Source organism: Somniosus microcephalus, chromosome 5 (genome assembly GCF_052327205.1).
Source record: "Somniosus microcephalus isolate GS21.2 chromosome 5, FLI_Smic_1.0, whole genome shotgun sequence".
Taxonomy (NCBI): Eukaryota; Metazoa; Chordata; class Chondrichthyes; order Squaliformes; family Somniosidae; genus Somniosus; species Somniosus microcephalus.
Window position 1 is genome coordinate 117,975,502 of NC_140991.1, and position 1,153,433 is coordinate 119,128,934.

The 1,153,433-nt window shown below is 46.0% G+C and overlaps 3 protein-coding genes and 2 long non-coding RNA genes across 17 annotated transcripts in view; 4 read left to right on the top strand and 1 right to left on the bottom strand.

Moving 5' to 3' along the window:
- Positions 1-38,769: 38,769 nt before the first annotated feature.
- On the top strand, positions 38,770-40,259 carry LOC147117272 (uncharacterized). The gene is made up of 2 exons (XR_015078282.1): positions 38,770-38,883; positions 39,911-40,259. It is a non-coding gene; the product is annotated as an uncharacterized LOC147117272 (long non-coding RNA).
- Positions 40,260-123,828: 83,569 nt separating this feature from the next.
- On the top strand, positions 123,829-691,935 carry cobl (cordon-bleu WH2 repeat protein). Of its 2 annotated transcripts, XM_085988107.1 has the most exons (17): positions 123,829-124,091; positions 124,369-124,500; positions 173,859-173,888; positions 323,622-323,816; positions 398,926-399,136; positions 405,255-405,483; positions 406,969-407,016; positions 418,478-418,572; positions 428,786-428,860; positions 490,366-490,554; positions 526,969-527,080; positions 599,191-599,554; positions 603,685-603,791; positions 630,355-632,414; positions 632,526-632,645; positions 676,819-677,070; positions 690,873-691,935. In XM_085988107.1, exons 2-17 carry the CDS (start codon positions 124,457-124,459, stop codon positions 690,960-690,962), a joined length of 4,221 nt encoding a protein of 1,406 aa, XP_085844233.1. In that variant the 5' UTR covers positions 123,829-124,091; positions 124,369-124,456; the 3' UTR covers positions 690,963-691,935. The 2 variants fall into 2 exon arrangements, with proteins under 2 accessions (XP_085844233.1, XP_085844234.1); XM_085988108.1 differs by lacking the exon at positions 428,786-428,860 and having other exon boundaries at positions 123,830-124,091.
- Positions 691,936-715,911: 23,976 nt separating this feature from the next.
- grb10b (growth factor receptor-bound protein 10b) lies at positions 715,912-983,229 on the top strand. Of its 7 annotated transcripts, XM_085988111.1 has the most exons (18): positions 715,914-716,050; positions 752,263-752,371; positions 790,940-791,063; positions 814,224-814,314; positions 854,033-854,249; positions 872,815-872,953; positions 897,193-897,349; positions 899,860-899,981; positions 936,694-936,768; positions 949,880-950,017; positions 952,075-952,185; positions 962,134-962,232; positions 962,578-962,652; positions 962,852-962,968; positions 972,776-972,842; positions 972,952-973,039; positions 978,232-978,325; positions 980,340-983,229. In XM_085988111.1, exons 3-18 carry the CDS (start codon positions 791,013-791,015, stop codon positions 980,484-980,486), a joined length of 1,788 nt encoding a protein of 595 aa, XP_085844237.1. In that variant the 5' UTR covers positions 715,914-716,050; positions 752,263-752,371; positions 790,940-791,012; the 3' UTR covers positions 980,487-983,229. The 7 variants fall into 7 exon arrangements, with proteins under 7 accessions (XP_085844239.1, XP_085844237.1, XP_085844240.1 ...); XM_085988113.1 differs by lacking the exon at positions 752,263-752,371 and having other exon boundaries at positions 715,912-716,050; positions 854,036-854,249; XM_085988114.1 differs by lacking the exon at positions 814,224-814,314.
- The window catches only part of ddc (dopa decarboxylase), a 237,719-nt gene continuing 62,364 nt past the window's right edge, over positions 978,079-1,153,433 (bottom strand). For 4 of the 6 annotated variants that reach the window (XM_085988119.1, XM_085988122.1, XM_085988117.1 and 1 more), the window contains 9 exons: positions 1,138,748-1,138,891; positions 1,127,185-1,127,251; positions 1,066,516-1,066,610; positions 1,029,663-1,029,730; positions 1,026,922-1,026,998; positions 1,023,960-1,023,979; positions 1,018,863-1,018,961; positions 1,000,963-1,001,064; positions 991,592-992,398 (listed from right to left, as the gene is read on the bottom strand). In XM_085988119.1, coding sequence (XP_085844245.1) covers positions 992,201-992,398; positions 1,000,963-1,001,064; positions 1,018,863-1,018,961; positions 1,023,960-1,023,979; positions 1,026,922-1,026,998; positions 1,029,663-1,029,730; positions 1,066,516-1,066,610; positions 1,127,185-1,127,251; positions 1,138,748-1,138,891 — 870 coding nt within the window. In that variant the 3' untranslated portion in view covers positions 991,592-992,200. Of the gene's footprint in view, positions 978,187-991,591; positions 992,399-1,000,962; positions 1,001,065-1,018,862; positions 1,018,962-1,023,959; positions 1,023,980-1,026,921; positions 1,026,999-1,029,662; positions 1,029,731-1,066,515; positions 1,066,611-1,127,184; positions 1,127,252-1,138,747; positions 1,138,892-1,153,433 lie in introns of those variants that run through there. The other 2 variants (XM_085988121.1, XM_085988120.1) reach the window with 2 other exon arrangements.
- On the top strand, positions 1,078,080-1,079,994 carry LOC147117276 (uncharacterized). Its single transcript, XR_015078407.1, has 2 exons — positions 1,078,080-1,079,842; positions 1,079,961-1,079,994. It is a non-coding gene; the product is annotated as an uncharacterized LOC147117276 (long non-coding RNA).

Genomic DNA, 1,153,433 nt, shown 5'->3' on the forward strand with positions numbered 1-1,153,433 from the left:
CTTTGGAAAATTTCACCATAGCAACCGCGGCTCCAAGGTTAGACTGAAACTTAATATTTTGTTAAACAAACTTTTTGTTGTTCTCAGTTTTTACACACCAGCTTAACTTAAATTGTAGTTCAAAGCTTTTTTTTCAATTCTGTGTGCACAATCTTATTTGCACATTCTTAAAACTTCCAAAATCCAAGATAAGACAAAAGTTTTAAACGCTTTTAACACAGAGAAGTGGGTGGAGCTAAAACAAACATAACAGAATCTTTCATTTAAAGACAGACTTTTCAGACAAAAGGAATACTGTAACTTCTTAAACATTTATAGTCAGAAAAACTTCCATACTTTAAGACACACTTTCACACAAACTGAAATTCCAGCTTTCCTTAATGTTCCTTTCACTCAGCAATTCTTGCGTTTTATTTGTCCCGGCACAGACATTAATAACTTCCATGCCAGTAAAACTTTAAATTTCTCTTTTTTTTCCTCTTTGTAAATCGCCATCTCAGCAGCTTTTCATGGCTTTCCAAATGATTGCTTTTTCCCTTTCTTTGCTGAGTTTTCAGATTGGTTAGCCTGCAATTTAGATTCTTTTCCTCTCTATCTTCCCCTCTCTCTCCTGCACTTTATGCTCACCTCCTTCAGGCTATCTATCAACTGTTCCCGGTGATATGACAATGCCATTGTATTTTTGGTTTTACCTTTCAACACGCTCTTTCCCGCTCCCTTCTTTCAGAGAGAAAAAAAACTATACTCAGTCTAAGCAACGATCACGTGCATGTGACCGAGTCCCTCTGGTCCCCCCGACCAGAACCTTACAACTCCCAACTCTGTGATCCCACTTCTGACACCACTGTAAGATTAGGATCACAGGTCACACACAGATTACCCAAAGGGTCTTAGGAGTTGCAAGGCTTATCATTAAAGAGCTACAGTTTTAAAGCATAATCAGATATTACATATAGTTTAAGCTAATAATAGACATACAATCCGTGACAGTAGAGAGCAATCTACGACTCCTGAATCAAAATGCCATGACCGGACGGACGGTTGGTTAGATGTCTGATGAGACAGCATGGAGGTCTCGGGTCAGCGGGTCTCTGAAGCTAGTAACAGCAGTCACTTCTGTTGATTCGTCCCCCAAGCTGTTGGAGGTGTTAGGCATAAGCCAGTATTGATCCACCTCAGAGGCTAAATTTAGTCAAGGTGTTAGGCCTGAGCCAGCATTGATTTCCACCTCAAAGAAGCCTTCATCCCTCGCTGTCTGATTCCCTCTCTCAGCCTTCTATACTTATAGTTATTTTTTTGGGCTGTAATCTATCTAATGTCAATCATCTATAATCCAAGTGTGGTGAGGGAAGACATTTCTCACTGCCCCTTTCTGCATGGCTAACGAGGCCTTTCTCTTATCTTTCTGAGGAATGTTTTGTTATGTTTCTTTAAGGACATTTTATGGCTTCGTGGCTCCTTATTGTCTAACTACGATATTATCATCCTGTGTTTTCTTGCATTTTACGATCCTCTTATCATTTCCATTTGTCTTTTGGTGTTTGTTATTTGACCTTGCTGACACTTCAACCATTTGTTCCTGACTGTATTTTAATTTCTATTCGAAGAGTCAAACTTCATCTATGAATCTAATAGCTACTTACAATTTGCAGCAAATGTGAGCGGTATATTTGAAGTTGAGTGAGTAAATTGCTGTTCCTTGCATTTTTAATGGCTGCAGTCAATTTGGGTGGTAAAGATAAACTTAAGTGAGAGAAAAATGTGGCATCTGGGGATGGTTTGCAAGGCAGATCCAGTGGAATATTAGCTTGCTACAGATGAGCAGAATGGCACAGCGGAAGCATGCTGGACCCATTACCCAGAGGTCAATGGATCAAAACCATTCTTTGCTAGTGTCAAGGTCCACTTTTTCAGAACTCATTCAATTGCTGTCCACAATCAACGCAGCGAGGCTGAGAGACACTGAGCAATGAGTAGTATGGGCAATTCCTGCAGCGCAATTGCAAAGTAAAGACAGTCTTACAGAAAGGCTGGTAAAGGGGGTGTTTTGCAAGCTAGGGAGCAGTGTTGGCACTCTCGTTCAATTGCTCACAAGCTTCTGCATGACCGTGTTTCTAACAGATTTTGCCAGTGTATTTGCAGTCTGCTGACAAAATTGCTCTCAACCACTAAAAGTGGAAGCTGGAAATGGACTTGTAGCACGATAATATGATGAAGCAGAAAATGAGTGCGTATGTTAGATGTCAGGTCGTGAATACATCTGAGAATCAGGCTAAATATAGAAAGTTCAGAGGAGAAGTGAAAAAGACAATAAGACGGACAAAGAGAGGTTATGAGAATAGAATGGCAGCTAACGTAAAGGGTAATCGAAAAGTCTTCTAAAGGCATATAAGTAGTAAACGGAGTAAGAGGAGGGGTGGGGCCTAAAAGGAGACCTACGCATGGAGGCAGAGGATATGGCTGAGGTGCTAAAAGAGTACTTTGCATCTGTCTTCACCAAGGGAGAAGATGCTGCCATAGATATTGTGAAGGAGGAGGTAGAGGAGATACTGGATGGGATAAAAATTGACAGAGGAGATACTAGAAAGGCTAGCTGTACCATAGTAGATTATTCACCAGGACCAGATGGGATGCAGCCTTGGACACTGAGTGAAGTGAAGGAAGAAATCGCAGAGGTACTGGCCATAATCTTCCAATCCTTAGAAACGGAGTTGGTGCCAGAGGACTGGAGAATTGCAAATGTTACACCCTTGTTCAAATAAGGGTGTAAAGATATACCCAGCAACTACAGACCTGTGAGTGGGGAAGCTTTTAGCAACAATAATCAGGGAGAAAATTAACAGTCACTTGGAGAAGTGTGGATTATTTAAGGAAAGCCAGCAATGATGTGTTAAAGGCAAATCGTGTTCAACCAACTTGATCGAGTTTTTTGATGAGGTAACAGAGGGTTGATGAGGGCAATGCGGTTAACATGGTGTACATGGATTTCCAAAAAGTGTTTGACAAAGTGCCACATAATAGGCTTGCCAGCAAAGTTGAAGCCCATGGAATAAAAGGGACAATGCCAGCATGGATCCGAAATTGGCTAGGTGACAGGGAACAGAGAGTAGTGTTGAACGATTGTTTTTCGGACTGGAGGAAGGTGGTGTTCTCCAGGGGCCGGTACTAGGACCATTGCTTTTCTTGATATATATTAATGACTTGGATGTGGGTGTACAGGGCACAATTTCAAAATTTGCGGATGACACAAAACTTGGAAGTATAGTGAACATTGAGGAGGACAGTGATAGACTTCAAACGGACATAGACAGGATGGTGGAATTGGCAGACTCGTGGCAGATGAAATTTAACGCAGAAAAGAGTGAATTGATACATTTTATTACAAACAATGAAGTGCGGAAACATAAACTAAAGGTTACAATCCTAAAGGGCGTGCATGAACAGAGAGATCTGCAGGTATAAGTGCACACATCGTTAAAGGTGGCAGGGCAGTTTGAGAAAGCAGTTAAAAAAGCTTACAGGATCATGGGATTCATGAATAGGGGTACAGAGTACAAAAGCGTGGAAATTATGATGAACCTGTATAAAACACTGGTTCGGCCTCAACTGGAGTATTGTGTCCAACTCTGGGCACCGCACTTTAGGAAGGATGTGAAGGCCTTAGTGAGGGTGCAGAAAAGATTTACAAGAATGATTCTAGGAATGAGGGACTTCAATTACGTGGATAGAATGGAGAAGCTGGGGTTGTTCTCCTTAGAGCCGAGGAGATTGATAGGAGATGTCATAGAGCTGTTGAAAATCATGAGGGGGCTGGACAGAGTAGATAGAGAGAAACTGTTCCCATTGGCAGGAGGGTCAAGAACCAGAGGACACAGATTTAAGGTGATTGGCAGAAGAACCAAAGGTGACATGAGGAGAAACTTTTTTACGCAGCGAGTGGTTAGGATCTGGAATGCACTGCCTGAAAGGGTGGTGGAGGCAGACTCAATCACGGCTTTCAAAAGGGAGTTGGATAAGTACCTGAAGGAAAATAATTTGCAGGGCTACGGGGAAAGAGTTGGGAAGTGGGACTAGCTGAAGTGCTCTTCCAGAGAGCCAGCACGGGCTCGACAGGCCGAATGGCCTTCTTCCGTGCTGTAACCATTCTATGATTCTATTGATTCTATAAACTGATAGTATGTGTAATGGCTGCATCAATTTACAAAGTAAAGATTACTTGATGGGATGGCTTCAAAGAGAAAGGTGGAGGAATGAGCACTGCACACAGCAGGTGTAGGGCTTAAACAAGACAATGCTGGCAAGCAGAGTGGTGCAGAAGTAGTAACCCATCGCACAGCAGTGAACGAACTGAATGGCCCAGAAATTCGGGTCTCCACGGGTGAGTACGCACGGGGTACTCACCCATAAGCCCAATGGAAGTGCCGGTTTCGTGCATGCACTGTGCATGCGTGGGAAACCGGCACTCCCGTTCCCCTGAAAGAAAGGGCTCAGAGTTCGACGCATGCGCAGGAGAGGCTGCGCGTGCGCATCGAACTTACTTTTTTTTCCAGATTTTCCCAGGAGGGTAAGTCTCCAGAAGTTAGACAATTTTAAGGCCCAGAACTTCGGGTCTCCACGGGTGAGTACACATGGGGTACTCACCCGTAGGCCCAATGGAAGTGCCGGTTTCGTGCATGCACTGCGTATGCGCGGGAAACCGACACTTCCGTTCCGCTGAAAGAAGGGGTTCAGAGTTCGAACGCGTGCACGGGAGAGGCTGCGCGTGCGCATCGAACTTACGTTTTTTTAACAGGTTTTCCCGGGAGGGTAAGTCTCCAGAAGTTACACATTTAAAAAGCAGGCGTAAGGCCTGCTTTTTACAAGGTAAGTGGTGAATTAATTAAAATTAAAACATTTTTACCACAGGTTTATTATTTTTAAATACTTTAAAGCAAGGTAAGTTTATTTTTAGCCCCATTAGAAAATAAAATTATTTTTTTCAAAAATTTAAATTATTGTTTAAAATAGTTATTTCATGTAATTTATAGTTTATTTAAAAAATGTGATGTTTTAAAAAAAAATTATTTGAAGATTTAGTGATGTTTTGGGCCCGTAGTTATTTATAAGTTTTGACAGGTCTTATGAATGGGCATTCCCTGCTCCGATTAGCTCCCCATGGCCCACGTGATCCCAGGGGACGCATCGAACTAACTGCGCCCCTGGGATATGCAAGCACTGCACGCCGGCAGTTGGAGAAGGCCCAGGATCGCAATTCCACGGGGCCCACAGCTCAACGGCCGGCGCGCTAGCTAAGTGCAGGTTGGGGGCTTACACCCACGGGAAGCCCCCGACCCGAATTTCTGGGCCAATGTATTCTCTGTCAGTTGTCAGGTGAGCTTTTGCAAAGTATTTGTTTGTGTAATTCTGAAAAGTTGTGTCTAAAGCAAAAGAAATGATCTCCTTGCAAAGAGAAGAAATTTGTGTTATCTTTGCAGGGCATTGTGAGGTTGAGGGTGAAACTGCGTGTCACAAAGGATGATCAGGAGTGCATTTGCAGCAAATGTGAGCAGTATATTTGAAGTTTAGTGAGTAAATTGCTGTTCAGAAGCAATGGAGGAAGGCTGAGAGTGACTTTTGGTAGGATGAAATGATGGTTCCTTGTCATATGTGAATGGCTGCAGTCAATTTGGGTGGTAAAGATGATCTTAAGTGAGAGAAAAATGTGGCATCTGGTGATGGTTTGCAAGGCACATCCAGTGGAATATTAACTTGCTACAGATGAGCAGAATGGCACAGCGGAAGCGTGCTGGGCCCATTACCCAGAGGTCAATGGATCAAAACCATTCTCTGCTAGCGTCAAGGTCCACTTTTTCAGAACTCATTCAATTGCTGTCCACAATCAACGCAGCGAGGCTGAGAGACACTGAGTAAAGAGTGAAGTAATGGCAATGAGTAGTATGGGCAATTCCTGCAGTGCAATTGCAAAGTAAAGTCAGTCTTACAGAAAGGCTGGTAAAGGGGGTGTTTTGCAAGCTAGGGGGCAGTATTGCCACTCTTGTTCAATTGCTCACAAGCTTCTGCATGACTGTGTTTCTAACAGATTTTGCCAGTGTATTTGCAGTCTGCTGACAAAATTGCTCTCAACCACTAAAAGTGGAGGCTGGAAATGGACTTGTAGCACGATAATATGATGAAGCAGAAAATGAGTGCGTATGTTAGATGTCAGGTCGTGAATACATCTGAGAATCAGGCTAAATATAGAAAGTTCAGAGGAGAAGTGAAAAAGACAATAAGACGGACAAAGAGAGGTTATGAGAATAGGATGGCAGCTAACGTAAAGGGTAATCGAAAAGTCTTCTAAAGGCATATAAGTAGTAAATGGAGTAAGAGGAGGGGTGGGGCCTAAAAGGAGACCTACGCATGGAGGCAGAGGATATGGCTGAGGTGCTAAAAGAGTACTTTGCATCTGTCTTCACCAAGGGAGAAGATGCTGCCATAGATATTGTGAAGGAGGAGGTAGAGGAGATACTGGATGGGATAAAAATTGACAGAGGAGATACTAGAAAGGCTGGCTGTACCATAGTAGATTATTCACCAGGACCAGATGGGATGCAGCCTTGGACACTGAGTGAAGTGAAGGAAGAAATCGCAGAGGTACTGGCCATAATCTTCCAATCCTTAGAAACGGAGTTGGTGCCAGAGGACTGGAGAATTGCAAATGTTACACCCTTGTTCAAATAAGGGTGTAAAGATATACCCAGCAACTACAGACCTGTGAGTGGGGAAGCTTTTAGCAACAATAATCAGGGAGAAAATTAACAGTCACTTGGAGAAGTGTGGATTATTTAAGGAAAGCCAGCAATGATGTGTTAAAGGCAAATCGTGTTCAACCAACTTGATCGAGTTTTTTGATGAGGTAACAGAGAGGGTTGATGAGGGCAATGCGGTTAACATGGTGTACATGGATTTCCAAAAAGTGTTTGACAAAGTGCCACATAATAGGCTTGCCAGCAAAGTTGAAGCCCATGGAAAAAAAGGGACAGTGCCAGCGTGGATCCGAAATTGGCTAGGTGACAGGAAACAGAGAGTAGTGTTGAACGATTGTTTTTCGGACTGGAGGAAGGTGGTGTTCTCCAGGGGTCGGTACTAGGACCATTGCTTTTCTTGATATATATTAATGACTTGGATGTGGGTGTACAGGGCACAATTTCAAAATTTGCGGATGACAGAAAACTTGGAAGTATAGTGAACATTGAGGAGGACAGTGATAGACTTCAAACGGACATAGACAAACTGATGGAATAGGCAGACACGTGGCAGATGAAATTAATACAGAAAAGTATGAATTGTTACATTTTGTTCGAAAGAATGAAGAGAGGAAACAAACTAAAGGGTACAATCCTAAAGTGGGTGCATGAACAGAGAGATCTGGGGACGTACGTGCACAAATCGTTGAAGGTGGCAGGGCAGGTTGAGAAAGCAGTTAAAAAAGCTTACAGGATCCTGGGATTCATGAATAGGGGTATAGAGTACAAAAGCGTGGAAATTATGATGAACCTGTATAAAACACAGGTTCGGCCTCAGCTGGAGTATTGTGTCCAACTCTGGGCACCGCACTTTAGGAAGGATGTGAAGGCCTTAGAAAGGGTGCAGAAAAGATTTACGAGAATGATTCCAGGGATGAGGGACTTCAGTTGTGTGGATAGACAGGAGAAGCTGGGGTTGTTCTCCTTAGAGCCGAGAAGATTGAGAGATTTCATAGAGCTATTCAAAATCATGAGGTGTCTGGACAGCGTAGATACAGAGGAACTGTTCCCATTGGCAGGAGGGTCAAGAACCAGGGGACACAGATGTGAGTCAATCAAGTGACCTCTCAGAGTTCTTGGACAAGATACAAATAGGCAGCAGCCAGCATATTTGAGCAATAGATCAGATTTATTAAGCTTACAGTGTAATTAACATTAGGCGATAGTCAAAACGAATAGCTCGCAGCCCTTGGCCTCTGGAACCTTTCGGACACAGGCAATGTCATCGTAAGTCTGTTCCTTTTCTTCGCAGCAAATCTCTGTGTGAAGTTGTTCTTTGAGTATTGAGATTTTAACCATTTCCTTATCAACAGTTCGTTTGGCCAGTGTCCATATATGGTCTTTAACAAAATCACCTTCTTTAATTGGTTGTAATGGTCAAAATACCATTGTCACTCAGGTTAAGGCTAGTAATCTGGCCACTCCTTTACCAGTACATTTCCATTATCTCTGCCCCGCTGTCGTGTTATCTTGTTTATAGCTTTTCACCCCATTGGAATTTACCATATCTCTTTCATTTCATAGCCTCCATGGTACAAGGCCTTTATACCAAGGGCCCATATCAACGTTGTTTCACTAGTCTTGAGGTATCCAGACGATCTCACTTTAATCTACCAGATAAATACCTTAACTTCCATGATCTGGAGTTGTTTTCCTTAGAGCAGAAAAGGCTGAGGGGGGACCTGATTGAGGTGTACAAAATTATGAGGGGCATAGATAGGGTAGATAGAAAGGAACTTTTCCCCTCAGTAGAGGGGTCAATAACCAGGGGGCATAGTTTCAAGGTAAGGGGCAGGAGGTTTAGAGGGGATTTGAGGAAAAACTTTTTCACCCAGAGGGTGGTTGGAATCTGGAAATCACTGCCTGAAAGGGTGGTCGAGGCAGGAACCCTCACAACATTCAAGAAGCATTTAGATGAGCACTTGAAATGCCATAGCATACAAGGCTACGGAATAAGTGCTGGAAAATGGGATTAGAATAGATAGGGCTTGATGGCCGGCGCAGACACGATGGGCCGACCAAGAGAGGGCCCGCCCCCTTCATTGGGCCATTGCCTGGAATCCCTGTGGCTGTCGTCCAGCCGGATCCGAGACAGCCGCTACCGGATTAGCTCTTGCAGCAATGTGGGTGTTCAGCATGGCTGTCATTTTACTCATTTTCCCGGCCAATTGATCTACCTTGGTCTCCAGGGGATCAGCAGATATTATCGCGGGTGGGGGGGGTAGATTTCCTTGAAAGGGAGTGTACCATTGGCCCTGTTTTCGAGGTTTCTTACAAAATTTAGAATAGTACCCAGGTCTCCCACAGTTGTAACAATTTCCTTTGAATCGACGTGTGTAGGGGGGTGCAGTGGGCATAATTGGCCTTTCTACCACACTAACAGGTTTTTTTGGTCTACACGCCTCCCTTGCAAAAGTCCATGCCTGATTGGTGGTCTGGAGTAGCTCAGCCCACCCAGTCTCAGGTGAGATCGTGTGTCCTAAAGCATGCCTCATTGAGCTTTGCAAGCCATTCAAGAATTATTTCTTGAATGGTACCTGGTCCTTCCCTTTATCATCAGAGTCAGGAGCAACCCCTTGGGTTCCACCATAAACCTTGTAGAGCCTATCACTGTATAAAGTGGGTGATTCTACTGGTCCCTGTGTTATTTGATAAAAAATTTTAGCCATAGCCACGCTCTTAATCCCTAACTGTTCCTGAATGGACTCCATGACTACTGCTGAGGTAGTGGCGATATTATAAATCAGGAACGGAAAATTTTGCCGTATCTTGGGGTTGGTGGCAGCGAGGAGGACGCGTTTCAAATCGGTGTCCTCTAATTCACTGTGTCCCCACTTCCAAGGATTCCATCGAACTTTAACATCGATGGGGCACTTGGATAGTGTTATGGGGCCTAACTCATTAACACAAGCTTGTACTTCGGCAGCATTGAGGGGAACGGAGCGCTTCTCGGAGGAGATTTTCTCCCCCTTGTCATTATAGGCCTGGGTTCTAACTATGACACTCACAGGAGCCGACAGCCTATCAGCATGGCTGGAGGACACCCCGGGGTCTCCCCAATCATCATGTCAGCCGTGCTGATATGTCTTGCCTTCTAATGCATCTCAGTCTATCATTTCTCCTCCTCCTGCTGCTCCTACTGCTAAATCATACGATCTGGCAGTAACAGCAGCCACAACAGCCTCCCGTTTTCCCAGCTTTCCCTCCAGTTCCTATATCTTCAACCTACACTGAGTGTGATCCGTCTCTCTGATGTGCCTCAATTATTCCGAGACTCGAAGTTCGCAGAACAAAAGTAAGGCTTTTATTAACTCAGAACATAACACGTAAAATAGAGAGATGTCTACCTTCAGGAGGCTGATGCCCGACTGAAGTTAGATTACAAAGGAGCCAGGTATGGGTGGAGCCCTGCACACAACCAGTTCCAGCACATTCCAATACATAATACATGAGGACTGGGGGAAGGGAAAAGACACAGAAAGCAGGCAGTTACAAGACACAGAAAACAGGCAGTGATGAATGGAATATATTTCATCACATTCACCCCTTCTATAGATTTAGTCTGTTCGGGGGTTTGATAGTCCTCTGCGACCGACGTGGCTGTTGTGGTGCCGCGGGTGTCGGCTGGGTGTCCCCGGTAGCCTCCTGGGTCTCTGCCGGGGGTGCCGCCGGGGTTGTTGAAGGGGTAGTTGGTGGGGGTGCCGTTGGTCGATGTTCTTCCGGGGGTGATGAAAGAATAGTGGGTGGGTAAGGGTTGCTGTGATCGTCGTCGCTGCTATTGCCGTGGTTGTTGTCGATGCCGGCTGGGGCGACGTCTTTTATGGACACGGTGTCCTCCCTTCCGTCGGCGTGCCGGACATATGCGTATTGGGGGTTGGCGTGGAGTAGGTGTACTGGCTCCACGAGAGGGTCCGTCTTGTGGCCCCTCACATGCCTTCGCACGAGTACCGGACCTGGGGTGGAGAGCCATGACGGCATGGATACGCCTGAGGTGGATTTCCGAGGAAAGACAAACATTCGTTCATGAGGCGTGGCATTAGTGGCCGTACACAATAGCGACCGTATCGAATGGAGCACATCCGAGAGGACTTCCTGCCAGCGGGAGATAGGGAGGCCCTTGGTCCTTAGAGCTAGAGTGACTGCTTTCCACACTGTCCCGTTCTCTCGCTCCACCTGGCCGTTACCCCGGGGGTTGTAGCTGGTGGTACGGCTCGTGGCGATCCCCTTGGACAGCATGTACTGGCGTAGCTCTTCACTCATGAAGGACGCCCCCCTATCCGTGTGGATATAGCTCGGCATACCGAACAGGCAGAACAGGCTGTTGAGGCATTTAATGACCGTGGCGCTTGTCATGTCTGGGCAGGGGAAGGCGAATGGGAAACGGGAGTATTCGTCCACAATGTTCAGGAAGTAAACATTGCGGTCGACGGACGGGAGGGGGCCCTTGAAATCTAAGCTGAGCCGCTCGAAGGGCCGTGTAGCTTTGATTAAGTGGGCTCTATCTGGGCGGTAGAACCGAGGCTTGCACTCAGCGCAAGTGCGGCAGTTCCTGGTCAGATACCGAACTTCCTCAATCGAGTAGGGTAAGTTACGGGACTTTATGAAGTGGAACAGCCGCGTGACCCCTGGGTGGCAGAGGTCGTTGTGGAGGGTCTGTAGCCGATCCTCGGTGGCGCTGGCACACATCCCTCGTGAGAGGGCGTCAGGGGATTCGTTAAGGGCCCCTGGCCGGTAAATGATGTCGTACTCGAAAGTGGAGAGCTCGATCCGCCACCTAAGAATCTTATCATTTTTAATCTTCCCCCTCTGTTTACTGTTGAACATAAACGCTACCGATCGCTGGTCGGCAAGTAGGGTGAAGCGTTTGCCGGCTAGGTAGTGGCGCCAGTGGCGCACTGCCTCCACGATGGCTTGGGCCTCCTTTTCCACGGAGGAGTGTCTGATCTCGGGGCCTTGGAGGGTCCTCGAGAAGAAAGCTACGGGCCGCCCCGCCTGGTTGAGGGTGGCCGCCAAGGCGAAGTCGGACGCATCACTTTCCACTTGAAATGGAGTGTTCTCGTCCACTGCCTGTAGCGTGGCCCGCTCAATATCCTGCTTAATGCTTTTGAAGGCGGCGTGGGCCTCAGCAGAGAGCGGAAAAGAGGATGCTTTCAAGAGGGGGCGGGCTTTGTCGGAGTAGTTGGGGACCCATTGGGAATAGTAAGAAAATAACCCCAGGCACCTTTTCAGGGCTTTGGGAGTGTTGGGCAGGGGCAGCTCCCGTAGGGGGCGCAATCGGTCGGGGTCTGGTCCGATTTCCCCATTCTCCACCACGCTGCCCAGTATGCAGAGGCGCGTGGTGTTGAAAACGCACTTGTCCTCGTTATAGGTGAGGTTGAGTTTTTGTGCGGTTTTCAGGAACCTCTCGAGGTTCGAGTCGTGATCCTGCTGGTTGTGACCGCAGATGGTGACATTGTCGAGGTAGGGGAAGGTTGCCTGCAAGTGGTGGTCATCGACCATGCGATCCATCTCCCTCTGAAAGACCGAGACCCCGTTCGTCACCCCAAAGGGGACTCTGAGGAATTGGTAGAGGCGTCCGTTCGCCTCGAAGGCGGTGTACGGGCGGTCCTCTGGTCTGATAGGGAGCTGGTGGTACGCTGACTTGAGGTCGATGGTGGAGAACACCCGGTATTGGGCGATTTGGTTCACCATTTCTGATATGCGGGGTAGCGGGTAGGCGTCTAGTAGGGTGTACCTGTTGATCGTTTGACTATAGTCGATCACCATCCGTTTCTTCTCGCTACCCCTTACCACTACCACTTGGGCGCGCCACGGGCTGTTGCTGTGTTCAATAATGCGCTCTTTCAGGAGCCTGTCTACCTCGGTCGCGATAAACCGCCTGTCCTCCCAGCTGTACCTCCTGCTTTTGGTCGCTATTGGCCGGCAGTTAGGGGTAAGGTTCGCGAATAGCGAAGGCGGCTTTACCTTCAGGGTAGCCAGACCGCACACTGTGAGGGGCGGCTGGGACCCACCGTACTTGAGCGTGATGCTTTGGTGGTTGCACTGGAAATCCAAACCCAAGATCACGCTCGCACATAGATTCTTCATGATTAATACTTTAAAATTATCATACACAGTTCCGTTAACGCACAATTGTACCGTGCAGTAACCCAGAATGGTCGATGTCTGGGTTTTATCGGCCATAGAGATGGTACCCTGAGCAGGGACCACCTTTAGGGAGAGTTGTTGTGCCAGTTCAGGGTGGATAAAACTCTCCGTGCTTCCACTGTCAATTAAGCATTTAACCCAGCACCCATTTACCTCGATGTCCACCATTGATTTGGATAGCGGATGCGGCCTGGTCTGGTCCACTGTGACCGATGCCACTGTAGGGCCCTGATCGAGACAAGATGGCGTCCACGCTGTCTGCTCATAAGATGGCGGACCCCACGAGGTCGGGCAAGATGGCGTCCAAGATGGCCGCTCCCACGGCGCACACGCGGCGGTGGCGGGTTTTCCGCCGGTTGGTTTTCCGGCGGGGTTCCCTCTGCACACCTTCCCGAAGTGCCCCTTCTTACCGCACTTAAAGCAGGTGGTGCCTTTCACCGGGCACAGGTTTCTGGTGTGCTTTGGCTGCCCGCAGAAGTAGCAGTTGGGTCCTTGACGCGTCGCAGCTGTCGTAGGGCTTCTGGGGGGAGAGCTGGGCCCCGCCGGTGTCGGGCTGCCGGGCGGGGAAGATGCCTTCCAAGATGGCGGCGCCCTCGGCGCACACGTGGCGGTGTGGGCGGCGCGGGCTGAAGAGTAGGCGTCCGAGTTTCTCTGGGCCATCTCCAGGGACCGCGCGGTGTCCGCAGCCTGTTTCAGGTCCAACTCCGTTTTTTCCAGCAGTCTTTGCCGGATGTGAGTGGAGCTGAGGCCTGTGATAAAGGCATCGCGAACAAGCTCGTCGGTGTACACTGCGGCTTTTACATCTCGGCACTTACAGTCCTTGCCAAGCTTTTTCAGGATGCTTAGCAACTCCTCCACCGATTCCCCAGGTCGCTGTGCGCGAGTAGCGAGTAGATGCCTTGCATACACCTCATTCGTAGGCTGCTGGTAATGCGCCTTTAAGGTGTTGCAGGCGGCCAGGTACGTATCGGCGTCTTGGATGAGGGGGTAAACCCGGTGGCTTACCCAATTCCGTAGCATTCCGAGTCTCATCTTCGCAGTGTCCGTAGCGTCTTTGACGGCTGCGGAATTGTCCAGGAAGAATTCCATACAGTCAAACCAGTGTCCGAAGCGTGCTGATGCGTCCGGAGCATGTTGATCCAAATCCAAACGTTCGGGTTTCAGGAGTTGATCCATAGTGTTGAAAATTGAGTTAATAAAATTGATGTGCCTCAATTATTCCGAGACTCGAAGTTAGCAGAACAAAAGTAAGGCTTTTATTAACTCAGAACATAACACGTAAAATAGAGAGATGTCTACCTTCAGGAGGCTGATGCCCGACTGAAGTTAGATTACAAAGGAGCCAGGTATGGGCGGAGCCCTGCACACAACCAGTTCCAGCACATTCCAATGCATAATACATGAGGACTGGGGGAAGGGAAAAGACACAGAAAGCAGGCAGTTACAAGACACAGAAAACAGGCAGTGATGAATGGAATATATTTCATCACACTCTCTATAAGGGCGCTGGAGAGCTTCCCTCAAGGCGCCTCTGGCATCTTGTAAATCGCGAGTAAGATTCTCCCTCTCTATCTCACAAGATTGTAACGCCTGTGACGTAAGAAAACTACTAGACACTTGGTCTAAGCGTTAAACAAAGCTTTAATCAACTGTTTTGCAACGTGGAGGTCTAGTTGTGTCCTTCACTAGTTCCTGTTAAGAATGTCCTGTGCAAGCTGGGCCCGTGCCCGAGTATTTATACTCTCCCTGGACAGCGCCACCCGTAGGCCGCTCAGTATTATTTCATAAGTCTTTCTTTCATGAATGGCTGATTCATGTCAGCCTGTTTAGTTTCTTCTAGTTCAAGCATAGCGCTTCCTGCCTGGACTGCACACACGCTCTGTTGTTGCAGAACTACCGAAGCTTGAGAGGTCTGGCTCGCTAAGTCAGTAATTCGCTTTTTCAAATCTCCCACTTCCTAAACCTGCTTTCTTTTTAGGTCTTCCACCTCCAGCCCTTACTGTTTCCTTAAGTCCTCTATCTCCCGGCTATGTTTTTCTTTTGACTCATTGTGTTGTGCTCTTAGCTCTTCTATCTCTTTACTTTGTTTCTTACAGTACGTATCATCTCTTTGAGCACAGTAAAATACTGCATAGGTGAGTAGCCTAGTCGCCTTATCACTTTTAACCTTTTTTAGATCCACACGTTCCTGAATAAAGTTTATCACTTCTTCAAAGGGGACTCGGTTTGTCTGGCGTTGCAAGCAAAAGGTCATCAACATACTGCAGCAGGCAGTCGGGTCTCGAAAAAGGTTTCAGTGCCTGAGCTATCCGTTTGTGGAATATAGTTGGGGCGTGTGAAAGCCTTGAGGTAAACATGTCCATGTATAACTTTGATCTTCAAAAGTGAAGGCAAACTTGTACTGATCCTCTGACTTAACAGGGATACTCCAGAAGCCGTTTGAAATAGCAAAGGTGGAGAAGTAGCAGCTACCTGGTGGAATCTGGGACAGGAGAGTGGGGGTCTCCCGAACAACAGGGGCGCAAGCTGGGGTTACCGAATTAAGCTTGCGATAATCAATTGTTAGATGCCAGCTATCGTCTGGTTTCTTAACTGGCCAGATTGGAGAATTACTGGTAAAAGTGCCAGTGCGGATAACACCCTGCTTTAACAATGAATCAATTGTAGACCGAACATAAGGTTTGCTCTCAGCCGGAATGGAATACTGCTTAACAGGAGGGTGGGAGGGTCCATTAATCTCCTCATCTCCCGACATCCTACCACAATCATGTTTGGACTTAGCAAAAACCTCTGAAAATTTATGAATTAATGTATTGACCATGGGGTCTTCAGTCCCGGGAAGGGTAAAATCCTCTGGTTTTTTAATTGCATATACTGAATGGGCATCTGAAATAGGTGTCGGTGGTCCCTCATTGAAGTGCCACCAAAGACAATCATTAGCATAGTCGAGGACAGCACAGTGTTTATGCAGCATGTCACTTCCGAGGATACCTTTCTGGTCATGGGTGGTCATATATACAGGAGAGGTGACATCGATGGAATTCCCATCAATGGACAAGGCAGTGGAGCTCAATCCCTGATTAGCTAACTGAGTAGAAGCATTAAAGCCAGAGAGGTTTAGGGCAGTGCAAGAATGGGAAAAGGGAGTGGTGTCATGTAAAATAGTCACGGCAGAATCGGAATACACAAGCATAATATGGCGGCGGCCTCCATGATCAGTGGCCCGGACAAAAGGTTGTCCGTCCTCCCCGTACCAGACAGGAGACGATGTGGTCATCGTGGAGGCCTCTGACCGTCACTGGAGCCATGAGTCTGGGAGTGCATCTCCGCTACGAGAAACAGCTGAAACATTTTGCCCCCCCCCGCCTGACTGTGCTTCATGGCCTCAACTACTGCCAAAAGGTGTTCGAGTTGCTGCTGCACAGAGTTCAAATCAGATTCACGGATTGGGGGTTGGTAGCGTGGGCCATTATTTGGACGTCGACTATCGCGGCAGTCACGAGCATAGTGTCCGGGCTTATAACAGTTATAACAGATTACATGGCGCTTGTCTCCTGACTGGGGAGGGGTTTGTGGTTTGTGGTGTCAGAGGACCCTTCACCGCCGACACTTTGGACTCAGTAGGGGTGAGGGATGATTTAACTCAGTCCCAAGCTCGAATACAAGCGTTCTTCAGATCAGCCCACGGGGTTCCCTGATGAACAGTAATACCAAGAGCGTCCCTTACGGGGGGTAAGAGAGCATCAATGAATGTCAGCTTAAATCCCTCTGTATCCCAAAACTCTTGAACATTACGGTTTTTCTGGGACTGGTTGTACAAATCATACAATCGATTTGCAAAGGCTACGGGAATCTCGTTAGCCTCTTGCGGGGCGTCCGCACCCCCGCGCGGGTGAAATTAACTGAGTTCATGCCCAAACGGAAACAAACTGAATCCATAACATCCAACCACCCCTTACTTTTATCATAGATTTCCCGTGAAAGTGATAACTTGAGTTCCCGTGAAATGCATGACAACAGAACTTGTTTTAAGTCTGTCCACTCTAACTCAGGGTGACAGTGACGGAATGTACCCCAATCACTTGTTAGGGTGACTGGGTTCGTCCCCCAGTTTATTGGCCCCAATTCTTCGGCTAGTGCTTTGCACGCCACCAGGGTCAAACTTCTACTGGTAGCAGCAGTTATTTCCACATTTGGGGGCAGGTTGTAGGCTACAGAAGAGGTATCATTATCGAATTCATCATCTGAGGGTGTAGGGTCACCAAATTGGGTGGTAGTAGTGACTATATTAACCTGCTTGGTTTCTACCAGGGCAGTTTGTCCTGGATAGGGAGGCGGAGGCGCAGAGGGTGAGGGACTATTTTGGCAGATGGGGTTATTATTGCACTGGACTTTTCTTGTCTGATCATCCCAGTTAATACCGGGATCCCCTGGTTTAAGGCGACTACCGGCCGTAACAACAGTTGTTTGTCTCCCCAGCTTTCCCTTCAATTCCATAATTTTTAATTTGTAGTGAGTATGGTCAGTGCTCACCAGAGGGGGTTTTTCAATTAATTCTCTCAAGGCTCCCCTGGCGTCCTCAAGTTGTGAGATCAGGGATTCATTTTTTATTTTTAAAGCCTTGTTATCCTCAAACACCTGATGGTGGCATCTTGAGGCAAGTCGTGCTTCATCTGCCAAGGCTTGCTCTTGACGGAGAAGGGCACAGAATGTGGCATGTCGGCCTTGCCAGTCCTGTAAGTCTCTTTCAAGTTGTGCATTTTTCTCTTTCAGGAGTACAACTGCACCTCCCAAGCAAACAGCACACAAGTGGGCCGCATAAGCTAGCCTATTTCTGGCTTCCTTAATTGTACATTTCTTCGCACCCACTTGGGACGCAATCTCGCCCCAAATCTCAGAGTAACTCCTCACTCTTCTCATCATCCTGCACTATTCCAATTACTGCTTGAGCCCCCAGAGCCCCTAACTTATCCGAAAGACTGTTCACAACCTTTTCTCTAAAATACGCATCTGCCATTTCGTTTTTATTTTACAACCCGATAACAATGCCTAGTACCATTATAGACTGAACCCATCCTCAACTCGTTTCGACCACAACAACCCTGTTGCACTCCTGGCTGGCTCACCAATTTGTAGAGATTCACGTATCTCTGGTAAACAGGATCGAGTGCAAACCAATATGGTGGGTATATTGTGTTTCATCGTAGTTTAGGATGGAATATAACACACTAGTAATACAGCAAAAACAGACGACTGTGACAAGCAGCTGGTACCGGACCCAATCGGACAGACAGCTGGCGTGCGTGAACAGTTCTCTGGCTTCCGACCTCTCTCTCTCTCTCTTGGGCCTTCGGTGGTGAGTGTTGGATCACTCTCAAAAGAGCGTTCGACCAGCCCAACTTCTCTTTGCAACTCCTGTTCGGCTTTCCCCTCCACCGTCTGCGTAGGCAAGCCCTTGGGGTGTCACTTTTATTCCCTTTTTAGGGGTGGGCCTGAGGCCAAGTTATTGACAAGCCCATTTAACCTTTAGAGGTTCCTCTAAAACCTCATCAACCAATGGGGCGTCCATTTCTTTATCTCAATTTTTGGATGAAAGCCCTCCCCATAAGGGGGTCTCATTATCTCATCCAATTTATCTTTCTTGTTTTTACATTTTGAAGGTTCCGCCATTGGAATTCATCTTATCTCTCTTGACTCTATCCTCCTTAACCCAGCAAGTATAAGGCCTGACCATGTCCCTTTTAATCATGGCCTCAGCCAGAGCTGTCGCATGTTAGCCAGTCGCGATCTCACCTTCATCTAGCAAATGGCCCATTCTAAGATGGATACATTAACCGCCTCAAATTCCTTTCATTCTATGTCTTTTCCTAATTAACTTTTAATTATCTTCGCAAGCAGTTCTGCTAAACAAACTCCAAATTATATCTGTAGAGATTATAATATGGTTATTAGTAATAATGGAAGAAACATAGGTTGGGCCTTCACTGGCCAAATTAAAGATACATTAACAAAGTCAAAACCCTAACTTCTAAACCACAGATAACTAGCCTGGCAGGGCCATCCTATGGGCCCTCGTGTGGAATGCTTATGTTTCACCTAATCTAACTTATTAAAAAGACGGTCTCAAATTCTAATGCAAGCTTTCCAGGAAAATGAAACTTATCATTTAAACACAGCATTATTCGTGTAGCCATATACATTTTTAGGCACACCTAGTTTCTAACATTACTTCACACTTTACTCAGTGTCTCTCAGCCTCGCTGTGTTAATTGTGGACAGCAATTGAATGAGTTGCCAATGGGAACAGTTTCTCTCTATCTACTCTGTCCAGACCTCTCATGATTTTCAACAGCTCTATGACATCTCCTCTCAATCTTCTCGGCTCTAAGGAGAACAACCCCAGCTTCTCTTGTCTATCAACGTAACCTGACAACTGACAGAGAATACATTCAGTTCGTTCACTGCTGTGCGATGGGTTACTCTGCACCACTCTGCTTGCCGGCATTGTTTTGTTTAAGCCCTACACCTGCTGTGTGCAGTGCTCATTCCTCCACCTTTCTCTTTGAAGCCATCCCATCAAGTAATCTTTACTTTGTAAATTGATGCAGCCATTACACATACTATCAGTTGATGGAATCATAGAATCATAGAATGGTTACAGCATGGAAGATGGCCATTCGGCCCATCGAGCCCGTGCTGGCTTTCTGGAAGAACACTTCAGCTAGTCCCACTCCCCACCCTTTCCCCGTAGCCTTGCAAATTTTTTTCCTTCAGGTACTTATCTAACTCCCTTTTGAAAGCCGTGATTGAGTCTGCCTCCACCATCCTTTCAGGCATTGCATTCCAGACCCTAACCACTCGCTGAGTAAAAAGGTTCTCCTCATGTCGCCTTTGGTTCTTCTGGCAATCACCTTAAATCTGTGTCATAAGAACATAAGAGGTAAGAGCAGGAGTAGGCCATACAGCCCATCGAGCCTGCTCCGCCATTCAATAAGATCATAGCTGATCATCGACCTCAACTCCACTTTCCTACCCGATCTCCATATCTCTTGATTCCCCTACAGTCCAAAAATCTATCTAACTCAGCCTTGAATATACTCAAAGACTCAGCATTCACAGCCCTCTGGGGCAGAGAATTCCAAAGATTCACAACCCGCTGAGTGTCCTCTGGTTCTCGACCCTCCTGCCAATGGGAACAGTTTCTCTCTATCTACTCTGTCCAGACCCCTCATGATTTTCAATAGCTCTATGACATCTTCTCTCAATCTTCTCGGCTCTAAGGAGAACAACCCCAGCTTCTCCTGCCTATCCACGTAACAGAAGTCCCTCATCCCTGGAATCATTCTCGTAAATCTTTTCTGCACCCTCTCTAAGGCCTTCACATCCTTCCTAAAGTGCGCTGCCCAGAGTTGGACACAATACTCCAGTTGAAGCCAAACCAGTGTTTTATAAAGGTTCATCATAATTTCCACGCTTTTGGACTCTGCCCCTATTCATGAAGCCCAGGATCCCGTAAGCTTTTTTAACTGCTTTCTCAAACTGCCCTGCCACCTTCAATGATTTGTGCATGTATACCCCTAGGTCTCTCTGTTCATGCACCCCCTTTTGGATTGTACCCTTTAGTTTATGTTTCCTCTCTTCATTCTTTCTAACAAAAAGTATCAATTCACACTGCCCTGTACACCCACATCCAAGTCATTAATATATATCAAGAAAAGAAGTGGCCCTAGAAGCAATCCCTGTAGATCAACACTGTATACCTTCCTCCAGTCCGAAAAACAACAGTTCAACACTACTCTCTGTTTCCTGTCACTTAGCCAATTTCGTATCCATGCTGCCACTGTCCTTTTTATTCCATTGGCTTCAACTTTGCTGGCAAGCCTATTATGTGGCACTTTATCAAACACCTTTTGGAAATCCATGTACACTACGTCAACTACATTGCCCTCATCAACCCTCTCTGTTACCTCATCAAAAAATTCGATCAAGTTGGTTAAACACAATTTGCCTTTAATAAATCAGTGCTGGCTTTACTCTGCCCAACTCAGTCACTGGACGCTTCTATTAACTCAGAGAGATTTGGAAATAACGCCAAGGCAGAAAGCTCTACTACCTCAGCTCCTATTGTACGAGGGGGGAAGCCATGAGTGCCCCCTTCCACCACTGGAGTTCGACCATCACCCCATCGCTGCTACTTCACTAAGTGACACCCAGAATGTCTACATTGATGGGTCATCCTATCACAGGGATGGAAAGCCCCTTACTGGATTTGCAGTAGTCATGCCTGACCGAGAACTTAAGTATAAATGCATTCCCCACTCTGCCCGATATGCTGAAGTTGCAGCCCTGGTGACAGCAATCCAAATTACTCATGACATACCTGTTAATGTCTGGTCAGATAGTGCCTATGTGATTAACACTTTGTTATCTTTACTGCTGTATACTAGGAATCATTTTTGTACTGTCGATGGTAAGACCCTGCTCCATGCAGACCTCTTTGCTTCCCTTTGGGACTCTTTAAATTCACAATCAGCCCCTGTCTATGTTGGTAAGGTAAAGTCCCATTCACGTTCTTCAGATGTACATACCCTGGGTAACTCACAGGCAGATCGTGCTGCCAAGGACGCCGCTGTTAACGATGACCCCTGGCAAGCCCCTACCCCTCCCTTAAGATCAGTCTTGAGTATCCAAGGTGGGGACATCGACCTCCCGCCCATCCAGTCCCGTTATTTCCCCTATGTGGTTGTTATTGCATGGCAGCAGAATGGATGTCCGTTACCTCAGCCCACTCCATGGGCTGCGGACACACAATTGGCTCCGGATCAGTCTGGGGAAGCTGCTCCCCTGTTAATGTACAACACCCGCTTGCGGTGGCTATCGTCTGATCTCCCGGTTGTCTGCTTTCCCCCATCCATAGCATCTGAATTTTTTGATCTCCTGCACTCTCACCCGGTAGGAGGGCACTATTCAGCTGATGCAACTGTTCAGAAACTACGCAAATTTGCGTGGTTTCCAGATCGCGTCACTGATGTCACTCATAGGGTGAATCGTTGTCTGCCCTGCTTACAGCACAATCCAAGAGCCCACACTAATCGGGCACTGTTGCGCAGTCCCCCTCCTCCTGATGGGCCGTGGACCCACCTTCAAATTGACATCATAGAGCCTCTACCTACAGGACCTTCTGGCTTGTGGTATTATCTGGTTATAGTTGATAAATTTACTAAATGGATGGAGGCTTTTCCATGTAAAACAAACACCGCATTGACAGCAACTCGCCTTTTATTGGGTGAGGTGATCTGCAGGTGGGGAGTGCCAATTCAAGTTGATAGTGATCAGGGATCACACTTTACTGCCCAAATTTTTACTGAACTACAACGGATAATGGGTATCTCGCATAAACTTCACATCTCCCATCACCCACAATCATCTGGAGTGGTGGGAAGAGGAAACCGAACTCTGAAAACTATGTTAAACAAATTTTGTGCAGATCTCCCCACCAAATGGTCCAGTATGTTGCCAATGTGTCTAATGGCTATTAGATCCACCCCGCATAGCACAACAGGTATCTCACCCTACCAGGCTATGACTGGGCGACTAATGCGAATGCCAGCACATCTGTTAACCCCTTCAGCTACACCCTTAGTACAGGGAATTGCCAACCAAAAATGGCTTGAAATGGTGGTAGAGAACATAGAAGAAACTAACATGTTTGTAGCTACACAAACAGGCAAATCAAAAAATCAGGCAAAGAAATACTTCGACAAGAAGTTCCGATCATTTGAGTATCAAGTGGGAGATGTTGTAATGGTACTAAACTATGGGAAGAAGCAACATTGCTTCAAACCAAAATGGAATGGCACCTTCCTGATTATTGACAGGGCCAGTCCTTCAGTTTATCTGGTGCAATTCCCTGGGAAAAAGGGGAGGGCCAAGGTGGCTAAATGGTACCATATCAATCAGTTGAAAACTGTGAAAGAATAAATATTCCTGGTTAGATGTTAAACTGTAGCTTTCTTCACAATTTCTGTATTCTTTGCTTTGTATCATTGTCGCTTGAAATGTATGTACTTAGTCGATGTGCAAATGATTGTAAGACTGAATTATAACTGTGACTGTAATAATTGTGTTTTGTAGGCAACAGAGCATGGGAAAAGCCAATACGATCCAGTATGAGCTGCACAGTTATGTGGCACAATTCGGATACAACATTCCCCTGTTGTCTGAGGGCTTCAGTAAGCTCGTGATGTGACTGAACTCCCCCCAAAGCAATTTTATGTTCTGGAGCAAGACAACTCAACAATAGATATTGACAGCATAGGGGACGATTCACACTGGTGGGATATTGGGGTTTATATCTCAGCACGCCCTTAGGTTCGTATTATTTCACACGCTCTGGTAGTTCTCCAACTTGTAATGACAATGTATTTGATATATGTAATCTGTATAATAAGACATTGATGCATAAGCCAAATGTGTATCTATAATCATGATTAACTGTAATAATGAATTAATGATGGACGAAAATCAGAGGCAATATAGAGGCGATCCGAGGTGGGGAAAGATCAGGAAAGATAGAAGAAACAGAGGATGCCCCAGCCGGGGCAGAATTGGAACACTGGAACAGTGAATTGAACCGTCAAACCAATAATTTAGAGTTGGCATGGTTGTAGAGAGTCGAAAATGAGAGGTCGACATAGAGTTTGTCTCCCTTTCAAGGTAGGGTCTGTTAGAAACTAGGGGTGCCTAAAAATGTATATGGCTACACAAATAATACTGTGTTTAAATGATAAGTTTCATTTTCCTGGAAAGCTCGCATTAGAATTTGAGACTGTCTTTTTAATCAGTTAGATTAGTTGAAACATAAACATTCCACACGGGGGCCCATTGGATGGCCCTGCCAGGCTAGTTATCTGTTGTTTGTAAGTTACGGTTTCGACTTTGTTAATGTATATTTAATTTGGTCAGTGAAGGCCCAACCTATGTTTCTTCCATTATTACTAATAAACATATTAAAATCTCTGTCATGAATCTTATCATGACTCATGAAGTAACATTGGGTGGCCAGCTGGTGGCGCTGTCCAAGGAGTATAAATACTCGGGCATGGGCCCAGCTTGCTCAGGATGTTTCTGTAACCAGGAACTAGTGATGTAACTAGAAATCTTATGGTTTTGAAACAGTTGATTAAAGCCTTGTTTTATACTCAAACCAAGTGCTCAGTAGTCTTTTTACATCAATTTAATCAACTGTGTATCGGCTCCATGCTCTGAGTAATTTCGGGAACAGCCAGCTATGACTTCAACTGTAGAAGGGAACTCCGACGTAGTAATCAATCCATCATGGACAAACTACTCAGACCCGCCCATCTTGACCTGGACCCGAATTCACCTACAACTGCTAAGGTATGGAAACACTGGTATCGTACTGTAAGAATTGCTGAATTCCAAACTAAGAACTGAGGTCGACTCAGGCGATCAAACAAACAGGCTTTTAATGCAAAACTAAACGAGTTTAAACAGTTTGTTAAGATCGATACAGGAGAACCACGAAAACAGGTCTGTACAAGATGGAGCTTCCACGAGGACTGCCTGTGCAGTCACGTGGTTTGCGACATGACGTCATCGCGTTTACCCGTGTTTTCCCGTGCTCTTAAAGGGGCCACGCCCCGTGCATACAAACACTATATACAAAACGAAGTAATGTCTAACACAATGGTACAGACTTAGGCTGGTGTTAGAACATTGTTAAAGGGAATTATGTACAGTTGCCCAGAGTCATTCAGTGGCTCCGCCACAGTACCTTCAGCAACTTCCTCAGGGTGTGTGGTGAGAATGTTCCTGATAAATTAGAGATACTTGCCAATTATGTATCTCCTCATGTGTTTGACTATATCGAAGACTGTGTAGACTATGACTCTGCTATCCTAATATTACAGCGACTATATGTTAAGGCCCCAAACAAAATTTTTGCTCGTCATCTACTGGCCACTACTCGACAACAACCTGGGGAATCACTTGATGAATTCCTTCAAAAGCTTCGCAGGCTCAGCAAGGATTGTAATCTTAACGCTGTCACAGCTGAGCAGTACCAGAAGGAGCTAATTCGTGAATCTTTTAATAACGGAATTACATCTCCCTTCATACGCCAGCGTCTGTTGGAGAATAAAACCCTCGAGTTACAGGCTGCCTATGACCAGGCATGTTCCCTGGACTTAGCAAAGAGGAATGCAGATACCTATCTTTTACCACGTGCACGGGCTGCTGCTATCACTTTTAATGACTCCTTCGATAGGTCTCGGGCGGAAGCCCTCACTGATGATGACTCTAACCTAACGGATGACAACCCTACCCTAGAAGCCTTCACTGCTGATGACCCTGCCCTAGCGGCATCTTGGCAATCTGGAAGGAAGTGTTTCTTCTGTGGAGGTGCATTCCATTATAGGAAATTTTGTCCTGCTCGTAACGCGACCTGCAATCATTGCAGTAAGAAAGGTCACTTTTCTAAGGTATGCCAGTCAAGAGCCTCTGTTAGTAAAAAAGGCCACTTTTCTAAGGTATACCGGTTGAGAGCCCCTGTTAGATTTGCAGCTACTATCTATAACACTGCTCCTCCCCCAAGAACCACTATTAAGGTTACAGCTATCAAGGGTAAAACTGCTCCTCCTCCCATCACAGCTGTTTTTCCCCAAAGTCTGCTCCATGCAGCCACAAAGATTTCGGTAAATGGACACATTTTGAGTGCACTAATCGACTCATGCAGCTCTGGCAGCTTCATTAGTGAGTGGGCTGTCAGTAAGTTAAAACTGCGTATTTACCACTCGGACAGGGAAATTGCAATGGCTCTGATGACACTGACCACCAACTCTTCTGGCCTTTGTCTTGTCGACCTTATTCTCAATGGCCACATTTACTTCTCCACCCGGCTCGGGGTGCTCAAAAACCTATGCAGTGATGTGCTCCTGGGACAGGATTTCCAGAAACAACACAAAAGACTCACTTTCGAGTTTGGAGGGTCAAAGTTGGAGCTTACTATTTCCAAAGTACTGTTTTGTGTGCTTTCGGCGGCTTCGCTCGATGAGCCCTCCTTGTTTGCCAATCTTTCCCCCCGATGTAAGCCCATAGTCACTAAATCATGACGTTTCAGCCAAGATGATCGATCCTTTATCGAGGCAGAAATCTCTCGCCTTCTAGCTGACGGTATCATTGAGCCATGTTCATCTTCCTGGCGGGCTCAAGTCATCGCTGTTAAAAATCCTCTGAAGCAACACAAGAAATGTCTTTGCATCGATTACTCGCAAACTATTAACCAGTATATCGACTTGGATACATACCCACTAACACGCATTGATGACATGGTCAATAACCTTGCCAACTACAAGGTATTTTCAACTTTTGATTTAAAGAGCGCATACCATCAAGTACCATTAAAGGACTCTGACAAAAAGTATACGGCTTTTGAGGCCAATGGTCGGCTTTACCAGTTTTGTCGCCTTCCATTTGGGGTCACCAATGGGGTGGCCGTCTTTCAACAGGCAATGGATAGCCTAGTCAAACAGGAGAACTTACCGGACACTTTTCCATATCTGGATAATATCACCATTGCTGGTCATGACCAGAAGGAGCATGATGCCAATCTCCAGAAATTTTTTGATGTTCTCCGTCGTCACAGCTTAACCTTAAATGAGTCCAAATCTGTGAAATCAGTACCATCAGTCAACATCCTTGGCTACTGGGTGGGCAACGGTGTCATAAAACCGGATCCGGAGCGACTTCGTCTGCTTCAGGAGCTCCCTCCCCCTACGAATCTTGGCTCTCTTCATCAGGCACTCGGCATGTTCGCCTATTATGCGAAGTGGATACCTCACTTCTCCGACAAGATCCAGCCCCTGCTTCATGCAAAGTCATTTCCGTTGGAGGCAACGGCTATTTCAGCTTTCAACCTCCTCATGCGACAACTGGAAAAAGCCACGTTTCGTTCCATTGATGAAAATCTCCCTTTCGTGGTCGAGTGCGATGCATCAGATGTGGCGATCTCGGCTACCTTGAATCAAGGTGGTTGACCAGTTGCATTTCTGTCCAGAACTTTGCAGGGTAGCGAGCTCCATTATCCTCCTGTCGAGAAGGAGGCTACGGCCATCATCGAAGCAGTATGTAAATGGAATCATTTTCTCGCTCGTCACCATTTCACGTTTATAACCGATCAGCGCTCCGTGGCCTTTATGCTGGATAACCGGCAACGCACTAAGATCAAGAATAACAAAATACAACTCTGGAGGATGGAATTGGCCGCCTTTGGCTACACCATACATTATCGACCCGGCAAAGAGAATGTGGCTTCGGATACCCTCACGCGTGCATTCTGCTCTTCTATGTCAACTTCGACTCTTGCGGACCTTCATACTGACTTATGCCATCCTGGTGTTATCCGTATGTTGCACTTTGTGTGATCCAAATATCTCCCAATTTCTATGGAATATGTCAAAAGAACTTGCTCCACCTGTAGAATCTGTGCGGAATTAAAACTGCAATTCTTCCGTCCATCGGATGGCTCGCTCATACATGCTATGCAGCCTATGCAGCGACTCAGCATTGACTTTAAAGGGCCATTGCCTTCCTCAACGCGAAACACCTACTTACTTACTATGGTGGACGAATATTCATGCTTTCCCTTTGCTTTCCCCTGTCCCAATATGCTTACTTCCACAGTGATCAAATGCCTCGATCAGGTCTTTTCCCTTTGCGGTACAGCCAATTTCATCCACTCTGATCGGGGTGCCTCCTTCATGTCAAGCGAACTCAACAGTTATCTTTCCCAACGGGGAATCGCCACAAGCAAAACGACACTGTATCATCCCATCGGTAATGGACAGGTTGAGAGATACAACGCTATCATTTGGACTGAGGTCACGCAACCTACCAGACCAGCAGTGGGAAACTATGCTCCCTGACACATTGCATTCCATCGGGTCTCTTCTTTCTACATCCACCAATGTCACTCCTCATGAGCGATTCTTCAGGTTCCAGCGTCGCTCCACTCATGGGATGTCCCTGCCGTCATGGTTGGCAGCTCCTGGCCCCATGCTGCTCTGAAGATTCATCCGATCTTCCAAAAACGATTCCCACGTCGACGAGGTGGAACTAACGGACGTTAATCCCACTTATGCACATGTGCGGTACCCTGATGGCCGGGAGTCCACCGTTTCACTACGAGATCTGGCTCCCTGTCCAACCAGTCCCACAGACTCAACTGGTAGAGGAACCCATGGTAATGATACCGACGCTCTGCGCTCCTTTGAGGATGACACCCTACCTGGGACATCAAGGGATCTGCCGGCTACTCCACCGGATCAACTCGGGGAGCTGAGCGCTTCCCATGGGATGGCCACCCGAAGCCAGGACGCCGGTCAATCCCCGGCTACCAATCAAGATGACGCCAGCTCTGCGCCTGTGGGGACCTACACCCGGAGTCACGATCTCCCCAGTCTTCCGCAGGTCGATCAAGGCAACACGGGCCCCGTCGATCTACCAATACAGACCAAGCGACCCAGGGACCAAGACACGGTCCGAGGAGACGTGCCTTCCAGCCACAAGTGAAGATTTAAAAGACTGCGCCTATTCGTGGTCTGCCTAATCCACTAGAAGGAAGTCGTCGGACTTCCAAAACTTTCAGGCGGGAAGGATGTCATGAATCTTATCATGACTCATGAAGTAACACTGGGCGCCCAGCTGGTGGCGCCATCTAAGGAGTATAAATACTCGGGCGTAGGCCCAGCTTGCTCAGGATGTTTCTGTAACCAGGAAGCAGTGTTGTAACTAGAAATCTCATGGTTTTGAAACAGTTGCTTAAAGCCTTGTTTTATACTCAAACCAAGTGCTCAGTAGTCTTTTTACATCAATCTCTACAGATAGAATTTGGAGTTTGTTTAGTAGAACTGCTTGTGAAGATAATTAAAAGTTAATTAGGAAAAGAACATAAGAACATAAGAAACAGGAGCAGGAGTAGGCCAATCGGCCCCTCGAGCCTGTTCCGCCATTCAATAAGATCATGGCTGATCCAATCTTGGCCTCAGCACCACTTTCCCGCTCTCTCCCCATACCCCTTGACTCCCTTGTAGTTCAAATGTCTGTCAATCTCCGCCTTGAATATATTCAATGACTCCGCCTCCACAGCTCTCTGGGGTAGAGAATTCCAAAGATTCACGACCCTCTGAGAGAAGAAATTCCTCCTCATCTCCGTCTTAAATGGGCGACCCCTTATTCTGAAACTATGCCCCCTAGTTCCAGATAACCCACTAGGGGCAACATCCTCTCTGCATCTAACCTGTCAATCCCCCTCAGAATCTTATATGTTTCAATAAGGTCACCTCATTCTTCTAAACTCCAATGAGTATAGGCCCAACCTGCTCAATCTTTTGTCATACATCAACCCCTTCATCCCAGGAATTAACCTAGTGAATGTTCTCTGCACTGCCTCCAATGCAGGTATATCCTTCCTTAAATGTGGAGACCAAAACCATACGCAGTACTCCAGGTGCGGTCTCACCAGTGCCCTGTAAAGTTGCATCAAAACTTCCCTACTTTTATACTCCATACCCCTTGCAATAAAGGCCAACATTCCATTAGCCTTCCTAATTACTTGCTGTACCTGCATGCTAACTTTTTGTGTTTCATGTACTAGGACCCCCAGATCCCTTTGTACCGCAGGATTTTGTAGTCTCACTTCATTTAAATAATAATTTGCTTTTTCATTCTTCCTTCCAAAGTGGCTAACCTCGCATTTTCCCACATTATACTCCATCTGCCAAATTTTTGCCCACTCATTTAACCTATCTATATCCCTTTGCAGACACTTTGGGCTGGATTTTGCCAGGCTCGAGGAGGTGGGAATGGAGGCGTGTGGGGTGTTAAAATTGCAAAAAGTAGCGGGCGGGCCCGACTGGGCCTCCATACCGCCTCCAAGCAATTTTCCCAAATACGTGGTTTCTGATCCCGTCTCCATCCCACCTCCAAGAGGCAGGATGGGCCCTTAACAACCATTGAATTGCCTCTATAATCCCATTTTGAGAGACCTTGCTGATTTTAGCACTTTTCCGACATGATGCACGCCTCCTCTGAAACACAACGGTACTTTGCATCTGTCTTCACCAAGGAAGAAGATACTGCCATAGACATAGTGAAGGATGAGGTAGAGGAGATACTGGATGGGATAAAAATTGATAAAAAGGAGGTATTAGAAAGGCTGGCTGTACCTAAAGTAGATTAGTCACCAGGACCAGATGGGATGCATCCTAGGACGCTGAGGGAAGTGAAGGAAGAAATCGCGGAGGTACTGGCCATGATCTTCCAATCCTCCTTAGAAACGGGGGTGGTGCCAGAGGACTGGAGAATTGCAAATGCTACACCCTTGTTCAAAAAAGGGTGTAAAGATAAACCCAGCAACTACAGACCAGTCAGTTTAAACTCGAGGGTGGGGAAGCTTTTAGCAACAATAATCAGGGACAAAATTAACAGTCACTTGGACAAGTGTGGATTAATTAAGGAAAGCCAGCACTGATTTGTTAAAGGCAAATCGTGTTTAACCAACTTGATTGAGTTTTTTGATGAGGTAACAGAGAGGTTTGATGAGGGCAATGCGGTTGACGTGGTGTACACGGATTTCCAAAAGGTGTTTGACAAAGTGCCACATAATAGGCTTGCCAGCAAAGTTGAAGCCCATGGAATAAAAAGGACAGTGGCCACATGAATACAAAATTGGCTAAGTGACAGGAAACAGAGAGTAGTGTTGAATGTTTGTTTATCAGACTGGAGGGAGGTACACAGTGGTGTTCTCCAGGGGTCGGTTCTAGGACCACTGCTTTTCTTGATATATTTTAAGTATAGTGAATAATGAATAGGACAGTCATAGACTTCAAGAGGATATAGATAGGCTGCTGGAATGGGCAGAGACGTGGCAGATGAAATTTAACACAGAAAAGTGTGAAGCGATACATTTTGTTAGTAAGAATGAAGAGAGGAAACATAAACTAAAGGGTACAATCCTAAAGGGGGTGCATGAACAGAGAGACCTAGGGGTATACGTGCACAAATCGTTGAAGGTGGCAGGGCAGGTTGGGAAAGCAGTTAAAAAAAGCTTACAGGATCCTGGGCTTCATGAATAGGGGCAGAGAGTCCAAAAGTGTGGAAATTATGATGAACCTGTATAAAACACTGTTTGGCCTCAACTGGAGTCCAATTGCAAAGTAAAGACAGTCTTACAGAAAGGCTGATAAAGGGGTTGTTTTGCAAGCTAGGGGGCAGTGTTAGCACTCTAATTCAATTGCTCACAAGCTCTGCATCACTGTGTTTCTAACAGATTTTGCCAGTGTATTTGCGGTTGGCTGATTGTCTGCTCAGGACTAGTGTGTCTTCCATTCATGTCAGGAAGTCGATCGTGACCCCCATTGTTTCAGTTGAACTCAGAGCATTTTCCAGATGTAAATTTTTCCCATCGAAACCAATCATGATTCAAGGCCCCACAGTTCAATGTCAAAGTCCTTTTCAGAGTTAAAGCTTTCATTGTCCAGTATCAATGTGTTCTCCAAGAACTGCAGACTTTGATGACTGGCACCTTTTCTGTGCCTCGAAGTTTAACCGTTTCATGCCCCTGTGCTGGGGCCACATTTTCCATGAAACTTACACCCCCCCCTTTAATGTCTGTTTTATACCAGAGACATTACTCCCGGCGAATTCTTCTTTGCCGTTGAGTGCATTTCCGGTCTCAACCAAATCTCACGTTTCTCTTTTATTTTTATATACATTCAGTTCAAACACCCCAAACCTCCTGTTTCAATAATCTTTTAAGTTTTCTCCTTTTAGCCTTCCTTTTTTGTTTACATGATAATATTAAGATACAACATAGTAATCAATTCCACAATCACCAATATATGCAACGCGATTTGAATCCAAGGAGGGATCTCAATATTGAGTCCGACATCCCACCACGGAGGGTTAATCATTTCTTCGATTTCATTCCTCGCTTTCTCTTTCTTTTGCTGTAGTGTGTAATAATGTTTTTGGGACAACTCTATGTCCTTTAATAGTTTAGTTAAGTGTTCGGGTAACAGCGGGATATCATATCCAAAACTGTGATATCGATTGGTTTGTGATCTGAGATAGGGATTATCCTTTCCTGTGCTACCTGGGTCTCTACCTGGGGCTTGAAGCAAAAGATAGAGTCTTGGACCGGGCACCAGGTGTCATTGTATACTCTGTACTGGCTTTCGCTAGTGGTGACACAGTAGGTCCCGTTACCCTTGTACGCAACCTGGGGCGGGACATGGCTGTGAGCCATCACCTCCATGATACAGCTGATAGGCTACCCGCCTCCGTATTTAAACCCACATACTGGCCGATCAAAAGGATTCAGATGGTAAGGACACAACACCACATGTGTACCTCTTCCCTGACATCCCTCCAGATTAGTGCCAGTTATAGAGTTTCCCAACTTAACCACATACAGAGGGGTTTTATGATGCTTCACATGTATCCCATTTTGAATGACACCAATATTTTCCACCCAGTATACCGGTGCGGGTCGTTGCGACTGATCCATCCGCACCTTTAGGACTATCCCCATTACAGTTTGTTTATTATGACCGCAGTTGACCGTGACTGGGTATGCTTCGGAGGCTGACCGTAGCTGACACGGATTCATGAGGTTGTTGCAAGCACTTAAAGCCTTGAGGTGCCTGTTGCTAATCCATGATGGTACGTGACCTTGTTTCAAATCCTCGAGATTACTACGCCCCTCGTTTAACAGCCAGGCACCGTACATGACACACACATCATTTTGAGTTGCCCGGTCCGACACATTTTGGCCCTCCTTTATTAGTACGTTTATGGTCTGGGCGTGAGTCTCCAGCTCAGCTACTATTTCCTTCAGGCAAATTGTCATCACTTGGTCTTCCTGCAATTCTTGTCCCTCAATGTTATTACCCTCCCCCAGTATTTTCTTTAGCTGGTCCCTTAGGGTATTCACTTGTATTTGCAACTGAGCATTGTCCATACTATTGACCAGTGATGTCCCTGTATTAAATACCGTGTCCGCGTCATTGATCAATCCCCCTTTTCGTCTCCCCCAGCCCGTGTGGCTGTTGTTAACCGGTTTATATAATTCTCTCCGACTTTCATCCCTATAGTCTTTCTCATAGAATTGCCGGAACATTTCCTTTAACAGTTTCTCATACAATTTTTCCGTCTCTGGTGGGTATCTCATTTAAATTAAGAATAACAGATGCTACCTCATAATACATGGTATGATACATCATTTTTCCTGTTGGGATCAACACCAGCTCATTTTTAGGCCCGGGTGTCATTATGGGGCATTTAACCTCTGTACCCTGAGTCTCTGGGGTTTTAGGTAGAGGCTTTATCTCGCTCACAATCAGTTCGGTAGCATTGACTGCCTTTAGAGGATCTGGGATCACGCAAGAGTCAAAACTCGGAGTCCAATTCATTCCAGACCCGGAGTCCTGCCACTGCCGTTTGAAAGCAATGGCAACACCCCCCTGCAGTTGTGCCCTGACTCAACCACGCACACATAAACTCCTTGCTCCCTCTTCCACCATTTATCCCAACACAATTTTTACCTTCCTTAGTTCCCATAATCCGCCTGTTTGAGTTATTACCCAACTTTTCCCAATCCGTGGATGCGTTATTTTTACCTTTGTCTGTCTTCCGTAACCACCACCACCGTCCCATGGGGGTACTCCCCTTACATTCCAGACAAACCCGTCTACCCTCTTTCACCCGTACCTTATTGGTCGTGATGTTTACTTTTGGGCAGGACACCGATACTTCCCCCATTTTGTCCCCGGTTTGCCTTGAATACTTGGTGCAATTTGACCCTAGCCAACCCGGCCAATTTCCATCATGGGAGTATTTAACTGTACCATTAGTACCCCGTGTCGCTCCCCCTTGAGTTACGGTGGGGCCGGTTCCTCCCATGTACACGTAAGTAAAGAACATCTCGGTGTCTCCCCAATTTCCCCACCCTGCTCCAATCAGGATCGCCCACACGCCCAGCCGTAGTGTCCACCTCATCTTGCGTCCTTGGTTCAACTCACCTCTATAAAAGAAAATAAGAGTGTGGTGATTATTCTTGTTTTATAAGAAGCATTGTAATTGGTTGCCTGTTTTCCTGCCTTGAGATATATGCTGTAAACTTATTGGTTAGTTGATTCCATGTGACCTGTGGTGGCCATCTTAAATTCAGTTTTCTACAGTTTGGTTGAGACTGGGTGCTCAACATGTACTTGCTGGTTTTTTAAGGTTAATAAAGCCTAGCTTTTGAAAGGCAATCTACTCCTTATTTCAAAGAGATAGCACTGCTCTGTGAGGGCTCTCCCCTTCACAGGTCATACTTAAGTTATACACATATCTACACTGTATGCTTCAATCACTGCTTTTCTTTTCTTTTTCCCCAAGGTTTGGGCTTCTTGAGGCCCGGGGGTGGTGTAGGAGGAGGCGTCCAGGGCATCCTGGATCTCGGCACCCGAGTACTTCTTACCGCTCCATCCCCTGAGTTATCCTCATCATCCCACGGCATGGGAGAAAGGCTTACCCTGATTAAACTCATGACTGTACCTGGGCCTTGGCCCAGTTTGTTCTCCTCTCTTCGGGGTCATAGAGTTTACACTGGTTAATATGAAACCATGTTATTCATCTTGGCAGTTGAATCGCATAGACCATAGGGCTTGCCTTATTCTCTATACTATATGGTCCTTTATATAATGGCTCGAATGCCCCTACTCTTACGTAATTTCTGACCATGACCTGATCCCCAACCTTCCACTCCTGTGTTCTTTTTGTGCTGTCTTCCCATGTTATTAGCTGCCTCCCAATGCAACTTCCTTAGAGTATCATGCGAATCCCTAACAAATCTATCCCGGGTGATCTCCTTAACCTGGGTTTCTGTCAGGATCGGCACCAACACATGAGTCGGGGTCCTCACCGACCTCCCTGTCATTAACTCATGCGGGGAGTATCCCGTATTTTTGGAGAGGCTGGCTCTGATGTTCATTAGGACCAGGGGTAGGAACTCATCCCATCTCTTCGGGACCTCTCCTATCTCTTTCCTAAGCCTCTCTTTTAAGGTGCGGTTCATCCTCTCTACTATACCCGATGATTGGGGATTATGGGCTACATGGCATTTTCCCTGTATCCCTAGGAGCTTCAGGGTGGCCTGCATAACCAGTCCAGTGAAATGACTTCCCTGATCTGATTCTACTATGAGGGGCGGTCCCCATCGGGAGAACATTTCCCTCACCAGGATCCTAGCAGTGTTTCGCGCCGTACCCGCCCTACATGGGAAAGCTTCCACGCATTTTGAGAAGGTATACATCAACACCAGACAATATTTATTGCCCCTTTTTGTAGTCGGCAGCGGCCCAATGAAGCCTATTTGTATAGACTGCCACGGTCCCTCTACCCTCCTAGTGTGTCCCAATGGAACCTTCCTTCGGTGGGGGTCTGGATTATTTGCGGCGCACACTAAACAATACTCCTTTACATCTTCCCTGAGCTGGGGCCACCATCCCACAACCACCACTTTATTCCAAGTCGTTTCTGGCCCTGGATGTCCGGCCCCCAGACCCCCATGAGCTAGTTGCAAGAATTCTTCCCTGTATTGCATGGGCACGGCCCACCTATTTCCCTTGAATAACATCCCCTTTTTAACCACAACGTCTGCTGCTCCAAAAGGTCCCTCCATAGGCTTCCCACCTTCCTTTTCCTTAATTACTGCTTTAAGAGCCGCATCTTGCATTTAGGCCTGTGTCAAATCGGGTGGCAATTATACCTCCTTGGGTCCCTCTTTTCCCTTTACGGCCATAATCCTGGGAAGGCAGGACTATTGTATGAGGAGAGATTGGATCAACTAGGCCTGTATTCACTCGAGTTTAGAAGAATGAGAGGGTCTCATTGAAACGTATAAAATTCTGACAGGGCTAGGCAGACTGGATGCAGGGAGGATGTTTCCCCTGGTTAGGACTGAGATGAGGAGAAATTTCTTCACTCAGAGGGTGGTGAACCTATGGAATTCTCTACCACAGAAGGCTGTGGAGGCCAAGTCACTAAATATATTTAAGAAGAAGCATTCTGCTGAAAAAATTGCTCTCAACCAATAAAACTGGAGGCTGGAAATGGACTTGTCGAACGATAATATGAGAAAGCAGAAAATGAGCGCGTATGTCAGATGTCAGGTCGAGAATACATCTAAGAATCAGGCTAAATATAGAAAGTTCAGAGGAGAAGTGAAAAAGACAATAAGAGGGGCAAAGAGAGGTTATGAGAATACAGGAAACACTTTTTTATCCGGCACAGACGGGACCGGCGTGGTGCCGGTTTATCAAAAAGTCCGGATTACAGAGAGTTATAGTTAAAAGGTACGAGAGCTCATACACAGCAACAAATCCAAGCTTCCCTGTTGCTTAGCAACAACTGCAAGGAGCCCGACCACAGACCATGTGTCCCTGTAGTGCAGGAACCTCCGATTACACAGCCAAGAATCAAGAAACGGCCACTAATATGAAGAAAAACTTAACTGAACCTACTCCTGAATTTTGCCGGTTAACCGAGATTTCCGGTTGTTTGGGTACCGGTAAATCGAGAGTTTCCTGTAGAATGGCAGCTAACATAAAGGGTAATCCAAAAGTCTTCTATAGGCATATAAGTAGTAAATGGGTAGTAAGTGGAGGGGTGGGGCCAAACAGGAGACCTATGCATGGAAGCAGAGGGTATGGCTGAGGTGCTAAATGAGTACTTTGCATCTGTCTTCACCAAGGAAGAAGATACTGCCATAGATATAGTGACGGAGGAGGTAGAGAAGATACTGGATGGGATAAAAATTGATAAAGAGGCGGTACTAGAAAGGCTGGCTGTACCTAAAGTAGATTAGTCACCAGGTCCAGATGGGATGCATTCTAGGACTCGGAGGGAAGTGAAGGAAGAAATCGCGGAGGTACTGGCCATAATATTACAATCCTCCTTAGAAATGGAAGTGGTGCCAGAGGACTGGAGAATTGCAAATGTTACACCCTTGTTCAAAAAAGGGTGCAAAGGTAAACCCAGCAACTACAGGCCAGTCAGTTTAAACTCAGTAGTGGGGAAGCTTTTAGCAACAATAATCAGGGACAAAATTAACAGTCACTTGGACAAGTGTGGATTAATTAAGGAAAGCCAGCACTGATTTGTTAAAGGCAAATCATGTTTAACCAACTTCTTTGAGTTTTTTGATGAGGTAACAGAGAGGGCTGATGAAGGTAATGCAGTTGATGTGGTGTAGATGGATTTCCAAAAGGTGTTTGACAAAGTGCCACATAATAGGCTTGCCAGCAAAGTTGAAGCCCATGGAATAAAAGGGACAGTGGCAGCGTGGATACGAAATTGGCTAAGTGACAGGAAACAGAGAGTAGTGTTGAACGTTTGTTTATCAGACTGGAGGAAGGTGGTGTTCTCCAGGGGTCGGTTCCAGGACCACTGCTTTTCTTGATATATATTAATGACTTGGATGTGGGTGTACCGGGCACAATTCTCAAAATTTGCGGATGACACAAAACTTGGAAGTATAGTGAACAATGAGGAGGACAGTGATAGACTTCAAGAGGACATAGATAGGTTGGTGGAATGGGCAGACACGTGGCAGATGAAATTTATCGCAGAAAAGTGTGAATTGATGCATTTTGGCAGAAAGAATGAAGAGACGAAACATAAACTAAAGGGTACACTCCTAAAGGGGGTGCATGAACAGAGAGACCTAGGGGTATATGTGCACAAATCGTTGAAGGTGGCAGGGCAGGTTGAGAAAGCAGTTAAAAAAGCTTACAGGATCCTGGGCTTCATGAATAGGGGTATAGAGTACAACAGCATGGAAATTATGATGAACCTGTATAAAACACTGGTTCAGCCTCAACTGGAGTATTGTGTCCAGCTCTGGGCATCGCACTTTAGGAAGGATGTGAAGGTCTGAGAGAGGGTGCAGAAAAGATTTATGAGAATGATTCCAGGAATGAGGGACTTCAGTTATGTGGATAGACAGGAGAACCTGGGGTTGTTCTCCTTAGAGCCGAGAAGATTGAGAGGAGGTGTCATAGAGCTGTTTAAAAACATGAGGGGTATGGACAGAGTAGATAGAGAGAAACTGTTCCCATTGGCAGGAGGGTCAAGAACCAGAGGACTCAGATTTAAGGTGATTGGCAGAAGAATCAAAGGTGACATGAGGAGAAACTCTTTTACGCAGCGAGTAATTAGGATCTGGAATGCAATGCCTGAAAGGGTGGTGGAGGCAGACTCAATCACGGCTTTCAAAAGGGAGTTGGATAAGTACTTGAAGGAAAATAAATTGCAGGGCTACAGGGAAAGGGCGGGGGAGTGGGACTAGCTGAAGTGTTCTTCCAGAGAGCCAGCACGGGCTCGATGGTCCAAATGGACTTCTTCCGTGCTGTAACCATTCTATGATTCTATCAACTGATAGTATGTGTAATGGCCACATCAATTTACAAAGTAAAGATTACTTGATGGGATGGCTTGAAAGAGAAAGGTGGAGGAATGAGCACTGCACACAACAGGTGTAGGGCTTAAACAAGACAATGCTGGCAAGCAGAGTGGTGCAGAAGTAGTAACCCATCGTACAGCAGTGAACGAACTGAATGTATTCTTTGTCAGTTGTCAGGTGAGCTTTAGCAAAGTATTTGTTTGTGTAATTCTGAAAAGTTGTGTCTAAAGCAAAAGAATTGATCTGTTTGCAAAGAGAAGAAATTTGTGTTATCTTTGCAGGGCATTGTGAGGTTGAGGGTGAAACTGCGTGTCACAAAGGATGATCAGGAGTGCATTTGAAGCAAATGTGAGCAGTATATTTGAAGTTGAGTGAGTAAATTGCTGTTCAGAAGCAATGGAGGAAGGCTGAGAGTGACTTTTGGTAGGTTGGCTCCTAGTCATATGAGAATGCCTGCAGTCAATTTGGGAAGTAAAGATGACTGAAGGAGAAAGGCAGCAACTGAGGATGGTTTGCAAGGCAGATCCAGTGGAATATTAGTTTGCTACAGATGAGCAGAATGGCGCAGCAGAAACATGCTGGGCCCATTACCCAGAGGTCAATGGATCGAAACCATTCTCTGCTAGTGTCAAGGTCCACTTTTTTAGAACTCATTCAATTGCTGTCCACAATCAACGCAGCGAGGCTGAGAGACACTGAGTAAAGAGTGAAGTAATGGCAATGAGTAGTATGGGCAATTCCTGCAGTCCATTTACAAAGTAAGGACAGTCTTACGTTAAGGCTCAGAAGAGAAAGCTGGCCAAGAGAGTGTTTTGCAAGCTAGGGGGCAGTGTTGGCACACAGGTTCAATTGCTCACAAGCTCTGCATCACTATCTTTCTACCAGATTTTTCCAGTGTAGAACATAAGAACATAAGAAGCAGGAGTTGGCCATATGACCCTTCGAGCCTGCTCTGGCACTCAATTAGATTATGGCTGATCTTCGACCTCAACTTGACTTTCTCGCCTGATCCCCATGTCCCTTGATTCCCCTCGAGTCCAAAAATCTATCCATCCATCTATTTTCAGTCGGATGACCAAATTGCTCTCAACCACTAAAAGTGCAGGGTGGAAATGGACTTATGGCACAATATTATGATGACAACTGGTTGTATGTGTAATGGCTGCATCAATTTACAAAGTAAAGATTACTTGATGGGATGGCTTCAAAGAAAAAGGTGGAGGAATGAGCACTGCACACAGCAGGTGTAGGGCTTAAACATACAATGCTGGCAAGCAGAGTGGTGCAGAAGCAGTAACCCATTGCACAGCAGTGAACGAACTGGATGTATTCTCTGTCAGTTGTCAGGTGAACTTTTTCAAAGTATTTGTTTGTGTAATTTGAAAAGTTGTGTCTAAAGCAAAAGAAATGATCTGCTTGCAAAGAGAATAAATTTGTATTACCTTTGCAGGGCATTGTGAGGTTGAGGGCGAAACTGCGTGTCACAGAGGATGATCAGGAGTGCATTTGAAGCAAATGTGAGCAGTATATTTGAAGTTGAGTGAGTAAATTGCTGTTCAGAAGCAATGGAGGAAGGCTGAGAGTGACTTTTGGTAGGTTGGCTCCTAATGCCTGCAGTCAATTTGGGAAGTAAAGATGACTGAAGGAGAAAGGCAGCAACTGAGGATGGTTTGCAAAGCAGACCCAGTGGAATATTGAATTGAAACATCCATAACATCATCAAGATTGCTAAGCAACCAATCACACTGAAGAATTCTCACAGGCAGCAAACCATGAAATAAAAAGCAGCTTTAGCCTCACTTTGTAAACTGTTACAGAGAGTGAAATAAATACTGGGACTTTCACATGCAGATAAGGTAGAAGCTGAAATCATGAACAAACTTTAATTTTTTTTTTAATTAGTAATTTTTGTCATAATGGAGAAATTTGACATTCCACAAATATAAAAATGAGTTTTTCAGGGCCCGAATGGTTGGTTAGGAGTCAATACGCTGTTAAAACTCCAGTTACACATATTCTAACAAGGCTTAACATTTACTGGGATATTATACAGCGATATTAGTGTGGAAAACTCAAATTTTCATCAGTTCCATGATTTCACTGATTGCCGGCAATGTTTGGCGGGGAGTGGGGGGCACCCACAGCACAGCTTGTGTTGGAGCATTGAATGACTGACTGCAACTTCAGGATTTCCTCGTTTATATGCATGTGCACTAAATCTTACAGTTGCGGTCAGTTTCAGAGGGGTAATGACGGAGAACATTGACAGTCGCCGTCATTACCCACAGCAAAATCTGGGCCAATGTAAAGAATACTTGATAGGAAGCATTCAAATAGAAATATGGAGGAGGGAGCACTGCAGAAGTCACTGTAAGGCTCAAACAAAAATACAATGCATTTCAAGCAAAGTTCACCAGTGCATTTGTAGTCGTCTGCCTTAATTGCTGTCTGCAATCAATGGAGCGAGCCTGAGAGGCACTTAGTAAAGTGTAAAGTGATGGGAGATTGTAGCCTGCTGGAATGTCTACAGTCCATCAGCAAAGTAAAAATCATTTTATGCAAATGCTCAGACAGGAAAGGTGGCAAAAGAGGGCTTTGCATTAGTATGGCAAGACATCAAAACAGAGTGGTGCAGTGGAAATTTCTACTTCCTTCTATCCTAGAGGTCAGTGTGTCAGCCTTGGCTCAGTGTTAGCAGTCTCGCCTCTGAGTTAGAATGTTGTGGGTTTATGTCCTGCTCTAGAGACTTGAGCACAGAATCTAGGCTGACACTCTAGTGCAGTACTGAGGGAATGCGGCACTGTCGGAGGTGTCATCTTTCAAACGAAACTGTAGTGTCCGAGTATCAATAATACACGGACTGCAGGAGAACAATAAAACAGGTATTTACTGAACAGAGGGTAAACTTAAGACTGAAGTACAGAAGCCTGCTATGGCTTTTTATACAGGTGTGGTCACTGCCGGTACTGCAGTATAAAATCAGTTCTTCTCTTAAAGGTACATGCACAACAATTCCTCCCCTTTTAGATAAACAGTACATAACATTCATTTAACAACTAAATAATAACTAATTACAATTACAATTTTCTCTGTACTAAAACATCAACTGAAATAATTATTTATAAGTTCAGTCTTTGAGGAGGCTTCCTGATCCTGACTGGATAGCGCCTTTCTCGAGTATCCTGTTCTTGCGGCGGAGTCGATTCTGGCTCATTGTCATTGGTTGGTTCGTCAGCTTCCAATACCATTGCTTCTGAGGTAGACGCAATCTGTACTTCGGGTTCATTACCAGGTGCACATGCTCATGGTATGGGTTTGGCTTGTTCCTGTGACTCTAGAATCTGGTCAGCATGGCGTCTCACGATACTCTCTCCAACGTCCACTGTGTACATTAGTGGTCCCTGCTGTGTGCATATCGTTCCTGGCTGCCATTTTTCTGTTCGTTGTCGCAGGCCAAGACTGGTTGCCCTATCTTGAAGCTCCTGGTTGGCTTCTCATTGATGTGCTGGAATTGCTTATCCTCAACATCTCGTCTTATGTTTGGGTTTAGCAAATCCAGGTGACATCTTAGCCTTCGGTTGAAGAACATTATGGCTGGAGCTTGGTTGGTGACTGCATGTGTCGCATTCCGGTAAGCAAAGAAGAAATGATCTACCTTGTGTTGTAGTGGTATGTCGTCATTATACATCACCTTTATTGCCTTTTTAAAGGTCTGAACAAACCTCTCAGCCAATCCATTTGTGGCTGGATGATATGGGGCAGATGTGTAATGTTTCACCCCATTATTCCTCAGAAACCTCCGGAAATCCTCGGACACAAACTGTGGCCCATTGCCGAAGCAAATCTGTTCTGGCAAGCCATTCCTGGCGAAGATGGTCCATAGGACTGCAATAGTTTTCTCCGTGGTCGTGGAGGACATTTTGATAACCTCTGGCCATTTCGAATGGGCATCCACGGCGATTAGAAACATTGAGTCCATAAATGGACCAGCAAAATCAATGTGTACCCGTTGCCATGGAGATGAGGGCCACTCCCATGGGTGTAGCGGGGCCTGTGGTGGAGCGTTTTGGACCTTCTGGCATCCTGTGCATCTCTTGGTCATATCCTCGATTTCTTTATCGATTCCCGGCCACCACACAAACACCCTGGCTAGGCTTTTCATTTTTACCTCTCCCAGATGACCCTCATGAAGCTCATTGAGCACTCTATCTCTCAACTTGGGTGGAATTACCACTCGGGATCCACACATCAAGGTCCCCCGGCACACTGACAGCTGTTCTCTCCTTGGCAAGAATGCTGGCAACAGTGAGTCGCCATGTGCTGGCCATCCCTTCACCGTCAAATCATAGACCCGAGAGAATGTCGGGTCATTTCGGGTTTCCTTCTCTATACTTGAGTTTGTAACAGGTAGACATTCGACTATGGTCGCATGGAATATCTCAACAGGGTCCACTGCAGGTGCTTCCTCTACCGTAGGCAACGGTAGGCACGACAGCCCATCAGCATTTCCATGCTGTTTTGTACCCTTGTACTCTATGTCGTACTGATGTGCCCCTAGAAAAAGTGACCATCTTTGCAGCCGTTGCGCCGTCATCACCGGAACGCCCTTCTTTGGGTTAAAAATGGAGACCAGTCAGTAGGGTGAATTTCTGCCCGTGCAGATAGTGATTGAACTTCTTCACCCCCCACACCAGGCTGAGGGCCTCCCTGTCAATCTGGGCGTAGTTACGCTCGGCTGAGGTTAACGAGCGTGACGCAAAGGCTATTGGCCTCTCTGAACCGTCAAGGAATTTGTGTGACAGCACCGCTCCAATGCCGTAGGGAGACGCATCACATGCCCACCGAATCGGTAGTGTTGGGTTGTAGTGGGCCAACACTTCTTTTGAAGTGATTAGGCATTTACATTTCTGAAAGGCACGCTTACACTCATCACTCCATTTCCATGTTACTCCAGTTTGCAGCAGGCGTTCAGTGGGTGCAGAATTGTAGATAAATTCGGCAAGAACTTATGGTAGTAGTTCACCAACCCGAGAAACGACCTCAGTTGCGACACATTTTCCGGTGCTCGAGCCTTGACTACAGCCTCAATCTTGTCTGGCGACTTATGCAACCCTTCCTCATCAACCATGTGGCCACAATACGAGATTTGTCTGCTGAAGAACTCGCATTTGGGGCGGTTGGCTCGTAGCCCATATTCCTGTAATCTAGTGAGCACCTGCTCCAGGTTGGCAAGGTGTTCACTGTCATTTTCGCCCGTAACCAGGATGTCGTCCAAGTAACACTGGGTCCGCGGGATCCCTTGCAGGGCTTGTTCCATCGCCCTCTGCCAAATAGCCGGGGCTGATGCTACCCCGAATACCAGTCGATTGTACTGGTAAAGGCCTTTGTGAGTGTTTATCATGAGGTATTTCCTAGAAGCTTCTTCCACCTCCATTTGTAGATACGCTTGGGCCAGATCAATCTTCGTAAAGCATTTCCCTCCAGATAGTGAGGCGAAAATATCTTCTATCCATGGAAGTGGATATTGTACTGTGTGCAGGACTGGGTTCACAGTTACCTTGAAGTCCCCACAGATGCGAACCTTCTTCGGCTCTCCAGGCGTGCTGCTCAATGATTTCTTCATTGCAGGAACGATGGGTGTGGCCCACTCACTCCAGTCCACCTTGGACAGCACACCCGAACGCTCCAGACTCTCCAGTTCTGCTTCAACGGCTGGGCGGATCGCGTACGGTACCGGTCTGGCCTTAAAAAATTTTGGGTTTGCGTTATCTTCGATTTTTATCGTTGCCTTTACTCCTTTTAGAGTCCCAAGTCCTTGTTGGAACACCTCTTTCGCGTCAGTTAGAATTTTTGACAGTCGTCCAGGTGTGACGTCATCATCCTTTTTGTCAGTCACAGTTAGCGCCTGAATGGAATGCCAATCCAATTGTATTTTTCGGATCCATTCACGTCCCAATAATGGTGGTCCTCCATCTTGCAGTATATATAGATACAGTTTCTGTGTTTCCTTGCCGTTGTATTTAACTGGCACCCTTATTTTTCCTCTGGGGTAGACTTTTTGCCCCGTGTATGTCTTCAATACAATGGACATGTCCTTCAAGGGTATGTGTGAGAATAGCCGCTCATAGTTTCGTCGATTCATGACAGTTAAGGCTGATCCTGTATCCAATTCGATCTTTACTTGGGACCCTGCTACCATGAGGGTGACCCAAATGGTTCGGTGATCCTCCTTTGCGATCACGTTGTGTAACTTTAGACAACTTAGTCTCCTGCTCCCGGAGTCATTATCACTCTCCTGATCTTCCGAACTACTGTCTGTCTTTTTTTTACTTTCTTGTACTTTTCCTTAGTAGTTCTTGTAGTGTTGGTTTTCTTTCCCGACCTGCAGACTCTTGCTATGTGTCCCATTTTCCCACATTGCCTGCATACTTTGTCCTTACACCAGCAGTCCTTCTGATCATGGGTTGTTCTGCCGCAGCGATAGCACTTTTCTGCTCCATACGCCATTTCGTTAGCGCTGTATTCTTGTGGTTTCTGTTGTATTTCCGCAGCTCCCCATGCTGCTGCTTCGTAGGATGCTGCCACGCTGAAAGCCTGTTCTAGCGTCAGGACCTTTTCCGAAAGTAGTCATTTCTGGGTTCCTTCACTCTGGAGCCCGCAGACAAACTTATCCCGTCAGGTGTCTGCCAGTCCTGCTCCGAACTGGCAGTGCTTCGATAACTTGCGTAGTTCCATAAGATAGTCAGCATTGCTCTCATCTTTGTGCTGGTTTCTTTTATGGAACTTGAATCTTTCTGCTATCAGCAGCGGTGTAGGGTTTAGGTGTTCCTGTAAGATATTAACAATCTCTTCAAAACTTTTCTCCATTGGTTTAGCTGGGGTAATTAAATTCCGCAATAGGCCGTACGTTCTCGCGCCCATCAAATTTAATAATACCGACGCCTTCTTTCCACCGGCCACCTCATTTGCCTTGCAGTAAACTTCAATTCTTTCCACATACGTGGTCCAGTCTTCTACCTCGTTGTCAAAAGCAGTGATACTGCCACTCTTCGGCATCTTGAGTGATTTAAAATGGCGCCTCCCGTGCTTTTTCTTCTTCCCCAATGGAATAAAATGGCACCTCCCGCGCTTTTCCTTCTTCCCCAATGGAATAAAATGGCGCCTCCCGTGCTTTTCCTTCTTCCCCTTGCTGCCACGCTGCTCCTAGCGTTCTACAGGGTAATGGCGGCGACCCGCGGCTTCGGCGCGTCTCACTTTTCCTTCCCCTCGTTTTATTTTCTCTACGCTGCCCGGTTCTTGAGCACCGACCGCGCCCTGTGTGCTCCACCCTCTCTCTCTCTCTTTTCCTCCCGACGACGCTGCACGGCCCCTTTGCAGAGCCGCTCGATCGAGCTCGAGCCCGCCGCAGTCCGGAAGGGTCAGCGCACTACCTGCTACCAGCACGATTTGCTGGAACACCTTGACTGGGGAGCCAAGCCCAGCTCTCCACAGCCTCTCCTGCAACTCTCCGAACTCCGAGGGATCCTTGGGCGGTTGCCCGCGGTCGACGCCCGTTGCTCTGACTTCGACCTCCAAGAAGCTTCTTCTCAGGGAAAGATCCCCGTGAGGTGATGCAGTACTGCAGGTGAGTTCGAACCTACTCGTCGCCAGTGTAGTGTCCGAGGATCAATAATACACGGACGGCAGGAGAACAATAAAACAGGTATTTACTGAACAGAGGGTAAACTTAAGACTGAAGTACAGAAATAACAACAGAAAATGCTAGAAAAACTCAGCAGGTCAGGCAACATCCGTGGACAGAAATTTGAGTTGACGTTTCGGGTTGAACAGAAGCCTGCTATGGCTTTTTATACAGGTGTGGTCACTGCCGGTACTGCAGTATAAAATCAGTTCTTCTCTTAAAGGTACATACACAACAGAGACGTTAAACTGAGGCCCCGTCTGCCCTCTCAGTTGGACGTAAATGATCCCATGGCACTATTTCGAAGAGAGCAGGGGAGTTCTGCCTAGTGTCCTGGGCAATATTCATCCCTCAACCAACATCACCAAAAAAAACAGGTTATCTGGTCATTATCACTTTACTGTTTGTGGGACCTTGCTATGCACAAATTGGCTGTCGTGTTTCCTACATTACAACAGTGACTACACTTCAAAAGTATTTCATTGGCTGTAAAACGCTTTATGACATCCTGAGGTCATGAAAGGTGCTTTAGTCTTTTCTTTCTTTCATCCAGGCCATTTGATAATCATTTGTTATCTCCTCTGGATCTGCAAATATGATGCTTTAGACCACATTGTATTTACATTTGCTATCAAATTCATTTGTTCTTGCATCTACTGACTGTTTATATCTGTTCTACTGAAATTTATTGCCCTTTCAAATAATCAGCACCTCTTACAGGGTAGGTGTATTGTGGCTGCGGACACAAGGTTATGAGTGAAGAAAGGCCGAAGCAACTGGTGAATGGACACTACGGTTCTCTGATACTGTCTTGGAGACCCTGGTGCAGGCAGTAAACAGAAGGAGAGTCATTCTCCTGCCCCAGGGAAGCCTATCAAGCATCAATTTATATGACAGTGGGAAGAAATTGCAGGGCATGTAATGCCAGGTGCATTGCACCCAGGACAAGTAAGTCGTAAGGCATGGCTCAGTAATATCACTCTCACCCTCAGAAGGTTTAAGGTTCAAGATCCACTCGAAGACTTGAGAATCTAGCCTGACACTTTGAGTGCAGTACTGAGGGAGTGCTGCACTCTTGGAGGTGCGGCCTTTCGGATAAGACATTAAATTGAGGCTCCGTCTGCCCTCCCAGGTGGATGTAAAAGATCCCATGGCACCATAAGAAGAACGGGGAATTCTCCCTGCTGTCCTGGCCAATATTTATTCTTCAACCAACATCACTAAAAACAGATTATCTGGTCATTATCTCTTTGCTGTTTGTTGGACCTTGCTGTGTGCAAAATTGGCTGCTGTGTTTCCTACATTACAATAATGACTGCACTTCAAAAGTACTTCATTATTTGTAAAGAGCTTCGGAACATCCTGAGGTCATGAAAGGTGCTACATAAATGCAAGTTCTTTCTCTGTTTCTTGCAGGACAAGGAACTGAAAACAGCAGGCTGGCACGGGAGGAGGAAGTGCCCATCGAGCACACCCTCTCCCTCCTCAAAGAAAAGATGCTTGCCATCATGAAAGGGGGTGAGTCAAAGCCATAGCGACTAGCTGGAGAAGACGCAGCACAGGGTTTCTTAAATCCTTTGTCTCTTCTGATTTCTCTCTCGCCTCACACACTTTGCATGACAAGCTGCAGATGCTTTCAGCACCTACTTCTCTCTGCTCTCCATTCACACCACAGGTAACCCTTGTTCTTCTCTTTCATTTCAAATGCTGAGAATGTGGAAGCACCTTTGCCAGTGGAGAAGCCTTCCCGAAGATACACCGTCACTCGATCTGGCTCTCACAAAAATAATTGACATTTGGAAAAGTATGGGCTAATAAGTAAAAGTCAGCACGGATTTGTTGAAGGCAAATTGTGTTTGATTAATTTAATTGAGTTCTTTGATGAGGTAACAGAGAGGGTTGATTCAGGTAGTATGGTTGATGTGTATCAGGACTTTCAAAAGGCATTTGACAAAGTACCACAAAATAAACTAGTTATCAAAATTAAAACCCCTGGGATTAAAGGGACAGTAGCAGCATGGATACAAAATTGGCTAAGGGGTAGAAAGCAGAGAGTAGTGGTGAACAGTTGTTTTTCAGACTGTAGGGAAGTATACAGTGATGTTCTCCAGATGTCAGTGTTAAGACCACTGCCAGGACATAATTTCAAAGTTTGCAAATTATATGAAACTCGGAAATGTAGTAAACGAGTAGGATAGTAATAGACTTCAGGAGGACATAGACAGACTGGTGAAATGGGCAAACACATGGCAGATGAAATTTAATGCAGGGAAGTGTAAAGTGATACATTTTGGTACTAAATAGTACAATTTTAAAGGGGGTGCAGGAACTGAGAGACCTGGGGGTGTATGTACTCAAATCTTTGAAGGTGGCAGGACAAGTTGAGAAGGCTGTTAAAAAAGCATATAGAATCCTTGGTTTTATTAACAGAGAGATAGAGTACAAGTTATACTAAACTTATATAAAACACTGGTTCAGACTCAGCTGGAGTACTGTGTTCAATCCTGGGCACCACACTTTAGGAAGGATGTCAAGGCCTTGGAGGGGGTGCAGAAAAGATTTACTTGAATGGTACCAGGGGTGAGGGACTTCAGTTATGTGGAGCGACTGGAGAAGCTGGAGTTGTTCTCCTTCGAGTAGAGAAGGTTAAGAGGAAATTTGTTAGAGGTGTTCAAAATCATGAATGATTTTGATAGAGTAAATAAGGAGAAACTGTTTCCAGTGGCAGAAAGGTCAGTAACCAGAGGACACAGGTTTAAAATGATTGGCAAAAGAACCAGAAGCAACATGAGAAACATAGAAACATAGAAGATAGGAGCAGGAGTAGGCCATTTGGCCCCTTGAGCCTGCTCCGCCATTCAATGCGATCATGGCTGATCATCCAAATTCAGTACCCGGTCCCTGCGTTCTCCCCATACCCCTTGATCCCTTTAGTCTTAAGAAATATATCCAACTCCTCCTTGAATATATTTAATGTATTGGCCTCTACTGCCTTCTGTGGTAGAGAATTCCACAGGTTCACCACTCTCTGGGTGAAGAAATTCCTCCTCATTTCTGTCCTAAATGGCCTACCCCTTATCCTTAGACTGTGACCCCTGGTTCTGGACTCCCTGACCATCGGGAACATCCTTCCTGCATCTAGTCTGTTCAGTCCTGTCAGAATTTTATAAGTTTCAATGAGATCCCCTCTCATTCTTCTAAACTTCAGCGAGTATAAGCCAAATCGTCCCAATCTCTCCTCATACGTCATTCCTGCCATCCCAGGTATCAGCCTGGTGAATCTTCGCTGAACTCCTTCCATGGCAAGAACATCCTTCCTCAGATAAGGTGACCAAAACTGCACACAATACTCTAGATGTGGTCTCACCAAGGCCCTGTACAACTGCAGCAAGACATCCTTGTTCCTGTACTCAAACCCTCTCGCTACGAAGGCCAACATACCATTTGCCTTCTTAACCGTCTGCTGCACCTGCATGCTTACCTTCAGCGACTGGTGCACAAGGACACCCAGGTCTCGTTGCACTTCCCCTTCTCCCTATCTATTGCCATTCAGATAATAATCTGCTTTCCTGTTTTTGCCACCAATGTGGATAACCTCACATTTATCCACGTTATATTGCATCTGCCATGCTTTTGCCCAATCACCCAACCTGTCCAAATCATCCTGGAGTTTCTCGGCATCCTCCTCACAGCACACACACCCATCCAGCTTTGTGTCATCTGCAAATTTGGAGATATTACATCTAATTCCCTTGTCTAGATCATTAATATATTTTGTGAATAACTGGTGTCCAAGGACCGATCCCTGCGGTACCCCACTAGTCACTGCCTGCCACTCGTTTATTCCAACTCTTTGCTTTCTGTCTGCCAACCAGTTCTCTATCCAAGTTAGTACCTTGCCCCCAATCCCATGTGCCTTAACTTTGCACGCTAATCTCTTATGCGGGACCTTATCGAAAGCCTTCTGAAAGTTCAAATACACCACATCCACTGGTTCTCCCTTATCTATTTTACCAGTTACATCCTCAAAAAATTCCAGTAGATTAGTCAGGCACGATTTATGAGGAAACTATGGGGGAGAAATTCGGCACGTTAAAGCCTCCCATTAGCACCTGGGGGGGTGCGCTAACGGGGTGCTAATGGGTTTGCGGTGGGGCATGGCGAATCCAACACCACACGCGACATTCACCCGGGATTTAGCGCTGCCGATAACATTTAGTGCCTACGCCTTTAGCGGCTGCCAGATCGTGATGTCAACGCGTGTGGAACACCCCGTTAATGGCCCAGATGCAAAATTGACTGCCGCCCCCGACTTGGCGCCTGGCATGAACAATGCCAGGAAGAGGAGGCTTGATGCAGTCGGGTGGCCGCTGTAGGAGCGGTATTTAAAAGGATCAACATCTGGTTTCATTTTAGTCGCCAGTCAATGCTGCCTTCTCGGTTTCACATAGCGTAACAGCCGTTTTCAGTGAGTTAAATGTTGATTACTTTCAGGAGTGTTCTGGCTGCTAAACATTTGTCAGTTCATTTTGCTGAGATTTCGAACTCCTACACTTGGATACGTTACTGGGGGCTGTACTGGCACTCGACCTCGTCCTCCAGCATCAACGTCGGAGGCAGCGGAGGCAGAGACAAAGATTGGAAAATGTGGCCAGAGGGAGGAGGGCCAACAGAGCTGTCAATAGTAAACCTTACCCTCCCAGGGTATTCCAGGAGCACTTCTCCTACATAAATTTAGCTGAGGAGCAGTGTCTTAGAAGGCTCTGTTTCACAAAGGAGGTGGTCACAGAGCTTGGCCACCTCCTACAGCCAGACATCAAGCCTCAGATCAGGACCACCACGGCTCTCTCAGTGGCAGTCAAGGTCACCGCCACCCTCCATTTCTACGCCAGTGGATCCTTCCAGTCTGCAGCAGGAGACATATCTAACATTTCACAGTTCGCCGTCCATTGCTGCATCCGGGAGGTCACAGAGGCTCTCTACAGAAGGAGAAGGGACTATATTTCCTTCCCCATCACCAGAGAGAAGCAGAACGAGCATACGTGTGGCTTTGCCAGGATAGCGGGCTTCCCCATGGTGCAGGGCACCATTGACTGCACCCACGTGGCTTTGCGGGCACCTGGTAACAATCCTGAGGTATCCCGTAACTGCAAAGCATACCACTCACTTAATGTGCAGTTGGTGTGCGACCACAGATGGCGAATCCTCAATGTCAATGCCCGCTATCCTGGTGGCAGCCACGATGCCTTCATCCTGTGCCACTCTTCCAGCTGCCACATCAAGCTCGCGGCTGGCTGGATGGAGACAAGGGCAATCGCTCTCCACCTGGCTCATGACTCCCCTCCGCAACCCCAACACTGCTGCTCAGCACTCATACATTGAGAGCCATGCTGCCACCAGGAACATCATCGAGCAGACCATTGGGGTGCTCAGGCAACGGTTCCACTGCCTTGACCGCTCGGGAGGAGCCCTGCAGTACTCGGCTGAGCGGGTGTCCCGTTTCATCATGGTGTGCTGAATGGTGCACAACTTGGCCATCATGAGGGCCCAGCCATTGCCACCAAGCATAGCAGCGCCACCTCAGGAGGAGGAAGAGGGCGAGGAGGATGAGGAGGAGGAGGAGGAGGAACAGCAGTGAGGGAGGAACAGGAGCGAGGGAGGAACAGCAGCGAGGGAGGAGGCAGCCATTCAATCGGCCTTCTGAAAGGGCGGTCCATGACTGTGGTTCCAATAAATCCTACCCCACATCCCGGTTGCTGACCACATCCCCATTATTCCATCCATTTCGCAGGCTAAATCACAGCACAAAGTTAAAATGAGAGACACCACAAAATCTGCAAAATTCCATTAATAAATTCATCAACATTCAGTAAATGCACTATACAATATTAACTATTCACCCTTGTGCAAACCCTTACTTCCCCTCTTTACAGTGCCTTTTCCTAATCCACTGCTCCTACGTAGTCTGTCCACAGTGGCTGCAGCAGGGCTGGTGGAAGGCTGTTGAGTGTCAGTGCCAGAGACTACAGATAGCCTTGCAGGACGCCCTCGACTAGCTCTGAGCCTGGAGGACCAGCTGTAGACTGTATCACCTCTGGCTGAGCGACGGCAGTCTTGGCTGGTTGGATGACAGGCAGCGACAAGGGCAATGGCAGAGTGGCACTGGTGGGATCAGGAATGCTGTCATCCTGAGAGAGGACAGCAGGTTCCTGCTCCACTGACACACTGCCACTCCCCCGGTGCACCTCAGCATCCCTACCAATCTGTTGGAGCACAGATTGCTGGCCTGCTGCAACACCATGAGATCCCATGTGGACTGTGGTGGACCCAGCGACGATGACAGCAGTCAGAGCTTGCGTGGCATCAAGCTGAGACTGTATGAGAGAGCCTGAGACTCGATGGCATCAACCAGTGACTGCATTACAGCACTAAGACATTGTGTGGCTTTCGCCTGTGCTGCCATGGATGCTGCCACACCGCCCATGACACGCGGCATGAGGTCTGGGTCCCCATGGTCTCTCAGGGAGTCCACCATCCTTTGCAGACAGCCAAGGATGGGCTCCATGTTGTGCGCAGAGTTCTGTGCAATGTTGGAGGTGGACTCCTCCATGCTCCTTACCATTGCCGACAGGCTCTCGGACACCCTTGCCATTGCACCTATCATCTCGGTGTGCATACCCATCACCCTTCTTGTGAACGCCTTCCCATCGAGGTCCTCATCTGAGTCCTGTGCAGCAGAACTTGCACGTGAATTCACCCTCCGGGGTGCTGACTCCCGAGCTACCCTTTCCCCCTGGCCTTACTATAGCCTGCTCGTCCCCAGTGCATCATCCAGTGCAGACCCCTCTCCTAAACTTGCCTCTAAAGATTGCATAGTCCCAATATCTGAGGTGGTGCCTGCAGGTGAGACAGGCAGTGACGCGGTGCTTTCCTCCTCCTCCTCTTCTCCCGCCTCACTCTCACTGGGAGGCTCAGGGACAGGCTGGTCATCTGGTTGCTGATTATCTTAAAGCATAAAGGCACAAGACTTGCGTTAAGGTGAGGGCAGGAGGGCAGGAAGGGAGCAAGGAATGCAGACAGTATAATGAGCTGCAAAGTGGGAAAGGTTTGTGCTGTGAGGGGGAAGTGGGATGAGAGAAGGAGAGGGGAGGAACATACCGTTGTTGCCCCCAAGGGGCTCAATGTTGCCGACGGCCACGGCGCCCACCACCTGGCGCCCAATGACTCTCAACACTCACTCCTCCAAGTCTGTAAGCTGTTGGATGTCCGCTTCAACCCCGCCTGTTCATTGCTGCTCCCTCCTATTGTTGGCCAGCTTGGCCTGCAAGAGAAAGGAAAGTGTGTGAGTGAGTGTGCAACTATGTGTTTGGGAGATGTGCCTGCCATGATTGAATAGCTGCGATTGTAGGCAAGGTGTGAGATGTGGATGTGAGTTTTAGTAGGTGGAGAAGCTTGGTGGGTGAGTTGTGGGGCTGTGGTGGCTTGTGCAGTGTGTACAGACTGAGGTTCAGATGCTGGTATGTGGGACTTGTTGAAGCGTGTACTCACCCTGACCACCCGAGTGAGGTCGTTGAATTTTTTATGGCACTGTGTGAGGGTCCTGAGGACCACACTGCTGGCTAAGACGTCATGCGCCACTTCCCTCCACATTGTCCTGAAGACCTGGGGTAATGGCCTCCTGCCAGTGTCCGGGAACAGCACTGCCCTCTTTCTTTCGACTGCCGTGACCAATGCCTCCAATGCCTGGTCCCTGAAATGGCGAGCTGTCTCTCTGGGACTGGGATCAGCCATGAGGATAAGAGGTGTAACTGTTGAGTTGCTTGGAGGTCGCCTTCAGAGCCAACAATGTTGAGAATGAGGTTGTGCAGAATGATTGAACCTTCCCTTTAAGAACTGGAAGGAAAAAGTGTGAATAATAAATCCCAATTGGACTGCACCTGAAATTGGTTAGTGCTCTGCGGGTAGCGGCCCCGCTTTCTGTGTGTAGCACCCTAAGTTAGGTGATTAGCGCTTGATTTAGCATTCCAGTTCTCTCTTGGAGCGCTAAAAATCAATTTAGCGGGAGGTCAGAAGGATTAGCGCCTGGCGCTATTTCTCCAACTTTTTAAAATTTAGCACCCCAACCAGGGCGATACCGAATTTCGAGATTTTCTTTACACAGCGAGTTGTTGTGATCTGGAATGCACTGCCAGAAAGGGTGGTGAAGCAGATTCAATAGTAACATTCAAAAGAGAAATGGATAAATACTTGAAAGGAAAAATATACAGGGCTATGGGGAAAGAGTAGGGGTGTAGGATTAATTGGATAGCTCTACCAATGAGTTGGCACAGGCACATTGGGGTGAATGGCCTCCTTCTGTGCTGTATCAATCGATGATTTTATGATTCTAAGTACCAGCTCAGATATGGGCACCACATGGACTTTAGAGGCTGGGTTAGAGGAGGTGTCTACACATGGTGACTCACCGGGCACAAGTGCACAGGAGTTCATGCAGGGGGAATGGAATGTCACAGGTGCCAGCTCGCTGGAGGGCAAAGCCACATTTTCATTCTGCTGCAGAGAACTCAGATGCTGACTTTGAGGGTCCAGGCTACCGAAGAAGGCTCATGGGCATCTACCAGGAAATGCTAGTTGCACTGAGCAGCATACAGCAAGATTGCACACAATGTCATGAGCATGGAGGAGTCCAGTTCAAACTTGTCTCAAGGCTTTGCGCAGAGCATGGAGAACATTTTGTCCAACATGGACCAAGCAATCACCTCCATTACACAACACTGTGTCACCCCCATGATGGAACCTCTGCTGACAGCTCTAAAACTCAGACAGCTGCTATGGCAGCTCGTATTGCATCCATGCAATTTCAGATGGCTGCCATCTTGGCTCTGGGGGCCAATGCCGATAGGAACCGCCAAAACGCCACTCCTGCACGCTGTTCCAGCGCAGAACCATAGGTGTGCTGAGACGTTGTCTCAGGAAATTGGCCTTGACTCCATGGGAGAGACACTTGCTGTCCTCTTGCAGGATAATGGCATGCCTGCTCTCCTGCCAACTACTCCGTCAGTGCCACACAGCCAGGTGGGCCAGGCTGCCCCAGCCCACACGAAAGTCTGCAGTCTGCACCCAGGCCTGATTGGCCCAGAGCTGCTCAAGGCCGTCCACATTGGCCATCTGAAGTGTCCTCAAAGGATGCTCAGCAGCCTTCCACCTCCCAAGTGGTAACTCCTTTTGAGTGCCAGGCTGCTGCCACAGCACGCCGCACCCTGGTGGACCGGCAGGGCCCCGGTATGCGCAGCATTAGGCTCCACCCCTTTAATAAGGGGAGGAGGCCTGCAAAGACGTAGTGCCGCGACATTGAGTTGTAGCGCCCCAAGAAGGAGGTGGAGAGCTTCCAGTCGTGCTCCACCTCCTTCTTGGGGCGCTGCAACTGAATTTATGGGGTAGGGGTGCTAACTTTCTTGGGGCACTAAAATTAGTGCCCCGGCGAGGTTATCGCCCCAAAATTGGCCACGCCAAATTATTCCCCCAGTGTCTGTTATGTTTGTTTTAGCTCCACCCACTTTTCTGTGCACAGAACTAAAAGACATTTAACCCTTTGTAGTCTTGTCTTGGATGTTGGAAGTTTTAAGAAAGTGTGAATATGTTGAGTATGTTCATTTCAATTTAAGATTGTGACCCTAGAAGTGGGGAAAACGTGGTGATGTGGCGGAGCCACCAAGAGACACTGGGCAATCAGTAATCATTCCTTTAACTACCATGCAGTGCAGCTGTGGACTGCACCTTTAAACTGTATGTAGTTTCTTGCATTTTTGCGTGATGACGTCATGACGCCGATCACGTGACCCCCAGTTGGCGCGGAGAGCGTGATGACGTCAAGACGTCAGCTTCCAGTATTTAGTAGCAGTCTTAGAGAGGCTGTGAGGCTGGACAAACCTGTTTACATCTGCTCCTGTAGTTTTACCAGTTAAGTTGTTTGTTTATTAAACTTGGTTATTTTGTTTCACTGCGTCGAACTTCACTATTCAGATAGGAACTTCCGTTCCTACAGTGACACGACCTCGCGGGTCGTCAGCCTCCTGGGCAATCCACCGGCAGAGCGCAAGTATGAAGCTCTAAAAACTCGTTTACTACAGGTGTTTGGTTTAAATAAGTCGGAGCGTGCACGCAGGCTTATTGCTATGCCCGGTCTCGGGGACTCAAAACCATCGGAATTGATGAGCCAAATGCTCACGCTTTTGGGTTCGGAGCCCCAATGTTTCGAGAACTCTTCCTCTGCCAGCTACCTGAGCCAGTTCAGGCAGCCTTGGCCAGTTCTACGATTACGGACTGTGCCGAGCTTGCTGCAGAGGCAGACAAGATTTTTACGGTCACACAGCAGAGTTGTGCAGCCACGAGGCGCCTTTCCCCTATGCGAGCAAAGTCCAGCCCTCCTCCAGCAGGCTGGTGTGTGTACAACGCCCGTTTTGGCGCCAAGGCTCGACGCTGCCGTCCTCCCTGCAGTTTCGCTGAAAAAAAATCTCCAGCAGGCTCGCAAACTTCGACGAGGATGACGGGGTCTGACAAACACACCCAGTTCACCATGGCAGTTGGTTCAGCGGGAAAACTCCTCTACATTACTGATTCCAGGACAGGGCGACGATTCTTGTGTGACACTGGTTCTCAGTGCAGTATATTGCCAGTTTCAAAGCTAGATCTACAATCCGGTGGTCATGGCCCTTCCCTCGAGGCAGCCAATGGTGCGGCCATTCGTACGTTCGGTAAACGGACAGTTAATTTAACTCTTGGAGGTCAACGTTTTGTGTGGGAGTTTATAACGGCTAAAGTATCACAGGCCATCCTGGGGGCTGATTTTTTCTGTGCCTATGGTTTTCTGGTCGATGTCCAACATTGTCGACTCATTAATGCGTCCACTTTCCACGTGGTGCCTTGCCACCGCAGCACCGCTGTCTCCTGGTCGGTTTCCTGTGCGGTTCCATCGCAGGAAGGGTTTAGGCGCCTACTCGGCGAGTTCCTGGGGCTCACCAGGCCTACATTCTCGGCAGCAGTCGCGAGGCACGGTGTGGTGCATCACATCACCACAACAGGATCGCCTGTTTACGCTCGGGCATGAAGATTGGAACCCGGAAAGCTTGCAGCCGCAAAGGCAGAGTTTCAGACCATGGAGCGCCTTGGGATTGTCCGACGCTCCGATAGTCCTTGGTCCTCCCCACTACACATTGTACCTAAACCAGGTGGCAGATGGAGGCCTTGCGGGGATTACAGACGCCTTAACGAAGCCACTATGCCGGATAGGTATCCAATACCGCATATACAAGATTTTTCAGCTCATTTGGCTGGCAACTCAATATTTTCCAAAGTAGATCTCGTCTGTGGATATCACCAAGTTACTGTGCACCCTCAAGACGTCCCCAAAACGGCGGTCATCACACCGTTTGGCCTTTTTGAGTTCCTCCGCATGCCGTTTGGATTGAAAAATGCGGCTCAGGCCTTTCAGCGACTCATGGACTCTGTGTTACGGGACCTTCCCTTCATTTTCATTTACTTGGATGACATTCTCATCACTAGTAAGGATAAGGAGGAGCACATGGCTCATTTACGTACACTCTTTGCCCGTCTCAGCCAACATGGCCTCATCATAAACCTAGCCAAATGCCAGTTTGGGTTAACCAGCATTGACTTTCTGGGGCATAGGATCACCTCAGCAGGCGCCGTCCCACTGGCCACCAAGGTAGAGGCAGTTACGGCATTCCCGCGGCCTCATACACTTAAATCTCTTCAGGAGTTCCTGGGGATGGTAAATTTTTATCATCGTTTTGTCCCCAAGGCAGCCCAATTGATGCAGCCGCTGTACGAAGCACTCAAAGGGAAGTCGGGTAAAGATGTTATCATTTGGACACCACAGATGGACCAGGCGTTCCTGGACACCAAGGCGGCATTGGCAGATGCAACTATGCTCGCACACCCACTCCCGGGCGCGACCGTCGCCCTCACTACCGATGCCTCTGATTACGCCATCGGGGCGGTTCAGGAACAATGGGTTGACGGAACTTGGCAGCCATTGGCCTTTTTTAGCCGCCAACTGCGCAAGAATGAGCAAAAATATAGCACTTTTGACAGGGAGTTGCTGGCCCTGTTTTTGGCCATCCGGCATTTTCGTTTTCTCCTAGAAGGGCGCCCGTTCACTGTATTCGTGGACCATAAGCTGCTCACTTTCGCAATGGCCAAAACGGCGGAGCCGTGGTCAGCCCGGCAACAGCGCCACCTTACATTTATACCTGAATTTACGACGGATTTACGACATGTGTCCGGCAAAGATAATCTCGTGGCTGATTGCCTTTCGTGTGCCCCAGTCCAGGCAATTCACCTGGGAATCGATTTCTTCGGGTTGGTGGAAGAACAACTGGCAGATCCCGAAGTTCAGGCGTATCGGACCTTGCCTTCTAGCTTGCAGGTAGCCGATGTTATGTTCCAATCAGCAGGAACCACGCTCTTGTGTGATACATCCATGGGAGTGCCCCGGCCCATTGTGCCAGTCGAATGGCGTAAGAAGATTTTTCAGGTTATACATGGCTTATCACACCCGGGGATGCGAGCTTCACAACGACTTATGTCCCACAAATTTGTTTGGAAGGGAATGCATTCAGACGTTCGGGACTGGACAAACAATTGCGTGGACTGTCAAAAATCAAAGGTTCATCGTCATGTTAAGGCTCCAGTGGCCATCTTCCCGGTGCCTGAACGCCGGTTCGATCACGTACACGTGGACTTAGTGGGTCCCCTCCCCACTTCACGGGGTTTCATGCATCTCCTGACAATAGTGGACCGCACTACCAGGTGGCCAGAGGCGATTCCCTTGGTCGCTACTACTGCAGCGGACGTATCCAGGGCGTTTATTTCGTCGTGGGTGGCCCGGTTTGGGGTGCCATCTGACATCTCCTCTGACCGAGGTCCACAATTCACATCAGAGTTGTGGAACGCAGTTGCACAGGGCTTGGGTACCAAGCTGCACCGTACCACCGCTTACCATCCGCAAGCGAACGGTCTATGTGAGAGGTTTCATCGGTCTCTAAAGGCGTCCCTCCGTGCCAGCTTGCGTGGTCCCAACTGGGTGGACAGACTCCCTTGGGTGATGCTAGGCCTCCGTACAGCCCCCAAGGATGACCTCCAGGCTTCATCGGCTGAGTTAGTCTACGGTCAAGCACTTCGAGTACCAGGGGATTTCCTCCCTCCACATACAGAACCGTGGTCGCCTGCTCAGCAGCTCCTTCAGCATCACGAGGTGGCAAAGAATTTCCTGCCTATTCCAACCTCGCATCACAACCTACAGAGGCCTCATGTTCCGGCAGAACTTATGAGTTCTGATTACGTTTTTATTTGGCAGGATGCTCATAGAGATACATTCAGACCACCTTATGCTGGACCGTTTCGTGCCATCTCAGCGGGAGAGAAATTTTTCACGGTCGAAGTGGGAGGTAAGTCCGATACCATCTCTATCGACCGACTTAAACCAGCCCATCTGGATCGGAGTGAACCAGTTGTTGCTGCCCAGCCACCTCGCCGTGGACGACCACCGTTGGCTGCTAGACCAGTTATGCAACAGCCTACCATTGAACTGCCTGCTTCTGCCTCATCCTTGCCTACACCTTCTGCTACTGTTTCCTCCACCCCAGATGCACCGCTTCAGACACAGCCAAGCACCGGCTCGTCTCCCAACGTTCCACCGTCTGAAGTTCGTAGTCGTTCGGGCAGAATCATTAAACCTCCTGTTCGTTTGACGCTGTCTGTTAAAGAGAATTCTGGGGGGGCGCCTGTGGCAGAGCCACCAAGAGACACTGGGCAATCAGTAATCATTCCTTTAACTACCATGTAGTGCAGCTGTGGACTGCACCTTTAAACTGTATGTAGTTTCTTGCATTTTCGCGTGATGACGTCATGACGTCGATCACGTGACCCCCAGTTGGCGCGGAGAGCGTGATGACGTCATGACGTCAGCTTCCAGTATTTCGTCTTAGAGAGGCTGTGAGGCTGGACAGACCTGTTTACATCTGCTCCTGTAGTTTTACCAGTTAAGTTGTTTGTTTATTAAACTTGGTTATTTTGTTTCACTGCGTCGAACTTCATTATTCGGATAGGAACTTCCGTTCCTACAGTGATTTACATTTTAAGTTAAAAACGCTGGTATGGATTTGTTTTGACTGGGACGGCTTGTGCAGCTGTAAATCAGAGGCAGTTTGTTTTGCAAAAGATAAGCTTCAGCATTGAAGTTACGGTTGCCACGGTGTCATAGAGAAAATAAAACTGCTATTGCCTTTCAATTAAAAATCTGTGCTCTCGTTTTAAATCAATTTGAATGTTTACAAAGCACTGTCTTCTTAATTTGGTTACTGAAAGTCCGAGACCCCACACTTTGTAAATTTTTGACAAGAAGTAATCAGAAATTGTAAATTGCGTTGAAAGAAAAAAAATTAGTCTCTGATGAAATAAAGAAAGGAGAAAGGAAAAGATTCTGTCCCTTTTCTACTTTCAGTGTAGTGTCCCTTAAAAAAAAGCCTGTATGAATGTTTCGAAGCTGCAAGCTGAGGGAAGCTCCGCCCTCTTTTTCCTTTTGTGTAGAATGTTAATGATTTTTGTTTAAATGTGAAAACTAATTTTTCTCCATTAGAGTATTTTTACAGTCATTTCGAAAGGCATCCAAAGAAAGAACAAAGAGAAATACGACGTAATTTACATGTGGAGCATAAACGCCGGCATGGACTGGCCCGTTTCTGTGCTGTATATCCAATGTAATCCAAGTGCTATTTTGTTTTGTTTTATCGTTTCTGTATTGTGTTTAATTAAAAAATATTAGTCCGAATTAAATAGGAATTATTGAACAAAGCTAATCTATTAAATTGTGAAAACCCGACTCTCAGTGTGACCACATTTTTAATGTTATTTTAAATTATGTGAGTGTTTCTAGATCCGGACAAGAGATTCTCACATTTAAAAAAAAGATTGGCAGTTTTGAATTTCTTAAATGTTTCATGATTTGAATTGGAAATTTGGGACATTTAAGGTGATTCTGCTTGTTAAAATGCTTGGGAAAATGTGAGGTTATCCACTTTGGTAGGAAGAATAGAAAAGCAAAACATTATTTGAATGGAGAGAGACTACAGAATGCGGTGGTACAGAGGGATCTGGGGGTCCTTGTACATGAATAAAAAAAAGATAGCATGCAGGTACAGCAAGTAATTAGGAATGCAAATGGAATGTTGGCCTTTATTGCAAGAGGGATGGAGTATAAAAGTAGGGAAGTCTTGCTACAACTGTACACGACGTTGTTGAGATCACACCTAGAGTACTGCGTACAGTTTTGGTCTCCTTATTTAAGGAGGGATATACTTGCATTGGAGGGTGTTCAGCGACAGTTCACTCGGTTGATTCCTGAGATAAAAGGGTTGTCTTATGAGGAAAGGTTGAGCAGGTTGGGCCTATACTCATTGGAGTTTAGAAGAATGAGAGGTGATCTTATTGAAACATATATAAGATTCTGAGGGGGCTTGACAGGGTAGATGCTGAGAGGATGTTTTCCCTCGTGGGGGAATCTAGAACTAGGGGGCATAGTTTCAGGATAAGGGGTCACCCATTTAAGACGGAGATGAGGAGGAATTTCTTCCCTCAGAGGGTCATGAATCTTTGGAATTCTCTACCCTAGAGAGCTGTGGAGGCTGAGTCAGTGAATATATTCAAGGCTGAGATAGACAGATATTTGAGCTACAGGGGAGTCAAGAATTATGGGGAACAGGCAGAAAAGTAGAGTTCAGGCCAAGATCAGATCAGCCATGATCTTATTGAATGGCGGGGCAGGCTCGTGGGGCCAAATGGCCTACTCCTGCTCCTATTTCTTATGTTCTTATGCTCTTATGTTCGGAAACATCTTGGTTATACTGGAAAATCTTGGGGTTGGAAACCTCTTCAAAAAATATGCAAAAAAGTTTAAAAACAATTAAGGGGAGAAATTCATTTTAGCCCAGGAATGGGCGCTAACGTTGGAAAAGTTTGAGATTTAGCACCAGGCGCTAATGAATCTCGCTGCACACAAAATTCAGTGTCATCGCTCAAAGAAAGGATGGGAGCGCGAAATCAAGCACTAACGGCCTAGCTTAGTGGCAATACACACAAAGCGCTAACCAATATCAGGTGCAGTCTAATCGCAAATCATCATTGCCACACGCTCTTTCCAGTTCTCAAAGGGGAGGTTCATTCATGCTGCAGAACCTCATTCTCAGCATTGCTGCCTGTGAACCTGTGTCAGCAAGCAGGAGCCGGGTGACTCAACCAGCTGTACTCATGGCAGTACTCATCCATGCCCCAGGGAGAGAGCCCGCAGATTTTCGGACCAAGCATTGGAGGAGTTGGTGTCCGCTGTGGCGAGACGGAAGGTGGTGCTCTACCCGGCAAGTGGCAGGGGGCCCTCGCCAGAAGTATTCCGTACCATGCGGAGGAAGGTAGCCCATCAGGTCTTGGGCAGCACTGTGGTCCCCAGGACCCACACACAGTGCAGGAAGAAATTTAACGGCCTCACTCAGGTGGTCAGGATGAGTCAATGCTTCAACAAATGCTACATACCACCATCTGAACCACAGTCTGCACAAACTGCCCAATACACCACACCCCCAGCACTCACCCACCAACAATCGCCACCTACCAACACTCACACCCACATCTCACACCTTGCACACAATGACAGCTATTCAACTATGGCAGGTACATCACCCAAACACATTGCTGCACACTCACTCACATACTTTCTCTTGCAGGCCAAGGTGGCTCACAACAGGAGGGTGCAGGAGTGCACAGGCGGGGACAAGCTGACACCCAACCACTGTCAGCGCTGGAGAATAAACTGCTGCAGATTATTGGGAACCAGGTGGTAGGCGCCGTGGCCACCAGCGACGTTGACCCCCTTGGGGACAACAATGGTATGTTCATCCTTACTCCTTCTCACATCCCACTTCCCCCTCAGCCCACAAGCAATTCGCACTTTCCAGCTAATCATGCTGTCTGCATGCCTTTATCCCTTCCTGCCCCCATCCATTCACCTTAACCCAACTCTTGTACCTTAATGCTTTCAGATAATGAGCAAGCACCAAAGTAGGCTGTCCCTGAGGGCACCGTAGAGAGCGAGATGGAAGAAGAGGAGGAGGAAGAACACACCACGTCACTGCATGTCTCACCTGTAGCACCAGCTCAGATACTGGCACTACGCGTTCTTTAGAGGCTCGTATAGTAGCAGGATCTGCACAGGATGATGCACCGGGAATGAGCGGACTGCAGCAAGGCCAGGGGGAAAGGGTAGCTCGGAGGCCAGCTCCCCGGAGGGTGAGTTCACGTGCGAGTTCTGTTGCACAGGACTCAGATGAGGACCTCGATGAGGAGGCCTTGAGAAGAAGGGTGATGGGCATGCAGAGGGAGTTGATAGGTGCAATGACAAGATTGCCCGAGAGCCTGTCGGCAATGGTTAGTGTGGTGTATGTAACCTGTTCCACCTTAAGAGAACTTAAGCCTGTTCCACCTTAAGAGATGTACTACTTTCTCTGGCTGCTGTATACGTAATACCGGTGGTGACCACCGGTATATAAGCACTGTGTAGTAATATTGTATTTAGTATAGTCCTGACCTCCAACCAGTAAAGACCTGTTGAACTTTAATCTTGTAGTCTGTGTTAGTAATTACAACTAGAACACACAGACTTAACAGTGGCGACGAGTCCGATTCTTACCCTGCGGCAGTTTATATCCACGGCGGCTTCGTCCACAGAACGGACGTCGAAGAGAGGCTTCCACCCTCATCACCCTGCTGGAAGACACGTCGCGTGGCAGACATCGAGAAACCAGAGTGCAGAAGACATCCTGAACTCGAAGCCTCCATCAGCGGCTGTCAGCTATCTTCTTTCTACCTCGGTGGTGGGTAAGCCGGGCAGCGACGCGACCAGAAAATCGGCCGCGTTGGCTGTACAGACGGGGAGGGAAGACGGAGGAATAAGGGCGGTGAGATCGATCGCGACCGGAGATAAGGGCCAGGCCGCATTCGGGCCAAAAGGCGCAGCGCGGGGACATCGATCACGGCTGGTGATAAGGGCCGGGCCGCATTCGGGCTAAAAAGGCGCAGCGTCTGGGGCAACTGAAGGCGCGAGAGCCGCGGTGAAGCGGAGACAGCGTCGGGGGAAGGGTGAAGACCGCCAAGCGCGGGAAAACCGCCATTTTGTAGGCAGAGGACGAAGACAAGAGCGGGAAGCCGCCATCTTGGATAAAAATAAAAATAAATTAAATTGCAACGATGCCGAAACATGGGAACATTAATACCTTTGATAGCGACATCGAAGATTGGGCCATGTATGTAGAACGCATACAAAATTATTGTAAAGCAAATAAAATCCCAGATGAAGAGAAAGCACTAACATTATTAAACTTAATGGGTGCGAAGACATACGGGCAATTGAAACACCTTTTATCACCAGATGAACCAGCGGATAAGACGTTCGAGGAGATTGTTACTGTCCTGAAAAATCATCTAAACCCCACGCCGCTGATGCTAGCGGAACAATTTAAATTTTACAGCAGAAGGCAGCTGAAGGATGAAAGCAATGCTGAATATTTAATGGAATTGCGTAAGCTAGCAAAGTACTGTCAGTTTGGAACGAGACTGACAGAGGTGCTACGAGATAAATTTGTGTGTGGTTTATTAAAAGAAGATACACAAAAGCGACTGCTCGAGGAGAATAAGCTGACGCTTGAGAAAGCGGTCACTATGGCAGCAGCACACGAAGCCGCAGCGAGAGGCACGGCAGTAATGCAGCTACAGTCACCGGAACTCAGTACAAATAAATTGGGTTTGAGTACTGTAAAATGTTATCGTTGTGGAAAGACAACGCACGATCAGAACCAGTGTTGGTTTAAAAATCAAGAATGCAGAACGTGTGGCAGGCTTGACCACATAGCTAAAGTATGCCGGTCAGGAAAGAAGACCAGCAACAAAAGGTCACCGCAAGGAAAATACATAAAGGTACACAAGGTGACAAAGAACAGTTCAACCGAACAGAAGTCAGATTCAGACGCTAGCAGTAATGAACTGGGTAGCTTAAGAGTACACAACGTTGGTAAGGATGCAGATCTCCAGACAATTTGGGTCACCCTTCAGATAGCAGGAGTCCAAGTAAAGATGGAATTGGACACTGGATCGGCATTGACGGTCATGAATAAGAAAGATTACAAAAGGTTATTCCAACATATTCCCCTACGGGATACGGAGATTATATTGAAAACATACACGGGGCAAAGAGTGTACCCCATCGGAAAGATAGCGGTAAAAGTGGTCCACAAGGGCGAAGAAAGCCAAGTAATGGACTTATATGTGCTACCTGAAGGAGGTCCACCACTACTGGGACGGGGGTGGATTAGGAAAATGAATATGGACTGGCACTCCTTGAAGGCACTAACGGTAGATTCCGGGGAAACAGATGTCAAGCCTAAACGATTGTCCAAAATATTGGATGATGCTAAAGAGGTGTTCCAGCAGGGACTGGGAACACTGAGAGGAATTACGGCAAACATCAAGATTGATGAACATGCACACCCAAAATTTTTTTAAAGCCAGACCGGTACCCTATGCAATACGACCTACTGTAGATGCGGAACTGGAAGCGCTAGAACGTTTAGGTGTACTGTCTAAGGTAGATTGGAGTGAGTGGGCTACGCCCATTGTTCCCGTTATGAAACGTCCTTCGAGCAACAAGCCAGGAGAACCAGGGAAGGTTCGCATCTGTGGAGATTTCAAAATCACCGTTAATCCGGTGCTTCACACGGTGCAGTATCCGCTTCCGCGGATTGAGGATATTTTTGCTTCGTTGTCTGGCGGGAAACACTTCACCAAGATAGACCTGGCGCAGGCGTACTTGCAGATGGAGGTTGAAGAAGAGTCACGCCAATACCTCACGATCAACACGCAATGAGGTTTGTACCGGTACAATAGGCTGGTTTTTGGAGTGGCATCGGCTCCAGCAATTTGGCAGAGGGCCATGGAGCAGGTATTACAGGGAATTCCAGGCACACAATGTTACCTGGACGATATTCTGATTACAGGTGATGGTGATGAAGAACACCTCGCAAACTTGGAACTGGTGCTCAACAGACTGAAAGAGTATGGACTTAGAGTTAATCGGCAGAAATGTGAGTTCTTCCAGAAGCGGATCTCGTACTGTGGTCATGTCATTGACCGGGAGGGGCTTCATAAGTCTCCTCACAAGATAGAGGCAGTTGTAAAGGCTCCCGCTCCAGATAATGTCTCTCAGTTGAGGTCGTTTCTAGGATTAACTATTACCATAAATTTCTACCAAATCTATCCACGGTACTGCACCCGCTAAACGCTCTTTTACAGAAGGGGGTACCATGGGAATGGAGCGAAAACTGTAAAGGCATTTCGCAAAAGCAAAGAATTGATCACGTCAGAGGAAGTGTTGGCTCACTTCAACCCGACACTGCCTATTCGGTTGGCTTGTGATGCTTCTCCATATGGTATTGGGGCAGTACTCTCACACAAGTTGCCAAATGGCACGGAAAGGCCAGTCGCGTTTGCATCCAGATCATTGACCTCCGCTGAGCGCAACTATGCGCAGATCGATAGGGAGGCTCTCAGCCTTGTATGGGGAGTGAAGAAGTTTAATCATTACCTGCAGGGCCAAAAATTCACACTTCTGACAGACCATCAGCCGTTGGTATCCATTTTTAACCCTAAGAAGGGTGTTTCAGTGATGACAGCACAGCGTCTCCAGAGATGGTCCCTTTTTCTAGGGGCACATCAATATCAAATAGAATTCAAAGGTACGAAGCAGCATGGCAATGCTGATGGGCTGTCGCGCCTGCCGCTACCTGAAGAAGAAGAAACGACGAAAGTTGACCCTGTTGAGTTATTTCATTCGACCATCATCGAGTGTTTACCAGTCACCAATGCAAGTATTGAAAGAGAAACCAGGAACGACCCGACACTGTCCAGAGTCTACGAGGTGACAGTGAAAGGATGGCCAACACGTGGTGATCCTCTGTTACCGGCATTCTCGGCAAGGCGAGACCAGCTGTCCGTCTGCCATGGTACTTTGATGTACGGGACAAGAGTGATTATTCCTCCCAAGTTAAGGGAAAGAGTTCTAAAAGAACTGCATGAAGGTCATCTGGGGGGAGTTAAGATGAAAAGTCTTGCTAGGGCTTATGTATGGTGGCCGGGTATTGACCAACAGATAGAGGAGTTGACGAAAAGCTGCGCTGGGTGCCAAAAAGTGCAAAATGCACCTCCGATCGCACCACTACACCCATGGGAATGGCCTTCAGCCCCATGGCAACGTGTACATATTGACTTTGCTGGTCCATTCATGGACTCCATGTTCCTAATTGCGGTGGACGCACATTCCAAATGGCCAGAAGTGATCAAGATGAATACCACTACTTCAGAAAAGACAATTGCGGTGTTAAGAACAATATTCGCAAGGAACGGATTGCCAGAACAGATCTGTTCGGACAACGGACCACAGTTCGTGTCGGAAGAATTCCAAAAATTCTTAAAGAAGAATGGGGTGAAACATTATACCTCTGCCCCATATCATCCGGCGACAAACGGGTTGGCCGAGAGATTTGTCCAAACATTCAAAAAGGCAATAAAGGCCATGAACGATGATCAGATTCCGCTACAGCACAAGGTGGACAATTTCCTAATGGCATATCGAAACGCCGCTCATGCAGTGACTAACCAAAGTCCTGCCATGATGTTTTATAACAGGAGGTTGCGGTCCAGGTTGGACTTGTTAAAACCAAATGTGCGGGGGGAAGTGGAAAACAAACAGTTCCGGCATATTAATAACAAGACCACTCGAAGTTTTGACGTAGGACAACCAGTGTTGGCAAGGGGCTATGGAAACGAAAAATGGCAGTCCAGAACAATTCGGGCCAGACAAGGACCTCTGATGTACACAGTAGATATTGGTAACAATGTGATAAGGCGTCATGCGGATGAACTGGTAGAATCGAGAGCAAGGGTCGAACCCATGGTTGCGACAGAGACAACTGTGGAAGACGTTAATGAACCTGAAGCATCTACCTCGGCAGGGAATGTACCTGATGATGATAACACCCAATGCATGGGAGACCAACTAGAGGAGTCACCTCAGCAACAGGAATCAGAGACCACTGAAAGGCATTATCCAAACCGAATCAGAAGGCCTCCTGAGAGACTGAACCTTTGAACTGTTTATACCTGAAGTTATATATGTTATTATGTTATGTTAAATGGGGATATGACTGTTAAGCTAAAAAGGGAGGATTGTGGTGTATGTAACCTGTTCCACCTTAAGAGAACTTAAGCCTGTTCCACCTTAAGAGATGTACTACTTTCTCTGGCTGCTGTATACGTAATACCGGTGGTGACCACCGGTATATAAGCACTGTGTAGTAATATTGTATTTAGTATAGTCCTGACCTCCAACCAGTAAAGACCTGTTGAACTTTAATCTTGTAGTCTGTGTTAGTAATTACAACTAGAACACACAGACTTAACAGTTAGGAGCATGAAGGAGTCCACCTCCAACATTGCACAAAGCTCTGCGGACACCATGGGGCCCATCATTTCCAGTATGGAAAAGATGGTAGACTCCCAGAGAGACCGTGGAGACCCAAAACTGATGCCTCATGTGAGGGCTGATCTGGCAGCTTCCATTGCAGCACAGGCAGAAGCGACGCACGTCTTCGTGCTGTCATGCAGTCTATGCTTGGTGCCATTCAATCTCAGACTGCTCTCATGCAGTGTCAGCTTGATGCCACACAAGCTCTGACTGCTGCCATCGTCGCTGGGCAGTGTCGCAGCAGGCCAGCAATCTGTGCTGCAACTGGAGGCACTAAAGTGCCGAATTTCTTCCCTATTGGTGTTTAATTTAAAATGCTGTCTTCCCTGATGGAATGTTTTATTTAAAGCTAATAATGACAGCTTTACTAATGATTTCTGCTGGATTAATGGATTTTTAATTCCGAAGGAAGTTTTGAAGGTACAATGACTTTGAAAAAGAACCAGGTGCCAATTTACTGTCTTTTTCGATTGGGAAAGTTTTTTTTTAATTTACATGAAGTGACACAATTGCGTGCATCTGACAATCTTTGCTCCACCTTATAAACCTGCAAAGGAGTTAACACTTTCCACTGACAACTGTTTTTTTAAGTTCACCAAGCAACAACTTTAATATTGCTGAATGAAATTTAAAGATAATGGCCCAGAACTTTGGGTCTCCACAGGTACACACACAGGGTACTCACCTCGTAGGCCGAATGGAATTGCCGGTTTTCTGCATGCACTGCGTATGCGCGGGAAACCGGCACTTCCGATCCTCTGAACGAAGGGGTTCAGAGGTCGAACGCGCACGCAGGAGAGGCAGCGCGTGCGTTTTGAACTTAGGTTTTCATTACAGGTTTTCCCGGGAGGGTAAGCCTGCAGGACTAACACATTTAAAAAGCAGGCGTAAGGCCTGCTATTTGGAAGGTAAGTGGTCAATTAATTAAAATTAAAACATTTTTTCCACAGGTTTATTATTTTTAAATACTTTAAAGCAAGGTAAGTTTATTTTTAGCCCCGTTAGAATATAAAATTATTTTTTCAAAAATTTAAATTATTGTTTAAAATAGTTATTTAATGTAATTTATAGTTTATTTAAAAAGTGTGATATTTAAAAAATTTATTTGAAGGTTTACTGCTATTTTGGGGCCCGTAGTATTTGTAAGTTTTGACAGGTCTTCCTGTCAATCTTATGAATGGGCTTTTCCCTCCTCCGATTGGCTGCCCATGGCTCACGTGATCCATGGGGACGCATCGCACTAACTACGCCCCTGGGATACGCAAGCACAGCGCGCCGGCAGCTGGGCCAGGCCCCGGAGCGGAATTCCACGGGGCCCTACAGCTCAACTGCCGGCGCGCAAGTTAAGTGCAGGTCGGGGGCTTGCACCCGCAGGAAGCCCCCAACCCGAATTTCTGGGCCATTGGACATTATTAAATTTAAGTTTCTTAATTTTAAGTGAATATTTCCCCATGGTGACAGAAGGAAAATTATGATTTGACAAATTAACCCCTTGGGCTCGTAAGCAGAGCCACAATGGATTCTCAGCTTTCTTTTGTTGTATGGAAGTTACCTTGTAAACTTCTGTCTCTAATGTTAAAACACCATGTAAACCGCCAAGCCTGGGAATCACTTGTTTCTGAAATTGGAATTGATATGATAAATTGATTTTTTTTAAATTGATATGAGTAGCTCTTTCAAGCACTCAAGAAGTGAAAATTTACCTGAAGTTTAAGGGGATAGTCAAATTTGCATTGAAAGAAACTGGTAGAAAGCAGTCTCAGTGGTCCTGCCAATTGTTGTGTATCAAGGAGGAAAGTTTTTGGGGAAATAAAGTTGAACATTGACAAAACCTGTTGTTAGAAATCTCATCATCATGAAGAAATGACTCATGAAATAACACTGGATGGCCAGCTGGTGGCGCCGTCCAAGGAGTATAAATACTCGGGCGTGGGCCCAGCTTGCCCAGGGACATTCTGTAAGACAGGAACTAGCGAAGGACAACTCCATGTTCTGAAACAAGTTGATTAAAGCCTTGCTTTATACTCGAACCAAGTGCGTAGTGAGTTTTATTAAGTCAATTTAATCAACTTGATATCGACTCCACGCTCTGAGTGCTTTCGGAAATAGCTAGATACGACTTCAACTGCAGAAGGGAACTCCAGCGTAGTAATCAATCCATCATGGACAAACTACTCAGACCCACCCATCTTGACCTGGACCCGAATTCATGTACAACTGCTAAGGTATGGAAACACTGGTATCGTACCTTCAGCAACTTCCTCAGGGTGTGTGGTGAGAATGTTACTGATAAATTAGAGATACTTGCCAATTATGTAACTCCTCATGTGTTTCACTATATCGAAGACTGTGTAGACTATGACTCTGCTATCCTAATATTACAGCGACTATATGTTAAGGCCCCAAACAAAAGTTTTGCTCGGCATCTACTGACCACAACTCGACAACAACCCGGGGAATCACTTGACGAATTCCTTCAGGAACTTCGCAGGCTCAGCAAGGATTGTAATCTTAAAGCTGTCACAGCTGAGCAGTACCAGGAGGAGTTAATTCGTGATTCCTTTATTAATGGGATTGCGTCTCCCTTCATACACCAGCGTCTGTTGGAGAATAAAACCCTCGAGTTACAGGCTGCCTATGACCAGGCATGTTCCCTGGACTTAGCAAAAAGGAATGCAGATACCTATCTTTTACCTCGTGCACGGGCTGCTGCTATCACTTTTAATGACTCCTTCAATACGTCTCGGGCGGAAGCCCTCACTGATGATGACTCTAACCTAGTGGATGACAACCCTACCCTAGAAGCCTTCACTGATGACGACCCTACCCTAGCGGCATCTTGGCAATCTGGAAGGAAGTGTTTCTTCTGTGGAGGTGCATTCCATTATAGGAAATTTTGTCCTGCTCGAAACGCTACCTGCAATCATTGCAGCAAGGTCACTTTTCTAAGGTATGCCAGTCAAGAGCCCCTGTTAGTAAGAAAGGCCACTTTTTGAAGGTATACCGGCTGAGAGCTCCTGTTAGTTTTGCAGCTACTATCTATAAAACTGCTCCTCCCCCAAGAGCCACTACTAAGGTTACAGCTGCTATCTATGAAACTGCTCCTCCCCCAAGAACCATTACTAAGGTTACAGCTGTCAAGGGTAAAACTGCTCCTCCTCCTATCACAGCTGTTTTTCCCCAAAGCCTGTCCCATGCAGCCACAAAGCTTTCGGTAAATGGACACATTTTGAGTACACTAATTGACTCATGCAGCTCTGACAGCTTCCTTAGTGAGCGGGCTGTCAGTAAGTTAAAACTGTGTATTTACCCCTCAGACAGGGAAATTGTAATGGCTCTGACGACACTGACCACCAACTCTTCCGGCTTTTGTCTTGTCGACCTTATTCTCAATGGCCGCACTTATTTCTCCACCCGGCTCGGGGTGCTCAAAAACCTATGCAGTGATGTGCTCCTGGGACAGGATTTCCAGAAACAACACAAAAGACTCACTTTCGAGTTTGGAGGGTCAAAGCCGGAGCTTACTATTTCCAAAGTACCATTTTGTGCGCTTTCGGCAGCTTCGCTCGATGAGCCCTCCTTGTTTGCCAATCTTTCCCCCCGATGTAAGCCCATAGTCACTAAATCACGACGTTTCAGCCAAGATGATCGATCCTTTATCGAGGCAGAAATCTCTCGCATTCTAGCTGACGGTATCATTGAGCCATGTTCATCTTCCTGGCGGGCTCAAGTCGTCGTTGTTAAAAATCCACTGAAGCAACACAAGAAATGCCTTTGCATTGATTACTCGCAAACTATTAACCAGTATACCGACCTGGATGCCTCCCCACTCCCATGCATCGATGACATGGTCAATAACCTTGCCAATTACAAGGTATTTTCAACTTTTGATTTAAAGAGCGCATATCATCAAGTTACGTTAAAGGACTCTTGACAAAAAGTATACGGCCTTTGAGGCCAATGGTCGGCTTTATCAGTTTTGTCGCCTTCCATTTGGGGTCACCAATGGGGTGGCCGTCTTTCAACGGGCAATGGATAGCTTAGTCAAACAGGGGAACTTAACGGACACTTTTACATATCTAGATAATATCACCATTGCTGGTCATGACCAGAAGGAGCATGATGCCAATCTCCAGAAATTTTTTGACGTTCTCCGTCGTCGCAATTTAAACTTAAATGAGTCCAAATCTGTGAAATTAGTACCATTAGTCAACATCCTTGGCTACTGGGTGGACAACGGTGTCATCAAACCGGATCTGGAGCGAATTCGTCCACTTCAGGAGCTCCCTCTCCCTACGAATCTCGGCTCTTTTCATCGGGCACTCGGCATGTTCGCCTATTATGCGAAGTGGATACCCCACTTCTCCGACAAGATCCAGCCCCTGCTTCACGCGAAGTCATTTCTACTGGAGGCAACGGCTATTTCAGCTTTCAAGCTCCTCAAGCAACAACTGGAAAAAGCCACGTTTCATTCCATTGATGAAAATCTTCCTTTCATGGTCGAGTGCGATGCATCGGAGGTGGCGATCTCTGCTACCTTGAATCAAGGTGGTCGACCCGTTGCATTTCTGTCCAGAACATTGCAGGGTAGCGAGCTCCATTAACCTCCTGTCGAGAAGGAGGCTACAGCCATCATCGAAGCTGTACGTAAATGGTGTCATTTTGTCGCTCGTCGACATTTCACACTTATAACCGATCAGCGCTCCATGGCCTTTATGCTGGATAACCAGAAACGCACTAAGATCAAGAATAACAAAATACAACTCTGGAGGATGGAATTGGCCACCTTTGGAGACATCATACATTATCAACCCGGCAAAGAAAATGTGGCCCCGGATACCCTCACGCGGGCATTCTGCTCTTCTATGTCAACGTCGACTGTTGCGGATCTTCATACTGACTTATGCCATCCTGGCGTTACCCGTATGTTGCACTTTGTGCGATCTAAAAATCTCCCATTTTCTACGGAAGATGTGAAAAGAACATGCTCCTCCTGTAGAATTTGTGCGGAATTAAAACCACAATTCTTCCGTCCATCGGATGGCTCGCTCATACACGCTATGCAGCCTATGCAATGACTCAGCATTGACTTTAAAGGGCCATTGCCTTCCTCAGCGCTAAACACCTACTTACTCACTATGGTGGACGAATATTCACGCTGTCCCTTTGCTTTCCCCTCTCCCAATATGCTTACTTCCACAGTGATCAAATGCCTTGTGGTATGGCCAATTTCATCCACTCTGATCGGGGTCCCTCCTTCATGTCAAGCGAACTCAAAAGTTATCTTTCCCAACGGGGAATCGCCACAAGTAAAACGACACCGTACCATCCCATCGGTAACAGACAGGTTGAGAGGTACAATGCTATCATTTGGAACGCTGTTCATCTTGCACTGAGGTCATGCAACCTACCAGACCAGCAGTGGGAAACTGTGCTCCCTGACGTGATGCATTCCATCAGGTCTCTTCTTTCTACGTCCACCAATGTCACGCCTCACGAGCGATTCTTCAGGTTCCAGCATCGCTCCACTCATGGGACATCCCTACCGTCATGGTTGGCAGCTCTCGGTCCCGTGCTGCTCCGAAGATTCGTCCAATCTTCCAAAAACGATCCCCTCGTCGACGAGGTGGAACTAACGGACGTTAATCCCATGTATGCGCACATGCAGTACCCTGATGGCCGGGAGTCCACCGTTTCACTCCGAGATCTGGCTCCCTGTCCAACCGGTCCCACGGACCCAACTGATAGAGGGACCCACGGTAATGATGCCGACACTCTGCGCTCCTTTGAAGATGACGCCCTACCTGGGACATCAAGAGATCTGCCGGCTACCCCACTGGATCCACTCAGGAAGCTGAGCGCTCCCCGTGGAATGGCCACCCGAAGCAAGGACGCCGATCAATCTCCGGCTATGAAACAAGATGAAGCCAGCTCTGCACCTGTGGGGACCCGTACCCGGAGTCACAATCTCCCCAGTCTCCCTCAGGCCGATCAAGGCGACACGGATTCAAGGCTGAGATAGATAGATTTTTGGACTCTCGGCGAATCAAGGGATATGGAGATCGGGCGGGAAAGTGGAGTTGAGATCTTATTGAATGGTGGAGCAGGCTCGAGGGGCTGTATGGCCTATTCCTGCTCCTATTTCTTATGTTCTTAATTAGCATGCGGAAATGCATGTTGAATTTGCACTGAAGAACGGGTCTCAGACATGCTCAGTTACTTGGCAACAGCAAGACGTGAAATGGTTAATGTGGCTCAGGAGAGTGAGACAACTTTTTAAATCATCACGGCATTGAAACATAGTGCAAAGAGAAACCGACTTTGAAACAATCAGAATAAAGTTAAACACACTGGTACCTGTCAGAGGAATTAAAATTTAAGTAAAAAGCGATATAGAATTTGGATTGGGACAATTGAAGGCTAGGGAGAAATAAATTTAGCAAGAATTATCTACAAGATAGCTACGAGTAAAGTGAGAGCTGGAGAATCTTTCAAGTCCATGTAATATGATTTTCTTAGTCTGTACCATGATCTGTTGCTTGAAATGTATGTGCTTGGTTGACGCCCTAATAAGTTAGAATTAGTAGACCTCCTGCAGAAGGATAAGAAATAAGATTGAGTGAGGGGTCAGAGAAGGATCTCCTCCCATTCAAGCCGGGGACTGTAAGAATCCTGAGAAATCTCAGACCAAATTGATTAAGGAGTTACAAGCAGCATTAAAAACAACCTTAGACATGGTATCTGATTTTCAAGAGATTTAAGACAAGGTTAATGAGATAATCAAAGAATCTGAAGGAAGTAAGGACCAGTCTTCTAAGGGTATCACTTGTGCTGTGTATGGGAGTTTCCTACTGGATCAGGTACGAAAGGGCTTGACAGACATAGAAAATAATCAGATACTCAACTTTGTGAAAGACAGACATCTAGAGAAATGGTTCAACCAGACTGGACCATGGTGCACTACTAGGAAACATGGGTTACCCTACTACACCAAATTACCATGCCCAAGTGGGGAGATTAATGATTATTTAGACTCCAAGAGCATTCTCATACCAGTAGTCCTACGGCTGCCCCGATTGAATAGGATAAGTAAGTGGGAAGTGTTTGAATCAATGGGATCTATGTAAGGGAAAGTACACAAAAAATATGAAGAATATCCACACTACCTGATTAGGCAGGGTGTGACCTGGAAGGCCCCTAATTTGGAATGTTGTACTAAAAATAAAGGATGATGAATATGTAGATGTGACAGTCTCGAGCCAGAGATACCAGCATGCGGGTCCACTGTAGATAAAGAGTCACCTACTTGTACCATCCACGTACAAAAATAGGGCGATAATCACACTCGGACCAGTTATCTAAGCCAGGGACGTTATTGTGTGACTACCTCTGCTACCTAATATACCCACGGGCTAGACACCTGTCAGGTCAGATGGCCAACCTTCTGCTTAAGACCTATTGAAATGACCAGAGTAGGAAACAGTCATTTGATTCCCGTAAGAACTCACAATTGATGCGCTATCAATTACTGCGAAAGACTGGAAGTTAAGTGAGTAACAAACAGGCTTTTATTAGCTAAAGAACGAAGGCATGCCTCTAGTGGTCGACCGGTCCTGAATGCCTGGGGGACTGCAGAGCAGCCGCCTTTATACCAGGGCATATGGGTGGAGCCTGGGGCGGAGCCAGCTGAGGCATGCACAGACAGGTACAACAATGGGCAAGAGTGAACAACAGTGAAGTGAACAACAGTGAAGTGAACAACAGTGGTTTACCACATTCACCCCTTGCTTAAAATGAGTCCGACGGGGTGGTGTATTAAAAGTTCGTATAATTGAGTCTTTCTGGGGGTCTTGTATGCCGTCGTGATCGTCGTGGTGATGGCAGAGGTGGTGCAGCTTCCGACGCCGAGTCCCGCGTGGGCCGGCGCACTGGCGTGTCGTCCTCCTGGGTGTTGGGTTGGTTGGTGATCAATGGCGGGTCACGGGGCCACGGCGTGCCGTCTGCAGGGGTTAGGTATGGGTCCGTTGCCGCTGGTACATTGTGGGTAGCGGTGATGTTGGTTTCAGGGGCCCCCGAGGGTGCGAGGTCTCGTATGGAGACTGTGTCCTCCCGCCCGTCCGGGTACGCAATGTAAGCGTACTGGGGGTTGGCATGGAGGAGGTCGACCCTCTCGACCAGGGGGTCCGTTTTATGGGTCCTCGCGTGTCTTCTCAGTAGGACCGGCCCTGGGGATGTCAGCCATGGCGGTAGCGATGTCCCCGATGTGGACTTCCTTGAGAAGACAAACATTTTTTCATGAGGGGTGGAGTTAGTGGCAGTGCAGAGCAGTGACCAAATAGAGTGAAGCGCATCGGGGAGCACATCCTGCCAGCGGGAGGTCGGAAGGCCCCTAGACTTTAAGGCTAGCAGGGCGGCCTTCTAAACTGTCGCATTCTCTCTTTCCACCTGTCCGTTCCCCCGGGGGTTGTAACTGGTGGTCCTGCTTGTGGCAATACCCCTAGTGAGCAGGTACTGGCGGAGTTCGTCGCTCATAAACGATGAGCCCCGGTCGCTATGGATATAGCTGGGGAAACCGAACAGGGTGAAGAGGTTGTTCAGACATTTAATGACCGTGGCACTGGTCATGTCCGGGCAGGGGATGGCGAACGGGAAGCGCGAGTACTCGTCAATAATGTTGAGGAAGTACACATTGCGGTCGGAGGAGGGGAGAGGCCCTTTAAAATCAACGCTCAGGCGCTCGAAGGGGCGAGTGGCTTTTATCAGGTGAGCCCTGTCTGGTCTATAAAAGTGCAGTTTGCACTCAGCGCAGACTTGGCAGTTCCTGGTCATGGTCCTGACCTCCTCAATGGAGTAAGGCAGGTTGCGGACCTTGATAAAATGGAAGAACCTGGTGACCCCCGGGTGGCAGAGGTCATTGTGGAGAGCCCGCAGTCTATCAACCTGTGCGTTGGCGCAGGTGCCACGCGATAGAGCATCTGGGGGCTCATTGAGTTTCCCGGGCCAGTACAAGATATCGTAGTTGTAGGTGGAAAGTTCAATTCTCCACCTCAAAATCTTGTCATTTTTGATTTTGCCCCTCTGCTTGTTATTAAACATAAAAGCAACTGAACGCTGGTCAGTGAGTAGGGTGAATCGTTTTCCGGCCAGGTAATGCCTCCAATGTCTCACAGCTTCCACAATGGCCTGGGCCTCCTTTTCGACAGAGGAGTGTCTGATTTCGGAGCCTTGGAGGGTTCGTGAAAAGAAGGCCACGGGCCTTCCCGCCTGGTTAAGGGTAGCGGCCAGGGCAAAGTCGGACGTATCGCTCTCCACCTGGAAGGGGATGGACTCGTCCACCGCGTGCATGGTGGCTTTAGCGATGTCCTCTTTGATACGGTGGAAGGCTAAGCCGGCCTCTGCCGCCAGGGGAAAAGAGGTGGACTTGATAAGTGGACGGGCTTTGTCCGCATAATTAGGGACCCACTGGGCGTAGTAGGAGAAAAACCCCAGGCATCTCTTCAGGGCCTTGAGGCAGTGGGGCAGGAGAAGGTCCATAAGAGGACGCATGCGGTCGGGGTCGGGGCCGATGACTCCGTGTTCCACAACACAGCCAAGGATAGCGAGGCGGTTCGTGCGGAATATGCACTTCTCCTTGTTATACGTAAGGTTTAGGAGTTGGGCAGTGCGGAGGAATTTGTCGAGGTTGGCGTCATGGTCCTGTAGGTCATGGCCGCAGATGGTCACATTGTCCAGGTAGGGAAAAGTGGCCTGCAACGCATTTTGGTCGACCATCCGGTCCATCTCCCTTTGGAAAACAGAGACCCTGTTGGTGACGCCGAAGGGGACCCGAAGGAAGTGGTAGAGGTGACCGTTTGCCTCGAACGCAGTATACTGGTGGTCCTCATAGCGGATAGGGAGTTGGTGATATGCTGACTTAAGGTCAATAGTGGAGAATACGCGGTATTGCGCGATCTGATTGACCATATCAGATATGCGGGGGAGGGGGTATGCGTCCAGTTGGGTATATCGATTTATTGTTTGGCTGTAGTCAATGACCAGGCGCTGCTTCTCGCCGGTCTTGACGACTACAACCTGGGCTCGCCAGGGGCTGGTGCTAGCTTCGACAATCCCCTCCTTCAGGAGCCGCTCCACCTCAGATTTAATAAAAACTCTGTCACCAGCGCTGTATCGCCTGCTTTTGGTGGCGATTGGCTTACAGTCTGGGGCGAGGTTGGCGAACAACGGGGGGGGGGTGACTTTAAGCGTGGAGAGGCTGCAAAAGGTGCGCGGCGGGCAATTTGAAAACTGCTGGTTGCATACTGTGAGTGGGGGAAGGGGTCCACCGTATGCCATCGTGGCACTCTTAAGGTGGCACTGAAAATCCAACCCCAGTAGAACGGCAGCGCAGAGATCGGGTAGGACAAGCAGTTTAAAGTTTCTGTACTCTGTGCCCCTCACCGAAAGGGTCACCATGCAGTAGCCGCTGACGTCCGCTGAATGGGACTTGGAGGCCATAGAGACCCGGTGGCGCGCTGGCAGGACCGGGAGAGAGTAACGCCGCACCGTGTCGGGGTGGATAAAGCTCTCTGTGCTCCCGCAGTCGAAAAGACAGGTCGTGGCGTGGCCGTTTACCTTTATGTCCATCATGGACCTGGCTAGTTGGTGAGGTCTAGACTGGTCCAGTGTAACGGAGGCCAGCGTAGGGTCAGGCGCGTCGCTGTAGCCATCAGGTGGGGCGGTGGGTGAGTCGGGGGCCCGTTGCAAAGATGGCGGCCGGAACGGATCACACATGGTCGAGGGCGTCCAAGATGGCGTCCAAGATGGCGGCGCCCATGATCCACACATGGCTGGAGGCGTCCAAGATGGCGGCATCCAAGATGGCGGCCACCTCGGCCCACACGCGGCACTGCTGGAGTTTGGGGTAGGTTTAGCCTTGCAGACACTGGCGTAGTGCCCTTTCTTCCCACAACCAGAGCAGGTAGCGTTTTTCGCCGGGCAGTGCGCTCTGGAGTGTTTGGCTTGGCCACAGAAGTAACACTTCGGGCCCCGGGACATCGCTGCAGAAGTTGGGCCGTTGGCGGGATGTGGCGGGGGTGGCGCGGTGCCGGGTGGCGGTCCTACCGTGTCCCAGGATGGCGGCGCTCACGCCATCCATGATGCGGCCGTGCGGTCAGGTGAGTAGGCGTCCATATTCCGTTGGGCCACGTCTAGCAAAAGTGCGAGGGCCGTGGCCTTCTTCAGGTCGAGTTCGCCCTGCTCTAACAGTCTCTGCCGGGTGTAGTTGGACCTGAGGCCCGCGACGAAGGCGTCCCGGACAAGTTCCTCCGTGTACACCGCGGTCGACACCTCTTTACATTTGCAGGCCCGGCCGAGCACCTTCAGCGCCCGTAGGTATACCTCCATCGATTCCCCGGGTTGCTGTTTGCGGGACCCCAGGAGGTGTCTGGCGTAAACTTCATTTACCGGGCGTGCGTACTGTTCTTTAAGAAGGTTGAGGGCACCCTCATAGGTAGTCGCATCTTGGATGAGCGAATAAGCTTGGTGGTTCACCTTGGAGGTCAGAATTTTTAGTTTGTCGCCATCGTTTTGAACAGAATCAACGGAGGCTTCTAGGAAAAGTTCAAAGCATCGCAGCCAGTGTGCGAACTTGGTAGATGCATCCGCCTCTTGAGGGTCTAGTTCCAGGCGTGCTGGTTTGAGGATTTGCTCCATCGGAAAAAAATTTAGCTAATAAAATTGATGCGCTATCAATTACTGCGAAAGACTGGAAGTTAAGTGAGTAACAAACAGGCTTTTATTAGCTAAAGAACGAAGGCATGCCTCTAGTGGTCGACCGGTCCTGAATGCCTGGGGGACTGCAGAGCAGCCGCCTTTATACCAGGGCATATGGGTGGAGCCAGCTGAGGCATGCACAGACAGGTACAACAATGGGCAAGAGTGAACAACAGTGAAGTGAACAACAGTGAAGTGAACAACAGTGGGTTACCACAACAATATAACCCAAATACAAGTACATGTAAATATCACCATGCAGCAGGAGGCTTTAGAGGCAGTGGTGAAATTTGGACATCTGATTCCACCACTATGGCCTAGATTTTCAGTGTGCCGCGAGGCAGGCTTTTAGGCGTGCGGGGGGGGCAAAAATCCCGAATTCGTGGGTCCCGACACCATCCTGCCCAAAACCCGCCTCCACGTAAGCTTCAAAGGAGGCGGGTACCCGCCCCACACTGGGACCCGCCGACCCGAGGCGGGAAGGGATTAGTGCCAATTAACAGGTAGTTAACAGGCAGTTTTTAGCCTAATCCCTATTTTGAGGGGTGTCATGTGGGATTCCCGACGGCTCCAAACCACGCCAGGTTACAGTAGGCGGGCCGTCGGGTTGAAGGACTTGAAGGGGTCGAGATGTCGGTGTTCAGGTGAGTGATGGGTGCATGAGTGCAAAGGTAAGTGTGTTTGGTGTGTCTAAAGTGTGTAAAGAAGTTTAAATTACCTGTACTTACCATAACAGCCTTTCTTCCTCTAGGTGTCGGGAGTCCATCACTCAGCCGGCACTGAAAGCAGAATGGCTGCGATCTGTCAAAAGTGACAGCCTGCAGCTTTCAGTGCCGGTGAGAGTTCTAACTGAGTCTGCGTAGAAGGACTCAGGTTAGAAGTCAGACTGTCAGTGTTTGACAGCTTCAAACAGCTGTGAAACACTGATATTTCATCTGCCAACACGTCTTGACAGATGAAATTTCAGTCTGTGACATCACCTGTTGCCGGGTGGCCCTTAATTGGCCTGCAGAGTCCGCTGGGCGGGCTCAACAAGGTCAATCAAGGGAAAATCGCGTGGATTGGCCAGACGTCGATGGAGGCAGGACTAAAACCCGAAAGTTGTAGTCCCACCTCCTTCCCAACTGCTGAATGAAAATCCAGCCTTATGTCTCAGTTTAAAGTCTATCATTGAAAGAAGTAGTACCTTCTAGAAACACTTGGTTAAGATGCAGCAGGACAAAGCCCAAGTTGAGAAAGCAATAAGCAAATTAGGGACCACAAGTGGTGGGAGGTAACTTATAATGCCAGCCAGCATCCCTGGGCATGAGTGGTATCAGCAACCTGTAAGGTTCACAACATTTTGGCAGCCCCCGAAGATTATTTGATTAAAGAAAACCTGGTTGGAATGTACTTTAAAAACCCAGGACATCAAAGATGGCTGTAGCCAGCCCCGTGGCAAAAGAGAAAGACAGCCTGTATGAATATGACAGGAGAATCTCCCAGCACTGGCTGACGAAAGGATTGGGAAAAAACCAGCTCCTGAGTGCTTAAGTACTTGAAGCTGTCAATCAACTGCGGTTAGGAAGTTTCAACACGGAACAAAGGACTCTGTTTACACAAGCCCTCAGCAGTGTTGACTCAAGGGCTTAAGTGGTTGCTGTCAATCAAGTTGCGGTTGGGCTGTAAACCACAGGACAAAGGATTGTTTACACGAGCACTCAAGGATTGTTTACCGAGCACTCAAGAAACCAGCGGGACTTTTCAAACTGGGACAGCTCCATTCACAAACCAGTTAAACGAATGGGAAACGCATTATAGCCGCATTCAAACCCATTACGGTCAATGGGGACAGATTGGTCCCTTTTGTGCGACCCAGATACGTCCAGATTTGGGCGCGAAGATAAGGGCTCCCAATGGGGTATAAAGGTAGCCCCTCAGGAAGCCATTCTCTCTCTCTCTACCGCCTCGCCTCCGGTGCCCTGCCTCCAAGAGGATCGTCACAGCCCGCCCAAAGAAGTGGAATACCCGCAGTTACTTTTGAATTACTGGGGTATCTCTACTTCGGGTGGTGAAAAATCCAAGGCAAACCGCAGGGCAGGGAGCAGGTGTCTCAACATCGTAGACTGGTGAGCATAAACTTTCTGGCCTATTACAAGGCAACCTAGGTATAAGGGGTGGGAACTAAAGGGGAATTTCGTCAAATTGTAATTTTAGTCAATTTTCCCTTGCTGTGTCTGTCTTTTTGTCTTCTCCCCGTTAAGTAAAAGTGTGCTGTATTCATAATTATTTTCACTGTATGGCAATTTATTCTTCATTTCAATAAAACATTGGTTTTTCTTTGCACCAAACCACTGGTCTCATTTTGTCTATATCGCTACTGAAATAAGTCCGGCGGTCAGAACCAAAGGGGAAGCGATTCAAACTGCACGGGGCTGGAACAGCTCAGACACAACCAAAACACCTCCCCTTACAATGACGACCGCGGCAGGACCGTCGGCGACAGTATGCGATGTAGCAGACAGTGGTCTGGGTCTGGAGAGAGCAGCAGTTATTGGTTTTCTTTTTATCACACCACTGATCTGTTTGTGGTTAGGTACCCGCAAGCTTAGGGAAGTTAAAGCAGAGAGTTGGGATAAGGAAATGGAGATTGAAGAATACCAGGCCAAGATAGAGCTCCTGGTGGACCAGTTTAGTGAGGGCAAAAGCCACACGAGGCACGAGTTAGAGTACCTGAAGTGCTTAGTTACAGAGGCCAAGAGTAATGAGATGAGGATGCGGGAGGAGAATGCCCGCCTCATACAAGAAGTAAGAGAGCAGGAGGAAAAGGTTAGGGAGGTAAAGGCAGTGTATAAGCTGGCCTGCGACCAGGGGTTCGAGGAAGCAGATCATGGCCCCTGTAGGGAAGAGATAGAATGCTTGAATATGACTTTAAAGAGGGCAAAGGGGATGATATGTCTTATCAGCCCGAAGATAGGCCAGTCGGACTTTACCGGCAACCCAAATAGAACCGTCCCACAGGCAACACCCAGAACAAAGTTGGTTAGGGAATCAGAGGTCCCACGACTGCCACCCATAGCTCCGAGCTTTCAAGAGCTCTGGCAGCAAGGAGGGGTGGAGGATGAGGTGGTAGAGGAAGCACAGCAGGCCCCGCTAGATAGGCCGGGACCAGGACCAGTGTACCCCCTCCGACAACAGAGGTATGGTCCGCCCGTTGATGACGATGACCCAGGGGCCATCCAGAATCAGTTTGTGGTGCCTTATGGCACCCAACAGCTCAGGGCCATGGTTAGCCACATCCCCAAGCTCACTAAAAAGGGAGACCCCTCTCTGCATTTCAGGGAGATAGAATAAGCAGCTTGTGTTAATGACTGCGATGACGCAGAGCAAGCTAAAATGTTGCTGTTTTCCCTGGGAGGTGATCTCCTCCAGACCCTATCTGGCGAATGCAAAAGGGGGCAGAAAGAATACGAGGATTTGAGGAACGAGATATTGGAGGCCCTGGGACTCAATGATGGTAGTCCGTTCGCCCGGGTAGAAAGAACGGTACAACTCCCAGGGGAGTCCCCGCAGGCGTTCGTAGGCAGGCTGTGGCCAGTCTACCGGAGTGCATGCCCGGGAATGCCAGGGCGGGCAGCACTGAACCCAGCCGAATTGACTCACTGGCTCCGTTGTCTTATGACAAACAGCCTACCCTAGATCCAAGCCCAGGCCGCGGCTTGGTTTGACCCCCGAAACCCCCAGACCACCGAAGAAGCGGTGATCCGCCGGCTCACAGTAGCATTTAGAAACATGAGGGGTACCGAGACGCACCAACCCAAGGGAAAAGTCCATGAAGTTAAACCTGGGGGCCCGAATAAGAAAGAGTGGCACCAGGAGGGCAACCGTCCCTCCCAGACTAAGTTAAACTGTTATGGGTGCGGGAAGGACGGCCACTGGCGCAAGGATTGTAGAAATCCTTGGAAGGACAATAAAGCAAAGAATCCCACAGCCCCAGTCCAAAAGGTAGAGACAGGAATTCCTCCCGCCTCGGTCGAGTCACTATTGGAGGCAATGCGGTCTCTTCTGACTGGCCAGGGGAGAGTAGCAGCCACCACTGGTGCTGTAGTTCCCTCGGCCCCCTCTGCTGCCCCAAAATGACTAGAGCCCGCGCAGCCTGTCTACCTGTGTGACCTCCGGTATGACGGATGGAAGAGACCGCTCGTACAGATGGAGGTAGAGAGGGTTAAAGGGACCTATCTACTGGATACGGGAGCATCATGCACCGTGATCCACGCAGCTAGTCCCACGACCTCACCTCTGTCTAGCGGGGTTCCATATGCCCCATCGGGGTTCACCGGTAAGGAACAGGCGGGAGTATTCTCCAAGCCGCTCTCAATCCGCCTGGGCACGATCTGGACCAAATGGATGTGCATCCTGGCAAGGTGGGAAGTGGAGGGAGTGAAGGGGATCCTAGGGGCCGAATTCCTGGTGGGCCACGGGATCCTCGTGGCTCTCCGCAATCATTGCCTTTGGGGAGCCAACACGGGTGAAGAGGGAAGTGTAGTAGTCATCCCGAGCAACGAAGGGAAGGGGACCCTGTGTACTGTGAAGCCGAAAGAAGGTTACGACCTCGGGCTCATGGTCGATGGTGTCCCGGGGGAATTTCAGGCAGTCGTGCAGGCTAATCTAGCTGCGTTTGCCACGCATAAACACGACTGCGGAAGGGTCACAGGGTTTGAGGTTAGAGTGGACGGGGACCCCATGGCCCGGCCCCAGAAGCAGTATAATTTCCCCAAAGAAGCAGAACCCGACATGGAGGCAGCCATGTCCTCTCTAGTACAACAGGGAGTGTTGAGGCCCATAGCCACCCATGTTAACTCTCCGCTTTGGCCGGTCAGAAAACCGGACAATTCATGGAGAGCCACGGTGGACTATCGGGTGCTTAACAGCAATATCCCCGCGTGCGCCCCCACAGTGGCAGCAGTGGCCGACCTCATCGGGAGTATTCCAGCATCCGCGACTATGTTCACGGTGCTGGATATTTCAAATGGGTTTTGGTCCATCCCCTTAAGGAGGGAGGACCAGTATAAGTTTGCTTTTACTTTTAAAGGGCAGCAGTATACTTGGAACTGCTTGCCACAAGGTTTTCATAACAGCCCCAGCATCTTCCACCAATGTATGGCGGATAGCTTAAAGGAATTTAGTCAGCCCACCCAGTTGCTGCAGTATGTGGATGACCTGCTCTTGTTTACCGACTCAGTCGGGGAGCATGGCCCGCTACTCGCCAAACTGCTGGAGCTGTTACAGAGTAAAGGGTTCAAAGTCAACCCGAAAAAGGCGCAGATCGGTCAGCAGGAAGTTAAATTCCTGGGTCTAACCATCCGCACAGGAGAGAGGGCCACAGACAAGGCGAGGAGGGAAGCGGTCCAAGAATTACCGGTCTCCAACTCAGTGAGAGGGGTGAGGTCATTCCTAGGGTTAACAGGGTACTGCAGGGACTTAATTGAAGACTATGCAGCCACAGCAGCCCCTCTGCTCCGACTCCTACACAAGGGAGTGGAGTGGTCTTAGGATGAGGGTTGCCAGGCAGCATTTGTCCAACTCAAGGGAGACTTGCAGACCGCACCAGCCCTAGGAGCTATAGATGGGGGGAAAGAGTTCTTTCTGGAGGCAGCGGCTAGTGGGGATAGCCTGAGTGCTGTGCTGCTCCAAGAGCGGCACGGTAGGCTAAGGCCCGTGGTTTACTCCTCCAGAGTACTCACTGATGTGGAGAGGAGCTACTCAATATGCGAACGGCACCTTTTGGCCACGTATTGGGCTGTGAAAAGATCCTTGATCTTCACAGGCACCTCTCCCATCACCCTCCTCACGCACCATACACCCACCCAGATGCTTCTGGATGGGAGGATTAAAGATGGGACAGTCAGCAGTGCCCGCATTGCGCGCTGGACCCTCCTCCTCTCGCAGATGGATCTGAGGGTGAGGGGCCTTTGCGAGCCAAAGCTCGCGGCCAATATGGTATATCCTTGAACAGCCCATCGGTGTTCCATAGAAGGGGTATGGGAGGTGAACATAAGTTTACGGGCTAGGATACATCCCTCAGGCCGCGAGATCTACGTAGATGGTTCCAGCATGGTATCTGCTGGCGAACGACTCACGGGTTGTGGAGTCTATGACCCAACGGCAAACATTGCCTTGGCAATCAAGCTCCCCAACACCATGAGCGCCCAACAGGCTGAACTGTCCGCAGTGATGTATGTGGTTACCCACCCTGAAATCTTCCCGACCCCATACACGATTTGCTCTGACAGCATGTTCACTTGCAACTCGTGTACGGAATACCTGGCCATCTGGTCCCGTCGCGGGTATACCTCCGCCGATGGGAGCCCTTAACAGTAAAGCCCCTGCTGGAGAAAATCCTGGCAGCCGTGGGGGAGGAAGGCGAGGTCTTCATCCACAAAGTGAAGGCCCATTCCTCCACAGAACCCCGCAGCCAGGGTAACCAGCAAGCCGACATGCTGGCCAAGAAGGATGCTTACACAGGCACTTTCTGGGACCCATATGAGTCCCGGCCCATGGCGGCAGTTAGAGGAAGGGATGGGACACAAGGGAGCTTAGGATTAGTGTTAGCCCCGAATCTTAAAATGGTTTTCAGGACAGGGTCCTGGGCTTGGACCATCATTAGCGCAGTAGTGGAGGGCAGGAAGGTAGAAGGCCCTTACGGCGCAGCCCCCCTCTCCATAAGGGAAATGTAAGAAATCACACAACACCAGGTTATAGTCCAACAGCTTTATTTGAAATCACAAGCTTTCGGAGCGCTGCTCCTTCTTCAGGTGAAGTGGAGAAATGCATAAAGACACAGCTTATATAGTCAGAGAATCATGTCAGATGTTTACAGGTAACCTTTCCAACTGCCATTTGTCACACCTCGGCAGAGAGATAATCACAGCAGTCAAAGGTGTGAATGGTGTCCAAACAGGTCAGTCAGGGAAACATTACATCAAAGAACAATGAGGTGGGGTCACAAGGGGTCAAATATTGCAGATGCTGGGGTCTGTATGAAAAACAAAAAAGCAGACAAAAAACATTTTTTTTGGCTGGAAATCACAGCAGGTCCGGCCGCATCTGTTGTAGAGAGAACAAGCCAATGTCGACTCGAGTCTGGATGACCCTGCATCAGGTGGGGTTACATGTAGCGTGACATGAACCCAAGATCTCGGTTAAGGCCGTCCTCATGGGTGCGGAACTTGGCTATCAGTTTCTGCTCGACGATTTTGCGTTGTCGTGTGTCTCGAAGGCCACCTTGGAGAATGCTTACCCGAAGATCGGAGGCTGAATGTCCTTGACTGCTGAAGTGTTCCCCGACTGGGAGGGAACACTCCTGCCTGGTGATTGTTGCGCGGTGTCCGTTCATCCGTTGTCGCAGTGTCTGCATGGTCTCGCCGATGTACCATGCTCCGGGGCATCCTTTCCTGCAACGTATGAGGTAGACAACGTTGGCCGAGTCACATGAGTATGTACCATGTACCTGGTGGGTGGTGTCCTCACGTGTGATGATGGTATCTGTGTTGATGATCTGGCATGTCTTGCAGAGGTTGCTGTGGCAGGGTTGTGTGGTGTCGTGGTCGCTGTTCTCCTGGAAGCTGGGTAATTTGCTGCGAACGATGGTCTGTTTGAGGTTAGGCGGCTGTTTGAAAGCGAGTAGTGGGGGCGTGGGGATGGCCTTAGCGAGGTGTTCGTCGTCATCGATGACATGTCATCAACATGTCATCGATGACGACGAACACCTCGCTAAGGCCATCCCCACGCCCCCACTACTCGCTTTCAAACAGCCGCCTAACCTCAAACAGACCATCGTTCGCAGCAAATTACCCAGCTTCCAGGAGAACAGCGACCACGACACCACACAACCCTGCCACAGCAACCTCTGCAAGACATGCCAGATCATCAACACAGATACCATCATCACACGTGAGGACACCACCCACCAGGTACATGGTACATACTCATGTGACTCGGCCAACGTTGTCTACCTCATACGTTGCAGGAAAGGATGCCCCGGAGCATGGTACATCGGCGAGACCATGCAGACACTGCGACAACGGATGAACGGACACCGCGCAACAATCACCAGGCAGGAGTGTTCCCTCCCAGTCGGGGAACACTTCAGCAGTCAAGGACATTCAGCCTCCGATCTTCGGGTAAGCATTCTCCAAGGTGGCCTTCGAGACACACGACAACGCAAAATCGTCGAGCAGAAACTGATAGCCAAGTTCCGCACCCATGAGGACGGCCTTAACCGAGATCTTGGGTTCATGTCACGCTACATGTAACCCCACCTGATGCAGGGTCATCCAGACTCGAGTCGACATTGGCTTGTTCTCTCTACACAGATGCGGCCGGACCTGCTGTGATTTCCAGCCAAAAAAAATGTTTTTTGTCTGCTTTTTTGTTTTTCATACAGACCCCAACATCTGCAATATTTGACCCCTTGTGACCCCACCTCATTGTTCTTTGATGTAATGTTTCCCTGACTGACCTGTTTGGACACCATTCACACCTTTGACTGCTGTGATTATCTCTCTGCCGAGGTGTGACAAATGGCAGTTGGAAAGGTTACCTGTAAACATCTGACATGATTCTCTGACTATATAAGCTGTGTCTTTATGCATTTCTCCACTTCACCTGAAGAAGGAGCAGCGCTCCGAAAGCTTGTGATTTCAAATAAAGCTGTTGGACTATAACCTGGTGTTGTGTGATTTCTTACATTTGTCCACCCCAGTCCAAATCCGGCATCTCCACTCCATAAGGGAAGGCATGCTGTTCAGAGAAGAACAGTGGGTAGTACCCCAGCAACACCGGAGGGAGTTCCTTCAACAGGCCCATGAGGGGCCTGGAGCGGGACACCCCGGGCCTGAGACCACCTGGCAACGGGTGGAACAGGCAGGATGGTGGCCAGGACTCCGGAAGGACATCTGCGAGTTCTGTGCTAGCTGTCTCGTGTGCGCTGCAAATAACCCCGACCCCCACAGAAGGAAGGTACCCATGGGACACGTTAGGAGGGTGGAGGGACCATGGCAGTCGATCCAGATCGACTACATCGGGCCCCTGCCCACCGCCCAGGGAGGCTACAAATACTGCCTTGTCCTGGTCGACGTGTTTTCCAAGTGGGTGGGAGCCTTCCCCTGTAAAACGGCCACAGCATTGGGGACTGCAAGGATCTTGGTACGGGAGGGGTTCTCGTGGTGGGGACTCCCCCAGTTTGTGGAGTCCGACCAGGGAAGCCACTTCATCGGCCAGGTCATGCAGGACACCCTCACGCTGCTCGGTATTAAGGGGAAGTGGCACGTAGCCCACAACCCGCAGTCCTCAGGGATTGTGGAGCGCATGAACCGCACCATTAAGGAAAAGCTGAGAAAGGAGACAGCTAAGTCACCCCAAAAATGGGCAGAGGCCCTGCCTCTAGTCCTCATGGGGATCCGGGCCAGCCAGTCCAAGAGTACAGGGTATTCCCCGAACGAACTCATGACCGGTAGGGTTAGGAGGAACCCCACCCATGTCCTAGCCCCAGTCCTTACTGAAGGGCAGCTTCGAGAAATAAATCGGGATAAATTCGCCCGAGCACTCCCCGAGCACCTAAAACAAACTTATGGGCAGGCAGCAGGTAGCATGGGGAAGCAGCATCGGAATAATCGGTTGCTGCTCAAGCCTAGCAAGAGTCATCAGTGGGAGATAGGGGACCAAGTGATGGTTAGGAACTACGTCCGGGTGGGGAGTTTAGAGCCACTGTACATGGGACCCTATAGTATAGTCGATAGAGCCAGCCCCATGGTTTATGCAGTAAAACTGCCCCGGCGCACAAAATGGTTCCATGTGAATCAATGTAAATTGTTTAAGCTGGAGGCAGGGAAATGGGCAGCTGGGATGGAACCTGAGGTTAGAAATTCTCAGCCTGCAGCAGGTACACTCACACAGGCACAGTCGCGTGCTTCAAGGGAGAAGTTCCCCAGCACTCGGCCCAAGCGATTCCCCCTCTCTTATGGGACTCCGGGGAGAAGCCTGAACCAGGTTTTAAACCTGAAGAGGAAGACTCTCAGCCACCGGCAGCCGGTGGCGAGGGATTGCCCGTCCCCAGCCCAGGTTTGGGAAGGGAGGGACCCGAGGGAGAAGGTCCCCAGCCAGCAAGGACTGTGACCCGAACTAAGGGTCCGCTCGCCAGGGTAGCCCCACCAGCGACACTCCCTAGGAGGTCTCTTCAGGAACCCAGCCCAGGAAAGTATGGTCACCAGCTTTCCAGTTAAAAAGGGCAGTCTCCCGAGTCAGGGAGAAGCCAAAAGACAGAGGTCCCCAACCAGCAGCCATAAGCTGCGAGGGACTAGAAGTTGGGATCAGTCCAGCTTCGCTGCAGGCAGTAGCCTGCAACAGTCGTAACAGAGATTAGGCTAGCCGCCCGGAGATGGGCGGTGCTTGTATATAGCTTTGTTTAAGTTTAATAATGTGTACAAGTTAGAGTGTGTTAATTTTAATTTTATATTGCAATCGGTAGTTTTAAGTATTAAAGTATAAGTTTTAAGTATGGAACCATTCCAGAGTGTTGTCTATGTGAGCCGAGGTTGCGGGACCCGATCACATTCCCCCGAGCCAGGGAACCTGGCTAGATGGTTTTTTTAAGAGTCTTTTTCAGAGTTTCGAAAGGTGCGGAGGACCATCGTGTCTTTGGATGCTCGGGGAAGGGAGCACCCCTAGCCCACGATGGGAGGGGTCTGCGGGAGGCAGATGCCCACGAGGGGAGCTGGCCAGGATGACTGGGATCCAATTCAACCCAGTATTCTAGTGAGACCCTCCAGTGCCCGAGGATACGAATCGTCACCCCAAGGAAAAGATGTTTCGGAAATTCTGTAAATTTGACTTTTCGGAGGTCAATAAGACCGAATTGTAACTAATCATGAGTGATGGCAGATTTTTTTTAAAAAAGGGGAGCTCGTTTTCTTCCGTTTGTATTTTTTAACAAATATGTTTTGGCTTGGTGTTAATTTCATTAAAGATGTTGTATCGTGATAAAGCTCTATGATGTCACAAGTGGTGCAGGGGTATTGGACCCCTCCGTGCTTGAATTATTGTAAATAATCATGTTCTTCTATCGATAGATGCCTACCGTGCACTGCGATTCTCTCTGAGTAAGTCGGGTGGAGGTGTCGAGGGATCAGAGATATAGATACGTATAAGGGAAGGTTGTTTGTGGGGGGTCAGAAATTTTCGCTCACCTTTAATAGGATATACTGCAAGCAAGTTTTAGTATCCAAGGGAGGACTGTAAGGTTCACAAAATTTCAGCAACCCCTGAAGATTATTTGATTAAAGAAAACCTGGTTGGAATGTACTTTAAAAACCCAGGACATCAAAGATGGCTGTAGCCGGCCCCGTGGCAAAAGAGAAAGACAGCCTGTATGAATATGAAAGGAGAATCTCCCAGCACTGGCTGACGAAAGGATTGGGGAAAAAACAGCTCCTGAGTACTTAAGTACTTGAAGCTGTCAATCAACTGCGGTTAGGAAGTTTCAACACGGAACAAAGGACTCTGTTTACACAAGCCCTCAGCAGTGTTGACTCATAAGTGGTTGCTGTCAATCAAGTTGCGGTTGGGCTGTAAACCACAGGACAAAGGATTGTTTACATGAGCACGCAAGGATTGTTTAGCTAGCACTCAAGAAACCAGCCGGACTTTTCAAACTGGGGCAGCTCCATTCACAATCCAGTTAAGCGAAGGGGAAACGCATTATAGCCGCATTCAAACCCATTACGGTCAATAGGGACAGATCGGTCCCTTTTGTGTGACCCAGATACGTCCAGATTTGGGCGCGAAGATAAGGGCTCCCAATGGGGTATAAAGGTAGCCCCTCAGGAAGCCATTCTCTCTCTCTCTACCGCCTTGCCTCCAGTGCCCTGCCTCCAAGAGGATCGTCACAGCCCGCCCAAAGAAGTGGAATACCCGCAGTTACTTTTGAATTACTGGGGTATCTCTACTTCGGGCGGTGAAAAATCCAAGGCAGACTGCAGGGCACGGAGCAGGTGTCTCAACATTGTAGACTGGTGAGCATAAACTTTCTGGCCCATTACAAGGCAACCTAGATAGATATAAGGAGTGGGAACTAAAGGGGAATTTTGTTAAATTGTAATTTTACTCAATTTTCCCTCGATGTGTCCGTCTTTTTTTCTCCTCCCCGTTAAGTAAAAGTCTGCTGTATTCATAATTATTTTCACTGTATGGCAATTTATTCTTCATTTCAATAAAACATTGGTTTTTCTTTGCACCAAACCACTGGTCTTGTTTTGTCTATATCGCTACTGAAATAAGTCCGGCGGTCAGAACCAAAGGGGAAGCGATTCGAACCGCACGGGGATGGAACAGTTCAGACACACGGCTGACTGACCAGGCAAAAACCCCAAACCAAAACACCTCCCCTTACAAACCCTAGTGACTGTTCAGTGCCTGGTCTTAGTAGTTCTAATTATAATGTCATGTTATTTGAGATGCTTGACTCACCAATTGAACCATTGAACCAATAATCTAGAGTTGGCATGGTTGCTCAGGGGTGTACTGTAAAGCTCCTCCGCAATGGTCCAGGCAGTGGAAGTGTTGCTTGAGTACACCGATTGTTTTCTCGACGATGTTTCTCGTGGCAGCATGGCTCTCATTGTAGGCGTGCTCTGCAGCTGTGTGTGGGTTCCTGACAGGAGTCATTAGACATTTCTGGAGGGGATAGCTCTTGTTATCCAATAGCTAGCTTGTAACATGGTGGCCTGATTGGAATAAAGGTGGCCCATCGTACAGGATCAAAGAGTTATGACTGCTGCCAGGATAGCGGGCACAGACCTGCATGATGTGCTACCTGTGATCACATACCAGCTGTACGTTGAGGGAGTGGAATCTCTTTTGATTGATAAAGATGCCAGGCTGGTGATAGGGAGCATGCAAGGCAATGACACCTTAGAATCATAGAATCGTAGAATGATACAGCACAGAAGGAGGCCATTTGGCCCATCGTACTTGTGCCGGCTCTTTGAAAGAGCTATCCAATTAGTCCCACTCCCCTGTCCTTTCCCCGTAGCCCAGTAATATTTTTCCCCTTCAAGCATTTATCCAATTCCCTTTGAAAAGTTGTTATTGAATCTGCTTCCACCACCCTTTCAGGCAGCGCATTCCAAATCATAATAACTGGCTGTGTAAAAAAGTTTCTCCTTATACTCCTCTGGTTCTTTTGCCAATTACTTTAAATCTGTACCCTCTGTTTACTGACCCTTCTGCCATTGGAAACAGTTTCTCCTCATTTACTCCATCCAATGTTCCCCGTAAAAAATTTTTGGGTCGTGTGGCTTAAAGGGAACATTGATCCAAACCCTTTGTGATTTTGAACACCTGTATTAAATCTCCCCTTAACCTTCTCTGTTCTAAGGAGAACAACCCCAGCTTCTCTAGTCTCTCCACATATCTGAAGTCTCACATCCCTGGCAACCTGTGGTAGCCTGCCATACCTGCAAAACCTAATGCTCTCGTTCTGCTTCACTCTGTCAATAGGGAAGGAGATGAAGTAGCTTTGTTACAGAATGTTTTTAGATCACATTAAAAGGGTGACGAGATGTGATAATTATCTATTGTTCAGTAAGCTGAAGGAAAGGGCTATGGTCTAATGTAAGATTATAGATATGTTTTTACATTATTCTAATACAGTACAGAACAAAGGCAGAATAATAATGTAGACAGAATTGGTTTAAACTTTCTCGCAAATCCTGTCTTTTACCCTCAATGACGCTGATAACATTGGAGAAGGATGAATTTCAGGGCCAAAGACATTGCATAGTGAGGATAGGCATATATAGATTATTAAATAAATAAGCTAGTTGGATAATCTTGAACTTTTGATCACAGCAGAGGGTAGTGTAAGAGAGATTGCTGCAATTTAAAAAGACAGTATTGCTATAGAACCTACATCAATGCTGTGACTCAGGAAAAGTAATGATAGGAAGTAATTATAAAGGTATGAAAAGATATGAGGCCCTTTATCCCTATCTGACAATCTGTTCAAACAAATGGGGGTCAGAAAACACCCGATAGTGTTGCATCCAGCAGGAAGTAGCAAATGGTATAAAAAGAGCTTCAACATATGACTCAGTAGGAACTTTGCTTTGCCGACAAGACCAGGTATAAATAGGCTTGGATAAGCCATTCTTACAATTTAGTCCTAGAAGTTCCCTGCAAGGTAGTTTCAGACGTGTTGCCAAATGTGTAGTTATAAATCTCATCATCATAAAGAAACTACTCATGAAATAACACTGGACGGCCAGCTGGTGGCGCCGTCCAAGGAGTATAAGTACTCGGGCGTGGGCCCAGCTTGCCGAGGGACATTTTGCAAGACAGGAACTGGTGAAGCACAACTAGACCTCCATGTTCTGAAACAAGTTGATTAAAGCCTTGCGTTATACTCAAACCAAGTGCGTAGTGAGTTTTATTACATCAGAGGCTACGGCCATCATCGAAGCTGTACGTAAATGGAGTCATTTTGTCGCTCGTCGACATTTCACACTTATAACCGATCAGCGCTCCGTGGCCTTTATGCTGGATAACCGGAAACGCACTAAGATCAAGAATAACAAAATACAACTCTGGAGGATGGAATTGGCTGCCTTTGGATACACCGTACATTATCGACCCGGCAAAGAGAATGTGGCCCCGGATACCCTCACACGGGCATTCTGCTCTTCGATGTCAACTTTGACTCTGGCAGATCTTCATACTGACTTGTGCCATCCTGGCGTTACCCGTATGTTGCACTTTGTGCGATCTAAAAATCTCCCATTTTCTGCGGAAGATGTGAAAAGAACATGTTCCTCCTGTAGAATTTGTGCGGAATTAAAACCGCAATTCTTCCGTCCATTGGATGACTCGCTCATACACGCTATGCAGCGACTCAGCATTGACTTTAAAGGACCATTGCCTTCCTCAACGCAAAACACCTACTTACTTACTATATAACAACAGAAAATGCTGGAAAACCTCAGCAGGTCAGGCAACATCCGTGGAGAGAAATTTGAGTTGACGTTTCGGGTCGAAACCCTTCTTCAAAACTGGAAAGAAAATAAAATAGATCGAAGGCAAGGCTGCGATCGAACAAAAGAGACAATAAAAGGTATTCGAAGCCAGATGAGATGGTAATAGGCCCGTGGAGACAAAAGGCAGCTGAGATTAGGTGTGAAGTGTACTGGCAGGTAAGAGACAGCTGCCAGGTGAGAGAGAGAAACAAAAGGAAAGGAGGGGGGGGGGGGCGGAAAGGAGGACCCAAAACAAAGGGGTGGAAAAAATTATAAGTAATAAAGTAATAGGGGCTGAGGTTATGATCTGAAATTGTTGAACTCGATATTGAGTCCGGAAGGCTGCAAAGTGCCTAGTCGGAAGATGAGTTGCTGTTCCTTGAGTTTACGTTGAGCTTCCGTGGAACAATACAAGAGGCCAATGGTGAGGTCCGAGTGGGAATGGAGCGGTGAATTAAAATGACAGGCGACCGGAAGCTCGGGGTCACCCTTACGGACTGAACGCAGGTGTTCCGCAAAGCGGTCACCCAATCTGCGTTTGGTCATACTTACTATGGTGGACGAATATTCACACTTTCCCTTTGCTTTCTCCTGTCCCAATATGCTTACTTCCACAGTGATCAAATGCCTTGACCAAGTCTTTTCCCTTTGCGGTACGGCCAATTTCATCCACTCTGATTGGGGTCCCTCCTTCATGTCAAGTGAACTCAAAAGTAATCTTTCCCAACAGGGAATCGCCACAAGTAAAATGACACCATACCATCCCATCGGTAATGGACAGGTTGAGAGATACAACACTATCATTTGGAATGCTGTTCATCTTGCACTAAGGTCACGCAACCTACCAGACAGGGAAACTATGCTCCCTGACGTGTTGCATTCTATCAGGTCTCTTCTTTTTACGTCCACCAATGTCATGCCTCACGAGCGATTCTTCAGGTTCCAGCATCGCTCCACCCATGGGACGTCCCTACCGTCATGGTTGGCAGCTCCCAGCCCTGTGCTGCTCCGAAGATTCATCCGATCTTCTAAAAACGATCCCCTCATCGACAAGGTAGAACTCACGAACGTTACTCCCACGTACGCGCACGTGCGGTACCCTGATGGCCGGGAGTCCACCGTTTTGCTCCGGGACCTGGTTCCCTGTCCAGCCGGTCTCATGGACCCAACCGATAGAGGAACCCATGGTAATGATGCCAACAATCTGCGCTCCCTAGAAGATGACGCCCTACCTGGGACATCAAGAGATCTGCCAGCTACCCCACCGGATCCACTCAGGGAGCCGAGCGCTCCCCGTGGGATGGCCAGCTGAAGCCAGGATGCCGGTCAATCCCCAGCTATCAAACAAGATGAAGCCAGCTCTGCGCCTGTGGGGACCCGCACCCGGAGTCACAATCTCCCCAGTCTCCCTCAGGTCGATCAAGGCAACATGGGCCCTGTCGATCTACCGGTACGGATCAAGCGGCCCAGGGACCAAGACACGGTCCGGGGAGACGTGTCTTCCAGCCATAAACAAAGATCTAAAAGACTGCGGCTATTCGTGGTCCGCCTAATCCGTAAGGAGGAAGTCGTTGGACTTCCAAATCTTTTCGGCAGGAAGAAATGTTATAAATCTCATCATCATAAAGAAACTACTCATGAAATAACACTGGACGGCCAGCTGGTGGCGCCGTCCAAGGAGTATAAATACTCGGGCGTAGGCCCAGCTTGCCCAGGGACATTTTGTAAGACAGGAATTAGTGAAGTACAACTAGACCTCCATGTTCTGAAACAAGTTGATTAAAGCCTTGCTTTATACTCGAACCAAGTGCGTAGTGAGTTTTATTATGTCATGTACTATGCTGCATGAAATGTTAAATAATGAATGGCCCTGAAATTGTGGTCAGCGGCATAGCTAAGGAGTACGCCGCTGACCTCTGAAAGAAATCCACACTTACCTGGTGCGAGGCCCCTTTCAAAAACTTGCATTTTTTCGCAGTGGAGTTGAGCGCAGCGTACTGGCCCATGGATCCCAGGCGTGCACTGTGTGCGTAAGCATACCTGGGATCATGTGGGGCTGTGCTTCAATCAGGAAACAGAAATCTCTGATGCCCATTCATGATTTTTTAGTCTCACTCACCCCAGTTATATTAATAAATAAATCAGTCTCTCACTCACCCCAGTTATATTAATAAATAAAGCAGGCTCTCACTCACCCCAGTTATATTAATAAATAAAGCAGGCTCTCACTCACCCCAGTTATATTAATAAATAAAGCAGTCTCTCATTATTGGTAGATTGTTTTCACCCATTGCCTATTTGTCTCTGCGAGTTGTGTTGGGATCAGGAGATAGTTAGATGGATATAGATATTTATTTTGAAGATTTTTTATCATGACGGGTATATATTTCAAGCTGCTGCATATCCCCCCCTCCCCTTACACTGTGTAAACAGGCTCCTGTGCCTGTTTGCAGCAGCTGTTACATTTTCCTGCATGATTTCTGGGCAGTTGGTGGGCAATTAGCCCAACTCTGCACCAGCAATAAGGATTTCACAGTCAGAGCGGATGATCTGTCAAGTTGAAATTTGACAGATCGTAAGTTCGGGATTTAATGCATGCGCTTGGTCAATTTCAAAGGCGGTATGATGGTGTACTCTGAGAGTATATCGTCATACCGACCGTAAATTCTGCCCCAATGTTTTTAAGAAAGATCAAATGAAGTTAATTCTCAGACATATTACTATCTCTAGCTTTATTAATCTATTAAACAGATAAGGAAGGAATATCCCAATAGTCTTAGAGAGCAAGGTACACGAACTTACAAGGGGAGACAAAAGTGAAGATTTTTGAGGGCAAATCGATACTATTACATGTAAGTGAGAAATTGCAGGCCAATAAGATTGCCAGGCAAACATTAGACCTTGAGAGAGAACCTTCTTTCCACTCAGTTACAAATATGGTGATGGGTTTCTGCACGTCAGACAGCCAGCTAACCAAATAAATCAATATTAACAAACAATTGATTATTTGTAAGAGCAATGAATTTCAGAACAGATCTAAATACGCAGTTGTCAAAAGGACAAATGAATTTGCTAGTAAATGTAAATACAATGTGGGGGAAAGCATTGTATTTGTAGATCCCAAGGAGCTAATGATTGATTATCAAATGACCTGGATGAACGAAAGAAACAAATGAAAGACTTGCATTTATATAAAAGAATGATCTCAGGATGTCCCAAAGCACTTTACAGCCAATTAAGTGCTTTTGTAGTGTAGTCACTGTTGTAATGTAGGAAATGCGGCAGCCAAATTGCGCACAGCAAGCTCTCACAAACAGCAATGTGATGATGACCAGATAATCTTTTTATTAGTGATGTTGATTGAGGGATAAATATTGGCCAGGACGCCAGGGAGAGCTCCCCAGCTCTTCTTTGAAATAGTGCCATGGGATCTTTTATGTCCACTTGAGAAGGCAGACAGGGCCTCGGTTTACTGTCTCGTCCAAAAGACTACACCTCCGACAGTCACTTCCTCAGTACTGCACTGGAGTGTCAGCTGATATTTTGTGCTCAAGTCTCTGGAGTGCGACTTGAACCCACAACCTTCGGACTTAGTGGAGAGAATGCTACCACTGAAATGCAACTGGCACGTGAGAAGGTTATTGATAGTTGTAAGAGCCATAAAAGCTTAAGAAAATACTTTAAAATAGTGGCTAAATGGCATAATACAGTTAATTTACCTGAACGACTTATTGTATTAAGAAACCCCCTATTTTCTTGCTCCAGTAGTATAGTCCGACACCCCCTTCATTCTTGCCACAATGGAACAGTCCCTAAGCCACACATGGGTGCAGCCATCTTACAGTTTTAAACTGCACGTGGTGAAAGAGGCAGAAGCTGTGAGGTTTGGAGCAGTACAGTTTTTGACCGTGTTCGTTTATACGTGTTTGCTTTGTAATTCTGTTTGTTAAGTGTTATAGTAAACCATTTAAAAGACAAAGCTACGTTTGGGAACGTTTTATTTCGACACGCGTCCACTCGATGTTAAAAGCCCCACAGCCCAGTGGCCTGCCTGTTTGGAAACTAAGAAGCGCCACTACATTAGTCAAAAACTAGCTCCCTAAGAAGGAAGGGACGGAATCGTCGGCGAACTTATACATGAATGGTCACGGAGCCAGACGACAATTTAAGAAAGCGAAGGTACAGTGACTGTTACTTGCTTTGTTCATTCTGTTGAGAAGCTAAATAAGAGCTGCGGGTAAAATGGCCGAGGCCTTAAGGAGCCAGGAGCTTCCCCCAGCCAGAAGGATTGCTGGCCAAAAGAGGGAAATAAAGCTCACCCCAAAGGCAAGGGAAGAGAAGTTACATAGAAGCATAGGTGCAAGGAAGGCTAAATTAGTTCAGATAACTGGAAAAATGAAGATAATTGATCGTCTCATGGAAGATAATGCTAATATTAAGAAAGCTGAAGACATGATGTATTACGATTTCTCCAAGCTGCATGAAGAATTTAATATACTCAATGAAGATGTATTAGCACTTCTGTCTGAAGAAGAGGGAAACACTGATCAGCACGACTGGTTTGATCTTAAATCAACCAGCATTAAGGACTATATCAAGGCCACGGAGCAGTGGATGTTAAAAATTCGTCAAGATGCTGATACAGCAGAGAAAGATAAGGTTGACGATGAAGTCGGACCAGACGATAGCATTTCAGAGACTTCTGCCAGACCGAGCAAAAATCGAAAAGAAGGTAGCTCTGTTTCTGGACGCAGGTCAGTCGCTTCTACCACAAGCTCGGCGCGACGCATGAGAGCGGAGGCTGAACGGGCGGCGTTGATGGCGCGCGCAGCATCTTTAGATGAGAAGCAAGCTCTTGAACGGGAAGAGGCCCAACTGCAGGTCCAAGAGGCCCAACTGGCCCAACTGCAGGCTCAACTGCAGGCCCAACAGGCCCAACTGCAGGCCCAAGTGCAGGCCCAACAGGCCCAAGTGCAGGCCCAGCGGGCCCAGGTGCAGGCAAAGAAAGAACGGCTGGAGATGAAAACAGCTATCGAGGTCTCAGATGCCAGGTTGAGTGCGTACGAAGATTATGAAGGCTCACGGGACGGCGGGAGCCACTGCCAGTCAACGTTGCCACATAGAGTTGGATCCAGGGCACCTTCAAGAGTTACAACAGAGCCCGAAAGCAATTCCCCGGCATTACAGCGTGGAAGAGTGGCCTCTCCACTAACAGGAGCACGTGATGCTACCCCAGACGTCAGACGGTCTAGACTAGACCCTGCTGATGACCACCAGAGGCCTGAAGACACAGGGAGAAGCCTATACCGAGTGATGCAACGTCAGAACGAAATTACAGAGATGCTTGTAAAACAACAGAATCTGTTTCGACTCCCTCAAAGAGACATACCAGTGTTCCAAGGCGACCCACTCAAGTATAAGCCCTTCATCAGATCCTTTGAACAAGCCATTGACTCCAAAACAGAGAGCAGCAGTGATAAGTTGTACTACCTGGGACAGTACACCAGTGGTAAACCACAAGACCTGGTCAGAAGCTGTGAACACATGAGACCGGACCGGGGATACATAGAAGCCAGGAAGTTGCTGCAGGAGCACTATGGTAACGAGCTGAAGATAGCCACTGCATATATCGAAAAGGCTACCAAGTGGCCACAGATCAGATCGGAAGACGGAGAGGCATTGAACGCATATGTTCTCTTCCTCATAGGATGTCGCAACACCATGGAGGATGTTGAATTCATGGAAGAGATGGACAATCCTACGACTATGAGAATCGTCATCTCTAAGCTTCCTTACAGGATGAGAGAACAATGGAGAAGAACAGCCTTTGAGATAATGGAGAGACGGAAAAGTAGAGCCAGGTTTGCATACTTAGTGAATTTCATAGACAAACAGGCTAAAATTGCTAGGGACCCATTGTTTGGAAACATCCAGGATGTCAGCCCGACCACCGATGGAAGAGTGAAAGCCAAGCCTGCTGAATCAAAGACTCTCAGGAAAGGCGGTTCCAGGGGAAGCAGCTTTGCAACTATCGTCACTCAGGCCGAGGAAGAAAGGCCCCAGAACTCATCTCCCAAAAAGAGCAGCACAGTGACGCCTGCTAATGCCTTTCAGAAGCCATGCTTATTCTGCCAGAAGAATCATACATTGGATTTCTGCAGCGACATCAAAGCACAGCCACATAAGGACAGAATCGAATTCCTGAAGTACAACGGCCTATGTTTTGGATGTCTCTCTCAGGGGCACCCGAGTAGAAACTGTAAGCAAAGAACAACATGCAGAGAGTGCACTCGGAAACATCCCAGTCTGCTGCATATCCATAAAGAAGAATAAGTCTCTAAGAAGAGTGAAGAAAACAATACCGACGAGAAGGTTGTTTCAAGTGCTCTGGTGTCGCTAGAACCAGAGACTTGTGGACTCACTGGGGCCGGTGACAGTGACTGTATTCTTGCCATCGTACCAGTAAGGATCAAGTCTAAGAGGAGTGAGAAGGTTGTGGAGACTTACGCCTTCATGGATCCAGGTAGTTCAGCAACGTTCTGCACAGAATCACTCATGCGACAGCTGAACGTTAGAGGCAGAAGAACAGAAATCCTATTACGCACCATGGGTCATGAGAAGTCAATGCAAAGTTATACCCTGTCAGACCTAGAAGTGTGTGGACTTGAAGAGAAGGACTTCATAGACCTGCCTAATGTTTTCACACAGAGGGAGATTCCTGTTAGAATAGGGAACCTAGCCCTGCAGAAGGATGTGGATAGATGGCCCTACCTAGAAAAGGTGCGTCTCCCATACATTGAAGCAGAAATTGGCCTATTAATTGGAACCAATGCCTACAAAACTATGGAGCCATGGCAGGTGATAAACAGCAAGGATGACGGACCCTACGCCGTCAGGACAGCCCTTGGATGGGTAATCAATGGACCGGTAAGGAGAGATGATGGCCACAAGTCGAACAAGGAGGAACGACAAAACGTCACAGTTAATCGCATCTCTATCGCAAGCATTGAAGAGCTGTTGATACAGCAGTTCAACGCAGACTTCTCAGAACGCAGCTGTGAGGAAAAGACAGAGATGTCACAAGAAGACCATCAGTTCATGGGTTTGATGACAAGGTCTACACAGTTCATTGATGGCCACTATCACATTGGTTTGCCACTGAGAAGACAGACCGCGAAGATGCCGAACAATCGCTGCATAGCAGAGCAACGCGCCATCAGTCTAAAGAGAAAGCTGAACAAGAACCCCGACTTTCACGAAGACTACAAAGACTTCATGAGAAACATCATAGCGAAAGGCTATGCTGTAAAAGTGCCCGAAGAGCAGTTGAACAGAGACGATGGAAGGGTCTGGTACATTCCTCATCACGGGGTGTATCACCCAAAGAAGAAAAAGATCCGTGTAGTGCTTGACTGCGCCGCCTCATTCAGAGGAACTTCATTGAATGACCAGCTGCTTCAAGGTCCTGATCTTACTAATACCCTCATTGGCGTCTTGACTAGGTTTAGACAAGAGCTCGTTGCCATGATGGCAGACATAGAATCAATGTTCTACCAAGTCAGAATCCCTGACGAAGATGCTGATCTTCTGCGTTTCCTTTGGTGGCCAGATGGCGACGTTAGTGAAGCGATGGTGGAATGTAGAATGGCCGTACACCTGTTTGGAGCCACATCATCTCCCAGCTGTGCAAGCTACGCTCTCAGAAAAACTGCAGAAGATGGCAAGGGCAAAGCACCATCCGAGGCTGTGGAGACAATCTTCAGAAACTTTTATGTCGATGACTGTCTGAAGTCCGTGTCAACAGAAGACGATGCCATCGCACTGTCAAGAGACCTTAGAATTCTGTGTTCGAATGGAGGATTCCATCTGACTAAGTGGATAAGCAACAGCAGAGCAGTTCTAGCTTCTATCCCAGAAAAGGAAAGAGCCACTGAAGTCAAAGATCTGGACCTGAGCCACGATGTCCTTCCTATCGAGAGAGCTCTTGGTGTACAATGGTGCATCGAGTCAGACACGTTCAACTTCAGGATAATGGTGAACGAAAGACCATCCACAAGACGAGGGATTCTCTCCATGGTCAGTTCCATCTACGACCCTCTCGGATTCCTGGCACCACTCATTCTGCCGGTGAAGCTGATGCTACGAGAGCTGTGTAGAGACAAGAGAGGATGGGATGAAGATATCCCAGAAGGTCAAGCTCAGAGATGGCACAGATGGCTGACAGATTTGCAACAACTTTCTAGCTTCAACGTCAGTAGATGCATCAAGCCCGCGAGTTTTGGAGTTACAAAGACGGCTCAACTACATCATTTCTCGGACGCCAGTGAGGACGGCTATGGCACGGCTACCTACCTCTTGCTGACAAATCAACAGGGCCAGAAACATTGTGCCTTCCTCATGGGAAAATCCAGGGTGGCTCCGCTGAAGCAGGTCACCATCCCGAGACTGGAATTGACGGCAGCGGTTGTTGCAGTTAAAGTTGACCAGGTGATGCATAAAGAGTTACAGCTCCCATTAGAAGAATCTGTCTTCTGGACGGATAGCACGACGGTGCTGAAGTATATAGAGAATGAGAAGATACGCTTCAAGACCTTCGTAGCAAACAGAATCTCATCCATTAGAGAAGCTACACAACCATCTCAATGGAGGTATGTAAACACCTCATTAAACCCAGCAGATCAAGCCTCACGGGGATTGAAGGCTGAAAACTTCATGAGGAGTGAAACTTGGATACAAGGCCCAAGTTATCTGCTGGAAACAGAGAGATCATGGCCAGAAAGACCAGATATGCCAAGTCAGATTACTGAAGACGACGTCGAAGTCAAGAGATCAGTCACAGTAAATTTCATAACTACGAAAGAGAACTTTGACACAGTGAACAAGCTTGTTAACCATTTCTCAGGATGGCACCAGTTGAGGAAAGCAGTTGCATGGTTTCTAAGGTTGAAAGAGTTGCTGCTACACCTGAGCGGTAAGAGAAAAGAGTACCGAGCCACTATCAGTCAGTCTGAAAGTAACCCTGATAAGCAGAGAATGCTTCTACAGCAGTATATGCATCAGCACAAGACCACATTGAGCAAGAATTCATTGACCGTGGAGGATTTGGCCAAGGCTGAGAAGGAAATAGTTTGCTTCAGTCAAAGACAAAGATACCCAGAAGAAACCGAAGCTCTACAGCAAAATACTCCAATCAAGAAAGGTAGTCATATCTACAAGCTGGACCCTACACTGCAAGATGGAGTACTGAGGGTGGGAGGGAGACTAAACAAATCTGCTATGCCAGAGGAGGCCAAGCATCCTGCTATCCTTTCTAAGGACCTCCGGGTTGCTACTCTCATTCTTCAGCATATACACCAGAGTATTGGACACAGTGGGAGGAATCACGTGCTTGCGAAGCTAAGACAAAGATACTGGATTCCAGGAGCTAATTCCGTAATAAGAAAAATACTCTCTGAATGTATTGTTTGCAGACGGTTACACGCTAGAGCTGGGGAGCAGAAAATGGCAGACCTGCCTGAAGACCGTTTGTTACCAGACAAGCCCCCATTTACAAACGTAGGGGTGGACTATTTCGGGCCTTTCGAGGTAAAGCGAGGACGGAGCCTTGTCAAGAGATATGGTGTGCTTTTCACTTGTTTGACCATCAGAGCAGTTCATATTGAGGTGGCACACACGCTTGACACTGATTCCTGTATTAACGCCTTGCGGCGCTTTGTCTGTAGAAAAAAGTGGACACTTGTATTGTAAATATGTTGAACTCATTAGTTTATGACTCTTAATGTTTGAGTAATTGATATGCTTCATGTGCCTAGTCAATTAGGGGCCGGAATGTAAGAGCCATAAAAGCTTAAGAAAATACTTTAAAATAGTGGCTAAATGGCATAATACAGTTAATTTACCTGAACGACTTATTGTATTAAGAAACCCCCTATTTTCTTGCTCCAGTAGTATAGTCCGACACCCCCTTCATTCTTGCCACAATGGAACAGTCCCTAAGCCACACATGGGTGCAGCCATCTTACAGTTTTAAACTGCACGTGGTGAAAGAGGCAGAAGCTGTGAGGTTTGGAGCAGTACAGTTTTTGACCGTGTTCGTTTATACGTGTTTGCTTTGTAATTCTGTTTGTTAAGTGTTATAGTAAACCATTTAAAAGACAAAGCTACGTTTGGGAACGTTTTATTTCGACACGCGTCCACTCGATGTTAAAAGCCCCACAGCCCAGTGGCCTGCCTGTTTGGAAACTAAGAAGCGCCACTACAATAGTTTATAGCTGAACAATAGAGTAAAAATTATATTTGAAAACTGAATTTATTTGAGAAGAAAGAGTAGTCAGAAGAAACAAGCCAGGTTAACTCAATACATGTAAATGACAACAACAATTTGCATTTATATAGCATCTTTAGCGTAGTAAAATGTCCTAAGGCACTTCACAGGAGCGTTATCAGACACTGAACCACATAAGGAGATATTAGGACAGATAACCAAAAGCTTGGTCAAAGAGGTAGGTTTTAAGGAGTGTCTTAAAGGAGGAGAGAGAGGTATAGAGAGGCGGAGAAGCCTAAGGAGGGAATTCCAGAACTTAGGGCCTAGGCAGCTGAAGGCACTGCCACCAATGGTGGAATGATTCAAATCGGGGCGGCTTGAGAGGCCAGAATTGGAAGAGCTCAGAGATCTCAGAGGGTTGTAGAGCTGGAGGAGGTTGCAGAGATAGGGAGGGGAATTTTTTGAGTACCTTGATGTCTCTTCAAATTGCAGGAATGCAACAGCGTTAAGAAAAAAACAAAAAGCTTTTTGGAGGAGGTATTGTGTCTATCTATTGAGAGCTTCAGTAGATACATTGTAGGATCTATTTAGAATAGCTTTGATTTATTTAGTAACAAATGATCCAAAAGGATTAAATTTGCAAATACTGTAACATTTTGAAGATTTTGCCCCGAATGCACATAATTTCAGAAGGGACAGGATAATTTGATTACTCTGCAGAGGAAATAAGTACAGTGCAATTGGCTTTTCTTTCTATTACAAATAGAATTTTAGACTGCAGTTATACTGCTTTCTTTGCAAACTAAAAGCAGAGTAAGCTATTCTCGGTATGTCTTGGTGGTAACACTCTCTCTCACCTCTGAGTCAGACCTTGTTAGATAATTCCTTCCGTATCCTTTAAATAGGTTCGTACAACTAGAGACAATAATATTTTTGATAATTCACTTCATTTATTACCATCAAAACATTAATCTTAAACACTCTAACCAACCATAGAGAGTAGTGCACACCTCAGCTCTGTGTCCAAAAACTTACTGTGCGTAGACAAAATGAAAAATTGTGCAGATGGTTTCTCCAAGCCTGCTCACACCCCAGGGTCTCGAATTCAGCTTTTTGTCTTTCTTTCTAACTAAGTAAAAACATGGCATCTATTTTATAGCCTTTCAGTTTATGGTTCTTTTCCGGGCGAATGCAACCCTACCTCATGTTTTACAACCACACATTTGTTTCAAATCATTTGCTCAATAGAGATGAGAGGGTTCACACCTTTTCACCCCAGACTATTACTTTTTATTATTGCTCTCCTGGCTCTGTTGTAAAGCATCCTTTGATGCATGCACTCATACTACCTGCTGCTATGACAAAAGCCTGTGTTTCAAAAACTTTTCTTATCAGCAGTATTGAGAAGGGTTTTTGAGAACATGATTTAAACAAATCCTTCTCACTTTTCAGTTCTTGTCTTTATTAAAGACAAAAGCAATGTAAAAATATATCGATATTCTTGCACAGCTTATGGGTTCAAGCTCAGGACTTGAATGCATAGTCTTGACTGGCACTTCAGTGGAGTACTGAGGAGTGCTGTCTTATTGGAGATGCAGTCTTTTGGATAAAATGTTAAAATGCAACCCTGTCTGCTTGTTCTGGTGCACATGAAAGATCCCATAACACTATGGCCTAGAAATTCAGCTCCATTCTGCCTGATTTTTCAGCGCTACAGGTGCCATTTTGTATTGAAAATGACGTCTGCACAGCGCACACACACGTCTGGTGTGGGCTAAGCTGGATGCCAACTTGGTGAGGTCATTTGCGTCGGCGCAGGAAGTATGCAAAGTACGCAGATCGTGACGTCAATCAGCGTGTAACACTGATTTGATGCCAATGCTGCCATTTTTGACCTCAACACTGGAGCTAACGCCTTCTCTTAACCTTCCACAGCTGAACATGTGTTCAGCAGCTGGAAGGACCCCCCACCAGTGCTATTTAAAGGGATCATCACCTGCTTTCAGGTTAGTTACTGATTGATTTCTACTGGCTCTTGGTGAGTTTTTAGAGGTGTTTCTTGGTTTGGTGTCTTAATTGAAGTTGTTGAAGTCTCACGGGAGTGGTGTTGCAGGTTACTTCAAGGCTTCTGCTCAGACCAGTTGCTCCCAGATATAGGTGTTTTAGTTTGTATCCCCCTTGGCCTGCAGCATGACAGGGAGAATAAGCAGAGGCGACACAGAGGAGGACAAGCTGCTCGAAAAGGGAGGAGGGGGGAGAACAGCTCTGAGCAGGAGGCCATATACACCTAGGGTCTTCAGGGAGCAATTCTCCGACCTCAACCTCAGCGAGGAACAGTGCCTGTGATGTCTCCGCTTCACTATGGAGGCGCTCACTGAAATCTGCTACCTGTTGCAGGCAGACCTGCTGCCTCAGAGCAGGGCGAGGACGGCATTGCCAGTGGCTGTCAAGGTGAGCGTGGCCATGAATTTTTAGGCATCGGGCTCCTTCTAGGCTGGAGCAGGCGACATTTGCAACCTCTCACAGTTTGCCGTTCACCATTGCATAAGGCAGTCTCTGTATGCAAAGAGAGGTGAATGCGTTTCATTCTCTCTTGCCAGAGAGAAGCAGGTGGAGTGAGCACACGGTTCCGCCAGGATAGCAGGCTTCCCCATGGTGCAGGATGCCATTGACTGCACACACATTGCTTTGCGGGTGCTGCATGTGATCTGGGAGATGTACCGCAACTGGAAGGGATTCCACTCCCTTAATGTCCATACTCAGCGCATCATGCAAGTCAATGCTCGGTATCCTGGCAGCAGCCATGATGCCTTCATCCTGCGGCAGTCCACTGTACCTTCTGCATTTAATCCACCATGACAAACCAGATGGTGGCTACTTGGTGACAAGGGCTATCCGCTGACCAACTGGCTCATGACACCGTTGCACAACCCAACCACACATGGGCAGCATGTATATAACGAAAGCCATGCTGCCACATTGAATTTGATTGAGCAGAACATTGGGGTCCTTAAACAATGCTTCTGTTGCCTGGACCACTGTGGAGGAGCCCTGCAGTACTCGCCACAGTTCATCTCAAGATTTGTCATGGTCTGCTGCGTGCTGCACAACTTCGCCATTATGAGGGCACAGCCCTTGCCACCAAATATACGGTGAAGAGCTGAGGAGGAGGAGAATGAGAAGGATGAAGAGGAGGAGGAGGCAGAGGAGGAGGAGGAAGAGGAGGAGGAAGAGGAGGAGGAAGGGAGGATGAGAAGGAGGAGGAGGATGGGGAAGGGAGGAGACGACAAAGACTGGGTGGCTGGGTTGCCTGTGATGAACAGTTCCGACTGCGGTACCAATGAACGCCACCCCAATTCCCCATTCACCCACAGTCCCACACCTTACCTTCCCTCTGTTACGGACCATCACAGTGTCCTCTTGTCCACAATGCTACAATAAAAGCCATCACAAAACAAATATTCCAAACCAACTTTATACATCAATCCATCCAATATTACATAACAAAGTCAATTAATCACCCTTGTGCATTATCTTAGTGCCTGTCTTGCGTGTGCCTTTGCCTGTCCTAGTGCTCCTATGCAGTGCTACACCAGTGGCTGCAACATCGCAGGTGGAAGGCTGCTGACTTTCAGTGTGGGGGACTGCAGATGGCCTTGCAGGATGACCTCAAGCAACTCTGGGCCGAGAAGGCCCGGCTTTAGACTGTACCACGTTGGCATGGGCGACAGGAGTCTGGGTTGGCTGGCTGACAGGCTGACAAGCAACAGCAAGGGAACTGATGGAGTGACAGTGGTGGGTGGATGAATGCTGTCCTCCGGAGGGAGGACAGCAGGCCCGTGCTCCATGGCGCAGCACCTCAGCAATCCTAGTAGTCTGTTGGAGGCGCACCTGTCACCCTCCAGTTAGCTGCTGCTGTCTGTGGTTGTGCGCCACCTTCTCCTGCAAGAGAGTGGGAAGTGTGTCAGTAAATGTGGTACAATATGTTCGGTTGATGTGGCTGTCATGGTTGAATAGCTGGCAGTGTGTGCAAGCTGTAAGATGTGGGTGTGAGGCTTGCAGCAGTGATGAATGGTAAGCAACCATCATCAGCCAGAAGTGCCGTGGGGATGATCCATCTCGGCCTACTCCTGAGGTTCCCACCATCACAGAAGCCAGTCTTCAGCCAATTCGATTCACTCCACGTGTGAAGAAACGGCTGAGCGCACTGGATACAATTCACAATATATATCAATGATTTAGATGAGGGAACCAAATGTAATATTTCCAAGTTTGCTGACGACACAAAACTAGGTGGGATTGTGAGTTGTGAGGAAGATGCAAAGAGGCTTCAAGGCGATTTAGACAAGTTGAGTGAGTAGGCAAATACATGGCAGATGCAGTATAATGTGGATAAATGTGAAGTTAGCCACTTCGGTAGGAAAAACAGAAAGGCAGAGTATTATGTAAATGGTGATAGATTGGGAAATGTTGATGTACAGAGGGACCTGGGTGTCCTTGTACACCAGTCACTGAAAGCAAACATGCAGGTGCAGCAAGCAGTTAGGAAAACAAATAGTATGTTGGCCTTCATTGCAAGAAGATTTGAGTACAGGAGCAAGGATGTCTTACTACAGTTGTACAGGGCCTTGGTGAGACCACACCTGGAGTACTGTGTGCAGTTTTGGTCTCCTTACCTAAGGAAGGATATACTTGCATTAGAGGGAGTGCAGCAAAGGTTCACCAGACTGATTCCTGGGAAAGCAGGACTGTCGTATGAGGAGAGATTGGATCGACTAGGCCTGTATTCACTAGAGTTTAGAAGAATGAGAGGGGATCTCATTGAAACGTATAAAATTCTGACAGGGCTAGACAGACTGGATGCAGGGAGGATGTTTCCCCTGGCTAGGGTGTCTAGAATGAGGGGTCACAGTCTCAGGATACGGGGTAGGACATTTAGGACTGAGATGAGGAGAAATTTCTTCACTCAGAGGGTGGTGAACCTGTGGAATTCTCTGCCACAGAAGGCTATGGAGGCCAAGTCACTGAATATATTTAAGAAGGAGATAGATTGCTAGACACAAAAGTCATCAAGGGGTATGGGGAGAGAGCGGGAATATGGTATTGAGATAGAGGATCAGCCATGATCATATTGAATGGCGGAGCAGGCTCGAAGGGCCAAATGGCCTACTCCTGCTCCTATGTTTCTATGATACAGCAAAGGCTGTGGGCCCCGACAACATCCCGGCTGTAGTGCTGAAGACTTGTACTCCAGAACCAGTCGTGCCTCTAGCCAAGCTGTGCCAGTACAACTACAACACTGGCATCTACACGACAATGTGGAAAACTGCCCAGGTATGTCCTGCCCACAAAAAACAGGACAAATCCAATCCAGCAAATTACCACCCCATTAGTCTACTCACAATCATCAGCAAAGTGATGGAAGCGCTATCAAGCGACACTTACTCACTAATAACCTGCTCACCGATGCTCAGTTTATGTTCCGCCAGGACCAGTTGGCTCCACACCTCATTACAGCCATGGTCCAAACATGGACAAAAGATCTGAATTCCAGAGGTGAAGTGAGAGTGACTGCTCTTGACATCAAGGTAGCATTTGACCGAGTGTGGCATCAAGGAGCCCTAGTAAAATTGAAGTCAATGGGAATCAGGGGAAACTCTCCTCTGGCTAAAGTCATACCCAGCACAAAGAAAGATTGTTGTGGTTGTTGGAGGCCAATCATCTCAGCCCCAGGACATTGTTGCAGGAGTTCCTCAGGGCAGTGTCCGAGGCCCAACCATCTTCAGCTGCTTCATCAATGACCTTCCCTCCATCATAAACTCAGAAGTAGAGCTGTTCGCTGATGATTCCACAGTGTTCAGTTCTATTCGCAACTCCTCAATGAAACAGTCCATGCTCACATGCACCAAGACCTGGATGATATTCAGGCTTAGGTTGATAAGTGGCAAGTAACATTCGCACCACACAAGTGCCAGGCAATGACTATCTCCAACAAGCTAGAGTCTAACCACCGCCCCTTGACATTCAATGGCATTACCATCGCCGAATCCCCCACCATCAACATCCTGGGATCACCATTGACCAGAAACTTAACTGGACCAGCCACATAAATACTGTGGCTACAAGAGCAGGTCAGAGGCTGGGTATTCTGCAGCGAGTGTCTCACCTTCTGACTCCACAAAGCCTTTCCACCATCTACAAGGCACAAGTAAGGAGTGTGATGGAATGCTCTGCACATGCCTGGATGAGTGCAGCTCCATATGGGTAGAAATTAAAAACAAAAAGGGGGCAAGCACCTTGCTGGGAGTGTACTATAGGCCCCCAAACAGTCAGGGGGAGATAGAGGAACAGATATGTAGGCAAATCTCAGAGAAGTGCGAAAATAATAGGGTAATAATAGTGGGGGATTTCAACTTCCCCAATATTAATTGGGATAGTCAGAGTGTGAAAGGCTTAGAGGGTGCAGAATTCTTAAAGTGCATCCAGGAGAGCTTTTTGAGACAACATGTAGAAAGTCCTACAAGAGAGGGGGCGGTACTGGACCTAATTCTAGGGAATGTAGCCGGGCAAGTGGTGGAAGTGTCAGTAGGAGAGCATTTTGACCATAATTCGGTGAGATTTAAGGTGGTCATGGAAAAAGACAATGACGGCCCGGAAATAAGGGTTCTAAATTGGGGGATGGCCGATTTTAATATGATAAGGCAGGATCTGGCCCAAGTGGACTGGGAGCAGCTACTTATAGGAAAATCCACATCAAAGCAGTGGGAGGCTTTCAGAAGGGAAATAGAGAGAGTACAACGCCAACATGTTCCTGTAAAGGTCAAGGGTGGGACCAACAAGCAAAGGGAACCTTGGATGACAAGGGATATACAAAAATGCATTAGGAAAAAAAGGGGGGCTTTTGGCAGTTACAAAAGACTAAAGACGGAGGAAGCCCTAGAGGAGTATAAAAAGTGCAGGGGCATACTTAAAAAAGAAATTAGGAGGGCGAGGAGGGGCCATGAAATAACACTGGCGAGCAAAATAAAGGAAAATCCTAAGATGTTTTATAAGTATATTAAGGGCAAGAGGATAACCAGGGAAAGGGTAGGGCCCATTAGGGACCAAAGTGGAAATCTGTGTGTAGAGCCAGATGATGTAGGCGGGGTTTTAAATGAATTTTTTGCATCTGTGTTCACTATGGAGAAAGATGATGTAGACATAGAAATCGGGCAAGGGGACTGTGACATACTTGAACATATTAGCATCGGGAGGGAGGAGGTACTAGCGGTTTTAGCAGGCCAAAAAGTGGATAAATCCCCAGGCCCGGACGAGATGTATCCCAGGCTGTTGTGTGAGGCAAGGGAGGAGATTGCAGGGGCTCTGACACAAATTTTCAGAACCTCTCTGGCCACAGGGGATGTACCAGAGGACTGGAGAACAGCTAACGTAGTACCATTATTCAAGAAGGGTAGCAGGGATAAACCAGGGAATTACAGGCCAGTGAGCCTAACATCTGTGGTAGGGAAATTATTGGAAAAAATTCTGAGGGACAAAATTAGTCTCCACTTGGAGAGGCAAGGATTAATCGGGGATAGTCAGCATGGCTTTGTCAAGGGTAAATCATGTCTGACAAATCTGATTGAATTTTTCGAGGGGGTGTCTAGGTGTGTGGATGAGGGAAATGCTGTGGATGTGGTTTACATGGACTTCAGTAAAGCTTTTGACAAAGTCCCGCATAGGAGACTGGTCAAGAAGGTAAGAGCCCATGGGATCCAGGGTGCCTTGGCGTGTTGGATCCTAAACTGGCTGAGTGGCAGGAGGCAGAGGGTGATGGTCGAAGGTTGCTTTTGTGACTGGAAGCCTGTGTCTAGTGGGGTACCTCAGGGATCGGTGCTGGGTCCCTTGCTGTTTGTGATCTACATAAATGATTTGGATGAGAATGTAAAAGGTATGATCAGTAAGTTCGCAGATGACACGAAAATTGGTGGGGTGGTAAATTGTGAGGAGGAAAGTCTCAGGCTACAGGAAGATATAAACGAGTTGGTCAGATGGACGGAAAAGTAGCAAATGGAATTTAACCCTGAAAAGTGCGAGGTGATGCATTTTGGACGGACAAATAAGGCAAGGGAGTACACAATGAGTGGTAGGACCCTAGGAAGTACAGAGGGTCAGAGGGACCTTGGTGTGCATGTACATAGATCCCTGAAGGCAGCGGAACAGGTAGATAAGGTGGTTAAAAAGGCATATGGGATACTTGCCTTCATTAGCCGAGGCATAGAATATAAGAGCAGGGAGGTTATGATGGAGCTGTACAAAACGCTGGTGAGGCCACAGCTGGAGTACTGTGTGCAGTTCTGGTCGCCTCACTACAGGAAGGATGTGATTGCTTTGGAGAGGGTGCAGAGAAGATTCACCAGGATGTTACCTGGGATGGAGCGCCTCAGCTATGAAGAAAGACTAAACAGGCTGGGGTTGTTTTCATTGGAGCAAAGAAGGCTGAGGGGGGACCTGATTGAGGTGTACAAAATGATGAGGGGCACAGATAGGGTAGATAAAGAGGAACTTTTCCCCTTAGTAGGGGGGTCAATAACAAGGGGGCACAGATTCAAGGTAAGGGGCAGGAGATTTAGAGGGGATTTGAGGAGGATCTTTTTCACCCAGAGGGTGGTTGGAATCTGGAACTCTCTGCCTGAAAGGGTGGTAGAGGCAGGAACCCTCACAACATTCAAAAAGCATTTGGATGAGCACTTGAAATGCCATTGCATACAAGGCTATGGACCAAATGCTGGAAAATGGGATTAGACTGGACAGGGATTGATGGACGGCGCAGACACGATGGGCCGAAGGGCCTCTTTCTGTGCTGTAAAACTCTATAACACTCCAGAAGCTCAACATCATCCAGGACAAAGCAGCCCGCTTGATTGGCACCCCGTCCACCACCTTAAACATTCACTCCCTCCACCACCAGCGTACTGTGGCTGCAGTGTGTACCATCTACAAGATGCACTGCAGCAACTCACCAAGGCTTCTTTGACAGGTGAGGTGGAGCATATGAATGTGAAGTATGAGTCATGATTGATAGAGATTGTTGGCAGGTGAGTGATGGGGGTGTGGTGCATTGAGCAGTTTGTGAGGCTAGTGGTGCAGTTGGTGGGATATGGCATTTTAAGTTGCATTCATTGACCTTGACCACTCATGTGAGGTCACTGAACTTCTTTCGACACTGCATCCAAGTCCTCAGGGCAACAATGCTGGCATTTACCTCCACTGGTATCTGCTCCCACTGTCTCTCTGGAAGGCCTCCTGCAAAAACAGGACCTCTCTCCTCCTGTTCACTTCCTGCACTGAACCTGTGAGGAGGCGGCAGCACCCGAGGCAGATAAATACAGTGGGAGGCGAGGATAGCGTGGACCTGCGAGGAGTTGGCAGCACACGAGGCGGCAGTACATATCCAGCGAATTCAAAAACAACAAACAAAACAAGGAGTGATGCCACAGGACAGCAGATAGGTGATTGGTTGGTGAGTTATTAACAGTTTTTCTGTCTAAGCTAGGCAGTGGTTTAAACTAAGAGCTGGGAAACTATAATGCACTTTATTAAATTAATAACTTAACTAGTTAAACTAATTAGTATAACTATAAATAATCATTGAATAAAGACTTTAACTAATTAAATAAATAAAATAAGTTGAGACTAAGATATGGCAGGGCAGGTTGTGTGTCTGGATTGCTGTGTGTGGGAGACTGTGGACAGCGAGACTGTTCTGAGTGAACACATCTGCAGTAGATATCTCCGTCTCAGAGTCATTGAGCTGGAGTGCGAGTTGGAAAGACTCCAACACATAAGGGAGGGGGTGGCGGGGAGTACCTGGACAGTTTGCTCCAGACTTCGGTCACACATCGTAGAGAGGTGCAGGATCAGAATGGGGTTGGTGTGACCGATGGTGTGCAGGAAAGAAAGGGAATGAGGATCCACAGAAACTGATCCTGTCCAACAGGTACAATGCTCTTGCTACCTGTGAGGGTAAGGATAATGACTGTCGGAAGGACAGCCAGAATGCGGACCATGGCACTTTGGAGCATGAGGAGGAGGAAAGGAAGCATAATGTGATAGTTGTAGGGGATTCTATAATTATGGGAACAGATAACATTCTTTGTAAGCATGATCGAGAGTCCTACATGGTATGTTGCCTACTGGGTGCCAGCTTGAGGGGCCTCTTGAACCGGCTTGAAAAGATTTTGGAGAGGAAGGGGGAGGATCCAGTTGTTGTGGTCAATGTTGGGACCAACAACATAGGGAAGACTAGGCAAGCGGTCCTGTTTGGGGAGTACCAGGAACTAGGAGCTACATTAAAGAACAGGACCTCAAGGGTTAGAATCTCTGGATTATCTGTCAGAAAGGTAGTGAATTTCTTGAGTGCGTCCAGGATAGTTTTCTACAACAATATGTCCTGGAGGCAACAAGGGGGAAAGCCATATTAGATTAGTAATGAGTGATTTAAAAAAAAATCATTTATAGGATGTGGGCATCGCTGGCAAGGCCAGCATTTATTGCCCATCCCTAATTATACTTGAGAAGGTGATGGTGAATCGCCTTCTTGAACCGCTGCAGTCCGTATGGTGAAGGTTCTCCCATAGTGCTGTTAGGTAGAGAGTTCCAGGATTTTGACCCAGCGAAGATGAAGGATTGGCATTATACTTCTAAGTCAGGATGGTATGTGACTTGGAGGGGAACTTGGAGGTGCTGGTGTTCCCATGTCTTGTCCTTCTAGGTGGAAGAGGTCGTGGGTTTGGGAGGTGCTGCTGAAGAAGCCTTGGCGAGTTGCTGCAGTGCATCATGTAGATGGTACACACTGCAGCCACGGTACGCCGGTGATGGAGGGAATGAATGTTTAAGGTGGTGGATGGGGTGCCAATCAAGGGGGCTGCTTTGTCCTGGATGGTGTCGAGCTTCTTGAGTGTTGTTGGAGCTGTACTCATCCAGGCAAGTGGAGAGTATTCCATCACACTCCTTACTTGTGCCTTGTAGATGGTGGAAAGGCTTTGGGGAGTCAGAAGGTGAGATACTCGCCACAGAATACCCAGCCTCTGACCTGCTCTTGTAGCCACAGTATTTATGTGGCTGGTCCAGTTAAATTTCTGGTCAATGGTGACCCCTAGGATGTTGATGGTGGGGGATTTGGTGATGGTAATGCCATTGAATGTCAGGGGGAGGTGGTTAGACTCTCATTTGTTGGAGATAGTCATTGCCTGGCACTTGTGAGGCTCAAATGTTACTGCCACTTCTCAGCCCTAGCCTGAATAAGAACATAAGAACATAAGAAATAGGAGCAGGAGTAGGCCAATCGGCCCCTCGAGCCTGCTCCGCCATTCAATAAGATCATGGCTGATCTGATCCTAACCGCCAATCCACTATCACAGAACCATCTCCTGAATCTAACAGAATTAGACACACGAAATAGGAGCAGGATCAGGCTACACGGCCCCTGGGCCCGCTCCGCTACCCACAGGGCCATGACCGATCCGAACCTAGACTCATGTCCAAATTCCTGCCCGCTCCCCGTAACCCTTAATTCCCTTTACTTCTAGGAAACTGTCTATTTCTGTTTTAAATTTATGTAATGATGTAGCTTCTACAGCTTTTTGGGGCAGCATATTCCATGGACCTACCACCCTCTGAGTGAAGTAGTTCCTCCTCATCTCAGTTTTGAAAGAGCAGCCCCTTATTCTAAGACTATGCCCCCTAGTTCTAGTTTCACCCATCATCGGGAACATCTTCCCCGCATCCACCCGATCCAACCCCTTCACAATCTTATATGTTTCAATAAGATCGCCTCTCATTCTTCTGAACTCCAATGAGTAGAGTCCCAATCTACTCAACCTCTCCTCATATGTCCATCCCCTCATCCCCGGGATTAACCGAGTGAACCTTCTTTGTACTGACTCGAGAGCAAGTATGTCCTTTCTTAAGTATGGACACCAAAACTGTATGCAGTATTCCAGGTGCGGTCTCACCAATACCTTGTACAACTGAAGCAATACCTCCCTATTTTTATATTCTATCCCCCTAGCAATGAAAGCCAACATTCCATTGGCCTTCTTAATCACTTGCTGCACCTGCATACTAACCTTTTGCGTTTCGTGCACCAGGACCCCCAGATCCCTTTGTACTTCAGTACTTTCCAGTTTCTTGCCATTAAGATAATAACTTGCTCTACGATTTTTCCTGCCAAAGTGCATAACCTCACACTTTCCAGTATTGTATTCCATCTGCCAAATCTCTGCCCACCTACTTAGCCTGTCTATGTCCCCTTGCAGGTTTTTTATGTCCTCCTCACTCACTACTTTCCCTCCCATCTTAGTATCATCTGCAAACTTTGATATGTTATACTCGGTCCCCTCCTCCAAATGGTTGATATAGATTGTAAAGAGTTGGGGACCCAGCACTGACCCCTGTGGAACACCACTAGTTACTGATTGCCAGTCTGAGAATGAACCATTTATCCCAACTCTCTGCCTTCTGTTAGATAGCCAATCCTCTATCCATGCCAGAATATTACCCCCAATCCCGTGATTTTTTATCTTAAGCAATAATCTTTTGTGTGGCACCTTGTCAAATGCCTTTTGGAAGTCTAAATACACTACGTCCACTGGTTCCCCTTTATCCACCCTGTATGTTACTTCCTCAAAGAACTCCAGCAAATTTGTCAAACATGACTTCCCTTCATAAAACCATGCTGACTTTGTCCTATTAAATTATGATTATCCAAATGTCCTGTTACTGTCTCCTTAATAATGGACTCCAAAATTTTACCTACCACAGATGTTAGGCTAACCGGTCTATAGTTTCCAGCCTTCTGTCTACTGCCCTTTTTAAATAAGGGTGTTACATTAGCAGTTTTCCAGTCTGCCGGGACCTTTGCCGAGTCCAGGGAGTTTTGGAAAATTATTACCAATGCATCCACAATCCCTACCGCCACTTCCCTCAAGACCCTAGGATGTAAGCCATCAGGTCCAGGTGATTTATCCGCCTTGAGTCCCATTATTTTACCGAGTACCACTTCCTTAGTGATTTTGATCGTGTTTAGCTCCTCCCCCCCTTTAGCCCCCTGTTTGTCCAGTGTTGGGATATTCTTAGTGTCCTCTACTGTAAAGACTGATACAAAATATTCATTCAGTGTTTTTGCCATCTCCATATTTCCCACCATTAATTTCCCGGTCTCATCCTCTAAGGGACCAACATTTACTTTAGCCACCCTTTTTCTTTTTATATAACTATAAAAACTCTTACTATCTGTTTTTATATTTTTTGCTAATTTACTTTCATAATCTATCTTCCCTTTCTTAATCAATCTTTTTGTTATTTTTTGCTGTCTTTTAAAGTTTTCCCAATCCTCTATCCTCCCACTAGATTTGGCTACCTTATATGCCCTTGTTTTTAGTCGAATACTATCCTTAATTTCTTTACTTAGCCACGGATGGCTGTCTTTTCTTTTACACCCTTTTCTTCTCAGTGGAATATATATTTTTTGGAAGTTGTAAAATAACTCCTTAAATGTACACCACTGATCATGTGTCGTCTTACCCTTTAATCTATTTTCCCAATCCACTCTACTCAATTCCGCTCTCATATCTTCATAGTCTCCTTTATTCAAGCTTTATTCTCATCACTCTTTGGGTAAAGAAGTTCCTTCTGAATTCCCTATTTGATTTCTTGGTGACTATCTAATATTGATGGCCTCTAGTTTTGCTCTTCCCCACAAGTGGAAACATTCTCTCTGTATCTACTCTATTAAAACCTTTCATAATTTTAAAGACCGCTATTAGGTCACCCCTCAGCCTTCTCTTTTCAAAAGAAAAGAGATCCAGCTTGTTCATCGTTTCCTGGTATCATCCTTGTAAATCTTCTCTGCACCTTCTCCAGTGCCTCTATATCCTTTTTATAACATGGCAACCAGGCTTGTATGCAGTACTCCAAGTGTGGTCTAACCAAGGTTCAATACAAGTTTAGCATAAATTCTCTTCTTTTCAATCCCTCTAGAAATAAACCCTAGTGCTTTGTTTTTATGGCTTTGTTAATGTGTCACTGCTTCCAGTGATTTGTGTATTTGTACTCCGAGATCCATTTGCTCCTCTACTCCACTAAGATTCGTATTTTCCAAGTAACGTGACCTCCCTATTTTTCTTACCAAAATGTAATACAGGTAGACTATCCTTTATCCGAAAACCTCGGGACCAGCCGAGTTTCGGATAAAGGAGAATTTCGGATTTCGGAAGGTGGGTCGGCAGGGGTCCGCGGGGGGGTCGGCGGGGGGTCGTGCGCACGACTTACGCTGTCAGTCGGGGCCGGCGGGGTCCGCGGGGGGGTCGGCGGTTGTCGGGGCTGGCGGGGTCGGCGGTTGTCGGGGCCGGCGGGGGGGATCGGCGGTTGTCGGGGTCGGCGGGGGGGTCGGCGGTTGTCGGGGCTGGCGGGGTCGGCGGTTGTCGGGGCCGGCGGGGTCCGCGGGAGGTCGTGCGCACAACTTACCCTTTATCCGAACTTCCGAAACCGGAACCCTCTAAAAACCGAAGGTTTTTTCGTTCGTACGCACGACTTACGCTGAACGAAAAAACCTTCGGTTTTTAGAGGGTTTCGGTTTTCGGAAGTCCGGATAAAGGGTAGTCTACCTGTACCTCACACTTATCTGTGTTGAATTTCATTTGCCAATTACATGCCCATTCTTGAAGTTTATTAATGTTGTCTTGTAATTTGTTGCAGGGCTCCTCAGTATTGACTATCCCCTCCAATTTGGTGTCATCTGCAAATTTAGAAATTGTATTTTTAATTCCAAAGTCTAAGTCATTAATATAAATTCATGGTTCCAACACCATCATCAAGTTTGCGGATGATACCATGGTAGTAGGCCAGATCACCAACAACGATGAGTCAGCCTACAGGGAGGAGGTCCAGCATCTCGTGAAGTGGTGCGCCGATAACAACCTGGCCCTTAACATCAAGAAAACCAAATAAATCATTGTGGACTTCAGGAAACCTAAAGGCGGAAGTCACACCCCCATCCACATCAATGGGGCTGTGGTGGAAAGGGTGGACAGCTTTAAGTTCCTCCGAGTCCACATCACGGAAGACCTCTCCTGGTCCTTCAATACCTCCTCTCTGGTGAAGAAGGCCCAGCAGCGCCTATATTTCCTAAGGAGGCTGAAGGGATGTAACCTATCACCCCTGATCCTCTCTAACTTTTACCGCTGCACAATAGAGAGCATCCTGACAAACTGTATCACAGTATGGTATGGCAGCTGTAGCTACTATGACCGGAAAGCCCTGCAGCGGGTAGTCAAAACTGCCCAACGCATTACCGGCACCTGGCTACCGACCATAGAGCACATATACCAGAAAAACTGTTTACGGAGGTCACAGTCCATCATCAAAGACCCTACCCACCTCAGCCACAGTCTGTTCGCCCCCCTGCCATCTGGGAGACGCTACAGATGCATTCGCACCCGTACGACCAGATTTAGGAACAGCTTCTTTCCCAGGGCTGTCATCCTACTGAATTCCACAAATAAACTCTAAAGCCTGCACATCTGCCAATGCACTTTATTATGGTTCTGTTTATATGTTAATGTATTACAAGCCAAATGTATGTTGAATGTTTAAATGTCTTAATCTAAATGTACACTCTCGGGAGCCGCAAGCCTACATTTCGTTGTACTGTACTTGTGCACTAACAATGACAATAAAAGTTGATTTGATTTGATTTGATTTGAAATTGTGAACAACAGTGGTCCCAGCACTGATCCTTGTGGAACACCATTTCCCACCTTCTGCCACTCTGAATAGCTACCCTTTACCCCCTACTCTCTGCTTTGTCTTGAAGCCAGCTAGTTATCTATTCTGCTACTTGTCTCCTGACTACGCATGCTCTGACCTTATTCATTAGTCTATTACGTGGTACCTTATTGAAGGCCTTTTGAAAATCTAGATAAATTACATCTACTACATTACCCTTGTCTACTCTCTCTGTTACCTCTTCAAAAAAATCAATGAGTTTGGTCAAGCAAGACTTTCCCTTTTGAAATCATTATTATATTTTTGGTTTCTAGATGTTCTTCTATTTTCTCCTTTAGTTGGGATTCCATTATTTTTCCTACCACCGATGTTAAGCTGACTGGTCTATAGTTCCCTGGACATGTTCTATCTCCCTTCTTAAATATTGGTATTACGTTAGCTATCGGCCATTCCTCTGGCACTGCACCTTATTCTAACGAATTATTAAATATGTGTAATAATGCCTCTGCTATCGCTTCCCTAGATCATTTTAAAATGCGTGGATGTAATCCGTCCGGACCAGGGGTTTTATCCTCTTTGTGTTTCATTGATTTATTTCATATTTCTCTTTTTATTTTAAATGCAATTATCCCATTTTATGTTCTGAAATTGTTGAACTCAACGTTGAGTCCGGAAGGCTGTAAAGTGCCGAAACGAAAGATGAGGTGCTGTTCCTCGAGCTTACGTTGAGCTTCATTTGAACAGTGTAAGAGGCCAAGGACAGAGTGGGAGTGGAGCGGAGAAGTAAAGTGACAGGCGGCCAGAAGCTCAGGGTCACGCTTGCGGACAGAACGGAGGTGTTCTGCAAAGCAGTCACCCAATCTGCATTTGGTTCCCCAGTGTAGATTTATTTCAAGTTTAAATCATATTTATTTCAGGTTTACCTCATCCTAATGTAAGAGCCCCAATCTTTGTTTTGCTGTCTGTAACATTTGAGCATGTGAGCAGCAAATACAGTACACTAAATTGAAAGGAGTACAAGTAAATCGGTGTTTCACCTCGAAGGAGTGTTTGGGGCCCTGGATGGTGGGAAGGGAGGAGGTAAAAAGGTAGGTGTTGCATCTCCTGCGCTTGCACGGGAAGGTGCCATGGGAAGGGGACAGGGTGTTGGGGGTAATTGAGGAATGGACCAGGGTGTTTGGAGGGAACGGTCCCTTCGGAATGTTGAAAGGGGAGGGGAAGATGTGTTTGGTGGTGGGATCACGCTGGAGATGGTGGAGGATTATCCGTTGAACGTGGAGTCTGGTGGGGTGGGAGGTGAGGACACTTGTACTTCTTTCAATTTAGTTATGGCCTTGAAAAGCTAATTTTAATTTTGTGGAGTGTCAAATTTCTCGATTCTGATAAAAATTACACTTTTTAAGAAACTTTAACAAGTTTTTATATTTCTATAAAGTTTTTTCCTATTTATTTCAGGTTTACCTTATGTGAGAGCCCCAATCTTCCTTTAGCTCTGTGTAACATTTTTAAAATGTGGGGATAAAAGCAGCTTTTCATTTCCTGCTTACCTGTCTGTAAGAATTCTGCATTGTAATTGGCGGCTTAGACAGCTTGTTGATGTCACAGCAGAGCGCGCCAGGGATTCCTCTTTATGGAGCGCTGCAATCTCTTACACATGGAAAAAGGAAAATTCTCGCCACAGATACCGCAAGATCTTTGTGGGCAGCTTTCTTTGGGGCCAGCGGTGAACGGCTTTGGTTCTTCTTCTTTGCAAATTTCGGGCCATTTTCTTTTTCTGTGAGGTGGTACGCTTGTTTGCTATAGCTGCGTGGCGTCTGCATTGCCATCACTGTCTCACACGTGGCTCAATCTCTGGTGTGTTCAGGTTCGGCTGTAGACTCCTTGAGCTCTCAGCTGCGACTCCTATTTTGTGCACCGAGTAATAATAATAAAAAATACTTAACGCATGGCCTCAACTACCTCTCTAAGAGTTACACATATGGTATTGGCAATCCTTAAGTGATTGTAGAAAAAAATGATAATTATGAATTCAGCAGCACCCTTGTGGCGTGAATAAACACGATTACTATGTTTGATTTTGTTAGATTACGGGAGTACTTTGCTCATGAGCGGAGAAAAGTAGTTTTAAAACTTGCTGTTTTTCTGCATTCGATCTTGTGCATTCGGTTTATTCCAATAATAAAATTATTTTAAAAGTAAAGCAATTTGTGTGTGAGCGATAACTGCAATGTATTTTTTGCCGAACACAACTTCACCAACCCCACAGCAGCCGGGGTCGGACCACGCGGTGATTGACAGGCGAGCACTGAAGAAGGCGGTTAATTTCATACAACGGCTGGGAGACTGTGGCGGAGAGAGAAGCGCGCATTCAAAAATAAAAGCACTTGATTTTCATTCATTAGCCAAGAACGTCGCCGAGAAAGCGGGTAAAAGGAGAAAGAAATCAAGACTAGCTGTCTGTGTGCAATTGTTGCCAGTGTAAGTGGCTATATTTGGAGCAGGGTTTGGGTCGTGACTGAGGTGCGGTGAGTGTGCATAGTTCGCTGCTTATTCACTGGGTTAATTTTGCAGACAGTTGTGCGTGTTTGTACGAGAGAGGGAGAGCCTGTCAAATGTCTGACTCTCACTTGTTGGAACTGTTATTTGGGGCGATACGGTAACGTCCATTTTCGTGCAGAAATACTTCGCTAAAGTTCAAAGAAAGTGAATGATTTTTCTTTGTAAAACTCATCGTTTGGCTCTAATTGTATTTTAGTAAAACGCCATTGACTGTGACCTAGATCGATGTTGGATCTGGACAAAATAAAAAAAAGGAAAGAGTACAGTAAGAGGAGTTGGGAACCATGGATACGGCGAGGATCGCGACAGCTGCCAGACCGCCGACAGGGTATGTTGACATTTCTAAAACTTCATTGTGTAACACCTGGGTTGGCTGCAAAATATTTGTGGTCGGCCAAATAAATAACGCAACTGCGCACTAAGAAGAAAATGAAGACGCAGGGGAGGAATAGAATACCAGGAACATGCGAGTTGTGAGAGGTCGGCCGGTTGTCGGTTGGTTGAGGTATGTGGAAGGCGGCGGGCGCGCTCTCGCACCGCGCCCACTTGTGCTGCGCTTTGCCCGTTTCCCTGGAAACGCCGCGCACCTGACGGCGGTGGAACATTCCCGGGAGTCGCGGGTCACGAACCAGCAGCTCCCGTCTGCACACCGTGCAACCCTTCCCTCACAGTGCAATCCTGTCCCCTCACACACAGTGCGACCCTGTCCTCACACACCGCACACATTGTGACCCTGTCTTCACACACAGTGCGATCCCGCCCTCGCACACATAAGAACATAAGAAATAGGAGCAGGAGTAGGCCATACGGCCCCTCGGGCCTGCTCTGCCATTCAATAGGATCATGGCTGATCTGAATCTAGACTCGCGTCCACTTCCCTGCCCTCTCCCCGTAACCCCTAATTCCCTTATCTGCTAGGAAAATGTCTATCTCCATTTTAAATTTATTTAATGTTGCAGCTTCCACAGCTCTCTGGGGTAGCAAATTCCATAGATTTACTACCCTCTGAGTGAAGAAGTTTCTCCTCATCTCAGTTTTGAAAGGGCAGCCCCTTATTCTAAGATTATGCCCCCTAGTTCTAGTCTCACCCATCAGTGGAAACATCCTCACCGCACCCACCCGATCAAGCCCGCTCACAATCTTTTATGTTTCGATAAGATCGCCTCTCATTCTTCTGAACTCCAATGAGTAGAGTCCCATCCTACTCAACCTTTCCTCATACGTCAACCCCCTCATCTCTGGAATCAACCGAGTGAACCGCCTCGAGAGCAAGTATATCTTTTCTTAAATATGGAAACCAAACCTGCACGCAGTATTCCAGGTGTGGCCTCACCAATACCCTGTATAACTGCAGCAAGACTTCCCTGTTTTTATACTCCATCCCCCTTGCAATAAAAGCCAAGATTCCATTGGCCTTCCTGATCACCTGCTGCACCTGCATACTAACTTTTTGTGTTTCATGCACCAGGACCCCCAGATCCCTTTGTACTGTAGCACTTTGCAGTTTCTCTCCATTTAGATAATAACTTGCTCTTTGATTTTTTCTGCCAAAGTGCATAACCTCACACTTTCCAACATTATATTGCATCTGCCAAATCTCTGCCCACTCACTTAGCCTGTCTATGTCCTTTTGCAGGTTTTTTATGTCCTCCTCACTGCTTTCCCTCCCATCTTTGTATCGTCGGCAAACTTGGATATGTTGCACTCGGTCCCTTCCTCCAAATCGTTAATATAGATTGTAAAGAGTTGGGGACCCAGCACTGACCCCTGCGGAACACCACTAGTTACTGATTCAATAGCAAAATTGCCAGCCCGAGAACGAACCATTTATCCCAACTCTTTGTTTTCTGTTAGATAGCCAATCTTCCACCCATGCCAGTATATTACCCCCAATCCTGTGATTTTTTTTAAAATCTGGATCAGTAATCTTTTGTGTGGAACCTTGTCAAATGCCTTTTGGAAGTCCAAATACACTACATCCACTGGTTCCCCTTTATCCACCCTGTATGTTACATCCTCAAAGAATTCGAGCAGATTGGTCAAACATGACTTCCCCTTCGTAAAACCATGCTGACTCTGTCCTATTAATTTATGTTTATCCAAATGCTCTGTTACTGTTTCCTTAATAATGGACTCCAACATTTTGCCAACCACAGATGTTAGGCTAACTGGTCTATAGTTTCCAGCTTTTTGTCTACTTCCCTTCTTAAATAAGGGTGTTACATTAACAGTTTTCCAATCTGCCAGGACCTTTCCTGAGCCCAGGGAGTTCTGGAAAATGATCACCAATGCATCCACAATCCCTACCGCCACTTCTCTCAAGACCCTAGGCTGTCAGCCATCAGGTCCGGGGGATTTATCCGCCTTAAGTCCCATTATTTTACTGAGTACCATCTCCTTAGTGATTTTAATCGTGTTTAGCTCCTTCCCCCCCCCCCCCACCCCCATTGCCCCCTGTTTGTCCAGTGTTGGGATATTTTTAGTGTCCTCTACTGTAAAGACTGATACAAAATATTTGTTCAGCGTCTTTGCCATCTCCATGTTCCCCACCACTAGTTTCCCGCCCCCTCGCACCGCAGGCAGTGCGACCCCGCCCCCTCGCACCGCAGGCAGTGTGACCCCACCCCCTCGCACCGCAGGCAGTGCGACCCCGCCCCCTCGCACCGCAGGCAGCGCGACCCTTCGCACCGCAGGCAGTGCGACCCCGCCCCCTCGCATCGCAGGCCGTGCGACCCCGCCCCCTCGCACCGCAGGCCGTGCGACCCCGCCCCCCTCGCACCGCAGGCAGTGCGACCCCGCCCTCACGCCCCGCACGCAGTGCCACCCTGCCCTTCGCACGGACCCGCCCGTCGCATGACCCCGCCCTTCTCATGCAGTGCGACCTCGCACACCGCACGCAGTGCGACCCCACCAACGCACGACCGCGCCCGCCGTGTGACCCCGTCCTCACACACCGCCCGCCGTGCGACCCCGCCCTCGCCCGCCGCGCGACCCCGCCCTCGCCCGCCGTGCGACCCCGCCCTCGCCCACCGCCCACCGTGCGACCCTGCCTTTGCCCGCCGTGCGACCCCGCCCTCGCACACCACCCACTGCGCCCCTGCCCTCGCACACCGCCCAGAACACCCAGGACAGGATGCAAGTGTGTAGGGAGCGGCGGGATGATTTCTAAACTGTTGCGCATGACCTTCAACTACATTTAAGAAAAGCCTAGTTACTGTAACAAAAAGGTCGCGTTATGTGTTTTACCATCAAAAATGTCTCCTGCAATTTACATAGCACTATCGCATTTCATTGAGGTAGACTTAAAGTATGTTGCATGTCTTTAAAATCTTAAATCGTTTTTGTCTTCACTCACCTGTAACATAATGACATACTTATACTTATTTTCTGGATACTTTTTTTCTGTAGAAGTATACATTTATTACAGTCCTCTTTGTATTTTATTAATCTATTATCGTGCCAATATCACAGTTAATTTCCTCTATGTCCTGTCACGTGATAACGGGAACACCCAGGACGCTGGTGTACAGGGAGAGTCTTATATTTTAATGCTTTGAATATTGATGATATTCATAAGCTGCTAAAGTGGTTTAATTTGTTCTAAACGTTTGGTGTGTTGCTGGATTTCAACATTCCCAGCCGTTCTTGGTGAAATTAGCCTAGTTTGAACATGCCCTTAATACCAAAAGGCACAAACAATTTCCTATTTAGTTTCCTTTTTATTTTGGGAAATGTTTATTTTTGTATGATAGACGGTGTTAGTGTGTTTATATCCAAGGTTTTGCCCAAAAGGAAGCCATTATATCCATTACTTAAACTGTTTATTTTTGAGAGCAAAGGCAAACTTTTTAACAATGAGTCAATTGTATTGTATAATCTGTACACATTCATCTTTAAAGATTTATTTTTTTAGTTGTGCTTTTCTAACAGTGCAGACTTTCATAACGTTTAGCAGAGCTTTTTTAAGCCTTGTATTCAGGTAGTTTCAGGGAAAACCAGGGCAATTGGTTTTGTTTTCAGCTTGTGCTGTGAAACACCAGGATCTGCTTAATTTCTGTAATAACAAATGTCTAAAACAACCTCTGTTCACCTTATTGCCCCTTTTCTATAATTTTCTCTTCCATATAACCAGAGAGTGTCAGAAGCCTGTTGCATTGTAGAAGGCATCACCTGGTAAATTGGCTGCCAACACTCTTGTGTTCACAAACTAAGAAATTATTTGATGGCAATCAAGAGTAATGACCCTGACTGGTTTATTCCCTCCAATAGCCATGTGTAGCTGAAGACACTTAGGGGGAAAAAATGAGTCAAGCCCCCTTTGGGGTGCTAACTTCACTGTAGCGCCCCGAAAAAATTAGCACCCCCACAGCCAAAATTCATCAGTAACGGCCCAAGAGGGAAGCGGGATGCTACTGGAAGCGCCCCGCCTCCCTCTTGGGGCGCTGTGAGTGAATATCACGCGCTACGCGGCACGTTGCGCCGTGGTACTGCAGGCCTTCCTCCCCTTCTTAAAGGGGAGGGGCCTTGAGCAGCGCGACCCGGGGCCCAGCTGGGCCACCAGGGATCGGAGTGCTGGCGAAAGAGCCCGGCACTTCTCGAGTGCCGGGCTCAAGGCGCGCAGCGGGCACTCTGCGGGGGAGCTTCAGAGGAGGCCGGGGACGGCAAAGGGGGAAGGTGCTGGCAGGCGGCAAGCAACAAAAATGGCCGCCCGGCACCTTCCCTTTAATTAGCGCCGCCCCGGCCGCAGGTAGGCCCCCTTGACCCCATCGGACATAGCGTCCGGCGTTAATTCAGGGGGCGTTACCGAGGATCGTGGCCGGGGTGCTGCACATGGCGATGACGTCATCGCCGTGGGGCACTAGTGGTTACCGCCGCCGCTAACATCCCGCTGAATTTCGCGGGAGGCGTTGGCGGCACCGCGCCCGGGCGCTAGTTGCTTTGCGCTCTCTTAGGGCGCTAACGGGAGGCGCAAAGCAACCAAATTTTTAGGCCTTATAGTTTCCAACTGTTGCTCCAGCTGAGATCAGCTCACTTGGCACTGATTAAGTTTAAATCTAACATGAGACCACCTGGGTTGTGTATAGTTTAATGTTACACTTAGCCACTGGGCAATCAGCATTGACTTCGAGTAATGTACAGATTGTCACTATTTTTCAATTTTAAACTTTTTTGATCATAATACTTTTTTTTTTGCAGAAGAGTGGGAGTGTGGCGGGGGGGGGAGGGGTAGTCCTGATACTTTCATGGTAGTACACAATTATCGCAGAACATTAAAATGGTTTTGAAACTCCCATAAAAGTAAGGAATTCAGACACTCTATTAGTTTGATGTCACTGAACCCAAGAAGGTATCTATGGCTGACCTGAATTTGTAACCGATTGTAAGGAAACTATGTCCATTCCCACTTCTGATATCCTGTTCCACAGGTCAGTCATTCTTTACGAAAAGTAAAACTTACAGACATCCAATCTCACCATCTGCTTCCTTGGCTTGTATGGGTAGCCCTGAGTTCTACCTGATCCCACCACCTCAAACATGCTCATCACAATATCTACTTGCATAATGTCCATGCCTTTTAATAATCCTAAATGCTTAGAGTGGATTCTTCCCCCCCGCCACCCGCCCCCCCCCCAACAAATTAAATTCTCCTTCTCATCAGCAAAATACAGACCCAGGGCCTTCAGTCTAACTTGATAACTCAATGATCTTGGGTTATTTTATACGTGCACATTTCTGCAGGCTTTCAGAAGTGGCAATGAAAACCTAGAAGATAGGAGCAGGAGTAGGCCATTTGGCCCCTTGAGCCTGTTCTGCCATTTCATGGCTGATCATCCAAATTCAGCACCCTGTCCCTGCTTTCTCCCTGTATCCCTTGATCCATTTAGCCTTAAGAAATATATCTAACTCCTTCTTGAATACATTTAATGAATTGGCCTCAACTGCCTTCTGTGGTAGAGGATTCCGCAGGTTCACCTCTCTCTGGGTGAAGAAATTCCTCCTCATCTCTGTCCTAAATGGCTTACCCCTTATCCTTAGACTGTGACCCCTGGTTCTGGACTCTCCCGCCATCGGGAACATCCTTCCTGCATCTAGTCTGTCTAGTCATCTTAGAATTTTATAAGTTTCAATGAGATCCCCTCTCATTCTTCTAAACTCTAGCGAATATAAGATAATCGACCCAATCTCTCTTCATACGTCATTCCTGCCATCCCAGGTATCAGTCTGGTGAATCTTCGCTGCACTCCCTCCATGGCAAGAACATCCTTCCTCAGATAAGGTGACCAAAACTGCACACAATACTGGAAATGTATATTGAAAAGAAAGACGCAGAAAGCGGGAAAAAGAATGGAAGCAAGATGGCGGCTACTCACCTCGGTTCAGAACGATAAGGCCCGCCCACACACACACCGATTGGTCGACCGTCAGGTCACCAAAGCGTAGGATTGGTCAATCGTCCCATCACTCGACTGTAGGAGGGCCCGCCTGCACGCGCCAGGAACCCGGCGTACGATTGGTCGACCTCGAGGTCACTCTATCGCTAATGAGCGGATAATGAGATGCTAATGAGCGGAATGTTGAACGTTTTTTGGATACCGCGGGCGCAATTTTTGTCTGGCCGAAACGTAAATACGCTTACGACCGTTTTGGAATGGGAAGCTTTCTTTTGACGTAACGCACGCGTAGGTACGCTCTATAACTTTCGAGTGCATAGCCGGACAGACGCACACCGGAGGACAGACTGACAGACAGACAGATCGATCCGTTTATATATAGATAGATAGATAGATAGACTAGCTGGAGTGCCCGGCGGTGCCGAGGCTTTTTCGAGGGCATGTTATTGTTGGAAGAGAGAGAGAGAGAGAGAGAGAGCGACTGGGGGGAAGAGAGAGAGCGACTGGGGGGAAGAGAGAGAGCGACTGGGGGAAAGAGAGAGAGCGACTGGGGGGAAGGGGAGGGGAGGGGGAAGCGGGGGGAGGGGGGAGGAGGGGAGGGGGAGGAGGAGGGGGGGAGGGGGAGGAGGGGGAGGAGGGGGAGGGGGGGGAAGGGGAGGGGGAGGAGGGAAGGGGAGGGGGGGAAGAGGAGGGGGGAAGAAGGGGAGGGGGAAGAGGAGGAGGGGGGAAGGGGAGGGGGGAAGAGGAGGAGGGGGGAAGAGGAGGGGGGGAAGGGGGGGAGGGGGGAAGAGGAGGAGGGGGGAAGGGGAGGGGCGGAAGGGGAGGGGGGGAAGAGGAGAGGGGGGAAGAGGGGGGGAAGGGGAGGGGAGGGGAAGGAGGGGAGGGGGAGGGGGGGAAGGGGAGGGGGGAAGAGAGGGGGGGAAGAAGAGGTGGGGGGAGGGGGGGAAGGGGAGGGGGGGAAGAGGAGGAGGGGGAAGAGGAGGGGAAGGGGGGAGAGAGAGGGGGGGGAGGGGGGGAGAGGTGGGGGGGAGGGAGGAGAGGAGGGGAGTCCCCGAGCCCCCTGATCTCCGCCCTCCCGATCTCCCGAGCCCCGCCCCGCCCCCCCGATCTCCTGAGCCCCCCCGATCTCCTGAGCACCCCCCCCGATCTCCTGAGCCCCTCCCGATCTCCTGAGCCCCCCCCGAATCTCCTGAGCCCCCCCCCCCGATCTCCCGAGGCTCGCCCCCCCCCACCCCCGATCTCCCGAGGCTCGTCTCCCCACCCCCAACCAAGCACCGAACTCCGGAGGCCCGAGCACCGGCCCCCCACCCTCCCGCTCTCCGGAGCCCCGCCCTCCCAAGCTGGCTTCAAGCCCGCCGATTGCGGCTGTGAGAGACGACCGGCGGGCCCGGTTGCCGGGGTAACCCTTCCCGCTCACCAAGCCCCGCCCGAGATCCGCACTCCCGAGAGCCCCGCCCCCCCCCCGCCCGAGCCGAGCGGGGAACAGAGAGAGACGCCGCGTCTCAGCTGCTCCTGCTGCGCGCGCACCTTCCCGCTTACCAAGCCCCGCCCGAGATCCGCACTCCCGAGAGCCCCGCCCGAGCCGAGCGGGGAACAGAGAGACGCCGCGTCTCAGCTGCTCCTGCTGCGCGCGCACCTTCCCGCTTACCAAGCCCCGCCCGAGATCCGCACTCCCGAGAGCCCCGCCCGAGCCGAGCGGGGAACAGAGAGACGCCGCGTCTCAGCTGCTCCTGCTGCGTGCGCACCCTGACCCTCGTGACCCTCGTGGCTGAAATCCGTTGCCCCGGGTAACGTGACACGGCGGGGGGGGGGGGGCGGCGGCGGTGAGGAGCTTAGCAGAAGCCGTGGGACAATTACCTAGCTCGGGCCTGGCTGGGCAAGAAAGGCCCAGGCTTTGAGGCCTAACAAAAACGGGGAAAGGTAGGAAAAAGAATCTTCAGGTTAGAGAAAATATTTACAAATGAATGAAGTTTTTTTTAAAACAATTTAATAAAAGCAATTTTATTTTGCTGGAAATGTATATTTGAAAAGAAAGACGCAGAAAGCAGGAAAAAGAATGGAAGCAAGATGGCGGCTACTCACCTCGGTTCAGAACGATAAGGCCCGCCCACACACGCACCGATTGGTCGACCGTCAGGTCACTAAAGCGTAGGATTGGTCAATCGTCCCGTCACTCGACCGTAGGAGGGCCCGGCCGCACGCGCCAGCAACCCGGCGTACGATTGGTCGACCTCGAGGTCACTCTGTCGCTAATGAGCGGATAATGAGATGCTAATGAGCGGAATGTTTAAGGTTTTTCGGCTACCGCGGGCGCGATTTTTGTCCGGCCGAAACGTAAATACGCTTACCAGCGTTTCGGAAAGGTGAGCTTTCTTTCGACGTAACGCACGCGTAGGTACGCTCTGTAACTTTCGAGCGCATAGCCGGACAGACGCACACCCGAGGACAGACAGATAGAAGGACAGACAGCTAAACAGACAGACAGAAAGAACGATCCGTTTATATATATATATATATATATATATAGATACTAGCTGGGGGAGCCCGGCTTTGCCAGGGCTGTTTTGGGCCGGGCGGTTTAAATCGAGTGCCAGGCTTTGGGCCCTGTCTCTGTGTCCCTCTCTCAATCTGCTGCCGGGCAACATTTCTACCTTTTAATACCTTGAAAGATGAAAGTGAAAGTGCTTATAAAACGTTTTTGGTAAATCTTTAAAAAATAACAAGAGATACTAACTTTTTTGAAGCCGGATCAGCAGATTTTGAGCTGGAAGTAAATGGGGTTTTTAGCTTGAGGCAATGGCTGCCACATCCCTGAGATGAAAACGATTAGTCCCGCCCACAGACACAACGATTGGCCAACCATCAGGCGACTGAACTGTAGGATTGGTCAATGGTGACGGCACAGGATTGGTCGAACCTTGACGTCAGTCAATCAATGCTAATTAGCAGATAATGAGTTTAATTTTGAAGGTTTTTTGCATAAGGCGCGAACAACTTTCGTCCGACCGAAAAGTAAATACGCTTACGACTGTCCCGGAACCGTAAGCTTTCTTTGGAGGTAACGCACGCGCAGGTACGCTCTATAACTTTCGAGCGCATAGCCGGACAGACGCACACCGGAGGACAGAAGGACAGACAGATAGATAGACAGACAGATCGATCCGTTATATATATACATATACACTAGCTGGGGGGAGCCTGGCTTTGCCAGGGCTGTTTTGGGCCGGGCGGTTTAAATCGAGTGCCAGGCTTTGGGGCCTCTCTGTGTCCCTCTGTGAATCTGGTGCCGGGCAACATTTTAAATCGAGTCCCAGGCTTTTGTGCCCTGTCTGTGTCCCTTTGTGAATCTGCTGCTGGGCAACATTTCTACCTTTTTAATACCTTGAAAGATGAAAGTGAAAGTACTTATAAAACGTTTTTGGTAAATCTTATGTTATTTTTAAAAGAGATACTAACTTTTTCAAAGCTGGATGATCAAAGTAGTTTGAGCTGGAAGCTGAAGTAATGGCAGTGAAACAATGGCTGCCAGATCCCTGAGATGAAAACGATTAGTCCCGCCCACACACACACACACACACCGATTGGCCAACCATCAGGGGACCGTACTGTAGGATTGGTCAATCGTGACGGCACAGGATTGGTCGAACCTTGACGTCAGTCAATCAATGCTAAGTAGCAGATAATGAGTTTAATTTTGAAGGTTTTTTGCATAAGGTGCGAACAATTTTCGTCCGACCGAAAAGTAAATACGCTTACGAGCGTCCTGGAAGCGTAAGCTTTCTTTGGAGGTAACGCGCGCGTAGGTATGCTCTATAACTTTCGAGAGCATAGCCGGACAGACGCACACGTGAGGACAGACAGACAGAAGGACAGACAGATAGACTTGTTTATTTATATATATAGATAGACTAGCTGGAGTGCCTGGCGGTGCCGAGGCTTTTTTGAGGGGATGTTGTTGTTGGAAGAGAGAGAGATTGCGACGGGGGGGAAGAGAGAGAGATTGCGACGGGGGGGAAGAGAGAGAGAGTGACTGGGGGGTAAGAGAGAGAGCGACTGGGGGGTAAGAGAGAGAGCGACTGGGGGTAAGAGAGAGAGCGACTGGGGGGGAAGAGAGAGCGACTGGGGGGGAAGAGAGAGAGCGACTGGGGGGGAAGAGAGAGAGCGACTGGGGGGGAAGAGAGAGAGCGACTGGGGGGGAAGAGAGAGCGACTGGGGGGGAAGAGAGAGAGCGACTGGGGGGGAAGAGAGAGAGCGACTGGGGGGGAAGAGAGAGAGCGACGGGGGAAGAGAGAGAGCGACTGGGGGGAAGAGAGAGAGCGACGGGGGGAAGAGAGAGAGCGACTGGGGGGGAAGAGAGAGCGACTGGGGGGGAAGAGAGAGAGCGACTGGGGGGGAAGAGGGAGAGCGACTGGGGGGAAGAGAGAGCGACTGGGGGGGAAGAGAGCGAGCGACTGGGGGGGAAGAGGGGGGGAAGAAGAGGGAGAGAGGGGGGAAAGAAGAAGGGGAGGGAGGGGAGGGGGGAAGGGGAGGGGGGGAGGGAGCGGGGGGGGGGGAGTCCCTGAGCCCCGCCCCCCCGATCTCCCGAGGCTCCCCCCCCCGATCTCCCGAGGCTCCCCCCCCCCTCTCCCGAGGCTCCCCCCCGATCTCCCGAGGTGCCCCCCCCGATCTCCCGAGGTGCCCCGATCTCCCGAGCCCCGCCTCGCCCAAGCCCCGCCCCCTCCGATCTCCCGAGCCCCGCCCCCCCACCCCCGATCTCCCGAGGCTCGCCCCCCCCCCCCCGATCTCCCGAGGCTCGCCCCCCCCCCCCCGATCTCCCGAGGCTCGCCCCCTCCCCCCCCCCCCCCCAGATCTCCGGAGGCCCGATCTCTGGAGCCCCGCCCCCCGCCCGAGCCGGCTTCAAGAGCAGAGAGACCCCGCCCCCCGCCCGAGCCGGCTTCAAGAGCAGAGAGACCCCGCCCCCCGCCCGAGACGGCTTCAAGAGCAGCGAGAGAGACACCGCCCCCCGCCCGAGCCGGCTTCAATAGCAGAGAGAGAGAGAGACGCCGCCGCGCAACCTACCGCGTGAGGCCGGGCCGGACTCAAGTCGCGCGCGCTGACTCCTGCCCCACCCGCCTTTACTAAGATGGCGGCGGTAGCGGCGCTCGGCTGAGGCCCGCCCCTCCAGCCTTCACAAAGATGGCGGCGATCGGGGGCCGCTTGTTGACTGGGGCCGGGAGGTGCCTAGCTCGGGCGTGGGTGCGGAGGAGAGGCCGAGGCTTCAAGGCCTACCTGGAAAAACAGGGAAAGGTCAGAAAATTAATGAGATTAGATAAAAGATTTAGAAAGTAATTAACTTTTTTAAAAAACAATATGTGTTTTAAAAGCAACGTTTTTTTTAAAGACGCAGAAAGCGGGAAAAAGAAAGGAAAAGTTTGGAATCAAGATGGCGGCGACTCACCTCGGTTCAGAACGATAAGGCCCGCCCACACAGGCACCGATTGGTCGACCGTCAGGTCACCGAAGCGTAGGATTGGTCAATCGTCCCGTCACTCGACTGTAGGAGGGCCTGCCTGCACGCGCCAGGAACCCGGCGTACGATTGGTCGACCTCGACGTCACTCTATCGCTAATGAGCGGATAATGAGATGCTAATGAGCGGAATTTTGAACGTTTTTTGGATACCGCGGGCGCGATTTTTGTCTGGCTGAAGCGTAAATACGCTTACGACCGTTTTGGAAAGGTAAGCTTTCTTTTGACGTAACGCATGCGTAGGTACGCTCTATAACTTTGGAGCGCATAGCCGGACAGACGCACACCGGAGGACAGACAGACAGATCGATCCGTTTATATAGATAGATAGATATAGATATAGATAAGTCATGCCATTAGTTGTACAGTTTAATATTTTATTCGTGTTTTTTCCATCTGTGACCGCTGAACTCATGGTTGGATAGATCATTAAAACCCCCAGATTTTATTTCCTGCTCTGTTTATTCAAGCACATACCAATTAATATGAAATCCATATTCCTGTTTCTTCTTAACAACAAGAACTTATATTAAGATAGCGTCTTTAACGTAGTAAAACGTCCCAAGGCGCTTCACAGGAGTATTATAAAACAAAATTTGACACCGAGCCACAGAAATCAGGGCAGGTGACCAAAAGCTTGGTCAAAGAGGTAGGTTTTTAAGGAGCATCTTAAAGGAGGAAGGAGAGGTAGCGAGGCAGACAGGTTTAGGCAGGGAATTCCAGACCTTAGGGCCTAGGCAACAGAAGGCACGGCCACCAATGGTTGAGCGATTATAATCAGGGATGCTCAAGAGGGCAGAATTAGATTGCGCAGATATCTCGGGGGTGGGGGCGGGGGCGGGCTGGAGGAGATTACTTGAGATATGGAGGGGCGAGGCCATGGAGGGATTTGAAAACAAGGATGAGAATTATAAAATCGAAGGCGTTGCTTAACTGGGAGCCAATCTAGGCCAGCGAGCACAGGGATGATGGGTGAACGGGACTTAGGTGCAAGTTAGGACACGGGCAGCCGAGTTTTGGATGACCTCAAGTTTATGTAGGGTAGAACGGGGAAGGCCAACCAGGAGTGCGTTGGAATAGTCAAGTCTAGAAGTAACAAAGGCATGGATGAGGGTTTCAGCAGCAGATGAGCTGACGCAGGGGCGGAGACTGGCGATGTTACGGAGGTGGAGGTAGGCGGTCTTGGTGATGGCGTGGATATGTGATCGGAAGCTCATTTCAGGGTCAAATATGAAACCAAGGTTGCGAACAGTCTGGTTCAGCCTCAGACAGATGCTAGGTAACGGAGTTTGTGTTGGGGACTGAAGACAATGGCTTCGGTCGTCCCAATTTTTAATTGGAGAAAATTTCTGCTCGGATAAGCAGTCTGACAATTTAGAGACAGTGGAGGGGTCGAGAGAAGTGGTGGTGAGGTAGTGCTGGGTGTCGTCCACGTACATGTAGAAACTGACGCTGTGTTTCTGGATGATGTTGCCGAGGGGCAGCATGTAGATGAGGAACATTATGATTTAGTAATTCAACCAATTCCCTGTCCTCGGACACAACCTCCTCACTAAATCTGCTTTCATTGCACTTATCCATATTGGACTCCATCTGCCAACTCTGCCACCTAATCTGTCTAGATTCCATTTGATTATTAGTGTCATTGGATACTGCATCCAATTTGGTGTCAGCTGCAAATCCCTGAACAATAATGTATCATCTAAGTTATTTATAAAAATTATGAACTAAAATGGCTGGAATGCAGATCCGTGTAGTATTCCACTGCCAGCTGGTTTTCACCCCTTCCCCATGCACCACCCTGCTTTATTGCCTACGTTTTCAGTAATGCATCAATCCAGCCTGATACTTTGCCAACTATCCAATGGCTACACCCTTGCTAATTAGTCAACTGCCTTACTGAAACAAAAGCAAAATACTGCGGATGCTGGAAATCTGAAATAAAAACAGAACCTGCTGGAAATACTCAGCAGGTCAAGCTGAATCTGGAGAGAGAAACAGTTAACGTTTCAGGTCGATGACCCTTCGTCAGAACTGGAAAAAGTTAGAGATGTAACAGGTTTTAAGCAAGTACAGAGGTTGGGAAAGATGGGAGGAAAGAACAAAAGGGAAGGTCTGTGATGGGGTGGGAGGCAGGAGAGATTAAATGACAAAGGGATGATGGCGCAAAGCAAAAGGAGATGGTAATGGGACAAGTAAAGAAACAAAAGATGGGTCCAGAGGAGGTGTAAATGGGAATAGCAGAAACATCAGCAACAGCTGCTGTCTATAAAAAATGGGGGCAGAGGTTATGATCTGAAATTGTTGAACTCAATGTCAAGTCCGGAGGCTGTAAAGTGCCTTACTGAAATCCAGGTAGATAACATCTACTGCCTTACCCTTATCTAATAGATCTGTAACCACTGCAAACGAACACAGTAAATTGGTCAAGCATGGTTTGACCCATCTAAACCCATGTAGCTATTACCAGATTCTGTCCTCCACACAGTCCCTTGTGCCATCCCAAAACAATACCTCAAATATTTCCCAGAATCGAGGTAAGGCTCACAGGTCTGCAATTTGAGGATTTATCCTTTTGTCCCATTTTTCAAATTAAGGGGGTCACATTTTTTACTTTCCACTACATTGAGCTGTTACGATAGCAAAATACTGCAGATGTTGGAAATCCGAAATAACAACAGAAAATGCTAAAAAACTCAGCAGGTCAGGCAACATCCGTGGAGAGAAATTTGAGTTGACGTTTCGGGTCGAACCCTTCTTCAAAACTGGAAAGAAAAGAAATTAGATCGAAGGCAGGGCTGCGATCGGACAAAAGAAACAAAAGAGCTAGACGAGATGGTAATAGGCTGAGATTAGGTGTAAAGTGTACTGGCAGGGCAAGAGATAGTTGCCAGGTGTGAGAGAGAAACAAAAGGAAAGGTGGGGGGGGGGGAAAGGAGTGGTAAAATTACAAGAAAAAATGTGTGATAGGGGCCGAGGTTATGATCTGAAATTGTTGAACTCGATATTGAGTCCGGAAGGCTGCAGAGTGCCTAATCGGAAGATGAGGTGCTGTTCCTCGAGTTTACGTTGAGCTTCCGTGGAACAATACAAGAGGCCAAGGACGGTGAGGTCCGAGTGGGAATGGAGCGGTGAATTAAAATGACAGGCGACCGGAAGCTCGGGGTCACCCTTACGGACTGAACGGAGGTGTTCCACAAAGCGGTCACCCAATCTGCGTTTGGTCTCCCCAATGTAGAGGAGACCGCATCGTGAGCAGCGAATACAGCTGTTAGCTGATTTGATAGATATTGGTACCAGAATTTGCAATCTCCTCAGCCAATTCCACCAATATCTTTGGGTGGAGATTGTCAAGAGATCTGGAGCCTTTTCACTTTCAGCTTCCTAAACCTTTCTACAGGAAACTCTCGATTTACCGGCACCTAAAATAACCGGAAATCTCTGTTAACCGGTAAAATTCAGGAGTAGGTTCAGGTAAGTTTTACTTCATCTTAGTGGCCGTTCCTGGATCTGTGGCTGTGTAACCGGGGTTCTTGCACCTGTTGCTATGCAACAGGGATGCCTGGATCTGTGGCCGGGGTTCCTGCACCTGTTGCTATGCAACAGGGACGCCTGGATCTGTGGCCGTGTATGGGGCTCTCGTACCTTTTACTATACCTCTCTGTAATCCGGACTTTTTGATAAACCAGCATCACGCCGGTCCCGTTGGTGCAAGATAAAAGAGTTTCCTGTACTATATCTTCCATGATACCTATGGTTTCTAGTCACTTGCCTCTTGTATCCGTCTCTCTTTACCCTCCCATGGTAAAAATGATCAGAAAATAAAGATTTAGTAATTCTGCCACTTCCTGTGCTTGGACACAACCTCCCAACTGCTTCTGATAAATAGTATAACTTCCTTCAATCCTTGTTTCTGATGTACTTAAAGAATGTTTTGTCATTGCCCTTTTATATTTTCTGCTTTATTCCTCTTGTATTCCCTCTTTCTGTCTCTGTTTCTTGGCCTTCCTCTGCTCTTTTTTTTACATCTAGTTCTTCCTGATATATTTATATGCCCTTTCCTCAATGTCTCTCATGACGTCTCTTTTCACTCATTTCGGTTTTATTCTCTTGTTTGGTCCTCAACTTGATTCTGGAATAAATTGCTTCTGCAATGTAAAAAAAAAAATCATCTTGAAGTACTCCATTTTGAATAGTTCTTCCTATTTTATTCCTGCAGCATTTACGAACATATAAACATACGAAATTGACAGGCAGAGAAATGCCAGCTGGTCCATCAAACCTGCCCACACTCATGATGGCTGGAGAAGTTTACTTCTCCCCCCTCCACCCCACCGCAGCCATAGAACCATAGAAGATAGGAGCAGGCCATTCGGCCCCTCGAGCCTGCTCCGCCATTCAATGCGATCATGACTGATCATCCAAATTCAGTACCCTGTCCCTGCTTTCTCCCCATATCCCTTGATCCCTTTAGCCTTAAGAAATATATCCAACTCCTTCTTGAATATATTTAATGAATTGGCCTCGACTGCCTTCTGTGGTAGAGAATTCCACAGGTTCACCACTCTCTGGGTGAAGAAATTCCTCCTCATTTCTGTCCTAAATGGCTTACCCCTTTATCCTTAGACTGTGACCCCTGGTTCTGGACTCCCCGACCATCGGGAACATCTGGTCTGTCCAGTCCTGTCAGAATTTTATAAGTTTCAATGAGATCCCCTCTCATTCTTCTAAACTCCAGTGAGTATAAGCCCAGTCGACCCAATCTCTCCTCATACGTCATTCCTGCCATCCCAGGTATCAGCCTGGTGAATCTTCGCTGAACTCCCTCCATGGCAAGAACATCCTTCCTCAGATAAGATGACCAAAACTGCACACAATACTCAAGATGTGGTCTCACCAAGACCCTGTACAACTAGAGTCATAGAGTTATACAGCACAGGAAGAGGCCCTTCGGCCCATCGTGTCGGCGCCGGCCATCCAGCCCTGTCTAATCTAATCCCATTTTCCAGCATTTGGTCCGTAGCCTTGTATGCTATGGCATTTCAAGTGCTCATCCAAATGCTTCTTGAATGTTGTGAGGGTTCCTGCCTCTACCACCCTTTCAGGCAGTGAGTTCCAGATTCCAACCACCCTCTGGGTGAAAAAGTTTTCCCTCAAATCCCCTCTAAACCTCCTGCCCCTTACCTTGAACCTATGCCCCCTTGTTATTGACCTCTCTACTAAGGGGAAAAGTTCCTTTCTATCTACCCTATCTATGCCCCTCATAATTTTGTATACCTCAATCAGGTCCCCCCTCAGCATTCTCTGCTCCAAGGAAAACAACCCCAGCCTGTCCAGTCTTTCTTCATAGCTGAAGCGCTCCAGCCCAGGTAACATCCTGGTAAATCTCCTCTGCACCCTCTCCAAAGCAATCACATCCTTCCTATAGTGTGGCGACCAGAACTGCACACAGTACTCCAGCTGTGGCCTTACCAGCGTTTTGTACAGCTCCATCATAACCTCCCTGCTCTTATATTCTATGCCTCAGCTAATGAAGGCAAGTATCCCATATGCCTTTTTAACCACCTTATCCACCTGTTCTGCTGCCTTCAGGGATCTATGTACATGCACACCAAGGTCCCTCTGATCCTCTGTCTTTCCTAGGGTCTTACCATTCATTGTGTATTCCCTTGCCTTGTTAGTCCATCCAAAATGCATCACCTCACACTTTTCAGGGTTAAATTCCATTTGCCACTGTTCCGCCCATCTGACCAACCCACCTATATCGTCCTGTAGCCTGAGGCTTCCCTCCTCGCTATTTACCACCCCACAAATTTTCGTGTCATCTGCGAACTTACTGATCATACCTTTTACATTCACATCCAAATCATTAATGTAGATCACAAACAGCAAGGGACCCAGCACCGATCTCTGCGGTACCCCACTGGACACAGGCTTCCAGTCACAAAAACAACCTTCCACCATCACCCTCTGCCTTCTGCCACTAAGCCAGTTTTGGATCCAATGTGCCAAGGCACCCTGGATCCCATGGGCTCTTACCTTCCTGACCAGTCTCCTATGCGGGACTTTATCAAAAGCCTTACTGAAATCCATGTAAACCGCATCCACTGCACTACCCTCATCCACACACCTAGTCACCCCCTCGAAAAATTCAATCAAATTGGTCAAACATGATCTTCCCTTGACAAAGCCATGCTGGCTATCCCTAATCAATCCTTGCCTCTCCAAGTGGAGACTAATTCTGTCCCTCAGAATTTTTTCCAATAATTTCCCTACCACTGATGTTAGGCTCACTGGCCTGTAATTACCTGGTTTATCCCTACTACCCTTCTTGAATAATGGTACTACGTTAGCTGTTCTCCAGTCCTCTGGCACATCCCCTGTGGCCAGAGAGGTTCTGAAAATTTGTGTCAGAGCCCCTGCAATCTCCTCCTTTGCCTCACATAGTAGCCTGGGATACATCTCGTCCGGGCCTGGGGATTTATCCACTTTTAAGCCTGCTAAAACCGCTAGTACCTCCTCCCTCTCGATGCTAATATGTTCAAGTATATCACAGTCCCCCTGCCCGATTTCTATGTCCACATCGTCCTTCTCCATAGTAAACACAGATGCAAAAAATTCATTTAAAACCCCACTTACATCCTCTGGCTCTACACACAGCTTGCCACTTTGGTCCCTAATGGGCCCTACTCTTTCCCTAGTTATCCTCTTGCCCTTAATATACTTATATAAAACACCTTAGGATTTTCCTTTATTTTGCTCGCCAGTGTTATTTCATGGCCCCTCCTCGCTCTCCTAATTTCTTTTTAAGTATCCCCCTGCGCTTTTTATACTCCTCCAGGGCAAGACATCCTTGTTCCTGTACTCAAACCCTCTCGCTACGAAGGCCAACATACCATTTACCTTCTTAACCGTCTGCTGCACCTGCATGCTTACCTTCAGCGACTGGTGCACAAGGACACCCAGGTCTCGTTGCACTGCCCCTTCTCCCAATTTATTGCCATTCAGATAATAATCTGCCTTCCTGTTTTTGCCACCAAAGTGGATAACCTCACATTTATCCACGTTATATTGCATCTGCCATGCTTCTGCCCAATCACCCAACCTGTCCGAATGATCCTGGAGTTTCTCGGCATCCTCCTCACGGCACACACGCCCACCCAGCTTTGTGTCGTCTGCAAACTTGGAGATATTACATCTAGTTCCCTTGTCTAGATCATTAATATATATTGTGAATAGCTGGGGTCCAAGGACCGATCCCTGCGGTACCCCACTAGTCACTGCCTGCCACTCGGAAAAAGACCCGTTTATTCCAACTCTTTGCTTTCTGTCTGCCAACCAGTTCTCTATCCAAGTCAATACCTTGCCCCCAATCCCATGTGCCTTAACTTTACACGCTAATCTCTTATGTGGGACCTTATCGAAAGCCTTTTGAAAGTCCAAATACACCACATCTACCGGTTCTCCCTTATCTATTTTACCAGTTACATCCTCAAAAAATTCCAGTAGATTAGTCAAGCACGATTTACCTTTTGTAAATCCATGTTGACTTTGTCCGGTTCCGTCACTGTTTTCCAAGTGCTCTGCTATTACATCTTTTATAATGCACTCTTAGCATTTTCTCCACTACCGATGTCAGGCTTACCGGTCTGTAATTCCCTGTTTTCTCTCTACCACCTTATTTGAATAGTGTGGTAACATTAGCTACCCTCCAATCCATGGGTACTGTTCCAGATTCCATCGAATGTTGGAAGATGATCAGCAATGCATCTACTATTTCTAGGGCCACTTCCTTAAGTACCCTAGGATGTAGATTATCAGGCCCTGGGGATTTATCGGCCTTCAATCCTGTCAATTTCCCTAACACCATTTCCCAACAAATACTGATTTCTTTCAGTTCCTCCCTCTCATTAGACCCTATGTTCCCCGACATCTCTGGGATGTTATTTGTGTCCTCCTTTGTGAAGACGGAACCAAAGTATGTATTTAATTGGTCTGCCATTTCTTTGTTCCCCATTATAAACTCCCCTGATTCTGACTGCAAGGGACCTACGCTTGACTTCACCAATCTTTTTCTCTTCACAATATCTAAAAGCTTTTATAGTCAGTTTTTATGGTCCCTGCAAGCTTACTCCCGTATTCTATTTTCCCCTTAATTAATCCCTTTGTCCTCCTTTGTTGAATCCTAAACTGTTCCCAATCCTCAGGTTTGCTGCTTTTTCTGGTCAATTTATATGTCCTCTCCTTGGATCTTATGCTATCCCTAATATCCCTTGTTAGCCACAGTTGAGTCACCTTTTTTTTGTTTTATTTTTATGCCAAACTGGGATGAACAAATTCTGTAGTTCATCCATGCGGTCGTTGAATGTTTGCCATTGCCTATCCACCGTCAACCCTTTGAGTGACATTCCCCAATCAATCCTACCCAACTCGCGCCTCATACCATCGTAGTTTCCTTCATTTAAATTCAGGACCCTAGTCTCTGAGTCAACTACTTCACTCTCCATCTTAATGAAGAATTCGATCATATCATGATCGCTCCGACCCAAGGAGCCTCGTACAAGATTGCTAATTAATCCTTTCTCGTTACATAATACCCAGTCTAAGATGGCCTGATCTCTAGTTGGTTCCTCGACATATTGGTCCAGGAAACCATCCCGTAAACACTCCAGGAATTCCTCCTCCACAGTATTATTACTAATTTGGTTAGCCCAATCTGTATGTAGATTAAAGTCCCCCATGATGACTGCTGTGCCCTTATTGCACGCTTCTCTAATTTCCCTTTTAATGCCATCCCCAACCTCCGCCTTACTGTTTGGAGGTCTATATACCACTCCCACTAACGTTTTCTGCCCCTTGGTATTTCTCAGTCATGTGGTCTCCTGGGAGAGGCAAAAAAATCTATGCTGCCAAAGTAAATAGACCAAGGTCCTTAATCCTATCTGAGCAGCTGAGGTTCTTTAAGCTAGGAATCATTCTCGTAGCTCTCCTCTGGACCTTTTTCAAGGCCACTATATCACCCACCATGTGGGGGGACCAAAACTGGACACAATACTCCAGATGCAGTCTGACCAGTGACCTCTACAGTGACAGAATGATGTCCTTTGATTTATACTGTGTGGTTCCATGAATACCTCTCAATACCCTGTTAGCTTTTGGTACAGATTCTCTACATTGGTCATCCTTAAGCCTGCTCTCTTGAAATTCAATTTCTTAATAACTTTGTTTAATTTTTTTCGCCTTAAAATTATTTTTTTTATGATCACTAGCCCCCCAAAATGTTCCATTACCTCGATAAGATGTTCACTCCTCTCGGTTAGGAGCAGATCCAATATTGCCTTCCCCTTGTGAATTCCCATATTACTCTTTAAGAATCTTAACGTACTTCAAAGATTTCCTTTCAGTTGGAGGTTATACCCACTATAAATTCCAGTATGGCCGATTAAAATCCCCCACCATGATTACAACTGTACTATTAGAACTATTTTTCTCATGACCTCCTATGGCAGCTCATGCACCTGCTTTTATTTTGTTATGGCCTTTAACATTTTTTCCTTTTCTATCTTCCAGATCCACCTAAAGAGACTGCCAATTCCCATTTCCATTCTCTCGGCAATGTATAATTTTTTCCTGATGAATAGTGCCACCCCACCCCTTTCTTTCCTTCTCTATCTTTCTTGAAGCGTACATAGCCTTGCAGATTTATTTCTCATTCATCCTCTTCTTTTAGCCAGGTTTCAGTAACTTCTATATTATCTACTTACCATCACTACTAACTCATCCATTTTATGCTTCTGGTATTGATGTAAATACATGATAGTTTATTTTCTTTTTGTTGTATTCATATTCCTGCCTAATAAATAACGCACTGTGCCATCCCTTCCCTTTTCTTCCTTTGCCGCCGCCGCCACCAATAGCACTTCCTCAGTTTAAATCCTTCCCAAGTGTGCTTTATTTCTTCGGCTGAAGTGAAGGCATCCCTGTTGGTAAACCCTTCCCTTCACCAGATTTTGAAACCCTCCTACAGAATATGTTGAGCCATGCATTGAGCTGCCCACCCTGCTGAATAGGTCCAGCCTGTGGCACGGGAATAATCCTGATAGGACGATCCTGGAAATCCTTTCTTGAGTTTTTTTCCCTAGCACCTGAAATTTCCTTTTGTAGTACATCGTTTCTGCACCTACCTACAATTGTTGACTCTCACTTGATGCGACCTCTAGTTTCTCCCCCTTCCGATCGCAGGATATTATCCACTTGCTCCAGTTAAGTCCCAAACTTTGACACCTTGGAAGCAATGTAGATTTCCATTTGTGCTTGCAGAAGATTCTGTCAATCCATTTTCCAATGGAGACCCCTGAGACTACAGTGTTACCATTTTAATTTTATCTGTTCCCCTTGAGTATTCACTTTATGTGCTTTGCCGTTGGCCTGCTTGCAATTACCATCCCCAGTGGTTACATTGTTGGTGCACTTCCAGTGCTAAAAATCCATTGGACAGCTCTACTTCCATGTGTTCCCTCTGTTTCCACCTATTGGTTTTACATGCTCCAAGGGCTGTGTTACTGTTTGTCTTGGTGATGACAACCTCATGGACAGTGTAGCTAGTTGGTCCTTGGGCCAGGCAATTCATTACTCAAGGGACTGAGTTGGTCAGTATGCAAATATATTCCCCCTGGAGACTTTTGAACATCCAGGACTGTCCATACATATCCTGTATGTCATGTACACGTAACTTTTACAGCTACAACAGCAATCTCAATTCAAGCGTGTTTTATTTAAATTCAATCCACCTTCACATATCAATTTCACTCAACTCCCCCCCCCCACCCCCCCCCCCGCCACCACAAACTGAAGTGCCTTCTGTTCCACTCACTTAGATAAGAAATTTACATCTCATTTTGCTAAAAACTTGCTCCACCATACATCTCAATATATGCCTTTTTTTCTTGTGGGGTGTTATAAATCTCATCATTCATCAAGAAACTACTCGTGAAATAACGCTGGACGGCCAGCTGGTGGCGCCGTCCAAGGAGTATAAATACTCGGGCGTCGGCCCCAGCTTTCCAGGGACATTTTGTAAGACAAGGAACTAGTGAAGTACAACTAGACCTCCATGTTCTGAAACAAGTTGATTAAAGCCTTGCTTTATGCTCAAACCAAGTGCGTAGTGAGTTTTATTACATCATGGGGTAAGGAGGCACTATTGGCTGCATGCTGCATTTGGGGTGAGCATTGTCGGGAAACTGTAGCTGTCAATGGTTCCCTTCCCTTTCCATCCCCTCCCACCCCACATGCTCCTATTGCATCCCCCTACCCCTTCAATTTCCCACTATTCCTTCACTTTCCTACCAGCCCCTCCGTTCCATTACTACCCCTACCTTGTCCCCTTTTGAACTATATTCTTCCCTCCTTCTTGCTCAGCTGTCACTCACCTCGCCCTTAACCCTCCATCTCTCAACCCTCAAAGGGTTTCTGTTTTCTCTTTTTTTCCCAACCTTGTCCGTTATCCATTTCCCACTGATGCTTTGCTTTGCTTTAAAAATTAAACTTTTGTGAAAAAAAAACTCATTGCTTTGCAAAGACTCAAGACTTTGACCCTGTCACCCAGGCTTTCAAGAGAGGCTGAGGCCTTTAAAGAAAACTTTAATGATATTAAAAGACACAAAACATAACTCGTTGGATACATTTCATGTTGTAAAATAGGTAATGTTTTGAATTTTTTGTTTAAACCATTTATTTGGACATGAGAAATTTTATTTACTGAGGAAAAAAATTGGTCAAACTTTTTCTGTGACCTTAATTCAATTGCATAGGTGGACACGTGAATTTATAATGGAAAATGTTGACACAGAAGTATGACCAGAAGAAGCAAGATTTTGTAGACTGGAGGTCTGTGCAGCTGCAAGATTTTTACTAGATCTAGATGGATAATACAGTTAGCTATCTACAATGCAATCTTGAGCATTGGTTACAGAGAAGAATTCCAGTCTCCACTCTAGCTGTATACAGTGGCACAGGATTGTCATGTTAACTGCATGGAATTAATTATTCAGCAAGACAATAGTAAAATTTTAATCAATGTTCTTGCTCTGCTATGCTCAGGACAGTCCAATTTGGTCTTCTTTGCAGCCTAGCAAGCATCCGCCACTGTAAAGGTAAGTTTAAAAATAAGAGAACCTACCTGAGGGCTGCTGCCAGTGAGGCAGGCGGCCGGAAATTGAACTCTTCCCCCTGGCGATCTGCCTGTGGAGAGGGGTTGTGGGGAGTGGAGACAGCTGCCAGCAGCTTGCCTGAATATGTAGACAAGGCCAAGGACCAATTTCTAGCGATCCTTGGGCTTCTGTCTTCAGCACTGAATCTGGGCCCTTCTTGTCTACAAAATCATGCTTCCTATTGTGACATTTCTGTGCCAACATTTTCCATTGTAAATTCCTATGTCTATGTAAAAAAATTTTTTTTTTAATTGGAGCTATCTATGTAAGCTTCTATGTAAACTGTGCTATCTACTGTAAAAGGCAGCAAATGTCTCCCTGGCAGCCCATTTGGTTCAGCCTAAAACTGATCAAATTTAATTGGAAGATAATTTTTCAACACCGTGGGATGTTTTACTACGTTAAAAACGCTATATAAATACAAGTTGTTGTTGTAATTCTACAGAAGCACGAAGTTACAGCTAGAATTTATGCAAATATTTTTAAGAACAAATATTTTTAAGAACAAAGATTGAACCAGTCAACAAAGACTAAAATGTCGTCTTCAGAAAATATTTTGCACACCATCCAATAATTTGTAAGACTTTTGGAGGAAACAGTCTTTTGTAGATTTGATCTTTGTACTTCGATGAGGCTACATTTTTGTCACTGCACAAAGTCTAAAGGGCAGATTCTTAACCTTACCCGCCCATCAGAAACCAGGGGGTCGGGCAGTTCAAATAGCTTGTGGGATTTAGTTGCATTAATTTCGCTGCCTTCCCAGGGGTTGGGATCTTAACCTGCTTTTCTTGCAGCTGAGAGGGACACCTGTTGGAAGGCAGCAGGTTCCTTCTTTTAAGTATGCAGATAACGGTCGGATGATGACTGCCACTTTAAGCAGAGGCCTGCACGTGGATGCCAGGCCCAGGAATGTGAGAGGATTTTATCTTTGTTTTTAGATTTTAGTTTCCTGTGAGTCGGGAGGGGTGTTCCTCTGGGGCCTCACAAGGAAACCTTAGGCTTTCCCTGCCCTGGGCTTCCCTCCCCCTCTGAACCACTTGGTTGACTGCCAGGAACCGTTCCTTCAGGTCCCCAGTGGTGGCCTCCTGCCGCCCAAAATCCCGTCCCCGCCGAGTTCTATGCAGATGAGGCCTGGGAGTTAAAATCTCTCGAGCCTTGCACTGTGCAGGTCAGGTTCGTTTACTGTCTGTCTCGGCCCTCGCCCGCATGACTCCTGCCCCCCAGTTAAAATCTGCACTTGAGTGTTGATTTCAGAAACTGAAACGAACTGAGTAGCTGTGGTCAAAAAGCACAAAAAAAATGACTGATGCTAGAATTCTGAAACAAAAACATAAAATACTGGAAGCACTCAGCAGGTCAGTCAGCATTTGTGACGAGAAATGAGAAATTTGTAAGAAACATTGGTTAGTTCACTGCTATAGTACTGTGTACAGTTTTGGGTGCCCCATTATAGAAAGAACATTAAAGCCACAGAGAGCATACAGCATAGATTGACCAGGATTGTTATGAGGTGAAACCTGATATGCTGGAGCAGAGAATGGTAAGAGGAGATATAATAGAGTAAATAGGGAAGGACTATTTTTCTCTGGTTGGCGAGTTGGTAATAAGAGGGCTGTCAGTTTAAAATCCTCACTGAGTGAGGAAAGAGATTAGCTAAAATTTCTTTATGCTGCGGATTGTTGGAACATGGAATGCTTTGCCACAGAGAGTGGTTGAGGTAGGTGTTATGTTCATGAATAAATAGACATTCTTATTATGAACACAGCTAGCTTTTGCTAGTTACTTTTATTGAGCACATGTGGACTTGTACAGCATCTTGTAGAGGCTTCCATCTTGACTGCTGCCTTGTGGGTAGCCTAGCCTCATGGGTAATGTAGTCTTAATATATATACAGCTGGGTAGTGTAGTCTTATACATACAGCTCTACACAGCTCTACTGCTCCACCTAGTGTCCACCACAGAATGACATGTTATTGATCACTACATCCTCCTTTCTTTGAGGTTTAACAAAATCAATATCACTCAGCTTTCAAGAAAACAATAAAGATAATATCAGTAACACTTTTGTTAGTGCTCTATAAACATAAACATTTTCAAAACAGTCAACACATTTTCAAAGCTTTACATTGTACTCAAAGATTAAGTCTATCAGGCTCTTTTACTTCACGTGTGGATCTTCTCAACACGGGTAAGTCTGATGTGTCTTCATGAGATTGTTCTGGCGGTGAATGACAAGATGCAGTTGTGGCATTGTCACCAATCTGCTCTTGTATAGATCGAGGTCTCCTTGCGATCTTTGCTTGGAGAGGGTTTCAGTGTTTCCTTCACTCTTCATGCCATAACTCTCAATGTAGTCAATGCACTCTCGAAAAACTGCTGGCAGCTGGATCCCATCATACAGCATATTCCTCTCAGCAGCCTCGGCTAATGGAACACCAAAGATTGGCCTGAGGGAAGAAGGAGTATCCACCGGAACTGCTTCCTGCTCTTGTGCAGGCTTCTTCTTTTTCTTTTTCTCTTTCCACTGCTTAACAACATCTGCTGCGGTTATATCTTTGGACTTTTTCTCCTTGTGTTTTTCCTCTTTGTGCTTTTCTTCCTTTGGCTTCTCTTTGACCTTGAAGTCTTTTTCTTTCTTCTTGGAGAAACTAGGCTTTTTGAAGACATGGATACCCTTTGGCCTTTTCATCCTTGATGGGCTCTCTGCTTCATCACCTGAGTCATCTGGTCTGCTTATGGCACAGTTTATACGGTAGACTCTCTTGACCAGTTCTAAGTCTTCACAAGCTTTGTCACCTAGTATCGAATCAAGTCTTTCAGCCACAACAGAAAACATGAGATGATGCACTTTGTCTTTGACTGTCACTTTAAGTCTGCATACACCTAAGCTATCTATTTTCTGTCCATTATAGCTCTTCAGTAGTACTGACTTTTTCTGTATTTTGGGCTTTTCTTTCATATTTTTTATGTCACTCATACTGATTAAGTTTGCTTTTGCCCCAGTGTCCAGTTTCAATGTAACTAATGCTCCATTTATCTGCAGTGGGATCATCCATTTGTCCTCTTTTACTGCATTAACTTTATGTTCAGCATTGTCTATTTCTGAGGGCTGCACATTTTCTGTATCTTTTTTGATATCGTCACATGACACCATTCCTACAAAAAATGTCTCACTTAAATTAGTGTCCTCAATCATATTAACTTGTTGCCCTTTCGTCGTTTTTACTTTTGAAAAGCATTGTTTGGCGAAGTGATTCTTTCCATTACACTTTGTGCACATTTTTCCAAACGCTGGGCATTGTCTTAACTTGTGTTTGTAACCACGGCGTTTACTATTAAAAATTTCATCCTCCGATTGCTTTTCATTTCTGTTCTGCCCACGTTTCTTCCCCTTGTAGGACACAGCACCGACAGCAGCATTATCACTCATTACATTCGCATCATTATTGATTTCACTGAAAGTCTTCGCGTGATTTCGAGCTAGCTCGCTGGCTTGGCATATTTTCACCGCATTTTCCAAATTTAGTTCGGTTTCTCTCAACAGACGTTCCCTGACTCTTTTTATCATGAATACCAAACACAATCTGGTCACGAATCATGGATGCTTTGAGCTCAGAGAAATTACATGTCTGTGCTTTCAGTTTCAGATCAGTTATAAAGCTATCAAAAGTCTTATTTTGTTGCTGTGTCCGAGAACGGAAGATGTATCTTTCATATGTCTCATTCTTTTTGGGAGAACAATGTGCATCAAATTTTTTTAGCGCATCTTCTAATTTTTCTCTGTTCTCCGCTGGATTAAATACAAATGTATTAAATACCTCTATCGCCTGTGGGCCTGCAACCGTAAGCAGCAACGCTATCTTCCTTGCGTCAGGCTTCGTACCGAATCCGATGGCTGCAATGTAGAGTTCAAATTGCTGTTTAAAAGTCTGCCAGTTGTAGTCGATTTTTTCTGTGAGATTCAAACGCTCTGGTGGCTTCAAATTCTCCATGTCGCTTTTCACAATTTTCAGCAGATCTTCACCACCCTGGTACCATGTTATGTTCATTAATAAATAGACATTCTTATGAACACAGCTAGCTTTTGCTAGTTATTTTTATTGAGCACATGTGGACTTGTACAGCATCTTGTAGAGGCTTCCATCTTGACTGCTGCCTTGTGGGTAGCCTAGCCTCATGGGTAATGTAGTCTTAATATACATACAGCTGGGTAGTGTAATCCTATACATACAGCTCTACTGTTCCACCTAGTGTCCACCACAGAATGACATGTTATTGATCACTACAGTAGGGACCATTGCATATTTTAGGGAAATGGGCTAAATATTTGAAGCGGAGGAAGATGGAGCAGATTGATTTTGGCTTGCTCTAGCAAAGAGCTGGCCCAAACACGAGGAACTGAATGGCCTGCTGTGCTGCAAACATGTATGGCTCTCAAGAATATTAGATATTGGGAAGGAGTTGCAAGTAATGTTGTTCCTTGGAGTTTCTCAGATTATGTTCGAAACAGTAAAAACAAGGATTGGCTTCTGAATGTCGCCTGAAACCCACAATGTAATTTTTGACTTGCCACTCATTCCTTGGTATTTGTTTTTCATTTATGTACAATGTGTATTTTTTTTGACCGAGGAGTGATACTGCTGTTGATGGTTGTCTATGAGGGAGATCAGTCCAATGTCATTTTGATGACACATTTTGGTTGAAATGGAGATGGATATTTTTGACCAATATAAATTTGAGTAATTTGAAATGCAGGAGTGTTTGTTTCTTGCTACATTTGAATAACCTGGTGTCAGTTTGTTCCTTTTGACAAGTTTTCATGTAGAAGTAGGAAGATGAGCTTAGTGAAGAAATTATTACACTGTGTAGCTGTGTATAAGAGACATTAAACACTGTTGTGCTTTTTTCCCCCAAAAATAAAAGTGGGCTGAGTTAGCTGATAAGCTGGGCTAGAGAGAGTCAAAATCCGGCAGGTTGTCACCAATGGTTCCTCAGTTTTGTTTTTGGGTGCCCGACCCCTTTAATGGCTTGCTCGGCCCATTCATACTTCCACGCATGCGTGGTTTTTTTCAATTAGAAGCCGGTGAGCGGCTTGCGCAGGACCTCCACACATTGGTTGTCACTCCTTTACATCATCCAGTCACTCTTGCTGTAATGCACGTAAACAACAGGATCAGATGTGGTTTGAACTTTTTTCCTTTCTCTTCTCTTCCCCATCTCCCTTAGCAGGCCAAAGATGAATAACCCGCCAGTGCTCGCTGTCTAGGTTCTTGTAGAATGGCCATTTTGGTGAGGTAGGAGGGTTTCTGGCATTTATGCAAATACATCCAGCATTAAAAAACTACCTTCAGGAGGAAGAGAGAAAATTGGAAAAAGACACTTTAAATAAGGCACGGTTTTATAATGTCCTCCTCTGGTAGATTAAAATGCATACGGTGTATATTTATACCAGAATGATTAGGTGGGAGTGATTGCAAGGCTGTAATGTAATCAAGGTGATTTGACATCATAAACCAGGATAGGAAAACACAAGTGATCTGTGGACATTCTCTTCTTGAGACTAGATTATCGTCTGGAAATTAAAATGTCCCAATGTATTTTATATTAATTTTGCAAATCTTGCTGTTATACTATCTGGGTATCACAGCAGTATTTAACTTACAACGGCGTTAAATTTCTACAGGAGTTCTCCTGACCGTCTCCTGTAACTTCAGTGGAAGGTCCACAGAAACAGTGTGCCAATTCTCCGGGGTTTTCGCAGATTTTCTGCTGAAGTTATGGCAGATGATCGGGAGAACCCCATAGATTTTTTTTTCTGCGCTTGTGGATTTCTATAACCTACACTGAAAGATCAATGTAAAGGATGTGGAGCATTAGTATTTCAGATTACAGTGCATGATCAAGTAATTTCAGGAATGTTGTAAGTGCAAAATATATATATATATTCCACATTGGAAATAAAAAGAGCAATTGTACATTCTGGAAATCTGAATTAAATATAGAGAATTCTGGAATTACGAAGCAAATCTATCAGCATCTGAAAGCAAGTTTGGTTTCAGTGGTCTAATAAAGACTCCTGCCCTTTGGGGTGGGGCCCTCCATGAGAACACTGAAAATAGAAAACTTTATTTTCAGATGCTGACCGTGTGTTTCCAACGTTGACCAATTGGGTGTGGTACAGTATTGAAACAGTCTTAGATCCTATTTTACAGAAAAATATTGGCATAGAAGTAAGTATTCAGGACTTAGGAAAACAATTTTATGGGTTCCAGTTTTATTGCTCATGTAGGTGTCAAGCCTTGGAGCACTTCGTGAGATTTTATTGGGGGTAATGGTTGCATATTTAGTACTATGCCCAGTCAAATGTTTTGTGGTTTGTTTTATCTCTGTGCGGCAAGGGAAAATTCTGACAATTCAGGTTACAGCCAAGCAAATATCAGCAAGTATAACCTTGCAAAGTGGCATCTGATGAATTCTCAAATTTTATTCCAGTTGTTGGCTTTCTTTGAACAGCAAATTTCTGGACTGCTGTAGTCCTGTTACTTCAAAGATGGATTTTTTTCAAATTCAGACTTTTTGGAGTTACTTTAACTATGCCCATCAATGTAAAGGATGTTCTTTCAGGGATTCGAAACATTCTTTTTGACCTTTTGCCCATAGCGTCTGCAACAAATATAACGAGCACAAGTTAGATGCAAAGTGTAACTGCCCCAGTGATGTGCCTTATTGTGATGTTCCAGTCTGTCTGTACAAGGTAGGAATTTGTATGCTTTGTTCCCTCATGTTTGACTGAAGAAGGCTGTTATTTCTTTGAGGGCATCTTTGTTTAAAACACCTTATAGTAATGTATTGAAGAGGAAAGACCGCTCCAAACCTGGTGTGTTTCAAGCATTGTATCGGGACCAAGCATTTTTGTGGTTGACTAGCATGATCAGGTAAATGGTCCTAACTTTAAAATGACTAATTTGGATCATTTGAGTTTTACTCCTTTTTCTGCTTTCTTCCCCTCCCAACTCTATGCCCCACTTTATTTTTCTGTTTATTTACATTGCTAATATTGGCTACAAATTGATTTTAAACAACAACACCAATCAAGATGGAGTTTTTCTCAGCTTTACTCTTCAGATTTTCAGCGAGTGCATTCGCTTATCCTTTGGACTTTCATGGAATAGTTTTTGCTGATCCTAGACCATTGAGTCAAATTACTGACCAGTATATATCACGTAGCATTCAACTGATATTACTGTGCTTTTAGGTTCAGGAGGTTAGAGCTTCATTCTCTTGTTAGCAGTGGGTCTGTGTGGGTCTACCGTGACCATGCCATTGTGGATTTCTTTCATTGTTCGTTCAGTTGTTTGCTTGAAATTTGATTCTAGTTAAATCTGGCAGTTTGCTTGACCATTTCAAATGTTCAAAAATTCATGTTGCTGTGGATTTTTAAGTATTTTTGGTCCTTGTATCTTTGGATTTTTTTTTAACAATAAGGGTGTGGGCAATTTTAGTTGGATTAATTGATTTTAGTACGTCAAGTTTCTGATTTCATATATTGCTGTTCTTTGTCAAATTCCCTTGCCTTCACCTATGCTGAATGGTTGCTTTACAAATTCAGTCTAATGGTACTTGGGGAGTCACAAAATGGCTCCTGAAAAAGAAAGACCCATCTCTCCATTCTGGCTGAATTATTTTTGAGGGAGTTACTAAGTTGGTGGATGTTGAAAGCCCACTTGACATTGCGCAACTTGATTTTCCAAAAGTCTTTGACAAGATGCCATAGTGGGATTGGTGGCAGATTATGAGTTAGATGATTGTAGACAGAAGATAGTTATTAATGGTAATGGTCCTGTAGGGATTAGTTGGGGCCATCTTTCAGTGATCTGGATGAATGTGGCGTGGGAACTATCCACAAGTTCCTGGATGATGCGAAGATATGTGCAGATGTGGGGACCTTGGATGACAGATTCCAGACAGATCTAAATGTGGTGGGGAAATGAGCCCTCATCAGGCAGATGTTTTAAATCAATCAAATGCACATGGGTAGGGGGCATATGTGCATCACGCAGGGTTGTAGGCGAAGGACCTAAATGTCTGTTTACTCATCAATAAAGCTCTTACTATCCATGATCTTATTGTGGATAATTGCATTGGCTTCTTGGCTTTGACTGAAACTTGGCTTATGGATGATAACACTTCACTCATTATTTAAGCCTCCCCATCTTTTCACCACCTGCCCAATCCAAACTGCTGCAGTAGTTGTGTGACTATAATCACCGTCACACCTTAGTTACTCCCCCGACACCTCTGACATATTCTCCTTTTGAGCAACTCATCTTGTTTCACTCCTCTCGTTCCTCCATCTAATCCTTGTTGTCAACCACCCTTCCAAGATGCACTCTGAGTTTCTTGGAAATCCTCTCTACTTTCCTTCCTCCGTTTCCTCCCCGAGTGACTCCTCAGACTCTGATTTCAATCTCCATCTTGACTCCTCTATTCTGAAATCACTGCCCGTCTGTCCTCCCTAAACCTCTTCTACCCATATTCATTGTGACCCCTTAACCTTACTATCTCCTGTGACTTCTCTACTCCCTTGGTCTCGATCACTGACAAGACCATCCCCAATCACTTATATCCCTCTCTATTTGCATCTTCCTGTCACCCTCCAAATCCAATCCCTTGTCCATCCACCTCATTGGGAAAAAAATCCCAAGTCATTTTCCTTTTCCAACTGCCTTTTCTTTGGTCCTTCATTCACCACAATATTTCTGCAGCCATTAATCTGCTCAACCACTCCCTCACCTCTATGTTTGATGCCTTTGTCCCCAGCAAAACCTTAACTCTTCACCATCCTGGTCATTCTGCTGATATGGCTCCTATCTTCTCTCCCTCAAGTCCAAGGGGCACAGACTTGAGCATATCTGGCATACAGCTGGTTTAGTCATCCATCACCAGATCTGACTGGACTACAGCATACGCTATCGGGCCACACACACCTCTGCCAAAGCCACCCACTACGCCAACCTGGAGAGCAAAGATATACCCTGGCTGCTTTTCTCCACTACCACAGTCTCCTTAAACGCCTCTTTCTCCTCCCCCGCCACCCGCCCCGATCTTCAATTGCGAAGGGCTCATGAACAACTTTGCCACTAAAACTGAGATTCTCCGTTCTGCTGCCTCTGTTGCTTCCCACCCAACCCTCAACTGCCCTGGCTCTGATTCCACGTCTTTCTCTAGTTTCTCTCCTTTCTCCCCTCATGCCCTCCCGGAGTTATCTTGTTCTCGAGACCCATCTCCTGCTCCTTTCATCACCCAAGGATATACCCTTGTCCCCTTCACTTCCTCATCTACATGCTGTCCCGTGGTGACATCATCTGCAGAAATGGAAGTTGTTTTCTGTGGTGTATGTACTTTGAAGAAGGAACTATATTCTGCAGCCCCTGTATACTGCAATACCAGTAGTGACCACCCCTGTATATAAGCCTGTGTAGTAACTTTGCATAGTAGTTCCAGTTTTGTCTCCACTCAGTAAACACCTGTTATAACCAACTCCTGCAGTCCGTGTCTCAATTACACACGGACATAACACTGGCGACGAACAGATCCGAACTTACCTACAGTTCTGCACCACCTCATGGGGATCCATCCCTGAAGCGAAGTTGTTAGAGGTCGAGGCCAGAAGGAAGAAAAAAAAAACAAACAGAAGAAACGGGCGTCGACCGTGGGCAACCGCCTTTGATTCATCGAATTCGAAGATTTGCAGGAGAGGCTGTCGAGAGCGGGGCTTGGTTATCCTGTCTATGGTGTTCCAGCTAATCGGGCTGGTGGCAGGTAGTACACTGATCCTTCCTGGGCTGCGGCGGGCTAGAGCTTGATCGGGTGGCTTTTCAACGGGGCCGAGCAGCGTTGTTGGGAAGAGGAGAGAGAGAGAGGGTGGAGCACACAGGGCACGGCCGGTGCTACGAAGCCGGGCAGCGTACAGACCTGAGAAGAGGGAGGAAAGTGTCCCGTAAGGTTTGCTCTGACGACGGGAACAGTAATTGAAATAAAAGAAATTAGAAGCGCAGAAAGCCGCGAGGAGCTGCAGTTTGCCACGGGAACCGCGGAGAGCGGCGTTAGCAGCAGCGCGGGGGAGAAGTGCGCGAAGACCATAGGGCGTCGCCATCAAGGCATAAAAACGCCAGCAACAGCGCTAGCAGCAGCGGAGAAGACAGCGCGGGAGGTGCCATCTTAATCCAGCGGGGAAGAAGGCAAAGCGCGGGAGGCGCCATCTTAGATCTCCAAGATGCCGAAGACTGGCAATATCACTGCCTTCGATAATGCAATAGAAGACTGGACCACGTATGTGGAAAGAGTCGAAGTATATTGCAAGGCAAATGAAGTAGCCGATGAGAAAAAGGCATCGGTACTACTAAACATAATGGGCGCAAGAACGTACGGCCTATTGCGGAACCTGATCACTCCAGCCAAACCGATGGCGAAGAGTTTTAATGAAATTGTTGATATCCTACAGGAACACCTAAATCTTACACCGCTGCTGATAGCAGAAAGATTTAAATTTCACAAGAGAAATCAGCATAAAGATGAGAGCAATGCTGATTACCTTACGGAACTACGCGGGCTATCAAAGCACTGCCAGTTTGGAGCAGGACTGGCAGATACCCTATGGGACAAATTTGTCTGTGGACTCCTGAGTGAAGGAACCCAGAAGAGGTTACTCTCAGAGAAAGAGCTGACGCTAGATAAGGCTTTCAGCGTGGCAGTATCGTACGAAGCAGCAGCAAGGGGAGCTGCGGAAATACAGCAAAAGCCACAGGAATACGGCGCCCATGAAATGACACGGGGATTTGAAAAATGTTATTGCTGCGGCAGAACAACCCATGACCAGAAGGACTGCTGGTCCAAGGACAAAATATGCAGGCAATGCGGAAAGATGGGACACATTGCACAAGTTTGCAGGTCAGGGAAGAAGACTAACGACAACAAAAAGGCTACTAAGGAACAGTACAGGAAAGTACAAAAGATGACGGACAGTAGTTCCGAAGACCAGAAGAGCGATAGTGAATCCGGGAACAAGAGACGAAGCTGTCTCAAACTTCACAGCGTAATCGCAAAAGAGGATCACCGAACCATTTGGGTCACCCTCACGATAGCAGGGTCCCAAGTCAAAGTGGAATTGGATACAGGATCAGCCCTGACCGTCATGAATCGACGAGACTACGAGCGGCTATTCTCACACACACCCTTGAAAGACACATCCATTGTCTTGAAGACGTATACGGGGCAGAAAGTATACCCCAGAGGGAAAATAAGGGTGCCTGTCGAATACAACGGCAAGGATATACAGAAATTGTATCTGTACATACTGCAAGATGGTGGACCACCGTAATTGGGACGTGAATGGATCAGAAAGATAAGTTTAGACTGGCACTCCATTCAGGCACTGACGGTGGCTGGTAAAAAGGATGACGACGTCACACCTGGACGATTGTCAAAAATCTTAGCTAACGCCAAAGAGGTATTTCAACAAGAACTGGGAACTCTTAAAGGCGTACCCGCCTCGATAAAAATAGAAGAGAATGCAATTCCCAAGTTGTTCAAAGCAAGACCGGTACCGTATGCAATTCGCCCAGCCGTCGAGGCAGAGCTGGAGAATCTGGAGAATGCAGGCGTGTTATCTAAGGTAGACTGGAGCGAGTGGGCGACACCCATCGTTCCTGTCATGAAGAAAACGTTAAACAATAAGTCTGAGGAGCCAAGGAAGGTTCGCATCTGTGGGGACTTCAAGGTGACTGTGAACCCAGTCCTTCACACAGTACAGTATCCTCTTCCGAGGATAGAAGATATTTTCGCCTCACTATCTGGAGGGAAGCGTTTTACAAAAATTGACCTAGCACAAGCATATTTGCAGATGGAGGTTGAAGAATCCTCTAGGAAATATCTCACGATAAACACTCACAAAGGTCTTTACCAGTATAATCGACTGGTATTCGGAGTAGCATCAGCTCCAGCGATATGGCAAAGAGCGATGGAACAAGTCCTGCAAGGGATTCCGGGGACTCAGTGTTACTTGGACGACATCCTAGTGACAGGTGAAGATGACAGTGAACACCTTGCCAACCTAGAGCAGGTGCTCACTAGACTAAGAGAACATGGGCTACGAGCCAATCGCCCCAAGTGCGAGTTTTTTAAGAAACAGATATCGTATTGTGGCCACGTGATTGATGAAGAGGGGTTACCTAAGTCCCCTGACAAAATTGAAGCGGTAGTTAAGGCTCCAGCGCCTGAAAATGTGTCGCAACTGAGGTCATTCCTCGGATTGGTGAATTACTACCATAAGTTTTTGCTGAATTTGTCCACAATTCTGCACCCACTGAACGCTCTACTACAAACTGGAGTAGCATGGAAATGGAGTGACGAATGTAAGCGGGCCTTTCAGAAGAGTAAAGACCTAATCACTTCAAGAGAAGTATTGGCTCACTACAACCCATCACTACCGATAAGACTGGCGTGTGATGCGTCTCCCTACGGCATTGGACCGGTACTGTCACGTAAATTCCTTGATGGTTCAGAGAGGCCGATAGCTTTTGCGTCACGCTCGTTAACTTCGGCCGAGCGTAACTACGCCCAGATTGACAGAGAGGCCCTCAGCCTGGTGTGGGGGGTGAAGAAGTTCAATCACTACCTGCACGGTCAGAAATTTACTCTACTAACTGATCATCAACCTCTTGTCTCCATTTTCAACCCTCAGAAGGGCGTCCCGATAATGACAGCACAACGGCTACAGAGGTGGCCCCTTTTCCTAGGGGCACACCAATATGACATCGAGTACAAAGGAACTAAACAGCATGGGAATGCTGATGGATTGTCGCGCCTACGGTTGCCGACGGTGGAAGAAGCACCTGCAGTGGATCCAGTGGAGATATTCCACTCGACCATAGTCAAATGTCTACCTGTGACGATTGTAAACATAGAAAAGGAAACACGAAATGACCCGACGCTCTCCAGGGTCTATGATTTAACGGTGAAGGGATGGCCAGCACATGGCGAACCACTGTTGCCAGCATTCTCGCTGAGAAGAGAACAGCTGTCAGTGTGCCGAGGAACCTTGATGTGTGGATCCAGAGTAGTAATTCCACCCAAATTGAAGGATCGAGTGCTCAATGAGCTTCATGAGGGTCATCTGGGTGGGGTAAAAATGAAGAACTTAGCCAGAGCGTTTGTGTGGTGGCCTGGAATCGCTAGAGAAATCAAAGAGATGACCAAGAGCTGTACAGGATGCCAGAAAGTCCAAAATGCCCCACCACAAGCCCCTCTACATCCATGGGAGTGGCCCTCATCTCCATGGCAAAGGGTGCACATTGATTTTGCTGGTCCATTTATGGACTCGATGTTTTTAATTGCGGTGGATGCACATTCAAAGTGGCCAGAGGTAATAAAAATGTCCTCAACCACCACAGAAAAAACTATCTCAGTCTTACGAACCATATTCGCCAGAAATGGGCTGCCTGAACAGATTTGCTCCGACAATGGACCACAGTTTGTGTCTGAAGAGTTCCGGAGGTTCTTAAAGAACAATGGTGTTAAGCATTACACATCCTCCCCATATCATCCAGCCACCAATGGATTGGCTGAGAGGTTCGTTCAAACATTCAAGAAGGCTATCAAGGCAATGGGTAATGAAGACATACCCCTACAACACAAGGTGGATAACTTCTTGTTTGCCTACCGGACACATGCGACACATGCGGTTACCAACCAAACTCCAGCCATGATGTTCTTCAATCAAAGACTAAGATGCCGCTTGGATTTGGTTAAGCCAAACATCAGAAGAGATGTGGAGAACAGGCAGTTTCAGAATATGAATGAAAGGCCGACCAGGAGTTTCAAGATAGGTCAACCAGTTTTGGCCCGGGACTACCGCACAGAGAAATGGCAGCCAGGAACGATCTGCACACGGCAAGGACCTCTAATGTATACCGTGGACGTTGGAGAGAGCATTGTAAGGCGCCATGCTGACCAGATTCTAGAGTCACTGGAAAACGTCAAATCCACACCACGATCCGATACACCTGGTGATGAAACCGAAGTACCAATTGCATCTACCTCAGAATCGGTGATATTGGAAGCAGACGAACCAACAACGACGTTGATCCCGAATCAACTTTGCCAGAAGAACCTGATGCCCCAAAGAGGCGTTATCCAGACAGAATCAGGAAGCCTCCTCAAAGACTGAATTTATAATTGCTTAACTTCAGCTAATGTGTATAGCAACTGTAATTGTAAATATGCTATTTAATTATTAATCGAATGTTCTGTACTGTTTAGCGAAAAGGGGAGGAATTGTAGTGTATGTACTTTGAAGAAGGAACTATATTCTGCAGCCCCTGTATACTGCAGTACCAGTAGTGACCACCCCTGTATATAAGCCTGTGTAGTAACCTTGCATAGTAGTTCCAGTTTTGTCTCCATTCAGTAAACACCTGTTATAACCAACTCCTGCAGTCCGTGTCTCAATTACACACGGACATAACATTTTCAAAATAATAAAAGGATTAGACTTGATCCATGTGAATGGGCTATTGAACCTAGACTGCACAGGGAACAGTAAGAGATTTTAGGGGGGGGAAAAAACCTTTAAAAAGGCAAAAATTGGCAATTTCAGAAAAGTGGAACAGGGAAGGGATCAAGTTTTTGTTTTAAATGACTAAAATAATTATTGAGTAGTTTGTAGTTCACTTTACGTTTCTCTCTGGTTACTCCGTGCTCATCACTTCTAGGTTGTAAGTTTTAACGATTGTTGGTAATTTATTCACTCCAATATTGCTACGACTTCATTTAAGCTTCCACCTAATTATCCTAAACTGAAGACTTTGGAGGAGATGTTTTACCAGTTCTAAATCCTGATTTCCTCTTTCAGGAATTCTTTTGTTCTCGAACTTTTATTTTTAACCTTTTTTCTAAATCTCTCGGGAAGTTTCAATTGTGTTTCTTCACATTCTGCAGCCCTAAGCAATGTGCCTGACAGTGACCACTGTTGCTGTAACATTTCACCGCTGAGTTCATCTTATTGAGGGGTCATTTCTTTCAATTTGTGTTTTTTTAGTTGCAAGTAAAGTTTCCTGGTTTCCCCAAGGAATTTCCTGTTTTTTTTTCTTTGCAGTAGCTATTTTTTGCTTCATAGTTTCATACCCCCAGTAATTTACTGTTTTGCATTGCTATGAGGAATTCTGATTTGTCTATTGTTTTGTTCCTTCATGCTCCAATTCCCAATTGTAGATTCCACACAGAATTCAAACAGTTCTATATTTAAGTGGTTTTAAACACGTCAGAATTCATGGTCAAAATCAAATGCGAATAAACGAATGGAAAAATTGCATTTGTTTCTAAAACGGGTGCGTTTATTCCTTGAATTCTAGAGCTTCTGATTAGCGTCTTAGTGGGAGTAATATTCCAAAAAAGCAAGATATACAGCGTGTTACTCTATTGACTATAGGGTGGAAAGGATAAAATAAGTTACAGGACGAAATGTAAAGGTTGATTTTAATTTCGAATCGCCCTGGCATCTTTTAACCTTTCAAAACCAGCAAAAGTGCTAATTAATATTGCACTTTAAAATGATTCAGTATCTTATATTAGTGAATATAACTATAGCTATAGTAATAGGGGATTCTATTGTAAGGGGAATAGATAGGTGTTTCTGCGGCCGCAAACGAGACTCCAGGATGGTGTGTTGCCACCCTGGTGCAAGGGTCAAGGATGTCTCAGAGCAGCTGCAGAACATCTTGGAAGGGGAGGGTGAACAGCCAGTTGTCGTGGTGCATATAGGCACCAACGATACAGGTAAAAAGCGGGATGAGGTCCTAAAAGCGGAATATAGGGAGTTAGGAGGTTAATTTAAAAATAGGACCTCAAAGGTAGTAATCTCAGGATTGCTACCAGTGCCACGTGCTAGTCAGAGTAGAAGTAGAAGGATATTTCAGATGAATACGTGGCTAGAGGAATGGTGCAACAGGGAGGGATTCAAGTTCCTGGGACATTGGAACCGGTTCTGGGGGAGGTGGGACCAGTTCAAACCGGACGGTTTGCACCTGGGCAGGGCTGGAACCGATGTCCTAGGGGGAGTGTTTGCTAGTGCTCTGGGGGAGGGTTTAAACTAAAATGGCAGGGGGTTGGGAACTTGAGCAGGGAGACAGAGGAAAGGGAAACAAGGATAAAAGCAAAAGATAGGAAGGAGAAAAACAAAAGTGGCAGTCAGAGAAATCGACGGTTTAAATCAAACGTGGCCACAGTAAATAATAATTCTAATAGGTCTAAGAGCGTTAAAAAACAAGCCTGAAGGCTTTGTGTCTTAATGCGAGGAGCATTTGTAATAAGGTGGACGAATTGGCTGCGCAAATAGAGGTAAACGAATATGATTTGGTTGGGATTACGGAAACATGGCTCAAGGATGGCCAAGGCTGGGAACTCAACATCCAGGGGTATTCGATATTCAGGAAAGATAGGCAAAAAGGAAAGGGAGGTGGAGTAGCATTACTGGTTGAAGAAGGGATTAACACAATTGTAAGGAAGGATATTAGCTCTGATGATGTGGAATCTGTATGGGTAGAACTGAGAAATACTAAGGGGCAGAAAAGGTTAGTGGGAGTGGTATATAGACCTCCAAACAGTAAGGCGGAGGTTGGGGATGGCATTAAAAGGGAAATTAAAGAAGCGTGCAACAAGGGCACAGCAGTCATCATGGGTGACTTTAATCTACATATAGATTGGGCTAACCAAATTAGTAACAATACTGTGGAGGACGAATTCCTGGAGTGTTTACGGGATGGTTTCATGGACCAATATGTTGAGGAACCAACCAGAGATCAGGCCATCTTAGACTGGGTATTATGTAACGAGAAAGGATTAATTAGCAATCTTGTTGTCTGAGGCCCCTTGGGTCGAAGCGATCATAATATGATCAAATTCTTCATTAAGATGGAGAATGAAGTAGTTGACTCCGAGACTAGGGTCCTAAATTTAAATAAAGGAAACTACGATGGCCTGAGGCACGAGTTGGGTAGGATTGATTGGGGACTGTCACTCAAAGGGTTGACGGTGGATAGGCAATGGCAAACATTCAAAGACCGAATGGATGAACTACAGAATTTGTTCATCCCAGTTTGGCATAAAAATAAAACAAAAAAGGTGCCTCAACCGTGGCTAACAAGGGAAATTAGGGATAGCATAAGATCCAAGGAGAGGACATATAAATTGGCCAGAAAAAGCAATAATCCTGAGGATTGGGAGCAGTTTAGGATTCAACAAAGGAGGAAAAAGGGATTAATTAAGAAGGGGAAAATAGAATATGAGAGTAAGCTATCAGGGAACATAAAAACTGACTGTAAAAGCTTTTATAGAATTGCGAAGAGAAAAAGATTGGTGAAGTGAAGCGTAGGTCCCTTGCAGTCAGAATCGGGGGAATTTATAATGGGGAACAAAGAAATGGCAGACCAACTAAATACATGTTTTGGTTCTGTCTTCACAAAGGAGGACACAAATAACCTCCCAGAGATGCCGGGGAACATAGAGTCTGATGAAAGGGTGGAACTGAAAGAAATCAGCATTTGTAGGGAAATGGTGTTAGGAAAATTGATGGGACTGAAGGCCGATAAATCCCCAGGGCCTGATAATCTACATCCAAGATTACTTAAGGAAGTGGCCCTAGAAATAGTAGATGCATTGCTGGTCATCTTCCAGAACTCGATAGACTCTGGAACAGTACCCATGGATTGGAGGGTAGCTAATGTTACCCCACTATTCAAAAAAGGTGGTAGAGAAAATGTGGGGAATTATAGACCGGTAAGCCTGACATCGGTAGTGGGGAAAATGCTAGAGTCCATTATAAAAGATGTAATAGCAGAGCACTTGGAAAGCAGCGACAGGATCGGACAAAGTCAACATGGATTTACAAAAGGTAAATCGTGCTTGACTAATCTACTGGAATTTTTTGAGGATGTAACTGGTAAAATAGATAAGGGAGAACCAGTGGATGTGGTGTATTTGGACTTTCAGAAGACTTTCGATAATAAGAGATTAGCGTGCAAAATTAAGGCACATGGGATTGGGGGCAAGGTATTGACTTGGATAGAGAAGTGGTTGGCGGATAGAAAGCAAAGAGTTGGAGTAAACGGGTCATTTTCCGAGTGGCAGGCAGTGACTAGTGGGGTACCGCAAGGATTGGTCCTAGGACCAGTCGCTGAAGGTAAGCATGCAGGTGCAGGAGGCGGTTAAGAAGGCAAATGGTATGTTGGCCTTGGTAGCAAGAGGGTTAGAGTACAGGAACAAGGATGTCTTGCTGCAGTTGTACAGGGCCTTGGTGAGACCGCACCTTGAGTATTGTGTGCAGTTTTGGTCGCCTTATCTGAGGCAGGACGTTCTTGCCATGGAAGGAGTGCAGCGAAGATTCACCAGACTGATACCTGGGATGGCAGGAATGACGTATGAGGAGAGATTGTCGATTGGGCTTATACTCACTGGAGTTTAGAAGATTGAGAAGGGATCTCATCGAAACCTATAAAATTCTGTCAGGCCTGGACAGACTAGATGCAGGAAGGATGTTCCCAATGGTCGGGGAGTCCAGAACCAGGGGTCATAATCTAAGGATAAGGGGTAAGCCATTTAGGACTGAAATGAGGAGGAATTTCTTCACCCAGAGAGTGGTGAACCTGTGGAATTCTCTACCACAGAAGGCAGTTGAGGCCAATTCATTAAATATATTCAAGAAGGAGTTAGATATATTTCTTAAGGCTAAAGGAATCAAGGGATATGGGGAGAAGGCAGGGACAGGGTACTGAATTTGGATGATCAGCCATGATCTCATTGAATAGCGGAGCAGGCTCGAGGGGCCGAATGGCCTACTCCTGCTCCTATCTTCTATGTTTCTATGAATATTACGATTGCGGTTACGGATGTCAATACTGAAAAAAAGAATGTTTAGCCAGTTTGGGGAGTGAAGAAGAATGAGCAGTAGTAGTGAGCAGTGCTCGCAGGAAGCACATCAAACTTAGAGCTCTTTTTTTGCTCCCTGCAGGTTGCTCTTTGGCTAATATTAAAAATTATTTTTCTGACTTTTAAGATGTAACTTCCTAATTGCAAGTCCAACTTTTCAGCTGGAAACCACATAACATATTTTCAGATCATTGAAGACTACATTGCTTTCTGAGCTATTTTTAGGCAGGTATTAATCCATTTAAAAATAAACTGGTTAATATCTGCTTAAAAATAGTGCCCAGACGAATGTTCTAATGGTGTGTTAAGTGCTTGAATGCTAATTTTTCCATTTGGAAAATATGCACTCTAATTTTAATTCTTTTAAATCTAATCTCTCCTGGTTGGGAAAGCATGGACTGAGTAAACACAATTTCGGTCTTTAGTCTGCTGCTTCTACAGATGCTGTACAATTCACCTGATCAGGAACTCTGCTCCATTTAGATATCTTAAACAAAAACAGACCATGTACTGAATAAGGGATTGCGAAGTGAGGTTCAGATTGAGTAGCATGATTGTACCACATGGTGTTAACTGTCTTTGCTGCCCACTAACCCACTGGAAGAATTAAACCAGAATGGTTTCACCCTGACCCAGTGTGGAAAATGTCATGCTGGTACTGTTGGGAGGAAGAAAAGGAGCTTTACTTCACATCCAAGAATGATAGCTAACCTGGCAGACCTTCAGGCTGACTTTGTATCCCAATGAAAGGGGCACTTCAATCACTAATTTCTGTTCTGTCCTCTCCATTCTTAACCTGTTGCTCCTTTTTGCTCATGGGACACAAATGGTACACTACAGTTACCCTTCAAGTACCTGTGTGCAATCTAACATCCTGTTTGGCAGTTCATTGGTACATTTGGTAAACTGCCAAATATCTGAACATTCAGGTATTGCAACTTATTTATTGTTAAGGTTTTGTACTTTGTTGCGTTTTTTTCTCAAAACATTCTTGCTGCTTTCATTTTTCTCTTAAATAAGTCTATAAACATGAATTGTAGAAATGATATTGTCATTTTTATAATGAAATTTCTGCATTTAAACGATCATCTATCTTTTTGGCTCCTTAGGCTACAGAATGCAAGCCACTCCAGGCCTCTGCCAATACTGATTTGAAACTAGGTCATAGGATGTGTGAGTGTGGCTTGGTAAACTTTACCTCTTTTTTCCTTGTGGGGCAAGTTTCTGCCTGGGGTGATTTTAGAAAAACTCTTTTACATAACTCTCTTTAACAGTCTCGTGGTGCTATGATGTCCTGGGTAAAATAAATTATTTTTATTTATTCCCTTTTTTGATAGCACTCCAGTTGGCCTGCTTCAGAGCGAGCAGGACTTTTATCAGTACAGTAGCAGCAGGCACACAAACTAAAATGAGCCATTTTAAATTTCCTGTGCTCCCTGGAGCATGAAGACATCTTATTCAGCTTATTTTAATGTGTGTACTGTTGCACTGCCACTGCACTGCCCTAAATTCCCTGACATTGCTGCTCCCTTTTCTCCATATGGCACGTTTCGGGTCTCTGGAAGGCTGGAGCTGGCCCAATGTGAGATTGCTGGTTGGGGGGTTGATGGTGGGAGCAAGGAGCCTGATCTCGGTGAGTGATAAGTGGGTATAATTTCACCTCCACATGTGCAGGGGTTTTGAATATGTATGCACCTGGACATCTGCTAATTTCCTTTTATTTGAGACTGAGATTCAGCCATGTGTTGAGAAATAAATTTAAATGCTGTAGGTCCATTGTGCAGGGTGCCTATAGAGATTATCAAGAGCAGGAGAGAAGACTACATCAATCAGGAAGTGGAGATCAGGCGATACCAAGCTTGGATTTTAAAAATTGGGACACCATAGGAGAAAGAGAAATCTGAAGAGGCAAACATGGCTTTGAGCTTCGAGGAAAGAATGGTCAACGAGTTATTTCAACACAATACGAAGGAATGGAACGAAAATATGTACTTTGAGTTTAGGGGGGAACAAGTGAGGGAAGTATAGAGGAGCATTCACCTGTAAAACGCAGATTTTGTAAATTTTAGCTAAATTTTGTAACAAAAGCAGAAAATGCTGGAAACACATGGGTCAATCAGCATTCGTGGAGCGGACAAGTTAACGTTTCAGGTGTTAATTTATCAGAACTGGAAGAAACTAGATGAATAGCACTTTGAAAAGGAACAGAAGCAGAACAAAAGAAAAACCTTACATTTATATAGCGCCTTTCACCACCACCAGATGTCTCAAAGCACTTTACAGCCAATGAAGTACTATTTGAAGTAGAGTCACTGTTGTAATGTAGGAAACACGGTAGTCAATTTGCGCACAGCAAGCACCCACATACAGCAATGTGATAATGACCAGATAATCTGTTCTGGTGATGTTGATTGAGGGATAAATATTGGCCAGGACACCGGGGATAACTCCCCCGCTCTTCTTCGAAATAGTGCCATGGGATCTTTTATGACCACCTGAGAGAGCAGACAGGGCCTCGGTTTAATGTCTCATCCGAAAGACGGCACCTTTGACAGTGCAGCACTCCCTCAGTACTACCCTGGAGTGTCAGCCTAGATTTTTTTGTGCTTAAGTCTCTGGAGTGGGACTTGAACCCACAATACTCTGACTCAGAGGCGAGAGTGCTACCAACTGAGCCACAGCTGACACTGGGAAGAGGGGACGCACATAAGAGAAAGGAAGTATATGTAGAATGATCTCAAGTGCTTGAAAGAAATTTGAGACATTAAAGAGACACAATGTGTGAATAGCTGAGGTGGGTGGGAGGGGAAGGGGGGGAGGGGGTTAAGGTAGGTAAAGGCAGCTCTGAAATGGAAACCGGAGAAGTTGGCAAAGTGGAACAGAATCCAGTGACCTGAGGAGACAAAAGCAGGTTGACACCAAGGGTGCAGACTGCCCTGTCAGCACTGTGTTTCACTTCCAATACCAACCTGCCTGCCTTCTCTCCTGCCTGAAACACTACTGCACTCATTTCACTTTGGCAGCACTTCTGTCATAAAGAAAATGGAAGCTGTAGCTAAAGTCTGAAGTTATCAGTCACTGTTGAGGCCAGAGAGCTGCAAAATGCTGAATGGAAAGATGAGATGCAGTTCTACAAACTTTGTTGAGTATCATTGGAACATTGTATAAAGCCAAAGACACAGGTTTGTGTGCGATGGGAAATTGATGTGGCAAGTGACTGGGTGCTTAGGAGTCACACTTGCAGACAGACCAAAGTATTCAGCAAAGTGTTTGCCTAATCTGTTTCTCTTCCCCAATGTGGAGGAGATTGCACAGTGAGCCGTGAATACAGTATACTAACTGGGACGAAGTGCACATAAGTCACTGCCTCACATGGAAGGAATGTTTGGGGTAACAACAGAAGATGCTGGAAAAACTCAGCAGGCCAGGCAACATCCGTGGAGAGAGAAATAGAGTCAACGTTTCAGGTCGAAATCCTTCTTCAGACAGCTTTGGGGCTTTGGATAGTGGTGTGGGAGGAGATGAATGGGCATATATCTCATCTTGTGTGCTTGCATGGGAAGGCGCCAGGGGAAAGATAACAGGTGGTAGAGTGTACTAGGGTGTCACGGGTGAAACAGAGACTTTAGAAAGTGTTAGGGTGGGTGTTGGTGGGAGGGGCCAGCAACATGTTTTTGGTGGTGGGATCTTGGCGATAAGAGGTGGAAGATCTGGTAAATGTGGAGGCTGGTGGCGTGGAAGGTGAGGACAAGGGGGACCTTATGACTGAGGGGGAGGAAGGGGGAGAGCCGTATCACAAGAAATTGGATGGTCCTGTTTGAGGGTCTTCCCTACCACGGTGGAGCAGAATCATCAGCTGAGGTGTTCAGAAGCTTGTGATGGGCAGTGAGAGGTTGGAAGGACTGGCAGTTAGACGATGAGCTGTTTCTTAGATCCTGTCGAGGACTGCAAGAGAAGTATTAGATTTATGTGGTTATGCTCCCTCTCCTTGATTATGTACTCTTTTTATAACAGTGGTGCCCAATAAAAATTGCTAAATAGCCACGGGTGTGGCTATGGCAACACTGTTTTAACCACATGTACTCATTTTGCTAGTGTTTCGGTAGTGCTGAAGTTTGACGTTTTCACCCGCGTAAACGCACCATTTTAGCAGATAACCAATAATCAGTAACCAAGGAAGGAAAGCTCTCAATGATGAAAAAACACTTGCACGCTCTGCTTTTTGCAGTTCCATTTTACCAACAAATGCACAAAAATAGTTAAAGTACACATGTGTACAGCATGCAACTATGTGTATTGACATCATTATCCAATGACGGTACCTATTACTCATTTTTATTTACTAATAAGAAATGCCATCTAGATTCCCAATTCACCACCTGTGCACTGAAATGTATCGAACATGTAATATTGAAATAGTCATTTGTTGATAATCTCGGCCCATTTATACAGCTTCAAGGCCTATTAATAGGGTCAACTTTATACTGTACTAGTGTACTGAGCATTCTGTGAAGTTGGTTATTTAATCCCTGGTAATCAAATGACTGTCATGATCAACCAGTTTGAAAATGCACTTGTCTCCCCTTTGCGTAAATATTGTGATGTTATGTATTGCACCAGCTTATTAAAGTTTATTTTCATGACGTGGCTGTATTTATTGCTTGCCCTGGGTTTCTATGAACAGATGATAGTGAGTTGCCTTCATGAACTGCTGCAATTCTTGTGGTAACAGTGCTCCCATGATAGCGTTATGTTGCGAATTCTAGGATTTTGACTCGGCGATTGGGGTCTGTCAGGATAATGTGTGATTCGGAGGCAAACTTAGAGATGATGTTCCCATGATATTGCTGCTTGCCCTTCTTGGTATTTAGAGGTTGCTGGGCTGGGCTGAGCTTTTGAAGTAAGCTTGGTGAGATGCTGCAGTGACGCTAATGTAGGGAATATAATCTCCATTCAGCAATGCTGTCTACTGCAGGATATGCTCCAGAATATCACCAGTTGGTACTTCAAGTGTCTTAACAGGGATACAGGTTGTGGAACTGTATTCACAGGCTACATCCATCTGTGCCAATATTATCAGTTATTTTGCAAAATCAAACAAATTTGCGATGTAATTAATGTATATTTTTTCTTTAAAAAAATCCCTTTTTTGTATATAACAAACATGCGTACAAATGTTTCTCAACAATAACCTCGTTCTGTAACTAGTAAATACTCTAGCGTCATTCTGGTGGCTCAAAATGTGAACTAAACCCGTCAAGCTGATACTTCCTTGGCGTACTCTTTTTGGTCTCGGTGTGTCTTGTACTTGGAACTCTGAACTATATTTTAGTAGGTACTGTATGCTGCAGTGTAATTCTGCTATGTTGTAACATACTTTTGAAGTTTCCAGTATGAGATTCTAATATTGTAGTCATTCCTCTTCTGAAATAGAAATCTAGAATCTTGTAAAAATCTGATAGAAAGGATTGAGTATGTTACCACATGCCACTGATTCTTCCCACCATCCCACGTCATCACCCCCAAAAAACATAGGAACCGTGACTGATTTGATGAGATTTTTTTCTCTCTGTGATGAAGGGTGAATTTTTGGCAAGTATCAGCAACGTTGCAATTCCACTAGTACAGGAAACTTCGCGATATACGGGACCGGCGTGATGCCGATCGATGAAAACTTCCGGACAGGCCAGCGCTAATGTTGAAGGATACGGAGGTTTTCATCTCCGTATCTGACAACAAACACTGTTGCTTAGCAACAGCTTGTAAACAGTCGGCCCGTACCTTGGAAGCGTCTCTGTAGCTTAGCAACAGCTTCAGAGAGGCTTTCCAGAGACTGACTGACTTTAAAAAAAATGCTAGGAGAAGAAAAAAAAAGAAAAAAAACCGAACAAAACGGCTGCTGATTTCTGCTGTTAGATCGAGGTTTCTGGCTATACAACCTCCGAATAAACCAAAGTTTCCTGTTGTTTTAAGTACATAGTGCTGCAGATTCCTAATTTTAAAAATTGCAAGTCCACACTGACTGAAGTTGTCAATGATTTTTGTGGTAGAAATGTGACCTTTAAAGTTTGCTTTCTGAACTGTTACAGTACTCAATATGTGGAAGTGAGTACCCTAGCAAAGATAAATAGTGAAATAAGGTTTAGCTTGGGCAAAGAAATTCAAGAACCATCTAAAACGAGGCATTGAATCGTAAAACGTGATTGTGTCTTTGTCTACAGTGAAAATAAGGTTTGAAATGGTTTTAAATATGTTTGTATCTTCTGTGTAAAGTGATTGATTGGGCCAGTAATTCCGGTCCCAACGCGTGAGTACGGACGGTGTACTCACGCGTGGGCCCGTTGGAAGTGCCGGATTTCAGCATGCACAGCGCATGCGCGGGAAACCGGCATTTCCTCTCCATCGAACCAAGGGGCTAAGAGGTCCAACGCGTGTGCGCAGCACTCTGTGCGCACGCGTTGAACTTCCTTCTTTTTGACAGGTTTGCGCGTGTGCAAGGGCCTGAACTTTTTAGAAATGAAAAAAGGAGGCGTAAGGAGTGGATTCTTGAAGATAAGTGGTCTATTATTTAAAATTATTACATTTTTTCCACAGATTCATTGTTTATAAGGACTTTACAGCAAGGTAAGTTTATTTTTAGACCTGATTTCATTAAAAAAAAAAATTTCAAAAATTTTATTAATTGTTTTAAATAGTTTTTTAAAGTTATTTATAGTTTATTTAATTATTGGGATGTTTTTTAAAATTTTAATTAAAGTTAAACTAGTCTTTTGGGCGCCCGTACTTTTCATGAGTTTCCCCTCCCCTGATTGGCTGCAGAGTGCTCACCTGATCCTAGCTGGCACATCGCACTAACTACGCCGCTGGATCAGGTAAGCACATCGCGCCGACAGCTGAACCGGGCCAGTGACAGGAAATGCAAGCAGGCCCGGGCTTCAGATGTCGGCGCGCAGGGTGAGTGCACATCGGGGGCTTGCACGCGCGGCAAGCACCCGATCCTAATTTCTGGCCCATAGTGTGGGGGGAGGGAGGAAACGTATCAAAGTGCACATTCAATTTTAACTCGAACACCAGTCACTAATAAAAAAATTGAACAGCAAGGTGGGGCCACTATATTTACAGCAATTGCTGATGAGTCATTAACTTGAGATCCACTTAAAATACTCGGACGTAACTTATATCATGGCGCTGTGTAGAATGAAGATTCTTTTAAATCTTTGTAGTATGCAACTCATACAGACTGGTGGAAGATTATTTTTGTGTGTTTCTTTTTTAGTGGCTTGTCAGAAAAATAAAGTTGTATAGAAGCTGGCCTAAGTTTCTATTTCCACCCTGGAACTCCTGTCTTTTCTTAACTCCTTGATGTCTGCTGTGTGTGGAAGCTGTTGTTTCTTTGAATTTTCCTCTTTTGACCCCTGGTGACCCCACCTCATTGTTCTTTGATGTAATGTTTTCCTGACTGACCTGTTTGGACACCATCCACACCTTTGATTGCTGTGATTATCTCTCTGCCGAGTTGGGATAAAGGGCAGTTAGAAAGATTACCTGTAGTCATCTGGCAGTGTTCTCTGACTATATATGCTGTGCCTATATGCATCTCTTCACTTCACCTGACGAAGGAGCAGCGCTCCGAAAGCTTGTGATTTCAAATAAAGCTGTTGGACTATAACCTGGTGTTGTGTGACTTCTCACATTTGACCACCCCAGTCCAACACCGGCATCTCCACATCATGACTAAACATATGATGGTTTAAGGTTGTTCCTGTTGTAGCTTGCCTTTAAAAGGCACAAAGCTACATTTAAAAAAATGTAACAGATTTGAAGGGCCACAAAACCGAAATTCTAGTTAACATTAACAGTAACTATGTTTAGAAGAACGGAGAGTTAGACCTGCCTGTTCAATAATGCTATACCAATGTAGGGATATGTAGCATGCGGAGTACTGGGAAGTATTTCAACATAAAAGTCTGTCGATGTTCATCTCCCCATAGTCTGCTCATTTTGTATTTTGGGGTTGAAATACTCCAGTTGGTGCTTGTCTTGGGGTTGGATAGCAATCTGTCTGGTCAGCAACATTTCCAAATTTTTTTCAGGATTTTTATCCTGTTCATCACAATCAGAAAATTGAAGAAAATAACTTTTTGCGGAAACCATATGGTAGAAAAGTGTTTTATTTTTGAAGCTACAATTCACATTGACAGCACAGAGCAGAAAATAATGTCCACATTCTAAAATGTGCCAGTGTGTTTCACCAGTTTCAACTGAACATAAAACTATTTGCAACAATCAAATATTATGTTTGCGCAATAATGCCTTTCACATATAATCTAAAATAACTTTGTCTGGTCAGAATCCTTAAGATTCAGTACAGCAAACAAACTGTACACCTTTGCTTAGTAAATAACACGGACCAGCTATGGAAGTCTGTGCACTACTTCAGTGTCATGTCTTCGATTTTTTTTTGTGATGCAAAGTTGCAATACAATGCCAGGTAACTGGATAAGGTAAACCAATGCTAAATTAAGCAGTTGTATACCTAGTCACAACAAATGGCAGCTGTGAAACCACATTCTAAGAGGGATGTTGGTGAAGTTTCCTTTTGTTCTCTCAAATGTAAACCATCAGCTGTTCGTATGGTATCTGGTTAGTGCCATGTTTCTGTCGCACAAAGATGCTTACGTGTTCACAAGTAACATTATAATTCCAGGGACCAAAAATTTCCGTGGCAGGTCAACGAACAGCACCCGCTGTTAGTTAGACATTCCCTTGCCCATTTAATGTCGACAATATTTTGCCCTCCAAGTTGCTGGAAATGAGAAATAGAAAAGACACGGCACCCTCTACAGGGCATCTGGGATCTTGAGTGAACAGCGCAAGCAACTGTGTCTCCTTAACCAATCAGATTGAAACATTGTGAAACTAACATCACGAAGATGGAAAAGGAAGTGTAATTTAGAATAGTGAATTCAGTGTTAAATCAGGTACAATAAGAGAAATAAAGAGCGGGAAAGAAAGAGTGAATTAAGAGAGAAAAAAACTTATTTTAAAATTTAAAAAAATAAACCCCCCAACAATTAAAACCTGAAGGAATGGGACGCCACACTTGTAATAATTAGTTTTCAGTGCCAGAGAAGTTGGCTGGCAGTAATTAACACATCATGTCATTTAAAAGGATACTTGGACTTGAAATGGCTTAACTTAATTCGTATCTACAGTGCAAGTAAAGGAACTTCACGCCACTAATACATTTGAATGGGGAGCCAGACAGCAACTTTTCAATTTCCACGTTTAATCACGCATCTGTCCTCGCCTGAAGCTACTATGGCATTTATACATGAATAACGGCGAGCGCTATTAGCCTCGTCATTATTTTGACTGCAATTTGTGGGCCACAGTCTGCCTTGATATTCCTGAGCAGAAAAAGCCAGAGTCAGAAGACCAAAAGGTGCAGTGAGGGATATAATGTTGCACATATAAAGAAAGACTTGCATTTATATAGCACCTTTCACAACCACCGGATGTCTCAAATCGCTTTACAGTCAATGAAGTACTTTTGAAGTGGAGCCACTGTTCTAATGTGGTACACGCGGCAGCCAGTTGCGCACAGCAAGGTCCCACAAACAGCAATATGATAATGGCCAGATAATCTGTTTTTTGTTATGTTGGTTGAGGGATAAATATTGGCCAGGGCAATGGGGATAACTCCCCTACTCTTCTTTGAAATAATGCCATGGAATCTCTTGCGTCCACCTGAGAGAGCAGACGGGGCCTCAGTTTAACGTCTCATCTGAAAGACAGCACCGCCAACAATGCAGCACTCTCTCAGCACTGCACTGGAGTATCATAGAGTCATAGAGTTATACAGCACGGATAGAGGCCCTTCGGCCCATCGTGTCCGTGCCGGCCATCAAGCCCTGTCTAATCTAATCCCATATTCCAGCATTTGGTCCGTAGCCTTGTATGTTATGGCATTTCAAGTGCTCATCCAAATGTGTCTTCAATGTTGTGAGGGTTCCTGCCTCCACAACCCTTTCAGGCAGTGAGTTCCAGACTCCAACCACCCTCTGGGTGAAAAAGTTCTTTCTCAAATCCCCTCTAAACCTCCCGCCCTTTACCTTGAATCTATGCCCCCTAGTTATTGACCCTTCTACTAAGGGAAAAAGCTCCTCAGTATCCATCCTATCTATGCCCCTCATAATTTTGTACACCTCAATCATGTCCCCCCTCAGCCTCCTCTGCTCCAAGGAAAACAAACCCAATCTGCCCAGTCTTTCTTCATAGCTGAAGCGCTCCAGCCCTGGTAACATCCTGGTGAATCTCCTCTGCACCCTCTCCAAAGCGATCACATCCTTCCTGTAGTGTGGCGACCAGAACTGCACACAGTATTCCAGCTGTGGCCTAACCAGTGTTTTATACAGCTCCATCATAACCTCCTTGCTCTTATATTCTATGCCTCGGCTAATGAAGGCAAGTATCCCATATGCCTTTTTTACCACCTTATCCACCTGTTCCGCCGCCTTCAGGGATCTGTGTACTTGCACACCCAGATCCCTCTGCACCTCCGTCTTGCCTAGGGTCTTACCATTCATTGTGTATTCCCTTGCCTTGTTAGTCCCCCCAAAGTGCATCACCTCACACTTTTCCGGGTTAAATTCCATTTGCCACTGTTCCGCCCATCTGACCAACCCATCTATATCGTCCTGCAGACTGAGGCTACCCTCCTCGCTATTTACCACCCTACCAATTTTTGTATCATCCGCGAACTTACTGATCATACTTTTTACATTCATATCCAAGTCATTAATGTAGACCACAAACAGCAAGGGACCCAGCACCGATCCCTGTGGCACCCCACTGGCCACAGGCTTCCAGTCACAAAAACAACCTTCGACCATCACCCTCTGCCTACTGCCACTAAGCCAGTTTTGTATCCAATGTGCCAAGGCACCCTGGATTCCATGGGCTCTTACCTTCTTGACCAGTCTCCTGTGCGGGACTTTATCGAAGGCCTTACTGAAATCCATGTGTACCACATCCACTGCGTTACCCTCATCCACACACCTAGTCACCCCCTCAAAAAATTCAATCAAATTAGTCAGACATGATCTTCCCTTGACAAAGCCATGTTGACTATCCCTGATTAATCCTTGTCTCTCCAAGTGGAGACTAATTTTGTCCCTCAGAATTTTTTCCAATAATTTTCCTACCACTGATGTTAGGCTCACTGGCCTGTAGTTCCCCGGTTTTTCCCTACTTCCCTTCTTGAATAATGGTACTACATTAGCGGCTCTCCAGTCCTCTGGCACATCCCCTGTGGCCAGAGAGGTCCTGAATATATGTGTTAGAGCCCCCGCAATCTCTTCCTTTGCCTCACACAGCAGCCTGGGATCCATTTCATCCGGGCCTGGGGATTTATCCATTTTTAGGCCTGCTAAAACCGCCAATACCTCCTCCCTCTCGATGTTAATATGTTCGAGCATATCCCAGCCCCCCCGCCCTATTTCTATGCCTACATTGTCCTCCTCCATAGTGAAAACAGATGCAAAAAATTCATTTAGAACCCCTCCTACATCTTCCGGCTCCACACACACATTGCCACTTTTGTCCCTAATGGGCCCTATTTTTTCCCTAGTTATCCTCTTACCCTTAATATACTTATAAAACATCTTAGGATTTTCCTTTATTTTGCTCGCCAGTGTTATTTCATGGCCCCTCCTTGACCTCCTAATTTCTTTTTTAAGTATCCCCCTGCACTTTTTGTACTCCTCTAGGGCTTCTTCCGTCTTTAGCCTTTTGTATCTGCCAAAAGCCCTCCTTTTTTTCCGAATCCATTCTCGTATATCCCCTGACATCCAAGGTTCCCTGTGGTTTTTGGAAACACCCTTGACCTTTACGGGAACATGTTGCCATTGTATGATCTCAATCTCCCTTCTGAAAGCCTCCCATTGCTCTGATGCGGATTTTCCTACAAGTAGCTGATCCCAGTCCATTTTGGCCAGATCCTGCCTTATCCTATTAAAATCGGCCTTCCCCCAATTTAGAACCTTTATTTCCGGCCCATCCCTGTCCTTTTCCATGACCACCTTAAATCTCACCATATTATGGTCACTGTCACCAAAGTGCTCACCTACTAGCACTTTTTCCACTTGGCCGGCCACATTCCCTAGAATTAGGTCCAGTACCGCCCCCTCTCTTGTAGGACTTTTTACATGCTGGCTTAAAAAGCTCTCCTGGATGCACTTTAAGAATTCTACATCCTCTGAGCCTTTCACACTCTGACTATCCCAGTTAATATTGGGGAAGTTGAAATCCCCCATTATTATTACCCTATCATTTGCACATTTCTCTGAGATTTGCCTACATATCTGTTCCTCTATCTCCCCCTGACTGTTTGGAGGCCTATAGTACACTCCCAGCAAAGTGCTTGCCCCCTTTTTGTTTTTAAGCTCCACCCATATGGCCTCATTAGAGGAACCTGCTAATATATCATCCCTCCTTACTGCAGTAATTGACTCCTTAATTAATATTGCAACACCCCCTCCTCTTTTACCTCCCCCTCTGTCTCGCCTGAAGATTCTGTACCCCGGAATATTGAGCTGCCAGTCTTGCCCCTCCCTCAACCATGTCTCCGTGATAGCAACAATATCATACTCCCATGTGTTTATCAACACCTTCAGTTCATCCACCTTATTTGCAAGACTCCTTGCATTAAAATAGATGCCATCCAGCCTTGCCCTTATATATTTGCCCTGTCTACCAAGCTGACTTGTTTTTTTCTCTATAATTGGCAGCACATCACCCCCTATTTCAGCTCCCCTCTGTATCCCATCCCCCTGCCAAGTTAGTTTAACTTGAGCTTTATGTGCTCAAGTCCCAGGCGTAAGACTTGAACCCACAACCTTCTGATTCAGAGGCAAGTGTGCTATCAACTGAGCCACAGCTGACACTTGATATAGGGTAGAGCAGGGCCATGGAGGGAATTGAGGACATGTATTTTTAATGTGTTGGGGGACTGGGAGCCACTTTAGGTTAGAAAATGAGTACTTATTTCGAGAAATCTGTCGGGGCGGTGGGAGGAGATGGAAAAGGGAAACCTACTGAGTAAGATGCCCCAGGGCACAGTGTTAGGACCACTACTGTTTTGAATTTGCATAAATGACTTGGATTCAGAGACTCAAAGTGGTCAAATTTGTAAATGATGCCAAAATAGGAAGGGCAGTGTAATCTGAAGAGTCAGCTCGGAAATTAAAAAATGAATTGGATAAAATATGTAAGTGGGCAGAGGAATTACAAATGACTTTTCTTACAAACAAATGTCAAGTACTGTACATAGGAAGGGAAAAGATGAACGATAAATCTATCCCAATAATGGTGATAAAATAGCTAAGGATGAAGCTGAAAGATTCTTGGGAGACTTGACGCTAAATGTGTCTAGCCAATGCAGGGCAGCAATTGACAGAGCCAAAGATTGTTGAAATACATAGCCAAAAAGTCAAACAAGTGCGAAGAAGTTGTGACTAAGCTGTATAATTCCCTGCTCAGACTGCACCTTCAGTACTTTGCCCAGTTCTGAACACCGAGCCTTGGGGAGACACTGAAGTGCTGGAAGCGGCACAAAGAATAGTGACTAGGCCGATCCCCAGTGTTAAAGGTCTGAGTTCTGAGGAAAGACTGGGGATGATTGAGCTGTTCAGACTGGAAAGGAGGAGCCTGGGAGGTGATGGCATAAAGGTATATCAGATCGTTAAGGGAATGGAAAAGGTAAATGTAGAATATTTAATTTAAATTGTGAGGGGGCAAGGGGCATGGATTCAGACTAATAAAAGGTAAATTTAGTACTGATGTCAGAAAATTCTCTTTGACACAAAGAAATGTGCAGAATAGATTTCTAGGAAGAGCAGTGGAGGTAAAATCCTGGAATTATAATAAACAACTGAATGTTGAAATGGGGGATATAAGGATCTGGGTGGGTGAACTAAGGAGGGGGCCAAATGACGTTCCTCATCATAATTATTTTGTCATCCAGCGTTTTGCACTCAGTTGACCTACAACAGCAACAATAACTTCCATTTATTTCAGGCCGTTAATGTACAAAACTATTACAAAGCTTGCAACAGTTGCAAGAAGAACAGAAGGTTAGGAGAGGTCATTTGAAGGCTTGGGAGAGAAGATAGTGTGGCCAAAAAAAAATTGTTTTGCCTTTGTTGTTTGCATTGAATTTTTGAACGTAGAATATTTCTATCCTGCTAAGATCAGCAGGTAAGTGCTTCTCTTTAACCACCACCGTCCACGCCCCACGAGAAAGAGTTACATTATTTAATCTCTGAATATACTTGTATAAACGTTACTTGCATACGTGTATTGATGAAGCTGAGAACAGTAAACCTGAGGGATCAATTAACTGGAATGGTCATGTTCATTGACAAGTATCCGCGGCCAATAAAACAGATTGCTTTCTTTAAATATTGATGAATAGCTATTCTGGTCTAATTAAATCATGATGGGTATATTGTCTGTCCACAGTGCAAATGATAGTGCAGTGACATTGACAGCTATTTATGTCCTTTTGAAGAAAGGGGTAGGTCCTTGATTAGCTGGAGTATTCTGGTGTTGTCAGCTCGGTGGACAGAGACTTTGTGGAGTGGTGGGGGAGAGGACGGCAGCGGGCCCACCAAAGAAATCTGGGCCTTTTTGTAAGCAGCCGGCAGTTAGTTTTAAGAACTGCTAGCTAGGCCGTTCAATGCCTGGTGCAACTGAGCAAAAAAAAGCACAGCGCACACTCCGTCCATTGTGACTGAAAATAGCAATCGTGGTCCAACAACCGGTGCAGAACCCCAATTTGCATATGTAAGCAGCCTTCTGCCTGTTTAAGGCACTTAGGCTACTTACTTATTTATTGGCCTGCCATAAATTTGCATTAAGCGGGCCTTAGACGTTAATGGGGTGATTGAGGTGTTCTCCCCCCACCACCGCCCCCACCGGCCATTGTTCTCTTTAAGCTGCGCAGCTGTCTAGAGCTCCCGCGCAGCCGACTCGCCGGCTGTTAAATCCGCACATACGCGGATTTTGCATTTTTGAATGGGCCCCATTGGCCCAATAAATAGAGGGGACATTGCTGGCTGCCCGTTATTCAGGCGAAATCTAGGCAGCCATCAGTTGAAAATCATTCATTATGTTTCCAGACTTGAGGCAGATTCAGTGTGTGAATTTCACAGTCAAAGTTTCAACCTGCTTGACCAACGAGGGTTAAGCTGGTGAGTCATTTTCTATCTTGAGGCTAGTGTTTAGAAAGAAAGCAAGTTGTATCTTTATTTTCATATTCTGAGGAGTATACGGAAATAGACATTTTCAATGAAAACTATGTACTACAGGTATTCATGTATCCTATGTAAATAAGCCACTAGTTGGTTTCAAGCCTCTCTCTTCTCTCGGTGCCTATTCAGTCCACTATCTGTAAAAAGAGAATTCATTGGGGACCTAATTTATCCTCATAGCTAGTGTATGGAATAGGGGGTTCCGTTACACTCCATGGTTCATTTCATCATTTAACTAGAGTTTGGGCAGAAACTGATGCACTTCTGATCATGGCGAATGTGCAACCTAATTACAGGAGTGACTAGCGATGCTGAACATGAGCGCTATCTGGTGTAATAAGCTAAAGATTGTGACCGATGGGTTTTGAGAAGGTTTTAAAGAGAGAGAGAGAGAGAGAGAGGAAAGTGGAAGCTGCAGTGTGTTGGGAGGGAGAGTCAGAGGGCAAGGCTGAGGTGCTTATAAGCTCTACCACCAGTGATAAGAATGAGGGACAATGGGATGCACAAGATGCCAAAATATTATGGTCAAAAGGTATAGGAGAGGTTTAAGTTTTTTTAAACAATTTTTATTTTGGTATGTGGGAAACCATGGTAAGGCAGTTTTTATTGCCCATCTCTTGCTGCCCTGGGGGCATTTAGAAGTCGACCACATAGGGAGAATGGAGTCGCATGTAGGCCAGATTAGATGGCAGGTTCCTTCCCTGCAGAGCATCAGTAAACCAGTTGGATTTTTATGACAAAACACGAGTTTTCCTAGTCAGCTTTTTTATCCGATGCCAGGCCACAAAATACCAGACTTATTAAATTCAGTGTCAAAACTTGCCATGCTGGCATTTGAGCCCTGACTGCTGGATTTCTTATCCATTGGTCTGGAGGAGATTTGCAATCCAGTTAAGCATTCTGCTCACCTTTATTGCTGATTTTGTTATATTAAGTGCTGAATCTATGACCAACCTTAGATCTCGCTGCTTCACCTTTTTAGTTATTTCTACACCTTCCATAGTATATTATGACCTCCGATTTTACTGCCAATTTGTAGCATTTTATATTTATCTTTTGTTGAATTTAATCTGCCACTGATATTTGTCCAATTACAAATTTTATTTCAATCCTTTTGTAGGTCCCTGGTCATTTCAGCTGTCTGAATTGTCACACCTTCTGTCCCCACCCCTGTTCTTAATATTAATTAAATATTGTCGCCAAACTTGATTGGTTTGATTAATGTAAACCTGAGTGATCTATAGCCTGGGCAATGACTCTGTTTGTATTCTACATTGGGGTGTATTGTAGCAGAGTCCAATATTGTCCACATTGGGACACTGATAGTAATCAGGAGAGAAGCATGGCTAGCTTTTCTTGTGTTCTCTGTCTCTCTCTATCTTGTTCTCTCTTTTTCTTTCCCTCTGTGTGTATCTCTCTCTATCCCCCCTCCTCTCTCTCTCTCTCTCTCTCTCCTCTCTCACATAGAATATACAGCACAAACCAGGCCATTTGACCCAACTAGTCTGTGCTGGTGCTTATGCTCTACGCCAGTCTCCTCCCATTCCATCTACGTTATCTCCGCCTTTCAGCATATCTTTCGATTCCATTTTCTCTCATGTACTCGCCCAGTTTCTCTGAGTTAAGAAATTTCTCCTTATTTCCTATTGGATTTATTAGCAACTAGCTTATATTTATGGCCCCTAGTTTTGGATTCTCCCACAAGTGGAAACATTCTTTCTTTCCAAATCTACCCTGTCCAACCCATTCGTAATTTTAAAGACCTCTATCGCTTCTCTTTCGCACCCCCAGCTCCCCTCTCGCCCCCCCAGCTCCCCTCTCGCGCCCCCCCCCAGCTCCCCTCTCGCCCCCCCCCCCCAGTCCCCCTCTCGCTCTCCCCGTCCCCCCCCCGTCCCCCTCTCGCCCCCCCCCCCGGTCCCCTTCTCGCCGCCCCCCCCCCCGGTCCCCTTCTCCCCCCCCCCCCCGGTCCCCCTCTCGTCCCCCCCCCCGTGTCCCCCTCTCGTCTCCCCCCCCCCCCCCGTGTCCCCCTCTCGCGCCCCCCCCCCGTGTCCCCCTCTCGCGCCCCAGTCCCTCCCTCTCTCTCGTCCCCCTCTCGCACCCCCAGTCCCCCTCTCGTCCCCCGCAGTCCCCCTCTCGCCCCCTCTCTCCCCCCCCCCCCCCTGGTCCCCCTCTCGCGCCCCCCCCCCCGGTCCCCCTCTCGCCCCCCCCCTGGCCCCCCTCTCGCCCCCCCCCCCCCGGTCCCCCTCTCGCCCCCCCCCCCCCGGTCCCCCTCTCGCCCCCCCCCCCCCGGTCCCCCTCTCGCCCCCCCCGCGTCCCCCTCTCGCCCCCCCCCGCGTCCCCCTCTCGCCCCCCCCGCGTCCCCCTCTCGCCCCCCCCGCGTCCCCCTCTTGCCCCCCTCTCTCTCTCTCTTTTCCCCCCGTCCCTCCCTCCCCCTCTCTCTCTCTCTCCCTCTCTCTCTCTCTCTCTCCCCCCCCGCCCCCCTCTCTCTCTCTTCACCCCCGCAGTCCCTCTCTCTCCCCAGCAGCCCCTCTCCCTCTCTCTTTTTCTCTCTTTCTTTCCCCCCCCCCTCCAGTCTCGCTCTTTTCCCCCCTGTGTTGAATTCAGTTTTGCAACATCCAGGTGAAATCAGCTCGACTAGCTCAACTGATGATACCCAGACCGTCCTGGCCTCCGAGTCAGCTTGATGAGCTGAACGAACATTCTTGATGTGGCTCAGACGCAGTAAAGTTGTGAATTTGGATAGAACATGTTACAATTTTATATTTGCATTGTCCAGTCGTTCAGATCATGCTGTCCAGAAAGATGCCAATCAAAGAAATGATGAAATGGTGTGTTTTTAAAAATTTCTCACCTAATATTTAATAATCTCAACAAGTTGTTATCACACACTTTTATTAGTGTGTTAAAACTTGGTGATTGCCATCCTAGTTGCAGTAATTTTGTACTTTGACCTGGGGACCATAGGGATGTGTGATCTTGACAGGAGTACACATTAAAAGGTGCTTTTCTTCCCCCATTGTGTATGCAGTACAGAGTGTGCAGCAAACCGATTCCATCAGTATGCTCTGGTAAACAAACCTGAGTGAGCACTGGATTATGATATGAAAGTACTGAATGGCATTGTGCCCTGCAGTATAAATCCGTACTGATCATGCTGGAGGTTAAATTTTTAAATATAAAATACATTTTATAGAAATAATAAATTGTGGTTATTGTCACATACCCCACACTTGCAATCTGTAATGTAAATCTCGCTCTTAATGCGAGGAGCATTCGTAATAAGGTGGATGAATTAGCTGCGCAAATAGATGTAAACGGATATGATATAATTGGGATTACGGAGACATGGTTCCAGGGTGACCAAGACTGGGAATTCAACATCCAGGGGTATTCAATATTCAGGAAGGACAGGAAAAAAGGAAAAGGAGGTGGGGTAGCATTGCTGGTTAAAGAGGAGATTAACACAATAGTAAGGAAGGATATTAGCTCTGATGATGTGGAATCTGTTTGGGTAGACTTGAGAAATACTAAGGGGCAGAAAACGTTAATGGGAGTGGTATATAGACCTCCAAACAGTAAGGCGGAGGTTGGGGATGGCATTAAAAGGGAAATTAAAGAAGCGTGCAATAAGGGCACAGCAGTCATCATGGGTGACTTTAATCTACATATAGATTGGGCTAACCAAATTAGTAACAATACTGTGGAGGAGGAATTCCTGGAGTGTATACGGGATGGTTTCCTGGACCAATATGTCGAGGAACCAACTAGAGATCAGGCCATCTTAGACTGGGTATTATGTAATGAGAAAGGATTAATTCGCAATCTTGTTGTGCGAGGCCCCTTTGGGAGGAGCGATCATAATATGATAGAATTCTTCATTAAGATGGAGAGTGAAGTAGTTGACTCAGACTAGGGTCTGAATTTAAATAAAGGAAACTACGATGGTATGAGGCATGAGTTGGCTAGGATGGATTGGGGAACGTTAGTTAAAGGGTTGACGGTGGATAGGCAATCGCAAACATTTAAAGATCGCATGGATGAACTACAGAATTTGTTCATCCCTGTTTGGCATAAAAATAAAACAAAAAAGGTGACTCAACTGTGGCTAACCAGGGAAATTAGGGATAGCATAAGATCCAAGGAGAGGACATATAATTTGGCCAGAAAAAGCAGCAAACCTGAGGATTGGGAGCAGTTTAGGATTCAGCAAAGGAGAACAAAGGGATTAATTAAGAGGGGGAAAATAGATTGAGAATAAGCTTGCAGGGAACATAAAAACTGACTGTAAAAGCTTCTATAGATATGTGAAGAGAAAAAGATTGGTGAAGTCAAGCGTAGGTCCCTTGCAGTCAGAATCAGGGGAATTTATAATGGGGAACAAAGAAATGGCTGACCAATTAAACACATACTTTGGTTCTGTGTTCACAAAGGAGGACACAAATAAACTCCCAGAGATGTCGGGGAACATAGGGTCTAATGAGAGGGAGGAATTGAATGAAATCAGTATTTGTAGAGAAATGGTGTTGGGGAAATTGACAGGATTGAAGGCTGATAAATCCCCAGGGCCTGATAATCTACATCCTATGGTACTTAAGGAAGTGGCCCTAGAAATAGTAGATGCATTGCTGGTCATCTTCCAAAATTCTATAGACTCTGGAACAGTTCCCATGGATTGGAGGATAGCTAATGTAAACCCACTATTTAAAAGAGGTGGTAGAGAGAAAACGGGTAATTATAGACCGGTAAGCCTGATGTCAGTAGTGGGGAAAATGCTAGAGTCCTTTATATAAGATGTAATAGCAGAGCACTTGGGAAAACAGTGACAGGATCGGACAAAGTCAACATGGATTTACAAAAGGTAAATCATGCTTGATTAATCTACTGGAATTTTTTGAGGATGTGACTGGTAGAATAGATAAGGGAGAACCAGTGGATGTGGTGTATTTGGACTTTCAGAAGGCTTTCGATAAGGTCCCGCATAAGAGACTAGCGTGCAAAGTTAAAGCGCACGGGATTGGGGGTAAGGTACTGTCTTGGAGAGAGAACTGGTTGGCAGACAGGAAGCAAAGAGTTGGAATAAACTTTCCGAGTGGCAGGCAGTGACTAGTGGGGTACCGCAGGGATCAGTGCTAGGACCCCAGCTATTCACAATATATATAAATGATCTAGACGAGGGAACTAGATGTAATATCTCCAAGTTTGCAGACGACACAAAGCTGGGTGGGCGTGTGTGCTGTGAGGAGGATGCAGAGAAACTCCAGAATGATTTGGACAGGTTGGGTGATTTGGCAGATGCAGTATAATGTGGATAAATGCGAGGTTATCCACTTTGGTGGCAAAAACAGGAAGACAGATTATTATCTGAACGACAATAGATTTGGAAAAGGGGAAGTGCAACGAGACCTGGGTGTCCTTGTGCACCAGTCGCTGAAGGTAAGCATATAGGTGCAGCAGGCGGTTAAGAAGGCAAATAGTATGTTGGCCTTCGTAGCGAGAGGGTTCGAGTACAAGAACAAGGATGTCTTGCTGCAGTTGTACAGGGCCTTGGTGAGACCACACCTTGAGTATTGTGTGCAGTTTTGGTCACCTTATCTGAGGAAGGATGTTCTTGCCATGGAGAGAGTGCAGCGAAGATTCACCAGACTGATACCTGGGATGGCAGGAATGACGTGTGAGGAGAGATTGGGTTGATTCGGCTTATATTCGCTAGAGTTTAGAAGAATGAGAGGGGATCTCATTGAAACTTATAAAATTCTAACAGGACTAGACAGACTAGATGCAGGAAGGATGTTCCCAATGGCGGGGGAGTCCAGAACCAGGGGTCACAGTCTAAGGATCAGGGGTGGGCCATTTAGGACTGAGATGAGAAGGAATTTCTTCACCCAGAGAGTGGTGAACCTATTCAAGAAGGAGTTGGATATATTTCTTAAGGCTAAAGGGATCAAGGGATATGGGGAGAAAGCATGGACAGGGTACTGAATTTGGATGATCAGCCATGATCTCATTAAATGGCGGAACAGGCTCAAGGGGCCGAATGGCCTACTCCTGCTCCTATCTTCTATGTTTCTATGACGATGTTAATTTTCCACTAGATATATTGTTGTGGAGGAAAGGATCATGGCTTTTTTTTTATCTTCCCGATGACGAGTCATAGTTTAGAGAAATTATGCTTACAAATCCCAGCACCTAGTTTTTTTTTAATTGAGTAATTTTTATAAATAAATGCTTTCCTTAGTTTAGCCTGCCACTCAGTCAGGGGCACTCTCTTTGAAGAAGGTCTTGCTCAATGCCCAAGGGCTTATCTGCAAACAGTGAATATGTTTCAATTAACATTTTGAGGTGTGATTTTTTTTTTTTTGCTCACCTCAGCCTCTTTCACTCTGGCTGTTCTCCCTGGTACAATAAGTCCAAGGGACGCAGACTTGAACTGATATGGCGGGCAACTGGTTTAGTCATTAACCGCCAGATCTGGCTGGACCACATAAAGCATTATCGGGTCCTGCTTTCGTCTGCCAAAATTGCTCACTATTCCAGAATCATTCTGGAATGCAAAGATAAGCCCCGCTCCTATTCTCTACTGCTAACCATTTTCTTAAACCCCTCTCCCCTGTCTCCTCCACCCTCACCTCTGATAACAAGTGTGAGAAGTGTTGAGTCTGTGTTTACAAGTGCAGTTATTATGAATAACACGACACAGACAACAGAGAGTAACTAAACAGGTCTTTAGTGATTGAGGGTCAGAGCGGGAACTGAGATACATATTACTCCACAGGGTTTATATACCGGTGTGGTCACTACCGGTACTACAATGTACAGGAGCTGTTAAAAGTAGTCCTTCACCTTAAGGTATCCTCTTAAGGTAGTACAGGTTACATACACTACAAGAAGCTCATGGACTTCTTTGTCTCTAAGATTGAGACCATCTGTTCAGCTGCCTCTGCCACTTTCCTTCCTTCCCCTAGCACACCGGATCAAACTTCCTCTAAGGTCACCCCCTGCCGTAGCCCTGAACTCATATCTTTCAACAGTTTCTCTCCGATCTCCCCTCTTGACCTCTCCGCACTCATCTTGTCCATGAGACCCACTTCCTGCTCCCTCGACCCTATTCCCACCAAACTGCTGACCACCCAACTTCCTTTTCTGGCTCCCATGTTGGCTGACTCTCCTCAGGTACTGACCCCTCTCCCTCAAATCTGCTGTCATCACCCCTCTCAAAAAAAAACAACCCTTGACCCCTCCGTCCTTGCAAACTACCTCTCCATCTCCAACCTCCCTTTCCTCTCCAAAGCCTTTGAACGTGTTGTCACCTCCCAAATCCGTGCCCATCTTTCCCGCAATTCCATGTTTGAATCCCTCCAATCAGGTTTCCGCCACAGTACCGAAATGGCACTCATCAAAGTCACAAATGACATCCTTTGTGACTGTGACAAAGGTAAACTGTCCCCCCTCATCCTTCTTGACTTGTCTGCAGCCTTTGACATGGCTGACCACTCCATCCTTCTCCAACGCCTCTCCACTGTCATCCAACTGGGTGGGGCTGCACTCGCCTGGTTCTATTCTTGTCTATCTAATCGTAGCCAGAGAATCACCTGCAACGGCTTCTCTTCCTGCTCCCGCAGCGTTACCTCTGGTATCCCCCAAGGATCTATCCTTGGCCCCCTCCTATTTCTCATCTACATGTTGCCCCTTGGTGACATCATCCAAAAACACAGCGTCAGTTTCCACATGTACGCTGATGACACCCAGCTCTACCTCACCGCCACTTCTCTCGACCCCCTCCACGGTCTCTAAATTGTCAGACTGCTTGTCCGACATCCAGTATTGGATGAGCAGAAATTTTCTCCAATTAAATAATTGGGAAGACCGAAGCCATTGTTTTCAGTCCCCGCCACAAATTCCGTTCCCTAGCCACTGACTCCATCCCTCTCCCTAACATCTGTCTGAGTCTGAACCACACTGTTTGCAACCTTGGTGTCATATCTGACCCGGAAATGAGCTTCTGACCACATATCCGCGGCATAACTAAGACCGCCTATTTCCACCTCCATAACATCGCCTGTCATCCCGCGGCTGAAACACTCACCCATGCCTTTATTACCTCGAGACTTGACTATTCCAATGCACTCCTGGCTGGCCTCCCACATTCTACCCTACGTAAACTTGAGGTGATTCAAAACTTGGCTGCCCATGTCCTAACTCGCACTAAGTCCTGTTCACCCATCACCCCTGTGCTTGCTGACCTAAATTGGCTCCCAGTTAAGCAACGCCTCGATTTCAAAATTCTCATCCTTGTTTTCAAATCCCTCCATGGCCTCGCCCCTCCCTATCTCTGTAAGCTCCTTCAGCCCCACAACCCCCGAGATATCTGTGCTCCTCTAATTCTGCCCTCTTGAATATCCCTGATTATAATTGCCCAACCATTGGTGACCGTGCCTTATGTTGCCGAGGCCCTAAGCTCTGGAATTCCCTGCCTAAACCTGTCTGCCTCGCTACCTCTTTCTCCTCCTTTAAGATGCTCCTTAAAAACCTACCTCTTTGACCAAGCTTTTGGTCACCTGCCCTGATTTTTCCTTATGTGGCTCGGTGTCAAAATCTTTTGTCTTTTAATACTCCTGTTAAACGCCGTGGGATGTTTTACTACGTTAAAGGCGCTATATAAATTGTAGTTGTTGTTCATGGCGGGCAACGTCGGTGGCGGGTCCCGGCCCCGCTGCTGGCTCCATCTCACTCTGTGAAATGAATTTCCCTTGAAAGGGCTTGTTAAGCCCGCCCAGCGCATTTCCCGGCCAATTGGGGGAAGCGGGTCTGGTGATGTCATTTGATGACACGTCATCAGCCGGTTTCCTTAAAGGGATCATGTCCAAATTTATGTTGACATTTGTGCTGTCAGTGTTCTGCAGCATTGAGGTGCTGCAAACACTGACAATGACTGCACAAAGGCATAGGGCTGCACCCAGGCTCCTCCATGATTCCCTCCATATGCTTATGGAGGCAGTCAGAGCATGCAGGGAGGTCCTCTTCCCTTCCCATGGGTGGAAGAGATCTCCCCAAGAGATCAACATAACCTGGTTGCACATTGCAGAGGAGGGCACAAGCAGGGAGATCGTCAGGAGGACCTGGGTGAAGTGGCGCAAACCTTTCAATGATCTCATTAGATCACAAAACAATAGTATAAAGCCACACTCGCGTTCATCCCCCTGTGCCTCTCATCACATCCCCATCTCACTAGCCACACTCACCCTCATCCTAGTGCCATCATACCAACTAACAACACACAAGGGTAGCCACTTGGGTGTTGTATCCAATGTTCATATCAAGTTTTTGTTAATGTGCTTTCAAACATTGAATCCTTTATTTTCAACACTTTCCGTTCTTGGACAGATTTGTGTGCACCTTTGGAAGTGGCTTAGTGAGTTGCAGTGAATGGTGAGACATAACGGTACCCCCCGCAATGGTGATGCGTGTGAAAGGAACGGCTTGGTCATTGTAGGGATGCTTTATGGTGTTGGTGTGGGGTGCTGCGAACCTGGCGCATCATGTGGTAGCCAGGGTGTACAGCACCAAATGAAGTAAATCTGACCATGGTGAGGCCATCCTTGGCTTCCCGGGCAGCAATGTGGTCGGGTGCTGATGCCCTTTGTCCTGTGCAGCATCAAGTGATTGCGGAGAAGGTTGGTACTGCTGGTGTTGGGGCTGATCATGGTGGGATTCTGAGGACCAAGGTGAGAGAGTATATATAAAGGGCACCCATGTTGATGGAATAGATGGCAGGTGAAGTAGAAATGACAGAAGCGATCTGTCACTGGGGAGCGAGATTGTTCAAATAATGTGACACTGTATAGACAGTTTACTCCAAACACTTGCAACCTGCATAAAGCTCAATCTGTGTTCCAAATGCAGTAAGCAACAGCTTCTGAGCTTGGAAAGTGAACAGCTGTGAAGTGGGAGCTTTTATAGCACATTTCAAGCTGTTAAGTAATCAGCTGATTCAATGGCCATTCATCTCCCACCTCAGCTTAACAGACGTGATCCCCGAGCAGCGAGGACCACGTGGACGAGCACGTAAAGTCTAAAGGTAAGCTAAAATGTATTCTTAATGATGTCTAAACAAGGTGATAATGAGCTTAATCGGGTTGCTCGCCGCTGCCTGTCTGATCTGCTCAGTGCTGACGGACACAACATTGGGAAAGGCGCGTGGTGGGGGGGGGGGGAAAAAACGCTTTCCCACCCGACCCGCCACCGATCCAGTCTGCTGACCCCCTGGAAAATTCTGGCCTTAGTTTTTATTGATACAATGTTGGTGTTTGGAGAGGAGTGTCCCAGACCCTATTTAATTGTTCTTTTTGATTATATAAAGTCCAGATTTTCCATTTGTGAGCAGTCTCTCCAGCATTCAAGATCAGTAGTTATATCAAGTTTATGCAGCTTTTGGTAAGGAGAACCTTGCCATTTATTTTGAGCTGCCCATTTTTATGTAAGCATAATGTGGGCCTTATTTGTGGTGTTTGGAAATCTGCCTGGAAGTCTCTGAAGGGACTGCAATGAATTAATGTTAACCGTTATAAATGATAAGTGTGGTATTGGATTTGGGCTGGGTTTTTTTCCAATGTTTTTCCCTTCTCATATCCTGAAGGAGTGATTCATGCTGAGGTATAGCTCCACATACACTGGAGCCCCAGTGATTGATCTTGACGAGCCAGGACAGTGATGATCAGCAGGATATTCGAGCATGTGGAAACATCATAGAGTCAACCCTCTCCTCACTTGGGTGTGTGCATAGTCTCTATCTTTCTGACCTATATATTACAGAGTGTATAAATAAATATTTAAAAAAACATAACAATTTGTATCTGGCCTCGTGTCACAAACTTCTTATCTGTTTGCCTGATGGAAAATAGGAGTGTGAAAGACATAAGCCTGGATCTTGCTGTCAGCGGGAAACGAACATCACTAGCCATTCATTACATTTACAAAGTATGTGGCTTTTGCACTGCGATTTGCGGCAATTAGAGAGCCGAAACAGCACGCCGACCTCTACAGGGAATCTGGGACCTGTGTAAACAAGGCAAGCAATGGCATGTCTCCTCAACCAGTCAGATTGAAGAATCCTGACTGAGACACACAGGCCGTGAAATTCGACCCCTTAGCCCCGGCTGATAATGCCAGTTTCGGTGAAGAAATGGTGGCCGGCTCGTTTCTGCCCACTTCCGGCACGGAACGCGGCAGCCGCAATTTTGGTCGGGTCGGCAGTGCTGCTATTGCCTGCGCTCGCTGCAAATATGGTAATTAGTCAGATTGTGACATTAATCCGCGCGCAACGCTGAATTGACGCACGACTTGCTATTTTGGACGTCGCCGCTCCCTTTAACGCCCTCTGCGAAGCATGCACAGCTGAACGTGCATTCAGCATTACAACAGACCCTCCCACCAGCGCTTCTTTAAGGGACACACACAACTTTGAGGTAAGTTTAGATTTTTGCTTTTGTATTGATTTCTGTACATTTGATTTGAGTATTATATCTGGGATCAAATTATCCGCCTGCTGTCCCAGTGACCACAACCCCAATTCTCCTTTCAACGTTTGTCCCACACCTTACCTTCCCTCTGTTACTGACTATCACAGCGTCCTCTTGGCCACAATACTGAAATAAAAGCCACCACAAAGCAAACTTTCCAATCCGACTTTATCCAAATACAGGAAACTTTGTGCTATCCGGAAGTTGAATGTCCGGCAACTTTGATCTAACGGCAGAAATCAGCAGCCGTTTTGGTTCGGTTTTTTTTCTGCTTTTCACAGGCAGGCTCTGGAAAGCATCTTTGTCGCTTAGCAACAGCTTCAGAGACGCTTCCAAGCTACTGGGCCGAGTGTTTACAAGCTGTTGCTGAGCAACAGTGTTTGTGGTCAGATACTGCGATGAAAAGCTCCTATCTGATAACATTGACGCTGGTCTATCCGGAGCTTTTAAAAAAACGGCAGTAGCTCGGTCCCATGGGTGCCGGATAGCACAAAGTTTCCTGTATGTATCTAATATTACATCAAAAAATCAACTAATCACCCTTATGCGTTCCCTAGTTGAGTGTCTTGCGTGTGTCTTTGCCTATCCTAGTGCTCTTATGCAGTGCTACCCCAGTGGTTGCAGCATGGCTGGTGGAAGGCTTCTGACTTTCAGTGGGGGAGACTGCAGATGGCCTTTGGAAAGTTTGCCTTGCAGGACGACCTTGAGGAGCTGGTGGCTGGGAGTGTGAAATCAAGTGACGGTGTTTCTTCTTCACTCTCCTCTCCCTCTTGGTCAAACACTGCAGGGCAGGCTGGATTTCTTGGGTGTCTGAAATGAGGAAGGCACAAGGGTAGGGTTATGGTGAGGGGAAAGCAAGAGGTGCATGCTTACGCCATGTGCAGTTTGTAAATCAGACGAGATTGCCAAGAATGGTCAGCACCGTCTCCTCCAAGGGGGTGAGGTGAAGCTAGGAATGTGAGGTGTGCTTCGTGTTTGGTAGAGATCGTTGGTAGGTGTGTGATTCGGGGGGGGGGGGGAGGGGGTGGGTGTTCTGCATTGAGCAGCATGTGAGGCCAGTGGTGCAGTTGGTAGGAGATGGCTTTTGAAGATGCATTCACTGACCTTGACCACTCGTCTGAGGTCATGAAACTTCATTGGGCACGGGAGCCAGGTCCTGGGGGCGACACTGCTGGCAGTGACCGTCTCCGTGATCTAGTCCCACATCCTTCTTTCTGGAGGGCCTCTTGGCCCCCTGTGGGTAGAGGACCTCTCTTCCAGTGTTGAACCCCTGCACAAAGCTCGAGTGCTGGGTCCGAGACCCTGGGTGCCCTTTTCCCAGCCTGTTAAGCCATTTGGGTTAGTGCTGAAGCACTTTAAAAAAAATTTCATCACCAAAATGCAGCTCGCCTTTAAGAGGTACAAACTGCCTTTACGAGGTGCAGGCTAGCTTTAAGTAAAGTTAGCCGTGCGCAAATATTGAGAACTTGGGCCCCCTGCTGAGCACATAGCCTGTCAGCACGTTCAGCGCTGGGCTGTGTGCTACAATCATTATAATTGGCAGGCAGCACGAATTTGACATGCTGCCTGAGCTCCTTTCAACAAGCGCGGACATATTGTGCATAGAGGTACACGCCAATACTCCCTTTAAGCTGCGTGGATATGCAGCGCTCCAGGGATCCCGCGCTGCCAACTTTTCAATGCAAAAACCACGCATGCGTGGTGTTTTGAATGGTCCGTGTAGTCCCTAAAGAATAAAATTACAGGGAACATTGGTGCCCGTGTCTGTTTTTATGCGTTATTGCATTTCAGTGCAAACCAGAGTCTAAACCAGGAAGTGTAAATTAGAATATTTAATTCAATGTAAAATCATGTACAGAAAGCTAAATTAAGAGGGAAAGAAAGATGGGATCAAGAGAGAGAGCTAAAAGACGGGAAGAAAAAGTTAAAAAATTTTTTTTTTAATTTTTGAGATCTCCAACGATAATTAAAATCTGAAGCGATAAGACTCTACACTTTGAAAGTAAATTTTCAGTGCCGGAGAGGTTGTTTGGCAGTAATTAAGACTTATCATGCCGCTAAAAATTCACGTACACTTGTGTTGTAGGAAAAATGATTCCTCGGAAACTAGACTTTGAGTAAGAGAGACAACTTTATTAAATGACAGAGCTCTGGGAGAAGCGTCTGCAACCACGCGGTCTGCGAGAGCACCTTCTGCCCGATTGTAGTACGTGCCGAGCTTATATACAATTCCAAGAAGTTGGTTTTAGATCATTTACATTCATCCAATCAATTCGTTTATTAGCGCATATCGTTATTTTCCTCCAGTCAGGAGTTTACACACTTGTGTTGCCAATTCTGCCTCTTCAGGTCTTGGTTCCGTCTTGTTCCCCGGCGGAATGTGATTAGTTCGATAATAGGATACAAGTGATTAGCTCGATGATAGGATACCAGTGAACCTTGTTAGTCCTCGGTGATTCAATTAGTCCCAGTCAGGACACGAGATGAACTTTGTTCCAGCCATGCGTAAGCGTGGCATGTCTCACTCTGCAGTGATTCAATTAGTCCCAGTCAGCGAATTTGTTGTTTGTGTCTTTTCCAGCAAAATCTTGTCCAGCAATCTTGTCCAGCAAAATTTTATTCTAACACTTGAATGGACAACCCCTAACTTTTTCTGGTGTGTTTAGTGGGTAAGAACCACAACTTCATGCTCTTCGTGTATTTGAATGCTGAGTCTCTCGGTAAGCTACTGTTAGAGCCAAGTGTCTGCAGGAGCAGGGCAACTCGGACAGCAACTTCCTGATTTCTGCGTTTAACTGCATGTGCGGACGCCGAAAGTTGCTGTTCGATTTACTCCTCAATAGAATTGAGCCACTTGTGAGGCTGACCAGTGCCTCTGAACCTGAGACAATATCCAAGGCAGACCTGAAATTTGTAACACTAAGCCAGGTCTGTGTACACCGCAACTGTGGTGCAACAGTGAGGGAATTGCAACTTAACTCTTGCCTGCCATGTAGGACTGAGAGAGGCATCAAAGACTAAGTAGGACACAGAGGTGCACAAACTAAAGCTAATTTCTATATTCCAGAAGTTCCACCAAGGCCTACCAACAAAGGGGTTGAGATGGGAGCAAGTGAAAGGTAATGCAGGCATATAAAACCTGATGGAAAATTGGGTGGGACCCAGAAGAGGAGAAAATGCAAATTTCTGCTGGGACCTGAGGAAGACAAAAGTTCCATAAGGAAGTGGGGCTGACAGAAAGGTTTCTTCCCTCTGCGTCCCCCAGCCCCCAAGATTCCCATGCCTCCTGCCTACTTTGCGCTCATCAGTCTGAATGCCAGTATGAAACTGGTGTCCAGGTATTTGGAGGGTTGTAAATGAGGCCAATTGTGATGCCTTAGCCTGAACACCCAGATGATTTCCAGCAGCATCCTGCCAGATTTGCCCCCTTTAAAAGGAGGCCGATTACCAACCGGTTAAGAAAAGATTTGATGTTGGCTTGTCCTCACCTCGAGCGGCATTTTCCTTCCACCAGCAAGTGTCCCAAGTTGCACCATAGTGGCGTGGATGCCCACCGGAGATATTTAATATAACTGACTCTTCCCTGACCCTGGATGTTCCGGCATTGTCGGGAGTAGAACTGTTTGAACTATTTGAAATTTTAATGGTTGTCCATAGCTCTGAAGAATGTAGTACAAGGACATTCAGGATTTGTACTCTAACTTGGTATTGGAAAATATGTATTCTCATATGTACTGCCTGTAACCCTAATACGCTAGATTTTCCACCAATCTCTGTCAATCTATTGGCAGCGCTGGATTAAAATGTGTCCACCCATATGTGGAAAATAAATGTTAAATTCTGCAAATACACCCTCCATCATATTTTGAGAGGGAAAATGGTGGGAAAACACTATCATTATGATGAGGAAAGCAATCAAAGCCTATCTTAGTTCAACACGTTAACAGAAAGTTTACACGAACATTGGCGATAACAACCAAGTGCCTACCCTTGTGTGTTGTTAGTTGGTATTATTGGACTAGGATGACGGTGAGTGTGAGGGGTGGCTAGTGAGATGGGGAAGTGATAATGTAGATAGAGAGGGATGGGTGGAGGTGCAAGGTATGTTGATGTGAGTAAGGATGTGCAGGAGTAGGGTAGGGAAGGCAGAGTGATGGGAATGTGATGAGTGGCACAGCAGGATGAGTTTGAGTGTGGCTTTGCAGTAAAGTTTCGTGATCTACTGAGATCATTGAAAGGTTTGTGCCACTGCAGTCTGGTCCTCCTGATGACATCCCTGCTTGTGTCCTCCTGTGCGATGTGCAACCAGGCTGCGTTGGTCTCTTGGGGAGGTCTCTTCCGCCCATTGGAAGGGAAGAGAACCTCCCTGCGTGTTGTAACTTATGGAGGATGTAATAGGAGAGCCTGGGTGCAGCCGTGCAGCTTTGTGCAGTGTTTGCAGCACCTCAATACTTTGATTTTGACAGTTGTGCTGTCAGTGTTCTAATGTGGCCATGGTCCCTTTAAGGAAACCAGCTGATGACGCGTCAGCAAATGACGTCATCAGACCCACTTCCTATTAACTGGCCGGGAACCTCGTAGGGCGGGCTTAACAAGCCCTATTAATGTGAAATCTTGTTGGAGGCTGGGATCGGCACAGATACGGGGTCCCCACACGCCGCGGACGTTGCCTACCCCGGACCCGCTGAGGTTGGAAAAATTCCGCCCAGTACTTCTGACATGCATTACAGGAAACTCTTTGGTATCCGGCACCAACGGGACCGGGATGGTGCTGGTTGGTTAAAAATGCCGGATGGTGGAGAGGGTTATCTACCGAGGCTATTTTATACAAACAAAAATTAAAAAATCAAGAAATGTGCAGTATACAGTACAGGAAACTTCGCGATATCCGGCACCGACAGGACCGGCGTGATGCCGATCTATGAAAACTTCCGGACAGACCAGCGCTAATGTTGAAGGATACGGAGGTTTTCATCTCCGTATCTGACAACAAACACTGTTGCTTAGCAACAGCTTGTAAACAGTCGGCCCATACCTTGGAAGCGTCTCTGTAGCTTAGCAACAGCTTCAGAGAGGCTTTCCAGAGACTGACTGTTTAAAAAAATGCTAGGAGAAGAAAAAAAAACCTAACAAAACGGCTGCTGATTTCTGCTGTTAGATCGAGGTTTCCGGCCATACAACCTCCGGATTGGGTACTCACCCACAGAATGTTGTGTTAATCAAGCATCTTCCACCATCCATTTAAGTACAGTACTGCCAGTTGAGGGTAATCCATAACTCTTTAATTATTTAACAGTAAAACAAAACTTTTATACAGTAAACGACTGTATACAGTACTGTAGTTGATTACACTTATTCCAAGTCAGCTGGTTCATCAGGTATATCCATGCGAGCTGGGTCATCGGGATCATGCATTTCAACAGATTCTTCAGGCACTTCCACTGCTTCAACTCTTTTGGAAGCTTCCTGAAATATGTCCCGGATGTCTGCTTGCTTAGTGGACTCTTGCCTTTTTTGTAGAAAGGTGGAATGCAGAATATGGAGTTGCATAACTTCTTGGGCAGAGTAGCAAGGCAGTCTTTCAGCAAATTGGAGGATTAAAGCAAATCCTTCTGTAGCTTTAGCCCAAGAAATCCCTCACAGATGGAACAAAAATATGATGGAACCAATACGAAAAGATTTCCTTCCCCATCCAAGCATTTCCTTGAGCTTTGTACTCAACAGGTAAGTGCCTCACATTTTTCAATGCACGGGGATTTTTATACTTCCCAATAACAAGAAGTTTAATCCAGCAGCGTTCGCACATGTTAGCACGGTTACATGGTCTTCATTTTTCTTGTAACCTGAAGCACTAGCCCCAGCAAGCGTTGATTCTGGCAAAAACCTCCAAAATAAGCCAGTTTCATCGGCATTGTATATCTGTGCTGGCGACAAATCACGTTGCTACACAATCCAATTGAAATAATCGCAGTATTCTTCTGTGGCATCGTGATCAGCTGATTTCTTCTCCCCGAAAATATCGAGTCGTCGTATCCCGTGCCGTAACTTGAAGCACGTTCGCCATCCCTCGGAGAAAGCACACTTGTCAGTGAGCGCCATCTTTACGTAGAAATCCTTCGCTTTCTCGATGAGCATGGGTCCGGAAAGTGGAACACCCTCTGAACGCTTAAGAGAAAACCACTCATAAAGCACGGTATCCAGCTCTTCAAGCTTAGGCTTACGAAGCGTACGCCATTTCTCTACACTCTTGGATGTCTCCGAGCTTGAATAAAACTTGAGCAGCTTATCCTTCTGCGATTTGATGTCGTAGATTGTTGATGAACCGATTTTGAATTCATTCATAATGTTGATACGCTTCTCTCCCCTTTCTAGTCGTTGGCATATCTCAATTTTCTGTTTTAAAGTTAACACCACTCTCTTCCTTTTGCTTGGACCAACTTTTGGGAATTCCATAATGTAAGATGGGGGAGATAATTCCCGATAAAGATGGCGAGACACACAGTAAAATGGCGGATTGGAAGAGACTACTGGCAGCGCGGGAAAGTCAAATTCCTGTTATTGAGGTGTTCGGACTTCCGACAGCGCCAAGAAGCCGAGTAGTGGCAGTTTGGAGAACTACCCCCACTGACTAACTTGGCCACCGCGGGAGACTCGGACTTGGCAACATTTCCGGTTATTGAGGTGTTGTTTTCGGAGTATGAATTTTGCCGGTTAATAGAGAATTCCGGATATTTAGGTGCTGTTTAAATGAGAGTTTCCTGGATAATTAAGTTGTGGAATATAGCACTTTGAACTGGTTTGCAATTTTACATCAGTGAAGGAAGGCATTTAACTGATAAGGATGACTAACCAGAGATAGTCCCATCTGTATATGTGATCATATCTCTAAGCTAAAATAGAATCAATAGGTCTTAATGGCCTGTATCAGTGCAGCAACTTTATAATCCATCCCCCTAAAATGGTTACCATATTTCTCGTGGTACTGTGGCATTCTGTAGCATGCTGCAAGTCCATCCAACTATTTTAAGTAACATACTAGATTGGGGACCATAAATCACAAATTATTTTACAACAACACTTCAGGGAATCAAAGATACCTTTGTTCTCCCTGCCTGGGATCATCAATTTGATGTTTACACAACAGATTGTTGCTGTGCAGTCTCACCAGGCCTGCAAGACAAAGTTTAAAACATTGAAAGTGAAATTGAGCATCATTTAGTAATAAACTTTCTAATAGTTAAATATTTGGCTGCAAGAGTGCCATTACTATATACAGTATTACTGTAGAATACAAAAGCAAATTTTTCAGTGAAGTGCAATAATGCATAAAATTAGTCAGTTCTTTCACAGATCATGTACAATATGCTCCATCATGAACTAATTTTATTATATTTTTTATATACCTTCTCGCCCTGAGAAAGTGGTGGTGGACTGCCTCTTTAACCGCTGCAGTTTATGTGGTGAAGGCGCTCCCATAATGCTCTTAGATGGGGAATTCCAGAGCTTTGATCCAGCGACAATGAAGGAACGGCAGTATGTGTCCAGTCCAGGATGGCATAATATTTGGAGGGAATCTTGCAGGTGATGGTGTTCCCATGCACCAGCTGTTCTTGCCCTCCAAGGTGGTAGAAGCCACAGGTGTGGGAGATGCAGCTGCAGAAGCTTTGGTGAGTTGCTGCAATGCATCCTGTAAATAGTACACACTGCAGGTATGGCGTGCTGGTGGTGGAGGAGGTGCCGATTACGAAGATTGCTTTGTCGTCGATGGTGTCGAGCTTCTTGAGTGCTGTTGCAGCTGTACCCATCGAGTCAAGTGGCGAGTATTGCATCACACACCTGACTTGTGCCTTGTGGGTGGTGGAGATACATCGGGGAGTCAGTAGGTGAGCCACTCACCACAGAATATCCAATCTCTAATCTCAAATTTCCCAATAAAAGACTTTTTAAAATGTTGCCAAAAAGCTATTGAGCTAGATTCCAGAATATCAAACCAATCATACAACTGACATAAACCCTAACCAACTGGGCCTCCCGCAAGAATCAAACTAGTCTACAAATAGATACGTAGGCCGGAATTTTCCAGGGGTCAGCAGGCAGGATCAGTGGCGGGTTGGGTGGGAAATGTAATTTTTTTGACAGCGGACTGGGACCCCACTGTCAAGCCACCGCCGCAATGCGCCTTTCCCAAGGATGCGTGTGTGATCTCCGATCCGACCCACAGAGGTGGGCGATCCAATTATTGGGTTGTCGACAGACCTTTAATAATGCTTTTAACCTTACCTTTTAACCTACGCTGCTCGGGGACCACGTCTGTGAACCTGAGGCGGGAGGTGAATGGCCATTGCTCCAGCTCCTTACTTGGCAGCTTCAAATGTACAGTAAAAGCTCCCACCTGACATCATCAGTTTCCTCAGCCACAAGCTGTTTCTCAGTCCATTTCCAGCACAGATTCTGCAGGCTTTCCACTTTCCACTCTCCATCTATTGACAGAATGCTTCTGTCATCTCTACTTCACCTGCCATCTATTTTATCAACATGGGTGCCCTTTATACTGTCTCACCTTGTTTCTCAGAGCCAGACCACAATCAACGCCAACACCAGCAGCACCAGGCACACTAGCAGTACCAACAACAACACCAACCTTCTCCGCAATCACCTGATGCTGCACAGGACAGAGGGCATCAGCACCCGAGCACATTGCTGCCCGGGAGGCCAGGGATGGCCTCACCCTGGCCAGATTTATTTCACTTGACACTGTACACTCTGGCTGCCACATGATGCGCCAGGTTGGCAGCACCCCACACCAGCACCATAAAACATCCCTACAATGTCCAAGCCGTTCCTTTCACACTCATTGCGGGGGTTACCGTTATGTCTCACCATTCACTACAACTCACTAAGCCACTTCCAAAGGTGCATACAAATCTATCCAAGAACGGAAAGTGTTGAAAATAAAGGTTTCAATGTTTGAAAGCACCTTAACAGAAACTTTACATGAACATTGGATAAAACACCCAAGTGGCTACCCTTGTGTGTTGTTAGTTGGTATGATTGCACTAGGATGAGGGTGAGTGTGAGGGGTGGCTAGTGAGATGGGGAAGTGATAATGTAGATTGAGAGAGAGGGATGGGTGGAGGTGCAAGGTAAGTTGGTGTGAGTAAGGATGTGCAGGAGTAGGGTAGGGAAGGCAGAGTGATGGGGATGTGATGAGAGGCACAGCTGGATGAAGGTGAGTGTGGCTTTGTATTAATGTTTTGTGATCATTGAAGGGTTTGCGCCACTGCACCCAGGTCCTCCTAACAACCTCCCTGCTTGTGCCCTCCTCTGCAATGTGCAACCAGGTTATGTTGGTCTCCTGGGGATGTCTCCGGCCCATGGGAAGGGAAGAGGAACTCCCTGTATGCTGTGACTCACTCCATACGCATATGGAGGGAGCCATGGGAGAACCTGGGTGCAGCCCTGCACCTCTGTGCAGTGATTGTCAGTGTTTGCAGCACTTCAGTGCTGTAGAACACTGTCAGCACAAATGTCAAAAGAAAGTTGGCCATGGTCTCTTTAAGGAAACCGGCTGATGACGTGTCATGAATGACATCACCAGACTCACTTCCTCTAATTGGACAGGAAACGCGCTGGGTGGGCTTAACAAGCCCGATCAACGTAAATTCATTTTAGGCAGCGGGATGGAGCCAACAGCAGGGCCGCGACCCGCCACCGACATCGCCCGCACCGGACCTGCCGAGATTAGCAAAATCCCAGCCATTATCTTTCAAATGAGTCAATTAAACCAAAATCCTGTCTGCCTGAACTGGATAACCAGTGTCTATGCCAACATTTCTCCCTCATTCAACACCACCACAACTAGATGAACGAGTCAGCTATCTCTGTGCCATTGTGGGATCCAGCAGTGCATAAAAATGGCTGCAATGTTTGCCGACATAACTAAGTTATTGCACTTCAAAAAGTGCTACAATGCTACTCCATTGCCATTTTGAATCCTTGGGCAAAGTACAATTGAGGTGATACCACAAAGTCAAAACAAGATTCAGTTGCACCATAATCACATTAAATTTGTCATTTATAGGTCCAATTTCACTATAAAATCTGTGTAAAAGGTACATGACAGCTGAATACTGCAGATTGTGGGATTTATTCATGACATGAGCCTATCTGGCTCATCAGTCTAGTATGCAAACTCAAACTGTGAAGTAATATAGAAGCATAATACTTGCATTTATATAGCGCTTAATCGTGTTGTCAAAACATCTCAAAGCGCTTCACAGAATGACTTTTTGTTTTCTGGGTATGTGACTTACGTTGGTGAACTACAAACTGCGAGCTAAGCCAGGCACCAATATTAATCGCTGTGGTGGTGTTTAGTTACTGTAACTCAAGCTCCCTTGCATGTATTGTTCTATTGACCACATGTCAGTTAGTTCAAATGTGGTTGAAAACTCCTGGTTATTAGATCGCTCCTAAAAGTTACATCTCTTACAAATAGTTTTACCGTTGGGTTTCTTTAACTTGGACAGTGATACAAGACAGGAGTGCTCACTGTGTCAGCTCTTCTTCTCTGCCAAAGAATCTTCACTTTGGAAATCAGAAACCACACTGGTATCCAGTGACTGAATGTGGCAGGCAGCAAGGACAAGCTATATTTAGATCCTGAAAATATTCTTTTGATCCTTGCACCATCTTGAAAGAGCAGTCATTTGAAACATGTGTTGAGTTGTAGTGAAAATAAGTTTGAGTGCGGAATATATTGAGTTATTCCCCCACACCAACAACAACTTGAATTTATATAGCACCTTTCACTGTCAAAACATCCCAAGGCATTTCACAGGAGTGTTATCAGACAAAATTTGACACCGAGCCACATTGGGATATTAGGACAGATGACCAAAAGCTTGATTTTCGGGAATGAGCAGAGACTGAGACACTATGAAGACCAGAACATCTAATATATATGGGGAATTTCTCCTGGTGTTCTGCTAAATTTTAGACATATTTGTGGATAATTCTATTACAGAATATCTATCAAAAGAAAAACTATCATTTCATGTGAATAAAATTGTACCAGGGTTTGGAGAATCTGTAAATTTTATATCCCTTTTGGAGAACTAACCTTACAGAGCACTCATTTTTTAACCTTTTAATTCAGACTTGTACAGTGTATAGTTGATTTGACTATTAAATTCTCAGTTAATTGAAAAGAATTAAGGATTGTGTTACTAAGTAGCATCAAGACATTTATTCAACACTAACTGAACTCCTGTGGCATTGCTTACAAGTAGTCTGCAGTCTGGGCCAGGATGCTCACCGAGGCCCAATTTCAAGCTGGGGAGCAGAATGAAGCAGCAGGGCAGACCTGGCCGAGCAGAGAGATAATGAATTTTAAAATTAATACCAATCAATCTCAGAAGTTGACACTCGTTATTATTTTCCGTCATGTAACTATTAAAACAAACTTTTTATTTAGTGCAGTTATATGCCCATTTTTCCACACAATTTCCATTTATCACTACCCCAGGATTCTCCCAAGAAGTCACCCCCAAGTAGGACCTATGTTGGGTAGGATAACGACTATCTACTGGCCCACTTTACTACACACTCTATCTGTATAATAGCATTTGAAACTGATGGCACCTTTTCAGAGAGAATTTTTTTCTCCTTGGTGATTTCCAGCCAAAAGGCTGTATCTGGAAGTCAAACAAAATGGTTTATTCAATCAGATGTTTCTCAAAAGTGCCAGAATTTATTATTGATACTAAAAGTGACTAATACTGACTGAGATGCCACTTACAATTTTGGAAGCCATGGGCATATCCCACCACATTTTCAGCAAAAGGTAGTATTCCTCTGATGTGCAGAGTGACAATGGTGCATTGTAGGAGTTTCGTTCACTGCATGGTTGAGCCTCCACGTCAGCAGGAAAGTTGATGCAAGCTCCAGGAATGTAACAGAGTTTAAGCCCTTGGCTTTAGGAAAAAGCCTGTGAGGCTACATTATGTGTAATGTAAAAAAAATGAATCTTTTTTTAAAGCCTCAAGCCAGAGTTTACATCTAGGCCCAATGAGGCAGATGGCAGCAAAACCTAAAAGATAACTGAAAGAATGTTCCTTTACATCACATCATAATGGGAGCCTGCATTAGAAATATAACTTTTTATACTAGGATTGATTTGTGTTGAATTGCCTTTATGCCAGGGACAATATTCATACTTTTTAAAGGAAAGCTATAATCTAGTGTACTCTTTTTACACCACACTCATTTACTAGTTTGATACAGCCATCCATAATGTACCAACAATTGGTTCAAAATCAACTTGACTGCTACTAAAATAAATACATAAATATTTTATTTCTCACATTAAGTGTGGATCTGTCTGTGGGAGAAGGTAAAGCAGGTTCTACGGAAGAAATGTCATGATCAGGATAAGCATTTATGCAAAATACTTTTTGGGAGCCTACTGCATCACCTTTTCCAACTTTAAAAAAAGACTTTTTAAATATTAAGACAAAAATTCTTGGTCTTTGTCCCAATTAAGGTTTCCCCACAATAATAGAAGCTGGATTAAAATCAGGGCAGATGCTGTGACCCTAACCAAATCTGTATATAGTACAAACACCACTGGCAGACTGTTGTCTGTGTATAATAAGACACAAATTGCAGGAGAAACGGTACAACAGGTGTTTACTCAACGTGGCTCACAGTGGAACTGCCTGTACAGATTACTACTCAGTGCTATATACAGCTGTGGTCACTGCCGGTACTACAGTATACATGAGCTGTAAAAGATAGTTCCCCTCTTATATAGGTATATACATTACAATTCCTCCCCTTTTAGATTAACAGTACCATAACACTCATTTAACAATTAAATATCAAACTAATTACAATTAACACTTTTAACATGCAACATTAGCTGAAAATAGTCTATTTATATATTCAGTCTTTGGGGAGGCTTCCTGATCCTTTCTGGATAGCGCCTTTCCCGAGTGTCTTGCTCTTGGTGCGGAGGCGATTCTGGCTCCCTGTCGTCGGTTGGTTCATCAGCTTCCGATGCTACTGTTTCTGGGGTAGATGCGACCTGTACGTCGGGTTCATCACCAGGTACGTATGGGCGAGGCATGGGGTTGACTTGTTCCTGTGACTCTAGGATCTGGTCAGCATGGCGTCTCACGATGCTCTCCCCAACGTCCACTGTGTACATTAGTGGGCCCTGCTGTGTGCATATCGTTCCTGGCTGCCATTTTTCTGTTCGGTAGTCGCGGGCCAAGACTGGTTGCCCTACATTGAAGCTTCTTGTTGGCTTCTCATGGATGTGCTGGAATTGCTTACTCTCAACATCTCTTCGTACGTTTGGTCTGAGCAAATCCAGGTGAGATGTTAACCTTCGGTTAAAGAACATCATGGCTGGGGCCTGGTTGGTGACTGCATGTGTCGCATTCCGGTAGGTGAACAGGAAATTGTCCACCTTGTGCTGCAGCAGAATGTTGTCATTGTACATTGCCTTTATTGCCTTCACAGAATCACAGAAACCCCACAGTGCAGATAGAGGCCATTTCGGCCCATCGAGCCTGCACCGACACATATCCCACCCGATCCCTGTAACCCCTACACCAACACATATCCCACCCTATCCCCGTAACCCCACGTATTTAATCCCCCGAACACTAAGGGTCAATTTATCATAGCCAATCAACCTAACCCGCACATCTTTGGACTTAAAGGTTTGTACGAACCTCTCAGCCAATCCATTTGTGGCTGGATGATACGGGGCGGATGTGTAATGCCTTACCCCATTCTTTTTCAAGAATTTCCGGAACTCTTCGGACACAAACTGTGGTCCGTTGTCAGAGCAAATCTGTTCTGGCAAGCCATTCCTGGCAAAAATGGTCCGTAGGACTGCAATAGTTTTCTCCGTGGTGGTGGAGGACATTTTGATGAACTCAGGCCATTTCGAGTGCGCATCCACGGCTATTAAAAACATTGAGTCCATGAATGGACCAGCAAAATCAATATGCACCCGTTGCCATGGAGATGAGGGCCACTCCCATGGGTGTAGAGGGGCCTGTGGTGGTGCATTTTGGACTCTCTGGCATCCTGAGCAGCTCTTGGTCAGGTCCTCGATTTGTTTATCGATTCCCGGCCACCGCACATAAGCCCTGGCTAGGCTTTTCATTTTTACCCCTCCCAGATGACCCTCATGAAGCTCATTGAGCACTTTATCCCTTAACTTGGGTGGAATTACCACTCGGGATCCACACATCAAGGTCCCCCGGCACACTGACAGCTGTTCTCTCCTTGTCGAGAATGCTGGCAACAGTGAGTCGCCATGTGCTGGCCATCCCTTCACCGTCAAATCATATACCTGAGACAGTGTCGGGTCATTTCGGGTTTCCTTTTCGATACAAGCGTTAGTTACCGGTAGGTATTCAACGATAGTCGAATGGAATATTTCGACAGGATCCACTGCTGGTGCTTCCTCCGCAGTAGGCAGTGGCAGGCGTGATAGCCCATCAGCATTTCCATGCTGTTTCGTGCTCTTATATTCAATCTCATAGTGGTGCGCCCCTAGAAAAAGTGACCATCTTTGTAGTCGTTGCGCAGTCATCACCGGAACGCCCTTCTTCGGATTAAAAATGGAGACGAGGCTGGTGATCAGTCAGCAAGGTGAATTTCTGCCCGTGCAGATAGTGATTGAACTTTTTCACTCCCCACACTAGGTTGAGGGCCTCCCTGTCAATCTGGGCGTAGTTACGCTCGGCTGAGGTTAGTGATCGTGACGCAAAGGCTATTGGCCTCTCTGAGCCGTCCGAGAATTTGTGCGACAGCACCGCTCCAATGCCGTAGGGTGACGCATCACATGCCAACCGAATTGGTAATGCCGGGTTGTAATGGGCCAATACCTCTTTCGATGTGATTAGTGTTTTGCTCTTCTGGAAAGCTCGTCTACATTCGTCACTCCACTTCCATGGCACCCCAGTTTGCAGTAGGTTGTTTAGTGGGTGTAGTATTGTAGACAAATTTGGCAAGAACTTATGGTAGTAGTTTACCAGCCTGAGGAACGACCTCAGTTGTGACACATTTTCCGGTGCTGGAGCCTTGACTACTGCCTCAATTTTCTCTGGGGACTTATGTAACCCCTCTTTATCAATAACGTGGCCACAATACGAGATCTGTTTTCTAAAAAACTCGCATTTGGGGCGGTTAGCCCGGAGCCCATATTCCTGCAATCTAGTGAGCACCTGCTCCAGGTTGGCATGGTGATCACTGTCATTTTCACCTGTGACCAGGATGTCGTCCAAATAACACTGGGTCCCTGGGATCCCTTGCAGGACTTGTTCCATTGCCCTCTGCGAAATAGCCGGAGCTGATGCTACCCCGAATACCAGCCGGTTGTATTGGTAGAGACCTTTATGGGTGTTGTTTGTGAGGTATTTTTTTGATGCTTCTTCTACCTCCATTTGCAGATACGCCTGGGCCAGATCAATCTTAGTGAAGCGTTTCCCTCCAGATAGCGAGGCGAAAATATCTTCAATCCGAGGAAGTGGATATTGTACGGTGTGAAGGACCGGGTTCACTGTTACCTTAAAGCCCCCACAGATGCGAACCTTCCTTGGTTCCCCAGGCGTGCTGCTCAACGACTTTTTCATCACAGGGACGATGGGTGTAGCCCACTCGCTCCAGTCTACCTTGGACAGTACATCTGAACGTTCCAGACTCTCCAGCTCTGTTTCGACGGCTGGGCGGATCGCATAAGGTAGAGGTCTGGCCTTAAAAAATTTTGGGCTTGCGTTTTCTTTAATTTTAATCGTCGCTGTCATGCCTTTTAGTGTTCCGAGTCCTTGCTGGAACACTTCTTTCGCGTCTGTTAGGATCTTTGACAGTCGCCCAGGTGTGACGTCGTCATCCTTTTTGTCAGCCACAGTCAGTGCCTGTATGGAATGCCAATCCAGTTGTATTTTCCGGATCCATTCACGTCCCAGTAATGGTGGTCCTCCATCTTGCAATACATACAGGTCTAGTTTTGGTGTTTCATTACCGTTATATATAACGGTCACCCTTATATTTCCTTTGGGGTAGACTTTTTGCCCCGTGTACGTCTTCAAAATAATTTTTGTGTCTCTCAAGGGTATGTGTGAGAATAGCCGCTCGTAGTCCCGTCGGTTTATGACTGTTAGGGCTGATCCTGTGTCCAATTCCATCTTTACCTGGACTCCTGCTATCTTGAGAGTGACCCAAATGGTTCGGTGATCCTCCGTTGTGATCACATTATGTAGTTTCAGACAACTCAGTTCCCTGCTTTCGGAGTCGTTATCACTTTTGTTCGTCTGAACTATTCTCCGTGATCTTATGTACCTTCTTGTACTTTGCTTTGGTAGGTTTCTTATTGCTGGTTTTCTTTCCCGACCTGCAGACTCGTGCTATGTGTCCTACTTTTCCACACTGTCTGCACACTTTGTCTTTGAACCAGCAATCATTCTGGTCGTGTGTTGTTCTGCCGCAGCGATAGCACTTCTCTGTTCCATATGACATTTCGTTTGTGCCATATTCTTGCGGTCTCTGTTGTATCTCTGCAGCGCCCCGTGCTGCTGCTTCATATGATACCGCAATGCTGAAAGCCTTTTCCAGTGTAAGGTCCTTTTCAGATAAAAGCCGTTTCAGGGTTCCTTCACTTTGAAGCCCACACACAAACTTGTCCCTTAAGGTATCTGCCAGTCCCGCTCCAAACTGGCAGTGTTTCGATAGTTTGCGCAGTTCTGTTAAATAATCAGCATTGCTTTCATCCTTATGCTGGTTCCGTTTGTGAAACTTGAATCTTTCTGCTATCAGCAGCGGTGTGGGGTTTAAATGTTCCTGTAGTATCGTTACTATGTCTTCAAAACTCTTTTCCATTGGCTTCGTTGGGGTTACTAGATTTTGTAATAACCCATACATCTTTGCACCCATTAAATTTAACAATACCGATGCTTTCTTGTCATCTGACACCTCATTTGCCTTGCAGTACACCTCTATTCGTTCGACATATGTAGTCCAATCTTCGACTTCATTGTCAAATGCGGCGATACTGCCACTCTTCGGCATTTTGTGTGTGGTTTAAAATGTCATCTCCCAATGGCTTAAAATGGTGTCTCCCGCGCTTTCCTTCCTCCCCCGCTGCTGCCAACGCCGCTCTCGGCTGTCCTCGTGGCAATGGCGGCGCCTCGCGGGTTTCTGCGCGTCTCTCTCTCCCTCTCTTCGACGCTACTCGGCCCCTGAACACCGGCTGCGCCCTGTGCGCTCTGCCCTCTCTCTCCCCCGTCGACAATGCTCGGCCCTTTGCTGTGCCGCTCGGTCGGGCTCTAGCCCGCCGCTGTCTGGGAAGGGTCTGCGCGCTACCTGTTGCCAGCCTGTTTCGCTGGACCACCTCAACTGGAAAGCCAAGCCTGGCTCTCGACAGCCTCCCCCGCAATTCTCGAGTCTCTGCTGGATGACTGGGCGGTTGCCCGTGGCCGACGCCCGAGTCTCTGGCCTTGACCTCAAATCCACTGATCTCCAGGAACGAATCCCCGGGAGGTGATGCAGATTTGCAGGTAGGTTCGAACTTGCCTTGTCGCCAATGTTGTGTCTGTGTATAATAAGACACAGACTGCAGGAGAAACGGTACAACAGGTGTTTACTCAACGTGGCTCATAGTGGAACAGCCTGTACAGATTACTACTCAGTGCTATATACAGGTGTGGTCACTGCCAGTACTACAGTATATACATGAGCTGTAAAAAGTAGTTCCCCCCTTAAAGGTATATACATTACACAGACAATACGGATTACTCGGATAGTCAAAAAGGTGTAAAGATCGCTTCGACACTGGATCTGACATCTCACACTACAGAAACAACCTAAAAGGTGAAATTGGGCTCGGTCGTGACCGTTTTTGGGCGGTACAAGGCTCCTTAAAGTTCCAAAATGGCATCCGCGGCACGTGCGCACACTTCTGATCCAAAGTGCGCCAGATGGCAAACTGTTAGAGGTTAACGCACATGCACCTAACGTCCGCCGGCAATCAATGTGTAATGGTGATTTGACGCCAGCTCTGCCATTGTGGAGCTCCACACTCCAGCTATGCCCTCTCTTAACCTCGCACAGCTGAACACGTGTTCAACGTCATGGAGGACCCTCACCAGTGCTATTTAAAGGTATCATCAACTTCTTGCAGGTTAGTTGCTAGTTGATCTCTTAAGGTTGTTGCTGCAATTCTACGAGTTCTGATATTTTCTATAGTTAGTTAAAGTTTCAGTAGTGTACAGGGAGTGGTCTGGCAGGTGCTGACGTACTTTTTTGCTGACTTCAAGGCTTGTGCACATAAGAACATTAGAAATAGGAGCAGGAGTAGGCTATTTGGCCCTTCGAGCCTGCTCCGCCATTCAATAAGATCATGGCTGATCTGCTACCTCATCTCCACTTTCCTGAACTATTCCCATATCCCTTAATACTCAAAAATCTATTGATCTCTGTCTTGAATATGCTCAATGACTGAGCATCCACTGCCATCTGGGGTAGAGAATTCCAAAGATTCACCACCCTCTGAGTGAGAAGAAATTTCTCCTCATCTCAGCCCTAAATGACCGACCCATTCTGAGACTGTGACCCCTGGTTCTAGACTCCCTAGCCAGGGGAAACATCTTCCCTGCATCTACCCTGTCAAGCCCTGTAAGAATTTTGTATGTTTCAATGAGATCACCTCTCATTCTTCTAAACTCCAGAGAATATAGGCCGAGTCTACACAATCTGTCATCATAGGACAATCCCCCCATCCCAGGAACCAGTCTGGTGAACCTTCGTTGCACTCCCTCTATGGCAAGTACATCCTTCCATAGGTAAGGAGACCAAAACTGTACACAATACTCCAGGTGTGGTCTCACCAGGGCCCTATATAATTGCAGTAAGACGTCTTTACTCTTATACTCAAATCCTCTTGTAATAAAGGCCAACATACCATTTGCTTTCCTAATTTTTTGCTGTACTTGCATGTTAACTTGCACTGATTCGTGTACAAGGACACCCAGGTCCCTCTGAACACCAACATTTCCCAATCTCTCACCATTTAAAAAAATACTCTGCTTTTCTATTTTTTGTACCAAGTGGATAACTTCACATTTCTCCACATTATATTCCATATGCCATGTTCTTGCCCACTCACTTAGCCTGTCTATATCCCCATAAAGCCTCCTTGCATTCTACTTGCAACTTACATTCCCACCCAGCTTTGTATCATCAGCAAACTTGGATATATTACATTTGGTCCCCTCATCCAAATCATTGATGTAGATTGTAAATAGTTGAGGCCCAAGCACTGATCCTTGCGGTACCCCACTAGTTACAGCCTGCCAACCCAAAAATAACCTGATTATTCCTACTCTCTATTTTCTGTCCGTTTACCAATCCTCAATCCGTGCTAGTATAGTGTGTCAGCGGGAATCCTGAGCGGCAGAGCGGGGCTATAAAAGTCCCAGAGACCAGGTAAGGCCTCAGTGCGTCGGCGGGAATCCTGAGCGGCAGAGCGGGGCTATAAAAGGCCCCTGAGACCCAGATAAGGCGTACCAGTCTCCGAACTCGCAAGGAGAGAGGGAAGGAGAGAGGTAAAAAGTAATCCAAGTGTGACGTCACCAGAAAGCGGGTAAGTGATTGGTTGGTGAGTATTTCCCCCTTTTGAAGCTTAAATCTCTTTGGTTTATAGTTTCTAAGGTGTGATATTCACCATCTAGAATCGGGGCAGAGGGTATTTAAGAATAATATTAATACATTTAATTAATTACATAGAATGGGAGATCAGGTGATGTGTTGCTGCTGCAATATGTGGGAGCTGGTGGACACCATTGATGCTCACGGTGATCACATTTGCAGTAAGTGTTGGCTGCTTGAGGAATTCCGGCTCCGTGTTGAAGAGCTGGAGTCCGAGCTTCAAACACTGAGACACATCAGGGAGGGGGAGAGTTACCTGGACTCTGTGTATCACGAGGTATTCACACCAATTAGATTAATTAATTCAGATGTAGTCCGTGGCCAGGGTCAGGATGGTGTGACTAGAAGTGAGGCAGGTACGGGGATCCAGGAGGTAGTGTTGGAGGAGCCGCAGCCCTTGCACTTGTCCAACAGGTTCGAGGCTCTTACTCCCTGTGAGGTTGGGAACAGGGACTGCAGGGAGGATGAGCAACCTGGCCACAGCACCGTGGAGCAGGGGGCCATTCAAGTGGGGGGAGTTAAAAGAAATGTTGTAGTGGTAGGGGATAGTATCGTTAGGGGGATAGATAGAGTTCTTTGCAGCCGAGAGCGAGAGTCCCGAAGGCTGTGTTGCCTGCCTGGTGCCAGGGTTAAGGACATCTCCTCTGGACTGGAGAGAAACTTGGAGTGGGAGGGGGAGGATCCAGTTGTCGTGGTCCATGTTGGTACCAACGACATAGATAGGACAAGGAAGGAGGTTCTGCTGAGGGAGTTTGAGCAGCTAGGGGCCAAATTAAAAAGCAGAACCACAAGGGTAATAATCTCTGGATTATTACCTGAGCCACGAGCGAATTTGGCTAGGACAAATAAAATTAGAAAGTTAAATGCGTGGCTCAAAGACTGGTGTGGGAGAAATGGGTTTTGCTTCCTGGGACACTGGCACCAGTACTGGGGCAGGAGGGAGCTGTTCCGTTGGGACGGGCTTCACTTGGCCAGTGCTGGGACTGGAGTCCTGGCGGATCATATAACTAGGGCTGTAGAGAGGGCTTTAAACTAACTAGTGGGGGGGAGGTTCCTAGAGAGCAAATAATAAAAATGACAACAGAGAAGGTCATAGACTTAGGTAGCAGGGGGAAATTAAAAACCAGAGCGTGTCAGGAAGGGGCAGAAGGTATGGAGTAAAAGGTAAAGTAATAAAAAGGGCAAAAGCAGGAACTAAGTGTCACAAAACATCTGTGAAAGTTCTCTATCTGAATGCACGTAGCATTCGTAACAAAATAGACGAGTTAATGGCACAAATAACTACATATGGGTATGATCTTGTGGCCATTACAGAAACATGGCTGCAGGGTGACAATGCCTGGGAATTAAACATACCAGGTTATTTAACGATCAGAAAGGACAGGCAGGAAGGAAGGGGAGGTGGGGTGGCTATGTTAATAAAGGAAGGAATCACTGTAATACAGAGAAATGATATTGGGTCAAAAGATCAGGATAATGAAACAGTTTGGGTGGAGGTAAGGAATAATAAGGGGAAAAAAACACTAGTGGGCGTAGTCTATAGGCCTCCGAACAGTGGCAACTCTGTTGGACGGAGTACCAATCAGGAAAGAGTTGAGGCTTGTAATAAGGGAACATCTATAATTATGGGGGATTTTAACTACCATATTAACTGGACAAATCAAAATGGGCAGGGCTGCCTTGAGGATGAGTTCATTGATTGTATTAGGGATGGGTTTCTTGAGCAGTATGTAACTGAACCGACCAGGGGGCAAGCAACCTTAGATCTGGTCCTGTGTAATGAGACAGGATTAATTAAAAATGTCCTAGTAAAGGATCCCCTTGGAATGAGTAACCATAACATGGTTGAATTCCATATTCAATTAGAGGGTGAGAAGGTTGGATCTCAAACAAGCGTGCTAAGCTTGAATAAAGGAGACTATGAAGGTATGAGAGTGAAATTGAGTAGAGTGGATTGGGAAAATAGATTAAAGGGTAAGACGATACATGATCAGTGGTGTACATTTAAGGAGTTATTTTACAACTTCCAAAAAAAAAAATATTCCACTGAGAAGAAAAGGGTGTAAAAGAAAAGACAGCCACCCGTGGCTATGTAAAGAAATTAAGGATAGTATTCGACTAAAAACAAGGGCATATAAGGTAGCCAAATCTAGTGGGAGGATAGAGGATTGGGAAAACTTTAAAAGACAGCAAAAAATAACAAAAAGATTGATTAAGAAAGGGAAGATAGATTATGAAAGTAAATTAGCAAAAAATATAAAAACAGATAGTAAGAGTTTTTATAGATATATAAAAAGAAAAAGGGTGGCTAAAGTAAATGTTGGTCCCTTAGAGGATGAGACTGGGAAATTAATGGTGGGAAATATGGAGATGGCAAAAACACTGAATGAATATTTTGTATCAGTCTTTACAGTAGAAGACACTAAGAATATCCCAACACTGGACAAACAGGGGGCTAAAGGGGGGGGAGGAGCTAAACATGATCAAAATCACTAAGGAAGTGGTACTCGGTAAAATAATGGGACTCAAGGCGTATAAATCACCTGGACCTGATGGCTTACATCCTAGGGTCTTGAGGGAAGTGGCGGTAGGGATTGTGGATGCATTGGTAATAATTTTCCAAAACTCCCTGGACTCAGCAAAGGTCCCGGCAGACTGGAAAACTGCTAATGTAACACCCTTATTTAAAAAGGGCAGTAGACAGAAGGCTGGAAACTATAGACCGGTTAGCCTAACATCTGTGGTAGGTAAAATTTTGGAGTCCATTATTAAGGAGACAGTAACAGGACATTTGGATAATCATAATTTAATAGGACAAAGTCAGCATGGTTTTATGAAGGGGAAGTCATGTTTGACAAATTTGCTGGAGTTCTTTGAGGAAGTAACATATAGGGTGGTTAAAGGGGAACCAGTGGACGTAGTGTATTTAGACTTCCAAAAGGCATTTGACAAGGTGCCACACAAAAGATTATTGCTTAAGATAAAAAATCACGGGATTGGGGGTAATATTCTGGCATGGATAGAGGATTGGCTATCTAACAGAAGGCAGCGAGTTGGAATAAATGGTTCATTCTCAGACTGGCAATCAGTAACTAGTGGTGTTCCGCAGGGGTCAGTGCTGGGTCCCCAACTCTTTACAAGGTATATTAACAATTTGGAGGAGGGGACCGAGTGTAACATATCAAAGTTTGCAGATGATACTAAGATGGGAGGGAAAGTAGTGAGTGAGGAGGACATAAAAAACCTGCAAGGGGACATAGACAGGCTAAGTAGGTGGGCAGAGATTTGGCAGATGGAATACAATACTGGAAAGTGTGAGGTTATGCACTTTGGCAGGAAAAATCGTAGAGCAAGTTATTATCTTAATGGCAAGAAACTGGAAAGTACCGAAGTACAAAGGGATCTGGGGGTCCTGGTGCACGAAACTCAAAAGGTTAGTATGCAGGTGCAGCAAGTGATTAAGAAGGCCAATGGAATGTTGGCTTTCATTGCTAGGGGGATAGAATATAAAAATAGGGAGGTATTGCTTCAGTTGTACAAGGTATTGGTGAGACCGCACCTGGAATACTGCGTACAGTTTTGGTGTCCATACTTAAGAAAGGACATACTTGCTCTCGAGTCAGTACAAAGAAGGTTCACTCGGTTAATCCCGGGGATGAGGGGATGGATATATGAGGAGAGGTTGAGTAGATTGGGACTCTACTCATTGGAGTTCAGAAGAATGAGAGGCGATCTTATTGAAACATATAAGATTGTGAAGGGGTTGGATCGGGTGGATGCGGGGAAGATGTTCCCGATGATGGGTGAAACTAGAACTAGGGGGCATAGTCTTAGAATAAGGGGCTGCTCTTTCAAAACTGAGATGAGGAGGAACTACTTCACTCAGAGGGTGGTAGGTCCATGGAATATGCTGCCCCAAAAAGCTGTAGAAGCTACATCATTACATAAATTTAAAACAGAAATAGACAGTTTCCTAGAAGTAAAGGGAATTAAGGGTTATGGGGAGCGGGCAGGAATTTGGACATGAGTCTAGGTTCGGATCGGACATGGCCCTGTGGGTAGCGGAGCGGGCCCAGGGGCCGTGTAGCCTGATCCTGCTCCTATTTCGTCTGTCTAATTCTGTTAGATTCAGGAGATGGTTCTGTGACAGTGGATTGGCGGTTAGGATGAGATCAGCCATGATCTTATTGAATGGCGGAGCAGGCTCCAGGGGTCGATTGGCCTACTGCTGCTCCTATTTCTTATGTTGTTATGTTCTTATTGCCCCTAATCCCATGAGCCCTAATTTTGTTTAATAACCTCTTGTGTGGCACCTTATCGAATGCCTTCTAAAAATCCAAATACACCACATCCACTGGTTCCCCCTTATCTATTCTGCTAGTTACAACCTCAAAAAACAGATTTGTCAAACACGATTTCCCTTTCATAAATCCGTGTTGACTCTGCCCAATCCTATTATTATTTTCTAAGTGCCCTGTTACCATGTCCTTAATCATAGATTCTAGCATTTTCCCTACTACAGTAAACTCTTGTTTAAACGGCACTTAATCATCCGGAATTCTTTCATAACCGGCAAAATAGATAACCGGTAATCTTGCCGAATCCATCCATTTTTTATTTTTTCGAGTCTGAGTTTCCTGCGGTGGCCGAGTTAGTCCGTGGTTTTTATTTTTTTTGTTAAAAATGGCTTACCTCTCTGTTATCCAGAATTTTTCATCAACCGGCACCATCTCGGTCCCGTAGGTGCCGGATACGAAAGAGTTTACTGTACTGATGTCAGGCTAACTGGTCTGTAGTTTCCCGTTTTCTCTCCTTCCTTTCTTGAATAGTGGGGTTACATTTGCTACCTTCCAATCCACAGGAACTGTTCTAGAATCTATGGAATTTTATCTATCTCTATAGCCAACTATTTCAAAACCCTAGGATGTCGGCCATCAGGTCCAGGGGATTTATCGGCTTTCAGTCCCATTAATTTCTCCAGTACTACCTTTTTACTAATACTAATATCTTTCAGTTCTTCATTCTCGCTAGACCCTTGGTTGTCTACAATTTCCAGGAAGTTTTTTGCGTCTTCTTCCGTGAAGACAGACACAAAGGCCCCGATTTTTCTCCCAGCCATCGGGCGGGTTTTCAGGCGGGCGGGGGCCGAAAATCGCAGAAATAGGGTGTCGCGACGCCCCCCCCCCCGCCCGACTTTCACCCCCGTGTTTCTGCGCGACCCGAATCAGTCCTGCCCGCCGTAGGCGGGAATGGTCGGTGGGAGCCTAATGATCAATTATTGGCATGTTTAATCCGATTTTCAAGGGCCCTTGCAATTTTCTGCCTTTCCCCACGTAAAATGCGCCTGGTGGGAACACCGCTGATGAAACCTGGCGTGAACAGAGTTGGCTTGCTTGCTTTCAGCTGCAGGCCAATCAGGACTGAAGAGATTTAATCAGACAGCATTTGCAGGCTGCAGGACCTTGTTGCTGAAGGCTTGGGGCAACTTGTTTAAGGCTTAGGTACAGCTGTGGAAGGTTGGAGCCTCACACACTTCTCCAGTGTGAGCTCCTGGGAAGTCCCTCTCACCATCCTAACTCAGCGCCTCCTCAATGGAGGCATCTGCCAGAAGCATGGGAGGCCTTTTGTTCCTTCCCTTCCTGGCATTAGAGGATCTCCAACAGCAGAGGTGGCTGGAGCAACAGCATCACCAGCAGCAACAGCAGGAGCGGCAGGCTGCGGCTCAGCGACCTGGGGCAGCACAGGCCAGAAGGGGCCAGCGCATGGAAAGCCGTCGGCGCAGGAGATACCCCCCAAACAGGGTCTACAGACACAGGGTCAGCTACCTCAACATGACTGAGCAGCAGTGCCAGAGGCGGCTCCGACTTTCGCGAGAGATTGTGACTGACGTCTGCGCAATGCTGCAGCAAGACCTGGAGCCCAGAGCACCAGGTCCACACTACTTACCAGTGGCCATCAAAGTCATCACCGCACTCAACTTTTATGCCTCAGGCTCCTTCCAGGAATCAGCAGCAGACATCAGCGGCATCTCCCAGGCGGCCGCACACACTTGCATCACGCAGGTAACCGATGCCTTCTTTGCCCTCGCGCACAATCACATCCATTTCACCAGGGATCGCGCAAGTGTGAGGGTGCAAGCGCTTGGATTAGCTCAGCTGGCAGACTTTCCAAGGGTGCAGGGCGTCATTGACTGCACACATGTGGCCCTTAGGGCACCCCACCGCAATCCAGGAGTTTTTGTCAACCGCAAGGGCTTCCACTCCCTTAACGTTCAGCTGGTGTGTGACCACAAGAAGGTGATTTTGCATGTTTGTGCCAGGTACCCTGCCAGCTGCCATGACTCCTTCATACTGTGCCAGTCTAGTGTGCCTCCGCTATTCAGTCCGCCAAGCGAACTTCAAGGATGGCTACTTGGAGACAAGGGATATCCCCTGCGCTCTTGGCTAATGACGCCGTTGAGGAGACCAGCCAGCAAAGCTGAGGAGCGCTACAACTCCAGCCACATTACTACCAGATGCATTATCGAGCAAACCATCGGATTGCTGAAGATGCGCTTCAGATGCCTCGATAGATCAGGTGGAGCCCTACAGTACTCATCAGCCAGGGTCTCCAAAATCGTCGTGGTATGCTGTGTGCTTCACAACATGGCACAGCGTCATGGCTTGCCGATTCCGCAGGACCAAGAGGCTCCTCACAGAGCCGCCTCGGATGAGGATGATGCTGAGGAGGAGGCGGCAGCGGCCTGCAGACCAGCGGCACCAGTGTGCGAGAACATTGCTGGGCGGAATGCAAGGAACACACTCATCCTGGGCAGATTTGCGTAGCCTAGTACATCAAACACTGCAGCCTCACTGCTTCGTAACTGACCATGGACAGTGGCCCATGCCTACACATTCCTCCGTATTTGACCGGCTTGCTGACATCTGCAAGTTATCCTAAGGCCTCTGTGATATCCCCATTCACCAAATGACAGACGCCATAACTGCAGCAGCTGCCACCAGATTTTTTATGTACAGGAAAATGATGGCATTAAAACTATTTACAAGACTTTTCACCCAAGTGACTACCCTTGTGATTAGTGGTGCTTTATTTTTCTCTTACGCATGCTCCTACGTAGTGCTACCCCTGTGGCTTCAGCAGATGTGAAGGCCCCTTGCTCACTTTCCTGCTGCGCCTGTCTCGACACCTTTGGCGGGCGTCCTCTGGGGTGGCGAGCCTGTGAGGGCTCGCCAGCAGTCTGCTGCTCCTGCGGCTGTGCTGGGCTTGTGACTCCTATCTCACTGGGGTGTGGACTCCGGCGGGGCTCTGACCGAGGGCTCTGAAGTGGCATGGATGTGTAAGCACGTGGAGAGGAGCCCCCACTTCCTTGAGGTGTGCCAACAACCTCCCTCTCATGGGTCAGCTCCCCCTCAGCGCCTGCAAGTGGCTGGAGAGCACCTTGCTGCACATCAGGGGGGCCATGGGGACCCGTCTCAGCACTGGAAGTCCTGCTCAGAGGGACTTCTATGAAGATCTGGTTTCGGTGCTCAATAGATGCCCATTGCTCCTCAAGAGATGCCATTCTATTCAGAGCACTCATCATGTTTTCGACACCCTGGCGACTAAGCTCCTCCATGGCCACAGCCCTCCTCTCCTCGGCTGCAGCCCTCCTCTCTGCTGCAGCCTTCCTCTCCTCTGCTGCAGCCAGCATTGCCATGGAGGTAGCCATCCTTTCCGTGGTGATGCTTTGATGCGCCAATGACTCCAATAAGGCTCTGCTCATACTCGCCATAGACTCCTCCATTCGCTCCACACTCGCAGTGACCCTGGAGCCAAAAGCTGCCAGAGACTCCTGCATCTGTGCATGGAGATCCATCACCTCCTCTCTTGCGGATGGACCCAGAGGCATAGGGTCGACATGCAGCTGAGCTGAGCTGGCAGAGCCCTGCGTCCTCCGATGAGGACTCTCCACTGCTGTCCCTATCTCCACGATCTGCTGATGCTCACTTGTGAGCTGTGATACAGCAGGTGACAACTCTACTCTATGTCCCGAAGGTCCCACCGAGGTGTGAGTGTCTGCGCTGGTGCTGGGTGCGCTTACTTCTGCTGACGCTGCGCCCTCAGAGGCTGGAGCTTCCTCTGAAGAGTCTGGCTGCAAAGCCTCTTCCTCTTCGGCAGTGGCGGCGGGGGCACCGGATGGTCCTGTGGGGGAGTAAAGGAAAGAGTTAGAGATGTGATGGCAAGGCTACTTGCACATTGGATTTGGCATATGCTAATAAGTCCAAATGATGTGGCTTCAGAATCATATCAGCAACTTATGCTATGTCAGTGAGAGAGATGGGGAGCTATTCTGTCACCAGCTTGCGGGCTTGCTCCTGTCTCTCCTGCCCCAGCATCCACAGGCACGTCAGCCCCAGCAATCTCGATCGCTGCTTCCTCCCAGGGGCTCAGGTGGGCGACTGAGGGTGGTCCTCCTAGTCCTCGCACGCTCTCGTCTATTGTGAGCTCTCTTTTCCTGCAATGAGAGAGACAAGTGGAGTTTGAGTGAGAGTGTAGGAGTGAGTGTAGAGATTGCATAGCATAGGTGCTTAGAAGGAGACAAAGATGTTGTGAGGCTGCAAGACCAACGGCCCTCCCTGTGTGTTGTCAGTTGTGTTCCAAGCATCCGAGTGAGAGGCAGTGTGAGGGCTGGATGGTGGTATAGTTACGTGAATGTGAGCATAGAGAGATACGGAATGGGTAAGGGTGCATGGATGTGACTGTGAACTGGGATGTGGAGGCAGAGATTGCTGAAGCTGAGTGCTGTTGGGGAAAGGCAATGGGGATCAGGTTGAGGGTGATGGAAACTTCGTACTTACTTTCCCTGTGCGGTGAAGGTCATGGAAGCGCTTCCTGCACTGCATCCAGGTGCGATGGGTGACTCCCAGAGCGTTTACCTCTGCAGCCACCTCCATCCAGGCAGCCCTGGACTCTTTGGGAGGCCTCTTCCTCCCTGAGCGAGGGTAGAGGACCTCCCTGTGGGCCCTTACCCCATCCACCAAGGTCTGCAGTGACGTCTCGTTGAATTTGGCGGCAGCTCGGCCTCTACCACTGCCACTGGCAGCAGCTGGTGCAGGCTCCTCTGCCATTGTGCAAGAGTGGTTGAGAAGCCTGCAGAGGTGGAGAAGCTTGCTGGACACTTTAAAAGCACCACGAATGATGACATCATGCTGTGGGGCTTTCTGATTGGAAATGGACAATTAGCAAGGCTGCCCACACGCTGGAACTTAATTGGCTACTTGAGGGAAAATTGCGTGCAGCTGGCTGACCCATTTCTTTTTGGGTCGGAACCCCACATTCGGGGAACCCGAAAATTTCCCGCACAATCCAGAAAATTGGGCCCAAAGTATTTGTTTAATTTCTCTGCCATTTCCTGCACAGACCAGTTGCTCCCAGACATGGGTGGACCAGTAGGCCTTGCTCTTGGACAAGCTGCTTGAAGGAGGAGGAGGGATCTCAGCAGGGGGCCATATTTGCAGAGGGTCTTTGGGGAGCAGATCTGTTAGAGAACAGATTGCTGGAGTGCTGCGACACCTGGGAGCCACTGTGCATACTGGTATCCAGAGCCATGATGGCCACAGTGTGAGCTTCCATGGCAGCAAGATGAGATTGCATGACAGCAGTCTGAACTTCCAGTGCAGCACTCAGACGTCAGGTAGATGCTGCTTGTGCTGCAGCGGAAGCTGAGACACCGGCCATCAGATGCTGTATCATGGTTCCACAGGTGTGCTGCTGGAGGTGGCCACCTGTTGAATGTTGGAAAGGATGGGCTCCAAGCACTGCACAAAGCCCTGTGCCAAGTTGGTGGACTCCTCCATGCTCCTTGACATTGTATAGATGCTTTCTGACAGGTTTTCCAGTCAGCTTTCTTCTGTCGCCTGGCCCATCGAATTCATCATCTGAGTCCTCGGCAGCAGAACTAGTGTGTGACCTCGCCCTCTGGCGAGCTGGCACCTGCGATCTCCTTTCCTCCTGCCCTGGCTGCAGCGCACTTCTGCCTGGTGCCTCACCACGTGCAGATCCTGCCTCTATCCTGTCCTCTAAATTATGTGCGGTGTCAGTATCTGAGCTGGTGGCTGAGTGTGTGGAATCGAGCGACTGTGTCTTCATATTCACTGTCTTCTTGCTCTTCCTCCACTGCCTGGGCAAGGTTGTAATTCTAGGGTATGTGAAAGGAAAATGGGACAAGAGTAGGGTTGTGGTGAGGGGAGAGGAGAAAGTAAGAAGTGCATGCTTACACCATCAACAGCTTCTCTGTCAGAGATTGTGGGATGAGGGAGAAGTGGAATGAGAGAAGGAGGATTAGGTATGTGGATACCCTAATCTTCAATGGCTTCAGTTCCACTGGTGGCCACGGACTCAGCAATGGCCCTTCTGATAATGGCCAGCACCGTCTCTTTCATGGGTGTTAGAACATGCAGGCGCACCTCTACTCCTCCGGTTAATTCCTGCTGCCTCTGGTTGTGTACCACCTTCTCTTGCAAGAGAGAGGGAAGTGTGTCAGTGAATGTCATGCAATCTGTGTGGGTGATGTGGCTGACATTGTTTAATAGCTGGCAGCGTGTGCAAGCTGTGAAATTGAGGCTTGTAACAGTGCTAAGAGGGTGAGGTGAAGCATATAAATGTTAGGTATGAGTCCTGATTGATAGAAATTGTTGGTAGGTGAGTGATATGGGTGTATTGAATTGAGCAGTGGCTGAGGCTAGTGGTGCAGTTGGTAGGATATGGCATTTGAAGACGCATTCGCGGATGGACCTTGACCACTCGTGTGAGATCATTAAACTTCCTCCTGCATCCATGTCCTTGGAGCTATATTCCTGGCATTGACCTCCTCCGTTATCTCTTGCCACTGCCTTCTGAGCATGTGTCTGGAGGGCCTCCTGCCCCCCTGAAGGTACAGGACATCTTGCCTCCGTTCGTCCTCCACAAAGACCTCCAGTGCAACGTTCGAAAACCTTGGTGCCCTCTCTCTCCCATGGTCGGCCATTATTCTTTGGGAATAGTGTGCTTTGCAACAGTGATCTCGGTGACCTCAGCACCTCCAGCAGCCACAAAGCACCTTCCCTTTAAGAGGTGCCGGCTAGCTTTAAGAAGTGCAGGCTAGCCTTAAGCAGTGCTAGGAAGTAACTATATTGGGCCCCTGTTGATGCGTGATGAACATAGAAATCATTATAATGAGCAAGCAGCACAAAGTTTTTGGGGGCTAACAAATTTAACCCCCCACATTTGGATTATGTTCATCTATATCTTTTTTTAAATTAAAAAAGAAAGTTTGATCATGTATTCCAGTATCCTAATGAGACTAATGGTGACTAACCCACAACATGTGGAAAATGAAAGAAAAACACCTAAAGTACGCAAACTTAAAATACTTATATTAACCTATATATACACACCAGTGAAGCTCCTTTCCATACAAAAAAGACAGCAACAATTTGAACACAGAAAAGAGTCATATTAGGGAAATCCAATCAGGCTACGTCACGTCATAAATTACTAGAGGGCCAAATGGAATGCTTTGTAAAGATAAGGTGAACGTATTGTGCTATAGCATTTTAATAATTTTGGGCATCTATAACAAATGCCATGACTATACTTTTTCATTTGGTTTTTGATCGCTATATCACACTGCAAAACAGATCTTGGTTAATGATGGATTGAATTTCTGTTCATCATTGGCACGTCTGTACCAATTTGTTTTATTTCTAACATCACATGGTGGCCCAGAATCCTTTTTAACAAGTGTACAATTAAGTTAAATCGTCATCGCCAAGAACATCCAGATGTTTAACAAGTAGAGCTTTGCAATGCATGATCAGTAACGGTCTGGGAAAATGTGGATCGTCTTTAGCAAGAGAATGTGGAGCATTAAATTGTAAAATGGGCCTTAAAGATATTCTTGTCAGGATGAATTCATTGTCTTGGGTACTGATCTGCATTCAGATCGGGCAAGGCGACAACATTCTTAATCCTCTTAAACATCAGGATGTAACATATTAAACAAAATCATCAGTCAGCTGTTCTGGAATGCTATTTGGACATCAAAAGCAAAGAAAGCTTATGTTACAAATTGCATTAAGTGGGGAGGTACTCGCGACTTGTAAAATGCAAAAATCTTGCCAAATAAGCTGATAGTCTGAAATCTCAAAAGGTACACCATCCTAAAACGCACATTACCCTCATTTTCTGTTTTCATGATTTTTGAGTAGAGCTTTTTCTGTCAATGTTACATTGTTATAGTATCACATCGTTAAATGGAACTACTTTGGTATGGAACTACTTTGGTATGGTGTAGTTATATTGCTATGTGGCATACTGTGCACGGGCAGTGCACAGTGCAGCGTTGGACATCTTGTATCACTCTGCACCATGCGGCAGCACTGAAACAAAGCAAATACAGCTAAGTGAAAAGCACTAACTAAAAATGAACTAAAAGTGTCTGTAATATATATAGTATAAGAACACAAGGAGACACAACATGGTGGCAGCGGTATAAGTGAGTACAAAATTGTGCTATGCGAACTACGAATAAGACGGAAAGTGATTTTATGAGCTGATTGAGAGTGAATCGTACGGGAAACTAAAATGACTGTGCAAATGCAACCCCTCATGAACTGGGAAGCCGACGATATAGTAGAAGCATTCCGCAAGTTCAAACAGAAATGTGAGCTTACATTCAAAAGCTTCCTGAAGGGTACTACCAATGAGGAAAAGGTTAGTTACATTCTGTCCACAACAGGTCTAGATTTGTATAATAGCTGGAGTTTGACTGAAGAGGAAAAGGAAAACCCTGCGACAATTTTTGATAAATTCAGCAACCATCTAGAGCCTAAATCCAATCACCGTATACACAGATACAAATTCCAGAGTCTAAGACAGGAACCCGGTGAAACAGCTGACAATTTCCTGACAAGGCTGAGAAATGAAGCCAGCAAGTGTAAATTTAAGGAAATGGAGGAAAGGCTTGTGGACCAGATAATATGGGGGCCAGCGCATGTAGAGGTACAAAAAGCCCTGATAGGAAAAGAAAAGCTCGGAATAACAGAGGCTATAGATACTGCGAGAGCTCATGAAGCCATGAAGCAGCAAATGAAAACGCTGATTTCTCAAACGGCTGACATGCGGACGGCTTCTGAGACGGACAACAGAGTGGATGCAGTGAGAGAAAAGTACAACACACAAAGACATGCACACGACAACGGGGGAAACGTGCAGAAATTGTGGAAGACCGCACGATTACACAGAAGAGAGGAAATGTCCAGCATATGGAACAAGCTGCAATGCATGTGGCAAACTAAACCACTGGGGAAAGAGGTGTAGAATGAAGAAAGATGGAACATACATCAAAAACAAAGGCGGACAGCAGAACCAGAGAAAGAAACACAATATCCATGCCATGGATGAGCAGGATGATGATGATGATCACGCCAATGCACTAAACATCGAAACCATAAAGATACAGCTTCACGAGCTGTCCAGAGCGGAAAATACTCCGAGGAGAGAACTGCACACCATCATCCAAATCAAAAAAAAGGTCAAAGGTCGGCCCACAACCATCAACTTAAAGTTGAAGCTGGACACGGGCTCAGAGCAACATTCTCCCATTGAGACTGTACCAGCAGATTTTTCCCGAAAACCTGAGAGAAGATGGCTACCCGAAAAATGGTTGTTTAAAGGCAAGTAATGTCACGCTGACAGCATACGGGGGGAGTGAGATTAAACAACTCGGAATAACCTTTATCAAAGGGACACATAAAAGAAAGAACATCAACTGCATGTTCTATGTCACCGACACTGAGGGACCAGCGATCCTGGGATTAAACAACTGCGAGAAGTTGAGATTGATCTCAGTGCATCACGAGCTGACGGAAACGCCACTGAAGATAGACAGCAACACCCCACTGGAGAACCGCCCACAAATCAAGAGTAAAAAAGACTTGATAGACATGTATCTGGAATGTTTCGATGATACAGTGGGATGTTTCGGAGATTTCCAATACCACATCACCATCGATCCAGAGGTAAAGCCCGTTATCCATGCTCCACGAAAAGTACCCATCGAGCTGAAGACAAAGCTTGAAAGAGCGCTAAAGGAGATGGAAGAAAAGGGAGTGATCGTAAAGGTCACTGAACCCACAGACTGGGTAAACTCAATTGTGGTACGAGAAAAGCCAAACGGGCGTCTCAGAATATGTTTGGACCCCAAAGATCTAAACCAGGCGATAAAGAGGGACCATTATCCCACCCCAACGCTAGAGGAGATTACGCCATCACTGGCAGGAGCCAAGGTTTTCTCAAAACTGGATGCCAGAAATGGATATTGGAACGTGAAGTTGGATGAGGAATCAACAACACTGACAACATTCAACACACCATTTGGGCTTTACAAATTCCTGCGGCTACCATTCGGGCTAAAGGTCAGTCAAGATATCTTTCAACAGAAAATAGACGAGACATACAGAGGCTGTGCAGGAGCTATAGGAATAGCTGATGATATTCAGATCTATGGAGCAGATGAAAGAGACCATGACATGCACCTACATGAGGCCATGGAGAGTACCAGGAAGGCTGGCATCAAGTTAAATGCAGATAAGTGCATAGTTAAAGTCAAGGAACGCCAATTCTTCAGTATGATTTATACACCAGAGGGAGTCAAGCCAAATCCAGAGAAGATTGCGGCGATTGCTGAAATGAAACCACCCAAAGACAAGAAAGAGCTGAGGACTTACCTCGGCTTGGTCCAATACATGAGTTCTTTCATCCCACACATCTCAGAGAGCTATTGAAAGAAGATGCCGAATACCAGTGGTCTGAATCACACGAAAGGAATTTCAAACAACTTAAAGAACTGTTGTGCAAAGAAACAAGTCTGTCATATTATGACAGAAGAAAACCAGTCACTCTGCAAGTAGATGCTTCTACCAGAGGACTAGGGGCAGCTCTGGTGCAGGAAGGAAAGCCGATAGCTTTCGCATCAAAGGCCTTGACGTCAGCCGAGACGAGATACGCCAACATAGAAAGAGAACTATTAGCAGTAGTGTACGGATGCGAGAAATTCCATACATACCTATATGGCAGGCAATTTACAATAGAGAGTAACCATCGTCCACTAGAACAGATCTATAAGAAGAATCTGTGCAAAGCGCCTGCAAGACTGCAAAGACTACTTCTAAGGATCCAAAGCTATGACTTCACGCTTAAATATAAGCCAGGAAAGGAAATGGTGCTAGCAGATGCGTTGTCTCGATTGTCACCATATGAGAAACACGAGGTGGAGGGCCTAACAGTAAAAATCCACCACCTAGTGAATGTTACCCCTACAAAGCTCAGTCAAATCAGAGATGAGACTAGCAAAGATGAGGAGCTGCAACTACTCACACAACAAGTAATACAGGGGTGGCCGGAGAGAATCCAGCAGGTACAGGCGACAATTCGTCAATACTGGACGATTAAAGATGATATTGCAGTAGAAGACGGTGTTCTCCTTGCTGGATCGAGGATCATCGTGCCAAAGATGATGCAGACACAACTTCTCCATCTCATACATGAAGGCCACATGGGAATGGAGAAATGCAAGCTGAGAGCCAGATCAGCTGTATACTGGATAGGCATGTACAAATATATCGAACAGATGGTCTCTGCATGTGGTATATGCCAGAAATACAGAAATGCACAACAGAAAGAGGAGATGATACCTAGTGAAATACCATCAAGACCATGGCACACTGTTGGGGCAGACCTCTTCATGTGCAATCAAGAATGGTATCTCATAGTGGCAGATTACTATTCCAAGTTTCCTTTTGTGAGAAGGATGAAAGACTTGAGAGCCACAATTACCACCAGGATTGCAAAGAGCTTGTTTGCTGAACAAGGAATCCCGGAAAAGGTAATCTGTGACAATGGAACCCAGTTCACATCGAGTGAATTCAGAGCTCTGGCAGAAAAGTATGGGTTCAAAATAGTAACCTCATCCCCACATTTCTCAAGGGGACACGGGTTCATCGAAAGACAGGTCCAGATTGTCAAGAGAACTCTCATCAAAAGTAGTGAGATGGGGGAAGACCAAGACCTTGCCCTCCTGTCACTCAGATCAACACCACTGAAAGCAGACATGAAATCACCTGCGGAATTGCTGAATGGGAGGAAGTTTAAGACTACACTACCAGCAAAAATACATCCTCCCCAGGACCAGGAGGACTTCAGACAAAAGCTGGCAGAAGCACAAATTGTAGGAAGCAAACATTACGATAAACATGCAAAGACGCTACCAGAATTGCTGAATGGACAATCAGTGCATGTGCAAGACCCGGTGTTGAAAACCTGGAATCCAGCCAAGTTCATTGGAAAAGCTGATACTCCAAGATCCTACTTCGTAGAGACTGAACCTGGTAACCAATACAGACGGAACAGACTCCACATCAGACCTTCACCTGAACTGGATAAGCAGCAGACAACATCAGCAACATTGACAACACCAGCTACCACAAGCAGTACAACACCAGAAACAAGCGCTACAAATCAAACAACCACGAGCATGCACACTCCAACTCCAAAGGCGACAGCAACAACAACAACGAGAGCGGAACACACCAAAACACCGCAGAGAGGAATGGTCACCACCAAATCCACAAGATGGAGGGACAACATCCAACCACCTGAGCGATATCGCGAATAAAAAAAAACTCACGATTCTTTGTAGTTGATAATAGTTTAGATATAATATTTGTTAATTTAAATTGTTAAATTTCATGTTTTAGTTTTTTGAGAAAAAGGATGTTACATTGTTATAGTATCACATTGTTAAATGGAACTACCTTGGTATGGAACTACTTTGGTATGGTGTAGTTATATTGCTATGTGGCATACTGTGCACGGGCAGTGCACAGTGCAGCGTCGGACATCTTGTATCACTCCGCACCATGCGGCAGCACTGAAACAGAGCAAATACAGCTAAGTAAAAAGCACTAACTAAAAATGAACTAAAAGTGTCTGTAATATATATATAGTATAAGAACACAAGGAGACACAACAGTCAATATTTGAGAAACCCTGTGTCAATATTTCATCATTACACTTCAACTCAAAGCAAAACAGCAGTAAATCAGAGCTGAAGAGATAGGAAACCTACAAAGTCAAAAGCTAAGTAAGCAGCTAGAAAACTGAATCAGAAACTTCTAAAGACTTGCAACAGTCAATCATGAATGACATGCCATTATCCACTATAACTGAAATTTATCATATCCAAAATAAGGTTTTAAACAAAACAATTGCATATTTTACAATATGACTAAATTTACTGATTGAATTTTTTTTGTGTCTTAATGCCTTCCTTAGTTTTTACTTGAAGGCCTCCGTCTCTTCCAGAAGCCTAGGCCTGTGCTAGATATTTTTGCCCCAAGCAGTTAGCTGCAGACATGTCCTACAAACAAGGTATGTTTCCCAGGATGCATCAGTGGCTAATTTAGTTAGCCAAATAACCATGTGATTTTTCAGTCTCTAATTTATCTATTTTGGTTTTTTTTTTCAAATTTATTTCAAGAAGAGCTGGAGGACAAAGTTTGAAAACTTTATTCAGATAAAGTTTATATTGAGTTTTTAAAAATCAGAAAACAGATTTTCCTACATAGCTTCAATAAATAGGTCTTTTAAGCATATAATTAATCTGAACTCAAACAATCCCCTCCTGCAACATTGGAGATCTGTTTACTCATTTCAAATTTTTTAAATATTCAATCCCTCAATGAGGCTTTCGAGTAGACTCTTAAAATTAAGTTTTTTTGAGGTGCAAGGAAACTAATAGGCACTTTTTAAAAGCTTTTAAATAGCAGTTTTTTGTTAATTTACTAAAACTAACTACTGTACACCAATATAACTAGTAAATGAGTAGTTTTTTAAAGTCATTTTCAGTTATTTAAAATCGGGATACTCACAGGTGGTGGACCAGACACTCTTATTTAAAAATGTTCATTTTTTGTGATAAACACATTTTCAGCTGTGCTAATAAAACTGTATTTGGTTACCACTCTTAAATATATCAAGGAATGTTTTTAATGCCAAATTTAACGATTGCGTTGGTTCATGGATGATTTTACGGTCAGCGATATGCAAGTGAGTTTGATCGGAAAGTTGAGCAAAAGAAACCACTTCTTAAAACTAGTGCAATTTGCGCCCCGGATTGCCGATTGCGCCCAAAGCAGAAACTCTTGGCCATGGCTTCTCCAGCCCAACTGGGTTGAATTTCTGTTTTTCCCTGCACTCAACGTTGTGTGTAGCTGTGTAGTTTTCGAAGGTAACAATCAATTAAAAGATAGCTATCGGGAAATTAAACAAACCCTTCAAGTAGGAACCTTTCTGTCATTTTCTTTCCATGTATTATGGAGGAGAGGAAAATTCTGCCTTCTACATAATAAAAAGTTGTGGTATTTTATTCAGGCTGCTAAGCAACTAACCACAGCAGTGTCCACCCACATAACTGCTAAATTTAAACATACCATCACTCCCCTCTTTACTAAAGCTGGATGAGCTGAAGGAAACTATACTGAGACCAAATATGTGGCTCTGACCCAATTTGGGATTCATTTAAATAGATGGCCATAAGCCAAACACAATAAACCAACAGTTACAAGTGTGCTTAGTAACTACTGTACTGAACTCTGCAACAGTCACTGACTGGTAGAACTGCCAATAGTGTGACAGCCACCACAATCAGTTTCTGCACAGCCTGGTTGTAGTGCAGGGCGAAGATAAAGTGATTCAATAGCTTGTCGAGGGAAGGGATACCATGGAGTTTCAGAAAGTGGCATTTATTACAACTTACATAATGCAAAATTAATGGGAAGGAGTAGCTCAGGGAAAAGTGATAGTGATCAAGACTGTTTAAAAGCTTTTGTAAAGATTCTGTGTGCTCGAGGGATTTGGTCTGCACCGTTTTCTTCCAGCAACCTTGAAGGCACCTTATCTAGCTAATTTTAAATCAAAAACAGATCAAACTTGAGGTTTTGGCTAGTTCCGCATGGATATCAGGATTCTACTTTGGAAATAGTGACATTTATGGCTAGAAACTGAATGTTTCCCTCTCTTTTCCACCCCCTATGAACCATTCTCCATGAGTTTAGAAAACTGCATTGAAGATTTAGGGCTAGAAATTTGTTATAGCCAAGGAATGGGCGGTGTCAGTAGAAAAGTTGGAGAATTAGCGCCAGGCACAAATGCTTTAGACTGCACGCAAAATTCGTCCTCACTACTCAATAAAATGATTGGAGTCCTAAATCGAGTCTTAAAACCCAAGCTCATTGGCGTTAAACTTAAAGGGTGGACCAATATCGGGTGCAGTCTAATCTCAACTCATTGCCACAGGCTTTTTTCACTACTTAAAGGGGAGGCTCATTGCCACAGGCTTCACTACTTAAAGGGGAGGTTCATTGATGCTGCAGCACCTCATTCTCAGCATTGCTGGCTGTGAAGCTGCCTCAGCAAGGAGAAGCACAACAAGGAGAAGGAGCCAGAGGACTGAACCAGGTGTGCTCATGGCAGGTCCATGTCACAGGGAGAGAACCTGCAGATTCTCCAAGGAAGCACTGGAGGCATTGGTTTTCGCTGTGGAGAGACGGAGGGTGGTGCTCTACCCAGCAAGTGGCAGGAGCCCCTTAGCACAAGTCTTCCACACCATGTGGAGGGAGGTAGTGCAGCATGTCTCGGGCAACACTGTGGTCCCCAGGGCCCACACACAGTGCAGGAAGAAATTTAATGACCTCACTCGGGTGGGCAGGATGAGTGAATGCTTCAACAAATGCTTAAACAACAACATACCATCTGTACCACAATCTTCACACACTGCCCAAAGCACCACACCCCCAGCACTCAGCCATCAACAATCTCTACCTAGCAACACTCACAACCACATCTCACACCTTGCACACAATGACAGCTATTCAACTATGGCATGCACAAGGGTCATTAGTTATTAGAATTCATGTGATACATTATAGATAAATTTATTAATGGCGTTTCGAATAGTTTGTGGTCTCTCTCATTTCATCTTTGTGCCCAGGAGGACGCTGTGATACAATATGAGACAGGGATTGTATGATGGGTATGTGGTGAGCTACGGGGATCTGGGATTTCATTCATGTGAATCCGAGTCTGATGAATCGGTCACGGACAGCCTGCCCAGAAGGCCGATTGTCTCACTGCCTCCTCCCTCCCTCCTGTTCATCCTCATCCTCTTCCTCTTCGTCCTCCTGCTCATCCGCATGCTCCCCTGTCTTGTCCTCCTCCTGAGGTGGTCCCGCAATCCCTGCTGGCAAGGACTGGGCCGTCCTGATGGCCAAGTTGTGAATCATGCAGCAGACCACTACGAAATGGGACACCCACTCAGCCGAATACTGAAGGGCTCTCCCGAGCAGTCAAGGCAGCAGAACCATTGCTTCAATAAGCCGATGGGCTGCTTGATGATGTTTCTGGTGGCAGCATAGCTCTCATTATATGAGTGCTGGGCACAAGTGTTGCGGTTGCAGAGTGGAGTTATGAGCCAGATGGAGAGGGGTTAGCTCTTGTTTCAGAGCAGCCACCCTCAAGCTTGACGTGGTGACTGGAAGAGAGCTGGCACACCGTTCTGGTGCAGGATGAAGACATAGTGGCTGCTGCCAGGATAACGAGCATTGACATTAGGGATTAGCTGTCTGTGGTCGCACACCAACTGCACATTAAGTGAGTGGTAGCCTTTGCAGTTACAGAAGATCTCAGGATTGTTATGCGGTGCCTGCAAAGCCACGTGGGTGCAGTTGATGGTGCCCTGCACTATGGGGAAGCCCGCTATCATGGCAAAGCTACCTGCACGTTCGTGCTGCTTCTCTGGTGATCGGGAAGCCAGTGTAGTCCCTTCTCCTACTGTAGAGAACCTCAGTGACCTCCCGCCTCCCGGATGCAATGATGGACGGCGAACTGCGAGATGTTAGCTATGTCTCCTGTTGCAGACTGGAAGGATCCACTGGCAAAGAAATGGAGGGCCACAGTGACCTTGACTGCCACTGGGAGAGCTGTGGTCGCCCTGGTCTGAGGCTGGAGGTCTGGTTGCAGAAGGTGGCAGAGGTCTGTGACCACCTCCTTGGTGAAGCGAAGTCTTCTAATACACTGCTCCTTGCTTAATTGATGGTAGGAGAAGTGCTCTCTGAATACCCTCGGAGGGTAAGGCCTCCTGGTGAGAGCCCTAATGTCCCTCCTCATCTCTCTGCGCACATGTTCCCATCTTTCTCGCTGTCCATGCTCCCACCGCTGTAGCTCCTGGAGGGCGAGGTGGCACCAGTACAGCCCCATTAATGTTACCAAGTGTAGTAGTTTGATTCTTTGAAGAATAAATGTAGCTACTTTTTAGTTGCCACAAAACTCCTGATACAAAAGAACCTTGAAATTACTGAATGAAACTACTGCAGTATGTAAAACTGACAAGAAACCACTGAAACTGCACTAACCTGACAGCTACGAGTGATTACCGATGATCCCTTTAAATAACGTCCCTGGAGCCGGCTTCCTGGTGCTTCACGCCAGCTCTCCCTGTCGGTGTTTACTTCAGGCGCTAAGGTAGGTGGCGAGAATCAATTTTGCAGATCAGACGGTCAGTGAACGTTGCACACTCACTGACGTCATGATCCCGCTGGCGTTGAAGTTCCTGGCAATACCTCTTACCGGCGGCGCTATGGGGGGTGGGATTTAGCGTGCGGCGCTGGATTCACCTTGCCCCAGCAATACTGGCCTAGAACCCCATTAGCACCATCTGGTGTTAACGGGAGGCGCCAAGGGGACGAATTTTTCCCCCTTGGGATTTAATAAGTGATTATAGTGACATTTCAGGTAGAAGACCAATGGCTCATCTAGTCTGCCAATTATCCCTTTTCTTTCCTATGAGATTGATACTTAGAAAATTCAGTAACCATAAATCCCTAATGCCAGGAACTGGTCTATTTTCTTTTGACAACCCCATAGCTTTTAAACAGAAGAAATCTTGTTTAAAGACCTGTTACGCAGGCAAAGTACAAAAATGTTGCTGATGCTCTGTATATTTAAAAAAAAATTATACTGCTTACCAAAGAAACTAAATGTGAAATTAAATTTTCTCTGAATGTGCCTCACTCACTGTACAGCAGTGGTTTTCAAATATTCATGCGCCAGATACACTGCAAGTATTTTTTTTCAAACTCCCAGGATCTATAGGAAATGCTGATGCTGCCTGTGCTTCCCTCTTTTACCTTCTGAAAGACTGAGTCAGCTATCAAAAAGGAAAACAATGCCATCAATGCAGAAGATTATTTCTGTTGCTGAAACTTATCTGCTAATAAATCAGAAAATGCAGAAAAATTCATTCAATCTGATGATCCGTTGGGGGAGGCTGGGGCAGTCCTCGTCGTTCCCCCCGCCCCTCTCCCCCACCGCTGCCAGGAGCAAGAAAGCACAAAGATGTGCCCAAGGGGCACTTGGGCACGCCTGGTCCATGCAAATGAGGTACCGTCCCATTGACGCCTACAAACTCTGTGTTGGAGGACTCTGCCGAGCTTGATCGCGGCACAGCTGTCGGCATCGCAATCCGTGGAATTTCAGAGCCACTTTGATTTATCGGGGTAGAAATCTGTTACAACCACAGCTAACTGAAGTCAATTTTAACTGGATGTTGTTTTATCTAAAGTCATAAAAATGATAAAATGCATAAATTTAAGTCTCAATGTACATGTGATAATTTCTTATAAGGCAACTGCACTGTTGTTAGCTTTAGTTTTGGGTCACAGGGTTGGTGAACTGCAAGCCCTTCCTTGTAAGTCGTCTATTTTCAATTTGGCATTCTTACTGGGCAGCCCTTTGGGGTCACATGGAGTTTCTATCAATAGTTGCTACTCCGTTTCATTTGATGAAGACATTATTGCGCCATCATTTACCCTCTGCCTCACCAGTCAGGAAGAGAGCTTGGTTTTCACTGTATCGATGTTTGTAGTGCCTGAAGCTGTTGTGTTTCTTGCACAAAGCAGTCCTGGAAGTCCTGACTAACTTAAGTTAATGATCTGAGGTCACTGTTACCATCTTGCAGCAGAGTTGTCCAGGGGACAGGTTAAAGGTCACACCATTGCTTCTCTGTCTGCTTCCTAAATGTCTGTTAATCAGGTTCTGGTAGTATTTACAACGCTGCCACGTGGAGTATTTATTGCACATTGTAACAAACTGTCTAGATTTTGTTGCTGCATATAATTTTTTTGGCTTGTCCGAGAAGCTGGTGTTACGGCTCCTTTTGCGGAAGCTCCTCCCAACTGCATTCCTGAAACTTGACATTCTTCGGGGTCAATTTTAACTCTGGGTGGGAATCGGGGTTACAGGGCTGAAGCGGACAGTGATCTGTCTGCACCCCGGAGTGTGAGGCCTGGGAGATTTTAACTTGTGCGCCTTATTTGCATCTCCCTATGCTGACTCCCACCGAAGGCTGGTGGGTGGAAGTGTGAAGTTGCGCAGTGGCAGGCAGGCCTATGGTAACAGTCCCCAGCAATGCATGTTAGGAGGGGGCGGTGGGGGCAGGGAGGGGTGGCATTCGGAACTACTGCAGTCAGGGGAAGGGGTGGGAGAAGCCAGGGTGGCCCAAGGTCTCCTTGTGGGGCCAGGACGAGCCTTTTAAAAATAATAAAAAGAACTTAGCTGGGCCTCTTGCTGCAATGCTGCCTGCATTTTTAGCTTGCAGTTAAAATGGCGTGTGCATCCAAAAGACTTCATCAGATCGCGACTTCGCCATTTAAATTAGGCCCCGCTTGTCTGAGGAGGGTGACCAAAAGCTTGGTCAAAGTTTTAAGAAGGGTTGTAAATGAGTAACAAGAAGTGGAAAGGCCAGAGGGGCTTAGGAAGGGAATTCCAGAGTATGGTGCCTAGGCTGCTGGGGCAAAGGGGGGAATGCACAAGAGGCCAGTCGGAGGTGTAGAGAGTTCTAGGGCCGGGGAATGGGGGAGGCACGGGGGAGAGAGTGAAGCAGGTTAGAGCTGGGGGCCACTAAGGGATTTAAAACACGATGAGAATTTTAAATTTGAGATATTGGAGGACCGGGTGTCCACGTAGGTCAACAAGGATGGGAGTGATGGGTGAGCGGGACTTTGTGCGGGATAGGTTTTGGGCAGCAGAGTTTTGGTTGAGTTAAAGTTTATTGACGGTGGAGGTTGGGAGGGCAGCCAGTCTGGAAGTGACAAATGCATGGACGAGGGTTTCAGCAGCAGATGGACTGAGGATGGGGTGGAGATAAATTATGCTACAGAGGTGCAAGTAGGCGGTCTTTATGATTGAGAGGATATGGAGTAACATTCTATCTATAATGTAATATTTTTATGTGTGCTAAGCACATTGTTTTCCCAGAATTAATTAAGAAAATTACAAAAGCAAGGAAGTTATGGTAAACCTTTATAAATCACTGGTTAGGTCTCGACTAAAATATTGTGTCCATTTCTGGGCACCACACTTCAGAAAGGATGTCAAGGCCATGGAGAGGATGGAGAGAAGATTTACCAGAAGAGGGACTTCGGTTATGTTGGGACAGAGCAGCTGGGATTGTCCTCCTTAGAACAGAGAGGGATAAGGTGAGACTTGATAGAGGTGTTCAAAATTGAGGGGTTTTGATAGAGTAGATGGGGAGAAACTGTTTCCATTGGCAAGGGGGGTCTGTAACCAGAGGACACAGATTTAAGATAATTGGCAAAAGATCCAGGGGGCATCGGAGAGATTTTTTTACGCAGCGAGTTATTATGATCTGGAATGCACTACCTGAAAAGGTGGTGGAAGCAGATTCAATAGTAACTTTCAAAAGGGAATTGGATAAATACTTGAAAAGTAGAAATTTGTAGGGCTATGGGGAAAGAGCAGTGGGGTGGGACTAATTGGATAACTCTTTCAAAGAGCCGGCACAGGCACAATAGGCCGAATGGTCGCCTGCTGTGCTGTATGATTTTATGATTCTATTCTATGAAGGTGATCTTAACTTCTTTACATAAGAAATAGTAGTTGGTCCTTCGGGCCTGCTCCGCCATTCAATCGGACCATGGCTTATCTTCTACTTCAACTTCACTTTCCCGCCCTATCCCCACATCTCTTGATTCCCTTAGTGCCCAAAAATCTTATCGATCTCTGTCTTGAATATACTCAGCGACTGAGCCTCCACAGCCCTCTGGAGTAGAGAATGCCAAAAAATTCACCACCCTCTGAGTGAAGAAATTTCTCCTCATCTCAGTCCTAAATGGCCGACCCCTTATTCTGAGACTGTGACTCCTAGTTCTAGACTATCCAGCCAGGGTAACATCCTCCCAGCATCTATCATGTCGAGTCCCTTAAGAATTTTATACGTTTCAATGAGATCACCTCTCATTCATCTAAATTCTAGGGAAATAGGCCTCGTCAACTCAATCTCTCCTCATGGGAAATCCCCTCATCCCAGGAATCAGTCTAGTGAACCTTCATTGCACTCCCTCTAAGGCAAAAACCTATCCTTCCTTAGGCAAGGAGACCAGAGGCCTGGACTAATAATCCGGAGAACGCAAGTTCCAATTCCACCACGGCAGTTTGAGGATTTGATTTTGTATTTTTTTTAAAACTAGCATTAGTAAAAGTAACCAATGAAGTTAAAACCTAGCTATTTCTGGAATGTCCTTTTTAGGGAAGGAAACCTGTCATCATTGCTCAGTCTGGCCTATATGTGACTACAGTCACACACCAATGAAGTGGCCTAGCAAGCCACTCAGTTGTGCCAAACCACTACAAAGAATCATTGTGGAGTATCTTTACCACATGGACTGCAAAAGTTCTAGAAGGCTTACCAGCACCTTCTTGGGGAAACTCGGGATGGGCAATAAATGGTGGGATTTACCATTGGACTCTAGGCTTTCTGTATTTCAAATGATTCACTGCTACTTTAGCAGTTTCCCTAACTTAAAAATAGGACGTGATATCCTGCATTTGCTGCCAGGGGATCATAACTTGGTAATCTGCCTTCTGTGTCACTGGATTCTGGTCTGATTCCATGGTAGCATAAAGAAGGGAAATTTTCCCTTTTTCCAGTAGATGTCAGAATTGCACTTGGTAATTAATCTGTCGTGTTTATGTAAAAATAAAAAATGCTCAAAACTCTGAGCAGATCAGACAACATTGGTGGGGAGAACATACAAGTTAATGTTTCAGGTATAGACCCATCATCAGATCTGGAAAAAATTACAGTCTAACAGCATTTTAAAATAGAAGTGGGGAAAACGCACACACACACACACACACACATCTCTGTTGGGTTCTTAAATGGAAAACAGGAGAAGATAGATTATTCTGGGTCAAAGAGGGTATAGTGAAAACCTGTCCAGGGGTGAGTTAAGAAGGAGCAATTAAGTGGGAGGAAAGTGAAGAGAACAAGAGCTAAGCTGGTATCCAAATATTTTGTGCTTTTGTTTGATTTTCAGCTTCAGCTATTTTGTTTTTGGTAGATTGATTGTTGTATCTTAGGGCAGTGTTGTCCAATATATTAGCTACCAGCCACATGTGGATAATTGGGACTCCAGATGTAGCTAATTGGATTTCCGATTAGTAAATGAGTAATAGACACCGTTGGCCAGGTGATCGCTGTACTTTGTATGATGTATGGATGTATACTAGTGTGTTTCATGGTAAAATGGTAAGACGAAAAGCAGAGCCCGTGCGGCTCCCAGCCCCGGATCTTCTTCCGACGCCTCCCCCCCCCCCTTGCTGCTGCTGCCACCCCCAATTGTCATCGGACCCCCCCCCCCAACCCAACCGCTGCTGCTGCTGCCACTCCCGATTGTTACCGGACCCTCCTGCCGCCGCTGCTGCTGCTGCTCTCGGCCCCCATGTGATTCTTCCCTCTCTCCTCTGTGCGGCCTAGTGCCGCAGGCCTTCCCGCCTGACTTCTCAATCTGGCTGGCTGCGGGTGGGAAACAGAGGCTTCCCATTCAAATGAGGCCCTGCCATTAAATTTGGCAGGGCCTGCGGGAAACCCGTTCTCCCAGGTTTCCCTGCCACCTTGGAACCCCGCCGTCCCCAACCTGCATTTTCCATTAAAATTCAGCCCTATGGGATTGGAGATGAGACCCACTTAGGAAGAGGGGGGATGGTGTGTGAGCTACAGGAATGATCAGAAGGATAATTGAGTCCTGAGGAGCAGACCTACGTGGGTGAAAATAGTTGGAGGCATTTCTAAGATGACAGAAGGATTTGGGTATTTTTTGTGATTTTTAAAAAAATATCTTTTTTGTTACTTCTATCTATAACTATCTCATTAAATTTTTTACATGGGTCACACACTCTTGAAAACTACTATGTAGTTTATTTTTGAATTCCAATGTAAAAATGTCCCCATTTATCAGTTGAATTTTCCTGTGATGACAGTAAATGGTGCTTTTAATAGGATTTCTATTGTTAATCTGGACAGTGGGCTCCCGTGGCTCCCTGTTGCACTGCCACTTGATCATGTATTTCTTTTTCCTCGCAAATCACTCAATGCTTTCTGAAAATTGCCAAGTACATTTACTGCAATAACCCAATTCAATTCATCCACTGTCATTTTGTTTTTGCCTTTCAATGCCTTAATTAAAGTTTTGCGGAGGGCATCAACTTCCCCCAAGACTAGGCTTTGATTACTCTTGCATGGAGCTATGATTCTGCTACCTGGATGCAAATTGTGCAGTTGTGGCAAGTGCTTTGTACCTACTTTTCCAGGATGCATCAGTAGTGTTCAGTTAACTGAGGATCTGGAGGACTAATGCCTAATAGAACATTAGCAGGGTTCATAGAACCATAGAATAGGTACAGCACAGAAGAAGGCCATTTGGCCCGTCGAGCCCGTGCTGGCTCTATGCAAGAGCACTTCAGCTAGTCCCACTCCCCACACTTTCCCCGTAGCCCTGCAAATATTTTTCCTTCGGGTACTTATCCAATTCCCTTTTGAAAGCCACGATTGAGCCTGCCTCCACTTTCAGGCAGTGCATTCCAGATCCTAACCACTCGCTGCATACAAAAGTTTTTCCTCATGTTGCCTTTGGTTCTTTTGCCAATCACCTTAAATCTGTGTCCTCAGGTTCTCGACCCTTCTCTATCTACTCTGTCTAGACCCCTCATGATTTCGAACACCTCCATCAAATCTCCTCTCAATCTTCTCTGCTCTAAGGAGAACAACCCCAGCATCTCTAGTCTATCCACGTAACTAAGTCCCTCATCCCTGGAACCACTCTCGTAAATCTTTTCTGCACCCTCTCGAAGGCTTCCACATCCTTCCTAAAGTGCGGTGCCCGGAATTGGACACAATACTCCAGTTGAGGCCGAACCAGTGTTTTATAAAGATTCATCATAACTTCCTTACTTTTGTACTCTATGTCTCGATTTATGAAACCCAGGATCCCGTATTCTTTTTTAACCGCTTTCTCAACCTGCCCTGCCACCTTCAACAATTTGTGCACATGTACCCCCAGGTTTCTCTGTTCCTGCACCCCCTTTAGAATTGTACTCTTTAGTTTATATTGCCTCTTCTCGTTCTTCCTACCAAAATGTATCACTTCGCACTTTTCTGCGTTAAATTTCATCCGTCACGTATCCGCCCATTCCACCAGCCTGTCTATGTCCTCTTTAGGTCTGTACCTATCCTCCTCACTATACTTTCAAGTTTTGTGTCATCTGCAAATTTTGAAATTGTGCCCCGTACACCCAAGTCCAAGCTGGCATGGAACTCACCCAAAATTTAAGACATGAAATGCAGTTATGCTTGGTTTTCACAGAGAGGCAGTGAAAAGGGGAGTAAGTCTGTTTAAGCAATTCCCTGTAACTGAGTGCATCTTTAACGAAGATCCTTGCCCATCAGGTTGATGGCATGCTATCCAGACCGGATTAGACCCTTTGTAGGTAAATTCACTAATTGAGTGTATCCATACATTTGAAGTCACAATCAAGGTATTCAAGATTTAACAATCCGCGTGATGAAGTTCGCACGCTGTGGTGGGACAGGGAAAATCAACTTAATTAACTCTTGCAGTTGTGGTGGATGCTTAAATGAAGAACTGAGGTTGTGTTGACTGACCATCTCGAAGCAAATTCCATAATCACTACAAACTATTCTTTGTTGAACTTCTTACCAACGTAATAAGAATTTGGCATTCTTCCATGGTAAGGATCCTGGATTCTAACCATTAGAGGGTAACCATCATAATTCAAATGATCAAAACAGAATTCTGTACATTTTCTTCAAAAAGCAGTTCACACTTCTGACAATACCATCTTTAATTGGGTAATATTCAAGAGCCAGCTGAGCAGAACAACATGCATTTATATAGCGCCTTTAACGTAGTAAAAAGTCCCATGGCGCTTTACAAACAAAATTTGACACAGAGCCACATAAGGAGATATTCGGGCAGATGACCAAAAGCTTGGTCAAAGAGGTAGGTTTTAAGGAGCGTCTTAGAGGAGGAAAGAGAGGTAGTGAGGCGGAGAGGTTTAGGGAGGGAATTCCAGAGCTTAGGACCTAGGCAGCAGAAGGCATGGCCGCCAATGGTGGAGTGATTAAAATCGAGGATGCTCCAAGAGACCAGAATGGCAGACTGCAGAGATCTTGGGGATTATAGGGCTGGAAGAGATTACAGAGATAGGTGGGTAGTAGAATGTGAATTTTTCACAGAGAATGAACTGATCCATTTCTATCATAATCTAATCATAAAAAGTACCAATACATGTTTTCTTTTTGTATGTTTGCAAAATGAGTTGGGAAGAATTAAAACATCGGACCCTCGAGGGACCAGACAAGAGGAGACTTTCATCCATCTAGTGTGTGCTGGATTTCAACCTAGTTTCCAGAAATTAAAGACTAGTGTTTAATCCATTGTCCCTTTCCTAATCCATTGTCCCATTCCTTCTCCATCGTCAGTCCTCTGACCGTAGAGGTCGGCCTTTTCTGTAGCTGCCTCTTGGTTTTAAATGTCTCCCTTGTTTCTCAGTAATCCAAGCTGGACACATGCATTTTTACTGTTGGCTGGTTGTTGGTGTACTAATACTATTTCTATCAGATGATTCTCATAAAAGCGCATCAGAATTTAAACATGGTCTATGGTAAACAAGTTATTTATACTTCATTTTAACACTGTTATTTTAAAATGTTCCTGTTGAACATCTGATATAACACTTTATGCACATCACCAGTTTTTCCAGAAACAAGCTTTTTTTCTATATTTGTTTCTCACGTACTGGGAGTTGTAGCCTCTTTTTACCACTTTGAAATGATGTGAAGTACACCACAGTCCAGATGCATTACAAGGCTCCATCATGTTGATAGCAACGGTATCTGTAGCGTCTTTAGTGCTGGTTCTGAAAGCGCTCAGGTCCATTAATGAGTGCTTTAAATGGAGACTGCTGCTCTAATTCCACTATACTGCTTTTTCAGATGTGTTTGCAAGAGGTTAGAAACACTTCGGGGGTGATTTTGCCAATGAGAAGCTTTTGGAGGCGGGACTCCCACTTGTCGGGTTTCAGTCCCGCCTCCATCAACTTCTGGCCAACCCATGCTATTTCCCCTTGATTGACCTTGTTAAGCTGCCTAGCGGACTTAGCAGGCCAATTAAGGGAAAACTGGTGACAGAACGTCAACGTATGACGTTTCATCTGTCAAAAGCTTTTGACAGATGAATTGTCACGTTTGACAGCTCTGTGAAGCTGTCAAACGGTGACATTCTCTGTAGTTTGATGAGGTCTTGAATTCAAGACCTCATCAAACCTCTTTCTTTTGCAGAAATGAGATGGTTGTTGCATTGGCGAATGCAACGGCCATCTGTCATCTCTGCCACGGAGGTGCGAGACTCGCCGCATACCCACCGATTGAAGCCTGCAGGAAGAAACCAAGGTAAGTACACTTTTTCTAACACTTTGCACTTACCTCAGATACTCACCTCTCCACACTTGCACCCATCACTTACCTTCACACCACACTTTTGGACCCCTCCGACCCCCGCAGACCCACTACTCGCCTCGGTGACCCTGGCGGGTTTCGGAGCTTTCGGGAAGCCCGCACTTGTGAGGGCAAAATGGTGATAAGCCTATTTTCTGCCTGTTAACTACCTGTTAACAGGCAGTTAAATGGCTGTAATCCCTTCCCGCCTCCAAGGAGACGGGACCCAGTGCGGGACGGCTGTCCACCTCCTGGCAAGATGGCACGGAGGCGGGTTGGGTACCCGCCCCCAAATTCTGCCATTTTCCCGGCAGTCCCGCCTCCATACCCGCCTCCCCAGGGCTGGCAAGATCGTGCCCATTGTTGTAAAATAATGGTAGGAGTCTCCACACAAAAATGTTTGATTCTGTATCTTCTTTAGTCTTCAATATTTTTCTTCTTATGGTATCCTTTTTAAAAGCATGCTATGTTTATTTTTAAAAAACATTTCTTGTAAATCCCAGAATAACTTGTGAATGGCAATACTAAAATCAGTCCTTAAACTTTTAAAAATAGCGTGATCTTAGTGGGAATTTTAATATCCGCAAACCAACCTGTCAATTTAATTTAAGACAGTCTCCTGATGGATTATTGTCAAGTGTCCCACATAATCTTGTGCTGATTCCCTACACACTTGGAAGTTTTCATGTTCAGACCACAGTCTCTGCTGAGTTAGTGATCTTACCTGGATTGACAGCAAGGACAATAAAATTGTTCACGGTGCTCTTGGGTTTGAGAAGAGAAAGAAGTCAGCCAAAGTTCATGTTCCTGATTGCTATGTAGTGATCAGGTTGGCAAGTTCATGTGTGAACATTAAGCGAAGATGGGATTTGACATATGCTCCCATAGTCAAATTGCCTGCCAGCATTCACTGCCCAGGCTCCTGCATGAAGGATGGCCTTTTGGGTGAGGTGCTTGAGGACACCCAGCAGGGAACCATAGCCCTGCATGAGTGAGTATCTTTAGGAGAAGTGGGAAGAAAATTGGAGAGTGAGAAAAATTTGTCTTGCATAAATTTAATACATGAAAATAAAGGCTATTTGTTTTTTTTAGTTCATATAATCGCATTTTATAATTGGAATGTTATTAGAATCCAGGTATTTAAATACTGTATTGGTTGAATGCTAATGTAATATATTTTTCAATATATAAAACATATTTGAAATAGCTCCTTAGAAATATTGAATGTATTGTTGTTGCAAGGTTAACCTTCATACACCTTGCCCTGCCAAAGTAGCGGAAGATTCAGCTGACCAGCAAAAAATATAATTCAGTTTGTTTTCCACCTATTGCTTTGTTCAATGCAATTATTGGATTATTATATAGAGGGCAGTCTAGAAATGTTTGAGGAAGCTTATCTTGGCAGTAGCCTAATTTTGCAATTGGAACCACTTTGAACAATAGAAGCAGCTTGTGCAGCACAGCTGCCAAAGCTCAGGGACTGTAACTGAAATTTATGATCAGCACAGTGACCCAGATTTCAAATGTACTTCAATACAGAGAGCTGTGCTCATTTCTCAGTGACATATATCAAATTAGTTAATATTTTAAGCAGAAATGAACTACTCTTGATAGGTTTAGTGTGACCCTTGTTACATCTGTTTGTCATCTGTCCATTTATCCACCCATTCCAGAAGTCTTGCATGTAGCATGCACTGTCTGTAAGTGTGAATTTCATTTGGTAATTCTATTTCCATCACACCTCCGTCATGATTAAACTTGCCTATTTATTTCATTGAGTCCTCCATGCATGTTTCCAAGATAGATGGTGCTCCTGTATATTTATCTGAAACCTCCTAGCTTTGTCTCCAATATAGTTGACATTGTGAGGCTATTGTGCACAGCACCAGCTATCTGGAAGACAAAGTTGAGTTCCAAAGTTGGGATTTTTGGCTGTCTGCCCCTCCCAGCTGCTACCTCTTGGGGCTGCCATCACCACACCCACAACCCCATCCCTGAGCAGCGACCTGACCCATATCCCCTACCCAAGAAAATATATTTTTTACATAGAATTACACAGAATATATAGCACAGAAACAAGCCATTCAGCCCAACCAGTCCATGCTGTCATTTATGCTCCACTTGAGTCTCCTCCCGTCTTTCCTCATCTAACTCTATCAGCATAACCCTCTATTCCCTTCTCCCTTATATAACTATCTAGCCTCCCCTTAACTGCATCTATACTATTCGCCTCAACCAATCCCTATTGTATCAAGTTCCACATTCTCACCACTCTCTGGGTAAAGAAGTTTCTTCTGAATTCCCTATTTGGTTTCTTGGTGACTATCTTATATTGATGGGCTCTAGTTTTGCTCTTCCCCACAAATGGAAACACTCTCTGTATGTACTCGACCAGAACCTTTCATAATTTTAAAGACCTCTATTGGGTCACCCCTCAGCCTTCACTTTTCAAGTGAAAAGAAACCTAGCCTGTTTATCCTTTCCTGATAGGTATAAGCTCGCAATTCTGGGACCACACTTGTCTCAACTTTTCAATTCATTGTTGGCTGCTGTAAGGAACTGGATTAAAGATCTTTACGTGATTAGTGCTTTTAAAATTTTCCTCACTGTTTTGAAATCACTTAAAGAATTTTAAGCCTATTTCCAGCAATAGCCAGAACATAGTTCTTCACACTTTGGGCCAGGGGTGGGATTGCCAGTCGGGCATTCCCAGCAGTAACCTGAGGAAAGCTGTATTTTTTTTTTTTTTACTGTGTCTCCCCATCACGTTTCTAAGGGAAAGTCAGAGGAAATAGTGTGTCAGGAAGTATGTATGGTGTGGTCTTGGTGACCGTAAGTGATGTTTCGGGTGGAATAAAAACAAAAAACGCTGGGAATGCTCAGTAGGTCAGGCAGCATCTGTGCAGGGAGAAACAGAATTAACGGGCTGAATTTTACGTGGTGGTGATCGGTGACGGGTTGGGTGGGAAAGTTTTTTTTGACAGCGGGTTCCCAACCCACTGTCAACTCGCTCCCACGCACCTTTCCCACAGGCGCATCTGTCAGCGTGGAGCTGACCCGACCTGCAGCAGCGGGGGACCCAATTGAGGTAATTATCAGGTACTTTACAGGCATTTAAGAGCCTTTTTCCCCCTACTTTTTAAATTTCCCTGCCTGGCCACGGGCTTCATACAGCTCGGGAACCACATCTGTCAACCTGAGGCGTGAGTTCCGTGGCCATTGCTCCAGCTGATTACTTGACAGCATGAAAAACAAACCAAAATAAAATCATATTGATTGCATCAGCTAACAGATTGATGGAGATTCTGTACTACTTGAAAAGCTGCTGGTAAATGTTAATTTTTCACTGGCCATTCTCGGCTGTTGCCTTCCAACTGACACAGTAATTGCAGTGAATTGATCTGCACTATAAAAAATGACATATGCCATTTAAATAAATGTTTATGCTGTTTCTGGTCATGTTTCTCTCACAGTATACTGTGATTGTCCAGTAACACATTAAATCAAGTCATCAACCGTAACAATTTCATTCATTCCACTGGTTCAGTTTGCTTTCAGTTCCTGAATATGACTGATTTAATTTTTCAGTCTGAGATTTTACGGTGAATTTCTGCAGAGGTTATCTCACTTGTCCATTGTTAACTTCAACAGAAGAGCTGCAGAAATCCCAGAAACACATAAGCACCACTTACACTGTTTGTCAGGGATTCTACAGCTGTTCCGCTTAATTTGCATAAGATTGTAAATCCACCCCTTTACAATTACATTTAAAATCTGCTTAATTTTATGTCTTACCTATGTACACACATCTTTTATTTGTACCAGTTACTGATACAGAAGTCTATAGATTTATGACTAAAGCACCAATAACTTCCCAATTAATGTACTTTTTTAATTATGTTCTTGATTGTATTTGTAGAGGAGTCATATTACTTAATATTTAAATATTTCTTTGCCACTCATATAAGAACATAAGAAATAGGAGCAGTAGTAGGCCATTCAGCCCTTTGAGCCTGCTCCGCCATTCAATCAGATCATGGCTGATCTCCTGCCTCAACGCCATTCACCGACCCTATCGCCATATCCCTTGATGCCCGTACTAGTCAGAAATCGATCGACTTCTGTTTTAAATATACCCAATGACTTAGCCTCCACAGCCCTCTGGGGTAGAGAATTCCAAAGATTCACCACCCTCTGTGTGAAGAAATTTTTTCTCATCTCAGTCCTGAATGGCCTACCCTTTATCTTGAGGCTGTAGCCCCTGGTTCTAGACTCCCCAGCCAAGGGAAACATTCTCCCAGCATCCATCCTATCAAGCCCTGTAATAATTTTGTATGCTTCAATGAGATCCCCTCTCATTCTTCTGAATTCAAGAGAATACAGGCCTAGTTTACTCAATCTCTTCTCATACGACAGTCCCGCCATCCCAGGAATCAATCTCGTGAACCTTCGTTGCACACCCTCTATGACAAGTATATCCTTCCTTAGGTAAGGAGACCAAAATTGTACACAGTACTCCAGGTGTGGTCTCACCAAGGTCCTATATAATTGGAGTAAGACTTCTTTACTCCTGTACTCAATCCTCTTGTAATGAAGGCCAGCATACTATTTGCCTTCCTAATGGCTTGCTGCACCTGCACATTCACTTTCAGTGACTCATGTACAAGGATACCCAGGTGCCTTTGAGCATCTGCATTCCCCAATCTTTCACCATTTAGGAAATACTCTGCCTTTCTGTTTTTTCTACCAAAGTGGATAACTTCACATTTATCCACATTATAATCCATCTGCCATGTTCTTGCCCACTCACTGAGCCTGTCAAGATCCCCTTGAAGCCTCTTCACATCCTCTTCACAACTGACACTGCCACCTAGCTTTGTATCATCAGCAAATTTGAAAATGTTACATTTAGTCCCCTCATCCAAATCATTGATATAGATTGTGAATAGCTGGGGCCCAAGCACCGACCCTTGCGGTACCCCACTAGTCACAGCCTGCCAGCCTGAAAAAGACCCGTTTATCCCTACTCTTTGTTTTCTGTCTGTTAACCAATTCTCAATCCATGCTCGTATATTACCCCCAATTCCATGTGCCCTAATTTTGTTCACCAACCTATTGTGTGAGACCTTATCGAAGGCCTTCTGAAAATCCAGATACACCACATCTACCAGTTCCCCTTTGTACTCCACTAATTACATCCTCAAAAGAACTCCAATAGGTTTGTCAAACAGGACTTCCCTTTCATAAATCCATGTTGACTCTGCCCAATCTTACTATTAGTTTCTAAGTGCCCAGTTATTGCATCCTTTATAATAGATTCCAGCATTTTCCCAACTACTGATGTGAGGCTACCATTCCCCGTTTTCTCGCTCCCTCCTTTCTTAAATAGTGGGGTTACATTTGCTATCCTGCAATCTGCAGGAACCGTTCCAGAATCTATAGAATTTTGGAAGATGACAACTAATGCGTCCACTATTCCAATGGCCACCTCTATCAAAACCCTAGGATGTAGGTCATCCAGTCTTTGGAATTTATCGACTTTTACTCTCGTTAATTTTGCTAGTACTGTTTTTTTACTAATAATAAGTTCTTTAAGTTCCTCATTCTCGTCACACCCTTGGTTTTCTCGTATTTCTGGGCGTTTTTTTGTGTCTTCCTCCGCGAAGACAGAAACAAAGTATTTATTTAATTTCGCTACCATTTTCTTATTCCCCATTATAAATTCTCCCGTCTCTGACTGTAAAGGACCTACATTTGCCTTCACCAGTCTTTTCCTTTTCACATGCCTATAGAAGCTTTTACAATCCGTTTTTATATTTTTCACTAGTTTGTGCTCATATTCCATTTTCCCTTTCTTTATCAATTTCTTGGTCCCACTTTGCTGATTTCTAAAAAGATCCTAATCCTCAGGCTGACCGTTTTTTCTGGCAACTTTATAAGTTTCCTCCTTTGACTTAATACTAGCTTTAATTTCTTTTGTCAGCCATATAACTTTTATTATATGATCATACAGTAAAGATTCAACACCCACTATGTTAGATTGAACTTAAAATTTAATGTGGCCAGGGTCCCTTTAAGGATCCCTACTTAAAACACGTCATGAGTGACGTCATCAGATCCGCTCCATCTCATTGGGCTGGATAATGTGCTGGGCAGGCTTAATAGGCCCCATTAAGGCAAGTTCATTCTGTACAGCAGGATGAAGGCAGCAGTGGGGTCATGTCCTGCCGTGGACACCGGCTGCACTGTACCCGCCAAGGTAAGGTAAATTCTGGCCAACGTTTCAAATCATTGACCTTTCATCAGAACTGGCAAAGGTTAGTGATGTAACCGGTTTTAAGCAAGTACAGGGGCAGGGAAAGGGTGGGAGGGGAGGGGAAGATAGAACCAAAGGGAAGGTCTGTGATAGGGTGGAAGGCAGGAGCGATTAAATGATGAAAAGGATGATGGTGCAAGGTAAAAGGGGGTGGTAATAGGACAAGAAAAGAAAAGTTACAAGTACAGGTGTTGCATCTCCTGCGCTTGCACGCGATGGTGCTGTGGGATGGGGAGAGGTGTTAGGGTTGATTGAAGAGTGGATCAGGGTGTCGCAGAGGGAATGTTCCCTTCGGAATATTGAAAGGGGAGGGGAGGGGAAGATGTGTTTGGTGGTTACTTCGTGCTGGAGGTGGTGGAAATGGCGGAGAATGATCTGGAGGCTGGTGGGGTGGAAGGTGAGGACAAGGGGAGCCCTATAGTGGTTCTGGGAGGGAGAGGAAGGGGTGAGAGCAGAAGTGTGATAAATGGAACGGATGCGGTTGAGGGCCCTGTTAACCATGGTGGAGGGGAATCCCTGGTTGAGGAAAAAGGAAGCCGTATCGGAAGCACTGGTATGGAAGGTGACATCGTCAGAACAGATGCGATGGAGACGGAGAAACTGAGAGAATGGAATAGAGTCCTTTCGGAAAGCAAGGTGGGAGGAAGTGTAATCAAGGTAGTTGTGAGATTATCGTAGATATCAGTCGACAGCCTATTTCCAAAAATAGAGAAGTTGAGGAAGAAGAGTCAGAGATGACCATGTGAAAGTGAGGGAGGGATGGAAATTGGAAACAAAGTTGATTACATTTTCTAGTTTGGGGCGAGAGCAGAAAGCTTCACCAATATAGTCATCAGTGTACCTGAAAGAGTGAGGGAGAGGACACAAATAGAACTGGAACAAAGAATGTTCCACGTACCCCACAAAAATGCAAACATAGCTAGGACCCATATGGGTTCCCATAGCAACACCTTTTATTTGGAGGAAGTGAGTGGAGTCAAAGGAGAAGTTGTTCAATGTAAGAACAAGTTCAGTCAGACGGAGGAGGGTGGTAGATGGGGACTGGTTGGGCCTCCATTCAAGGAAGAAGCGGAGCACCCTAAGGCTGTCCTGGTGGGGGATGGAGGTGTAAAGAGATTGGACGTATATGATGAAAAGGAGACGGTTAGGGCCAGGAAACTGGAAACTGTTAAAGTGGGTGAGGGCATCCGAACAGTTGCGGATGTAGGTGGGAAGAGGCTGAACAAGGGGAGAAAAAATAGAGTCGAGATAGGAAGAGATAAGTTCTGAGAGGCAAGAACAGGCTGAAACAATGGGTCTACCAGGGCAGTCCTATTTGTGGATCTTGTGAAGAAGGTAGAAATGGGCTGTGCGGGGTTGGGGGATTGAGGTTGGAGGCCATAGAGGGGAGATCTCCAGGGGAAATGAGGTCAGTGACAGCCTGGGAAATGGTGACTTGATGTTTGGTGGTGGGGTGATGGTCCAGGGGGAGATAGGAGGAGGTGTCAGAGAGTTGGCGTTCAGCCTCCGCAAGATAGATGTCAGTGCACCAGACAACAACAGCGTCACCCTTGTCAGCAGGTTTAATGACAATGTTAGGGTTGGACCTGAGAGAATGGAGTGCTGCAAGTTCAGAGGGAGGTAGGTTAGAGTGAGTGACCAGAGTAGGATGGGACTGGGAAAGTGAGGTGTATAGGAGGGTATGCAGTAGCTGTGGGAAAGTATGAGTAGTTGGGGAGGAAAATATTGAAAATTTGGTGCAGGAAGGATAATTGAAGTACAACGCTGAGCAGTGAAGTGGTATTGAGTAGATGAGAGGGTGGACTATACTGTAGGTTGTGAATATTTAGGTGATTGAGGATAAGTGACTTGGGTAGGATGAATTCTGAAACTTTAGCAGTGAAATTAGAGATGTTAAGAAATTAAGTTATTACAGAAAGCTAATTTGTGAGAATTTGTAAAGTAGAATAACTTGTGTGTGCTTAGTAGATATGGAGGGTGTTCTGCTGAAGTGTAAGAGGATTTTATTTTTAAAAAGGTAACCTTGGTGTGTGTGTGTGTGTGTGTCATGCAGTTTGATAAGGGGCTCAGTGACTCTGTGAAAAGGCTGGACTGTGGCTGCTATCTTGACTATCCATGCCATTAAGGTTCCATTCAGAGTGGGCTTTGGAGCTTTTAGTAGTCTCTGGTTTCTGTATGTGCAGCCCCACAAGAATTATAAATCAGCCAGTTGCAGTAGACGGACTGATCTAATTGGGGAAATGGAGCAAAGGGCTAGGGAAGAGTGTGAAGTGGCGAAGAGAAGCGATGAGAAGAAGAATAGAAACGGCCTAAAGTAGAACAGGAATAGCATGAAGCAGCACAGGCAGTTGGTGAGAAGGGAGAGTGGGACCCAAGGTGAGGTTGGGATGGAAGCCTTCAAGAGTAGGGAACAAATGTATTTAGTAGCTGGAGCAAAAGCGGGTGCAGGAGTTGCGGCTGGTAGGCGACCCCAGAGACACTTTTTTGTACAATATTTGGAGCTGGGGGGTCAAAGGCTTTCAGGTGTGAGGCCTGATAGCTCAGCTGGAGGATCATTTGTTTTTGAGCAAGAGAGCAGGAACCTGGAGATAGGAACAAGGCAGGAGGCCTACATTTAAAAAAAAATCAGTCTCGGTTAGGCAACAGGGTTGGAGAGAGGGGCCTTTGGTGCTTTCCGACAGGACTGGGCACACAGCAGAGGGGAAACTGATTTTTTTTAAAACTAGTTGGTCTTCCGTGATGTTGCACATGGGGAGTCAAGACCAAGTACAGTCTTCAGGTCAAGCAGTAGGGAATAATTGTAACAAGGCCATGGAATAACTAACGATGGAGGCCAGAAGAGGTCCAAATGAGAAGGTAACGGGGGTTGGGAAGGTATTGGAGGATCACTCAAAATGCTTTTTAAAAAAAAAAAAGTCTTTTTTTCTTGGTAACTTAAATTTATAATGTCCAAATAAGGTTTTAATCCAAGTGAAAACATTAAGAAAATTATATTTCACAAAAACATGATTAAAAGTCAGAAAAGACAATGGCCTAGAAATTCGGTGGGCTGCGCCACCAGTTAGCGCCTAAAGAGGGCACTCAGTGGCTTTAGCGCCACTGGCCATGCCTCCCGTGATATTTAGCTGGGGCGCTAATGGCGGCGTTAGCCTGTTGCGCTGCGCCGCAACCGATGACGTCATCGGTGTGCGCAGCGCCCCGCTACCGCCCCGATCACGATATTTGGTAGCGCCACCTCTGTAGCGCCGTTCGCAAATCGCGCCCGGTTCACGGGGCCTACCTGTGGCGGGAGTGGCGCAAATTAAGGTGGAGGTGCGGGGCGGCCGTTTTTTTCAGCGGCCGCCTGCCAGCACCTCCGTCCCCGGCCTCCTGATCTCCCCCCGCGGCAGTGCCGGCTGTTTTCCGAGAGCCTGGCACTTCTCCTCGGTGCCGGGCTCTTTTGCCAGCACTCGCGATCTCTGATCACGCTGGTGCAGGCCCCTCCCCCTTAAGAATGGGAGGAAGGCCTACAGTACCGCAGCGTGCCATGCCGCAGCGTGTAGCGGTGCGGCACGTTGCGCTGCGATATTCAGTTTCAGCGCCCTAAGAGGGACGCGGAGCGCCTCGAGCAGCGCCCCGTGTCCCTCTTAGGGCGCACAAGCTGAATTTCCAGCGGTCGCAACTGCTCCGATCGCAGCGGTAATTCCGGCGCCCAGGCGAGCTGGGCGCCCCGTTTGCGGCTCCCTCGAATTTCTCCCCCAATAAATTTAATGTTTCTGTTAAAGACTTTACTAAAAGGCTTCAGAACTTCGCTTCATCTGGTTATCTTTTCTCATGAGCAAGTGTTTCTAACCACATCTGTGAATTCTGAACATGTGTAGAATGTTCCGGTATGCATCAGTAGGTTTCTAACTTGAAGTAAAGGGAGCACCCCCTCATCGTGTGAAGGTTTGAGTGTTTCTTTGTTTTTTTGCAAAAGACTTTGAAACAAATTAGTGATTGATTCCCCAAAGATTCATATCAGGTAAAGTTTATACAGAGTGTTTCTTTTTAAACTGGGGGAGGTGATGGGAGGGGGGGCAGGAGCGGGTGGGGGGAAGAGGGGGAAGTGAAGGGGTAAAGAGAAATATATAGATCACCATTTAAAAAATGACAATGTACTGATTGCACACACTAGCTTTTGATTGCAATGAAATTATAAATGTTGGGGTTGATTTCCCGCTTTGGGTGCAATCTAGAAATGGGCGCAAATTGCGCCCAAAATTGCGTCTGTTTTGAAAAGTGTTTTTCTCCCCGAGTTTCCGATCAAACGCACTCGCCGAAGGCAAAATCTGCCATGACCCAGCGCAATTGGGCAGCGTTTTGGAACGTAATTTAAAAAAAAATGTAATTACATTTTAAAAAATATTCCTTGATATAATTAAGAGTGGTAACTTGGTGAAGTTTGATTAATACAGCTGAAAATGGATTTATTGCAAAAAAAATAAGCATTTTAATCACAGTATCAATCCAGGCCATTCAATTTTTTCTTCGTAATAGAAAAGTCAAATTGTGTCTCTGACCAAAAGGATTTAAATGTAAACTGGATGGTGTTTGAGTAGGTTTTTAAATAAAAACTATTGATATTTTTACTTCGAGAAGCATATCCAGCAGAGAGAGAATATCTTTCTTCATCCAAATTTGAGTCTTCAGACTTTTAATATTATTTAATTTCTACCTTTGTGCAATCTACTGTTCATGTTCCAGAGTCAAGACCTTCAATGGAAACCTGTACCTGAAATGCTACAGGAATTGGTACATTTTGTTTCCTAACATCATGTTTAATCAGCTACAGTACCTTCATTACACCACCTTTTTGACCTTATTAAAAGCAAGAACTTACATTTATATAGCACCTTTTCACAACCTCAGGACATCCTAATGCGCTTCAGCCAATGAAGTACTTTTGAAGTGTAGTCATAGAAAACGTAGAAGATAGGAGCAGGAGTAGGCCATTCGGCCCCTCGAGCCTGTTCCGCCATTTAATGAGATCATGGCTGATCATCCAAATTCAGTACCCTGCCCCTGCTTTCTCCCCATATCCCTTTAGCCTTAAGAAATATATCTAATCCCTTCTTGAATATATTTAATGAATTGGCCTCGACTGTCTTGTGTGGTAGAGAATTCCACAGGTTCACCACTCTCTGGGTGAAGAAATTCCTCCTCATCTCAGTCCTAAATGGCTTACCCCTTATCCTTAGACTGTGACCCCTGGTTCTGGACTCCCCCGCCATCGGGAACATCCTTCCTGCACCTAGTCTGTCTAGTCCTGTTAGAATTTTATAAGTTTCAATGAGATCCCCTCTCATTCTTCTAAACTCTAGCGAATATAAGCCTAATCGACCCAATCGCTCTTCATACGTCATTCCTGCCATCCCAGGTATCAGTCTGGTGAATCTTCGCTGCACTCCCTCCATGGCAAGAACATCCTTCATCCTTGGCAAGAACATCCTTCACTGTTGTAATGTACGGAAAGGCAGCAACCTAATTATGCACAGGAAAATCCCGCAAACAGCAATGAGATAAGTAACCAGATAATCTGTTTTAATGGTGTTGAATGAGGATTAAATGTTGGCCAGGACACTGGAGAAGTCTGCTCTTATTTGAATAGTGCCATGGGACCTTTTATGCCCAGGGGCAGATGGGGCCTCGATTTAAGGCCCATCCGAAAGATGTCACCTCCAACAATGAAGCACTGAAGTGTCCACTTAACTGTTCACTGCACTTGGGGTTCAATTAAGGTCTAGGGTGATCTCACCATCAGTTACTGGATTCCATAGACAGAGAAGCAAGTAAGTTCTACTGAAATGTAGATAGTTTTGGCATTGCATGGTATTTAATAAATAATACAGGATCTAAATCAACACTTCATTACCTCTAATTAAAAGGTGCATATCAAGTTGTAGGTTGGTTATGCATTCACTGACAGATGTCGAATCCTGACCTGGGATCTCTTGTTCTGACATAATGTGCCATGATACTTGCATAATAACATAATAACTAGCTACAAACAATTACATAACTGGAAATTTGTTACAGTAATACAAGCAGGTGTTGTTTGAAATCCAAGACCTACCTAACTGAGGGTTGAGTCTCGAATGTTTTGCTCATTTATGTGCTGTTAACTTCAGGAATTGATGATCTACCTATTGGCAGTCCTTGTGTTTCCTTTGCCTCCTACCTCTGTATTTAGCCTACCTGGGCTAGACTGAGTGGTCACCTGGAACTTGCTTATTCTGCAGGACTTGAGCAATCTAGTCTTGGTTCTCGTCTCTCTCTGAATCTTGGGACTTGTTTGTTCCTACACTTGGTGCTAAGCTGGCATCTCGCTATAGCTTGGAAATTATTGTGAGTGATGTTATTGTGCACCGGCTGAATGCACGAGTATCCATTTTCTGTGCTATTTTAACAGAGGCATTAAACCACTTACTTTAGCAGAGGTGTGAACCTATTCAAAATATTGGAGAGGGGAATTTAGTACATGCATGTTATGTATTTGTACTATATATAACTCCTAATTTCCAGGTTTGTATCCTCAGAGCCTATTGCAGACCTGGTGCCACAGTTTGATTCACCTGCATCAGGTCCTTGTCTGCACAGGGTGCACTTCAAGAACGAGTTTCCTCTTTGATCAGTGCTCATATGGCATCGCATTTGCAGCAGGAAATGCTTGGGCTTATCAAGCTCTTTCAATAGACTGTTCATCAGGCACACTATTGAATTGCAATCACACTGGGCCAGAAATTCGGGTCCCCACGGGTGAGTACGCGCTGTGTACTCACGCGTAGGGCCAACGAAAGTGCCGGTTTCGTGCATGCACTGCGCATGCGCGGGAAACCTGAACTTCCGTTCCCTTGAAGGAAGGGGTTCAGAGGTCGAACGCGTACGGAGAGGCAGCGCGTACGCCTGGAACTTCCAATTTTTTTTTTTTACAGGTTTCTCCGGGAGGGTAAGTCTCCAGCAGCTATGCTTTTAAAAAGCAGTCGCAAGGCCTGCTTTTAACAAGCTAAGTGGTGAATTAAGTAAAATTAAAACATTTTTTCCACAGGTTTATTATTTTTAAATACTTTAAAGAAAGGTAAGTTTATTTTTAGCCCTGTTAAAAACTGTAATTAATTTTTTCAAAAATTTAAATTATTGTTTAAAATAGTTACTTTATATAATTTATAGTTATTTTAAAAATGTGATTTTTTAAAAACAATTTATTTGAAGTTTTAGTTAGGTTTTGGGGCCGATCTCTATTCATAGATTTGACAGGTCTTCCTGTCAAATCTATGAACAGAGAGTCCCTGCAACAATTGGCTCTCCATGGCCCACGTGATCCTAGGGGACGCTTTGATCGAACTGCGCCCCATGGATACGCAAGCACTGCGCGCCGGCAGCTGGAGGAGGCCCAGGATCGGAATCCCACGTGGGCCCACAGCACAATGGCCGGCGCGCTAGGTAAGTGCAGGTCGGGGGCTTGCACCCGCGGGAAGCCTCTGACCCGAATTTCTGGCCCACTATCTTATCTTCATTGACCTGAAGTTGGTTCTAAATCCACTAAGAAATTAATTTCATCAGTTCCAGGTCTGAAGACAGTGAACATCAAGTGGGAATCACAATGGGTTTAGCATAACGTGGTTTATAAGAACATTTAATAATTAAGAACAGGTATAGAATAGCCAGATACAGAGTAAAGCACCCTCTACACAAATAACATGCCTCCACTCCTACCTTCGAAAAACATCCTTACTGCAACAGCACGAGTTTTCTTTCCCCTCACCAAAAATTGTCTTCAGTGATCAATTACGGACATTTATTATACTGTAGGACTGAACTGTGACAGAGAAGGCTCACTTTACATAGCACCCTCACAAAAGGCAGACAGAGCAGACTTTTATCCCAACAGTCTGGCCTGGCTTCGAACCCAGGCCCCAGGGAGAAAGGCCTGCATTTAATCCATTGCACCACCTTCTTCAGTGTTTTTCATTACTCCTACTTTCTAGTTTTTAAAATCTAAACTTAGCATAATCTAACCACAACTACTTGATTTATTTTGCCTTTTCTGTTATTTTCAACTTTGTCTTGCACTGTAGATATTTAGTTTTGGTTTCATAGTTTTTTTTAAACAACCTGTGCTGCTTCTTCAGTGTTTAATGTATTTTTTGATTTGGATTTGTCTGAAATTATTTTGATTTTGTTTTCAGAATTGTCACCTACATTACTTTATACCGACATGTGGCGATCTTTGAAATACTTTTTATTGTTAATGTCAGAGGTAGAATGGTAGAAAATCCCATTCTGCTAGATAAGATCTACATAGGATTCCATAGGATATACAGCACAGAAACAGGCCATTCGGCCCAACCAGTCCATGCTGGCGTTTATGCTCCACTCGAGTGGAGGTTTTGAAGAGGTTTGACAGTGAATGGATATGCAGTTTTCCTGCCAAAAAGAGTGAACGTTCCCCAGAGGGTTAATATTCCTCATGAATATTGCTGAAATGCTAACTTGTAAACGAACATTTTACAGATTTATTGCTTTATTGGAAAGTCTAGATTGTTGATTTGTACATACAGTTTATATCTATCTATCTAGGATCTGTCTGTCTGTCTGTCTCTCTGTCTGTCTCTCTGTCCGGCTATACAATCAAAAGTTATAGAGCGTACCTACACATGTTACATCAAAAGAAAGCTCATCATTAGGGGACTCTTGTAGGCGTATTTACTTGTTGCTCGGACAAAAATTGTGCTGACGGTCGGACAAAAATTGTGCCGACGGTATCCAAAAAACGTTCAAAATTCCTCTCATTATCCGCTCATTTGCATCGAGTGGGGGCGGGTTCATTGTGTGTGCAGGCGGGCCATCCTACAGTTGAGTGACGTGATGATTGACCAATCCTACAGTTCAGTGACCTGACGGTTGACCAATCGGTGCATGTGTGGGCGGGCCTTATCATTCTGAACCGAGGTGAGTCGCCGCCATCTTGATTCCAAACTTTTCATTTCTTTTTCCCGCTTTCTGTGTCTTTAAAAAAAAAAAAAGTTGCTTTTAAAACACATAGGTCTAGAAATTCAGTGGGCTGCGCCACCAGTTAGCGCCCAAAGAGGGCACTCAGTGGCTTCAGCGCCACTGGCCACACCTCCCGCGATATTTAGCGGGGCGCTAATGGCGGCGTTAGCCTGTAGCGCTGCGCCGCCACCGATGACGTCATCGGTGTGCGCAGCGCACCGCTCCCGCCCCGATCACCATATTTGGTCGCGCCCGCCTCTTTAACGCCGGTCGCAAATCGCGACCGGTTCACAGGGCCTACCTGTGGCGGTAGTGGCGCAAATTAAGGTGGAGGTGCGGGGCGGCCGCTTTTTCGGCGGCCGCCTGCCAGCACCTCCGTCCCAGGCCTCCTAACCCCCCCCCCCCCGCGGCATTGCCGGCTGTTTCCCGAGAGCCCGGCACTTCTCCTTGGTGCCGGGCTCATTTGCCGGCACTCGCGAGCGGGGCTCGCGCTGTTGCAGGCACCTCCCCCTTAACAGTGTGAGGAAGGCCTGCAGTACCGCAGTGTGCCGTGGCGCTGTGGCACGTTGCGCTGCGATAATCAGTTTCAGCGCCCCAAGCGAGACGCGGGGAGCCTCGAGTAGCGGCCCGCTTCCGTTTGGGGCGCTGAAACTGAATATTGGGATGGCGCTAGTTGCTCCGCTCGCAGCGGTAATTCCGGCGCCCAGGCGAGCTTGGCGCCCCAAACGGGGCCCAACTGAATTTCTAGGCCATATTGTTTTTTAAAAAAGTGAATTACTTTCTAAATCTTTTATCTAATCTCATTAATTTTCCTACCTTTCCCCATTTTTGCAGGTAGGCCTCGAAGCCTGGGCGTCTGTTGCCAGCCATGCTGGACCCTAGGCAATTGTTTTGTGGCAAGCTCCTCCCACCCCTCACCCCCCACCCCCCGGCTGGGCCCGATTCTGAACCAGCGGCCAGCCAGCTTGGTAAAGGCTGGCTGGGCTCACTGCAAGCTCCTCGCGCTTCATTAACGCTCGCGCTGCACGGCGCACCTCCACACAGAGCGCGGCCAAAGGGAAGCGAGCAGGTTAGCGGGGGGGGGGGGGGGAGGGGAGGGGAAGCGGAGAGGGTTACCCCGGCAACCGGGCTCGCCAGCCGCAATCGGCCGTCTCAGGCCCGGTCCCGGAGATCGAGAGGCGGAGAGGGGAGGAGGGTTACCAAGGCAACCGGGCCCAGCCAGCCGCAATCGGCCGTCTCAAGCCGCCTCAGTCCCAGCCTCGGGAGGGCGGGGCTCGGGCTGACCGGGGCGCTGCGCTCGGCATGTCAGTGCGTGGGGCGGCACGGAGCTCAGCGGAGCCATCGCCGGCAGAGGGGAGAGGGTCTGCTGGCTCCCCCCTCCCTTTCTCCCCCCCTCCTTCCCCCACCCCTCCCCTCCTCTCCTCTCCCCCCTCCCCTCCTCTCCCCCCTCTCCCCCTCTCCCCCTCACCTCCCCCCTCTCCCTCCCCTCCCCTCTCTCCCCCTCTCCTCCCCTCCCCTCCCCCCTCTCCTCCCTCCCCCTCTCCCCCTCCCTCCCCTCTCCCCCTCCACTCTCCCCCTCTCCTCCCCCCTCCCTCTCCCCCTCCCCCTCTCTTCCCCCTCCCCCCTCCCTCCCCCCCTCTCCCTCTCCCCCTCCCCTCCCTCTCCCCCCTCCCTCCCCCTCCCCTCCCTCTCCCCCCTTCCTCCCCCTCCCCCTTCCTCCTCCCCTTTCCCCCCTCCCCTCCCCTTTACCCCCCTCCCCTTTCCCCCCTCCTCTTCCCCACCTTTCCCCCCTCCCCTCCCCTTTCCCCCCTTCCCCTTCCCCCCCCCGTACCCCCAGTCGCTCTCTCTCTTCCCCCCAGTCGCGCGCTCTCTCTCCCCCCCAGTCGCTCTCTCTCTCTTCCCCCCCCCCCCCCCCCCCGCCCGTCGCTCTCTCTTCCCCCAAGTCGCTCTCTCTCTCTCTTCCAACAACAACATGCCCTCAAAAGACCCTCGGCACTGCCGGGCACTTCAGCTAGCATACTATATATAAGGATTTGAGACTGCGTACACAGTAGATGAAATAGCATGATGTGCATTTTACCAACATTGGCCCTTAATTTATAGTCAGTGGCAAAGCAAAGACGTTCACCTCTGGCCCCGAAGTCATGTTCTCACAAAGATCTCATGATCCCTGTGGCGAGAAGTTTGGCTTTTCCGACGTGTAATTCAAATTAATGCAAGTTAATGGTGAATTCCTAACTCGAGCTGCTGTGACATCAACAAGCTGTTTTAGTAGACAATCAAAATACAGAATCCTCACAGACAGCGAACCAGGAAGTGGATAAGCTCTTATGATTCTACCTTTTTAAAAATGTTAGAGAGAGCAAAAAAAATGATCAGGGCTCTCACATGGGGAAAACGCAAACCTGAAAGATGAACAAATTTAACTTTTTTTAAGCTTCTTAAAAATTTAAATTTTTATTAAGATGTATAAATTTGGCATTCCATAAAATGGTTGATGTGTGTTTTTGTGACTGGAAGGCTGTTTCCAGTGGGGTTCTGCAGGGCTCAGTACTGGGCCCCTTGCTTTTTGTGGTATATATCAATGATCTATACTTAAATATAGGGGGTATGATTGAGAAGTTTGCAGATGATACTGAAGCAGTATGTAACTGAACCGACCAGGGGGCAAGCAACCTTAGATCTGGTCCTGTGTAACGAGACAGGATTAATTAAAAATGTCCTAGTAAAGGATCCCCTTGGAATGAGTGACCATAACATGGTTGAATTCCATATTCAATTAGAGGGTGAGAAGGTTGGATCTCAAACAAGCGTGCTAAGCTTGAATAAAGGAGACTATGAAGGTATGAGAGCGGAATTGAGTAGAGTGGATTGGGAAAATAGATTAAAGGGTAAGACGATACATGATCAGTGGTGTACATTTAAGGAGTTATTTTACAACTTCCAAAAAATATATATTCCACTGAGAAGAAAAGGGTGTAAAAGAAAAGACAGCCATCCGTGGCTAAGTAAAGAAATTAAGGATAGTATTCGACTAAAAACAAGGGCATATAAGGTAGCCAAATCTAGTGGGAGGATAGAGGATTGGGAAAACTTTAAAAGACAGCAAAAAATAACAAAAAGATTGATTAAGAAAGGGAAGATAGATTATGAAAGTAAATTCGCAAAAAATATAAAAACAGATAGTAAGAGTTTTTATAGTTATATAAAAAGAAAAAGGGTGGCTAAAGTAAATGTTGGTCCCTTAGAGGATGAGACCGGGAAATTAATGGTGGGAAATATGGAGATGGCAAAAACACTGAATGAATATTTTGTATCAGTCTTTACAGTAGAGGACACTAAGAATATCCCAACACTGGACAAACAGGGGGCTAAAGGGGGGGAGGAGCTAAACACGATCAAAATCACTAAGGAAGTGGTACTCGGTAAAATAATGGGACTCAAGGCGGATAAATCACCTGGACCTGTTGGCTTACATCCTAGGGTCTTGAGGGAAGTGGCGATAGGGATTGTGGATGCATTGGTAATAATTTTCCAAAACTCCCTGGACTCGGCAAAGGTCCCGGCAGACTGGAAAACTGCTAATGTAACACCCTTATTTAAAAAGGGCAGTAGACAGAAGGCTGGAAACTATAGACCGGTTAGCCTAACATCTGTGGTAGGTAAAATTTTGGAGTCCATTATTAAGGAGACAGTAACAGGACATTTGAATAATCATAATTTAATAGGACAAAGTCAGCATGGTTTTATGAAGGGGAAGTCATGTTTGACAAATTTGCTGGAGTTCTTTGAGGAAGTAACATACAGGGTGGATAAAGGGGAACCAGTGGACGTAGTGTATTCAGACTTCCAAAAGGCATTTGACAAGGTGCCACACAAAAGATTATTGCTTAAGATAAAAAATCACGGGATTGGGGGTAATATTCCGGCATGGATAGAGGATTGGCTATCTAACAGAAGGCAGAGAGTTGGGATAAATGGTTCATTCTCAGACTGGCAATCAGTAACTAGTGGTGTTCCGCAGGGGTCAGTGCTGGGTCCCCAACTCTTTACAATCTATATTAATGATTTGGAGGAGGGGACCGAGTGTAACATATCAAAGTTTGCAGATGATACTAAGATGGGAGGGAAAGTAGTGAGTGAGGAGGACATAAAAAACCTGCAAGGGGACATAGACAGGCTAAGTAAGTGGGCAGAGATTTGGCAGATGGAATACAATACTGGAAAGTGTGAGGTTATGCACTTTGGCAGGAAAAATCGTAGAGCAAGTTATTATCTTAATCGCAAGAAACTGGAAAGTACTGTAGTACAAAGGGATCTGGGGGTCCTGGTGCACGAAACTCAAAAGGTTAGTATGCAGGTGCAGCAAGTGATTAAGAGGGCCAATGGAATGTTGGCTTTCATTGCTAGGGGGATAGAATATAAAAATAGGGAGGTATTGCTTCAGTTGTACAAGGTATTGGTGAGACCGCACCTGGGATACTGCATACAGTTTTGGTGTCCATACTTAAGAAAATACATACTTGCTCTCGAGTCAGTACAAAGAAGGTTCACTCGGTTAATCCCGGGGATGAGGGGATGGATATATGAGGAGAGGTTGAGTAGATTGGGACTCTACTCATTGGAGTTCAGAAGAATGAGAGGCGATCTTATTGAAACATATAAGATTGTGAAGGGGTTGGATCGGGTGGATGCGGGGAGGATGTTCCCGATGATGGGTGAAACTAGAACTAGGGGGCATAGTCTTAGAATAAGGGGTTGCTCTTTCAAAACTGAGATGAGGAGGAACTACTTCACTCAGAGGGTGGTAGGTCCATGGAATATGCTGCCCCAAAAAGCTGTAGAAGCTACATCATTACATAAATTTAAAACGGAAATAGACAGTTTCCTAGAAGTAAAGGGAATTAAGGGTTACGGGGAGCGGGCAGGAATTTGGACATGAGTCTCGGTTCGGATCGGACATGGCCCTGTGGGTAGCGGTGCGGGCCCAGGGGCCGTGTAGCCTGATCCTGCTCCTATTTTGTGTGTCTAATTCTGTTAGATTCAGGAGATGGTTCTGTGATACTAGATTGGCGGTTTGGATCAGATCAGCCATGATCTTATGGAATGGCGGAGCAGGCTCGAGGGGCCGATTGGCCTACTCCTGCTCCTATTTCTTATGTTTCTTATGATACTAAAATTGGCTGTGTTGTTGATACTGAAGAAGGAAGCTGTAGACTGCAGGAAGATATCAATAAATTGGTCAGGTGGGCAGAACAGTGGCAAATGGAATTCAATCCGGAGAAGTGTGAGGTAATGCATTTGGGGAAGGCTAACAAGGAAAGGGAATACACATTAAATGGTAGGACACTGAGTAGTGTAGAGGAACAAAGGGACCTTGGAGTGCATGTCCACAGATCCTTGAAGGTAACAGGCCAGGTAGATAAGGTGGTTAAGAAGGCAGACGAAATGCTTGCCTTTATTAGCCGTGGCATAGAATACAAGAGCAGGGGTTCATGCTTCAACTGTATAAAACACTAGTTAGGCCTCAGCTAGAGTACTGCATGCAGTTCTGGTCACCACATTACAGGAAAGATGTGATTGCACTAGAGAGGGTACAGAGGAGATTGACAAGGATGTTGCTGGGAGTAGAGAATCTTAGCTATGAGGAAAGACTGGATAGGCTGGGTTTGTTTTCCTTGGAACAGAGGAGGCTGAGGGGAGACCTTGTTGAGGTGTATAAAATTATGTGGGGCCTAGGTAAGTGGATAGAAAGGACCTATTTCCCTTAGCAGAGGGGCACAGATTTAAAGTAATTGGTGGAAGGTTTAGAGGGGATTTGAGGGGACATTTCTTCACCCAGGAGGTTGTGGGGGGTCTGGAACTCATTGCCTGAAAGGGTGGTAGAGGCAGTAACCCTAACCACATTTAAAAAGTACTTGGATGTGCACTTGGGATGCTGTAACCTGCAGGGCTACGGACCAAGAGCTGGGATGTGGGATTAGGCTGGATAGCTCTTTGTTGGCCGGCGCGGACATGGTGGGCCGAAATGGCCTCCTTCCGTGCTGTAACTATCTATGGTTCTATGAAAATAATTTTTTCCGGCCATAACTTTGTTTAGCAGTCAATATGCTGTTAAAACCCCAGTTACACCTAGTCCAAAAGGATCTAACTTTTAATGGCGTATTTAACAGTGGTATTACTGTTGAAGAGCCAGCGTTTTCGTCAGTTTTCATGATTTGACAGATTAAACTGATTGCCGGCTCTGGCTGGGCTGGCGTGGGGAGGGGGGCGGGTAGCTGGCAGGGTGGGGTCCACAGCGCAGCCTGTGCAAGAGCAGTGAATGACAGACCACAATTTTAGGATTTCCGCGTTAGGCTGCGCCAAATCCTGAAGTTGCGGTCAGTTTCAAAGGCAAAATGACGGCAAGCGCTGCCAGTTCGCTGTCGTCGGGACTGACAGTTCTGGGCCTTCGTGTTTTGTGAAGGTTTCTCTGAAGGGCATCGTGTAGAGCTGTGCTGTAGCAGGGGACTATCTCTAGCAACCGAGTTAATCTGGATTAAGCTCGGAGTGGAGAAAATGCTTATATAGGTTTTTGTGTATTATCTTTTAAAATATTATGATGCCAAATTGATTTGTTTTCTCAAGTCCAGTTTCCAGTGTTTCCTGGCAGCAGTGGTGCAACAGCTTCAAGAACACCTGCTGCGGCTGTCTATCGAAGAGGTCAACATTGCTGAAAGGCGAGCCAACTCACCCAGCATATTTCTCAATGTTGTATTACAGTACTCACTGTGAAGGCTGCTCCCTTCCCTACTTCTACAGTTTGCATTACTTTCAGGGAATAGCTGTGGCATTAAGCATTCATTCTCGTCCTTGTACTGTACGTAAATGTGTTATTAATTCTGCGACGTGACAAAATACTTCTCTAGTGTGCATTTTGTCAATGTTTGATGCCGGGATTTATATTCCACTGTATTATATTTACATATAAACAGCTTCTCTACATTTCTTTGGTTAAACTTTACATATTGAGGTAAACTGCTGTCCTCAGTGCAGATGAGGTTTAAATTCTTGAATCAAATGATGCAATACATGGTTGACACTGAAAGCCCTTGGGGAAACTGGCGATAGACAACAAATATTGCTTTGTCACTGTTGCCCGTATTCAAAGAATTAATTTAATGAATGAGTTTTTAAGCCTTTTCTAAAATATTTCTTCCGTCCTTGTTGAGCTGCATCCTCTTGTGGGTTAGCAGTTCCCAGGGGCCTCTGATACATTACCTATGTGGCCATTCTTCATATGTGAATGTTGATATACTATTTGTCTATGTGAGAATTCACAAATGAGCCTGATCCTGTAGCTGGATAGCAGTAAGGATTGAGAGATCCCGCCTGTTTTTCTAATCTCAAGCCAATTGTAGAGCTCCTATATTCACCCTGGCTAAGACCAACAAACTTGGCGCAGACCAAGAATTGAGCCTGTTTGGCGCAATTGAATAGTCCTGTTTTTATCTTTTACATACTAGTGAATTGTTAGTGGCATTGTCCACAGTAAGCTGATGAAAATAAGTTTTTAATGTATAGAAGATAGTGACCGAGTTGGGATGAGTGTGCAGCGCTGCTGAAGTCTCCACCCCGCCAGCTGTTGATTGCGCTGCAAGAAGGAAGTGGAGCGCTTGACTTAGCCTGGCGCTAATTTTCTCAATTTTTAACATTTATCACCCGAAACACGGCCATAATTAATTTCTCCCGCATGGTGCCTCTGTTTAAGAAATGGACCAGTGCGCGAGCAAACTTTCACCCAGAATGTGTACTTCTTGTTTGAGGGGGAAATAAGGAAATTCCATTTATAAACCATTTTATTTTCAAATTGTTACAATATGTCATTTTCATTTTTACATTGACTTTTGACACCAAAATGATGATACAATCAGAATTATCATCTATATTCTTTTGGCAGATTGATTCATTTGACCCCCATAATGTGTGACATTAAAAACTCTCCCAAATACTGTCAGCCATGACTCTGGGTAGCATCTTTGCCTCTGAGTCAGAAGGTTGTGGGTTCAAGTCCCACTCCAGAGATTTGAACACAAAAATCTAGGCTGACACTCCAGTGCAGTGCTGAGGGAGTGCTGTCGGAGGTGTCGTCTTTCAGATGAGACGTTAAACTGAGGCCCAGTCTGCGCTCTCAGGTGGATGTAAAAGATCCCATGGCACTACTTCGAAGAAGAGCAAGGGATTTATCCCCGGTGTCCTGGCCAATATTTATCCCTCAATCACTTTCACTTAAAAACAGATTCTTTTTATTATTCGTTCCTGGGATGTGGGCATCGCTGGCAAGGCCAGCATTTATTGCCCATCCATAATTGCCCTTGAGAAGGTGGTGGTGAGCCGCCATCTTGAACCGCTGCAGTCTGTGTGGTGAAGGTACTCCCACAGTGCTGTTAGGGAGGGTGTTCCAGGATTTTGAGCCAGCGCCTAGGAACAGCAATATATTTCCAAGTCAGGATGATGTGTGACTTGAGGGGAACTTGGAGTTGATGGTGTTCCCATGTGCCTGCTGCCCTTGTCCTTCTAGGTGGTGGAGATCGTGCTTTTGGGAGGTGCTGTCGGAGAAGCCTTGGTGAGTTGCTGCAGTGCATCTTGTAGATGATACACACTGCAGCCATGGTACGCCGGTGGTGGAGGGAGTGAATGTTTAAGGTGGTGGATGGGGTGCCAGTCAAGTGGGCTGCTTTGTCCTGGATGGTGTCGAGCTTCTTGAGTGTTGTTGGAGCTGCACTCATCCAGGAAAGTGGGGCGTAATCCGTCACACTCCTAACTTGTGCCTTGTAGATGGTGGAAAGGCTTTGGGGTGTCAGGAGGTGAGACACTCACTGCAGACTACCCAGCCTCTGAACTACTCTTGTAACCACAGTATTTATGTGGCTGGTCCAGTTAAGTTTCTGGTCAATGGTGACCCCCAGGATGTTGATGTTGGGGGATTCGGCAATGGTAATGCCATTGAATGTCAAGGGGCGGTGGTTAGAAGCTCTCTTGTTGGACATGGTCATTGCCTGGCACTTGTGTGGCGTGCATGTTACTTGCCCCTTGTCAGCCCAAGCCTGAATGTCATCCAGGTCTTGCTGCATGCGAGCATAGACTGCTTCATTATCGTTGTGAATGGAACTGAACACTGCAATCATCAACGAATATCCCGACCTCTGACCTTATGATGGAGGGAAGGTCATTGATGAAGCAGCTGAAGATAGTTGGGCCTAGGACACCGCTCTGAGGAACTCCTGCAATGATGTCCTGGGGCTGAGATGATTGGCCTCCAACAACCACAACCATCTTCCTTTGTGCTAGGTATGACTTCAGCCAGTGGAGAGTCTTTCCCCTGATTCCCATTGACTTCAATTTTTCTAGGGCTCCTTGATGCCACACTTGGTCAAATGCTGCCTTGATGTCAAGGGCAGTCATACTTACCTCACCTCTGGAATTGAGTCATAGAGTCATTACGGCACAGAAGGAGGCCATTCGGCCCATCGAGTCTGCGCTGGCTCTCTGTAGAGCAATCCAGCCAGTCCCATTCCCCCGCTGTATCCCCATAGCCCTGCAAGTTTATTTCCCTCAAGTGCCTATCCAGTCTCCCCTTGAAAACATTGAGTGTGTCCGGTTCCACCACTTCCGTCAACAGCGAATTCCAGGTCCTCACCACTTGCGTAAAAAAGTTTTTCCTCCCATTCCCCCCCGTGTCTCTTTCCCAAAACCTTAAATCTGTGTCCCCTAGTCCTTGTACCATCAACTAGTGGGAAGGATCTTTCCCTGTCTAGCCTATCCAAACCAGTCATAATCTTGTACACCTCTATCAAATGTTGGACCAAGGCTGTAATGAGTCCTGGCGGAACCCAAACTGAGTATCGGTGAGCAGATTATTGGTAAGTAAGTGCTGCTTGATAGCACTGTTGATAACACCTTCCATCACTTTGCTGATGATTGAGAGTAGACTGATGGGACGGTAATTGGCCGGATTGGATTTGTCCTGCTTTTTGTGGACAGGACATACCTGGGCAATTTTCCACATTATCGGGTGGATGCCAGTGTTGTAGCTGTACTGGAACAGCTTAGCTAGAGGTGTGGCTAGTTCTTGAGCACAAGTCTTCAGCATAACAGCCGGGATGTTGTCAGGGCCCATAGCCTTTGCTGTATACAGTGCGCTCAGCCGTTTCTTGATATCACGTGGAGTGACTCGAATTGGCTGAAGACTGGCTTCTGTAATGGTGGGGACCTCAGGAGGAGGCCGATATGGATCATCCACTCGGCACTTCTGGCTGAAGATGGTTGCAAACGCTTTAGCCTTGTCTTTTGCATTCGCATACTAGGCTCCGCCATCATTGTGGATGGGGATGTTCATGGAGCCTCTGCCTCCTGTCAGTTGTTTAATGGTCCACCACTATTCAAGACTGGATGTGGCAGGACTGCAGAGCTTTGATCTGATCTGTTGATCACTTAGCTTTGTCTATAGCATGCTGCTTCTTCTCTTTAGCATACATGTCGTCCTGTGTTGCAGCTTCCCCAGGTTAGCACCTAATTTTTAGGTACGCCTGGTGCTGCTCCTGGCATGCTCTTCTACACTCCTCATTGAACCAGGTTTGGTCCCCTGGCTTGATAGTAATGGTAGAGTGAGGGATATGCCGGGCCATGAGGTTACAGATTGTGATGGAATACAATTGTGCTGCTGCTAATGGCCCATGGCGCCTCATGGATACACAGTTTTGAGCTGCTAGATCTGTTCTGAATCTATCCCATTGAGCATGGTGGTAGTGCCACACAACACGATGGAGGGTGTCCTCAGTGTGAAGACGGGAATTCGTCTCCACAAGGACTGTTTGGTGGTCACTGCTACCAATACTGTCATGGACAGATGCATCTGCGACAGGTAGATTGGTGGGGACGAGGTCAAGTAGGTTTTTCCCTCGTGTTGGTTCTCTCACCACCTGTCACAGGCCCAGACTGGCAGCTATGTCCTTCAGGACTCGACCAGCTCGGTCAGTAGTGGTGCTACCGATCCACTCTTGGTGATGGACATTGAAGTCCCCCACCCAGAGTGCATTCTGTGCCCTTGCTACTCTTAGTGCTTGTTCCAAGTGATGTTCAACATGGAGGAGTATTGATTCATCAGCTGAGCGAGGGCGGTAGGTGGTAATCAGCAGGAGGTTTCCTTGCCCATGTTTGACCTGATGCCCTGAGACTTCATGGGGCCGGAGTTAATGTTGAGGACTCCCAAGGCCACTCCCTCCCGACTGTATACCACTGTGCCGCCACCCCCGCTGGGTCTGTCCTGCCGGTGGGACAGGACATACCCAGGGATGGTGATGGAGGAGCCTGGGACATTGGCTGAAAGGTATGATTCTGTGAGTATGACTATGTCAGGCTGTTGCTTGAGTAGTCTGTGGGACAGCTTTCCCAATTTTGGCAAAAGTCTTCAGATGTTAGTGAGGAGGACTTTGCAGGGTCGACTGGGCTGGGTGTGCCGTTGTCGTCTCTGAAGCCGATGCCAAGTTCGATGCCGGGTGGTCCGTCCATTTTTATTCTTATTATTGTTTCTTGCAGCGGTTTGTTACAACTGAGTGGCTTGCTAGGCCGTTTCAGAGGGCAGTTAAGAGTCAACCACATTGCTGTGGGTCTGGAGTCACATATAGGCCGGACCGGGTAAGGACGGCAGATTTCCTTCCCTAAAGGACATTAGTGAACCAGATGGGTTTTTACGACAATCCGGTAGTTTCATGGTCACCATTACTGATACCAGCTTTTTATTCCAGATTTATTTAATTAACTGAATTGAAATTCCACAGCTGCCGTGGTGGGATTTGAACTCACGTCTCCGGATTATTAGTCCAGGCCTCTGGATTACTAGTCCCAATAACATAACCGGTCATTATCACATTGCTGTTTTTGGGAACTTGCTGTGCGCAAATTGGCTGCCGTTTTTTCCTACATTACAACAGTGACTACACTTCAAAAAGTACTTAATTGGCTGTAAAGCGCGTTGGGACGTCCAGTGGCCATGAAAGGTGAAATGTAAATGCTAGTCTTTTTAAAAATAATATTGTGATGACTCATGATGAATCTGACTTTTAATTCTTTGTATTTTAATATCAACTTGAAGACTAGCCAGTGAGTAATCGATATTTTCTTCATAGATTTTGCGGAATTATAAGAAGTATAGCAGCCTGAGGAGGGAATACTTGTGAAATCTGGGCATTAATAAAGAATTTGCATTAATATAGCGCGTTTTACAACCTCTGTACATCACAAAGTGCTTCATAGCTAATTAATTCACTTTTGAAGCGCAGTCAGTATTGAGGGAAACATCGCCGCAAACAATAATGAGATAAGTGACCAGACAATCTCTTTTTGATGTTGGTTAAGCGATAAATGTTGGGAGAACTCCACTACTGGTCTTTGAACAGTCAAATGGATCTTTTATGCCCACCTGAGAGGGCACATGGGGCCTGGGTTTAGCATCTTATCTGAAAGACAGGCATGACCCACATTCATTAGTAATTGTAATTTTATTTGTGGTTCAAGGGCATAGTTGCATTGCATAATTGGATTGTTGTTCCCTAATCTAGAGATAAATTGCTATCATGTTCAATGTCCCAAATTTGCAGCAAGACCTTTCACAATGAGTTACCATTTAGTGTGCATGACTATGAAATTCTGTTCACTAGAACTTTTTTAACCTCCAACTTTCCTCTTCAAAATGTATGGTGGAAGCAGCGAAGCAGAAACAAAGTCAGATTTTAAAGTTGTAAAAGAAATGGAATAGATGTGTTTTTTAAAATGTATTAAAGGTACTGTAAATAGAAGAGAAAAAAAGAGTTTGCACAGGTAAATGTTTACATTTTTTCTTTTGTTTATAGAATTGTGTTTATTTGTTTAGGATAATGTAGCAGTAAAGTTGTTCCTGATTAGTAGCCTTGAGACACAACACCAGTTAGCCCACTAAGATGGAACATTACCTGAACAAATTTGCAGTCTGACAGTTTAAAGCAGGGCAACAAGGATTTAAAAAAATATTTTCAAAATTCCTTCCTGCTCCTGAAGTACATATTGGAAATAAACTTGTTTGGAGCCTGCCATATCTCCTGTTTGCATGTTTGTAAGGACTGTTGTCTTCTCAATAAGTGGGTACTGCAAGCACAGAGAGCAGAAACAGAGAAAACTTATTGGTCACATGTTTGAATGTAAGCTTTCCTCAATATAGTTGAGGTATTTGACTCTCCCCATATTTTCAGTGTTGGGTGTTGGAGATAATCTCAGATGTTGAATTTAAGGTTATTTTAAATCTCCATGTAACTTTTAATTTTGCAGTACAGCGATACAGTACCTTTTGATGCAGACTATGGTCCTGGTACAGAGGAGGTCTGTTGATAGTTAGAGTAGTTAACATGCTGTCAATGCAATGTATGCCGGTGAAGCACAACAATATTAAAAATGACCGTATAAAAATGTCTTTACCCACTGAGCTGTGGTTTTTACTTACTTATCTAAAGCTGAACCAGATACGGTTCAGTTAGAAAAGATCAATCTTTTAAAATTAATGAATAACTATAGTAATCATCAGTCTGGGTCCAAAGGGCTCCCATTTGCCCTCGCATATTATCGCATCAGGCATTCCTTGCATTTGTCATGACAAACTGGGCTGTTGACCCCTTTAATAGTATTTAATTTCCAGGTGGTTTGTAGCTGGTATGCTACAAAAAAGCCCATGTAAGAAAGACTGACCTATAAGGTAAGATACTAGTTAGCGGAACTAAGCAGTGCAAGATCTGTAAAAGTTGTGAATTTGGTCCACGTTTAAGATTATTTAATTTGTAGCTGAATTAGAATTTAAACCTCGTAGGAAAGTGCATTGTTTACTGACTGCGTTTTTGATTCCGTGAAACCAGTTACAAAAAACTGTTTTTAGGAGCTGTTTGTAAAGGGGCTGCAGTCTGTGAACAGAGCCAAATAAAGGTCTTAAGTAAATTGTTTAGTGCAGTGGAGCAGGATTTTGTTTTGACTATCTTCATGAGTTTTCAGCAGACAAGGAGCCTGGAATTTCCTCCGTGGGCAGAACCCGGAAGTTAAACCCAAAAATAGGCCCATTTGCCAGTGCCAAGTTGCGCACACATTTGCTGCAAATCTTATTAGAATACACCCGAATGTCAAATAAGCGTAAATCAGCGTAAACAGTTGGGGCTCAAGGAAAGTGCTAAAAGCACACCATATATTTTTTTAATTCGTTCCTGGAATGTGGGTGTCACTGGCAAGGCCAGCATTTATTGCCCATCCCTAATTGCCCTTGAGAGGTTATGGTCAGCTGCCTTCTTGAACCGCTGCAGTCCGTGTGGTGAAGGTACTCCCACAGTTCTGTTAGGGAGGGAGTTCCAGTATTTTGACCCAACGACGATGAAGGAATGGCGATATATTTCCAAGTCAGGATAGTGTGTAACTTGGAGGTAATGGTGTTCCCATGTGCCTGCTGCCCTTGACCTACTAGGTGGTGGGGTTCGTGGGTTTGGAATGTGCTGTTGAAGCCTTGGCGAGTTGCTGCAGTGCATCTTGTAGATGGTACACACTGTGGACACAGTGGGCCGGTAGTGGAGGGAGTGAATGTTTAAGGTGGTGGATGGGGTGCCAGTCAAGCCGGCTGCTTTGTCCTGGATGGTGTCGAGCTTCTTGAGTGTTGGAACTGCACTCATCCAGATAAGTGGAGAATATTCCATCACACTCCTTACTTGTGCCTTGTAGATGGTGGAAAGGCTTTGGGGTGTCAAGAGGTGAGACACTCGCCGCAGAATATCTAGCCTCTGACCTGCTCTTGTAGCCACAGTATTTATGTGGCATGCCCAGTTAAGTTTCTGGTCAATGGTGACCCCTAGGATGTTGATGTTGGGGGATTCGGCGATGGTAATGCCTTTGAATGATGAGCGGCAGTGGTTCGAAGCTCTCTTGTTGGAGACAGTCATTGCTTGGCACTTGTATGGTGCAAATGTTACCTGCCACTTGTCAGCCCAAGCCTGAATTTCGTCCAGGTCTTGCTGCAGCGGGCAAAGACTGCTTCATTATCTGAGGAGTTGCGAATGGAACTGAACACTGTGCAATCATCAGTGATTATCCCTACTTCTGATCTTATGTTGGAGGGAAGGTCATTGCTGAAGCAGTTGAAGATGGTTGGGCCTAGGACACTGCCCTGAGGAACTCCTGCAGCATGTCCTGTGGTTGAGGTGATTGGCCTCCAACAACCACAGCCATCTTCCTTTGTGCTAGGTATGACTTTAGCCAGTGGAAAGTTTTACTCATGATTCCCATTGACTTCAATTTTACTAGGGCTCCTTAATGCTACACTTGGTCAAATGCTGCCTTGATGTCAAGGGCAGTCACTCTCACCTCGCCTCTGGGATTCTGCTCTTTTGTCCATGTTTGGACCAAAGCTGTAATGAGGTCTGGAGCCATGTGGTCCTGTCGGTACCCAAACTGAGCATTGGTTCAAATATGAACATTAAAATTTCAACTCATTTAACCATCATTCATGCACATCAGGCACACCATGTTTTAAAAACATGCAATCGGCAAAGCTTTTCAATTTTTAATGTGACTGAAACTGATGGTGTAAAATTTCATTTTGGAAAAAAAAACAGAAAAAACAGTGCGGATCTTAGTGAAGGTAAAATTTTTTAAAAGCCCTCAAAAAATTGCAATAAAACTAGTAAAATGACTTTGTTTCCTGCTGCGCCTGACAATCTGGTTGTAATTTGAAGAGTGCCTCTGAGCCAGCACAATTGCAGAAAACTTGCACGTAAAACTCTTTAACCTGGGAATGGGGCCATTATTATGGGCAGAAATGTGATTGGGTGGAGGGATCGTTAGACGATCGTAAAAAATTGGGAAGATTTGGGCGTATTGTACTTCATAGAATGGTTACAGCACAGAAGAAGGCCATCCGGCCCGTCAAGCCCGTGCCGGCTCTCTGCAGGAGCACTTCAGCTAGTCCCACTCCCCTGCCCTTTCCCCATAGCCCTGCAAAAAAAATTTCTTTCAGGTACTTATCCAACTTCCTTTTGAAAGCCAGGATTGAGCCTGCCTCCACCACCCTTTCAGGCAGTGCATTCCAGATCCTAACCACTCGCTGAGTAAAACATTTTTTTCCTCATGTTGCCTTTGATTCTTCTGCCAATCATCATAAATCTGTGTCCTCTGGTTCTCAACCCTTCTGCCAATGGGAACAGTTTATCTGCTCTGTCCAGACCTCTTGTGATTTTGAACATATCTATCAAATCTCCTCTCAATCTTCTCTGCTTTAAGGAGAACAATCCCAGTTTCTGCAGTCTATCCACGTAACTGAAGTCCCTCATCCCTGGAATCATTCTCATAAATCTATTCTGCACCCTCTCTAAGGCCTTCACATCCTTCCTAAAGTGCGGTGCCCAGAATTGGACACAATACTCCAATTGAGGCCGAACCAGTGTTTTATATAGGCTCATCATAATTTCCACGCTTTTGTACTCTATAACCCTAGTCATGAAGCCCAGCATCCTGTAAGCTTTTTTAACCGCTTTCTGAACCTGCCCTACCACCTTCAACGATTTGTGCACGTAAACCCCCAGGTCTCTCTGTTCATGCACCCCCTTTAGGATTGTACCCTTTAGTTTATGTTTCCTCTTTTCATTCTTTCTGCCAAATTGTATCACTTAGCACTTTTCTGCGTTAAATTTCATCTGCCACTTGTCCGCCCATTCCACCAGCCTGTCTATGCCTTCTTGAAGTCTATCACTATCCTCCTCACTGTTTACTATACTTCCAAGTTTTGTGTCATCTGCAGATTTTGAAATTGTGCCCTGTACACCAACATCCAAGTCATTAATATATATCAAGAAAAGCAGTGGTCCTAGAACCGACCCCTGGGGAACCCCACTGTATACCTTCCTCCAGTCCAAAAAACAACCGTTCACCACTACTCCCTGTTTCCTATCACTTAGCCAATTTCGTATCCATGCTGCCACTGTCCCTTTTATTCCATGGCCTTCAACTTTGCTGGCAAGCCTATTATGTGGCACTTTGTCGAACGTCTTTTGGAAATCCATGTACACCATGTCAACCGCATTGCCCTCATCAACTCTCTCTCACCTCATCAAAAAAACTCAATCAAGTTGGTTAAACACGATTTGCCTTTAACAAATCCATGCTGGCTTTCCTTAATTAATTCACACTTCTCCAAATGACTGTTAATTTTGTCCCTGATTATTGTTTCTAAAAGCTTCCCCACTACCGTGGTTAAACTAACTGGCCTGTAGTTGCTGGGTTTATCTTTACACGCTTTTTTGAACAAGGGTGTAACATTTGCAATTCTCCAGTTCTCTGGCACCACCCCCGTTTCTAAGAAGGATTGGAAGATTGTGGCCAGTACCTCTGCGATTTCTTCCTTCACTTCCCTCAGCGTCCTAGGATGCATCCCATCTGGTCCTGGTGACTTACCTACTTTAGGTACAGCCAGCCTTTCTAGTATCTCTTTATCAATTTTTATCCCATCCAGTATCTCCTCTACCTCATCCTTCACTATGTCTATGGCAGTATCTTCTTCCTTGGTGAAGACAGATGCAAATTACTCAGCCATACCCTCTGCCTCCATGCGTAGGTCTCCTTTTTGGTCCCTAATCGCCCCACCCCTCCTCTTACGACCCGTTTACTATTTATATGCCTATAGAAGACTTTTGTATTACCTTTTTATGTTAGCTGCCATTCTATTCTCATACCCTCTCTTTTCCTCTCTCATTTTCTGACGTAAGAAAACTACTAGGCACTTGGTCTGAGTATTAAACAAGGCTTTAATCAACTGTTTTTCAACATGAAGATCTAGTTGTATCCTTCACTAGTTCCTGTTAAAGAATGTCCTGAGCAAGCTGGGCCCATGCCCGAGTATTTATATTCTCCCTGGACAGCGCCACCAGCAGGCCGCCCAGTATTATTTCATAAGTCATTTCCACATGAATGACAAGATTCATGTCATTTTCCTTTTCACTTCTCCTCTGAACTTTCTATATTTAGCCTGTATCGCAGATGTTTTCTCGACCTGACATCTGTCATACGCGCTCTTTTTCTGCTTCATCTTCCTCGCTATCTCTTTCCTCATCCAGGGAGCTCTGACTTTTGTTTCCCTTCCTTTCCCCCTAGTGGGAATGTACCTTGACTGTACCTGAACTATTTCCTCTTTAAAGGCAGCCTATTGTTCCATTACAGTTTTGACTGCCAATCTTTGATTCCAATTTACCCGGTCCAGATCGGCTTTCATCCCAATGTAATTGGCCTTCCTCCAATTAAGTACTTTTACTATAGGTTGCTCCAGTCCTTTTCCATAGCTAATCTAAACCTTATGATGCTATGATCACTGTTCCCTAAATGTTCACCTACTGACACTTGCTCCACTTGACCTACTTCATTCCCCAGATCGTGATCCAGCTATGCCTCCTTTCTTGTTGGGCTGGAAACATACTGAACACACTTCAGAAATTCTTCCCCCCTCTCTGCCCTTTACACTATTACAGTCTATATTAGGATAGTTGAAGTCTCCCATTATCACTACTTTATAGTTCCTGCATCTCTCTGTAATTTCTCTGCAAAATTGCTTCTCCATATTTTTCCCACTAGTTGGTGGCCTATACAATACACATAGTAGTGAAATGGCACCTCTGTTATTTCTTAACTCTAGCCATATAGATTCTGTCCTTGATCCCTCCAGGATATCCTCTCTCTCCAGCACTAACATTCTCCTTAACCAATACTGCCACACCACCTCCTATCTTTCCTGAACACCTTATATCCAGGAATATTTAATACCTAATCCTGCCCTTTTTTGAACCAGGTCTCTGTTATTGCCACAACATCATATTCCCATGTAGCTATTTGCGCCTGCAGCTCACCAAGCTTATTTACTATGCTTTGTGCGATTGCATACTTACACTGTAAACCTATCTTAGACCATCCTGTGTTCTCTCTTAGTCTGACCCCACTTAATACCTTACTATTTCTTACTTTAGTGCTATCCGCCTCTCCCAATCCTTTGTGTCCTTTGTTTTGCCTTTCTAATGTTACATCCTGGTGCCCATCCCCCTGCCAACTTAGTTTAAATCCCCACCAACAGCATTAGTAAACCTCCCTGCGAGGATATTGGTACCAGCTCTGTTGAGGTGCAACCCGTCCGGCCTGTACAGGTCCCACCTCCCCTAGAGCCGGCCGCCAAAGCCCCAGGAATCCGAAGCCTTCCCTCCTGCACCATCTCTCCCGCCATGCATTCATCTGCTCTATTCTCCTATTTCTATACTCACTCACGTGTGGCACCGGGAGTAATCCAGGGATTACTACTTTTGAGACCCTACTTTTAATCTATTTCCTACCTCCCTGAACTCTGCCTGCAGGATCTCATCGCTTTTTCTACCTGTGTCATTGGTACCGATATGGACCACGACCTCTGGCTGTTCACCCTCCCAACCCTTCCCTCTCAGAATGTCCTGCAGCTGCTCAGTGACATCCTTGACCCTCGCACCAGGGAGGCAACATACCATCCTGGAATCACGTCTGCGGCTGCAGAAACGCCTGTCTGCTTGAAGGGATAATTACTAGTCCTAGCCCCTTTAGGGCGTATTTCTCAGACGTTCACTTTCAACTAAAGTTTGAGGTAGCCGAATCCTAAAGACGCTTAATTGGGTCTAAAATTCCGGACTAACTCTCCCTAAATGAAAGGAACTACCCGAGAATGTTACCGTCCTCTTGATAGCGCTTTTTATAAGTTTAGCTAGACTGTAACGTTCCGAATATTATGAGTGTCCAGAAAACTCCCCTAGAATTCTGCAACTCCTCACCAAACAGTGTACAGAGATTGAGTTCGCGAGTTTTTGATACAGAAGTCTTATGTGAGACAATTCTAAACATAGAAACATAGAAAACATAGAAGATAGGAGCAGGAGTAGGCCATTCGGCCTCTCGAGCCTGCTCCGCCATTCAATGCGATCATGGCTGATCATCCAAATTCAGTACCCGGTCCCTGCTTTCTCCCCATGCCCCTTGATCCCTTTAGCCTTGAGAAATATATCCAACTCCTTCTTGAATATATTTAATGAATTGGCCTCTACTGCCTTCTGTGGTAGAGAATTCCATAGGTTCACCACTCTCTGGGTGAAGAAATTCCTCCTCATTTCTGTCCTAAATGGCCTACCCCTTATCCTTAGACTGTGACCCCTGGTTCTGGACTCCCCGACCATCGGGAACATCCTTCCAGCATCTAGTCTGTCTAGTCCTGTTAGAATTTTATAAGTTTCGATGAGATCCCCTCTCATTCTTCTAAACTCCAGCGAGTACAAGCCCAATCGATCCAATCTCTCCTCATACATTATTCCTGCCATCCCAGGTATCAGCCTGGTGAATCTTCGCTGAACTCCTTCCATGGCAAGAACATCCTTCTTCAGATAAGGCGACCAAAACTGCACACAATACTCTAGATGTGGTCTCACCAAGGCCCTGTACAACTGCAGCAAGACATCCTTGTTCCTGTACTCAAACCCTCTCGCTACGAAGGCCAACATGCCATTTGCCTTCTTAACCGCCTGCTGCACCTGCATGCTTACCTTCAGCGACTGGTGCACAAGGACACCGAGGTCTCGTTGCACTTCCCCTTCTCCCAATCTATTGCCATTCAGATAATAATCTGCCTTCCTGTTTTTGCTACCAAAGTGGATAACCTCACATTTATCCACGTTATATTGCATCTGCCATGCTTCTGCCCAATCACCCAACCTGTCCAAATTATCCTGGAGTTTCTCGGCATCCTCCTCACAGCACACATGCCCACCCAGCTTTGTGTCGTCTGCAAATTTGAAGATATTACATCTAGTTCCCTTGTCTAGATCATTAATATATATTGTGAATAGCTAGGGTCCAAGGACCGATCCCTGCGGTACCCCACTAGTCACTGCCTGCTACTCAGGAAAAAGACCCGTTTACTCCAACTCTTTGCTTTCTGTCTGCCAACCAGTTCTCTATCCAAGTCAGTACCTTGCCCCCAATCCCATGTGCCTTAACTTTACACGCTAATCTCTTATGCAGGACCTTATCGAAAGCCTTCTGAAAGTCCAAATACACCACATCCACTGGTTCTCCCTTAACTATTTTGCCAATTACATCCTCAAAAAATTCCAGTAGATTAATCAAGCACGATTTACCCTTTGTAAATCCATGTGACTTTGTCCGATCCTGTCACTGTTTTCCAAGTGCTAATATTACATTCTTTATAATGGACTCTAGCATTTTCCCCACTACCGATGTCAGGCTTACCGGTCTGTAATTCCCCGTTTTCTCTCTACCACCTTTTTTGAATAGTGGGGTAACATTAGCTACCCTCCAATCCAGATTCCATCGAATGTTGGAAGATGATCAGCAATGCATCTACTATTTCTAGAGCCACTTCCATAAGTACCCTAGGATGTAGATTATCGGGCCCTGGGGATTTATCAGCCTTCAATCCCATCAATTTCCTTAACACCATTTCCCTACAAACACTGATTTCTTTTAGTTCCTCCCTTTCATCAGACCCTATGTTCCCTGACATCTCTGGGAGGTTATTTGTGTCCTCCTTTGTGAAGACAGAACCAAAATATATATTTAATTGGTCTGCCATTTAAAATATATAGATTTATTAAATCGATATGCAATTTACAGTTGGTGAATCAATCGCAACATTAACAGTTCCAAAAAGAGAAAACTTAGGATCTTATCAGAGAATCTTACTTTTAAATCTTAACTTCACTACAGTATTACAGTTGTTAAAGTTCTTATACAGGCAGGATATCCACCAATATCAAATACCTTTGATCCCCGAGGTACAAAGAGTTGGAAACTACAGAGCCGCCTCTGAAGCCGAGAATCGCTTTGCCCGATTAAAGTGAGTCTACTATCCCGTTTGAGAGTTCAATATTTGTACCCTTTTCCAGTGGTATTTCCTTTAAGGTTTTCTGCTGATGCAAGCTAATTATCTCTAGTCATTTTTCTTTCGACCTTTGCAACTCTTACAGCCACCTCAGCCAGAATCTTGTCTCATCTCTAGGTGTACTAAGTTTACCATATAAAAACGGTGTGACGGCAGGTGTTCCTTACTTTGTCATCTTTACGAGGGCAGATGTTCCTTATCTTAGGTGCTTCTTTATGAAGTGTAAATTAGAACACCTTATCCAGGGTGAACCATTGTTTTTTTTCCCAAAAGTTCAGCCTGTCGGAGCCCTTCATCTTCTGTTTCAATAAGGTTATTTATTCAGGGTCAACAACTGTCTTATCTCAATAGCCAGAATGCTTTCACAGCTATTTCATCGTTAGGTTTCTAAATTTCCAAATTTCCAAACCCAGTTTGTCATGTTTTAATAAGGCCAGAATTCTTTCATAAGATGGTGTATTTTTCTGAATAGGTTATGTGGCTTATTCCTTCACATGCTCCCCATACTATCGAATCCCCTACCACTATTGCTTTCACTATCTTCCTCCTCCCCCGCTACAGCTGAGCCACCTGTGCTGCTGTGGAAATGCCTCTGGCTGTACTCCCCAGAGGAACCACTGCCCTCACCTGTACTCAGAACAGAATACTGGTTGGAGAGCGAGATGCACTCGGAGGACTCATGCGCTACCTGCCTGGTCCTCCTCTTCCGTTTGGCAGTCACCCATTCCCTCTCTGCCTGCACACATCTTAGCTGCGGGGTGACCACCTCCTGAAATGTTATCTACGTAGCTCTCAGCCTCGCGGATGCACCTCAGTAACGCCAGCTGCTGCTCAAGCTCCGAAACCTGGAACTCGAGCTCCCACAGCTGACAACACTTTCTGCACATGTGGTTGCCCAGGACATGGGAAGTGTCCTGGAGTTCCCACATGGCACAGGATGTGCATTCCGCTGGACCGAGCTGCCCTGCCATGCCTCTATTTATTCGACTATTAACTAACTTTACAGAAACTTAAGGCAAAGATGTATCTAATTCATGTTATTAATATAATATAGTATTAACAGTTACTAATTTAATATAGTATTAACAGTTACTAATTTAATATAGTATTAACAGTTACTAATTTAATATAGTATTAACAGTTACTAATCTCCAAGCTCCTGTTTTAGATCTAACCAGCTATTGAACCCCGGTCCCTAACTTGAAGAGAAAAAAATGGTGTGACCTTTACCAACCAATCAGTTACCAGCTATCCTGTGACATCAATCCTTGTGTTTTTTTGAATTGCCACTCAGCTCCCTTTATGCTGCTGCCGCTCCCGCTCAGTTCCACGCTCTGTACTTACGCACGTAGCTCACTTACTCCCACATTTCTGCCATTTTTTAGGCCGCATATTTGATTTGCGCCTTGATTGTGCGTGTATCTGTGCGCAAATATGCAGGAAATTCCAGGCCGATAAGTGTCTGCAGGATTAAAGCAAAACTGCTTTCCTCCTTGAAGGCATGAATTGCACTTTAAATTGTACATGCTGAATGCATCTCACCTGTACAGAGGACATAGTGAAGTTTCACATTGTTTATTTATCTTTTTATTTGTATGTTAAATTAGTATTTAAACTAAGCATTGTCTGCGGTCTGAGGGAGTGAAATAACTGCCAGAAACATGCCTACTGTGAAGATCTGAAGTTGTGAAATGTCAGGCTATATTTTTTTTTTCTTTCAAAAATAGCACTGCTATTTTTTTCCTTCAGTTCATTGCATTAAATTATTTCAGAAATGCTTAACGGGTGCCTTCATATGTAAACAGAAGATATAGAGACATTGGATAATATGATTCTGAAAGGGCTTTAGTGGCTGAATAGCCTCCTGGTCCTATGTGTAGATTAATAGTAGGTTTTTAAAGGCCCGGCATTTGCAATAAAAAGGCATCAGGCAGGAAATTCTGCAAAGTCTCTGGAGGGAGTGAAAATATGGCGAGGTGGAACTTTTGTTCCAACATTTTGTCCTTGCCATGACCCTGTCTCAAATTGTGGGATGGGGTCATTAGAATAATTGGGGTGGATGACCCCACACCCATAGAGGTACAGTCAAAGTGCTCGCCCCTGCTATGCCTCTTAAATCTTGATGACGTACCTGGCTGCTGTGAGAGAAGGCCTCCTTGGCCCTTATTGCTTCTGACACCACAGGGAACTTTGGCTGGCATTTTGAAGGTAATCAATCCTTCCAGAGTCAATTTAGCTCAGCAGAGTTTTATCCTTGTTTTGTCGGCCCAAAATGGAATCCATCCCTGCTCTTGGCAGGAATGAGATCATTGGATTGAAGAAGGCTGAAATTCCAGGGGGATCCTTGGAATGCCCAGCAGTGCTGTTGAGATGTAAGTTGGGGTGGGCCGAAGAACTTCCTGCAGCAGTAGTTCTGTACAGTCCTCATCAAAGCAGGGCGCCTTGCTTTTTCTAGTTATTTCAGAGCACCTGAGAAAAACAGCAGAGGACTGCCACAGCAAAAAACATATACCAAATGACAGAAGCTGGAACAAAACTGTTAAGGAACAAACAAGGCAACTTATAAACATATTGGCCCAGAAATTTGAGTCTCCATGGGTGAGTACGCACGGGGTACTCACCCGTAGGCCCAATAGAAGTGCCGGTTTCCTGCATGCACTGTGCATGCGCGGGAAACCGGCACTTCCATTCCCCTGAACGAAGGGGTTCAGAGGTCGAACGCGTGCACGGGAGAGGCTGCTCGTGCGCATCAAACTTAGGTTCTTTTTACAGGTTTTCCTGGGAAGGTAAGTCTGCAGAAGTTAGACGTATAAAAAGCAGGCGTAAGGCCTGCTTTTTACAAGGTAAGTGGTGAATTAATTAAAATTAAAACATTTTTTCCACAGGTTTATTATTTTTAAATACTTTAAAGCAAGGTAAGTTTATTTTTAGCCCTGTTAGAAAATAAAATTATTTTTTTCAAAAATTTAAATTATTGTTTAAAATAGTTATTTCATGTAATTTATAGTTTATTTAAAAAATGTGGTTTTTTAAAATTTATTTGAAGATTTAGTGCTATTTTGGGGCCATAGTATTTATAAGTTTTGACAGCTCTTCCTGTCAATCTTATGAATGGAGCATTCCCTGCTCCGATTGGCTCTCCGGCCTAGAAATTCAGTTGGTTGCGCCAGCCGCTAGCGCCTTAGGAGGAGTAGATGTCGGGCGCTAGGCGGGTAGCACCCGGGCGCAGCGCGAACTGCGCCTCGCCCCAACTTCACTAGAGATTTAGCGGCGGCGCAAAGTCTTTGCGCGCGCTCAGCTGCGCGCGCAGATCATGACGCAGTAACCTCTTGGCTCTCAACTTCTATGCCACCGGTTCCTTCCAATCCGCTGCTGGGGACATTGCCAACATCTCCCAGTTCGCCGTGCATTGCTGCATCTTCCAGGTGACCAATGCCCTTTTCCAAAGGAGACGTCAGTTCATCTCCTTCTCCATGGCCCTTGCCAAGCAGCAACAGCGTGCAATGGGCTTTGCAGCATTGGCGGGCTTCCCCATGGTGCAGGGCGCCATTGACTGCACGCATGTGGCTTTGCGGGCACCTCTGGAGAATGCCGAGGATTACCGCAACCGGAAGGGCTACCATTCGCTGAACGTCCAGCTGGTGTGTGACTACAGGCAGCTCATCCTAGCTGTCAATGCCCGTTTTCCAGGCAGCAGCCACGATGCCTTCATCCTGCGACAGACTTCTGTGGCAGACATGTTCCAGGCCCAGCCTCACCCACGAGGATGGCTTATCGGGGACAAAGGCTATCCTTTGTGTACCTGGCTGATGACCCCGCTCCGTGCGCCCAGCACCCCTGCTGAAGAGGGATACAACGAGAGCCATCAAGCAACCAGGAACATCATCGAACAAACAATCGGCGTCCTGAAGCAACGGTTCCGCTGTCTGGATCGTTCCGGTGGAGGCCTACAGTATTCGCCGGAGCGAGTCTCCCATTTCGTGGTCGTTTGCTGCATGCTGCACAACCTGGCTATCCGCAGGACTCAGCCACTGCCACCACAGATTGGAGGACCACCTCAGGAGGCGGAGGAGGACCAGCACAGGAGGGAGGCAGAAAGTGCAAGGGCCGCCCGTCGCCGGCTTATTGAACGTCGGTTCTCGGCACCCTCTCGGACTGGCTTATGCCAATGTCAGCAGATGAATGTAGCCGCTCCACAAGCCCTCAGCCGAGCAGGGCAACCAGGACTTAACCAAAAAACCATGCACACTGCAATTTAACAGCAATAATTTATTGAAAACCTCTGCCCTTCCCACATTACATGCTCATGTGGAGAAGCCCCCTCCAAAAACACAAAACTACCAGTCTCGCCCTTACAAAAAGAAAGAAAGACACCAGTCTCGGCCTTACACAAAAACAACTGCACCAGTGTCGGCCTTACAACAAGCACCAGGCATTTGTGCATACCTCTACCTTTTGCCCTGCGAGGGCGATGCCTTGCGCATCCTTGCCTGGCCCCTACCCGCCCTGCTGCTCCTCCTCAATGGGAGCCCAGTGGCTGCAGCAAGGCTGGGGGAAGGCTGCTGAGGGGCAGATGGCGAGACGCCAGATGCCCTTGGGGGTCGGCCTGCACCAGCTCTGGCCTTGGAGTGGCCGGCTGCTGACTACTCCAACTCTGGCTGGGCGGCAGCAGTCTGTCCAGCAGCTCGTGGCAGCTGCAATGGCGGAGTGGCAGTGTCGGCTGCAGGAATGGTGGCAACCTGGCAGATCGCAGGTGCTCGCTGGTCGCCTGAGACATTGGCACTCGCACGGGCCAGCACTGCAGCATGCGCAGCAAACAGCTGAAGAACAGACTGCTGGGCTGCTGCTGCGCGGCAAGTGCCCTGGCGATGCCTGGCTGATCCAGCGAGGGTGGCAGCAGTTAGTGCCCGTGTGGCCCTGGTCTGTGTCCGTATGACACCAGCCAGTGAATGGACGGCACGACTGAGCACTTGGCTAGAAGCCGACTGTGCTGTCGCGAAGTCCTGCAGACTCCTGGCCTGTGCTGCACTGAATAGTTCCAGACTCCTGGCCTGTGCTGCACTGAATTGTTGCAGACTCCTGGTCTGTGCTGCTCCGAATTGCTGCACACTCCTTGACAGACACTCTATGGAGTCAGGCATCCTTGCCACTGCAGCCATGAGCTCAGTGTGCCTGCGCTCAGCCTGGACAGCCATTTCCTCTAGGAGGCGCACCTCCTCTGCGCTGACCGTCGCAGGACTGGAGGCCACACTCACCCTCTGGGGAGAAGTCCGCCGAGCTTCCCCACCCCTCCCGTGTTGCTGCAGGCCGCTGGGCCCCGGAGCTTCACTCTCCGCCGACCCTTCCCCCCGGCTCCCCTCCAGGGAAGACGTGTCCCCTACATCGCCATGGGCTGGCGTGGCTGAGGGTGGCACTGATGGGCCGGCTTCCTCTTCCTCCTCCTCGTCTTCCGAAGGGCTGACAGTGGCAGCTTGAGGGCCCGCCTCCTCACCTGGCGATTCACCATCTGAAAGCAGGAAGGCACAAGAGTAGCTTTAGAGTGAGGACAGGGCGGCAGCGAGGGAGGCATGAGTGGTGCCATTCCCCACATTGGTCGGACAGTGGCAAAGGATGCTGATCTGATGCGCAAGTGGAACGAGAGAGGCCCAAAAGGTGATGCCCTTACCATTGGTGCCCAGAACAGGGTCGGCATCTCCACCGGCGACGGGGCCAATCAGCCGGCCTACCATAATGCGCTCCACACGCTGGTCGAGGTCGGAGAGCTCTTTGAGGTCAGGACAGCCTCCCCCAGTCTCAGTTCGGTTGCGCCGGTTGTGCGCAACCTTGGCCTGCAAGAGAAAGGACGGCCTCTAAGTACAGTGTGTAGCCCTGATCTTGTCTGCAATGCCTCCCATGGTCGAATAGCTTGTACAGTGTGTAAAGTGCTGAATGTACAATTGATTTTCATGCCAGTCCCATAGCTGCTGGATGAGGGCTGGCCATTAGGGCTTGCAGGTCCCTTTGCCCATAATGTGAGGTGCACATGCAAGGATGAGGAGGACACTGGAAAGGGTACTCACCCTGACAACCCAAGTGAGGTCGTTGAACTTCTTCTGGCATTGCACAGGAGTCCTGGCAACCACGCTGTTGGAAGACATCCTGTTGGACACCTCCCTCCAGGCTTTCCGGTAGGCGCTGGGCAGCGGCCTGTTGCCACCTTCTGGGAACAAAACATGGCGCCTGCGCTCCACTTCGCCAACCAGCAGCTTCAGGTCGCTGAAGCGCTGCGCTCTCTCCCTGGCCTTCTCCATAGTCCTGGGCGTTGTACAGGTGAAGCTGAAGTGGTCAGGCCTAGGTTGAGGGCTGTAGTATGCAGGGCGTGGCAGGCAAACAAATCCACCCTCCCCCTTTAAGAGATGACCGGCGCCAGAGTGTCTGCCGTCAATCAAGAACTCGCCGCACCTGCGCTGCGCCCGGCCTCGGGGGTATCGCTCAGCACCGCCGGCTTAGCGCCTAAAGATAGTCGTGCATCGCCTGTTTTAGCGCAGCAGCAACCTCTTGGGGCGATGCGACTGAATATCGGCGAAGGGGGCGTGACTTTGCGCCGGGCGCAAACTTTAGCGGCCGCCTGACTTCACCGCCCCAAAAGTGGCTATACTGAATTTCTAGGCCTCCATGGCCCACGTGATCCCAGGGGATGCATCGAACTAACTGCGCCCCTGGGATACGCAAGCACTGTGCGCCGGCAGCTGGACCAGGCCCCGGATCGGAATTCCACAGGGGCCCACAGCTCAACGGCCGGCGCGCAAGGTAAGTGCAGGTCGGGGGCTTGCACCCGCGGGAAGCCCCCGACCCGAATTTCTGGGCCATTATCGAGGTGCAGCTGGTCGTATGAGTAAATTCAATGTGGAGCAGAAGCAGGTAGTGAAGTCAGCACAGCCTGTTTTAAGCTAACACAGGTCTTCTAGGCCTGCAGAAGAACCACAACTTCCTGAGGTGACTGGGCATGTGCACAATGCATGGAAATCACAGGACAGGAAATTGGCGCATTCGTAGACCCCTTCTGGACAAGCACGTTTCTGGCATGAATTGCTGCTGTTGTGCACAGTTGCATCCCCCTCAGGAAAATTGGTTTACCCACAAATGAGTTAAGATTAGTGGGTACTTTAGAACATAACATACGAAATAGGAGCCTGCTCCGCCATTCAATGAGATCATGGCTGATCTTCTGCCTCAATTCCATTCACCGGCCCTATCGCCATATCCCTTGATGCCCTTACTAGTCAGAAATCTGTCGACCTCTGTTTTGAATATACCCAATGACTGAGCCTCCACAGCCTTCTGGGATAGAGAATTCCAAAGATTCATCACTCTCTGTGTGAAGAAATTTCTTCTCATCTCAGTTCTGAATGGCCTACCCTTTATTCTGAGGCTGTGGCCCCTGGTTCTCGACTCCCCAGCTAAGGAAAACATTCTTCCAGCATCCATCCTATCAAGCCCTGTAATAATTTTGTATGCTTCAATGAGATCCCCTCTCATTCTTCGGAATTCAAGAGAATACAGGCCTAGTTTACTCAATCTCTTCTCATACGACAGTCCCGCCATCCCAGGAATCAATCTCGTGAACCTTCGTTGCACTCCCTCTATGGCAAGTATATCCTTCCTTGGGTAAGGAGACCAAAATTGTACACAGTACTCCAGGTGTGGTCTCACCAAGGCCCTATATAATTGGAGTAAGACTTCTTTACTCCTGTACTCAAATCCTCTTGTAATGAAGGCCAGCATACCATTTGCTTTCCTAATGGCTTGCTGCACATTCACTTTCAGTGACTCATGTACAAGGACACCTAGGTCCCTTTGAGCATCTGCATTCCCCAATCTTTCACCATTTAGGAAATACCCTGCCTTTCTGTTTTTTCTACCAAAGCGGATAACTTCACATTTATCCACATTATTATCCATCTGCCATGTTCTCGCCCACTCACTGAGCCTGTCAAGATCCCCATGAAGCCTCTTCGCAACTGACACTACCACCTAGCTTTGTGTCATCAGCAAATTTGAAAATGTTACATTTTAGTTCCCTCATCCAAATCATTGGTATAGATTGTGAATAGCTGGGGTCCAAGCACCGATCCTTGCGGTACCCCACTAGTCACAGCCTGCCATCCTGAAAAAGATCTGTTTATCCCTACTTTGTTTTCTGTCTGTTAACCAATCCTCAATCCATGCTAGTATATTACCCCCAATTCCATGTGCCCTAATTTTGTTCACCAACCTCTTGTGTGGGACCTTATCGAAGGCCTTCTGAAAATCCAAATACACCACATGTACCGGTTCCCCTTTGTCTACTCCACCAGTTACATCCTCAAAGAACTCCAATAGGTTTGTCAAACAGGACTTCCCTTTCATAAATCCATGTTGATTCTGCCCAATCTTACTATTAGTTTCTAAGTGCCCAGTTATTGCATCCTTTATAATAGATTCCAGCATTTTCCCAACTACTGATGTGAGGCTAACAGGTCTGTAGTTCCCCGTTTTCTCTCTCCCTCCTTTCTTAAATAGCGGGGTTACATTTGCTATCCTCCAATCTGCAGGAACCGTTCCAGAATCTATAGAATTTTGGAAGATGACAACCAATGCGTCCACTATCCTAATGGCCACCTCTTTCAAAATTCTAGGATGTAGGTCATCCGGTCCTTGAGATTTATCGACTTTTAGGTAGTGGATCGACCCTGATAGTTTCTTGGCTTAGCTCTTTTTCCATTTTTTTAACCAGGCTGTGACATTTGCCACCTTCCAGTCCTTTGGAACAATTTGTTTCCAAGATTTTTGTTTGAAAGTAGAGTTCTTCTGCCCTCTATTCCTGCCCTTCAGTGCCTTTTCTGGGATCTCTGTACATGTGCCCAATTTCTACTTCTCGCTTCTGACGAAGGGTCACCAACCTGAAACGTTAACTCTGTTTCTCTCTCCACAGAATGCTACCTGACCTGCTGAGTATTTCCAGCATTTCCTGTTTTTATTTCAGATTTCCAGCATCCGCAGTATTTGCTTTTGCTCTACTTCTCGCTGCTGCTTTCAATTACATTACCCACACCTGTCCCCCAACCAAAGTCCTCCTAATGTGTGCAGACTTAGTTTAACTGAAGCCCTGAGCCCTTGAGCAATTCCATGGGAGATCCATGAGTAAATTGGGAAAATGCTGGAGTCTATTATTAAGGAAGTAGTAGCAGGACATTTAGAAAATCATAATACAGTCAAGCAGAGTCAGCATGGTTTTATGAAAGGGAAATCATGTTTGACAAATTTGCTGGAGTTCTTTGAGGATGTAATGAGCAGGGTTGTTAAAGGGGAACCAGTAGATGTAGTGTATTTGGATTTCCAGAAGACATTTGATAAGATGCCACATAAAAGGTTATTGCACAAAATAAGAGCTCACGGGGTTGGGGGTAATATATTAGCATGGATAGAGGATTGGCTAACTAACAGAAAAGAGAGAGTTGGGATAAATGGGTCATTTTCCGGTTGGCAAACTGTAACTAGTGGGGTACCACAGGGATCAGTGCTGGGGCCTCAACAATTTACAATCTATATTAATGACTTGGATGAAGGGATCGAGGGTAATGTTGCCAAATTTGCTGATGATACAAAGATAGGTGGGAAAGCAAGTTGTGAAGAGGACACAAAGAATCTGCAAAGGGATATAGATAGGCTAAGTGAGTGGGCAAAAATTTGGCAGATCGAGTATAATGTGGGAAAACGGGAAGTTATCCACTTTGGTAGGAAAAATAAAAAAGTAAATTATTATTTAAACGAATGAGTGCGAGTCATCAAAGAGTGCTGTGAGTTTGGGTAAGTGTGAGAGTTCTTTAATTGTTATTTCTCTTTAAATCATTCTTGATAAGATTACTTAAGCAGTTTAAGTAAAGGGGAAAAGTTAAATATTTGGGATTCTGTTGGTTTAAGAAGAGTAAAACAAGGTTACACTGCAGTAGGAGTAAATTGGCACAGCAGGCAGTGGAAACCAGTTTTCTAACCAATCAGCAGGGGTGACTCATTTGACTGTAAACAAACAAACAGTATAAAAAGACCAGTCCTAGTGCGAGCAAGCACTGAGTGCGAGTCATCAAAGAGTGCTATGAGTTTTGGGTAAGTGTGAGTTAGGGTAAGTGGGGTGTTAGGTGCTCTTTTCAAACTTTAACTCTGTGGGTTGTAGTTAATAAGGCCTTTCTGGTGCAGAGTGACTGTTGGTAAACCATTTAACTGGTGTAACTAGAGGGATTGATTTAATTTAAATCCAATTAATTAAAGGGGACACTAGCATCTAAAATCGGGCAGAGGCTGTTCATAACTAACAATAAAAAATGTAATTAATTACATAGAATGGAGCAGGTGATGTGTTACTGTTGCGAGATGTGGGAGCCGGTGAACCCCATTGAGGCTCACGGTGATTAGGTCTGTGACAAGTGTCTGCTGCTACAGGAACTCCAGCTCCGTGTTGATGAGCTGGAGTCTGAGCTTCAGACACTGCGACACATCAGGGAGGGGGAGAAGTACCTGGACTCTGTGTATCAGGAGGTGGTCACACCTATGAAGTTAATTAAGTCAGATGCAGCCCATGGTCAGGGACAGGACGGTGTGACTACGAGTGAGGCAGGTACGGGGATCCAGGAGGTCGAGCTGGAGGAGCCGCAGCCCTTGCTCTTGTCCAACAGGTTCGAGGTTCTTACTCCCTGTGGGGACAGGAGCAGGGACTGCAGGGAGGATGAGCAACCTGGCCACAGCACCGTGGAACGGGGGGCCATTCAAGAGGGGGGAGTAAATAGAAATGTTGTAGTGGTAGGGGATAGTATTATTAGGGGGATAGATAGAGTTCTCTGCAGCCGAGAGCGAGAGACCCGAAGGCTGTGTTGCCTACCCGGTGCCAGGGTTAAGGACATCTCTGGGCTGGAAAGAAACTTGCAGTGGGAGGGGGTGGATCCAGTTGTCGTGGTCCATGTTGGTACAAACGACGTAGATAGGACGAGGAAGCCGGTTCTGTTAAAGGAGTATTAGCAGCTAGGGGCCAAGTTAAAAAACAGAACCTCAAGGGTAATAATCCCTCTGGATTATTACCTGAGCCACGAGCGAATTTGGCTAGGACAAATAAAATGAGAGAGTTAAATGCGTGGCTCAAAGACTGGTGTGGGAGAAATGGGTTTTGCTTCCTGGGACACTGGCACCAGTACTGGGGCAGGAGGGAGCTGTTCCGTTGGGACGGGCTTCACTTGGCCAGTGCTGGGACTAGAGTCCTGGCGGATCATATAACTAGGGCTGTAGAGAGGGCTTTAAACTAACTAGTGGGGGGGAGGTTCCTAGAGAGCAAATAATAAAAATGACAACAGAGAAGGTCATAGACTTAGGTAGCAGTGGGGAAATTAAAAACCAGAGCGTGTCAGGAAGGGGCAGAAGGTATGGAGTAAAAGGTAAAGTAATAAAAAGGGCAAAAGCAGGAACTAAGTGTCACAAAACATCTGTGAAAGTTCTCTATCTGAATGCACGTAGCATTCGTAACAAAATAGACGAGTTAATGGCACAAATAACTACATATGGGTATGATCTTGTGGCCATTACAGAAACATGGCTGCAGGGTGACAATGCCTGGGAATTAAACATACCAGGTTATTTAACGATCAGGAAGGACAGGCAGGAAGGAAGGGGAGGTGGGGTGGCTATGTTAATAAAGGAAGGAATCACTGTAAAACAGAGAAATGATACTGGGTCAAAAGAGAAGGATAATGAAACAGTTTGGGTGGAGGTAAGGAATAATAAGGGGAAAAAAACACTAGTGGGCGTAGTCTATAGGCCTCCGAACAGTGGCAACTCTGTTGGACGGAGTATCAATCAGGAAATAGTTGAGGCTTGTAATAAGGGAACATCTATAATTATGGGGGATTTTAACTATCATATTAATTGGACAAATCAAATTGGGCAGGGCTGCCTTGAGGATGAGTTCGTTGCGTGTATTAGGGATGGGTTTCTTGAGCAGTATGTAACTGAACCGACCAGGGGGCAAGCAACCTTAGATCTGGTCCTGTGTAACGAGACAGGATTAATTAAAAATGTCCTAGTAAAGGATCCCCTTGGAATGAGTGACCATAACATGGTTGAATTCCATATTCAATTAGAGGGTGAGAAGGTTGGATCTCAAACAAGCGTGCTAAGCTTGAATAAAGGAGACTATGAAGGTATGAGAGCGGAATTGAGTAGAGTGGATTGGGAAAATAGATTAAAGGGTAAGACGATACATGATCAGTGGTGTACATTTAAGGAGTTATTTTACAACTTCCAAAAAATATATATTCCACTGAGAAGAAAAGGGTGTAAAAGAAAAGACAGCCATCCGTGGCTAAGTAAAGAAATTAAGGATAGTATTCGACTAAAAACAAGGGCATATAAGGTAGCCAAATCTAGTGGGAGGATAGAGGATTGGGAAAACTTTAAAAGACAGCAAAAAATAACAAAAAGATTGATTAAGAAAGGGAAGATAGATTATGAAAGTAAATTAGCAAAAAATATAAAAACAGATAGTAAGAGTTTTTATAGTTATATAAAAAGAAAAAGGGTGGCTAAAGTAAATGTTGGTCCCTTAGAGGATGAGACCGGGAAATTAATGGTGGGAAATATGGAGATGGCAAAAACACTGAATGAATATTTTGTATCAGTCTTTACAGTAGAAGACACTAAGAATATCCCAACACTGGACAAACAGGGGGCTATGGGGGGGAGGAACTAAACACGATCAAAATCACTAAGGAAGTGGTACTCGGTAAAATAATGGGACTCGAGGCGGATAAATCACCTGGACCTGATGGCTTACATCCTAGGGTCTTGAGGGAAGTGGCGGTAGGGATTGAGGATGCATTGGTAATAATTTTCCAAAACTCCCTGGACTCAGCAAAGGTCCGGCAGACTGGAAAACTGCTAATGTAACACCCTTATTTAAAAAGGGCAGTAGACAGAAGGCTGGAAACTATAGCCTAACATCTGTGGTAGGTAAAATTTTGGAGTCCATTATTAAGGAGACAGTAACAGGACATTTGGATAATCATAATTTAATAGGACAAAGTCAGCATGGTTTTATGAAGGGGAAGTCATGTTTGACAAATTTGCTGGAGTTCTTTGAGGAAGTAACATACAGGGTGGATAAAGGGGAACCAGTGGACGTAGTGTATTTAGACTTCCAAAAGGCATTTGACAAGGTGCCACACAAAAGATTATTGCTTAAGATAAAAAATCACGGGATTGGGGGTAATATTCCGGCATGGATAGAGGATTGGCTATCTAACAGAAGGCAGAGAGTTGGGATAAATGGTTCATTTCTCAGACTGGTAATCAGTAACTAGTGGTGTTCCGCAGGGGTCAGTGCTGGGTCCCCAACTCTTTACAATCTATATTAACGATTTGGAGGAGGGGACCGAGTGTAACATATCAAAGTTTGCAGATGATACTAAGATGGGAGGGAAAGTAGTGAGTGAGGAGGACATAAAAAACCTGCAAGGGGACATAGACAGGCTAAGTAAGTGGGCAGAGATTTGGCAGATGGAATACAATACTGGAAAGTGTGAGGTTATGCACTTTGACAGGAAAAATCGTAGAGCAAGTTATTATCTTAATGGCAAGAAACTAGAAAGTACTGTAGTACAAAGGGATCTGGGGGTCCTGGTGCACGAAACTCAAAAGGTTAGTATGCAGGTGCAGCAAGTGATCAAGGCGGCCAATGGAATGTTGGCTTTCATTGCTAGGGGGATAGAATATAAAAATAGGGAGGTATTGCTTCAGTTGTACAAGGTATTGGTGAGACCGCACCTGGAATACTGCATACAGTTTTGGTGTCCATACTTAAGAAAAGACATACTTGCTCTCGAGTCAGTACAAAGAAGGTTCACTCGGTTAATCCCGGGGATGAGGGGATGGACATATGAGGAGAGGTTGAGTAGATTGGGACTCTACTCATTGGAGTTCAGAAGAATGAGAGGCGATCTTATTGAAACATATAAGATTGTGAAGGGGTTGGATCGGGTGGATGCGGGGAGGATGTTCCCGATGATGGGTGAAACTAGAACTAGGGGGCATAGTCTTAGAATAAGGGGCTGCTCTTTCAAAACTGAGATGAGGAGGAACTACTTCACTCAGAGGGTGGTAGGTCCATGGAATATGCTGCCCCAAAAAGCTGTAGAAGCTACATCATTACATAAATTTAAAACAGAAATAGACAGTTTCCTAGAAGTAAAGGGAATTAAGGGTAACGGGGAGCGGGCAGGAATTTGGACATGAGTCTAGGTTCGGATCGGACATGGCCTTGTGGGTAGCGGAGCGGGCCCAGGGGCCGTGTAGCCTGATCCTGCTCCTATTTCGTGTGTCTAATTCTGTTAGATTCAGGAGATGGTTCTGTGACATTAGATTGGCGGTTAGGATCAGATCAGCCATGATCTTATTGAATGGCGGAGCAGGCTCGAGGGGCCGATTGGCCTACTCCTGCTCCTATTTCTTATGTTCTTATGTTAAAATGCTGGAGTACAGAGAGATCTGGGGGTCCTTGTACATGAAACACACAAAGTTTGCATGCAGGTACAGCAGGTAATTAGGAAGGCAAATGGAATGTTGGCTTTTATTGCAAGGGGGATGGAGTATAAAAGCAGGGAGGTCCTGCTACAACTGTACAGGGCATTGGTGAGACCACACCTGGAGAACTGCGTACAGTTTTGGTCTCCTTATTTAAGGAGGGATATACAGTACTGGCATTGGAGGCAGTTCAGATAAGGCTCACTCGGTTGATTCCTGAGATGAAGGGGTTGTCTGATGAAGAAAGGTTGAGCAGGTTGGGCCTATTGGAATTTAGAAGAATGAGAGGTGATCTTATTGAAACATATAAGATGCTGAGGGGGCTCGACAAGGTAGATGCACAGAGGATGTTACCCCTCGTGGGGGATCTAGAACTAGGGGGCATAGTTTCAGAGTAAGGGGTCGCCCATTTAAAATGGAGATGAGGAGGAATTTCTTCTCTGAGGGTCGTGAATCTTTGGAATTCTCTATCCCAGAGATCTGTGGCGGTTGGGCCATTGAATATATTTAAGGTGGAGATACAGATTTTTGAAAAATATGGGAGTCGAGGGTTATGGGGAGTGGGCAGGGAAGTGGAGTTGAGGCCAAGATCTGATCAGCCATGCTCTTATTGAATGGCGGAGCAGGTTTTAGGGGCCAAATGGCCTACTCCTGCTCCTATTTCTTATGTTCTAAAGTTGCCCATCCCACTGTGACCTGCCCGATGTCATCACAAGTGATGATCTGGATAATGAGCAAACAAATAATGTTTAATATTCAGCTTTCAGGCTTTGGTAATCATATTCCAGTTATGCTTGTTGAATTACATTTTTACTTAAGCAAAGCCCACTTAGACCAAGAGAAAAGAACTTTGGGGGAGAAATTCGGTATAGCCCCATTTGGGGCGCTAGAATTGGCGCTGCGCAAATTTTATCGCCAGGCACAACATATCGCCACCTCGAGCGATATTGGGTTGCTGCGCCCCTCAAGGTGATTGCGGCGTAAAATCAGGCGCTGCACGGGACTCTTAAGGCGCTAACCCGGCGGCGCTGCTCAATTTCTCGGCGGCAGGGCGCAGCGCAGGTGCTGTCAATAATCGATTTCCCCGAGACATGCTGGCGCCGGCCAACTCTTAAAGGGGCGGGTCAATTAGGATCAGTTGCCACACTCTGCACCTTGTAGGCCTCAAAATCGGCGCTGTGCATTCTGTGGCGTTCCAAACTTTCAACAGATGGAGAGGGTGAGGCAGAGAGCGGAGCGCTTTACCGATGGGGCATTGGATGCTTTGGTTGGCGCAGTGGAGTGCCGGCGAGCTGTGCTGTACCCTGACAATGGCAGGAGGCCTCATCAGAGCGAGTACCGCAGGGCTTGGAGGGAAGTTTGTCAAAGAGTCGCCTCCAGCAGCATTGTGCCCAGGACTCCTGTGCAATGCAGGAAGAAGTTCAACGACCTCACTCGGGTCGTTAGGGTGAGTGCCTTTTTCGCAATCATCTTCATCCCTCCATCTGCACTTGACTTTATGGCCAGAGGGTGCACGAAGCCCCAATGGCCATCTGTCAGCCAGCACACATGGCCCTTTCTGGAAACACACACGCCCATTCAGCTCAGGGCATAATGTAAGGGCTATTCTACCATGGGGGGCATGTGATGTCAGCTCAGGGCATAATGTAAGGGCTATTCTACCATGGGGGGCATATGATGTCAGCTCAATGCATAATGTAACGGCTATTCTGCCATGGGGGGCATGTGATGTCAGCTCAATGCATAATGTAAGGGCTATTCTACCATGGGGGCATGTGATGTCAGCTCAGGCCAGCATGTTTCATCACTTCCCGTCCTTTCTCCTGCAGGCCAAGCTGGCCAGGAACCGGAGGGAGCAGCTTCGTACCGGAGGAGGCCCTCCTCAGCTGCAGACACTGACGGACCTGGAGGAACGAGTCCACCAGATTGTTGGAGGCCGGATGCGTGGTCCTGTCACCACTGGAGCTGCCGACCCCATTGTGCACAGCGATGGTAAGGTCATCACCTTTTTGAACTCTCTCCTTCCACTTGTTCCCCCCACCAGCATGCTTTTTCACTCTGGACCCATGTCAGCATTGCAGCACTCATGCATCCCTTGCTGCCACCCTGTCCTTTCACTAAAGCCACTCTTCAACCTCCCTGCTTTCAGATGCTGCATCACCAGCTCGGGAGCTGGGCCCTCAAGCTGCCACTGCCACTGACTCCGGAGGCGACGAGCAGGAGGAAGCCGGACCATCCGTTCCACCCTCAGGCGAGCCAGCCCATCTGCAGACTGGGGATAGTACTTCCCTGGAGGGGATCGGCGGGGAATGCTCTGAGGAGGAAGCAGTTCCAGGAACCAGCGGGCTGCAGCAACGCAAGGTGGGTAGGGAAGCTCGGGGGCCGTCTCCCCGGAGGGCGAGTCAAGCCGCGAGTACTGCTGCACAGAGCGTAGAAGAGGTGCGTTCCCTCGCAGAAATGAGCGCCCAGGCTCGGCTCAGGCACACTGAGCTCATGGCTGCACTGGCAAGGATACCTGAATCCATCGAGACACTGGCAAGGAGTGTCCAAGACTTTGGGGCAGCACAGGCAAGGAGTGCACAGGCAAGGAGTGCGCAGGACTTTGGGGCAGCACTGGAAAGGACTGTCCAGGGCATCGGGACATCACTGGAAAGGACTGTCCACGGCAGCACTGGAAAAGACTGTCCACGGCAGCACTGGAAAAGACTGTCCAGGGCATCGGGTCATCACTGGAAAGGACTGTCCAGGGCTTCACCGAAGCACTGGCACCTGCCACGCAAGTGCTGAGTGCTGCCACGCAGTCACTCACTGGTCTCATGCAGACGCATATTGAGGCCACGTGACCAATGACTGCTGCCACCCTCGCTGGATCAGGCAGGATTACCCGGGGCCCTTGCAGCACCAAATCAGGGCATCAATCTGTGGACCAGCTGATTGGTGCGCATGCTGCGGTGCTGCCCCGTCAGAGTGCTAGTGTGTTGGCCGACCAGGGAGCTGCTGTCCGCTCTCAGGATGTCAGCATTCCTGATGCCGCTGCTGGCACGTCTCCACTGCAGCTGCCACCACCTGCAGGACGGACTGCTTCTACCCATGCACAGTTGGAGCAGTCAGCATCCGGGCCCTCCAAGGCCAGAGGTCGTCGAGGACGTCCCTCGGGCATCTGCGCTTTCACACAGCCAGCAGGCCTCCCCCAGCCTTGATGCAGCCACTGGGGTCCCATTACAGAGGAGCTGCAGGGAGGGAAGGGGCCGATCTCGCAAGAGAAGTAGATCACAATCAAGGGGGAAAGAGTAGAAGGTGCTGCTGAGACGTCTTATTTGTAGAAATCAAGGCTGTGGATGCTGGTCTGAATGTTAGTAATGTTTTGGATAGTCTCCCGGGTGTGCGAGTCACTTATGTGTTAGAGTGTTAGTTTTGCTTTCTGTTGCCATTGCTTTGTCATGTTGGAAGGAAGCACATTTTGCAAAATAAACAACTTTTTTTATTTACATTGGCCATGTCTGCTATTTACATTCATCCTGCCCTTCATAGGCTTTGGGTTATCCGAACGGTTCCATTCCTGCTCTTCGAATGGCACCAAGTATTCCGTGAGAGGGGCCGAGAAGCGGCTTGTTATCAGCCTCTGACGGACGGCCCTTCCAGTTTGTACCTCCCTCCCGTCTTGGTCCTCCTCCTCCTCCTCCTCCTCCGCTGGTGCTTCAATGTCTGGTGGCATTGGCTGGGTGCGTAGGATGGCGAGGTTATGCAGCATGCAACAGACAACCACGAAGTGGGAGACTCGCTCTGGTGAGTACTGCAAGGCGCCTCCGGAATGGTCCAGACAGCGGAACCGCTGCTTCAGCACACCGATTGTGTGCTCCACAATGTCCCTCGTCGCCTGATGGCTCGCATTGTAGCGCTCTTCAGCAGGGGTGCTGGACGAACGGAGCGGGGTCATCAGCCATGGGCACAGAGGATAGCCCTTGTCACCGAGAAGCCAGCCTCCTGGGTGAGCCGGGGCCTCGAATAGGTCTGCAACTGAAGTCTGTCGCAGGATGAAGGCGTCGTGGCTGCTGCCTGGGAACTGCGCATTGACTGCGAGGATCAGCTGTCGGTGGTCACAGACCAGCTGAACATTCAAGGAATGGAACCCCTTGCGGTTGCGGAACTCCTCCAGATTCAAAACAGGCGCCCGCAAAGCCACGTGGCTGAGAGGCGATCTTATCGAAACATATAAGATTGTGAGGGGGCTTGATCGGGTGGATGCGGGGAGGATGTTTCCACTGATGGGTGAGACTAGAACTAGGGGGCATAATCTTAGAATAAGGGGCTGCCCTTTCAAAACTGAGATGAGGAGAAACTTCTTCACTCAGAGGGTAGTAAATCTATGGAATTTGCTACCCCAGAGAGCTGTGGAAGCTGCAACATTAAATAAATTTAAAATGGAGATAGACAGTTTCCTAGCAGATAAGGGAATTAGGGGTTACGGGGAGAGGGCAGGGAAGTGGACGTGAGTTTAGATTCGGATCAGCCATGATCCTATTGAATGGCGGAGCATGCCCGAGGGGCCGTATGGCCTACTCCTGCTTCTACTTCTTATGTTTCTTATGTTCTTATGTGCGTGCAGTCAATGGCGCCCTGCACCATGGGGAAGTCCGCTATTGTTGCGAAGCCCTCTGCGCGCTCCCGCTGCTTCTCCAGTGTCATAGGGAAGGAGATGTACTGCCGCCTCCTTTTAAATAGGGCATCTGTTACTTGACGGATGCAGCAATGCACCGCAAACTGCGATATGTTGGCGATGTCCCCAGTTGCGGCCTGAAAGGAGCCGCTCGCATAGAAATTCAGGGCAACAGTCATCTTGGTAGCCACCGACAGAGAGGTCCTGCACCTTATGAGGCTGCAGACCTCGCTGAAGCAGGTGGCACAGCTCAGTCACCACCTCCTTCTGAAACGCAGCCTTCTAAGACACTGCTCCTCTGACATGTTCAAGTAAGAGAACTGCTGTCGGAAAACCCAGGCAGCGTAAGGTCTGGTGTGGCGACGTCTGTTGGCCCTCCTCCGTCTGGCCATTCCTGCCCCTCTCTCCCTGCGTCTCTGTGCCCTTTCCAGATGGTTCAGCAGCAGGACGTTCCCCTCCAATGCAGCCCCCATAATAATAGCGCACAAGAAATTGTTAACGTTGTAAATGCTCACCAGCAGCAAGGTGATGGTCAGAAGGCTGAAGTTCCTCTGGCCAGCGCTGGCTCACTGGTGCAATGGCTCTGAGTGCAGCTCAGCAACTCTGTGAAACTCTCGAAGAAGTTGTGCTCCCAAAATGGCTGCCGCTTTTATACCAGTGCAGTCCCCTTTAAAGAGCCCCCCCCAGCCCGAGAGCGACTGGGGAACGTTCCAGGTAAGCAGTCCTTATTAGCACCAGGCGGAACGGAGAGGGGGGGGCGCCACTGAATTTCCGGTCCGGGGTGCCAAAAAGGCGTTGCACACTGAAATGATGTCATGGTCTGCCTGTGCCCGCGAGCGGGCGCTAAGATTTAGCGCCGGCGCTAAAAGCGCACTCAATATGGCAAGAGGCGCAGGGTTCGCTGCGTCCGGGCGCTAGTTGGTTAGTGCCCCACTTCTCGGCCTCTTTAGGCGCTAATCGCTGGCGCTACCAACCGAATCTTTCCCCCTTAATTTATAAATTGGCTTCAAAATCTGTGCCAACTATAGTAAGGCAGTTTTTGTGACCAATTACTCCTTTCATCTGACTGTAATTAACATCATGCTTGATTAGAAAATATACATTTTTCCAGGGAAGGTCAAAGATAACATAGGCTTCAGTAATGCCAGGAGTGGTTTGAAATGGCTGAAGTAATGTCTTCCTTCGTATTCAAACACCTGATATGCACAAGTGTTTCTTCTTAAGCAAAACATCATCAGACCGGAAGCATTTCACATGCGCTGTCAAAGGTGACTGCTGGGAATTAGCCGTCGCTTTTGACAGCAACACCGATGTAACAACAATAACTGGACTTGAGAAGATTGAAGTCATCATTAATCCATGCTGTTGGGCAATCTTTGGTCACGTCGCCCATCTCTGAGACAGTAAAGAGGGTATTGCAGATCGGAATCAAGGTCAGGAAGTGACACCAACCTGCTGTGGATTGCAGGTGGCCACGGGGTCATTCTCAGTTAACCTGATATCAGATCAAGTCTCGTGGAACTCTCCAACACTGGGAATGAAGCCATACAGTGTGGTCACAGTCGACACTTCAGACCTCTGCTGCAGTTGTACAAGGTATTGGTGAGACCGCACCTGGAATACTGCGTACAGTTTTGGTGTCCATACTTAAGAAAGGACATACTTGCTCTCGAGTCAGTACAAAGAAGGTTCACTCGGTTAATCCCGGGGATGAGGGGATGGACATATGAGGAGAGGTTGAGTAGATTGGGACTCTACTCATTGGAGTTCAGAAGAATGAGAGGCGATCTTATTGAAACATATAAGATTGTGAAGGGGTTGGATCGGGTGGATGCGGGGAAGATGTTCCCGATGATGGGTGAAACTAGAACTAGGGGGCATAGTCTTAGAATAAGGGGCTGCTCTTTCAAAACTGAGATGAGGAGGAACTACTTCACTCAGAGGGTGGTAGGTCTATGGAATATGCTGCCCCAAAAAGCTGTAGAAGCTACATCATTACATAAATTTAAAACAGAAATAGACAGTTTCCTAGAAGTAAAGGGAATTAAGGGTTACGGGGAGCGGGCAGGAATTTGGACATGAGTCTAGGTTCGGATCGGTCATGGCCCTGTGTGTAGCGGTGCGGGCCCAGGGGCCGTGTAGCCTGATCCTGCTCCTATTTCGTGTGTCTAATTCTGTTAGATGCAGGAGATGGTTCTGTGATAGTGGATTGGCAGTTAGGATCAGATCAGCCATGATCTTATTGAATGGCGGAGCAGGCTCGAGGGGCCGATTGGCCTACTCCTGCTCCTATTTCTTATGTTCTTATGTTCTTAAACATGGTTGCTTGCTTGATTTTATGGGGATTTTTTTTCTATTGACCCTACCTGCAGTATGTGGATGATGAGTTAGTTGCAGATTTGTATAACAGCAATTGAACAATAAGTTCCCATGATTTTGATTGAAGTCTTGTGCTGCGTTTACATTTCTACTTGGCAACAACAACATCTCCCCTGTTGCTGCCAAAGTAGACACGTGAACAAGGCAATGCTGCTATTGCTGTAAGCTGAACACACCAAGAAAGAAGTTGGTTTTGCACCCTCCCCCGCCCCTCCCCTCCCCTCCCAACCCCACTATATTGGCAGTGTTGCCCTGATGATGTATAGAATATGAGCTAGCTAGCAAAGGCTTCCAAATGTTTTGGCCGCTAAAAAGCTATGCCAGCTTATACAGGCCCGGGAAATGATTTTGAATTGTCTGGCCAGTTTGGACAAACTTCAGCCATTTGGAATGATACAGGTACCAGTCACATAGTCATAAACTAAGTAGAGCACTGTTTAAAGTGGTTTTAAAGCAGAATAGACATACGAGACGTCTAGTTGGACCATATAAAATATATAGGCAACACATTGGAATTAAGGGGGGTGCAGAGAGAAATTTATCATATAGAGGAATAGTGGACATTTCCAAATACTTTATTAACCTGTGCAGAATTACAGGACAGTGTTTTCCCTAAGACATGTGTTCTAAAACTCTTGCTTTTTTAAATAAAACTTAAGTCCTTAGATCCTTCTTGAAAGTTCTGGTTGTACTGCACATTAACACAACCTACTGTAAGATTTTTATTTCGACTGGCATTAAATTGACAGCAAGACCAATTCCTTTGAAACAATTTGGAATATGTTTATTAAACACACACATGCACATAGCCTATTGGACAAAACAACAGTACTGGTATCCTATGGACTCTACTTGATTACAACAGGTAAGGTAATGGGCTACAGATTTAAACAGACTTATACTTCCCTCTGAATCAGGCAATGCATGCGGTCTTCTTCTTGGTCTGGTCTGTAGAGGGGGGCTTCCTGCTTTGCCGCGTGGTCATTGAGAGAGAGAGCGAACGAGCGAGCTCGTCAAGCTTTTGGGTTCCTTCTTTTATGTCTTTTAAAGTCCATTGTCTCTAGTATAAATTGCTAAAACCCCAGGATTGGGTTTTAGTTTCATGGCAGTTATTAATTGTCTTTCCTTACTCATGTATCTGACTGCAGAGGCTAGTGCCATTTCTTGATTAAGTTAATCGTTTTGTTAACACCTTTTAATGGCTCTGAGTTTCAATGGTGAGGGTTTTGATGGGTTTGTTTACCCTGAAAGTCATGCTGTCTCTGTGGGGGTTACCTTGTTATGCAGGTTTCTTTTGTTAAGTTTCATGCCGTTGCCTTGAGCGCCGCCTACCCAGAGGAGATAGATACACATTAAATTCATCTTTATTACATACATCTTATATTAATAGTCTCGAGTCCATCACACATCATAATTTTGACAAAACATACATTTTTATTCTTACACTACACTATCCTGTTTTTGACCTCCCACATTTATCTCTACAATACTTTTTTTATGATGATGTGGAGATGCCGGTGTTGGACTGGGGTGGACAAATAAAATAAGTCACACAACACCAGGTTATAGTCCAACAGCTTTATTTGAAATCACAAGCTTTCGGAGCACTGCTCCTTCGTCAGGTGAAGTGAAGAAATGCATATAGGCACAGCATATATAGTCAGAGAATACTGCCAGATGATTACAGGTAATCTTTCTAACTGCCCTTTATCACACCTCGGCAGAGAGATAATCACAGCAATCAAAGATGTGAATGGTGTCCAAACAGGTCAGTCAGGAAAACATTACATCAAAGAACAATGAGGTGGGGTCACCGGGGGTCAAATGTTGCAGATGCTGGGGTCTGTATGAAAAACAAAAAACTATTTTTTTGCTAGAAATCACAGCAGGTCCGGCCGCATCTGTGTAGAGAGAACAAGCCAACGACGACTCGAGTCTGGATGACTCTATGTCCAGTGGGGTTACATGTAGTGTGACATGAACCCAAGATCCCGGTTGAGGCCATCCTCATGAGTGCGGAACTTGGCTATCAGTTTCTGCTGGACGACGAAGGGTACTCTGTTGGTTGTGTCCCGTATTTGTCTTCTGAGGAGGTCTATGCGATTTTTCGCTGTGGCCCGTCGGAACTGTCGACGAGTCGAGCGTCATATCCCGTTCTTACGAGGGCGTCTTTCAGCGTCTGTAGGTGTCCATTGCGCTCCTCCTTGTCTGAGCAGATCCTGTGTATTCGCAGGGCTTGTCCATAAGGGATGGCTTCTTTAACGTGGTTAGGGTGGAAGCTGGAGAAGTGGAGCATCGTGAGGTTGTCCGTGAGCTTGCAGTAGAGTGAAGTGCTGAGGTGTCCGTCTTTGATGGAGATTCGTGTGTCCAAGAATGAAACCGATTCTGAGGAGTAGTCCATGGTGAGTTTGATGGTGGGATGGAACTTGTTGATGTTATCGTGTAGTCCTTCGTCGTCCAGTACTTCCCCGGAGCGGAGAAACTATGCCATGTTCTTCGCAGCCTTCAACATGTCATCGATGACGATGAACACCTCGCTAAGGCCATCCCCACGCCTCCACTACTCGCCTTCAAACAGCCGCCTAACCTCAAACAGACCATCGTTCGCAGCAAATTACCCAGCTTTCAGGAGAACAGCGACCACGACACCACACAACCCTGCCACGGCAACCTCTGCAAGACATGCCAGATCATCAACACAGATACCATCATCACACGTGAGGACACCACCCACCAGGTACATGGTACGTACTCATGTGACTCGGCCAACGTTGTCTGCCTCATACGTTGCAGGAAAGGATGCCCCGGAGCATGGTACATCGGCAAAACCATGCAGACACTGCGACAACGGATGAACGGACACCGCACAACAATCGCCAGGCAGGAGTGTTCCCTCCCAGTCCGGGAACACTTCAGCAGTCATGGACATTCAGCCTCCGATCTTCGGGTATGCATTCTCCAAGGCGGCCTTCGAGAGACACAACGCGAAATCGTCGAGCAGAAACTGATAGCCAAGTTCCGCACTCATAAGGACGGCCTCAACCGGGATCTTGGGTTCATGTCACGCTACATGTAACCCCACCTGACGTAGAGTCATCCAGACTCGAGTCGTCGTTGGCTTGTTCTCTCTACACAGATGCGGCCGGACCTGCTGTGATTTCCAGCAAAAAAATAGTTTTTTGTTTTTCATACAGACCCCAGCATCTGAAACATTTGACCCTCTGTGACCCCACCTCATTGTTCTTTGATGTAATGTTTTCCTGACTGACCTGTTTGGACACCATTCACGCCTTTGATTGCTGTGATTATCTCTCTGCCGAGGTGTGATAAAGGGCAGTTAGAAAGATTACCTGTAATCATCTGGCAGTATTCTCTGACTATATACGCTGTGCCTCTATGCATTTCTTCACTTCACCTGACGAAGGAGCAGCACTCCGAAAGCTTGTGATTTCAAATAAAGCTGTTGGACTATAACCTGGTGTTGTGTGACTTCTTACATTTTTTATGATGGGCACAATTGAATCAACCACATTGCTGATCTGACTGTTTTGGTTCATTTTGAGGTGATAATAGAATGTGGATAAGGCAAAAATTGGGCAAGGTTTAAAATTCAAATGTCAAGAGATTACTACCAATTTTCCTAGCTTTAACAGAAATTTGCTATTGCGTGGGAAAGGGCACTTAGCTTTACTTGTAAGGTCATATCCATTTGCCAGAATACAAAGACACTTTGTGTGGCTTGTTCACGTGTAGAGTAATAGCACTGAATCAACGTCATTTTTCCCCCAATCCTATTCCTCTGAGATATTTTCAATTCATTACATGTTTTATTATTTAGTATGAAACAGGAGTTTCATTGTTGGCCTTGCTTTCTAATTCTTGAGAACATCTTGTTCAAAATAAAAACCAGTATTTGGTTGAAATACAATTGTTCAGCTTGCTGTTAGGTTGGTTTCTGTCAGTTACGTATGATAGCAGTATGCTGTGTAACAGGTAGCTCTTTCTTTTGGTTTCCTTGTAGAATAATTAACAAAACTTTGAATAGAAAGTTTGTGATATGTTTGTATATACTAGACTAGCTGAAGTGCCCGGCGGTGCCGAGGGTCTTTTGAGGGCATGTTGGTGGAAGAGAGAGAGAGAGCGACTGGGGGGAAGAGAGAGAGCGACTGGGGGGAAGAGAGAGAGCGACTGGGGGGAAGAGAGAGAGCGACTGGGGGGAAGAGAGAGAGCGACTGGGGGGGAAGAGAGAGAGCGACTGGGGGGGAAGAGAGAGCGACTGGGGGGGAAGAGAGAGCGACTGGGGGGGAAGAGAGAGAGCGACTGGGGGGGGAGAGAGAGCGACTGGGGGGGGAGAGAGAGCGACTGGGGGGGAGAGCGACTGGGGGGGAAGAGAAAGCGATGGGGGGAAAGAGAGAGCGATGGGGGGAAAGAGAGAGAGACGGGGGGGAAGAGAGAGAGCGATTGGGGGGGAAGAGAGACGGGGAGAAGAGAGAGAGAGAGAGGGAAGGAGAGAGAGAGAGGGAAGGAGAGAGAGAGGGAAAGAGAGAGAGGGAAGGAGAGAGAGGGAAAGCAAAGGAGGGAGAGAGGGAATGAGAGGGAGACAGAGACAGAGGGAGGGAGAGAGAGACAGAGAGGGGAGGAGAGAAAGGGGAAAGAGGTGGGGGAGCAAGGGGTGGGGGGTAGAAGGGTGGGGTGGGTGGGGGGGTAGAAGGGTGGGGTGGGTGGGGGGGGAGAAGGGTGGGGTGGGGGGGAGAAGGGTGGGGTGGGAGAAAGGGGTGGGTGGGGGTGGGGGGAAGGGTGGTAAGGAAGGGGGGGTTGGGGGGGAAGGGGGTGTGGGGGAAGGACGGGGGGAAGGGAGGGGGAGGGGGGAAAAGGTAGCGGGGGGAGCAAGGGGTGGGGAAACATGAAACTTAAAGTACTTATAAAACATTTTTGGTAAATCTTTCTATAACATACACTTTACAACCTTACCAATCTTTTTATTAAAAAAGGGGTGCTCACCTCTCAGTGTGTTGTATCACAAACAATGGCCACCGCTTGCTTTTCAGCTGGAAAGATTAGACCCCGCCCACACAGTCGATTGTCTGTCTCGGTCACCAGGACCCGATTTGGAGCACAGAAGCCCCACCCACTCTCTGTTCCTGTACTAAGATGGCCGCGCATGCACTCTTACACACTGAATCAAAATGGCGTCGCACTGAAACTTTTCGCCCTCCTTGACAAAGATGGCTGCCGTTAACCTGGGGCTGTCAGCAGAAGAAATTTCCTCAGCTGCAAACACAGGATCTTCAGATTATTATTCGGGGCTTGCGACCTACCCCAGTTGCTTATGAAGCCTCCCCACCTACTGCCCCCGGGAATGGAGCTGAGGCAGCACACCCTCTCCCCTCTGCCAGTGTTTGTCTCTGTCTAGGCCGGGAGCCTGGGACTAGAGTTGCGCTGCTGGCAGTTGGAGAAGCCTTGGCCCCGGAAAAACGGTGAAAGGTAGGAGAATTATAGAGGTTAGAGAAAAGATTTACAAATTAATTAACTTTTTTTAAAAACAATTTGTGTTTTAAAAGCAACTTTTTTTTTGCTGGAAATGTAGATTTGAAAAGAAACATGCAGAAAGTGGGAAAAAGAAATGAAAAGTTTGGAATCAAGATGGCGGCGACTCACCTCGGTTCAGAATGATAAGGCCCGCCCACACACGCACCGATTGGTCAACCGTCAGGTCACTGAACTGTACGATTGGTCAATCATCACGTCATTCAACTGTAGGATGGCCCGCCCGCACACAATGAACCCGCCCCCACTCGATGCAAATGAGCGGATAATGAGAGGAATTTTGAACATTTTTTGGATACCGTCGGCACAATTTTTGTCCGACCGTCGGCACAATTTTTGTCAGAGCAAAAAGTAAATACGCCTACAAGAGTCCCCTAATGATGAGCTTTCTTTTGATATAACATATGCGTAGGTACGCTCTATAACTTTTGATTGTATAGCCGGCCAGAGAAACAGAAAGAGACACAGACAGAGAGACAGACAGATAGACATATCCTTTTATATATATATAGATGTGCTTATATTACAGTATGTATGTAACAATATTTTTAAATCAGTGTAAAATGTTCTTTTTAACACCTAGGATTAATATAAAAAGAATAAAACCATGCCGTGTGTTGGCAAGCTTTTTCTTCTGCAGACAACACAGATTCCAAGTTGTGCCACATGGTGCACAAATTACCTCATTAGATCATTCAGTATGTAACTTCTAAATTGGTACATTACCTGGAAATTCTTGGGAGCAATTTTCTGATTTTAAAAATTACCTGCTAGGTATGTGTATATACAAGGAAAAGACGTTCAATTTCCTCCCCGTCCCCACCCTATTTCAAGCCTGCTGATGTCACCTATCTTTCTCCAGTCAAGAGGGCAAAAAGCAGAGGAAGATAGCTGTAGATTGCAGGAAGCCATCAGTGGACAGAAAAGTGGCAAATAGTCTTCAATCTGGAGAAGTGCGAGGTGATGCACATGAAGAGGGCTAACAAGGCAAGGAAATACACAATAAATGGTAGGATACTGAGAAATGTAGAGGAACAGAGGGATCTTGGCGTGCATGTCCACAGATCCTTGAAGGTAGCAGGACAGGTAGATAAGGTGGTTAAGAAGGCATACGGGATGCTTTCCTTTATTAGCCGAAGCTTAGAATAGAAGAGCAGAGAGGTTATGCCTGAACTGTACAGTTCTGGACACCACATTACAGGAAAGATGTGATTGCACTAGAGAGGGTACAGAGGAGATTTACGAGGATGTTGGCCAGACTGGAGAATTTTAGCTATGAGGAAAGTTTGGATAGGCTGGGGTTAGTTTCTTTGGAACAAAGGAGGCTGAGGGGAGACTTAATTGAGATGTATAAAGTTATGAGGGGCCTAGCTAGACTGGATAGGAAGGACCTATTTCCCTTAGCTGATAGGTCAATAACCAGGGGGCATAGATTAAAAGTAATTGGTAGAAGGATTAGAGGGAAGTTGAGGAGAACCTTTTTCACCCAGAGGATGGTGGGGGTCTGGATCTCACTGCCTGAAAGGGTGGTAGAGGCAGAAACCCTCATTGCGCATTTAAAAAGTACTTGGATGTGCACTTGAAGTGCCGTAAACTGCAAGGCTATGGACCAAGAGCTGGAAAGTGAGATTAGACTGGATAGCTCTTTTGACTGGCACAGACATGATGGGCTGAATGGCCTCCTCTGTGCTGCAAATTTCTATGATTCTATCTGACAGGAAGCATAATTTTAGCAGGAGCCACCTGGCGGCCAATTTCTCTTTCCTCCTAAATTATCACTTTGTTTTAACATTGTACTCCATTTAACAGCAACATGGAACTGATTTGACCAGCTTTGTGAGACAGATAATTCGAGATCTCCTTTTTCTAAACCTCTCACTGGTTATCAGCCATCGCTGGAAATGGAAAAACAAAAACTACGCTTGTGAGCCTATTTAGCGATACCACAGCAAATCTGTTCAAAAAAAGTTAATCGGCATTCCTCCAACATTGTTGCCCGATTTTACATACAAATGAAACTTTACCCATTCCTGGCTTGCTCTTCTCGGGAGAGGGTGTGGAAAATCAACATCCAGTTCATAGCTACTCTTGCACACCACCTAGTGACAGGCAGAAGAACCATCCTAGAAGTCGATCATGTCCTACTCTGGTGAAGAACAACCTGCAATGTAATGGGACTTAATTTGTGAGGAGGGGAATGTCTTTATTTTTAATTATTCAAAATTACTTGGATTTGCTCAAGTCAGTTGATATTAAGAATGCCACTTCTATTTCTTAGAGCAGCTTTTTATTTAAATATAATGCATGTGAAATGAAGTGTTGTATTCAAACAAATATTTGTACCAGTAAAATGTCTGAAGTGCTCATCATTAACATGGCTGCCATTATCTAGTCGCGCTGCTTTAACTGGAACTTGATTATGAACTACAAAGATATTGCAGGATTCTATGTAATGACCTTTTAGCACAGTTCTATTTTTTAAAAAGGTAGAATTAAATGTTTACAGTCTTCATTGAATTAATATTGACGTTTTGTGCAGTCAAAACAGTACAGAGGGAGACTTAATTCCATTTACCATGTTAGATTTTGTAAGTAATTGTTCATTCATGATTCTTCATATAAAATTTTTTTAAATTAACTATTTGAGAGAAAAGTGATGGATAAATGGCATCTGGGGAAAATGGAAGTTTTTAAAGCTGCAATGCTTTATTGTAAACCAATTTAATATTGGGCCGAATTTTGCGATAGGAATAATGGTGAGGGTATCAGCGCTCAGTTATAATGGGGTAAATCGGACAGCAACTTCTGGTGTCCGCACATGCGCAGTTAAATGGGCAAATCTGGAAGTTGCAGCACTCGCTGATAGACTCAACACTGAAATGAATGCAACGGCGCGAACTTGGGGTAGTTACCCACTAGTTCCGCACTAAAAACGGCTAAAAAGGTTAGGGTTGGTGCATTCAGGAATAAGTGAGTTTTTAATGGTGTGATAAGTGATAATTACTGCTGATAATCCTCTCTGGCCCTGAAAATTTAATTTTATAATTGAGTCTCATTCCCTCCCTCAGAAGAAAATTAGTGTTGGAGATTCAAAAATAAATGTGTATAATTTTTTTTTACATTTTCTGCTTATCTCTTATCTATCTCCCTTAATCCCAACTTTCTTTTACAATATTTATTTTGTTTTCTGTACATCATTCAAATCTAATTTATATTTCCTGCTTCATACTCCCTGGCATAGACTCTAACTGTCTCAGTGAGGATTCTTCAATCTCATTGGTTGAAGAACCTCGCTGTTTCTTGCTTTGCGCGCAGATGCCACAGATGCCCTGTAGAGGGCGTGCACTGAACAGATGCCTGTGACAGTAAGGCTGGAATTTTCCCCTAAAAAAAAAAGTGGGTTTGGAGCTTGGGGGCAGTTAGTGTTAAAAATGTGAATCCTGACCAGATCCTGCCTCCAATCTGCCCACTTTTGGTTTTGCCGGAGGCGGGATGGGGGGCGGGCGAACAACCCGCTCCCAGGGGGTGTTACCTCAATTTAAATATTGTAATGAGACTGGAAGCCTCTTTTTTCCCCTCCATTTTCTGTTTAACTGCCTGTGGATGGGTTTCACACAATTCATAAGAACATAAGAAACAGGAGCAGGAGTAGGCCATACGGCCCCTTGGGCCTGCTCCGCCATTCAATAGGATCATGGCTGATCTGAATCTAGACTCACGTCCACTTCCCTGTCCTCTCCCCGTAACCCCTAATTCCCTTATCTGCTAGGAAAATGTCTATCTCCATTTTTTAAATTTATTTAATGTTGCAGCTTCCACAGCTCTCTGGGGTAGCAAATTCCATAGATTTACTACCCTCTGAGTGAAGAAGTTTCTCCTCATCTCAGTTTTGAAAGGGCAGCCCCTTATTCTAAGATTATGCCCCCTAGTTCTAGTCTCACCCATCAGTGGAAACATCCTCACCGCAACCTGGCAGTTAAACAGAGACACTGGGACTACTGCATCCAGGAAGTAAGTGGCTCTATACATACCACCTGGATTTAGGGTCCCTGCCTAACATAGAAACATAGAAGATAGGAGCAGGAGTAGGCCATTCGGCCCTTCGAGCCTGCTCCGCCATTCAATGAAATCATGGCTGATCATCCAAATTCAGTACCCTGTCCCTGCCTTCTCCCCATATCCCTTGATCCCTTTAGCCTTAAGAAATATATCCAACTCCTTTTTGAATATATTTAATGAACTGGCCTCCACCGCCCTCTGTGGCAGAGAATTCCACAGGTTCACCACTCTCTGGGTGAAGAAATTCCTCCTCATTTCAGTCCGAAATGGCTTACCCCTTATCCTTAGACTATGACCCCTGGTTCTGGACTCCCCGGCCATCATAAACATCCTTCCTGCATCTAGTCTGTCCAGGCCTGACAGAATTTTATAGGTTTCGATGAGATCCCCTCTCAATCTTCTAAACTCCAGTGAGTATAAGCCCAATCGACACAATCTCTCCTCATACGTCATTCCTGCCATCCCAGGTATCAGCCTGGTGAATCTTCGCTGTACTCCTTCCATGGCAAGAACGTCCTTCCTCAGGTAAGGCGACCAAAACTGCACACAATACTCAAGGTGCGGTCTCACCAAGGCCCTGTACAACTGTAGCAAGACATACTTGTTCCTGTACTCGAACCCTCTTGCTACGAAGGCCAACATACCATTTGCCTTCTTAACCGCCTGCTGCACCTGCATGCTTACCTTCAGCGACTGGTGCACAAGAACACCCAGGTCTCTTTGCACTTCCCCTTCTCCCAATCTATTGCCATTCAAATAATCTGCCTTCCTGTTTTTGCCACCAAAGTGGATAACCTCACATTTATCCACATTATAGTGCATTTGCCATGTTTCTGCCCAATCACCCAATCTGTCCAAATCGTACTGGAGTTTCTCGACATCCTCCTCACAGCTTACCCTCCCACCCAGCTTTGTGTCGTCTGCAAATTTGGAGATATTACATCCAATTCCCTTGTCCAGATCATTAATATATATTGTGAACAGCTGGGGTCCTAGGACCGATCCTTGCGGTACCCCACTAGTCACTGCCTGCCACTCGGAAAACGACCCGTTTATTCCAACTCTCTGCCTTCTGTCCGCCAACCAGTTCTCTATCCAAGTCAATACCTTGCCCCCAATCCCATGTGCCTTAATTTTGCATGCTAATCTCTTGTGTGGGACCTTATCGAAAGCCTTCTGAAAGTCCAAATACACCACATCCACTGGTTCTCCCTTATCTATTTTACCAGTTACATCCTCAAAAAATTCCAGTAGATTAGTCAAGCATGATTTACCTTTTGTAAATCCATGTTGACTTTGTCCGATCCTGTCACTGCTTACCAAGTGCTCTGCTATTACATCTTTTATAATAGATTCTAGCATTTTCCCCACTACCGATGCCAGGCTTACCGGTCTATAATTCCCCGCTTTTTAATAACCCACTCCCCGCAATCGGAGACTCCCTCACGAGACCCCCGCCGGCAAGGCTTCCCTCCCCCACCGCCCCCCCCCAACAATGATGATGAGGCTGGCCACAATCCTCTGGTGGCAAGCCCCGATTCCCCCCCGCCATCCCCAGCCGAACCGCCCCCCCCCAGCCCGCGATCCCCGGCTGATTGCCGACCACCCTCCCGTGATCCCTCCCCCAGACCGGCCCCTCGCTTCTGAGACCTACCTGCCTGCAGCCAGCCAGCTTCTCGATGTGGCTGGCTGCAGGCTGGAATCAGAGGCCTCACATTTAAATCAGGCCCTATCGTTAAAATCGTCGGGGCCTGCGGGAAACCTGACCTCCCGGGTTTCCGACCCGCCTCCCTTGAGAAAATTCCGGCCTAAGTGTCCACTCAAAAGCCTGCATAAACTCTGTGGGCAGCTGTCAGCGAGGTGAAAAATTCTTTGTGGGGACCAGGAAATGCCTCAATGAAGACAGCAGGGGCCTCCAGGAGACAAATGCCAGAATTGCTACAGAGATATGGACCAATCCAGAAAAAGTGAAAGGAGGGAGAGAAAACAAAATATAGGAATAGAGACAGGAGAACCAATCTGCTGACTGAGAGATGGTAACAAAGGACTCAGGAAAGATCGAGGTATCGCAGGACACAAAGTTCAATTTAGAAATGCCGATATGGGGAAGACAGAGTGGCAAACAAGATCAGAGGTGAACAAAAATCTGAGAGGCATAGGAATTGCCATGATAACGCCACAGTAGATTTATTCGTACATTAAAACATTTTGTATATCGAATACACTTTTGCACTTATCTACTATCATTCATTTTAGCTCTCATTCAGTCATTCTTGCTCCAATTGCAATTTTAGTAATATTGTGAAGACAGGGAAAGTTGGTCTTTCTCCGGACACTGTTTCTGGCCTTTCTGTCCGTTTCTATCCTTATGGCTGCAGCCCCTTGCTGCTTCTACTACCCCTCCCCCAGCCAGAATGCTGATACCTTCCCCACTTGCTCCCAACTGTTTAACCACACTGCTGTCTCCTCCTGTCCTGCTTGATTCTTTGTTGCTTCCTGTATATAGTTGGCAAATAGTATAACTTATTTCCCACTTTAAACAAATATGGGCTGAGGGCCAGCAAAGGCATTGCTCCTACAACCAAGCAGCCCCCTCGCACTCTTCCCAGACCCTGGTACAACAGGAGTCTGCCAGAACAATTGAACAATTTCAGCCCCCTCTGCACTGTATAAATAACTCAATGAATTTTTGGGGATGGAAGAACAAAACAAACTATTTACCTCTTAAGCAAGTTTTTGAAAATAGTATTGTTTTCTGTAAGGCTGCATCTTTCAGTATCAATAATGTGCAGTATCTGTGGGTTTAGGTTTTTGAATTGTAAAATAATAGATGTATGATATCAGAATATTAATTTCTTCAGAAAGTTCAGGGGTATATTGTAATTTTAAGAATAATCTGACTGATTACTGGGAGGGTTAGTGTTACTGTCTCAACATAATTCATAAGAAATGCATATGATAACAAATAAGCTGAATGCTTTTCAGTGCATAACCCACCTAGACTCAGATAACATCCTAAACTGTGCAGCACTCTTGAGCACTTTAACAGCAGTACGTGAACCCTGAGATAAGCTGCATCACTGAAATACACTTCAGCTTGTGTTACTCTTCGTAAGAGACCTGAGGATTTGAGTATTATGCCATGGAATACGAGTGTACAAACTCTTAACATGAAAGGGTTAAATATTTCAAATGTGTTCATGCCCTGGCAAAGAACTAAGAGGAGGAATTTCAGACAAATACATTAAGCATACGTGTTGTGTATGTAATATGTGTGCTACTTTGAACCTATGGACAGGACTGCACTACTTGTTGGGCGTAGTGATACGCAGTACCACTCCTGGCCATAGGGGTATAAATAGTACTGTGGGTACTGATTCCCCTCAGTTCCCGCCTGTGGGCATGAAGTAAAGACCTATGTGCAGTCCCTACCTCCAACCAGTAAAGGCCTGTTTGAGTTATACGTTTAAGTCTTTGTGTTAATTGTTCAATACAATACACATACTTAACACTGGCGACGAGTCAGGCTCTTACCCTGCGGCAGTTATTCCAGGCGGCTTCGTCCAAAGACAGGACGTTGAAGAGAGGTTTCAATCCTCAACACCCCACTCAAAACTGAAGGGCAGCAGAAATCCTGACAGCTTACAGCGACTGGAAGGGACAGGCATTAGGACCCTGAAGCCTCCATCAGCTTGTGAACCGGAGTAAAGACAGGACTGGGGAAGAGAGAGAGGTAGGGCGATAGCGATCGGCAGATAAGGGCCGGGCCGCTTTGAAGTGAGGGGCGCAGCCGGGCCAGCGATCGGGACCAAAGATAAGAGCCGCACTCGGACTGAAAGGCGCGGCGGCTGCAGAAGCTCAAGGTGCGAGAGTCGCGGTGCACAGCGCGGGCTATCGATCGCGGCGAAGATAAGGGCCGCACTCGAGGGCTGAAGGGAGACGGCGTCGGGGGACGGGTGAAGACCGCCAAGCGCGGGAAAACCGCCATTTTGTGGGCGGAGGACGACGGCAAGAGCGGGAAGCCGCCATCTTTGATAACAAGTAAAGAAAATAAAATCTGAGAAATTGCAAATCTACAATGCCTAAACACGGGAATATTAGCACCTTTGATAGTGACCTCGAAGATTGGGCCATATATGTTGAAAGAGTAAAAAATTATTGTAAGGCCAATAAAATTCGTGACCAAGATAAAGCTCTAACATTATTAAATTTAATGGGTGCGAAGACGTACGGGCAATTGAAACACCTGTTATCACCAGATGAACCGGCGGATAAGACGTTCGATGAGATTGTTACTGTCCTGAAAGATCATCTAAACCCCACGCCGCTGATGCTAGCGGAACGATTTAAATTTTACGACAGAAGGCAGCTACAGCATGAAAGCAATGCTGAATATTTGCTGGAATTGCGTAAATTAGCGAAATATTGCCAGTTTGGAACGGGATTGACAGATGCACTACGAGACAAATTTGTGTGTGGTTTATTTAAACAGGATACACAAAAGCGACTGCTCGAGGAGAATGAGCTGACGCTTGAGAAGGCGGTCACTATGGCAGCAGCACACGAAGCCGCAGCGAGAGGCACGGCAGTAATGCAGCTACGGTCACCGGAGCTCAGTGCACACAAATTGGGTGTGAGTTCTGGCAAATGTTATCGTTGTGGAAAGACAACGCATGATCAGAACCAGTGTTGGTTTAAAAACCAAGAATGTAGAACTTGTGGTAGGCTTGGACATATAGCTAGAGTATGCAGGTCAGGGAAGAAGACCAGCAACAAGAAGTCACCGCAAGGAAAATACGCAAAGGTACACAAGGTGACCGAACAGGAGTCCGATTCAGACGCTAGCAGTAATGAACTGGCTAGCTTAAGCTGTAATGAACTGGCTAGCTTAAGAGTACTCAACGCTGGTAAGGGTGCAGACCTCCAGACAATTTGGGTCACTCTTCAGATAGAAGGAGTCCAAGTAAAACTGGAATTGGACACTGGATCGGCATTGACGGTCATAAATAAGAAAGATTACGGAAAGTTATTCCAACATATTCCCCTACAGGATACGGGGATTATATTGAAAACATACACGGGGCAAAGAGTGTACCCCATCGGGAAAATAGAGGTTGCAGTGGCCCACAAGGGCGAAGACAGTCAAATAATGGACTTATATGTGATATCTGAGGGAGGTCCTCCACTGCTGGGACGGGAGTGGATTAGGAAAATGAATTTGGACTGGCATTTCCTACAAACAATAACGAGTGAGAACTCGGTGAAGATAGTCGGCCCAGACTCTGGAACGGATGATGGTAAGCCCAACTCAGGTGCAAAAGACAAAGTTTCAGCACAGAATTCCACTGAGCAACAACAACATAGTTTAACTGTGGATTCTGAGTCTGGCAAGTCTACTGATGTGCCCATTTCTGAGGGACACCGGGCTCGAACTCAACTCCATTTCAAACTACAACAGCAATTAGAACAAATGCTTCGCCGTTTTGAGCAAGAGTTGAATGCAACGAAAGAGTTCTTTGATATAGAGTTGGAGAATCTGGAAAGACAACAGAAGCAGCTGATGGAGAAAATGGAGCAGGAGCACACAAAACGTCTGATGTCAGAGGAGTTAACGGTCAGCCAACTCCTGCATATGCTGAAGGACAGGACTCTGAAATGGGAAAAACTTGAACATGAACTTCAATATTCAAACGAAAGGGGTTCGGAGCTCTCAAAGGTTATTGGAAGAGCTGAGGTGGCAACACAGACTGAGATGACTGCAACAGAGCAGCCCTTGGATGCCAAAAGTACGCTGACTCACGTCAACGTAGAACAACAGACCGCTGAAACAGCTGCTCCGGTAGAGGGATTGCATAGTCCGATCAATCAATCTCCAAAGGAAGTTGAAGTATTAAAATCACAAATGAGGTCACTAGTAAACGACTTGCTGAAAGCCCAGAAAAAGCTGGATGCAGAGGTACACATGAAGAAGTCTCTTCAGGAAAGATGTCTGGATTTGGAACAAGAGCTGGCTAACGTCCAGCTAGGTATGGAGGAAATAGACGACCCTCTCACTGGTCTAGCTCAGGACGACACCGAATATTACGATGTCCTGTCCTGCCCAGCTTGTAACTTCGACTCCCAAAGTGCAGAAATCATGGAGGAGCACCAAAAGTCTACGGAACATCGGGAGAAGCTGGCTCTACGACGGAAACAGGAGGAAGAGAAGGAGGAACTGCGCATGCAGCTGGCAGCTGTGGCAGCTGACAATGGAGCCCAGAGAGTCTCCAAGAAGCAGAAAAGGAAAAGTAAAAACAGAAGATGACCCATCTGAACCATTATCACCTCTACCAGATCACACACGTGGTCCCTCCGAACGGAGCCAATTCAGTTCGGAAGTTCAAACTGTTAAATCCATGGAAGGACTATTGAATGAGTCACTCTAGCAACGTGAACCGACTACACCACAGAGATTGAATCTGTGAACTGTTTTCCGCAGAGACTGAATCTGTGATCTGTTTTTGACATGAAGTTATCTATGTATCTATGTTATTCTGTTATGTAAACCTGAAGTTATATATGTATATATGTTATTACGTTATGTTAAATGGGGAGATGACTGTAAAGCTAGGAAGGGAGGAATGTTGTGTATGTAATATGTGTGCTACTTTGAACCTATGGACAGGACTGCACTACTTGTTGGGCGTAGTGATACGCAGTACCACTCCTGGCCATAGGGGTATAAATAGTACTGTGGGTACTGATTCCCCTCAGTTCCCGCCTGTGGGCATGAAGTAAAGACCTATGTGCAGTCCCTACCTCCAACCAGTAAAGGCCTGTTTGAGTTATACGTTTAAGTCTTTGTGTTAATTGTTCAATACAACACACATACTTAACAATACGTATCTTCTGTTTGTGAAGGATTTTTTGTTTTATTCCAGTATTGGGTGTCATGGACAGCTGACACCTACAGTTGATTCAGGTTATTGAACTGAAGTTCTACTGTACTGCTTTTAAAAAATAAATCTGGTTTTGTTTCACTGCATATTAAAGGAAACTTTGTGATATCCGGCACCGACGGGACCGAGCTGTTGCCGTCCCATCAAAACTGCCGGACAAACCAGCGCTAATGTTAAAACATACGGAGCTCCGTATCTAGCAACAAACCCTGTTGCTTAGCAACAGCTTCTAAACAGTCGGCCGTAGCTTGCAAGCGTCTCTGTAGCTAAGCAACAGCTTTAGCTAGACCTTGCAGAGCCTGACTGGTGGAAAAAAAAGCAACGAGAAGAAAAAAAACTTACTGAACCGACTCCTGAATTTTGCCGGTGGATCGAGCATTCCGGACAGTTAACCTCCGGATAAACCATACAAGATTTGTTGGTACCTATAACGGCAAAGCAGGGCTTTTATTCTCTAACAATTGTAACGTACAATGTATATTTTTTTAATATAATTCTTTATAAAATAGGCAGAAAATTATATATCACAAAAGAAAAGCCAGCGAGATTGCTGAGATGAGATAAATGTCACCAACTCCTTCTATCCAGCCTGGTTTATTCTGATATTTTAAAAAATAGGACAGATGATGTTTTTCCTGGGGCTAAGGTTAAAAATCAACTGAATTATTTATAGAACTTTCTGGATAAACTACCCAGAGGAACATTGATAACTTGTTGCCATGTTGAAATTTCTATGATTGTTCCTAGTCAATACCTAATTCAGTACCTGTGATGAGATCTGCTTTGACTCCAGAGTTACAAAATGTTACAGATGGTGCTTTTACAGTCAACAATTCTGTTTGCCTATGAGGCATTCAATCAAACTATTTTTTCTTCATACTGATACATCAAACCACAGAAAAACTTTGTTTAATTGCCAATCTAGACTTGAAAACAAACCATTTTTTCTTCTGAATGAGCAAGTTTGGTTGGGTTGTACTGCCATTTTGGCATTGTTTCTAAGTGGTTTCTGATACACATCGATGTGAAACTCACAGTAGAGGTGAGGAGTCAGATTGGTTCATTGATGCTGAAAGGTGATAAACAACCTCCAGCAAGGAGTCTCACACTGGTTTAACTTTGCACTAAGGTGTTGTGTATCTACAATCTGGTGTGGACCTCCCAGCAACTTGAAAAATCTGAAAATTGATGTTATAAAATTAGGAGAGCATGGGGTGGGAGCATCTACTTTCTCCTAACAATAAAAATTAGGCATTGACGACGAAGTCTTACACAGATACAAGCGAGTCTGTTCAGACTATTAACTTCCCTATGGTGAAGATGGACACTTAGGCTGGAAGATAATTGTATACAAAGTTTGATGTTCTTACAGATTAAGTGGGAGTCCGCTTTAGCAATAGAAGTCTGGCCAGGACTGATGGTGGTAATGAAGTTACATCTGGTAATTAGCTCATCCCCTTAATCTGGAATATTTGTCAATGCCCCTTCAACCCAAAAAGGCCATTACACTTTTTGATAAAGGAGTCCAGCAGGACATTCAAATCTTGATCAGTGAAGCCTGATTTACAAACGTTTCAGCCTGCCATATTGAATGCTACTGCGATCATGTTGGTAAATATATAAATTATTTTTTCTTTTACCTACAAGTCGATGCAGCTTCTTTGCTTATGAGAATAGCATTATTAGTATGATTAGTAATTTTTCTGTTGTTAACATTAACTGCTTCATGTTATACTGAACTGGCAAAAGTAAAATTGGGAGGACCATTTTAATGGGCAGCAACTCGGGACACAAGATGAAAATTTTCTCCAAGTCTTAATAGTACTTTGTGTGCTACTGTTGTCTGATAGGAAACTGTATTTCAGTGACCTTGCACAAGTTCTTCTAAATTGTATGCCTGTTTCGTGGTTGGAACTGGGAGAAAGAGGACCTCCTTGTTCTTCCTCTATTTGGTGATGAGGATGAGGTCGCTGGTTTTGAGGTACTGGCCTAGAAATTGGTTTGTACCTGAATTTGGGGGCAGACCCAGCAGCGAAAAAAAAAAATGCCGCACCGGAACTGATGTGCAAGAGGTCTGCAAGAAATTGGCCCTCTTGCATCTTCAGGGCACAACCAGCATGCTGGTTGTTGCTAGTCAAGCCCCAAGAGGTAGTGCGCCGGTCACAAAGAGGCGAAGTGTCAACCGAAGCAATGCCAACATTGGACCTACAGTAAGTCTGGGGGCGGGGGGGTGGGATTAGGAGATCAGGAAGTGGGCAAGTGGTGGCCAATCCTACTCCTCTTGGCTCCACATTTGGGCAATAACTTTTTTTTTTACCTTTTTTGTGGCAGCCTCCAGCCTTTCCTTTAAGGACTGCTGGCTTGGCTGCTTTGGGCCTGAGCAAACAGGCCGCACCTTGCATGGTGCATGATGCTGTCGGTCACAATCCAATTTTCCAAAGGGGCCCGAAATGTTTGGACCAATTTGATATGATTCCTGGCATGGTCTGAGCACGCAAGCCAAATTGAACCTTTAGCGCCCATTTTTTAGCCTGCAAAATAGGTGCTGCACTATCCAATGTGTAGGTCACTGCTGTCGCTTTTGTAGTTGTAAGTATATTAAAATGTTAAAACAATAATTTATTTGAGGTAAGTAGCTATATTGGCTAGAACAATGACGCCTTAAATTAAACATTTTAAAGTTGAGCACAGCTGATTTAGTTTATGTAACTTATATTTACATAGCCATTATTTATTTTACTGTAAATTACTCATTAAAAAGCGATGGTATATTCAACACTGATGGACTCTAAGAACATAAGAATTAGGAACAGGAGTAGGCTAAAGGGCTCCTCGAGTCTGCTCCGCCATTCAATAAGATCATGACTGAGCTTCGACCTCAACTCCACTCTACAACCAAGCAGCTGATTCTTGTGACAAGTAAACTGTTTTCCTGCTCTAGTGTCTATATTTAAATAGATAAAGATTGACTGCCTTCAGAATGATTACATTTGATTTTTAACTCATTATGCCTCTTGCCTCACCCCTCCGCCACATTCATGTAAAACTGAGTATTGGTCAATGTTGGACGGATTGGTCATAATTGTATACTTCTCAATGAGCGTACCCACTTGGTCAGAAGTGAAGTTTCTAGCATGGGATTCTAGTTCCACTATGACAAAATACTGTACTTCCGATTGATTCTGGCAAAAAATGGCCAAAACTCAGCCCAACTATCACAGGCCGATATGAGTGACAAGCTGCCAGCAGGTGGTTGGGAAACAGTTTTGTTGTGTACACTATGGGTTTGTTGCTTGTAAAACAAAAGTACACACAGATATTACTCTTTTGGAATTTAATTGTGTGTAATATTTGGATTTATAAATTTTTTTTTTCAGTAGAATGAAGGGCCGAGCTCCACTGCCACCACCTCAGCCAGCTCCACGCCGGATCCTCACTGCTACCCAAAATTGTAGAGTTAAACATAATGAGCAGAATCCTGGAGACATGAAAGAAAATGTGTTGCCTGGGACAGTGGACATACTTGTTGTCTTACCAAATGGCGCAGAAAAAATGGTTGAAGAGAGTGGAAGGTAAGCAATGAACAAGAATCACTTCAGTCATTGGGCTGCAAACTGTACACAAAATTATACTTAAAACAGCAATAATGTCATGTTCATGTCGTAATAAAATCTTAATTAAGTTGAGCTTTGCAATTGGACAGCTAGTGGGTAAACGCAGGTCATCACATCATTTGAACTTTAATTTCCCAAACAGCACAAGTCTTGTGTTTCTTAAAGGCTTCTCATCATGGATTATTGTTGAAGACACATCAGAAATTGGTTACAGCAGTGTATAACCCAGTTTAGATGTTTGAACTAATTGGCATATTTCAGGGGGGCAATAAACTACTCTTTGTGCAGCAAGATGTATGCTGCAACATAATTGAATTCTGACAAGTGAATTTACGCTTATTGTAAGATGTAAATCTAACTTCTGCCATTTGCTTTGCCAAACTAGTTCGTGCAAGCTATTTGCAGTAGTCAAAAGAGGAAACAAAAACAGAAATGCTAGAAATCTGCAGCAGATTAGTCAGCATCTGAAAAATAAAGGTAGCATAACAATTGAATTGGACTCTTGCTTCAGATTAAACATTTTTAAGAAATCAGTCCTTGGTAGTTGGCATTTTAACCAATTTATATAGATATGAAAAGGCACGATGACTAAACAGTATTAAACAATAATTGTAATCCTGGTTCCTATTGCCGAGACTGGTCTTCACCTCAAACAAAAATTTGTAAAAGGGAGTCGAAAGCTTCAACTACACAGCAAAACTCTGTCTGCATTCAGTTTAGGTCACGATGACCCAAATCACATGCCACCTCACTATGGGCTTGTACTAAAAACTGCACAAAATCCAGTCATGCATTCAGAGCTATTAAATTGCTCATGAGAACATGTGCAACTTTAATTTACTACTGAATCCATGGGGAGATTCAGGTCAGACCTTCAGACTAGCTTAATGCTAACTTTTACCTTTGCAGCCAAAGACAATAGGATGGGTGATGGTGGGAGTTTGTAATCTAAATTCTTTGCTTACTAGATAGCTGACTCCACTGTTTAGCCCTTGTCTATTTCTTGCACCATGTGCTGTTAGTTCACAACAAATATATATTTTTATGACAGGAAGAGAATGAGATATTGGCTCCTGAGCCATATATGCCAGAGTGCCGTTCAAGCTGTTGCCAGATTGCCAGCCGGGCTGCTCTCCTTCAGATACTGTTGCCAGGAAACTACTTTATTGTCTCTTGTCTAGTACTGCAATATCTTTTTGGGTTGTGCAAGAAAAATTGACATAGCACAATAGGGCAAGGTATTACTTAAACATTTGTTTCTTTATTTCTTGTAAGGTGTTAGCCATGGCTCAGTGGTTGCACTTTCGCCTCTGAGTTAGAAGGTTGTGGGCTCGAGTGGATTCAAGGATTTTGCGATGGGTAATGATGGCGAACTCACCGCATTTGACACCATTACCCCTCTGAAACTGACCGCAACTTAAAGATTTAGCGCATGCGCATCTAAGCGCGGAAATCCTGAAGTTGCAGCCAGTCATTCACTGCTCCGACACAGGCTACGCTGGGCCCCCACCAGAGCCGGCAATCAGTGAAACTGACAAAAACTTAGGCTTTTCCGTGCTAATATCGCTGTTAAATACCCCATTAAATGTTAAGCCTTGTTGGACTAGGTTTTAACTGGGGTTTAACAGCATATTGACTGCTAAGCAAACGTTCTGGAAAACTAATTTTTTATATTTGTGGTCAAATTTCTCCATTACGATAAAAATTACAATTTTTTTAATGTAAAACATTTTTTTAAATGTTTGTTCATGATATTTCAGCTTCTACCTATCCTCATGTGAAAGTCCCAATCTTTATTTCACTCTCTAACATTTTTTAAAAGTCTGGATAAAAGCTGCTTTTTATTTCCTGGTTTGCTGTCTGTGAGAATTCTTCAATGTGATTGACTACTTAGGCAGCTTGTTGACATCACTGCAGTTCTTTGCTGGGAATTCGCATTACAGGGTGCTACAATCAATTACAAGTTGAGAAAGGCAAACTTCTCACCACAGAGATTGCAAGATCTCTGTGGGCAGCTTTCTTCGAAGCCAGCGGCAAGCGCCTTTGCTTCGCCGCTGACCGCAAATTACGGGCAAACGTAGGTTGACACTCCAATGGAGTACTGAGGGGACATTGGAACAGGAGTAGGCCATTTAACCCCTCGAATCTGTTTCGCCATTCAGTTAGATCATGGCTGATCTGTGACTCATCTTTAATATCCTTGGTAAACAGAAATCTATCAGTCTCAGATTTAAAATTAACAATTGATCCAACATCAACTGCCTTTTGCAGAAGAGAGTTCCAAACTTCTACCACCCTTTGCATGTAGAAGAGTTTCCTAACTTCACTCCTGGCTCTAATTTCTAGGCTATGTCCCCTAGTTCTAGATTCCCCAACCAGTGAAAATAGTTTCTCTCTATCTACCTTCAGTTCCCCTTAATACCTTGAAAATTTTGATCAAATCACCCCTTAATCTTCTAAATTCCAGGGAACACAACCCTAGTTTGTGTAATCTCTCTTTGTAATTTAACCCTTAAAGCCCAGGTATCGTTCTAGTAAATCTACTCTGCACTCCCTCCAAGGCCAATATATTCCTCCTAAGGTGTGTTGCCCAGAACTGAACACAGTACTCCAGGTGTGGTCTAACCAGGGCTTTGTATAGCTGCAGCATGACTTCTAACCCCTTGTATTCTAGTCCTCTAGATATAAAGGCCAGCATTCCATTCGGCTGTTTGATTATTTTTTGTACCTGTCCATGACATTTTAATGATCTATCGACATGGACCCCGAAGTCTATTTGGACTTCCACTGCTTCTAACTATTCACCATTTAGAAAGTACTCTGATCTGTCCTTTTTAGGTCTAAAGTGGATGACCTCACACTTGCCTGTATTGAAATCTATTCACTTAATCTATTAATATCTTTTTGTAATTTTATGCTTCCATCAACACTGTTTACAATGCCTCCTATCTTTGTGTTATCGGCAAACTTGGATATGTGGCTTTCTATCCCATCATCTAAGTCATTAATAAATACAGTGAATAGTTGAGGCCCCAACACAGATCCCTGTGGGACGCCACTAGTCACATCCTGCCAATTAGAGTACCTCCCCATTATCCCTACTCTGTCTCCTGCTGCTCAGCCAATCTCCTAACCATGTCAATAATTTGTCCTCAATTCCATGAGTTTCAACTTTACTTAACAGTCTCTTATGAGGGACTTTATCAAATGCCTTCTGGAAGTCCTTATAAATAACATCCATAGATATTCCCGTCCACTACTTTAGTCACCTCTTCAAAAAATTGAATTGGGTTCATCAGGCATGACCTACCCTTTACAAATCCATGCTGGAAAATGTTCAAGGTGTTCAGTCACTCCATCCTTCATTATAGACTCTAGTAATTTCCCGACAACAAATGTTAGGCTAACCGGTCTATAATTCCCTTGTTTCCTTCTCCCTCACCTTTCTTAAATAGAGGAGTGATGTGCAATTTTCCAATCTAAAGGAACCGTTCCTAAATCGAGAGAAGATTGGAAGATTATAGTTAGGGCATCTGCAATGTTCTCACCTACTTCCTTTAAAACCCTGGGAAGAAAACCATTTGGTCTGGGGGATTTGAACATAGGAAAGAGGAGCAGGAGTGGGCCATACGGCCCCTCGAGCCTGCTCTACCATTCAGTAATTCAATTCATGGCTGATCTTCGACCTCAACTCCACTTTCCCACCTGATCCCCATATCCCTTGATTCCCTTTGAGTCTAAAAATCTATCGATCTCTGTCTTGAATATACTCAACGACTGAGCATCCACAGCCTTCTGGGGTAGAGAATTCTAAAGATTCATAACCATCTGAGTGAAGAAATTTCTCCTCATCTCAGTCCTAAATGGCCTGAGATTATGCCCCCTAGTTCTAGACTCTCCAGTCAGGGGAAACAGCCTCTCAGCATCTGCCCTGTCAAGCCCTCTCAGAATCTTGTATGTTTCAATGAGATCACCTCTCATTCTTCTAAACTCCAGAGAGTATTGGCCCATTCTACTCAATCTCTCTTCATAGGACAATCCTCTCATCCCAGGAATCAATCTAGAGCCATTATTTTCTTCATTACTATTAATTTGCTTACGTTAATTTTAGTATGTCCACGTCACTGATTCAATATTAGTTTCCTTGGGATGTCCGGCATGCTATCCTACTGTAAATACTGATGCAAAGTGATTAATAACATGTCCACATTTCCTTATTTTCATTTATAATATCACCATTGTCAGTTTTTAAGGGGCTCACATTGCTCTTAACCACCCTCTTTTTCCTAATGTAATTGTAAAAGTTTTTGTGTTGATTTTGATATCCCTTGCAAGTTTCTTTTCATACTCCCTTTTTGTAGCACTTACTATCTGTTTTGCCACCCTTTGCTGTTCTTTGTATCTCTCCCATTCGCCGGATCTGTGCTTTTTTTTATTCTTGTATGCTTTTTCTTTTAGTTTAATGTTGTCCTTTACCTCTTCATTCATCCATGGCTGTTTCTTTTGGCAAATGGATCTCTTGCCCCTTAGGGTTATAAACTGGTTCTGTGTCACGTTAAATTCTTTTTTGAACACCCCCCACTGACCATCTGTCATTTTACCTGTTAACAGATTTGCTCAGTTTTCTGTGGACAGTCTTTGTCTCATCCTGTTGAAGTCAGCCGTACCAAAATCTAGAACCTTTGTAGCTGTTTCACATTTATCCTTTTCAAACACAACATTGAACTCAGTCATATTATGGTCGCTAATAGATAAGTGATCAGTTACCATTAGTCTGTTAACTAAATTTGACTCATTGCTCATGTTTAAATCTAATATGGCCTGCTCCCTTGTTGGTTCTAGGACATATTGTTGTAGAAAGCAATCCTGAACACACTCAAGACGTTTTCTACCTTTGTGATATGAGCCCATCTGCTTATCCCAATCTATATGGAAGTTAAAATCCCCCATTAAAATCATTAAAAGTTTTTTGTGTTGATTTTGATATCCCTTGCAAGTTTTTTTTTATACTCCTTTTTTTGTAGTACTTACTATCTGTTTTGCCACCCTTTGCTGTTCTTTGTATCTCTCCCATTCGCCGGATCTGTGCTTTTTTTATTCTTGTATGCTTTTTCTTTTAGTTTAATGTTGTCCTTTACCTCTTCTTTTGTCCATGGCTGTTTCTTTTGGCAAACAGATCTCTTGCCTCTTAGGGTTATAAACTGGTTCTGTGTCACGTTTACTACAGGCAAGTGATAAAGAGGGAGTGCTGCACTGTCGGAGTTGCTGTCTTTGAGATGAGACGTTAAACTGAGGCCCTGTCTACTCTTGCAAGGGAGCTGTAAAAGATCCCTGAGCACTATTGAAAGAAGAGTAGGGGAGTTCTGCTGGTGTCCTGCCCAATATTGATCACTAAAACAGATTATCTGCTTGTTATCACATTGCTGTTTGTGGGACATTGCTGTGCACCGATTGATTGACGTGTTTCCTACATTACAACAGTGATTACACTTAAAGTATTTCATTGACTGTAAACCGCTTTGGGATGTTCTGAGATTTCGAAAGGCGCAATATAAGTGCAATTCTTTCATTTTCTTTGTTTATGCTAAATGATTACAAAAACTGCTCTCATACCTAAAATATTTTGAATATTTCTCATTTCAAACCTGTATCCGGTGACAATTATTGAGAAAGGAACTTGAATTTATATTAATTAACTGGTTGTTCTTTGAGAGCCATGGACTCTATTTTTATGTAAATGATAGAAGGTAGTATTTCCTTTAGACAAGTACTGACTACTTACAAAAAACCTGCTGACTCGATATAAAGTTCTCAGATGTACTACAAATCTTTCAATTTCTTGTTAATTCAGTTGATACATGTGCGTATGTATACAAGAATGATTGATTGGGCAGTTCTATTAAGTGGGGATAATGGGGACACTGAAGAAAAATGTAATACCTTCAGCTCTCCATTTGTTCTCTGTTCCTTAACACCTGACTTTTGAGCCCAAATTACCTTATCCACTGAAGTCCAATCTGTCTCGATCCTTGACCCATACCCTCTGCCTTGCACATCCTTTCCGTGCCCACTTGACTCCTATTCCCTGACACAGGCCAGAGATAAATGTAGTAAGACTTGGTATAGTGGCGCTCCGTAGTTTCCAATATGCAGCCACTGAGCTTTGAGGCTTTTAGCAACGAGTAGACGCGTGTTGAAATAAAACGTTCCAAAACGTAACTTTGTCTTTTAACTGTTAACTGTTTACTGTAATATATTTCAAACAGGATTTCAAAGTAAAACACGTTAAACACGCACACGGTCAAAAACTGTATTGCACCACAGCCCTCAAAGCTTCTACCTTTTCTAGCCTCGTGGAGCTTGAACTGTAAAAATGGCTGGATATCATGTGACAAGCTTAAGGACTGTACCATTGTAGCAAGAATAAAGGGTGTCCCTCAGACTATACTATTGGAACAAGAAGAGGGGGTTTCTCAATACAATAAGTCAGTCAGGTAATTAACTATATTATACTAGAATATGCATCAATAATAAACAAATGTACGTACATACATACTGTACCATAATATTTAACCAATATTTTAAAGTATTTTCTTCTTTACACTTTCTTAAACTTTCATGACTCTTACATTCCAGCCCCTAATTGACTAGGCACATGAAGCATAGCAATTACTCAAACATTCTTGTAAGAAGTCACACAACACCAGGTTATAGTCCAACAGTTTTATTTGACATCACAAGCTTTCGCAGCGCTGCTCCTTCGTCAGGTGAAGTGGAACGATACATAAAGACACAGCTTATATAGTCAGAGAATAATGCCAGATGATTACAGGTAAACATTCTTAAGAGTCATGAACTAATGAGTTCAACATATTTACAATATAAATGTCCCTTTTTTTTTGTTCAGGAATCTTTCACGCTGCTTCTTGTAGCAGGCAGAGCTTTGTGATCGGTCTTTCCAGGGTCGTGTAACCGTCTGCAAACAATGCATTCAGAGAGTATTTTTCTTATTACAGAATTAGCTCCTGGAATCTAGTATCTTTGTCTTAGCTTCGCAAGCACGTGGTTCCTCCCACTGTGTCCAATACTCTGGTATATATGCTGAAGAATGAGAGTAGCAACCCGGAGGTCCTTAGAAAGGATAGCAGGATGCTTGGCCTCCTCTGGCATAGCAGATTTGTTTAGTCACCCTCCCACCCTCAGTACTCCATCTTGGAGTGTAGGGTCCAGCTTGTAGATATGACTACCTTTCTTGATTGGAGTATTTTGCTGTAAAGCTTCGATTTCTTCTGGATATCTTTGTCTTTGACTGAAGCAAACTATCTCCATCTCAGCCTTGGCCAAATCCTCCACGGTCAATGAATTTGATGTGCCTCAATAAATCCGAGACTCGATGTTAGCGAAACAAAACAAGGCTTTTATTGACTTAGAAGGTAACACACACAGGAGAATGTATCTTCCATCCAGAGGTCTGCCGTACTGGATGTGCTGCAGGCTGGGCCAGCTTACATAGGAGCCAGGTATGGGCGGAGCCCTACACACAGTACAATACAATGGAAATGAAACTGAAACCAACCACAGTCACAGGCAGAGAAATACTGATGAGTGATGAATGGAATATTTCATCACAGAATTCTTACCCAATGTGGTCTTGTGCTGGTGCATATACTGCTGTAGAAGCATTCTCTGCTTATCAGGGTTACTTTCAGACTGACTGATAGTGGCTCGATACTTTTTTCTCTTACCGCTCAGGTGTAGCAGCAACTCTTTCAGCCTTAGAAACCATGCAACTGCTTTCCTCAACTGGTCGTTGTCGTACGTGTCTTCACACTGTTCCCTTTGGGGAACTGTATGAAGTGGTAGAAGGATTTCTGGCCGCGATTAACGCTCCTTCCGTGACCGTAACCATCTTCGTACCAGCCATTAGGGTGGTTAGTCCTATGGCGGGAGGGTTTTACGGGCTCCCACAACCCATACGAGGGGGGGGGGGGGCACCCACACCCATGGACGCAAGTATCCCGCTGGATGTCAACCCAGAATTTAGAGCCGGAGCTCCGACTCCACTTGCCGGGACTGTCTGGAGTGGGGTTCGAATCCCTACGTCTTCTGGCCCAGCGGCGGGGATGCTACCGCTACGCCAAAGGCCCACTCCCTCCTCAACTGGTGCCATCCTGAGAAATGGTTAACAAGCTTGTTCACTGTGTCAAAGTTCTCTTTCGTAGTTAGGAGATTTGCTGTGACTGATCTCTTAACTTCGACGTCGTCTTCAGCAACCTGACTTGGCATATCTGGTCTTTCTGGCCATGATCTCTCTGTTTCCAGCAGATAACTTGGGCCTTGTATCCAAGTTTCGCTCCTCATGAAGTTTTCAGCCTTCAATCCCCGTGAGGCTTGATCTGCTGGGTTTATTGAGGTGTTTACATACCTCCACTGGGATGGTTGTGTAGCTTCTCTAATGGATGAGATTCTGTTTGCTACGAAGGTCTTGAAGCGTATCTTCTCATTTTCTATATACTTCAGCACTGTAGTGTTATCCGTCCAGAAGACAGATTCTTCTAGTGGGAGCTGTAACTCTTTCCGCATCACCTTGTCAACTTTAACTGGAACAACCGCTGCCGTCAACTCCAGTCTCGGGATGGTGACCTGCTTCAGCGGAGCCACCCTGGATTTCCCCATGAGGAAGGAACAATGTTTCTGGCCCTGTTGATTTGTCAGCAAGTGGTAAGTAGCCGTGCCATAGCCGTCCTCACTGGCGTCCGAGAAATGATGTAGGTGAGCCGTCTTTGTAACTCCAAAACTCACAGGCTTGATGTATCTATTGACGTTGAAGCAAGAAAGTTGTTGCAAATCTGTTAACCATCTGAGCCATCTCTGAGCTTGACCTTCTGGGATATCTTCATCCCATCCTCTCTTGTCTCTGCACAGCTCTCGTAGGATCAGCTTCACCGGCAGAATGAGTGGTGCCAAGAATCCAAGAGGGTCGTAGATGGAACTGACCACGGAGAGAATCCCTCGTCTTGTGGATGGTCTTTCGTTCACCATTATTCTAAAGTTGAACGTGTCTGACTCAATGCACCATTGTACACCAAGAGCTCTCTCGATAGGAAGGACATCGTGGCTCAGGTCCAGATCTTTGACTTCAGTGGCTCTTTCCTTTTCTGGGATAGAAGCTAGAACTGCTCTGCTGTTGCTTATCCACTTAGTCAGATGGAATCCTCCATTCGAACACAGAGTTCTAAGGTCTCTTGACAGTGCAATGGCATCGTCTTCTGTTGACACGGACTTCAGACAGTCATCGACATAGAAGTTTCTGAAGATTGTCTCCACAGCCTCTGATGGTGCTTTGCCTTTGCCATCTTCTGCAGTTTTTCTGAGAGCGTAGCTTGCACAGCTGGGAGATGATGTGGCTCCGAACAAGTGTACGGTCATTCTACATTCCACCATAACTTGACTAACATCGCCATCTGGCCACCAAAGGAAACGCAGAAGATCAGCATCTTCATCAGGGACTCTGACTTGGTAGAACATTGATTCTATATCTGCCATCATGGCAATGAGCTCTTGTCTAAACCTCGTCAAGACGCCAATGAGGGTATTAGTAAGATCAGGACCTTGAAGCAGCTGGTCATTCAGTGAAGTTCCTCTGAATGAAGCGGTGCAGTCAAACACTACACGGATCTTTTTCTTCTGTGGGTGATACACACCGTGATGAAGAATGTACCAGACCCTTCCATCTTCTCTGTTCAACTGTTCCTCGGGTACTTTTACAGCATAGCCTTTCGCTATGATGTTTCTCATGAAGCCTTTGTAGTCTTCGTGAAAGTCAGGGTTCTTGTTCAGCTTTCTCTTTAGACTGATGGCGCACTGCTCTGCTATGCAGCGATTATTCGGCATCTTCGCGGTCTCTCTTCTCAGTGGCAAACCAATGTGATAGTGGCCATCAATGAACTGTGTAGACCTTGTCATCAAATCCATGAACTGATGGTCTACTTGTGACATCTCTGTCTTTTCCTCACAGCTGCGTTCTGAGAAGTCTGCGTTGAACTTCTGTATCAACAGCTCTTCAATGCTTGCGATAGAGATACGATTAACTGTGACATTTTATCGTTGCTCCTTGTTCGACTTGTTGCCATCATCTCTCCTTACCGGTCCATTGACTACCCATCCAAGGGCTGTCCTGACAGCATAGGGTCCGTCATCCTTGCTGTTTATCACCTGCCATGGCTCCATAGTTTTGTAGGCATTGGTTCCAATTAATAGGCCAATTTCTGCTTCAATGTATGGGAGACGCACCTTTTCCAGGTAAGGCCATCTCTCCACATCCTTCTGCAGGGCTAAGTTCCCTATTTTAACAGGAATCTCCCTGTGTGTGAAAACATTAGGCAGGTCTATGAAGTCCTTCTCTTCAAGTCCACACACTTCTAAGTCTGACAGGATATAACTTTGCATTGACTTCTCATGACCCATGGTGCGTAATAGGATTTCTGTTCTTCTGCCTCTAACGTTCAGCTGTCGCATGAGTGTTTCTGTGCAGAACGTTGCTGAACTACCTGGATCCATGAAGGCGTAAGTCTCCACAAACTTCTCACTCCTCTTAGACTTGATCTTTACAGGTACGATGGCAAGAATACAATCACTGTCACCGGCCCCAGTGAATCCACAAGTCCCTGGTTCTAGCGACACCAGAGCACTTGAAACAACCTTATCGTTGGTATTGTTTTCTTCACTCTTCTTAGAGACTTGTTCTTCTTTATGGATATGCAGCAGACTGGGATGTTTCCGAGTGCACTCTCTGCATGTTGTTCTTTGCTTACAGTTTTTACTCAGGTGCCCCTGAGAGAGACATCCAATACATAGGCCATTGTACTTCAGAAATTCAATTCTGTCTTTATGTGGCTGTGCTTTGATGTCACTGCAGAAATCCAATGTGTGATTCTTCTGGCAGAATAAACATGGCTTCTGAAAGGCATTAGCAGGCGTCACTGTGCTGCTCTTTTTGGGAGATGAGTTCTGAGACTTTTCTTCCCAGCTTGAGTGACAATAGTTGCAAAGCTGCTTCCCTTGGAACCACCTTTCCTGAGAGTCTTTGATTCAGCAGGCTTGGCTTTCACTCTTCCATCAGTAGTTGGGCTGATATCCTGGATGTTTCCGAACAATGGGTCCATAGCAACTTTAGCCTCTTTGTCTATGAAATTCACTAAGTCTGCAAACCTGGCTCTGCCTTTCCGTCTCTCCATTATCTTAAAGGCTTTTCCTCTCCATTGTTCTCTCATCCTGTAAGGAAGCTTAGAGATGATGATTCTCATAGTTGTAGGATTGTCCATCTCTTCCATGAATTCAACATCCTCCATGGTGTTGCGACATCCTATGAGAAAAAGAACATATGTGTTCAATGCCTCCCCGTCCTCCGATCTGATCTGTGGCCACTTGATAGCCTTTTCAATATATGCAGTGGCTATCTTCAGCTCGTTGCCATAGTGCTCCTGCAGCAACTTCCTGGCTTCTATGTATCCCCGTTCCGGTCTCATGTGTTCACAGCTTCTGACCAGGTCTTGTGGTTTACCACTGGTGTACTGTCCCAGGTAGCACAACTTATCACTGCTGCTCTCTGTTTTGGAGTCAATGGCTTGTTCGATGGATCTGATGAAGGGCTTATACTTGAGTGGGTCGCCTTGGAACACTGGTATGTCTCTTTGAGGGAGTCGAAACAGATTCTGTTGTTTTACAAGCATCTCTGTAATTTCGTTCTGACGTTGCATCACTCGGTATAGGCTTCTCTCTGTGTCTTCAGGCCTCTGGTGGTCATCAGCAGGGTCTAGTCTAGACCGTCTGACGTCTGGGGTAGCATCACGTGCTCCTGTTAGTGGAAAGGCCTCTCTTCCACGCTGTAATGCCAGGAGATGTTCTTCAGACTCTCTTTTAACTCTTGAAGGTGCCCTGGATCCAACTCTGTGTGACAACATTGACTGGCAGTATTCGTTCATGCCATCCTGTGAGCCTTCATAATCTTCAAACACACTCAACTTGGCATTTGAGACCGCAGTAGCTGTTTTTAGCTCCAGCTGATCTTTCTTTGCCTTCAGTTGGGCCTGCTGTTGGGCCTGCAGTTGGGCCTCATCCCGTTCAAGAGCTCGCTTCTCCAATAAAGATGCTGCGCGCGCCATCAACGCTGCCCGTTCAACCTCTTCTCTCATGCGCCGTGACGAGCATGTGGTAGAAGCGACTGACCTGTGTCCAGAAACAGAGCTACCTTCTTTTCGATTTTTGCTCAGTCTGGCTGAAGTTTCTGAAATGCTATCATCTGGTCCGACTTCATCGTCATCTTTCTCTTTCTCTGCTATCAGCATCTTGACAAATCTTTAACATCCACTGTTCTGTGGCCTTGACACAGTCCTTAGTGTTAGATGATTTAAGATCAAACCAGTTGTGCTGATCAGCCTTTCCCTCTTCTTCAGACAAAAGTGCTAATACATCTTCATTGAGTACAGTAAATTCTTCATACAACTTGAAGAAATCATAATGCATTATGTCTTCAACTTTCTCAATATTAGCATTATCTTCCATGAGACAATCAATTATCTTCATTTTTCCAGTTATCTGAGCTAATTTAGCCCTCCTTGCACTTATGCTTCTATTTAACTTCTCTTCCATTGCCTTTGGGGTGAGCTTTACTTCCCTCTTTTGGCCAACAATCCTTCGTACAGCCGGGGGAAGCTCCTCACGGCTGCATAAGGCCTCGGCCATTTTACCCGCAGCTCTTATTTAGCTTCTCAATAGAATGAACAAGGCAAGTAACAGTCACTGTACCTTTGCTTTCTTATATTGTCGTCTGGCTCCGTGACCATTCCTGTATATACGTTCGCCGACAATTCCGTCCTTTCCTTCTTAGGGAGCTAGTTTTTGACTAATATAGTGGCGCTCCGTAGTTTCCATATGCAGCCAGAGCTTTGAGGCTTTTAGCAACGAGTAGACGCGTGTCGAAATAAAACATTCCAAAACGTAACTTTGTCTTTTAACTGTTTACTGTAATATATTTCAAACAGGATTTCAAAGTAAAACACGTTAAACACGCACACGGTCAAAAACTGTATTGCGCCACAGCCCTCAAAGCTTCTACCTTTTCTAGCCTCGTGGAGCTTGAACTGTAAAAATGGCTGGATATCATGTGACAAGCTTAAGGACTGTACCATTGTAGCAAGAATAAAGGGGGTCCCTCAGACTATACCATTGGAACAAGAAAAGAGGGGGTTTCTCAATACAATAAGTTAGCCAGGTAAATTAACTATATTATACTAGAATATGCATCAATAATAAACAAACGTACATACATACTGTACCATAATATTTAACCAATATTTTAAAGTATTTTCTTTCTTCTTTACAATTTCTTAAACTTTCATGACTCTTACACTTGGTTTTTGGGCACAGGCCTAAAAGGCTGTGGGTGGGCCTGCAGAACAAATGCAAAACGTTATGCAAAAGGAAGGCATGTATGAAAACAGCCTGCTTGTAGTTATGGGCCTCTCACCTTTGGTGGCGCTTTGGCTTGAGCCACTTGGGTCCTGCCTATATTTAATTTTTTCATCATTTTCCCCGGTGCCTCTCACCTGCCCAAAGTTAGTTAATTTTTTTTATTTTCATATTTTAATTTCACTTGTTTAACTTCTAATATTATATAAATTGCACAATTTAGATTCCCTTCCCTCTGGCCTCCAGCTGCCTGCACATATCCAGTCTCCTCCTGCGAGGCTTGTTGCAGCACCCTGTGAGGCTCACCTACTTTGCCCTCTGGTGTCCTTCCTCAGAACTGGGAAACCAACACTTGCTTTTAACACTTTTTCGCCTGTGTCCACCTTCCCACAGGTTCCCAGTCTCAGCACAAGTCATTTTCCTGCAACTTTGTCACCACCACTCCCCACAGGTTGCTGCACTAGAAACAACTGTTCAAGATTTCCTGTGCAAGCCTTCAGCAACTTTCAGCTCCAGCTCAGATGGTCCCAGTACCTGCCTGCAGGTTGCTACTGGCTCTTCCTGGGTCCAACTTTTATTAAATAAATAATGTTTTTTTCTGCAGGCCACCCCATAGCTGTCTGAACTACATTTTTCTCTGGCCTGTGGCAAGGAAATACAGGCCAAGAGGGCAAACTATATCCTCCATCTCGTGTTCATTGCCACAGGAAATCCATAGTGATATAAAAATAAATTCTGGCCTGATCTGCCTTATATAAACCCATGTTTGCTCAGAATGAATCCTCTATGTTCTTGAATTGCTTCCATGATTGATAAGACAAATATTTCCTCACTGAGTATCATACTGTAATTTACTCTTGTGTTCAGTTGGCCAAGAAAAATCTCTTCCACAAAACTGTTTTATATTTATCACAAGGGGTAGTGAACAGTTTTCTTCTTTTAACCAAAGGTATTCATTTAGAATATAGAATAGTACAGCACAGAAGGAGGCCATTTGGCCCATTGAGTCAGGCGCCGGCTCTTTTGAAGAGCAATCCCATTAGTCCCACTCTCCTGCTCTTTTCCCATATCCCTGCAATTTTTCTCTAAGTATTTATCCAGCATCTTGAAGGCAGTGCAGAAATACTAACCACTCGTTTCGTAAAAAAGTTTTTCATTATGTCGCCTCGGGTTCTTTTGCTGATCACCTCATGTCTGTGCCCTCTGGTTATCGACCCTTCCGCCATTGGAAACTGTTTCTCTTTATTTACTCTATCTAAACCTTTCATAATTTTAAACACCTCTGTCAAATTTCCTCTTAGCCGCCTCAGCTCTAAGGAGAACAACTCCAGCTTCTCGAGTCTATCGACGTAACTGTAATTCCTCCTCCCTGGAACCATTCCAGTATAATCTCTTCTGTACCCTCTCCAAAGGTTTCACATCCTTCCTAAAGTGTGGTGCCCAGAATTGGACACAATACTCCAGCTGGGGCCGAAGGGATAGGGGGAAAAGGCGAGTATATGGAGTTTGGCCACATATCTATTTCTTACATCAGTCATGATCTCATTCAGTGGCAGAACAAGCTTGAGGGGCTAAATGGTTTACTCCTGTCCCTATGTTTTAATCTGGTAGATGTCCCTTTTAATCAGGCACAATGTGAGATTTTAGAAAGCCACCTACTGGCTGCAGCTATTTAGTTATATATTTTGTGAAGTTTGTTGCTATAGTCTGCCTGGTAAGAGTCTAATGCACGATTTAGAAATGTATATATATGGGCATCGTGATTTGTTCATTTATAAATATGACCGCCTGTTAGGTTTTGCATAAGGCTGGCAGTTTGAAATTTCTAATGGGTTTGACAGCAGGTCAAGAGCTATGAAAAGTAGCGAATTGTGAGCAGGCCTCAGACTTCATGGAGAGGAATTTAGATTTTAGCAAGTTTCTACAGCTCGTAGGCAGACAAAGCGAAAAGGAGCTGTGTGTGCAACAGTTGTATATCGAAATGCAGATTAACATTTAGATCTACTACCTTTTTGTTATTTTCTCCTTCAAGGAGAGGGATAGAATTTCAACCATAAATGTATTGTGTGGCCCATATTTTCCGATGCCTATGGGTGTGTATGAGCTGTGTACACACCCGTAGGGACCTTGCAAGTGCCGGTTTCAGGCATGCGAAGCGCATGCGCTGAAAACCGGCACTTCCGATCTGTCAAGAATTTCCTTGACAGATCGCACACCTGCCCTGGAGAAGGGCCTCTGCGGGAGGAGAGTTTCGCTTTCTGCAGAACCTCCACCCGCTGAAAACCTTTAAAAATCTTATGCATGCTTTTACCAGGCATAAGAGTTTTAAAAAGTTTTTTTAAAATGTTTCACTCATTTATAATTTTTAAATACTTTTAAAAAAGGTAAGTTGATTTTTAGCCCCGTAAAAAAACATTAATTACATTTTTGTTTAAAATATTTAATTTAATGTAATTTTAACTAATTTTAAAAACGTGATTAAAAAAATTGATTTAATATTTTGATGTTTTTAGAGTGATTTCCATTCATACGTTTGATGGGTCTAAGCTGAGAGACCTGTCAAAAGTATGAAGGGGGATTCCCTTCTTTCATTGGTTCCCTATGGCCCACGTGATCCTAGGGATGCTTGCGAACCACATGAGCCCCTGGGATACCTGGGCCTCTGCACATTTCGTAGAGCAGAGGCTCAGGAGCAGAAATGTCCGGACCTCCGGAGCCCTCTGGTAAGAGCGTAGATTTTTTCCAGATCGGAGGCCTCTGCACGCAGGAATCCTCCGATCGAAAAATACGGACCATTGTGTGTGTTCAGTATCCGTTATATTGTTACAAATTTGCTTGCTCATTGTTTAAAAAATGTTTTACAGTTTAAACACAGATTGGGGTCTGATGTAATGCTCTATCAGTTATTGATGTGTAATTATGTATACATTAAAGGCGCTATATAAATGCAAGTTGTTGTTGAGAGAGATTCTAGCAGCTTAGAAATAATTAACTAAGATTTACATTGTCCTGGGTGTTACTGAATATTTTACCTAGATAGTAAGGCTAGTGAAGACACTTTGAGATATAAGGAGATGGGACTTCCAGCTTTCAAAATGGAATTGGAATTGGATTTTTACTTGAAAAGGGAAAATTTGAAGGACTATTGGGAAAAAGTGGGGGAGTTGAACTAATTGGATAGCTCTTTCAAAGAGCAGGCACAATATGCCGAATGGCCTCCTGCTATGCTGTAAGATTCTATTTTTCGATGATACCCCTAGGAAGATGATCCAAGATAAAAAAGCTGAAAAATCTACATTAAGGAAGGGTACAGAAGACCCCAAATCCTAAGTATTGGTAGCAAGGGGATTCTTAGAACTCATGTGCATCTGAAGTGAAGTATCAAACAAAGAAAAACCATTAGCAATTTACATTTTTTGAAAAAATCTCACACTATCTTAGTTAGAAAAGGAGTTGGCTCTTCTAACTGCTGAAGCAAAAGAATGAGAATTTCAGATAGAGTTGCTGAGACGTGAAGAATCAAGAGGACCGCAAAGCTGCAAAACAGTGAAGATTGCTGCAAATTTGAGGCCAATGAGAAGACAAGATAGTGACAGTATGACGCTGATGAGCAGGAGACAACAAAAAGGGAAAATAGGAAAGCGAAACAATGTTGTCAACAGCCAGAGAAACACCATGATATCGAGTCTGGTGGATGATGGTACAGATCATCATCCACCATGGTACAGTTGTGGGATACGGAAGCATCGTGGTTATGTTACTGGACTAGTAATCCAGAGATCTGGGCTAATAATCCAGAGACGTGAGTTCAAATCCCACCACGGCAGCTGGGGAATTTAAATTCAGTTAATTAAATAAATTTGGAATAAAAAAGCTAGCATCCGTAATGGTGACCATGAAACTACCGGATTGTCGTAAAAATCCAACTGGCTCACTAATGTCCTTTAGGGAAGGAAATCTGCCGTCCTTACCTGGTCTGGCCTATATGTAACTCCAGCAATGTGGTTGACTCTTAACTGCCCTCTGAAATGGCCTAGCAAGCCACTCGGTTGTACCAAACCGCGACAACAATAATCAGCACTGTAGCGGTTCAAGAAGGCGGCTCACCACCACCTTCTCAAGGGCAACTAGGGATGGGCAATAAATGCTGGCCTTGCCAGCGACGCCCACATCCCGTGAATGAATAAAAAATGATCATTTACCCGATAACTGCCGAGACTAATTTTGTAAGATCTAATTTGATACAAAGTTATAAAGAAGGAGATGATACTAATAATTATTAGAATTTTGAGTTATTAACAAACACCATAAGTAAATCAAAGAAGTTTGGGCTGAAAGTCTAATGCCATCTCTGGGTGGTAAAGTGCTCACTGCTTTTTCCTCATGTCGATCCAGTGGATCGTATGGACAATGTAGAGGTAAAATGTGCCACCCATTGTCTGAAGCATGCAGCTAAAAGTTTAAGACAATTGAGAAAACTCCACTTGGTATGTTTGGAGAATTAGTTATACAATTAGAAGATAATTTGGAAATTGTGGCGAGAAAGTGAAAATGTAAAGGATTGCAATGGTTTGTATTATTTAAGGGATCAATTTCTGGGAGTGGTTCCAGACAATCCTGAGGATATGGTTCATCAGGAATGTAAAACTCCGCAAGTGTTTTGAGGCCTGGCGACTGAACAGTTACATTTGTCCCACCGGTTAGCAGAAGGGAGACCAGCCCAGCATAGTGTATATCCATAGCCCTCAGAGCCAGGAGGTGGGTTGCAAAGTAAGAACCCATGAATTGATGTTGGAGATCTTGGGAGCTCCAAATGTAACAAAATGGAGTACAGTACGAGTGATTGACCCAAATGTGGGGCTAGATACCTTTATTGACCTCATATCTCTAATGGCACTGTATAATTTTGTAAGAGGTATGACTAATCGCAACATAGGGAATTGCAACAAAGCTCCATTGCAACCACTACTCATTAACAAACCATTTAAGAGTGGGCATAGATATTGTACGTCCTATACCTAACAGGAGTTTGTTGGGGAAATGGTGCATACTAACCTTAATAGACTATGGTGGGGGGGGGGGGTGGATTTTAACTTCAAAAAATGGGTGGGCTGGGGTCACCTCCAACACGTCCCCAACCTGCCTACCTGGGGAAAATTCCGACTGATGGATCAAATGGCTTAATTCTGTGCCGTAAACTTCCATGATTCTGTGCATTTGGGTTTTGATGTTGTGCAGCCATAGTTTGACTGCTAGATATACTGACCATAATCTGCAAGCATAACCAATTACCAAAGATCAGTAAAGTGCTATTTCTGAAATTAGTTTCTGGACTTAGTTCTGTAATCTCACACTACATGGATGAAAGAAAATTTACATTTTCACTTCGTCTTCAATTTTAACCTGCTCTTCTGAGCAGTCAGTAAGGACATGAACTATGCAGATTGGACTTTGATGATGTCATTGCAACCTGACTGCTATTTTCTTTCTACTTTTCTTATCGTGCCAGGAGCAGCAGAAATTTGAGCCCTTCTATGCCCTGTGCTCTTTCCCCACCCCCCTGAAAATCCCCTTCCATCCCTACCCGGTGGCCTCCTGTCGCCCAACATTTTGTTCCTGTCTGCCAGCCAGCTGCTGCTTCTCGCCAATTTTGTGTGAGCAAATGACTGGGGACATCTGTAGTGTATGTGCTTTAAGTCAGAACTACTTTTTACAGCTCCTGTATACTGTAGTACCGGCAGTGACCACACATATAAGCTGTGCGCATGCCTCTGTACCCCAGTCTAGAGATTACCCTCCTCCAGTAAAGACCTGTTATTTGTTTATGTACAGCATCCGTGTAATTATTTATCCACTGAACCACGGATCTAACAGTGGCGACGAGTGTTGATGCGAATCTACCTGCAACATAAAAAAAAAATAGTCGAGTCCAGGAACACGGGCGTCGACCGCGAGCAACTGCCCAGCAGTCAGGCAGAGATCCAACTTCGCTGGGGAGGCTGTGGAGAGCCGGGCTTGGTTCCCCAGCCACAACGAGTAGTAAGAGACCGACGACAGGTCCAGAGCAGACCCTTCCCGAGCAGCGGCGGCTGGAGCCGACCGACGGCAGAGAGAGAGAGCCGGGCAGCGTCGACGGGGTAAGAAAGAGGGTGAAGAGAGCAGGGCGCAGCCGGGGGTTGATCACCAAACGGCATCGAGGAAAAATACTGCAAACCGGAGAGAGAGAGGGTAAGAAACAGCCGGGTTCTAGACTGAGCGGCGTCGACAAAGTTCAAGAGAAGAACACGCAGAGCACAGCCAGGGATCACGGGCTGATTAGGGTCCGCGGGGCGAAGCAAGGGGAGATGCCATTGAGCCGCGGAGAAGCAGGGAGAGCGCGGGAGGCGCCATTGAGCTGCGGAGAAGAAGGAAGAGCGCAGGAGACGCCATTTTGCGAAGCCGCAGCGGAGAAGACGGACGAGCGCGGGAAGGAAGGAAAGCGCGGGAGACGCCATTTTGTGCCAGCGGAGAAGAAGGGGAAGCGCGGGAGGCGCCATTGGTGATAGTTAACGCACAACCAAGGATGCCGAAGAGTGGCAGTATCTCTACGTCCGACAATGAAGTCGAAGATTGGGCGACATATGTGGAACGTATTGAGGTGTACTGCAGGGCGAATGAAGTGCCAGATGCTAATAAAGCACTGGTTCTGTTAAATTCCATGGGTGCAAAAACTTATGGGTTACTGCGAAATCTAATAACCCCAGAGAAGCCGGTAAACAAGAATTTTGAAAGCATAGTAGAAATCCTACAGGACCACTTAAACCCCACACCGCTGCTGATAGCAGAACGATTTAAGTTCCATAAAAGGAACCAACACAAAGACGAAAGCAATGCTGAGTACCTAATGGAACTGCGCAAGCTATCGAAATACTGCCAGTTTGGAGCGGGACTAGCAGACACGTTAAGGGACAAGTTTGTGTGTGGGCTACAAAGTGAAGGAACCCAGAAACGGCTTCTATCAGAAAAGGACCTTACGCTGGACAAAGCTTTCAGTATGGCAGTATCACACGAAGCAGCCGCAAGGGGCGCTGCAGAGATACAACGGAGACCGCAAGAATATGGCACCAACGAAATGACCTATGGAACAGGGAAGTGCTATTGCTGCGGCAGAACAACACATGACCAGAAAGATTGTTGGTTCAAGGACCAAGTGTGCAGACAGTGTGGGAAAGCAGGACACATAGCAAGAGTCTGCAGGTCTGGGAAGAAAACCAACAGTAAGAAATCTCCACAGGAGAAGTACAAAAAGGTACACCAGGTGATGGACAGTGGTTCAGACGAACAGCAAAGTGAAACAGACTCCGGAAGCAAGGAGCTGGGTTGTCTGAAACTACATAATGTAACCGAAATGGAGGATCACCAGACTATCTGGGTTACACTCAAGATAGATGGAGTCCAAGTGGAAATGGAATTGGACACAGGGTCAGCTCTAACAGTCATAAATCAAAGAGACTACAAGCGGCTATTTTCACACATACCCTTGAAAGCTACAGAGATTGTCTTGAAGACGTATACGGGGCAAAAAGTCTACCCCAAAGGAAAAATAAGGGTGAAAGTGACATATAAAGGTCAGGAAATATCTAAAATGGATATATATGTATTGCCAAATGGAGGACCACCACTGCTAGGACGTGAATGGATCCGGAAGATACATTTAGATTGGCATTCCATACAGGCACTGAAGGTGGAGGCCAAAAAGGATGATGACATCACACCTGGACGACTGTCAAAAATGCTAACTGATGCAAAAGAAGTGTTCCAGGAGGGACTAGGAACACTAAAAGGAATAATAGCAACAATTAAAATAGAGGATAATGCAAGCCCAAAGTTTCTGAAGGCCAGACCAGTGCCTTATGCGATCAGACCAGCGGTTGAAGCAGAGCTGGAAGGGTTGGAATGTTCAGGAGTACTGTCCAAAGTGGACTGGAGCGAGTGGGCTACACCCATCGTTCCTGTAATGAAGAGGTCGTTGAGTAATACGCCTGGGGAACCAAAGAAGGTCCGCATCTATGGGGATTTTAAGGTGACAGTGAACCCAGTCCTTCACATGGAGCAATATCCGCTTCCACAAATTGAGGATATTTTCGCCTCGCTATCTGGTGGTAAACGCTTCACCAAAATTGATCTAGCCCAGGCGTACTTGCAAATGGAGGTAGAAGAAGCTTCGAAACATTACCTTACGATCAACACCCATAAAGGCCTCTATCAATACAACCGGCTGGTGTTTGGAGTAGCCTCGGCTCCGGCTATCTGGCAAAGGGCGATGGATCAGGTCCTGCAAGGGATTCCAGGGACCCAGTGTTATTTGGACGACATCTTCATCACGGGCGAAAATGATGGTGATCACCTCGCTAACTTGGAGAAGGTGCTCGCCAGATTAAAGGAATATGGGCTACGAGCTAATCGCCACAAGTGCGAGTTTTTCCAGAAACAGATGTCGTATTGCCGTCACGTCATCGATGAAGAGGGGTTACATAAGTCCCCTGACAAGATAGAGGCAGTCGTCAAGGCTCCAGCACCGGAAAATGTGTCACAACTGAGGTCGTTCCTCGGGCTGGTAAACTATTACCACCAGTTCTTACCAAATTTGTCTACGGTATTACACCCGCTGAACACCCTACTGCAAACAGGGGTACCATGGAAGTGGGATGACGAACGTAGACGAGCTTTCCAGAAGTGTAAAGAATTGATCACATCAAAAGAGGTGTTGGCCCATTTCAACCCAGCACTACCAATTCGTTTGGCATGTGATGCATCACCCTACGGCATTGGAGCGGTGCTGTCGCACAAATTCCCAGACGGGTTGGAGAGGCCAGTAGCCTTTGCGTCTCGGTCACTAACCTCAGCCGAGCGCAACTACGCCCAGATTGACAGGGAGGCCTTCAGCCTAGTATGGGGAGTAAAAAAATTCAACCACTATCTGCATGGACAGAATTTCACTTTGCTGACTGACCACCAACCACTTGTCTCCATCTTTAATCCTAAGAAGGGCGTGCCAGTAATGACTGCACAGTGGTTACAAAGATGGTCCCTGTTTCTAGGGGCGAATCAATATGACATAGAATATAAAGGCACGAGACAGCATGGGAACGCTGATGGGCTATCGCGCCTGCCACTGCCTACTGTGGAGGAAGCACCAGCTGTGGACCCTATCGAGATATTTTATTCGTCGATAATTGAACGATTGCCAGTAACAAACGCGGATATAGAGAAAGAGACCTGCAGTGATCCGACGCTGTCACGGGTATATGAATTGACGGTGAGGGGATGGCCAACACATGGCGACTCACTGTTGCCAGCATTCTCATCCAGAAGAGAACAGCTGTCAGTATGCCAGGGGACAGTGATGTGTGGATCCAGAGTGGTGATTCCACCCAAGTTAAGGGAGAGAGTGCTAAATGAACTACATGAAGGTCATCTGGGGGGAGTGAAAATGAAAAGCCTAGCTAGGGCTTATGCGTGGTGGCCGGGAATCGATCAACAAATCGAAGACCTAACTAAGAGCTGCTTAGGATGCCAGAAGGTCCAAAATGCACCACCACATGCCCCTCTACACCCATGGGAGTGGCCCTCCTCTCCATGGCAACGGGTGCACATTGATTTCGCTGGTCCATTCATGGACTCAATGTTCTTAATAGCAGTGGATGCTCATTCAAAGTGGCCTGAGGTGATAAAGATGTCTTCAACCACTACAGAGAAAACGATTGCAGTCCTACGGACCATATTTGCCAGAAACGGGTTGCCAGAGCAGATCTGCTCTGATAATGGACCACAGTTTGTGTCCGACGAGTTCTAAAAATTAATGAAAAGGAATGGGGTAAGGCATTACACATCCGCCCCGTATCATCCAGCCACCAATGGATTGGCTGAGAGGTTCGTACAAACCTTTAAGAAGGCGATAAAGGCCATGTGTGACGAGGAAATTCCACTACAGCATAAGATGGACAATTTCTTATTAGCCTACCGAAACGCGACACATGCAGTTACCAACCAGACCCCGGCCATGATGTTCTTTAACCGAAGGTTGAGATCTCGTCTGGACTTGCTCAGACCAAATGTGCGAAGAAATGTTGAGGACAAACAATTCCAGCACATCAACGAGAAGCCGACAAGGAGCTTCAATGTAGGGCAACCAGTCTTGGCCCGGGACTATCGAACAGAGAAGTGGCAACCCGGAACGATATGTACAAGGCAGGGGCCATTAATGTACACAGTGGATGTCGGGGAGAACATTGTGAGACGCCACGTCGATCAGATCTTAGCATCACAGGAATGCGTCAACCCCATGTTTCGAGTACCTGGGGATGAACCCGACATACCGGTAGTATCTACATCAGACCCAGTAGCAGTGGAACCCGATGAACTACCCGATGAAAGGGGGTCAGAATCACCTCTGCACCAAGAACAAGAACCTCCGGAAAGGCGCTATCCCGAAAGGGTCAGGAAGCCGCCCCAAAGACTGAATCTATAAATGGACTTTTGTTATTGAATGTACATGTAAAAATGTAATTGTTATTTGAATATTAAGGGGGTATTAATCTAAAAAGGGAGGAATTGTAGTGTATGTGCTTTAAGTCAGAACTACTTTTTACAGCTCCTGTATACTGTAAGTACCGGCAGTGACCACACCGGTATATAAGCTGTGCGCATGCCTCTGTACCCCAGTCTAGAGATTACCCTCCTCCAGTAAAGACCTGTTATTTGTTTATGTACAGCATCCGTGTAATTATTTACCCACTGAACCATGGATCTAACAACATCCAGGTGAGGTCTGAACCTCCCCTACCTCACGCTGCTGGTCAGAGGTTTTGCTGCTCACGTTGGCCCCCGCCCGATTCCTGCCCTTCTATGTGACCTTTGGATTAACCCCTTACATGTTGTTTCTAGCAATGCAAAATGCAAGATAAAAATTCAATACTGACAAAAATCAATATTTGTCAGAATCCTTAAAAGCATTCCATTTTTGTTTGGTATTTTTTCTATTCTGATATTTTTAAATATTTCTTTATTTTAACCATTTAAAAATAAAGCAGAATTTCTCAAATCATGAAGCTTTATTTTATTAAATTCTGGTCTTAGCTGTTTCAGGATGATTTAAACTTTCACACTCTTACCCTCCACTTTCCTGGCATGCTTTTTTTATTTGTTCAAACAGGAAACAGTGAAAGTAACTGTCCATGATGAGACCTGAAAACATTTTTACATTTTGAGTCAAGTGTTAACTGTCATTGCTGAACGATTAGCAGCTAATAGTGAACATATTTAATAGGTAGATACTTTATTGAATGGAATATATTAAAAACCGAATATATGATCACTCATAAATTTAACTTAAGTGGCAGATTTCATTTCTGCTAATGCACATAGAAATTGGAAACTTAGCATGTTATTTTAGTGGATAGATGGACATTGTGCTGTAATTTTGTATCACGAAACAAGATAGGAAGATAGTCTGAGTCCTGCAATTGACCTAAGTGTTTTCTAGCCACGGTCTGGGTCGGAGAGAAAATTAGATGAGATTCCCGCTCTTGATTGCTGTCTAATAACTTATTAAAAAAATGTGGTGGATGCAGCGTAAGTGCAGGTTTAGTCTTGGCTGTGATGTCAAATAGCTGACTGCCTTAGTTCATGCAGGAAGAATGAAATCTCAAACGGGGTGGCAGTCGAACCATAGCCCGCCATGAGTAACTGTTTTCAAAATAGAAGGTGAGGAGAAAATAGATTGGCGACTGAAGGTGAAAAATATTTTGGCCTGTCCAATGCATTATTAAAACTTATAAATTGAATACAAATTGAATACAGATTCAATCACCATCATCTTTCTCCTGATGCATATGTGCCTCTCCACTTCTGTTTAACTGGGGTCAGCTCCAGCTGGCTCCTGCATTATTCAGTAGATTTAACATTCACTTCAGTTTATGGCAATTTGTTTCAGAAGTTTAAAACTCTTGAAAGGCAAGGACATTTTTTTGGATTGAAGTATTCCCCCTTATGAAATAACTGTCCGTCTGAGCAGGAATTTATTTGGCAGTTTTTAAAAAAATGGTCAATAATTGGTGATCCTTGAGTGAGGCTTACTTCACTGCTCGGCTACTGTAGTGATGTTAATTACAGGGAGCATCCCATGTGACCTGGAGTGGCTCCACTGCTAATTGTGCGTGGCATGATTTCAAACTGGCCTGAGAGCCACTCTGGAGCTGCTTCGCTCTTGAAAACCACACTGTGCGTCGGACAATTTGCATCCTAGCTTGTTGTGTGATTTCCTGTAGTTGAGTCACTCCAGAGTAGCTGTAAGTCCGATTTGAAATTGTACCCCCGTTCACAATAGATCTGCTGTGGGATGTTCTCTGTAACTAACATAACCAGAGTGGCCTGGAAGAAAGGAAAATCTTCCTTGATCTCCATAATATAATTTTTTTTTAAAGGTTGAAGAAATTGCTGGTAGGGCAGTTTTATCTAAATAAAAGGGGGTGTACTTTGAACCAAATGTACTCCTGTTAGACTTTCCTTCCCTTTTTAAAGCACAAAGAAATTCATCCTGATTTCATTATCGAACTTGTGGTATTGTAAGTTTACAATCATATCCCACGGATTTATCTAACAGTTTCCTCACAGAGCTTCCTAACTTCCAGGTCACCTATCTTCAATCTTTGTGTACTTTCGTTTTTTTAAATAAACTTATTTTCAATTACCTATCATCATGGAAAATATTGAATTGTTTGCATTATAACAGAAGCCTCCATTTTTCTTACTGCTGTTTTAACCAGCCAATATTTCTCAGGTTCATGCCTTTGCTTCTTCAATACTGTGAATAGTACATATGATTTGAAACCATGTTTACTTTAAAATTGTAAAGAACCCCGCTACAAGGGAACTCATCTCTTGTTTGCCCTTTTTTTTCTCTCTGCATTCTTGGACACAAGCACAGGAATACTTCTACCAACTTCTCTTGTCAATGCTCACTGAGGAGAAATGTATTTATGAAAGGTGATGCATACCTTTACCTTCTGCCACTGTTCACCCCTTCTCCATTGTAAAGGTTCAATTTTTGTTTAATTCTTTTGCTTATTAAAAATTGTCCCAAAGAGGGTAGTCTCTTTCCTAGATGCAAAGACAATTGGATGTTCCAAATTTCCCTTCTCATAATCTTCCAATTTCTTATTCTCCAAATCTAATAAGTAGTTAATTTTTTTATGTTTCTGTTCTATTTTTAGCTCACTTCATCCATTTGTAAGTTTTAACACCAGCTTTTTGCTTTAGTGCTCCATTTGTACTCCCTGCCTATTTTGCAACTTTTAAAATTTGCAATATAAACAAACATCACAGCATGTGAATGAGGAATAGAGAGGAAAATGCAACTTAAGTGTTCAAAGTAACCACATGAAGCTAAAATATTACTGTAAAAGCCTGTGACAGCTTTGTCTTTGCAAGCATTTTATTTTTCTGTAGTGTTCTTTACTCTGATGTACTTCCAAATAAATCATCCCCATTTGTTTGTTCATGGAAGTTACATCTGTGTGAATGTAGCATTTTTATGATCTTGACTATGTTCTTAGAAAATTAAATTTCAGCATCTGTTTCCCAGACTCTTAAGTTGCTAACTATCAGCATTAAGTAGAAGACAAGACAGAACAGAGTGTGACTTCTACCCTGGCTGTTTTCTTAATGTACAATGTCAAAAATCAGTTCACTGCTGACATAATTCAGTTATGACATAACCCCTTTCTACCCACTTCTATGATATTAAGGTATTTATCACCTGGGAATTGAAAATTTCACAGGTATGAGTTCAGATCCTGCAGGAAATACTTCACATCACTCAAAATTGTGGGATTGCATGGTAAACATTGCTCCCATTTTCTGCCACTAAAAGGAGCTCTAACATTCAAATACCTCAGATGGCTTATAGTGGCAGAATCCTTGTGCTACAGCATTACACTATTAGACCCCATGGACCTCTGTAGAGTGCCAAAGGACCTTAGCTTTTGACATTGTCAAATCCCAGACCATATGCTCACGAAAAGGTATTTATAAAGCATGGACAGAGCTGTGTGCAGAGTTGGGTGAATCTGCTGAATGGAGTGGTGACGGGAATTTGGTGAGAGTGGGAATTCGTTGAAGGGGGGGGACGAAAGTGCTAAGTACTTTAAACCAAAAGGCAACAGTAAATATATAAATAATCAGAGTAATTAATTAGATCTAAGGGGATAAACTTAAAATTAACTAAGTAGAGGATAGCAACATTAAAGGGATCCAAATTGCATTAAATAAAAACCTGGTATACATAAATAATTGAATAATAAATAGGAATAAGAGGTACTAAACTAAAAACATATATATAACATAAGTAGACAGACTTTTAAGCAAAATGATGGACATTTGAGACCCGTTGCCTGCAATTCCTGTGCTATATGGGAACTCCAGGACAGCTCAACAGAACTGAGACCAATGTCCTCGTGGGAAGGTTAGCTAGTACTGTGGGGGGAGGGTTTAAACTAATTTGGCAGGGGGGATGGGCAGCAGGATGAAACATTAGAGAGGAGAAACAAGCTGCACAGAGGATTTGGGAGAGACAATTAGCACTAGAAAAAAGAATAATTGAGATATAGGAGGAATCAGACGGGGAAAATGTGAAGCACTCCAAGATGGGTTGGGAGTGCATGTGTGTAAATGCACGGAGCCTGATAAATAAGGTTGGTGAGCTGCAGGCACAAGTCACCACCTAGGACTATGACATAGTGGCAATAACAGAGACCTGGCTAACGAAGGGGAGGATTGGGAACTTGGTATTCCTGGCTACAAGGTATTCAGGAAAGATAGGGAAGGAAAAAAATGGAGGGGGTTGTTATGTTCATTAATAACTAGACATTCTTATTATGAACACAGCTAGCTTCTAGCTAGTCATTTATTCAGTACACGTTCTCTAGGTACAGCATCTGTAGAGATTCAGCATGTGTGCTTCTGTGTGCAGGCAGCCATCTTGACTACTGCTTTCTGGGTAGCCTAGTGCATCATGGGTAGTGTAGTCTTAAACACATACAACTAAATATACAGCTCTACGGCTCCATCTGGTGTACTATTCTAGAATGACATGTTATTGATCATTACAGGGGTCACAGTATTGAGCAAAGAAACTATTATAGCACTGGAGAGAGATGATTTAGTTGATGGATCAAAAACAAAATCCATTTGGTTAGAATTAAGGAACAATAGAGGAGCTATTACGCTAGTGGGCGTATACTATAGGCACTGAGATTATTTGCATGGCCTTCTGCGCATGCGCCCATATGGGGGGTTGGGCCTAAACACTGCCCCGCCCCCACCAGAGCCGCACATGCGCACCAACGTTGCAGCTGCTGATGCGCACCAGAGGGCCCTTGTCAGTCAGTCACTAGCGATCTGTGGACCCCGCACAGGGCTGGAGAGTACGAGAGGCAGCAGACCGAGCAAGGTCCCAAGCCCCAACATCACCAAACCCCGGGATCCTCACACACTCGCTGAGGCCGCAAGATGATGGGCAAGCTCGACTGGGTGAGCGGGGCTTTAAACATCAGGACCTCCTGAGCCCAGGTTGGGTTTTCGCCTTAGGCTGATTCTCGCTGGGTTTGTTTTTTAAATTTCCCGAAGCTGCCGCCTGTTGCTGGGGAACCGGCTGCCTTCCGGTTTCCCCCAACCAACTGACTCTACTTCTTTTCCTGACCTTCTTCCCAAACACATGCAGCACAAACAGGCCAAAACTTCGACCTGGCGTCTTGAAGCCCCGGGGGTGGTGTAAAGTCTTTTATTTTACCAGCCAAGGACAACTATAATTACAATTGCAGAATACTATTAACAGAGGATCTTCACAAAGCTACCAAGACTTCCACATTCTGTAGTCTGGCAAGATTGGATCAAATTGCACATTACAGGGTTGTCTACAGCAGGCAGGGTCAAATTACAAATTCCAGACAAACTGTTGAGTATCTTGTCCAAGGGGACCAATCAGAAATCTGGTGTTGCAAATAGACGCGACCTACTATAGGCCACCAAATATTGTGGAGGAGATAGCAGAGCAAATTTGCAGGCAAATTACAGAAAGCTGCAAGAACAACAGAGTAGTGACAATGGAGGACCCTAATTATGCTAATATAGACTGGGATAGTAACAGAGTAAAGGGCAAAGAAGGGGAGGAATTCATGAACAAGAGAACTTTCTTGATCAGTGTGTTTTCAGCCCAATGAGGATGGAAGTACTGTGGTGCTGGATCAAGTTCTGGGGCATGAAGTGAAGCAAGTGGAGCATGTTTCAGTGGGGGCGAATTTGGGGAACAGTGATCATGATAGCATCAGGTTTAGAATAGTTATGGAAAAGTATAAGGTACAATCAAGCATAAAAATACTTAACTGGAGGCGGGCTAACTTCAGTGAGTTGAAAAGGGATCTGGCCCAGGTGGATTGGAATCAAAAATTGATAGACAAAACTGTAATTTAACATTGGGAGGCCTTCAAAGAGGAGATGGTTCGGGTACAGAATAGACACATTCCTACAGGGGGAAACAAAGGGCATCCAAAACTAGAACTCCCTGGATGACAAAAGATGTGGTGATTAAAATAAAACAGAAAAAGAGGCTTATGGCAAATGTAAGGTTCATAATACAGAAGAGAACCAAGCTGAATATAGAAAGTACAGAGGAGATCTAAAAAAGGGAATGAGGGGCAAAGAGAGAGTATGAGAATAGATTCACAAGTAACATAAAAAAGAGCCCAAAAGTCTTTTATAAACATATAAATAGTAAAAGGGTAGTCAAAGGAAGGGTGGGGCCGATAAGGGGCCAAAAAGGAGTTCTTCCCATGAAGGCAGAGGGCATGGCTGAGGTACTAAATGAGTACTTTGCACCTGCCTTCACAAGAGAGGAAGTAGCAGTAAAGGAGGAGATGGTAATAATATTGGATAGGATAAGAATAAATAAAGAGGAGGCACTTAAAGGTTGGCAGTCCTCAAAGTAGAAAAGTCACCTGGTCCGGATGGGATGCACCCTAGGTTACTGAGGGAAGTAAGGGTGGAAATTGCAGAGGCTCTGGCCACAATCTTCCAAACCTCCTTTAATATGGGAGTCGTGCGAGACAACTGGAGGGTTGAAAATGTTACACCCCTGTTTAGAAAATGGGAGAGGGATAAACCCGGCAATTTCAGGCCAGTTAGCCTAACGTGGGGAAACTTAGAGACATTAATCTGGGACAAAATTAATTGGCATTTGGAGAAGTATGGGGTAATAAATGAAAGTCAGCATAGACTTGTTAAAGGCAAATTATGTTTGACTAACTTGATTGAGTTTTTTGATGATAACGGAGAGGGATGATTAAGTGCGATTGATGTTGCATATATGGACTTTCAAAAGGTTTTACAAAGTACCATATAAGGATGTCTAGGCATTAGAGAGGGTACAGAAGAGATTTACTAAAATGGTACCAGGGATGAGATACTTGAGTTATGTGGAGGGACTGGAGAAGCTAGAAGCTAGAAACTCCTTCGAGCAGAGAAGGTTAAGAGGAGATTTAGAGAGGTGTTTAAAATCATGAACGGTTTTGATAAAGTAAATGAGAAGAAACTGTTTCCAGTGGCAGAGGGGTTGGTAACCAGAGGACACAGATTTAAGGTGATTGGCAAAAGAAACAGAGGCAACATGAGGAAACATTTTTTTACGCAGTAAGTTGTTATGATCTGGAATGCACTGTCTGAAAGGGAGGTGGAAGCAGATTCAATAATAACTTTCAAAAGGGAATTGAATAAATAATTGAAGAGAAAAAATTATGGGCCTATGGGGAAAGAACAGGGGAGTGGGACTAATTGGATAGCTCTACCAAAGAGTTGGCACTGACACAATGGGCCGAATGGTCTCCTTCTGTGCTGTATCATTCTATGATAACTGTCCTTTTGAAACATGACAAAAATACATTTATAAACATGTTGGCCTAGAAATTCGGTGGGCTGCACCACCAGTTAGCGCCTAAAGAGGGCACTCAGTGGCTTTAGCGCCACTGGCCACGCCTCCCGCGATATTTAGCTGGGGCGCTAATGGCGGCGTTAGCCTGTTGCGCTGCGCCGCCACTGATGACGTCATTGGTGTGCGCAGTGCCCCGCTACCGCCCCAATCTCGATATTCGGTAGCGCTCGCCTCTGTAGCGCCGTTCGCAAATCGCACCCGGTTCACGGGGCCTACCTGTGGCGGGAGTGGCGCAAATTAAGGTGGAGGTGCGGGGCGGCCGTTTTTTCGCCGGCCGCCTGCCAGCACCTCCGTCCCCGGCCTCCTGATCTCCCCCCGCGGCATTGCCGGCTGTTTTCCGAGAGCCCGGCACTTCTCCTTGGTGCCGGGCTCTTTTGCCGGCACTCGCGATCTCCGCTCACGCTGGTGCAGGCCCCTCCCCCTTAAGAATGGGAGGAAGGCCTGCAGTACCGCAGCCATGCTGCGGCACGTTGCGCTGCGATATTCAGTTTCAGCGCCCTAAGAGGGACGCGGAGCACCTCGAGCCTCGCCCCGTGTCCCTCTTGTGGTGTTCAAGCTGAATTTCCGGCGGTCGCAACTGCTCTGATCGCTGCGCTAATTCCGGCGCCCAGGCGAGCTTGGCGCCCCGTTTGTGGCTCCACCGAATTTTTTCCCGTTATGTTTTCACTATATGTAGCTGATAGAATTTTCTCTTTTAAATGACGTGCATCAGATAATATATTGAAGGTTTTGCCGATCGCATGCATTTCCTGTCCACTATCTTACTTTTTGTTATCACTTTCTGCCACCGTTTTTATGTCAACATTTCAAATGGGAAAAATCCCATATGAGCATGTCAACATTGTCATGCTGTAGTTACATTCCTCTGGCCACCTGGTCGCAGTGTTGCAACCTGAAAATCTATTCTGCAGAGAATTGTGAGTTTCACAAATCTATAATCTGCAAAGTAATGTTAAGCTCCAAATTAATTTTAAAAACCTACTTTTCAAAAGCTCCAAACCAGTCTTAAAAATTAAAATAAAAGCTATTTGTGTAAAATTGGACTCTAGTCCGGAGTCACGAATCTGTTCCCTCTTTTTTAGGGCCTCAGTTCCAACTGAAATTGGCTCAGTTCCAACTTTGCCTGTTAGCTCCCTGCTCTTGCCAGGTCCCCTATCTTACACTGGTCTCCCTTGTCCTTCTTTAGCACCCATTTGGCCTCCCACTCTGCTCTTTGCCCTTCTCTGAACAACCCACTTCTATTCTTGCTACCACAGTCTTACTCCATCGTCCCAGTCTGCTCCCTCATCTTTCCCAGCTTTGTCCCACTGCCCTCAGTTGATTGGCCAGTGTCCCACTCCATTCCCCTCCTTCCCCTGACCACCTTCTCTATTCTCGATTTGAAGCATCTGGCCTTCTGTTCCCGCAGTCTTTCTCCAAGGTTCGACTCCACTTCCCCCTTGTACCTCCACCTACAGGTCTTCCCCACTATCTCAATTGCAAGATTAGTATATAACATACCCCTCTTTCCATCTAACAGCATTGGGGATCAATGTTTTGTTTTTTGAAGTCTGTTTATTTTTACTTTTGGCTAAAATTATTACAACCCTCCCCAATTTGATCCCAATGGAATCCCTACTGGAGTGCAAGGATATCCAAACAACCTACCAAAAGAATTTTTAATCCATTAATTTCAGATTCCCTCTTGTGCCCCAAAAAGACTGGGCAGCCCGTTTTCATTAACAAGTTTTCTAATGGTCACTCATAACCTTACAGTATCAATTTATGTAATTATTTGGCTATTACACACTGATTATAATTAGAGCTCATGTATGTATTAAAATTGAAGTCTGAAGTATAGGTTAAATATAGGCCCAGAAATTTGGAAAAATCTCCGCCTGGTCCGGAGGGCTCCCGGGAGGCGCAGAGTTCCATTGCTGTGCCTCTTCAAACTGCCGGTGTGCAGGGCCCGCGTATCCCAGGGGCGCAGGTAGTCCGCACCGTCCCTGGGATCACGTGGGCCATGGGGAGCCAATCAGAGCAGGGAATCTCCATTCATAGATTTGACAGGAAGACCTGTCAAATCTATGAATAGAGATCACCCCCAAAACATAAGTAAAACTTCAAATAAAAAAAAAATCACATTTTTAAAATGACTAAATTACATAAATTTAAATTTTTGAAAAAAATAATTGAAGTTTTTAAAGGGGCTAAAAATAAACTTACCTTTCTTTAAAGTATTTTAAAATGATAAATCAGTGGAATTTTTTTTTTTTTTACTTTTTTCATCTCTTATCCTGGTAAAAGCAGGCCTTATGCCTGCTTTTACCAGGCGCAAGAATTGTAAGTGTTTTCTGCGGGTGGAGGGTCTCCAAAAAGTGGAACTCTCCGCCCGCAGAGGTCCTTCTCCCGGGCAGCCGGAGGACAGATGGGAAATGCCGGTTTCCAGTGCATGCCTGAAACCGACTTCTGGAGTCCCTACGGGTGGGTATACAGCGCGTACCCACCCGTAGTGATCGGAATATCCGGCCCAACAATGTATCCCCAAACTTCCCGTAAGCAGCACCAATGAAATCTGCTTGTTCATGAGTAAATTTCACACATCATCTGAAAAATATTGAGACACTTATTTACTGAAAAGCCTTTGACCTGGACTGCACACCTGTTGGTCTAAAATATGTTGTTTCTTTGGTACGATACAGTTTCCATTGTTAACGCTGCATTGTACCAGAATCACACTCTCATTTTTAGAATCAATTTCTAATAATCTGCTGATTACTTTTTAGATTACAGCTAACCACTCTTAAAGCTATCATGATGCTCTCCAGCAAGCTCCATATGCCACTCCTCAATATCAAAGCAACCATCTCATTAATTAACTCATTGACTCATTAACAGTAACCCCATCATCCTCCTCACCAATCGTGCTCTGTGCTCCACCAATGAATTGCACTCATTAACATTGAAGTGGGTGTCACTGCTATGGCACAGTGGGTGAGCTGTACATGGGGGGCGGGGAGAGAGGAAAGGGAAAGATGCAGGCCCTGGTTCTTGTGGCATCTGCTCCTCCTAATGTTGCAAAGGTTCTCCCAGAAGGAAATAAGAATAGGAGAGGCCGGCATGCTGATGTAAACAGGAAAAAAAATGCCAAAAGCAGGTTCCAGACAAGTTGCATTTGAACCAGACAGTTGTTTATGTCAAGAGATTGTATTTGAGTGGCAGGAACTGGTGAAAGCTGATATATTTTTAAAAAGTGTTGATGACCAACCTGCAGCTGCCATGTCACTTTCTACTTCTGCACCTCCCACAGGTTCCCCAGTCTGCCTGCCCAAGGGCGAGAGAGCCCGCAGGCACTATTTCAGCACTAAATGCAACAATAATCTGCAGATCGTGCCAACCGCCATTTCAGTCATTCTTTGTGTGTACCACATTGAGGAACACCTTTTTGCACAACCTAGCAGAACAAGCATAGTTCAAAGTAGTACATTGTGGCGGAGCCACCAGGGGATTCAGGACAATTGTTTCAAATTCCTTTAACAGCAATGTAGTGCAACCGGGGGCTGCACCTTTAATGTATCTGTTAACTGTACTATGGCTTCTTTCCTTTACTCCGCGTGATGACATCATGCCGTCCGTCACGTGATCCCCAACGACAGCGCCACGGCCTCACGGGTCGTCAGCATCCTCGGGAGTCCTCCGGACGATGGCAAGTACGAAGCTTTAAAAACACGGTTACTGCAGGTTTTCGGTCTGTCCAAGTCGGGGTGCGCTCGCAGACTTACCTCCATGCCCGGCCTCGGGGACTCAAAGCCATCAGAGCTCATGAGCCAGATGCTCACGCTCTTGGGCTCGGAATCAGAATGTTTTCTGTTCCGGGAGTTGTTTCTCTGCCAGTTGCCAGAGCCAGTACAGGCGGCCTTGGCCAATTCCGCAATCACGGACTGTGCTGAACTCGCTGCAGAAGCGGATAAAATTTTCACCGTCACACAACAATGTTGTGCGGCCACGAGGCGCCCATCCCCCACAAGAGCAAAGCCGACTCCTCCGCCAGCAGGCTGGTGTGCATACCACGCTCGTTTTGGCGCGAAAGCCCGATGCTGCCGCCCTCCCTGCAGGGCCTGAGGGACACGCCGGAGTTGCGATGGCCGTCGGTTCCGCAGAGAAACTCCTTTATATCACAGACTCCCTGTCAGGTCAACGTTTTCTCTGTGATACTGGCTCCCAGTGCAGTATCCTTCCAGCGTCGAAGCTCGATCTTCAATCCGGCGGTCACGGTCCCTCCCTCAAGGCAGCCAATAGTGCGGCCATCCGCACGTTCGGAAAGCGTATGGTCCAGTTGCGTTTTGACGGCCAGCATTTCATTTGGGAGTTCATCACGGCGAAAGTCTCACAGGCCATCCTGGGGGCAGAATTTTTTTGCGCCAATGGTTTTCTCGTCGATGTCTGGCACTGCCGGTTAATCAACGCGGCCACCTTTCATTCGATCCCCTGCCACCGCAGCACCGCTGTGTCTTGGTCAGTTGCCTGTGCAGTCCCATCTCCAGATGAGTTCTCTCGTCTCCTCGGTGAGTTCCGGAGCTCACCAGGCCCACTTTTTCTTCTTCAGTCGCGAGGCACGGTGTGGCGCACCACATTACCACGACAGGATCCCCAGTTTATGCACGGGCTCGAAGGCTGGAACCCGGTAAACTCGCAGCCGCAAAGGCGGAGTTCCATACCATGGAGCGCCTGGGAATTATTCGACGATCGAATAGTCCTTGGTCTTCACCATTACACATCGTTCCTAAACCAGGTGGCGGATGGCGACCATGCGGCGACTACAGACGCCTGAATGAAGCTACTACTCCAGATCGGTACCCGATTCCTCACATACAGGATTTTTCGGCCCACCTGGCAGGGAATTCCATCTTTTCCAAAGTAGACCTTGTCCGGGGGTATCATCAAGTGCCTGTTCATCCTCAGGACGTCCCCAAAACTGCTGTCATCACGCCTTTCGGGCTCTTTGAGTTCCTTCGTATGCCGTTTGGGTTGAATAACGCAGCGCAAGCCTTCCAGCGTCTCATGGATTCTGTGTTGCGCGATCTGCCGTTCATCTTCGTCTACCTCGATGACATCCTCATCGCCAGTACCAGCAAGAAAGAGCACATTATGCACTTGTGTACCCTTTTTTCTCGTCTCAGCCAGCATGGCCTTATTATCAACCCGGCCAAGTGCCATTTTGGCTTACAAAGCATTGATTTTCTGGGACACAGAATCACCTCAGAAGGCGCCGTTCCGCTGGCTACAAAGGTGGAGGCAGTTACCTCGTTCCCGCGCCCTCAGACCGTCGGGGCTCTCCAGGAATTCCTGGGGATGGTCAATTTTTATCATCGTTTCGTCCCCAAGGCGGCCCTGTTAATGCAACCGTTGTAAGAGGCTCTAAAAGGTAAATCGGGTAAAGACCCCATCGGCTGGACACCCCAGATGGACCAGGCGTTCCTCAACACTAAGGACGCTTTGGCTGATGCGACCATGTTAGCACATCCTCTTCCAGGTGCAACCATCACCCTTACCACAGATGCATCTGACTATGCCATCGGGGCAGTGCAGGAGCAATTGGTCAACGGCTCGTGGCAACCACTGGCTTTTTTCAGCCGCCACTTGCGAAAAAATGAACGCAAGTACAGTACCTTTGATAGGGAGTTGTTGGCACTTTTCCTGGCCATCCGCCATTTTCGCTTCTTACTGGAAGGACGCCCATTCACGGCTTTCGTAGACCACAAGCCACTTACGTTTGCGATGGCCAAGACAGCGGAACCATGGTCGGCTCGGCAACAACGTCATCTTACGTTCATATCAGAATTTACAACAGACATACAACATGTGTCTGGCAAGGGCAACCTGGTGGCGGATTGTCTCTCCCGCGCCCCGGTCCACGCAGTCCACCTGGGAATTGACTATGTTGGTTTGGCAGAAGAACAGATGGCAGACCCTGAAGTGCAGGCATACCGGACCACACCTTCCAGCTTACAAGTGGCTGATGTCAGTTTTCAGGCCGCAGGGACCACACTCCTTTGCGACATCTCGATGGGAGTCCCCCGACCAATTGTACCAGTCGAATGGCGCAGGAGAGTTCTCGACGCAATCCACGGTTTGTCGCACCCTGGTATGAGGGCTTCACAACGACTCATGGCAAAGAAGTTCGTCTGGAAAGGCATGCATCTCGACGTCCGTGACTGGACCAATACCTGCGTGAGTTGCCAGAAGTCCAAAGTCCAACGCCATGTTAAGGCCCCAGTGGCCACTTTTCCAGTTCCAGAGCGTCACTTCGACCATATTCACGTGGACCTGGTTGGCCCCCCCCCTTCTTCTCGTGGTTTCACGCATCTCCTCACCGTGGTAGACCACACCACCCGGTGGCCAGAGGCAATTCCTTTGGTTGCCACCACAGCGGCGTACGTTTCCAGAACCTTCATCTCGTCATGGGTGGCTCGGTTCGGGGTACCGGCCGACATCTCCTCAGACCGAGGCCCTCAATTTACCTCGGAACTTTGGAATGCCGTGGCTCAGGGTTTGGGTACCAAGCTTCATTGCACCACTGCCTATCATCCACAGGCAAACTGTCTGTGCGAGAGATTTCACAGGTCCCTTAAAGCTGCACTTGCGTGCTAGTCTTCGTGGGACTGGTTGGGTGGACAGGCTCCCTTGGGTGCTGCTGGGTCTTCGCACGGCTCCTAAGGACGACCTGCAATCTTCTTCTGCAGAACTGGTTTACAGCCAACCGCTCAGAGTTCCTGGCGATTTTCTTCCTCCTCACACGGAACTCTGGTCCGCAGCTCAGCAGCTTGTCAGCCACCAAGAGGCAACTAAGAATTTCATCCCAGTGCCTACGTCTCATCACAACCTGCAGCGCTCCCATGCCCCGGTGGAGCTTAAGAGCGCCGAATACGTTTTCATTCGTCAAGATGCTCAGAGACCCGCTCAAACCGCCTTACACTGGTCCGTTCCGCGTCATCTCGTCAGGTGACAAGTCTTTCACAGTCGACGTCGGCGGTAAGCCTGTCCACATCTCCATCGACCGGTTAAAACCGGCTCATCTGGATCTGAGCAAGCCAGTCGTCACCGCTCAACCGCCTCGTCGTGGGCGTCCACCTTCGACCGTCGGTCCAGTACAACCACAGCCAGCCACTTCTCCTACGCCTGCGGCACCATCCCAACCACGGCCAACTGCCAGTTCGTCTTCTAGCGCTCCGTTCCAGTTGCCAGAGTATCGCAGTCGGTCGGACAGACTCGCCAGACCTCCTTCTCGTCTTACCTTTTCTGTTAAAGACAGTTCTGGGGGGGCGTATGTGGCGGAGCCACCAGGGGATTCAGGACAATTGTTTCTAATTCCTTTAACAGCAATGTAGTGCAACCAGGGGCTGCACCTTTAATGTATCTGTTAACTGTACTATGGCTTCTTTCCTTTACTCCGCGTGATGACGTCATGCCGCCCGTCACGTGATCCCCCAACGGCGGGAAGAACGTGATGACGTCATGACGTCAGTGCTCGGAACCTTCTAGCAGTTCTAGAGAGGCTTTCAACCAGACCAGACCTATTTGCATTGTATCCAGCAGTTTACTGTTTAACTTCGTTTGTTCATTAAATGTTACTGTTTTTGATTCTCTGCGTCGATCTCAATTCTTCAGCTAGGAACCTCCGTTCCTACAACATCATGATAAAAAGCTATAGGACAAACTACTGTTTTGTCATAATTGCAACTTTTCAGCTCCAGTACTGATACACATTGATCTTGCAATACAGTTTGTTGCTGTACTAAAATTTTAATTGCAAGCTTTTATGGAACATATTTGCCTCAGAATACCTTAATATTGGAGCCAAAGGAGCTATCTTTCTCTTTCCTCCCTCCCACTCCTTTCTTTTTAAGTCTGTATAGTGTTCGAAATAATTGTCTGGAGCATCCACAGCATCTTTTCCACATGCTACTTCAGCACATATGTTTTCAAAGGAGGGTACTATAGGAAACCATTTCTACAGGTTAACTGTGCTTTGTGGATGCCCAAAGGTAGACTGTAGAAAAAATATTCTTTATTCATGTTCAGACTTTGAAATAGCTCCCTCCCTGTTCAACAGCAGTTTCTGCAAGTGCTTTTACTTCAGTGAGCAGATTTTTATAAATTTATTTGATGCACTGTAACCAGATTGAGAGAATAATAACTTTGTTCTCTGCTTTTTGTGCCAAATTTATGTTCACCACAGCATAATTTGGTATGACAGTCCTAATTAGAACCACTCTTTGATTTGGCTCCTCTATTTCCAGCAAGAATGCCTAAGTGGCTCAGTGCTGGAGTAGCTGTGAGCCAGCTCCTCCAAACATCTGCGAATGGCACAGTGGCCCATAAACCAGTGGTGATCATGACATCACTGCATCATAACAATCACTATTAAACTGACCCACCTATTTATCAATGAGTGTGTGACCCACCTTGCCCATTGGACTGGTAGACTTGTGTTGATAAATAGATTTAAATGTATGCAGCCAGGTGAAACATGTGACACCAAGTGGGTACTCTGGTTTCCTTCTATGTGATGCATTGCTTGGCACAAATGTCCATGTTACTATACAGGTCCACGTGCTCCTGTGGTTATTTTTACTAATTGCACTGTTATTCATCATTTTGGTATGGGACGGAAAGAAAGCAATATTTAAACTCATTGTGTAAAAAGACCACAACCAGATAATCTGTTCCAGTGCAATGCTGTTGACCTACTTGTGGAAAAATCTGTCTATTAGTATTTCAGTGTGTATTTTTTATCATGCTGTAGAATTGATGGATTGCAAAACAGCTAAAGTAATCAAATAATTAAAGTTTGTGTAGGTGGGACAATAATATTTAGTGCACCTCGCTCATGTCTGTACACAGATGTAACAAGGGCATAAGTCTCTAGTTATTTGCAGGATTTTACTATGACCAATTCGGGTGAAAATTTTACTCATCTCTTGACTTGGAGAAGAGTCATCCTTACAAACGATAGTACCTGACAAAATGGGTATTTGAGCCACCAGATATTCTAGAACAATTTGGTAAAATTGTGAGTTCATCCCTATTTACAGCAATCTCTCTCTAAATAACTTTTTGAAACTGCATCCATAAAAGCACTGCCTGTTTTCTTGAGCCCCCGACCACAGTTTTGATATTTATTGTTCCATTATATGAAATATATTCTGCTAGGTAGGTTTTCCATATACTGCATCTATGCCGTGACTGAGTGAGAATTGCTTAGCAACTGTTAAGTGATGTACATATTGAGCACTGGCCACATCACTGGGCATTAAGAGAAAAGCAAGCCTACAGCATTATGTACAGTTCTGTGATAATCCAGCAATTGTCCCAGCAATGCAGTCCTGGGTTGAAGTCTTTTACACATCTGCTCAATAGGAAGCACTCAGTCTGATGCACATCACTCATGCAGAAAAAACAACGTGGCAAGCAATCATTAATCATTAGACAGGTCTCTATGCTCCTGTAGTCATTTTTACTAATTGCATTGTTATGCAGCATTTTGGTACGGGATGGAAACAAAGCAATAATTAAACCCATTGTGTAAAAAGCTCACAACTAGATAATCTGTTCCAGTGCAAGTTCTTGTTCACAAACCTCAATCTGGTACTATTTCAAAGCAATTCTTTTTTATAAGTTGCTAAACAAATAGATTGTAGAACAGCTAAAGTAATCAAATAATTTAAGGTCAAAATACAGTGATAGATTTTGTGAACTGAGATTTATTGCTTTTCCCAGCTGAGAATGTGCCAGTGGTTCACAACAGTGAAGCTGCAGTACGTTTTGTTAATTCCTTTGAATTTCTTAGTGCATAATTTTTTTAATCACATTTATTAAATATTTGCTGGATATTTGGAAGAAAATATGAGCAAATACACAGAGCTGCAGTGCTTTTTGAAATCCTAGCTCTCATGCTTAACTATAATCTTGTTTATATTCAATAATTGATTTGATGCAGATATGCTACTGCAGCTTTTGTAGTGTAGCTCATGTTTTCTGTCATGATTTATTTTGTTGGAAATCAACGGAAGTTAATTCATTTATTGCACAAATTTATGCATACCATTTTTGCTTTAATTTAATTTAAAGGAAAACCGTTATAATTATGACTGCCAGGGATAAAATTGAGTACTAGGTGAACAGAAAGTAGATTACATATCAAGTAGTATTTTTAAGTTTGCTCAATGTATGCAAAAACTCTTAAGATGCAAGTATGCACATAGTCTGAAATATTGAGGTCGATTTTCCTGACCTTTTAACCTGGGAAATAGACATTTTCCCAGGAAAAGGACAGGTTAAGTGGAGCAGATACCCTTTACTCCAAGTTCCAGCCTCGCTTATATTACCCCTAGAGGTCTAAGGCTTCCCTCAAGGCAGAAGCAGGGCCTATACCTACTGCAGGTGCAGACCCAGCATACCAATGTAAATGAAACTGAAGTGGGTGTTCCCGGCCTCCATTTTCTATAATGATGCCCCAGGGATGCCCGGACAAGGGGGACTCCCCACGAAGCTGACAGCGGCTCTTGCGCTGGGAGAGCGCCCTCATACTGGAAGGTCTGGGGGAACCCTGTAACAAGAGGGAAGAAGTCCAGAAAGTAAGTGTGGAGCTGTTTTTCCTCAGCACCACAGTGATCTTCAGGCCTAGAGGCAGTCTAGCTGCTGTTGTCTAATAGCAACAGGATGGTGGCCAGGACCTTTTACATAGAATCTACAGCACAGAAACAGGCCATTCAGCCCAACTGGTGCATGCTAGTGTTTATATTCCACATGAGCCTCCTGCCACTCCAATTACTTATTTCCACCTTTATTCATATCTCTTTATTCCCTTCTCCCTCATGTATGCATCAATCCTCCCCTTAAATGCATCAATTCTTTCTGCTTCATCCACTCCATGTGGCAGCAAATTCCATATTGTCACCAGGCTCTGTAAAGAAATTCCTCTTAAAACTCTTTATTTGATCTGCTACTGGCTGTATCCTATTTATGTCTCTTTGCTCTGGACTCAAGTGGAAACTTTCTCCACATGCACCCACTTTCTAAAAAAAAAACACCCATTAAAAATGCATTGAACATTTATAGCTTAATTGTTGTCTCTTAATTCAAATTATTGGTTAATTTACTGATTCATTTGAAGTCAAACCCATGGTCAACACCCAGTGCCTAGATATTTCAAATCCTCCCCGCCTGAGTGCAGTTCATAGTTGACTCGAGCTATTTGAGAAGATGGCTGTTCAGAAGAGTCTTGCCATTGAGAAATACAAGATCATCAAATGTTTGGAGGAGCACCCTTGAGAAATTTGTGGCACAGAAGTTTAATAAGCCTTCCACCATCCTTTCTGTATATCTGAGAACAAAGCAGCAGAGGTTTTGTAGCCGAAGGAAGAGGCTGCACGCCCGAGCTTGTCCCAATGTTGAATCAGCTTTGTTGAACTGGTTCAAGCAGGCCCGCGCTGCAAACCTTCTTGGACTAATTTGCTGGAAAAGGCAAATAAATTTGTTGAAGAATTTGGAACTGACCCTGTATCTGCATCATGGATCAGCCACTTCAAAACCCACCACGCAGTCCAGTTCAGATCCACATATGTGGAGGCAAATGATGCGTGCACTATCTTGCAAGCTCAAACACATCTTTAATGCTGAGGAAACTGCTCTTTTTAAACAAGCTGCATCCAAGTAGAAAGCTAAATATCATCAAAAGATGTTCAGGGGAAAGAAGCAAAGCAGCTAAGTACTATCATGGTTTGCATGAGCATGTCTGGGGGAAGAAAAGAAAGCTGCTGGTGTTTGGGAATTCCAAAACTATTTGATGTTTTTGTGGTGCTGTTGCTCTGCTTGTGACCCACAGAAATATCAAGATTTGAATTATTACTGTTTTTGAAAGTGGCTGCACCACTTCAGCCAAAGCATGGCATCACAAGACAGAAAAGTAATCTTGGTAGTTCACAACTGTGGGGCTCGTGTGAAGTGCCCGTGTCTAAGTGCAATGGAGATAATACTTCGGCCACCAAATTAATCATAGAATTATACAGCACAGAAGGAGGCCATTCAGCCCATCGTGCCTGTCCTGCCTCTTTGGTAGTGCTATCCAATTAATCTCAGTCCCTTGCTCTTTCCCTATGTCTATGATCCAGCCAATGAATGCTCTTAATGCTGTTTTGTAAAAGAAATATTTGGTGCTAAGTGATGGCCATGTGCCATTTTCATTGGATATTCTGTAGGCAATTCACACAATCCATTCATGATGGGCGGAATTGATTGAAGAATCCATTGCAAACTGCTTTCGGCACCATAAATTCACCAAGCCATCCCTGAAGCAGCAAATCTCTGAGCACAAACATTCTTTGTTGTGACTGCCAACAGATGTGATTTGAATCCATTATTGATGTTGATGAGGAAGCCCTGACATCTGGTCTGCTGACTGACTTGGAAATTGTCCATGCTGTGCGCATTGAAACTGTCGCTAACATGAGGAAGCAGCCTACGTGAGTGGATTCAGTGAGCAGATGGAGGTGGTGGAACCAGTACCCATCATGGGCCTGGTGTTCAGTTCTGTGCATTTGCTGAGGGCAGTGGCTGCAAACCATGTTGGATGTCCCAATGGAACTTTTCTTTGGGCTAAATAGAATTGACAATTTTGTAGACTGCTGTCAGCAGGACGCAAACCACAGAGTATATAACAACGTGGCTGTACTTTATATTGCACAGTTTGTATAGTGCTCAAGTTTCGTTCAGATGCACTTCAATAGTTGTTTTTGCTATTCTGTGACTTTTTTGTGTTCCTGTAGTGTTTTGCTGTGCTACTTCATTAATATGGTTTAATTCAGCCTACTGGATAACTCAATTCTTTGAGCAAAATAACTTGAAATTCAGATGTGCAGACTGTAACTTGGTTTGGAGACTAATAAATATGGTAATAGCTTTGGGAAGGGTGTCACACACTCGAGTTACCAAACAGATTGCTTGAGTTACCAGTCTATTTGATCAGATAATCTGAACTACTTGGAGTCTGGCAACCTAGCATCACTGCTTCAAATGTAATACTCTAAAGAAGATTCTAAGTGATGGGAATTTCCCATTAGGTGAAAAATCTCATTTTGTCTGGAAGTTAATTATGAAAGATTAATTTTCTTTTAAAAGTCACTTTTAACATGTTCTCTACTCATTTTTTTAAGCAGTCTAATCTTTGTCTTTGAGAAGATTCTTAGAAAATAGTAGCATTCACATTACTCCTTTGAATCTATCTGTTTGACGAATGCTACTCAGGATAAATGCATGTACAGTGTTGGCTTTCATTCTTGCTAGATTTGGACTGCTTCACACATCATGCAATGTCATTAAAAAGTCATTTTTTTCCTCAAACCGGCAAGCAAACTGCATGATGGTCTTTATTTCATCTGGCAGGTCTCCTGATGAATTCCTTCTGTAGCAATCATGAATAATTACTTTGTTGACCCCAGTCATTAGTACTTTTTCCAAGTACAATAGCCCTTCCCTAGAACTCTCTGTGATACTAGCAGTCATTACTTATAGTAAAGGAGAAGCTGTATGAACACCCTTTCTGCAGCATGCCCCTTGTAATATGTGTTTTGTATGACTCCAAAAGACAGAACTGTGGAAAGCTGCAGTGGAACCATGGGCAGGTTGAACAAAAGGCACCCAAAGGAGCTATTTTATTTAACGAAATTTAACATTGCATGACACAGTTAATTGGCTGCTGTTGTCCTCGAGATTTGAAACAATAAATTTTCCATTGAGCAGTGATAAAAGCACATGATGAATGTATTTCCAGGCGATTTGGGAGAAGTTCAATATGAATTATTGCTCTTATCCAGTTGGCATATTTCAGAGACCTGTGACTTACACAATGCACAAAAAATGAATATGCACTCTAATATCAAGAGAAAATATGTGGCAAAAGAGTCTGCTCCTTAATCTGCACTGTCCTGACAGATAATTTGGCTAGAAAAAGCAGCAAACCTGAGGATTGTGAGCAGTTTAGGATTCAGCAAAGGAGGACAAAGGGATTAATTAAGAGGGGGAAAATAGATTATGAGAGTAAGCTTGCAGGGAACATTAAAAACTGACTGTAAAAGCTTCAATAGATACGTGAAGAGAAAAAGATTGGTGAAGTCAAGCGTAGGTCCCTTGCAGTCAGAATCAGGGGAATTTATAAAGGGGAACAAAGAAATGGCTGACCAATTAAATACATACTTTGGTTCTGTCTTCACAAAGGAGGACACAAATAACCTCCCAGAGATGTCGGGGAACATAGGGTCTAATGAGAGGGAGGAATTGAATGAAATCAGTATTTGTAGGGAAATGGTGTTAGGGAAATTGATGGGATTGAAGGCCGATAAATCCCATGGGCCCGATAATCTACATCCTAGGGTACTTAAGGAAGTGGCTCTAGAAATAGTAGATGCATTGCTGGTCATCTTCCAAAATTCTATAGACTCTGGAACACTTCCCATGAATTGGAGGATAGCTAATGTAACCCCACTATTTAAAAAAGGTGGGAGAGAGAAAATGGGGAATTATAGACCGGTAAGTCTGACATTGGTAGTGGGGAAAATGCTAGAGTCCATTATAAAAGATGCAATAGCAGAGCACTTGGAAAACAGTGACAGGATCAGCCAAAGCCAACATGGATTTACAAAAGGTAAATCATGCTTGACTAATCTACTGGAATTTTTTGAGGATGTAACTGGTGAATCCTTTGCTGAATCCTAAACTGCTCACAATCCTCAGGTTTGCTGCTTTTTCTAGCCAAATTATCTGTCAGGACAGTGCAGATTAAGGAGCAGACTCTTTTGCCACATATTTTCTCTTGATATTAGAGTGCATATTCATTTTTTGTGGATGTGGTGTATTTGGACTTTCAGAAGGCTTTCGATAAGGTCTCGCATAAGAGATTAGCGTGCAAAGTTAAAGCACACGGGATTGGGGGTAAGGTACTGTCTTGGATAGAGAATTGGTTGGCAGACAGGAAGCAAAGAGTTGGAATAAATGGGTCTTTTTCTGAGTGGCAGGCAGTGACTAGTGGGGTACCACAGGGATCGGAGGTAGGACCCCAGCTATTTACAATATATATAAATGATCTAGACGAGGGAACTAGATGTAATATCTCCAAGTTTGCAGACGACACAAAGCTGGGTGGGTGTGTGTGCTGTGAGGAGGATGCAGAGAAACTCCAGTATGATTTGGGCGGGTTGGGTGATTGGGCAGATGCATGGCAAATGCAGTATAATGTGGATAAATGTGAGGTTATCCACTTCGGTGGCAAAAACAGGGAGACAGATTATTATCTGAACGGCAATAGATTGGGAAAAGGGGAAGTGCAACGAGACCTGGGTGTCCTTGTACACCATTCGCTGAAGGTAAGCATGCAGGTGCAGCAGGCGGTTAAGAAGGCAAATGGTATGTTGGCCTTCATAGTGAGAGGATTCGAGTACAAGAGCAAGGATGTCTTGCTGCAGTTGTACAGGGCCTTGGTGAGACCACACCTTGAGTATTGTGTGCAGTTTTGGTCACCTTATCTGAGGAAGGATGTTCTTGCCATGGAGAGAGTGCAACGAAGATTCACCAGACTGATACCTGGGATGGCAAGAATGACATATGAGGAGAGATTGGGTCAATTAGGCTTATATTCGCCAGAGTTTAGAAGAATGAGAGGGGATCTCATTGAAACTTATAAAATTCTAACAGGACTAGACAGACTAGATGCAGGAAGGATGTTCCCAATGGCGGGGGAGTCCAGAACCAGGGGTCACAGTCTAAGGATAAGGGGTAAGCCATTTAGGACAGAGATGAGGAGGAATTTCTTCACCCAGAGAGTGGTGAACCTGTGGAATTCTCTACCACAGAAGGCAGTTGAGGCCAATTCATTAAATATATTCAAGAAGGAGTTACAGGAAACTTTGTGCTATCCGGCACCGACGAGACCGGGCTGCTGCCGTTGCCTCAAAACTGCCGGACACGCCAGAGTTAATGTTGAACGATACGGAGATTCTCCATATCTGACAACAAACACTGTTGCTTAGCAACAGCTTCTAAACACTCGGATGTGGCTGCAAGAGTCTGTAGCTGAAGCTGTTGCTATAGGTACAGACCTTACAGTGCTTGACTGTTCAAAAAAAGCAAAGAAAAGAAACGAAAAGAATAAAAAACGGCTCCTGAATTTTGCCGGTGGCTCCAGCTTGCCGGATGGTTCGCCTCCGGATAACTCAAAGTTTCCTGTAGATATATTTCTTAAGGCTAAAGGGATCAAGGGATATGGGGAGAAAGCAGGGACAGGGTACTGAATTTGGATGATCAGCCATGATCTCATTGAATGGCGGAGCAGGCTCGAGTGGCCGAATGGCCTACTCCTGCTCCTATCTTCTATGTTTCTATATCCTAGACTCTCCCTAATCTTCTTTCTGTGGTAGTTAAAAGACTATAAGTAAAACGTGTAAGAAGAAAATAACTTTGAAATTTCTCCCTGTACTCCAAAGTTAATTGAGTGAACACTATAGAATATCAATCTAGCATTGTATCCAAGTTATTCACCCCTCACTAGCTGGCTGCACAAGTGACATTCGCATGGCCTCAAATGAACCACAATATTCTATGCAGTATTTTAAAAATCTATATCTACACAGATTCAATATACTTCATTAATTAGATGTATATCCAGCTCCTTTTTAAAGGAGTTACTTGACTTAACATGAAATGTCTCTGATGGGATTAGAATCAAAGAATCTCAGAGCACAGTAGGAGCTCATTCGGCCCATCAGGCCTGTGTCAACTCTTTGAAAGAGCTATCCAATTTACTCTCACATCCCAGCTTTTCCCCCATAATCCTGCAAATTAATCCTCTTCAAGTAAATGTCCAATTGCCCCTTGAAAGTTGGTATGGAATCTGATTCCACCACCCCTTCAGGTAGTGTGTTCCAGATTGTAACAACCCTCTGTGTGAAGGCATTTCTCCTTATTTCCCCTCTAGTTCTTTTGCCAATTACTTTAAATCTATGACATCTGGTTACCGACCCACTTGCTGGAGGAAATGATTTCTCCCTACTTGCTCTATCAAAACCCCTCATAATTTTGAATACCTCTATTAGGTCTCCCCATAACTTTCACTGCTCTAAGGAGAACAATCCCAGCTTCTCCAGTCTGTCCACAAAACTGAACTCTCTCATCCCTGATATCATCCTCGTAAACCTCCTCTGTACTCAAAGGCCTTGACATCCTTCCTATTTCTTATCTACATGCTGCCCCTCGGCGACCTCATCCAAAAACAGGTCAACAGGCTCCACATGTATGCTGATGATACCCAGCTCTACCTCAGCTCCACCTGTTTCGACCCCTCCACTGTCTCTTAAATTGTCAGACTGCTTGTCCAACATCCAATATTGGATGAGCAGAAATTTTCTGCAACTAAATATTGGGATGACTGAAGCCATTGTCTTTGGTCCTCGCTTCAAACTTGGTTCCCTAGCCATCGACTCCATCCCTCTTTCTGGCAACTGTCTGAGGCTGAACCAGACTGTTTGCAACCTTGGTGTCGTATTTTACCCTGAGATGAGCTTCCGACCACATATCGCGCCAGCACTAAGACCGCCTATTTCCACCTCTGTAACATTGCCCAACTCCGCCCCTACCTCAGCTAATCTGCTGCTGAAACCCTCAGCCTTTGTTACCTCTAGACTATAAAGAGCAAGGCATCCATTTTCTCCTCATTCAAATAATGCAGGAACCATGGACTATCGTACTATGAAGGCATCATGCCTGCTTTCTGGATAATGTGTAGAATGATTCTGGTGTGTAGAATGATTCTGTGGTCAAATACCACCTGAACATTGAGTGTAAGCTCTTTCTGTTCATATAAGCCCCGTTGATGTGAAAAGCCCATATGTCTGTATGGGATACATGTGCAACATTTTGCATTTGTGGGATCCCTGCCCTCCAGTAAAAGTGCTCTACTCTGTCTAGCTGATGTTTCCTTTCTGCAGGAAATGTGAAGATGTTGCTCCTTTAAAAATATGTGCCGCAAAATTTTGGGTGTGTAGCGACGGCCGTTAAGGCTGGTTTTGTTGAAAAAATGGCGGCCGCCTCGCTTCAGCCCGCTTCCAGTGCGGAACATGGTGGCTGCCATTTTGGAGAGGTCGTTCGTGCTGTCATTGCCTACACTTGCCTCTCGCATGCAAATATGTAGATACATAATATCAAGCGGCATGCAATGCCTGAATTGACGCACAACTGTGATTTTGGATGTCACTGCTCTCCATACCACACACGGAAGAATGCTGCCAGCACTTCTTAAAGGGACACAGAGATCTTTCAGGTAAGTTTCGATTTCAGCTTTTGGACTTTTTTTTTTACATTTTATTCAAGTAGTGGCTTGATGCAATACATTAAAAAAGTTGTTCAAGTGTGTAGGGAGTACTGCTGGACACTTGCAAGGCTTTTGATGTGAAAGGAAGGACTCTGAGAATATCATTCACAGTCCTGGGGGCTCCAGTTACAGTCCCCCTTGGGCTGCAGCATCACATGGAGATGGACCAGAGGCAGCAAAGGGGACAAGCTGCTTGCAGAGGGAGAAGGAGGAAGCAGAAGAGGAGGAAGCGGTAGGAAGGAGGCAACCCAGACAGCCCCTTTCTTACCGGGATATCCGGAATTGAATCATCCGCCTGCGCCAACGGTGAGCACAACTCCAATTCCCCTTTCAACATTTGTCCCACACGTTACCTTCCCTCTGTTACTGACCATCACAGCGTCCTCTTGGCTACAATACTGAAATAAAAGCCACCCCAAAGAAAACTTTCCAATCCAACTTTATCCATATATGCATCCAATATTACATCAAAAAATCAACTAATCACCCTTGTGCACTCCCTTAGTGACTGTCTTGCATGTGTCTATCCGAGTGATGTTACGCAGTGTTACCCCAGTGGCTGCAGCATGGCTGGTGAAAGGCTTCCGACTTTCAGTGGGGGACACTGTAGATGAACTTGCAGGACGACCTTGAGGAGCTGGTGGCTGGGAGTGTGAAATCGAGTGACGGTGTTTCTTGTTGGAGATAGTCATTGCCTGCCACTTCTGTGGCGCGAATGTTACCTGCCACTTATCAGACAAGCCTGAACGTTGTCCAGGTGTTGTTGCATGCGGTGAGACGAGGTCAAGTAGGTTTTTCCCTCGTGTTGGTTCTCTCACCACCTGTCGCAGGCCCAGACCAGCAGTTAAGTCCCTCAGGACTTGGCCAGCTCGGTCAGTAGTTGTGCTACCAAGCCACTCTTGGTGATGGACATTGAAGTCCCCCACCCAGAGTACATTCTGGGCCCTTGCTACTCTCAGTGCTTCTTCCAAGTGCTGTTCAACATGGAGGAGTACTGATTCATCAGCTGAGGGAGGGCGGTAGGTGGTAATCAGCAGGAGGTTTCCTTGCCCATGCTTGACCTGAAGCCATGAGATTTCATGGGGTCCGGAGGCAATGTTGAGGACTCCCAGGGCCACTCCTTCCCAACTGTATACCACTGTGCCACCACCCCTGGTGGGTCTGTCCTACCAGTGGGACAGGACATATCCAGAGATGGTGATGGAGGAGTTTGGGACACGTGAGAAGGTGGATAATGTATGAGAATAGAGATTGTTGGTAGGCGAGTGATGGCGGTGGTCGTGCTTTGAGCAGCGTGTGAGAGTAATGGTGCAGCTGATAGGAGATGGCTTTTGATGATGCATTCACTGATCTTGACCACTTGCCTGAGATCATGAAACTTCTTCGGGCACTGGAGTCAGGTCCTGGGGCGACACTGTTGGCAGTGACGGCCTCAGCGATCTGGTCCCACATCCTTCTTTCTGGAGGGCCTTCTGGCCCTCCGTGGGTAGAGGAGGATAGTTGGAAAGCTGGAACGCCAGAGTTGGAAAGGACACAGACCTCTGGGGAGGTGTGATCGGCAGAGAGGGGGTAGGGAAAGCCAAATCCAATGGTACCCTCCTCCTGTCGAAATGCTTAGAGCATGGCTTTGTCATAACCAACACCTTGTTCCGTCAGAGAGACAAGTACAAGGCTTCATGGCAGCACCCTCGCTCCAAGCACTGGCACCTGCTGGACTACGTCAGCATCCGAGCGATGGACCACAAGGACGTCCGCATCACCCGCGCCATGACAGGAGCTGATGACTGCTGGACAGACCACCGCCTAATCCGCTCTGTCATCTCCATCAATGTAGCCCCAAAACAGCGGCGGCAACAGAAACAATGCCGCAGGAAAATTAACGCTGGAGCACTCAAAGACCCCGCTGAGAAAGCCCTATTCAGCCTGCGCCTCAAACAACCTGACGACTCCCAGTGATGCAGAGACACAGAGTGCCCACAGCGCCTGGTCTGCACTCAAGGCCTCCATAATCAGCACCTGTGAAGAGATGCTCGGTCACTCGACCAGGAAACACCAAGACTGGTTCGACGAGAACGACCAGGAGATCCAGAGCGCAAGGCATTTCTGAACTGGAACAGCAACAAAACTCGAGAGCAAGAAAGCAGCTCTACAGAAGCCTGAAGGCCGAGGTCCAACAAAAAACATGCGACCTAAAGAACAGATGGTGGGTGGAGAACGCGCAGGAGATCCAGCAGCTAGCCGACAACCACGACGTGCGTGGATTCTTTAGCGCAGTCAAGACCATCTACTGCTCAAGCACCCAAGGCCCTACCCCACTGTGGGCCAAGAACGGAGAGGTACTCATCAAGGACAGAGAGAAGCTGGAAGGAGCACTTCGAAGATCTCCTTAACCGCGACTCTGTCTTCGACGCGAGTGTCCTCAACTCCATCCCACAGCATGATACCTGCCATCATCTCAGCACAACCCCAGCCCGGCATGAGGTTGAAAGGGCCATCCGACAACTGAAGAATAACAAGGCCTCAGGAGTAGATGGAATCCCCGCCAAGACACTAAAGCATGACGGAGAAGCACTACTGGCGTGAATTCATGAACTAATTTTTCTTACCTGGAAGGAGGAGAGCATGCCAGGGGATCTCAAAGACGCCGTAATTGTGACCATCTTCATGAAAGGTGACAAGTCTGATTGCGGTAATTACAAAGGAGTTTCCCTGCTGTCTGCCACAGGGAAAGTCATCGCAAGAATCCTCCTCAATCGCCTCCTCCCAGTGGTCGAAGAGCTCCTCCCAGAGTTGCAATGCGGATTCCGCCCACTAAGGAGCACAATCAATTCACCGCACGTCAATTACAAGAGAAATGCAGGGAACAGCACCAGCTGCTGTACATGGGCTTCTTTGATCTCACAAAGGCCTTCGACACTCAACCGTGAGGGATTAGGGAGCGTCCTCCTCAAATTCGGCTGCCCTCAAAAGTTTGTCACCATCCTCCGCCTGCTTCAAGACGACATGCAAGCCGTGATCCTGAACAACGGTTCCACCACAGACCCAATTCACGTACGAACCGGGGTCAAGCAAGGCTGTGTCATTGCACCAACGCTCTTCTCGATCTTCCTTGCTGCAATGCTCCATCTCAACCTCAGTAAGCTCCCCACTGGAGTGGAGCTAATTTACAGAACAAACGGGAAACTGTTCAACCTCCGTCGCCTCCAGTCCAGATCCAAGGTCGTCCCATCCTCTGTCGTCGAATTACAATATGCAGGTGACGCTTGCATCTGCGCTCACTCGGAGGTCGAACTCCAAACCATCGTCAACACCTTCACCGAAGCGTACAAGAGCATGGGCCTTACACTAAACATCCGTAAGACAAAGGTCCTCTACCAACCTGCCCCCACCACTGAGTACTGCCCCCCGATTATCAAAATCCATGACAAGGCCTTGGACAACGTGGACCACTTTCCATACCTCGGGAGCCTACTGTCAACAAGGGCAGACGTCGACGACGAAGTCCAACACTGCCTTCAGTGTGCCAGTGCAGCCTTCGGTCTCCTGAGGAAGAGAGTGTGTGAAGACCAGGACCTCAAACCCGGCACTAAGCTCATGGTCTACAGAGCAGCAGTGATACCCACCCTGCTGTATGCCTCAGAGACATGGACCATGTACAGCAGGCACCTCAAAGCACTGGAGAGGTACCACCAACGCTGCCTCTGCAAGATCCTGCAAATCCATTGGCAGGGTAGGCGCACCAACGTCAGTGTTCTTACATAGAAACATAGAAGATAGGAGCAGGAGTAGGCCATTCAGCCCCTCGAGCCCGCTCCGCCATTCAATGAGATCATGGCTGATCATCCAAATTCAGTACCCTGTTGCTGCCTTCTCTCCATATCCCTTGATCCCTTTAGCCTTAAGAAATATATCCAACTCCTTGAATATATTTAATGAATTGGCCTCTACTGCCTTCTTTGGCAGAGAATTCCACAGGTTCACCACTCTCTGGGTGAAGAAATTCCTCCTCATCTCTGTCCTAAATGGCTTACCACTTATCCTTAGACTGTAACCCCTGGTTCTGGACTCCCCGACCATCGGGAACATCCTTCCAGCATCTAGTCTGTCTAGTCCTGTTAGAATTTTATAAGTTTCGCTGAGATCCCCTCTCATTCTTCTAAACTCCAGCGAGTACAAGCCCAATCGACCCAATCTCTCCTCATACGTCATTCCTGCCATCCCAGGTATCATGGCGAGAACATCCTTCCTCAGATAAGGCGACCAAAACTGCACGCAATACTTAAGATGTGGTCTCACCAAGGCCCTGTACAACTGCAGCAAGACATCCTTGTTCCAGTACTCAAACCCTCTCGCTACGAAGGCCAACATACCATTTGCTGCCTTAACCGCCTGCTGCACCTGCATGCTTACTTTCAGCGACTGGTGCACAAGGACGCCCAGGTCTCGTTGCACTTCCCCTTCTCCCAATCTATTGCCATTCAGATAATAATCTGCCTTCCTGTTTTTGACACCTAAGTGGATAACCTCGCATTTATCCACGTTATATTGCATCTGCCATGCATCTGCCCAATCACCCAACCTGTCCAAATCATACTGGAGTTTCTCGGCATCCTCCTCACAGCACACACGCCCACCCAGCTTTGTGTCATCTGCAAACTTGGAGATATATCTAATTCCCTCGTCCAGATCATTAATATATATTGTGAATAGCTGGGGTCCAAGGACCGATCCCTGTGATACCCCACTAGTCACTGCCTGCCACTCGGAAAAAGAGCCGTTTATTCCAACTCTTTGCTTTCTGTCTGCCAACCAGTTCTCTATCCAAGTCAATACCTTGCCCCCAATCCCATGTGCCTTAATTTTACACGCTAATCTCTTATGAGGGTCCTTATCGAAAGCCTTTTGAAAATCCAAATACACCACATCCACTGGTTCTCCCTTATCTATTTTACCAGTTACATCCTCAAAAAATTCCAGTAGATTAATCAAGCACGATTTACCTTTTGTAAAGCCATGTTGACTTTGTCCGATCCTGTCACTTTTTTCCAAGTGCTCTGCTATTACATCCTTTGTAATGGACGCTAGCATTTTCCCCACTACCGGTGTCAGACTTACCGGTCTGTAATTCCCCGTTTTCTCTCTACCACCCTTTTTGAACAGTGGGGTAACATTAGCTCCCCGCCAATCCATGGGTACTGTTCCAGAGTCTGTCGAATTTTGGAAGATGACCAGCAATGCATCTACTATTTCTAGGGCCACTTCCTTCAGTACCCTAGGATGTCGATGATCAGGCCCTGGGGATTTATCGGCCCTCAATGCCATCAATTTCCTTAACACCATTTCCCTACAAATACTGATTTCTATCAGTTCCTCCCTTTCATTAGACCCTATGTTCCCCGACATCTTTGGGATGTTATTTGAGTCCTCCTTTGTGAAGACAGAACCAAAGTATGTATTTAATTGGACTGCCATTTCTTTGTTCCCCATTATAATTTCCCCTGATTCTGACTGCAAGGGACCTACGCTTGACTTCACCAATCTTTTTCTCTTCACATATCTATAAAAGCTTTTACAGTCAGTTTTTATGTTCCCTGCAAGCTTACTCTTACACTCTATATTCCCCCTCTTAATTAATCCCTTTGTCCTCCTTTGTTGGATCCTAAACTGCTCCCAATCCTCAGGTTTACTGCTTTTTCTGGCCAATTTATATGTCCTCTGCTTGGATCTTATGCTATCCCTAATTTCCCTTGTTAGCCACGGTTGAGTCACCTTTTTTGTTTTATTTTTATGCCAAACTGGGATGAACAAATTCTGCAGTTCACCCATGCGACCTTTGAATGTTTGCCATTGCCCATCCACCGTCAACCCTTTGAGTGACATTCCCCAATCAATCCTACCCAACTCACACCTCATACCATTGTAGTCTCCTTTATTTAACTTCAGGACCCTAGTCTCTGAGTCAACTATTTCACTCTCCATCTTAATGAAGAATTTAATCATATTATGATCGCTCCAACCCAAGGGGCCTCATACAACAAGATTGCGAATTAATCCTTTCTCATTGCATAATACCCAGTCTAAGATGGCCTGATCTCTAGTTGGTTCCTCGACATATTGGTCCAGGAAACCATCCCGTATACACTCCAGGAATTCCTCCTCTACAGTATTGTTACTAATTTGGTTAGTCCAATCTATATGTAGATTAAAGTCACCCATGATAACTGCTGTGCCCTTACTGCACGCTTCTCTAATTTCCCGTTTAATGCCATCCCCGACCTCCGCATTACTGTTTGGAGGTCTATATACCACTCCCACTAACGTTTTCTGCCCCTTGGTATTTCTCAGTTCTACCCATACAGATTCCACATCATCAGAGCTAATATCCTTCCTTTCAATTGTGTTAATCCCCTCTTTAACCAGCAGTGCTACCGCACCTCCTTTTCCTTTCTGCCTATCTTTCCTGAATATTGAATACCCCTGGATGTTGAGTTCCCAGCCTTGGCCACCCTGGAGCCAAGGTTCCATAATCCCAATCATATTATATTCGTTTACCTCTATTTGCGCAGCTAATTCATCCACCTTATTACGAATGCTCCTTGCATTAAGATACAAAGCCTTCAGGTTTGTTTTCTTAACGCTCTTAGATCTTTTAGAATTATTATTTACTGTGGCCATGTTTGATTTAAACCCTTGATTTCTCTGCCTGTCACTTTTGTTTTTCTCCTTCCTGTCTTTTGCTTTTATCCTTGTTTCCCTTTCCTCTGTTTCCCCGCTCAGGTTCCCAACCCCCTGCCATTTTAGTTTAAACCCTCCCCCAGAGCATTAGTAAACACTCCCCCGAGGACATCGGTCCCGGCCCTGCCCAGGTGCAAACTGTCCGTTTTGTACTGGTCCCACCTCCCCCAGAACCGGTTCCAATGTCCCAGGAATTTGAATCCCTCCCCCTTGCACCATTCCTCTAGCCACATGTTAATCTGAAATATCCTTCTATTTCTACTCTGACTAGCACCTGGCACTGGTAGCAATCCTGAGATTACTACCTTTGAGGTCCTATTTTTAAATTTACTTCCTAACTCCCTATATTCAGCTTTTAGGACCTCATCCCGGTTTTTACCTATATCGTCGGTACCTATATGCACCACGACAACTAGCTGTTCACCCTCCCCCTCCAGAATGCCCTGCAGCCGCTTCTTGCTCAGGCCAACATCCCCAGCATCGAAGCTTTGACCATGCTCAATCAGCTCCGATGGACGGGTCACATTGTCCGCATGCCCGATACGAGACTCCCAAAACAAGTGCTCTACTCGAAGCTCCGGCACGGCAAGAGAGCCCCAGGTGGGCAGATGAAAAGGTTCAAGGACACCCCGAAAGCCTCCTTGAAAAAGTGTAACATCCCCATCGACACCTGGGAATCCCTGGCCCAAGACCGCACAAAGTGGAGGAGAAGCATCCGGGAAGGCGCCGAACACCTCGAGTCTCTTCGCCGGGAGCAAGCGGAAGCCAAGTGCAGGCAGTGCAAGGAGCGCACGTCAACCCAAGCACCCCACCCACCTGCCCCTTCCACCACCGTCTGCCACACCTGTGACAGAGACTGTAGGTCCCGCATTGGACTCATCAGTCACCTGCGAACTCATTTTTAATGTGGAAGCAAGTCATCCTCGGTTCCGAGGGACTGCCTAAGAAAGACTGCCTAAGAGGGTAGATGACCTCTCTTCCAGTGTTGACTCCCTGCGTAAAGCTCGAGTGGTGCGTTCGAGTTTCTGGGTGCCCTTTCCCTGGTCTGTTGAGCCATTTGTGTTTGTGCTGAATCACTTTTACCATTTTTTAGGTGCAGAAGGCAGTTCAGCTTTAAGAGCTGCAGACTACCTAGTTTGGAATGAATTTTTTTTTTTTGCAGAAGGCAGATCAGCTTTAAGGGCTAGGGACTGCGTTCAAAATTAACAGTGTTGCTTTCGCAACCTTGGGGCTCCTGCTGAGCACACAGCCAATCAGCAGCGCGATAGTCACTGGGCTGTGCGCTAAAATCATTTAAATTAGCAGGCAGCACCAAATTAAAGTGCTGCCTGCACTTTCTAAACGGGCGCGAGCAAATCACACCCTGCGGTGCCCCCGCCCATTTTCAGGCCTTATTAAATTTGCCGGCCACAGTGTTTTGTTACTTGCTACATGTACACTGCAGACTGCCTGATGTGGCAAATATCTCCTGAGATGGTTTGTAAAGATCCGGTGTAAGGGCTGGTGTGTGGGTCAACTTCTCCTCTGACTTATGAGCGGTTCGAATCGCTCCCACTCCCTTGGTTCTAGACCTGGACTTATTGGGGGGTTGTAATGAAATTGCAGCAGACAACTGAATTTGATACAAGAACTTTGGTTTTTATTTGAGAAGGAAAAATACAAAGCAATAATCTTAACACTCGAATAAAATGGGGAAACACTTCGACATAGACGAGGGAAAAATTACAGTAGACCCCTCCCAATCCCACCTTACTAGCTAAGTTGGACTCTAAAGGACCAGGGATAATGCTCACCAAACGCAGGAATAGTTTGTAGAGTGGAAAATCTTGCAGATCTTCGGTTTCTTCCGAGTTGGTTTCTTGTTGGTCGCAGTGGCCCAGTATTACCTGGTTGGCTTCTGGTAATATTTGGTTGTTGGTTTCGTGAGGCCCTTGGTGCCGCGAGGTGTCCGATGATGTTTTACTTCGAGAGAGAGAGATAGAGAGAGAGAACTGCTTCCAGATGCTTGCTTCTGAAACCGCTGAGTTTCGATGGTGTTTTAAACTTGAACGATGGGTCTCTCCTTTCTCCTCGAACTGGTTGAACTGTTTCTGTTGAACTCCTTCTGCTGAACTGTACTTATCGAACTGTTCGATCCCATCGAACTGTTCGATCCCATCGAACTCGTCGAACTGATTTCTTGTGGAAACAGGTCTTTTTAGTTTATACTAATTGAGGCCTGCTTATCTGCCCGCCAAATCAGTCTCGGTTCATTGTTAATTTTTGGCGGGCTTACTTGCATTGATTGGTCCCATTTACTTAACTGGTTTCGGGATAGCTTCGAAATTGGTTTAAGTGTGTGAAGTGGTTTTGGATGTCTCTCTGAGTGGTTAAACTGTTGTTCGATTTTCTTCTAATCTTAGGTTTCCTGTAAGGCCTTGAAATTCTGTGCAGGTTGGCTGGATGATTTGTTTTATGCATATTTTTAATGGGTCTTGGATTTTAGGTGAGGCTGGTTTTTCATTGATTCCTTGTTTGAAAGTAAATTCCTGGATAGGGGCTGAGTTTCGTTTACTGTTTCTCCCAGACAGTTTGGCTACCTCGAATATCCAAAACTGTTACTTTGCAGAGGTCGATCCCACATTCCTGTCCCAGCCTTTTCTACAAGCCCGTACATGCCCTTTTAAAATGCCAAGTCTGTGTTTAATCTTTGAATCCTCCTGCTAGGCCCAACCATGCATTTTATCTTTCAGGTTTCTTTTGCAATGGTCCAAAATTGTTTTTAACAGGGTCATCATTCCGTTTTGGGGTTCTGCTAAATTTTGCGAATCTTACACCGGCAGCATGAAATCTTCATGCTTCGTAAGCTTCACTTGTAAAAGAGGAGCTGTGCCAGATCCAGATGTTGTCTATAAGTCTTTGAGAACCAGATGGTACAACTTTTTGGCAATTTGTTTTGGGAAGCAGGTCTCCTCTGACGTAGCCCCTCTAAAATGGCCAGATATGTGTGAAGTGGGTCTATTAACACAGATCCTGGGGCAGTGACTGCTGCTATTATGTTTTTGATCTAAATAATCTTGTAAAAGGACCTTTGTTGCTTTCTCCAAGGACTGTTTAAGCTCAATCTAATATTTATTTCAGAGTGATTATCTACACGAACACTTTTGTGGCCTTCTGTGCATGCGGCGGTATTCCGGAGCCGTGCATGCACACATGATCCCCTTCTGCGCATGTGCGCTGTTTACCGAAGCCGCGCAGTACCGAACAGTTGTGGCCTGCACCGTGGGCCATGCTTTCCTCAGCTCTGTATGGAGAAGGTCACTGGGATCCATTGGTGGCCGGGGGGGTAAGAGAGTGGATCAAAAGGTGAGCGAGAGAGAGGTGATTGGAGAGGGGAGAGAGAGGCGATTGGAGGGGGGAGAGAGAGAGACTGGGGAAGCTCGGGTTGTTCTCCTTAGAGCAGAAGGTTGAGAGGAGATTTGATAGAGGTGTTCAAAATAATGAGGGCTCTAGACAGAGTAGATAGGAAGAAAGTTCCCATTGGCGGAAGGGTCGAGAACCAGAGGACACAGATTTAAAATGATTGGCAGAAGAACCAAAGGTGACATGAGGAATAGCTTATTTACGCAGCGAGTGGTTAGGTTCTGGAATGCACTACCTGAAAAGGTGGTGGAGGCAGACTCAATCGTGGCTTTCAAAAGGGAATTAGATAGGTACCTGAAGGAAAAAAATGTGCAGGGCTACGGGGAAAGGGCGGGGGAGTGGGACTAGCTGAAGTGCTCTTGCAGAGAGCCAGTACGGGCTCGACGGGCCGAATGGCGGCCTCCTGTGCTGTAACCATTCTATGATTCTAGATCGAGGGGGAGCGGGAGGAGATCGGAGTGGGGAGCGGGAGGGGATCAGAGTGGGGAGCGGGAGGGGATCGGTGTGGGGAGCGGGAGGCGACTGGAGTGGGGAGCGGGAGGGGACCGGAGTGGGGAGAGAGAGAGGATCGGAGGGGAGAGGAGGTCAGGAACTTGGGGTGGGTGGTGGTAGGGGGTAAAGAGCACGTTGAGCACAGTGCGGATGGGGGAAGAACTTAACCCAAGTCTAAAGGTGGCGGGGGGGTGTGGGGAGGGATTGAATGAGGGCGAGAACGTGATCCAGATGGTAAGACGGATCACGTTCTTCCAACCCCACCCCCTTTACACCCGCACCACGTTCTTCCTTTCCTCCCCCTAGACCTGGTTGATTTCTTGGAAAGCTTGGTGCGTGTGTTGCAAGTGATATCATTGGACTGGAAAAAATCTGGAAGTCATGACACTGTGACAATTCACTTCATACCCAATAAATCTGTAAACAGTCCGTGTTAACCCACACACAGTGCCCCATCTATGCGGGGGGTGGTGGGGAGGTCAGGAACTTGTTGTGGGGAGAAGGTCAGGAACCCGGGGAGGGTGGGGTGAGGAACTTGGCCAGGGGGAGAAGGTCAGGAACGCAGGGGGAGGGGGGCAGGAACTTGGGCAGGGGGAGAAGGTCAGGAACTCGGGGCGGGGGAGAAGGTCAGGAACTCGGGGCGGGTGGAGAAGGTCAGGATCCTGGGCGGGGCGGAGGAAGTCAGAAACTTGGGGGGAGAAGGTCAGGAACTTGTGGGGGGGTGGTGAAGGTCAGGGTCCGGAACTTGTTGGGGAGGGTAAAGGTCAGAAACACGGTGGGGGTGGGAGGAAGGTTAAGAACTTGTTGGGTGGGGGGAGGAGGTAAGAACTTGTTTGGGAGATGGGAGAAGGTCTTAAACTGCAAGGGTGAGCCCTGTCTGTTCAATGTGAGCTCTGTTCTGTCTGAAGCCTGGCAGTCAGAATGGCTTGAATTACACTTTGCAAAGTAATTGATTACTTAGGCAGTCAGGATCTAATTACACGTTCCAGAGAAACTGCTGGGTGTCTTGTCCTCCAAGGGAACCAATCAGAAATTAGGTCTTGTCCTCCAAGGTGACCAATCAGAAATCTGCTGTTGGAAATAAACGTGACCATTTATTTTTATATTTTGTTGCATCTGAAGAGATAAAAAGCTGAAGGGGTTATTTGGGCTGTTGTGGCGGAACCACCAGAGGATTACGGACAATTGTATATAATTCCTTTTACAGCAATGTAGTACAGCTGGGGGCTGCACCTTTAATATATCTGTTAACTGTACTAGGGCTTCTTTCCTGTACTCCGCGTGATGACGTCATGCCGTCCGTCACGTGATCTCTCAACGGCGGGAAGAACGTGATGACGTCAGAGCTCGGAACCTTCTAGCAGTTGAGCTCAGAACCTGCTAGCAGTTGAGCTTGGAACCTACTAGCAGTTGAGCTCGGAACCTTCTAGCAGTTTCCAGAGAGGCTTTCAAGCAGACCAGACCTATTTGCATTGTATCCTACAGTTTCCTGTACAGCTTCGTTTGTTCATTAAATGTTATTGTTTTTGATTTTCTGAGTTGATCTCAATTCTTCGGCTAGGAACCCCAGTTCCTACACTGTCTTATTTTAAGCAGTAGATGGGTTGATTATATAACACATGAATAATGCTAAAGGCAAAGCCTGACCCTAACTTTCATTCTTTCCTTATTTTCCTTGAAGCTGCTGACAGCAATTTGATCAAGCCCAGTTTATATTTCATTTCATAGGAATTTCCTATATTAATGCATACTTAAACATTTCATTGTTCGATAGGAATTAAAAATTCGGGATCCTACTGTCATGAATAGTTTATCCTGAAACTGTTGATAGAATGGGAAATATAGAAATCTGACTGGAATTAAAGGAGATTGCGATTATGAGAGAGAGGCCTAAATATGGGTAAGGTGGAGGTTGGCAGAGTGAGGTAGAGTCACAGAAACAAGTGAGCCAGTTAAGAGCTAGAAATGTGGAATATATATGAGTATGTGAAAATACTTTTCCAATCATCAGAGTAAGGAGGATGAGCTCCCTATCTCTCAATGTCAAGCAAGGGAATCCTTAATTTGAAGATTGACTAAAAATCTACTAACTTACCATTTACTGAGCTCTTACAGAAACTGTATGATGTGCCTTCAATAACTCAAAGACAAGGGCCTAGAAATTCAGTATAGCCACTTTTGGGGCGGTAAAGTCGGGCGGCCGCTAAAGTTTGCGCCCGGCGCAAAGTCGAGCACCCTTCCCCGATATTCAGTTGCATTGTCCTAAGAGGTTGCTGCTGCGCTAAAACAGGCGATGCACGACTATCATTAGGCGCTAAGCCGGCAGCCCGGGGCGCTAACACCGGAAGTTGGGCGCAGGGCAGGTGTGGCGAGCTGCTGATTGCCGGCAGACACTCTGGCTCCGGTGAGCTCTTAAAGGGGGAGGGTGGATTTGTTTTTTTGAAAGGCCGAGACTAGTGTATTTGTGTTTTTGGGGAGGGCTTCTCTCCATCAGTTTGTTATGTGGTACCGTCCTCCTCCTCCTCATCCCTCATCCCTCCACCTCCACCTCCACCACCTCCTAAAGAAGGAGTGTTGCAAAACGGCTGCCGTTTCTACTGCAGGAGTGCCCTTTAATTTGCGCTCCCCGCGGCCCGCATCGGCTGAGCACCGTTCGACTCAACAGTCGCTAGGGCCGCCAGGCGCACAATGGGGTGGCGCGAGTGAAGTTCCGGTTCCGGGCGCACAAAGGGCGTTGCATGACGAAATGACGTCATGATCTGCGCGCGCAGATGAGCGCGCGCAATGACTTTGCGTCGGCGCTAAATGTCTACTGAAGTTGGGGCAAGGCGCAGATCGTGCTGCGCCCGGGCGCTAAGCGCCTAGCGCTCGAGATCTACTCCTCCTAAGGCGCTAACGGCTGGCGCAGCCAACTGAATTTCTAGGCCCAGGAGTTTAAAGGATTCAACTAAAGGCTTTTAATCACTAAGAACATTGCAGCATTGCAGGTCTTCCCACATCGGGTTCGTCTGGTAGGAATGACTCATACAGCTCTTGATACCTTTATATGGCAAAAGACGGGCGTAGCCAATACACACAATAGGAACAAAAGGGGGCGGTTCACACAATACAAGCAGGTAAAACACATGGGCTGATGAAGGCATATATTTCATCACATTCACCCCTTCTACAGATTTAGTCTGTCCGGGGGTGTGATAGTCCTTCCTGAACGTCGCAACAGTACCTCGGGTTCCGACCGGGAGTCCGTGGTGCCCTCCTGGGCATACCCATGTGCTGGGGGTGTTGCAGGTACTTCTGGGGGTGGTGAGGATACCTCTGGGGATGGTGGAGGTTCTTCTGGGGGTGGTGGTGATGGGTCGTCGTCGCTTCCTGCCGAGGCGAGGTCCTTTATGGACATGGTGTCTTCACGCCCGTCGGCGTGCTTGACGTACGCGTACTGTGGGTTTGCGTGGAGTAGGTGTACTGCCTCCACGAGGGGATCCGTTTTGTGGCCCCTCACATGCTTCCGTAACAGGACTGTCCCTGGGGTGGAGAGCCACGAGGGTAGGGATACTCCTGAGGTTGATTTGCGGGGAAAAACAAACATCTTCTCGTGAGGAGTGGCGTTAGTAGCAGCACACAGTAGCGACCTTATCGAGTGGAGTACGTCTGGGAGGACCTCCTGCCAGCGGGAGGTGGGGAGGCCTTTAGACCTTAGTGCTAAGGTGACCGCCTTCCACACTGTCGCGTTCTCCCTCTCCACTTGCCCATTACCCCGGGGGTTATAACTAGTGGTCCGACTCATGGCTATCCCCTTCGACAGCAGGTATTGGCGCAGTTCATCGCTCATGAACGACGCCCCCCCTGTCAGTGTGGATGTAGTTAGGCATGCCGAACGTGCAAAACAGGTTGCCGAGGCATTTGATGACCGTGGCACTGGTCATATCTGGGCAGAGGTAGGCGAATGGGAAGCGGGAGTACTCATCCACAATGTTGAGAAAGTACACATTGCGGTCGGTGGAGGGGAGTGGTCCCTTGAAATCTAAGCTCAGGCGCTCGAATGGCCGTGTAGCTTTGATCAGGTGGGCTCGGTCAGGCCTGAAAAAACGGGGCTTGCATTCCGCACAGGTGCGGCAGTCCCTGGTCATAGACCGGACCTCCTCGATGGAATAGGGCAGGTTACGGGATTTTATAAAGTGGAATAGCCGGTGTGGTAAACCACTTTTATCGTTCACTATCGTTACACTATAGTTATCACTGTTATATCGTTACTCTATGGTTATCACTGTTCACACTGTTGTATCACTATACGAGGTCGCCTCTTGTCACGCTGTTATACCTGGGCTGACCACTGCTGACTCCGCCCATGGCTCCACCTACCTGCCCAGGTATAAAGGTGGTCGACTGGCTGGCATTCCTCCTTGTTGGATCCGATCACCCACGAGGGTGGGCTCTGTTATTTAGCCAATAAAAACCTATAGTTACTTTCTTAACTCGTCGCTTTTCATTGGATGAATTGATAGGTATATCAGCCGGGTGACCCCCGGGTGGCAGAGGCCATTGTGGAGGCCCTGTAGCCTGTCCCCCTGGATGCTGGCACACATCCCTCGTGATAGGGCGTCGGGGGATTCGTTGAGGGCCCCCGGCCTATATATTATGTCGTACTCAAACGTGGAGAGTTCGATCCGCCACCTGAGAATTTTGTCGTTCTTGATCTTCCCCCTCTTTGTTGTTAAACATGAAGGCTACCGACCGCTGGTCGGTAAGCAGGGTGAAGCGTTTGCCGGCTAGGTAGTGCCTCCAGTGCCGCACTGCCTCCACTATGGCCTGGGCCTCCTTCTCTACCGAGGAGTGCCTGATCTCGGGCCCTTGGAGGGTTCTTGAGAAAAAGGCTATGGGCCGCCCATCCTGGTTGAGGGTGGCTGCTAAAGCGAAGTCGGACGCATCGCTTTCGACCTGGAAAGGGATGTTTTCGTCCACTGCCCGCAGCGCGGCCTTCTCAATGTCGCGTTTAATGCTGTTGAAGGCGGCGTGGGCCTCGGCCGTGAGCGGGAAGGACGTTGATTTCAGGAGGGGACGGGCCTTGTCGGAATAATTGGGGACCCATTGGGCGTAATAGGAGAAGAACCCCAGGCACCTTTTCAGGGCCTTGGGAGTGTTTGGTAGGGGTAGCTCCCGTAGGGGGCGCAATCGGTCGGGGTCCGGACCGATTTCCCCGTTTTCCACCACGCAGCCCAGGATACAGAGGCGCGTGGTGCTAAAGACACACTTATCCTCGTTGTAGGTGAGATTGAGTCTGAGGGCGGTTTTCAGAAATCTCGCAAGGTTCGAGTCGTGGTCTTGCTGGTCGTGGCCGCAGATGGTGACGTTGTCTAGGTATGGGTAGGTGGCTGTTAACTGGTTCTCATCGACCATGCGGTCCATCTCCCGCTGGAAGACCGAGACCCCGTTCGTTACCCCAAAGGGGACTCTGAGGAAGTGGTAGAGACGTCCGTTCGCCTCGAAGGCGGTGTATGGACGGTCCTCCGGCCTAATGGGGAGCTGGTGGTATGCCGATTTTATGTCGATGGTGGAAAACACCCGGTATTGCGCGATTTGGTTAACCATATCCGCTATGCGGGGCAGAGGGTAGGCATCTAGCTGGGTGTATAGCTTAACCGTCTGGCTATAATCTATCACCATCCGCTTCTTTTCGCTACCCTTAACTACTACTACCTGGGCGCGCCACGGGCTGGTACTGCATTCGATGATACCCTCCCGCTTGAGTCTTTCTACTTCCGACGCAATGAACCGTCTATCCTCCCAGCTGTACCGCCTACTCTTGGTCGCTATGGGTCGACAGTTGGGTGCGAGGTTGGCGAACAGAGAGGGCGGCTTGACCTTCAGGGTAGCCAGACCGCACACTGTGAGGGGCGGCTGGGACCCACCGTAGGTAAGCGTGATACTTTGGTGGTGGCACTGGAAGTCCAGACCCAAGATCACGCTCACACAGAGATCTGGCATTATCAATAGTTTAAAATCTCTGTAATCATTGCCTTTTACTGACAACATAACCGTGCAGAAACCTGTAATTTTTGAGGTATGAGTCTTATCGGCCATGGCGATTTTGCCCTGTGTGGGGACTATCGTTAGTGAAAGTCGTTTTACCAGGCTAGGATGAATAAAGCTTTCGGTGCTCCCGCAGTCAATCAAGCATTTAACCTTGTTCCCGTTTACCTCTATGTCCATCATCGATTTGGACAACGGAGAGAATTACTGGGCTATGGGGAAAGAGCGGGGGAGTGGGACTAATTGGAGAGCATTACTGGGCTATGGGGAAAGAGCGGGGGAGTGGGACTAATTGTAGAGCATTACTGGGCTATGGGGAAAGAGCAGGGGAGTGATCGAGGCCACTAGTGGGTCCTGGAGGTCCGTGTAGTCAGGGCAAGATGGTGGACTCCATGAGGGTGGACAAGATGGCGTCCAAGATGGCCGCCCCCACGGCGCGCACGCGGCGGTGGTGGAGTTGGAGGCGGGGTTCCCTCTGCAGACTTTACTGAAATGTCCTTTCTTCCCGCATTTAAAACAGGTGGTGCCCTTCGCTGGGCACAGATGCCTGGAGTGTTTGTCCTGGCCGCAGAAGTAGCATTTCGGGCCCCGATGCATCGCGGCAGTAGTGGGGCTTCTGGGTGGAGGCTGGGGCTCCGATGGTGCTGGGCTGGCCTGAGACCTGGGAGGTGAAGATGGCTTCCAAGATGGCGGCCCCCACGGCACGCACGAGGCGGAGTGGGCCGCATGGCCTGGGGAACAGGATTCAGAGTTCTTCTGGGCCATATCCAGCGATCGCGCTATATCTATAGCCTGTTTTAAGTCCAGTCACTCCTTTTCAAACAGTTTCTGCCGAATGTAATTTGAACTGAGGCCCGCAATAAGGGAGTCTCGAATCAGCTCCTCCGTGTACACGATGGCAGACACGGCCTTACAGTTACAGTCTCTGCCCAGTACTTTTAGGCTTAGTATAATGTCCTCTAGTGACTCACCATGCCGCTGCGTGCGAGTAGTCAGAAGATGCCTGGCGTACACCTCGTTTATTGGCCGCACGTAGTGGGCCTTCAGAATGGAGCAGGCATCCCCGTAGCTGGTGGCATCTTGGATGAGAGGGGAGACCCGATGGCTCACCCAGTTTCGCAGGATTCCCAGTTTCATGTCTCCGGTAGCGGTTGCGGCTGCTATGGCGGTGGATGAGTTTGCAATGAAAAATTCGAAGCATCGGAACCAGTGTCCGAACTGTGTGGCTGCGTCTGAGGCATGAGGGTCCAGATCCAAGCGCTCTGGTTTCAGGAGTCGATCCATCTTGGTGTTTTAGTGATTAAAATTGATGTGCCTTCAATAACTCAAAGACAAGGGGCTAGAAATTCAGTAGGCTTTGCGCCCAGTTTTCGCCCAAAGAGGGCTTTTGCGCCACTTGCTGAGATTGCGCCGATATTCAGCGCTGCGGTAATGGCGGCGTTAGCCAGTAGCGCTGCGCCGCCGCCGATGACGTCATCGGTGTGCGCAGGGCCCCGCTACTGGCCCGACCGCCATATTTAGTTGCGGCCGCCTCTTCCGCAGCGGCCGCAAACAGCGATCTGAAAACGGGGCCGTCCTGCAGCCTTAGTGGGGCGAGTTAAGGCGGAGGTGCGGCCAGACGCTTTTTCGGCGGCCGCCTGCCCGCACCTCCTTCCCCGGCCTCCTCCACCACCCCCCCCCCCCCCCCGCGGCATTGCCGGCTGTTTTCCGGGAGCCCGGCACTTCTCCGTGGTGCCGCGCTCATTTGCCGGCACTAGCGAGCGGCGATCTCGCTGTTGCAGGCACCTCCCCCTTAAGAGAGGGAGGAAGGCCTGCAGTACCGCAGCCTGCGCTGCGGCACCTAGCGCGCCGAAATTCAGTTTCAGCGCCCCAAGCGGGGGCGGCCACACCCTTGAATAGCGGCCGGCTTCGACTTGGGGCGCTGAAACTGAATTTCCGGCGGGTGCAAGTGGCTCCGTGCGCAGCGGTAACTTCTGGGCGCAAGCGAGCTGGCGGGCCCAAACTGAATTTCTAGACCAAGGAGTTTAAAGGATTCAACTAAAGGCTTTTAATCACTAAGAACATTGCAGCATTGCAGGTCTTCCCACATCGGGTTCGTCTGGTAGGAATGACTCATACAGCTCTTGAGACCTTTATATGGCAAAAGACAGGGGCGTAGCCAATACACACAATAGGAACAAAAGGGGGCGGTTCACACAATACAAGCAGGTAAAACACATGGGCTGATGAAGGCATATATTTCATCACACTGTAAACTGCTGGAAATTCTTACTTGCATACAGTGAGCAATGGGAGATGATGGGAGTCTATGGCACCACGCTCAGTTCCTCCAGCCTGCCTACAATGGCACAAACAGAAGATTGGCCATTCTGTTTGGTTTGCCAAAAAGGGTGAATCCAATTTTTTAAATGTTTTTGTCTTATACCAAACAACAAAGTTATCTTCCAATAACTAAGGGAGGTGATACCATGAGGGATACAATCCCATGAAGCTATTAGTTTATTTTGTTTTATTTTGGGAACTTTTTATCCAGGGAAAAAGAACTATTACTTGCTAAAGTGAAAAATAATGTGCAGTTAATATTCAGATAACTATTTGGTGGGAAAATACTCGAGTCCTACTTCTTTTAAAAAAATAGAGTTCACCTTGTCATTACTTTCTGGCACATAGTACAGAATGGTTGACCAGTTTTTAAATTTATTAACACAATCTAATGGCTTTTGAAGACATCCAGTAGAGTGCACATCAATCCAAACCACTTTAAAGCAAATTCCTAGTCGTGTTTTGATAAACACAATCATGTCCTAGTTTTGCTCCTAAGAATAGCAATCATGCAGTCAGTTCTGTAGTATGAAAGTTGATTATTTATATGCTCTCTAGTTGGTTTAAAAGTGCTGTAAAAAATGTCTGGGCTGTACAGAGAGTATTTGGATCCTCCTCTCAGAATTCACCCTTGCACAGTATACCAGTTGCATCTTTTAGATTAAATCATTACTGGTGAGAAAGCTGCAAGAGAGGCAGTCACTTGGATTGCATATGGCCCAGAAATCGCAGCATTGACTTACAGTTCTTAGTTTTATTTATAGAAGAAAAATTCCAGATGACTATTTTGTTATTTTAAATCAAAACATTTTGTCGGGAAATGTTATTCACAGTGACACAGTTGAGCTTGTAACCTATACTTCAGTGATGTAAATGACACAACTTGAAGTCTTTTAACAACCTTGATCCTACCCAAGCACAACAGAATCTTAGTGAGGCTTCTTAAAAAAAAAAAAGTTCTACGAATCAGAAACTTAAACTGAAACAGCAATTTATCATTGATTGAAGTGATGCGATTTACAGAAAGTTTCAATGGACCGTATTTTGCGATCCCTACAGGTACGTACGTGCCCCTAGGGGCCGCACAAGTTCCGGGTTTAGGCATGCGGAGCGCATGCGCTAAAACCGGAACTTGCAATCAGTCAAGAATCTTCTGTCAATAAAAGAAGGGAACGGAACAGGGGCATAATTTCAGAATAAGGGGGCACCCATTTAAAACGGAAATGAGGAGGAATTTCTTCTCTAAGTCGTGAATCTTTGGAATTATCTTCCCCAGAGAGCTGTGGAGGCTGGGTCATTGAATATATTTAAGGTAGAGATGGACAGATTTTTGAATGGTAAGGGTGTCGAGGGTTATGGGGAGCGGGCAGGGAAGTGGAGTTGAAGCCAAGATCAGATCAGCCATGATCTTATTGAATGGCGGAGCAGGCTCGAGGGGTCAGATGACTTACTCCTGCTTCTATGTCTTATGTTCTTACAACTCCCATAAGCATGAATGGGGATTCCCTTTTTATTGGTTGGGCCAGCCCACGTGATCCCAGGGGCGCTTGGGAATGGCATGCGCCCCTGGGATACGTGGGCTTCTGCTCGCGCATACCCGGAGAGGCCCAGGTATCTACTGGGCCACCAGGTAAATGCGTAGATATTTTACAGGCCGGAGGCATCTGTCCACGGGAAATCTCCAATCGCAAATGTTGGGCCATCGTCTCCAATGTTTCTATGCCAACCAGGGTTTTTGTAGGATCATGTTATGAAGCTTGAACAATGATCCCTTGAATCAGATTTCATTGTAGCAGAACATAGCAAGAAATTAATAAAAGTTATAAAAAATTAATTAATTTTAACTGGCTTACTGAGGTTCTCTAAATGTTTGTATGTTTAATTATATTTTTTTCATTTATTGTTGTATGCTGCACATGTGCTAAATTATTAATCATTTCACAATGAATGAACTCTTGAAATATATTTCCATATGTCACGTTTCTGAATTTTGTAACCATTTTTCATGGAAAGGATCAAGATGAAAGTCATTTTAAATAGTGCTTTTAAGTTAAGCTTGCGTTAAAGGGGTTAAATTCACTGGAAAGCAGAGCTGGCAGGTGCATATTAAGTCTCGGATGGGGCGTCCGAACTGGTAGCCCAGCAACAACGAAAGATGATTTGACATTTCAGCAACTGCTCACACTCATTGATGCTGCAACAACTCTATTTATTTGATCTCCGAAGGGGTCATTGCCAAGTATAGGCTGGTGAACTTTGTGCTGGCCGGGGATTTTGACTAAAAGCTGAAACCGCACTGAGGCTTAAGAGACAAGGCCTGTTTTTTTGAAATCGAGTCTGCAAGGGCAGACAGACAGCAAAAGCCTACAAAAGACAGGAAACTACAGAAAAAATAGGTTCTGCCCTGGGACTGTAAGACAGAATGCAGGAGGGTTATTCTGTTTAAATTAAGTCAGACAGCCCATTACGTTCACTATTTTTATGTCAAGTCAAGTTGTATTGAAGCCAAGTTTTTATGAAGCCAAGTTGTAACAGTTGAACTGAACAACTCTGCTCATACAAGCTGCTCTGTATGTTTCAGTTCGTTGTGGAATAAAGCAGTTTACAATTCAAACTAAACTCCACCCCACCTTTGGAGAGATTAAAAAAACACACACACAAAAGATAGTTATGCAGTTCTTGTCACAAGGGGGTTCTATTGTTTCTCCCCAGGTTTTGTGGGAAGAATTTTAACCACAAAAAACAGGTGGGTTTGGGTTGGGTGGAAAGTTAAAGTGATATAAATATGAATCCTGACCCAATCTGCCCACTTCCAGCTTTAATGGTGGCAGGACGGAGTGGGGGCAGCCATCCCGCTCCCAGGAGGTGGGTTGGCACTTTAATTAAATATTATAATGAAGCTGCAATTTGAATCTCAATTTTAAATTTAATTCTGGGCGGCTGGGTTTCCCGGACCGCTGTAACCCAACAGCTAAAGGAAGGCGAGGACTGCTGGATCCAGGAAGTAAGTGCCTTTTCACTTACCTGCTGGATCCAGCATCCCTGCCTCGCCGCCAACCCCGCGATCGGACACCCTCCCGATCTCCCCCACGGAGCCTCCCCCCCGGCCCCCCGATCTCCTCCATGGAGCCTCGTCCCCCTGCCCCCCTGAGGCCTCCAATCACCCCCATGATGCCTCTGGCCCCCCGATCCTAGCCTTCTGACCCTCTCTCCCCGCCCCGATTTCCGATCCCGGCCTTCCAACACCACTTCGATCTCCGATCTCCCCCACGAGGCCTCTGACACCACCTCTCACCCATAAGGCCTCCGATCCCCCCTCCTCTGGCCTCTGATTCCTGGCCCCTGATCCCCCTCTCCGGCCTTCCGGCCCCTAGTCCCCGATGCCCCCACCGGCCCGCCGATCCTGGCTTTCCAACAACCCCTCCCCCGAACCACCATTCTGGCCCTTGATCTCCAATCCCGGCCTTCCCACCCCGGATCCCAGCCTTCCAACCCCTCCCCTCTCCCGCTCTCCAACCACCCCTCTGATCCGGGCCATCCGCCCCAGATCCCTGCCTCCGATCCCTCCCTCCCTCCCTCCTCTCTGCTCCCCAGCTGCGACCTGGTGCCGAAGGCCTACCTGCTCGACAGTCAGACAGCCTCTCAATCTGGCTGGCCGCAGGCAGGTAACAGAGAAAGAAAATGTTAATCAGGCTCCGCTGTTAAATTCAGCAGGAGTCATAGAGTTGTACAGCACAGAAAGAGGCCCTTCGGCCCATCGTGTCTGTGCCGGCCATCAAGCCCTATCTATTCTAATCCCATTTTCCAGCACTTGGGTCTGTAGCCTTGTATGCTATGGCGTTTCAGGTGCTCACCTAAATGCTTCTTGAATGCTGTGAGGGTTCCTGCCTCGACCACCCTTTCAGGCAGTGAGTTCCAGATTCCAACCACCCTTTGGGTGAAATTTTTTTTCCTCAAATCCCCTCTAAGCCTCCTGCCCCTTACCTTGAAACTATGCCCCCTGGTTATTGACCCCTCTACTAAGGGGAAAAGTTCCTTTCTATCTACCCTATCTATGCCGCTCATAATTTCGTACACCTCAATCGGGTCCCCCCTCAGCCTTCTCTGCTCTAAGGAAAACAACCCCAGCCTGTCCAGTCTCTCTTCATAGCTGAAGCGCTCCAGCCCAGGAAACATCCTGGTGAATCTCCTCTGCACCCTCTCCAATGCAATCACATCCATCCTATAGCGTGGTGACCAGAACTGCACACAGTATTCCAGCTGTGCCCTAACTAGCGTTTTGTACAGCTCCATCATAACCTCCCTGCTCTTATTCTATGCCTCGGCTAATGAAGGCAAGTATCCCATATGCCTTCTTAACCACCTTATCTACCTGTGCTGCTGCCTTCAGGGATCTATGTACATGCACACCAAGGTCCCTCTGATCCTCTGTCCTTCCTAGGGTCCTACCATTCATTGTGTATTTCCTTGCCTTGTTTGTCCTCCCAAAATGCATCAACTCACACTTTTCAGGGTTAAATTCCATTTGCCACTGTTCTGCCCATCTGACCAACCCGTCTATATCGTTCTGTAGCCTGAGGCTTCCCTCCTCGCTATTTACCACTCCACCAATTTTCGTGTCATCTGCGAACTTACTGATCATGCTTCCTGCATTCATATCTAAATCATTAATGTACACGACAAACAGCAAAGGACCCAGCACCGATCCCTGCGGTACACCACTGGATACAGGCTTCCACTCACAAAAACAGCCTTCGACCATCACCCTCTGCCTGCTGCCACTAAGCCAATTTTGGATCCAATGTGCCAAATTTCCCTGGATCCCATGGGCTCTTACCTTCTTGACCAGTCTCCCATGCGGAACTTTGTCAAAAGTCTTACTGAAGCCCATGTAGACTACATCAACTGCACTACCCTCATCCATACCCTCGAAAAATTCAATCAAATTGGTTAGACATGATCTCCCCCTGACAAAGCCATGCTGACTATCCTTGATTAATCCTTGCCTCTCCAAGTGGAGACTAATTCTGTCCCTCAGAATTTTTTCCAATAATTTCCCTACCACTGATGTTAGGCTCACTGGCCTGTAATTCCCTGGTTTATCCCTACTACCCTTCTTGAATAATGGTACTACGTTAGCTGTCCTCCAATCCTCTGGCACCTCCCCTGTGGCCAGAGAGGTTCTGAAAATTTGTGTCAGAGCCCCTGCAATCTCCTCCCTTGCCTCACACAGCAGCCTGGGATACATCTCATCTGGGCCTGGGGACTTATCCACTATTAAGCCCGCCTAAACTGCTAGTACCTCCTTCCTCTCAATGCTAATTGTTCAAGTATATCACAGTTCCCCAGCCTGATTTCTATGCCTACATCGTCCTTCTCCACAGTGAACACAGATGCAAAATATTAATTTAAAACCTCACCTACATCTTCTGGCTCTACATACAGATTGCCACTTTGGTCCCTAATGGGCCCTACTCTTTCCCTGGTTAGCCTCTTGCCCTTAATATACTTATAAAACACCTTGGGATTTTCCTTTATTTTGCCCGCCACTGTTTTTTCATGTCGCCTCTTTGCTCTCCTAATTTATTTTTTAAGCACCCCCCTGTACTTTGTATACTCCTCTAGGGCTTCCACTGTTTTTAGTCCTTTGTATCTGCCAAAAGCCTCCCTTTTTTTCCTAAGCCATTCTTGTATATCCCTTGACATCCAGGGTTCCCTAGACTTGTTGGTCCCACCCTTGACCTTTACGGGAACATATTGGCATTGTACTCTCTCTATTTCCTTTCTGAAAGACTCCCACTGCTCTGATGTGGATTTTCCTACAAGTAGCTGATCCCAGACCACTTTGGCCAGATCCTGTCTTATATTAAAATCGACCTGAGGGAAATCCATTCAAGTAGATATAGAGCAAGGTGAGTTAGTTCCCATAAAGGTAATGCTTATGAGATGCCTGATGCCACTGAACCCAAGAAGATATCTATGGCGGAACCAAATTCGTAACGCCAACCAATTAAAAATGAAACTTTTAATGAATAGCAACAAAATCACCCAGGAGAGTAGGCCATTAAGTTATTAATGAAATGTTCTGCTAACAGTTTAGTTTTCCTTTAACAATCATCAAAATGCTCTGGAGACATGTCTATTTAAAGTGTTGCATATGTTGTTATTTAATTTTAATGGGATTTTTTTTTCCACAACAGTAAAGCAGTGATGGATCTACTGATTGATTTGTGCAGCCAATATCATTTAAATCCAGCCCATCATACTCTTGAACTGCAATCCAGAGAGACACGCAAACCATTAGGCTTCAAGCCAAATACTCCAGTAGGAGTTTTGGATCTAGACAAAGTGCTCATAAAGCAGAAAGTTATTGAGGAGAAGCCAAGAAGACCCCCACCTGTAGTGCCTGAAGTAGGTAACAAATCAGAAGCATTGTTGTACTTAATTTTAAAAAAAAAAATCTTTTATGATAATTGTGGCTTGCCATTAGTCGGATGATTCAATGCACCCAAAATGTGCTGCTGATTGAATTTGCTGTGCTAACTGTACGTAATTCCTATTTAGAGTTTATCTCCATTTATCAAAATTTTCACAAAAATGCATGGTATTGTGGCGAAGGAGGTATAAAAAGTTAGGAAACAATAACTTATGTACTTGAGGGGGTGGGGAGGGGGAAGAGGATGAGGGATAAGCCAGGATGGTTTTGTGAAAAGCTAACAATTTATGAATGCTTCTTTACTCATTGTAGTGTATGTAACCTGAAGAAGGAACTATATTCTGCAGCCCCTGTATACTGCAGTACCAGTAATGACCACCCCTGTATATAAGCCTGTGTAGTAACCTTGCAAAGTAGTTCCAGTTTTCTCTCCATTCAGTAAACACCTGTTATAACCAACTCATGCAGTCCGTGTCTCAATTACACACGGACGTTACACTGGCGACGAACAGATCCGAACTTACCTACAGTTCTGCACCACCTCACGGGGATCCATCCCTGAAGCGAAGTTATTGGAGGTCGAGGCCAGAAGGAAGAAATCCAAAAAGAAAAAAAACAAACAGCAGAAACGGGCGTCGACTGTGGGCAACCGCCCTCTGATTCATCGAATTAGAAGATTTGCAGGAGAGGCTGTCGAGAGCGGGGCTTGGTTATCCAGTCTATGGTGTTCCAGCTAATCGGGCTGGTGGCAGGTAGTACACTGATCCTTCCTGGGCTGCGGCGGGCTAGAGCTCGATCGGGTGGCTTTTCAACGGGGCCGAGCAGCATTGTCGGGAAGAGGAGAGAGGGTGGAGCACACAGGGCGCGGCCGGTGCTACGAAGCCGGGCAGCGTACAGACCCGAGAAGAGGGAGGGAAGTGTCCCATAGGGTCTGCTCTGACGACGGGAACAGTAATAAAAATAAAAGAAATTAGAAGCGCAGAAAGCCGCGAGGAGCTGCAGTTTGCCACGGGGACCGCGGAGAGCGGCGTTGGCAGCAGCGCGGGGGGAAGCGCGCGAAGACCATAGGGCGTCGCCATCAAGGCATAAAAACGCCAGCAACAGCGGGAAGGCAAAGCGCGGGAGGCGTCATTTTGTTCAATCGGGGAAGAAGGCAAAGCGTGGGAGGCGCCATCTTAGATCTCCAAGATGCCGAAGACTGGCAATATCACTGCCTTCGATAATGCAATAGAAGACTGGACCACGTATGTGGAAAGAGACGAAGTATATTGCGAGGCAAATGAAGTAGCCGATGAGAAAAAGGCATCGGTACTACTAAACTTAATGGGCGCAAGAACGTACGGCCTATTGCGGAACCTGATGACTCCAGTCAAACTGATGGCGAAGAGTTTTAACGAAATTGTTGATATCCTACAGGAACACCTAAATCCTACACCGCTGCTGATAGCAGAAAGATTTAAATTCCACAAGAGAAATCAGCATAAAGATGAGAGCAATGCTGATTACCTTACGGAACTACGCGGGCTATCGAAGCACTGCCAGTTCGGAGCAGGACTGGCAGATACCCTACGGGACAAATTTATCTGTGGACTCCTGAGTGAAGGAACCCAGAAGAGGTTACTCTCAGAGAAAGAGCTGACGCTAGATAAGGCTTTCAGCGTGGCAGTATCGTACGAAGCAGCAGCTGCGGAAATACAGCAAAAGCCACAGGAATACGGCACCCATGAAATGACACGGGGATTTGAAAAATGTTATCGCTGCGGCAGAACAACCCATGACCAGAAGGACTGCTGGTCCAAGGACAAAACATGCAGGCAATGCGGAAAGATGGGACACATTGCACGAGTTTGCAGGTCCGGGAAGAAGACTAACGACAACAAAAAGGCTACTAAGGAACAGTACAGGAAAGTACAAAAGATGACGGACAGTAGTTCCGAAGACCAGAAGAGCGATAGTGAATCCGGGAACAAGAGACTAAGCTGTCTCAAACTACACAACGTGTAAGAGCCATAAAAGCTTAAGAAAATACTTTAAAATAGTGGTTAAATGGCATAATACAGTTAATTTACCTGACCGACTTATTGTATTAAGAAACCCCCTATGTTCTTGCTCCAGTAGTATAGCCCAAGACACCCCCTTCATTCTTGCCACAATGGAACAGTCCCTAAGCCACACATGGGTGCAGCCATTTTACAGTTTAAACTGCACGTGGTTGAAGGAGGCAGAAGCTGTGAGGTTTGGAGCAGTACAGTTTTTGACCGTGTTCGTTTATACGTGTTTGCTTTGTAATTCCGTTTGTTAAGTGTTATAGTAAACAGTTTAAAAGACAAAGCTACGTTTGGGAACGTTTTATTTCGACACGCGTCTACTCGTTGTTAAAAACCCCACAGCTCAGTGGCTGCCTGTTTGGAAACTAAGAAGCGCCACTACACAACGTAATTGCAAAGGAGGATCACCGAACCATTTGGGTCACCCTCACGATAGCAAGGTCCCAAGTCAAAATGGAATTGGATACAGGATCAGCCCTGACCGTCATGAATCGACGAGACTATGGGCGGCTATTCTCACACATAGCCTTGAAAGACACATCCATTGTCTTGAAGACATATACGGGGCAGAAAGTATACCCCAGAGGGAAAATAAGGGTGCCTGTCGAATACAACGGCAAGGAAATACAGAAATTGTATCTGTACATACTGCAAGATGGTGGACCACCGTTATTGGGACGTGAATGGATCAGAAAGGTAAGTTTAGACTGGCACTCCATTCAGGCACTGACTGTGGCTGGTAAAAAGGATGACGACGTCACACCTGGACGATTGTCAAAAATCTTAGCTAACGCTAAAGAGGTATTTCAACAAGGACTGGGAACTCTTAAAGGCGTAACCGCCTCGATAAAAATAGAGGAGAATGCAATTCCCAAGTTTTTCAAAGCAAGACCGGTACCGTATGCAATTCGCCCAGCCATCGAGGCAGAGCTGGAGAATCTGGAGAATGCAGGCGTGTTATCTAAGGTAGACTGAAGCGAGTGGGCGACACCCATCGTTCCTGTCATGAAGAAAACGTTAAACAATAAGTCTGAGGAGCCAAGGAAGGTTCGCATTTGTGGGGACTTCAAGGTGACTGTGAACCCAGTCCTTCACACAGTACAGTATCCTCTTCCGAGGATAGAAGATATTTTCGCCTCACTATCTGGAGGGAAGCGTTTTACAAAAATTGACCTAGCACAAGCATATTTGCAGATGGAGGTTGAAGAATCCTCTCGGAAATATCTCACGATAAACACTCACAAAGGTCTTTACCAGTATAATCGACTGGTATTCGGAGTAGCATCAGCTCCGGCGATATGGCAAAGAGCGATGGAACAAGTCCTGCAAGGGATTCTGGGGACTCAGTATTACTTGGACAACATCCTAGTGACAGGTGAAAATGACAGTGAACACCTTGCCAACCTAGAGCAGGTGCTCACTAGACTAAGAGAACATGGGCTACGAGCCAATCACCCCAAGTGCGAGTTTTTTAAGAAACAGATATCGTATTGTGGCCACGTGATTGATGAAGAGGGGTTACCTAAGTCCCCTGACAAAATTGAAGCGGTAGTTAAGGCTCTAGCGCCTGAAAATGTGTCGCAACTGAGGTCATTCCTCGGATTGGTGAATTACTACCATAAGTTTTTGCCCAATTTGTCCACAATTCTGCACCCACTGAACGCCCTACTACAAACTGGAGTAGCATGGAAATGGAGTGATGAATGTAAGCGGGCCTTTCAGAAGTGTAAAGACCTGATCACTTCAAGAGAAGTATTGGCTCACTACAACCCATCACTACCGATAAGACTGGCGTGTGATGCGTCTCCCTACGGCGTTGGAGTGGTACTGTCACATAAATTCCTTGATGGTTCAGAGAGGCCGATAGCTTTTGCGTCATGCTCGTTAACTTCAGCCGAGCGTAACTACGCCCAGATTGACAGAGAGGCCCTCAGCCTGGTGTGGTGGGTGAAGAAGTTCAATCACTACCTGCACGGACAGAAATTTACTCTACTAACTGATCATCAACCTCTTGTCTCCATTTTCAACCCTCAGAAGGGCGTCCCGATAATGACAGCACAACGGCTACAGAGGTGGTCCCTTTTCCTAGGGGCACACCAATATGACATTGAGTACAAAGGAACTAAACAGCATGGGAATGCTGATGGATTGTCGCGCCTACCGTTGCCGACGGTGGAAGAAGCACCTGCAGTGGATCCTGTGGAGATATTCCACTCGACCATAGTCGAATGTCTACCTGTGACGAATGCAAACGTAGAAAAGGAAACACGAAATGACCCGACACTCTCCAGGGTCTATGATTTAACGGTGAAGGGATGGCCAGCACATGGCGAACCACTGTTGCCAGCATTCTCGGCGAGAAGAGAACAGCTGTCAGTGTGCCGAGGAACCTTGATGTGTGGATCCAGAGTAGTAATTCCACCCAAATTGAAGGATAGAGTGCTCAATGAGCTTCATGAGGGTCATCTGGGAGGGGTAAAAATGAAGAACTTAGCCAGAGCGTTTGTGTGGTGGCCGGGAATCGATAGAGAAATCGAAGAGATGACCAAGAGCTGTACAGGATGCCAGAAGGTCCAAAACGCCCCACCACAAGCCCCTCTACATCCATGGGAGTGGCCCTCATCTCCATGGCAAAGGGTGCACATTGATTTTGCTGGTCCATTTATGGACTCGATGTTTTTAATTGCGGTGGATGCACATTCAAAGTGGCCAGAGGTAATAAAAATGTCCTCAACCACCACAGAAAAAACTATCACAGTCTTACGAACCATATTCGTCAGAAATGGGCTGCCTGAACAGATTTGCTCCGACAATGGGCCACAGTTTGTGTCTGAAGGGTTCCGGAGGTTCTTAAAGAACAATGGTGTTAAGCATTACACATCCGCCCCATATCATCCAGCCACCAATGGATTGGCTGAGAGGTTTGTTCAAACATTCAAGAAGGCTATCAAGGCAATGTGTAATGAAGATATACCCCTCCAACACAAGGTGGATAACTTCTTGTTTGCCTACCGGAATGCGACACATGCGGTTACCAACCAAACTCCAGCCATGATGTTCTTCAATCGAAGACTAAGATGCCGCTTGGATTTGGTTAAGCCAAACATCAGAAGAGATGTGGAGAACAGGCAGTTTCAGAATATGAATGAATGGCCGACCAGGAGTTTCAAGATAGGTCAACCAGTTTTGGCCCGGGACTACCGCACAGAGAAATGGCAGCCAGGAACGATCTGCACACGGCAAGGACCTCTAATGTATACCGTGGACGTTGGAGAGAGCATTGTAAGACGCCATGCTGACCAGATTCTAGAGTCACTGGAAAACGTCAAATCTACACCGCGATCCTATACACCTGGTGATGAAACCGAAGTACCAATTGCATCTACCTCAGAATCGGTGATATTGGAAGCAGACGAACCAAACAACGACGTTGATCCCGAATCAACTTTGCCAGAAGAAGCTGATACCCCAAAGAGGCGTTATCCAGACAGAATCGGGAAGCCTCCTCAAAGACTGAATTTATAATTGATTAACTTCAGCTAATGTATATCGCAACTGTAATTGTAAATATGTCATTTAATTATTAATCGAATGTTATGTACTGTTTAGCTAAAAGGGGAGGAATTGTAGTGTATGTAACCTGAAGAAGGAACTATATTCTGCAGCCCCTGTATACTGCAGTACCAGTAGTGACCACCCCTGTATATAAGCCTGTGCAGTAACCTTGCATAGTAGTTCCAGTTTTGTCTCCGTTCAGTAAACACCTGTTATAACCAACTCCTGCAGTCCGTGTCTCAATTACACACGGACGTTACACTCATCAAATTGATGGATAAGATATCTTGATCCATGGTTTCTACCTCTTGTCCTGCGTAAATGTGTGGTTTTTCTGCGTTCTACACACCAAGTTCTTGAAAGTGCCTTCATGGTACAGTGCCACATGCCAATAAAATGGCTGGCAAAATTAAAAGTCAAGAAATAAATGTTTTTATCTATACTGGTGGTCACTTGACTTAATGTTTACTGTAAACTGTTTGACTTACAGAAAACTGTGAGGTTGGTGGTGAATTTCCTCAGGACACAAAAAACTGTGGTGCGAGTCAGTCCACTTGTGCCTTTGCGGGATCTGCTGCCAGTTATATGTGAAAAGTGTGACTTCAATTCAGATCACCTTGTGCTCCTGAAAGACAACATCAGAAGGGAAAAGGTGGATCTTTCAAAATCGCTGAATGATTTGGAAACCCGGGAATTATATGCTCTGGATACAAGCAGAGGTGAGTTTGTCCAGAAACACACCAGCTACAGTAGAACATGACATAGTTTCACCAAAACACATTTACTTTAAAGCTGTTTGACTGAGTGTTTAATCGTCTTTGTCTTGGCACTTTTCTTCTAGAGGAAAATTAACCTGAAATAATTGCGTGGTAAATTATTTTTCTTTTAGGAAGATGTTTGAAGTTTGTAATCCCGATTGTGGTTAACATTTATGTACAAATCTGACCTACCCAGCAGGCGAATAATAAACTCGCCACATTCATTCAAATGGAGCACCATGTCTGGAGTATAGGGTTAACTTTCTGTCTTCATGCGCCAGGTGGGGAGCCTTGTCTGAAAGAATGCTATGGGCATACGGCAGTGTGCGCTCTAGGCGGGTGAGGCCAAACCACTTAGAGCGCTAAGTCGAAAATTATGCCTACAATGTCTGTAAAGAGCAAAGTATTGATTTCTCAAGATATTTTGAGCAAACTAATGTTTAGTTTTGTGAGATCGTGTGGCTTTCTGGAACAAGCTTTCCATGTGTATAAGAATGGACAGCATCCTATTGTAGATATTTTATAGCAACATTGTAGTAAAGAATATGTTCATGTATTTTTATTTTACTATGTACAATATTAACATTTTCCCTTCAGTGGAGTATTAAAATCAAGATGTTTCTGTCTTGGAAGGCAGGATATGCTGTGTTCTACCAATGGGATGTACCATTTGAGACATTGGTGATGACATTTTTTAAAAATCAATGCGAAAAACTGTTGCCTAAGATCTATTCTAATACCATATCATAGGACTGGACAAGAGGCTACATTGTTAAAAGACAGGGTTAGGGCACACTGTTATGCTGAAATACTCGAGTGGTCAAAGATACTCTGCACCAGAGTTCTGTAATTCTATTTTTTTAATTGTCTTCACGTTAATTTTTTTCCATAAATAATGCCAGAATTATAAGTCCAAAGTTTTTAAATCCAAACACTTGCCCAAGATGAATGTTCAGTCTGAATTTATCAAATAAATTGTTGTTACACTTTTAAAGTGTTATAACTCTTCACAAAGCTCCTGGATTGTCATCCCAAATCAGCCAGAAGCACATTTGCAACTTAAATTCCGGTGAACTGTTGCTTTGATTGAATATAGTTTGCAGCCTTATGTTAAGTGATGTCTATTTAATGAATGGGCTGCGGGAAATTCTTATTGCCTTAGTTCTGGCTCAGCTTTGTACATAACTAAACTGTACTGTGACTTGAAGCAAGTATGTAAAGAAAGAAATAACTTGCATTTATATAATCCAGAACTTTTCCATTTAAAGCACTCTCTCACAGATTGAAATAAAACACATTCCATTTTTGCAAGATGAACTTTTTTTGTAGTTTTTTATTTTTATGCTAATTATCTGTGACCTTAAAGCCCATTTAAGATGATGATTGATGTTTTCTAAGGAAATCCAATTTATGATTTATTTTGTTAATAATGTGCCTTTTTTGTAGTCCTTCAGTCTCAAACACACTCTGCTGCTTCAGCCTTAAATTACAAAGGTATTGTATGCTTGATGCTTTGTTTCTCCATTTGCTGCTCTGCTGTAGCAGATCTTGTATAAATCTCCCATTGTGGAAATTGTAAGCATGGCGGCTGCTGCTGGGTGTGAGAAATGATGGTAGCTTGCAATACTGTTGCTTTTCATTAACATCAGAGTATTAATCTACTGTTCATATAAAACTGTTTTGTGACTTTGGTAGTCTTGAAGGACAATGGTAGTGTAAATTATAATTTTTAAGAGTATGACGCTCTGCCAAAACTGCTCACTATTCCAGGATCGTCCTGGAATGCAAAGATAACACCCGGCTTCTTTTCTCTACTGCAAACTATCTTCTTAAAACCCTCTCCCCTGCCTCCTCCATCCTCACCTCCAACAACAAGTATGAGGACTTCTTTGTCACTAAGATTGCAACCATCCATTCAGCAGCTTCTGCTGCTTCCCTCCCTTCCCCCTAGTCCAGAGGGCCAAACCTCCTCCAAGGTTCCCGCTGGCCTAGCCCTGAACTTGCACCTTTCTCTAGTTTCTCTCCTATCTCCCCTCATAATGTCTCTGAGCTCATCTTGTCCATGAGACCCACTTCCTGCTCCCTCCACCCTATTCCCACTAAACTGCTGACCACACAACTTCCCTTCCTGGCCCCTAAGTTAGCTGATACTGTGAATGGTTCTCTCCTCAAATCTGCCATCATCACTCCTCTCCTGGAAAAAAAACCCTTGACCCCTCTGTCCTTGCAAACTACCGCCCCATCTCTAACCTCTCCTCTCCAAAGTCCTTGAACGTGCTGTTGCCTCCCAAATCCGTGCCCATCTTTCCTGGAACTCTGCCCCTGCCACAGTACTGAAGTAGCTCTTATCAAATTCACAAATTACATGCTATGTGACTGTGACCGTGGTAAATTATTCTTCCTTGTCCTTCTCGACCTGTCTGCAGTCTTTGATACAGTTGACCACTCCATCCTCCTCCAACGCCTCTCTCCTGTTGTCCAGCTGGGTGGGACTGCACTCGCCTGATTCCATTCTTATCTATCTAATCGTAACCAGAGAATCACCTGCAATGGCTTCTCTTCCTGCTCCCGCAGCGTTACCTCTGGTGTCCCCCAAGGATCTATCCTTGGCCCCCTCCTATTTCTCATCTACATGCTGCCCTTCGGTGACATCATCCGAAAACACAGTGTCAGTTTCCACATGTATGCTGATGACACCCAGCTCTACCTCACCACCACTTCTCTCGACCCTTCCACTGTCTCTAAATTGTCAGGTTGTTTGTCTGACAACCAGTACTAGATGAGCAAAAATGTTCTTTGATTGTCTTCAGTCCCCGCCACAAACTCCGTTCCCTAGCCACCGACTCAATCCCTCTCCCTGCAACTGTCTGAGGCTGAACCAGACCATTCGCAACCTTGGTTGTATTTGACCTCGAGCTGAGCTTCTGACCATATATTGCACCATTACTAAGACCACCTATTTCCACCTCCGAAACATCGCCCGACTCCGCCCGTGCCTCAACTCATCTGCTGCTGAAACCCTCTTCCATGCTTTTGTTAGCTCGAGACTTAACTAATCCAACGCACTCCTGTCTGGCCTCTCATCTTCCACCTTCCATAAACTTAAGCGCATCCAAAACTCTTCTTCCCGTATCCTAACTCGCACCAAGTCCCATTCACCTATCTCCCCTGAACTCGCTGACCAACATTGGCTCCCGGTTAAGCAATGCCTCGATTTTAAAATTCTCATCCTTGTTTTCAAGTTCCTCCATGGCCTTGCTCCTCCCTGTCATTGTAGCCTCCTCCAGCCCCCCGAGATATCTGCGCTCCTCCAATTCTTGCCTCTTGCACATCCCCGCCTTTAATTGCTCCACCATTGGCGGCCGTGCTTTCAGCTGCTGAGGCCCTAAGCTCTGGAATTCCCTCCCTAAACCTCTCCATCTCTCTTTCCTCCTTTAAGGCGCTCCTTAAAACCTACTTCTTTCTGCCCTAATATTTCCTTATGTGGTTCGGTGTTAAACTTTTTTTGATAACGCTCCTTGAAGCGTCTTGGGACGTTTTACTACGTTAAAGGCACTAAATTAATTCAAGTTGTTCTTGTTGTTGTTGTTGTTTTCAATATTAAAATCTTTAATTTGAATAATTTGGATGATGAATGTATGGATTTTACTATTTACTGATAGCTGTGCTTGCCTGCATACATGACTCTCCATTTCAATCACATTCGCTACACCAGTCTTGGCCACCTGTCATTAGGATATTTAGGAACACAATATAGACAGAAGTGTTATTTCTGAAAGATTTAAAACATTAAAACTGAATAGGCTTGAATCTTTGATTTACTGTTCAAGAAATTTAGTGCTGTGATTTAGACTAAGTAGAATTACCAAAAGGTTGCCTTTTTATTTGAAGATAAAAAACTGAAAAAACAGCTCTGAATTTACAAAGAAAGTAAGACCCCATCTCTTGCAATGATTGCTGTCGACTTATGGAAATGGACATCAAAGATTTTTTTATAGATACAACAGAAAAGTTCCATTTGCTTCACAGATGGACCTCGGAAATGGAAATGGACACCAAGTCAGGAAGAAACAGGGTTAGAAAAGCAAAAGCAAAATACTGCAGATGCTTGAAATCTGAAATAAAAACAGAAAATGCTGGAAATACACAGGAGGTCAGGCAGCATCTGTGGAGAGAAACAGAGTTAATGTTTCACATCACTGACCTTTCATCAGAACTGATTCATCGACCTGAAGCATTAACTCTGTTTCTCTCTCCACAGAGAGAGAAAGCTTAGCTAAAGACATGGATTCGAGGAGGTCTTTAAGGGTGGAGAGAGGGGTGGTGAGGCAGAGGGGTATTGAGAGGGAACTTCAAAGGGGAGGACTGAGTCATCAGAATGATGAGGCAAAGCGAGGTGAGCAATGAATAGAAGGCTGGGAACTGAGAAACAGAGTATTTGGGAGTGATTGTAGGGTTAAACAAGCTTTCAGAGGCAAGGTTGGGCAAGGATTCATAGACAAAGGAGAAGATTTTACATTTAATGCATTGGGCGGCAGGGAGCCGGTGAGGACAGGGTGATGGCCGAAAGGGACTTAATATCGGTCAATATACAAGTGGCAGAGTTTTGGACAAGTTAGTGTTTGTGTCAGGAGGAGGAGAAGCCAACAAAGAAGGGCAATGCAATGGTCAAGACTGGAAGTGACAAAGTCATTATAAAGGTTTCAGTGGTAGAGAGGCTAAAGTAAGTATCTAGGTGAGCACTGTTGGAAGTGTCATCTTGGTGATGGATAGGATGTGGCATTTAAAGCTCAGTTCAGAATGGAACAAGATGCCAAGATTGTAAACAATCTCATTCAGCTCAAGTGTGTGGCTGGACAGGGGCCAGTGGCAAGGGAGCAGAGTTTCCAGTGGGCATCAAAAGCAATGGCTTCAGTCATCCCGATGTTGGATGGGGGAAACTCTGACTCATCTTGGATTTGATGTTGGACAAGCAGTCTGTCAGCACAAAAGCATCTGAAGAGTTGAGAGAAGTGGAGGAGAGATGAAGCTACATACCATCAGCATGAATGTGGAAGCTGACCTCATCTTTGTGGTTGAAGTCACTGACAGGCAACATCTAGATCAAGAGACCCTTGCGGAACTCCAGAAGTAACAGTGCAGGGAAGGGAATAAAAGCCATTACTGGAATGTGCTGGTTCCATTTGTAAAGTAGAAGTAGAACCATGCAATGACAGCCCTACCAAGCTGGACAAGAGGAGAGTAACGAGAGAAGGATGGCGTGATCGACCACGTGAAATGCTAAAGATAGGTCAAGAAGGAGGGATAATTCCCCATGATTATAGTCACAGAGGGAGGACGGGAGCATGATGAAGTTGGAGGAGAGTGGCTGGGGTGTAGGTTAAAATCATGAGGATGATTTTTATTTACTTCCTACATACAGTTTTAATTGTTGGTTATTACATCATGACGTAGCACTAAACATTGCTTACATTAAAGGCGCTATAAAAATTCAAGTTGAATGAAATTTGTAAGATAGTGACAGTTAGAAGGGAGTGAGTGAATGCTGTGAAGTTTCACTAGATTGGAAGCAACTTCACCTGGTACTCCACTTTAAAAAAAAAAAATTAACAAAAAAGTGGTAAAACAGAATCTGACACTTATTAGCCTATTTAAATCAGTACTGAATAAAATAATACAATTGATTATCAAGAGTAACTTTGAGGACAAGCTATATTATAACCTACTTAACAACAGTCAAGATAGCTTCAGCAGGGATATATTCTGCCTGATTAACCTCCCACTTTTAGATAGCCAAAAGCCTTGTGACATGATATGCCTAGACTTCCAACACAAATCCTGCACTGAAGCCTGCTACTTAAGCATGAAGTGTTGGGAATTCATGGAAAAACTGAATGGATTTTTAAAAAATTGTCTGAAGGGTAGGAAACAGTGGGTCGTGCCTAAGGGAGAAACATAGAAACATAGAAGATAGGAGCAGGAGCAGGCCTTTCGGCCCCTCGAGCCTGCTCTGCCATTTAATGAGATCATGGCTGATCATCCAAATTCAGTACCCTGTCCCTGCTTTCTCCCCATATCCCTTGATCCCTTTAGCCTTAAGAAGTATATCTAATGACTTTGCCTCAACTGCCTTCTGTGGTAGAGAATTCCACAGGTTCACCTCCCTCCGATAAGGTGACCAAAACTGTGCACAATACTCAAGGTGTGGTCTCACCAAGGCCCTGTACAACTGCAGCAAGACATCCTTGCTCCTGTACTCGAATCCTCTCGCTATGAAGGCCAGCATACCATTTGCCTTCTTAACAGCCTGCTGCACCTGCATGCTTACCTTCAGCGACTGGTGCATAAGGACTCCCAGGTCTCGTTGCACTTCCCCTTTTCCCAATCTATTGCTGTTAAGATAATAATCTGCCTTCCTGTTTTTGCCACCGAAGTGGATAACCTCGCATTTATCCACATTATACTGCATCTGCCATGCATCTGCCCAATCATCCAACTGGTCCAAATCATACTGGACTTTCTCTGCATCCTCCTCACAGCACACACGCCCACACGCCCACCCAGCTTTGTGTCGTCTGCAATCTTGGAGATATTACATCTAGTTCCCTCATCTAGATCATTAATAGATATTGTGAATAGCTGGGGTCCTAGCACCGATCCCTGCGGTACCCCACTAGTCACTGCCTTCCACTCGGAAAAAGACCCGTTTATTCCAACTCTTTGCTTCCTGTCTGCCAACCAGTTTTCTATCCAAGTCAGTACCTTATCTCCAATCCCATGTGCTTTAACTTTGCACGCTAGTCTCTTATGCGGGACCTTATCGAAAGCCTTCTGAAAGTCCAAATACACCACATCCACTGGTTCTCCCTTATCTATTCTACCAGTTACATCCTCAAAAAATTCCAGTAGATTAGTCAAGCATGATTTACCTTTTGTAAATCCATGTTGACTTTGTCTGATCCTGTCACTGTTTACCAAGTGCTCTGCTATTACATCTTTTATAATGGACTCTAGCATTTTCCCCAATACCGATGTCAGGCTTACCGGTCTATAATTCCCCGTTTTCTCTCTACTACCTTTTTTAAGTAATGGGGTTACATTAGCTACCCTCCCATCCATGGGAACTGTTCCAGAGTCTATAGAATTTTGGAAGATGACCAGCAATGCATCTACTATTTCTAGGGCCACTTCCTTAAGTACCTAGGATGTAGATTATCAGGCCCATGGGATTTATCGGCCTTCAATCCCGTCAATTTCCCTAACACCATTTCCCTACAAATACTGATTTCATTCAGTTCCTCCCTCTCATTAGACCCTATGTTGCCTGACATCTCTGGGAGTTTATTTGTGTCCTCCTTTGTGAAGACAGAACCAAAGTATGTATTTAATTGGTCTGTCATGTCTTTGTTCCCCATTATAAATTCCCCTGATTCTGACTGCAAGGGACCTACGCTTGACTTTACCAATCTTTTTCTCTTCACATATCTATAGAAGCTTTTACAGTCAGTTTTTATGTTCCCTGCAAGCTTACTCTCATACTCTATTTTCCCCCTCTTAATTAATCCCTTTGTCCTCCTTTGCTGAATCCTAAACTGCTCCCAATCCTCAGGTTTGCTGCTTTTTCTGTCCAATTTATATGTCCTCTCCTTGGATCTTACGCTATCCCTAATTTCCCGTGTTAGCCAATGTTGAGCCGCCATTTTTGTTTTATTTTTATGCCAAACAGGGATGAAGAAATTCTGTAGTTCATCCGTACGATCTTTAAATGTTTGCCATTCCCTATTCACTGTCAACCCTTTAAGTAACATTCCCCAATCCATCCTAGCCAACTCGCGCCTCATACCATCATAGTTTCCTTTATTTAAATTCAGTACCCAAGTCTCTGAATCAACTACTTCACTCTCCATCTTAATGAAGAATTCTAGCATATTATGATTGCTCCTCCCCAAGGGGCCTCGCACAACAAGATTGCTAATTAATCCTTTCTCATTACATAATACCCAGTCTAAGATGGCCTGATCTCTAGTTGGTTCCTCGACATATTGGTCCAGGAAACCATCCCGTATACACTCTAGGAATTCCTCTTCCACAGTATTGTTAGTAATTTGGTTAGACCAATCTATATGTAGATTAAAATCACCCATGATAACTGCTGTGCCATTATTGCACTCATCTCTAATTTCCCGTTTAATGCCATCCCCAACCTCAGCATTACTGTTTACGGGTCTGTATACAACTCCCACTAACGTTTTCTGCCCCTTGGTATTTCTCAGCTCTACCCATACAGATTACACATCATCAGAGCTAATATCCTTCCTTACTATTGTGTTAATCTCCTCTTTAACCAGCAATGCTACCCCACTGCCTTTTCCTTTTTGCCTGTCCTTCCTGAATATTGAATACCCCTGGATGTTAAATTCCCAGCCTTGGTCACCCTGGAGCCATGTCTCCGTAATCCCAATTATATCATATCCATTTACATCTATTTGCGCAGCTAATTCATCCACCTTATTACGAATGCTCCTCGCATTAAGACACAAAGCCTTCAGGCTTTTTTTTAACACTCTGACCTTTTCGAATTATTGTTTACTGTGGCCATGTTTGATTTACACCCTTGATTTCTCTGACTTCCACTTTTGCTTTTCTCCTTCCTGTCTTTTGCTTCTATCCTTGCTTCCCTTTCCTCTGTCTCCCTGCACAGGTTCCCAACCCCCTGCCATTTTAGTTTAACCCCTCCCCTGTTGCATCTCCTGCGCTTGCATGGGAAGGTGCCGGGCGAAGGGGAAGAGCTGTTAGGAGTGATTGAGGAGTGGACCAGGGTGTCGTGGAGGGAGCAGTCCCTTCGGAATGCTGAAAGGGGTGGTGAGGGGAAGATGTGTTTGGTGGTGGGATCAAGTTGGATGTGGCTGAAATGGCGGAGGATGATCTGTTGAATGTGGAGGCTGGTGGGGTGAATGGCGAGGACAAGGGGAACCCTATTGTGGTTCTGGTAGCCATGGTAGGGAAGGGAAGGGGTGAGAGCAGAAGTGCGGGAAATGGAACGGACATGGTCAAGGGCCGTGTCAACCACAGTAGAGAAGATTCCTCGGTTGAGGAAAAAGGAATACATGTCGGAAGCACTGGTATGGAAGGTGGCATCGTCAGAACAGATGCAGCGGAGACGGAGAAACTGGGAGAATGGAATAGAGTCCTTACAGGAAGCAGGGTGGGAGGAAGTCTAGTCCAGGTGGGAGTCACTGGGCTTGTAGTGGATGTTTGTTGATAGCCGATCGCCAGAAATGGAGACATAGAAATCAAGGAAGGGAAGAGAAGAGTCGGAGATGGACCATGTGAAGGTGAGGTAAGGGTGAAAATTGGAAGTAAAGTGAATGAACTTTTCTAGTTCAGAGCGAGAGCAGGAAACGGCACCGATACAGTCATCGATGTACCGGAAAAAGAGGCAAGTGAGCTGACTTGAGTAGGACTGAAACAAAGAATGTTCCACATATCCCACAAAAAGGCAGGCATAACTAGGGCCCATGCGGGTTCCCATAGCAACATCTTTAATTTGGAGGAAGTGAGTGGAGTCAGAGGAGAAGTTGTTCAATGTGAGAACAAGTTCAGCCAGGAGGGTGGTGGTGGATGGGGACTGGTTGGGCCTCTGTTCAGGGAAGAAGCGGAGCGCCCTCATGCCGTCCTGGTGGGGAATGGAGATGTAGAGGGATTGGACGTCCATGGTGAAAAGGAGACGGTTGGGGCCAGGAAACTGGAAACTGTTAAAGTGGCGGAGGGCGTGGGAAGAGACTGGACAAGGGGAGAAAAAATAGCGTTGAGATAGGAAGAGATAAGTTCCATGGGGCAAGAACAGGCTGAAACAATGGGTCTACCAGGGCAGTCCTGTTTGTGGATCTTGGGAAGGAGGTAGAAGCGGGCTGTGCGGGGTTGGGGGACTTTGAGGTTGGCAGCCATGGAGGGAAGATCTCCAGAGGAGATGAGGTCAGTGACAATCTGTGTTGGTAGGACTCAAGGGGCACGTGTTCAAACTGACAAAGGCAATTTTAGAACTGATGACAGGAAGTTCTTCACACAAAACTGACCAGCCTATGAAATAGGTTAACAAACCGAATGGTAGAAGCAAAATGCTTACATTTTTCTTTGAGAGAATGGGGGTTTGTTCTGGATAGATAACCAAGATGGACCAAATGGCCTTACTTATGAAAATCAATTTTGTGAACTATAGCTTGCAATTATGTAACAGAAACACTGAAACCTGAGAATTTTAGATGTGACATCGAATTAGAGAACATATAGCACACACAGCCAAAAAAGGACAGTAATGGCAGTATTATACAATAGGAACACAGGAACAGGAGTAGGCCAGTCAGTCCCGCTATCCTTTTCTGCCATTTAGTTGGATCATGGCTGATCTGTTCCTTAACTCCCTTTACCAATCTTTGCTCCATATCGCTCGATACTCTTAGCCAACAAAAATCTATCTAGGCTTGAACATGCCAGTATCCACAGCCTTTTGGGGAGGCAAGTTTCAGGTTTCCATGCCTTTTTGTGTGGAAAAGTACTTCCTGATTTCAATCCTAAATGTGCTAGCTCTAATCTTAAGATTATGCCCTCTTGTTCTGGATTCCCCCCAGCAGAAGAAATAGTTTATCTGTATTTACCATATCAAATCCCTTTTTCATTTTAATTCGATCACCCCTCAACCGTCTAAACTCTTGGCAATACAAGCCATGTTTATGAAGCTTATCCTAATAATTTAACACATCAAACCCTGGTATAATTCTGGTGAATCTGCCTTCTTAAATAATGGAGTGGCATTTGCTAAATAATGGAGTGACAATACTACAATATCAGGACATATTCACAGATGCAGCAGTGTGGTCATTATTGCTGTAATGTATTATACACAAGGTAAAAATAGCAGAATAAGGTAATGTGAGTACCTTAATATTTTTGGGGGACTCGATGGATTCTATTTGAAGCAATGTTCTCCTGGGCAGAGACAAGTGAGTCAATGGCATGTTGCTCCAGCTATCTGAAAAAGAGACTTAAGGAGTGGTAAAAAGGGAGAAACCTTGAGAATTTTAACCCCCCAAAATGGGGTGAGTTTGGGTCGGGTGGGATGTAAAAAAAATTTTAACATTGCAAACCCGGACCCAACACCCCTCGAACCTGCCCACTTCTGCTTGGTGGTGGGGGGGTGGCGGGCAACCAACCCGATCCCAGGAGGTAGGTTGCTCATTTAAATATTTTAGTGAGGCTGTGTGCCTCAGATTTTATCTCTCCTCCAGGTTTAACCCTGGCCAGCCGGGTTTCCCAGGCCTCGGGAAACCTGGCAGCTAAAGGGAGGCGAGGACTGCTGCGTGGAGGAGGTAAGTGCCTTTGCAGCACTGCTTGTGGGCCAGGAGGAGCAGGAGTTCATCCTCCCAGCCCCCCAAGCTAACTTGCTTCCCTTCCTCCCTACCCGCAAGCGGAACTCCCCCTCACGATATTGCTGACATTTCCCCCGCGATCACTGACGCCCCCCGCCCCCCCCCCCAACGACCCCTCATCTCTGTCTCCGACCCCCTCGTGATCACCGCCCCCCCCCCGACCCTACAGTCAGGCTGTACTCACCCCACTGCCCCTCCCCTACCCCGCCCCCTCACAATCAGCAGCTGCAGTAAACCTTCCTGCTCCTGCACCTGCGGCCTTTTCTGCAGGGTTCCCCGCCCGACAGGGAGCCAAGCCTGTCAATCAGACTGGCTTCCAGGCGGGCAGGCTGTTCAAAAAGACCACGGACTTCCGCAATTCCCGACCAGAACTCTTCTCTTTCCCCCGCCCCTCCCCCACCCCCGTTTTGGAAATCCCGCTTCAGTAAAGATCGGGGCCGTTGAGTCACCAGCTGAAGCAGATTAAAGGCTAATGCTCTCTTGAGTAAGGGTGTCCCTTGGATCTGTGCCCCTCCATAATCGGTCCTTCCAAGAAGGTGCAGCAGTGCAGTGGGAGGGGCCTACCATTGACAAACTGCTAGAAAAATATACAGCAAGTAAATCAGCATCTATAAAGAGAAAGGATAAGTTAGGATTTCAGGTGTATAATACACCCTTCAGATGTAATTCCTGTTCACAGAAGTAAATTGACCTGCTGTATATTCCTTACATTTCCAATTTTTATTTGTTTTTCCAGCATTTTTTTGAATTATTGACCAGTGGCTAGTAGTAGTGTATTTGCCCAGCCTGAATGTGAACTTAATTTTCTCTGGGTTGTGGAATGTGGATCCACATGGATTATGATGCACTTCTCACCCCCTCCACAATTTAAAAATTATTTTTTAGAATTTAATCGGTGTTGACCCAATCATTTATATTAAATGTTTTGAGTATTAAACTATAATAAACTATCTGTAAATGTGGGTCTGATTATATTATTAAAAGTTATAATGTGCAGCAGTCTGGTGATGCATTCCTATCTCCCAGGGTACCGGACACTGGATCTGCCTGTTTCAATTGGCTGGAGTTTTTTCAATTCTTGGCTGGGTTGTGAGTCAGTATATTACATAGAAGACTATGTATTCTGTTCCCATGGAAGGAATGAAGAAAATTAACATGGCTTGTTTTATCCATTTGAAATCCTGCCTCCTTTTAACAACCAGACTGTTTGATTTTTCTTTTGCAATGGATTTGAAGATGAAAAGTGCTTAAACAGAAGAAAATTTTAAAATAAAAAGGAAACAAAAAGGACAAAGCTTACCTTTATGGCTGTTTCACAATTCACATAAAATGTCTCTTCAAATTAACAAAAGCTGTGCCTGCAGATTCAAAAGCTTGTGTGCATTGTGCGTCTATTGAATGCAAAATATTACTAACATCTGTATGTATAAGAAATGTTCTAAAAACTTCTGGACAGTTGGAAACCTTACTCTATGATAGCAAATGATGATTTGGTGAACTCAAAATTGAATTGAGGTTTATTTTTACAGATTTGAGTCAAAGTGCTTTAACTATCACTGGCATTAATGAAAAGGAAGAAAGAGGGCTATTGGGCTTCTTCAAAATTGGCAAAAAGAAAACAAAGGTAAGGATGAAGTTTTTCAACTCTGTCATTCTGCGTGTCAGTGAAAAATTCTTCATCGGTTTGCTACTTTGAATGTGTTTATTCTGTAATACATTGTTAATTTTGTTCTACAATGGATTCCCACTGTTGTACTTTGCTGTTTGCCAGACAAAATGATGCAGGTAAGTATGAAGTACCCATGACATGATGACAACGATTCCCACTGAGAATCATTCAAGGCGACTGTCTGTCATAAGGCCAATGATAAGTTAATTGGAGTCGCAATAATTGCTACTGCAATTTGGTGATTATTTTATCCATTTAAAGGGACGCCAAAGGCAATATTGACTGTCTCTGTGGCCAAATCATTCTATATGCTTCAGGATCATACCAGAGGGCAAGAGTAACCCAAATTGATTTTCTTCACAAACTGCCTCCTTTATTTTTCCTCCCCTGTCCAACTAACCTCACCTGTGACAGCAGGTCTGAGGAGCTTATGGATTTCTTCTGTAAAGCTAGCCCCTCCCTGATCCACCCCACAACAGTTGCATTTCCAGGTCTCATCAACTTCTGTTTCCTGAAACCCAGTACCTTTCCTTGACTTCCTTCCAACTCTGCTCCTGACCACTTAATTACTTCTCCTTAGGGTAATACTTGCCAACCTTTCTATTTTTGGGGCATTGTTTCCCTCCCCTTTAAAACTGCTGTTATCACTCTCTCCATTAAAATCCCATCCTCAACCCTTTCCTTCTGTCAAAATACTGCTCCATCTCTATTCTCCCCTTCCACTCTAAGGTCTTTGAATGCACCATTATCATCCAATTTAATGCCCGCTGCACTCTGCATCCCTTCAGTATGCTTTCCATCCTACATCAAGACTGCCTTGATCAAATTCATTAGCGATATCTGTGTAAACTGCATCTGTGGCACACTATCCCTCCTCACCCTTTCCAGTCTCTCCACAGCTTCTGACATGTTCAATTTACTCTATCCTGCATTCCCCTCCATGGCATCATTTAATTATGATTCCATTCATTCCAGCAACAATGTAATTAGCACCCCTCCTTCAGTGGCTTCTCTCCCATGCCTGAATGGTCACCTGGCACATGGGCTCCATTCTTGGCCCTCTCCTGTTCATCACCCATATGTTTCCCCTTGGGGAATCATTTGTAAACATAGGGTCAGCATTTATCTGTACACCAATGATAATTAACTTTACCTTTTCCCCCACTACACTTGACTCTGACTATCACTGTGCTGTCTAGGCTCCACATGGAGAAGCTGAAGCTTTCTTCAGCTCAAGAGTGAAATTATCCTGTTTGACTCCCTGCAGAAACTTTGCACCATGGTCACTAATCCAGCCCTCCTCTTATCTGCTTACTCAGACTGAATCCAACAATCTTGGAGTCCTCTTTGATCCTGAACTGAGCTTCAAACCTCCGCCCCCCCCCCATCTAGTCGATCACTTATATAGTGCTTTTAACATAGAAAATTATCTCAAGGCACTTCACAGAGGTGTAATTAGACAAGAATGGGTACCAGGCCACAGAAGGAGATAATAGGAGGGGTGACCAAAATGTTGGTCAATGTGGGCTTTGAGGGGTCTTAAAGGAGGCGAGGGAGATGGAAAGGCTAAGAGGTTTAGGGAGGGATTTCCAGAGCTTAGAGCCTATATGGCTGATAGCACAGCTACCAGTGCTGCGGCAAAGTGAGAGGGGATGCACAAAAGACCAGCATCTGGACTGGAGAGTTCTTGGGGCAGGGTGGGTGGGGATTGTATGGCAGGAGGAAGTTAGAGATGGAGAAGGGCAAGGCCATGAAGGGATTTAAACTTGAGGATGAGAATCTTAAATTTGAGGGACCAGGAGCTAATGTTGTCAGCAAGGACAGGAGTGGTGGATGAGCAGGACAGAATACGGGTAGAAGAATTTTGGATGAGATGAAGTTTATGAATGGTGAAGGGTGGGAAGCTGGCCAGGAGTACATTGAAATAGTAGAGTCTGCAGGTGACAAAGGCATGGAAGAAAGTTTCAACAGCAGACTAGAAATGGCAGGAGCAGAGGAGCCGAAAGTAGGTAATTTTTGTGATGGAGGAAATAGGGTTGGAAGTTCGTCCTGGGGTGGACTAGGTTATGAACGATCTAGTTCAACCTAACCGAGGAGAGTACGGAGTTTGTGGCAGAGGCTGAATACAATGGCTTAGAGTCATAGGCCTAGAAATTCGGTGGGCTGCGCCACCAGTTCGCGCCTAAAGAGGGCACTCAGTGGCTTTAGCGCCACTGGCCACGCCTCCCGCGATATTTAGCGGGGCGCTAATGGTGGCGTTAGCCTGTAGCGCTGCGCCGCCACCGATGACGTCATCGGTGTGCGCAGCGCCCCGCTACCACCCCGATCGCGATATTTGGTCGCGCCCGCCTCTGTAACGCCGGTCGCAAATCGCGCTCGGTTCACGGGGCCTACCTGTGGCGGTAGTGGCGCAAATTAAGGTGGAGGTGCAGATCGGCCATTTTTTCCGGTGGCCGTCTGCCAGCACCTCCGTCCCCAGCCTCCTGATTCCCCCTCCCCGGGCAGTGCCGGCTGTGTCCCGAGAATCCGGCACTTCCCCTCGGTGCCGGGCTCTTTTGCCGGCACTCGCGATCGGTCATCGCGCTGGTGCAGGCCCCTCCCCCTTAAGAAGGGGAGGAAGGCCTGCAGTACCGCAGCGCGCCAGCGGCACGTTGCGCTGCGATATTTAGTTTGAGCGCCCCGTTTGGGGCTCCACCGAATTTCTAGGCCATAGAGTTATACAGCACAGAAAGAGGCCCTTCGGCCCATCGTGTCCTTGCCGGCCATCAAGCCCTATCTATTCTAATCCCATTTTCCAGCACTTGGTCCGTAGCCTTGTATGCTATGGCATTTCAAGTGCTCATCTAAATGCTTCTTTAATGTTGTGAGGGTTCCTGCCTCTACCACCCTTTCAGGCAGTGAGTTTCAGATTCCAACCACCCTCTGGGTGAAAAAGTTTTTCCTCAAATCCCTTCTAAACCTCCTGCCCCTTACCTTGAAACTATGCCCCCTGGTTATTGACCCCTCTACTAAGGGGAAAAGTTCCTTTCTATCTACCCTATCTATGCCCCTCATAATTTTGTATACCTCAGTCGGGTCCCCTCTCAGCCTTCTCTGCGCTAAGGAAAACAACCCCAGCCTGTCCAGTCTCTCTTCATAGCTGAAGTGCTCCAGCCCAGGTAACATCCTGGTGAATCTCCTCTGCACCCTCTCCAATGCAATCACATCCCTACTATAGTGTGGTGACCAGAACTGCACACAGTATTCCAGCTGTGGCCTAACTAGTGTTTTGTACAGCCCCATCATAACCTCCCTGCTCTTATATTGTATGCCTCGGCTAATGAAGGCAATTATCCCATATGCCTTTTTAACCACCTTATCTACCTGTCCTGCTGCCTTCAGGATCTATGTACATGCACACCAAGGTCCCTCTGATCCTCTGTCCTTCCTAGGGTCCTACCATTCATTGTGTATTCCCTTGCCTTGTTAGTCCTTCCAAAATACATCACCTCACACTTTTCAGGGTTAAGTTCCATTTGCCACTGTTCTGCCCATCTGACCAACCCGTCTATATCGTCCTGTAACCTGAGGGTTCCCTCCTCGCTATTTACCACTCCACCAATTTTCGTGTCATCTGCAAACTTACTGATCATACTTCCTACATTCATATCTAAATCATTAATGTACACTACAAACAGCAAAGGACCCAGCACCGATCCCTGCGGTACACCACTGGACACAGGCTTCCAGTCACAAAAACAACCTTTGACCATCACTCTCGGCCTCCTGCCACTAAGCCAATTTTGGATCCAATGTGCCAAATTGCCCTGGATCCCATGGGCTCTTACCTTCTTGACCAGTTTCCCATGTGGGACTGTGGCAAAAGCCTTACTGAAGTCCATGTAGACAATATCAACTGCACTACCCTCATCCACATACCTAATCACCCCCTTGAAAAATTCAATCAAATTGGTTAGACATGATCTCCCCCTGACAAAGCCATGCTGACTACCCTTAATTAATCCTTGCTTCTCCAAGTGGAGATCAATTCTGTCCCTCAGAATTTTTTCCAATAATTTTCCTGCCCGTTGATGTTAGGCTCACTGGCCTGTAATTCCCTGGTTTATCCTTCTTGAATAATGGTACTACGTTAGCTGTCCTCCAGTCCTCTGGCACCTCCCCTGTGGCCAGAGAGGTTCTGAAAATTTGTGTAGAGCCCCTGCAATCTCCTCCCTTGCTTCACACAGCAGCCTGGGATACATCTTGTCTGGGCCTGGGGATTTATCCACTTTTAAGCCCGCTGAAACCGCTAGTACCTCCTCCCTCTCAATACTAATTTGTTCAATTATATCACAAATCCCCCTGCCTGATTTCTATGCCTACATCGTCCTTCTCCATAGTGAACACAGATGCAAAATATTCATTTAAAACCTCACCTACATCTTCCGGCTCTACACACAGATTGCCACTTTGATCCCTAATGGGCCCTACTCTTTCCCTGGTTATCCTCTTGCCCTTAATATACTTATAAAACACCATGGGATTTTCCTTTATTTTGCCCGCCAGCGTTTTTTCATGCCCCCTCTTCACTCTCCTAATTTCTTTTTTAAGTACCCCCCTGTACTTTCTATACTCCTCTCAGGCTTCCACTGTTTTTAGTCCTTTGTATCTGCCAAAAGCCTCCCTTTTTTTCCTAATCCACTCTTGTATATCCCTTGACATCCAGGGTTCCCTGGGCTTATTGGTCCCACCCTTGACTTTTACGGGAACCTGTTGGCATTGTACTCTATTTCTTTTCTGATGTGGATTTTCCTACAAGTAGTTGATCCCAGTCCACTTTGGCCAGATCCTGCCTTATCATATTAAAATTGGCCTTCCCCCAATTTAGAACCTTTATTTCCAGTCCATCTTTGTTCTTTTCCATGACTACCTTAAATCTCACTGAATTATGGTCACTGTCACCAAAGTGCTCTCCTATTGACACTTCTACCACTTGCCTGGCTACATTCCCTAGAATTAGGTCCAGTACCGCCCCTTCTCTTGTAGGACTTCCTACAGGCTGGCTCAAAAAGCTCTCCTGGATGCACTTTTTGAATTCCACACCCTCCAAGCCTTTCACACTGTGACTATCCCAGTTAACCATGGTCTGGAGATGCCGGTGTTGGACTGGGGTGGACAAATGTAAGAAATCACACAACACCAGGTTATAGTCCAACAGCTTTATTTGAAATCACAAGCTTTCGGAGCGCTGCTCCTTCCTCAGGTGAAGGCTTCACCTGAGGAAGAAGCAGCGCTCCGAAAGCTTGTGATTTCCAATAAAGCTGTTGGACTATAACCTGGTGTTGTGTGATTTCTTACATTTATCCCAGTTAATATTGGGGAAGTTGAAATCCCCTACTATTATTACCCTATTATTTCTACACTTCTCTGAGATTTGCCTACATATCTGTTCCTCTATCTCCCCCTGACTGTTTGGGGGCTTATAGTACACTCCCAGCAAAGTGCTTGCCCCCTTTTTGTTTTTATGTTGTACCCATATGGCCTCATTAGAGGAACCTGCTAAGATATCATCCCTCTTTACAGCAATATTTGACTCCTTGATTAATATTGCGACACCCCCTCCTCTGTCTCGCCTGAAGATTCTATACCCCGGAATATTGAGCTGCCAGTCCTCAACCATGTCTCTGTGATAGCAGCAATATCATACTCCCATGTGTTCATCAACACCTTCAATTCATCTGCCTTACTCGCAAGACTCCTTGCATTAAAATAAATGCCAGCCAGCCTTGCCATGCTCCCTTGTGCCGTTACGTATTTGCTTTGCCTTCCAGGCTGACTTTTTTTCCCCTCTATATTTGGCTGTGCATCACCCCCTACTATAGCTACACTCCTTATCCCAATCCCCTGCCAAGTTAGTTTAACCCCCTCCCAACAGTACTAGCAAACCTCCCCGCAAGGATGTTGGTCCTGTTCCGGTTCAGGTGCAACCTGTCCGACTTGTACAGGTCCCACCTTCCCCAGAAGCAGACCCAGTGATCCAGGAAACTAAAGCCCTCCCTCCTGCACCAACTCTTTAGCCATGCTATCCTGCTCTATCCTTCTATTCCTATACTCACTAGCAGGTGGCACCGGGAGTAATCCAGAGATTACAACTTTTGAGGTCCTGCTTTTTAATTTGCTACCTAGCTTCCTAAATTCATGTTGCAGGATCTCATCCCTCTTTCTACCTATGTCGTTGGTACCAATGTGAACCACGACCTCTGACTGTTCGCCCTCCCCCTTCAGAATGCCCTGCAGCCGTTCAGTGACATCCTTGACCCTGGCACCAGGGAGGCAACATACCATCCTGGAGTCACATCTGCGGCCACAGAAACATCTATCTGTTCCCCTTACGATAAAATCCCCTATCACTATTGCTCTCCCACTCTTTTTCCTCCCCTCCTGTGCAGCTGAGCCACTCATAGTGCCATGGACTTGGCTCTTGCTGCATTCCCCTGAGAAACCATCTTCCCCAGCAGTATCCAAAATGGAAAATCTGTTGGAGAGGGAGATGGACCCAGGGGACTCCTGCACTACCTTCCTAGTTCTTTTACTCTGTCTGGCTTCAGTCTTCCCAATGTTTAACTGGAGGAAATTAGGAACATAGGTACAGGAGTAGGCCATTTAGCCCCTCGAGCCTCTTCCGCCATTCAGCCCCTCGAGCCTCTTCCGCCATTCATTGAGATCATGGCTGATCTGTGACATAACCCCATATACCCACCTTTGCCCCATATCCCTTAATACCTTTGGTTAAAAGAAATCTATCAATCTCAGATTTAAAATTAACAATTGGCCCAGCAAGACTGGATGTCAGACAAGCAGTCACAGCACAGAGCTAGTGGAGGGGCTGGGAGAGGTGGTGTAGATCTGGGTCTCGCCAGCATACATGTTGAAGTTGATCCCATGTCTTCAGATGATGTCACCAAGGATAGACCCTTGTAAATGGACTCCAGAGGTAATAGTGTGGGGTAGGATGAGAAGCTATTGTTGGAGATGTTCTGGGTATGATTGGATTGGTAAGAGTGAAACCAAGTGAGGATAGTCGCACTGAGATGAACAATGGAATTCCCTCCCTAACGAAGGAGAAGTGTTGGATGAGGATGGAGTAGTAGATCGTGTTGGTCACAGTTACAGATGATGTCATTTGTGACTTTGATTAGCATTATTTGACGTTGTGGTAGACGCAGAAACCTGATTGGAGAGATTCAAACATGGAGTTGCAGAAAAGATGGGCATGGAATTGAGCAGAGACACAACGCTCAAGGGCTTGGAAAGGAAAGGGAGGTTGGAGATGGGGTGGCAGTTTTGAAGGACAGGGGCGTATCAAGGTTTGGTTTCTTCAGGAGGAGGGGTTTATGTTGGTTGTTTTGAAAAGAGGGGCATAGTACCTGAGGAGAGGTAACCATTTACAATGTCAGGAAATATGGGGGCCAGGAAATTTGGGTGGCCAGTAGTTTAATGGGAATGGAGTCAGGGAAGCAAGAGATGGGTCACATGGATAAGATGAATTTGGAGAGGGTGAAGGGATAATTACAGTCCTTTTGGACTACCCCAGATCAGGCGTACTCCCCAGACGTTCACCCTCAACCAAAGTTAGAGACAGCCAAACTCCACAAGACGCTTAAATGGGTGTAAAGGTTCAGGCTATCTCTCCCTAAAGGAAAGGAATGACCTGAAAATATTACCGTCCTCTGGATAGCACTTTTAATAAGTTTAACTAGACTGTAACCTTCCAGATATTATGAGGGTCCGGAATACCCCCCAGAACTCTGCAACTCTTCACCAGAGAATATACAGAGATTTGAGTTCGCGAGGTTGATACAGAAATTACTCTGAGACAATTCTAAAAATATATAAATTTATTAAAGAACCGACATGTAGTTAACAGCTGATGTATCCATCGCAACATTACAGTTCAAAAACAATTAGCTTTTATTTCTTATTTCTTGGAGATCCTTATTCTCAAATCTTAACTTCGTTACATTTCTACTTTTCTTACTTATTTCTAAATCCATAACATCCACCAAAATCAATCACTTTGACTCCCCGAGACTCATAGTTAAAGACTTACAGAGGTGCCTCTGAAGAGTTGAGAAAAGCTTTGCCCATTCAGCGAGTTCTGCCTTTCTGTTGAAAAGGTCTATTTTTATATTCTTTTGACAGTGGTTTCTTCTTTGATATTCTCTGCTGATGTCAGCTAATTGTCTTTATTGATACCTCTGTTTGAATGCTTTCTATCTTTTCTCACTGTCAATTCAACTATTGCATGCATAATTATTTCTCTACCTTTAGGTGTTCCAAAAACCATCATAAAAACAATGACAGCAATGGTTTCTGTTTGATGCCATTCTTATCGAAGATTCTTCATTCTATTCTTAATATTGGCTTTACTGGTTTTTAGCAGACATTGTGACTCCCCTTACTGCTCCAAGTTCAATACAAACACAATGTAATTGCATGGTGTCTCTATTGAAGTTATATCTTCAAAGTGTCCTTGTTGGTATCATATTTACTATATGTATAAATTAAAGACACTTTGACCAGAGTGGTTCATGCATTTCTAGCTATCTCAATTGGTTGCATATTTAATCGTGTTTCCTGTCTTCCTTCAAAGCTTGTTTATAACTTTGTTATCAACTGCTCTTTATCTCAGAAGCCTGTTCTCTGTTTACAGCCTATGTCTCTGAGGTTTTACATTTTTAAACCCAGTATATCAAGTATTAATAATATTAGAAATCTGTTCCTGGTATCGTGTATTTCTCTGAATCATGGCTATTCCTTCACAAGGGCATGAGGGGAGAAAGGAGATTAAGTTAGAGAAAGATGTGGGACAAGGACTCGGGCAGATGGAAGCCTGGTGGGAGGTTTGGCTTGGTGGGCAAGGGGATAGCAGCAGAGGCAGCTGAATAGATGGCCTCAAACTTGGTGACAATGTCCATGAGCTCCTTGCATTTGTTGGAGGTGAGGGTGAAGGGGGCAGGGGGTGATGGGTTTAAGGAGATGGTTGACAGTGGAAAAAAGAAGCCAAGTGTTATCTTTGGTCTCCATGATGATCTGGAATAGTGAGTACACGGTTTTGGCAGACGAGAGTGAGGCCTGATTGTGCTTGATGCGGTCATAGAATCATACAGCACAGAAGGAGGCCATTTTGCCCATTGTGCCTGTGCTGTCTCTATGAAAGAGCTATTCAATTAGTCCCACTCCCCTGCTCTTTCCCCATAGCCGTGTAATTTTTTTTTTTCCCCTTCTAGCATTTATCCAATTCCCTTTTGAAAGTTACCATTGAATCTGCTTCTACCATCATTTCAAGCAGTGGATTCCCGATCATCATAACTCGCTGCATAAATAAATCTCTCCTCCACTTTCTTCTGGTTCTTTTGCCAATTACCTTAAATCTGTGTCCTCTGATTACTGACCCTCCTGCCAGTTAAACAGTTCCTCTCTATTTACTCTATCAAAACCCCGGTCCAGCAAGATCTGTGGTGGATGTCTAAACTAGATATGCTCAAATCTGCTAAATAAATGCAATGAGTTATTTATAAGAAAATAATCTCAACTTAAAATTCTTCCATATTTTTGGAAAGTATCAGTTTTCTTGCCAAAAAGGAGGGGGGTGCGGTGGTTGGTGGCGCAAAGGTGCAATTTCAAAATGGCCTGAAAGCCATTCTGGGACCACTCAAATTTCCAAGCTTGTTTTGCAGTTTCTTACGGTCAGGTTACGCAGAGTGGCTCTCGAGCCAATTTTGAAAAAGTTCCCCCCCCCCACCGCACATACTTTCTGCTGTTTTAAATGGAACTGTTTTGTGACTCGTGGAGGCATTACCTGTAATTGGCATCCCTGGAGAGGCCTCACAGGGCCAGAGACTCTACTCAAGAGTATTCTTGTTGGCAGAAAATTGACTTACTTTCAAAAAAAATAAAGGAAATTGAAGATGAGATTATTATTTGCTTCTATAAAAAGGGTGGGGGGGATACACCTCATAGACATTCCTTCTGTTACAGTCATTAGTTAAATGAGGCCAATAGGTGGAGTCCACTGTGCATATTTGTGTTGTTTTCCAGTGCGCTATCAAGTAACTGGCATGATTTCTTTTTAATTTTTGGTTTTGTGCTCCTCATCTGGTTCTGGCAATGTTTACTTTTGTTTCAGAAAGGTGAACAGATGATGTTGGGGGATGATGATTATGGTGGTAAATGTCTAACCACAACTGAATGCCAGTCTGTTGTAAGTACTAACACATGCTTCTGCAGAATGCCTACCAGCAATTGTCAATAACCCCACTAACCAAAGTAGAATAAACTTATTTATGTGGAAACCTTGAATCGTAATGAAGTTCCAGCTCTCTGAAAGCATTCATTCAGATCCATTGGGGCTCTGTTGTTTATATTGGTGTGCAGCTACATTAAGTACCTGTTAGCTTGTTTTTTTTTAGGTGATGTATTGCTTATGCATTGGCTGTCATAAATCTCATCCTCATCAAGAAACTACTCATGAAATAACACTGGACAGCCAGCTGGTGGCGCTGTCCAAGGAGTATAAATACTCGGGCGTGGGCCCAGCTTAGCAGGGACATTTTGTAAGACAGGAACTAGTAACGTACAACTAGACCTCCATGTTCTGAAACAAGTTGATTAAAGCCTTGCTTTATACTCAAACCAAGTGCGTAGTGAGTTTTATTACGTCAATTTAATCAACTTGATATCGACTCCATGCTTTGGGTGATTTCGGGAAACAGCCAGCTACGACTCGAACCGTAGAAGGGAACTCAGACAAGTAATCGATCCATCATGGAGAAACTACTCAGACCCGCCCGTCTCGACCTGGACCCAAATTCACTTACAGCTGCTAAGGTATGGAAACACTGGTATCGTACCTTTAGCAACTTCCTTGAGTGTGGTGAAAATGTTCCTAATAAGTTACGAATGCTTGCTAATTATGTAGCCCCTCATGTGTTTGATTATATCGAAGACTGTGTAGACTATGACGCCGCTATCCAAATACTACAGCAGCTATATGTCAAGTCCCCAAACAAAACTTTTGCTCGGCATCTACTGGCCACAACTTGACAACAACCCGGGGAATCACTTGATGAATTCCTTCAGAAACTTCGCAGGCTCAGCAAGGATTGTAATCTTAAAGCTGTTACAGCTGAGCAGTACTAGGAGGAGTTAATTCGTGATTCCTTTATTAATGGGATTGCGTCTCCCTTCATACGTCAGCGTCTGTTGGAGAATAAAACCCTCAAGTTACAGGCTGCCTATGACCAGGCATGTTCTCTGGACTTAACAAAGAGGAATGCAGATACCTATCTTTCACCACGTGCACGGGCTGCTGCTATCACTTTTAGTGACTCTTTCCATAGGCCTCGGGCGGAAGCCCTCGCGGATGACGACTCCAACCTGGCTGATGACAACCTTACCCTAGAAACCTTCACTGATGACGACCCCGCCCTAGCGGCAGCTTGGCAATCTGGAAGGAAGTGTTTCTTCTGTGGAGGTGCGTTCCATTATAGGAAATTTTGTTCTGCTTGTAACGCAACCTGCAATCATTGCAGCAAGAAAGGTCACTTTTCGAAGGTATGCCAGTCAAGAGCCGCTGTTAGTAAGAAAGGCCCCCTTTCTAAGGTATACCGGTCGAGAGCTCCTGTTAGTTTTGCAGCTACTACCTATAAAACTGCTCCTCCCCCAAGAGCCACTACTAAGGTTACAGCTGCTATCTATGAAACTGCTCCTCCCCCAAGAACCACTACTAAGGTTACAGCTGTCAAGGGTAAAACTGCTCCTCCTCCCATCACAGCTGTTTTTCCCCAAAGTCTGTCCCATGCAGCCACAAATATTTCGGTAAATGGACACATTTTGAGTGCACTAATCGAATCATGCAGCTCTGGCAGCTTCATTAGTGAGCGGGCTGTCAGTAAGTTAAAACTGCGTATTTACCCCTCGGACAGGGAAATTGCAATGGCTCTGATGACACTGACCACCAATTCTTCCAGCTTTTGTCTTGTCGACCTTATTCTCAATGGCCGCACTTATTTCTCCAACCAGCTCGGGGTGCTCTAAAACCTATGCAGTGATGTGCTCCTGGGACAGGATTTCCAGAAACAACACAAAAGACTCACTTTTGAGTTTGGAGGGTCAAAGCTGGAGCTTACTATTTCCAAAGTACCGTTTTGTGCGCTTTCGGCGGCTTCGCTCGACGAGCCCTCCTTGTTTGCCAATCTTTCACCCCGATGTAAGCCCATAGTCACTAAATCACGACGTTTCAGCCAAGATGATCGATCCTTTATTGAGGCAGAAATCTCTCGCCTTCTAGCTGACGGTATCATTGAGCCATGTTCATCTTCCTGGCGGGCTCAAGTCGTCGTTGTTAAAAATCCTCTGAAGCAACAAAAGAAACGTCTTTGCATCGATTATTCGCAAACTATTAACCAGTATACCGACCTGGTTGCCTACCCACTACCATGCATCGATGACATGGTCAATAACCTTGCCAACTACAAGGTATTTTCAACTTTTGATTTAAAGAGCGCATATCATCAAGTACCGTTAAAGGACTCTGACAAAAAGTATACGCCCTTTGAGGCCAATGGTTGGCTTTACCAGTTTTGTCACCTTCCATTTTGGGGTCACCAATGGGGTGGCCGTCTTTAGCGGGCAATGGATAGCCTAGTCAAACAGGAGAACTTAACAGACACTTTTCCATATCTGGATAATATTACCATTGCTGGTCATGACCAGAAGGAGCATGATGCCAATCTCCAGAAATTTTTTGACGTTCTCCGTCGTCGCAACTTGTAAGGGGTCGTTTTAATGAGCTTGTGGTGTGCGAGATTGGTTTTTGATTTCACACTGCTCGTGAGCGGTTCCGAAGCGCTCCCCCCTCACCGGTTCTAGACACTGGGCTTATTGCCAGACCACCTTGATGTGTTGGCCCAACTTGTGACTCGGAAGACAAATGGATCAGGTGAGACAAGGGAAGTTTTAAATCAAAGGTATCTTTATTTTTAAGGAGAATAAAACATAGAGAATGAAGAAACAATGCAGACAAAAATCATGAACACGCCTCTCAATGGGAACTAAAATTTAACACACAAGAGTTACCTTGACTATCATAATACATCAATTCTAGATCAGCAATATAATAAAACGGGGGTGGAGAAAGCGCACGGCACAACGAAGGATGAATAACACTCCTGAATTACAAAGCCCTTAATATTTAAAACCCCTCCCGTCTCTACAGTATACCTCAACTAGATCAGCTAGGTGGAGTTGGGCCTCTATGCTCACCAGGGTTTAAAAAAAACTGTCCTTGACCTTGGTGCTCCTGTATCGTCCGGGATCTCCAATCTTCCTTATGGGACCGGCTCCTGCTCGAACTTGTAGGCCCTCCGTGCTCCTCGAACCGTAATCGAACCTGTCCACTCGCTCTGCCTTTTGACCTCGTGTCTGTGTGAAACTGTGTTTTTGTCTCTTTTCCCCCAACAGTTATACTGTTTTCTTGCCCTTATCTTGGCGCCAAATCAGGGGTTTTCTTTTGTTAAAGTAATGGGCAGGCTGCTTTGACAAAAGCGGGTACTTTATTTTAATGTCTTGTAAATGAAACTAATGGGATCTGTCCTGTGTCCCTCTGAGTTTGGTACAGATAATAGGTTTTGTCTGTGCTCTGTGATTTCAGAGATGGGTTTGCGTTTTGCTAGCAATTAACACACCTTGAGGTGTAAATACTTTTGTTTTGACTTCGTTACTACTGTAACCATTTTACCATATCAATTGCAGTCAGTTCTGGAATCTTCTAATCGGTGGCGACTCAGGTTTCTTTAAGGTACTGCAGTGGTATGTCCTTCTGAAATGAGTCATGTGATCTGCCAACTCCATCTTGTGTTCATAAAATGTGGCCATTTCAGGGGTTTTACAATGTAGACTGTATTTTCCTGGATTTTTTGCGAATCCTACAGTCCCCCCTGTGATACAATGGACATCTCAAATCGTCTTTTGTATCATGAATGTTTGAGAGTGAGCATAAATCCGTTCCCCCCCCCCCCAACTGACCTTCCCCGTAGTTTACCTGACTATGAAGTGTACCTCGCACACGCACTTTCCTCATCCCGAAAACGGAGTTGAGTAGACATCCCCTACCGGAGAAACATTTATGCTATGTACAGACTCACCTTAGAGTCATAACCCGACGCAACACAATCTTTGTTATAATACACCAAAAACAGATGGAATAAAAATATTTAGCTACACGGGCGAGTCCCCGTTTATGCTGACATAGTGGCCCCGCCAATTCCGCTGACCAGGGAACTCCCTGTCGTGTCCCTTCCTCCTACACTGGACACAGACCAGGTACAGAACGATCCCTACCTGGCACACCACTAAGACGTGGGAAGCCAGTCTGACCCATGATGGGATCTCGATATTATCAAAAAGGTCCCACCATGGTGGAACCACTATGTCTTGGATTTTTGCCCCTATGTCGGTGGTTTTCTGCTCTAAAGTAAAGAAGTGCTTCTGAGAGACAGTAACTGCTTTCAGCAGTTCGGTTAAATGTTCTGGGAGAGGGGGAATTGTGAAACCAAAGTGGGCCACGTACTTCTGGAGATCGATGAAGTTCTCCTTGACAGTGAGGTGAACAGTGGATGGTTCAGGGATCGGGATAATCCGCAGCTGTGCCACTTGAACTACTGCCTCGGGTTTGAAACAGAAGCTGCTTTCACTGACCGCGCACCAGCCGTGCTGTCCGTGCCGGTAGTGAGACGCTGCGGTGGCGACACAATGTGTCCCACCACCTATGTATGCCACCTGTGGGGTAATATGGCCCTGTGCCATGACTTCCATGGTGCAATTGATAGGCTTAGCGTCAGCAGAACTGAACCCGCACTGTCCTGTTGAATAGGCATTCAAGTGCTGGGGACACAGGATTATGTGTGCTCCCCGGCTACGGCACCCCGAGAGGTCAGTCCCCGTCATAGCATGCTCCCACTTAATGACGTAGGGTGGGACCTCTGCGAAACGGACGTGTGCTCCCCCCCGAATGACTCCAATGTTCACCACCGTATACACCGGCGCAGGTCGGGCCGCCCTACTCATTACTGGGATCCGCACGACGACCCCCATGATGGTGTGGTTGGAGCGACCACAGTCCACCGGGACTGGGTAGGGCTCCGGAGCGAGCCGGAGCTGGCACGGACTCAACGCGTTCTCAAAGGGGTGGAGGGCTGCGAGGTGTTTGTTACTGATCCAGGAGGGGACCAAACCCTGTTTTAAGTCCTCCAGATTGCTGTGGCCCTCGCCCAGCAACCATGCTCCGTATAGTACGCACACCTCATTCTGGGCAGCCTGTTCTGAGGCGTTCCTATCCTCCCTAATGAGAGCGTTGACCGTCCGAGCCTGCTTCTCCAGCTCTGCTATGATCTCCTTTAAATGGAGAGTCATAGCCTGATCCTCATGGAGCTCCGAACGCACCACCCGATTTTCGTCCGTGAGGATCCCCTTCAACTGGGTCTTAAACCCGTTAACCTGCCGTTGCAATTCGATGTCGTCCATACTATTTATGATGGACGACCCAGTGTTAAACCCTGTGAACCAGTCGTTCACGGCGCCCCTTCTTTGTCTCCCCAATTGCTCCCATTCCTCGTGGCCCTCGGTATAGAGTTCGGTTCTATTGACCCCCGCGAAGTCAAATTCGAAAAACTTCTGCAGGGTCTCTTTCAGCAGGGCCTGATACAGCCTTGCCGTTTTTACGGGGCACCATTCCAGCAGGTGCACCTCGGTCAGGTTGAGGATGACCGAGGCCACCGCGTAATGGACCCCCTGATAGGCCATTTGGTCAGTGGGAACTAATACTAAACCGTTCCCTGGTCCCTTGGTGGTGGTGGGGCATCCCTCTGCTACCGTCCGTGGTGTCTGGGTCGTGGGCAGGGGCTGTCGGGGGCGGGTCGCTAGCTCAGTGGCATTAACCGCGATTGGGGAGTAGGGGACCGCGCATGCGTCCAAGCGCGATTCCCAGTCCATCCTCCTCCCGTTATCTTGCCACTGGCTGTGGAAAATGATGGAAACACCTGTAGGGCAGACTTTCTCTGAACCCCACATACACACATAAATCCCCTGATCGGGTTCCCACCATTTATCCCAGCACACTGTCAACCCTCCCTGGGTCCCTGTGATAGTCCGGTGACTGTCGTTCCCTAACCTTTCCCACTTTACTCTGGGGTTCCCCATGTCCCTGCTCAGTTTCCTGAGCCACCACCACCTATCCAGGGGGACGTTCCCCCTGCAGGTTAGGCAAATACGTTTCCCCACAGTCACACTGATCCGCGTGGCCTGGATCTTGATCCGAGGACACGACAAAGAGACCGCCCCGTATGTGAAGCCAGTTTCACTTGAATATTTCGTGGCGTTCGAGCCCAGCCATCCGGGCCAGTTGCCCTCATGGGTGTACCCAGCGACTTCCTCTGCTTCGCGCAGGCCCTGCCCATCGTGGGCCAGAGGCGCAGTTTCCCCGGAGCAGCCAAAGATACGGTGATCCTCCGTCTCTCCCCTCCAGGTGACGTTGAGGCCCACCAGGGCCGCGAGGATGATGCCTCCTACTGGCATCATCTTGTTACTATCTGGCGGAGAGATAAAAAAAGGTTTCGAGCTGGGCTCCTCGGCTTGGGTGCGGGGTGAGTGGGTCCCGCGACCCTAGCTCACTTAAAACTTGCCACATTCTATCGCTCCAAAGTGCTACCATACTTCCAGAAGACCACATTACTTATTTTCTAAAATTACAATAAACTAAACCTTATTACCCAAAACTATATAAATATATACATCTGCTGCCCGTCTCCGGACGGCCAGCCTATAATCTGTGGGGACCGTCGCAGGCCTCCCCCTGCTGCGTTCCCACATCGGTCTCAGCTGCTGGTCCCTGGCAGCCCGTGGCTGCTGGCTGTGGACCGTTTAAACTTCTCGCAGCTTTCTTCCGAGGGGTCCCTCTTGTGAAAACCAGTGACCAAACCTCCTTCGGTTGCAGTTTTCTATTTGACCGTCTAAGGGTCACCACATATGAGGCTTCCTCGTAGGTCGGACCCTTGGCTGGAGTTTTGGCCCTGGCTGCAGTCCGTGGCTTCCCCACGACTGCCGGCTGTGGGCTTCCTCCCGCAGGCTCCGCCTCCCTAGGCTCTGGGTCAGCGGCAGGCACCTCCCCGCTACCTGGGACTCCAGGTTGAGAGTCTCCGCCCCCAGACGCCACCTCTCTAATGCTGCACTCGGGCAAGACCTAAGACCTCCGGCTCCTCCCCTTCACCGCAGTCGGGGGCGGGACCTTTGTCCTCTGACTCGGCTTCCTTGTGACCAGGGACAGGACCTAGGACCTCCGGCTCCTCCCCTTCTGGGTGATCAGGGACTGGACCTAGGACCTCCGGCTCCTCCCCTTCTGGGTCCCAGAACAATGGGGGAGTCTCCCGTGTGGACGGGACAACTCCTCCCCTCACGCAGGCTGCTCGTCCAGCCTGTGTGACCTGCGGCTGCAGCTCCCCTGCAGTTTTTAATTCTTTGCTGCCTTTTTCAGCCCCCGCTGCCTGCTTCCCTGCCTCCGGCTTAAACAGCTTACATTGATTGATGTGAAACCATTTTGTGCGCCGGGGCAGTTTCACAGCATACACCATGGGGCTGGCCTGATCTACGATGCTGTAGGGACCCATGTAAAGTGGCTCAAAACTCCCCACACGGGCGAAGTTCCTTACCATCACTAGATCCCCTACCTCCCAGCGATGGGTTTTACTGGGCTCGAGCAGCATCCTATTTCCCTGGTGCTGCCTCCCCATGTTACCTGCGGCCCCCTCATAGATCCTTTGGAGGCGTTCAAGGAGCGTGCGGGCGAATTTGTCCCGATTCACCTCCCTTAGCTGCCCCTCCATTAGGACTGGGGCCAGGACATGGGTGGGGGTTCTCATGACCCTCCCGGTCATGAGCCCATGCGGAGAGTACCCCGTACTCTTTGACTGGCTGGAGCGGATCCCCATGAGGACAAGAGGCAGGACTTCTGCCCACCTTTGGGGCGAACCCATTATCTCTTTTGTAGGGGGTTTTGTTCCAGGGGCTTATTATAGGTCAGCCAGTTATGTTTTCCTGAGCTGCCCTGCCCGCTGTGCGGTTGCGAATCGCTTTCCCCTTCCTGATTCTGAGCTCAGGACTTATCGAGTGGTAACAAGGACAAACGAACAGACCAGTGGATTGGTGCAAGGAAAACCAATGTTTATTAATTAGAAAAGCTAACACTACAAGAAAAACAGTATTATACAGAAGATAAAAGAAATCGCTATGGATGCAATACAGTTTTACACTTAACGGGAGAAGAAACGGACACAACGAGGGAAAAATTCTAAAATCACAATTTTGTAATACCCCTTTAACTCCCACCCTTACACCTAGCTAGGTTGTCTTGTGACGGCCAGAAAGATAATGCTCACCGGTGAAACAGATGAAAAGGCCTGGCCCTTGTGCCCCGCTGCTGCCGTCGAAATGTGCTTGCGATGCTTTCTAGATGGTTTTCCTTCTTGGTTGCTAGCAGACAAACAGGACACTGGGCCGAGGCGAAGAGAGAGAGCGAGAGGTGCTGGGCCGCCCCAGTTATATCCTCTCGGCAATGGGTCATTATCGCGCCTCATCAGTCCGTTCCATTGTCCAATTTGGGCTCGAAAACGTAAAACAAGAGGACCTTGATTTTGGCCTATTTACGTTGATGGCACCGATCAGTACCACAACTGCCTTTCCATTGTTTTCTGAATGTCCTTAATTGTTCTGAATGTTCCTCAATTGTTCTGAATGTTCCCTCAAGCAACTGGGACTATCTCCGCCCGAACTTAGATTGTGTAGGCAAACAATTGATAACCTGCCTCAGGGCGTGAATACAACTGAGCTTGCCTCACTGCATTGTTCAAATTAAACATGCAGTCTGTGAAGCTATCAGAAAATCCATATGGATGCCGCAGGCCCTTTGGCCATGTGTCTGACCGCAGCCATTTTGAGAGGCCCTGGATTTTTAAAACACAGTCACTCCAAGGTTTCTTTAATAACTCCAATTAATCTTCGGGGGGGGGGAACATATGAAATTTTGCGAATCCCTTCACTTTCCTCATTTTTTCTTTTAAGGTGCGGTTCATCCGCTCCACAATCCCCGATGACTGTGGATTGTAGGCTAGGTGCCATTTCCCCTGAATGCCCAGCAGCATCAGGGTGTTCTGCATTACTTGGCCGGTAAACTGGCTTCCTTGATCGCATTCCACGAACTGGGGCAGTCCCCATCTCGAGAACACCTCCCGCACCAAGACTCTCGCAGTCCCTAACGCTGTGGCTGTTCGGCAGCGGAAGGCTTCAACCCATTTAGAGAACACGTCCACCAGAACGAGGCAGTACTTATAGCCTCCCTGGGTGGCGGGTAAGGGTCCGATATAGTCAATTTGGATTGACTGCCATGGTCCCTCTACCCTCCTAACGTGTCCCATCGGCACCTTCCTCCTGTGAGGATCGGGGTTATTTGCCGCACACACAAGACAGTTCGCGCAAAACTCCCGGACGTCCTCCCGGAGTCCTGGCCACCATCCTGCTTGTTCCACCCGCTGCCAGGTGACCTCAGGCCCGGGTTGCCCTGCTCCTGGTCCCTCATGGGCCAGTTGAAGGAATTCCCTCCGGTGCTGCTGAGGCACCACCCACTGCTCTTCTTTAAACAGCATCCCCTCCTTTATGGACAGGGATGCTGCACCATACAGGCCTTCCATTTTCTTCCCCTCGCTAACCGCGTTAAATACCCCTCTCATGGCAGGGTCCTGAGATTGGACCGATTTTAGGTCCGGGGCTAGCGCTACCCCTACGCTCTTCTGGATCCCATCCCTGCCTTTTACAGCTGCCACTGGTCCTGACCCGTAGGGGTCCCAGAAAATGCCGGTCTGGGCACCCTCTCTCGCCAGTGCGTCAGCTCGCTGGTCCCCCTGACCGCGAGGTTCTGTGGAGGAGTGAGCCTTCACCTTGTGGATGAAGACCTCACCCTTCTCCCCCACGGCTGCCAGGACCTTCTCCAGCAGGGGCTTTACCACCAAGGGTCTCCCATCGGCGGAAGTGAATCCGCGACGGGACCAGATGGCCAGGTATTCAGTACACGAATTGCATGTAAACATGCTGTCTGAGCAAATCGTGTACGGGGTAGGGAAAACTTCGGGATGGGTAACCACATAGGCCACAGCAGACAGTTCTGCCTGCTGGGCGCTCATGGTACTGGGGAGTTTAATCGCCAACGCAATGTCAGCCGTTGGGTCATACACTCCGAACTCCGTGAGCCGCTTTCCAGCGGATACTGTGCTGGAACCATCCACGTAAATCTCACGGCCGGTGGGATGTATCCCAGCCCGGAGACCAACGTCGACCTCCCATACCCCTTCAACGGAACATTGATGGGCTGTCCCACGGTAAGCCAGGTTGACGGCTAACCTGGGCTCGCACAGGCCTCGTACCCGCAGATCCATTTGTGAGAGGAGTAGGGTCCAGTGCGCAATGCGGGCACTGCTTACTGTCCCATCCATAATCCTCCCATCCAAAAGCATCTTGGTGGGCGTTTGGTGTGTGAGGAGGGTGATGGGGGAGGTGCCTGTGAAGATGGCGGATCTTTTCACAGCCCAGTGTGTGGCCAAGAGGTGCCGCTCACAGACCGAGTAGCTCCTCTCTACGTCGGTGAGCACCCTGGAGGAGTAAACCAAGGGTCTCAGCTTGCCATGTCGCTCCTGGAGCAACACAGCACTGAGACTGTCCCCGCCGGCCGCCACCTCCAAGAAGAACTCCCTTCCCCCATCTATCGCTCCCAGGGCCGGTGCGGTCTGCAGCTTCCTTTTTAGGAGCTCGAACGCGACCTTGCAACCTTCATCCCACGACCACTCCACTCCCTTGTGCAGGAGTCGGAGTAGTGGGGCTGCCATGGCCGCATAGTCCTCCATGAAGTCTCGGCAGTACCCGGTTAGCCCTAGAAACGACCTCACACCCTTTATGGTGACGGGGACCGGTAACTCCTGTACCGCCTCCCTCCTAGCCCTATCGATGGCCCTTTCTCCGGCGCGGATGGTCAGCCCCAGGAACTTGACTTCCTTTTGACCGATCTGCGCTTTCTTTGGGTTGACTTTGAACCCCCTTCTGGTCAGTAGTTCCAACAGTTCAGCCAGCAGTGGGCCATGCTCCCCGACCGTGTCGGTAAACAGGAGCAGGTCGTCCACGTACTGTACTAACTGAAGGGGCTGACTGAACTCCTTCAGGCTGTCCGCCATGCATTGGTGGAAAATGCTGGGACTATTGTGGAAGCCTTGTGGCAAGCAATTCCAGGTATACTGTTGCCCTTTGAAAGTAAAGGCAAATTTATACTGGTCCTCCCTCCGCACAGGGATCGACCAGAGCCCATTGGAAATATCCAGCACCGTGAACGTAGTCGCGGATGCGGGGATGCTCCCAATGAGGTCGGCCACTGCTGCCACTGTAGGGGCACATGCGGGGATGTTGCTGTTCAACACCCGATAGTCCACCGTGGCTCTCCAGGAATTGTCCGGTTTCTTAACCGGCCAAAGCGGAGAGTTCACATGGGTGGCTATAGGCCTCAGCACCCCCTGCTGTACCAGCGCTGATATGGCCATCTCCATATCAGCCTCTGCTTCCTTTGGGAAGTTGTACTGCCTTTGGGGCCGGGCCATGGGATCCCCATCTACCCTAACCTCAAAGCTAGCAACCCTCCCACAGTCGTGTTTGTGCGTGGCGAACGCACCTAACTGAGCCTGCACCTCGGCTCTAAATACTTCTGGGATACCCTCCATCATTTCACCGAGGTCGTAACTCCCTTTCGGCTTCATGGTACACAGGGTTCCCTTCCCATCCTTTCCCGGGATGACTACCACTCCACTTTCCTTTCCGGTGTTAGCCCCCCAAAGGCAATGGTTTCTGAGGTCCACGAGGATCCCATGGCCCACGATGAAGTCGGCCCCTAGGATCCCCTTCCCTCCCTCCGCATCCCATCTCGCCAGGACACATGTCCACTTTGTCTGGAGTGTGCCCAGGCGGATTGAGAGCGGCCTGGAGAACGCACCCGTCTGCTCCGCCCCTGTGAACCCCGATAGGACGTATGAAACCCCGTTAGACAGAGGTGAGGTGGTGGGATTCTCCGTATGGATCACGGTGCATGAAGCTCCCGTATCCAACAGATAAGTCCCCGTTTCCTTCTCTACCTCCACCTGCACGAGCGGTCTCTTCCATCCGTCGTACTGGAGCGCACATAGATAGACGGGCTGCGCAGGCTCCAGTCATTGCGGGCCACTTTGGGAAGGGGTTGGGGGAACCGCTGGACCGGTGGTGGCTGCTATCTTTCACTTAGTGAGGACCAATGACCTCACTGAAGCCAGCAGCACGTCCAGCAGCTCTGGAGGGACAGTTGGCTCCGTCTCTCTCTCTCGGGCAGAGGTCGGGGGTGCAGCCGGGGCTTGGGCTGGGGCTGTGGGGACCTTTTCCCTTGTGTCCTTCCAGGGATTCTTACAGTCCCTGCGCCAATGCCCCTCCTTCCCGCAACCGTAGCACGTTTGGCGGCTTTGGTTGGGACGGCTCCCTTCCTGGCGCCACTCTTTACGGGGCTGGTCACCAGGCCTGACCTCACAAACCTTCCCGTTTTGCTGGGGTGTCTCACTATCCCTCCCGTTTCTAAAGGTGACGGTGAGTTGGCGGATCACCGTCGCCTCCGTGGTCAGAGGGTTTCGGGGGTCGAACCAGGCCATTGCCTGCGTTCGAACGCGGGGCAGGGAGTTATTCATCAGGCACCTGAGCCAGTGGACTAACTGGTCCCCGTCCAGGTTCGCTCGCACCGGCATTCCCGGGCACGCACCCTGGTAGACTGGCCACAGCCTGTCCACGAACGCCTGCGGGAATTCCCCGGGGAGCTGGACTGTTTTCTCCACCCGGGTGAACGGACTCCCCTCGTTCATCCCCATGACCTCCAGGATCTCGTCCTTCAGCCTGCCATAATTTTCCTGACCCCTCTTACACCCATCGGGTAGCGTCTGGAGGAGATCGCTACCCAGGGAGAACAACATCATCTTGGCCTTCTCTGCCTCGTCGCAGTCGTTAACACAGGCCGCCTGCTCTATCTCCCTAAAGTGAAGAGAAGGGTCCCCCTTCATGGTGAGCTTGGGGATGTAGCTCACCATGGAGCGCAATTGTTGTGCACCGTGTGGCACCAGGAATTGGTTCTGGAGGTCCCCAGGTTCCCCGTCGTCACTGGGTGGTCCGTACCTCCGTTGTGTCACGGGGTACACCGGTCCCGGTCCCTGATTCTCTCTCGGGCTACCCTGGTCTACCTTGGATTCTTCATCCCCCACCCCCTCCTGATCCCAAACCTCTGGAAAATTAGGGGCATGGGGTGGTGGCTGTGAAATCTCTGGTTCCCTAACCCGTTTTGTTCTGGGGGCTGCCTGCGGGACTTCCCTGCTTGGGTTACCGTTGAACTCAGCCTGGCCGACCTTGGGGCTAATGAGGCATATCATCCCCTTTGCCCTGGCCAATGCCAGATTCAGGCTTTCTATTTCCTGCCTACAGGGGCCGTGGTCTGCCTCCTCAAACCCTTGAGTGCAGGCCAGCTTATAGGCTGCTTTTACTTCGCCTACCTTTTCCTCCTGTGCCTTCAGTTCCCCTGTAAGGCGGCTAATCTCCGTTTTTAATCTCCTCTCTTTCTCCCTGGATTCTCTTGCCTGATACTCTACGTGTTCTACCCTGAACCTAGCGCTCCCCTTCAGCTCAGCTATCTTGCCCTCCAGCCTTTCTACCTTCCCCCGATGGTCCCGGACCATCGCTGCCCTCTCTTGGCTTATGGCCTCCAGAGCCACTAGCACCTTCCCTTCCGCTGCAACCTTTTCCTGCAGCTCCCGGGACAAATGCTTAATTTTGGTTTCCTTACTGGCCACCGCGTGGTCCAGTACCAGAACCTGCTTTTTATAGCACATAAGCCACACCGCTTTTTCAATGCCCTTGCGGTGCTCTTTACTAGCCGTCCACTGGGCGGCTGCTTTTAGGGGACGCTCGGCTCCTAACAGGTCATATACCCATTTTTTTGCTACATTTACTTTGCCACACACGTAGGAGGATAACCTGTCCTCCATAACATCTGTCTCACCGAGTCTTTGTCCGCCACACAAGGGTTCTGTAGCCAGTGTCCCATCTGGGTCGCCATTCTGTAAGGGGTCGTTTTAACGAGCTTGTGGTGTGCGAGATCGGTTTTTGATTTCACACTGCTCGTGAGCGGTTCCGAAGCGCTCCCCCTCACCGGTTCTAGACACTGGGCTTATTGCCAGACCGCCTTGATGTGTTGGCCCAACTTGTGACTTGGAAGACAAATGGATCAGGTGAGACAAGGGAAGTTTTAAATCAAAGGTATCTTTATTTTTAAGGAGAATAAAATATAGAGAATGAAGAAACAATGCAGACAAAAATCATGAACACGCCTCTCAATGGGAACTAAAATTTAACACACAAGAGTTACCTTGACTATCATAATACATCAATTCTAGATCAGCGATATAATAAAACGGGGGTGGAGAAAGCGCACGACACAACGAAGGATGAATAACACTCCCGAATTACAAAGCCCTTAATATTAAAAACCCTCCCGTCTCTACAGTATACCTCAACTAGATCAGCTAGGTGGAGTTGGGCCTCTATGCTCACCAGGGTTTAAAAAAAACTGTCCTTGACCTTGGTGCTCCTGTATCGTCCGGGATCTCCAATCTTCCTTATGGGACCGGCTCCTGAACCTGCTCTCCTGCTCGAACTTGTAGGCCCTCCATGCTCCTCGAACCGTAATCGAACCTCTCCACTCGCTCTGCCTTTTGACCTCGTGTCTGTGTGAAAGTGTGTTTTTGTCTCTTTTCCCCCAACAGTTATACTGTTTTCTTGCCCTTATCTTGGCGCCAAATCAGGGGTTTTCTTTTGTTAAAGTAATGGGCAGGCTGCTTTGACAAAAGCGGGTACTTTATTTTAATGTCTTGTAAATGAAACTAATGGGATCTGTCCTGCGTCCCTCTGAGTTTGGTACAGATAATAGGTTTTGTCTGTGCTCTGTGATTTCAGAGATGGGTTTGCGTTTTGCTAGCAATTAACACACCTTGAGGTGTAAATACTTTTGTTTTGACTTCGTTACTACTGTAACCATTTTACCATATCAATTGCAGTCAGTTCTGGAATCTTCTAATCGGTGGCGACTCAGGTTTCTTTAAGATACTGCAGTGGTATGTCCTTCTGAAATGAGTCATGTGATCTGCCAACTCCATCTTGTGTTCATAAAATGTGGCCATTTCAGGGGTTTTACAATGTAGACTGTATTTTCCTGGATTTTTGCGAATCCTACAAACTTAACCTTAAATGAGTCCAAATCAGTGAAATCAGTACCATCAGTCAACAGCCTCGGCTACTGGGTGGGCAACGGTGTCATCAAACCGGATCCGGAGCGACTTCGTCCGCTTCAGGAGCCCCCTCCCCCTACGAACCTTGGCTCTCTTCGTCGGGCACTCGGCATGTTCGCCTATTATGCGAAATGGATACCCCACTTCTCCGACAAGATAGAAACATAGAAGATAGGAGCAGGAGTAGGCCATTCGGCCCCTCGAGCCTGCTCCGCCATTCAATGCGATCATGGCTGATCATCCAAATTCAGTACCTGGTCCCTGCTTTCTCCCCATACCCCTTGATCCCCTTTGCCTTAAGAAATATATCCAACTCCTTCTTGAATATTTTTAATGTATTGGCCTCTACTGCCTTCTGTGGTGGAGAATTCCACAGGTTCACCACTCTCTGGGCGAAGAAATTCCTCCTCATTTCTGTCCTAAATGGCTTACCCCTTATCCTTAGACTGTGACCCCTGGTTCTGGACTCCCTGACCATCGGGAACATCCTTCCTGCATCTAGTCTGTCCAGTCCTGTCAGAATTTTATAAGTTTCAATGAGATCCCCTCTCATTCTTCTATACTCCAGTGAGTATAAGCCCAATCGACCCAATCTCTCCTCATACGTCATTCCTGCCATCCCAGGTATCAGCCTGGTGAATCTTCGCTGAACTCCTTCCATGGCAAGAACATCCTTCCTCAGATAAGGCGACCAAAACTGCACACAATACTCAAGATGTGGTCTCACCAAGGCCCTGTATAACTGCAGCAAGACATCCTTGTTCCTGTACTCAAACCCTCTCGCTACGAAGGCCAACATGCCATTTGCCTTCTTAACCGCCTGCTGCACCTGCATGCTTATCCAGCCCCTGCTTCACAGAAAGTCATTTCCATTGGAGGCAACGGCTATTTCAGCTTTCAACCTCCTCAAGCGACAACTGGAAAAAGCCATGCTACGTTCCATTGATGAAAATCTTCCTTTCATGGTCGAGTGCGATGCATCGGATGTGGCGATCTCTGCTGCCTTGAATCAAGGTGGTCGACCCGTTGCATTTCTGTCCAGAACTTTGCAGGATAGCGAGCTCCATTATCCTCCTGTCGAGAAGGAGGCTACGGCTATCATCGAAGCTGTATGTAAATGGAGTCATTTTCTCACTCATCGCCATTTCACACTTATAACCGATCAGCGCTCCGTGGCCTTTATGCTGGTTAACCGGAAACGCACTAAGATCAAGAATAACAAAATACAACTCTGGAGGATGGAATTGGCCGCCTTTGGATACACTATACATTATCAACCCGGCAAAGTGAATGTGGCCCCGGATACCCTCAAGCGGGCATTCTGCTCTTCTATGTCAACTTTGACTCTTGCGGATCTTCATACTGACTTATGCCATCCTGACATTACCCATATGTTGCACTTTGTGCGATCTAAAAATCTCCCATTTTCTACGGAAGATGTGAAAAGAACATGCTCCTCCTGTAGAATTTGTGCGGAATTAAAACCGCAATTCTTCCGTCCATCGGCTGGCTCGCTAATACACGCTATGCAGCCTATGCAGTGACTCAGCATTGACTTTAAAGGGCCATTGCCTTCCTCAACACGAAACACCTATCTACTTACTATGGTGGATGAATATTCACGCTTTCCCTTTGCTTTCCCCATCCCAATATGGTTACTTCCACAGTGATCAAATGCCTTGATCAAGTCTTTTCCCTTTGCGGTACGGCCAATTTCATCCACTCTGATCGGGGTCCCTCCTTCATGTCAAGCGAACTCAAAAGTTATCTCTCCCAACGGGGAATCGCCACAAGTAAAACGACACCGTACCATCCCATCGGTAACGGACAGGTTGAGAGATACAACGCTATCATTTGGAACGCTGTTCGTCTTGCGCTGAGGTCACGCAACCTACCAGACCAGCAGTGGGAAACTATGCTCCCTGACGTGTTGCATTCCATCAGGTCTCTTCTCTCTACGTCCACCAATGTCACACCTCATGAGTGATTCTTCAGCTTCCAGCGTCGCTTCACCCACGGGACGTTCATACCGTCATGGTTGGCAGCTCCCGGCCCCGTGCTGCTCCGAACATTCGTCCGATCGTCTAAAAATGATCCTCTCATCGATGAGGTAGAACTCACGGACGTCAATCCCACGTACGCGCACGAGCGGTACCCTGATGGCCGGGAGTCCACCGTTTCGCTCCGGGACCTGGCTCCCTGTGCAGCTGGTTCCACGGACCCAACTGATCGAGGGACTCACGGTGATGATGCCGACACTCTGCGCTCCCCCGAAGATGACGCCGTACTTAGGACATTGAGAGGTCTGCCGGCTGCCCCACCAGATCCACTCGGTGAGCCGAGCGCTCCCCGTGGGATGGCCACCCGAGGCCAGGACGCCAGTCAATCCCCAGCTATCAAACAGGATGAAGCCAGCTCTGCGCCTGTGGGGACCCGCACCCAGAGTCACAATCTCCCCAGCCTCCGTCGGGTCGATCAGGGCAACACAGGCCCTGTTGATCCACCGGTACGGATCAAGCAGCCCAGGGACAAAGGCACGGTCCTGGGAGACGTGCCTTCTAGCCATAAACAAAGATCTAAAAGATTGCGGCTATTCATGGTCCGCCTAATCCGTTAAGAGGAAGTCGTCGGACTTCCAAACCTTTTAGGCAGGAAGAATGTCATAAATCTCATCCTCATAAAGAAACTACTCATGAAATAACACTGGACAGCCAGCTGGTGGCACTGTCCAAGGAGTATAAATACTCGGGCGTGTGCCCAGCTTGGCAGGGACATTTTGTAAGACAGGAACTAGTGAAGTACAACTAGACCTCCATGTTCTGAAACAAGTTGATTAAAGCCTTGCTATATACTCAAACCAAGTGCGTAGTGAGTTTTATTAGGCCATGTGCACATAGATATTTTTTAGGGTGAGGATGTTGTAAAGGAGAAGATTCAGGCTGTAGAGTTCTGGATCTGCTTAAGTTTTAAGGGTAAAGGTCAGAAGGTTGGTGAGAAGATCATTGGAGAATTCAATCCTGAAGATGATGCTGGCATTCAGCAGTTGAGGGGGAGAAATAGGGACATACACAGATAATGTACTGGATTTGGAAGCTGGTGGTCTTTGTTCCTGAACTGTTGGGACTATGGAAATCTGCCGTGGAAGGAAACTGGTTAAGAATGACTATAATGTAGAGTGTAATGTTAGCTAACTTTGCTTGACTTGCCTTTGTAGGAGGAAATGAGAAAATTTGCAGACCCTTCCCTCGAGATTAAAAAGATTAGATAGAGTGCATGTGTGTGTGGATTGTACATGGTCCTTGGAAGTGGTGGGCTTGAGGTTTCAAACATTGTTTTCTCATTCCATGTTTTCTTAACCTTTTTTTTGTCCCCAATTTTCATCTGTTTTCTTCCCCATGTTGGATTCCCTAGGGTCCTCACTGACTTGCTCAATAGGTGGCTAATGCCCAGCCTCTGATTGCATTCTTTGACATCCCATCCTTCATGCTTATAACAACACTAATGTCACCTCATTAATTCGGACATATGGCATCATATCTATACCAGATGCACAAATCCACATCAGATACACAGATACGATGGATAGCATAATGATGGGCGAGATTGTATCCTTCTAGCATAAGTTAAAATGATCGATGCTACATTCTGAATTGAATAATGAACATTCCAGTCCTGGATTACAGAAGTACGTAAATGATTAGATGTGAAACTGCATGTGAATATACATGTCGTTCATCCAGAATACTGTTTTGCAATGTATCCACATGTAACTAAGGATTACTAAGAATTTAGAAGAAAATCTATTAGACCTGGAGCTCTTATGCCCTGATTTCTTTGTTCCAAGAGAAGGTCCCAGAACTCTGTATTTGTCCAAGCATATTTCCTGTGATTTATGTTAAAACTTTTTGATGCTACTTTACATCTACAACTGTTTCTTTTTCAAAAACTGATGCTTCAAGAGGTACTGTACACTCAGTTTTTTCACTGACCCAATGTATAAATCAGAACCTCCAGTTAGAATTTCTTCCTAAACTGCTTAAGATATGAAAGCATAGTTGAAGGAACAGAATGTCTATTTTCATGGAGTGTGTTCGTGCAGAACATAAGTGGGAATGTTATTGTACATGCAAGAGAACATTTTCTTCAAGTGCCTAAATTTGTTCAGTATTAACTTTTCATTCATACAGATCTTTGATGCAGAAATAAAATTTAAAAAGTTTGTTTCTGTTCTTGAGCCTTTGCACTACCTACATTTTTGCTCTGATGAGGTTTTAATTCAGTGCCAGTTAGCTCCTAATATGCAGTATTCCAAGTCTTTTTGCGACAAGAGTCCCAGCACAGTAAGATCTGAACATCCACTGGATTTGTGAAGCTTGGGTGCCTGATGTAGGTTAATATTTGTTCACAATGAGCTGTTAAACAGTGTGAAGGATTCACCTATTCACCAAGCCAGAAGAACCCTTAAAAATGGTTTCAGCAGTGCTCATAACATATTTAACTAAATTACACCTCTCAAATAACATGTTTTGAAGTGTATTTGTCCTGTAATGCTATTTTTTTTAAACTGTTATTGACCAGTTTGTGTGAATTTCTGTGCTCATCAACATGAGGGATATTGTATTGGGTGATGGAAAACAACACTTTGGGATTCATAGGTCCTGATAATAACTGCAAGGCAGGAAGGGAGTTGGGTGGGTGGGGAGGAGGATATGCGGCTGGTAAACCCGGAAGTACGGGTTTCCCACAGGTCCTGCCGAATTTAACTGCAGGACCTGTTTAAAAATTTTTATACAGATTTCCCTGCCACAGCCAGCAGATTAACAGTCTGGCTGGCTGTCGGGCGGGAAGGTAGCCAGGGAGCGGAGTAAAGGTAAGACTAACATGGGGGGAAGTCCGATCGTGGGGGTCCGATAATGTGGAAATAAGCTTGGTGAGCCGGGGCAGGAAGCACTCCTGCTTCTCCTGGCTCACAAGTTGTGCTGTAATGGCACTTACCTGATGGATTTGGCCCTTCAAACCTCTATTCAGCTGCCAGATTTCCTGAGGCCCGGAAAATTGGCCTGCCGGCATTAAATTAAAAGTTAATCTAAATTGGAGGCATGCAGCCTCCTTAAAATATTTTAGTGGCTGACCCACTTGCTGAGAAGCGATTAGGTCGCCCCCCCCGCAACCCACCTCGGTTAAAACCAGAAGTAGGCGGGTTGGGGTCAGGTTGTCCATTTTTTAATTTTTAACCCCCCACCTGCCATGGCGGGTTAAAATTACCCCCACAGTGTGAGCATTCAGTACTTGTGAACTCTCAGACACTTACAGCCAGCAGACAGATGAGTTTCATGGCATCACTCTGGGCTGGATACTACTTTCGTATGATGGGAAAAGCTTTTATTGGGATATCTAGTTTGGCTATCCATTCATTGGCCTCCTGAGATGCCGAATGGAGAAATGAGGTACCTCCCGCAACTGATCTTAGTGGGCAGGTTGATGTGATGTGTTTCATGGTCTGGGCCACAGCTGCACTTCGGGTCGTCCCTCATCTTCCAGTTGTGGAGCAGGTGGCCGCATCGCCCATGCTCTGTGCGGACTTGGTTGAGCGCCGTCTACTGTCATCGAGGGAGGTCGAAGCCAGGGACCTCTGCTGTTGGGTCAGTGATGAGCTGTTTGCATGCGTCCCACGATTCTGACCATCTGGATAGTGATTTGATACCAGCTGCATGAATACTGGCTGCTGTTTACCAGAATGGCCGACGCAATTTTAAGCGCTTTCGTGGTGGATTTTTCAAGTCTTTGTGACTGGAAAGGTTGATGTTGCTCATGATTTTTTCCATCTCGTGGAGCACGGTGGCATTGTGGCGATTGGCAGGCGGGGCAGTGTGGGACAGCACCGGGAGCCACTCAGTTGGAGTGGACTTGAGCGTCACTGATATCGTCCTCATGGCGGCGTTTAGCTGAACGTCCACAATCTTTGTGTGGCAGCTGCAGGACCATGCAGCAGAGCAGTATTCTGCAGCAGAGTAGACTAGGGCCACTGTTGCGGTGCGAATTCTTCTGGCTATGCTCCACCATGACGTTCCAGCGAGTTTCCAGATCAGGTTAACCCTGGTTTTAACTTTGTGGCCAGTGTTGGTGAAATGAGGCTGATAGGTGAGAGTCCTGTTTAGGGTGACGCCCAGGTATTTTGGGTGGGGTTCATGGGTAAGTCGCCTTCCGCAGAAGGAAACGTTGAGTTCTTTCCCGGAGGCGTTGTTGTTCACATGGAACGCCAACACAACTGTCTTCTCTGGATTGAGGCAGAGGCAGCAGGTCCAGAAGTAGAATTCCAGTAGGCCCAGGTCGCTTGTGAGCAGCCTATTGGCTTCCTCTAGTGTTGATGCCTGCATCAACAGTGCTATGTCATCAGCATAGGCGAACTTCTGGAATTTGGTGCAGGGCATGTCCACCGTATAGATGTTGAAAATGGCCGGTGCAAGCACTGACCCCTGTGGCAGCATCCGTGTTTGGCGGAACCTATGGCTGCTCGGTAGGGTGTTGATAAGCCTGAGCGTCTTGCAGAGATTGGATGATTATTGAAAGCTTCAGCAGCAGGCCTTTGCACCAGACAGTCATATGCTGATGACAAGTCTATGAAGGCAGCTTCCCAGTCTTCAGCTGCTTCTGGAACCCTGCTTCAATGTTGGTAGTTAGCACAAGGACCCGGTCAGAGCAGCTTCTTCCCTCTGTGAAGCCCACCTGCTCGTTTGGGAGGACGGTTTCTAAAGCCCGGTTTATCCGGTTAAAGACGAGTCATTCGACCACCTTGTAGACCGTAGACAGAAGGGTGATGGGACTCTAGCTTTTGAGATCGTTGGCTGGTTTTCCTGACTTTAGGATGGCAACAATTTTGGAATGGCGCCAGACTTCTGGGATTATCCCCGTGTCAAGGATGTTGCAGGCGAGTTTGGCAAGCCACATCCGTCCATTTGGGCCCTCGTTCTTGAATTCTGGATAGATGCCATCGATCCCGGCAGCCTTCCCAGACTTGGTGGCTGTCAGGGCTGTGTCCACCTCTCCGGCAGTGAAGGCCGCTGAAAAGATGGTGTGCGGAACGGCTTTTTTCAGAGAGAGCTTAAGCAGCTTTTTCACTCTACGTTTGTTTTCGGTGGTCGTCATTACCTTTGAGGTGATTAGGAGGCAGGCCGCTATGGCCTCTGCACTGACTTTTGGTGCCTCATGGGGGCAGTAAGACGGCGCCAAGCAGGCGAAGCAGGTTCCAGGATTTCCTGCTGGAGTGTGAGAAATCCAGATTTTCGGTAGTTTCTCGCCATCGCGCTAATCTGCCTTTGTCTAAGGAATCCATGAGTGCTGTTGCAGTATCCAGGTCTTGAGTGACATTGAACTCTGCCAGCAATCGCTCGCTCTCCTGGGGCCCTACTGTTGCATGGTTTGAGATCAGTTAAGTCAGCAGAGACAGTGGATCAAAGTACTTTACAGAGCAAATTATTTTTGGAGCGCAGTGACTATTAACTAGGCCATAGAACCATAAAAGTGTATACTAAACTGATCATCACAGGATTAATGTATTTTCACGGAAAAATCACAAATGTTGCATCTTCCATTTTAAAGACTCAACAATGTCTGAAATGTCTCATTTAGCCACCAGCTGTCAGTGTTGTGAAAAGCACTAATCAAGTACAATTTAATCTCAAGGCCTGTTGATGGACAGAAACAAGATCTGATTTCCCTTGCACATTCTATTGAAACTTTATATGTGATTGAAATGGAGGGTAGTATATTTTATTATTTTAAAAGTAGCTTTTTTATGTCTTTACATATTAAATTTTAATATTCCAGGGTACAGCATGTTAAGAGTATAAGACACTCAAAGCATTGACAGGTTTAACAGAAATCAATATTCCACAGGTGCTGAAAATCAGAAAATAAAAACATATAAATCTGGAAACACTCAGTAGCAACATCTGTGGAAAAACAGGAGTCAGTTAATGTATCAGGTCTTAAACCCTTCCTCGGGACTAAAAGTTATTTAAAGATTATAGCAGATACAGGTACACTATCCCTTATCCGAAAGCCTTGGGACCAGCTGAGTTTCGGTTTTCAGAATTTTTCGGATTTCAGAAGGTATTATTATAAGACTGGAAAATTTGTATTTAATATAAATTTTAAAAGTTCAGGCTACCTCTTGCGACTGTTCCGTGTCTCATTCCCCTTCCTGCTTCTCTGGAAAGCCGGATATCGGCTGACTCCTACTAAGCTGGCCCGCAAATCAGGTTGGGGGCCGGGTTGGGGGGGAGAAAAGAATATCGGACGGGCCGCGGTTCGGGTCGGGTGGGGGGGGGCGGGAGAAAAGAATATCGGACGGGTCGGGTCGGGTGGGGGGGGAGAAAAGAATATCGGACGGGTCGGGCGTCAGGTCGGGTCGGGTGGGGGGGAGAAAAGAATATCGGACGGCCCGCGGTTCGGGTCGGGGGTCGGGTCGGGTGGGGGGGAAGAAAAGAATATCGGACGGGCCACTGCAGCTATCGGACGGGCCGCTGTATTGTTGGCTTCACTCTCCCGGTACCTCCTTCACACTGCCTGGCTCGGCCTGCAATCTCCTACCCAGGAGGGAACTCTATGACCCTCTGCCCTGCTCCGCGTAAGTCGTGCGCCACTCTGGTCATGTCGTGCGCACGACTTACGCTGAACGAAAAAACTTTCGGTTTTTAGAGGTTTTCGGTTTTCGGAAGTTCGGATAAAGGATAGTCTACCTGTATTGGTAGGATGGGGCCGGTGTGATCTATATATCATGGGGATGTTTAATCCTTGGCTAGAAACATAGAAAAATAGGAGCAGGAGTAGGCCATTCGGCCCTTCGAGCCTGCTCCGCCATTCAGTATGATCATGGCTGATCCTCTATCTCAATACCATATTCCCGCTCTCTCCCCATACCCCTTGATGCCTTTTGTGTCTAGAAATCTATCTATCTCCTTCTTAAATATATTCAGTAACTTGGCCTCCACAGCCTTCTGTGGTAGAGAATTCCACAGGTTCACCACGCTCTGAGTGAAGAAATTTCTCCTCATCTCAGTCCTAAATGTCCTACCCTGTATCCTGAGACTGTGACCCCTCATTCTAGTTTCCCCCAGCCAGGGGAAACATCCTCCCTGCATCCATTCTGTCTAGCCCTGTCAGAATTCTATACGTCTCAATGAGATCCCCTCTCATTCTTCTAAACTCTAGTGAATACAGGCCGAGTCAACTCAATCTCTATGGATATTTATGGAAAGGAATGTTAGACAATATTGAGGAAAATTACTATTAAATTAGCCAATGGAACTTCAACTAAATGAGAAGCTAGCTCTTGTTTTTGGTGGGGCAAAACATGGTCACCAGTAACAGCATAATAATACAGATAAAACTGGTCTTAATCAGCCATATAATATGGTATTGGAAACTGTGATATCCGAGTGGTAAGGTCCAATAACTGCTATAAGCCAGACTTCAGGAACCCAAAACTTAACTTTTTAATTACACAGTTTAGGAGAGAACATAGCTCTTACAGCTACAGGCATGCACTTCTATTTCTTACTGCACGATGCAAAAATGGAGGATCCTATGAGTCATTCCCATAATGCACTGTTACCTTAATACTAGTAAATATAATCCCTTAGCATTTGTCTCCCTCTGGTGGACAACTTAAGCATTACATCCGAGCTTACTATATCCCCCCCCTCTTAAGTTACAATAATTCTTAACAACATTCTTAAAAAGTCCATAAGGAAACTCCTTTAACGATAGTCCATCCTGAACGAATCTAGCAGGTCGTGATCAATCTCTCTGGTGGCTTGTGAGTCCTTGTTGAACGTCTTACAGTCAAGTCCCTGCTTGGTTGTGGTAGAGCCACCTGCTGCTCCTGAGCAGTACTCAGAGTATCTGACTCTGCTACGATGGTTTCCTCTTGATTAAGGGGTTCAGGTATAACTGTCTCTGTTCGTGGTGCTGGTACCACCAGTGCCTTTGGATAACTGGGGACCAACTTGTCCTCCAACATTTCCTCTGGAACCTCCAGTTCGATTTCCCTTTGCCTGGTCAGTATCTGATCCACATGTCTGCGTACTACCTGACCAGTTCCCAACATGACCGTATATGAAACTGGACCGGTCATTGAGTCTATGACGCCAGGAATCCATTTTGGACCATAACTGAAATTTCTGGTAAGGACCGCATCACCTTCTCCAAAACTGTGGCTCTTTGTCCTTCTGTCATGGTTCTCCTTTTGTTTGATTTGTCGGTTTTCCACCTTCCTTTTTAGATCTGAGTGAACCAGGTCAAGAGCGGAGCGTAGTCGACGTCCTAACAATAACTCAGCAGGAGAGAGTCCTGTGGTAGATTGAGGTGTTATTCTGTACCTGAACAGAACTCATGACACTTTTGCTGCCAAACTCCCTTCCGCACTCTTTTTCATCATCTCCTTAAATGTTTGTACGGCTCTCTCCGCAAGTCCATTTGAAGACAGATGATATGGAGCTGAAGTCACGTGCACTATGCCATTGTTACTCATGAACTCTTTTATTTCTGTACTCACAAAACACGTGGCATTGTCACTTACTACGATCTCCGGTATCCCTTGATTACTAAAACTCCTACGCAGGCAGTCTATAGTAACAGTAGATGAAGCAGAATTTACAGGCTACACATCCATCCATTTGGAATGTGCATCAATGATTATGAGGAACATCTTTCCCATGAATGGACCCGCATAATCTACATATAATCTCCTCCATGGTTTATCCGGCCACTCCCGGGGTGGAGTGGAGCCGCTGCCGGTGCCTTCCTGTGTTCTTGACAAGTGCTGCATGTCTTGACTAGATGTTCTATCTCCTCATCTAGCTTTGGCCACCACAAGTAACTCCTTGCCAAGGCTTTCATACGCGAAACTCCAGGATGACACTGATGTAGTTGCACTAGGATAGACTGTCGTGCTGGCTGTGGAATAATCACTCGAGCTCCCCACAACACGCAACCATCCTGCACACTCAGCTTTGTTTTCCTGACACTGTAAGGTGTGAAATCAGTCCCTTCCGGATGTTGTGGCCAACCCCTCATTACATATTCTCGGACTCTAGACAGCACTGGATCTTTACCTGTCCATGTCCTTACTTGTTCTGCGGTCACAATTGCCATGTCCGTGTCCTCCAACATCAAAACTCTGTCCTCTGGAGCTGCACGGATAAGTGTACCTGGTAGTGGAAGACGGCTCAAGGCATCTGCGTTCCCATGGTACTTGCCCGCCTTGTAAACGATGACATACTCATACGCCCTTAACGTCACTGCCCATCTCTGGATTCGGGGTGACACCATCTGTGGTACTGCTTTCATCTCATTAAAAAGAGATAGAAGAGGTTTGTGATCGGTGCATATGGTAAATTTCCTGCCATATATGTACTTGTGAAACCTCTGTAACCCAAACATTACTGCTAATCCCTCTTTATCTAACTGGGAATAGTTTTTTTCCGCTGGGGTCAGAGTTCGAGACATAAACCCGATCGGTCTTTCAGTTCCATCTTCCATACAGTGTGAAAGAACTGCCCCCACCCCGTAAGGTGAAGCGTCACAAGAGAGAATGATGTCTTTCTCTGCATTGTAGTGCACCAGCACATCCGAGGATAGCATCAGTTTCTTGGACTGTTCAAATGAAACCCTCTGTTCCTCCTCCCACTGCCACTGTGTCTCCTTGCGCAGTAGTTTGTGAAGAGGTGCTAACACTGTTGACAAGTTTGGTAAAAACCTGTTATAATAGTTTAGCAGTCCTAGGTAAGCTTTTAACTCAGTCACATTTGTAGGATCTGGGGCCTCCTGCAGTGCTTATACCTTCTCCTTGATTGGATGGAGCCCGGTGGCATCCACTCTGTGTCCCAGGAACATGGCCTCATTCCCCAAGAAAGTACACTTACTCCTCTTGAGGCGTAACCCAGCCTTATCCAATCTTTGAAGTACCACACTCAGAGTGCTCAGATGCTCCTGGTCGGTTCTTCCCGTCACCAGAATATCATCCAGATAGATCGGAACATGTGGAATCCCTTGCAGTACACCCTCAATAGTTCTCTGGAAGATAGCTGGACTAGATGAGATACCAAATGGCAAGCGGTTATAGGTAAACAAACCCTTGTGTGTATTTATGGTTACATACTTCTTGGATTCCTCATCTAATGTAATCTGCAAGTATGCATGACTCATATCCAGCTTCGTGAATTTCTTCCCTCCAGCCAGGTTTGCAAAGAGATCCTCAGTTTTAGGAATAGGATACTGTTCAAGTTTAGACACCCTATTTACAGTCAATTTATAATCTCCACAGATTCTTATCGAATTGTCTGGTTCTAAAACAGGTACAATGGGAGCTGCCCATTCTGAACATTTCACGGGTTCCAGAATGTTCTCCCTCAAAAGACGGTCAAGCTCAGCCTCTACCTTCGGTTTCATGGCATAAGGCACAGGCCGTTGTTTAAAAAATCTTGGCAGTGCCTCCTTGTCGACATAAATCTTAGCTGGGGGGCCCTTAAATGTTCCAATTTCTTCCTTGAACACGTTCTCATGTTCAATCAACACGTCTTGCAAAGACAATTGTTTGCCTCCCTCGAGTTGATTTACTGCTCCCCAATCTAATTTAAGTTCTTGTATCCAGCCCCGACCTAACAAGTTTGGTCCAGAACCCGATACTACAACTACAGGTAGCTGTTCCACGGTGTCCCTGTGTTTCACAGTTACAATAGCTGTACCCACTGTTGCCACTCGTTCACCGGTATAGGTTTTAAGCTTCATAGAGCAAGACTTTAACTCTGGAACTTTTGCACGGTTCCACAATTTTGAGTATTCCTCCCTGTTCATTATGGTAACGCAACATCCAGTATCCACCTCAAAGTTCACCTTAGTGTCATTTACTATCAGTTGCAAAGTGATAGGATCCACTTTAGGAATGTCCTCTACCATACTATGCATTATGAACACGTCGTCTTCTTTCTCAGCTTCTCCACTGATGTGATGTGCTCCCTGTTTTTTCACTTCTCTTACTAGGTTTTGCTTTTCTCCCCCTGTTGGTTTGTATTCCTTTTCAGGGGCTTTTGCCCTGCATGCACTTTTTATATGTCCTTTTTTCCCACACTTGTGGCACTTTTCCTCCAGAAACCTGCATTCCCTTGCCAGGTGATCTCCATTGCATCTATAACATGCCTTTACATGCTCACGTTGTGATTTTGGACCCATATTTAACTTGTGCACAATAAACTGACTTCCAACTTGCTTTGTAGTAGACCAGTGAACCTTGTATTTCGTTTACATCACAGTTAGCTGTCTCTATGGCTTGAGCAAATTCCAACGCTTTTTCATACATAAGCCCAGTCTCGGACAATAATCTCCTCTGCATTCGAGCATCCATTATCCCGCAAACCAGCCTATCTCTCAGCATGTCTTTCAAATTGTTCCCGTAATTGCAATCATGTGCCAGTTTTCTCAACACCGCAACATAATCCAATACAGACTCTCCCGGGTTCCTTTTCCGTGAATTAAATTTGAAACACTGTACAATCTCACTCGGTCTGGAATTGAAATGACCCTTTAGCAAGGCCACTAAGTTAACAAATGTAATGTCTCCAGGCCTGCATAAGTTTCTCAGTAAACTATACGTCTGACTTCCCACGGAAGTGAGCAAAATAGCTCTCCTTTTCCCGACATCAACTATATCATTTGCCACAAAGAAATGCTCCAGTAACTCACAGTATTCGCTCCAGAGTTGTGTCTGAACATCAAAAGCAGAGAGCTGTCCTACCATAGCAGCCATGATTTCTTGATTCAGTGCTTTTCTTTTATTTTCCCTTCTTCAAGATGAGATCTGTTTATTCTCGTCGCCAAATGTGATATCCGAGTGGTAAGGTCCAATAACTGCTATAAGCCAGACTTCAGGAACCCAAAACTTAACTTTTTAATTACACAGTTTAGGAGAGAACATAGCTCTTACAGCTACAGGCATGCACTTCTATTTCTTACTGCACGATGCAAAAATGGAGGATCCTATAAGTCATTCCCATAATGCAATGTTACCTTAATACTAGTAAATATAATCCCTTAGCATTTGTCTCCCTCTGGTGGATAACTTAAGCATTACATCCGAGATTACTATAGAAACTGAAAAGGAAAAGTTTGCATTGCACAAAAAAATTGTGAAAGGTGTACACATGACACCCATGACTGTAAACAAATCCACTAACATTGCTAGTTAAAGTGACATGAATATTATCAAAGCAAGGGATTGACAGGAGATAAAACCATTTGAAGCCTTGATCAAGCATTGTATTTTCTAGTCTATTTAGGCTTCAATGCAGCAGATATATTTTTGAGTGTATCAGGATACAAATGCAGTGCTTATTGAAGTTCTTGTAATACTAATAAAAAACTGAAATTAAGAAGAGGATTCAGAAAGTGTAGTGCAAAGTGGAATTCAGTATCATTTTTATGGCTGCAGTTGTGTTGGGGGCTGTGTTCCTTTGTAAACAAATACCAGCTAGGGGATTGGGTACTACATTGGGTTAGACATTGGCTAATGACCTCTGTGACCTGGGTTAAAGTCAACCCAGACTGATGGGATAACATTCTCCTGTGCTAAACATGAGTGCCCTACACGGAACTGTTTTTTTGGTCTCTATCAAATTCTTAGTGGGCATGGGCACAAAACTGGAAAGTGAAAAAGGAAATAAGAGGGGCAAAGAGAGAGCATGAGAATAGATTGGCAGCTAATATAAAAGGGAAGCCAAAAGTCTTCTATAAGCATATAAATAGTAAATGGGTAGTAAGAGGAGGGGTGGGGCCGATTAGGGACCATAAAAGAGGAGGCAGAGGGCATGGCTGAGGTACTAAGAGAGTACTTTGCATCTGTCTTTACCAAGGAAGAGGATGCTGCCAAAGTCATATTGAAAGAGGAGGTAGTTGAGATACTGGATGGGATAAAAAATTGATAAAGATGTACTAGAAAGGCTGGCTGTACTTAAAGTAATAAGTCACCAGGGCCGAATGGGATGCATCCTAGGATGTTAAGAGAAGTAAAGGCGAAAATTGCGGAGGTACTTCCTTAGATACGGGGGAGGTGCCAGAGGACTGGAGACTTGCAAATGTTACACCCTTGTTCAAAAAAGGGTGTAAAGATAAACCCAGCAACTACAGGTCAGTCAGTTTAACCTCGGTAGTGGAGAAGCTTTTAGAAACAATATCCAGAACAAAATTAACAGTCACTTGAACAAGTGTGGATTAATTAAGGAAAGCCAGCACTGATTTGTTAAAGGCAAATCGTGTTTAACTAACTTGATCGAGTTTTTTGATGCGGTAACAGAGAGGATTGATGAGGGCAATGCAGTTGACGTGGTGTATATGGACTTCTAAAAGGCAGTTGATAAAGTGCCACATAATAGGCTTGCCAGCAAAGTTGAAGCCCATGGAATAAAGGGGACAGTGGCAACACGGATACGAAATTGGCGAAGTGACAGGAAACAGGGAGTCGTGTTGAACAGTTGTTTTTCGCACTGGAGGAAGGTATACAGTGGTGTTCCTCGGGTCTATACTGGGACCACTGCTTTTCTTGATGTATATCAATGACTTATACAGGGCCCAATTTCAAAATTTGCAGATGACACTAAACTTGGAATTATCGTGCACAGTGATGAGGATAATGATAGACTTCAAGAGGACATAGGCTGGTGGAACGGGCGGACACATGGCAGATGAAATTTTAACGCCCCAGCCATGATGGGGCGTAACTGAGTTTCACCCCCAATATAAACTAAAGGGTATAATTCTAAAGGGGGTGCATAAACAAAGAGACCTAGAGGTATATGTGTACAAATCGTTGAAGGTGGCAGGGCAAGTTGAGAAAACAATTAAAAAAGCATAAAGGATCCTGGGCTTTATAAATAGAGGCATAGATTACAAAAGCAAGGAAGTTATGATGAACCTTTATAAAACACTGGTCCAGCCTCAACTGGAGTACTGTGTTCAATTCTGGGCGCTGCACTTCAGGAAGGATGTGAAGACCTTAGAGACGGTGCAGCAAAGATTTACAAGAATGGTTCCAGGGATGAGGGACTTCGGTTACGTGGATAGACTGGAGAAGCTGGGGTTGTTCTACTTAGGGCAGAGAAATGTAAGAAGTCACACAACACCAGGTTATAGTCCAACAGTTTTATTTGAAATCACAAGCTTTCGGAGCGCTGCTCCTTCGTCAGGTGAAGTGGAGAGATGCCTATAGACACAGATTATATAGTCAGAGAATAATGCCAGATGATTACAGGTAATCTTTCTAACTGCCATTTATCACACCTCGGCAGAGAGATAATCACAGCAATCAAAGGTGTGAATGGTGTCCAAACAGGTCAGTCAGGAAAACATTACATCAAAGAACAATGAGGTGGGGTCACAAGGGGTCAAATGTTGCAGATGCTGGGGTCTGTATGAAAAACAAAAAACAGACAAAAAACATTTTCTTTGCTGGAAATCACAGCAGGTCCGGCCGCATCTGTGTAGAGAGAACAAGCCAACTACGACTCGAGTCTGGATGACCCTACGTCAGGTGGGGTTACATGTAGCGTGACATGAACCCAAGATCCCGGTTGAGGCCGTCCTCATGACTGCGGAACTTGGCTATCAGTTTCTGCTCTACGATTTTGCGTTGTCGTGTGTCTCGAAGGCCACCTTGGAGAATGCTTATCCGAAGATCGGAGGCTGAATGTCCTTGACTGCTGAAGTGTTCCCCGACTGGGAGGGAACACTCCTGCCTGGCGATTGTTGCGCGGTGTCCGTTCATCCGTTGTCGCAGTGTCTGCATGGTCTCGCCGATGTACCAAGATCCGGGGCATCCTTTCCTGCAACATATGAGGTAGACAACGTTGGCCAAGTCACATGAGCATGTACCTGGTGGGTGGTGTCCTCACGTGTGATGATGGTATCTGTGTTGATGATCTGGCATGTCTTGCAGAGGTTGCCGTGGCAGGGTTGTGTGGTGTCGTGGTCGTTGTTCTCCTGAAAGCTGGGTAATTTGCTGCGAACGATGGTCTGTTTGAGGTTAGGCGGCTGTTTGCAGGCGAGTAGTGGAGGTGTGGGGATGGCCTTAGCGAGGTGTTCGTCGTCATCGATGACATGTTGAAGGCTGCGAAGAACATGGCGTAGTTTCTCCGCTCCGGGGAAGTACTGGACGACGAAGGGTACTCTGTTGGTTGTGTCCCATGTTTGTCTTCTGAGGAGGTCTATGCGATTTTTTGCTGTGGCCCGTCGGAACTGTCGATTGACGAGTCGAGCGTCATATCCCGTTCTTACGAGGGCGTCTTTCAGCGTCTGTAGGTGTCCATCGCGTTCCTCCTCGTCTGAGCAGATCCTGTGTATTCGCAGGGCTTGTCCATAGGGGATGGCTTCTCTAACGTGGTTAGGGTGGAAGCTGGAGAAGTGGAGCATCCTGAGGTTGTCCGTGGGCTTGCGGTAGAGTGAAGTGCTGAGGTGTCCGTCTTTGATGGAGATTCGTGTGTCCAAGATTGATATAGACAGGTTAAGTGATTGGACAAGAAGGTGGCAGATGGAGCATAATGTGGGGAAGTGTGAAATTATCCACTTTGGTAAGAAAATGGAATAGCAGAATATTTTTTAAAAGGTGAGAGACTAGTAAATATTGGGGTTCAGAGGATTTAGGTGTCCTTGTACACGAATCACAGAAAGTTAACATGCAGGTACAGCAAGCAATTAGGAAGGCAAATGGTATGTTAGCCTTTATTGCAAGGGGTTGTAATATAAAAGAAGGAAGTCTTGCTGCAATTGTATAGGGCTTTGGTGAGACCACATCTGGAGTACTGTGCACAGTTTTGGTCTCCTTACTTAAGGAAGGATATACTTGCCTTGGAGGCAGTGCTGCTAAGGTTCACTAGATTGATTCCTGGGATGAGAGGGCTGTCATATGAGGAGAGATTGAGTAGAATGGGCCTATACTCTGTGGAGTTTAGAAGAATGAGAGGTGATCTCATTGAAACATATAAAATTCTTAGAGGGCATGACAGGGTAGATGCTGAGTGTGATAATAAAAATAACTTCTGGGAAGTTATGTGCATCACTTCCTGTGAACTGTGAACTATGAACTGTGAACTTTGTACATACATCACTTCCTGTCATTTGTCACTTCCTGTTGGACTGGTATAAATAGTGAACTCCTATTGTAAGGGGCTTCTACCAGAGGCATGGTGAAGACCTCTCTTGTATATAGTGTGATTATAAGTTGCTTAAAGCTTACTTTAAAGTTACTTAATGTGTGAGACTCCTTTTTCTTACATCAATTTAAGCAACTTAGTATTTACACTCACAAATACTAGACCTTCGGACAAACTCGGAGTTAAGGATCCAGGGAACCACCCATCATGGAAAAGATCCTTAAACCTACTCGTCTGGACTTGGACCCAAACACACCAGCAGCTGGCAGGGTATGGAAGCATTGGTACCGTACTTTTGAGAATTTCCTTCATGAATGTAACGCGGATGCTCCTACTAAACTGAGGATACTTATCAACTATGTGACTCCAACAGTGTTTGAATATGTTGATGAATGGGATAATTACGATGAGGTGATTCGGGCGCTTAAAAAACTGTATGCCAAGACTCCAAATGAGGTCTATGCTAGACATCTACTGGCCACAGCCCGACAAGGGCCAGGGGAATCGATTAACAAATTCCTTCAAGGACTTTGCAGGCTCAGCATAGATTGTAACTTTCAGGCAGCCTCAGCTGAGCTGTACCGCGAAGAAATGATTCGCGATGCTTTCATCTGCGGGATTGCCTCTCCATTTATACGCCAGCGTCTACTAGAAAGTAAAACACTTGAGCTACAAAAAGCTTTTGACCTAGCTTGTTCTCTGGATTTGGCAAAGAGAAATGCAGACCTCAATCAGCTGCCCAGATCTCGATCTGCTGCTGTAACTGCAACCAGACAATCCAAGTGGTCTCAGGTGAACCCTATCATGGAGGAATCTAATCCTGATAATTCTGATGAAGAAGAGGAGGATGACCCCACTTTAGCAGCCTCTTGGCAATCTAGGAAGAAATGCTTCTTTTGTGGAGATGCTTTTCACCCTAGGAAACTCTGCCCTGCCCGCAATGCGTTCTGCAGTCATTGCAAAAAAAAAAAGGACACTTTGCTAAAGTTTGCCAATGAAGAGCCTCTACGAGGGCCTATCCCGCTAAGGCCTACCGAACTGCCCCAATTAGGGCCTATCAAGATGCTCCAGCTAGGACCTATCATGCTTCCCTCAAGCTCTCTCCCGAAGAAGCACACCGAGAGTTTTAGCCACTCTCTGTGCAACGACACCAATTACAGCTGCTTGCCCACAGAACCTGTTTCATGCAGCTACAAAAGTTTCAATTAAAGGGCATACCTTAGATGCCTTAATTGATTCAGGAAGTACTGATAGTTTCATTAAAGAACAGATCGTTGCGAAATTGAAACTACATGTCTTCCCATCGGACCAGGCAATTGCGATGGCTCAGTCATCACTTAATACCAGAATCTCCGGCTTTTGTGTTGTTGATATGACACTTCATGGTCGTATGTATCCCTCCACCCGACTTTCGGTGCTCAAGGACTTATGTAGTGATCTCCTCTTAGGACTGGACTTCCAAAAACAGCATAAGAAACTCACCATTGAGTTCGGTGGATCCAAACCCGGACTTACTATTTCTAATATACCGTCTAAATTACTGTTTTGTGCATTGTCAGCAGCTTCACTTGATGAACCCTCATTATTTGCCAGTATTCCGCCTCGATGCAAACCAATAATAACGAAATCGCGGCGCTTTAATCAGGAAGACCAATCTTTTATTGAGGCTGAAATCTCTCGACTTCTAGCAGAGGATATCATCGAACCATGTTCGTCGCCCTGGCGGGCTCAAGTCGTCATTGTCAAGAACCCTCTAAAACCTCACAAACAGCGACTATGCATTGATTATTCGCAAACCATCAATCAATATACCGACTTGGACGCCTACCCATTGCCACGCATTGATGATATGGTTAATAAACTGGCCGAATACAAAGTGTTCTCAACTTACGATTTAAAAAGTGCCTATCATCAGGTACCCTTGAAGGTCTCAGATAAGCAGTACGCGGCCTTTGAGGCTAATGGACGGCTGTACCAATTTCGTCGCCTCCCATTCGGGGTTACTAATGGAGTGGCTGTCTTCCAACGGGCAATGGATGGCCTGGTTAAGCAGGAAAACCTAAGGGACACTTTTCCCTATCTTGATAACATTACCATTGCAGGTCACGATCAACAGGAACATGACGCCAACCTCCAAAAATTTCGGGATGCCCTCCATCGCCGTAATTTAACCCTGAATGAATCCAAATCTGTTGAGTCGCAACCGACCATCAACATCCTTGGCTACTGCGTAGGCAATGGTATCATTAAGCCAGACCCAGAAAGACTTCGCCCGCTCCAAGAGCTCCCGTCACCTAAGAATCCGGCTTCTTTACGTCGGGCTCTCGGTCTGTTTGCATACTACGCTAAATGGATTCCTCATTTTTCAGACAAAATCCAACCCTTGCTGCATGCTAGATCATTTCCATTGGAAACAGCGGCTGTTGCAGCCTTTAACCTTCTCAAAAAACAGTTGGAGAAAGCGGCTCTTCACTCCATTGATGAGAATCTCCCTTTCATAGTCGAATGTGATGCCTCGGAGGTGGCGATCTCGGCTACTCTAAATCAGGAAGGTCGTCCTGTAGCATTTATGTCCAGGACCTTACAAGGTGCCGAGCTACATTATCCTCCGGTTGAGAAGGAAGCCACAGCCATCATAGAGGCAGTACGGAAGCGGAACCATTTTCTAGCTCACCAGCACTTTACAGTAATTACGGACCAGCGATCAGTCGCCTTCATGCTCGATAATCGGAAACGAACCAAAATTAAGAATAATAAAATACAACTTTGGAGGATGGAACTGGCCTCTTTTGGTTATACCATTCACTATCGACCTGGCAAGGAGAATGTGGCCCCGGACACCCTCACACGGGCATTCTGCTCCACTATGTCGTCCTCTACTCTCATAGATGTCCATAATGGATTGTGTCATCCTGGCGTTACGCGCATGCTACATTTCGTACGATCACGGAATCTCCCTTTTTCTACTGGAGATGTGAAGAAAATATGCTCAGAATGCCGGCTTTGTGCGGAATTAAAACCTCAGTTCTTCCGCCCCTCAGATGGTATACTCATACATGCAACCCAACCGATGCAACGACTTAGCATTGATTTTAAGGGCCCAGTGCCCTCTTCAACTCGGAACACATATTTGCTCACCATGATTGATGAATATTCACGTTTTCCGTTTGCCTTCCCCTGCTCCAATATGCTGGCTTCCACAGTAATCTGCTGCCTTGAGCAGGTATTTTCTCTCTGTGGCATGCCGGCTTATATTCACTCAGATCAGGGTCCATCCTTTATGTCAAAGGAACTCAAGGACTACCTCTCAGAACGGGGAGTTGCTACAAGCAAAACAACACCATACCATCCCATCGGAAATGGGCAGGTAGAGAGGTATAACGGTATCATCTGGAATTCCGTACGTCTTGCTTTTAGATCTCGGGGCCTACCAGACCAGCAATGGGAAGCAGTGCTTCCGGATGCATTGCACTCTATACGGTCCCTTCTTTCTACAGCCACAAATACTACACCTCATGAGCGGTTCTTTGGATTCCAGCGTCGCTCATCTCATGGGACATCACTCCCGTCATGGCTAACTACTCCTGGACCGGTACTACTCCGAAGATACGTTCGGACGTCTAAAAATGAACCCCTCGTAGACGAGGTCGAACTAACCGATGCCAACCCCACCTATGCAAACATACGATATCCCGACGGCCGAGAATCTACCGTATCATTACGGGATCTGGCTCCCTGCCCGCCAGGACCTAGTGGGACATCGGGTGATGGTATTCCACCAGAAAACTCTTGGAATCTATCGGGTACCCCTCTCCAAGATCCTGATCGGACACCAACTAGCTTGGTGCCGGTAGAACCCCGTACTCAAAGTTGCGACCCTCCTAGTACCGCGCACGAAAGCACTGATCCGCCACAGACCAGCTCTGCACCTCCCTCTGAACAGAGGCAGACCGACTTTAAACCTATTGGGGCTCGTACACGAAGCCATGATCTCCCCGACCCTTCACAGGGTAATCCAGGCCACACAGACTCTGACCAATGGCCAACCGCATGTAAGCGGACCAGCGACCCTCTACGACGGGAACCCAAACGGGTGCGACTCTTCCTCGTTCGGCGGCTGCGGAACAAAAGGAAGACCACAGCCTTCTAATCCTGCAGGAGGGAAGAATGTGATAATAATAATAACTTCCGGGAAGTTATGTGCATCACTTACTGTGAACTGTGATGAACTGTGAACTGTGAACTTTGTACATACATCACTTCCTGTCATATGTCACTTCCTGTTGGGCTGGTATAAATAGTGAACTCCTCAGTATTGTAAGGGGCTTCTACCAGAGGCATGGTGAAGACCTCTCTTGTATATAGTGTGATTATAAGTTGCTTAAAGCTTACTTTAAAGTTACTTAATGTGTGAGACTCCTTTTTCTTACATCAATGAGAAATTCAGTTTTAGCGCTCCAAGAGAGAAGTGGAGCAAGAATTCAAGCGCTAACCACTTCTCTTACGACGCTAAGGTCCAAGAGCGGGGCGGTAGCGGCAGAGCGCGAAACAATTTCTATCGCATTGTAAATGGCACTCTTTCATCACAGAGGCTGCTTCCCTCGCTTAAAGGGAAGGGTCAATGATGCTGCATAAGCTAGTTGTCGTCAGTTCTATTTTGCAAGGCGACCTGGGCGACTGACATTACAGCCCCAAACACACTCTCAAAGTGGAGGGCTTGGACATCTTGCACCAATGAAACGTTAAAAACTTTGCACTGGCACCAGACTGGTGCAAATAATAAAGGTTGCACTAGCTCAAAACCATTCCCTTTAATTACCGCTCCTGAAGCGGCCAGGCTGAGCTCACAATGCCTCCTCGAGCTGGTGTTGTCAGCCCTAGGCGATAAAGCATGGGCCACGAGTGAATTTTTCATCCGGGGCAATAACTGGGTGCTGCGTACTTTATGACGTCACAAACTGCGAGGCGCTAGAGGCCCAGGCGGTAAGAGTTAGCGCCGGCACTGAAGTTCGCGGGTGTCGCTGCTTTTGCTGTGCCTAGCGCCCCCGCCGGGTACTAACAGCAGGCGCTAACATACTGAATTTCTACCCCCTAATCTCAGGATAAGGGGTCGGCCATTTAGAACTGGGATGAAGAGAAATTTCTTCACTCGGTTGTGAATCTTTGGAAGTCTCTACCCCAGAGAGCTGTGGATGCTGAGTATATTCAAGACTGAGATCGATAGATTTTTGGACTCTAATGGCATCAAGGGATATAGGAATCGGGCAGGAAAGTGGAGTTGATGGAGAAGTTCAGCCATGATCTTATAGAATGGTGGAACAAGCTCGAGGGGCTGTAATGCCTACTCCTCTTATTTATGTTCTTGTGTTCTTAACAGCTTTTCTGTAAGTGGAAGTCTAGTTTTAAATCTAAGCTTGTACAAGAGATGAAGAGACCAAAAGACATACTTTGCATTGAAAAGTAACTCTCTTGTTTCATAGCTGTGTTTTTATTTTGCACCGTGTACATGGCATGTAAAACTGCCAAAAATAAAAATTGCCCTAATTTATATGCATCGAAGAGGAGAATATGCTCCCAACTATGATTGAATTGGAGGATATTTTAATTTAAAAACTAAACGTGCATAGTCACTGAAAGACACAACATAGAAGTTTTGTGATATTCTAACAATATAAATTTATTTTACCGATAAACAAATAGCCAATACCATTCCTCAAATATTTTTAAAATTTACTTGGTAATATACAATAAGAGAATAACATGTTGGAGTTTGTTACGAGATGATGCACCAAGTGTTTCTGATTTTATCATAAATCAGAAGAGCTGAAACCGAAGATGTATTGCTGACTTGAAAGGCACTTCTACATGTTTATTATTTGAAAATACTCTAAATATTATATTATGAAGAGTTTTTTGAATAGGTTCCATTGTGGAGTAGTTAAATATGTCCTATAACTCACATGAAAATGAATGGTGGCCATATGGCTCAAATAGATGGAAAATATTTATTCTTTGTTTTTAAATCAGTAAAATACAGTGCCTTCTAAGCAACATAATCCTGTAAATAGCAATGAGCACTGCTGGAGTTTGCTTGTTTCTCATTGGTCACTTTGACCAAACACCACACAGGAGTGCAGAAATAAATCATGATGATACTGCCATTACTCTTCTGTTTACTGTTTAAAAAACAAACAACTTTTGTGAAGGCAGAAGCTAAATTTAAAATGCACTGTGACATTTTAACGAGATTACATTTTAACTCATCAAATAGAGCTGAAAACCTGTTTATTAAAATGAGAATTTGGCTTGTTCCCACCTCATGCCTGCCTATCCGGCTAGATCAGTGTTATTATCAACTAACAGTGGAAAGTCTCTGGGCTGAAAATTCAGTAGGGTTAGCGCCCATTTTGCGGCGCTAGAGGGTCTAGCGCCGCAATGATAGCCGTTTCTGAAATTCACTTCGGCGCTGCCATCGGCGTTAGCCGGTTGCGCTGCGCCGGCACCGATGACGTCATCGGTGTGCGCAGCGTCCCGGTTGCCGTGGCAACGCGCCCGAACGCCGAAATTCAGTTGCGGCCGCCTCGCCCGTGGCAGCCGCAACTAAGACTCTGGCAACCGAGTCTTACACAAGTTAGCGCCGGCGCATTAAGGTCGCGCGGCGGCCGGCCGCCTGCCCGCACCTCCCTCCCCGGACTCCTCCACCCCCACCCCCCGCGGAACAGATGCGTCTGGCCTGCAAGCCCGGCACTTGTCCGAGGTGCCGGGCTCATTTTTGAAAAAATCAAACGGCCAGCGATCGGGTGAAGGCAGCGCCTCCTTAACGGGAGGAGGAGGCCTGCACTTCCCCAGCCTGCCGCACCGCATCGGGTGCCGCAGCGCCAGATTAGCGCCGCAATGCGGCACTCAGCGCCCATTGGGAGGCACTCACGCCCGCCAGTAGCGCCGGCAGCCGTCTGGGCGCGGCACTACTGAATTTTTGGCGCGCGCAAGGGAATTAGCGCCGTCGCTAAATTTCCAGCGCTAAAGCCCTGGCGCGGCGTCAGCTCAATTTCTAGGCCTCTGTGTTTGTACTCCGTTTGCTCTTTCTTTCTCCCTCTCTCGCAATTCTTCTTCTTCTGAGGCAGTCCCTCGGAACCGAGGATGACTTGCTTCCACATTAAAAATGAGATGTCAGGTGACTGATGAGTCCAATGCGGGACCTACAGTCTCTGTCACAGGTGGGGCAGACGCAATTTGTGCTGTTCCTCGCGCTCTCCCTATCCTGTGCTATCTCGTCTTATCTCTTGCGTTGCTCACTATCTCTTGCTCGTGTGCTATGTTTCTCGCTATCTCGTGCTTTCTCACTATCGTCTTATCTCTTGTGCTTGCGTGCTATCTTTTGCTTTTTCGCTATCTCGCTTGCATGCTATTTTTCTCGCTATCTCGCTCGCTTTCTCGCTAATGCATTGTTTTCGGAACTGCTCTTTCTACTGACATTTACTATTTGTCTCTTGTCAAGCAACCTTAGATTTGGTCCTGTGTAATGAGACAGGATTAATTAAAAATGTCCTAGTAAAGGATCCCCTTGGAATGAGTGACCATAACATGGTTGAATTCCATATTCAAGTAGAGGGTGAGAAGGTTAGATCTCAAACAAGCGTGCTGAGCTTGAATAAAGGAGACTATGAAGGTATGAGAGCAGAATTGATTAGAGTGGACTGGGAAAATAGATGAAAGGGTAAGATGGTACATGATCAGTGGTGTACATTTAAGGAGTTATTTTACAACTTCCAAAAAATATATATTCCACTGAGGAAAAAAGGGTGCAAAAGAAAAGATAGCCATCCGTGGCTAAGTAAAGTAATTAAGGATAGTATCCGACTAAAAACAAGGGCATATAAGGTAGCCAAATCTAGTGGGAGGATAGAAGATTGGGAAGTCTTTAAAAGACGGCAAAAAATAACTAAAAGATTGATTAAGAAAGGGAAGATGATTATGAAAGTAAATTAGCAAAAAATATAAAAACAGATAGCAAAAGTTTCTATAGTTATATAAAAAGAAAAAGGGTGGCTGAAGTAAATGTTGGTCCCTTAGAGGATGAGACCGGGAAATTAATGGTGGGAAACATGGAGATGGCAAAAACGCTGAACAAATATTTTGTATCACTCTTTACGGTAGAGGACACTAAGAATATCCCAACACTGGACAAACAGGGGGCTCTAGGGGGAGAGGAGCTAAATACGATTAAAATCACTAAGGAAGTGGTACTTGGTAAAATAATGGACCTGATGGCTTACATCCTAGGGTCTTGAGGGAAGTGGCGGTAGGGATTGTGGATGCATTGGTAATAATTTTCCAAAACTCCCTGGACTCAGCAAAGGTCCCGGCAGATTGGAAAAGTGCTAATGTAACACCCTTATTTAAAAAGGGTAGTAGGCAGAAGGCTGGAAACTATAGACCTGTTAGCCTAACATCTGTGCTTGGTAAAATGTTAGAGTCCATTGTTAAGGAGACAGTAACGGGACATTTGGATAAACATAATTTAATAGGACAAACTCAGCATGGTTTCATGAAGGGGAAGTCATGTTTGACAAATTTGCTTGAGTTCTTTGAGGAAGTAACATACAGGGTGGATAACGGAGAACCAGTGGACGTAGTGTATTTAGACTTCCAAAAGGCATTTGACAAGGTGCCACACAAAAGATTATTGCTCAAGATAAAAAATCACGGGATTGGGGGTAATATTCTGGCGTGGGTGGAGGATTGGCTCTCTAACAGAAAGCAGAGAGTTGGGATAAATGCCACTCTGAGAATGAACCAATCAGTAACTAGTGGTGTTCCGCAGGGTCAGTGCTGGGTCCCCAATCTTTACAATCTATATTAACGATTTGGAGGAGGGGACCGAGTGTAACATATCAAAGTTTGCAGATGATGCTAAGATGGGAGGGAAAGTAGTGAGTGAGGAGGACATAAAAAACCTGCAAAGTGACATAGACAGGCTAAGTAAGTGGGCAGAGATTTGGCAGATGGAATACAATGCTGGAAAGTGTGAGGTTATGCACTTTGGCAGGAAAAATCATAGAGCAAGTTATCTTAATGGCAAGAAACTGGAAAGTACTGTAGTACAAAGGGATCTGGGGGTCCTGGTGCACGAAACTCAAAAGGTTAGTATGCAGGTGCAGCAAGTGATCAAGAAGGCCAATGGAATGTTGGCTTTTATTGTTAGGGGGATAGAATATAAAAACAGGGAGGTATTGCTGCAGTTATACAAGGTATTGGTGAGACTGCACCTGGAATACTGCATACAGTTTTGGTGTCCATACTTAAGAAAAGACATACTTGCTCTCGAGTCAGTACAAAGAAGGTTCACTCGGTTAATCCCGGGGATGAGGGGGTGGTCATATGAGGAGAGGTTGAGTAGATTGGGACTCTACTCATTGGAGTTCAGAAGAATGAGAGGCGATCTTATTGAAACATATAAGATTGTGAAGGGGTTGGATTGGGTGGATGCGGTGAGGATGTTCCCAATGATGGGTGAAACTAGAACTAGGGGGCATAATCTTAGAATAAGGGGCTGCTCTTTCAAAACTGAGATGAGGAGAAACTTCTTCACTCAGAGGGTGGTAGGTTTGTGGAATTTGCTGCCCCAGAAAGCTGTGGAAGCTACATCATTAAATAAATTTAAAACAGAAATAGATAGTTTCCTAGAAGTAAAGGGAATTAAGGGTTACGGGGAGCGGGCAGGAAATTGGACATGAGTCTAGGTTCGGAATGGTCATGGCCCTGTGGGTAGTGGAGTGGGCCCAGGGGCCGTGGAGCCTGGTTCTGCTCCTACTTCTTGTGTTCTAATTCTGTGTTAGATTTCAGGAGATGGTTTTATTCCTGTTCCTGGCTGGGGTGGAGATCGCCTTTACAGAAGGTAAGTACTGTAGTAAATATAGGGACAGAGTGATCTCCTGGACGAGTTTCGATCGCCTAGATGGGTCGGAGAGGAATTTCCCAGATTTTTTCTCCCAGATTGGCCATTGGGTTTTTTATCTGGTTTCTCGCCTCTCCCGGGAGATCACATGGGTTCGGGTGGGATGGAGAGTGATAGAAGATTTGAGGTTAGGATCAGATCAGCCATGATCTTATTGAATGGTGGAGCAGGCTCGAAGGGCCGATTGGCCTACTCCTGCTCCTATTTCTTATGTTCTTATGTATTCTCCATCTTGCTTTCTGCTGTGCCCAGATTTGTCTTTTCTGTTGTTTCAATGGCCCTGAATTTGCGGTTGGAGGCTTTCCCTGGGGAAATGCCTCCGATCCGCAAATAAAATGTCCGCGTACCTGGTGGTCCGGGAGGTACAGAGATTTGCAGTCCTGGGCCTCTCCAGGTACCCGCGGGTAGAGGCCCACGTATCCCAAAGGTGCAGGCGGTTCGCAAGGGCCCCGGGATCATGTGGGCCGGCACAACCAATAAAAGAAGGGAAACCCTGTTCATACTTACGCATGAATGGAACTACCCCAAAAATTACATCTACACATCAAATAAAAATATTTTTTTTAATTACATATTTAAAATTAATTAAAGTGCCATTTTTTGAAAAATAAATTTGAATGTTTTAAAGTAGCTAAAAATAAACGTACCTTATTGCACAGGTTTTTTAATGTTTAAATGATTGAAAAATTTTTTTTTTTTTTTTTTAAGCTCTTACGCTGGTAAAAGCAGGCCTTACCAGGCGTTATAATTTCACAGGCATTTGCTGGGTAGAAGATGGGCAAATAACCCAACTCTCCGTTCACGGATGCCCTTTTCCCGGTGATGCGTCGGATCTGTCAAGAAGATTCTTGACCGATCGCAAGTTCCAGGTTTTGGCGCATGTGCTTTGCGGGCGCGTACGCACCTCGTACGGGCCGCAAAATAAGGCCCAATATCTCTCTCCTTTCTTCAGAAAAAAATCTCAAAGTAATTCTATGGTTAAAAAAAAAATTCCCGTTGAACTTGTATGATGTGTAGGCTAACTATTTACAACACAATCTGTACAAGAGAAACTTTTCCAGGCACAACAGAAATTATAGTTCAACAAAATACAAGGAAATAGTCTTGGATGTTTGGAAAACATTCAGAAATTTTGCATCCAATTACATTGTGTAATGTTTAAGGTTACAAAGAGGAGAAACTATGCACAGATTGTATCTATTCTAATTATCAAGACACTTTGTACCCATTCCTCAGTGTAATTTACGAATGATGACATGAGATTCAAAATTAAGTAAAAGTTAATAGTGGGAGGCTAATGGAACGAAGAGAGTGGCGCCATCCATATCAGAGTAATGCTGACAAAGATGCCAGCTTATGGTTTCAGGACTTTGAGGAGTACTCAACAAGAAACAAAACAAATATAACCAGATTTACATAGCATTACAAAAAAAGTCTTAACATTTACTAATATAACAAACAAAATGTGGGATTTGGATACGAACACTTAAAAGTGCAGGCAGTTAAAGGCATTTGTACATTTAGCATGTGCCATAATATTTACTCAGGATAAAAAGTTGTTTGCAGAAATTCCATTTCCCAATTGATCTGGACTCATTTAATCTATTTAAACTTGGTCAGAATTAATCTGCTTTGCTTATCGTATGAAGCTAACTCAGTTAAATACACCTTTTCTTATTTTTTGCATTGCAAAACTCCAAAATATTTGACAAATTAAATCGGATATGACGAACATTGTAAAAGATTAATTAGTTGTGGTTAAAACCTCAAAAAGGAAATTGCTTAGCACAACAGTATATTGTGTGATCGTTGGCATTAAGCTGTGGAAGAAAGGATAAGCCCCTAAGCCTCCTATAACAAGTGAACTTGACATCTTGATAGACATCTTGATATAGTGTATTGACCGCAAGGTATAGCAAACAGGAAACCCCAAGGCACTTTTGAAAATGGTCCCAGTTTTCAATTTGTAATCTGGAAGTACCACTTTATTGGTCACTTCCACTTAAACCCCATGGGGGAGAAATTCAGTATCGCCCCATTTGGGACGCAATTATCAGCCGGGCGCAAAGATTAGCGCCTGGCGCTAATTATCACCGACTGCAAACTTGGCTTTTATCGCCCCTGGAGGTGATTGGAGCGCTAAATCAGGCGCTACACACCTGTCTTAAGGCGCAAAGGCCGAGGAGCGAGGCGCTACCTCAGAGTGCTGGCGAAGCTCACTGGCGCCGGCCAGTTCTTAAAGGGGAGGGTCGATCTTGCTCTCCATCCACACCCTCCTCATTGAATCTCGGCCTGGAGAGACCTGTACATCAAACCTGTTGGAAAGAACAAAGGAGAGGCCCAGGGAAAGAGCTCAGAGTGCAGCCCCCATATTCTCTTTTAAATCGATGCAAGGAAGATCAAATCAGAAAGAACCTGCAAAGTGCTGCTCAGTACCCAAAACTCCTCAACACAGCTTTGAATATCTCCTGCAGTCTCTCTCTCTCTCTCTCTCTCACTCAGAATGTGTGGTGCAAAAATTTCACTGACAAAAAAGGCAGGAAGTGGTCGCCTTTAAATAGCGCTCCCCCAGTCCCTTCCCGACTGCAAAATGCTCCCCTCAGCCTGTCGTTGCTAATGGCAGGCAGTAAGACAGGGGGCGCCACTCAATATCTGGTCCGGGGCGCTACCAGGGCGTTGCACACTCGACTGACGTCATGATCTGCTGGCGCAGGAGATCGTGGCGGTAGTGTTTAGCACCGCCGCAAAATGTCTAGTTAATTTTGTGAGCGGCGCAAACATCGCCGCGCACGGGCACCAGTTGCTTTGCGCCACATTAGCGCCCTCTTAAGGTGCTAACGGGATGCGCAAACCAACCGAATTTTCCCCCATAAATGCATTCAACTAAATTACCCTTCTGTAGTGTAATCAACACTTTATATATGAAAAAATGTGCATAATTATTAATTCTTTCCTTCCTCCACTTGCATATTTACGTTTGGGGGAAGGTTATGCTAAATTAATTGATTTGTTGGATGTGAACAAAATTTAAGATTGGAATATTAAAATTACTATGGCCTAGAAATTCGGTGGGCTGCGTCACCAGTTAGCACCTAAAGAGGACACTCAGTGGCTTTAGCGCCACTGGCCACGCCTCCCGCGATATTTAGCTGGGGCGCTAATGGCGGCATTAGCCTATTGCGCTGCGCCGCCACCGATGACGTCATCGGTGTGCGCAGCGCCCCGCTACCGCCCTGATCGCGATATTTGGCAGCGACTGCCTCTGTAGCGCCGCTCGCTAATCGCGCCCGGTTCACGGGGCCTACCTGTGGCGGCAGTGGCGCAAATTAAGGTGGAGGTGCGGGGCGGCCGTTTTTTTCAGCGGCCGCCTGCCAGCACCTCTGTCCCCGGCCTCCTGTTCTCCCCCCGCGGCATTGCTGGCTGTTTTCCAAGGACCCGGCACTTCTCCTCGGTGCCGGGCTCTTTTGCCGGCACTCGCGATTGCTCATCGCGCTGGTGCAGGCCCCTCCCCCTTAAGAATGGGAGGAAGGCCTGCAGTACCGCAGCGCGCCGTGCCGCAGCGTGTGGCGCTGCGGCACGTTGTGCTGCGATATTCAGTTTCAGCGCCCTAAGAGGGACGCGGAGCGCCTCGAGCCTCGCCCCGTGTCCCTCTTGGGGCGCTCAAGCTGAATTTCCGGCGATTGCTGCTACTCCGATCGCAGCGCAAAATCTGGCGCCAGGCGAGTTTGGCGCTCCGTTTGCGGCTCCACCCAATTTCTCCCCCTATATTCTCAAAAGTAGTAGCCATGTAAGACAGTGTCATATTAAAATAACTTAACATTACATATAGATATGCTAGATTATCTTTTCCACTTGCATTCTTCATTGACAACTATTTTCTCATTATTTAACCATTTCAGCGAAGACAATGATGAGATGCCTACCCATAGCTGAACTGCTTTGAGATGTCAAAGTTGATGCTAATGTGAGGCAGTAGCTAAATCTGGAGTGGAAAATGTGTGACATATAAATATGCATGTTGTAAGTATTACAAATTCAGTTCTTGCCTTAGTTATTCTCTGCAGTATAGAGGTGCTGGTCGCTCCTGTCAGCATTTTATGCTGAGGCATTTGGCCATACTGTCCAATATTTAACTATACAATAGTATAAACTAAATAACTTTTAACAATTCTCCTCCATTTATAATTTCCTGAGTCAGGTGAAAGCCTGCCCTAGCAGCTCCTGTTTCAGAATCTGACTGTGAAGACAGTGTTTCTGTCACTATTTTTCTCTCCCTTTGTTCACACCATAGGGGACGACCAATACTAGATACTTTCTGCTGAGCGACCAGGACCTGGGACCTGCCAGCACAATGGGTGTGAGGTGTTTATCAATTACCAAGAAAGACTGATAGATTGGGAAACAATTTTAGGGGCTATTCAACTTAAAATAATATGTAAGAAGCAAGAGTAAAAACCAAACCATCAACTTTAAGTAAGTAAATAGACCTAATAGGAACAATGTACTAAACTGAGTGGTAGAAGAAACTGATTTAACATTCAAGGGGATTCGTTAACATTACAGATAAATAAATAACTGCTATATAACCATTAACTAAATATAAGAATAGAAAATAGCAGCACATGCAATGTGTCGGGATTGCACAATGTGGGAATTTGTGGACAGTGAGACTGTCCTGGATGACCACATCTGTAGGAAATATCTTTGCCTTGAGTTACTCTGGCTCATAATTGTTGAGCTGGAGTGCAAGTTAGAGACAATCCGGCACATAAGGGAGAGGTAGGAATATCGAGATAGTTTATTCCAGAACACAGTCACACCACGTAGAATGGTGCGCAGGTACATGAAGGGGAGTGTGTGATTGGCAGCAAGGTAATGGGAACCTAGTGGAGGCAGGTAAGGAGGAACCGCAGAATCTGGTCCAGTCCAACAGGCACAATGTGCTTGCTACCTGTCAGAATAAGGAGAAAGGTTGCGGGAAGAACTATCAGAATGCTGACCAAGGCACAGTGGAGCAGGAGACAGCTCAAGGAGGGAGGAGCTTAATAGAACCGTTGTAGTTACAGGGGATTTGATAATTACAGGGATAGATAGCATCCTCTGCAGTCATGATCGAAGGCTGTGTTGCTTACCTGGTGCCAGGTTACAGGATCTTTAGAAAAGATAGGGAAAGGAGGAGGAGTCGCAATACTGCTGAAAGACAATATTACAGCAGCTTAATAAAGGAGTGTGGCAGAACCACTGAATGACTCTGGATAACTGTATATAATTCTCTTTAACGATGTTCTAACACCAGCCTAAACCTGTACCATTGTGTTAGGCATTACTGTGTTTTGTATATAGAGTTTGCATGTACGGGGCGTGGCCGCTTTAAGAGCGCGGGAAAACGCGGGCAAACACGATGACGTCACGTCGCAAACCACGGGGCTGCCCAGGCAGTCCCTGTGGCATCTCCTTTGAGTAAAGACCTGTTTAATTGTTCTCCTGTGTCGATCTCAGTTATTCGCAGGAATTCGTCAATTCCTACATTGGTGACCCCGTTTTTGTGAACGTTTTCACAGAAGAAGAGCACAGCATGGAAGCAAACGCCGTTTTGCTAAAGCTACCACAGTTCTGGGAGCAGCAAGCGCCCTCGTGGTTTATTCAGGCCGAGGCCCAGTTCGCCCTGAGGAACATCGATGCGGATCAGACCAAGTATCTTTACGTGGTCTCCGCACTTGACAGCTCTACCGCCTCTCGGATCGTCAGCCTCCTCGAAAAACCCCCAACGGAGCGCAAGTATGAAACCCTCAAGGCGCAGTTACTACAGGTTTTCGGGCTCACAAAATCGGAGCGCGCCCATCGATTACTCACTATGCCCGGGCTCGGGGACTCCAAGCCTTCAGAGTTGATGAGCCACATGCTCACACTCCTGGGCTCAGAACGGGAATGTTTCCTATTCCGCGAGATTTTCCTCAGCCGACTGCCTGAACAGGTACAAACTGCCCTGGCCAGATCTGAAACTGAAGACTGCGCAACACTCGCGGCGGAGGCCGACAAAATTTTCGTTGTAACTCGGCAGTATTGCGCCGCCACAAGGCACCCATCCCCCGCAGAAACCGCCCCAGCTCGTCAGCCTGCTGGGCTGTGTTTCTACCACGCGCAGTTCGGCGCGAAGGTGAAACGTTGCCGCCCTCCCTGCAGTTTCCCCCCCCCCAAAACAAACAACATCAACTGCCACTGCGACCACCGAGGAACGGGTCTAACGGGCACCCCGCGGCTGCGATGGCGATCGGCAACGTGGGAAAATTGCTGTTCATCACCGATGCTCTCTCCGGCTGTCGAGTTCTGTGCGACACCGGAGCGCAGTGCAGCATTTTACCCGCGTCTGCCCTCGATGTGCAGACGGGTAATCACGGCCCCGCCCTTGAAGCAGCCAATGGCGGAACGATTTGGACCTTCGGCAGACGGCGAGTGGAGTTGTGCCTCGGGGGGCAACGTTTTCACTGGGAGTTTGTTACGGCCAAAGTTTCCCAGCCCCTCCTCGGCGCGGATTTCCTGTGCGCCAACAGTCCCCTGGTCGACGTTAGGAACCGGCGGCTGATCAACGCAGCAACTTTTAATTCTCTTCCGTGTTACCGCAGTAACACTATGTCACGCACCGTCTCCTGTGCGTTCCCGACTCCTGATGAGTTCACTCGCCTGCTCAGCGATTTCCCCGACCTGACAAGACCCACGTTCTCCTCCACCGCCACGAAACATGGTGTGGAACCCCCGGTCTACGCGCGGGCCCGGTGCCTGGAACCTGGCAAGCCGGCGGTCGCAAAGGCGGAGTTCGCAACCATGGAACGGTTAGGGATTATTCGCCGGTCGAATAGTCCCTGGTCTTCGCCCCTCCATATCATCCCGAAGCCTGATGGCGGCCATGCGGCGACTATCGATGCCTAAACGACGCCACCACTCCTGATCGGTACCCTATCCCCCATATCCAGGATTTCTCTGCCCATTTGGCAGGGAACAACGTGTTCTCTAAAGTCGACCTCGTCCGGGGCTACCACCAGGTCCCAGTTCATCCAGAAGACGTCCAGAAGACCGCAGTCACCACCCCATTCGGCCTCTTCGAGTTTCTATGAATGCCTTTTGGGTTGAAGAACGCTGCCCAGGCTTTCCAACGCCTGATGGACTCCGTGCTGCGAGACCTCAAGTTCCTCTTCGTCTACTTAGATGACATTTTAATTGCCAGTCCTACCAAGGAAGAACATAGCTGTCACCTACGCACCCTTTTTCAACGCCTCAGCCAACACGGCCTGATTATCAACCCGGCCAAGTGTCAGTTTGGCCTGCACCAAATTGATGTCCTGGGGCATCGCATCACCTCAGAGGGAGCGGTTCCTTTACCTTCGAAGGTAGAGGCGGTGACATCCTTTCCACGCCCGCAGAAGATAAAGGCCCTGCAGGAATTCCTAGGCATGGTAAACTTTTACCACCATTTCGTGCCTAAGGCGGCACTACTCATGCAGCCCCTGTACGAGGCCTTCAAGGGCAAGACTGGCAAGAACCCGGTAGACTGGACGGATGCCATGACTCGAGCATTCGCCGACACCAAAAGCGCCTTAGCCAGCACGACTGTGCTGGCGCACCCGCTGCCAGGAGCCACCATCGCCCTCACCACCGACGCGTCGGACTACGCAGTCGGTGCCGTGCAACAGCAGTGGGTGAACGGGACGTGGCAGTCGTTGGCATTCTTCAGCCGTCAACTACGGCAGAACGAGAGAGCTTACAGCACTTTCGACCAGGAGTTGCCCTTTTTCTGGCCGTCCGCCATTTTCGGTTCCTTCTGGAAGGATGTCCTTTCACCGCCTTTGTGGACCATAAGCCGCTGACCTTTGCCATGTCCAAGACCGCCGAACCGTGGTCAGCCCGACAGCAGCGTCAACTGACATACATATCCGAATTCACCACGGATATACGGCATGTGGTCGGTAAGGACAACCTGGTGGCAGACTGCCTCTCCCGCGCGATCGTCAATACAGTTCATTTGGGCATCGACTACGCCCTCATGGCAGCGGACCAAGCCTCAGACCCGGAAGTCCAGGCTTACAGAACGGCCATCACTGGCCTCCAGTTGGCCGACGTCAAGTTCCATTCGGCAGGTACCACGCTGTTGTGTGACGTCTCCGTACAGGATCCTCGCCCTGTCGTGCCGGTCGTCTGGCGCCGCAAAGTGTTCGCCATACACGGGTTGTCACACCCTGGAATGAAGGCCTCCCAGAAACTGATGTCAGCGAAATTCGTATGGCATGGCATGCACAAAGATGTCCGCGACTGGGCCAACACCTGCGCGGTCTGCCAAAAGGCTAAGGTACAGCGCCACATCAAAGCTCCGTTGGCCGCCTTCACAGTTCCGGAGCGACATTTTGACCATGTCAACGTGGACCTGGTAGGACCACTCCCACCCTCCCATGGTTTTTCACACATCCTGACCATAGTTGACCGCACCACCAGATGGCCAGAGGCGGTCCCCCTGTCATCCACTACTTCGGCGGACGTGACCAGGGCGTTCATTTCCTCCTGGATCGCCCATTTCGGAGTGCCCGCAGATATTTCATCGGACAGGGGACCGCAGTTCTCCTCCGAACTCTGGAATGCAGTGGCCCAAGGACTCGGTGTCAAATTACACTGCACCACAGCCTACCACCCACAGGCGAATGGCCTCTGCGAACGCTTCCACCATTCAATGAAAGCCGCCCTGAGGGCCAGCCTCCAGGACGCTGGATGGGCAGACAAGCTACCGTGGGTCCTGTTGGGCCTTCGCACGGCCCCCAAAGAAGACCTTCACTCTTCATCAGCGGAGCTTATCTATGGTCGGCCGCTGCGAGTCCCAGGGGACTTCCTACCAACATCGACAGAGCCATGGTCCGCGTCTGCCCAACTTGCTAGTCACCAAGAGGCGGCCAGATCTTTCGCACTGGTGCCCACTTCGCACCACGGGCCACAGTGGTCACATGTTCCCACGGAGCTTCACAAGGCGGAGTACGTTTTTATTCGCCATGATGCACATAGGGATCCGCTCAAGGCCCCATATACCGGTCCCTTCCGCGTGTTGGAAGCAGGGAACAAAACCTTCACGGTAAATGTCGGTGGTAAACCGGACCGCATTTCGGTCGACCGCTTAAAGCCAGCGCATTTAGACCTCGACCGCCCCGTCGAGACAGCACAACCGCCGACACGGGGTCGACCACCCATCGTCGTTATGGCAGATCAAGTGCGACCGCCCGTCAAACTGCCAGCAACCTCTGCCTCGAGTACAGGAGTCATTCTGACAGGCTTGTCAGACCCCCTCACCGTTTTGACTTTGTCCGTTAAAGCGAATTCTGGGGGGGCGCATGTGGCAGAACCACTGAATGACTCTGGATAACTGTATATAATTCTCTTTAACGATGTTCTAACACCAGCCTAAACCTGTACCATTGTGTTAGGCATTACTGTGTTTTGTATATAGAGTTTGCATGTACGGGGCGTGGCCCCTTTAAGAGCGCGGGCAAACGCGATGACGTCACGTCGCAAACCACGGGGCTGCCCAGTCAGTCCCTGTGGCATCTCCTTTGAGTAGAGACCTGTTTAATTGCTCTCCTGTGTCGATCTCCGTTATTCGCAGGAATTCGTCGATTCCTACAGGATGTCAGTAAGGGTGAGCAGGCAGTGGAAACACTCTGGGTAGAATTAAGAAACAGCAAATTATGCAAGTCACTGCTGGGAATTGTCTACAGATCACCTGAGAGCAGTGATGCAATAGCAGGATGCAGAAATACAGAGATCAGAGAAGACAAAGTGGTTATTCTGGGAGATTTTCACATAGACTGGGAAATGCAGAACAGCTCAAGCCATGAAAGTAATGAATTTCTATAGTTTTCTGAAACTTTGGCTCGGATTTTCCGGGGCCTATGACTGCGTGCCCCGCAAGTTTCAGGGTTCCGCATGCGATTTGCATGCGCGAAAACCTGGAACTTGAGATCTGTCAAATTTCAGCTTGACTGAATCCACAGGAAATGGACATTCGCTGGCGCAGGGTTGGGCTATTTAACTACTGCCCAGCAAATGCCCGTGAAACTCTTACGCCTGGTAAAAAAAAATTAAAGTTTTGTTTTAAATGTTTAATTAAATTGTATTTTAATTAATTTTGACCATGTGATGATTTATTTTTATTTCAGTGCTGTAAAAGTGTTTTTTGGGCGGGGAATCCTATCATGCTTATGGATTTTCTGTACATAACTGGAATCCCCATAAGCATAATGCGAATCCCACTTTGTGATTGGTTGGGCCGGCCCACGTGGTCCCAGGGACGCTTACGAACCGCATGGGATATGTGGGCCTTAACGCAGGCGTACACCTGCAGGCCCAGGAGCGCGAGTCTTCGAAGGTACGGAGGCACCAGGTAGGTGTGAAATTTACTTGCAGTCCGCAGGCATTCGCCCGTGGGAAGTCTCCGACCGCAATTTCCAGCCCAATATGTTTTAAAACTGACGAGAACAGGTCATACTAAATTTAGTCATGAGTAACAGCCAGAATTAATTAATAATCTGACAGTATGGGAGCATTTAGAAAACTGACCATAACGTGATAGAGTTTTACATTAACTTTGAGAAGGAGAAAGATGACACACAAACCAAGGTTATATACTTAAGTAAGGCTCACTTTGAAGGAATGAGACGCAAGCTGAACATGTTAAACTAGGCTAAGCTGTTAACAGGTAAACCTACAGAATAACAGTGGGAGGTATTCACTGAAGTGCTTAGTACAATACAAGACTAAAATATACCCTTAAAGAGAAAAAGTTTCACTTGTAGAGTCAAGCAACCATAGTCAACGTACAGGCTAAGTCGCAGTATAAAGCTAAAGGAAGTGACTCACAATTGCCAAGAAACGTAGTAATCCAGTGGATTCGGAGAAATATAGGAAGCAACAAAGGGACACGAAGAAAATATTAAAAGCTGCAAAAAGAGAATACAAAAACAACTTGCAAGCATTTATAAAGGCTAATAGTAAAAGTTTTTATCAATACATTAAGAATAAAAGTGGCTAAGGGAGATGTCGCCCCATTAAAGACAGACACAGGTCATACTGTAATAGACAACAAGGTAGCAAAGATGATAAAATACCAGTGATAGAAGGGAAACTAAAAATAAATCAACAAGAGGAACTTACTGGATTTAATATAGATAAAATCAATAGTAGTGGAAAAAGTAATGGGACTTAGGAGAGATAAATCTCAAGGACCTGATGGTTTCCATCCTGGTCTATTTAAAGAAGTAGGCAAAGAAATTGCAGAAGCATTGGTCATAATCTTTCAAAGCTCTTGATTCAGGAATTGCGCCGTTAGATTCGAAATTTGCTAAATGTCACTCTGTTATTTAAGAAGGGTGCGAGAGAGAAACCAGGTAACTACAGGACTAACTGTTGTGGGGAAGCTACTAGAATCTGTCATTAGGGATAGAAAGACTGAGAACTTGAACAAACAGGAGCTGACCAGCAAGAGCCAGCATGGCCTTCTTAAGGGTAAGTCATGTCTGACTAATCTAGTAAATTTTTAGAGGAGATTACTAATAAGGTAGATAAGGGTGTGTCTAAGGCTGTTATATGATAATAAGCCTCCACACAAGAGATTATTAGAAAAATCAAAACACACAGAATTGGAGGAAGCCTTTTGACTTGGCCAGGAAATCGGTTGGGAGGTTGGAGACAGCAAGTTGGGATAAAGGGTACATACTCTGATTGGCGGGATGCGACAAGTAGTGTTCCCTGGTGATCAATTCTGGGACCTCAATTTTTCATCATATTTATTAATGACTAGGATGAAGGAATAGAAAGTTGTATATCCAAATTTGCAAACAACACTAAGTTAGGTAGGACTGTAAGTAGTACAGATGGGAGCAGGAAGTTGCAAAGGGACATAGATAGATTAAGTGTGTGGGCAAAACTATGACAAATGGAGTTCAATGTGGGCAAGTGCGAGGTCATTCACTTTGGACCCAAGAAAGATAAATCAGAGTATTTTCTAAATGGTAAGAAACTAGGAACTGTAGAGGAACAAAGAGATTTGGAAGCCCAAGTATACACATCATTAAAAGCTAGTAGACAGGTACAAAAAGCAGTCAAAAGGGTGAATGGAATATGTTAGCCTTTATCTCAAGGGGGCTGGAATACAAAGGAGAGGAAGTTATGCTTCAGTTGTATAAAGCCTTGGTAGACCGCAGCTCAGGAAGGATATATTGGCCTTGGAGGAGTGCAGCGCAGATTCACCAGAATGATACCAGGGCTTAGAGGCTTAAATTATGAGGACAGGTTGCATAAACTTGGCTTGTAGTCTGTTGAGTGTAGGAGATTGGGGTGTGCTATGATGGAGGTGTTTAAAATGTTAAAGGATTTGGTAGGGCAGATACGGAGAAACAATTTCTCTGGTGGAGGAATCAAGAACAAGGGGACATAATAGTAAAAATATAGCTAGGCCATTCAAGAGTGAAATCTGGAAGTACTTTTTCACACAAAGGGTAGTAGAAATCTGAAACTCTGTCCCCAAAAAGGCTGTGGATGTTGGGACAATTGGCGCTTTCAAGACTGAGAGAGATTTTTATTAGGTGAGGGTATCAAGGGATATGGAGCAAAGGTGGGTAAATGGAGTTCAGGAACAGATCAGCTATGATAAAATTGAATGGTGGATCAGACTTGAGGGGCTGAATGGTCTACTCCTGTTCCTCTAGTGCCAAATGCATTAGCATTTGAGCCACCTTTTGTCTTGGGGCATTTAAAAAAAATTGTGCAAATACACTGGCCTAGAAATTCAGCTGTTTGCGCCAGACGTTAGCGCCAGATTTCCGGCGCTATCCACTTAGCGCCCGGGCACCGCCGGATCTGCGCCTACGCCGAAATTCAGCTGGGCTTTAGCGCCGGCGCAAAGTGTTAGCGCCCGGTCAGCTGCGCGCGCATCTTATGACGTCATTCCGTCGTGCAACGCCGTTTGTGCGCCCCAAACCGGAAATTCAGTGGCGCCCGGCCGATGTTGGCGTGGCGCTACTAAGAACTGTGAAATGGAACTCAACAGAGGCCCTGTGGGATTCGGGGAGCGCTAATTAAAGGGCACATCCACTCACCCATAAAAGCTAGCCATTTCGCTGCAATGACTTGACTGGTTTGGATTTCTGCACAGAGAGCAAGGCACAGAGATTACTGATTTCGGACACCATAGGAGAGGTCTTTTTGGCTTCTAGCCAGTGCTTTGACATTTGCATCCTTGTGATTTTGCTGGTTGGAACTTTGTAATGGGGGCTGCATGGGGGGCCAACCCTCAGTTGCGACATTTTGTGCGAAGGGCTGGCATACGCTTTGAGACAGGCCCAGGCATGGCTAGACGCAGAGGGGCCATTAGGCGTCGCCAACGTAGGCCTTACCCAGTCAGGCAATACCGGGAGCAGGTCTCATATCTCACCATGACTGCGGTGCATTGTGTTAAGAGGCTGCGCTTCAGAAGGGAGGTGGTTGAAGAGATCTGCCAGCGGCTTCATGCAGATTTGCAGCCACAGCTCATGTCCAGGGCGTCTCTCTCGGTGGAAGTGAAGGTCACGGTGGCTCTCAGCTTTTATGCAAGCGGCTCCTTCCAAGCCGCTGCTGGGGACATCGCGACCATCGCCCAGTTCGCCGCGCATCGCTGCATCCGACAGGTCACCGAAGCACTTTTCGCGAGGAGCCACCAATTCATCTCCTTCCCCATGACCCAACACAAGCAGGAGCAGCGTGCATTCGGATTTGCCAGGATCACGGCCTTCCCCATGGTGCAGGGCGCCATTGACTGCACGCATGTGGCTATGCGGCCACCTATCCGCAATGCCGAGCAAGACCGCAACCGGAAGGGCTACCATTCCCTAAATGTGCAGCTGGTGTGTGACCACAGGCAGCGCATCCTAGCTGTCAATGCCCGCTTCCCAGGAAGCATCCACGATGCCTTTATCCTGCGACAGACTACTGTGGCTGACATGTTCCAGGCACAGCCTCAACCAAGGGGATGGCTTCTCGGGGACAAGGGCACCCTTTGTGCACATGGCTCATGACCCCGCTCCGCGCGCCCAGGACCCCAGCGGAGCTGGCATACAACGAAAGCCATCAAGCCACAAGGAACCTAATAGAGCAAACGATAGGCGTCCTCAAGCAACGGTTCCGTTGCCTGGATCGTTCGGGCGGGTCTCTTCAGTATTCGCCGGATAGAGTCTCCCAGTTTGTCGTGGTCTGCTGCATGCTCCACAACCTGGCTATCCGCAGGACTCAGGCACTACCACCTGACATTGGGCCACCACCTCAGGAGGACGAGCAGGAGGACCCTGAGGAGGAGCAGCACCAGGCCAGGAGGGAGCGACAAGGTCCAAGGGCCGTCCGCCGGGGGCTTATTGCTCGACACTTCTAGGCCCCCTGTCAGGGAATGGCCTGGCCCACTGAACGCAGCCGCTTCGCAAGCCCTCAGCCGGTTAACCCAACAACCACTTGAAACATGACACCTGCACATGGTGAATAAATAAACATCTTTATTTGAAAACCTCAGGGCCCTTCCCACATGGAAGAGCAAAACAGAGAAGACCCCCAAAAAACAGTAACAAACTTCTGTCACTCCCAAAACCTGGGGAGGACTAACATAACATCAGCATCCAAATGGCCTCGTCACTGGCCTAACAAAAACAAGCCCCCCCAACAACACAAAGACCCCCATAAAACAAAAACACATAATGCCCCCCAGAACAGAAGCCCCCGCATCACCCAAACCCTCGGTGAACACACTCTATTGGGTGTGGCGAGAGGGCGAGTGTGTGGACAGGCGTCTTTTGCCCCGGCCCGTCCTGCTGCTGCGCCTCAAGCTGGGCCGTGAGGCTGTGCCGAGGCTGGGGGAAGGATCCTCAGGGCGACAAGGCGTCTCGCCAGATGCCCTTGGGGGTCAGCCTACACGAGGGCGGGCCCGGGAGGGGCCGGCTGGTGGCTGCTGCAGCTGTGGGTGGCCCTCTTCAGTGGCTGCAGGAGCTCCTTGCACCGTGGCTGGGGGAGTGGCAGGCTCGCCTGCACCAATGGGTACAAGGTGGGTGATGCCAGGCGCGCGCTGGTCACCAGACACACGTGCACTCGGGCGGCCTGGCCGGGGAGCAAGCGCGCCAAACTGTGGGTGGCCAGACCGGTGTGCGGCAGCAGGGCGGCGCCTGGCCTGGCGACGCCTCCCCGCCAGTGCGAGGGTCGCAGAAGTCAGTGCCCCAACTGCGCCGGCATGTCCCCGCATCTGCAGTCCCATTGTCTGGACAGCACCTCTCAGCTGGCGACTGGCGTGCTGCGCTGCCTCGAGTTGCTCGACCCCCCTCTCATGCGCTGCCACAAGGAGCTCCACCCCCCTGGCGTGCGCTGCAGCGAAAACCTCGAGGCCCCTGGCCTGGGCTTGGCCGAAAGCCACCACACTTTGAGAGAGGCTTTCGATGGCCTGAGGCATCTGTGCCAGCACCTCCATGATTTCCACGTGGCGGCGCTCCGACGCCGCCGACATCTCGTCCAGGAGGCGCACCTCCTGGGCGACGTCCGAGTCCGGACTGGAGGGCGCCTCCACCCTCTGGCCAGAAGGCTGGCGTGCCGCCGGAGCGCTGCCGCGTGCGGCCACGCCACTGACACCAGGTTCTGCCCTCCCCTCCACCGCCTCCCCCCTCTGGGCAGAAGGGTCGCGTGCCGCCGGAGCCTTGCCGCGGGCGTCCATGCCACTGGGACCAGGTTCGGGGCTCCCCTCCCCGCCTCCCCCTGGCTCTCCGGCACGCCAGACGTATCCCCTTCATTGGCATGTCCTGGAGCGGAGGAGGGTTCCCCCGAGGTGGCGCCTTCCTGCTGCTCCTCCACGTCCTCCTCCTCCGAGGGCCTGGCTGTGTGGGCTTCAGGGAGCACCTCCTCCTCAGCAGCTGAAAGCAGGAAGGCACAAGTGTAGCTTTAGAGTGAGGACAGGCCGACAGCGAGGGAGGCCGCACTGGTGCATTATGCGCATTTATCGGCCACTGGGGAAGGATGTAGATCTGATGCGCGAGGGCAAGGATAGAGGTGCAGCCGGTCCTGTCCTTACCAGTGGGCTCCAGTATAGGGTCGGCGTCGCCGATCGCCACAGGCCCAATCACCGGGTGCCGCAGCAGTCGGGCCACCCTCTCTTCCAGAGGCGTCAGCTCCTGGAACTCGCGAGGGCCTCCACCAGTGACACGGAGGCTCCTGGCGTTCCTCGCCAGCTTGGCCTGCAAGAGAAAGGAGGGCGTCTAAGTACAGTGTGGTGCCCTGTAGCTGTGTGTGAGGCCTGCCATGGTGGAATAGCTTGCACAATGTGGTGCCCTGTAGCTCTGTGTGAGGCCTCCCATGGTGGAATAGCTTGCACAGTGTGGTAAGTGCAGAAAGAGCTCTTGATTAACATGCAAGTGCCATTGCAGCGGCAGCAGGGCTGGCCATTAGACCTTGGATGTCCCTTTGGCCCTAATGGGAGGTGCACATGCAAGGATGAGGGGGACATTGGAAAGGGTACTCACCTTGACCAGCCGACATAGGTCGTTGTATTTCTTGCGGCACTGGTCCGCACTCCTGGGAACATCTGAGCTGGAGGAGACCCTCCGGGCAATTTTGGTCCAGGCCTCCCTGAACTGGCTCCTGGGAGCCTTCCTGCCACTAGCCGGGCAAACGACCCGCCTTCTTTTGCGCACCCCATGAAGGAGCACACCCAGCGCATGCTCAGAGAAGCATTCGGCTCTTTCACGGGCCCTCTCCATGTCCTCCAGGCGTTGATATGCCACACAACCACTCCTGAGGCCTAGTTGCAGGGCTACAGCATGCAGGGCGTGGCTGCAGTCAAAGTTGACCCTTCCCCCTTTAAGAGCTGGCCGGCGTCAGGGTGTCTGCTGACTCACCACATGATCGCACCTGCGCTGCGCCCGGAATCGGCGTTATTAGGCTGCATCGCCGGATTAGCGCCTGAACACAGGGTTCCAACGCCTTGTGCAGCGCTCGGCCAAAAAGTTGGCCAAATCTACTGAATTTCGGCGAGGTCGCCTGCACTTTCCGGCGGGCGCTAAATTTGACGAGCGCCCGACTTTAGCGCCGCAATAGCGTCAGAACTGAATTTCTAGGCCACTTTGTTCAAAAAAAATAAATGTAACTCTCCCAAATGATTTCTGTGGCAAAATGTTCAAAAAAATCCCAAAGTGTGACAGTACCATGTCACACATATATTTTATAGAAATTTTCACACAGAATCTTTCATGTTTGGTTATCCGTCGTGCACATTAGAATAATTCTGTAACTGAACACGAAGTGCTACATGGGTAGTATTCCTTTAGAAACTTAGTCTACTGTAGCTTTACAGGAACAATATAATCTTCCTCATCCTTTGTTGTATAAGTTATTGGAGGTTACTATTAACCTGAAGCTGAACAGGACCAGCCATATCAATACTGTAGCTACAAGAGCAGGGCAGAAGCTGCATAGTCTGTGACAAATGACTTCTCCACTGTCTACAAGACTCAAGTCAGGAGTTTGATTGAATGCTCACCACTTGCCTGGAGGGGTGCAGCTACAACAGGTCAAGAAACTCAACACCATCTAGGAGAGAGCAGCTTGCTTGATTGGCGTCCCTATCAACAGGCTCCGCTCTCTCCATCACGTAGCTGCAGTGTGTATGATCTACAAGATGCACTACAGCAACTCGCCAAGGTTACTTCGACAGCATCTCCCTCCCCCATCACTCCACCTGCAGGAAGGACGAGCAATATTGTTATGGGAACACCATCACCTCCAAGAACCGCTTTGAGAATTGGACATATTGGATTGTTCCTTCAATGATGGGTCAATATTCTTTTTTTGCCTGTTCATAATAAGTAGCCTAAAGTCTCATATGAGAAATATTTTGTATTAAAGCAAGGATAATGTAATTTTCTGTTATTTGTTGAGTTTAAAACCATTTTTAACCCCAAATAATCATCCAGTACCATAGATAGTTGACGTGACCTTTTTAATAGCTAAGTAATTTTTAGAACTTCTTATCTGGTTGTATATGCATTATATATGTAAGTCATTGGTTAATCTAATCTTTCCCTGCCAACTACAGGGGTATTCAACAGCTCCATCCACACCAACTGTTAACACACGATCAACTACTTTGAATCCATCACTGTCTGCTAGCAACATATCGAGAATATCTCAAATGACGGACGTAAAGAAACGCAGAGCACCACCTCCGCCATCAGCTCCTCCAGAACACATCAGCATAAAGAGTGTGGATCAGAGTGCGCAAGAGGTAATGATACATTCTGACTGCATAGAACAAAATCTTCATGTTAAATATTTCATGTTTCCCCATTCATAACCAAATTAATTATAATAAAATGATAAAACCACAAGGTTTGCATAGTATCCCTTCTCTTTGAATCATGAATTGCTGGTAAGCCTAGAATTAAGCTTTTCATACTGTTACTGTCTGCCTTTCTGGTGTCTCTTGAGTCTGCCTCGGCCAGGCATGTGATTCAGAGTAGTGGAAAGAAAACTGCAATGGAGGAAAGTGAGAAAGACAAAAAATAAATGGATGCAAAAGAGAATGAGTGATACATGTGTGAATCCAGGACAGAAACATGAGCAGAAATGGAGATAGAAGGAGAAGGTAGACTCAAATGGATAGTGAAAAAAGGGAGAAATCCAGAGGGAAAAATCGATGGATAAAATAAGTGAAGAAACAAGATAAAATAAAGGAAAAAGAAATCTGTCTTTTAAATAAATCATTACTGTTTATTGGTGTAGTGAACATCACAATGCTAATTTAGATGACTGTGTTCCATAATTTGATGCCTGAAGTCCAAGCTGGTTAAACAACTTTTATCCAGTGAGTATCTGAGAAAGGTCCCATGTTCAATAACTAGTCTTTAATGAGTTAGCTGAATTAATTCAGGGCTGCAATAGGGGTGCTGCAGTCAGTCTCATTGCCCCTGTGATAGTGAGGGGAGTAAATTGCGACTCTTGCTTGAAATGCACTTGTAAATATTGGGCGGGAACAGGATCACTGCTGTGATGCTCCCTGAGGTTGGATAGGCTGCTGATGATCACTATCAAAGTTCACACATGAATAATAGCCAATTGTGCAAGATACTGGTGGGTGACTGGCAACCATGGAATCTTATCCCAGCAAGGAGTCAGTGCCTTCAGGGAAAGAGAGGCGGGAAGGTAGAAAATTGGTATAGGTTACAAAAAATGGGGATCCAAAAATTCATGTGTGTAGAACCATAAAGGCACAGTTTATTAAAAATACAGGATCTTGTAATATGCAATCGCTCTGAATTATAAGGAGTAGAGTTTCTGATATTTGGCATACAAATACTGGAAATTTTGAGATCAATAATGGAAAATGTCATGCCATTGTTTAAGCTATAATTTTTATGGGAAACATTAAGTTTTTTTTAAGGAAAAACGTCAGTAGAAACGAATTTCCTTCCCCAGTTGATATTTTTTCATAATAACTCTATTTATAGATGTAGTACTGGCAGTGGTGACAACTGTAAAATAAAACCTGCAGATCAAGTTTAAGGAAAGTACAAATTATGCCAGTGATGCATAAGTCAAGTTTACACTTTACCCCTGCTCTTCACCAGTGAGGAAACAACATGGTACAAAATAGATAAGCATAAAACTATAAATATATTTTTGAACCCCCAACCTTTTTGCATTAGTTCCATTGCAAAGCAGCATTTATTTTAGATATAGGTGTTGTATAGAGATGTTGTTCAAACCAGCATGTGCTATAGTGTAATGCTGTTGAAGATGATTTTTGTTCAAGTCTACATCTAGTGTACAACTCTGCTGCTGAAAGGAGTTATAAAAGTTGGTAATGCTTGTTAACAGAAGAAGGAACAACAGCTGTGTTAGTCAGCACAATATAGTTTTGTCAAATAACCTTTATAACTGTAGTAAGACATCCTTGCTACAACTTGCCACAATACAGCCAACAAGCTTTAAGTAGATAGGCCTGGAATTCCACGGGGGACTTCCTGGTCTCCCAGCGGGAGATCAGCAGAACCACCAGAAAATGGTCATTTACGGCCATTTATTCTGTTTCTTGGCGCGTTCAGCTGATCGCCCACCAAGGTTATGCCCGAAGATTGGGAGAACCTGTGTGGAATTTCAGGGCCATGTTATTTAAGATGAAAGTTGAAAATGTGCTTGCTTCATGATTCAAAATATCTTTAGCAAATGAAATTTGTACTCAACCACCTCTCCTTCCATTGAAGCCAGGCTGTTAGCTGTTTAATTTATGATAAGATTGACCAGTTGACTATTGATTCTAAAGGAATAATATTTTTGTTCATTTCCTAACAGAGGGCTTTGTTGTTAAAATTTATAAACAGACTGTGTAAAGATCAGATATAATTGCAAAATACTGCGGATGCTGGAAATCTGAAATAACAACAGAAAATGCTGGAAATACTCAGCAGGCCAGGCAGCACTGTGGAGAGAGAAACAGAGTTAACATGTCAGGTCTGGGACCCTTCAGCTGGAGATGTAACAGATATTAAGCAGGTGCAGAGACAGGGGGGCGGGGGTTAGGAGGGGAGGAAGAAATAGAAAGAACATCCTGTACTTTTGTAAGAGGCAGGAAAGATAAAATGTTGCAAATGGGAATGGCAAAAATCATACTGCATGAAAAATGGGGGCAGGGATAATTATCTGAAATTGTTGAACTCAATGTTGAGTCCGGCAGGCTGCAAAGTGCCCAATCGAAAGATGAGGTGCTGTTCCTCGAGCTTACGTTGAGCTTCATTGGAACAATGCAATAGCCCGAGGACAGAGAGATCAGAGTGGGAGTGAAGCGGTGAATTAAAGTGACAGGCGACCGGAAGCTCAGGGTCACCCGTATGGACTGAACGGAGGTGTTCCGCAAAGCGGTCGCCCAATCTGCGTTTGGTCTCCCCAGTGTAGAGGAGACCGCATCGTGAGCAGCGAATACAGTATACTAGATTGCAAGAAGTACAAGTAAATCACTGTTTCACCTGGAAGGGGTGTTTGGGGCCCTGGACAGTGGGAAGGGAGGAGTGAAAAGGGCATGTGTTGCATCTCCTGCGCTTGCACGGGAAGGTGCCAGGTGAAGGAGCAGGGCTGTTGGGGGTGATTGAGGAGTGGACCAGGGTGTTGCGGAGGGAGCGGTCCCTTCGGAATGCTGAAAGGGGAGGTGAGGGGAAGATGTGTTTGGTGGTGGGATCACGTTGGAGGTGGCGGAAATGGCAGAGGATGATCCGTTGAATGTGGAGGCTGGTGGGGTGAAAGGTGAGGACAAGGGGAACCCTATCGTGGTTCTGGGAGGGAGGGGCAGGGGTGAGAGCAGAAGTGCGGGAAATAGAACGGACACGGTCAAGGGCCGTGTCAACCACGGTAGAGGGGAATCCTCGGTTGAGGAAAAAGGAAGACATGTCAGAAGCATTAGTATGGAAGGTGGCATCGTCAGAACAGACGCGGTGGAGACGGAGAAACTGGGAGAATGGAATAGAGTCCTTAGAGTTCTATTTCTTCCTCCCCTCCTAACCCCCCGCCCCCCCCCCCCCGCTGTCTCTGCACCTGCTTAATATCTGTTACATCTCCAGCTGAAGGGTCCCAGACCTGAAACGTTAACTCTGTTTCTCTCTCCACGGATGCTGCCTGGCCTGCTGAGTATTTCCAGCATTTTCTGTTGTTATTATTGTGTAAAGATCAGTATGAGAACGGCATCTGGGACTGAATTAGCAAACCATAGCACATGATCCTCAATTCTTATTTGTAAATGTTCTTTTGTAAGATATTGCCATGTAAAGGAAACAGACGTAGGTAGTAGAGAATCGTGGATAAAATGGCATCTGTTATTTTCTCAAGATGATCAATAGAATTGCACTTCATTTTGAAATAATGTTTGAGTAGCTGGAGACTTGGATCAGCAGCCAACTAATATTAAGTTCTACCTGTCAAAGGAATTTGATCTGTGCAGACTGTCTGGTCAGGTCATGTCTAAATCATATAAAATTCACACCTAATAATCTGTGAGCATTTTCACTAAAGCTGGCAAACGCACAGTACTAGTACACTGCATTCTGCCTATCTGTCTTAAATAATGCAGTTCACATCGAATGTTCAAAACCTCTATTTTGCATGGAAAAAACCCTAAGAAAATAAACTTTGTTATGCTTTAGTTGTGTTAAGTAATACTGCTCGTACAGTTTGTTTTGAAAATTGTTTAAGCAGAAAGCTATTAAATAAATTAATGACATGTTGGTAATCACAGCATCAAACATTGAACTAGAGTCCTGCTGTGGTACCAGAGAGTAGTTGGTACACGAGTCTTTCGTGTCTTGAAAATATGCCGTATTCAGCATTTTGGTCAATAGCCTAGCTTTTCATAGGAAAATCCTGAGGATACCACCTAAAGATTTGACCATACCAGGCTGCCATCACTGGCTACTTTAGATTACTGGGTACCCCATATTCCACCGAACATGGAGACCAGCATGGCTCCCTTCTCCTCAGGGTCTATAGAATGCAGCTCGCTGCCTGGTGCTTCACTGCAGCCCATGACCTCCACTCCAGGAGGAAGCAGCACACTGGTAAGATAGTGCCTTCATATTAGCTTCGAGGAAAAATCAGAAAGTTCTGTATCATGTGCTAAGGAGGTTACAAACCAAATGTGCCTCATTCTTTCAAGTATCCCACTTTGGCCATTTTGGTCAATATCCCAGCCTTGTCATAGGAATGCCCTCACTTTTTTGCACTAATCAAACCATGTGCAGCCCACCAACCAATCTGACCATACTGAGCCTGTTAATGGATTAGTCTGCTCTGTATGTTTAGCATTGTAATTTACAGGTATCAGAGTTTGAAGGGATCTACCTCAGAGGCCTTTCCAAAGGAGCAGATTCAATTCTTTGATTACCTCAAAACACAGCAGTGTTTTTGATATTTCCTCAAGCTTTTCTCATTATGGATCATTTCCAGAGACCCACACCAAGGCTGAGTCAGCTACCTCCTGTTGTGGTCGAGTACAGTGTTTCTAGAGAGTGCATAAAGCCAACTTGGAGATGCTACACCATTTTGCACTACTGTTTTTCAAGTCCCACCATAAGTAGGTTGAAAACAGTATTTCAAGGAACCTGTTGCTTCCCCTTGCTGAGATATTCAAAAGCTAGACTTTTGAGGGGTGATTTTCCTGGACCCACCTGCTCAGGCATAGAAAATGTGCTGCTCTTGATTGGCCCCAGAACCACCAGTATTTTCTGGCTCAAGCTATTTAAGTGGCCTCGGACAGCCTCAATGCAGACATGTTATCTGGAAGTGTCTAGCACCAGTAGTAGGGGCAGGAAACTATGGGATAGTTGCAGACTTCTCGGGCCTTCAGCTGCCTCTCTGGCCTCAGTGATCAGGACCTTTGGCTGCTGATGGAGCTGTGTGCAGTAGATACTCTAGCTACAAGGAAACCAATTTCAGTATGGGGTCAAACTGTAGTTACCACAGCTTTTCATTTCTCCATTGTTGGTTCAATAGAGGATCAGTCTCTAGCTCCTAATCTTATGGAAGGAGAGTAGATTCAGATTTGGTTACCTTCTATGTTGGCGTGACACTTGAATCTGATGATACATTATATCCTAAGTGGAAAATGACTGTACTTGTAGCTTTCATTCAAGAGAATTATTGAATGCTAGACCTCAGTGGCTCATCTGGCGAAATAGAGCAGTTCCAAACCAAAGTTTCTTTGCAAGATAGCTTCAGACTTGATCTTGTTCAATCAACCTCTTGACTTACTCCATACACTTCAATATGAAACATTGAATACTATGTGAGCTTTATTTTACTATGTAGATTTAAGTCTCAGTTGCAAACCATTAAGTTGTTTGTGTCAATATTTAGTCGACGTTTATATTTCTATCTCAAAATAGAAGCTGATAAAATATCAAAATATAATTGCTACCAGGAACCAACCTCTAGTTTTCTGAAAGATTATTCCACTAGGAATATGACCATTTCCTTGGCTAGTCTTAAAAATGTAGCTTTGAATAGCACCTGCCAAACTGCCTTTTGGAACAAAACTCATACCAAATGTTGCCTGAACTTGTCAGCAAAAGTGAGTCTTAAATTTAGCAGAGGTCTTGGCCAGAGAAAAACACAACCCCATTCTTCAAGGTGCTATTGAGTTAGGACCGACAGTATGGGGAGAGTGAGGGAAAAAAGCACATAGATCCTACAAAACAGATCATTCTTGTTATTTGAATGGAAAGCATCTTCCACTTACTGAGATCTCACCCATCTTTTAAACTCTCCCTCTTGGAGAATCAGATAGTTTGAAAAAAGGAAAGTGTTTTTACTGTCTCTTTCTTCTGGTCAGTTATATTCATGCCAGTACTTCTGAGAAAATCAATTAATAACAAGAGTTTGATAATGACCATGGATATTACTGTAACATCAACACTGTCTTAAAGGCACTTGTCATTTTACCCATGGACAATTTGGGATTATTCCCACCTGTGTGTTAGGCAGAGTCTCATGCAAAGAATGAGGGAGAATGTTTGATTTTTGTTCATCCTGACCTGTTGGAATTTTATTTTTGCTAATCCAAATTTGTGCACCTTCTCAGTACAAAACGGTGATATATGAAAGGCATTTTTCTGGTCCAGTGCTTTTTAAAAAATAGTATTTTATTCTTTACCTATTGCTGACATCCTCCAGACACCTCCAGAATTTAATAACAAAACACTAATATTGAAATTCGGTGTTCCTTGGTGAATTCTCAGTGTTGCCTCGTATGGAATGTTATTGTGCATTTCTTAATGATAAATCTTTCCAATTGGTACTAAATCATCATAACTATACCATAAATGTAGCCTACTATACTTATTACAAAGTTATTTTAAGCCATTGAGCTCTGACCTCTAAGCCTTTGAAGCTTTATTAAAATTTACTGTTATTTTCTTTGAATTTCATTAAATATTTTCCTGTTTCTTTTGTGTGCAGAGAAAGTTACACAAACATGACAATTCTGTTGGTGGTATGATGATAACAGTTCTAAATGAGCTATAGACTTGGATTGTTTATTTTTTCACTTTCACAGTAGTGAAGATAAAAGACTCTGGATGTAGCAAGGGTTCCAAATCTAAACAGGCCCAATGGCTCAGCAAATTTATCCAGCAAGCAGCTGAGCAGCACAGACCACCAAGGTCTTGGGATTGATTCTTGACTTGTGCCGAGTTAGCTGATCTCAACTGGGATGGCTCAGTGCCCCTGGGTTGGCACTCACTGTCAAAGCTCACACATGAATAATACTAACTCAGGAGGATGTACCAGAGGGCAAACAGCATTGTGAAACCATACCCCAACAAGGGTATCTATGCCTTCAGAAAGGGGGGACGGAGATAAAAGAGCTTGGATTTTCAATAAACTGTGACTATTATCTATGTTTGTTTTGAATAGTTGTGCTATGAGATAATGGTCTTTAATGAAATAAACATGATAGAAGTTTTTCTTACTGTAAGAATTTCAGCAAACTTTTTACAGGTGTTGCTAGAATTTTTCTTCAATTAATATTTATAAAACTGTTAAACATTGCACACATATTATAAATGCAGTGCCAGTCTGGGACACTTTTTAATATATACAGTAACACATTTTCCAGTTTTATTTTTAATGGGTTGTGGAGATTACATTGTATTCTGCAGAACAGAGGAAGTGTATTCCTCAGCCAAAACAAACATCCTTGGATGATTATGGTCCAAGAGTTTTAATACATGTGAAAATATTTGGTGTTAAAGCACAACTTCCTCAGTGGAAATGTTAAGTAATAATGGGATCCAGTACAGAGAGGAAATCTCAGCTATTTTCAACATTTAAATGACTTGGATGTTTATGGGAAGTTTCCTGCCTTACCCTGAAACATAACAAAGTTAAAATGTCTGAAGATGATTTGAATCCTTTTAATGACTAAATACTTGCATACTGGATGTGGCGCAAGAAATATTTGAAATACATTTTTGACTTTATTGCTAGTGCTGTTTAGGCTTTTGGTATTGGTTACTTTTTAGTATTGGTTACTTTTTATTTTATGTTTCATTATTTATTAATATATAAAATTAATGAAAACCTTATTATTCTGTATGACAGAGTAACAGTAACAGTTTTATATATATTCGCATCACAGAATTAAGAGTTCTTCAGTAGTTGGCCCTTCCTTTCACACAGTTAGGTATGGGACACAATTCTATCTTTAAGCCCTCGCCCTCCCTCGTTCTCTAATGTAAAAGCGACAGTCATTTACAAAAAAGAGTGTTGTGATGGTTTTCTTTCTCTGGACAACAGTTAACTATGCGCCTTCATTAACCTGTTATAAGTGAACAAGTTGCAGATCCTTTATAGGTGATCTAAAAAACAGGTGTGTTGAAATAAATTGTGGGCTGTAACACAGTCTCAAGGTACTTTGCTTTTGCAGTCCATGACCTCTGAGTCTGAGTTGCCTTACAGGCTTGTAAAATATTCCAAACCAACTGGGATATATATTTGCACACATGTAAGCATGCTCAAACCGCACTAACCATTACCTAACAGGACTAACCAGGTGATTGAGAAGACGATTAATAGTATGTGTTGATCAGTCATGTATTACCATCATTAATGCTAGTGCAGAAAACCTGTTTTATCAAACCGATCTATACTTAAGAGCAATTGCTATGTTCCTACCTGCTCAGTAAAAAAATACAATGACTATTTTGTCCTTGTGCTGGAAGGTGGTAGAATAATCAATATTTAACTAAGGTTGGAGCAATGAACTTAGCTTGCATTGCCAATAATTTTTCAGAACAATAAAACACACTGTACTTATAACAAGCAAGGCAATGTGCAAGCATAAATCAAAATACTGCAGTTGCTGGAAACCTGAAACAAAAAGAGAAAAGGCTGGAAACAGCAGATCAATCAGCAGAGAACAGATTATCTCTGTCTCTCAATAAACATATCAGAGAGGAAGCATCAATGGAATCAGATATTACTCAGTCAATTAATAGAAAAGAAGCATAAAAAAATAAGGCCTGTAAATAGCTGAAGAAGTGAAGTCTGAGGAAAATGCAAGAGATGGAAAACCTAGAGGGGTCAGGTATGAAATTAAAATAGATTTGTAAATGTGGATATAACTAATGTCAATTACTGAAATCACTAAATGTGAATAGCTGATATATAACATCACATTTTTACATCATGAATACTTATGATCCTTCCGAGCATTGCAGCTGCTCCAGAAGGCTCCCAAAATTTTCAAAATCTTCAGTAAATACCAGGCTACACAGCCGAATAGCTTAAAATACTGGCAGAAGTACATTAAAAGGATCACAGACACCGAGAGCTGGATATTGCTCAAAAAATTAATAGGATATCGTGGGACAGCTCCAATCCAGGAAGCTGGTTATGCTGAAGCAGGATTCTAATTTTAAAGTAGAGAGGTAGAACATCAAAGGTCTTACTGTCCCAAAAGTTTATAAAATTTAGGACAGGCAAAAGCTAACTTAGACAAAAATCGAGGTCTAAGGTGAATGTGGAGAAAAGCTACACTCATAATAATCAGTCAACACCGAAGTGGACAGGTGGTGAAGACTGATCAGCACTCAAAGACATAGAGTCATAGGCCTAGAAATTCAGTGCCCTTAGCGCCGATTTTGCGGCGCTAGAGGGCCTAGCGCTGCAATTGGCGCCGGCGCCTAAATTGCCTGGGGCCCTTCCGCCGCGGTAGACCGGTAGCGCTGCGCCGGCACCGATGACGTCATCGGTGTGCGCAGCGTCCCGGTTGCCATGGTAACCCGCCCGAACTGGGAAATTGACTTGCGGCCGCCTCGCCCGTGGCAGCCGCAAGCAACGTTCTGGCAGAGGTGCCTTGCACAAGTTTGCGCCGGCGCATTAAAGGCCCCGCGGCGGCCGGCCGCTTTCCCGCCGCCCGCCTGGCCGCAGCTCCCTCCCCGGACTTCCCACCCCCCCCGGAACAGAAGCAAGCCCGGCACTTGTCCGAGGTGCCGGGCTCATTTTTAATAAGATTATCGCGGGCCGCGGCCGGGTGCAGGCAGGTCCTCCTTAAGGGAAGGAGGAGGCCTGCACTTCCCGAACCTGCCGCACCGCAGCGGGCGCCGCAGCGCCGGAATAGCGCCGAAATTCAGCGCATAGCGCCAGTTTTCAGGCGCTAACAGCTTTCAGCAGCGCCGGCAGCCGTTTGGGCGCAGAAGTAGTGAATTTTTGGCCCGACCAGCACGACTTAGCTCCGGCACTAACTTCCGGCGCTAAAGCCGTTGCTGCGCCAAAACCCAATTTCTAGGCCATAGAGTTTAACAGCACAGAAAGAGGCCCTTCGGCCCATCGTGTCCGCGCCGCCCATCCATCCCTGTCCAGTCTAATCCCATTTTCCAGCATTTGGTCCATAGCCTTGTATGCAATGGCATTTCAAGTGCTCATCCAAATGCTTCTTGAATGTTGTGAGGGTTCCTGCCTCTACCACCCTTTCAGGCATTGAGTTCCACATTCCAACCACCCTCTGGGTGAAAAAGTTCCTCCTCAAATCCCCTCTAAATCTCCTGCCCCTTACCCTGAATCTATGCCCCCTTGTTATTGACCCCCCTACTAAGGGGAAAAGTTCCTCTTTATCTACCCTATCTATGCCCCTCATCATTTTGTACACCTCAATCAGGTCCCCCCTCAGCCTTCTTTGCTCCAATGAAAACAACCCCAGCCTGTCCAGCCTCTCTTCATAGCTGAGGCGCTCCATCCCAGGTAACATCCTGGTGAATCTTCTCTGCACCCTCTCCAAAGCAATCACATCCTTCCTGTAGTGAGGCGACCAGAACTGCACACAGTACTCCAGCTGTGGCCTCACCAGCGTTTTGTACAGCTCCATCATAACCTCCCTGCTCTTATATTCCATGCCTCGGCTAATGAAGGCAAGTATCCCATATGCCTTTTTAACCACCTTATCTACCTGTTCCGCTGCCTTCAGGGATCTATGTACATGTACACCAAGGTCCCTCTGACCCTCTGTACTTCCTAGGGTCCTACCACTCATTGTGTATTCCCTTACCTTATTTGTCTGTCCAAAATGCATCACCTCGCACTTTTCAGGGTTAAATTCCATTTGCCACTTTTCCGCCCATCTGACCAACCCGTTTATATCGTCCTGTAGCCTGAGGCTTTCCTCCTCACAATTTACCACCCCACCAATTTTCGTGTCATCTGCGAACTTACTGATCATACCTTTTACATTCTCATCCAAGTCATTTATGTAGATCACAAACAACAAGGGACCCAGCACCGATCCCTGAGGTACCCCACTGGACACAGGCTTCCAGTCACAAAAGCATCCTTCGACCATCACCCTCTGCCTCCTGCCACTCAGCCAGTTTAGGATCCAACGCGCCAAGGCACCCTGGATCCCATGGGCTCTTACCTTCTTGACCAGTCTCCTATGCGGGACTTTGTCAAAAGCTTTACTGAAGTCCATGTAAACCACATCCACAGCATTTCCCTCATCCACCCCCCTAGTCACCCCCTCGAAAAATTCAATCAGATTTGTCAGACATGATTTACCCTTGACAAAGCCATGCTGACTATCCCCGATTAATCCTTGCCTCTCCAAGTGGAGACTAATTTTGTCCCTCAGAATTTTTTCCAATAATTTCCCTACCACAGATGTTAGGCTCACTGGCCTGTAATTCCCTGGTTTATCCCTGCTACCCTTCTTGAATAATGGTACTACGTTAGCTGTTCTCCAGTCCTCTGGTACATCCCCTGTGGCCAGAGAGGTTCTGAAAATTTGTGTCAGAGCCCCTGCAATCTCCTCCTTTGCCTCCCACAGCAGCCTGGGATACATCTTGTCCGGGTCTGGGGATTTATCCACTTTTTGGCCTGCTAAAACCGCTAGCACCTCCTCCCTCTCGATGCTAATATGTTCAAGTATGTCACAGTCCCCTCGCCCGATTTCTATGTCTGCATCGTCTTTCTCCATAGTGAACACAGATGCAAAAAATTCATTTAAAACCCCGCCTACATCATCTGGCTCTACACACAGATTGCCACTTTGGCCCCTAATGGGCCCTACCCTTTCCCTGGTTATCCTCTTGCCCTTAATATACTTATAAAACATCTTAGGATTTTCCTTTATTTTGCTCGCCAGTGTTATTTCATGGCCCCTCCTCGCCCTCCTAATTTCTTTTTTAAGTATGCCCCTGCACTTTTTATACTCCTCTAGGGCTTCTTCCGTCTTTAGTCTTTTGTAACTGCCAAAAGCCCCCCTTTTATTTCTAATGCATTTTTGTATATCCCTTGTCATCCAAGGTTCCCTTTGCTTGTTGGTCCCACCCTTGACCTTTACAGGAACATGTTGGCGTTGTACTCTCTCTATTTCCCTTCTGAAAGTCTCCCACTGTTTTGATGTGGATTTTCCTATAAGTAGCTGCTCCCAGTCCACTTTGGCCAGATCCTGCCTTATCATATTAAAATCGGCCCTCCCCCAATTTAGAACCCTTATTTCCGGGCCGTCTTTGTCTTTTTCCATGACCACCTTAAATCTCACCGAATTATGGTCACTGTCGCCAAAATGCTCTCCTACTGACACTTCCACCACTTGCCCGGCTACATTCCCCAGAATTAGGTCCAGTACCGCCCCCTCTCTTGTAGGACTTTCTACATGTTGGCTCAAAAAGCTCTCCTGGATGCACTTTAAGAATTCTGCACCCTCTAAGCCTTTCACACTCTGACTAATGGATGATGGATTTCCATCGGGAGCGAATTCGATAACAAAGATAAACTGTAATGGGGAACTGGGAGAACTCGATTCTCCAAAGCCTTCTGAACAGTGCAAAGTTTCAGCAATCTTTTAGTATAACAGGAAAGAAAAACAGATCAAAAACTCTAGGTATTTTCTTAAAGAGCTGCACAGGCAGAAGTCGATTTAAAAGGAGAGCACTTGAGAAGTTAAAGGGGTAAAGTGGAGAGGAACTGAAGTGAAAGAAGACACCTGTGGGATGTAGATGATAAAGGAGATCACTCAATACGAACCAAACTAAATAGGAATATCCCAGGGAACTAAATATTGAAAGGGGGCACGATATAAAATAAATCAAAAGGGAGGACCCAGGATTTAAAAAAAATTAAACCATAAAGGGGCAATGGAAGAAATACAACAAGAAAGGGAAATAGCTGAGCGAAGTATACCTGAGATGGAGACCATGAAATGTGTTTGCTGTGGGATGCTCAAAAATAAGAGCTCGATACAATAGAGGGGTGAAAAGATGTCTATTAATAAGTAAGCTTAAAGAAAGAGTTATGGCCTTAAAGAGATATACAGAAGGGGGAGAGGGTGTGGTTTGAGGGCGAGTGGATAGTTTTCAACTCGGCAAGTGAGTTATCTTGGGTATGACTGGGGTAGCATCTCAGGATATGCAATTGAATTACCATAGCCTACCATGACTACCAACCAAGAGCTGGAAAGTGAGATTAGGCTGGATAGCTCTTTTTCAGCTGGCACAGACATGATGGGGGCGATTTTACCAGCCCTGGGGAGGCGGGTATGGAGGTGGGACTGCCGGGAAAATGGCAGAATTTGGTGGCGGGTGCCCAACTCACCTCAATGCCATCTTCCTAGGAGGCAGGTAGCCGTCCTGCGCCAGGTCCTGTCTCCTTGGAGGCGGGAAGGGATTAAAGCCTATTAACTGCCTGTTAACAGGTAGAAAATAGGATTATCCCCTTTTTGCCCTCAAGTGCGGGCTTCCCAAAGGCTCCAAAACCCGCCAGGGTCACCGAGGCGAGTAGTGGGTCTGCGGGGGTTGGGGAGGTGCAAAAGTGTGGTGTGAAGGTAAGTGATGGGTGCAAGAGTGTAGAGGTGAGTATCTGAGGTAAGTGCAAAGTGTTTTTAAAAGTGTACTTACCTTTGTTACTTCCTGCAGGCTTCAGTCGGTTTGTATGCAGAGAGTCTCGGACCTCCGCGTTGGGAATGACAGGTGGCCATTGCATTCACAGATGCAACAACCATCTCAATTCTGTTAAAGAAAGAAGTCTGATGGGGTCTTGTATTCAAGACCTCATCAAACTGCAGAAAATGTCACTGTTTGACAGCTTCACAAAAATTTTTGACAGATGAAACGTCATATGTTCACGTGCTCTGCAACCGGCTTTCCCTTGATTGGCCTGCTAAGCCCGCTGGGTAGGCTTAACAAGGTCAATCAAGGGAAAATAGCGTGGGTTGGCCACAAATCGATGGAGGCGGGACATCGACCCAACAAGCAGCAATCCCGCCTCCAACGCGCCCCCAGTCACAAAATCGCCCCCGATGGGTCAAATGGCCTCCTCTATGCCGTAAATATCTATGATTGAGTGTGAGCCTTCAGCGTTTGGAGCTGGAGACCAGTGCAGTCAGGAAGTGTTATCATTAGAGGGGGATAAGTGCGGAAGGAAGCAAAGGAAATTAGGATACTGGCTGAATTAAGGTTGGTGAGGAGATATTAGTGCACAGACATTAGGCACTGTCCAACATTGTACAAAGTAATCATGTCCCTGAAGAAAAGGTAGTTACAAAACCAGATAGGAAAGCCTGGACAAAAGTAGAGTCTGCAAGTTATGGCAATCATAGGCATTGCCGAGTCTTTGCTCAGGAAAGTAGATATGAGCAGTCATGTGTGTCGTAAGGGCAATATCTACAAGATGTAGGGGGTGGCGCGTGCGCCCAGCCAGTTATGCCCCTGACTGCCTGTGAATGGTTCAAATCGCTCCCACACCCCTGGGTTCTAGACACCGGACTTAGGTACAGGCGGCGATACAGAAAACTCGAGTAGACAAGTGGTTTGGTGTAAGAAAACCAAGATTTTATTAAAACAGAAATGAAAACACAGTCTTATGAGAAATTACTGGTAGAAAAATTACAGGCGTATAACAATAATAATACTTATACAGGGAATGGGGAGCACACGGCACATCGAGGGAAAAACAACTACTTTAACAATCCCCTTATCCTTATCCCACCCCTACACCTAACTTGATTAAGCTATGAGGGGCCAGGAATTCATGCTCACCAATCCAAGGCAAAGCCTGTTGTTTTAGCAGTTGCGAGTTTTGAGGTCTGGTCTCTTGTCCTTTGGGGTACTCCGTCGCCACGTGGTCTCAGGGTGCTGGAGCTGCTGCTGCGACACACCTTTCCTCTCCTCAGCTACCGTCGTCGTCTCGTCGTGATGGGTTCTCTTCTCCCTTGGGCGGTCGTCGGTGGTAACGTTGCGATTATGGGGCGGTTGGCGAGTTTATTGCTGGTTTGATTTTACTACCCAAGCATCAAACGCCAGTATATTCGTTATGGCGCGGACACCTGCGTTTAACGCCAGCTTATATGCAGAGTTCAACTAGCCAACTTATTCTCACTGTCCATACATATATTTTCTTCCCCCAAGCGCCAGCTTATAACTAGGCACTCGGTCTTTATTAGTGTGTCTTCTGCTGCCCTTCTCTGCTCTTGTCGGGTCTTTACCTTTTTCTTCGTCTCGCCTCGTTTCGTCTCGTCTCGCCCTTTTGTGGCCCGTGTGTCCTGTATGACTTTGGACTCTGGTCTCGTTCCCCCACCTGCGATTGGTATGGATGTCACACAGAATCACAGAAACCCCACAGTGCAGATAGAGGCCATTTCGGCCCATCGAGCCTGCACCGACACATATCCCACCCGATCCCCGTAACCCCACGTATTTAATCCCCCTAACACTAAGGGTCAATTTATCATAGCCAATCAACCTAACCCGCACATCTTTGGACTGTGGGAGGAAACCGGAGCACCCGGAGGAAACCCACGCAAACACGGGGAGAATGTGCAAACTCCACACAGACAGTCACCCGAGGCCGGATTCGAACCCGGGTCCCTGGCGCTGTGAGGCAACAGTGCTAACCACTATGCCTTGGCTGTTTAACCCAATGCGGGGAGCGAGAAGAGAACCCGCCACGAGGCCAGGGCACGAGTACAGGCGGCGGCAGCCCAAGACCAGACAAGAGGTCAGAGTCAAGAGAAGAGAGCGATTGCTACTAAGGGCCTACAGTTATACTCCTTTCGATGGCCCTTATCTGCACGCCAAATCAGGTCAGTCCATTGTTCCACTTTTGGCGGGCTGTTTTAAATGATTATACCAATCTAAACTAACTGGCTTTAGATGGCCGTTTATCGCACCTGATGGCCCGATTGTCGTTTATGCATTTTAATCGGCCTGTGCAGTCTTGATGGCTTCCATAAGCTGTTTCCGATTATTTATGCGGACAAACTAATGGCCTTGCGCTTAGGCCTGACTGGGTTGATCTGTTTTGACCTGACATAATGCATATTCAATGTTTGCCTAGCTGTCTGGCCCTTCAAACACAAAAATCCTTTTCACAGAAATGCATTTTAAGTTTCGATTTCCCAAAGCGGCCTGTTCTGTGCTGCAGAGTCCAAGCTTGTAAAATCTTCCAGGCTTTTGGTCACGAGGCGCGGGCGCCATCTTTTGGGCACCCTTTTTAAATTGTCCATCCAGTGTCCCTTTTATTAATAACCTTGGGGGAATATGGAAATTTTTGAGAACCTTACAAGGATGAAGAGACGTAGAGTAGTAAATATTAAGGAAAGTTTAAAAGGGATACTGGGAATCCTAAAATAAAAAAGACTGCTACAGGAGAAACAAGCTAAGCTTAAATTAAGCAGGGACAAAAAGACTTGCGAGAAACATCAACAACAACTATTTATATAGCGCCTTTAACATATCTTTAATGTAGTAAAACGTCCCAAGGCGCTTCACAGGAGTATTACAAGACAAAAAATGACACCGAGCCACATAAGGAGAAATTAGGGCAGATGACCAAAAGCTTGGCCAAAGAGGTAGGTTTTAAGGCACGTCTTAAAGGAGGAAAGAGGCGGAGAGGTTTAGGCAGGGAATTCCAGAGCTTAGGGCTGAGGTAACAGAAGGCATGGCCACCATTGGTTGAGCGATTATAATCAGGGATGCTCAAGTGCATTAAGGCAGCAATAGAAAATCATGTAAACTAGACAGATGTGGGTGGGGGGCGAGGAAGAGAGAGAAAACCGGATCCCAGATGAGACATATTGTAAACTCAAAAAAGAACAGTATGAGGAAGCAGAAAGGAAAGCCAAAGGGACAAGGATGGTAGAAAAGGGAAAAACAGAAATATTATAGAGAGATCATAAGGCAGTGAGAGGGATCAGCAATCATTTGCACCTGACATGGTTCTGCAGTTTGAGTTGCTCTGTGCAACCAACAGCTTTCTTTACTTATTTCAAGGTTCTTTGGTAACAGGGAGCGTTGTTGCAAGTGCAGAACGCCCTCATTTTTTAAAGGCTTCTGCTCAGAACACTTGCTCACCGTCATGGGGGCTGTACTGGCAGTCGGCCTCGCCCTCCAGGATATACGGCAGAGGGAGCGAGGAAGACGGGAACGTGTGCGCAGAGGGAGGAGGAAGAGGGTCATGAGGGCTCTCAACAGGAGGCCTTGCCCACCTAGGGTCTTCCGACAGCACTTCAACCTCCAATTAAGAGAGGAGCAGTGTTTTAAGAGGCTCCACTTCAGCAAGGAGGTGGTCACAGAACTCTGAGCACTGGCTCTCCCAGTGGCAGTCAAGGTAACAGTGGCCCTCAATTTGCTAGCAGATCCTTCCAGTCTGCAGCAGGAGACATAGCTAACATCTCACCGTTCGCCATCCATCGCTGCATCTGGGAGGTCACTGAGGCTCTGTACATCATGAGAAGGGCCTACGTTGGCTTATCTTTGAGCAAAGAGAAGCAGGACAAGCCGCATGTGGCTTTTCCAGGACAGAAGCTTACCCATGGTGCAGGGCGCCATCGACGTGGCTCTGTGGGCACCACATAACAATCCTGAGATCTTCCGTAACCACAGAAGCTACCACTCACTTTATGTGCAGTTGGTGTGCGATCACGCACAGCGAACTCTCAATGTCAATGCCTGGTATGCTGGCAGCAGCCATGATACCTTAACCTTGTGTCAGTCTGGTATGCCAGCAATCTCCCAGCCACCACAGCAAACTCGAGGGTGTCTGCTTGGAGACGGGGACTGTCCACTCGCCATCTGGCTCATGACTTCCCCTCCACAACCCCAACACTCGTGCCCTGCACTTCTAGATTGAGAGCCATGCCTCCACCAGGAACATCATTGAGCAGAGCATCGGGCTACTGAAGCAGCGGTTCCACTGCCTTGAACGCTCGTGGGGAGCCCTTTAGTACTCGGCGTAGCAGGTGTCCCATTTTGTGGTGGTTTGTTGCATGCTTCACAACTTGACTATCATGAGGGCACAGCCCTTGCCAGCAGGGATTGCGCCACCACCTCAGGAGGAGGACGAGGTAGAGGAGGAAGAAGAAGAGGAGGGAGGGAGGAGGCAGGCATTCAATCGTCCATCTGGACGGGCTGCCCATGAACAGCTCATCAGACTCCGATTCCAATGAATGAAACCCCAGATCCCCGTTGCTCACCACATTCCCATCATACCATCCCTCTGTCACGGAATATCACAGCGTTCTCCTGGGCACAAAGCTGAAATGAGAGAGACACCACAAAAGATTCCAAATAAAATTAATAAATTTATCAATAATCACATCACAAATATTTACAATAATACTATTAACTAATTACCCTAGTGTAATCCCTTAGTGTCTGTCTTTCGTGCGGGTTTTCCTAACCTAGTGTTCCTACAAAGTGATTCTCCCAGTGGCTGCAGCATAGCTGGTGTAAGGCTGTTGAGTTTCCGTGCGGGAGACTTCAGATGGCCTTGCAGGATGATCTCAAGCAGCTCTGGACCTAGAAGGCCCGGCTGTAGACTGCAGCACCTCTGCACAGGCGGCAACAGTTTGGACTGGCTGGCTAACAGGCAAGGGCAGTGGCAGTGGTGGGAACAGGAATGCGGTCATCCTGAGAGAGGACAGCAGGGTCTCGCTCCACTGACCCACTGCCACTCCCCCGGGGCGGCACCTCAATATTCTGTTGGAGCACAGATTGCTGGCCTGCTGCGACTCCCTGCAAGCCCCGGCCGATGTTGGTAAACCCAGCCATGATGGCAGTAGTCAGAGCTTGGGAGGCTTAAAGCTGAGATGGCATGACAGCATTCTGAGCTTGGGTGGCAATCACACGGAGACTGTATGAGAGCAGTCGGAAATTCGTAGCACCAAGCAGAGACTGCATGAGAGCCACCTGAGCTTCCGCTGCAGCATTAAGACGTTGGGTCGCTTCAGCCTGTACTGCAATGAAAGCTGCGACATCACCCATCATGCGCACCATCACGTCTGGGTCGCCATCGTCACTCAGAGTGTACAATCATTTCCAGGCTCGAAATCCTGGGCTTCATGCTCTGCTCAGAGCCCTGTGCAATGTCAGAGCCAGACTCCTCCATGCTCCTTGACATTGCAGAGAGGCTCTCTGGCAGCCTTGCCATTGCACTTATTCTCTCCATGTGCATGCCCATCACCCTTCTTCTGATACCTCCCTATCGAGTTCCTCATGTGAGTCCTGTGCAGTGGAACTCATGCGTGAATTCGCCCTCCAAGGAGCTGGCCCCCGAGCTACCTTTTCCCCTTGGTCTTGCCACAGCCTGCTCGTGCCCGATGCCTCACCTTGTGCAGATCCCACGTCTAGGTGATTTGAGTACAGGAGCAAGGATGTCTTACTACACCTTGGTGAGACCACACCTGGAGTACTGTGTGCAGTTTTGGTCTCCTCGCCTAAGGAAGGATATACTTGCCATAGAGGGAGTGCAGCGAAGGTTCACCAGACTGATTCCTGGGATGGCAGGACTGTCGTATGAGGAGAGATTGGGTGGACTAGGCCTGTGTTCACTAGAGTTTAGAAGAATGAAAGGGGATCTCAATGAAACGTATAAAATTCTGATAGGGCTAGACAGACTGGATGAAGGGAGGATGTTTCCCCTGGCTGGAGGGGGTCTAGAACGAGGGGTCACAGTCTTAGGATACGAGGTAGGACATTTAGGACTGAGATGAGGAGAAATTTCTTCACTCCGAGGGTGGTGAACCTGTGGAATTCTCTACCACAGAAGGCTGTGGAGGCCAAGTCACTGAATATATTTAAGAAGGAGATAGATAGATTTCTAGACACAAAAGGCATCAAGGGGTATGGGGAGAGAGTGGGAATATAGTATTGAGATAGAGGATCAGCCATGATCATATTGAATGGCGAAGCAGGCTCGAAGAGCCAAATGGCCTACTCCTGCTCCTATTTTTCTATGTTTCTACACTAGCCTCTAAAGTTCATGTCGTGCCAATTTCTGAGCTGCTGTCTCCGTCTCCCCTCTCCCCATCCCCTTCCCCCCCCCGCCTCCCCACCTAGACCACTTTCAGGTGGTGCAGCTGATCCTCATTTAGTCTTAACACTGCCCATTTCTTGGCTATGTCCAATTTCTAGGCCTATGTGTCCAGGACTGATTTCTACATCAGCAGGTAGTCAGTTGAACAAGGAATGAGGTAGTTCTGGTTCTAGTTCTGAAGAATGAAGTGGGGAAAATAGGTAATGTAATGATAGGGGAGCATCTAGGAAACATAATTTTGTTTAGTGTAAAAACTGAAAAGAACATGGACCAAGCAAACATATGAAGGGAAAGCCGAAATAGATTAGAAAGTCTAAGAAAGGGCATGAAGAAAGACTGGGAGGTAGCATAAACGGAAATAGTACATGATTTTATAAATACATAAAAAGTAAAGTAATAGTTGAAGAAAGGATATGGCCGACTAGCGATGGAAAAAGAAATCTTAGAGGATGAAGGATTGCTGGGGATACTAAATGAGTACTCCATCAGTCGGTCATATCCTTTCTTTAGCTATTTTAGATACAGTAGTGATCGTGAGAATGAAAGAGTAGAAGTGAAGTGGTAGAGCAATTATGTAGGATAACTATATGAAAAGACGTTAAACTGAACAATTGGTGGAACTCAAAATGGAAGAGACACTGGGCCCTGCAGGCTGAATCGCAGAATGCAGGGGGAAATTAGAGAGGAAATCGCAGAGACTCATACTTGTCCAAGTGTTCAGTCACTCGGTCTCTGATGATAGATTCCAGTAATTTCCCCAAAACAGATGTTAAACTGATGGATCTGTGGTTACCTGGCTTCTCCCACCTTCCCTGCCTAAATAATGAAGTGACATTTGTAATTTGCCAACGCAAAGGCAAAATTCCTGAATCTAGAGAGCTTAGAAAATTATAACTAATGCATCTGCATTTTCCTCATATTTCTTTTAATACTCTGGGTTGAAATCATCAGGTTTTTGAGATTTATCGATCCTAAGTCCCATTATTTTCTCCATTACCATTTTTTAAACTTGTATTGAATCCAATAAGTTCCTCCCCTTGACTTATTTTTAGGTTCCCTTGTACTGCTGTTTTTTTGTCCTCTTCCTCCACTGTGAAAATGGATACAAAGCAATTATTTAACAAGACTGCAATTTCCTTATTGTCCATTACTGTCTTGCCTTCGTCTCTCTTTAATTGGTCCACATCCCCCTTTACCACTCTCTTAATATATTTATAAAATCTTTTGCTGTTAGCTTTAAGTTTTTTTCATATTTCATTTTTGCAACTCTTATTATTTTCTTTGTATTCCTTTGTTACTTTTTATCACTCTCCCAGTTTGTTGGATTTCCACCTATTGCATTTGTGTAAGCCTTTTCTTGTAGCTTGATAATGTCTCTTACCTTATTTGTTGACCCCTGAAGTTCAATGCTTAAGCATTCTCCAGCAGTTCTCCTGACCACCTGCTCTAACTTTGGTGGAAGACTGGCAGAAGTCCAGAGAAGCTTCGTAAATGGCTGTTGGACTGCTCTCCTTGGGTTCCGCTGATCTGCCGAAAATACAATGGGAGATTGAGAGAACCTCTGTGGAATTCCAAGGCCCATGCTTCAACTACTGTGTCACTTCTGTTTACATGGAGAAGAAAGAATCCCTCATAAAGTGAGAGAATCATAAATGGCTCATCATTTCTGAGTTTTCAGTCAAAATCAGGCTGGCCACTGTTGCATTAGACTTTATCCCTAATCTCTCCACTCTGCCAGCTCTTGGCAGCTGTGACCATTGGGTCTTTTGTTATAGAGCCACCATCTCAGCTTTGAACTTCCCATGGTTTGTTCCCAGCTAGAGTCCATTTCATCACCCATTCTTACTGCCATAACATACTGAGGTATTCAGGAGTATGCCACATTAAATATATCTACACTTAAAATGCAGATCTGTATTTAAGGTCCTTTACAAAGGCAGGAAAGTGAAACATTTTTTATTCAATTCATTTTGTGTATTTTTACAGAATCAATATAGAATTTATCTTTATTTAGTGGTTATTAATCCTGAACTGTCAGAAATAGGTCATGCAGTAATATTATGAAGAAAGTAATTGACTTATGCTTTGTAAAAATTCATTTGGGGATGAAGCTTCTCCAGGTTCAGAACTACTTTTAATTAACCAAAAATGCTGAAAATATAAAGATTAATTTTGTGAAAAGTGCTTGAAAACAGGAACATAAATAATTTAGACATTACAGCTGATCTGTTCAATGGAAGTTGTGGTTTTAAAAGTTTGCTGGGGAATTACTTCAGATAAGATTGTTAAGCCCTGAATTCCCATAAAGGAAGCAGTAAGCCATAACAAATGACTTCCACCACCATTGTTTTGATACACAAGAGTATGAATGAAAGATGTGTTATTTTGTTGGATTTTGGCTTCCTACTTTTTTGGCAAGAGAATAGTTCGTCCACAAAACAAAAATCACTTGTTTTTTAGAATCCAGACCAAGAACCAATTTTTCTAATCTTATTAGAACTTCTAAAGGGTACCACCCTAATTGATATAACAGACTACCGAACAAATCCACTGAACTCTATCCAACATGACTGAAATTCTTTTACAACTAAAAAGTGCAGAATAAGCATCTGCAAAATGCGTTTTTTCAGCACCAATTTAAAAGGTACTAAACTAAGCAGAAGTTAGCCAAATTGTGCAACATCATCCACATGTCCCCAAATAAAGTTTGTTTCATAGTAAATCATTTAAATGTAGCTTTCTTGGGCCGCCAGATTGGGCGCCGCAGCGCCGGTAGTTTTGGCCGTTTTTTGTTATATAAAAAAAAGGCGTCCGCCTCGCTTCTGTCCACTTTCGCTGCGGCCCACGCTGTTCACCATCTTGGTGAAGGCGACAGCATGGTCGGTACATGCGTTTGCCGGCAGTATGCAGAGTAGGTAGATCGTGACGTCAATCAGCGTGTAACTTGACGCACGACCTGCCATTTTTGACACCGCTGCTCCATTCAACGCCCTCTCCTAAACACGCACATGTTCAGCTGCATGAGGGACCCCCACCAGCAGGAGGCGTTAGCCACCTATGGTCTTCAGGGAGCACTTCTCCAACCCGCACCTAAGCCGGGAGCACTTCTCCAACCCGCACCTAAGCCAGGAGCAGTGTGTTCGGCAGCTCCGCTTTACCAAGGAGGTGGTCCTATTTAGAAGAGATAGGCAAAATGGAAAAGGAGGAGGGCTAGCCCTGATAATAAAGGATGGGATAAAGACAGTAGAGAGAAAGGATCTTAGCTCAGAAAATCAAGAAGTAGAATCAGTTTGGGTGGAGCTAAGAAACAGCAAGGGGCAGAAAACATTGGTGAGAGTTTATAGGCCCCCAAACAGCAGTTGTAATGTAGGGCAGAGTATAAATCAGGAAATTAGAGGTGCATGTAACAAGGGTAATACAGTAATCATGGGGGACTTTAATCTGCATATAGACTGGGCAAACTAAATTTGCAGTAATAGTGTGGAGGACAAATTCATGGAATGTATACAAGATAATTTTCTAGATCAGTATGTTGAGGAACCAACTAGAGAACAGGCTATTTTAGATCTAGTATTGTAAAATGAGAAAGGGTTAATTAATAACCATGTAGTAAAGGGGCCCTTAGGGAAGAGTGACCATAATATGATAGAATTTTATATTAAGTTTGAAGTGATTTAGTTAAATCTGAAACTAGGGTCTTAAATCTAAACAAAACAAACTACGTAGGTATGAGGGGTGAGTTGGCTGAGGTAGATTGGAAAACTACATTAAAGGGTATGACGGTAGACAAGCAATGGCTAGCATTTAAAGAATTAATACATAATTTACAACAAATATACATTCCTTTAAGGCACAAAAACCTCACAGCAACAGTTGTCCAATCATGGCTAACAAGTGAAGTTAAAGATGGTATTAGATCAAAGGAAGAGGCTTATAATGTTGCCAAAAAGAGCAGTAAGCCTGAGGATTGGGAGGATTTTAAATCTCTGCTATTTTGACAGCAGACCCACCGCCAAATCTGCCCTGCGAGCGCCGGCAAAATTCCAGCCTAACCCTTACAGGCTGAGACAGGAGAAATTCTAATGGGGAATAAGAAAATGGCAGAGAAATTAAACAAATACTTTGGCCGCGATTTTGCCGGCGCTCAGAGGGCGGGTTTGGAGGCAGGTAGGGAGTTAAAATCCAAATGAATGACGGCGGGTTGCGAACCCGCCACCATACCGCCTCCACGCAACTTTGCAAAGTGTCGGGTCTGCAAGTCAAACGGCGGGAGAGGCACTAGATAATCCCATTTTTACAGGCTGTTCCCATTTTAGTACATTTTCAACGTGTTGCCTGTCGTGCGACAAACACGCCAGCTTGATTGTGCCGGGTTCGGCAACTAGCTGAATTGTTGACAGCTGCTCCTGCAGGATAAAAGCGGACGTGCAACATGACTGACTTTCAGATGGCAGGACTTTGTGTTTTGAGGTTTTGGAACACATTTTGCAGGTCTATTGAGATTGTAAGTATTTAAGCTGAGATCCATATGCACTGTGACCTCCTTGGAAAGCCCTCTCCCCACATTGACTGAGCACTTACAACATCTGTTCCTCAACTGAGATATATACCAGTGGAATGGGAACCATTTATACCCTCTCATCCTGGTCCTCAGAATTGGAGGAAGAGCAGCCATGGCAGCAGCAGAACTAGGCAGAACAGCAGCACCAACAACAGGAGCGCTAACCTTCTCCTTATCAGTGGCTGTCAAAGTCACCACCGCACTCAACTTCTTTGCTTCGGGGTCCTTCCAGAGATCAGCAGCAGACATCAGCGGCATCTCCCAGTCGGCCGCACACACTTGCAATCACGCAGGTTACCGATGCACTCTTTGTAAAGTCGCACAATTACATCCACTTCTCCACGGATGAAGCAGGTGTAACTGCGTGTGCAGTTGGCAGGGTGCAGGGCGTCGTAGACTGCACACATGTGACCATTAGGGCACCCCTTCACAACCCAGCTGCATTTGTTGACTGCAAGGGCTTCCACTCCCTTAACGTCCAGCTGGTGTGTAACCACAGGAAGAACATTATACATATTTGTGCCAAGTTCCCTGGCAGTTGCCATGACTCGTTCATCCTGTGGCAGTCTACTGTGCTTCAGCTGTTCAATCCGCCAACCCAACTTTCCGGATGGCTACTTGGAGACAAGGGCTATCCCCTGAAAAAGTGGCAAATGACACTGATGAGGAGGCCATCAAACGAAGCTGAGGAGCGGTACAATGTGAGCCACATTTCAACCAGAAGCATCATAGAGCAAACCATTGGCTTGCTCAAAATACGACTCAGATGTCTCGACAGATCTGGTGGAGCCCTACAGTACGCATCAGTCAGGGTCTTCAGAATCATCGTGGTCTGCTGTGCCCTGCACAACATCGCACAGCAACGTGGCTTACCGCTGCCTGAGGAACAAGTGGCTCAGCGCACAGCCTCCTCGGAAGAGGAGGAGGAGGTAGCAGATAAGGTACACCTTGCGGAGGCGGATGTGCCAATTCCACCAGTAGACAACCACATTGCTGTCTGTGAGGCAAGGGATACACTAATCCATGCCAGATTCGCGTAAGTTTACACATCAACCACATGTGGCTGGCACATGGAAATGAATGTCTGGCTGACCTTCTTAACACACCATACAGCATCTGTACAATAAACTGTTTTTTTTATCACTCTTGTAGTGTATGTAACCTGTACCACCTTAAGAGGATACCTTAAGGTGATGGACTACTTTTTGATGGCTCCTGTACATTGTAGTACCGGTGGTGACCACACCGGTATATAAACCCTGCGGAGCAAAGTGTATCCCAGTTCAGCCCTGACCCTCAATCACTAAAGACCTGTTTAATTACTTCTGTAGTCTGTGTCCTGTTATTCAGCATAACTGCATTTGAAAACACAGACTCAACAGTGCCGACGAGTCTGACCTTACCTAGCGGCAGTTGCATCAAAGGAAGCTTCGCCTCTGAAACGGGCGTCGAACAAGGACATCCACCCTCAACATCCTGCTGGGCACTGCATAGCACGGGAGGCCATCGGCAACCCGGGTTGATTTCTGGCCACGAAGTCAAACATCAGTGAACATCCCTTCGACGACAGCGGCGGGTAAGCCCGATCGAGCGGCACGGGGGGGGAAGTCGGCCGAGTTGTCAGCAAGAGAAGGGGAGGGAAACGACGAAAAGGGCGGAGAACACGACCGCAACCGGTATCAGGGGCCGGACTGCAATCGGGGCAGAGACGCGCAGCAGCCAGAAAAGCGTTTATGACCACAAGGACCGCGGGAGCGGCGGGGAACAAGAGCAGCAGCGTAGGGGAAAATAAAGGACCGCTGGGAGGCGAGAACGGCAACAGCGCGGTAATCGCCATTTTGAGTCGGCGGGGGAAGAAGACAAGCGCGGGAAAAGCCACCAAGCGTGGGAAAAGCCCCCAAGCGCGGGAAGCCGCCCTTTTGAAATAAATAAAATAAAATAATAATCCGAAGGAAAGGAAACTCAACAAGGATGCCAAAAACGGGTAACATCACTGCTTTTGATAGCGATGTGGAAGATTGGGCCACTTATGTGGAACGCATCGAAGTTTACTGTACAACGAATGAGGTACCGGAGGATAAGAAAGCACTAACCCTATTAAACTCGATGGGTGCGAAGACGTACGGGTTATTAAGGAACCTTGTAACACCAGATAAACCGGTAGGAAAGAGTTTCGCGGATATTGTTACTATCCTGCAAGAGCATTTAAACCCCACGCCGCTGCTGATAGCGGAACGATTTAAATTCTACAAAAGAATTCAACTTAAAGAAGAAAGCAACGCTGAATTCTTAACCGAACTGTGCAAGTTATCAAAGTACTGTCAGTTCGGTACAGGACTAGCAGACGCACTGAGAGATAAGTTTGTGTGTGGGCTCCTAAGGGAAGGAACCCAGAAGCGACTGCTAGAGGAAAAGGACCTTACGCTGGACAAAGCTTTCAGCATTGCAGCATCGCACGAGGCAGCAGCATGAGGCGCTGCAGAGATACAGCAAAGGCCATTGGAATTCAGCACCAATGAAATGGCATTGGGCGCAGTAAAGTGCTATCGTTGCGGAAGGACAACGCATGACCAGAACCAGTGCTGGTTCAAAGATAAAGAATGCAGGCAATGTGGCAAACTTGGTCACATAGCAAGAGTATGCCGGTCAGGAAAGAAGACCAGCAGCAAAAAGTCGCCGCAGGAGAAGTACAAAAAAGTACACAAGGTGACAGAGAACAGTTCGGATGAACAGAAGATGGATTCAGACTCCAGCAGTAAGGAACTGGGTTGTCTAAAAATACATAATGTGGGTAACACAGCAGACCACCAAACTATCTGGGTCATGCTTCGGATTGCAGGAGTCCAAGTGAAGATGGAATTGGACATTGGATCGGCATTAACAGTCATGAATAAGCAAGATTACAAAAGGTTATTCTCGCACATTCCCCTGAGGGATACGGAGATTGTATTGAAAACATACACGGGGCAAATAGTATACCCCAAAGGAAAGATAAAAGTAAATGTGGTCTACAATGGTAAAGAAAGTCAGAAAATGGACTTGTATGTGTTACCTGATGGAGGTCCGCCACTACTGGGACGGGAATGGATCCGGAGAATAAATGTGGACTGGCATTCCATACAAGCACTGACTGTAGATGCCTGTAAAGTGGACGACGTCAAACCTAAACGACTGTCCAAAATATTGGACGATGCTAAGGAGGTGTTCCAACAGGGACTGGGAACACTGAAAGGAATTACGGCAAACATCAAGGTTGAAGAACATGCAAACCCAAAATTTTTCAAAGCCAGACCGGTACCTTATGCGATACGACCTGCTGTGGAAGCAGAGCTGGAAGGGCTAGAACGTTCAGGAGTACTGTCCAAGGCGGACTGGAGCGAATGGGCCACACCCATTGTTCCTGTCATGAAGCGTTCGTTGAGCAACAAGCCGGGGGAACCTGGGAGGGTTCGCATCTGTGGCGATTTCAAGATCACTGTTAATCCGGTTCTTCACACGGTGCAATATCCGCTTCCGCGGATTGAAGATATCTTCGCTTCGCTGTCTGGCGGGAAACACTTCACCAAGATAGACCTGGTGCAGGCGTACCTACAGATGGAAGTTGATGAAGCGTCACGCCAGTATCTCACGATCAACACACATAAGGGCTTATATCGGTATAATAGACTGGTTTTTGGAGTGGCATCGGCTCCAGCGATTTGGCAAAGGGCCATGGAGCAGGTATTGCAGGGAATTCCAGGCACACAATGCTACCTGGACGACATCCTGATTACAGGAGATGATGATAAGGATCACCTCGCGAATTTGGAGCAGGTGCTCACCAGATTGAAAGAATATGGGCTCAGAGTTAATCGCCAGAAATGTGAGTTCTTTCAAAAGCGAATCTCGTACTGCGGCCACGTCATTGACCAGGAGGGGCTCCATAAGTCACCTGACAAGATCGAAGCTGTTGTGAAAGCTCCTGCTCCGGAAAATGTATCCCAGTTGAGGTCGTTCCTTGGGTTGGTTAACTATTACCACAAGTTTCTTCCAAATTTATCCATGGTGTTACACCCGCTGAACACTCTTTTGCAAATGGGAATACCATGGAAGTGGAGCGATGATTGTAAGCGGGCTTTTCAAAAGAGCAAGGCACTGATCACCTCTAAGGAAGTGTTGGCTCACTTTAACCCAACGCTGCCTATTCGCTTAGCTTGTGATGCTTCTCCATATGGTATCGGGGCAGTGCTCTCACATAAGTTTCCAAATGGCTCGGAAAGGCCAGTCGTGTTCGCATCCAGATCATTGACCTCCGCAGAGCGCAACTATGCTCAGATAGATAGGGAGGCTCTCAGCCTCGTGTGGGGAGTTAAGAAATTTAACCATTACCTGCAAGGCCAAAAGTTTACGCTGCTGACAGATCACCAGCCGTTGGTTTCCATTTTCAACCCTAAGAAGGGTGTCCCGGTAATGACAGCGCAGAGGCTTCAGAGATGGTCCCTTTTCCTAGGGGCACATCAATATGATATCGAATTCAAAGGTACAAAGCAACATGGTAATGCTGATGGGCTGTTGCGCCTGCCACTACCTACAGCGGAAGAGGCACCGGCAGTTGACCCTGTCGAGATATTTCACTCGACCATCATCGAATGCTTACCAGTCACCAATGCGGGTATTGAGAGAGAGACCCGAAACGACCCGACACTGTCTCGGGTCTATGACTTGACAGTGAAGGGATGGCCAGCACATGGCGACCCACTGTTACCAGCATTCTCAGCCAGACGAGAACAGCTGTCCGTATGTCAAGGAACATTGATTTATGGAACAAGGGTGATTATTCCTCCTAAATTAAGGGAGAGAGTTCTGAAGGAATTGCATGAAGGTCATCTGGGGGAGTCAAGATGAAAAGCCTTGCTAGGGCTTATGTGTGGTGGCCAGGTATCGACAAACAAATAGAGGATCTGACTAAAAGCTGCTCAGGGTGCCAAAAAGTTCAAAATGCACCTCCAATTGCACCGCTGCATCCGTGGGAATGGCCTTCAGCCCCATGGCAACATGTGCATATCGACTTTGCAGGTCCATTCATGGATTCCATGTTTTTGATAGCAGTAGACGCACATTCTAAATGGCCAGAAGTGATTAAGATGTCGACCACTACCTCTGAGAAGACGATCGCAGTTCTAAGAACCATATTTGCAAGGAATGGGTTGCCGGAACAAATATGTTCAGACAACGGACCACAGTTCGTGTCAGAAGAATTCCAGAAATTCATGAAAAAGAATGGGGTGAAACACGATACATTTGCCCCATATCATCCGGCTACAAATGGGTTGGCCGAGAGATTTGTACAAACGTTCAAAAAGGCGATAAAGGCAATGAGCGACGACCATATTCCACTACAACACAAGGTGGACAATTTCCTGATGGCATATCGAAACGCCACGCATGCAGTGACAAATCAAAGCCCTGCCATAATGTTCTATAACAGGAGGTTGCGGTCCCGGTTGGATTTGTTAAAACCCAATGTGCGAAGGGAAGTCGAAAACAAGCAATTCCAGCACGTAAATAACAAGGCCACTCGGAGTTTTGAAATAGGACAACCAGTGTTGGCCAGGGACTATAGGGATGATAAATGGCAATCCGGAACAATTCGTGCCCGACAAGGACCCTTGATGTACACGGTAGACGTTGGAGAGAACGTAATACGACGTCATGCTGACCAACTTGTTGAATCGGGAACAAGGGTCGACCCCATGTCTACGGCAGAGACACCAGTTGAAGAAGTTATTGAGCCTGTAGCATCTACCTCAGACTCGAACGTACATGATGATGTTCAATCCATAGGAGATCAAATGGATGAGTCACCCCAGCAACGAGAACCAGAGACCCCTGAAAGGCGTTATCCGGGCCGGATCAGGAGGCCTCCTCAGAGACTGAATCTTTGAACAGTTTTGTGTGAAAATTGTATATATGTTATCCATGTAATGTTTAAATTGGGGTGTACACTGTTAAGCTAAAAGGGGAGGAATTGTAGTGTATGTAACCTGTACCACCTTAAGAGGATACCTTAAGGTGATGGACTACTTTTTGATGGCTCCTGTACATTGTAATACCGGTGGTGACCACACCGGTATATAAACCCTGCGGAGCAAAGTGTATCCTAATTCAGCCCTGACCCTCAATCACTAAAGACCTGTTTAATTACTTCTGTAGTCTGTGTCCTGTTAGTCAGCATAACTACATTTGAAAACACAGACTCAACAACTCTCACCACCATCATTACAGATGAAAGGCGCCCTGACCCCTCACTGTGCAACTTCCATTTCTGATCACACATAGGCCAACTCTTTGAATCTTTGCCTTCGCATTTCTTTAATACAATTGAAATCACGATGACGCACATTACTTTGTATGAGATCAAAACACCCAAATGACTACCCTTGTGACTATTTGTGTGCTAACTTTCTCTTATGCGTGCTTCTACGTGGTGCTTCCCCTGTGGCTTCAGCAGATGTAGAGGCACCTTTGTCACTTCTATGCTGTGCCTGCTTAGACGCCTTTGACGGACGTCCTCTGGCTTTGGGAGCCTGGGAAGGCTCTGCGACAGTCTGCTTCTCCTGTGGCAGTGCAAGGACTAAGACGGCCATCTCAGTTCGATGAGGAATCTGGGGCTCTGACCAAGGGCTCTGCAGTGGCACGGGAGTGTGAGCGCTTGGAGAGGAGCCCACATTTCCTTGTTGTCGACCACCAACATCCATCTCATGGGTCACCGCATTTCACTGCTAGCAAGTGGCTGGAGAGCACCTTGCTGCACATCAGTGGCATGAGGACCCGTCTCTGTACTGACAGTCCTCATAATGGGGACGTTCATGTACCTCTGATTCCTCTCCTCAATAGATGCCCATCTATCCTCCATAGCAGACCATCTATTTAGAAGAGTCACCATGTTCATTTAAGTCTGGCGATTTATGTCATCCATGGAGGTTGCCATCCTTTCCATGGCGGCACCTACATTCGCCATGGCATTGTTTATGTTTGAGATGGACTCCTCCATTCGCTACACACTCGCATCTGGATACAAACCCTGTCAGAGGCTCCTTCATTTGGTCTGAAGTTCCAGCACCGCTCTCTTTCTGGATGGCCCCAAAGGCACAACGTCTACATACAGCTGAGCAGAGCTAGGAGCGCCCTGCGGCCTCCGACGAGGACTTTCCACTGCTGTCCCTGCCTCCACCATCTGCTGATGCTCACTTGTGAGCTGTGATACACCAGGTGACAACCGAAGGCCCACCGAGGTGTGCGTATCTGTGCTGGTGTTGGGTGCGCTCATTTCTGGTGACGCTGCTCCCTCAGAGGCTGCAGGTTCCTCTGAGGAGTCGTCCAGCTCTTCCTCCTGGACAGTGGGGCGGGGGGCTCTCGATGGTCCTGTGGGGGAGTAAAGGCGTGAGTTAGACTTGTGATATTTAGGTAGCAGACACATCCTATTGTGCAGATGATCAGAAGTCAATCTGTATGAACATCAGATGCCATATCAGTCACTCAGGAAATCTAAATGAGAGGGTTGCAAATCTTATTCTGTCACCAGCTTGCTCTACTGCGCCTGTCTCTCCGTCCCCCACTTCCAGCTCCTCTGCATCGCCGACGATCTTGATAGCAGCCTCTTCAGCATTTGTTAAATGTGCCATCGAAGGTGGGCCTCCTCCTGTCCTCTCTCTCTCCCTCTTATTGTGGGCTCTCTTTCCCTGCAGTGAGCGACACAAGTGGAGTTTCAGCGAGATTGATGGAGTGAGTGTAAAGAATCCAAAACATAGATGCTTAGAGGGAGACAAAGATGGAGTGAGGTGCCAATACCAAGCTCCCTCCCTGTGCGTTGTTAGTTGTTGTCATTGCATAACAGTGATCGCGAGTGTGAGGGGTGCATAGTAGGATGGTGAAGTGATTCTGTACATAGAGGGATAGTTGAGGATGCAAGGGATGTAAGGATAAGTTGCGATGTGCATGAGTAGGTTGACAATGCAGAGTGCTGGTGATGAGAACAGATGGGAAGCAGATTGAAGACAAGTGTGTTGTTATACTCACTTTTGCTGAGTGTAGCAGATCTTTGAACCTTTTTCGGCACTGCACCCAGGTGCGTGAACACAACGACCTAGCGCTTACCTCCTCAGCAATTTGCAGCCAGGCTGCTTTTGTGTGCTGAGGAGGCTTCCTCCAGCCATTGGGAGGGAACAGAAACTCCTTGCGCCCTCTTACTCCCTCCACCAGAGCATGGAGGGAGTCATCATCAAAGCAAAGAGCAGCCTTTGCTCTTGCAGCAGTCATCTTGAAAAGACCAGTTTTCAGGAGCATCAGAAAACAAATGAAATCCAAAGGCTACATGGGCCCCTTAAATGCACCTGAATCGAAGACGTCAGCAACAGATCCGATTGGGCCGGGTAATGCGCACGGCGGGCTTAATAAGCCCAGTTAAGGCAAAATAGTTATTTCAGACCGGCTGAAACTGGCTGCGGGACCGGAACCCGCCGACCAGCCATCCCGACTCCAACCCGCCTCTGCTGGGAAAATCGCAGCCTTTGTGTCTGTCTTCACAGAAGAAGACGCAGAAAACCTCCCAGAAACAGTGGAGAACCAAGGATCGAGCGAGAATGAGGAACTGAAAGAAATTAGTATTAGTAAAAAATAGTACTGGAGAAATTAATGGGACTGAAAGCTGATAAATCCCCCCCCCCCCCAAATAATGTCCAGCACGGTCTCCTCCTGCTGGGTCAGGATGTACAGGCTTTCCCGGCCCTTGCCGGTTAGCTGCAGCTGTCTGCAGTTGTGAGCCACCTTCCCCTGCAAGAGAAAGGGAAGTGTGTCAGTGAGTGTGGTGCACTGTGTTTGGGTGATGTGTGTGTCAGTGAGTGTGGTTCACTGTGTTTGGGTGAAGTGTGTCAGAGAGTGTGGTGCAATGTGTTTGGGTGATGTGTGTGTCAGTGAGTGTGGTTCACTGTGTTTGGGTGAAGTGTGTCAGAGAGTGTGGTGCAATGTGTTTGGGTGAAGTGTGTCAGTGAGTGGTGCAATGTGTTTGGGTGATGTGTGTGTCGGTGATGTGTATGTCACTGAGTGTGGTGCAATGTGTTTGGGTGATGTGTGTGTCAGTGAGTGTGGTGCAATGTGTTTGGGTGATGTGTATATCAGTGAGTGTGGTGCAGTGTGTTTGGGTGATATGTGTGTCAGTGAGTGTGGTGCAGTGTGTTTGGATGAAGTGTGTCAGTGACAGTGGTTCACTGTTTGGGTGAAGTGTGTCAGTGAGTGTGGTGCAATGTGTTTGGGTGATGTGTGTCGGTGAGTGTGGTTCACTGGGTGAAGCGTGTCAGAGTGTGGTGCAATGTGTTTGGGTGATTTGTGTCAGTGAGTGTGGTTCACTGTGTTTGGGTGATGTGTGCATCAGTGAGTGTGGTGCAATATGTTTGGGTGATGTGTGTGTCAGTGAGTGTGGTTCACTGTGTTTGGGTGAAGTGTCTGTCATGGTTGAATAGCTGGCAGTGTGTACAAGGTGTGAGATGTGGGTGTGAGGCTTGCAGCAGTGGTAAGTGTGTGAGGGTAAGGTGAAGCATAGGAATGTGAGGTATGAGTCGTGATTGATAGAGATCGTTGGTAGGTGAATGATGGGAGTGTGGTGCATTGAGCAGTGTGTGAGGCTACTGGTGCAGTTGGTGGGTGACAGCTTTTGAAGATGAATTCACTGACCTTGACCACTCGTGTGAAGTCATTAAACTTCTTTCGGCACTGGATCCAGATCCTCGGGGCAAGACTGCTGGCAGTGACCGCTTCAGCTATTTGTTCCCACTGCCTTCTGACTGTGTTTCTGGAGGGCCTCCCAGCCCCCTGCAGGTAGAGGACATGTCTCTTCCATTCTACCCTCTGCCTAAGACCTCCAGTGCTGCTTTGGAGAACCTAGGTGCCATTTCTCTGCCCTGTTGAGCCATAACTGACTGATGGTTGCCTTGACAACTAGTTCAATGAGCTGCTGAATGCAGAACGTACCTCCCCTTTAAGAGATGCAGACTGCGTTTAAAAGTGAAGGCTTGCTTTAAATGGAGCTCGATTTGCACGAAGTTCGGCCCCAGTGCTGACTAGCGGTCAGCCACTCAGCAACGCTCTTAGCGCTGGGCTGGACATATCAATAATGTTAATTAGCAGGCAGCACGAATGTCGCGTGCTGCCTGCACTACCTTCAACGGGCGCGGGACAATCGTGCATCATGATCCCCGTCCCTGTTTTCAGGTTAATCGAATTTTTGGCCCTTGGTTTCTACGTATAATGGGTTAGTTGCTAGAATTTGCCTCATTTGAAGGAGTGTGCACATGGACCAGCAGGTTAGGTTAACGGATTGCAGACTTCTTGTGCCTTATCTAGGTAGCTGTTGAAAATTGTAGTGTTAGATGAGCTCAGCATAATTTGCCAAATTTTTCCAACCTCAAAACGTTCTCTGGAATTTGTATAAAACTACTTGAAATGCTCCATTACATTATTTGTGTCTGCATTTATGTAAAGATGGCTGATTTCTGTGCTAAGTGATTATTTGTTGAAATGTGACGAGGCTTCTGAATTTGAAAGGATTCTTTGTCTCAAGTTGAAACAACTCAAGTTTTGGATTATTTCCTGAAAGACGCGTGCAATTTCTTTTCTAAACATCACTTTCAGCCCCAAATTGTCCCAATTTGCCTATTTTATCAAAGGAGGGAAGAGTATCGTGACTCCTGTGAATGCCACTCAAACATTGACTGGCTTGAGGTGCATGTGCAGTAAGTCAAACCAAATGTGTCTGCATTTCCCTTTCTTGAGACGGAGTGACTCATCATATTTAGATGTTCCTACTGGTGCTCTGGTCAATGTAAAGTCTGTGTGTTATATTGCGAATTATTACACAGACTACAAGAGTAAACTTTAACAGGACTTTACTATTCGAAGGTCAGGGCGAATCTGCCCAATAACTCATTACACAGCACTTATATACCGGTGTGGTCACCACCGGTATTACAGTATACAGCAGCCAAGATAAAGTAGTGCAACCCCTAAAATAGTTCTCTTAAAGGTGGACGGTTACATACAATAGTTCTCTTAAAGGTAGAACGTTACATACACTACAGTCAAGAACTGACAAACTGAATTGTCAGCAGGGACTTGCAGCCCAGAGACTCAGACCTTTTGTCATCTGGTGGGGAGGTAGGCACCCGACCATCTGTTTTTACAGGCCACCCTGATGAAAAAAAGTTTTAACATTGTTAGATTTGCTGTGCATGACATCATTCTATTTCACTTTGATAATGAACCATAGTTTTTTTTTAATGAATAATTTTTTTTACGAGAAGCTATCCAAGTTCTCAGGGTGTGGGTGGTCTGGTTTATTTTTAATTGAAGGGCTGATTAACTTTCTTTTCCTGGCACAGAATGCTGATTGTGTGGTGTGGTGTCGTACCAGCCTTGGTTTGATTTTCCACAACTTTATTAAGTTATGTGGATTATAGACATGAAAGAAATATTCTCAATAAGAAGTTTGATGTGGTACAAAAATGAATTAATTTATCAAAATAGCTGTATTGCATTTTCATTATAAGGCAGTTTAGGAGCACTTACATAACTTGTAAATACTGGATAGAATCTATTAGTTGGTGAATAATAAAGCTCTAACCTGATCTATTTTGATAAACGATATTATTGACATATTATTTGCAAAGTTGAGAACGGGAGTAAAATTGCATGTATGGATTTCAAACTGGACCAAACACAATGTAAGAATGTTTAATGTCATATTTTACATTTTATGTGTAGACTGGTGCTGAATCCCTAAATTCTACGCAGAAAAAACGACGTGCTCCACCCCCGCCACCTCCTATGCAGAATAAGTTAGAAGGAACAGAATTTGATAGGAGCAATACTTTTGGTAAGTGACAGTGATTCCTTCCTTCAGTCTAGATTTTTAGCACTTTCTTTCGAGGTACGCGGCTTTTTGCTCTAGTTATTGGGATACAGAATGGAAAATAAAAACTTGATGATCAAGTGTTTTTGGGGAGTGAGTAATATCTAAAAAAAAAAAATTGGTAAACTTGTTTTCATTTCTGAAAGAAGCAACATCATTTAAATCAGGTAATAAAGTTAAATCTTCGTGACTCAGCAATGCATATCACTACTTTTAGATAATGCATTAACCATGTGTACTGGGCCAGTTACACTGCAGTTTCTGAATTTTTGGAATGTGGTTTGCAAAAAATGCATGATGTGGTTTCAAGTCACTGACATGCAGGTGCTTTGAAATTTGGCAAGCTTCAGTAGGTAGCATTACCACCAGTGAGTCTTTACAAAGGCTGCATGCAACAAACTTTTTAAAATCTACTCTTGCTAACATTAAAAATGTCACCAGTGCATTCAGTATCGACGAGTAGCGCGCTGAGAGTGCCTTTAAGTACACAAGCACAGACCTTCATTTTGCTGGAGTAGAGAGCAGGCTGCATTAACTTTGTTCTGCTAGCTTGGGCTACACGAAAGAAGATATCAGTCTCAAATCAGTGTCTTCTGCATAGAAATGCTAATCCACTAGTCCACTCCTCTATAACCCCAAACAGCCCTTCCCCTTCACCTGGCACCTTCCCGTGCAAGCACAGGAGATGTAACACCTGCCCCTATACCTCCCCCCTTCCCACTGTCCAGGGCCCCAAATACCCCTTCCAGGTGAAACAGCGATTTACTTGTACTTCTTGCAATCTAGTATACTGTATTCGCTGCTCACGATGTGGGCTCCTCTACATTGGGGAGACCAAACGCAGATTGGGTGACCGCTTTGCGGAACACCTCCGTTCAGTCCGTAAGGGTGACCCCGAGCTTCCGGCCGCCTGTCATTTTAATTCACTGCTCCATTCCCACTCGGACCTCACCGTCCTTGGCCTCTTGTATTGTTCCACGGAAGCTCAACGTAAACCCGAGAAACAGCACCTCATCTTCCGATTAGGCATTAATGCAGCCTAAGTATCGAGTTCAACAATTTCAGATCATGCCCTCGGCCCCTATTACTTTTTTACTTATAATTTTTTCCGCCCCTTTGTTTTGGGTCTTCCTTTTCCCCCCTCCCCCTTTCCTTTTGTTTCTCTCTCCCACCTGGCAGCTGTCTCCTATCCTGCCAGCACACTTCACACCTAATCTCAGCTGTCTTTTGTCTCCACTGGCCTATTACCATCTCGTCTGGTTTCGAATACCTTTTATTGTCTCTTACTTCTTTTGTTCGATCGCTGCCCTGCCTTCGATCTATTTTATTTTCTTTCCAGTTTTGAAGAAGGGTTTCGACCCGAAACGTCAACTCAAATTTCTCTCCACGGATGTTGCCTGACCTGCTGAGTTTTTCCAGCAATTTCTGTTGTTATTTAGAAATGCTATTGTCTGTTTATGATGTGTTGCAAAGATTGAATTGTCAATACGTGTTAATTCAACCAATACAAAAGCTTAAGCATATAAAGTACACCATGTTGGTAAAGTCAGTGGTGTTACTGTTGATTTGTAACTATGATATGCAGCTCATCTCTAAAATACACTGAGGTGGGGAACTGGGGATAAGCCTGCAGCTAGACAGTTCTCTCTTCCTCCTATTCAATCAAAAGGTAAATGCAAGAGAGACTGAATTTTTGTTGAAAGAATAGCTCATAGCATAACTAGTGTAGAACATAACCTACAATTAAATTATTGTTTATAAAACTGTTCCAATCCTACTGTTGTTAATGTTCAGATCATATTGCTGAGAGCTTCAGTTATATGATTTATTTAGTTAATGCTGCTTTAGCTTCTTTTCCTCAGTTAGTGTTAAAATATTGCATCAGATTGCTAGAGACTTTCAATTATATCCCCCAGACATACTTATGACCCTACTTGATCCCCTATCTAGGTATTGCTGGACGTCAGGTGCCACTTAAGCCTCCAAGAGGCACATCGCCAGTGTCAGGCAAACCACGTAGTCCACCCCAGTTAACGATTCCTCCTCCCCCACCATACCCACCTTCTCCAGACATTGAGATTACCAACCAGCCAGGATTGTCACCAGAGCATGATATCACTAACGCGGTGCCTGCTGTTACTGAACATGGTGAATCGAAGCCTGAATGTAGGTCCTCTGAAAAGTACATTCTATCCTCTACAGTCTTAACACTTAAATTATATGTTAGTACTGAGTATTTCTCTGGCTTTCATCACCCGTTTCCAAACTTTCTTCTACAAATTTCAAATTTAGAAACTTGATTTTTTAAAATTACCTACAGTTTTATTGTTTGTCCATTTGATAAAATATTATCAACAAAATGGTATGGTACATATTTTGTTAGCTCTGCTTGCAAAAATGTCAGCTTAGGAATATGACATCAGATATATTAATTTTTTTTTTGGATTAAAGATGGGAGGGGGAACTTGCCTTGATCATGCTATGAATTTGAACATTGTGCTTTCCTCTCTAAAGCCTGGGTTTGAGGCCTACTCAAACGGGTATGATGAAAGTCTCCTTTCTGATTGCCAAAGGGTTCTAAAATAAAATAAGTTTGGGCAGTCTCAGTTCCAGCTGTTGATGAGCAATAGTTCATAGCACAACACATCACTGAATTAACACATTTATATTGCAACTTTCCACGTTGCACTGTGCAAAAGTTGTAGTACAACTCTGAAGTTGGGTCCCGACTTGACTTGAGAAAGGGTGAGATGCCCTGAAGAAGGCAGTTTCATGCCACTTGGGTTTGACACTATATGGAGACAATTTCAATACTGTCATACCTGGCTTGACAAATTGACCTCCTGGGTACTTTTTAACTGTACCTGGAGTTGACTTGAATATTTACATAACATGAGCACTCCTGCATGAAGTCTTTAGGCAATTGCATTTTAACCTGGGCAGGAGAATTACAGTTCAAGGCAGGACAAACTGTGTGGCTGGGCCGATAAATGCACCATAAGAGAGCTCTCGAGAATATCAGGTATTGTGAAATGGAAAACACAATGTGATGCAATAGGATAGATTTTCTGCTAGGAACATAGGAACAGGAGTGAGCCATTCAGCCCCTCGAGCCTGTTTAGCTATTCAATTAGATCATGGCCGATCTGTACCTCAACTCCATTTACCCACCATTGCTTCATAACCCTTCATACCCTTGCCTAACAAAAATCTATGTGGGAAAAATTGGGTGGCGCCCATTTTGGGGTGCTAACGTCGCTGGGTTTTAGCGCCCCGAAAAAGATAGCGCCCCTCCACTGTAAATTCAGTAGTAGCATCCCAAGCAGGAGGTGGGGCATTACTGGAAAGTGCTCCACCTCCTGCTTGGGGTGCTACTACTGAATTCCATGGCGCTACGAACTGCCGCGCCATGCGCGGTGGCATGTAGCACTGTGTTATTGCAGGCCTCCTCCCCTGATTAAAAGGGAGGGGCCTAGCGCTGTGCGCATCGGGGCCCTGCTGGACCACCAGGGAGCGGGGTGCCATGAAAACAGCCCGGTACTCAAGAGGAGTGCCGGGCTGAGCGATCGCGGCCGGCACCCTGCATAAAAAAGTGGCAGTCAGCAAAAATAAAAATGGCCACCCGACACCTGTCCTTTAATTAGCGCAAAAACATCCCCTGATCCTGTCAGACATATCGTCCGGCGATAGGTCAGGGGGTGTAAGGGAAGTTTGCGGCCGGCGCACAAGTGGGGTTCTGCGCACAGCGATGACATCATTGCCGGCGGCGTGGGGCGCTACCGGCTATCGCCGCTGCTAACCTCCCGCTGAATTTTGCGGAGGCGTTGGCGGTGCCGCACCCAGGCACTAAGGGATTTGCGCCCCATTAGTGCCCCCCGGGGGCGATAACGAGAGGCGCAAACCAACCCAACCTTTCCCCCCATTGTTTCTCCGTTTTGAATTTTTCAACTGACCTACAGCTTTTTGAGAGCGAGAGTTCCAAATTTTCACTTCCCTTTGTGTGAAGAAGTGCTTCCTGACATCACCCCTGAAAGGCCTAGCTCTAATTTTAAGATTTTGCCCCTTGTTCTGGACTCCCCACCAGAGGAAATAGTTTCTCTCTATCTACCCTATTAATTCATTTAATCATCTTGAAGACCTCAATTAGATTACCCATTAATTTTCTATATTCTAGGAATAAAAGCCTAATCTATGCAACGTGTCCTAATAATTTAACTCTTTAGTCCCGTTATAATTCTGATGAATCTTCGCTGTACCCCTTCTAAGGCCAATATATCTATCCTGAGGTGTGGTGCCCAGAACTGAATGCAGTGCTCCAGATGCAGTCTAATCAGAACTTTATACAACTGTAGCATAACATCCACCCCTTTGTATTCCAGCCCCCTTGAGTTAAAGGCTACCATCCCATTAGCCTTTTTAATTATTGCCTGTCCACTATGTTTTTGTAATTTCTGTACACGGAGCACTAAATTTCTCTGCTCTTCTGCAATTCCTAGCTTTTTACCATTTAGAAAATCCTCTGATCTATCTTTCTTAGGTCCAAAGTGGATGACTTCACACTTCCCTGCATTGAATTCCATCTGCCACAGTTTTGCCCACTCACTTAATCTATCAATGTCCCTTTGAAACTTTCTGCTCCCATCTAAGCTACTTACTGCGCCAGCTAACTTGGTGTTGTCTGAAAATTTGGATATATGGCTCTCTGTGCCTTCATCTAAGTTGTTGATAAATATAGTGAAAAGCTGAGATCCCTAGAGAACACCACCAGCCACATCCTGCCAATTGGAGTACATACACATTATCCCTACTATCTGTCTCCAACTCCTAACCAATTCCCTCCCCATGTCAGTAGGTTGCCTCCAATTACATGCACTTCCATTTTTGCTAACAGTCACTTGTGTGGAATCTTATCAAATGCCTTCTGAAAGTCCATATAATTACCATCTATAAACACTGCCTTATCTACCATGTTAGTAACCTCCTCAACAAAAATGTGACTAGGTTCATTAGACATGGCTTACCCTTTACAAATCCAGGCTGGCTCTCTCTGATCAGTTCATATATGTCCAAGTGCTCTATCAGGTCCATGACCGACTTAACTAGAGAATGATTGATGCTGACATTAGGAAGAAAAGTGGATAAATGTCTCATTTCCCAGCACTATCACCTTTTGTGTTGATCACAAAGATCCCCTGTCAGTAATCAGTATTGTAATGTTCTATTTTAAGATAATGGACTGTAGCACCACACTCAAGTAAAATGTTCATGAAATGTTAAAAGTACAGTCTGGGCAACACAGCCTAAATGCACAGTGATTGATAACCAGTCATGCAATATCAACTATCAAATATACCCAGGCTGAATAGTGGGTGGCACAGGAGCCGACTGATAATGTTAAACAATGCTGGCTCAATATTCCACACACAGGATGGGAGTACATTCCTTTTCGTAGCTTCATTGAAATTACAGCACAAAAGAAGGCCATTTGGCTCATTGGGCCTGTGCCAATGCTAGCTCTTCAATTGTATCTATCTACCCCAATTCCATTTCCCTGCTCTTTCCCCATATCTTTTTACTTTCTTCCCTTTCAAATGTTTATTCAGTTTCATCTTAAAAGAATGTTAGTCTCTGCCTCAATAGCCACTTGTGATGAACTATGTTCTAATAACCCTTTGTGTGCAGAAATAATTCCTCCTTTGTTCTTCTAATCTTCAGCCTACGTCTTCTGGTTTCAGAAAAAAATCTGGTCTCAAATCCGTGATTTTTTGTGGGGGGGGAGGGGGCGCGGTCTGAGGCAGGCAACATCTAATTTTGAGGAGGGCTCCAGTCTCTGCCTCATTTGGGTTATCTCAGCAATTGGAGGTGGGCATTTTTTGTGTCTTCCTCCTTTCCAGATGTCAGGAAAAGAGCGGAAGTGACAAACTATCCCACCAGAATTCTTGCTACTTTCGTCTCTCTTGTGTGAAGCGAGTGTACGTCATTTTCAGGACTCTGTTGTGACAGAAGTGATATGTGCTAAATTTTGTGAGACCAGTTTCTTTAAGACAGATGTTCAAGAAGCCAGCCTTTTTGGTGAACAAAACTGTTTCTTCCACCAAAAAGGCTGGCTTCTTGATACTTTGCGCTTTGGTTGCCCTCCAGCAATAATATCCTCCCCCTCTCTCTATCTAGTAAGTCTTCCAGCCGCAGCAATACTGGCACAGGCACCCGTACACTTTATTCAATACCCCTGACCTCGGGAATTAGGATGGAATCAGGAGCACATAGGGCCTGCTGACCGTAGTCCTGCTCTGTCGTAGTTACAGCGGCAGAGCAGGACTCTCACATTTCCAGATCCTCAGTGTTTTACTAAGGAGCAAGTGTATTCAACTGAAATGTCAGGTAATCCTAAATGTTATGATGGAAATATTTATACTTAATCTTTGCCGTCAGTTACTTCTAGCTACCGTGCTTTATGTTTTAAAACTGCTGCCAGAGTTGCTGACCTGATGGCTCGGTGGGTGAGTGCGTCATGTGGTGCAGCACTGCGCTACGCTGAAAGCGAAGTCCAGGTTCAGAATCTTCTCCGCTGAGTTAATGATTCCTTCTCCAGAACGCTTTCCAGTGGGCTCTGCTGGAAGTGCATGTCTCTGGATGTTGACGTTGGGGTGGAAACTTCATCCTGAGCTCCATGATAATTTCATGGTCAAATACCCCACTGACACTTGCTACCAAAGCTATACATGAATAATGGCCACTTGGGTAAATACTGGAGGGTGACTGGCAGTTGTGCAACTATACACTAGCTTGAGTCAACCCCTTCAGGAGAACAAAGGTGAAGGAAAAAAATTAGAGGCGAGGAAAATATTTGTTGTCACAGCCTATCATTTTCACTCATGCTGTTGCTAGAGTAATGTTACAGGAGGGAAGGGATAGCACACAAAATGTCTGAGGCCAGACTGCTTCGAAGTAGCCTTTTTAATATGTAAAATACTTTACTAAGGGTGATTAAGAGAAACCAATTAGTTTACTCATCCACCTTTATCAAATATAGGATTATATGATCGTTCAGTTGTAGCACATCCCTTTTAAAACTACAGAATGTAGAATCAAACTAGCTAATAATTCAAGGGTATTGTGCCATAACTCCCTTTCATCCAGAAGCTCACCTGTTTAGAACAGCAAATATGTTTGGCCTCATTGTCAAACTATTTTGTGGTTCTGCAACATTTTCTTAGAGATTTGCAAAATCCCAACATTGTAGGTGCACGAGAAAAACTGATGTGGATGTTTCTTCACAATGTTCACTCTGCAAGCAATTTTCAAAAGCACAAACTGCCAATGAAAATAACCAGATTAATAGAAGACTCTTTACAGCAGTTAAGTTTCAGCTGATGTAAATCAGGAAAAATGCTTTAAAAATGTCCAGATATATAACAGATAACAAATTACATGTTCACCAGTGCTATTTCCAACTGTGGCTGAGGTTTCATAGAGTCATAGAGTTTTACAGCACAGAAAGAGGCCCTTCGGCCCATCGTGTCTGCGCCGCCCATCCATCCCTGTCCAGTCTAATCCCATTTTCCAGCATTTGGTCCATAGCCTTGTATGCAATGGCATTCCAAGTGCTCATCCAAATGCTTCTTGAATGTTGTGAGGGTTCCTGCCTCTACCACCCTTTTGGGCATTGAGTTCCACATTCCAACCACCCTCTGGGTGAAAAAGTTCCTCCTCAAATCCCCTCTAAATCTCCTGCCCCTTACCCTGAATCTATGCCCCCTTGTTATTGACCCCCCTACTAAGGGGAAAAGTTCCTCTTTGTCTACCCTATCTATGCCCCTCATCATTTTGTATACCTCAATCAGGTCCCCCCTCAGCCTTCTTTGCTCCAAGGAAAACAACCCCAGCCTGTTTAGTCTTTCTTCATAGCTGAGGCGCTCCATCCCAGGTAGCATCCTGGTGAATCTTCTCTGCACCCTCTCCAAAGCAATCACATCCTTCCTATAGTGAGGCGACCAGAACTGCACACAGTACTCCAGCTGTGGCCTCACCAGCGTTTTGTACAGCTCCATCATAACCTCCCTGCTCTTATATTCTATGCCTCGGCTAATGAAGGCAAGTATCCCATATGCCTTTTTAACCACCTTATCTACCTGTTCCGCTGCCTTCAGGGATCTATGTACATGTACACCAAGGTCCCTCTGACCCTCTGTACTTCCTAGGGTCCTAGGGTTTGGTGTAGGACTATTTTAATGGAACCAGAAAGGGTGGCACTGGGCGCCAAGAATGAAACACTAAGGCCGGAACTTTCTTAAGGGAGGCGGGCTGGGGGCAGGGGGCCTCCGAGGTGGGCGGGAAACCCAGGAGAACGGATTTCCCGAAGGCCCTGCCGACTTTAACGGCAGGGCCTGATTTGAATGTGAGGCCTCTGATTCTCGCCCGCAGCCAGCTAGATTGAGAGGCTGACTGGCTGTGGGCGGGTAGGCCTCAGATGCGAGGAGTCGGTACGGGGGAGGGATCGCAGAGTCGGCATGGTCAGGGATCGTTCGGTGGGAGAGCGGGGTCGGCATAGTTGGTGATTCGGGGGGGGGGGGGTGGAGGGTCGGCCGGAGGATCGTCAGAGAATCGGGAGTGCTTTGGAGGATCAGCAAGGGATCGGTAGGGGGTTGGAGATCAGAGGGATCAGGGATCGGCGGGGTGGGGGAGTGGTTTGGGGATCGGCATGGGCTAGGTCGGGGATTGGGAGGAGGGGGTGGGGGGGAGGGGACGGCCGGGGATTGACAGCGGGGCAGAGAGGACCGGGGCCGGCCACCAGAGGATTGTGGCCGGCCTCAGCATCATCAGTAGGGTGGGGAGGGGAGGTGTGGAGAGGCGATCTGAGGTCTTTGATCGTGGGGGGTCGGTTTAGGTAGGGACCCTGGATTCAGGAGGTAGGTATAAAGCCTCTTACCTCCTGGATCCAACAGTCCCCGCCTAGGTTTAATGAATTGTGTGAAACCCGTCCACAGGCAGTTAAATTCAAAATGGAGGTGAAAAAAGAGGCTGCCAGCCTCATTGCAATATTTAAATTAAGGTACCACCCCCTGGGAGCGGGTTGGTTGCCCGCCCCCCGTCCCACCTCTGTTAAAACTGGAAGTGGGCAGGTTGGAGGCGGGATCAGGTCGAGAATCTCATTTTTAACAATTTAACTGCCCCTATGCTCCAAACCCACCCTTTTTTTCGGGGAAAATTCCGGCCAAATGGTCCAATTAAACTAGAAGAAGCTCTAAACAAAACGTCCTGAAATTACAATTCTGTTTACATCCGGTGGTGCCCAGTGCTCACGAAAATCTTCAAGCCTAGCAGTAGACAGCGCTCTCCAGAGCCACCCAGGCATGCACAAGACCGTAGAAGAGCAGCCAGCTGTCAGATAGACTCTCCCCATGGATCCCATGCATCCTGGAGTTGTGGATGGCAGCTTTGGCAAAGCCGAGGAGCAGACCCAGAAAGAGGTCCTGCGACTTGCCCAACCCCCCCTCCTCCACCACGGACTGGGTAGGCAAAGAGTAGGCGCGTTGGGTTAAAGTGGCGACAGAAGTTGAGGCGCACTCCCCTTAAATAATGGAACAGGGGCTGCAACCCCTCACACCAGGAAAATGTGGAAAACTTTCCTCCCCGCCACAGAACTGATGTGCGGACAGATTTGGTGCTGAATGGGCGGTTGCGGGGGGCAAGGCCTTGTACAATTTTCATTTTGATAGGTTTTCTGCATTATTTCCTGATCTATTTGTTGTTTTGGTGCCTGCCCCCCAATGATTTAGGCACCACTGTATAATTGGCCCAATTGCATTAGATGTGTTGTATTAATTTACAAAGTATTAATGTGTGTGATAGCTTTTAGAAGTCCTTTAGGCCATTTACTTTCTGTGGAAGTTCTGTAGCACAAGATTTGTGAAACAGTTGACTTTAGAAAGTAAAACTTTTCTATGTATATTGGCCCAGTAATTCCGTTCCAAACGCGTGAGTACGGTCAGGGTACTCGCGCGTCTGGCCGGAGGAAATGCCGGTTTTCAGCATGCACAGCGCATGCGAGGAAAACCGGCATTTCCTGTCCTCTGAACGAAGGGGTTCAGAGGCACAGCGCGTGCAACTGCACAGGCAGCGCATGCGCAGTGAACTTCGTCGATTTCATTCATGGATTCAGTGAGGTTAAGTCCTTACAACTTACACATGAAAAAAGTATGTGTAAAGTTGCTCCAGAGGCTGCAGAGGAAGATATATTTTATCGTGGAGCTTCTGAAAGGCAATATTTTTGTTTGGGAAAGGGAGGAAAGTTATTTTAAGAAATGCTGAGGTAAGTTTTAAAGTTTAAATTTTTTTTTTTAAACGGGTTTTCAGTACTGTAGGTAGAAGGAGCAATTGTGGCTGTGTGAATTGAATTTGCTGTGTTTATTAAATGTGAAAATGACTGTTCTAAAATGAGTAATGTAACATTTCCAACATTTTTAAGAAAGAAACTTTTCATCAGTAATATATTCTTTTAAGTAATTATGTATGTATGTCCGTATATATTCCTTTACGTATATGTATGTATGTATATATTCCTTTACTTATGTGTATGAATGTATGTATTTAATTATGATTTTCCAATAAGTTACTTTCTCTGAAAGTCATAATTAAATACATACATTCATACACATAAGTACAGGAATATATACATACATACATACATAATTACTTAAAAGAATATATTACTGATGAAAAGTTTCTTTCTTAAAAATGTTGGAGTCATTTTCACATTTAATAAACACAGCAAATTCAATTCACATAGCCACAATTGCTCCTTCTACCTACAGTACTGAAAACCCATTTTAAAAAACAAAAATAAACTTTAAAACTTACCTCAGCATTTCTTAAAATAACTTTTCTCCCTTTCCCAAACAAAAATATTGCCTTTCAGAAGCTCCAGGATAAAATATATCTTCCTCCGCAACCTCTGGAGCAACTGTACTCATGCTTTTTTCATGTGTAAGTTGTAAGGACTTAACCTCACTGAAAGCATGAATGAAACCGGCGAATTTTACTGCGCACGCGCTGCCTGTGCAGTCGCACGCGTTCTGCCTCTGAACCCCTTCGTTCAGAGGACAGGAAATGCCGGTTTCCCCGCATGCGCTGTGCATGCTGAAAACCGGCATTTCCTCCGGCCAGACGCGTGAGTACCCCGACCGTACTCACGCGTTTGGAACGGAATTACTGGGCCAACATTTTACATGTCAATAAAATGAAAAATTTAACAATTGCACGATTTGCCCCCTCGCATCTGCGACTGAGGGTCCAAGGAGGTGCATTGCGCAAGATGTCATTGTCGTACGTATCCTCACACTGTTCCCTTTCGGGAACTGTATGAAGTGGTGGAAGGATTTCTGGCCACGTTAATGCTCCTTCCGTGACCATACCCATCTTCATACCAGCCATTAGGGTGGTTAGTCCTATGGCGTGAGGGTTTTACGGGCTCCCACAACCCATCTGAGGGGGGGGTGGTGGCCACCCACACCCGCGGACGCAAGTATCCCGCCAGATGTCCACCCAGAATTTATAGTTGGAGCTCCGACTCCACTTGCCGGGACTGTCTGGAGCGGGGTTCGAAACCCTACTCCTTCTGGCCCAGCGGCGGGGATGCTTACCGCTACGCAAAAGGCCCACTCCGCGCAAAAGGTGACACCCATACGTTTCCTGCGCCTTTTCCCTCCCCGTGACTGGAGCCCTATGCTGCCACTTGAAAGACCAAGCTATCATCTGTCCTTTTTGCGGCGCCTTGGACTTCTCATTACCAATGATGAGCAGGCGCTGCGCCTCCACCTCGTTGAGTAGATTGCTGAGGTCATCATCAGTTCACTTGTGAGTTCTTTTAATGCCGTGAATTGTGCTCATTCCAGCCATTTCACGTTGCTAATCGGAGTGGGCCTTTGGCGTAGCGGTAGGATCCCCGCCGCTGGGCCAGACGGGGTAGGGTTTCGAACCCCGCTCCAGACAGTCCCGGCAAGTGGAGTCGGAGCTCCGGCTCTAAATTCTGGGTTGACATCCAGTGGGATATTTGCGTCCGTGGGTGTGGGTGGCCCCCCCTCCTCGTATAGCTTGTGGGAGCCCGTAAAACCGTCCCGCCATTGGACTAACCACCCTAATTGCTGGTACAAAGATGGTTACGGTCACGGAAGGAGCGTTAATCACGGCCATGAATCCTTCCACCACTTCATACAGTTTCCCAAAGGGAACAGTGTGAAGACACGTATGACGACGACGTTGCTAAATAAATAAATGGAATGAAAAAAATTCTTTCAGGGCTTTTAAATGTCTTTAAATTGCTTTAATTCTGTTTAAAACTACTTCAGATTCTTCAAAATAATGTAAACGTTTTTTAAAGTTTATAAAAGTTACCAAAAGCTTCATAAAAATACCAAAAACCTATTTGAAATGCTGCTGTGCATGTAAAAATGCTTTGCAGCTTGTGAGAAACATTGGGGGCGTGTCCTATTAAACTGAGACCTCAAGGGGCGTGTCTCAGTTGCACAGCGCGCTCCAGGCTTCGCGCTGGCTGCACTCCTGGGCGGCGTGACGTCAGACGCTGCCCGGGATTCTTCTCTTTCAAAAAGGAATTCCAGGCGTCCCTGGAGGTGAACGGCAGGCGCGTCGGGTAAGTGCAGATCGGGGGCTTGCACGCGCGGCAAGCCCCCGATCCGAATTTCTGCCCCAATATTGTTGACATTTCATATTCTTTAGCTAGAATACTATTAATTAAGTTGAAGTATAGCAAAGTATACTTTGAAGCAAATTCAAAGAACACATGCTTTGACATGTTTAGTATAGGTTGCACGAAGAGTGGTGCCAGGAATATTATGATTTGTTAGAATGATACCCGATTTAATAAAACGACTGTTTTACTAACCATATAACTACAGTAGTGATGTGATGAAGTGCAATTTTCCAAAAACATTACGTAGTAATGTGCTGTACACTGGAGAAGATGGATCTGCTATATTTTTTATTATAGTATGTTATAAAACATTTTAAATTATTGTGAACAGGTTATCCAGAGATGTATTAATTCATGGCAATAATTTCTGTACATGCTGGATAAATATTCTGTACCGATACAATTTCACGTTAAATTTATTTTTAACATTGCCTATATTTTTAAAAGGCTCAAGTGCTGAAAGGATGGGCTATTAAAACAGGAGTCAAATCTATTGTTTAACAACTATATTTTTTTGTTTACTTTTTTCATAAAAAGCAACAGATGTTATTTAAAACTAGAGTGTGTTTTTAAAGAAAAAGGATTGTTTATATTTAATATATAAAATATCTATTGACAACCAGTACTGTTAACATGCTGCTACATAAATCAGGAGACGAGCTGTTTGTGCCTCGTTCCTCTGCAGTAATCATGTCTCTTTGAATTTCATTTTCATGCTCCTTAAGAGTTCCCTTAATGGCATAGGAATTTGAACTCTGGTCTTGGATATCCACAGGGAAATGATCCCTATTTTTCATTAGGGAATTTAAAGAATAAAAATATATGGTTATTTAAAAACTGCTTAAATTAATTTTTGCTTGCTAGGAATATAAACTTAATCTCATTTGAAATATATTTGTTTCAACACTGTTTAAAGCTAATATCAAGAAAAGTAAAATTTGTTATTGTTTTATTGAAGAAATAAAATACAAATTAACCTACTGTAACATACAAAGGATTCACTGAAAGATTTAGGAGGGTATGGGGGTCAGTAGACACAGCAGCAGATATTTGGGAAGACAGAGAAGCAAACAAACGAAGAGAACTGAGCATACCCTGGATTTAATGTGTCAAAAGTGTTGATTTTAATTTAACCCAAAAATATAGCCAACATCACAATGCTCTCAATATATTCATGCAAGTAGGTAGCACTGTATATCTGTGCATTTTTCAACTCTCCTTTTTCTCCACTGCCTTTCTTTCTGTTCTGTAGCAGACAGTAGGAAAACAACTGTCCAATAATTCTCCACTGCCTTTCTTTCTGTTCTATAGCAGATAGTAGGAAAACAACTGTCCAATAATCCAAGAAGTTCAATTCATTAAATAATGCCTTTAGGAAAAATAATGAAAAGTTTCTTTCCATCTCACATGCTATCTTAATTCAAGGAGTATGTTATCTCAGGACTGGATGAACTAAGTTGACTTAACACATCCAGCAAGTGACAAACAATTCAAGATTTAATTTTACTTTATAGAAGCACATGATCTCATAGACAGTTGTAGGTGGTGGTGACAATGAAGTTGTGAATGGCGCATTTGTACTTAAGGTGTTTCACTTGTTACAAGCTAGAAAATTAAGATTCAGCTATACTGTAGTTATTTCACACCAATAAAAAATGAAAGAAAGACATGAAAGGCATTATGCTTATTTTATACCTATTATTAATATTGAGTGTAAAACTTTCATTTATTATTTTCGGTAATTTTTATTGGTACTGAATTTATGAGGATAAAACTGCTTCGTCCCACTGATTAATTTCTGGACATGCTGTGCTAAAAGAACGAGTTTCACCTGTGATCCATAGCCATCCTCTTCTCCTTGGCCATTACTTTCATCTTAATCAGCCCTGGTTGGGATTCAGATTCTGTCTTACATAACTAAAACTTTGTTTCTTATTTTCTGCTCCTCTACTTCATTTACAGTACAAAGCTGATTTCAAAAGCACCTCTGTACATTTGGAGTTTTTGCTCTGTTCATTTGGTAGGCTGAGTCTACTTGCAAAAGGTAGACAGCAGCAGTAGGAAACATGCCCATTGCTAACCTGATTGGCGAATTGTTCTTACTTTCTCGTATACTCTCTGCACAGACTAGAAATGTTTTCGTTGTTCTTTCTGGCGCAGTGCTTCTTCAATGAAGGGAAATGTTTGGGATTTTTTTTTAAACGTGCTTGTGCATGAGCAGCATTTCTTTTTAAAGTGTTCCTCTTCTCCCTTCCCACCCTATTGCTGGAAAAGCACTATACTGGTAAGCCATACCACTGGTTTGGGGGAAAGTGAGAACAAAAGGGCTTCTGCAACTCAGGCTGGTGGCAGCCATATAGTTTGCCCACTCTTGCCTTTGTTTTCGGTGCTACCAGTAATTGAAGTGGCAGGAAAGTGAAAAAAGGTTCAGTTTCTGAAAAGATGGATCATACAATACAGAAGTATACACTGGAAATTGAGGGCTCTGTTGTGGGTTAATTTGGCTCCAGTTTGCTTCCTAAGGTGGGGCATGACATCCCAATTCTATTCTATTTCAAGCAGCTGTCATTTTTCTTAAGATATTCATTGAAAACATGCATTAGCAATTATATGTTCATGTATAATTTCTGTCAAGCATGGGATACTTTGCTTTCATGTACCTGTGAATGTTTGTTTTATCTTTACCTTTATTTACTATCCTCTGATTCTTTTCCAGTCACCTGTTGTGCACCTGTTTCTATGCGGGTCAATCGCCTCTGACAACCTTTGCTTCTACCTCTGAACTCCTCCAGCAGTGACCTTTCCTGTCATCATCTGAACTTTGATCATACTTTCCTGTTGATGGGCCTTCTTTCTCCTACAAGGAACTTGGGCTGATTGCTTATTTATATATTATTCTTATTTAAAGTGTGATCACTTACCAAGGGTGTTATTTGCAACTTGTTCAGTGAAAGGCTTCTGAATGAACGGTATCCTGCAATGAAATGGTTTAGTACAGTGGTGTCCAAACTTCTGGCTTATGGGCTGCATAGGCACATACAGTGGAGCTTTGGGAACCGTGAATAAAATTAAAATTCATGTTCCCATTAATTTCCATATATCAATTGGTTAATACTCAAGAATCATGGTATTTGAATTAGGATTTATCCACCAATGAAACATTAGTGGTAAAAACGGTCCTTTCCAAACTTCCAGACTTACAAAATTGAAACAAGACAAGTGAATTTAAGATATGCAAGCACAAAAAAACCAGCATTGCCTGGTATCAAGGGCTCAATGGACACATGTAGCCCAGGGCTACAGGTTAAACACCTCTGATTTGTGTACCTTGTTTTTCCCCCACAATATCTTGTGTTCTAAATACATTAAATGGTCAGTTCATTAAGTGTATTCAGAGTAAATTTTATGAATTCACATTCCTGGCATGGAGCTTGACCTGCTGGAAATGCAAATCGGGAATTTGAGCGGGAACTCAGCAGGCTGTGCAGTATTTTCCACTTATTAATGGCGAAAAATCCTGCAGGATTAACTCACCTCTGCCCAAGTTCTCAATGCCCTCCTAGCAGACAAATTCTGCACCAGGAGTACAAATTTGTAAAATTACCCCTGAAATTATGCAGTACTGTACTTAACTTTTTCTTTTATGATTAATTGCTATTATCGCTCTGTCTTCTTTACCTTTTATGTTTATAATTTTGATATCACAATAATTATGTTGCAAATAATTTAGAAAATGGAAATAGAATTAAGATAGAGCCTGCCCTGGATTTAATTTCAGATGCTTCATAAATGGTTTCATGTGGTTGTACATTTAAAATTTTTGTATTGCAGTTATTCCTTTTATTCCAGTCCATTAGTTTGCCATGTGAATACATCCGCACATTGGAAATGCGCCCATTGTGGTGACATTGTTATAGATGTTGTAGCTATTAACTGAGAGGCTTTCCATGGCCCAGGCTGCTCTTTCTTTGTGTGACTGTTCGTAAGGTTGAAACTAATTAGTGACTAATGGGCCTGGGTAACTGCTAATAATCAGTCAGATTTTGGAAAAAACCCAAGTCAAAGCTTCGGTTTGAGCAAGGGGAAAAAGTTTGAACCGAATGTGCGATTTAATTTGTGCAAAAGTACTTGGAAATGGAAGATTATCTTTTCTGTCTGTACAACTATTGACATGACAGTGGTAGTAGGAGTGAGTTCGCCATGTATTTGACATACTATGAATTTTATGCAATCTTGGAAGGCAATACATGATATTTAATCATGATGCCAGTAAATTCATGAAGCAGTAATCTGCAACTTAAAAAACCTTATCCATCCTGAAAGTTATTTCCCTGTATATTTATGCAACAAATATAACTAATAGCACTAGCTACTTTTCATTGGATTAGCATATGACTTTGTAACGAACTGGTCAAATTGAACTTAGATGCAAGAGTTTTAAAGAGAGCGTTTATAAAGTATTGATGTAACAGATCTGAGATAGGATGATGTGGAAGTAGTGAAACAAGAGAATAGTGTCATATGAAGTGACCAGTGGTCATGAAGTGAAACGCTTAACTCACAAGAAATGTTATAGTTTGTGGCAGAATTTTGTTGGCTTCCTCTTCATAGAGAAATTAGCTGAGCAGTTATTTTTTTTTTTAGTGTTCTTTAAAAGTTAATGAAACGTGTTTGTGCATTGTATTTAGTGCACAAATTGGCAATTTTCAGAAGGGCAACTGTATTGACTGACAATTTTTTTTCTCTAGAAAGTGACTCAACAGTTTTGATTACTCTGCATTTAGCTGTAGGTGTATTTTTGATTTTCAATTTACTCCTCAGAAAACAAGACAAGAATGTTGACATTTGTGGAGTGCCAGGCAGTTTGATGCATTATGTGGCTTAAAGTTTGGGCGTTCCAATTAAATGGTGGACTCTTGGATTAGTCTCGTAAACTTCACCAGTAATATTCTCTCTCAAATAAATCAAGAGAATGTAACAGGATCGGAGCGAGTTGCCATCTTGATTATTATTTGTGCACCAGATAATTTTGTGTGTAGTGTTGAATTATTTAATGAGCATCACAGCATAGTTACCAAGAATTTGAGTTGTATTCTTTCCATATTTTATGAGACTCTGAACATTTTTGCTATTTAAAGAATTTTTGAATTCAGCAAACATCATCAAATTAATGTGTATCAGTTTGAAGTTATGATTTTATTACATTAAAAAAAAAGACAAAGCAGTAAGCAACTTAAAGATGTTGGTAAAAGGAAATTATTTAGAGTATTAGATGCAATACTCTGTATACTTTGCAGTTCTTAGCTATGTTTTGTAAAACAAATGTTGCAGTACTCGAGCACTTTGTGCATGATCAGAGGTGTTAATATACGTGTAAAGCTTTTATGTCTGAAACTTAAAGTATGTTTTTCTCAACTTTAAGGATGAAGGTCAAGTTTGATATTGAGATAAGGCACATTTGTCGAAACATTGTGAAATGTACCATCACAGCACCAGCTGAAAATAAAGAACTGAGTAAGACCAGTGATGAGGATTCATTCTAATTTGAATGACAAAAAAATTCTAAAATGCTTATTATAGTAACAAACCTCCACAATTATAAGCACTGGGTAAACTATTGTAGAAATTTCAGTGAAGTTGTGTATATTTGCATATACTAATGGCTCTCCTATGGCCCTGCTTATAGCACATCAGAGGATTCACTGCTTTATAAGGACAGGACCATTATACCATTTAATATACAATACATTGTTTTTCTATTGAGGTGCAATTGTGTATAATACGGTGCGTGCCTCAAGGTTTAATTGCTATGTCTTCCTGAGGTCAGTTAGAGGCTGATTGCTCTGTGAAATCTTCAGGTCAATTATTGGTCAGACAGACTTTACCAGCATTCTCTGTTGTTATTTTTTACTTTTTAATACATCTTTTGAAGTGTGACTTTTGAAGTCAATGGAGGGTACTTTCTGTTGGTGAAACCTCAATATACATTGGAAATAATTAACTTTCCTTATTTTTTCTTGTATTTTTAAATATGACACAGAAGTTTGCCCTTGCTAGTGTGACAGCTGAACATATCTCAAAACTTTTATTTACATCTTGGTAGATCTCCCATGGTGCTGCTCCTGGTGAGTCAGAGGGCTGTATTTTCCCAGCGGAAGCGGGTTCGTGGTGGGAGTGCTGGTTGGCGGGTTCCGGTCCTGCTCCCGCCTGTAGCTGCACTGTCAAAAGGATTTTCCGTCAATAGGGCTTGTTAAGCCCGCCCTGCGGGGTTCCCAGCCAATTAAAAGGAAGCGGGTCTCTTGATGTCATTTGATGACATGTCATCAGCCGGTTTCCTTAAAGGGAGCACGGCCACATTCATTGTGACAGTTGTGCTGTCAGTGTCCTGCAGCATTGAGGTGCTGCAAACACTGACAAACACTGCACAAAGTTACACGGCTGCACCCAGGCTCTCCCATGACTCCCTCCATATGGAGGGAATCACAGCATGCAGGGAGATTCTCTTCCCTTCCCATGGGCGGAAGAGACCTCCCCAGGACACCAAAGCAGCCTGGTTGCACATTGCACAGGAGGGCAAAAGCAGGGATGTCATCAGGAGTACCTGGCTGCAGTGGTGCAAACCTTTCAATGATCTCAGTAGATCATGAAACGTTACTGCAAAGCCACACTCAGCCTCATCCTGCTGTGCCTCTCATCACACCCCCATCACTCTGCCTTCCATACCCAACTCCTGCACATCCTTACTCACACCAACTTACCTTGCCCCTCCACCCATCGCTCTCTATCTACATTATCACTTCCCCATCTCACTAGCCACCCCTCACACTCACCCTCATCCTAGTCCAATCATTCCAACTGACAACACACAAGGGTAGGCACTTGGGTGTCTTATGGAATGTTCATGTAAATTTTCTGTTAATGTGTTATCAAACATTGAAATCTTTATTTTCAATACTTTGCCTTAAAGGACAGATCTCTGCTCACCTTTGGAAGTGTTTTAGTGAGTTGCAGTGAATGGTGAGACATAACAGTATCCCCCGCAATGGTGATGAGTGTGAAAGGAATGGCTTGGTCATTGTAGGAATGTGTTATGGTGCTGGTGTGGGGTGGTGTTAACTTGGCGCATCGTGTGGCAGCCAGGGTGTACAGCGTCAAGTGAAGTACATCTGGCCGTGGTGATGCCATCGCTGGCCTCCCGGGCAGCAATGTGATCGGGCGCTGATGCCCTGTGTCCTGTGCAGCATCAGGTGATTGCGGAGAAGGTTGGTGTTGTTTTTGGTGATGTAGGTGTGCCTGGTGATGTTGGTGGTGGGGCTGATCGTGGAGGGATTCAGAGGACCAAGGTGCTGACATACATGGCAGCTGAAGTTAAGAAGACAGATGCTATCTGTCAATGGTGAGAGAGCTTGCTCCAAGGAGGTGACAGTGGATAGAGAGTCTACTCCAAACACTTCCAAGTGGCATACAGCTCTAAAGTGTCTTCCAAGTCCTAAAGGCTCAAGCTTCTGACATTGGAAAGTGACCAGCTGTGAAATGGTAGCTTTGCAGCTGTCAGCTATTCACAGAGAACCCGACCTGCTTACCCGACGTGAATTCCGAACGACGAGAACCCCATTAAAAATGTGGGAAAATAGAAAAAGGCTGGCAAAATAGTAGTTAACGAGCACTTAACAAGCAGTTAACTATCTTAAATGCCTCCCCCGCCGCTTGGTGTCAGGTTTTTCTGAAATCCCAGACCCGACACTTTGGAAACTTACATGGAGGCGGGTTCCCAACCACTGTCAATCATTTCGAATTTAACAGCTGTCGAGCCTCTGAACCCGCCCTCTGAGTGCTGGCAAAATCGCGGCCAGAGAATATGGCCTAGAAATTCAGTTGGTTGCGCCAGCTGTTAGCGCCTTAAGAGAAGTGAATTTTGGGCGCTATGCGTGTAGCGTCCGGGCGCAGCGCGATCTGCGCCTCGCCCCAAATTAAGTAGACATTTAGCGCCGGCGCAAAGTCTTAGCACGCGCTCACCTGCGCACGCAGAAAATGACGTCATATCCTCGTGCAACGCCCTTTGCGCGCCCCGATCCAGAACTTCAGTGGGACCGCCCCATTGTGCGGCCGGCGGCCCGAACGCTTGTTTAGTGGAACGCAACAGAGCCGACGCGGGCCCCGGGGAGCGCAAATTAAAGGGCACTTACCCTGCACTATAAAGGGCAGCCATTTTGCAGCAAACACTCTTGTGCAACGGATTTCTGGAGAGAGACCAAGGAAGAGAGCTTTCTGGTTTGGGCCAACACTAGCTCAGGTATTTTTGGCTTCAGGCCAGAGCGTTGCAAGTGGCCTCTTGGATATTTGACTGTTTGGCAGCATATTATGGGGGCTGCATGGGGTGCCAACGCTGAGCTTCAGCGTCATGTCCGTAGGGCTCGCAGACGCGGTGTGAGAGGGGCAGCCCTGGCTAGACGCAGAGGGGGCAACAGGCGTCGGTAACATAGGCCTTACCCAGTCAGGGCATACCGCCAGCAGCGCTCCTACCTCAATATGAGTGGCGCGCGATGTGTAAAAAGGCTGAGATTCCGAAAGGAGGTGGTTGCAGAGATCTGCCAGCTGCTTCGCAGAGATCTGCGTCCAAAGCTCAGGAGCAGGACGTCTCTGTCGGTGGAAGCGAAGGTGACGGTGGCCTTGAACTTCTATGCCACCGGCTGCTTCCAATCCGCTGCTGGGGACATTGCTAACATATCCCAGTTCGCCGTGCATTGCTGCATCCGCCAGGTGACCGATGCCCTTTTCAGAAGGAGACGCCAATTCATCTCCTTCCCCATGGCCCTGGAGAGGCAGCATCAGCGTGCACTGGGATTTGCAAGATTCGCGGCCTTCCCCTTGGTGCAGGGCGCCATTGACTGTACGCATGTGGCTTTGCGGGCACCTGTGGAGCATGCCAAGGATTACCGCAACCGGAAGGGCTACCATTCCCTCAATGTGCAGCTGGTGTGTGACCACAAGCAGCGCATCCTAGCTGTCAATGCCCGCTTTCCAGGCAGCAGCCACGATGCCTTTATCCTGCGGCAGACAACTGTGCGTGACATGTTCGAGGCACAGCCTCCCCCAGGAGGATGGCTTCTCGGGGACAAAGGCTATCCTTTGTGTACCTGGCTCATGACCCCGCTCCGCGCGCCCAGGACCCCTGCTGAAGAGGCATACAACGAGAGTCATCAAGCGAGCAGGAACATAATCGAGCAAACAATTGGCGTCCTCAAGCAGCGGTTCCGCTGCCTGGATCGTTCCGGCGGATCTCTGCAGTATTCGCCGGACCGAGTCTCCCAATTCGTCGTAGTTTGCTGCATGCTGCACAACCTGGCTCTCCGCAGGACTCAGGCACTGCCACCTCACGTTGGACCACCACCTCAGGAGGAGGAGCATGAGGAGGAGGAGCAGGAGGAGGAGGAGTACCATCCCAGGAGGGAGCGAGAAGGTCCAAGGGCCGTCCGTCGGCGGCTTATTGAACGTCACTTCTAAGCCCCCTGTCAGGGAATGCCTTGTGGCCATGAAGGAACATGAACGCAGCCGCTCCGCAAGCCCTCAGCCAGCGAAGGCAACAAACACTTACAACAACAAACATGGGCACTCTCTGAATAAAGAGAAATCTTTATTTTAGACAAATGAAACCCCTTCCCACATGAAACCCAGAAACATTCAACGGCCCCAAAAAACAGTACATCAAATGACTCACTCCCACAACCTGGGGAGGAATAACTGAACATTTGGACAAAAATGGCCTTCATCCTCGGCCTTAACCCAAAAAACATCCCCAGAAACAAAACAACCATCCCCAAAAGAAACATAGCCATCGCCATATAAAATAACACTTGGCCACACCGTCTACTTATTGGGCCGCGAGGGCGAGACCTTGTCGAGCCTTTTGGGGCCCCTGCCCGGCCTGCTGCTCCTCCGCAAGCTCTGCCCAGTGGCTGCTGCGAGGCTGGGGGAAGGCTCCTGAGGGTCAGATGTCCTTCCGGCAGATGCCCTTGGGGGGCAGCCTAGACGGGGTTTGGCCCTCGAGGGGCCGGCTGGTGATTGGCGCAGCTGTGCCTGGCCAACATCATTCGCAGCCGCTTGCCATTGAGGCTCCACTGGGGGAGTGGCGGTGACGGCTGGAGGAATGTGTGCAAGCTGGCGGTTGGGAGGCGCTGGCTGGTGATGTGGCACGCTGGCACTCGCCCGGGCCCGCACTGCAGCATGCGCACCAATCTGCCGAAGGGCAGCCCGCTGTGCTGCTGCAGCGCAGCGGGTGTCCAGGCGATGCCTGGCTGACGCAGCGCGTGTGGCAGCAGTGAGTGCCCCTGTTGCCCTGGTCTGCGACCGCAACAGAGCAGCCACTGTCTGGACGGCATCACTGATCAGCCGGCCACTCGTGGCATGTGAGGCCCCGAACTCGCGCACACTGCTAGCCAGGGACTCGATCGCCTCAGGCATCCGTGCCACTACCCCCATCAGCTCGGTGTGCCGGCGATCCGAATCCTGGGCCATTTGATCGAGGTGGCGCGCCTCCTCTGAGTTGAACGTGGCCGGACTGGAGTCCGGACTCACCCGCTGGGGAGCAGGGGGCCGAGCTGCCCGACCCTTGCCACGTTGCCGGCGGCAACTGGGCCCGGCAACTGCACTCCCCTCCGATCCTTCCCCCCTCTGGGGGGAAGGCCGCGGACCAACCGCAGCCCTCCTGGGTTGCTGGACGCCACTGGTCCCAGCAACTCCACTCCCCTCCGACACTTCCTCCAGGCTCTCCTCCAGGGAAGACGTGTCCACTACTTCGGCATCTGCAGCCGGACCTGAGTGCTGCCCTGATGGTCCGCCTTCCTCTTCCTCCTCCTCCTCTTCGGAGGGGCTGTCACTGGCAGCTTCAGGGAGCTCCTCGTCACCAGCTGAAAGCAGGAAGGCACAAGAGTAGCTTTAGAGTGAGGAGAGGGCGTCAGCGAGGGAGGCATGACTGGTGGCATTCAGCGCATTGGTCGGACAGTGGCAAAGGAGGTAGATCGGATGTGCAAGTGCGACGAGAGAGGTCCAAAAGGTGATGTCCTTACCATTGTGGCCCAGAAGAGGGTCGGCATCTCCACAGGCGACGGGCCCAATCACCCGGGCTCCCATGAGGCGACTCACGCGTTCCTCCAGGAGAGTGAGCTCCTGGATCTGGGGGCGGCCTCCCCCGGTCTCCTCCTGGTGCCTTCGGTTGTTTGCAAGTTTTGCCTGCAAGAGAAAGGACAGCCTGTAAGTACGGTGTGTAGCCCTGATGTGGTGTGCACTGCCTCCCATGGTGGAATAGCTTGGCCAGTGTGTAGCCCTGATGTGGTGTGCACTGCCTCCCATGGTGGAATAGCTTGGCCAGTGTGTAGCCCTGATGTGGTGTGCACTGCCTCCCATGGTGGAATAGCTTGGCCAGTGTGTAGCCCTGATGTGGTGTGCACTGCCTCCCATGGTGGAATAGCTTGGCCAGTGTGTAGCCCTGATGTGGTGTGCACTGCCTCCCATGGTGGAATAGCTTGGCCAGTGTGTAGCCCTGATGTGGTGTGCACTGCCTCCCATGGTGGAATAGCTTGGCCAGTGTGTAGCCCTGATGTGGTGTGCACTGCCTCCCATGGTGTAAAGTGCAGAATGTGCAATTGATGTTCATGACTGTCCCATAGCTGCTGGCTGAGGGCTGGCCATTAGGGCTTTCAGGTCCCTTTGCCCATCATGTCAGGTGTACATGCAAGGATGAGGAGGAGACTGGAAAGGGTACTCACCCTGACAATCCTGGTCAGGTCATTGAACTTCTTCCGGCATTGGACATTGTCCCTGGGGGCATCGCCGGTGGCCGACACCCTGCGGGCGACCTCCCTCCAGGCTTTCCTATAGACGCTGGTGGGAGGCTTCCTGCCAGTGTCCGGGAACAAGATGTGCTGCCTCTTCTCCAAGGCCGTCACCATCACCTTCAAGTCATGGGCTGAGAAGCGCAGGGCACGCTCACGGGCCTTCTGTACCGTTGCCATGGCTCCTTCTGCTCACCAGCAGTGTTCAGGCCTAGCTGGAAGGCTGCAGTGTGCAGGCCGTTGCAGCAGACCAAGTCGACCCTTCCCCCTTTAAGAGCTGCCCGGCGCCACGGTGTCTGCTGTCAATCAAGAAATGACCGCACCTGCGCCCGGCCTCGGCGCTATCCCTCAGCACCGCCGGCTTTGCGCCTAAAGATAGTTGTGTAACGCCAGTTTTAGCGCTCGAGCAAACTCTTAGGGCGAAGCTACTGAATATCGGCGAAGTGGCCTCGACTTTGCGCCGGGCGCAAACTTTAGCACCCGCCCGACTTTACCGCCCCAAAACTGGCTATACTGAATTTCTAGGCCTATGTTTTTAATTTTTTTCCCAGCAGGGAGAAGAATGAGGAGTGGGGCTGTAGTTTTCAGAATGAACGGGCTGCATTGCAGAAGTGGAAAGAGCAATGAGTGGGGACAGAGTTTTGCTGGCAATAAATCTGAGAGCAGGGTAGTAGTTATAGAGTCATAGAGTTATACAGCACAGAAAGAGGCCCTTCGGTCCAGCGTGTCTGCGGCGGCCATCAAGCCCTATCTATTCTAATCCCATTTTCCAGCACTTGGTCCGTAGCCTTGTCTGCTATGGCATTTCAAGTGCTCATCTAAATGCTTCTTGAATGTTTTGAGGGTTGCTGCCTCTACCACCCTTTCAGGCAGTGAGTTCCAGATTCCAACCACCCTCTCGGTGAAAACGTTTTTCCTCAAATCCCCCCTAAGCCTCCTGCCCCTTACCTTGAAACTATGCCCCCTAGTTATTGACCCCTCTACTAAGGGGAAAAGTTCCTTTCTATCTACCCTATCTATGCCCCTCATAATTTTGTACACCTCAATCAGGTCCCCCTTCAGCCTTCTCTGCTCTAAGGAAAACAACCCCAGCCTGTCCAGTCTCTCTTCATAGCTGAAACGCTCCAGCCCAGGTAACATCCTGGTGAATCTTCTCTGCACCCTCTCTAATGCAATCACATCCTTCCTATAATGTGGCGACCAGAACTGCACACAGTATTCCAGCTGTGGCCTAACTAGTGTTTTGTACAGCTCCATCATAACATCCCTGCTCTTGCCTTCATTAGCCAAGGCATAGAATATAAGTATCCCATATGACTTCTTAACCACCTTATCTACCTGTCCTGTTGCGTTCAGGGGTCTATGTACATGCACGCCAAGGTCCCTCTGATCCTCTGTCCTTCCTAGGGTCCTACCATTCATTGTGTATTCCCGTGCCTTGTTAGTCCTCCCAAAATGCATCACCTCACACTTATCAGGGTTAAATTCCATTTGCCACTGTTCTGCCCATCTGACCAACCTGTCTATATCGTCCTGTAGCCTGAGGCTTCCCTCCTCGCTATTTACCACTCCACCAATTTTCATGTCATCTGCGAACTTACTGATCATACCCCCTACATTCATATCTAAATCATTAATACAGACAGCAAGGGACCCAGCACCGATCCCTGCGGTACACCAGTTGAATTTTTAGATGTGACATTGCCGAGCTGGAAAGATTGGCGATCAGGGCAGGATAGTGCTGTGCTTCACATAGCGTTGGTACAAGGGCCTAAAGACTAACAATGGGGGTCGAGCCACATATTTAAATATTTTGGAGAATTAACAGGTGAAGAGTGGAGAGCATGGTTGCATTTTTAATTTTCTTTTTGAAGCCAGAGCTGGGGAGCGGGGCCAAATATTGGTCAGACAGACCTTTTTTAATACACCTTTTAGGCAGACAGCAGGGCTCAATGAGGCCACGGTGCTGAATTTCATTTTTTTTCCAGAGGCAGGCAGTGACGAGCAAGCTGACATGGGATAGGGCCAGAGATGTGAATTTTTAAATATTTTTGATGGGCAATTAGAATTGGGGCCACATAGGAAACATTGTGGGAATACGGAACGCTGTTTAGTAAAGTTGGTTGCAGCATAGGAATTTTTCTTTAGTACTAGTGGTAGGGTATAATTGCAGCATGACAGTTTACATAAGCGTTTTCAATTATCAATGTGGACGTAGGAATTTATGATAGAAAAAGTAAGCGTGGAAGTATTACAAAAACGTGACGACAGTAAGAATGGTTTTGTAGATAGGGAGTACATACAGACACCTTTTAGTATAGATATGTATGAATAAGAAAAAGATTATGTCCCTAAATTCGCGGTCGGCGGCGTAGCTAAGGAGTACGCCACCATCATCGCAAGTAAATCCGCACTTACCTCGTGCGAACCCCCCTTCGGGAACTTGCTTTCAAACGCTGCAGAGTTGTGTGCAGTGTAGTGCCCCACGGAGCCCAGGAGCGCACCGCTGTACGGATGCGAACCTGGGATCACGTAGGGCGGTACACCTTTCACTTCCTGACTCTTAGCCAATTGCCAATCCAATACTCCCGAAGTGAAATTCTGGGTAAACGGGTAATGCGACCAGTGTGGTGTTCATTGAGCAAACTTTTTATGTTGGACATATCATTATCATACAATGTAAGATCTATTTGTTAGGTTGAAGTGGTAATTTTATTTTTTAATTTGTTAACGTAGAAACCCTAGGTGGCATAGCCAGTGTTTAAGGAACATTGAATAGATCTGTAAAGGGTTGCGATGCAAAATATAGTAGAGGTTTTTTAAAAAGTGTATGTTACTAAAATTAACTTACTTCTGAAAGTAACTGTTTTGGAATTACACATTTTTCTAATAAATGAGAATTAAATGCCCGTTGTTTGATGTGGGATATGGAAGTGAAAGTTTACGTACGGCCAGTTGTAAAGGTGTTTATATCAGGGGTGCTGTAAATATTCAAGAGTCAAAAAACTGTATTTTCTGCACAGAGATGTTGAGACATTTAAGTGTAGAATAGGTAGGTCCATGGTTTAAAATAAAAGGCTACACCTATCCAATGGCAGCAAATAATTCAACATGCATATTTACCTATTGTACGGCATCAGTTAATAATTTGGATTTAGTAGGATGTGAAATGACACTAGTTGTCTCTTACTTTTATCCCCATATTCACATTTTGTCCCCTTGTCCCAGTTCTCTTTTTTTTTCTTTGTATGAGGTTTTTTTTTTAAAAAGTCACTGCCTTGGTCATCCAAAACGTGCATGCAAACATCATAATTCATTCACATTAACTAAATCAACCAACGACATTAAACTGTTAGGGTTAACCAAATGGAAATTGACTGTAAAGATAATGGACACTTAATGAAACCAGAATACCAGTCTACTTACGCTGTGCAACAGGCTTCCTGTGCTTGTTTGCACCAGACTTTGTAAAGCGTAATTACATCGCAGTAGGTGGGCAATTAGCCCAATTTTTTGCCAGCACATTAATTTGTATGAGGAGGTGAAAGATGTAGTGAAGCCTATGTCCAGTTGGAACTTGACAGAACGCAAGTTCTGGATTTAGTGCGAGCGCATGCGGAAATCCCAAACCTGCGGTCAGTTTCAAAGGCGTCACATCAATCGCAAATTCAGGGCCAAACAGTTGCAGATCTTCTTTGCTGAGGGAAGAAAATTTCCTTTTAAGCCCCTCCTTAATTATGAAGCAAATAATTAAAATTAAGCTAATTTGCATAGTCAAGTCCTGGTGTGTTTGATTGGCAATAGTTGCAGTTCCTCTTTTTAACATATGTTGTGTAATTCTTGATTTGTTATTACGGATAATCTCATCAGCTAATATTTATCATGTGGTAGTGTAACGTTATACTGAAATTGGCAGTTGGAATGGTATTGCTGATTCTCCGGACAGTGCACATACCACTTTACATAATGATGCTGGATTGTGTTAGAGGGAGAAAAATATATATCTATTCCAGATGTAAATGCAGGCAGATTAAGACACTCTAGCAAGTTCTAATTAAGTTTGTGGTATTTGTTTTTATTAAATACAATTTGTGTGTTTCAGTTATCTATTCCTTGGATGAAAGCTGCCTATAATACTCTGGTGGAAGTTCGTGTAAAATAAATAGCATCAAATTTCAACTTTACTTCTCTTATTATATGGAAGGGTTCGAAAGTTGTTTTATTCATTATAGTTTTTGTGTCTGCTTTAGTAAAGCTGCTGTTTGCCAAAAATATTGGGCACTAGCTGAAGTGCCCGGCGGTGCCGAGGCTTCTTCGAGGGAATGTTGTTGTTGGAAGAGAGAGAGAGAGCGACTGGGGGGGGAAGAGAGAGCGACTGGGGGGAAGAGAGAGAGCGACTGGGGGGAAGAGAGAGAGCGACTGGGGGGAAGAGAGAGAGCGACTGGGGGGAAGGGGGAGAGGGGAGAGGGGGAGGGGAGGGCGGGGGGGAGAGGGGGAGGGCGGGGGGGAGGGGAAGGGAGGGGAGGGGGGAGGGGGAGGGGAAGGGAGGACGGGAGAGGGGGAGGGTGGGGGGGAGGGGAGGGGAAGGGAGGGCGGGGGGAGGGGGAGGGCGGGGAAGGGAGGGCAGGGGGAGGAAGGGAGGGAGGGGGGGAAGGGAGGGGAGGGGAAGGGAGGGCGGGGGGGAAGGGAGGGCGGGGGGGGGAGGGAGGGGGGAGGGTGGGGGGGGAAGGGGGGGAGGGAGGGCGGGGGGCGCGCCCCCCCGAGGTGAAGACCGCCGATTGCGCGCGCAGCAGGAGCTGAGACGCGGCGTCTCTCTCGGCCGGCGGGCCCGGTTGCCAGGGCAACCGTGACGCTGACCAAGCCAGAGAGAGAGACGCCGCGTCTCAGCTGCTCCTGCTGCGCGCGCGGCCCCCCCCCCCCCCGAGGGTCGCGGCCCCACCCCCCCCCCCCCCCCCGAGGTGAAGACCGCCGATTGCGGCTGTGCGAGACGTCCGGCGGGCCCGGTTGCCAGGGTAACGCTGGACGCTCAGCAAGCCCCGCCCCCCGGCCGAGCCAGAGAAGTCTCAGCTCCTGCTGCGCGCGCACCCTAGCCGCGCTGGGCTGAGGCTCAGCCCTCCAGCCTTCGAGTGGGGCCGGGAGGTGCCTAGCTCGGGCGTGGGTGCGGAGGAGACGCCGAGGCTTCTAGGCCTACCTGGAAAAACGGGGAAAGGTAGGAAAATTAATGAGATTAGATAAGTTAATTACTTTCTAAATCATTTTTTTTTAAAACAATATGTGTTTTAAAAGCAACGTTTTTTTTTAAGACGCAGAAATCAGGAAAAAGAAAGGAAAAGTTTGGAATCAAGATGGCGGCGACTCACCTCGGTTCAGAACGATAAGGCCCGGCCACACACGCACCGATTGGCCCGGCGGCACACGCCAGCAACCCGGCGTACGATTGGTCGAGCTCGAGGTCACTCTGTCGCTAATGAGCGGATAATGAGATGCTAATGAGCGGAACGTTGAAGGTTTTTGGGATACCGCGGGCGGGATTTTAGCCCGGCCGAAACGTAAATACGCTTAAAACCGTCTCGGAAGCGTAAGCTTTCTTTGGAGGTAACGCGCGCGTAGGTACGCCCTGTAACTTTCGAGCGCATACCCGCAAGACGCACAGGCGATGACAGACAGAATGACAGACAGACACACCGACCGATTTATATATATAGATTCTAAGGAGCTTTCAGAAACAAAAGTTACACTGCCCAGGTAGTTCCTTTAGCTCCCCGAAAAAGTTAGCGCCCCTGCGGCTGATTTTCCCAGGTAGTGCCCCGAGAGGGAGGAGGAGCGCTACTGGAAGCACCCCGCGTCCCTCTGGGGGCGCTGCGAGCCAATATCGCAGCGCTATGTGCCGTGGCTTTCCTCACCTTATTAAAGGGGAGGGGCCTGGTGCAGCGCGTCCCAGCGCCCAGCTGGGCCACCAGGGATCGGGAGTGCCGGCAAATGTGCCCGGCACTCGAGGAGTGCCGGGGTCATGGCTAGCAGCCAGCACCCCGCAGGGGGGCTTCACAGGGGTTGGGGACAGCAACGGGGGCAGGTGCTGGCTGGCGGCCAGAAACAAAAATGGCCGCCCGCCACCTCCCCTTTAATTAGCGCCGCCTCGGCCGCAGGTAGGCCCCCCTGATCCTGGCGCACATAGCATCCGGCAGTAAGTAGGGAGGCGCCACCCAATATGCAGCCGAGGCGCTGTGCACGGCGATGACGTTATCGCCGGCGGCACAGCGCCGCGCGGTGCTAACAGCCCCACCGCTAACCTCCCGCTGAATTTCGCGGGAGGCGTTAGCGGTGCCGCACCCAGGCGCTAGTTGATTTGCGCCCTGTTAGCGCCCTCTTAGGGCATTAACGGGAGGCGCAAATCAACCGAATTTAGCCCCCAAGTCTTTAATAACTAGTTTACACAGTGAATTAAAAAAAAACTCAAAAATTCCAAAGTTTTCATTGGTTTTCATCAGCTATTCCTGCTGCAGTAAGTCTAAAAGAAAGGTAGAATGATAGGTAGAAACAACCAGAGGTGGTGGGAAGAGAATAAAATTGCAGGTATCTGTAACTGTTTATATTAGGAGCCGTTTAATATAGTGGAAACTAATCTTTGAACTTGAGCTTCATTCTCGAGAGGGTGGAGATGTCCTTCAAAATGAAATTTTCAAGCAAGTGAATTTACAAATAAGTGACATTGTATAAATGTGTTTGTGTGCACCCAGTAATATAATTTGTTCTATTCATTGGAAATGAGCCAAGTAGGGCACGATGGCTGGGGGTGTACTCTAACGAGTCCCTATATGAATGGTTTAGTTTATTTTTTGCTCTTATTATTTAGATGTGCTGTTGCGCTAAAGTTCATAGAATCACTGAGTGTTGCAGCACAGAAACAAGCCGAACACCCATCAAATCTGCATGAGTCACATCGGTCTAATCCCACTTTCCTGCTCACTTTTTTTTAAGTACCATACCATATGCTCTTTCTCCCAAATTCAAAATGCTTGATTGCACTGTAAAATCGTACTTTATTTGCCCCATTATAAAGCAATTTTTCCTCACCTACAACAGCGTCTTTGTCCTCTGCAGGGCTTGTGAATAGACGTAACTTTCCATTTAAATTCTTTACCAATTATATAATCCATAAAAATCAAATGGATAAAACCAAGTAATAATTAACCCAGTTTAAATCACTTCTTCTGATCAAACATTGAAGGACTCGGGGATCAAACTTTGAGACTGGTTTATACACTTGGCATTTGAAATGTTTTTATTTCACTCCACGTCATTTATTAGTAGTCAAATATGAGCATTGTAAATCTGAGCCATAGATTACAGCTTTAAACGGTTGTACATGCATGTACGCACAAGCCTGCTCACTTCAATATATATTTTCTCTTTATACTGTTGAATTTGTTAATTAATAGTTTTGATTTTTCCCTTTTTTATTCAAACTTTTTGAGCCATTTTTCAATTTCAGTTTGCTAGAGTTCAATATTTTATACTTTCACTGTTTTATTTTGTATTATTTGCTTTCTGTCTTATCATTTGCTTCTTGAAGCTTTTATTGTTCCTCTAGATATTTTTATTCATCATCAGTACTTTTATCTATATATATTTACTACATCTTATCCAGTTTATTGGTCTCCCTTAAATTATTTTACACCTGGGTGTTCAGTCAGTTGGTTTCAGACAAGAGGCAAATGCTACTAGGGACTAAGGCCGTGATTTCGCCATCGGAGGCGGGATCGCGGCGCGAGAGGTAGTTGTCGAGTCCTGGTCCCGCTCCCGGCTCCAGCCGCTCTGTGAAAAGGAATTTCCCCTGATTGGGCTTCTTAAGCCCACCCTGTGAGGTTCCTGTCCAATTAAAAGGAAGCGGGTTATCAGCCGGTTTCCTTAAAGGGACCATGGCCACATTCATTTTGACAGTTGTGCTGTCAGTGTTCTACAGCATTGAGGTGCTGCAAACACTGACGAGCGCTGCACAAAGGTGGACGGCTGCACCCAGGCTCTCGCATGACTCCCTCCATACGCAGAGAGGTTCTCTTCCTTTCCAAGGGTGGAAGAGACCTCCCCAGGACACCCACGCAGCCTGGTTGCACATTGCACAGGAGGGCAAAAGCAGGGATGCCGTCAGGAGTACCTGGCTGCAGTGGCGCAAACATTTCAGTGATCTCATTAGATCACGAAATGTTACTGCAAATCCACACTCAACTTCATGCTGCTGTGCCACTCATCACATCCCCATCGCTCTGCCTTCCCTACCCAACTCCTGCACATCCTTACTCACACCAACCTACCTTGCACCTCCACCCATCCTTCTCTATCTACATTATCACATCCCCATCTCACTAGCCACCCCTCACCCTCATCCTAGTCCAACAATACCAACTAACAATACACAAGGGTAGGCACTTGGGTGTCTTATGCAATGTTCATGTAAATTTTCTGTTAATGTGTCGTCAAACATTGAAATCTTTATTTTCAACACTTTGCCTTATTGGACAGATCTCTGCTCACCTTTGGAAGTGTCCCCCCCGCCACCACAAGTGTGATGAGTGTGAAAGGAATGGCTTGGACACCTGGACATTGTTGGGATGCTTTATGGTGCTGGTATGGGTGGTGTCAACCTGGTGCATCATGTGGCAGCCAGGGTGTACAGCGTCAAGTGAAGTACATCTGGCCATGGTGATGCCATCGCTGGCCTCCTGGGCAGCAATGTGGTCGGGTGCTGATGCCCTGTGTCCTGTGCAGCATCAGGTGATTGTGAAGAAGGTTGGTGTTTTTGGTGATGTTGGTGTGCCTGGTGATGTTGGTGTTAGGGCTGATTGTAGAGGGATTCAGAGGACCAAGGTGATATTTTCTCAAGGGCACCGATGTTGCTGACATACATGGCAGCTGAAGTTAAGAAGACAGATGCTATCTGTCAATGGTGAGAGAGCTTGCTCCAAGGAGATGACAGTGGATAGAGAGTCTACTCCAAACACTTCTAAACGGCATACAGCTCAAAAGTGCCTTCCAAGTCCTGAAGGCTCAAGCCTCTGACATTGCAAAGTGACCAACTGTGAAATGGTAGCGTTCATACCACTTTTGCAGCTGTCACCTATTCACAGCAATGGGGAGACATAGAGAACCCAACCTACTTACCTGACGTGATCTCCGAACAACGTGAAACCCGTTAAAAAAGTGGTAAAATAGAAATAGGCTGGCAAAATAGCAGTTAACCAGTGTTTAACAAGCATTTAACTATCTTAAATGCCTCCCCAGCCGCTTGGTGTCGGGTCTGTTCTGAATTCGTAGACCCGACACTTTGGAAACTTACATGGAAGTGGGTTCCCAACCTGCTGTCAATCATTTCGAATTTGACAGCGGACCCGCCTCCATACCTGCACTCTGAGTGCCGGCAAAATTCAGCCCTAAGACTTAGACTTAAAGGATGACAGACATAGTGAATGTGAAGTCAGACTAAAGAAAGGAGAGTGACGTCCAGCATGATTCAGGAACTGTCAGTGAGTCAGGTTAATGAGGAATTAACTGGAAAAAGTAGTAAAAAACAGTGAGGAATGAGCAAGGTAGAGAATTAAGAAGTAAAAAGTAACATGAAATTGAAAGACATAACAAGTAAGGGAAAGTGAATGATAGGAACACTGAGGGAAAGAGAGGCAGAAAATCCCAGCAAATTAATACTAGAGAAAAGTTCCAGCTTCATAAGCCAAAAATACTCAGGCGTCAAACAAGTATTCCAGTTGTGCTTTAAATATATTTCCATAATATATATTTCCTGTGATGCAATGCCAAATATGCAATACTCCAAAAATTCATTTGTGGAATATCTGAGACCCTTTTCTCTGTCACACTTAAGATTTTCACTTTGGGTAATACAGTAATCATGGGGGACTTTAATTTTCATATAGACTGGGCAAACTAAATTTGCAGTAATAGTGCGGAGGACAAGTTCATGGAATGCATTCAAGATAGTTTTCCAGATCAGTATGTCGAGGAACCGACTAGTGAATAGGTTATTTTAGATCTAATATTGTGCAATGAAAGAGGGTTAATTAATAACCTTTTTTTTATTCGTTCCTGGGATGTGAGCATCACTGGCAAGGTCAGCATTTATTGCCCATCCTTAGTTGCCCTTGAGAAAGTAATGGTGATCCGCCTTCTTGAACCGCTGCAGTCCGTGTAAGGAATTAGCACACGCTAGCGGGGTTGGGGTTATTGTCTCTGGCCAGTCAGAAGCCTCTGAGCTGCTCCAGGGACCCCCGTGCAGTTTCGAAGCGCTCCCCTATTCCTGGTTCTGACCGCCGGACTTATTCGGTAGCGATTTGGACAGAAAAACGCTGAGACTCGTGGTTTGGGTGCAAAACAGATCAGTATTTATTGAAACAAAAAGAAAGAAACAACTTAAAAATCGATACAGCACAGCTATGCCTGGTACAGCACTTTTGCTTAACGCAGTACACTCAGTGTCCACTAGAGCGCTCTTTGCTCAGTGCAACACTCCTTTATATACAGCACTTTAAAAACAGCTACACGGTGTTTACCACAGCACTTCTCTGCTAGGTGCAACACTCCTTTATTAAAATACTAGCTGGGGGAGCCCGGCTTTGCCAGGGCTGTTTTGGGCTGGGGGAGCCCGGCTTTGCCAGGGCTGTTTTGGGCCGGGCGCTTTAAATCGAGTGCCAGGCTTTGGGGTCTCTCTGTGTCCCTCTGTGAATCTGCTGCCGGGCAACATTTTAAATCGAGTACCAGGCTTTCAGGCCCTGTCTGTGTCCCTTTGTGAATCTGCTGCCGGGCAACATTTCTACCTTTTAATACCTTGAAAGTGAAAGTACTTATAAAACGTTTTTGGTAAATCTTATGTTATTTTTAAAAGAGATACTAACTTTCAAAGTAGTTTGAGCTGGAAGCTGAAGTCATGGCAGTGAAACAATGGCTGCCAGATCCCCGAGATGAAAACGATTAGTCCCGCCCACACACACACACACCGATTGGCCAACCATCAGGGGACCGTACTGTAGGATTGGTCAATCGTGACGGCACAGGATTGGTCGAACCTTGACGTCAGTCAATCAATGCTAGCAGATAATGAGTTTAATTTTGAAGGTTTTTTGCATAAGGCGCGAACAATTTTCGTCCGACCGAAAAGTAAATACGCTTACGAGCGTCCCGGAAGCGTAAGCTTTCTTTGGAGGTAACGCGCGCGTAGGTACGCCGTATAACTTTCGAGCGCATAGCCGGACAGACGCACACCCGCAGACAGAAGGACAGACAGACAGAAAGAACGATCCGTTTATATATATAGATACAGCACTTTTAAATACAGCCACTCAGTGTCCACTGGAGCACTTCTCTGCTCAGTGCAACACTCATTTATTAAAATACAGGAAACTTTGTGCTATCCGGCACCGACGGGACCGAGCTGTTGCCGTTCCCTCAAAACTGCCGGACACACCAGCGTTAATGTTGAAGCATACGGAGCTTTTCATCTCCGTATCTGACAACAAACACTTGCTTAGCAACAGCTTCTAAACAGTCGGCCCGTACCTTGGAAGCATCTCTGTAGCTTAGCAACAGCTTCAGAGAGACTTTCCAGAGCCTGACTGTTGGAAAAAAAAGCCACGAGAAGAAAAAAAACCTAACAAAACGGCTCCTGATTTTTGCCGGTGGCTCGAGCTTGCCGGACACGTAGCCTCCGGATAACACAAAGTTTCCTGTACAGCACTTTTAAATACAGCCACTCAGTGTCCACTGGAGCACTTCTCTGCTCAGTGCAACACTCCTTTATTAAAATACAGCACTTTAAAAACAGCTACACAGTGTTTACCACAGCACTTCTCTGCTAGGTGCAACACCCCTTTTTAATACAGTTTTAAATATAGAAACACCTTGCTCACTACAGCACCTTTGCTTAGAGGCTTTTACTTAAAACACCACTTTAGTACAGCTACTCTCAGTGTTCACTGCAGCCTTATCTGCTAGTGCAACACTGTTACTTAAATAGGGGAGGAGAGAACGGACACAACGAGGGAAGATCGACTAAAATCACAGTTCTAACAAAATTCCCACTTAATTCCCACCCCTATACCTATTCTAAGTTGCCTTGTAATGGGGCCAGAAAAATATATGCTCACCAATGAAAACGCCTTCCCCGTGCCCTGCGATCTTTGATCTTCACTGCCCCGAAGTAAAAACACCCCAGTATTTTAAAAGTAAACTGCTGGTGTTCCACTTCTTCAGGCAGGCTCCCACGTTGTAGAGAGCGCGGAGGCGAGGCCACAGAGAGAGAGATGGCTTCTGGGAAGCTATCTTTTATACCCCCAATTTGGGGCCGAAATGTTCCAGCCCAGATCCTGATGTATCTGGGCTAAAACAAAAGGGATCCAAGCTGCCCCATTGTCTTGTAATGGGTTTGGATGAATCACCCATTCGTTTAAACTGTTTCCAGTTTAAATGTGTTCATTGTCTGTGATGGTTTTGAATAAAGTTGCAGTTTAAATGTGTCCTTTGAATAAAACTGCCGTGGTTTAAACTATTTCCTTGATTGCTTGAGTAGTGTAAACCAAAGTCATTGTCCTTGTGGTCAGACTGAAACCAGTCTCAAGTGGTTAATCCTTTGTGTAGCAGTTTCTGTAAACACATCGATTGTCTCTGCAGGGAGGGGAAACTCCCTGAACTGGCTTTGATTGGCAGTCTGGCCAGCCATCTTTGATCTTCACCTTTTTCACAGACACACACACAAGCTGCCTTTTCAAATCCTTTGTCTTTTGCCATGCGGTCTGGCGGCCATTTTGATCCCCTGGATTTTTAAAGGTATATTGCCTAGGTATTCTTTAATCAAAATTAATCTTCAGAACTGTAGGAAATTTCAAAATTATTGCGAAATCCTACAGTCCGTGTGGTGAAGGTATTCCCACAATGCTGTTAGGGAGAGAGTTCCAGGATTTTGACGCAGCGGTGATGAAGGAATGGTGATATACTTCCAAGTAACATCAAGGAGCCCAAGTAAAACTGAAATCAATGGGAATCAGGGGGAAATTGCTCCACTGGCTGGAGTCATACCTAGCACAAAGGAAGATGGTTGTGGTGGTTGAAGGTCAATCATCACAGTCCCAGGACATCGCTGCAGGAGTTCCTCAGGGCAGTGTCCTAGGCCCAACCATCTTCAGCTGCTTCATTAATGACCTTCCCTCCAACATAAGGTCAGAAATGGGGATGTTCGCTGATGACTGCACAGTGTTCAGTGCCATTCACAACTCCTCAGATAATGAAACAGTCCATGCCCGCATGCAACAAGACCTGGACGACATTCAGGCTTGGGCTGATAAGTGGCAGGTAACATTTGCGCCACAGAAGTGCCAGGCAATGACTATCTCCAACAAGCGAGAGTCAACCACCGCCCCTTGACATTCAACGACATTACCATCACCATCAACATCCTGGGGGGGTCACCATTGACCAGAAATTTATCTGGACCAGCCACATAAATACTGTGGCAACAAGAGCAGGTCAGAGGTTAGGTATTCTGCAGCGAGTGTCTCACCTCCTGACTCCCCAGAGCATTTCCACCATCTACAAGGCACAAGTAAGGAGTGTGATGGAATACTCTCCACTTGCCTGGATGAGTGCAGCTCCAACAACACTCGAAGCTCGACACCATCCAGGACAAAGCAGCCCGCTTGATTGGCACCCCATCTACCACCTTAAACATTCACTCCCTCCACCACCGGCGTACCTTGGCTGTAGTGTGTACCATCTACAAGATGCACTGCAGCAACTCGCCAAAGCCTCTTCAGCAGCACCTCCCAAACCGGCAACCTCTTCCACCTAGAAGGACATGGGTAGCAGGCGCATGGGGACACCACCACCTCCAAGTTCCCCTCCAAGTCACACACCATCCTGACTTAGAAGTATATCGCCGATCCTTCATCATTGCTGGGTCAAAATCCTGGAACTCCCTACATAACAGCACTGTGGGAGTACCTTCACCACACGGCTCACCACCACATTAGGGATGGGCAATAAATGCTGGCCTTGCCAGCAATGCCCACATTCCACAAACAAATTTTAAAAAAAAGTCAGGATGGTGTGTGACTTGGAGGGGAACTTGGAGGTGGTGGTGTTCCCAGTAAAGGAGCCTCTGGGGAAGAGTGATCATAAGATGATAGAATTTTATTGGGTTTGAGAGTGATTTAGTTAAATCCGAAACTAGGGTCTTAAATCTGAACAAAGCAAACTACGTAGGTATCAGGTGAGTTGGCTAAGGTGGATTGGAAACCTAGATTAAAAGATATGACTGTACATAAGCAATGGTAAATATTTAAAGAAACAATTCATAATTCACAACAAATATACATTCCCTTAAGGAATAAAAACCCCATGGGAAAATTGGTCCAACCATGGCTAACAAGAGAAGTTAAAGATAGTATTAGATTAAAGGAAGAGGCTTATAATGTTGCCAAAAAGAGTAGAAAGCCTGAGGATTGGGAAGATTTTAGAATTCAGCAAAGGATGACGAAGAAATTGATAGAGAGGAAAGAGTATATGAAAATAAGCGAGCAAGAGACATAAAAACAGATTGTAAAAGCTTCTATAGGTATGTAAAATGGAAGAGATTAGTGAAAGTAAACTTGGTCCCTTACAGGGAGAGACAGGAGAAATGATAATGGTGAATAAGGAAATTGCAGCGACATTAAACAAATACTTTGAGCGTGAAATTTGGTAGCGGCCCGTTTCAGGGCAATAACGCTGGCGACGCGGGACATACTGCGCCCGGCGAGGAAGTCTCACCCCAGCCGCGAAATTCGCCTTACCGCCCCGCCCAGGAAGTGGAGCGCCCAACATCCTAGTGCAATCATACCAACTAACAACACACAAGGGTAGCCACTTGGGTGTTTTATCCAATGTTTACGTAAAGTTTCTATTGATGTGCTGTCAAATATTGAAATCTTTATTTACAACACTTTCCGGTCTTGGACAGATTTGTGTGCACCTTTGGAAGTGGCTTAGTGAGTTGCAGTGAATGGTGAGACATAACGGTACCCCCGCAATGGTGATGAGTGTGAAGGAAATGGCTTGGTCATTGTAGGGGTGCTTTAAGGTGTTGGTGTGGGACCAACCTGGCACGTCATGTGGCAGCCAGGGTGTACAGTGTAAGTTAAGTAACTCTGGCCATGATGAGACCATCCCTGGCCTCATGGGCAGCAGTGTGGTCGGGTGTTGATGCCCTGTGTCCTGTGCAGCATCAGGTGATTGCGGAGAAGGTTGGTGTTGTTGTTGGTGCTGCTGGTGTGCCTGGTGCTGCTGGTGTTGGGGCTCATCGTGGTCCGATTCTGAGGACCAAGGTGAGACAGTATAAACGGCACCCATGCTGATGGAATAGATGGCAGGTGAAGTACAGATGACAGAAGCAATCTGTCAGTGGTGAGAGAGGTAATGAGGTGAGGCTGGATGGAGACTTTTGGGAAGACTTGCAGCATGCTGAATCTGTTGTGGAAATGCAGTGAGGAACAGCTTGTAGCTGAGGAAAGTGATCTCTGTCAGGTGGGAGGTTTTACTGTACATTTGAAGCTGTCGGGTAATCAACTGGAGCAATGGCCACTGTTTCGACCTGAAACGCGATGTTGCCTGACCTGCTGAGTTTTTCCAGCATTTTCTGTTGTTATTTTGAACTCCCGCCTCAGGTTGACAGACGTGGTCACTGAACAGCGTGGTTCCATGAAGTTAAAGTTAAAAATTAAGGTAAAGAAGCCTGTTACGAGTCTGGTAAGTACATTATAATTAGTTTAATTGGGTCGTCCGCCACTGCCTGTCGGTTCTGCTCAGCACTGACAGACCCGACATTGTGAAAGGTGCATTGCGGCGGGTTGACAGTGGGTTTAAAAAAAAAAACACTTTCCCACCCAACCTGCCACCAATCCCACCCGCTGACATCCCGGGAAATTCCGGCCAATATCACTAAAAAGCAGATCATCTAGTTATTATCTTTTTGCTGTTTGTGGGAGCTTGCTGTGTGTAAATTGGCTGCTGCGTTTCCTACATTACACCAGTGAAAAGTGCTTAATTGGCTGTAAAGCGCTTTGGGACGTCCTGAAGTCATGAAAGGCACTATATAAATGCAAGCCTTTCTTTCTTACTTCTGCTCCGTGTATATGCTATTACCGTTTGCTTCTACGATGCTTGCCCTTGGTGATGATGTGTGATTTCAACTAGTCAACTACCTAATGCTCCTGAGTGCTACACCAGGAGAGCTAAGAGTTAGATATCACCATCATTCATTGGGGCGGGGGGCGGGGTACGTCTCTTGACACACTTGTAGCACTTGGTCATGAGCTGGGTCTCAAACTACTTCCAGCACCTCTAAGCATTGGCTGGTTAATCCTGTCTGTTATCTCTCACTTTTTCAGACCTCTGAGGGGGCTGGTTGGGTACACGTGTTATCGCTCTAAGAAATAGCTGTTTCACCCATGCCTCTTTCTGCCATGCCCTTGACCACTAGTTAGGAGTGTGAAGGCCACCATCAATCTTCATTCAAGCTGATGTCCCAGCCTTTCGAAGCCAGAATTGATAGTCTGCTGCGAACTGAGCTCCAGGTCTCAATAACCACAGCTGAAGTGTTCTTCAGAGAAACCACATCTATTCTTTGGACATCTATACTTGAGGGCTCCCCTGTTGATGTTTATGGAGTTGTCACAGACTCCATGGTGGCCTGCAGATTTGCCAGTCCTTCTCGCATTGCCACACAGATGTTGGAGCAGCATTAATGCACAATGTTGCGGAGATTCTCAAAGGACTGTATGGGATTTTATAAAGATATAAAAAGTCAAATATATAAAGAGCGGGTTGGCCCACTCAGGAATACAAGAGGGAGCCTAATTGTGGAGGATGAAGGAATGGCAGATATTAAATAAATACTTGCTTAAGTTTTTGCAAGTGATGGTGAAAATAAGAATGCATGTATGTAGAGGAGAATGTGGAACAATTGTTAGAAATAATTTAGAAAAGGAAGTATTTTGAAAAAAAATGGCCGGTGGATAAGTCACCAGACCCTGTTGGCATATACCGTAGGCTTTTGAAGGAAATCAAAGAGGAGATATTGGAGGTTTTGACCACAATTTTTCAATCAATCTTCAATATGTAAATTGTGCTGTGCAACTGACTGGAGCATAACAACTTTGTTTAAGAAGGGGTAGAAGGATAAACTGGGTAACTATACACCAGTTAGTTTAATGTCAGCTATGGCCAATCTCTTAGAATGCATAATTTAAGATAGAATTAGTCATTTAGAAATACATGACCAGCTAGCATGGCCTTATTAAGACAAATAGTATTTGACAAATTTAACAGAATTTTTGCAGAGGTGACTGATTAGATAGATAAGGGCAAGCAGCAGATGTAACATATATGTATTTTTAGAAGGTGTTGATAAGGTGTTTCACAAGAGGAGTGTTAGAAAAATGTAGGCATATGTTAGGCAATTTTGCAGCATGATCAGAAATTGGTTGACAGACAGAAATAAGATACAAAGTAAATGAGTCGGCAAAGGGTTGGGTCCACTTTTGTTCTCCATATATATAGATGATTAAGGGAGCGTGGTCTCAAATTTTATTGACAATACAAAAGCAGGGGGTTTGGCAAACAGCGAGGAAGATTGTAAAATACTTCAGCGAGACATAGACAGGTTAGTAGAATGGGCAGACAGGTGGCAGATGAAAATTAATGTGGAGAGATAATACATTTCAGGAGGAAAATCAGGAATGGGAATTTACACTCAATGGAAAGACTGAAGGATACTGATGAACACAGACACCTAAGTTGTGAGGAGGATGCAAAGAAGCTGCAAGGGGATATGGACAGGTTAAGCGATGGGCAAGAACACGGCAAATGGAATATAATGTGGAGAAATGTGAAGTTATTCACTTTGGTAAGAAAAATAGAAAAGCAGAGTATTTTTTAAATGGTGAGAGATTGGGAAATGTTGGTGTCCTTGTACACGAATCGCTGAAAGTTAATATGCAGGTACAGCAAGTAATTAGGAAAGCAAATGGTATGTTGGCCTTTATTATAAAAGGATTTGAGTATAAGAGTAAAGACCTGGAGTATTATGTACATTTTTGATCTCCTTACCTAAGGAAGGATATACTTGCCATACAGGGAGTGCAACAAAGGTTCACCAGGCTGATTCCTGGGATGGGGGGATTGTCCTATGAGGAGAGATTGAATAGACTAGGCCTATATTCTCTAGAGTTTAGAAGAATGAGAGGTGATCTCATTGAAACATACAAAATTCTTACAGGGCTTGACAGGGTAGATTCAGGGAAGATGTTTCCCCTGGCTGGAGACTCTAGAACCAGGGGTCACAATCTCAGAATAAGGGTCGACCCTTTCGGACTGAGATGAGGAGAAATTTCTTCACTCAGAGGGTGGTGAACCTTTGGAATTCTCTACCCCAGAAGGCTGTTGATGCTCAGTCGTTGAGTATATTCAAGGCAGAGATCGATAGATTTTTGAATATTAAAGGAATCAAGGGATATGGGGATAGTGCAGTAAAGTGGAGATGAAGTCGAAGATCAGCGAGAATCTTATTGAATGGTGGAGCAGGCTCTAGGTGCCGAATAGCCTACCACTGCTCCTATTTCTTCTGTTCTAGGGATTCAAATACATAATTCCCTGAAAGTATGAGTGCCAGAAGATAGTCATTAAGAAAACAAACAGCATTTTGAGTTTTATAAATAGGGGCACAGAGTACAATGGTAATACATTGATTATGCACAGTTAGGGTACTGTGTGTGAATTTGGGCACTCCATTATAGAAACATTAAAGCCATAAAGAGCATACAGCATGGATTCACCAGGATGATGGAAGAGACAGGAAGCTATATTTACGAGAGATTTGAGATATTGGATCTACTTCCACTGGAGCAGAGAAGACCAAGATGAAATTTCATCAATTTTTTTAAATTATGAAGGGTTTTGATAGAATGAATACTGAAAGACTTTCCTCTGGTTAGGAAAGGATCATCTACTTAAAATTGTCAAGAAGAGTGAGGAGAGAGGCAAGGAGAAATTTCTTTACACAGAGGATTGCTAGTACATGGAATGCTTTGCCACAGGGAGTGGTTGAGTCAAAGACTATTGTCTTTTAATGGAAAATTGATTAAATATTTGAAGCAGAATAAGATACAGGACAATGGGGACATCTTGAGCCATTGCGATTAGTTTTCGATTGCTCTAGCAAAGAGCCAGTACAGGCACGCTGGGCTAAATGGCTTCCTTCTGTGCTCAAAACCACTCATTTAAAGTGCTTTTGCTCATTGATGAGTTCCTCTCTATAGACAGCTTCCATAAAGTAAGTGGCCACAGGCCAGGCAGCAGAAGAACATCTCATCCTGGCCCTCTAGTTGGTGCTACGACCCACATTCCTCCTCATGTCTGCTGGCAGGTTTGTAGGGAGGCCCCTACACAAAGGAAAAAGGAATGTGATACCGCACGGAGCCTGCATGAAATGGTTGAGTCCAGTCCCAATCTCGATACGCTAAGTGCCACGCACCTGCTGGGTAGATTCATCTGCATGCTAGTTAGTGAGTGAGTTTAAGGGGGGGATAAATGAGAAGGTCTTAGAGGACACTCTTGTGTGGTAGTCGTGGAGTTCTCCGTGGCTCGTTGCTTCGATGCCTACAATTCCAAGGACTACCTCCTCGTGTCAGTTCTTCCGGTTTCTCTCTGATTATGTGCAGCCTTCCCCATTAAAAAATAGGAAAAATATTCACTTTCACCATTTGGAAAAACAGAGTTGTACCCCAATGCTCAGCTGACATCCCACCATATGTAAATGGATGATTAAAGAATATGCAAGCAGTTTTAGGTGTCATTTTGACATGCAACAGTCATGTGTGACATTAGAAGTGCCAGTCACAAAGTTCAAGCTGAAGCATAATGGATATGACGGTACAAGTGTGTAATTGCTTCCCATGCTCTGTTGCTGATTCTCTACCATGTTTGGGAAACATGACTTAAATTTAAAATGTCAAATTGTGAGCAGCCTTACCGTGGCAGTTTTTCATGGGTCTGAGAATTTCTTTTTCCTCATCTGATCTCACCATTCATAGATATGGGAGGCAGCTGTCACTTGATACACCACCTCCTAAAATGCTTGTTGCACATTGTGGTGCAGAGGAGGGTTCTCCAGCCCTTAATATGGCTATCTTCTTCTGTTGCAACTCTTCTAGCAGAACAGCCAAACTATCATAATCAAAATGGGCAGTTCCAGCACTGTCCTCTTGCTGACTTTCCATAGCTCCTCTTCATTGCAGTCAAAACAAGCAGCTAGGTTAACAGGCCTTGAAGAACTGCTGCTCTCTGAATTCCCTGCCTCCTTTCATTCATTGCATGTGTGGAAAATTCACAGGTAGTACATTCACATATGATAATGAGCTGACTTCACTGAATCTGGTAAAGTCAGCGCCCCTCTCAATTTGCATGATAGATCATGGGAGTACAGCAATCCAGCTATATTATCAGGATTGTTGAATCAGTCTGAGTAAGTTACTTGTCAGGTGATATTAGGTCTATCTGGAACAAATCTGCTTCCCAACACAATCTTGAATAAGGTTGGTCTGTTTTCAGATCTATCGTGCTTTTATTCTGTGTTTTCTTTTACTTTGTTCCCATAGAGATTGAATACCCTAACGACAGTACTAGGATGCATTCAACGTTCACACACCATATGGATCACATTTTTAACTCTAGGGAGGTGCCCGTCAAAGACTTTATTTTTAAAAAATATAGAGTTTTGCAAAGAAAAGTTAAATGGGGGAAATTATTTTCTGTAGAGTAACCTTCCATTTTAAAATTAAAAATTCATTGCCTGGATAAATGTTTGCTACTACTTTGAGAATGATGCAATGCATTGCAATGAGATTAGATAACTTGGAATTCAGTGTTGTTAATATATCTTTTAAACATCTGTACAATTAACACTGCCTCTGTTACATTCATGTAATTATCAGGATTAAAGGAGTGATTTACCAGTACTCCTTATTGTGTTGAAAAACTTGAAATTTACAGGCAGGGCATTCTGTTCTTACTGTGCTTTTCACAGGAACATTGCATTTTCATATTGAAAGTGTTTTTACTCATTAACATGAGTGAATGTTGACTAGTTTCTTCAGAATTATCATTAAGCATGTATCCCACTGTCTTTTGCTCTGTCTCTCTCACTCACACAGGTAGAGAAACCCATGACAAATTCCTCTTGTGGTAAACTCTTTTATTGGTAACAGTTTAATTGGAGGTAAAATAAATGACGTAGGTTTTATGAACAGGCCATCTTCTCTCTTTTCAGTTGAATCCCTCCAGAATTTCCATGCCACTGACGTGCTTCCAGTTGTTCCCTGTCATTCTCAAAGACTGAATTGGTTATTGCCTTGTCCTCGAATATCATTAGTCTTGTGGTCTTTTTTGTCATTTCCTCTCGACAGAATGATAATCATATTTGTTGGTTTATATTATGTCCGTGTGTAATTGAGACACGGACTGCAGGAGTTGGTTATAACAGGCCTTTACTGAGTGGAGACAAACGGGAACTAACTATGCAAAGTTACTACACAGGCTTGTATACAGGGGTGGTCACGACTGGTACTGCAGTATACAGGGGCTGCAGAATATAGTTCCTTCTGCAAAGTACATACACTACAATTCCTCCCTTTTTAGCTAAACAGTACATAACATTCGATTAATAATTAAACAACATATTTAAAATTACAGTTGTCATATACATTAGCTGAAGTTAAGCAATTATATGTTCAGTCTTTGAGGAGGCTTCCTGATTCTGTCTGGATAACGCCTCTTTGGGGTATCAGGTTCTTCTGGCAGAGTTGATTCGGAATCAACGTCGTTGTTGGGTTCGTCTGCTTCCAATATTCCCAATTCTGAGGTAGATGCAATTGGTACTTCGGTTTCATCACTAGGTGTATCGGATCGTGGTGTGGAATTGATGTTTTCCAGTGACTCTAGAATCTGGTCAGCATGGCGTCTTACAATGCTCTCTCCAATGTCCACGGTATACATTGGAGGTCCTTGCCGTGTACAGATCGTTCCTGGCTGCCATTTCTCTGTGCGGTAGTCCCAGGCCAAAACTGGTTGACCTATCTTAAAACTCCTGGTCGGCCTTTCATTCATATTCTGAAACTGCCTGTTCTCCACATCTCTTCTGATGTTTGGCTTAACCAAATCCAAGCGGCATCGTAGTCTTCGATTGAAGAACATCATGGCTGGAGTTTGGCTGGTAACCGCATGTGTCGCATTCCGGTAGGCAAACAAGAAGTTATCCACCTTGTGTTGTAGGGGTATGTCTTCATTACACATTGCCTTGATAGCCTTCTTGAATGTTTGAACGAACCTCTCAGCCAATCCATTGGTGGCTGGATGATATGGGGCGGATGTGTAATGCTTAACACCATTGTTCTTTAAGAACCTCCGGAACTCTTCAGACACAAACTGTGGTCCATTGTCGGAGCAAATCTGTTCAGGCAGCCCATTTCTGGCGAATATGGTTCGTAAGACTGTGATAGTTTTTTCTGTGGTGGTTGAGGACATTTTTATTACCTCTGGCCACTTTGAATGTGCATCCACCGCAATTAAAAACATCGAGTCCATAAATGGACCAGCAAAATCAATGTGCACCCTTTGCCATGGAGATGAGGGCCACTCCCATGGATGTAGAGGGGCTTGTGGTGGGGCGTTTTGGACCATCTGGCATCCTGTACAGCTCTTGGTCATCTCTTCGATTTCTCTATCGATTCCCGGCCACCACACAAACGCTCTGGCTAAGTTCTTCATTTTTACCCCTCCCAGATGACCCTCATGAAGCTCATTGAGCACTCTATCCTTCAATTTGGGTGGAATTACTACTCTGGATCCACACATCAAGGTTCCTCTGCACACTGACAGCTGTTCTCTTCTCGGGGAGAATGCTGGCAACAGTGGTTCGCCATGTGCTGGCCATCCCTTCACCGTTAAATCATAGACCCAGGAGAGTGTCGGGTCATTTCGTGTTTCCTTTTCTATGTTTGCATTCGTCACAGGTAGACATTCGACTATGGTCGAGTGGAATATCTCCACTGGATCCACTGCAGGTGCTTCTTCCACTGTCGGCAACGGTAGGCACGACAATCCATCAGCATTCCCATGCTGTTTAGTTCCTTTGTACTCAATGTCATATTGGTGTGCCCCTAGGAAAAGGGACCACCTCTGTAGCCGTTGTGCTGTCATTATCGGGACGCCCTTCTGAGGGTTGAAAATGGAGACAAGAGGTTGATGATCAGTTAGTAGAGTAAATTTCTGTCCGTGCAGGTAGTGATTGAACTTCTTCACCCCCCACACCAGGCTGAGGGCCTCGCTGTCAATCTGGGTGTAGTTACGCTCGGCTGAAGTTAACGAGCGTGACGCAAAAGCTATCGGCCTCTCTGAACCATCAAGGAATTTATGTGACAGTACCGCTCCAATGCTGTAGGGAGACGCATCACACGCCAGTCTTATCGGTAGTGATGGGTTGTAGTGAGCCAATACTTCTCTTGAAGTGATTAGGTCTTTACTCTTCTGAAAGGCCCGCTTACATTCATCGCTCCATTTCCATGCTACTCCAGTTTGTAGTAGGGCGTTCAGTGGGTGCAGAATTGTGGACAAATTCGGCAAAAACTTATGGTAGTAATTCACCAATCCGAGGAATGACCTCAGTTGCGACACATTTTCAGGCGCTGGAGCCTTAACTACTGCTTCAATTTTGTCAGGGGACTTATGTAACCCCTCTTCATCAATCACGTGGCCACAATACGATATCTGTTTCTTAAAAAACTCGCACTTCGGGCGATTGGCTCGTAGCCCATGTTCTCTTAGTCTCGTGAGCACCTGCTCTAGGTTGGCAAGGTGTTCACTGTCATCTTCACCTGTTACTAGGATGTCGTCCAAGTAACACTGAGTCCCCGGAATCCCTTGCAGGACTTGTTCCATCGCTCTTTGCCATATCGCCGGAGCTGATGCTACTCTGAATACCAGTCGATTATACTGGTAAAGACCTTTGTGAGTGTTTATCGTGAGATACTTCCAAGAGGATTCTTCAACCTCCATCTGCAAATATGCTTGTGCTAGGTCAATTAATGTAAAACGCTTCCCTCCAGATAGTGAGGCGAAAATATCTTCTATCCTCGGGAGAGGATATTGTACTGTGCGAAGGACTGGGTTCACCGTCACCTTGAAGTCCCCACAGATGTGAACCTTCCTTGGCTCCTCAGACTTATTGTTTAACGTTTTCTTCATGACAGGAACGATGGGTGTCACCCACTCGCTCCAGTCTACCTTAGATAAAACGCCTGCATTCTCCAGATTCTCCAGCTCTGCCTCGACGGCTGGGCGAATTGCATACGGTACCGGTCTTGCTTTGAAAAACTTGGGAATTGCATTCTCTTCTACTTTTATCGAGGCGGTTACGCCTTTAAGAGTTCCCAGTTCTTGTTGAAATACCTCTTTGGCGTTAGCTAAGATTTTTGACAATCGTCCAGGTGTGACATCGTCATCCTTTTTACCAGCCACCGTCAGTGCCTGAATGGAGTGCCAGTCTGAACTTATATTTCTGATCCATTCACGTCCCAATAACGGTGGTCCACCATCTTGCAGTATGTACAGATACAATTTCTGTATTTCCTTGCCGTTGTATTCGACAGGCACCCTTATTTTCCCTCTGGGGTATACTTTTTGCCCCGTATACGTCTTCAAGACAATGGATGTCTCTTTCAAGGGTATGTGTGAGAATAGCCGCTCGTAGTCTCGTCGATTCATGATGGTCAGGGCTGATCCTGTATCCAATTCCATTTTGACTTGGGACCCTGCTATCGTGAGGGTGACCCAAATGGTTCGGTGATCCTCTTTTGCGATTACGTTGTGAAGTTTGAGACAGCTTAGTCTCTTGTTCCCGGATTCACTATCGCTCATCTGGTCTTCGGAACTACTGTCCGTCATCTTTTGTACTTTCCTGTACTGTTCCTTAGTAGCCTTTTTGTTGTCGTTAGTCTTCTTCCCAGAGCTGCAAACTCGTGCAATGTGTCCCATCTTTCCGCATTGCCTGCATATTTTGTCCTTGGACCAGCAGTCCTTCTGGTCATGGGTTGTTCTGCCGCAGCGATAACATTTTTCAAATCCCCGTGTCATTTTGTGGGTGCCGTATTCTTGTGGCTTTTGCTGTATTTCCGCAGCTCCCTTTGCTGCTGCTTCGTACGATACTGCCACGCTGAAAGCCTTATCTAGCGTCAGCTCTTTCTCTGAGAGTAACCTCTTCTGGGTTCCTTCACTCAGGAGTCCACAGACAAATTTGTCCCATAGGGTATCTGCCAGTCCTGCTCCAAACTGGCAGTGCTTTGATAGTTTTCGTAGTTCCGTAAGGTAATCAGCATTGCTCTCATCTTTATGCTGATTTCTCCTGTGGAATTTAAATCTTTCTGCTATCAGCAGCAGTGTAGGATTTAGGTGTTCCTGTAGGATATCAACAATTTCGTTAAAACTCTTCGCCATCGGTTTGGCTGGAGTAATCAGGTTCCGCAATAGGCCGTACGTTCTTGCGCCCATTAAGTTTAGTAGTACCGATGCCTTTTTCTCATCGGCTACTTCGTTTGCCTCGCAATATACTTCGACTCTTTCCACATACGTGGTACAGTCTTCTATTGCATTATCGAAGGCAGTGATATTGCCAGTCTTCGGCATCTTGGAAATCTAAGATGGCACCTACCGCGCTTTGCCTTCTTCCCCGATTTAACAAAATGGCGCCTCCCGCGACTTCCGTCTTCTCCACTGCTGCTAGCGCTTTATGCCTTGATGGCAACGCCCTATGGTCTTCGCGCACTTCCCCCCGCGCTGCTTCTAACGCCGCTCTCCGCGGTTCCCGTGGCAAACTGCAGCTCCTCGCGGCTTTCTGCGCTTCTAATTTCTTTTATTTCCCCGTCGTCAGAGCAACCCTGCGGGACACTTTCCTCCCTCTTCTCGGGTCTGTACGCTGCCCGGCTTCGTAGCACCGGCCGCGCCCTGTGTGCTCCACCCTCTGTCTCTCTCTCTCCTCTTCCCGACAACGCTGCTCGGCCCCGTTGAAAAGCCACCCGATCGAGCTCTAGCCCGCCGCAGCCCAGGAAGGATCAGTGTACTACCTGCCACCAGCCCGATTAGCTGGAACACCATCGACAGGATAACCAAGCCCCGCTCTCGACAGCCTCTCCTGCAAATCTTTCACTCAGATGAATCAGAGGCGGTTGCCCACGGTCGACGCCCGTTTCTTCTGATTGTTTTATTTATTTATTTTCTTCTTTCTTCCTTCTGGCCTCGACCTCTGACAACTTCGCTTCAGGGATAATAATATAATAATAATAATTCAACTTTATTGTCATTGCACAAGTACATGAACAACGAAATGTGATCTTGCAAGCTCCCATGACTGGGAGAAGCAAAGCCGCTGCGTCGGTGCGCGCCGCCATTCCATTTCCACCATTCCTCCTGTCCGACAATCTTCAGCCCAACGCCCGGGCCTGCTCACCAGCCGCTCCTCCTTCCGTGACCTTCTCACCAACCGCCCCTCCTCGGGGCTCCTTCCATGACCTTCTGCACCTGGTCTTCCCTGATGGTCACCCCTCCAGGTACTAACCAGGCCTGGCTCTAGCTTAGCTTCCAAGCCTTGCCAGTGACCCTGTCCCTAGTCCCAGGAACCCCATGAGGTGGTGCAGACTAGGTAAGTTCGGATCTGCTCATCGCCAGTATTATGTCCGTGTGTAATTGAGACACGGACTGCAGGAGTTGGTTATAACAGGTCTTTACTGAGTGGAGACAAACTGGAACTAACTATGCAAAGTTACTACACAGGCTTAGATACAGGGGTGGTCACTACTGGTTCTGCAGTATACAGGGGCTGCAGAATATAGTTCCTTCTGCAAAGTACATACACCACAGTTTAATTTACTGGTAATGCATTTTTTTATATGAAATGTTTGTCGTTCATTGCAAAACTGACACCAGCTCACGCTGAAATGATATCACTCTCCGGCATTCTACTTCGTTTCCATCTAGTGCTGTACCTTAGGGGTGATTCTTTGCCAGGGCTCAGAGCAGGGAGTAGCACTTCAGGACCACCTCTCGGAATCAACGGGCTGTGCAACTGTGCTCCCTACAAACATCAATTCCTGCTTCAATGCCAGATAACTGAATCACTCCTTTGAATCACTCCTTAAATCCTACCAACAACAGAGTTTTCAAAATTGATCAGTAGGATATTCCACCGGTCACATCTGCCATATTACAACTATTACCATTAAAAACCACACTCATTTTACAAATATCCAGCCAGCTTACACCATCTTCAATCTCGGGAGCTTTTCACTTTAGCCACTAGTCTTCCGTGATGGACTTTACCTTTGTGGGCCCATTCTTGCCTTCTCTATAGGGCTTGAATATTTATATTGTGCCTTGGAAGTTCCTATATTGACCCCACTAGTTTTCCTTACCTGTCAGTTATTTTACTTCATATTATTATCATAATCACTTTTGTTTAGGCAGCACTTATTAGTCCTTGGTATGTACTTGTTTTGCATGCTCAGTCTTTAAATATGTTCTCTTTGTCCTGAACTGAGGATTTCATGAGTTCTCTCCTCACAGATGCTTACTGCTAATTATAATGAATGCATGCGGCACACATTTCACACGTAGCTGACGGGTCATAAAATTACAAGTAAACTCATTTTTCAAATGTGTGTAAAAAGGAAGACTTGCATTTATCTAGCGCCTTTCATGACCACCAACATCCCGAAGCGCTTTACAGGCAATGAAATACTTTTGAAGTGGAGTCACTGTTGTAATGTAGGAAACGTGGCAGCCAATTTGCGCACAGCAAGACCCCACAAACAGCAATATGATGATGACCAGATAATCTGTTTTTGTTCTGTTGATTGAGGGATAAATATTGGCCAGGACACCGGGGACAACTCCCCTGCTCTTCTAAATAGTGCCATAAGATCTTTTACGTCCACCTGAAGAGCAGACGGGGCCCAGTTTAACATCTCATCCAAAATACAGCACCCCTGACAGTGCAGCACTCCCTCAGTACTGCACTGGAGTGTCAGCCTAGATTTTTGTGCTCAAGTCCCTGGAGTGGGACTTGAACCTACAACCTTCTGACTCAGAGGCGAGGGTGCTACCAACTGAGCCACAGCTGACACAAATATTTTCTTAATAAAGCACATTTTATGATCTAGGACGTATTCATTTATAAACTTCTGAACTGTTTGGACATGTAATTATTGCAGTATGCAGAAATTTTTCATGTATTATAGCAATTAATTCCTAGTTTCTTCATCCATTCTGGTACTTTTGAGTTTCACTAAAATGATGGTATAAGATTCTGATGTTTATACTTGCTCAGATATAACAGTGAGTGCCTAATTGTGGGAATAATACGTGTGTTTGTGTATGTTATTAGTGTCAAGCCTACATCATGAAACTTGACACAGGTCTACCTCAGCACTATTGTAATAATCAGAAATTACATTTTGCACTCTCATGCAGACTGCAAACTTAATTTCTGTGACTTGATCTGTCGCTCAACATTTTAAAGCTGCACCAGTTTCACAGCTGTGTCCATTTTACAAATAGACTCCAAAAACACTAAATCTTCACGTGCAGATATAAAAGCAGACACGATCGGCAAAATATTAAAACAAACCTGTAGGTGCTTAAAGTGGGCATTCTCTTGTCATTAATGGAAAGGAATATAAAGACAGAAAAAGAAAAATATGGAAAACAGGTGTTTTTGAAAATTTTGAAAAGCTTTTGAAGTATCACTTCTGATCTGTATCATTTGTAGCAATCAGGATTGTGATCCAAACATGAACTTGTCTCTAAATTACAAATAAAGCATGATGTAACTACAATGTAAATAAATGCATATAGTTTGACACAGCCAGCTTTACTTTTTGATTCTACAATTACTGTACATGAACATTTCTATGTATCTATGCTTTGTTTCTGTTGTGTATGTAATATGTGTGCTACTTTGAACCTATGGACAGGACTGCACTACTTGTTGGGCGTAGTGATACGCAGTACCACTCCTGGCCATAGGGGTATAAATAGTACTGTGGGTACTGATCTCCCCTCAGTTCCCGCCTGTGGGCATGAAGTAAAGACCTACGTATAGTCCCTACCTCCAACCAGTAAAGACCTGTTTGAGTTATACGTTTAAGTCTTTGTGTTAATTGTTCAATACAATACACATACTTAACACTGGCGACGAGTCAGGTTCTTACCCTGCGGCAGTTGAAGAGAGGTTTCAAACATCACCACCCCACTAGAAGCGACAGGCTTTAGGACTCTGAAGCCTCCATCAGCGACTGAGCACTGGAGTGCAGCAAACATCCTGACAGCTTCCAGCGACTGACAGAAGTCTTTCTGCAGTTTCCTTGTTCAACCTAGGTGGTGGGGTAAGCCGTGCAGTGTTGGCTGCAAAGACAGGGCTGGGGAAGTTGGAGAAGATAAGGGCGATCGCAATCCCTGATAAGAGCCACGGTGAAACGCGCGAGCGGGTAAGCCAGAGCCCGGGAGGGAGCGAGCAAGAGCCGCGTGAGCGGGTGAGCCAGAGGCCGGGAGCCGCTTCAAGTGCGAGGCGCAGCGCGGGCCAGCGATCGGGACCAAAGATAAGGGCCGCACTCGGGGGCTGAAGGGAGACGGCGTCGGGGGACGGGTGAAGACCGCCAAGCGCGGGAAAACCGCCATTTTGTGGGCGGAGGACGACGGCAAGAGCGGGAAGCCGCCATCTTTGATAACAAGTAAACAAAATAAAATCTGAAAAATTGCAAATCTACAATGCCTAAACACGGGAATATTAGCACCTTTGATAGTGACCTCGAAGATTGGGCCATATATGTTGAAAGAGTAAAAAATTATTGTAAGGCCAATAAAATTCGTGACCAAGATAAAGCTCTAACATTATTAAATTTAATGGGTGCGAAGACATACGGGCAATTGAAACACCTGTTATCACCAGATGAACCGGCGGATAAGACGTTCGATGAGATTGTTACTGTCCTGAAAGATCATCTAAACCCCACGCCGCTGATGCTAGCGGAACGATTTAAATTTTACGACAGAAGGCAGCTACAGCATGAAAGCAATGCTGAATATTTGCTGGAATTGCGTAAATTAGCGAAATATTGCCAGTTTCGAACGGGACTGACAGATGCACTACGAGACAAATTTGTGTGTGGGTTATTTAAACAGGATACACAAAAGCGACTGCTCGAGGAGAATGAGCTGACGCTTGAGAAGGCGGTCACTATGGCAGCAGCACACGAAGCCGCAGCGAGAGGCACGGCAGTAATGCAGCTACGGTCACCGGAGCTCAGTGCACACAAATTGGGTGTGAGTTCTGGCAAATGTTATCGTTGTGGAAAGACAACGCATGATCAGAACCAGTGTTGGTTTAAAAACCAAGAATGTAGAACTTGTGGTAGGTTTGGACATATAGCTAGAGTATGCAGGTCAGGGAAGAAGACCAGCAACAAGAAGTCACCGCAAGGGAAATACGCAAAGGTACACAAGGTGGCCGAACAGGAGTCCGATTCAGACGCAAGCAGTATTGAACTGGCTAGCTTAAGGGTACTCAACGTTGGTAAGGGTGCAGACCTCCAGACAATTTGGGTTACTCTTCAAATAGAAGGAGTCCAAGTAAAAATGGAATTGGACACTGGATCGGCATTGTCGGTCATGAATAAGAAAGATTACAGAAGGTTATTCCAACATATTCCCCTACAGGATACGGAGATTATATTGACAACCTACACGGGGCAGAGAGTGTACCCCATCGGGACAATAAAGGTTGCAGTGGCCAACAAGGGCGAAGGAAGTCAAATAATGGACTTATATGTGCTACCGGAGGGAGGTCCACCACTACTAGGCCGGGAGTGGTTTAGAAACATAAATATGGACTGGCATTCGCTAAAAGCCATAAAGAGTGAGAACTCGGTGCAGATAATCAGCCCAGACTCTAGAACTGATGATGGTAAGACCAACCCATGTGCAAAAGACAAAGTTTCAGCACAGAATTCCACTGAGCAACAACAACATAGTTTAACAGAGAATTCTGAGTCTGTCAAGTCTACTGATATGCACATTTTTGAGGGACACTGGGCTCGAACTCAACTCCATTTCAAACTACAACAGCAATTAGAACAAATGATTCGCCGTTTTGAGCAAGAGATGAATGAAATAAAAAAGTTCTTTGTTACAGAGTGGGAGAATCTGGAAAGGCAACAGAAGCAACTGATGGAGAAAATGGAGCAGGAGCACACCAACCATCTGCGCGAGGAGGCCGAACGAATCAAAGCTGATTCAGGTTCTGAAGGTGCGTGCCATAATCTGGTGTCAGAAGAGTTAACGGTCAGCCAACTCCTTCATATGCTGAGGGACAAGACTCTGAAATGGGAAAAACTTGAACACGAGCTGCGATCTTCAAAGGAAAAGGGTTCGGAGCTCTCAAAAGTCATTGAGATGGCTGATGTGACAACACAGACTGAAACGACTGCAACAGAGCAGCCATTGGATGCCAAAAGTACGCTGACTCACGTCAATGTAGAACAACAGACCGCTGAAACAGCTGCTCCGGTAGAGGGACTGCATAGTCCGAGCAATCAATCTCCAAAGGAAGTTGAAGTATTAAAATCACAAATGAGGTCACTAGTAAACGACTTGCTGAAAGCCCAGAAAAAGCTGGATGCAGAGGTACACATGAAGAAGTCTCTTCAGGAAAGATGTCTGGATTTGGAACAAGAGCTGGCTAACGTCCAGCTGGGTATGGAGGAAATAGACGACCCTCTCGCTGGCCTAGCTCAGGATGACACCGAATATTACCATGACCTGTCGGACGACTCCGAATATTACGATGTCCTGTCCTGCCCAGCTTGTAACTTCGACCCCCAAAGTGCAGAAATCATGGAGGAGCACCAAAAGTCTACGGAACATCGGAAGAAGGTGGCTCTACTACGGGAAGTAAGAGAGATAGAGAAGGAACAGCAGTCGGATAGCGTCCAGTTGGGTAAGGAAGAAGTAGAAGGGCCTCTCGACCTGTTGAGTGATAGTGAATACTACGAGGATGTGGTATGCCCAAATTGTGATGGAAACTCCCAAAGTGCTGAAATCCGGAGGAAGCACTTAAGGTCTAAAGAACATAGAGAGTTGGTAGCATTACAGCTGTCCGCCGAGAAGATGGGAACGACAAGAGTTGTAAAAAGGCAGAAAAGAAAAAGAAGAGGCCGAAAATAATAATTGTTTAAAATATTGTTACTTCTACTACCTCCGGCCGAACACTACGAAAAGATGCTGTCTGGAACGAATTAAGATCAGAGACTGAATTTACGAACTGTTCCCACAGAGACTGAACCTGTAAACTGTTCCCACTAAGAGTATGTTGCAACTGTTCGTAGAGATTGAATCTGTGATCTGTTTTGACATGAAGTTATCTATGTATCTATGTTATTCTGTTATGTAAACCTGAAGTTATATATGTATATATGTTATTACGTTATGTTAAATGGGGAGATGACTGTAAAGCTAGGAAGGGAGGAATGTTGTGTATGTAATATGTGTGCTACTTTGAACCTATGGACAGGACTGCACTACTTGTTGGGCGTAGTGATACGCAGTACCACTCCTGGCCATAGGGGTATAAATAGTACTGTGGGTACTGATCTCCCCTCAGTTCCCGCCTGTGGGCATGAAGTAAAGACCTACGTATAGTCCCTACCTCCAACCAGTAAAGACCTGTTTGAGTTATACGTTTAAGTCTTTGTGTTAATTGTTCAATACAATACACATACTTAACAGTTTCCATTTTGCATTTCTTTTTAACAGCACTCTGCAAAAATGCATAAAAAAATATAAACACCCTGTAAATCATCACATCACTCAATGTTTACTGCTGAGAAAAGACAGACTCAGAAAAAAGTTCTGTACAGGTTTGGAACCTAGGCTATTCAGAGAGACATCTCATTATTGCTCTCTTAAAATGACAAACATGATATTGGTATCCCATGATGAAATATACAGTACTCAGGTCTTGTAACAAAGTAATAAAATGTGGCACAATAGCAAAATACTAACGAAGGGTCACAGACCTGAAACATAACTGTTTCTCTCTCCACGTGTGCTACCTGACCTGCTGAGTGTTTCCAGCATTTTCGGTTGTTATTTTTAATAAAATGTGGTGCAGAGTTGATATGGACAACTGGCAATTTAAATAGGATAAACTATTTATTATGTTTGACAGAGAGAAAGGCAGCTGCATGTTTTCATCTGTAGTGAATGCACTTATTCTAAATATTTCTCCTCATCATTTCTGTGTATTTTTGCCATCTTCGTCCTATCGTATTTTGCTGAATTTCACACCAACCGTGCTGAGATTTCATGCTTCTGTTCTAATTATAATAGCAGCGTTAGATTGCTGCATCCGTGTGAGTGAGGCAGCAATAAACGACACCTTACTTACACCTCCTCTGCTAAACTGAAATATTGCTCTGATTTCTTCCGAGACACAGTCCTAGAAATTGGATATGGCTACAAAACAGGTGCAATGATATTAAGCTGCGCCACATCAAAAAGATTATAGTCTTGATCTCAGCGCTAAAGCCGCTGCTCATTGGCTTACCGCTCAATGGTGGGCCAATATCGGGTCCAGTCTAATTCCCAGTCATGTTTGGCACAGGCTTTATTCAGTACTTAAAGGGGAGGTGCATTGATGCTACAGCACCTCATTGTCAATCCACTTACAACTTCACCTGGAAGAAGACAGCAGTGGAAGCACATGACTGAGCCTCAGCACAGGGAGAGAGCCCGCAGATTCTCAGACGTGGCTGTTGAGGCACTGGTTGTGGTCGTGGAGAAGAGGCGGAAGTCCTCGCCACATACATCTCGAAGGCTCTGGCAAGAGATAGCCGCCTATGTGATGGCCAGCACTGTGGTCCCCAGGTTGGCGATCCAGTGCCGAAAGAAGTTTCATGACCTCACACGGCAGGTCAAGGTGAGTGAAGGCTTCAGCAAATGCCATATCCCACCATCTGCACCACAAGCCTCACACACTGCTCAATGCACCACACCCCCAGCACTCGCCTACCAACAATCTCTCTCTATCACCACTCACACCTCACAATCATAGCTTCACTTCACCCTCACAACCTTACCACTGTGGCAACACTCACACCCACATTTCACACCTTGCACACACTGACAGCTATTCAACTATGGCAGGCACATCACCCAAACACATTGCACCACACTCACTCACACACTTCCCTTTCTCTTGCAGGCCAAGGTGGCGCATAACAGGAGGGAGCAGCGGGAGACAGGCGGGGGGCAAGCTGCCATCCAGGACCTCACCAACCTGGAGCAGAGAGCACTAGAGATCATTGGGTGGCAGATCATGGAAGCCATGGCAACCGGCGAGGTTGAACCCCTTGGGGACGACAACAGTGTGCTCATTTATAACCCTTCTTCTCACATCCCACTTCCCCTCCATCCCACAATCTCTTCTCACTTTCAAGCTCTGAACGCTGTATGCATCCATATTTTGCTTTCCTCCCCGCTCCCCTCACCATAACCCGACTCTTGTGCCTTTCTGCTTTCAGAACAAGCACCCGAGCAGCCTGTCTCCGAGGCGATGCAGGAGAGCGAGCGGGGAGGAAAAGAAGAAGACACAGCGTCACTGCATCTGTCACTCGCAGACACCAGCTCAGAAGCTGGCACTGCTTGTACTTTAGAGGCTAGTGTAGAAGCGGGATCTGCACAGGGTGAGGCACCAGGCATGAGTGGGCTGCAGCAAGGCCAGGGAGAAAGGGTAGCTGGAGGGCGAGTTCTGCTGCACAGGTCTCAGATGAGGACCTCGATGGGGCGGCCTTCTGAATAGGCATATTTTTGAACGATAAGGGAGTCAAGAGCTATGGGGAGCGGGCAGGGAAGTGGAATTGAGGCTAAGATCAAATCAGCCATGATCTTATTGAATGGCGGAGCAGGCTCAAGGGGCCAAATGACCTACTCCTGCTCCTACGTCTTATGTTCTTATGTTCTAAGAAGGGTGATGGGCATGCACACCGAATTGCTAGGTGCAATGGCAAGCCTGCCAGAGAGCCTCTTGGCAATGTCAAGGAGCATGGAGGAGTCCGCCTCCAACATTGCATGAGGCTTTGCGCAGAGCATGGAGCCTAGGATTTCCAGCCTGGAAATGATGGAAAAGTCCCGAAGAGACCGTGTCGACCCAGACATGATGCTACGTGTAATGGGCGATGTTGCGGCTGCCATTGCAGCACAGGCGGAAACGACCCAACGTCTTAATGCTGCAGCGGAAGCTCAGACTGCTGTCATGCAGTCTCTGCTTGATGCCACCCAAGCTCAGACTGCTGCCATCGTGGCTGGGTTTACCAGTGTGTTTGAAGGGTGTGGCAGCAGCCCAGCAATCTGCACCCACAGTATTTCTGTTCCCACCACTGCCACTCTGCCATTGCCCTTGCTGCTGCCCGTCAGCCAGCCAGCTCAGACTGCTGCCACCCATGCTGAGGTGCTGCAGTCTGTAGCCGGGCCTTGTCGGGCTAGAGCTGTTTGAGGTCATCTTGCAAAGCCATCTGAAGTCTCCACCCATGGAAACTCAGTAGCCTTCCACCAGCCATGCTGCAGCCACTGGGGGAGCACTTCGTAAGAGCACTGGATAAGGAAAGGGCACCCGAACGACAGGCACTAAGGGAATGCATAAGGGTGATTTGTTCATATCATATGTGTCAGTTGATTTTTGAAAAATGTATTAATTTTGTTTGGAATCTTTTGTGGTGGCTCTCATTTATGTTTTGTGCCCAGGAGGACACTGTGATAGTCCGTGACAAAGGGATGGTACTCTGAGGATGTGGTGAGCAATGGGCATGTGGAGTTACATTCATTCGAATTGAAGTCTGATGAAGCGTTCACGGACAGCCTGTCCAGAAGGGGGATAGCTGCCTGTCTCCTCCTCCTCTTCTCCCTCCTCCTCCTCTCCCTTGCCCTCCTCCTGAAGTGGTCCTGTAATCCCTGGTGGCAAGGGCTCCGCCCTCATGATGGCCAAGTTGTGAAACATACAGCAGACTACCACAAAATGGGATACCCGCTCCGACGTGTACTGGAGGGCTCCTCCCGAGTGGTCAAGGCAGCGGAACCACTGCTTCAGTAGCCCAGTGGTCTGCTCAATGATGTTCCTGATGGAAGCATGGATCTCATTATATGAATGCTGGGCACGAGTGGTGGGGTTGTGGAGGGGAGTCGTGAGCCAGGTGGAGTGTGGATAGCCCTTGTCTCCGAGCAGACACCCTCAAGTTTGATGTGGTGGCTGGAAGATTGCTGGCACACTGGACTGATGAAGGCATCATGGCTGCTGCCAGGATAGCGGGCATTGACTATCAGGAATCGCTGGGCATGGTTGCACACCAACATTAAGTGAGTGGTAGCCTTCGTGGTTACGGAAGATGTCAGGATCATTATGTGGCTCCCGCAAAGCCATGTGGGTGCAGTTGATGGTGCCCTACACCAAGGGGAAGCCCGCTATCCTGGAAAAGCCATATGCGCGCTCGTCCTACTTCTCTCTGCTCAGAGAGAATAAAGCATAGTCCCTCCTCCTAGTGTAGAGAGCTTCCATGACCTCCCTGATGCAGCGATGGACGGCGAACTGTGAGATGTTAGCTTGTCTCTCCTGCTGCAGACTGAAAAGATCTGCTAGCAAAGAAATTGAGGGCCACAGTGACCTTGACTGCCACTGGGAAAGCTGTGGTCGCCCTGCCCTCAGGCTGCAGGTCTGGCAGAGTTCTGTGACCACCTACTTGGTGAAGCGGAGCCTCCTAATACACTGCTCCTCGCTTAAGTGGATGTAACAGAAGTGCTCTCTTAAGACCCTAGGTGGGTAAGGCCTCCCCCTTCACTGCCTCCGCTCCCTCTCCCTAAGATACTCGAGCACGAGGGGAACTGCCAGTAGAGCCCCCATGATTCTGAGCAAGTGTTGTGAGCAGAAGCCTTTAAATAATAATGAAGGTGTTCTCCAGTTGCACCAACACTCCCTGTTACCGTAGAACCTTGAAAGAAGTTAATAAAGCTGCTGGAGTTGCAGAAAGTTGCACAGAGCCAGTCAAACTGAGAAACATGTCAGGTGCAAGTTGTTACTGATGATCCCTTTAAATACCACTGCTGAAGCCTCCTTCCTGCTTCTCAATGCTTGCTCTGCTCGTTGCACTTAAGGTAAGCCGGTAAGTGGAGCGGCGAAGTTGAAACTCACAGATCGGGCATCAAGTGAGCATTGCACACTCACTGTCGTCACGATCTGCATAATCTCCATAATTTTGGCGAGCGCCAACCTTGGCAGTACTGTTGGCCATCCGAAAATGGCGGCCGCTGCGGGACCCACCGGCAGCGAGCAGAAGAGCCATTTTTCTCCCTGAATCTGTCATTAACTGGTGGTGCTAAATCGCTGAATTTCTAGCCTATGGAAACTTACAGCACAGAAGGAGGCCATTCAGCCCGTTGTGCCTTTGCTGGCTCTTTGAAAGAGCAGTCCTGCTGAGTCCCATACCCCCGCTTTTATCCATAACCCTTTAAGTTCCTCATCCTCAAGTACCTGTCCAACTCCCTTTTAAATTTATTTATGGAATCAGCTTCCACCACCTTTTCAGGTAGAGCATTCCAGATCCCGACAACTCTGAGTGAAAATATTCTCCTAATTTCCCCTCTAGATCTTTTGCCAATGATTTTGAATCTGTGACCTCTGGTTATTGGCTCACTCGCCAGAGGGAATATTTTTTCCCTATTTACTCTATCAAAACCTCTCATCATCTTGGAAACCTCTATTAGGTCACCTCAACCTTCTCTGTTCCAAGGAGAACAGTCCTAACTTTTCCAACCTCTCTTCATAACTGAAGTCCCTCATCCCTGGTAACATCCTGGTAAACCTCCCCTGTATCCTTTCTAAGGCCTTTACATCTTTCCTGAAGTGTGGTGTTTAGAATTGTCCACAATACTCCAGCTGAGCCCTAACCAGTGATTTATAAAGTTCTAGCATGATCTCTTTGCTTTTATGTTCTATTCCTCTGTTTATAAACCCAAGTAACCCATATGCTTTTTTAACCATCTTATCAACTTGCCCTGCCACCTTAAAGGATTTGTGCACATGGACACCAAGGTCTCTCGGCTCATCTACACTTTTCAAAATCGTGCCATTTATAGTTTACTGTCTTTCCATATTAGTCCCTCCAATGTGCCACACTTCACACTACTCCTCATTGAATTCCATCTGCCTTGTGTCTGCCCATTGTTGGAGCTATGGATTTCAAATGAAACCAGGGCAGCTACTACATGTGATATAAAAACAGAAAATGCTTGAAATACTCAGCAGGTCAGGCAGCATCTGTGGAGAGAGAAACACAGTTAACGGTTCAGGTCGTTGACCCTTCGTCAGAGCTGGCAAAAGTTAGAGATGTAACAGGTTTTGAGCAAGTACAGAGGCAGGGAAAGTGAGGAGAGGGGAGAAAAGATCAAAAGGAGAGGTCTGTGATAGGGTGGAAGACAGGAGAGATTAAATGACAAAAGGGATGATGGTGAAAGGCAAAAGGGGGTAGTAATGGGATGAGTAAGCAAACAAAAGATGGGTCTAGACGACCTGTAAATGGCAACAGCAGAACCATTACCAGTACCTGCTGACCGAAAAAATGGGAGCAAAATTTATGATCTGAAATTATTGAACTCAATGTTGGGTTCGGAAGGTTGTAAAGTGTCTAATCAAAAGATGAGGTGCTGTTCCTTGAACTTCCGTTGAGCTTCATTAGAACAGTGTAGGAAGCCGAGGTCAGAGTGGGAGTGGGGTGGAGAATTAAAATGGCAAGCGACCAGAAGCTCAGGATTACGCTTGCGGAGTGAACGTAGGTGTTCAGCAAAGTGATCACCCAATCTGCATTTGGTCTCCCCAATATAGAGGAGACCCCACTGTAGGAGAACGAATACAGTATACTAAACTGAAAGAAATACAAGTAAATCGCTGTGTCACCTGGAAGGAGTGTTTGGGGCCCTGGACTGGGGGAAGGGAGGAGGTGAAAGAGCAGGTGTTGCATCTCCTACGCTTGCACGGGAAGGTGCCATGGGAAGGGGAACAGAAAATGCTGAAAATACTCGGCTTGTTTCCCCAGTTGCAGAAATATTGGGGGTAAGTTTAACCCCCCAAAACGGGTGGGTTGGGGTCAGGTGAGATGTAAAAAAAATTTAAATCTCAACCCGCCCACTTCCAGGGTTAACAGAGGTGAGACAGTCAGCCCGCTCCCAGGATTATGATATGTTTTGTGGCATTGCGTGCCCTAAATGGATGCCCTAACAGAGCGTAATCAATAGCCCCACAACCAACGATTCTGTAAAAAAAAAATATTGCTCCCTCAGTCATCGGCCTGGGACTGCTCTTGAGGTGTATAAACCGAGGTGTATAAACCAAACTGCCCTGGTGAAGAGGACATTGGTGACTTGCCTTGTATGGATATGTGCAACAAATCGGATAATCTGTCAAAAATCCCCTGTGGCTTCCTGTGATGAGGCTGTCCCTTAAAACTCATTTTTTCTGCCATAATCAGAGCTGCCCATGCTGTGGATCTTGGCTGCAGATCTGGCTGCAGCAATGAACAGAGCTCCTACACAGCTTCATGACTAAAGCACAGCCTCCTGAGTCACAACTCATAGGAAACATCATGGAAAGCACGCCAGGGTGAATATAGCCTGCTGGATGTGTACTGCCAGAATGCTCTAGCTCTCCTCTGGTGCTGCCTGATTAATCTGGGTTCCCTTACAACCTCCCACTGATCATCTTCCTCCAACATTTTTATCATGTAGAGTGCAATTTCCAATGGGTGCCCATTTTGCAGCCTACAGAAAATAGCTCCTTAATTCCCTTTAAACTACAAGGCTCTCCATTAGAATTCAATTTTTTTCCCCCACTGTTTTACTCGGGATGTCTTCAAAGTATCTCGAGTAAATCCCAAGAAATGGGTAAAAGTTTACAAAAGCAATCTCAGCTTCAGCTATTTCCTTTTAAACATGTACTTCCACATTGATGAGTAGGTCCTGGCAACTGCCCCTGTTATATACCGCTGTACAGTGAAGGTACATGGGAAGGCGGAAGTGATGTCATCTGTCCTAACTTCATGATTTGCATATGCCTGCCACACAGAGGGTGGGCGTTTCTTCAGCTCACCCTATGACATGACGCTTTTGCGACAGATATCTTGTGGATTTAGGATCTGCTCCCACAGAAGCGCAAATCTGATTTTGACACTCTCCTTGGATCAGGGATTTGGAGTCCAAGGAACACAAAACAATGGAGTAAAGTTCATCTGCACAATAGAGATTAAATAACAATGCAGACTAACACATTTAAAATTATACTAAGAAGATGGCCGTCATTAACATTTGATAAAGACCCTGTTGGAAAAGAATTCTGAACATCCAACACAGTTCTAACGGGCTTTTCAATTCACAGTAAATTAAGAAAACAAATGTTTGCATATAGATATATATAATGTAAATTTAAAGCTGTCATGGGATCACACTAATATTTATAGAAAAAAATACAAATAGTTAAATTAGTGATGGGAGGAAATGCTATCTGAGTCACATAGAGGCGACTCAATGCAACAATTTCAAATAGATGTACAATCACTTGTGGGGCCCTGATCTCAGTATGTCATAATTCCTGTTTTTATTCATTTTGTATTGTGGCCACCTCAACTTGAGTAGGTAATGGCCTCGGTTGTCTTAATGCCTCAAGGGAAGCCATTTCCTCTTGGATGCTAAATGGATTTTTGGTGATCTAACACTTAATAAAGTTGGAAAATTATTCTGTGCATCATGAGTACTGATACACAAAACTAAAATCTATCAAATATATTTGACTTCTGTCGATTATTATAATTCCACAAGCATAACATTACTTACAGACATTTGTTCATTGTGGCTGGGAAATTAGACCCATTTGCACCGACCGTTAAGGTCAGTTTGGAAGAAAAAATGGCGCCCGCCTTGTTTCTGCCCACTTCTGGCGGGTCCCGCAGCAACTGCAATTTTGGGCAGGTCAGCAGGGCTGTGGTTGCCTGTGCTCGCTGCAGAAATGGAAATGAGGCAGATCGTGACATAAATGAGTGTGCAACGCTGATTTGACACATGATCTGCCATTTTGAATGGCACTCCATTTAATGCCCTCTCCTAATCACGACTAGCTGACCATGCGTTCAGCAGCAGAAAGGACCCCCTACCAGTGGTATTTAAAGGGATCATCAACAACTTGCACCTGACTTACTTTTTAATTTCTACTGGCTATGTGTAAGTTTGTGCAACTGTTTGGAGCTTTTGAGAGTTGTTTAAAGTTGGTGAGGTGACAGGAAGTGGTGCTGCAAGTGGAGAACACCTTGGTTCTCATTTAAAGGGTTCTGTTCACACCACTTGCTCACAGTCATGGGGGCTGTACTTGCAGTCAAGTATGACAGGGAGATGGAGCGGAGACAGCGAAGAAGAGGAAAAGATGCTCGCAGAGGGAGAAGGAGGAGGAGGGACAGGAGGGCTCTGAGCAGGAGGCCTTACCCACCAAGGATCTTCTGAGAGCACTTCTACCTGAACCTAAGCCAGGAGCAGTGTATTAGGAGGCTCCGCTTCACCAAGGAGGTGGTCGCAGAACTCTGCCACCTCCTGCAACCAGATCTGCAGCCTCAGAACAGGGCGACGACAGTGCTGCTAGTGGCCCTCAAAGACACCATGGCCCTCAATTTTTTCACCACCGGATCCTTCCAGTCTGGAGCTGGAGACATAGCTAACATCTCCCGGTTCGCCATCCATCACGGCATCCGGAAGGTAACAGAGGCTGTCTACTCCAGGAGAAAGGACTTAATTGCCTTCTCTCTGAACAGAGAGAAGCAGGAGGAGCGCACATGTGGTTTTGCCAGGATATTGGGCTTCCCCATGGTGCAGGGCGCCATCGACTGCACCCATGTGGCTTTGCAAAGCTACCACTCACTTAATCTGCAGTTGGTGTGCGACTACGCCCAGCACATTATGATGATGAATGCACGGTATCCTGGCAGCAGTTATGATGCCCTCATGCTGCACCAGTCTGCTGTGTCAGCAATCTTCCAGCCACCACGTCCAACCTGAGGGTAGCTGCAAATACCAGGGCTATGTGCTCTACACCCGACACTCTGCAACCCCACCACACATGGCCAGCAGTCATATAATGACAGCCATGCTGCCATGAGGAACCTCATCAAGCAGGCCCTCAGGATGCTGTAGCAATGGTTCTGCTGCCTTGATCGCACAGGAGGAGACCTCCAGTACACGCCATTTTGTGGTGGTCTGCTGCATGCTCCACAACTTGGCCATCATGAGGACACAGCCCTTGCCACCACGGTTTCCGGGAACACCTTAGGAGGAGAAGGAGGAAAAGGGAAGAGGCAGGCGGCAGATCCCCATTCTGGACGGGCAGTCTGTGAGTGCCTCATCACACTCTGGTTCCAATGAATGAAACCCCAGATCCCCGTTGCTCAACACTTCCCCATCATACTATCTCTCTGTCACTGAAATCACAGTGTCCTCGTGGCCACAAAGCTGAAATGAAAGCCACCACAAAACAAATATTCCAACCATAATTTATAAATGATTATTTTGAATCTTACATAACAAAGTTAACTAATCACCATTGTGCATTCCCTTAGTATCTGTCTTCTGTGTGCCTTTGCCTATTCTAGTGCTCATACGAAGTGCTACCCCAGTGGTTTCAGCATGGCGGGTGGAAGGTTGCTGACTCTCTGTGGCGGACACGGCAGATGGCCTTGCAGGACGTCCTCAAGCAACTCTGGGCCTAGAAGGCCCAGCTATAGGCTGCACCACCTCGGCATAAGTGGCAGCATTCTGTCTGGCTGGCTGACAGGAAACTGCAATGGCACTGGCAAAGTGGCAGTGGTGGAAGTACGAAAAGCTGTCATCCTGAGAGAGGACAGCAGGCTCTAACTCCACAGAGCCACTGCCACTCCCCCGGGGTGGCGCCTCAGCATTCTTAACCATCTGTTGGAGGACAGTTTGCTGCACAGCTGTGAAACCCTGCAAGCCCCTTTCCACACTCGTAAACCCAGCCACGATGGCAGCAGTCTGAGCTTCTATTGCAACACTCAGGCGTTGGGTTGCTTCCGCTTGTGCTGCAATGGAAGCGGCGACATTGCCCATCACACCCAGCATCGTGGTTGGGTTCACAAGTGCTCTAATGGAATTGCCTATCACCTCCAACATGGAAATCCTGGGCTCCAAGCTTCGCCCAAAGCCCCGTGCAATGTTGGAGCCAGACTCCTCCATGCTCCTTGACGCTGAGAAGAGCCTCTCTGGCAGGCCTGCCATTGCACCTAGCATTTTTTTGTGCGCATGCCCATCACGCTTCTTCTGAAGGTCGCCCCATTAAAGTCCTCATCGGAGTCCTGTGCAGCAGAACTCGTGTGCGATCTCACCCTCCGGGGAGCTGGCACCTGTGCTACCCTTTCCTCCTGCCCTGGCTGCAGCCCTCTCGTGCTCGGTGATTCACCATGTACAGATCCCGCCTCTATACTACCCACTAAAGTTCACTCAATGCCATTTTCTGAGCTGGTGCCTGGGAGTGTCAGGTCAAGTGACAGTGCCTGTACATCTCCATCACTCTCCTCCTCTAGTTGTTCGTGGACAGGCTGGGCTGGTGGCAGTTCTTGGGTATCTGAAAGGAGAAAGACTCAAGGGTCGGGTTGTGGTGAGGGAAGTGGGGGAAAGCAAGATTATGGGATCACTTAGCCCTGTCTATAGCATGCTGCTTTCGCTTTTTAGCATGCATGTAGTCCTGTGTTGCAGCTTCCCCAGGTTGGCACCTCATTGTTAGGTACACCTGGTGCTGCTCCTGGCATGCTCTTCTACACACCTTATTGAACCAGGGTTGGTCCCCTGGCTTGATGGTAATGGTAGAGTGAGGGATATGCCGGGCCATGAGGTTACAGATTGTGGCGGAATACAATTCTGCTGCTGCTGATGGCCCACAGCGCCTCATGGATGCCCAGTTTTGAGCTGCTAGATCTGTTCTGAATCTATCCCATTTAGCACGGTGGTAGTGCCACACAACACGATGGAGGGTGTCCTTAGAGTGAAGACGGGACTTCGTCTCCACAACGACTGTGCGGTGATCGCTGCTACCAATACTGTCATGGACAGATGCATCTGCGACAGGTAGCTTGGTGAGGACAAGGTCAAGTAAGTTTTTCCCTCGTGTTGGTTCACTCACCACCTGTCGCAGGCCCAGACTGGCAGTTATGTCCCTCAGGACTCGGCCAGCAGTGGTGCTACCGAGCCACTCTTGGTGATGGACATTGAAGTCCCCCACCCAGAGTACATTCTGTGCCCTTGCTACTCTCAGTGCTTCTTACAAGTGGTGTTCAACATGGAGGAGTACTGATTCATCAGCTCAGGGAGGGCGGTAGGTGGTAATCAGCAGGAGGTTTACTTGCCCATGTTTGACCTGAAGCCATGAGACTTCATGGGGTCCGGAGTCAATGTTGAGGACTCCCAGGGCGACTCCTTCCCAACTGTATACCACTGTGCTGCCACCCCTGCTGGGTGTGTCCTGCCGGTGGGACAGGACATACCCAGGGATGGTGATGGAGGAGTTTGGGACATTGGCTGAAAGGTATGATTCTGTGAGTATGACTAGGTCAGGCTGCTGCTTGACTAGTCTGTGGGACAGCTCTCCCAATTTTAGCACAAGTCCCCAGATGTTAGTGAGGAGGACTTTGCAGGGTCGACTGGGCTGGGTGTGCCATTGCCGTGTCCATAGCCGGTGCCGGGTGGGCTGTCCGGTTTCATTCTTATTATTTCATAGCAGTTTGTTACAACTGAGTGGCTTGCTAGGCCATTTCAGAGGGCAGTTAAGAGTCAACCACATTGCTGTGAGTCTGGAGTCGCATATAGGCCAGACCAGATAAGGACGTCAGATTTCCTTCCCTGAAGGACATTAGTGAACCAGATGGGTTTTTGCGATAGTTTCATGGTTACCATTACTGATACTAGTGATTATTCCAGATTTATTTAATGAACTGAAATTAATTTCCCAGCTGCTGTGGTGGGATTTGAACTCACGTCTCTGGATCATCAGTCCAAGCTTCTTGATTACTAGCCCAGTGACATTACCACTACGCTACTGTTCCCATGTCTCGAATGGCTTCTGCCCCCTTGCGGGTAGAGGACCTGTCTTCTTCTGTATACCCACTGGACCAAGGCCTCCAGTGCTGCATCTGAGAAGTGAGGTGCGCTTTCTCTCCCGTTGTGACATTGCTGCAGCTTCAGTGACAATGAGGTGCTTCTGCAACAAAGCACCTCCCCTTTAAGAAGTGCAGAGAGTCTAGGCAAACCTTTATTGGATTTTGGGCCCCCTGTTGAGCGCTGAGCCAACCAGCAGCGTATTTTGCACTGAGCTCAGCGCTCCAATCATTATAACGTGTAGGCAACACGAATTTTGTGTGCTGCTTGCACCACTTTCAACGGGCACGGGCAGATTGAGCATCGCGATCCCCGCGCCCTTTTTCGGGCCTAATGCAATTTCACCCCCCACTATATCCTTGAATTTTTAACTCCCAATCGTGCTCGGGTTATAGCCAGTTCTCTCTAATATAACACTGTTAAAATACATGTCAGTATTTGTCATTTATTATTCACTCCATTGAGGCTACTTCATTAAGTAGGCAGCTTCACTTTGCTGATGAATGCTTTTAAGTGATTTCTTACAGCACATATGGCACAAACCAATGAAACAAACTTCTGTTTTGATGTTAAACTGTTCATATAAATACCATTCATGTTACAATATTGGCCCATATTTTTCGATCGGAGGCTTCCTGCGTGCGAAGGCCTCTGATCTGGAAAAAATCTATGCCCTTACCTGAGGGCTCCGGAGGTCTGGACATTTCCGCTCCTGGGCCTCTACTATGAAATGTGCAGAGGCCCAGGTATCTCAGGGGCGTATGCGGTTTCCAAGCGTTCCTGGGATCACGTGGGCCATGGGGAACCAATGAAAGAAGGGAATCCCCCTTCATACTTTTGACAGGTCTCAGCTTAGACCCGTCAAAAGTATGAATAAGGATCACTCCAAAAACACATCAAAACATTAAATCCATTTTTTTAAATCACATTTTTAAAATTAGTTTAAATTACATTAAATTAAATATTTTAAACAATTTAATTTTTTGAAAAAAAATTAGTTTTTTACAAGGCTAAAAATCAACTTACCTTTTTTAAAAGTGTTTTTTTAAATTATAAATGAATGAAAAACTTTTTTTTTTACTTTTTTAAACTCTTATGCTGGTAAAAGCAGGCCTTACACTTGCTTTTACCAGGCGTAAGATTTTAAAGTGATTTCAGCAGGCGGAGGTTCTGCAGAAAGCGGAACACTCCACCTGCAGAGGCCCTTCTCCAGGACAGGCGTGCGAACTATTAAGAGGATTCTTGACCGATCAGAAGTGCCGGTTTTCAACACATGTGTTTCGCATGCCTGAAACCGGCACTTGCGAGGTCCCTACGGGTGTGTACACAGCGTGTACACACCCGTTGGCATCGGAAAATACAGGCCATTATCTGTGATCCCACACCATCTACACAAGGTTTTAATCAATTTTTAGCAACTTTATTCTCCTGCTCTTCTCTAATCACAGTCTATTATCTAATTCAAGAACATATCAGTGTTTGATGTATAGTTACTTTAATTACAACTGTTGTTAATCAAAATACACAGTCATTAATAATGTGGGGACAAAGCGATAGCTATTTTAGTGAATGAGTTCACATAATTCATTTATGGAGTGTGAAACAGTTTTCTGGCAATACTGTGCAGCTCGCTGCATTGTGGAAAATGTGATGAGATCCTCATGTGCATTACATCACTTAAATGATGGTTGTCTATTCCAAAGCTTTAATTGGAGCAACACTCTTTATCCTTCAAAAGGGAAAAGTACAAACCAAGCTGGATGCATTATAAGATTTTAAATTTTTCATCTTTCTACATTCAGTATAAAATACTACTGATAATAAATATATATGTATTGTGATAAATGTTCATGCTTTCCTTGGTTATATTTCAAAATACAAAAAATGTAATATGCAATAGAAAAAGTTTGCTTAACATCTAAACATTAGTAATTTATTAGCAAAATGCTATAATTATGTTATCATTGTATAGTTACATTAATGAAACCAATGTGTGCATTATGAGCTTTTCCCTGTGTTTGCATTATATCTTTACCTAAAGTGTAAATTCAGTAGCTAATCAAAATATTAGTAAATATTGACATTTGATGTCACTTTCTAACTTAAGTATTTTAATTGTATGACTTCTCTTTCTTCATTTTCTTCACTGGACTCTATATCAGCGGGGCTGGGATCAGAACAAGGTAGTGGAGTTGGTGATGATATAATGGAGATAGAATCTGGAGATGGGGAAGAGACTGCATCAGTAAAAAGTAGTGACAGTTTTCACCAAAGTTGCTCAGAATATACTCCAGCATCAGAGGGTGAACTGTTGAATGTTGATGACTCTGGGACTGGAAGCTCCCAATCTGAAGCACCCTCCCCAGTCTCCCTCACTGGCAGCCATAGGTTGAGAAACAAAACTGATACGGATGAGATCCCAAGTGCCTCAAATAAGGGAAGTGGCACAGAAGAATATTCAACATGGAGTAATGATCGGCCTTCTACTGAAGATGAAGCAAATTCTGCTGGGAACTACAATGCCAGGTATGAGTTTCCACATTCAGTACCTACTCCTTTTATAGACATTGTGATATAATTTGGTGCAGCCTAAATTCACCCTGCAGAGCTAGAATAACAGCTTTTCCTAATACCTTCCCAGGACCACAGACTGTGAGAACAATCCATGTTCAAGATGTGTTTGATGTTGTAGCTTAATCTTATAGTGGTATTCTGTTTGTACTTTTATCTATTAAATTGGTGTATTTGAACGGGTCTCTAAACAGCCAAGCTATCCCATCATGTGGTTTGTATCATAGCACTTCTTTTTTAAAAGTATTATGATTTATTGAGTTATTAATTTAAAAGTCCTTAGTTATATTTATAGTATATACCTTTGAACAGAGGTTTTTTAGTGCCCTTGATGATCAGAGTGAGCCACAGCTGCCAGTTTCCCATGAAAATCTTCTTATTAATGAACTTATCCGTGAATATCTTGAGTTTAATAGATACAATTATGCAATGTTAGTGCTGAAAGCAGATCAAGACTTGCTTTAAATATTGTCATTTTTGAGGTTTCACAGTAAACTTTTCCACACAGAGGCTGGTCATCCTGAGGTACCTTTAGACAGACAGGTTCTAGTGAATAAGCTGAATGTAGTTGAAAATCAAGCACAAAAACTATGCATCTACGACATGGAATTCTACCTCACATGGTTAATGAGAACAAAGAAGATGGAGTAGAATCTATGACTAAAGGTGCATCTACATCGAACATAAATGAGACCTTAGTAGTAAATGATTTTTTTTTACTGCACCTAAAACATCTCAAAAAGCTTGAATTTCCACTCATGGAATTTTTGAAAGATCAAAGCGGGTAATAAGAATGTTGAAAGCTAAAATCGTTATTAATTATTTCATACTATAGCCTGCAAATTGCTGTCAGCATTAAGCTTAATGTCTACTGTATCAGTGATTTCACTGAGTGCAGCTTATCCTTCATTTACTTCCCCCTTCCTGAATGCTGCAAAATTGCTGTGGAGTGAAAGTTGGCACTGAAGAAGTGCATTACAGTCATTAACATGGTCATTGCTGACATAACTTGATGAAAGCTCGGAGTACCGTATTTTAATGTTAACGCACTGCATGTGCAGTATATTGCTAGAGTCCATATAGAATCCTGTTGCTGCAACAGCTGTTACCTATGATGTAGTAGAGGAGATTTCCTGGGTCCGCACCCAGGCACACTGGAATTAATGGAAGGAAAATTAGGCACTTCCTTTTATAGGTGTGTGCTCTGACCTACCTGATTCTCCGAGGTAAATCGTGCTTGACTAATCTACTAGAATTTTTTGAGGATGTAACTGGTAAAATAGATAAGGGAGAACCAGTGGATGTGGTGTATTTGGACTTTCAGAAGGCTTTCGATAAGGTCCCGCATAAGAGATTAGCGTGCAAAATTAAGGCACATGGGATTGGGGGCAAGGTATTGACTTGGATAGAGAACTGGTTGGCAGATAGAAAGCAAAGAGTTGGAATAAACGGGTCGTTTTCCGAGTGGCAGGCAGTGACTAGTGGGGTACCGCAAGGATCGGTCCTAGGACCCCAGCTGTTCACAATATATATTAATGATCTGGACGAGGGAATTGGATGTAATATCTCCAAATTTGCAGACGACACAAAGCTGGGTGGGAGGGTATGCTGTGAGGAGGATGTCGTGAAACTCCAGTACGATTTGGACAGGTTGGGTGATTGGGCAGAAACATGGCAAATGCACTATAATGTGGATAAATGTGAGGTTATCCACTTTGGTGGCAAAAACAGGAAGGCAGATTATTATTTGAATGGCAATAGATTGGGAGAAGGGGAAGTGCAAAGAGACCTGGGTGTTCTTGTGCACCAGTCGCTGAAGGTAAGCATGCAGGTGCAGCAGGCGGTTAAGAAGGCAAATGGTATGTTGGCCTTCGTAGCGAGAGGGTTCGAGTACAGGAACAAGGATGTCTTGCTGCAATTGTACAGAGCCTTGGTGAGACCGCACCTTGAGTATTGTGTGCAGTTTTGGTCGCCTTATCTGAGGAAGGACGTTCTTGCCATGGAAGGAGTACAGCGAAGATTCACCAGGCTGATACCTGGGATGGCAGGAATGAAGTATGAGGAGAGATTGTGTCGATTGGGCTTATACTCACTGGAGTTTAGAAGATTGAGAGGGGATCTCATCGAAACCTATAAAATTCTGTCAGGCCTGGACAGACTAGATGCAGGAAGGATGTTTCCGATGGCCGGGGAGTCCAGAACCAGGGGTCATAGTCTAAGGATAAGGGGTAAGCCATTTAGGACTGAAATGAGGAGGAATTTCTTCACCCAGAGAGTGGTGAACCTGTGGAATTCTCTGCCACAGAGGGCGGTGGAGGCCAGTTCATTAAATATATTCAAGAAGGAGTTGGATATATTTCTTAAGGCTAAAGGGATCAAGGGATATGGGGAGAAGGCAGGGACAGGGTACTGAATTTGGATGATCAGCCATGATCTCATTGAATGGCGGAGCAGGCTCGAGGGGCCGAATGGCCTACTCCTGCTCCTATCTTCTATGTTTCTATATCTGCTGCGCCCAGGAGTTCCAGTGCGCCCAGGTGCAGATCCAAGTTCGTCTCCCCTCGTGTCTTCAGTTACCAATGAGCTGCTGTGTACTTTAGCTGCAACTTAGACCCCAATATTTACAGGGAGGAAGCGGGAACGACTTTAGTGGCCGGCAGACCTGGAAACATGGGGAACGCGGAGGCCCTGATAAATTTAACGGCAGGACCTCATTTGAATTTTTTTTCTCCGTTTCCTGCCCGGCAGCTAGCCAGATTGAGAGGCTGGCCAACCGTCGGGTGGGAAAGTCTGCAGTAGAAGGCCACAGCCCTAGACCGGACAGGAGGGAGGGAGAGATATCGCGGGGGGACAGGGGGGATGCAGGGAGATTTTGGGGGTGTCAGCATCGGATCGCAGGAGGGAGGCAGATCATGGTAGGTTAGCTTGGGGGGCCAGGGGGGAAACACTCCTGCACCTGCTGACCCACAAGCAGTGCTGAAAAAGCACTTATCTGCTGGATCCGGCAGTTCTCGCCTCCCTTTAGCTGCCAGGTTACCTGATCCCTGGGAAACCAGGCCCGCAGCTGTTAAATCCAAATGGCTGATAAAATCTGAGACACACAACCTCATTAACATATTAAAATTACTGACCCTCCTCTGGAGAACAGGTTACTTGCCCGCTCCTAAAATGCGCCTCCCAGCCCCCCAGTCGAATGTATCTGTGTTTTGGGTGTTTGATAGTTAAATGCAGCCACCTCTAAAAACATATTTATATTTTTATATTTGAGAACAACCAAAGCATGTCTGTCCATATAAGATAAGAGAGCTTTTCTAAACAAATGCAACTGACCTAATTTCAAAACACTAATCCACCATATCAAAAGTATCCTATCACATGCTCACTGTAATTATAAACTAAAAATTCAGAATTTGCTCCTTTAATATCTTGTTATAGTAAATCCATTTGAAGCAAAACGTGCAGTTTTTTCTTTTATTTAACAAAAATGCATCTCCTGAAATATATCTAGCTACAGTAATATCAGCAAACGAAGAAATCCTATAAAATATGTCTCCATATTTAACCTCTTCATTGTCACAAAGTTACATTTATATTTTTGGTACAGATCACCCACTTCCGGTTTTAATAGAGGCGGGACAGGGGGGCGGGAAGCCAACCCGCTCCCAGGAGGCGGGTTGGCACTTTAAATATGATAATGAGGCTGGAAGCCTCGGAGTTAACTGTGGTTGGCCGGGGTTCCCGGGCCTCGGGAATCCCGGCAGCTGCAGCGAAGCGAGGACAGGCTCAGGGAGCGCGCCTTGTGGGCTGGGAGGAGCAATAGTGCTTCCCCTCCGGCCCTCCTAACTCCCCCACCATCAGTCCCCCCTCCCCCACCCCTCCGGGATCATACACCCACCCCCTGCCCCCCCGGGGTCGGGTATTGGACCTACCTGGGGCTACGGCCTCTTCTCCAGCGCTCCCCGCCCAACTAGAAGACAAGCCTGTCAGTCAAGCTGACTTCCGGGCGAGGAACCTGTCAGTGACGTCATTGACTTCCGGGTTTCCCGCGCACATTTGTGTTTCTAATCCTTACCTGTGTAATTTAGATTTGAAACAGGCACAAGCACTGGATCTAACTGGAAGGAGGAAGATGAAATCTCCATTGCAGCCCAGGTGCATCTGACATTGGCAGGATTGGATGCAGAACTGGCGGGTAAGAATGCAAGCTCTGTTGGGCTTTCACATGATTTTGAAAGAAATAATGAGCAAAAAAAGTTTATTTTTCTACAACTAATCCTATCTGATGCAACATTTACTGAAAATATTTGGATTCATATATTATATGTTACAATTACAATCGCAGCAAATTTGGTGCTGTATTGTTCATGCATACGAACATACATACGAACATACGAATTAGGAGCAGGAGTAGGCCACTCGGCCCCTTGAGCCTGCTCTGCCATTCAATAAGATCATGTCTGATCTGATTACTCCACATTCCCGCCTACCCCCGATAACCTTTCACCCCCTTGCTCACCAAGAATTTATCTACCTCTGCCTTAAAAATATTCAAAGACTCTGCTTCCACCGCCCTCTGAGGAAGAGAGTTCCAAAGACTCACGACCCTCAGTGAGAAAAAATTTCTCCTCATCTCTGTCTTAAATGGGCGAGCCCTTATTTTTAAACAGTGATCCCTAGTTCTAGGTTCTCCCACAAGAGGAAATATCCTCTCCACATCCACCCTGTCAAGACCGCTCAGGATCTTATATGTTTCAATCAAGTCACCTCTTACTCTTCTAAACTCCAACAGATACAAGACTAGCCTGTCCAACCTTTCCTCATAAGACAACCTGCCCATTCCAGGTATTAGTCTAGTAAACCTCTGAATTGCTTCCAATGCATTTACATCCTTCCTTAAATAAGGAGACCAATATTGTACACAGTACTCCAGATGTGGCCTCACCAATGCCCTGTACAACTGAAGCACAACCTCCCTACCCTTGTATTCAATTCCCCTTGCAATAAACGATAACATTCTATTAGCTTTCCTAATTACTTGCTGTATCTGCATACTGACCTTTTGTGATTCATGCACTAGGGCACCCAGATCCCTCTGCATCTCAGAGCTCTGCAATCTCTCACCATTTAGATAATATGCTTATTTTTTATTCTTCCTGCCAAAATGGACAATTTCACATTTTCCCACATTATACTCCATTTGCCAGATCTTTGCCCACTCACTTAACTTATCTATATCCCTTTGTAACCTCCTTATGTCCTCTTCACAATTTACTTTCCGACCTATCTTTGTGTCATCAGCAAATTTAGCAACCATACCTTCGGTCCCTTCATCCAAGTCATTTATATAAATTGTAAAAAAAATTGAGGCCCCAGCACTGATCCCTGTGGCACACCACTCGTGCCAACCAGAAAATGACCCATTTATGCCTACTCTCTGTTTCCTGTTAGCTAACCAATCTTCTGTCCATGCCAATATGTTATTCCCCTACACCATGAGCTTTTATTTTCTGCAATAACCTTTGATGTGGCACCTTATCAAATGCCTTCTAGAAATCTGAGCACAGTACATCCACCAGTTCCCCTTTATCCACAGCACATGTTACTTCCTCAGAGAACTCCAGTAAATTGGTTAAACATGATTTCCCTTTCAGAAAACCATGTTGACTCTGCCTGATTACCGTGTACTTTTCTAAGTGCCCTGCTATAACGTCTTTAATAATAGCTTCTAACATCTTCCCGATGACAGATGTTAAGCTAACTGGCCTGTAGTTTCCTGCTTTCTGTCTCCCTCCCTTATTGAATAAAGGAGTTACATTCGCTATTTTCCAATCTAATGGAATCTTCCCCGAAGCTAGAGAATTTTGGAAAATTAAAACCAACGCATCAGCTATCTCACTAGCCACTTCTTTTAAGACCCTAGGATGAAGTCCATCAGGACCCGGGGACTTGTCAGCCCACAGCTCCAACAATTTGCTCAATACCACTTCCCTGGTGATTGTAATTTTCTTGAGTTCCTCCCTCCCTTCCATTTCCTGATTTACAGCTATTTCTGGGATGTTACTTGTATCCTCTATAGTGAAGACCGATGCAAAATACCTGTTCAATTCAACTGCCATCTCCTTATTTTCCATGATTAATTCCCCAGACTCAATTTCTATAGGACCAACTCTCACTTTGTTAACTCTTTTCTTTTAAAAATATCTATAGAAACTCATACTATCTGTTTTTATATTTCTAGCTAGCTTTCTCTCGTACTCTCATTTTTCTCTGCTTATTAATCTTTTAGTCGTTCTTTGCTGTTTTTTACATTCTGTCCAATCTTCTGACCTGCCACCCATCTTTGCCCAATTATATCCAAAGTGCAGTTTTTTATTTACTTGCATGTTCAAGAGCAGAGCTTCTATTTTGGCAACAGTGTGGAGCATAGCATCAACATTCTGAATCACCAGAACACCCCTTGTGTTTGTTTCCAATATACTGGTGTAGTGACACAAGAAATTCTGATATCAGTGATGAGGGCAGTGGGAGGAGCACTGCAGTGTGAGTTGGTGCTCCTTGGCTGGGAAGGTTGATAATATCAGCCACATTTCTCACTCCTGATTGAGATCCAGTGACTCTTGTTGGAATGTACAGGTGCAAACTAAGGGGGTAATTTTGCCAGCCCTGGGGAGACGGGTATGGAGGCGGGACTGCCGGAAAAATGGCAGAAACTGGTAGCGGGTACCGAACCCGCTCCTAACCCGTCTCCGTGCCATCTTCCTGGGAGGCGGGTCCCTGACACGCGCAGGGACCTGTCTCCTAGAGGCGGGAAGGGAATTACAGCCAATTAACTGCCTGTTGGCCGGACATCATTGGGGGCAGGACTAAAACCCAACAACCAGCAGTTCCGCCCCCAACGCATCCCCATTGACAACATCCAGCCCTAAGAGTCTGTCAACATCAGATCCAAAAAGGATGAAGGTCAGCTGAAATAGACAGATTTTTGGACTCTAGGGGAATCATGGGATATGGGGATCAGGCGGGAAAGTGGAGTTAAGGTCGAAGATCAGCCATGATCTTATTGCATGGCGGAGCAGGCTCGAAGGGCTGTATGGCCTACTCCTGCTCCGAATTCTTAAGTTCTTATGTGATATCTCTCGTAGTGGAGTAGGCTACTAGTGTTCACTATCTAAGCTCACGCATGAAGAGCGACCATTTGGCAAAGAACTGGAGGGCTGCAGGGTCTGTGGAGCTGCACCCCAATAGTCAGCAGCTTCAGGAGAGGAAAAAATACCTAGGCCTAGAAATTCATTAGCCCCCTAAAATCGAGCGCGGGGATCGTGATGCGCGATCACCCCGCGCCTGTTCAAAGGAATGCAAGCAGCACGCGAACTTGAATACACCTGGAGCACTGTGTACAGTTCTGGTCCCCTTGCCTAAGGAAAGACATACTTGCCTTAGAGGGAGTGCAACGAAGGTTCATTAGACTGGTTCCTAGGATGAGTGCCCTATGAGGAGAGATTAAGTAGACTGGGCCTATATTCCCTAGAGTTTAGAAGAATGAGAGGTGATCTCATTGAAACATATAAAATTCTTAAGGGGCTTGATAGGGTTAATGCTGAGAAAATGTTTCCCCTGGCTGGGGAATCTAGAATACGTGTCAGTCTCAGAATAAGGGGTCGGCCATTTAGGACTGACATGAGGAGAAATTTCTTCACTCAAAGGGTTGTGAATCTTTGGAATTCTCTACCCCAGAGAGCTGTGGATGCTCAGTCGTTGAGTATATTCAAGACAGAGGTCGATACATTTCTGGGAACAAGGGAATTAATGGATATGGGGATAGTGCAGGAATGTGGAGTTGAGGTAGAAATTCTATCGATTCTGGAACGGTTCCTGCAGATTGGAGCATAGCAAATGTAACTCCGCAATTTAAGAAAGGAGGGAGAGAGAAAACGGGGAACTACAGACCTGTTAGCCTCACATCAGTAGTTGGGAAAATGCTGGAATCTATTATAAAAGATGCAATAACTGGGCACTTAGAAACTAATAGTAAGATTGGGCAGAGTCAACATGGATTTATGAAAAGGAAATCCTGTTTGACAAACCTATTGTGGAATTCTTTGAGGATGTAACTAGTGGAGTAGACAAAGGGGAACTGGTAGATGTGGTGTATCTGGATTTTCAGCAGGCCTTCGATAAGGTCCTACACGAGATTGGTGAACAAAATTAGGGCACATGGAATTGGGGGTAATATACCAGCATGGATTGAGAATTGGTTAACAGACAGAATACAAAGAGTAGGGATAAACGGATCTTTTTCAGGATGGCAGGCTGTGACTAGTGGGGTACCGCAAGGATCGATGCTTGGGCCCCAGCTATTCACAATCTATATCAATGATTTGGATGAGGGGACTAAATGTAACATTTTCAAATTTGCTGATGATACAAAGCTAGGTGGCAGTGTCAGTTGCGAAGAGGATGTGAAGAGGCTTCAAGGGGATCTCGACAGGCTCAGTGAGTGCGCAAGAACATGGCAGATGGAATATAATGTGGACAAATGTGAAGTTATCCACTTTGGTAGAAAAAACAGAAAGGCAGAGTATTTCCTAAATGGTGAAAGATTGGGGAATGCAGATGCTCAAAGGGACCTGGGTGTCCTTGTACGTGAGTCACTGAAAGTGAATGTGCAGTTGCAGCAAGCCATTAGGAAGGCAAATGGTATGCTGGCCTTCATTACAAGAGGATTTGAGTACAGGAGTAAAGAAGTCTTACTCCAATTATATAGGGCCTTGGTGAGACCACACCTGGAGTACTGTGTACAATTTTGGTCTCCTTACCCAAGGAAGGATATACTTGCCATAGAGGGAGTGCAACGAAGGTTCACGAGATTGATTCCTGGGATGGCGGGACTGTCGTATGAGAAGAGATTGAGTAAACTAGGCCTGTATTCTCTTGAATTCCGAAGAATGAGAGGGGATCTCATTGAAGCATACAAAATTATTACAGGGCTTGATAGGATGGATGCTGGAAGAATGTTTTCCTTAGCTGGGGAGTCAAGAACCAGGGGCCACAGCCTCAAGATAAACAGTAGGCCATTCAGGACTGAGATGAGAAGAATTTTCTTCACACAGAGGATGGTGAATCTTTGGAATTCTCTACCCCAGAGGGCTGTGGAGGCTCAGTCATTGGGTATATTCAAAACAGAAGTCGATAGATTTCTGACTAGTAAGGGCATCAAGGGATATGGTGATAGGGCCGGTGAATGGAATTGAGGCAGAAGATCAGCCATGATCTCATTGAATGGTGGAGCCGGCTCGAAGGGCCGAATGGCCTACTCCTGCTCCTATTATGTTCTTATGTTCTTAAGATCAAATGGCCAACTCTATGTATAACTCTATGACTCTATACAAGGCTATGGACCAAATGCTGGAATATGGGATTAGATTAGACAGGGCGTGATGGCCGGCGCGGACACGATGGGCCGAAGGGCCTCTATCCGTGCTGTATAACTCTATGACTCTATGACTCCAGCTCTTATTTCTTATGTTCTTATGAACTTTGTGGTGCCTGCTGATTGCGGCATTCAGCCCAGCACTGTGCCTCAATGCTCAGCAAGGGGCCCAAGTTCGTGCGTGGCTAGCAACACTTAAAGCTAGCCTGCACTACTTAAAGGCAGTCTGCGCCTCTTAAAGGAGAGGTGCATTCTGCCTGCAGCAGCTCATTGACCTGGCTGGGGAAGAGAGTGAGAGGAGGAGAAAAGAAAAATTATGTCACAAGGGAGAGAACGTGTGCCTAGGTTCTCTGATGCAGCACTGGAGGCCTTGGTGCAGGAGGTCAACTCAAGGACAGAGCTGCTGTTTCAACAGGAGGCCCTCCAGGCAACAGTGTAAAGTTCAATGGGAGCAAATAGCCACTGTGGTGAATGTCAGCAGTTTAGCCCCAAAGACCTGGACGCAGTGCAAGAATAAGCTTAATGACCTCACATGAGTGGTCAAAGTCAGTGAATTCATCTTCAAATGCCATATCCCCCCATCTACACCACGAGCCTCACACACTGCTCAATGCACCACACCCCCATCACTCACCTACCAACAACCTCTACCAATCACGACTCATACTTCACATTCATAGCTTCACCTCACCCTCACATTTTTTTAATTCATTTTTATGAGATCTGGCCGACGCTGGCAAGGCCAGCATTAATTGCCCATCCATCGTTGCCGTTGACAAGGTGGTGGTGTGCCACCTTCTTGAACCGCTGCAGTCCGTGTGGTGAAGTTACTCTCACAGTGCTGTTAGGTAGGGAGTTCCAGGATTTTGACCCAGCGACGATGAAGGATCGGCGATATATTTCTAAGTCAGGATGGTGTGTGACTTGGAGGGGAACTTGGAGGTGTTGGTATTCCCATGCGCCAGCTGCCCTTGTCCTTCTCGGTGGAAGAGGTCGCGGGTTTGGGAGGTGCTGCCAAAGAAGCCATGTCGAGTTGCTGCAGTGCATCTTGTAGATGGTACACACTGCTGCCACGGTACTCCGGTGGTGGAGGGAGTGAATGTTTAAGATAGTGGATGGGGTGCCAATCAAACGGGCTACTTTGTCCTGGATGGCGTCAAGCTTCTTGAGTGTTGTTGGAGCTGCACTCATCCAGGCAAGTGGAGAGTATTCCATCACACTCCTTACTTGTGCCTTGTAGACAGTGGAAAGGCTTTGGGGAGTCAGGAGGTGAGACACTCGCCACAGAATACCTAGCCTCTGACCTGCTCTAGTTGCCGCTGTATTTATGTGGTTGGTCTAGTTAAGTTTCTGGTCAATGGTGACCCCCAGGATGTTGATGTTGGGGGATTCGGCGATGGTAATGCCGTTGAATGTCAAGGGGAGTTGGTTAGACTCTCGCTTGTTGGAGATAGTCATTGCCTGGCACTTCTGTGCCGTGAATGTTACCTGCCACTTATCAGCCCAAGCCTGAACGTCGTCCCGGTCTTGTTGCATGTGGGCATGGACTGCTTCATTATCTGAGGAGTTGTGAATGGCACTGAACACTGCAGTCGTCAGCGAACATCCCCATTTCTGACCTTATGTTGGAGGGAAGGTCATTGATGAAGCAGCTGAAGATGGTTGGGCCTAGGACACTGCCCTGAGGAACTCCTGCAGCGATGTCCTGGGGCTGTGATGATTGACCTTCAATCACCACATCCATCTTCCTTTGTGCTAGGTATGACTCCAGCCAGTGGAGAGTTTTCCCCCCCGATTCCCATTGACTTCAGTTTTACTAGGGCTCCTTCATGCCACACTCGGTCAAATGCTGCCTTGATGTCAAGGGCAGTCACTTTCACCTCACCTCTGGAATTCAGCTCTTTTGTCCATGTTTGGACCAAGGCTGTAATGAGGTCAGGAGCAGAGTGCACACACTGTCAGCTATTCAGCCATGACAGGCATATCACCCAAACACATTGCACCACCCTCACTGACACACTTCCCTTTTTCTTGCAGGAAACGGTGGCTCACAACTGGTGCCAGCAGGGCATAACCGGCAAGGGGGGGCGGGTGGGGAACAGGCGCACATACATAACCTGACCCCCATGGAGGAGAGGATGCTGGCCATTCTTGGGAGGGGCATGGCTGAGCCCATGGCCAGCAGCGTGGCTAAAACAATACAAGGTGCCGGTATCCTCATATGTTATCCTCCTTCTCATATCCCACTTCCCCCTTATCCCACAATCTCTTCTGATTTACAAGCTGCATATGGTGTAAGCATGCACCTGTTGCATTCCTCCACTACCCTCACCACAACCTTACCCTTTTGCCTTTCTCATTTCGGAGACCAAAGGAATACAATCTGCCCTGCCAGTGGTGCAAGAAGAGTTAGAGGAGAGTGATGATGAAGAAGAAACACCGTCACTTGATCTGACACTCGCAGCCACCAGCTCAGATATTGGCACTGCTCGGACTTTAGAGGCAGGATCTGCACATGGTGATTCACCGGATACAAGTGAGCTGCAGCCAGGGCAGGGGGAAAGGGTAGCGCAGGTGCCAACTCCCCGGAGGTCGAGGTTGCAAACTGGTTCTGCTGCAGAGGACTCAGATGAGGACTTCGATGGGGCAGCCTACAGAAGAATGCTGATGGGTATGCACAACAAAATGCTTGGTGCATTGGCAGGCCAGCCAGAAAGCTTGAGTGCAATGTCAACGATCATGGAGGAGTCCGGCACCAACCTTGCACAAGGCTTTGTGCAGAGCTTGGAGCCCATGATTTCCAGCATGGAAGTGATGGACAACTCCATTAACGCACTTCTGGACCCAACCATGATGCAGAGTCTGATGGCTGATGTTTCCACTTCCATTGGAGCACAAGCAGAAGCCACCCACCGTCTGAGTGGTGCAGTGGATGCTCAGACTTCTGTCATGAAAGCTCAGGTTGCTTTCATGCAGTCTCAGCTTGCTGCTACACAAGCTCAGACTGTTGCCATCGTGGCTGCATTTAGCAGTGTGGAAAGGGGCTTGCAGGGTGTCACAGCAATCCAGCAAACTGTCCTCCAACAGGTGGCTAGGCATGCTGAGACGCCGCCCCAGGGGAGGGTCAGTGAACAGGACCCTGCTGTTTTCTCAGGATGACAGCATTTGTCTTCCCACCACTGTCACTCCACCAGTGCCTTTCCTATTGCTGGTCAACCAGCCAGCCTAGACTGCTGCCGCCCATGCCATGGTAGTGCAGTCTGTAGGCAGGTCTTGTAGACCCAGAGCTGCTTGAGGTCGTCCTGCAAGGTTAGCTGCAGTCTCCCCCACTGAATGTCAGCAGCCTTTCACCTGCCATGCTGCAGCCACTGGGGTAGCACTTCATAGGAGCACTCGGACAGGCAAAGGCACACTGAAGACAGGCTAGGGTTGCAAAATTCTGGGAATTTTTAAAAGAGGAAACTTTCCATGGGAATTTTCGGGAATTTATGGGAATTTTGAGTTTTTTTGCACACTGATGGTTTTTGTCTCTGACCCTTATATTGGGGCAGAAATTCGGGTCGGGGGCTTGCCGCGCGTGCAAGCCCCCGATCTGCACTTACCTGATGCGCCGGCCGTTGAGCTTCAGGGACGCCTGGAATTCCTGTTTTAAAACATTGACTCCCGGGCAGCGTCTGACGTCACGCCGCCCAGGAGTGCAGCCAGCGCGAAGCCTGGAGCGCGCAGTGCAAGTGAGACACGCCCCTTGAGGTCTCATTTTAAAAGGACACGCCCCCAATGTTTCTCACAAGCTCCAAAGCATTTTTACATGTAGAGCAGCATTTTAAATAGGTTTTTGGTATTTTTAAGAAGCTTTTCGTAACTTTTATAAACTTTTAAAAACGTTTACATTATTTTGAAGAATCTGAAGTAGTTTTAAACAGAATTAAAGCGATTTAAAGACTTTTAAAAGCCCTGAAAGCATTTTTTTCATTCCATTTATTTAATTAGCAACGTCGTCGTCGTACGTGTCTTCACACTGATCCCTTTGGGGAACTGTATGAAGTGGTGGAAGGATTTGTGGCCGTGATTAACGCTCCTTCCGTGACCGTAACCATCTTTGTACCAGCCATTAGGGTGGTTAGTCCTATGGCGGGAGGGTTTTACGGGCTCCCACAACCTATACGAGGGGGGGGGCCACCCACACCCATGGACGCAAATATCCCACTGGATGTCTACCCAGAATTTAGAGCCGGAGCTCCGACTCCACTTGCCGGGACTGTCTGGAGCGGGGTTAGAAACCCTACGCCGTGTGGTCCAGCGGCGGGGATCCTACCGCTACGTCAAAGGCCCACTCAGATTAGCAACATGAAATAGCTGTAATGAGCACAATTCACGGCATTAAAAGAACTCACAATTGAACTGATGATGACCTCAGCAATCTCCTCAACGAGGTGGAGGCGCAGCGCCTGCTCATCATTGGTAATGAGAAGTCCAAGGCGCCGCAAAAAGGACAGATGATAGCTTGGTCTTTCAAGTGGCAGCATAGGGCTCCAGTCACGGGGAGGGAAAAGGCGCAGGAAACGTATGGGTGTCACCTTTTGCGCGGAGTGGGCCTTTTGCGTAGCGGTAAGCATCCCCGCCGCTGGGCCAGAAGGAGTAGGGTTTCGAGCCCCGCACCAGACAGTCCCGGCAAGTGGAGTCGGAGCTCCAAATATAAATTCTGGGTGGACATCCAGTGGGATACTTGCGTCCGCGGGTGTTGGTGGCCCCCCCCCCTCAGATGGGTTGTGGGAGCCTGTAAAACCCTCACGCCATAGGACTAACCACCCTAATGGCTGGTATGAAAATGGTTATGGTCACGGAAGGAGCGTTAACGTGGCCAGAAATCCTTCCACCACTTCATACAGTTCCCGAAATGTGAAAATGACTCCAACATTTTTAAGAAAGAAACTTTTCATCAGTAATATATTCTTTTAAGTAATTATGTATGTATGTCTGTATATATTCCTTTGCATATCTGTATGTATATATTCCTTTACTTATGTGTATGAATGTATGTATTTAATTATGACTTTCAGAGAAAGTAACTTATTGGAAAATCATAATTAAATACATACATTCATACACATAAGTAAAGGAACATATACATATACGTAAAGGAATATATACGGACATTCATACATAATTACTTAAAAGAATATATTACTGATGAAAAGTTTCTTTCTTAAAAATGTTGGAAATGTTACATTACTCATTTTAGAACAGTCATTTTCACGTTTAATAAACACAGCAAATTCAATTCACACAGCCACAATTGCTCCTTCTACCTACAGTACTGAAAACCCGTTTTAAAAAAAAAATTAAACTTTAAAACTTACCTCATCATTTCTTAAAATAACTTTCCTCCCTTTCCCAAACAAAAATATTGCCTTTCAGAAGCTCCACGATAAAATATATCTTCCTCCGCAGCCTCTGGAGCAACTTTACACATGCTTTTTTCATGTGCAAGTTGTAAGGACTTAACCTCACTGAATCCATGAATGAAATCGACGAAGTTCACTGCGCACGCGCTGCCTGTGCAGTCGCACGCGCTGTGCCTCTGAACCCCTTCGTTCAGAGGACAGGAAATGCCGTTTTTCTCCGCATGCGCTGTGCATGCTGAAAACCGGCATTTCCGCCGGCCAGACGCGTGAGTACCCCGACCGTACTCACGCGTTTGGAACGGAATTACTGGGCCATTATCTTTGTCGTCAAAACAGACATACTGTTCCATACAAATAAAAACAGGCTTTCAAAACTTTATTTAGGTTATAATTTTGAACTTTATTGAACCCCCACAAAAAAGACCCATCTAAAATAAAATAAAAAGAGCGTCAGCTTATTTAGCCTGTAATTTGTCCTTATTTTGTCCTTTTGAGTCTTCTACTCATGAGTCTTCTGAGTCTTCTACTCCTCATTGCTCCTCCTGATTCTCTGACTCTGGCTCTGACGTGTCCATTTCCTCCTCTGTGTCAGTGTCTAGCTGTGTGGTGGACACCTCTGTATCTGGCTCAATAAGTTGTAGGTTCGCCCGGATAGCCACCAGTTTCTCCACTCTCTTGTTAGTCAGCCTGTTGCGCACCTTTGTATGCGTATTCCCAAAAAGTGACCAGTTTCGTTCAGAGGCCGCTGATGAAGGTGGGATTTGGAGTATCACCGATGCAATAGGTGACAGGGCCTCAGATGCACAAAGTCCCTTCCACCAGGTATGTGCACTGATATGCTTGCATGATTCCCATATCCCATCCCCATTCCAAAGACCTTGCTTGGTAGAGAACTTTGCCAGACGTCCCAGAACTTTGCCCACATCCAGATTGAGATGGTGTGAGAGGGTAGAAATCACACTGTAAGCGCTGTTGATCTGTTCTCCAGAAAGTATTGGTCTCCCAACATGCTTTGGGTCCAGCATGTATGCTGCAGCATGAATCGGCTTGACACAAAATTCTTGACGCGTCTGTATGAATTGAACAATTGCCTTCTCCTCTGCTTTGAGCAGCAGGGATGTGGGTAGGGCAATGCTGATTTGTTCTTTTAAATCAGTAAAAAGCCTGAGAACATCTGACAAGACAGCGTCATCTCCTTCAATCTGAGCAATTGCAGATGCTACTGGTGAGAGTAGTTTAAGGCTGCTAACCACTCTCTCCCAAAACACATCATCCAGCAGTATTTTCTTGATGGTGGTTTCCATATCCCCAGACTGGGATATTGCCATTTCTTGCAGCGACTCCTTACCCTCCAGAAGGCTGTTGTACATTATGACAACACCACCCCATCTAGTGTTGTTGGGCAGCTTCAGTGTGGTGTTCTTGTTCTTTGTCATTTGCTTGGAGTTGTAGGTTGCTGCAACTACCTGTTTTCCCCTGACATACTTAACAACTTGCTTGGCTCTCTTGTACCGTGCTTCCATGGTTCTCAAACCCATGATGTCCTTGAGGAGCAGGTTAAGCCCACGAGCTGCGCACCCAATAGACGTAATACGAGGGTAGGCCTCCTCCACTTGAGCCCAAGCAGCCTTCATATTCGCAGCATTGTCAGTAACTACTGCAAAGACCTTTTGTGATCCAAGATCGTTGATGATCGCTTTCAGCTCATCAGCAATGTATGTGCCTGTGTGTCTGTTGTCCTTCGTGTCTGTGCTCTTGAAGAACACTGGGAGAGGAGTGGAGATGATGTAGTTTATGATGCCCTCCCCTCGTACATTTGACCACCCATCTGAGATAACTGCAACACGGTCTGCCATCGCTATCGTTTCTTTGAGCTTTCCTTGGACTCTGTTATACTCAGCCTCCAGCAAATAAGTAGACAAAGCATGTCTGGTGGGAGGACAGTATGCCGGGCGAATAACATTGAAAAATCTCTTCCAGTACACATTGGCTGTGAGCATGAGGGGTGAGCCTGTTGCATATACAGCTCGAGCAAGGCACTCATCTGCATTCTTCTGGCTATGGTTATCCATTGTATCAAAGAACCTTCCAAGTGGGCCAGGAGTTGCTGATGATAAGGAACCTGATGCTGAATGAGAACCATCATCTTCTTGAATGGAAGCAGAGGAACTCTGGGCTGACTGCTGTGAGCTTTGAGTGAAGTTGTTGCATTTGGATAAATGCTGCTGCATCTTTGTGGCATTCTTTACATATGGCTTTCTACAGTGTTTGCACATGTACACAGTCTTTCCATCTTTAATGCCTGGGGTAAACTGCTTCCACACATCCGACGGTAAACGTGGCATTGTTCTATGCAGAGAAATAAAGGGCATTCATCTCTGTGTCGAACTGCGGTCGATCAGCATGATTGCAACAGGGTGAGTACATTTTTGCTGATGCTCCATGTGATGGAAGCATGACCTGTACACACACGACGCTACATCACCAATAGTGTATTATTTTGTATATTTTAAATTGAAGGACAACAGAGTTCAACAAGTAACTGGTTTATTTGGTATAAAGTCTGATTTACTTACTGCATCAAAATGACTTCCCTCAGGACCCCTAACCTGGATCTTAAAAAAACTATAGCAGTCTTACAGATGCCTGCAGGCCAATCACAATTCGATATGCAAATATTACAAATAGAGGGAGCTAATCGCTCATCCACTCATCCAACCAATCAGGACACATTTGTTCACAGTCACACACAAAACTTGTAATTATTAAAACAAGCCAAGTAAGAAGATAAACATATATTGATTAAGAAATTCCTTAATAATTAAGATTCCATCTCTGTTAGTAATTTTAAGAGAGGACCTGTGGAAAAAAAAGAAAGAAATACAAAAAAAACAATATTATGCTAGCATGTGCTTTTTTGGGCAAAATTCCCAAGCTAAACTTCCCGTGGAAAATTTCCGGAAATTTACCGGAAATTTACTTTCCACCCCTTTGCAACCCTAAGACAGGCACTAAAGGAATGCACAAGGGTGATTAGTTGACTTTGTTATGTAATATTGGATGGATTGATGTATAAAGCTGGACTGGAATGTTTCTTTTGTGGTGGCTTTTTCTTAAGCATTGTGGCCAAGAGGACGCTGTGATGGCCAGTAACAGAGGGAACATAAGGTGTGGGACTATTGTTGAATGGGGAATTGGAGTTGCGTTCACTGGTACCGCAGTCGGATGAGTCGATCATGGACAGCCCGGGCAGAAAGGGGCTGTTTGGGTTGCCTCTTCCCTTCCGCTTCTTCCACTTCCTCCTCTTCCGCTTCCTCCTTGTCCTCCTCCTCAGCTGGTTACCATATGTCTGGTGGGAAAGGCTGTGCCCTCATGATGGGGAGCTTGTGGAGCATGCAGCAGACCACAACGAATCTTGAGATGCGCTCTAGTGAGTACTGCAGGGCTCCTCCAGAGTGGTCCAGGCAGCAGAAGCGTTGTTTCAGGGTCTGCTCTATCTGATTCCGTGTGGCAGCATGGCTCTCATTGTACGCGTGGTGTCCACGTGTGGTTGGATTGCGGAGTGGAGTCATGGGCCAGGTGGTCAGTAGATAGCCCTGGTCACCCAGTAGCCAGCCTCTGGTTTGTCGTGGTGGCTCAAAGACTGAGGGAACAGCGGACTGGCGCAAAATAAAAGCATCATGACTGCTGCCAGGATACCAGGCATTCACCACCATGCTATGCTCAGCACGGTTGCACACCAACTGCACAGTGAGTGGTAACCTTTGCGGTTGCTGTACATCTGAGCATTAAGATGCAGCGCCCACAAATACACGTGCGTGTAGTCGATGGTGCCCTGCACCATGGAGAAGCCTGCTATCCTGGCAAAGCCATGTGCACGCGCCACCTGCTGAAGTCCCCTCTCTTGGCATAAAGAGCTTCTGTCACCTCTCTTATGCAGCAGTGGATGGCGAACTGGGAGATAGGGTCATAGAGTTACACAGCACAGAAAGAGGCCCTTCGGCCCATCGTATCCGCGCCGGCCATCAAGCCCTGTCTATTCTATTCCCATTTTCCAGCACTTGGTCCGTAGCCTTGTATGCTATGGCGTTTCAAGTGCTCATCTAAATGCTTCTTGAATGTTGTGAGGGTTCCTGCCTCGACCACCCTTTCAGGCAGTGAGTTCCAGATTCCAACCACTCTCTGGGTGAAAAAGTTTTTCCTCAAATCCCCTCTAAACCTCCTGGCCTAGAAATTCAGTCTGGCCACTTTTGGGGCGGTAAAGTCGGGCGGTCGCTAAAGTTAGCGCCCGCCGGAAAGTGTAGGCCACTTCGCCGAAATTCAGTAGATTTGGCCAAGAGTTTGGGCGAGCGCTGAAACTGGCATTGCACTGCTATCTTCAGGCGCTAAGCCGGCGATGCGGACTGATAACGCCGAGGCCGGGCGCAGCACAGGTGCGGTCATGTTTTGATTGACAGCAGACACCCTGACGCCGGCCAGCTCTTAAAGGGGGAAGGGTCGACTTTGACTGCTGCCACGCCCTGCATAGTGGAGCCCTGCAGCTAGGCCTCAACACTGCTGGTGGACCCAAATAGCGCCTGAAGCCGTGGAGAAGGCCCGTGAACGAGCGCAGCGCTTCTCCCAGCATGCTTTGAGGGTGCTGGTTAATGGTGTGGAAAAGAAAAGAGAGATCTTGTGCCCGGACAGTGGCAAGAAGGCTTCCAGGAGGCAGTACAGGAGAGCCTGGAAGAAAATCGCCCACAGGGTGTCATCCACCAGCGATGTCCCCAGGAGTGCGGACCAATGCCGCAAGAAGTACAACGACCTCACTCGGATGGTGAAGGTGAGTACCCTTTCCAGTGTCCTCCTCATCCTTGCATGTGCACCTCACATTATGGGCAAAGGGACCTCAAAGGCCTAATGGCCAGCCCTCCTCCCGCAGCTATGGCACTGGCATGATCATCAATAGCACTTTCTGCACTTAACACACTGGCCAAGCTATTTGACCATGGGAGGCAGTGCACACAGCAACAGGGCACCACACTGGCCAAGCTATTCGACCATGGGAGGCAGTGCACACAGCAACAGGGCACCACACTGGCCAAGCTATTCGACCATGGGAGGCAGTGCACACAGCAACAGGGCACCACACTGGCCAAGCTATTCGACCATGGGAGGCAGTGCACACAGCAACAGGGCACCACACTGTACTTAGAGGCCGTCCTTTCTCTTGCAGGCCAAGCTGGCGCGGAATTTGAGGAGCCAGTCTGCCACCGGGGGAGGCCGTCCCCAGTACCAGGCGCTCACTGAGCTGGAGGAGAGCGTGGCTCGACTCATGCGTGGCCGGGTGACTGGCCCTGTTGCCATTGGAGATGCGGTCCCTGTACTGGGACCCACTGGTAAGGACATGACCGGTTGGACCTCTCTCGTTGCCCTTGTGCTTCAGATCTACATCCTTTCCCACTGTCCGACCAATGCGCATAATGCCACCACTCATGCCTCCCTCGCTGACGCCCTGTCCTCACTCTAAAGCTACTCGTGTGCCTTCCTGCTTTCAGCTGGTGAGGAGGAGGTGGTCTCTGAAGCTCAGAGTGCCAGGCCCTTGGAGGAGGAGGACGACGAGGACCAAGAGGAAGGCGGCACATCGGGGGAACCCTCATCCGCGCCAGGGGATGGCAATGGAGGGGAGACGTCTGGCCTGGAGGAGAGGCAGGGGGAAGTGTTGCAGGGGGGTGTAGCTCCTGGGCCCAGTGGGGTCGAGGCACGCGGGAAGGGTCGGGCAGCACGGCGGCCTTCTCCCCAGGGGGGGGAGTGTTGCAGGGGAGGGCAGTTCCTGGGCCCAGTGGGGTCGAGGCACGCGGGAAGGGTCGGGCAGCTCGGCGGCCTTCTCCCCAGAGGGAGAGTCCGCCCTCCAGTCCGGAGACGGTCCTCGCCCAGGAGGTGCGCCTCCTTGATGAGATGTCCGCGGCGTCGGAGCGGCGCCACAAGGAGTTCATGGGGGTTGTGGGACAGTTGCCTCAGGCCATTGAGTCCCTGGCTCATAGTGTGGTCGCTTTCGGGGAATCACAGGCCAGGGGGGTCGAGCAACTCGTGGCAGCACACGACAGGGGTGTCCAGCAACTCGCGGCAGCACACGACAGGGGTGTCCAGCAACTCGCGGCAGCGCAGGACAGGGGTGTCCAGCAACTCGCGGCAGCGCAGGACGCGAGTTGCGAGTCCATGAGTGGTGCCGTCCAGACACTGGCAGATCTGATGCGGGCACATACCAGGGCAGTTCGGGCACTCACTTCTGCCACACTCGCTGTGGCGCGGAAGCATCGCCAGGGCACCCGCCGCCCTGCTGCAGCACAGCGGTCTGGCCTCCACCAGATTGCTGCGCTTGCTGCACTGCCAGCCCGGCCGAGTGCCAGTGTCTCTGGCGAACGGCGCGCGCCTGGCATCAGCCAGCTTTCCCCCATTGGTGCAGCCGACACTGCCACTCCCCCAGCCAAGGTGCGACGAGCTGCTGCTGAGACTGATGCTGGCCAGCCACAGCTGCAGCAGTCAGCAGCCGGCCCCTCCCGGGCCGGGCCTTGTCTAGGCCGACCCCCAAGGGCATCTGCCGTCACGCATTGTGGCCCTCATGAGCCTTCCCCCAGCCTTGCCACACCCACAGGGCCCAGGTTGAGGCGGAGCAGCAGGTCGGGCAGGGGCCAGAGAAGCCTGCATAAGGACTCGCCCTCTCGGCACACCCAGTAGAGTGTGGTGATAGCGGTTTTTTTTATATGGGGGTGTTTGTGTTCTGGGGGGGGCTTATTTTGGTAAGGCCGAAGATGAAGGCATTTTTTGTTTTTATGGGGGTGTTTGTGTTGTGGAGGGGGGGGCTTATTTTTGTAAGGCCGATGATGAAGGCCAATTGGATGGGCAAGTTTTGTTATTCCTCCCCAGGTTGTGGGAGTGACAGATGTTTTTGACTTTTTTGGGGGTCTCGTCTGTTTTTCTGTTTCATGTGGGAAGGGCCCTGAGTTTGTAAAATAAAGCTTTTTATTTATTCAGCATGTCCAGGTGTCATGTTTCAAGTGGTTGTTGCGTTAACCGGCTGAGGGCTTGCGGAGCGGCTGCATTCAGGTGCGTTCATTGCCACAGGCCATTCCCTGACAGGGGGCCTAGAAGTGTCGTTCAATAAGCCGCCGGCGGACGGCCCTTGGACCTTGTGGCTCCCTCCTGGGCTGGTACTCCTCCTCCTCCTCCTCCTCATGGTCCTCCTGCTCGTCCTCCTGAGGTGGTGGTGCAACGTCAGGCGGCAGTGCCTGAGTCCTGCGGATAGCCAGGTTGTGCAGCATGCAGCACACGACGACGAACTGGGAGACTCTATCCGGCGAATACTGTAGAGATCCGCCGGAACGATCCAGGCAGCGGAACCGTTGCTTGAGGACGCCAATCGTTTGCTCTATGATGTTCCTTGTGGCTTGATGGCTTTCGTTGTATGCCTCCTCCGCTGGGGTCCTGGGCGCGCGGAGCGGGGTCATGAGCCATGTACACAAAGGGTAGCCCTTGTCCCCAATAAGCCATCCCCTTGGTGGAGGCTGTGCCTCGAACATGTCAGCCACAGTAGTCTGGCGCAGGATAAATGCATCGTGGCTACTTCCTGGAAAGCGGGCATTGACAGCTAGGATGCGCTGCCTGTGGTCACACACCAGCTGTACATTGAGGGAATGGTAGCCCTTCCGGTTGCGGTAATCCTCGGCATTGTCGATAGGTGCCCGCATAGCCACATGCGTGCGGTCAATGGCGCCCTGCACCATGGGGAAGTCCGGGATCCTGCCAAATCTGACTGCACGCTGCTCCTGCCTCTCTAGGGTCATGGGGAAGGAGATGAATTGGTGTCTCCTCGCGAAAAGTGCATCGGTGACCTGCCGGAGATGTTCGCTATGTCCCCAGCAGCGGCTTGGAAGGAGCCGCTTGCATAAAAGCTCAGAGCCACCGTGACCTTCACTTCCACCGAGAGAGACGTCCTGCACATCAGCTGTGGACGCAGATCTCTGTGAAGCAGCTGGCAGATCTCTGCAACCACCTCCCTTCTGAAGCGCAGCCTCTTAACACAATGCGCCGCAGTCATGGTGAGATAGGACACCTGCTGCCGGTATTGCCTGAGTGGGTAAGGCCTACGTTGCCGACGCCTGATGGCCCCTCTGCGTCTAGGCATGGCTGGCCCTCTCACACAGCGTCTGCGAGCCCTTCGCACATAATGCTGCAACTGAGGGTTGGAACCCCATACAGCCCCCATAATAAACTTGCAAACAGTGAAATCACAATGATTCAAATGTCAAAGCTCTGGCCAGAAGCCAAAAATACCTCTCCTATGTTGTCCCAAATCAGTAAGCTCTGTTCCTTGGTCTCTGTCCAGAAATCCAAAGCAGTAAAGTCATTGCAGCAAAATGGCTGGGCTTTATAGGTCAGTGTAAGTGCCCTTTAATTAGCGCTCCCCGAGGCCCACAGGGCCTCTGTTGCGTTCCACTTCACAGTTCTTAACAGCGCCACGCCCACATTGGGTGGGCGCCACTGAATTTCCGGTTTGGGGCGCACAAACAGCGTTGCATGACGAAATGACGTCATAAGCTGCGCGCGCAGCTGAGCGGGCGCAAACACTTTGCGCCGGCGCTAAATGTCTACTGAATTTGGGCGTAGGCGCAGATCGGCCTGCGCCCGGGCGCTAAGTGCCTAGCGCTGGAAATATACCCCTCTTATGGCGTTAACGGCTGGCGAACGCAACTGAATTTCTAGGCCCCTGCCCCTTACCTTGAAACTATGCTTCCTGGTTATTGACCCCTCTACTAAGGGGAAAAGTTCCTTTCTATCTACCCTATCTATGGCCCTCATAATTTTGTACACCTCAATCAGGTCCCCCTTCAGCCTTCTCTGCTCTAAGGAAAACAACCCCAGCCTGTCCAGTCTCTCTTCACAGCTGAAACGCTCCAGCCCAGGTAACATCCTGGTGAATCTCCTCTGCACCCTCTCCAATGCAATCACATCCTTCCTATAGTGTGGCGACCAGAACTGCACACAGTAGTCCAGCTGTGGCCTAACTAGCGTTTTGTACAGCTCCATCATAACCTCCCTGCTCTTATATTCTATGCCTCGGCTAATGAAGGCAAGTATCCCATATGCCTTTTTAACCACCTTATCTACCTGTCCTGCTGCCTTCAGAGATCTATGTACATGCACACCAAGGTCCCTCTGATCCTCTGTCCTTCCTAGGGTCCTACCATTCATTGTGTATTTTCTTGCCTTGTTAATCCTCCCAAAATGCATCAACTCACACTTTTCAGGGTTAAATTACATTTGCCACTGTTCTGCCTATCTGACCAACCCGTCTATATCGTCCTGTAGCCTGAGGCTTCCCTCCTCGCTGTTCACCACTCCACCAATTTTCGTGTCATCTGCGAACTTACTGACCATACCTCCTACATTCATATCTAAATCATTAATGTACACTACAAACAGCAAAGGACCCAGCACCGATCCCTGCGGTACACCACTGGATACAGGCTTCCAGTCACAAAAACATCCTTCGACCATCACCCTCTGTCTCCTGCCACGAAGCCAATTTTGGATCCAATGTGCCAAATTGCCCTGGATCCCATGGGCTCTTACTTTTTTGACCAGTCTTCCATGTGGGACTTTCTCAAAAGCCTTACTGAAGTCCATGTAGACTACATCAACTGCACAACCCTCATCCACACACCTAGCCACCCCCTCGAAAAATTCAATCAAATTGGTTGGACATGACCTCCCCCTGACAAAGCCTTGCTGACTATTCTTGATTAATCCTTGCCTCTCCAAGTGGAGTCTAATTCTGTCCCTCAGAATTTTTTCCAATAATTTCCACCACTGATGTTAGGCTCACTGGTCTGTAATTCCCTGGTTTACCCCTGCTACCCTTCTTGAATAATGGTACTACGTTAGCTGTTCTCCAGTCCTCTGGCACCTCCCCTGTGGCCAGAGAGGTTCTGAAAATTTGTGTCAGAGCCCCTGCAATCTCCTCCCTTGCCTCACACAGCAGCCTGGGATACATCTCGTCTGGGCCTGGGGATTTATCCACTTTTAAGCCCGCTAAAACCGCTAGTACCTCCTCCCTCTCAATACTAATTTGTTCAAGTATATCATAATCCCCCTGCCTGATTTCTATGCCTACATCACCTTCTCCATAGTGAACACAGATGCAAAATATTCATTTAAATCCTCACCTACACCTTCTGGCTCTACACACAGATTGCCACTTTGGTCCCTAATGGGCCCTACTCTTTCCCTAGTTATCCTCTTGCCCTTAATATACTTATAAAACACCATGGGATTTTCCTTTATTTTGCCTGCCAGTGTTTTTTCATGCCCCCTCTTCGCTCTCCAAATTTCTTTATTAAGTACCCCCCTGCACTTTCTATACTCCTCTAGGGCTTCCACTGTTTTTAGTCCTTTGTATCTGCCAAAAGCCTCCCTTTTTTTCCTAATCCATTCTTGTATATCCCTTGACATCCAGGGTTCCCTGGGCTTGTTGGTCCCACCCTTGACCTTTACGGGAACAAGTTGGCGTTGTACTCTCTCTATTTCCTTCTGAAAGACTCCCACTGCTCTGATGTGGATTTTCCTACAAGTAGCTGATCCCAGTCCACTTTGGCCAGATCCTGCCTTATCATATTAAAATTGGCCTTCCCCCAATTTAGAGCCTTTATTTCCGGTCCACCTTTGTCCTTTTCCATGACTACCTTAAATCTCACCGAATTATGGTCACTGTCACCAAAATGCTCTCCTACTGACACTTCTACCACTTGCCCGGCTACATTCCCTAGAATTAGGTCCAGTACCGCCCCCTCTCTTGTAGGACTTTCTACATGCTGGCTGAAAAGCTCTCCTGGATGCACTTTAAGAATACCGCACCCTCTAAGCCTTTCACACTCTGACTATCCCAGTTAATATTGGGGAAGTTGAAATCCCCTACTATTATTACCCTACTATTTCTACACTTCTCTGAGATTTGCCGACATATCAATTCCTCTATCTCCCCCTGACTGTTTGGGGGCCTATAGTACACTCCCAGCAAAGTGCTTGCCCCCTTTTTGTTTTTCAGTTCTACCCATATGGCCTCATTAGAGGAACCTGCTAAAAGGAACTGAATGAAATTGGAGGAACTGAATGAAATCAGTATTTGTAGGGAAATGGTGTTAGGGAAATTGACGGGATTGAAGGCCGATATATCCCCAGGCCTGATAATCTACATCCAAGGGTACTTGAGGAAGTGGCCCTAGAAATAGTAGATGCATTGCTGGTCATCTTCCAAAATTCTATAGACCCTGGAACAGTTCCCATGGATTGGAGGGTAGCTAATGTAACCCCACTATTTAAAAAAGGTGGTAGAGAAAAAACGGGGAATTATAGACCGGTAAGCCTGACATCAGTGGTGGGGAAAATGCAAAGAGTCCATTATAAAAGCTGTAATAGCAGAGCACTTGGAAAACAGTGACAGGATCGGACAAAGTCAACATCGATTTACAAATGGTAAATCATGCTTGACTAATCTACTGGAATTTTTTGAGGATGTAACTGATAGAATAGATATGGGAGAACCAGTGGATGTGGTGTATTTGGACTTTCAGAAGGCTTTCGATAAGGTCCCGCATAAGAGACTAGCGTGCAAAGTTCAAGCACATGGAATTGGGGGTAAGGTACTGACTTGGATAGAAAACTGGTTGGCAGACAGGAAGCAAAGAGTTGGAATAAATGGGTCTTTTTCCAAGTGGAAGGCAGTGACTAGTGGGGTACCACAGGGATCGGCACTAGGACCCCAGTTATTCACAATATATATTAATGATCTAGACGAGGGAACTAGATGTAATATCTCCAAGTTTGCAGACTGGGTGGGCGTGTGTGCTGTGAGGAGGATGCAGAGAAACTCCAGTACGATTTGGACAGGTTGGGCGATTGGGCAAATGCATGGCAGATGCAGTATAATGTGGATAAATACGAGGTTATCCACTTTGGTGGCAAAAACAGGAAGGCAGATTATTATCTGAACAGCAATAGATTGGGAAAAGGGGAAGTGCAACGAGACCTGGGTGTCCTTGTGCACCAGTCGCTGAAGGTAAGCATGCAGGTGCAGCAGGCAGTTAAGGCGGCAAATGGTATGCTGGCCTTCATAGCGAGAGGATTCGAGTACAGGAACAAGGCAGTCTTGCTTCAGTTGTACAGGGCCTTGGTGAGACCACATCTTGAGTATTGTGTGCAGTTTTGGTCGCCTTATCTGAAGAAGGATGTTCTTGCCATGGAGGGAGTGCAGCGAAGATTCACCAGACTGATACCTGGGATGGCAGGAATGACGTATGAAGAGTGATTGGGTCGATTAGGCTTATATTCACAAGAGTTTAGAAGAATGAGAGGGGATCTCATTGAAACTTATAAAATTTTAACAGGACTAGACAGACTAGATGCAGGAAGGATGTTCCCGATGGCGGGGGAGTCCAGAACCAGGGGTCACAGTCTAAAGATAAGGGGTAGGCCATTTAGGACAGAGATGAGGAGGAATTTCTTCACCCAGAGAGTAGTGAACCTGTGGAATTCTCTACCACAGAAGACAGTTCAGGCCAATTCATTAAATATATTCAAGAAGGAGTTAGATATATTTCTTAAGGCTAAGGGGATCAAGGGATATGGGGAGAAAGCAGGGACAGGGTACTGAATTTTTTGATCAGCCATGATCGCATTGAATGGCAGAACAGGCTCGAGGTGCCAAATGGCCTACTCCTGCTTCTCTCTTCTATGTTTCTATCATCCCTCCTTACAGCAGTAATTGACTCCATGATTAATATTGCGACACCCCCCTCTGTCTCGCCTGAAGATTCTATACCCCGGAAATATTGAGCTGCCAGTCCTGCCCCTCCCTCAACCATGTCTCTGTGATAGCAACAATATCATACTCCCATGTGTTCATCAACACCTTCAATTCATCTGCCTTACTCGCAAGACTCCTTGCATTAAAATAAATGCCATCCAGCCTTGCCATACTCCCTTGTGCCGTTACATATTTGCTGTGCCTTCCAGGGTGACTTGTTTTTTCCTGTATATTTGGCTGTGCATCACCCCCTACTATAGCTCCACTCCGTATCCCACCCCCCTGCCAAGTTAGTTTAAACACCCACCCGCCACCCCCCCAACAGTACTAGCAAACCTGCCCAGATGTCGCCTGCTCCAGCCTGGAAGGATCCCAATGCAAGGAAATTCAGGGCCACGGTCATCTTCACAGCCAATGGCAGCACTGTCCTTGCTCTGGTGTGAGGCTGCAGGTCTGATTGCAAGAGGTGGCAGAGTTCTGTCAGTACCTCCTTCGTAAAGTGCAAACACCTCACACACTGCTCCTGGCTCCGGGTGAGGTAAGAACATTTCTCTCGGAAGACCCTAGGTGGGTAAGGCCTCCTGTTGAGAGCCCTTCTCCCCCTTCTCCCTCTGTGCGCAGCTTGTCCTCTTCTTCGCTGCCTCTGCTCCATCTCCCTGTCATGCTGCAGGCCAGGGGGGATGGCAACTACAGCACCCATGGCTGGGAGAAAGTGGTCTGAGCATAACAACAACAGCAACTTGTATTTATATAGCGCCTTTAATATAGTAAAATATCCCAAGGTGCTTCACAGGAATGTTATAAAACAAAATTTGACACCGAGCCACATAAGGAGAAATTAAGGCAGATGACCAAGAGGTAGGTTTTAAGGAGCGTCTTAAGGAGGAGAGAGAGGTAGAGAGGCGGAGAGGATTAGGGAGGGAATTCCAGACCTTTGGGCTTAGGCAGCTGAAGGCACGGGCACGAATGGTTGAGCAATTAAAATCAGGGATTCTCAAGAGGGCAGAATTAGAGGTGCATTGTGGGGCTGGAGGAGATTAAAAGAGATAGGGAGGGGCAAGGCCATGACGGGATTTGAAAACTAGGATGAGAATTTTAAAATCGAGGTGTTGCTTAACTGGGAGCCAATGTAGGTCAGGGAGCACAGGGGTGATGGATGTGAGTTAGGATATAGGCAGTAAAGTTTGGATGGCCTCAAGTTTATGGAGGGTGGAACGTGGGAGGCTGGCCAGGAATGCATTGGAATAGTCAAGTCCAGAGGTGACAAAGACTTGGATGAGGCTTTCAGCAGCAGATGAGCTGAGGCAGGGGCGGAGACGGGCGATGTTATGGAAGTGGAAATAGATGGTGTTAGTTATGGCGTGGATATGTGGTCGGAAGCTCATTTCAGGGTCAAATATGACTCCAAAGTTGCAAACAGTCTGGTTCAGCTTCAGACAGATGCTAGGGAGAGGGATGGAGTCGGTGGCTAGGGAACAGAGTTTATAGTTGTAGGAAATTTCTGCTCATCCAGTACTGAATGTCGGACAAGCTGTCTGACAATTTAGAAACAGTGGAGGGGTTGATAGAAGTGGTGGTGAGGTAGAGCTGGGTGTCGTCAGTGGATACGTGGAAACTGATGCTGTGTTTTCAGATGATGTCGTAGAGAGGTAGCATGTAGATGAGAACTAGGAGGGGGCCAGGGATAGATACTTGGTGGACACCAGAGGTAACAATGAGAGAACAGGAAAAGAAGCCATTGCAGTTGATTCTCTGGTTACAATAAGATAGAGAAGAATGGAGCCAGGCGAGTGCCATTCTACCCAGCTGGACAACGATGGAGAAGCGTTGGAAGAGGATGGAGTGGTCAACCATGTCAAAGGCTGTAGACAGGTCAAGATGGACGAGGAGGGCTGGTTAATCTTTGTCACAGTCACATAGGATGTCATTTGTGACTTTGATAATAACCCTTGAAGTCCGAACCAAAGCCTTCTCCACTTGCAGCACCACTCCGTCACCTCACCAACTTTAAAGAACTCTAGAAAGATCCAAACACTTCCACAAACCTACACAGAGCTGGTAGAAATTAATCAGCAACTAACCTTAGAGTGGTTGCTGATCCCTTTAGGTATCACTGATGGTGGGGGGAGGGGGGTCCTTGAACGCATGTTCAGCTGTGCGAGGTTAAGACAGGGCATTTGCTCCAGCGTTGAGGATGAAAATGGCAGCGCTGGCATCAAATCATTGTGGCATTGATCTGCCTACTCTGCATACTTCTGGCGCACGCTCCTAACGCCCGCTCTGCTGCCCTCACCAAGATGGCGTCTGGCATGGCATGCACCAGAAGTGTGTGCGCACGGTGTGGACACCATTTTTGTCACAAAAGGCACCCACTGCAGAGCCAAATTTCTAGCCCCTAATTTGCACCAAAATGCAAATATCAAAAGTTTGACAGATTTCTTGTAATTTTTTACTTTTAAAACTTTTTTTTAAGTAAAATCAAAATGAATATTTCAACAATTTCATTAAAACGGCATGGTAATAAATTATTATTGTCTGGTATGTGATCTGGTGTGAAGTTGTAACTTTGTAAATACTGTACCTAATGGTGAACTTTTGAAAAAAATTAAACCTTTCAATTTAGGAAACAGAACTGCTGTGGAGCTAATCAAAATACAGGAACACCAGTGCATTAATAACAAACAGGATTAGCTTTCAACAGGGTGCACAATAAATGCACGCCTGATTTCACTTTTGCAATTAGATTGTAGGTTTGCAGAAAAACATGAAAGTTCTGACAAAGACAAACCACAGGTTTAGTGTGAATTTTAGAGCACTTCTTGGCTAATTCTAAATGCGCTCTCTCTCCATAGCGTAATGCCCTAGATTAACTGTATCAAATCTTCTCTCCCAACAAAATGTCAGTAATTTGTAAGCATTTTGTAGAGCAGAGGGTTTTAAAACTAAAATGATGAAAATGCTGCAATCGCATGAAGTGCAGAGATTTCTTAAAACAACCTTTTTAACCTTTGTACCTTGATGTTTGCAACCAGGATTTTTTTTAAGACTTGTAAGCAATTTTTAATTATTTCTTTGGTAGCTATGCAAGAAGAATTGGCCTTCAAAAAACCTACCACGTTGTCTGACAGAACTGTTGACGAACAGGAAACTGTTCCAGTGACAATCATCGATGAAGTATCATGGACTTGCCACGAGGAAATTGAAGAGAAGATATTACTGGAAAAAGTATCTAGGCCTACAGAAGTAAAAGGATTACACGATGCAGATAGAAGTAGGCAAACAAACTCAAAGACAATAACTGGAGCTTTCCTAACCAATATTCATGAGCAGTCATTATCTGATGTTTCATTTGATACATTCAATCCTGCCAGTGTTGGCAGCTATACAGACATCCAAAAAGAACCCATTAAAAAAGCAATAGAAAATTTTCAGGGAGAGATTAACAATGTTCAAGATGAGATGAAGCCAGGGGAGAACAAATTAACAATGGTTTTGCCTGCAACTGAATTGAAGTATGATATGCAGGTTAGCGGGAATGGTAGAAAAGAAGTGCACAACACTGCATCTGCGGAGGCTGACCCAGTAACATTGGAAACTAGAAGCTGTGTGGAAATACTGAGGAACAGCCAAGCAGAACATCTGAGGCAAGATGAGAAGTGTTCAGCAGCAACCTGTGTTCCAGAACACAAACGTACATCAGACAGGTGGCTAAACACTGCCAACAAAATTACCAATGAATGTGTTCCAAAAGTAGGTATGAGAACATTCACAGTTATTCCACCAAAACCAGTTGTAAAATCTCAGCGAAGAGAAGGCTTGTCACTAACCACAGGCGCTATCAAGATTGATGATCAGGGCAATTTAATACATACGAAGATCAGTGAAAGAAAAAACAAAGAGACTACAGCAAACAGTTCAGCCAGTGACAAAGAATCGCTTGTAGGGAGGGCAAAGGCATTCTGGAATGTGAAAAGTACTGATAAGTATAATCTGCCGTGTGCCAACCCAGCTACAACTATAGCAATAAATACAACAGCTTGCACAGCTGGTAGGTTGCAACTACAAGAGCCAGCAAAGCAGTTAACAACTATATCCCCCAAATCTGAAGCAGTTACTGCGCAGACTGCAGCTGTAAGTAGTAAGTCACTTAAAACCTACTCTCAATCTACTGAGGAAAACCCATTTGTGTCACTTATGCCATCAAATGTAAAAATTGCAAGTATACCAGCAAGTACCCATCCCAAAACAGAAAGTAATTTTATCAGGCCCTTCAGAAGAACATCAAGTCAATATGTTGCCTCAGCAATTTGCCGCTACACAGGCATACAAGCAACAAAAACTGGAACTGGGAATAAATCTAATGATCAGTGTAACACTGGATTTGAGAGTAAATCTGAGGATAAACATAAATTCAGACCTGCTGAGGAGAAATCTTCTCTGAAGCCCTCACGAAATTGCATAAGAAGCCAACTGAACACAGAGTTTGCACTCCACTCCAACTGTAGCACAGAAAATGTTGGAAAAGTAATCAACCATAAAAATGTTTTGCCACTAGAAGCTAAAACTGTTCCAAATCAGAATTGGTTAATTAAAGATGTGTCAAATCAAACAAGCTCCTTTAACAAAGTTAGTTCCCAATCACAACTTTCCCGGTTAATCATAAAGGAAGCCTTTTCCACCAACGAGCAATGTCCCACTGCAAAGAGTCAGATTCTACAAAGTGCACTGCATTCACTTGTTGTGAAAGATGTGACTTCCAGTGCCCCAGACAATCAGTCAATTAATACGTCTATGACCCTTACATTTACTCCAGCATCAGCATCATTTTCAGACTCTGTTAAAAATCATTCTCCTGCTGCGAGGCAGAGTGACTGCGTCTCACATAATTTGTCTGCCTCAAATCTGCCAACAATGTCTACTACGGCCTCTTCAGTTACTGAAACAGCATTTGTAGAGCAGTCGGAACCTTCACCTTCCTTTCACACAAATTACTTCAATATCAAACCCAATACCAACATGTTTGGGCCTGTCAAGAAATTCAAACCCATCATTCAGAAGCCAGTTCAGAAAGATGAGTGTATACACAGCTCTCTCATGGAAGCCATCCAGTCAGGACAAAACAAAGAACGACTTAGAAAGGTATAAATCTCCATTTGTTTCCTTAGTTCTGATGTGATTTCATGATAAATTCAGCTGCTTCAATATGTCGTTTCTGATAAATATACTGTCTCTGTACTTTATTTTTGCCAGACTTCTGATACAGTGATAACTGGTAACCTGAAGAAATCTTCATTCACTGCGACAGAAAATGAACACTCTGCACTCTTGGCATCAATTAGAGCGCACAGTGGAATTTCCAAACTGAAAAAGGTAGGAACAGTTTCAACGATTTATATTGTTCTTGTAAATTCAGAAAAAAAATCATGAATGTGCCACTGCTACCACTTTGCAGGCATTGTTTTACTTCCAGCTGAAAATGATGCAAAATTTAATATTTTCCTGTAAAATTCTTCAAAAACAATAAAAGAATTGTAATTTCAACAGTTAAAACTGAAAGCTGGAGATCCAAGTATTTGTCCCTTTGTATTGCATAACTTAAAAATGATCCTCTCCACTAGAAAATAGCCTTCAGCACTACATTTAGTTATATGTCGTACAATTGTCCTGTTATATTTTGAAATTAAATATGTGTGATCTAGATTAACCAAAAGTCTGGGAATACTAGAACAAATGTGTATCCAATGCAGATGGGTGATATTTAAGCCAAGGTCCTAACCTAGCCTTTTGAGATGGACTACAGAGAGGTTTTTTTTTTACATTATATACAGTAGCCTTTTAGATTTCCTTGCCAAATGGAAATTGTGTTTTTTCCATCAAGAAAGAATTTTAAAATACTGGATCCAGCTACTGCCTCCATCGCAAAAGACTTGATTAGAGGAAAGTGATTTTTGTGAAGTAAGAGTGCCATAAACAGGTAGTGAGGATATTTCCCTCCTTCCATGAGCCAATTAATTATTTTTTTGCTGGCCCTAGTTAGGAAATTGTTCCATATTGACATTCTTGGAAGGGATAAGATTGTTTTATTCCTTGAGTTGAGGCCGGCCTTTGAAAATATTGAACGATACCTGTGAAGTTTGTTTAGGCAGGTCTACAAAGCAAGCATCTTAGAGTCTTGGCCTGCTAGAGAGAATCTGTGACAGCCAGACAGCAGGATACTTTGGGCTAGCAAAGCAAGAATGTTTTGATTGATTAAAATTTACTACATTCCCAGGCTACAGCAACTCTCTCCACTTTTAGATTTTCTGGCCGGCAGCCAGCCAGATTAAACTTATAAAGGATATTTTTGACATGTTTTCTGTTTCTACCTCTGTTGAGTTCAGTTTAGCAAAACTGGAGCTCCAAATGTGTGAGCAGGATTTTAGAAAGCAAAAACCTGCATTTTTATAGTGTCTTTCAGGACCTCATGACAACCCAAAGCGCTTTACAGCCAATTAAGTACTTTTGAAGTGTAGTCACTGTTGTAGGAAATGAGGCCACCATTTTTCACACAGCAAGGTCCCACAAACAGAAATTATATAATGACCAGTGATGCTGGTTGAGGAATAAATATTGGCCAGGACAATCGGAGAATTCCCCTGCTCTTCTTCGAATAATGTCGAGTTCTTTTACATCCATCTGAGGGCAGACGGGATCTCGGTTTAATGTCGCATCTCAAAGGCAGCACCATCGGCAGTGCAGCACTCCTCGGTACTGCACTGACATGTCAGCCTGGATTATGTGGTTAAATCACGACCTTCTGACTCAGAGATGAGAGTGCTACCACTAAGCCAAGGCTGACACCTTTATTTATATATAAAACTTTTGTTGCTATGTACAAAGATTGGGAATGTTCAGAAGGATATCCTGTCCTAAAACCTAAGGTTTCCTTTGTGATGGTAGCTGTTATGTACACTCCATGAGAAATAAAAACAGACGTTGCTAAAAATACACAGAAGATCTATTAACATTTAAAAGGAGAAAAGACAGATTAAGATTATGAGTGGACACTTTGTAAGAACTGGAAAAAGGAAGGAAAGAGAGCCTTTTGAGAGGACTCTAAACAAAAATGGTCCTCATTTAATTTAGATTCAGGGAGACTAGTATCCTGCGTTTACACTATTAAATCTGGCTCCTTTATCCTGGCGGCACTATTGTAGACCCATGAAGAACTGGGAGTCAGATTTACAAATAAGCAGCTAATAGGTTTATTAGCCTATAAACAGACTTTCAAAGAGAGCTGGAAAAAAGAGGAAAAATGCTGGATTTCTGGCACAAGCACGCTGGGCCGAATAACCTCCATCTGTGCTGTATCATTCTATGATTCTGTACATAATCTCAGTGAGGCTGTAAAAGAGCACTGGGCCGAGGTACACTCCTGGTGCAGGCTTGCCCCCTGGCTGGAAAGAAGTCTGCAGCTCCACTCATGGCTGCCAGTGGCAGGGCCTTCTGGTTGCTGCTAGAAAGTCATTTTGCATATTGACAGCCTGGCCTTCGTGCTGGCAGTACCAAGTTGCAGAAAAATTTCCAAGTCCTAAGTGAAAAGTGGGGCCTGCACCTTGAACTACATGCAAATGTGCTGTGGAAAATGAAACATGTTGTCCCTGTTCTGTATCCCTGAGGCTCAAAGAAGCATCAAATCTTGTGCACCATATCTTCCATGGAGAAAGAAACTACACAAGTGCAAATTGGAGCCCACTTACTGTGGCAGTTCTGTAGATGTCTGAAGATTTCTTTTGCATTCTCTCTTTAAATGCTACAGGCTGGTGAATAGAGAAATCAGTTAGGAATAAACACATCCTTTACAAAGTAATGTAAACTGTTATAAAATTGTAATTGTAACTAAGAAAAGCTGAAAGAAGATAAATGTACACATAGGGCTCGATTTTGCCAGGCCCGAGGAGGCAGGATTGGAGGCGCGTGAGGTGTTAAAATCCCCTCCAGCCTGCCTCTGAGCAATTTTCCCAGAATTGGGGTCTCAGACCCTGTTTCCATCCCACCTCCAAGATGCGGGATAGGCCCTTAACAACCAGTTAATTACCTGTATAATCCCATTTTGAGAGGCCTTTCTGATTTTAACACTTTTTCCCCGTCCTGCACGTCTCCTCTGGAACACGCCAGTTAATCCTGGCGGCTTCACAAGTGGATTGCTTACTAACAGCTGCAGCTCCACCATTAAAAAGGAGTTTTCACCAATGATCATTTGCAGGTGGCAGAACTTTGTCGTCTCAGGTCTGGGGGAACTTTTAGCAGGCATACTCATTGTTGTGGAAGTTTGGAGCCAGACACCCATCTCCAGTGTGACTTCCTGGGAAACCCCTCTCTCCATCTTGACTGAGCGCTTCATCGACTGAGGCATATACCAGAAGCATGGGAACCATTTATTTCCTTTCCTCCTGGACATCAGATTCGGAAGAAGACTAGCTGACGTAAGAAAACTACTAGGCACTTGGTCTGAGTATTAAACAAGGCTTTAATCAACTGTTTCACAACATGGAGGTCTAGTTGTCCTTCACTAGTTCCTGTTTACAAAATGTCCTGCGCAAGCTGGGCCCATGCCAGAGTATTTATACTCTCCCTGGACAGCGCCACCAGCAGGCCGCCCAGTATTATTTCATAAGTCATTTCTACATGAATGGCAAGATTCATGTCATTAGCCGTGGCAGCAGCAGAACCATGAACAACAACAGCAGCAGCAACAACAGGAGCGCCAAGCTGCTGTTCACCCACCTGAAGCTGCACAGGCCAGAAGGCGTCAGCGCGTGACCACATTGCTGCCCGGGATGCAAGGGACACACTCATGTCGGCCAGATTTGCTTAGCCTGCACAATCAAACACTTTTGCCTCGCACCTTCTTACCAGAGCATCGACAATGGACAAGAACCTGCGGATTCCTACCACTTTGACCACCATACTGACAATTGCAAGTCGCTCTAAGCCCTCAATTTGGAAGTCCCATTTGCGAAATGACACAGGCCAAAACTTCAGCACTTTGCCATCAGAATTTTTTATCACAACAAGCAACTGATGGCATTTCAAAAATAAACATAATATAACACCCAAGTGACTACCCTTGTGACTACTTGTGCATTATCTTCCTCTTACGTGTGCTCCTACATGGTGCTTCCCCTGTGGCTTCAGCAGATGTGGAGGCCCCTTGCTCACTTTCTTCTTGTTCCTATCTCGACACCTTTGGCGGCCGTCCTCTGGGGTTGCGAACCTGTGAGGGCTCGGCAACAGTCTGCTGCTCCTGCGGCTGTGCAGGGGATGATATGCCCATCTCAGTTGGGTGAGGACCCTGGTGAGGCTCTGACCGAGGGCTTTGCAGTGGCATGGTCGTGTGAGCACTTGGAGAGGAGCCCCCACTTCCTTGTTGTCTGCCACCACCGTCCCTCTCATGGATCAGCCCACTTCAGAGCTAGCAAGTGGCTTGACAGCACCTTGCTGCACTTCAGGGGGGCCATGAGGACCCGTTTCTGCATTGGAAGTCCTACTCCAGAGGACTTCTATGAAGGCCTGGTTTCTATGCTCAATAGCTGACCATCGCTCCTCAAGAGATGCCAGTCTATTCTGAACAATGACCATGTTTTCAACACTCTGGCGACTTAGCTCCTCCATGGCTGTAGCCATCCTCTCCTCTACCGTAGCCATCCTTTCCACAGAGGTTGCCATCCTTTCCGTGGTGATGCGTTCACGCGCCAATGCCACCACAAAGGCTCTGCTCATGTTCGCGATGAACTCCTCCATTCGCTCCACACTCGCAGCGACCCTGGAGACAAAACCTGCCAGAGACTCTTGCACATGTTCCTGAAGTTCCAGCATCGCTCTCCTTCTGGATGGACCCAGAGGCACAGGGTCAACATGCAGCTGAGCCGATCTAGCAGAGTCCTGTGCCCTCCGACGAAGACTCTCCTCTGCTGTCCCTGTCTCCACCATCTGCTGATGCTCACTTGTGAGCTGTGATACACCAGGTGACAACATTACTCTATCTTGCGAAGGTCCCATCGAGATGTGAGTGTCTGTGCTAGTGCTGGGTGTGCTGAATTCTGCTGACGCTATGCCCTCAGAGGTTGCAGCTTCCTCTGAGGAGTCTTGAAGCTCAGGCTGTTCTTCCTGGACAGTGGGGACGGGGGCTGTCGATGGTCCTGTGGGGGAGTAAAAGAAAGAGTTAGAGATGTGAGGTAAAGGTTGCATGCACATTGAATTGTACAGATGTTCATAAGTCAATCTGTTAGAGCATCAGAATCATTATCAGTTACTCATGCAATGTCAATGAGAGAGATGCCAAACTATTCTGTCACCAGCTTGCTGTGATGCGCCTGTCTGTCCGTCCCCCACTTGCAAATCTTCCTCGACACCGGAGATTTCCAGGGCCGCCTCCTCCGAGGTGGTGAACTGGGCTATTGAGGGTGGCCCTCCTCCTGTCCTCGCTCTTTCCCCCTTATTGTGGGCTCTCTTTTCCTGCAATGAGGGACACAAGTGGAGTTTGAGTGAGAATGAAGGAGTGAGTATAGAGAATCCACAGCATAGATGCTTAGAAGGAGACAAAGGGCCCTCCTTGTGTGTTGTAAGTTGTAATTGCATCACAGTGATAGGGAGTATGAGGGCTGCACGGTAGAATAGTTAAGTGAATGTAACCATAGAGAGAGATGGAATGGGTAAGGGTGCAGGGATGTCAGTGTCAAGTTGGATGTGGAGGAAAAGGTTGGCAAAGCAGAGTGCTGGTGAGGAGAGGCGATGGGGATCAGATTGAGGGTGATGGGAAAGTCATACTCACTTTTCCTGTGCGGAGAAGGTCATGAAACCTCTTCCTGCACTGCAGTCAGGTTCTACAGCACATAGAGATTGAGTTGACCTCCTGGGCCACTTACACCCACACAGCTTTAGTCTGCTGGGGAGGCTTTTTCCTCCCTGAGGAAAGGAAGAGCACCTCCTTATTTGATCTTGCTCCCTCCAATAGAGCTTGAAGGGAGGCCTCATCGAACCTTGGAGCACACTTTGGCCTACTGCTGGACATAGTTGCTGAATGAAGCGATCACAACAATGGGCATAAAGTTTAAAGTCTCCAGAAGAAGCAAGGCTGCTTGCATGCCTTAAATCCAGCAGCATTGATGACGTCATCGGAGATGACTTTCTGTATGAAAAGACTCATTGGGCATGGGGTTTCCACACGCTGGAAATCAGGTGCCCAATTAGGGCAAAATCGCACTTTTTTCAACACTTCACATCGGAGTCGGGGTCCTGACATGCAAACCACCTGAGACGCCCCAGCCCGCCCCCAAAGGCAAAATCGAGCCCATAGGTTCGCATAAAAATGTTAAAAATAGCTCTAACAGGTAAAGAAAGTAAGAAAAATGAAGAAATTACAAAGTTTGAACAGAGGAGTTGTTAAAAGATAAAATAAGTAGTTGCAGAAAAAAATCACTGGGAAAGGTTAGAGATGAAACTCAGAAGGAACAAAAATATAAACAGCAATCAAAATTATCAGGGAAACTTAATTGTGGATTATCAAATTCAGAGGAAATGGGAGGGGCGGAAACTGTGACAGGGATTACAATCCATCATGGAACTGTAATTCTTTTTCCCATAATAAATATTACTATTCAAAATGTTTGTATAGCATTGTGACAAGGAGTGACTTTTAGGTTGTGAGAAATAATAGGTTAACAAAATGGAAAAGATAAATGTCGAAACTGAGGAAAATATAGATATGTAATAACTGGGGAGAGCTGATCATTTTAATGAAACTCAAAAGTGAAAGAAACAGGAAAAGTTGAATATTCAAAACCAAAAGTAAATTCAGAAGCTGAGAAAAAAATGTAAATAAAATTGTGGATCAGTTGGTACTCTCACCTCTGAGTCTGAAGGCTGTGGGATCAAAGCCCATTCCAGGACTTGGGCACATAATGTAGACTTGATTTGCTCTCTTTTGTTATGTGTCATTTTGTCCTGCAGCAGATTAGTAATCTTGAGGTTTTGAAAGTTTTATTAGTGACAGATGCCCATCTATTTTACATACGAACAATGACGGACAGGTAAAGACCCTCTGGCCCATCGAGCCTGTCCCACACAATTGCAATACCTTGTGTATCAGAATAGACACTCTCCACCTCACTTGAAACCATGTGATCTCCTGGGAGACGCAAAAAAAGCTTTAAAAAAATCCAGGCCAATTTAGAGTCATAGAGTCATAGAGTTTTACAGCACAGAAAGAGGCCCTTCGGCCCATCGTGTCTGCGCCGCCCATCCATCCCTGTCCAGTCTAATCCCATTTTCCAGCATTTGGTCCATAGCCTTGTATGCAATGGCATTTCAAGTGCTCATCCAAATGCTTCTTGAATGTTGTGAGGGTTCCTGCCTCTACCACCCTTTCAGGCAGTGAGTTCCACATTCCAACCACCCTCTGGGTGAAAAAGTTCCTCCTCAAATCCCCTCTAAATCTCCTGCCCCTTACCCTGAATCTATGCCCCCTTGTTATTGACCCCCCTACTAAGGGGAAAAGTTCCTCTTTGTCTACCCTATCTATGCCCCTCATCATTTTGTACACCTCAATCAGGTCCCCCCTCAGCCTTCTTTGCTCCAAGGAAAACAACCCCAGCCTGTCCAGCCTCTCTTCATAGCTGAGGTGCTCCATCCCAGGTAACATCCTGGTGAATCTTCTCTGCACCCTCTCCAAAGCAATCACATCCTTCCTATAGTGAGGCGACCAGAACTGCACACAGTACTCCAGCTGTGGCCTCACCAGCGTTTTGTACAGCTCCATCATAACCTCCCTGCTCTTATATTCTATGCCTCGGCTAATGAAGGCAAGTATCCCATATGCCTTTTTAACCACCTTATCTACCTGTTCCGCTGCCTTCAGGGATCTATGTACATGTACACCAAGGTCCCTCTGACCCTCTGTACTTCCTAGGGTCCTACCACTCATTGTGTATTCCCTTGCCTTATTTGTCCGTCCAAAATGCATCACCTCGCACTTTTCAGGGTTAAATTCCATTTGCCACTTTTCCGCCCATCTGACCAACCCGTTTATATCGTCCTGTAGCCTGAGGCTTTCCTCCTCACAATTTACCACCCCACCAATTTTCGTGTCATCTGCGAACTTACTGATCATACCTTTTACATTCTCATCCAAATCATTTATGTAGATCACAAACAACAAGGGACCCAGCACCGATCCCTGAGGTACCCCACTGGACACAGGCTTCCAGTCACAAAAGCAACCTTCGACCATCACCCTCTGCCTCCTGCCACTCAGCCAGTTTATGATCCAACGCGCCAAGGCACCCTGGATCCCATGGGCTCTTACCTTCTTGACCAGTCTCCTATGCGGGACTTTGTCAAAAGCTTTACTGAAGTCCATGTAAACCACATCCACAGCATTTCCCTCATCCACCCCACTAGTCACCCCCTCGAAAAATTCAATCAGATTTGTCAGACATGATTTACCCTTGACAAAGCCATGCTGACTATCCCCGATTAATCCTTGCCTCTCCAAGTGGAGACTAATTTTGTCCCTCAGAATTTTTTCCAATAATTTCCCTACCACAGATGTTAGGCTCACTGGCCTGTAATTCCCTGGTTTATCCCTGCTACCCTTCTTGAATAATGATACTACGTTAGCTGTTCTCCAGTCCTCTGGTACATCCCCTGTGGCCAGAGAGGTTCTGAAAATTTGTGTCAGAGCCCCTGCAATCTCCTCCTTTGCCTCCCACAGCAGCCTGGGATACATCTCGTCTGGGCCTGGGGATTTATCCACTTTTTGGCCTGCTAAAACCGCTAGCACCTCCTCCCTCTCGATGCTAATATGTTCAAGTATGTCACAGCCCCCTTGCCCGATTTCTATGTCTGCATCGTCTTTCTCCATAGTGAACACAGATGCAAAAAATTCATTTAAAACCCCGCCTACATCATCTGGCTCTACACACAGATTGCCACTTTGGTCCCTAATGGGCCCTACCCTTTCCCTGGTTATCCTCTTGCCCTTAATATACTTATAAAACATCTTAGGATTTTCCTTTATTTTGCTCGCCAGTGTTATTTCATGGCCCCTCCTCGCCCTCCTAATTTCTTTTTTAAGTATGCCCCTGCATTTTTTATACTCCTCTAGGGCTTCTTCCGTCTTTAGTCTTTTGTAACTGCCAAAAGCCCCCCTTTTATTTCTAATGCATTTTTGTATGTCCCTTGTCATCCAAGGTTCCCTTTGCTTGTTGGTCCCACCCTTGACCTTTACAGGAACATGTTGGCGTTGTACTCTCTCTATTTCCCTTCTGAAAGTCTCCCACTGTTTTGATGCGGATTTTCCTATAAGTAGCTGCTCCCAGTCCAATTTGGCCAGATCCTGCCTTATCATATTAAAATCGGCCTTCCCCCAATTTAGAACCCTTATTTCCGGGCCGTCTTTGTCTTTTTCCATGACCACCTTAAATCTCACCGAATTGTGGTCACTGTCGCCAAAATGCTCTCCTACTGACACTTCCACCACTTGCCCGGCTACATTCCCCAGAATTAGGTCCAGTACCGCCCCCTCTCTTGTAGGACTTTCTACATGTTGGCTCAAAAAGCTCTCCTGGATGCACTTTAAGAATTCTGCACCCTCTAAGCCTTTCACACTCTGACTATCCCAATTTATATTGGGGAAGTTGAAATCCCCCACTATTATTACCCTATTATTTTCGCACTTTTCTGAGATTTGCCTACATATCTGTTCCTCTATCTCCCCCTGACTGTTTGGGGGCCTATAGTACACTCCCAGCAAAGTGCTTGCCCCCTTTTTGTTTTTAAGTTCTACCCATATGGCCTCATTAGAGGAACCCGCTAATATATCATCCCTCCTTACAGCAGTAATTGACTCCTTAATTAATATTGCAACACCCCCTCCCCTTTTACACCCCCCTCTGTCTCGCCTGAAGATTCTATACCCCGGAATATTGAGCTGCCAGTCCTGACCCTCCCTCAACCATGTCTCCGTGATAGCAACAATATCGTACTCCCATGTGTTCAACAACAACTTCAGTTCATCCACCTTATTTGCAAGACTCCTTGCATTAAAATAAATGCCTTCCAGCCCTGCCATATTCTCTTTTGCCTTCACATATTTGCTTTGCCTTCCCAGCTGACTTGTTTTTCCCTCTGTATTTGGCTGTAAATCACCCCCTACTATAGCTCCACTCTGTACCCCATCCCCCTGCCAAGTTAGTTTAAACCCCCCCCAGCAGTGCTAGCAAACCTCCCCGCAAGGATATTGGTTCCCCTCTGGTTCAGGTGTAAACCGTCCGACTTGTACAAGTCCCACCTTTCCCAGAAGCAGACCCAGTGATCCAGGAAACTAAAGCCCTCCCCCCTGCACCATCCCTTTAGCCACGCATTCATCTGTTCTATCTTCCTATTCCTATACTTACTAGCACGTGGCACCGGGAGTAATCCAGAGATTACAACCCTTGAGGTCCTGCTCTTTAATCCTTCACCTAGCTCCCTAAATTCTTGCTGCAGGACCTCATCCCTCTTTTTACCTATGTCGTTGGTACCAATGTGGACCACGACCACTGGCTGTTCACCCTCCCCCTCCAGAATGCCCTGCAGCCGCTCAGTGACATCCTTGACCCTGGCACCAGGGAGGCAACAAACCATCCTGGATTCACGTCTACGGCCACAGAAACGCCTATCTGTTCCCCTTACTATAGAATCCCCTACCACTATTGCTCTCCCACTCTTTTTCCCCCCTTCCTGGGCAGCAGGAGCACCGCCAGTGCCAGGAAGTTGGCTGCTGCTGCCTTCCCCTGGTGAGTCATCCCCCTCAACAGTATCCAAAGCGGTATACTTGTTTGAAAGGGGGATGTCCGCAGGGGTTCCCTGCACTACCTGCCTGCCTTTGTTGCTCCGCCTGATGGTCACCCCCTGTGCTGCCCTACCCTGAGGCGTGAACAACTCGCTAAACGTGCTATCCACGAGCCTCTCAGCATCGCGTATGCTCCAAAATTCATCCACCCGCAGCTCGAGCGCCACAATGCGGTCTACAAGTAGCTGCAGCTGGATGCATTTCCCGCACACATGGTCGCCAGGGACACTGGCAGCGTCCCTGATTTCCCACATAGAGCAGGAGGAGCAGAACACGGGTCTGAGCTCTCCTGCCATGACTTACTCCTTTAATTAATCTAAAAATTTATTCAATACCCCAGTTACAGGTATACTCTAGGGCGCTTTATTTACCAACTGTCCTCACCACAACAGAACCCCTAGAAATTTAACACCACAGAATTCAAGCTTGTAATGAAAAGAGAGAAATACTCACCAGCCAATCACTTACCTGCTCCCTGGTGACGTCACACCCCGATTACTTTTTACCTCCCTGCAACTACCGAGCTCACAGACTGGAGTTTCGTATGCCTCTCCTGGCCTCGCTGCCGCTTTTATTGCCGCCGCCGCCGAGTCTCCCACAGGTCCCGCCTCTCGCTGCCTGCCGCCGCTGCTCTGAGGCCTCTCCTGGCCTCGCTGCCGCTTTTATTGCCGCCGCCGCCGAGTCTCCCACAGGTCCCGCCTCTCGCTGCCTGCCGCCGCTGCTCTGAGGCCTCTCCTGGCCTCGCTGCCGCTTTTATTGCCGCCGCCGCCGAGTCTCCCACAGGTCCCGCCTCTCGCTGCCTGCCGCCGCTGCTTTGGGGGGAAAAGATCTGGGAAATTCCTCTCCAACCCATCTAGGCAATTGAAACGTATCCAAGAGATTACTCTAGCCCTGAATTCCCTGCAGTACCTACCTTCTATAAGAAGTGATCTCCGCCCCAGCCAGAAACTGGTCCAGCCCTTGTTTGAAGGAATTCAGCAAATCAGCATCCACTGCACAAGCTGGCAGCCTGTTCCAGAGGTCCGCTATTCTCTGGGAAAAGAACCATTTCCTGACACCTAACCTAGATCTGGCCTTGTACAACTTAAATTTGTGACCCTTGGTCTTCCCTGACCTATTTAATTGGAACAAACTGTCAACTGGAACACAATCTATTCCCTTCATTATCTTATAAACCTCAATCAGATCCCCCTAAGTCTACGCTTCTCTAAAGTGTAGAGTCCCAACACTCTTAGCCTATCTTTATAACTAAAATGCTTTATACTGGAAATTAGTCTAGTGGCCCTCCTCTGCACCCTCTCCAAAGCCTCAATATCACCCACCATGTGAGGAGACTAAAACTGGACACAGTGGGACGAATTTTAACCTAAAAAATGGGTGGGTTTGGAGCGTGGGGGCAGTTAAATTGTTAAAAATCAGAATCCCGACCTGAACCCGCCTCCAACCAGCCCACTTTTAATGGAGACAGAACAGGGGTGGGCAGCTAACCTGCTGCCAGGAGGCGGGACGTCAATTTAAATGTCTACTGGCTTCCGTCATCCACCATCTTCGTAACTTCTTCAAAAAAATACAATTAGATTTGTAATACATGACCTTTTTATGAAGCCATGTTAGGTGTCCCCAATATGCCCCTCTCTATTCAAGCATTCATATATTGCATCCCTAATGATTATCTCAAGCATCTTACCTATTAATGATGTCAAACTAATTTTGTCTAATGCTAAATAAGTATGCATCATACATGACTTAAAGATTTCTTACGTCAAGCCCCTTTAAGATTTCTAACTTACTGTAGTTTGAGTTATAGGTTGCTTATATTTTCCGGTACTGCAGTATGGTGATGTACAGTAAGCATTCAGTGTACTATTTCTCTCTTGGCAGTACTGCAAAGGATAAACTTTTATTAATGCTTTGGATGGTTTGACGCAAATGATTCACAGTTTATGAAGCTACACTATTGGGTTGATAACCTGATGCCGGCTTAGAGTGTCTACTCCACAAAAATTTAAGCATGCAGCCCTTGGACCTACAATATGCCCCACTGCAGGAGGCATATGCAAAGGAATTGGGAGCCAGCGTGCAAACTGTGCACTAAGTCCATTATGCCCTGGATTTCATTTAAATGAGGTGGCCACCCCCATAATAAGGTTGAAAAGCCTGAGCAGTGCTCCAGTTGTACAGTGCCCATTTCAAATGGGCACTAAAGGGAAGGCTACTTTTAAGCAAGAAGAAAACAGGGCACCTCATTTTTTCCCCTGCACAATACTGCCTGCATTTCAGGAAAGCACCTGACACACAATCGGCAGCCATAAGCCCTTCTTGCGTTTCCTACATTACATTAATGATCTAGACGAGGGAACTAGATGTAATATCTCCAAGTTTGCAGACGACACAAAGCTGGGTGGGCGTGTGTGCTGTGAGGAGGATGCCGAGAAACTCCAGTATGATTTGGACAGTTTGGGTGATTGGGCAGATGTATGGCAGATGCAGTATAATGTGGATAAATGCGAGGTTATCCACTCTGGTGGCAAAAACAGGAAGGCAGATTATTATCTGAACGGCAATAGATTGAGAGAAGGGGAAGTGCAACGAGACCTGGGTGTCCTTGTGCACCAGTCGCTGAAGGTAAGCATGCAGGTGCAGCAGGCGGTTAAGAAGGCAAATGGTATGTTGGCCTTCGTAGCGAGAGAATTCGAGTACAGGAACAAGGATGTCTTGCTGCAGTTGTACAGGGCCTTGGTGAGACCACACCTTGAGTATTGTGTGCAGTTTTGGTCGCCTTATCTGAGGAAGGATGTTCTTGCCATGGAGGGAGTGCAGCGAAGATTCACCAGACTGATACCTGGGATGGCAGGAATGACGTATGAAGAGAGATTGTGTCGATTGGGCTTATACTCGCTGGAGCTTAGAAGAATGAGAGGGGATCTCATCGAAACTTATAAAATTCTAACAGGACTGGACAGACTTGATGCAGGAAGGATGTTCCCGATGGCCGGGGAGTCCAGAACCAGGGGTCACAGTCTAAAGAGAAGGGGTAAGCCATTTAGGACAGAGATGAGGAGGAATTTCTTCACCCAGAGAGTGGTGAACCGGTGGAATTCTCTACCACAGAAGGCAGTAGAGGCCAATTCATTAAATATATTCAAGAAGGAGTTAGATATTTTTCTTAGGGCTAAAGGGATCAAGGGATATGGGGAGAAGGCAGGGACAGGGTACTGAATTTGGATGATCAGCCATGATCTCATTGAATGGCAGAGCAGGCTTGAGGGGCTGAATGGCCTACTCCTGCTCCTATCTTCTATGTTTCTATGTATCTACTACACCAGTGACTACATTTCAAAAGTACTTAATTGGCTGTAAAGCACTTTGTGACGTCCTGAAAGACGCTATGCAAATGCAAGTCTTTCATTTTACTTTTTCCACTGATTGCTGGCACCCAATAATAGGGCCTATTGCACTCTTGATGCATCCTGAGACCTGCTGGAGCACCATTAAATGATGTAAACAAATAGACTACATGATGTCAGGTTTCCATGCACAGAGCGACGGAACAGCACTGGCACTTGCTTTGGAGCCACATTATCAGCCTCTATATATCAGGTCAGCCAACTTCTTCCTAACCTGTACCCAAGACCACTGGATCCTGCGCACAGCATTAACTCTGTTGGCTATCTGCTCCCAAGCTATCTTAAATCCCAAGCATTTTTGAGGGAAGTGTCCTATACTAGTCAACACTTCTTTCCCCAAATGTCCTGAATAAGTACCTCCAGCTTGGTGATGAAATCTTCCTCCCCCTATCACGTCAGTTCTGCAGGACAGAAAAATCCTACTTTCCCTTGTGCAGACGTACCTTAAATCTCAAGATCATTGATTCACATGCCACTCCAGGGTCTTGAGAGCCAATTTTAACTTGGGGCGAGACTCGGGGGTGCATGGGCCGAAGCGGGCAGCGAACCTGCTCGGGGGCGGGCAGCCTTCCCGTGCCTGAATTCAGGCAAGTGAAAATTGCAGGTGGCGGGAGCCTGTCAAATGCACTGGAACAACCCACTCCCCCTCCAGCCATCTAACCCCTACCACCCACAACGTCCCCTCCAGGTGGGCAGAGTTAAAAATCGGTGCTCTAGTAAGTTTCAGGCAGTAGAAGCCCTTTGGTCCATCTAGCCACTGTATTCCCTTGGTGAATTATGGAGATTATGCAGAACGTGACATCAGTGAGTGTGCAACGCTAACTTGACGCCCGATCTGCAAGTTTGCCGTTCACGTTATCGGCATGCCTTAAGTGAGGCGAGCTGAGCGAGCGCTGAGAAGCAGGAAGGAGGCTCCAGCAGTGGTATTTAAAGGGATCATCAACAACAACTTGCACCTGACATGTTTGTGCAACTCCAGCAGCTTTATAAACTTCTTTCAAGGTTCTAAGGTAACAGCGAGTGTTGTTGCAAGTGGAAAACACCTTCATTCTTACTTAAAAGACTTCTGCTCACAACACTAGCTCACAGTCATGGACGCACTACTGGTAGTCCCCCTCGCGCTCTAGTATCTTCGGGAGAGGGAGCGGAGTCAGCGAAGAAGACGAGAAGATGCGTGCAGAGGGAGGAGAAGGACCAGGAGGGTGCTCAACTGGAGGCCTTACTCACCTAGAGCACTTCTCATATTCATTTAAGCTAGGAGCAGTGTATTAGGAGGCTCCGCTTCACCAAGGAGGTGGTCACAAAACTCTGCCACCTCCTGCAACCAGACCTGCAGCCTGAGAGCAGGGCAAACTCCCAGTGGCAGTCAAGGTCACCGTGGCCCTCAATTTCTTTGCCAGCGTATCCTTCCAGTCTGCAGCAGGAGACATAGCTAACGTCTCAGTTCATCATCTGTCGCTACATCTGGGAGGTCACTGAGGCTCTCCACACCAGGAGAAGGGACTATGTTGTCTTCTCTTTGAGCAGAGAGAAGCAGGAGCGTGCATGTGGTTTTGCCATGATAACAGGCTTCCCCATGGTGCAGGGCGCCATCGACTGCACCCACGTGGCTTTGCGGGCGCCGTATAACAATCCTGAGATCATCCGTAACCGCAAAGGCTACCACTCACTTAATGTGCAGTTGGTGTGCAACCACGCCCAGCGCTTCCTGATGGTCAATGCCTGCTCTCCTGGCAGAAGCAATGATGCCTTCATCCTGTGTCAGTCCGGTGTGCCAGCACTCTTCCATCGCCACAGCAAACTCGAGGGTGCCTGCTCGGAGACAAGGGCTGTCCGCACTGTACCTGGCTGATGACTCCCCTCTGCAACCCCAACACTCGTGCCCAGCACTCAGAGAGCCATGCTTCCACCGGGAATATATTTGAGCAAAGCATCGAGCTACTGAAGCAACAGTTCCGCTGCCTTGACCGCTCGGGCGGAGCCCTCCAGTACTCGGCTGAGTGGGTGTCCCATTTCGCGGTAGTCTGCTGCATGCTTCACAACTTGGCCATCATGAGGGCGGAGCCCTTGCCACCAGGGATTGCGGGACCATCTATGGAGGAGGAGAAAGAGGAAGAGGTCGAGGAGGGAGGGAGGGAGGCAGGCATCCGATTTCCCTTCCCGATGGGCTGTCTGTGAACACCACATCAGACTCCGGTTCCAAAGAATGAAACCCCAGATCCCTGTTGCTCACCACATCCCCATCATACCTCCTAGGCACAAATCTGAAATGAGAGCCGCCACAAAAGATTCCAAACAAAATACATTTATCAAAAATCAATTCACACATATTTACACTGGCGAAAGAAACTAATCACCCTTGTGCAATCCCTCAGTGCCTGTCATTCGGATGCCCTTTCCTGTCCTAGTGCTCCTATGAAGTGCTCCCCCAGTGGCTGCAGCATGGCTGTTGGAAGGCTGTTGAGTTTCTATGAAGGAGACTTCAGATGGCCTTGCAGGACGACCTCGAGCAGCTCTGGCCCTAGAAGGCCTGGCTGTGAACAGCATCACCTCGGCATGGGCGGCAGCAGTCTGGGTTAGCTGGCTGACAGGCAGTAGCAAGGGCAATGGCGGTGGTGGGAACAGGAATGCTGTCATCCTGAGAGAGGCCAGCAGGTTCCTGCACCACTGACCCATTGCCACTCCCCCGGGGCGGTGCCTAGCAATCTGTTGGAGCGCAGATTGCTGGACTGCTACGACACCCTGCAAGGCCCGGTTGACAGTGTGGCAGCAGTCTGAGCTTGGGTGGCATCAAGCTGAGACTGCATGACAGTGGTCTGAGCTTTGCTGGCATCAAGCTGAGACTTCGTGAGAGCTGTCTGTACTTTCGCTGCAGCACTAGGACGTTGGGTTGCTTCCGCCAGTGCTGTAATGACAGTGCGACATCGCCCATCCCACACAGCATAATGCCTGGGTTGATACATTCTCTGGCCCCCAGCCTGGAAATCCTGAGCTCCAAGCTTTGCACAAAGCCCCTTGCTATGTTGGAGGCAGGCTCCTCCATGCTCCTTGACATTGCCAAGAGGCTCTCTGGCAGGCTTGCCATTGCACCGAACATTTCAGTGTGCATGCCCATCATTCTTCCTCTGAAGGCTACCCCATCAAGGTTCTCATCTGAGTCCTGTGCAGCAGAACTCACCTTCCGGGAGCTGGCCCCTGAGCTACCCTTTCCCTCTGGCCTTCTGCAACCCACTCGTGCCCGGTGCCTCACCCTGTGCAGATCCCGCTTCTACACTAGCCTCTAAAGTACACGCAGAGTGAGTTTCTGAGTTGGTGTCTGCGAGTGAGAGATGCAGTGACGCTGTGTCGTCTTCTTCTCCCCCTTCGCTCTTGTGCATCGCCTTGGGGACAGGCTGGTCTGGTGCTTGTTGTTGATTATCTGAATGCAGAAGGGCACAAGCGTCGGGTTATGGTGAGGGGAGGGGTGGTGGGCGAAGCAAGATATGCATACATACAGCATAAGCAGCTTAAAAGTGAGAAGAGATTGTGGGATGAGGGGGAAGTGGGATGTGAGAAGAAGGATTAGGAATGACCATACCATTGTTGTCCCCAAGGGGTTCAACGTCACCAGTTTGCCACGACCTCTATGATCTGCTGCCCAATGATCTACAGCATTCTCTCCTCCAGCTGGCTGAGGTCATGGATGTCAGCCTGCCCCCACCTGTCTGCCGCTGCTCCCTCCGATTATGCGCAATCTTGACCTGCAAGAGAAAGGGAAGTGTGTGAGTGAGCGTGGTGCAATGTGTTTGGGTGATGTGCCTGCCATAGTTGAATAGCTGTCAGTGTGTGCAAGGTGTGAGATGTGGGTGTGAGTGTTGCCACCGTGGTAAGGTTGTGAGGGTGAAAAGCTCTGATTGTGAGGTGTAAGTGGTGATAGGTAGAGATTGTTGGTGGGCGAGTGCTGGGGGTGTGGTGCATTGAGTAGTGTGTGAGGCTTGTGGTGCAGATGGTGGGATATGCATTTGCTGAAGCCTTCACTCACCTTGATCTGCCGTGTGAGGTCATTAAACTTCTTTTGGCACTGGGTCGCCGACCTTGGCACCACAGTGCTGGCCGTGACATAGGCAGCTATCTCTTGCCAGAGAACTTCACGAGGTGTGTGGCGAGGGCTTCCCGCCAATGTGTGGGAAGAGGACAGCCCGCCTCCTCCACGACAATGGTCAGTGCCTTAAGAGCTGCGTCAGAAAATCTGCGGGCTCTCTCCCTTTGCTGACGCTCCGCCATAGGTTTGCACTACCTTCTTCTTGCAGCTATAGTTCTGAGTGGCTTGCCAATGAGGTGCTGTAGTATCAATGCAACACCCCTTTAAGTACTGAATAAAACCTGTGCCACACATGACTGGAAATTAGACTGGACCCGAAATTGGCCCACCTGTTGAGCGGTAAGCCAATGAGCAGCAGTTTTAGTGCTGAAATCAAGACTACAATCATGTTAATGAGGACTGAGCATGAATTTTGTGTGCTACCTTTTGAGGTGACGCAGCTTAACATCATTGGGCCTTAACACTGCCTGTTTTGTGGCCATATCCAATTTCTAGGCTCCTGTTTCTAAGCACATCACTGCCAAAACTTTTATCAAATGTGACAAAGTAATGACAGGGAACAGCAACAGATGTGCAAACAGTAGAATCAGCAACACTGCAATAAACTGAGTAAAAGATGAAGCATTTCACCTTTTTAACGTGGACATTTACAAAGTTTTAAAACCAGACTATAAATGTTAAACCATTTTAATAAATTTAGCGCTCATTTGATAATATATTAAAGTGATCAATCTTCAACTGAGTATTATCAAGTCTCCAAAAGTAGATATTACTATGTCTGGGCTTGCATGTGGGAGCATTTGCAAAAATAAGAATGTTGTTGCAACAAACAAGTTATCTTATCATCTTGCTCAATTTGCCAATCAAGCGTGTCATATAAAGTAGGTTACAACATTGAAAAGAGCTTATTAAAAGAAAGATAGATATAAAATCAGAAATTAAAATGAACAGCACAGCAAGAAGGTCAGATAAATAAGTGCAAAAAAGACGGTAGCAAAAATATTGCCCAAGTAGGAAGGGATTAAATGATTAACTCAAAGGTCATGACTGTTTACATGGGTATGTATTAATGGAGCTGTTTATAAGGTCACAGCCATGTGCATCTAGGGCAGGTGTAATTACAAAAGTTCAGACAAGTTGGCTTGCTAAATTCAAGCTTATAGGGATATGATGGAAATTTTTAAACCTGGGATAATGTTTTTGGCATAAATAAGACAATACAAGTTAGATTTTATAAATACATGTGGCGCGATCTTGCCAGTCCTGGCGAGGTGGGTATGGAGGCGGGACTGCCGGGAAAATGGCAGAATCTGGGGGCGGGCACCCATCCCGCCCCAACCCGCCTCCGTGCCATCTTCCCAGGAGGCGGGTAGCCGACCCGCACCGGGTCCCGTCTCCTCGAGGCGGGAAGGGGATTCCAGCCACTTAACTGCCTGTTAACAGGTAGTTAACAGGCAGTTAAGAGGATTTTCCCCATTTTTCCAACAGAGGCGCGGGCTTCCCGACATCGGGAAACCCCGCCAGGGTCAGCGAGGCGAGCAGTGGGTCGGAGGGGTGCAAAAGTGCGCTGTGAAGGTAAGTGATGGGTGCAAGTGTGGAGAGGTGAGTATGTGAGGTGAGTGAAAAGTGACAGAAAATGTTTACTTACCTTTGTTTCTTCCTGCAGGCTTCAACAGTTGGGGGATGTGGAGAGTCTCGCATCTCACCAGCAGAGATGACAGATGGCTGCTGCATTCTCCGATGCAACAACCATCTAATTTCTGCTAAAGAAAGAGGTTTGATGAGTCTTGAATACAAGGACTCATCAAACAACAGAGAACGTCAGTGTTTGACAGCTTCACAGAGCAGTCAAACGATAACAATTCATCTGTCAAAACTTTTTGACAGATGAAACGTCATACACTGACGTTCTCTGTAACCGGCTTCCCCTTAATTGGCCTGCTAAGCCCGCTGGGCAGGCTTAACAAGGTCAATCAAGGGAAAATAGCGTGGGTTGGCCACAAGTCAATGGAGGCGGGACAACGACCCGACAAGCAGCATTCCCGCCTCCAACGCGCCCCCATTGGCAAAATCGCTCCCATGCTCTCTCCAACTCAGAGCGCATATCGGGAATTTGGGCCTAGAGATCGGTGAGCTTCATGGGATTTTCTATCCATTTAAAATTAATCATTGCTTTCCTTCCTACCCTATAATCTTCCACCAAGCTATGTTCTAGTTTGCTGTCAGATTGATTTATCTGTTCTGCAGCTGATGGCTCCATTGATACTTTTTCCATCGGCTCTATTCTCATTCCCACTCTGTTGCTTCTCCAAAGCACTGACCTCTCGGAAACATCCAACCCTAGCCACTCTTTTTTTTAAGATACCACTTTACAATCATCAACACCCTGCAAATTATACCCTCTCAGTGCACACGTCCTCCACCCTTCTCACATTAAATGATTATATCACTATATGTTGATCTTTTTTGGGGGCATTGCTGGAACGGCCAGGATTATTTGCAGGACTCGGGAAACCCGACAGCTAATGGAAGGCGAGGACTGCTGGATTCAGGAGCTAAGCGCCTTTATACTTACCTCCTGATTCCAGCGTCCCTGCCTCACCCACCGCGCCCCGCCCCCGGGACCAGAGACCTCCCACGAGGCCTCCGATTTCTCCCCCCACCCCACCGCAGGCCTCTGATCACACCTTCCCCCCCACCCCCTGGCCTCCGATCGCCTTCCCAGACTTGCCCCTGCCCACCCCACAGATAATCTTCAGGCCGGCCCTGACCCTCTCTCCTTCCCCCTGATGTTCTCTCCCTCCCCCCGATGTTCTCCCCCTCCCCCTGATGTTCTCTCCCTCCCCCTGATGTTCTCTCCCTCCCCCCGATGTTCTCCCCCTCCCCCTGATGTTCTCTCCCTCCCCCTGATGTTCTCTCCCTCCCCCGATGTTCTCCCCCTCCCCCTGATGTTCTCTCCCTCCCCCTGATGTTCTCTCCCTCCCCCCGATGTCCTCTCCCTTCCCCGATCCTCTCTCCCTCCCCCCGATCCTCCCTCCCTCCCCCGATCCTCCCTCCCTCCCCCCGATCCACTCCCCCTTCCCCGATCCTCTCCCCCTCCCCCGATCCTCTCCCCCTCCCCCTGATCCTCTCTCCCTCCCCCCGATCCTCCCTCCCTCCCCCCGATCCTCCCTCCCTCCCCCCGGTCCCCTCTCCCTCCCCCGATCCTCTCTCCCTCCCCCGATCCTCTCTCCCTCCCCCGATCCTCTCCCCCTCCCCCCCGATCCTCTCCCCCTCCCCCCGATCCTCTCTCCCTTCCCCGATCCTCTCCCCCTCCCCCCCGATCCTCTCTCCCTCCCCCCTGATCCTCTCTCCCTTCCCCGATCCTCTCCCCCTCCCCCGATCCTCCCTCCCTCCCCCTGATCCTCTCTCCCTCCCCCGATCCTCTCTCCCTCCCCCGTTCCTCTCTCCCTTCCCCGATCCTCTCCCCCTCCCCTGATCCTCTCTCCCTCCCCCTGATCCTCTCTCCCTCCCCCCTGATCCTCTCTCCCTTCCCCGATCCTCTCCCGCTCCCCCGATCCTCCCTCCCTCCCCCGATCCTCTCTCCCTTCCCCGATCCTCTCCCCCTTGCCCCCGATCCTCTCTCCCTTCCCCGATTCTCTCCCCCTCCCCTGATCCTCTCTCCCTCCCCCCTGATCCTCTCTCCCTCCCCCCTGATCCTCTCTCCCTTCCCCGATCCTCTCCCCCTCCCCGATCCTCTCTCCCTCCCCCCAATCCTCTCTCCCTCCCCCCGTTCCTCTCTCCCTCCCCCGATCCTCTCTCCCTCCCCCCGATCCTCTCTCCCTCCCCCGATGTTCTCTCCCTCCCCCCGATGCCTTAATGCCAGCCTCTGATGTTCTCTCCCTCCCCTGATCCTCCTCCAGCCCCTGATGTTCTCTCCCTCCCCTGATCCTCCTCCAGCCCCTGATGTTCTCTCCCTCCCCTGATCCTCCTCCAGCCCCTGATGTTCTCTCCCTCCCCTAATCCTCCTCCAGCCCCTGATGTTCTCTCCCTCCCCTAATCCTCCTCTAGCCCCTGATGTTCTCTCCCTCCCCTAATCCTCCTCCAGCCTCTGATGTTCTCTCCCTCCCCTGATCCTCCTCCAGCCTCTGATGTTCTCTCCCTCCCCTAATCCTCCTCCAGCCTCTGATGTTCTCTCCCTCCCCTAATCCTCCTCCAGCCCCTGATGTTCTCTCCCTCCCCTAATCCTCCTCCAGCCCCGATGTTCTCTCCTTCCCCTGATCCTCCTCCTGCCCCCAATATACTCTCCCTCCCCCCTGATGCCTCGATGCCAGCCCCCCAATGTTCTCTCCCTACCCCCTCCCAACCCCAATCCTCCTCCGGCCACCGACGTTCCCTCCCTCCCCTCGATGCTGACCCCTGATGTTCTCTCCCTCCCCCCCGATGCTCGAGTCTGGCCCCCGACCACCCCCGTCCCCCACGTGACCCCTCCCTCCCTCCCTCCTCTCCGTGGCCTGGTGCTACAGGCCTACCCATTTGGCTGACTGCGGGTGGGGAACAGAGGTTTGAAATGCAATTCAGGCCATGCCGTTAAATGTGACAGGGCCTGTGGGAAACCTAGGTGCCCCTCTTCTCCAACCCCCCCCCCCCCCCCCCGCCTCCTCGCTTACCCCAGCTCCCACCTCCCGATTAAAATTCTGGCCTTTGTTTTTCAGTTGTATTTGTTTCTTATTTTGCCAATAATGTTTCATCTATGAATTGAATAATTCATTTTGTGGCTGTTAGGCATACAAAGTTAATTTTTCTCCTCAGCTACAGCGCTACTCAGATACAGCACAGGTTAGATATAGAGTAAACCTCACTCTACAATGTCCCATTAAATACTCCCAGAGCAAGTACAGCGTGGGTTAGTTACAGAGTAACGTTCCCTCTACTTGTTTCTTGAATTTTCCAGATCAGGCCATAGTAGATATGTTTATGTAATATGAGAAGCAGCAAAATCTTTGTTGCTAACATCACTGAGAAACTTGACCATACAGAAACTCTTTCCAAGAGATCTGTAGAATTGGAGGATCCTTAAAGAAGACAAGATCTGTACACTAGCTCCCACAATATCAGTGTTCATACCACTTCGATGTGTGTCACACCATCTAACTGGAAGCTATGCCAAGTGCAGTGCCCTTTGACACGTCATTGTTACATACTGCTGGGAAGTATTTTGAAATCACCCCAATCACAGTATTTCATGGTACAAGATGAAAGAATGCATGTCAGGAAGATCAATCAGCACCAATGCCATATTGACCTCACCTGCCATGGTAGCACCAATCATATCTGGAGGCTACGGTACTTGGTAATGATTATGCAGAGATGACTCCACATGTCGTGGGTCAGTAGGGAGCCAGGACCAGGTTTTTGACTGAATAAATTTATATTGTTTAAATCAGCCAACCAGAAGAAATCACATGTTGTCGGCCTTCAGCCAAAGAGTGTGCGGTCTGATCCTACCACTTTAGCAGCCGCTTTGCTAATCTGACTTGCTTCAATAATCTGCTCAAATTCTTTGAGAGGTGATAAAACAGTTGGATGAGAGTTATTCACTGTGAATAACTTACTTTGGATTTCAGGAAGCATTTGATAATGTTCTACATATGAATTTGTTTTAAGATTAGGCTCGTGGAATTAATGGAAAATTAGTACGCTGGTTTGAAAAGTGACTTGGCAATAGGAACCGCAAGGATAATAAATGTAAAAGCTCTGTCTGGAGGCAGTGATGAGTGAAGTTCCACAGGTTTATTAAGTCTCTTGTTGGTCACACTATTTATAAATCACTTGGCAGAAAATACTTGTGATATTAAAATTGCTAGTGTTAGCAAGCAATGTGGCTGAGTGACAAGTATAAGGGAGATAAACAGCATTAAAAGATATCTGGATCAATTAAGCAGATGGAGTAAGGAATAGGAGATACGTTTTAATGAGAAATAAATCTACATATAAGGTTATGCTTACTGGAACATGAAATAGCAAATGTGTACACAACAAAAGGTTGTCCATTAGCAAAGATGAGGAAGGAAAACAAAATGGTGTGCTTTCTGATCATTCACTTAAAGTCTCCAGTCATGATGAATATACTATCAACAAATATATCCGAGCATGTTTGAGTAAAAGCCAAAAGAAGTTATTCTAAGCTTGTATAGATCACCAGTGAAGCTACATTTGGAATATTGTGGGCAAGTGATATTAGGTAACAAAGGTTATTAGAGTTTTAAGTCATGAGGACAGACTCACAGAGCTGATTTTTTTTTAAGAATGTGGACATAACCCTGATCTTTGAAATGCTCAGAAGCATAAATGTAAGTGTTATTTGACTAAAACTGTGAGAATAGTGGACCAAAACTAGCAAGCTTCATATTGAGATTAGAAAAAACTTGTTTCTATCCACAGATAACCACAGATTCCCACCAAAAGCAGTGAGACTAAGACAATTACTGCCTTCAAAATAGAGCTGCATAAATATCTGACTAGGAACAGTATTGGAAGCTACAGTGCACAGATTTTCAAACTCGAGCCTGTTAACTATAAAGGACGTTAGATTGCTGTCCAGTTCAGACTGTACATACCATGCACCTCAAGCCTTGAGAATTTAATATTCCGGGATTTCCTTTATTTTTCTACATTTGTTCCTTATTTCTGTTGCTATATACTATTAAAAATCCTTTCTGCAAAGGTAGCATTGTTTTCTTTTGGAAGTTAGCATAAGTATTCCGAGGGAGCGTATCAATATTTACAGGGGGTTCCCAACAATAACAACACCAAATTGCATTTATATAGCCTTTTTAACATAGTAGAACATCCCAAGGTGCTTCACAGAAACGTTACCAAACAAAATTTGACACCGAGCCACATAAGGAAATATTAGGACCGGTAACCAAAAAATTGATCAAAGAAGTAGGTTTTAAGGAGCGCCTTAAGGAGAAAGGTAGAGAGGCAGAGAGGCTTAGAGAGGGAATTCCAGAGCTTGGGGCCCTAGCAGCTGAAGGCACAGCTGCGAATAGTGGAGCAATTAAAATCAGGGAAGCGCAAGAAGTCAAAATTAGAGGAGCGCAGAGATCGCAGAGGGTTGTAAAGCTGGAGGAGGTTACAGTATAGGGAGGGGTGAGGCCATTGAGGGATTTGAAAACCAGGATGAAAATTTTAAAATCGAGGCATTGCCGGGCCAGGAGCCAATGTAGGTCAGCGAGCACAGGGGTAATGGGCAATGTTCCCTTTAAGCTGCGCGGCCGCTCTGGAGCTCCCAAGCAGCTGCCTCACCGGGTTTTAAATGGGGGGAAAAACGTGCATGCACGGTATTTTGAATGGACCATGCAGCCCCTTAAAGGAGACAGGCGATGTTTCGGAGATGGAAGTAGGCGGTCTTGGTAATGGAGTGGATATGTGGTCAGAAGCTCATCTCAGGGTCAGATAGGACGCCAAGGTTGTGAACGGTCTGGTTCAGCATCAGACTGTGGCCAGGGAGAGGGATGGAGTTGGTGGCTAGGAAACAGAGTTAGTGGCAGGGACTGAAGACAATGGCTTCAGTCTTCCCAAAATTTAGTTGGCGGAAATTTCTGCTCATCCAGAACTGGATGTCAGACAAGCAGCATGGCAAATCAGAAACAGTGCAGGGGTTGAGAGAGGTAGTGATGAGGTAGAGCTGGGTGTTGTCAGCATATTTGTGGAACCTGACATTGGGGGGAATTGTAACCAAAAAAAACGGGTTTGTTGGGTTAAAGTGCTAAAAATCTGAATCCCGACCAGAACCCACCCAATTCCGGTTTCAACGGAGGCAGGATGTGGGGTGGGCAGCCAACACGCTTCCACATGGCGGGTCGTCCATTTAAGTATTATAATGAAGCTGGAAGCCTCTGCTTTAACCTCCGTTTTGAATTTAACTTTCGCTGGTCGAGTTTTGCAGGCCTCGTGAAACCCGCCAGTTAATGCAAGGCAAGGACTGCTGGATCCAAGAGGTAAGCGCCTTTACACTGAAGCTCCTGATCCAGCAACCCTGCCTAACCCACCCCCATGAGGCCTCCGATTACCACCCCCAGACCTACAATCCCCCCCCACGAGGCCTCCCCCCTACCCCCTCTTCCAACCCCCGATCTGCTTCTATGGTCGCCGATCATTCCGTACCCCCCCACCCCGTCCCTGATCCTCACCGGCCTCCCGTGCTAGTCCTGGCCCCTGATCCTCAGCCGATCTCCCCCGCCCCCCAGCTCCCAACCCGCTTTCCCCATTAAAATTCAGGCCATTGTGTTTTCGGTTGATGTCACCAACGGGCAGCATGTAGATGAGAAACAGGAGAGGACCAAGGATAGATCCTCATGGACTCCAGAGGTAACCATTCCCACACACAATGGTTTGAAAATCACTGGCAGAGATATGGATAGAGTGAATTGAGCAAATATTCCCTTGGCACATGATGATTCCTGTAGTGCTGGGATGGGATGTGATTTCTGCAGATGGCAAAAAACCAACACTGAATAATCGAGATGTAAGAATGGATGAATATTCTGGAGGTAATCTTGATGATCTTTGGAATCAAAAGCCCCAATCATTACTGGGGCGAGATTTCCAATTATGAGGGAGGAGTTCTGGTCAGCCCCCCGATCGCTGTGTTAACTCCACAGCGTGCGCACTTTTTTTTCAACAGGATCTCTGCCTGGAAGCCAGCCTGATTGACAGTCTTAGCTCCTTGTCAGGCGGGAACACTGCAAAAAAGGCTGCAGCCGAGGAGCAGGTAGGTATCCTGCTGCTGGGGTAGAGATCGCGAAGGTGGCGTGGTAGAGCTTGGCTTGTAGGGTTGGTGCATGATTGCAGGGGGGTTGGTAGGGATCGGTGATATCGTAGGGGGGCCCGTGGGACGGGATCAGTGATCACAGTGGTGGGGGAAGTGGTGCGATCGCGGGGAGGGAAGCAGGTTAGCTTGGGGGGCTGGGAGGATGCACTCTTGCTCCGCCTGGCCCACAAGCAGTACTGGAAAGGCACTTACCTCTTCCACGTAGCAGTCCTCGCCTTCCTTTAGCTGCCCCCTGGGAACGGGTTGGTTGCCCGCCCTCCGTTAAAACTGGAAGTGGGTGGGTTCAAGGTGGGTTGGGTTCAGTTTTAATATTTTGAACATTTTTATATCCCATCTGACCCAAACCCACTCATTTTTGGGGGTTGAAATTCCCCTGAAAGTATTTATGCAGAAGTTTAGAATTTTCTTTGAGATTAATTGGCTAGGGTGGAGGCCATGATATAGTAGATTGTACACAGTCTGTGGAACAATTATGCTTTATGGGTTTCTAGGAATTCAGTAGGTAAGGCATTTTCCTGGGATGACAGTTAAGGATAGTGATAATATTGATAATTAAGAATGTGTCTTCGAATGGAGAGATTAGGGGAACCGTAGTTGTATTACACATTGGCACTAATAATATACTGGATAGAAAGTCCAAAATCCTAAGGAAGCCAATCAGGCTGTACTATATAGGCTTAAGGTGCAGGGGGCAAGGATGGTAATTTCAGAATTACTACCTGTCATTTGCAGATCTTCCAAAAGAAAAGTAGAATTATAGTTTTAATTATTGGCTGCAGGGGTGGAGTAAGAATGAGAATCTAGGGAATTTGTGGGGGAGAAGTTATTTATATAGGTTAGGGCTAAGAGAACGGCAATTGGGAAATTATTATTGGGTATGGTAGCTTAATGGTTACCGTATTGGGCTAGTAAATCCAATGTCATAAATTAAAAGCAAAATACTGTGGATGCTGGAAATCTGAAATAAAAACAGAAAATGCTGGAAATACTCAGCAAGTCAGGCAGCATCTGTGGTGAGAGAAACAATAGGCTGGAATTTGCGGTCAGCGGTGAAGTGACAGCACTCGCTGCTGACCTCAAAAAAAAAAAGCTGCCCACAAAGATCTAGCGATCTCTGTGGCATGAATTTCAGCTCTCCCAACCGTTGTTTGAATCTGGCGCCAAATCAAGCGAATCTCCAGTGTCCAACAACAGTGATGTCATCAAGCAGGCTGAGCAGCCAATAACATTGAAGAATTCTCACAGACAGCAAACCAGGAAGTAAAATGCACAGATTCTAATTTATTTTTATAAATTTTACAGGGAGCAAATTAAAGATTGGGACCTACACATAGGATTAAGGTAGAAGCTGAAATATCATAAACAAACTTAAAAAAAACTGTTTAAAAACCATGGCCGGAATTTTCCCGTTGCCGTGCATGCGGGTTTGGGGGTGGGTCAGCGGTAAAAATGCCGGAAATAGCAAGTGCTTTGGGAACCCGCCGTCATCCCCTGCCTTGGGCATTTAACTCGGACGGCTTTGAAGGCATGTCACAGACCCAATTGGCAGAAGTGAGCGACCGCATTGGAATCATTAAATGCTTGTTTACAGACCCTTAAGAATGATTAACGCCATCTTCTGAGTTTTACTGCAGGAGCACAGGATTTACGAGGTCGGGTGCCTCGCCTGTGAAGGGGAGGCAGAAGCTCAGTGATGAAAGGTCGCCAACCCAAGACTTGAATTTTGTTTCTCTCTCCACAGATGCTGCCTGACCTGCTGAGTATTTCCAGCATTTTCTGTTTTTATGTCATAACTTTAAATCCCAGCATGGCTAGTTGTGGAATTGAATCTAAAAATCTGATCATGAAGTGTTAAAATGTCCTTCAGGGAAGAGAACCTGCCACTCCTATCTGGTCTGGCCTACATGTGACTTGAGTTCCGCACTGCATGACTTTCTTAAGGTGCCTAGAAATGAGCAATAAATACTACCTTGCCAGTGTTGCCCACATTTGAGAAATTATGTACGAAAATGACGGGGAAAGAAAAGACCAGCTGGTCTATCAAGCTAGCCCCACACTCATGATGGTTGGAGCATCACTGGATTTAGTATTCATTAATGAGCCGAGACGATATATGATCTTATTGTGAATGAATATCTGAACAATAGTATACCATTGTATAATAATATTTAAACTATTCAGGTTAAGAGTTAATTTTATATTGGGCAAGTAATATTGGGCAACAAAGATTATTAGAGCTTTAAATCATGAGGACAGACTCATTTTGTTGGAGCAAATTTAATGCCGTGATGAAAGACTTGGGGAGGGTGAATTGGGGTACAGTATTGGACAGTAATCATTACAACACGGAGGAGACAAAGAATATTTTCAAAACATTGGCCCTGAAATTAGGATCGGGTGCTTGCCGCGCGTGCAAGCCCCCGATCTGCACTCACCCTGCGCGCCGACATCTGAAGCCCGGGCCTGCTTGCATTTCCTGTCACTGGCCCGGTTCAGATGTCAGCGCGATGTGCTTACCTGATCCAGCGGCGTAGTTAGTGCGATGTGCCGGCTGGGATCAGGTGAGCACTGTGCAGCCAATCAGGGGAGGGGAAACTCATTCATGAGTTTGACAGAAAGAGCTGTCAAACTCATGAAAACTCCTGGCCCCAAAACACTACTTAAACCTGAAAGAAAATTTAAAAAAACATTGCACTACTTAAATGAACAATAAAGAACTCTGAAAAACTATTTTAAACAATAATTTTAAAATTTGAAAAAAAAAAATGTTTTTTAAATCGGGGCTAAAACTAAACTTACCTGACTGTAAATTCTTTAAAAATAACAAACCTGTGGAAAAAAAAATTCTCAATTGTACTAAAAGCCACTTACCTGAAAAACTAAGTACTTACGTGTGGTTTTTCAATGCGTAAAGACCGGAGGCCTTTACACACGCACAACTCTGGGGAAAAAAAAGGAATTTCACTGCACAATCGCTGCCTGTGCAGTCGCGCGCATTCTGCCTCTTAACCCCTTGGGTCAGAGGACAGGAAATGCCGGTTTTCAGCGCATGCGCTGTGCATGCTGAAAACCAGCAATTTCTCCGGGCACACGCGTGAGTACCCCGTCCGTACTCACGCGTTGTGCCCGGAATTACTGGGCCAATGTTGTGTCCTAAAGAAAAACACAATTGAAGCTAAGCTGTAGGCTCAGTAATTGAATAAGATAACAGATACAATAGCAAAATACTGCAGATGCTGGAAATCTGAAATAACAACAGAAAATGCTGGAAATACTCAGCAGGTCAGGCAGCATCCGTGGAGAGAAACAGAGTTAACGTTTCAGGTCTGGGACCCTTCATCAGAACTGGAAAAAGCTGGAGATGTAACAGATATTAAGCAGGTGCAGAGATGGGGGTGGGGTTAGGAGGGGAGGAAGGAATTGAAAGAACATGCTGTGCTTTTGTAAGAGGCAGGAAAGATAAAGGGCTCGATTTTGCCAGGCCCAAGGAGGCGGGAATGGAGGCGTGTGGGGTGTTAAAATTGCAAAACGTGGCGAGCGGGCCCGACCCCATCTCCGTCCGGCTCCAAGAGGCGGGATAGGCCCTTAAGGCCCTCAACAACCACTGAATTGCCTCTATAATCCCATTTTGAGAGGCCTTTCTGATTTTAACACTTTTCCAACGTGATGCACGCTTCCTCTGAAACACGACGGTGAAACCTGGCGGTAGCACAATTGGATTGCTGACTATCAGCTGCAGCTCAACCATTAAAGAGATTTGATCAATCATCATTTGCAGGTGGCAGGACTTTGTTGTCTCAGGTCTGGGGGAACTTTTAGCAGGCATAACCATAGCTGTGGAAGTTTGGAGCCTGACACCCATCTCCAGTGTGACCTGGGAAACCCCTCTCGCCACCTTGACTGAGCGCTTCCTCAACTGAGGCATAGACATAGAAACATAGAAGATAGGAGCAGGAGTAGGCCATTCGGCCCTTTGAGCCTGCTCCGCCATTCAATGAGATCATGGCTGATCATCCAAATTCAGTACCCTGTCCCTGCCTTCTCCCCATATCCCTTGATCCCTTTAGCCTTAAGAAATATATCCAACTCTTTCTTGAATACATTTAATGAACTGGCCTCCACCGCCCTCTGTGGCAGAGAATTCCACAGGTTCACCACTCTCTGGGTGAAGAAATTCCTCCTCATTTCAGTCCTAAATGGCTTACCAGAAGCATGGGAACCATTTATTTCCTTTCCTCCTGGACATCAGATTTAGACGAAGACCAGCCGTGGCAGCAGCAGAACCATGAACAACAGCACCACCAACAGCAGCAGCAACAACAGGAGTGCCAAGCTGCTGCTCACCCACCTGAAGCTGCACAGGCCAGCAGGCGCCAGCGCGCGACCACATTGCTGCAAGGGATGCACTCATCTTGGCCAGATTTGCTTAGCCTGCACAATCAAACTATTTTGTCTTGCACCTTATCAGATCATCGACAATGGCCAAGAACCTACGGATTCCTAGCACTCTGACCACCATACTGACAATTGCAAGTAATCCTAAGCCCTCAATGTGGAAGTCCCATTAGAAAAATGACACACACCACAACTGCAACAGTTGCCATCAGAATTTTTATTTACAATAACCAACTGATGGCTTCTCAACCTTAAACATTACATTTCACCCAAGTGACTACCCTTGTGACTATTTGTGCAATATCTTTCTCTTATGTGTGCTCCTACGTGATGGTTCCTCCTTGGCATCAGCAGATGTGGAGGTCCCTTGCTCACTTTCTTGCTGCTCTTGTCTTGACACCTTTGGCAGGCGTCCTCTGGGGTTGCGAACCTGTGAGGGCTTGGCAACAGTCTGCTGCTCCTGCGGCTGTGCAGGGGTTGAGACGCCGATCTCAGTTGGGTGGGGCTCTGACCGAGGGCTCTGCAGTGGCATGGAAGTGTGAGCGCTTGGAGAGGAGCCCCCACTTCCTTGTTCTCTGCCACCAACATCCCTCTCATCGGTCAGGTCCACCTCAGCGCTTGCAAGTGGCGTGAGAGCACCTTGCTGCACATCAGGGGGGCCATGGGGACCCATATCTGCACTGGCAGCCCTACTCAGAAGGACTTCCATGAAGGTCTGGTTTCTCTGTTCAATAGTGACCATCGCTCCTCCAGAGATTCCAGTCTATTCTGAACACTCACCATGTTTTCTACACTCTGGCGACTTAGCTCCTCCATGGCCGTAGCCATCCTCTCGTCTACTGTAGCCATCCGTTCCATGGAGGTTTCCATCCTTTCCGTGGTAAACAAAGAAACATAGAAGATAGGAGCAGGAGTAGGCCATTCGCTGATCATCCAAATTCAGTATCCTGTCCCTACCTTCTCCCCATATCCCTTGATCCCTTTAGCCTTAAGAAATATATCTAACTCCTTCTTGAATATATTTAATGAATTGGCCTCAACTGCCTTTTGTGGTAAAGAATTCCACAGGTTCACCACTCTTTGGGTGAAGAAATTCCTCCTCATCTCTGTCCTAAATGGCTTACACCTTATCCTTAGACTGTGACCCCTGGTTCTGGACTCCCCGGCCATCAGGAACATCCTTCCTGCATCACGTCTGTCTAGTCCTGTTAGAATTTTATAAGTTTCAATGAGATCCCATCTCATTCTTCTAAACTCCAGCGAGTATAAGCACAATCGACCCAATCTCTCCTCATACGTCATTCCTGCCATCCCAGGTATCAGTCTGGTGAATCTTTGCTGCACTCCCTCAATGGCAAGAACATCCTTCAGATAAGGCGACCAAAACTGCACACAATACTCCAGATGTGGTCTCACCAAGGCTCTGTACAACTGCAGCAAGACATCCTTGTTCCTGTACTCGAACCCTCTCGCTACAAAGGCCAACATCCCATTTGCCTTCTTAACCGCCTGTTGCACCTGCATGCTTACCTTCAGCGACTGGTGCACAAGGACACCCAGGTCTCATTGCACTTCCCCTTCTCCCAATCTGTTGCCGTTCACATAATCTGCCTTCCTGTTTTTGCCACCAAAGTGGATAACCTTGTGGCGTTGCCACATTGGGGAAACACTGTGTGTATGTAGATAAACCTGTATAATCCCCTTTTAACTGCTGTATTCCCCTCCCCCCGCAAGACAGTTGCAAGCTGAGAGGAATAAGGCATGTTCAGACTTGCCTGCTGGTGAGAGAAGGAAAACCAATCAGGTTCCAGCAGGTGACCAATCCGTGAGTCATCACAGGTTCGCGGGCTTTACGAATTCAGTACTGTATTGTGAGAGTTGGAGTAAAGACCTATTTCTTGTAGCTCGCTGTGTTGCCTATTTCTTTACGCGGGAGACCGTAGTCCCCCACATTGGTGACCCCGAATGTCGGCGGCCGAAGCCCCCGACTCACGCAGCCCTACAGAGGCCAGCAACGACCCGATGGCAACCAGCAGCAGCCTGATGTCGGCCGGCGCCGCATCCTTGAAGCTACCCACCTTCTGGGAACACCAAGCACCAGCTTGGTTCGCGCACTCGGAGGCCCAATTCACCCTTCGCAGGGTTCAAGACGATGAAGAAAGGTACCTCCACGTAGTCTCAGCACGAGCAACCTCTACCGCCGCCGAAGTTCTCGACCTGCTGGGGAACCCACCACAGACCGGCAAGTACTCAACCATTAAGGGCTGCTTGCTGCAGGCTTACGGCCTGTCCAGGGAGGAGAGGGCCCGCAGGCTTCTCTCACTACCAGGCCTCGGCGATTCTACCCCGACCCAGTTGATGAGCCGGATGCTTGCGCTCCTGGGCTCTGAACCGCAGTGCTTCTTGTTTCGGGCCCTTTTCCTCAGCCTGCTTCCTCAGCAGGTACAGACTGCCCTCGCGGGGTCCCCGATCACGGACTGCGTACAACTGGCAGCCGCCGCGGACAAAGTCTTCGCCGTCGCCCAACTCGGCTGTGCAGCCGCGAGGCTCCCCGACACCACCGAGCGCGCGCCGCCACACCAGGCCGCAGAACTATGCTACTACCACGCGCGTTTCGGCCACAAGGCCCAACGCTGCAGAGCACCCTGCTCTTTCGATCAAACCAAGATGGCCGCCCGGCCCAACGCACCAGCTCCGCGCCGCCGCCTAGGCCCGCTCGACCGCACCCCAGCCGCCACGATGGCCATCGGCACCGCAGGTAAACTGCTGTACATAACCGACTCTCTTTCAGGGCGCAGATTACTTTGCGACATCGGAGCCCAATGCAGCATAATTCCTGCCTCCCAGCTCGACATCCAGGCAGGCCGCAGCGGCCCACCCCTCGTGGCGGCAAATGGCGCAGCCATCGCTACTTTCGGAAAGCGACGGGCCGAGGTTTGTTTCAACGGCCAGTGATTTACGTGGGATTTCGTGATGGCCTCGGTGGCACATCCCTTGCTGGGCGCCGATTTTCTTTGCGCCCACGGACTCCTGGTCGACGTCCGCGACAGGCGCCTGATCGACGCAGCAACTTTCGCTTCACTGGCCTGCCAGCAGAGCAACAGCCCGGCCCTCGTCGGGTCCTGCTCCGCCCCGGCGCATGACGACTACGCCCGCCTACTCGCAGATTTCCCGAGGCTCACACAACCGACCTTCTCAGCCGCGGCAGCCAAGCATGGGGTCGAGCACCACATCGCCACTACGGGACCACCAGTGTTCGCCCGAGCCAGACGCCTGGACCCAGCCAAGATGGTGGTGGCCAAGGAAGAATTCGCCACGATGGAAAAACTGGGCATCATCCGCCGCTCGAACAGCCCCTGGTCGTCCCCCCTCCACATTATGCCCAAGCCGGGCGGTGGCTGGCGCCCTTGCGGTGACTACAGACAGCTCAATGACGCCACCACGCCCGATAGATACCCCATTCCGCACATCCAAGACTTCTCGGCACACCTAGCAGGAAAGTCCGTCTTTTCCAAGGTCGACCTGATTCGCGGCTACCATCAGGTCCCCGTCCACCACGCAGACGTCCAGAAGACGGTGGTCATCACCCCCTTCGGACTGTTCGAGTTCCTGCGCATGCCCTTCAGGCTCAAGAACGCCGCACAGGCCTTCCAACGGCTCATGGACTCCGTCCTACGGGACCTGAGCTTCCTGTTCGTCTATCTGGACGATATCCTCGTGGCCAACACCAGCAAGGCCGAGCACATCGCACATTTGCGCTCCCTTTTCCAGTGCCTCAGCCAACACGGGCTAATCGTCAACCCGGGCTAATCGTCAACCCGGCCAAATGCCAGTTCGGAGCAGCCCAAATTGACTTTCTCGGCCACAGAATCTCGCCAAGGGGAGCCATTCCCCAAACTTCCAAGGTGCAGGCGGTGGCGGACTTTCCCCAGCGCACCTCGGTCAAGGCGCTGCAGGAATTTTTGGGGATGGTCAATTTCTATCACCGGTTCGTGCCTAAGGCTGCCGCACTCATGCGCCCCCTCTACAAAGCCACCAGGGGCAAAACGGGCAAAGAGCAACTCACCTGGTCCAGCGAGATGGCGACAGCCTTCCACCAGACCAAAAGCGCCTTGGCCAACGCCACACTACTGGCCCACCCCATCCCGGGCGCCAAGACCGCCCTCACCACGGACGCCTCGGATTATGCTGTCGGCGCCGTCCAGCAACAGTGGGTCGAAGGCGCGTGGCAGCCACTGGCATTTTTCAGCCGACAGCTGCACAAGAACGAGCAGGCCTACAGCACGTTCGACAGAGAGCTCCTGGCCCTGTTCCTGGCAATCCGGCACTTCCGTTTCCTCCTGGAAGGCCGGCCGTTCACCGCATTCGTGGACCACAAGCCGCTTACTTTCGCCATGGCCAAAGTAACCGAACCCTGGTCCGCGCGCCAACAGCGCCAACTCAACTTCATCTCGGAGTTCACCACGGACATCCGCCACATCGCCGGCAAGGACAATTTGGTGGCCGACTGCCTCTCAAGACCCTTGCTCCACGCAGTGCACCTGGGCATCGACTACGCCAGCATGGCGAGAGACCAGGCCGCCGACGCGGAGATCCAGGCCCTCAGGACGTCAACCACCAACCTCACCCTGGCCGACATCCACTTCCACGCAGCCGGCACAACCCTCCTGTGCGACGTCTCAGTCCCCTCGCCTAGGCCGATCGTCCCATCCGCCTGGCGCAAGCGAGTTTTCGGCATCATCCACGGCCTCTCACATCCAGGGATGCGTGCGTCTCAGAAACTCATGTCCGCCAAGTTCGTCTGGCCTGGACTCCACAAGGATGTGAGAGACTGGACCAACACATGCGTGGCGTGTCAGCGCGCTAAGGTCCAGCAGCACACCAAGGCGCCATTGGAGTGTTTCCCGGTGCCCGAGAGGCGTTTCGACCACGTCCACGTCGATCTGGTAGGCCCCTTCCCGCCGTCGCACGGTTTCACACACCTGCTCACGATCGTCGACCGCACCACCAGATGGCCCGAGGCGGTTCCCCTTGCCTCCACCACCACGACCGACGCACACAGAGGCCCGCTGCAGGCACCATACACCGGCCCCTTCCCAGTATTGGAGACGGGGGACAAAGCTTTTCTTATCGACGTCGGCGGGAAGCCGGACCTTATTTCAGTAGACCGCCTCAAACCGGCGCACCTGGACCTCAGCTTCCCGTTTCGGCCGGCTCTTCCCCCACGGCGGGGCAGACCTCCCGCGTTGGCGGCGGCCCCACAAGAGGACCAAGACACGCCAGAACCTTACTTCCCGGCCACCGCCCCACCTTCGCCGGCAGCTTGTCCAGCCAGCCCACCAGCAGACCAGCCGCCAGACCAGCCGACGAACCAACCGGCCGACCTCCCAGACAGCCCTCCTCACACGCCAGATGGCTACTACAGCCGCTACGGCCGCTTGGTCAAACCTCCGCAGAGACTGACTTTTACAGTTAACGAGGATTCTCGGGGGGCGTATGTGGCGTTGCCACATTGGGGAAACACTGTGTGTATGTAGATAAACCTGTATAATCCCCTTTTAACTGCTGTATTCCCCTCCCCCCGCAAGACAGTTGCAAGCTGAGAGGAATAAGGCACGTTCAGACTTGCCTGCTGCTGAGAGAAGGAAAACCAATCAGGTTCCAGCAGGTGACCAATCCGTGAGTCATCACAGGTTCGCGGGCTTTACGAATTCAGTACTGTATTGTGAGAGTTGGAGTAAAGACCTATTTCTTGTAGCTCGCTGTGTTGCCTATTTCTTTACATGGGAGACCGTAGTCCCCCACAACCTCGCATTTATCCACATTATACTGCATCTGCCATGCATCTGCCCAATCACCCAACCTGTCCAAATCATATTGGAGTTTCTCTGCATCCTCCTCACAGCACATACGCCCACCCAGCTTTGTGTCATCTGCAAACTTGGAGATATTACATCTAGTTCCCTCGTCTAGATAATTAATATATATTGTGAATAGCTGGGGTCCAAGGACCGATCCCTGCGGCACCCCACTAGTCACTGCCCGCCACTCGGAAAAAGACCCGTTTATTCCAACTCTTTGCTTCCTGTCTGCCAACCAGTTCTCTATCCAAGTCAGTACCTTTCCCCCAATCCCATGTGCCTTAACTTTACACGCTAATCTCTTATGCGGGACCTTATCGAAAGCCTTTTGAAAGTCTAAATACACCTCATCCACTGGTTCTCCCTTATCTATTTTACCAGTTACATCCTCAAAAATTCCAGTAGATTAGTCAAGCACAATTTACCTTTTGTAAATCCATGTTGACTTTGTCCGATCCTGTCACTGTTTTCCAAGTGCTCTGCTATTACATCTTTTAGAATGGACTCTAGCATTTTCCCCACGACCGATGTCAGGCTTACCGGTCTGTAATTCCCCGTTTTCTCTCTACCACCTTTTTTGAATAGTGGGGTAACATTAGCTACCCTCCAATCCATGGGATCTGTTCCAGAGTCTATAGAATTTTGGAAGATGACCAGCAATGCATCTACTATTTCTAGGGCCACTTCCTTAAGTACCCTAGGATATAGATTATCAGGCCCTGGGGATTTATCAGCCTTCAATCCCGTCAATTTACCTATCACCATTTCCCTACAAATACTGATTTCTTTCAGTTCCTCCCTCTCATTAGACCCTATGTTGCTGACATCTCTGGGAGGTTATTTGTGTCCTCCTTTGTGAAGACAGAACCAAAGTATGTATTTAATTGGTCCGCCATTTCTTTGTTCCCCATTATAAATTCCCCTGATTCTGACTGCAAGGGACCTACGCTTGACTTCACCAATCTTTTTCTCTTCACATATCTATAAAAGCTTTTACAGTCAGTTTTTATGTTCCCTGCAAGCTTACTCTCATACTCTATTTTCTCCCTCTTAATTAATCCCTTTGTCCTCCTTTGTTGAATCATAAACTGCTCCCAATCCTCAGGTTTGCTGCTTTTTCTGGCCAATTTGTATGTCCTCTCCTTGGATCTTATGCAATCCCTAATTTCCCTTGTTAGCCACGGTTGATTCACCTTTTTTGTTTTATTTTTATGCCAAACTGGGATGAACAAATTCTGTAGTTCATCCATGCGATCTTTAAATGTTTGCCATTGCCTATCCACTGTCAACCCTTTGAGTAACATTCCCCAATCAATCCTACCCAACTCGCGCCTCATACCATCGTAGTTTCCTTTATTTAAATTCATGACCCGAGTCTCTGAGTCAAATACTTCACTCTCCATCTTAATGAAGAATTCTATCATATTATGATCACTCCGCCCCAAGGGGCCTCGCACAACAAGATTGCTAATTATTCCTTTCTCATTACATAATACCCAGTCTAAGATGGCCTGATCTCCAGTTGGTTCCTTGACATATTGGTCCAGGAAACCATCCCGTATACACTCCAGGAATTCCTCCTCCACAGTATTGTTATTAATTTGGTTAGCCCAATCTATATGTAGATTAAAGTCACCCATGATAACTGCTGTGCCCTTATTGCACGTGTCTCTAATTTCCCGTTTAATGCCATCCCCAACCTCCTCTTTACTGTTTGGGGCTCTGTATACAACTCCCACTAACGTTTTCTGTCCCTTGGTATTTCTCAGCTCTACCCATACAGCTTCTACATCATCAGAGCTAATATCCTTCCTTACAATTGTGTTAATCTCCTCTTTAACCAGCAATGCTAACCCACTTCCTTTTCCTTTTTGCCTGTCTTTTCTGAATATTGAATACCCCTGGATGTTGAGTTCCCAGCCCTGGTCACCCTGGAGCCATGTTTCCGTAATCCCAATCATATCATATCCGTTTACATCTATTTGCGCAGCTAATTCATCCACCTTATTACGAATGCTCCTCGCATTAAGACACAAAGGCCTAGAAATTGAGTTTGCGCTGCGCCAGGGCTTTAGCGCCGGAAGTTAGCGCCGGCGCTAAAGCCCTTTGCGCGCGCCAAAAATTCAGTAGCGCCGCGCCCAAACGGCTGCCGGCGCTACTGAAGGGTTTTAGCGCCTGAAAACTGGCGCAACGCGCCGCATTGCGGCGCTATTCCGGCGCTGCTGCGCCCGCTGCGGTGCGGCAGGCTCGGGAAGTGCAGGCCTCCTCCTTCCATTAAGGAGGAGCTGCCTGCACCCGGCCGCGGCCCGCGCAAATCTCATCAAAAATGAGCCCGGCACCTCGGACAAGTGCCGGGCTTGCATCTGTTCCGGGGGGGTGGGGGGAGAAGTCCGGGGAGGGAGCTGCGGGCAGGCGGCCGGCAGGAAAGCGGCCGGCCGCCGCGCCTCCTTAAAGCGCCGGCGCAGACTCCGGCAACACTCGTTTGCCGGAGTCTTAGTTGCGGCTGCCACTGGCGAGGCGGCCGCAACTGAATTTCGGCTTGGGGCCGGGTTACCACGGCAACTGGGACGCTGCGCACACCGATGATGTCATCGGTGCCGGCGCAGCGCTACCGGTCTACCGCCGCGGAAGGGCGCCAGGCAATTTAGGAACCGGCGCCAATTGCAGCGCTAGGCCCTCTAGCGCCGCAAAATCGGTGCTAAGGGCACTGAATTTCTAGGCCAAAGCCTTCAGGCTTGTTTTTTTAACACTCTTATACTTTTTAGAATTATTATTTACTGTGGCCATGTTTGATTTAAACCCTTGATTACTCTGACTGCCACTTTTGCTTTTCTCCTTTCTGTCTTTTGCTTCTATCCTTCTTTTCCTATCCTCTGTCTCCCTGCACAGGTTCCCAACCCCCTGCCATTTTAGTTTAAATCCTCCCCCACAGCACTAGCAAGCACTCCCCGTAGGACCTTGGTCCCAGTCCTGCCCAGGTGCAATCCATTCATTTTGTACTGTTCCCACCTCCCCCAGAACATGTTCCAGTGTCCCAGGAATTTGAATCCCTCCCCCTTGCACCATTCCTCTAACCACGTATTCATCTTAAATATCCTTCTATTTCTACTCTGACTAGCACGTGACACTGGTAGCAATCCTGGTGGACTCCTCCATTCACTCCACACTTGCAGCGACCCTGGAGACAAAACCTGCCAGAGACCCCCTGCACTTGTTCGTGGAGTTCCAGCGCACCTGTTCCTGGAGTTCCAGCACCGCTGTTCTTCTGGATGGACCCAGAGGCAGAGGGTTGACATGCAGCTGAGCTGAGCTGGGAGAGCCCCGCGCCCTCCGACTAGGACTCTCCACTGCTGTCCCTGTCTCCACAATCTGCTGATGCTCACTTGTGAGCTGTGATACACCAGGTGACAACACTACTCTATCTCGCAATGGTCCCTCCGAGGTGTGAGTGCCTATGCTGGTGCTGGGTTGGCTGAATTCTGCTGACGCTGCACCCTCAGAGGTTGCAGCTTCCTCTGAGGAGTCTGGAGGCTCAGGCTGTTTCTCCTGGATAGTGGGGATGGGTGCTTGCGATGGTCCTGTGGGGGAGTAAAGGAAAGTGTCAGAGATGTGAGGCCAAGATAAAATGCACATTGCATATTGCAGATGATCATAAGTCCATCTGTTAGAGCTTCAGAATCATTATCAGCGACTCATGCAATGTCAATGAGAGAGATGAAAAACTATTCTGTCACCAGCTTTCTCTGATGCACCGGTCTGTCCGTCCTCCACTTACGCATCATCCTTGAGTCCCACGATCTCCAATTTTTAATTGGCTTTTAACTAGTTTCGGGATTGCTTCGAAAATCAGTTTAAGTGTGCAAAGTTGTTTTGGAAATCTTTCTGAGTGGTTTAAACTGTTGTTTGATTGTCTTTCTCCTGCTAGGGCCAGGGTCTCTTTTGTTGACTGGTGGCACGTATTGTATTATTCATGTGCTTGATGGTCCTGTAGGTTTCGGCGGGAACAGTCTTTCTCTGCGGGCTTATTGTCTTTATGTAGAATGGCTGGGATGGCCCAGAACATTCTCAGACAATCTGGCCTTTCCAATACTCAAACTGTCTGTCCCACAGTGTCCAACCCAGTCCCTTTGTTGCAGCTTTTCCACAGGCCTGAACATGCCTTTTAAACTAGCAGAAATGCTGGGGTTTTGATTTTAAACCCCTTTTGGCCCAATATTCCTTCAAACAGTCCAATATCTCTTCTTTTCTTACTTTGGGGGAATCTGTATAATTTTGCGAGCCTTGCAGAAGAGCACCTCCTTATTAGCTCTTGCTCCCTCCACCAAAGCTTGCAGAGCAACATCATCAAATCTGGGAGCAGACTTAGGTCTCCCGCTGCTCATATTGCCTCCAGGTCCCTCTCACAGCAAAGGCCAAAAGGTTGGCAGTCTGCAGAAGAAGCAAGGCTTCTTGCAGACCTTAAATGCAGCAGCAATGATGACGTCATCGGAGGCGAGTTTCAGACTGAAAAAACGAATTGGGCCATGGGTTCCCACACACTGGAACTCAATTGCCCAATTAGGTGAAAATCGCATCATTCTCCCACATCGATTTGGAATCGGGTGGATAACACGAAAAGCAGATGACACGACCCCAGCCCACCCCAATGACAAAATCGAGCCCAAAATGTTGCAAATGGGAATGGCAAAATAATACAGCATGAAAAATGGGGGCAGGGGTTATTGTCTGAAATTGTTGAACTCAATGTTGAGCCCGGAAGGCTGTAAAGTGCCTAATCGAAAGATGAGGTGCTGTTCCTCGAGCTTACGTTGAGCTTCATTGGAACAATGTAATAGGCCGAGGACAGAGAGATCAAAGTGGGAGTGAAGCGGAGAATTAAAGTGACAGGCGACCGGAAGCTCAGGGTCACCCTTACGGACTGAACGGAGGTGTTCCGTAAAGCGGTCGCCCAATCAGCGTTTGGTCTCCCCAATGTAGAGGAGACCGCATCGTGAGCAGCGAATACAGTATATTAAATTGCAAGAAGTACAAGTAAATCGCTTTTACCTCCCCCCTTCCTACTGTCCAGGGCCCCAAACACCCCTTCCAGGTGAAACAGCGATTTACTTGTACTTCTTGCAATTTAATATACTGTATTTGCTGCTCACGATTGTTTAGCATGCATGTAACCCTGTGTTGCAGCTTCCCCAGCTTGGCACCTCATTTTTAGGTACGCCTGGTGCTACTCCTGGCATGCTCTTCTACATGCCTCATTAAACCAGGGTTGGTCGCCTGGCTTGATGTTAATGGTAGAGTGAGGGATATGCCGGGCCATGAGATTACAGATTGCAGTGGGATACAATTCTGCTGCTGCTGATGGCCCACAGCGCTTCATGGATGCCCAGTTTTGAGCTGCTAGATCTGTTCTGAATCTATCCCATTTAGCACGGTGGTGGTGCCACACAACATGAAGAAGGGTGTCCTCAGTGTGAAGACGGGACTTCGTCTCCATAAGGACTGTGCGGTGGTCACTGCTACCAGTGCTGTCATGGACAGATGCATCTGCGACAGGTAGATTGGTGAGGGCGAGGTCAAGTAGGTTTTTCCTTCTTGTTGGTTCTCTCACCACCTGTCGCTGGCCCAGACTGGCAGTTATGTCGTTCAGGACTCTGCCAGTTCGGTCAGTAGTTGTGCTACCGAGCCACTCTTGGTGATGGATATTGAAGTCCCGCACCCAGAGTAAATTCTGTGTCCTTGTCTCCCACATGTGGTTTAGTTCATCTTTGAAAGGTTTGGCGAAGAACGCATAGGCACATGTAAAAGTCACGTTATCCAGTTCAGATCATGGGAGATCCTGTTGTTACACCCCTGGGGTTGTGCTATCATATAATTAGATATTGGGCGGTACGGGCTCACTCTTAAACGCAAGATGCTCAGATGCCCACGGGAGTGGCCAAACTTGTAACGGGCACATTTTCAATATGGTACGTAAACAAATTGCAGACGTGCACTCGATAACCAGTAGCAATTCCTAAGGCATATGTGGTACTATGACAAATACAATGGGCGGGATTTTCATTGGGCCGTAGAGTCGGGATTGGAGGCGTGCGGGGGGTTAAAATCCCGAAATTAGGGGTCCCGACTCCATCCCGCCCCCAAACCCGCCTCCATGCCAGTTTCAAAGGAGGGATTCCCGACGGCTCCAAACCACGCCAAGTTAGAGGAGGCAGGCCGTCGGGTTGAAGGACTTGGAGTGGTCGAGATGTCGGTGTTCAGGTGAGTGATGTGTGCATGAGTGCAAAGGTAAGTGTGTTTGGTGTGTCTAAAGTGATTAAATAAGTTTTACATACCTTTTCTTACCTTTTCAGCCTTCCTTCCTTTAGGTCTCGGGAGTCCCTCATCTCACCGGCACAGAAAGCAGAATGGCTGCGAACTGTCAAAAGTGACAGCCTGCAGCTTTCTGTGCAGGAGAGATTTCTAATTGAGTCTGTGGAGAAGGACTCATGTTAGAAGTAAGACTGTCAGTGTTTGACCGCTTCAAACAGCTGTGAAATGCTGATATTTCATCTGTCAAAAGCTCTTGACAGATGAAATGTCAGTCTGTGATGTCACCTGTTGCCGGGTGGCCCTTAATTGGCCTGCTGAGCCAATCAAGTCAAAATCGCGTGGATTGGCCGCATCTCGATGGAGGCGGGACTACAACTCCGAAAGTTGTCGTCCCGACTCCTGAATGAAAATCCTGCCCAATAGGTCCACAATTGTATCTGTCGCACCAGCCTCTGAGAGAAGGTGGGCAAGTCAACTTTGTGATGTACTGAGCAGAACTATCTTTTTTGTAAGTAGTGATCTTCAATAAGGCTATATTGTACTTTGAAAACAACAGTTATTTATCACAATAAAGCAAAAAAAAATGCACACCACTCCTTTAAAGTTAGTTTACTTATTATTGACCCTTTCTTAAGTTTAAATAATTTGGTATTTGATACCAAGAATTTTTTTTTAAATACACCAGTTTTATTCACAGATTACTTGCAACAGATCACTGCAACTTTCCATTTTGTTCATTTGTAATTATGATGCAAGTTGTTGCATATTTTTGGTAACAAGAATTACTTACTATTTTGACAGACAACTTCCACAACATCTAAAGAACTACAGGATACAAAAAATGCAGAATTTTCTGTATCAACAAGAGAATATTCTCAAACTAGGCAACCAGCAACATCTTCTATTGTTCTTCCTCCTGCTGCTCCTCCTCCTCCTCCAGATTTTCCAAAAACTGAAAAGTTTACTACCAAATCTGCTGGTACTCCAGAAGAGGCACGAACTGCATTATTGGAAGCGATTCAGTCTGGGACTGGTGCAGCGCGCCTAAGAAAGGTATGAATATTTTAACAAGTGAACATTCTCTTTCACCCATTTCCCAGTAGCCAATTTCAGACTTGCCTTGCTGGAGGATAGGGTGCAGGTTACTCCCAACACCTGGCCATTGGATGAAATACATGCAAGGCAAAATTAGTAAGGGGAAATGGAGAAGCTTAAAAAAAATAACCTTGTGGCCGAAATTCTGTGGGTATCTCTATCCCAAGCCATTCATGATTATTCTATCAGAGTCTCTGCCCCACCCCTTTTAATCAACGCTAAGTTCGTTCTCTGAAAAAATCAGTTATTAATATCACTGTAACCTTAATTTTCCCTTCTCAACAAATCTGGATCCAACTCCCTTTTAAAGAAATAACAACAGAAAATGCTGGAAGCACTCAGCAGGCCATGCAGCATCCGTGGAGAGAGAAACAGAGTTAACGTTTCAGGTCTGTGACCCTTTTAAAGATGTCAACTGACCTGGGATCAACTGTCCTCTCGAAGCCTGCTCACATGCTCACTGTCTTGTGGGGAAAACATGTTTTTTTTACCCTAATCATGCAAGTCCAAGCAACTAACAAAATATCCTGGCCTTCTAACACCCTCCATTGACTAAAGCATGCATTCTGAAAAACTGCAGTCATAATTTAAAAAAACACAGGTTTGGGGCGTTCCAGGTTTCAAGGCAAATTCCTCTTTTCCTTGGTCCACTCCTTACAATGTAAAACACAGCCGGGGCGGAACCAGGGGTGGTTACTCCATAAGGTGGGCATTCTCTTTCCTGAGCCTGAAAGGGGACCTGGCATAGCAGCGGCAGCTTGTGTGCTGAGTGAGTGTGGGAGTACAGGCCTCCACAAGGGCGTATGTAGGCCCCACTAGGCTAGGCAAGCTGCTTGGACTCCCAAAGTGCAAACTTTTGACAAAGCAGCTTGTTTGCTCTGGAGGCTTATTGGGACCATGGTCAGGGGTCGGGCGACCGTGGGCAAACCTCCATGCCCTTCCCCCATAGGTGGGAACCGGAGTTTTGGGCAGGTAGGTGCTGGAGATATGTCCAAAGTTGTGCTTGCACCCGCCTGATACATGCTAATGCCATGATGCATGCTTCCCACTGATCCTGCAAACTCTAGCAGGATCTTCACCAACGGGCACACAATATTGCACACTATACCGATGTAACCCCCGCTGCCCCCACCCCCCCCCCCCCCCCCCCCACCAGAATTGCGAGCCGAGAAATTTCAGGGACAAGTTTAACATCGTTAAATAGTCCATATTTTTTTCCTTCAGCATGTGGCAAAAAGATTCATGACTCATTTTTCCTTTTCTCTTCCTTCAATTGTGGTCATATTGACATAGTTTAAAGGGATAGGCAAGAAGTAGTGAAAAGACTGAATTTAATTATTTTGGGGTCATTGTTGTTTCTACCCTGGAAAAAAAATCTGCACAACTCTGGGTTCATTGTCTTGCACTGTTCTTTGGGGTGTTAGAGAGTGGTTGGAGTCTACTATCTTCTCAGCAGAATACTGTTTTAAGATACTGTCATACCTGGCTTATTTGGAGAAGGGTGAGCAGGGTGCACTACTGCATGCCACAGAGGTGAGGCATTATTGCAGGAGGGAGGGAATTTTTTCTGCCATTACCCTCTTGGGACGAAACAGGATGTTTTTGGAACTTTTAACTGACTTGGACGTTCCAGGGAGGTCGTGCAAGAGTTCCGCAACCTGCTGCAAGAGGGCCTGCAGCCAGACCACTGGATAGGCATGGCTCAGTCAATGCCAATCAAGGTCACTGCTGCCTTAAATATTTTCACCTCACATTATCGCCAGGATCTACTGAGATAAGTCACGTCTGTCAGTCAGCAGTGCATTGCTGCATAAAGCTGATGTCTTGTTCTGAAGAGCCAACAATTACATCCAGTTACCCTGGACCTTTAGGAGCAGCACGCTTAAGGTTCTTCAGAATAGTAGGATTTTTCCAGAGTCTATGGGGTGATTGATGGCACCCATGGTTTAGCTGAAAAGGAGTGTCCCTACATGAACCATAAGGGCTTCTACTTAATTAGTGTACAGCTTGTGTATAACTATTTGTACCAAATCATGCAAGTCACAGCAACGTTTCCAGGAAGCATTCATATGTTTTCATTTTACACCAGTCTTCCATTTCACCACTCTTGAATTCACAGATAGGGAAGGGCTGGTTCCTGGAGGATCAAGGATACCCACTCATCTCTTAGTTCATTATTTCTCTTCAGCATTCACACACACAAGCCCAGGGCCATCCTAAAATTACAATTGGCATTCTGAAGCAGTGCTTCCAGTGCATGGACAGGACATGGGCACACTGCAGTACCAGCCAATCAAAGTATCCAAGATCATTGTGGTTTGCTGCATTTTGCACACCACCATAGAATGGCATCCACTTGGAGGACCTGCACATAACACCAGTCTTGATGAGGCCAAAGAAGCACAGGAGGTTGCCCAGCAAAGCTGTTTGCCGGAGATTAGGCAGACCCTAATTCAGGACACTTTTTCCTGAACAGAATAACCCTCGCCTTCCCACTCCAAACACCATCTTCCTTGTCCCTGATAATAAATAAGAATCTCCAACAGTCCACCTCCCACCCTCATCACTATTCCCCTTCGCACAATTCATGGCCTGAATTTTAATAGTTTGACGGGCTGGGAGGCAGGGTGGGGGGTTTCAGAAGCAGTCAGGAAACCCGGGAAAACGGATTTACATAGGCCCTGTCGAATTTAACAGCAGGGCCTGATTTGCATGGGAAACCTCTGTTTCCTACCCACAGCCAGTCAGATTGAGAGGCTGGCTGGCTGTGGGTGGGTAAGCCTGCGGCACTAGGCTGCAGAGAGGAGGGAGGGAGGGATCGCATGGGGGTCGGGGGGCGGGGCAGAGCACGATTGGAGGCCTGCGGGGGTGGGAAGGGTCTCCGATTGCCGGGGGTGGGTTAGGCAGGGACGCTGTATCCAGGAGTTATGTGTAAAGGCACTTACCTCCTGGATCCAGCAGTCCTCGCCTTACTTTAGCTGGCGGGTTTCACGAGGCCTGTAAAATCCGACCAGCCAGAGTTAAATTTAAAATGGAGGTTAAATCTGAGGCATGCCAACTTTATTATAATATTTAAATGAACGGCCCGCTTTCTGGGAGTGGGTTGGCTGCCCACCAGCCCGCCCCCCCCCGAAGGGATAATTACTAGTCCTAGCCCCTTTTAGGGCTACCCCGGATCAGGCGTATGCCTCAGACGTTCACTTTCAACTAAAGTTTGCGGCAGCCGAATCCTAAAGACGCTTAATTGGGTCTAAAGGTCTGGACCACCTCTCCCTAAAGGAAAGGATCAGCCTGAAAATGTTACTGTCCTCCAGATAGCACTTTTAATAAGTTTAGCTAGACTGTAATGTTCCAGATAATGTTCCAGATATTATAAGGGTCCGGAAAACTCCCCCAGAATTCTGCAACTCCTCACCAAAGAGTGTACAGAAATTGAGTTTGCGAGTTTGATACAGAAGTCTTTTGTGAGACAATTCTAAAAATATATAGATTTATTAAAGAACCGACATGCAGTTTACAGTTGGTGAGTCAATCGCAACATTAACAGTTCCAAAAAGAGAAAGCTTTACAATCCTATTATCAGAGATCCTTACTCTCAAATCTTAACTTCGCTACAGTTTTACAGTTCTTAGTTTTCTACAGGATATCAACCAATATCAAATACCTTTGATCCTCGAGATACAAAGAGTTGGAGACTTACAGAGCCGCCTCTGAAGCCGAGAATCGCTTTGCCCCTTTAAAGCGAGTCTACTATCCCATTTGAGAGTTCAATATTTATAGCCTCTCCCAGTGGTATTTCCTTTAAGGTTTTCTGCTGATGTAAGCTAATTATCTCTAGTCATTTTTCTGCTGACCTCTGCAATTCTTACAGTCACCTCAGGGGGTAGCATTACAGAATTATGTCTCTTCTCTAGGTGTTCCAGGTTTAACATAAAAAACGGTGTAATGGCAGGTGCGTTTTACTTGATGTCATTTTTACGAAGGCAGATGTTTGTGCTTCTTTACGAGGTGTAAATTAGAACACCTTGTACAGGGTGAACTATTGTCTTGTTCCCAAAGGTTCAGCCTGTCGGGAGCCTTTAACCTTCTGTTTCAATAAGGTTATTGATTCAGTGTAAACAACTATCTTATCTCTAGCCAGAATGCTTTCACAGCTTTTTCAGTTAGGTTTCTAGATTTCCAGACCCAGTTTGTCATGTTTTAATAGGGCCAGAATATTTCATAGAATAGTGTATTTTTCTGAATAGGTTATATGGCTTATTCCTTAACACCCACACCCCCCATCCTGCCTCCATTAAAACCAAAAGTGGGCGGGTTGGAGGTGGCTTCTGGTCAGGATTCAGATTTTTATCATTTTAACTTCCCACCCTACCCCAACCCATCCATTTTTTGGGGTTAAAATTCCCCCGCATATCACAACCTCTGCAATGAAACTCAGCAAACTGGGAAACTGCTGTGACTGAATCATGCATTATGGAAATAGCTAGCTGTCTCTGAACCTAGTGCCTGCTACCATGGTACTATGAGTTCTGTGACGAATCTAAATGAGACAGGAGGAGACACTCCTGGCCTTTCCACCTTAATTTCCAGATACGTGGGCACCCCAAAAAGCTGGCTTGCACCAGAGCCTTCTGCTGATCAAAGGGTTTGAAGGTGCCTGGCAGCAAGTTGAAAACTGGCCTGAAATTAAACAGTATTTTTTTAAAACTTCGTTTGATTTTTGGGCCTGGAGTCCGTCTGACAGGAGGCCCCAAGGCCAGTGGATAGGGTTGCTTCTCTTCTGATGTCATTTCCTAGTGCAAGGCCCTGCCAGGAGACAGACCTGCACCAGGGATATGATCAGAGTTTCCTTCAGTTGTAGGAATCCAATAACTGAGGTCGACTCAGGAGATCAATCAAACAGGTCTTTAATGTAAGACTAAACGAGTTCAAACAGTTTGTTGAGATCGATACAGGAGAACCACGAAAACAGGTCTTAACAAGATGGAGATTCCACAAGGACTGCCCGGACAGTCACGTGGTTTGCGACGTGACGTCATCGCGTTTGCCCGCGCTCTTAAAGGGGCCACACCCCGTACATACAAACACTATATACAAAACACAGTAATGTCTAACACAATGGTACAGGCTTAGGCTGGTGTTAGAACAGCGTTAAAGGGAATTATATACAGTTGCCCAGAGTCATTCAGTGGCTCCGCCACATGCGCCCCCCCAGAATTCGCTTTAACGGACAAAGTCAAACGGTGAGGGGGTCTGATGAGCCTGTCAGAACGACTCCTGTACTCCTGAGGCGGAGGCTGTTGGGCGGCTGGCGGTCTGGCGGGCGGTTGCACTTGGTCTGCTGTAACGGCGATGGGTGGCCGACCTCGTCTCGGCGGTTGTGCTGTTTCGACGGGGCGGTCGAGGTCCAGATGTGCTGGCTTTAAGCGATCGACCAAAATGTGGTCCGGTTTACCACCGACATCTACCGTGAAGGTTTTGTCCCCTGTCTCCAACACGCGGAAGGGACCAGTATATGGGGCCTTGAGTGGATCCCTATGAGCATCATGGCGAATAAAGACGTACTCAGCCTTGTGAAGCTCCGGGGGAAGGTGCGAACTCTGCAGCCCGTGGTGTGAAGTGGGCACCGGTTCGAAGCATCTGGCCACCTCCTGGTGACTAGTAAGCTGGTCCGACGCGGACCATGGCTTCGTCGAAACTGGCAGGAAATCCCCCGGGACTCGCAGCGGCTGACCATACACCAGCTCCGCTGATGAAGAGCGAAGGTCTTCTTTGGGGGCTGTGCGAAGGCCCAACAGGACCCACGGTAGCTTGTCTGCCCATCCAGCGTCCTGGAGGCTGGCCCTCGGGTGGCTTTCAGTGATCGGTGGAAACGTTCACAGAGGCCATTCGCCTGTGGGTGGTAGGCTGTGGTGTGATGTAATTTGACACCGAGTCCTTGGGCCACTGCATTCCAGAGTTCGGAGGAAAACTGCAGTCCTCCGTCGGAAGAAATATCTGCGGGCACTCCGAAACGGGCGACCCAAGTGGAAATGAACGCCCTGGCCATGTCCGCCGAAGTAGTGGATGACAGGGGAACCGCCTCCGGCCATCTGGTGCTGCGGTCAACCATGGTCAGGATGTGTGAAAAACCATGGGAGGGTGGGAGTGGTCCTACCAGGTCCACATTGACATGGTCAAAACGTCGCTCCGGAACTGTGAAGGTGGCCAACGGAGCTTTGACGTGGCGCTGTACTTTGGCCTTTTGACAGACCACGCAGGTGTTGGCCCAGTCGCGGACATCCTTGTGCATGCTGACATCAGCTTCTGCGAGGCCTTCATTCCTGGGTGTGACAACCCATGTATGGCGTCGAACACTTTACGGCGCCAGACGACCGGCACGACCAGGCGAGGGTCCCGTACGGAGACGTCACACAACAGCGTGGTACCTGCCGAATGGAACTTGACGTCGGCCAACCGGAGGCCAGTGACGGTCATTCTGCAGGCTTGGACTTCTGGGTCTGAGGCTTGGTCCGCTGCCATAAGGGCGTAATCGATGCCCAAATGAACCGTATTGACGGTCGCGCGGGAGAGGCAGTCTGCCACCAGGTTGTCCTTACCGGCCACGTGCTGTATATCCGTGGTGAATTCGGATATGTAGGTCAGTTGACGTTGCTGTTGGGATGACCACGGTTCGGCGGTCTTGGCCATGGCAAAAGTTAGTGGCTTATGGTCCACAAAGGCCGCGAAAGGACGTCCTTCCAGGAGGAAGCGAAAATGGCGGATGGCCAGAAAAAGGGCGAGCAACTCCCGGTCGAACGTGCTATACGCTCTCTCGTTCCGCCATAATTGACGGCTGAAGAATGCCAACAGCTGCCACGTCCCGTTCACCCACTGCTCTTGCACGGCGCCGATTGCATAGTCTGACGCGCGGTGGTGAGGGCGATGGTGGCTCCTGGCAGCGGGTGCGCCAGCATGGTTGCGTTGGCTAAGGCGCTTTTGGTGTCGTTGAACGCTCGGGCCATGTCGTCCATCCAGTCTACCGGGTTCTTGCCAGTCTTGCCCTTGAGGGCCTCGTACAGAGGCTGCATGAGTAGTGCTGCCTTAGGCACGAAACAGTGGTAAAAGTTTACCATGCCTAGGAATTCCTGCAGGGCCTTAATGCTTTGCGGGCGTGGGAAGGATATCACCGCCTCTACCTTCGCTTGTAAAGGAACCGCTCCCTCTGCGGTGATGCGATGTCCCAGGAAATCAATTTGGCGCAGGCCAAACTGACACTTGGCCAGGTTGATAATCAGGCCATGTTGGCTGAGGCGTCGAAAAAGGGTGCATAGGTGACAGATATGTTCTTCTTTAGTGGGACTGGCAGTTAGGATATCGTCCAGGTAGACGAAGAGGAACTTGAGGTCCTGCAGCACGGAGTCCATCAGGCGTTGGAAAGCCTGGGCGGCGTTCTTTAATCCAAACGGCATTCGCAGAAACTCAAAGAGGCCGAATGGGGTGATGACTGCGGTCTTCTGGACGTCCTGTGGGTGCACTGGGACCTGGTGGTAGCCCATACAAGGTCGACTTTCGAGAAGACAGTGCTCCCTGCCAAATGGGCAGAGAAATCCTGGATGTGGGGGATCGGGTACCGATCAGGAGTGGTGGCGTCGTTTAGGCGTCGATAGTCGCCGCATGGTCGCCATCCGCCGCCAGGTTTCGGGACGATATGGAGGGGTGAAGACCAGGGGCTATTCGACCGGCGAATAATCCCTAACTCTTCCATGGTCGCGAACTCCGCCTTTGCGACCGCCAGCTTGCCAGGCGCCGGGCCCGCGCGTAGACCGGGGGGCTGTTGGTGGTGATGTGGTGTTCCACACCATGTTTCGTGGCTGTGGAGGAGAACGTGGGTCTTGTCAGGTCGGGAAATTCGGTGAGCAGACGAGCGAACTCATCAGGAGTCGGGAAAGCACAGGCAACGGTGCGCGACGTAGTGTTACTGCGGTAACAAGGGATAGAATTGAAAGTTGCCACGTTGATCAACCGCCGGTTCTTCACGTCGACCAGGAGGCTGTTGGCGCACAGGAAATCCGCGACGAGAATGGGTTGAGAAACCTTGGCCGTCACAAACTCCCAGTGAAAACGTTGCCCCCCGAAGCACACCTCCACTCGCCGTCTGCCGAAGGTCCGAATTGCCCCGCCATTGACCGCTTCAAGGGCGAGGCCATGATTCCCTGCCTGCACATCGAGGGTGGACGCGGGTAAAATGCTGCACTGCGCTCCGGTGTCGCACAGCAAACGATGACCGGAGAGCGTATCGGTGATGAAAAGCAACTTGCTCGCGTTGCCAATTGCCATGGCGGCCGCGGGGCGCCCGTTAGACCCGTTCCTCAGTAGTCGCAGTTGTTTTATTTTTTGGAAAAGCTGCAGGGAGGGCAGCAACATCGCGCCTTCGCGCCGAACTGCGCGTGGTAGAAACACAGCCCAGCAGGCTGACGAGCTGGGGCGGCGTCTGTGGGGGATGGGTGCCTCGTGGCGGTGCAGTACTGCTACGTTACCGCGAAAATTTGTCCGTCCGCGAGTGCCGCGCAGTCTTCTACCTCGGATCTGGCCAGGGCAGTTTGCACCTGCTCAGGCAGCTGGCTGAGGAATAGTTCACGGAATAGGAAGCATTCCGGTTCTGAGCCCAGGAGTGTGAGCATTTGGCTCATCAACTCCGAAGGCTTGGAGTCCCCGAGCCCGGGCATAGCGAGCAATCGACGGGCGTGTTCCGATTTAGTGAGCCCGAAAACTTGCAACAACCGCGCCTTGAGGGTTTCATACTTGCGCTCCATTGGAGGGTTCTCGAGGAGGCTGACGATCTGCGAGGCGGTAGAGCTGTCGAGTGCGGAGACCACATAGAGATATTTGGTCTGATCCGCAACGATGTCCCTCAGGGCGAACTGTGCCTCGACCTGAATGAACCACGAGGTCGCTTGCTGCTCCCAGAACTGCGGTAGCTTCAGCGAAACGGCGTTGGCCTCCATGCTGTGTTCTTTTTGTGAAAAACGTTCACAAAAAACGGGGTCACCAATGTAGGAATTGACGAATTCCTAACCAATAACTGAGGTCAACTCAGGAGATCAATCAAACAGGTCTTTAATGTCAGACTAAACGAGTTCAAACAGTTTGTTGAGATCGATACAGGAGAACCACGAAAACAGGTCTTAACAAGATGGAGATTCCACGAGGACTGCCCGGACAGTCACGTGGTTTGCGACGCGACGTCATCGCGTTTGCCCGTGTTTTCCCGCGCTCTTAAAGGGGCCACGCCCCGTACATACAAACACTATATACAAAACACAGTAATGTCTAACACAGTGGTACAGGCTTAGGCTGGTGTTAGAACATCGTTAAAGGGAATTATATACAGTTGCCCAGAGTCATTCAGTGGCTCCGCCACACAGTATCTTAATATTTTCTAATGTTTAGTTCAGACTAATCGTAGAGAAAGACTGCTCCTAGAACATCTCCAACAATTCCAATTGATATATAATAAAATCACTTGTTTGATAACCACATGGGGATTGTTTACACAGCTGGGTTCTTCTCACCTGGAAGCTGATTATTAACTAATTTATCAATATGAATTGAGACATATCACTGCAGTCTGACCTTGACCTTTTAGTATTAAATAAATTGTGTTTTGCCAAGATGTCTTTCAGCAGATGTTAGGCGATTTGTCTGACATAAAGGGGTCGATTTTAACCCGGATCAGGATTTGAGTGGGTGTAGCAAGGCGAGAGCAAAACGCACTCACTGACCGAGATAGCAGGCCTGGATATTTTAATTCCCAGGCCTCATTTAAATTTGATTGGCAGGTTTCCCACCTGATCGCATCAGGAATGGGAAGCCTGCCACTTTCTGAACATAATTTTAGGTGGGCCTCCAGAGGCTTATTTCAAGTGGGAATGCACTTCTTAAAGGAAGGTTGCATTCACTTTACTGATGTTGCTGTCTTTTACTGCTGCAAAGTGTAAGATAAGTCGGAAGCAAGTTTGCAGGTTTTCTGAAGACTCACTGGAGGATCTGGTGGAAGAGGTGAGAGCGAGGAGCAAAGTTCTCTTTCCCACCAGTCGAAAGAAGAAACCCAAAATGGAGGTTCACCAGGCCTGGGGGAAAGGTAGCTGAGGTTATCGGCTCCAGGAGCTTCACACCAGAGCCTGAGTTCAGTGCAGAAAATGTTTCAATTACCTGACAAGAGCAGAAAGGGTGAGTACTGCTCTTCATTTCTCCATTTCTCAGTAATAACTGGCAGCAGTCTTTCCCCTCCACTCCCCCAGCACGTTTAACAATTCCCTCCCCTGCATTGCATCCTTCACTGCCCATCACATGGGCACACTATACCAGCCCATTCTTAGCCCTTGCTTGTTGCCTTCACAGCAACCACTAACGTCATTCTCTTTTCACATGGTAGTTAATCCAGAACTCCTCTCATGAATCCTTCCTCACTTCACACTCCAGCCACTTGCTTTCCATTCAGTACCTCCCCATCTTGCTTGCATCTTGCTTCTTTTCTCTCAGTATATGCACAACAAGCAGAAGCTCAACACGTGCACTCTCCTTTTCAGTAGATACTAACTCTCACCCTCTCTTTCTGCAGAACACAATGCACAACACAAGGGAGAGGATTGAGACTGGGGGAGGAACACCAGGCATCATGATGCTCTCCCAGCTGAAACATCAATCTCTCGAGATAAGTAACCCCTTGAGAGCTGTCCTTGTTGGGGATTTTGAGGATGGAGGCCTATCTGAACTGGGTCTCTAACTAGTACTTGTACCCCTTCATGTACCTCAGAAAAACACACATTCAGCCCTTTTGACAACATAAAACTACATTGTGAAGTCTATCATCTGCTATTCTGCAGCACACCAGTGTCAGAATAACTCTTGTCCCTTTTCTCTTTCCTCTAGGTCATTCGCAGCAGCAAGACCCCGCAGAAGAACAAACCTCAGAGGAGGAAAATCCTTCTGAGGAGGCATGCATTCCATCCCTCCCAACCCCCGTGAGACTATTAGTTACAGGGATCAGCATGTGGTGTGCGCCCAGCATGAAGGAGCAGGTAGTGGTGGCAGGGACAGCCCAGAAGATGGCTCACCACAGGGTGAGGTCCTCTCCCAGCTCTGCTGGAGAACACAGAGATGCGGACTTCAGGGGCCCAGCTATGCCTCACACAAGCAGTTATACAAGGCACTGGGAGGATTGCAAGAAGTTTTAAAACAATGGCAGAAAGTATGGAGGATTCTGCTTAAGCTAGTATGGTGTCATCTCGCATGGTGTCATCACTCAGTCTACCATGGACAATCTGGTCAGCTCCAGGGATGTTTTTGCTGGGCTCCCACAACAGGAGTCAATGTTACCAGCCTTTGCGGCTTTGGTGGAAGCTAACGGCTACCATCCAGACTCTGGGCTCCACATTGGAAAGACTAGTGGTCTGAATACATCGGGGCTTTCAAGTCATCACTCATCTCCTGCAGTTTGCTCTCCTGCTGGTCAGTGGGTGTGAGCCCCCGCCCCATGGGAGTGGCAGTGGTGCAATGACTATGACATGGGTTGCACTCTGTCTGGATATCAGCGTGTCTGCTTTTTTGCCACCCCCTCAACCAGCACACACCATGATGCCAGAAAGCTGGTTGGGCCAGAATTCCCTGGCAGCAGTCTAATTGCTGCAGTCTGCAGCTGGGCCCTCACAGGTACGAGCACCCAGAAGTTGCTGGCCACGAGCATCTCAAAGGTTCCAATATGAGCGAGAGCAGCCTTTCACCAGCTTTGCTGAAGCCACTGGGGGAGCACCTCGTAAGCAACGTTCCCTTTAAGCTGCGTGGCCACGCAGCGCTCTGCAGCTCCCGCACAGCCAGCTCACCAGCTTTTAAATAGGAAAAATCGCGCATGCACGGTATTTTGAATGGGCTGCACACCCCAAAAAAAATTTAAAGGAACGTTATTCGTAAGAGTAGTTGAGTTAGTTACCCTTCTTTTGAAAAAAGGACTATGGATTGCCACTTGGGTGAAAGATGAATTCAAAGCAATTATTGTGTTAGCCATTAAATTTTATCACATTTAGTCTGTGATGTATTTTCATAGCAGCTTCTGAATCTGTATTGTCAGTATCTATTCCTATAAAAGTTGGCTGAATGGTTTCTATTGGGGTGAAATATGTCTTGGACGGTAGTGCAATACGCGCGATAACGCATCGGCAGCCTGTTTTACACTCTAACCAGTCTGCTTTTAAATTGAAGTCACTGGAAAAATTAAGCAAAAATGGCACCCATGATAAGCTTAATCAGGTGAATACAGTAACAAAAAGACAGAAACAAGCAATGTCCACACTCAAAAATCCTTTGGAAATCCACAAAGCACAATAGCACACACATCCCTATGATCTGAGTGCCAGCAGGCTTCATGCATTTAAACGTAAATATTGCTTCCAGTGAGTCAGTCAGCACCTGAAGCCAATCCTGCAATATTTTACTCAGTGAGTTTGCTGCTGGGCAGGTTTCTGACCCGCCCAAATAAAATTGTGTCAGGGTCTTAATGATATCGTACGACCCTGATTTGCATGCATTTATGAGGCAATCACCTGCATTTGGCAGGCATCTCATCCACCTAAATGTAGTGAGCAGTAACAGTGGTGGCCAGTAGGATTACAGCGGGAATGGAGCAATAAGTCAAAATGCTCGATTTTGCCCCTTTCCACCAGGCGAGGTGAGTTCAAATTGACCTCCAAGTCTTACATAAATCAAAAATTCCACCAGCTCAACATCAGAAGTACCGAAGTACTTTGGCCTCTGCCACAAACTCCATTCTCGTGTCACTAATTCCATACCCCTCGCTGGTTACTCTCTCAGATTGAACCTGACTGTTCATAATCTTGCTGTCCTGTTCGACCCTTATTTGAGTTTTAAACCCCACATTCTATCTATCACCAGGACAGCTTACTTACACTTCCAGAACATTTCCCATCTCCACTCCAACCTCATCACCTTTGCGGCTGAAACCCTTATACTTGCCTTAGTCACCCCAAAACTCGACCACTTTTAACACTGTCCTTGCTGGTCTCCCATCCCCTACCCTCCATAAACTCCAACTTGTCCAAAACTCAGTTACACCAATCCTGTCCTACTCACCCAGCACCCCCGTCCTTACTTACATTGAATTCCTGCCTAAAATGCACAAATTCAAAATCATTGTCCTAGTCTATAATTCCCTCCATAGCCTTGCACATCTGTCTCTGCAATATCTTCTAGTCGCATCTCCTGAATGCTCTGTTCCTGACTTTGGTCTTCAAACATCCTCTCTTCCTTTGCCCCACCATTTGTGGTAAAGCCTGCAAATGCCTTAGACCTACTGTTTGGAATGCCCTCCTTTGCCTTTCCACCTTCTAAAAGCTTCACAAGATGCCTCTCTTTAACATGTTACATCTCTAACTTTTTCCAGTTCTGATGAAAAGTCATCAACCTGAAATGTTAACTCTATTTCTCTCTCCACAGATGCTGCCTGACCTACTGAGTATTTCCAGCATTTTCTGTTTTTATTTCAGATTTCCAGCATTTTGCTTTTGCCTCTCTTTGACAAATGTTTTGGTCACCTCTCCTGATCTCATGTCCTTGCATTTACCTTATGCTTATTTGTGAAGCATTAGTTTACACTAAAGGCACTATATAAATGGAAATTGTTATTGATGTGAGCTTTCCTGTTGTACTTAAATATAAAAACATTGTATTATTGTAATGTTATTTTAAGCTTATTTCTATTTTAGGTCTCTGTTCCCTCAAATACAATGCAAATCAATGGAAGGACAAGTTCTGTACAAACATCAAGCTGCTGCACCCCGTCCATTTCTTCATGAGCAACATTGCAAATAATTGCACGATGACCTTAAATTCTCATTCAGAACATTAAATGTAAGACAACACAGAGGAAATGAAGGAAACAATTTTATTGCACACCTATATGTGACAATTCTGCATAATGTGGTCCGTTCTTTATTGTGTATGTCACCAAATGCAGATATATTTTAAGTAGAACACATTATTGAAACTAAGCATGTAACTGAACTATACCAATTTATTGCTAATACAATAGACACAACCATTGTTGAGAATCCCTTGTAAGCAGCAGGATCTCTTTGTTAATTTATACATAGTGAATGTTCTGCAATAACTTTTCAAAAGCTGAAGTGATTTCAAAGCAAAAGCTCTCAAAATATTATTGAACAGTACTTCTGAACATAGGTTTGTACTAACTGTGCCAAAATCTATGTTTTTTTTTAATCCTGCAAATGCAGTCTTGCCATTGAAGTGAAATATTATTTGGCATTTAATTCAAAGTATTTGCATTGCTAGTATTTACCAAGTATCTAATGTAAACTATAACATACATTTTGTAATTTATGATATGATCTGACTTTGTATCTAATTATCTAGAATAATTGATTTTTTTCTTTTGACAAAATGAGAATCAAAACTAGTACTATAAATTTGCATTGATGGAAGTATTTTTCTATATTATAGTATATGGGATTGCTGGTAACACGAGGAACAATAGATATGATTTAACAGTTTCTGAAGAGAAAAAGATGTAGCTGATTTCTGTATAATGTTTATATGTATTACTAAATGCAACTTGTGCCATAGTTGAAAATTGATATGATTAATAACATGTCCATTTACTTAATTGACTTGGTACAGAAATTTTGTTTTTATTGTATATTATTATAATGCGAACCTTTTGAAAGTTTTAAATTATAGCTTATGCACAAAGCAAAAAAAGCAATACATTAACATTCTGTATATGATAAATTAAAATTACCTCTTAGGACATCTTCCATCGTGTTGTGTGGCACTACCACCGTGCTAAATGGGATAGAGTAAAAACAGATTCAGCAGCTGAAAATGTTCATCCTTTAGTTGCTGTGAGCCATCAGCAACAGCAGAATTGTATACCACCATAATCTGTAACCTCATGGCCCAACATATCCCATACTTCTCCATCACCATCAAGCCAGATAGCCAACCCTGGTTCAATGAAGAGTGTGGAAGAGCATGCTGGTAGCAGCACCAAAATGAGACGCCAACCTGGTGAAGCTACAACACCTGTATTCTAAACAGTGAAAGCAGCATGCTATAGACAGAGCTAAGAAATCCCACTACTAACAGATCAGGTCAAAGTTCTGCAACCCTGCCACATCCAGTCGTACATGTGGTGCATAATTAACCAACTAACGAGAAGAGGAGGGTCCATGAACATCCCCATCCTCAACGACGGCAGAGCCAGAAAGTGAGTGCAAAGAACAATACTGAAGCATTTATAGACATCATCAGCCAGAAATGCAGATGGATGATCCTTCTCAGCCTCCTCTAAGATCCCCCTATCACAGAAGCCAGTCTTCATCCAATTCGATTCACTCCACATGATATCAAGGACCAGTTGAGTACACTGGACACATAACTTTGAACACCTCTATTAAATCTCCCCTTAATCTTTTCTGCTCTAAGGAGAACAATCCCAGCTTCTCTAATCTCTCCACATAACTAAAGTCCCTCATCACTGGTACCATTCTGGTAACACCCTCTCCAAGACCTTGATATCCTTCCTGGTGTGGTGCTCAGAAATACTCTAGCTGAGGTCTAACCAGTGTTTTATAAAGGTTTACCATAACTTCCTTGATTTTGTACTCTATGGCTCTAATACTTACGGGGAGAGCATGGGGGAGGCTGAAAATCACCAAAGGCAAGGCAAGGGACGCGGAGATCCTGCCAATCTTAACGGCAGGACCTTATCATTTTTTTCCTTCCGTTTTCTGCCCAGCAGTAAGCTAAATTGACAGCCTGGCTGACAGCCGGGAAGGAACAGCAGCAACCGGAGACCGCAGCCAGGAACCCTTGGGGACAGTCCCTGGCAATTGGGAGGGGGGAAGGTTGGCGTTCGGGGAGGGGGAAAGTCGGCGATCGCACAGGGTGGAGAGAGGCCACAATCGACAGAATGGAGTCCGAAGGCTTCCTTTAGGGGCCGGGGGAGCACACCTGCCAATCCTGGCCCACAATGAGTGCTGTAAAAGGCTCTTGCCTGGTGCAGCTGGCAGCTCCCACCTCCCTTTCACTGCTGGGTTTCACGACTCCTGGGAAACCGCACAGCATCTGTAAAATTTAAATCGGGTTCCCAAATGCACTGTGGGAGCCCAATTTAAATATGTTAATGAAGTGTCCCGCCTCCCACGCCACGAAACCCACCACTAAAAACGGCAATGTGTGTGGCCGGTTAGGGTCCCATTTCCCGTTTTTTATTTTATCCCTACTCCGATGCTCTCCCGCCTGTCATGTGGGGGGTTACTATCAAGATCTATGCCTCTAGTTATAAAGCCAAGGATCCAGTATGCTTTTTTAACAACATGATCAACTTGTCCTGCCACCTTCAAAATTTGTGTATATGAACCCTAGGGGGGAGAAATTCGGTATCGCCCCGTTTGGGGTGCTGGTATTGGCGGTGCACAAAGTTTAGCGCCAGGCGCAATTTATCGCCACCTCGAGCGATATTGGGTAGCTGCGCCCCTGAAGGTGATTGCGGTGCTTAATCAGGCGCTGCACGATAGTCTTAAGGCGCTAACCTGGCGGCGCGACGCAATTTCTCCACGGGCGCAGCGCAGGTGCTGTCAATTATCGATTTCAGCCAGACACGCTGCCGCCGGCCAGCTCTTAAAGGGGCGGATCGATTGTCATCTCCAGCCGCACCCTGCGCCTCATAGGCCTCAAACTCGGCGGTAACCTACCTGTGGCGTCGACAACTGCATCAATATGGAGAGGGCTAGGGAGAGAGCGCAGCACCGGCAAGGATTCTCCAGGACTTCGGCGAAGCACTGGCACCTGCCATGCAAGTGCTGAGTGCTGCCACGCATCAGTGGCTGGTCTCATGCAGACGCAGATTGAGGCCACGCAAGCACTGACTGCTGCCACCCTTGCTGAATCGGGCAGGATTCCCCGGGGCCCTCGTCGCACCACAGCAGGCCAGCAATCTGTGCATCAGCTGATTGCTGCGGTGCTGCCCCATCAGAGTGCCAGTGTGTCGGCCGACCAGGGAGCTGCTGTCCGCTCTCAGGATGACAGCATTCCTGATGCCACCACTGGCACTTCTCCACTGCAGCTGTCACCACCTGTAGGACAGACTGCTTCTGCCCATGCGGAGTTGGAGCAGTCAGCAGCCGGGCCCTCCAGGCCCAGAGCTGGTCCAGGCCGTACCTCAAGGGCATCTGCGGTCTCAGTTTCGGACAGCAGGCCTCCCCCAGCCTTGCTGCAGCCACTGGGGTCCCATTACGGAGGAGCTGCAGGGCGGGAAGGGGGCATTCCGCAAGGGAAGCAGATCACCATCGAGGGGCAAAAAGTAGAAGGTGCTGCTAAATTATGTTATTTCTTTCATTCAAGGCTGAGGATGCTGGTCTGAATGTTGGTTATGTTTTGGACACTGTTTCCAGGGTGTGAGAGACAGTTATGTGGCAGTCTGTTTTGCTGTTTGTTTCCATTGCTTTGTCATGCGGGAAGGATACACATTTTGTTAAATAAAGAAGTTTATTTATTCACAATGTCCATGTCTGTTCTTTGCACTCATTTTTTCCTTGACCGGCTTAGGGGTAGCAGAACGGTTCCATTCATGTTCTTGGAATGGCATAAAGCATTCCCTCAGGGGCCTAGAAGCGACTTGCTATAAGCCTCTGACGGACGGCCCTTGCAGTTTGTGCCTCCCTCCCGTCTTGGTGCTCCTCCTCCTCCTCTGCTGGTGCTTCAATGTCTGGTGGCATTGGCTGGGTCCTGAGGATTGCCAGGTTATGCAGCATGCAACACACAACCACAAAGTGGGAGACTCGCACAGGTGAGTACTGAAGGGCTCCTCCGGAATGGTACAGACAGCGGAACCGTTGCTTCAGCACGCCAATTGTGTGCTCCACGATGTTCCTGGTCGCTTGATGGCTCTCAGTGTAACGTTCTTCAGGGGTGCTGGGTGAACGGAGCAGGGTCATCAGCCAGGGGCACAGAGGATAGCCCTTGTCCCCGAGAAGCCAGCCTCCTGGGTGAGCCGGGGCTTCGAAAAGGTCTGCCACAGAAGTCTGGCGCAGGATGAAGGCGTCGTGGCTGCTGCCTGGAAAGTGGGCATTGACAGCGAGTATCAGCTATCAGTGGTCACAGACCAGCTGCACATTCAAAGAATGGAACCCCTTTCGGTTGCGGAAATCCTCCACATTTTCTAGAGGCGCCCGCAAAGCCACCTGCATGCAGTCAATGGCGCCCTGCACCATGGGGAAGCCCGCTATCCTTGCGAAGCCCTATGCACGCTCTCGCTGCTTGTCCGGGGTCATTGGGAAGGAGATGTACTGCCGTCTCCTTTTAAAGAGAGCATTAGTCACTTGACGGATGCAGCAATGCACCGCGAACTGTGAGATGTTGGCAATGTCCCCAGCAGCGGCCTGAAAGGAGCCGCTGGCATAGAAGTTTAGAGCCACAGTGATCTTCACAGCCACCGACAGAGATGTCCTGCACCTTAGTTGAGGCTGCAGATCTGGCTGAAGCAGGTGGCAGAGATCAGTGACCACCTCCTTACTGAAGCGCAGCCTTCGGAAACACTGCTCCTCCGACATGTTGATATACGAAAACTGTTGGCAGAAAACCCTGGCAGCGTAAGGTCTCGTGTGCCGACGTCTGTAGGCCCTCCTCCGTCTGGCCATGCCTGCCACTCTATCCCTGCGTCTCTGTGCCCTGTCAATATGATTGAGAAGGATGACATTCCCATCCAATGCAGCCCCCATAGTAAGTGCACACTGAAAGTTATGCCGGTTGAGAAGCTTACCAACTGCACAGTAATGTTCAGAAGGCTAAAGTTCCTCAGCCAGCGCTGGCTCACTGCAGAAATGGCTCTCCATTTCTCTCTGAGCAACTCTCTCTCTCACAGAAGGTGTGGTCCAAAAATGGCTACCACTAACAATCCAGGAAGAGTCCCCTTTAAATAGCGCCCCCCCCCCCCCCCAGCCCAACAGTGACTCGGAAACGTTCAAGGTAACCTGTCCTTGTTAGCGCCAGGCGGAACGGAGGGGGGCGCCACTGAATTTCCGGTCCGGGGCACCCCAAGGGCGTCGCACAATGAAATGACGTCATGATGTGCGTGCGCCGGTGAGCGGGCGCAGCGGTTTAGCGCCGGCACCAAATGTCCGCTCAATTTGGGAAGAGGCGCAGGGTTCACTGCGCCCGGGCGCTAGTTGGTTAGCGCCCCACTTCTCGACCACTTTAGGCGCTAATGGGTGGCACAACCAACCAAATTTTTCCCCCTAGGTCTCTATGTTCCTGCACCTCCTTTGAAATTGTACCATTTAATTTATATTGCCTCTCCTGATTTTTCCTACGAAAATGTATACTTTATAATTTTGCTCCTTTAAATAGGCTATGTCTTTGAATACCAAGTTATTGAAAAGGTTTCCTGGACTTTTCCCAAATACTTTTGAATAGTTTTTTTTTAATGTTGTCAGTTCTGGGCTGAAATGGTGTTTTGACAATTGGTTTGTACCATGCATTTTTTGGTAGTAGCCTGCTAATTACGATAATTCCCTCAGGGAATCCCTTTGCATTTATGCTTTTCGGAGAAACAGAGGTATGTAATTCACATCAGATTGCAGCAAAGGAGGGCTGCGATCACCCACTTCCAACTGCATATGTAAATAAAGGCATACTTATTTGGACTTGTCTGAGGAATAGTGCATCCATAAGCTCAGGTTCACCTGAGAGTGGTATTGTGTGCTGCAAGTTGACCTGCAACTAAACTCCAGGACAGGCACAGCACTGCCAGAGGCTGTCACAGTCACTTCAGCCTTGAAGTTTATGGCTGGTAATTTCTGATGCCTACGGGTGTGTACGAGGTGTGTACACACCTGTAGGGACCTCGCAAGTGCCAGTTTCAGGCATGCAAAGTGCATACGCTGAAAACTGGCACTTCCGACCTGTCAAGAATCCTCTTGACAGATTGCACGCCTGCCCTGGAGAAGGGCCACTGCGGGTGGAGAGTTCCGCTTTCTGCAGAACCTCTGCCCGCTGAAATCCCTTAAAAATCTTACGCCTGGTAAGGCCTGCTTTTACCAGCATAAGAGTTTAAAAAAGTAAAAAAATAATTTTTTTTCACTCATTTATAATGTAAAGAAGTCACACAACACCAGGTTATAGTCCAACAGTTTTATTTGAAATCACAAGCTTTCGGAGCGCTGCTCCTTCATCAGGTGAAGTGGAGAGATGCATAAAGACACAGCTTATATAGTCAGAGAATAATGCCAGATGATTACAGGTAATCTTTCTAACTGCCATTTATCACACTTCGGCAGAGAGATAATCACAGCAATCAAAGGTGTGAATGTTGTCCAAACAGGTCAGTCAGGAAAACATTACATCAAAGAACAATGAGGTGGGGTCACAAGGGGTCAAATGTTGCAGATGCTGGGGTCTGTATGAAAAACAAAAAAACATTTTTTTTGCTGGAAATCACAGCAGGTCCGGCCGCATCTGTGTAGAGAGAACAAGCCAACGACGACTCGAGTCTGGATGACCCTACGTCAGGTGGGGTTACATGTAGCGTGACATGAACCCAAGATCCCGGTTGAGGCCGTCCTCATGAGTGCGGAACTTGGCTATCAGTTTCTGCTCTACGATTTTGTGTTGTCGTGTGTCTCGAAGGCCGCCTTGGAGAATGCTTACCCGAAGATCGGAGGCTGAATGTCCTTGACTGCTGAAGTGTTCCCCGACTGGGAGGGAACACTCCTGCCTGGCGATTGTTGCGCGGTGTCCGTTCATCCGTTGTCGCAGTGTCTGCATGGTCTCGCCGATGTACCATGCTCCGGGGCATCCTTTCCTGCAACGTATGAGGTAGACAACGTTGGCCGAGTCACATGAGTATATACCATGTACCTGGTGGGTGGTGTTCTCACGTGTGATGATGGTATCTGTGTTGATGATCTGGCATGTCTTGCAGAGGTTGCCGTGGCAGGGTTGTGTGGTGTCATGGTCGCTGTTCTCCTGAAAGCTGGGTAATTTGCTGCGAACGATGGTCTGTTTGAGGTTAGGCGGCTGTTTGAAGGTGAGTAGTGGAGGCGTGGGGATGGCCTTAGCGAGGTGTTCCTCGTCATCGATGACATGTTGAAGGCTGCGAAGAACATGGCGTCGTTTCTCCGCTCCGGGGAAGTACTGGATGACGAAGGGTACTCTGTTGGTTGTGCCCCGTGTTTGTCTTCTGAGGAGGTCTATGCGATTTTTTGCTGTGGCCCGTCAGAACTGTCGATCGACGAGTCGAGCATCATATCCCGTTCTTACGAGGGCGTCTTTCAGCGTCTGTAGGTGTCCATCGCGTTCCTCCTTGTCTGAGCAGATCCTGTGTATTCGCAGGGCTTGTCCATAGGGGATGGCTTCTTTAACGTGGTTAGAGTACACGATAACATCAACAAGTTCCATCCCACCATCAAACTCACCATGGACTACTCCTCAGAATCGGTTTCATTCTTGGACACACGAATCTCCATCAAAGACGGACACCTCAGCACTTCACTCTACTGCAAGCCCACAGACAACCTCAGGATGCTCCACTTCTCCAGCTTCCACCCTAACCACATAAGCAGTCATTGGAGGGGAGGATCCGGATGTGTTGTCATACAAATCCCCGATCAAAGGTTCTCTCCATGTGAGCACCAACCTGCCCAAGGACAAGGAGAGATTCTGTTGCATACTGGAACCCAAGGGAGGGACTTTTATCCCCCAGGACAGGGGGCTTGGGGTTGTGTGGGAAGTAAAAATTCTTGAAAAATTTCAAGCGCGACCACAACCCACCTCCAATACGCCCACTTCCAGGTTTAATGGAGACGCGTTTGGCTGCATGTAACCTGCTCGCCGGAGGTGGGTTGATCATTAGGACAGGTGTTTCAATCATTAGTATGTGATGATGAGGTGATTTTCAATTAATTGGAACAGGAATTTGAATATAACTCCCTCAGCACAGGTTTTACGGGGCTCGGGAAACTCACCAGTGAATCGGAGGCAAGATTGAGTAGCACTTCATGGGGGTATTTAAAGTTCAGATTGACCAATATCAATAAAGGCTCAGTACTTACTGCTGCTTTGTCAGTTACCTCTGGCAAATGTTTTGCAGAGTATATGTGAATATAGAAGTTTTTGAGAAGTTTGGAGGCTTTCAAACGGACAGCATCAGGATGGTGGGGGTGGGGGGGCACCATGGATGTTTTTGATAGGACATCGGATGAAGAAGACAAGCACCATCCATGGCAGCAACGTTATGCTGTGGTGGGATCTGCTGGTGCACAAGAGAGGTGCACAAGAGAGATCTGGTGAACACAGATCTACATAACAGAATGGAGAACAGCAGGGAGCAGAACAGAGTGGAGAACAGAAGAGAGAAGAACAGCAGAGAGGGAAACAACAGAGGGGCCGCAGTCACAGGAGGCACTACCCACATGAGAGGGTCTACTGACAGGCTCAGCTTCTTTGACCTATCTGCAGTGCTTCCGCAGGGTCAGATTGCCACAGCAGGTGGTCCCAGACATCTGCAGCATCCTTCAAAAAGAGTTATAATTGCAAAATACTGCGGATGCTGGAAATCTGAAATAACAACAGAAAATGCTGGAAATACTCAGCAGGCCAGGCAGCATCCATCTCTCCACGGATGCTGCCTGGCCTGCTGAGTATTTCCAGCATTTTCTGTTGTTACTTCAAAAAGAGTTGCTCCCTGCTGGACTTGGTGGCCATGCATTGCCCGTCGCTGTGATAGTCAACACTGCCCTCTGTTTCTTTGCCTCTGGCTCCTTCCAGTGCACCACCAGAGACATCTCAAGGGTCTCTCAGTCTGTGAAGGAATATACTATATAAAGAACTTTACCGTATAAATTCTTTAAAACATGACAAACTAGGTTTGGAAATTTAGAAACCCAACTATGAAATAGCTATGAAAGAATTCTGGCTATTGAGACAAGACAGTTGTTGACCCTGAATAAATAACCTTATTGAAACAGAAGGTGCATGGCTCCGACAGGCTGACTTTTGGGAACAAAAACAATGGTTCACCCTGGATAAAGTGTTTTAATTTAAACTTCGTAAAGATGGCACATAAGATAAAGAACAGATGCCCTCGTAAAGATGACATAAAATAAGGGATACCTGCCCTTCACACCATTTTATATGGTTAACCCAGAACACCTGGAGAAAGACAAGATTCTGGAATATTACAAGTTGATGCAGCAGTAAAGAATTGCAGAGGTCAGCAGAAAGATGAATAGGGATAATTAACTTGGGTCATCAGAAACTTTAAAGGAAATAACACAGAAAAAGGGTATAAATATTGAACTCTCAAATGGGATAGCAGAGTTGCTTTAATCGGGCAAGGCGATTCTCGGCTTCAGAGGGCTCTGTGGCCTTCAATTTTTTGTACCTTGAGGATCAAAGGTATTTGATATTGATGGATATCCTGTATAGAAAACTTTAAGAACTGTAATACTGTAGCGAAGTTAAGATTTAAAAGTAAGATTCTCTGTTAATAAAATTGTATTTTTACTCTTTTTAGAACTGTTAACGTTGCGATTGACTGATCCACCAACTGTAAATTGCATGTTGGTTCTTTAATAAATCTTTATATATTTTTAGAATTGTCTCACATAAGTCTTCTGTATCAATAACTCGCAAACTCATTTTCTGTACACTCTTTGGTGAAGAGTTACAGAATTCTAAAGGAGTTCTCTGGACCCTCATAATATCCAGGACATTACAGTCTAGCTAAACATATTAAAAGCTATCCGGGACATTACAGTCCAGCTAAACTTATTAAAAGCGCTATCTGGAGGATGGTAACATTCTCGGGCTGTTCCTTTCCTTTAGGGTGAGATAGCCCAGACCTTTAGACCCAATTAAGCATCTTTAGGATTCGGCTACCTCAAACTTTAGTTGAAAGTGAACATCTGAGAAATACGCCTGATCCGGGATAACCCCAAAGGGGCTAGGACTAGTAAATATCCTTTCAAGTTGGCTGCACATAAATGTATAAGACAGGTGACGGATGGGTTGTTTGTCAGGGTGTCTACATATGTCAACTTCCCTGCGACAATAGCCAGAATGAGCGGGCACTCAGATTTGCTTCTCTGGCTGGCTTTCACAGGTACAGGGTGCCATCGATTGCACACACATGACAATAGAAGGACCACCAGATCAACCAGGAGCTTTTATCAACCCCAAGGGATTTAATTCCATCAATGTACAGCTGGTGTGCAACCACAAGAAGAGGTTCATGCAGGTGTGCGCCAGATTCCCTGTGAGCTGTCATGATGCTATTATACTGCGGCAGTCCAACATTCCAAACCTCTTCGGACCAAGAAACAGAATTAAGGGCTGGCTTGTAGGAGATAAGGGATACCCCCTTCAAACTTAACTCATAACACCTGCACTAAAAGAGCCACATGACCACCAGGTGTGTCATCAAGCAAGCCATTGGCATGTTGAAGATGCGTTTCAGGTGCCTAGATAGGTCTGGAGGTGCCCTTCAGTACTCACCAGCGAGGATCTCCAGAATCATTGTGGTGTGCTGCGTCCTGCCCAAGATTGCACAGCCGAGAGGATTAGTGGTGGAGGTTGACCAAGGCGCTCATCAAGCATCTTCTGATAAAGAGAACATTGAAAAAGAGGAGGAGAACGAGGAGAAAGATGAAGATGGGGTACCCATCGCCAGACCAGCCATGTACATTGCCCGGGATGCTCCAATAGCTTGAAGGTCCAGCTAGTGGTGACTCACCTCCTTTTGCATAGAACAGTCCTTCAACCACGCATACACCCATTATACATCTGCCCAATGGGTCCCATCGTGTATTGACATTTATCATGAAGTAAGTGAAAGGGCGAGTTGGCACTCAGGAAGCAATGGGCAAGACGTGGAAGTGGTGCTAATTAATAAATTTTATGTGTCATTACAAAAAAAGGAAACTTACCAACATTACATTTTGTCAAACGCCCATGTGCATACCCTTGATGAATTACAATTGCTTTAACTTATGCCTCCTACCGGTTCTATGTGGTACATCTCATGTGGCTTCAGTAGAGGTAGATGCAGGCTGCTCAGATCCCTGCCCTGATTGCTGAGATGCTTTTGGCTTAAGACCTCTAGATTTTGGAGCCCCTGATGGCCCTGCCAAAGACTGCGCCATCTGCACCTGTGCAGGGGCAGACCCGGCCATGGTGAGACCAGGTAGGATGTTGGGTACTGGCTGAGAGGGAGGCAATGGGAGGGAGACAACAGTTTGAGTGGTGTTCCCACTTCCATGCTCCTGTCATCATCATCCCTCTCCTGGGCCAGCGCCACATTACTCCTACCACTCTGCCACTCTGCTGGTGAGCAGCTTGCTTAAGATCAGTGACGCATTGTAAGGCCACAGATAAGGTATCTGTCATTCTGTTTAAGGTGGCAGACATCTCCTGCACGGCCGTGGTTGTGGCCTTCATAGATTCATTTGAGTGCCGTTCTTGAAGCTCCATGGAGGCGGCCATGCTCTCTGGCAGACATTCTTGCAATTACCTGCGACACCAATCCACTACTGTTGGAGTTGAACTCCTCCATCCTCTCCCCTCTCCACAATTGTCAGTACCTTGCAAAGTTGCTGTTGTACCTCTAACATTCTCCTTCTCAATGATGGCTCCTGGGGTTCAGCACCTGTGCCCAGCTGAGTAGAGCTTGGAGAGGATTATGCCCCCTGACGTGGACTCTCCACAGCTGTCCTTGCCATCAGTGTCTGCTCATGCTCACTTGTGAATTGTGAATCACTAGCTGAAAACCCAACTAACTCTCTAATTGGACCCAGCAAAGTGTAAGTATTTGCGCTGGTGCATGGTTGTATGTCCTGTGATAGTGCACCCTCAGAGGGATGAGGTCCTCTGAGGAATCATCGTCATGCATGCGGACACATGAAAGCCCTGGAAGACAAAAGGGATATGAATTAGTCCTGGCAAAGTAACAATCTTTATATTCATCATACTCAGGCTTCTCATAGTTCAGTCATTGATGAAATAAAGTCAGCATGTGTGTCAGATATTTTTAATTTTGTCACCAGGCATCTGCGAGTTCCCAGTCTATGTCTGATTGACAGTGACGCAGATGTGCCGCTTATCTCCATGGCCTCCTCCTCTACATCTGTGAGCTGCACAATTTGTGGCGGGTCACTTCCAGTTATCTCCCTCTCCCTTGCAGACCTGTGAGTGAGTGAAGCTCATGTATTCACCTGATGGATGCAGTGCATTCGATGAAGGTGACTATCAGACAGATGCATCACACTGCATAAGGATTGGGGTGAATGGCAGTGGTGGATGGATACGTGGGGAGGTGAGGAAGTGCATAGAAAGCGAAGGAATGGTGCTGCTGAAACTTAGGTGGGTGTGAGGAGTGATGTGATGGAGCACACTTGGCAAGACAGGGGTGGAGGGGCGGTTGTACACCACAGGATGTAGGTAAATCATCAACTGTACTCACTTTTCATTAAACCGATTCCTGCACTGCACAATGCTCCCGCGGCTCACCTCATCAGCCACCTCCAACCACACCTTGGTAACAGCAGCTGGTTTCTTCCTCCCATTGCTGGGGAACAGTATGTCCCTCCAGCTTCTGACTGCATCCAGCAGCAATTCAAGGGAATTGAATCTGGTTGCAGGCCATGCTCTTCATGAATCCATGTTAAACACTTCCTAGCTCCTCCAAGTTCCATTTATGCATTGGCCCTTTAAATAGTCGACTTAAGATTGCGTCATGTGGGCGTGCCCGTTGCACAGATTGGAGATGTGAAACCCAGAAAGAAAAATGTAATCAGTCAATCAAGTTTAAATCGGAGAATCCAACCCGCTAAGTTTTCTTCCAGGTTTGGCACACGCAATTCCTGCCGCCCCCCGCTCGGAACTTGCCTTTGTATTAATTTTGGGCATGTCCTGGCAAGGCGTCCGGCTCAGCTCCAAAGCTATCAAGTTGCTAAAAGTGGCATTCGGCCCTGACTCCACTATGTGTGTCGAGCAGGCTCAAGCATGTGGGGCAATCCCATCCGAGCTGACCCCCGTTTGGACGGAATTTCTCTCCAGCACCAGGCCCTGAAACCTCCCTCGGGAACCAGCGCCTCACAACTTGAGCCGTCTCTCGGAAATCCCTTCTGTGCCTTTCCATTCCATACGGAGGGGTTTCCTGTATGGGCTGCTCTTGCACACTCTCCACTTTGTCACCCTCGTCTGCCGTCCAGACACGCCGTGGTGCACCACCTTGCCGTTCGGAGGAGGTGGGGGTCCCCAATGGAGGGCTCTCTATGCTGGAGTACTCCCTTTGTCCATTGGGGACTTGGTGTGGAGGGTAGTTCCGTGCAATAAGTTTTTAAGTAGCTTCACAGGTGCCCAGGCCGCCTGCATTTTCTACAGCCTGGAGGAGCCCATGTTCCACGTATACACTATTTGAAGGGACTGCTCCTCAACTTTTGGTTGCACTTCAGTACCACGCTCCTGATCTTTTGTCACCGAGTGCGGAGGGGAGTGGGCAAGTCAGAGGACCTCCTCATAGGGCTCATAGGGCTTGGCCAAGGAGGCCATTAACAGGTCCAGGCAGCGTGCTGTTGAGAGTGTTGTCCGACCTGACTGCCTGCCTCTCTCCCGCAGCTACGTTCGCGCCCGGGTGTCCCTGGAGATGGACCACTGGCATGCTTGAGGCCTTCCGTGACCGGTGGGAACTGGAGGGACTGGAATGCTCCATCACCCCCAGGAACAAAATTTGAATTTGATTTGTTACGGTTCCTTTAATTTTTGTTTGTTAGTTTTATTTGTTGTGCCCCTTTAAGAAGGGGGCATATGCTTCCTCCTAATTGGTGATGGCACCGGCCATCAATTACTGAAATTAAGGTAAAAGAGGTTGCATTAATATCCACCCATCTGAGCATTCATGAGATGCTGGGTGGAACTTTCTGAGGTTCTATCCCAACAGTAGGGCCTCACACAGTGTTCAATTTATGAAAAGAAATTGCCTGTAATTTTTCTCCCATTAATATCAATGGATGAATAGTCGTGGGTAAAACACGCACGGCATCCCAATAAATTGCATGGTGTGTGCGAGGACACATCAGTGGCGCAAGACCATGGAAAATTCCATCCCTTATGTCTGGCTTTTAGGGCCTATGCCATGGGCAGTGGTCGCTCTGTTGCATATATCCCTGGAATTATTACACATTCCACAATGTTTCAATTCTGTGCATCAACACAGCGTAGATGCAGGTAGTGGTCTCCTCTACATTAGATGCCATTATTGATACAGTGTCCAATGACTGCAGCATGCTTTGATGCTCAGAAAGCTTTTAAAAGCATACCACTAAGGTACGAATCCATCCTCGTCAGCCAAGAATGGATGTGAGCTTGCCCTCATGCCAGCAAGTTCCTGCTCCTCCTTATCCGCCCACCACTGGCTCTTGAATACTTGTTCTTTGTATATGACTCAGTTTACTCTCATCAACTTCACTCTCAAAATCCCAATGGGGTTTTTAGGACAGCTCTTCAAAAGTAGCATTTGGCAGAATGGAATTGTGCTTCAGTGTGTGCTTTGGTGGCAAAGAGTGAGTAAACAGGAGGAGAAAGGAAAGCTTAGTACAAATCTTAAGTTGAGATTTGGTGTCCTACTTATACATACCTTGCTCCCTCAATGGCCTCTTTTCAAAGATTTTCTCAAAGGAATTAAGAGGATAGTTTTTTGTGGGGGGAGGGTGGTGTGCCCTGCTAAACAGGTCTTCTCTCTCATTGTGTGCTGTCTTCTCCTGCAAACTGCAGTAGAAAAGGAAAAATTGAAATTGGCTGGAGGACAAACAAACTATATCTCAGCACACAGACGATAGTCGGCATGGTTACTTGAGCTTGCATCATGCAGGTACACGAGATGGAATAATTTGTCATGGGGAAAAACATTCTGGTTCTCTTCCATGAATCAGAGCCTCTGGACAGTAGGCAGAAAGTTCTACCCTCTACAATGGGATGGCATATATAAATGATGAAACAGGACAGATACAGTTGAATTAAAGGCATCTTTCACATGGTTAAAGCTGTCACCAGCTTGAGACAGAAGTTCAATACTGCAGCCTTTTATCCAAAACAGGTTGTCATACTGAGGTACAACCACTCGGGTTTTTGTATACTTTGTTACAAGGGAAGTAGAAGCCACTTGATCTGTGTTGCTTTCATTCCAAGAGTGTCCTTCAAGAAGCTGCAAAATGACCTTGCTGCTCAAGATCAAAAATACCAACTGTATTTCAACTTAATATGTAGTATTAAAAAGAGACACTAATGCGCTCTTAACTTCAGGATATAAATGTATTGTTTGTGTTATTTTTGGAATTCTGTAGATTCCAACAAAATCCTATTGGAACATGCCCCATCCACCCACTGAAAACCACATCTGCCTTATGTTTACTACCTCTGGAAATATTAACCCAGAATTTGCAGTCAGCGGCAAAGCAAAAGCATTCGCCATTCACCCCGAAGTAAGCTTCACACAAAGCTCGCAGAAAAATCTCGCAATCTCTGTGACAAGAATTTTGAGTTTTCTGACGCATAACGGAAGTTAATGGGGATTCCCAGCGAAGAGCTGCTGTGATGTCAACAAGCTGTCTAAACAGCCAATCAAAACGCAGAATTCTCACAGACAGCGAACCAGGAAGTGGATAAGCTCCTTTGATTCTGACTTTTTTTAAATGTTAGAGAGAGCAAAATAAAGATTGGGGGTCTCACATGGGGAAATGGCAAACCTGAAATAAAGATGAACAAAAGTTTCTTAAAAATTTTAATTTTTATTAAAATGGATCAATTTGACACTGCACAAAATTAAAATTAGTTTTTCAGGGCCATAACCTTTGTTTAGCAGTCAATACACTGTTGAAACCCCAGTTACACCTAATCCAAAAGGGTCTAACTTTTAACGGGGTATTTAACAGAGTAATTACCGCGGAAGAGCTGAAGTTTTCATCAGTTTCCATAATTTGACAGATTACACAGATTCCTGGCTCTGTGGGGTTGGGGGAGGCGGCACAGCACAGCCTGTGGAGGAGCAGTGAATGACAGACCACAACTTCAGGATTTCCACGTTAGACTGCGCATGCTCTAAATCCTGAAGTTGCGGTCAATTTCAAAGGTGAAGTGATAGCGAATGCTGCCAGTTCGCCGTCATGACGACTGCAATTTTTTTTGTCCTTCTAGGTGGTAGAGCTCGTGGGTTTGGGAAGTGCTGCCAAATAAGCCTTGGTGAGTTGCTGCAGTGCATCTTGTAGATGGTACACACTGCAGCCACGGTACACCGGTGGTGGAGAGGGTGAATGTTTAAGGTGGTGGAGGGGGTGCCAATCAAGCGGGCTGCTTTGTCTTGGATGGTGTCGAGCTTCTTGAGTGTTGTTGGAGCTGTACTCATCCAGGCAAGTGGAGAGTATTCCATCACACGCCTGACTTGTGCCTTGCAGATGGTGGAAAGGCTTTGGGGAGTCAGGAGGTGAGACACTCGCAGCAGAATACCTAGCCTCTGACCTGCTCTTGTTGCCACAATATTTATGTGGCTGGTCCAGTTCAGTTTCTGGTCAATGGTGACCTCCAGGATGTTGATGTTGGGGGATTCGGCAATGGTAATGCCATTGAATGTCATGGGGCGGTGGTTTGAAGCTCTTTTGGTGGAGATAGTCATTGCCTGGTACTTGTGTGGCGCGAATGTTACCTGCCCAAGCTTGAATGTCATCCAGGTCTTGCTGCATGCGGGCATGGACTGCTTCTTTATCTGAGGAGTTGGGAAAGGCACTGAACACTGCAGTCATCAGCGAACATCCCCACTTCTGACCTTATGATGGAGGGAAGGTCATTGGTGAAGCAGTTGAAGATGGTTGGGCCTAGGACACTGCCCTGAGGAACTCCTGCAGCGATGTCCTGAGGCTGTGACGACTAACCTCCAATAACAACCATCTTCCTTTGTGCTAGGTATGACTTTAGCCAGTGGAGTGTATTCCCCCACGATTCCCATTAACTTCAGTTTTATTAGTGCTCGTTGATGCCACACTCGGTCAAATGCTGCCTTAATGTCAAGGGCAGTCACTCTCACCTCACCTCTGGAATTCAGCTCTTTTGTCCATGTTTGGACCAAGGCTGTAATGACACCTTCCATCACTTTGCTCATGATTGAGAGTAGACTGATGGGGCGGTAATTGGCCAGATTGGATTTGTCCTGCTTTTTGTGGACAGGACATACCTGGGCGGTTTTCCACATTGTTGGATAGATGCCAGTGTTATTACTGGAACAGCTTGGCTAGAGACGCGGCTAGTTTTGGAGCACGTCTTCAGCACGACAGCCGGGATGTTATCGGGGCCCACAGCTTTGCTGTATCCAGTGCGCTCAGCCATTTCTTGATATCACTTGGAGTGAATCAAATTGGCTGAAGACTGGCTTCTGTGATGGTGGGGACCTCAGGAGGAGGCCGATATGGATCATCTACTCGGCACTTCTGGATGGTTGCAAACACTTCAGCTTTGTCTTTTGCACTCACGTGCTGGATTCCACCATCATTGAGGATGGGGATATTCATGGAGCCTCCCCCTCCCGTTAATTCCAGGCTATAACCTTAGGTCTGATCATCTACTTTGGAGAGTTCAGCATTCAGAGACCAACAGTTCTGCAAATGAATTGCAAAGATGGTTCAGCTTGAAAGGAACTGTCCTGCAGGCTCAGCTTTAATTAAATTTTACATTGAAAGGATGACAAACATGATACTCCTAAAATTGATGGCACTCTTTTTGATATGAAAGACCTGATCTTCAGAGACCCAATGATATCAGAGATCCAGATTTTTGTGGGTGTTATGAGGTGCCATCAGGTCTCCACTTATAATTAACCATGCTGGCCTAGAAATTTGGTAGTGTCCATTTTTAGGCGTGTAACCCGCAGAGTGCTAACAGCCCGCAGTCAAATAGAGAAGTCCGAGGAGCCCTGGAGTTTGGGCTTTGGACCTTATTATCATGTAGATGGCGCTGCGGGAGGAGCCCGCACAGATTTGTGTGCCAATTTTCAGGTAAGTGATTGGGTTGGATCGCGGAGGTCTGGAGGAGGAACGGCTGGGCCTCGGAGGGTTGTCGGGTGTCAGGCAAGAAGATCGTGGGGGTCTGGAGGCGGAACAGCTGGGCCTCGGAGACCGATTGGAGGTTTGTCGGGTGTGGGGCAGGAAGATCGTGGGGTCTTCTGGAGGAGGAATGGCTGGGGCTCGGAGTCCGATCAGATTTCTGTCTCCATGGATGCTGCCTGACCTGCTGAGTATTTCCAGAATTTTCTGTCTTCCCAGAGGCCTTCCTTTACCATCTGAGGTCTTGCAACAGTCCCTGCACACTTTAAAAACTTTTAGGGGGAGAAATTGGGTGAGTAGCGCCACCTGTTAGCGCCTAAAGAGGCAGGCAGTGGCTGTAGCGCCACTGGCTGCGCCTCCCGCGATATTCAGGAGGGGCGCTAATGGTGGCGTTAGCCTGTTGCGCTGCGCTGCCACCGATGACGTCATCGGTGTGCGCAGCGCCCCATTCGTGCCCCGTTCGCGATATTTGGTAGCGAACGGCGCAGTTGCGCCGTTCGCTACCCGCGCCCGGTTCACAGGGCCTTACTGTGCCGGCAGCGGCGCAAGTTAAGGTGGAGGTGCAGGGCGGCCGCTTTTTTGGCGGCCGCCTGCCAGCACCTCCGTCCCCGGCCTCCTAACCTCCCCCCCCGCGGCATTGCCGGCTGTTTCCCGAGAGCCTGGCACTTCTCCTTGGTGCTGGGCTCATTTGCCGGCACTCGCGAGCGGGGATCGCGCTGTTGCAGGCACCTCCCCCTTAACAGTGGGAGGAAGGCCTGCAGTACCGCAGCGTGCCGTGCCGCAGTGTTGCGCTGCGACAATCAGTTTCAGCGCCCTAAGAGGGACGCGGAGCGCCTGGAGCCTCGCCCCGTGTCCCTCGAGGAGCACTGAAACTGAATTTCTGGCGATCGGTATTACTCCGATCGCTGCGCTAAATCCTGCGCTCAGGCGACTTTGGCGCCCCAACCCAATTTCTAGGCCTTAATATCTATTGCACCAAGCCACCACTTCAATAAAATATAAAAAATCCAGTCCAAAAACTTCAATACAAACTTACTTGAAAGATGTGTGTGCCCTTTAAGAAGTGCTGAGAGCGTCTCTGTAGGTCTGCAGCACGCTCACTTTTCAGAGCAAGCTTAGGACCCAGCACTAAGCTCAGTGCAAAGGTCCAAGTTCACGGAGCATGGCATCAAGTTGGCATTGCATGACAACTGACGTCACGCTCTCCAGATTTGCATGTCGTGTAGCCAGCGCTGCTAACGGCAACGCTATGGCCCTCACCAAAATGGCGGCCGCCGAGTCCCGTGCCAGAGGCAGGCGCAAGTAAGGCGGCAGCCATTTTTTCATACATCTGCTGGTAATGGGTGGCGGTAAGTAGCCAAATTTTTCTCCCATTGAATCAAAACAGAGAATAAAAGCAAATGGTAACCAAATGAAATGAGCCTGAAATGAAATTAAAATGTTAAACAAAATAACCATGTGGTGTTAACAATGTATTTCTTATTGTCACATGTATTGTCATTAATTTCACATATTTATTACCGTGAATGAACAGTTCATCTTTCAATGGATTTGACCAGCGACCTTTTCAGTAAGAGGGTGTTGAGTACTTTATCACAGTCTTAAACAATTGAAACCTCACCTTCTTCAGGGAACTCTCGAATTAATTTGTTGAGGTTTCTGGATTATGCAATACATTTATTTTTGTGAGCTAGAAAGGCTTCAAATCTCGGTATTACTGGGGAACAGAGTGAAGATATTTGGCCCATTTAGCCCTAAGAACTCCATCTTGTGTCCTACTGAACTTTTTTTTCTTACATCAGACCGTCTCTGAATACACTTTCCATTTACTTTATGCAGAATATTAGGAATGAAGGTTAATGAAGAGTAAATGGAGTTGCTTTCATGATACAGTTCAATTTCCCTGTCTATAAAAGATTTTGAAAGAATTCACAGAGTAATAACCTTTCAAACAAGAGCACTTATTACGATAGCAAAATACTGCAGATGCTGGAAATCCGAAATAACAACAGAAAATACTGGAAAAACTCAGCAGGCCAGGCAACATCCGTGGAGAGAAAATAGAGTCAACGTTTCGGGTGAACCCTTTGTCAAGACTGGAAAGGCACAGGAAATGAAATAGATTGAAAGGCCAGGCTGGGAGAGAACAAAAGAGAAGTGAAGAGACATTAAGAGGTATTCAAAACGAGACGAGATGGTGATAGGACTAGTGGAGAGACAAAAGACGGCTCTAGATTAGGTGTGAAATGTGCTGGCAGAATGAGAGACAGCTGCCATGTGGGAGAGGAAAAAAAAGTGCGGGGGGGGGAAGGGCCAAAACAAAGGTGTGGATAAAAAATAAGCAAAAATGTAATGGGGGCCGAGGTTATGATCTGAAATTGTTGAATTCGATATTGAGTCCGGAAGGCTGTAAAGTGCCTAATCGGAAGATGAGGTGCTGTTCCTTGAGTTTACGCTGAGCTTCCGTGGAACAATGCAAGAGCCCGAGTACGGTGAGGTCTGAGTGGGAATGGGGCGGTGAATTAAAATGACAGGCGACCGGAAGCTCGGGGTCATCCTTACGGACCGAAAGGAGGTGTTCCGCAAAGCGGTCACCCAATCTGCGTTTGGTCTCCCCAATGTAGAGGAGACCACATCATGAGCAGCGAATACAGTATACTAGATTGAAAGAAGTACAAGTAAATCGCTGTTTCACCTGGAAGGGGTGTTTGGGGCCCTGGACAGTGGGAAGGGGGGAGGTATAAGGGCAGGTGTTGCATCTCCTGTGCTTGCACGGGAAGGTGCCGGGGGAAGGGGTGCTGGGGGTGATAGAGGAGTGGACTAGGGTGTCTCGGAGGGAGCGGTCCCTACGGAATGCCGAAAGGGGAGGGGAGGGGAAGATGCATTTGGTGGTGGGATCACTTTGGAGGTGGTGGAAATGGCGGAGGATGATCCGTTGAATGTGGAGGCTGGTGGGGTGAAAGGTGAGGACAAGGGGAACCCTATCGTGGTTCCGGGAGGGAGGGGCAGGGGTGAGGGCAGAAGTGCGGGAGATAGAATAGACACGGTCGAGGGCTGTGTCAACCACGGTAGAGGGGAATCCTTGGTTGAGGAAAAAGGAAGACATGTCGAAAGCACTGGTGTGGAAGGTGGCATCATCAGGGCAGATGCGGCGGAGACGGAGAAAGTGGGAGAATGGAATAGAGTCCTTACAGGAGGCGGGGTGGGAGGAAGTGCAGTCCAGGTAGCTGTGGGAGTCAGTGGGCTTGTAGTGAATGTTGGTCAATAACCTATCCCCAGAGATGGAGATGGAGAAGTCGAGGAAGAGAAGGGAAGAGTCGGAGATTGACCATGTGAAGGTGAGGGAAGGGTGGAAATTGGAAGCAAAGTGAATGAAATTGTCTAGTTCAGGGCGAGAGCAGGAAATGGCACTGATACAGTCATCAATGTACCGAAAAAGAGGTGAGGAAGGGGACCCGAGTAGGACTGGAACAAAGAGTGTTCCACATATCCCACGAAAAGGCAGGCATAGCTAGGACCCATGCAGGTACCCATAGCAACACCTTTGATTTGGAGGAAATGAGTGGAGTTAAAGGAGAAGTTGTTCAATGTGAGAACAAGTTCAGCCAGGCGGAGGAGGGTGGTGGTGGATGGGGACTGGTTGGGCCTCTGTTCAAGGAAGAAGCGGAGCGCCCTCAGGCCATCCTGGTGGGGGATGAAGGTGTAGAGGGATTGTACATCCATGGTGAAAAGGAGGCGGTTGGGGCCAGGAAACTGGAAACTGTTAAAGTGGCGTAGGGTGTCCGAAGAGTCGTGGATGTAGGTGGGAAGAGACTGGACAAGGGGAGAAAAGATAGAGTCGAGATAGGAAGAGATAAGTTCGGTGGGGCAAGAACAGGCTGAAACAATGGATCTACCAGGGCAGTCCTGTTTGTGGATCTTGGGAAGGAGGTAGAAGCGGGCTGTGCAGAGTTGGGGAACTATGAGGCTGGTGGCCGCGGGGGGAAGATCTCCAGAGGAGATGAGGTCAGTGACAGTCTTGGAAACAGTGGTTTGATGTTCGGTAGTGGGGTCATGGTCCAGGTGGCAGTAGGAGGAGGTGTTGGAGAGTTGGCGTTCAGCTTCCGCTAGGTAGAGGTCGGTGCGCCAAACAACAACAGCACCACTCTTGCACTTATTATATTTGGTTACAAAAAGAAAATACTGCAGATGCTGTGAATCTGAAATAAAAACTAAATGCTGGAGATACTCAGCAGGTCAGGCAGCATCTGTGAAGAGAGAAACAGAGTTAACGTTTCAGGTCGATGACCTTTCGTCAGAACTGGAAAAAAGCAAGAAATGGAACAGATTTTTAAGCAAGTGTAGGAGCTGGGAAAGGGGGGAGGGGATGAAAGAACAAAAGGGAAGGTCTGTGATTGGACCTTTCCCAGCTCCTACCCTTGCTTAATAATCTGTTCCATTTCCTGCTTTTTTCCAGTTCTGACGAAAGGTCATCGACTTGAAACATTAACTCTGTTTCTCTCTTCACAGATGCTGCCTGACCTGCTGAGTATCTCCAGCATTTTCTGTATTTATTATTTTTGGTTGTTGTCAACCAGTCCTCTAATCATGAGCTAGACATTTGTTAGGAAATTGGCTAATTTTGTCTTTGAGGCACATAAACTTCTGACTTTATCAGGAACATTCTAAACATCAGTGTTTTTTCATTTAAATTTGGTTCTAAAAATAAAACTGATAACCAATTAAAAAAACTTCTCCCCTCTCCTGATGGAGGCCAGCAGCCTTCTTGCTAAGTAGTTTTTAAAATCACTTATGAGCCTAGACAGGTGCCGATTATTCAATTGTGGAGGGCATCACAGTTGAGCCTGGTTCTATTCTCATCTGTTATTCTCACATGCACACTTTCCAGGAGATATTACTAAATAGCGATTAGGAACCAAACCCTTGTCTGTTTTTTCCCTTTTCTACTCTGGGAGTGCTGAGGGCAATTAGTGCCGGAGATAAACTGGGAACATAATAAAATGAGCAGTTTTACATTAAACTCTTTGACAAATATTATTTTAATAGTTTAAGTACACTAATTTAAATCTACCAAACACATTTCCATAATAGTTTACTGCTTGGAAACATATGTACACAATGCATTCCTATCAAAACAAGCTATAAAAAATAAAAGGTAAATAGTGACGGTTAGTTTACCTTTTAGTCAGTCAATTTTGAGCTGCTAACAGCTATCCCTGACTTGGTCACACATTGATCGGGATATTACTACTGACCTTCATTGTGAAGCCAGCTCGACATAGCCTTCAAAATGAACACTGCTTTTATAGTGTAGCTTTACAAAAGAGTATAACCATCTTTCTTCAGTGTACACAGTTTTGTTTACACTGTAATTTTGTTGTGAAATATTTTATTTGGCCTATCTTTTTCTTAAATCTTGAAGGGGGAAAAAAAGCACATCTACTTTTGAGATTAGACCAGCTAATAAGCGTCTTTCTGGATCAACTATGGACGTCAGAGAAACAGACCACAGCTGGTAGTAAGTAATTCGTCGACTGCTGAATCTGCTGGCTGGGTGCTTCATCAAAGATAAATAACTAATGTGAAAATAAATTTTGGGGTCTTAAGAAAGTGGGAACCCGAGGGGAAGCAGTAAAGTGGAGGATTAGAACTGGGATGTTCCAGATATGATGAATTATGGCTCGGTTTAAACTTTTGGAACCGAGTGGAAACTTTTCGTCAGAGCTGCATAGGACGAACTCTATAGAGGCAGGATAAACTTGAGTGCTGTCGTCCCTTTCTGCTGCTGATTGCTATCCTGCAGTAAATATGGTTGTCCTGGGAGCGAGCATCTTATCAAAAGGACGCCTGCAGCGTTGCCATGTGCGCGCACAAGTCAACCAGACATTTGCAGAGAAAAACCAAAGCGCGGAAAAAAATTTAAGTATAACCTTTGAAAAGTCAAACATCTATCAAAGTGAAGTATTACAGGAAAGCACCAAGGCGCAGAGTTTAGCGATTGTAACCATGTACGTACACGATTCAGATCTGGGCACACAGGAAATTTCTCTTACACCTACGGCCGCAAGTATTGAAGGAGGTGAGCGATGCTGACGTATTGGATACCACATTGTACGTATTCTCCCAAAATTGCACCATCACCTCTGGCACTTTACAAGGCAAGGAGGAAAGCTTCGACAGTTAAACCCCTCGCCCCATGGTCGCCAGGCGTGCGCACTGTGCAATTTCCCGCGCGTTATGGAAAAAATGTTTTTAATCCAGTCACCACAGGTTCCTTCACCATTTGTACCAAAGAGTTACACAAGGAGATTTTTGATGGGGATGTGTGGGGGGTGGAGGGGAAGAGAATGATGAAATTCAGCTACACTTTATTCCATCTGTCGCTCCCGGTCCGACCCCACCTTTTCTCCTTCCTCACCCCTGGCACGTGAATGTGCCGGTGCCGGGTGAACGGATGTTTGCTGACGGATTGGTTATTCTGTCGGAGCAGGGGGCTAACTGATCGCGCGAGCGGCCGGCCGAGTGGCGTGTGCTCACGCGCAGCGGCAGTTACTTTTTTTTCCAGGGCAAAAAAAAGTTGGCTGTTGAGCGCGCGCGCGCACACACGCAGATGAGGCGTCGCCATTTTTTTTAAAAACTGGTGGTCGCGCGCGTGCGTGTGGTAAGGAGGAGTTGGCGAGTGAGAGTGGTGAGCCTGAGAGAGGTAGGCGGTCAGTCACCCAGGACAGTGAACAAACGGAAAGAACATATACTCACGGGAAGGACTAGGAACCAGGATTTAAGTAAGTGTTCGTTTTTCTTTACTTTCTTTCCCCCTCCCCATCTCACCTCGGACGGGTGAATAATCTGCGAGAGTGTCTTAGTTTTCTTGTGTATTCTTGGAAGGAGAGGAGCAGTTGGAAAGTGTTTTGGTGCATTGTGAAATGTCCGGCTATTTGCGTGCAGCGTCTAAAAGTGGTGGCGAAGGGTGTCTCGCAGGGTTTTAAAGCCCGCAGCATGTTGTGCATTTTTTTTTAGTGAAGAGGCACTGCGGTCAATGCACGTACACAGCGCTCAGTGAGGTACTGTCGGCATCCAGTGTAGCAGCAAACCTGAGTTCATCTTCCTTTAAAGAAGTACAACGCGCGCGCGCACGAAAGAAATCTTTTTTGAAGCGAGCTTTTGACTTCAATTTAACTTTTGCATTCCATTGCACTCTTCGACCGATGAACCAAGTATGTGAAAAGGAGCAAGAAGCTACGCTGCTGAAGAAGGAGGCTGAGTTACTGCGAATTGTATCGTTTGGTCAAAACTTTTTTTAACAAACCTGTTCTGAGATAACGCGTTCTCGTGCGTCATGACTTTGATACTTGGTTAATTGGAGCCTGAGCAGGGCCGCGAGAATCTGAAATACTACAGGTATCCTTTTAAACACAGTTTGCAAACTATGGGGCCCTGCAACGGCGAGGGAGCGGCACCGTTGGGTGCTTTAAAATAGAAAAAAGGGAAACGTTCGTAGTGTTAATAAGTTGCTAAATATAGGCGTTTTCTTTGGTGGTGACATCAAAGATATTGCGAGGAAAACTTAGCTTCTTTACTCAACCTTGTGTGGTGTTTTAAGAGTTGTGCATTACTGCGGATAATGTAACAGCATTTTACAACAAATGAAGAAGCAGCTCTTTCCTAAAAATGTTACAGTTTTCCACCCAAGTGGAAGTGACGTTATTTGATACTGCTATCCTTAAACGAAGTCAAAATGCAGCTATTAACAAATACCAAGGGTTACTTCGAAACTGCAAAAGACTGGAATGGATAGCTATAAAAATGACAATTTAAGTCATGAATGGAGAAGCTTTGCTAAATGTCGCTGGGATCGTGAGATTAAAACTTTCTGATGAATGTGGACTTGTAGATTGCAAAACGGATGTATCATTAAATTTTATTTGAAAAAAGTCTGAATAGATGAAGCGAGGTTTCAAGCGGCCAGTTCTACTTTCCCTTGATTGATCGTATTTGTATTTGGTTTGTTTTGGAGGGTGAAGGTTGGCAATGGCAGATAAGATTGTGGAACTATTGATTCAAGGTAGTGAAGCCAAACCGTTTCACATGGGTGCCTGTTTAAAAAGTGCATGTTTACTGATCTTACTAAGAATTATTTTCCTTTTTTAAAAAAAAAACTTGAATACAGAATTAGCTTTGTAAAGGCTTGCTGAAGATTTGTTGGGGAATTTTCAAAGGCCCGAAAAGTACTTCTCAATTCGTTCCTTGGTTTGTTCAAAAAAACTGCCGAATCAGCAGCTTTGTAGAGAATAGTTTTCTTACTTTAATTGAAATTAAATAAGTGTTGACAATCGAACAATTAGCCCAAGGTAGTCTGTAAAACAAGGTGAACGATGTACTTTTGAGATGACGTTCCACATTTCTGTATATTGGCGTTGAGAAGATTGTCATGTGCCACTGATATAGTTCTATATTAATCATATTGCTGTCATAGGGTTATAATTTTTTTTATAAACATCAAGCACTATCATAAATGAACTGTTGATTAGTTAATAATTGAAATTGCTGGACTTGTTAAGGGCGTGAGCTGCAGCATGGGTACTATGCTACAGTGGGTTAGCGTTACCTATTTAAGAGTTTTGTGGCTCTTCAGAATTTTCCCAGCTAATTCTACTGTTTTGTAAAAATGTAGTTTAGTCAGCATTTCAAATTCTCAACCATATATATGGAGACTGCTGGTTAATGTTTAATAAATTGCCACTTTAAATGTACAATATTTTTCTCGGGTGTTAGTGTTTTTTTGCTTCCTGATGTTCTGTCCATCTTCTTTACAAAACCCCTCACCTCACCACAAAAGAATGGACAAGTGGATTAGTCTTGAATGTGGGACATCCTTATCATTGTGGTCAATAATCTTCTTTGACAGCTATGCCTGGGAATAGTACATGAGTTTTCCTTTCTAAACGTCATCTCAAAAGTGCATAATTCATTGTTTTATAGACTACCTTGGGCTAATTGCTCAATTGTCAAAACTCATCTTCCAAAGGAAGTGTAAGTATAATTTAGATTGAAGTTTGAACTTTGCCCCAACAGTATCTATTGTGTTCCTGTGGGTATCATGATTTCACCTATGTCTTTAATCAATCTCGATGGCTCGAAGATCAGTAATAGGTTCATTATACAGAACCGATGTGAAATTACAATGCTATACATTATTCAAAATAATATTGATGCTTTAACAGTGAAGCTCTGAGCAATCGTTTTTTTCAATAAAATGGAAGATGTAACTGGTCACAAGAATCTATTTTTATAGATGCTAATTTTTGTATTGTACAATGCTGTCTTTATATTTTCCCACATTTTCATTCATTTGTCTGAATGAGCTGAGCACACCTTTCAGACAACCTGATTCTAAGCCTCAGACCATGCTGCTGAGTAGGTGGGTAGGAATTAATGTGCGAGTAAGATGGATAACAACATTTGCTCGTTTTCATGTTTCGGATTCACCCTTGATTACAGATAACTCCCGTAATAACATTCAGCATTGCTCGAACCACTGCTTTTACCACTTCGAGATCCATGCGTCACCACATGCACCCTCTCCTTCCTTGAACGGAGGACCAACCAGTCCCCATCCCCCACCAACACCATCCTTCTGGCTGAACTTGTTCTTGTATTGAACAGCTTCTTCTTTAACTTCACTCACTTCCTCCAAATAAAAGGTGTAGCTAGGGGAACCTGTAAGGGTCCTAGCTATGCCTGCCTTTTTGTGGGATACATGGAGCATCCTTTGTTCCAGTCCTACTCTGGTTCCCTCCTTCACCACCTTACTCCGGTACATTGATGACTCTGTTGGTGCTGCATCCTGGTCTGGCCCCGAACTGGAAAATGTCATCAACTTTGCTTCAAATTTCCACCCCTCCCTTGCCTTCATGTGGTCCATCTCTGACTCTTGCCTTCCTTGACTTCTCTACCTCCATTTCTGGGGATAAGCTGTCCACCAATATCTACTATAAGCCCACTGAGTCCCACAGGTACCTTGATTACGCTTCCCACCCCACTTTCTGTAAGGACTCTATTCCATTCTCCCAGTTTCTCTGTCGATTCTATTGACAATGCAACCTTCCACACCAGTGCTTACAACATGTCTTCCTTTTTACTCAACTTTCCTCCCTTCCCTCCATCTGGGGCCCCAAACACTCCATCCGGGGTGAAAGTGTTTTACTTGTACTTCATCAAACTTAACATAAGAAGTAAGAGCAGGAGTAGGCCATACGGCCCCTCAAGTCTGCTCCGCCATTCAATAAGATCATGGCTGATCATCGACCTCAACTCCACTTTCCTGCCCGGTCCCCATATCCCTTGATTCCCCTAGAGTCCAAAAATCAATCTATCACAGCCTTGAATATACTCAAAGACTCAGCATTCACAGCCCTCTGGGGCAGAGAATTCCAAAGATTCACAACCCTCTGACTGAAGAAATTCTTCCTTACCTCAGTCTTAAATGGCTGACCCCTTATCCGGAGACTATTCCCCCCCTAGTTCTAGACACTCCAGCCAGAGGAAACAACCTCTCAGCATCTACCCTGTCAATCCCCTTCAGAATCTTGTCTGTGTCAATGAGATCACCCCTCATTGTTCTAAACTCCAGAGCATATAGGCCCATTCTACTCGATCTCTCATCATAGGACAGCCCTCTCATCCCAGGAATCAATCTAGTGAACCTTCGTTGCACCGCCTCCAAGGCAAGTATATCCTTCCTTAGATAAGGAGTCCAAAACTGCACCATACACTAGGTGTGGTCTCACCAAGGCCCTGTACAATTGGTTCCTTACTCTTATATTCCAACCCCTTGCAATAAAGGCCAACATGCCATTTGCCTTCCTTATTGCTTGCTGTACCTGCATGCTAGCTTTGTGTTTCTTGCACGAGGACACCAAATCTCTGAACACCAACATTTGAAAGTTTGTCACCATTTAAAATAAAATCTGTTTTTCTATTCTTCCTACCAAAGGGAATAACCTCACATTTCCCTACATGGTATACTGCATTCGCTGCTCATGATGTAGTCTCTACATTGGGGAGACCAAACAAAAACAAAGTTGGGACAGGATTAGGACCACTAAGGGATGGACAGGATAAAATCACAGGCAGCGATAGCAAATTGGTAGAAATATTAAATAATTACTTTGCTTCAGTATTTACTAGGGAGACAGATCAGATGGACATGACATCAGAAGATGAGATTAGTAAAGATATCACCACATTTAAAGTAAAGAGGAGAAATAAATAAACTAATGAAATTCAAAGGATAAAACCCCTGCGGATTACATCCGCACATTTTAAAAGAATCTAGGGAAGAGATAGCAAAGGTACGATTGCGCATATTTAATAATTTGTTACAAAAAGGTGTAGTGCCAGAGGACTGGTGGATAGCTAACATTTTATACCTATATTTAAGAAGGGAGACGGCACATATCCAGGGAACTATAGATCAGTTAGCTTAACATCGATGGTAGGAAAATAATGGAATCCCTACCAAAGGACAGTGCAGAAAAACATCTCAACCAAAAACATAGTAATGAATACTCAGCATGGATTTCAAAAGGGAAAGTCTTGCTTGACCAACCTCATTGAATTCTTTGAAGAGGTAACAGAGAGCAGACAAGGGTAATGTAGTAGATGTAATTTATCTAGATTTCCAAAAGGCCTTTGATAAGAGTAATGAGTAAGGTCAGTATGTGGAGTCAGGTGACAAGTAGTAGAATGGCTGGCTTCAAGACAGAAAGCAGAGAGTTGGTAAAGGAGAGTAGCTATTCAGAGTGGGAGAAGGTGGGAAGTGGGGTCCCGTAAGGATCAGTGCTGGGACCACTGTTCACAATTTATATTAAGATTTAGATTTTGGAATCAAAAATGCAATTTCTAAATTTGCGGATGACACAAATTAAGGGGTGTGTGTGTGATAGTCAATACTGTGGAGGACTGCAACAAATTATAAGACAAAGTTGCAGACTGGGCATCTAATTGGCAAATGAATTTCAACACAAGTGTGAGGTATTACATTTTGGTAAGAAAAATGAGATCACATGTTACTTGAAAATCAAAAATCTAAATGGGGTAGAGGAACAAAAAGGGATCGGAGTACAAATACACATCACTAAAAGTAGCAATGCAGGTTGATAAGGCCATAACACAAGCAAACCAAGCACTAAGGTTTATTTCTAGAGGGATAGAATTGAAAAGTAGAGAAGTTCTGCTAAACTTGTATCGAACCTTGGTTAGACCACAAGGAGTACTGTGTACAATTCTGGTCACCATATAAAAAGGATATAGAGGCACTGGATAGTTTGCAGAGAAGATTTACAAGGATGATACCAGAAATGTGAAGTTATACGTATCGGGAAAGGATGAACAGGCTGGGTCTCTTTAGAAAAGAGAAGGCTGAGGGGTGACCTAATTAGTGGACTTGAAAATTATCAACGGTTTTAAAAGAGTAGACATGAGTGTTGCCACTTGTGGGGAAGAGCAAAACTAGAGGCCATCAATATAAGATAGTCACCAAGAAATCAAATAGAGAATTCAGAAGAAACTTCTTTACCCAGAGAGTGGTGAGAATGTGGAACACTCTACCACTGGGAGTGGTTAAAGCGAATAGCATAGATGCATTTAAGGGGAGGCTAAATAAGCATATGAGGGAGAAGGGAATAGAGGGTTGTGCTGATGGTTAGATAGGGAAGGAGACTTGAGTGGAGCATAGACACTGGCATGGACTGGTTGGGCCAAATGGCCTGTTCCTGTGCTGTATATTCTATGTAAAAACGCAGATTGGATGATCGCTTTGCTGAACACTTCCATTCAGTCTGCAAGCGTGACCCTGAGCTTCCGGTTGCTTGCCACTTTAATTCTCCATCTCACTCTGACCTCCCTGTCTTTTGCCTCCTACGCTGTTCCAACGAATGCAAGCTTGAAGAATAGCATCTCATCTTTCGATTAGGCACTTGTGGCCTCAACTTTGATGACAACACCAACAACTTGTATTGCTATAGCGCCTTTAATTTAGTAAAACGTCCCAAGGTGCTTCACAGGAGTATTTTAAGACACACAAATTTGATAATGAGCCACATAGGGAGAAATTAGGGCAGGTGACCAAATGCTTGGTCAAAGAGGAAGGTTTTAAGGAGCATCTTAAAGGAGGAAAGAGAGGCAGAGATTTAGGCAGGGAATTCCAGAGCTTAGGGCCTAGGCAACAGAAGGCATGGCCACCAATGGTTGAGCGATTTCTAATTAGGGATGCTCAAGGGCAGAATTAGAGGAGCACAGATATTTTGGGGGTAGGGGGAAGAGGGGTTGTAGGGCTGAAACAGATTAGAGATAGGGAGGGGTGAGGCCATGGAGGGATTTGAAAACAAGGATGAGAATTTTGAAATTAAGAAGTTGCTTAACCGGGAGCCAATGTAGGTCAGCGAGCGCAGGGGTGATGGGTGACCAAGTTTACATAAGATAGAATGTGGGAGGCCAGCCAGGAGTGCATTGGAATAGTCAAGTCTGGAGGTAACAAAGGAATGGGTGAGGGTTTCAGCAGTGGCTGAGCTGAGACGGGCGATTTTACAGAGGTGGAAATAGGCGGTCTTAGTTATGCTGTGGATATGTGGTCGGAAGCTCATTTCAGGGTCAGATATGACACCAAGGTTACGAACAGTATGGTTCAGCCTCAGACAGATGTTAGGGAGAGGGATGGAGTCAGTGGCTAGGGAACGGAGTTTGTGGCGGGGACTGAAAACGATGAGTTCAAAAATTGCAGATCATGACCACTACTCCCATTTTCTCAGACTTCATGTGCTGGTAATGGTTCTACTGTTATCATTTAAACCTCCTGGGTCCATCTTTTATTTCTTTACTTGTCCCATTATCATCACCTTTGCCTTTTACCATCATCATTTTTGTCCTTTAATTACTCCTGCTCTCTGCCCTATCGCAGACCTTTCTCTTTGTTCTTTCCTCTCCCCTTGTCCCTGGCTCTGTACTTGCTTAAAAACTGTTAAATCTCTAACTGTTTCCAGTTCTGATGAAAGGCCACCAACCTGAAACATTAACTCTGTTTCTCTCTCTGCAGATGCTGCCTGACCTGCTGAGTGCATTTTCTGTTATTTCAGATTTCGAGTGTTTGCAGTATTTTGCTTTCGTTCCCTCCTCTGCTTTATGTAGGTTTCTACTGAACACCTATGAATAACTGAAGCTCAGATCATGTACTGAACAAGTCACTCTTGCATTTGAAGGAGTCCCATCAATGGTAGAAGTACCCTTCTCTCTCTTTGCCCCTCCCCCCCACCTTCCCATTTTCATCGTCTGGCACTCTTCAATGTGGAAAAAGCCAATCTCTGGAGTCATGAGTGTATAAGCAACCCATGTTTTTTTGCATTCCAACTTAAAACAACTTGAGCTCAATTCCCTTTTTTTAGGTATGGAAATTACAGACCTTGTGTAGGAGTGACATCAGTAACCAAGTAAATGGGGGAGAGTGGTGTACAGAGGTTGAGTCTCTGATGCACTTATAAGTACAAAAAAAATGCTTATATTAGTAACTTGATTGAGTTTTTTGAGGTGACAGAGAGGGTTGATGAGGGCAATGCAGTTGTTGTGGTGTACATGGACTTCCAGAAGGTGCTTGATAAAGTGCCACATAATAGGCTTGCCAGCAAAGTTGAAGCCCATGGAATAAAAGGTACAGGGGCAGCATGGATATGAAACAGTGACAGGAAACCGAGTAGTGGTGAACGGTTGTTTTTAAGACTAGAGGAAGATATGCAGTGGTGTTCCCCAGGGGTCAGTACCAGGACCACTGCTTTTCCTGATGTATATTAATGACTAGGACTTTGGTGTACAGGACACAATTTCAAAATTTGCACATGAGACAAACCTTGGAAGTGTAGTGAACAGTGAGGAGGATACTGATTAGACTTCAAGAAGACATTGACAGGCTGATGAACCGGGCAGACACGTGGCAGATGAAATTTAACGCAGAAAAGTGCAAAGTGATACATTTTGGTAGGAAGAATGAGGAGAGGCAATATAAACTAAAGGGTACAATTCTAAAGGGGGTGCATGAACTGCGAGACCTTGGGGGTATTTGTGCACAAATCATTGAAGGTGGCAGGGCAGGTTGAGAAAGCAGCTAAAAAAGCATACGGGATCCTGGGCTTCATAAATCGAGGTATAGAGTACAAAAGCAAAGAAGTTATGAACCTTTATAAAACACTGGTTCAGCCTCAACTGGAGTATTTGTCCGACTCTGGGCATCGCACTTTAGGAAGAATGTGAAGGCCTTAAAGAGGGTGCAGAAAAGATTTACAAGAATGATTCCAGGGATGATGGACTTCAGTTAAGGATAAGGGGTAGGCCTTTTAGGACAGAAATGAGAAGGAATTTCTTCACCCATCGAGTGAACCTGTGGAATTCTCTACCAAAGAAGGCAGTAGAGGCCAATTCATTAAATATATTCAAGAAGGAGTTGGATATATTTCTTAAGGCTGAAGGGATCAAGGGTTATGGGGAGAAAGTAGGGACCGGGTACTGAACTTGGATGATCAGCCATGATCGCATTGAATGACGGAGCAGGCTCGAGGGCCGAATGGCCTACTCCTGCTCCTATCTTCTATGTTATGTGAATAGACTAGAAAACTGGGGTTGTTCTCCTTGGAGCAGAGAAGGTTGAGAGGAGATTTGATAGAGGTGTTGAAAATCATGAGGGGTCTGGACAGAGTAGATGGAGAGAAACTGTTCTCATTGGCGGAAGGGTCGAGAACCAGAGGGCAGAGATTTAAGGTGATTGACAAAAGAATCAAAGGCGACATGAGGGAAAACTTTTTTACGCAGCGAGTGGTTAGGATCTGGAATGCACTACCTGAAAGGGTGGTGGAGGCAAATTCAATCGTGGCTTTCAAAAGGGAATTGGATAAGTACCTGAACGAAAAAAATTTGCAGAGCTATGGGGAAAGGGAGTGGGACTAGCTGAAGTGCTCTTGCAGAGAGCCGTCACGGGCTGCATGGCCTTTTTCTGTGCTGTAACCGTTCTATGATCTGCATTCCAGTACTCAATAGACTTTATTTTGGTGCTCCAGTGCACTGTAACACAAGTGCTGTCTGTTTTCTAATTCACAACACTTCGTAAGTTCTGCCTCAGTGATTCTCGCTTCTATATTTTGGGTAATTTCTGCTTTGCAGCTACTAGAAATAAAGCTATTTGGACATATTAAATGTGTTATTTAAATAATTTCTACATTATTTTGAGATGCATGGTAAAAATGTTTTGGTGTCTAATGGTTATTTGATTCATGTCATTTCTGTGAAGTGTTTGGCAGTCCTGATTAACAGCCATCATTTGAATACAGGTTTCCACTGTTCCATCTGAGAATTTTTGAATGTCAGATGATGCTCACATAAGCATGAGGGCTAAGTACAAAATCCCTTACCTTGTTTGGTGCATGTTGCTTGCACAAGGTTCATCAGCTAAATCAGAACTAATCAATCTCTACTTTTCAGCTGAGGTTGTTTGCTTTATGGGGGAAAAAAGCACTTGCAACTGCCCACAAATATGGGAGTGTGAGGAAATTAGTGAAGGGGTGGGGCAGAGAGACAGGAAGACAGTACAAACTGGGTCCCCATTTTGTGATGTTAAAGGGAGGAGACAATTCTTGTTTTCTATGTTCAATTCTGTTGGCTGATACTGGTGTTTCAGACTCTTGGGAATTGCCACTTTTAACATTCCAACACAATAATGGTGGTGTAAAGATCAGTAATCTGACTCCCGAACATCTTTAAAACAAGAGGATTGAAACCATCTCCTGTAGATAGTTTCAAACCTGATAGTGAGTGTACAAATGGCATTATAATAGAAACCTACTTGGGATATGTAACGTATATAATATAGTGGCAATTCATGATGTTGGCATCATAGTATTTCTTTTCAATACTGTTTAAGAAGATTCACCACATATATGAAACATAAATCGGTTTCCTAAGTAGTGATGGTTATACTATTGCATATACTTGACGATGTGGTTCAGCTCTAAGTTTCTTTGTATTGAATGGCTAATATGGAATACAGTGCCTTTATCAACCAATCTACAATTGGTGTGTTTTTAAATCATAGTGAAATGCATACTGGTAAGTTATTTAAAAATCATATTTAGACGTTTTAGAGTGCACCTGGGTGCTAGAAAATGTACTTGTTCTTATCCCAACCTTTGTGAGTGTGGCTTTTACATCTATGATGTTCAGACAGCATCATGCACTTATGTACCAGGCTGAAGAAATTACTTGAATTTATATAAAGGGAGGAGGAGGCTCCATGAACATCCCCATCCTCAATGATGGTGGAGCCCAGCAAATGAGTGCAAAAGACAAGGCCGAAGTGTTTGCAACCATCTTCACCCAGAAGTGCTGAGTGAATGATCCATCTTGGCCTCCTCCTGAGGTCCCCACCACCACAGAAGCCAGTCTTCAGCTAATTCGATTCACTCCATGTGAGCGCACTGGTTACAGCAAAGCATATGGACCCTAGCTGCACCTCTAGCCAAGCTGTTCGAGTACAGCTACAATACTGGCATCTACCTGACAAAGTGAAAAATTACCCAGTTATGTTCTGTCTTCAAAAAGCAGATCTAATCCAATCCCCCGAATTACTGCCACATCAGCCTACTCTCGATCATCAGCAAAGCGATGGAAGGGGTTATCAACAGTTCTGTCAACCTGCACTTAGTCACCAATAACCTGCTCACTAATGCTCATTTTGGGTTCTGCCAGGATCACTCGGCTCCAGACCTCATTACAGCCTTGGTCCAAACATGGACAAAAAAGCTGAATTCCATAAAAACATAAATAGGAGCTAGAGTAGGCCATGTGGCCCTTCAAGCCTGCTCTGCCATTAAACAAGATCATGGTTGATCATCTACCTCAACTCCACCTTCCCACATTATCCCCATATCCCTTAATTCGCAAAACATTATCGACCTCTGTCGTGGATATACTCAACGACTGAGAATGCACAGCTCTCTCGGGTAGAGAATTCCAAAGATTCACAAGAGAATGAGAGGGGATCTCATTGAAACTTATAAAATTCTAACAGGACTGAACAGACTAGATGCAGGAAGCATGTTCCCGATGGCTGGGGAGTCCAGAACCAGGGGTCACTGTCTAAGGATAAGGGGTAAGCCATTTAGGACAGAGATGAGGAGGAATTTCTTCACCCAGAGAGTGGTGAACCTGTGGAATTCTCTACCACAGAAGGCAGTGGAGGCCAATTCATTAAATATATTCAAGAAGGAGTTAGATATATTTCTTAAGGCTAAAGGTATCAAGGGATATGGGGCGAAGGCAGGGACAGGGTACTGAGTTTGGATGATCAGCCATGATCTCATTTGAATGGCGGAGCAGGCGCGAGGGGCCGAATGGCCTACTCCTGCTCCTATCTTCTATGTTTCTATGTATGTAAGCCTTTGATTGAAGAAATTTCTCCTCATCTCAGTCCTAAATGGCCGACCCCTTATTCTGAGATTGTAACCCCATGTTCTAGATTCCCCAGCCAGGGGAAGCATTAATCCTGTCAAGCCCCTTAAGAATTTTGTATGTTTCAATTAGGTCACCTCTCATTCTTCTAAACTCTATGGCATATAGGCCTAGTCTACTCAATCTCTCCTCATAAGGCAATCCCATCATCCCAGGAACCAGTCTAGTGAACCTTTGTGGCACTCCCTCTAAGGCAAGTATGTCTTTCCTTAGGTAAGGCGACCAGAACTGTACACAATACTCCAGGTGTGGCCTCACCAATGCCCTGTGTAATTGTAGTAAGACTTCTTTACTCTTATACTCTAATCCCTTTGTAACAAACATTTGCTTTATTAATTGCTTGCTCTACTTGCATGTTAACTTTCTGTGATGCATGTACAAGGACACCCAGGGCCCTCAATGCAAACATTTCCCAGTCTCTCGCCATTCAAAAAATATTCTACTTTTTTGTTTTTCCTACCAAAGTGGATAACTTCACACTTCCCCACGTTGTATTCCATTTGCCATGTTCTTGCCCACACAGTCAACCTGTCTATATCTCTCTGCAGCCTCTTTGCGTCATTGCAGCTTACATTCCCAGCAAACTTGGATACGTTACACTCAGTCCCTTCATCTAAATCATTAATATAGATTGTAAATAACTGAGGCACAAGCACTGATCCTTGTAGTACCCTGCTAGTTACAGCCTGCCAACCCGAAAAAGTCCCGTTTATTCCTACTCACTGTTTTCTATCCATTCACTAATCCTCAATCCATGCTAATATATTACCCCAATCCCATGAGTCTGAATTTTGTGTAATAACCTCTTGTGTGGCACCTTATCAAATGCTTTTTGAAAATCCAAATACACTACATCCACTAGTTCCCCCTTATCCATCCTACTAGTTACGTATTCAAAAAACGCAACAGATTTGTCAAACACAATTTCCCTTTCATAAAACCATGTTGACTCTGCCTAATTATATTACATTTTTCTAAGTACCCTGTTATCATGTCCCTAATAATAGATTCTAGCATTTTGCCTACGACTGATATCTGGCTAACTGGCCTGTAGTTTTTACTGTTTTTTCTCTTCCTCTCTTAAATAGTGGGGTTGTGTTTGCTACCTTCCAATCCTTAGGAACTGGGCTGGAATCTAGGGAATTCTGGAAGATTAATACCAGTGCATCCACTATTTCTGCAGCTGCTTCTTTTAAAACCCTAGGATGCAGGTTGTTCGGTCCAGGGGATTTGTTGCCACTTAGTCCCATTAATTTCTCCAGTACTATGTCTTATACTTCAAGTTCCTTCTGATTTATTTAAGTTCCTCACTCTAGACCCTTGGTTCCCCATTATTCTCTTTTTTTTGTCTTCCACTGTGCAGACAGATACAAAGTATTTGTTTAATGTCTCTGCCATTTCCTTATTGCCCATTATAATTTTTCCTGTCTGCCTCTAATGGGTCCACGTTTACTTTCACTAATCTCTTCCTATTTACATACTATAGAAACGTTTACAATCTTTTTATGTCTTTTGCTAATTTACTCTCATTCGTTTTCTCTTTCCTTATCAAATTATTGGTAAAGAGTTGGAATAAACGGGTCTTTTTCCGAGTGGCAGGCAGTGACTAGTGGGGTACCGCAGGGATCGGTCCTTGGACCCCAGCTATTCACAATCTATATTAATGATCTAGACAAGGGAACTAGATGTAATATCTCCAAATTTGCAGACAACACAAAGCTGGGTGGGCGTGTGTGCTGTGAGGCGGATGCCGAGAAACTCCAGGATGATTTGGACAGGTTGGGTGATTGGGCAAAAGCATGGCAGATGCAATATAACGTGGATAAATGTGAGGTTATCCACTTTGGTGGCAAAAACATGAAGGCAGATTATTATCTGAATGGCAATAGATTGGGAGAAGGAGAAGTGCAACGAGACCTGGGTGTCCTTGTGTACCAGTCGCTGAAGGTAAGCATGCAGGTGCAGCAGGCGGTTAAGAAGGCAAATGGTATGTTGGCCTTCGTAGTGAAAGGGTTTGAGTACAGGAACAAGGATGTCTTGCTGCAGTTGTACAGGGCCTTGGTGAGACCACATCTAGAGTATTGTGTGCAGTTTTCAGCGAAGATTCACCAGGCTGATAACTGGGATGGCAGGAATGACGTATGAGGAGAGATTGGGACGATTGGGCTTGTATTCGCTGGAGTTTAGAAGAATGAGAGGAGATCTCATTGAAACTTATGAAATTCTGACAGGATTGGACAGACTAGATGCAGGAAGGATGTTCCCGATGGTCGGGGAGTCTAGAACCAGGGGTCACAGCCTAAGGATAAGGGGTAGGCCATTTAGGACAGAAATGAGGAGGAATTTCTTCACCCAGAGAATGGTGAACCTGTGGAATTCTATACCACAGAAGGCAGTAGAAGCTAATTTATTAAATACTAGCTGGGGGTGCCCGGTGGTGCCGAGGCTTTTTCGAGGGCATGTTGTTGGAAGAGAGAGAGAGAGCGCGAGTGTGGGGGGGGGAGGGAGAGCGCGAGTGTGGGGGGGGGGAGGGAGAGCGCGAGTGTGGGGGGGGAGGGAGAGCGCGAGTGTGGGGGGGGGAGGGAGAGCGCGAGTGTGGGGGGGGAGGGAGAGCGCGAGTGTGGGGGGGAGGGAGAGCGCGAGTGTGGGGGGGGGAGGGTGAGCGCGAGTGTGGGGGGGGAGGGAGAGCGCGAGTGTGGGGGGGGAGGGAGAGCGCCAGTGTTGGGGGGGGGGGGGGGGAGAGGGAGAGCGCCAGTGTGGGGGGTGGTGGAGGGAGAGCGCCAGTGTGGGGGGGGGGTGGAGGGAGAGCGCCAGTGTGGGGGGGGTGGAGGGAGAGCGCCAGTGTGGGGGGTGGTGGAGGGAGAGCGCCAGTGTGGGGGGTGGTGGAGGGAGAGCGCCAGTGTGGTTGGGGGGGGGAGGGAGAGCGCCAGTGTGGGGGGGGGGGGGGGAGAGGGAGAGCGCCAGTGTGGGGGGGGGGTGGAGGGAGAGCGCCAGTGTGGGGGGGGTGGAGGGAGAGCGCCAGTGTGGGGGGGGGAGGGAGAGCGCCAGTGTGGGGGGGGGGTGGAGGGAGAGCGCCAGTGTGGGGGGGGGGGTGGAGGGAGAGCGCCAGTGTGGGGGGGTGGTGGAGGGAGAGCGCCAGTGTCGTTGGGGGGGGAGGGAGAGCGCCAGTGTGGGGGGAGGGAGGGAGAGCGCCAGTGTGGGGGGGGGGGGGGTGGAGGGAGAGCGCCAGTGTGGGGGGGGTGGAGGGAGAGCGCCAGTGTGGGGGGGGGGAGGGAGAGCGCCAGTGTGGGGGGGGGGTGGAGGGAGAGCGCCAGTGTGGGGGGGGGTGGAGGGAGAGCGCCAGTGTGGGGGGGGGGGTGGAGGGAGAGCGCCAGTGTCGTTGGGGGGGGAGGGAGAGCGCCAGTGTGGGGGGAGGGAGGGAGAGCGCCAGTGTGGGGGGGGGGGGGGAGAGGGAGAGCGCCAGTGTGGGGGGGGGTGGAGGGAGAGCGCCAGTGTGGGGGGGGGGTGGAGGGAGAGCGCCAGTGTGGTTGGGGGGGGAGGGAGAGCGCCAGTGTGGTTGGGGGGGGAGGGAGAGCGCCAGTGTGGGGGGAGGGAGGGAGAGCGCCAGTGTGGGGGGGGAGGGAGAGCGCCCCCTCACACTCCCCCTCTCCCACACACTCCCCCCTTGAGCTGAGCGGCGGCAGGCGCCGGGAGCGGGAGAGCAGGCTCTCGCGGGCGGCGCGAGGCGGCCCGCGGGGAGCAGGCAGGGAAACCCCGCGGGCCGGCGGCCATTAGCGAGCGGCTCACTTCGGGCAGCCCGACACCGTCAAACCTGAGAGGGGGAAGAGGAGAAGGAGCGAGGGGGAAGAGGAGGAGGAGGAGGAGAGAGAGAGAGAAATTTTTTGAGCTTCAGGCCTGCCTGCAGCGGGCCTGGAGAGCAGCCCCGAGTCCCCCCTGCGCGAGGGTGAGGAGGAGGGGGGGGGTTGCTAAACACAATATAAAACTCAAATAAATTGTTAATTAATTCCCTAACACACAATTCAAATATTTACCTTAGTTCCCTAACACACTGAAAGTGTGGGGAAAAAAATCGTGAAAAATCAAGATGGCGGCCACTCACCTCGGTTAAGAACGATAAGGCCCGCCCCCACACGCACCGATTGGTCGACCGTCAGGTCACTGAAGTGTAGGATTGGTCAATCGTCAAGTCACTCAACACTCAACTGTAGGATGGCACGCGCCAGGAACCCGCCATACGATTGGTCGACCTCGATGGCACTCAGTCGCTAATGAGATGCTAATGAGCGGAATGTTGAACGTTTTTTGGATACCGCGGGCGCGATCTTTGTCCGGCCGAAACACAAATACGCCTATGACCGGTCCGTAATCGCAAGCTTTCTTTTGACGTGACGCGCGCGTCGGTACGCTCTAACTTTCAAACGTATAGAGAACGGACGGACAGACAGACAGACAGAAGAGGTCTTATAGATATATAGATAGATATATATATAGATATTCAAGAAGGAGTTGGATATATTTCTTAAGGCTAAAGGGATCCAGGGGTATGGGGAGAAAGCAGGGACCGGGTACTGAAATTTGGATGATCAGCCATGATCGCATTGAATGGCGGAGCAGGCTCGAATGGCCCTACTCCTGCTCATGTCTTCTATGTTTCTATGGTCCTTCTTTGCGGGATTCTAAATTCCTCCCAATCCTCAGGCTTACTATTTTTGGCATCATTATAAGCCTCTTCCTTTGATCAAATGCTATCTTTAACTTCTCTTGTTAGCTACTTTTCCTGTGGGAATTTTGTGCCTTAAAGGAATGTATATTTGTTGTAAATTATGTATTCTTTAAATGCTAGCCATTACTTGTCTACCATCATGTCTTTTAATGTAGTTTCCTAATCTACCTTCGCCAACTCTTCCCCTCATACCTACGTAGTTAGCTTTGTTTAGGTTTAAGACCCTATTTTTGGATTGAACTAAATCACTTTCAAACTCAATAAAATTCTATCATATTATGGTCACTCTTCCCGAAAGGCCCCTTTACTACAAGGTTAGTAATTAACCCTTTCTCATTGCACAATACTAAATCTAAAATAGCCTGTTCCCTAGTTGGTTCCGCAACACACTGATCTAGAAAACTATCTTGTATACATTCCATGAATTCGTCCTCCACACTATTATTGCAAACTTGGTTTGCCCAGTCTATATGTAGATTAAAGTCCTTCATGATTACTGTATTACCCTTGTTACATGCGCCTCTAATTTCCTGATTGATGCTCTGCCCTACATTATAACTAATGTTTTGGGAGCCTATAAACAACTCCCACCAATGTTTTCTGCCCCTTGCTGTGTCTTAGCTCCACCCAACCTGATTCTACTAGATTTTCTGAGCTAATATCCTTTCTCTACTGTCTTTATCCTATCCTTTATTGTCAGGGCTACCCCATCTCCTTTTCCATTTTGCCTATCTCTTCTAAAAGTTAAATATCCTGGAATATTTAGTTCCTACCCTTGGTCACTTTGCCTTTGGTCATTTTGTAACCACGTCTCCGTAATGGCTATTCGATCAAACATATTAATTTCTGTCTGCGCTATTAATGCATCTATTTTGTTGCAACTGCTTCACGCATTCAGATATAGTGCCTTTAGCATTGACTTTTTTCTATTTTTCACTGATATCACCGTAGTCACTGATGCCCTTTACCTTTGTTACTCTCTCTGTCCCTTCCTGACCCACTCTGCTTATTTTTACCCTAAACTCTGCTCTAGAGCCTTGACATTTCCTTTGCTTCTTTTAAATTTGCTCTTTCCTGAATTCTCCCACTCCCCCCTTTCATTAGTTTAAAACCCTGTCTACTGCCCTAGTTATTTGATTCACCAGGACACTGGTTCCAGCTAGGTTTAAGTGGAGCCCGTCCCAATGGAACAGCTCCCTCTTTCCCAAGTACTGGTGCCAGTGGCCCATGAAGCGAAACCCCTGCCTCCTACCCCACTCTTTCAACTACGCGTTTAGCCTTCTAATCTGCTTATCCCTATGCCATTTGGCGTGTGGCCCAAGTAACAATCCAGAGATTATTACCTTTTTGAGGTTCTGCTTTTTTAATTTGGACCCCAACTCCTCAAACACACTCAGCAGAACATCATTCCTCGTTCTACCTATGTCGTTGGCTCCTACGTGGACCATGACAACTGGATCCTCCCCATCCCACTCCAAGTTCTTCTCTAGCTGTGATGAGATGTCTTTAACCCTGGCACCAGGCAGACAACACAGCCTTCGGTACTCCGTCGTGGCTGCAGAGAACAGTATCTATCCCCCTGACTATACTGTCGCCTACCACTACCACATTCCTTTTTACTCTCTTTCCCCCCCCCCCCCCACCCCCCCCCACTTGAATGGCTTCCTGTACCATGGTGTTGTGGTCAGTTTGTCCACCCTCCCTGCAGTCCTTGTTCTCATCCATACAGGCAGCAAGTATTTTGTACCTGTTGGACAAGGTCAAGGGCTGAGGCTCCTCCATCATTATATCCTGGATCCCCATACCTTCCTGACTCTTGGTCACACCCTCCTGTTTCTGACCATTGACTAACTCTAAAGTACTGCTTAACCTAAGGGGTGCGACTGCCTCCTAGAACAAAGTGTCCAGGTAACTCTCCCCTTTCATGATGCATTGCAATGTCTACAGCTCGAACTCCAGCTCAACAACTCTGAGCCGGAGTTCCTCGAGCTGCAGGCACTTGCGCAGATGTGGTTGCTTGGGATCTTGTTGGTCTCCACCAACTCCCACATGCTGCAGTTATGACACACCACATGCACTGTCATCTGCATCTAACCTTGTTTTATTTATTTAATTCATTTTTATTCAAATTATTTTTAGTTTTAATTAGTCAATTTAGTTTATTAATTCAATAAAGTTATAGTAGTTAATACACTCCCAGTTCTGAATTTGATCCACTTACCTAACCTAGAGAGCAAAAGAGCTGTAATACTCAATCACCTACCTGCTGTCCTGTGATGTCGCTCCTTGTTTATTTAAAAAAAAAAAAAAAAATCTCCGTTCAGCTCCCTTTATGCCGCTGCTGCCGCTCCTGCTCAGGTCCGCACTGTGTCCTGGGCCTTCTCCAGTGTTCCCCTTATGCCACTGCTCTTGCTCAGGTCCACGCTGTGGGGAGGTGAAAGTGACTGCCCTTGACAGCAAGGCAGCATTTGACCAAGTGTGGCGTCAAGGAGCCCTAGTGAAATTGGAATCGTGGGAAAACTCTCCACTGGCTGGATTAATAGCTAGCATAAAGGAAGGTGGTTGTTGGAGGTCAATCATCTCAGCCCCAGGACATTGCTGCAGGAGTTCCTCAGGACAGTGTCCTAGGCCCAGCCAGCTTCAGCTGCTTAATTAATGATCTTCCCTCCATCCTAAGGTCAGAAGTGGGGATGTTCACTGCACGGTGTTCAGTTCCATTCGCAACTCCTCAGATAATGAAGCAGTCCGTGCCCGCATAACGTTCGGGCTTGGGCTGATAATGGGCAAGTAATTTTCATGCCACACAAGTGCCAAGCAATGACCATCTCCAACAAGAGAGTCTAGCCACCACCCCATGACATTCAACAGGAATCCCCCACCATCAATATCCTGGGGAGGGGGGGGGGGGGGGGGGGGGGAGTGTTACCATTGACCAGAAACTTAACTGGACCAGCCACACACATACTGTGGCTACAAGAGCAGGTCAGAGGCTGGGTATTCTGTGGCGGGTGACTCACCTCCTGAATCCCCAAAGCCTTTCCACCATCTACAAGGCACAAGTCAGGAGTGTGATCTCTCTCTTTGTCTGGATGAGTGCAGCTCCAACAACACTCCAGAAGCTCAATACCATCCAGGACAAAGCAGCCTGCTTTATTGGCACCCCATCCACCATCTTAAACATTCACTCCCTCCACCGCCAGCGTACTGTGGCTGCAGTGTGTACCATCTACAAGATGCACTGCAGCAACTCGCCAAGGCTTCTTGGACAGCACCTCCAAACCCACAACCGCTACCACCGAGAAGGACAAGGACAAGGGCAGCAGGTGCATGGGAACACGACTACTTGCAAGTTCCCCTCCAAGTTACACACCATCCTGACTTGGAATTATATATTTGTTCCTTATCATCGCTGGGTCAAAAATCCTGGAGCTCCCTCCGCAACAGCACTGTGGGAGTAGCTTCACCACACGGACTACAGCGGTTCAAGAAGGCGGCTCACCAACACCACCTCTCGGGCAGTTAGGGATGGACAATAAATGCTGGCCTTGCCAGCGACACCCACATCCCATGAACAAATTTATATAAAACAAACACTTTTCACATCTTCGGGATGTCCCAAAAAACTTGATAACCAGTGCAGTACTGTGGAAGTGTAGTCACCGTTCTAGCATGGGGAATGTGGCAATGAATTTGGGCACCGCGAGGTCCCACAAACAATAATGAGGTAAATGACTAGGTAATGTTAATAGTGATATAAAAACAGAAAATGTTGGAAATACTCAGCAGGTCAGGCAGCATCTGTGGCGAGAGAGTTAACGTTTCAGGTCAATGACCCTTCGTCAGAACTGGAAAAAGTTAGAGATGTAACAGATTTTTAAGCAAGGGCAGGGAAAAGGGGGAGGGAGGAAAGCAAAGAAGAGAAGCCAGGAGAGATTAAAAGACAAAAGGGATGATGGTGCAAGGCAAAAGGAGATGGTAATGAGACAAGTTAAGAAACAAAACATGACTCGAGATGAGGTTTAAATGGGAATGGCAGAATCATCAACAGCTGCCATATGGAAAAACAAATAGGGGCAGTAGTATGATCTGAAATTTTTGAACTCTATGTTGAGTCCAAAAGGCTGTAAAGTGCCTAATCAAAAGATGAAGTGCTGTTCCTCAAGCTTACGTTGAGCTTCGTTGGAACAGTGTAAGAGGCTGAAGATGGAGGGGTCAGAGTGGGAGTGGAGCAGAGAAATGAAGTGACAGGTGACCGGAAGCTCGGGGTCATGCTTGCGGACTGAACGGAGGCGTTCCACAAAGCGGTCACCCAATCTGCGCTTGGTCTCCCCAATGTAGACGAGACTGCATCGTGAACAGTGAATACAGTATACTAAATTGCAAGAAGTACAAATAAATCGCTGTTTCACCTGGCAGAAGTGTTTGGGGCCCTGGACAGTGGGAAGGGAGGAAGTAAACACTGAAATGTTAACACTGTTTCTCTCTCCACAGATGCTGCCTGACCTGAGTATTTCCAGCATTTTCTGTTACTATTTCAGATTTCCAGCATCCGCTGTATTTTGCTTTTGTATTAATGTTATTAGTGATGCTGTTTGAAGGATACATCGTACCATGGGCACTGGAGAACTTGCTGCTCTTTGAATAGTCCCATGGTACCTTTGTGCCCATCTGGGAGGGCAGACTTGATTTAACGTCTCATCCAAAAGACGGCACCTCTGACAGTGCAGCAGTCCCTTAGTACTGCACTGAAGTGTCAGCCTAGATTACTTGGTTCTCTGGAGTGGGGTTGAACCTGACCTGAGCCAAGAGTGCTACCACTAAGTCACGGTTGACACCTCATTTCTTCCTTCCTCTCTACCCCGACCTGTGTTGCAAGCTTTCCGAAGTATGGCCTTAGTTTTAAATAAGGAATTCGAAGAGGGCTTGATTGTCGCTTTCATTAAAAAATGCACTTGTAGCTTGTTACCAGACAAAACTTGTATTTAAAGGAGACTCACTTAAATTGTCTGCAACACTCTCTTTTATTGAGCTTAGAGTAGTAGTAATCTTATTACTGAAGTTTATTTATCCTTCAGAGAGGAGGAATTATATTTTACTCTGGGATAGGGTTGCAAAATTCTGGGAATTTTTAAGAGGAAACTTTCCATGGGAATTTTGGGAATTTATGGGAATTGAGTTTTTTTGCACACTGATGGTTTTTGTCTCTGACCCTTATATTATTTTTGTCGTCAAAATAGACATACTGTTCCATACAAATAAAAACAGGCTTTCAAAACTTTATTTAGGTTATAATTTTGAACTTTATTGAACCCCCACAAAAAGGACCCATCTAAAATAAAATAAAAAGAGCGTCAGCTTATTTAGCCTGTAATTTGTCCTTATTTTGTCCCTTTGAGTCTTCTGAGTCTTCAACTCCTCATTGCTCCTCCTGATTCTCTGACTCTGGCTCTGACGTGTCCATTTCCTCCTCTGTGTCAGTGTCTAGCTGTGTGGTGGACACTTCTGTATCTGGCTCAATAAGTTGTAGGTTCGCCCGGATAGCCACCAGTTTCTCCACTCTCTTGTTAGTCAGCCTGTTGCGCACCTTTGTATGCGTATTCCCAAAAAGTGACCAGTTTCGTTCAGAGGCCGCTGATGAAGGTGGGATTTGGGGTATCACCGATGCAATAGGTGACAGGGCCTCAGATGCACAAAGTCCCTTCCACCAGGTATGTGCACTGATATATGCTTGCATGATTCCCATATCCCATCCCCATTCCAAAGACCTTGCTTGGTAGAGAACTTTGCCAGACTTCCCAGAACTTTGCCCACATCCAGATTGAGATGGTGTGAGAGGGTAGAAATCACACTAAGTGCTGTTGCTCTGTTCTCCAGAAAGTATTGGTCTCCCAACATGCTTTGGGTCCAGCATGTATGCTGCAGCATGAATCGGCTTGACACAAAATTCTTGACGCGTCTGTATGAATTGAACAATTGCCTTCTCCTCTGCTTTGAGCAGCAGGGATGTGGGTAGGGCAATGCTGATTTGTTCTTTTAAATCAGTAAAAAGCCTGAGAACATCTGACAAGACAGCGTCATCTCCTTCAATCTGAGCAATTGCAGATGCTACTGGTGAGAGTAGTTTAAGGCTGCTAACCACTCTCCCAAAACACATCATCCAGCTGTATTTTCTTGATGGTGGTTTCCATATCCCCAGACTGGGATATTGCCATTTCTTGCAGCGACTCCTTACCCTCTGTGGTAAACCACGTTCACTATCGTATCACTGTTAGTAGTTAGCACTGTTCACCACTGTTCGTTATAACTGTATCACTGACCACTATTGTATCACGGTACGAGGTCGCCTCTTGCCACACTGCTATACCTGGGATGACCACTGCCGACTCCGCCTTGGCTCCACCCACCAGGCCAGGTATAAAGGTGAGCGACTGGCTGGTATTCCTCCTGCTTGGATCGGATCACCCACGAGAGTGGGCTCTGTTATTTAGTCAATAAAAACCTTTAGTCACCTTCGTAACTCTTCGCCTTTTATTGGAGGAATTGATAGGTATATCAATTTTATTGACTAAATTTAATGATGTCCGACAACGGGTCACAACCGGCGGAGGAGCCACCAGCGCAGCTCCCAGGAGCACAGCCACACCAGCCAGCTTGGCTGCGAGCCCTCAGACCGCCGTACCTGGACCTGAACCCACTAGCAGCAAACTCAGCCGCAGACTTTAAACACTGGCTGGTCTGCTTCGAATCATACCTGAGAGAATCCAGCGTCCCTCAGGCATCCAAACTAAGTGTCCTGCAGGCACAACTGAGCCCGAGAGTATACACTCTCATCGAGGACATGACTACCTACGAGACCGCCATCAACCTGCTGAAACAGAAGTACCGGACCCCGGTAAACTACATGTACGCTAGGCACCTCCTAAGATCACGGCCGCAACAGCCAGGAGAATCAGTAGCCGAATTCTCACAGGCGCTATATGCACTCGCCAGGAACTGTGACTTTAAATCGGTGTCGGCAGCCGAAAATACTGAAGATAATATCCGCGACGCATTCCTGAAAGGCCTACGGTCCGAGTACTCACGGCAAAGACTGCTGGAAGCTAAAGACCTCAGCATGGAAAAAGCTGAAGCACTCGCTATCTCCCTGGAAGTGGCCCACCAAGATCAGGAAGCATTCACCAGGTACTGCTCGCGACCCTGGGACTCGGGCCCGACCCCTACCACAGCACCCTTCCCAGCGCCGCCCCCGGGACCTACCTCTGCGTCGGCGTCCCGGACCCGACCGGCCCCGGCACCGGCCCCGACATCGGGCATCCGCGATCGGGCCGCCGGCTTTTTTTTGTGGCCAGGAGAAGCACCCGAGGTCGCGCTGCCCAGCCAAGAACTCCATATGCAAAACCTGCCTGAAGAAAGGCCACTTCTCCAAGGCCTGCAGGAGCGGATCCTCAGAGGCCAGCAGTGCCGCATGCGAACTATGGGGGCGGCCATCTTTGTTTAGGGCAATTGAGGCCAGCATCCCCACACATGAGTCATGGGGGCGGCCATCTTTGATTAAGGCAACCGACCCCAATAGTGCCTCATGGGGCCCTACCTCGTGGGAGACGCCATTTTACTCACCACGCCCGACCGCCTCGCCCGCAGATGACAACGACTCGCTCAGCTACACACTAGCTTCCGTCACCCTGGACCAAGCCCGCCCGCACCATCTGTCCAAGTCAATGATGGACATCAAAGTGAACGGCCACGCCACGACCTGCCTGTTCGACAGCGGAAGCACGGAGAGCTTCATCCACCCAGACACGGTGAGCCACTACTCCCTCTCTGTCCTACCAACGCGCAGCCGAATCTCGATGGCATCGAGGTCCCACGCCACGGACATCAGCGGCTACTGTGTCGTGACCCTGTCGGTTAAGGGCACGGAGTATAAAAACTTTAAACTCCTCGTCCTCCCCCATCTCTGCGCTGCCGTCCTACTAGGGCTGGACTTCCAATCCCACCTCCAAAGCGTAACCCTAGCATACGGTGGACCCCTCCCCCCACTCAGTCAACAACCAGCAAACGTTAAACCGCCCACCGCGTAACACCTGCAGCCTCTCCACCCTCGAGGTCCCGCCACCCTCTCTGTTTGCTAACCTTACCCCTGACTGCAAACCCGTCGCTACCAAGAGCAGGCGGTATAGCGCAGGGGACAGAGCCTTCATTAGCTCTGAGGTGCGGCGCCTCCTGAAAGGGCATTATCGAGGGGAGCAGCAGCCCCTGGCGTGCCCAGGTCGTAGTCGTAAAGACCGGCGATAAAAACCGCCTGGTCATCGACTACAGCCAGACCATAAACAGATATACCCAGCTGGACGCATACCCCCTCCCCCGCATATCTGACATGGTCAATCAGATTGCACAGTATAAAGTATTCTCGACCATCGACCTGAAGTCGGCCTACCACCAACTCCCTATCCACCCTGAGGACCGCCAGTATACCGCCTTCGAGGCGAATGGGCGCCTATACCACTTCCTTAGGGTCCCCTTCGGTGTCACTAATGGGGTCTCGGTCTTCCAAAGGGAGATGGACCAGATGGTTGACCAGAACGAACTGCAGGCTACATTCCCCTACCTAGATAACGTCACTATCTGCGACCGGCAGGAACATGACGCGAATCTGGAGAAATTCCTCCGTACGGCTGAACCTCACATACAATAAGGAGAAATGCGTGTTTAACACCACGCGCCTTGCCATCCTCGGCTGCGTAGTGGAGAACGGAATCATCGGCCCCGACCCAGAAAGAATGCGCCCCCTCATGGAGCTACCTCTCCCCCACTGCCCTAAAGCACTTGGGAGAACCCTGGGGCTTTTCGCCTACTATGCCCAATGGGTACCCAATTACGCGGACAAAGCCAGACCCCTCCTGAAAGCCACTTCCTTCCCCCTCACGGAGGAGGCGTGCGCGGCCTTCTCCCTCATTAAGGGAGACATAGCCAAGGCCACGATGCACGCAGTGGACGAGTCCATCCCCTTTCAGGTGGAGAGCGACGCATCCGACTTCGCCTTAGCCGCCACCCTAAACCAGGAGGGGAGGCCAGTGGCCTTCTTCTCAAGGACCCTACAGGGCCCCGAGATCCGACATTCGTCGGTCGAGAAAGAGGCCCAGGCGATCGTGGAGGCAGTACGGCGCTGGAGGCACTACCTGGCAGGCAAACGATTTACCCTCCTCACCGACCAGCGTTCGGTGGCTTTCATGTTTAATAACAAGCTGAAGGGCAAAATCAAGAATGACAAGATTTTGAGATGGAGAATCGAGCTCTCCACCTACGATTATGAGATCTTGTACCGGCCAGGCAAGCTGAACGAATCCCCTGATGCCCTTTCACGAATGACATGCGCCAGCGCGCATATCGATAGGCTTCAGACCCTCCACGACCAGCTCTGCCACCCCGGAGTCACCAGACTCTACCATTTCATTAAGGCCCGCAACCTGACCTCCATCGAGGAGGTCAGGACCATGACCAGGAACTGCCAGACCTGTGCGGAGTGCAAACCGCACTTCTATAGGCCGGACCGAGCAAGCCTGATCAAGGCCACCCGCCCCTTCGAGCGCCTGAGCATCGACTTTAAGGGGCCCCTCCCGTCCTCTGACCGTAATGTGTACTTCCTCAACATCGTTGATGAGTACTCCCGTTTCCCCTTTGCCTTCCCCTGCCCCGACATGACCAGTAGCACGGTCATTAAGTGCCTGAATGCCCTCTTCGCCTTGTTCGGGTTCCCGAACTATATACACAGCGACCGGGGCTCCTCCTTCATGAGCGAGGAACTCCGGCAATTCCTCCTAGAGAGAGGTATTGCAGCAAGCAGGACCACCAGCTACAACCCCAGAGGTAACGGTCAGGTGGAAAGAGAGAACGCGACGGTATGGAAGGCTGTCCTCTTAGCCTTAAAGTCTAAGGGCCTCCCAACCTCCCGCTGGCAAGAAGTCCTCCCGACAGCGCTGCACTCCATCCGGTCATTACTTTGCACGGCCACTAACACCACCCCCCATGAACGAATGTTCGTTTTCCCCCAGGAAGTCGACTACGGGAACCACTCTACCAACCTGGCTGACCGCCCCGGGGCCGGTCTGGCTGCGGAAACACGTGAGGACCCATAAAACGGACCCCCTGGTCGAGAGGGTGAACCTCCTGCACGCCAACCCCCAGTACGCCTACGTGGCGTACCCAGACGGGCGGGAGGACACTGTCTCCCTACGAGACCTCGCACCCTCAGCCGATCCGGAAACACCGCCACCACCCCCCCCCCCCCCAACCTCAGTCCAGGTAGACGGCATGCCGGAACCCCACGAGCCCTCGCCGACCACGCAAACACCAGCATCAACACCGGATAAGGCACCAGCACCGGATAAGGCAACACCACCGCTGCGGCGATCGGAGAGGCTTACGAAGCCTCCGGACAGACTGACCTACCAGAATTGGTAGTACACTTCACCCCGCCGGACTTAATTCTAAACAAGGGGTGAATGTGGTAAACCACGTTCACTATCGTATCACTGTTAGTAGTTAGCACTGTTCACCACTGTTCGTTATAACTGTATCACTGACCACTATTGTATCACGGTACGAGGTCGCCTCTTGCCACACTGCTACACCTGGGATGACCACTGCCGACTCCGCCTTGGCTCCACCCACCAGGCCAGGCATAAAGGTGAGCGACTGGCTGGTATTCCTCCTGCTTGGATCGGATCACCCACGAGAGTGGGCTCTGTTATTTAGTCAATAAAAACCTTTAGTCACCTTCGTAACTCTTCGCCTTTTATTGGAGGAATTGATAGGTATATCACCCTCCAAAAGGCTGTTGTACATTATGACAACATCACCCCATCTAGTGTTGTTGGGCAGCTTCAGTGTGGTGTTCTTGTTCTTTGTCATCTGCTTGAAGTTGTAGGTTGCTGCAACTACCTGTTTTCCCCTGACATACTTAACAACTTGCTTGGCTCTCTTATACAGTGCTTCCATGGTTCTCAAACCCATGATGTCCTTGAGGAGCAGGTTAAGCCCATGAGCTGCGCACCCAATAGACGTAATACGAGGGTAGGCCTCCTCCACTTGAGCCCAAGCAGCCTTCATATTCGCAGCATTGTCAGTAACTACTGCAAAGACCTTTTGTGATCCAAGATCGTTGATGACCGCTTTCAGCTCATCAGCAATGTATGTGCCTGTGTGTCTGTTGTCCTTCGTGTCTGTGCTCTTGAAGAACACTGGGAGAGGAGTGGAGACGATGTAGTTTATGATGCCCTCCCCTCGTACATTTGACCACCCATCTGAGATAACTGCAACACAGTCTGCCATCGCTATCGTTTCTTTGAGCTTTCCTTGGACTCTGTTATACTCAGCCTCCAGCAAATAAGTAGACAAAGCATGTCTGGTGGGAGGACGGTATGCAGGGCGAATAACATTGAAAAATCTCTTCCAGTACACATTGGCTGTGAGCATGAGGGGTGAGCCTGTTGCATATACAGCTCGAGCAAGGCACTCATCTGCATTCTTCTGGCTATGGTTATCCATTGTATCAAAGAACCTTCCAAGTGGGCCAGGAGTTGCTGATGATAAGGAGCCTGATGCTGAATGAGAACCATCATCTTCTTGAATGGAAGCAGAGGAACTCTGGGCTGACTGCTGTGAGCTTTGAGTGAAGTTGTTGCATTTGGATAAATGCTGCTGCATCTTTGTGGCATTCTTTACATATGGCTTTGTACAGTGTTTGCACATGTACACAGTCTTTCCATCTTTAATGCCTGGGGTAAAATGCTTCCACACATCCGACGGTAAACGTGGCATTGTTCTATGCAGAGAAATAAAGGGCATTCATCTCTGTGTCGAACTGCGGTCGATCAGCACGATTGCAACAGGGTGAGTACATTTTTGCTGATGCTCCATGTGATGGAAGCATGACCTGTACACACACGACGCTACATCACCAATAGTGTATTATTTTGTATATTTTAAATTGAAGGACAACAGAGTTCAACAAGTAACTGGTTTATTTGGTATAAAGTCTGATTTACTTACTGCATCATCACAACATCAGCAGAAAACAAAATGACTTCCCTCAGGACCCCTAACCTGGATCTTAAAAAAACTATAGCAGTCTTACAGATGCCTGCAGGCCAATCACAATTTGATATGCAAATATTACAAATAGAGGGAGCTAATCGCTCATCCACTCATCCAACCAATCAGGACACATTTGTTCACAGTCACACACAAAACTTGTAATTATTAAAACAAGCCAAGTAAGAAGATAAACATATATTGATTAAGAAATTCCTTAATAATTAAGATTCCATCTCTTAGTAATTTTAAGAGAGGACCTGTGGGGGGGGAAAAAAAAGAAATACAAAAAAAACAATATTATGCTAGCATGTGCTTTTTTGGGCAAAATTCCCAAGCTAAACTTCCTGTGGAAAATTTCTGGAAATTTACTGGAAACTTTCCACCCCTTTGCAACCCTACTCTGGGATTTGGGTATACCTCTTGCTTGCCAGTCTGATACTTGTGGAAACCCATCCACAGGTTTGAGTTTCCATTTCAAGCTCCAGTTCTGAGAAACCTACACCCATCCAAATGGTTTGTTTGCCTAATTTGGAGTCCCCACTTTTCCCCTGTAGGGACACATCCCACTTATCTAAGCCCAGAGATCTCGAGGGCAGATTGGGAGAGCCAAGGGTTACGGCGCCTTAAGTGATTAAACCACTAAAATGTACAGGCTGCTAGAGTACATTACTCCGTAAGCTTCTCACTGTTAGGAACACCCTATTGGAGCTTTGGTCTACAGTTATCTGGAGCTGGGTGGGATGATCCCCAGCTTCCAGTGAATAAACAATCGCCTTTAACTGCAGAATTCTAAAATTTAAGATGCTTATCTTCCTTAAAATCCAAGGTGGACAAGTGGGATTGTTTGGCTGGCTTTTGCTGTGGACAAATTTATTCTAATCTTACCCTAGGAAAGGTGGTCTGTTGTCACTTATGTGGCTTATGGATTTTGTAAAATAGGCTCAATTTTCCAATTTGACCATTGCCCATATTTCCTACAGGGCAGCATGTTTTAATATATCAATCCTCAATGATCCATTTTTGAAGTTTATGCACATAACAATGGAGGCACTGGGATAGGGGCTTGCAGAGCTAAATAAGTGCAGTTCTCCGTGACTCAGCTACCCAATTAAGACCTATTTTTAGAAATCTGATCTGTAAATATGATCAGGATAGAAGCAAGTTTTATTGCGGTGTTCTGCCGAGATTTTCTTGCACCCACCAAAATTAGTGGGCATTTTGGAGCTTTTGTATTCATAGAATGGATACAGCATGGAAAAAGGCCATTTGGCCTGTCAAGCCTGTGCTGGCTCGCTGCAAGAGCACTTCAGCTAGTCCCACTCCCCTGCCCTTTTCCTGCAAATTTTATACCATTTTCTAGTTCAATAGACTTGAAAATATCAGACAGCTGACCAGAAATCTAGAAACATTCCATTCAACAGCAGCTTAATCTAGCCATTCTGCAACAAACATTTCTTTGACCATGCTTAATATAATTTCCAAGTTTCCTCAGTGGTAAAATGCAGAGTACAGCATAACCACACAAACTAGGAAGGCCCCAGGCTCAATCCCTGGTCAGTGCATTTAACCATTGGGCTGCTACCATTGGCGTTGGTGCTCCTGGCTAATAAAGAGGGGAACAGTATTAGCAAGAATAGTAATGTGGGTCAGACTGGGCTGCGACATTTAGTCTGGTGGTAGTTCTTGTGTTTTGGGATTTGTAAAACAAACTTAGTCAAGATGACTCTGTGTAGCAATTGTCAACTTGCCAGTAATTGTAGCCACTTTAGCAGGCTGCAGGTAAAAAAAAATCATTGCAGACTAAAAGATAACAACTGAGCCATGGCTGACACCTTCGTAATGGGCATAATAAGTATGTCCAAGATTGTGGTGATGTGGCCAGGTTAGCTTGCAAGTTTGTGCTCGAGTTTGTTTTTGTGCTTAAACACCACACTTTGTTTTATCTTGGAACACAAGAACTGCATGTCAACATTCTGTATCAATCCAAAGTGTGCATAGAATTTATAGTGGCAAAGCTTCACGTGTTACTTCCAACATTCCCTCTTTTTTGGGTGCGCGGCCCATTCAAAATACTACGCATGCGTGGCTTTTCACATTGAAAAGCCGCCAAGCTGGCTGCGTGGGAGGCCTTGAGTGTCGCGTGGCCTGCATCTTAAAGGGAACATTGGTTACTTCCCCTCATTGTGGAATAATCTTCAAGATGGTATCATTGCCTAGAAATCTGTCCCTTTCATGCAGACATTTAAAGTGTTCACCACTGACAGGCTTGTATAATTTCTTTAAGTCCCTTTGTGCAAAACGGAGGTAGCCTTTTGACATGGGTTGGAAATTGGTTGGAGATAATAGACAGTGAGGATAAAGGGTGTGTACTCAGATTGGCAGGATGTGGTAAGTGGAGTTCCCCAGGGATCTGTTCTGGGGCCTGAACATTGGACCATATTTGTTAGTGACTTGGATGAAGGACTAGAAAGTTGCATATCCAAGTGTGCAGATGACACTAAATTAGAAGACAGTTGGTAGTGCAGGAAGATGCAAAGGACCATAGACTGATTGAGTGGGCAAAATAAGGCAGATGGAGTTTAATGTGGGCAATTATGAGGTCACTCACTTTGGACCCAAGAAAGATAAATCTGAGTATTCTCTAAATGATGAAACCAGGAACTGTAGAGGAGCAAAGAGATTTGGGAGTCCAAGTGCACAAATCATTTAAATCTAGTAGATAGGTATGCAAAGCAATCAAAAAGGCTGTTAGAATGTTGGCCTTTATCTCAAGGTGGCTGGATTACAAAAGGGAGGAAGTTCTGCTTCAGTTATATAGAGCCTTATTAATCAGACCCCATCTGGAGTACTGCGTTCAGTTTTGAAAACCGCACCTAAGGAAGGATATCGTGGCCTTGGAGGGGATGCAATGCAGATTCACCAGCAGGGTTAAATTATGAGGACAAGTTGCATAAACTTGGCTTGCATTCCCATGAGTATTGAAGATTGAGGGATGATCTGATTGAGGTGTTACAAGAATTCGATGGGGTAGATGCAGGGAAACTATTTCCTTTTATGGGGAATCAAGAACGTGGGGATATAATTTTAAAATTAGTGCTAGGCCATTTAGGAGCTGAATCAGGAACGTTTTCTTCACCGCTTTGGCATACAATTTAGTTTGATTGCATATAAACAGTAAAAGTTTTTTGCTTCCTGCTCTTTTTCCTCCCTGTTAAACAGTACTCTTCCTGTTCTACATATAACTTTCTATTTTAGCCAATGTTTTATCATTGTGGCAACCTGTCTGGGTACAAAATACTTGTAGAGATTTCTCCAATGTTGACTGGTGCAGGATTTCCTTTTTTTTTTTTTAATTTGTTTATGGGATCAGGGCAAGGCCAGCATTTATTGCCCACCCTAGTTGCCCTTGAGAAGGTGGTGGTGAACCGCTGCAGTCCATGTGGTGATGGTACTCCCACAGTGCTGTTAGGTAGGAAGTCCAGGATTTTGACCCAGTGACGATGAAGGATCGGCGATATACTTCTAAGTCAGGATGGTGTGTGACTTTGGGGGGGTGGGGGGTATTCCCATGCGCCTGCTGCCCTTGTCCTTCTAGCTGGAAGAGGTCGCGGGCTTGGGAGGTGCTGCTGAAGAAGCCTTGGCGAGTTGCTGCAGTGCATCTTGTAGATGGTACGCAGTGCATCTTGTAGATGGTACACACTGCAGCCATGGTACACCGGTGGTGGAGGGAGTGAATGTTTAAGGTGGTGAATGGGGTGCCAATTAAACAGGCTGCTTTGTCCTGGATGGTGTCGTGCTTCTTGAGTGTTGTTGGAGCTGCACTCATCCAGGCAAGTGGAGAGTATTCCATCACACTCCTGACTTGTGCCTTGTCGATGGTGGAAAGGCTTTGGGGAGTCAGGAGGTGAGACACTCGCTGCAGAATACCTAGCCTCTGACCTGCTCTTGTTGCCAGAGTATTTATGTTGCTGGTCCAGTTAAATTTCTGGTTAATGTTGACCACCCCAGGATGTTGATAGTGGGGGATTTGGCGATGGTAATGCCATTGAATGTCAAGGGGAGGTGGTTAGACTCTCACTTGTTGGAGAGTAACAGCAAAAGAGAAATTGGTTTTATTTAGACTTGGCTTGATCAGAATGTATGGTCTTTTATGCTCATGGAAACCTTGTTGTGATCTAGGTCAAAACTGTATTACTGCATTATTTAAAAAAATACTGAAGTGATGTTCAAGTCATTTAATTGTGCTTTTTACCTGGCTTAGTAAACATTTTTTCAATTCAGAGATCAGGACATCTGAATTTGAGCTGGATATAATAAAAATTGGATTGAATAGGTAGTTTGGTTATGCAGTATGTTGGAGCAACCCTGTGTGGTACCATAGAGTGCAGAGCAACAAGCCATATTTCTTGACTAGGATGATGTATTCGTTCCCGGTTGCATGGGAAGGACTGATATCATTCTGCAGAGATGGAAAGGAAGTTGTATGAGAGGTTTATTGCCTGGATGGACCTTTTTTGAAGGGGGAAAAATAGTTCAGTTCCTTCAATGGACAGTACATAGGCTTTAAAATTTGTAGAATGGCAGTAATATGAATATGTTTATTTGCTAGCTTAATGCCACAGTATTGAATATTTTGAAGCTCTGCTTATTTTTGACAAGTCATTGAGCACGTGAAATGGTGATGCACAATAAAATCTTTAGCAGTTGGGATGGTGACAGAATAGATCAATAAACTGGTGATTATAAAACAAATGATATTCAAAGGAATTTTTAACTAATAAAGTAGAATGGCAATTTTTTTTTCTTGTGCCTCTAATGAAAAAAACTGATGTGGATGATTTCATGGGCAACTGTGTAGGTTGAGAAGTAACAAGTGGTTATTTGTTAGGAGAGTATCAGCATGCTACTTGCTCGTGGTGATAGTCACAGCTGAACCCAATCCTGTATTCACCTGTGATCCTTACATGCACATTTTCCAACATAAGTTGCTATATAGTGATCAGAAGTTTGAACCCTAGCTGATTTTATCTCCTCCTCTGCAGTCACTGGTCAATTCTAAAAATTCAGTTGTCTCATCTGTAATGAGCTGTTTTAGCACAGATGATGAACCTGGAACCTAACAAGTATTAATAACCACTTGTAGTAAAGCACTCATTCTGTGTATGGGGGAACCCGTCTGGAAAAAAAAAATTTCAAGTGATATTTGTTATTGATTTGCCAACCAGTGTAAACAGTTTTTCTATATTTACCCTCAAAACTTCTCATAATTGTGAAAACATTGATTGTTTCCCTTAACCTTCACTGTTCAGAAAAATTCTCAATTTTTAAGACTTTTAAAATTTCCCTTTCCTGATACCACTCGAGTGAATCTTCACTGTACCCTTCTTGAGGCTCTTGTATCATTCCTGTCATGGGGTTCCCGAGAACTGCATGCAGTACTGTGGCCTAAGCAATGTCTTGTACAAATTCAGCATCACTTCCTGTTTTTATACACTGTAGCACTCTATGTAAAACTCAGAATCCCATTTGCCTTTTTGTGGCCATTTCTAATTGCACGCCCATATTTACAATGGTGTATCAGTCTTGAATCGTGCTGTTCAAGGCATACTTTCCACTATTCTTCTTCCCAAAGTGTACTACTTCATTTCTTTGCATTGAATTGCATGTACCATCTATCTGCCCATTCCACTAACCATTGCATTTTCCTGCAATTTGTTTGCATTCTTCCATGGTTTGCAGTGCTTCCTAATTTAATGTCAGCAGCAAACTTTAATAACCTTCCTCTTGTGCTCCTATCCTAATTATTTATATATGTGGGAAATTAGATACCAGCATAGATGATGCAAACTAAAGCACGCACCCTGCCAATTCAAAAAGTTTCAATTTTTTAATTAATTGTCAGGATGTGGGCATCATTAAACCATATTCTGCGCTTTGTCACTCAGCCCATTCCTTTTAGTATTGTCTTATTTTTAGTAGGTTTCTTATTGGTCATGGTCATGTTTTGGGATTTTTGACTGCCGCCATGGAGGATCATGGTGTAATGTTTAAAATGCTACTGTTGAGTTAAATTGAGTTCTCATGGGGTTAAATTCATAAAATAGCAAGTCTGGAAATTGTAGATTCTGGTTCCAATGGGGTGTCTGAAGCAGTGTGTTTCAGACAATGAAAGTTGGTTTGGTTCAGTAATCATTCGGATACATTCTGGTTGAGATGACTCAATTCATTTGAGCTAAGCAGGGGTTGTTGCCAGGTTCGTCTGGTGAGGTCCAGCTTCAGGTACGCATGGGCATTGAATGCAGCCTTGCCAGCATCGTCCACATCCTATGAACAAATTTAAAAATACATTTTTGAATGTTCCCTTTTTAGCTCTTCATTGGCACATGGAATAGAGAAGAGCCTTATATGGCATACTAATCTCTGCACAAAGAAAAGTAACTGGGAAAGGTTGCTGGAGGAAAAGTTAATGGCTGTGAAAGATCCGTTGGAATAAGTAAAATATAGGAGGGAGAGCAGCCACGACATGGAGAGAAAGGTGGCAGTGACATTTCTTGCCCAAATGAATCGCTAATTTATACTGTGTATGCTTTACTAAAGTTTGCAAAATGGCAGTTGGAGAGGGGGAGAAACAGACAAACAGAGAAAGGTTGTTGTATCGATCCCATCGATATTGACCCATTTAGACCCCAGTAAGATTGTTGAATGTGGTAAATCGGCTCTTTCTACATACAATTGGGACCCCCTGCCTTCTGTGTTATGTTGTGTCCCTGGAACACAAACAGTGAATAGAATAAGAAATTGGGCCAGATTGTTTCATCTCAGTTATTTTTTTCCCCCCAGGCTGTACATGCCCCCGACCTCTTGGAGTAAGAGATTACTCTTTTTTAGTGGTGGACGACGAGGTACAGTGCGGGGGGTCTGTGATGGATCAGAGCTCCATTTTATTTGGAAATCATGTGGCTTTATGAAAGATTTTCCCCTCCATTGGCAAGCTAGACCAGATGGGGGAAAAAATGGGTAGGGGGTAGTTGTGCTAGCTTATTGCCACCCACTGCCACTTCTGGGATTTCACAACAGAATTTGCAGTGGATGTATCGTACGCCTGACTTAAAATGGCTTGCAAGACAATTCCTGTCATCTGTGCAGTACGAATGCTGGCCATCTATTTCTGGTGCACAGCAGTGGGGTGGGGGTAGGGGAATTCAAATTTTGAAGTCGCAATGGGAGTATAATTGATCACAGGTCCCTGGTCTCTGCAATTTTTTAATTTTTGAACAAAAGTTGAGGCTTCTCTTCAGCTGCCCTCCTCCTTAGAGGTGTGATTCTGACTGAGGTGGGAATCCTGTCATGAGCTGCTGAAAATATTTACATTATCCTGACCCTGGGAAAACAGCTGGGGCAGGTCATTAGGTTGGGAAGAAGTCCTGTCCTGCCCTGCCCTGCTGAGCTTATGTTGACTTTCCATCTGGGAGGAAAATCTTCTTCATTTTAGTGTTTTTATTTAAGGGTTCTTGCAGCTGCCAGCGTGTAATGTATTTACCCTCCATTGCATATTGTAGTTGTTTCAAAGAATTTTTGTTTGTTTATATGGTTTGTTCATGACTCTGGTCTAAATTGGTTGGCCAATTGCAGTTTGTCCACAGCAAGAACGAGCTGGAGTAATTAATTGTTCCAAAAGTGGCGATGAAGAGTGGGTGAGCAGACGCAGTCTTGTACACTAGCCATTCACTTTGGCCTGAAGGTGGGTTAATGGCCTGAGGTTGATAGCCGCATAGACTCTTGACCTATTTTGACAGCTGCATTTAATTATAAAAGCGTACCTTTTTGAGTTTCCTTTGTCCCAGTTTAGATTCAAAGCCAAGAAGGAGGTATAACTATTACCCTGTACCAGGTTTCTTTCATGACTATCTACTTTGTAAACCAGCTGCACTTTGGGGCTCGTGCAACAGTGCATAAATGTCAAATCACATGTAAATTTCACCATTTGGATGTTGATCCAAAGTAAGATTGTTACTTCAAGGTCCAAGATCTTTGAGATGCCTTTTGTTTTGTAACATTTTTTGTAAGCGGTTTTCTGTTATTTATCTGCTGTTTAATTTTACTTAATGATTCATAATTGTAGGTTGTGATTTATAGTCGTTTGGTTTTATTTGTCCATCTGTCAGTTGAAGAGATCCAGTGTTCTTGATTCCTGTATACATATTGATGATGAGCGGGATTATTGTTCACCTAGAGTGCACTGTTACCAAGATTGCTCTGAGCATGAGATGACCTTTGGTTTATATGAAGTGGTGTGTTGTACCAAGCACAAGGGGAAAAAGTAGCTGGGTAGTGTCTGAATTCTAATCAAGAGTCCACTTTAATTCTGGACTGCTGGAACCCTGAGAGAGGAGTCCACAGAGCAGCTGTTGGAGAGCCCAAACTGCAAATAATGTTGGCTTGTCTCCTCTGGTTCCTAGTGGGCATAGACCCTTAGCATAAAACTTCCTCCAATATGGGATTAATTTGATAATCTTAACTATGAGACCATCATTTTTCAAAGGGTGGGCTGAAGCACATTGTTGTGACAGATAACAGGGAGCTGTACTTGGCATTTTCCAGATTTACCTTTTCCATAATTTTGGCTATAACTCTATCAGATCATCTCTTGGACATCATAAAAGCCAAAGGTTATACAGTGTTTCCTTAACTCACATTTGACAATAGGGATTAGCCTTCTGTTTTCTCTCTCTATTGCCTCCAGTGCCTGAATGTGTCTCTTGTGCTTCGGTGACCAGAACTAGACACATTACTCGGAGTAATTTGACTGGAGCAGTTCTGTTCCTCCTGACTTTCATTCTACTGTTTTGATTATATGTAATTCAGCATTGTAATGGCTTTGTTGATTGCTCCTCAACATTGGTTGGACATATCGAGCTTCAAGTATACAAAGACTGTTGGTTCTGTTGGGGTATATGTTGCTAACTTTCCCTTACTATATGCAGTACTTCACACTTGTCCACATTAAATTGTATCTGCCTTTGTTTTACACACTTAGACATTTTGTCCACCTTCTTCTGTAAGTGGAATTACATCCTCCAATCCAACTAGTCCTTCTAGCTTGACCAGTTTGCAGAGTTTTTTGCGTACAAATTATTAATGTAAATTAGAATAGTGGTTCCAGCAGGAATGCTTGGGGAAATCCCCTCGGTACTCTTACATCCCTCTCCTGCCTCCCTATCCAAAGCATGCAAGCATGGATCCTCCGCTCCCTATCCCACCCTAGCAATTCGCATTAAGACAGTCACCATTGCACTCTGTACCCTTGTGGCCCTGGCTGAGAAATTAATGGACTGCTTGAGCATTGGCCTGGCGAACACATCACTTGCCATTGACACCCATAGTTTCAATGCATATGAGCCTCTTAACTAGGTCTCACAGCTCTCTTAGCTATTTTGTCAGTGGATTTAATCATTGGTGTCCTGATGTCTTAACCCAGAGTTCTTCCTGATGTCTCATGGTCTGAATCTTGACCATCTCCTACAGATCTCTCCAGGACCAAATTAGCTCATTGATCACATCTGTTCATGTGTTGGTTGAATCCATTAGGAAAGGCAGCCTAAGGTAGTAACCACCAAAGGGTTTGCCCAGATGCATCTTGTCTAACTGTAACAAAATGAGAGCCAGGCTTGCTGAGTACAGAAGAGGATAGAAGGATGTTATGAGGATCTGCCAGCTGGTGCTGAAGTCTTGAATATTTGGGTTTCTCAAGCCCCCCTGCTTGTCTCATCATAGACCCTGAACCTTTCCTTCCACAAGCAGTGTGCCTCTGAAATTGGCTTGCAGCCATAGATTTGGAACACACCTGCCAACCTATGCACCACTACATAAGCAGTGCACCAGTACATCTAGCTCACTGGTATCTGAGCAAGGGGCTGATGGTCTCAACTCGGTACCTGCTGGGAATTGAAAGGATAGCTGACATGTTGCCATCCATCGCCACAAATGCAAATTGCGCCCAGAGATGACCCATCACACATTTGTGGCCAGGAGGAGTCCCGACAGATAGATCTATTCACTTCTCCAGTCCAGTCAATTCTCATGTTTTTCATGCAGGACCTAGGCTGCTTCGCAATGTTATTAGCAATGAGAGGTTATTCAGTTTTGTTGCTGCCAAATGTGTCCGAATTGGGGTGGTAATTTCATTGTATAGATACTTGTGGAGCCTTACTGTTTCATATTAACCATTTGCAACAGTTTCAAAAGTCATGACCATTGGTTTTCCTGTGGCGCAAAAACACACATTAAACCAGTGACTAAACTGAAAATAACGAAGTGAATGGATGAGGGAATTTTGCATAGCCTGCTAGTGGGTAAGAAGTTATTTTGCTGTATGTAGAATGTGGAAAAAGAATATACATGACCTTTTCTTGGCCTTTTTATTTTCTTAGTTCAAATAAAAGCATTCTCTAAAACACCATCCATCTCCACAGACCCCATTGTGTTAAATTATCTAGGGTTGGGAGAATATCAATTGACCTAGTCTTCAACTAGCTGATTCCCAAGCACAGTGTCTGTGTTAGGAGAATTAACAACAGGTCCTATGTCCATACTGGTACAGATAACTTTTTTAAAATGCTGAGCACCCGGTCCTGGTAACTAATCAGAACAGGGTCACACTCGAGCGTGTGAAGAATATTTTTGTTTTAGAAATGAAGATGACCCTACCAAAGTAGGTAAGACAACATAGTACACACTTCACAATTTCTGCAGTTACTCCCCATTATCATCCCCTCCTCCAGTCCTTACCTCATTAAGCTTCTCAACGTGCGGCCCATCACCTGCTCCTTTGATCCTCTTTTCATTGAATTCCTGACCACCCAACTTTCTTTCCTAGTCCCTATACTAGCTGTTACTCTAAATGGTTCCCTTTCCTCAGGCACTGTTGCTGTCTCCTTCAAAACCACGATTCTCATCCTGCTTAAAAAAAAATCTTTGATTCTTCTGTTCTCACAAACTACCACCCCAACTCCAACCTCCTTTCCCCTCTAAGGTCCTCCCAATATGTAGCTGCCGCCCAGCTTCTCACCCATCTTTTGTGAAACTCCTTCTTTGAATCCCTCCAGTCCATCTTCTGTCCTTGCAGTACTAAATATGGCTCTAATGACCAACCAAAATCATGAACAAGATCCTCTGTGGTAGTGATCCCACCTTGACACCTCTACAGTATTAAACGTGAATGACAACTTTGCCTTCTACTGTCGCCCAGATCTAGTACTGCCATCGCATGGTTCTAGTCCCACTTGTTCAAATGTAGCCTGTACATCTCCAGCTTTTCCTTCTCGCTTCTGGAGCCCTGCAGGAAACTATCCTTGCTCCCTCCTTTTCCTGATTTACATGCTGCCCTTCAGTGACATCATCCATAGGTCAGCTCCCATTTTAAAATTCTTCTGTACTTGGTATTCCCTTAAATATCTCCACCTCCATATCCTCCTTTTTGAAAACCTCAAAACAATCTCATTGAACAACTTTCCTTTCTTGTCTTCCTCTTCGGCACAAGGAAAACAAATGTTAAGCCAATCAGAAGTGCCTGGGGTGCTGTTAATTTCTGTAGCGATAGTTTTCTCTCCACCCCATATACTGCTTAAATATTAGAAAATGTCATAGTGAGTGATAATGGGACCCACACTCCACAAGCAGATTGTGTGATGGACTGGATAGACTGTGAATGGGTATTTGTTTTGCAAGAATGTAGGTTTGAAGTGGGTTGTCAATATGAAACTTGTTTTTTCCCTTTATTTTGAATGAGATTGAGTGTTTTCATAAGTAAAATAGAATCTTCAAAATTACAGAACAGCAGGAAATGAATATTTATAAATGCTCTAAATCAGCATTTTGAGCATCAACCCCCGATCATAATTGACGGCTAACATATTTAAAACTTGCACCTATTTCTAATTTCAGAAGTACATGCACCAAATGTTAAAAATCAGACAAACGTGGTTTTGCAAGGGAACATTGTTGATTTTTGGCAGTGTATGTGACGCATACTAGATTTCACCACCGAGGTCAACACTGAAATACAGTACTTTAGTAACAAGCTAAAAATAGACTGGCTATTTTAGGCAGCGGCCCAATTAGGGGGGGAGAGAATGTAAAGCTCTCTGGTGCACACTTGGTTTACTGCAATCTGAGGATTTAAATCTGAAAATACTACAGTACAACAGGCAAGTCATGGAATATTTTCCAGTGGCTTATAGTGAATGTTAACATTTCAGATTCTATTCATTGCAATATAATTGGAATACGTGGGATCTTTGACTGTACAGCAGATTATTCCACCATATCTCAATATGGTGGTTTAGTCCTTCGTGATACCACAACATTGCAAATTGAGGTGAAACTGCATGGTTGCTGTACAAGCCAGGTGGTCGCAAGTTTGATTCTCAGTCGGTCAAATTTGTTGTTCTCAGCCTGGCAACATTAAGGGTGCTATAATTGACCTAGGTGTCCCTGTGCTATGGAGTGGAAAAACTCAACCAGAATTTTTCTCATTATCCGGTGACTCCTGCTGTAAAATATGCATGTGTGGACATGAGAACAGAATTGGACTGAGCTTTGATGCCTTCCATGGAGGATTGTTTGTTGACATTAAATTTATAACCTTAGAAAGAATGGCTACTTGGATAAGATACTGTACTGAGACTGGCACCTGTGGAATTATACTTTAGTATTCAATGTCTTTGCGAGGTGGAGGACAATTGCAACAAAAAAATTATGATTACATTTTGGTGCAACAAATCTGATTTTTATCTTCAAGCTATTGAATAGGAGATAAACCTGTGTCTACTAGCAGTAGTAAAATTATTGAAGTATACTTTTAATCTGTGGTTGATTGCTCTAAACGCAGTGTGCTCTGGCCTTAAAGCAGTACAGTAGTGGCAAGAACAGTTGCTTAAGTTTGCAAAATCCATAAGGAGAGTGCAATTAAGTTAGACAAGGTCAATTTATTTGAGCTCACTAGATGGAAGTGTACTGCAGAATAGACGTCGTCCATTGGGAGAGGAGAAACGTGAACTGCACCAATTTCCAGCTGTGCATAACCATATTGGCAACAGTGGAGAACTATGTAGCTAAAAATATCTCTCTGGAAAATGAAGCTGGTTGGAGTGTTCAGTGAAGATGCAAAATGAGCAAGAGGATAGAAAAGGGAGTCATTGGCTTTTATTTGCATCTACATCAATTATGGCACTTGTAGTTTAAAATTTGCTTTTAGTTATGGAGTAGGAACTTGACCTGATCCTTGAGTTAATAACTAAACAACTGTAAGAAACTAGAAGCAACTTACATTTATACATCCTTTCACTTCAGGATGTTCCAAAGTGCTTCACAGCTAATGAATTATATTTTTGAAGTATAATCAGGTATTATGTAGGCAAATGTGGTAGCCAGTTTGCACACTGGAAGGTCCCACAACAGCAAATGAGACCAGTCAATCTGTTTTGGTAGTGTTGATTTGATGAATATAGGTTGACCAGGACACCAGGAGAGCTCCTCTTCAAAAAGTGCTGTAGGATGTTGTACATCCACTTGAACAGGCTGAAGTAACCTTGGTTAACATTGCATCTGAAAGAGAGCACCCGGAGTGCTGCAATAAAATGTCAGCCTACATTATGCGCTCAAAAATGGTGACCGACAATAAGGTAAATAACAGGAGAAGGCTCTGAACATTCCCATCCTCAACCATGGTGGCGTCATGGGAAATTATAATAGGGAATAAGGAAATGATAGAGAATTTAAACAAATATTTAGTATCTGTCTTCACAGTAGAAGCCACACAAAGCATACCAAAAATAGTGGGGAACCAAGGGGCTAATAAGAGTGATGAACTTGAAGTAATTAATATCAGTAGAGAAAAAGTACTTGAGAAACTAATGGGATTAAAAGCTGACAAATCCCCTGGACCTGATGGCCTACATCTTAGGGATCTAAAAGAAGTGGATGCATTGATTGTGATCTTTCAAAATTCCCTAGATTTTAGAACGGTCCCAGCAGATTGGAAGGTAGCAAATGTAACGCCGCTATTCAAGAAAGGAGGGAGAGAGAAAACCGGGAACTACGGGCCAGTTAGTCTGACATCACACATCGGGGAAAATGCTGGAATCCATTATTAAGTGGTAACAGGGCACTTAGAAAATCATCATCTGATTAGACAGAGTCAGCATGGTTTTATGCAAGGGAAATTGTGTTTAACAAATTTGAGTTTGAGAATGTAACTAGCAGGGTAGATAAAGGGGAACTAGTGGATGTAGTATATTTGGATTTCCAAAAGGCATTCGATAAGGTGCCACATAAAAGGTTGCTACGCAAGATGAGGGCTCACGGGGTTGGGGGTAATATATTAGCATGGACAGAGGATTGGTTAATGGACAGAAAACAGAGTAGGAATAAACAGGTCATTTTCAGATTGGCAGGCTGTAACTCATGGGGTGCTGCAAGGATCTGTGCTTGGGTCTCAGCTATTTATAACCTATATTCATGACTTAGATGAAGGGACTGAGTGCAATGTATCCAAGTTTGTTGGCGATACAAAGCTAGGTGGCAAAATAAGCTGTGAGGAGGACGCAATGAGCCTGCAAAGAAATATAGACAGGTTAAATGAGTGAGTAATAAGGAGGCAGATGGAGTATAATGTGAAGCTATTCACTTTGGTAGGAAGAATAGAAAAATATTTTTTTTAATGGTGGGAACTATTAAATGTTGGTGTTCAGAGAGATTTAGGTATCTTTGTACAGGAAACAATGTTAGCATGCAGGTACAGCAAGCAATTGAAAAGGTAAATGGCATATTGGCCTTTATTGCAAGGGGGTTGGAGTACAAGAGTAAGGAAGACTTACTACAGTTTTACAGGGCTTTGGTGAGACCACACCTGGAGTACTGTGCACAGTTTTGGCCCCCTTATCTGAGAAAGGACATGCATGCCTTAGAGGCGGTGCAACGGAGGTTCACTAGCTTGATCCCTGGGATGAGAGGGCTGTCCTGTGAGGAGAGATTGAGTAAATTGGGCCTATATCCCTGGAGTTTAGAAGAATGAGAGGTGATCTCATTGAAACATACAAGATTCTGAGGGGAATTGACAGGGTAGATACTGAGAGGTTGTTTTCCCCTGGCTGGAGAGTCTAGAACTAGGGGGAATAGTCTCAGGATAAGGGGTCAGCCATTTAAGACTGAGGTAAGGAAGAATTTCTTCACTCAGAGGGTTGTGAATCTTTGGAATTCTCTACCCCAAAGGGCTGTGGAAGCTCAGTCATTGAGTATATTGAAGGCTGAGATGGATAATATTTTGGACTCCGGGGGAATCGATGGGTATGGGGATAGGGCAGGAAAGTGGAGTTGAGGTTTAAGATCAGCCATGATCTTGTTGAATGGTGGAGCAGGGTCGTATGGTCTACTCGTGCTCCTAATTCTTATGTTCTTGCATTCTTATGTTGGTGTGAGACATGGCTGACATGTTTGCAAGCATCTTCAGCCAAAGTTACTGAGAACAATGCCACTTTGCCTCCTCCTGAGATCCTTACCATCATAGATACCAGTGAACAGCCTATTCAGCTCCCTCTACACAATTCAGCTGAGCTGGACACAGTGAAGACTTTGGGCCTAGATGACGAGCTGTATTGCTGAAGACGTACGGATGTATCTATCCCCGTAGGCAAAATATTTCAGTGCAGCTATGATGCTGGTATCTAGCCAACAACATTAAAAAAAAATTTAAAAAAAATTGCCCAGGTGTGTCCTATCCACAGAAACAGGACAGATTTATTCTCGCTGACTCCCACCCTATCAGCCTCCTCCCAACCATCAGTATCATCAAGTGGCACCTGTTCATGATGAACAGTGCATTTGTGCCAGACCTCATGATAGTTTTGATGAATGTCAGGAGAGGTGAGGGTAACTGCCCACATCATCAGGACAGCATTTGACTGAGGAAGCCCATCAAAACTAAAGTCAAGGGAAAATCCTCTTGTAGCTTGTCAATCTGTTGCACAGGAAAATGGTTATGGTTGTTGGGCAATCATCGCAGCCCCAGCACGTTGCTGGAATTCTTTAAGGCAGCGATCTTGGTCAATCCATCTTCAGCTTGCGTCGTCAATGACCTTCCCTCCATTATAAGGTCAGGACCATTCAACTCCATTCATTACACTGATGCTGAAGAAGCCTGTGATACCCTGGACCGGGACAACATTTGGACTTGGGTTGACGAGTACCTGGTTTCATTTGCACCATAAGTGCCAGACAATGACCATATCTAACTAGAAAAGCCCATCCACTTCCCCAATTTTAAATAACACCACAAACATCATCATGTGGGGCCACTATTGACCAGGAACTTAACTGAATCGGCAATATCAACACTGGCTACAAGAACAATGCAGAGGCTAGTTATTCTGTGATTAAATGGTTCAGCACCTGACATTTCAAAGCCTCTCTACCATCTACAAAGTTTGTCAAAAGTTTGATGGCATACTCCCCACCCGTCTAGATGCAGCTTCAGCAGTGCTCTAGCAAATTTACAATATTCGAGGACAGAACAGTCTGTTTGATCGGTGCCCCGCTACACATCTCTCGATCTGCTGCCCCACCCCCATCACCAGCTTAACGTGGCTATACTATATTATGTACTATTGACACAATGCACTGCAGCAACTCCCCATCCTTACTTTGGCAATGGCTCCCAACTTTGCAACCTTTATCACCATAAAGGACAAGAGCAGTAATATCATTGGCATGCCATCACGTCCAAGTGACACATTACCCTGACTTGAACATATATTGCTGTCCCTTCGTCGTTGCTGAGTTAAAATCCTTTAATTCCCTATCTAGCACCGTCATCACAAGAACGGCAATGATTCAAGGTGGCTCACCACCACTATTTTAGTATAACTAGTGGCCTTGCCAGCAATGTTTCCTTTGAGCGGCGCAGCGCTCTGGGGCTCCCGCGCAGCAAGCGCACCGGCTTTTAAATGGAAAAATCGGACATACGTGGAATTTTGAATGGGCCGCGCAGCCCCCCAAAAATTAGAGGGAACATTATTCGTTGGTGTCAAATACTGAGAACAAATAAAAATCCATATGAATAAATAGGATATCCAAAGCAAACTAGGCTTGAATATATCTCTGACTTGGATTAAACACTGATGGCTCATCACCAACTTCTGCTTTTCTCTTCACGGATAGTGGACAATTTAGCATGGAGGTAGTGGTAGTTTTCTTGGAATTGAGTGTGTATGCATTTCTTGAATTCCCTCCAATACCCACGGTTTGCAGGAAAAACTAAAGGAGGGAAGATATTTCTAGTAACCTCATTTGCCTTGCAAACTGACTGCTTGGTCATCCTAGAATTTAATGGTGTAGGCCTGATGAACACCGATTTAGACCACAGGTGGTGACCATTTGGCCCATTGTGCCTGTGCCAGCTTTCTGGAAGAGCTATCCACTTGGTCCCATTCACCTACACTCAAATTTTCTTTCAAATATTCATTTTCTTTTTTAATCACTATTTCTGGGTAGCTATTTCTAGTCATTATTTCTACCCTATCCTAAACACCCATTGTGTTTTTTTAAATAATAATTCCTCACCTCTCCCTTCCATTCTTTTGATAAGTTACTGTAGTTGCTGACTACCGGAGATCATTTTTCCCTATTTGTCTAATCAACATCCCTCATAATTTTGGATGCCTCAATAATCTATCCATCTGTGTATCCTCATAACTAATATCCAATATTTCTGGTGTTCTCTATTCTGCATCTTTTCGGTGTCCTCGTCATTCTTGGTAAGATGCCTAAAACTGGACACTTTACCTGCAGTCTAGACAATGGTTTTTATATGTTTAGCATATCTGCATTGCTTTTACCCTTTTGACCTTGTTTATAAAACGTGGGTTCCTATATGCTTTTTGTTTTGCTGCTTGATCAACCTGTCATCCTACAGCTATTTCACAGGCAATACAACCAAATGGATTGCTAGGTCACTTCAGAGGACAGTTCAGAGTCAACCACGTTGGTGTGGGGGGGACTAGCGTCGCATATAGGCCAGACCGATTAAAGATGGCAGGTTTCCTGCCCTAAAGGATATTAGTGAACCAATTAGGTTTTTACAACAATCCAGCAGCTTCATGGTCATTTTTTTTTTACTGATACCAGCTTTTTGATTCCAGATTATTTAAACTGCACTCACATTCTCAAACTACCATGAGGGGATTTAAATGTGCATCTGCTGGATTATTAGTTCAGGCTTCTGGATTACTATTCCGTTAACATAACAACTACGCTACCATACACCATTTCTCTTGAAGCATGGCACTCTTGATGTAGCTTTCTCTTGAATAAAGACAGGAGGGCCACATGTCACTACAGAACTTAAAAATCAGGGATCAATGTAAGAAACATTGTAAAACTGGGACAAACTGTGGCAGATGTGATTGCTGTCTCTTGGCAATAACAGCTATTCGAACTGGGGTGGGGTTGCATAAATGATTTCAACTTGTTATAAAACTTGTCTGGCTACTTGGCCAGGGGTGCCACCCCAACAAGCTAAATGAAGATTCCTGCAAAGTCTGCAGTCCAGATGAAACTCTTTCCTAACAGTTCAGATTTACCAGGGATGTAAATGTACAGTTAGGTATCCCTTTATGTTCTGAAAGTTTTACCACTTACTGTATATTTCCTCCTTTCTCTCCAAATGCATCGTCTCACATTTCTTCATTGAATTTCATCTGATATCTACCAATCTTCATTCTCCTGAAATAACAACAGAAAATGCAGGAAAAACTCAGCTGGCCAGACAACATCCGTGGAGAGAGAAATAGTCAACGTTTCAGGTCGAAACCCTTCGTCAGGACTGAAAAAACACAGGAAATGAAACATTAAAAGTTTGGGGGCTGGGAAATGGGGATGAAAGACCAAAAGAGAAGTGAAAAGACATTAAGAGGTATTCAAAACGAGACGAGATGGTGATAGGGCTAGTAAAGAGACAAAAGATGGCTCCTGAAGTTGCTTACAGCTCTCTTCAGTGAATCACACACCTACTTTTGCAGTGTCATCACATTTTGATGTGTGCCCCTCTTTCCCAAGTACTGATCATTTATACATACGGAGAACTGTAATGGTCCCAACACTGACCCCTGGGAAGCAGGAGTGTTTACATCCCTCCACTCTGGAAAAAACATCCATTAACCGCTACTGTTTTCTGTCCTTTAACCAACTTCCTACCTATGCTGCCACATTTCCTTTAATACCATGTGCCTTCATTTTATCAACAAGCTTCTTATGCTTGTTGATAAAATGAGCTCAGTACGCCACAGGAGAGACTTCTTTGTCAACTATCAGGCCAATTTCTGCATCCAGACTCTGCATACTTCCTGTTGGATATTTGTTTATTAAGACGGTACACTTACTGCAACAAGGTTTTTGGCTTGTGTAAACTGGGGACTAATCACAGCTACAATACAAAATTAAAAAATTTGTCTTGGGGGTGGTCAGATGTCTCCTGACAGATATTTGTAGTCTCTGAACACATAATATATCATTAACCTACATCTCAAGCCATCTTTTACCCAGTTTACCCTCTTTAATCTGGGTTACCAATAGAGCAACCTTTTGGTGTCTTTGTTTGAGGGCATTTTGGAAATGAATCCAAATCTCTGCATATTAAGTTCCTGATGTGAGACTGCATTTTTCATGGTTTTGATTTCAGCTTGCAGAGTATGCCAAATTCAGGAAGTGCCTTAATGTAGTAAAACATCCTAAAGGTGCTATATAAATAAAAGTTGTTGTTGAAAAAGTAGACAAGAAAAGACCAGCTGGCCCATGAAGCCTGCCCAAAACAGTCATGATGCAACTAAGCATTGTAGCCCTTAGTATTCCCTCCCACTAGCAGCCATGTATCCTCCTGGAAGACTCCGAAGAACAGAAAAAAAAATCTAGGCCAATTCGGGGGAAAGAGAAATCTGGAAAATTCCTCTCCAACCCCCTATGGTGATTAACATAAGTTCAGAAATCAGTGGTATGAGGTACATAACCAACACCTCCTGTTTTTTGTAAGCAGTGACATTCGCCACAGCAAGGAACTCGTACAGCTCCTTTTTTGAAATACTACGGCGTATCTGCACTCTCGACACTAACTTATTTCAAGCACCAATAACGCTCTGCATAAAGGAAAACCAGCTGACATCTAACCTAGTTCTACGCTTGGATTGCTTGTATGCATGACCCCTTGATTTCCCTAACCTACCTAGTTCAAATAGCCTGTCCCTGCATATAATTGAGTTCCTGAAGGTGTGCGATTGGTGCCGGGAGGCTATTGCAAAGGCAGAGTACCAGGATGTATAGCGAGTTAAATCCAGTATAAAAGAACCATAGTGTCTGAGATGGTGTATCTGAAATACTGCGTCCAGTCTAGTCTCATAGTTTTAAATACTTGGAATTTACTCACCCAGAAGTCTACCCATGCAGTGCGCCGGCATGGCTTTGTAAGGGGTAAGTCATATCTAACTGACCTAGTTGAATTTTTTGGGAAGGTTACTAGCATGGTAGATAAAGGAGTGTCTATGGATGTTAATTATATGGACTTCCAGAAAGCATTTGATAAGGTTCCACACAGGATACAGTTAGCAAAAATGAAAGCGCATGGAATTGGAGGCAACCTATTGACGTGGGTAAAGATTTGGTTAGGACAGAGAGCAGAGATAATGGCCATGTCCTCCAATTGGCAGGGTCTGTCTGGGACTCGGCTTTTCACTATTTATCAATGACTTGTATGAAGTATTGGTCCCTTAGAGGCTGAGACAGGAGAAATTATAATAGGGAATAAGGAAATAGAGACTTTAAACAAATATTTTGTATCTGTCTTCACTGTAGAAGACATGAAAAGCATACCAAAAATAGTGGGGAACCAAGGGGCTAATGAGTGAAGAACTTGAAGTAATTAATATCAGTAGAGAAAAAGTGCTTCAGTAAATAATGGGATTAAAAGCTGACAAATCCCCGGACCTGATGGCCTACATTCGAGGGTTCTAAAAGAGGTGGCTGCATAAATAGTGGATGCATTGGTTGTGATCTTCCAAAATTCCCTAGATTCTGGAACGGTCCCAGCAGATTGGAAGGTAGCAAATGTAACCCTGCTATTCAAGAAAGGAGGGGGAGAGGAAGTAGGGAACTATAGGCCAGTTAGCCGGATGTCGGTCGTCAGGAAAATGCTGGAATCCATTATTAAGGAAGTGGTAACGGCATAGGCAGAGTCAACATGGTTTTATGAAAGGGAAATAGTGTTTCATAAATTTATTAGAAGTCTTTGAGGATGTAACTAGCAGGGTGGATAAAGGGGAACCAGTGGTGATACATATTTGGATTTCCAAAAATCATTTGATAAGTGCCTCTTAAAAGGTTGCTACGCAAGGTATGGGGCTAGGAGTAATATATTAGCACGGATAGAGGATTGGTTAATGGACAGAAAACAGTAGGGATAAACAGGTCATTTTCAGGCTGGCAGGCTATAACTAGTGGGGTGCTGCAAGGATCAGTGCTTGGGGCTCTAAATTAATGACTTGGATGAAGGGACTGAGTGTAATGTATCCAAGTTTGCTGACAATACAAACTAGGTGGGAAAGTAAGTTGTGAGGAGGACAGAGCCTGCAAAGGATATAGACAGGTTAAGTGAGTGGGCAATAAAGTGGCAGATGGAAGGAAATGTGAGGTTATTAACTTTGGTAGGAAGAATAGAAAAACAATTTTTTAAATGGTGGAAAACTATTGCATAAGAACATAAGAAATAGGAACAGGAGTCGGCCTTCGAGCCTGCTCTGCCATTAAATAAGATCATGGCTGATCTTCTACCGCAATTCCACTTTCCTGCTCTATCCCCATATCCCTTGATTCCCTTAATATCCAAAAATCTATCGCTCTCTGACTTGAATATACTCAACAACCGCCTCCACAGCCCTCTGGTAGAGAATTCCAAAGGTTCACCACCCTCTGAGTGAAGAAATTTCTTCTCATTTCAGTCCTAAATGGCTGACCCCTTATTCTGAGACAGTGACCCCTGGCTCTAGACTCCCCAGCCAGCGGAAACATCCTCCCTGCATCTACCCTGTCAAGCCCTGTAAGAATTGTGTATGTTTCAATGAGATCACACCTCATTCTTCTAAACGCTAGAGAATATAGGCCTAGTCTACTCAATCGCTCCTCATAGGATAAGCCCCCCATCCCAGGAACCAGTCTGGTGAACTTTGGTTGTACTCCCTCTGGCAAGTATATCCTTCCTTAGGTAAGGAGACCAAAACTGTACACAATACTCCAGGTGTGGTCTCACCAGGGCCCTATATAATTGCAGTAAGACGTCTTTACTCTATACTCAAATCCTCTTGTACTAAAGGCCAACATACCATTTGCTTTCCTAATTGCTTGCTGTACCTGCATGTTAACTTTCAGTGATTCATGTACAAGGACACCCAGGTCCCTCTGAACACCAACATTTCCCAATCTCTCACCTTATTTAAAAAAAAAACACTCTGCTTTTCTATTTTTCCTACCAAAGTGGATAACTTCACATTTCTCCGTGTTATATTCCATTTGCCATGTTCTTGCGTACTCACTTAACCTGTCTATATCCCCTTGAAGCCTCTTTGCATCCTCCTCACAACTGACATTTCCACCCAGCTTTGTATCATAAGTAAACTTGGATATATTATATTTCGTCCCATCATTCAAATCATTGATGTAGATTGTGAATAGCTGAGGCCCAAGCACTGATCCTTGCGGTACCCCAATCGTTGCAGCCTGCCAACCTGAAAATGACCAGTTTATTCCTACTCTGTTTTCTGTCCGTTAACCAATCCTCAATCCATGCTAGTATATTACCCCCAAACCCATGAGCCCTAATTTTGTTTAATAACCTCTTGTGTGGCACCTTAGCGAATGCCTTTTGAAAATCTAAATGCACTGCATCCACTGGTTCCCCCTTATCTATTGTTAGTTACAACCTCAAAAAACTCTAACCGATTTGTCAAACATCATTTCCCTTTCATAAATTTGTGTTGACTTTGCCCAATCCTATTATTATTTTCTAAGTGCCCTGTTACCATGTCCTTAATAATAGATTCTAGCATTTTCCCTACTACTGATGTCAAGCTAACTGGTCTGACATTCCCTGTTTCTCACTCCCTCCCTCCTTAAATAGTGGGGTGACACTTGCTACCTTCCAATCCATGGGAACTGTTGTAGAATCTATGGAATTTTGGAAGATGACGACCAATGCATCCACTATCTCTACAGCTACCTCTTTTAAAACCCTAGGATATAGGCCATCAGTTCCAGGGGATTTATCGGCTTTCAGTTCCACTAATTTCTCCAATACTATTTTTTTTACTAATACTAATTTCTTTCAGTTCCTCATTCTTGCGAGAGCCTTGGTTCTCCACTATTTCTGGGAAGTTTTTTGCATCATCTTCCATGAAGACAGACACAAAGTATTTGTTTAATTTCTCTGCCATTTCCTTATTCCCCATTATAATTTCTTCTGTCTCAGCCTGTAAGGGACCCACATTTACTGTCGCTAATCTTTTCCTTTTTACATACCTATAGAAGCTTTTACAGTCTGTTTATGCCTCTCGCTAGTCTACTCTCATTCTTTTTTCCCTTTATCAATTTCTTGGTCCTCCTTTGCTAAATTCTAAAATCCTCCCAATCCTCAGGCTTACCACTCTTTTTGGCAACATTGTAAGCCTCTTCCTTTCATCTAATGCTATCTTTAACTTGTTAGCCATGGTTGGACCACTTTTCATGTGGGATTTTTGTGCCTCAAAGGAATGTGTTTTTGTTGTAAATTATGTATTCTTTAAATGCTAGCCGATTGCTTGTCTACAGTCACACCTTTTGCTGTAGATTCCCAATCTACCTTGGCCAACTCTCCACTCCTACCTACATAGTTTACTTTGTTTAGATTTACGACCCTTTTTCGGATTTAACTAAGTCACTTTCAAACTCGATATAAAATTCTATCATATTATGGTCACTCTTTCCTGAAGGCCCCTTTACTACAAGGTTGCACTGTACTAGATCTAAAATAACTTGTTCCCTAATTGGTTCCTCAACATGCTGATCTAGAAAACTATCTTGCATACATTCCATGAGTTCGTCCTCCACGCTATTACTGCAAATTTGGTTTGCCCAGTCTGTATGTAGATTAAAGTCCCCCACGATTACTGTATTGCCCATGTTACATGCGCCTCTAATTTCCTGATTTATAGCCTGCCCTATATTACAACTACTGTTTGGGGGCCTATAAACAACTCCCACCAATGTTTTCTGCCCCTTGCTGTTTCTTAGCTTCACCCAAACTGATTCTACTTTGATTTTTTGGAGCGAAGATCCTTTCTCTCTACTGTCTTAATCCTATCCTTTATTATCAGGGCCACTCTTCCTCCTTTTCCATTTTGCCTATCCTAAAAGTTAAGTATCCTGGAATATTTAGTTCCCAACCTTGGCCACTTTGCAACCATGTCTCGGTAATGGCTTAGATTAAACCGATTCATTTCTATCTGTGCTATTAATTTATCTATTTTGTTGCGAATGCTTTGCGCATTCAGATATAGTGCCTTTAGCTTTGACTTAGTTCTATTTTTCCCTGATGTTACCATAGTCACTGATACCTTATTACCTTTGTTACTCTCTCTGTCCCTTCCTGACCTACTCTGCTTATTTTTACCCAAAACTCTACTCTGCTCTAGAGCCTTGACATTTTATTTGCTGCATTTAAATCTCTTTCCTGAATCTCTGCCCCCACCACCCCATCTTCATTAGTTTAAAGCCCTGTCTACTGCCCTAGTCATTCGGCTTGCCAGGACACTGGCCCCAGCCCGGTTTAAGTGGAGCCCATCCCAACGGAACAGCTCCCTCTTTCCCCAGTACTAGTGCCAGTGCCCCATGAACTGAAACCCCTTCCTCCCACATCACCCTTTGAGCCATGCATTTAAACCTCTAATCTGTTTGTCCCTATGCCAATTTGCACGTGGCTCCGGTAACGATCCAGAGATTATTACCTTTTGAGGTTTTGCTTTTTAATTTGGACCCTAGCCCCTCAAACTGCCTCAGCAGAACCTCATTACTAGTTCTACCTATGTCGTTGGTCCCTACATGGACCACAACAACTCGATCCTCCCCTTCCCACTCCAAGCTCCCCTTCAGCCACGAGGTGATATCTTCCACCCTTAAATGTTGGTGTTCAGAGAGATTTGGGTGTCCTCGTACAGGAAGCACAAAGTTAGCATGCAGGTACAGCAAGAAATTAGGAAGGCAAATAGCATGTTGGCCTTTATTGCAAGCGGGTTGTAGTACAAGAGTAAGGAAGTCTTATTACAATTGTACAGGGCTTTGGTAAGACAGGGTTTTGGTCTCCTTGTTTGAGGAATGATATACTTGCTTTAGAGGCGGTGCAACGAAGCTTCAATAGATCAATTCCTGGGATGAGTGTGTTGTCCTATGAGGAGCGGTTGAGTAGATTGGGCCTATACTCTGGAGTTTAGAAGAATGAGAGGTGATGTCATTGAAACATACAAGATTCTGTGGGGGTTTGGCAGGATAGATGCTGAGGTTGTTTCCCCTGGCTGGAGAGTCCAGAACTAGGGGGCAGAGCCTCTGGATAAGGGGTCAGCCATTTAAGACAGAGATGAGGAGGAATTTCTTCACTCACGAGAGGGTTGTGAATCTTTGGAATTCTCTACCAAAATTGTTCAAAAAAGAGTGTAAGGATAAACCCAGCGACTACAGGCCAGTCAGTTTAACCTCGGTGGTGGGGAAGCTTTTAGAAATAATACTCGGACAAAATTAACAGTCACTTGGACAAGTGTGGATTAATTAAGGGAAGCAAGCACAGATTTGTTAAAAGCAAGTAGTGTTTAACTAACTTGATTGAGTTTTTTGATGAGGTAACAGAGATGGTTAATGAGGGCAATGCGGTTGACGTGTACACTGATTTCCAAAAGATGTTCGACTAAGTGCCACATTATAGGCTTGCCAGCAAAGTTGAAGTCCATGGAATAAAAGGGACAGTGGCAGCATGGATACGAAATTGGCTAAGTGACTGACAGGACACAGAGAATAGTGTTGAACAGTTGTTTTTCAGACTGGAGGATGGTATACAGTGGTGTTCCCCAGGGGTTGGTACTAGGACCACTGCTTTTCTTGATGTGTGTTAATGATTTGGACTTGGGTGACAAGGGCACTATTTCAAAATTTGCGGGTGACACAAAACTTGGAAGTATAGTGAACAGTGAGGAGGATAGTGATAGACTTCAAGAAGACATAGACAGGCTGGTGGAATGGACGGACACGTGGTGCATGAAATTTAACGTAGACTATTGCGAAGTGATACATTTTCGTAGGAAGAATGAGGAGAGGCAATATAAACTAAATGGTACAATCCTGAAGGGGGTGCAGGAACAGAGACCTGGGGATATATGTGCAAAAATCGTTGAAGATGGCAGTACAGGTTGAGAAAGTGGTTAAAAAAGCATACGGGATCCTGGGCTTTATAAATAGAGGCATAGAGTACAAAAGCAAGGTAGTTATGATGAACCTTTATAAAACTCTGGTTCGGTCACAACTGGAGTATTGTGTCCAATTCTGGGCGCTGCACTTTAGGAATGATGTGAAGGCTTTAGAGAAAGAAAGAAAGACTTGCATTTATATAGTGCCTTTCATGACCACCGGATGTCTCGAAGTGCTTTACAGCCAGTGAAGTACTATTTGAAGTGGAGTCACTTGTAATGTGGGAAATGTAGGGAGATGCAGAAAAGATTTACAAGAATGGTTCCAGGGATGAGGGACTTCAGTTACATGGAGAGGCTGGGGTTGTCCTCCTTAAAGCAGAGGAGCTTCCATAAGAACATAAGAAATAGGAGCAGGAGTAGGCCAATCGGCCCCTCGAGCCCGCTCCGCCATTCAATAAGATCCTGGCTGATCTGATCCTAACCTCAAATCTACTATCACTCTCCATCCCACCCGAACCCATGTGATCTCCCGGGAGAGGCGAAAAACCAAGATTTAAAAAAAAAAACCAATGGCCAATTTGGGAGAAAAAAATCTGTGAAATTCCTCTCCGACCCATCTAGGCGATCGAAACTCGTCCAAGAGATCACTCTGTCCCTGTATTTTCTACAGTACATGCCTTCTGTAAAGGCGATCTCCACCCCAGCCAGGAACAGGAATAAAACCATCTACTGAAATCTAACACAGAATTAGAACACAAGAAGTAGGAGCAGAACCAGGCTACACGGCCCCTGGGCCCACTCCACTACCCACAGGGCCATGACCATTCCGAACCTAGACTCATGTCCAATTTCCTGCCCGCTCCCCGTAACCCTTAATTCCCTTTACTTCTAGGAAACTGTCTATTTCTGCTTTAAATTTATTTAATGATGTAGCTTCCACAGCTTTCTGGGGCAGCAAATTCCACAAACCTACCACCCTCTGAGTGAAGAAGTTTCTCCTCATCTCAGTTTTGAAAGAGCAGCCCCTTATTCTAAGATTATGCCCCCTAGTTCTAGTTTCACCCATCATCGGGAACATCCTCACCGCATCCACCTGATCAAGTCCCTTCACAATCTTATGTTTCAATAAGATCGCCCCTCATTCTTCTGAACTCCAATGAGTAGAATCCCAATCTACTCAACCTCGCCTCATATGACCACCCCCTCATCCCCGGGATTAACCGAGTGAACCTTCTTTGTACTGACTCGAGAGCAAGTATGTCTTTTAAGTATGGACACCAAAACTGTATGCAGTATTCCAGGTGCGGTCTCACCAATACCTTGTACAACTGCAGCAATACCTCCCTGTTTTTATATTCTATCCCCCTAGCAATAAAAGCCAACATTCCATTGGCCTTCTTGATCACTTGCTGCATCTGCATACTAACTTTTTGAGTTTCGTGCACCAGGACCCCCAGATCCCTTTGTACTACAGTACTTTCCAGTTACTTGCCATTAAGATAATAACTTGCTCTATGATTTTTCCTGCCAAAGTGCATAACCTCACACTTTCCAGTATTGTATTCCATCTGCCAAATCTCTGCCCACTTACTTAGCCTGTCTATGTCCCTTTGCAGGTTTTTTATGTCCTCCTCACTCACTACTTTCCCTCCCATCTTTGTATCATCTGCAAACTTTGATATGTTACACTCGGTCCCCTCCTCCAAATTGTTAATATAGATTGTAAAGAGTTGGGGTCCCAGCACTGACCCCTGCGGAACACCACTAGTTACTGATTGCCAGTCTGAGAGCGAACCATTTATCCCAACTCTCTGCCTTCTGTTAGAGAGCCAATCCTCCACCCACGCCAGAATATTACCCCCAATCTCGTGATTTTTTATCTTGAGCAATAATCTTTTGTGTGGCACCTTGTCGAATGCCTTTTGGAAGCCTAAATACACTACGTCCACTGGTTCCCCTTTATCCACCTTATATGTTACTTCCTCAAAGAACTCAAGCAAATTTGTCAAACATGACTTCCCCTTCATGAAACCATGTTGAGTTTATCTTATTAAATTATGTTTATCCAAATGTCCTGTTACTGTCTCCTTAATAATGGACTCTAACATTTTACCAAGCACAGATGTTAGGCTAACAGGTCTATAGTTTCCAGCCTTCTGCCTACTACCCTTTTTAAATAAGGGTGTTACATTAGCACTTTTCCAATCTGCTGGGACCTTTGCTGAGTCCAGGGAGTTTTGGAAAATTATTACCAATGCATCCACAATCCCTAACGCCACTTCCCTCAAGACCCTAGGATGTAAGCCATCAGGTCATGGGGATTTATCTGCCTTGAGTCCCATTATTTTACCAAGTACCACTTCCTTCGTGATTTTAATCGTATTTAGCTCCTCCCCCCCTCGAGCCCCCCTGTTTGTCCAGTGTTGGGATATTCTTAGTGTCCTCTACTGTAAAGACTGATACAAAATATTTGTTCAGCGTTTTTGCCATCTCCATGTTTCCCACCATTAATTTCCCGGTCTCCTCCTCTAAGGGGCCAACATTTACTTTAGCCATCCTTTTTCTTTTTATATAACTATAGAAACTTTTGCTATCTGTTTTTATATTTTTTGCTAATTTACTTTCATAATCTATCTTCCCTTTCTTAATCAATCTTTTTGTTATTTTTTGCTGTCTTTTAAAGTTTTCCCAATCCTCTATCCTCCCACTAGATTTGGCTACCTTATATGCCCTTGTTTTTAGTCGGATACTATCCTTAATTACTTTACTTAGCCACGGATGGCTCTCTTCTTTTACACCCTTTTTTCCTCAGTGGAATATATATTTTTTGGAAGTTGTAAAATAACTCCTTAAATGTACACCACTGATCATGTACCGTCTTACCCTTTAATCTATTTTCCCAGTCCACTCTAATCAATTCCGCTCTCATACCTTCATAGTCTCCTTTATTCAAGCTTAGCATGCTTGTTTGAGATCCAACCTTCTCACCCTCTAATTGAATATGGAATTCAACCATGTTATGGTCACTCATTCCAATGGGATCCTTTACTAGGACATTTTTAATTAATCCTGTCTCATTACACAGGACCAAATCTAAGGTTGCTTGCCCCCTGGTCGGTTCAGTTACATACTGCTCAAGAAACCCATCCCTAATACACTCAATGAACTCATCCTCAAGGCAGCCCTGCCCAATTTGATTTGTCCAGTTAATATGATAGTTAAAATCCCCCATAATTATAGCTGTTCCCTTATTACAAGCCTCAACTATTTCCTGATTAATACTCCGTCCAACAGAGTTGCAACTGTTCGGAGGCCTATAGACTATGCCCACTAGTGTTTTTTTCCCCTTATTATTCCTTATCTCCACCCAAACTGTTTCACTATCCTGCTCCTTTGACCCAATATCATTTCTCTATTATAGTGATTCCTTCTTTTATTAACATAGCCATTCCGAGGAGATTTGATGGTGTTCAAAATCATGAGGGGTCTAGACAGAGTAGATGGAGAGAAACTGTTACTATTGGCGGAAGGGTCGAGAACCAGAGTATCCAAAGGCGACATGAAAAACTTTTTTACGTAGCGAGTGGGTAGGAACTGGAATGCACTGCTTGAAAGGGGTGGTGGAGACAGATTCAATCATGGCTTTCAAAAGGGAATTGGATTAAGTACCTGAAGAAAGAAAAATTGCAGGTCTGCAGAGAAAGGGTGGGGGATTGGGACTAGCTGCAGTGCTCGTGCAAAGAGCCGACACGGGCTCGACGGGCCGAGTGACCACCTACTGTTCTTTGGTTCTATGGTGGGGGTATCCATAATAAGAGGGCAGTATCTCAAATTAGAGGTAATTTGGTCAAATCAGGAAGCATTTTTAAACAAAGGGGAATTGAAATCTGGTCAGCCCCTTCCATCACTTTGCTGATGATTGAGAGTAGGCTGATGGGCCAGTTATTGGCTGTATTGGATTTGTTCTGCTTTTTGCGGACAGGATATAACTGGACAATTTTTCACTTTGTTGGGTAGATGCCAGTGTTGTAGCTGTACTGGAACAGCGTGGCTGGAGGCGCGACTAGTTGTGGAGCACAGGTCTTCAGCACTACATCCGGGATGTTGTCTGGGCCCATCGCCTTTGCTGTATCCAGAGCACTCAACCATTTCTTAATATCACCTGGAGTGGCTGAAGACTGGCTTCTGTGATGGTGGGGACCTCGGGAGGAGGCAGAGATGGATCATCCACTCGGCACTTCTGGCTACAGATGGCTGCAAATGCTTCAGCCTTGTCTTTTGCACTCATGCTGGGATCTGCCATCATTGCAGATGGGGCTGTTCATGGAGCTGCCTCCTCCTGTTAGTTTAATTATCCTATGACTGGATGGGGCAGGACTGCAGAGCTTTGATTTGATCTGTTGATTGTGGGATTGCTTAGTTCTGTCTGCTGTTTAGCATGCATGCGGTCCTGTGTTGTAGCTTCATCAGGTTGGCACCTCATTTGTAGGTGTGCCTGGTGGTTGCTCCTGGCATGCTTTTCTATACTCTCCCATGAACCAGTGTTGATGCCCTGGCTTGATGGTTTTGGTAGAGTGAGGAGTATTCCAGGCCATGAGGTTACAGATTGTGGTGGAATGCAATTCTATTACTGCTGATGGCCCACGATGCCTCATGGATGCCCAGTTTTGAGCTGCTAGATCTGTTCTGAATCTCTCTCTCATTTAGCATGGTGGTCATGCCACACAACACTGTGGAGAGTGTCCTCAGCGTGAAGATGGGACTTCGTCTCCACAATGATTATGTGGTGGTCACTCCTACCAATTCTGTCATGGACAGCTGCATCTGCGACAGGCAGATTGGTGAGGACGAAGTCGAATAGGCTTTTCCCTCGTGTTGGTTCTCTCTCCACTTGCCGCAGGCCCAGTCTGACAGCTACGTCCTTCAGCACTCGGCCAGTACTGGTGTACCGAGCTAATCATGATGATGGACATTGAAGTCCCCCACCCAGAGTACATTCTGTGCCTTTCCTGCCCTTGGTGCTTCTTCCAAGTGGTGTTCAACATGGAGTACTGATTCATCAGCTGAGGGAGGGCAGGAGCTAGTAATTAGCAGGAGATTTCCTTGCCCATGTTTGACCTGATGCAATGAGACTTCAGGGTGTCCGGAGTCCAGTTTGAGGACTCGCAGGGACACTCCTTCCTGACTGCATACCACTGTGCTGCCACCTCTGGTGGGTTTGTCCTGCCGGTGGGCAGGATATACCCAGGGATGGTGATGGAGGAGTCTGTCACGTTGGCTGAAAGGTATGATTCTGTGAGTATGACTGTCAGGCTGTTGCTTGACTAGTCTGTGGGACAGCTCTCCCAATTTTGGCACAAGTCCCCAGATGTTAGTGAGGAGGACTTTGCAGGGTCGACTGGGCTGGGTGTGGAGTTGTCATTTTCGAATCCGACGCCAAGGTCGATGCCGGGTGGTCTGTCCGGTTTTATTATAATGTGCCGCAAGGCATAGAATCTATCCCGTGAATAAAGAAACGAAGCAAATTCAGAAATTCCGGTCACAAGTGTAAGTTTCATGTTCAGCTGCTTACAATTTGAGGATTTTGTTAATGCTACAGCTGATCAAGTAACATTATCAATTACACTTTAGGCTGGGTGCTTATAAATACCAAGAATATTTTCACCCTGAAGTAGATTTACTTGTTTGCCTTTTTACAAAAATAATTAATAGGCATTAATTTGTGAAATTTGTATTGTATTGTCACCTGTTAGGGGATGATTTAAGCTCGCTGATGTCTTAGCATAGTAAATACTGGTGCATTTTGCAGTGAGGCCAAAGGCAGCCAAACCGGGTTGACGGCTGATGAGTGATCTCCAGATCTGACTGTCTGTCCCCAGCACATGCTGATTTTAGACCCGAACTACATATTTCAGTCTCGTGCAAATCCAGACTTCTGGAGTTTGGGTCCCAAATGACGATGTTTAACAGGCCTAGGCAGTAAGTTGAAAATAATTTTAATATTTCAAATTCACCTTTTTGCGCATGTCCTGATGTCAGGTCATTGCTCCCAGAGGAATCCACAGAAGCTCAGATCGGCTATTGGAAGTACCTCTGTGAATGGGACCTCTAACCCAACGCAAGTTTTCGAACGATTCACTGAGTTCCATCGGTGGAGTATGAATACACCATAAAAGAATATCCACTTCGTTTACAGGCTTGTGGCTTATCGGCTGTATTATGAACATGTCCACTTCAGTGGCTATCCAAACTGCAGATTTCTAAGTATAAATATTCGGACCAGCCCTGAAACACAGGTCATTTCGTAAGGCTGCACTGCTCCTTCAGAGCTTTGCTAGATTGGTGTGTGGGTCAGATTGGGCTGTAATACTGGGGCACTAGTGAGGCTCTGCCACAGCTAAGGGGAGCCTTGCAAAATTACCCCTTCTAGGATTTTAGGACGAGTAACTGACCGTTTGGGAAATTCAGTATAGTGTTGGACATTTCACAGCTTTTGCACCCGAGTGAATTGTGCAAGTGAGGAACAATTGAATTTTTGCCATTTAAAATCGCAATATCTGTATTTTTACACATTTTAAAGGTAGCATTCCCAAATATGGCTGTGACCAAGAAAGTCTGTTAAAAGCAGGATTATTTCTCCAGCAAAATGCAGTGAGTGGCGGATAGTTACGTAATACAAACTGCATAAAATCAATCCCAGTCCCTTGCAGCAGGTGTGATTGATGGGAATTCCTGCTAATCATCTCCATTCTGGCAGGGGCTTGTGGTGTCACTATATGCAGCCTTCAAGACAAGCTGCCTTCTGGGTAGAAGGCACCTGGGATCTAAAAGGGCCCACACTAGTTCCTGCAGCGGTGGTCACAAATCACTTTAACCGTCATGTTCTATTTCTCATCTGACATCAGTGCAATTTGAGTGACCAAGACATTACTCGTCTCTAACTGGCACTGAGGTGTACCAATGCACTCTGTCTGGAATGGGTGGTTTTCAAGGAGAGTGACACAAAGCCTCAACTGGTTGTGAACCAAGCTATGGTGCTGAGCCAATGACCAACATTTTTCTAAGAGGAAGAACTAGGAGGAGCTTCGCTTAGTTTAGTTGTTTACAACCATTGAAAACTTGGCCCAAATGGCTTTGTTAGAAGCCACTAACCCTGCCTCACTGGACTAGTCTCTGCCCCAAATAGCGTTGTCTGACCAACAAACGAGCGCAAGTCTTGACCCCTGGTACTAGTTGATAACCTCAAGGACAAGACCATAAGGGAAGGATTGCCACTCCAAGAATCCTTTAAATGTCGGCACGGGGCCCAGAGAGAGTTCCAACTCGGCACACCTCATTCAGGTAATATAATATTTGGATTATATCTTGGCTGTGGTGCAGCCCCTGGCATAACCTGAAGCAAGTAAGGTTCCTTTAATTGACCTCGTGGTTGCAACAAATTAGTCTGAGATTGTACCCTAACTCTGTAGGCTGCTTCAAATGCCTGAGCATTTTTGTTCACAGTTGGCACTTGCCTTTTCAAATACAGACAAAATATCACCAGTTTTCTGTCCAAGAAGGCCTATACAAGGTGTGTACACACTGACCACCCAATTAATCTAGCCACCATGTAGATCACCGCTGTAGCAAAAACCTAGATTTACTAGTGTAGATTGTGCTCAAAATGCAATGCTGCTGCAATAGATGCCCTGGATTAGTTTCCAGATGACTGTTCATTATTGACCTGTGCTGCTTTGCTTGGATGAGAATATTGGGGTAGAGTTTCCGCTCGGTTGCGTGGAATTTTAAGCGCAAATTATGTTCTCCACATGATTTCCATGATCTTTTGCGCTAGTTTACAGAAACACTATGCTAGAAGCCAACCCTGCCAATGCCCCCAGGATGAATTCATCACCATTTGAAGTTTCTGCTAATTGTACTCGTTTGTAGGTCTTCAAGAAGACTCTAAAAATTAAGCTGGATCTTTTGGGTGCAAGGACTCTTAATAATAGGGATGTTTTAAAAGCTTTTTGAAAGTAATTTTTTAAAAATTTCTTAAAACTGACTAATGTACCCCAATAGAACTAGCAAATGGTTCTGTATATTTGTCATTTTCACTGTTTAAAACCCGGTTAGTCACAGGTGGTGGATTGGCAATGATTAAAAATGTTTTTTTAGGCTTGCGAAGGGGTGGAAAGTTTCTGGGAACTTTCCAGAAATTTTCCACGGGAAGTTTAGCTTGGGAATTTTGCCCAAAAAAGCACATGCTAGCATTATTTTTTTTCCACAGGTCCGCTCGAGATGGAATCTTAATTATTAAGGAATTTCTTAATCAATATATGTTTATCATCTTGGCTTGTGTTAATAATTACCAGTTTTGTGTGTAGCTGTGAACAAACGTGTCCTGATTGGTTGGATGAGCGATTAACTCCCTCTATTGGTGATGTAGTGTTGTGCATGCACAGGTCATGCTTCCATCACATGGCGCATCAGGGAAAATTTACTCACCCTGTTGCAATCGTGCTGATTGACCGCAGTTTGACACCGAGACGAATGCCCTTTATTTCTCTGCATAGAACAATGCCACGTTTACCGTCTGATATGTGGAAGCATTTTACCCCAGGCATTAAAGATGGAAAGACTGTGAACATGTGCAAAAACTGTACAAAGCCATTTGTAAAGAATGCCACAAAGATGCAGCAGCATTTATCCAAATGCAACAACTTCACTCAAAGCTCACAGCAGTCAGCCCAGAGTTCCTCTGCTTCCATTCAAGAAGATGATGGTTCACATTCAGCATCAGTCTCCTTACATAGAAACATAGAAGATAGGAGCAGGAGTAGGCCATTCGGCCCCTCGAGCCTGTTCCGCCATTCAATGCGATCATGGCTGATCATCCAAGTTCAGTACCCGGTCCCTGCTTTCTCCCCATACCCCTTGATCCCTTTAGCCTTAAGAAATATATCCAACTCCTTCTTAAATATATTTAATGAATTGGCCTCTACTGCCTTCTGTGGTAGAGAATTCCACAGGTTCACCACTCTCTGGGTGAAGAAATTCCTCCTCATTTCTGTCCTAAAAGGCCTACCCCTTATCCTTAGACTGTGACCCCTGGTTCTGGATTCCCTGACCATCGGGAACATCCTCCCTGCATCTAGTCTGTCCAGTCCTGCCAGAATTTTATAAGTTTCAATGAGATCCCCTCTCATTCTTCTAAACTCCAGCGAGTACAAGCCCAATTGACCCAATCTCTCCTCATACGTCATTCCTGCCATCCCAGGTATCAGCCTGATGAATCTTCGCTGAACTCCTTCCATGGCAAGAATATCCTTCCTCAGATAAGGTGACCAAAACTGCACACAATACTCGGTGTTCTCACCAAGGCCCTGTACAACTGCAGCAAGACATCCTTGCTCCTGTACTCAAACCCTCTCGCTATGAAGGCCAACATACCATTTGTCGTCTTAACCGCCTGCTGCACCTGCATGCTTACCTTCAGCGACTGGTGCACAAGGGCACCCAGGTCTCGTTGCACTTCCCCTTCTCCCAATCTATTGCCATTCAGATAATCTGCCTTCCTGTTTTTGACACCAAAGTGGATAACCTCACATTTATCCACGTTATATTGCATCTGCCATGCTTCTGCCCAATCACCCAACCTTTCCAAATCATCCTGTAGTTTCTCGGCAACCTCCTCACAGCACACACGCCCACCCAGCTTTGTGTCGTCTGCAAATTTGGAGATATTACATCTAGTTCCCTTGTCTAGATCATTAAAATATATTGTGAAATAGCTGGGGTCCAAGGACCGATCCCTGCGGTACCCCACTAGTCACTGCCTGCCACTCTGAAAAAGACCTGTTTATTCCAACTCTTTGCTTTCTATCTGCCAGCCAGTTCTTTATCCAAGTCAATACCTTGCCCCCAATCCCATGTGCCGTAACTTTACACGCTAATCTCTTATGCGGGACCTTATCGAAAGCCTTCTGAAAGTCCAAATACACCACATCCACTGGTTCTCTTATCTATTTTACCAGTTACATCCTCAAAATATTCCAGTAGATTAGTCAAGCAAGATTTACCTTTTGTAAATCCATGTTGACTTTGTCCGATCCCGTCACTGTTTTCCAAGTGCTCTGCTATTACATCTTTTATAATGGACTCTAGCATTTTCCCCACTACCGATGTCAGGTCTGTAATTTCCTGTTTTCTCTCTACCACCTTTTTTGAATAGTGGGGTAACATTAGCTACCCTCCAATCCATGGGTACTGTTCCAGATATCATCAACTCCTGGCCCACTTGGAAGGTTCTTTGATACAATGGATAACCACAGCCAGAAGAATGCAGATGAGTGCCTTACTCGAGCTGTATATGCAACAGGCTCACCCCTCATGCTCACAGCTAATGTGTACTGGAAGAGATTTTTCAATGTTATTTGCCCTGCATACTGTCCTCCCACCAGACATGCTTTGTCTACTTATATGCTGGAGGCTGAGTATAACAGAATCCAAGGAAAGCTCAAAGAAACAATAGAGATGGCAGACTGTGTTGCAGTTATCTCAGATGGGTGGTCAAATGTACGAGGGGAGGGCATCATAAACTACCTCGTCTCCACTCCTCTCCCAGTGTTCTTCAAGAGCACAGACACGAAGGACAACAGACACACAGGCACATACATTGCTGATGAGCTGAAAGCAGTCATCAACGATCTTAGATCAAAAAAGGTCTTTGCAGTAGTTACTGACTGCTGCGAATATGAAGGTTGCTTGGGCTCAAGTGGAGTAGGCCTACCCTCATATTATGTCTATTGGGTGCGCAGCTCATGGGCTCAACCTGCTTCTCAAGACATCATGGGTTTGAGAACCATGGAAACACAAGAGAGCCAAGCAAGTTAAGTATGTCGGGAAAACAGGTAGTTGCAGCCACCTACAATTCCAAGCAAACGTCAAAGAACAAGAACACCACACTGAAGCTGCCCAGCAACACTAGATGGGGTGGCGTTGCCATAATGTACAACAGCCTTCTGGAGGGTAAGGAGTCGCTGCAAGAAATGGCAATATCCCAGTCTGGGGATATGGAAACCACCATCAAGAAAATACAGCTGGATGATGTGTTTTGGGAGAGTGGTTAGCAACCTTAAACTACTCTCACCAGTTGCAATTGCTCAGATTGAAGGAGATGATGCTGTCTTGTCAGATGTTCTCAGGCTTTTTACTGATTTAAAAGAACAAATCAGCATTGCCCTACCCACATCCCTGCTGCTCAAAGCAGAGGAGAAGGCAATTGTTCAATTCATACAGACGCGTCAAGAATTTTGTGTCAAGCCGATTCATGCTGCAGCATACATGCTGGACCCAAAGCATGTTGGGAGACCAATACTTTCTGGAGAACAGATCAACAGCACTTAGTGTGATTTCTACCCTTTCACGCCACCTCAATCTGGACGTGGGCAAAGTTCTGGGAAGTCTGGCAAAGTTCTCTACCAAGCAAGGTCTTTGGAATGGGGACGGGATATGGGAATCATGCAGGCATATCAGTGCACATACCTGGTGGAAGGGACTTTGTGCATCTGAGGCCCTGTCACCCATTGCATCAGTGATACTCCAAATCCCACCTTCATCAGCGGCCTCTGAACGAAACTGGTCACTTTTTGGGAATACGCATACAAAGGTGCGCAACAGGCTGACTAGCAAGAGTGGAGAAACTGGTGACCATCTGGGCGAACATCCAACTTATTGAGCCAGATACAGAAGTGCCCACCACACAGCTAGACAGTGACAGAGAGGAGGAAATGGATACGTCAGAGTCAGAGAATCAGGAGGAGTAATGATGCGTAGAAGACTCAAAGGGACAAAATAAGGACCAATTGCAGGCTAAATAAACTGACGCTCTTTTTATTTTATTTTAGATGGGTCTTTCTTGTGGGGGTTCAATAAAATTCAAAATTATAACCTAAATAAAGTTTTGAAAGCCTGTTTTTATTTATATGGAACAGTATGTCTGTTTTGATGACAAAAGATAATAAGGGTCAGAGACAAAAACCATCAGTGTGCAAAAAAACTCAATTCCCAAAAATTCCCATGGAAAGTTTCCTCTTTTAAAAATTCCTGGAATTTTGCAAGCCTTTTTGTTGTTGTTTTAAACCGATTTTCAGCTGTATATATCAAACTGCACCAAGTTACCACTCATCATTTTTTACAGCAATTTTTATTAAAGAAATTGTTTTAAAATGCTGCCAGACAGCGCTGGCTCATGGCAGATTCTGTGTTCGTTGATCAGCAAATGAGTTTGAGCAGAAACACTCAAAATACTGCTTGTCAAAACTAGCGCAATTTGTGCCAGGATCGTTGATTGCTCCCAAAGCAGAAACTTTACCCATTGTGCTTTTCCTAAAAGGTAAGTTCCATTACATTTTTGTATAAATATTTATACAAGGTTACTAGAGCTCCCCTTTTTGGCCAACCATAAGAGCAACCCTGGAAAGTTTTTTTTTTAAAGCCATTCCTGGCTGAGATGTGTGCAGTGTGTCACCAGGATACTCAACAACTAAGAAATAAGTTGTCTTTTTAAAATGGGGAGTGCATGTAAGGGGGAGTGCATGTAAGGACTAAGCTTTCTCTCCCAGGGTGGCCATCAAGATTTCAGAAATAAAAGCATCTGCTCCAGTTCCACGATGGAGTGACTTCCGAATCGCATGCCTGTGTGGAGTAGGAGAAAACTCCTGCTAGGGAGAGCCTGGGTTGCAATCTCTTCCAGTCCAAAACTGGACAAGGAACAGAAGAGGGATGGGTCAGGAGTGAGATTTTGTTTTTCAATGGATTGGTTTATCTGCAAATGTTACTTCAAAACCATACACCTCCACATTTCAAGGCAAAGTAGTAAATGGAGAACATAATCTAAAGCAACATTTTTTTTTGTTTAACTGCCACATGAAGTGCACCACTGTTGTATAAAAATACGACTGATGCGTCTCTGGTGTTGAGCTTAAAGGGATCAGTCCTCAAAGAGCTTGTTCTCCTTATCAGGCATGGATGCAGTAGTGTAAAGGCTATGCTACTGGTCTGGACTAATAATCCAGACAATGCAAGTTCTAACCCCACCATGGCAGTTTGTAAATTTGATTTTGGTTTATATATTAAAAAAAAACAAATAATCTTAAGTACAAACTGACAAAATTACTGTCAGATTGACTTTAAACCCCAACGGATTTCCCTGCCATCCTTACCCAGTCTGGTCTATGTGACTAGTCCCACACCAACGTGGTTGACTCAAGCAAGCCACTCAGTTGCATCAAATCGCTAGTGTAGGAGTTCAAGGTTGCCTTCTCGAGGAAAGCTAAGGATGGGCAATAAATACTGGGCTAGCCAGCAACACTCAAAAGTTGAATATGAATATTAGAGAGAGATCAAAACAGTTCTGTTTTGAGAAAGCACAAGAGTAACATACAGTCTGCAAACCAATGTTTTAACAACCTTGCACCTGCCCTCTGGAACACTCTCCCTCAGTGTCTCTGCCTGCCACCACCACCTCCATGCTTCCAAAATCTTCCTGCTGACCCTCTTGGCGTGTGTTTTTGCATCCTTCTGTATGGTGTCATTGGGAAACTTACAATTCCCTCCTCCAAATCATTACACATTGAAACATGCATTGGTCCCGTAACCAATCCCTGGCTAACCCTTTCTTGTTGATCCTCATTACATTTTGCATTTTTGGACTCCACACTTAAGCTTCCCTTCCATTGCTTTCTGCCTTGTAAAATAATTGCCTATGTCATACCGTGTTGAAGTCTTTACATGTTAAATGTACTGGTTCCCTGCATTATATTCTATAAGAACTCTATCAAGCATGATCATCAACCTGTAAAGCCATGTCATGCTATATCTTTCCTGATCTGTCATTCAGGGTGCTTGCTACTACTGATGTCGAGCTCACGGGTCTGTTATTCCCTCAGTTGTCGTTCCATCTTTGTAAATTGGCACCATATTCATCCATTCCCTTGGCAAAAATCCTGTGTCCAGAGATTCCTTTAAAATGTGAGGATGTGACCAGTTACTTTTATTTTTTCGTAATGTGTGTCAAAACAGAGAAATTCTCAAGTAGAATCTAAGCCTTCATGTGTTGAATAAATTGTGCTTATTAGCATATAATTCATGGCTGATATCATACCTGTATCTGGTTGCCGTGATATTTTCAAAAGCAAGACTTTCAAATGAAGCGCACATCAGAGTGAGGTGGGAATAGTGAGAATAAGGACCTCCAAAAAGGGAATTCATTGCGAATGGGAATTTAGTGGTGAGTCGGAGATAAGATGTAAGGAAGTGGTTTAGAACGTGTGCTTTTTGTTGAACTGAAATTTAAGTTCAGATTTTAACTTGTGCAACTGCAGGTTAACTGTTAGTCAACTGGAAGTAGGTCACTGGCCAGGTGTTAATTAGGTACTGGGTGTAGCTGGCGGCTGATCACCAGTTGTAACTGGCTTATCACAGAATCACAGAAACCCCACAGGGCAGATAGAGGCCATTTCAGCCCATCGAGCCTGCACCGACACATATCCCACCCGATCCCCGTAACCCCTGCACGAACACATATCCAACCCTATCCCCGTAACCCCACTTATTTAATCCCCCTAACACTAAGGGTCAATTTATCATAGCCAATCAACCTAACCTGCACATCTTTGGACTGTGGGAGGAAACCGGAGCACCCGGAGGAAACCCACGCAAACACGGGGAGAATGTGCAAACTCCACACAGACAGTCACCCGAGGCCGGATTCGAACCCGGGTCCCTGGCGCTGAGGCAACAGTGCTAACCACTATGCCACCGTGCCGCCATCTGAAAGGTATATAAAGGGAGGTAATTACCAGAGTTACAGCTGGAGCCGAAAGCACATCAGGGACTGAAGTAAGGACAGTGTAAGAGTAAACACTTCCAAAATGGGCATTTGGCGAGAGTGGGAATTATGTGTTGAGGGGGAAGGAGTAGCTAAGTAGACTAGCTGCTGTTGTACACAAGTAATAAACTTTAGAGCAAACTAAACCTAAAATTGTCAGCACAGGAAAGGAAAATGAAAATTGCTGCAAAATGTGGGAGTTTCGAACACCAGGTGTTGACTTGGACAAACAAGTCAGTTGGAAAAGTCATGAACTCATATTTGCTCTATCTCAGTTGCAATTTGAGAAGCAGATGGAGACAATCTGAGACATCTGGGAGGGAGAGCAGTTTTTGGAGCGAGAGCTTGACAGTAATTGATGCCTATGTAATGGAGCAGGCTGTGGCGGAGCAAAGATTGGTGTCTATCAGAGGGGTGGGAATAGGCAGGAAGAAAAGGCTCGAACAGGAGTGCTTGGAACCAATTGCACTCAAATCAAACGGATTTGACACTCCAGCTGCCTTTGTGCAAAATGAGGACTTTGAGCATGGCATTCAAATAAGTATGAATGGCACCAACAAAAAGAGATGGCTCAAGGGGCTGGGAGGAAGATGATTAGTAACACAGCTAGAAATGCGCTAATGATGGAGGATTCAGTGGTTAGAGGAGCTGACTAGATCTTTTGCAGTCCACACAGATTCGTGGATGCTTGTTGTCCCCAGGTACTAGGTGATGAATATATCACATAGACTGAAGATTGTGCAAGGGGATGAAGAGCAGCCAGTGAGTGTGGTTCATGTGGCAGTCCATGATGTAGGTAAAGAAAGCCTGAACTTCTGCAAGATGAATTTAGGAGATTAGGGAACAAGTTTGGGACCAGCACTTTACAGGTGATAATCTCAGCTTTACTACCCCAGCTATGCACAAGAATAGGGATGAGGAAGACGTTTGGGGAATCAGTGCATGGTTAAAGGTGTGGTGTCAGGAAGAGGAATTCCACTTTGTTGGTCTTCGGCAACAGTTCTGGAACAGATGGGAGCTATTCTACAATGATGGGCTTCATCTAAATAGGGAGGGTGGCAATGTACTGGCAAAATTAACCATGTAAAATAGGATGAGGGTGGAAGGGGGGGGGCATGCTGGGAAAATAAAATTAACCAGGATCGGCTAGCAGTGAAAGGAGAAAGAGGTAATAATGAAAACAATTTAGCAAGAGGAATATGGATTAGAGGAATAAAATCAAATGTATTAGTTATAAATGTGGAAAAGACTGAAGGTAGGGGATAGCTTGAATTAAAAAAAAAAAAAAAAAAAAAAATGGAAGTGTTGACAAAAAAATGTTAAAATGCATGTCTTGCAATGTGCAGTGAGAAATAAACTGGGGGGAACTGGAAGCAATTATTTTACATGAAAATCTTGACTTCATAATATTGACAGAAACATGACTGCAAATGGGGTAAGAATGGAAAATAAACCTATCTAGACACAATATATTTAGCAGGGATAGAAAAGATAATAAATGTGGCTGAATGGCAATATTCTTTTTTAAAAAGAGCCCAGAATAGGTTCTGTGGAGAGGGCTGATTTAGATAAAGAAGGGATATACAGGAAACTCTTTTTATCCGGGACCGGCATGGTACCGGTTTATCAAAAAGTCCGGATTACAGAGAGGTATAGTAAAAGGTACGAGAGCCCCATACACGGCCATTGATCCAGGCATCTCTGTTGCATGGCAACAGGTGCAGGAACCCCGGCCACAGATCCAGGCATCCCTGTTGCATAGCAACAGGTGCAGGAACCCCAGTTACACGGCCACAGATCCAGGAATGGCCACTAATATGAAGTAAAACTTACCTGAACCTACTCCTGAATTTTGCCAGTTAACAGAGATTTCCGGTTATTTAGGTGCTGGTAAATCGAGAGTTTCCTGTAGACAGTCAATATGGTTGGAGCTCAGCCATTTTTCTAAAAAGGCTCGACAGTAGTAGGTCAGGGTGTATTATAGACCTCCAAATTGTGGAAAGCAAATGGAAGAGGAAATTTGCAGTCAGGTTAAATAGATGAGTCTGAATAACAAAATTATTGTTCTGGGAGATTTTTATTATCCAGTTATTGAGGACAAAGAGTGAATAAATGGAATTCCTCTAATATGTACAGGACTCCTTCCTCGTGGCGTATGTTGGTAGGCCAAGGTTGGAGGCATTGCTATATCTGGTAATGATGCAATAAAATCGATCAGGTAGATGAGATGAATGTGGGTGAGCATGTTGGGAGTCATGATTTGGGAGTCCAGGTTCACAGGACATTAAAGGCAGCACCTCTGGTTGATGACGCTTTTTTAAAAAGCTACTGAAATTCTGGTTTTATCTCTGTATAGAATATGAAAGTCGAGGTAATTAGACTATATAAAACCTTAAGACCTACTATGTGCATATTGGGCTCCACACTAGAGGGAGATTGAGGGTTTAGAGAGGGTACAATGTAGTTTCAGTCAAATGCTGCCTGGTATGAAGAAATACAGATATGAAGAAAGACTTGGAAAAAGTGGGCCGCCTTTGGTCAGAACAAACCAGATTACGGGGCAATATAATAATGTTTAAAATTATGAAAGGACGGGACAGGGTGGATAAAAGCAGAAGGTTTCCAGTAGTTGATGGGTAAAGAATGAGGAGGCGCTATAGATACAAAATTAAATCCAAACGATTTACAGCAGTAGGCAGGAGAAATATTTTGAAACAGAATTGTGAGGCTGTGGCATTCACATCTGAGGTTAATGGTTGAGGCAGAAAATATGACCGCATTAAAGATTAAATTGGATAGGTGGATGAAGAAAAAGGAGTTGAAAGAAAATTGAAACATGGTAGGTAAATGTGATTAGAACTGTTTGTATGGAGGGTAAATGCTTGTTCAACTGATGAACTTCATTGTTCTCGGAAGGCCATAAATTGATCAGGATTACGGTGATGGAGTGTTGGGTTAGAATGGTACTTTACAGCTGCGGCATATTATAGTGTTTACTGTAGTGTGCGAGGGAGATGGAGCACTTGATCCTGTTTTACAGTGGGGCGCATCAGTAAGTTGGATTTCAGGGTAGTGTGGTATGTTATCTAGCATTTTTGCCTCATTGAGCTCTGTTCTTTTATGGAGATGTTTGGAATTTTGTGCCATTGTACACTTTATAGAATTTTTAAAATTAATTATCTGGATGTGGGTGTCGCCGACGAGGCAAATATTGCACATCCCTAGTTGTCCTGATAAGGTGCGGGTCCGCCGCCTTGAACAGTTTGATACTGAATGGCATTGTTGTGGGGCTGGAGTCGAATAGAGGCCAGACCGGGTAAGGGCGGCAAGTTTCCTTCCCTAAATCTGACAGCATTATGGTAATTTGTACTTATAGCAACTTTTTTATTTATGGATTTTTTTTAAAACTGAATTCAAATTCTGAAACTCCCTTGGTGAATTTTTAACTTGCGATCTGTGGGATATTGGCCCAGGCCTCTGGATTACTAATCCAGTAAGCTAACAGTTACACTGTCAATATTGTATTTGGTCATGAGATGGGGATGGTGCTGGCAAGGCTGCTGTTTTGTTTCATAGCATAAAGAGAAAGCAATATCCTCCTCCTCTTCCAATTTTATTGCAGGTCATGGAGAACATATTAAGTGTTGTATGGTTATTTCTTAAGTGGGCTTGCAGACCTTTGGGCTTATTCTTACCTTGGAAATTACAATGACATGTTCTCTTGGGTGCAAGGAAGAAGAAGCTTCTAACGACCATTGTAGTTTCTTGTAAAGGACCAGAGCATGCTGAGGAGTACCAAAATAAAACTTTAATTTGTGACATCTTCATAATCTATCGCATGCTAACTAGAAATGATTCCCCTTGGTAGCTCTTAAAACAATATATGCCATTTAAGTTCCCTCCTTAAGAAGGACATTTTTAACATTTTCTGATGTGTACTAATGTAATTTCCCATAACCATGTGTAGCACCCAAAGGTACCAACTTAGTTTTTGTTCATGGAATATGGGTGACGCTGGCAAGATTACATTTATTACCCATCCCTAGTTATCTAAGTTGGTGGTGGGACACCACCTTGACCCACTGCAGTTTTTGTACCAATGGTGCTGAGCAGGGAATTTAAATGTTTTGACCGTGGTGATGAAGGAACAATGATATATGTCCAAGTTCAGTTACTGTGTGACTTGAAGTAGAGGTAATAGTGTTCCCATAGTCCTACTGCTTTTGGCCTTTGTATTGGTAGTGGTCATGGGAGTGTGCAGTACTGTTGAAGTAAGCTAGGTGAGTTGCGGCATTGTGTCCAGTAGATGGCACATAATGCAGCCACACTGATGGACAGTAGAGATATTGGAGTCTAGTGGGTGCCAATCAAGAGGGTAGCTTTGTCCTGGATCGTGTCTAGTTTCTTGGGTTACTGCAGCTGTATCCATCCACGTGAGTATTCCATCACATTCCTGACTAGCCTTGTAGATGGTAGAGAGGTGGTCAGGGGGTGAGTCACTAGTTGTTGAGAATGAAGCTTCTGCCCTGCTCTTGTAGTCATGATGTTGATGTGTTTGGTCCAGTTAAGCTCCTGGTGAGTGGTGTACTTCACATTGAATTCAAGAGTTGCATGGCAAGTCAAGCATTCAAATGTGATTTAATTAGCATGCCTACCGAGTGCTAGCATGAAGCAGTTCTCCCTGATTTGTAAGAGCAGCTGTTACTTGAACAAAAATTTCAACACATTCATCCTGACCATATTGTGCTTGTCACAGATAAGCAGATAGTAAAGTGTGTTTTGTTCCAGCTGCATGGTCAAAAGTTAAAGCTATCCTTGCAGCTAATCATTACTGCAAAGAACTACAAATTCACTGAATGCTGATTGTTTCTACAAGTGACTTACTGATTCTTTCTATTTCCTTTAAAATTGCCAGATTGTTCTAAATATTGCTGTAAGACGTGGATGTCATTTATGTGGAAAATCCTTTGTTGAAGAGAGAAATCAACATGGCTTTGGCTGGCTGTCCGGACTCCTTTCTACATCATCCTTACTATCAGGTTGGCCCATTACTTATTTATATCTGTTGTTGGTGAAATATTTTGTTCTATACCCCTTTAACTAATGAATGTGTAAATAATGATTGTGGATAATGGTTCTCTAATCTTAGATCAATTAATTCCTAGTCATCAATATCACTTAAGTTGTGATCTGAAGAGAAGCTCTGTAAATTTCTCCATAACTTAAAGCACGAGTTGAAAATTTATCCTGGTCATTCTTAGTTGAGCCCTCTTCAGTGCACTTCAATAATTTTTGAAGGTACAGTGCCCAACATTTGAAATAGTATTTCCGTATTGCCTTGCCAGCAATCTCTAAGATTAGAACTAACTTTGTTTTGATTTGCAGTTAAATATCTTTTGAGATGCAAGAGTATTTGATTTACTTTAACAGGTTCACATTAATTGTAAACAATCACATCAAATCGTTTTCCTTTTCAATCTTTTACTAGAGGGTAAAAGTTAAAATGGGACCCTTTTATCCTGTATACATTTGCTATTTACTTCAGTGTGCATTATCTTCCATTTCTACACAGTAAAATCTACCATTTTGCCCAAATTTCTTACCTTGAATCTTTTCAAATGGTACTTAATCTTTTTGTTTTTCACCGCCAATTAGCTTGGTGATATCAGGAAATTTAATTGATTTTTCTAATGCGCGAGCCCTATAGGTCTCGAGAGAGAGAGCCAAGTAGAATTAAAGTTGCGGTAGGCTGTTAAGAAGGCAAATGGTATGTTAGCTTTCATAGCGAGAGAATTTGAGTACAGGAGCAAGGATGTCTTGCTGCAGTTGTACAGGGCCTTGGTGAGACCACATCTTGAGTATTGTGTGCAGTTTTGGTCGCCTTATCTGAGGAAGGATGTTCTTGCCATGGAGGGAGTGCAGCGAAGATTCACTAGACCTGGGATGGCAGGAATGACATATGAAGAGAGATTGGGTCGATTGAGTTTGTATTCGCTAGAGTTTAGAAGAATGAGAGGGGATCTCATTGAAACTTATAAAATTCTAACAGGACTAGATGCAGGAAAAATGTTCCTGATGGCAGCGGAGACCAGAACCAGGGGTCACAGTCTAAGGATAAGGGGTAAGCCATTTAGGACTGAGATGAGGAGGAATTTCTTCACCCAGAGAATAGTGAACCTGTGGAATTCTCTACCACAGAAGGCAATTGAGGCCAACTTATAAATATATTCAAGGAGTTAGATATATTTCTTAAGGCTAAAGGGATCAAGGGATATGGGGAGAAGGCAGGGACAGGGTACTGAATTTGGATGATCAGCCATGATCTCATTAAATGGCGGAACAGGCTCGAGGGGCTGAATGGTCTACTCCTGCTCCTATCTTCTACGTATGTTTCTCTGCCCATGCCGTTCTATTTTCACCAAGCCAGCTTTCAGTCAAGCTAAATAATTTGCCATTAATTTGAGTCTTGACCCTAGTCAAAATTCTCACATGGAACTTTATCAAATGCCTTAAGTCCAAATAAATTTTATGTAGCAGCCCTCATCCATTAATTTCATGACATATCCCAAAACAATTCCAGCAGATAATTGAGGCATTATATGTTGCTTCTAACTTAATGCTCATTGCTGCTTATGGCCACTGTTTTCTTCAGCTAGACATACAATAATAATCATGGAATAGTTCAACTATCACCAAATAAACTGGCAAGAGGAGGTAGCGAAACAGGTACAGGAATTGGAGTTTTTAAAACGTGTGCAGGACTCCTTTCTTACCCGGTATGTTAAAAAGTCCAATGAGAGAGGGCGCACTGATGGATCTAGTAATGGGGAAATGAGCCAGAGCAGCTAAGCAATATATAGGGCAACATCTGGACAACAGCAATTACAACATAATAAGGATAAAGATTGAGAAGGACAAAAATCAGACAAAGACCAAAGTAATAACTTAAAAAAACAGCTTTTTTTCTTTAATTCAAGGGATGAGAAATGGATCCAGGAAAACTAAACTGGAAAAGTTACTGACAAACAAAGACATAGAACAGCAGTGGGAAATATTTACTACTACAACAACAACTTGTATTTATATAGTGCCTTTAACGTAATAAAACGTCCCAAGGCGCTGCAGAGGAGTATTATAAGACAAAAAATTTGATACTGATTACATAAGGATAAATTAGAGCAGGTGACCAAAAGTTTGGTCAAAGAGGTAGATTTTAAGCAGCATCTTAAAGGAGGAAAGAGAGTTAGCGAGGCGGAGAAGTTTAGGCAGGGAATTCCAGAGCATAGAGCCTAGGCAACAGAAGGCACTGCCACCAATGGTTGAGCAATTATAATCGGGGATGCTGGAGAAGGCAGAATTAGAGGAGCGCAGATATCTCGTGGGGTGGCGTGGGGCAGGGGGTGGGGTTGTTGTGGGGCTGAAGGAGATTAGAGAGAAAACGATGATGTTGTCCAGGAGAAATATACCCACTAAAAACAAGAAAAAACTGGTCAGTAATGACACCATTGATCAATAAAGAAATGCAGCAAATTAAGTCATTATGATCAATAGAGAAAAAGTACTTCAACGAATGGGCCGACAAATCCCCATGACCTGATGGCCTACATCCTTGGGTTCTGAAAGAGGTGGCTGCATTGGTTGTGATCTTCCAAAATTCCCTAGATTTGCGAACGGTCCCAGCAGATTGGAAGGTAGCAAATTAAATCTTGCTTTTCAAAAGAGGAGGGAGAGAGAAAAGAGGAAACTACAGGCCAGCTAGCCTGACATCAGTTGTTGGGAAAATGCTGGAATCCAGTATTAAGGAAGTGGTAACAGTGCACTTAGAAAATCATACGATTAGGCAGAGTCAACATGGTTTTATAAAAGGGAAATTGTGTTTAACATTTATTAGAGCATTTTGAGGATGTAACTAGCAGGGTAGATAAAGGGGAACCAGTGGATGTATTATAATTGGATTTCCAAGAGGCATTCGATAAGTTGCCACATAAAAGGTTGTTAAGCAAGATAAGGGCTCATGGAGTTGGGAGTAATATATTAGTATGGATAGAGGATTGGTTAATGGACAGAAAACAGAATAGGGATAAACAGGTCATTTTCAGGTTGGCAGGCTGTAACTAGTGTGGTGCCGCAATGATCAGTGCTTGGGACTCAGCTATTTACAATTTATATTAATGACTTGGATGAAGGGACCGAGTGCAGTGTATCCAAGTTTGCTGACTATACAAAGCCAGGTGGAAAATTAAGATGTGAGGAGGATGCAAAGAGCCTGCAAAGGGATATAGACAGGTTAAGTGAGTGGGCAATAAGGTGGCAGATGGAGTATAATGTGGGGAAATGTGAGGTTATTCACTTTGGTAGGAAGAATAGAAAAACAGAATATTTTATAAATGGTGAGAAACTATTAAATGTTGGTGTTCAGAGAGATTTAGTTGTCCTTGTACAGGAAACTGTTAGCATGTAGTTACAGCAGGCTATTAGGAAGGCAGATGTCATATTGTGCTCCAACCTCCTTGCAATAAAGGCCAAGAATAAGGAAGTCTTGCTACAATTGTACAGGGCTTTGGTGAGACCACAACTGTAGTACAGGTAGACTACCCTTTATCCGAACTTCCAAAAACCGAAACCCTCTATATATTTTATATATATATATATATATGTGGCGCACGACTTGCGCTGAGCAGAGGGTCAGCGTAAGTCGTGCGCACGACCCCCCGCCGACCCCGACCCCCGCCGACTTACGCTGAGCAGACCTGTTGGTGGAAATGCGGAACTTCATTGCATTCCAGGCTAGCAGCGACGGACAAGCCACGACTGCGGGGACCCCCGCCGACCCCAACCCCCGCCGACCCACCTTCCGAAATCCGAAATTTTCCGAAAACCGAAACACGGCTGGTCCCGAGGTTTTCGGATAAAGGATAGTCTACCTGTACTGTGTACAGTTTTGGTCTCCTTATCCAAGGGAGGATAATACTTGCCTTTGAGGCGGTGCAACGAAGGTTCATTAGATTGATCCCTGGGATGAGAGTTGTCCTATGAGGAGCGATTGCGTAGATTGGGCCGATACTCTGGCGTTTAGAAGACTGAGAGGTGATCTCATTGAAACACAAGATTCTGAGGGGGATTGACAGGGTAGATGCTGAGAGAGATTGTTTCTCCTGGCTGGAGTGTCTAGAACTAGGGCATAGTCTCAGGTTAAGGGGTCGGCCATTTAAGACTGAGATGAGACGGAATTGCTTCAGAGTTGTAAATCTTTGGAATGCTCTACCACAAAGGGCTGTGGATGCTGAGTCGTTAAGTATATTCAAGGCTGAGATAGATAGGTTTTTGGACTCATGGGGAATCGATGGATATGGAAATTGGGCGGGAAAGTGGAGCTGAGGTCAAAGGTCAGCCATGATCTTACTGAGGTGGAGCAGGCACGAGGGGCCGTATGGTCTACTCCTGCTCCTAGTTCTTATGTTCTTTTGTTCTTAAAATTGAAACTAAAGAAAAAAGGCAACACTAAGTATACAGACAACAAAGGAGAGGATGACAAAAGATAATACAGAAAGGTTAGCAAAGAAGTCCAAAAAAACAATTGGGAAGGCAGAGAAACTGCAAAATTAAATTATTCAGGAATATGAAAAGAAATACTGAAGTATTCTACAGACACAAATAACAAAATGAAACTCGGGAGAGGGATAGGGCCACTAAGGGATATGCATGATCAACTCTCGGGTAATTAGAGAAATAGCAGAAATATTAACTAATACTGTACTTGCCTCCGTATTTACCTGGGAGACTAACCTGGTGGACATTAGAAGAGATCAAAAAAGATATAAAGTCATTTAAGATAGAAAGGGGGAGGTAATTGATAAACTAGTAAAACTTGGAGAGGATAAAACCCTTGATGGCTGGATGGATTGCATCTGTGTATATTAAAAGAAGTTGGGGCAGACAGCTAAATAAAAGGGAGATGGAACAAGTCCAGGGAACTATAGACCAATTACCTTAATGCCGGCGGTAGGAAAGATAATGGAATCCTTACTCAAAGATGTAATAGAAAAACACATAGAAACTGAAAATGTACTAGAGCAGTCAGCACGGATTCCAAAAGTGAAGGTCATGCTTGACCAACTGTATTGAATTCTTTGAAGAAATAAGAGAGGGCAGATGAGGGTAATGTAGTAGACATAATATATTTGGATTTCCAAAAAGCCTTTGATAAGGCACCACATGGTAGACTCATGACGATGGTCAGGATATGTGGAGTCAGCGGACAAATAGCATACTGGCTACGAAACAGAAAACAGTGTGTTGGGGTTAACGGTAGTTACTCCAATTGGGAAATGGTGTTCCACAAGGTTTGGTGCTGGGACCATTTTTGTTTGCCATTTACATAAACAATTAGGACTCTGGAATTGGAAGTGCAATTTCAAAATTTGCAGACGACACCAAATTGTGGGGTGCAGTTAATGGAGGACTGTGACAAAATACAGCAAGACATTAATAAACTTGCAGAATGGCATGTAATTGGTAAATTAACTTCAGTATAGATAAGTGTGTGGTAGTACATTTTGGTTGGAAGAATAAGGAGGCCACATACTCTTTGGAAAATAAGTGTCTAAATGGGGTAGGGGATCTGGGGGTACAGAAACACAAATCACTAAGAGTAGTGATGCGGGATAAAAAAGCCAACAAAGCACTGTGGTTCATTTCTAGCCATGTAGAATTGAAAAACAAGTTATTTTAAACTTGTATACAACCTTAGTTAGACCACACTTGGAGTACTGTTCACAGTTCTCGTCTCCATATTACAAAAAGGATAGAGGCACTGGAGTAGATTCAAAAATTTTTACTAGAATGGAGAGGTTATACCAATTGGAACGATTGAACAGTCTGGGGACCTTTTCTCTAGAAAAGACTGAGGGGGTGACCTGATAGAAGTCTTCAAGAATATGAAAGGATTTGATAGTGTAGATGTAGAGAAGATGTTTCCACTTGAGGGAGAGACCAGAACTAGGGGCCGTAAATATGATGGTAACTAATAATTTTTTTAAATTCATTTATGGAATGTGGGCGTCACTGGCAAGGCCAGCATTTATTGCCCATCCCTAATTGTCCTTGAGAAGGTGGTGGGGAGCCGCCACCTTGAACCACTGCAGTCCATGTGGTGAAGATACTCCCACAATGCTGTTGGGTAGGGAGTTCCAGGATTTTGACCCAGCAACGATGGAGGATCGGCAATATACTTCTAAGACAGGATGGTGTGTGACTTGGAGGTGGTGGTGTTCCCATGCGCCTGCTGCCCTTGTCCTTCTAGGTGGAAGAGGTCACGGGTTTGGGAGGTGCTGCCGAGCATCTTGTAGATGGTACACACTGCAGCCACGGTATGCTGGTGGTGGAGGGAGTGAATGTTTAAGGTGGTGGATGGGTGCCAATCAAGCGGGCTGCTTTGTATTGGATGGTGTCGAGCTTCTTGAGTGTTGTTGGAGCTGCACTCTTCCAGGCAAGTGGAGAGTATTCCATCACACTCCTTACTTGTGCCTTGTAGATGGTAGAAAGGCTTTGGAGAGTCAGGAGGTGAGATACTCGCTGCAGAATACCTAGCCTCTTGTTGCCACAGTATTTATGTGGCTGGTCCAGTTAAGTTTCTGGTCAATGCTGACCCCCCTGGATGTTGATGGTGGGGGATTCAGCGATGGTAATGCCATTGAATGTCAAGGGGTGGTGGTTAGACTCTCGCTTGTTGGATACAGTCATTGCCTGGCACTTGTGTGATGCGAATGTTACCTGCCACTTATCAGCCCAAGCCTGGTCCGTCCAGGTCTTGTTGCATGTGGGTATGGACTGCTTCATTATCTGAGGAGTTGTGAATGGCACTGAACACTGCAGTCATCAGCGAACATCCTCATTTCTGACCTTATGTTGGAGGGAAGGTTATTGATGAATCAGCTGAAGATGGTTGGGCCAAGGACACTGCCCTGAGGAGCTCCTGCAGTGATGTCTTGGGGCTGTGATGATTGACCTTCAATCACCACAAACATCTTCCTTTGTCCTAGGTATGACTCCAGCCAGTGGAGAGTTTCTCTTTCCCCCCCCCCCCCCCCCCCCCCCCCAATCCCATTGACTTCACTTTTACTAGGGATCCTTCATGCCACACTCGGTCCAATGCTGCCTTGATGTAAAGAGCAGTCACCCTCTCCTCTCTGGAATTCAGCTCCTTTGTCCATGTTTGGACCAAGGCTGTAATGAGGTCAGGAACCGAGTGGTCTTGGCAGAACCCAAACTGCGAATCAGTGAGCAGGTTATTGCTGAGTAAGTGCTGCTTGATAGTGCTGTCTATGACACCTTCCATCACTTTGCTGATGATTGAGAGTATACTGATGGGGTGGTAATTGGCCGGATTGGATGTGTCCTGCTTTTTGTGGACATGACATACCTGGGCAGTTTTCCACATTGTCGGATAGATGCCAGTGTTATAGCTGTACTGGAACAGCTTGGCTAGAGGCGTGGCTAGTTCTGGAGCACAAGTCTTCAGCACGATAGCCGGGATGTTGTCGGGGCCCATAGCCTTTGCTGTATCTAGTGCGCTCAGCCGTTTCTTGATATTACGTGGAGTAAATCGAATTGGCTGAAGACTGGCTACTGTGATGGTGGGGACCTCGGGAGTTGGCCAATATGGATCATCCACTCGGCACTTCTGGCTGAAGATGGCTGTCAACGCTTTAGCCTTGTGTTTTGCACTCACGTACTGGGCTCCACCATCATTGCAGATGGGGATATTCATGGAGCCTCCAACTCCTCCCGTTAGTTGTTTAATGGTCCACCATTCGCGACTGGCTGTGGCAGGACTGCAGAGCTTTGATCTGATCCGTTGATTGTGGGATCGCTTAGCTCTGTCTATAGCATGCTGCTTCCTCTTTATAGCATGCATGTAGTTCTGTGTTGCAGCTTCCCCAGATTGGCACCTAATTTTTAGGTACGCCTGGTGCTGCTCCTGGCATGCTCTTCTACACAGCTTATTGAACCAGGGTTGGTCCCCTTGAAGGGATAATTACTAGCCCTAGCCCCTTTAGGGCTACCCTAGATCAGGCGTATTTCTTAGACGTTCACTTTCAACTATAGTTTGAGGTAGCCGAATCCTAAAGACGCTTAATTGGGTCTAAAGGAAAGGAACAACCTGAAAATGTTACCGTCCTCCAGATAGCACTTTTAATAAGTTTAGCTAGACTGTAACGTTCCGGATATTATGAGGGTCCGGAAAACTCCCCCAGAATTCTGCAACTCCTCACCAAAGAGAGTACAGAGATTGAGTTTGCGAGTTTGATACAGAAGTATTGAGACAATTCTAAAAATATATAGATTTATTAAAGAACCGACATACAATTTACAGTTGGTGAGTCAATTGCAACATGAACAGTTCTATTATCAGAGAACCTACTCTCAAATCTTAACTTCGCTACAGTTTTACAATTCTTAGTTTTCTACAGGATATCCACCAAAATCAAATACAGTACTTTTGATCTCCGAGATACAAAGAGTTGGAGACTTACAGAGCTGGCTCTGAAACCGAGAATCGCTTTGCCCCTTTAAAGCGAGTCTACTATCCCATTTGAGAGTTCAATATGTATACCCTTTTCCAGTGGTATTTCCTTTTAAGGTTTTCTGCTGATGTAAGCTAATTATCTCGTCATTTTTCTGCTGACCCCTGCAATTCTTAGTCACCTCAGCTGTTAGCACTACAGAACCATGTCTCTCCTCTAGGTGTTCTAAGTTTATCATAAAAACCGGTGTAACAGCAGGTGTGCTTTACTTGGCATCATTTTTATGAAGGCAGATGTTTTATGTGCTTCTTTACGAGGCGTAAATTAGAACACCTTGTACAGGGTGAACTATTGTCTTGTTCCCAAAGGTTCAGACTGTCAGGAGCCTTTAACCTTCTGTTTCAATAAGGTTATTAATTCAGTGTCAACAACTCGGTTATCTCAATAGCCAGAATTCTATCTCCGCTTTTTCATCGTTAGATTTCTAGATTTCCAGACCCAGTTTGTCATGTTTTAATAAGGCCAGAACTCTTTGATTAGAATGGTGTATTTTTCTGAATAGGTTATATGGCTAATTCCTTCACACCCTGGCTTGATGGTAATGGTAGAGTGAAGGATATGCTGGGCCATGAGGTTATAGGTTGTGGTGGAATACAATTCTGCTGCTGCTGACGTCCCACAGTGCCTCATGGATGCCCAGTTTTGAGCTGCTAGAGCTGTTCTGGATCTATCCCATTTAGCACGGTGGTAGTGCCACAGAACACGATGGAGGGTGTCTTCGGTGTGAAGACGGGACGTCGTCTCCACTGTGCGGTGGTCACTGCTACCAATAATGTCATGGGCAGATGCATAGATGCATCTGCAACAGGCAAATTGGCGAGGATGAGGTCAAGTAGGTTTTTCCCTTGTGTTGATTCTCTCACCACGTGTCGCAGGCCAGACTCTCGGCTATGTCCTTCAGGATTCAGTCAGTAGTGGTGCTACCGAGCCAGTCATTGGACATTAAAGTCCCCCACCCAGAGTACATTCTGTGCCCTTGCTACTCTGAGCTTCTTCCAAATGATGTTCAACATGGCAGAGTACTGATTCATCAGCTGAGGTAGGGCGGTAGGTGGTAATCAGCAGGAGGTTCCCTTGCCATGCTTGACCTGGAGCCATGTGACTTCGTGGGGTCCGGAGTCGATGTTGAGGACTCCCAGGGCCACTCCATCCCGACTGTATACGACTGTGCCGCCACCCATGGTGGGTCTGTCCTGCTGGTGGGATTGGTGATGGAGGAGTTTGGGACGTTGGCTGAAAAGTATGATTCTGTGAGTATGACTGTTGCTGTTGCTTGACTAGTCTGAAGGATAGCTCTCCCAATTTTGCCACAAGTTGTTGGCTTTGGAGGATTGACTGGGCTGGGTGTGCCGAGGTTGATGCCAGGTGGTCTGTCCAGTTTCATTTTTATTATTTTGTTTCGGTTTGTTACAATTGAGTGGCTTGCCATTTCAGAGGGCAGTTAATAGTCAACCACTGCTGTGGATCTGGAGTCACATATAGGTCAGACCAGGTAAGGACAGCAGATTTCCTTCCTAAAGGACATTAGTGAACCATATGGGTTTCATGGTTACCATTACTGATGCTAGCTTTTTATTCCAGATTTATTTAACTAACTGAATTTAAATTCCCCAGCTGCCGTGCTGGGATTTGAATTCTCGTTTCTGGATCATTAGTCCAGGCCTACTAGCCCAGTGACAAATTAGTAACAATACTGTGGAGGAGGAATTCCTAGAGTGTGTGTGGGATGGTTTCCTGGACCAATATGTCAAGGAACCAACTAGAGATCAGGCCATCTTAGACTGGGTATTATGTAATGAGAGGGGATTAATTAGCAATGTTCTGCAAAGCCCCTTGGGGAGGAGCGATCATAATATGCTAGAATTCTTCATTAAGATGGAGAGTGAAGTAGTTGACTCAGACTAGGGCCCTGGATTTAAATAAAGGAAACTACGATGGTATGAGGAGTGAGTTGGCTAGGATGGATTGGGGAATGTTACTTAAAGGGTTGACGGTGGATAGGCAATGGCAAACATTTAAAGATCGCATGTATGAACGACAGAATTTCTTCATCCCTGTTTGACATAAAAATAAAACAAAAAAGGTGACTCAACTGTGGCTAACAAGGGAAATTAGGGATAGCATAAGATCCAAGGAGAGGACATATAAATTGGCCAGAAAAAGCAGCAAACCTGAGGATTGGGAGCAGTTTAGGATTCAGCAAAGGAGGACAAAGGGATTCATTAAGAGGGGGAAAATAGAATAGAAACATAGAAGATAGGAGCAGGAGTAGGCCATTCGGCCCTTCGAGCCTGCTCCGCCATTCACTGAGATCATGGCTGATCATCCAAATTCAGTACCCTGTCCCTGCCTTCTCCCCATATCCCTTGATCCCTTTAGCCTCAAGAAATATATCCAACTCTTTCTTGAATATATTTAATGAACTGGCCTCCACTGCCCTCTGTGGCAGAGAATTCCACAGGTTCACCACTCTCTGGGTGAAGAAATTCCTCCTCATTTCAGTCCTAAATGGCTTACCCCTTATCCTTAGACTGTGACCCCTGGTTCTGGACGCCCCGGCCATCATAAACATCCTTCCTGCATCTGGTCTGTCCAGGCCTGACAGAATTTTATAGGTTTCGATGAGATCCCCTCTCATTCTTCTAAACTCCAGTGAGTATAAGCCCAATCGACACAATCTCTCCTCATACGTCATTCCTGCCATCCCTGGTATCAGCCTGGTGAATCTTCGCTGCACTCCTTCCATGGCAAGAACATCCTTCCTCCGGTAAGGCGACCATAACTGCACACAATACTCAAGGTGCGGTCTCACCAAGGCCCTGTACAACTGCAGCAAGACATCCTTTGTTCCTGTACTCGAACCCTCTTGCTACGAAGGCCAACATACCATTTGCCGCCTTAACTGCCTGCTGCACCTGCATGCTTACCTTCAGCAACTGGTGCACAAGAACACCCAGGTCTCTTTGCACTTCCCCTTCTCCCAGTCTACTGCCATTCAAATAATAAACTGCCTTCCTGTTTTTGCCACCAAAGTGGATAACCTCACATTTATCCACATTATAGTGCATTATATAATGAGTAAGCTTGCAAGAAACATAAAAACTGACTGTAAAAGCTTCTATAGATATGTGAAGAGAAAAAGATTAAGTCAAGCGTAGGTCCCTTGCAGTCAGAATCAGGGGAATTTATAATGGGGAACAAAGAAATGACAGACCAATTAAATACATACTTTGGTTCTGTCTTCACAAAGGAGGACACAAATAAACTTCGAGATGTCGGGGAACACAGGGTCTAATGAGAGGGTGGAATTGAATGAAATCAGTATTTGTAGGGAAATGGTGTTAGGGAAATTGATGGGATTGAAGGCCGATAAATCCCCAGGCCTGATAATCCACATCCTAGGGTACTTAAGGAAGTGGCTGTAGAAATAGTAGATGCATTGCTAGTCATCTTCCAAAATTCTATAGACTCTGGAATAGTTCCCATGGATTGGAGGGTAGCTAATGTTACCCCACTATTTAAAAAAAGATGGTAGAGAGAAAAACGGGGAATTATAGACTGGTAAGCCTGACATCAGTAGTGGGGAAAATGCTAGAGTCCATTATAAAAGGTGTAATAGCAGAGCACTTGGATAACAGTGACAGGAATGGACAAAGTCAACATGGATTTACAAAAGGTAAATCATGCTTGACTAATCTACTGGAATTTTTTGAGGATGTAACTGGTAGAATAGATAACGGAGAACCAGTGGATGTGGTGTCTTTGGACTTTCAGAAGGCTTTCGATAAGGTCCCGCATAAGAGATTAGTGTGCAAAGTTAAAGCACATGGGATTGGGGGTAAGATACTGACTTGGATAAAGAACTGGTTGGTAGACAGGAAACAAAGAGTTGGAATAAACAGGTCTTTTTCCGAGTGGCAGGCAGTGACTAGTGGGGTACCGCAGGGATCGGTGCTAGGACCCCAGCTATTCACAATATATATTAATGATCTAGACGAGAGAACTAGATGTAATATCTCCAAGTTTGCAGACGACACAAAGCTGGGTGGGTGTGTGTTGTGAGGAGGATACAGAGAAACTCCAGTATGATTTGGACTGGTTGGGTGATATGGCAGATGCAGTATAATGTGGATAAATGCGAGGTTATCCACTGGCAAAAATAGGAAGACAGATTATTATCTGAATGGCAATAGATTGGGAAAAGGGGAAGTGCAACGAGACCTGGGTGTCCTTGTGCACCATTCGCTGAAGGTAAGCATGCAGGTGCAGCCGGCGGTTAAGAAGGCAAATAGTATGTTGACCTTCATAGCGAGAGGATTAGAGTACAGGAGCAAGGATGTCTTGCTGCAGTTGTACAGGGTCTCGGTGAGACCACACCTTGAGTATTGAGTGCAGTTTTGGTCGCCTTATATGAGGAAGGATGTTCTTGCCATGGAGGGAGTGCAGCAAAGATTCACCAGACTGATACCTGGGATGGCAGGAATGACATATATGAGGAGAGATTGGGTCGATTAGGCTTATATTTGCTGGAGTTTAGAAGAATAAGAGGGGATCTCATTGAAACTTAAAATTCTAAACAGGACTACACAGACTAGATGCAGGAAGGATGTTCCCGATGGTGGGGGAGTCCAGAACCAGGGGTCACAGTTTATGGATAAGGGAAGGGGTAAGCCATTTAGTACTGAGATGAAGAGGAATTTCTTCACCGAGAGAGTGGTGAACCTGTGGAATTCTCTACCACACAAGGCAGTTGAGGCCACTTTATTAAATATATATTCAAGAAGGAGTTGGAGATATTTCTTAAGGCTAAAGGGATTAAGGGATATGGGGAGAAAGCAGGGACAGGGTACTCAATTTGGATGATCAGCCATGATCTCATTAAATGGTGGAACAGGCTCGAGGGGCCGAATGGCCTACTCCTGCTCCTATCTTCTATGTTTCGAAATTACCACTATGCTACCATTCCCATTTAGAATTCAGGAGAATCCTCTTTACCCAGAGTGCTTCAAATGTGGAACATGCTACCACAATTTGTTGAGGCGAATAGCATAGATGCATTTAAGGGGAAGCTAGATAAACACATGAGGGATAAAGGAATGGACAGATATGTTGATGGTTAGATGAAGAAGGGTGGGAGAAGGCTTATGTGGAGCATAAACACCAGCATGGACCTGTTGGACCGAATGGCCAGTTTTTGTGCTTTGTAATACTTTGTAATCTAAATAAAGACCTTCCGATTAATTGAAATCCAACTTAGAAGAATAAATGGAAAACAATTGGAAAAAATAGCATGATTAATTCTTGGTTACTAACTGAAAAATGAAGAACTTGCATTTATATAGTGCCTTTCATGACCTCAGTGTGTCCCAAAGTGCAAAGCAGCCAGTCAAGTACTTATGAAGTGTAGTCACTGTTGTAATGTAGGGAAATGTGGCAGCCAATTTGTATATAGCAAGGTCCCATAAACAGCAATGAGCTAAATTACCAAATAATGTTTGTGATGTTGGTTGAGGGATAAATATTGGCTAGAAAACTCGGAGAACTCTCTGCTCATCCTTTGATAGTGCCATGGCATCTTTTCACCTGAGGGGGCAAGCAGGCCCTTGGCATAACATCTCATGTGAAAGACTGCATCTCCAACAGTGCAGCACAGGGGTGTCGGCCTGGATTGTGTATGTGATTGTGTGCACGCTGTTCCTATAACTGATGTACAGTAGGAATACTTCCAACAACAAAAAACTTTCCTTTCATGACTCCACAAATAGTCCTCTGTTCTGAGTGATTCACTTTCCAGCAAACTCTCTGCTGTTGGTTGATTCAGTCAAGATATTCAGAAATGCTAATCATCTATTTTAGACATTTGCAATATTTGAATTCCATTCTGTTGTTATGAAAATAAAAGGCAAGGTAAACATGTCAGTTAATACCACTTTAGTGTGGCAAAATATCAAACTTCAAATTACAGTATCACTACAATGCATTCTGATACTACTTTTAATAATTTCACATAATTTTGAGGGAATATTTGAAACAAGAGTGCCCTCTAGTGTACTGATCAGCTGTCATTTTAAAATTAAAATCACTAGTATCTAACTTTTTCTGTTGCTGCATATTATGTTTGAAATTCAATTTTGCAGAATTCCTAAGGTGCGCTAATCACAGGGCTGTATTACAAATCTTCACCTTTTTTCTTGAGTATATTGATCAAACAATATTCTTCTGTTCAAACAATGTGTGTGGTTATTGAACATGTATTTGCATGAAAGAATAAAAGATTGGATAATCAATTCAATCTTTGCTCCACTTGTAGAATGGCAGTGTAATTACTGGGATTATCTAACAAGGCTGCAAAAAACCTATAAAACGTTACTTGCTCACGCAGAACTTTTCAGAGTCCTTGTTACTTATAACAGTGGTTCTCAAACCTTTTTGATTCAAGGACCCTTTTTCAAATGGATTAGTAATCACAGACCCACTATCTAAATTATAATATATAATACTCTCACGATGAAAGTGCTGTATGTCAAGTGTTTTATTAAAGCTTTATTTGTCATATTTTCCTTTACCACCTCCCGGCAAAATAAAACTAAATTAAACTAAAAACATTCAATAATAAAACTACAGCATGCAGTTTCCATAAAAACCAATCCACAATTTATATTTTGTTTTTATTTTATATATGTCCGCAATTTTGCACTTGTTAAACACTTGTTTACTTTATTTGATAGTCAGTGATTTGTTAGCTATCGATGAAGCTATATTGTTGTAGGTTATTGCATTTTGGGGAATTTTTTTCTACCAATTTTTTTTTATCATGTATAAATAATGAAAAATTCTATTACTAATTTGAGGACTGTCTTGCTAACTATTTTCTTACAATGAGATTAGGTCATCATTAAAGTATGTAGCTTTGCCCATGTTTTTATTGTGGGTTATTTAAGGTAGGATACGGTGTAAAAAATGCTTTAAAATTAATATGCATTGATATCACTAAAAACTTAATCACAATCATGCTTGCTTATTTAACACGGCAAATGTGACTTCTAGTACACTGAACATCCCTAATGCCCTGTCTTAGTGTAAGTTGCTGGTTTTGTATTGGGCAGCCTCTGTCTATTTGAGGAATGGATTGTGTCACTGTATAGGGATTCTGGCACCCTGCAGGAGCGGTGAAATCTACATCAACATATCAATTTAAATGAGTAATTCCTAGGTGCTGTTCACAACAGGTGAGTTGCGGGTTATTACAAACTTAATGTTAACACACGGGAGGCATTTTTGAGTTTAAAACATTTAGTCCTGTTTCCAGAATTTGAATTTGCAACCATCGTGTGTGCGAAGTATAAGCGTCTAATTTCATAAACTGTCACCAAATTATCATTCAGTGATGTATGCGGCTACAAAAGACAATAGATCTCCATATTAGTGAAGCAAGAGTGTTTTTTTCTTCCTGTGCAATCTTTTGAGTGAAGGAAACAAGGTGGACCAAACTATCACTCCACCCTTTAACAACTTTAGATGTTAGGTGCAAGACTGGCTCTGCTTGGTAAGCAATTTCACATTATTTCTCGCACCCCTGGAAAATCTCTCCGGAACCCGTGCACCCCAGTTTGAGAACCATTGACTTATAAGATGTTCAAGATTGATCTTTGAAAATAAACTTAATAAAAATTATCCTTTTTATGTTGACTTTTCCCTGCCAACAGCAGGTTTAGTTGGTTCAGTGTAGTATGTGGGAGATAATTTAGCCATAAATCAATCTTTTTCAGAAATGGAGAAGTGTCATTCATGTGACCACATCAAATGCTTAAATGTATGTGTATAAAAATATACGGTAGCAATTCTGCTTATGCTGTTTGTATACTGAGAGTAAATGGACACTAACACAAATAGAACTCAAAATGTAACAATGGCAGTCTTTGTGCTGCAGCAAATTTGCCTTTAATAATCACAATTAACACAGGTAAGCAGGTATTTGTTGCACTCAAGTGATTGGATTTCTATTTTTGTTCTTTGACCCCTTCTAGCTTTGTTTATACTTTTTGTTGTTGCAGTGGTAACATCTTGAACTGTTATCACAGTCACAAACCCTGAATACCTGTACATTGTTTTGCAAGATTCCAGAACTTCTCACATCATAGTGAACACAGAGTACACAAGACAGAAGTATGGCACCAAATTATTGCCAATCAATTTACAAAAAGGCTGGATGAAAGCATTTTTGATACATAAAGGGGTGAATCCACTAGTTCCAACATAGTACCCATGAAAAGCAAACTCACCAAGTGAAAAAATGGGAAGAGAAAACTTGTAAATGACCTCTTGAACAGGAACAAACTAGTGATGTGTTTTTCATGCAGTTACACCAAATATCATGTTTTTCATTTAACCATTTGGAACATAAGTGTGGGCACTTCAATTGTGTCACCAACTGATGTTTTCTCACTTCTAAAAGATCACTATTTAAAAAAAATCCAAGCTCAATGGATATGATTTATCAGGTTGGCTCAGTTGGCTGTACTCTCGCCACCTAAGTCAGAAGGTTGTGGTTTCAAGCCCCATTCCAGGACTTAATCACAAAATCTAGGCTAACGGTAATAATGGAGCACTGCATTTAGAGGTGTCATCTTAAGGATAACATGTTAAATCATCACCCTGTTAAAGGGCATAAAAGATCCCACTGTGCCATTTGACAGAAGAGCAGGGAGTTCTTCCAGTGTGATGTGATATTTTCCCTTCAACCAACATCACCAAAAACAGCTTAACTAGCAATTTCTGTATACAAGTTGGTTGCTGTGTTTGCTTATATGTGACGGCACTTCAGCAGTAAATTATTGATCCTAAAATGCTTTGAGATGCTGAGAGAACGTGATGAGGCGCTGTAAAAGTGGAAGTTTGTTCTTGTGTAAAAGTATTTTTTCTCACTTTGGTTATCATCTAAGAGTTATGCTGCTCCATCAGCACTTGAGCATCCATGTTTGGATTATGCATAAGCAAAGTCATCAGAAATCTAACATTTTAAGCGTAAATTTCAGAATTTTAACTTGGAGGCTTTACATGGTTGAGTGCCACCCTCAGGAAATTGTCTTGAGTGGAGTTGGTAATGGGGCAAATTATACATTATGTGGAGGAAGCATGCTTGATCAGTCCAAAGATCTTTTATTTCATCCTTAAGTCATGATGCAGCGCAAAAGCAAGAGTTTGAACTGAATTACACTTGCCAATCATATTTCCTAGAGCGTTAATAATGCTCCAACAGTTGAAAGCAACAAAACCTGAGAATGTTCTGCAAATAAGTATGTGAAGTTTTGTTTTTTGGTTTCAGTGCTGACCTTTTTATATTGATGTCCAAATATGTTTTATAAATACATCAAGAGCAAGAGGATAATTAAAAGCGTAGGGCCTATTAGAGACCAAAAAGGAAGCTTGTGTTTAGAGGCAGAAGACATGGGTATGGTTCTTAATGAATACTTTGCGTCTGTCTTCACAAAAGAGAGGGGCGATGCAGACATTGTAGTTGAGGAGGGGTGTGAAATATTAGAGGAGATAAACCTAGTGATAGTAAGTATTAAGGGGTTTAGCATCTGAGAGTAGATCAATCGCCAGGCCCGGATGAAATGTATCCCAGGCTGTTAAGAGAAGCAAGGGAGGAAGTAGTGGAGACTCTGACCATCATTTTTCAATCCTCTCTGGCTACAGGTGTGCTGTCGGAGGACTGCCAATGTTGTACAGTTTTAAAAGGAAGAAGAGGATAGACTGAGTAATTACAGGCCAGTCCGTCTCGGTGGTGAGCAAATTGTTGGAAAAAAATTCTGAGGGACAGTATTAATAGTGATTTAGAAAGGCACGGATTAATGAAGGACAGTCATGTCTGACCAACTTGACTGAATTTTTTTGAGGGGGTAATAAGGAGGATTGTCCGTTTGACATAGTCTACATGGATTTTAGCAAGGCTTTTGACCATGTCCCACATGGCAGACTGGTCAGAAAAGTAAAAGCCCATGGGATCCAAGGAAAAGTGGCAAGTTGGATCCAAAATTGACTCTGGCAGGAAGCAAAGGGTAATGATCGACAGATGGAGAATATTAGCTGTGAGGAAAGATTGGATAGGCTGGGGGGGAGGCTGAGGGGAGATTTAATTGAGGTGTATAAAATTAAGGGGCCTAGATAGAGTCGATAGGAAGCACCTATTTCCCTTAGCAGAGAGGTTAATAACCAGGGGGCACAGATCTAAAGTAATTGGTAGAAGGATAAGAGGGGAGTTGAGAACTTTTTTCATCCCGAGGGAGGTGGGGGTCTGGAACTCACGGCCTGAAAGGGTGGTAGAGGCAGAAACGATCATCACATTTAAAATGTGTTTGGGTATGCACTTGGTCTGTAGCCTTGTAGGTTACAGCACTTCAAGAGCTGGAAAGTGAGATTAGGCTGGATAGCTCTTTTTCGGCTGACGCACAACGATGGGTCGAATGGCCTCCTGCTGTGCTTTAAATTTCTATGATTCTATGATGCAGCTGCAGCAGCTTTTCTGTTCCTAACATAGCCATAAGAACATAAGTAGGCCATACAGCCCCTCTAGCCTGCTCCGCCATTCAATAAGATCATGGCTGATCTTCAACCTCAACTCCACTTTCTCGCCTGATCCCCATATCCCTTCATTCCCTCAATGTCCAAAAATCTATCTATCTCAGCTTTGAATATACTTTAAAAGAGACTCTGCATTTACAGCCCTCTGGGGCAGAGAATTCCAAAGATTCATAACCCTCTGAGTGAAGAAATTCCTCCTCATTTTCGTCTTAAATGGCCTACCCCTTATCCTGTGACTATGCCTCCTAGTTCTAGACACTCCAGCCAGGGGAAACAACCTCTGGGCATCTACCCTGTCAATCCCCTTCAGAATCTTGTATGTCTCAATGAGATCACCTCATTCTTCTAAACTCCAGAGCATATAGGCCCATTCTACTCAATCTCTCAGCATAGGACAGCCCTCTCATCCCAGGAATCAATCTAGTGAACCTTCGTTGCACCGCCTCCAAGGCAAGTATATCCTTCCTTGGATAAGGAGACCAAAACTGTGCACAGTACTCCAGGTGTGGTCTCACCAAGGCCCTGTACAATTGTAGCACGACTTCCTTACTCTTGTACCCCAACCCCCCTTGCAATAAAGGCCAACATGCCACTTGCCTTCCTTATTGCTTGCTGTACCTGTATGCTAGCTTCCTGTGTTTCTTGCACAAGGACACCCAAATCTCTCTGAATGCCAACATTTGAAAGTTTGTCACCATTTAAAAAATATTCTGTTTCTCTATTCCTACCAAAGTGAATAACCTCATACTTACCTACATTATATTCCATCTGCCACCTTACTGTCCACTCACTTAGTCTATCTATATCCCTTTGCAGACTCTGTGTTCTCCTCACAGCTTACTGTCCCACCTAGCTTTGTATCATCAGCAAACTTGGATACATTACACTCGGTCCCTTCATCTCGGTCATTAATAGATTGTAAATAGCTGAGGCCCCAACACTGATCCTTGCGGCACCCCACTAGTTACAGCCTGTAAACCTGAAAGAGACCCGTTTATCCCTACTCTGTTTTCTGTCCGTTAACCAATCCTCTACACATGCTACTATATTACCCCCAACCCCATGATCCTTAATCTTGTGCAATAACCTTTTATGTGGCACCTTATCAAATGCCTTTTGGAAATCCAAATATACTACATCCACTGGTTCCCCTTTATCTACCCTGCTAGTTACGTCCTCAAAACTCTAATAAATTTGTTAAACACGATTTCCCTTTCATAAAACCATGTTGACTCTGCCTAATCATGTTATGATTTTCTAAGTTCCCTGATACCACTTCCTTAACAATGGATTCCATGGAGGTCTGTCTTTAATCCTGACAATTATTCTTGTTATAATCTTGTGGCGGATTGACAGCGTGGCTGCATTTCTGTTGAAGATCAATTTTCGTATGAACATTGAAGTCCACTGGTCTGTGTAACATTTGACTGTGGAGTCCTGGGCCAAGAGATGGATTTTTGAACATATTCTGTCAAACAAAGCTATATGTTTCCATATATAGTTCACCCTCTTGTGGACTCTAACCCATTCAGTCTCCTAAAGGAAGGGAAAGAGGGGGTGTCTCTCTACCTCTGACTGCCTTCCTCTCAGTATGGCTGGCACTGACTCATCCTCGAACGTTAGATACACTACAGGTTGACGCTGCACAATCCAAATTCAGCTCAGTCACTACTCTGGGCAAAATAACAAGCCCAAGACCAGATTTTTGGGATAGGTTGCGGCCTTGGCAAGAAAAAACTTTAATGAAGGAATTAAACGCCAGAGGCAATTCATTGATAAATTTTATCATGATATAAAATGTATTTTTTTTTTGTTTAAATCCTTATTTTCAGCTTTAGTAATTGAATGGAAAAAGTGGTGTATGGGGAATTTTTTAGAAAGCATTGTGGTGAATGATACGGGAACCCAGTCACCAGATTGTACAATCAGTGGCGAGTTAGCATAGACAAAGCCCATTATAAATGTGGACATAAGAATTTATAATGGGAAAACATTGCCGCAAAGCACGGTGGCATAGTGGTTAGCACTGTTGCCTCACAGCGCCAGGGACCCGGGTTCGAATCCGGCCTCGGGCGACTGTCTGTGTGGAGTTTGCACATTCACAGAAATCACAGAAACCCCACAGTGCAGATAGAGGCCATTTCGGCCCATCGAGCCTGCACCGACACATATCCCACCCGATCCCCGTAACCCCACGTATTTAATCCCCCTAACACTAAGGGTCAATTTATCATAGCCAATCAACCTAACCCGCACATCTTTGGACTGTGGGAGGAAACCGGAGCAGCCGGAGGAAACCCACGCAAACACGGGGAGAATGTGCAAACTCCACACAGACAGTCACCCGAGGCCGGATTCGAACCCGGGTCCCTGGCGCTGTGAGGCAACAGTGCTAACCACTATGCCACCGTGCTGCGGTGTTCTCCCCGTGTTTGCGTGGGTTTCCTCCGGGTGCTCCGGTGCTCCGGTTTCCTCCCACAGTCCAAAGATGTGCGGGTTAGGTTGATTGGCTATGATAAATTGACCCTTAGTGTTAGGGGGATTAAATACGTGGGGTTACGGGGATAGGGTGGGATATGTGTTGGTGTAGGGGTTACGGGGATCGGGTGGGATATGTGTCGGTGCAGGCTCGATGGGCCGAAATGGCCTCTATCTGCACTGTGGGGTTTCTGTGATTCTGTGAAAGCATGATAAAAATGTGCCAACAGGAAGTCATGCTGACAAATTTTTAATAAAAATATAAATTAGCTTATTTCCCATGGTGTTGCTCATGGTGAGTTGCTGTTTTATTGCTATAGGCCTTATGCAAGTTATGTTGGACCAGGTGCTCGGTAATGCACAATATAGGGAGGAACTGATTTACTGTGACTTAATGTCAAATTGTGTTCCTTCACTCTTTTCCCCCCCCCCCCCCCCCCCCCCCCCCGAGAATTATGTCAGTGGCTGCTGTTACATGTTTCTTTTATGTAGGCACGTCATTTCATTTTTTTTTTGAAAAACCAGAATGCACAACAGTACGGTAGGTAAGGCACCAGGCTGGAAGTAGGTATCTGGTGTTCAGCACTGAAGTAAGTGGGAGGGTTATGGGATTCAGCAGCATTCAAGTAGCGTCCTGGATTGTGATCGCACTCATATCATGGTCCTGGTATTGTATCTGGCAGTAATATGAAAAAATAGCAATCAAAATCTTTTGCAAAAACTATCTGGCCTTGTTCACCTTTCTTCTAAGAAATTTGTATATAACTGAATTGCAATCAGTAAATTTGTATATAACTGAATTGCAATCAGTAAATTTGTATATAACTGAATTGCAATCAGTAAATTTGTATAGTCAATCAGATAGAACAGATTTGTATTAAGGTGGGACAAACTTGAATAGTTGTCAATATGATGTGCAAATTTGCCTAATTGTGTGATGTTCTGGAAGTGTTTTCTGGATGTAGCGTTGCTATAAAATGGATTAAAAACATTACGTTCAGTAACCTGAGTTGGTTTGGGGGGCATGTAGTCTTAAAATTACTTTTGTGCTTCAGCTGGTTGCCCCCATTTTTTTTGTTCCTCGTGGTTTTTTCAGTATTATGGACATGCAAATATTGCCCTTCAGCCATGGACTATGTTTTCCTGTTCTATGTCCTGAATATGCAATTATGTTGTCTACTTTTCACCCAAAATATTCACACCATTTCTGTGAAAGCCAATTTTCCTAATCTGTGATATTGCACTTTTTAATTTTTTTAAAAGAGCAATATTTTTAACGGCTGCTCTCTTTTATGAGCAACATTATATGCAATTTCTCACCCCGAGACAGGAGCATTTTTGCAAGTGTGTTTTTGTATTGTGTGTGCAATGAGTCATGGTGCTAATGCACATTTTTAAAAACTTGTAACAATGTATTCTGTGATATTATAATCCTGTTATATTAAAAAAAGTGTTTTCTCCATCACCTGTAAGCAACACCATGGGAGATCTGGTTTGTGTGAGATGCAATATATTTAAATATGGCTATACATTTGATTTTGCCTTTTTCAGGACAATGTAGACCGGACATCTCTCAGGCCAATGGAAGCGATTGGACCTAGTTTCCAAGCTTCATGCAGTCATAATTCACCTAACCATCAAGGTTAGTATTTGTTGCTTGGTTATGATTTGCAAAATTCTGTCACTATGGTGAGGGATTGTCAGTGCTGTATAATGGAATGTTTGGGACCCCATGGCAGAACTGAGCAGTCCTGGGTCAAGTATCAAAATAAGAAAACCGTTCACATCATGACCTCGAACACCTAAGCAGAGGAGGAAACTGATCAATGGTTGCTTGAACTACAGTCTTTACACCTTTTTTAGGATCAGAGTTTGAAGCCAGTGCAGGCTGAGGGGATGAAAAAGTTTCCCATTTTTATCAGTTACATTGAATAAATTTGTATACTTTTATGTTTCCTAGTAAACTGAGCACAATTTTCTGTCTATAATTCGGCACAAACTGATAACATCACCTAAAGGGTTAACAGGTCTAGTAATTACAGAAAAATAGGTTATCTGGGTGTCTGCCGTGGCTCAGTGGTAGCACCTTGACCCCTGTCAGAAGGTCATGGGTTCAAGCTCCACTGCAGATCAAGGGAGCAAATTTTAAAATTAGAGCTAGGCCAATTAGTGAAATGAAGAAGCACTTTTTCCACAGAGGCTACTGCAAACCTGGAGCTATCTCCCAAAAGGCTGTGGATTCTGGTTCAATTGAAATTTTCATGGCTCTGATGAATAGATTTTTGTTGGATAAGGGTATGAAGGGATGTGGAACAAAAGGCAGGTAAAAGAAATTGAGGTACAGATCATCCATAATCTAATTGAATGGGGGAGCAGACTTGATTAGTTGAATGGCCTACTCCTGATCCTATGTTTCTTTGTATCTCAAGACAGTTTCAAAGTAAAACTTTCTTGTCCTGCCCCAGCAATGTGCTTTGTCTGCATTGTGCAGGAACTTTCATTCCCATTGCCAGGCCTCTTGGCCATATGACCCCTTGGGTGAAATCAGTTTGCGTTGAATTACGGGGAGAACTGTGCTGCAAGTTTACTAGGAAACAGGGTTGAAACTATCCAAACTTATTTAATTTAGCTGGTAAAGATGAGAATTTTTAATTGAAGCTAGTGCAGGCGGACTCAAACTCTGATCCTAAAAGTGAAATGGTTGTATTCCAACCAACTTTTAGCCAGGTCCTCCTCTGCTTCTGTTTGAGGTAATGATCTGAACATTTCTCATTTTTGACTTTTTAGAGGGAATAAAAAATATTTTTATCATTAACATGGGCCACAAAAGCTGATTTCAATACCCAAGGGTATATTTATACTACAGGAAACTTTCTGGTATCCGGCACTGACGGGACCGAGTTGGTGCCGTTAGATCAAAACTGCCGTATAAACCAGCGGCAATGTTAAAACATAGAGCTTTTCAGCTCCGTGTGAATCAACAAACCCTGTTGCTTAGCAACAGCTTCAAAACAGTCGGCTGCAGCTGCAAGCGTCTCTAGCTGAAGCTGTTGTTTAGCTACAGACCTTGCAGAGCCTGACTGGGGGAAAAAAAAGCAACGAGAAGTAAAAAAACTTATAGAAAACGGCTCCTGAATTTTGCCGGTAGATAGAGCTTTCTGGACTTTTAACCTCCAGTTAAACGAAAGTTTCCTGTATTGTCTTATGATTCGACAGCACCAAAGTTATACAATATTATCGCACAGAAATAAGCTATTTGGTCGGTCAAGTTTTGGCTGGATTTTCTTCATTGCTACCCGTGCTCTTTTTTTGAAGCAGCTAACTTAATTCCCTTTAAAGAATTTGAGCTCTGCTTGGACAGTGATTTGTGGCAGAGAATTCGACATTCTGTTCACCTGTGTAAAGAATTTTTTTCTAACCTATTTGTGATCATAAATTTGTACCTTCTTGCTACTGCTTCACTGACCTGTGGAAATGATCTATCACTATTTACCTTACCTTTCATAATCAAGCTTTCCTTAACTTTCTCAGCTTAAATGAGAAAAGCCATAACTTCTATAGTTTTTGTAGTGTAACCCGATCAAAACAAAGCTATATAATCGTATCACATTTAGTTGAGAATGGTGGTGGGTAATCGGTTAACTAACAGGAGAAGACTCGGTGAACATCTCCTTCCTTAACTATGTCAGAGCCCAGCACACAAGTGCAAGAGGGGAAGCTGAATTGTTCTAGGGCATCTTCTGTCAAAATTGACAAGTGGCCAATCCGACTCGGCCCATTTCTAAGGTTCCCACTGTCAATTCAGCCAATTCAGTTTACACCATATAACATTGAGAAGCGCCTGAGTACACAGGACACAACATAAACAACACAGATGGCATGTTGTCAGGGTCTGTAGGTTAAGACCTGCGCACCAGAGCAAGTCGCGTGCCCTATCCGAGCTCTTCCACTGCAGTTAGGCACTGGCATCTACCCAACAATATGGAAAATTGCCCAAGTATGTCCAATCCACAAAAAGCAGATAAGACCTAACTCAGCCAATTACTGTCCTAGCAGCCCCCTCCCAAACAGCAGCATAGTGATGAAATGAGCCATCAATAGTGCTGTCGGATGGCACCTGCTTGATGCTCAGTTTGGATACCACCAGAGCCACTTCAGTCCAGATCTCGTGATAGCCTCCATCCAGGTATGGACACGAGCTGAGTGCCAAAGGAAAGCGTACAAAGCTTAAATAAAGGAGACTATGAAGGTATGAGAGCAGAGTTGACTAAAGTGGACTGGGAAAATAGATTAAAGTGTAAGACGGTACGTGAGCAGTGCTGTACATTCAAGGAGATATTTCACAACTTTCAAGAACAATATATTCCACTGAGGAAAAAGGGGCGTAAAAGAAAAGACCGCCATCCGTGGCTAAGTAAAGTAATAAAGGATAGTATCCGACTGAAAACAAGGGCATATAAAGTAGCCAAATCTAGTGGGAGGATATAAGATTGAGAAGCATTTAAAAGCCAGCAAACAATAACTCAAAAATTAATTAAGAAAGGGAAGATAGATTATGAAAGTAAACTAGCAAAAAATATAACAACAGATAGCAAGAGTTTCTACAGTTATATAAAAAGAAAAAGGGTGGCTAAAGTGAATGTTGGTCCCTTAGAGGACGAGACCGGGAAATTAGTGGTGGGGAACATGGAGATGGCAAAAACGCTGAACAAATATTTTGTATCAGTCTTTACAATGGAGGACACTAAAAATATCCCAACACTGGACAAACAGGGGGCTATGGGGGGGAGGAGCTAAACACAATTAAAATCACTAAGGAGGTGGTACTCGGTAAGATAATGGGACGAAAGGCGGATAAATCCCCTGGACCTGATGGCTTACATCCTAGGGTCTTGAGAGAAGTGGCGGTGGGGATTGCGGATGCATTAGTGGTAATTTTCCAGAACTCCCTGGATTCAGGTAAGGTCCCAGCAGATTGGAAAACTGCTAATGTAACGCCCTTATTTAAAAAGGGAAGTAGACAAAAGGCTGGAAACTATAGCCCAGTTAGCCTAACATCTGTGGTTGGTAAAATGTTGGAGTCCATTATTAAGGAAGCAGTAACAGGACATTTGGATAAGCATAATTTAATCGGACAGAGTCAGCATGGTTTTATGAAGGGGAAGTCATGTTTGACAAATTTGCTCGAATTCTTTGAGGACGTAACAAACAGGGTGGATAAAGGGGAAGCAGTGGATGTGGTGTATTTGGACTTCCAAAAGGCATTTGACAAGGTGCCACACAAAAGATTACTGCACAAGATAAAAAATCACGGGATTGGGGGTAATATACTGGCATGGGTGGAAGATTGGCTATCTAACAGAAAACAGAGAGTTGGGATAAATGGTTCATTTTCGGGTTGGCAATCTGTGACTAGTGGTGTTCCGCAGGGGTCAGTGCTGGGACCCCAACTCTTTACAATCTATATTAATGATTTGGAGGAGGGGACCAAGTGCAACATATCCAAGTTTGCCGACGATACAAAGATGGGAGGGAAAGCAGTGAGTGAGGAGGACATAAAAAACCTGCAAAAGGACATAGGCTAAGTGAGTGGGCAGAAATTTGGCAGATGGAATATAATGTTGGAAAGTGTGAGGTTATGCACTTTGGCAGAAAAAATCAAAGAGCAAGTTATTATCTAAATGGAGAGAAACTGCAAAGTGCTATAGTACAAAGGGATCTGGGGGTCCTGGTGCATGAAACACAGAAGGTTAACATGCAGGTACAGCAGGTGATCAGGAAGGCCAATGGAATCTTGGCTTTTAGTGCAAAAGGGATGGAGTATAAAAGCAGGGAAGTCTTGCTTCAGTTATACAGGGTACTGGTGAGGCCACACCTGGAATACTGCGTACAGTTTTGGTTTCTATATTTAAGAAAAGATATACTTGCTCTCGAGGCAGTTCAGAGAAGGTTCACTCGGTTGATTTCGGAGATGAGGGGGTTGACTTATGAGGAAAGGTTGAGTAGGTTGGGCCTCTACTCACTGGAATTCAGAAGAATAAGAGGCGATCTTATCGAAACATACAAGATTGTGAGGGGGCTTGATCGGGTGGATGCGGGGAGGATGTTTCCACTGATGGGTGAGACTAGAACTAGGGGGCATAATCTTAGAATAAGGGGCTGCCCTTTCAAAACTGAGATAAGGAGAAACTTCTTCACTCAGAGGGTAGTAAATCTATGGAATTTGCTACCTCAGAGAGCTGTGGAAGCTGCGACATTAAATAAATTTAAAACGGAGATGGACAGTTTCCTAGCTGATAAGGGAATTAGGGGTTACGGGGAGCGGGCAGGGAAGTGGACGTGAGTCTAGGTTCGGATCAGCCATGATCCTATTGAATGGCGGAGCAGGCTCGAGGGGCCGTATGGCCTACTCCTGCTCCTACTTATGTTCTTATGAAAGCTGACACTAGCTGCTTTTGGCATCAGGGCAACACTTGACTGTCAGCGGGAAGCCCTAGTAAAATCAAGGTAAATGGTGGTCAAAGGGAAAACTCTACAGTGGCTAGAGTCATACCTAGTGAAAACGATGTTTGTGGTTGTTCAAAGCCAATCATTGCAGCCCCAAAACCTAACTGCAGTTCATCAATGAGGTATCATTGGCATCTTCATCTGCAGTTGCATCATCGACCTTCCCTCGTCATAAGAACGAGTGGTGCTAATCAGAGTTCAGCTCCATTTACACTACTTCCAATAATGAAGCAGCCCATGGCAGCATACAGCAGGACCTGCCCAACATTCAGCTTCGGCTGACGAGTGGCAGGCGATGACCAGCTCCAACATGAGAATAGGCCCAATCACCACCCCAGCCTTCCGCATCACTATCGTCAAGTCTCCACGCATCAATATCCAAAGGCTTGACTGAACCAACTGTATCAACACTGGCTACCAGAGCATAACTGAGACAGGGTACTCACTGACAAGTAGCTCACATCCTGACCCCACTATCTACAAGCATCAAAATAGGAGTGTGATGGAAAACTTTTTCAGCTACATCTAAAACTTCACTTAACATTACCCAGGACACAATAGTCTGCTTGACTACTGATCTTAGTATCACCCACTCTACCACTGGTGCACTATGGCTAGAGCATGTACAATCTACAGGCAGCTCACCAAGCTTGCTTTGATGGCACCTCGTAGTCCCTGCAACTTCTGCCATCCAGAAGGACAAGAGCAGTAATATGGGAACACCAATCCTCCCACTTCCCTTCCAAGCCACACCCCATCCTGCCTTCGACATATCGCCAGTTCTCAAATTTCCTACCTAACCACATTGTGGGAGCACCATCAACGCAAGACTATTGTGGTTCAAGGAGAAGGCCGCCCAGCACCGCCTCAGGACATAGGAACAGGCCGTTTATTCCCTCGAGCCTGTTCCGCCATTCAGTAAGATCATGGCCGATCTGTGACCTAACTCCATATACCCAGCTTTGCCCCATATCCCTTAATACCTTTGGTTAACAAAAATCTATCAATCTCTGATTTAAAAAAACAATTGACCGAGCATCAATTGCCGTTTGTGGAAGTGTATTCCAAACTTCTACCACCCTTTGCATGTAGAAGTGTTTCCTAACTTCACTCCTGAAAGGTCTGGCTCTAACTTTTAGACCACGTCCCCTCGCCCTAGACTCCCCAACCAGTGGAAATAGTTTCTCTCTCTACCCTATCCGTTCCCCTTAATATCTTGAAAACTTTGATCAGATCACCCTTTAAACTTCTAAAATTCCAATGTATTCTCTCCTTGTAATTTAACCCTTGGAGTCCAGATAGCATTCTGGTAAATCTATACTGCACTCCCTCCAAGGCCAATATATCCTTCTTACAGTGCGGTACTCAGAACTGCTCAAAGTACTGCAGGTGTGGTCTAACCAGGGCTTTGTATAGCTGTAGCACAACTTCTACCCCCTTGTATTTTGGTCCTCCTAGATATAAAGGCCTGCATTCCATTAGCCTTTCTGATTATTTTCTGTACCTGTGCATGGCATTTTAATCTATGTACCTGGACCCCCAAGTCTCTCTTATAGAATCATAGAAATTTATGCCACAGAAGGAGGCCATTCAGCCCATCGTGTCTGGGCTGGCCGTAAAAGAGCTATATGCCTAATCCCAATTTCCAGTTCTTGGTCCGTAGCCTTGTTGGTTACGACACTTCAAGTGCATACCCAAGTACTTTTTAAATGCGGAAAGGGTTTCTGCCTCTACCATCCTTTCAGGCCGTGAGTTCCAGACCTCCTCCACACTCTGGATGAAATAATTCTCCTTAACTCCCCCTCTAATCCTTCCAGCAATTATTTAAATCTATGTCCCCTGGTTATTAAAATCGCTGCTAAGAGAAATAGGTCCTTCCTATCCACTCTATCTAGGCCCCTCATAATTTTATACACCTCAATTAAATCTCCCCTTGGCCTCCTCTGTTTCAAAGAAAATAACTCCAGCCTATCCAATCTTTTCTCATAGCTAAAATTCTCCAGTCCCTGTTCATCCCTGTTTGGCATAAAAATAAAACAGAAAAGGTGACTCAACCGTGGCTAACAAGGGAAATTAGGGATAGCATAAGATCCAAGAAGAAGACATATAAATTGGCCAGAAAAAGCAATAAACCTGAGGATTGGGAGCAGTTTAGGATTCAGCAAAGGAGGACAAAGGGATTAATTAAGAGGGGGAAAATAGAGTATGAGAGTAAGCTTGCAGGGAACATAAAAACTGACTCAAAGCTTCTATAGATATGTGAAGAGAAAAAGATTGGTGAAGTCAAGCGTAGGTCCCTTGCCTATTAGAATCAGGGGAATTTATAATGGGGAGCGAAGAAATGGCAGACCAATTAAATACATATTTTTGTTCTGTCTTCACAAAGGAGGACACAAATAACCTCCCAGAGATGTCGGGGAACATAGGGTCTAATGAGAGGGAGGAACTGAAAGAAATCGGTATTTGTAGGGAAATGGTGTTAGGGAAATTGATGGGATTGCAGGCTGATAAATCTACATCCTAGGGTACTGAAGGAAGTGGCCCTAGGAATAGTTGATGCATTGCTGGTCATCTTCCAAAATTCGATAGACTCTGGAACAGTTCCCATGGATTGGAGGGTAGCTAATGTTACCCCACTATTCAAAAAAGGTGGTAGAGAGAAAACGGGGAATTATAGACCGGTAAGCCTGACATTGGTAGTGGGGAAAATGCTAGAGTCCATTCTAAAAGATGTAATAGCAGAGCACTTGGGAAAACAGTGACAGGATCGGACAAAGTCAACATAGATTTACAAAAGGTAAATCGTGCTTGACTAATCTACTGGAATTTTTTGAGGATGTAACTGATAGAATAGATAAGGGAGAACCAGTGGATGTGGTGTATTTGGACTTTCAGAAGGCTTTCGATAAGGTCCCGCATAAGAGATTAGCGTGTAAAGTTAAGGCACATGGGATTGGGGGCAAGGTACTGACTTGGATAAAGAACTGGTTGGCAGACAGGGAGCTAAGAGTTGGAATGAACTGCTCTTTTTCCGAGTGGCAGGCAGTGACTAGTGGGGTACCGCAGGGATCGGTGCTAGGACCCCAGCTATTCACAATATATATAAATGATCTAGACGAGGGAACTAGATGTAATATCTCCAAATTTGCAGACGACACAAAGCTGGGTGGGCGTGTGTGCTGTGAGGAGGATGCCGAGAAACTCCAGTATGATTTACACAGGTTGGGTGATTGGGCTGAAGCATGGCAGATGCAGTATAATGTGGATAAATGCGAGGTTATCCACTTTGGTGGCAAAAACAGGAAGGCAGGTTATTATCTGAACGGCAATAGATTGGGAGAAGGGGAAGTGCAACGAGACCTGGGTGTCCTTGTGCACCAGTCGCTGAAGGTAAGCATGCAGGTGGTTAAGAAGGCAAATGGTATTTTGGCTTTCGTAGCGAGAGGGTTCGAGTACAAGAACAAGGGTGTCTTGCTGCAGTTGTACAGGGCCTTGGTGAGACCACACCTTGAGTATTGTGTGCAGTTTTGGTCACCTTATTTGAGGAAGGATGTCCTTGCCATGGCAGGAGTGCAGCGAAGATTCACCAGACTGATACCTGGGATGGCAGGAATGACTTATGAGGAGAGATTGTGTCGATTAGGCTTATACTCGCTGGAGTTTAGAAGAATGAGAGGGGCTCTCATTGAAACTTATAAAATTCTAACAGGACTAGACAGACTGGATGCAGGAAGGATGTTCCTGATGGCCGGGGAGTCCAGAACCAGGGGTCACAGTCTAAGGATAAGGGGTAAGCCATTTAGGACAGAGATGAGGAATTTCTTCACCCAGAGAGTGGTGAACCTGTGGAATTCTCTGCCACACAGGGCAGTTGAAGCCAATTCATTAAATATATTCAAGAAAGAGTTGGATATATTTCTTAAGGCTAAAGGGATCAAGGGATATGGGGAGAAGGCAGGGACAGGCTACTGAATTTGGATGATCAGCCATGATCTCATTGAATGGCGGAGCAGGCTCGAGGGGCCGAATGGCCTACTCCTGCTCCTATCTTCTATGTTTCTATGTCTATGTTTCTATGTCCTGGCAACATCCTCGTAAATCTCCTCTGTACCCTCTCTAGTGCAATCACGTCCTTCCTGTAATGTGTTGACCAGAATTACGCAGTATTCTAGCTGTGACCTAACTAGTCTTTTCTAGCATAACCTCCCTGTTCTTGTATTCTATGCCTCGGCTAATAAAGTATCCCGTACGCCACCTTAACCACCTTATCTACCTATCCTGCTACCTTCAGGGATCTGTGGACGTGCACTCCAAGGTCCCTCTGTTCCTCTACACTTCTCAGTATCCTACCATTTATTGTGTATTCCCTTGCCTCGTTAGCCCTCCCCAAATGCATTACCTCAAACTTCTCCGGATTTGCCACTTATCTGCGCACTTGACCAGTCCATTGATACCTTCCTGCAGTCTGCAGCTTTCATCTTCACAAAACCACTTGGCTAATTTTTGTATCATCTGCAAACTACTTAATCACCCTCCTACATTTAAGTCTAACTCATTGATGTATACCACAAAAAGCAAGGGACCTAGTACTGAGCCTTGCGGAACCCACTGGAAACAGCCTTCCAGTCACAAAAACACCCGTCACCCATTTCCCTTTGCTTCCTGCCACTGCGCCAACTTTGAATCCAACTTGCCACTTCCCTTGGATCCCATGGGCTTTTACTTTTCTGACCAGTCTGCCACGTGGAGCCCTGTCAAAAACCTTAGCCCTCTTACCTCCACTGTTTCTAGCTTTTCACCATTTAGAAAGTACTCTGTTCTATCCTTTTTAGGTCCAAAGTGGATGACCTCACACTTGCCTACATTGAAATCCATTTGCCACAGTTTTGCCCATTTGCTTAATCTATTAAAATCTCCTTGTAATTTTATGCTTCCATCTACACTGCTTACAATGCCACCTATCTTTGTATCATCGGCAAACTTGGATATGCAGCTTTCTATCCTATCATCTAAGTCATTAATAAACACAGTGAATAGTTGAGGCCTCAACACAGATCCTTGCGAGACACCACTAGTCACATCCTGCGAATTAGAGTACCTGCCCATTATCCCTACTCTGTCTCCTGCCGCTCAACTAATTTCCTTCAGTTCCACGCGCTTCAACTTTAGCTAACAGTCTCTTATGAAGGACTTTATCAAATGCCTTCTGGAAGTCCATATAAATAACATCCATAGACATTCCCCTGTCCACAACTTTCATCACTTCTTCAAAAAATTCAGTCAGATTCGTTAGGCATGTTGGCTGTCTCGGACCAGCTGAAAATGTTCAAGGTGTTCAGTCACTACCCTTAATTATAGACTCTAGTAATTTCCTGACAACAGATGTTCGGCTAACTGATATATAATTCCCTGGTTTCCCCCTCCTTTCTTAAATAACGGAGTGACATGCAATTTTCCAATCTAAAATGTCACCTTTTGTTCTTTGTATCTCTCCCAGTTGCCAGGATGTGTGGCATTTTTGTATGCATTTTCTTTCAGTTTTATGTTGTCCCTTACCTCTTTAGTCGTCCATTACACTTTTTTTGACAAGTAGAGCTCTTGCCCCTTAGGGAGGTATAAACTGGTTCTGTATCTCGCATTCTTTTTTGACCACCTCCCACTGATGATCTGTCGTTTACCCATTAACAGATTTGCCCAGTTTACTGTGGACAGTCTCTCGTTGCATTGAAGTCAGCCTTAACTAAACCTAGAATCTTGGCTGTTTCTTATTTCTCCCCATCAAACACTACGTTGAACTCTATCGTGTTGTGATCATTAAATCTTACTCATTACTAAATCTAACATGGCCTGCCCCCGTGTTGGTTCTAGGATATATTGTTGCAGAAAACTATCCTGAACACAAGAATTTCACTACCTTTCTGACATGAGCTAGTCTGCTTATCCCAATCTACATGAAAGTTGAAATCCTCCATTAAAACCACTCTGCCTTTGCTACAGGCTTGTCTAATCTCTGCATTTACCACCTCACAGCTGCTACCAGGGGGCCAAAACACAGCTCCCATTACAGTCTTAAATCCTTTTCTGTTTCTTAATTCTACCCATAAAGTCTCTACTGCCTGCTTACGTCGTTATATCATCTCATCATTGAAGCGATTTTATCCTTAATCACTGAGGCTACTCCTCCCCCTCTACCATTTTCACACTTTCCTGTAGACCTTATAACCTGGCATATTTTGTTCCCAAGTCCTGACCGCCTTGCGGCCACGATTCAGTAAAGGCTACTATGTTGTGCCCTCCCAAGTTGAATTTACACCTGCAATTCGTATAGTTTGTTCCTCATACTCTGTATTTATATAAAGAACACTTATTTGGGTCATACACCCTAACCTGTCCTTCTGCTCTTCTGTTTTACTCACACATTTCTTATTTCTCTCTTCTGGTTTAATTACTTTACATCTTTTAGTTTCCCCTTTATCAGTAGTGTCTAAAGCACAATTTCTGACTTAATCTACTCTCTTTCCTTTTGTTTGTTTTAGAACTATTATTTATACTACCTTTTCCACCTGAGCGCTCTTTCTCTTCTCCCCCCCCCCCCCACCCCCCCACCTTCTCTTTCCCTCCCCCCCCCCCCCCCATTTATACCACTCCTTCAGCCATGTGTTCACCTCCCTAATCTGCTTATCCTGACGCCAATTTGTATGTGGCTCAGGTAATAATCCAGAGATTAGAACCCTTGAGATCCTGTTCTTTAATTTAGCTCCTGTTCCTGCTACTCACCAAACAGGACCTCTTGCCTACTCTTTCCTATGTTGTTGGTCCCAACATGGACCACAATGACTGGATCGTCTCTCTCCCTCTCCAATAACCTTTCAAGCCGGTTTGTGATGTCCCTCACCCTGGAACCAGGTAGGCAACATACGATGTGGGACTCTTGATCCTGCTTACAAAGGATGCTATCTGTCCCCCTAAATTATTGAAACCTCTGCAACTTGCCATGTTATGCTTCTCCTCCTCCGAGTGGTGGCGGCCTCCTCCTCCTCCGGACTGTCTTCATCCTTATCCTCACAGGTAGCAAGTACATTGTGCCTGTTGGATAGGATCAGTTTTTGAGGGTCCTTGTTCTCTATCTCACCTGGGTTCCCCCGCAAAACTGTCCTGATACTCCTCCCCCTGAGAGTGATTCTGAGCCGCAGAGATTCGAGTCGGATATATCTACTGCAGACGTGTTCGCTCAGTCTCATTGTCCACAAACTCCCCCGGACAGCAGTCCAGACACACAACCTGCTCTACCATATCTTAGTCTAGATTATTTATGTCTACTTTTTAGTTTGTTCTGAGGTTTTTTTTAGCACACTAACTTGCATTAAGCACTAAAACACTGGACAAAATTGTAAACGCTTACTGCATCAAGCTTACACGAACCACTGCAAGTATTGGAGGCAAAAAGCAGCACCGCCTTTCCACTCTCTCCAAATTCCCAACTTTTGCACTCTGTTCAAGATGTGCTAGTTTATGACAACTCTGTACTACCACTCTGTGCAGCAGCAGATAGTGTACTTTAATGCACCTTTTCGAGCCACACCCAAGTTACAAGTGCTCACTCAGCTTCCTGCTCACAGTAGTTACCCCCTTTTCAGGCAATCACTTGCAGCTGCATGACTGTTAACTGCCACAGGCAGTTTCTGTTAACTGTTGAATAATTTGCAATTTCTTTTACAGTTTTTAAAGTTCTAAGTTAAATTCAAAATGTTAAACTAAATTTCAGTTTGAGACCTACTCTCCCACTAACCAGAGAGTTCCGGTCTCTCCAAATTCCCAACTTTTACACTGTTTATGATGTACTCTGTTTATGACAACTCTGCGACCACTCAGGACAGTTAGGGTAGGGAATATGTGCAGCCTTTCCAGCGTTACCTACATTCTGAGTTTTTTTGAAAATCTTCATCTCTGGTAATATCATACTACTGTACATTTATGCTGCACCTTTTCATTGTTTTATCTCCATTCCACAATGTTCCCAGGGCTATGCGCACACATAGAAGCATAGAAGATAGGAGCAGGAGTAGGCCATTCGGCCCCTTGAGCCTGCTCCGCCATTCAATGCGATCATGGCTGATCACACCTCCAACTGCAGCCTAACCAAGCTCTTGAACAAGTTCAACAATAGCTCCTCGCTTTTGTATTCAATGCCTCTAGACACAAAAGCAATTATTCCATTTGCCTTTCTGTGGTTGGTCTAAGTGTGCTGTCACTTTTCATAACACCAAAAAGTCTTAGCACTTGAGGTGCATTTCCTGCCCCTATACTTGGAAAATGTATTATTTTTCTACATTGAACTGCATTTAACCATCTTTCTGTTTATCCTATCTCCTCTCTCACAATCTGTCACCATTTGCAATACCCCCATTTGGTTTCATCAGCTAAATTCAACATTGTTTTCTCAAGTACAAGTCCAGTTCATTTTTGGTAAGTGAAAGGCCCCAATATGGACTCCTGTGGAATACCACTCAACCACCCCTTCGTATTCTGAGAAACTTCCTTTTATTGCTATGCTTTGCTTTCTGCCTTCAACCATCATTCTATCATATTCCTCTGAATTTGAGGAGCTATTATTTTTGCCACAAGTCTCTTATGTAGTCTTGTCAAATAGTTTATATTGATTTTAAAAGCTATCCTTTATTTTATTCTGTTCAAAGAATTCTGCAAAATTGGTCAAACATGATCTGTCTTTTAGAAATCTGTGCTGACTGGTCTTGATTAGCTCGCATTTCTCCAAGTATTTAGTGATTTCATGCTCTACAGATTCCAAGATTTTACCAACTGAAAAAATATTGGCTTATAATTTCCTATCTTGTCTTTTTTAAAAGAGGGCTGTCACATTTGCTGCTATTCAATCTTCATGCACAAATTTCCTTTCCACAACATTTTGGAAGATTATAGTCAGCGCCTTCACTATTTCTTCCTAGCTTCCCCCAGGATCCTTGGATGTAAACAATCAGACCCCAGGAATCTTGATCGCCTTCTGTTTGAGTAACATCTTTAGTACCATTGTTTTTTGAATAATAACTTCAACTAACTTCTGTATCCAACTCTGGTGGTCCAACAATTAAAGTATCTATCTCCTATATGAAAACAGGCGAAGTACCTTAGTACTTCTGCCATTCCTTCCCCCTCCACTACAAGCTTGTCTCCTTCAAGCAGGTCCTAGCTTAACCGTCTTTAGTATTAATGTAGTGGTTATTGCTGCTGTTCTTTGCTCATTTTCTGTCGTAGCCCCACTTCGCCGTTCTAATCTTTTTGTAGCTTTCCTATATATTTATATTCTGTCTCTTATTTTCTGCATTGTAAATACTAAATGTTTGCCTTTAAATTTGATATATTCTACTCTGCCTGTTCACCTATGGAATCTCAACCTTCAATATACTCCTTTTCCTTACTGGAATATGGATTTTACTTTCAATCCCTTGGGGCGCATTTTGGTGCTAGTGACCATAATTCAGTTAGATTTAAGGTAGTTATGGAAAAGGACAAGGATAGACTGGAATCAAAATTCTAAATTGGGGGAAAAACAAATTTTGCTAAGCTCAGAGGGGATTTAGCCATAATGGACTGGAAACAGCTACTTGAAGGTAAATCAGTGTCAGAGCAGTGGGAGGCATTCAAGGAGGAGATCTGGAGGGTTCAGACCAAATATGTGCCCTTAAAGAAAAAAGGTGGGGCTAACAAATCTAGAGTCCCCTGGATGTCTAGGGACATACAGGGTAGGATTTTTTAAAAGAGGCGTATGACAGATGCTGAGGGCTAAATACTCCAGAATCTTTAGAGGAGTACAGAAAGTGCAGGGGTGCAATTAAAAAGGATATTAGGAAAGCAAAGAGCATGAAAAATTCTTGGCAAGTAAAATTAAGGAAAACCCAAAGATGTTTTATAATAAGAGTAAGAGGATAACTAAAGAAAGGGTAGGGCCTATTAGAGATCATGAGGGTAATCTGTGTGTGGAGGCGGGGGACGTCGGTAGGGTTCTTAATGAATACTCTGCGTCTGTTTTCACAAAGGAGAGGGGCGAAGCAGACATTGCTATCAGGGAGGAGGAGTGTGAAATATTAGATGAAAGAAACATAGTGAGAGGGGAAGTATTAAGGGGTTTAGCAGCTTTAAAAGTGGATAAATGCCCAGGCCCGGATGAAATGTATCCCAGGCTGTTAAGCGAAACAAAAGAGGAAATAGCAGAGGCTCTGACCATCATTTTCCAATCCTCTCTGGTTTCAGGTGTGGTGCCGGAGGACTGCTAATGTTTAAAAAGGGAGAAAAGGATAGTCTGAGTAATTACAGGCCAGTCAGCCTAACCTCGATGGTGGGAAAATTATTGGAAAGAATTCTGAAGGGCAGGATAAATCTTCATTTAGAAAGACACGGATAAACCAAGGATAGTTAGTACGGATTTGTTGAGGGAAGGTCATGTCTGACAAACTTGATTGAATTTTTTGAGGAGGAGATGAGGGTCGTGCGTTTGATGTAGTGTATATGGACTTTAGCAAGGCTTTTGATAAGGTTCCACATGGCAGATTGGTCACGGGATCCAGGGCAAAGTGTTGAGTTGGATTCAAAACTGGCTCGGAGGCAGGAAGCAGAGGGTAATGGTTGATGGGTGTTTTTGTGACTGGAAGGCTATTTCCAGTGGGGTTCTGCAGGGCTTACGACTAGGTCCCTTGCTTTTTGTGGTATACATCAATGATCTAGACTTGAATATAGGGGGTATGATTAAGAAGTTTGCAGACGATACTAAAATCGGCTGTGTGGTTGATACTGAAGAAGGAAGCTGTAGACTGCAGCAAGATATCAATAAATTGGTCAGGTGGGCAGAACAGTGGCAAATGGAATTCAATCCGGAGAAGTGAGGTAATGCATTTGGGGAGGGCTAACAAGGAAAGGGAATACACATTAAATGGTAGGACACTGAGTAGTGTAAAGGAACAAAGGGACCTTGGAGTGCATGTCCACAGATCCCTGAAGGTAGCAGGCCAGGTAGAAAAGGTGGTTAAGAAGGCATATGGAATGCTTGCCTTTATTAGCCGTGGCATAGAATACAAGCGCAGGGGGGTTATGCTTCAACTGTATAAAACACTAGTTAGGCCTCAGCTAGAGTACTGCGTGCAGTTCTGGTCACCACATTACAGGAAAGATGTGATTGCACCAGAGAGGGTACGGAGGAGATTGACGAGGATGTTGCTGGGAGTAGAGAATCTTAGCTATGAGGAAAGACTGGATAGGCTGGGTCTGTTTTCCTTTGAACAAAGGAGGCTGAGAGGAGACCTTATTGAGGTATATAAAATGATGAGGGACCTAGATAAGTGGATAGAAAGGCCCTATTTCCCTTAGCAGAGGGGTCAAAAACCAGGGGGCACAGATTTAAAGTGATTGGTGGAACGTTTAGAGGGGATTTGAGGGGACATTTCTTCACCCAGAGGGTTGTGGGGGTCTGGAACTCACTGCCTAAAAGGGTGGTAGAGGCAGGAACCCTAACCACATTTAAAAAGTACTTGGATGTGCACTTGGGATGCTCTAACCTGCAGGGCTACGGACCAAGAGCTGGGAAGTGAGATTAGGCTGGATAGCTCTTTGTTGGCTGATACGGAAACAATGGGCCGAAATGGCTTCCTTCCATGCTGTAACTTTCTATGATTAAATATTTCCTATTGCTGATCTATTTACTATTTTCCTTCTAAAAATGCAGCAACAACTTACATTCATATACAGGAAGCTCTCTTTTAACCGGCACCTAAATAACCGGAAATCTCTGTTAACCGGCAAAATTCAGGAGTAGGTTCAGGTAAGTTTTACTTCATATTAGTGGCAGTTCCTGGATCTGTGGCTGTGTAACTGGGGTTCGTGCACTTGTTGCTAAGCAACAGGGACGCTTGGCCTAATGCCGGAGTTCCTGCACATGTTGCTAAGCAACAGGGAAGCCTGGATTTGTTGCTGTGTATGGAGCTCTCGTACCTTTTAACTATACCTCTCTGTAATCCGGACTTTTTGATAAACCGGCACCACGCCGGTCCCGTTGGTGCCGGATAATAGAGTTTCCTGTAGTTCTCTTAATGTGCAGGAAGATATGAAAAGGAACTAAGCAAGGGACAAGGGAGAAAAATAAGAACCTAGGATGGGAAATTGAAGAGGGTTTTGAGATGGTGACAGGTGGAGGGAACTAGGTGGATAGTTGTAGATGGTAGAAATATAGTAGCTGAAGAAGAAGTTGCCAGTGATGGAGCAGAGGGACACTATTGTTGAGGAAATGGAGAGTTTGTGTGTGAATAAGGTAAGAGGAAATCAGCAAAGTGGGGTAGAGCAAGTTGAAGTTTGTGGAGAGTTGGGGATGCCAGCTTGAGATTTGCTGGAGATATCAAATTGTATTGGTGACGGAGGCACGGAGTAGAGACTTGGCTGTGAAAGCAAATGAATGGGGTAAAAGTGGTCAATGTTGCCAGGGTAGAGAGAAACTGTTTTGTAAGAGTGAATGGAAATGTTACCTAGTTTGGTAGGATGCTCAGGTGCATGCCTTCTGTATGAACTTGAGAAGACAATTGAGGAGGTGGTTGGAATCATGCTAAAGGCATGGCGGAGCTGCTGGGACCTCAAGAGGATGGTCTTAGTTTTTGCCAACTTAAGATGTTTCGAATCGCATGACGGTTGTCAGTAAGATTTTGTTAGGGCATGATGGTGCACGTTGCCTGTCTCTCCTCGGGCTTTGTCCCCACTCCTCCTTTGCTATGTTGCCCCTTGGATTGCATTGTATCCTCGTAATACTCATATTTGTGATCTTTAAGTCAATCTATCCAACAAGTATTAATTTGAAATGTTGCCACATCAAACGTGGCAAGAACTGCATTTGACTAAGATTTAAGTTATGGGACAGACAGACAGAAGGAAGTTTGTTTTTTGAGTAGTTAAGGACTTGTAGGTAGGGAATAGAAATTATAACTGGTTTCTCTTCAGCCTGGTTTTTTCTGTCTGGGCCATACTAAATAGTTAAGGTACATTATATTTACTGTATGAGTGAACGAGCTGGGGGGGCTCGGCTTTTGTGTAAAACGGCAGTTTACAGGGCCGCGCGGTTGACGGCCGGCCGCTGCCGCTCCCCCGCTCTGTGTCTCGGGCCGAGCGGTTGTCAGGCCCGGCCCGAGTGACCCCAACTCCCCTCCCGCTCCGGCGGGCCACCGCAGCTGCCCCGCTCGCTGTTGAGTAAAAGCAGTGAAAATATATATATATATGTATATATATATATATATATATATATACATAGTTTGTCTGTCTGTGTGGGAAGGAGGGAGGGAGAGAGGGGGGGGAAGGGGGGGGCGGGAAGGGGAGAGAGCGAGAGGGGGGGGAAGGGGAGAGAGCGAGAGGGGGGGGAAGGGGAGAGAGCGAGAGGGGGGGAAGGGGAGAGAGCGAGAGGGGGGGAAGGGGAGAGAGCGAGAGGGGGGGGAAGGGGAGAGAGCGAGAGGGGGGGGGAAGGGGAGAGGGGGGGAAGGGGAGAGGGGGGAAGGGGGAGGGGGGGAAGGGGAGAGGGGGGTAAGGGGAGAGGGGGGGAGGGGGGGAGGGGGGGGAAGGGGAAGGAGAGGGGGGAAGGGGAGAGGGGGGGAGTGAGAGGGGGCACGGAGAGGGGGCAAAGGGGGAAGGGGAGAGGGCGAGAGAGGGGGAAGGGGAGGGCGAGAGAGGGGGAAGGGGAGAGGGCAAGAGAGGGGGAAGGGGAGAGAGCGAGAGGGGGGGAAGGGGAGAGAGCGAGAGGGGGGGGAAGGGGAGAGAGCGAGAGGGGGGGGGAAAGGGAGAGGGGGGGAAGGGGAGAGGGGGGAAGGGGGAGGGGGGGAAGGGGAGAGGGGGGGAAGGGGAGAGGGGGGGAGGGGGGGAGGGGGGGGAAGGGGAAGGAGAGGGGGGAAGGGGAGAGGGGGGGAGTGAGAGGGGGCACGGAGAGGGGGCAAAGGGGGAAGGGGAGAGGGCGAGAGAGGGGGAAGGGGAGGGCGAGAGAGGGGGAAGGGGAGAGGGCAAGAGAGGGGGAAGGGGAGAGGGCGAGAGCGGGGGGAGAGGAGAGGGCGAGGGGGGGGAAAGAGGGGGGGGGAAAGAGGGGGGAGCGAGGGGGGGGGAAAGAGGGGGGGAAGGGGAGGGAGGGGGGAAGGAGAGGGGAAAGAGAGGGGGGGGAAGGAGAGAGGGGGGGAGGAGAGAGAGCGCGAGGGAGAGGGGGGAGGAGAGAGCGCGAGGGAGAGGGAGGGGGGAAGGGGAGAGGGGGGAAGGGGGAGGGGGGAAGGGGAGAGGGGGGGAAGGGGAGAGGGGGGGAAGGGGAAGGAGAGGGGGGAAGGGGAGAGTGAGAGGGGGCACGGAGAGGGGGCAAAGGGGGAAGGGGAGAGGGCGAGAGAGGGGGAAGGGGAGGGCGAGAGAGGGGGAAGGGGAGAGGGCAAGAGAGGGGGAAGGGGAGAGGGCGAGAGCGGGGGGAGAGGAGAGGGCGAGGGGGGGGAAAGAGGGGGGGGGGAAGAGGGGGGAGCGAGGGGGGGGGAAAGAGTGGGGGGAAGGGGAGGGAGGGGGGAAGGAGAGGGGAAAGAGGGGGGGAAGGAGAGAGGGGGGGAGGAGAGAGAGCGCGAGGGAGAGGGGGGAGGAGAGAGAGCGCGAGGGAGAGGGAGGGGGGGAAGGGGAGAGGGGGGAAGGGGAGAGGGGGAGGAGAGGGGGGAAGGAGAGAGGGGGGAGCAGGGAAGGGGGGAGGGGGAAGGAGAGGGGGGAGAGGGGGGAAGGAGAGCGGGAGAGGGGGAAGGAGAGAGAGGGAGAGGGGGGAAGGAGAGGGAGAGGGGGGAGGGAGAGGGGGAAGGAGGGAGGGAGGGAGAGGGGGGAAGGAGAGGGGAAGGGGGGAAGGAGGGAGGGAGAGAGAGGGGGGGGAAGGAGAGGGAGAGGGGGGGGAAGGGGAGGGAGAGGGGGGGGAAGGAGAGAGGGAGGGAGAGAGGGAAGTAGAGAGAGGGGGAAGGAGAGCGGGGGAGAGGGGGGGGAAGGAGAGAGGGGGGGAGGAGAGAGAGCGCGAGGGAGAGGGGGGAGGAGAGAGAGCGCGAGGGAGAGGGAGGGGGGGAAGGGGAGAGGGGGGGAAGGGGAGAGGGGGAGGAGAGGGGGGAAGGAGAGAGGGGGGAGCAGGGAAGGGGGGAGGGGGAAGGAGAGGGGGGAGAGGGGGAAGGAGAGCGGGAGAGGGGGAAGGAGAGAGAGGGAGAGGGGGGAAGGAGAGGGAGAGGGGGGAAGGAGAGGGAGAGGGGGAAGGAGGGAGGGAGGGAGAGGGGGGAAGGAGAGGGGAAGGGGGGAAGGAGGGAGGGAGAGAGAGAGGGGGGAAGGAGAGGGAGAGGGGGGGGAAGGGGAGGGAGAGGGGGGGGAAGGAGAGAGGGAGGGAGAGAGGGAAGTAGAGAGGGGGAAGGAGAGCGGGGGAGAGAGGGGGGGAAGGAGAGGGAGGGAGAGGGGGGAAGGAGAGAGGGAGGGAGAGGGGGGAAGGAGAGAGGGAGGGAGAGGGGGGAAGGAGAGGGAGAGGGGGGAAGGAGAGAGGGAGGGAGAGGGGGGAAGGAGAGAGGGAGGGAGAGGGGGGAAGGAGAGGGAGGGAGAGGGGGGAAGGAGAGGGGGAAGGAGAGGGGGAGGGAGAGGGGGGAGGGGGAGAGGGGAAGGAGAGAGGGAGGGAGAGAGGGGGAGAGGGAGGGAGAGGGGGAGGGAGGGAGAGGGGGAAAGAGGGAGGGGGAAGGAGGGAGAGGGAGAGGGGAAGGAGAGAGAGGGAGGGGGGGAGAGGGGAAGGAGAGGGAGAGAGGGGGGAAAGAGGGAGAGGGAGAGAGGGGGGAAAGAGGGAGAGAGGGAGAGAGAGGGGGGAAAGAGGGAGGGGGAGGGAGGGAGAGGGGGAAAGAGGGAGGGAGAGGGGGAAGGAGGGAGAGGGAGAGGGGGGAAGGAGAGGGAGAGGGGGGAAAGAGGGAGAGAGGGAGAGAGGGGGGAAAGAGGGAGAGAGGGGGGAAAGAGGGAGAGAGGGAGAGAGAGGGGGGAAAGAGGGAGAGAGGGGGGAAAGAGAGGGAGAGAGGGGGGAAAGAGAGGGAGAGAGAGGGGGGAAGGAGGGAGAGAGAGGGGGGAAGGAGAGAGAGAGAGGGGGAAGGAGAGAGGGAGGGAGAGGGGGAAGGAGAGAGGGAGAGGGGGAAGGAGAGAGGGAGAGGGGCGTAGGAGAGAGAGAGGGGGGAAAGAGGGGGAGGGAGGGAGAGGCGTGGGGGGGAAGGGGAGAGGGAGGGGGGAAGGGAGGGAGAGGGGGGAGGGAGAGGGGCGGGGGAAGGAGAGAGGGAGAGAGGGGGAAGGAGAGAGAGGGGGGGAGGAGAGAGGGGGGGAGGAGAGAGGGGGGGAGGAGAGAGGGGGGGAAGGAGAGAGGGGGGAAGGAGAGGGGGGTGGAGGAGGGAGGGAGGGAGGGGGGAAGCAGAGGGGGGAGGGAAGGAGAGGGGAGGGAGAGGGGGGGAAGGAGAGGGGAAGGAGGGAGGGAGAGAGAGGGAGGGAAGGAGAGGGGAGGGAGGGGGGTGGGAGGGGGGAAAGAGAGGGGGGGAAGGAGAGAGAGAGGGAGGGAGAGAGAGGGGGGGGGAAGGAGAGAGAGAGGGGGGGAAGGAGAGCGGGAGGGAGAGAGAGGGGGGAGGGAGGGAGAGAGGGGGGGGAAAGGAAGGAGAGGGGAGAGAGAGAGAGAGGGAGGGAAGGAGAGGGGGGGAAGAGAGAGAGAGGGAGAGGGGGGGAGAGAGAGGGGCATCTGTGTAAACAGTAACCTGGGGAAGGTATTCTGTAGTATCATAAACAAAAGACTTATAAACTTCCTTGAGGAGCACAATGTCTTGAGTAAAAGCCAAATTGGATTCCTGCCAAACTATAGAACATCAGATCATATCTTCACCCTACAGACCCTAATTGACAAACACGTTCATCAAAACAAAAGCAAAATCTACGCATGCTTTACAGATTTCCAGAAGGCTTTCGATTCCATCTGGCACGACGGTTTATTCCTGAAACTTTTCGAAAGCGGGGTAGGGGGAAAAACATATGATGTAATTAAATCAATGTATACAAACAACAAATGTGCAGTTAAAATTGGAGACAAACAAACAAAATACTTCCCACAGGGGCGGGGGGTGACGCAGGGCTCGCCAATCTCACCGACGCTCTTTAATATCTACATAAATGAACTGGCAAAACTACTTGAACAATCTACAGCACCCGGCCTCACCCTATATGAATCCAAGGTTAAATTCCTCCTCTATGCAGACGACCTGGCTCTGCTGTCACCAACTAAGGAGGGTCTACAGCAGAACCTGGATCTGCTGGAATCAGTCTGTCAGACCTGGGCCCTGACAATAAACCTCCAAAAAACCAAGTCCTCGTGTTCCAACAAAGATCCAGACATCAGGGACCCAAAATAAATCTCACACTAGGAACAACTAAAATCGAACAAACCACTAACTACACATACTTGGGCATAAAAATCAGCTCTACGGGAAATTTCAAACTGGCTGTGAATGAACTGAAAGAGAAAGCAAGAAGGGCTTTCTATGCCATTAAAAGATCAATCCAAATAGAAATCCCAATTAGCATTTGGCTCAAAATTTTCAAATCTGTAATTGAACCAGTTGCACTCTATGGCAGTGAAGTGTGGGGACTGCTAACACAACAAGAATTTGCAAAATGGGACAAACACCCAATTGAGATCCTACATGCAGAATTCTGTAAAAGTATCCTCCGGACTCAAAGGAAAACCGTAAACAATGCATGCAGGGCAGAACTAGGCCAATTTCCACTAATAATTACTATCCAAAAAAGAGCCACCAAATTTTGGAAACACCTAAAAATGAGCAACCCCCACTGCTATCATTACGAAGCCTTGAAATGCCAAGAGAGGACCATTAAAGAATAACTCCCTCAGTCAACTAGTCCTGGGACTCAGTGAAGCAACCACTAACACTACTAACAATAACCAGCCCCAAGACAGTGACATCGTAGCACAGAGAATTCGACCCAACACAATTGTCACTAAACAAAAGGAAAAATACCTGTCATATTGGGCAGAAACAACAAAAACCCAAAGCAAACTCAATTGCTACTTGGCCCTAAACAGACAATACAACATAGCTGATTACCTGACCATGGTAAAGGATAACAAACTGAGAAGAACCTTGACAAGGTACAGACTTAGCGAACATAGCCTAGCGATCGAAAAAGGCAGACCAGGCTGCCAAGAGAGGACAGGATATGCTCTCACTGCAGTCAGGGAGTAGTGGAGACAGAGATGCACTTCCTCACAGCCTGTGGAAAATATCAGGGCATCAGGGAGAATTTCTACCAAAAATTCTCACAAATATGCCCTGAATTCAGAAATTTGAATGACAACCAAAAACTCCCATACCTACGTAGTGGGGGAGGAGAGAAGCTGTGTTGCACTGGCGGCACACTATGTTACAGCTTGCCATGAACAGAGGGACAACCAGTTAACCTAAGAAAAGAGTATATATAAATAATACGAATGTATATTTATACACTCAGGGATATACCTGTTTATACACTGTATGAATGGAACCGCGTTTATGTGTTCAACCATAAATGTATTTTGATGCTTTGGCAACATAAGATGTACCTTATCATGCCAATAAAGCGAATTGAATTGAGGGGGGGGGGGGGGGGGGGGAGGTCCTGGTACGGGTCCTGGGGAGGGAGCCTGAAGCCAGGGAAAGGCCCGAGGAGCCCGGCCAAGACAGAGGCCTGAGGGGGAGGGGAGCAGCCGGGAAACAGCAACTCCCAGAAGCAGACCAGGACAGTGAGTACGGGGCCTGGAGAGTGAGCGAGTCCGGGGCCTGGGAAAGTTTGCGAGCCGGGAGAGGGAAACACCAAACCCGGGGCCCCAGAAAAGCTTATTCTAAAGTCAACAATAATTTCTACCTCAAAAATACTAAAAATGAGCGAATCAGAGGAGCCACAGCAGCTCCTGAGACACAGAGAGCAACCTCTTCCAGATTCCCCCCAACACCAAAAAAAATGCTAAAAAATCGATCAAGCAGAAGCAACTGAGAAAAACCAGAAACTCTTTTTGCTGACTGCTACAGCACTGGGAAAAAAGTGTAATCTCATTTTTTTACTCAGACCAGTCAGCGGCTTGGATCACAGCAATAAAATCGCACTATACCAGGGTTAAGCAGGAAAAAACCACTAATGGGTCCAAACTGAAAATTAAGAAACCAGGGGCCACGGACAGTGCAACCACGACTGTCAACATGTACGATAACGGAACAATAATGGTGCAAGGCAACCTCGACGACTTTGAAACGGCCTTCGAGACACAAAGAAATAACTGAGAGGGGAAGGAACAGCCCCAGAGTGGCTAACGGGAAAAGCGACTCGCACTCCCCCCACCATTGACAACTCAGCAGGAGTAAATCAGCCTGGTCAGGAGGTGAGTGAGCCTTCCAGTGCCGACCGGACACACACCCCGGGATCACACAGCCAGATACAACTAAAGGATAAATTTAACCAGTTGGAGACAGAGCTGGTTAAACTTAGAGAGGAGGTCCTTAAACTGAAACATGAACAAAAGCAAGAGGGGGAGAGATACAGGAGAGAGCTGAATCTACTTGGGAATCAGGTGAAAGAGCTGCAGGAAAACAAGGAGAGCCATAGAGGAGAGATAGCACCATTAGACCAGCAGCCAGAGATAAGACAATACAGAGCCCGACTGAACAGCTGCACTCCCACACTGAACAACAGCAGCAGACACACAATACAAGGGGTGCCACACAGACCGACCAGCATACTGAAGCTCAGTCTTCCCCCACCACTGTGGGACCACAAGCGAGCCGCGCACACACCAGACATAACCACCCCAGCCCAACACACACCCTATTAGTTCAGGCGCAAGCCACCAGACAGTAAACACCAACAAGGCTGACATCATAATACTCATAGACTCAAATGGGAAATTTCTATGGGAGAAAAAGCTCTTCCCTAGACATAGTAAAAAAAGATCCGGTGCCCAACAACAGACAGAGCCCTGGAATGGCTGACCAAAACCCGATTAGGCTCCCCCCAACACACAATAATACACACTGGCACAAATGACCTAAAGGCCCAGCAGAAAGGGGTAGCAACATCGCTCAGAGCACTGATTGAGAAGGCAAGCAATACATTCCCAAACACTAGAATCACTGTTTCCACAATATTGCCGAGAACAGACTTTAACAGCAAAACAATTCATGAGATAAATGCCAGCATAGCAAGAGACTGTGAATTAAAACACAACGTGCACCTGGCCCAACACCCCACCCTCGATGTGGAATGTCTTCACGACCGCGTCCACATCCACAAGAAACGAATATCGATCGTTGCTAAAGCCCTGAAGGACGTCGCTTTTAACCGGGTCCATACCCAGAGTCCAGGAGGACCCCCCCCCGGACCACCAGAGATCAGCGGGGTACATACCAGGACTACTACAGAGACCACCACCACACCAACCGGGACCAGAGAGGATCCCCATGCACAACAACAATATCAGACCTGCACCACTCCTGTCCTACAGGGGAACAGGACTGCCCCCAGCCAGACAGAGGGAGAGATGCACAGGGCGTACGCAATACCTCAGGCAGAGACAATCCATTAAGAGACACTAAGCAGACGTGCAGCAGCATCTACTTCCACATTATGGATCAGAAAATGAAAAAAAAAAATTTTAAAAATCAAGGACTAATTACTAGAATGAATTGTAACCAAGTACTATTAACATTTATAGACAATTGAGATGATTTTTTCCCCCATTTAGACATGACAAACACACATTCTTTAACCTATCATAGTAAAAGATCAAACTTAACATGAAATCCTTATATATTTCGACCTGGAATATCCAAGGTCTACGCTCTTCGGTACTCGACGTGAAGAGTAGGACCCCAGAGTTCATAGATGAAACTAAAGATCTGGATATCATAATTTTACAGGAAACTTGGTATAGAGGAGAAGGACACACTGGCCGTCCCAAGGGTACACAGAGCTGGTGGTCCCCTCCAATAAATTGCCAGGAGCAACCCAAGGCAGAGACTCCGGAGGCATACTGATTTGGTTTAAAACAGAGCTTAAGAATTGCATCAAATTTATCAAAAAGGGCGAAAACCACATGTGGCTCAAAATTGAGAGGGGGATTATCTCTAACCCCCAAGATGTTTTCATTTGCGCACTCTATATCCCCCCCCAATGGAATCCCTGTACTTTAAAGAGGACACCTTCTCCAACGTGGAGAGGGAGATTATCCAATTCCAGGCCCAGGGGAACGTGTTGATCTGTGGTGACCTCAATTCAAGAACTGGTGAAGAACCAGACTTCACCAATAATCAGGAAAACAATTACATATTTGGGAATAACCACTTCGATATCCCTTCCCATCTATACAGGCATAACTGCGACAAGCAGACAAATACCAATGGAAAACAGCTCCTGCAGCTCTGTCGAAGCCTGGGTCTGTACATTGTCAATGGTAGGTTCATGGGAGACCTTCTAGGAAGATCGACCTATTGCTCACCTCTTGGCTGTAGCACTGTAGACTATATGATTACGGATTTGGACCCATCCTCTTTCAGAGCATTCACAGTCAAACCGCAAACAACACTGTCGGACGGACCACAGTCAAATTACTATGTATCTTAAAAAGACAGAAACAACCAACACAGAAACACAACCCAGTAAGCTGTCCAACACCAAAAAATCGTACAGATGGGCCAAAAACAGCACGGAAAAATACCAGAAAGCAATTAGCAATGAATCAACTCAAGCTCTATTGGACACCTTTCTGGATAACATATACACTCACAATAAAGAAGGCGTAAACCGGGCAGTGAATAACCTAAACAATATTTTTGATAATTTGGCAACAAGGCCAAACTTGAAAGCTCACAAGAACAAACCCAAAACAAAAAACTATGAAAAATGGTTTGACCCAGATTGCCATAACATGAGGAAAAAACTTAGAAAAATATCAAACCAAAAACACAGACATCCAGAAAATGAGGAATTACGCCTTACTTATTGTCAGACACTAACACAATACAGAAACACACTCAGAACCAAAAAAGAGCAGTATATTAAGAATACACTCCGCTCCATTGAGGAATCCATTGATTCCAATTGTTTCTGGGACAACTGGAACACATTACACAAAAAACAACATGACGAATTGGCCATTCAAAATGGAGACACATGGGAAAACCACTTTGAAAAATTATACCAGAAAAACACACTAAGGCCAGAGCAACACCAAATATGCAAAAAACTGGAAAAGCTCGAAATGGCCATAAAAGATAACCAAAACCCGCTAGACTCCATAATAACAGAAAAAGAACTAGTTGAAAAACTCAAGGACCTGCGACCAGGAAAAGCTTGCGGTGCAGACGGCATACTAAGCGAGATGATTAAACACACAGACGATAAAATGAAACCTGCTATCCTAAAACTCTTCAACTTGGTTCTGAGTGTCGGTTACTTCCCTGATGTCTGGAACGAAGGACTCATAACGCCCATATACAAAAGTGGGGACAAAGTCGACCCAAATAACTATTGAGGCATCTGTGTAAACAGTAACCTGGGGAAGGTATTCTGTAGTATCATAAACAAAAGACTTATAAACTTCCTTGAGGAGCACAATGTCTTGAGTAAAAGCCAAATTGGATTCCTGCCAAACTATAGAACATCAGATCATATCTTCACCCTACAGACCCTAATTGACAAACACGTTCATCAAAACAAAAGCAAAATCTACGCATGCTTTACAGATTTCCAGAAGGCTTTCGATTCCATCTGGCACGACGGTTTATTCCTGAAACTTTTCGAAAGCGGGGTAGGGGGAAAAACATATGATGTAATTAAATCAATGTATACAAACAACAAATGTGCAGTTAAAATTGGAGACAAACAAACAAAATACTTCCCACGGGCGGGGGGGGTGACGCAGGGCTCGCCCATCTCACCGACACACTTTAATATTTACATAAATGAACTGGCAAAACTACTTGAACAATCTACAGCACCTGGCCTCACCCTATATGAATCCAAGGTTAAATTCCTCCTCTATGCAGATGACCTGGTTCTGCTGTCACCAACTAAGGAGGGTCTACAGCAGAACCTGGATCTGCTGGAGTCATTCTGCCAGACCTGGGCCTTGACAATAAATCCCCAAAAAACCAAAGTCCTTGTGTTCCAGCAAAGATCCAGACATCAGGGACCCAAAATAAATTTCACACGAGGAACAACCAAAATTGAACAAACCACTAACTACACATACTTGGGCTTAAAAATCAGTTCTACGGGAAATTTTCATCTGGCTGTGAATGAACAAAGAGAAAAGCAAGAAGGGCTTTCTATGCCATTAAAAAATCAATCCAAATAGAAATCTCAATTAGCATTTGGCTCAAAATTTTCAAATCAGTAATTGAACCAATTGCACTCTATGGCAGTGAGGTGTGGGGACCGCTAACACAAGAATTTGCAAAATGGGACAAACACCCAATTGAGATCCTACATGCAGAATTCTGTAAAAGTATCCTCCGGACTCAAAGGAAAACCGTAAACAATGCATGTAGGGCAGAACTAGGCCAATATCCATTAATAATCACTATCCAAAAAAGAGCCACCAAATTTTGGAAACACCTAGAAATGAGCAGCCCCCAATGCTATCATTACGAAGCCCTGAAATGCCAAGAGAGGACCATAAAGAAGAATACCCTCAGTCAACTAGTCCTGGGACTCAGTGAAGTAACTACTAACACTACTAACAATAACCAGCCCCAGGACAGTGACAGCGTAACACAAAGAATTCGACCCAACACAATCGTCGCTAAGCAAAAGGAAAAATATCTGTCATATTGGGCAGAAACAACAAAAACCCAAAGCAAACTCAATTGCTACTTGGCCCTAAACAGACAATACAACATGGCTGATTACCTGACCATGGTAAAGGATAGCAAACTGAGAAAAACCTTGACAATGTACAGACTTAGTGAACATCGCCTGGCGATCGAAAAAGGTAGACACAGGCAGACCCGGCTACCAAGAGAGGACAGGATATGCTCTCACTGCAGTCAGGGAGTGGTGGAGACAGAGATGCACTTCCTCACAGCTTGTAGAAAATATCAGGGCATAAGGGAGAATTTCTACCCAAAATTCACAAAAATATGCCCGGAATTCAGAAATTTGAATGATGACCAAAAACTCCCATACCTACTAGGGGAAGAGAGAAATTGTGTAACACTAGCGGCACACTATGTTACAGCTTGCCATAAACAGAGGGACAACCACTAAATATAAGAGTATATATAAATTATATGAAAGTATATTTATAGACTCAGGGATATATCTGTTTATACACTGTATGGATAGATCCGTATTTTTGTGCACAACCATGAATGTTTTTCGATGCTTTGGCAACATAAGATGCACCTTGTCATGCCAATAAAGCGATTTGAATTGAATTGAATTGAGAGAGAGAGGGGGGGAAGGAGAGAGGGGGTGTGGGAGGAGAGAGGGAGAGGCCTTGGTGACCTGGAGCCCCCGTGCGAGCGACGCCGCCGCTGACCGCAGTATCGGTCGGGCTCTCGGGCCGCGCGGTTGACGCTGAGAGGGGCCCGGGCCCGGTTGCTGGGGTAACCCTCCCTCATGAGCGGCTACAGGCTGTGCGAGAGGCCCGGGCCCGGTTGCCGGGGAAAACTTTCTTCCCCGCCCTCCTGAGCGGCTACAGGCTGTGAGGGGGTCCCGGGCCCGGTTGCCGGGGAAAACCTTTTTCCCCCAACCCCCGTCTTCCTGAGCGGCTACAGGCTGAGAGAGGGGCCCGGGCCCGATTGCTGGGGTAACCCTCCAAGGTTGCGGAGGCAGCGAGTCAAGAGCAAAAAAAGAGGGTGAAAGCTAGGAAAATTAACGAGCTTAGAAAAAATATTTACAAATTACTTTTTTTTTAAAAACGATTTAAATGTGTTGAAAGTGGGAAAAATAAACACACAAAGTGGGAAAAATAAATCAATAGTTAGGAATCAAGATGGCGGCCACTCACCTGAGCTCAGAAGGATTAGGCCCGCCCACACACGCAATGAAACGCCCCCCGTGACGCACCGATTGGTCAACCATCAGGTCACTCAACTGTAGGATTGGTCAACCATCACGTCACTCAACGCTATCCTCTGTAGGATGGCCCGCCCACACACAATGAACCCCCCCCCGTGATGCACCGATTGGTCAACCATCACGTCACTCAATGCTATCCCCTGTACGATTGGTCAACCATCACGTCACTCAGTGCTAATGAGCGGAGTTGTCTTTTTTTAACGTTTTTTGTATACTTTCCGAACAATTTTTGTCTGACCAAAAAGTAAATACGCCTATGACACTTCCATAATCATAAGCTTTCTTTTGATATAACATATGTGTAGGTACGCTCTATAACGTTTGAGTGTATAGAGGACGGACGGACGTGGTATAATGTTATTGGGAGTAAAATAACTGATTTTGAACTGGAAATTTTGCATGTAGAGTTTGAAACACTTCAAATATTTACTTTGATGTATTTGCATTCTGGAGCTTATGAAGAGTCTCATCATTCTGGATTCAATCCTTTTATTCAGTTGTGTATTTTTGTATGTGTAAAGTGATTTTGTTCTAGTTTGAGGACGTTGCTGAAGCTGAGTGAATTGCATGAAAGTTGAGGCACTTCGATATTAAAGCACGATCAAATGCAGTACTTAATTGATGCGCATGCAATAGGTCCATTCACATTTTTATTGGACCCATGCGTTGTCATCTAGCCTCCACTTGCCTCGATGCATGGAGCTGGATTAAATTTCCCTCGTCAATCGATGGTTTCCACCCTATGTGGCATACATGTGATTGTGGGTCTTTATTTGAGCACTATTCTTCTGGGGTCACTAATCAAATAAAAAAAAAGGTGGAGGCAAATCCAGGGATAGTTCAGTTTCTATTGTGCAAGATAACATTGCTTTCCTTATTTTCAGGTTCAGCAGCTCTTCCAAACTAGTTCCCTCATTGGTATCGCCATGAACTCTTTCAAAGTTAAAATGGACAGAAGAAAATGATGTTTATATTAGATTTTTAACTAAAGGGCGATGCTCTATTTGGAAAGATGTCTGCCATTTCACATTCCCTTGGGACAATTGGTTAATTCAATGCTATAGTGCTGAGCAGTTTCCCAAGCAAGTGAGATAAGGATGTTACATAACATAAGAAATAGGAGCAGGAGTAGGCCATAAAAAGAAAACAAGAATTAAGAGCAGGAGTAGGCCATACGGACCCTTGAGCCTGCTTCACCATTCAATAAGATCATGGTTGACCTTTGACCTCAACTCCACTTTCCTGCCCAATCCCCATGTCCCTTGATGCCTTTAGAATCCAAAAAGCAATCTATCTCAGCCTTGAATATGCTTAGCAACTGAGCATCCACAGCTCATTGGGGCAGAGAATTCCAGAGATTCACAACAGTGAGTGAAGAAATTCAACCTCATCTCAGTCTTAAAAGGCCGGCCCCCTTATCCTGAGTCTATGCCCCCTAGTTCTAGACTCTCTAGCCAGGGAAAACAACCCCTCAGAATCTTGTGTTTCAATGAGAACATCTCTCATTCTTTTAAACGCTGGAGAATATAGGCCCAATCAACTCAATTTCTCCTCATAGGACAACCCTCTCATCCCAGGAATCAATCTAGTGAACCTTTGTTGAACTGCCTCTAAGACAAATATATCCTTCCTCGGATCAGGAGACTAAAACTGTGCATAGTACCCAAGATGTGTGGTCTCGCCAAAGGCCAGTACAATTGTAGCAAGACTTCCTTACTCTTATACTGCAACCCCCTTGCACTAAAGGCCAACATGTTATTTGCCTTCCAAATTGCTTTCTGTACCTGCATGCTAACTCTGTTTCTTGTACTAGAACACCTAATTCTCTCTGAACACCAACATTTAATAGTTTCTCACTATTTCAAAAAATTCTGTTTTCCTATTCTTCCTACCAAAGTGAATAACCTCACATTTCCCCACATTATACTCCGTCTGCCACCTTATTGCCCATTCACTTAACCTGTCTCTATCCCTTTGCAGACTCGCAGCTTTCTTCCCCACCTAGCTTTGTATCGTCAGAAAACTTGGATACATTACACTTGGTCCCCTCATCTAAGTCATGAAGATAGATTGTAAATAGCTGAGGCCCAAACACTGATCCTTATGGCACCCCACTAGTTACAGTCTGCCAATATGAAAATGACCCGTTTATCGCTACTGTTTTCTGTCTGTTAACCAATCTTCTATCCGTGCTAATACCCAACTCCATGAGCCCTTAAATTAACCTTTTGTGTGGTACCTTATTGAATGCCTTTTGGAAAGCCAAATCTACTACATCCACTATTTCTCCTTTATCTACCCTGCTAGTTACATCCTCAAAAAGCGCTGATAAATTTGTCAAACACAATTTCCCTTTCATAAAAGACCCTGCCTAATCATAGTACAGGAAACTCGTTTAAATGGCACCTAAATATCTGGAATTCTCTATTAACCGGCAAAATTCATACTCTGAAAACAACACCTCAATAACCGGAAATGTTGCCGAGTCCGAGTCTCTCGCGGTGGCCGAGTTAGTCAGTGGGGGTAGTTCTCCAACCTGCCACTACTCAGCTTCTTGGCGCTGTCGGAAGTCCGAACACCTCAATAACAGGAGTCTGACTCTCCCGCGCTGCCGGGAGTACCCAATTACTGTGTACTGCACATTTCTTGATTTTTTAATTTTTGTTTGTTAAAAATAGCCTCGGTAGATAACCCTCTCCGTCATCCGGAATTTTTAATCAACCAGCACCATCCCAGTCCCGTCTGTGCCAGATACCAAAGTTTCCTGTATGATTTTCTAAGTGCCCTGTTACCACTTCCATAATGGATTCCAGCATTTTCCTGACAACTGATGTCAGGCTACCTGGCCTGTAGTTCCCTGTTTTTTCTCTCCCTCCTTTCTTGAATAGCGAGGTTACATTTTCTACCTTCTAATCCGCTGGGACCATTCCAGAATCTAGGGAATTTTGGAGGATCACAACCAGTGCATCCACTTGCAGCCACCTCTTTAGAACCCTAGGATATAGGCCATCGGGTCCTGGAGATTTGTTGTCTTTTAGTCCCATTAGTTTCTCAAGTACTTTTTCTCTACTTATATTAATTACTTCAAGTTCCTCACTCTTATTAGCCCCTTGCTTCTCCACTATTTTTGGTATGCTTTTTGTGTCTTCGATTGTCAAGTCTCTGCCATTTCCTTATTCACCAATATTATTTCTCCTGCCTCAGCCTCTTGGGGACCAACGCTTACTTTGCTACTCTCTTTATTTTTACATACTTGTAGTAGAAGCTCTTGCAACCTATTTTTATATTTCTTGCTAATTTACACTCATTCTATTTTCTCCCCTTTTATCAATTTTTTTGGTCACCCTGAGCTGGTTTCTAAAGCTGTGTCCTCGGGCTTACTAGTATTCTTCGCAACATTATAGGCCATTGATCCCTTCGAACTGCACCGCCATTCAATAAGATCATGGCTGATCTTATACATCAACGCCACCTTCCTACACTATCCCCATATCCCTTGATTCCCATAGTATCCAAAAATCTATCTATCTTTAATATACTCAACGACTGAGCTTCCACAGTCCTCTGATGTAGAGAATTCCAAAGATTCATACCCTTTGAGTGAAAGAAGGTCTCCTCATCTCAGTCTTAAATGGCCGACCCCTTATTCTGAGACTGTGACCCCAAGTTCTAGGCTCCCCAGCCAGGGGAATTATCCTCCCAGCATCTGCCCTGTCAAGCCCCTTCAGACTTTTATGAGATCACCTCTTCTAATCTCTAGGGAATATAGGCCTAGACTACTCAATCTCTCCTCATTGGACAATTTCCCTCCCCCCATCCTAGGAGTCGGTCTAGAATTTTTGTTGCTCTGCCTCCAAGGTAAGGAGACCAAAACTCTCCACAGTACCCCAGCTGTGGTCTTCACCTCGACTTGCTAGATATCAGGAAATAATGGGAGCTTTGTGTACTGATGACCCATCGTTTCAGCCTGTTCTTGCCCCACGGAACTTATCTCTTCCTATCTTGACTCTATCTTTTCTCCCCTTGTCCAGTCTCTTCCCACCTGCATCTGCGACTCTTCGGACGCCCTCCGCCACTTTAACAGTTTCCAGTTTCCTGGCCCCAACCGCTTCCTTTTCACCATGGACGTACAATCCCTCTACACCTCCATCCCCCACCCGGATGGTCTGAGGGCGCTCCGCTTCTTCCTTGAACAGAGGCCCGACCAGTCCCCATCCACCACCACCCTCCTCCGCTTGGCTGAACTTGTTCTCACATTGAACAACTTCTCCTTTAACTCCACTCATTTCCTCCAAATCAAAGGTGTTGCCATGGGTCCTAGCTGTGCCTGCCTTTTCGTGGGCTATGTGGAACAATCTTTGTTCCAGTCCTTCTCGGGTCCCCTCCCTCACTTTTTCCGATACATTGATGACTGTATCGGTGCCATTTCCTGCTCTTGCCCCGAACTTGACAATTTCATTCACTTTGCCTCCAATTTCCACCCTTCCCTCACCTTCACATGGTCCATCTCTGACTCTTCCCTTCCCTTCCTCGACTTCTCCATCTCTGGGGATAGGTTATCGACCAATATTCACTACAAGCCCACTGACTCGCACAACTACTTGGACTACACTTCCTCCCACCCCACTTCCTGTAAGGACTCTATTCCATTCTTCCAGTATCTCCGTCTCCGCCGTATCTGCTCTGACGATGCCACCTTCCACACCAGTGCTTCAGACATGTCTTCCTTTTTCCGCAACCGAGGATTCCCCTCTACCGTGGTTGACACTGCCCTCGACCGTGTCAGTTCTATCTCCCGCACTTCTGCCCTCACCCCTGCCCCTCCCTCCCGGAACCACGATAGGGTTCCCCTTGTCCTCACCTTTCACCCCACCAGCCTCCACATTCAACGGATCATCCTCCGGCATTTCCGCTACCTCCAAAGTGATCCCACCACCAAACGTATCTTACCCTCCCCTCCCCTTTCAGCATTCCGCAGGGACCACTCCCTCCGAGACACCCTAGTCCACTCCTCTATCACCCCAAACAGCCCTTCCCCTTCGCCTGGCACCTTCCCGTGCAAGCGGAGGAGATGTAACACCTGCCCCTATACCTACCCCCCTTCCCACTGTCCAGGGCCCCAAACACCCCTTCCAGGTGAAACAGCGATTTACTTGTACTTCTCGCAATCTAGTATACTGTATTCGCTGCTCACGATGCGGTCTCCTCTACACTGGGGAGACCAAACGCAGATTGGGTGACAGCTTTGCAGAACACCTCCATTCAGTCCGTAAGGGTGACCCCGAGCTTCCGGTCGCCTGTCATTTTAATTCACCGCTCCATTCCCACTCAGACCTCACTGTCCTTGGCCTCTTGTATTGTTCCATGGAAGCTCAATGTAAATTCGAGGAACAGCACCTCATCTTCCGATTAGGCACTCTGCAGCCTTCCGGACTCAATATCGAGTTCAACAATTTCAGATCATAACCTCGGCCACTATTACATTTTTTCTTGTAATTTTTCCACTCCTTTCCCCCCCCCCCCCCCCCCCCTTTCCTTTTGTTTCTCTCTCACACCTGGCAGCTATCTCTTGCCCTGCCAGTACACTTTACACCTAATCTCAACCTATTACCATCTCGTCTAGCTTCTAATACCTTTCATTGCCTCTTTTACTTCTTTTGTTTCTTTCGCTTCTTTTGTTCGATCGCAGCCCTGCCTTCGATCTATTTTCTTTTCTTTCCAGTTTTGAAGAAGGGTTCGACCCGAAACGTCAACTCAAATTTCTCTCCATGGATGTTGCCTGACCTGCTGAGTTTTTCCAGCATTTTCTGTTGTTATTTAAAATGAAGGCATCATGACTGCTGCCAGGGAAATGTGCATTGACATGCATTATTTTCTTAACAGTACTCCAGGTGTGGTCTCACCAAGGCCCTAGATAATTGTAGTGAGACTTTTATCTATACTCTAATCCCTTTGTAATAACTGGGCAATAAATGCTGGCCTCCCATGAACAAATTTTTAAAAAGGCTAACCTACCATTTGCTTTCCTAATTGCTTGCTGTACCTGCATGTTAACTTTCTGTGATTCGTGTACAAGAACACCCAGGTCCCTCTGAATACCAACATTTCCCAATCTCTCAGCATTTAAAAATATTCTGCTTTTTCATTTTTCCTACCAAAGTGGATAACTTCACACTTCTCCACATTATATTCCATCTGCCACATCCTTGCCCAATCACTTAACCTGTCTAAATCCCTTGCAGCCTCCTTGCGTCCTCTTTACAGTTTTCTTTTCCACCTAACTTTATCAGCAAACTTGGATACATTGCACTCTGTCCCCTCATCTAAGTCATTGATATAGATTGGAAATAGCTAAGGCCCAAGCACTGATCCTTGCGGTACCCCACTAGTTACAGCTTGCCAACCCGAAAATTACCCGTTTATTCCTACTCTGTTTTCTGTCCGTTAACCAATCCTCAACCCATGCTAATATATTAACCCCAATCCCATGAGCCCTAATTTTGTGTAATAAACTGTGTGGCACCTTATCGAATGTTTTTTTTGAAAATCCAAATACACTACATCCACTGGTTTCCCCTTTATCCACCCTGCTAGTTACAGCCACAAATCCCATTCATAAATCCATGTTGACTGTCCAATCATATTTTCTAAGTGCCCTGTTATCACATCCCTAATAATAGATTCTAGCATTTTCCCTACTACTAACTGGTCTATAGTTCCCTGTTTTCTCTTTCCCTCCTTTCTTGAATAGTGGGGTTGCGTTTGCTACCTTCCAATCCGTAGGAACCTTTCTAGAATCTAGGGAATTCTGGCAGATCAAAACCACTGTCTACAACCATCTCTTTTAAAATCCTAGGATGTAGGCCATCAGGTCCAGTGGAGTTGTCAGCTTTTAGTCCCATTAATTTCTCCAGTACTATTTCTTTACTAATACTAATTTTGTTAAGTTCCTCATTAGATAAGGGCCAAGGTCAAGGCTCCTCCAGCCTGCCTGTGTTGCAGTCGCACCCTCCTATCCCTGACCACTAACCAGACCTGTACCGCCAGTGCTAAGGGTTGTGACTGCCTCCTGGATCAGTAACTCTCCCCCTCCCTGACGCCCTGCATGTCTGCACCTCAGACTCCAGCTCAACAACTCTGAGCTGAAGTTCCTCGAGATGCAGACACTTAATGCAAATGTGTTTGTCTGGGATCGCGATACTCTCCACAAACTCTCATATGCTGCAGTTACAATACAGCACCTGCACTGCCATCCCTATATAACCATGTTGATTTATTTAATTAATCACATTTTATCAACTCAGTTTATTTTTTAGTTTTTTCTAACTAATTATTTGATCTAATTTAAGTTAGAGGTAGGTTAAATTAAATTTTTACCTGTAACCTGTGTTCTGCAATCTGCCTCACCATTTTCTTGTATCTTAGATCTATTTGTTTACCTAAATTATACTATGCTCTTAATACTTTGATAAATGATAAATTAAACACTTGGCTCTGATTCCTCGGTTACTGCCACTCCTCACTCTACTAGCTTTTTCAGTTTTTCCTACCATTTGTCTGTTGTCAGCTGCTTCTCTCTGGCACTGCTCCTTTTAAATCCCTGGTGCTCGAGGTTCCCGCTCTTTTTAATTAGCCTAGTATTACATAATATTTACAGCACAAAAAACTGCCATTCGGCCCAACAAGTCTATGCCAGTGTTTATGCTCCACACGAGCCGCCTTACAACTTACTTCATCTCATCCTATCAACATATCCTCCTATTCTTTCTCCCTCAGGTACTTATCTAGTTTCCCTTAAATGCATCTATACTATTCTCCTCAATCATTGCATGTGGTCAAAAAGTTCCACATTGTATACCCTGTTTCACTTTTTGATAACGGGTAACCATAGTGATATGGAGGAAATATGGATACGCTTTCACCTTGGGTGGTAATTTTATGTATATATTTTTGGATCTGCCTCCTTAATGCTATCTATCTAGACGGTTCCTTTTAAGCAAACCAATTATAATCCCATTGCACTGCCTATTGAGGCTGCCACTATACCTATGGAACTTGGAGGAGGACTTTCTGCATGTTGATAGTATTGTATACGATTAGATTGTATACTAACTGTGGTTCCAGGTGGGATTATCAACTAGGTCATACTAGCTTCGCAGGTTATGGGCAGTAGCTCAAATCAGGGAAAAGATAAAGTGAGAATTTCTTGCAGGTTTGGGCCCTTTTCCTGGATATATACACACATGCCAATTCTAGCCCTGTTAAACTTTCAAGATGCGATCTGGGGAGACTAATGCTGAGGAATTGAAAGGTTTTTATACTCAAGCTTTGTATTCTTTCATAATTGTTCCTGAGGTGTCTTGGGAACATTTTCTGCCAGTAGATAAGTCATCTTTGTCTTTCCTGTGACTCCACTGGTACAGACCTTTGGTGAGCCTAATTGTCATGTTGGTTTCTTCAGCTCTGTGTACGATTGACCAATCTCCAGCCAGGGACTTCATTCATCCACCAATACAAGTATTAATGCCTTTTTTTTGCGTGTTATTCCATCATTATGTTAAACCCTTATGGTTTTTAATAAGTATTGTGACTTTTAAAAGGGAAAAACTTCCAATGGCAGTAGATTTTTATTAGATTCTCATGATTTCTAATGTAAAAGCTTACAACACTAACAGAAAAAGTCTGTTGATGTAAAGAAGTAATTGCAGCTCATTTAGGGTGTGACTGGTTGCTGCACAGTTCAAATATTTCAGCATATTGCCCATCCTTAGTGCAAAGAACATTTAATTGGTGAATCTCCAAGAGTATCCAGTTTCATGAACTGGTTAGAAACAATTGAAAAAACAGAACTTGCATGTAAATGCACCTTTCACGATCTTGAGCACATCACAGCCAATGAGGTACTTTTTGAAGTGTAGCCAGTATTTCATAGGTAAATTTAGGCACAAAGAGTAATGAGATAAATTCCAGATAATTTGTTTGTGTATTCTTTTAGTAGTGTTGGTTGCGGGTTAAATGTTGGCCCAGGCATCCAGAATGTCCACCTGAGCCAGTGGACAGGGCTTTGGTTTAGCGTCTCATCCAAAAGATGGCATCTGTAACAGTGCAGTACTCCATTCATACTGCAATGAAGTGTCAACCTAGTTCAAGTCTTGATTGGGGCTTGAAGCCATGACTTTCTGATTCAAAGGCAAGAGTGCGACCACTGAGCTAAGGCGGTTGCTGGGATTTAACGTGCTAAACAAGCTTATCCGATCCTGGTGAATCTGTGACCACTTGTGATAAACTTCTGCTCAGAGGGTCCATGGATCCATCTTATCTCCTTTCCCACTTGGATGCAGAGTCATAAAAATTACATTTGTAATTTTATGCTATAGATTGTATTTGTCTCAGGAAATAAAGGTGCTGACATTTTATTTACCTCTGGATGCTGCTTTCATAAAAATGGAAGTACAGTTTTGCTTATGGAACTTGAGCATTCAAGATAGATTGACTTTTACCAATCCAAGCAACATTTGTTTGACCACAAAATCTTGTGTAAGCTGTAAGTACAGATCAGTGAACTGAGCTGTAGAAAGGCTGTAGATAGGACTCTCGTGTGCACCATTTGAGCAAATAGTTAAATTATTTCGATGAGTATTTTTAGTTATGAATACCAAAGCAAGTTTAAAAATGTAATGCTACTTTTTTCCTTCCAGAAGATGATGTAGACCTGGAGGCTTTGGTGAATGATATGAACTCTTCATTTGACAGTTTGTATTCTGTATGCTGTACTCAATCAGAAACAGCTCCACTTATTCAAAATGGTCAGCTTGCCTGTAGTCAGTTGGCAAGTTCAGGAATAAACTCACCACAGCCAGCGTCACCAAGGCAGAAGCTGCGACGTTCTCAGCCAATGCACATTCTGGCAGTCAGGTAAGACAAAGAAACCTCCACTTTTTGCTCGTTCTTTTACTGTATTTAGTTTACGTTTGTGTACTATTCTATGAATGGTATTTTTTTTGTCACTTGAATATTTTGCATCATTCAGGAATTAATGCATAGTAATTTTGTCATGTACAGGCACTGTTGCAAAAATATTGAAGGTATAACCTTAATGTACCTCATTTTTAAGTTAACAATGCATCAATAGGTAATTGCAAATCTTCCAAGTCAACATTTGTGTAGAGAATTACTTCAAGCTTGCAGAATATCAAGGCATGCCAAAGATGCGAAAGACTATGCTCAGAAGTAACAAACTGCTGCATTCCACTTCTGTCTTGTATCCATGTGCCTTTGTCCTTTGAAAGCCCAGTAGCCATCTGTCCAATAATGAGCTTACATTTTTACCCCCAAAATTTCTTGGTTGGACTGAAGTGTTTAATGGATATTAATGTATCTTATGTTATTTGTTTTGTATTTGACAACATGGTTATCTTAAAAAAAAAAAAAAAATACATTTTGGTAATGGCAGCTCCCAATTTGCTCCAGAAAAATTCATGTCGCCCATTATCATACCAGACTGCTGTTGAACTACAGGAAACTTTGTGCTATCCGGCACCGACAGGACAGAGCTGTTGCCATCCCATCAAAACTGCCGGACAAACCAGCGCTAATGTTGAAACATATGGAGATTTTGAGCTCCGTATCTGGCAACAAACCCTGTTGCTGCTTCTAAACAGTTGGCCGTACCTTGCAAGCGTCTCTGTAGCTTAGCAACAGCTTCAGCGAGACCTTGCAGAGCTTGACTGTTGAGAAAAAAGCAACGAAAAGAAAGAAAAAAAACCTAAAGAAACAGCTCCTGATTTTTGCCGGTGGCTCGAGCATTCTGGACAGTTAACCTCCGGATAAACCAAAGTTTCCTGTACTAGCAATTCAAATACATTGTGTGGATTTTTGGCGTGTAGACTCCACTGTAGCTGTTGGCACTTTCCATTTCCTGGCTTTAAAATTTGCATTGAGTGTTACAACACTGTCCCAGCAACTGGCTCTTCCATCATACAAAGTTATGAAATATGCATAGAGGCTCACTGTGATTAACTTGCCTGCAGAAAGACAGTTATAGATACCAGAATGTTGAATGCCAAAGCTTGATTATTCTTGGTGCTGAGACATGTTGGAGTTTAGCTCGGCACTATTGGAAGTATTCCTCCAATCCCAGGTTAGATGGAGAACTGCATGCAAGCAGGAATTTTTCACAAGGAATGTGCTTGCGGAATATAGTTCTGCCTTGACGCACAGGTGCCATGCTAATCTAGAGTGCCACCCAGCCTCCAGTAGCATTAGTCACAACTTGCTTGAACCCTCTGGTTGAGCTTCTGATTCAGCATTGAATCATTTGCATTGATTGTGGAGTCTCTGATCAACCTTCAGACTCCCAGGCTATGGCAGAGCTATTCAATGATTACTTCACATCAGTCTACACTCCTATGGATGATTAGTTTCCAGCTGTGGGATGTACTATGGGCAATAAAATTCTAAATATTAAAATAGATAGGAATGTCATCTTGGATGGAATAGGAAATCTCATCAAACACTCTTCCTTTGACTCTGACCTCTTGTGCGCCCCCAGTCCTTTTGCCCCACCATTGGCGACATGCTTTCAGCTGCCTAGGTCGAACTCTCTGGAATTCCCATCTTAATCTCGTATGCCCCTCAATCTCCCTGTCCTTTTTAAACCCCTTTAACCCATCTCTCTGACCAAGGTTTTGGTCACCCCCTCCACGTCTTTACTCCTTTGACTTGACATCCATTTTTTTCTTTACACCATGGTAAGTTTTTCTACATTAAAGATGTTCTATAACTTCAAGTTGTTGGGTGCAAACTTGGTGTACATCTTGTTTTAATATAATATCAGGGTTGTTCCAAACACAGGTTGCTGTTGTAGGCACAGCTTGGTAAGTAAAATGCCATAAGTAGTTGAGTAGGTGTAATAGGATTTGTAGGGTTTCAGTTACCACTCCCTGTATAAACTACAATAAAGATCTGTTCACATTAGTTCCAGGCAGTTCTAGTAGTGTTCATGGCAGATAAGCTTTATAGTTTGATGCGGTGTTGGAAAGGTCCCTTTTTATTTATCAGTATCAGATTCTCCAATCATTTGCAGGTACAGAGAAATATTTGCTATCTGGGAAAAGTTTCAGTTCTTTCCAAGTAGGAACCTGAACAGCTGGACGTTTGAGGTAGAAAATTTATATCTGGGTGACGACTCTCTGGTTTATAATGCTTACCAGGCAGATTAGATAAAGGTGTACATGGGTATGTGGCGGAGCCACCAAGAGACTCGGGGCAATTAGCAACAATCCCTTTAACTACAGTGTAGTGCAGCTGCGGACTGCACCTTTAAACTGTCTGTTAACTATACTGTATGTACTTTCTTGCACTCTGCGTGATGACGCCATGACGCCAATCATGTGACCGCCAGTGACGCGGGGAACGTGATGACGTCATGACGTCAGCTTCCATAAACCTTGCAGCAGTTGTTGAGGTGCTGGCCAGCTGAATAGACCTGTGTACATCTTCTCCTGTAGTTTTACCAGTTAACTTGTTTGTTCATTAAACTTTGTTATTTTGTTTCACTGAGTTGAACTCCATTATTCGGACAGGAACCTTCGTTCCTATATTGGTGACCCCGATCTCGTCGGACAACTTTCGTTGAGATACTTATAATGAACACGAATGCCGTCGCCCTTAAATTGCCGCAGTTCTGGGAACAGTAACCAGCAGCATGGTTTTTCCAGGCAGAAGCCCAGTTCGCACTCCGGGAGATTACAGCGGATTAGACCCGTTATTATTACGTGGTTTCCGCTCTCGACAGCACCATGGCCTCGCGGGTCGTCGGCCTCCTGGGCAATCCACCGGCAGAGGGCAAGTATGAAGCTCTAAAAACCCGTTTGCTACAGGTGTTTGGTCTAAATAAGTCGGAGCGCGCACACAGGCTTATTTCTATGCCCGGCCTCAGAGACTCAAAACCATCGGAACTGATGAGCCAGATGCTCACGCTTTTGGGGTCGGAGCCCCAATGTTTTTTGTTCCGAGAACTCTTCCTCTGCCAGCTACCTGAACCAGTTCAGGCAGCCTTGGCCAGTTCTGCAATTACGGACTGTGCCGAGCTCGCTGCAGAGGCAGACAAGACTTTTACAGTCGCACAGCAGTGTTGTGCAGCCGCGAGGCGCCTTTCCCCCACACGAGTGAAGCCCAGCCCTCCTCCAGCAGGCTGGTGTACGTACCACGCCCGTTTTGGCGCCAAGGCTTAATGCTGCCGTTCTCCCTGTAGTTTTGCCGGAAAAAAAATCTCCAGCAGGCCCACGAGCTTCGATAAGGACGACAGGGTCTGAAAAACACGCCCACTTCACCATGGCAGTCGGTTCAGTGGGAAAACTCCTTTATATTACGGATTCCATGACAGGGCGACGATTCCTGTGTGACACTGGTTCACAGTGCAGTATTTTGCCAGCTTCAAAGCTGGATCTGCAATCTGGCGGTCACGGTCCTTCTCGAGGCAGCCAATGGTGCGGCTATTCGCATGTTCGACAAACGGACAGTCAATTTAACTCTCGGCGGTCAGTGTTTTGTGTGGGAGTTTATAACGGCTAAAGTATCACAGGTCATCCTAGGGGCTGATTTTTCTGTCGACGGCTTTCTGGTCCACGTCCAACACTGCCGACTCATTAATGCGTCCACTTTCCACGCGGTGCTTTGCCACCGCAGCACTGCCGTCTCCTGGTCGGTCGCCTGTGCGGTTCCATCGCAGGACGGGTTTACGCGCCTACTCGGCGAGTTCCTGGAGCTCACCAGGCCTACATTTTTGGCAGCAGCCGCAAGGCACGGTGTGGCGCATCACATCACCATGACAGGATCGCCTGTTTGCGCTCGGGCACGAGGATTGGAACCCGGAAAGCTTGCAGCTGCAAAGGCAGAGCTTCAGACCATGGAGCGCCTTGGGATTGTCTGACGTTCCGACAGTCCTTGGTCCTCCCCACTACACATTGTCCCTAAACCAGGCGGCGGATGGAGGCCTTGTGGGGATTACAGACGCCTTAACGAAGCCACTACGCCGGATAGGTATGCAATACCGCATATACAAGATTTTTCGGCTCATCTGGCTGGCAACTCAGTATTTTCCAAAGTAGATCTCGTCCGCGGATATCACCAAGTTCCTGTGTATCCTCAGGATGTTCCCAAAATGGCGGTCATCACACCGTTTGGCCTTTTTGAGTTCCTCCGAATGCCGTTCGGATTGAAAAACGCGGCTCAGGCCTTTCAGCGACTCATGGACTCTGTGTTACGGGATCTTCCCTTCATTCTCGTTTACTTGGATGACATTCTCATCGCTAGTAAGGATACGAATGAGCACATGGTCCATTTACGTACACTCTTTGCCCGCCTCAGCCAACATGGCCTCATCATAAACCTAGCCAAATGCCAGTTTGGGTTAACCAGCATTGACTTTCTGGGGCATAGGATTACCTCAGAAGGCACCGTCCCACTGGCCACCAAGGTAGAGGCAGTTACGGCACTCCCGCGGCCCCACACAGTTAAATCTCTTCAGGAGTTCCTGGGGATGGTAAATTTTTATCATCGTATTGTCCCCAAGGCAGCCCAGTTGATGCAGTCACTGTACGAAGCACTCAAAGGGAAGTCGGGCAAGGACGTTCTCACTTGGACACCGCAGATGGACCAGGCGTTCCTTGACACCAAGGCGGCGTTGGCAGATGCAACCATGCTGGCACACACACTCCCGGGCGCGACCGTCGCCCTCACTACCGATGCCTCCGACTACGCCATCGGGGCGGTTCAGGAACAATGGGTCGACGGGACTTGCCAGCCGTTGGCTTTTTTCAGCCGCCAACTGCGCAAGAATGAGCAAAAATATAGCACTTTTGACAGGGAGTTACTGGCCCTGTTTTTGGCCATCCGGCATTTTCGTTTCCTCTTGGAAGGGCGCCCATTCACTGCGTTCGTGGACCATAAGCCGGTCATGTTTGCAATGGCTAAAACGGCGGTGCTGTGGCCAGCTCGGCAGCAGCGCCACCTTACATTTATATCCGAATTTATGACGGGTTTACGACATGTATCCGGCACAGATAATCTCGTGGCCGATTGCCTTTCACGTGCCCCAGTCCAGGCAGTTCATCTGGGAATCGATTTCGTCGGGTTGGCGGAAGAACAACTGGCAGATCCTGAAGTACAGGCGTATTGGACCACGCCTTCTAGTTTGCAGGTAGCCGATGTTATGTTCCAAGCAGCAGGAACCACGCTCTTGTGCGACACATCCATGGGAGTGCCCCGGCCCATTGTGCCGGTCGAATGGCGTAAGAAGATTTTTCAGGCTATACACGGTTTATCACACCCGGGGATGCGAGCTTCACAATGGCTCATGTCCCGCAAATTTGTTTGGAAAGGGACACATTTGGACGTTCGGGACTGGACAAACAATTGCGTGGACTCTCAAAAATCAAATGTCCATCGTCATGTTAAGGCTCCAGTGGCCATCTTCCCGGTGCCGGAACGCCGGTTCGATCACGTACACGTGGACTTAGTGGGCCCTCTCCCCGCTTCGCGGGGTTTTACGCATCTCCTGACGGTAGTGGACCGCATCACCAGGTGGCTAGAGGCGATTCCCTTGGTTGCTACCACTGCAGCGGATGTCTCCAGGGCGTTCATTTCGTCGTGGGTGGCTCGGTTTGGAGTGTCATCTGACATCTCCGACCGAGGTCCACAATTCACGTCAGAATTGTGGAACGCAGTTGCACAGGGTTTGAGTACCAAGCTGCACCGTACCACCGCTTACCATCCGCAGGCGAATGGTCTGTGCGAGAGGTTTCATCGGTCTCTCAAGACGTCCCTCCGTGCCAGCTTGCGTGGTCCCAATTGGGTGGACAGACTCCCTTGGGTGATGCTAGGCCTCCGCACAGCCCCTAAAGACGACCTCCAGTCTTCATCGGCTGAGTTAGTCTACAGTCAAGCACTTCGAGTGCCAGGGGACTTCCTCCCTTCACATACAGAACCGTGGTCGCCGGCTCAGCAGCTCCTTCAGCATCATGAGGTGGCAAAGAATTTCCTGCCTATTCCAACCTCGCATCACAGCCTACAGAGGCCTCATGTTCCGGCAGAACTCATGAGCTCCGATTACGTTTTTATTCGGCAGGACGCTCAGAGATCTGCTCAGACCACCTTATGCGGGACCGTTTCGTGTCATCTCATCGGGAGAAAATTTTTTCACGGTCGAAGTGGGAGGCAAGTCCGATTCCATCTCTATTGACTGACTTAAACCAGCCCATCTAGATCGGGGTGAACCAGTTGTTGTCGCCCAGCCACCTCGCCGTGGACGACCACCGTTGACTGCCAGACCAGTTATGCAACAGCCCGCTATTGAACCGCCTGCTTCTGCCTCATCCTCGTCGACACCTCCTGCTACTGTTTCCTCCACCCCTGATGCGCTGCTTCAGACACAGCCAAGCACCAACTCGTCTTCCAACGTTCCACTGCTGCTGCCTGAGTTTCGTAGTCGGTCGGGCAGGATCATCAAACCTCCTGTTCGTTTGACACTGTTAGAGAATTCTGGGGGGGCGCCTGTGGCGGAGCCACCAAGAGACTCGGGGCAATTAGCAACAATCCTTTGAACTGCAGTGTAGTGCAGCTGCGGACTGCACCTTTAAACTGTGTTAACTATACTGTATGTACTTACTTGCACTCCGCGTGATGACGTCATGACGCCGATCACATGACCGCCAGTGGCGTGGGGAACGTCATGACGTCAGCTTCCATAAACCTTGCAGCAGTTGTTGAGGTGCTGGCCAGCTGAATAGACCTGTGTACATCTTCTCCTGTAGTTTTACCAGTTAACTTGTTTGTTCATTAAACTTTGTTATTTTGTTTCACTGAGTTGAACTCCATTATTCGGATAGGAACCTCCGTTCCTATAGGTATGAAAATTGAACAGCAGTATTGTGCTTGCATTCAGTTCTTGTTCTTTCCACAGTATAAGATCCTCTCTGGCTTACCTTATTCTTCATTCTGGTTTGCTATATCTCAATGTTTACAATAGACAGCTTGCAGAGGCAGCTTCAGGCAACCATGAAACAGGAGCAAATGTTAGCAAGTTGAGGAGTGGAGAAAGGATTAAAAGGAGAGGAGCACAAATGACACAATTGGGGGAAGAGATTTTTCAAGGAAAAAGGGGGGTGGGGGTGCCAAGTGGTTTTGGGACTTTGTGAGAGGGGGACACCGTTTCATAATTCTGTATTCACTGAATTGTGAAGGCTAGAGGAGAGAAGCTAGTGAGACCATTCCAGAAGTCAATCCTCGAGGTGATGAAGGTGTAAACCAAGGTTTCAGCAGCAAATGAGGGTTAGGAGTGTAAGTAGGCAATGTTACTGACGTGGAAAATGCAGTCTTGCCCACTGACTGGATGTGGGGGTAAGGATAATGGCTCACGGTAGAGTGGAATGCACTGGTTGTGCGCCACTTGGTTGATCCTGAGTAGGCAACCAGGGAGATTGAGGGAACTGGAGCCAAAAACGCATGGGTTCTGTCATGACCTGTTTTGTCAGACAGGAAGTTGGGTGGGAAGGCAACATCCTTGGAGTTTGATGATATTGGGGTAGAATAGAGTTGGCTGTTGATGCACATGTGAAAGTTGATGTTGAGCAATAGGATGCAGATAAGCTGGGACCATAGATGAATAGAAAAACTACTGGAAACAAAATAAAAACAGCAGTATCTGAAAAGAGAATAGATGTTTTGGGTTAACAGTTCTGCAAAAGGTCTCAACTCAAAACATTAACATGTTTTATCTTGATTTCAGATTCTAATGAGCTAACAATATATTTCCAGTATTTTCTTGTTTTTACCTCGCGTGGTTGGTCTATAGGAGACAGAATAGTTCCAAGATAACTTTGAGACAGAGTGGAGCCAGGATAAACTATTAAAGTTTGAAAAAAATGTTTCTGCCTTTACCTCAATTGCCAGTGTTACTGATGCATTCAGTAGAATATTGTATAAAATTTTACATTTAAGACTCATTCTCCAAGGGTCTCCTTCCCAGATCAGTTGCATCATTCACAGATGATGTGGTACAAGATGCTTCTATGAATTTTGAATCTTTTTTAAAAGGAAATATATTACTGATGTAAAAGTGGACATTTCTTGCAGTGCTGACAGCAACAATGCTGCTTTGCATTTTTAGTGCTGGCTCTAGCGATGCAATTCAGCCACTTTATTGCCTAATTTCAATTTTACACATTTACTTGTATAATAATTTTATTTTGCAATCTTCACTATTATACTTGAATCAAACTATGGTCCTGTTCTGCGAATTGCATTTAAAAAAAAAAAGAAATAAGCAGGAATCCAAAAACATTCTACCAACTTATTTTAGATTAAAATATTGTTAGAATCGTCTCACTTGTAAAGAAAGAAGACAATGTAATCAAGAGTCTTCATAGTGAAGATACCCACCATCACCAGTGTAACTATGCTAAGTAGGACAGAGTAAGGACATATCTAGTGGTCTAAAACTGGGAATCCAGGAGGTGCTATGGACCATCAACAGCAGCAGAATTGTATACCACTGCAATCTGTAACCTTGTGGCCCAGCACATCCATTGAGCTGGGCGATCAACAGTGGTAAAATGGGGACTGTAGAAGGGTGTGCTAAGAGCAGCATCACCCATACCTTAAAATGCAGCACCAACTGAGTGAAGCTGCAACACAGGACTAGCATGCTAAACATCAAAAGCAGCAGGTTCTAGACAGAGCTAAGTGGTTCCGCAACCAAGAGATCAAAGTGAAACTGTAGTCCTATCACATCAAGTCGAGGATAGTAATGGACAATCGGGAACTGATGAGATGATGATGTGAACATCCTCAACCATGGCAGAGTGTAGCACCTGAGTGCAAGAGGCAAAGCTGCCTTGTATGCAAGCGACTTCAGCCAATAATACCATGCAGATGATTTGGCTCGGTCTCCTTCTGAGCGAATGTCCAACCAGTTGAATTAATTCCATGTGAAATTAAGAAGTGGCTGAATGCACTGGACACAGCAAAAGCTATGAGTCCTGATGACATCCGGGCCATAGTATTAAAAACTTGTGCATCAGACCTAGTTGTCTCCCAGCCAAGCTATTCCTGTGCAGCTATGACACAGGCACCTAATTAACAATATGGAAAATTGCCCATATATGTCCTACCACAACAGCGGGACAAACCTAATTTGGCCAATTACTACCCAGCCATCAGCAAGTGATGGAAGAAGTAATTAACGGTGCCATCAAGCAACACATGCTTGCCAGTAACCAACTTGCTGATGCTCAGTTCAGTTTCTGCCAGAACCACTTGGCTTCCCACCTTATAGCCTTGAAACACGTGGATGTTAAAGCTGAATGTCAGAGGAGATAGAGTCGCAGTCCTCCACATCAAGACAACATTTCATCCACTATGGCACTAAGGAGCACTAGCAATACTGCGTTCAATAGGGGTCAGTGAGATAATCCAGCAATGGCTGTAGTCATACCTGACACAGGAAGATAGTTGATTATTAGCGGCCAATCATCGCAGCCCCAGAACATTGCCGAGGTTCATCAAGGCTGTTTCCTTGGCCAAATCATCTTCAACTGCTTCATCAATGACCTTCCCTCAGTCATAAGGACAGGAATGAAGCTATTGCAGACAATTCTAGTGTTCATCTTTATTTGCAACTCCTCCATGGCAAAGTCCAGCACCTTTTTTTTGCAGGGGCTGACAAGTGGCCAGTAACATTTGTGCCACTTATGGAAAAGAAGAAAGATTATTTATATAGTACCTTTCACATCCTCGGGAAATCCCCAAGTGCTTCAGAGTCACTGAGTCATTGTTGATGTGTAGTCACTGTTTCATAGGCAAATGCAGCAGCCAATTTTCACACAGCAAAGTCCCACCAACAGTAGTGAGAAAAATGACCAGATAATCTGCTTTAGTGGTGTTGGTTGAAAGGACAAATGTTGGCCAGGAAATCAGGAGAACTCCTTGTTCTTTTGAATAGTAACGTGGGTCTTTCACATCCACCTGAGAAAGCAGGCCTCAGTTTATAGTCTCATTTGAAAGATGGCCCCTCTGACAATGGAGCACTTCCTCAATACTGCACTGAAGTGTTTGCCTAGATCAGAGTTCAAGTCTATGGACTGGGCCTTGTACCAACAACCTTCTGCTCAAGAGGTTAGTGTGATACCACTGAGCCAAGGCTAACTGGCAAAATTTAAGTACCAAGCGATGATCATCTCCAGTAAGGAAAAGCCTAACTACCTTTACCTAATCTTCAACTGCATCACTGTTACAGAATCCCCATCAACAACATCCTGGGATTCACCATTGGCCCAGGAGTTTAACTGGCCACCCACATTAACACCATGGCTACAACGGCAGGGCAGAGGCTGGGTACTCCTCCTGACCCCTCAAACTCTCCACAATATTCAAGGCTGAAGGCAGGAGTGTAATGGAATACTCACTGTTTGCCTGCATAGGTATAGCTGCAACAGGACTGCACAAGCTCAATGCCATCCAGCTCAAAGTGATCTGTTTGATCAGCCCCTCCTTTGTCACTGAACTCAGTATCCACCCTCTCCACCACTGGTGCACTGTAGTTACAGTATGTTCTCTATACAGAAAGCACTGTAGCATCTTTCCAAGCTTATTTCAACAGTGCCTCCTAGCTACGCAACATCTTCCATCAAAAGGACAAGAGCAGCAAAAACATGGCAGTACCATCGCCTACAAGTTCACTTCTGTCACACACACATCGTCATTCGTTTATCATTGTGGGTCAAAATCCTGTAATACCCTACTTAATAACATTGTAGGAGCACCATCACCAAAGGGCTGTAGTGGTTCAAGAAGGCAATAAAATGTGGCCTTGCTACCATCACCTACATCCTGAGAAGAAATAATAAAATATCTTTGATGGTGCTACGCGGGTCCCTCCATGCAACTGCTACATTGGAAGTGTTGAATCTGTCGATCAGACAGAATTTTTTTTGTGGCAGGAATTTTAAAAATCTGTATATGTGAGCATCTTATTGTGTAGGTCTGTTAATTCAGCTGCTAAAATGCCTATCTGTCAGATAGTGGTACCAACACCACTAGAAAAAGCAACAAACTTGAAAGGGTTTGAAATCTGTCTTCAACAACTCCTCAAAGTGTAAAGCTTCATGAGCACTAGAGATAGAAACTAAAAAAAGAAAATGCTGAAATATGCTGAGAAATAATCGAATGGAGAGGAGGAAAATACTGAGTAAGCTGGATAAAAATTGTGTACTAAATTTTGAGAAAGTTAGAAATGGACAAATAGTGAGAAACAAGAGAAAATAAATGTATAAATTAAACTAGCCAGTGCAGAGAGAAACAAAAGTGAAGAGGGAGTAAAACTGAAGTATTTTATTTCCAGTGCACTTAGCAGTACCACAATCCACCATAAAGGGGCAATTGGTTAAGAATCTAGAGGACCCTGTTGAGTGCAGGGGGTGAGGATGCGATGGACAGATAGGTACTCTTCCTGTTGGAGGGGATGAGACGAAGAGGCTGATGAGACGGGAGAGAAAGAAGCTCTCCATGTTTAGTGGGGGTGGGGGGGCGGAAGAAGAGAGAAAAATCCTATTTTGCAGAAGTTCTGTGGAGACAATAAGATATGACTGTTCTTGACAACGGAAGGGAATTGGGGTTCTACTTCAAATTGAGACTATAATTGAAGTAGAGCCAAGACACACGATTTTTCCACTCCAGGTGTGATTTTTTTTTAAGAAAGGGATAGTGTTCATTGGCACTTTCCCCAGAGGATTTCTTATTGCGTGTGGAGATTGAAATATTGAGGAATCTATTTAAGCATTTTTCACCTTCGGAGTCTTGTTTAGGAGCTGGAATTCCTTGTCTGGAGCAAGCTGTATGATCTCACAGCTCAAAAGGTCACCGTCTAAGAAATTGCATTTTATGAAGGTACCCAAGTTGCTGAAAATAGCAGCCCTGCAGATGGTCTTCAAATAAAACTATTTTGAGGTTAGCACATGAAATAGATACATCAGCAAAAAGACCTTGGATCCCAGTTTAAGGCTTCCTGTCACATGGCAACAAAGTAGGCTACATTTGACCAGGTGTTCTGCCAGTTGCTTCAGTATATGCTAATAAAAAAGAACTTGCATTTAGAAAGAAAGAGACTTGTATTTATATATTGCCTTTCACATCCTTTGAATGTCCCAAATCACTTAATGGCCAAGAAAGCACCTTTTGAAGTAATCACGTGCTTTGTAGATAAACATGGCAGCCAATTTACACTTACTAATGTCCCACAAACAATGAGACAAATGATCAGTTAATTGTTTTAGTGGTGTTTAAGGGATAAATGTTGGCCCGGACACCGCAAGCTCCCAACTTTTGTAAGTATTGGAATCTTTTACTTGAACAGTGGGTGCTCCGGTTTCCTCCCACAGTCCAAAGATGTGCAGGTTAGGTTGATTGGCTATGATAAATTGACCCTTAGTGTTAGGGGGATTAAAATATGTGGGGTTACGGGGATAGGGTGGGATACGTGTTGGTGTAGGGGTTACGGGGATCGGGTGGGATATGTGTCAGTGCAGGCTCGATGGGCTGAAATGGCCTCTATCTGCACTGTGGGGTTTCTGTGATTTCTGTGATTGGACTCCTGTTTCACACTTCGTCTGAAAGACAGCACCTTTGACTCACTCAATGTTGGACTGACGATATGTTGAAAACAAAAGCAATTAAGGGACTTGTAGATTCTTGCATCAAGGGCCTGTTAATATCTACAAATTGAAATAGTCACTCCAAATTGTACTTGAAAGAGTAGATAAAACAAAAATATTGCAGTTGCTTGCAGCAAATGAAACTGAAGATGTCATTCCCCCATATCAAATAAGGTTGCTCCACCACCAGTACTTGGAACACCTCTATCAACCAGGGCCAGCCTTAAGGAAAATGGTGCCCTGGGCGAACTTGTATTTTAGCGCCTTTTCTTACAGTTTAAATATGTAGTAGTATCAGTGAAAGTTTCAGAAATAAAGCTGTAATCTCAAGTTTTTTATAATTTAAATAAACAATACAAATTCTAAATAACATTATAGTTAAGTGACAAATAAACTAAACAATACATTAAGTTAAATACTAAACTAATAAATAACAATAGCAAATAAAATATCTTGGTGAACAAAGTTTTTTGAGCCACATCATTCTCAATAGACAGGATGGCCAGTGAAGATAGTCTGTCAGCTCCCATGGTCACTCGCAACTATGTTTTTGAGCTTCAACTTTGAGAAGCTCCATTGTGCTGCTCACCACCAATAATGGACATGGTTAACAGGATCTGAGTGCGATCCATGTGTTTGGGAACTTGCTCTTGAAACCTCTTCTTGAGCACCACAGTCTGTTGGCAGCAAACTTTGAAGGAAGCCAAGTTCTTTGCAGAGGTCAACGTTGTTAATGTCAGACCCTCTTGACCATGGTGGCGCCCTGGGCAGTAGTCCACCTGTAAGGCCGGCCCTGGTATCAAACCAGCACTAATAAGAAAAATTTGCCAAATCTCAAAATTTACACCATATGAAATGTTCAAGTAACAGGAGATGCAAGTAAAAATTAGTAATAAGGGAAAGTAGGCAGTGCTTTTTCCAGCTGAAACATAATTAAGTTGTGAAGCAAGTTAACATTAAAGCTAGTGAAGTAATCAACAACAATAACTACTTGTATTTATATAGCGTCTCTAACATAATAAAACGTCCAAGGCACTTCACAGGACTGTTACAAGACACAATTTGATACTGAGCCACATACGGAGAAATTAGGGCAGATGACCAAAAGCTTGGTGAAAGAGGGAGGCTTTAAGGATTGTCTTAAAGGAAGAGAGGTGGAGCGGTTTAGGAAGGGAATTTCAGAACTTGGGGCCTAGGCAGCTGAATGCACAGCCACCACTGGTTGAGCGAGCAAAATCAGGGATGCTTAAGAGGCCAGAATTAGAGGAGTGCAGGTATCTCGGGGTGGGGGGGTGGTGTGTGAGGCCATGGATGGGAATTTTAAAATCGAGGCGTTGCTTAACACCGGGAGCCAGTGTAGGTCAGCAAGCATGGGTGCACTGTTCCCCTTAAGCTGCACGGCCGCTCAGTTACCTCGGCTGCCATGCACCAGGTGTTGCAGGCTGCGCAGTCCCACTGGAACGGGCTCCAGTGCGCAGGCGCTCTTTTCAATCGGGTCTCACAGGCTCGTTCTTTAGGCCTGAAGAAGCGGGCTTTGGTGCATGTGCGCTGGCCCCATTGACTGCGGAAAGAGAGAGAGCTGGCGGGACTGGGGAAAGAGGGAGGAACAGAGGGGGGGTTAGGTTCCGGGCGTGTGTAGTCCGTTCCCGGGGACTGAGCAGTGGCCGCACTTTGCAACAACAGAGGTGGAGGCGCAGCACATGTACAGTGGCCACTGGAAGGAGGCTAAAGCAAACAATTTTTATGCCCGAGGTGAAATTAAAAGAAAAAATTTGGAAAATTGTTTAAAGCCGGAAAAAATATGGGAAAGTGATGATGAATGTCCCGCAGTAAGTTCCAGTTAAATTTTGCCAGGTGTTGTCCCCTTTTTTGAAAGAGTTTATCAGGGTTATTTAAGTAATGTTATGAGAGAGGGGGAAAAGTTTGTGCCCCTGTTTGTACCTCAAAGTCTGAGAGAGACGGAGGGAACAGCAGCAGGAAAAGAGGAAACAACTTCTCCAAAACTGATTCTAACTATCGCCAAGGCTGGGGATAGATAACCGCACCACCGCCTTAGGAAGTTTAACCACTTTATTAATTTCTTATTTGAGCATTGTTTGGAATTGTTTTTTTGTTGTTGTATGTTTAACGACAGTATTAAAGAGGGAAAGAGAAACTTGGAGCAACTTCTGTCAAAGCTGCAACGAGACTTGGAAGAATTTATAGATTTTTAATTAACTTTTCCCAGAAAATGAGTGTTAACACTCTTTCTCCCCCGCCCCCTCTCCCCCCACCCCCCCCCCCCCGCAGTTTAGAATATGATTTTGGAAGAAGCGAGCAAAATCAATTTTCCCCTCATCTAAACAAGTTTCAGCCAGGTTTTGATGTCCAAACGCTTTTAAAGAGGTCCTGAATTGCTTTAAACGTTTTAAAATTGAAATTTCTCAATATTTGATATTTAACGATTGACTGAAGTGAGCAGCTTTACACAAACACGCAACCATGCTGTTGTTGAGGGGGAGGGCAGGGGAGGATTTGTAGGAGTTACATAATCATTAAGACGTTTCGGAAAAGAACTAAAAGAGGAAAAACACAAACCATTTTATTTTGTCTGTCGTTTTATAGTCCGAACAAGTCTCGGGAATAATGTAAATATAGATTTCCTCTTAAACGTTTAGTGAAGGAAGTGTTGATAGAAACCAGAGTTATGTAATGACATATAAAAATTGCAAAAGCTACTTTAGAAGAAACCATTATTTGCTTATTGAGAAAGACACAGAAAATACTTCGGTTAAACTGATTATGTATAATTTCGATTTGTTATCAATGTACTCACTTTTTAATCTATTTCAATGAAGTTTATTTCCTGCTATTTAATTGCAAAGTACCTAAAATAATTCAACACTTTTTTCAAAAGACATGGGATCAATATTGTGGCGAATGTTTGAGAGAAAAACATTAGAAGCGAAATTCATAAATTAACATTTTTACATCAACATATTCGTAATCACTTCCAAGTCAGTCTGATTGGTTTTCCTGTTCAGGAAGAAAGATGAATGTTCATTTATGTTAAATCATAGCTTTTCCTTAATTCGGTGACACAAATTGTGTGTTTTTCTGCACTTATTAGAAATGCAGCACTTATTCACATGTTACATGGAGGTGTGTGCTGGTTCAGTCACGTTTATTAATGGAAGTGATTGAAGTTGAAAATACGGATACCTGTTTTTGTTCAATTCTTTTGAATACTGTGAACTAAAGAACTACCGCACTTTATATTTGTTGGTTGTCTGGTTGCATTGTGATTAATATTCTAATTATGTATCTGGGCATACAGCACATCAGCGCCATAGAAAAGTGTTAATGCATTATTGTGCAGTTTTTTTATATCCCAGTCATTTCTGACCATGTTTTAAAAAAGTTTGTATATGATAAACTAAAACCTTTTAATTAATTCTACCGTAAACAAACTTGCAGAATGGCCATGCAAATGACAAATGAATTTCAATATAGGTAAGTGTGAGGTGGTGCTTTTTGGGAGGAGGAATAAGGAGGCGACCTACTCCTTGGGGAAATAAGAGTCTAAATGGGGTAGAGGAGCAAAGGGATTTAGAGGTATAGATTCAAAAATCATTAAAAGTAGCAATGCAGGTTAAAAAGGCCATAAAAGTTCAAAAAGCACTGGGGTTCATTTCTAGAGGAATAGAATTCAAAAGCAGAAGTTATGTTAAACTTGTATAGAACCTTTTCTGATTGCCTCATGATCTGAGACGGTGGGGTGACAATATGGCATTACTGTATAAATGTTTTTAAGTGGTTGCTGTTGCTGTCGTTGTAAAATTTGCCCACGGACGAAAAGGTCGCGCTCAAAGGAGTTCGTGGCCCGCTCAGTACAAAAAAAATTAGAGGGAACATTGCAGGGGTGATGGGTGAATGGAACTTGGTGCGAGTTAGGACACGGGCAGCCGAGTTTTGGATGACTACGTTTACGTAGGGTAGAACGTGGGAGGCCAGCCAGAAGTGCGTTGGAATAGTCAAATCTAGAGGTAACAAAGCCATGGATGAGGGTTTTAGCAACAGATGAGCTGAGGCAGGGGTAGAGACGGGCAATGTTACCGAGGTGGAAATAAGTGGTCTTAATTATGGCACAGATATGTGGCCGGAAGCTCACTTCAGGGTCAAATATGACACCAAGGTTGCAAACAGTCTGATTCAGCCTCAGACAGATGCAGTGGAGTCAGTGGCTAGGGAACGGAGTTTGTGGCGGGGACCAAAGACAATGGCTTTGGTCTTCCCAATATTTAGTTGGAGAAAATTCCTGCTCATCCAGCACGGGATGTCTGACGAGCAGTCTGACAATTTAGAGACAGTGGAGGAATCGAGAGAAGTGGTGGTGAGGTAGAGCTGGGTGTCGTCGGCATACTTGTGGAAACTGATGCTGTGTCAGTATAAATGGACCCAAAACACCACTACACTGGACTTAGTGTATCCTTGGGGGAGGGCAGAGATAGAAAATTATCAGCGTTTAATGGCGATGGGGAAGCGAGTGGGGGAGAAGAGTGCTTCCACATCACTAGGACAATCATGTAAATTATTTTATAACTCCAATCAGATTTAGCAACCTAGAATACCACAGTTTCTCTGCTTGCTGATGTACATTGGCTCCCGGTTAAGCAATTCCTCTTTTTTTTTTTTAAATTCTCATTCATGTTTTCAAATCCCTCCATGGCCTCTTCCTCTCCCTATCTCTAATCTCCTCCAGCACTACAACCCTCTGAGAAATGTGTGCTCCTCCAATTCTGGCCTCTTGAGCATCCCCGATTTTAATTGCTCAACCATTGGTGGCTGTGCCTTCAGCAGCCAAGTCCCTAAGCTCTGGAATTCCCTCCCTAAACCCCTCTAACTCTCCTTAAAACCTACACCTTTGACCATCTGCCCTATTATCTCCATATGTGCCTCTGTGTCAAATTCTGTTTTATAATACTCCTGTGCAGCGCCTTGGGACATTTTGCTATGTTAAAGCACCTATATAAGTTTGTTGTTGTTGTTGTCTAAATCCTCAATACTTGAAGAAATACCTGGACTAATCAATTGGAGGTTTTCACTTATGATTCCATTCAACACATCATTGGACACTGAATAGGATGGATGACAATGGTCAGTCTTGCTCTGTTCCTCTTTCAAGTGAAAGATTCAGCAAGTCTTGGGAAATGCCATTTGCTTTTGTCGATTTTTTTTTTTCAATAAGGCTTTCAATCTAGTGCCTCATGCATTTGGTAAGGGTAAGACATAAGGAAGAGAAGATATGGAGATGATGAGACTTTCACAAAAAGATATAACTGCACTATATGAGAAGCACCAGCAAGAAGGAAACAATGGAGAAAAAACAGCATGAAAAACATTGAGTGGGAGATGAGATTTATACATCAGTGATCACCACGAAAGCAGATTATCTCATTGTTTGAGACCTTACTGTGCATGAATTGGCTACCATGTTTTCCTGCAAAACAAATGATCACTTCAAAAGTAATTCCATGGATGTGAGGTTTTTCGATGTCCTGCGGATGTGACAGGTGATATATACACATGCTCTTTACATGCAGCAGTAGGGAGGCACATTTAATAAATATTTTGTTCATAAGCAATGCCACAAGATCAACTGACTTTATTGTATAATATATTATGGGGTGTTCGAATGGTACAAGTTCTGCATATGCCCACCGATCAATGTAAAATTTTACTTGAGTTAGTCAACTCAATTTTTTATACCATCTTTTAATCTTCATGTACAGAAGACTCCAGGAAGAAGATCAGTTCCGTACATCATCTTTGCCTGCCATCCCAAACCCCTTTCCAGAGCTATGCAGCCCCGCCAGCTCTCCAGTGTTGACTCCTGGTTCAATGCCTCAGAGCCCACCTATCCATAATCATGTGAGTATAACTGCATGTAATGCTGTTTCAAAATGTGAACTGCATTACAGATGCATGAATTACTGTGCATTTCTAGCGCTGTAACTAATTTGTTAATTTTCTTGACCTATGCCTACCAGAAACTTTTAAATTACATTTTTTAACTTGTATTGAAAACACAATGCAAATTCTTCACCTCATTCACTTGTTGCTAAAAGCAATCTGAGTTCACCAACAGGGAGAAAATGGCAATGGTGACCCCTCTTAAGATCTGATGCCAGATGTTTGTGACTCGTGTGTGTGTGTGTGTGTGTGTGTGTGTATATATAAATGGCACTTCCTTGAGTATTCCCAGCTTCCAGCAGTCTTTCTGTAGCTCATCTGTATTGATTAACAAGTTGTCATTTATTTGTACTGTGATATAACAATGTTTGGTTTAAATACTGACTCAAGTGCTATTGGGTATTCTCAATGGTAGATGCTTTTTCTCATTAAATGTCAGCTTTAATGATCAAAATAGCATGTGGCGTCCTGTTCTATCTCAAAGATTTGAGTATCGAAAATTCTTAAAGTTGTTTGAAAATTGAAATAGACCTACTAAACTTTGTGCTAAGCTGGTAGAACAGAGCTTATTAACCAACCAGATGACCAACTCTGTAGGATAAGGCAGTTTCCAAGTGGTCCACTCACTACATCTCGCACCAACTCGGATTTTCTGGAATTTGTGCTGGTATCAAGTGATAATCCAGTTCAACATCTTGAGGTACTTATCACGGGTTTCCTTTGACGCAGAAGACCTCCACCAAATTACTAGTGAATGAGAAATATGTCCATATGAAACAATAAGGTTGGCTTTGGCAACTGTTAATACCAATTCATTGATAATACTGATTCATTGATGCTAGATAATTGTTCTCCCCAGTTCCCATGTTACTTTTCCTCTTTTACCAACTCACATGTTCTTTAGATCTAAAATACATTTGTGTATATTTGATATTGAAGCTGGAAATAGACAAGTTCAATTACCATTTATATATATATAAACAATAACTTAACTTTCTCTTTCAGATGGTTATTGACCTGTGTGTATTCCCAATTTCAGATTTCCAAAAGTCATATAATTTTGTTTTATATCTGAGAAATTTTCCTGGGTCTGTGCCAAGGTACACTGGATCATCTGTGAATATCGGAAGATTGGGCAGGTGGGAGGACATCTCTAAAGGAACCCGCCTGTTTTTCTTTCTATTTAAATGAATATAAGGAACATTGAATGGATTTCTTTACAGGCATATGCACTGATCTAGATTTTTTGTTAATTGCTGCACCCAGGCAATCCATTGAGCCTGGGTACAGACCCAGGAACATCTCCCCAAATATTTAGTTTTCATCTCCACTGACACTCAGAAATCGGGCTTTGTTGCTTTGTTTCCATGTTCATGGTCCTTCATAGGAATTGAGCCCTATGTTGAGTGTTCTAAGCTTGCTGACATTACCTGGGCAGCCTTAGATGTCCCTGGGGCTTAGGGTGTTGGAAAGAACTATGTGGTTCAGTGTTAGCACACTGTTGTAATTTTAAATGTAGTTAAGATTCATGGGATGAAAGTCTACTCTTTCTGCTGGCTGTAAACATTCCACTTAAAATGAATGTCAACTCAGTATCTCAAACATAAGCCCACAGGACAATACAATCCCAAATTAATTGTAATCAGCACAAAATCAGTATTTTCATTTCCCACGTGTGAATCAAAACATGTGTAGTTGGAGAGAAGGCATAGGAGGAAAGGGTTCAGACTCCTGGGACGTTGGAACTAGTTCTCAGCAGGAGTGGCCCATACTCGATGGATGAGCTTCACCTGAACAGGGCTGGGATTTGTCCTCGCTGGGCAATCAATTACTGCTGTGGTAGAGGGCGAAGGGTAAAAACGAGGCAAGGAAGCAAAAAGGGCTAGGAGTGTAGAAAGGAGGAGCATAAAAACTGTAAAGTTAATATGGAAGATGAAAGAGTAAAGCTGTTTAGAGATGAATAGACAGATCTTTGAGGAAGAAGGAGTAGCAGAGATACTAAATGAGCACTTTGCCTCAGTATTTGGTGTATGATGTGGGAATGAAAGGGTACAAAAGTAAAGGTGCAGTAACTAGATAAGTAGTGTTGTAAAGTTCAAAAGGCACCAGGCCCTATTCCTGAAATGCTGAGAGACAGTAGCGATGAAAAGCGAAGGCTCTGACTAAAATCTTACAACCATCCTTGAATATGGAAGTTTTATTAGAGGACTGGAAGGTTGCCAGTGTAGCAACTGTGTTGCAAGGAGAAAAGGACAACTCAGTAACAATATTTCAGCTAACCTAATATGAAGAGTCTGCAAATTTCTGGAAGCCATATATGAAATAAAGTATACTCACTTGGAAAAGACATGTTAATTTAGAACAGCCAGTGCAGATTTATTAACGGCAAGCTTTGTCTGAGAAATGTAATTGCGTTCTTTGAGGAAATCTGTTACTAATGAAGAAAAAAAAGTGGATTGTGTGCATGTAGCTTTTCAAAAGGCATTTGGTAAGGTGCTGCACAGGATGGTTGTTAATAAGGTGCATAGTATTCTATGGATTGTAGCAACATGGATAGGAAACAGTAGTGGTCAGTGGATGTTTTTCGAACCGGAGGGATGTAAGCAGCCTTGTCACCTGGGGTTAGTGTTAGGACCATTGTTCAGAACATAAATGATCTGGACTCTGGTATAGGGGGAATATTAAATGTTCAGTTTGCTTGTGACCATCAAAACCCTTATGCATGTCAGCTTCCAAGGCAGCTGTTGCAATACCTTCAATTTAAGACAGTCAACCATTCCAGCAGTCTTTAACCTACAAAGATAAGTCTCAAGGTGCTGGGCAATCAAGGTTATTTTTTAGAGCCATTAACTGTGCAGTGTGCCCAGGACACCATCAGAGCACAGATATAATGTGCTGGCATCTACCTGAGTTGGTATCAAGCACACTGACATATTGAAGCAGCACTTCAAGTTCCTGGATAGAATCCTACAATACAACTCTGCTAAGAAAGTCATCTCTTTTAACTTGCGAATATGGCCATTACGTTAACAGTCCTGTCGACAACTTCCATGTCCTCACTGAAATGCCTTAAATCTATTAGCTTACTCAAATATCACATTCACGCAACCTGATGAAACATACAAGAACAAACAATCTGCATACAATTTCAATGTAACCATATTTTTAATCTCAAACCATGTGTCTGAGAGTGTGCTTAGTATTTGCTACCATGGTGCTTTCTCATGTAATGTATATGTTCTTAACTGTGGCCTTGTGCTACTTCAGTGGCAGGAATAAGAGGGGTGGCAGGCTGTGGATGGGAGCCTCTGGGGATTGACAAGACCCTTGCCCCTCTCAAACTTGAGTCCTGAGATGGACCTGTTGTAGGCAGCCTTGGCTTGTGATCATTCTGGCATCTGTGCAGACTTTAGGGGGGGACTTGTGAAGGGGCTGGATGTGTTGGAATCCTGAGACATCCGTATCATCTGTGCCCATTCTAGCCATGTCCCTGTCTTCTGGATGGTGTGACAGCAGACCTAATGCTACCAATGATGCCAGTGAAAACTCTACCTCATGGATCTGGTCTAAGCACTCTCAAAACTTGTCAAAGCTAGAAGAGATCACCTGTTCCATTCTAGATCCCCCAGATCTCTGAGTATCTGATGGAGAAGCACCAACTATCCTTGGGGCTTCTATCATGGAAGGCTGTGCAGCAGTTATCCCTGGAGTTTCCACACGCTTAATGGTGGACCTCACTGTTGTAAAACCGTCATGCAAGTTAGTGTACTCCTCTGCAGAGCCATCATCTGCAGTACACTGCTTGGCACTGTCACCAATGCACTTGCTGCTCAGAACATCCTTCTTTTTAAAAACTCACCCATTGTACTGCACTACCCTCTAGTTCTAGCTCGCTCTCAATTCCCTGGGATGACCTTAGAGTTGTGTAACTATCGTGCAAGTGCTGTCCAGGATTTTGAGGGCTTCCTTAATCGCAGTTAATCTGAAGTTAAGTGATCTCCTTAAGTGATCTCTTGTTGTTATGGGCTGTCTTCTGCAAGAAAGTAAAAGTGAGTTCCAGTGTTTAAGATATACAATAATCCCCAAATGCCAGCATGCAGCACATTGTGGGTGTGAAGATGAGTATCAGTAAAAAAGGAAATTGGTGGTAATACTTAACATATACTTCACTTAAATATTTACAAAAGAGGATATTGAGGACAAGGTAAATCCTGATGAGAGATATTATAGTAAAAGGAAAGTATTAGAGAAGTTAGTTAAGCTAAAGGAAGGCAATGTGCTGGGATCTGGAACAAAGTACCAAATTGGGACCCACCCCACTGCCTTATTTAATGCAGAAGAATCTTGATGGCCCCATTGGAGGACTAGTCACGCTGGCCAACTCCACTTCTTGGAAGCATTGTTTTTTTTCTATAGAAGCTTTGTTATCTTGCAAATTTTTAAATTGTATGGATATGCCTTCTGCTTCTGCAGCTGTACACTATTTCTCGCTGACCAATTGGTGAGCTGTCCATCAAAGCCTGGAGGTCGCTGATTGTATTTCCATTAAGTAATTCATGCAGCACCCTATTTCCGGTGAGGCATAAGTCAGAAAGACGACTTTACTAACCATTTTCAGTTCAGGAACTATACTGTGCAAAGTTTTAAGAAATGGTCATTGAAGATTCAGATGTGTTTTGAAGATTTATGGTCAGATATGATGAATCAAAATAAAGATCCTTGCAAAATGAGAACTTGAGTATTTTATGTTCACACTCTCATCCTTTTCCTCCTACTGCATCAATATTTTGCTAGATATCATAACCGGTGGTGGACAAGAACAGTTTGCATAAATCCATTGTGTCCTACTTCTTTTATCCCCTCCCAACTTACCCATTAATCCGGGAACGCTTCTGGAAGGACAGCATAATTTACTTCCAGTGCTAGGTTCATAACTATTCTGCATTTATTTATGCAGGATGGTTAAGATACAAGTGAACAGTTCCAGAATGTTACAGATGATCCAGTTTCACCACACCAGTAGATAAACTAAGGTACTACTTTGTAATGACTTTACTGCAGCCAGCAAGTCTTTATGACTACGTATGACTACTAATGCTGTAGATATACTGTACTATGCAAATTTCTTAATTTGTGTGACTTTTGGGATGGCTTTTTAAAAATTGAGATGTACATTTCTTTCCCATTTGAGTTTTTCCAGATTTTATTCAATTTTATAATGGTTAGTCAGGGGTTCATTGCAAAGGTGCCTACATTCTTGAGTCCTGGGCCAGTTTCACTGTGGTAATTCATCTTTTTCTTTTCTGTTACCCCATTGAATCCAAACCATCTGTTCCGGTATATTTTTTTAAAAAACTGCCATCATATCTTTTCTTAGAGTATCCATTAAAAAAATTGATCTCAGGAAACATATGAAGGAAGTTAAATTAGTTTATCATGTAAGTTATAACTGTTTCCAGATTTGTTTCAGTACTAGTCTTACAAATGGAATTGTTGAGGAAGTTTTACCCTGACAAATTGGCTTACCTGCTACTATTTCTACATTTAGATTGAAATTTATTTCAAATGATGTATGTATTCTATAAATGATTATTTTCACTTTCAACTCTAGGTTATAATTTATATAAAATGCCTCTTGGCACTTTACTATGCAATCTGAAACTTTATTGCAGAAAAAGCTCTAATTTATATTGAAAGTTAATCTGTTTTGATTTAAATAATGGTCTTGAAGGTAAAACTTTGATATCTGCAGTGCAAATCTTCCATTTTTGCACGAGAAGTAATTTAAGGACACACAAAATTTTGCATTAGTTTGACTTAATTGTCATGGATTTTTGAAATTAAAAGTCAATGAAGTTATTTTTGTGGTTTCTGTTCTGGGAAAACATCAACATTATTTAAACCACATCCAGATGGAGAACAGCCTGTTTTACATTACTGCCCATTTTGAGGATAAACTTTAATGAAGGAAAATATGCTATGGCATTGTTTGATAACTATTATCCAAGACCTAGAAATGTAGGCTTCTGGAAAGAGCTCTGAAAAGTATACGTATGGGCTGAAAAATGAAACTACTTTTAGTGACGTAGACTAACTAGCAAAATACATTTTAATTTTCTTCTAGAATTTTTGTTGCTTATTGTGTCCAACTCTAGATATGATTTTACAGTACTTCAGTTGAAGTAAAATACTGACCGATTTGTCTGTTAACATTTAAGCCACTTGGATCCATTACAAATTGTAGGTGTGACATAATTTGGTTTACTAAGCAAGCCACTTTTACAAAAGCTACATTATTGAAATTGCACAGTTGTAAACTCAAAGTAGTTAAAATTACATTAAAGGAAAGTGAATTTTCAAGTAAAAAAAACTGATTTTCCAGTGTTCTTTTTATATATACCTTTAGAAAATAACACTTAGCAGAAATTTCTTTTGAGGTTATTTTAAAAAAAACACAATTTTACTGCCAGTATGGAAATGCTTGTGATGCCTTTCTTGTTCCGGTGATATTAAGGAGATTGTCCTGGAGTGGATTCATGACAAACGGTAAGGGGTCGGAATGTTGCTGAATTCAGTTCACACTGAGTGCTGCTCCAGAACTGTCTGGCCCCTCTAATGTGCCCGGGTTGGATAGCTATCGAGCCGATCTGATGTAGTATCCCCAAACCAGCTGTTTTGCTATAGTGTTGTTCTGGAACATCACTGAGGAGTCTTAACAACAGCAAAATGCTTCTCGAGGGTCTTTGTGCTGATGATGACATCAAACTTTTTCTTTAAAAAAGAAACTTGCATTTAATAGCAGCAAATGAGTTATTGTTTCCTTCTGATTATTTTTTAAAAAAACGTTTGAAATAAAAAGTACTTGCCCAAGTGTATCTTTTCTCCAATAATTTCACTGTTGGGTTCAGTAAACTGCGGAATGATTTACTAATAATTAAAATATGTAGATTCCTAAGCACTTGCAACTTTATACCCAGGTAACTGTTACCAAATGTCCATTCAATTAGAAACATAGAAACCTAGAAGATAGGAGCAGGAGTAGGCCATTCAGCCCCTCGAGCCTGCTCCGCCATTCAATGCGATCATGGCTGATCATCCAAATTCAGTACCCTGTCCCTGCTTTCTCCCCATATCCCTTGATCCCTTTAGCCTTAAGAAATATATCCAACTCCTTGAATATATTTAATGAATTGGCCTCTACTGCCTTCTGTGGTAGAGAATTCCACAGGTTCACCACTCTCTGGGTGAAGAAATTCCTCCTCATTTCTGTCCTAAGTGGTTTACCCCTTATCCTTACACTGTGACCCCTGGTTCTGGACTCCCTGACCATCGGGAACATCCTTCCTGCATCTAGTCTGTCCAGTCCTGTCAGAATTTTATAAGTTTCAATGAGATCCCCTCTCATTCTTCTAAACTCCAGCGAGTATAAGCCCAATCGACCCAGTCTCTCCTCATACGTCATTCCTGCCATCCCAGGTATCAGCCTGGTGAATCTTTGCTGAACTCCTTCCATGCCAAGAACATCCTTCCTCAGATAAGGTGGCCAAAACTGCACACAATACTCAAGGTGTGGTCTCACCAAGGCCCTGTACAACTGCAGCAAGACATCCTTGTTCCTGTACTCGAACCCTCTCGCTACGAAGGCCAACATACCATTTGCCGCCTTAACTGCCTGCTGCACCTGCATGCTTACCTTCAGCGACTGGTGCACAAGGACACCCAGGTCTCGTTGCACTTCCCCTTCTCCCAATCTATTGCCATTCAGATAATCTGCCTTCCTGTTTTTTACACCAAAGTGGATAACCTCGCATTTATCCACGTTATATTGCATCTGCCATGCTTCTACCTAATCACCCAACCTGTCCAAATCATCCTGTAGTTTCTCAGCATCCTCCTCGCAGCACACACGCCCACCCAGCTTTGTGTCATCTGCAAACTTGGAGATATTACATCTAGTTCCCTTGTCTAGATCATTAATATATATTGTGAATAGCTGGGGTCCAAGGACCGATCCCTGCGGTACCCCACTAGTCACTGCCTGCCACTCGGAAAAAGAGCCGTTTATTCCAACTCTGCTTTCTGTCTGCCGACGAGTTCTCTATCCCAGTCAATACCTTGCCCCCAATCCCATGTGCCTTAACTTTACACGCTAATCTCTTATGCGGGACCTTATTGAAAGCCTTTTGAAAGTCCAAATACACCACATCCACTGGTTCTCCCTTATCTATTTTACCAGTTACATCCTCAAAAAATTCCAGTAGATTAATCAAGCACGATTTACCTTTTGTAAATCCATGTTGACTTTGTCCGATCCTGTCACTGTTTTCCAAGTGCTCTGCTATTACATCTTTTATAATAGATTTATGTTTGAGGCATAGCTCATTTATAAAAGAATTACGCATCAAAAATAAACTTTTAATTTAAAATGCAACATTATTGTAGCATGCACTACACAACAGATTCATTATTTGAAATTCTTGAGTGCCTATTTAAGTTTAAAGCACAATTGACTAGACTTTTACTGCTTTATTTTGCGGTATGTGAGCTTAATAAAAAAAAATGTTTTGCGGTGTGTATGCTAACTCTAAAATTATATTTAAGTACCTGTTTATAGTGTATCTGGAATTATGAAAAGAACATTTCTTGCGTTAGTTTCTATTAATGCATTTTTTTTTTTTAAACTCTTACTTGCATTTGTCTCAAGTTGATATCTTTTTAAGTGGAAATTCTTTATCCCAAACTATCGTTGAAGCAGAGTTCATAAATTATTTTTAGAGAATTAAGCAGCTACTTGAAAAAGATTATTAAAGGCCATTTATGGAGAGTGAGCCAGAATGTAGAAATGTACCCGGTGGCTGATGTGGGTTAAAAAGTTTGGCACGTGCTTAATGAGCCAAGTGGCCTGTTTCTATTTTGTCGCATTCTATGATTCCATGATTGAAGTATCTAAATTGCTGAGAACAGATGAGGGTTCACGTTTAAATGAGCCTCAGTTCAGACTGTACATTTACTCTGGTGACACAATCCTCCATATTGTAGCATGACCAGCTTTCATTTTGCACATTTAACTAACAGATCGTTTAGTTTTTATAATAAAAACACTTTTGCTTTCAATCATGCAGATCATTGCAACTGTTACCTAGGCATCCATTGTGAAAAGAGGTGGTGAAAACCTAGATATCAGATGCTTAGGAGGTCAAAGAGGTTGTGGTAGATGTTACAGCCTGGTCGATCAGAATTAAAAATAGTGTTTCCTCTACTCTCTAAGGAGAGGATGTGAAGGTTCCACATGTATGCTGATGACCCCCAGCTCTACCTTACCGCCACACCTCTCGACCTCTCCACTGCAATGTTCCCTCTAATTTTTTTTCTGTGCGTGGTCCCTTTGATTTCCTGCACGGTATCTCTTCCAGCAGTAGGAGCTGTTGAGCGGGATCTCGCGATTGATGCGTGGCCGCTTGTCTTTGGAGGAACATTACTCCACTGCCTCTGATTTGTCACGCTGCTTCTTCGACATCCAGTACTGGATGAGCAACAATTTCCTCCAACTAAATATTGGGGAGACCGAAGCCATTGTCTTCGGTCCCCGCCACAAATTACGTTCCCTAGCCACCGACTCTCCCTCTCCCCAGTTAGTGTCTGAGGCTGAACCAGATCGTTTGCAACCTTGGCATCCTATTTGACCCCGAGTTGAGCTTCCAACCCCATATCTGCTCCATCACCAAAACCACCGACTTGCACCTCCGTAAGAGCACCTGTCTCTGCCCCTGCCTCAGCTCACCTGCTGCCTTTGTTACCTCTGGACTTGACTGTTCCTATGCACTCCCTGCCGGCCTCCCACCATAAACTTCAGGTCGCCGGTATCCTAATACGCACCAAGTCTCATTCACCCATCACCCATGTGGTCGCTGACCTACATTGGCTTCCAGTCTGGCAACGCCCTGATTTTAAAATTTATAATTCTTTCAAATACCTCCATGGCCTATCTTGGTAAGCTCCTCCAGCCACATAAAACTGCCCCCCCGCCCGAGATCTCTGCGCTCCTTCAATTCTGGCTTCTTGCACATTCCCGATTTTAATCGCTCCACCATTGGCATCCATGCCATCAGCTGCCTAGGCCCTAAGTTATGGAATTCCCTCCCTAAACCTCTGCGTGCGCCTCTCTTTTTTAAGATGCTCCTTAAAACCTACCCCTTTGATCAAGCTTTCAGTCACCTGTCCTAATATCTCCTTGTGGCTCAGTGTCAAAATTTTGTTTGATAACATCCTGCAAAGTGCCTTGGGACATTTAACTGCATTAAAGGCCCTATATAAATGCAAGTTGTTGTTAATGGGGGACTTCAATCAACCATACATAAATTAGGAATATTCAAATAGTTCAGAGTTGGTAAACATTGCATCACTGCTCCACAAGAGTACATTTTTTTAAAAATTGGGATGTGAGCAACACTGGTAAAGCTGCATTTTTTTACTCATCCCATCCTTGTTGCCCTGAGGTGATGGTGGCGTGCTTTCTTGATGGTGATAGCATGACAGAAGTGTGACTGTGATGAAAAGAAAAGTAAGTGTTACACAAGATGATGTGTATGCAGATGCAAGAGTTTTAATATATATCTAGCTGTGGTTCTGTGGCATTGTTCATTAAGTTGGAGGTTTTATAAGCACAAGGATCGTAAGCTTATTTTCATGATGATTTATCAGTCTTTGGTGTCTGGGAGCCACCATTTCCTTTTCACACACAGTGCAACAACCCCGACCCCATACCGACCCAGTCCTCCATAGCCTGGAAACTTCTCCCCAGCTAGAACTTTCCTCTAGAATTTTCACACATCCAATACTCAAACTGAGACCCCCCCCCCCAGTATGTGGATGTATAACTTCATACCATTGCCTCCTTTATCACCACCCTAACACAGTCCTTCCCATTTGCACCTCATCCCACCAGTCTCTTGCACTCAACACCAAAATAGCTGCAACCCATAATTTTTCTCCCCCTCAGTCTACAATCCTGTTTTGCTACCTATTTGCAACCCAAACCCTCTCCTACTCACCACCACCAACCTTAGTGCATCCCCATGTTTTCCTCCTCCTTCTACCCCTGAAGGTTTTATTCCTCCCCATCACTCAACCCAAACTCTCCATCCAATTTTGAACTCATAACAAATTCTAGCATGATCTAATTATTTTTGAAAATAAACCTTCCACTTAAAACACAAGTTCCAATTTGCTGCCACATAAAAAGTTGCATTTATATAGTGGAGAGAAAATAGAGTCGACGTTTCGGGTCTAACCCTTTTTCAAAAACAGAGTTTTGAAAAAGGGTTAGACCCGAAACGTCGACTCTATTTTCTCTCCACGGATGTTGTCTGGCCTGCTGAGTTTTTCCAGCATTTTCTGTTGTTATTTCGGAATTCCAGCATCTGCAGTATTTTGCTGTCGTGCATTTATATAGTGCCTTTAACGCATGAAAACATCTTGAGGCGCTTCACAGAAGCATAATCAGATAAAAATTAACACCGAGAAAAGCACGGAGTCAAAGAAGGTAATACGAGGAGGACTGATTAAAAGCTCCAACATAACTACAACACAGGCAAACTGATGACTGCAGTGTTCAGAGCCATTCACAACTCCTCAGATAATAAAGCAGTCCATGCCCACACGCAACAAGACCTGGACGTCGTTCAGACTTGGACTGATAAGTGGCAGGTAACATTCGCGCCACACAAGTGCCAGGCAATGACCGTCTCCAACAAGCGAGAGTCTAACCACCGCTCCTTGACATTCAACGGCATTACCATCGCCAAATCCACCACCATCAAACATCCTGGGGGCCACCATTGCCCAGAAACTTAACTAGACCAGCCACATAAATGTGGCAACAAGAGCAGGTCAGAGGCTAGGTATTCTGCAGTGAGTGTCTCCCCTCCTGACTCCCCAAAGCCTTTCCATCATCTACAAGGCACAAGTAAGGAGTGTGATGGAATACTCTCCATTTGCCTGTATGAGTACAGCTCCAACATCACTCAAGAAGCTCGACACCATCCAGGACAAAGAAGCCCGCTTGATTGGCACCCCTTCCACCACCGGCATACCGTGGCTTCAGTGTGTACCATCTACAAGATGCACTGCAGTAACTCACCAAGGCTTATTCGGCAGCACCTCCCAAACTCTTCCATCTAGAAGGACCAGGGCAGCAGGCGCATGGGAACACCGCCACCTCCAAGTTCCCCTCCAAGTCACACCATTCTGCCTTGGAAATATATCGCTGATCCTTTGTCGCTGGGTCAAAATCCTGGAACTCCCTACCTAACAACAGCTCTGTGGGAGTACCTTCACCACATGGGCTGCAGCGGTTCAAGAAGATGGCTCACCACCACCTTCTCAAGGGCAATTAGGGATGGGCAATAAATGCTGGCTTTGCCAGCAACGCCCACATCCCATAAAACGAATTAAAAAAACTAACCAGCACTTTTTTAATAGCATTTAATATTTACCTCGCATATCTGTAGACAAAATACTAATTATATCTAATATACATGTAAATATATGTGGGAATTCTAAATGCATACATTACTTACAAATATAACTTGATATTTTGCATATTTGTATTAATTTATTTTAACCTTCATGCTCTTTTCATGAACCTTTTATTATATAAATCTTAAATAATGCAATATAATCTAATTTTTTCAGTCATTTATTTTGATGTCTATATATCTTTCACTTGCTCTTACATTCATTTCTAACTAACTTCCTTTTATTTCGGACAGCACCTGAAAATCATATAATCCTTTGCTCTTGGGCAATCAACACGTTTATGGGCAAAAACTGACACAATGAAATTCAGGCCTGAAATACCACAACACTTAAAGATACTATTAACAAAAATGCAATTGATTTGACTGAATTGAGATCCAAAACTTTAGCATACCCTCTGACAGTGAGAACAGCATGGAGAGTTATATTGTAATTTTCCCGTGGAGCTGTGTGGCTGCACAGTGGCCTGGAGGTCCAGCACAGGCCGCTCCCAGCTTTTGAATGGAAGAAACCGTGCATGCGTGAAAATTTGAATGGCCCACGCAGCCAGTTAAAGGGACCGCACATGAAAAAAAATTAGAGGGAACATTGATCTATTGGCCTGGAATTTGCAGTCAGCGGCGAAGCAAATGCAGGCGTAACCAGCCAGCGACGCCCACATCCCATCAATGAATTTAAATAAAAATTCGCCACTGGCCCCGAAGAAAGCTTTCCATAGAGATCTCCCAAGAAGTTTGTCTTTTTCGATGTGTAATTCATTGCAGATGTGGGTGGGCGGTGCTGGAGCGCAGTCAGAGCAGTGAATGATTGACCGCAGCTTCAGGATCTCTGCATTTAGATGTGCATGCGCTATATCCTGAAGTTCTGGTCAGTTTCAAAGGAGTCGTAATGGCGAACGCTGTTAGTTCGCTGTTCGTACCCACCGCAAATTCTGGCCTGTTATATATTAGAAGCGGTGAGTGGTCTCAAGATTCCAAAGTTACCTCACCAGCAGATGGCACTGTAAACATAAAGCTGTTACCAATTGAAAACCTCATGTTACGGAATATAGGAATAGGAGTAGTCATTTAGCCCCTCGAGCCAGTTCTGCCATTCAATGAGATAATGGCTGATCTGTGACCTAACTCCATATACCTGCCTTCGCCCCATACCCCTTAATAGCTTTGGTTAACAAAAATCTTACCGATCTCAGATTTAAAATTAATTATTGACCGAGCATCAACTGCGGAAGAGTTCCAAACATCTACCACCCTTTGCGTGTAAATGTGTTTCCTAACTTCACTCCTGAAAGATCTGGCTCTAATTTTAGGCTATGTCCCCTAGTCTTAATATCTTGAAAACTTTGATGAAATCACCCTTTAATCTTCTAAATTCCAGGGAATACAACCCTAGCGTCAGTTTTACTACTGTTCCTTGTTACCTCATTCAGTCAAATGCTGCCTTCATGTCGAGGGCAGTTACTCTTGCCTCATGTATGGAATTCAGGTCTTGTCTTGTGTCCATGTTTGGACCAAGTGCCATTTGACAGCACTGTCGACTACTTCTTCAATCACTTGGCTGATGGCCAATTATTGTCCTATTAGCCGATTCCCCAAGTTGAATTTGTCCTGCTTTTTGTGGATAGGACATACCGACTAACTAGAAAATTGTACAGGTTAGAGTCCATTGGCCCCCTCCTACATGTTGCCTCTTGGCGACATCGTCCAAAAACACAGCCGTCGGTTTTCACATGTACGCTGACGACACCCAGCTGTACCTCACCACCAACTGTCTCGACCCCTCCAAGGTCTCTAAATTGTCGGACTGCTTGTCTGACATCCAGTTCTGGATGAGCAGAAATTTTCTCCCAATTAAGAATTGGGAAGACTGAAGTCATTGTTTTTGGTCCGCTCCCCGTCACAAAATCCATTCCCCAGCCACTGACTCCATCCATCTCCCTAACATCTGTGAAGTTGAACCACATAACTGCGGCATAATTAAGACCGCTCATTTCCACCTCCGTAACATCGCCTGTCTCCACCCTTGCCTCAGCTCATCCACTGCTGAAACCCTCATCCATGCCTTTGTTACCTCTAGACTTGACAATTCAATACACTCCTGGCTGGCCTCCCACGTTCTATCCTGCATAATCTTTCATCTAAAACTCAGCTGCCCGTGTCCTAACTCACACCAAGCCCTGTTCACCCATCATTCCTGTGCTCGCTGACCTACGTTGGCTCCCAGTTAAGCAATATCTCAATTTCAAAACTCTCATCTTTGTTTTCAAATCTCGCTATGGCCTCGCCCCTCCCTATCTAATCTCCTCCAGCCCCACAATCCCTCGAAATACCTGCACTCCTCTAATTCTGCCCTCTTAAGCATCCCTGATTATAATCGCTCAACCATTGGTGGCTGTGCCTTCTGTTGCCTAGGCCCTAAGCTCTGGAATTCCCTGCCTAAACCTCTCCGCCCCTCTACCTCTCTTTCCTCCTTTAAGACATTCCTTAAAACCTACCTCTTTGACCAAGCTTTTGGTCATCTGCCCTAATTTCTTCTTATGTGACTCAATGTAAAAAAATTTGTCTTATAATACTGCTGTGAAGCGCCTTGGGATGTTTTACTATGTTAAAGGCGCTATATAAATACAATTTGTTATTGTTTTAACTACTGGAACATCTTGGCTACAGCCATGGCTTCTTAGCACAGGTCTTCAGTACTACAACTGAGATGTTGTTAGGACCTGTAGCCTTTGCTGTGTCCAGTGCACTCAGCCATTTCTTGATGTCATGTAGAGTGAATCGACTTGGCTTAAGACTGGCAGCTGCGATAGTGGGGACGCCAGAAGGAGGCTGAGAAGTATCATCCTCCTAGTTCCTGGCCAAAGATGGTTGCAAATGCTTCAGCCTTGTCTTTTGCACTCACATGCCAAGATCCACCATCGTTCAGGATGGGGATGTTCATTGGGCCTCCTCCTGTTAGTAGCTTGGTTGTCCACCACTGAATTTGGTAGGATTGCAGATCTTTGTCGTCTTCTGTTGGCTGTGGCATTGCTTAGCTCTTGTCTATCAGCATGCTGCTTTTCCTGTTTGGTGTGCACGTAGTCCTGTGTTGTTACTTCACCAGGTTGGTACCTCATTTTCTGGTACGCCTGATGCTGTTCCCTCTAAGGTGTGTGGCCGCACTTAAAATTAAATGCCGCGCAGAGAACTGCACTGCCGGACGACTGGAGCAGGGGAGGGGCCCAATACACAATGGCCTGGAATGCAGACAGTCGTTTGCGAGTCTTGTGACCTCCGCCGATCCCAGTTGGAAAGTAACAAGAGCTGGGGCAGCGGCCAAATGACAAGGGAGTCGGTGAGGGGTTGGTTGTGTCGGCCTCTGGGAAGTTCCACATAGCAGTGCTGCAGGCCGAAGCTGTAGAGCAGCTGCACTCAGCCAGTTGCCATGGTGATGAGAGCAGCGTCTCCTCTTTTGGCGCCACTTTTCCGGGGGCCTGTGTTACACAAGCTCTGCGGGGCCAGCTCAGTGCCGCCAGCCAGTGTTATGTGGCTGGAAAAAGCTTTAAAAATCGGTGGGAGAGATCGGTAGATAATCATGTATACCTCATATTAAATCTGTTACAGGTGAGTGAGTCGCCGAGTTTTACCTGCAACAGGTGAGTAAGAAGGGACCTTGTTGCTGTCAGATGGCAGTGACATGTCTTTGGAGAGGAAATGAGATGAGTGTGCAAATTTTGAGCTGTACGTGAATCTGCTTTTTAAAATAGTGATCCTATTGCAGATGGGTTTGAGAGATCAGGCTTTCAATCATTAGGTGAAGCAAGGAAGCATTTTAGCAGAAGGAAGAAGAGTGGTTAGCACAAGTTTACTTTTATTTGCTGCTTTTTAATAAATCCAATATTGCACTGGGGTGTGTTTATGGTTTTAGTCTTGTTGCTGATGAAAGTTAATAAAAACCTTAACACAAAAAGTGGGGAAAATTGGAGCTTACTTTTGAAAATCAGAATTCTGGCGTCGGGTTTATATTTTTAGAAAAGTTGAGGCACCTCGTTTTCTACAGGCCAACCCAACCCCATCTGTCTGCTGAAGTCAAACTGCCTGGGGGCAACAACAGTTGTCTTTGTCAGAAACAAAAATGAGAAGAAATTTTTAAATTGGAAAATTGTTTAAAGCCGGAAAAGTGATCCTTTTACCGTGAACAAACTTGCAGAATGGGCATGTAAATGACAAATAGATAAGTGTGAACAGGTAGGAGGTAAGGAGGCGACCTACTCCTTGGAAAGTAAGAGTCTAAATGGGGTTGAGGTGCAAAGCGACCATGGGGTATAGATTCACAAATCATTAAAAGTAGCAACGCAGGTTAAAAAGGCCATAAAAGCACAAACAAAGCACTGGGGTTCATTTCTAGAGGAATAGAATTCAAAAGCAGAGATGTTACGTTAAACTTGTATAGAACCTTGTCTGATTGTCTCATGATTTGAGATGGTGGACTGGCAATATGGCATTACTGTATATATGCTTTTAAGCGATTGCTGTTGGTGTAAAAGCTGCTGGTGTAGCAAAATTTGCTCAGGGACGAAAAGGTCGTGCTCAAAGGAATTTGTGGCCCGCTCAGTACAAAAAAAAATTAGAGGGAACATTGCACCCGACACCCTCTTCTGCACTCTCCATTGAACCGTGGTTGGTCATCTGGCTTGATGGTTATGGTAGAGTGAGGTATTATTTTTATTCCTTCCTGGGATGTGGGCGTCACTGGCAAGGCTAGCATTTATTGCCCATCCATAATTGCTCTCGAAGGTGGTGGTGAGCCACCGCTGCCGTCCATGTGCTGAATGTACACCCACAGTGCTGTTAGGAAGGTAGTTCCAGGATTTTGACCGTGACGATGAAGGAACAGCGACACATTTCCAAGTCAGGATGTTGTGTGACTTGGAGGAGAACTTGGAGTTGGTGGTGTTCCCATGCACCTGCTGCCCTCGTCCTAGGTGGTTGTGGGTTGGGGAGGTGCTGTTGAAGAAACCTTGGTGAGTTGCTGCAGTGCATCTTGTAGATGGTACACACTGCAGCCACGGTGCGCTGGTGGTGGAGCGAGTAAATGTTCGTGGTGGATGGGGTGCCAATCAAGCGGGCTGCTTTGTCTTGGTGTCGAGCTTCTTGAGCGTTTGAGCTACACTCATGAGTATTCATCACACTCCTGACTTGAGCCTTGTATGTGGTGTAAAGGCTTTGTGGAGTCAGGAGGTGAGAGTCACTCACCACAGAATACCCAGCCTTTGACCTGCTCTTGTAGCCAATGTATTAATGTGGCTGGTCCAGTTAAGTTTCTCGTCAATGGTGACCCCCCAGGATGTTGATGGTGGGGGATTCGACAATGGTAATGTCAAGGGAAGGTGGTTAGACCCTCGCTTGTTGGAGATGGTCATTGCCTGGCACTTGAATAGCAAGTAACATTCGTGCCATACGTCAGCTCAAGCCTTAATGTCGTCCAGGTTTTCCTGCATGCGGGCATGGACTGCTTCATTATCTGAGGAGTTGTGAATGGAACTGAACACTGTAATCATCAGTGAACTTCCCCACTTCTGACCTTATGATGGAGGGAAGGTCATTGATGAAGCAGCTGAAGATGGTTGGGCCAAGGACACTGCCTTGAGGAATTCCTGCAGCAATGTTCTGGGGCTGAGATGATTGGTTTCCAGCAACCACAACCATCTTCCTTTGTGCTAGGTATGACTCCAGCCAGTGGAGAGTTTCCCCCTTGATTCCCATTGACTTCAATTTTACTAGGGCTCCTTGATGCCACACTCAGTCAAATGTTGCCTTGATGTCAAGGGCAGTCACTCTCGCCTCACCTCTGGGATTCAGGTCTTTTGTCCATGTTTGGACCAAGGCTGTAATGAGGAGGTCTGGAGCGGAGTGGTCTTGTCGGAACCCAAACTGAACATCAGTAAGCAGTTTATTGGTGAGTGAAGTACCACTTGATAGCACTGTCGTCGACACTTTCCATCACTTTGCTGATGATTGAGAGTAGACTGATGGGGTGGTAATTGGCCGGATTGGACTTGTCCTGCTTTTGTGGACAGGACATACCTGGGCAATTTTCCACTTTGTCAGGTAGATGCCAGTGTTGTAGCTGTGCTGGTACAGCTTGGCTAGTGATGTGGCTAGTTCTGGAGCAGAAGCACATCATATCAGTGTTTTGAAAAAACACTTTTGGCAATATTTTGTGAGTTCGGAGGGGGGATGTGTTTATATAGATGGCTTTTTTTGGAAGGCCAAGCCTTCCTGTTTAAATGTTCATTCTGAAAGTCAAAAACTTGTATGTTTCTACAGTAACATTTCCATATTGCCTCATCATGCTTCCTTCTCTAGTTGATCTTCATGTGTGGCAAATAAATTTTGATTTGTGTAAATCAATGGAACATATATTGTGACCTTTTATAAAATACCTCGAGTAAAATTTTGGTTTCCTTACCTAAGAAAGGATATACTTGCCATAGAGGGAGTGCAGCAAAGGTTCACCAGACTGATTCCTGGGATGGCAGGACTGTCTTATGAAGAGAGACTGGGTCAACTAGGCCTGTATTCACTAGAGCTTAGAAGAATGAGAGGAGATCTCATTGAAACATATAAAATTCTGAACAGGTTAGACTGACTGGATGCAGGGAGGATGCTTCCCCTGGCTTGGGGGGGTGTCTAGAACGAGGGGTCACAGTCTCAGGGTACGGGGTAGGACATTTCGGACTTGCCTTTTGTGGTATATATCAGTAATCTAGAATATAGTGGGTATGATTAAGAAGTTTGCAGATGTTACTAAAATTGGCTGTGTGGTTGATACTGAAGAAGGAAGCTGTAGACTGCAGGAAGATATCAATAATTTGGTCAAGTGGGCAGAACAGTGGCAAATGGTATTCAGTCCGGAGAAGTGTGAGGTAATGCATTTGGGGAGGGCTAACAAGGAAAGGGAATACACATTAAATGGTAGGACACTGAGTAGTGTAGAGGAACAAAGGGACCTTGGTGTGCATGTCCACACATCCCTGAAGGCAGCAGGCCAGGTAGGTAAGGTGGTTAAGAAGGCATACAGAATGTTTGCCTTTATTAGCCGTGGCATAGAATACAAGAGCAGGGGGGGTTATGCTTCAACTGTATAAAACACTAGTTAGGCCTCAGCTAGAGTACTGCATGCAGTTCTGGTCACCACATTACAAGAAAGATGTGATTGCACTAGAGAGGCTACAGAGGAGATTGACATGGATGTTGCCGGCAGTAGAGAATCTTAGCTATGAGGAAAGACTGGATAGGCTGGGTCTGTTTTCTTTGGAACAGAGGAGGCTGAGGGGAGACCTTATTGAGGTGTATAAAAATATGAGGGGCATAGATAAAGTAGATAGAAAGGATTTATTTCCCTTAGCAGAGGGGTCAAAAACCAGGGGGCACAGATTTAAAGTGATTGGTGGAACGTTTAGAGGGGATTTGAGGGGACATTTCTTCACCCAGAGGGTTGTGGGGGTCTGGAACTCACTGCCTGAAAGGGTGGTAGAGGTAGGAACCCTAACCACATTAAAAAAAAAAGTACTTGGATGTGCATTTGGGATGCTCTAACCTGCAGGGCTACGGACCAAGAGCTGGGAAGTGGGATTAGGCTGGATAGCTCTTTGTTGGCCGGTGCGGACACGATGGGCCGAAATGGCCTCCTTCCATGCTGTAACTTTCTATGATTCTAGGACTGAGATGAGAAATTTCTTTACTCAGAGGGTGGTGAACCTGTGGGATTGTCTACCACAGAAGGCTGTGGAGGCCAAGTCACTGAATATATTTAAGAAGGAGATAGATAGATTTCTAGACACAAGGCATCAAAGGGTATGGGGAGAGCGCGGGAATATGGTATTGAGATAAAGGATCAGCCATGATCATATTGAATGGCGGAGCAGGCTCAAAGGGCCGAATGACTTACTCCTGCTCCTATTTTTCTATGTTTCTAAATGGAACTAATTGACTGATTAGATTGGCAAAGAATCAATATTAGCAGTCGTGGGATCTACTTAACAATTTAGTTTTCTGCATTACCTGGGAGAGAAGTACCTTCAAATGTTAGTATTTTGGATTTATGTGACAAAATATAACTAGTTTAACTGAGATTGCAGTAATGTTTTTCTTGCATCTTGTAACGTTACCAGATTCTTTCCTTTAAAGTTTTGTTAAAGGTTCAGTACTGTACCCTTACATAAGGACATAACATAAGAAATAGGAGCAGGAGTAGACTATTTGGCCCTTTGTCTGGTTCTCCATTGAAGAATTCACCTGACATTCATCATACACCCTCTTTTTTGTTTCATCATCTTCTCTATCTCCCTAGTCATCCAAGGAGTCCTTGCTTTGGTTCCCTTACCCTTTCCTCTTGTTGGAATGTATCTAGCCTGTACTTGGAACAACATCTCCTTAAAGATCTCCCATTGTTCCGTTACAGTTTTTCATGTCCTTTGGTTTCATTTTACCCTGGCTAGATCCTTTCGCATCCCATTGAAGTTAACCCTATTCCAATTTAGAAGTTCCACTCTAGATTGTAGCTTGCTCCTCTCCATTGCTAATCTAAATCTTATGACACGATGATCACTCGTACCCAAGTGTTCTCCCACAGACACTTGGTCGACCTGGCCCACCTCATTCCCCAGTGCGAGATCCAGCAATGCCTCCTCCTTAGTTGGGCCAAGAACATACTGGTCAAGGAAATTCTCCTGAACACATTTTAGAACTTCCTCCCCCTCCTTTCCCTTTACCCTAGCATTATCCCAATCGATAGTTGGGTAATTAAAGTCCCCCAGTATCACCACTCTATATAGCTCTTGCATCTCTCTGCAATTTCCCTGCAGATTTGCTTCTCTAACCTCCCTCTCGCTATTTGGAGGTCTGTAGAATACCCCCAATAGTGTGATCATACCCTTTTTGCTCCTCAACTCTAACCAAATGAATTCTGTCCTTGTCCCCTCAAGAACATCCTCCCGGTTCAACACCAAAACCTTCAGTAAGGAGATCAGGAAGGCTCTGCAAACCTGTTATTAAACTGGATTTGTAGTTCATTTAAAAGAAAAAAAGCCAGGAGTTTTTGTTCCGTAGTGCATGTAATGCTGAGAGATGGGACCATAGTTTTGTTGTATTTGAGAGGGGAATACATTTTTTTAAGGGGAAAGCAGTGTAATTTTTTACCACATGGTTTAGTATGAGCATGCTCAGTTTGCTCTAGCCTAGTATACAAGCACCTTGATTAGCAACTCATCATGTCTGTCCTTCATTTGTTCTACCCACATATATTACAGGTGACAATACGGAAACCATTTAATTCCCAATACAGATCAAACTAGAAGACTCCAGTCTATCAGACTGGCAATGGTAGGGTTGCTAACCATCCCAGATTGCCCAGTAGTCTTGAATAGAATCGATCTCCTAGGCGCTGCTGTTGGCGGCTGGAAGAAAAGTACTTTGGTCATTCTGCTTTGCACCTGCATGCCTCCGGCCCAAACTTTTAACTCCCGCGCCACACTATCCCACTTCCTCTGTGGGGCTGGATTGAGTGATTCCTATCCCTCCTGGCTGGCTGCTGGTTCCGCCCCCACCATCCTTAAGTTTATCAGAGAAGCAGCTTTGCCACACTTCCTGTGAAGTTGCGGCAGCCACAAGAAAATTTACTGGCCCGCAGCAGCCTACTTGCTGGATTTCAACTGAGAAACTCTCCTTTCACCTTCTAACCAGCCTGTGACTGGTAGGTTCCATAACAGTTCTTTCCCATTCAGAGTACTTTGTTAGTTGTATAAGTTAACACAATTTGGAAATTTGCAGGTTTCTAAAAAAAAACCTACTCATCCTCACTGTGAGTCCATGTGCAGGAGCTGTTTGGTACATTTACTACTTTATGCAGTGTACATTTCCAGTTTATTGCTTAATTAAGATTAAAAAGTTCAGTGTTTGCTGGCTCCTTGCTCCTTGTGATGGAAATTTCTGGGGTCCAACTTGGAGAGCTTGGTGGTCTGCTGCTCATGTTTGGAGAACTGGTATTTAAGAAATATCCAGGGTTAACTCAAGTAGATTAGGTCTCAGAGATCTGACACAGATGCATCAAGACTTCCCTTGAGAGGAGTTTTTACTGGTGCTTTCAATTGTTGTGCATCATTGGCAGAAAATATGAACAGTGGAAGATAGTTTACTGCTGCCACTTTGGGTCCAGATGTGGGCTGCTTGACACCTCTCTTCTCATAGTCCAGCAATTAAGTTTCTGAACTTGGTCTGTACAGACCTTCCTTGAAATCAGGGTAGATTTGCACATGCACAGTTGCTTTAAACTCTTATGGGTCACTTTAAATCGCCTGTATAGTTTTCCATTGTTAGCAAATGTTAGCACCCCACAGTTTAAACAAGCCTGATTTCAACAATAAGTTCATCCTTTCCGGTCCTTAACTTTATGTAGATAAGGAAGGACTGTTTTGAAACAAAATGTTCAGATCTACCCAACTGCTGCATACTACTGCTTAAAAGTAAGAGTGTTTTTACATTGATTTATATCCTTCGCAAAACCCATTGTTTGTGATTACTAGCTATTAAAAATAGCATTCAGTGCTACAGGTGACTAAACCTGACGGTGCTGCGGAAGTGCAGTCCTTAAATTGCATTTAGATTGCATCAGTTACCATAAAGCTCTCCATTGTGTGGGATAGTTGGCAAACATGCGAGATTATAAACTTCATGTTTGCTTTTATCCAGATTTCTAAACCTTTTTTGTTTTCATTAATGTGTTAATATGTCTGAGATTCTTCGTGACATCATATGTGGGTACTCTTGAAACACATTTTCTCAAATTGGCTAGAATGGCAAAGTAAATTGGAACACTGTAATGATCTGTGTGGGAACTGATTACATCAGCCAGAAAAGGTTACTCTGATTGGTCAGCATGCATGGTTTGATTCACTACCTAACTGACTGTGTACTAACCCTTTGTGGAGCTCACAGAGTCCTGTACACACCCTAGAGAAATGTAATCTCTTTCAATGCTAGTCAGTGCTTGGAGTATGTGACAGGTACAGTAATCCTTTGATACATTATAACATCTACATTACTGAAAGGGTTTGGAAGAGACAAAGAACTCTAAAGCAGCAGGCTTAATTTTAAAATGCCATCCTGTTCTCCTAACTGCTGCCTTTTCCAAGCTGAGGTAAGATATTCACAGCAAATTATCCTCCAGGTTTCCTTCATATTCTGATGTCATGTGTCTGGATTGGTGTGAGCTGATAATACTAACAGGAATAGAAAGGACTGTCTAAATCCAGTTCATATTAGCACTCAATGGCTTCCTTCAGTTAAAGTGTTGGGGGGAGGGGGAACAGAAAAGGAAGTTATTAACCATGTAGCTGATTAATTTGCCACAGTTGAGTGTATTTTAAAGTTCTTTAAAAATGCAGTAGTATGACCTAACATTTAAAATGTATGGGAGAGGGCAACCATTGCCGTTTTGAATAAACTTAATTGTGAGTGGAAATTATTTTCAAAATTTTGAACCACAAGAATCTAATGCTTCTGTATTTCTTGCATTAATTGATTTATTTATTCCAATAATATTTGTAATATTGAATAATATAGTGTACTTTGCTTATTCATTTTATTGTATAATGATCAGTGGATCCTCTCTTTTGGCAGGTCATTAAAGTTTTTAGTGAAGATGGAACAAGCAAAGCAATTGAACTTCCATCTGACATGACTGCCAGAGATGCCTGCCAGCTGTTGATATATAAATGCCATTGTGTTGATGACAACAGCTGGACCTTAATCGAACATCACCCACATCTGGGTCTAGGTAAGAGTGTCATATAATGCTAAATGAATTTAGTGAGCATCATTCATTTTTATCATTAACAGTAGATTTATTTGGGGGGAGAAAAGTAAAATCGACACATTTGTATCAGTCGTGGCTTCATAGATATTTTTCACATCAATGCAGTTGAATATTTATAGATGCTGCTATGGGGAACAGCAGGAGTAAAACATGAAAAACCATGTTGATTAAGGTCATAAGTACTGCATGCACAAGTGAGTGAGGGCTGAAGTGATTTTTTTGAATACATTGTGACTTGCAAGTTGTGTATTCTGTTTACACCACATTTGTCTTTCTAATTTATTTTGCAATTAATTTTGAGAACCTTTTTGTCTGAGCTGTCGTTTTTTTCAATTCTTAGTGGTGCATGGTTCAGTGTTGCATGCCTTCTTTGCCTGGTAGTTGAGATGTGTACATCAGGGAGTAGTAGTTGAGTTCAGAGCTAGATCACAAGTGGAAACTGACAGGCTGTGGGGACTAGTGATTCATTATTTGTTTCTAATTAAACAGTACTAATGGTAAAATAATACTCAGGAAGTAACAAAGGACATGGGAGGTAGGTAGCTTGAAAAATCTCTCTTGTACCTCATGCAGACCTTTGTGGTAATTATGTACCACCAGTAAAATACATCATTACTGACTACATGTGGTATTTTTTTTTAGTTACTCGTTTTTGATATTTTACACCAATAAACATGAAGCATTTCTGCCCACAATGCTCTGGCCATGCTACAGGAATTAACAAACAAAAATACATCAAATCTCTCCATTCTTGTCCATTAGTGAATTGTGTGTGGGAATCACTATTAATTTGACAGTTGCAAAATCTGTGTTCATCATGACCCAATGAAAGCATTTCCAGGGGTGGTGCTCAGGTTGTGGTGCTACAAGCTGGTGACTAGTCATTTACATTGTTTTTCTTTGGTAGTATTAAGACTCTGGTTAAGAGCTTATGTGAAATTAATAAAAATGAAGTGACACATTTTATCAAGTATATCAAAGATGCAGCCCATGGTATGGCACTTGAAGTGTTCCCATCTAGATGAGGAGCCCTCGTTGGTATAGGCATGCAGAATGGTCACTTCTGTAGTCTTGACAAACTTTACAGATGCTCCAAATTTTTGGAGGTTTAAATGTTGCATGTTATTTTAGGATTGTCTGGAAGCATTTGCACTTAATGTAAATGCAACGGTGAAAGAAAGGGAAAGGCAGGAAAAGATAAGTAAAGCAGAGCAGTGAGAGAAAGGAAGAAAAATTGAAAGCATATAAGTACAAAATACGAAGAAGCTAACAATCAGAAAGCAGATAAAGGAAAAAACAGCAAGGTAAGTTTATAATGGCAGCAAAGTGAGAAAATTATCAATTTTATTAGTTGGATCAGAATCTTAGCGTAGACCAGTGTCATTTGGCTCAGCACACTCTCGCCTCAGTTGTTCAACAGCTCAGCTGAGGACAAATGGAATACCTTTAAAGGTGTGCTACTAATAATACAGGATAATATGCTTCATTTGTGCTGAGCAGGTTATACTAGTTACATTCATCAAAACCTCACCACGTGTGCACAACCTACATTATATGCTGAATGGCATGAGGCCATGCATGTGCACTCTCACCGTGAGCATGCTATCTAGGCTGCCACTTCAGTGCAGTACTGAGGAAGCACTGCATTGTTAGAGGTGTCCTCCTTTGTGGATGTTACAGGGATCCCAGTTAGGTATAAAAGAGAAGGGCAATGAGTCCTCCTGGTATCCTGGCCAGCTTTCATCCTTTAACCAATACAACCTATGGATTAACTGTTATTTAGCTCATTTGTTTGTGGTAGCTTGCTGTGCATAAGTTGGCTACCATGTTTGCCTACAAAACAGTGACTATACTTGAAATATAATTCTATGCTTGTGAACCACTTTTGGACATCTTTACGACATGAAAGTTTCAATATCACAGAAACCCCACAGTGCAGATAGAGGCCATTTCGGCCCATCGAGCCTGCACCGACACATATCCCACCCGATCCCCGTAACCCCTACACCAACACATATCCCACCCTATCCCCGTAACCTCACGTATTTAATCCCCCTAACACTAAGGGTCAATTTATCATAGCCAATCAACCTAACCCGCACATCTTTGGACTGTGGGAGGAAACCGGAGCACCCGGAGGAAACCCACGCAAACACGGGGAGAATGTGCAAACTCCACACAGACAGTCACCCGAGGCCGGATTCGAACCCGGGTCCCTGGCGCTGTGAGGCAACAGTGCTAACCACTATGCCACCGTGCTGTGTTCCTTCTTTGTGAAGAGAGAGGCTATATATATGATTCCAATACAGCATCCTGTGGGATAACATGAACAACAAATGTCTAAACCTCAAATGTGGTGTATGTGGATAAATGTTAATGTTACATCTATTTACAGTGACCATATCTTCATGATTCCTCTTGTCCTATTCAGTTGAGAAATTCATCATACAAATTCTCAAACTTTTTCACAGAAAGATGTTTGGAAGACCATGAACTGGTAGTGCAAGTACAATCCACATGGATAATGGGAAATGAAAGCAAATTTTTATTCAGGAAAAACTACGCCAAATATGAATTTTTTAAACATCCAGTGGTAAGTACCTATTCGTCTTGTAACTAATATTTAAAATGGCTTAGCCACATTTTTGAATCATTTATACCGTAATCTATCTTCTATCTATTTTTTATATATATTATATATATATATATATATATGAGTCTGTCTGTCGTTGTAGAGCGTACCTACACATATGTTATATCAAAAGAAAGCTTATGATTAGGGGAGTGTCATAGGCGTATTTACTTTTTGGTCAGACAAAAATTGCTCAGACAGTATACAAAAAACAGACAAAATCCGCTCATTAGCGTTGAGTGACGTGATGGTTGACCAATCCTACGGGGGAAGCGCGGTGCGTCACGGGGGGGGTTTCATGGCGTGTGTGGGCGGGGCCTAATCCTGCAGCCTGCCGTGAGTGCGGGAGCGGGAAAACAGATACACAGACATAGACAACCACGTGGCCTGAGAGACAGCGAGCATACACAGACAGAGACAGATACGCCCGAGAGCCCGAAAGACAGCGAGCGGGGGAGCGCTGGCGGCGGGCTGGAGCGGGAGCTGAGCTGGGGTCACTCGGGCCAGGCCGGGCCACCAAGGCCGGGCTCTGAGTCCAACCCCTTCCCCGGGGTGTCTTCCTCTCTTCTCTATCTCCTTCCCTCACACTCACTCACTCTCTCTCTCTCTCTCTCTCCCTCTCTCTCTCTCTCTCTCTCTCAAATTCAAATTCAAATTCAAATCGCTTTATTGGCATGATAAGGTACATCTTATGTTGCCAAAGCATCAAAATACATTTATGGTTGAACACATAAACGCAGTTCTATTCATACAGTGTATAAACAGGTATATCCCTGAGTGTATAAATATACATTCGCCTTGTTTATATATACTCTTTTCTTAGTTTACTGGTTGTCCCTCTGTTCGTGGCAAGCTGTAACATAGTGTACCGCCAGTGTTACACAGCTTCTCTCCTCCCCCAGTAGGAATGGGAGTTTTTGGTTGTCATTCAGATTTCTGAATTCAGGGCATATTTGTGAGAATTTTTGGTAGAAATTCTCCCTGATGCCCTGATATTTTCCACAGGCTGTGAGGAAGTGCATCTCTGTCTCCACTACTCCCTGACTGCAGTGAGAGCATATCCTGTCTTCTCTTGGCAGCCTGGTCTGCCTGTGTCTGCCTTTTTCGATCGCTAGGCTATGTTCGCTAAGTCTGTACCTTGTCACGGTTCTTCTCAGTTTGTTATCCTTTACCATGGTCAGGTAATCAGCTATGTTGTATTGTCTGTTTAGGGCCAAGTAGCAATTGAGTTTGCTTTGGGTTTTTGTTGTTTCTGCCCAATATGTCAGATATTTTTCCCTTTGCTTAGCGACGATTGTGTTGGGTCGAATTCTTTGTGTTACCCTGTCACTGTCCTGGGGCTGGTTATTGTTAGTATTGTTAGTAGTTACTTCACTGAGTCCCAGGACTAGTTGACTGAGGGTATTCTTCTTTATGGTCAGCTCTTGGCATTTCAGGGCGTTGTAGTGATAGCATTGGGGGTTGCTCATTTGTAGGTGATTCCAAAATTTCTCTCTCTCACACTCTCTCTCTCTCTCTCTCTCTCTCACACTCTCTCACTCTCTCTCTCTCTCTCTCTCTCTCCCACACTTGGAGTTACTGTGAACGGTTCCGGTCTCCATCTATTTCGTTCTGCCCTGCAGCTGCCCATCAACCTGCTCGCCGCCAATACTACCCTCCTCCTCGGCGGCAACTTGCATTCATCTGGCACTTCTCTCGACCGGGGCAGGGATGGGCAGCAAGGACAGAGTACAGCGGGCTAGGACACTGAAGGCACAATTGGAAGAGATAGATTGTTAGGCAGGGGAGGGAGGGAGAGTGAGTGGGCGACAAGGGGAGAGGGGGAGGGAGGGAGAGACAGAGGGGCAGGAAGGGGAGGGGGGAGTCAGAGACTCCTGACCAGACTTGGGCACGGCAAGCTGTTGACCAGGCGAGACATACCCAAAACTGTAAAACCTGGAGTATATGGCTGCTGGTGACCCCCATCAAGAAAAACCGAAGTTAAAGAAGAGTTCTTCAATCCCAACAGTTTTAAAAACATGGCAGAGGGTTCTTCAGTTCCCTCGGCAACGCCGGGTACTCCAGCTAGTTATTCATGTTTTAAATGATTTGGTATCTGTTTTTAAACGGACTTGTATCATAGGTGATTGTGTTTGTTATAACATTAGGGAAACATCTTTTTATGCAATATTGTGGATCTATTCTAGGGGAAGATGTCAGCACAAGTAGTAAATCTGAAGTGACTCAACTTGTTATATTTAATTTCTGAATTTAAACCAATTCAGACTTGGTATTTCAAAAAAAAAATCATTTATTCTTAAAAATTATACAGGTGCAGGTTTGAATCTTGTAGCATAAAGCAGGCTTACAATCGTTGAGTGTGTTCCAGGTGTATGATCATAAGAGACTTGCTATAGCCCTCTTAGAATTTGAAAAGACCTGAATCTTGAGGTTTTCCAATGTGAAATGAACCAGAATACCTGTCATCTTACTTCTATCATTATATTGCAGTTTAAAGTGGATGAGGGTTTCAGTAGCAGATGGGCTAAGGCAGGGGCGGTGACAGGCAATGTTACAAAAGTGGAACTAGGCGGTCTTTATCATGTGGAGGATTTGGGGTTGGAAGCTCAACTCAGGATGAAATAGGACGCCGTGGTTGTCAACAGTCTAGTTCAGTCTGAGACACTGGCCAGAGAGAAGGATGGAATCGATGGCGACAGAACAGAGTTTGTGGCAGGGGCCATAGACAATGGCTTTGGGCTTCCCAATGTTGAATTGGAAGAAATTTCAGCTCATGGACAGCAAGCTTGGAAGAGGGAATTGCAGGGCGGGGGATTGGTGGGGCCTATGGGGAAACTTGGCTTGGTGGCCAAGGGGAAGGGAGGGATGTGGCAGAGGTAGCTGAGCGAATGATCTCAAACTCCATGCCTAAAATCCATAAGCTCCTTGCACTTGTTGGCGAGGGTGGAGGGGCCAGGTGAGAGGGGTTTAAGGAGACGAATGTTAATGGAGAAAAGAAGCCAGTGGTTATCTTTATATTCCTGAAGTTTTGGCAGAGGAGAGCAGGGCCCAATGGTGCTTGAAGTGGTCTAGCCAGATCTGGTGACCAATGGCTAAACCAGTTGTGCACCATAAACATTTAAATCTGTGTCCCTTGGACTTAAGGGAGCGAAGATGGGGACCATACCTAGGGGAATGACCAAGGTGGGCTAGAGTAAGTGTTTTTATTGTGGACAAGGGCATCAAAGATGGAGGTGGGGTGTGATTGTGCAGATTGGTAACTACAGGAGTATCACAGCGGACAAAGGGTTAAAAGCTAGACATTTGGAAGTTTGAAAGTGTTGCAAGTGACTGAGAGAGTTGTTAGCGGGGTTTCTGCAGGAGTAATTGGGGTTGGAAAGGGGTATGTGAGGGATACAAAATAGTGATCAGATATGGCCTTGTCTGTAATTGAGACGACGGGAATAGAGAAGCCATGTGAGATGGTATAGTCGAGGGGGTGGCCATGAATATGGGTAGGAGGGGAGGGGAGGTTATATGGAGTGTAGGGCAGTGAACTCAGAGGAGAGAAGGCAAGGTGCATTAAGACGGAGGTTGATATCAGAGGATGAGGAATCGTTTAGTACAGAGGCTGAGGGAGGAATGCCGTGAGGATATCTGAGAGAAACATGGCATGGGGTTTGGGTGGATGGTACAGAACGAGAATTTTAAAGAACGTAAAAACATAAGAAATAGGAGCAGGAGTAGGCCATTTGGCCCCTCGAGCCTGCTCCGCCATTCAATAAGATCATGGCTCATCTGATCTTGGCCTCAACTCCACTTTCCTGCTCGCTCCCCATATCGTTCAAAAATCTGTCTGTCTCCATCTTAAATATATTCAATGACCCAGCCTCCACAGCTCTCTGGGGTAGAGAATTCCACAGATTCACGACGGAGAAGAAATTCTTCCTCCACCTCCGTTTTAAATGGGCGACCCTTTATTCTGAAACTATGCCCCCTAGTTCTAGATTATCCCACGAGGGGTAACATCCTCTGCGCATCTACCCTGTCAAGCCCCCTCAGAATCTTATGTTTCAATAAGATCACCTCATTCTTCTAAACTCCAATGAGTATAGGCCCAACCTGCTCAACCTTTCTTCATAAGACAACCCCTTCATCTCAGGAATCAACCTTTAGTGAACCATCTCTGAACCGCCTCCAATGCATGTGTATCCCTCCTTAAATAAGGAGACCAAAACTGTACGCCGTACTCCAGGTGTGGTCTCACCAATACCCTGTACAGTTGTAGCAGGACTTCCCTACTTTTATACTCCATTCCTCTTGCATTAAAGGCCAACATTCCATTTGGCTTTCTAATTACTTACTGTACCTGCATGTTAACTTTTTGTTTCATGTACAAGGACCTCCAGATCCCTGTGTACCGCAGCATTCTGTAATCTCTCTCCATTTAAAAAATAATTTGCTTTTTTATTTTTCCTACCAAAGTGGATAACCTCACATTTTCCCACTTTATACTCCACCTGCCAAATTTTTGCCCACTCACTTAGCCTATTTATTTCTCTTTGCAGATTCTTTGAGTCCTCTTCACAACTTGCTTTCCCACCTATCTTTGTATCCTCAGCAAATTTGGCTACATTACATTCGGTCCCTTCATCCAAGTCATTAATATAGATTGTAAATAGTTGAGGCCCCAGCACTGGTCCCTGCGGCACCCCACTAGTTACAGTTTGCCAACCTGAAAATGACCCATTTATCCCGAGACTCTGTTTTCTATTAGTTAGCCAATCCTCTATCCATGCTAATATATTACCCCCAACCCCGTGAGCTCTTATCTCGTGCAGTAACCTTTTATGTGGCACCTTATCGAATGCCTTTTAGAAATCCAAATACACTACATCTACTGGTTCCCCTTTATCCACCCTGTTCATTACATCTTCAAAGAACTCCAGTAAATTTGTCAAACATGATTTCCCTTTCACAAAACCATGCTGATGCTGCTTGACTGTATTATGACTTTCTAAATGTCCTGCTATTCCTTAATAATGGACTCCAGCATTTTCCCAATGACGGACGTTAGGTTAACTGGTCTATAGTTTTCTGCTTTCTGTCTACCTCCTTTCTTAAATAGGGGCGTTACATTTGCAGTTTTCCAATCCGCTGGGACCTCTCCAGAATCCAGGGAATTTTGCTGGATTGCAACCAATGCAGCCACTGTCTCTGCAGCCATGTCTTTTAATACCCTAGGATGCAGGCCATCAGGCCAGGGAACTTGTCCACCTTTAGTCCCATTATTTTACCGAGTACTTTTTCCTCTCGTGATAGTGATTGTTTTAAGTTCCCCCCTCCCGATAGCCCCTTGATTATCTATTATTGGGATGCTTTTAGTGTCTTCTGCCATGAAGACCGATACAAAATATTTGTTTAAAGTCTCTGCCATTTCCCTGTTTACCATTATTAATTCCCCAGTCTCATCCTCTAAGGGACCAACGTTTACTTTAGCTACTCTCTTCCTTATATACCTGTAGAAGCTCTTACCGTCTGTTTTTATATTTCTTGCTAGTTTACTCTCTCAATCTATCTTTTTTTAGTCATCCTTTGGTTTCTAAAAGTTCCCCAATCGCCTGGCCTACCACTAATCTTCGCAACATTGTATGCCTTTGTTTTCAATTTGATACCATCCTTTACTTCCTTAGTTAGCCATGGATGGTTCATCCTTCTCTTAGAGTTTTTCCTTCTCACTAGAATATATCTTTGCTGAGAGTTATGAAATATTTCCTTAAATGTCTGCCACTGCTTATTTACCATCTTACCCTTTAATCTATTTTCCCAGTCAACTTTAGCCAATTCTGCCTTCATACCTTTGTAATTGCCTTTATTTAAGTTGAGGACACTGGTTTGAGACCCAACTTTCTCACCCTCAAACTGAATTTGAATTTCTATCATGCTATGACCACTCTTTCCTAGAGGATCCTTTACTATGAGATCATTAATTAATTCTGTCTCATTACACAGTACCAGGTCTAAGGTAGCCTGCTCCCTGGTTGATTCTACAACGTATTGTTCTAAGAAACCATCCCGAATACACTCTATGAACTCTTCCTCAAGGCTTCCTTGGCCAATTTGATTTGTCCAATCAATATGAAGACTAAAATCGCCCATGATTATTGCAGTACCTTTCTTACAAGCCTCCATTATTTCTTGATTTATGCTCTATCCTACAGTGTAGCCACTGTTAGGGGGCCTATAGACTACTCCCACCACTGACTTCCTTCCCTTATTATTTCTTATCTCCACCCAAACTGATTCTACATCTTGATCTTCTGAGCCAATATCATTCCTCACCATTGCACTGATCTCATCCTTTATTAACAGAGCTACCCCACCTCTTTTTCCTTTCTGCCTGTCCTTCCGAAATGTGTCATGCCCCTGAATATTCTCATGTTTATACACTGTCCCTTCCTGTCACACTCTGATTATCATTATCCCTATCATAAGAACATAAGAAATAGGAGCAGGAGTAGGCCATACGGCCCCTCGGGCCTGCTCCGCCATTCAATAGGATCATGGCTGATCTGAATCTAGACTCACGTCCACTTCCCTGCCCTCTCCCCGTAACCCCTAATTCCCTTATCTGCTAGGAAAATGTCTATCTTCATTTTTAATTTATTTAATGTTGCAGCTTCCACAGCTGTCTGGGGTAGCAAATTCCATAGATTTACTATCCTCTGAGTGAAGAAGTTTCTCCTCATCTCAGTTTTGAAAGGGCAGCCCCTTATTCTAAGATTATGCCCCCTAGTTCTAGTCTCACCCATCAGTGGAAACATCCTCACCGCATCCACACGATCAAGCCCCCTCACAATCTTATATGTTTCGATAAGATCGCCTCTCATTCTTCTGAACTCCAATGAGTAGAGTCCCAACCTACTCAACCTTTCCTCATACGTCAACCCCCTCATCTCTGGAATCAACCGAGTGAACCTTCTCTGAACCGCCTCGAGAGCAAGTATATCTTTTCTTAAATATGGAAACCAAAACTGCACGCAGTATTCCAGGTGTGGCCTCACCAATACCCTGTATAACTGCAGCAAGCCTTCCCTGTTTTTATACTCCATCCCCTTTGCAATAAAAGCCAAGATTCCATTGGCCTTCCTGATCACCTGCTGCACCTGCATACTAACTTTTTGTGTTTCATGCACCAGGACCCCCAGATCCCTTTGTACTGTAGCACTTTGCAGTTTCTCTCCATTTAGATAATAACTTGCTCTTTGATTTTTTCTGCCAAAGTGCATAACCTCACACTTTCCAACATTATATTGCATCTGCCAATTCTCTGCCCACTCACTTAGCCTGTCTATGTCCTTTTGCAGGTTTTTTATGTCCTCCTCACTCACTGTTTTCCTTCCCATCTTTGTATCATCGGCAAACTTGGATATGTTGCACTCGGTCCCTTCCTCCAAATCGTTAATATAGATTGTAAAGAGTTGGGGTCCCAGCACTGACCCCTGCGGAACACCACTAGTTACTGATTGCCAGCCCGAGAACGAACCATTTATCCCAACTCTTTGTTTTCTGTTAGATAGCCAATCTTCCACCCATGCCAGTATATTACCCCCAATCCCGTGATTTTTTATCTTGATCAGTAATCTTTTGTGTGGAACCTTGTCAAATGCCCTTTGGAAGTCCAAATACACTACATCCACTAGTTCCCCTTTATCCACCCTGTATGTTACATCCTCAAAGAATTCGAGCAAATTTGTCAAACATGACTTCCCCTTCGTAAAACCATGCTGACTCTGTCCTATTAAATTATGTTTATCCAAATGCTCTGTTACTGTATCCTTAATAATGGACTCCAACATTTTGCCAACCACAGATGTTAGGATAACTGGTCTATAGTTTCCAGCTTTTTGTCTACTTCCCTTCTTAAATAAGGGTGTTACATTAGCAGTTTTCCAATCTGCTGGGACCTTTCCTGAGTCCAGGGAGTTCTGGAAAATGATCACCAATGCATCCACAATCCCTACCGTCACTTCTCTCAAGACCCTAGGATGTAGGCCTGGGGGATTTATCCGCCTTAAGTCCCATTATTTTACTGAGTACCATCTCCTTAGTGATTTTAATTGTGTTCAGCTCCTCTCCCCCCATTGCCCCCTGTTTGTCCAGTGTTGGGATATTTTTAGTGTCCTCCACTGTAAAGACTGATACAAAATATTTTGTGGTGTATGTGCCTTTAAGAGCAATTATGGTGTATGTGCCTTTAAGAGCCCCAGGTGTGCGTAATGCCGGTAATTGCCACTTGGGCTATATAAGCCTGTGTATTGTGTATATCCTTTAGAAACCCCCCCCAGACTTGCTTAGTAAATACATATGAACCAACTCCTGTCTTCAGTGTCTTTATCTACACACGGACACTACAGTGGCGACGAAGTGGAAACGGACTTACCTGCAATTCGGCAGCACCTCAAGGACATCGATTCCTCCAGCGTCCAGAAGACTCAAGGAAGTAAGAGAAACTGTGGTTTCACCAGCTGGCCAAGCTGGTGACAGGTACTGCGCTAATCCTTCCTGGGCGTCAGGCTGGAGCTCCAGCGGCGGGCTCTACAGCTGAGACAGGCAGCGAAATCGGAGGCAAGCAATAACGGACTGGGAGGGTGCACTCGAGAGACGGCCGGCGCGGCAAGCAGGTCAGCGTTTAGACCTCCGTCGGGAATGAGTCTCCAACAGTGAATAAAACGGAAACCACAGTAAAACAGCGTTGTTATCGGTAGCAGCGGCGGGAAAGCGCGGGAAGCGCCATATCGTTGCTACAGAGAGAGAAAAAAAAAGCGCGGGAAGCGCCATATCTTTTCTGAAATGCCTAAATCTGGTAATATTGAGGCTTTTGATGGCGAAATAGAAGATTGGACCACATACGTGGAAAGAGTAGAGGTTTATTGCACTGCAAATGGAATAGCAGATGAAAAAAAAGCTTCAGTACTTCTGAACTTAATGGGCGCGAAGACATACGGGCTGTTACGAAATTTAATCACTCCAGCCAAACCAAAGGACAAGACTTTTAAAGAAATTGTTGATACCCTGCAGGAGCATTTAAACCCAACACCGCTGCTGATAGCGGAACGATTCAAGTTCTTCAAGAGAAATCAACACAAGAATGAAAGTAACGCTGATTACCTAACCGAATTAAGAAAGCTATCAAAGTACTGCCAATTCGGAGCAGGACTATCGGATTATCTTCGAGACAAATTTGTTTGCGGTCTCTTAAGTGAAGGAACACAAAAAAGACTGCTTTCTGAAAAAGATTTAACATTGGACAAAGCTTTCAGTATGGCTGTATCATACGAAGCAGCAGCAAAAGGAGCTGCAGAGATACAACAAGAGACACAGGACTTCGGCACCCATAAAATGACACAGGAGTTCGGAAGATGTTATCGCTGCGGCAGATCCACCCATAACCAGAGGGACTGCTGGTTCAAGGGCAAAGCATGCAGGCAATGTGGTAAGATTGGACACATTGCACGGGTATGCCAATCTGGACAAAATAAATCCACTGACAGAAAACAAAAAATCAATAAAGAAAAGTACAGGAAGGTACAAATGATGACGGACAATAGCTCCGAAGACCAGAATAGCGATAGCGACTCCGGAAACAAGAGACTAAGCTGTCTCAAATTACATAATGTACTTGCCAAAGAGGATTACCAAACCATTTGGGTTACCCTCACAATAGCAGGGTCCCCAGTTAAAATGGAGCTAGATACAGGATCAGCTCTAACCGTAATAAATCGACGAGATTACGAGAGGCTATTTTCGCATATACCTCTAAAAGACACATCCATTATCTTAAAAACATATACGGGGCAGAAAGTCTACCCCAAAGGAAAAATAAGGGTGCCTGTGGTATACAACGGCAAAGAAATACAAAAGTTGTATTTATACATTCTACAAGATGGTGGTCCACCGTTGTTGGGACGTGAATGGATAAGGAAGATACGTTTAGACTGGCACTCCATTCAGGCACTGACGGTGACCAGTAAGGAAAAAAACAATGATGACATCATACCTGAACGATTAAAAGACATCTTGGCCAACGCCAAAGAAGTGTTTCAAGAGAAACTAGGAACCTTGAAAGGCATCACCGCCTCAATAAAAGTGGAAGATACAGCAATTCCAAAAAATTTTAAGGCAAGACCGGTGCCATACGCAATACGTCCGGCAGTCGAGGCAGAGCTGGAGAATTTGGAAAAGGCAGGCGTATTATCCAAAATAGATTGGAGCGAATGGGCAACACCCATCGTTCCAGTCATGAAAAAAACATTGAAAAATAACTGAGGAACAGAAAAAAATTCGCATCTGTGGGGACTTTAAGGTGACTGTAAACCCGGTCCTTCACACGGTACAGTATCCTCTTCTGAGGATAGAAGATATTTTCGCCTCACTATCCGGAGGGAAACGCTTCACAAAAATTGACTTGGCACAGGCATACCTACAGATGGAGGTTGAGGAGACCTCTAAAAAGTATCTCACAATAAACACACACAAAGGCCTGTACCAGTACAATCGACTGGTTTTTGGAATAGCATCAGCTCCAGCTATCTGGCAAAGAGCTATGGAGCAAGTCCTGCAAGGGATTCCGGGGACTCAATGCTACCTAGACAACATCCTTATAACAGGAGAAAACGACAACGAGCACCTTGTCAATTTGGAGCAGGTGCTCACTAGGCTGAAAGAACGGGGCCTACGAGCAAATCGCCCCAAGTGCGAATTTTTCCAAAATCAGATATCATATTGTGGCCACATAATTAATAAGGAAGGGTTGCATAAGTCACCTGAAAAAATTGAAGCAGTTATAAAAGCCCCAGCACCTGAAAATGTTTCACAATTAAGGTCATTCCTGGGATTAATAAATTACTATCATAAATTTTTACCGAACTTATCAACTATTCTACACCCTCTTAATGATCTTCTACAGACAGGAGTGATTTGGAAATGGAACGAAGACTGTAAACGTGCCTTCCATAAATGTAAAGACTTAATCACATCCGAGAAAGTTTTGGCTCATTACAACCCATCACTACCAATCAGACTGGCGTGCGATGCATCCCCTTACGGCATAGGAGCGGTATTGTCCCATAGATTCCCTGATGGCTCGGAACGGCCGATAGCTTTTGCGTCACGCTCATTGAACTCAGCTGAGCGTAACTATGCCCAGATAGACAGGGAAGCACTCAGCCTGGTATGGGGAGTGAAGAAATTCAACCATTACCTACACGGACAAAAATTTACCTTGCTGACTGACCATCAACCCCTCATCTCCATATTCAACCCTAAAAAAGGTGTCCCCATTATGACGGCACAAAGACTACAGAGGTGGTCCCTTTTTCTAGGGGCACACCAATACAACATTGAATACAAAGGGTCAAAACAGCATGGGAATGCTGACGGTTTATCACGCCTACCGTTGCCAACGATAGAAGAGGCGCCTACAGTAGACCCAGTAGAGATATTCCACTCTACCATAGTGGAATGTCTACCGGCGACAAATTCTGCCATTGAAAGGGAGACAAGAAATGACCCTACTCTCTCACGGGTCTACGATTTAACAGTGAAGGGATGGCCAGCACATGGCGAACCACTGTTGCCAGCATTCTCGCAAAGAAGAGAACAGCTGTCAGTGCGCCGAGGAACCTTGATGTGTGGATCCAGAGTGGTGATTCCACCCAAACTCCAGGATAAAGTGCTAAAGGAGCTTCACGAGGGGCATCTGGGTGGAGTGAAAATGAAGAACCTAGCTAGGGCGTTTGTATGGTGGCCAGGTATCGATGGAGACATCGAAGACATGACCAAGAGCTGCCTAGGATGCCAGAAGGTCCAAAATGCTCCGCCACAGGCCCCTCTACATCCATGGGAGTGGCCCTCATCTCCCTGGCAAAGGGTGCACATCGACTTTGCTGGTCCATTTATGGACTCAATGTTCTTAATCGCAGTTGATGCACACTCCAAGTGGCCGGAGGTAATAAAGATGTCCTCCACCACCACGGAAAAAACCATCACAGTATTAAGGACCATATTTGCCAGGAATGGGCTGCCGGAGCAGATATGTTCTGATAATGGACCGCAATTTGTGTCCGAAGAATTCAGAAAGTTCTTAAAGAACAATGGGGTAAAGCACTACACGTCCGCCCCATACCATCCCGCCACCAATGGATTGGCTGAAAGGTTTGTCCAGACCTTCAAGAAGGCCATCAAGGCCATGGGTAATGAAGACATAAAACTTCAGCACAAGGTGGATAACTTCTTATTTGCATATAGGAATGCAACGCATATGGTTACTAACCAAACTCCCGCCATGATGTTCTACAATAGAAACCTAAGATGCCGGCTGGATTTGGTCAAGCCCAACATCCGAAGGGACGTGGAGAACCGGCAGTTTCAGGGCATGAATGAAAGGCCAACTAGGGCCTTCCAGATAGGCCAACCGGTTTTGGCCCGGGACTACCGTACCGAGAAATGGCAGCCTGGAACTATCTGCACATGATTAGGACCACTGATGTATACCGTGGACATCGGAGACAGCATAATAAGGCGCCATGCTGACCAAATCATCAAGTCATCCGAAAAGGGACAACCTACACCACCAATCTATACATCTAACGATGAAGTAGAGATACCCATATCTACCTCCGATCCGGTGATACTGGAGCCCGATGAACCCGACACTGGCCTTCAAGCCGAATCAGCCTTGCCAGAAGAACCTACTACACCACCAGAAACTACTACACCCCCGAGGCGTTATCCGGACCGAGTCAGGAAGCCTCCTGAGAGACTAACTTATAATTAATTAATACAGCAATGTATATTATTTTGCATATAACATGTAATTAATAATTACTTAAAATATGATGTACTAGTTAGCTAGAAGGGGAGGAATTGTGGTGTATGTGCCTTTAAGAGCAATTATGGTGTATGTGCCTTTAAGAGCCCCAGGTGTGCGTAATGCCGGTAATTGCCACTTGGGCTATATAAGCCTGTGTATTGTGTATATCCTTTAGAAACCCCCCCCAGACTTGCTTAGTAAATACATATGAACCAACTCCTGTCTTCAGTGTCTTTATCTACACACGGACACTACATATTTGTTCAGCGTATTTGCCATCTCCATGTTCCCCACCACTAGTTTCCCAGTCCCATCCTCTTAAGGGACCAACGTTCACTTTAGCCACCCTTTTTCTTTTTATATAGCTGTAGAAACTCTTGCTAACTGTTTTTATATTTTTTGCTAGTTTACTTTCATAATCTATCTTCTCTTTCTTAATTAATCTTTTAGTTATTGTTTGCTGGCTTTTAACTGCTTCCCAATCTTCTATCCTCCCACTAGATTTGGCTAATTTATATGCCCTTGTTTTCAGTTACCCTGCACTATTGCTTTCTCCTTTCTCTTTGACTTTTTAAATTTCCTCTCACCCCCTGAATTCCCCCCCACCCCCACTATTTAGTTTAAAGAAGAGGTGAGAGGGGTGGAACGATGTGAGCTGCTCAAAGCAATAGAAGGTGCCAGAAGAGAAGGGTGAGATCAGTGTGGAATTGGTTGAGGCCATAGCAGTTTGGACAGGGCAGGCGTTTGACTGTAAATCCAGTTGGTGAGGTTTCAGTAAGGGGAAAGGTGTCATCAGCTGTGAGCCAAGTTTCTGCCAAGGCCATGTCAATGCATTCATCCACAATAAGGCCATGGATGGCAAGGGCCTCCTTCTCAAGTGCAGGGGCATTCTGGAGGGAGATTTGGAGAGGGGCGATGATTGTTGATCCGCTGGCAGTGCACGGGTCAGCGGTGGGATGTGAAGTGGGTTGCAAGATTAGCCCCCAGCGGGTGTGCTGGGTGGGAAGGTCGGCGAGTCAAGCCTGGAATAGTGGCAGGACAGCAGGAAGGTAGAGAAATAGTGATTGGTTGGTGTAGGATTGGACTGGGTGGTGGCAAAGAACCTGAGGAGAAATGAAAGGAGGCATGACTAGGTGACGGGAGAGAAAGTTCCAGGAGGGTAAAAGAAAAGAGAATTGAAACAAAATATGAGATGGAAGGAATGGACTTGGGTCCAGAGTGGCAGTCAAAATGCGCACATGAATGGACACGGAAGCTCAGGTTATAGTAGTGGCCTCGGTGATTAGTAGTGCACACCAATGGATCCAGTATACCTTGCACTAGTTCGCTGCACACCTTCATTCCTCTGCTCATCCATTGCTTGCAGTTGCTTATTAGTTAAATAAACAATGTTCATACCGATAATGTACAGCATCCAGCATACTACTATAATTTTGCATGTATGGGACATATGACCAGTCTAATATTCCAAATTTATGCTGAATCTATCCTACATGCCTTGTAACTGTGACTGTTCAGGTATAGTGTTATGACAAAGTGTCATCAGCCATGGTTGAAGTGCCGAGCAAATTTCTCCCAGGAAGACGGGCCTAGAATTTGGATATGGCCTGAAAACGGGTGGTGTTGTGGGGGACTACGGTCTCCCGCGTAAAGAAATAGGCAACACAGCAAGCTACAAGAAATAGGTCTTTACTCCAACTCTCACAATACAGTACTGAATTCGTGAAGCCCGCGAACCTGTGATGACTCACGGATTGGTCACCTGCTGGAACCTGATTGGTTTTCCTTCTATCAGCAGCAGGCAAGTCTGAACGTGTCTTATTCCTCTCAGCTTGCAACTGTCTTGCGGGGGGAGGGGAATACAGCAGTTAAAAGGGGATTATACAGGTTTATCTACATACACAGTGTTTCCCCAATGTGGCAACGCCACATACGCCCCCCCCAGAATCCTCGTTAACTGTAAAAGTCAGTCTCTGCGGAGGTTTGACCAAGCGGCCGTAGCGGCGGTAGTAGCCATCTGGCGTGTGAGGAGGGCTGTCTGGGAGGTCGGCCGGTTGGTTCGTCGGCTGGTCTGCCGGTGGGCTGGCTGGACGGGCTGCCGGCGAAGGTGGGGCGGCGGCCGGAAAGTAAGGTTCTGGCGTGTCTTGGTCCTCTTTTGGGTCCGCCGCCAACGCGGGAGGTCTGCCCCGCCGTGGGGGAAGAGCCGGCCGAAACGGGAAGCTGAGGTCCAGGTGCGCCGGTTTGAGGCGGTCTACTGAAATAAGGTCTGGCTTCCCGCCGACATCGATAAGAAAAGCTTTGTCCCCTGTCTCCAATACTGGGAAGGGGCCGGTGTATGGTGCCTGCAGCGGGCCTCTGTGCGCGTCCCGGCGCATGAAGACGAACTCGGCATGTCGTAAGTCTCGAGGCACGTAGGACGGCTGCGGGCCGTGTTGCGAAGTGGGCACTGGACGGAATTGCTGGGCCGCGTCCTAGTGCAGGAAAAGCTGTCTGGCGGCCGACCACGGCTCCGTTGTCAGGGGGAGGAAGTCGCCTGGTACTCTGAGCGGTTGGCCGTAGACCATCTCGGCCGCAGAGGCGCGGAGGTCCTCTTTGGGCGCGGTACGCAATCCCAGGAGAACCCAGGGTAGTTTGTCGATCCAGCTGGTGTCGACCAGGCTGGCGCGGAGGGAGGCTTTCAAAGAACGATGAAAGCGCTCGCAGAGCCCGTTGGCCTGCAGGTGGTAGGCTGTTGTCATGTGCAACTTGGTGCCGAGGCCGGCGATGATGGCATTCCACAAGTGGGAGGTGAACTGGGGACCTCTGTCCGAGGATATGTCGGTCGGCACGCCGAACCGGGCCACCCATGTCGAGACGAATGCTCGCGCAACGTCGGTCGTGGTGGTGGAGGCGAGGGGAACCACCTCGGGCCATCTGGTGGTGCGGTCGACGATCGTGAGCAGGTGTGTAAAACCGTGCGACGGCGGCAAGGGGCCTACCAGATCGACGTGGTCGAAACGCCTCTCGGGCACCGGGAAACACTCCAATGGCGCCTTGGTGTGCTGCTGGACCTTAGCACGCTGACACGGCACGCATGTGTTGGTCCAGTCTCTCACATCCAGGCCAGACGAACTTGGCGGACATAAGGTTCTGAGACGCACGCATCCCTGGATGTGAGAGGCCGTGGATGATGTCGAAAACTCGCTTGCGCCAGGCGGATGGAACGACCGGCCTAGGCGAGGGGACTGAGACGTCACACAGGAGGGTTGTGCCGGCTGCGTGGAAGTGGATGTCGGCCAGGGTGAGGCTGGTAGTTGACGTCCTGAGGGCCTGGATCTCCGCGTCGGCAGCCTGGTCTCTCGCCATGCTGGCGAAGTCGACGCCCAGGTGCACTGCGTGGAGCGAGGGTCTTGAGAGGCAGTCGGCCACCAAATTGTCCTTGCCGGCGACGTGGTGGATGTCCGTGGTGAACTCCGAGATGAAGTTGAGTTGGCACTGTTGGCGCGCGGACCAGGGTTCGGTTACTTTGGCCATGGCGAAAGTGAGCGGCTTGTGGTCCAAGAATGCGGTGAACGGTCGGCCTTCCAGAAGGAAACGGAAGTGCCGGATTGTCAGGAACAGGGCCAGGAGCTCTCTGTCGAACGTGCTGTCGGCCTGCTCGTTCTTGCGCAGCTGTCGGCTGAAAAATGCCAGTGGCTGCCACGCGCCTTCGACCCACTGTTGCTGGACGGCGCCGACGGCGTAATCCGAGGCGTCCGTGGTGAGGGCGGTCTTGGCGCCCGGGATGGGGTGGGCCAGTAGTGTGGCGTTGGCCAAGGCGCTTTTGGTCTGGTGGAAGGCTGTCGCCATCTCGCTGGACCAGGTGAGTTGCTCTTTGCCCGTTTTGCCCCTGGTGGCTTCGTAGAGGGGGTGCATGGGTGCGGCGGCCTTGGGCACGAACCGGTGATAGAAATTGACCATCCCCAAAAGTTCCTGCAGCGCCTTAACCGAGGTGGGCTGGGGAAAGTCCGCCACCGCCTGCACCTTGGAAGGTAGGGGAATGGCTCCCCTTGGCGAGATTCTGTGGCCGAGAAAGTCAATTTGGGCTGCTCCGAACTGCCATTTGGCCGGGTTGACGATTAGCCCGTGTTCGCTGAGGCGCTGGAAAAGGGAGCGCAAATGCGTGATGTGCTCGGCCTTGCTGGTACTGGCCACGAGGATATCGTCCAGATAGACGAACAGGAAGCTCAGGTCCCGTAGGACGGAGTCCATGAGCCGTTGGAAGGCCTGTGCAGCGTTCTTAAGCCCGAAGGGCATGCGCAGGAACTCGAACAGTCCGAAGGGGGCGATGACCGCCGTCTTCTGGATGTCTGCGTGGTGGACGGGGACCTGATGATGGTAGCCGCGAATCAGGTCGACCTTGGAAAAGACGGACTTTCCTGCTAGGTGTGCCGCGAAGTCTTGGATGTGCGGAATGGGGTATCTATCGGGCGTGGTGGCGTCGTTGAGCCGTCTGTAGTCGCCGCAGGGGCGCCAGCCACCGCCCGGCTTGGGCACAATGTGGAGGGGGGACGACCAAGGGCTGTTCGAGCGGCGGATGATGCCCAGTTTTTCCATCGTGGCGAATTTTTCCTTGGCCACCGCCATCTTGGCTGGGTCCAGGCGTCTGGCTCGAGCGAACACTGGTGGTCCCGTAGTGGCGATGTGGTGCTCGACCCCATGCTTGGCTGCCGCGGCTGAGAAGGTCGGTTGTGTGAGCCTCGGGAAATCTGCGAGTAGGCGGGCGTAGTCGTCATGCGCCGGGGCGGAGCAGGACCCGACGAGGGCCGGGCTGTTGCTCTGCTGGCAGGCCAGTGAAGCGAAAGTTGCTGCGTTGATCAGGCGCCTGTCGCGGACGTCGACCAGGGGTCCGTGGGCGCAAAGAAAATCGGCGCCCAGCAAAGGATGTGCCACCGAGGCCGTCACGAAATCCCACGTAAATTGCTGGCCGTTGAATCAAACCTCGGCCCGTCGCTTTCCGAAAGTAGCGATGGCTGCGCCATTTGCTGCCACGAGGGGTGGGCCGCTGCGGCCTGCCTGGATGTCGAGCTGGGAGGCAGGAATTATGCTGCATTGGGCTCCGGTGTCGCAAAGGAATCTGCGCCCTGAAAGAGAGTCGGTTATGTACAGCAGTTTACCTGCAGTGCCGATGGCCATCGTGGCGGCGGGGGTGCAGTCGAGCGGGCCTAGGCGGCGGCGCGGGGCTGGTGCGTTGGGCCGGGCGGCCATCTTGGTTTGATCGAAAGAGCAGGGTGCTCTGCAGCGTTGGGCCTTGTGGCCGAAACGCGCGTGGTAGTGGCATAGTTCGGCGTGGCGGCGCGCGCTCGGTGGTGTCGGGGAGCCTCGCGGCTGCACAGCCGAGTTGGGCGACGGCGAAAACTTTGTCCGCGGCGGCTGCCAGTTGTACGCAGTCCGTGATCGGGGACCCCGCGAGGGCAGTCTGTACCTGCTGAGGAAGCAGGCTGAGGAAAAGGGCCCAAAACAAAAAGCACTGCGGTTCAGAGCCCAGGCGCGCAAGCATCCGGCTCATCAACTGGGTCGGGGTAGAATCGCCGAGGCCTGGTAGTGAGAAGCCTGCGGGCCCTCTCCTCCTTGGACAGGCCGTAAGCCTGCAGCAAGCGACCCTTAATGGTTGAGTACTTGCCGATCTGTGGTGGGTTCCCCAGCAGGTCGAGAACTTCGGCGGTAGAGCTTGCTAGTGCTGAGACTACGTGGAGGTACCTTTCTTCATCGTCTTGAACCCTGCGAAGGGTGAATTGGGCCTCCTAGTGCGTGAACCAAGCTGGTGCTTGGTGTTCCCAGGAGGTGGGGAGCTTCAAGGACGCGGCGCCAGCCGACATCAGGCTGCTGCTGGTTGCCATCGGGTCGTTGCTGGCCTCTGTAGGGCTGCGTGAGTCGGGGGCTTCGGCCGCCGACATTCGGGGTCACCAATGTGGGGGACTACGGTCTCCCGCGTAAAGAAATAGGCAACACAGCGAGCTACAAGAAATAGGTCTTTACTCCAACTCTCTCAATACAGTACTGAATTCGTGAAGCCCGCGAACCTGTGATGACTCACGGATTGGTCACCTGCTGGAACCTGATTGGTTTTCCTTCTATCAGCAGCAGGCAAGTCTGAACGTGCCTTATTCCTCTCAGCTTGCAACTGTCTTGCGGGGGGAGGGGAATACAGCAGTTAAAAGGGGATTATACAGGTTTATCTACATAGTGTTTCCACAAGTGTCATGGCCCAGTGCGATTAAGCTGCGCCAGCTGAAACTGGTCGAGGTAACATGATTATAGTGCTGATCTCAGTGCTAAAACCACTGCTTGTTGGCTTTACTGCTCAACAAGTGGGCCAATAGCGGGTGCAACAACAACTTGTATTTATATAGCGCCTTTAACGTAGTAAAACGTCCCAGGGCACAGGAGTATTTTAAGACGACAAAAATTTGACACCGAGCCACGGAGAAATTAGGGCAGGTGACCAAAAGCTTGGTCAAAGAGGTAGGTTTTAAGGAGTGTCTTAAAGGAGGACAGAGAGGTAGTGGGGAGGAGGAAAAGGGGTGGGGTTGGGTTGTGGGGCTGAAGGAGATTACAGAGATAGGGTGGGGCGAGGCCATGGAGGGATTTGAAATCAAGGATGAGAATTCTGAAATTGAGGCATTGCTTAACTGGGAGCCAATGTAGGTCTATGAGCACAGGGGAGATGGACGAAAGGGACTTGGTGTGAGTTACAACACGGGCAGCCGGGTTTTTGATGACCTCAAGTTTGCGTAGGGTGGAATGTGGGAGGCCAGCCAGGTGTGCGTTGAAATAGTCAAGTCTAGAGGTAACAAAGGCATGGATGAGGGTGTCAGCAGCGGATGAGCTGAGGCAAGGGCGGAGATGGGCGATGTTACGGAGGTGGAAGTAGCCGGTCTTTGTTATGCTGCGGATAAGTGGTTGGAAACTCATTTCAGGGTCAAAATGACAACAAAGTTGCGAACAGTGTGGTTCAGCCTCAGACAGATGTTAGGGAGCGGGATGGAGTCAGTGGCTAGGGAACGGAGTTTGTGGCAGGGACTGAAAACAGTGGCTTCGGTCTTCCCAGTATTTGATTGGAGAAAATTTCTGTTCATCCAGAACTGTATGTCGGGACAAGCAGTCTGACAATTTAGAGACTGGAGGGGTCAAGAGAAGAGGTAGTGAGGTAGAGCTGGGTGTCGTCAGCGTACATGTGGAAACTGACGCTGTGTTTTCGGATGATGTCGCCAAGGGGCAACATGTAGATGAGAAACAGGAGGGGGCCAAGGATAGATCCTTGGGGGACACCAGAGATAACAATGTGGGAGCGGCAAGAGAAGCCACTGCAGGTGATTCTCTGGCTACGATTAGATAGGTATGAATGGAACCAGGCAAGTGCAGTCCCACCCAGCTGGGCGACGGAGAGGCGTTGGAGAAGGATGAAGTGGTCAACCGTGTCAAAGGTTGCAGACAAGAAGGACGAGGAGGAATAGTTTACCTTTGTCACAGTCACAAAGGATGTCATTTTTGACTTTGATGAGAGCAATCTAATTCCCAGTCATGTTTGGCCTAAGCTTTATTCTGTACTTAAAGGGGCGGTGCATTGATGCAACAGCACCTCATTGTCATTCCACTTGGAACTCCACTTGGAAGCAAACACTACTACAAAGTAATGGCTGAGCCTCAGCACAGGGAGAGAGCAAGAAGATTCTCAGACATTGCTATGGTGGTAGCCAAGGAGAGGAGGCAGGCTGTCCTCTTCCCGTAAGCTGGCAGGAAGCTATTGGCCCATACGTCCAGAAAGCTGTGGCGGGAGACATAATATTATGTGATGACCACCAGTGTGGTCCCCAGGTCCTCCATACAATGCTGCAAGAAGTTTAATGACCTCAAATGGCAGGTAAAGGTGAGTGAAGGCTTCAGCAAATGCCATATCTCACCATCTGCACCACACCCCCAGCACTCGCCTACCAACAATCTCTACCTATCACCACTCAGACCTCTCAATCATAGCTCCACTTCACTCTTTCAACCTTACCACTGCTGCAACACTCAAACCTACATCTTGCGCCTTGCACACATACTGACAGCTATTCAATTATGACGGGCACATTGCACCACACTCACTCACCCATTTCCCTTTCTCTTGCGGACCAAGGTGGAGTATAATCGAGTAGGCAGGCGAGGAGCAAGCTGCCATGGAAGACCTGAGCCAACTGTTGGAGCGAGTGCTGGACAGGAAGTCATGGAGGCTGTGGCAATGGGTGAGGTTGAAACCCTTGGGGACAACAGCAGTATGCTCATTCCTAATCCTTCTTCTCACATCCCATTTCCCCCTCATCCCACAATCTGTTCTCACTTACAAGTTGCTGATGCTATATGCATGCATACCTTGCTTTACCCCCTGACCCCCTTACCATAACCTGACTCTTGTGCCTTTCTGCTTTCAGATAATCAAGAACAAGTAGCAGCCCAGTCTGTCCCTGAGGCGATGGAGGCGAGCGAACGACACAGCGTCACTGCATCTGTCACTTGCAGACACCAGCTCAGAACCTGGCACTGCGTGTAATTTAGAGGGTAGTGTAGAAGCGGGATCTGCACAGGGTGAGGCACCGGGTACAAGTGGGCTGCAGCAAGGCCAGGGGGAAAGGGTAGCTCGGAGGCCAGCTCGCCGGAGGGCGAGATTGTGCACGAGTTCTGCTGCACAGGGCCATGGTGAGTACCTCGATGGGGCGGCCTTCAGAAGAAGACTAATGGGCATGCACACCGAATTGCTAAGTGCAATGGCAAGCCTGCCAGAGAGCCTCTTGGCAACGTCAAGGAGCATGAAGGAGTCCACCTCCAACATTGGCCGGAGCTTTGCACAGAGCTTGGAGCCCATGATTTCCAGGCTGGAAATGATGGAAAACTCCCACAGTCGACCCAGACATGATGCTGTGTGTGATGGGTGATGTTGCGGCTGACATTGCAGCTCAGGCGAAAGTGACCCAACATCTTAGTGCTGCAGCGGAAGCGCAGACCACTGTCCTGCAGTCTCAGACTGCGACTGCTGCCATCGTGGCTAGGTTTACCATTGTCGACCGGGATTTGCAGGGTGTCGCAGCAGGTCAGCAATCTGTCCTCCACCAGATTGCTAGGAATGCCAAGGTGCCGCCCCAGAGGGGTCGCAGTGGGTCAGTGGAGCAGAACCCTGCCAGCATTTCTATTCCCACACTACGACTCTGCCATTGCCCTTGCTGCTGCCTATAAGCCAGCCAGCCCAGACTGATTCCGCCCATGCCGAGGTGGTAGTCGACAGCCGGGCCTTCTCGGTCCAGAGCAGCCTGAGGTCCTGCAAGGCCATCTGAAGTCTCCCCCACGGAAACTTGGCAGGCTTCCACCAGCCATGCTACTGCCACTGGGGGAGCACTAGATCAGGAAAGGGCACCCGAATGACAGACACGAAGGGATAGGACAAGGGTGATCAGTTGACATAGTATGTGTGAATTGATTGTTGATAAATTTAATAATTTTGTTTGGAATCTTTGTTTTGTGGTGGCTCTCATTTCAGCTTTGTGCCCAAGAGGACGCTGAGATATTTTGAGACACATGGGGATGTGAGCAACGGGGATCTGGGGTTTCATTCACTGGAATCGGAGTCTGATGAGGCATTCAATTCAATTCAAATCATTTTATTGGCATGACAAGTTACATCTTATGTTGCCAAAGCATCGAAAAACATTCATGTTTGTACACAAAAATACAGATCTATCCATACAGTGTATAAACAGATATATCCCTGAGTCTATAAATATACTTTCATATAATTTATATATACTCTTATATTTAGTGGTTGTCCCTCTGTTTATGGCAAGCTGTAACATAGTGTGCCGCTAGTGTTACACAATTTCTCTCTTCCCCTAGTAGGTATGGGAGTTTTTGGTACGATAGCAAAATACTGCAGATGTTGGAAATCCGAAATAACAACAGAAAATGCTGGAAAAACTCAGCAAGTCAGGCAACATCCGTGGAGAGAAATTTGAGTTGACGTTTCGGGTTTGACCCTTCTTCAAAACTGGAGAGAAAAGGAACTAGATCGAAGGCAGGGCTGCGATCGGACAAAAGAATTAAAGAACCAAAAGAAGTAAAAGAGGTTAGAAGCTAGACGAGATGGTAATAGGCTGTGATTAGGTGTAAAGTGTACTGGCAGGGCAAAAGATAGCTGCCAGGTGTGAGAGAGAAACAAAAGGAAAGGGGGGGGGGGAAAGGAAAGGAGTGGAAAAATATAAGTGAAAATGAAATAGGGGCCGAGGTTATGATCTGAAATTGTTGAACTCGATATTGAGGCCGGAAGGCTGCAGACTGCCTAATCGGAAGATGAGGTGCTGTTCCTCGAGTTTACGTTGAGCTTCCGTGGAACAGTACAAGAGGCCAAGGACGGTGAGGTCCGAGTGGGAATGGAGCGGTGAATTGAAATGACAGGCGACCGGAAGCTCGGGGTCACCCTTACGGACTGAACGGAGGTGTTCCGCAAAGCGGTCACCCAATCTGCGTTTGGTCTCCCCAATGTAGAGGACCGCTGCTCACGATGCGGTCTCCTCTACATTGGGGAGACCAAACGCAGATTGGGTGACCGCTTTGCGGAACACCTCCGTTCAGTCCGTAAGGGTGACCCCGAGCTTCCGGTCGCCTGTCATTTCAATTCACCGCTCCATTCCCACTCGGACCTCACCGTCCTTGGCCTCTTGTACTGTTCCACGGAAGCTCAACGTAAACTCGAGGAACAGCACCTCATCTTCCGATTAGGCAGTCTGCAGCCTTCCGGCCTCAATATCGAGTTCAACAATTTCAGATCATAACCTCGGCCCCTATTTCATTTTCACTTATATTTTTCCACTCCTTTCCTTTCCCCCCCCCCCTTTCCTTTTGTTTCTCTCTCACACCTGGCAGCTATCTTTTGCCCTGCCAGTACACTTTACACCTAATCACAGCCTATTACCATCTCGTCTAGCTTCTAATCTCTTTTACTTCTTTTGGTTCTTTAATTCTTTTGTCCGATCGCAGCCCTGCCTTCGATCTAGTTCCTTTTCTCTCCAGTTTTGAAGAAGGGTCAAACCCGAAACGTCAACTCAAATTTCTCTCCACGGATGTTGCCTGACTTGCTGAGTTTTTCCAGCATTTTCTGTTGTTATTTGGGAGTTTTTGGTCATCATTCAAATTTTTGAATTCCGGGCATATTTTTGTGAATTTTGGGTAGAAATTCTCCCTTATGCCCTGATATTTTCTACAAGCTGTGAGGAAGTGCATCTCTGTCTCCACCACTCCCTGACTGCAGTGAGAGCATATCCTGTCCTCTCTTGGTAGCCGGGTCTGCCTGTGTCTACCTTTTTCGATCGCCAGGCGATGTTCACTAAGTCTGTACATTGTCAAGGTTTTTCTCAGTTTGCTATCCTTTACCATGGTCAGGTAATCAGCCATGTTGTATTGTCTGTTTAGGGCCAAGTAGCAATTGAGTTTGCTTTGGGTTTTTGTTGTTTCTGCCCAATATGACAGATATTTTTCCTTTTGCTTAGCGACGATTGTGTTGGGTCGAATTCTTTGTGTTACGCTGTCACTGTCCTGGGGCTGGTTATTGTTAGTAGTGTTAGTAGTTACTTCACTGAGTCCCAGGACTAGTTGACTGAGGGTATTCTTCTTTATGGTCCTCTCTTGGCATTTCAGGGCTTCGTAATGATAGCATTGGGGGTTGCTCATTTCTAGGTGTTTCCAAAATTTGGTGGTTCTTTTTTGGATAGTGATTATTAATGGATATTGGCCTAGTTCTGCCCTACATGCATTGTTTACGGTTTTCCTTTGAGTCCGGAGGATACTTTTACAGAATTCTGCATGTAGGATCTCAATTGGGTGTTTGTCCCATTTTGCAAATTCTTGTTGTGTTAGCGGTCCCCACACCTCACTGCCATAGAGTGCAATTGGTTCAATTACTGATTTGAAAATTTTGAGCCAAATGCTAATTGGGATTTCTATTTGGATTGATTTTTTAATGGCATAGAAAGCCCTTCTTGCTTTCTCGTTCAGTTCATTCACAGCCAATTTGAAATTTCCCGTAGAACTGATTTTTAAGCCCAAGTATGTGTAGTTAGTGGTTTGTTCAATTTTGGTTGTTCCTCGTGTGAAATTTATTTTGGGTCCCTGATGTCTGGATCTTTGCTGGAACACAAGGACTTTGGTTTTTTGGGGATTTATTGTCAAGGCCCAGGTCTGGCAGAATGACTCCAGCAGATCCAGGTTCTGCTGTAGACCCTCCTTAGTTGGTGACAGCAGAACCAGGTCATCTGCATAGAGGAGGACTTTAACCTTGGATTCATATAGGGTGAGACCGGGTGCTGTAGATTGTTCAAGTAGTTTTGCCAGTTCATTTATGTAAATATTAAAGTGTGTCGGTGAGATTGGCGAGCCCGGCGTCAACCCCCCGCCCGTGGGAAGTATTTTGTTTGTTTGTCTCCAATTTTAACTGCACATTTGTTGTTTGTATACATTGATTTAATTGCATCATATGTTTTTCCCCCTACCCCGCTTTCGATAAGTTTCAGGAATAAACCGTCGTGCCAGATGGAATCGAAAGCCTTCTGGAAATCTGTAAAGCATGCGTAGATTTTGCTTTTGTTTTGATGAACGTGTTTGTCAATTAGGGTCTGTAGGGTGAAGATATGATCTGATGTTCTATAGTTTGGCAGGAATCCAATTTGGCTTTTACTCAAGACATTGTGCTCCTCAAGGAAGTTTATAAGTCTTTTGTTTATGATACTACAGAATACCTTCCCCAGGTTACTGTTTACACAGATGCCTCAATAGTTATTTGGGTCGACTTTGTCCCCACTTTTGTATATGGGCGTTATGAGTCCTTCGTTCCAGACATCAGGGAAGTAACCGACACTCAGAACCAAGTTGAAGAGTTTTAGGATAGCAGGTTTCATTTTATCGTCTGTGTGTTTAATCATCTCGCTTAGTATGCCGTCTGCACCGCAAGCTTTTCCTGGTCGCAGGTCCTTGAGTTTTTCAACTAGTTCTTTTTCTGTTATTATGGAGTCTAGCGGGTTTTGGTTATCTTTTATGGCCATTTCGAGCTTTTCCAGTTTTTTGCATATTTGGTGTTGCTCTGGCCTTAGTGTGTTTTTCTGGTATAATTTTTCAAAGTGGTTTTCCCATGTGTCTCCATTTTGAATGGCCAATTCGTCATGTTTTTGTGTAATGTATCCCAGTTGTCCCAGAAACAATTGGAATCAATGGATTCCTCAATGGAGCGGAGTGTATTCTTAATATATTGCTCTTTTTTGGTTCTGAGTGTGTTTCTGTATTGTGTTAGTGTCTGACAATAAGTAAGGCGTAATTCCTCGTTTTCTGGATGTCTGTGTTTTTGGTTTGATATTTGGTTTGATATTCACGGACAGCTTGTGCCGGAGGGGGGATTTGCTGCCTGCCTCCTCCATTCCTCGTCCTCCTCCTTGCCAAACCCACAAATTTTTAGCCCACAGCCTTTCATTCATTCTTCCTTCAAACTGCTGAGGCACACTTAATTGACTGAAAAAGAAAGCATCATCATGCCCCTAGAATTATACATTGAGAAGTTGTATTTTCTTGCATGGGTCATAGATTATTTGCACACTAAAGAAAAATACTTCATATTTAATTATGCCATAGGATTAATTGGGTGTGTAAATCACTACTGAAGGAACTGTACTTCAAAGTGGCTGACCACTCAAAATATCCCTTTGGCTGTTTGCAAGGATCCTATGACACAAAAGTTGATGTCATTGGTGACCTTCACTGTCATTAGTAATGCAGATGGTTGGCAGTTCTTGCAAATTGTCTTCAATAAGATGACACACCTAAGTTACAGTCTTCCTATTGAAACTATCCATTCACTGCTCATTTCTTGTGCCCAAGTAACTGATTCATTATGGACTCTATTCTTGAGGTACTGCTTAGACCAGGACATGTCACCAATTGCCACCTCTATTCCTGCTGTACTGAAAGATGCTTGGCCGTGATTGTTATACCCATACTTTGGGGCAAAAAAAACTCCTTTCACTTCTGTCATTGCTGGTGATTCTCTAAAATCTTAGCATTTGAACTTAATATCAACAACTGGAGTTAAATTATCCCTTTTGATTATAGCTTAGTGTATCTTATTAATTTTCCCTTTTGTAAATCTATTTTTTAAAATGAGATTGCAACTATGCAGAACAGATATAGAGCATTAACAAGGAAGGAGACTGCTTCAAGTTTTAAGATGCTGTGGATAAATAGATAGAAATACATGGAAGTTACAACATGGAAATAGGCCATTTGGCCCAACTAGTTCATATCGATATTTACCCTCCAATTGAGCAAATAGTTCTGATCATATTTATTCCAGTAAATTTACCAGAAAAGACCTCCCTTCCATTTCTATATTTCATGCCAACTCCCCCTCATCGTTCTACACCACGCCATTCCACACCAATCTAGGTGTTTCATTATCTACTCTTACTCCAGAGATTTAGGGGTCCATGTGCACAGATCACTCAAATGTAGTTGTCCGGTATAAACAATAAACAAAAAGGCTAATGGGATGTTAGCTTTTATAATTAGAGGGTTAGAGTATAAAGGGGGGAAGTTTTGCTGCAGCTATACAAAGCCCTGGTTAGACCACATCGGCAGTTCTGGACACTGCACCTTGAAAGGATGTTTTGGCCTTGGAAGGAGAGCAGCGCAGATTCACCAGAATATTACCAAGTCTCCAACAATTAGATTATGAGGAGAAATTATATAAACTAGGCTTGTATTCCCTGGAATATAGAAGGTTAAGGGGTGATTTGATTGAGGTTTTTAGGATTTTAAAAGGAATTTAGGATTTTAAAAGGAATTAATAGGGTAGATAGAGAGAAATTATTTCTGCTGATGAGGGAGACATAACCTTAAAATCAGAGCCAGGCCATTCAGGAGAGAAGTTAGGAAACATTTCTTCACGCAAAGGGTGGTTGAAGTGTGGAACACTCCCACAAAGAGCAGTAGATGCTAGCTCAATTAATAATTTTAAATCTGAGATTGATAGATTTTTGCCAGACAAGGGTATAACAGGTTAAGGAGCCAAGGCAGGTGGATAGAGTGAAGATACAGATCAACCATGATCTCTTGAATGGTGGAACAGGGTCGAGGGCTGAATGGCCTACTCCTGCTTCGATGTTCTTGACCCAGAACAGATGTTAGGCTCAGTGGCGTCATGTAGTTTCCTAGAACACCCATATGCCCTATTTTAAGAATTGGTGTTTTAGATCATTTCAAACCTTGGGCACTACTCCCATTTTTAATGATTATCTGAAGATAGAGGTCAACAGTGACCAATTTTATTAAGCCAATTCTTTAACTACACTTTAGTAAAGTGCAGCTGGGCCTGATGTCTTGTCTTCGTCACCCTATCTGAAATTTTTAGTATTTCTTCAGAGTCCACAGTAATTCAGCTTTTATGTGGAGGAGACTGCTCATAGTTTCTTCTGTGTACACAGAATAATTAATTTAGTGTATTATATCTCGGTCATTTGAGTCATGCAGTTTTGGGAGTTTTCAGTTGTCCAGTTTCCTTTTTCACCTTTAGCGATGAATATATTTATAGAAATGCATGACTTTTTTTTAATGCTCCACGCTATCTTAGCCTCTAGTTTAGTTGTTCCTTAACCTCTTTCACCTTGTTTTTGTATTCATCTGGCCCACTGTACTACCTGTAGTTTTATACTGTAGGAACAATCTCTATTTTTGCTCTTATTCCCCATGTTATTTCACTGTTGATTACATTAGTCTTTGCCCATTGTTGCCTTTTTTCCCTAGTGTTATGCATCAATTCTGTACTGATATTTTTAAATATGATCCACTTTTCTTTTTTCCCCATCTGACAATGCTGTACTGTTCAGTGGATTGATTATTTGCATGAACAAGTTTGTCGTTCTGCGCATGCACACTGTATGGGGGCAGAGCCTAATCACCGTCCCGCCGCCCCCACTGGAGTCACGCATGCGCACCCGGCGCTGTGGCTGCACATGCACACTGGATGTTCCAACCATGCATGTGCCTAACTGCAGGGCTGTGCCTGAACCACGCTTCCTCACTTGCCAGCTGTTTTTCGCGTGAAGGTCAGAGGATAGGGGCGGGGGGGCAGAGACAACAGGAGGTGGGGGGGTGAGAGGACGGGGTTTGGGGAGAGAGGATTCGGAGGCTTGGGTGGGGGGGGGGGACAGGACAGGATCAGAGGCAGGGGTGGGGGAGGATGGGATCGGGTGGCGGGGGGGGGTGGGGAGAGGACAGGATCAGAGGCTGGGTGGGTGGGAGAGGACCGGGATGGGATGGGAGTTGGGGAGAAAGGACAAGATCAGAGGGGGGAGGGAGAGAGGTGGGAATCGGTGGGTGGGGAGAGGAGGGGATAGGAGGATGGGGGGAGAGGAGGGTAGTGGGGAGAGAACAGGATGGGGTGGGGGGGGAGGAGTCAGAGGATGGGGTGGGGGGAGAGGGGTCAGAGGATGGGGTGGGGGGAGAGGGGTCAGAGGATTGGGGGGAGGGTATTGGGGGGGGGAAGAGAGGACAGGACTTGGGGGGGGGGGGGTTGAGTAGCTCGTGGAGGAGGAGGTGGTGAGGAGGGTAAAGCGAAGGCGGGAGAAGCAGGGAAGGGGGCAAGAGGTGGGGAGAGGAGCTCGGCGTGGGGGGAGGGGAGGAGCTCGGGCCGGTGGTGGGGTGGGGGGAGGAAAGGAGCTCGGGCCGGTGGGGGGGGGGTGGGTGGGGGGATGGAGAGGAGCTCAGAGTGTGGGGGAGAAGGGAAGGGGCGAGAGGAGAGTCATGGGGAGGAAAAGAAGAGTGGGGAGGGTGGAAGAGGGAAGGAGAGGGGGAGAGAATGAGGAGGGGGGTGGCGAGAGAGGGGACGGGACCAGAGGGGGCCCGAAGAGGAGGAGGGGGTGGGGAAGGAAGTGGGGGACTGCAGGGATTGGGAAATGGGGGGGACTGGAGGGAGGTAGGGGAAAGAGGGGGCGGGTGGGGTGGGGGGAGGGAGGTGAAGGTCAGGAGCTCAGGCAGTGGAGATGGGCGGGGAGGTGGGTAAGAGCACAGAGAACAGTGGGGATGGGGGAAGAAAGTGATCCAGGTTTAAAGGAGTGGGAATGAGAGTGAGAACGTGATCCAGATGGGAAGACAGATCACATTCTCCTCCCTTTGTTAGACGTAGATCACGTTCTCCTCCCTTTGTTAGACGTAAATCACGTTTACCACCCCACCACCCCCCCCCCCCCCCCCCAAAACCCGAAAGTGGTCCTGAGAGAGTTATCTTGCTTTTCTAGGTGACCCTTCACATTAACAGGTAGATGCCACTGTCATGGCTGCACTGGAGCAGCTTGGCTCTGGGAGCCTGCTTGTGACGGTGACTGGATCAAGTTATGCATTGCAGAGACTTTGAAATACTCTCCAGCGTGCAGGATCAAATTACACATTCCAGAAAAACTATTGGGTGTGCTGTGTCCTCCAAGGGGACCAATCAGAAATGAAGTCCAACCCACTTAGGATGCAAATAAATACAACCACTGTTCAGTTTCTTTAGCTCACTGCCTTTCTAAAGTTGTATATTTCTATTGTGCTCATTCTCTTTTCCATCTTAAACCTAAACTGAAACTCCACCCTATTGTGGTCATGGTTGTCAAGCCATTCTCTAATTCTACTTCGCTCTATCACCTGCCTGTTACTTAATGGGGGAGATTGAATTTGATATTCTCACATATGTTCCTTGGCCAATTGTTCAATGTAACAATCCATATCGTGTCCAGGATCATATTTTCACTCACATTGCACCCTTTATAGATTTTGCTAATCTATTCCTGCTAAATTAAAACCACCCATAAAAATGGCATCTGCTCTATACATTATTTTGCTACAAAGTTCTTGGTCCAATCCCTCCTCCTGATCCCTGGTGGTCTGTAGCAGAGGCTGATCGTTGTTTCTTTCCCCTCATCTCTTTCCTTGCACAAAATTGGACGACATAGGTCCATCTCCGTTCTAATCGAGTTCTCTTTCAGATGAAAGGCTACATCCCCTCAAATAGAAGTTAGAAACAAACTAAAACTGAAGAAGTTGGCATATGGGGCCTATAGGTAGAATATAAATGAGAATAGGAGAAATTGAAAAGCGGTTGAGAGAGAAAGAGAGAAGAGGAAAGTAAGGAGAGAGAATGAGGAGAAAAGCTCAAAAAAAATTAAGAATAGTAAATTCTTAATAGTATAAGAGTAAATAGTAAGATGTTCTACAAATAGCTTAGGGAGAAGAATAAACCTGACAATTACAGGCCAGTCAGTTTGACGTTGGTGGTGAGGAAGCTTTTAGAAATGATAATCCGGGAGAAAATGAACAGCCACTTGGACAGGCATGGACTAATAAAGGAGAGCCAGCAGGGATTTGTTGAGGGCAAATTACGTTTGACTAAGTTGATTTGAGTTCTTTGGGGTAACAGAGAGGGGGTGGATGAGACAGTACATTTGATATGTATATGGACTTTCAAAAGGTGTTTAATAAAGTACCATGTATTAGGCATGTTAGCAAAATTGCCCATGGGATAAAAGGGGCAGTAGCAGCATAGATACCAAATTGGCTAAGGGATAGAAAGCAGAGTTGTAGTGAGTGGCTGTTTTTCAGACTGGATGGATTTATACAGTAGGGTTCCCCAGAGTTCAGTATTAGGAGCACTGCTGTTTTTGATGTACATTAATGACTTGGATTCAGGGTTACAGGGCACAATTTCAAAATTTGCATATGACACGGAACTTGGAAGTATAGTAAACAGTGAGGAAGATGGTAATAGACTTTAAGAAGACATAAACAAGCTGGTGGAATGGCAGATGAAATTCAACGTAGAAAACTGTGAGGTGATACATTTTGGTCGAAAGAATGAAGAGAGACAATACAAGCTAAATGTTAAAATTTTAAAGGGGGTGTAAGAACAGAGACCCGGCAGTGTTTGTGCACAAATCTTTGAAAGTGGCAGGACAGGTTAACAAAGCAGTTTTTTTTTAAAAAGCATATGGGATCCTGTGCTTTAAATAGAGGCATAGAGTTCAAAAGCCAGGAAGTTATATTATTAAACCTATATAAAGCAATAGCTCGGACCCAGCTGGAATATTGTGTCCAATTTAGGGCACCACACTTTAGGAAGGATGTGAAGACTTTGGACAGGGTATTAGAGATTTACTAGAATGCTGCCAGGGATTAGGGATACCAGTTGCATGGGTAGAATGGAGAAGCTGGGGTTGTTCTCCTTGGAGCAGAAAAGACTAAGGAGATTTGATAGAGGTGTTTAAAATCATGAAGGGTTTTGATAGAGTAAATAAGAAAAACTGTTTTCAATGGCTGAAGGGTTATCAACCCGAGGGCACAGATTTAAGGTGATTGGCAAAAGAGCCAGAGGTGACATAAACAAAACCTTTTTACGCAAGGAGTGGTTAGGATTTGGAAAGCACTACCTGATAGGGTGGTGGATACAGATTCAAAAGTAATCTTCAAAAGGGAATTTGATAAATACTTGAAGGAGAAAACATTGCAGGGATATGGCGAAAGAGCGGAGGAGCAGGACTAACTGGATTGGTCTTCGGAAAAGCCAGCGCCGACTTGATGGGCCAATTAACCTCCTATGCTGTACTGCTCTGATTCTATTGTGACTTATTTTCTTAATGGAGAATGCATGGATATTGGATCTAATTTTCAGAATTAGGTTTCAGAAAAACTATTCTGAAGCATCCTGCAGTTGAAGTAACTGTTTTCTTGGGTCATTTTAGGAATTCTTTTACCAAACTGGTCCTTCAGGAAAGTCCCCTCAGTACTTTGAAGCCAGAGTTATATTGTAACAGAAAAGTTGTAAGTTCTTATTATTTAAATAATGGCAAGCCGTAAACCCAGCCTGTACCCCATCTTCTGAAAATTCAAAAGTACAAGGAGGCAATAATTCCACATTCAAATTTCTGTTGACTGCTGCCACTGGATGGTTCACGGGCTCCAGTCGCTGTCCAGTGCTTTGCCCATGTGGCGTTTCTGCACTTCACGTGCGTTTACACACACACCTGCAGGCTATTTGCTCAGCTGAGCCTAATTTTGAATGGTAAGGGAGTCGAGGGTTATGGGGAGCGGGCAGGGAAGTGGAATTGAGGCCAAGATCAGATTAGCCATGATATTGAATGGCGGAGCAGGCTCGAGGGGCCAAATGACCTCCTACTGCTCCTACGTCTTATGTTCTTATGTAATTCTGTTTTCGGAGAGACTGCTGCCAACAAACTGGAAGCTATGCAGAAACATTTTGCGCATAAATGTCAGGTCCCAAATTTGAAAAAGTGACTTTCAGCACAACAGACGGGGTACTTGATGGCAATAAGCACACTCGGCGAGAGTACAATAAAACACACTCAATCTGACAACATCCTCGTTAAATTGTACTGGAAGTTTTAGCAATTCATTCTGATGAATTAATCACACCGCTGCCCCTCTCTCCTCGTGTTCCTTCTCTGCCCTCCCTCTCGTTTTCCCCCCCAGTCTCTTTGTCTAGCGCTGTTCTCTCTATCTCTTCACACTGTCTCTACTCTCTTTCTCAATGATCCTTGTCCTAGCCGATTAAACCCCAACACCCTGCGCCTGCATTCTATTCCCCAGCCGCGTGTTCAAACCACAACAGACAGAGGACCTGATAGCGACTAAACACACTCCATGAGAGTACAATAATACTCTCGCAAGCTGACAACATCCTAATATCACCTTCAAGTCACAGCACAGACCTCACAATACCTGAAATTTCCACCCCTCACCTTTCTCTAATCTGGCAAGTCCGGCAAGATCAAACAAAAAATACCCACTGGAACTGCGCATGCACAGCTACTTCGTGTTCATTGGCAGCAGTCGCATCCTTCTGTTTTTGCCTGAAATCTATGCATATGCACTTTTTAGCAGGAGTTACTGGAAAGCAATCGAGAGTGGGACCCTGGTTGATTTTCACCACTAGCTCACATGCACTGAGGCCTTAACATCAAATCAGATGTAGCTAGTTTCCAGTTTTTGGCATGTCTGAGACATATCCTAATCTCTAGCCTACTTGTGATGTGATCTTTTAATTCTTTGCAGTGTCTTTTCTTTGTACCTTGCTCTAATCTCCTATCTTATTGTTTGTAATGGAATTGTATTTGCATATTAATTTTTTCTAACTACTTTATTCACTATACAAGTGAAACTACTCTGGGGCTGTCTGTTAAAGAGAAATGAGGGCTGATTTCCAGTCACCAACCTCATTTCGTTTGAGAGTGAGAATCACCGGGATCTCTTTAGGTTCCATAAGTTAAATTCTTCACTCGTGATTTTTACTATTGGATGAAGGGGGCAATTCTGATGTTTCTGCAGAAGCATCAGATATCAAAAGCAGATGAGGTGCCATTAATGCTGGGAAAGTAGCATAGTGGCATTAATTTGAGACTAAAATCCTAAAGCCTTTTCTAATGACCGTATTCCATTTAAAAGAAAAGTGCCAGAATTGTTTTGATTTCCTTTTTAATTTCTGCCCTAGAGACTTTTTTGCACCACATATCCTTCCCCCAGGAATGTGGAATGGCCTCGTCTTTGATCATCCCCACAAGCATTATCAATGCTGCTAGGTATTGTAACTAGATGTGTAATTCAAACGTGAAGACTTGGACTAACAACAGAAAGTGCTGGAAACACTCAGCAGGTCAGGCAGCATTGAGGAGAGAGAAACTGAGTCAACGTTTCGGGTCGAACCCTTCGTCAGAGCTCCTACTGGACTAAATTGTTCAAGGCCCAACCAGTCCCCATCCACCACCACCCTCCTCCGCCTGGCTGAACTTGTTCTCACATTGAACAACTTCTCCTTTGACTCCACTCACTTCCTCCAAATTAAAGGTATTGCTGTGGGCACCCACATGGGCCCTAGCTATGTCTGCCTTTTCATGGGATATGTGGAACATTCTTTGTTCCAGTTCTACTCAGGTCCCCTCCCTCACCTTTTTTTTCCAGTACATTGATGACTGTATTGGTGCCGTTTCCTGCTCTCGCCCTGAACTAGATAATTTCATTCACTTTGCTTTCAATTTCCACCCTTCCCTCACCTTCACATGGTCCATCTCCGACTCTTCCCTTACTCGACTTTGTCTCCATTTCTGGGGATAGGCTATCGACCAACATCCACTATAAGCCCACTGACTCCCACAGCTACCTGGACTACACTTCCTCTCGCCCCGCTTCCTGTAAGGACTCTCTTCCATTCTTCCAGTTTCTCCGCCGCATCTGTTCTGATGATGCCACCTTCCATACTAATGCTTCTGGTATGTCTTCCTTTTTCCTCAACCGAGGATTCCCCTCTACCATGGTTGACATGGCCCTCAACCGTGTCCATTCCATTTCCCGCGCTTCTGCTCTCACCCCTGCCCCTCCCTCCCAGAACCACGATAGGGTTTCCCTTGTCCTCACCTTTCACCCCACCAGCCTCCACATTCAGCGGATCATCCTGCGCCATTTCCGCCACCTCCAGCGTGATCCCACCACCAAGCACATCTTCCCCTTCTCTCCCCCCCCCCCCCCCCCCCCCTTCAGCATTCCGAAGGGACCGCTCCCTCCACGACACCCTGGTCCACTCCTCTATCACCCCCAACACCCCTTCTCCTTTATCCGGCAGCTTCCCATGCAAGCGCAGGAGATGCAACACCTGCCCTTTTACCTCCTCCCTTCCCACCGTCCAGGGCCCCAAACACTCCTTGCAGGTGAAACAGCGATTTACTTGTACTTCTTGCAATTTGGTATACTGTATTCGCTGCTCAAGATGCGGTCTCCTCTACATTGGGGAGACCAAACGCAGATTGGGTGACCACTTTGTGGAACACCTCCGTTCAGTCCGTAAGCGGGACCCCGAGCTTCCGCTTGCCTGTCACTTTAATTCTCCCCTCCACTCCCACTCTGATCTCTCCGTCCTCGGCCTCTTGCACTGTTCCAACGTAAGCTCGAGGAATAGCACCTCATCTTTCTATTCGGCACTTTACAGCCTTCTGGACTTAACATTGAGTTCAGACTATAAATTGGCCCCTGTATATTTCTATATTTTTTTTTTAAATGTCTCTCGTTTCCTCACATGGCAGCTGTTAATGTTGCTGCCATGATCATTCACACATCATTTAGAGCCATCTTTTATTTCTTAACTTGTCCCATTACCTCCTTTTGCCTTGCACAATCATCCCTTTTGTCAGTCAATCTCTCCTGCCTTCCAGCCTGTCACAGACCTTCCCTTTGTTCTTTCCTCCCCTCCTCCCTGCCCCTGCTTAAATATCTGTCTTCCCTAACCTTTTCCAGTTCTGCCAACGGGGCCGAAACATTGACTGTTTCTCTCTCCTCAATGCTGTCTGACCTGCTGAGTGTTTCCAGCGCTTTCTGTTATTTCAGATTTCCAGCATCTGCAGTATTTTGCTATTGTAGTAGTGAAGACTTGGACATTGTTTTTCAACTCTGCTCCCCCTTCCCCAAGGTGGTCACTTGTCGTACTTAGCAATCTATCTAATGCCTGGCACTGGTTAAACTTGTCCTACTGAGATAATTTGGTATGAGTTGTGAGCAGCCTTGGGAACTGAGTTCATGGCCTATTACTGTAGTTTGGAGGTAACCACCTCTTCTACTGGACTAAGTTGTTTAAAGTTTATTATATGTTTTTGTTAATTAAATCTCGCCACTGGAAAGGCGTTTTGATAAAAAAATGTAGAGCCTTTAATGAAGCATGTCTATTGGCTAGCCTTTGAAAAGTATTATTTGTTTGGACAGAGCTTCTTTCCAGAGCAGATGGTGGCTTGTTGCCAGGAGTTAAATGGAAGTAACCCACATTCGCAGCTCTTGCAGGTAAGAGGATTATATTTTTGTGCATGTTGCACAAACTGTTTTTGTGAGTATGGAATTGTGTTTTTTTGATTGGTAACCAAGGGCAAGGTATACATTGCAGGCAACAGTAAGGTTGAAAGAAATTGAGGTAAATCAAGAGGCAGTGATTAGATGACAGCAGTATTGGGTTTTAAAAGCCTGAAGAATTTAGGAGGAAGGCAAGACTGGGGGAAGTATTGCACAGTTGTAAGGCTCAGAGAAACAATGAGATAGAGCAGGAGTTTGTGTAAAGACTTGATTTCTCAGACAGTGAAGATTTAGGGGCAAGAATGGGTAGATTGATTTTTAAAGAATTAGAAGGAACATGACAAATTTCAGACAAGCGCCATCCATAGTCTCCATAAAATAAAATAAAGAAAAACTTAGAAGAAAAGAGAGTGACGTTAGAGGCTACAGGGACTGCAGTCCAGACAAAAGTATCCTGTACAAGAGGTTTATAAGTAGAGTCTCTCCGATATAGAGATATAAGAACAGGATTAGATAATTTAGTCCACTGAGCCTGCTTGTGTTGCCATGGCAGCCCTTTTTTTTAAATCCCAATTCCTTGCCCTTTATTAATACTCTTACTTCCCAAGTAAATCTAGAACAATAGATGTTTATAACACATCCTGTCAAATAGGAATTGGATATATACTAGAAAAGGAGAAATTTGCAGGGCTATTGGGAAAAAGCAGGGGAGTGGGACTAATTGGATAGCTCTTTCAAAGAGCCAGCACAAACATGATCGGCCAAATGGCCTCCTGTGCTATATGATTCTATGAAAAACATTTATGTGCAAGCAGTTTGCTGGAGCAATTCAAAACTAATTCCACTGCCCCCGCTCACTTCAGTGCCGCCTGCATCATCATCTACTTCAATGTTTATTGATTCCTCCCTTAAAAATGCAGTGGTGTCTGCCTCAACTACGGTGGCAAAGCATTCTATGCTGTAACAACTATCTTTCTCCTCGCTCTTTTAGTGACGATTTTAAAATGATGACCCCCCCCATCAGTGACTCTGCAACCTAAATAAATTGTCTCTTCACCATATCAAAATTCTTAATTTTAAAAACGTTCTATGCGCAAGTCAAAATAATCCCATTATTTCAAGTCTCTGCTCATAGTTATAGTTTATCATTCTATAGACTGGAGAGTCTAGAGCTAGGAGTCATAGGCCGCGATTTTGCCGGTGCTCAGAGGGCTGGTTTGGAGGTGGGCTGGGAGTTAAAATCCAATGATGGCGGGTTGCGAACCCGCCACCATCCTGCCTCCACGCAACTTTGCAAAGTGTCGGGTCTGCAAGTTCCGATCAGACCCGACACCAAACGGTGGGAGAGGCACTTAAAGGCAGTTAACAGCTTGTTAACTGCCTAGATAATCCCATTTTTACAGGCTGTTCCCATTTTAGTACATTTTCAACGTGTTGCCCGTCGTGCGACAAACTCGGCAACTAGTTGAATTGTTGACTGCTGCTCCTGCAGTATAAAAGCGGACGTGCAACATGGCTGACTTTCAGATGGCAGGACTTTGTGTTTTGAGGTTTTGGAACACATTTTGCACGTCTATTAAGCTTGTAAGTGTTTAAGCTGAGATCCATATGCACTGCGACCTCCTTGGAAAGCCCTCTTCCCACATTGACTGAGCACTTATAACACCTATTCCTCAACTGAGATATATACCAGCGGAATGGGAACCATTTGTATCCTTATCCTGGTCCTAGGAATCGGAGGAAGAGCAGCCGCGGCAACAGCAGGAGCGGCAACCTTCTCAGCCACCTGATGCTGCACAGGGTGTCAGCGCAGGGCTGCACCGCAATGCAGGAGATACCCCCAACACGGTTTACAGGCTGAGGATGAGCTTCCTCACCATGAGTGAGCAGCAGTGCCAAAGGAAGCTGAGACTTTCGCAAGAGGTAGTTGCTAACATCTGCACACTGCACCAACACCTGGAGCCCAGAGGAACGGGTGGACACTTCTTACCAGTGGCTGTCAAAGTCACCACCGCACTCAACTTCTTTGCTTCGGGGTCTTCCAGCAATCAGCAGCAGACATCAGCGGCATCTCCCAGTCGGCCGCGCACACTTGCAATCATGCAGGTTATTGATGCCCCCTTTGCAAAGTCGCACAATTACAGCCACTTCTCCACGGATGAAGCAAGTGTAACTGTGTATGCGGTTGGCTTTGCAAGTATGGCAGTCTTCCCAAGGGTGCAGGGTGTTGTAGACTGCACACGTGGCCTTTAGGACAACCCAGCTGTATTTGTCAACCACAAGGGCTTCCACTCCCTTTTCCGGATGGCTACTTGGAGACAAGGGCTATCCCCTGAAAAAGTGGTTAATGACACCGATGGAGGCCATCAAACGAAGCTGAGGAGCGGTACAATGTGAGCCACATTTCCACCAGAAGCATCATAGAGCAAACCATCGGCTTGCTCAAAATGCGATTTCAGATGCTTCGACAGATCTGGTGGAGCCTTACAGTACGTACCAGCTAGGGACTCCAGAATCATCATGGTCTGCTGTGCCCTGCACAACATCGCACAGCAGCGTGCCTTAGCGCTGCCTGAGGAACAAGTGGCTCAGCGCACCGCCTCCTCGGTGGAGGAGGAGGCGGCAGATGAGGGACACCTTGCGGAAGCGGATGTGCCAATTTCACCAGCATGCAACCACATTGCTGGCAGTGAGGCAAGGGTTCCACTAATCCATGCCAGATTCGCGTAACTTTACGCATCAACCACATGTGGCTGGCACATGGAAATGAATGCCTGGCCGACCACCTTAACACACCATACATCTGTACAATAAACACTGGTTTCCTATTACACTCATCACCATCATTACAGATGAAAGGCGCCCTGACCTCTTCTCACTGTGCAACTTCCATTTCTGATCACACATAGGCCAACTCTTTTTGAATCTTTGCCTTCGCATTTCTTTAATACATTTAAAATCACGATGACAAACGTTAACTTTGTATGAGATCAAAACACCCAAGTGACTACCTTTCTGACATTGTGTGTTAACTTTCTCTTACGCGTGCTTTTACGTGGTGCTTCTCCTGTGGCTTCAGCAGATGTAGAGGCACTTTGCTCACTTCCATGCTGCGCCTGCTTAGACGCCTTTGGCGAGCATCCTCTGGGTTTGGGAGCCTGGGAGGGCTCAGCAACAGTCTGCTCCTCCTGCAGCTGTGCAGGGGCTGAGACGGCCATCTCAGTTGGGTGAGGAATCTGGGGCTCTGACTGATGGCTCTGCAGTGGCATAGGAGTGAGAGTGCTTGGAGAGGAGCCCACACTTCCTTGTTGTGGACCACCAACATCCATCTCATGGGTCACCCGCACTTCACTGCTAGTAAGTGGCTGGAGAGCACCTTGCTGCACATCAGTGGCATGAGGACCCGTCTCTGTACTGACAGTCCTCATAATGAGGACATCCATGTACCTCCTGGTTCCTCTCCTTGGTGGATGCCCATCTATCCTCCATAGCAGACCATCTATTTAGAAGAGTCACCATGTTCATTTGAGTCTGGCGATTTATGTCCTCCATGGAGGTTGCCATCCTTTCCATGGCAGCACCTACATTCGCCATTGCGTGCACCACGGCATTGCTCATGGTTGATATGGACTCCTCCATTCTCTGCAAACTCGCAGTTACCGTGGATGCAAACCCTGTCGGACTCCTGCACTTGTTCCTGAAGTTCCAGCACTGCTCTCTTTCTGGATAGCCCCAGAGGCACAGCATCTACATGCAGCTGAGCAGAGTAGGAGCGCCCTGTGGCCTCCGACGAGGACTCTCCGCTGCTGTTGCTGTCTCCACCATCTGCTGGTGCTCACTTGCTAGCTGTGATACACCAGTGACAACACTACTCTGTCGTGAAGGATCCACTGAGGTAAGTGTATCTGCGCTGGTGTTGGGTGCGCTCATTTCTGGTGACGCTGCTCCCTCAGAGGCTGCAGGTTCCTCTGAGGAGTCATCCAGCTCTTCCTCCTGGACAGTGGGGAAGGGGGACTCTCGATGGTCCTGTGGGGGAGTAAAGGCATGAGTTAGACTTGTGATATTTAGGTAGCAAACACATCCTATTGTGCAGATGATCAGAAGTCAATCTCTATGAACATCAGATGCCATCTCAGTCACTCAGGAAATCTAAATGAGAGGGTTGCAAATCCATTGTCACCAGATTGCTCTACTGCGCCCGTTTCTCCAACCCCCACTTCTGCACCTCCGACGATGTCGAGAGCAGCCTCCTCAGCATTTGTTAAATGCGCCATCGAAGGTGGTCCCCCTCCTGTCCTGTCCCCCTCCCTCTTATTGTGGGCTCTTTTCCTGCAATGAGGGACACAAGTGGAGTTTCAGCGAGATTGATGGAGTGAGTGTAAAGACTTCATAACGTAGATGCTTAGAGGGAGACAGAGATGGAGTGAGGTGGCAATACCAAGGTGCCTTTCTGTGTGTTTGTTGTCATTGCATAACAGTGAGAGCAAGTGTGAGGGGTGCATAGTAGGATGGTGAAGTGATTCTGTACATAGAGAGAGAGAGAGGGATAGTTAAGGGTGCAAAGGATGCAAGGGTAAGTTGGGATGTAGCGGAGTAGGTTGACAATGCAGAGTGCTGGTGATGAGAAGAGATGGGAAGCAGATTGAAAGTAACTGTGATGTTATACTCACTTTTGCTGTGCGTAGCAGATCATTGAAGCTTTTTCGACACTGCACCCAGGTGCGTGAACACAATGACCTAGCACTTAGCTCCTCAGCAATTTGCAGCTGAGGAGGCTTCCTCCGGCCATTGGGAGGGAACAGAACCTCCCTTCGCTGTCATACTCACTCCACAAGAGCATGGCGGGAGTCGTCATTAAATTGAGGAGCAGCCTTTGCTCTTGTAGCAGTCATCTTCCAAAGACCAGTTATCAGGACCATCAGAAAGGAAATGAAATCCAAAGGCTACATGGGCCCCTTAAAAGCACCTGAATCGAAGACATCAGCAGAGGCGAGCAGCACACCTGCACCCACTGATTGGGCTGGGTAGCGTGCACGGCGGGCTTAATAAGCCCAGTTAAATGAAAATAGTTATTTCGGAACGACTGAAATCGGCAGCGGGACCGGAACTCGCTGACTAGCCAACCCGACTCCAAACTGCCTCCACTGGGAAAATCGCAGCCAAAGTCTCGGGATAAGGGGTCAGCCATTTCGGACTGAGATAAGGAGAAATTTCTTCACTCGGAGGGTTGTGAATCTTTGGAATTCTCTACCCTAGAGGTCTGTGGAAGCTCAGTCAATGAGTATATTCAAAACTAAGAGCGATAGGTTTTTGGGCATGAAGCGAGTCCAGGGATATGGGGATAGGGCAGGAAAGTGGAGTTGGTGCAGGAGTTCAGTCATGATATTGAATGGCTGAGCACGCTCGAGGGGCCGCATGGCCCACTCCTGTTCCTAGTTCTTATGTTATCATTCCTAGAATCATCCTGTAGAATCTACGTGCTGTATGGTTTTAACAACCTTTCTGGGGCGTGCAAAACTGCACACAGTACCCTAACTGTGGCCTAACTTTGATTTGTATGAATTTAGCATTATCCCTTTGCTCTTATAGTCTGTGTCCCTAATTTATAAAAACACAAATCCTATTGGCCTTTATTTGGCTTTATCTACCTTCATTTGTATTGTCAATCAGTTATGTACTTATGCACACGAGTATTTGTTCCTGCACTCCTTTCAGCATCACCTGGGCGAGGCAACATTTGTGAAAAGGAACACCAGTTGTATCTTTTTTGATGGGTAGAAAAGAAAATAGATAAATTGCTGTTAACTGCCGATGAAAATTCAATTGAAGAGCCTCTTCTGAGCTATATTTGAGGCTTCGGAATAACTTTTGAGCATTTTGAGAATTTTATTAATGCTTATGTTAAACAATAATTTGCATTTATATAGCACCTTTAACAGAAAAACATCTCTACGCTTCTGTGGTGTAAACAGCCAAAAATGGACGCCAAGCCAAAGTACATAAGATATCCAACACAGAAACAGGCCATTCGGCCTAACCAGTCCATGCTGGCGTTTATGCTCCACTGGAGCCTCTTCCCGTCTTTCCTCATCTAACGGTCAGCATAACCCTCCATTCCCTTCTCCCTCATATGCTTATCTAACCGCTCCTTAAATGCATCTATACTATTCACTTTAACCAATCCCTGTGGTAGCGAGTTCCGCATTCTCACCACTCTCTGGGTAAAGAGATTTCTTATGAATTCCCTATTTGATTTCTTGGTGACTTTCTTATATTGATGGCCTGTAGTTATGCTCTTCCCCACAAATGAAAACATTCTTCTCTGTATCTACTCTATCAAAACCTTTCATAATTTTAAAGATCTCTATTAAGTCATCCCTCAGCCTTCTGTTTTAAAGAGAAGAGACCTGGCCTGTTCATCCATTCCTGATGGGTATACCCTTGCATTTCTGGTATCATCATCCTTGTAAATCTTCTCTGCACCCTCTACAGTGCCTCTATATCCTTTTTATAATATGGTGACCAAAATTGTACGCAGTGTGGTCTAACCAAGATTCCATACATGTTTAGCATAACTTCTCTACTTTTCAACTCTATCCCTCTAGGAATAAACCCTAGTGCTTGGTTTGCTTTTCTACGGCCTTGTTAACCTGTGTCACTAGATACTGATTTGTGTATTTGTACTCCGAGATCCCTTCGCTCCTCTACCCCACCCAGATGTGCATCCTCCAAGTAATAAGTGACCTCCCTATTCTTCCTACCAAAATGTAATACTTCACATTTATCTGTGCTGAAATTCATTTGCCCATTCTGCAAGTTTATTAATGGCCCAGAAATTCCAGAACGGGGCTTGCAGCGCGTGCAAGCCCCGTATTTACACTTACCCCGCGCTACTGCCGATCAGCTCCAGGGACGCCTGGAATTGGTGTTTCCAGAAGAAGAATCCCGGGCAGCGTATGACGTCACGCCGCCCAGGAGTGCAGCCAGCGCGAAGTCAGGAGCGTGCAGTGCAAGTGAGACATGCCCCTTGAGGTCTCAGTTTCACTGGACACGCCCCCAATGTTTCTGTCAAGCTGCTAACCATTTTTACATGCAAAGCAGCAGTTTAAATAGGTTTTTGGAAGTTTTTTGAAGATTTTGGTAACTTTCATAAACTTTTTTAAATGTTTACATTATTTTGAGTAATCTGAAGTAGTTTTAAAGAGAATTAAAGCAATTTAAAGACTTTTAAAAGCCCTAAAAGAATTTTTTTAATTCCATTTATTTATTTAGCAATGTCGTCGTCATACGTGTCTTCACACTGTTCCCTTTGGGGAACTGTATGAAGTGGTGGAAGGATTTATGGCCATGATTAACGCTCATTCCGTGACCGTAACCATCTTTGAACCAGCCATTAGGGCGGTTAGTCCAATGGCGGGAGGGTTTTACGGGCTCCCACAAGCTATACAAGGAGGGGGGCCACCCACACCCACGGACGCAAATATCCCACTGGATGTCAACCCAGAATTTAGAGCCGGAGTTCCGACTCCACTTGCCGGGACTGTCTGGAGCGGGGTTCGAAACCCTACCCTGATCTGGCCCAGCGGCGGGGATCCTACCGCTATGACAAAGGCCCAATCCAATTAGCAACGTGAAATGGCAGCATAGGGCTCCAGTCACGGGGAGGGAAAAGGCGCAGGAAACGTATGGGTGTCACCTTTTGTGCGGAGTGGGCCTTTTGCGTAGCAGTAAGCATCCCCGCCGCTGGGCCAGAAGGAGTAGGGTTTTGAACCCCACTCCAGACAGTCCCGGCAAGTGGAGTTGGAGCTCCAACTTTAAATTCTGGGTGGACATCCAGCGGGATGCTTGCGTCCGTGGGTGTTGGTGGCCCCCCCCCCCTCAGATGGGTTGTGGGAGCCCGTAAAACCCGCCCGCCATAGGACTAACCACCCTAATGGCTGGTTCAAAGATGGTTACGGTCACGGAATGAGCGTTAATCACGGCCATAAATCCTTCCACCACTTCATACAGTTCCCCAAAGGGAACGGTGTGAGGATACGTACGATGATGACCTCTTGTGCAATGCACCTCCTTGGACCCTCAGTCGCAGATGCGAGGGGGCAAGTTGTGCAATTGTTAAATTTTTTATTTTATTGACATGTAAAATGTTGGCCCAGTAATTCCCTTCCAAATGCGCTAGTACGGTCGGGGTACTTACGCATCTGGCCGGATGAAATGCCGGTTTTCAGCATGCACAGTGCATGTGGGGAAAACCGGCATTTCCTGTCCTCTGAACGAAGGGGCTCAGAGGCAGAACGCATGCGACTGCACAGGCAGCGCGTGCGCAGTATAATTCGCTGCTTTCATTTATGCTTTCAGTGAGGTCCAGTCATTACAACTTACACATGAAAAAAGCATGGGTACAGTTGCTCCAGAGGCTGCGGAGGAAGATATTTCTTATCGTGGAGCTTCTGAAAGTATGTATGTCTGTATATATTCCTTTGCGTGTTATGTATATATTCCTTTACTTATGTGTATGAATGTATTATTTAATTACGACTTTCAGAGAAAGGAACTTATTGGAAAATCATAATTAAAAATATACATTCATACACATTAGTAAAGGAATATAAAACATACATACATATACGTAAAGGAATATATGTGGACATACATACATAACTCATTCTCACATTCCATTCACACAGCCACAATTGCTCCTTCTACCTACTGTTCTGAAAACCCGTTTAAAAAAAAAAAAAAAAAAAAAATAAAGTTTAAAACTTAGTTAAAATTTCTTAAAATAACTTCCCTCCCTTTCCCAAACCTAAATATTGCATTTCATAAGCTCCTCCATAAAATATATCTCCTTCCCCAGCCAATGAACAACTTTACACTTGCTTTTTTTAAGTGCAAGTTCTAGGGACTTACCCTCACTGAATCCATCAGTGAAATCTACAAAGTTCACTGCGCAAGCGCTGCCTGTGCAGTCGCACGCGCTGTGAATAGACCTCGGGTCTGGAAATGCCGGCGTTCCCCGCATGCGCTGTTCCTGCTGAACGCCGGCATTTCCAACGGCCAGATGCGTGAGTAACCCGACCATACTCACGCTTCTGGCCTGGAATTTCTGGCCCAATGTCTTCCTGTAATTTGTGGCAGTCCTCCTCAGTATCCTCCCCAAATTTGGGGTCATCCGCAAATTTAGAAATTGTATTTTTGATTCCAAAGTCTAAATCGTTAATATAAATTGTGAACAGTGGTCCCAGCACTGATCCTTGTGGAACACCACTACCCACCTTCTGCTACTGTGAATAGCTACCCTTTACCCCTACTCCCTGCTTTCTGTCTTGAAGCCAGCTAGCTATCCATTCTGTTACTTGTCCCCTGACTCAATATTCTCTGACCATCTTCATTAGTCTATTATGTGGTACCTTATCGAAGCCCTTTTGAAAATCTAGATAAATTACATCTACTAGATTACCCTTGTCTACTCTCTGTTACCTTTTCAAAAAATTCCGATTGGTCAAACAAAACTTTCCCTTTTGAAATTCATGCTGACTATTCATTATTATATTTTTGGTTTCTAGATGTTCCATTTTCTCCTTTAGTAGGGAGTCCATTATTTTTCCTACCACCGATGTTAAGCTGACTGGTCTATAGTTCCCCGGACGTGTTCTATCTCCTTTCTTAAATATAGGTATTATGTTAGCTAGCCGCCAGTCCTCTGGCACTACACCTTGTTCTAACGAATTATTAAATGTGTAGTAATGTCTCTGCTATCTCTTCCCTAGATTCTTTTAAAATGCGTGGATGTAATCCGTCCAGACCAGCGGTTTTATCCTGAGTTTGATTAGTTTATTTAATATATCTCCTTTTTATTTTAAATGCACTTATCTCAAACTCATTATCCGATATCATGCCCACTTGTTATAAGTAGGAGCTATTAGGGGTTGATCGAAAGCATGGTCAAAGAGGTAGGGTTTAAGGATAGAAACATACAAGATAGGAGCAGGAGTAGGCCATTCGGCCCCTCGAGCCTGCTCCGCCATTCAATGCGATCATGACTGATCATCCAATTTCAGTACCCGGTCCCTGCTTTCTCCCCATACCCCTTGATCCTTTTAGCCTTAAGAAATATATCCAACTCCTTCTTGAATATATTTAATGAATTGGCCTCTACTGCCTTCTGTGGTAGAGAATTCCACAGGTTCACCACTCTCTGGGTGAAGAAATTCCCCCTCATTTCTGTCCTAAATGGCTTACCCCTTATCCTTAGACTGTGACCCCTGGTTCTGGACTCCCCGACCATCGGGAACATCCTTCCTGCATCTAGTCTGTCCAGTCCTGTTAGAATTTTATAAGTTTCAATAAGATCCCCTCTCATTCTTCTAAACTCCAGCGAGTACAAGCCCAATCGTCCCAATCTCTCCTCATATGTCATTCCTGCCATCCCAGGTATCAGCCTGGTGAATCTTCGCTGAACTCCTTCCATGGCAAGAACGTCCTTCCTCAGATAAGGCGACCAAAACTGCACACAATACTCAAGATGTGGTCTCACCAAGGCCCTGTACAACTGCAGCAAGACATCCTTGTTCCTGCACTCGAACTCTCTCGCTACGAAGGCCAACATACCATTTGCCTTCTTAACCACCTGCTGCACCTGCATGCTTCCTTCAGCAACTGGTGCACAAGGGCACCCAGGTCTCGTTGCACTTCCCCTTCTCCCAATCTATTGCCATTCAGATAATCTGCCTTCCTGCTTTTGCCACCAAAGTGGATAACCTCACATTTATCCACGTTATATTGCATCTGCCATGCTTTTGCCCAATCACCCAACCTATCCAAATCATCCTGGAGTTTCTCGGCATCCTCCTCACAGCACACACGCCCACCCAGCTTTGTGTCGTCTGCAAATTTGGAGATATTACATCTAGTTCCCTTGTCTAGATCATTAATATATATTGTGAATAGCTGGGGTCCAAGGACCGATCCCTGCGGTACCCCACCAGTCACTGCCTGCCACTCGGAAAATGACCCGTTTATCCCAACTCTTTGCTTTCTGTCTGCCAACCAGTTCTCTATCCAAGTCAATACCTTGCCCCGAATCCCATGTGCGTTAACTTTATACGCTAATCTCTTATGTGGGACCTTATCAAAAGCCTTCTGAAAGTCCAAATACACCACATCCACTGGTTCTCCCTTATCTATTTTACCAGTTACATCCTCAAAATATTCCAGTAGATTAGTCAAGCACGATTTACCTTTTGTAAATCCATGTTGACTTTGTCCAATCCTGTCACTATTTTCCAAGTGCTCTGCTATTGCATCTTTCATAATGTACTCTAGCATTTTTTCCACTACCGATGTCGAGCTTACCGGTCTGTAATTCCCTGTTTTCTCTCTACCACCTTTTTTGAATAGTGGGTAACATTAGCTACCCTCCAATCCATGGGTACTGTTCCAGATTCCATCGAATGTTGGAAGATGATCAGCAATGCATCTACTATTTCTAGGGCCACTTCCTTAAGTACCCTAGGCTGTCGATTATCAGGCCCTGGGGATTTATCGGCCTTCAATCCCATCAATTTCCCTAACACCATTTCCCTACAAATACTGATTTCTTTCAGTTCCTCCCTTTCATCAGACCCTATGTTCCCTGACATCTCTGGGAGGTTATTTGTGTCCTCCTTTGTGAAGACATAACCAAAATATGTATTTAATTGGGCAGCCATTTCTTTGTTCCCCATTATAAATTCCCCTGATTCTGACTGCAAGGGACCTACGCTTGATGTTTTTAAAGGAGGTGGAGAGACAGAGGGGTTGAGGGAGGGAATTCCAGCACATGGGGCACAGCCGGCTGAAGGCGTGGCTGCCAATGGTGGGTGAAGGAGGGGACCAGTTGCACAAAAGCTCAGTGAAAGAAATAGTGTGTTCGGAGGGCAAATTGAAAGAGTTTAGAGATGGGGTTGGGTAAGGCCACAAGCAATTCAGACACTTGAATGATAATTTCAAAGTGGCGGTATTGGGGGACCAGAAGCCAATATAGGTCAGCAAGGACAAAGGTAATAGATGAGCGGAAGCTAATGCGGGATAGGCTACAGGCAGCTGAATTTTGCAAGAGCTGAAATTTACAGAGGGTGGAGATTGCGATGCTGACCAAGAGAGCATTGGAATTGTCAGGTCTGGAGGTGACCAGGGTGGGAATGAGGGTTTCAGTGGCAGAATGAGGCGGAGGTTGGAGGCGCAAGTAGGAAGTCATTCTGATGGAGAGAATATCGATCAGCAGCTCAGCTTGGGGTAAAATACAATGCTGAGGTTGCAAACTGTCTTGATTCCACTTGAGACAGTGGTCAATGACCAGCTTCTCCCTCAGGGCTGTTGTATCCTGATCCTCAGTACTGCCGGATCCCAGTAGCTCTAAATACTGCTAGTCTGCTACCCCAGGCTGAAAATCCCCCTCCATTGTCTGTTCCACAAGATGCCCCCCTCAACTCCCAGAGGCTCACCAGTTCCTAGAACACATCCCCAATGCTCCCAGATCTCGGGACCAATTTTCCAATAATTCTAGTTCATAGGATCTGCCTCAGTATTCCCAAAGTGCTGTGACCCTACTGCGTTTCTGGATCTTGGAACTTCCCTCGAAATACAGCTGGACTGTGAAACTCCATCCCAGTGCTGGTGTACCTCCTGTCCAATGTTCCCTTTAACCTGTGTGGGTGCGCAGCGCTCTGCAGGTCCCGCGCAGCCAGTGAGCCGGCTTTTAAATAGAAAAAACGCGCTTGCACGGAATTTTTAATGGGCCGCGCAGCCTGTTAAAGGGGCAGCGCGGGCCAAAAAAAATTAGAGGGAACATTGCCCATGTCTGTGCCCCAGTGTTCCCAGATGCCAGCTGCTCCTTTCACCTATGCATGTAGGTCAGTTCACCTGGAAATGCTGCTTGACATAACAATGCTGCCCTTATAAAAACTGACTAACTGTGAGCAATGCAATGGGAGATCTGTTGGTCTACTAAATCTTGCATGTAGCATGCGCTTCCTGTCCCCAAACATTTCTGCAACCACTCTTGAATAGAAGTATTTTTGGTCTTCATTTTTAAACTATAGTGCTAGTGTCAATCTTGTTACAGAGCTTCTTGAACTCTAGCAGTTGCCCAGAAATTCAAGGATCCTTGCACGTGAAGGAAGTGGGAAAAAAGTCATGGAAAAAGCTGAATGTATTTTTGCGAAGATCAGGCCTTTACTTTTCCTCAAAAGGAACTTCAAAGGTAAGCTACAGTTTAGTGTTTAAATCTGAAAAAGAGAAGTTTTGGGGATAGAGGTTACTTCGTGTTTTTTTTTTACTGAGGAAGTCCAAGGCACATAGTGTAGGATATCACCAAGGTTGAAATGAATAGGATAATGAATGAAAGAGCAGGTGCAGATTCGATGGGCAAATGGCCTCCTTCTGTGGTGTACTATTCTGATTCTATGACATCCAATGAGACAAACCTGGAAGCAGTTGCAACATGATGCAAAATTTTAGTTATAAAAGCCTGTAGATTGTAGGAGCAAGGGAAAACTGAGGGGGGTACAGATTTGCACAATTTTGAGGTGCAAACCTGGACATGTCTAAAATGATTCTGGTAATTGTATATTCAATCAGAAATGTTCCCCAAACTACTTTTTTTCTAAAGCCGAGAGTTTGCCTGATGATTTAGTGGGTAAATACACCACATGATATCCTGTTGGATTGTATTGGCCAATAATGTTACAGGTTCAGTCATATGTATCTGATATATCTGCAGTGTCCCTCAGTGGTACTGGGCTATATGATGATCAGTGGAAACCTTTGGCACATGTGTTGCATGGCGATCCAGTGCTCATTGTTTCAGTGACCTGTATATGGATTACATGTCACTTAACCTCATTGACCTTCATTGACTTTATTTGGAGAAATCAATGTTATTATCTAAAGGTGTGCTGTTAAAACTGGAATTCAGTGTGCCTTAAGCTGTGGCATCTTGCATTACTAATAAGATTAGTATCTGAAGGTAGATTTCCTGCTTGCTTTCTGACTGGTCCGTACTAACTGTGGTGGCATGCCACATGTTTAGAAGGTACCAATCGTATCCTAGACCATAAAGCAAGAAAGAAGGAACTTCCATTTTTATTGTGCTTTATCACTTCCTCAGGAGAGGTCCCAATGTACATCTCAACAATTAATTACTTTAATACAGTCACTGATATTATATAGGCAATGGGGCAGCCAATTTATGCACAGCAGGTCCCATAAACACACTGACGAGAACATTTTCTGTTGATAGTTAAAGGAGGATACATACTGGAGAACTTTTTTTTGAGAAGTGCCATGAGATCTGTGGTATATGCCCATTTCCAGAGTTTTCAATATTATTGGGGAAACATCATGCCCTTTTGTAGGTTTTAAAAGAAGTTGGTTCATTATGGTTTCTGTCGTGTTCAGTTCAAATGTTATAAACCTTCAGTACTTGGGCTTCACCTGAATAACTTGCACAGAAATTAATGTCAAAATAATGTATTCACCAGTCAAGACTGAAGCGGCCCCAAGGACCTTGTAAAGTGTAAGGTCAACAGTGTAGGTGACTTTCTGTTGGAAGTGAACATGCGTGGATGCCAGAGTCAAATTTTCTGTCAAGTCTCTTAGTTGAATCACTTTCTGACCATCATTGTTGAGCCTCGCATATGAACAATAGTTGCTTGGTACCAAAGGGTTTCCAGCACCATCTTCAGGAGAGGGATGGGATAAGGGGAGGTTCAAAGTAGGACGTGTCATTTTGGGAATGAGAATTACTTTTTACATTTGTAGAAATGCAAGGTCTGTGCTATCATCAAGGTTTTAAGACAACAGAAAATAAGGCCTTTTCCAATGACACACATTAAACTCAATTTCTGAACTTTTGACAGTTCTTCTAACAAGCCACCTTCAATTAATACCACTGGCATTCAATTTTTTAAAATATAGTTATGTTGGAAAACGTTTTTTGTACGAGCAAAATTTAGTTTGATTCTGAGAAAATATTAAATTTAAGTCTGAGGTATTCCTATGTTGGATACCCTACTGCTCCAGAGTGGATCTAATCACTCTTAAATACTTCCATTGTGTAACTTAAAAGTTTTTGCTTGCTGTAAACATTAACCACTTCATTGGCAATTGAATACTCAAGTCTGAAAGTTGATTATTTTGTTGCACAATCACATGAAGTTTAAATGTGTGTTTGTAAGTCACTTTCTCAAGAATAAAAATAGTTTGCATTAATTATGGCAGCTATTTCACTTTCACTTTTTTATCTTGTCATTTGTACAGGAACCAAGACATCTGCAGCTGTTAGCTGACATTGAAGATAATAATATATTTTCATTAGTAGCTGGCAAAAAAGCATACAGTGCACCAACTGACTATGGTTTTTGTATAAAGGTATTTTTTCTAACTAGGTTATTTGTGCAAATACTTTATTGTGCTTTGTTTTACATACCTGCGATTTTGAATTATTTATAAACATCTAATTGTTTTCCTCCACGCAGAACTGAATTTCTACTGTAAAAAATCAAAGTTTTAGTGAACTACTTCTTCACTGTTCTCTACATTTTTTTTCTTAATGAATTATGTCAGTATAGGACCAAAGGTGCCACTAGTACATTCAATCACAATCACTTAATTGTCCATGTCACATGAAGTGTTCTGGAAGCATTTTTTGATCTGCTTTGGTAAAAACAGCTATGGAATGAATTTTTGCAAATACAATGTGTTATTTGTCTAGTTAATGGCAATCCTCTGGGTCACATTGTTGTGGGCTTGAGCTATAAAGTCTGACATGACATAATGCAACACTGAGCATTCCATTTTTGAAGGTGCTGTCTTTTGGATGAGACATTAAGCTAGTATCCCTTCTGCCTGTTCCAGTGGTTTGGATGGACATGAAAAATCCTACGGCAGTATTTAAAGAACTGGGAGTTCTCTTGATAGCAGGGCGAGCTGTCTTCAGCCAGTACTAATTGCTGTTCGTAATAGTTGCTGGAAGCCAGAATGGCTGCCTTATTTGTCTAAATCAGCCAATACTGTTAAATAATCAATTGTATGAAGCATTTTGTATGATTGCATTTTATTTGCAAATGCAAATTTTTCATTTTTATTAAAACACTTTAGAATCATAGAATGATGCAGCACAGAAGGAAGGAAGCCATTCAGCCCATTGTGCCTGTGCTGGCTCTTTGGTAGAGCTATCCAATTAATCCCACTCCCCCTTGCTCTTTCCCCATAGCCCTGTAATTTTTTTCCCTTCAAGTATTTATCCAGTTCTATTTTGAATGTTACTATTGAATATGCTTCCACCCTGTAGTGCATTCCAGATCACAACAACTTGATGTGTTAAAAAAAAATGTTTCTCGTGTCAACTCTGGTTCTTTTGCCACTCGCCATAAATCTGTGTCCTCTGGTTATCGACCCTTCTGCCACTGGAAACAGTTTCTCCTTATTTACTCTAACAAAACCATTCATGATTTTGAACACCTCTATCAAATCTCCTCTTAACCTTCTCTGCTCTAAGGAGAACAACCCCAGCTTAGAGTTATAACGGCACAGAAGGCCCATCGAGTCCACGCCGGCTCTATGTAGAGCAATCTAGTCAGTCCCATTCCCCTGCTCTATCCCCGTAGCAAGTTTATTTCCCTCAAGTGCCTATCCAGTCTCCCCTTGAAAACATTGAGTGTGTCCGCTTCCACCACTTCCGTCAGCAGCGAGTTCTAGGTCCTCGCCACTCGCTGCGTAAAAAAGTTTTTCCTCATGTCCCCCATGTATTGCCCAAAACCTTAAATCTGTGTCCTAGTCCATGTACCATCAACTAGTCTTTCCCCATCTAGCCTATCCAAACCCGTCATAATCTTGTACACTTCTATCCCGCAACCTCCTTTGCTCTAATGAAAACAAATCCAGCTTCTCCAACCTGTCCTTGTAGCTAAGATCTTCCATCCCTGGAACCATTCTGGTAAATCTCCTCTGCACCCTCTCAAGTGCCTTCACATCCTTCCTAAAGTGTGGTGACCAGAATTGGACGCAATACTCCAGTTGTGGCCTAACCAGCGCTTTATAAAGATTCAGCATAACTTCTCTACTTTTGTACTCTCAATACCTTTATTTATGAAGCCCAAGATCCCATATGCCTTGCTAACCACTCTCTCGATATGTCCCGCCACTTTCAGGGACCTATGCACATTAACTCCCAGGTCCATCTGACCCTGCATACTTTTAAAAACTGTGCCATTTAGTGTATATTGCCTCTCCCTGTTCCTTCTGCCAAAATGCATCACCTCACACTTCTCTGTATTAAATGCCATCTGCCCATTCTGCTAGCCTTTCTATGTCCTGTTGCAGTCGATTGATATCATCCTCACTTTGCCACACCCCAAGTTTGGTGTCATTGGCAAATTTAGAAATTCTACTCTATTCCAATATCCAGGTCATTTATATCAAAAAAAGCAGTGGCCCCAGCACTGACCCTTGGGGAACACCACTGTCTACCATCCTCCAGTCTGGAAAAACAGCCACTTATCACAACTCTGTTTTCTGCCCTTAAGCCAATTCCTTATCCAAGCTGCCACTGACCCACCTATTCCATGAGCCTCAATTTTGTTAACCAGCCTTCTATGTGGTACTTTGTCAAACGCCTTCTGAAAATTCATGTAAACAACATCCATTGCATTCCCGTCATCAATCCTCCCTGTTGCTTCATCAAAAAATTCAATTAGATTAGTCAAACATGATCTGCCTTTTACAAACCTGTGTTGGCTCTCCTTAATTAGCTTAAACCTCTCCAAGTGCCCATTAATTTTTTCCTTGATTATTGTTTCCAAAACTTTACCCACCACTGATGTTAAACTGACCAGCCTGTAGTTACTAGGATTGTCCATACACCCTTTCCTGAACAATGGTGTCACATTCGCCACTTTCCAATTCTCAGGCACCTCCCTGCATCTAGGGAAGATTGGAAAATTATGGCAAGCCCTTCCACTATCTCCTCCCCCAATTCCCTTAGCAACATGAGATGCAAGCCATCTGGACCAGGCAACTTATCTACTCTAAGCATACCCAGCCTTTCTAGTACATCCTGTCTCAGTTTTCATCCCTTCCATTGCTTCTACCTTTTCCACTTCTGATATTTTGTTAGTAAACACCGATACAAAGTACTCATTGAGTATTCTAGCCTTGCCCTGCATCTCTAAGCATATAACACCTTCTTTGTCCCTAATAAGCCCCATCCCGCCTCTTACTACCTGCTTACTGTTTACATGCCGGTAGAAGATTTTTGGGTTCCCTTTTATGTTAACCGCCATTGTACTCTCATATTCTCTCTTTGCCAATCTTATTTTCATCTTCACTTCCCCTCTCAATTTGGTCTGGTTCTCCCTTGAAGAATTCACCCGACATTCATCATGCACCCTCTTTTTTGTTTCATCATCTTCTCTCTCTCCCTTGTCGTCCAAGAAGCCCTTGCTTTGGTTCCCTTACCCTTCCCTCTTGTTGGAATGTACCTAGCCTGTACTTGGAACAACATCTCCTTAAAGATCTCCCATTGTTCTGTTACAGTTTTTCCTGTCCTTTGGTTTCATTTTACCCTGGCCAGATCCTTTCGCACCCCATTGAAGTTAGCCCTATTCCAGTTTAGAAGTTCCACGCTAGATTGTTCCTTGCTCCTCTCCATTGCTAATCTAAATCTTATGATACGATGATCACTCATACCCAAGTGTTCTCCCACAGACACTTGGTCGACCTGGCCCACCCCATTCCCCAGCACCAGATCCAGCAATGCCCCCTTCCTAGTTGGTCCAAGAACATACTGGTCAAGGAAATTCTCCTGAACACATTTCAGAAATTCCTCCCCTCCTTTCCCTTTACCCTAGCATTATCCCAATCGATATTTGGGTAAATAAAGTCCCCCAATATCACCACTCTATAGGTCTTGATCTCTGCAATTTCCCTGAAGATTTGCTCCTTTACCTCCCTCTCGCTATTTGGAGGTCTGTAGAATACCTCCAATAGCGTGATCATACCCTTTTTGCTCCTCAACTCTAACCAAATGGATTCTGTCCTTGTCCCCTCAAGAACATCCTTCCTTTCCAGAACTACAATGTCTTCCTTAATCAGCACTGCCACTCCACCTCCCTTTTTTCCTTCCTCATCTTTTCTGAACACCTTGTGCCCTTGAATATTAAGTGCCCAGTCCTCAATGTTTTTAAACCACATTTCCTTTATTGCCACATGGCTAATGGTGCTTGTAGCTCACCAATCTTATTCACCACACTTTGTGTGTTTGCGTGCATGCATTCTAAACCCATTTTTGAGTTTTTCGTAGTCTTTCTTAGTCTGCTCCTATCTAATATGGTACTACTTCCGCCTCTAGTACTACTTTCTTCTCTAGTACTATCCAATACACTCACTCTTTTATGCACCTTATTCCTCTTTTCTACTCCTACATGTTGGTGCCCATCCCCCTGCCAAGCTAGTTTAAACCCTCCCTAACAGCACTAGCAAACCTCCCCATGAGAATATTGGTCCCGGCTCTGTTGAGGTGTAACTCGTCTGGCTTGTACAGATCCCACCTTCCCCAGAAATGGTCCCAAATCCTCAGGAATCTAAAGCCCTCCCTCCTGCACCATCTCTCCAGCCACGCATTCATCTGTTCTATCGTCCTATTCCTGTACTCACTAGCACGTGGCACCGGGAGTAATCCGGAGATTACTACCTTTTGAGGTCCTGCTTTTTAATCTCTTTCCTAGCTCCCTATAGTCTGCCTGCAGGACCTCATCCCTCTTTCTGCTTATGTCGTTGGTACCATATGGACAACGACCTTTGGCTGTTCACGTTCCCCCCCCTCAGTGTCCTGCAGCCGCTCAGTGACATCCTTGACCGTGGGACCAGAGAGGCAACATACCATCCTGGAGTTGCGTCTGCATCCACAGACACGCCTATCTGTTCCCCTAACCAATGAATCCCCTGTCACTATTGCTCTTCCACTCTTCTTCCATCCCCCCTGTGCAGCTGAGCCACCCGTGGTGTCGTGGCCTTGGCTCTGGCTGCTCTCCCCAGAGGCGCCATCACCCCCACCAGTTTCCAGAACTGAACCGGTTAGTGAGCGAGATGCACTCTGGGGATTCCTGCCCTACCTGCCTGGTCCTCCTCCTCTGTCTGGCGGTCACCCATTCTCTCTCTGCCTGCACATTCTGAGGCTGCGGGGTGACCACTTCTAGAAATGTGCTTTCCAAGTATTTCTCAGCCTCGCGGGTACACTGTAGTGACTCCAGCTGCTGCTCAAGCTCTGAAACCCGGAGCTTGAGTTGCTGCATTTGGCGACACTTCCTGCACATGTGGTCGTCCAGGCCTCGAGAAGCATCCAGGATATCCCACATGGTACAGGATGTGCAAATCATGGGACTGAGCTGCCCTGCCATGCCTCTATTTACCAGACTATGGAGGTAATATAGCAGAAATAAACTTAACAAGAAACACTCAACAGCTACCCACCAATCAGCACTTCCCTCTATTAGATAGGCTATGATCTACTTAGCAGAAATATACTCAAACAGAACAAAAAAAACTTAACACAAATACTCACCCTCTATTCACTTCTCAGTTCCCTTGTGCCAGCGACGCCTTTGAATTCTGATGTCACTCCTTCATTGTGTCGCTTGCTGACTGTCTCTCTTGCAGGTAGTCTGCTCGCTCAGACTCCCAGGTCTCTGCTCCGCGCTGCCTTTATACCCGGTCTCTGTTCCTCCCGCAGGTCGACTCGCTTCTCCAGTCTCTTCATATAACTGAAGTCCCTCATCTCTGGTACCATTCTAATAAGTCACTCTGCATCCTCTCTGAGGCTTTGACATTCTTCCCAAAAGTGTGGTGCCCAGAATTGAACACAATTGAACTGAGGCCTAACCAGTGTTTTATAAAGGTTTAGCATAACTTCCTTGGTTTTGTACACTCTTTCTCTATTAATAAAGCCAAGAATCCCATGTACTTTTTTAACAGCCTTCTCAACATGTCCTGCCACCTTAAAAGATTTGTGTACATAATTCCCCAGGTCTCTGTTCCGGCACTACTTCTAAAATTGTGCCATTTAGTTCATATTGCCTCAACTCGTGCTTCATGCCAAAATGTATCACTTCATACTTCTCTGCATTAAATTTCATCTGTTATGGAAAGGACATACTTGCCATAGACGGAGTGCAGCGAAAGTTCACCAGACTGATTCCTGGGATGGCAGGACTACCGTATGAGGAGAGATTGGGTCGACTAGGCCTGTATTCACTAGAGTTTAGAAGAATGAGAGGGGATCTCATTGAAATGTATACATTTCTGACCGGGCTAGACTGACTGGATGCAGGGAGGATGTTTCCCCTGACTGGGGACTCTAGAATGAGGGGTCGTTATCTCAGAATACGGGGTAGGACATTTAGGACTGAGATGAGAAATTTCTTCACTCCGAGGGTGGTGAACCTGTGGAATTCTCTACCACAAAAGGCTGTGGAGGCCAAGTCACTGAATATATTTAAGAAGGAGATGGATGGATTTGTAGACACAAAAAGCATCAAGGGGTATGGGGAGAGAGTGGGAATATGGTATTGAGATAGAGGATCAGCCATGATCATATTGAATGGCGGAGCAGGCTCGAAGGGCTGAATGGCCTATTCCTGCTCCTATTTTTCTGTTTTTCTATGTGCCTGCCCATTTTACTAGCCAGTTTTAAATCTTGCTGAAGACTGTTACTATCCTCCTCATTGTTTACTACATTTCCAAGTTACGTATTGACTGTAAACTTAGAAATTATGCCCTGTATACCCAAGTCCAGGTCATTAAATATATATCAAAGAGCAGTGGTCCTAATACCGACCCCTGGGGAACACTACTGTATACTTCCCTCCAGTCTGAAAAACTACAGTTCATCACCGCTCTCTGCTTTATGTCCCTCTATTGTCACATGCCTTTTGAAATTCTATATATACATCAACTGCACTACCCTCATCAACCCTCTCCGTTACTATAGTAATCTGGGATGTAATGTTTAAGTTATCCACCAGATGGAGCCAAATACAAAGGATCACATTCACCAGTTTTTAAGGTAATGGGTCATGTAGTCAATGTCCTGGTACACCAGTTATTAAGGTAATGTGGCATTGCATTATGGGTATGACTCAGCTGAATCTTCCATCTTGCATCGTGCAGTTAGAAATACTGTGTTTTGCTTGCAGCCTGTAAGAGATGTTTCTCTGCTGCACCGTAGAATTAAACAGTTGGGTTTTCTTCCTAATACCTCGCTTATCTCAGTTTCGGACCTTACCACTCGGATATCACAGTTACTTCATTAAAACACTCAAGTTAGTCAAACACAGTATGCTGACTTTCATTTATTAGCCCATACTTTTCCAAATGCCAATTAATTTTGTCCCAGATTATTGTTTCTAAAAGTTTCTCCACCCCTGACATTAGGCTGACCGGCATGTAGTTGCCAGGAGTATCCCCCTCCTTTTTTAAACAGGTGTGTAACATTTATAATACTCCAGTCCTCTTGAACCATTCCCGTATCCAAGATTGTGGTCAGAGCCTCTGCAATTTCCACCCTTGCTTTCCTCAGTAACCTAGGATGCATCACATCCCATCCAGATCGGGTGAATTTTCTACGGACTGCCAACTTTTTAAGTACATCTTCTTTATCTATTTTTATCCTATCCAATATCGCTACTGCCCCCTCCTTTACTGTTACATTGGCAGCATTCTCTTTAGTGAAGACAGATGCCAAGTACTCATTTAGTACCTCAGCCGTGCCCTCTACCTCCACAAGAACTCCTTTATGGTCCCTAATCGGCTCCACCCTATCTTTGACTATCCTTTTGCTATTTGTGTTTATAAAAGACTTGGGTTACCTTTATGTTTTCTATCTCATACTCTCTTTGCCACTCGTATGCACTTTTGAAAATGATCTCTACTTTCCATATTCAACTTGGTTCTCTATTATGAACCTTACAATTGTCATAAGTTTCCTTTTTCTGTCTCATTTTAATCTCTAATTCTGTAGTCATCCAGAGAGCTCTAGCTTTGGATGTCTTTCCTGCCACCCTCACTCCCCCCATAGGAATGTGTGTACCCAAACCATCTCCTCTTTGAAGGTCTCCCATTGTTTGTTTACTGTTTTGCCTACCAATTTTTGATTCCAATCCATCTGGGCCAGTTACCGTTTCAACTCGCTGAAGTTAGCCCTCCTCCAGTTAAGTATTTTTACACTTGATTGTCCTGTGTTCTTTTCAATAACTCTTTTAAACCTGATGATGATGTCAGGCACTGTTCCCCAAATACTCTCCCACTGAAACATGCTCCACTTGCCCCACTTAATTCCCCAGAACTAGATCCAGCACTGCTTCTTACTTTGTTGGGCTGGAAACACACTAATCAAGAAAGCTCTCTTGTACACATTTCAGGAATTCCTCCCCCTCTTTGTTCTTTACACTGTTACTATCCCAGTCTGTATTAGGATAATTGGATCCCCCATTATCACATTCTAGTTCTTGCATTGTTCTGTAATTTGCCTGCATATTTTCTCTCCTATTTCTTTCTCACAACTCGGTGGCCTATTGTATACACTCAGTAGCGTAATAGCTCCCCTTTTGTTCCTTACTTCTAACCCAATAGACTCTATCTTTGGTCCCTCAATTACATCGTCCCTCTCTAGTGCTATAATAGTTTCTTTGATCAAGCCAAGGCTGTGGGCCCCAACAACATCCCGGCTGTTGTGCTGAAGACTTGTGCTCCAGAACTAGCCGTGCCTGTAGCCAAGCTGTTCCATTACAGCTATAACACTGGTATTTATCCAACAATGTGGAAAACTGCCCAGGTATGTCCTGTCCACAAAAAGCAGGACAAATCCAATCCGACCAATTACCGCCCCATCAGTCTACTCTCAATCGTGAGCAAAGTGATGGAAAGTGTCGTCAACAGTGCTATCAAGCAGCACTTACTCACCAATAACCTGCTTACTGATGCCCAGTTTGGCTTCTGCCAGGACCACTTGGCTCCAGACCTCATTACAGCCTTGGCCCAAACATGGACAAAGGAGCTGAATTCCAGAGGTGAGGTGAGAATGACTGCCCTTGACATCAAGGCAGCATTTGACAGAGTGTGGCACCAAGGAGCCCTAGTAAAACTGAAGTCAATGGGAATCGGGGGGTGGGGGCGGGGGGGAAACTCTCCACTGGCTGGAGTCATAACTAGCACAAAGGAAGATGGTTGTGGTGGTTGGAGGTCAATCATCACAGCCCCAGGACATAGTTGCAGGAGTTCCTCAAGGCCGTGTCCTAGGCCCAACCATCTTTAGCTGCTTCATCACTGACCTTTCCTCCATCATAAGGTCAGAAGTGGGGATGGTCACTGATGACTGCACAGTGTTCAGTACCATTCGCAACTCCTCAGATAATGAAGCAGTCCATGCCCGCATGCAGCAAGACCTGGACGATATTAAGGCTTGGGCTGATAAGTGGCAGGTAACATTTGCGCCACACAAGAGCCAAGCAATGACTATCTCCAACAAGCGAGCGTCTGACCACTGCTCCTCGACATTCAACGGCATTACCATCACTGAATCCCCCACCATCAATATCCTGGGGGTCACCATTGACCAGAAACTTAACTGGACCAGCCACACACATACTGTGGCTACAAGAGCAGGTCAGAGGCTGGGTATTCTGCAGTGAATGTCTCCCCACCTGACTCCCCAAAGCCTTTCCACCATCTACATGGCACAAGTCAAGAGTGTGATGGGATACTCTCCACTTAGCTGGATGAATGCAGCTCTAACAACACTCAAGCGCGACACCATTCAAGACAAAGCAGCCCACTTGATTGGCACCTCATCCACCACCTTAAACATTCACTCCCTCCACCACCGGCATACCGTGGCTGCAGAGTGTACCATCTACAAGATGCACTGCAGCAACTCGCCAAGGCTTCTTCGGCAGCACTTCCAAAACCCGCGACCTCTACTCCTAGAAGGACAAGGGCAGCAGGCATATGGGAACACCACCACTTCCAAGTCACAGATCATCTTGACTGGAAATATATTGTCGTTGGGTCAAAATCCTGGAACTCCCTCCCTGACAGCACTGTAGGCGTACCCTCACCACACAGACTGCAGCAGTTCAAGAGGTGGCTCATCACCACCTTCTCGAGCAACTAGGAATGAACAATAAATGCTGGCCTTGCCAGCGATGTCTACATCGCATGAACGAATTAAAAAAGTCTCAGCTTCAATGTATAAAAGTAATTTTTTTAAGATTCTGTAAGAAGTAATAAAGCATGTATGACTGCAGTTTTCCTTGTCCAATGCAGCCCATAAAAATGAGAAATGAAACAAAGGACCTTCGATTGTTATGTGCAGACGATGAACAGAGCAGGACATGTTGGATGACGGCCTTTCGACTCTTCAAGGTACTCCTTTGTTACTGTAACTGCTCAGTGATGAGATCATCATATCATTCTTTAAAATTTTTACTGTTATTTTCATCCAAATTCAGCTAGTTCACTTTCTACTTTACTGGTCATTAAATTACGTTTTTTAAACTTATGTCAAGTTTAATAAAACCATAAAACTTGGTTGTAACTTGCTTGTTTTGTAACAATTTTTTGAGTTTTATAGATGTAATTTTAACAATTCAACTTCTTGGTTAGGAAATAGATGTGCAGTCATTGTGATATCTAAAAGTTTTCTCTTTGTGAAGTCTGCCATCCTTGTTTAAAGAATGCAATTAGCAATATTTATTCTTTCTTCTGTAGTATGGCATCCTGTTGTACCAGAACTATCGGATCCCTCAACAGAGAAAAACATTACTATCCCACTTCACACCAGTTGTAGGTTACCTTTTCTAAAAAAATGTTTATGAATTCTATTTTGTCCCCTGCTCCTGAACTTTTACTGTTTGTTTCCCAACACTGTGGTATATTTTTGAAGGTCTTAAGTTAATCATGCATTTAAAAAAAAAAGTATTTGCAGTTTTCAGTGAAACATGCACTTTAATAATGTTATTTTGTTTGTCGTCATTCTTTTCAGAGAAGCATATCAGAAAATTCTTTGGTAGCTATGGACTTCTCTGGACGCACAGGTCGAGTCATTGAAAATCCTGCAGAGGCCCAAAGTGCAGCTATGGAAGAGGGTCAAACGTGGAGGGTAAAGAAATTCACAAATCTTTGACTATTTGGTGGAGTTTACCGGGAAGTTTCAAAAAGTCTGGCTATTTGAAATAACAACACCTCGGTTGTCTTCATTTGTTACATTCCATATACTGTGAATAGCCAGCCAATATAATTGAAAAAATCACAAGGATGGTGTCTCCAAAAAATATCAGTCTAGAACTGAGTGGCTATATCTCTTATCCTCTAGTGTATACAAAGTTACTTTTTTTTAGCATCATTGTTATTTGCTTTCAGGTGAGAACCTTACTCTCAACACTGTTGCTGCATGTATTATATTCTCTCTAAGACCATACCCCTTATTGAGAATATTCTGCAGCTTACTGAAAAAGTGTCAAATGATGCCTGTGAAAGTGCAATGTACACCCACTTCAAAATGCTCTCAGCCTCCCACAATCTTGGCTTCGAATTGTCAACATTCCAATGGATATAGCCAGAATTTAGTGACTGGCTGAATAATTAATGCAAGAAATTATTTAGCAATGAGTTGGGGAAATCTTTGCCTAAGAGAACAGAAAGAGCCCTTGCTTCAGATTGTTCAGGATAGTCACTCATCATTGGGGTATTGTGCTCCAGTGATTATCTCTCAGCTGGCAACCTCAAAGATATCTACTTTTGCATAGCTATTGATCATGGAAGGCAACTGATACAACAATAACCTGCATTTATATAGTGCCTTTAACATAGATGCTTCACAGGCAATAGGAAAAATGGCTGCCGAGCCAGAAGACGAAAGATTAGGCAGAGTGAATAAACGCTTGGTTAGGAAGGTGGATAAGCAGAGGAGTTTAGGGAGGGATTTCTATACGATGGGGCATGGACAGCTGAAAGCATTGCCATTAATGGCGGGGCAAGGGACAGGATTCACAAGAGGTTGGAATCAGGCAACTGTAGTTTGGGGAGGGTTGTAGGGCTGAGAGGTGTTAGAGATGGGATGGGGCGAGGCAATGCAGGGATTTAAACACCATGGTAATTTTAAATAGAGCGGGACCTGCTGTCAGTAAAGACAGGGTGATGGATGTGAGGGACTTGGTGTTGGGATAGGATACGGGAAATAGAGTTTTGGATGAGCTGAGGTTTATGGAGGTCGGAGGATGGGAAGCCAACTAAGCGAGCAGTGAAATAATCAAGTCTGAAGATGACAAAGGCATGAACAAGAGTGTCAGCGGAAGATGGACTGAGGTAGGGGCAGATGAGATGATAGTTTCCAATAGATGGGCTTATGACTGGGATGATATGGGTCAGACTTCCAGTTTGGAAAAGTTGTGAACCGTCTGATTCAGCCTGAAATGGTGGTCGGGGAGGGGATGAAGTAAGTGGCAAGGGTACAGAGTTTGTGCCAGGTGCCATAGCCAATGGCTTTAGTCTTCCTAATATTTAGCTGGAGAAAATTATGGATTGTCCAAAATTGGATGTTGAGCCAGCAGTCAGACAGCACAAAGTGGAGGAAAGGAGAGGGAGAGCTATGTGTCTGAAGCCTATACGTGGATGATGTCACCAAGGGGCAGCATGTGGATCAGAAAAAGAAAGGGTCCAACAATGCATCCTCGGCAACTCTGGAGTTGACGTTGCGGGTGTGTGAAGAGAAGCCATTGCTAAAGAAGCTCTGCCTATGATTAGATAAGTAAGAGTGGAATCAAGCAGCAACAACTTGCATTTATATAGCGCCTTTAATGTAGTAAATCTTCCAACAGTGCTTCACAGGAGCGTTGCCAAGCAAAATTTGGCACCAAGCCAACTTTTAGGACATGCTTGGTCAGAGAGGTAGGTTTTCAGGAGCATCTTAATGGAGGAAATAGAGTTTTAGGGAGGGTATTCCAGAGCTTGGGGCCTAGGCAGTTGAAAGCACAGCCAGCAATGGTGGAGAATGGGAGGAGCACAGAGATATCAGAGGGTTTGTAGGGCTGGAGGAGGTTAGAGTTGGGGAGAGGTGAAGCCATGGAGGAATTTGAAAACAAGGATGAGACTTTTAAAATTGAGGCTTTGCTGGACTGGGAGCCAATGTAGGTCAGCGAGCACTGTAGAGTTTTGGATGAGCTTAAGTTTATGGAGGGTTAAAGATGGGAGGCCAGCCAGGTGAGTGTTGGAATAGTCAAGTCTAGAGGTAACAAAGGTATGAGAGCGGTAACGGTAGCATAGTGGTTATGTTACTGGACCAGTAATCCAGAGACATGAGTTCAAATCCCATCAAGGCAGTTGGGGAATTTAAATTCAGTTAATTAAATACATCTGGAATAAAAAGCTAGCATCAATAATGGTGACCGGGTTGTCTTAAAAACCCATCAGGCTCACTAATGCACTTTTGGAAATCTGCTGATCTTACCCAATCTGGCCTATATGTGACTCCAGACTCACAGCAATGCAGTTGACTCTTTAACTGCCCTCTGAAATGGCCCAGCAAGCCACTCAGTGGTACCAATCCACTACGACAAGGTATAAGAATAAAACTGGATGGACTGTCCCGCATTGACCTAGACATCGGATTCAGATACGACAAAGTCGACCCTGCAAAGTCCTCCTCACTAACATCTGGGAACTTGTGCCAAAATTGGGAAAGCTGTCCCACAGACTAGTCAAGCAACAGCCTGACATAGTCATACTCACAGAATTATACCTTTCAGCCAACGTCCCAGACTCCTCCATCACCATATCTGGGTATGTCCTGTCCCACTGACACTTCAGATCCACCAGAGGTGGCAGCACAGTGTTATGCAGTCGGGAGGGAGTGGCATTGAATTGACGCCGGACCCCTAGAAGTACAATGGCATCAGGTCAAACATGGACAAGGGAACCTCCTGCTGATTACCACCTACAGCCCTCCCTCAGCTGATGAATCAGTACTCCATGTTGAACACCACTTGGAAGAAGCACTGAGGGTAGCACGGGCACAGAATGTACTTTGAGTGGGGGTCTTCAATGTCCATCACCAAGAGTGGCTCAGTAGCACCACTACTGACCAAGCATACTGAGTCCTGAAGGACATAGCTGCCAGACTTTGGAAGGGTTAAAGATTTTTGGTAGCAAAAACAGGAAGGCAGATTATTATCTGAACGGCAATAGATTGGGAGAAGGGGAAGTGCAACGAGACCTGGGTGTCCTTGTGCGCCAGTCGCTGAAGGTAAGCGTGCAGGTGCAGCAGGCGGTTAAGAATGCAAATGGTATGTTGGCCTTCGTAGCGAGAGGGTTCAAGTACAGGAACAAGGATGTCTTGCTGCAGTTGTACAGGGCCTTGGTGAGACCACACCTTGAGTATTGTGTGCAGTTTTAGTCGCCTTATCTGAGGAAGGATGTTCTTGCCATCGAGGGAGTGCAGCAAAGATTCACCAGACTGATACCTGGGATGGCAGGAATGACGTATGAGGAGAGATTGGGTAGATTGGGCTTATACTCGCTGGAGTTTAGAAGAATGAGAGGGGATCTTATTGAAACTTATAAAATTCTAACAGGACTGGACAGACTAGATGCAGGAAGGATGTTCCCGATGGTCGGGGAGTCCAGAACCAGGGGTCACAGTCTAAGGATAAGGGGTAGGCCATTTCGGACAGAGATGAGGAGGAATTTCTTCACCCAGAGAGTGGTGAACCTGTGGAATTCTCTACCACAGAAGGCAGTAGAGGCCAATTCATTAAATATATTCAAGAAGGAGTTGGATATATTTCTCAAGGCTAAAGGGATCAAGGGGTATGGGGAGAAAGCAGGGACTGGGTACTGAATTTGGATGATCAGCCATGATCGTATTGAATGGCGGAGCAGGCTCGAGGGGCTGAATGGCCTACTCCTCCTTCTAGACTGGGCTTGCAGCAGGTGGTGAGAGCCAACATGAGGGAAAAACCTTGTCCTCACCAATTTACCTGTCGCAGATGCATCTGTCCATGACACTATATTGGTAGGAGTGACCACTGCACAGTTCTTGTGGAGACAAAGTCCCATCTTCATGCTGAGGACACCCTCCATTGTGTTGTGTTTGGCACTACCACCGTGCTAAATGAGAGAGATTCAGAACAGATGTAGCAGCTCATAACTGGGCATCCATGGAGCACCGTGGGCCACCAGTAGCAGTAGCATTGTATTTCACCACAATCTGTAACCTCATGGCCAGGCATATCCTTCACTCTACCATTACCATCAAGCCAGGGGACCAACCCTGGTTCAATGAGGAGTAGAAGAGCATGTCAGGAGCAGCTCCAGGCGTACCTAAAAATGAGGTGCCAACCTGGTGAAGCTACAGCCCAGGACTACATGCATGCTAACCATGGAAGCAGCATACTATAGACAGAGCTAAGCAAACCCACAACCAATGGATCAGAACAAAGCTCTGCAGTCCTGCCACATCCAGTCATTAATGGTGATGAACAATTAACTGAAGGAAGAAGCTTTGTTAACATCCCCATACTCAATGGCGGAGCCCAGCACATGAGTGCAAAAGACGAGGCTGAAGTGTTTTCTGCCATCTTCAGCCAGAAGTGCCAAGTGGACGACCCATCTCGGCCTACTCCTCAGGCCCACGCCATCACAGAAACCACTCTTCAGCCAATTCGATGCACTCTGTGATATCAAGAAACGGCTGAGCGCACTGGATACAGCCAAGGCTATGGGCCCCAACAACATCCTGACTGCAGTGCTGAAGACTTGTGCTCCAGAACTAGCCACTCCTCTAGCCAAGCTATTCCAATACAGCTACAATACTGGCATTTAGCCGACAACGTGGAAAATTGCCCGGGTATGTCCTGTCCACAAAAAGCAAGACAAATCCAATCCAGGGAATTACCACCCCAACAGCCTACTCTCGATCATCAGCAAACTGATGGAAGGTGTCATCGACGGTGCTACCAATAAACCTGCTCACCAACGCTCAGTTTTTCCACCAGGACCACTTGGCTCCGGACCTCATTGAAGTCATGGTCCAAACATGGACAAAAGAACTGAATTCCAGAGGTGAGGTGCGAGTGACTGCCCTCGACATCAAGGCAGCGTTTGACCGACTGTGGCATCAAGGAGCCCTAATAAAATTGAAGTCAATGGGAATCGGGAAAGACTCTCCACTGGCTGAAGTCATACCTAGCATAAAGGAAGATGGTTGTGGTTGTTGGAAGCCAATCATCTCGGCCCCAGGACATTGCTGTAGGAGTTCCTCAGGGCAGTGTCCTAGGCCCAACCATCTTCAGCTCCTTCATCAATGACATTCTCTCCATCATAAGGTCAGAAGTGGGGATGTTTGCTGATGGTTGCACAGTGTTCAGTTCCATTCACAACTCCTCAGATAATGAAGCAGTCTATGCCTGCATGCAGCAAGACCTGGACAACATTCATGCTTGGGCTGATGTGTGGTGCAAATGTTACATGCTACTTAAGTGCCAGAAAATGACTGTTTCCAACAAGAGAGAGTCTTGTTGGAGAGGCATGGTCAAACATGTCAAAGGCTGCTGATAGGTAGAGAAGGACGAGGAGGAATAGTTTACCTTTGTCACAGTCACATAGGATGTCATTTGTGACTTTGATAAGGGTCATTTCAGTACTGTGGCAGGGGTGGAAACCTAAATGGAGTTCCGGGAAAGATGGGCATGGATTTGGGAGGCGACAGCACGTTCAAGGACTTTGGAGAAGAAAGGGAGGTTGGAGATGGGATGGTTGTTCCCAAGGTCAGTGGGTTCAAGGGTTTTTTTTGAGGAGGGGTCAATGACTGCAAATTTGATGGGGATGTAACGAACAGTTAGCGATATCAGCTATCCTGGGAGCCAGGAAGAGAACTTGGGTGGTCAACAATTTGTTGGGAATAGGGTCGAGGGAGCAGGAGGTGATTCTCATGGACAAAATGAGCTTGGAGGGGGCATGCGGGGATATCGGAGAGAAACTAGAGAAAGATGCAAGTTCAGGGCTAGAGCAGGGGGGAAGCTTAGAGGAAGTTTGACCCGATGGGCTAGGACAAAGGCAGGGATGCATCAAAGGCAACTGAACCGATGGTCTCAATCTTAGTGACAAAGTAGTCCATGAACTTACACTTGTTGGAAGGGAGAGGGTTTAAGAAGACTGTTTGTAGTGAAGAGAAGCTGGGGGTTATCTTTGCATTCCAGGATGATCCTGGAATAATGAGCAGTTTTGGCAGAGGAGAGCAGGACCCGATGGTGCTTTGTGGTCCAGCCAAATCTGGCGATGAATGGCTAAACCAGTTGTCCGCCATATACATTCAAGTCTGTGTCCCTTGGACTTAAGGGAGCGTAGATGAGTGCCGTACCAGGAGGAACGACCAGGATGAGAGAGAGTTATGCTTTTAATGGGAACTTGGGCATCAGAGGTAAGAGTGCGATTAAGCAGGAATGTTGTGGTGAATGGACAAAGTCAACATGGATTTACAAAAGGTAAATCGTGCTTGACTAATCTACTGGAATTTTTTGAGGATGTAACTGGTGTAGAATAGATAAGGGAAAGCCAGTGGATGTGGTGTATTTGGACTTCCAGAAGGCTTTCGATAAGGTCCAGCATAAGAGATTAGCGTGTAAAGTTAAGGCACATGGGATTGGGGGCAAGGTACTGACTTGGATAAAAAAAAACTGGTTGGCAGACAGGAAGCAAAGAGTTGGAATAAATGGGTCTTTTTCCCAGTGGCAGGCAATGACCGCAGGGATTGGTCCTAGGACTCCAGCTATTCACAATATATATAAATGATCTAGACGAGGGAACTAGATATAATATCTCCAAGTTTGCAGACGACACAAAGCTGGGTGGGCGTGTGTGCTGTGAGCAAGATGCCGAGAAACTCCAGTATGATTTGGACAGGTTGGGTGATTGGGCAGAAGCATGGCAGATGCAGTATAATGTGGATAAATGTGAGGTTATCCACTTTGGTGGCAAAAACAGGAAGGCAGATTATTATCTGAACGGCAATAGATTGGGAGAAGGGGAAGTGCAACGAGACCTGGGTGTCCTTGTGCACCAGCTGCTGAAGGTAAGCGTGCAGGTGCAGCAGGCGGTTAAGAAGGCAAATGGTATGTTGGCCCTCTTCGTAGCGAGAGGGTTCAAGTACAGGAACAAGGATGTCTTGCTGCAGTTGTACAGGGCCTTGGTGAGACCACACCTTGAGTATTGTGTGCAGTTTTGGTCACCTTATCTGAGGAAGGATGTGCTTGCCATCGAGGGAGTGCAGCGAAGATTCACCAGACTGATACCTGGGATGGCAGGAATGACGTATGAGGAGAGATTGGGTAGATTGGGCTTATACTCACTGGAGTTTAGAAGAATGAGAGGGGATCGCATTGAAACTTATAAAATTCTAACAGGACTGGACAGACTAGATGCAGGAAGGATGCTCCTGATGGTCGGGGAGTCCAGAACCAGGGGTCACAGTCTAAGGATAAGGGGTAAGCCATTTAGGACAGAGATGAGGAGGAATTTCTTCACCTAGAGAGTAGTGAACCTGTGGAATTCTCTACCACAGAAGGCAGTGGAGGCCAATTCATTAAATATATTCAAGAAGGAGTTAGATATATTTCTTAAGGCTAAAGGGATCAAGGGATATGGGGAGAAGGCAGGGACAGGGTACTGAATTTGGATGATCAGCCATGATCTCATTGAATGGCGGAGCAGGCTCGAGGGGCCGAATGGCCTACTTCTGCTCCTATCTTCTATGTTTCTATGAATGGCGGGTCTAAGGCTAGACATTTGGGAATTTGAAAGTGCAGTTGTAAGTGACTTTGGAGAAGTGTTTTTTTGCAGGGGAGGCCACAGAAGGAAGTAGGGTCGGAAGGGTGTCGTGGGTGGATTGCGATACAGGGAAGCAAGTTAAAGGTGGCTTTATCCATGATTGACACGATGGGAGTAGCAAGGCCACATGAGATGCCAAGGTCAAGGGTAGGGGAGTTTATATGGAGGGAGCAATTAAGAGAGGATATGAGGGCAGTGAACGAGAGAGCATAATGAGTTGAGATGGAGGTTGAAGTCACTGAGGATGAGAAGTCGCTCAGAGCAGAGGCTGAGGGAGGAATGCAGTGAAGAAATCTTGTTGAGAAATTTGGCGTGGTACTTGGGTGGGCAATAGACAATGAGGATTTTAAATGTGAGGCACGAGGTTTGGAACAAGGTGTGATGCTCGGAGAAGTAGGTTGGACATACGAAGGTGTGATTTGGTAATAAGAGCCACACTGCCAGTTTTGGCCGGGTAAGTGGTGGAATGGACCAGACGGGGCGGCTTCATTTAGGGGAAACGTGTCATTACCCCTCAGCCAGGTTTCTGTCCAGGCCATAATGTTGATGCAATCATCCACAATAAGCTCATGGATGGCAAGGGCCTTGTTCACAAGTGAACGGACATTCTGGAGGGAGATGCGGAGTGGGGCGTTGATAGCTGATCTGCTGGCAGAGTCCACAGGGTCAGCATTGGGAGGGGTGAGTAAGACAGATTAGCCCCCAGCAGGCACGCTGGCTGGGAAGGTCGGCGAGAGAGTAGGATGGCGCAATTGGGGTTGCTACTTGTAAGGCGGCAGCGACGAGTGTCTCAATGGGCCCTTCGGAGGATGTCAAGAGAGACGCATAGGGAAGCTGTAGGCTTATCCAAGAGGGTGTTAAGCCTGGGACAGCAGTAGGAAGGTCGAGGAGTGCTGAAGGGTTGGGGTAGGGATTTGGGAGGGTAGACTATCCGAGAGGGGAGAAATAAAAGGAGGCCTGACCATGAAGGTGGCCTAGGGAGTGGTGAAAAGAAAGGAAGAAAAAAGGGATGATGGGCAAGGGTAGTCGTACCAAGTTAGGCAATGTGGACAAGGTGTCGGAGGAGGATGGTGTGATCAACCATATCAAAGGCTCCAGAGAAGTCAATGAGGGACAAAGCACAATGGTCACAGTCACACATACCAAGTGAGACCAATACAAAAGACACTCCTAGTTCAACTTGGTCATCCAAGACAGGTTTCAGACAAACCTCCTTTGTTATCTGCTGCAACTTTTCCACGGGTTAATGAAACCATCATCAGCATTATGTAGAACTTTTGAAGGACAATATTGCCAAACAGAGTGGTCTGCAAGAGCAATGTGTTGAGGTTACTTCAGCATCAATGCACTGCCCTGAACTGGAGTACAGTGCAAGTCCCTAGGTGGTCTACTGGACCTAGCTCCACAGAATCATCTTCAGCTAGTAGCAAGTAGTTTACCAAATAATTCAACCTAATGTTTGCTGGCAAGCTTGGTTCCACGTCATGTTATTAAATTACAGTATTCAGCATTTGCATCAGACCAGATTGGCGATGGGCAACTATCTTCATTGGAGTGGGAGAAATTACATTGATTGCCAGTTACTGCTGACTCAAATTCTAGTGTGGAATTCTTCTGATTTTTATACACATCACAATACAACGTCATATTTTGATTTATTTCTCTCAAGTTTTCATCCTTACTTAGGGTATACCCTCTCTGGCACCACTTCCAATTGCTGGTTCTTGTATGAGCAAGAAAAGTGAGTGGAAGTGAGCCATTCAACCCTCCTTTCTACACGTACATGCTTCTAGCACTGATTGATGGCTAGTGTTTTTTATTTCTATCATCTTGGGATGCTATGGTCATTTAATCGCCCCACTACCATTGAAGTTTAGGTTGGCAGATTTATCACTTAGATCAAACTAGAGATCTTACTGTTCTGTGTGATTCGGTTCCACATGCTTTGGCCACTGAACCAGTTGAGATGGCTTGTATCCTTTTAATATGATATGTTAAAGTATTGTTGACGTTTAAATGTTAAAATAAAACATTTTGTAATGATACAATGACAGTGATGTTTCTATTCAAATGATTTTACCTACAGAAACGTAGTCAACGAATGAACACCTTGGGTAGTTCAAGTCCTTTACATCCTCCCACGCTCGGTCACAGTAAGTTGCATGTAAATTGAAAATTTCTATTTATTAACCTATTTATTCGTGGAAACCCCACAAAGTTTGAAACTTGAAAGCTGTGTCACTAATTTGTTTAAATCTCCAGCTATTCACAGGACTCAACCATGGTTTCACGGACGAATCTCTCGAAAAGAGGCTCATAGTATGATCGAAAAGCAGGGGCCTGTGGATGGGTAAGGAGAAATACAAGAGAAAAAAATAATTACAACAGTGTAATCCAAAAAAAAATATGCATTTTGCAACTTGTGTCCATGTACTATTTTCAATAAGAAGCAAACATTTCAGAAAGTTATTGAAAAAACAATAATTCTATAAACATTTTTACATTGTTTACACAAACCTATTGTAAATGATTCGAAATATAATTATTTTACTTTAAGCATTCTATTAATTTTCCTATTCAGAACATGTTTTTTAAAGATAGATCTTCCAATCTGGTATGTCAGTAATGAAAGTGCTGATTGGGCAAAAGGGAGGCTGTAGTATCAGGAAATTAGGCCATATGCTTGTTTCTCACCTGACTTGTATAGCGCATGACCCTCATGGCAGTGAAAACAAAAATGGGCACGGATATGCAAACCTTTTCAATGCTCCAAATTGAATGCAAATGAATATATATAGGTGCGATCATAGCTCCCCTTCGTTTTCTCTGGGAATGTGCTCACCTCTAATGTGTGCTGGAGGGAATGCATGTCTTAGCCATTAAATACTGGATTCTGATTGTTGTAGTATTTCTTGTTGGAGTTGAAGGGGTTCTTTTTGGTTTTGTAGATTATTTTCTGTTGCATTACTTGTAGCTTTAGTTTAGCTTTTTTTTTGTTTATTTATCCCACTCTTCCTCCCCTGGTTTTTCACCTTAATATTGCGTTTAGCTGCAACTTTGGTCTTGTGGATCATACAGGTTCAGGTGATGGTGTGACCTGCAGTATAGCCTGGCCAAGATTTCCAAAATCATAGCGTGTTGCATCTTGCATAACTTTGCCTTACAAGCAGCAGTTACCTTGGAGAAGGAGGCCAAACTGCTACCGTTGGTATGGAACCATAAGGCTTGAGAAATAGAAGATGAAACTGAGTAGCCAGGAAGTCTAGTGTGGCAGTTTCTCAATGCCAGTTTACTTACCCAAGTGCCTTTGCAGTCTAATGCACATTCAGTCTTGTCAATCATGAAATAACCTACCAAATACTGTTGACCACTGCCATTTAAAAAGAAAGTTGCATTTTTATAGCATTTTATCATGCCCACAGGCAAATGATGGGATTGTGCCGTCCAATATATTTCCTGTAATGGAAGTTGTTCTCTACCTCTTCATGCTGGGTCACGAGATAGCTCTGCAGCTACTGATAACCTCATGATACTGTGCTGGTTACCTGGTTCTATAAACTGTCTGGTATTCCTATTATTTTATGGGGTCTGCTGGATGGCCCAGGGTGGCCTTATTTGAGAGAAATGTCTCTCCACAGATGCTGCCTGACCTGAGTATTTCCAGCATTTTCTGTTTATATGCCATTGCACATATGTTGCTTGTGGGCAACTTCACCTTTGCTGAAAGCCTTTACAGTATGTTTTGCACATTATCAAATGTTGTTACAAAGTGCTGGTGCTCAGATAGCCACCTTTCTCTATATGCAGGCTCAATCCCCAACCATAGCAGCTCAGGGAAGTCTCAAATTGTTCCTGTGGCCCATTGCTTTCTATTCCTCTACTGTCCCCTATACTTTCTCCTCCTCACTCGGGCTTAGTGCATCACCTGATGCTCCCTCCTCATTCACAATTGCTAAACACACCTGAGCTGGTATCTGCATGAGGTGGAGTGAGTAATCTGGACAGCTGTGAGGTGCCAGCTTTTAGTTGTCATTAGGGACTGAACCATCACTTTGTGAAACCCCAAAGAAACAGACCAACAACATGTATTAGAATGGTAGCAGTAAGGAATTCCTTCAAACAGCAGAGATTTTTTCTATACTGCTTTTGTGCAGTGTATGATTGTGTTATTGAGTAGGTAGAGAAAGCTGAATGAGAAAACAATACTAGCTTTGAGCTTTGGTAAGGCTTCCAAGCTCTCCCTGCCTTACTCCTTCTATAACCTCCAGCCCTAATGATTTGGAGGGCAGTGTCCTTAAATCAAGTGAGGGGACAATAGTTGGAATGTCCCCTCCCAAATATGGCTTTGTTTGTCTTGTGACTTTTTCCTACAAGCAGATACAAACAATGTGGATGCTGGAATTTGGGAGAGCAGAGACAAGTCACCCAAGTGCCCAGCCTAAATGTCACCTTGTGAGAGTCCATCAAAATGGAGCTTGCAAATAGTTTTGGCAGCTTGCTTTCGGAATACAATTTGCAAAATGTATGTGACGTTCAAAGCATATTTCAGTGCCGCCAACAAAGCCTTCCCTGTAGCAATATGGCCGTGGCTGATGATGTGAGAGGTATAGGTTTCCTGAGTGCTGGACATGCTGCCTCAGTGATGCTGCAATTACGTTGAGAGTAAACATATCATGACGTGCATCCTGTGGCTAGATACTTTGAATAGGCATTGATATTAGCCTAATCCTGTCATGGGGTTAAAATTAAGTTTCACTTAACAGAAGAGATGTTAGGCCAAAAATTGGGGTTGGCGGCATACCTCCGGAGTACGCCACCAACCTGCGAAAAGAATACGCACCTAACTGATAGCTGCCCTCCTGCATAAATCTGTGCTCTGACGCTGAGTAAGAGGGCAGCTTAATAGCCCACGGATCCCCGTGATGCAGTCTGTGCGGAAGCGTACCTGGGATCACGTGGGCCTGGTCCTCCAATCAGAAAACAGATTGTCTTTCTTTCATTTAAATTATGACATTCATTACTACAGCCTTTAAAATACAATAAAAATTTAGCTTTGATCGTGAGAATCCAATTCATTACTCATAATTCTCACTTCTAAACAAATACTGTGCACTGTGCAGAAAGTTATGAAATATAAACGTTATTTTTAAAAAACCTGTAGCTTTAACATACACTAGGATTGCTTCTCATTAAAGCATTTAAGTCATTTAATTTTTTTTTCATTTCGGGTAACCCCTTATGCTGTGGAAACAGGCCCTGCGCCACCAGCCGTAAAAATTTCCGTACGTAATTTCTGGGCAGTTGGGCAAATAAAGAAAGACTTGCATTTATGTACTGCCTTTCACTATCTCAGGACATCCCAAAGCGCTTTACAGCCAATGAAGTACTTTTTGAAGTGTAGTCACTGTTGTAATGTAGGAAGCGCCCAGCAAGCTCCCACAAACTGATCATGAGAAGATCCTGAGAAGACAATCTGTTTTTAGTGATGTTGGTTGAGGGATAAATATTGACCAGGACACTGGGGAGAGCTCCTCTGCTGCGAATAGTCCCATGAGATCTTTTACATCCACCTGCGTAAACTTGAGGTCATCCAAAACTCGGCTGCCCGTGTCTTAACTCGCACCCAGTCCCGTTCACCCATCACCCCTGTGCTCGCTGACCTACATTGGCTCCCGGTTAAGCAACACCTCAATTTCAAAATTCTCATCCTTGTTTTCAAATCCCTCCATGGCCTCGCCCCTTCCTATCTCTGTAATCTCGAGATATCTGAGCTCCTCTAATCCTGCCCTCTTGAGCATCCCTGATTATAATCGCTCCACCATTGGTGGCCATGCCTTCTGTTGCCTCGGCCCTAAGCTCTGGAATTCCCTGCCTAAATCTCTCCACCTCTCTACCTTTCTTTCCTCCTTTAAGACGCTCCTTAAAACTTACCTCTTTGATCAAGCTTTTGGCCACCTGCTCTAATTTCTCCTTATGTGGCTTGGTGTCAAATTTTTTGTCTTTTAATACTCCTGTGAAGTGCCTTGGGATGTTTTACGACGTTAAAGATGCTATACAAATACAAGGTGGTGTTGAAAGTCAGCACCCCTGACAGTGCAGCACTCCCTCAGTACTGTACTGGGAGTGTCAGCCTGGATTATGTGTTCAAGTCACTGGAGTGGAGCTTGAACCCATGACCTTCTGACTCAGGCTGAGCAGCGGTTGGTTTTACTCTGTGTCTAACCGGTGCTGTAAGATATGAGATGGTTGGGTGCTGTCCTGAGGTTTAGACTTTTTGAGACTAGCTCACAGTTAAATTATTTAACTGTATTGTAATATCTGGGGGTTTCAGCAGTGATGCGCTGTGCCACAATTCAAGATGTTGTGTGCAGAGAGGTACTGAGTGCAGGGGAGGATGAAGGTGCGAAGGGAGTGTCTTATCAGCTGTTGCTGGGCCACTGAGTGACTTGCTAGGCTACTTCAGAGGGCATTTAAGAGTCAACCACATCGGTGTGGGACTGGAGTCACATATAGGCCCAGACAAGGTAAGGACGGCAGGTTTCCTTCCCTAAAGGAGATTGATGAACCAAATGGGTTTTTTCCTAAAATCCGACAGATTTCATGGTCAGTTTCACTGAGACCAGCTTTTTAATTTCCAGATTTAATTTTAATAAATTCAAATTCTCAACTTGCCCTGGTGGGATTTGAACTTACGATCTCTGGATTATTAGTCTGGGTCTCTGGATTACTAGACCAGTAACATTGTCACTACTTGTTTGAAGGACGCCTTCCAGTGCTGATGTTGGGTGAGGAGGGAAGGAGAGAGCGGGAATCCGGAGATGAGTCCACGTTGCCCAGCTTTTAGATGGACGGAGTGTCAAAGTGAAAGACATTGGAGGCTTGCAGCTCCAGTGGCAGAGAGCAGTCGGATTAGGGAGATGTGGGAGGGGGAAAGGCTTCGAGACAGAGCCAAATTAAAAAACCTGTTAAGTGCTGGGATGCTAGGAAAAGCTGGATAAGGTAATAATAAGAGCACTTGATAAAATCAGTAAGCCGAAATAAAGTCAAATGAATTCTCTGTTTGATCCCTGGGCATGCTATAATTTTGCCTAGATATCTAGGCAAGTGAAAGCACTCTATGAAACATAGAGGGCAGGGGCTCATGTGGATGAATGGTTTGAGATGCTGATCCCCAAAAATCTAGAGTTTAAAACAAAAAGAATTTAATAATAACAAAATTCAACTGACTCATGCTATGCAGCCTAACCTTGGCAATATTCCTGAAGTCTGAGAACTTCTTCCTCATTTGCTCCCATGACTGACAGACATGAGAAACTGCATTCAATCACTCAAGCACTTTTACCAAGATATTTGGGGCATTTACCTTTTGATAAGAGAGTGTCCCTTAGTTCAGAAAGGACAGCATCAAATGGCAGTTGCTGCTCTGTCTTCTGCCTTCCATTGTTCACTTGGAAAATTTATGTTTTGTTTTTCAGTGCAGGTTACAGTACATTGTACCTACAATTTTAACAAGTGGTTATAATTTTGATTTTGTTCATGCAGGTTATTTCTTTTGAGAGATAGTCAGAGTAACCCAAAGACATTTGTGCTAACATTATACTGTCAACAGAAGATCAGGCATTTCCAGATATTACCAGTAAGTTCTTGATTGTATTTCTAAATGTTATGGATTTATGCTATCTTTTCCTTTTTATAAGCCATAAATAATTCAGAATTTAGACCTTTACTGGCAAATGCTTTGCAGTAGTTCTGATCAATAACACTGTAGGATAAAATTACTTCCAGCTATTTGTAACTGACAAGTACTGTAGGTGTATTAACTAATGATGAGGTGCCTGCTCAACTCCACTCACAAGAAAAAACTCCCCAAGGCACCAATTAATATCGGTCATCACTCAACATTTCTCAGCCTTTTCTTTTAATGTGGTCAGTTTTTGCTTATTTAAGTTTACTATTTGATCTCTTCTGGCATTGCATGCAGAGAGTCGAGACCAATGGGAGTTTCTAAGTCAAGCATGGTTAGAGGACAGGGAGATAATTGAACCAATGTAGGGGAGAAGCGGGGGAAGTGGAGAGGATAGGGGACAGAAGAGGGGGAAAGGAAAGTAGAAGGGGTGAGAAGTGTGGGGGAAAGGAATGGGGAGAGGAGGAGAGAAAGGAGGGTACAAGTATAGAAGGTTGTCGGGCAGAGAAGGGGTGAGGGAGGGGGACTTGGAACAGTGAAATAGGGAGAAAGGTAAGGATGTGGAAGGGGACTGGAGATGGGGGGCGGGGTGGAGTGCAAGTGGAATGAATGGGAGAGGGAGAATTCTATAAGGGATAGGAGTGGAAAGGTGGGAGGAGGTTAGATGAGGGGAAAGGAAAGTCAGCAAGGAAAGTCAGCCCGTTGAAGGGGGAGAGAGTAACCGAGAAGACAAGAGGAAGGGGGAAAAGAAGGGAAGGAGGTGCAGGAGGGAGTGTTTGCCTTTATGTGGGGGGTGGGGGTCGTGACTGCACATATTGTATCATTGATGGGGTATTGGCCTATGAGCTAATTTTGTCCGGGGTGGGGGTGCCAGAGTTTGTGATTTTTAGCGTCACCAAGGAAGGTGGTCTTCATATTTTGAGCCTCATTGATTGTTTAGGGGTGCCACTTTCTGATTTCTGTCGGCGGGGAAGGGTGGGTGCACTCTGACAAATTCTGCTTTGGCCTGTGGAGGCGGGTCAAGCTTGAGGTGATTAAATGCTCTTTCATTCTCTAATAGCACAGGAACTGGATAGACTAAATTGAGGACCTGTGCCAATGGTTAAATACTGTGGTGTTTTGGTTCATTATCTTCAGGGAATCAGTTGTAACTTAAGACGTACTACTTCATAAACTTTAATGCTAAAGCATTATAGAATCATACTGAAGAACCTTATTTGACATGTTATGATATCTGATCATATGAAGAGTGTTCAAGTGTAGTGGAACACTAAAATGTTCAATAAGAGTCTATAGTTTAGTTAACAAATGTCTTCTGTAAATTGGATTCAGTCACCACTTAGGAACAGGAGTAGGCCATTCAGCCCCTCGAGCCTGTTCCGCCATTCAATGCGATCATGGCTGATCTGTGACCTAACTCCATAAATCCGCCTTTGGCCCATATCTCTTAATACCTTTGGTTAACAAAGCTATCAATCTCCGATTTAAAATTAACAAGTGATCTAGCATCAATTGCCGTTTGCGGAAGAGTGTTCCAAACTTCTACCACCCTTTGTGTGTAGAAGTATTTCCTAATTTCACTCCTGAATGGTCTGGCTCTAATGTTTAGACTATGCCCCCTAGTCCTAGAATCCCCAACCAGTGGAAATAGTTTCTCTCTATCTACCCTATGTGTTCCCCTTAATATCTTGAAAACTTTGATCAAATCACCCCTTAACCTTCTAAATTCTGGGGAATACAACCCTAATTTGTGTAATCTCTCCTCGTAACTTAGCCCTTCAAGTCCGGGTATCATTCTGAAGTCCGGGTATCATTCTGTAACAAATACATTGTACGTGTCTAGTCTTGCAGACAAATCACAGTGGTTATATTTGTGTGTGGTGCCAGTTTTAAACATTTATGGTTTTGGAATATTTATTGCATATGTTATACTTTCTTATTTCAATCGACATTTTTTCTTTCCTAGTGTGAAGATAATGGACAGCTTGTCTTCAGCCTTGATGATGGCAATACCAGATTTACTGATCTTATCCAACTTGTTGAATTTTATCAACTGAACCGAGGAATCCTTCCTTGCAAGCTAAAGCATTACTGTGCCCAGATTTCCTTATGACCGTTGATTTTTGTTTACTGATTTGAATTAACTATAACGGACTGAATTTGCTACCTGATTCTCTACGTCAACTCTGGATTCTTTTGGAGAAAAAGAACTGCATTCTTCAACAGAACTGTGAAATCCAATAAAGGCATAAATTGAAGACTAAATAAATTGAGACTAACTTGTTCACAAAATATGTGGTAATACAGAAGAAAAGATGAACTGAGCAATTGAGTATTTGCAAGTTTCAATAGTCACTTTGTACAAACTGAAAAAGGTCTTCAAGATAAACTACAAGATAAAATACATAAAATAATGTTTATTACAACAATAACAAAAACTTGACTATAGCACCTGCTCTGGAGTAATCTTGATACTGTATTTGAATTGAAGAGAAATGACTTTGTATTTTAAAATGGGCAGCTAATTTGCTCATTCAAAAAAAAGAAAAATCGATAACCTTATTGCTGAAGAGACATTTAATTTCCTACAGCACTTAATGTTTCTCTTCATGAGTGCAGCCTATTTGTGAGTAATGTTCAAGTGTAGACATCATGAAAGAATAGCACAAGTCATATGACTGCTTTTGGAAACTAATGTACAGCCATTTGCAATGTCTGCATTCTCATCATTCACTGTCCAAAGTTAGGTAGAGAACAGGTCGAGCAAGAATGCAGATCCAATACATTTTACTGCTGTGAACTAATGCGTTTAAATCAAGTTTTGAAACGATGATGCATTAAAGTTAAATACATTTTTAAGTACTTTCTGGAGTTTACTGAAAAGCTGACAAATATTTAATAACTATGATTTCGACACTATCGGGTAATTTTTACTTTGGATGCAGGCAGAAAATTGGCAGTTGCTGATTGGCCACCCATTATACACCCTTCATTGACTTCAGTGGAAAGGAAAATCAGGTGGAGTGTATAACGGGTGGCCGATTGGCAACGGCCAGTTTACCACTCGAGCCCAAAGTGAAAATTGCCTCCAACACTCCTGGACTAGTTGTCCAGATCTTTGACAAGTATCTAGTAAAGTAGCCTGATTATATTGAGATTTAATCTTGTCTTTTGAACATTTGCTCCAAAGCACTAGATACCATTTACACTCGGCTGAGCTTTGACCAATTGTTTAACCACAAAGTGGAATTGGTTTACTAGTGTTTCGTCTGCTAGAGTTACATTGTCTAGCCCTGGTAATCAAGATGATTCATGTTGTGCAGGCTAGTGACCTTTTGTTATTAGCTCACAGCAATAAAACTATTATTCAGATTGCACAGGAGCACTATAAAACAGATGTTTTCAAAATGTACTAAACCCATTTTTAAAATAGGGATGTCGTGATATTTGATAAGATTTTTACAAACTTGTACATTTCAGATGATACAGCACTGTAAAACTACCAAATTGGTTTTCAAATGCAATTCTAATGAAACGACTATTAAGACAGCCCTGTTTTAAGAGAATGTGTAGAAGTAGAACACTATAGTTTACAAATTACAATTTCAATTAGTATTTGTATTGATTTTCTTTCAAAACCTGTCAACTTATTGAAGGTGAGGCTTGATTTGAATTTAAGGACATTGTACACTTGCCTTTATTACAAGTAAATGGTTTTCATGTTTTTTCTGCTGTGTTGTATTTGTCGCAAAGTGCCCCCTTCAAAGAAAAGGTTGCCTAACGTACCTCCACACAAGAATATACATGCACACTTTTGTAATAATTTGCATAAACTGCTCCACACAGCCAATGCTGGCCTGATGGCATTTGAATTTAACAAAATATGGGATCCAAAAAAGATATTCTAACAATTTTCTGAGTATTTTTGAAACCGGGTTCCAGATACATTATCTGTCAACACTTAGCCAGAATTTTTTAAAATCAGTATTGCATTTTTTTTGCATATTTATGAATGTAAATTATATTTAAATTTAGAGGAAAAAGGTGTTTAGGATGCCTTATGATGATGTGTGGTGTCTGATGGTTTGAACACTCAATAGTTAATCATCAATTAGTCTTAACCATTAGTTCAGCAGATACAGTAATATGCATATATTAATTATATTCTTATCAGCTTGACTGAGTTCCTCTACTGAAATTCTGGCACGGCCTTCAATTTGACTGGGCCCAACAGGTTCAGCCGGCTGTCAATACAGAAGCCAATGACTGATATTTTATTTTTGTATTTGATATGAATGTACAGCAAAAGGGGACTCTCAGGGTTGATGAAGCCTGTTGATTTTTTTTTTGGCCTGTGAGGAAAAAAAATCACTATGTAGCATATCGTGTTTGGCTTAAGAAGGATATACCAAACATTTTTGGTTATTAACATTTATATTGACTTGCATGTCTACATTTAACAGCAAGCTAATTCACCCATCGAACTGAAAATAGGTAATGCGCTTCAATTTGTATGGGTCTGTTCCTCATTGTTTATCTGCATGAAGATATAACCAACCATTTGACCAATCAATCAATGCACCTTTTCCAGTGATAGGATTTGCTTATCACAGATTAAATCTGACACAATGCAAAAACTGATGACTATGAAATGGAATACAGCAAACCTTTTTTCAAGGAATGCTTGAAGGTATTAACTTTTTAAATAAAAATCTGTTCATAATATGCTTTGCTTCTTGATGTAAATAGCTGTAAGGCTTATGAACTTAACTGTAACTGTTCAGGTATTTTTGTATAAATAAGGGACTGATATATTCTGTTTATTGTAATTAGAAATAAACATTAATGCAAACTTACTCATTTACAAGTACTTAGTTCAGATCTTCAGACTCTTCCTTTTGATCTCCATTAACTTAGTTTTGTCTCCTCTTTCTACAAGTGACCCATTTGTTGGAAAATCATCAGCTACAGGGTGCCTCTAGTAAGGGAAAAAAATGCCATGGACCTCCTCCTTTCCAGAGAATATTTTTACCTCCTGTTTCTACCAATTTTCTCTCCTAACCCCCGCTGTGCTTAAGTTGTCTCATTGTTTAGATTATTTTTCCGTGGGCACTGGATACTGTCCATTCATGTGTGAGCCAAGGCAGTAAGTGTTGGCAAGCCAACATGCTCAGGGGGGATATCATGTCTAAGCTCTGTCTTGTCCTGACCTGACATCAATGGATTTACAAAAGGTAAATCATGCTTGACTAATCTACTGGAATTTTTTGAGGATGTAACTGGTAGAGTAGATAAGGGAGAACCAGTGGATGTGGTGTATTTGGACTTTCAGAAGGCTTTCGATAAGGTCCCGCATAAGAGATTAGCGTGTAAAGTTAAAGCACATGGGATTGGGGGTAAGGTACTGACTTGGACAGAGAACTGGTTGGCAGACAGGAAACAAAGAGTTGGAATAAACGGGTCTTTTTCCGAGTGGCAGGCAGTGACTAGTGGATGTACCACAGGGATCGGTGCTAGGACCCCAGCTATTCACAATATATATAAATGATCTAGACGAGGGAACTAGATATAATATCTCCAAGTTTGCAGACAACACAAAGCTGGGTGGGCGTGTGTGCTGTGAGCAAGATGCCGAGAAACTCCAGTATGATTTGGACAGGTTGGGTGATTGGGCAGAAGCATGGCAGATGCAGTATAATGTGGATAAATGTGAGGTTATCCACTTTGGTGGCAAAAACAGGAAGGCAGATTATTATCTGAACGGCAATAGATTGGGAGAAGGGGAAGTGCAACGAGACCTGGGTGTCCTTGTGCACCAGTCGCTGAAGGTAAGCATGCAGGTGCAGCAGGTGGTTAAGAAGGCAAATGGTATGTTGGCCTTCATAGCGAGAGGATTCGAGTTCAGGAGCAAGGATGTCTTGCTGCAGTTGTACGGGGCCTTGCTGAGACCACCCCTTGAGTATTGTGTGCAGTTTTGGTCACCTTATCTGAGGAAGGATGTTCTTGCCATGGAGAGAGTGCAGCGAAGATTCACCAGACTGATACCTGGGATGGCAAGAATGACGTATGAGGAGAGATTGGTTCGATTAGGCTTATATTCGCTAGAGTTTAGAAAAAGAGGGGACCTCATTGAAACTTATAAAATTCTAACAGGACTAGACAGACTAGATGCAGGAAGGATGTTCCCGATGGCGGTCGAGTCCAGAACCAGGGGTCACAGTCGAAGGATAAGGGGTAAGCTATTTCGGACTGAGATGAGGAGGAATTTCTTCACCCAGAGAGTGGTGAACCTGTGGAATTCTCTACCACAGAAGGCAGTTGAGGCCAATTCATTAAATATCTTCAAGAAGGAGTTAGATATATTAAGGCTAATGGGATCAAGGAATATGGGGAGAAAGGGGCAGGGTACTGAATTTGGATGATCAGCCATGATCTCATTAAATGGCAGAACAGGCTCGAGGGGCTGAATGGCCTACTCCTCCTATCTTCTATGTTTGATGCCAATGCACTTTCCTACAGCAGTTTCTCAATAAAAAAAACTGGAAATTGGGCTGCTCTTTCTCCCTTGATAAAGTTGCAACGGTAATTGCAGCATTCTTGTACTCTAGCTGAAATTAGCTTACTCAGCACAAACTGGGGGTTAAAGTTGGGACTTTCTGGTCTGTCTGACTTAGTAATAGACCATGTTTACCAAATAAATGTTTTTAAAGCCAAACTATAGCAATTATTCCACATGCCTGGAGAAAGTAGCATTTGTAAATTGTCCGATTGACTGGTTTGATTAATGGAAGAGCATTTCTCACTGTCTTTAATATGGTTACAATTATTTTTAATTTCAACATTCACCCTTGTGTTTTTCTTTAATGAGTTTTTTAACTGTTTTCCTCCTATCTTTTGTGTTTCCTCTTTGAAAGCCAACTGTACACAGGAAAACTTGCTGTAGAATAACAGCACTAATAAGTTAGAATTGCAGAAGATTTAATTTCAACTCGGTACTTAGCAGTATATAATGTAGTTTCAGGTTCTCTTTTTTGGGGTGGGGGGGATGGGCGGGCAGGGAGAGAGGCAGAGATAATGGCCTGGAATTTGTGGTCAGCGGCGAACGAATGGCACCCGCCACTCAACGCTTACAGCTGCCTACAGATTTATCGTGAGCTTTTGAGCAGCAACTTGCGGTCATCGGGAGTCTGATACAGTGCGCCATCCTCTACAGGGGATCTGGGTGAACAGGGCAAACAGCGTGTCTCCTCAACCAATCGGATTAAAGAATCCTTACTGAGGCATGCAGAGTTTAAACCAGGAAGTGTAAGAATATTTAATTGCAAATTCATGTACAAAATGCAAAATAGAGAGAGGGAAAGAAAGATGGGATTAAAAGCGAGAGATAAAAAAATTAAAACAAATTTTAATTAAAAAAAAAATCCAACAGTAATTAAAATCTGAAGGAATGAGACTCGACGCTTGTAAAAGTAAATTTTCAGTGCCAGAGAGGTTGTTTGGTAGTAAGACCTATCACACTGTTAAAAATTCACTTGTACTTGAATGGACAAGCCCTAACTTTTTCTGGCGTGTTTAGTGGGTAAGTACTGGAACTTCACGCCCTTCATATGTTTGCATGCTGAATCTCTCTGCGAGGTACCGGTGTAGTGAAGCTTGTGGCACATAAGACAACAACTTCCTGATTTGTGTTTAACTGCACGTGTGCAGACACCAGAAGTTGCTGTCCAATTTACTCCTTAATAACGGTGAGCGCTGATGGCCTAACCGGTATACCTACTACAAAATCCGGGCCATTATGAAGAGTGTACAGTTACTACACTTAGCAATGACGTTACCATTTGAATGATGAGTTAGTCATTCTCAAGATACTTAATCAAATTTAAAATCTTACAATTTTTTTTTGCTTACAGCATTATTGAGAAAACTTATGAGCCTAGGCCCATAATGCAGGACACCACCCAAGATTGAAAAGAGAAGATTAGGTGATTGTGAGTTTTTAGGTTTTAAAACTTGTAGATTTTAGAAGAAAGGGAAGGCTGAGTGAGATAAAGGCCTCGAAATTCAGGCGCTGGGTGCGATCCCTACTCCTAAATGGTGAGACCCGAGACGCACCCAATATTGGACCTCAGGCCTTATATTACTAATGAGCTTCAGACAATAACGGTTATTTCATCTGTGAAGCGGGATTGAAGATCGGGTCGCTGCGAAATCAGTAGCGGCCCTCAGCTAAGTGATGAAGGGCATGACTGGGTCAGGCGGTAGTGGCAGCGACGACGATCGGAGTGGAGGTAGGGAGAGACAGCAGTGGCCTGCGTTCTCCCAGCTCCACATTCAGGTAAGTATATTTTAAAACCTAAGGGCTATCTGTTAGGCCAGTTGTATACCTGGCTTTCCTGAGTCCAGCTTTCTGTCTCTGGGCAAACCAATCTTGCATATACATAGTTCCTAATCAATGCACACCGATTTTTTTTTTGGCCTTTATAAATATGGTAGGCGGCGCACTTCCGACTCATGATGAGCGTGCACTTTCTGCCTGCCATGTTGGAGGCTTAGGAGGCCGTTTGGTGCCAAAAAATGGCCACTGATCGGCTGAATTTCTAGACCAAGGAGTTTGAGTTTTGAGGTCCTGGGAAAGAATTAATTAAAATAGTGTGTGATGAATGAACACGGAGGATGCAGAGGAAGAGCTGTAGAATGGTATATGTGCTATGTGCAGCCTTGACTCAGTCGTAGCATTGTCGCCTCTGAGTTAGAAGGTTGCAAGTTGTCGTCCCACCCCATGTTCCAGGCTGTCATTTCAGTGCAGTACTGAGGAAGTGTCCCTAAGACCTTTTCCACCCCCTCAGGTGGACATAAGATCCCATGGCACTATTCGAAGAGCAGGGGAGTTCCTCTGCTGTCCTGGTTAATAATGTTCTTGATCTGGACACTCAATTTATGCTTTTTAAGCAGCTAAACATCTTGACTGTGAACTTACAACTCCGAATTTCTCCAACGTTGTAGCACACAGCTCTGAATTCTAGGATGGAAACTACTACAAGAACTTGTTTTTATATATCACCTATCACAATCTCAAGCTCTGCTGTCCTGGTTAATATTTAACCTTCAACAGATTCTCTGTGCACAAATATGCTGTTACATTTTCTTACATTACAACAGTGACTATACTTCAAAAGTGCTTGAAGTTAATACAGTCAGCTGACTAAAGATGCAAGCAAATGTGTTTGTGAGAAGCGGATCAACTGTTTCAGCAATTACTGATCAGAACAGTTAAGCCGACAAAAAAGGGGTGTTTACAGGACTGCTAAAGGCATTAGGAATAAAATACTTGAATTTGAAGCTGTTGTACCAGCAGGAAGCTACAATGTAGTTAGGAATTCATGGCCACCATCAGAGGATGGTAACTGATGCAACGTACAAGAGTGTTTAGAAAAGACGGTGAGACATTTTTAATGCGAAAATGATAAAGTTAACAATGGATATGGTGCAGACCACGAGATTAAAATAAAAAACAAGCTCCATTGCTCTATGAATAGATAAGGAAAGGTTCTCCCACAACGATAAGATGCCACAAAAGTTTACTGCACAAGATAAGAGCTCACTGGGTTGGGGGTAATATATTAACATGAATACAAAGAAGAGTCGGGATAAATGGGTCATTTTCAGGTTGGTAAACTGTAACTGGTGGGGTGCCACAGGGACCAGTGCTGGGGCCTCAACTATTTACAATCTATATTAATGATTTGGATGAAGAGACCGAGTATAATGTAGCCAAATTTGCTGATGATACAAAGATAGGTGGGAAAGCAAGTTGTGAGGAGGACACAGAATCTGCAAAGGGATAGAAAGTATAATGTGGGAAAATGAGGTTATCCACTTTGGTAGGAAGAATAAAAAAGCAAATTAATATTTAAATGGAGACTACAAAATGCTGTGGTACAGAGGGATCTGGGGGTCCTTTTACATGAAACACAAAAAGTTAGCATGCAGGTACAGCAAGTAATCAGGAATGCAAATGGAATGTTGGCCTTTATTGCAAGAGGGATGGAGTATAAAAGTAGGGAAGTCTTGCTACAACTACAGGGCATTGGTGAGACTGCACCTGGAGTACTGCGTACAGTTTTGGTCTCCTTATTTAAGGAGTGACATACTTGCATTGGAGGCAGTTCAGAGAAGGTTCACCAGATTGATTCCTGAGATGAAGGGGTTGTCTTATGAAGAAAGGTTGAGCAGGTTGGGCCTATACTCATTGGAATTTAGAAGAATGATCTTATTGAAACGTATAAGATTCTGAGGAGGCTTGATGGGGTGGATGCAGTGAGGATGTTTCCCCTCGTGGGGGAATCTAGAACTAGGGGGCATAGTTTCAGAATAAGGGGGCACCCTTTTAAAATGGAGATGAGGAGGAATTTCTTCTCTGAGGGTCATGAATCTTTGGAATTCTCTACCCAGAGAGCTGTGGAGGCTGGGTTATTGAATATATTTAAGGTGGAGATGGACAGATTTTTGAACTATAGGGGAATCGAGGGCTATGGGGAGCGTGCAGGAAAGTGGAGTTGAGGCCAAGATCAGATCAGCTATGATCTTATTGAATGGCGGAGCAGGCTCGAGGGGCCAAATGGCCTACTCCTGCTCCTATTTCTTATGTTATTTTAATGGGAATTTTAATCGAGCATATGTAAATTGGGAATCTTCAAATGATGCAGAATCCAGGTTAATAAACATAATGTGCGACTGCTTCATGACCCAGTGCATCAGGGAAGTTTTAGCAGGATGCACACGTCTTGACCTGGTAAGTAATTAACATAACATACAAAGAATGGAAGTCATAGTACACTTGGGTGATATTAGTCATTGAACCATTATGTTTGACATTCTTTGTATGTAGCACTCTTTACATACAACGTGACATCTGAGAATTTGTAGAACAATAGGTGGTGAGTTAACATTGGGAGGGGGGAAAGAAAAGAAAGCAAGTGAAATAGTTAGAAGTGGCAAAAGCACAGTTGAAGAGAATGTTCTGAAGGATGTTTTTGAATATGGGAGGAGATGGTGAAGCGGAGATGCCAAAGACGGAAGTCCAAGAGGGGCAGAGGCAATGTGGCTGAAGGAGTGGCTAATGGCAATTACACCTGAAAATTTTACGGCTGATGTAAACAGGCCGGTGCAGGGCCTGTTTGCACAGCGTAAGGGGATACATCCTGACAAATCCAAGTAATGTTAAAAGCTATACAAGGCTGGAAATGGAAGCATTTTAGGATTTTGTCCATAAAGTATTTGTTGTCCATGAAAAGTTCAAAGGAAACGGTTGCTACATTGAGGGTTTTTTTTTGCATTTATGTGGAGCATAAGCTATAAAAATCTGTACAGAAAGTGGAGGAAAGGAAATAAAGCTCACTGAAAAATGAGCATGCAGCAGAGATGCCGTCAACACTTCTTAAAGGGACACATCTTTCAGGCAAGTTTGCATTTAAACTTTTCGACTGTATTTTTAAAATTTTATTGAAGTAGTGGCTTGGTGCAATATATGTTAAAAGTTTTTTCAAGTGTGCAGGGAGTGCTGCTGGATGCTTGCAAGGCCTCGGATGGTAAAGGAAGGCCTTGGAGAAAAGACAATGCTGTAAATACTCAGCCGGTCAGGCAGCAACCATTCACGTCTCGGGTCGAGATGCTGCCTCACATGAGTATTTACAGCATCTGCTTGCAGAGGGAAGAGGAAGATGCAGATGGAAGGATGCAACTCAGATGGCCCCTTTCTGGCCAGGATATCCAGGACGGAATCATCTACTTGCCAGTGACCATAACCCCAATTTCCCTTTCAACATTTGTCCCACACCTTACCTTCCTTCTGTTACTGACCATCACAGTGTCCTCTTGGCCACAATGCTGAAATTAAAAGCCACCACAAAGCAAACTTTCCAATCCACCTTTATACTATCCATATAGATCTATCCATCCAATATGACATCAAGAAATCAACTAATCACCCTAATGCATTCCCTTAATGGCTGTCTTGTGTGTGCCTTTGCCTATCCTACTGATGTCACACAGTGCTACCCCAGTGGCTGCAACATGGCTAGTGGAAGGCTTCTGATTTTCAGCGGGGGACACTGCAAATGGCCTTGCAGGTCGATCTTGAGCTGGTGGTTGGGAGTGTGAAATCGAGCAACAGTGTTTCTTTTTCACTCTCCTTAGTCAACCACTGGCTGGGCACGCTGCATTTCTTGGGTGTGTGAAATGAGGAAGGCACAAAGATGGAATTGTGAGGGGAGGGTGGGAAAGCAAGAGGTGCGGGTGCATGCGAGAAGGAGGATAACGTATGAGGATACCAGCATCTTGTATCCTTTCAGCCCCGCTGCTGGCCAAGTGCTCAGCCTGCCAAGAATGGCCAGCACCGTCTCCTCCAAGAGGATGAGGTGAAGCTAGGAATGGGAGGTGTGTCTCATGTTTGGTATAGATTGTTGGTAGGTGAGTTACTGGGGGGGGGGTAGCGGAAAAGAGTTGTGCATTTAGAAGTGTGTGAGGCCGGTGGTGCAGTTGGTAGGAGACGGCTTTTGAAGATGCAGTCACTGACTTTGACCCCTGGCCTGAGGTCACGAAGCTTCTTTGGACACGAGCCAGGTCGTGGGGGGCCCTGCACAAAGATGGAGTGCTGCATGCAAGACCCTGAATGCCCCTTCCCTGGCTGGCTGAGCCATTTGTTAGTGCTGAAGCACTTTTATCTTTTTTAGGTATGGATGGCAATTCAGCTTTAAGAGCTGAAGACTCACAATTGGCAATTCTTTTTAATGCTAATTTTTTTTCCAGAAGGCAGTTGAGCTGTAAGTGCTAAAAACTGCCTATTTTTACATTGCCTTCTGAAATGACAGCCTTGCTTTAAGAGAAGGCTGTTCTTGCTGCAATGATGCTACATCTACGCTACATTGGGGCCTCCCGTCGGGACTGATACCACCATAACGGCATTGCATAGTGAGTTTAGCGCTAGACTAATGTTAATTAGTCACCAGCGCCAATTTATTGATCCTGCCAGCACCGTCCATTTCAGCGGCTGTTACCACCTGCCTGCAGTGGTACGGCAGGTTTTTAGCAATGTTGAATTTCTAGACCATGGTCTGTCTAGTAGCTTTGATGAGAATCAGATAACTTGACAATTAAGTAGTTGGTCAGAATATGAAATTAAATGTTATACACACAAGTGAATATATAAAGTATAGTTCATTTTAGAGTTTGCGAACCATTTATTTTTCATAATACAAGCATAGTCTAACATGTAGTGTAAATGTATATTACATTACTGTTAATTGTTCAGTTATTCAATAAATTTGGATTGCAATTAAAAAAAACACCTGTCTTTCAGCTGCTTAAAAATGCAAGGATGGGATTGAACCAGTAGCTCTTTATTATCCTGGGTGCGCCATCAAACAACCAGGCTAGATGTTAGGTTGAGTGTGAACGCTCTTGAGGATGTAAGGAGCGGCACTCACTTAATACAGCAGTCTGACACACAAGTTCAAAATATATAGCGTGACGATGGTGTGAGACCCAAAACGAATAGCAATAACTTAATGTATTTTTCAATACACAATGTTATTTGTTGAATACGCTTTTATCAAGTAATCAAAATAAAATTTACACAGCAAAATACACAATCACAAGTTATTTAAGAATTATACTTGATTTAGTGCACAGGGATTATTGGTCTACATTATTCTCTGGTCAGCAAAATCAACATGACGTCAGATTATTCACAGAAATAAAATTTAAATGCTTTAATTTAGCACAATTATACATTACAGCGTACATGTACTTCTTTACACAAGACGCGCATTATTGACGGCCTGCTTGAATGTCAGTGGCAATCTCCTTTATGTTCTGCCAGGCATATTGAATGTGTTTACTTTCGACTGTACGTGCACATATAGCAAAACGGAGGACAAACTTGTCTCGAAGTTCACATGGCACAATGTGAATCTTTCTCATTTCGTTTATTCTTTTAATGAGTTTTTCATTTAGCTCGTTTGAGCCCTAAAAAAATGAAATACACCAGAAAGATTTGAAAAAAAGTTTTTACTTATAACAATGTGTTTATTTTAATTTACTGCAAACTTTTCAAATTAGAATCAGAATCATAAGGCTACAGCACAGAAGGAGGTCATTTGGCCCGTTGTGCCTTTGCTGGCTCTTTGAAAGAACCATTGTGCTTAGTCCCACACCCCCGCTTTTTGTCTGTAACCCTATAAGTTCCTCATCCTCAAGTACCAATCTAACTCCCTTTTAAAATTATTGATGGAATCCGCTTCCACCACCTTTTTAGGTAGAGCATGCCGGATCCCGACAACTGAGTGAAAAAAATTCTCCTCATCTCCCCTCTAGATCTTTTGTCAATAATTTTAAATCTATGACCTCTGGTTACTGACCCACTTGCCACTCGTTTTTCTAAATTTGCTCATGGGATCGGGGCGTTGCTGGCAAGGCCAGCATTTATTGCCCATCCCTAATTGCCCTTGAGAAGGTGGTGGTGGTGAGCCGCCTTCTTGAACCGCTGCAATCCGTGTGATGAAGGTACTCCCAATAGTACTGTTAGGTAGGGAGTTCCAGGATTTTGACCAAGCGACGATGAAGGATCAGCGATATACTTCTAAGTCAGGATGCTGTGTGACTTGGAGGAGAACTTTGGAGATGGTGGTGTTCCCATACGCTTGCTGCCCTTGTCCTTCTTGGTGGAAGAGGTCGCGGGTTTGGGAGGTGCTGCCGAAGAAGCCTTGGCGAGTTGCTGCAGTGCATCTTGTAGATGGTGTACACTGCAGCCACGGTACGCCGGTGGTGGAGGGAGTGAATGTTTAAGGTGGTGGATAAGGTGCCAATCAAATGGGCTGCTTTGTCCTGGATGGTGTCAAGCTTCTTGTGTTGTTGGAGCTGCACTCATCCAAGCAAGTGGAGAGTAGTCACACACCTTACTTGTGCCTTGTAGATGGTGGAAAGGCTTTGGGGAGTTGGGAGGTGAGACACTCGCCGCAGAATACTTAGCCTCTGACCTGCTCTTGTTGCCACAGTATTTATGTGGTTGGTCCAGTTAAGTTTCTGGTCACTGGTGACCCCCCCAGGATGTTGATGGTGGGGGATTCGGCGATGGTAGTGCCATTGAATGTCAAGGGGAGGTGGTTAGACTCTTGCTTGTTGGAGATAGTCATTGCCCGGCACTTGTGTGGCGTGAATGTTACTTGCCACTTATCAGCCCAAGCCTGAACGTAGTCCAGGTTTTGTTGCATGCGGGCATGGAATGCTTCGATATCTGAGGAGTTGTGAATGGCGCTGAACACTGCAATCATCAGCGAACATCCCCATTTCTGACCTGTTGCAGGGACAGTCATTGATGAAGCAGCTGAAGATGGTTGGGCCTAGGACACTGCGCTGAGGAACTCCTGCAGCGATGTCCTGGGGCTGTGATGATTGACCTTCAACTACCACAACCATCTTCCTTTGTGCTAGGTATGACTCCAGCCAGTGGAACGTTTTCTTCCTGATTCCCATTGACTTCAGTTTTACTAGAGCTCCTTGATGCCACACTGAGTGCGGTTTCAATAGAGTGCTGCGAGTTGGGTGAGTCAGGAAGTCAGGTGAGGAGTGGAAGGAGGAGCTCCCTTGCTTCGCCTTTGTTTTTCCTAACTTTTCACCCTGTAGGAAGAGGCCGGTGTCAGGAGCAGCAGGAGAGTAGTGAGTGTTTAAACTAATTTTCGCGGGGTTTTTTTTCCAAAGGCCGGTCAATCTCGCAGACCGGCGGCGGCGTTCCAGAGCCACGCCACGATTCAAAAAGTGACGTGGGCAAGAGGAAGCAGCTGATTGGGTGAGTACAGCCAGGTGAGTATTTATACTACTCTATAGTTTGACAGTTAAGGTTAATAGTTTATAAAGTTCAGAATGTCTTAATTTTTGTGGTTATAGTTTCTAAGGTCTCTGTTGTGTAGCGGGGCGTGCTAGTAAACAAGGGCCCTTGAGTATATCATTTAATTGTAGTGTAATTAGTGGCTTTGATTTAATTTAAATTAATGAAAGGGTAAGTAATGGCAGCACAGCTCGGCCCCGTGGCATGCTCCTCCTGCACTATGTGGGAAATCAGGGACAGTTCCTGTGTCCCTGACGACCGTGTGTGGGAAGTGTATCCAGCTGCAGCTACTGGCAGACTGCATTGTGGCGCTGGAGCTGCGAATGGATACATACTGGAGCATTTGCGATGCTGAGGACATCGTGGATATCATGTTTAATCAGTTGTTCACACCGCAGATAAAGGCTGCACATGCAGGAAGGGAATGGGTGACCGCCAGGCAGAGTAGTAGGCGCAGGCAGGTAGTGCAGGGGTCCCCTGTGGCCATCCCCCTCTCAAACATATATACCGCTTTTGATATTGTTGAGGTAGATGGCTTATCGGGGGAAGGCAGCAGCAGCCAACTTCCTGGCACCATGGGTGGTTCTGCTGCACAGGACGGGAGGAAAAAGAGCGGGAGAGCTATAGTGATAGGGGATTCTATTGTAAGGGGAATAGATAGGCATTTCTGCGGCCACAAATGAGACTCCAGGATGGTATGTTGCCTCCCTGGTGCAAGGGTCAAGGACGTCTCGGAGCAGCTGCAGGACATTCTGGAGGGGGAGGGTGAACAGCCAGTTGTCGTGGTGCATCTAGGTACCAACGATATAGGTAAAAACCAGGATGAGGTCCTAAAAGCTGAATATAGGGAGTTAGGAGGTAAATTTAAAAATAACACCTCAAAGGTAGTAATCTCAGGATTGCTACCAGTGCCACGTGCTAGTCAGAGTAGAACTAGAAAGATATTTCAGATGAATACGTGGCTAGAGGAATGGTGCAAGGGGGAGGGATTCAAATTCCTGGGACATTGGAACCGGTTCTGGGGGAGGTGGGACCAGTACAAACCGGACGGTTTGCACCTGGGCAGGACTGGGACCAATGTCCTAGGGGGAGTGTTTGCTAGTGCTGTTGCGGGGGGTTCAACTAAAATGGCAGGGTGTTGGGAACCTGTGCAGGGAGGCAGAGGAAAGGGAAGCAAGGATAGAAGCAAAAGACAGGAAGGAGAAAAGCAAAAGTGGCAGTCAGAGAAATCAAGGGTGTAAATCAAACATGGCCACAGTAAATAATTCTAAAAGGTCTAAGAGTGTTCAAAAAAAATAAAAATAAGCCTGAAGGCTTTGTGCCTTAATGCAAGGAGCATTTGTAATAAGGTGGATGAATTAGCTGCGCAAATAGATGTAAACGGATATGATATAATTGGGATTACGGAGACATGGCTACAGGGTGACCAAGGCTGGGAATTCAACATCCAGGGGTATTCAATATTCAGGAATGACAGGCAGAAAGGAAAAGGAGGTAGGGTAGCATTGCTGGTTAAAGAGGAAATTAACACACTAGTAAGGAAGGATATTAGCTCTGATGATGTGGAATCTGTATGGGTAGAGCTGAGAAATACCAAGGGGCAGAAAATGTTAGTGGGAGTTGTATACAGACCCCCAAACAGTAATGCTGAGGTTGGGGATGGCATTAAACGGGAAATTAGAGACGTGTGCAATAAGGGCACAGCAATTATCATGAGTGACTTTAATCTATCTTCTATCTATATATTATATATAATAAAGCAGTATGTCTGTCTGTCTCCGCTGTCTGTATGTCTGTCCGCTATACACTCAATATAGAGCGTACCTACACATATGTTATATCAAAAGAAAGCTGATGATCAGGGGAGTGTCATAGACATATTTACTTTTTGGTCAGACAAAAATTGTTCGGACAGTATACAAAAAAAGTTCAAAAATCCGCTCATTAGCGGTTGACCAATCCTACCGCTCATTAGCGTTGAGTGACATGATGGTTGACCAATCCTACAGTTCAGTGACCTGATGGTTGACCAATCAGTGCGTCACAGGCGGGACCTAATCCTGCAGCCTCCCGAAACTTCGCCGCCATTTTTTCCCCTGCTTTTCCTCAACTGCGTCGGCCCGCCTAGCGGGAGGTGAGTTGGGGTCACTCAGCCCGGGCCTCTAAACCGCTCGGTCTGAGACACACAGCGGGGGACCGGCAGCGGCCGGCCGTCAACCGCGCAGCCCAAGACACAAAGCGGGGCAGCGGCCGGCTGTCAACCGCGCGGCCCTCTAAACTGCCCTGGCAACGCCGGGCTCCCCCTGCTAGTCTACATATAGATTGGGCTAACCAAATTAGTAACAATACTGTGGAGGAGGAATTCCTAGAGTGTATAAAGGATGGTTTCCTGGACCAATATGTCGAGGAACCAACTACAGATCAGGCCATCTTAGGCTGGGTATTATGTAATGAGAGGGGATTAATTAGCAATCTTGTTGTGCGAGGCCCCTTGGAGCAGAGCAATCATAGTATGATAGAATTATTCATTAAGATGGAGAGTGAAGTGTTTGACTTGGAGACCAGGGTCCTGAATTTAAATAAAGGAAACTACGATGGTATGAGGCGCAAGTTGGCTAGGATGGATTGGGGAACTTTACTTAAAGGGTTGATTGTGGATAGGCAATGGCAAACATTTAAAGATCGCATGGATGAACTACAGAATAAAAATAAAACAAAAAAGGTGACTCAACCGTGGCTAACAAGGGAAATTAGGGATAGCATAAGATCCAAGGAGAGGACATAAGTTGGCCAGAAAAAGCAGCAAACAGGTTCGGGAGCAGTTTAGGATTCAACAAAGGAGGACAAAGGGATTAATTAATGGGGAAAATAGAGTATGAGAGTAAGCTTTCAGGGAACATAAAAACTGACTGTAAAAGCTTCTATAGATATGTGAAGAGAAAAAGATTGGTGAAGTCAAGCGCAAGTCCCTTGCAGTCAGAATATGGGGAATTTATAATGGGGAACAAAGAAATGGAAGACCAATTAAATACATACTTTGGTTCTGTCTTCACAAAGGAGGACACAAATAACCTCCCAGAGATGTCGGGGAACATAGGGTCTAATGAGAGGGAGGAACTGAATGAAATCAGTATTTGTAGGGAAATGATGTTAGGGAAATTGATGGGATTGAAGGCTGATAGATCCCCAGGGCCTGATGATCTACATCCTAGGGTACTTAACAAAGTGGCCCTAGAAATAGTAGATGCATTGCTGGTCATCTTCTAAAATTCTATAGACTCTGGAACAGTTCCTATGGATTGGAGGGTAGCTAACGTAATCCCACTATTCAAAAAAAGATGGTAGAGAGAAAACGGGGAATTTTCGACCGGTAAGCCTGACATCGGTAGTGGGGAAAATGCTAGAGTCCATTATAAAAGATGTAATAGCAGAGCACTTGGAAAACAGTGACAGGATCGGACAAAGTTGCATGGATTTACAAAAGGTAAATCATGCTTGACTAATCATCTGGAATTTTTTGAGGAGGTAACTGGTAGAATAGATAAGGGAGAACCAGTGGATGTGGTGTATTTGGACTTTCAGAAAGCTTTCGATAAGGTCCTGCATAAGAGATTAGCGTGCAAAGTTAAAGCACATGGGATTGGAAGTAAGGTACTGACTTGGATAGAGAACTGGTTGGCAGACAGGAAGCAAAGAGTTGGAATAAACGGGTCTTTTTCCGAGTGGCAGGCAGTGACTAGTGGGGTACCGCAGGGATTGGTCCTAGGACCCCAGCTTTTCACAATATATATAAATGATCTAGACGAGGGAACTAGATGTAATATCTCCAGGTTTGCAGATGACACAAAGCTGGGTGGACGTGTGTGCTGTGAGGAGGATGCCGAGAAACTCCAGTATGATTTGGACAGGCTGGGTAATTGGTCAGATGCATGGCAGATGCAGTATAATGTGGATAAATGCGAGAGTATCCACTTTGGTGGCAAAAACAGGAAGGCAGATTATTATTTGAACGGCAATAGATTGGGAAAAGGGGAAGTACAACGAGACCTGGGTGTCCTTGTGCACCAGTCGCTGAAGGTAAACATGCAGGTGCAGTAGGCGGTTAAGAAGGCAAATGGTATGTTGGCCTTCATAGCGAGAGGATTCAAGTACAGGAGCAAGGATGTTTTGCTGCAGTTGTACAGAGCCTTGCTGAGACCACACCTTGAATATTGTGTGCAGTTTTGGTCGCCTTATCTGAGGAAGGATGTTCTTGCCCTGGAGGGAGTGCAGCGAAGATTCATCAGACTGATACCTGGGATGGCAGGAATGACATACGACGAGAGATTGGGTCGATTGGGCTTGTATTCGCTAGAGTTTAGAAGAATGAGAGGGGACCACATTGAAACTTATGCAGGAAACTCTTGATTTACCAGCAGCTAAATAACCGGAAATCTCTGTTAACCGGCAAAATTCAGGAGTAGGTTCAGGTAAGTTTTACTTCATATTAGTGGCCGTTCCTGGATCTGTGGCTGTGTAACTGGGGTTACTCTTCCCAAGTTGAGCATTTTTACCTTCGATATTTTTTGGTCTCTTTCCATAATTACTGTAAACTGAATTACGTTGTGGTCACTGTTAGCTAGATGATCTCCTACTATAACACCCTCCACTTGCCCTATTTCATTTCCCAGAACCAGATCCAACACTGCTTCATTCCTTGTTGGACATACTGATTGAGAAAATTCTCCTGTACACATCAGAAATTCCTCTGCTTCCCCACCCATAGCACTATGTTTTCCCAGTCTATATTAGGGTAATTAAAGTCTCCTAATACTACTGTATTTTTGTTGCATGCCTTTGAAATTTGCCAACAAATTTGCTCAACTATTTCCTCCTTCTCACTGTTTGCTGGAATTTTTTTTATATAGAGTTCCAATGTAACAGCTCCCCTTCTGTTCCGTAACTCAAGCCAACCAGATTCAGTCCTAGAACCATCTAGTGTATCCTTTCTATTTAGAACTTGTAACATCATCCTTAATCAATACTGCCATGCCCCCTCCTCTTTCCTTCTCTCTTATTCCTGAATATTTGGTAACCAGGAATATTAAGAACCCATTCCTGGCCTTGTTTGAGTCATGTTAATGCAACCAGGTCATAATCCCATGTGATAACTTGTGTCTGCAGCTCACCAACCTTATTACAGTAGTTACACTACAGACATTGATGTACATACAATTTAATACCTCCTTTGTCACTTTTACTATTTTCCTCAATCTGGTCCCTCCAAATTTGGGATACTTGTTTTGTGTTTTTTTTGGAATGTTCACACCCACAATACAATCATTGTAATACTAGGATGGCAGATTTTATACTGAGGGATAGTGTATGAAGGGTTCTTTAAGGAAAAGGCATGTGATAGCTTTAATGAGTGTTCAAGTGTTGATGGGAGATCACGAGGAAATATTTGAACACATAGTGGGTAGTAAATCATATTAGTGGCAGTTGTCCCTTATTAGGAGCTCCTCTAGCTGTCTTGCAGCTTATGAGGTCCTTGTCAGGCTCCTGTATTTTTATTTTGTTAGAAAGCTTCAGCTTCCTTCTGGCTTTGATCTTCCTGTTTACCTTCATCTGCCTGTTTAGATGAAGACCCTTTCTAGGGGCGAGATTATGAAGCATGCAGTAAACTGCAACGATTCAGGACTACATTAGTCTGCGCCCTTGATCAATCCAAGTATCTGAATCGAGCCTTTAGGCTTTGGATTTGATTTGCAGATATTGTATCTGATGCCTAATGCCTCAACAGCAGCACTAATGACGATTCTGCCGGCAGCAATAATTGCCTGTACATCCTCCATTTTGTTAGCCTCTATTGGAATCCGTGCTGGATGCCAATCATTTGCTTGGCTACTATCCTAGTGGCACAATGCATTCATTGTATTCCAGTTGATCGGAGGTGCTGCAGTGGGGTCATGAGCTATTGCTGTAGGAAGTAGCCAACCAGAACTGTGCCCTGGGCTGGTGAACATCTTTACATTAAAATGAAAAATGTTAATGGCAGCTTCCCAGGTAGCATGCTTTCACCTGCCTGATGATATGCTTGGCATTGCATACAACCTGCACAATTAGTGAGTGTACTATGATTCAGTAAAGTGACAGGGATGGTTACATGGGTCTTGTCAATGGCCCCATGGACATGGAGAAATCCTGCAAATCTGTAAAACTTATCCTCTTTTTCAATGGCATGCAATATCCATGGGAAATAAGGTTAATTGTGCAACTCCCTGAAATAGTCCATCACATCAGCTGAGCTGCAAAATGATTTACGTGGCACATGTGCCCCCAGTGTTCCCCCTAATTTTTTTTGGTGCACGATCCCTTTAACGGCTGCGTGGCCTATTCAAAATTTCGTGCATGCGCAAAATCTCCTATTCAAAAGCCAGTAAGCGGCCTGTGCAGGACATCCAGGCAACTTAGCAGGAACCTGAGGTAGCCTGCAAATAACCTGTGGAGAAGAAATCAAGTGCCACTGTCAGTTTAACCGTTACATTTAGTGCTGTGGATGAAAGCTCTCAAGTCCAACGTAAGTAGTTGACACAACTGTTACTGTCTCCTTTGTAAATCACAACCTTCTGATGCACTGGCATCTTGAGATATGAATGCCTCAATCTACAGATGCCTTATAGCGGGTGTCTGTGGAGTACTTAATCTTAACAGTATTTTTACATACCTTCAGTCTGAAGCACACCAGTCCCACCACAACGTCGCTTACAATCTCAAACTGGTCATCTTGACGTACCAAACTCTCGAACTCTCGTGCTAGATCCACCTGCTGCAGCAAACGCAACACAAATGGATGTTGAGACCCCAGTTTTTGATAAACATGTTTTTCAGCAAAAATAAATAATAGGATGAAGAAAATGGAACAAAAATTGTCCACCATTGTCACTGTCTATATAAATTAAAAATGAGAACATTTATAAAAAAGACAAAATACAGGCCAGGTGCAACTATCAACATCGAATTAAATTTTTGTTTCAATATTTTTAACTTTGATATTGATTTATTTTCAATAAAATACACAAGGGAGTTTTATGACATGGGGCTCTTGCCTTTTGTGTATGCCCTGTGTGCACCAATTCTTGGGGCACAGAACCAGCAATGGAGAACCATAAGGCATAACAACATTTCTAGCCAGCCGAGGCAAGAGCTTCCTTACAATAATCAAATAAATGGACTGCTGTAATAATGCGCCCCATGTCTTTTCTGGCCTTTATGCTAAATTGACACTGTTTTCCAAATAACACCCATATACATTGGCATCCAGGATTGCTCGGGGCTGAATTGTACTTTAAAGGGTCATTGAAAAAGATTAATTGAACAGTTTTTTAAAGTAATTTCTGTAATGCTTTTGAGGTGAAAATAGATCATTTTTGTGATGGAGAGGATATGGGGTCAGAAGCTCATCTTGAGGTTGAAGAGGACACCGAGGTTAAGAGTCTGCTTCAGCTTACAACAGTGGCTGATTCCCAAAGATTGATTTCAGTCTTCCCAGTGTTTAAATGGAGGAAATTGTGGGTCATCTGAGACTGAGTGCTGGACAAGCAGTCTGACAACGCAGAAGCATTGGAAGTGTCGAGAGAGGTGGTGGAGAGGTAAAGCTGGGTGTTGTCAACATCCATGTGGAAGCGAACCCCATTTCTGCGAATGATGTCACCAAGCGGTAGCATGCAAATGAGGAAGAGGCGGGCAGCACGGTGGCATAGTGGTTAGCACTGTTGCCTCACAGCGCCAGGGACCCGGGTTCGAATCCGGCCTCGGGTGACTGTCTGTGTGGAGTTTGCACATTCTCCCCGTGTTTGCGTGGGTTTCCTCCGGGTGCTCCGGTTTCCTCCCACAGTCCAAAGATGTGCGGGTTAGGTTGATTGGCTATGATAAATTGACCCTTAGTGTTAGGGGGATTAAATACGTGGGGTTACGGGGATAGGGTGGGATATGTGTTGGTGTAGGGGTTACGGGGATCGGGTGGGATATGTGTCGGTGCAGGCTCGATGGGCCGAAATGGCCTCTATCTGCACTGTGGGGTTTCTGTGATTTCTGTGACCATGGATGGATCCTTGCAGGACGCCAGAGTTGATAATTCTGGTGTGGGAGAGAAGTCAGTGTTAGAGCTGCTGTGGCTACAATTGGATATGTAAGAGTGGAACCAAGTGAGGTCAGTCCAACCAAGCTGGGCAACGGAGGAGAGGTGTTGGATGTGACTGGTGTAGCCAAATGTGTTGAAAGCGGCAGATAGAATGAAGAGAGATAATGCACAGACAATATCGTTTGTGATTTCGGTAAGGCCTGCTTAAGTGCTATGGGAGGGGCAGAACCCTAACTGGAGAGATTCAAAAAGAGTCACAGGAAAGATGGATATGGATCTGGGAGGCTTCGGCATGCTGACTTGAGAGGAAAAGAAAGTTGAAGATGGCACAGTAGTTAATAACAAGGGTGTTGAGGGTGGGTTTTTTATGGGGGTGGGTGATGACAATTACGGGGGAGAGGATTCCATTTGCAATGTCAGTCAACATGAGGCCAGGAAGGGAAGTTGAGTGGTCAAGCGTTTGGTGGGAATGTGATCAAGGGAGCAGGAGCTGGGTCTCATGAATAAAATGAGCTTGGAGAGAGCAGGGGCAGAGGTGATTTCAGGGCTAGGTGATTTGTCTTACTGAGTAGGAGTAAGGGAGAAAGCACCAGACAGAAATTAGCACCAGTTCTTAACACTTAGGCCTAGAAATTCGGTGGGCTGCGCCACCAGTTAGCGCCCAAAGAGGGCACTTAGTGGCTTTAGCGCCACTGGCCACGCCCCCTGCGAAATTTAGCGGGGCGCTAATGGCGGAGTTAGCCTGTAGTGCTGCGCCGCCACCGATGACGTCATCGGTGTGCACAGCGCCCCGCTACTGCCCCGATCGCGATATTGGGTCGCGCCCCCCGTTGTAACGCCGGTCGCAATCTGCGACTGGTTCAGGGAGGTCGACCTGCGGCGGTAGTGGCGCTAATTAAAGGGGAGGTGTGGGGCGGCCATTTTTTTTGTTGGCCACCTGCCAGCAGCACCTCGTGCCGGCCTCCTGAGCCCCCCCCGCCCGCCCCCCGGGCAGTGCTGGCTGTGTCCCAAGAGCCCGGCACCTCTCCTCGGCGCCGAGCTCTTTTGCCGGCACTCGTGATCTCTGATCGTGCTGGTGCAGGCCCCTCCCCTTTAAGAAGGGGAGGAAGGCCTGCTGTACCGCAGCACGCCATGCCGCAGCATGTGGCGCTGCGGCACGTTGCGCTGCAATATTCAGTTTCAGCGCCCCAAGAGGGACGCGGGGTGCCTCGAGCAGCGCCCCGCTTCCGTTTGGGGCGCTGAAACTGAATATCACGCTGGCGCAATCGGCTCCTTCTGGGGCGGAACCTCCGGCACCCAGGCGAGCTTGGCGCCTCAGACGGGGCGCCACCGAATTTCTAGGCCTTAGACTTAACGTACGTCGTACATGAAAATTGACCCCCTGGGGTTCAGACAGGCCTATTGTAAACAGTGCTGATCAACGATCTAAAGGAGCACATGGTGCGATTGAACAGCAGAAATTATGTGCAGTGAGGCATCACTTCATAGATGATACATGGTACATAAAGAACATGTTGGAGAAGTAACAGTGTGGAACCAGATGGATGGAAGAGGATAGAATTGAGTCTGAGTAAGGAGAGGCTGCAAGAAAGGAATAATAGTAGAATAACAGGAAACAACACTCTCAAATCATACCATATGAAATCCCATGGCTTCAGGTCAAACAAAGCCAAGGAAACCTGCTGATTACTATCTACTAACCCCCTCAACTGATGAACCTGAACTTTTCCATGTAGCACTCCACTTGGAGGAAGCACTGAGGGAAGCAAAGGTACAGAATATACTCTGGGTGGGGGAGCAAGCTGGCTGAGTCCTGAAGGCCATAACTGCCAATGTTGGCCTGGGTCAGCTGGTGAAGAAACCAACATGAGGGAATAATCTACTTGACTTCATCCTCAAGAACATACTCATCACAGATACATCTGTCTATGATTGCTTTGGTAAGTATGACCACACAGCCCTTGTGAAGACAAAGTCTTGTCTTTACAGTAAGGATATCGTCCATCATGCAGTGTGGCATTGCCACTGTGCTAAGTCTGATGAAATGAGGGCAAATCTACCAGCCCAAAACTGGGCATCCATGAGTTCTCTACCCCCACAATGTGTAACTGTATGATCTGGCACATCCCTCATTTCTCCATCACCATTAAGTCAGGAGCCCAGCTCAATGGAGAGTGTAGAAGGGTGTGTCAGGAGCAGCACCAGTCCCACCTGAGAATGAGGTAGAAACTTAGTGAAGCTACAATACAGGACTACTTGCATGTAAGCACCAAATGCAGCAGGCAATAGACAGAGCTAAGTGGTTAGCTAAGGACGAGGCTCCTTGCCCATCTTCAACAATGGCAAAACCCAGCATGTGGGAGCAAAAAGAGAAGGCTGAAGTGTTTGTAAAATGCCTTCAACCAAAAGTACCTGGTAGACGATTCCACTTGGCCCCTTCCCAAGATCCACACCATTATAGATGCTATTGTCTAGCTGATGTGGTTCACTCCATATAACATTAAGAAGCAGCTGATTGCACGTGAGTGCAAAAGACAACCATCTTCAGCCAGAAGGGCCGAGTGGATGATCCATATCAGCCTACTCCTGAGGTCCCCACCATCACAGAAGCCAGTCTTCAGCCGATTCGATTCACTCCACGTGATATCAAGAAACAGCTGAGCTCACTCGATACAACAAAGGCTATGGGGCCCCAACAACTTCCCGGCTATCCTGCTGAAGACTTGTGCTCCAGAACTAGCTGCGCCTCCAGCCAAGCTGTTCCAGTACAGCTGCAACACTGGCATTTATCCGACAATGTGGAAAACTGCCCAGGTATGTCCTGTCCACAAAAAGCAGGACAAATCAAACCTGGCCAATTACCGCCCCATCAGTCTACTCTCAAATATCAGCAAAGTGATGGAAGGTGTCATCGACAGTGCTATCAAGCGGCACTTACTCACCAATAACCTGCTCACTGATGCCCAGTTTGGGTTCCGCCAAGACCACTTGTCTCCTGACCTTATTACAGCCTTGGTCCAATCATGGACAAAGGAGCTGAATTCCAGAGGTGAGGTGAGAGTGACTGCCCTTGACATCAAGGCAGCATTTGACTGAGTGTGGCATCAAGGAGCCCTAGTAAATCTGAAGTCAATGGGGATCGGCTGGAGTCATACCTAGCACAAAGGAAGATGGTTGTGGTGGTTGAAAGTCAATCATCACAGCCCCAGGACATCACTGCAGGAGTTCCTCAGGGCAATGTCCTAGGCCCAACCATCTTCAGCTGCTTCATCAATGACCATCCCTCCAACATAAGGTCAGAAATGGGGATGTTCGCTGATGACTGCACAGTGTTCAGCGCAATTCACAACTCCTCAGATAATGAAGAAGTCCATGCCCGCATGCAACAAACCTGGACGACGTTCAGGCTTGGACTGATAAGTGGCAGGTAACATTCGCGTCACACAAGTGCCAGGCAATGACTATCTCCAACAGGTGAGAGTCTAACCACCTCCCCTTGACATTCAACGGCATTACCATCGCCGAATCCCCCACCATCAACATCCTGGGGGTCACCATTGACCAGAAACTTACCTGGACCAGCCACATAAATACTGTGGCAACAAGAGCAGGTCAGAGGCTAGGTATTCTGCAGCAAGTGTCTCTCCTCCTGATTCCTCAAAGCCTTTCCACCATCTACAAGGCACAAATCAGGAGTGTGATGGAATACTCTCCACTTGCCTGGATGAGTGCAGCTCCAACAACACTGAAGAAGCTTGACACCATCCAGGACAAAGCAGCCTGTTTGATTGGCACCCCATCCACCACCTTAAACATTCACTCCCTCCACCACCACCACCACCTTACCATGGCTGCAGTGTCATAGAGTCATAGAGTTATACAGCACAGAAAGAGGCCCTTCGGCCCATCGTGTCTGCGCTGACCATCAATCCCTGTCCAGTCTAATCCCATTTTCCAGCATTTGGTCCATAGCCTTGTATGCAATGGCATTTCAAGTGCTCATCCAAATGCTTCTTGAATGTTATGAGGGTTCCTGCCTCTACCACCCTTTCAGGCAGAGAGTTCCAGATTCCAACCACCCTCTGGGTGAAAAAGTTCCTCCTCAAATCCCCTCCAAACCTCCTGCCCCTTACCCTGAATCTATGCCCCCTTGTTATTGACCCCCCTACTAAGGGGAAAAGTTCCTCTTTATCTACCCTATCTATGCCCCTCATCATTTTGTACACCTCAATCAGGTCCCCCCTCAGCCTTCTTTGCTCCAAGGAAAACAACCCCAGCCTGTTTAGTCTTTCTTCATAGCTGAGGCGCTCCATCCCAGGTAACATCCTGGTAAATCTCCTCTGCACCCTCTCCAAAGCAATCACATCCTTCCTATAGTGAGGCGACCAGAACTGCACACACTACTCCAGCTGTGGCCTTACCAGCATTTTGTACAGCTCCATCATAACCTCCTTGCACTTATATTCTATGCCTCGGCTAATGAAGGCAAGTATCCCATATGCCTTTTTAACCACCTTATCTACCTGTTCCGCTGCCTTCAGGGATCTATGTACATGTACACCAAGGTCCCTCTGACCCTCTGTACTTCCTAGGGTCCTACCACTCATTGTGTATTCCCTTGCCTTATTTGTCCGTCCAAAATGCATCACCTTGCACTTTTCAGGGTTAAATTCCATTTGCCACTTTTCTGCCCATCTGACCAACCCGTTTATGTCGTCCTGTAGCCTGAGGCTTTCCTCCTCGCAATTTACCACCCCACCAATTTTCGTGTCATCTGCAAACTTACTGATCATACCTTTTACATTCTCATCCAAATCATTTATGTAGATCACAAACAGCAAGGGTCCCAGCACCGATCCCTGAGGTACCCCACTGGACACAGGCTTCCAGTCACAAAAGCAACCTTCGACCATCACCCTCTGCCTCCTGCCACTCAGCCAGTTTAGGATCCAACGCGCCAAGGCACCCTGGATCCCATAGGTTCTTACCTTCTTGACCAGTCTCCAATGCGGGACTTTGTCAAAAGCTTTACTGAAATCCATGTAAACCACATCCACAGCATTTCCCTCATCCACACACCTAGTCACCCCCTCGAAAAATTCAATCAGATTGGTCAGACATGATTTACCCTTGACAAAGCCATGCTGACTATCCCCGATTAATCCTTGCCTCTCCAAGTGGAGACTAATTTTGTCCCTCAGAATTTTTTCCAATAATTTCCCTACCACAGATGTTAGGCTCACTGGCCTGTAATTCCCTGGTTTATCCCTGCTACCCTTCTTGAATAATGGTACTACGTTAGCTGTTCTCCAGTCCTCTGGTACATCCCCTGTGGCCAGAGAGGTTCTGAAAATTTGTGTCAGAGCCCCTGCAATCTCCTCCTTTGCCTCCCACAGCAGCCTGGGATACATCTCGTCCGGGCCTGGGGATTTATCCACTTTTTGGCCTGCTAAAACCGCTAGTACCTCCTCCCTCTCGATGCTAATATGTTCAAGTATGTCACAGTCCCCTTGCCCGATTTCTATGTCTACATCGTCTTTCTCCAGTGAACACAGATGCAAAAAATTCATTTAAAACCCCGCCTACATCATCTGGCTCTACACACAGATTGCCACTTTGGTCCCTAATGGGCCCTACCCTTTCCCTGGTTATCCTCTTGCCCTTAATATACTTATAAAACATCTTAGGATTTTCCTTTATTTTGCTCGCCAGTGTTATTTCATGGCCCCTCCTCGCCCTCCTAATTTCTCTTTTAAGTATGCCCCTGCACTTTTTATACTCCTAGGGCTTCCTCCGCCTTTAGTCTTTTGTAACTGCCAAAAGCCCCCCTTTTTCTCCTAATGCATTTTTGTATATCCCTTGTCATCCAAGGTTCCCTTTGCTTGTTGGTCCCACCCTTGACCTTTATAGGAACATGTTGGCGTTGTACTCTCTCTCTTTCCCTTATGAAAGTCTTCCACTGCTTTGATGTGGATTTTCCTATAAGTAGCTGCTCCCAGTCCACTTTGGCCAGATCCTGCCTTATCATATTAAAATCGGCCTTTCCCCAATTTAGAACCCTTATTTCCGGGCCGTCTTTGTCTTTTTCCATGACCACCTTAAATCTCACCGAATTATGGTCACTGTCGCCAAAATGCTCTCCTACTGACACTTCCACCACTTGCCCAGCTACATTCCCTAGAATTAGGTCCAGTACCGCCCCCTCTCTTGTAGGACTTTCTACATGTTGGCTCAAAAAGCTCTCCTGGATGCACTTTAAGAATTCTACACCCTCTAAGCCTTTCACACTCTGACTATCCCAATTAATATTGGGGAAGTTGAAATCCCCCACTATTATTACCCTATTATTTTCGCACTTCTCTGAGATTTGCCTACATATCTGTTCCTCTATCTCCCCCTGACTGTTCGGGGGCCTATAGTATACTCCCAGCAAAGTGCTTACCCCCTTTTTGATTTTAAGTTCTACCCATATGGCCTCATTAGAGGAACCTGCTAATATATCATCCCTCCTTACAGCAGTAATTGATTCCTTAATTAATATTGCAACACCCCCTCCCCTTTTACACCCCCCTCTGTCTCGCCTGAAGATTCTATACCCCGGAATATTGAGCTGCCAGTCCTGACCCTCCCTCAACCATGTCTCCGTGATAGCAACAATATCGTACTCCCGTGTTCAGCAACAACTTCAGTCCATCCACCTTATTTGCAAGACTCCTTGCATTAAAATAAATGCCTTCCAGCCTTGCCATATTCCCTTTTGCCTCCACATATTTGCTCTGCCTTCCCAGCTGACTTGTTTTTTCCTTCGTATTTGGCTGTAAATCACCCCCTACTATAGTTCCACTCTGTATCCCATCCCCCTGCCAAGTTAGTTTAAACCCCCCCCCCCAGCAGTGCTAGCAAACCTCCCCGCAAGGATATTGGTCCCCCTCTGGTTCAGGTGTAAACCGTCCGACTTGTACAAGTCCCACCTTTCCCAGAAGCAGACCCAGTGATCCAGGAAACTAAAGCCCTCCCTCCTGCACCATCCCTTTAGCCACGCATTCATCTGTTCTATCTTCCTATTCCTATGCTCACTAGCACGTGGCACCGGGAGTAATCCAGAGGTTACAACCTTTGAGGTCCTGCTCTTTAATCTTCCACCTAGCTCCTTAAATTCTTGCTGCAGGACCTCATCCCTCTTTTTACCTATGTCGTTGGTACCAATGTGGACCACGACCTCTGGCTGTTCACCCTCCCCCTCCAGAATGCCCTGCAGCCGCTCAGTGACATCCTTGACCCTGGCACCAGGGAGGCAACAAACCATCCTGGATTCACGTCTACGGCCACAGAAACGCCTATCTGTTCCCCTTACTATAGAATCCCCTACCACTATTGCTCTCCCACTCTTTTTCCTCCCTTCCTGGGCAGCAGGAGCACCCCCAGTGCCAGGAAGTTGGCTGCTGCTGCCTTCCCCTGGTGAGTCATCCCCCTCAACAGTATCCAAAGCGGTATACCTGTTTGAGAGGGGAATGGTCACAGGGGTCTCCTGCACTACCTGCCTGCTTCTATTGCTCCGCCTGGTGGTCACCCATTTCCTATCTTCCTGTGCAGCCCTACCCTGCGGTGTGACCAACTCACTAAACGTGTTATCCACGACCCTCTCGGCATCGTGAATGCTCAACAACCCATCCACCCGCAGCTCCAGCGCCTCAATGCGGTCTGCTAGTAGCTGCAGATGGATGCATCTCTGGCACACGTGGTCATCAGGGGCACCGGCAGTGTCCCTGAATTCCCACATAGAGCAAGAGGAGCATATCACGGGGCTGGGCTCTCCTGGCATGACCTTCCCTTTAATTAATTTAAATTAATTTACTATCACCAATTAAAGATATCTCTAAGGCGCTTGTATAGTCTACCAACAGTCCCTGCTATACCAGAAAAGACCCTAGTAACTATAAACTACAGAGTTAAAGTTTAAAAAAGAGAAATACTCACCAACCAATCACTTACCTGCTCCCTGGTGACGTCACACTCTGATTACTTTTTACCTCTTTCCCCGCTGCTGAGTTGGTAAGCCTCGTAGCTGCCGCCGGTTTTTAAGCCGGGTTCCTCCTCGCTGCTCCTTGCTCCAAGTGGTCGGGCCTCGTAGCTGCCGCCGGTTTTTAAGCCGGGCTCCTCCTCGCTGCTCCCCGCTGCTCCGAGTGGTCGGGCCTCGTAGCTGCTGCCGGTTTTTAAGCCGGGCTCCTCCTCGCTGCTCCCCGCTGCTCCGAGTGGTCGGGCCTCGTAGCTGCCGCCGGTTTTTAAGCCGAGCTCCTCCTCGCTGCTCCCGAGTGGTCGGGCCTCGTAGCTGCCGCCGGTTTTTAAGCCGGGCTCCTCCTCGCTGCTCCCCGCTGCTCCGAGTGGTTGGGCCTCGTAGCTGCCGCCGGTTTTTAAGCCGGGCTCCTCCTCGCTGCTCCCCGCTGCTCCGAGTGGTCGGGCCTCGTAGCTGCCGCCGGTTTTTAAGCCGGGCTCCTCCTCGCTGCTCCCCGCTGCTCCGAGTGGTCGGGCCTCGTAGCTGCCGCCGGTTTTTAAGCCGGGCTCCTCCTCGCTGCTCCGAGTGGTCGGGCCTCGTAGCTGCCGCCGGTTTTTATGCCGGGCTCCTCCTCGCTGCTCCCCGCTGCTCCGAGTGGTCGGGCCTCGTAGCTGCCGCCGGTTTTTAAGCCAGGCTCCTCCTCGCTGCTCCCCGCTGCTCTGAGTGGTCAGGCCTCGTAGCTGCTGCCGGTTTTTAAGCCGGGCTCCTCCTCGCTGCTCCCTGCTGCTCCGAGTGTGTACCATCTACAAGATGCACTGCAGCAACTCCCAAACCCGCGACCTCTTCCACCTAGAAGGACAAGGGCAGCAGGCACCTGGGAACATCACCACCTCCAAGTTCCCCTCCAAGTCACACACCATCCTGACTTAGAAGTATATCGCTGATCCTTCATCGTCGCTGGGTCAAAATCCTGGAATTCCCTCCCCAACAGCACTGTGGGAGTACCTTCACCACACGGACTGCAGCGGTTCAAGAAAGCGGCTCACCATCACCTTCTCAAGGGCAATTAGGAATGGGCAATTAATGCTGGCCTTGCCAGTGACGCCCACATCCCATAAATGAATTTTTTAAAAAGATTATGGGTTCTGACAACATCCCTACTGTAATGCTGAAGATCTGCACTCTAGACCTAGCGCCCCCGACCCCCCAGCCAAGCTATTCCAGTGCAGCTATGACACTGACTTCTACCTGACAAGGTGGACAATGCTCAGATGTGGACTATTCACAGAAATAAAGACAAATGTAACCTGGCCAATTAAAGTCCTATCATCCTCCATCCAATCATCACAATGCAATGGATGGAAGGAGTCATTAATAGTACCACAAGCAGCACTGTACTCACGATTAACCTGCTCACCAAAGCTCAGTTTGGGTTCCACCAGAACTACTCTGCTTCAGACCTTGTCATAGAAAAATAGGAGCAGGAGTAGGCCATTCGGCCCTTCGAGCCTGCTCCGCCATCCAATATGATCATAGCTGATCCTCTATCTCAATACCATATTCCCGCTCTCTCCCCACACCCCTTGATGCCTCATAGCATTTATAAGGAGTTGAATGCCAGGGAGAGATGAGAGTAGCAGCCTTTTATATCATGGCAGCATTTGGCCATATATGGCACCAAGGAGCCCTAGCAAAACTGAAGTCAATGGCAATCAAAGGAAAAACCCTCCAGTCAGAGGAAGATAGCCATTGTTATTGTAGGCCAGGACAGTGCTGTAGACGTTCATTCAGGGCAGCGTCCTCAGCCGATGATCTTTAGCTGCTTCATCAATGACTTTCCCTTCATGAAAAAGGTCCGGAGCAGGGCTATTTACTAATTCTACCATGTCCAGCTCCATTCACAACTCCTCCAATAATGAAGAAGCCTACAGCAGGACCTGGATAATATTCAGGCTTGGGATGATAAGTGGCAGGTAACATTCATGACACACAAGTTTCAGGTAAGGGCCATGTCAAGCGAGAAAAGGCTCAACTACCTCTCCCAGACCTTCAATGACATTGACAGATTGTTTGCTTTTTAAATCGCAGCGTTCCCCACCATGAACATCCAAGGGGTCACGATTGACCATAACTGGACCAGTTATATTAACACTGTGGCTACAAGAGAGGACAGAGACTGGATACTCTGATGAGTGGCTCCTACCAAGTCTATCCGTCAACAGTGCTCAAGTCAGAAGTATGATAGAATACTCATTTTGTGCCTGGATGCGTGCAGCTGCAACAACGCTCAAGATGTTTGGCATCATTCAGAACAGAGCAATCTGTTTGATTGACGACCTTGCCACTAGACTCAGTATCTAGCCCCTCCAACATCGGTGCATAGCAGCTGCAGGATGCACTGCAGCGACTCACTAAACTTAATTCGACAGCACATAACCTCTACCATCAAGAAGGACAAGAGCTGCAAGATCATCGGAATATCATCACTTCTAAGTTCCCCTCCAGATGAGACAACATCATGACTTGGACCGATTCTGCTGTCCGTTCATCATTGCTGAGTGCGAGTCAGCAGAGAGTGCTGTGAGTTTGGGTAAGTGTGTGAGTTCTTTAATTGTTATTTCTCTTTAAATCATTCTTGATAAAATTACTTAAGCAGTTTAAGTAAAGGGGAAAAGTTAAATATTTGGGATTCTGTTGGATGAAGAAGAGTAAAACAAGGTTACACTGCAGTAGGAGTAAATTGGCACAGCAGGCAGTGGAAACCAGTTTTCTAACCAATCAGCAGGGGTGACTCATTTGGCTGTAAACAAACAAACAGTATAAAAAGACCAGGCTAGTGCGAGCAAGCACTGAGTGCGAGTCAGCAGAGAGTGCTGTGAGTTTGGGGAAGTGTGTGAGTTAGGGTAAGTGGGGTGTTAGGTGCTCTTCTCAAACTTTAAGTCTGTGGGTTGTAGTTAATAAGGCCTTTCTGGTGCAGAGTGACTGTTGGTAAACCATTTAACTGGTGTAATTAGAGGGATTGATTTAAATTAAATCCAATTAATTAAAGGGGATACTAGCATCTATAATCGGGCAGAGGGTGTCCATAACTAACAATAAAAAATTTAATTAATTACATAGAATGGAGCAGGTGATGTGTTACTGTTGCGAGATGTGGGAGCCGGTGAACCCCATTGAGGCTCACGGTGATTACGTCTGTGACAAGTGTCTGCTGCTACAGGAACTCCAGCTCCGTGTTGATGAGCTGCAGTCTGAGCGTCAGACACTGCGACACATCAGGGAGGGGGAGAAGTACCTGGACTCTGTGTATCAGGAGGTGATCACACCTATGAAGTTAATTAATTCAGATGTAGCCCATGGTCAGGGACAGGACGGTGTGACTATGAGTGAGGCAGGTATGGGGATCCAGGAGGTGGAGCTGGAGGAGCCGCAGCCCTTGCTCTTGTCCAGCAGGTTTGAGGTTCTTACTCCCTGTGGGGACGGGAGCAGGGACTGCAGGGAGGATGAGCAACCTGGCCACAGCACCGTGGAACGGGGGGCCATTCAAGAGGGGGGAGTAACTAGAAATGTTGTAGTGGTAGGGGATAGTATTATTAGGGGGATAGATAGAGTTCTCTGCAGCCAAGAGCGAGAGTCCCAAAGGCTGTGTTGCCTACCCGGTGCCAGGGTTAAGGACATCTCCTGTGGGCTGGAAAGAAACTTGCAGTGGGAGGGGGTGGATTCAGTTGTCGTCCATGTTGGTACAAACGACGTAGATAGGATTAGGAAGCCGGTTCTGTTAAAGGAGTATGAGCAGCTGGGGGTCAAATTAAAAAACAGAACCTCAAGGGTAATAATCTGAACCGAGCGAATTTGGCTAGGACAAATAAAATGAGAGAGTTAAATGCGTGGCTCAAAGACTGGTGTTGGAGAAATGGGTTTTGCTTCCTGGGACACTGGCACCAGTACTGGGGCAGGAGGGAGCTGTTCCGTTGGGACGGGCTTCACTTGGCCAGTGCTGGGACTAGAGTCCTGGCGGATCATATAACTAGGGCTGTAGAGAGGGCTTTAAACTAACTGGTGAGGGGGAGGTTCCTAGAGAGCAAATAATAAAAATGACAACAGAGAAGGTCATAGACTTAGGTAGCAGTGGGGAAATTAAAAACCAGAGTGTGTCAGGAAGGGGCAGAAGGTATGGAGTAAAAGGTAAAGTAATAAAAAGGGCAAAAGCAGGAACTAAGTGTCACAAAACATATTTGAAAGTTCTCTATCTGAATGCACGTAGCACTCGTAACAAAATAGACGAGTTAATGGCACAAATAACTACATATGGGTATGATCTTGTGGCCATTAGAAACATGGCTGCAGGGTGACTGCCTGGGAATTAAACATATCAGGTTATTTAACGATCAGGAAGGAAGGGGAGGTGGGGTGGCTATGTTAATAAAGGAAGGAATCACTGTAATACAGAGAAATGATATTGGGTCAAAAGATCAGGATAATGAAACAGCTTGGGTGGAGGTAAGGAATAATAAGGGGGAAAAAACACTAGTGGGCGTAGTCTATAGGCCTCCGAACAGTTGCAACTATGTTGGACGGAGTATCAATCAGGAAATAGTTGAGGCTTGTAATAAGGGAACATCTATAATTATGGGGGATTTTAACTATCATATTAATTGGACAAATCAAATTGGGCAGGGCTGCCTTGAGGATGAGTTCATTGAGTGTATTAGGGATGGGTTTCTTGAGCAGTATGTAACTGAACTGACCAGAGGGCAAGCAACCTTAGATCTGGTCCTGCGTAATGAGACAGGATTAATTAAAAATGTCCTAGTAAAGGATCCCCTTGGAATGAGTGACCATAACATGGTTGAATTCCATATTCAATTCGAGGGTGAGAACGTTGGATCTCAAACAAGCGTGCTAAGCTTGAATAAAGGAGACTATGAAGGTATGAGAGCAGAATTGAGTAGAGTGGATTGGGAAAATAGATTAAAGGGTAAGACGATACATGATCAGTGGTGTACATTTAAGGAGTTATTTTACAACTTCCAAAAAATATATATTCCACTGAGAAGAAAAGGGTGTAAAAGAAAAGACAGCCATCCGTGGCTAAGTAAAGAAATTAAGGATAGTATTCGACTAAAAACAAGGGCATATAAGGTAGCCAAATCTAGTGGGAGGATAGAGGATTGGGAAAACTTTAAAAGACAGCAAAAAATAACAAAAAGATTGATTAAGAAAGGGAAGATAGATTATGAAAGTAAATTAGCAAAAAATATAAAAACAGATAGTAAGAGTTTTTATAGTTATATAAAAAGAAAAAGGGTGGCTAAAGTAAATGTTGGTCCCTTAGAGGATGAGACCGGGAAATTAATGGTGGGAAATATGGAGATGGCAAAAACACTGAATGAATATTTTGTATCAGTCTTTACAGTAGAAGACACTAAGAATATCCCAACACTGGACAAACAGGGGGTTATAGGGCGGGAGGAGCTAAACACGATCAAAATCACTAAGGAAGTGGTACTCGGTAAAATAATGGGACTCGAGGCGGATAAATCACCTGGACCTGATGGCTTACATCCTAGGGTCTTGAGGGAAGTGGCGGTAGGGATTGTGGATGCATTGGTAATAATTTTCCAAAACTCCCTGGACTCAGCAAAGGTCCCGGCAGACTGGAAAACTGCTAATGTAACCCTTATTTAAAAAGGGCAGTTAACAGAAGGCTGGAAACTATAGACCGGTTAGCCTAACATCTGTGGTCGGTAAAATTTTGGAGTCCATTATTAAGGAGACCGTAACAGGACATTTGGATAATCATCATTTAATAGGACAAAGTCAGCATGGTTTTATGAAGGGGAAGTCATGTTTGACAAATTTGCTGGAGTTCTTTGAGGAAGTAACATATAGGGTGGATAAAGGGGAACCAGTGGACGTAGTGTATTTGGACTTCCAAAAGGCATTTGACAAGGTGCCACACAACAGATTATTGCTTAAGATAAAAAATCACGGGATTGGGGGTAATATTCTGGCATGGATAGAGGATTGGCTATCTAACAGAAGGCAGAGAGTTGGGATAAATGGTTCATTCTCAGAATGGCAATCAGTAACTGGTGGTGTTCCGCAGGGGTCGGTGCTGAGTCCCCAACTCTTTACAATCTATATTAACGATTTGGAGGAGGGGACCGAGTGTAACATATCAAAGTTTGCAGATGATACTAAGATGGGAGGGAAAGTAGTGAGTGAGGAGGACATAAAAAACCTGCAAGGGGACATCGACAGGCTAAGTAAGTGGGCAGAGATTTGGCAGATGGAATACAATACAGGTAGACTACCTTTTATCCGAACTTCCGAAAAGCGAAACCCTCTAAAAACCGAAGGTTTTTTCGTTCAGCGTAAGTCGTGCGCACGACATGACTAGAGTGGCGCACGACTTACGCTGAGCAGAGGGTCAGCGTAAGTCGTGCGCACGACCCCGACCCCCGCCGACGACCCCCCGCGGACACCCCTGCGGACCCCCGCCGACCCCGACTCCCACCGACCCCCCCGCCGACCCCGACTCCCGCCAACCCCCCCGCCGACCCCCCCGCGGACCCCCGCCGACGCCGACCCCCACCGCCGACCCCGACGACCCCCCCGCCGACCCACAAATTTCCCAGTCTTATAAAATACCTTACAAAATCCGAAATTTTCTGAAAACCGAAACACGGCTGGTCCCGAGGTTTTCGGATAAAGGATAGTCTACCTGTACTGGAAAGTGTGAGGTTATGCACTTTGGCAGGAAAAATCGTAGAGCAAGCTATTATCTTAATGGCAAGAAACTGGAAAGTACTAAAGTACAAAGAGATCTGGGGGTCCTGGTGCACGAAACTCAAAAGGTTAGTATGCAGGTGCAGCAAGTGATTAAGAAGGCCAATGGAATGTTGGCTTTCATTGCTAGGGGGATAGAATATAAAAATAGGGAGGTATTGCTTCAGTTGTACAAGGTATTGGTGAGACCGCACCTGGAATACTGCATACAGTTTTGGTGTCCATACTTAAGAAAAGACATACTTGCTCTCGAGTCAGTACAAAGAAGGTTCACTTGGTTAATCCCGGGGATGAGGGGATGGACATATGAGGAGAGGTTGAGTAGATTGGGACTCTACTCATTGGAGTTCAGAAGAATGAGAGGCGATCTTATTGAAACATATAAAATTGTGAAGGGGTTGGATCGGGTGGATGCGGGGAGGATGTTCCCGATGATGGGTGAAACTAGAACTAGGGGGCATAGTCTTAGAATAAGGGGCTGCTCTTTCAAAACTGAGATGAGGAGGAACTACTTCACTCAGAGGGTGGTAGGTCCATGGAATATGCTGCCCCAAAGAGCTGTAGAAGCTACATCATTACATAAATTTAAAACAGAAATAGACAGTTTCCTAGAAGTAAAGGGAATTAAGGGTTACGGGGAGCAGGCAGGAATTTGGACATGAGTCTAGGTTCGGATCGGACATGGCCCTGTGGGTAGCGGAGCGGGCCCAGGGGCCGTGTAGCCTGATCCTGCTCCTATTTCGTGTGTCTAATTCTGTTAGATTCAGGAGATGGTTCTGTGATACTAGATTGGCGGTTAGGATCAGATCAGCCATGATCTTATTGAATGGCGGAGCAGGCTCGAGGGGCCGATTGGCCTACTCCTGGTCCTATTTCTTATGTTCTTATGAGTCAATATCCTGGAATTTCTGTCCTCACATTATCTTCAGACACCATCACTACAAGGACTGCAGCAGTTCAAAGAGAATGCCCATTACCTTCTTAGCATAACTAGGCATGAGCAGTAAATGTGGCTTTGCCAGTATCACCCACACCGTGAGAACAAATTTAAAAAAGGATAACATTTAGGAGATTATTCAGGAAAAGGCAGGGGAAATTGCAAAGGAGGCAGAGCAGCTTATGGGAACAAGGGAAAAATCTTTGTTGAGAAAAAGGGAGGTTATAGTAATAGGCGATTCAACAGTACGATTAGCGGAGAAGATTTAGAGTGATTTGTTTCTTGAGGGCTAACTTTGCAAATATTGAGAAGGTGAATAAGCTAGAAGCCCGTGATAGTAGTCTAAATAGGAATTAACAACAAAGGGAAAAATAGCCAAGGTACTCTTGTCACTTCATCTCCTGCTACATCAGCTTTGGCAAAGGCTACTAATGAACCAAGGTGCCCTTTAAGCCTTTCTAAAAGCTTTCATAATTTTCCCACTGTATACCTTGAGAAAGGAAGCCTGGGGGTTTCTCCTACCAATTGCCAGAATCCTAACTATTTTAAGCCATTAAGATCTGTGGAACTTTCCATTACATATTAGCCATCAAACTTGTTTGGTTAGTATACATACTCCATTAGTGGCCACATGAGACAGGATGAAAAGGATTAATGCAGTTTTGATCAAATGATAATACACAATATGTGGCACAGATTTTACAGTATATTTTGCAGGTGCTTTCTATATTATATCTACATGTGTCACTGTTGGTACCTTACCTTGCGAATATGTTCTTGAAGTCCTTTTACTCCATACAATCTGAACACAAACCACATTTTCAGAGAACGGAATCTGCGCCCCAGTGGAATCTGCCAGTGCTTTATGGAAACAGTGTTAGTTAAAATATTATCTTCTAACTGCTGCCATAGTGATTTGCATCTCAAAACAGCACCCAACATACACTCCTCGTAGCCTCTGTAATAAGTTTTTTAAAATAATAAAATCGAGTAACCTGTAGCACAGATATCCATCTTTGATTTGTCCCTTGTGCTGGAATAAGGAAATGGAGCTGAGACTCAATGTGGAAACTATTTGAATGAAGAGAATTAATTCATGCTCATTAAGCTACATTTATAGCCTTGAATTTCCTCGATCCATTCCACTGTTGTTACACTGGAAAATTATGCCGCTCATCAGCAGAGCGAGATGCACTTAAGTTTCCTGGGCAATTAATCTACATGTGAAGTGGTGCAAGTTCTGGCGTAATTATATTCTAAAAGCGCAGTGAGCAGCTCAGGCCCCAGGAAGCTACAGTGCAGAAGTGGGGCAGCTTCCCCTGTAAGTAGCAAGTTCCACATTCTATCTTAAGTCTACATTAGAGCACTTGGAGACAGCAAGGGGAGTCTGCATAGATTCTTTCCTTGACCTGTTTGCATTTTATCCACTCCAGTAATCTCCCACCCTCATCTGAAGTGCCTCTTGCCAGAACCAGAAGCAGTCACAGGTCAGCTGTGCCCACGAGGCACCATGACAGGGCAGCATCTCACCAAAGGGCTGTGAATTTTAGGAAGACCTGCAAGCCCTCTTAGACGAGGTGGAAGACAGGAGGCACTGACTCCTGGGTGATGATGCACAGATACAATGTGGCACCTTGAAAGGATCTGGTACCAAAGACTTTAGGGCAGTGATCACATTAACAGCGACAGATAGAACTGTTCTGGCAGTGGAGTGAGGCTGAAGATCTTCATGAAGAGAATTGCACAATTGTGAAACCTTGGACAATCGCACCCTTTGAAGCCAGAGCCCCCTCCAAGAGGTCCTTGAAGGATCTGTGCTGCCTATAGACATGTTGTGGGCTGGTGTCCTCTGCCTTTCTCCCTTATTCTCCTCACCTCCGTGTGTGCTGCTGTTCCTCCTCCTTCTCCATAAGGATGGCATAGAGAGATATGCCCACGGGGAATGCCATACCTTCTCCAGAGGTGTTCTGAGTATGGAAGGGGGTGGAGAGTGTGGGATGTGGGTTGAAAAATGTAGTGATGGAGTAAGATGTTTAGCACTATGGAGGCAGTCATGTAAAAGTCTCAGTGAGCAAAACTGGGAAAAAAACAGGTTGCTAGAAATCAGCAAGCAAATTTTGAATACTTTTGAAAGCTCTCAAACTTCTCACTTCTGCCTGAATCAGTCACTTGGAAAGCAGTTACGCTGTTTTATATGGGTCTAACTTTCCCAGAGTGCAGTAGTGGCATTAAAACAGGTGAGTGGCATTGCTATGCAAATGAGCCCTGCGGAGCTTGGATGGATGGATCATTAAAGCAGCCAAAAAGGTCAAAGAAACGGCATTAGATGTGAGTTTCCCCAATCTTTTTGTACATGGTAGTATTACATAGTATTGACAGCACAGAAACAGGGCATTCAGCCCAACAAGTCTATGCCAGTGTTTATGCTCCACACGAGCCTCTACCCACCTTACTTCATCTTAGCATATCAACATATCCTCCTATTCCTTTCTCTCTCATGTACTTATCTAGCTTCCCCTTAAATGCATCTATGTTATTCTCCTCAACTACTCCATGTAGTAGCAAGTTCCACATTCTATCCACTCTCTGAGTAAAGAAGTTTCCTCCTGAAATCCTTATTGGATTTATTAGTGAACATTTTATTATATTTATAGGTCTTTCAGCCCGGGCTTGTATTTTGCTAAATAACAACAGAAAACGCTGGAAAAACTCAGCAGGCCAGGCAACATCTGTGGAGAGAGAAACAGAGTCAACGTTTTGGGTCGAAACCCTTCTACAGAACTGAGGGGAAAAAAAGGCAGGAAATGAAAGAGATTAAAAGGCAGTTTGGGTTTTGCTAATGCTGATTGTATAATTGAAGCATTTGGATACATAAATTCTGAAACTGGAAATTGCAAGAAAAGGAAAATTAAATATGCAACACTGGACTACAATGGTTATTATAGTCCATCAGTAGTTGCAAGTTTCTCAGACATAGTGTTGTGGACTTACTTTAGAGTAAATGACAAGTAGTAACAATGGGCCAGAAATTCGGGTTGGAGGCTTCCCGCGGGCGCAAGCCCCCGACCTGCACTTACATAACACGCCTGCCATTGTGCTGTGGGCCCGTGTGGGTTTCCGATCCTGGGCCTCCTCCAGCTGCCGGTGTGCAGTGCTCGCGTATCCCAGCGGCAAAGTTAGTTCGCAGCGTCCCCTGGGATCACGTGGGCCATGGGGAGCCAATCGGAGCAGGGAATCTCCATTCATAGATTTGACAGGAAGACCTGTCAAATCTATGAATAGAGATCGGCCCCAAAACCTAAGTAAAACTTCAAATAATTTTTTTTAAATCACATTTTTAAAATAACTATAAATTACATAAATTAACTATTTTAAACAAATTTAAATTTTTGAAAAAATTAAAGTTTTTAACGGGGCTAAAAATAAACACGTTTCTTTAAAGTATTTTAAAATGATAAACCTGTGGAAAAAATATTTTAATTTTACTTAATTAACCTCTTACTTTGTTAAAAGCAGGCCTTGCGACTGCTTTTTTCACGCGCAGCTGCTAGGGACTTAGCCGCATGGAGAAACCTGTAAAAAAAAATCGGAAGTTCCAGGCGTACGCGCTGCCTCTCTGGTGCACGCGTTTGACCTGTGAATCCCTTCCTTCACGGGAACGGAAGTTCCGGTTTCCAGCGCATGCGCAGTGCATGCATGAAACTGGCACTTTCATTGGCCCTACGCGTGAGTACACAGCGCGTACTCACCCGTGGGGACCCGAATTTCTGGCCCAATGTGCTACAGACAAATGTAACTGGTGTTTGACAATGCATCATTCCCTCAGCCTAGATTGTCCATTCAAGTCCTGAAGTGCAATAACAACCTAATAATGCTGTAGGCACTGCTGATAGCAAGGAAATTCAGGGCAAATGTTCATGTTCAGGTCTCTTCCATATGGCTGCCAAGTTTCATATAATACATAACATAAACAAAACCAAGAAAAAAACCACTGTTTATATCTGAAGTAGAAATTTTTGATGCATTGGACACTAAGAAGGAAATCATAATTTGAGGAACTGGGAATAAGATATGCCAAAGAAGTGAAATTAATAATTACTCCAAATAAATCTACCTCTCAGCCAAAAAGTCTAACATTATCTTGGTGATGCTTTGAAAGAAGGTAACCGCTTCAAACTTCTCCCTTTACTCTCTGAGGCAGTGATTAATATGTGAGTACAGTTTTACAGGTGGTGGCAACCGCTCTACTGTTTTTTCTCAAGTGGTTATTCCTCATCTGCAGCCTTGAGTTAACAGCTGAGGGCTATTTGACAAGCAAGGCCACAAAGCTGAGCACAATCCTAACATCAAACACACACAAATTCTGTAGAAACAATCAGGAAGCAGGAATTCTGATTTTTCTCCTTACCTTGAGGACATCAAGGTCAATTTATATTGTTTCCATATGGATTAACGTATCACAAGTGGCCACCTCTTTATTACATCTCTAGCATGTCATATACCCATCAGAAATTCTCTGAGTGGACAGCTGTAAAATCAGTTAAAAACCAAGGGGTATATTCTCCTTCGTTTGCTAATTTTAGTGAGAAATTAAGTCCGAGTATAAAACAGTATTTTCCACTTTATACTCTGGTCTACTATTTTACTAAAATTAACAAACAAGGAACGATATATGGATAAATTCACCTATCCCACACTCCAAATTTGGAGGCATGCTCAAAGAAAGCACAGGTCAGAGAATCAACGTACAGTGTTGATGTCCTATCTCTGACCTGCACTCCCTTTGTGTGTAACTCTCCACTGAGAATGGAAGATTGGTGAATTTACCCTTTGGCTCCAAGTTTTATATAAAGTCATGCATTAAAAAGTCCCATTTTATATATCAAAAAGATTTTCTCAAATGAGGAATCTCCAGAACAATTACTTATGTTAATCATTTATAAATTGCAAAGTTGATTTCAAAAATTGAGAAGTGCCAATTTATGATATGGATCTGATATGTCTGGTATCTGTTGAAATGAGCAAAAAAAGCAAACAAGGCGGTACAATATCAACAGTATGTGTTTGGTGGCTTAGAAACCTGTAGCGCTGTCTGAAGATTCAAATTGTTTGCTGATTTATATGAAGTTTTATTTTAACTGGAGACAATTTGTAAATAGTAAGCTGTATTAATTCGATTAGCTCCCCAATGGCTCATTCGATAAAGGCATCATATAAATAGGCCATATAGACCAGAGGATCCCAGGTTTAATCTCTTTCTGTGCTATGTTAACTGATCTCTGCCAGGTGGCAGCAGAGGATCTACGATTGGCTTTAGCATCTCTACGCTAGAGAAAAGAAAAATTAGCCATGGATTTCTGCTCTGAGCATTATCCAGTAACATTTGCTGGATGTGTATGTGGACCTGGGAGAGGACTGTGTTTGATTGTGAAGCTCCTAATTATTGCAACACCCTGACAATACTCACTGTTTAGGCTTACACAAAGAATGCCTAATATGGTGAGGTACCAGAGGACAATTACCCTAACAGAAGTCAACACTTTCAGACAGGGAAAAATCACAATTTAGTTCAATAAATATATGTTTAGACTAACTACAAAACTGGAGACATGGATAAATAATCATTTACAAATTTAGCTATATGTTGGGGTTCTATACCTGACTAGAACTGAAAAAATATACTGTAAGAAAGAAAGACTTGCATTTATATAGTGCCTTTCACAACCAATGGATGTCCCAAAGCACTTTACAGCCAATGAAGTACTTTTTGAAGTGTCATCGCTGTTGTAATGTGTAGTTACTGTAGTTATGAAACTATTTCACATTCATATGTACTAGAAATGCTATAAGGATACTCACCCTATAATCAGTGATGAGTCCTGGAAATATAGAACAAAAAGAGAAAAGTTACTGTGAAATGTGATTAATTTGTTTTAATACTGTAGTGCAGCTGCAAATTGTTAGATGAACACAAAGGTAGCTAATACAGTGTACTGAATAATGTGCATGGCAAGATGTGAGTATTTTCATATATCAGGTGTGTGCCCATGTCATTTGCAGTGCAACTGGGGTGCCTGCCTCAGGTGAGAGGTAAACTCATAGTGGCGCCTTGCCATAGTCAGCTGTGCTGGTGCCCAAAAAATTGCTCCGTATCTAAATAGGACACCTTTTGTACTGCAATTGATTGATCAACTACAATAGGAAAACCCTGGCCTTTTTAAAATTTAAATCCCCACTTGAGCTAGAGATGAAGAGGCATCACATGTGCTCAGCATTGTCAGTGCAAATGGCAGGAATTATGTCATCTGCAGTAAAATTTGTGAACACTTACTTTTAAGCGGGTGCATCCTTTTAAATTTTCCTAGTATGCCTTGTTAGTTGCCCTTTAAACCCAACTGCTCATTCCCCTCTGGCAAGCGCTCAGCACCAGGTCCAATATGGGCCAGGATCCTATCTAAATTAACAACAGTCAAATCATCCAACTACAGAAAATGCTGTGAAAGTTGGTTTGCAAGCAAAGCAGAGGGCAAAAGGCTGCTGCACTCCACCATTATGTCTAGATTACACTTTTGAGGTAAATGTCAAAATGTCGATATTGTAATTGATGTTTCCAATCTGTCAAAATAACAGAACAGTGATCTGAACACCTACCAGAAAAGCACGGCCAATTCCCAACAGGACAAGACAGAACTTTAATTCTCGAAATTCTAAGGATGTGCATTCCTAAAGCATTAACGCTAACAATAAGGTGTAATCATTTTGTGTATTATTGTTAACAGAGCAGTTGCTAACTTTTGCTCAAGCTCCCTAAATTGCTCCTGGGTGTAGACATAAATGCACAGACCCAGCATTTTGCTTGTTAAATGTGCAAATTTACTCTGCAATTACTTCATTCACATGTCGTGTTAAATACGCATTTGAAGCTGATGTTAAACCACCCTAGAGAACCAGCAGAGTTCAAAAGATGAACAAAGTAGAAAAAAACTTAAGAATATTGGCAAAGAACACAGCAGCATAGCTGTAGCATAAATTCTCTCTTAGCTAGACACTTTATTGAACAAAGGAGAAAAACAGCTGGAGATTGCAGCTTGGGAAAGATGAACTTGCATTGATATAGCTCCTTTCACAGCCTCAGGATGTCCCAAAGTGCTTCACAGCTAATGAATTACTCTTTAAAGTGTAGTCACTGTTGTTGTGCAGGCAAATCTGGCAGCCAATTTATGAATAGCAAGATCTCAAAAACAACTATGAGATAATTTCCAGCACAGACACGATGGGCCGAATGGCCTCCTTCTGTGCCGTAAATTTCTATAATTCTATAATGATCCATTAAGCTGTTATTTCTTGGTGTTGGTTGAGGGATAAATGACCAGGACGTCAGGAGAAGCTGCTCTTCTTTGAGTATTACTATGGGATCTTTTACATTCATCATCTGAATATACAGACAAGTACTCACCTTGGCATCTCATCGAGAAGGCAGCATCCACTCAGTTCTGCACTGAAGTGTCAGCCTAGATTATTTACTCAAGTTCTGCAGTGGGGATTAAACTCTCAACCTTCTAACACATAGGCAAGAGTGTACCAGTGAGCCAAACTAGGAGGCTTGCGAGTACAGGACTTCCTATTACCTGAGATAGTGTGAATCAGATGGGTCAGCTACTTAGAACTTAGTGAGGAACAGGGAATGCAGAGGCTGTGAGTCACCACTGACTCCAGATAGCAACAGGAGAAATCAGCAAAAATGCTGTTCACCACTGCAACACCAGAGTGACAGATTCCTTCTATTACTAAGCAGCAACAAACAAACAAGCCAGATTGTGGCAGTCCACAGTTGATATTTATATTTGCAAGTCTGTAATGGACCCCTCTTGTCTCTGGGTTGTTTCAACAAAAGGCATTTTTACGTGGACCTTAGCCTGACTCACAACCCCCTACCATAAGGACAAATGGACTGCCTTTAGTCTGGCTCCTACCTTTTGACCTGTCTGGCTTGGGTGTCCCTTCTAGGAGTTATACTCCTGCCAGCTTAATTCTCAGAGTCTAAGGAGCATGCAAGCCTTCCCACCATATCAAAGTGTTGTCCCTAGGTAAAGTTTGAGCTAAGCTTCAAATGCCATATCCTATCAATCACTAAGATGCCTATATCTACTTCCACAATGTCATCCAGCTCCATCCTTATCTCACCCATTCATGTTTTGTCACCTTTGACCTCCAACTCTCTCCTCGCCAGACTTCCATACTCTGTGCTACATAAACTCCAAGCCATCCAATATTTGGTATTAAGTCTTTCTCGGCTATCCACCCTGCCATTGCTAGTTTCCCTTGGCGCCCTGGCTCCCAGTGCATGGATGGAAAATCCTCACCACCATCGCTCTTGACCCCTCCAATGCCTCTTTGCTGTAAGACTGCTTGCTCGACATCCAGTCCTGGATGAACCGCAGTTTCCTCCAATTAAATATTGGGAAGACCAAAGCCATCATCTTTGCCCCCGCCACACCTTCTGTTCCCCTGCCACCGACTCTATCCCTCTCCTTATATAAATGTAAATTATTGTTGTTTTTGTTATTGGTGATGCCAAAACCAACAAAAAACAATTCTTAATGATCCTGTGTCTAACCAGTGCTTTTTCAAAAAATTGCAGTGATGGACAAGGCGATTATCCTCCATCAGTATAATTACACCCTGGAACTTGACAGTTGTATGCAGCTGCTATTAATTAGGAATTTTAGTGATGTGAAATGCATTCAGACAAAGGATAAAGATTAGCTCCATTAACTCCATACTGCCAAAATACTATAACAAACAGTAAACTGAAAAATACCAGAGTCCTGATGATCATGTTTTAGGTAAAGAGGATCCATTTTAAAAGCTCCAACAAGTTCTGATCTTTTCTTCACCCTAAAAGTAACAAAATGTTTATGAATTGCACATCATACCAAATGTGATGCAGATATATCTATTAATTATACCACAATGTACAGAAACAATCATTGTGGTCCCAATTTAGCATTCTCTGTGAAACTCACAGCTCTTTATTTTCTATACAATATGCAGAACTATAAGCCTCCTTATATTCAGTGAGCATGAAATTAGGAAAATGGGTCACAAAAGACTAACAGCCCAGGAATAATTATCTCTATCACATTAGAAGGCAGCATTTTAAATGAGAGTATTCAGGATATCTCCTTAGTAACAGTACATCATTGTGCTTCTTTTACAAGTGTGATAACACACAACTGGATTATCTACACAGTATGAATGCCTTTCAGGTGAAAAACATTAACAGTGCATCACTGCTGATTAAATATTATTTTCATTTTTTGGGGGTATCTTCAAGTTTAAAGCAGAATGAGTGTTAAGTATTTACTCCTGATGTCTTTAATGCATTTATTATTTGTTTTCAAACTTTTTTATTCATTACAAAAAGGACATTGATATGATTTTGCAAAGTTACATAAGAACATTCCCCCAGGAGCACACCGTAACCAAAATTGTGGACCCAATTACACAGTCCGACTGAAGCACTGTCAGGATTGCTGCTCATCAGACCAGGTCAGCTCATTTACATATGTTAGTGGCAGTCGATACAGCACAGGAAGCTATGGAGGTTGGGATGTCATGTGGCAACATCTAGTGAAGTCCTGTCATTTCTTTTGAGGCCCAGAAAACAAGGGCAGAAAGGAAGGCTTGCACTACATCCAGGAACATTTTTTTCTGACAAGCCTCTCCTGAAACATCTGTTCCAAACGGGTTCTGAACATCTGGAATGCCCCTCAGGTGCGCTAGTTGTATTATTACATACAGTCATAAAGTCCTAATTTGAATAGAAGTTGGGCTGTAATGAAGCTAGCCCAATGTTTTGAAAGTGAAACTGAAACAACTCGGTGTCATCACGATAAACTTGTTGTTAACTATGGGATATCTACCAATATAAGTAAGTAATGTGTAGACTGCGTCTGGAACTGGTAAACCACTGAAGTATATAGGGCCCTTTCTCATAGTCCAACAACTCTCCATCCTTCAATTTCCACTAACCCACCTGACCTTAGAAAGGCAAGACTACAAGAGGAACAGATACTATTCCCTTCCCCAATGTCCTTGAACCACTGAGCCACCTCCCTGCAGTCTACACTTAGTAAACTGTTTGTTTTCCACCTACAGCAGCTTCTGGCCACCTATCAAGGATTGATACTAGATGTGCTCTGCTACCAGATGAAACTCTGCACTTGGAGTGCAAATTCATAAACTCAATGGGCTGGATTTTCATTCAGAAGTTGGGAAGGAGGCAGGACTACAACTTTCGGGTTGTAGTCCCGCCTCCATCGAGATGCGGCCAATCCACGTGATTTTCCCTTGATTGATTGTTGAGCCCGCCCAGCGGGCTCAGCAGGCCAATTAAGGGCCACCCGGCAACAGGTGACGTCAGACTGAAATTTCATATGTCAAGACGCGTTGACAGATGAAATATCAGTGTTTCACAGCTGTTTGAAGCTGTCAAACACTGACAGTCTTACTTCTAACCTGAGTCCTTCTACGCAGACTCAGTTAGAAATCTCGCCGGCACTGAAAGCTGAAGGCTGTCACTTTTGACAGCTCGCGGCCATTCTGCTTTCAGTGCCGGCTGAATGATGGACTCCCGAAGCATAGAGGAAGGAAGGCTGTAAAGGTAAGTACAGGTAATTTAAACTTCTTTACACACTTTAGACACACCAAACACACTTACCTTTGCACTCATGCACCCATCACTCAACTGAACACTGACATCTCGACTCCTCCAAGTCCTTCAACCCGACGGCCCGCCTACTCTAACCTGGCGTGGTTTGGAGCCGTCGGGAATCCCACACGACACCCTTCAAAATAGGGATTAGGCTAAAAACTGCCTGTTAACTGCCTGTTAACTACCTGTTAACAGGCAGTTAATTGGCACTAATCCCTTCCCGCCTCGGGTCGGCGGGTCCCAGTGCGGGGCGGGTACCCGTCTCCTTTGAAACTTACATGGAGGCGGGTTTTGGGCGGGATGGTGTCGGGACCCCCGAATTCAGGATTTTTGTCCCCCGCACGCCTAAAAGCCCGCCTCACGGCACACTGAAAATCAACCCCAATGTGTCCAAGTCTGTGAAATGCCTGTCACAAAAATGGAGCATTGTTATCCATAGTCGATTGTGTATTACTAGACACAGAATACACACACAATTATTGGCAGCTGCTTCTGCATGCTGCAGAGAATATTCCTTACATTCTGGCTATTGATTGCACCTCAGGTAAAGACACACTCTTGCCCACAGGGGACATGAGGTCTGCTTACTGGAGTGGCCGATGACATTGAAACTGAGGAGAATATCTAGCGTAAAAACTCAAAAACATAACAATGTCCACTTGAATATACAGCCAATTTGGTCTGTAATAACACAGCAAGTAACAAGTTACTTTCCAATATTATTGGAATGAACAGCAAATTAAATAGACCTAAACAGGAGAATCATCTTAAGCTGCAGGTATTATGTTGAGATGTATATCCTGTGAATTAAAAAATATTTTACAGACATCATATGGATAACTTACCACATGGCTGAGCAATCGAAGTTCACCAAAAGCCACTTGTGAGGGTTAAAGTTGAAAGAATCTGAAAACTGATAAAGCAAAGAAAATTGTAAAATATTATCTACAGATTTAAGGCCCAATTATACAGTATCATTACATTACCTGAAGGAAGGCCTTGTGTACACACTGCACAAGTAGTATAGAGAGCTGACCTCATGACATTATATCATTTTAATTAATAATTGTCAAACAGATTGGCATGCGGTGTAGGTCATGGGCTGGGTGCATGAACAGAATAGCCATTGAATTAGCAGCTGTTAAAGGGCTGCTGCTCACAGTTAACACAGAGCTGCACAGTAAAAAAAATTTAAAGGCTTGCTGCTGGCAGTTGAAAATACATGTAAGGTAGTACAGGAGGAGGAGTTACAGGTTTTCTTCAGAAGGTGCAGTAAAGGAGTTGTTTGGAGCTGAGGGGCACTCTCCGATCAGCAGTATGGTTAGAAATGCCTGGATGCAAGTGGACAAGCAGTGGCAACCTTCCATTTTCATAGGTTGCGGACCAGATGAGAGAGAAATTGTCTGGACTCAGGAAGATTGTCTAGATACAGCCCCTGCAGTTTACCTACTTTTAGTATTTGCCCTTACTATGAATGACCAGAGGTCCTGCTCAACTTGATGCAGCTTTACTGATGCTTTTGTTGCATGTTGTTGCAGGGCACACTTTGTTGCTGGCACAGAAATATGCTTCTAATGTTGCACATAAAAGTTGCAAGTTAGGACTATCAAACACGCTATCAGCAGAAGCTCTTTGCATGCTGCACGTTCATGAGCTGACTCACAGTGGGACTAATAATGCGGCCTGAACATTGCCCCACCAGATAAAGTGGGCTCAACCCATTTGTATAATATACTGGCACTCCAAACATGTCTCTCATGATGCATATTTTTGGGCACCAGCAGCCAGTGAAGGGCAGCTGGCATTTTATTGTGTGCCAGACACTTTCCTGGTGGAGGGAGGGGCACCGAACATTGAGCGAGGGAGCCAGGGTCACTGGTTAAGGGAGACATTGATGACAGGGAGTAAGGTGTGATAGAGGGAGTTCTTTTTTATCGTGATCTCTCCTACAGTGCCCATTCCTAATCGGTGCTGTGCAGCTGGAGCTCTGTTCAGGAATTCCAGGGTGAACTTGCGGGGCATGAGCCTGGAGCACAACTTTTCCAGAAAGTGGGTGCCCAATGCATTGAAGCACATTGTGAACATCTCGGCTCCAATGTGGCATGTGGGATAGGCACTTAGAGTCATAGAGTTATACAGCACGGATAGAGGCCCTTCGGCCCATCGTGTCCGCGCCGGCCATCAAGCCCTGTCTAATCTAATCCCATATACCAGCATTTGGTCCGTAGCCTTGTATGCTATGGCATTTCAAGTGCTCATCCAAATGCTTCTTAAATGTTGTGAGGGTTTCTGCCTCCACAACCCTTTCAGGCAGTGAGTTCCAGACTCCAACCACCCTCTGGGTGAAAAAGTTCTTTCTCAAATCCCCTCTAAACCTCCCGCCCTTTACCTTGAATCTATGCCCCCTAGTTATTGACCCTTCTACTAAGGGAAAAAGCTCCTCAGTATCCATCCTATCTATGCCCCTCATAATTTTGTACACCTCAATCATGTCCCCCCCTCAGCCTCCTCTGCTCCAAGGAAAACAAACCCAATCTGCCCAGTCTCTCTTCATAGCTGAAGCGCTCCAGCCCTGGTAACATCCTGGTGAATCTCCTCTGCACCCTCTCCAAAGCGTTCACATCCTTCCTGTAGTGTGGCGACCAGAACTGCACGCAGTATTCCAGCTGTGGCCTAACCAGTGTTTTATACAGCTCCATCATAACCTCCTTGCTCTTATATTCTATGCCTCGGCTAATGAAAACAAGTATCCCATATGCCTTTTTTACCACCTTATCCACCTGTTCCGCCGCCTTCAGGGATCTGTGTACTTGCACACCCAGATCCCTCTGACCCTCCGTCTTGCCTAGGGTCTTACCATTCATTGTGTATTCCCTTGCCTTGTTAGTCCCCCCAAAGTGCATCACCTCGCACTTTTCCGGGTTAAATTCCATTTGCCACTGTTCCGCCCATCTGACCAACCCATCTTTATCGTCCTGCAGACTGAGGCTACCCTCCTCGCTATTTACCACCCTAACAATTTTTGTATCATCCGCGAACTTACTGATCATACCCTTTACATTCATATCCAAGTCATTAATGTAGACCACAAACAGCAAGGGACCCAGCACCGATCCCTGTGGTACCCCACTGGCCACAGGCTTCCAGTCACAAAAACAACCTTCGACCTTCGACCATCACCCTCTGCCTTCTGCCACTAAGCCAGTTTTGTATCCAATGTGCCAAGGCACCCTGGATTCCATGGGCTCTTACCTTCTTGACCAGTCTCCTGTGTGGGACTTTATCGAAGGCCTTACTGAAATCCATGTATACCACATCCACTGCGTTACCCTCATCCACACACCTAGTCACCCACTCAAAAAATTCAATCAAATTAGTCAGACATGATCTTCCCTTGACAAAGCCATGTTGACTATCCCCGATTAATCCTTGCCTCTCCAAGTGGAGACTAATTTTGTCCCTCAGAATTTTTTCCAATAATTTTCCTACCACTGATGTTAGGCTCACTGGCCTGTAGTTCTCCGGTTTTTCCCTACTTCCCTTCTTGAATAATGGTACTACATTAGCGGTTCTCCAGTCCTCTGGCACATCCCCTGTGGCCAGAGAGGTCCTGAATATATGTGTTAGAGCCCCCGCAATCTCTTCCTTTGCCTCACACAGCAGCCTGGGATACATTTCGTCCGGACCTGGGGATTTATCCATTTTTAGGCCTGCTAAAACCGCCAATACCTCCTCCCTCTCGATGTTAATATGTTCGAGCATATCACAGTCCCCCCGCCCTATTTCTATGTCTACATCGTCCTTCTCCATAGTGAAGACAGATGCAAAAAATTCATTTAGAACCCCTCCTACATCTTCCGGCTCCACACACAGATTGCCACTTTTGTCCCTAATGGGCCCTATTTTTTCCCTAGTTATCCTCTTACCCTTAATATACTTATAAAACATCTTAGGATTTTCCTTTATTTTGCTCGCCAGTGTTATTTCATGGCCCCTCCTTGATCTCCTAATTTCTTTTTTAAGTATCCCCCTGCACTTTTTGTACTTCTCTAGGGCTTCCTCTGTCTTTAGCCTTTTGTATCTGCCAAAAGCCCTCTTTTTCCTAATCCATTCTCGTATATCCCCTGACATCCAAGGTTCCCTGTGGTTTTTGGAACCACCCTTGACCTTTACGGGAACATGTTGCCATTGTATGATCTCAATCTCCCTTCTGAAAGCCTCCCATTGCTCCGATGCGGATTTTCCTACAAGTAGCTGATCCCAGTCCATTTTGGCCAGATCCTGTCTTATCCTATTAAAATCGGCCTTCCCCCAATTTAGAACCTTTATTTCCGGCCCATCCCTGTCCTTTTCCATGACCACCTTAAATCTCACCATATTATGGTCACTGTCACCAAAGTGCTCACCTACTAGCACTTTTTCCACTTGGCCGGCCACATTCCCTAGAATTAGGTCCAGTACCGCCCCCTCTCTTGTAGGACTTTCTACATGCTGGCTTAAAAAGCTCTCCTGGATGCACTTCAAGAATTCTACATCCTCTGAGCCTTTCACACTCTGACTATCCCAGTTAATATTGGGGAAGTTGAAATCCCCCATTATTATTACCCTATTATTTGCACATTTCTCTGAGATTTGCCTACATATCTGTTCCTCTATCTCCCCCTGACTGTTTGGAGGCCTATAGTACACTCCCAGCAAAGTGCTTGCCCCCTTTTTGTTTTTAAGCTCCACCCATATGGCCTCATTAGAGGAACCTGCTAATATATCATCCCTCCTTACTGCAGTAATTGACTCCTTAATTAATATTGCGACACCCCCTCCTCTTATACCTCCCCCTCTGTCTCGCCTGAAGATTCTGTACCCCGGAATATTGAGCTGCCAGTCTTGCCCCTCCCTCAACCATGTCTCCGTGATAGCAACAATATCATACTCCCATGTGTTTATCAACACCTTCAGTTCATCCACCTTATTTGCAAGACTCCTTGCATTAAAATAGATGCCATCCAGCTTTGCCCTTATATATTTGCCCTGTCTACCAAGCTGACTTGTTTTTTTCTCTATAATTGACAGCACATCACCCCCTATTTCAGCTCCCCTCTGTATCCCATCCCCCTGCCAAGTTAGTTTAAACCCCCCCCCCCCCCAACAGTGCTAGCAAACCTCCCCGCAAGGATATTTGTCCTGCTCTGGTTCAGGTGCAACCCGTCCGACTTGTACAAGTCCCACCTTTCCCAGAAGCAGGCCCAGTGATCCAGGAAAGTAAAACCCTCCCTCCTACACCAACTCTTTAGCCACGCATTCATCTGCTTTATCCTCCTATTCCTATACTCACTAGCACGTGGCACTGGGAGTAATCCAGAGATTACAACCTTTGAGGTCCTGCTCTTTAATCTGTTACCTAGCTCCCTAAATTCTTGATGCAGGACCTCATCCCCCTTCCTACCTATGTCGTTGGTCCCAATGTGGACCACGACCTCTGCCTGCTCACCCTCCCCCTTAAGAATGCCCTGTAGCCGCTCAGTGACATCCATGACCCTGGCCCCAGGGAGGCAACAAACCATCCTGGAGTCACGTTTGCGGCCACAGAAACGCCTATCTGTTCCCCTTACGATAGAATCCCCTACCACTATTGCTCTCCCACTCTTTTTCCTCCCTTTCTGAGCAGCAGAAGTGTCCCTGGTGCCAGGAAGCTGGCTGCTGCTGCCTTCCCCTGGTGAGTCATCCCCCTCAACAGTATCCAACTTGGTATACCTGTTTGAAAGGGGGAATGTCCGCAGGGGTTCCCTGCACTTCCTGCCTGCCTCTGTTGCTCCGCCTGATGGTCACCCAATTTCTTTCTGCCTGTGCAGCCCTACTCTGCGGCGTGAACAACTCGCTAAACGTGCTATCCACGACCCTCTCAGCATCGCGCATGCTCCAAAACTCATCCACCCGCAGCTCGAGCGCCGCAATGCGGTCTACAAGTAGCTGCAGCTGGATGCATTTCCCGCACACATGGTCGTCAGGGACACCGGCAGCGTCCCTGACTTCCCACATGGAGCAAGAGGAGCAGAACACGGGTCTGAGCTCTCCTGCCATGACTTACTCCTTTAATTAATTAAAAAATTTATTCAACACCCCAGTTACAGGTATACTCTAGGGCGCTTTATTTACCAACTGTCCCCACTACAACACAGAGACCCTAGAAATTTAACACCACAGAATTCAAGCTTGTATTGAAAAGAGAGAAATACTCACCAACCAATCACTTACCTGCTTCCTGCTGACGTCACACTTGGATTACTTTTACCTCTCTCCCGGAACCTGGATTGGTATGCCTCGGGCTGCTCCCTCTTATACTCAGCCGCCTCGGGCTGCTCCCGCGCAGGTCCGCTGCTTCTCCGGTCTCGGGGCTGTGTTTGAACTCTCCTGGGTTTTGGCGCTCTCGCTCTGCTCCCGCTGAGTTTGAACTCTCCTGGGTTTTGGCACTCTCGCTCTGCTCCCGCTGTGTTAGAACTCTCCTGGGTTTTGGCGCTCTCGCTCTGCTCCCGCTGAGTTTGAACTCTCCTGGGTTTTGGCGCTCTCACTCTGCTCCCGCTGTGTTAGAACTCTCCTGGGTTTTGGCGCTCTCGCTCTGCTCCCGCTGAGTTTGAACTCTCCTGGGTTTTGGCGCTCTCGCTCTGCTCCCGCTGTGTTAGAACTCTCCTGGGTTTTGGCGCTCTCGCTCTGCTCCCGCTCTGCTCCCGCTCTGCTGAGTTTGAACTCTCCTGGGTTTTGGCGCTCTCGCTCTGCTCCCGCTGAGTTTGAACTCTCCTGGGTTTTGGCGCTCTCGCTCTGCTCCCGCTGTGTTAGAACTCTCCTGGGTTTTGGCGCTCTCGCTCTGCTCCCGCTGAGTTTGAACTCTCCTGGGTTTTGGCGCTCTTGCTCTGCTCCCGCTGAGTTTGAACTCTCCTGGGTTTTGGCGCTCTCGCTCTGCTCCCGCTGAGTTTGAACTCTCCTGGGTTTTGGCGCTCTCACTCTGCTCCCGCTGTGTTAGAACTCTTCTGGGTTTTGGCGCTCTCGCTCTGCTCCCGCTGAGTTTGAACTCTCCTGGGTTTTGGCGTGCTCGCTCTGCTCCCGCTGTGTTAGAACTCTCCTGGGTTTTGGCGCTCTCGCTCTGCTCCCGCTGAGTTTGAACTCTCCTGGGTTTTGGCGCTCTCGCTCTGCTCCCGCTGAGTTTGAACTCTCCTGGGTTTTGGCGCTCTCGCTCTGCTCCCGCTGTGTTAGAACTCTCCTGGGTTTTGGCGCTCTCGCTCTGCTCCCGCTGAGTTTGAACTCTCCTGGGTTTTGGCGCTCTCGCTCTGCTCCCGCTGAGTTTGAACTCTCCTGGGTTTTGGCGCTCTCGCTCTGCTCCCGCTGAGTTTGAACTCTCCTGGGTTTTGGCGCTCTCGCTCTGCTCCCGCTGAGTTTGAACTCTCCTGGGTTTTGGCGCTCTCGCTCTGCTCCCGCTGTGTTAGAACTCTCCTGGGTTTTGGCGCTCTCGCTCTGCTCCCGCTGAGTTTGAACTCTCCTGGGTTTTGGCGCTCTCGCTCTGCTCCCGCTGTGTTAGAACTCTCCTGGGTTTTGGCGCTCACGCTCTGCTCCCGCTGAGTTTGAACTCTCCTAGTGTCCTGAGTGACACTAACTCTGCTTAGCCAAATTTCAATACATTTTGTATCTGCTTACAGGAAAAGGCCGCACATAACAGATAGAAACAAATCTGCAGTGGACGGGGCCCTCTCAACTGTCGCCCAATTATGCCCTATGGGGAGAGAGACAAATTCTGGGGCTGGAGGTCATTGAGAGAATGTGGGTGGCGAGGGAGTTCAGAGTTCGTAGGACTCTTTGTTTAGTATCTTTTATCTCCCTACTTACTTGTTCAGTGACACACAAGCATACATTGCACCATAGCAGCATAACACATACTTTGCCATGTAAACTCTGTGAAGAATTATCTTGATAGAATTCTAATATTTATTCTTCTGTATGTATAGATGCAGAAAAGCACCACAAGGCAATGACTGCCATATCCCCAGAACTGTATTAGCACTCGCGTCATTCACTCCAATAGTGGAAAGTACTAGCACTGCTGCAACCACCAACGTTCTCTCTAAGCTGCGCGGCCGCATGGCCATGCAGCTCTCTGCCGGTCCTGCGCAGCCTGGGACCGGCTTTTTCAATGTTAAATTTTGCGCATGCGTGAAACTGTGAATGGGCCGCGTAGTCCCTTAAAGGGGCCACGCACTCAAATAAATAAATAAATAAATAAATAAATAAAAATAAAAAAACATTGACAACCACTCTGAGTGATTTAGCTACAGGAAACTTTGGTTTATCCGGAGGTTGTATGTCCGGAAACCTCGATCTAATGGCAGAAATCAGCAGCCGTTTTGGTTAGGTTTTTTTTCTTCTAGCATTTTTTTTTTTTTTTTTAACAGTCAGGCTCTGGAAAGCGTCTCTGTAGCTTAGCAACAGCTTCAGAGATGCTTCCAAGGTACGGGCCGAGTGTTTACAAGCTGTTGCTAAGCAACAGTGTTTGTTGTCAGATACGGAGATTAAAACCTCCGTATCCTTCAACATTAGCGCTGGTCTATCTGGAAGTTTTGATAGATCGGCAGCAGCTCGGTCCCATCGGTGCCGGATATCGCGAAGTTTCCTGTAGTGAGTTTCAGAAGGCAGCACTGGGTGAGCAGCTGAAATTGAATGCAGACAAGTGTAAATACTGCACATAACAAGGAAAATAGGCAAAAGGTGCACTCCATGAATGGTGCTGAAATGGCTAAGGATGAAGCTGAAAGAGATATAGGAGTCTCAGTAGACTTGAAACTAAACATGTCCAACCAATGCAGAGCAGCAATCAACAAAGTCAACAGAATGTTGAACCACATAGTCAAAACAGCAGAATAAAAGTCAAAGGAGGTTGTTATCAAATTATACAATATTCTGATCTGACCACACCTTGGGTACTGTGTCCAGTCCTGGTCACTGAGACACAAGGGAGTCACGAGGCTGATCGGAACATAGGAACAGGAGTAAGCCTTTCAGCCCCACGAGCCTGTTCCGCCATTCAATTTGATCATGACTTGATTTACCTACCTTGGTTCCATATCCCTCAATACCCTTGCCTAACAAACATCTATCAGTCTCAATTTAGAAATTTTCAATTGACATAGTCTCAACAGCTTTTTGGGGGATAGAGTTCCAGATTTCCACTACTCTTTGTATGAATAGGTGCTTCCTGATATCACCCCTGAACAGCCTAGCTCTTATTTTAAGGTTAAGGTCCCTTGTTCTGGACTCTCCCACCAGAAGAAATTGTTTATCTCTATCTACCCTACCAAATCTCTTAATCATCTTAAACACCTCAATTAGACCACCCCTTAATCTCCATACTCAATGGAATACAAGTCCAATCTATGCAATCTTTCCTCATTACCAAGAGGAAAGAGGCCATCTAAGGTCATTTGCAGAAGGTTATGGGAAGAGATTGCAGAATCTGTCACGGCCACCAGTGTGGTCCCAAAGACCTGGATCAAATGCCGCAAAAAGTTTAATGACCTCACACAGCTGGTCACGGAGAGTGAAGGCTTCAGCAAATGCCATATCCCACCATCTGCACCACAAGCCTCACACACTGCTCAATGCACCACACCCCCAGCACACTCCTACTAACATTCTCTAGCTATCACACTTACACCTCACAATCATGACTTCACTTCACCCTCACACACTTACCACTGCTGCAACACTCACACCCACCTTGCACACACTGACAGCTATTCAACCATGGCAGGCACATCACTCAACCATATTGCACCATGTTCACTGACACACTTCCCTTTCTCTTGCAGGCCAAGGTGGCACATAACAGGAGGGAGCAACGACAGGCGGGAGGCAGCCAAGCCAAAATTGAGAATCTGATGGACCTCGAGGAATCCATCCTTAAATCATTGGAGGGGCAGTGACAGAGTCAGTGGCCAGCGGAGAAGATGAAACCATTGCTGATGATGACGGTATGGTCGTACCTAATCCTTCTTCTCATATCTCACTTCCTCCTCAACCCTCAATCTCTTCTCGCTTACAAGCTGCTGATGGTGTATGCATGGATATCTTGCTTTCCCCCTACCCCTCACCACAACCCGATCCTTGTGTCTTTCTGCTTTCAGATACCCAAGAACTGCAACCAGCACAGCCTGTCCCTCATCATCATCAGCAAACTGACAGAGGAGGTGAAGAAGAGACACCAGCACTCCATTTGACACTCGCAGACACCAGCTCAGAAAATGGCACTGTGTGGACTTTATATGGTAGTATAGAGGTGGGATCTGCACGTGGTGAGTCACCAGCATGAGTGGGCTGCAGCCAGGCCGGGGGAAAAGAGTAGCTCAGGTGCCAGCTCCCTTGAGGGCAGGATCGCGCATGAATTCTCCTCCATAGGACTCAGATGATGACCTCGATGGGGTGGCATTCAGAAGAAGGGTGATGGGCATGCACACGGAAATGCTAGGCGCAATGGCAAGCCTGCCAGACAGCCTCTTGTCAGCATTAGGGAGCATCGAGGAGTCAGCTCTATCATTGCATGGAGCTTTGCTTAGAGCTTGGAGCACATGATTTCCAGGATGGAAATGATGGACAACTCCAGGAGAGACCTTGTGGACCCACTGATGATGCTGGGGAAGCACTGCGTAGGAGCACTAGAGTAGGTAAAGGGTGTGATGGACGATCTTGCAGTTTCCATTGCAGCACAGGCGGAAGCGACCCAATGTCTCAGTGCTGCAGTGGAAGCACAGACTGCTCTCCTGCAGGCTCAGCTTGCTGCCACGCCAGCTCAGACTGCTGCCATCATCATGGGTTTACAAGTGTCGAAAGGGACTTGCAGGGTGACACAGCAGGCCAGCAATCTGTCCTCCAACAGATTACTAGGAATGCTGCTGCACCGCCGCTGGGAATGGCAGTGGGTCTGTGGAGCAAGAACCTGCTGTTTTCTCTTGGGATGACAGCATTCCTACTGCCACCATGCCACTCCGCCATTGTCCTTGCCGCTGCCAATTAGCCAGCCAGCCCAGACAGCTGCTGCCCATGCCGAGGTGGTGCAGTCTACAGCCAGGCCTTCTAGGCCCAGAGCTGCTCGAGGTCATCCTGTAAGGTCGTCTGTTGTCTCCCCCACTGAAAGTCAGCAGCCTTCCACCAGCCATGCTGGAGCCACTGGGGGAGCACTGCGCAGGAGCACTAGAGTAGGTAAAGGCACATGAAAGACAAACACTGTGGCCGTGATTTTACTAACCGTGGCGGGTGACGTCAGTGGCGGGTCCCGACCCCGCTGTTGTCTTCATCCCAGCCTCTAAAATGAATTTCCCTTGGCTGGGCTTGTTAAGCCCACCCAGCGCTTTTCTCGGCCAATTAGAGGAGGCGGGTCTGGTGACATCATTTGATGACGCGTCATCAGCCAGATTCCTTAAAGGGACCATGGCCAAGTTTATTTCGACATTTGTGCTGTCAGTGTTCTACAGCATTGAGGTGCTGCAAACACTGACAGTGACTGCACAGAGGCAGAGGGCTGCACCTAGGCTCTCCCATGATTCCCTCCGTATGCTTATGAAGGTAGTAACAGCATGCAGGGAGGTCCTCTTCCCTTCCCATGGGCAGAAGAGACCTCCCCAGGAGATCAACACAGCCTAGTTGCACATTGCACAGGAGGGCACATGCAGAGATGTGGTCAGGAGGACCTGGGTGCAGTGCCGCAAATGTTTCATTTATCTCAGTACATCACAAAACATTAATACAACGCCACACTCAACGTAATCCTGCTGTCCCTCTCATCACATCCCCATCACTCTGCCTTCCCGACCCTACTCCTGCACATCCTTACTCTCACCAACTTAGCTTGCACCTCCACACATCCCACTCTATCTACATGATCACATCCCCATCTCACTAGCCACCCCTCACGCTCACCCTCATCCTAGTGCAATCATACCAACTAACAACACACAAGGGTAGGCACTTGTGTGTTTTATGCAATGTTCATGTAAAGTTTCTGTTAATGTGGTGTCAAATATTGAACCTTTATTTTCAACACTTTGCATTCTTGGACATATTTGTGTGCATCTTGAAAGTGGCTTAGTGAGTTGCAGTGAATGGTGAGACATAACGGTACCCCCCACAATGGTGATGAGTGTGAAAGGAATGGCTTGGATATTGTAGGATGCTTTATGGTGTTGGTGTGAGGTGGTGCCAACCTGGCGCATCATGTGGCAGCCAGGGTGTACAGCGTCAAGTGAAGTAAATCTGGCCACGGTGGCACGACCCATTCAAATTTCCACGTATGCGCGTTTTTTCCATTGTGAAGCCGCTGAGTGGCTGCACAGCTTAATGGGAAGATTGATCAGGACATATGGTTTTTCCATCCATAGCAGGGGGAACATCATGGGCAGGCATCCACAATGTGTGGTCTGAGCACAACAGACCAGAAAGCTCCCAATTTCAATCCCTGTTCTGTGGAGCTAGCTGATCTCAGCCAGGTAAAAGAGCCACAATTTAGCTTTAGCTTTAAAAGAAAAAATGAAAGACTTGCATTTCTATAGCGCCTTTCACGACCACCGGATGTCCTAAAGTGCTTTACAGCCAATGAAGTACTATTTGAAGTGTAGTCACTGTTGTAATGTAGGAAATCCACAGCAAGCTCCCACAAACAGCAATGTGATTATGGACAGATAATCTGTTTTTTGTTATGTTGATTGAGGGATAAATATTGGCAGGACACTGGGGATAACTCCGCTGCTCTTCTTTGAAATAGTGCCATGGGATCTTTTACGTGCACCTGAGAGAGCAGACGGGGCCTTGGTTTAATGTCTCATCTGAAAGACAGCACCTCCAACAGTGCAGCGCTCCCTCAGCACTGCACTGGAGTGTCAGCCTAAATTTTTGTGCTTAAGTCTCTGGAGTGGGACTTGAACCCACAACCTTCTGACTCAGAGGTGAGGGTGCTACCCACTTTTTTTAAATATATTATTTATTGAACATTAAAAACATTTACAACATCATGATCATTCCATTTTATCATACAAATCCATTCCGTCGCTCTGCACAGCCATTCCTCCACCACACATTAACATCAAAACCTGAAGTTTAATTTGTCTCCCATAACATATACTAATCTATTGTACTTTAAAATTTGATCAGTAATCATGGCTCCGAATAAGGGAAGTGTGCCTGATAATCCCCCATCATTTAATCTCCGGCCCTTCCCTCCTCTCATGCTCTTTCCCAACTTTTCGGGCAGCTGTTGCTTTTTCCTGCAGCCTCTGGCTCTTTTTTACCTCCTGTTTGAACCTTCCCTGCAGTTTCAGCCTCTTCCTTACATTAGGTTTGGGCCGAGGAGCTGCCCCTTCTCCCTCCTTCTGCCCCTCACCAACCTTTCCCTTTTCACACGATGCCACCCCACCCCCCACTTCCATGTCTCTGTCCCCCTCTGACTCCTCACTTTGGAGCTCTTCAGTAACCTCCCGTCCCTGCTTCCTGTCAGATACATAATCTCCCTTAGAGAGTCTTCCTACTATCGCGGTTTCTCCAGTAGTGCCACTCCCTTCGGCCTCATCTCCACCACTGACCCTTGCTCCCTGATCCTTCTCTCTCTGGGACAATGGCGCACCTATATTGCTCCCTTCTGGCGTCTTTGTCTCGCCACTCCCGTCCTGCTGCCCCTTTAAGGCTCCTGCCTCTTGCACCCACTCCTTATCTTGCCTCCTCCCACTCCCCAAGATGTCCAACTCCCTGTCTTTCTTTGGAGTACTTACACTTACCCTGCACCCCGCTCCCGCCTCCTCTCGCCCCGCGGACACCAGATTCTTTAGGGAGAGCCGATTGTATTATGGTTCGACTCTGCCCTCGACCCATGCTGCCCGCTGCTGTCTTTGTCCTTTTCAACCGTGCTTGGTGTGTTTCCCACCATATCCATCCTGTTCTCTGCTCTGTAATTTTCTGCCTCTTCCTGCGCTTTTCTCCTTCCATTCACCAGCTGTGTCCTCCACCTGCTCCGCTCCTCCAGCCGCTCCACTCACACCTCCTGTTCTTTCTCCCATTTCCTCATCACTCAAGGGGCTTCCTTCTGCCTCACACTCACAATGGGTGGGGCTTTTGTGACACACCCCACAGCTCTCCACCTTGCAGCACTGAGCGATGTGTCCAGACTCACGACAGTTATAACAGTACAAGTCTGGACAGCTTCTTACAAGATGGTCGTGTCCAAGACAATAATAACAAACCTTCACCTGGTTATCATGCAGTTCCCGGAAGTACTGCACTCCTTCCATTGGCTCGAATTTCATGCAATACGGCAATGACTTCAACCCCCTCTGGGAACCGCACCTTTACATAACAGGTTCCATCTGCTACCCACGTTCCTGGATAGTATCTCCTCTTTATTGCCGAGCAAATTTTAATGTCCCACGTCTCCAACTATTTCATTAGCACATCATTCTCAATATAAACTGGCAGGTTTAAGAATGAGACTACCACTTCTTCAGACTATAGCAGAGATACCTCCAATAACTTATCTCCAATCTTCAAACTCAGTAAAAGTCTTTCCACCTCCTCTCGGTCCTGACTGTCACCTCGAACCCAACATTTGGCTTTTTTCAGCAGGCAAAGCAGCTTCCCTCGCCACAATCCTCATGTACCGCCTGGATAATCCCTTCTTAGGCAGTCCCTCGGAACCGAGGATGACTTGCTTCCACATTAAAAATGAGTTCGCAGGTGACTGATGAGTCCGATGTGGGACCTACAGTCTCTGTCACAGGTGGGGCAGATGGTGGTTGAAGGGGCGGTTGGGTGGGGTGCTTGGGTTGACGTGCGCTGCCTGCGCTTGGCTTCTGCTTGCTCCCGGCGAAGAGACTCGAGGTGTTTGGCGCCTTCCCGGATGCTTCTCCTGGATAATATCTATCGTAATCTGGGATGTTATGATTAAGGTTATCCACCAGGTGGTGCTGTAGCCAGTGCTGCCACTAGTTAAGGTCAGGGGGTTGCTTCCTGTCAAGGTCAGCAAAGGTGGAATGCCAGGATGCAGGCCTGTTTTGTTTGCTACACAGTTGTTAATAAAGTACTCGTGCTAATTCTAAGATATCGCCTCTTTGAGTTCTTGTTCCACTACATGGATTTATCACATTTGGCGACGAGGTAAAAAGGACCCTGAATAAAGAAGAGAAGTCTGCCGGGACTTTTAAACAACAAAATCACGAGCTAAAGTTAGCTACCAGTTGGAAGAGAGCATGGCTGCCACGGTAGGAACGGTCTCCGCTTTTGATATTCAAGCACAAACCTGGGAGGAATACTGTGAAGTGTTGGGTTATTTCTTCGAAGCAAATGAAATAAATGCCAGAAAAAGGAAAGCCATTCTGCTTAGTTCAGTAGGAAGCCAGACCTACACTTTGATGAGGAATCTGCTCAGTCCTGAAAAGCCTGGAGACAAATCATGTGTTGAATTAGTGGCCTTGCTCAAAGAACATTTCAACCCCAAGCCTAGTGAGATTGTACAGCAGTTCAAGTTTAATTCAAGGAACAGAAAAGAGGAAGAGAGTGTAATGGACTATGTCGCGGTGTTGCGTAAATTAGCACAAGATTGCAATTATGGGAACAACCTGAAGGAAATGCTGAGAGATAGGCTAGTTTGCGGAATAATGGATGACCGAATGCAGCGTAGATTATTATCTGAGACTGGGTTTACTTATGAAAAAGCATTGGAACTTGCTCAAGCCATGGAGACAGCGAACCGAGATGTAAAAGAAATACAGGGTTCAGACAGGGCTAATGCTACGCAAGTTGCAGGTCAGGTTGTTGTGCACAAGTTAAACATGCGTCAGAAACCACAAGGTGAGCATGGGAAGGAATGTTATAGATGCAAGGGCGATCACCTGGCGAGTGAATGCCGGTTTCTGGAGGAAAAGTGCCACAAGTGTGGGAAACAAGGACACATAAAACGAGCATGCAGGGCAAAATCACCTGTGGAGGAATCCAAACAAAAAGGGGGAGGAAAGCAAAACCAAGGAAGAGAAGTGAAAAAACAGGGAGCACACCACATCAGCAGGGAAGCTGAGGAAGAAGAGGACATGTTCATAATGTATAGCATGTTAGAGAACATTCCAAAAGTGGCTTCTATCACATTGCGACTGACAGTAAATGACTCTAAGGTGAACTTTGAAGTCGATACAAGGTGCGGTGTAACCATAATGAACAAGGCAGAGTACTCAAAATTGTGGAACCGTGCAAAAGTTCCAGAGTTAAAGTCTTGCTCTCTGCATCTTAAAACATATACAGGTGAACGAGTAGCGACATTAGGTGCAGCTAATGTGACTGTGCAGCACAGGGACACAGTGGAACAGCTACCTGTAGTTATAGTATCGGGTACCGGACCAAACCTGTTAGGTCGGGGCTGGATAAAAGAACTTAAATTAGACTGGGGAGCAGTAAATCAAATAGATGAGGGCAAACAGTTGACTTTGCAAGAAGTGTTGAGTGAACATGAGAATGTGTTCAAGGAGGAACTTGGCACATTTAATGGCCCCCCAGCTAAGATTTATGTAGACAAGGAGGCACCGCCAAGGTTTTTTAAACAACGACCTGTGCCTTATGCCATGAAGCCAAAGGTAGAGGGTGAGCTTGACCGTCTATTGAGAGAGAACATACTGGAGCCAGTGAAATGTTCAGAATGGGCAGCTCCCATAGTACCTGTTTTGAAACCGGACAATTCGGTAAGACTCTGTGGAGATTATAAATTGACAGTCAATCGGGTGTCCAAACTAGAGCAGTATCCTATTCCCAAAACAGAGGATCTCTTTGCAAACCTGGCTGGAGGAAAGAAATTCACAAAGTTGGCTATGAGTCATGCCTACTTGCAGATTATACTGGATGATGAATCAAAGAAGTATGTCACCATAAATACACACAAGGGCTTGTTTACATATAACCGCTTACCGTTTGGTGTCTCATCTAGTCCAGCTATCTTCCAGAGGACAATCGAAGGTGTACTGCAAGGGATTCCACATGTTTCCATCTATCTGGATGACATTCTGGTGACGGGAAGAACCGACCAGGAGCATCTGAGCACTCTGAGAGAGGTACTACAGAGATTGGAGAGGGCAGGGTTCCGGCTCAAGAGGAGTAAGTGCACTTTCCTGGGGAATGAGGCAGTGTTCCTGGGACACAGAGTGAACGCCACCAAGCTCCATCCACTCAAGGAGAAGGTACAAGCACTGCAGGACATCCCTGCTCCTACCAATGTGGCTGAGTTAAAAGCTTACCTGGGACTGCTGAACTATTATAACAGGTTTTTACCAAACTTGTCAACAGTGTTAGCACCGCTTCACAAACTACTGCGCAAGGAGACACAGTGGCAGTGGGGAGAGGAGCAGGGGGTTTCATTTGAACAGTCCAAGAAATTGATGCTGTCGTCGGATGTGCTGGTTCACTACAATGAAGAGAAAGACATCATTCTCTCTTGTGATGCTTCACCTTATGGGGTGGGGGCAGTTCTTTCACACCGCATGGAAGATGGAACTGAAAGACCAATAGGGTTTATGTCCTGAAATCTAACACTAGCGGAAAAAAACTATTTCCAGTTAGACAAAGAGGGGTTAGCAGTAATGTTTGGGTTACAGAGGTTCCACAAGTACATATATGGCAGGAAGTTCACCATATGCACCGATCATAAACCTCTTATATCTCTTTTCATTGAAATGAAAGCAGTTCCACAGATGGTGTCACCCCGGATCCAGAGGTGGGCCGTGACGTTGAGGGCATATGAGTATGTCATCGTCTACAAGGCGGGCAAGTACCATGGGAACGCAGATGCCTTGAGCCGTCTTCCACTGCCAGGCACACCTATCCATGCAGCTCCAGAGGACAGAGTTTTGATGTTGGAGGACACTGACACGGCACTTGTGACTGAAGAGCAAGTAAGAACATGGACAGGTAAAGATCCAGTACTGTCTAGAGTTCGAGAATATGTGGTGAGGGGATGGCCACAGCATCCGGAAGGGGCTGACTTCACACCCTACAGTGTCAGGAAAACAGAGCTGAGTGTGCAGGATGGTTGCGTGTTGTGGGGAGCACGAGTGATTATTCCACAGCCAGCACGACAGTCTATCCTAGGGCAATTACATCACTGTCATCTTGGGGTCTCGCGTATGAAAGCCTTGGCTAAGAGTTACTTGTGGTGGCCAAAGCTAGATGAGATAGAAAATCTAGTCAAGACATGCAGCACTTGTCAGGCACACAGGAAGGCACCAGCAGTGGCTCCTCTCCACCCCTGGGAGTGGCCGGATAAACCATGGAGAAGATTGCACTTAGATTATGCGGGCCCATTCATGGGGAAGATGTTCCTCATAATAATTGATGCTCATTCCAAATGGATGGATGTTCATCCTGTTAATTCTGCTTCCTCTACTACTATAGACTGCCTGTGTCGGAGCTTCAGTAATCAAGGGCTACCGGAGATCGTGGTAAGTGACAATGCCACTTGTTTTATGAGTACAGAGACAAAAGAGTTCATGAGAAAAAATGGCATAGTGCAGGTGACCTCGGCTCCATATCATCCGTCCTCAAATGGACTTGCGGAGAGAGCCGTACAAACATTTAAAGAGATGATGAAAAAAAGTGCAGAAGGGAGTTTAGCAGCCAAAGTGTCACGCGTTCTGTTCAGCTACAGAATAACACCTCAATCCACCACAGGACTCTCTCCTGCTGAAATGTTATTAGGTCGTAGACTACGCTCCACTCTTGACCTTGTTCACCCAGAGCGAAAATGGAAAACAGACAAAACAAACAAAAAGAGAACCATGACAAAAGAACAAAGAGCCGAAGTTTTGGAGAAGGAGATGCAGTCCTTACCAGGAATTTCAGTTATGGATCAAAGTGGATTCCTGGCTTCATAGACTCAATGACAGGGCCAGTATCATACAAGGTCATGTTGGGAGATGGTAGGGTGGTATGCAGACATGTAGATCAGATACTTCACAGACACGGGGAAATTGAAATGAAGGTTCCAGATGCAATGGCTGAGGACAGGTTTGCCCCCAGTTATCCAAGTGCATCTGTGGTGCCACCACCATGGACAGAGACAATGCCACAGGAACATATTCTTCAAGAGGAAACCATCGTTGCAGAGTCTGATACTCTGATCACTGCTCAGGAGCAGCTGGTGACTTCACCACAAACAAGCAGGGACTTTACTATTAGACGTTCACAAAGTTCTCGCAAGCCACCAGAGAGATTGATACTGACCTGTTAGATTCGTCACGTATGGAACATAGTGAATGGAGACTTCTTATGTGACCCTTAGGAATGGTTGGTTGTTAAGAAATTCATACTGAAATCTTAAGGGGGGAGGAATATAGTAATCTGGGATGTTATGATTAAGGTTATCCACCAGGTGGTGCTGTAGCCAGTGCTGTCACTAGTTAAGGTCAGGGGGCTGCTTCCTGTCAAGGTCAGCAAAGGTGGAATGCCAGGATGCAGGATGCAGGCCTGTTTTGTTTGCTACACAGTTGTTAATAAAGTACTCGTGCTAATTCTAAGATATCGCCTCTTCGAGTTCTTGTTCCACTACATGGATTTATCACAATATCACAAGCTCATATCTCCTTATCCGCGCACTGAACCACCACCGTGTTTTCTTTTCCAAACCTCCTGGGGTCCCAGCCCAAATCTTTGGGCTTTTTTTCTCCCTTCCCCCAACATTTTCCCCCCTGATTAAATTCATCCTGGGAACATTGTCCTCTGAGGGGCCCAGCACTCCAGGCCCCTCAGCCTTAAACTACTGTTTAAGGACCAAAAATGCCCTAAAACCTGAAAAAATACACCACCAACTTTTTACAAACTCACTCCAACTCCCTGCAGTAATCAAGCACCCAGCAGCACTTGCTCACTCCTAGCCGCTCCCATCTAGAGAGTGCTACCCACTGAGCCACAGCTGACACTTTAGCGTTAGTGAGGGGAAAATCAGCTAGGATCCTTCCTCTTGATTGCTATCTAGTGAACCTTGCTGGAAAATTTCCAAGTGTGAACACTGGGTGAGTACAAGGTTGAAGCAGCTTGCTGATAAGGATCACATATGAATAATGTCTGCTTGAGCAAGGAACTAGAGGATGACTGGCATGCGTGAAATATACAAACTTAACAAGGAGTGAACACCATCAGGAGAGAAGGGAGGGAAGGAAAAAAATAATAAAAAGCTAGCAATTATGTGCACTAGAGTTCCGCTGATAATGAATGAGCAGAAATCTAGCCTACCTATGTTCCTTTTCAACAGCAGAGTGTATTGTTTATTGAGTACAGTAGTGTTTTCAGTGTAAGGATATAGGGGGGAGAAATTCGGTTATGCCCCGTTTGGGGCGGAATTATCGGCCGGGCGCAATGTTTAGCGCCTGGCGCTAATTATCGCCTCCGACTGCAAACTTGGCTTCTGTCACCCCTGGAGGTGATTGGAGCGCTAAATCAGGCACTACGCACCTCTCAAGGTGCTAACGCCGAGGAGCGAGGCGTTAACTCAGAGTGCTGGCGAAGCTCATGTGCTGTCAGTCAGCAATGGAACACAGACACACTGGCGCTGGCCAGTTCTTAAAGGGGAGGGTCGATCTTGCTCTCCATCCACACCCTGCTCATTGCAGCCTTGAATCTCAGCCTGGAGAGACCTGTACATCAATTCTGCTGGAAAGAACAATGGAGAGGCCCCGGGAAAGAGCTCAGAGTGCAGCCCCCATAGTCTCTTCTAAATCGATGCAAGGAAGGACAAGTCAAAATGAACCTGCAAAGTGCAGCTCATTACCCAAAACTCCTTCACACAGCATTGAATCTCTCCAGAAGTCCCTCTCTCTCTCAGAATGCGTGATGCAAAAATGTCGGTGACAAAAAAAGTCAGGAAGCGGTCGCCTTTAAATAGCGCTCCCCCAGTCCCTTCCCGACTGCAAAATGTTCCCCTCAACCTGTCGTTGCTAGCGGCAGGCGGAAAGGCAGGGGGCGCCACTCGATATCCGGTCCGGGTTGCTACTGGGGCATTGCATGCTCGACTAACGTCACGATCTGTGGGCGCAGGAGATCATGGTGGTAGTGTTTAGCACTGCTGCAAAATGTCTGGTCAATTTCGCGAGCAGCGCAAACATCACCGCACCCGGGTGCTAGTTGCTTTGCAACCGAATTTTCCCCCCATATTGTTTGCTTTGACTTAAGTTCAATCAGTTCAAATTGCTTTGTACTGTGGCTTTATTAACAATCAATCAATCAATCAGAAAATACAATGGCCTGCTAACAAAATTAGTTTTAGGTACATTTCCTTTATAAGATTCTTATTACTAATTTTTGGTAATTTACAAAGAAAAATGTCCTCAGTTTATTACCATGCAAAGAAATTTAAATTGTATGTTGATATGCAAGGGTAGATTTTTAAATTAATGGGCAGAAAAACCCATGAGCACACTGACATCTGCGCCTGACCTCAATGTGCCCTCTTGCTACACAACGCTCCACAACATAAATTGCACGCTATAATGTATATATTAGAACCACAAGGGATGTGAAGTCTTTGGTGCTGGAAATCCATTGAATAGTTGCTACGTTGACAGATGCAAGATGTACTGCTGATTCATTTCCTCAGTAACTAAAAGCCATAGGAAGTTCTAACAAATTTAATCTACCTATTGATATATTCTTTTTCATCATTTCCTTACTGTCTGATTATTGTTTGCACTCCTGTCTGTTTTGTAATATGGAATATTGCTTATCTGTTGATTCAAAGCCAGTGAATGATTTAATCCTTATCAGTTGTTACTCCTAGTAGATTTAACCATTAAGCGCAAGTCACACTCCATACTTATTAAAAGGAAATACATGCAATATGGACAATAAAGTGTAATATAAGAATGGCGCATTAAAACTTGTTATTTTCTTGACTAAAAGGTTGGTTTCCCTTCATAGTCATGGCTATTTTAAAATCACCTGCAATTACATCAATGTTACGTCATACGGAGAGAATTATAGTTTGGAAATTACTGTCTTGCGCACCAAATAAGGAATGGATGGTGCCAAGACTTTGATTTGGGAGCACTGTGAAGCAGATGGCTAAAAGCAATTTTTTTTCTGTTGCCGGGAATTTCCTTGGAGCCTCTCCCATTCGGCCACCGTAACCTAAGAGCATAAGATGTAGGAGCAGGAGTAGGCCATACAGCCTCTTGATCCTGCTCTGCCATTCAATAAGATCATGGCTGATCTTCAATCTTAACTCCACTTTCCTGCCCTATTCCCATATTTTTTGATTCCCTTAGTGTCCGAAAATCTATCAATCTCTGTCTTAAATATACTCAACGACTGAGCATCTACAGCCCTCTGGGGTAGAGAATTCCAAATATTCACAATCCTCTGAGTGAAGAAATTTCTCCTCATCTCAGTCCTAAATGGCTGACCCCTTATCTTGAGACTGACCCCTGGTTCTAGACTCTTCAGCCAGGGGAAACAACCTCTCAGCACCTACACTGTCAAGCCTTCTAAGAATTTTTTACATTTCAATGAGATCACCTCTCATCCTTCTAAACTCCAGAGAATATAGGCCAATTCTACTCAATCTCTCCTCATAAGACAGCCCTCTCATCCCAGGAATCAATCTAGTGAACCTATGTTGCACCCCCTCTAAGGCAAGTATATCCTTTCTCATGTAAGGAGACCAAAACTGTACACAGTACTCCAGGTGTGGTCTCACCAAAGCCGTTTATAATTGCAGCAAGACTTCCTTACTCTTATACTGCAACCCCCTTGCAATAAAGGCCAATGTACCATTTGCCTTCCTGTTTGTTGTACCTGCATATTAACTTTCTATGATTTCTGTTCAAGGACACCCAAATCCCTCTGCATATCAATATTTACTAGTCTCTCACCCTTTAAAAATATTTTGCTTGTCTATTCTTCCTACTAAAGTGGATATCTTCACATTTCCCCACATTATACTCCATTTGCCACTTTCTTGCCCACTCACTTAACCTGTCTATATCCCTTTGCAACCTCTTTGCGTCCTCCTCACAGTTAACTGTCCCACCTGGCTTTGTACCATCAGCAAACTTGGATACATTACACTTGTTCCCCTCATCTAAGTTGTTGATATAGATTGTAAATAGCTGAGGCCCAAGCACTGATCCTTGCGGCACCCCACTAGTTACAACCTGCAAACCCGAAAATGACCTGTATATTCCTACTCTCTGTTTTCTGCCCGTTAACCAATCCTTAATCCAAGCTAATATATTACCCCCAATCCCATGAGCCCTAATCTTGTGTAACAAACTCTTGTGTGGCACCTTATCAAATGCCTTTTGAAATTATCCACTGGCTCCCCCTTATCTACCCTGCTAGTTACACCCTCAAAAAACTCTAATAGATTTGTCAAACATGATTTCTCTTTCATAAAATCGTGTTGACTCTGCCTAATCATAGTATGATTTCCTAAGTGCCTGTTACCACATCCCTAATAATAGATTCTAACATTTTCCCAATGACTGATGTCAGGCTAACTGGACTATAGTTCCCTGTTTTCTCTCTCCCTCCTTTCTTGAATAGCGGGGTTACATTTGCTACCTTCCAATCCACAGGGATTGTTCTAGAATCTAGGGAATTCTGGAAGATCAAAACCAATGCATCCACTATCTCTGCAGCCACCTCTTTTAAAACCTTAGGTTGTAGGCCAACAGATCCAGGGGAATTTAGTACCATTAATTTCCCCAGTACTATTTTTTTTACTAATATTAATTACTTTAAGTTCCCCACTCTTATTAGACACTTGATTCCCCACTATTTCCAATATGTTTTTTGTGCTTCTACTATGAAGATGGATACAAAATATTTGTTTACCATCTCTGCCATTTCCTTATTCCCCATTATTTCTCCTGTCTCCAAGCGACCCACATTTATTTTTGTTAATCTCTTCCTTTTTACGTAAAAACTCTTACAATCTGTTTATGTATTTCTGCTAGTTTACTCTCATTCTATTTTCTCCCTCTTTATCAATTTCTTGGTCATCCTTTGCTGATTTCTAAAACCCTCCCAAGCCTCATGCTTACTACCCTCCTTGGCAACACTGTAAGCCTCTTCTTTTAATTTAATAATATCCTTAACTTCTCCAGTTAGCCACTATTGGGCCACATTTCCTGTGGATTTTTTTATTCCTCAAAGGAATGTATGTTTGTTGAGAATTATGAATTATTTCTTTAAATTTTTTTATTCATTCATGGGATGTGTGCATCACTGGCAAGGCCAGCATTTATTGCCCATCCCTAATTGCCCTTAAGAAGGTGGTGGTGAGGTGCCTTCTTGAACCGCTGCCATCCGTGTGGTGAAGGTGCTCCCACAGTGACTCTGTCATAGCGATTTGGTACATTTCAGAGGGCAGTTAAGAATCAACCACATTGCCGTGGGTCTGGAGTCACATGTAGGCCAGACCAGGTAAGGATGGCAGATTTTCTTCCCTAAAAGACATCAGTGAACCAGATGGGTTTTTACAACAATCCTGGAGTTTTCATGGTCACCATTACTGATACTAGCTTTTATATTCCAGATTTATTTAATTGACTGAATTTAAATTCCCCAACTGCCGTGGTGGGATTTGAACTCATGTCTCCAGATTATTAGTCCAGACCTCTGGATTACTAGTCCAGTAACATAACCACTGTGTTGCTTTTCTATCATCATATTTTTTCATCTAAGTTCCCAATCTACCTTGGCCAACTCGCCCCTCATACCTACATAATTGGCTTTGTTTAAATTTAATTTAATTTAACCACATCACTCCCAAACTCAATAACAAATTCTATCATATTATGATCAATCTTCCCCAGAGGATACTTTACTGTAAGATTACTAATTAGCTTGTCTCATTACACAATACTAGATCTAAAATAACCTGTTCCCTAGTTGGTTCCTCGACATATTGTTCTAGAAAACTGTTTTGAATGAACTCGTCTTCCAAACTACTTTTGCCAATTTGGTTTGCCCAGTTGATATGAAGATTAAAGTCCTCCATGATATTGTATTGCCCTTGTAACACGCTCCCCTAATTTGCTGATTTATACTCTATCCAACATTGTAACTACTGTTAGGGTGCCTATAAGCTACTCCCATCAGTGTTTTCTGTCCTTTGCTGTTGCTGAGCTGCACCCATATTGATTCTACATCCTGATTTTCTGGGCTAAGATCCTTTCTTACTCCTGTCTTTATCTTTTATTATCAGGGCTACCTCCCTTTCTTTTTCATTTTGCTTATCTTTTCTAAAAGTCAAGTGATCATATTTAGTTCCCAACCTTAGTCACCCTGCAACCAGTTCTCAGTAATGGCAACTACATCAAACCCATTTATCTCTATTCATGTCAATTCTGTTGTGTCCATGTATAATAAGACACAGACTGCAGGAGAATGGTACAACAGGTGTTTACTAAATGTGGCTCACACTGGAACTGATCTGTACAGATTACTACTCAGTGCTATATACAGGTGTGGTCACTGCCGGTACTGCAGTATACATGAGCTGTAAAAGATAGTTCCCCCCTTAAAGGTATATACATTACAATTCCTCCCCTTTTAGATTAACAGTACCATAACACTCATTTAACAATTAAATATCAAACTAATTACAATTAACACTTTCAACATGCAACATTAGCTGAAAATAGTCTATTTATATATTCAGTCTTTGGGGAGGCTTCCTGATCCTTTCTGGATAGCGCCTTTCCCGAGTGTCTTGCTCTTGGTGCGGAGGCGATTCTGGCCCCCTGTCGTCGGTTGGTTCATCAGCTTCCGATGCAACTGTTTCTGGGGTAGATGCGACCTGTATGTCGGGTTCATCACCAGGTACGTATGGGCGAGGCATGGGGTTGACTTGTTCCTGTGACTCTAGGATCTGGTCAGCATGGCGTCTCACGATGCTCTCCCCAACGTCCACTGTGTACATTAGTGGGCCCTGCCGTGTGCATATCGTTCCTGGCTGCCATTTTTCTGTTCGGTAGTCGCGGGCCAAGACTGGTTGCCCTACATTGAAGCTCCTTGTCGGCTTCTCATGGATGTGCTGGAATTGCTTACTCTCAACATCTCTTCGTACGTTTGGTCTGAGCAAATCCAGGCGAGATCTTAACCTTCGGTTAAAGAACATCATGGCTGGGGCCTGGTTGGTGACTGCATGTGTCGCATTCCGGTAGGCGAACAGGAAATTGTCCACCTTGTGCTGCAGCGGAATGTTGTCATTGTACATAGCATTTATTGCCTTCTTAAAGGTTTGTACGAACCTCTCAGCCAATCCATTTGTGGCTGGATGATACGGGGTGGATGTGTAATGCCTTACCCCATTCTTTTTCAAGAACCTCCGGAACTCTTCCGACAATGGACCACAGTTTGTGTCCGAGCAAATCTGTTCTGGCAAGCCATTCCTGGCAAAAATGGTCCGTAGGACTGCAATAGTTTTCTCCGTGGTGGTGGAGGACATTTTGATGACCTCAGGCCATTTTGAGTGTGCATCCACGGCTATTAAAAACATTGAGTCCATGAATGGACCAGCAAAATCAATATGCACCCGTTGCCATGGAGATGAGGGCCACTCCCATGGGTGTAGAGGGGCCTGTGGTGGTGCATTTTGGACTTTCTGGCATCCTGAGCAGCTCTTGGTCAGGTCCTCGATTTGTTTATCAATTCCCGGCCACCACACATAAGCCCTGGCTAGGCTTTTCATTTTTACCCCTCCCAGATGACCCTCATGAAGCTCATTGAGCACTCTATCCCTTAACTTGGGTGGAATTACCACTCGGGATCCACACATCAAGGTCCCCCGGCACACTGACAGCTGTTCTCTCCTTGTCGAGAATGCTGGCAACAGTGACTCGCCATGTGCTGGCCATCCCTTCACCGTCAAATCATATACCCGAGACAGTGTCGGGTCATTTCGGGTTTCCTTTTCGATACAAGCGTTAGTTACCGGTAGGTATTCAACTATAGTCGAATGGAATATTTCGACAGGATCCACTGCTGGTGCTTCCTCCGCAGTAGGCAGTGGCAGGCGTGATAGCCCATCAGCATTTCCATGCTGTTTCGTGCCCTTATATTCAATCTCATAGTGGTGCGCCCCTAGAAAAAGGGACCATCTTTGTAGTCGTTGTGCAGTCATCACCGGAACGCCCTTCTTCGGATTAAAAATGGAGACAAGAGGCTGGTGATCAGTCAGCAAGGTAAATTTCTGCCCGTGCAGATAGTGATTGAACTTTTTCACTCCCCACACTAGGCTGAGGGCCTCCCTGTCAATCTGGGCGTAGTTACGCTCGGCTGAGGTTAGTGATCGTGACGCAAAGGCTATTGGCCTCTCTGAGCCGTCCGAGAATTTGTGCGACAGCACCGCTCCAATGCCGTAGGGTGACGCATCACATGCCAACCAAATTGGTAATGCTGGGTTGTAATGGGTCAATACCTCTTTCGATGTGATTAGTGTTTTGCTCTTCTGGAAAGATCATCTACATTCGCCACTCCACTTCCATGGCACCCCAGTTTGCAGTAGGGTGTTCAGTGGGTGTAGTATTGTAGACAAATTTGGCAAGAACTTATGGTAGTAGTTTACCAGCCCGAGGAACGACCTCAGTTGTGACACATTTTCCGGTGCTGGAGCCTTGACTACTGCCTCAATCTTCTCTGGGGACTTATGTAACCCCTCTTTATCGATAACGTGGCCACAATACGAGATCTGTTTTCTAAAAAACTCGCATTTGGGGCGGTTAGCTCGGAGCCCATATTCCTGCAATCTGGTGAGCACTTGCTCCAGGTTGGCAAGGTGATCACTGTCATTTTCGCCCGTGACCAGGATGTCGTCCAAATAACACTGGGTCCCTGGGATCCCTTGCAGGACTTGTTCCATTGCCCTCTGCCAAATAGCCAGAGCTGATGCTTCCCTGAATACCAGCCGGTTGTATTGGTAGAGACCTTTATGGGTGTTGATTGTGAGGTATTTTTTTGATGCTTCTTCTACCTCCATTTGCAGATACGCCTGGGCCAGATCAATCTTAGTGAAGCGTTTCCCTCCAGATAGCGAGGCGAAAATATCTTCAATCCGCGGAAGTGGATATTGTACGGTGTGAAGGACTGGGTTCACTGTTACCTTAAAGTCCCCACAGATACGAACCTTCCTTGGTTCCCCAGGCGTGCTGCTCAACGACTTTTTCATCACAGGGACGATGGGTGTAGCCCACTCGCTCCAGTCTACCTTGGACAGTACACCTGAATGTTCCAGACTCTGCAGCTCTGCTTCGACGGCTGGGCGGATCGCATAAAAAATGCCTTAAAAAATTTTGGGCTTGCGTTTTCTTCAATTTTAATCGTTGCTGTCATGCCTTTTAGTGTTCCGAGTTCTTGCTGAAACACTTCTTTCGCGTCAGTTAGGATCTTTGACAGTCGCCCAGGTGTGACGTCGTCATCCTTTTTGTCAGCCACAGTCAGTGCCTATATGGAATGCCAATCCAGTTGTATTTTCTGGATCCATTCACATCCCAGTAATGGTGGTCCTCCATCTTGCAATACATACAGGTCTAGTTTTGGTGTTTCCTTACCATTATATATAACGGTCACCCTTATTTTTCCTTTGGGGTAGACTTTTCGCCCCGTGTACGTCTTCAAAATAATTTTTGTGTCTCTCAAGGGTATGTGTGAGAATAACCGCTCGTAGTCCCGTCAGTTTATGACTGTTAGGGCTGATCCTGTGTCCGATTCCATCTTTACCTGGACTCCTGCTATCTTGAGAGTGACCCAAATGGTTCGGTGATCCTCCATTGTGATCACATTATGTAGTTTCAGACAACTCCGTTCCCTGCTTTCAGAGTCATTATCACTCTTTTGTTCATCTGAACTATTCTCCGTCATCTTATGTACCTTCTTGTACTTTCCTTTGGTAGGTTTCTTATTGCTGGTTTTCTTTCCCGACCTGCAGACTCGTGCTATGTGTCCTACTTTTCCACACTGTCTGCACACTTTGTCTTTGAACCAGCAATCATTCTGGTCGTGTGTTGTTCTGCCGCAGCGATAGCACTTCTCTGTTCCATATGACATTTCGTTTGTGCCATATTCTTGCGGTCTCTGTTGTATCTCTGCAGCGCCCCGTGTTGCTGCTTCATATGATACCACAATGCTGAAACCCTTTTCCAGCGTAAGGTCCTTTTCAGATAAAAGCCGTTTCTGGGTTCCTTCACATTGAAGCCCAGACACAAACTTGTCCCTTAAGGTATCTGCCAGTCCCGCTCCAAACTGGCAGTGTTTCGATAGTTTGCGCAGTTCTGTTAAATAATCAGTATTGTTTTCATCCTTATGCTGGTTCCGTTTGTGAAACTTGAATCTTTCTGCTATTAGCAGTGGTGTGGGGTTTAAATGTTCCCGTAGTATCGTTACTATGTCTTCAAAACTCTTTTCCATTGGCTTCGTTGGGGTTACTAGATTTCGTAATAAACCATACATCATTGCACCCATTAAATTTAACAATACCGACGCTTTCTTGTCATCTGACACCTCATTTGCCTTGCAGTATACCTCTATTCGTTCGACATATGTAGTCCAATCTTCGACTTCATTGTCAAATGCGGTGACACTGCCACTCTTTGGCATTTTGGGTGTGGCTTAAAATGGCGTCTCCCAATAACTTAAAATGGCGTCTCCCGCGCTTTCCTTCCTCCCCCGCTGCTGCCAACGTCGCTCCCGGCGGTTCTTGTGGCAATGGCAGCACCCTGTAGGTTTCGCGCGCTTCTCCTGCGCTGCTGCCAACGCTGCTCTCGGTGGTCCTCGTGGCAATGGCGGCGCCTCGCAGGTTTCTGCGCGTCTCTCTCTCCCTCTCGCCGACGCTGCTCGGCCTCTGAACACCGGCTGCGCCCTGTGCGCTCTGCCCTCTCTCTCCCCTGTCGACACTGCTCGGCCCTTTGCTGTGCCGCTCGGTCGGGCTCTAGCCCGCCGCTGTCCGGGAAGGGTCTGCGCACTACCTGTTGCCAGCCCATTTTGCTGGACCACCTCGACTGGAAAACCAAGCCTGGCTCTCGACAGCCTCCCCCGCAATTCTCGAGTCTCTGCTGGATGACTGGGCGGTTGCCCGTGGTCGACGCCCGAGTCTCTGGCCTTGACCTCCAATCCACTGATCTCCAGGAACGAATCCCCGGGAGGTGATGCAGAGTTGCAGGTAGGTTCGAACTTGCCTTGTCGCCAATGTTGTGTCCGTGTATAATAAGACACAGACTGCAGGAGAACGGTACAACAGGTGTTTACTAAACGTGGCTCACACTGGAACTGATCTGTACAGATTACTACTCCGTGCTATATACAGGTGTGGTCACTGCCGGTACTGCAGTATACATGAGCTGTAAAAGATAGTTCCCCCCTTAAAGGTATATACATTACAAATTCATCTATCTTGTTATGAATGCTTTGTGCATTCAGATATAGCACTTTTAATTTTAACTTTTTATTATTTTTCCCTAATGTGATCTTAGTCACTAATGTCCTATTACCTTTGTTAAATTTTCTGTCCCTTCCTGACATTGTTTGCTTGATTTTATCCAAATTGCTACACTGCTCTGCAGCCTTGCCTTTTCTCTTTAGACTTATAAATTTACCCGTAGCTGACCTCCTCCCCGCCCCCCGCATTAGTTTAAAGCCCTATCTACCACACTAGTTATTCGATTCGCCAGAACACTGGTAAATTTAGCTGAAGTTCAGTGGAAGTTGTGTTTCCATGTGGGAGAAGCCCTGAGGAATATTCAGCACATCTGTATTAGTTTGTATACTTCAATTCTCAAACAATGAAACAGACAATCAGAGTGTGGCTACAATATAGCTTATAGGAGCATACTGCGGGCCTTAACTAGCATTTACATCCCTTTAAATGTGCATTCAAGAGCAGCACTTTTTTACCTGCAATTTTGTAGTTCAAATAGTTGATAATGACGCTCTGGAGGCACTGGTTATCGGAGTGTGAGAAATTATATCTGGAACCATGTTCATCAAGTATTGAAAAAAATAGCTGAATTGGTGAATGTAACATCTAGAACCCCCAGGATATGGAGGGATGTAAGGAAGAAGAGGAAAGGTTGAATAAATTAACCCACCTTGGTGCCAAGGATTTTTGGCTATGCCCTGCAACTATCACATACTAATATAACTGCAAGTTAACTCTGAATAACCTCTTAGTTCTTGTCTGCAGAACAGTATCATGACATTAACCATTGGACTGGTGGCAGAAACACAAGCTACTGAAGGAATTCTTTGAATGGCAAGAGTAAAGTTGGTGAATGAGTGTACTCACAGACATACTTGCTATGTGACACAAACAATGCAGCTCCCTGACATTGTTACCCCTTTTCTCTCTCTCATGACTCTTCTGTGTGCAGGACAAAATAACTTTTTAATAAGCATGTCTACTGAGGCTTGAATCCCCATGCCCTAAAGCAAAGCCCATTAGGGATGCACTGGGGAAGAACAACAGGAACCTATTTGAGGAGGTCACCCTGTAGATCAATGAAAGGCATCAGGGATGCCAATAGTGGAGGCCACAGAGCAAATGATGGGTGCAATGTGCCCATGTCAGGTAATGTAGCACAGCTGCATTTCAGTGTCATACTAACCTAAATATTAAATCTATGTAATTGAGACTGTAGTGTGCTTTTATGACTACATATTGACATTTTGCCTTTCTTTATGGAAATTGAGGAACAGATGCAGCCTGGCCTAACACCAGCAGTGAAGGAAGGGGAGTTAGTGAATTAGTCTAGGGAGCACAGGGAGAGTGACAAAGCATAGGTGAGGAAGAGCAAATGGTTTTTGTTAGATCCGTGGTTCAGTGGATAAATAATTACACAGATGCTGTACATAAACAAATAACAGGTCTTTACTGGAGGAGGGTAATCTCTAGACTGGGGTACAGAGGCATGCGCACAGCTTATATACCGGTGTGGTCACTGCCGGTACTACAGTATACAGGAGCTGTAAAAAGTAGTTCTGACTTAAAGCACATACACTACAATTCCTCCCTTTTTAGATTAATAATACCCCCTTAATATTCAAATAACAATTACATTTTTACATGTACATTCAACAACAATAGTCCATTTATAGATTCAGTCTTTGGGGCGGCTTCCTGACCCTTTCGGGATAGCGCCTTTCCGGAGGTTCTTGTTCTTGGTGCAGAGGCGATTCTGACCCCCTTTCATCGGGTAGTTCATCGGGTTCCACTGCTACTGGATCTGAAGTAGATACTACCGGTATGTCGGGTTCATCCCCAGGTACTCGAGACATGGGGTTGACTCATTCCTGTGATGCTAAGATCTGATCGACGTGGCGTCTCACAATGTTCTCCCCGACATCCACTGTGTACATTAATGGCCCCTGCCTTGTACATATCGTTCCGGGTTGCCACTTCTCTGTTCGATAGTCCCGGGCCAAGACTGGTTGCCCTACATTGAAGCTCCTTGTCAGCTTCTCGTTGATGTGCTGGAATTGTTTGTCCTCAACATTTCTTCGCACATTTGGTCTGAGCAAGTCCAGACGAGATCTCAACCTTCGGTTAAAGAACATCATGGCCGGGGTCTGGTTGGTAACTGCATGTGTCGCGTTTCGGTAGGCTAATAAGAAATTGTCCATCTTATGCTGTAGTGGAATTTCCTCGTCGCACATGGCCTTTATCGCCTTAAAGGTTTGTACGAACCTCTCAGCCAATCCATTGGTGGCTGGATGATACGGGGCAGATGTGTAATGCCTTACCCCATTCCTTTTCATGAATTTTTGGAACTCGTCGGACACAAACTGTGGTCCATTCTCAGAGCAGACCTGCTCTGGCAACCTGTTTCTGGCAAATATGGTCCGTAGGACTGCAATCGTTTTCTCTGTAGTGGTTGAAGACATCTTTATCACCTCAGGCCACTTTGAGCATCCACTGCTATTAAGAACATTGAGTCCATGAATGGACCAGCGAAATCAATGTGCACCCGTTGCCATGGAGAGGAGGGCCACTCCCATGGGTGTAGAGGGGCATGTGGTGGTGCATTTTGGACCTTCTGGCATCCTAAGCAGCTCTTAGTTAGGTCTTCGATTTGTTGATCGATTCCCAGCCACCACACATAAGCCCTAGCTAGGCTTTCCATTTTCACTCCCCCCAGATGACCTTCATGTAGCACTCTCTCCCTTAACTTGGGTGGAATCACCACTCTGGATCCACACATCACTGTCCCCTGGCATACTGACAGCTGTTCTCTTCTGGATGAGAATGCTGGCAACAGTGAGTCGCCATGTGCTGGCCATCCCCTCACCGTCAATTCATATACCCGTGACAGCGTCGGATCATTGCGGGTCTCCTTCTCTATATCCGTATTTGTTACTGGCAATCGTTCAATTATCGACGAATAAAATATCTCGATAGGGTCCACAGCTGGTGCTTCCTCCACAGTAGGCAGTGGCAGGCGCGATAGCCCATCAGCGTTCCCATGCTGCCTCGTGCCTTTATATTCGATTTCATATTGATTCGCCCCTAGAAACAGGGACCATCTTTGTAACCGCTGTGCAGTCATTACTGGCACGCCCTTCTTAGGATTAAAGATGGAGACAAGTGGTTGATGGTCAGTCAGCAAGGTGAACTTCTGTCCATGCAGATAGTGGTTGAATGTTTTTACTCCCCATACTAGGCTGAGGGCCTCCCTGTCAATCTGGACGTAGTTGCGCTCGGCTGAGGTTAGTGACCGAGATGCAAAGGCTACTGGCCTCTCCAACCCGTCTGGGAATTTGTGTGACAGCAGCGCTCCAATGCCATAGGGTGATGCATCACATGCCAAACGAATTGGTAGTGCTGGGTTGAAATGGGTCAACACCTCTTTTGATGTGATCAATTCTTTACACTTCTGGAAAACTCGTCTACGTTCGTCATCCCACTTCCATGGTACCCCTGTTTGCAGTAGGGTGTTCAGTGGGTGTAATACCGTAGACAAATTTGGTAAGAACTTGTGGTAATAGTTTACCAGCCCGAGGAACGACCTCAGTTGTGACACATTTTCCGGTGCTGGAGCCTTGACTACTGCCTCTATCTTGTCAGGGGACTTATGTAACACCTCTTCATCGATGACGTGGCCGCAATACGAGATCTGTTTCTGGAAAAACTTGCACTTGTGGCGATTAGCTCGTAGCCCATATTCCTTTAATCTGGCGAGCACCTTCTCCAAGTTAGCGAGGTGATCATCGTCATTTTCGCCCGTGACCAAGATGTCGTCCAAATAACACTGGGTCCCTGGAATCCCTTGCAGGACCTGATCCATCACCCTTTGCCAGATAGCCGGAGCCGAGGCTACTCCAAACACCAGCCGGTTGTATTGATAGAGACCTTTATGGGTGTTGATCGTAAGGTAATGTTTCGAAGCTTCTTCTACCTCCATTTGCAAGAATGCCTGGGCTAGATCAATTTTGGTGAAGCGTTTACCACCAGATAGCGAGGCGAAAATATCCTCAATTCGTGGAAGTGGATATTGCACCGTGTGAAGGACTGGGTTCACTGTCAACTTAAAATCCCCACAGATGCAGACCTTCTTTGGTTCCCCAGGTGTATTACTCAACGACCTCTTCATTACAGGAACGATGGGTGTAGCCCACTCGCTCCAGTCCACTTTGGACAGTACTCCTGAACATTCCAACCCTTCCAGCTCTGCTTCAACCGCTGGTCTGATCGCATAAGGCACTGCTCTGGCCTTCAGAAACTTTGGGCTTGCATTATCCTCTATTTTAATTGTTGCTGTTATTCCTTTTAGTGTTCCTAGTCCCTCCTGGAACACTTCTTTTGCGTCAGTTAGCATTTTTGACAGTCGTCCAGGTGTGACATCGTCATCCTTTTTGGCCTCCACCTTCAGTGCCTGTATGGAATGCCAATCTAAATGTATCTTCCGGATCCATTCACGTCCTAGCAGTGGTGGTCCCACATTTGGCAATACATATATATCCATTTTAGGTATTTCCTGACCTTTATATGTCACTTTCACCCTTATTTTTCCTTTGGGGTAGACTTTTTGCCCCGTATACGTCTTCAAGACAATCTCTGTAGCTTTCAAGGGTATGTGTGAAAATAGCCGCTTGTAGTCTCTTTGATGTATGACTGTTAGAGCTGACCCTGTGTCCAATTCCATTTCCACTTAGACTCCGTCTATCTTGAGTGTAACCCAGATAGTCTGGTGATCCTCCATTTCGGTTACATTATGTAGTTTCAGACAACCCAGCTCCTTGCTTCTCCGCGGCTCAATGGCGTCTCCCGCGCTCTCCCTGCTTCTCCGCGGCTCAATGGTGTCTCCCCTTGCTTCGCCCCGTGGACCCTGATCAGCCCGTGATCCCTGGCTGTGCTCTGCGCGTTCTTCTCTTGATATTTGTCGATGCCGCTCAGTCTAGAACCCGGCTGTTTCTTACCCTCTCTCTCTCTGGTTTGCAGTATTTTTCCTCGACGCCGCTCGGTGATCAACCCCCGGCTGCGCCCTGCTCTCTTCACCCTCTTTCTTACCCCGTCGACGCTGCCCGGCTCTCTCTCTCTGCCGTCGGTCGGCTCCAGCCGCCGCTGCTCGGGAAGGGTCTGCTCGGGACCTGTCGTCGGTCTCTTACTGCTCGTTGTGGCTGGGGAACCAAGCCCGGCTCTCCACAGCCTCCCCAGCGAAGTTGGATCTCTGCCTGACTGCTGGGCAGTTGCTCGCGGTCGACGCCCGTGTTCCTGGACTCGACTTTTGTTTTTATGTTGCAGGTAGATTCGCATCAACACTCGTCGCCACTGTTAGATCCGTGGTTCAGTGGATAAATAATTACACGGATGCTGTACATAAACAAATAACAGGTCTTTACTGGAGGAGGGTAATCTCTAGACTGGGGTACAGAGGCATGCGCACAGCTTATATACCGGTGTGGTCACTGCCGGTACTACAGTATACAGGAGCTGTAAAAAGTAGTTCTGACTTAAAGCACATACACTACAGTTTTGACTGCCCAAGGCCAGGCACGTGGTTAGCAGAGATCAAGCAAGGAATCTGGCTTGCTGTAGCACCTGGTAATTCAGACCGGCTTGTAAACAGAGAATGTTATCTGAGCAAGATGGACTTTGTGAATCCCTTGTCTCCATGCAAAACACACTCCAAGGTCTTTGGAGTAATGTGGCAGAGTCCACTAGCATGATCTGTACAACCATGGAGGAAAGATTGTCAGCACTGAAGTCTGTCGTGGAGCATGCAGCAGTATCTGACATAAAAACAGAAAATGCTGGAAATACTCAGCAGGTCAGGCAGCATCTGTGGAGAGAGAAACAGAGTTAACATTTCAGGTCGATGACCTTTCGTCAGAATGGGAAAAAGTTGGTGCTTAAAAACCTGTTCCATCTCCAACTTTTTCCAGTTCTGACGAATGGTCATCTACCTGAAATGTTAATTGTTTCTCTCTCCACAGATGCTGCCTGACCTGCTGAGTATTTTCAGCATTTTATGTTTTTTTTCCAGATTTCCAGCATCCACAGTATTTTGCTTTAGTATCTGTGGCAGCTATGTAGCAGAAATTTGCCACTGCATTGAGGGAGAATCACTCATGAATGTTTAAACAGCTGCTCTAGAGCCATTGAAGGACAACCTGCAAAATGCCCTCTTAGCCACCCAGCATAACACTGAAATTCCCAATGGGTCTTGGGGGCGGAGCCTACACCCATCTCAAACAGGACCATCAGTGCAGGGACTTCCAATGACAGGAATTCTTGTATTCCTGTCTTTCACAAGCACCTAGCATAGATCCTTCAGTAGGGTCCAGGCTACATGGTGATAGTGGGCCCCACCTGGGGTTCCAGTCTGGTATTGTGGTCTGGATCATTAATAAAATATGAGTATTTTTTAAAAATTACAAAGGGGGTATGGGGAACCCCCCAGCCTGGTACATATCCGCCACAATTTGTGGGCTCTTCGGTGAGTGGTCATCTTAGATGTGTCCCTAGTGGATGGGCACCACTGACATGTAAATCAAGAGATCTTTCCCTGACCCCACAAAATTTAATCAAGTGCTATAGCTCTCTCTGAAAGATGCTGTCCATGAACTCAAAAATAGGCAACTCCTTAAGAACAGCTCAAATATGTATTTCTACCCTTATGTTTTAGTTTTTATTTCATTTTCTTTGGCCAGAGTCAGCTCAGGTGACAGCAATGGCTGCAAATAAGCAAAATAAATTGCTAGAATTATCCACACCACACATTCACACCTGTTAAAACAGCAGATATAGAAATGCCATATGAATCTATTAAGCATTTTTTGCTAATATCTCCAACATTAATATCTAGGTTATAATCAAATGATTTTGAACTGTATCTATTAACTGATTAGTCCTGTTAATAACAGCCTCATGTTACTTGGACACTTTTAGATCTATTCCTTTTCCACCTTGACTGATGGACAAATGCCCATTGTGTGCAAGTGGTTTGTGTTTATTATATTAATGTGCATCATCTTCATTTGTATGCATATTAAATTCTATCCACCTTAGCCCATCTATGAATCTCTCTCATAGTGATATAAGCAACATGAGTTTTGTCATCTGTAAATATAATAGTTCTAAAAAGACCCTCCTTCCTATCGTATATGAATAATGTGAACAGGAGGGAATCAGAATATTGCATCAAAGGTTGTCGCCCTTACCTCCACTCCATTTAAAAGAGGTCTGAATTCTGGACAGATAAAAGCACTTCCTGCATAGGCGGCATCAATGTGCATCCAGATATTTTCAGAATTACCTGAAATATTACACATGAAGTCAGTCAGTGGTGAAATAATATTTTACACTTTATATAGTGAAGTACAGACACAATGGCCGGAATCTTCCCAGTCCTGCGAGTGCGGGTTTGGAGGCGGGCCCGCTGTCAAAATAGCCCTGATTGACAGCGGGGCGGAAGTCCACTCTGAACCCGCCTCCGTGTACGTTTCTCAACTGTTGGATCTGCCTGTGTATCACAGACCCGACACCAAGCGGTGGGCCTGTTAATTAAGGTACTTAACAGGTAGTTTAAAGCTATTTAAGAGTATTAAAAGCAGGCACTTACAATTTTACCAACTTTTTGATGAGTTTGCCGTCCCTCCGGGAACACACCAGGTAAGTGGAAGCGGGTTCTCAATGACTCTCCATTGCTTTCAATAGGTGACAGCTGCAAAAGTGGTATAAAAGCTACCATTTCACAGCTGTTCACTTTCCAATGTCAGAAGCCTTCAGTGTTAGGAAGAGTCTTTTCAGCCTCATACATTTTGGAATTGTTTGAAGTGAACTCTATATTCACTGTAACCTTCTTTGAAGAAAATTTCTGACCAGTGACAGATTGCTTCTGTCAACTCAACTGGATCTGGCATATCAACAATCAAAATGGGCATGATTTATGCTCTCTCACCTTGGTCCTCCGAGTCTGATGCGGAACAGCCGCAGGAGCAGCAGAACCAGGCACACCAGCAGCAACAACAAGAGCGCCAACCTTCTCCTCAACCACTTCATGCTGCACAGGGCGGAGGGTATCAGCGCAGGGATGCACCGCGCCAGAGGCATTACCGGCGGGTCTATAGCACAGGGTCTATAGGCAGAGGATGAACTACCTGATATACCTATCAATTCGTCCAATAAAAAGCGACGAGTTAGGAACGTAACTAAAGGTTTTTATTGACTAAATAACAGAGCCCACCCTCGTGGGTGATCGGGTCCAACAAGGAGGAATACCAGCCAGTCGACTACCTTTATACCTGGGCAGGTAGGTGGAGCCATGGGCGGAGTCGGAGGTGGTCAGCCCAGGTATAACAGCGCGACAAGAGGCGACCTCGTATCGTGATACAACAGTGATAACGGTGATAACAATACAACAGTGATAACTATAGTGTAACGATAAAAGTGGTTTACCACACTACCTAAACATGACGGAGCAGCAGTGCCGAAGAAGACTCAAGCTATCGCGCCAGGTGGTCACCGGCCTTTGCGGATTGCTGGAGGAAGACCTGCAGCCCAGAGGAAGGGGTGAACAGCCATTGCCAGTGGCTGTCAAAGTCACCCTTGCCCTCAACTTCTTAGCCTCAGGCTCCTTCCAGGCATCTGCCACAGACATTAGCGGCATTTCCCAGTCTGCCGCACACAGATGCATCACACAGGTCACCGAAGCCTTGTTTAACAAGTCAGGCAACTATATAAAGTTTACCACTCATCAAGCCAGTGTGACTGAGCGGGCGATCGGCTTCGCCACTCTGGCTGGCTTCCCACGGGTGCAGGGAGTGATTGACTGCACACATGTGGCGATCAGGGCATCCCATCACAGTCCGAGAGCTTTTGTGAACCGCAAGGGTTTCCACTCCCTAAACATTCAGCTGGTGTGCAACCACAATAAAATCAACACACATGTGTGCACCAAGTTCCCTGGCAGCTGCCATGATTTGTACATCCTGCTCCACTCCACCGTCCCTCAGCTGTTCGAACCGCCAACCAGTCTTTCAGGTTGGCTGCTTGGGGACAAGGGCTATCCCCTCAAGACATGGCTGATGACACCTTTGAGGAGGCTAGCGAATGAGGCTGATGGAAGGTACAATCAGAGCCTCATCTCCACGAGAACTATCATCGAGCAAACTATAGGGTTGCTTAAAATGTGGTTCAGATGCCTGGACAAATCTGGAGGGGCCTTTCAGTATGCACCAGCGAGGGTATCCAGAATAGTCGTGGTCTGCTGCGCCCTACACAACATCGCTCAGCAGCGAGGACTGGCGCTAGATGATGAAGACAGCACAGAGTGAAGAGCCTCATCAGAGATGGAGAAGGAGCAACATGAGGTTGGCAACACTGATGTGGAAAATCTGGAGGAGCCGGCACAGCCATTAAGACCAATGCATGAGAATATTGCTGGTTGTAACGCCAGGGACGCCCTCATAAATGCCAGGTTCCAGTAACTTTGTGGATGTCACACATTTGCCTGGCACAGGCATCCACATGTTGGCATCATCCCACACCAGCAACATAAACCATTCAATCAATGACTATTTCCTTCTTTGGACATACAGCAATGGTGCTGATGATGAAATCAGCCCTGACCATGCACTCTGCCACCTCCATTCTATCCCACACATCTGGCTGTGACTTCAAAGTGAGAGAAATAAATGATTTAATTACATAGCTCCATATTTTTACAACCATCATAATGATATTGATAATCACACCCGAGTGAAAACCTTTGTGACTATTTGTGTGGGATCTTTCTTTTGTGGGTACTTCTACGTGGTGCTATCCCTATGGATTCAGCAGAGGTAGATGCAGCCTCCTCACCTCCCTGCTGCAACTGCTTAGGCACCTTTGGTGGTCGTCCTCTGGGTTTTGGGGCCTGTGAGGGCCCCGCCAAAGTCTGCTTCTCCTGCGACTGTGCAGGGGTAAACTCGGCCATCACTCTCTGGGAAGGCATCTGCAACTCTGACCAAGGGGCTGGCAAGGGGGTATAAGTTGGAACGCTTGGAGCAGAGCCCCCACTTACATGTCCCCTCCCACCATCATCCCTCTCATGGGACACCCGCACTTCCCTGCTAGCAAGAAGCTGGAGAGCACCTTGCTGCACTTCAGTGTGGACATTAGGGCCCACGTCTATACTGACATCCCTCCTAGAAAGGACGTCTATGAGCCTCTGGTTTCTCTCCTCCATAGATGACCATCTATTTAGAAGAGAAACCATGTTGTCATTACACTGACGCTGTGATTGAGTGCAAGCGAGAGTTTGGTAAGTGGGAGAAAAGTCATTTAAGTGTATTTTGTGAATTTTAGTGTGTTAAAAAGTTAATTATTTGAAGTGAGTTAAACTTTTTAAGTGTATATTAAACTGCTGGGGAGTTTAAACCGGAAGTAGAATCCAGGTATAAAAGGGGCGGGACTAGTGCTACTGCACAGAGTGCTGTGGCATTGAGTGCAAGCGAGAGTTTGGTAAGTGGAAGAGTTCGGGCAAGTGGGAGGTGAGGGGGTGTTTTTGCTCTGTTTTGTTCACCACTCCCAGGCTTAGACAGCACTGCGGAAGCGGAGCAGCGAGACGAGCCAACCAAACAGGCCCCACAGACAGTATTCAAAGAGGAGGTTGGTGATCAGCTGGTTGGTAGGTTTTCTTCCTTCTCTTTTATACCTTTAAGTGGGTAAGTCCTATTGAATAGTGGTTTGATATTATCATCTATATCTGGGCAGGGTCTTCATAACTAATAATAAGAAATTTAATTAATTATATAGAATGGAGCAGGTGATGTGTTACTGTTGTGAGATGTGGGAGCCAGTGGACCCCATTGAGGCTCACGGTGATTACATCTGCGACAAGTGTTTGCTGCTAGAGGAACTCCGGCTCCGTATTGAGGTGCTTGAGACCGAGCTTCAGACACTGCGACACATCAGGGAGGGGGAGAAGTTCCTGGACTCTATGTTTCAGGAGGTAGTCACACCTACGAAATTAATTAATTCAGATGTAGTCCGTGGTCATGGACAGGAGAGTGTGACTATGAGTGAGGCAGGTACAGGGATCCAGAAGGTAGTGTTGAAGGAGCTGCAGCCCTTGCTCTTGTCAAACAGTTTTGAGATTCTTTCTCCCTGTGAGGGCGGGAGCGGGGACTGCGGGGAGGATGAGCAACCTGGCCACAGCACCGTGGAACAGGGGGCCATTCAAGTGGGGGGAGTAAAAAGAAATGTTGTAGTGGTAGGGGATAGTATCATTAGGGGGATAGATAGGGTTCTCTGCAGTCGAGAGCGGGAGTCCCGAAGGCTGTGTTGTCTGCCCGGTGCCAGGGTTAAGGACATCTCTTCTGGGCTGGAAAGAAACTTGGAGGGGGAGGATCCAGTTGTCGTGGTCCATGTTGGTACAAACGATGTAGATAGGACAAGGAAGAAGGTTCTGTTAAAGGAGTATGAACAGCTAGGGGTCAAATTAAAAAACAGAACCTCAAGGGTAATAATCTCTGGATTATTACCTGAGCCACGAGTGAATTTGGCTAGGATAAATAAAATTAAAGCGTTAAATGTGTGGCTCCAAGACAGGTGTGGGAAAAATGGGTTTTGCTTTTTGGGACACTGGCACCAGTACTGGGACAAGAGGGAACTGTTCCATTGGGACGGACTTCACTTGGCCAGTGCTGGGACTAGAATCTTGGCGAATCATATAACTAGGGCTGTAGAGAGGGCTTTAAACTAATTAGTGGGGGGGAGGTTTCTAGAGAGCAAATAATAAAAATGACTATGGAGAAGGTCATAGACTTAGGTAGCAGTGGGAGAATTAAAAAACAGAGCATGTCAGGAAGGGACAGAAGGTATAGAGTAAAAGGTAAAGTAGTCAAAGGGGAAAAAGCAGGAACTAAGTGTCACAAAACATATTTGAAAGTTCTTTATCTGAATGCACGTAGCAGTCGTAACAAAATGGACGAGTTAACGGCACAAATAACTACATATGGGTATGATCTTGTGGCCATTACAGAAACATGGCTGCAGGGTGACAATGACTGGGAATTAAACATACCAGGTTATTTAACGATCAGGAAGGACAGGCAAGAAGGAAGGGGAGGTGGGGTGGTTATGTTAATAAAGGAAGGAATCACTATAATACAGAGAAATGATATTGGGTCAAAGGATCAGAATAGTGAAACAGTTTGGGTTGAGATACGGAATAAGGGGGGAAAAAACACTAGTGGGCATAGTCTATAGGCCTCCGAACAGTTGCAACTCTGTTGGACGGAGTATTAATCAGGAAATAGTTGAGGCTTGTAATAAGGGAACAGCTATAATTATGGGGGATTTTAATTATCATATTAACTGGACAAATCAAATTGGGCAGGGCAGCCTTGAGGATGAGTTCATTGAGTGTATTAGGGATGGGTTTCTTCAGTATGTAACTGAACCGACCAGGGGGCAAGCAACCTTAGATTTGGTCCTGTGTAATGAGACAGGATTAATTAAAAATGTCCTAGTAAAGGATCCCCTTGGAATGAATGACCATAACATGGTTGAATTCCATATTCAATTAGAGGGTGAGAAGGTTGGATCTCAAACAAGCGTGCTAAGCTTGAATAAAGGAGACTATGAAGGTATGAGAGCGGAATTGAGTAGAGTGGATTGGGAAAATAGATTAAAGGGTAAGACGATACATGATCAGTGGTGTACATTTAAGGAGTTATTTTACAACTTCCAAAAAATATATATTCCACTGAGAAGAAAAGGGTGTAAAAGAAAAGACAGCCATCCGTGGCTAAGTAAAGAAATTAAGGATAGTATTCAACTAAAAACAAGGGCATATAAGGTAGCCAAATCTAGTGGGAGGATAGAGGATTGGGAAAACTTTAAAAGACAGCAAAAAATAACAAAAAGATTGATTAAGAAAGGGAAGATAGGTTATGAAAGTAAATTAGCAAAAAATATAAAAACAGATAGTAAGAGTTTTTATAGTTATATAAAAAGAAAAAGGGTGGCTAAAGTAAATGTTGGTCCCTTAGAGGATGAGACCGGGAAATTAATGGTGGGAAATATGGAGATGGCAAAAACACTGAATATTTTACATCAGTCTTTACAGTAGAAGACACTAAGAATATCCCAACACTGGACAAACAGGGGGCTAAAGGGGAGGAGGAGCTAAACACGATCAAAATCACTAAGGAAGTGGTACTCGGTAAAATAATGGGACTCAAGGCGGATAAATCACCTGGACCTGATGGCTTACATCCTAGGGTCTTGAGGGAAGTGGCGGTAGGGATTGTGGATGCATTGGTAATAATTTTCCAAAACTCCCTGGACTCGGCAAAGGTCCCAGCAGACTGGAAAACTGCTAATGTAACACCCTTATTTAAAAAGGGCAGTAGACAGAAGGCTGGAAACTATAGACCGGTTAGCCTAACATCTGTGGTAGGTAAAATTTTGGAGTCCATTATTAAGGAGACAGTAACAGGACATTTGGATAATCATAATTTAATAGGACAAAGTCAGCATGATTTTACGAAGGGGAAGTCATGTTTGACAAATTTGCTGGAGTTCTTTGAGGAAGTAACGTATAGGGTGGATAAAGGGGAACCAGTGGACGTAGTGTATTTAGACTTCCAAAAGGCATTTGACAAGGTGCCACACAAAAGATTATTGCTTAAGATAAAAAATCACGGGATTGGGGGTAATATTCTGGCATGGATAGAGGATTGGCTATCTAACAGAAGGCAGAGAGTTGGGATAAATGGTTCATTCTCAGACTGGCAATCAGTAACTAGTGGTGTTCCGCAGGGGTCAGTGCTGGGTCCCCAACTCTTTACAATCTATATTAACGATTTGGAGGAGGGGACCGAGTGTAACATATCAAAGTTTGCAGATGATACTAAGATGGGAGGGAAAGTAGTGAGTGAGGAGGACATAAAAAACCTGCAAGGGGACATCGACAGGCTAAGTAAGTGGGCAGAGATTTGGCAGATGGAATACAATACTGGAAAGTGTGAGGTTATGCACTTTGGCAGGAAAAATCGTAGAGCAAGTTATTATCTTAATGGCAAGAAACTGGAAAGTACTGAAGTACAAAGGGATCTGGGGGTCCTGGTGCACAAAACTCAAAAGGTTAGTATGCAGGTGCAGCAAGTGATTAAGAAGGCCAATGGAATGTTGGCTTTCATTGCTAGGGGGATAGAATATAAAAATAGGGAGGTATTGCTTCAGTTGTACAAGGTATTGGTGAGACCGCACCTGGAATACTGCGTACAGTTTTGGTGTCCATACTTAAGAAAGGACATACTTGCTCTCGAGTCAGTACAAAGAAGGTTCACTCGGTTAATCCCGGGGATGAGGGGATGGACATATGAGGAGAGGTTGAGTAGATTGGGACTTTACTCATTGGAGTTCAGAAGAATGAGAGGCGATCTTATTGAAACATATAAGATTGTGAAGGGGTTGGATCGGGTGGATGCGGGGAAGATGTTCCCGATGATGGGTGAAACTAGAACTAGGGGGCATAGTCTTAGAATAAGGGGCTGCTCTTTCAAAACTGAGATGAGGAGGAACTACTTCACTCAGAGGGTGGTAGGTCCATGGAATATGCTGCCCCAAAAAGCTGTAGAAGCTACATCATTACATAAATTTAAAACAGAAATAGACAGTTTCTTAGAAGTAAAGGGAATTAAGGGTTACGGAGAGTGGGCAGGAATTTGGACATGAGTCTAGGTTTGGATCGGTCATGGCCCTGTGGGTAGCGGAGCGGGCCCAGGGGCCGTGTAGCCTGATCCTGCTCCTATTTCGTGTGTCTAATTCTGTTAGATTCAGGAGATGGTTCTGTGATAGTGGATTGGCGGTTAGGATCAGATCAGCCATGATCTTATTGAATGGCAGAGCAGGCTCGAGGGGCTGATTGGCCTACTCCTGCTCCTATTTCTTATGTTCTTATGTTCTTAAAACCAGTCAGAGCCTCCTGCACTTGTTCCTGCAGCTCCAGCATCGCCCTCTTCTTGGATGGCCCCTGAGGCTCAGCGTCTGCATGCAGCCGAGCAGAGCGAGGAGACTCCTGCGCTCTCCAATGAGGAGTTTCCACTGTTGTCACTGTCTCCACCATCTCCTTTTGCTCACTTGTGATTTGTGAGAAACCAGGTGACAACACTATCTCGCGACGGCCCCACCGAGGTGTGCGTCTCTGCGCTGGTGCTGGTTTGCGTTCTGTGAGGTGACGCTGTGTCCTCAGAGGCAGAAGGCTCCTCCGAGGAGTCTTGTTCCTCTTGCTCTTGGACAGTGGGGGGGGTTGCTCCTGATGGACCTGTTGGAGAGTAAAGACATGATTTAAGTATATGACATCTTAAGTGCAGACACATTCCATTATATACATCATCACCATTAATTTTCTGATCACATAACACCCCATAAGAGTGACTGATGAAAGGCATGCAACTGTATGGATAATAATTCTGTTACCAGCTTCTTCTATTGAGCCCCTCTCTCTGTCCCCCACTTCTGGAACCTCCACCACACCAGCAATATCAAATGCTGCCTGCTCCACGCTTGACCAATGAAAGATGGACTGAGGCCTCCTCCCATTCTCTCCCTCTCCCTCTCATTGTGGGCAATCTTTTCCTGCAAGGAGGCAAAAAAGAGGTTTGAAGAGACTGATGGAATGACCGTCAGTAATGGAATGGCATACAGCTTCACAGGGAGACTTCGATGAAGTGGCTTGGTGATACCAAGTTGCCTCCTTTTATGCTGTTACTTGCTTTCATTGCATAATGATGATGCTGAGTGTGAGGGGTGGAAATTAAGATGGGGGCCTTATAATGTAAATAGAGATTGACGGATGGACGAAGGTCTAAGGGATCTTGGGCTGAGTCACTTTGTGCAGGAGTATGGTTGGCAATGCACAGTGGTGGGGATGTGATGACAGGCACAGCATCATTAAGGTAAGTGTAGGTTTATACTTACTTTTCCTGATCTTAGAAGATCATTAAAGTTTTTCCTGCACTGTACTCAAGTGCGACGCACTACTGAATTCGCCATTATCTCTTTGGCTATATTAAGTCATTGTTACGTCTCCTAATAGACTTTGGGATTGTGTTTTTGTCTCCCCCTAGTGTTCGACTATATACCTCCCTATTGTTCATTTGTGTCATGTGACGTTTCGTTGCAGTGTGCTTGTGCACTGACAGTTGAGTTTGAATTTGAATCGGAAAGCCAGTAAAAAGGGAGCAGCCTCATGGAAACTACATGTCTGGGGATGTTTACTGTATCTGATGCTTACCTTCTCGGTTTCCCCCTTAGTTGGCATAATCTGTGAGTAGCTTTTATCACATGTTCTTTATGTTCGATCTATGCCACCATTTATTGATATTTGTGATACAAATCAGCCTTGTTTGATGTTATAATTTCTTATTTCTTATTTCCTCTGTAGTTTCACCCTGTATTATTAAATTGGATTATAACAATCAACGCCTCCTGTTTGGTGATGAGGGTTTAGCTATCTGTCGAATCATGGTCATGAGGAGGACAGAATAGTGAAAAGATTACCTTCCCATGGGCGAATCTGCTAAAGGTACAGATACTCTACGTCATCATCCTGGGTACATACTCAACACCAACACGAATCAATGCATCTCTGAAGCCACACATTCCAGACCACCCCTGTCCCACAAGCTGGAATGGAGGAACAGTCACCATTGAAATGAGCAGAGGAGACCAGATCTCACTGTTCTGGCTCCTCCAGGCATTCAAGTATGTCTGCTACTGGTGCAGCAGCAGCGATGGCCAGAGCCAAGGCCGAAGCAGCCAAAGCAAAGATGTCTTTTGCTCAAAAGGAAATGGACATAAAAATGGAAAAGGCACGTATTGAAGCAACATTAGCCGTATTGGATATAGAAAAAGAGGCAGCAGCAGCTCTAGCGGAGGCAGAAGTCCTTGAAGCAGCTGCTGAAGGTGAAGCAACAGGCAGCAACCTTAACCTTCATCTCCCTCATCAAGATCCAGTGCAACGCACCACAGAATACATACAAAGCCACTCCAGGTCACACGCTGTTAACCCTTCAATGCCTGACATGGAGCCTGTTCCAGAGTTAATACACGAACAGGAAGAGTCTGGCCATGCATCTCAGCGCCGTTGCGAGCCCAACAAAAACACTGTGGAAGACGACGAACACAAGTTCCAACCAGAAGACCAAAAGCTAACCCATCATTATCGTTCACAACATCTGGAGACCTATCACAGTCCAGCTGCTCTACTTCACCGCGAACAGACCCAAGGCATGTCAGATTTCGTGAGGTTCTTCGCACGTCGTGAACTCGTCACCACCGGGCTGCTACAGTTCAACGACCAATCTGAAGACTACAGAGCATGGAGGTCTACTTTTCGGAACACCACAAGAGGGTTAGACCTGTCAGCAAGCGAAGAAATTGACCTCCTTGCTAAATGGCTGGGTAAGGAATCCTCTGAGCATGCCAAGAGAATTCGAGCTGTGCACATTAACCTCCCGGAAAGGGGGTTGAAGATGATATGGGATCGTCTGGACGAGAGCTATGGCTCCCCAGAGGTGGTTGAGAATGCACTGTTTAAGAAGCTGGAGAACTTTCCCAAGATCCTCAATCGAGACCACCTGAAGCTCAGAGAGTTAGGTGACGTCCTAATGGAAATTGACTCAGCAAAAACTGAGGGAAGTCTGCCAGGCCTTCTGTACCTTGACACGGCACGCGGAATAAATCCCATTGTTGAAAAGTTACCATTCAACTTGCAGGAAAAATGGGTAACTCGGGGATCAAAGTATAAGGAAGATCACAACGTTCCCTTCCCACCTTTCTCCTTTTTTGCCAAGTTTATCTGCCAGCAGGTTAAAATAAGAAACGACCCAAGCTGCTTCTTCTCCACTCAAAGCCCTGGGCCACCGAAGACAGCACAGTCTGCTACAAGGTACAGCCAGAGAACTCCAGTGTCAGTTCATAAAACTGAAATGTCACTGTCCAGCGCCTCCTCCAGCGACGACGCAGATGGGAAAACGGACGACCCCGTCAAGCAATGCCCCATCCACAACAAGCCGCACCCGCTCAGGAGGTGTCGGAGCTTCAGAGAACGGACTTTGGAGGATCGCAAATCCTTCTTAAAGGAACGTGGCATCTGTTATAAATGCTGTTCCTCTTCAACTCACCTGGCACGGGACTGTAACACGGCCGTCAAATGCGCAGAATGCAAGAGCAAAGGCCACAACACAGCACTCCACCCAGGTCCAGCCCCCTGGGTCTCAACGGCCTCGACCGCCGCAGCAGAGCACGGCGGGGAGGAAGAGGAAAACATTCTGACACCTGAAGTAGCCTCACATTGCACCAAGGTCTGCGGAGCACACATCAGCGGCAAATCCTGTTCCAAAATCTGTCTTGTGACGGTCTACCCTGAAGGACAGCAAGAGAAAGCCATAAAGATATACGCCATGCTGGATGATCAGAGTAACAGATCACTCACCAAGTCTCAGTTCTTCGACCACTTCAACATAGAAGGAAACAGCTCCCCATATTCACTGAAAACTTGTGCCGGCCTAGTGGAGACATCAGGAAGGAGGGCCAGTGGTTTCGTAGTGGAGACCCTTGATGGAAAGACGAGTCTGCCTCTGCCCACACTAATAGAGTGTAACCAGGTGCCTAATAACAGGTCAGAGATCCCTACACCTGAAGCAGCGCTTCATCATGCTCATCTCAAACCAGTGGCTTACCAGATTCTACCGTTGGACCCTCAAGCTCCCATCCTACTTCTAGGCAGAGACATATTGAGAATCCACAAGGTACGTGAACAGATAAATGGTCCACACGACTCACCTTATGCTCAGAGACTTGACCTAGGGTGGGTCATCATCGGTGATGTTTGTCTGGGAAACGCCCACAGACCTGCCAAAGTGAACACATTCCATACAAATGTGCTGAAGAATGGTCGCCCCTCACTCTTTGATCCGTGCCCCAACAGCTTTCAAGTGAAAGAAAGATACGACATACAGGTTCCAAGCTCTCTCTCTCATGATCCTACTGAGCGACCGGAACATGGAAAGCAAGGGGATCATCTTGGTCAGGCGGTCTTCAAAAGGACGAGTGACGATGACAAGTTAGCTCCTTCCATTGAGGACAAACTCTTTATAAAGGACATGGATGAAGAGGTCTTCATGGACAGTAGCAATAGCTGGGTTGCTCCTCTCCCGTTCAGAACTCCAAGACGACGGCTGCCTAACAACCGAGGACAAGCACTCAATCGACTCATCTCTCTCCGCCGCACGCTGGAAAGAAAGCCGGATACAAAGGACCACTTCATCTCATTCATGCAGAAAGTGTTTGACAATGGGCACGCAAAAGTAGCTCTGCCCTTAAAAGGTGAAGAATGCTGGTACTTACCTATATTTGGAGTGTACCATCCTAAGAAGCCCGGTCAGATCAGAGTCGTCTTTGACTCAAGTGCGAAACATCATGATGTCTCTCTCAATGATGTCCTTCTGTCAGGACCAGACCTTAACAACAGTCTGCTTGGGGTCCTCATGCGTTTCAGGAGAGAATCCGTTGCCATCACAGCCGACATCCAGCAAATGTTTCACTGTTTCGTTGTCAGAGAGAGTGACAGGAACTTCCTCAGGTTCCTCTGGTACAAAGATAATGACCTTGACAAAGAGATTGTGGTGTACAGGATGAAAGTACACGTCTTCGGGAACAGTCCGTCTCCAGCAGTTGCTACCTACGGCCTCCGACGTGCAGCTCAGGAAGGAGAACAGGATTACGGCACAATGCAAGACCACTCGTCCCTCCGGCATCGGATGCAGAGTTCCCATTCATCCTGACGCCTGCCACCCTCCTCACTCAAAAAGGAGAAGCCATTCCTACACCTCCAGGAGAGTTCGGCAGCAAGGACCTCTACAGACGTCAGTGGAAGCAAGTACAGAGTCTGGCCAACACCTTCTAGAGCCGTTGGCGACACGAGTACCTGTCAACTCTCCAAGTACGTAGCAAATGGCAGTCATCAAAGACCAACATCCAAACGGGGAACATAGTTCTAATGAAGGACAGTCAGAACAAAAGAAGCGAATGGCCAATGGGGATCATCTCAAAGGTTTTCCCCAGCAAAGATGGTAGAGTTCGGAAGGTAGAGGTCAAGATCCCAAGCAGTGATGGGACAAAGCTCTTCTACAGGCCAATCACAGAGATCGTGCTTCTTCTCTCCAAGGAAGACCAGACGGTTGCTTTCTGATAAGTTGTATTTTCTTTATTATGTGGAATCTTAGAGATACCAGATGGGGAGTGTTACGTCTCCTAATAGACTTTGGGATTGTGTTTTTGTCTCCCCCTAGTGTTCGACTATATACCTCCCTATTGTTCATTTGTGTCATGTGACGTTTCGTTGCAGTGTGCTTGTGCACTGACAGTTGAGTTTGAATTTGAATCGGAAAGCCAGTAAAAAGGGAGCAGCCTCATGGAAACTACATGTCTGGGGATGTTTACTGTATCTGATGCTTACCTTCTCGGTTTCCCCCTTAGTTGGCATAATCTGTGAGTAGCTTTTATCACATGTTCTTTATGTTCGATCGATGCCACCATTTATTGATATTTGTGATACAAATCGGCCTTGTTTGATGTTATAATTTCTTATTTCTTATTTCCTCTGTAGTTTCACCCTGTATTATTAAATTGGATTATAACAATCAACGCCTCCTGTTTGGTGATGAGGGTTTAGCTATCTGTCGAATCATGGTCATGAGGAGGACAGAATAGTCATGCTGATTTAGCCTGTTAGGCAGGCCTCTTCCTGCCATCCGCAGGGAAGAGGACCTCCTTACGTGCCCTCACTTCCTCAACAAGATGCTGGAGGGACTCACCATTGTAACGAGGCGCAGATCTCTGCCTTTCAGGCGTCATGGTACAGACCTCCACTCACTAACACAAGCTTCATGAAAGAAAATCCAACTGTCAGCAAACGGGTCATGAACATAAGAACATAAGAACATAAGAAATAGGAGCAGGAGTAGGCCAATCGGCCCCTCGAGCCTGCTCTGCCATTCAATAAGATCATGGCTGATCTGATCCTAACCGCCAATCTCTATCACAGAACTATCTCCTGAAACTAACAGAATTAGACACACGAAATAGGAGCAGGATCAGGCTACACGGCCCCTGGGCCCGCTCCGCTACCCACAGGGCCAAGACTGATCCGAACCTAGACTCATGTCCAAATTCCTGCCCGCTCCCCGTAACCCTTAATTCCTTTTACTTCTAGGAAACTGTCTATTTCTGTTTTAAATTTATGTAACGATGTAGCTTCTACAGCTTTTTGGGGCAGCATATTCCATGGACCTACCACCCTCTGAGTGAAGTAGTTCCTCCTCATCTCAGTTTTGAAAGAGCAGCCCCTTATTCTAAGACTATGCCCCCTAGTTCTCATTTCACCCATCATCGGGAACATCCTCCCCGCATCCACCCGATCCAACCCCTTCACAATCTTATATGTTTCAATAAGATCGCCTCTCATTCTTCTGAACTCCAATGAGTAGAGTCCCAATCTACTCAACCTCTCCTCATATGTCCATCCCCTCATCCCCGGGATTAACCGAGTGAACCTTCTTTGTACTGACTCGAGAGCAAGTATGTCTTTTCTTAAGTATGGACACCGGAACTGTATGCAGTATTCCAGGTGCGGTCTCACCAATACCTTGTACAACTGAAGCAATACCTCCCTATTTTTATATTCTATCCCCCTAGCAATGAACGCCAACATTCCATTGGCCTTCTTAATCACTTGCTGCACCTGCATACTAACCTTTTGAGTTTCGTGCACCAGGACCCCCAGATCCCTTTGTACTTCAGTACTTTCCAGTTTCTTGCCATTAAGATAATAACTTGCTCTACGATTTTTCCTGCCAAAGTGCATAACCTCACACTTTCCAGTATTGTATTCCATCTGCCAAATCTCTGCCCACTTACTTAGCCTGTCGATGTCCCCTTGCAGGTTTTTTATGTCCTCCTCACTCACTACTTTCCCTCCCATCTTAGTATCATCTGCAAACTTTGATATGTTACACTCGGTCCCCTCCTCCAAATCGTTAATATAGATTGTAAAGAGTTGGGGACTCAGCACCGACCCCTGTGGAACACCACCAGTTACTGATTGCCATTCTGAGAATGAACCATTTATCCCAACTCTCTGCCTTCTGTTAGATAGCCAATCCTCTATGCATGCCAGAATATTACCCCCAATCCCGTGATTTTTTATCTTAAGCAATAATCTGTTGTGTGGCACCTTGTCAAATGCCTTTTGGAAGTCTAAATACACTACGTCCACTGGTTCCCCTTTATCCACCCTATATGTTACTTCCTCAAAGAACTCCAGCAAATTTGTCAAACATGACTTCCCCTTCATAAAACCATGCTGACTTTGTCCTATTAAATGATGATTATCCAAATGTCCTGTTACGGTCTCCTTAATAATGGACTCCAAAATTTTACCCACCACAGATGTTAGGCTAACCGGTCTATAGTTTCCAGCCTTCTGTTAACTGCCCTTTTTAAATAAGGGTTACATTAGCAGTTTTCCAGTCTGCTGGGACCTTTGCTGAGTCCAGGGAGTTTTGGAAAATTATTACCAATGCATCCACAATCCCTACCGCCACTTCCCTCAAGACCCTAGGATGTTAGCCATCAGGTCCAGGTGATCTATCCGCCTCGAGTCCCATTATTTTACCGAGTACCACTTCCTTAGTGATTTTGATCGTGTTTAGCTCCTCCCCCCCTTTAGCCCCCTGTTTGTCCAGTGTTGGGATATTCTTAGTGTCTTCTACTGTAAAGACTGATACAAAATATTCATTCAGTGTTTTTGCCATCTCCATATTTCCCACCATTAATTTCCCGGTCTCATCCTCTAAGGGACCAACATTTACTTTAGCCACCCTTTTTCTTTTTATATAACTATAAAAACTCTTACTATCTGTTTTTATATTTTTTGCTAATTTACTTTCATAATCTGTCTTGCCTTTCTTAATCAATGTTTTTGTTATTTTTTGCTGTCTTTTAAAGTTTTCCCAATCCTCTATCCTCCCACTAGATTTGGCTACCTTATATGCCCTTGTTTTTAGTCGAATACTATCCTTAATTTCTTTACTTAGCCACGGATGGCTGTCTTTTCTTTCACACCCTTTTCTTCTCAGTGGAATATATATTTTTTGGAAGTTGTAAAATAACTCCTTAAATATACACCACTGATCATGTATCGTCTTACCCTTTAATCTATTTTCCCAATCCACTCTACTCAATTCCGCTCTCATACCTTCATAGTCTCCTTTATTCAAGCTTAGCACGCTTGTTTGAGATCCAACCTTCTCACCCTCTAATTGAATATGGTCACTCTTTCCAAGGGGATCCTTTACTAGGACATTTTTAATTAATCCTGTCTCGTTACACAGGACCAGATCTAAGGTTGCTTGCCCCCTGGTCGGTTCAGTTATATACTGCTCAAGAAACCCATCCCTAATACACTCAATGAACTCATCCTCAAGGCAGCCCTGCCCAATTTGATTTGTCCAATTAATATGACAGTTAAAATCCCCCATAATTATAGATGTTCCCTTATTACAAGCCTCAACTATTTCCTGATACTCCGTCCAACCAAGTTGCAACTGTTCGGAGGCCTATAGACTACGCCCACTAGTGTTCTTTTCCCCTTATTATTCCTTATCTCCACCCAAACTGTTTCATTATCCTGATCTTTTGACCCAATATCATTTCTCTGTATTACAGTGATTCCTTCCTTTATTAACATAGCCACCCCACCTCCCCTTCCTTCCTGCCTGTCCTTCCTGATCGTTAAATAACCTGGTATGTTTAATTCCCAGGCATTGTCACCCTGCAGCCATGTTTCTGTAATGGCCACAAGATCATACCCATATGTAGTTATTTGTGCCATGAACTCATCTATTTTGTTACGAATGCTACGTGCATTCAGATAGAGAACTTTGAAATATGTTTTGTGACACTTAGTTCCTGCTTTTGCCCTTTTTATTACTTTACCTTTTACTCCATACCTTCTGCCCCTTCCTGACACGCTCTGGTTTTTAATTTTCCCACTGCTACCTAAGTCTCTGACCTTCTCTGTTGTCATTTTTATTATTTGCTCTCTAGGAACCTCCCCCCCACTAGTTAGTTTAAAGCCCTCTCTACAGCCCTAGTTATATGATCCGCCAGGACTCTAGTCCCAGCACTGGCCAAGTGAAGCCCGTCCCAATGGAACAGTTCTCTCCTGCCCCAGTACTGGTGCCAGTGTCCCAGGAAGCAAAACCCATTTCTCCCACACCAGTCTTTGAGCCACGCATTTAACTCTCTCATTTTATTTGTCCTAGCCAAATTCGCTCATGGCTCAGATTATTACCCTTGAGGTTCTGTTTTTTAATTTGACCCCTAGTTGCTCATACTCCTTTAACAGAACCGGCTTCCTAGTCCTATCTACGTCGTTTGTACCAACATGGACCACGACGACTGGATCCACCCCCTCCCACTGCAAGTTTCTTTCCAGCCCAGAGGAGATGTCTTTAACCCTGGCACTGGGTAGGCAACACAGCCTACGGGACTTTCGCTCTTGGCTGCAGAGAACTCTATCTATCCCCCTAATAATACTATCCCCTACCACTACAACATTTCTATTTACTCCCCCTTGAATGGCCCCCCGTTCCACGGTGCTGTGGCCAGGTTGCTCATCCTCCCTGCAGTCCCTGCTCCCGTCCCCACAGGGAGTAAGAACCTCGAACCTGTTGGACAAGAGCAAGGGCTGTGGCTCCTCCAGCTCTACCTCCTGGATCCCCGTACCTGCCTCGCTCGTAGTCACACCGTCCTGTCCCTGACCATGGGCTACATCTGAATTAATTAACTTCATAGGTGTGATCACCTCCTGATACACAGAGTCCAGGTACTTCGCCCCCTCCCTCATGTGTCGCAGTGTTTGAAGCTCAGACTCCAGCTCATCAACACGGAGCTGGAGATCCTGTAGCAGCAGACACTTGTCACAGATGTAATCACCGTTAGCCTCAATGGGGTCCACCGGCTCCCACATCTCGCAACAGTAACACATCACCTGCTCCATTCTATGTAATTAATTTTAAAATGTTATTGTTCGTTATGGACACCCTCTGCCCGATTATAGATGCTAGTATCCCCTTTAATTAATTAATGGCCCCTTTAAATATACTGGCAAGAAGCACGTCATCCGGTGACATCACCGGACTCGCTCCCATTAATTGGAATGGGAAACGCGCAGGGCGGACCGAACACGGCCCTTAGTGGTAAGATCTTATTTTTGGCCGGGATCATCACAGGAGCGGGTTCGTCACCTGCCACCACCCAGGTAGGGGAAATTGCGGCCATGGAAAGGGAAGGAAATGTTTTGCAACGATGCCACACCTATCAACAACACATAAGCATATAGAAGATAAAGAAAGAGCTTGCATTTATATAGCAACTTTCACAACCTCAGAACATCCCAAAGGACTTCACAGCCAATGAATTATTTTTGAATTGTAATATAGGGAAACACAGTTATAATGTAGGAAAACACAGCTGCCAATTTCCAAACAGCAAGGTCCTACACGCACCAATGAGATAATGACCAGACTGTTTTAGTGATGTTGGTTGAGGGATAAGCGTGGGCCAGGACACCGACCTTGCTCTTCTTTGAATAGTGCCATGGGATTTTTTACTGCCACTTGAGAGAGCAGATGTGGTTTCAGTTTAACATCTCATCTGAAAGACAGCACCTCCAATAGCACTTGGTGTCAGTCTAGATTATGTGCTCAAGTCTCTAGAGTGGAGATTGAACCCAGGACTGAGAATGCTACCACTGAGCCAAGGCTGACACCTTAATAGGTCAATTTTCTAAAAAATCCCATGGCGTTATTCAAAGAAGAGCAGGGTTGGTGTCCTGGCCCACACTTATCCCTCAACCAATATCACTAAAGCAATCTGGTCATTATCTCATTGGTGCTTGTAGGACCTTGCTGTTTGGAAATTGGCACCAGTGTGTTAGAATGAGGAAAAAGGGGCAGAGACCTATTCTGTCAGCTCACCACTCCGTTTGTGTATGACGTGCACTTCCAGGATAGAATGGGCACAAACGGAAAGAAGCCAATTGAAAGAGATGCAGAAACTTTAAATTGTTTTAAAATAACATAGAAGTGATGTCGCAATACCTTCTGTCATTTTCTGCCATTAACACTGGTCACCAGGAAGGGGTAAGAAGAACACCCAAATACACTTGGACCTAGAATTTCCTAAAATTAATTACACCGTAGCTGCACCTTTTTAAAAAAAAATTGCACCCGCCGGTGGCCTCTAGCCAGAGTTGCACAGGGATTTCCTGGTTCTGCTTATTTGCATTCCCATTAGTGCAGGCATTGGTGTAAATCCCATGTAAAACAGGTGTAAGCAGCTGAACTACCTGGAAACTTATGTTTGTCCTTTAGAAAGACAGTTCAGCCTGCACACTCTAGTAGCAGACTGGGCAACAAACATGAGAGAGCAACAGTGCTTGGCTCCTTCACTTCACACACAACTTCACTGCACATGTTAGCAATAATCGTTAAACACTCTAACATCTCTGGAAGCACCGCACAGACACAGCCTTCTACCAGGGCAGCAGCGAGAGGAGCGGACCTGGGATAAACCGATGAGAGCGGCGACGCTATAAAGACAGAGGCAGTGCGAACAGCGAGGGCAGCGGTGAGAGGAGTGGACCTGGGATAAACTGGCAAGAGCAGTGACGGCGGTGTAAAGAGAGAGGCAGTGCGAACAGCGAGGGCAGCGGCGAGAGGAGTGGACCTGGGATAAACTGGCAAGAGCAGTGGCGGCGGTATAAAGAGAGAGGCAGTGCGAACAGCGAGGGCAGCGGCGAGAGGAGCGGACCTGGGATAAACCGGCGAGAGCAGCGACAGTGGTGCTATAAAGAGAGAGGCAGTGCGAACAGCGAGAGCAGCGGCGAGAGGAGCAGACCTGGGATAAACCGGCAAGAGCAGCGATGGCGGTATAAAGACAGAGGCAGTGCGAACGGCGAGAGGAGTGGACCTGGGATAAACCGGCGAGAGCAGCGACGGCGGTATAAAGACAGAGGCAGTGCGAACAGCGAGAGCAGCGGCGAGAGGAGCGGACCTGGGATAAACCGGCGAGAGCAGCGGCGACGCTATAAAGACAGAGGCAGTGCGAGGAATCTTCAAAACAGGAAAAAAATCAAGGAGTGACATCACAGGGCAGCAGGTAGGTGATTGGTTGGTGAGTATTACAGTTTTTTTTAGCTTCTCAGCTAGGGAAGTGGGTTAAACTCAGAGCTAGGAAACTGTAACTTGCTATTACTTTACTGAATTAGTAACTTAAACTAGATAAACCAATTAATTAGTAAAACTAAAATAATTGATTGAAAAATAATAATAATTACTTAACTAATCAAATAAATAAAGAAGGTTAGATAGAAATGGCAGGGCAGGTGGTGTGCCATAACTGCAGCATGTGGAAGTTTGTGGAGACCAGCGAGATCCCGAGCAACCACATCTGCAGTAAGTGTCTGCAGCTCGAGGAACGTCGGCTCAGAGTTGTTGAGCTGGAGTATGAGGTGCAGACATTGTGGGCATCAGGGAGGAGGAAAGTTACCTGGACACTGATCCAGGAGGCAGTCACACCCCTTAGGTTAAGTAGTACTTTAGAGTTCGTCAATGGTCAGGGACAGGAGGGTGTGACCGCGAGTCAGGAAGGCATGGGGACCCAGGTTATAGTGATGGAGGAGCCTTGACTTTGACTAACAGCTATGAGATACTTGCTACCTGTGGGGATGAAAACAAGGACTGCAGTGTGGATGAGCAAGCTGACCATGGCACCATGGTGCAGGTGGCCATTCAAGTGGGAGGAGTGAAAAGGAATGTGATAGCGGTAGGGGACAGTATAGTCGGGGGCTAGATACTGTTCTCTGCAGCCGTGACTGGGAGTTCCGAAGGTTGTGTTGCCTTGCCTGGTGCCAGGGTAAAACATGTCTCCTCGCGGCTGGAGAAGAACTTGGAGCGGGAGGGGGAGGATCCAGTTGTCGTAGTCCATGTAGGAACCAACGACATAGGTAGAATTAGGAATGAGGTTCTGCTGAGAGAATTTGAGGAGCAAGGGTTGAAATTAAAACACAGAACCTCACAGGTATTAATCTCTGGATTGTCACCTGAGCCACGTGCAAATTGGCATAGGGACAAACAGATTAGAAGGTTAAATGCGTGGCTCAAAGAGTGGTGTGGGAGGCAGGTGTTTCAATTCATGGGGCACTGACACCAGTACTGGGGAAAGAGGGAGCTGTTCTGTTGGGATGGGCTCCACTTAAACCGGGCTGGGACCAGTGTCCTGGTGAATCGAATAACTAGGGCGGTAGATAGGGCTTTAAACTAATGAAGGAGAGGTGGGAGGATTCAGGAAAGGGTCAATTCAAAAGCAGTAAGAGAAATGTCAAGGCTGTAGAGCAGAATAGTGATCTAGGTAAAGATAAGCAGAGTGGGTCAGGAAGGGACAGAAAGATTAACGAAGGTAATAAGGCATTAGTGACCAAAGTGACACCAGGGAAAAAAAGTTAAAGCTAAAGATACTATATCTGAATGCACAAAGCATTCGCAACAAAATAGATGAATAGAGCAGATGGAAATAAATGGGTTTTAATTTAATAGCTATTGCAGAGACGTGGTTGCAGAGTGACCAAGGTTGGGAACTAAATATTCCAGGATATTTGACTTTTAGAAGAGACAGACAGAATTGAAAAGGAGGCGGGGTAGCCCTGATAATAAAGGAGGGAATAAAGACAGTAGGGAGAAAGGATCTTGCCTTGAAAAACAAATTGTAGAATCAGTTTGGGTGGAGCTAAGAAATGACAAGGGGCAGAAAACACTAGTGGGAGTAGTCTATAGGCCCCCAAACAGTGGTTGTAGTGTTGGGCAGAGTATAAATCAGGAAATTAGAGATGCATGTAACAAGGATAATACAGTAATCATGGGGGGCTTTAACTTTCATATACACTGGGCAAATCAAATGTGCAGAAATAGTGCAGAGGAAGAGTTCATGGAATGCATTCATGATAGTTTTCTAGATCAGTATGTCAAGGAACAGTATGAGGGAATTGACTATTTTGGATAGGGATGCAGCCAGCAGCAGCTCCATGCCAGGATCCAGCTGCCATAAAACAAAGGCCACCTCAGTTCTATGGTCCTTCTGTACAGCATAAAGAGCCAACCACCTCCTGCAATCCTGGCCCTCAGGTGCAACTTAGAAAGAGCACTAGAATAGGTGACAGAAAGGCATGTAAATGCACTCGGGGGAGCATCATGTAAGGAAAGATTACTGTTATTGTTTGTTTGCACTTTGCAATTATTGTATTAGAATTGACATGGCACTTGGTTATTCATGGAGATTACAGTCATACAGGAAAGAGGTGCTGACTTATTCACTCAGGTGATGATTACTGGCAAGGTAATTTCGGGGCAAAGAGAGTTGATATGTGGTTAAGTGATAGGATGGGTAGTGGATTGAGGGAATGTTTCTTTACTGCCTAGTGGCAAAGAAGGAAATCAAGTTGTGGAGTCCAAGGTAGATTGAGTTAGACATAAGAACATAAGAAATAGGAGCAGGAGTAAGCCATTTGGCCCTTCGAGCCTGCTCTGCCATTCAATGAGATCATGCCTGATCTTCTGCCTCAACTCCATTCACCGGCCCTATCGCCATATCGCTTGATGCCCTTACCAGTCAGAAATCTATCAACTTCTGTTTTGAATATACCCAATGACTGAGCCTCCACAGCCCTCCGGGGTAGAGAATTCCAAAGATTCACCACCCTCTGTGTGAAGAAATTTCTTCTCCTCTCAGTCCTGAATGGCCTACCTTTTATCCTGAGGCTGTGGCCCCTGATTCTAGATTCCCCAGCCAAGGGAAACATTCTCCCAGCATCCACCCTTCAATGCTTCAATGAGATCCCCTCTCATTCTTCTGAATTCTAGAGAATACAGGCCTAGTTTACTCAATCTCTTCTCATACGACAGTCCCGCTATCCCAGGAATCAATCTTGTGAACCTTCGTTGCGCTCCCTCTATGGCAAGTATATCCTTCCTTAGGTAAGGAGACCAAAATTGTACACAGTACTCCAGGTGTGGTCTCACCAAGGCCCTATATAATTGGAGTAAGACTTCTTTACTCCTGTACTCAAATCCTCTTGTAATGAAGGCCAGCATACCATTTGCCTTCCTAATGGCTTGCTGCACCTGCACATTCACTTTCAGTGACTCATGTACAAGGACACCCAGGTCCCTTTGAGCATCTGCATTCCCCAATCTTTCACCATTTAGGAAATACTCTGCCTTTCTGTTTTTTCTATCAAAGTGGATAACTTCACATTTATCCACATTATATTCCATCTGCCATGTTCTCGCCCACTCACTGAGCCTGTCGAGATCCCCTTGAAGCCTCTTCACATCCTCTTCGCAACTGACACTGCCACCTAGCTTTGTGTCATCAGAGGTGATCCTAACAGAGGTAGACAGAGGTGAAGACATCTGAGATGTCCAGTTCTGAGCACCACACTTTACGAAGGACTTGAAGGCTTTGGAGAGGGTACAGAAGCGATTTACTCGAATGGTTCCAGGGATGAGGGATTACAGTTATGTGCACAGACTAGAGAAGCTGGGGTTGTTTTCCTTAGAGCAGAGAAAGCTAAGAGGAGATTTGATAGAGGTGTTTAAAATCATGAAGGGTTTAGATAGAGTAAATAAGAGAAACTGTTTCCAGTGGCTGAAGGATCAATAACCAGAGGGAACAGATTTAAGGTGATTGGCAAAAGAACCAATATCTGCCCATTTCAGCAGTCTATATCCTCCTGAAGTCTGTTACTCTCCTTTGCTACATTTCCAAATTTCATGTCATCTGTAAACTCTGAAATTATGCCTTGTATTCCCAAGTCCAGGTTATTAATATATATCAAAAATAGCAAGTTTGTGAGCGACTCCATGAGTATACTCCTGGGAAGAAAGAAGCTGACAAATAGGTCCAGGTTAGGACTACTGGTACCTCCCAGATCAATAATGCATCATATGTTTTTGTCTATTGAATATAAAAGAACTTTGTGTTGTTAAGAGTCTTGTTGTAGAGTCTTGAACCTAAATTACTTAGGACTATGAACTAAGTTGTAGAAATTATCAAAATCCTCAAATTTGATAAGTCTAATATCACATGGCTGAGTGGATGTTCTATGTGGATGCCAAGGATTGCAACTTAGACCTTGGAGAATCAAGCCACCCCATAAAACTGTATGGCCCTTTCTTCTGCCTTGCTGAAATTCCAATGGTTATGAATTGGGCTGTTCTACTGTGAAGGGCATCAGTCATCTGATGAATACATACCCATGTTGTGCCCTGGCTGATGTTGCAGAGATCCCCCGTGGCTTCCTGAAATGATCCTGTGCCGTAGAAGTCAAGGGCTGTGGTGACCTTCATAGCCACTGAGGGCATGCAGGCAGGTGGGTTTGGCTTCAGATCTTCCTGTAGCGGGTCACAGAGATGCCCTATTGTATCTTTGGTGAAGTGCATTCTTCTTATGCAGAGCTCTTTAGAGACATTCTTCATACGCTGCAAGTATATTCCTTGGGGTTCTGTAATATTTGGTGGGCTGCATTCTCCTTGAATGGTGCCTGACTCTCCTTTCCTCCTTGCTGTGCTGCTCCTCCTCTTCTGTTATAATGGCAAAGGGTGATGTGTCCACACAGATGGCCATACCTGCTCCTGAAATGCCCAGACTGTGGGTGGGTGAAAGGATTTGTAAGTGTGAGTTGTCCCTATGAGAGACACTCAGAATCAAGTCCAGCTCTTGGCAAAAAAAAAATTCAAACAGAAAATGGAATGAAAAAGCATTTTCAAACTTCAGAAATCACTCTACAAAGTTTCCAGACTCTTCAACCTCACAAATTCCTCACTTCCACCTCAATCAGGTGATCCGGGGCAGCTGCTGCATCTCGTGTATCTCAGTCTACCTTACCAAGAACGCAATAGCAGTACAAACCCAGGAAATTCGGAGTTGCCAGACCATTGCCTCTCACTTTAACATGAAAATTCACCCCCTTGGTGTTACCAGTTGTTAGGCTGTTCCTGAGATTGAAAGGGGCACATAGAAAATACCATTTCTGCAGCAGTTCTTTGCAAATATTACTTAAAACTAATGTTAAAATTATTTTATGCAGTTGGACTGCATTCTGTTGGACCTGAGGATTTGAAAGATTGGTTTGGGAGGCCTTTTCTTCGACTGCACCATTCTCCTTCCCTTCAGGGTCCCATTGTACTTGTGTTAAATAAAGGAAGAAGAGGATGAGTAAGAGCTTTTGAATGGCAGCAAAGTGAGAGGATGATATATTCAGTTGACTGTTACCCTGCCAATCAAATAAATCAGCCCCGACATAATTATCTGGACCTGCCATTGCAGCATTGCCTTAAGAGATGCCAATTCACAAGGGAGGCATTGACAGAGTGGTGCAATATGCTGCAGGAGAATTTCCAGCCGAACTCACGGGCTGGCACTGTACTGCCAGTGAAAGTGATGGCTACCTTGAACATTTTTACCTCCAGTTCTTTTCAGGTCACTATTGGGGACTTCGGTAAGAATAATCAATATGTAGTGCATCGCTGCATAAAATAGGCGACTGATGCCTTGTTTGCAACAGCAAGCATTTACATCACTTTCCCCATGGGCAACGGAGACAAAAGGAGAGCCCTAGGACTTTTTCAAAAGGCAGGAATTCCAAAAAGTCCAGAATGTTATGTATGGCATGCAAGTAGTCCTACATTCTTCTGCACAAAGGAATGCCCAATACACAAACTTCATGTTTTCTTACTCCAGCAGTGATCAGTTTGTGTGTCTGCCCAGGATGCTGCAGGTAAATGTCTGCTTCCCTGGCAGGAGACATAATGCACTCATTTTGCTGCTGCCCATCATGTTCCTGTTATTTGCTGATACCCAGCAAGTCAAGGGTGGGATCCTGGAAGACTTTTGCTTATGACCTGAACAGTACTGAGCACTCATACAATGCCCAGTGCCAGGGTTTAAGATATCTCCTCGTGGCTGGAGAAGAACTTGGAGGGGAAGGACCCAGTTGTTGTGGTCCACGTAGGAACCAACGACATAGGTAAAACTAGGAATAAGGTTCTGCTGAGAGAGTTTGAGGAGCTAGGATCCAAATTAAAAAGCAGAACCTCAAAGATAATCTCTGGATTGTTACCTGAGCTAGGCGGCAAATTGGCATAGGGACAAACAGATTAGAGGTTTAAATGCGTGGCATGGGGCACTGGCACCAGTACTGGGGAAAGAGGGAGCTGTTCCATTGGGACAGGCGCCACAGTGTCCTGGCGAACCAAATAACTAGGGCAGTAGACAGGGCTTTAAACTAATGAAGTGGGGGGGGGTGCATGGGAGGATTCAGGAAAAAGTAAATTTAAAAGCAGCAAGAGAAATGTCAAGGCTCTAGAGCAGAGTAGAGTTTTGGGTAAAAATAAGCAGAGTGGGTCAGGAAGGGACAGAGAGAGAGTACCAAATGTAATAAGGCATCAGTGACTAAGGTGACATTAGGGAAAAACAGAAATATATCAAAGCTAAAGGCACTATATCTGAATGCGCAAAGCATTCACAACAAAATAGATGAATTAATAGCGCAGACAGAAATGAATAGGTTTGATCTAATAGCCATTACTGAGATGTGGTTGCAATGTGGCCAAGGTTGGGAACTAAATATTCCAGGATACTTAACATTTAGAAGAGATAGGCAAAATGGAAAAGGAGGAGGGGTAGTCCTGATAATAAAGGATGGGATAAAAACAGTAAAGAGAAAGGCCTAGAAATTGGGTTTTGGCTTAGCCAGGGCTTTAGCGCCAGAAGTTAGTGCCGGCGCTAAGTCCCCCTGCGCGCGCCAAAAATTCAGCAGGGCCGCGCCCAAACGGCTGCCGGCGCTACTGAAGGGTCTTTGCGGCGGTAAATCGGCGCTAACTGCCGTTTCGCGCCGCAATTCCGGCGCTGCGGCACCCGATGCGGTGCGGCAGGCTCGGGAAGTGCAGGCCTCCTCCTTCCGTTAAGGAGGAGCTGCCTGCACCCGGCCGCGGCCCGCGCAAATCTGTCTAAAAATGAGCCCGGCACCTCGGACAAGTGCCGGGCTTGCATCTGTTCCGGGGGGTGGGGGGGAGAAGTCCGGGGAGGGAGCTGCGGGCAGGCGGCCGGCGGGAAAGCGGCCGGCCGCCGCGGGGCCTTTAATGCGCCGGCGCAAACTCATGCAAGACTCTGTTGCCAGAGTCTTAGTTGCGGCTGCCACGGGCGAGGCGGCCGCAACTGAATTTCGGCGCTAGGGCCCGTCGGCATGGCAACCGGGACGCTGCGCACACCGATGACGTCATCGGTGCCGGCGCAGCGCTACCGGTGCAACGCCGATTTAGGGCCCCAGGGAATTTTTAAACTGGCCATAACTCTGGCGCTAGTCCCTCTAGCGCCTCAAAAGCGGCGCTAAGGCAACTGAATTTCTAGGCCAAAGGATCTTGGCTCCGAAAATCAAGAAGTAGAATCAGTTTGGGTGGAGCTAAGAAACAGCAAGGGGCAGAAAACATTGGTGGGAGTTGTTTATAGGCCCCCAAACAGTAGTTGTAATGTAGGGCAGAATATAAATCAGGAAATTAGAGGTGTTTGTAACAAGGGTAATACAGTAATCATGGGGGACTTTAATCTACATATAGACTGGGCAAACCAAATTTGCAGTAATAGTGTGGAGGATGAATTCATGGAATGTATGCAAGATAGTTTTCTAGATCAGCATGTTGAAGAACCAACTAGGTAACAGATTATTTTAGATCTAGTATTGTGCAATGAGAAAGGGTGAATTAATAACCTTGTATGAAAGGGGCCTTTAGGTAAGAGTGACCATATGATAGAATTTTAATTTCAATTTAAAAGTGATTTAGTTAAATCTGAAACTAGTGTCTTAAATTTAAACAAAGCAAACTACGTAGTGTGAGGGGCGAGTTGGCTACGGTAAATTGGGAAACTACATTAAAAGGTATGACGGTAGATAAGCAATGGCTAGCATTTAAAGAATTAATACATAATTTACAACAAATTTACATTCCTTTATTGCACAAAAACCCCACAGGAAAAGTGGTCCAACCATGGCTAACAAGAATAGTTAAAGATAGCATTAAATCAAAGGAAGAGGCTTATAATATTGCCAAAAAGAGTAGTATGCCTGAGGATTGGGAGGATTTTAGACTTCAGCAAAGGAGGACCAAGAAATTGATCAAGGGAAAATGGTATATGAGAGTAAACTAGCAAGAGACATAAAAACAGACTGTAAAAGCTTCTATAGGTATGTAAAAAGGAAAAGATTAGCGAAAGTAAATGTGGGTCCCTTACAGGCTGAGACAGGAGAAGTTATAATGGGGAATAAGGAAAAGGCAGAGAAATTAAACAAATACTTTGTGTCTGTCTTCACGGAAGAAGACGCAAAAAACTTCCTGGAGATGGTGGAGAACTAAGGCTCTAGCGAGAATGAGGAACTGAAAGGAATTAGTATTAGTAAAAAAATTGTCCTAGAGAAATTAATGGGACTGAAAGCCGATAAATCCCCTGGATCTGATGGCCTACATCGTAGGGTTTTGAAAGAGGTGGCTATCGCGATACTGGATGCATTGGTTGTCATTTTCCAAAATTCCATAGATTCTGGAAGGTTCCAGCGGATTGGAAGGTAGCAAATGTAACCCCACTATTTAAGAAAGGTCGGAGAGAGAAAACGGGGAACTACAGACCAGTAAGGCTGACATCAATAGTAGGGAAAATGCTAGAATCTATTATTAAGGACGTGGTAACAGGGCACTTAGAAAATAATAATAGAATTGGGCAGAGTCAACATGGATTTATGAAAGGGAAATCATGTTTGACAAATCTGTTTTCTGAGGTTGTAATTAGCAGAATAGATAAGGGGAACCAGTGGATGTGGTGTATTTGGATTTTCAGAAGGCATTCGATAAGGTGCCACACAAGAGGTTATTAAACAAAATTAGGGCTCATGGGATTGGAGGTAATACATCCAAGTTTGCTGATGATACAAAGCTGGGTGGGAATGTAAGTTGTGAGGAGGATGCAAGGAGGCTTCAAGGGGATATAGACAAGCTAAGTGAGTGGACAAGAACATGGCAAATGGAATATAATGTGGAGAAATGTGAAGTTATCCACTTTAGTAGGAAAAATAGAACAGCAGAGTATTTTTTAAATGGTGAGAGATAGGGAAATGTTGGTGTTCAGAGGGACCTGGGTGTCCTTGTACACAAATCACTGAAAGTTAACATGCAGGTAACAGCAAGCAATTAGGACAGCATATGGTATGTTGGCCTTTATTACAAGAGGATTTAAGTATAAGAGTAAAGATGTCTTACTGCAATTACATAGGGCCCTGGTGGGACCACACCTGGGGTATTGTGTACAGTTTTGGTCTCCTTACCTAAGGAAGGATATACTTGCCATAGAGGGAATACAACGAAGGTTCACCAGACTGGTTCCTGGGATGGGGGATTGTCCTATGAGGAGAAATTGAGTAGACTAGGCCTATATTCTCTGGAGTTTAGAAGAATGAGAGGTGATCTCATTGAAACATACACAATTCTTACAGGGCTTGACAGGGTAGATGCAGGGAGGATGTTTCCCCTGGCTGGGGAGTCTAGAATCAGGGGTCACAGACTCAGAATAAGGGGTCAGCCTAAGATAAGGAGAAATTTCTTCACTCAGAGGGTGGTGAATCTTTGGAATTCTCTACCGCAGAGGGCTGTGGAGGTTCAGTCGTTGAGTATATTCAAGACAGAGATCGATAGATTTTTGAATATTTAGGGAATCAAGAGATATGGGGATAGTGCAGGAAAGTGGAGATGAGGTATAAGATCAGCCATGATCTTATTGAATGGTGGAGCAGACTCGAAGGGCCAAATGGCCTACTCCTGCTCCTGTTTTTTATGTTCTAATGTTCTAATTAGCTGCATGCCACCAGAAAATCCATAATCAAGTACACCACAGAAATACCGTAGTGTGGTAAAACCACCAATGAACTCCTGTACAAATGAATAACTGTCTTTAAAGCAATGTTACAGCACCTATGTCCGTTTGCTGAGTGTAAACAAGCTTTCTGTAAAAACCCTGAAACAACGCGATGACGTCATCACGTTGGTCACGTGGTGCCCCGAGGGGCGGGAAACGTGATGACGTCAGAGGTGGGAGGTTCTAGGTTCAGACCTCGTGGAACAAGTTACTGTATAGACCTGTTTGCTGTTGCTCCTGCGTGTTTTTGTTTTGTTCTGCAGTTGAATTAAATTCGGTTAATTTACTGACTTGACTTGACCTCCGTGATTTAGATTGGTGACCCCGAAGCTTCGCGGATGATTTTCGCGGAGGCAAGCTCAAGAACAAGATGGATGTCAATGCAGCGAATTTGAAGCTCCTCAATTCTGGGAACAACAGGCAGCCTCCTGGTTCGTTCAAGCGGAGGCTCAGTTCCAACTGCGAAACATAGTGCTGGATCAGACCCGTTACCTGTATGTAGTCTCCATACTGGACAGCTCGACGGCTTCCCGCATTATCAGCCTGCTGGAGACCCCGCCCGTGGAGAACAAATACGAAACGCTCAAGGCGCGCCTCATGCAAGCATTCGGTCTCACAAAGGCGGAGCGCGCACGACGCTTGCTCGCACTCCCCAGGTTAGGCGATGCTAAGCCTTCCGAGTTGATGAGCCACATGCTCACCCTCCTCGGGTCTGAGCCGCAGTGTTTTATATTTCGTGAACTGTTCCTGAGCCAGCTCCCTGAGCAGGTACAAGCAGCCCTGGCCAGGTCGACGGTTACGGACGGTGTGGCGCTCGTGGCTGAAGCCGACACCATTTACGCGGTGATGCAACGGTGTTGTGCCACCTCGGCGCGCCCCGCCTCGGCACCTCCACAGGCTGGCTTGTGCTACTACCACGCCTGTTTCGGTCAGAAAGCCAGATGCTGCCGATCCCCGTGTAAATTCGTGCCGCCGGCACCGAGAAAGCAGCAACACCGATTGTGCGACCGGAAGGGAAGCCCCGAGGTCGGTTTCGCCTCCACAATGACAGTTGGTGATTCCGGGAAATTGTTGTACATCACCGACTCCATTTCAGGCTGGCGTTTCTTATGCGACACGGGCGCTTAGTGCAGCATTCTCCCCGCTTCGGTTCTCGACGTTGATTTGGGCGGCGCAGCTCTCCACTACAGGCCGCCAATGGCAGCGCCATCTGTACGTACGGGAAGCGGCGTATCCAGTTGTGTCTCAGTGGCCAACTCTTCCACTGGGAGTTTATCACCGCCACGATACCATTCGCAATCCTCGGTGCCGATTTTTTCTGCACGCATGACCTACTGGTCGACGTACGTAATCGCCGCCTGATCCATGCAGCCTCACGAGCCCCTATCCCCTGTTTTCGGGGCTCCGGCGCGACCCACGCAGTTGCCCGCACCGAGCCGCCGCCCGACGAGTTCGCCCGCCTGCTCAAGGAATTTCCGGAGCTCGCTCGACCCACTTTATCTGCGACGACCGCCAAACACTGTGTTGAACACCACATCGCGACGACCAGCCCCCCCGGTTTACGCCCGGGCTCGGCAATTGGAGGCCAGTAAACTCGAGGCCGCGAAGGCGGAATTCACCACTATGGAGCGGTTGGGCATCATTCGCAGATCTGATAGTCCCTGGTCGTCTCCGCTCCACATCGTGCAAAAGCCCGGTGGTGGGTGGTGGCCCTGTGGTGATTATTGGCGCCTCAATGAGGTCACAACTCCAGACCGGTACCCGATACCATATATTCAAGATTTTTCCGCCCATTTGGCTGGCACGTCGTGGTTCTCCAAGATCGACCTGTCCGCGGATACCACCAGGTGCCCGTCCACCCTCAGGACGTCCAGAAGACGGCGGTTATTACCCCATTTGGCCTTTTTGAATTTTTACGGATGCCTTTTGGGCTTAAAAATGCGGCGCAGGCGTTACAACGCCTCATGGATTCGGTGCTCCGGGATCTTAAATTCCTTTTCGTATACCTCGATGACATCCTCATCGCCAGCGCATCAAAGGAAGAACACCTACGTCACCTGCGCGTCCTTTTCCACCATCTCCAGGAGCACGGCTTTATAGTTAACCCAAACAAGTGCCAATTTGGACTGAGGCAGATCGATTTTCTGGGCCACCGCATCACCACGGAAGGGGCACTGCCACTCAGGGTGAAAGTGGCAGCCGTTGCGGCGTTCCCGCGGCCGCAATCCGTCAAGGCGCTCCAAGAATTCCTCGGCATGGTAAACTTTTACCATCGCTTTGTCCCCCGGGCCACACAGCTCATGCGGCCGCTATACGAGGCACTCCGAGGGAAACTGGGGAAAGAACCGGTGATCTGGTCGTCGGCCATGGACCGCGCATTTGGGGACACAAAGGAGGCCCTCGCCAATGCGACGATGTTAGCGCACCCGCTGCCCGGCGCCACCATCGCACTCACAACAGATATGTCAGACTACGCCGTCGGCGCCGTGCAAGAGCAATGGGTCAATGGGGCATGGCAACCGCTGGCGTTTTTTAGCCGCCAGTTACGTAGTAACGAACGCAGCTATAGCACATTTGACCGAGAGCTGTTGGCGTTGTTCCTGGCCATCCGCCACTTTCGTTTCTTATTGGAAGGACGCCAATTCGTCGCTTTCGTGGATCACAAGCCCCTGACGTTTGCCATGGCCAAGACGACTGAGCCGTGGTCGGCCCGACAGCAACGGCAACTCACTTTCATCTCCGAGTTTACCACTGACATCCGTCACGTGGCCGGCAAGGACAACGTGGTTGCCGACTGCCTTTCGCGTGCGGCTGTCCAGGCCATCCAACTGGGTCTCGACTATTCACTAATGGCGGTCAACCAAGCGGCTGACCCGGAGACGCATGCTTTCCGTTCCGATTCGTCTGGCCTGCGGCCAGTGGACGTACCTTTCCACTCAGACGGCACATCCTTGCTCTGCGATGTCTCTCTGGGAGACCCACGCCCGATCGTTCCGTCATCCTGGCGCAGGAAAGTCTTCGATATCATGCACAACCTCGCCCACCCGGGTGTGCGGGCTTCACAGAAGTTGTTAGCATCCAAGTTTGTCTGGAGGGGAATGAGAAAAGATGTGCGCGACTGGGCCAACACCTGTGTCGTGTGCCAGAGAGCGAAGGTGCAGCGCCACGTTAAAGCTCCTGTTGCCGTTTTCGAGGTACCGGAGCGGCGATTCGACCATGTTCATATCGACCTCATGGGCCCACTACCACCGTCACAAGGGTTCACGCATCTGCTGACGATCGTCGACCGTACCACCAGATGGCCGGAGGCCATTCCGTTGACGTCCACCACCTCCGCGGATGTCGCCCAGGCTTTTCTTTCGTCTTGGGTTGCCTGTTTCGGCGTGCCGTCGGACATTTCATCGGACCGCGGGCCGCAGTTCTCCTCTGCTTTGTGGAACGCCGTGGCTTCAGCATTGGGCACCAAGCTCCATCGCACCACGGCTTACCACCCGCAGGCCAATGGGTTATGCAAATGCTTCCATCGTTCTCTGAAGGCATCGCTACGGGCTACCCTCCAAGGGACCGCGTGGATGGATAAGTTGCCATGGGTAATGCTCGGGTTGCGCACGCCACCTAAAGAGGACCTGCAGGCGTCGGCCATCGCTCAGGGTCCCCGGCGAGTTTCTCCCGTCGCCAATGCGTCCGTGGTCCACCACTGAACAGCTGGAGGCTCACCTAGCCGCGGCGCACGCTTTCTGGTCCGTTCCGACTTCACAGCATGGACTGCCTGCGTCACATGTTCCGCCAACGCTCATGAGGGCTAAATTTGTTTTTGTGTGGCACGATGCCCACCGTAGTCCCCTCATGCCTCCATACACGGGCCCCTTCCGGGTACTGAAGGCGGACGCCAAGAGTTTTCTGGTAGACGTCGGCGGGACGCCCGACTACATTTCCGTGGACCGCCTCAAGGCTGCACACCTGGACCTCGGCCAGCCAGTCGAAATGGCGCAGCCGCCACGTCCGCTACGCCTGGCCCATCGGCACCGCGGCTCCTCTCCTGCGCCATCCATTCTTCTCCGGGAATATCGGAGTCGCTCCGACAGGATTGTCCGACCTCCTCTGCGATTGACTTTGATGATTAAAGACACTTCTGGGGGGGCGCATGTGGTAAAACCACCAATGAACTCCTGTACAAATGAATAACTGTCTTTAAAGCAATGTTACAGCACCTATGTCCGTTTGCTGAGTGTAAACAAGCTTTCTGTAAAAACCCTGAAACAATGCGATGACGTCATCACGTTGGTCACGTGGTGCCCCGAGGGGCGGGATACGTCATGACGTCATGACGTCAGAGGTGGGAGGTTCTAGGTTCAGACCTCGTGGAACAAGTTACTGTATAGACCTGTTTGCTGTTGCTCCTGCGTGTTTTTGTTTTGTTCTGCAGTTTAATTAAATTCGGTTAATTTACTGACTTGACTCGACCTCAGTGATTTAGATAGGAATCCGCAGATTCCTACAGTAGCAGCAATTTTGATGTCTTGATATCGGGGAATCAGCCCTGATATCAAGTGATCAAGAGATGGAAAATACACTAGATGAATGCTTGTTATCTGTGTTCAAAGAGGAGACTATGGGCAGTTCACCCCAACATGTGTCTTAAAAAAAATAGAACTTTCTGATGAGGCAATCTCTGATAGGTTAAAGGAAGGCAAGGCACCAAGTTTGAATGGACTTTATACACAGGCACTTAAAGAAGTGGCTAGCAAAATCAGTCACTTGCTGTTTATCTCTGGGGAATCATTAGAAATAGGAGTAGTGCCTGAGCACTGGAAAGTGGCAAACATCACACCAATCTTTAAAAAGGAACATAGGGATGATACAGGGAACTACAAGCCAATGGATCTAACATTACAAGACATTCTGGAAGAGGGGATAATGAAATATCTAGATAGGTATGGTTTGGTATGGTAAGGGTAGTAAGAGGGAGTCAGCATTGATATATGGGTGGGAGGTCTTGCTTAACAGATTTCCTGGAGTTTTTTGAGGAAATGATTTGACTTGTTGACAAAGGAAATTCTGTGGGTGTGATACATATTTAGACTCAGCAAGGCTTTTGATATTGTGCCACACAAGCGATTAATCTACAAAAATAGGAAGGCATGGAATAGGAGGGAAGCTTCGGAGGTGGACTGGGGGAAGCAAAGGGTTGTGACCAACATTCCCTCAAAGCTGTGCGGTCTACCGGTCCCACACAGCCCGGGACCGGCTTTTTAAATGTGAAATTTCGCGCATCGACGAAACTTTGAATGGGCTACACAGCCTGTTAAAGGGGCCACGCAGCCAAAATAAAATTTAGGGTGAACATTGGTTGTGACTAGAACTGTGTTGATATGGCTCGGGTTTCTTCAGGATTTCCACAAATCTTCAGCCATTAAACGTAACTTTGACAGAAGATCATCGGAAACCCTGGGCAACCACCATAAATGGCAATTTATGCTGCTGTTATGGGGTTTCTGCTGCTGTTGCGGCAAGAGATTAGGAGAACTGCCAAGGAAATTTTACTCCATCATCCTCGTACACAAATCCCTCCAAAGCCTTACATCACCTTATCTCTGCAACCTTCACAAATCTTCAATCATCCAAATCATTGATGTAAGCTGGCTGGGTGCTATGGATGTAGCGTAGCCCCTGAGAGACATCGCCACCATCCTACCATTCCCTTGGTCCTGTACATTCAGCATGGCCAGAGATCTGTGTTGTATTCCATCAAGGTAAGTTGTGAAACTGAATTCAGTAAGCCTGATAACCAGGAAAGCTGCTGCATTATGCTAAAAACTCAACTTGTTCACTAAATAAGTAGATGGGGTCTCGATTTAACATCTCATCTGAAAGTTGGTACCTCCGACAATGCAGTACTCCTTCAATACTGCATTAAAGTGTTAGCCTAGAAATGTGCCCAAGTCCCTGGTGTGGGGTTTGAGCCCGTAGATGCTGAGAGGTTGTTTCCCCTGGCTAGAGTGTCTAGAACTAGGGGGCATAGTCTCAGGATTAGTGACCAACCATTTAAGACTGAGATGAGGAGAAATCTCCTCACTCAGAGGTTTGTGAATCTTTGGAATTTGTTACCCCAAAGGGCTGTGGATGCTGAGTCGTTGAGTATATTCAAGGCTGAGATAGATAGATTTTTGGACTCATGGGGAATCAAGGGATATGGGGATCGGGCGGGAAAGTGGAGCTGAGGTCAAAGATCAGCCATGATCTTATTGAATGGCAGAGCAGGCTCGAAGGGCCAAATGGCCCACTCCTGCTCCTAGTTCTTATGTTTTTATGTAACCATCTGATACAAGTATGAGAGCATTAGAACTGTACAAAGCTGACACTTAACTTAGTTGTAAACAATCGCTACAGTACATAGAAAAATATTGGCTGAACCTATTGGCAAAGACCTAGGTGCAGGGGTTCAGGTATTGGATCAAAACAAAACTTAGGCAATCTCAGCCCAGTTGACTAATAAATGACTCTTCACATACATCAAGGGACTGGTTTCCAGGTTGGGAGAGCTGTCAAAAGACTAGTCAGCCAAAAGCCCGAGCTAGCAGGGAACTGCGGGTGGCCCATGAGAGGGATGATGGTGAGAGGAGACATGGAAATCGGGGCTCTTCTCAATGCACTCCCACTTCTCCCCCATTGCCTCCCCCTCAGCTCGAGCCCCACAAGCTGCCTCGGATCCTGATGGCCGAGTCTGCCCCTGCACAGTCGCAGTTTGGCGGGGCCATCACGGGCCCTAAAACCCAGAGGACGTCCGCCAAAACTGTCAAAGCAGTCACAGCAGGGCAGTGAGCAACCTGCCTCTACCTCTGCTGAAGCCACAGGGGTTGCACCTTGTAGAAGCACTCGGAAAAGAAAAAAGACACAATCATAGATGCACATGGGTGTTTGCCAAAATGTTAGTGTTAAGTTTCTGTTCTATTTATGACGCAAATAAATTTATTTATTTGCACTACTTTCCCATCTTGTCCATTTTTGCCTGTTACCTGGGAAATAGCTTTGTCACTTGAAGTGAATGGTGAGACATTACTTAACCTCGAACAATGGGGGTTTGGGTGACAGGAATGGCTTAGTCATTGTAGGATTACTTTGTGGCGGTGTTGGCGGGGGTGGGGTGGTGGTGGTGGAAGTTGGTACAGCATCTGAGAGCCATTTGGGTGCACTGGTGCAAGTTAAGTAAATCGGGACATTATGAGGCCATCCTGGACCTCCTGGGCAGCAATGTGCACCGCTGCTAGTGCCATCTCCACCTCAGGTTCATCCTCCTCCTCGTGTTCCACCTGTTCCTCCTCCGAAGAGGCTGTGCGCTCTACGCCTTGCTCCTCCTGCAGCTCCAATCCTCGCTGCTGCGCTATGTTGTGCAGCACGCAGCATACGACGATGATTCTGGAGACACTGGCTGGTGCATACTGAATGGCTCCTTCAGATCTCTCAAGGCATCTGAAGCACATCTTCAGCATGCCGATTGCTTGTTCTATGACACATCTGGTGGACTTGTGGCCATCATTATATTGCACCTCGGCCTCATTGCTTGGCCTCCTCAACGGTGTCATCAACCACGTCTTCAGTGGAAAGCCCTTGTCTCCAAGTAGCCAGCCGGTAAGTCTGTTTGGAGGTGCGAAGAGCTGAGGGAGGGTGGACTGGCACAGCACTAAAGAGTCATAACAGCTGCCAGGGAATCTGGCGCACACATGCAGATTGATCTTTTTTATGATTGCAGACGAGCTGCACATTGAGGGAGTGGAAGCCCTTGCGGTTCACAAACACTCCTGGGTGATGTGGGGATGCCTTGATGGCCACCTGTGTGCAGTCGATGATGCCCTGTACCCATGGTAAGCCAGCCAGAGCTGCAAAGCCGAGCGTCTGATCAGTCACACTGGCTTCATCAGTGGCAAAGTTTACATGATTGGCTGACTTTTGAAACATGGCATCGGTCACCTGGGTGATGCATCTATGGGCGGCCGACTGCGAGATCCTGCAAATGTCTGCTGCAGATCCCTGGAAGGAGCTTGAGGCGAAGAAGTTGAGGGTGGTGGTGACTTTGACAGCCACTGGTAAGGCGTGTCCACCAGGTCCTCTGGGCAGCAGGTCTGCTTCCAGCAAGCTACAAATGTCTGTGACAACCTGGTGCGATAGCCTGAGCCTCTTTTGGCACTGCTGATCAGTCATGGCCAGGAAGCGAATCCTCTGCCTGTATACCCTGTGTCGGGGGTATTGCCTCCGGCGCGGTGCACCCCATGTTGATCCCCTCTCTCCTGTGGAGCGGCAGGTTGCTGAGGAGAAGGCTGGTGGTGTTGGTGCTGGGGCTCATCTTGGTCTGATTCTGAGGTCCAAGGTGAGACAGCATAAGTGGCATCCATGCTGATCTAATAGATGGCAGGTAAAGTGGAGATCAGAGGCACAATCCCCCAGTGTACTGAGAGCGACTAACAATGTGGTGAGAGTGACTTCCGAGGTTGCAGAAATCACCTGCAAACTCCTGAAAGCTAAATCTCTGCACAAAATGGTGTCAGCCAGAGCCTTTCCCTTAGACAAGGAAGCAGGTGTAATGTGGGAGTATTTGTGTTTTCTCAGCTGTCACTTAATGAACTTGCACAATGGCCACTGAGCTTCCGCCTCCCCTTCACAGGTGAGGTTCCCAAGGTGCATGAATCCCGTGCGCAGTTAAAGCTCAAACCTGATGTTAAAAAGGCAGTTAAGAGTCTGTAAACGAGCAATTAACATTGCCCTCTTCTCCCAAGCGGGTCCTTGGTGTGCCTCGAAATGTGCCCCTGTGAAAGGCAGAAGTTGGTGGGATGATGGCAGGTTCCCGACGCGCTGTCAATTTTAGTGCTTTTAACCGCCGACCTGCTCCCAAACCCGCACGCTCTCCAATGTGAAATTTCCAGCCTTAGTTCGGGCTCATTGTAGCCTGGATCGAGAAATAGATGATCTGATTGCCAGAGGAGCAGTGAGAGTAGCTGCCCTCAACATCAAGGCAGTATTTAATTCAGTATGTTACCAAGGAGCTTTAGCAAAACTGAGGTCAATGGGCATCAACGGGAAAACCCTCCACTGGAATGAATATCCACCCCTCCATCACTGGTGCACTGTAGCTGCAGTATGTAATATCGACAGAATGCACAACAGCAACTGACTAAATTACTTCATTTGCACCTCCCAGCCACATGACCTCTACCACCAAGAAGAACAAGAGCATCACCTCCAATTACCCCTCCAAGTCACATACCATCCTGTCTTGGACAAATATTGCTATTCCTTTATCATCACTGGGTCCATTTTCTGGACTTCCCTTGTTGTGTATGTCCCTTTAAGGGAATAACTGGTCTTAGACTGCAGTACCGGCAGTGACCACCCCTGTATAAAAGGCCCTAGCAGGCTTCTGTAGTTTCAGTTTCAAGCTGCCTCTTGTTCAGTAAAGTACCTGTTAAACTGTTCTCCCGAAGTCCGTGTATTATTGAGGCGCGGACTTTAAAGTGGCGACGAGTAAGTTCGAACTCACCTGCAGTGTGGCATCATCTCACGGGGATTTCGCCTGAAAGGAAGGTCCTGGAAGGTCGTAGTCTGAGCAACGGGCGTCGACCGAGGGCAACCGCCCAAAGAATCCATCGGTGTTTGGAGAATTGCAGGAGAGACTGTGGTTCCAGCGAATCGTGCTGGTAGCAGGTAGCGCGCTGACGCTTCCGGACTGCGGCAGGCTCAAGCTCGATCGAGCGGCTCTACAAATCGGGCCGCGCAGCGTCGCTGGGGGAAGAAAACAAGAGAGGGTGGAGCGCACAGGGTGCGGTCGGTGCTCGAGAACAGGACAGCGGAGAGAAACTAAACTGGGGGGAAGGAAAGCGAGACGCGCCGAAGCTGCGGGTCACCGCCATTACCCCGTAGAACGCTAGGAGCAGCGTGGCAGTAAGGGGAAGAAGCAAAAGCGCGGGAGGCACCATTTTATCCCGTTGGGGAAGAAGCAAAAGCGCGGGAGGCGCCATTTTAAATCGGCCAAGATGCCGAAAAGTGGCAGTATCACTGCTTTCGACAACGAGGTAGAAGACGACCACGTATGTGGAAAGAATTGAAGTTTACTGCAAAGCAAATGAGGTGGCTGATGGAAAGAGGGCGTCGGTATTATTAAATCTGATGGGTGCGAGTATGTACGGCCTATTGCGGAATTTAATTACCCCAGCTAAACCAATGGAGAAAAGTTTTGAGGAGATTGTTCATATCTTACAGGAAAATCTAAGCCCTACACCACTGCTGATAGCAGAAAGATTCTAGTTCCATAAAAGAAACCAGCACAAAGATGAGAGCAATGCTGACTATCTTACGGAGCTACGCAAGTTATCGAAGCACTGCCAGTTCGGAGCAGGACTGGCAGACACCTTACGGGATAAGTTTGTCTGCGGGCTCCAGAGTGAAGGAACCCAGAAACGACTACTTTCAAAAAAGGACCTGACGCTAGAACAGGCTTTCAGCGTGGCAGTATCCTACGAAGCAGCAGCACGGGGAGCTGCGGAAATACAACAGAAACCACAAGAATACAGTGCTAACGAAATGGCGTATGGAGCCGAAAAGTGCTATCGCTGCGGCAGAACAACCCATGAGCAGAAGGACTGCTGGTTTAAAGACAAAATATGCAGGCAATGCGGGAAAATGGGACATATAGCAAGAGTCTGCAGGTCGGGAAAGAAGACCAACACGACAAGAACTACTAAGGAACAGTACAGGAAAGTAAAGAAACTGACAGATAGTAGTTCAGAAGATCAGGGGAGTGATAAGGACTCCGGGAGCAGGTGACTAAGTTGTTTAAAGTTACACAACGTGATCGCAAAAGAAGATCACCGAACCATTTGGGTCACCCTCATGATAGCAGGGCCCCAGTGAAGATGGAATTGGACACAGGATCAGCCCTAACTGTCATGAATCGACGAGACTATGAGCGGCTATTCTCACACATACCCTTAAAGGACACGTCCATTGTATTGAAGACATACACGGGGCAAAAGGTCTACCCCAGAGCAAAAATAAGGGTGCCAGTTGAATATAACGGAAAGGAAACACAGAAACTATACATGTATATACTACGAGATGGAGGACCACCATTATTGGGACGTGAATGGATCCGAAGACTACAATTGGATTGGGATTCCATTCTGGCACTAACTGTGACTGACAAAAAAGATGATGATGTCGCACCTGGACGTCTGTCACAAATTCTATCTGACGCGGAAGAGGTGTTCCAACAAGGACTTGGGACTCTAAAAGGAGTAAAGGCAACCATAAAGATTGAGGATAACGCAACTCCAACATTTTTCAAGGCCAGACCGGTGCCATACGCGATACGCCCAGCTGTGGAAGCTGAACTGGAGAGTCTGGAGCGTTCGGGGGTGCTGTCTAAGGTGGACTGGAGCGAGTGGGCCACACCCATCGTTCCTGTAAGGAAGAAAGCATTGAGCAGCACGCCTGGGGAGCCAAGGAAGGTTCGCATCTGTGGGGACTTCAAGGTGACTGTGAACCCAGTCCTGCACACAGTACAGTATCCGCTTCCGCGGATAGAAGATATTTTCGCCTCACTATCTGGAGGGAAACGTTTTACAAAGATCATAATCATAATCAACTTTATTGTCATTGTTAGTGCACAAGTGCAGTACAACGAAATGTAGGCTTGCGGCTCCCGAGAGTGTACATTTAGATTAAGACATTTAAACATTCAACATTCATTTGGCTTGTAATATATTAACATAAACATAAACATAATAAAGTGCATTGGCAGATGTGCAGGCTTTAGAGTTTATTTGTGGAGTTCAGTAGGATGACAGCCCTGGGAAAGAAGCTGTTCCTAAATCTGGTCGTTCGGGTGCGAATGCATCTGTAGCATCTCCCAGATGGCAGGAGGGTGAACAGACTGTGGCTGGGGTGGGTAGGGTCTTTGATGATGGTCCGTGACCTCCGTAAACAGCGTTTCTGGTATATGTGCTCTATGGTCGGTAGCCGGGTGCCGGTAATGCGCTGGGCAGTTTTGATTACCCGCTGCAGGGCTTTCCGGTCATAGTAGCTACAGCTGCCATACCATACTGTGATACAGTTCGTCAGGATGCTCTCTATTGTGCAGCGGTAAAAGTTAGAGAGGATCAGGGGTGACAGGTTACATCCCTTCAGCCTCCTTAGGAAATATAGGCGCTGCTGGGCCTTCTTCACCAGAGAGGAGGTATTGAGGGACCAGGAGAGGTCTTCCGTGATGTGGACTCCGAGGAACTTAAAGCGGTCCACCCTTTCCACCACAGCCCCATGGATGTGGATGGGGGTGTGACTTCCGCCTTTAGACTTCCTGAAGTCCACAATGATTTCTTTGGTTTTCTTGATGTTGAGGGCCAGGTTGTTATCGGCGCACCACTTCACGAGATGCTGGACCTCCTCCCTGTAGGCTGACTCATCGTTGTTGACCTGGCTCAAGCGTATCTACAAATGGAGGTGGAAGAAGCATCTAGGAAATACCTCACGATAAACACTCACAAAGGCCTTTACCAGTACAATCGACTGGTATTTGGGGTAGCATCGGCCCCGGCTATGTGGCAGAGGGCAATGGAACAAGTCCTGCAAGCGATCCCGGGAACCCAGTCTTATTTGGACGACATCCTGGTTACGGGCAAAAATGACAGTGAACACCTTGCCAACCTGGAACAGGTACTCACGAGATTGCAGGAATATGGGCTACGAGCCAACCGTCCCAAATGCGAGTTCTTCAGGAGACAAATCTCGTATTGTGGCCACATGATTGATGAGGAAGGGTTGCATAAGTCACCGGACAAGATTGAGGCTGTAGTCAAGGTTCCAGCACCAGAAAATGTGTCGCAACTGAGGTCGTTCCTCGGGTTGGTGAACTACTACCATAAGTTCTTGCCGAATTTATCTACAATTCTGCACCCACTGAACGCCCTCCTTCAAACTGGTGTAACATGGAAATGGAGTGATGAGTGTAAGCGTGCCTTTCAGGAATGTAAATGCAAATCACTTCAAAAGAAGTATTGGCCCACTACAACCCAATACTACCGATTCGGTTGGCATGTGATGCGTCACCTTACGGCATTGGAGCGGTGCTGTCACACAAATTCCGTGACGGTTCAGAGAGGCCAATAGCCTTTGCATCGCGCTCGCTAACCTCAGCCGAGCGTAACTACGCCCAGATTGACAGGGAGGCCCTCAGCCTGGTGTGGGGGGTGAAGAAGTTCAATCACTATCTGCACGGGCAGAAATTCACCCTACTGACTGATCATCAACCCCTGGTCTCAATTTTTAACCCAAAGAAGGGCGTTCCGGTGATGACGGCGCAACGGCTGCAAAGATGGTCACTTTTTCTAGGGGCACATCAGTATGACATAGAGTACAAAGGTACGAAACAACATGGAAACGCTGATGGGCTGTCGCGCCTACCGTTGCCTACGGCGGAAGAAGCACCTGCAGTGGACCCGGTGGAGATATTCCATGCGACCATAGTCGAATGTTTGCCTGTTACAAACGCAAGTATTGAGAAGGAAACCCGAAATGACCCGACACACACTCGGGTCTATGATTTGACGGTGAAGGGATGGCCAGCATATGGCGACTCACTGTTGCCAGCATTCTCGCCAAGGAGGGAACAGCTGTCAGTGTGCCGGGGAACCTTGATGTGTGGATCCCGAGTGGTAATTCCACCCAAGTTGAGAGATAGAGTACTCAATGAGCTTCACGAGGGTCATCTGGGAGGGGTAAAAATGAAGAGCCTAGCCAGGGCGTTTGTGTGGTGGCCGGGAATCGATAAAGAAATCGAGGATATGACCAAGAGATGCACAGGATGCCAGAAGGTCCAAAACGCTCCACCACAGGCCCCGCTACATCCATGGGAGTGGCCCTCATCTCCATGGCAATGGGTACACATTGATTTCACTGGTCCATTTATGGACTCAATGTTTCTAATCGCTGTGGACGCCCATTCGAAATGGCCAGAGGTCATTAAAATGTCCTCCACCACCACGGAGAAAACTATTGCAGTCCTAAGGACCATCTTCGCCAGGAATGGGTTGCCAGAACAGATCTGTTCCGACAATGGCCCACAGTTTGTGTCTGAGGATTTCCGGAGGTTCCTGAAGAATAATGGGGTGAAACATTACACATCTGCCCCATATCATCCAGCCACAAATGGATTGGCTGAGAGATTTGTTCAGACCTTTAAAAAGGCCATAAAGGCAATGTATAATGACGACATACCACTGCAACACAAGGTGGATAACTTCCTGTTTGCTTACCGGAATGCGACACATGCAGTAACCAACCAAACTCCAGCCGTACTGTTTTTCAACCGGAGACTAAGATGTCGCTTGGATTTGCTCAAACCAAACATAAGACGAGATGTTGAGGATAAGCAGTTCCAGCACATAAATGAGAAGCCAACCAGGAGCTTCAAGATAGGGCAACCAGTCTTGGCCCGCGACTACCGAACAGAAAAATGGCAGCCAGGCACGATATGCACACTGCAGGGACCACTAATGTACACAGTGGACGTTGGAGAGAGCATCGTGAGACGCCATGCTGACCAGGTTCTAGAGTCACAGGAACAAGGCAAACCTGTACCATAAGCATGTGCACCTGGTAATGAGCCCGAAGTACAGATTGCGTCTACCTCAGAAGCAGGGGTATTGGAAGCGGACGAACCAACCAATGACAATGAGCCAGAATTGACTCCACCGCCAGAACAGGATACTCGAGAAAGGCACTATCCAGTCCGGATCAGGAAGCCTCCTCAAAGGCTGAACTTATAAATGACTATTCCAGTTGATGTATATATTACTGAGAAAATTGTAATTGTAATTAGTTATTATTTAGCTGTTAAATGAATGTTATGTACTGTTTATCTAAAAGGGGAGGAATTGTTGTGTATGTCCCTTTTAAGGGAATAACTGGTCTTAGACTGCAGTACCGGCAGTGACCACCCCTGTATAAAAGGCCCTAGCAGGCTTTTGTAGTTTCAGTTTCAAGCTGCCTCTTGTTCAGTAAAGTACCTGTTAAACTGTTCTCCTGAAGTCCGTGTATTATTGAGGCGTGGAATTTACATCCCTAACACCATGTGGGCGCAGCATCACCACAATGACTGCAGCAGTTCAAGGAGAAGGCACAACACTGCTTTCTCTGGGCAACTAGAGACGGGCAATAAATGCAGCCTTGCTGGTGCTGCCCACATTCCGAGAACAAATATAAAGTACTCTCTCCCAACCCCCACCACCCCATGGTGTTTACCACCATAAGAGTGGATGAGTCAGGTCACGATGAGGTGCTCATCTGGACCTTGTTGGTGGACACCTAGGGAAAAAGATATTTCACACTGTTAGGAGTAATGCATGCCTTAAAACAATGTGTTTATGTATAGGAAGAAATGAAGGAAAGAGTGTTTGAACAAAGCCATTAAGCATGAAAATCAAAAAATGATATAGCCATCATCTTGGGGGAGGCTGCTGACCTCCCCTTCCTCTAACTCTCTCTGCCTCAGTGCCTATAATCTCCAGAGCACTTGTGTCATAAATAGTCAAGTTTTATAGCTCTGAGCAACCCCTTCCTGTTTGCATTGCATCCTGTTATGTGTAATAAAAACAGATAATGCTGGAAATACTGAGCAGGTCAGGCAGCATCTGTGGAGAGAGAAACAATGAACTTTTGTCAGAACTGGAAAAAGTTAGAGATGTAACAGTTTTTAAGCAAGTGTAGGGGCAGGGAAAGGGGGGAGGGAAGAACAAAAGGGAAGGTCTGTGATTGGGTGGAAGGCAGGAGAGATTAAATGACAAAAGTGATGATGGTGCAAAGCAAAAGGAGCTGGTAATGGGACAAGTAAAGAAACAAAAGATGGGTCTAGAGGAGGTGTAAATGGGAATTATCAGCAACAGCTGCTGTCCAAAAAAAAATGGGGGCAGAGGTTATGATCTGAAATTGTTGAACTCAATGTTGAGTTGGGAAGGTTGTAAAGTGTCTAATAGAAAGATGAGGTGCTGTTCTTCGAGCTTCCATTGAGCTTCACTGGAACAGAGTAGGAGGTCAAGGACAGAGAGGCCGGAGTGGGGCGGAGAATTAAAATGACAGGCGACCGGAAGCTCGGGGTCACGCTTGCAAGCTGAACGGAGGTGTTCCACAAAGTGGTCACCCAATCTGCGGTTGGTCTCCCCAATATAGAGGAAACCGCATCGTGAATAGCGAATACAGTATACTAAATTGAAAGAAGTACAAGTAAATCACTGTTTCACCTGGAAGGAGTGTTTGGGACCCTGGACGGTGGGAAGGAAGGAGGTAAAAGGGCAGTTATTTCAACTCTTGCGCTTGCACGGGAAAGTTCCGTGTGAAGGGGCATGTGAGTTGGGGGTGATAGAGGAATGAACCAGGGTGTCGTGGAAGGAATGGTGCCTTCGGAATGCTGAAAGGGGAGGGGAGGGAAATATGTGTTTGGTGGTGGGATCACGCTGCAGGTGACAGAAATGACGAAGGATGATCCATCGAATGTGAAGGCTGGTGAGTGGAAGGTGAGGACAAGGGGAACCCTATCGTGTTTCTGGGAGGGAGGGGAAGGAATGAGAGCAGAAGTGCGGGAAATGCAACGGACAAGGTCAAGGGCCCTGTCAGCCACGGTAGAGGGGAATTCTCAGTTGAGGAAAAAGACATGTCGGAAGCACCGGTATGAAAGGTGGCATCATCGGAACAGATGCGACGCAGATGGAAAACTGGGAAAATGGAATAGAGTCCTTACATGGAGCGGGATGGGAGGAAGTGTAGTCAAGGTAGCTGTGGGAGTCAGTGGGCTTATAGTGGATGTTGGTCGATAACCTATACCCAGAAATGGAAACAGAGAAATCGAGGAAGGGAAGGGAAAAGTCAGAGATGGACCATGTGAAGACGAAGGGTGGAAATTGGAAGAAAAGTTGATTACATTTTCCAGTTCAGGGCGAGAGCAGGAAAGGACACCAATACAGTGCTCAATGCACCGGAAAAAGAGATGAGGGAGGGGGCCTGATCGGACTGGAACAAAGCATGTTGCACATATCCAACGAAAAGGCAGGCATAGCTAGGGCCCATACGGGTTCACATAACAACACCTTTTATTTTGAGGAAGTGAGTGGAGTCATAGGAGAAGTTATAAGGGCATGTTGGGCCTAACAAGGAGATTCAAGGTCAGAAACAGACTTGGCATTTTAAAAGGCATGTTTGGGAAAAAGGCTGTTACAGAATTTGGGATCTACCTCTGCAGTAGACAGTTTGAGTATTCGAGATAGTCAAACTGTCTGGGGGAACTATAAATGTCACTCAGCCCCTATCAAGAATTTTACATGCTAACAATAGACCCACGGAAGAACAGCCTCACAGGACCCATCCAACAACAATGCATAAAACAAATCACTTCGCCAACCTACAAAGAATCTCAGGCCCCACAGGAAACTCAAAGCCTGAGGACAATTCAGTACAATTAAATAAGAGCTCAACAGCTCAGGAAAACCATCCCAAAACCACTTCTCACATTTTTAAACAACTTCAACAGCTCAGGAAGCCATCCCGAAACCGCTTAAACAATTTGCACAACTCAATGTTAACGAGCCCGCCAAAATCTAACAATAAACCTAAACTGATTTGGCACGCAGATTAGCAGGCCTCGATTAGTATAATTGGAGGCCTGTTCAAATAGTAAGGAATTGAGTTCAAACAGGAGAAACAGTTCCAAGTACAAGTTCAAGAAGAGCCATCGTCGAGTAACATCAAGATCAAGGAGCAAGCATCTCGAAGCAGTTCTCTCTCTCGAAGAAGTAACACGCCATCGGACACCTCGCGGCACCAAGGGACCCACGAACCAACCGACCGAATACTACCCTCAGCCAACCGGGTAATATTGGGCCACCGCGACCAACGAAAAACGAACTCGGAAGAAACCGAAGAGCCGCAAGTTTTTCCACTCTACAAACTATTCTGACTTACCCCTGGGTAAGATTTTATTCAAAAAGACTCTAAGCCCTATTTCTAACCAAAGAAAATTGGGTACTCACCTGATAGATCCAATGCGCTCTACCGCATCAGCGGACTCGCGAAGACTGAACAGATATACAGGTGCAGTCCTCTGCCGCGTCCGGGGTACGGCAGGCCCCAACCGACACATCTAGCGAACCCCGAAATCGCGAACCAGCTCAACTGTCAAGGAGTCGTTTTGGTGAGCATTATCCCTGGTCCTTTTAGAGCCTAACTTAGCTAGTAAGGTGGGATTGGGAGGGGTGAGATATTTGTCTACTGTAATTTTCCCTCTTGTATGTCGAAGTGTTTCCCCATTTTATTAGTGTTATTATTGTGTTGTATTTTTTTCTCAAATAAAATTCAAAGTTCTTGCACCAAAACCAGTTGTCTGCTGCACTTTTATCACAACCCCCAAATAAGTCCAAGGTCTAAGGGAGTGGGAGCGATTTGAACTGCTCATAAGTCAGAGGTGAAGCTGACCCCACACACCACCCCCTACATAATGGTGACCGCGGCAGGCCCTTGGCAAAAGGGATGTGATGCAGTAAACACTGTTTTTGAGGAGAGAACGAAGATGGAAGAGATGATTTCCTCTTATGTATTTGAGAAGGTAAATATCACCAAGAAATGGGTGCTCAGTCTATTGCGCACTGAGCGTCCGATGGCCGCTGCAGCCAAATGGACTGAGAGCAAGGATCATAAAAAGTCTGTGGAGAAAGCCATCTGGTTGGTCTGCTCCCAGCGACAGATCCAGCTTTTAGATAAGCGCATTGAGGCACTAACAGAGGAGCTGTGGGAATCAGCTCAACTCTCTCAAGCAAGGGGTCTAGCAGGGGAAGGATTATTGGAGGAATTAAATGCACAAAACAAGGAAAAGATGCAGATAGTGGAAAAGCATAGGAACAGACAGGAATACTTTCGGTGTCAGGTCACCGAGGCAAAAAGTAATGAACTAATGTTACAAGAAGAGAACGCCCGCCTTGCCATGCAAGTAAAAGAACAGGAGGAGAGGTTGAGAGACATACAGGCAGCTTATAAGATAGCAAGCACTAGGGGGTTTGAAGCGGGAGATTACAGCCCCTGTCAGAAGCAGATCGATAGTTTAAACCTTGCTCTGTCCAGGGCAAAAGGCATGGTGTGCCTAATAAGCCCGGGTGCGGCCCAGGTGGACCTGGAAGTAGAAGGGGAAACTGTTCAGACGTCACATGTGGTGCCGGGGACCAACCCGGTTGGGCAGCAGGAGGGACGGGCGATTTGTGAGGCTGGCAGGGAGAGCACACCACCGCCACCTGTGGTGCCGGGTTTTGACTCGGTTTGGCAGCAGGGAGAGGTGGGCGAGCCAAAGCAGGAAAGGTCGGGGCCGGGGCCGATGTGTCCGGCCCGGCAGCAAAAGTTTGGCCCACCCGGAGGTGGTGGGGGTCAGGGACCCCTTGAAGGCCAATTCGTGATTCCCCATGGTATCCAACTGCTTCGGGCTATGATAAGCCACCTGAACAAACTCACCCAAAAGGGAGACCCCTCAGTCCACTTCATGGAAGTGGAACAGGCAGCAGGCATTAACGAGTGCGATGACTCCGAGATGGCCAAAATGTTCCTTTTCTCTCTGGATGGCAAATTGTACCAGTCCCTCTCTGCGGCGAGCAAGAAAGGGCAGGGGGGGTACACTGCCATCCGGGAGGAAGTTCTAGAGGCCATGGGTATGAACGATGGTAGTCCTTTCTCCCGGGTGGAGAAGACAACACAGCTCGCAGGGGAGACCCCACAGGCTTTCGCAGACAGGCTGTGGCCTGTGTACAAGAGTGCCTGTAATGGGGATCTCAACCGGGCTCACCTGAATCAGGACCAGCTGGCCCACTGGCTCCGAAGCCTGGTGGCAAACAGCTTACCACGGATCAGAGCCAAGGCTGAGCTGTGGTTTGACCCAAAAGGCCCCCAGGTCATCAAGGAGACAGTGGTCAGACAACTGACCCTGGCTTACCGCAACAGTAGAGGGATAGAAGAACACCCACCAAAAGGAAAGGTACATGAAATGAAACCTAGCCAGAATAAGAAAGAGTGGCACCAGGAAGGGGGTAACCCTTCCTACATGAAGCGTAACTGCTTCGGGCGCAGGAAGAATGGGCATTGGAGAAGGGACTGTAGGAATCCGTGGAAGGATAACATAGGAAAAAACTCCCCAGCTCCTGCCCCAAAAACAGAAACACCGACCTCTCCCCCCACGCTTGATTCAATAGTAGCTGCGCTCCGAGTTTTATTAAATGGCCCAGGGAAGGTAGCCACCGCCACTGGTGTTTTAACCCCATCTGCTCCACCCAACCCAGACCTATGACTGGAACCAGTGCAGCCTGACTACCTGTGTCCCCTTAAGTATGATGCATGGAAGAGACCGCTTGTTAAGATGGAGGTGGAAAAGGTGAAAGGGACCTACCTGTTAGACACGGGAGCATCGAGCACCATTGTCTATTCAGCTAAACCTGCCGCCTCACCTCTGTCTAACGGGGTCCCGTACAGCTTAGTGGGGTTTACAGGTAACGAGCAGGCTGGCTCGTTCTCCATCCCGCTGTCCATTCATTTAGGAGCACTCCACACCAAGTGGACCTGTGTTTTAATGAAATGGGAGCAGGAAGGGAAGGGGATCCTGGGGGCTGATTTTATCATAGACCACAGGATTCTAGTGGATCTTAGGAACCACTGTCTGTGGGGAGCAAGGAAAATGAAGTTGCAGTTGTTATGTATTATGTGTTCTCCTCCCACCTGCGGTGGCACTGTCACAGCAGATAAATGGTTAGGTTTGTTCTCTTGGTTAGGTTTTTGTTCTCTTTGTTCTGGTCTCTCCAGAACCTTCCTTTTTGAATAAAGAAACCTCATGTTTGAATCTCTGGGTTCTGAGCACTAATTGTGTCTAGGTAGAAAGGTACAGACACAACAGCAGTCATCCCAGAGAAACAGGGCAAGGGGACCTTGTGCACCTTAAAACCAAAGGAGGGTTACGACCTCGAACTAATGGTCAGTAACACTCCGATGGAGTACCAGGCATTTGTGCGAGCACACCTCGCCGCATTTGCCACTCATAAACATGATTGTGGGAGGGTAAACGGGGTCGAGGTTAGTGTGAACGGGGACCCCATGACCCGACCACAAAAGCAATACAATTTCCCCAAGGAGGCAGAGGCAGACATGGAAACGGCCATGACTTCTCTGGTCAAACAGGGGGTATTGAGACCGATAGCCACCCACATAAACTCTCCACTGTGGCCAGTTAGAAAACCGGACAACTCCTGGAGGGCCACAGTGGACTATCGGGTACTCAACCGAAACATCCCCGCCTGCGCACCCACAGTCGCAGCTGTCGCCGACCTCATTGGAAGTATCCCAGCCTCCGCAACCACCTTCACGGTGCTGGATATTTCCAACAGGTTTTGGTCCTGTTGTGTATGTAACCTGTTCCACCTTAAGAGATGTACTCCTTTCTCAGGCTGCTGTAGACGTAATACCGGGGGTGAACACACCGGTATATAAGCACTGTGCAGTAATCTTGTATTCAGTGTAGTCCCTACCTCCAACCAGTAAAGACCTGTTTTATTGTTACTGATTAAGTCTGAGTATTAATTACTTGAACAACTCACAGACTTAACAGGTCCATCCCTTTACGAAGAGAGGACCAGTACAAGTTCGCCTTCACTTTTAAAGGCCAACAATACACCTGGAACTGCCTACCTCAGGGTTTCCACAACAGCCCTAGCATTTTTCACCAATGCATGGCTAATTGTTTAAAGGACTTCAGCCGGCCCTGGCAGTTAGCCCAGTATGTGGATGACCTGCTCCTATTCACCAATGAAGGAGAGGAACACGGTCCACTACTGGCTGAACTGCTGGAGCTGCTCAGGCAAGAAGGTTTTAAAGTAAACCTGAAGAAGGTACAGATTGGCCAACAGGAAGTAAAATTCCTAGGGCTGACTGTACGCGCAGGGGAAAGGGCCATCGACAAACCTAGAAGGGAAGCAGTGCAGGAGTTACCAGCCCCCAACACAGTCACAGGACTGAGATCTTTTCTAGGGCTAACCGGGTACTGCAGAGATTTTATTGAAGATTACGCAGCCACAGCAGCCCCTCTGCTCCGACTCCTACACAAGGGAGTGGAGTGGGTTTGGGATGAGGGTTGCGAGGCTGCATTCGTAAAACTCAAACAAGATCTGCAGACTGCGCCGGCTCTAGGGGCTATTGATGGGGGGAAAAGAGTTTTTCCTGGAAGTAGCAGCCAGCGGGGACAGCCTGAGTGCAGTGCTGCTCCAAGAGCGGCACGGCCAGCTGAGACCGGTGGTTTACTCCTCCAGGATACACACAGATGTGGAGAAGGGCTATTCCAACTGTGAGAGGCACCTCCTCGCCACTCACTGGGCTGTGAAAAGATCATTGATCTTCACAGGTACCTCGCCCATCACCCTCCTCACCCATCACACGCCCACCCAGATGCTCCTAGATGGGAGAATTAAAGATGGGACAGTGAGCAGTGCCCGCATTGCTCGCTGGACCCTGTTTCTCTCCCAGATGGACCTAAAGGTGAAAGGTCTCTGTGAGCCGAAGCTCGTGGCCAACATGATTTATCCAGGGACGGCCCACCGGTTCCATTGAAGGGGTATGGGAAGTCAACATAGGTTTTCAGGCCAGGATACATCCCACAGGCCACAAAATCTATGTGGACGGTTCGAGCACAGTATCTGCTGGCGAGCGACTTACAGGGTGTGGAGTTTATGACCCAGGGGCGGACATTGCCCTGGCAATTAAACTCCCCAGCACCATGAGCACCCAGCAAGCTGAACTATCTGCGGTAGTGTACGTGGTTACACACCCCGAGAAATTCCCTATCCCGTACACAATTTGCTCGGACAGCATGTTCACATGCAATTCGTGTACGGAATACCTGGCCATCTGGTCCCATCACAGATATACCTCCGCTGACGGGAGACCCCTGGCAATCAAGCCTCTGCTGGAGAAAATCATGACAGCTGTGGGGGAGGAAGGAAAGGTCTATATTTATAAAGTTAAAGCCCATTCAAAGACAGAGCCCATGCGGGAGGGCAACCAAAAGACAGACGAATTGGCAAAGCAGGGGGCCAGGGAAGCAGAGTTCTGGGATCCCTACCAAACTGCAATCCGGGACAAGGGAGGCACACTGGGTAGCTTTGGTCCCGGACTTAAAGCAGGCCCAAGCCCAGGATCCCGTCCTCAGAAACGTCCTGAACGCGCTCACAAAAGGGGAAAAGGTAGAGGGCCCGTACGGCACAGCAGCCATCACCATTAAGGAAGGCATGCTGTTCAGGGGGGAGCAGTGGGTAGTGCCGCATCAGCACCAAAGGGAATTCCTCCAACTGGCCCATGAGGGGCATCCCGGGCCTGAGACCACCTGGCAACGGGTGGAACAGGCAGGATGGCGGCCAGGACTGAGGGAACATGTCCGCGAGTTTTGTGCCGGCTGTCTGGTGTATGCTGCCAATAACCCTGACCCCCAGAAAAGGAAGGTATCTTTGGGACACATCAGGAGGGTAGAGGGACCATGGCAGTTGATCCAGATTGATTACATTGGGCCCCTACCCACTGCCCAGGGAGGCTACAAATACTGCCTAGTGCTGGTGGATGTGTTTTCAAAGTGGGTGGAAGCTTTACCCTGCCGAACAGCTACCGCATTGGGTACAGCTAAGATCCTGGTCAGGGAAGTGTTCTCACGATGGGGACTACCGCAGTATGTGGAGTCTGACCAAGGGAGTCACTTTACTGGGCAGGTCATGCAAGAGACCCTCATGGTACTCGGCATCGAGGGGAAATGGCACGTCGCCTACAACTCGCAGTCATCGGGTCCTGTGGAGCGTTTAAACCGCACCATCAAAGAAAGGCTGCGTAAGGAGACAGGAGACTCACCCAAGAAGTGGGTAGAAGTCTTACCGTTGGTCCTAATGGGGATCCGAGCCAGCCAGTCAAAAAGCACGGGGTATTTCCCACACGAGCTCATGACTGGTAGGGTTATGCGGACCTCCACCCATGTGCTAGTCCCGGTGCTCAGAGAGGTGAACCGGGGCAGCTTCGTCAGGAATCTGTCTGAACACCTTAAACAGATTCACTGGCAGGCTGCTAGCAACATGGGAAAACAGCACCGGAGTAACCAACTGCTGCTAGAACCCCGCAGGCACCACGAGTGGGAGATAGGGGATCAGGTCATGGTGAGGAACTTTGCCCGGTTAGGGAGTTTTGAACCATTGTACATGGGGCCATACAGCATTGTAGACAAGGCCAGCCCCATGGTCTATGCCATAAAAATGCCCCGCTGCACAAAGTGGTTCCACATTAATCAATGTACAGGAAACTTTGGTTTATCCGGAGGTTAACTGTCCGGAATGCTCGAGCCACCGGCAAAAATCAGGAGCCATTTCGTTAGGTTTTTTTTCTTTTCGTTGCTTTTTTTTCACCAGTCAGGCTCTGCAAGGTCTCGCTGAAGCTGTTGCTAAGCTACAGAGACGCTTGCAAGGTACAGCCGACTGTTTAGAAGCTGTCAACAGGGTTTATTGCCAGATACGGAGCTCAAAATCTCCGTATGTTTCAACATTAGCGCTGGTTTGTCCGACAATTTTGATGGGACGGCAACAGCTCGGTCCCGTCGGTGCCGGATAGCACAAAGTTTCCTGTAAACTGTTTAAACCCGAGAAAGGGGAACGGCCAGCAAGGGTGAACCGCATAAAAGATAGAGATCCTCAGCCAGCAGCTGTGGCAGACTCACAGACCGCACCGGTGGGGGCAGTGGCTTGTGTCACTGGAGGGGCCATCCCACCAAGTATTTGGGACTCGGACACGCCCCCAGTAGCCGGAGCCTTAAGAAGGTCTCCTCGCATACCACAGCCTAAACTACCATGGTCACCAGTGTACCAGTTTAAACGGTTCAGCCCCAGAGGAGTCGCAACCCGAAAAGGAATGCCCAAGGTCAGGGATCAATCTAAGGACAGGGATCCCCAGCCTGCAGCCTCCAACAGTGAGGGACTCACAGGAGAGGTAGCGGTGGGCAAAGAGAACGAGAGGGGTCCCCAGCCTGTGGCCTCAGGCTGCGAGGAACCCACAGGACAGGACAGGGACTCAGCAGCCACACAGAAGGGGGTAGTGTGCTGCAGTACAGGAGGGCACACTCCCCCGATTAACTGGGAAACAGGGAAACTCCCAGGTGTTTTAAGAAGGACTCTTCGGGTCCGGTGGCACAGGCCACCTTACGCCCAGGCGTACAAGCTGCCCAGAGGCCACAGAAGACAGAGGCCAAACAGGAATTAGCCTGGCTGTCCGGAGACGGGCGGCGGATGTACATAGCTTCTCTGTTGAATTTTAAGTGTGTTTTATAGTTTTAGGTTTACTATTGTTTAATTAGTTATGATAAGTTTAAGTTTTCGAGACTCGATCACTTGTCAAGCCAGAGAACCTTCTCGGGACATGGCTATCTGTTTTGTGTATCCCTACAGAGAGGAAATCGGCATGAGGAGGGTGCTGCTCCTGCTCGCCCTGGTAGGGGTGAGCATCGGTGACCGAGGTGACGTGGAGGACTCCCACATTTATGGGTGCTCGGGGGAGAGAGCGCCGATCGTTACCGCAGGGGGTGGCGAACCGGGTGTGGAGGAGCTCGCTATTTACTTCCATGAGGGAAGGTGGCCAGGGTGGTTAGGGTCTAACTCTACACAATACTCCAGCCAGACCGGGTTCACCTATGGGGAGGCCTCCATCCCGTGCCCCAGGGTACAGGTCGTTGCTACAAGGGTCAGTGTCACTGAGGGGAAACGTGTGGGGACGGATTCCCCTGGATAGGTGGTGGTGGCTCAGGAAGCTGAGCAGGGACATAGGGGACTGTACAGCCGACTGGGTATGACTGGGGAACGACACCCACCAGACGATCACAGGGACCCATGGGGGAGTGAGTGTGTGTTGGGATAAGTGGTGGGAGTCGGAACAGGGAATCTATATCTGCATGTGGGGATCAGAGAGAGCCTGCCCCACAGGCATATCCATCATCTTCTCCAGACAATGGCAAGATGCCGGGAAGGGGATGGGGTGGGATTCTAGCCTGCATGCGTGCGCGGTCCCACACTCCCTGATCCCAGTCAATGCCACCAAACTCGTAGCACGCACCCTGGCCACGACCCCGACATCATGGACAGTAGGAGAGAAGTGTCCTACCACCACCAAGGGACCAGGGAATGGGTTAGTGCTGGTGCCAGCCGAAAAGGTACTGTACCAGGGGTTACACTACGCAGTAGCTTCAGTGATCCTGAACCTTACCGAAGTACACTTACCTGAATGGTGCCCTAAGGAGACAGAACAGTTATAACAGGCCCTACTAAAGGAAATGTTTAGGAAATTTTACGAATTTGACTTTGCCAACATAGACAAAGCAGAGCTATACACTTTACACACTGAGCATACTATGGGTGCGGGGAGACAAAGAAGGGGAACCTGGAACGATACTTTCACCACTTATAATACAGGATCCTCTGTAATAAATAGCCTGGATGATATAGAACTGGAAACGCAGATAAATGGCTTAAAAACCCAATTATGAAAGATCCTAAGAGAGGAGAACACAGTGGTAGGCTCAGAGCTACACGAGGGCCAAGCTATGATGGTCCATTTAAAAGAAATCATTGCTGAGCTAGAGAGACACGCTAAAACAATAAATGCACTCATACGGGAGGACAGGAATGCTTCAGATCAGGCTGCACAGAATGAGGTGTGTGTGCTATACGGGGCATGGTTGCTGGGCGAGGGCCGTAGCAACCTGGAGGATTTAAAACAAGGTTTAGTCCCCTCCTGGATTAGCAACAAGCACCTTGCAGCCCTCCACCCATTTAGTAATTCGCTGAGCCCGTGTCAGCTCCGCCTAGCCTCGAAGCCTACCCTGTCCCAGTAGATTGTGGACGTTCCAATCACACTATCATGGGGATAGTAGTGAGGATGCCGGTCATGGGTGGGACAGCCCGACCTGCACTGGTATACAGGGTGGAGAACATTGGAATCATTCAAGGAGGTGCACACGTCTGTTTCGCAGCAGTCCCACCTTATGTCATAAAGTGGGAGCACGCTATGACAGGTACAGACCTCTCCGGGTGCTGGAGCTGGGGTGCACACATAATACTGTGTCCCCAGCACTTGAATGCCTATTCGAGACCACAGTGCGGGTTTAAAACTGCTGGCGCACAACCTATGAACTGTACCATGGAGGTAATGGCACAAGGCCACGTTCCCCCACAGGTAGCATTCATAGGAGGTGGGACATATTGTGTCACCACAAGTGCGGCCCACTACCAGCATGGACAGCACATCTGGTGTCCGGTAAGTGACAGCAGTTTCTGCTTTAAACCTGAGGCAGAAGTTCAAGTGGCCCAGGAACGGATTCTCCCCATTCCTGAACCCTCCACTAATCACCTCACTGTAACTGAAAACATCACCAACCTGCAAAACTATGTCACACATTTCGGCTATGAAATTCCCCCTCTACCCGAACATCTCACCGCCCTACTAAAAGCAGTTGTTATATCACAAAAACATTTCTACACACTAGAACAGAAGACAGTCGAGATAGGGGCCAAGATCTTGGATATCGTCGTTCCACCCTGGTGGGATATTTTTGAAAATATAGAGGTCCCTTCTTGGATCAGAATGGCTTCCCACATTTTAGTGGTCTGCCAGCTCGGTATCGTTTTCTACTTACTATGCACAAAGTGCAAGGGGAAGGACAGAATGCTCCGATCCCAACATGAGAGAGCATGGGACAAGCATCAAAATAAAGTCTATGACCAGGTATGAGACGAGCCTTAATTGTTATTAAATATAAAGATTGTGACCGTGTATTTCTCTTTTCTATGTATGTACCATATTTTTTCTTCCAAGTGGTGCAGGGGTGTTGGACCCTCTCCGTGCTTGGATATGAATGTAACCGAATTTTATGTATCTGAACACTACACCTAAAGGGGAATATGTGTTTTTGGGTTTTAGATAGGTAAAATACATGGGACGTCTTATGTTCATTAATAAATAGACATTCTTATTATGAACACAGCTAGCTTTTGCTAGTTACTTTATTGAGCACATGTGGACTGGTACAGTATCTGTAGAGGCTTCCATCTTGACTGTTGCCTTGTGGGTAGCCTAGTGCCTCATGGGTAATGTAGTCTTATATACAGCTCTACGGCTCCACCTTGTGTCCACTATAGAATGACATGTTATTGATCATTACAGGAAGGTTGGTTCTCAGGGATCAGGAATGTTGCTCACCCCGTGTGATACTCTAATGAGTAAAGTATCACAGGGGGGACTGTAAGAGGAAAACCCTATTAAAAATGACTTTGGACCCTTGCTAAAAACTTCAGGAGTGATAAAAGGGCATGTTGGGCCTAACAAGGAGATTCAAAGTCAGAAACAGATGGCATTTTAAAAGGCATGTTTAGGAAAAAGGCTGTTACAGAATTTGGGATCTACCTCTGCAGTAGACAGTTTGAGTATTTGAGATAGTCAAACTGTCTGGGGCAACTATAAACGTCACTCAGCCCCTATCAAGAATTTTACATGCTAACAATAGACCCACGGAAGAACAGCCTCACAGGACCCAGCCAACAACATGCATAAAACAAATCACTTCGCCAACCTACAAAGAATCTCAGGCCCCACAGGAAACTCAAAGCCTGAGGACAATTCAGTACAATTAAATAAGAGCTCAACAGCTCAGGAAAACCATCCCAAAACCACTTCGCACATTTTTAAACAACTTCAACAGCTCAGGAAGCCATCCCGAAACCGCTTAAACAATTTGCACAACTCAATGTTAACGAGCCCGCCAAAATCTAACAATAAACCTAAACTGATTTGGCACGCAGATTAGCAGGCCTCGATTAGTATAATTGGAGGCCTGTTCAAATAGTAAGGAGTTGAGTTCAAACAGGAGAAACAGTTCCAAGTACAAGTTCAAGCAGAGCCATCGTTGAGTAACATCAAGATCAAGAAGCAAGCATCTCGAAGCAGTTCTCTCTCTCTCGAAGAAGAAGAAGTAACACGCCATCGGTCACCTCGCGGCACCAAGGGCCCCACGAAACAACCAACCGAATATTACCCTCAGCCAACCGGGTAATATTGGGCCACCGCGACCAACGAAAAACGAACTCGGAAGAAACCGAAGATCCGCAAGTTTTTCCACTCTACAAACTATTCTGACTTACCCCTGAGTAAGATTTTATTCAAAAAGACTCTAAGCCCTATTTCTAACCAAAGAAAATTGGGTACTCACCTGATAGATCCAATACGCACCCTACCGCATCAGCGGATTCGTGAAGACTGAACAGATACACAGGTGAAGTCCTCTACCACGTCCGGGGTATGGCAGGCCCCAACCAACACATCTAGCGAACCCCGAAATCGCGAACCAACTCAACTGTCAAGGAGTCGTTTTGGTGAGCATTATCCCTGGTCCTTTTAGAGCCTAACTTAGCTAGTAAGGTGGGATTGGGAGGGGTGAGATATTTGTCTACTGTAATTTTCCCTCGTGTATGTCGAAGTGTTTCCCCATTTTATTAGAGTTATTATTGTGTTGTATTTTTTTTCTCAAATAAAATTCAAAGTTCTTGCACCAAAACCAGTTGTCTGCTGCACTTTTATCACAACCCCAAATAAGTCCAAGGTCTACAACCAAGGGAGTGGGAGCGATTCGAACCGCTCATAAGTCAGAGGTGAAGCTGACCCCACACACTACCCCCTACATGGTGGGGGATGGAGGTGTAGAGGGAATGGACGTCTATGGTGAAAAGGAGACATTTAGGGCCAGGAAACTGGAAACTGTTAAAGTGGCAGGTGGGCGTCGGAAGATTTGCGGTAGGAAGCGACTGGGCAGGGGAGAATATAGAGTTGAGATAGCAAGAAATCAGTTTTGTGGGGCAAGAACATCCTGAAATGATGAGTTTACCAGGGCAGTTCTGTTTGTGGATCTTGGGCTGTGCGGGGTTTGGGGACTATGAGGTTGGAGGCTGTGGAGGGAAGATCTCCAGAGGAGATGAGGTCAATGACAGTCTTAGAAAAGATGGCTTGATGTTCAGTGGTGAAGAGCGATAATGACGTCCTGCAAGGCCAGCGGTAAAAATGTTGTCACAAGTTTTTATATCTAACTTGGCTCAAAATTGCTTACTCACCTGCTCCCGGTTCAGGCCATAGATGAGACTCTGTTGACGCACTGTGTCACCACCATCCATGTCGCTATAATGGTACTACTCAATTCTAGGGTAGCGCTCTCCTCCAAGCCTGATTGCTGAACGAGGCCATTTTACCCTCACTGATTTACCATCAATCCCTTTAAGAGCTGATGGCACAGGAAATCCTGCCCGACATTGGCACACTTGGCTAAGCGCTGGAAGTGCCATCAAAATATATAATTGTACTGACATTGCATTATGGTGCAGGTCAGCTTGCTGCCCCAATGGATACATTTGCTTGATGCACAGTGGTTCTGGCACAATGGTGCTGGGACTGTTTTATCCACTCATATATCTTTAGTCTTGTGCAGCAGCTATACATTTATCCCTCTTGCATATATAGGAATAATGTAGTGTAGCAGGTCAGCGAATCTAAAAGAAAAATACTCAAAGGCTAGACTATGCCTTTATCTTTCATGAGGATAACAGTATATAAATATAAACTAAATATATACAAGAAATTCTTACAGATAGGTCCCAGCTCCATAATGTTATCGAATGCACAGGAGGAAGTAGTGCCAAGTGTTGCACAAAGCTGTGGATATAAAGAGAAAAAAATAAATCCAATTAGCTGACTAGAACATTCATTCTCTTTTATTCTAGTCAATGATGGGAAAGTCTTCCCTCTCAGCTGACTATCAGATGGCAGTATTCAAGATCCCACAAGCTTCTATTATCTGGCCTGTGAAGCCTGGGCTGGTTATTTTCTGATTGTGCATTTCTGTGCATTAGTGTTTTCTCCTGTTGGGTGCACAGTTTAGAATTTCACATTGTCTGTAAGATTGGGAAACATTGTTCCCTCATTGGTGGTTTTAGAGCAATGAGGGAACAGCCTTTTTCCACCAATAGGGGCGTAGTGTTTACTGGAGGCCACAGGAAGGTTTAGAAATTCTGCAAACAACTGGAGAAGAAACAGCAACTTCAGAGAGTAGGTGGTAGGGGAAACTGTACATGCAGTGGCATCAAAGTGTAGCAGACTGAGTGGTGAAAGTGGACAGTGGTGAAGCAAACCAGACCAGGCCAGAAAGAGAGGAACCCAGCCGGCCAGTTTTAGTGCCGTGAGTTGGGTTTTTACATGTTCGGGTGTTTGACTTTTAGCGTATAGAGGTAAGACTTTCACTCAATGGGGAATCATTTTATTGAACAGAAGTATGAATTTTTATGTACAGTGAACCCCAAAAAATTATTTTGTAAAAAAGAGCACAGACAATGGCACTCCGTGTGGGTTGGATAGTGAACCAAAAGGGTCTGCACACTGTGAAACATGCAGCACATATGAACGGCAGCAAGTACAAGCACCAACTTCGCTCAGGACTCTTTCCTCACTTCACATCACACATTGCTTCCCATTTAACACCTCCCTATCCTGCTGGCGAAGTAAGCACTTGGAACCTCTAGGCAATAGCGATCACAATTTAATAAGGTGTAAGATAAGGATTGAGAAAGACATAAGTAAGAAAGAGACCAAAGTAATAGATTGGAAAAAAAGCTAATTTTGAGGGTATCAGAATGGAACTAGGGAAGATAAACTGGAAAAAATATTGACAAACAAGGGGATAGAACAGCAGTGGGGAATATTTAATAAAGGTAATCAACAGAGTTCAGGAGAAATCTATACTTCTAAAAAAAAGAACAAACTAGCCAATGGTGAAACACCATGGATGAATAAATGAATAAGGGTAAGATTGAAACATAGAAGATAGGAGCAGGAGTAGGCCATTCGGCCCCTCGAGCCTGCTCCACCATTCAATGCAATCATGGCTGATCATTCAAATTCAGTACCTGGTCCCGACTTTCTCCCCATACCCCTTGATCCCTTTAGCCTTAAGAAATATATCCAACTCCTTCTTGAATATATTTAATGAATTGGCCTCTACTGCCTTCTGTGGTAGAGAATTCCACAGGTTCACCACTCTCTGGGTGAAGAAATTCCTCCTCATTTCTGTCGTAAATGGCCTACCCCTTATCCTTAGACTGTGACCCCTGGTTCTGGACTCCCTGACCATCGGGAATATCCTTCCTGCATCCAGTCTGTCCAGTCTTGTCAGAATTTTATAAGTTTCAATGAGATCCCTCTCATTCTTCTAAACTCCAGCGAGTACAAGCCCAATCTACCCAATCTCTCCTCATACGTCATTCCTGCCATCCCAGGTATCAGCCTGGTGAATCTTCGCTGAACTCCTTCCATGGCAAGAACATCCTTCCTCAGATAAGGCGACCAAAACTGCACACAATACTCAAGATGTGGTCTCACCAAGGCCCTGTACAACTGCAGCAAGACATCCTTGTTCCTGTACTCAAACCCTCTCGCTACGAAGGCCAACATACCATTTGCCTTCTTAACTGCCTGCTGCACCTGCATGCTTACCTTCAGCGACTGGTGCACAAGGACACCCAGGTCTTGTTGCACTTCCCCTTCTCCCAATCTATTGCCATTCAGATAATAATCTGCCTTCCTGTTTTTCCCACCAAAGTGGATAACCTCACATTTATCCATGTTATATTGCATCTGCCATGCTTCTGCCCAATCACCCAACCTGTCCAAATCATCCTGGAGTTTTTCGGCATCCTCCTCACAGCACACACGCCCACCCAGCTTTGTGTCATCTGCAAACTTGGAGATATTACATCTAGTTCCCTTGTCTAGATCATTAATATATATTGTGAATAGCTGGGGTCCAAGGACCGATCCCTGCGGTACCCCACTAGTCACTGCCTGCCACTCGGAAAAAGACCCGTTTATTCCAACTCTTTGCTTTCTGTCTGCCAACCAGTTCTCTATCCAAGTCAATACCTTGCCCCTAATCCCATGTGCCTTAACTTTACATGCTTGAAACTAAAGAAAAAGGCATACTCTAAGTACATAGACAATAAAGGAGAGGATGACAAAAAGGAATAGGAAGAGGTTAGGAAAGAAGTTATAAAAACAATTAGGAAGGCAAAGAGGAACTGCAAAATTAAATTATCTATGAATATAAAAAGTAATAGTAATGTATTTTACAAACATATAAATAACAAAATGAAAATCAGGATAGGAATAAGGCCACTAACGGATGCACAAGATAAACTCACAGGTAATGACAGTGAAATGGTAGAAATATTGCATAATTACTTTGCCTCAGTATTTACCAAGGAGGCTAACAGGATGGACATGGACATGAGATCAAAAAAGATATCAAGACACTTAAGATAGAAACAGGGGAGATAATTGATAAATTAAGAAAACTTAGAGAGGATAAGACACCTGGTCCAGATGGATTGCATCTGCATATACTAAATGAAGCAAGGGAAGAGATAGCAGAGGCACTATAATATACATATATATATATATATAAATTCATTAAAACAGGGAATAGTGCAAGAGGACTGGCAGACAGCTAATATTATTCATATATTTAAAAAGGGAGAAAGAACATACCTGTGGAATCATAGACCAGTTACCTTAACATTGGTGGTAGGAAAGATAATGGAATCTTTACTCAAAGATGTAATGGAAAAACATCTAGAAACCAAAAATATAACAAAGAATAGGTAGCATGGCTTCCAAAAGGGAAGGTCATGCCAACCAAATCATTTGACCAAGCTTATTGCATTCTTTGAAGAAATAACAGAAAGAGTAGATAAGAATAATGCAGTATATGTAATATCCTTGGATTTTCAAAAGGCTTTTGATAAATTACTGCATGGTAGACTCATGACTAAGGTCAGAGCATGTGGAGTCAGGAGACAGGTAGCAGAATGGATAGAAAGCTGGCTAGAAAACAGAGAGTAGGGGTTAAAGGTAGTTATTCAGACTGGTGGAAGGTAGGAAGTGGTGTTCTATAGGGTTCAGTGCTGGGACCACTGTTGTTCACCATTTACATAAACGATTTGGATTCGGGAATCAGAATTACGATTTAAAAATTTGCGGATGACACTAAATTGGGGGGTACAGTAAAAAATGGCCTTGTTTTAATGTGATTGGGGCTGCCCACCTGATCACATCGGGAAATGGACCCATTCTCTCTGTGGAATTTCCGGTGGGCTGCCCAAGGCCTATTTAAAAGTTTAAATGCGGGATATGGTTAATACTGAAGAAGATTGCGACAAAATACAAGACGACGTTAATAAATTTGCATAATGGCCGTGTAAATGGCAAATGAATTTCAATATCGATAAGTGTGAAGCGGTGCAGTTTAGTAGGAGGAATAAGGAAGCCACATACTCCTTGTAAAATAAGGGCTAAAAATTCGGGGGCTTAACGCCACCCATTACCGGCAAAAAGCTGCATTGAGAAGGCGGCCACCGCTCTTTTGCCAGCTGGTGTCGGGTCCCGCAGCGTCCTCCATTTTCGAAGGCCTAGCAGCACTGCCAGTAACACCCATCACCCTGCAAATTAAAATGAGGGAGAGGTGACGTCAGTCTGCGTGCAACGCTGACTTAACGTCACCACGGCAAACTTGGACCTTTGCACTGATCTCAACGTTGGCTCCTAAGCTTGCCATGTAAACCTAGCGTACAGCAGACAGAGAGAGGTGCTGTAATCACCTCTTAAAGGGAAACACACATCTTTCAGCTAAGTTCGCATTTAAACTTTTGGACTGTTTCTTTATTTTATTGAAGTAGTAGCTTGCTGCAATACATGTTAAAAGTGTTTTAAGTGTGTAGGGTGTGCTGGTGGATGCTTGCAAGGCCTCGGATGGTAAAGGAAGGCCTCTGAGCAGATATAAAATGCTGCAAATAATCAGCAGGTCAGCCAACATCTGTGGTGAGAGAAACAAAGTCCACGTCTCAGGTCAAGATGCTGCTTGACCTGCTGAGTATTTCCAGCATTTTATGCTGTCATTTCAAATTTACAGCATCCACCTGCAGAGAGAAGAAGAAGACGCAGAAGAGGAAGACGCTGAAGAGGAAGAAACAGCAGAGCAGGAAGCAGAAGAGCAGGAAGCAGAAGAGGAGGAAGCAGAAGGAAGGATGCAACCCAGACAGCCCCTTTCTGGCCAGGATATCTGGGATGGAGGGTCTCCTGGCCCCTGTGGGTAGAGGACCTCACTTGCAGTGTTGACCCCCTGCACAAAGCTGGATTGCTCCGTGCAAGACCCTGGGTGCCCCTTCCCTGGCTTGTTGACCCATTTGTGTCAGTGCTGAAGCACTTTTCCCATTTTTTGAGGTTTGGAAGGGAATTCAGCTTTAAGAGTTGAAGACTCCCATTTGGGACTTCTTTTAATGTTAATTTTTTTTAAAAGACAGTAAGGGCTAAAAATTGTATTTTTTTACTTAATTTTTATTATTATTAGTTCAGAGAGCATTGCCCCTTTAATGCATTGCCCTTTTTATTTCCCCACAACTCCTAGTGAACTCTATTGCCTTGCTTCCAGAGGCTTTTGGAAGCTGGAACAATGCTCTTGGACAGCAACATCGACTCCCATGCCAGCACGAACACCACCAGGAGGGCGTTACACATTAAGTTAGCGCTGGGCTAAAAGTCTTTGGCCCGCAGTGCAAATTTTTCTCTTGTAGCGCTTTGTCCATTTTCAGCGGCCGTTAATCCGAGGCCGTGGTAACACCGGCAACTCTCATGGTGGCCACAAAATTTTAGCCCTAAGAGTCTAGATGGGGTAGAGGAGCAGCAGGATTGAGGGGTACAGGTTCACAGATCATTAAAAGTAGTGATGCAGGCTAATAAGGCAAACCAAGGATTACATAGGATATACAGCACAGAAACAGGCCATTCGGCCCAACCAGTCCATGCCGGTGTTTATGCTCCACTCGAGTCTCCTCCCGTCTTTCCTCATCTAACTCTATCAGCATAACCCTCTATTCCCTTCTCCCTCATATGCTTATCTAACCACCCCTTAAATGCATCTATACTATTCGCTTCAACCACTCCCTGTGGTAGCGAGTTCCACATTCTCACCACTCTCTGGGTAAAGAAGTGTCTTCTGAATTCCCTATTTGATTTCTTGGTGACTATCTTATATTGATTTGCTCTTCCCCACAAGTGGAAACATTCTATATTTACTCTGTCAAAAACTTTCATAATTTTACAGACCTCTATTAGGTCACCCCTCAGCCTTCTCTTTTCAAGAGAAAAGAAAACCAGCCTATTCATTCTTTCCTGATATGTATACCCTCGCATTTCTGGTATCATCCTTGTAAATCTTCTCTGCACCCTCTCCAGTGCCTCTATATCCTTTTTATGATATGGCGACCAGAATTGTATGCAGTACTGCAAGTCTGGTCTAACCAAGGTTCAATACAAGTTTAGCATAACTTCATAACTTTTCAATTTCATCCCTCTAGAAATAAACCCTAGTGCTTGGTTGCTTTTTTTAGGAGGTGGGGCGGGGGGGTGGATGGGGGTGGGGGTTCATTTCTAGAGGAATAGAATTGAAAAGTAGAGAAGTTATGTTAGACTTATAAAGAACCATGGTTACACCACACTTAGAGTACCGTGCATAATTCTGGTCCCCATATTGCAAAAGGATATAGAGGCACTGGAGAAGGTGGAGAAAAGATTTTCAAGGATGATACCAGAACTGAGAGGTTATAACTATTTGGAAAGACTGAACAGGCTGGGGCTCTTTTCTCTAGAAAAGAGAATGGCTAAGGGGTGACCTAATAGAAGTCTTTAAAATTTGTCTTTACGTCCTTGTAAAGTGGAAAACATGATTAATTTTCCCATTTAGTCCGTCAATTATTAAACAAATCGATAAGTAAACCCTAAAGGAGTTCATTCAGAAGTTAATTGCTGTTCACACTGGCGATCAGAGCCCTAACATTGTTTGTGGGAAGCTTACATTAAATGTCCAAAACTAGAGGCCATAAATATAAGATAGCCATGAATAAATCCAATAAGGAATTCAGGAGAAACTTCTTTACTCAAGAGTGGTGAGAATGTGAACTCACTACCACATGGAGTAGTTGAGGCGAATAGCAGAGATGCATTTAAGGGGAAGCTAGATAAGTAAGTACATGAGGGAGAAAGGAATAGAAGGATATGCCGATAGGGTTAGATGAAGTTTAGTGGGAGGAGGCTCATGTGTAGCATAATCACCATCGTAGCCCAGTTGGGCCGAACGTCCTGTTTCTATGCTGTAAACGCTATGTAAATCTATGCTTGTATGTTGCTTCTCCTCCCTCTCAGCATATGTATGACCAACACAAACCCCACACATCTGCACTCTCTTTTCAGTAGCATTTACCAACTCTCACTCTCTCTTTCTGAAGGACAAACTGGTGCACAATAATCATGGGAGGAGCAAGACTGGAGGTGGACTACCCAACCTAATGATCCTCAATGAGCTGGAAATTGTGGGCATGCTAGAGCTTTGCGCAGCGACCTTTTCGAGCTGGGGGCTTCACTGAATGGGGTCTCTCATAATTACTTGTAGCACTTCATTTAGCGCTGGAAAGATGCACATTCAGCCAGCTTGACCATATGAAATTAATATAGTTAATTATATGTTTTTATACGTATGAAGTTATTACATCCAATAAATAACCCACAAGCCAGATACTTTCATCAGGATGGACTACAGTTTAAGATATGTTATGGCATATTCTAGACAAAAACAACAACTTGCATTTATATAGCATCTTTAATCCCCAAAGCGCTTCACAGGAGCAATATCAAACAAAATTTGACACCAAGCCACATAAGGAGATATTAGGGCAGACTTGGTCAAAGAGGTAGGTTTTAAGGAGCATCTTAAAGTAGGAGAGAGAGGTAGAGCAGCGGAGAAGCTAAGGTACGGAATTCCAGAGCTTAGGGCCTAGGCAGCTGAAGGCACCGCCGCCAATGGTGGAGCGATTAAAATCGGGGATGCACAAGAGGTCAGAATTGAAGGAGCGTAGTAGAGCTCTCGGAGGGTTATAGGGCTGGAAGAGGTTCCAGAGATAGGGAGGTGAGAGGCCATGGAGGATTTGAAAACAAGAATGAGAATTTTTAAATTGAGCCATTGCCCGACCGGGAGCCAATGTAGGTCAATGAACACAAGGATGATTGGTGAACAGGACTTGGTGCGAGTTACGATATGGGCAACAGAGATTTGGATGAGCTCAAGTTTATGGAGGAAGGAAGATGGGAGGTTAGCCAGGAGAGTGTTGGAATAGCCAAGTCTAGAGATATGAAAGGTGAGGGTTTCAGCAGCAGATGAGCTGAGGCAGGGATGGAGACAGGCAATGACGGGAGGTGGAAGTAGGTGGTCTTGGTGATGGAGTGGATATGTGGTTGGAAGTTCATCTTGGGGTCAAATATGACACCAAGGTTGCGAACGGTCTGGTTCGGCCTGACATTTGTTAACCACCTATATATTATCTATCGCATCACAGTAATAATGAAAGCTTCAACAGGTTTCATGTAGGGGTAAAGGGCTGAGAAGAGATGACACAGTCAGCAGCTGTGAGGTGTGTGATGACAGCTCCGTGTGCTTTCCTCTCGGCGAGGGAGATGCTTGGCTTTTACTTGGCACCTCCCAATAGTATGGCTGAGATAAGGCCTCACCATGTAGGAAATCATGGATACAAACCAGTGGGCCAGCATGCTGATGTACATGTGTGGGCAACACATTCTTGGATGATTAATGTGCACTAGCTGCATTAGCGCCAGTGCACAAATAATTTATAAAATCTCTTAATTTAATTTTAATAACTATCTATAAATTCGATATTTTCATTTGTTTATTGATACAAATAAACGTTCATATGGATCTTATGTGCGAATAAGAAGAAAACACAACGACTGACATATTAAAAACTGCTTATGTATGATGTCTGTGTTTCAGATGACATCGCCTGCAGTTTTCCATGTTTGGAGAACTGATTACATCTAAAGCAGCTCTCTTTCTCCACTCTAACCACATATATTTATTAATGCATTATTGGATTTACTTTATTGCTTCCAAATGTCCAGAAATTTATTACAGCCTTAGGCTGAGGGAAGCTGAAGGATAATGAGATTCAGTTTAATCTTTGTGGCCATGTGTTGTTAGCTATACAAACAGGGCAGGAATCGCTGGCAGGCTCAATTAGCTTAAACAAATAATGGTGAATGTTCCAGTTATGCTGAATTCGTAGACAAAAGGTTTAAAAAAATAATGGATTCAGAATGGCAGAACAATTCCAGAGCCGTCTGCCTGGCATTCAAGCCCTCAGATTTAAGTTACACTAATGGGAACTACTTGTAATTGCAGGAAAAACAATGAAACTTGTTTATAATGCTCACCCTATCTAGGAAAAGTATGCAATTTACTCTTTTCTGTATTAATTTATAGCTAATGGATATATTACACTAAACACCTGTAAATTATCTTTTACAAATCATTGGCCCAGTAATTCCGGTCCCAACGCGTGAGTACGGACGGGGTACTCACGCGTGGGCCCGTTGGAAGTGCCGGATTTCAGCATGCACAGCGCATGCGCGGAAAACCGGCATTTCCTCTCCTCTGAACCAAGGGGTTAAGAGGCGGTTCCCTTGCGACGTTTGAGGCAGCGCGTACGCGTTGAACTTCGGTTTTTTTGACAGGTTTGTCCGTGCGTGAAGGCCTCCACTTTTTACGAAAAAGCAGATGTAAGGACTTAGTTTTAAAAGGTAAGTGGTCTAATAATTAAAGTTAGAAATTTTTTTCCACACGTTTATTATTTTTAAAGAATTTACAGTAAGGTAAGTGTATTTTTGGACCCGATTTCTTGAAAAAAAAATTTTGGCAGAAATTTGAATAATTGTTTAAAATAGTTTTTTAAAGTTATTAATAGCTAATTTAATTATTGGAATTTTAAAAACTTTTATTTAAAGTTTAAGTAGTGTTTTGGGCGCCCGGAGTTTTCATGAGTTTGACAAGTCTTATGTCTAACTCATGAATGGACTTTTGTAAACTCCCATTGGTTGCCCAGTGCTCACATGATCCCAGCCGGCTCATCGCACTAAGTAAGCCGCTGGATCACGCACGCACAGCGCGCCGGGAGCTGAACCAGGCCACAGACCGGAAATCCACGCAGGCACAGTCTTCAAATGTCAGCGCGATATGTAAGTGTAGGTCGGGGGCTTGCACCCGCGGGAAGCCCCCGACCCGAATTTCTGGGCCAATACCGCCTGGAACTTCCGTTTTTTTTTGCAGGTTTCTCAGGGAGGGTAAGTCTCCAGGAGTTACACTTTTAAAAAGCAGTCGTAAGGTCTGCTTTTAACAAGGTAAGTGGTGAATTAAGTAAAATTAAAACATTTTTCCCACAGGTTTATTATTTTTAAATACTTTAAAGAAAGGTAAGTTTATTTTTAGCCCCGTTAGAAACTGTAATTAATTTTTTCAAAAATTTAAATTATTGTTTAAAATAGTTATTTTATGTAATTTATAGTTATTTTAAAAATGTGATTTTTAAAAAACATTTAGTTGAAGTTTTAGTTATGTTTTGGGGCTGAATTGTATTCATAGATTTGACAGGTCTTCCTGTCAAATCTATGAATACAGATTCCCTGCTACCATTGGCTCTCCATGGCCCACATGATCCATGGGGACGCTTCGAACTAACTGCACCCCTGGGATACGCAAGCACTGCGCGCCGGCAGTTAGAGCAGGCCCAGGATCGGAATCGCATGCGGGCCCACAGCACAACGGCCCACGCTAGGTAAGTGCAGGTCGGAGGCTTGCACCCGTGGGAAGCCTCCGACCCGAATTTCTGGGCCAATATTGACTATTGGGCTAGAAATTCGGTATGTTAGCATCTCCCGTTAGAGCTTGGCGGGCCCGCTAATGGGGCACAAAGGGATTAGCGCCCGGGCATGGCGAATACAGCAACGCCCGTGAACATCAGTGCCGATTTACTCTTACCGCCTCGCAGATTGTGATGTTATAAAGTGCGCAGCACCCCGTTATCGGCCAGGATGGAAAATTCACTTGCGCTCCCTGCGCTGACAATGCCAGCAAGAGGAGGCCTTGTGAACTCGGCTGGCCGCTTCGGGAGCGGTAATTAAACCGAATGCTTTTCAGCCAACGCTACCTTTATTATTTGCACCAGTCTGGTGCCAGCGCAAAGTTTTTAATTTTTCATTGGTGCAAGATGTCCAAGCCCTCCACTTTGTGACAGTGTTTGGGGCTGTAGTGGCAGTTGCCCAGGTCGCCTTGTAAAACAGAGCTGATGACAACTAGCTTGTGCAGCATCATTGGCCCTTCTCTTTAAGCGAGGGAAGCCGCCTCTGTGATGAAAGAGTGCTGTTCACAATGCGCTCAAAATTGTTTAGTGCTCTGCCACTACCGCCACGCTCTCGGATTTTACCGCCCTAAGAGAAGTGGTTAGCGCTTGATTTAGTGCTCTACTTCCCTCTTGGAGCGCTAAAACTGAATTTTGTGGGAGGCAAAAATGATTAGTGCTTGGCGCTAATTTTTCAACTTTTAAAGTTTTAGCGCCCCAAACGGGGCTATACCGAATTTCTCCCCCAAGGAGTTGTGTTTCCTAAACTTTATCAGCTCTGTTGTAAGTTGCATTCATTAGTAGCTCAAATATAAAATGTGTCCGTTTCAGCACCATACAAACTTGTGTGTCTATTTAAATATTCAGATTGGGCAGGAAAACAGCTGTACTGAATATGCCAGTTTAGTCAGTTTGATGGTGATAATGGCTGTCCGCAGTGGGCATAAGTTCAGGTCTAAAATTTTACGGTTGTACTAACCCACAGATATTACATCACCTAATATTATCTACAATTTAATAACATAATGGTCTGTGGCGCACTGTTTTAGGGCACCAACACTTAAGGTTAATTTAATGAGACACAACACCATGCCAGGAAATCAGGAGTCTCATGAATCCGGCTCATTAATCTCCGTGCCTGACTCTCCAATCTATGCACCAAGCAAGTGACGCTCCCAGAGCCTCGTCTCACAAAAGTTACCCTTTAATGCCATGGAATGCAAAGGTGCATGTTTTATGGAGGCCATTTAATGATGCAGATAATCTATGGTTTGGGCCCACAAGAAGGCAGAAAAAAATAGAAAAATAAATAATAAAGAATTATAAAGGTAATTTCTGACCAAAGAGAATGGAAATGTTTACTTACATAGAAAGGGATGAGACCCAAGGCTTTATCTTCTTCCAAAGCTTGTATTAATGCCTCCCCACGGAGGCTGAATTTCTCATCAGTGGGTAATTTTCTCATTTTGACCCCAGCAATCAATCCTGCTCGTTCAACAGAAGAGTGAGACTGACAAAGAAATAAAGATTGTTTAAAAATTGGACATAATTGGCAAAAGAACACTAATTGCAGTCTTAAGCCACAATTAAGACAAATCGATCAAACACACTAAAAACTTATTTAACTTTTTTAAGTTTCTTTCTTCCTGAGAGCACTAACTAATGACTTTATAGGTCCCTGCAGTCCTCCAGTACCTCGTCCAAGTTGCCATTCAAGTGGGAGCCTAGACAGTGTGCAGCAGCAGGCTATTTGAAAGCATGACAGCTGAGTCCAACGTCAGCACATGCACAGTTCTCAGCAGGGATTATTGAATGGTAATCATGAGTGGGAACCCTGGCTGATTTTTCCCCATCCTAGCTATAACTAGATGGGAGGCTGGCCAGGAGATCACTGAAATAGTCAAGTCTAGAGGTAACAAAAGCATGGATGAGGATTTTAGCAGCAGATGGGCTGAGACATGGGTGGAGTAGGGTGACGTTAGGGAGGTCGAAGTAGAAGATATTTGTGATGGAGAGGATATGGGGTAGATATAACTGCTGCCTCAATTGAGATGAGCTAATTTAGCACATATTAGGAATTGAAACTCAAATCTCCTGGTTTGCATGGCCTAGTTGTGATGCATTCACCCACTAAGCCATTAGTGGAGCTTAAAACTCATCGTTAAATGCATTTAGAGTGTAAGCTTGGCTCAGTTTTTGCACAGTTGTTGCACTCTAGCCAGACCTTTGAGCACTGATATATTTTTAGGTTTTACATTAGATATTCTACTTAGGTTCAGTTTTCTGCAACCATTTCTGTGAGTGGACCACGCATCCCCTATAGTTCGAAGTTTGTCTCTACCTGTCTAATACATAGGTAAACAATGACAAGACTCAGGGATCAAACAAAGATCTTTGCCCCCACTTACTGGAATGTACCACATGCTGCCATGTGGTTCTCCACTCTTTGAAGAACAGATTGAATGTACACCTCGGGACTTGTGCCAAAATTCAGAGAGCTTGTCCCACAGACAAGTCAAGCAACAGCCTGACATAGTCATACTCACAGAATCATACCTTTCAGCCAATGTCCCAGGCTCCTCCAGCACCATCCCTGGGTATGTCCTGTCCCATTGGCAGGACAGACCCACCAGGGGTGGTGGCACAGTGGTATAGAGTCGGGAGGGAGTGGCCCTGCGAGTCCTCAACATTGACTCCGGACCCCATGAAGTCTCATGGCTTCAGGCCAAGCATGGGCAAGGAAACCTCCTGCTTGGCCTACCACCCTCCCTCAGCTAATGAATCAGTACTCCTCCATGTTGAACACCACTTGGAAGAAGCACTGAGAGTAGCAAGAAAGAAAGAAAGAAAGACTTGCATTTATATCACAACCACCAGACGTCACAAAGCGCTTTACAGCCAATGAAGTACTTTTGAAGTGGCGTCACTGTTGTAATGAGCACAGAATGTACTCTGGGTGGGGGACTTCAACGTCCATCATCAAGAGTGGGTCGGTAGCACCACTACTGACCGAGCTGGCTGAGTCCTGAATGACATAGCTGCCAGACTGGGCCTGCAACAGGTGGTGAGAGAACCAACACGAGGGGAAAACCTACTTGACTTCGACCTCACCAATCTACCTGTCGCAGATGCATCTGTCCATGACAGCATTGGTAGCACTGACCACCGCACAGTCATTGCGGAGATGGAGTCCCGTTTTCACACTAGAGAAAAAGTACTTGAGAAACTAATGGGACTAAAAGTCAACAAATCCCCTGGACCTGATGGCATGCATCCTAGGGTTCTAAATGAGGTGGCTGCAGAGATAGTGGATGCATTGGTTGTGATCTTCCAAAATTCCCTAGACTCTAGAACGGTCCCAGCGGATTGGAAGGTAGCAAATGTAACTCCGCTATTCAAGAGAGGGAGAGAGAAAACAAGGAACTACAGGCCAGTTAGCCTAACGTCAGTCATAGAAACATAGAAGATAGGAGCAGGAGTAGGCCATTCGGCCCCTCGAGCCTGCTCCGCCATTTAATGAGATCATGGCTGATCATCCAAATTCAGTACCCTGTCCCTGCTTTCTGCCCATATTCCTTGATCCCTTTAGCCTTAAGGAATATATCTAACCCCTTCTTGAATATATTTAATGAATTGGCCTCAACTGCCTTTTGTGGTAGAGAATTCCACAGGTTCACCACTCTCTGGGTGAAGAAATTCCTCCTCATCTCTGTCCTAAATGGCTTACCCCTTATCTTTAGACTGTGACCCCTGGTTCTGGACTCCCCCGCCATCGGGAACATCCTTCCTGCATCTAGTCTGTCTCGTCCTGTTAGAATTTTATGTTTCATTTGAGATCCCCTCTCATTCTTCTAAACTTCAGCGAATATAAGCCCAATCGACCCAATCTCTCCTCGTACGTCATTCCTGCCATCCCAGGTATCAGTCTGGTGAATCTTCGCTGCACTCCCTCCATGGCAAGAACATCCTTCCTCAGATAAGGCGACCAAAACTGCACACAATACTCAAGGTGCGGTCTCACCAAGGCCCTGTACAACTGCAGCAAGACATCCTTGCTCCTGTACTTGAATCCTCTCGCTATGTAGGCCAACATACCATTTGCCTTCTTAACCGCCTGCTGCACCTGCATGCTTACCTTCAGCGACTGGTGCACAAGGACACCCGGGTCTCGTTGCACTTCCTCTTCTCCCAATCTATTGCTGTTCAGATAATAATCTGCCTTCCTGTTTTTGCCACCAAAGTGGATAACCTCGCATTTATCCACATTATACTGCATCTGCCATGCATCTGCCCAATCACCCAACCTGTCCAAATCATACTGGAGTTTCTCGGCATCCTCCTCACAGCACACACGCCCACCCAGCTTTGTGTCGTCTGCAAACTTGGAGATATTACATCTAGTTCCCTCGTCTAGATCATTAATATATATTGTGAATAGCTGGGGTCCTAGCACCAATCCCTGCGGTACCCCATTAGTCACTGCCTGCCACTCGGAAAAAGACCCGTTTATTCCAACTCTTTGCTTCCTGTCTGCCAACCAGTTCTCTATCCAAGTCAGTATCTTACCCCCAATCCCATGTGCTTTAACTTTACATGCTAATCTCTTATGCGGGACCTTATCGAAAGCCTTCTGAAAGTCCAAATACACCACATCCACTGGTTCTCCCTTATCTATTCTACCAGTTACATCCTCAAAATATTCCAGTAGATTAGTCAAGCACGATTTACCTTTTGTAAATCCATTTTGACTTTGTCCGATCCTGTCACTGTTTTCCAAGTGCTCTGCTATTACATCTTTTATAATGGACTCTAGCATTTTCTCCACTACCGATGTCAGGCTTACCGGTCTGTAATTCCTCATTTTCTCTCTACCACCTTTTTTGAATAGTGGGGTTACATTAGCTACCCTCCAATCCATTGGAACTGTTCCACAGTCTATAGAATTTTGGAAGATGACCAGCAATGCATCTACTATTTCTAGGGCCACTTCCTTAAGTACCCTAGGATGTAGATTATCAGGCCCTGGGGATTTATCGGCCTTCAATCCCGTCAATTTCCTAACACCATTTCCCTACAAATACTGATTTCATTCAGTTCCTCTCTCTCATTAGACCCTATGTTCCCCGACATCTCTGGGAGGTTATTTGTGTCCTCCTTTGTGAAGACAGAACCAAAGTATATATTTAATTGGTCTGCCATTTCTTTGTTCCCCATTATAAATTCCCCTGATTCTAACTACAAGGGACCTACGCTTGACTTCACCAATCTTTTTCTCTTCACATATCTATAGAAGCTTTTACAGTCAGTTTTTATGTTCCCTGAAAGCTTACTCTCATACTCTATTTTCCCCCTGTTAATTAATCCCTTTGTCCTCCTTTGCTGAATCCTAAGCTGCTCCCAATCATAGAAACATAGAAGATAGGAGCAGGAGTAGGCCATTCGGCCCCTCGAGCCTGCTCCGCCATTCAATGAGATCATGGCTGATCATCCAAATTCAGTACCCTGTCCCTGCTTTCTCCCCCTATCCCTTGATCCCTTTAGCCTTAAGAAATATATCTAACTCCTTCTTGAATATATTTAATGAATTGGCCTCAACTGCCTTTTGTGGTAGAAAATTCCACAGGTTCACCACTCTCTGGGTGAAGAAATTCCTCCTCATCTCAATCCTTAGGTTTGCTGCTTTTTCTGGCCAATTTATATTGTCGTCAGGAAAATGCTGGAAACCAATATTAAGGAAGTGGTAACAGAGCACTTAGAAAATCATAATATGATTAGGCAGAGTCCACATGGTTTTATGAAAGGGAATTCGTGTTTAACAAATTTATTAGAGTTTTTTGAGGATGTAAGTAGCAGGGTAGATAAAGGGGAACCAATGGATGTAGTATATTTGGATTTCCAAAAGGCATTTGATAAGGTACCATGGGGTTGGGGGTAATATATTAGCATGTATTGAGGATTGATTAACAGACAGAAAACAGAGAGTAAGGATCAACGGGTCATTTTTTGGTTGGCAGGCTATAACTAGTGGGGTGCCGCAAGGATCAGTACTTGGGCCTCAGCTATTTACAATCTATATTAATGACTTAGATGAAGGGACTGAGTGCAATGTATCCAAGTTTGCTGACAATACAAAGCTAGGTGGGAAAGTAAGCTGTGAGGAGGATACAAAAAGCCTGCAAAGGGATATAGACAGGTAAAGTGAGTGGACAATAAGATGGCAAATGGAGTATAATGTGGGGAAATGTGAAGTTATTCACGTTGGTAGTAAGAATAGAAAAACAGAATATGTTTTAAATGGTGAGAAACTATTAAATGTTGGTGTTCAGGGAGATTTAGGTGTCCTTGTACAGGAAACACAGAAAGTTAGCATGCAGGTACAGCAAGCAGTTAGGAAGGCCAATGGTATTTTGACCTTTATTGCAAGGGGGTTGGAGGTACAAGAGTAAGGAAGTCTTACTACAACTGTACAGGGCTTTGGTGAGACCACACCTGGAGTAGTGTGCACATTTTTGGTCTCATCTGAGGAAGGATATACTTGCCTTAGAGGTGGTGCAACGAAGGTTCACTAGATTGATGCCTGGGATGAGAGGGTTGTCCTATGAGGAGAGATTGTGTAGAATGGGCCTATACTCTCTGGAGCTTAAAATAATGAGAGGTGATCTCGTTGAAACATACAAGATTCTGAGGGGGATTGACAGGGTAGATGCTGAGAGGTGGTTTCCCCTGGCTGGAGAGTCTAGAACTAGAGCTAGGGGGCATAGTTTCAGGATAAGGGGTCAGCCATTTAAGGCTGAGATCAGGAGGAATTTCTTCGCTCAGAGGGTTGTGAATCTTTGGAATTCTCTGCCCCAGAGGGCTGAGGATGCTGAATCATTGAGTATATTCAAGGCTGAGATATAGAATTTTGGATTCTAGGGGAATCAAGGGATATGGAGATAGGGCGGGAAAGTGGAGTTGAGGTTGAAGATCAGCCATGATCTTACTGAATGGTGGAGCAGGCTCGAGGGGCCGTATGGCCTACTCCTGCTCCTAATTCTTATGTTCTTATGGTTGAATTACAGCTTCCTCCAACTAAATATCGAAACAGCAAAGTCATTGTGTTGGCACAAACTCCGCTCACTTGTCATGACCACAGTGCCCTCCTTGGTCACTTGTTTAGGCTGTTCTTTAGGTCGCGAGTGTTGTATCTATGCTTTAATACGTTCAATCAAGCATGTAGATACGTCGAATTAAATCAAAGTCAGGCAGACAGGCTTCTAACTGTGATCTTTACTTTATTGGTAAAATGGCTGACTGCTGCTTTCTCAGGTAATTCCCATAATGCAATGCACATTACATTACCGTATTAACTAGTGTTAAACTCGCACATTACATTACCGTATTGACTGGTGTCAAACTCGCAATCAATACATGACATCCCCCTTTTCCTTGGAAACAAACTTGCAGTTTACAAACAGTTGCTTACAGTAACACTGCATAACTTATTTGATTTATAAACTTTTTACAAACTTGTGTCTTACTACACAACTAAATAATTCCCAGGTTTAAACATTTAACATCACCCATGCAGTTCTCGCACAGTTTATGTTGTGACATAATCAGACAGTCTTTGGGGTTTTCTTTTAACCCTTTGCGGTCTGGCTGTATTGGGTATGTCTGACATGTTGGTGTCAGTGGGTATTGCCTGTGTCACTGTGGTATGTGTGTCAGGGTCTACTATACTGTCCTCAGTCCTGTTACGGGTGTGGTAGTGGGCCCAAATGCAGAGAGGCAGCCAGAGACCTGAGAAGGAGTAACACTCAAAAGATGCTTTAGTAGAAGGCTCTTCAAATACAGGACGTACAGCGAATTCTTCAAACAAAAGATCAAAGTAACAATTCAAAGAAACAAAAGTGAGTATACAACACGCAGGGCAAGGACTAGAAACTAACCTGTGACTTGCAGGCATGAGAACTCAAGGCTGAGCGACTGGGGCCGGAAATAGTCAGCTTAAATAACAGGCCTGATTACTCTGATGAGACAATTACTCTAATGAGACACAGGTGAGGAGAGAGGTACAGAGACATGGCAGCAGTGTACTGAGGCCTCCTAAACCGCCCTCTGGCGGCCAGCAGAGGAAAGTGTAGCTGGGACCCTGACAATCCCTTGTGTTTCCTCCTGCTCATGGAGTGTCTCCTTTGGTCCATTGGTTCTGTATTTCTTCACAAACGTAGTGTTTCTCGAGTAGCGTGCTCCTTCTGGAGATTCCACTACTACTTGACTCCATGTTTTACTCAAAACTTTGTGCGGTGTGGCATTAAAAGGAGTGGTGAACTTGTCCTCTTTGTCCTGCCGTACCAGCACCGTGTTGCCAACTTCCACCTCTGAGTATTGTGTTCTCCACTGTTCATCTGCGTATAGTTTGGACTTGCCTTTTTGTTCTGCGTCCCGGTCATATACTTCCATGTCTGCGCACGACTCTGTGAAGTCTGGCAGCTTTCCTCTCATTTTCCATTTAAAGAGCAGCTCTGCCGGGCTCTTTCCTGTCGTGGCATGGTCAATGCTCCTGTACACAGTCACATATTTTCTAAGTTCACGTTTCCAATCTAGTCCTTCTGACTGAGCAATTCTGATTCTCTTCATCAGCGATGCATTCTGGCGCTCGACTTCTCCGTTAGCCTGAGCCCATTTTGCTGTTGTTTTCAGGTGTTTGATCCCGTTGTTTTCACAGTATTCTTTGAATAATTCAGATCTGAATTGGGGACCATTATCAGATTTGCAGGTGATTGGCAAACCATGACGGCTGAAGATTGATTCTAAACTATCAATAACCTTCTCTGTTGTTGTATTCATAGTAGCGACTATAATAATCAACTACCACAAGAATGGAGTGGTTGGATGGCAAGGGTCCCAGTAAGTCTATAGCTACATCCTGCCAGGGGCCCTCCGGTAATGGTGTTGGTCTCAACGGTTCAGGTGGGTCGGGTCTGGCTACTATCTGACAGCTGTGGCATGCTTTACAGGGTTTTTCAGCTGCCTTGTCCATGCCAGGCCAACAAACCTTGGTTCAGAGATGTTGCTTTGTTCCAACTATTCCCAAGTGTCCTTCATGTGCTAACACCAGGGCTCGTGCGTGTAACATTGTGGGTAGCACGATGCATGTTCCCCGAAGAACTAGGTACCCCACTACGCACAGCTCGTTTGCAATTGCTGCATAAGCTTTACAGTTCTCAAAATGTCCATTTGTGATTGCCTTCCGTACCTCAATCAGCTCTGGGTCGGTAGCAGAGGCTTCCTCCACCTCTCTAGTAGTGAGTGCTTTTGGTGTTGCACACACAGCCACAAATCTCACATATTCATCTGTGCCATGAGAATGTCTCTCCTGTTTTGCTGTCTCCCCCAGCAATCGTGACAGTGGGTCTGCAATGTTTTGCTTGCCTGGAATGTGTATCACCTTAAAATCGTACGGCTGTAATCTAAGTACCCATCTCTCTATACGGGCACAGGGTTTAGAGTGTGGGCCGTATATCACCTGTAATGGCTTATGGTCAGTTACCAAGTTAAATTTTCGGCCATACACATATGGATGCAGCCTCTCACAAGCCCATACAAGAGCTAAGGCCTCTCTCTCTGAGAGTATTTCTTCTCACAGTCTGTTAAACTACGACTTACATAGCATATTGGCACCTCTTGTCCCTGCTGGTCCTGAACTAGTACTGCGCCTAAACCTACAGGACTGGCATCTGCTATCACCTTGGTTGGTGCGTCCTTATCAAAATATGCTAAAGTGCCGGCTCTGGCCAACTCTTCCTTGAGTGCACTGAATGACTGTCTCTGTTGTGATCCAAATTTAAATGGTGTGTCTTTTCTCGTCAGGCGTCGCAGTGGCTCTGATAGCGTTGCAAACTGCGGGATGAATCTGCTACTGTACCCAACGAGTCCCAAGAAACTCCTCACCTCTGTAGCATTCTCTGGTTCCCGAGCTTCTGCCACCGCTCGCACTCTCTCTGCTGTTGGTCCGATGCCCTTTTCAGACAACAGGATTCCCATGAAAATCAATCGGTCCATGTTGAATTGGCACTTCTCTGAGTTTAATGTCAGTCCACTTTCCATTAGTCTGGTCATGACAGCGTGCAGGCGTCTGTCGTGCGTTCCCTGGTCGTGTGCATGCACGATAATGTCATCTGAGATGTTTTCAACACCCTCTATTCCAGCTAAGGCATTAGCTATCTCGTGCTGATATTGCTCACTAGCTGAAGATACACCGAATATCAGCCTCTTGTACCTGTATATTCCGTTATGTACTGCAAACGTTGTGATTTCTCGTGACTCAGGGGTCAGTTCTAGCTGGTGATAACCCCATTTCAGGTCTAGCTTACTAAACACCGTTGAGCCGTTCATACCTTGGAGTATCTCATCAACGGTGGGGATTGGATATCGTTCCCTCACTATTGCCTGGTTTGCTCGTCTCATGTCTAGGCATAACCTTACATCCTTATCCGCTTTTGGTACAATAACCACAGGATTTACCCATGGGGTGGGACCAGTTATAGGTTCGATAATGTCCATGTCCCGCAATTGTTTTATTTTGGCCTCTACTGTCCCCCTTAAGTTGAATGGTATACGTCTGAGTGGCTGGGCCACAGGCTTCACTTGTGGGTCGATATACAAACTGATCTGTTTTGTGTTCAACCTTCCTACTCCCTGGAACACCTTTGGATACCGCTATTCTAGTAGCTGTCTTACATCTACCACAGCTGAGACATCTGCGCCTATTTTTAAAACTCCCAGTTTCATGGCTGTCTCCCTTCCTAGCAACGGCTCTCCATGGCCTTTAACCACAATGAACTCTGCCTGCTCAGTTCTCTTACCTATTGTAATCCCACATGTGAATACACCTTTAACTGACAGTGGTCGGCTAGAAGCATAAGAGAATAACTTTCTCTCTGTCTTAGGGACATGTGACTGACACTTAATGTGTTCTGACTTTAATCCTTCCCATGTATTCTCATCTATCACATTATTAGTTGCACCCGAATCAATTAACATTCTCAGGTTTACTCCCCCCACACAAAAAGTAAGTCTCTCTGTCACGTTATTTCCAGTAACAGCAAATGCACAGTTATTTTGTTCCTCTACATTGTTCACACTTTGTTTCTTTGTACCCTTTGTGCAGCATACTTTGGAGAAATGATCCTTTCCCTTGCACTTATGACACGTTTGTCCACGTGCTGGGCATTTCGGATCGCTGCCCATGTGGTCTGTGTGTCCACATCTGTAACATTTCCTTTCGTTCCTATTGCCATTTCCCTTTAGTTTCCCTGTCGAGCTTTTCACATAATACCCTCTTTTCTGTGTAACATGACGAACAGTATCTGTCTCCTCCTTCTCTGTACATGACATGGCTGACATCTGCTCCTCGACGTTTTCACATTGTGAGGCCAATTGTAACGTGCGGGCGAGCGTTAGACCATGCCCTTCCTCTAGCAATTTCCTCCGCACATAGGCTGATGTGCACCTACTCAGGATAGCGTCTCTTATTTGATTATCCGTATCCCCCCCAAAAGCACAGTCTTTAGCAGCCTGCCGCAAGCGAGTAGCAAATTGTTGCACAGTCTCACCTGTCTTCTGGGACAACTTATGAAAAGTCTGTCTAGCAAATGCTGCGTTGACCTGGGGCACGAAGTAGTGATTCAAAGCACTAACTGCCGCCGTGTAGTCTGCTGGCTCTCCTGTGTCCGGTAGAGTCGAAAAGATATCCTGGACATCTGGTCCTGCTAGGTGTAGAAGTAGAGCTCTTCTCCTCTGCTTTGTGGCAGCTGTAGAGGTATCATCAATAATGAGTCCTTTGCCGTCAGCATAAAGCTCAAAAGACATTAACCACCTCATCCATCTCGGACCCAACGTGGCTGGCTCGGCGAAACATGCAAAATTTTGAATGCCGGTCTTCTCCATCCTAGCTAACTAAAACTTGGGCAACTACTTATCTAAAAATGATTCCTTTTCGTTATCCTCATCGCCAATGTTGTATCTATGCTTTAATATGTTCAATCAAGCATGTAGATACGTCGAATTAAATCAGATTCAGGCAGACAGGCTTCTAACTGTGATCTTTACTTTATTGGTAAAATGGCTGACTGCTGCTTTCCCGGGTAATTCCCATAATGCAATGCACATTACATTACCGTATTGACTGGTGTCAAACTCGCAATCAATACACGACAGCGAGTTTTTTGTTGGACCTCGGCCTTCAGGCTTCTGTAGAGCTGCTTTCTTGCTCTCGAGTTCTATTGCTGTTTCCAGATCGGGAATGCCTTGCACTTGCGGTTTATTAGCTCCTAGATCTCCTGGTCATTCTCGTCAAACCAGTCTTGGTGTTTCCTGGTCGAGTGACTGAGCGTCTCTTCACAGGTGCTGATTATGGAGGCTTGAGTGCAGACCAGACGCTGTGGGCACTCTGTGTCTCTGCATCACTGGGAGTCGTCAGGTTGTTTGTGAGGTGCAGGCTCAATAGGGCTTTCTTAGCAGGGTCTTTGAGTGCTCCAGCGTTAATTTTCCTGCAGCATTGTTTTTGTTGCCGCCGCTGTTTTGGGGCTACGTTGATGGAGCTGACAGAGCGGATTAGGCAGTGGTCTGTCCAGCAGTCATCAGCTCCTGTCATGGCACGGGTGATGCGGACGTCCTCGCTCGGACGGTGACGTAGTCCAGCAGATGCCAGTGCTTGGAACGGGGGAGCTGCCATGACGCCTTGTGCTTGTCTCTCTGATGGAACAAGGTGTTGGTTATGACGAGGCCATGTTCTAAGCATTTCGACAGGAGGAGGGTACCGTTGGAGTTGGCTTTCTCTGCCGATCACACCTCCCCAGAGGTCTGTGTCCTTTCCAACTCTGGCGTTAAAGTCACCAAGGAGGATCATCTTGTCACCCGTTGGGACTCGGGACAGGGATTGTTCGAGGCTGGAGTAGAATTCCTCTTTGGTCTCGTCTGTGGCTTCCAGTGTTGGGGCGTACACACTGATGACCGTAGCACTGGTTTCGGGCAAGGGTGAGTCGAAGAGTCATGAGGCGCTCGTTTATACCGCTAGGGGAGTTTCTGAGACGCCCAACCAGTTCATTTTTTATTGCGAAGCCTACCCCATGGAGGCGGCGTTCTTCTTCAGGTTTGCCTTTCCAGAAGAAGGTGTAACCACCGCCTTGCTCCTTGAGTTGGCCTTCCCCTGCCCGCGGGTTTCACTTAGGGCAGCGATGTCAATGTTGAAGCGTCTGAGCTCCCAGGTAACGATAGCCATACGGCGTTCCGGTCTGTCACTGTTGGGGTTGTCCATGAGGGTCCTGACATTCCAGGTCCCAAACTTCATTTTAAAGGGTGGAAGATGCCTGTGCGTGAATTCTTTTAACGTGGGTTGGCCATTGCACACCAGCTACCACACGGGCTTGACAGAGCAAGGTCTTGGTCCAATGGCAAGGGAATCCAAGACGATTGGAGACCAGGCTCTGCTACAACGGCCTAGCACACACACACAAACATACTGCCCCACCTGTGACAGAGACGGCAGGTCCCGCATTGGACTAATCAGTCACCTGCGAACTAATTTTTAATGTGGAAGCAAGTCGTCCTCGGTTCCGAGGGACTGCCTAAGAAGAAGAAGACGTTTAAGCTGACCCGTTGCCTATGCAAAACCTTGTCATCCTGTTTGAGCCAGAGCTGAGGGCACATCCTATGCAGCACAGATACCATTTATTTCTATCTCCATAACATTCCCCACTTTTGCCCCTACCTCAGCCCGCCTGCTGCTGAAACTCTTAACCATACTAGTACATAAAATTTAAGGGCCGATTTTACTCCCCTGCCCCATGCTTGGTTGCTAGTCAAGCAGTGTGCACCTCAAGTGCTCTGTCAAATGTAACACAGAATTAGATAGAATCTAATACACATAATCTACAGCATAGAAACAGGCAAATTGGACCCAACAGGTCTAAACCGGTGTTTATACTTCACACAAGCCTCCTCCCACCCTATTTAGTTCTTCCCACCCTGCCCTTGTAACACTTTATTGCCTCTCCCTCATGTACGAATCAAGCCACCCCTTAAAAGTATCAACACTATCTGTTTCAACCACTCCATATGCAATGACTTCCACATTCGCACCACTCTCTGTGTAAGAAATTCCTCCTAAATTCTTTATTTGATCTGTTAGAGGCTATCATATATTAGTCCCCTTGTTCTGGACTCACGCACAAATGGAAACAGTTTCTGCACATGCACCCTATTGAACCCCTTCATCATAATTATAAAGCCCTCTATCAGGTCTCCTCTTCGTCGTCTCTTTTCCAGAGGAAAGAGCCCCAGCCTGCTTAATCTTTCCTGATACAGGGTAGTTGCATTCTCTCAATTCTGGTGACATCCTTGTAAATCCTTTCTGCACTTTCTTCAGTGCTTCAATAACCTCTTTGTAGTAGGGAGACTAGAAATGCACACACTAGTCCAAGTGCGGTCTAACCAAGGTTCTATATAAAGTTAACTTTATTTCCTTGCATTTGTATTCTATTCCTCTTGAAATGAACCACAGTACTTTGTACTCTTTATGGCATCACCAACCTGTGTTGCTACTTTTAGCAATTTATAGATCTGTATTCCCAGATTTTGTTGGTCCTCTACCCCATTTAGTTTCTCACTTTCCAATGAATAAGTGGCCTCCTTATTCCAAAATAAACCACTTCACACTTCCCTATATTAAATTTTATTTGGCACTAGCTGGAGTGCCCGGCAGTGCTGAGGCTTTTTTGAGGGCATGTTGTTGTTGGAAGAGAGAGAGAGAGCGACTGGGGGGGAAGAGAGAGAGAGAGCGACTGGGGGGAAGAGAGAGAGAGAGCGACTGGGGGGGAAGAGAGAGAGAGAGCGACTAGGGGGGAAGAGAGAGAGAGAGCGACTGGGGGGGAAGAGAGAGAGAGAGCGACTGGGGGGGAAGAGAGAGAGAGAGCGACTAGGGGGGAAGAGAGAGAGAGAGCGACTGGGGGGGAAGAGAGAGAGAGAGCGACTAGGGGGGAAGAGAGAGAGAGAGCGACTGGGGGGGAAGAGAGAGAGAGAGCGACTGGGGGGGAAGAGAGAGAGAGAGCGACTGGGGGGGAAGAGAGAGAGAGAGCGACTGGGGGGGAAGAGAGAGAGAGCGACTGGGGGGGAAGAGAGAGAGCGACTGGGAGGGAAGAGAGAGAGAGAGAGCGACGGGGGGGAAGAGAGAGAGAGCGACTGGGGGGGAAGAGAGAGAGAGAGCGACTGGGGGGAAGAGAGAGAGAGCGACTGGGGGGGAAGAGAGAGAGAGAGCGACTGGGGGGGGAAGAGAGAGAGCGACTGGGGGGAAGAGAGAGAGAGAGCGACTGGGGGGGAAGAGAGAGAGAGAGAGCGACTGGGGGGGAAGAGAGAGAGAGAGCGACTGGGGGGGAAGAGAGAGAGAGAGCGACTGGGGGGGAAGAGAGAGAGAGAGCAACTGGGGGGGAAGAGAGAGAGAGAGCAACTGGGGGGGAAGAGAGAGAGAGAGTGACTGGGGGGAAGAGAGAGAGAGAGCGACTGGGGCGGAAGAGAGAGAGAGAGTGACTGGGGGGAAGAGAGAGAGAGCGACTGGGGGGAAGAGAGAGAGAGAGCGATGGGGGGGAAGAGAGAGAGAGAGCGACTGGGGGGGAAGAGAGAGAGAGAGCGACTGGGGGGGAAGAGAGTGAGAGCGACTGGGGGGGAAGAGAGAGAGAGAGCGGCTGGGGGGGAAGAGAGAGAGAGAGCGACTGGGGGGGAAGAGAGAGAGAGCGACTGGGGGGAAGAGAGAGAGAGCGACTGGGGGGGAAGAGAGAGAGAGAGCGACTGGGGGGGGAAGAGAGAGAGAGAGCGACTGGGGGGGAAGAGAGAGAGAGAGCGACTGGGGGGGAAGAGAGAGAGAGAGCGACTGGGGGGGAAGAGAGAGAGAGAGCGACTGGGGGGGAAGAGAGAGAGAGAGCGACTGGGGGGGAAGAGAGAGAGAGAGCGACTGGGGGGGAAGAGAGAGAGAGAGCGACTGGGGGGGAAGAGAGAGCGAGAGCGACTGGGGG

Coding starts and splice junctions, on each gene's coding strand:
- cobl (XM_085988107.1), top strand. CDS start 124,457: ATGGATACGGCGAGGATCGCGACAGCTGCCAGACCGCCGACAGG. Junction 603,792..630,354: donor ATTGGATGCAGAACTGGCGG/GTAAGAATGCAA, acceptor TTTCTTTGGTAG/CTATGCAAGAAGAATTGGCC. Junction 677,071..690,872: donor GTGCAGCGCGCCTAAGAAAG/GTATGAATATTT, acceptor TTTCTATTTTAG/GTCTCTGTTCCCTCAAATAC.
- grb10b (XM_085988111.1), top strand. CDS start 791,013: ATGGCTTTGGCTGGCTGTCCGGACTCCTTTCTACATCATCCTTACTAT. Junction 899,982..936,693: donor AATTTTTTAAACATCCAGTG/GTAAGTACCTAT, acceptor TTGTTTGGACAG/AGCTTCTTTCCAGAGCAGAT. Junction 962,969..972,775: donor AAGAGGGTCAAACGTGGAGG/GTAAAGAAATTC, acceptor TTTTACCTACAG/AAACGTAGTCAACGAATGAA.